The sequence below is a fragment of the Alternaria burnsii genome, assembly GCF_013036055.1.
Source record: "Alternaria burnsii strain CBS107.38 chromosome Unknown 740, whole genome shotgun sequence".
NCBI lineage: Eukaryota > Fungi > Ascomycota > Dothideomycetes > Pleosporales > Pleosporaceae > Alternaria > Alternaria burnsii.
In genome coordinates, this window is record NW_024066112.1 from 917,629 (window position 1) to 1,775,206 (window position 857,578).

At 50.4% G+C, this 857,578-nt stretch overlaps 271 protein-coding genes across 271 annotated transcripts; 140 read left to right on the forward strand and 131 right to left on the reverse strand.

The window, feature by feature from the left end:
- Positions 1-418: 418 nt before the first annotated feature.
- Positions 419-799, forward strand: GT037_005159 (uncharacterized protein; the record flags this gene model as incomplete). The annotated part of the gene is made up of 1 exon (XM_038930206.1): positions 419-799. One exon carries the CDS (start codon positions 419-421, stop codon positions 797-799), a length of 381 nt encoding a protein of 126 aa, XP_038787156.1.
- A 665-nt stretch (positions 800-1,464) lies between these two features.
- On the reverse strand, positions 1,465-3,864 carry GT037_005160 (pre-mrna-splicing factor cef1; the record flags this gene model as incomplete). The annotated part of the gene is made up of 2 exons (XM_038930207.1): positions 1,465-3,546; positions 3,601-3,864. The coding sequence occupies 2 exons, from the start codon at positions 3,862-3,864 to the stop codon at positions 1,465-1,467; spliced, it is 2,346 nt and encodes a 781-aa protein (XP_038787157.1).
- A 386-nt stretch (positions 3,865-4,250) lies between these two features.
- GT037_005161 (uncharacterized protein) lies at positions 4,251-4,601 on the forward strand (the record flags this gene model as incomplete). The annotated part of the gene is made up of 1 exon (XM_038930208.1): positions 4,251-4,601. One exon carries the CDS (start codon positions 4,251-4,253, stop codon positions 4,599-4,601), a length of 351 nt encoding a protein of 116 aa, XP_038787158.1.
- A 670-nt stretch (positions 4,602-5,271) lies between these two features.
- Positions 5,272-6,309, forward strand: GT037_005162 (uncharacterized protein; the record flags this gene model as incomplete). Its single annotated transcript, XM_038930209.1, has 1 exon — positions 5,272-6,309. One exon carries the CDS (start codon positions 5,272-5,274, stop codon positions 6,307-6,309), a length of 1,038 nt encoding a protein of 345 aa, XP_038787159.1.
- Positions 6,310-6,443: 134 nt separating this feature from the next.
- On the reverse strand, positions 6,444-7,789 carry GT037_005163 (uncharacterized protein; the record flags this gene model as incomplete). The annotated part of the gene is made up of 2 exons (XM_038930210.1): positions 6,444-7,408; positions 7,456-7,789. The coding sequence occupies 2 exons, from the start codon at positions 7,787-7,789 to the stop codon at positions 6,444-6,446; spliced, it is 1,299 nt and encodes a 432-aa protein (XP_038787160.1).
- Positions 7,790-8,320: 531 nt separating this feature from the next.
- GT037_005164 (brct domain-containing protein) lies at positions 8,321-11,015 on the forward strand (the record flags this gene model as incomplete). The annotated part of the gene is made up of 3 exons (XM_038930211.1): positions 8,321-8,419; positions 8,470-8,909; positions 8,960-11,015. The coding sequence occupies 3 exons, from the start codon at positions 8,321-8,323 to the stop codon at positions 11,013-11,015; spliced, it is 2,595 nt and encodes an 864-aa protein (XP_038787161.1).
- Positions 11,016-12,237: 1,222 nt separating this feature from the next.
- On the reverse strand, positions 12,238-12,885 carry GT037_005165 (uncharacterized protein; the record flags this gene model as incomplete). The annotated part of the gene is made up of 1 exon (XM_038930212.1): positions 12,238-12,885. The coding sequence occupies one exon, from the start codon at positions 12,883-12,885 to the stop codon at positions 12,238-12,240; it is 648 nt and encodes a 215-aa protein (XP_038787162.1).
- Positions 12,886-15,392: 2,507 nt separating this feature from the next.
- On the reverse strand, positions 15,393-17,102 carry GT037_005166 (gle1-like protein; the record flags this gene model as incomplete). Its single annotated transcript, XM_038930213.1, has 1 exon — positions 15,393-17,102. The coding sequence occupies one exon, from the start codon at positions 17,100-17,102 to the stop codon at positions 15,393-15,395; it is 1,710 nt and encodes a 569-aa protein (XP_038787163.1).
- Positions 17,103-18,740: 1,638 nt separating this feature from the next.
- On the forward strand, positions 18,741-22,993 carry GT037_005167 (uncharacterized protein; the record flags this gene model as incomplete). Its single annotated transcript, XM_038930214.1, has 4 exons — positions 18,741-18,840; positions 18,893-20,585; positions 20,638-22,902; positions 22,954-22,993. The coding sequence occupies 4 exons, from the start codon at positions 18,741-18,743 to the stop codon at positions 22,991-22,993; spliced, it is 4,098 nt and encodes a 1,365-aa protein (XP_038787164.1).
- Positions 22,994-23,663: 670 nt separating this feature from the next.
- GT037_005168 (uncharacterized protein) lies at positions 23,664-23,971 on the forward strand (the record flags this gene model as incomplete). The annotated part of the gene is made up of 2 exons (XM_038930215.1): positions 23,664-23,763; positions 23,820-23,971. 2 exons carry the CDS (start codon positions 23,664-23,666, stop codon positions 23,969-23,971), a joined length of 252 nt encoding a protein of 83 aa, XP_038787165.1.
- Positions 23,972-24,578: 607 nt separating this feature from the next.
- Positions 24,579-25,676, forward strand: GT037_005169 (uncharacterized protein; the record flags this gene model as incomplete). Its single annotated transcript, XM_038930216.1, has 3 exons — positions 24,579-24,808; positions 24,863-25,477; positions 25,529-25,676. 3 exons carry the CDS (start codon positions 24,579-24,581, stop codon positions 25,674-25,676), a joined length of 993 nt encoding a protein of 330 aa, XP_038787166.1.
- Positions 25,677-26,817: 1,141 nt separating this feature from the next.
- Positions 26,818-28,538, forward strand: GT037_005170 (mfs general substrate transporter; the record flags this gene model as incomplete). Its single annotated transcript, XM_038930217.1, has 4 exons — positions 26,818-27,249; positions 27,310-27,562; positions 27,631-28,139; positions 28,197-28,538. Coding segments are annotated over 4 exons (1,536 nt in total), but the record flags the coding sequence as incomplete, so codon positions are not given.
- A 245-nt stretch (positions 28,539-28,783) lies between these two features.
- On the reverse strand, positions 28,784-29,456 carry GT037_005171 (uncharacterized protein; the record flags this gene model as incomplete). The annotated part of the gene is made up of 3 exons (XM_038930218.1): positions 28,784-28,866; positions 28,934-29,203; positions 29,309-29,456. 3 exons carry the CDS (start codon positions 29,454-29,456, stop codon positions 28,784-28,786), a joined length of 501 nt encoding a protein of 166 aa, XP_038787168.1.
- A 564-nt stretch (positions 29,457-30,020) lies between these two features.
- Positions 30,021-31,091, reverse strand: GT037_005172 (fad nad-binding domain-containing protein; the record flags this gene model as incomplete). The annotated part of the gene is made up of 1 exon (XM_038930219.1): positions 30,021-31,091. One exon carries the CDS (start codon positions 31,089-31,091, stop codon positions 30,021-30,023), a length of 1,071 nt encoding a protein of 356 aa, XP_038787169.1.
- Positions 31,092-32,104: 1,013 nt separating this feature from the next.
- Positions 32,105-33,422, forward strand: GT037_005173 (uncharacterized protein; the record flags this gene model as incomplete). Its single annotated transcript, XM_038930220.1, has 2 exons — positions 32,105-32,543; positions 32,593-33,422. Coding segments are annotated over 2 exons (1,269 nt in total), but the record flags the coding sequence as incomplete, so codon positions are not given.
- A 255-nt stretch (positions 33,423-33,677) lies between these two features.
- GT037_005174 (uncharacterized protein) lies at positions 33,678-34,531 on the reverse strand (the record flags this gene model as incomplete). Its single annotated transcript, XM_038930221.1, has 2 exons — positions 33,678-34,114; positions 34,192-34,531. The coding sequence occupies 2 exons, from the start codon at positions 34,529-34,531 to the stop codon at positions 33,678-33,680; spliced, it is 777 nt and encodes a 258-aa protein (XP_038787171.1).
- A 725-nt stretch (positions 34,532-35,256) lies between these two features.
- GT037_005175 (uncharacterized protein) lies at positions 35,257-37,261 on the reverse strand (the record flags this gene model as incomplete). Its single annotated transcript, XM_038930222.1, has 5 exons — positions 35,257-35,918; positions 35,979-36,102; positions 36,154-36,523; positions 36,571-36,751; positions 36,805-37,261. The coding sequence occupies 5 exons, from the start codon at positions 37,259-37,261 to the stop codon at positions 35,257-35,259; spliced, it is 1,794 nt and encodes a 597-aa protein (XP_038787172.1).
- Positions 37,262-38,752: 1,491 nt separating this feature from the next.
- On the forward strand, positions 38,753-40,878 carry GT037_005176 (uncharacterized protein; the record flags this gene model as incomplete). Its single annotated transcript, XM_038930223.1, has 7 exons — positions 38,753-38,845; positions 38,899-38,988; positions 39,036-39,132; positions 39,179-39,624; positions 39,674-40,264; positions 40,317-40,548; positions 40,637-40,878. 7 exons carry the CDS (start codon positions 38,753-38,755, stop codon positions 40,876-40,878), a joined length of 1,791 nt encoding a protein of 596 aa, XP_038787173.1.
- A 1,072-nt stretch (positions 40,879-41,950) lies between these two features.
- Positions 41,951-46,989, reverse strand: GT037_005177 (uncharacterized protein; the record flags this gene model as incomplete). Its single annotated transcript, XM_038930224.1, has 6 exons — positions 41,951-42,140; positions 42,231-42,651; positions 44,105-44,482; positions 44,535-45,569; positions 46,184-46,670; positions 46,888-46,989. The coding sequence occupies 6 exons, from the start codon at positions 46,987-46,989 to the stop codon at positions 41,951-41,953; spliced, it is 2,613 nt and encodes an 870-aa protein (XP_038787174.1).
- Positions 46,990-47,358: 369 nt separating this feature from the next.
- GT037_005178 (glycoside hydrolase family 105 protein) lies at positions 47,359-48,513 on the reverse strand (the record flags this gene model as incomplete). Its single annotated transcript, XM_038930225.1, has 1 exon — positions 47,359-48,513. The coding sequence occupies one exon, from the start codon at positions 48,511-48,513 to the stop codon at positions 47,359-47,361; it is 1,155 nt and encodes a 384-aa protein (XP_038787175.1).
- Positions 48,514-49,751: 1,238 nt separating this feature from the next.
- Positions 49,752-50,729, reverse strand: GT037_005179 (cia30 family protein; the record flags this gene model as incomplete). The annotated part of the gene is made up of 5 exons (XM_038930226.1): positions 49,752-49,916; positions 49,969-50,080; positions 50,133-50,518; positions 50,573-50,633; positions 50,689-50,729. The coding sequence occupies 5 exons, from the start codon at positions 50,727-50,729 to the stop codon at positions 49,752-49,754; spliced, it is 765 nt and encodes a 254-aa protein (XP_038787176.1).
- Positions 50,730-51,794: 1,065 nt separating this feature from the next.
- On the reverse strand, positions 51,795-52,737 carry GT037_005180 (replication protein a 32 kda subunit; the record flags this gene model as incomplete). Its single annotated transcript, XM_038930227.1, has 3 exons — positions 51,795-52,400; positions 52,454-52,677; positions 52,734-52,737. 3 exons carry the CDS (start codon positions 52,735-52,737, stop codon positions 51,795-51,797), a joined length of 834 nt encoding a protein of 277 aa, XP_038787177.1.
- Positions 52,738-52,986: 249 nt separating this feature from the next.
- Positions 52,987-55,775, forward strand: GT037_005181 (atp-dependent rna helicase dbp10; the record flags this gene model as incomplete). The annotated part of the gene is made up of 3 exons (XM_038930228.1): positions 52,987-53,554; positions 53,612-54,196; positions 54,244-55,775. The coding sequence occupies 3 exons, from the start codon at positions 52,987-52,989 to the stop codon at positions 55,773-55,775; spliced, it is 2,685 nt and encodes an 894-aa protein (XP_038787178.1).
- Positions 55,776-56,199: 424 nt separating this feature from the next.
- GT037_005182 (uncharacterized protein) lies at positions 56,200-56,541 on the forward strand (the record flags this gene model as incomplete). The annotated part of the gene is made up of 2 exons (XM_038930229.1): positions 56,200-56,357; positions 56,448-56,541. Coding segments are annotated over 2 exons (252 nt in total), but the record flags the coding sequence as incomplete, so codon positions are not given.
- A 2,534-nt stretch (positions 56,542-59,075) lies between these two features.
- On the forward strand, positions 59,076-59,291 carry GT037_005183 (uncharacterized protein; the record flags this gene model as incomplete). The annotated part of the gene is made up of 2 exons (XM_038930230.1): positions 59,076-59,105; positions 59,154-59,291. The coding sequence occupies 2 exons, from the start codon at positions 59,076-59,078 to the stop codon at positions 59,289-59,291; spliced, it is 168 nt and encodes a 55-aa protein (XP_038787180.1).
- A 1,731-nt stretch (positions 59,292-61,022) lies between these two features.
- GT037_005184 (uncharacterized protein) lies at positions 61,023-63,079 on the forward strand (the record flags this gene model as incomplete). The annotated part of the gene is made up of 2 exons (XM_038930231.1): positions 61,023-61,676; positions 61,751-63,079. The coding sequence occupies 2 exons, from the start codon at positions 61,023-61,025 to the stop codon at positions 63,077-63,079; spliced, it is 1,983 nt and encodes a 660-aa protein (XP_038787181.1).
- A 1,712-nt stretch (positions 63,080-64,791) lies between these two features.
- Positions 64,792-65,492, reverse strand: GT037_005185 (uncharacterized protein; the record flags this gene model as incomplete). Its single annotated transcript, XM_038930232.1, has 2 exons — positions 64,792-65,360; positions 65,420-65,492. 2 exons carry the CDS (start codon positions 65,490-65,492, stop codon positions 64,792-64,794), a joined length of 642 nt encoding a protein of 213 aa, XP_038787182.1.
- A 193-nt stretch (positions 65,493-65,685) lies between these two features.
- On the forward strand, positions 65,686-69,227 carry GT037_005186 (dead-domain-containing protein; the record flags this gene model as incomplete). The annotated part of the gene is made up of 4 exons (XM_038930233.1): positions 65,686-65,808; positions 65,865-68,148; positions 68,782-69,141; positions 69,199-69,227. The coding sequence occupies 4 exons, from the start codon at positions 65,686-65,688 to the stop codon at positions 69,225-69,227; spliced, it is 2,796 nt and encodes a 931-aa protein (XP_038787183.1).
- A 2,706-nt stretch (positions 69,228-71,933) lies between these two features.
- GT037_005187 (homeobox domain-containing protein) lies at positions 71,934-74,278 on the reverse strand (the record flags this gene model as incomplete). The annotated part of the gene is made up of 2 exons (XM_038930234.1): positions 71,934-74,039; positions 74,111-74,278. The coding sequence occupies 2 exons, from the start codon at positions 74,276-74,278 to the stop codon at positions 71,934-71,936; spliced, it is 2,274 nt and encodes a 757-aa protein (XP_038787184.1).
- A 1,965-nt stretch (positions 74,279-76,243) lies between these two features.
- On the reverse strand, positions 76,244-77,178 carry GT037_005188 (had-like protein; the record flags this gene model as incomplete). Its single annotated transcript, XM_038930235.1, has 4 exons — positions 76,244-76,734; positions 76,784-76,893; positions 76,945-77,009; positions 77,119-77,178. The coding sequence occupies 4 exons, from the start codon at positions 77,176-77,178 to the stop codon at positions 76,244-76,246; spliced, it is 726 nt and encodes a 241-aa protein (XP_038787185.1).
- Positions 77,179-77,634: 456 nt separating this feature from the next.
- On the forward strand, positions 77,635-79,381 carry GT037_005189 (nucleolar gtp-binding protein 2; the record flags this gene model as incomplete). The annotated part of the gene is made up of 4 exons (XM_038930236.1): positions 77,635-77,647; positions 77,700-77,794; positions 77,843-78,109; positions 78,161-79,381. 4 exons carry the CDS (start codon positions 77,635-77,637, stop codon positions 79,379-79,381), a joined length of 1,596 nt encoding a protein of 531 aa, XP_038787186.1.
- Positions 79,382-79,861: 480 nt separating this feature from the next.
- On the forward strand, positions 79,862-81,775 carry GT037_005190 (delta-1-pyrroline-5-carboxylate dehydrogenase 1; the record flags this gene model as incomplete). Its single annotated transcript, XM_038930237.1, has 4 exons — positions 79,862-80,014; positions 80,072-80,179; positions 80,233-80,597; positions 80,647-81,775. 4 exons carry the CDS (start codon positions 79,862-79,864, stop codon positions 81,773-81,775), a joined length of 1,755 nt encoding a protein of 584 aa, XP_038787187.1.
- A 1,903-nt stretch (positions 81,776-83,678) lies between these two features.
- On the forward strand, positions 83,679-85,654 carry GT037_005191 (mfs general substrate transporter; the record flags this gene model as incomplete). The annotated part of the gene is made up of 2 exons (XM_038930238.1): positions 83,679-83,988; positions 84,042-85,654. The coding sequence occupies 2 exons, from the start codon at positions 83,679-83,681 to the stop codon at positions 85,652-85,654; spliced, it is 1,923 nt and encodes a 640-aa protein (XP_038787188.1).
- Positions 85,655-86,073: 419 nt separating this feature from the next.
- Positions 86,074-89,603, forward strand: GT037_005192 (glycoside hydrolase family 47 protein; the record flags this gene model as incomplete). Its single annotated transcript, XM_038930239.1, has 4 exons — positions 86,074-87,854; positions 88,488-88,829; positions 88,893-89,201; positions 89,264-89,603. 4 exons carry the CDS (start codon positions 86,074-86,076, stop codon positions 89,601-89,603), a joined length of 2,772 nt encoding a protein of 923 aa, XP_038787189.1.
- A 685-nt stretch (positions 89,604-90,288) lies between these two features.
- GT037_005193 (uncharacterized protein) lies at positions 90,289-91,614 on the reverse strand (the record flags this gene model as incomplete). Its single annotated transcript, XM_038930240.1, has 1 exon — positions 90,289-91,614. The coding sequence occupies one exon, from the start codon at positions 91,612-91,614 to the stop codon at positions 90,289-90,291; it is 1,326 nt and encodes a 441-aa protein (XP_038787190.1).
- A 1,890-nt stretch (positions 91,615-93,504) lies between these two features.
- Positions 93,505-94,369, forward strand: GT037_005194 (histone-fold-containing protein; the record flags this gene model as incomplete). The annotated part of the gene is made up of 3 exons (XM_038930241.1): positions 93,505-93,600; positions 93,660-93,826; positions 93,871-94,369. The coding sequence occupies 3 exons, from the start codon at positions 93,505-93,507 to the stop codon at positions 94,367-94,369; spliced, it is 762 nt and encodes a 253-aa protein (XP_038787191.1).
- Positions 94,370-94,723: 354 nt separating this feature from the next.
- On the reverse strand, positions 94,724-95,260 carry GT037_005195 (uncharacterized protein; the record flags this gene model as incomplete). The annotated part of the gene is made up of 2 exons (XM_038930242.1): positions 94,724-94,776; positions 94,825-95,260. 2 exons carry the CDS (start codon positions 95,258-95,260, stop codon positions 94,724-94,726), a joined length of 489 nt encoding a protein of 162 aa, XP_038787192.1.
- Positions 95,261-95,552: 292 nt separating this feature from the next.
- Positions 95,553-96,426, forward strand: GT037_005196 (uncharacterized protein; the record flags this gene model as incomplete). The annotated part of the gene is made up of 3 exons (XM_038930243.1): positions 95,553-95,612; positions 95,659-95,762; positions 95,817-96,426. The coding sequence occupies 3 exons, from the start codon at positions 95,553-95,555 to the stop codon at positions 96,424-96,426; spliced, it is 774 nt and encodes a 257-aa protein (XP_038787193.1).
- A 1,282-nt stretch (positions 96,427-97,708) lies between these two features.
- GT037_005197 (uncharacterized protein) lies at positions 97,709-99,523 on the reverse strand (the record flags this gene model as incomplete). The annotated part of the gene is made up of 1 exon (XM_038930244.1): positions 97,709-99,523. The coding sequence occupies one exon, from the start codon at positions 99,521-99,523 to the stop codon at positions 97,709-97,711; it is 1,815 nt and encodes a 604-aa protein (XP_038787194.1).
- A 4,887-nt stretch (positions 99,524-104,410) lies between these two features.
- Positions 104,411-105,643, forward strand: GT037_005198 (uncharacterized protein; the record flags this gene model as incomplete). The annotated part of the gene is made up of 1 exon (XM_038930245.1): positions 104,411-105,643. One exon carries the CDS (start codon positions 104,411-104,413, stop codon positions 105,641-105,643), a length of 1,233 nt encoding a protein of 410 aa, XP_038787195.1.
- A 1,592-nt stretch (positions 105,644-107,235) lies between these two features.
- Positions 107,236-107,412, reverse strand: GT037_005199 (uncharacterized protein; the record flags this gene model as incomplete). Its single annotated transcript, XM_038930246.1, has 1 exon — positions 107,236-107,412. One exon carries the CDS (start codon positions 107,410-107,412, stop codon positions 107,236-107,238), a length of 177 nt encoding a protein of 58 aa, XP_038787196.1.
- A 2,045-nt stretch (positions 107,413-109,457) lies between these two features.
- Positions 109,458-114,715, reverse strand: GT037_005200 (uncharacterized protein; the record flags this gene model as incomplete). Its single annotated transcript, XM_038930247.1, has 2 exons — positions 109,458-114,650; positions 114,707-114,715. 2 exons carry the CDS (start codon positions 114,713-114,715, stop codon positions 109,458-109,460), a joined length of 5,202 nt encoding a protein of 1,733 aa, XP_038787197.1.
- A 683-nt stretch (positions 114,716-115,398) lies between these two features.
- GT037_005201 (uncharacterized protein) lies at positions 115,399-116,646 on the forward strand (the record flags this gene model as incomplete). The annotated part of the gene is made up of 3 exons (XM_038930248.1): positions 115,399-115,504; positions 115,541-116,417; positions 116,469-116,646. 3 exons carry the CDS (start codon positions 115,399-115,401, stop codon positions 116,644-116,646), a joined length of 1,161 nt encoding a protein of 386 aa, XP_038787198.1.
- Positions 116,647-116,708: 62 nt separating this feature from the next.
- On the reverse strand, positions 116,709-118,378 carry GT037_005202 (uncharacterized protein; the record flags this gene model as incomplete). Its single annotated transcript, XM_038930249.1, has 4 exons — positions 116,709-117,208; positions 117,257-117,744; positions 117,801-117,885; positions 117,943-118,378. The coding sequence occupies 4 exons, from the start codon at positions 118,376-118,378 to the stop codon at positions 116,709-116,711; spliced, it is 1,509 nt and encodes a 502-aa protein (XP_038787199.1).
- Positions 118,379-119,458: 1,080 nt separating this feature from the next.
- On the reverse strand, positions 119,459-122,903 carry GT037_005203 (arm repeat-containing protein; the record flags this gene model as incomplete). The annotated part of the gene is made up of 4 exons (XM_038930250.1): positions 119,459-119,826; positions 119,990-120,111; positions 120,259-122,039; positions 122,094-122,903. 4 exons carry the CDS (start codon positions 122,901-122,903, stop codon positions 119,459-119,461), a joined length of 3,081 nt encoding a protein of 1,026 aa, XP_038787200.1.
- Positions 122,904-122,975: 72 nt separating this feature from the next.
- On the forward strand, positions 122,976-124,327 carry GT037_005204 (dna-binding protein; the record flags this gene model as incomplete). The annotated part of the gene is made up of 2 exons (XM_038930251.1): positions 122,976-123,081; positions 123,444-124,327. The coding sequence occupies 2 exons, from the start codon at positions 122,976-122,978 to the stop codon at positions 124,325-124,327; spliced, it is 990 nt and encodes a 329-aa protein (XP_038787201.1).
- A 187-nt stretch (positions 124,328-124,514) lies between these two features.
- Positions 124,515-127,420, reverse strand: GT037_005205 (uncharacterized protein; the record flags this gene model as incomplete). The annotated part of the gene is made up of 5 exons (XM_038930252.1): positions 124,515-124,998; positions 125,213-125,572; positions 125,621-126,269; positions 126,323-126,579; positions 126,822-127,420. 5 exons carry the CDS (start codon positions 127,418-127,420, stop codon positions 124,515-124,517), a joined length of 2,349 nt encoding a protein of 782 aa, XP_038787202.1.
- A 1,263-nt stretch (positions 127,421-128,683) lies between these two features.
- GT037_005206 (uncharacterized protein) lies at positions 128,684-129,945 on the forward strand (the record flags this gene model as incomplete). The annotated part of the gene is made up of 2 exons (XM_038930253.1): positions 128,684-129,178; positions 129,226-129,945. 2 exons carry the CDS (start codon positions 128,684-128,686, stop codon positions 129,943-129,945), a joined length of 1,215 nt encoding a protein of 404 aa, XP_038787203.1.
- Positions 129,946-130,663: 718 nt separating this feature from the next.
- Positions 130,664-130,906, forward strand: GT037_005207 (uncharacterized protein; the record flags this gene model as incomplete). The annotated part of the gene is made up of 1 exon (XM_038930254.1): positions 130,664-130,906. One exon carries the CDS (start codon positions 130,664-130,666, stop codon positions 130,904-130,906), a length of 243 nt encoding a protein of 80 aa, XP_038787204.1.
- Positions 130,907-132,222: 1,316 nt separating this feature from the next.
- Positions 132,223-133,960, forward strand: GT037_005208 (threonine synthase-like protein; the record flags this gene model as incomplete). The annotated part of the gene is made up of 3 exons (XM_038930255.1): positions 132,223-132,279; positions 132,331-132,921; positions 132,968-133,960. The coding sequence occupies 3 exons, from the start codon at positions 132,223-132,225 to the stop codon at positions 133,958-133,960; spliced, it is 1,641 nt and encodes a 546-aa protein (XP_038787205.1).
- Positions 133,961-134,381: 421 nt separating this feature from the next.
- On the reverse strand, positions 134,382-135,405 carry GT037_005209 (6-phosphogluconate dehydrogenase nad-binding; the record flags this gene model as incomplete). Its single annotated transcript, XM_038930256.1, has 2 exons — positions 134,382-135,128; positions 135,184-135,405. 2 exons carry the CDS (start codon positions 135,403-135,405, stop codon positions 134,382-134,384), a joined length of 969 nt encoding a protein of 322 aa, XP_038787206.1.
- Positions 135,406-136,019: 614 nt separating this feature from the next.
- GT037_005210 (leo1-like protein) lies at positions 136,020-137,455 on the reverse strand (the record flags this gene model as incomplete). The annotated part of the gene is made up of 2 exons (XM_038930257.1): positions 136,020-137,226; positions 137,274-137,455. 2 exons carry the CDS (start codon positions 137,453-137,455, stop codon positions 136,020-136,022), a joined length of 1,389 nt encoding a protein of 462 aa, XP_038787207.1.
- Positions 137,456-137,842: 387 nt separating this feature from the next.
- On the forward strand, positions 137,843-139,157 carry GT037_005211 (protein kinase activator; the record flags this gene model as incomplete). Its single annotated transcript, XM_038930258.1, has 3 exons — positions 137,843-137,865; positions 138,085-138,413; positions 138,463-139,157. 3 exons carry the CDS (start codon positions 137,843-137,845, stop codon positions 139,155-139,157), a joined length of 1,047 nt encoding a protein of 348 aa, XP_038787208.1.
- Positions 139,158-139,580: 423 nt separating this feature from the next.
- GT037_005212 (adp-ribosylation factor) lies at positions 139,581-140,444 on the reverse strand (the record flags this gene model as incomplete). The annotated part of the gene is made up of 5 exons (XM_038930259.1): positions 139,581-139,665; positions 139,760-139,815; positions 139,868-139,933; positions 139,990-140,234; positions 140,297-140,444. The coding sequence occupies 5 exons, from the start codon at positions 140,442-140,444 to the stop codon at positions 139,581-139,583; spliced, it is 600 nt and encodes a 199-aa protein (XP_038787209.1).
- Positions 140,445-141,528: 1,084 nt separating this feature from the next.
- Positions 141,529-142,122, reverse strand: GT037_005213 (uncharacterized protein; the record flags this gene model as incomplete). Its single annotated transcript, XM_038930260.1, has 3 exons — positions 141,529-141,765; positions 141,818-142,008; positions 142,062-142,122. The coding sequence occupies 3 exons, from the start codon at positions 142,120-142,122 to the stop codon at positions 141,529-141,531; spliced, it is 489 nt and encodes a 162-aa protein (XP_038787210.1).
- Positions 142,123-142,917: 795 nt separating this feature from the next.
- On the forward strand, positions 142,918-144,846 carry GT037_005214 (uncharacterized protein; the record flags this gene model as incomplete). Its single annotated transcript, XM_038930261.1, has 2 exons — positions 142,918-143,197; positions 143,264-144,846. The coding sequence occupies 2 exons, from the start codon at positions 142,918-142,920 to the stop codon at positions 144,844-144,846; spliced, it is 1,863 nt and encodes a 620-aa protein (XP_038787211.1).
- A 1,439-nt stretch (positions 144,847-146,285) lies between these two features.
- On the forward strand, positions 146,286-147,617 carry GT037_005215 (uncharacterized protein; the record flags this gene model as incomplete). The annotated part of the gene is made up of 1 exon (XM_038930262.1): positions 146,286-147,617. One exon carries the CDS (start codon positions 146,286-146,288, stop codon positions 147,615-147,617), a length of 1,332 nt encoding a protein of 443 aa, XP_038787212.1.
- A 149-nt stretch (positions 147,618-147,766) lies between these two features.
- Positions 147,767-151,754, reverse strand: GT037_005216 (uncharacterized protein; the record flags this gene model as incomplete). The annotated part of the gene is made up of 5 exons (XM_038930263.1): positions 147,767-148,467; positions 148,519-149,152; positions 149,220-149,459; positions 150,484-150,749; positions 150,800-151,754. 5 exons carry the CDS (start codon positions 151,752-151,754, stop codon positions 147,767-147,769), a joined length of 2,796 nt encoding a protein of 931 aa, XP_038787213.1.
- Positions 151,755-152,302: 548 nt separating this feature from the next.
- Positions 152,303-153,775, forward strand: GT037_005217 (homogentisate-dioxygenase; the record flags this gene model as incomplete). Its single annotated transcript, XM_038930264.1, has 2 exons — positions 152,303-152,370; positions 152,419-153,775. The coding sequence occupies 2 exons, from the start codon at positions 152,303-152,305 to the stop codon at positions 153,773-153,775; spliced, it is 1,425 nt and encodes a 474-aa protein (XP_038787214.1).
- Positions 153,776-154,268: 493 nt separating this feature from the next.
- On the forward strand, positions 154,269-155,669 carry GT037_005218 (s-adenosyl-l-homocysteine hydrolase; the record flags this gene model as incomplete). The annotated part of the gene is made up of 2 exons (XM_038930265.1): positions 154,269-154,440; positions 154,492-155,669. The coding sequence occupies 2 exons, from the start codon at positions 154,269-154,271 to the stop codon at positions 155,667-155,669; spliced, it is 1,350 nt and encodes a 449-aa protein (XP_038787215.1).
- A 1,969-nt stretch (positions 155,670-157,638) lies between these two features.
- Positions 157,639-161,977, reverse strand: GT037_005219 (p-loop containing nucleoside triphosphate hydrolase protein; the record flags this gene model as incomplete). The annotated part of the gene is made up of 6 exons (XM_038930266.1): positions 157,639-157,659; positions 157,709-157,976; positions 158,025-158,645; positions 158,697-159,295; positions 159,793-161,136; positions 161,186-161,977. The coding sequence occupies 6 exons, from the start codon at positions 161,975-161,977 to the stop codon at positions 157,639-157,641; spliced, it is 3,645 nt and encodes a 1,214-aa protein (XP_038787216.1).
- A 2,235-nt stretch (positions 161,978-164,212) lies between these two features.
- Positions 164,213-167,410, forward strand: GT037_005220 (uncharacterized protein; the record flags this gene model as incomplete). Its single annotated transcript, XM_038930267.1, has 1 exon — positions 164,213-167,410. The coding sequence occupies one exon, from the start codon at positions 164,213-164,215 to the stop codon at positions 167,408-167,410; it is 3,198 nt and encodes a 1,065-aa protein (XP_038787217.1).
- A 2,127-nt stretch (positions 167,411-169,537) lies between these two features.
- On the forward strand, positions 169,538-173,530 carry GT037_005221 (soluble quino protein glucose dehydrogenase; the record flags this gene model as incomplete). The annotated part of the gene is made up of 7 exons (XM_038930268.1): positions 169,538-169,774; positions 169,921-171,010; positions 171,878-171,948; positions 172,002-172,287; positions 172,347-172,924; positions 172,980-173,384; positions 173,438-173,530. The coding sequence occupies 7 exons, from the start codon at positions 169,538-169,540 to the stop codon at positions 173,528-173,530; spliced, it is 2,760 nt and encodes a 919-aa protein (XP_038787218.1).
- An 846-nt stretch (positions 173,531-174,376) lies between these two features.
- On the reverse strand, positions 174,377-176,137 carry GT037_005222 (uncharacterized protein; the record flags this gene model as incomplete). The annotated part of the gene is made up of 1 exon (XM_038930269.1): positions 174,377-176,137. The coding sequence occupies one exon, from the start codon at positions 176,135-176,137 to the stop codon at positions 174,377-174,379; it is 1,761 nt and encodes a 586-aa protein (XP_038787219.1).
- Positions 176,138-177,781: 1,644 nt separating this feature from the next.
- GT037_005223 (mitochondrial ribosomal protein subunit l23) lies at positions 177,782-178,495 on the reverse strand (the record flags this gene model as incomplete). Its single annotated transcript, XM_038930270.1, has 2 exons — positions 177,782-178,388; positions 178,437-178,495. 2 exons carry the CDS (start codon positions 178,493-178,495, stop codon positions 177,782-177,784), a joined length of 666 nt encoding a protein of 221 aa, XP_038787220.1.
- A 905-nt stretch (positions 178,496-179,400) lies between these two features.
- Positions 179,401-181,809, forward strand: GT037_005224 (uncharacterized protein; the record flags this gene model as incomplete). Its single annotated transcript, XM_038930271.1, has 5 exons — positions 179,401-180,061; positions 180,126-180,291; positions 180,354-180,638; positions 180,691-181,532; positions 181,616-181,809. The coding sequence occupies 5 exons, from the start codon at positions 179,401-179,403 to the stop codon at positions 181,807-181,809; spliced, it is 2,148 nt and encodes a 715-aa protein (XP_038787221.1).
- A 475-nt stretch (positions 181,810-182,284) lies between these two features.
- Positions 182,285-182,822, reverse strand: GT037_005225 (c-myc binding protein; the record flags this gene model as incomplete). Its single annotated transcript, XM_038930272.1, has 2 exons — positions 182,285-182,733; positions 182,789-182,822. The coding sequence occupies 2 exons, from the start codon at positions 182,820-182,822 to the stop codon at positions 182,285-182,287; spliced, it is 483 nt and encodes a 160-aa protein (XP_038787222.1).
- A 187-nt stretch (positions 182,823-183,009) lies between these two features.
- On the forward strand, positions 183,010-184,047 carry GT037_005226 (uncharacterized protein; the record flags this gene model as incomplete). Its single annotated transcript, XM_038930273.1, has 2 exons — positions 183,010-183,975; positions 184,027-184,047. The coding sequence occupies 2 exons, from the start codon at positions 183,010-183,012 to the stop codon at positions 184,045-184,047; spliced, it is 987 nt and encodes a 328-aa protein (XP_038787223.1).
- A 62-nt stretch (positions 184,048-184,109) lies between these two features.
- GT037_005227 (uncharacterized protein) lies at positions 184,110-185,914 on the reverse strand (the record flags this gene model as incomplete). Its single annotated transcript, XM_038930274.1, has 2 exons — positions 184,110-185,229; positions 185,286-185,914. 2 exons carry the CDS (start codon positions 185,912-185,914, stop codon positions 184,110-184,112), a joined length of 1,749 nt encoding a protein of 582 aa, XP_038787224.1.
- Positions 185,915-186,283: 369 nt separating this feature from the next.
- On the forward strand, positions 186,284-187,035 carry GT037_005228 (splicing factor 3a subunit 2; the record flags this gene model as incomplete). Its single annotated transcript, XM_038930275.1, has 2 exons — positions 186,284-186,295; positions 186,343-187,035. 2 exons carry the CDS (start codon positions 186,284-186,286, stop codon positions 187,033-187,035), a joined length of 705 nt encoding a protein of 234 aa, XP_038787225.1.
- Positions 187,036-192,083: 5,048 nt separating this feature from the next.
- GT037_005229 (rsc complex subunit rsc7) lies at positions 192,084-194,187 on the forward strand (the record flags this gene model as incomplete). Its single annotated transcript, XM_038930276.1, has 2 exons — positions 192,084-192,144; positions 192,242-194,187. 2 exons carry the CDS (start codon positions 192,084-192,086, stop codon positions 194,185-194,187), a joined length of 2,007 nt encoding a protein of 668 aa, XP_038787226.1.
- A 5,946-nt stretch (positions 194,188-200,133) lies between these two features.
- On the reverse strand, positions 200,134-201,819 carry GT037_005230 (vacuolar atp synthase subunit h; the record flags this gene model as incomplete). The annotated part of the gene is made up of 3 exons (XM_038930277.1): positions 200,134-200,767; positions 200,817-201,345; positions 201,396-201,819. The coding sequence occupies 3 exons, from the start codon at positions 201,817-201,819 to the stop codon at positions 200,134-200,136; spliced, it is 1,587 nt and encodes a 528-aa protein (XP_038787227.1).
- A 118-nt stretch (positions 201,820-201,937) lies between these two features.
- GT037_005231 (uncharacterized protein) lies at positions 201,938-204,957 on the forward strand (the record flags this gene model as incomplete). Its single annotated transcript, XM_038930278.1, has 2 exons — positions 201,938-202,139; positions 202,187-204,957. The coding sequence occupies 2 exons, from the start codon at positions 201,938-201,940 to the stop codon at positions 204,955-204,957; spliced, it is 2,973 nt and encodes a 990-aa protein (XP_038787228.1).
- A 5,608-nt stretch (positions 204,958-210,565) lies between these two features.
- GT037_005232 (uncharacterized protein) lies at positions 210,566-211,153 on the forward strand (the record flags this gene model as incomplete). The annotated part of the gene is made up of 1 exon (XM_038930279.1): positions 210,566-211,153. The coding sequence occupies one exon, from the start codon at positions 210,566-210,568 to the stop codon at positions 211,151-211,153; it is 588 nt and encodes a 195-aa protein (XP_038787229.1).
- A 1,258-nt stretch (positions 211,154-212,411) lies between these two features.
- On the forward strand, positions 212,412-212,958 carry GT037_005233 (uncharacterized protein; the record flags this gene model as incomplete). The annotated part of the gene is made up of 2 exons (XM_038930280.1): positions 212,412-212,427; positions 212,498-212,958. 2 exons carry the CDS (start codon positions 212,412-212,414, stop codon positions 212,956-212,958), a joined length of 477 nt encoding a protein of 158 aa, XP_038787230.1.
- Positions 212,959-213,617: 659 nt separating this feature from the next.
- GT037_005234 (uncharacterized protein) lies at positions 213,618-214,265 on the forward strand (the record flags this gene model as incomplete). Its single annotated transcript, XM_038930281.1, has 1 exon — positions 213,618-214,265. One exon carries the CDS (start codon positions 213,618-213,620, stop codon positions 214,263-214,265), a length of 648 nt encoding a protein of 215 aa, XP_038787231.1.
- Positions 214,266-217,468: 3,203 nt separating this feature from the next.
- GT037_005235 (sh3 domain-containing protein) lies at positions 217,469-219,269 on the forward strand (the record flags this gene model as incomplete). Its single annotated transcript, XM_038930282.1, has 4 exons — positions 217,469-217,560; positions 217,616-217,699; positions 217,764-217,926; positions 217,980-219,269. 4 exons carry the CDS (start codon positions 217,469-217,471, stop codon positions 219,267-219,269), a joined length of 1,629 nt encoding a protein of 542 aa, XP_038787232.1.
- A 1,503-nt stretch (positions 219,270-220,772) lies between these two features.
- GT037_005236 (uncharacterized protein) lies at positions 220,773-222,988 on the reverse strand (the record flags this gene model as incomplete). The annotated part of the gene is made up of 3 exons (XM_038930283.1): positions 220,773-221,006; positions 221,058-221,502; positions 221,601-222,988. 3 exons carry the CDS (start codon positions 222,986-222,988, stop codon positions 220,773-220,775), a joined length of 2,067 nt encoding a protein of 688 aa, XP_038787233.1.
- An 894-nt stretch (positions 222,989-223,882) lies between these two features.
- Positions 223,883-224,328, forward strand: GT037_005237 (uncharacterized protein; the record flags this gene model as incomplete). Its single annotated transcript, XM_038930284.1, has 2 exons — positions 223,883-224,086; positions 224,176-224,328. 2 exons carry the CDS (start codon positions 223,883-223,885, stop codon positions 224,326-224,328), a joined length of 357 nt encoding a protein of 118 aa, XP_038787234.1.
- Positions 224,329-225,382: 1,054 nt separating this feature from the next.
- GT037_005238 (pentatricopeptide repeat protein) lies at positions 225,383-229,255 on the reverse strand (the record flags this gene model as incomplete). The annotated part of the gene is made up of 1 exon (XM_038930285.1): positions 225,383-229,255. One exon carries the CDS (start codon positions 229,253-229,255, stop codon positions 225,383-225,385), a length of 3,873 nt encoding a protein of 1,290 aa, XP_038787235.1.
- A 1,211-nt stretch (positions 229,256-230,466) lies between these two features.
- GT037_005239 (phosphomevalonate kinase) lies at positions 230,467-232,294 on the forward strand (the record flags this gene model as incomplete). The annotated part of the gene is made up of 2 exons (XM_038930286.1): positions 230,467-230,744; positions 231,166-232,294. 2 exons carry the CDS (start codon positions 230,467-230,469, stop codon positions 232,292-232,294), a joined length of 1,407 nt encoding a protein of 468 aa, XP_038787236.1.
- A 591-nt stretch (positions 232,295-232,885) lies between these two features.
- Positions 232,886-233,597, reverse strand: GT037_005240 (60s ribosomal protein l35; the record flags this gene model as incomplete). The annotated part of the gene is made up of 5 exons (XM_038930287.1): positions 232,886-233,027; positions 233,080-233,232; positions 233,290-233,354; positions 233,416-233,430; positions 233,595-233,597. 5 exons carry the CDS (start codon positions 233,595-233,597, stop codon positions 232,886-232,888), a joined length of 378 nt encoding a protein of 125 aa, XP_038787237.1.
- A 250-nt stretch (positions 233,598-233,847) lies between these two features.
- Positions 233,848-234,598, forward strand: GT037_005241 (v-snare-domain-containing protein; the record flags this gene model as incomplete). Its single annotated transcript, XM_038930288.1, has 2 exons — positions 233,848-233,910; positions 233,981-234,598. The coding sequence occupies 2 exons, from the start codon at positions 233,848-233,850 to the stop codon at positions 234,596-234,598; spliced, it is 681 nt and encodes a 226-aa protein (XP_038787238.1).
- A 217-nt stretch (positions 234,599-234,815) lies between these two features.
- Positions 234,816-235,766, reverse strand: GT037_005242 (mitochondrial atpase complex subunit atp10; the record flags this gene model as incomplete). The annotated part of the gene is made up of 1 exon (XM_038930289.1): positions 234,816-235,766. One exon carries the CDS (start codon positions 235,764-235,766, stop codon positions 234,816-234,818), a length of 951 nt encoding a protein of 316 aa, XP_038787239.1.
- A 387-nt stretch (positions 235,767-236,153) lies between these two features.
- Positions 236,154-238,487, forward strand: GT037_005243 (dna polymerase; the record flags this gene model as incomplete). The annotated part of the gene is made up of 1 exon (XM_038930290.1): positions 236,154-238,487. One exon carries the CDS (start codon positions 236,154-236,156, stop codon positions 238,485-238,487), a length of 2,334 nt encoding a protein of 777 aa, XP_038787240.1.
- A 78-nt stretch (positions 238,488-238,565) lies between these two features.
- GT037_005244 (mfs general substrate transporter) lies at positions 238,566-240,698 on the reverse strand (the record flags this gene model as incomplete). Its single annotated transcript, XM_038930291.1, has 3 exons — positions 238,566-239,925; positions 239,979-240,294; positions 240,356-240,698. The coding sequence occupies 3 exons, from the start codon at positions 240,696-240,698 to the stop codon at positions 238,566-238,568; spliced, it is 2,019 nt and encodes a 672-aa protein (XP_038787241.1).
- Positions 240,699-241,935: 1,237 nt separating this feature from the next.
- GT037_005245 (ump1-domain-containing protein) lies at positions 241,936-243,948 on the forward strand (the record flags this gene model as incomplete). The annotated part of the gene is made up of 5 exons (XM_038930292.1): positions 241,936-242,121; positions 242,170-242,384; positions 242,432-243,121; positions 243,365-243,425; positions 243,484-243,948. 5 exons carry the CDS (start codon positions 241,936-241,938, stop codon positions 243,946-243,948), a joined length of 1,617 nt encoding a protein of 538 aa, XP_038787242.1.
- A 784-nt stretch (positions 243,949-244,732) lies between these two features.
- On the forward strand, positions 244,733-245,833 carry GT037_005246 (uncharacterized protein; the record flags this gene model as incomplete). The annotated part of the gene is made up of 3 exons (XM_038930293.1): positions 244,733-245,267; positions 245,444-245,527; positions 245,676-245,833. The coding sequence occupies 3 exons, from the start codon at positions 244,733-244,735 to the stop codon at positions 245,831-245,833; spliced, it is 777 nt and encodes a 258-aa protein (XP_038787243.1).
- Positions 245,834-246,491: 658 nt separating this feature from the next.
- On the forward strand, positions 246,492-250,165 carry GT037_005247 (uncharacterized protein; the record flags this gene model as incomplete). Its single annotated transcript, XM_038930294.1, has 4 exons — positions 246,492-247,765; positions 247,934-247,950; positions 248,140-248,276; positions 248,333-250,165. 4 exons carry the CDS (start codon positions 246,492-246,494, stop codon positions 250,163-250,165), a joined length of 3,261 nt encoding a protein of 1,086 aa, XP_038787244.1.
- A 473-nt stretch (positions 250,166-250,638) lies between these two features.
- GT037_005248 (long-chain fatty acid transporter-like protein) lies at positions 250,639-265,490 on the forward strand (the record flags this gene model as incomplete). Its single annotated transcript, XM_038930295.1, has 22 exons — positions 250,639-251,041; positions 251,096-251,548; positions 251,608-251,819; positions 251,866-252,727; positions 252,785-252,873; positions 253,130-253,151; positions 253,207-253,649; positions 253,700-254,625; positions 254,676-255,165; positions 256,784-257,550; positions 257,608-257,703; positions 257,756-258,048; positions 258,404-258,477; positions 258,522-258,847; positions 258,896-259,480; positions 260,047-260,803; positions 262,297-262,329; positions 262,383-262,499; positions 263,093-263,216; positions 264,235-264,528; positions 264,576-264,996; positions 265,052-265,490. 22 exons carry the CDS (start codon positions 250,639-250,641, stop codon positions 265,488-265,490), a joined length of 8,226 nt encoding a protein of 2,741 aa, XP_038787245.1.
- Positions 255,312-256,276, reverse strand: GT037_005249 (uncharacterized protein; the record flags this gene model as incomplete). The annotated part of the gene is made up of 2 exons (XM_038930296.1): positions 255,312-255,776; positions 255,830-256,276. 2 exons carry the CDS (start codon positions 256,274-256,276, stop codon positions 255,312-255,314), a joined length of 912 nt encoding a protein of 303 aa, XP_038787246.1.
- GT037_005250 (cytochrome p450) lies at positions 261,523-263,206 on the reverse strand (the record flags this gene model as incomplete). Its single annotated transcript, XM_038930297.1, has 3 exons — positions 261,523-262,206; positions 262,263-262,780; positions 262,831-263,206. 3 exons carry the CDS (start codon positions 263,204-263,206, stop codon positions 261,523-261,525), a joined length of 1,578 nt encoding a protein of 525 aa, XP_038787247.1.
- A 461-nt stretch (positions 265,491-265,951) lies between the features above and the next one.
- On the reverse strand, positions 265,952-267,013 carry GT037_005251 (uncharacterized protein; the record flags this gene model as incomplete). Its single annotated transcript, XM_038930298.1, has 1 exon — positions 265,952-267,013. One exon carries the CDS (start codon positions 267,011-267,013, stop codon positions 265,952-265,954), a length of 1,062 nt encoding a protein of 353 aa, XP_038787248.1.
- Positions 267,014-267,301: 288 nt separating this feature from the next.
- On the forward strand, positions 267,302-268,324 carry GT037_005252 (uncharacterized protein; the record flags this gene model as incomplete). Its single annotated transcript, XM_038930299.1, has 1 exon — positions 267,302-268,324. One exon carries the CDS (start codon positions 267,302-267,304, stop codon positions 268,322-268,324), a length of 1,023 nt encoding a protein of 340 aa, XP_038787249.1.
- Positions 268,325-268,521: 197 nt separating this feature from the next.
- Positions 268,522-269,478, reverse strand: GT037_005253 (pre-mrna-splicing factor syf2; the record flags this gene model as incomplete). Its single annotated transcript, XM_038930300.1, has 1 exon — positions 268,522-269,478. One exon carries the CDS (start codon positions 269,476-269,478, stop codon positions 268,522-268,524), a length of 957 nt encoding a protein of 318 aa, XP_038787250.1.
- Positions 269,479-270,112: 634 nt separating this feature from the next.
- GT037_005254 (endo-exoxylanase) lies at positions 270,113-271,586 on the forward strand (the record flags this gene model as incomplete). The annotated part of the gene is made up of 2 exons (XM_038930301.1): positions 270,113-270,933; positions 270,989-271,586. 2 exons carry the CDS (start codon positions 270,113-270,115, stop codon positions 271,584-271,586), a joined length of 1,419 nt encoding a protein of 472 aa, XP_038787251.1.
- Positions 271,587-271,704: 118 nt separating this feature from the next.
- GT037_005255 (tyrocidine synthetase 1) lies at positions 271,705-275,553 on the reverse strand (the record flags this gene model as incomplete). The annotated part of the gene is made up of 1 exon (XM_038930302.1): positions 271,705-275,553. One exon carries the CDS (start codon positions 275,551-275,553, stop codon positions 271,705-271,707), a length of 3,849 nt encoding a protein of 1,282 aa, XP_038787252.1.
- A 1,188-nt stretch (positions 275,554-276,741) lies between these two features.
- GT037_005256 (uncharacterized protein) lies at positions 276,742-279,871 on the reverse strand (the record flags this gene model as incomplete). Its single annotated transcript, XM_038930303.1, has 5 exons — positions 276,742-277,509; positions 277,565-277,786; positions 277,840-278,791; positions 278,850-279,027; positions 279,076-279,871. 5 exons carry the CDS (start codon positions 279,869-279,871, stop codon positions 276,742-276,744), a joined length of 2,916 nt encoding a protein of 971 aa, XP_038787253.1.
- Positions 279,872-280,546: 675 nt separating this feature from the next.
- Positions 280,547-281,839, reverse strand: GT037_005257 (uncharacterized protein; the record flags this gene model as incomplete). The annotated part of the gene is made up of 3 exons (XM_038930304.1): positions 280,547-281,384; positions 281,432-281,705; positions 281,755-281,839. 3 exons carry the CDS (start codon positions 281,837-281,839, stop codon positions 280,547-280,549), a joined length of 1,197 nt encoding a protein of 398 aa, XP_038787254.1.
- Positions 281,840-282,735: 896 nt separating this feature from the next.
- GT037_005258 (uncharacterized protein) lies at positions 282,736-284,026 on the reverse strand (the record flags this gene model as incomplete). Its single annotated transcript, XM_038930305.1, has 5 exons — positions 282,736-283,085; positions 283,155-283,222; positions 283,274-283,662; positions 283,710-283,814; positions 283,868-284,026. Coding segments are annotated over 5 exons (1,071 nt in total), but the record flags the coding sequence as incomplete, so codon positions are not given.
- Positions 284,027-287,995: 3,969 nt separating this feature from the next.
- On the forward strand, positions 287,996-291,808 carry GT037_005259 (calcium-independent protein kinase c; the record flags this gene model as incomplete). Its single annotated transcript, XM_038930306.1, has 7 exons — positions 287,996-288,434; positions 288,484-288,750; positions 288,798-289,775; positions 289,826-290,975; positions 291,025-291,226; positions 291,277-291,682; positions 291,747-291,808. The coding sequence occupies 7 exons, from the start codon at positions 287,996-287,998 to the stop codon at positions 291,806-291,808; spliced, it is 3,504 nt and encodes a 1,167-aa protein (XP_038787256.1).
- Positions 291,809-292,217: 409 nt separating this feature from the next.
- GT037_005260 (cell cycle control protein cwf19) lies at positions 292,218-294,365 on the reverse strand (the record flags this gene model as incomplete). Its single annotated transcript, XM_038930307.1, has 1 exon — positions 292,218-294,365. The coding sequence occupies one exon, from the start codon at positions 294,363-294,365 to the stop codon at positions 292,218-292,220; it is 2,148 nt and encodes a 715-aa protein (XP_038787257.1).
- Positions 294,366-294,640: 275 nt separating this feature from the next.
- Positions 294,641-295,963, forward strand: GT037_005261 (atpase npa3; the record flags this gene model as incomplete). The annotated part of the gene is made up of 1 exon (XM_038930308.1): positions 294,641-295,963. One exon carries the CDS (start codon positions 294,641-294,643, stop codon positions 295,961-295,963), a length of 1,323 nt encoding a protein of 440 aa, XP_038787258.1.
- A 4,121-nt stretch (positions 295,964-300,084) lies between these two features.
- Positions 300,085-301,008, reverse strand: GT037_005262 (uncharacterized protein; the record flags this gene model as incomplete). Its single annotated transcript, XM_038930309.1, has 1 exon — positions 300,085-301,008. One exon carries the CDS (start codon positions 301,006-301,008, stop codon positions 300,085-300,087), a length of 924 nt encoding a protein of 307 aa, XP_038787259.1.
- A 6,729-nt stretch (positions 301,009-307,737) lies between these two features.
- On the reverse strand, positions 307,738-310,463 carry GT037_005263 (ccaat enhancer-binding protein zeta; the record flags this gene model as incomplete). The annotated part of the gene is made up of 2 exons (XM_038930310.1): positions 307,738-310,275; positions 310,329-310,463. 2 exons carry the CDS (start codon positions 310,461-310,463, stop codon positions 307,738-307,740), a joined length of 2,673 nt encoding a protein of 890 aa, XP_038787260.1.
- A 431-nt stretch (positions 310,464-310,894) lies between these two features.
- Positions 310,895-312,124, forward strand: GT037_005264 (anthranilate phosphoribosyltransferase; the record flags this gene model as incomplete). The annotated part of the gene is made up of 1 exon (XM_038930311.1): positions 310,895-312,124. One exon carries the CDS (start codon positions 310,895-310,897, stop codon positions 312,122-312,124), a length of 1,230 nt encoding a protein of 409 aa, XP_038787261.1.
- A 287-nt stretch (positions 312,125-312,411) lies between these two features.
- On the reverse strand, positions 312,412-313,191 carry GT037_005265 (uncharacterized protein; the record flags this gene model as incomplete). Its single annotated transcript, XM_038930312.1, has 3 exons — positions 312,412-312,661; positions 312,736-312,746; positions 312,787-313,191. 3 exons carry the CDS (start codon positions 313,189-313,191, stop codon positions 312,412-312,414), a joined length of 666 nt encoding a protein of 221 aa, XP_038787262.1.
- A 1,508-nt stretch (positions 313,192-314,699) lies between these two features.
- Positions 314,700-315,080, forward strand: GT037_005266 (uncharacterized protein; the record flags this gene model as incomplete). The annotated part of the gene is made up of 1 exon (XM_038930313.1): positions 314,700-315,080. The coding sequence occupies one exon, from the start codon at positions 314,700-314,702 to the stop codon at positions 315,078-315,080; it is 381 nt and encodes a 126-aa protein (XP_038787263.1).
- Positions 315,081-315,346: 266 nt separating this feature from the next.
- On the forward strand, positions 315,347-315,960 carry GT037_005267 (uncharacterized protein; the record flags this gene model as incomplete). The annotated part of the gene is made up of 2 exons (XM_038930314.1): positions 315,347-315,400; positions 315,460-315,960. 2 exons carry the CDS (start codon positions 315,347-315,349, stop codon positions 315,958-315,960), a joined length of 555 nt encoding a protein of 184 aa, XP_038787264.1.
- A 589-nt stretch (positions 315,961-316,549) lies between these two features.
- On the forward strand, positions 316,550-317,500 carry GT037_005268 (alpha beta-hydrolase; the record flags this gene model as incomplete). Its single annotated transcript, XM_038930315.1, has 1 exon — positions 316,550-317,500. The coding sequence occupies one exon, from the start codon at positions 316,550-316,552 to the stop codon at positions 317,498-317,500; it is 951 nt and encodes a 316-aa protein (XP_038787265.1).
- A 54-nt stretch (positions 317,501-317,554) lies between these two features.
- Positions 317,555-323,153, reverse strand: GT037_005269 (amidase signature enzyme; the record flags this gene model as incomplete). The annotated part of the gene is made up of 10 exons (XM_038930316.1): positions 317,555-317,708; positions 317,757-318,518; positions 318,568-319,142; positions 319,321-319,428; positions 319,480-320,378; positions 320,426-320,661; positions 321,245-321,733; positions 321,790-322,655; positions 322,720-322,924; positions 322,975-323,153. Coding segments are annotated over 10 exons (4,473 nt in total), but the record flags the coding sequence as incomplete, so codon positions are not given.
- Positions 323,154-323,714: 561 nt separating this feature from the next.
- Positions 323,715-326,359, forward strand: GT037_005270 (fungal specific transcription factor domain-containing protein; the record flags this gene model as incomplete). Its single annotated transcript, XM_038930317.1, has 5 exons — positions 323,715-323,909; positions 323,964-324,064; positions 324,119-324,803; positions 324,851-325,174; positions 325,223-326,359. The coding sequence occupies 5 exons, from the start codon at positions 323,715-323,717 to the stop codon at positions 326,357-326,359; spliced, it is 2,442 nt and encodes an 813-aa protein (XP_038787267.1).
- A 100-nt stretch (positions 326,360-326,459) lies between these two features.
- Positions 326,460-327,503, reverse strand: GT037_005271 (carbohydrate esterase family 4 protein; the record flags this gene model as incomplete). Its single annotated transcript, XM_038930318.1, has 2 exons — positions 326,460-327,311; positions 327,366-327,503. 2 exons carry the CDS (start codon positions 327,501-327,503, stop codon positions 326,460-326,462), a joined length of 990 nt encoding a protein of 329 aa, XP_038787268.1.
- A 782-nt stretch (positions 327,504-328,285) lies between these two features.
- GT037_005272 (mfs general substrate transporter) lies at positions 328,286-330,196 on the reverse strand (the record flags this gene model as incomplete). Its single annotated transcript, XM_038930319.1, has 2 exons — positions 328,286-329,514; positions 329,566-330,196. 2 exons carry the CDS (start codon positions 330,194-330,196, stop codon positions 328,286-328,288), a joined length of 1,860 nt encoding a protein of 619 aa, XP_038787269.1.
- A 761-nt stretch (positions 330,197-330,957) lies between these two features.
- Positions 330,958-332,058, forward strand: GT037_005273 (fmn-linked oxidoreductase; the record flags this gene model as incomplete). The annotated part of the gene is made up of 2 exons (XM_038930320.1): positions 330,958-331,018; positions 331,070-332,058. The coding sequence occupies 2 exons, from the start codon at positions 330,958-330,960 to the stop codon at positions 332,056-332,058; spliced, it is 1,050 nt and encodes a 349-aa protein (XP_038787270.1).
- A 789-nt stretch (positions 332,059-332,847) lies between these two features.
- Positions 332,848-333,003, reverse strand: GT037_005274 (uncharacterized protein; the record flags this gene model as incomplete). The annotated part of the gene is made up of 1 exon (XM_038930321.1): positions 332,848-333,003. One exon carries the CDS (start codon positions 333,001-333,003, stop codon positions 332,848-332,850), a length of 156 nt encoding a protein of 51 aa, XP_038787271.1.
- Positions 333,004-333,750: 747 nt separating this feature from the next.
- Positions 333,751-338,676, forward strand: GT037_005275 (dipeptidyl-peptidase iii; the record flags this gene model as incomplete). Its single annotated transcript, XM_038930322.1, has 5 exons — positions 333,751-333,980; positions 334,037-335,044; positions 335,095-336,051; positions 337,433-338,046; positions 338,099-338,676. Coding segments are annotated over 5 exons (3,387 nt in total), but the record flags the coding sequence as incomplete, so codon positions are not given.
- Positions 338,677-338,930: 254 nt separating this feature from the next.
- On the reverse strand, positions 338,931-339,749 carry GT037_005276 (uncharacterized protein; the record flags this gene model as incomplete). The annotated part of the gene is made up of 1 exon (XM_038930323.1): positions 338,931-339,749. One exon carries the CDS (start codon positions 339,747-339,749, stop codon positions 338,931-338,933), a length of 819 nt encoding a protein of 272 aa, XP_038787273.1.
- An 877-nt stretch (positions 339,750-340,626) lies between these two features.
- Positions 340,627-345,171, forward strand: GT037_005277 (wd repeat containing protein 48; the record flags this gene model as incomplete). Its single annotated transcript, XM_038930324.1, has 4 exons — positions 340,627-341,242; positions 341,924-344,487; positions 344,542-344,850; positions 344,914-345,171. Coding segments are annotated over 4 exons (3,747 nt in total), but the record flags the coding sequence as incomplete, so codon positions are not given.
- Positions 345,172-345,457: 286 nt separating this feature from the next.
- GT037_005278 (mitochondrial carrier) lies at positions 345,458-346,506 on the reverse strand (the record flags this gene model as incomplete). Its single annotated transcript, XM_038930325.1, has 2 exons — positions 345,458-346,306; positions 346,429-346,506. 2 exons carry the CDS (start codon positions 346,504-346,506, stop codon positions 345,458-345,460), a joined length of 927 nt encoding a protein of 308 aa, XP_038787275.1.
- Positions 346,507-346,726: 220 nt separating this feature from the next.
- Positions 346,727-348,286, forward strand: GT037_005279 (wd repeat-containing protein; the record flags this gene model as incomplete). The annotated part of the gene is made up of 1 exon (XM_038930326.1): positions 346,727-348,286. The coding sequence occupies one exon, from the start codon at positions 346,727-346,729 to the stop codon at positions 348,284-348,286; it is 1,560 nt and encodes a 519-aa protein (XP_038787276.1).
- Positions 348,287-350,408: 2,122 nt separating this feature from the next.
- GT037_005280 (uncharacterized protein) lies at positions 350,409-351,167 on the forward strand (the record flags this gene model as incomplete). Its single annotated transcript, XM_038930327.1, has 5 exons — positions 350,409-350,414; positions 350,484-350,523; positions 350,578-350,655; positions 350,717-350,824; positions 350,875-351,167. The coding sequence occupies 5 exons, from the start codon at positions 350,409-350,411 to the stop codon at positions 351,165-351,167; spliced, it is 525 nt and encodes a 174-aa protein (XP_038787277.1).
- Positions 351,168-351,720: 553 nt separating this feature from the next.
- GT037_005281 (c2h2 finger domain protein) lies at positions 351,721-354,549 on the reverse strand (the record flags this gene model as incomplete). Its single annotated transcript, XM_038930328.1, has 5 exons — positions 351,721-352,508; positions 352,559-353,016; positions 353,503-353,810; positions 353,859-354,433; positions 354,483-354,549. Coding segments are annotated over 5 exons (2,196 nt in total), but the record flags the coding sequence as incomplete, so codon positions are not given.
- A 782-nt stretch (positions 354,550-355,331) lies between these two features.
- Positions 355,332-356,366, reverse strand: GT037_005282 (alkaline phytoceramidase; the record flags this gene model as incomplete). Its single annotated transcript, XM_038930329.1, has 4 exons — positions 355,332-356,062; positions 356,114-356,174; positions 356,232-356,244; positions 356,296-356,366. The coding sequence occupies 4 exons, from the start codon at positions 356,364-356,366 to the stop codon at positions 355,332-355,334; spliced, it is 876 nt and encodes a 291-aa protein (XP_038787279.1).
- Positions 356,367-359,204: 2,838 nt separating this feature from the next.
- GT037_005283 (high affinity glucose transporter) lies at positions 359,205-360,938 on the forward strand (the record flags this gene model as incomplete). Its single annotated transcript, XM_038930330.1, has 4 exons — positions 359,205-359,329; positions 359,379-359,720; positions 359,768-360,452; positions 360,504-360,938. The coding sequence occupies 4 exons, from the start codon at positions 359,205-359,207 to the stop codon at positions 360,936-360,938; spliced, it is 1,587 nt and encodes a 528-aa protein (XP_038787280.1).
- A 655-nt stretch (positions 360,939-361,593) lies between these two features.
- Positions 361,594-364,200, reverse strand: GT037_005284 (uncharacterized protein; the record flags this gene model as incomplete). The annotated part of the gene is made up of 1 exon (XM_038930331.1): positions 361,594-364,200. The coding sequence occupies one exon, from the start codon at positions 364,198-364,200 to the stop codon at positions 361,594-361,596; it is 2,607 nt and encodes an 868-aa protein (XP_038787281.1).
- A 4,122-nt stretch (positions 364,201-368,322) lies between these two features.
- Positions 368,323-371,475, forward strand: GT037_005285 (uncharacterized protein; the record flags this gene model as incomplete). Its single annotated transcript, XM_038930332.1, has 6 exons — positions 368,323-368,550; positions 368,601-368,657; positions 368,708-369,916; positions 370,674-370,703; positions 370,762-371,294; positions 371,382-371,475. 6 exons carry the CDS (start codon positions 368,323-368,325, stop codon positions 371,473-371,475), a joined length of 2,151 nt encoding a protein of 716 aa, XP_038787282.1.
- A 1,120-nt stretch (positions 371,476-372,595) lies between these two features.
- Positions 372,596-376,102, reverse strand: GT037_005286 (p-loop containing nucleoside triphosphate hydrolase protein; the record flags this gene model as incomplete). Its single annotated transcript, XM_038930333.1, has 2 exons — positions 372,596-375,240; positions 375,292-376,102. The coding sequence occupies 2 exons, from the start codon at positions 376,100-376,102 to the stop codon at positions 372,596-372,598; spliced, it is 3,456 nt and encodes a 1,151-aa protein (XP_038787283.1).
- Positions 376,103-376,366: 264 nt separating this feature from the next.
- Positions 376,367-378,770, forward strand: GT037_005287 (ribosome biogenesis protein bop1; the record flags this gene model as incomplete). Its single annotated transcript, XM_038930334.1, has 2 exons — positions 376,367-378,397; positions 378,453-378,770. The coding sequence occupies 2 exons, from the start codon at positions 376,367-376,369 to the stop codon at positions 378,768-378,770; spliced, it is 2,349 nt and encodes a 782-aa protein (XP_038787284.1).
- Positions 378,771-380,284: 1,514 nt separating this feature from the next.
- Positions 380,285-388,670, reverse strand: GT037_005288 (chromodomain helicase; the record flags this gene model as incomplete). The annotated part of the gene is made up of 9 exons (XM_038930335.1): positions 380,285-381,869; positions 381,920-382,457; positions 382,510-382,583; positions 383,780-383,842; positions 383,891-387,626; positions 387,677-388,003; positions 388,055-388,133; positions 388,182-388,208; positions 388,257-388,670. The coding sequence occupies 9 exons, from the start codon at positions 388,668-388,670 to the stop codon at positions 380,285-380,287; spliced, it is 6,843 nt and encodes a 2,280-aa protein (XP_038787285.1).
- An 853-nt stretch (positions 388,671-389,523) lies between these two features.
- On the forward strand, positions 389,524-393,825 carry GT037_005289 (translation initiation factor rli1; the record flags this gene model as incomplete). Its single annotated transcript, XM_038930336.1, has 6 exons — positions 389,524-389,543; positions 389,599-389,623; positions 389,750-390,152; positions 390,204-391,553; positions 392,595-392,953; positions 393,040-393,825. The coding sequence occupies 6 exons, from the start codon at positions 389,524-389,526 to the stop codon at positions 393,823-393,825; spliced, it is 2,943 nt and encodes a 980-aa protein (XP_038787286.1).
- Positions 393,826-394,270: 445 nt separating this feature from the next.
- On the reverse strand, positions 394,271-396,608 carry GT037_005290 (uncharacterized protein; the record flags this gene model as incomplete). Its single annotated transcript, XM_038930337.1, has 3 exons — positions 394,271-395,316; positions 395,376-396,071; positions 396,128-396,608. The coding sequence occupies 3 exons, from the start codon at positions 396,606-396,608 to the stop codon at positions 394,271-394,273; spliced, it is 2,223 nt and encodes a 740-aa protein (XP_038787287.1).
- A 634-nt stretch (positions 396,609-397,242) lies between these two features.
- GT037_005291 (uncharacterized protein) lies at positions 397,243-400,704 on the reverse strand (the record flags this gene model as incomplete). The annotated part of the gene is made up of 1 exon (XM_038930338.1): positions 397,243-400,704. One exon carries the CDS (start codon positions 400,702-400,704, stop codon positions 397,243-397,245), a length of 3,462 nt encoding a protein of 1,153 aa, XP_038787288.1.
- A 537-nt stretch (positions 400,705-401,241) lies between these two features.
- GT037_005292 (zinc finger rad18 domain-containing protein) lies at positions 401,242-404,285 on the forward strand (the record flags this gene model as incomplete). Its single annotated transcript, XM_038930339.1, has 4 exons — positions 401,242-401,460; positions 401,597-402,312; positions 402,925-403,322; positions 404,266-404,285. Coding segments are annotated over 4 exons (1,353 nt in total), but the record flags the coding sequence as incomplete, so codon positions are not given.
- Positions 404,286-405,777: 1,492 nt separating this feature from the next.
- Positions 405,778-406,731, reverse strand: GT037_005293 (uncharacterized protein; the record flags this gene model as incomplete). The annotated part of the gene is made up of 1 exon (XM_038930340.1): positions 405,778-406,731. One exon carries the CDS (start codon positions 406,729-406,731, stop codon positions 405,778-405,780), a length of 954 nt encoding a protein of 317 aa, XP_038787290.1.
- Positions 406,732-408,910: 2,179 nt separating this feature from the next.
- Positions 408,911-409,593, forward strand: GT037_005294 (uncharacterized protein; the record flags this gene model as incomplete). Its single annotated transcript, XM_038930341.1, has 2 exons — positions 408,911-409,012; positions 409,063-409,593. The coding sequence occupies 2 exons, from the start codon at positions 408,911-408,913 to the stop codon at positions 409,591-409,593; spliced, it is 633 nt and encodes a 210-aa protein (XP_038787291.1).
- A 3,798-nt stretch (positions 409,594-413,391) lies between these two features.
- GT037_005295 (uncharacterized protein) lies at positions 413,392-414,690 on the forward strand (the record flags this gene model as incomplete). The annotated part of the gene is made up of 2 exons (XM_038930342.1): positions 413,392-414,458; positions 414,513-414,690. 2 exons carry the CDS (start codon positions 413,392-413,394, stop codon positions 414,688-414,690), a joined length of 1,245 nt encoding a protein of 414 aa, XP_038787292.1.
- A 4,462-nt stretch (positions 414,691-419,152) lies between these two features.
- GT037_005296 (uncharacterized protein) lies at positions 419,153-420,469 on the forward strand (the record flags this gene model as incomplete). Its single annotated transcript, XM_038930343.1, has 2 exons — positions 419,153-420,099; positions 420,151-420,469. The coding sequence occupies 2 exons, from the start codon at positions 419,153-419,155 to the stop codon at positions 420,467-420,469; spliced, it is 1,266 nt and encodes a 421-aa protein (XP_038787293.1).
- Positions 420,470-426,086: 5,617 nt separating this feature from the next.
- Positions 426,087-426,669, reverse strand: GT037_005297 (uncharacterized protein; the record flags this gene model as incomplete). Its single annotated transcript, XM_038930344.1, has 2 exons — positions 426,087-426,094; positions 426,141-426,669. The coding sequence occupies 2 exons, from the start codon at positions 426,667-426,669 to the stop codon at positions 426,087-426,089; spliced, it is 537 nt and encodes a 178-aa protein (XP_038787294.1).
- Positions 426,670-429,165: 2,496 nt separating this feature from the next.
- On the reverse strand, positions 429,166-430,948 carry GT037_005298 (molybdenum cofactor sulfurase; the record flags this gene model as incomplete). Its single annotated transcript, XM_038930345.1, has 3 exons — positions 429,166-430,258; positions 430,314-430,764; positions 430,813-430,948. 3 exons carry the CDS (start codon positions 430,946-430,948, stop codon positions 429,166-429,168), a joined length of 1,680 nt encoding a protein of 559 aa, XP_038787295.1.
- Positions 430,949-435,117: 4,169 nt separating this feature from the next.
- GT037_005299 (uncharacterized protein) lies at positions 435,118-436,591 on the forward strand (the record flags this gene model as incomplete). Its single annotated transcript, XM_038930346.1, has 3 exons — positions 435,118-435,221; positions 435,273-436,244; positions 436,294-436,591. The coding sequence occupies 3 exons, from the start codon at positions 435,118-435,120 to the stop codon at positions 436,589-436,591; spliced, it is 1,374 nt and encodes a 457-aa protein (XP_038787296.1).
- Positions 436,592-438,678: 2,087 nt separating this feature from the next.
- On the reverse strand, positions 438,679-440,577 carry GT037_005300 (flavin-binding monooxygenase-like family protein; the record flags this gene model as incomplete). The annotated part of the gene is made up of 1 exon (XM_038930347.1): positions 438,679-440,577. One exon carries the CDS (start codon positions 440,575-440,577, stop codon positions 438,679-438,681), a length of 1,899 nt encoding a protein of 632 aa, XP_038787297.1.
- A 943-nt stretch (positions 440,578-441,520) lies between these two features.
- Positions 441,521-442,537, forward strand: GT037_005301 (prenyltransferase family; the record flags this gene model as incomplete). Its single annotated transcript, XM_038930348.1, has 1 exon — positions 441,521-442,537. One exon carries the CDS (start codon positions 441,521-441,523, stop codon positions 442,535-442,537), a length of 1,017 nt encoding a protein of 338 aa, XP_038787298.1.
- A 738-nt stretch (positions 442,538-443,275) lies between these two features.
- GT037_005302 (integral component of membrane) lies at positions 443,276-444,676 on the reverse strand (the record flags this gene model as incomplete). The annotated part of the gene is made up of 1 exon (XM_038930349.1): positions 443,276-444,676. One exon carries the CDS (start codon positions 444,674-444,676, stop codon positions 443,276-443,278), a length of 1,401 nt encoding a protein of 466 aa, XP_038787299.1.
- A 1,639-nt stretch (positions 444,677-446,315) lies between these two features.
- GT037_005303 (uncharacterized protein) lies at positions 446,316-451,079 on the reverse strand (the record flags this gene model as incomplete). The annotated part of the gene is made up of 7 exons (XM_038930350.1): positions 446,316-446,375; positions 447,423-447,587; positions 447,634-447,708; positions 449,810-450,136; positions 450,190-450,469; positions 450,530-450,849; positions 451,023-451,079. The coding sequence occupies 7 exons, from the start codon at positions 451,077-451,079 to the stop codon at positions 446,316-446,318; spliced, it is 1,284 nt and encodes a 427-aa protein (XP_038787300.1).
- Positions 451,080-451,637: 558 nt separating this feature from the next.
- On the reverse strand, positions 451,638-454,780 carry GT037_005304 (uncharacterized protein; the record flags this gene model as incomplete). The annotated part of the gene is made up of 3 exons (XM_038930351.1): positions 451,638-452,421; positions 452,472-452,962; positions 453,503-454,780. The coding sequence occupies 3 exons, from the start codon at positions 454,778-454,780 to the stop codon at positions 451,638-451,640; spliced, it is 2,553 nt and encodes an 850-aa protein (XP_038787301.1).
- Positions 454,781-456,692: 1,912 nt separating this feature from the next.
- On the reverse strand, positions 456,693-457,783 carry GT037_005305 (uncharacterized protein; the record flags this gene model as incomplete). Its single annotated transcript, XM_038930352.1, has 3 exons — positions 456,693-457,127; positions 457,185-457,523; positions 457,577-457,783. The coding sequence occupies 3 exons, from the start codon at positions 457,781-457,783 to the stop codon at positions 456,693-456,695; spliced, it is 981 nt and encodes a 326-aa protein (XP_038787302.1).
- Positions 457,784-458,639: 856 nt separating this feature from the next.
- Positions 458,640-459,963, forward strand: GT037_005306 (taurine catabolism dioxygenase; the record flags this gene model as incomplete). The annotated part of the gene is made up of 4 exons (XM_038930353.1): positions 458,640-458,907; positions 458,966-459,307; positions 459,360-459,455; positions 459,515-459,963. 4 exons carry the CDS (start codon positions 458,640-458,642, stop codon positions 459,961-459,963), a joined length of 1,155 nt encoding a protein of 384 aa, XP_038787303.1.
- Positions 459,964-460,472: 509 nt separating this feature from the next.
- On the reverse strand, positions 460,473-461,640 carry GT037_005307 (nad-binding protein; the record flags this gene model as incomplete). The annotated part of the gene is made up of 3 exons (XM_038930354.1): positions 460,473-460,783; positions 460,841-461,329; positions 461,388-461,640. 3 exons carry the CDS (start codon positions 461,638-461,640, stop codon positions 460,473-460,475), a joined length of 1,053 nt encoding a protein of 350 aa, XP_038787304.1.
- Positions 461,641-462,052: 412 nt separating this feature from the next.
- On the forward strand, positions 462,053-462,706 carry GT037_005308 (uncharacterized protein; the record flags this gene model as incomplete). Its single annotated transcript, XM_038930355.1, has 1 exon — positions 462,053-462,706. One exon carries the CDS (start codon positions 462,053-462,055, stop codon positions 462,704-462,706), a length of 654 nt encoding a protein of 217 aa, XP_038787305.1.
- Positions 462,707-462,923: 217 nt separating this feature from the next.
- GT037_005309 (uncharacterized protein) lies at positions 462,924-463,852 on the reverse strand (the record flags this gene model as incomplete). Its single annotated transcript, XM_038930356.1, has 3 exons — positions 462,924-462,942; positions 462,999-463,728; positions 463,813-463,852. The coding sequence occupies 3 exons, from the start codon at positions 463,850-463,852 to the stop codon at positions 462,924-462,926; spliced, it is 789 nt and encodes a 262-aa protein (XP_038787306.1).
- A 1,834-nt stretch (positions 463,853-465,686) lies between these two features.
- Positions 465,687-467,528, forward strand: GT037_005310 (uncharacterized protein; the record flags this gene model as incomplete). The annotated part of the gene is made up of 1 exon (XM_038930357.1): positions 465,687-467,528. The coding sequence occupies one exon, from the start codon at positions 465,687-465,689 to the stop codon at positions 467,526-467,528; it is 1,842 nt and encodes a 613-aa protein (XP_038787307.1).
- A 446-nt stretch (positions 467,529-467,974) lies between these two features.
- Positions 467,975-469,230, forward strand: GT037_005311 (eukaryotic translation initiation factor 3 subunit 3; the record flags this gene model as incomplete). The annotated part of the gene is made up of 3 exons (XM_038930358.1): positions 467,975-468,028; positions 468,141-468,613; positions 468,660-469,230. 3 exons carry the CDS (start codon positions 467,975-467,977, stop codon positions 469,228-469,230), a joined length of 1,098 nt encoding a protein of 365 aa, XP_038787308.1.
- Positions 469,231-469,684: 454 nt separating this feature from the next.
- Positions 469,685-472,251, forward strand: GT037_005312 (eukaryotic translation initiation factor 3 subunit 3; the record flags this gene model as incomplete). The annotated part of the gene is made up of 4 exons (XM_038930359.1): positions 469,685-470,307; positions 470,361-470,997; positions 471,396-471,508; positions 471,582-472,251. 4 exons carry the CDS (start codon positions 469,685-469,687, stop codon positions 472,249-472,251), a joined length of 2,043 nt encoding a protein of 680 aa, XP_038787309.1.
- Positions 472,252-472,648: 397 nt separating this feature from the next.
- Positions 472,649-473,374, reverse strand: GT037_005313 (uncharacterized protein; the record flags this gene model as incomplete). Its single annotated transcript, XM_038930360.1, has 1 exon — positions 472,649-473,374. The coding sequence occupies one exon, from the start codon at positions 473,372-473,374 to the stop codon at positions 472,649-472,651; it is 726 nt and encodes a 241-aa protein (XP_038787310.1).
- A 2,185-nt stretch (positions 473,375-475,559) lies between these two features.
- On the forward strand, positions 475,560-476,262 carry GT037_005314 (translation machinery-associated protein 20; the record flags this gene model as incomplete). The annotated part of the gene is made up of 3 exons (XM_038930361.1): positions 475,560-475,573; positions 475,624-475,764; positions 475,839-476,262. 3 exons carry the CDS (start codon positions 475,560-475,562, stop codon positions 476,260-476,262), a joined length of 579 nt encoding a protein of 192 aa, XP_038787311.1.
- Positions 476,263-476,571: 309 nt separating this feature from the next.
- Positions 476,572-479,586, reverse strand: GT037_005315 (uncharacterized protein; the record flags this gene model as incomplete). The annotated part of the gene is made up of 5 exons (XM_038930362.1): positions 476,572-476,629; positions 476,678-477,708; positions 477,759-477,827; positions 478,248-479,440; positions 479,490-479,586. The coding sequence occupies 5 exons, from the start codon at positions 479,584-479,586 to the stop codon at positions 476,572-476,574; spliced, it is 2,448 nt and encodes an 815-aa protein (XP_038787312.1).
- A 798-nt stretch (positions 479,587-480,384) lies between these two features.
- On the forward strand, positions 480,385-481,561 carry GT037_005316 (uncharacterized protein; the record flags this gene model as incomplete). The annotated part of the gene is made up of 2 exons (XM_038930363.1): positions 480,385-480,437; positions 480,487-481,561. 2 exons carry the CDS (start codon positions 480,385-480,387, stop codon positions 481,559-481,561), a joined length of 1,128 nt encoding a protein of 375 aa, XP_038787313.1.
- Positions 481,562-481,794: 233 nt separating this feature from the next.
- GT037_005317 (uncharacterized protein) lies at positions 481,795-482,396 on the reverse strand (the record flags this gene model as incomplete). Its single annotated transcript, XM_038930364.1, has 2 exons — positions 481,795-482,121; positions 482,262-482,396. Coding segments are annotated over 2 exons (462 nt in total), but the record flags the coding sequence as incomplete, so codon positions are not given.
- Positions 482,397-484,539: 2,143 nt separating this feature from the next.
- GT037_005318 (dna ligase 1) lies at positions 484,540-487,524 on the reverse strand (the record flags this gene model as incomplete). Its single annotated transcript, XM_038930365.1, has 3 exons — positions 484,540-485,301; positions 485,352-487,245; positions 487,340-487,524. The coding sequence occupies 3 exons, from the start codon at positions 487,522-487,524 to the stop codon at positions 484,540-484,542; spliced, it is 2,841 nt and encodes a 946-aa protein (XP_038787315.1).
- Positions 487,525-487,806: 282 nt separating this feature from the next.
- GT037_005319 (uncharacterized protein) lies at positions 487,807-488,450 on the forward strand (the record flags this gene model as incomplete). Its single annotated transcript, XM_038930366.1, has 2 exons — positions 487,807-487,873; positions 487,936-488,450. The coding sequence occupies 2 exons, from the start codon at positions 487,807-487,809 to the stop codon at positions 488,448-488,450; spliced, it is 582 nt and encodes a 193-aa protein (XP_038787316.1).
- A 1,120-nt stretch (positions 488,451-489,570) lies between these two features.
- On the reverse strand, positions 489,571-490,275 carry GT037_005320 (60s ribosomal protein l10a; the record flags this gene model as incomplete). Its single annotated transcript, XM_038930367.1, has 2 exons — positions 489,571-490,040; positions 490,092-490,275. The coding sequence occupies 2 exons, from the start codon at positions 490,273-490,275 to the stop codon at positions 489,571-489,573; spliced, it is 654 nt and encodes a 217-aa protein (XP_038787317.1).
- Positions 490,276-491,011: 736 nt separating this feature from the next.
- On the reverse strand, positions 491,012-496,172 carry GT037_005321 (protein kinase kin1; the record flags this gene model as incomplete). The annotated part of the gene is made up of 7 exons (XM_038930368.1): positions 491,012-491,195; positions 491,245-491,620; positions 491,673-491,828; positions 491,878-492,389; positions 492,977-494,930; positions 494,978-495,605; positions 495,711-496,172. 7 exons carry the CDS (start codon positions 496,170-496,172, stop codon positions 491,012-491,014), a joined length of 4,272 nt encoding a protein of 1,423 aa, XP_038787318.1.
- Positions 496,173-497,229: 1,057 nt separating this feature from the next.
- On the forward strand, positions 497,230-499,434 carry GT037_005322 (duf-domain-containing protein; the record flags this gene model as incomplete). The annotated part of the gene is made up of 2 exons (XM_038930369.1): positions 497,230-497,438; positions 497,493-499,434. The coding sequence occupies 2 exons, from the start codon at positions 497,230-497,232 to the stop codon at positions 499,432-499,434; spliced, it is 2,151 nt and encodes a 716-aa protein (XP_038787319.1).
- Positions 499,435-499,871: 437 nt separating this feature from the next.
- GT037_005323 (mitochondrial carrier) lies at positions 499,872-500,910 on the forward strand (the record flags this gene model as incomplete). The annotated part of the gene is made up of 2 exons (XM_038930370.1): positions 499,872-499,905; positions 499,988-500,910. The coding sequence occupies 2 exons, from the start codon at positions 499,872-499,874 to the stop codon at positions 500,908-500,910; spliced, it is 957 nt and encodes a 318-aa protein (XP_038787320.1).
- Positions 500,911-502,029: 1,119 nt separating this feature from the next.
- Positions 502,030-506,603, forward strand: GT037_005324 (uncharacterized protein; the record flags this gene model as incomplete). The annotated part of the gene is made up of 5 exons (XM_038930371.1): positions 502,030-504,048; positions 504,103-504,255; positions 504,854-505,063; positions 505,110-505,716; positions 505,765-506,603. 5 exons carry the CDS (start codon positions 502,030-502,032, stop codon positions 506,601-506,603), a joined length of 3,828 nt encoding a protein of 1,275 aa, XP_038787321.1.
- A 401-nt stretch (positions 506,604-507,004) lies between these two features.
- GT037_005325 (uncharacterized protein) lies at positions 507,005-510,929 on the reverse strand (the record flags this gene model as incomplete). Its single annotated transcript, XM_038930372.1, has 4 exons — positions 507,005-508,752; positions 508,799-508,915; positions 508,966-510,589; positions 510,645-510,929. 4 exons carry the CDS (start codon positions 510,927-510,929, stop codon positions 507,005-507,007), a joined length of 3,774 nt encoding a protein of 1,257 aa, XP_038787322.1.
- Positions 510,930-511,425: 496 nt separating this feature from the next.
- GT037_005326 (cyclin b1 interacting protein 1) lies at positions 511,426-515,949 on the forward strand (the record flags this gene model as incomplete). Its single annotated transcript, XM_038930373.1, has 10 exons — positions 511,426-511,498; positions 511,546-511,664; positions 511,718-512,841; positions 512,974-513,138; positions 513,192-513,550; positions 513,602-514,012; positions 514,701-514,848; positions 515,079-515,171; positions 515,233-515,459; positions 515,555-515,949. 10 exons carry the CDS (start codon positions 511,426-511,428, stop codon positions 515,947-515,949), a joined length of 3,114 nt encoding a protein of 1,037 aa, XP_038787323.1.
- Positions 515,950-519,204: 3,255 nt separating this feature from the next.
- Positions 519,205-520,075, forward strand: GT037_005327 (polysaccharide lyase family 3 protein; the record flags this gene model as incomplete). Its single annotated transcript, XM_038930374.1, has 3 exons — positions 519,205-519,496; positions 519,547-519,660; positions 519,711-520,075. The coding sequence occupies 3 exons, from the start codon at positions 519,205-519,207 to the stop codon at positions 520,073-520,075; spliced, it is 771 nt and encodes a 256-aa protein (XP_038787324.1).
- Positions 520,076-520,554: 479 nt separating this feature from the next.
- On the reverse strand, positions 520,555-529,914 carry GT037_005328 (uncharacterized protein; the record flags this gene model as incomplete). The annotated part of the gene is made up of 1 exon (XM_038930375.1): positions 520,555-529,914. One exon carries the CDS (start codon positions 529,912-529,914, stop codon positions 520,555-520,557), a length of 9,360 nt encoding a protein of 3,119 aa, XP_038787325.1.
- A 2,092-nt stretch (positions 529,915-532,006) lies between these two features.
- GT037_005329 (uncharacterized protein) lies at positions 532,007-532,980 on the reverse strand (the record flags this gene model as incomplete). The annotated part of the gene is made up of 3 exons (XM_038930376.1): positions 532,007-532,609; positions 532,697-532,725; positions 532,830-532,980. The coding sequence occupies 3 exons, from the start codon at positions 532,978-532,980 to the stop codon at positions 532,007-532,009; spliced, it is 783 nt and encodes a 260-aa protein (XP_038787326.1).
- Positions 532,981-536,690: 3,710 nt separating this feature from the next.
- On the forward strand, positions 536,691-538,137 carry GT037_005330 (uncharacterized protein; the record flags this gene model as incomplete). The annotated part of the gene is made up of 3 exons (XM_038930377.1): positions 536,691-536,759; positions 536,809-537,364; positions 537,413-538,137. The coding sequence occupies 3 exons, from the start codon at positions 536,691-536,693 to the stop codon at positions 538,135-538,137; spliced, it is 1,350 nt and encodes a 449-aa protein (XP_038787327.1).
- Positions 538,138-541,157: 3,020 nt separating this feature from the next.
- On the reverse strand, positions 541,158-544,765 carry GT037_005331 (uncharacterized protein; the record flags this gene model as incomplete). Its single annotated transcript, XM_038930378.1, has 7 exons — positions 541,158-541,342; positions 541,392-542,003; positions 542,586-543,052; positions 543,123-543,237; positions 543,352-544,016; positions 544,075-544,412; positions 544,619-544,765. 7 exons carry the CDS (start codon positions 544,763-544,765, stop codon positions 541,158-541,160), a joined length of 2,529 nt encoding a protein of 842 aa, XP_038787328.1.
- An 814-nt stretch (positions 544,766-545,579) lies between these two features.
- GT037_005332 (opaque-specific abc transporter cdr3) lies at positions 545,580-552,017 on the forward strand (the record flags this gene model as incomplete). The annotated part of the gene is made up of 8 exons (XM_038930379.1): positions 545,580-546,097; positions 546,147-546,414; positions 546,465-546,734; positions 546,786-548,318; positions 548,367-548,694; positions 548,750-550,244; positions 550,806-551,713; positions 551,767-552,017. The coding sequence occupies 8 exons, from the start codon at positions 545,580-545,582 to the stop codon at positions 552,015-552,017; spliced, it is 5,571 nt and encodes a 1,856-aa protein (XP_038787329.1).
- Positions 552,018-552,512: 495 nt separating this feature from the next.
- Positions 552,513-554,093, reverse strand: GT037_005333 (basic proline-rich protein; the record flags this gene model as incomplete). The annotated part of the gene is made up of 5 exons (XM_038930380.1): positions 552,513-553,148; positions 553,213-553,514; positions 553,579-553,858; positions 553,918-554,009; positions 554,063-554,093. The coding sequence occupies 5 exons, from the start codon at positions 554,091-554,093 to the stop codon at positions 552,513-552,515; spliced, it is 1,341 nt and encodes a 446-aa protein (XP_038787330.1).
- A 1,905-nt stretch (positions 554,094-555,998) lies between these two features.
- Positions 555,999-558,785, forward strand: GT037_005334 (uncharacterized protein; the record flags this gene model as incomplete). Its single annotated transcript, XM_038930381.1, has 7 exons — positions 555,999-556,202; positions 556,256-556,294; positions 556,342-556,374; positions 556,428-556,545; positions 556,589-557,410; positions 557,476-557,550; positions 557,602-558,785. The coding sequence occupies 7 exons, from the start codon at positions 555,999-556,001 to the stop codon at positions 558,783-558,785; spliced, it is 2,475 nt and encodes an 824-aa protein (XP_038787331.1).
- A 382-nt stretch (positions 558,786-559,167) lies between these two features.
- GT037_005335 (10 kda heat shock protein) lies at positions 559,168-560,081 on the reverse strand (the record flags this gene model as incomplete). The annotated part of the gene is made up of 3 exons (XM_038930382.1): positions 559,168-559,192; positions 559,267-559,550; positions 560,001-560,081. 3 exons carry the CDS (start codon positions 560,079-560,081, stop codon positions 559,168-559,170), a joined length of 390 nt encoding a protein of 129 aa, XP_038787332.1.
- A 44-nt stretch (positions 560,082-560,125) lies between these two features.
- Positions 560,126-562,167, forward strand: GT037_005336 (uncharacterized protein; the record flags this gene model as incomplete). Its single annotated transcript, XM_038930383.1, has 3 exons — positions 560,126-560,153; positions 560,200-560,379; positions 560,429-562,167. 3 exons carry the CDS (start codon positions 560,126-560,128, stop codon positions 562,165-562,167), a joined length of 1,947 nt encoding a protein of 648 aa, XP_038787333.1.
- A 2,780-nt stretch (positions 562,168-564,947) lies between these two features.
- On the forward strand, positions 564,948-566,984 carry GT037_005337 (uncharacterized protein; the record flags this gene model as incomplete). The annotated part of the gene is made up of 4 exons (XM_038930384.1): positions 564,948-565,213; positions 565,266-565,464; positions 565,514-565,715; positions 565,807-566,984. The coding sequence occupies 4 exons, from the start codon at positions 564,948-564,950 to the stop codon at positions 566,982-566,984; spliced, it is 1,845 nt and encodes a 614-aa protein (XP_038787334.1).
- A 684-nt stretch (positions 566,985-567,668) lies between these two features.
- Positions 567,669-568,765, reverse strand: GT037_005338 (aldo keto reductase; the record flags this gene model as incomplete). The annotated part of the gene is made up of 2 exons (XM_038930385.1): positions 567,669-568,518; positions 568,578-568,765. The coding sequence occupies 2 exons, from the start codon at positions 568,763-568,765 to the stop codon at positions 567,669-567,671; spliced, it is 1,038 nt and encodes a 345-aa protein (XP_038787335.1).
- A 1,007-nt stretch (positions 568,766-569,772) lies between these two features.
- GT037_005339 (uncharacterized protein) lies at positions 569,773-570,330 on the reverse strand (the record flags this gene model as incomplete). The annotated part of the gene is made up of 3 exons (XM_038930386.1): positions 569,773-569,950; positions 570,004-570,237; positions 570,290-570,330. 3 exons carry the CDS (start codon positions 570,328-570,330, stop codon positions 569,773-569,775), a joined length of 453 nt encoding a protein of 150 aa, XP_038787336.1.
- A 1,893-nt stretch (positions 570,331-572,223) lies between these two features.
- Positions 572,224-574,480, forward strand: GT037_005340 (pumilio domain containing protein; the record flags this gene model as incomplete). Its single annotated transcript, XM_038930387.1, has 3 exons — positions 572,224-572,572; positions 572,626-572,983; positions 573,034-574,480. The coding sequence occupies 3 exons, from the start codon at positions 572,224-572,226 to the stop codon at positions 574,478-574,480; spliced, it is 2,154 nt and encodes a 717-aa protein (XP_038787337.1).
- A 574-nt stretch (positions 574,481-575,054) lies between these two features.
- On the forward strand, positions 575,055-575,759 carry GT037_005341 (uncharacterized protein; the record flags this gene model as incomplete). The annotated part of the gene is made up of 1 exon (XM_038930388.1): positions 575,055-575,759. The coding sequence occupies one exon, from the start codon at positions 575,055-575,057 to the stop codon at positions 575,757-575,759; it is 705 nt and encodes a 234-aa protein (XP_038787338.1).
- A 785-nt stretch (positions 575,760-576,544) lies between these two features.
- On the forward strand, positions 576,545-578,424 carry GT037_005342 (benomyl methotrexate resistance protein; the record flags this gene model as incomplete). The annotated part of the gene is made up of 4 exons (XM_038930389.1): positions 576,545-576,898; positions 576,949-577,207; positions 577,264-577,691; positions 577,741-578,424. 4 exons carry the CDS (start codon positions 576,545-576,547, stop codon positions 578,422-578,424), a joined length of 1,725 nt encoding a protein of 574 aa, XP_038787339.1.
- An 834-nt stretch (positions 578,425-579,258) lies between these two features.
- Positions 579,259-583,422, forward strand: GT037_005343 (map kinase; the record flags this gene model as incomplete). Its single annotated transcript, XM_038930390.1, has 2 exons — positions 579,259-582,841; positions 582,890-583,422. The coding sequence occupies 2 exons, from the start codon at positions 579,259-579,261 to the stop codon at positions 583,420-583,422; spliced, it is 4,116 nt and encodes a 1,371-aa protein (XP_038787340.1).
- Positions 583,423-584,321: 899 nt separating this feature from the next.
- Positions 584,322-587,333, reverse strand: GT037_005344 (uncharacterized protein; the record flags this gene model as incomplete). Its single annotated transcript, XM_038930391.1, has 2 exons — positions 584,322-586,438; positions 586,490-587,333. The coding sequence occupies 2 exons, from the start codon at positions 587,331-587,333 to the stop codon at positions 584,322-584,324; spliced, it is 2,961 nt and encodes a 986-aa protein (XP_038787341.1).
- A 1,230-nt stretch (positions 587,334-588,563) lies between these two features.
- On the forward strand, positions 588,564-589,874 carry GT037_005345 (uncharacterized protein; the record flags this gene model as incomplete). Its single annotated transcript, XM_038930392.1, has 1 exon — positions 588,564-589,874. One exon carries the CDS (start codon positions 588,564-588,566, stop codon positions 589,872-589,874), a length of 1,311 nt encoding a protein of 436 aa, XP_038787342.1.
- A 736-nt stretch (positions 589,875-590,610) lies between these two features.
- On the forward strand, positions 590,611-591,021 carry GT037_005346 (uncharacterized protein; the record flags this gene model as incomplete). Its single annotated transcript, XM_038930393.1, has 1 exon — positions 590,611-591,021. The coding sequence occupies one exon, from the start codon at positions 590,611-590,613 to the stop codon at positions 591,019-591,021; it is 411 nt and encodes a 136-aa protein (XP_038787343.1).
- Positions 591,022-593,875: 2,854 nt separating this feature from the next.
- Positions 593,876-594,865, forward strand: GT037_005347 (glycoside hydrolase family 62 protein; the record flags this gene model as incomplete). Its single annotated transcript, XM_038930394.1, has 1 exon — positions 593,876-594,865. One exon carries the CDS (start codon positions 593,876-593,878, stop codon positions 594,863-594,865), a length of 990 nt encoding a protein of 329 aa, XP_038787344.1.
- Positions 594,866-595,036: 171 nt separating this feature from the next.
- On the reverse strand, positions 595,037-597,301 carry GT037_005348 (uncharacterized protein; the record flags this gene model as incomplete). Its single annotated transcript, XM_038930395.1, has 1 exon — positions 595,037-597,301. One exon carries the CDS (start codon positions 597,299-597,301, stop codon positions 595,037-595,039), a length of 2,265 nt encoding a protein of 754 aa, XP_038787345.1.
- Positions 597,302-597,914: 613 nt separating this feature from the next.
- Positions 597,915-599,038, forward strand: GT037_005349 (s-adenosyl-l-methionine-dependent methyltransferase; the record flags this gene model as incomplete). The annotated part of the gene is made up of 2 exons (XM_038930396.1): positions 597,915-598,096; positions 598,150-599,038. The coding sequence occupies 2 exons, from the start codon at positions 597,915-597,917 to the stop codon at positions 599,036-599,038; spliced, it is 1,071 nt and encodes a 356-aa protein (XP_038787346.1).
- Positions 599,039-599,097: 59 nt separating this feature from the next.
- On the reverse strand, positions 599,098-600,283 carry GT037_005350 (phosphoesterase-domain-containing protein; the record flags this gene model as incomplete). The annotated part of the gene is made up of 2 exons (XM_038930397.1): positions 599,098-599,663; positions 599,719-600,283. 2 exons carry the CDS (start codon positions 600,281-600,283, stop codon positions 599,098-599,100), a joined length of 1,131 nt encoding a protein of 376 aa, XP_038787347.1.
- Positions 600,284-601,009: 726 nt separating this feature from the next.
- Positions 601,010-603,079, forward strand: GT037_005351 (multicopper oxidase; the record flags this gene model as incomplete). Its single annotated transcript, XM_038930398.1, has 1 exon — positions 601,010-603,079. The coding sequence occupies one exon, from the start codon at positions 601,010-601,012 to the stop codon at positions 603,077-603,079; it is 2,070 nt and encodes a 689-aa protein (XP_038787348.1).
- Positions 603,080-603,339: 260 nt separating this feature from the next.
- Positions 603,340-604,363, reverse strand: GT037_005352 (uncharacterized protein; the record flags this gene model as incomplete). The annotated part of the gene is made up of 3 exons (XM_038930399.1): positions 603,340-603,687; positions 603,759-604,156; positions 604,252-604,363. 3 exons carry the CDS (start codon positions 604,361-604,363, stop codon positions 603,340-603,342), a joined length of 858 nt encoding a protein of 285 aa, XP_038787349.1.
- A 64-nt stretch (positions 604,364-604,427) lies between these two features.
- GT037_005353 (uncharacterized protein) lies at positions 604,428-605,270 on the forward strand (the record flags this gene model as incomplete). The annotated part of the gene is made up of 1 exon (XM_038930400.1): positions 604,428-605,270. One exon carries the CDS (start codon positions 604,428-604,430, stop codon positions 605,268-605,270), a length of 843 nt encoding a protein of 280 aa, XP_038787350.1.
- Positions 605,271-605,320: 50 nt separating this feature from the next.
- Positions 605,321-605,839, reverse strand: GT037_005354 (uncharacterized protein; the record flags this gene model as incomplete). Its single annotated transcript, XM_038930401.1, has 1 exon — positions 605,321-605,839. The coding sequence occupies one exon, from the start codon at positions 605,837-605,839 to the stop codon at positions 605,321-605,323; it is 519 nt and encodes a 172-aa protein (XP_038787351.1).
- A 331-nt stretch (positions 605,840-606,170) lies between these two features.
- GT037_005355 (uncharacterized protein) lies at positions 606,171-606,707 on the forward strand (the record flags this gene model as incomplete). Its single annotated transcript, XM_038930402.1, has 1 exon — positions 606,171-606,707. The coding sequence occupies one exon, from the start codon at positions 606,171-606,173 to the stop codon at positions 606,705-606,707; it is 537 nt and encodes a 178-aa protein (XP_038787352.1).
- A 36-nt stretch (positions 606,708-606,743) lies between these two features.
- On the reverse strand, positions 606,744-607,603 carry GT037_005356 (uncharacterized protein; the record flags this gene model as incomplete). The annotated part of the gene is made up of 3 exons (XM_038930403.1): positions 606,744-606,889; positions 606,947-607,456; positions 607,513-607,603. The coding sequence occupies 3 exons, from the start codon at positions 607,601-607,603 to the stop codon at positions 606,744-606,746; spliced, it is 747 nt and encodes a 248-aa protein (XP_038787353.1).
- Positions 607,604-608,991: 1,388 nt separating this feature from the next.
- On the forward strand, positions 608,992-612,596 carry GT037_005357 (uncharacterized protein; the record flags this gene model as incomplete). The annotated part of the gene is made up of 4 exons (XM_038930404.1): positions 608,992-610,939; positions 611,213-611,277; positions 611,648-612,400; positions 612,465-612,596. 4 exons carry the CDS (start codon positions 608,992-608,994, stop codon positions 612,594-612,596), a joined length of 2,898 nt encoding a protein of 965 aa, XP_038787354.1.
- A 1,054-nt stretch (positions 612,597-613,650) lies between these two features.
- GT037_005358 (uncharacterized protein) lies at positions 613,651-617,147 on the forward strand (the record flags this gene model as incomplete). The annotated part of the gene is made up of 5 exons (XM_038930405.1): positions 613,651-613,974; positions 614,004-615,419; positions 615,473-615,740; positions 615,788-616,275; positions 616,344-617,147. The coding sequence occupies 5 exons, from the start codon at positions 613,651-613,653 to the stop codon at positions 617,145-617,147; spliced, it is 3,300 nt and encodes a 1,099-aa protein (XP_038787355.1).
- Positions 617,148-618,457: 1,310 nt separating this feature from the next.
- Positions 618,458-620,749, forward strand: GT037_005359 (uncharacterized protein; the record flags this gene model as incomplete). Its single annotated transcript, XM_038930406.1, has 2 exons — positions 618,458-618,599; positions 618,792-620,749. 2 exons carry the CDS (start codon positions 618,458-618,460, stop codon positions 620,747-620,749), a joined length of 2,100 nt encoding a protein of 699 aa, XP_038787356.1.
- Positions 620,750-621,307: 558 nt separating this feature from the next.
- On the reverse strand, positions 621,308-621,658 carry GT037_005360 (uncharacterized protein; the record flags this gene model as incomplete). Its single annotated transcript, XM_038930407.1, has 2 exons — positions 621,308-621,445; positions 621,554-621,658. The coding sequence occupies 2 exons, from the start codon at positions 621,656-621,658 to the stop codon at positions 621,308-621,310; spliced, it is 243 nt and encodes an 80-aa protein (XP_038787357.1).
- Positions 621,659-622,349: 691 nt separating this feature from the next.
- On the reverse strand, positions 622,350-623,682 carry GT037_005361 (mitochondrial carrier; the record flags this gene model as incomplete). The annotated part of the gene is made up of 7 exons (XM_038930408.1): positions 622,350-623,001; positions 623,063-623,119; positions 623,174-623,257; positions 623,309-623,338; positions 623,394-623,404; positions 623,469-623,491; positions 623,631-623,682. The coding sequence occupies 7 exons, from the start codon at positions 623,680-623,682 to the stop codon at positions 622,350-622,352; spliced, it is 909 nt and encodes a 302-aa protein (XP_038787358.1).
- Positions 623,683-624,461: 779 nt separating this feature from the next.
- GT037_005362 (uncharacterized protein) lies at positions 624,462-629,573 on the forward strand (the record flags this gene model as incomplete). Its single annotated transcript, XM_038930409.1, has 4 exons — positions 624,462-625,931; positions 625,984-626,083; positions 626,141-626,887; positions 626,932-629,573. The coding sequence occupies 4 exons, from the start codon at positions 624,462-624,464 to the stop codon at positions 629,571-629,573; spliced, it is 4,959 nt and encodes a 1,652-aa protein (XP_038787359.1).
- A 1,058-nt stretch (positions 629,574-630,631) lies between these two features.
- On the reverse strand, positions 630,632-631,722 carry GT037_005363 (uncharacterized protein; the record flags this gene model as incomplete). The annotated part of the gene is made up of 2 exons (XM_038930410.1): positions 630,632-631,589; positions 631,619-631,722. The coding sequence occupies 2 exons, from the start codon at positions 631,720-631,722 to the stop codon at positions 630,632-630,634; spliced, it is 1,062 nt and encodes a 353-aa protein (XP_038787360.1).
- A 1,271-nt stretch (positions 631,723-632,993) lies between these two features.
- GT037_005364 (uncharacterized protein) lies at positions 632,994-635,614 on the forward strand (the record flags this gene model as incomplete). Its single annotated transcript, XM_038930411.1, has 4 exons — positions 632,994-633,679; positions 634,598-634,842; positions 634,902-635,398; positions 635,450-635,614. 4 exons carry the CDS (start codon positions 632,994-632,996, stop codon positions 635,612-635,614), a joined length of 1,593 nt encoding a protein of 530 aa, XP_038787361.1.
- Positions 635,615-670,818: 35,204 nt separating this feature from the next.
- GT037_005365 (uncharacterized protein) lies at positions 670,819-671,818 on the forward strand (the record flags this gene model as incomplete). Its single annotated transcript, XM_038930412.1, has 3 exons — positions 670,819-670,827; positions 670,887-671,189; positions 671,252-671,818. The coding sequence occupies 3 exons, from the start codon at positions 670,819-670,821 to the stop codon at positions 671,816-671,818; spliced, it is 879 nt and encodes a 292-aa protein (XP_038787362.1).
- Positions 671,819-673,074: 1,256 nt separating this feature from the next.
- GT037_005366 (glycoside hydrolase) lies at positions 673,075-674,062 on the forward strand (the record flags this gene model as incomplete). Its single annotated transcript, XM_038930413.1, has 2 exons — positions 673,075-673,810; positions 673,866-674,062. 2 exons carry the CDS (start codon positions 673,075-673,077, stop codon positions 674,060-674,062), a joined length of 933 nt encoding a protein of 310 aa, XP_038787363.1.
- A 299-nt stretch (positions 674,063-674,361) lies between these two features.
- On the reverse strand, positions 674,362-675,941 carry GT037_005367 (berberine-like protein; the record flags this gene model as incomplete). The annotated part of the gene is made up of 2 exons (XM_038930414.1): positions 674,362-675,466; positions 675,517-675,941. The coding sequence occupies 2 exons, from the start codon at positions 675,939-675,941 to the stop codon at positions 674,362-674,364; spliced, it is 1,530 nt and encodes a 509-aa protein (XP_038787364.1).
- Positions 675,942-676,844: 903 nt separating this feature from the next.
- Positions 676,845-679,143, forward strand: GT037_005368 (uncharacterized protein; the record flags this gene model as incomplete). The annotated part of the gene is made up of 5 exons (XM_038930415.1): positions 676,845-677,085; positions 677,144-678,094; positions 678,384-678,716; positions 678,776-678,957; positions 679,036-679,143. Coding segments are annotated over 5 exons (1,815 nt in total), but the record flags the coding sequence as incomplete, so codon positions are not given.
- Positions 679,144-679,499: 356 nt separating this feature from the next.
- Positions 679,500-680,205, reverse strand: GT037_005369 (uncharacterized protein; the record flags this gene model as incomplete). The annotated part of the gene is made up of 2 exons (XM_038930416.1): positions 679,500-680,072; positions 680,125-680,205. 2 exons carry the CDS (start codon positions 680,203-680,205, stop codon positions 679,500-679,502), a joined length of 654 nt encoding a protein of 217 aa, XP_038787366.1.
- Positions 680,206-682,096: 1,891 nt separating this feature from the next.
- Positions 682,097-684,109, reverse strand: GT037_005370 (uncharacterized protein; the record flags this gene model as incomplete). The annotated part of the gene is made up of 1 exon (XM_038930417.1): positions 682,097-684,109. The coding sequence occupies one exon, from the start codon at positions 684,107-684,109 to the stop codon at positions 682,097-682,099; it is 2,013 nt and encodes a 670-aa protein (XP_038787367.1).
- A 562-nt stretch (positions 684,110-684,671) lies between these two features.
- On the forward strand, positions 684,672-685,051 carry GT037_005371 (small nuclear ribonucleoprotein f; the record flags this gene model as incomplete). The annotated part of the gene is made up of 3 exons (XM_038930418.1): positions 684,672-684,677; positions 684,729-684,769; positions 684,817-685,051. 3 exons carry the CDS (start codon positions 684,672-684,674, stop codon positions 685,049-685,051), a joined length of 282 nt encoding a protein of 93 aa, XP_038787368.1.
- A 272-nt stretch (positions 685,052-685,323) lies between these two features.
- On the reverse strand, positions 685,324-688,578 carry GT037_005372 (uncharacterized protein; the record flags this gene model as incomplete). The annotated part of the gene is made up of 1 exon (XM_038930419.1): positions 685,324-688,578. The coding sequence occupies one exon, from the start codon at positions 688,576-688,578 to the stop codon at positions 685,324-685,326; it is 3,255 nt and encodes a 1,084-aa protein (XP_038787369.1).
- A 3,287-nt stretch (positions 688,579-691,865) lies between these two features.
- GT037_005373 (fad-binding domain-containing protein) lies at positions 691,866-693,356 on the forward strand (the record flags this gene model as incomplete). Its single annotated transcript, XM_038930420.1, has 1 exon — positions 691,866-693,356. One exon carries the CDS (start codon positions 691,866-691,868, stop codon positions 693,354-693,356), a length of 1,491 nt encoding a protein of 496 aa, XP_038787370.1.
- Positions 693,357-693,671: 315 nt separating this feature from the next.
- On the reverse strand, positions 693,672-694,257 carry GT037_005374 (duf-domain-containing protein; the record flags this gene model as incomplete). Its single annotated transcript, XM_038930421.1, has 3 exons — positions 693,672-693,938; positions 693,993-694,173; positions 694,220-694,257. 3 exons carry the CDS (start codon positions 694,255-694,257, stop codon positions 693,672-693,674), a joined length of 486 nt encoding a protein of 161 aa, XP_038787371.1.
- A 498-nt stretch (positions 694,258-694,755) lies between these two features.
- GT037_005375 (pyridoxamine phosphate oxidase family protein) lies at positions 694,756-697,793 on the forward strand (the record flags this gene model as incomplete). The annotated part of the gene is made up of 4 exons (XM_038930422.1): positions 694,756-695,475; positions 695,953-696,221; positions 696,271-696,321; positions 696,368-697,793. The coding sequence occupies 4 exons, from the start codon at positions 694,756-694,758 to the stop codon at positions 697,791-697,793; spliced, it is 2,466 nt and encodes an 821-aa protein (XP_038787372.1).
- A 740-nt stretch (positions 697,794-698,533) lies between these two features.
- GT037_005376 (metallo-dependent phosphatase) lies at positions 698,534-699,993 on the reverse strand (the record flags this gene model as incomplete). Its single annotated transcript, XM_038930423.1, has 4 exons — positions 698,534-698,791; positions 698,845-699,208; positions 699,258-699,750; positions 699,837-699,993. The coding sequence occupies 4 exons, from the start codon at positions 699,991-699,993 to the stop codon at positions 698,534-698,536; spliced, it is 1,272 nt and encodes a 423-aa protein (XP_038787373.1).
- A 621-nt stretch (positions 699,994-700,614) lies between these two features.
- GT037_005377 (uncharacterized protein) lies at positions 700,615-702,517 on the forward strand (the record flags this gene model as incomplete). Its single annotated transcript, XM_038930424.1, has 2 exons — positions 700,615-700,853; positions 700,903-702,517. The coding sequence occupies 2 exons, from the start codon at positions 700,615-700,617 to the stop codon at positions 702,515-702,517; spliced, it is 1,854 nt and encodes a 617-aa protein (XP_038787374.1).
- A 1,486-nt stretch (positions 702,518-704,003) lies between these two features.
- GT037_005378 (uncharacterized protein) lies at positions 704,004-709,251 on the reverse strand (the record flags this gene model as incomplete). Its single annotated transcript, XM_038930425.1, has 4 exons — positions 704,004-708,240; positions 708,299-708,610; positions 708,662-708,785; positions 708,843-709,251. 4 exons carry the CDS (start codon positions 709,249-709,251, stop codon positions 704,004-704,006), a joined length of 5,082 nt encoding a protein of 1,693 aa, XP_038787375.1.
- A 3,440-nt stretch (positions 709,252-712,691) lies between these two features.
- Positions 712,692-713,129, reverse strand: GT037_005379 (uncharacterized protein; the record flags this gene model as incomplete). Its single annotated transcript, XM_038930426.1, has 1 exon — positions 712,692-713,129. One exon carries the CDS (start codon positions 713,127-713,129, stop codon positions 712,692-712,694), a length of 438 nt encoding a protein of 145 aa, XP_038787376.1.
- A 2,070-nt stretch (positions 713,130-715,199) lies between these two features.
- Positions 715,200-715,541, reverse strand: GT037_005380 (uncharacterized protein; the record flags this gene model as incomplete). Its single annotated transcript, XM_038930427.1, has 1 exon — positions 715,200-715,541. A coding segment is annotated over one exon (342 nt), but the record flags the coding sequence as incomplete, so codon positions are not given.
- Positions 715,542-718,804: 3,263 nt separating this feature from the next.
- GT037_005381 (mt-a70-domain-containing protein) lies at positions 718,805-720,235 on the reverse strand (the record flags this gene model as incomplete). The annotated part of the gene is made up of 1 exon (XM_038930428.1): positions 718,805-720,235. One exon carries the CDS (start codon positions 720,233-720,235, stop codon positions 718,805-718,807), a length of 1,431 nt encoding a protein of 476 aa, XP_038787378.1.
- Positions 720,236-720,704: 469 nt separating this feature from the next.
- Positions 720,705-721,950, forward strand: GT037_005382 (carrier protein; the record flags this gene model as incomplete). The annotated part of the gene is made up of 2 exons (XM_038930429.1): positions 720,705-720,929; positions 720,997-721,950. 2 exons carry the CDS (start codon positions 720,705-720,707, stop codon positions 721,948-721,950), a joined length of 1,179 nt encoding a protein of 392 aa, XP_038787379.1.
- A 442-nt stretch (positions 721,951-722,392) lies between these two features.
- Positions 722,393-728,214, reverse strand: GT037_005383 (uncharacterized protein; the record flags this gene model as incomplete). The annotated part of the gene is made up of 5 exons (XM_038930430.1): positions 722,393-723,814; positions 724,821-725,990; positions 726,042-727,288; positions 727,346-727,561; positions 728,163-728,214. The coding sequence occupies 5 exons, from the start codon at positions 728,212-728,214 to the stop codon at positions 722,393-722,395; spliced, it is 4,107 nt and encodes a 1,368-aa protein (XP_038787380.1).
- Positions 728,215-728,262: 48 nt separating this feature from the next.
- Positions 728,263-729,221, forward strand: GT037_005384 (carbon-nitrogen; the record flags this gene model as incomplete). The annotated part of the gene is made up of 2 exons (XM_038930431.1): positions 728,263-728,274; positions 728,382-729,221. The coding sequence occupies 2 exons, from the start codon at positions 728,263-728,265 to the stop codon at positions 729,219-729,221; spliced, it is 852 nt and encodes a 283-aa protein (XP_038787381.1).
- A 116-nt stretch (positions 729,222-729,337) lies between these two features.
- GT037_005385 (uncharacterized protein) lies at positions 729,338-730,410 on the reverse strand (the record flags this gene model as incomplete). The annotated part of the gene is made up of 2 exons (XM_038930432.1): positions 729,338-729,915; positions 730,005-730,410. The coding sequence occupies 2 exons, from the start codon at positions 730,408-730,410 to the stop codon at positions 729,338-729,340; spliced, it is 984 nt and encodes a 327-aa protein (XP_038787382.1).
- An 818-nt stretch (positions 730,411-731,228) lies between these two features.
- Positions 731,229-731,993, reverse strand: GT037_005386 (ankyrin repeat domain containing protein; the record flags this gene model as incomplete). The annotated part of the gene is made up of 2 exons (XM_038930433.1): positions 731,229-731,887; positions 731,939-731,993. 2 exons carry the CDS (start codon positions 731,991-731,993, stop codon positions 731,229-731,231), a joined length of 714 nt encoding a protein of 237 aa, XP_038787383.1.
- A 439-nt stretch (positions 731,994-732,432) lies between these two features.
- GT037_005387 (uncharacterized protein) lies at positions 732,433-733,728 on the reverse strand (the record flags this gene model as incomplete). Its single annotated transcript, XM_038930434.1, has 1 exon — positions 732,433-733,728. One exon carries the CDS (start codon positions 733,726-733,728, stop codon positions 732,433-732,435), a length of 1,296 nt encoding a protein of 431 aa, XP_038787384.1.
- Positions 733,729-734,320: 592 nt separating this feature from the next.
- Positions 734,321-735,745, forward strand: GT037_005388 (uncharacterized protein; the record flags this gene model as incomplete). The annotated part of the gene is made up of 1 exon (XM_038930435.1): positions 734,321-735,745. One exon carries the CDS (start codon positions 734,321-734,323, stop codon positions 735,743-735,745), a length of 1,425 nt encoding a protein of 474 aa, XP_038787385.1.
- Positions 735,746-740,946: 5,201 nt separating this feature from the next.
- Positions 740,947-742,825, forward strand: GT037_005389 (uncharacterized protein; the record flags this gene model as incomplete). The annotated part of the gene is made up of 4 exons (XM_038930436.1): positions 740,947-740,997; positions 741,048-741,400; positions 741,452-742,328; positions 742,397-742,825. 4 exons carry the CDS (start codon positions 740,947-740,949, stop codon positions 742,823-742,825), a joined length of 1,710 nt encoding a protein of 569 aa, XP_038787386.1.
- Positions 742,826-743,634: 809 nt separating this feature from the next.
- Positions 743,635-744,919, reverse strand: GT037_005390 (c4-dicarboxylate transporter malic acid transport protein; the record flags this gene model as incomplete). The annotated part of the gene is made up of 2 exons (XM_038930437.1): positions 743,635-744,641; positions 744,724-744,919. 2 exons carry the CDS (start codon positions 744,917-744,919, stop codon positions 743,635-743,637), a joined length of 1,203 nt encoding a protein of 400 aa, XP_038787387.1.
- A 443-nt stretch (positions 744,920-745,362) lies between these two features.
- GT037_005391 (glycerol uptake facilitator protein) lies at positions 745,363-747,457 on the reverse strand (the record flags this gene model as incomplete). Its single annotated transcript, XM_038930438.1, has 5 exons — positions 745,363-745,900; positions 745,956-746,224; positions 746,273-746,727; positions 746,797-747,348; positions 747,397-747,457. The coding sequence occupies 5 exons, from the start codon at positions 747,455-747,457 to the stop codon at positions 745,363-745,365; spliced, it is 1,875 nt and encodes a 624-aa protein (XP_038787388.1).
- A 1,061-nt stretch (positions 747,458-748,518) lies between these two features.
- GT037_005392 (vacuolar protein sorting-associated protein 26b-a) lies at positions 748,519-749,601 on the reverse strand (the record flags this gene model as incomplete). The annotated part of the gene is made up of 3 exons (XM_038930439.1): positions 748,519-748,790; positions 748,839-749,336; positions 749,385-749,601. The coding sequence occupies 3 exons, from the start codon at positions 749,599-749,601 to the stop codon at positions 748,519-748,521; spliced, it is 987 nt and encodes a 328-aa protein (XP_038787389.1).
- A 1,171-nt stretch (positions 749,602-750,772) lies between these two features.
- Positions 750,773-751,513, forward strand: GT037_005393 (thermoresistant gluconokinase family protein; the record flags this gene model as incomplete). Its single annotated transcript, XM_038930440.1, has 2 exons — positions 750,773-751,018; positions 751,067-751,513. 2 exons carry the CDS (start codon positions 750,773-750,775, stop codon positions 751,511-751,513), a joined length of 693 nt encoding a protein of 230 aa, XP_038787390.1.
- A 506-nt stretch (positions 751,514-752,019) lies between these two features.
- On the forward strand, positions 752,020-753,090 carry GT037_005394 (uncharacterized protein; the record flags this gene model as incomplete). Its single annotated transcript, XM_038930441.1, has 1 exon — positions 752,020-753,090. The coding sequence occupies one exon, from the start codon at positions 752,020-752,022 to the stop codon at positions 753,088-753,090; it is 1,071 nt and encodes a 356-aa protein (XP_038787391.1).
- A 657-nt stretch (positions 753,091-753,747) lies between these two features.
- Positions 753,748-754,492, reverse strand: GT037_005395 (uncharacterized protein; the record flags this gene model as incomplete). The annotated part of the gene is made up of 2 exons (XM_038930442.1): positions 753,748-754,176; positions 754,250-754,492. 2 exons carry the CDS (start codon positions 754,490-754,492, stop codon positions 753,748-753,750), a joined length of 672 nt encoding a protein of 223 aa, XP_038787392.1.
- An 835-nt stretch (positions 754,493-755,327) lies between these two features.
- Positions 755,328-758,008, forward strand: GT037_005396 (uncharacterized protein; the record flags this gene model as incomplete). The annotated part of the gene is made up of 3 exons (XM_038930443.1): positions 755,328-756,868; positions 756,924-757,357; positions 757,410-758,008. 3 exons carry the CDS (start codon positions 755,328-755,330, stop codon positions 758,006-758,008), a joined length of 2,574 nt encoding a protein of 857 aa, XP_038787393.1.
- A 778-nt stretch (positions 758,009-758,786) lies between these two features.
- Positions 758,787-760,061, reverse strand: GT037_005397 (uncharacterized protein; the record flags this gene model as incomplete). The annotated part of the gene is made up of 4 exons (XM_038930444.1): positions 758,787-759,406; positions 759,456-759,617; positions 759,675-759,990; positions 760,035-760,061. 4 exons carry the CDS (start codon positions 760,059-760,061, stop codon positions 758,787-758,789), a joined length of 1,125 nt encoding a protein of 374 aa, XP_038787394.1.
- Positions 760,062-760,933: 872 nt separating this feature from the next.
- On the reverse strand, positions 760,934-762,547 carry GT037_005398 (fad binding domain containing protein; the record flags this gene model as incomplete). Its single annotated transcript, XM_038930445.1, has 3 exons — positions 760,934-761,866; positions 761,915-762,321; positions 762,373-762,547. The coding sequence occupies 3 exons, from the start codon at positions 762,545-762,547 to the stop codon at positions 760,934-760,936; spliced, it is 1,515 nt and encodes a 504-aa protein (XP_038787395.1).
- A 1,010-nt stretch (positions 762,548-763,557) lies between these two features.
- On the reverse strand, positions 763,558-764,915 carry GT037_005399 (mfs transporter-like protein; the record flags this gene model as incomplete). Its single annotated transcript, XM_038930446.1, has 2 exons — positions 763,558-764,271; positions 764,322-764,915. 2 exons carry the CDS (start codon positions 764,913-764,915, stop codon positions 763,558-763,560), a joined length of 1,308 nt encoding a protein of 435 aa, XP_038787396.1.
- A 517-nt stretch (positions 764,916-765,432) lies between these two features.
- Positions 765,433-766,146, reverse strand: GT037_005400 (uncharacterized protein; the record flags this gene model as incomplete). Its single annotated transcript, XM_038930447.1, has 1 exon — positions 765,433-766,146. The coding sequence occupies one exon, from the start codon at positions 766,144-766,146 to the stop codon at positions 765,433-765,435; it is 714 nt and encodes a 237-aa protein (XP_038787397.1).
- A 297-nt stretch (positions 766,147-766,443) lies between these two features.
- On the forward strand, positions 766,444-775,027 carry GT037_005401 (dna repair protein rhp51; the record flags this gene model as incomplete). The annotated part of the gene is made up of 10 exons (XM_038930448.1): positions 766,444-766,866; positions 766,927-767,150; positions 767,206-767,494; positions 767,977-768,056; positions 768,106-768,173; positions 768,221-768,880; positions 769,411-772,194; positions 772,243-772,543; positions 772,609-773,098; positions 773,651-775,027. Coding segments are annotated over 10 exons (6,696 nt in total), but the record flags the coding sequence as incomplete, so codon positions are not given.
- Positions 775,028-778,282: 3,255 nt separating this feature from the next.
- Positions 778,283-779,950, reverse strand: GT037_005402 (histone acetyltransferase myst2; the record flags this gene model as incomplete). The annotated part of the gene is made up of 4 exons (XM_038930449.1): positions 778,283-778,289; positions 778,367-778,638; positions 778,690-779,629; positions 779,682-779,950. 4 exons carry the CDS (start codon positions 779,948-779,950, stop codon positions 778,283-778,285), a joined length of 1,488 nt encoding a protein of 495 aa, XP_038787399.1.
- A 549-nt stretch (positions 779,951-780,499) lies between these two features.
- GT037_005403 (carbohydrate esterase family 4 protein) lies at positions 780,500-783,288 on the reverse strand (the record flags this gene model as incomplete). Its single annotated transcript, XM_038930450.1, has 2 exons — positions 780,500-782,916; positions 782,970-783,288. 2 exons carry the CDS (start codon positions 783,286-783,288, stop codon positions 780,500-780,502), a joined length of 2,736 nt encoding a protein of 911 aa, XP_038787400.1.
- Positions 783,289-784,929: 1,641 nt separating this feature from the next.
- GT037_005404 (uncharacterized protein) lies at positions 784,930-787,038 on the reverse strand (the record flags this gene model as incomplete). Its single annotated transcript, XM_038930451.1, has 1 exon — positions 784,930-787,038. The coding sequence occupies one exon, from the start codon at positions 787,036-787,038 to the stop codon at positions 784,930-784,932; it is 2,109 nt and encodes a 702-aa protein (XP_038787401.1).
- A 200-nt stretch (positions 787,039-787,238) lies between these two features.
- GT037_005405 (xap5 domain containing protein) lies at positions 787,239-788,448 on the forward strand (the record flags this gene model as incomplete). Its single annotated transcript, XM_038930452.1, has 3 exons — positions 787,239-787,453; positions 787,506-788,031; positions 788,083-788,448. 3 exons carry the CDS (start codon positions 787,239-787,241, stop codon positions 788,446-788,448), a joined length of 1,107 nt encoding a protein of 368 aa, XP_038787402.1.
- A 1,157-nt stretch (positions 788,449-789,605) lies between these two features.
- Positions 789,606-793,452, forward strand: GT037_005406 (glycerophosphodiester phosphodiesterase gde1; the record flags this gene model as incomplete). Its single annotated transcript, XM_038930453.1, has 3 exons — positions 789,606-789,741; positions 789,910-793,157; positions 793,225-793,452. The coding sequence occupies 3 exons, from the start codon at positions 789,606-789,608 to the stop codon at positions 793,450-793,452; spliced, it is 3,612 nt and encodes a 1,203-aa protein (XP_038787403.1).
- Positions 793,453-794,828: 1,376 nt separating this feature from the next.
- GT037_005407 (uncharacterized protein) lies at positions 794,829-796,030 on the reverse strand (the record flags this gene model as incomplete). Its single annotated transcript, XM_038930454.1, has 2 exons — positions 794,829-795,797; positions 795,851-796,030. 2 exons carry the CDS (start codon positions 796,028-796,030, stop codon positions 794,829-794,831), a joined length of 1,149 nt encoding a protein of 382 aa, XP_038787404.1.
- Positions 796,031-796,590: 560 nt separating this feature from the next.
- On the forward strand, positions 796,591-798,322 carry GT037_005408 (amino acid transporter; the record flags this gene model as incomplete). Its single annotated transcript, XM_038930455.1, has 4 exons — positions 796,591-796,805; positions 796,852-796,965; positions 797,027-797,107; positions 797,158-798,322. The coding sequence occupies 4 exons, from the start codon at positions 796,591-796,593 to the stop codon at positions 798,320-798,322; spliced, it is 1,575 nt and encodes a 524-aa protein (XP_038787405.1).
- A 2,826-nt stretch (positions 798,323-801,148) lies between these two features.
- On the forward strand, positions 801,149-802,303 carry GT037_005409 (concanavalin a-like lectin glucanase; the record flags this gene model as incomplete). Its single annotated transcript, XM_038930456.1, has 1 exon — positions 801,149-802,303. One exon carries the CDS (start codon positions 801,149-801,151, stop codon positions 802,301-802,303), a length of 1,155 nt encoding a protein of 384 aa, XP_038787406.1.
- A 78-nt stretch (positions 802,304-802,381) lies between these two features.
- Positions 802,382-804,291, reverse strand: GT037_005410 (uncharacterized protein; the record flags this gene model as incomplete). The annotated part of the gene is made up of 2 exons (XM_038930457.1): positions 802,382-802,593; positions 802,650-804,291. 2 exons carry the CDS (start codon positions 804,289-804,291, stop codon positions 802,382-802,384), a joined length of 1,854 nt encoding a protein of 617 aa, XP_038787407.1.
- A 499-nt stretch (positions 804,292-804,790) lies between these two features.
- Positions 804,791-807,031, reverse strand: GT037_005411 (uncharacterized protein; the record flags this gene model as incomplete). Its single annotated transcript, XM_038930458.1, has 5 exons — positions 804,791-805,397; positions 805,443-805,705; positions 805,761-806,107; positions 806,200-806,750; positions 806,802-807,031. 5 exons carry the CDS (start codon positions 807,029-807,031, stop codon positions 804,791-804,793), a joined length of 1,998 nt encoding a protein of 665 aa, XP_038787408.1.
- A 1,744-nt stretch (positions 807,032-808,775) lies between these two features.
- On the forward strand, positions 808,776-809,817 carry GT037_005412 (uncharacterized protein; the record flags this gene model as incomplete). The annotated part of the gene is made up of 2 exons (XM_038930459.1): positions 808,776-809,083; positions 809,145-809,817. Coding segments are annotated over 2 exons (981 nt in total), but the record flags the coding sequence as incomplete, so codon positions are not given.
- A 1,034-nt stretch (positions 809,818-810,851) lies between these two features.
- On the forward strand, positions 810,852-814,151 carry GT037_005413 (short chain dehydrogenase reductase; the record flags this gene model as incomplete). Its single annotated transcript, XM_038930460.1, has 2 exons — positions 810,852-812,546; positions 812,595-814,151. The coding sequence occupies 2 exons, from the start codon at positions 810,852-810,854 to the stop codon at positions 814,149-814,151; spliced, it is 3,252 nt and encodes a 1,083-aa protein (XP_038787410.1).
- Positions 814,152-814,852: 701 nt separating this feature from the next.
- Positions 814,853-817,056, reverse strand: GT037_005414 (sphingoid long chain base kinase-like protein; the record flags this gene model as incomplete). Its single annotated transcript, XM_038930461.1, has 4 exons — positions 814,853-814,908; positions 815,439-816,719; positions 816,773-816,829; positions 816,879-817,056. 4 exons carry the CDS (start codon positions 817,054-817,056, stop codon positions 814,853-814,855), a joined length of 1,572 nt encoding a protein of 523 aa, XP_038787411.1.
- Positions 817,057-817,562: 506 nt separating this feature from the next.
- Positions 817,563-820,892, reverse strand: GT037_005415 (coatomer subunit beta; the record flags this gene model as incomplete). Its single annotated transcript, XM_038930462.1, has 10 exons — positions 817,563-817,708; positions 817,758-818,038; positions 818,087-818,135; positions 818,187-818,358; positions 818,404-820,211; positions 820,261-820,301; positions 820,351-820,416; positions 820,465-820,643; positions 820,711-820,803; positions 820,860-820,892. The coding sequence occupies 10 exons, from the start codon at positions 820,890-820,892 to the stop codon at positions 817,563-817,565; spliced, it is 2,868 nt and encodes a 955-aa protein (XP_038787412.1).
- Positions 820,893-821,345: 453 nt separating this feature from the next.
- Positions 821,346-822,113, forward strand: GT037_005416 (mago nashi protein; the record flags this gene model as incomplete). The annotated part of the gene is made up of 7 exons (XM_038930463.1): positions 821,346-821,380; positions 821,433-821,470; positions 821,524-821,619; positions 821,669-821,732; positions 821,786-821,873; positions 821,921-822,046; positions 822,099-822,113. 7 exons carry the CDS (start codon positions 821,346-821,348, stop codon positions 822,111-822,113), a joined length of 462 nt encoding a protein of 153 aa, XP_038787413.1.
- A 610-nt stretch (positions 822,114-822,723) lies between these two features.
- Positions 822,724-823,854, forward strand: GT037_005417 (uncharacterized protein; the record flags this gene model as incomplete). The annotated part of the gene is made up of 4 exons (XM_038930464.1): positions 822,724-823,101; positions 823,166-823,316; positions 823,373-823,730; positions 823,788-823,854. The coding sequence occupies 4 exons, from the start codon at positions 822,724-822,726 to the stop codon at positions 823,852-823,854; spliced, it is 954 nt and encodes a 317-aa protein (XP_038787414.1).
- A 415-nt stretch (positions 823,855-824,269) lies between these two features.
- GT037_005418 (uncharacterized protein) lies at positions 824,270-825,402 on the forward strand (the record flags this gene model as incomplete). Its single annotated transcript, XM_038930465.1, has 3 exons — positions 824,270-824,415; positions 824,474-824,700; positions 824,840-825,402. The coding sequence occupies 3 exons, from the start codon at positions 824,270-824,272 to the stop codon at positions 825,400-825,402; spliced, it is 936 nt and encodes a 311-aa protein (XP_038787415.1).
- Positions 825,403-825,783: 381 nt separating this feature from the next.
- Positions 825,784-826,728, reverse strand: GT037_005419 (uncharacterized protein; the record flags this gene model as incomplete). The annotated part of the gene is made up of 3 exons (XM_038930466.1): positions 825,784-826,134; positions 826,217-826,479; positions 826,575-826,728. The coding sequence occupies 3 exons, from the start codon at positions 826,726-826,728 to the stop codon at positions 825,784-825,786; spliced, it is 768 nt and encodes a 255-aa protein (XP_038787416.1).
- Positions 826,729-827,749: 1,021 nt separating this feature from the next.
- On the reverse strand, positions 827,750-829,099 carry GT037_005420 (uncharacterized protein; the record flags this gene model as incomplete). Its single annotated transcript, XM_038930467.1, has 2 exons — positions 827,750-828,335; positions 828,387-829,099. 2 exons carry the CDS (start codon positions 829,097-829,099, stop codon positions 827,750-827,752), a joined length of 1,299 nt encoding a protein of 432 aa, XP_038787417.1.
- Positions 829,100-829,752: 653 nt separating this feature from the next.
- Positions 829,753-830,737, forward strand: GT037_005421 (uncharacterized protein; the record flags this gene model as incomplete). Its single annotated transcript, XM_038930468.1, has 3 exons — positions 829,753-829,889; positions 829,938-830,165; positions 830,221-830,737. 3 exons carry the CDS (start codon positions 829,753-829,755, stop codon positions 830,735-830,737), a joined length of 882 nt encoding a protein of 293 aa, XP_038787418.1.
- Positions 830,738-832,070: 1,333 nt separating this feature from the next.
- On the forward strand, positions 832,071-833,198 carry GT037_005422 (uncharacterized protein; the record flags this gene model as incomplete). The annotated part of the gene is made up of 1 exon (XM_038930469.1): positions 832,071-833,198. The coding sequence occupies one exon, from the start codon at positions 832,071-832,073 to the stop codon at positions 833,196-833,198; it is 1,128 nt and encodes a 375-aa protein (XP_038787419.1).
- Positions 833,199-833,351: 153 nt separating this feature from the next.
- Positions 833,352-837,082, reverse strand: GT037_005423 (uncharacterized protein; the record flags this gene model as incomplete). Its single annotated transcript, XM_038930470.1, has 4 exons — positions 833,352-833,391; positions 833,555-834,913; positions 835,441-836,742; positions 836,814-837,082. Coding segments are annotated over 4 exons (2,970 nt in total), but the record flags the coding sequence as incomplete, so codon positions are not given.
- A 1,242-nt stretch (positions 837,083-838,324) lies between these two features.
- Positions 838,325-839,090, forward strand: GT037_005424 (uncharacterized protein; the record flags this gene model as incomplete). Its single annotated transcript, XM_038930471.1, has 4 exons — positions 838,325-838,377; positions 838,490-838,524; positions 838,633-838,747; positions 838,982-839,090. 4 exons carry the CDS (start codon positions 838,325-838,327, stop codon positions 839,088-839,090), a joined length of 312 nt encoding a protein of 103 aa, XP_038787421.1.
- Positions 839,091-842,843: 3,753 nt separating this feature from the next.
- On the reverse strand, positions 842,844-844,493 carry GT037_005425 (hlh transcription factor (gamma); the record flags this gene model as incomplete). The annotated part of the gene is made up of 1 exon (XM_038930472.1): positions 842,844-844,493. One exon carries the CDS (start codon positions 844,491-844,493, stop codon positions 842,844-842,846), a length of 1,650 nt encoding a protein of 549 aa, XP_038787422.1.
- A 2,577-nt stretch (positions 844,494-847,070) lies between these two features.
- GT037_005426 (sft2-domain-containing protein) lies at positions 847,071-848,843 on the forward strand (the record flags this gene model as incomplete). Its single annotated transcript, XM_038930473.1, has 5 exons — positions 847,071-847,293; positions 847,779-847,905; positions 848,313-848,377; positions 848,439-848,524; positions 848,691-848,843. The coding sequence occupies 5 exons, from the start codon at positions 847,071-847,073 to the stop codon at positions 848,841-848,843; spliced, it is 654 nt and encodes a 217-aa protein (XP_038787423.1).
- A 2,447-nt stretch (positions 848,844-851,290) lies between these two features.
- GT037_005427 (uncharacterized protein) lies at positions 851,291-851,476 on the forward strand (the record flags this gene model as incomplete). The annotated part of the gene is made up of 1 exon (XM_038930474.1): positions 851,291-851,476. The coding sequence occupies one exon, from the start codon at positions 851,291-851,293 to the stop codon at positions 851,474-851,476; it is 186 nt and encodes a 61-aa protein (XP_038787424.1).
- A 1,107-nt stretch (positions 851,477-852,583) lies between these two features.
- Positions 852,584-854,484, forward strand: GT037_005428 (homogentisate-dioxygenase; the record flags this gene model as incomplete). Its single annotated transcript, XM_038930475.1, has 7 exons — positions 852,584-852,697; positions 852,750-852,795; positions 852,851-852,957; positions 853,008-853,052; positions 853,244-853,637; positions 853,690-854,061; positions 854,111-854,484. 7 exons carry the CDS (start codon positions 852,584-852,586, stop codon positions 854,482-854,484), a joined length of 1,452 nt encoding a protein of 483 aa, XP_038787425.1.
- Positions 854,485-855,043: 559 nt separating this feature from the next.
- Positions 855,044-857,554, forward strand: GT037_005429 (trna ligase; the record flags this gene model as incomplete). The annotated part of the gene is made up of 1 exon (XM_038930476.1): positions 855,044-857,554. One exon carries the CDS (start codon positions 855,044-855,046, stop codon positions 857,552-857,554), a length of 2,511 nt encoding a protein of 836 aa, XP_038787426.1.
- Between the last annotated feature and the right edge of the window lie 24 nt (positions 857,555-857,578).

An 857,578-nucleotide genomic window follows, 5' to 3' on the forward strand; every position in this document is an offset into this window, starting at 1 on the left:
GTTCTTTGCCCCATCTATCCATATATACCTTTGAACAGAGTTGACCTCCCTTCGACACTGCCGCAATTTACTCGAAGCTGGTCTACATCACGAGACTTTTGTTGAGCTCTCGCCTCCACGCAAGCCCGCTGCATTACACGTCATCCCCTCTAATTCGCAAGCCGACCCTCAGAGCCAACATTCGTTGACGTACCCCCAAATCCAACTACATTCCTTACATTACCCTTCCCAAGGACAGCTGGTTCTTTCTACACCAATCTGCCTTGTCGGACTCCACAAACTTCACCTACTCAACCAACGGGAAGTTACATCATATCGACTGCCGGACCAAGAAGCAAATACTACCATCACAACATCAGACTAATCACCAATCTACTTTCCATCGCTACCACTCCGAAGGACCAACCCAACAGCCAAAATGCCTTCCCCAAGCCGCACCAACCGCTTCCAATCCTTCACTCCCCTCCGAAGCACATCCGGATCCCTTCGTCGTCTTAAGACTGCCTTTAGCCCAAACCGCAACTCAATGCGCTCCGCCTCGCCATCATCTATTATTTCCTCAAGCACTACGCCTCTGACCCGCAACTCTTCGCCACACAGCCACCGCTCCTCAGGCTCATCCATCAGGCAACTGCTCGCCGTCCGTCGCAAGCCTAGCATGTACGAGTTCGAGATGGAAGAGGAGAAGCACTTGTTTGAGCAAGAACTCGATGTCCTCGAGCCACGACCTAGCATGGGCCGCGGCACAAGCGAAGTCCACGTCGTCGGCATCTTTGAGGTTCTTGACGGCAAGTGCTAGTTTGGCCCATGTCATGTTTTGCATGTGTTTATGAAAGCTTAATGGGCGCGTTAACCATTTGGATTCTTGCTCTTCAATTCGTTTAGATTGGGTCTATCACGGCAACGGGGACAGTGGCGTCAATTCTGGGTTTCTTTGAACATTTACCCGCCTTTGGGAATGTTGGATTGGTGCCTTTCTTATACCCCAATGGACTGGATTGGACTGGGGCTCTGGTTGGGTTCTTCATCATGTACCATGGAGATTATGAATATGAACAGACTTTCTACCAATGACTTATTACTCTGCTACGTGTGCGTCTTGCTTCTGTTCTTGTGATACCCATACGATATAAGGTAATGCCCTGACACTAGCCACTTCGGCCTTTGGCGTTGTCTGAAAAGCAATATGCATGGTCGATCTCGGGTCTATTTGACGTCACGCAAGAGACGGCAATCGTGAGCATGATGGACCCGTCGATAGGCGTCGCAGTTTGTACATGTCATGAGTACGGTATGTGTCGAGGTAGATCATAGTAATGACATTGGTATTTCAAAAAGCAGTCTCAAATGTACCTGCCGTGCAACTTCAAACGCCACGCCAATGCATACGGTCAGCGACCTTCCACCATTCATCCAATAATATCAAAACAAGGGCTTGAAAAAAACATATGCCCACGAAACCGCTTAATATACACCATTGACAGGCTGCTGCAAGTCATCGAGCTCTTCCTTCCTCTTCCTGTACAGCTCTTGTGCTTCCCTCTCCCTTTTGGTAACAAACTGGACTTCGTTGCGCAAGCTCTCCAATCTACGTGCAATCGCAGTTTGCTCACTGTATTGTGCCGTCCTCGCTGTGTTCAAATCATCTCTAGCTCTCTCAAGTGCTGAAAATGCGCCACTGATCTTCTCACGTAATAGGTTTGACCGTTTGACATATCCTGCGTGGTGTGTAGTCAAGCGCTTCTCGATCTTGTTCGCACGTTCTGCTGCTTCGATGATGGACTCTTGCGCATTGTCAAAAGCTTCGACAAGAAGTTGGTGCTCGTCGATTTCGTCTTCCTCGTAGCCCGCAATGCCGGGCAGAATTTTCGAACCGTGAAGCGTGGTCCACGATGTATTGAGGTCTGCGTGGAAGGCCTTCTTGTCTTTGTCGGTGGTCATCGCAAGCTCAAGAGCAAGCTCCATCTTAGCATTCCGTAAAGCATCGTCCGTCATGGATTCAACTCGTTGTGCTGTACCGGTAACCCGGCCATCTCCAAACTTCTGGACGTCGTTGGCAATGAGCTTGGCCATTTCGATCTCGATTTCGCGTTCGACGGGGTCGGAGAGGTCCAGCGCGCGCTTCATTAGCACGTCGATGTCGACTACTGATGGCCTTGGGAGGAACTTCTGCACGACTTGCGTCTGCCTGCCGAACTCTGCAGCTTCTTGGGCTTCGCGCGCCTCCCGAGCTTTTCGGTCCCGTTCAGCAGCGTCTTCTTCGCTGACTTCAACTTCCATTTGATCTGCTTGCTCTTCAGGAAGTTCAAACTCCCAGCTCTCTTCTTTTGGCTTCGGCAATGCAGCGAGTCTGCTCTTAAGATCTTGACGCTTTGCCTGCTCCCTTAGTTTGATGTCGCGAGGTGTCTGTCCAACCAGTTGCATGCCACTCTCTTCGCCATTCAGGCGTAGGGTGTCACGAGGAGTCCGCATGGGCGTCGCTCCTGGTATCTGTCGCGTAGGTGTATCTCCGACTGCGCCATTGGCTTGTCTGAATGGTGTTGCCATGGGATTTGGCGTCACAATCTGGTGTCGTGAAGCAGGTCCGGACAACGAAGCAGGCGCTTCATCGTCAACGAGATCCGGGTTATCGCCACCTAGTAGAGCGGACTGCGTTTCTGTTCGCATTCGAGCGTTTCGTACTTCATTCGCGACGTAGTCCTCCTCCTTGGGTGCCATGGGTGTACGAATGGGAGTGTTGCCAATCACATTCGAGTAGTTTCCAATCAAGCCCTGAGTCGCCATGTTATCGCTACTGCCTGCAGAGATTGCGCGTTGTCCCGTCGTTCCCATCTTGACGATATCTTCCAGCTCAGCTTCTCCGACCTGTGGAGTTGGAAGCACAAGAGCGCGGCGCTTGCTGCTCTGCTCTGCTTCCCGTATTCTCTGTGCCTGTGCGGCCTTCGCATACGACGCAGCAAGACCTCCTGACTTGTCGTCTTTCTTCTTCTTCCTGTCACCTCCCCCGTCCTCCTGTGACTCCATCTTTCTCTTGTTTGCAAGTTGTTGCTTTCGCGGATCGAAGGCCTCTCGTTGTTGTTCGTTGCGGTCAATTTCCTCGGTAGTATCGAAGAAACCAGCGGGAACTTCCTTCTCGAGCGGTACGTCGGCGTTGTAGTCGATGTGATTGCCTTTCTTCGGGGTGATCTTGATGTTGATACCAGCCGCTTTCAGTTCTCGTCGCTTCTGAAGCAGGGCAAGCCTTCTTGATTCCTCCAGTTGCCGCTCGCGAGCCTTCCGCTTGGCCTTCTTACCACTGACGTTTGCCAAACGCGCACGCGCCTCTGACAACATCTCCTTGTCTTCCTCATCGATGTCAACCGCATCGGGTCTTGCGGGACGGCTCTCGGCGTATGCGTCGACCTCTCCGGGACGAAGGCGCCGTACATCCTCTGCTGAAGGAGCGGCTGAATCTCCGCCCTCCGGGCCTGCCAGTCCAAGATCACCAGATTCCCTCGCCTCTTGTTCGTCCAACAGCTTTTGGTAGCGCTCGAGACATTGGGTGGCCTAGGTGACGTTAGATGGGTATTTCAAACAAAGGGGACAGTTGCGGCTACATACTGTTCGTCCAACAATGGGCGCAATAGTTCTCCACTGGGTAGGGAGCAGTTTTGCCATGGTCAGAAGCTTTTCATCCTCTTCTCGCGACCAGTCTGTCTTCCGGATGGCGGGGTCGATCCAGTTTGTCCAGCGAGATTTGCATTGTTTGGCGCTCTTCTTGGACAGCAGCGAGGCGCATCGCGACCACTGATTCAGCCCATACTTGCTGATGGCAGCCTTCAGCACCTCGTCCTCGACGTTGGACCAGGAAGATGTGACGACCATTGTGGATGACTTCCGGGGGTTATGGTGGGTTGGCGCGCGTGTCGTGGAGTGATGGTATCCTCAGTCGCGAAACTGAAAATGGGCTGCATGCACTAGCGCCTTGGCAACGTCAAGCACCACGCGGAATGAGCAAAGCGAAGTAAGTTTACGTGTCGACAGGACGAGAAGGAGCGTGTCCGCGAGAACTTGTACTGCCCAGGAATAGCAAGTCGTCGTGTCAGACGTTGTGCACTCATGGTCCATCTACCCAGTCACGGTCCGGGCACTCAGCTTTCACCTGAGTGAGGCGACCGCGGTCACAGTGACGTAAATTCACCGTTTCAATCTTCCTAAATTCCTGTTGCCACGATTTCACTACACACCCTCTTGACCAGATTTCTTCTATCATGTTATCTCTACGGCAAACCGCAGGGCGGCTTCCTATTCGTTTCCTCATCACGCCGCCCTCAAAAGCAACCAGTCGGCAAAGAGTGCCACCAGTTATCTACACCAGAAACTACTCGAGGGCAAAGCCCCAAACCCAAAATCCGGTCAAGGACAGTGCTCAAAAGGCCGATGCCAAGTCTACAGAAGAGATAAAGCCTAAAAAGAAAACGCAAGCTGAGCTCGACGCGGAAGTGATGGCAAAGCTGGCCGGGCACGACAGTGAGGGAGGAGAAGCCGGCATCGAATATGAAGATGGGAAGCCAGCGTCCATGAAGAGAAGCGTGAAGAACAACATGTTCAGATACATATGATTCAGTATCGTCCCGAAGTCTTAGCTGAATACGGTGCAAGCGTTCACGAGGTATATATTTTTCGTAGTGTGCCTTAGCCTCGTATAGACTAACACCCATAGACACAGCAGCCATGAAATTTGCGATGCGCATCTCAGGTCAAGAGGTTTGATGGACGTGGTTGAAACCACCATTCTGCTTGTGCAGTACATGAAGCTCAGACAGGAAACCTCATGCAAGTAGTACGACGACTGAGACCATACATGGTCCAGGCGACTATTGTATAGGCCCCTGAAGCCCTAGAACCAGCTGCAATCTGTAATTATATCTAGTGAAGCAAGTCAGTAATTAGTTCGCTTGGAAACAAATCTATAGTAGCATTGTGGCCATCCTCCGCTGACGGGAGAGGTTGCGCAACCATCGTAGTCGAGTAGCGCTGGGTCAGATTGCTGACATATGGGGCATCCTGTACGGCGAAATGCTACATAACAGCATTTGATTCTTGGTCCTTTGAACGTCATTATGCAACATGAACTGTTTGGTACCACGCGGTAGATCCAAAGTCGCCAAATCTAATATTTGCCTACGTCATGAGTTACCAACCTAACAACATCGCGACTCACGTCCAACATCAAACCCCCACAACACAACACTTGTAAGATCTTTCTGTTTCTCGTACCAGTAAACAACCATGGAGCACTATGCCCCTCACTCATCGTCGCAATTCGAAGGCTACTACTCCAAATTCGACCTCGCATCTGGCGCGCATATTGCTCTCATCATATGCTCCGTGCCTGATGCGTCCTCACGCCCGCATATGGTTTCATTTACCTACTACCCTTCCTCTGGTCACCCAATATTCCAGCGCGAACATTTTGTTGATAACATCGAGCGCGTGACAACTGATGAGAAGAGCAAAGCGTTCGAGCTCCGGGTACCAGGCATAGGATTCATGAGGACCGAGGGTGATGGACGCACAAGCTACAAGCTGGAGGGCGAGGACGGAAGTTGGAAGCTTGAAGCGCAATGTGAGGAGTATACCGCGTGGAGAGAGGACAAGAGCACGCCAGAAGGATGGATGATCAACCTCCCATTTCCGCTACATTGGCACGTACATTCTCTTTGCTCTCCGGCTACGTTCACCCTCGATATACCCGCTCTTGGCGGGGATTTCCCAACTCAAGATAGGAAAAGCCGCGCTACGATTCATCAAGAGAAGAACTGGGCCAACAGTTTTCCCGATGCACATATGTGGGTGCAAGCCTGGGACAATGATCAAAAACGCGGTATTTGTCTGGCTGGCGGAAAGATCATGTACAATACTGCGTATATGCTCGGTTATCGATCCCCATCTCTCAACCTCGATTTCGTACCACCCTTCTCGGTATCTTACCTGAACCTTTTTAGCCCCTTCATGAGCGCCACGAATGACTGGGACACACGCTCTTTCTCTATATCTGTATCGAACTACTTTCACAAACTGGAGCTCAAAGCCCATGCGCCAAAGGAGCCGGGCTGGTTCGGCCTAGCGAGCCCATTTCCAGATGGCCATCGGGCAAACTTCTGCAAGGAAAGTTTTATTGCGACGATCGAAGCGAGAATTTGGGAGAAGGAAGGGTGGTGGCCGTGGAGTGCGTGGAAGGAGGTCAGGACAGAGAAATGGGAGGGCGCGAGTCTGGAATTTGCAGGAGGATACTATCCAGAGAGGGGAGAGACCAAGCAGGACTGAAGACATAGGGGCTGAGGCAAGTACATTAGTGGCATACAGTCGGTACTTAATTATGATATCAATGTGTCTATGGTTCGAACAGAACGCCTCCAAGATTATCCTGTGACTCTATCGTATCTCCGATGGATTGGGTTTCAGAGCTTCGACTTCCTCTCCTTTGGCTTGAACAACCTATCTAACTCTTGCACAAAGCGCTCAGGCAACACTGTTCTCTCTACTCCTTGCTTTCCTTCCCATTCCTCCTCCGTTAGGCGTTCCCAATCCCAGTATCTCTTCATCTCTTGACTGACCCACTTGCTGATATGATCCGCACTCTCTTCTACTTTCTCCATGGGTATCAGATGCCCCGCACCTTTCACCATGACATTTGCTACCCGTCCTTCTGCGCGTCCGCCGCTACCATTTACACCAGAGCCGGTCAAGCGCATCTTATCCTCAATGGCTTTGTCGTCAGTCAGGAATGAAAGTTCGCCAAAGATGTAGAATACTGATGGCCGGATTGAGGGTAGTTGGTTGAAGACAATGGTGGATTCGCCTCGGTAAAACGGTGACTGAAGGCTGGCGGTGGGTGTCATGTCTGCATGCGTCCTCCTGTTAAGCTTCGGATTGGTCAATGTGAACTCTGCAGAGGAAGGCTCTTTATCCCCAGGTCTGGCAGCCAAGTTCGGTCGCAGGAATGTCATGACCTCCTGATGCTTCGTGGTGGTCAGGGTGACCTCGGGCTTCTTTGCATCAGGGAACAATTTTGTTGGTACATCTCTTAATCCATACTGCACCCATAGGTCTAACACCCGCGGGTCCCACGCCTGGTAAAACTTGCTCTTGCTGAAACTCTTGGCGGCTTCTTCTCGTGATGACCAGAGCTCACGTCGTCTTGATGATGCAGCAGCTGGCCCAACATTGCCGTTCAGTGAAACCTGGCCTTGGATGACAGGGTCGACGAGGATCAGGGTTTCGAAGAGACGGGGATGCAAGAGGGCGAGATTGGCAAGTTGGCAACCACCCATGCTATGGCCAACACCGATTATGGGGCGAGGCATTTGATCGCGGAAGAGATTCACCATGTGCAGGAGATCTCTGCTGTGGTCAAGCCAGGCCGCTATGGAATGTCAGTGTGTAACCTTGTACTTGAAAAGATGTACGTACGGTCGTTGCCTAACTTATCTTCGTTCAACACGCTGCTCCAGCCTTGATGCACAACATCGGCTATCCATATACCTCTGATACCGAAGCCATGTTGCTGGCTCTTGTTTAGGAGTTCATCCCATAGTGGTTCATAGAGTTCTTTTGGAAATCCATTTGCATGCGCTGCGATGATAGTAATGTCTCCGGGTTTGGGGTTGGTGTTGCTGAGGGGTGTGTACTGCTTGACGGCTAGATGAAGGACTTCTTCCTGCTTGGTAGCTGTGGAGCGCGGCCAGCCACGGATGTGCGATGCCTCTACTTTATGCTCCTCTATGCGAAAGTGCTTCGAAGACATGTTCTTGCCGCGCGTAGATGCAATCAGGCTAAACGTATAGGGTTGACAAGACAATGCGAGTGACGAGCACGTTTAAGTCACGGTACCTGTTGTGTGCAGAAAGTTGAGATGAGAGGATGATACGCCTAGATAGCAAGGAGATGTCTATGCTTACGGGTGTGTCGTGATCAGTAGCCGGCGTAATCTGGGGAAGACTGCCGAGGTCCACCACGGCTTCTCTTCTCCCCACAACCTCGACATACAGACAGACGACTGCGGTATGGATGCGCTCTAGATATGCTTTGTGTAGCGAGGCCAAGTTGCGCGTCTCTCATGGCACACATGGTCCATCGGAAAGAGAGTAGTCGGGCCTGAGCTGCGACGTTATGACGAAATCAGCGTCGGAGTGTTTTGGTGGGGTGTCACGTGGACTTTGACGCGTTCGTGGCTTCCAAAGTTCGCGTTGACCCATGTCGCATCGCGCCTTTGGAGATGAGTGTTGGCGGCCACCAAATCTCCACACCATACAGCACAACATCCCCGACGGCAGCCATGGAAGACACTACCATGCTAGAGGGCTCACAGGGTCTGTTCGAGGAGCTCACCTTCACCCTCATTCCCAATGGTCTCTCAGAAGAAGGAATGCGCCAGGTACGCGACGCGTTTGGGCAATGGAGAAGTGGTACTAACGAGTCAAACAGATCGAGGACGATATCAAATCTGCTCACGGAACCGTCGTACCCTTCAGCGCACCCAAAGGCCGTATAGAGAAGCTAGAGGAAATCAGCTACATTGTCTCCGAGACAGCCGACTTCCCCGACTACTACCGCGCCCTCGATCTCATGATACATGTCGTCAAGCCAACATGGATAGGCGCGTCGCTCCAATCCAACAAAGCCAAGAATCCGCGGACATACAGTCCCGATCCTGCATTCATCATGAACGACGTGGTCATATGTTGCGGGGATATACCGAGCGGAGACAAGGAAGCAATCGAGGGCGGTGTGCTGGCACTGGGTGGGCAAATCGCACCAAGTCTCTCCAAATTTGTGACACATCTCATTGCACTCGACGTGAGTGAGCCGCGATGCCAGCTCGCCATCAGTAAGCGGCTGCAGCTGTCCATTGTGCTACCACACTGGTAGGTTCGGCGTCGAGCGCCTGGTAGTTGACTCCATCTAACACTTGCAGGTTCGATGACTGCCTCAGAGTTGGCCGCCGAATATCAGAGCGACCTTACACGCTCCCCAACCCCGAGATTCTCGCCGATGCGGAACCAGGCTCGATTCCTCCAACACGAGTGAGCCAGCAGATTCGAGATGCAACCACACCAGATCCTCACCACGACCCCGTGCCACCACCTGCTCATCTAGAAGCACCCCGTGCAATCAAGGCTTTTGACGGAAAGAGTGTAAAGCTCGGCGACGATTTGAACATAAGCAGCCGACTCAAGGCTATCATCACCGGCATGATCAAGGCTGGAGGCGGCAGTGTGACCTCAAACATCGATGAAGCAGACATGTATGTTTGCAACTACCGAGAAGGCCCCGACTATATCAAGGCTTCACAAGCACAGAAAGACGTGGGCAATCTGGGCTGGTTGTATTATCTTATTACCCACGGAATCTGGACGAACCCTATGCAGCGTATGATGCATTACCCACGGCCACGACAAGGCATTCCCGGCTTCGACAACTACAAAATCAGCATATCAAGTTACACTGGTGAAGCGCGGGTGTACCTGGAGAATTTGATCAAAGCTACAGGTGCTGAGTTCACCAAGACATTCAAGCAGGACAACACACATCTTGTCGCTGCGCACAAGAACAGCGAAAAGTGCGAGGCTGCGACAGAGTGGGGCGTGAACATTGTCAATCACTTGTGGCTAGAAGAAAGCTATGCCAAATGCAGAGAGATGCCTCTAACTGAGAGTCGCTATACGTACTTCCCAGACCGGACCAACCTGGGAGAGGTCTTAGGACAGACTGAGATCGATCGCGAGGCTACCGAAAAGATCTTCTACTCAAAACAAGCAAAACCAGCAAAAGCTGTCAAGGCAGCACCACAGACCAACGCCATCCCAGCTTCGAGTGTAGCGCCAAGGGCAAGCGAACCCCCAGCACCTCGTAGCCCGCCTGTGGCTGAGAAGGCCAAGCGTGCGAAGCCAGGAAGCAATGCGCAAACGCCATTACCACCGCGACATACCGATGGAAAGGAGAACCAGACACCAGGGAGTCGAGGAGCGAAAGACCGCGCATTGTCAAAACTGCACAATGCCGCACCAGATATTGCACAGTTCGAGAAGGAAATGAAGCGCAAAGGCGGCGTCATACATGGCGGACGCAGACGCACAGAAGATCAGGTTGACGAAGGGACGAAACAATCAAAGGGCGGCCGTGATTCAGTTTCAAGCAAGCGTTCTATCGATGAAGTCGACGATGATGACGAGACCGAAGACGAAGCTACAGAGGTTCCAGCAAAGAACAAACGAGCAAAGAAGGACAAGCTTGCGCCCATCAAGTTTCGTATGCTTATATCAAAGGATGAACGATGGGCCAACAATCCTGAAAAGGAATCAAAAGACAAAGCGCGCCTTCGAGAGCTCGGCCTCTTCATCACAGATGATTTCAAAAAAGTGGATATGGTTTGCGCGCCACAGCCCGTTCGGACGAAGAAGTTCATCGCAGCACTAGCCTGCGCGCCTACCCTTGTGTCAACCACTTACCTCGACTTCGCCCTCAAGAACAACAAGCTTCCACCGGCAGAGAAACACCTCCTCCAAGCTAGAGACTTTGAAGAGGCCAACAACTTCCGACTGTCCGAAGCACTCGAGCGAGCCAAGCAGAACAAACACCGCCTACTCAAGGACTGGACCATATTCTGTACAGAGAAGGTTGGCGGTGGTTTCGAAACATACAAAGACATTGTGGAAGTCAATGGCGGCAAGTGTGTGCTATGGAAGGGTCGCCCTACTACAGTATCTGCATCCAAGCGCAAACTAAACGCCTCCGATGAAGTTAGCCAGAACCAAGTCGAAGATGAAGGAGACGTACTATATCTTATTTCCGACGCAGATAAGAAGGAGTTTACCAACTGGACCAAGTTCCGTGAATTGGCTAAGAGGGAGAACATGGTTCCCCGTATCGTCAAGACGGAGTGGCTGCTTTCTGTGGCGATGGCGCAGTATGTCCATTGGGATCCGGAGTGGGAACTGAGTGAAGAGGTTGTCAATGCTGGGAAGAAATAGTAGTTGCATATTTGGTATCTCTTACGGCTGATGACGGGTCAGAGCGACAGGCGTTCAGTTACTGAGATCGGAGTTTCACCACTGCATACAGACGTCGATTTGAGTGGTCTTGAGATAGGGAGCATTTGTCTGATAAACTTTCGAGCGAGATTGCGCATTGTTTCGCATGGCATTGTTAGCGATGGGATAAGGACGGTAGCATGTGCATTGGCTTCTGTGACCTTCAATATTACGGAGACTCCGTGTTGATTGGTTTGTTACATACACGCATCTCAGCTTTCCGGTCTTCTTCGCCACTGTAATCTAATATGTGGCTGCGCATCCTCTTCTTGCTTCATGTCATACATTCTCGTTATAGTCAACATATCCCTTGTGGTGATTCTACATGAACCGAGATTGTAGTCGTGCGTACGGCACGGTGGGGTCATGCAAGAGGTCTATGTGCCACAGTGATCCTTGGTGAACCGGGCCGCGATTCTGCGTTTAGGCTGTGGAGCGAGTGGTGGGATCTTACCTGCAAGACAGCTGCTGCCTTTACGTCATATGAAGAGAGGGTGATCGAGAGTGATTGGATTTGCGTCAGCTTGGAATGCAAATCGGAAGAAGGATGATTCATTGTAGACGCAGAAATCATTCGCTGTTTTCCACTTTCACGACCAGGGCTTTGGTGCTCCAGAACGCAACTAACGGCACCAACTTAATTTTACAACCAGTATAGGCCCATCGCGTGTGACGTCATTTAATCTCATGCGTCTCATTTGATAATTGAGACCATAAGCTTCTATTGGGGCTGGAGATCGATGCGCATCGCTAGTGCTCACTCCGAGCGAGCCGAGAAACCAACGCATTCAGCGGAAACCAGGCAGCTGGGGGAAAAGGTCTAGGAGCAGAAGCAGTGTAAGCCAGACCCATCGCACTTAGCGAATCGACTGCTGCTTAGAAGTCTTGCATAGTACGGAAGTGGACAATGGACTGGGCAAAGGGGCGGGATCTTTGAACTTGTCTAATTGAAGTATATTGGCTTTTCGCAAGAATAGAGACGAAGGCTGTTGTAAGCTCGACTGCGCGGTATGACAATTGCAGGAGCGCGAATGGGGTATATAGTGATGCTTATAAGAAGTATCACGGGATGGTGAGAAACTGAAATGCAAATAGAAAGAAGAAGAAAAAAGCGGAACCATCAGCTCGTCTGAAACCCATAGCCTGATAACTAACCATGTCTCTAATCTGACAATGTGTGAACGATCTTCGGAATTGGCGGCATCGCGATGTTTGTAGGCGTCGACTCGTAGTATCGTGCCCGTTGGCTTGCCGTGCTTGTGCTGCGTGCGCGTCCTGATGGACGTACACCCAAATCGCCCCCATCGCCACTCGATGATGTCGGACTCAGCACAGGACTCAGCATCGGGCTGAGCACCATAGTACTGAGGGTTGCATGGCTTTGTCGGCTAACAGAACTCACACCCGTACCAGAGCTCTCCGTGTTGTCACCAATCGGGTCTCTAACCTCCTCCGCTGGCGTGACTTGTAGCGGTACGAGGTTCATAGTCTCTGTGCTTGACCTCTTGTTGCGAGCTTCTGTTTCTGAGTCGACGTATAGTGTAACGCTGCTCGCTCGGACACGACTGAACATGCTTGTCTTGTCCTCGTTCGCCAAGAGCCCTGCTGTATCGGATTTGCGGTTGTCGAGCTTCTTCTTTTCGTTCCTTCGGTGGAGCCAAAAGACAAGTGATGCAAGGCAGATGGCTAGGAAGATAAGAGCGAAGACGGCGGTGAGGGCGATGTTGGCTTTCGTCCAATAACCTGAATCAGGCTTTGGATTCTGGTCTGTCTCTGCGACGAGATTGTTGTCCACCGGTATAGGAGCCATGATGATGTATATTTGTGTGGGCCAAAGGGTCTCTGATATAGATTCGGTTGGTGAGACTTCAGATTGTAGATGAAGCTTTCCAGGTACTTGTAATGCTGGTGATAGGAGGTTGAGTGGCAGTGTGACAAGGATAAGACAGTTGCTACGCCTCAGCAATGTGTTGCTCTAACGTTACAAGAGTGTTGATATGGACCTGATTAAGGAATCCCTTCTGTACTGTGAACTGATACCGGGGACCAGGCAGACATATGTCTGCGTAAAATGAAACCTACTACGCATGGACATGTTCTGAATCTGCACCCATGGCACTGGATCGGTGAGAAGGCGCCCAATATGCGGCTCGTAAGTGGAAAGAGATGCTCAGCCTCAACACGTTGTGGGGAAATAGGCCAACAATTCGGAGAGAGTCACTGCGCCCCTGTCAGCTTGGCAAAAGAAGAGACGCCTGACGAGTTGCAAGCGTAGAAAACTGTTGTCAAAGCTTGGACTACCGCGTCTAACGGAGAAGTAGGAAAGAGCTGTGTAGCACACGGTGGTGGCACATGCTCATAGAAGATGGTGCCGGGCATGCATATCGAAGCCCATTCGTTGCCATTTCAGTTGAGAAGAGTTCTCTACCGCGTGTGAGCCACATCTGGACAGTGGTGCCCTTTTCGTCACGCAGCTGAAGCTATACATTCAGCTTGTGGAACAGCAAACATTGAATGGCTGCTCTCGCGGACGGCTCCCCAACCCAACTCTCCACTGCACAGTATCAACTTGAAATCACCAGCCTAGCACGAGAAACTGTAAAGACACGGTGATGTGCCAAAGGATCGTGCTGTAGGATCAACGTTTCGGAATTTAGGCAAGCACAGCCACGTGCGCTAAAAGAAATGAGCAGCTACAGTCACGAATCGACACAAGGCTGAGCGCCTTACAATTCTCTACGTGTCTGCCTGAGCCAAGCTCAAGTAGGATTGGACGGCGACTTGGGGCAAATTGTGGGGTGAGAATAGGCGAACTGGTCATGGTAAAGGAAAGCCATGATGCGAAGTGCTAGCTTCCGCTGCAGTGTGTTGTTGGAAAGATATCGGACGGCAGGTGCTGGTTACTGGACGCCATCATAAAGTATTGCGGCGCCTCTGCGGCGACCATGCGGCGTAGTGGAGCAAGATCCTAATCTTATGCGTGTGTTGGCTGGTGAGTGAACGCTCACTACCAACCAACGAGGGTGGTGTTGAGGACGGCTGGCCACTGCTGGCCTAACAGCGGGACGATGTTGGCCCCCAACTAGCGTCTCGCTTAGATGCTACCATGGTATGTGCTATTTTGGGATCACTTCTAGATGTCACGCCTTTACGGCCAAATCTCGCCTGTTCTTCTGCACGAGACTGTTCATGAAGAGTTTGTGGAAAACTTGGATAGACCCAAGGCTGACTTCGTTGCCGCCACGCATGAGGAACACCCTGAAAGAGAATGGGACGGCATTAAGCCAACTCACGTATTCTTAATCTAACCGTCTTATCGTAAACATCGGGCAGGTCGATACTTCATGGAATCAGTACTCCAAAGGCCACTCATCACTATAGCTGTCAATTGTAGTTTACCTGTTGCGAACGGTCTCTTGTAGGATGGGTGGATTTCTGTTATCTTTTCATGTTCTCTACCTAAGTATCTATTGATCAATTTGTTCACTGGAGAGACCACAATCAAACTGCTGTACGACTTGTCCAAAGCCAACTTTCGCTTGATTGAAACTGTGGACCTTGATCCATTCAGGGCAGACACGCCGCACCTATTCACTTGAATCATTTTTGGAACAACTGCGCATGATAGGAAACTATCTTACGCACCAGCAGTTCCTTTTTCAGTCAGCCAGTGCTGCTCCATTGATCACGTAGCTTGCGACCAGGCACGCGTGACACCATCCCCTCAAGTCCGAGCTTGTTGGCATCAGTAGCCTGGTGACGAATGACTTCAGGTACTGGAATGTCGTCGTGATGGCGAATCTACTCGATAGTAGCGACCTCACTCATGGTCTTGGAAGGCACTTTGTGCTAGGTATTTGACAATGCATAGCTCCGGATTCTCGATCCTTAACTCGTGCTGCATAAGAGTTTTGACATGCTCAGCGGCGAATTCGGTTGTCTATTTGGGTTGCAGTGCTCTGAATGGATTTCCTTCCCAGAGATATCCTGGATTACTTCTCGCATGTGCTTGATAACTTTGGTGTGTCTACCTTTATACCTCGTCTCCTGCATGTTCAAACAAACCCACAGCATGTCACTCTTATGGTTCAGTGCGTAAAAGCAATAATATTCTACTATCGCAAGTGACACTATGGCCTTACGCAAGTGATCCGGGTTCATCTATCAAAGCAACACGAGAAAAGGAAACGACCATGGGTCGTACTGATGATCATAAGCGCCGTTCCATGCAAGATTGACACAAGATTTTGACAAACAAGGAAACAGATTCCCGAGGGATCCAATGCCATTCCACCTATCTTCATTCACCTTTTTTTCTTAATCCAAAGAGAAATTCTCCCTCTTCCAGGTCTCGCGGTACACGGCAATAGTACTGGCAGCGTCCTTACAGCGCTCCGGTGCACGAGCCGGAAGGTCAATGATAGCGCGACGAAGTACGCCACGCGCAGGTACGCCGTAGAACTGGAGAAACTTCTTGTGGTAGTCGCGGATCAGGCCGCTGAGAATGGCAAAGTGTCCAGGCCAAAGTTGCTCAGTGGGTGTGTTGCATATCGAGGAGATGGCGCGCCAGTATTCCGAGATGGCAATCGCAGGCGCCTTAGCGGCGAACGAGCGAAGAGACATTGAAGCAAAGCCTGCTCCGATGCCGCGCATGCGCTGTGAGTACGACTCCGGAGTTGAGTCCTCCTGCCAGCCTAGGCGCAGCCGACCTTCCTTGGTGTCCATAGTACCTCGGATGCCAAACAATGGGGGGCACGCCTTGTGAAGCTTGGCCAGTGCAATGTCAATGAGGGGAAGACCCTGCCACTGGTACTTCTGGTCACCGAACAGACTGGCTGCAATCAAGCCAATCTCTTGGATGATGCGTCCGTCAGTGTTGGCAGCCTCCTTCTCAAACTGCTTTACCAGGAACTTCTCAAAGCAGATCCAGACGTAGAGAAGGAACGCAGGGTAAGCAGCTTCGTTGTCGTTGGCTAGCTGGGGGATTTGGTGTGAAACGATGTATGGTCGGATGTCAATCATAGGGCCTGGAGTTTGTAGAGCGATGTCGAAGCATTCGGTTCGAAGGCGCTTGATGGCGGCAGCGCTATCCTTTCGCTCCACGTTGATCTGACCAAGTCGAGTACGGAGAGCGCGCCGAGCGTCGCCAACCGGGCCCTTCAAGGGCGAAGTCGGTTTCTTGTGTTCCTCCCAGAAAGCATTGCGGAAGGCCTTCATGCGCTGATGGAGTTCGAGATACTTGGCGTGGATCTGTTCGGCGTTATTGGTGGGTGCTTGTGCGTTGGTGGATGGCTTCGGTGCTGCTGCCACCTGTGTGGGTGCGAGGGCGGGTGTAGGTTGTGCAGCGGGCTGCTGCTGTTGTGTTGGTGGTGGTGCTTGCTGTTGAGCCTTCTGTGCAGCAGCCGCAGTGGCCGCAGCCTCGGCAGCCTTCCGGTCAGCGTCCTCCTTTTCTTTCTTCTGCCTCTCAGCTGCTGCTTGTTGGTCCTGCTGAGCTTTGATTCGGGCATTAGCCTCTTCAATTCTCTTCCTGTCTGCGGCCTCTTGACGGGCGGCTTCTTCCTCGCGTTGTTTGGCTTCCAAGGCCCTTCGCTGAGCCTCGGCTTGCTCGCGGGCCTTCTCCTGCTTCAAGCGCTCAATTTCCCTCTTTTGGCTTTCTTCATGGCGTAGACGTGCCTGCTCTTCTTCCAAGGCTATGCGCTCAATCTCGAGCTTCGCGCTCCTAAACACGCGCTCGTGTTCCTCGGCAGCCCAGGCAAGTTGTTGTGCATGGTGCTTGGCTCGTTCCTCGGCGGCTTTGTCGAGCTTCTCGTTAAAGTCTCGGTCTGATATGCTGAGACGGAGATTGAACTCGAGAGCTAGTTGCTTGCTCGGGCTGTCATAGGGGTCGCGGACAAGGGACTCGCGCTGAGAGCGGTGTATGCTTCTGCGGTTCGGCGATTGGCGTGACGGGGAGGCGTCGGCGAAACTGGAGCTGAAGGAAGTTGCAGTATGCATGCTCGAGGATGACGTGCCCGATCTGGCGGGCATTATGGCGCCGGGGTCGTGGTTGCGGTTGGGGAGCTTTTGTTGAAAAGGTGGTTGGTGAGAACGCGACCTTCAAAGAGATCTAGTCTAGTCGGAGACTAACGCAAGCTCCGACTCACGTGACGTCGCTCATCCCTGCAGCAGCTTTCACCGCGCTGCAGTGCTAGCGTACCTGGGGAATCGACATCTGAAGAATCGGCCGATGGTTTCTTTGTCGAGGCACGCAGCACCCATTGCACGCTGACGTAATTGCACCCGTCACTGTCACCCGCCGGCAGAGTAAGATGAGACTGGAGCTTCAAGGACGCCTGAGTCGCGTCTTGGGCAAACGCACCGTGTTGCGCCTTTCATAAAGTTCACAGGATTCGTCTGTGCCCGAGTTTGGTGGGACTGCCGCCAAGCTGCGACGGCGCTGCGTGCACACCCTGGTGCTCTGGTGCTCTTGTGCCCCCAACATGTCCGTTTCACTGACAGAATGTGACAGCTGGGGAAAGATGTGAAATTCACGTCTTGGGGTTTCAGCCATGGCATTGCGAGGGTCGAGTACATGTACTACTCGCTATCGTTCTTGTTGCTGGCTACTGCTGCATGTTGGACATGACAAGCTTCCTGGCCCAACGCGGTGGATCAATATAATCTCCAGACGCGTAGCTGCATGCCACTGTCATGAACCGAGAGCCCTTGCGCCGCGCTCCCGAGGCACTGCAGCGTGTTGTCGTGATTTAGAAACGGCCGCCGGTTAAGGGTGCGTTGAAACGTGCAGACCCAAACGTGATGCTTCACCTGGGGCCCGCTGAGACGCGCATCAGGACAGCTGCTGGCGGTACATATAGAGCGTCGTCGCCTGCAGCGCCTCAGTCCCCCACGGCCCGGCGCTTCCTTGTCTCTATCTTTAATTTGTTACTGCCATTTGCTCGGCGCGGGAAGCTACATCTGGCTTCGTGAGTGACGTACCGGTGCTTAGACCTCTCCCAGGCTCGCTCGTTTGCGGAACAACAGGCGATCGTTGCCCGAAGTGTCCATCTGGCCAAGTCCCGCCATAGCCATCACCACCTGCATTACGCTGACGGCCCTCTTGCCTGTCCTCTCTTCCTGCATCCCTCCTGCCCGCCCTCCTCGATCGCTCCCTCCTTCGAAGCACTCTCTCCGCCCGCATTTTGGTTGTACTGCCCACAACAGCCCGTTCCAGGGAAACCGCGCTCCTTGATCTGGTCTACCCTCCTTATCACTCCTCCTAGGCCAACTTGACATCTGTCTGCACACGACATCCACCCGCTTCTGACTTGCAGAGCAGCCCGACAATCTTCGTCTGGATTATCGTATAAGGGCATATCCTCTTCCTCCCCGAGCACTGCCTAATCCGCACGCTTACCCAACGTGAGTTCTTCCCCACTAGCTAGCTCTCTGGAGCATGTCGGTGCCGACCCTGCAGCTGTCCCCCGTCTTTCACTTGCTTCACTCTCACCCTCTACACCTCCTCGCTCGCTCTCCTCGCTCGCTGCAAATACTGCCTGAACTGTAGATGCTAATCCAATCGTCTAGATAACTCTACTTTTTGACCAATTCGTGTCCGACCGTCTCTTCTCCGACAGCACATACACTGCAAGCGGGCATTAAACCATCCACACTACATTATCCACTATGGATCAGCAACAAGGCCAGCAGGGCCCCATGGGCCCCGCCGGTCGTCGTCTGCACATTGCGCATCGCCGCAGTCCGTCAGAACTGACGCCGCTGATGAGTACGTGGACATGGCTCACGCTAAACGTGGGCATCTGCTAATAGCCCTATAGTGGAGCAGCTCGCCATTGCACAGCAGATCGAGGTCCTCCAGCAACAGCAGCAACAGATTGCCGCGACGCACCAGCAATATGTCAACATGGGCATGATCCAGCCGCAGCAGCAGCTCGGCAACTTCCAGATGCCAGGCCAGATGCCCAATGTCTCGCCCCAAGTCAACAACTACCAGTTCCCCCAGCAGATGCAGCCAATGCAACAACAGCAGCATCTCGCTGTCCCTATGGGCGCACCGTCCCAGCCCAACCCCGCCCACCGCCGCAACCAGTCTGCTCTCCCCCAAGTCGGTATGGGCCCGCCGCCCGCTCCTTCCTCCGGTGCCTCTGGCTTCGGTGAATTTGGTGCACAACAGGGTGGTCAGGGTAGGGAAAATGTCAACCCTCGTGGCCGAGGTGGTGGCAGCGCCGGTGGCTCCGGACACACCCGCCGTCACTCGTTGGCTCTTGCCGACGCGAAGAAAGCAGCTGAACAAGCCGAATCCAAAAGAAAGACTTCAGGCTTCCAGTTCCCCATTCCCGGCTCGACCGAGGGCAGCTCCAACCGGGACGCTAGCCCCAGTGGAAACAGCGCTTCCAATGACACCCCTTCTGCCCGTGGTGGACGAGGTGGTCACGGCCGTAGCCAGAGCATGGCTGTTGGACGTGGCGGAGGAAGTGCCGGCCGTGGTGGACCTTCCTTCTCCTTCCCCGCTACCAGCGAGAACCCCACCAACCAGAACAATGGCCAGCAGTCTGACTTCCAGCGCCGTGGCAGCCAGGGCCATGGCAGGAGCCAGTCTCGCAACTTCGAGGGCAACTGGAGACAGCCCCAGAATAACACCCAGCAACAGCCTACTCAGGACAACCAGTCCCAGAACATGGGCAACTTCAACATGAACCAGACCGCCAATGCCGCTCCTTTCCAGCCTGGTCACCGCACTCGTGGATCGGTCAACCAGTCCGTTGGCTCTCTCGGCAACTTCCAATACGGCGGCCAGCCTCAGATGCAGATCAACTCCCCTCAGGCACAGCTTCTTCTGCAGCAGCAGATGTTCGGCCAACCGCTAAACCCCATGCAGATCGCTCATTTGCAGGCACTCCAAGCTGCCCAGATGCAGGGTGGCGGTCTTGGAGGCAGCCAACATGCACCGCAAATGGGCATGCAGCAACAACAGCAACAGCAGCGCAAGACGCTATTCACTCCCTACCTCCCGCAGGCCACCTTGCCCGCTCTTCTTGGCGACGGCCAACTCGTTGCCGGAATCCTCCGCGTTAACAAGAAGAACCGCAGTGATGCTTATGTGACAACTACCGATTTGGATGCTGACATTTTCATCTGTGGTAGTAAAGACAGGAACCGAGCTCTCGAAGGAGATCTAGTCGCTGTCGAACTTCTGGATGTTGACGAAGTCTGGGGACAGAAGCGTGAAAAGGAAGAGAAGAAGAAGCGCAAGGACAATGCGGACCCTCGCGGCGGTAGTATTGCCGTGAACGATGCCACCACTCAACCTGAGACCGGCTCTGAGGGTGGCATCCGCCGACGTGGCAGTCTCCGCCAACGGCCCACACAGAAGAAGAACGATGATGTTGAAGTTGAAGGCCAAAGCTTGCTCCTAATGGAAGAGGAGGAGATCAACGATGAGCTCAAGCCTCTATACGCTGGTCACATTGTTGCTGTCATCGAACGTGTTGCTGGACAGATGTTCTCAGGGTACATAACTACATCATCATCACTTGGAGTGCTTTACTAATTGTTGCTACAGATCCCTTGGACTCCTGCGTCCTAGCAGCCAAGCCACCAAAGAAAAGCAGGAGGCTGAGCGTCAAGCTCGCGAGGGCAACTCTGGCCGCTCCCAGCCAGAGACTCAGAACAAGCCCAAGATTGTCTGGTTCAAGCCAACAGATAAGCGTGTGCCATTGATTGCCATTCCTACCGAGCAGGCTCCTCGCGACTTCGTCGAGAAGCACCAAGACTACGCCGACCGCATCTTCGTAGCATGCATCAAGCGATGGCCCATCACCTCTCTGCATCCTTTCGGTACTCTTGTCGAGCAACTTGGAGTCATGGGCGACCTTAAGGTGGAAACCGATGCACTTCTGCGCGACAACAACTTTGGTCCAGATGACTTTTCTGACGCCGTTATCAAGAACGTAGGCTTCGAGGACTGGTCTGTTGCCAACGACGGCGAAGAGGCGCTCGAGAGCCGTCGCGACTTCCGAAACGAGGAGACCTTCACCATCGACCCCAACGGCAGCAAGGAGCTTGATGATGCTATCCACTTCAAGTACCTTGACGACGGCCGTGTTGAGATCGGTATTCACGTTGCTGATGTTGCCCACTTTATCAAGGCCAACTCGCTTGTTGACCGCGAGGCCAAGAAGCGTGGAACTGCGGTCTACCTCATGAATCGCACAGTAAACATGCTTCCTCCCCGACTGTCGAACGACATTTGCTGCCTCAACCCTGGCGAGGACCGCTACACGGTTAGTGTTGTCTTCAAGGTTGATCCCAACTCTGGCAAGATCTCAGATGATGAGACCTGGGTCGGCAAGGCTGTGATCAAGAGCTCTGGAAAGCTGTCGTACGACGAGGTCGACACCGTTATCAACGGTAACGACGGTGCAGTCTCGGCAGCCCGTGCTAAGGACATCAAGATGCTGCATCACATCTCTCAGAAGTTCCGCCAGGCTCGCTTTGGCGACCGCTCTAGCGACGTAAAGGCTCTGCGTCTCATGTACCAGCTGGACGACGAGAACGTTCCTGTCGAGCAGAACATCTTCGACTCTTCCCCTGCCCACGAGTGCATTGAGGAGCTCAGTCACCTCGCCAACGCCTTTGTTGCGAAGAAGCTTGCCACTGGCCTGCCCGAGAAGGCTCTTCTGCGCCGTCAACCATCGCCTAACCCCCGCCGTTTGACTACAATCGCAGAACGCATGGGTGCCATCGGCTACGACATCAACACTGAGAGCAGTGGCACTCTGCAGAACAGCTTGTTCGAGGTTGAGGATGATGACATCCGGAAGGGTATGGAGACACTTGTCATCAAGTCAATGCCTCGTGCCAAATACTTCGTTGCTGGCAGGCTGCCTGAGGACCAATACCCTCACTACGCTCTGAACCTTCCCCTCTACACCCACTTCACCAACCCATCTCGCCGCTATGCCGACATCATCGTGCACCGCCAGCTGGAGGCTGTCCTATCCAACGGTGCCATTGAGTTCACTGAAGACATTGAGGCTCTTGCCAAGACTGCAGAGATGTGCAACACCAAGAAAGACTCTGCTCATGCTGCCCAGGAGCAGAGCGTTCATATCGAGGCTTGCCGCAAGATGGACAAGGTCAGGCAGGAGAGGGGCGGTGATCTCATCGCCGAAGGTATCGTCCTTTGCGTGTACGAGTCCGCATTCGATGTTCTTATTCCCGAGTGGGGCTTCGAGAAGCGCGTCCACTGTGATCAGCTTCCCCTCAAGAAGGCTGAGTTCGACAAGAACAAGCGTCTCCTTGAGCTATACTGGGAGAAGGGTGTTCCATCGTCCAACTACATCCCTGAAGACGAGAGGCCAAAGCATGGCTCGCTCAGGTCTGCCAATGCGGCGGCTGCAGCGCGTGATGCCGAGGCTGCTAAGCAGCGTGCGAGGGAGCAGGAAGAGGCTCAGCGCAGGCAGATTGACACTGGAGCCATGTCGACTAACGAGGAGGCTGCGTTGTTCGACGATGATGACGACGACTCCGACTCCAACGACCTTAACTCGAACATGGCCGGTGTTTCCCTCAACTCCGACCGTCCGACTCAGAGCATGCCCCCATCGCCCACCCGCCGTGATCTTGCCGGCGCTCCTCACCGAGTCAACTCGGACTCGAAGATTGCACAAAGTGCTGGTGATGCTGCGGAGACCAAGTTGACCAACAAGGAGAAGTACCTTAGCTGGTTCACCCTGCGCGAGCAGAATGGCGACTACATCCAGGATGTGCGGGAGATGACGCGTGTTCCAGTTATCCTTAAGACGGATCTGACCAAGAGCCCTCCGTAAGTTAAAGTTATTCACTGGATTCTGAAATCTACTGACCTATCTTGCAGTTGCTTGACCATCCGATCCCTCAACCCCTACGCTTTGTAAAAGAATCGACTCGCTTGGTCCGAATTGGGATCCAGCATTTCGGTAGCTTCTGTCGACTTGGTATAGAAAATTGAATGGAGGATACATACTAGGTTGTGCAGGAAGAGACGATTGGTGATCTGTGTATTGTTCATGTGCACGCGGCGAATGTATCGACAGTCGCGATATATGGTTGCAGCTCTTATACACAGTAGTTTTCCGTAGTACAGTAATGTGTTGACCCCCCACAAGAGCGCCTCATGCCAGACGAAGTCCATTATGATTGCTTTTGACACCCGTCCGCATTGACACCTACTCCGCAATTCTCGTTCAAGCCTGGGTAAGGCGGCTCGAAAGCCGCACAAGGCGACCAGATGAGCCGCGTTAGGCATCACTGACATCTTGATTACTACATCAGAAGCTCATCCATTGACGAGGATTGGCTGTTTGCGATGGAAACAAGCTCTTTGATGACCGCCTCCCGGCCCTTGTTTGCACGCATGGTCGACTGTGACAAGCTGCCGCCATACGGCATTGGGCTGATGCTGCAGGCTGGTGCAATCCGAATCTTCACCAGCGGATCTGCGACTTCCCACCCCTTGTAGGAGGCGGTCTGTGTACATGCATGTGTTTATCGTAGCGAACGGGAGCCTTGAGGCCTGAACCGTTGCCGAAATAGCAGTGGTTCTCCATGAGGCTTGGCAGCGTGAAGATGTTTTGGGTGCCTCAGCCACCTCTTAATCCATCCCTCTTAACCTCTCGACCCATCTATAGTTCTCTCGGCACAGAGCGTAAATGCTCCCACGACATTCTTATGGGAGACCTTATATCTATGACTATGCTACAGCATACTGTCTAAAACTTGGTGTTGAAACGTTTCGCAAGGTCGTCACTGCTGGAAACACACCCCACCAGCGACATGAGGGAGACGACTGCTTCAAGCCTCAAGTGGTGAGCCACTTCACTGTTCCGGACGGAAAGTCTGAATACCGCCATTAATCGCCATGCACTATCGCTGTACCCGGGTTTTCTCTAGGGCGGCTCTGCTGTCTCCGCGCACGCGTTGGCACTTGTAGGGTTTCATGACTCCCGTTTCGCGTCGCAGGGCCCCGGACCTGCTACATCACACGCCTGCACCACGAGCCCCATCGCTACATGCCGGACGCGCTCAGCGGTTGCAACACTACTAGCGAGCAGTTCCTGGACGATCAATGGGTCGATTTGCCAAGCTTTGAAGCTTGTAGGGTCACGGATCCAGTATGGAAGCCAGTGCGTCGGCGGGATCCAGTTGTCCGCCACATGCTCAACATCCGTCCTCCGAATTTTACTATGGCGTCTCAGATACCTCCTAGGAGTCGTAGCTGCTTGTATAAGGTCCATTGGCCGCCCACCTTGTTTCCATACTCGTTTTCAGTTGGATCATCGGCGAGCCTCTTCTACCTTCCTACCTAATAATCAACCACATTCCTTACGGTTTACCTTCTCAGTCCCTGGTTGGACTTTAGACAATTTTTAATAATCGAATTCAAAGCGAGTCTTTGCTGGAGGTCCTTCTTTACGAACTTGTCTACTCAAAAAACAATTCAACAAACCTAATCCACTCAACATGCCTAGCGTATCAACCATCCTCAAGGGCCTAGTTGCCCTGGCGCCTCTCGTGGCTGCCGCTCCCGCAAACTATGCCCGTCAAGAGTCGGCTTCCAAATCGAGCTCAATGGTCATGTCGTCCGCTACCCCCGCGGCGGCAGCCATCACCGAAACCGCAGGAGAGGCCGCCTCTCCTGCTGCTGCACCGGCGGCAGCAGCAACATTGAGCGATGTTGACATCCTCAACTTGTGAGTAATACCAATTCCCTCAACATAGTAATCAGGGTCTGACAATGGAAACAGCGCTTTGACTGCCGAGCATCTCGAATCGGAATATTACAAGCAGGGTTTCGCCAAGTTTTCCATGTCAGACTTCATGGCTCTCGGTCTGAGTGAAGGCCAGGTCAAGTCTTTGATGGGTGTTGGACAGACTGAGGCCACTCACGTCACTACTCTGCAGTCCGCCATCGCAGGAGCAGGTGCAAAGCCCGTCGAGCCTTGCCAATACAACTTCGACGCCGCCCTTGCCAGCGCTGACTCCATGGTCAAGACTGCCCGTGTTCTTGAGGCTGTCGGTGTCTCTGCGTACCTTGGTGCCGCTCCCCTTGTCAACTCTTCCGACATCCTCTCGGCTGCTGGTTCCATCGTTACTGTCGAGGCCCGTCACCAGGCATTCATCCGTATCGCATCTGGTGCCGAGCCAGTCCCTGCCGCTTTCGACACTGCTCTCCAGCCCCGCGCTGTCTTCACCCTGGCCGCTCAATTCATCAAGTCCTGCCCTGAAGGATCCAACCTCAACATCCAGGCCTTCCCTGCCATCGCTCTTCAGAACCCCGAGAAGGCTACCGTTGGTCAGAACCTGAAGCTTGCCGACCCCGCTCAGCCAGCTGGTGCCTCTTTCTGCGCTTTCGTCGCACCGTAAGTCACACCACATCCCCCTTATGAGGTCTACCTTCTAACATATTACAGTGGCGGCAACCAGTTTACCAAGATCACCGACGGCAACTGCATGGTTCCCCAGGGCCTCCAGGGTGAAGTCTACATGATGATCACCAAGAGCGAGTCCGTTGCCGACGCTGAGGTCCTTGCCGGTCCATCCGTTATCCAGCCCTCATAGATGCCTTCACCAGCATGACGATTTCACATTGTCTTCCATTTCAATTCTTCACCAAAGACAAGGGCTGAACGACCAGAGCGAGTGAGCAGAGCGTCACAGGAGCAAAATGCGCGACTGTAGAAAGCGAGTATGTGCATATGGACGATTTACCTTTCCCCACAGTCGTTGAAATACAAGCGTTGATCTCAAGAACGGTTTTTTTCTTTCGTGTTTCTTTTTTCCTTTCAGACGGCTTGTTGTGTAAAAGGTTGGGAGAGATACCCCAAGCATGGTACGAGCGGTACGAGCATGGAGGAGACGGGTGAGCGTGGTTCCGCGAATCAGCTCAGGTAATAATAGCAGGTATAGCATGAACATGAAAACGATTAACGATTTTCAAAGCGTTGACTAAACACTGGTTTTGTGATACAAGTGACCTGCAGCTTGCGACGTAGAGTGACTTGACTAGAGTGACTTGTGACTGTGTTGGGGGTTCCAACGAGATGGGTTTCATCTTCGCATTTTTTCGACTCTTTAGGTTTGGTGCGAGATCAGTCGGATGGTGGCGCTCCGTGTGTAAAGGGTGCCACACCATGAGTAACTTCGAACACGTATGTTGAACGCAGACTTGCGACGTAACGAAACTTGCTCAGGTCCTCCATCGCTAGCTTTTCGAGAATCACAAGTATGATATCTACAGCGTACACAGCATCTTGCTAGCGGCGGTTTACTGGCGGAAAAGCAACATTGCCGAAGATTTCCCGGTCGCTTCCTTTTGCGAACTGCAAGTTCAGGGTTGCCTTGTGCTGATTGGCTGCGTACATAATATGGAGACCCTTCGCTTCCCCGCCTTGAGCATGCTTCTTCTGGTGCTAACAGAACGTCGGTGTAGGCTAGGAAACGTCTGGATGCAGCGTTCTCGCAGTGCTCCGCTCCTTTGAGTAAACCTTGCGAGGCAATGAGCCTAAGCTCGAGCACTGGAGAATTGAAGGGACCTGTAGGGGTGGTTTTTATTGCGCATCGCGCGGCTGTTGGTTGAAGGGTTGTTGAGTGTGCAGGAGTAGAACGTCATAGCCTCTGTGTGAACGGTTCACCTTCGTATTACGCCAATCGCGTCAAAACTTTCATACTGTCCACTAGCGTTGGGCTTACTTATCATAGACCTCTCCTTCCTTCCAGCTCGATCTTCAGGCTTCCTTCGTCAACCACTCGCACCTTAAAAGCCCTAAGCAGCAACCAGGTTGTCAACCCTTCCCGCCGTTCCAAGAGCCCAACAATGGCGTTCCAAAACGGCACCTCATCGACCTGTCTAGAGCAGCCCATTGAACTCCAAGACGTCTCAAATTACATCTCTAAGCCCCAAAATGCCCAAATCGCCACTTCGAGTAACACGGGCGGCTTGCGACTTTCAGATACCAAAGGCGCCCAAGAAAGCGACCCGATAGAGAATTTACCATCCCCAACGACCCAATCAGCAGCCAAGTTGGAGCAATGGAACCATCCTCGATCGAATTTCTTCAAGACCTCGGCGGCGTTCTGGAGTTTCGTCGTTATGGGGAGTAATGATGCAGCGTATGGAGCTTTGATACCTTATGTAAGTTGGTCGAACTTTTGAGAGGAGGGCGTGGAGAGTGCATGCTGACAATGACTCAAGTTGCAAGAGTACTATAGCCTCACTTTTGTCGTCATTTCGCTAGTGTTTTTATCTCCACTTGTCGGCTACACGGCTTCCGCATTGTTGAACAACACCATTCATCTCAAATTTGGCCAGAGAGGTGTTGCGGTCATAGCACCGACGTGTCATCTAATCGCGTATGTGGTTATTGCGGTGCATCCTCCATACCCGGTGCTCGTCGTCATTTTCATGCTGGCTGGCTTTGGTAATGGTCTTGCTGATGCTGCATGGAGTGAGTATCTGTCTCATTTCCTGTTTCCACAGGTCGTAAGAGGAAAATGGCTGACTGACTTTGAATAGATGCCTGGATGGGTAACATGGCGAATCCGAACGAAGTGCTGGGTTTCCTACACGCCTTTTACGGTGTAGGTGCAGTGCTTTCTCCCTTGATAGCAACGACCATGATCACAAAAGGGAGCAGACTGCCCTGGTACACGTTCTACTATGTCATGATTGCCATGGCAGTCATCGAATTAGCGACCTCGACAGCAGCTTTCTGGCGCGAGACCGGTGACAAATTCCGTGCAGCCAACCCAAGAACCAGTGGTACGAAAGACAATCGGATGAAGGAGGCACTCCTCCGCCTCCCGCATGCACGCGTCACTTGGCTCTGTGCACTCTTCTTACTCGGATACGTGGGTATTGAAGTTGCACTTGGTGGCTGGATAGTCAAATTCATGCTCGAAGTGCGTGATGGTGAAGACTTTGCGAGTGGAATGGTAGCGACGGGATTCTGGATGGGGATCACTGTGGGAAGGGTTGTGCTGGGCTTTGTGACGCCAAGGATAGGGGAGAAGTTGGCTATTACCGTAAGTTCCTTCTTTACACCTATGTTGTTTCTTCTTCATATTAATCCAAAGCACCAGATCTACCTACCCATCACAATGGCCCTCGAACTTATCTTCTGGCTCGTCCCCCAATTCTACGTCTCGGCCGTTGCAGTAAGCTTCCAGGGGTTCTTCCTCGGTCCATTATTCCCTGCTGTCGTTGTCGCCGCTACGAAGCTTTTGCCACGCCATCTACATGTGGGTGCGATTGGTTTCGCGGCAGCTTTTGGTGGGAGTGGAGCTGCTGTCCTCCCTTTTGCGGTTGGAGCTATCGCGCAGGCGCATGGTGTACAGGTTCTGCAGCCCATTATTCTGGCGCTATTGGGCGTAATTTTGGTGTTGTGGCTCGGGTTGCCAAGGATACATAAGAAGGAGGAGTAAGATGTCGAAAGAACATCAGATTGATGTTGAAGATATTGAGCAAGAGATAGATATTGTAGACAGGAGCTAATTGTATGTATGCACGTGAATGTGTTGAATCGAGATACACATAATCTCATACTTAAGCATGTACGCCATCGCAAAGAAGTAACTTATATGCCCAAAAGCCCTGTTTCGCAGATCACATCTACTATGAACAATTATTACCATCCCCAACGTATCCATTCTCTTGCATCTGATCATGACTACCATTCCGCACTCTTCCTAGCCGTTGTCCTCTCATTTCCGCTCATCCTCTTACCGACCATCGCACCGACTTTCGTTCCATCTAATAAATTGATATCGTTAGCACATGACCTCTCAGACTCTTTTCACCATGATACACCAAGACTCACCAGCCAGACTATCCGCTCTATGCACCATCCTCTCCCATAAATCTTCTACTGCATCGATCAAGGTATCGGTTCTGCTGCTCTGCTCTACAAGTGTCCAATCACTGTCCCACAGACTTGGCCTGATGGCAAAGAGTTTCGCAATGTACAAAGAAGTTGCAGTCACTGAGGCGATGGCCGATGGATTCACCGTACTCGATCTTCTCGCAGTGAAGACGACTATGTAAGACGAGCTCTTGTCGGAATTCGTAGTGGCGATGAAAGGCGCAACTTCTGTCCATCGACGACATGTTAGCAATCTGCTCATCTGTTTCCCATTGACACCATCCTATACTCTTCATCTGATCTGAACTCCGATATATAGATGCTACCACATACCAACGATCCAGCTTTTCAATACTTCTACAAACTGCAGCTGTTCTAACTTGTCCAGTCCAGTTGCTGTTGAGCTGTTGAAAGTATGGCTGTGTTTTGTCATAATGTTGACTGTCGGTAGTGGAGCCTGTGTTTTAGGGAACAGGCGCATGGAAGGTTCCTTGATGGCATATCTCGGTTGGGTCGACGGCTTGTCACGAGCATTATCTCTGGCGGATGTAGAGGTTCTCAGATGATGAGGAGGATATGGAAGTAGTCTTGACGATCAGGCCATTGATTCGGGCTTTGAGCTCTGCGAATGGTGCGACGAACATTCTGGGGTCGGTTCCAGCGAATTGGGAGACTTTGTGTTGTTGAGGAGAGCTACAGGTGACGGTGTGAACTTTAAGAGTAGTGGCGTCGCGAACGTCGCAGATATGGTAGGCGCCGTGGATATCGAGAGTGTTCCGAGAATTATGTGCTGGCTGCAAACGCTCCTGCTACTGGCACAGCTATAAGTATGAAGCACAGCTTCCAAGTTGGTGACAGTGATATGTATCTATGATAATAGCAGTATATCGGAAGAAGATATTCTACATTCTCAAAGTAAACTACATACTGTGTGTCAGGAATCAATCGTCGTGCCCTCCTCCACAGCCTATCGTCTGCTCAAACATCATACATGTAGACATTAGAAATAGCTTCCTTGCTCCCTCAATCCATTCATTGATTCTTTTTAATATGATGCCACTTCTGCCTTATCCTTCTCTCCTTCAACCATGCCCTCCCTCTCCTCAAAGGTCTTGGAAAGACTCTTCGCCTTTTCTTGCGCAATCTGCATTCCCGCGCCTGCCGCTGCTTTGAGTCCTTCTGCCATAGCAATCGCAACCTGCTTCATCATCAACATGGTGTCGCCAGCAGCAAATACGCCCGTGACGCTTGTCTCGTTGAACATTGCGTTTGCAATCTTGATATGTCCACCCATCGCTGGTTCCACAGTGTCGACACCGAGTTGCTCGATGAGGTGTTGCGCACGATTGACTGTAGCAGGTTTGTGAACGATAAAACCAAGGGTGACTGGTTCGCCGGTCTCGAAGTGGATTGTTACGCCATCTGTGTGGCTCGGGCCGTTGTTTACCAGGCGCACGATTTTCCGCTCGTCGAGCGTTGCACCGAAGGCCTTTGCGAGTTTCATAGCCTCTTGTACTGGTTCTTCCTGCTTGGTGGGGCCGTTGCTGAATATGGTGATGGAAGTGGGTTCGAGTGGGATGGCCATTTGTACAAAGTGAGTGTACATTGGGTTGTCGAAACCTAGGATGCCGACTGCACTTCCGCGTTGCTCGTAGCCATCACAAGCTAAGCATTGGTATATATGCGCTGGCCAGTTCTCCTTATAGCCTTGGATTTCGGGGAAAACATCTCTTGAACCAGTAGCTAGGATGACCTTCTTTCCCTCATATAAGTGACCGTCGCTATCTGTGACTTCGAAGCCATCATACAAGCCCTTCTCATCAGGTACAGACACCTGTTTCTTTTTCGCATGGGTGATTGTCGCAGCTTGAAACCAAATTGTATCGTAACGAGATTCGACTTGTTCGCGAGCTATGCGACCGAACTCTCGGGGATTGAAGTGATCGCGAGACGCCACCGTATGCATGTGTGTAACACCTTCATTACGGTACTGCTGGTTGTCGAAAACAATAGCTGTACTACGTGTTCTTGCACAGGTGAGTGCGGCGTTCAGCCCCGCTGGGCCTGAGCCGATAATGAGTATGTCGAACATCTGGGGTCGAACTCTGAGCACCATCTTGTTATGTCTAACTCGTATAGCGTCTTTGATATATCTTTCGAGAAGCGGTAGGTCTTGAGCGAGATAAGGTGATCTGAGAGTTCAAGAGTGTGTGGAAATTTAGGTTCTGCTCGTCATTTGTCCAGCCGGCCTAATATAGGTCTATAAGCACCAGATCTATGCGGCGAGAAAATCCCCAAGAAAATCTCCGGTGCAAGTACGGTCTCGAATGTGTCCACCATAAGGATGCGGCCTTATTTAATGCTTCAAGTAGAACAGACCGCATCGCGCATGCTGTCCAACAGTACCTAAAGTCTCCGGTTCCGTACTGTCAGCGCAGTGTTGGAATGTCTCCGAGAAAGTGTCCACAGTCGATCTTGTATACTGGGGGAAGTCTCATCGCATCCCATACAGTATACATTAGTGCTCGGTAGAAACTACTTTGAATTCTCTGTATCCGTGGTCACTATATGTAGTCACATCAGCAGAACGGGCGACGGCACAGTCAACAACACACTTTTCGGCATGAGAGATCGACTTGTTACGAGAAAAAGCGCTGCATGATACGTTTGTACTGTGCCTATTCGAGTTTAAACGCGCTCTAAGTGATCTGAGTGTCTGGAAGCAAACGCGTCTCGTTACACCGGCACGCTTAGACGGACTCTATTGATGTTAGTCAGGCACCAGTCTTGGTATTGAGCTCCACTACTTATTCTAAACTCATAAGTAGTGAGTAATGTCCGATTGTTGACCTCGTATCAACTAGGAAACATTTTCGTATATTCGGCCCGTGTGATGCTGCTGCCTCCCTTAGCTCGATGCTTCGTAACTTATATGCTCGACCGATGCCCCTGACCTGACCATGGTCTTTCTAAACACATAGGTAATATAACTTCAAATTCGTTCCTTTTTAGGTCCAAATTATTTGCAATCCAGCCAGATCGCCGCTAGTATCGGACTTTACACCAGCGATGTAGGCAATGACCATCAACAATTATTGCGATACCGACAGTGCTGACTCTAGACCTAGGAACGAGCTACCCGTAGAGAAGATTGACTTCACAGGCGCATACACGGTAGCGCGAGCTGGGCTTCTCAAGGCGAAGCTACAGGCATTGAGTAATGTGTTGATTAGAACTCCGTTTCATCGTCACAAGCAGCTACAGTTCGATGTCATCCTCCAGGGAACATCGTCTTGCACGCATGTCCAAGGCTCGGAGGAAGTCTACTTCTGTACCAAGGGACTGAAACGACCGGACGATATTCCTGACCTTTATGTCAGGGCTTACACTGAAGTATTAGGGTCACAACACTTCACGAATATACGCCTCGTCAGATATTCGGATAGCTCTAGAAGAACCGTTACAAGATTTGGTCCAACTTTCTCGGATGTAAGGACTTTGCTAGTAGCGTTGGACGCCATTTGCGACACTTCACTTGAAGAGATTTTCTCGAGCGCAGAGCAGACACGTAGGTACCACCTTATTCAGGCTCGTGGATGAGTCTAACTATGCTAAAGTCAAACCTCTCCCGTTTCTCCGGCTTCCCTATGAGCTTCGTCTCCAAGTATACGATTGTCTCATACCGCATCTTGCCTACATCCCTATGTTCTCTCGAAAGTATACAAGAACAGATAGGTCGTTACCAGAGAATCTGGCGATAATGCGTACGAATAAACGTATACATGACGAGATCGACAAGCATTGCTTCGATCGGCACGTACTCCTACTCAAGGCCAGCAGGGTTACAGGACTAGCATCGACCCAAAATCACTTCGCATGCGATACCTCAAAAGATTACGCGGACCGATACACGAGCATCGCAAGATCGAAGATCAGACATCGAATAACCCAGCTCGAAATTCAGATTTTGCCAACTGAAGAGTCTCTTGAGGACACACTTCGCGAGTCCTGGTCAATGGCAGACAAAGTTTCCCTACGACAGATCTGCTCTGTCCTGCCGAATCTCGAGTCTATCCTCTTCTCGTATCCCAAACCGGATCCAAGAAGCATAGCTCTAATCGATGAGCTGTGGAAATCAGTCAAACCACACATGAAGGGTTCCCCGTGTAATCGCAACCGGAAGGTCACGCTTGAGTGGATTTCCAATCAGCTTTGGCTAACCGCAGGAGCGCCACCTCGCATTCTGTGGGATCTGACCTATTTTCGCGAGTCGGTGGAGAATGTGAAGAAGTTGAGGAGAGACATATTTTCCGAACGAATGATGAAAGATTTGATCAAGCAGGATGGGGGTCTTGAACAAGCACGAAGTGTAGCTTCCACAAAGGAAGACTCGCAAAGATGGACTGAGGTCAGAGCGGCGGTCCTCGAGGCCTTGAAGAGAGAATGAGACTCTCTTTTAACAGGCAAGCGATTCCGCTTAGAGAATGAAAGCTGTGTATCTAGTCCGTTAGGCTTTAACATGGCTGCCCCATATTGTCACTGTTAGCTTCCTGACTGCAAGCTCCTCTGAAACAGAAAGATTGAACGCTGAACGTACTATACAAGAAAGACGCGGACCCTTCGCATCTTGACCAATGTTCGTCTCTCACCCCCACATGCCCTCTTGTGAAATTTCGAACGCCTGAATACCCATTGCGGAATCTCACAGTCCCAGTCTATGCGTCTCTCCATATCCAAGTGACATTACGCCGTGTTCGAATGGTATCGCCTCGTCTACTGACTGCATCGGTGAACCCCATGTAACAACACCCCTCCCATCGACTGCATATGCTCCGCCAATCTGCCATCGACATGCTCCTTCTCCAACCTGTTGTCCCCAGACACCCTCATTCTTCCGGAGCATGACCTGATTGTAGCCATTCCTAGGATGCAGCACATGGCCCCAAGTAGCTATGCCTAGACCCCATAGCGCGTATAGTTCCCGGTCTTGATCCACTACTACATCTACGTTCCAGGCTCCACCGAGTTTCTTGAGCCATTCTGTGGTTGCAGCGGGTGTGCAGTGGGAAATTGCGACGAAGTGGATCGAAGTATGGCGGTTCGCGAGGGTTCGGAGCGAGAGGAAGAGCTTCTCGGAGACTTTTGCACGAATTAGATGCTTTCCGCCATTGCCGCCATTGCATCCGACTAGAACGTCTGAGGAAATGAATACTCACAAGGACACCCGCAGAACCTTAGGAACAGCAGTATAGTCGGCCGTCCGTCGGCCGTTGGGAATTGCAGCTTCGTGTGTGTTTGTGCTCGATCTCCAATGTTTGGTGGCTTGCGCACCGGGGTCTGGGGCGGTGGAGGCGTTGTCCAAGATTGTAGGGCTTTTGGTACGCCCCATTGTACGTTTGCGAAGGGGTTGGCGAAGCCTGTGTCTCCTCCATCGGCGCCGTTGGTGCTCCCCTTCTTGGTGTTCCCACTACCAAACAAGTCGTCGGTCTTTGGGAGCTTGACATTGCCTAATCCGGCTTTCCGGAGGGCTATCTTGGTCCCTAGCGAACTGAACATAATTGCTGATATTATTGTTCGGCGGCCGTAGCTCGGATGCCGATGATTGTGTAGGATTCCCAGATTGTGTAGGATCGTGGCCGTGTCGTGTGGGAATTATGCCAGATTATGCACATGTGGTACGAGCTGGAGGGACGGATTAATTAGTTCAGGAGAGAGGCATGCCAAAAGCGCCGTCGAGTGTAGAAGATGTGCGGAAAAGCTTTCGGTCGTGCCGACATAGTGCTGATCTTGTAGCCACGACGCGTTGCGGACCATGCATCTGAAACGGAGGCTGTGGCACGGACTCCTAATCTGACGTCCGGGGAGGTGGATCGAAACAGTCCGACGACTGTAGTCCAAGTCATAGTGCTACAGTTGGCAGATTGCAGCTTGCGCAACTCTGTGGCATCATGACGAGCATGATGGGTCCTGGCATCCTTTGACAAGGAACGGCCTTGATCGCGGTGTCACGTGACAATGACGCTAAGCAGTGCGGGGCTAGCGTTTGGGCAAGCGAAACCTCCATGATGGTCAACTCTCACTGTCCATTTGCGCGGCGTACCAAATGCATCGCTATCTAATTACAAGTCTAAACGAGGTATCATCATAGGCGGTAGTGACAGCAATACGCGTCGGGTATCCTATCGTACAGACGCCCCATGTCGACGCCAACGCCAATCCCATCTTGTCGAGTCTTCATTATTAACACATTGCACCAACCATTGTGCCACAAGTTCTAGCTCTTACCGCTTGTATGCAAAGATTGTCCTGCACTCAAGCAAGGTCTGGCGCTTTACGCACTCTTGCACAATCTCTTCGTCTTCCCACCACCACTTCGGTTCGTCTTGAGCGTCGTCCACAAAGCTGCCCCAGATGTCTTTCCAGAAGGCTCGGCCGATAATCATTGAAAGCTCGTCGTTTACATTGGCCGCATCGGGGTCGAGAGCACATGGTAGCGTCATGCTCTGATCGTCTTCTTGAACAAGCATCTCGAATCCGGCAGCTGTCAGCCAGCTTGGAACTAGCGAACATGGCTTCGAGCATCTGAAGTCCCGTTCCAAGTTGACAGAGAGCCTATCCTCAATCCACATCCGCATCAGCGGGCCGGTGGTCTTGCGTACTGGGGCAGCATCCATGATCCTGATCTCTAGGAAGCCACCAGGAGCGAGCAGCTTGTGACATTCGCTGAACAGTTCTGGTAGCGTGGCGGATGGGACCAGCGACGGCAGCGTCGATGCTCTTATATGCGAAAAGTAGTCTTCTGGGTAAGGCAGTGGAACGGCACCGAGCTTGCGCACCGTCAAGTACGATACATTGCCCGGCAACTGAACAGGTCGTGGGGGCTTGGTAGTAAGGAAGTGTACTGTTTGAGACGGATGCATAGCCGACAGTTGGTATACCTCAGCTGGCGTTGACCGTTAGAGCTTGCACGGCAGCGTGACACAAGGACACAACATTCACTTACACAGATTTCCATATAGTTCAAGGATTCTCCCGGTGTTACATTCGGGCTGCGGCAAGGTCTGTTCCCGACCCAAGTTCAGCATTTGGAAACCCGTCAACAGCCACAGCTGTTTTTCGAGGACCAACTGTTCAACCATTAGCAGGGCTCGGTACAAGTCTACAGGATCACTACATACCTCTTCATCAACATCTCCGCCTGCAGTCCATTGCCAGTCTTCCTTAAGTCGATCCAAGATAACCTTTGGACCGGCGCCTTCCATCCTACGGATGAAGCGTTGGAATCGACTGAGCTCTGATGTAGTACCTTGAGAGACTGTGACCTTTCTAGGAGTCAGACGCGACTGTATTTGCATCTCCGAAGGTACGCCTCTTGGAGTGAGACACTGCCATTGCGAGAGAGGCTTGCAGGAGACTTCCGAATTTGCGCCACTATTCACTTTGACCATGTGCCTCACGTCCTCGTGTGATTGCTCCTCCTGGAAGCTATCACGCAGCTCTAATGCTTCCAGTTTGACAGTCGCTTCAATCTCCATGGGCTGGGGCCATCTACGAACAGTAAGCATAGACCCAGAAGCTGTAAGAAGACTACTCACCCGCTGTCAACTCTCTTTGCTTCTGGCATTGAGATGGGTATAGCATGTTCATTTTCAGGGCTCGCTGTACTGGCACGAGTTCGGCTCGTTACAAAAGACTTAGGACTGACGCGGCTTCCTTGCGTCACATCATCGCTGCTATCGACCATAGTAGGAGTTTTCACCTCGCGCTGCCGGTCATCTGTCACATGTCATAAGCACATATTCACACCATGCTCACGTTAGACCACTTACGCGAGATACGCGACCTGGTGGAGCCCGTATTTCGAGATGACATATCACCTTCCAGCTCTGGTACTTCATGTTGACGTGGATGCATAGGATCTCCGGATGGAAGTGTTGCAGAAAGAGAACTTGTGTACGTCCAGCCAGGTTGCAGCTCGGGATCCTTGAGATTGTGCGTGCGGGTCAAGTCAACTTCAGTTGTCACAGTAATTGCCGTTCTCTGTGAGTCCGTAGTCCGTCCAGTTGATGGCCGTAGTATCTTTGGTTTCATACTCTTCGCCTTCTTCAGGCCCGAAGACCACCATAACTCACGATCGGTAGAGCCCGAGTTTGTCGAACTAATTGATGTTCGTGAAGTCGAAGTGTTGATGGAGTTTGACCTAATGGATCGCTCCTTGGTCTTTCGTTCCCTCCGCGCACCCACGGATTCCGCCTCTTTGTCCAGTGGTAAGTCGGTCGCGAACATGTTCGATTACAGTGGCGAGTCTAGCGGGGTGCAGCGGGGCCACTATAAGTCGATGATCCAAGGAGTGGGAACGAATGATCGCCTGGAGGCTATCAAACCCTCAGGACTAGTTGCACCTCTGAACGGAAAAGTAGTCAAGCACCTGGGTGGACCGTGTCGCAACTGTAAAGCGAGTTACGCAACGGTCCCTTGTTTCCGCGGCATCGAAACGCTGTCGCACCACTCGGACCGTGGCGTTATTGACCTTTTCAGACTACTATCAGGGCTTCCCTGATCCGAACACATGCACTAGCGCTAATCTGTTGTGCTTCGATGCACAGCGCAGATGCACTCAGCGCACCGTGAGCTTTCCGGTTGTCAACCATACTGCTGGAGAGAGATACCGCTACGCGTGGTGTGAGCGTGCAAAGCAACCCCATCTCAATTCGGGTCTTCCCCGAAAAAGCAAACAGTTGGGCTGTACAGCAGGTGCGACTGGCCAGCTTATCGGGCTCTCTTTTCCAGTTCTCGGTCTTTCCGCCCAAGGTTCTGCAGGAAACGCTTGTGGCTGGCTACCATTCGCAATGACGGCTGCTAAGGGAAATAACCGATATGATGCCGCCAACCTTGACTTGCATTCGCTACAAACTGCGAACCCAACTAGAATGGTGATCACAGCTGATCCATTCTGGTCGGAACTGTAGGGTCGAACGGGAACACCGGTACCATGGACAGAATAAGCAGCAAGGCCGCTGAACCGACACGGCGGCATGAGTTGTAAACCAGATGAGCATAGTTGTTGTCAATCTTGTCAGAAGGAATCCACAAGGGTGAGCAGAAGGTTCTACTAAGGCTTTTAGTCGCCCCGTCATTTTGCTGCAGATGCGGGAGGGGCACCAAAGACAACATTCCGACCAGTCATGGTTCAGTCTGATCTACATCGGATGTACCTGACTAGCGCAAGCTAGACTCGTCAGCCCCTGACTCGCTTCTGTCAAGCCACTATAGCACGAGGCTAGACCACCCACCCTCGAGTACGCTGCAAGATTCTCCGCTCCAGCTGCACGACAACGCTCCTGCCGCCATACCATTGACTTGTGCTACGCATGATGCGGCCGTCCCAAGTGGTCATGCCGTCACTCCGTCCAAAACCTTCTTAGGGCGTGCTTTTTACCCTGCTGCGCGCTATGCATAGCCTTGACTTCCCCGCCCATCCCTTTCGCTACATGCCACTCCGCCTTGCGCGTGTCTTTTGTTTAGTACAGTTCGCCCTACCCTTCATATTTCCTATAGCATTCCTGCAGGAACTTTGCTTATGGCGCCAATATAACCGATCGCATTTGCGATTGATCCATGCCATATACCTTTTCGTTCCGAATCGTTCATGTTTGCTTCTACCGGACGTGCGTGACACAAATATAGTCGACGCAGGGCTATCTGTCGCAGATCCCTCCCTCTTTATCTACCGAGCATTGAAACCTTCGACTGGTGGCCCTCTTTACGTCTACAATCATGGAGTCCATCCGTTCCTCAATCGAGTCACTCAATGTGTACATCGGCCGGTCAACCTTCGGAAGGATATTTCGTCTCGGCGGCTGTGGGCATGTATGCTTAACGAGGGTATTGGTGACATTGGATATGGCTGACTGTCTTCGCAGAAAGATGAGATCCTACATACGAAGTTCACTACCGAAGTGCGGGCAGGACTTACGTCCTTCTTCACAATGGCATACATCATAGCAGTCAATGTAAAGCTTCTAAAGCCGTGTATTGTTCGACATATTAATAGATCTAGGCCACTATTCTTGCCGACACTGGAGGCAACTGCGTATGCAATGATGCAACAGACCCTATATGTTTGACGAACACCGAGTACCTCATCTGCAAGCAGGGTAAGCACCTTCTAAATGCTCAGTAACTTATCTGACCCAAGCTCAGATTTGAACCGCAACCTCATCACCGCAACCGCGGCCGTAGCCGGCTTCAGCTCGTTTCTCTTTGGGTTCTTCACCAACATGCCCGTTTGTCTCGCACCAGGCATGGGTCTCAACGCGTACTTCGCCTACCAGATTGTCGGCTTCCATGGCACCGGCCTCATCTCCTATAATCTGGCACTCACTGCGGTTTTTGCTGAAGGCTTCATCTTCATATTCCTATCTTTAATCGGCATGCGACAGTGGCTCGTCAAGATTATACCAGTGTCGCTTAAGATTGCTGCAGCGTGTGGTATAGGACTGTTTCTCGCCGAGGTTGGACTGAGCGCCAATGCAGGTATTGGTGCAATTGCAGGCTCAAAGAGTACTCCACTTGACATAGCGGGATGTCCAGATCAGTACAAGGATGAGTTTGGCTCATGTACAAGCCACAAGATGACCTCTCCTACTGTATGTCCCATGTTACTTCCTCACAGAATGTTGCTAATACCTCTCGCAGATGTGGCTAGGTATCATGGGTGGGGGCATCCTGACAGCTTACTTGATGACATACAAGGTCAAGAGTGCCATGATCCTGGCCATCCTACTCGTGTCAATCATCTCATGGCCACGAGGTACATCAGTCACATTCTTTCCTTACAACGAGGTTGGTGACAACCGCTTCGAATTCTTCAAGAAGGTGGTCGACTTTCATCCCATCAATCGCACTTTGAACGCTCTGGACTGGGACGTCAACCGGGCACCTGGCCACTTCGCCCTCGCCCTCTTCACTTTCCTCTATGTGGACATCATCGACTGCACAGCTACACTTTATTCCATGGCACGTTTTTCCGGCGTGGTGGACGCGGAGACTGGAGATTTTCCACGATCAACGATTGCTTATTGCACGGACGCTTTTTGCATCTCCATGGGTGCACTCCTTGGTTGTTCACCTGTGACGGCTTTCATCGAGAGCGGTGCTGGGATTGCAGAAGGTGGCAAAACTGGATTAACAGCCATGACCTGTGGTGTTTGTTTTCTCATATCCATGTTCTTCGCTCCTATCTTTGCTTCGATACCGCCATGGGCTACTGGAAGCACATTGATCCTGGTAAGCCTTTCTTTATCAAATCTTCAAGACATCATCATTAACCAAAACATAGGTTGGCTGTCTCATGATGCGACAAATCTCCTCGATCAATTGGCGGTACATCGGCGATGCGATTCCAGCCTTCGTAACCGTGATGTTCATCCCCTTCGGATACAGCGCGGCCTACGGTCTCATTGCGGGCTTGATGGTCTACACTGCACTTAATGGCATGATTTACTTGACCAAGATTATCTCCGGCGGCTACATCGTTCCCGAAGACGAAGATCACCGCGAATACTGGACTAGTAAGTTTCACCACATTTCCCTGCTTCGTCGGCGCACTTTCCCACTACACACCCATCAAAGATACCAATCACTAATAAACAAATCCAGTCAAACCCGCTGGCAGACTCCCCTGGTTCATCACCGCATCCCAAAGCCTCGCAGATCGCGTGCGGGGGACTCACACGCCCAATTCCCGTGACGCGATTTCCATTCGAAGCACGGAGTCGGAGTGGAAATACCACGATCGGATTGGCTCAAATGGATCCAATCGCGAGCTTGACTCGGTCGTTATACAAGCCTTGCCCACAGATCCTCGCCGGGAGAAGGTTTTCAAGTCGCCGGGGAGATAATAGCGCCTGTGATTGGCAGGAGAGAGTTTCTGTGAATTAGAGTTTTGCGCTTATGAAATGAATCATAACGAGTCATTCGAAATTGCATGTCACCTGATTTTGCCTGCCGTTATTTTGATATCCTAACTCTTGATCTCCATAGCTACTGACAAAAATTTATCGAGCACTGTCTCCTGTCGGGTACGTTTTCCGTGTCTAAGGTGGCATCAACTTTGGCTCACAAACTTTGGGTCGGGTCAACGCTCTCGCTCAACATCGAGATTGGGACCGCGGCATTGATATCCGTTAACTAGTCCAACCTTCCTCCAACCCTCCTTCAACTTCTCTAAGGCGAGAAGAAGTAACAATGCATCACTTTTCCAAGCCACGAATATCCAGCAGTGCACTAAATAGTCTTCCGAGATCTGCTCCTCGTTTCCTTGTTTTTGCCTTCTAGCTTTGCATGCCTAAGGTGCGCCAATAGGAGTGATCTACGAACTCTATGGTTGCCGCTCAGTCTTCCGAGCCGCGTATTCGCAAGCTGCACGGCTGGGGTGCCGATCGCTACCGATCCAGAAGGGTCTTGCAGCGGCACTTAACTCATAAGAAATGGCACTACCGGTGTCTGCCATCAATCCGCAACCGACGTGCATCTTGCAATCATGTCATCATCGAATATCGACGCATCTTCTATCGATATGTAAAAAGCAACCTATAGCTAAAGACCAGTTCACCATCACGCCTGTATATCTAAGTAAAACAAATTGCTACCTCCTTTCGAGAATAGTGTATATGATACGTGCGGGGCTCGTGTTTACATTGATAACGGTCTATTCGTCCAGCTTTGGTACGGGTCTCCGGCATGTGTATCAAGCTTAACGACGAGATGAATTTCTTTTTGTAGGGCTGAGAAGGATAGCGCATGACAGCTCGGCAAGTACATAAGCCTGTTTCGTGTCAAACATCGTCGTCTTCCCAATGCGGTATGCTCCACACACACTCATCAAATCTCAAACTAACCCTAGAGAACGTGTACCCACCATCGCTTCTGCAACACCAGTTCGCCCCGCACTTTCTTTTTCCTTATCTCAATTCAACACAATGCGCCGCCGTCGACCTGCCACACTGATCCAGTCACGAAGCTTGCGTCGCTGCTAAGCAGGAATTGAATCACTTTCGCGACTTGTTCAGGGCTGGGGACGCGGCCGAGGACGGCGTTGTTGGGGGGTGTGAAGCCGTTCTCAATATCGAAGGCGTCCAGGTGTGGTGTGTCACCAAAGCTTCTAAAATAGTGTCAACGACCGGCTCTGCTCCGACAGTACAAGTGGTGGGAAGAGAACCAGTGTCTGAGATAGGCTGAAGGCATCACTTACGGTGCGATAGCATTGATCCGAATGCCAGTCTTGGACTGCTCCCTTGCAGCAGCCCTCGTAAGTCCAATGACGGCATATTTTGATGCGCAATAGATTGAGCTGCCTTCTTTGTCGACCAGTCCTGCTGTCGATGCTGCATTTACAATCGATCCACCTGGTCCGCCTTTACTTGTGGGATGCATGCTGCGAAGCTCGGCAGCCATGCACAAGAACATGCCCTTAACATTGACTGCGAAGACCTTCTTGTAGTTGTCATGGTCGTGGTCTTTTACAAGGGCCTTGTTGCCCGAGATAGCTGCAAGGTTCACTGCACCTGCGTCGTCGTCAGCCCAAGCACATATCCGGACGTTGACTTCCATAAGCAGATCCGTGCCGTGCAAGACGGTCAGGATGCTCACATACCATCGATAAACTCCAATCCCTAGTTCGAAGGGGCATGTCTTAGCCAGCTCTTTACGGCTCTCTCGTTTGTAACATCCAACATTGTGAATTCCGCATTCGGTCCGAGTTCACTCGAAAGCTGCGCCAGTTCTATTAGCTTGGTGTCCCCGAGGGAGACCTTCGCTCCGCTTGCAACCAGCAGTTTAGCTGTCGCACGTCCAACGTCTGATGTTGCTCCGGACATAACGAACAACTTCCCCTTCAGAGTCTGCGGAGGATGAGGTTTGCTGTTCGGAGACCCGGATTCCTCCTGCTTCGGTGATGGCTCAACATTAGAGGCGGAAGGGGTGTTTGGAGAAGTCGGTATCTGAGAGGGTGTTGTGCGAGATGTTGATCCTTGTGACCTTGGCGACTGCGACGTTGGTGATGGAGATCTTGACGATTCAGACGTTGATACCTGAACAGTTAGTGATTGAGCAGCTGGCGATCGAGATGTAGGTGATCGTGGTAGTTGAGCTGACGATACTTGAGACTGCCAACATGCAGGCTCTGATGCCTGAGATGTAGAAGATTGAGATGTCCGTGTTGAATATTCTGGTAACGGATATACGGATGCTGAAGACGCCAGTGATGGAGGCCTCAATGATGGAACAATCGATTCTGTGATTGTTGACACTGGAGTGTAAGGTGGTGACATGAATTCTGCATAAATTGGTAATGGAAGTGGAGTTGCTTGAGGCTGCAGTACTGTACTATATGATGGTGGAGCCGTTGATGCCCGAGATGTTGATGGTAGAACCGTTGGTGGTGTAGCCGTTGGTGGCGGAACTGGCGATGCTGGAGACGGGCGTCCCAGCTTCCAGTAACGAAACAATCTTTTGGACCAGCGACGTGGTGCCATGATGGTTTTCGCTCGTATGTGTTGATAAACGTCGGTAATACGCGACATTTTGTAATATTCTTAGCGATGGATGAGAGGTATGTTCACCGTGGTTGGCGAGTTGTTGGGTAAGAAGTTGGATGAAGAACGTAGGTACTGCGCTCCAGTTTTGTTCACAGTGAGGTGAGGTACGAGTAGGCAGGCGAAATGCTCACGTGGATGGTGCATGCTGGGTGTACCTGTACAGCATTTTATGTCTAGAAGCAATGATCACGCACGCTCTTGACTGCTACGGGCGTGATGAGCTTACAGGTGCATTGTGCTATCCTGTACAAGAAGGAAGATTGGAAGCTGTACCCTGTCACCAAGTAAGTGCAACAGTTTCGAAGCGCATGATAGCAATCTTTGTAGCCGTACGTGCGTACTGCAAGGTAAGTTGAGGAACTCAATAGCAAATCCGATTTCCTTTCAGTGAATTTGTGTTAGCATCGAATTCTTACACACTACCTAGGTACACATTGTCCTTAGACCTCGTATTTCCCCAACACATTCCTCGCCTCCGCAAATTCATTCTCAAGGATTTCTTGTCGCTCCTGCCGAACTCGAATCTCACATTCGAAGTTCTTTGGCGTCCTCACAAGACCATCCATGAATCCTGTTTCGGGGTCAACATCTACCGGCCTTCCAGGCTTCTCTTTGAATTCAAAAGCCCAAAGCAACTTCACGATAGCAATGAAGAGACTGCGCTCGGCGAGATGCATACCGGGACAGATGCGTCGTCCGGCACCGTAGGTATAGTGGTCCCGCGAGGCGATATCGGGAGACGCTGCGTAGTGAGATGCGGCGTGGATGCGAGTTGCGTATCGGTCAGGATCGAAGTCTGACATTGGGGACTCGCAAGTATTGACGTCGGCTGGAGAGTGATTCAGATCCCAGACATTTATGAGGACAGTCGTGTTCTTAGGGATGAAGTAGCCATCAATGGTGTCATCTGTTTCACTTTAGCCATTGTCGATATATATCGCGCGTGGACTGAGGTTTACCGGCGGTGCTGTGATGCGGCATGATGCTCGCTACTGGCCTCCATCGCATCACCTCCTTGATGATTTGAACGACATACGGTAGCTTCGCAACATCGCTCCACATCGGCGATCTTTTGCTTCCTACCACTTCATCAACTTGCCTATGAGCTCGTTGTTGAACACCTGGATACTTGATCATAGCTTGTACGAAAACCCGTATAGCAGATGCCGTCGTATCACTCCCAGCATCGATCAATGAGCCCGCAAGGGTGTCCAGATCTCTTCTCGTTAGATTGATACCCTTCTCTCCCTCATCCAGCAGGTAGTCATACACAGAACCTGCACGTACCCCACGCCTTCTCCTCTCCAACACTGGCTCTGCCATCTTCGTGAAGACAGCATTAACAGCCTGTCCACTCTCATCTCCTTTATTCTTCCAATTCTTCCACCGTCCCCGCCACATCCACTGGGGTACGTATACCAACCAAGGTAATAAGTCTACCGGCGGTATTGCACCAACCTCAAGCAATTCGACATACTTCTCGAACATGACTATATACTCTTGAAGTTCGTCTGCATGTCTAGTCCTTGTCCCATACACCAAACTCTTAATGATACTATTACTGAATCGCAAAGTATGCACCATAAAACCTCCTGGTTCGTGCCAGAAGTCATGTATCATCTGCCTACTTTCAGCTTCCACAATGCCAACGTACTCCTTCTCAACTTTCGCTTCGTTGAAACACTGTGCATATAACTTTCTGCAAAGCCGCCATTTATCTCCCGAGGGCATGAAGACGACCAAGGGAATATTCGCTGGATCTCTGGCAATATAGCGCTCGGCAAAGAAGAAAGGTGGTCTGCTGTTGTATGTTGCGCCGCGCTTGTCAATGAGCTCGCGGACCAGGCGGCGGTCGCTGAGCACGATGGCTGTGGTGTGAAAGAGTTTCAGGCTATAGATGCGGCCATATTGCTTTCTCCAAGCTGTGAATTGGAAGTGTGCATTCTTCGTCGGTATAGACAGCAGGTTACCAAGGAGAGGAAGGGTTCGTGGGCCTGGAAGATTTAGCATTGGATCGAGAGATGGTGTGATTTAGAGGATACCAGGTGGTAATCCTGCTTCTCGGCGACCTATCTTGAGGAGATAGTATAGGCTGACTACTACGGAGGCAACGAATAAGGCAGCTAGAGTAGCCATGATCCAAGATAGCTCTTGAGACAGATTGTTGTCAACCAATATTTCAGAATGAACGGAACTTGGATCGTGTCATATATATTCGCAGGCTTGTCTGTCAGGAAAGACAAGCAATATGTTCTGCGCGCGCTCTTTTCATATGTAAATCAGGCGGGGTAAATTGTGCTACCATTGTATCGGTAGGCAAGAAGTATGCATTAGCTGTTTCCGGATGCGGGACGTTGGTAGAATCCAATTGCAAGGCAAGGTGGTAAACCGAGATGCCGATCGGGGGAGTATTGCATAATAGCCAAGGCATGCACATGTTCATCCTGTTCGAGGTAGCCTACATTCCCTATCCAAGGCATATGCAGCGAAAAGGATCTTCAACGAAACCACAAACCGTATTGTGCAGAGTGAGTGATGGAGCGAATATGATGGAGGGACATTAAGTATAGAAAGTAAAAAAGTATCGTAGTGTTTTACAAAAGCGCACCTGCAAAAGCAGAGATGACGAACATGCCCAACATGCCCAGGCCGGCCTTGCTTACACCCATGGGTGCAGCAGCACCAGTGCTACCTGACGAGCCCGTAGCATCAGGGCCATTACCACCAGACGTCCGGCTCGCGCTTCCACTTCCACTTGGTGTGCCCGTCGCGCTTGCCGTGTTGTTTCCCGAGCAAAAGATCTGGCTGGGGTTCACACCGTTGTCCATAAAACAGGCATTGAGATCAGCAACAGTCTGGTCGTACGCGAGACAGTAATATCCGCATGAACCGTTGAACTCCTCGACCGGAGCGTCTTTGCAGCATTGCGAGAGCGTGTCGGATGTGTTGGAGGGGATGCCGGTTGTGCTGCCGACAGCGCAGAAGACATCTTGGGTAGGAAATTGTGTAAAGTCGGCCGTGGTGCACGAGGCGCCCGTTGCGCTGGGAGAGGCGGCAGATGATACAGCGGAAGACATTGTTGCGAGCTGAGGTTTCTGTATTGTGGTTAGGATTGCATTGGATGTCCTGTATTGAGAGTCTTACATTCGTGCTTGATCAAGACTTGTTTAGTAGCACAGCGACTATGTAATGTTTTCTTCTACTGCGAAGTTAGTAGTCGGAGGTTAGTTGTCTAGCACAATAGCAGGGACGACGCAACGGTCAAGAAATATCCGCAAAGGCAATGCCACGACTTAGCGCAACGTCACCGACAGTTCCAGCAAGATCCATCACGCCAGCGGGCCTGTCGCTCATGGCCCAGCTGTTGATCTGAGGCTGTGACGCTGCTCGGGGGCGTGGCTCGTAGCTCCACATGGTTGCTCAGGAGACCTGTTTCCAAGGATTATTTTTGGCAACCATGACGGACCTTTCGGCAGCTGCTCGCCGAACCACGACAATGCGGCAGGGCAAAACCTCACCATTAGAATTGGCATACGATACAACGACGATTGAGTATATGAGTAGGGGCTGTGTTGCTGCGTGACGTGGTTGATGTGCTTCGCCAAATTTCTCCATTAGTGACATGGCGCGCGCTGGCTTGATGAGGATAGCGTGGCGCGTGGTAACCGGACGGAGACACGAATGTTTACTCAACTCGGAAGTCCAAGTCAACTTCATCAAAATTTCCCACTTGGGATCTGATTCAAAGTATATACATTAAATGTCTAAAACCGCCTTCTCGGTCTACTCCAGTCCAGCCTTCTCCATTTCGGTAGCGGCGTACATGAATGCACCAGCACCCTTACCATCGTTGATCAGCGTCTCAACACCAGTGTAGTACTCGTAAGACGCATCGCCCTTCAAGCTTCCTACAGTGACCGTGCCGGTAAAGCTGAGGGTACCGTTCTTCTCGTACTGGATGAAGTCATCCAACATCAGATCCCACGCCTTGGACGCTGTTTCCTGGTACGACTTCTCCAACAAACCCAGCCTGACACCCTTCATGTATGCGTAGGTGAACATGGCTGTGGCGCTCGACTCGATGTAGTTCCCCTCCTTTCCAGCAAGCTCCGGGTCCATGAGCAGCCACCATCCGCCGCTGATATCTTGGACGTCCTTGATACCAGAGGCCAGTGTGACAAAGTAGTCAACGAGCTTGGAGTAACCAGCGTGTGTCTTGGGGAAGACTTCGAGCACCTCAACGAGCGCAACAAAGTACCATCCCAGAGCACGGTCCCACACATATGGTGAAGCACCAGTCTCAGGGTCAGCCCACACAGTCGACTTGTCTTCGCTGTAGCCATGGTACAGGAGGTTGGTTGTCGTGTTTCGGCAGTGCTCCTCGATCAGATCGAATTGCAACTCGATATCGTTCCACGCAGTCGTGTTGTCGGGCTCGAAGTATGATGTGTAGGTCGCATAGAAGGTATCGGCCATGTAAATACCATCTAGCCACATCTGGTTCGCATAGACAGGGGCCCTGTGCCAGAACCCGCCTGTGGGGGTGCGCGGCCATCGGTCCAGCTGCTCACGGAGACCCTTGGCCGCAACAACGTACTTGTCGTCTTTACGGCCCTCCGAGTTCCAGAAGTAAAGGATGTTGTTGCCAACCCGGATGTCGTCCAGTGTATAGAAGGTGGAGTTCCACCCCTTGATAGTGCCATTGGAGGAAACAACTGACGAGACGGCTTCGGAAGCGTACGCAAGCAGAGAAGAGTCGTTTTGCGTTGTGGCGGCTTTCTGGATACCTTCATGGATGACCGAGGCGACGTAGTGGTTGTCCATGTGCTGGCTCTTGGACAAAAAGGAAGAGGCCATCCATGTCGAATACGGCCTGGTGGTGTTCTTCGCCGCAAGTGCTGTGCCAGCCAAAGCCAGGGTGAGAGCCGGAAGATGCATGGTTGCGAAACGGTATTATGAGCAAGGCAGGATTATCACAAACAAGCCGAGGACCCTGGAGAGACGAATTGAAACACCAGCGAATACTCTATTTGGCGCTGTACTCCTGTCGCTCTTTATACGCAATGCGCTGCGTCCGTACTCGTCGCCCATCTTCTCCCCATGCCCGCCACTACTGCAGTTGCTGCAATCAAAATCCATGTTCATGCAGCCTCGTAGCGTCTCAGCCTCTCCACCTTGTGGTCCTGGACGGTACCTAAAGAATTTCCGCGAGCGGAGGTTTGCCCATCATCGACGAAATCGGCAAGGTCTAGCCATGGTCTGCGACTTGGCAGCGGAGAAATTGGTGATTGGAGATGTGGTGCCTGAAGCGGCGAAAATGCTCAACAGCAGCTGTAATCTGGAGGAACTGCAGGTATGAGATCAGGCTGCATCCATTGACCTAAATTATGATTTTCATACAAAGTTGCAGCGTTGTCGATGGCATTCTTGTCCATCGCGATGTGGAGACAATTGCTGCAATACATGAAGGAGCTCACCCTGAGTGCGGGTCGCCCTAGCCGAGTCAAGCATCCCAAGTCCGCGGGAGGCTTCTTGTGTCCTCTTGTCCCACTGCGCCAATGAACGTCAAGCTTCAACGTTCCCGTCGACGGCAGGACGTGTTGATTCGGGCGGTTCTTTGGTACTTGGTCGTTGTGCATGCAAAATGTGCTTACGAACGCTTACTCAAAACGATCTCACGAAACATACAGCCAAGCAATCCTCCAAGTATGTGGACTGACGAACACAGGTCCTAGCGCTGTACAAATTACCGACAAGCAAGAAGGATGCCAAACACTGTACGGGATTTTCCGACCATACGACCAGTGCAATGCATTCAGTATGTGAAGTTGATGTTGTCGGGGCGGACAAGAGTCTTGCATCACATACAGCCGCCAGGCACCGGATCCTTTCGGCTGTAGCGTTCCGCCCTCTTACAATGGCATGTACCTATTTATTGTGCACTCGTACTTGCTCTGGACTTTGGGAGTGTTGCGTAAGATAACGTGTTATACGCAGACTAGATAACAATATGCAAAGGGATGAGATCATATCCAAGACATCTCGTGGCATGATTTGGTACAAGGATGACCATCGGACAAAATATATTGCCCTTACTCGGGAATATGGTAGTTTCGTCCACCAAACCGACATCTTGCCAAGACTGTATTTCAAGCACCAAACAGCGTGTTTTCTGTCTAGAGTGTTGGGTTCTTGACGACAGACCACCATCTTCCGAACCTCATGATACCCATGTCATATCCTTTCCACCAACAATATCCCCACGAGATAGCCCATGTCGAACCCAGGATAACTGCCAGCCCAACGAGATTAGAATTCTTCCAAGACCATGGCTCTTGCTCCTGGCATAGGTGTTAGCTATCAGCTAGCACTTTAAATTTGTTAAAGTCTTACTCCCGTGCCCTTCTCGCTACCGATGATACCCTTCTCAATGTCGTCTGGTTGCGCAACCGCCTTGATCGAGTTGATGGTGAGATCGAAGTCGCCTTCTTGAGTGCCAAAGAAACTGTCCATTATTAAGTATTGCGGCTGAACAATTTTGTAATGGAGATTTTTACCTTCTCATCATGATGCTGAATCGCTTGACATTCTTCGTGTCTAATGGCTTCGCATCGTCCTTCTCTTTGCCGCGATACGTTGGCTTCATTGCATGCCACGGTACGAACAGATCGAGTTTGCTTTGCGACTCAAAGTCGTACTCGTAGCTGATGGTTGATTGTTCTCGCCCATCTGGCATGAGTGGCAGAATCTCGTCTTTGAGAGTCAGCGTGTACTTTTTGCCATCATGTTTCCCGATATCGAGATAGACGCCGTCGTATGCAGACAAGTCCCAGGTGCGGTCCTCGCCAGTAGTGCGTTGATTAGCAAAGCCGGCACCACCGAGAGCGGTGATGTCAAGATTGCCATGGAAACGTGCTGATGAGCCAGTAATGGTGAGGTACGACTTTGTTCGAGTATGTTAACAATGAGACTAGTTCGTTTCAGAAATTGAGATTACCTGAGATGCTCCTCCTCTTACACGGTCATCACTATCCGTCCAATCCGAAGCTTTCCAGCCTCTGCATGCAGATTCGTCAGCATTGAATCAGACAATGCATTGCCGATGCGTCTTACTTGTCATCGCCAAAAAGTACAAGTTTCTTTTCTCTGCTCATTTTTGTGGATGTACAATGTATGATTATTGCGTCGTGGATGATAGCTCAAACAAACCTTGGAACCTTGGAGGCGCGTCCGAATCGAGTAGTGACCTCATGATGGGGCCCGTGCGGCTGACCGTCCAAACACACTTATTCGCCTGTACGCATCCTTATACACTAACTAAAGCACAACATCATCGCGAATACTAGCAAATTGCTGCGTTCCGGAACAAAACATGGATTTTCGGCCCGCGTCGCGCATGGGCGATGCAGATGAGTCCATACTAGCCGAACCATACCGACCGTTCTACAACATCTTCGGAAGCCAACCCATCTTAGTAAAACAGTACTTCTCCCTGGTCTAGGGTTTCCCCCCCTCCGATCTGACATGTTGTGTAGAAACAATGATTATGACCGAGTGGCCTTTAGGGAGAGACCATGGTTTGGTGTACTGCTATTTGATAATGTATCGTCGGATGCAAGGGACCATGCTGCGAATGAACGAAGTAGGTCGACTCGGAACAAGCCAGTGGATCTGACGGCTAACGTCATCTACAGCATTTCTGTCCTGGCTGAAGCTTAGTGTGTATATGGCCATTGTATCTGTAGCCATCGTCCTCTCGTTCCACCTCAAATCAGAACCCACACCACTTGGTAAGTCATGGGCTAATTTGTCTGTAACTTGGTGTTGTGCTAAACTCTCGCAGAAAAGCGTTTCGCACTACCGTTGGGAATCATTTTTTGGTTGCTTTCCATGGCGTGCATGCTATCAGGATTATCGAATTATATTCATACTATCTCACGGTATAGTCAGCGGCGGGCATTGGTGCAGACGGGCTGGAAGACGCAGGTCGTTTTCACGGTGGTGTCATGTGCCATTGTTGCGACGTGCATATTGTTCCTCTCAACGAACGCGGAAAAGTGATAGCGGACAAGTAACAGGGATCTCGAACACTTCCGACGCAGTAGATGGAATATCATAATAAATCGTTACGCTCGTGCTGATGTCGCTAAACCAGCATAGTTTATTCTTGTTCTGTTTGCTCATTCCCACTCGAGGCCACGCGCCTATAGACATTTGACTTAATCTGCCTCAAGGATGGCCCATGTCTGGTCGTCAACAGTCGTGTAGATGAGACCACCTGACAACAGATCATCACCAGCCCTCGCAACCTCCGCTGTATCAATACCGAGTTTTGCGGCAATCTCATGCTGGTTCAGACCCTCGTTTGATTGCGGCGCTTCTCTCAGATACTGGAACACCTTCTTCGCTGTCTGATTGTAGCCACCGAGATCATAGCCGCCGTAGCTGCCACCCATGGCTGCTTGCTGCTGTCCACCGGCGCCGTTGGTGGCAGCTGCACCGCCCTGCGCACCGCCAGGAGGTCCGCGGGTGAAGTATAGATGTACGGCGGTCGCTTCGAGTAGGTGGTAGGAAACCTCGTTCATGTCTTGGACGGGTCGGATGACTGTCGCTCCGACAGATCTTCGGTCGTTGAAGCTCTTCAGCTTACCCCATGCTCTGCAGTAAGCACCTTCGACGAGTTTGGCTTTGGTGGGGTTGGTCTGTTCTTGGGCGTCGGAATCGACCCATTGCTTGACTTCTATACTGCCAGTGCCGTCATCGAGCCTGTATGTAGTGTTGGTGGTCTGGTTGGATATGTTGCGTATTTGGCCGACAAATGTGAGCTGGCCAAGTAGTTAGCAGAGGCAGATTGGCCACAGAGGCACGGCACACATACCTGGGTGACTACTGTGCCGTCGATCTTGAAGGCGTCATTACTGCCGGCTTCAAGTTGAGCATCCAGTATCTGCTTGATGGTGACGGGGCGCAGCGTGTCTTGGGCACGGTCTTGTCGACCGCCCGGGCTCTGTGTACTGCCGCCCTCTCCTGGTATGAAGCCGCCTCCACCAGCACCGCCGCCGGCGCCGTAGGATGTGTACGAGGTTTCGTAGCCGTTGTAGCCTGCAGCAGTCAGCGCTGGTGGGTTTATATGAGGGGCCAGAGCTGGGGATGCATACTCATCTCGTGGGCGTGGATTGGTTACGCAATGACAGAAGTTCGGTGTGGGCAAAACGCGTCGGACGCGCCTGCCTCATCGCGGGGCACGTGGAAGCTAGCAGCTAGGTGCGCCGTCTCCATCCCTGCCGCCAAGATTTCGAGAGGACCGTGCCCGAAATTTTCCAAAAGGCAGAGAGGAAGGCGCGACTTCCAGACGTCAGGCAGGTAAAGTGCATCACGTCGCCGACAAGTCCCACCACCGACTCACCCACCATGGCTCCCCGCGCGAGCTCGCCGGCGCTCTCCGAAACCGAGTTCGACATATTCGATGCCCTCGCTGGCGGCGATGATGTGCAGCAAGAGGCGGGTTTGGACGCAGATCTGGGAATAGATCTGGATGTTGGACACGGCGACGGATCCGACGACGAAGCCTTCATTGCCGCCAAACAGGCTGCTTCGAATCGCAAAGCGTCCAATGTAGGAAAGTCCGTAAAGAAGGGCGGAGGTTTCCAGGCCATGGGCCTGAATGCGGCGCTTCTCAAAGCCATTACGCAGAAGGGATTCAAGATACCAACTCCCATCCAGCGCAAGGCCGTTCCGCTCATGCTGGACGGACAAGACGTCGTGGGTATGGCTAGGACGGGTTCTGGAAAGACTGCTGCTTTCGTCATACCCATGATTCAGAAGCTCAAGGCGCATTCTGCCAAAGTAGGCGCTCGCGGAATCATCATGTCCCCCTCCCGAGAACTCGCATTACAGACGCTCAAGGTTGTCAAAGAGTTGGGACGCGGCACAGATCTAAGGACTATCCTGCTTGTTGGTGGGGACAGTCTCGAAGAACGTATGTGCAACACGGTAACATTAATTGGCAGCAACGGCAAGACTAACATGTGCACAGAATTCAGCTCTATGACCACTAACCCCGACATCATCATTGCTACTCCTGGTCGCTTCCTACATCTAAAGGTCGAGATGGGTCTCGACCTGTCCTCCGTCAAGTACATTGTATTCGACGAAGCCGACCGTCTTTTCGAAATGGGTTTCGCAGCGCAACTATCTGAAATCCTGCACGCTCTTCCGGCTTCTAGACAGACACTGCTCTTCAGTGCCACATTGCCGAAATCGCTCGTAGAGTTTGCAAGAGCTGGTCTACAAGAGCCAAAGCTTATCCGTCTCGACGCTGAGAGCAAAATTTCACCAGACCTCAAGAGTGCTTACTTCACAATCAAGTCGGGCGATCGAGACGGCGCGCTGCTGCATCTCCTCGATAACGTCATCAAGGTTCCTGTAGGCGAGACCGACGCAGCAAAGAAGGCCAAAGAAGATGCTGCAAAAGCTGCCAACAGCAAAAAGCGGAAGCGCAGCGACGGCTTCGTCAAAGATGTCCCGGTCGCTGAGTCTACCATCATCTTCGCGGCAACGAAACACAGGGTTGAGTACCTGGCCAATCTTCTTCGCGGTGCAGGATATGCCGTATCTTATGGTACGTAATCATGTGTTGTTGCATTGTGATGTCACTAACATTAAAAGTGTACGGCAACCTTGATCAAACAGCTCGCAAAGAGCAGATTCAGGACTTCCGGATGGGCCTGTCCCGTATACTAGTCGTGACCGACGTTGCTGCCCGTGGTGTGGACATGCCCCATATCAACCACGTCATCAACTACGACTTCCCTTCCCAGCCCAAGATCTTCGTACACAGAGTCGGACGAACAGCCCGAGCTGGACGGAAGGGATGGGCCTACAGTTTATGCAGACATGTCGATCTACCCTACTTGATAGACTTGCAGCTTTTCCTCGGAAAAAGACTATTGGTCGGAAGGTCGAGTGAGGAGCCGAACTACGCAGAAGACTTTGTTGTCGGAAGCCTGGCACCATGGCAGTTGGAGTCTTCCGTTGAGCTTGTGAACAAACAGCTCACCGATGATGAGGACCTAGCGCTACTCCTAAGTGTGGCCGAAAAGGGTGAGCGCCAATACCAACGGACACGCAACCAGGCAAGTGCACAAAGTGTAGCACGAGCTAAGGAGTTGGTGGCATCTCCAAACTTTGCAGAGACGCATATGCTCTTCAGCGACGATGCACACAATACTCAAAAAGCGAAAGAAGATATGCTTGCGAGAATCCAATCATTTCGACCCGCAGAGACTGTATTTGAAATCGGCAAGCGAGGTGTCCAGAGCGAGACAGCCGAGATTATGCGCAAGAGGCGTGAACAAGTTGGACGACAGAAAGCCAAGCAAGCGGCCAACAAACTGGCTACTGGAGACGATTTCGACCCACTTCAGGCACCCTCAAGGGAATCGAATAGCAATGAAGAAGGGTCAGAAGACGAAGTTGAAGTTGCTGATGGAGTATACGACTCAGACTCCGATGAACTGGAGGTGTCCGTCTCACAACCATCATCCAAGAAGTCAAAACAAGACAGCTGGAAGAATGATGACTATTTCATGTCATACCTTCCCAAGGAGAACATGGCAGAGGAAAAGGCCTACGGAGTCAGTGGAGGAGACGCTGGTAACTCGAACTTCGTTACTGCAGCAAGGGCGGCGGAGATGTCACTTGTCAACGATGAAATCCAAGGCTTCGCAGATGCCGCCAAATCCAAGATGCGTTGGGACAAAAAGTCGAAGAAATACGTGAACCGCACCAACGATGAGGATGGATCTAAGGGTGCGAAGATGATTGTTGGAGAAAGTGGGCAGAAGATCGCGGCCAGTTTCCGCAGTGGTCGCTTCGACGACTGGCGCAAGGCGAACAAGGTCAAGATGCCTCGCGTGGGCGAAATGGAAGCCCCCAACAGGTCTGCATCATCCTTCAATAACGCCCCGCGCTACAAGCACAAGGCCGAGAAGGCTCCGAAGCAGGCTGATCGGTACCGCGATGATTATCACGTCCAGAAAAAGAGGGTGGCTGAAGCGAAAGAGAAGCGCGTCGGTGCATGGAAGGATGGTGGCGCCAAGAGCGAACTTCGAGATGTGGATGCTGTTCGCAAGAACCGCAAGGTCCAGGAAAATCGCCGAGCAAAGAATGCTCGTCCGTCCAAAAAGCGCAAGTTTTGAGTTCATTGAATCAATACCCGGGCCTTATGCCCAGCAACATGAATCGATTATGAAGTTTTCTCAGGCACGTGTCAGTGAACTAAATTCCGTGTAATCCATTATTTTTCGCGGACCGAGGTGAAAACAATCCGATTTGACAGCTGTACGACGTGGCGACTAAAAGAAATCGAGTTAGACTTAGCAATTGGCCAGATCTCGATATTTGTGCGAAGAAAGGCCGTTGTGACCCGCAAGGTCAGGCCATGTTTGCTTCTCCAGAGCCCGCGTCCCCGTCGGTTCTGTGTAACGCTCGATGTTGGACGACTGTCATTGCTTTGCTGTGCCACATAGGTGCGGATTGGCGAAAGTTTATCGGGGGGCCCTGCGACATGGCAGTGGGCGAGCATCCTGCCCTCCTCGGACAGCGCGCGTATTGACTCGATAGTGGCTTTTTGTGCGCATCGTCGTGGTCGACGAGATTCAAAGGTTAACATACGAGTATCCAGTGCGACGCAGTCCCTTTTTGTATCGACTCGATCAAGGTTTATTTGCTGGCTTTATGGCTACCACCAGTTTGTTCAAATCGGGACTGACAAGCTGCAAGTCAGTCCGTAGCTAGAAACTATGCACACGCTGTCGGCTGGGATAGAGTTGCCGGCGTCTATTGACGTCGGGTAGTGTTGACACTGACAGGCGATCGCGTATAGTCCGCGTATTGGGTGAGCGCCTCGAATCTCACGCCATTGAGATTAAGGTCCGAAGCAGGGATAGGGGCCTCTTCGGGTAGACAGCCAATGCTCCTTGTAGAGGCACGTCATTGCTTGAGGAGATTTCTGTGAGCCGGGACGAGTGTTCCCCACTCATCGCAATGTAAGGGTGCACCAGCCCTGTTTAGTGCCAACGCCGCCAGACTTCAATAATCCTTCTGCACGCGCGCACCTGCGGCTTACCCGACGACTTTCCAGAAGCCGCCACAGTTGTTTTTCTGCATGGTCGCACATGAGCGCGTTTTGCCATGCGATGGTGGGATGCGTGGCGTGTTGAGGATAGCCGCTTTCTTTTTTCTGCGCCCGGAGATTCGGTCGCCGTGCTGCGTCACGCAGGGCACAGCATCAGGAACATTGTTTCACGTCAACGGCTTTTTGATACTCGAGAGGGCTCAAATCGGACGAAACCAATCTCGCTGCGAAGCTCCTTGTGGGTTTCGATGAAAATCATCCGCCTGAACCAGCCATTTGCGCACCAACGGCTGCGGCGTGGCTTCTTCGGAGAGGCGCAGTCTGGGCTGTGGGCCATGGCCATTCGGGTGGATGTATGCGTAGTCACATTCCATATATCGGTAAACGGCTCTTGGGTATTGATAGAGCACTTTACCGGACGGAAATTTCTCGCTCCGTTGCGGGCCTGATCAAACTACCTAGGTATGTCGAGGGGTGAGCGAATCCTGCAGGGCTTGCACTCGCTTGCCCTACATCACGAGACGCTGCAGGTTGCCTGGGAGGTGAGCCTGAGTCGCATTCGCGGAGTGGAGTAACAAGAGGCACACGAGAGGTATATCATTATCAGGTTTGAGTTGGACTCCGAGGAGACCTGTTGGGCACTGAGACCAGCCAGGGAGCTGCTCGGCCCGCACCCAGTCGCAAATCGACAATGGGACCAGCGACGGGCAAGTATGCAAGGACCACAGGGGAGACGGAGAGGCCAGCGAGGGTCCCTTGTAGCGACTACTTTTGGCACAACGTGTCCTGAGCACCGGTTCGTAGATCCCGCCCGCAGGCCTGTCGTGATATTCGGGTCCTGGACAAGCGGCTGACTCGGCGCTCAACAGCTCAACATTTTACGACAACAACGCGAATTGCTCGCAGCGCAGCTCCAGGAGACGTCTCCATCTGTTCGCAGATGATCTCGTCAGGGTTGGCATTAATCACGGAGCTCGACAATGACAGCTGAATCAGCGAAACGGCAGGGCCCGCCGGGAAAGGACATGAATCCCGAGACCCTGGACAGGCCGTTATGCGCATGCCGTAGCTTCGGGGAACCGTAATGAGAGATGAGAGTAATCTACAGGCGATATAAGACCTGCTGTTAACGTCGAAATATCCGCTATCTATGATTATTTTTGGACCTCAGCAATCCTCGACGAGGCTAAATGCAAGGTCTAGTCCTGGGCTTTCGCGTTGGCTTGTCGGTTGGATTTATATTTTCCGCGATTGGGGCCAATCATGACCCACTCGAAGCTGGGCGGATGCGACACTTCTTACAGTGTGGATTTTCTTTGCTTCGGCCGTAATGCTAGTCATTGTACGATCCGGATGACCTGCCCCGGCGAAGGAAGAAGAAACGCTCATGCAGGACCCAGTCTTGACTCATGCCCCCTGCGGCGTGATCTCGGTTCAGGCCGCAGAGAGCAGAGTGAACGTGTGCAGACATGGTTTACTCGCGAGCACGTTGAGCCCCTGCACATCCAAGGTGATGGGATATGTGCAAAGCCCTGTGGCTGCAGATCGTAAATATTGAAGTTATTAGACAATTACAAATTGTCATGATGGGTATTACGGTGGGCGATATTCAATGCTCTTGCAAGGATGAGTTATTCCCAGCTAGTGTAAAAGATATACACACCCACCTCTGCCGTAGACGCGGCATCGATCTTCACGGCAGTCGGCTCAGCTTACCGCTATTCCGCGTTGGGGTCAAGCATCACCGGTGAATATGGCTTTCCTCCGTGGTGCAGCATCAGAAGTTTGCCCTGCCGCAGTCGCCGTTCCACCTTCTCGATGCGAATGTACGGTTGGCTAGCCGTCATAAAGAAGTCGGGGCACTAATGTTGGTGCCGTTACTCCTACACCTGGCGGCAGCGACGTTGATGCCTCATCTTAGCAAAATCGACAACCCGTCATCATATGCTTGGCTAGCTCTGATTACATTCACACTGCAATATGTGTGGTACCGCCAACCCAGGCTTCGGCTGCACATCGTCAATGCTGCGCACACTCCAATAGCACGAGCAATATCGGCGGTCATGCCGTCGTGGCTCGGACAGTTTGCGGGCAGATCGTCGACAGCGCCAGCGCGTTCGATCGATATACCCACCGGAGTATTTTATGTGTGCTATCCCAATGCGACACGGCCGAGACCTATAATGGATGCATGATATACCTCTGGCTTGTTTTGACGTCTGCACTATGACTACGCTTTGCCCTCAGCACTGGATGCCACGTCTAAGCACACCACTTCGGGCGGCTGGAACGCTGGACCGGCCATGTTTCTGCAGGTCGAGAGGATCGACCCAAATGCACCGAGTCCGCTGTTTGACCTCTTATGCACTCATCGCTGGGCATGCAGAAGAAGGTACTAAGCGTATGCGCCACATTCTGACATCTACAAAACACACTCTAGCAGCGACTACGGGAGGAGAGGCCAGCGGATGCAACCTACCGTCGCTTGCACGTTCTGACCCAGAGCACTTTGCATCTGCCAGATTCATCACCCGCGCCATACAAGCTTACAACGCCAGCGCCAGCGATATGCCACTAGACGTAGCGTGTCGCATGACAAGCAGTACATTCCACAGATGCGTCGACTGATGATACTTTCCGCAGGGTGACGTCCTTGCAGGAGGGGAGCTGATGACGACTTGCTTTTAGGGAAAAGAGTGACTTCAAACAATGCATCGACGGGAAACTCCACATAAAGGCGTCGTCGTGTCAGCCATATCCGCAACAAAGGCGTCGATCTGCAGCATCGGATGTGTATCCAATTTTTGTTAGCAGCGATAGAGTTTGCGCCAGCTGAGTGCGTCATCAGAGCGCAGTCTGCAGTGGTGCTTTTGTCGCGACAGCAAGACCCTGAGCAAGCTTTCCCCGGCAGTCCATGCAGCGCAGCCGCTACGAGGCGAGATGTTCCGCTGCGACCGTCGGTCGGTGCGAAAAGACCTGCGAGGCGATCAATGCAGTGGTTGGTCTGAAGGGTCCGGAAGCGCGACTGACAGTGACAAGCGTCTTGATAGTGCACCAGAACCGCGGGCCTGTCAGTGGGAGCCACATTTTCGCAATGCTCACCTCATGGATGCTGGTGGCAGGATTCGCCTGGGTGAATATAACTTCCTTCCTTTACAGTTGCTAGCTGCCCATTTGGTATCCTCTCTGCGGCGCCATGGTTGCCGGATAGGGTAAGAAAAGGCAATTTCTGGGTCGCACGTAAGCGCACGCCGAGGATTAAGGGCGCCGACTTATGCTATGCTTCAATTGAAAGTTTGCCTGGGCGGCTGCAAAACAATGGTGCAATAGCGCGCAGAAGCGCGACCATATCTCGTTAGCACACCCCGGTTCGAGGACGGTGCGGAAGACAGGGGGTTGAGCGGCCTCTGACAAGGCTCCCCAACCCGCACCGCCCATGCACGCTTTCAACTGGCGGCCGTGCATGTGTGATTCCGCGGGTGCATCGACCGACTGGGAAAATCGGCCTAGCAGAAATGTCGAAGAACCATCAGCCGAACGAGGGAAGCATGTAGCTGTCCCCGAGACGCATCCTTCCCTGCTCCCGTTGCCCGGAACTCATCGTGGCCCCCTTCTCCTGGATGGCCCGCCATGCACCACTTGACAGGGATTTAGCAAAGATCTGTGAGTAGAATCTCCATAACCGATTGTGGTTATTACTGGGGAATGTCCGCCGAATGACAGACGTCTGCTCTGGTCCTTGACGAGTTGCCATCCCAAACCCTCATTGGTCCCACCGCATACAACACCACCACCTCGCCTCTTCTCTTCCTCGCCGCCCCATCGCCTGCAGCTACAATCGAGACCAGCCTGATACTCATTCGACATCTTGTCCATTCTAAAGTCGGAACCATCCAGAGGCTGAATAGCTATCGACCCCTTCCGAAGACTATCAAAAGGTATTTTCATGTCTCCCTTTTGCCTCTCACCCCGTCTTCTGCTTCAGATTCTTCATGCCTGGCACGATGCCGCCACCTTGCATTGGAACCTTTTGGGCATTTGTAATTATCGTGTTGGCCAATATCCAACCCTGAGGGAATGCCCTATGTCTGGTCATTGTCTTGATCTTCTCCTCGCTTGTGCACTAGCTTACCTTGGACGCCATGCAGGCCTCATCATACAGCCACGCCAACATCTCCGTACTGTGCCCTTTCTTGCTTCGCAGTCCGAAGGGCATCGTGCGGGGCCGCACACTTATTCGATCCTGCCATACCTCTAACCATTGTGCTCCCGCTGCTGACGCGGCGTCTGAGCGCGCGGTGGTCAAACTATGCAGAGCCTGGTATTACCTGGTCCGACCTCACTCCTCTCTACGCCATTCGGGCGGCATTCAGAACCTGAAGACGGCCTTGCCAAGTTCCGGTCAAAGTTCAGTCCTAACAGGCTTGAGCACCAGGGCTACCCGTCTCCGCCCATGTCCGAATCTCATTCCCCTTCTCGACGACCAGCACAGTCTGTTGAATCTGCACGCCTCTCTTACCCTCCGCTGGCAGGCACATCCCAAAGACAGGATAGTTTGACTCAACCGCCGATTCTACCATCAGTATACGATCCGCGGTCTACGTCGGCTGCGCATGCTCTTCCTCTGCAGCGAGCACCTTACCCTGGGGAACCCCAGCACAGGGGCCAAGGGCTTCACTACCCGCCTGGACGTCCTCTCGAGCACCAACCTTACTCCCATGCCATTCCTCACAACTACGGCTATGGCTACCAAAATCCTGGCCTGCCCCCTTACGCTGGAGTTCAACACCCAGGACCTATGGTGCAGCAAGGCGCAATGATCGCACCTCCACCGGCAAGGCCCACTAAGCCAGCGCGAAGAACTAAAGCACATGTGGCGTCGGCTTGTGTTAATTGCAAGAAGGCGCATCTCAGCTGCGACATTCAACGCCCTTGCGGTCGTTGTGTCGCTTCTGGAAAGCAGGTCAGTATCTTTACTCCGCAACAGAAGCTCAACATAGCGAATGCCTCGCAGAACAGAATTAACGCGTCTAACAGGACACCTGCAAAGACGTGCAACATAAAAAGAGAGGAAGGCCACGGTTAAGAGACGATAGGGAGTTTACTCGGCCAGAAGACGGAAGGCCACCACCTACCCAGCTTGTGGGAGCGCCACCTACCTCCGAACCTCACGCACATCAGCCGACGTACCCCTTGTCTCAGCCATATCGAACCTTCGAACCTCAACGAGTTTTGGAGAGTACTACCCATCAAAAAGAGCCTCATTCAGCTGCATCTGCACCCAGAGATACAGCCGGCGAGTACAGTGGAGTACAAGCGCCTCCCTTTGGCGCGGGACCGAACATGGCGTACCAAAAGCTTCCTGTCGTTTACCTAAATTTGGATCTGGTGATACAAAAAGCAAACCAAGCTTTTGCAGACCTTGTGTCGTTCCTCGGAGACATCAGGGGTAAACATCTTGGCGATCTTCTAGAAGCTCAGCAAAACGAAAGCATGCAGCGTCTGCGAAACGAGCTGCGCGATGAGCGTGATGAACGTGAGCCGACGTACATGGCGCCAATTACTCCGATTGGACAAGATCCTATGCGCGCCGTGATGGACACTGTCGCAGATCACGACATAGATCATTTCACCCAGGGCTATACGAACAGGTCCATGTTCCTTAGCTTCCGCCTCCCGAGTAGTGGACAGTATCAGTCTCTGCAGGTCCAGATTCGGCTTGCTAGAACGTCTCTTTACTTCGTGACTCTAGTCGTTTGCTCACCGCCGAGGCACACGGGTCCGACTCTTCTAACGCAGCAATTAGCTACTCCAACCGCAAGGCATACTCCACAGACGATGTCTGTGCCGTCAATGGCTCCCGTCACGCAGTACACGCCACATCAAGATCGACGAACATCGACGAACAGTTCTGCACCGAACTCCCCCTTTTTCAACTTCTCGTCAATCCGAACATCTCTTCCTACGTTTAGTCCTAGCTCCTACAAGAGCAGTCCATCACATGGCTACTCCCCAACTGGAGGCCCGGAATCCGGGTACTTTCCCACATATCAGGGACCTCCACAACCCACAACAAGCGCATATCCTTCGCCATACGCGCAAAATTCTCGGCCGTCAGCAGGGACGTCGGAACCTCTGCGGGAGCTCAATCGCCCTCCACGTCTCGAGGGGCTGCACCTACCGCCTATCCGAACAGGGCCGGCACCTCTGGGCTCACCACTACACGTCGAAACAGGTGCTGGTGCCTCGGAACGCGAACGTGTGCGACCACGCGACTCTCCTTCGAGTAGCGCCGAACAGCGGAGGCCTGAATCGCCTGAGACGGGTAAGCGGCGGCGTCTGAATATACATGAGGTGCTGGACTAAGGTGGTAGGAGGCAGGAAGACGAGCAGCAATGCGTTCCTGAGACGGAACTGAGGAAGATGACATGGTACGTGGGGCATAAGCGGCGGGGTTTTTGCGGAAAAGAAGGGACCATGTGTTTCCAAGAAGCGGCTATGGTATAAGGGTACCGAGGGACGGGTTCCCTTGTCTGACTGAAACTCGGCGCATTCGAGCGGGATGGCGCATGTTGCACACGGACAACGACATGGACTAGCCCTTGCTTTCATACTTATTTCGTCATCGCTCTTGGATGCATTTTCTGCGTGTCTATGGTTTGCGTTGCATTTCAGGCGTTACCACTTGTCTTTCTGTCTTTTTCCTGCAACAAGTCATAAGCTGGGAGCTTGCCCACTCAATTTTGTTGCGTATCGCATCTTGCTCTTTCTGTTGCTTCCTCTTGACGCAATTAGCATGGACACACCATCTGGCTTCGGCTTCTGTTTCAATATAGTCGCATGTCCTGGCGTCGATACCACAACACGTTGTTTGACTGTTTGGTCATCTGGAGCGTTCGTTCTTCTTATATTTCCCTAGACGTCGCTCTGGGCTATCTCCGCAATCTTCTATCTTAGCATTCGTTGTCTAAATCTTCCACGTCCTGTACCACAGGTGATCCGTGCCCTCGCGTTGGTGTTTCATCATCATCCGACGAGTCGGGTGCTGCTCGCATGACAATCCGCATTTGTAAATAACAGACATTTGTGCGCTCGATCGATGGTCAGAAGTCTGCGAGAGGATTAAATGTTCCCGTTTGTTCTTTAAAGCGAAGCAGTAAGGAGATTATTCTGAGGTTAAGAACACGTCGTGCAGGTTAAAGGCGCGGTCTTGCCTGAGGGTCCAGAGGAGGGAGATCTGCCTCCAGGTGCTGAGCAGTTCCATGAACATTGGATCAACACCACATATATACAGGAAACTGGAGTCTTGGACTGGTGGCCTTTAGGCCTGGGAAATGATCAAGGACGATGGTCACGTTCGATCTGAGCATTTCTATTCTTGGAATCACATTCAACATTCAACATATCTTTCTCTCTTTCGATAAGAGAACCACGGATACAAGTCCGGAAGTATATATAAACAGCGGTGAGCAAACGGCAGCCTGGCTGTGCTCTAAAGATAGTGTGTGTGGGGGTTGGGGAATTATTGGCTGCTAGGCCAGTGGAGGATATACCCTTTTGTCGCATTTTCGTTCAAGGCCGTCGAGAAACAACGGAAGTTGGACGTAGTATAAGACATAGTAGTTTCTGTTCCCATATAGGAATACAAATGTGAGAAAAAGAGAGACCTGTGAGTCCCTCTCTCACGAGTCTTTTGTTGTTCAGAGTACGTTTTTCAAAGTGCCATATAACATGGCGCTCTTGTCCACTATCTGTTGAGGCGTGTGTCGTGGTACAAGCCTCGAAATGTGAAACAGCTACTACGGGCTGGCGAAACTCTAATGATGTGACGAACACCGTGTTCGCGAGTTCCGCCTACCAGAGGCGACGGAACGTGACACAAGCCTGTGGTGGAAATGAGGATACTGGCGTCCGAATTGATGAAATATAGCGTGGGCACATTCAGGTTAATAATGCAAGATGCTTGTTGAATATGCAATGTTAAGAACAAATGGGTATCTTGGTTATGAAAGTACAATTGGAAGAAAATGACCTGTCTTGTCAAGGCCTGAACGCGGTCAACAGAGGACTGGAAGCGATCATCCCAAAGCCTTCATCTTCTTCTTTTTCTTCTTTGCGCCGTCAGCGGGCTCTGGCTTCTTTCCCTGCTGGTAGTCCCTCCAGCTGTTGATGCGCGTATCCCTAGTCTTCTCCCAAGCTTCCTCTTGCTCCCTCTTCCTCTTGCGCTCCTTAATCTCCTCGTCTTCCTTCCTCTGTGCACGTCCCTCTTCCCTCATAGCGGCCTTGATTTGCCTCTGCTTCCTCATCTCGTTGTCTCTGATGACCCAGATAACCTTCTGCCTCCACTCTTTCGCAAACTCGTCGCCACGTGTCTCTTCATCGTCAGCCGTGAGCTTCTTCTCTCGCATGAGCAGCATGCGCGCATCAGCAATGTTCTCGTCTAGCTCTGCGCGCAGCTTCTCGTCGAGTAAGACAGTCTGGGCTTTCTTGAGACGGTCAAAGGCATCGGGGGCGAGCTCGTTCTTGGTCTTGTCAGGATGAATAAGGAGGGACTTGGCGCGGTAGACTTTCTTGATGTCGGATTCGGGGACACCGGGCTGGAGATCGAGGACGGCGTAGGCATCGAGACTGAAAACACTACGGATGCCTGTGTTTGTTAGCATGGGATTCTACTATAGTAAAATGAATATGGTCAAGTCAACTTACGGTCAATCTCAGCGTCCTTGTCAAGCTCTTTGCCGAGGCCCGCGAGCTGAGCATCGATATCGTCGTCGGCCATGGTGAATGTATGGACGCGTTGTATTGGTTCGGGTATAGACGGGTTGGAGGTGGGTATATTGTTGTTTGAGCGTGAATCCCCGCGGCGAAGCGCACGGTCCACCAAAGCCCAAGTTCTCCACCAAAAAGTTCTCTCGCGATGCGCCAACCAGCCTCAACACCGAAGCAAGGCGAAGACGAGGTAGTGCGCTGAAATGGTTGCATCTGGATTCACCGGTCGCACGCGACCTACCAAGGTCAAGAAGAGGGAGAACCTCAAGAAGAGGACGCGCGACGATGTAGATGTCGCCAAGCTGGACCAGGCTGTCCAGGCACTGGTATGTATGCAGCGACTTACACGAGACAGGCAGCGCAGCAAAGTAACCGTATACAGGACCCCAAGCATGGCGCTTACAAAGACTTTACCGACCTCCCGCTTTCCGACCCAACCAAGCAAGGCCTCAAATCGTCGCATTTCGCCGTCATGACAGATGTCCAGGCAAAAGCCATACCGCTGGCCCTACAGGGACACGACATTCTTGGTGCCGCCAAGACTGGCAGCGGAAAGACACTCTCCTTCATCGTACCTGTGCTAGAGAATCTGTACCGACATCAGCACATTGGCCCCGACGCTGGCTTGGGCGCCTTGATCCTGTCCCCGACTCGAGAACTCGCTATCCAGATATTCGATGTCTTGCGCAAGATCGGACGACATGGACACATGTTTGCGGCAGGTCTGCTGATCGGAGGAAAGAGCTTGCAGGATGAGAGGGAGGCACTTACCAAGATGAACATTCTCGTCGCAACACCGGGCCGTATGCTACAGCACCTGTCGCAAACAGCAGCCTTCCAGGTGGACGACTTGAAGATGCTGGTGCTGGATGAGGCAGATCGCATCCTTGACATGGGCTTTCAGCGCGACGTCGACGCCATCGTTGAATATCTTCCCAAAGAAAGGCAGACGCTGCTCTTTTCGGCTACACAGTCAAAGAAAGTCTCCGACCTGGCTCGCTTGAGTCTTCAGGACCCCGAATATGTATCTGTACACGCCGAGGACAAGAGCGCGACCCCCAAGGGGCTTACGCAAAACTACATCGTTTGCCCGGTTGAGGAAAAGTTGGACACTCTATGGAGTTTCATACAGGCGAGCAAGAAGTCCAAGATTCTTTGCTTCTTTTCGTCTGCAAAGACTGTTCGATTCGTCTACGAAGCTTTCCGTCACATGCAGCCTGGTATACCACTTCTCCATATCCACGGTCGTCAAAAACAGGGAGCTCGACTTGATACAACGGCAAAGTTCTCTGCCGCGAAACATTCTTGCCTATTTGCGACAGATGTCGCAGCTCGAGGACTAGATTTCCCAGCAGTTGACTTCGTGATTCAAGTTGATTGCCCGGACGACGTCGATACCTACATCCACCGTGTCGGCCGAACAGCACGGTACAATCGCGAGGGACGCGGAGTACTGTTCTTAGCACCAAGCGAAGAGGAAGGCATGCTCAAGCGCTTGGAGGCTAAGAGAGTGCCTGTCGAGATGATCAACGTACGACAAAAGAAGCGTCAATCAATCAAGGACCAGCTACAGAACATGTGCTTCCAGGATCCAGCTCTCAAGTACCTCGGTCAGAAAGCATTCATGACGCACGTCAAATCGATATATCTCCAAAAAGACAAAGAGGTGTTCAAGCTCAAGGAGTACAATTTGGAAGCATACGCGGCTAGCTTGGGTCTACCGGGAACGCCAAAGATCAAGTTCTTGAAGGATGACAACAGCAAGCAGAGGAAACAGGCATCAAGGCAGATGATTGAAGTTTCAGACTCTTCGGACGCTGAAGAGGCTCCAAAGGCAGACAAACCTGTGCGAACCAAATACGATCGCATGTTCGAGCGAAAGAACCAAGATGTTCTGGCAGAGCATTACCAGAAGCTGGTCAGGGATGGAGACGACGAAGCCCCTGCAGATGAGTTCAGCGGTGCCGGAGCGACGAATAATGCCGCCGACGACGACTTCATGGCCGTCAAAAGACGGATTCCAGCTGATGACGATTCGGGCGATCTCGACTCTGACAAGGCTCCGAATGTCCCACCAGGCGGTCGACTTGTTCATATTGCTGGTGCTTCTCAACCAATTGTTGTCGACAGCAACCGCCGCGAAAAACTCCTGCAATCGAAGAAGAAGCTTACCAAACTTATGGACAAGGGCAAGAAGCTCGTCTACGACGACCAAGGTAACCCGCACGAGATCTACGAACTCGAAGATGAGGAGCAATGGCGCGCCAAAGGTCTACCAGAAGAGCAACGTCAAAAGTTCATTGAAGCAGCACGTGAGGTCGTTCAGACCGCCGATGTCCAGGATAAGGCGACCGCGAAGGCGAAGAGGAAGGAGCGAATGCTCAAACGCAAAGAAAGAGAGAGGGCTGAGTTGGCTGGTGAAGGTGGTGAGGATGCGGGTGTCGAGCTTCCTGATCCAGGTGAGGACCTTCTGGCCAACTTTAGGGCGGACGCAGAATACAGCGATGAAGACGAAGAAGAGCAAGAAGAGCAGCCGAAGAAACAGAAGAAGTGGTTCCAATCTGATTCCGAAGATGAAGAGAAGACCAAGAAGAGGAAGAAGGCAAAGGCGACGCACAGAGTGGAGGAGCCGGAGACGCTGGAAGATATGGAGGCGCTTGCTGCCGGTTTGTTGGGCTAATCGGTATTTTGCATCTATTTACATATAGTTATCAAACTTCCGCATAGGATTTTTCATGTTCTGAACCAAGATATCTTTCTACTTTTCCTCTAGCATCTAGCAAAATGCGATTATTATCTCCCCATATTTTACATATTTACCAGAACTGCCATCGCCTACATCAGTTGGCTCATCGTCTCGCTCTGGACAGACGATAGATTGCCGACAATCGCAGCCGATCGTTGAAGGTGGCAGGGATGGCTTACCATGCAGCTGGTATTGCCTGTATACAAAATTGTATGCAGCATCATCTAAAGCCTCGTGTTGTAACCGGGGGATGGGCTGAAGAGGCTCAACAACCATCTATTTAGCCTACCGACCCATCAATATAGATGAGAAGAGCGTTGGTGGGATTCCAGGTTGGGGAGGTGTTGATGCGAGAATGGCATGTGTTCGGGTTACGAGCTTGAAGTTAAACAAGTAGAATATATATCATAGACCTGATTCTCCAAACACTCGTCCTCCTTGTCCTTAGCAATTCTGATCAAATCGTTATAGAAACCTGTATACTCGACTTCGTCTTGTTTCCAACGAACGACTACAATGCACATCGCCATCGCCATCCTGATCGCATGGCCAGCGTTCCTTACCTCCGCCATCCCAATGGCGCCTCGAGCCGCCCTAATAGGCTCACCAAGAAATGTCTACCTCACCACTTGCACCACACGATCCGTTACCGCCGATACAACCTTATCCTCTGCTATTCTCTACAGCGGCTCCGCATCTACCAACAACCCCACAGACATCGGCACCGTATCTTCTCCGCGCGCTATCCAGTGGGCTGGTTTCACTCGGCGCGTAACCCTCGAGTCTGGTGTTTTTGAATCTAGGATTGCACAGAGTGCTGACACGCTGCCGAAGAGCGAGCTTGCAGGGTCGGCGGTCTTGACGGGAGATGGGAATCTCAAGGAGGAGTTTGCTTGTTTTAGGGATGGAACGAGTACGTTTAGAATTAGTGCTGGAGTGCTAGGAGCAGAGACGACGGTTTGCGTGGCAGATTTCTGGTGTGGGAGTATTGCGGTTTAGATGGAGGATAAATATGGCACGCATGGTGTTGGCTGAGTCTCTCAATACGTGACCAGCTTGTTGTTAGTGTAGGGTCTTTTAATTCCATAGACACTCTGTTCTGCATGTGCGAGGCGCATCATCATAGTCGCTGACTAGCGATCGTCATCAGAATACCATTATCGTCACCAATTTCACAACGTCCCAGCCGCTGGCATGCACACAAAACACATTCTTGTTATCGAATGGCACTATCTCTTATCTTTCTTGCGTAGATTTTACTTTGGAAGACGAGGCAAAAATACTGGATAAGAAACATACAACAGCGGAGATTCGCCAGTGGTCACCCACCTGATTACTAGTCCGCCGGTCGAAGGCTTAACGTGTGGAGAGCAAACGGGATCCAGTGTTTATCCTTCGCCTGTGGTCGTATGTGGAAGGAATGGCAAAAAATATTGTAATCAATGTTGGAGTTGTGATACATCCGACGTTGAGCATGTCGGAGAAAGTAAGCTATGCCAGATGAAATCTTGGGAAATTATGGAAGAAGTGAGATGAACACATAGAACACGAAAGAACTTAGTCAGAAACGTGGAAACCGTGTTGCTTCGTCCCAAAGCAAGATGTACATGATCTGTTCTCCGGATACTATACAATACGTACATAGATAGTGACATCATAGCAATATATATCTTCTAGCAAACCGTGATCAGACAAAAAAAAAAGACCCACATGAACTGGTCTGTCTAGTTGATATTCTGAAGAGCTTCGTGTTGACTCAAAGCGCCTACGGAAGCACTCGTTCTCGCTTACATTGAAAATACGTACATATATCTAATTTCCCGTACCTAGACTTGAACTGTTAGCTCCATACTAGGGTACCAAGCTGTTGAGCTTAGTCTGACGATGTCTTCGGTTGCGATTGCCTATCTCAATCTCGCCTTCTGTCACTTCCTGGGACCGAAGAGGACTACGAACCGTGGTACGAAACTGCACACTTATGCCCGATCGCGGACACGTTCCTGGCTAGAGTTTTGGGCTTGATATCCGGCTGGTCTAGTACTTTCCAAGCGAGTGAGCGATTGTGAACGTCATGACGATTGGTTTGAGTTTGCCGTTTCGCGATCCTACAAGCCACACACTGAAGATGTCGGCGGTGGAGTCAGCTACCACATGATTGTATTTGACGGGTAACGGCATCTGCACAATCCGTAAGTCTTACGATGCGGATCATCGGCATATAAAACCCAGCCAATGTTCCCAATATCGTGTCACCGGTCATATCTCCGTTATTACAACACATGAAGAAGAAGAAAAAGCGGAGAAATTGCGCCGGTGAAAACAAACATAGTCCCGAAGCCAGCTTCACACTGCATCTAACATCAGATTCCGTGCCGTCCTTGAAATGAAAAGCAAAAGGATGCGACCGGGGACATGGAAGAAGCAGTTTCGGGTACGTGGTGCTGCAGCCGACCTTATGCAGAGAGCGGGTACCTCATCCCCTCTTTTCAACTATTTTCCTTTTCTCGACGACGACGACGACGACGACTGCTTTTGCCTTCCGCGGCCGCGTTATGCAGTGCATTGAACAATTCCCCATCAATCGTCATGCAGCGATTCAACCAAGCTTTTCATTCCTGCATCTCGCCCCACCCCCTCGTACTCACTATGTGTCTTTCCCTCCATCCCCTCGGCGCGTCTTCCTGCCATGTTGATACGGCCGCACCTTCTTTTGCAATGGATAGGATCAGCCCGCTCAGATGAAGAATCGGCTATGCTTTGGTAGTTTGGTTCGTTGAGTAATTGCGCGAGCATATAAGAGATATGGCCGCATTCGGGTAGCATCTGAGGTAGGTTAGCCATCTGATCGCGCCATGCAGGGGCTCAGGAGCTGGCTGGTGCGGGCAGACGATGCAGGCCGGGAATGAAAAGAAAGTCGCAAAAGGAACTCCGAAGAGGAACGTCGACATAACGATAACGTCACAGGTCAAAGCGTGCGGCCGGTAGCGAGATGTGGTATACGCGGCTAGGGGCGTTCCCGCGGGGGTGCTAAGATCTTGCGGAGGTTTCCGATGCAGGAGGGAGTCCCATGTCCTTGGGTCGAGGTGGATTGCAGGCGTGGCTGGCTGGGCAAAGTGACTTGGACACTGGACAAATGATTGCGTGCTGTAGAAGGTGTCAGAGTACATGCAGAAAGAGTGAGTGAACTGAGGCCAAAGCATGTCGATTCCATTTGTGAAGTCTGCATAGACAGATTCTTCTAGTCTTATTGAGATGCTCCAACACCAAGTCCCTATGATTCATTATTCCATTACTCCAGCTGACTCCATTTCCAGTCAGACAAGACATACCCAAAGATACAGAGACCATATGCCCTTCCAGCAGTGACGAAGCAGAGATACAATAGGAAAACAGTTCAAGATGAGCAGTGACGTTTCGTGATATCCAGTTCTCCATAATCAAGGAAATACTGGTGCAGGACAGAAACGCTTTTAACTCCTGATGGCAACGCCTACGCCAAATTGTGATGTCCAAGAGTGTGCCGTATTAAGATTATGCCAAAGAGGCCTCCATATTGGCCCTCGTTTGAGAAATTAATGAGACAAGAGAAAAGTTTGGGCCAAATTGCCATCGTAAGACTGGCTATATAAAATCATCGACGAAAAGTCCGGGTATCAGCAAGAAGCGAAGGTCGACGTAGCAATAAATATGCTTTCAGGACTGAAGCTACTGCCCTCTGAAGTCACCAGGCCCCTGATTGGCAAAGATATAGCTCTTAGGTTGGGGTTCAGTCGTTCGCCGTAGTAGATTTCCATGTGAATCAGTGCCTTGAGGTGGAGTGTACTGGTGTACTAAAAAGTCGGGCATTGCGGAGACCTGAGGAGCGAAAGGAACGTTATGATGGATGCCACTCAATGACACGTCCTTGAATTCATCGTAGTGCATATTTCCAGCCTGCATATACTGTGAACCACTGTCATTGCCTTGAGTCTGAGCAGTGTCAGGTAGTGATGGTCGTCTGAAATGCTCAGGCTTCGGTTGCTGAATCGTAAGGTCGGTAGTCGAATGGAAAGCCGCACGCATTTGAGGTTGTTGCATATATGATGTCCGAGGGAAATGTTGCTGTGTTGCTGGCGCTGACTGAGGAGGCGTGTCGCGATACAAAGCATCGTTGACAAAGCGCGATTGAAGGTCCAAAGACGAGGATGGTGGTGAAGTGGTCTTCGCGATAACATTTCCAGCTTGGTCAGAAGACCAATTTGTGTGCATGCTCTCTGGACTATTGTGATCGGGTATCGCTGAGTGAGGCCTTATCACGGCAGCACCACCCCAGTAGTTTCCAAAATCCTGTGGTGTCAGTGGAGTTGGCGGTGCCAGACTACCGCCATGTCCGATTGTTGTAGCACTGGAAGTGGAAAATGTTCGTGCAAACTTCGGAGAAGCTGCAGCATCTGAGAAGCTTGACACCATAGGTGAGCGCTGCGCAGAACCTGGTTGTGACTTTTGAACACGACCTCCAGCGTTTGGAATCCCACTCGATCGAATCCTTCGAATAACTTTGTCACCGTTACCTCCTGGTGATGACATGGGAGCAGAGTAGGAAGCACTCCTCATTGCGCTGGAACTCAAGTTAACCGGGCGCTTCTGTCTTCTTGCTGCAATGCTTGATTGTTGATCTGGTGGCTGGAAACCATCCGGAGTGCTGTTTCGGATGTGTATCGCGTCCATGTTGTTGGCAAGGTTGCTGCTTGAGGAATTTCTCCGAGCGAATGCATCCTCGCGGAAGTGCAGTGGGATATCGAGATCAGATGGCGCCGCACTAAGCTTTCGTGCTTGTTCTGGTGTAGAGAGGATCGCATGTGCGGATGTGTTGGATTGTTGGTAGAAGTTTGACTGGGGGTACATTTGGCTGGAGCCATCCTGGGGCCAGAATGGAAGCGTCTGCTCGGAGGCTGATGCCTGAGCGAGACTGTACGGTGCGAACTGGTCCTCGGGCTCCTCGACCTGCTTGGGATGCGCCATTTGCGAAGGGTCCTCTGTCCAGCCAGTGTAAACGGAGTTCAACGAAGCGATAGAAGGAGGAGTTGGTCCATTCGGTGACTGAGTTGTGCCAGATGACTGGGTCCCATTGTAGGGCGATGCATCCGACGATATCGATCCCGTGCTTTGCTGGGCTTCCGCAGATGCCGAGTTGGTGGTGTTGGTAGCAGCAAGCGCAGAATAGTCTAGCTGGAAGTCGGCAAAGTTGTCGAATTCTGGATGTGAGGGTGCAAGATCGTTGGGCATGGGCGCTGGAACCGAGAAAGCGCTTAGCTCGCTGGAGTATGCGTTGGACAGACCGGTGGTGTCGTAGAACTCAGGCTCTTGGGTATTCAGAGACATGCCACTGTTGTGCATGTAAGCACCATTCGTTGCAGCCATGATGGAGTGCATGAGGTCGTTTGAGCGATATGATGCGGAACGGTCAGGTTCCGGAACGGAGGGAAGGCCATGCGGCATGTCAAACTGTTGCTGTTGTTGCTGCTGCTGCTGCTGCTGTTGGTGGTGGTGGTGGTGGTGGTGTTGCTGCAGTGAGAGTTGGGGCCCTAGGTCGAGGGCCGACGGTCCCTCGCCGATTTGCACGGGAAGGCTTGCAGGGCTAATATCAGCGTTCGGGTAGAAGTCCGGCTGCATGAGCATATGCGGGTGTTGCTGCTCTTGCGGGTGTGCATAATGGCTAGGCATGGCCGGGACGTGGGCATGACCGAAGGGAAGGCTCATGGTCATGTTGTACTGGTTCATTAGCTTCTTGCGGTCCTGCTTGACTTTTGCCCTGCGGTTCTGGAACCAGTTCTGTACGCGAGTTAGCGAGGCACGGCATGCGCGCTCTAGGGACGACTTGCGTTGATCTTGTCCAGTGGCACGCCGAGGCGCGTCGCAAATTCCTTCTTCACATTGGTGCTGGGCTTGTGTTGGGCCAGGAAGTGCTGTTCGAGGATGTCGTGCTGGTCCTTGGTGAGGCGGGGTTTGACATCGCTGCCGGGCTGCTTGGGCGCAGAGGGTGCTGTCGTCGAGCCCCCGCTGGAATCCATGGCGGCGCGCACAGCGACAATACACCTCGAGCGGCTTCGGACGGGCGCAAGTCAAGAGGCGACAGGTGCTGCAGTGAAGTCGTCGTCGTGGGCGCGTTCGGGTAGTGACAGGCAGTGGCAGCTATGGAAGGTAGATCTGGGGCGCTGGCGAAGGACAATAATGCGTAGAGCACGGATACACGGGATGCACCGAGACGGGTCGGGGCTGGGATATAGATGTGTGTCGAGGGAAGATGCCAGTAATGGTAGCGAGTGACGGTTACGAAGGGGAGCGGGAAACAACAGCGGTAGACTCTATATCTACAATAGAAAAACGAGGGTATTCAGCGCGACGGCGCGGTAGGAAAGGCACGAAGCGAACGACGACGGAGAAGAAGAGCAGGAGGAGCGATCAGGTTGTTGGCTGCCGCTTGGTTGGTCGGAGGTGCTAACGTGCTAAGCCACTGAACCCCCCAGCATGCATTATGCTGCTCCGGCACAAAAATAGTTTCGTGACACTGGCTGTCTCCGCTCAGCACACCTCGATCCTGGAGAACATGCACCTGGTGATTCGAGCTCTTGTTTCTTGCACCTGCTCGCCCTCGTGCACTGTGGTGGAGGGCTGCCACCCTTTCACAGACACTTCGACACGCAGCACTGGCCGGCAGCCTCAACCCCCGACGCGCTTCACGATTGCGCGCACAGGGGCACTCTGCTCCAAGGCGCCAATTGGCCCGGCCATGGAGCGAGCTGCGGCGGCGGCTGTGATCCGCCCTCGGGCGGGAGACATGTCCCACTGATTCGAAAGCGATGCATGGTGCTGCAGCTTGGGCCTTCCCCCGTTCGGAGAATATACATGAGTGCGAGAGAGCATGTCAATGCCATGCCCAAGCAGCCCTTCTCAACCACGTTGCACGTCAAAATGTCTAGTGACACATCCATGGCCGCAGCCATGGCTTCAACGTGGACTGCGGGCTCGAGCGCGCTTTTGAGCTCATGGCGTCAACACTGCGACTCGCCTTGTTGCCGACATGCCATGCCTCTCACGACTCGCCGAGTAGCTCTTTGTCAGTAACCGCTTCCGGTCCGAGTGAGTCGACCATCTGTGTGACGAGATGCCACCGGGCGCATGGCCAAGGGGCGTCTCGCGCCGCTGATCTGCTGCCTCGGATGTCGGCGCACATGTTTTGGCATCAAATGGACTGTTCCTGAGCGTACCTTGCAGCAAAGGGGCCTCAGTGCGACGTACGAAACTCAAATTGGCCCCGCCTCGTCCTACAGACTTTGTGTGTTGACTGACTTGGACAACGGACAATCCCAGCCTAGCTCCGAAGACTCAGTGCGCGCCCCAGCTGGGGGACCCGCTGGCCCAAACCAAAACATGTCGTGCTGCAAGGGCGTCCCTATCATCAGGCGATGCACCCTGCCGACTTATCAGACCTCCTCGCCAACCCGTCTGAACTTAGTCTTCTCTCCTCACTCCTACGCCAGCTGGTCGTGTCGCACCACAGCGACGGCACATCCAGCTGACGTCTTCGACTGCAGTAGTCTGGGTCGCCGTCATCTTTCTAGAAAGCTGTTCGCTGGGGGCTCAGCCTGCTCAGAATGGAGTATTTCATGCGATGCGATGCATTCCGCGACTCCCGTTCAGGGAGGATGATACGGCAAGTTGAACAAGGCTAGTACTCCAAGCGACCACACTTGCATGCTGGGGAAGGGTCGCCAGGCTGTGCATGCGTCAAGCACATTACAACCTCTGGACATTGTTGCTTCGCCGCACAATCGGTCCCCGACCTGATCTTCCGTCCAATCTACCGCTTATCGTGAGCTTCAATCGTCTGACTGCAGCTGAATTACCGATGCACGAGTACTTTGGGCTTGCAAGTAACCTGAAAGTGTCGAGTAAGCGCATCAACAACCCTGGCAAAGCACTGAGTCGTCCACACAAGAATGAGTAAGGACCTTGTCATTGTCGGCTCTTCTTGCCTAAACCAAGGCATTTTCTATCTGTATGGCTCCTTGCCCAGTCGTCTGTACCCAGGATTTCAGGGTGACACTGCGCATGTCCCTGACAATGTAATCTGCGCCCGCTTCTATCAGCTGTTCTAGTGTATGGGTTGTGTAGAGTCCCACCACTACGAACCCTGCTGCCTTGCCAGACCTAACGCCTGCGGGCGCATCTTCAAAGACAACGATGGAAGGTTCCTTTTCTTGGAGTCCCAGCTTCTTTGCGCCCATCTGATAGCACGCGGGGTCTGGCTTGCCGTTGAGTACATCTTCCGCCGTTACGAGATTCTTGGGATGCGCCAACTTCATGACATCAAGCCAGCCTTGCACAAGCGGCCGCGTGCCCGAGGTGACGATAGACCATGGAACGAGGTCTTCTTCGAGCCTGTCCAACAAGGCTCGCGAGCCGGGTATTTCAACTGCGTCTTGTCCAAACTCCTTTGGTATTAAGCCCTCGACATGGTTGACATCTTATCTGTCAGATGACTGCTTTTGTCAAAACAAAGACATAGTGCTTACACTCCATATTTGCGAGCTTCGGTTCGTAGATTTTAAGGACATCGATCGACCTTCGTCCATGCGATGTGGCGAGGATTACATTAGGATCGACGCCTATCTCTTTTCCAATCCTATGCAGATGTGTAAGCTTGTAGATGTGAAGAATATTCGACATGACTTACTTGTGCCAGTGCTTGACTATTGCATCCGTTGAGTCGATGATAGTACCACTGCCAACATCAGCTGTCTGCTAGCTAACAATGGCTTGGAGAATAAGACTTACTCCATATCAAAGAGCTGTAGGTAATCAGTTATCAGTATTAGTGGTCTACAATCCGACCAAAAGTGGTTCTTACCAGGCCATTGAATGTGACGGTTTTGGCCGGCGCCGAAAAAGAGGCCTCGGGTACAGTCATTGTGAAAATTTACAGGTATGTTCTATGAGCTAGCTGTGGACAGGATCAAGATGTTGCTGTGATATTGAAGACTTGAAGAGGGCCGATGTATATGAGATATCTGTAGTAGGGAAAGAGAATGCATTCCGGTGCTAACTGCATTAGGAAAGCTACCCGAAAGCAGCCAATCATGGTGACGACTGTTTGAACAAAGTTAGCCGCAACACTTCAGCCCATAGCTACGAGGACTAGTCTATGGATGAGGGTCCTATTCAGGAGTACCAGAGATTGATCTGCGCTTGTTTGCGTCCTGTCAGAGGATGTAAGAGTTGGGCTTGCCAGGGCCGCGGGGGTGGGGCTAAAGCTAACTAGGCGGACACGAGCGGCAGAACCTTCACGTGCCGAACTTTTTTTGGATTATCTCGAGCTTTTCTGGGAGACGAGTGCGACCAACATCTACCACGTCAACAATTCACTATGAAGGTCGGAAGTAAGGCCTTCCATGTCTCTGGACCTCAGAGTAGCACTGACACTCACTGCAGAGCCAAAATCGAAGCGCGTACCCGTGCGGCTACGGCACAAGATTGAGAAGGCGTCGGCGGCGAAGCAAAAGAAGGCGAAGAAGCTAGCGAAGAAGGTACTGCAACTGCGCGCGACCGTAGCGCTCGCATTCTGACATGTACAGGACCCAACATGGCGCTCCAAGACGAAGAAAGAGCCCGGTATTCCCAACCTGTTTCCCTACAAAGACAAGATTCTCGCAGAGGTCGAGGAGCAGCGCAGGAGAAAGGAAGAAGAGGCTGCGCGCCGTCGGCAATTAGCAAAGGAGCAAAGGCTGGGAGGCGCGACTGCCGAAGATGCAATGGACGACGACGAGGAGTTTGAGCAGTTCGACGCCGAAGGTGACGAACTTTTGGCCGAAGACAGCGAAGACGAGGATTCGATGCAAGTGGTGAGTTCACATGGTTCACAGCAGATGCGCGACTCTACTAAGAATGCGCAGGACAACAACCTGAATCCCATGGCTGCTCTGTTAGCTTCCGCCAAGGCGCGCGCCGCCGAATTTGAACAGAACGACGACGACCAAGACGCCATGGAGGACAGTGAAGATGACGAATCGGACCATGGTGATGGAGTCAAAGTCGCCAAGGATGCGTCAAGAAAACAGTTTGACAAGGTATACAAGCAGGTTGTCGACTCGGCCGACGTCGTTTTGTATGTGCTCGATGCTCGCGACCCAACTGGAACGCGATCGAAAGAGGTGGAGCAGGCAGTCATGGCAGCGGATCGTGGAAGCAAGCGCCTGATATTCATCCTCAACAAGATCGATCTTGTTCCGCCGCCCGTCCTTCGCGCATGGCTGGTGCACCTCCGCCGCTCATTCCCTACCCTTCCTCTACGTGCATCCAAACCAGCGCCAAACGCAAAGACTTTCGAGCACAAGGACCTTACGATGAAGGGCACATCTGAGACACTCTTCAAGGCCTTGAAGACATTCGCCGAGTCCCGTCAGCTGAAGCGCTCAGTCAGAGTCGGAATTATTGGATACCCTAATGTTGGCAAATCATCCGTCATCAACGCCCTGACTTCAAGACTAAGCGGAAGGTCTGCTGGCTGCCCTACTGGTGCCGAGGCTGGTGTTACCACCAGTCTGCGCGAAGTCAAGATAGACAACAAGTTGAAGCTTCTTGACTCGCCTGGTATCGTTTTCCCAAATACCGAAGGATCCAAGGAAAGCAAGGTACAGCAAAAGGCACGACTTATTCTGCTCAATGCCGTCCCTCCAAGAGAGATTGACGATCCCGTTCCTGCTGTCACTCTGTTACTCAAGAGGCTGTCGTCTTCGGAGGAACTGTTTTCGAAGTTGATGGAAGTCTACGATCTACCTCCCCTACTCGCCGTGGGTAATGACAAGACAACCGACTTTTTAGTTCAGGTAGCAAGAAAGAGAGGCCGACTGGGCAAGGGTGGTGTGCCAAACATGCACGCAGCGGCACAGACTGTCATTAATGACTGGAGAGATGGTCGTATCCAAGGATGGACAAGCCCTCCCAAACACGCACCTGCCGAGACTTCTTCCACCAAGACTGCGCCAGCTACCAAGGGTGGCCTCGTTGGTGATCAGAAGGAGATTGTTAAGGAGTGGGCTGCTGAGTTCAAGCTTGATGGTCTATGGGGTGATGAACCGAGTGATGCTGCAGCACCAGAAGCTATGGAAATGTAGGCAGCTTACTTTGACTGGTATGGCGAAATGGCGTTCATCCAAGACTATAGTGCTAGTCTACTTTACTTGCACAGAGGAAAAGCATTTGGCTAGATATCACGAGTCTATCAATGATATGTTACTTGCTCTTGAAGATGACCCTGCACCTCTGACGCTAGAATTTGTGGATTTTTCCGATGCAAGCCTTGCGATTGACTGCGTGAACCATGTGTGTACCGCTACTGACCGCGTGAAGTCTCTGCGATATCGGATCTGCATCGGACCATCCTACAAGTGAAAAGTTCTCTCCGAGCTGCAACTACCCACCGATGAGAGTGTTCGGCGATATGTTGGCTCCCATAGGTAGGTTTCGCCGCCCCACACTTTCGGCTTCCATCGGCTCACCCCAGAGCTCCACCACGTTAAGCTTCACAGCTCAAGATACATAACGACAGGTTCCTTGGGATTTCTGATCACACAAAATCAACAGTTTTATTCACAATGGGTTCTTCAAAGGGTCTACAGCCTCTACGCTCTGCTTCCAAGACTCTGAATGCTCTGCCCGCAGCCTATGCTGGCGCGCAGATTGCATCAAGACGGTATGCGGGGACGCTCGCCAACTTCAAGATTCCCACTGTCAACAACGAGCCCAACGTAAGTTGGAAGAGGAACCCTAATGTTCGGAATCAATCCGCTGACCATGCTCGATAGCAACACTACACCAAAGACTCAGTAGACCGCCAGAAGCTCCAAGATGCGGTTGCACGTATGAAGAAGCAAGGTCCAGTACAAGTACCTCTTGCTGTAGGGGGAGAATACGTAAGCTTTGCTGTGAACTTGAAAAGTCCTCACATCGTTCTGACACTTTCCAGATCAACAACTCTTCGATCCTCACTCAGAACAACCCCTCCTCACACGCCGATGTCATCGCCAAATACTCCAATGCTAGCGCAGCCGACGTAAAGAAAGCCATAGATGCAGCACTAGCTGCTAAGCCAGCATGGGAGGCACTTCCATTCGCTGAGCGTGCATCGGTGTTTCTCAAGGCAGCAGATCTGATTTCCACAAAGTACCGGTACGAAATAATGGCTGCGACTATGGTGGGACAAGGCAAGAACGCATGGCAGGCCGAGATTGACGCAGCGGCCGAGCTTTGCGACTTCTTGAGGTTCAATGTCAAGTACGCGGAAGACACATACGGACATCAGCCAACACACAACTCACCGGGAGTCTGGAAGTATGTACAACCCCTGATCGCAGCTGAAGATCAAGGCTAACTCGTGCAGCCGCGTTGAGTACCGTCCTCTCGAGGGCTTCGTCTACGCAGTATCACCTTTCAACTTTACAGCCATTGGCGGTAATCTTCCTGCAGCTCCAGCTCTGATGGGCAACGTCGTTGTCTGGAAGCCATCCCCATCCGCAATTGCGTCGAACTGGCTTCTTTACCAGATTCTTATCGAGGCCGGCCTCCCACCAAACGTGATCCAGTGGGTACCTGGTGATGCTGTGGAAGTGACCCAGGAAGTCCTGGCTCACAGGCAATTCGCGTCTTTACACTACACTGGCAGCACGGCGGTCTTCCGTCAGTTGTATGGCAAAATTGCCAACGGTGTGGCTGAGGGCAAATACCAGAGCTACCCAAGGATCGTCGGAGAAACTGGAGGAAAGAACTTCCATCTTATCCACAAGGATGCTGATATTCCCAACGCAGCTATCCAGACTGTCCGTGGTGCTTTCGAATACCAAGGCCAGAAATGCAGTGCGTGTTCGCGTCTGTACGTACCAGAGTCTGCGTGGCCAGAATTCAAGGAAATCCTTGTACGTGAGGTCGAAGCCCTGAAGATTGGCGAGCCTACGGACTTCTCAAACTTCATCGGCCCTGTCATCCACGAGGCATCTTTCAAGAAGCTCTCTGGTGTCATTGACGAAGCAAAGAACGACAGTGATCTTGAGCTCGTCGTTGGCGGCAAGTACGACAGCAGCAAGGGTTACTACATCCACCCCACCATCTACCGCACCAAGAACCCCAACCACCCTCTCCTGTCTCGCGAACTCTTCGGTCCTATTCTTGTGACCTACGTCTATGATGATGCCGCGCCCGACGCTTTCTCCAAGATCATCAAGCAGATCGACGAGACTTCCGAGTACGCGTTGACTGGTGCCGTGTTCGCAAAGGACAGGGAGACTATCAAGTACGCGTCGGACAAGCTGAGGGACACCGCTGGTAACTTCTACATCAACTGCAAGTGCACAGGTGCGGTTGTCGGACAACAGCCATTCGGTGGATCCAGGGCTAGCGGAACGAACGACAAGGCTGGCAGCGCGACTCTGTTGTCGAGATTCGTAAACATGAGGGCGGTCAAGGAAGAATTTCTGCCTACTGAGAAGGTTACGTACCCCAGCAACGAGGTGTAAGATAGACATTGGAAAGACGAGTGTGAACTAAAAGCATAGCAAGTTGAGCTAGCATTGGCGTCGGCGTTGGACGGGTACTCACGATTACGATAAAACGTAAAGATATGTATATGAAATCAAAATGACACAAGTTAGATGTCGGGAGTTATGGTACAATTCTTCACAAGTGGGTATGGCATGTGATTGAACAAAAAGTGAACTGGGAACACAAACCAGGGCGTGTTACGAATATAGGTCCATACTCACCGTCGCATAGGCATAACGAAGTTCATAAAGCCAAGACGAAATCACCCGGTCTGCTTGGATTTGTGATATGAACACTCCTGTCGCTGTCAGTTGCAAAAGGTTACTTGCAACAAGACAATTAGTTTCATCGACACAGAAAAGTAGGCATGATTCGGAGTCAGATCCATGGATGTGTTCGCACGTACGTCGTCAGCCCAAGACCTACTTCAACCCACCACGCGTCCCATCCAAACACGGTCACGTTATGTGTACCTCGGCAATAATTGAGAAAACGTTGAGAGAAGGGGCTAATCTTACGATGCGGCTCAATGCATCTTCTAGAACCAGCATGAGTCGTGACAGACCCACCGGCTTTCGGGAGCCCCGTTCGTTTCGAAGCGAAGCTTATTTTGAGCCGCAACGCACGGGGCGTACGAGTGTTTGATTGGAAATCGGGGAGATACGACCGTTGGGGTATTTGGATTGTCGGGTTGACCGTTGCTCAGGGAACTGCAGGTCTGTACAGTGGAGGTTGTGTATACGCAGCAGGCTGGATTTAGTGTTTGCGTATTCCGACAATATGTACAGCTGATGCAACACCGAATTCCGGATCGGAGTCGGTACAGTGCGCCTTGGTCCGAACCAGGGTGGAGCGGAGCGGATTCTGCTGAGGAATCAACCCGTTCCCGTGCGAAGTTGCGAGGATGAGATAAGATGAGTCTCGTATGCATACGCTCGCAATGAAGTTTCAGTCGCCTCTTGCACCTCGGCTATGATATGGAGTTAAGCAGTTATTCACCATGATTGCTCATCCTACACGGTACACCGTGGACAAGTAATCATCCTCATCTCCACACCAAGAACACGCGTAACCTCCTCTTTTAAAGAAAGTTGTGGAGTAGAGTGCCTGGATTGCATGTATGAGACCGACCCTCCGCTCAAGCAGCCTACCGTCCGCACTTTAACTGGAGGCGGCGGAACGAGCGAGAAATCTCACTTGCTAAGTATATCCCTGGAATGAATCCACAAGGTAACCTCGGCATCTCGGTCCATTTTCACTTCGAGATCGTTGCAATAACCTTGCAAAGCCCTATGACGCTCTGTCCGCGATCTGCAACATGCATGGCGGCACCTTTGCCCATCTCCGTAACCCCTGTCCAATTCGGCGCCTACTGTCCGAGGGAGTATTTCGATTGGTTCCGCGCGTTAAGCTTCTCAGACGCGTCGCTGCTTCGAGAATAGTGCGACGCTTCGGCCGAGCAAACTTAAGATTTTTGATCATGGTGTCATCGCCTCATGGGTCGCACGTTGCAAGCGGATTTGGGAGCGTTGCAAGTCGGGATTAGGGACGAATCCAGCTGGTTGGGCAGCCAGAACATTTGTCGACCGATCTGTTTTGTCCTTGTCACGCATTGCTAGTGGGTTCTCTACCGCCGCATCGCATGACTTGTGCGCCGCTCACCGTGTGCCTGGGTTGTTTATATGTGGCGTGTCCCGCTGTGATCGTCCTGCTTTCTCCTCCGAGGTCAATTGTGTCGTAACTCTTTCGTCTTTTCCCTTACTTTGGATACTCTTTAATTAACACTGGGCATCGTCCCTACTACCTTGCTCCTGATTCCTTCGACGGAAGATATCAATTATTACACAACGCCAAATCCGGTACGATAACAACACTACGATGGAAAAGGATCAGGAGGTTGCCGCAAATTCTGCGGCAAACAGCAATAGCAGCCACATGGACGTCGAGTCTGGAAGAGATGGTATCTCTCACTGGAAGATGATCACAGACCAGGGTGTCGTTACCAAGGAGATCATCAACTACGACTACGAGGGTGCGGGAACTGAGGAAGATCCATATGTGGTGGAGTGGATCGACAATGACCCCAGGAACCCAATGACCTGGCCTAAGACGAAGAAGTGGATCATGGCCATTGCTGTCGCCAACTCGGTTCTCGTCGTATCATTCTGTTCATCGGCTTTCTCTGGAGGTATGTTCTGCACAAATCAAAGTGCACATTGAATGACGTCTAACATGTTCTAGGTATCCAACAAATTATGGCTGAGTTCAGCGTCAGCCAAGAGGTTGTCACACTCGGTGTATCACTCTTCGTTCTCGGATTTGCTCTCGGACCACTTCTATGGGCTCCTTTCTCAGAATTGTATGGTCGCCAGATTGTCTTCATTGGAACGTATACCGCTTTCATGGCTTTCAACGCCGGAGCTGCTGGTGCACCCACAATCTACGGCCTGCTTATTCTCCGATTCTTCGCCGCCGCTTTCGGTTCCAGTCCTCTCACCAACGCCGGAGGTGTTATTGCCGATCTGTTCTCCGCAAACGAGCGTGGACTTGCCATGTCAATCTTCTCTGCGGCGCCATTCATGGGTCCTGTTCTTGGTCCGATCATTGGTGGATTCTTGGGTATGACTGAAGGTTGGAGATGGGTTAACGGTCTCATGGCTATCTGGGCCGGAGTGATTCTCGTAATCACCACCTGCCTCGTTCCCGAGACATACGCCCCGGTCCTGCTTAGGAAGCGTGCTGAGAAGCTCTCAAAGATTTCCGGAAAGGTTTACCGATCCCGTACTGATATCGACCAAGGCAAGGTTTCGCTCGGAGAGGCTTTCGCGACTGGTCTCAAGCGTCCCTGGATCCTGCTTTTCTGCGAGCCCATTGTGCTTTTGCTTTCGCTTTACCACGCCATCATCTATGGTATCCTTTACATGCTTTTCGGTGCTTTCCCAATCGTCTACCGTATTGGCCGTGGCTGGAACGAGGGTATTAGCGGTCTGCCTTTCGTCGCTGTCGCTATTGGAGTCTTGTCTGCTATCACATACGTCATTACTGTCGACAACAAGATGTACATGAGGAAGGTTCAAGAGTCTGGTCGTGGATTTGCTGCTCCCGAGGCACGTCTGCCCATGTGCATCATCGGTGGTATCGCACTTCCCATTGGTCTCTTCTGGTTTGCCTGGACCAACTCCCCGACTCTCCCATGGGCTGCCAGCGTCGTTGCCTCCATTCCATTCGGTTTCGGCATGGTTCTCATCTTCTTGTCCATCATGAACTATCTCATCGACTCGTACACGATCTTCGCTGCATCCGTTTTGGCTGGTAACGGTATCATTCGTTCCGTCTTCGGTGCTGCTTTCCCTCTTTTCACCTCGCAAATGTACAGCCGCCTTGGTATCCACTGGGCTTCATCCGTACCTGCTTTCCTAGCTGTCGCTTGTCTGCCGCTCCCGTTCTTGTTCTACAAGTACGGTAAGACCATCCGCGAAAAGTGCAAGTACGCCGCACAATCAGAAGCCTTCATGGAGAAGATCCGCAACCAACATGCCGCGAAGGCAGCCCGACAGGCCGCCGGTACCGAATCAGAGGATACCTCGCGCGCCGCCACTCTTACTCCTCAAGAGGAAGTCGAAGAGGAGATGCACGAGGAAGAGTCGGCGCCCAAGTTCGAGGAGATGAAGGCTGAGAAGGAGACGGATGGCGAGGGTCTCAAGAAGGTTCAGACTGGGCGCTCGACAAGAAGCCGGAGAACTGTGAGGGATCTCGACTTCAACCCAAATCCGTTTGACATCGACCGCGTCAACACAAGAGAAAGCTTCGCAGGCAGGCCAAGAGCCAACAGCCGAGCAAGTAGCAAGAAGTAAACGTCTGTTTTTGTTGTAGCATTTTTACGGTCGAAAAAGTTGTTAGATTTGACGCATGGCATCAGCATAGTATACCCCTCTCGTATTGCCAGTAGGCAACTTTAGTTCAATAATATTCATAACATGATAAGTTGCTTCTTGCTTGTGACGTACTTGAGGCTCTAGCTGCTGTTAACCGTTAGGATGCTTCTGGGTGATCTCCGTTGCATGGATCAACCTCGGCGATCGTCATAAGCCGCCGGCAACGCATACCGTATCAGAAACCCTTCCCACAGCATTGTTCTAGACACGTAACACGTTGCGCAATACTAAGTCTCATCGGTCCTTCCCCCGCGCGTCTTGTCAATCGCATCCGGCGATGGAGTGCGCCTGTATTCCTTCTTTAGCTCGTAGCTGCCGTCTATGAGCGCGCATCAGCAATGCCACGCGTGCGCACTCGACATATCGCTCTCTGCGTCTCCATTGTTTGTTGGATCTATTACTTCCTTCCCAAGGACGAAGCCTTCCCGGTCCGTCATGGCGCGCATCACGGCTCTACCGCCGCGTTGGCGCGCTACATGAACGATCCATCTCAAATCCCGCGCATCCTCGCAACACCGAGTAGCTTCGACTGGACTTCCGTGAACTTTACCTACCCGCTTCCACTGGGCCCCAAGCTTCCTTCACCTTTCACCAAACGTCCTCGTATTCAACACAACTTCACACCGGACCCGAGCAATGTACACGCCATACAGGAGGAGAGACGATTGGAGGTGAAGCGAGTGTTTGCAAAGAGCTGGGCAAGCTACAGGAGCAAGGCATGGATGAAGGATGCGCTGAAGCCGATAAGTGGACAGTATGTCGACCAGTTCTCTGGATGGGCTGCGACATTGGTAGACTCACTCGACACACTTTGGATGCTAGGGATGCGGAACGAATTCTACGAAGCTGTCGAAGCTGTTGCGACCATTGATTTCGGCATGTCTACGGCACCGACAGTCAACACCTTCGAGACGTGTATACGCTACCTGGGCGGGCTTCTTGCTGCATATGACTTGAGTGGACATGAGGTGCTGAAGGCGAAAGCGATCGAGGTGGGCGACCTGCTATATGGCGCCTTCAACACGAAGAACGGCATGCCTGTTGACTTTATCAACTTCGAAAATGCGAAGCAGGGCACTGGGTTGATCGTTGAGAATCAAGTGGTTAGCGCAAGTCCGGGTACCATCACGCTAGAGTTCAGCAGGCTGAGCCAGATCACGGGAAACGACAAGTACTATGCTGCTGTGTCGAGTCTGATGGATGTATTCGCGGAGAGTCAAACCAAGACGAAACTGCCAGGCATGTGGCCTATGATGGTGTCCATGCGCGCCAAAGACGTTGTTTCGGGTTATCAGTTCACGATAGGTGGGAATGCGGATTCCTTGTATGAGTACCTACCAAAGGCGCATGCCCTGCTTGGGTCTGCAGAGCTAAGCTCGAGCAAGTACGAGGCCATGTCACGCTCCTTCATGGATACGGCGATGAACAACTTATTCTTCGCACCTATGATACCAGGGAACGAGGACATTCTGATCTCAGGCAACGTCGATGTTCATGAGGACGGTCCCAGTCTTGACCCCGAAAGCGAGCATCTGTCATGCTTCATCGGTGGTCTTTTCGCGCTCGGTGGGCGGCTGTTCGACAACGCAGAATATCTCGAAATCGGAGCGAAGCTTGCTCGCGGGTGTGCATACGCCTACAAGTCTTTTCCCACTGGTATCATGCCAGAAAGGTATAACATGGTTCTATGCCCCGGCCCTGATCATCGTAAATCCTGCGCTTATGACGAAGAGCGCTATGCCGTAGAAGCAGCTGCACGACCGCAGTATAAGTCCCACCTTCCTAAAGGTTTTACCACCGCTAAAGACCCTCGCTATATCCTTCGTCCCGAGGCCATTGAATCTGTCTTTATACTATGGCGCATCACGGGCGATCCTGTTTGGCGCGAGACTGCATGGGAGATGTTCGAAGCTGTAGCCAACGCAACGGACACAGAGCTTGCGAATGCTGCGATCATGGACGTTTCTGTCATCGGGTCAAAGAAAGAGGACTACATGGAGAGTTTCTGGATGGCAGAGACCCTGAAGTACTTTTACCTGTGCTTCGCCGATACGGGCTTGGTTAGCTTGGATGACTTTGTGTTGAATACTGAAGCGCATCCTTTTCGGTTATCCAAGGGGTAGGCGAAATGTATATAAACTTGCATCTGGCATTGAGAGAATTTGTTGCTGTCTCGGCTCCTCGAACAGGCTCGCAGTACTTATGGTTGCGGTTGACGTGAAGAGCTTCACGTGAGATTGCCAGTGCGTGAACTATCGCAACAAGACGCGAGCGGGACGTTAGAGTAGGCGAGAAAAACAAAGACATTGTATCGCTAAACTCAAGCTGAATCCATACAACACTCATCGTGCACAACACCGCCAAATCCCACTACCCACGTTACGTCCTCAGTGTTCTCGACGCCCATAGAACACATGCCGTAACTCCGCTGCCCCACTCTTCCCATCAGCCTAAGCATGTGCAAGCATGTGGCGTCACTCGCTATGATTGGTGTTCCTGAGACCCATTGTTTCTAAACCAGGACTCTGAAGATTAGCGTGGGCTGCGCGCCCCCCTTGATCTTCCCCTTCAAACCCCAGGCACCAAGGCCTTTCTTTTCCTCTTCTTTACTACACTATCCAATCTCCGCGACTCTACGTCACAGTCATTCCTTTGCTTCTATTGGAAGTAGTTCATACACTCATTCTTTTTGCATAATTGGCTATTTGGCCTCGTCAGCTCTATCTTTGGACAGCCTTGTACCATATTGAAGCTCTCTTTCCCGCATAGATCCGTCGTTACCAACACCACCGCACATCCTCCTCGAAGCATTACACCAATCGAAGATGCGTTTCTCTATTGTTGCTGCTGCGCTTGCAGCTGCTCCTGCCGTCGTCTCGGCTGCTGAGAAGGGCAAGATGGGATTCGCCCTTGGAACGAAGATGGGAAGCGGAGCATGCAAGACCCAGCAGGATTACTCCGACGACTTCAAGATGATCAAGTCGAACTCTGGCTCAACCATTGTTCGTGGTTACGCTGCCTCGGACTGCGACATGGCTAAGAACGCCCTCCCGGCTGCCAAGTCAGCTGGCTTCAAAGTTGTTCTAGGTATCTGGTAAGCTTCATGTTCCTACCAACGACGATTCAGAGCCAAGTTTGCTGATACATGGTACCGCAGGCCCGATGTCGAGGAGTCCTTCCAGAAGGACCTCAAGGCCATTACCGACGTTGCCCAGCAATACACCGATACCATCTACGCCGTAACCGTCGGTTCTGAGACCCTCTACCGTGGAAACTTCACTGGCGAGGAGCTCGCCGGCAAGATCAAGACTGTCAAGGACAAGCTGCCCTCTGGCATCAAGGTCGGAACTGCAGACTCATGGAACAAGTTTGCCGACGGAACTGGTGATGCCATCATTGGCACTGCCGACATCATCATGGTTAACGCCTTTGCTTTCTGGCAGGGTGCCAGCCGTGAGAACGCTACGTACGTATAATCCTTCAGTCAAGCAAACCTTGGAGGATAAACATAGACTAACAATCTTGCAGTCATGTCTACCTTGACGACATGTACCAAGCCACCGCCCACATTGAGAAGGTCGCTGGAGGCCGCTCCAAGGCCCCCGAGATCTGGAACGGCGAGACCGGCTGGCCTACGGCTGTTGGCACCGACTACGACGCTGCGAAGGGTGGACTGGACAACGCTAAGCACTTCTACCAGCACGGTTTCTGCTCGCTGCTCGACTGGGGCTTCAACGGCTTCTACTTTGAGGCTTTCGACGAGCCATGGAAGCCAGCTTCCATTGGTGACAATGGAAAGGCTGCCGACGAGACTGCCTGGGGTGCTATGACTGCGGACCGCCAGAAGAAGTTCGACCTTATGTGCTAGATTTAGACCAGGCGGAGACTGATCTTGAGGCGTGAGGATGAGTTGAACATAGACGGCGGGAGACAAGTCGTTGGTATAGCTTGATCGTTGCATATAAACAAGTTTAGAGTATAGACGCATCGCTCCTACATATGGAAAGGTTACGGCCAGTTCTTTTTTTGAATAACTTGTCACTTGATCAGATGTGTCCACCACGACTCTTATTCTTCGTAAGTGATTTTCATGCCAGTTCCTAGACGGAACAAAAATAATTGTCGCTTACAGCTGAGAAGTAGAGGCGAGATCCGAGCACGGAACATATCCGCTCCTTGTCGATAACAGCGTATCGTTCCCACCCTAGAGCACTATCCTTCACCCACGCGAGCGCAAAAAGAATTTGCTCTCCGAAGAGAGCCACGGTTGATTCAGCCGAGGTTTGAACTCGGGACCTTCAGTGTTAGAAACAACTGTCGTTGTTAGACTGACGTGATAACCAACTACACCACCGAACCGTTATTGATGAAGTGATTGGGTCTAGCAAACCATATAATATGAGAAATTCTGATTCTCTGACGACATGGAATATTCGTACTATGCCCAGTCCAAAGTATGAGATATCGCGAGGTAAAGGTACCCACAAAGTAAGGTAGGTGCAAACGCGAAAGGAAAATTTTCGCCCCACCTGAACCCACATCTCGACAACGACCTACACTTCAACTCTTTCGTAAGTTGGCTGCTCAATTTCAGTCTGGGGTGTTGACGCCGCAGAACTTGGTGTTGACCCTCCAGAAAACAGGCTTGAGCTTCTTGACCCAACCGGTGACAGTGCGTATAAAGATTCGTAATCCGGAGCAAATTCTCGCGATGGCTCTCTTGGTGTGTACTGCGGAAGTGGCTCAAAGTCTTCGCCGTCTTCTAGTTGCGATGATAGCGAGCGATCGCGGGGTACGCGAGGTAGAATCTCCAGTGCCGTGTTTGAACGGATGGTGAAGTGTTGATCATTGTATTTGATACCGATGGATATACCAAGTACGTACCGTCGGGTGATCGAATATGTTTTGAAGGTCGGAACACACTCTGTGTCATCGATGAGACGAAAGTTGGACGTCAGGTTTGTCGTTTTGTTGAATGGGATCGGTCTGTTCATGCTGGTTCGCGATATGCAGGTGATGTGCTTCGATACAACGTCCTCGGGATCCATTATTGTGTGGCCGCACATCGTTGTAGAGTACGTCGAGATGGTGACCGTCAAGGAGTCGATGATGCATTCCCGTTCAGCATGATTGGCAGGATCTCGTGCGTTCAGTAGGCTGAGCGATAACGGCATGTGCTGTCCAGGAGCAACCTTCTCGGGATGAAACAATGTGGGAATGATCCGAGGTGTCGAATTCATAGAAACACCGGAGAACACTTTCTTAACCCGCGATTCTTCTTTCTCTTTGTGTGGCTTCCATGCTTGAGTATAGAGTACAGAAGATGTAGCTTTCGCTCGTTGTGGCACGTCGACTTCTGATCTTGGATGGTATCGCAGTGTATACTTGCACCTCTTGGTATCCATCGAGCCACTGATGATAAGTCTGGCTTGGACAAAATATGATATCTGGGCTGCGCCACCTGGAACACTGGTCTTGAGGTGGAATGAGGGCGGAAGTGGGTGTGGCTCTCGAAGATAGTTAGAGCCATGTGCCATCCGTTTGTAGTGTGGTTCAGTAGACTCTGGAAAGACAAACTCAAAGTCCCATGAGTACTTCCTCGGCCCAAGAGTGCGACAGGAAACTAGCTCTTTCTCGCGGTTGAACAGTCGGATCTTCTCTTCATAGTCGTGTCTTTGCGCAGGAGGATCGGTTTTGGTATTCACATGTAAAGGCCTGGATGTTTTGGTGACACAACTGCCAGCAAAGATAACTTTCAGCGACTCAATTTCTGCCTCCTCTTCTATTGCCAGGGAGATCTTTCCAGTAACCTTGTCTCCCCTTCGATATACCCTATTGCTATCGCCGTCAACAACGACCCTCAAAGCTGGCACCGTCATTTTTGGTGAGAAGAAGAGGGACGATCAGCAATGCAGGGACCTTGCAAGGCTTAAGAGCGTGTGAATGGGTAACGATGATTCGCGGAGGTTCCAGGCACGCGGTTATCGGTGCAGACCGGACTAGGAGAACGTTTGCCGGGGTAAGAGTTATGCCAAGGATGAGAGGATTTGCTGGGCATGCAACTGAGATATGGATAACGGAAGGTGAAAGGACGAATCCGCTTTAGAAGGGAGGCTGAGTGCATTTGGATATTGGGCATATATGTTGCTTACCGTTGGCTTTGCGCGCGCCTTGCCAATTCGAACGTCATCTTGCTGCCAAGGGTCTACCATGAAGCAGTTGGGATGAAGGCATGATGTCCTGTTAGTGTTGTGCTGTCAGGCCTTGTAAGGAAGGGATGTTCGTGGTAGGCGTAATCGTGCACCAAGCTACGTGTTTCATCCCTTTCCTGATCATGATCTTCCGTGAATTACCCAGTATGCGTCGCATAGTCTTTAGAGGCCCAACTGCCCAAAAGCTTTCTGTCGCCATTCTTCCGCAGAGTGCTGAACAGCGGGATGCAGCCAAGGAGACCACGACTTCTTGGCTGGTAGTCTGGATTCAGCCACACTGATACCCCAGATCCGCCCCGCTAGACTCTGTAGCAGAACCGTCGATATGGAATCAGAGGAATTTGTGTATCCACATATTCTCCGCGATGCAAGATCTGGAGTTGGAGTGATCTGTTAGCAATGCGTACTACACGAGCTATTGTGAGTCATTATCACGTCAAAAATCCAGGGCAACGAGTGAAATGGGTAGCACGCGGGGTGTCCGCTGAAGGCGTGCCACATTCAGCAACGGCGCCGGGTTGGTGCTCGCTTCGAGACTGGATACGCTCAAAAGGTCCTTGGCCCTCCACAAGCCGACGATTGGCGGACCGATTTGCCAGAGCTGCTCGGGGAGAACGAGAGTCCATGTGCCCACGTCTCGGAAAGCAGGTTTGTAGTCCGCTTCGCCTCACGGCTTCACAAAGGCGGTGATTCAAGTATGAGACAGTCAGTGTCTGGTGAATGCGAAGTAGACGAGAGGGAACCAAATGCGTTGACAGTGTCAAGTTGTTGTAGATGAAGATGCAGAGGAAGGATCGCTCCAGGTTCTAGTTCAGTGGGGTGCTTGGGCAGATTGCGCCAGGGCGGGCACGTGGCGAGATATCGATAAGGGTCGGTGCCATCCGACAGCGCCTCTTTGCACTGATGCTTGCAATGGTCTTGAGAATCACAAGATCGTGCCACAAGAACACCAGAGCTATCTTTTAAACGAGAAGTCAACTCGCATGTGAGTACCAGAGGTGGGAACACTCTGTTATAAGTCCACTGTCCTTTCGGACTTGATCCCTTAAAGGCGAACGGAAGGACAATTTCAACTGTGAGCCAGATGATATCTCTCGAAACGAACAGCCTCAGCATGCTCAGATTGTGCCTTTCTCTCTTTGCGTCTCGTAGTTGATAGCATGATGCTTAGAGAGGATATTTACACGCTTACTGTATGTTACGAGATTTGTATCTACACTTCGCGAAAGTTCATTTCCAGCAGAGGTCTAACTTGTGCCAAAGTCTGAATTTACAGATTGCACGAGACAAAACATGCTAGCACAAACAACATATTCTTCGTTATGCGCAATGTGATAATAGTTGTAATACTCGTGACGTAGGACAATCTCCGTCTTTGGGTTACCAAAATCGCGCCCAGACCTCAACGCGTGCTCACGCGTCAGGGTCCACTAAAACTATCTACGAGGCCATCACCCTTACGCCCACCACTCCCTAGTGAACCCATCCCGCAAACGCTTCTTCTACTATTCGAACAACGCTGCTTTCATACTCAAACGTCCGGAACCACACCAAACTATGCCGCCGAGGAAGAGCAACGTATCGGCGGTGTCAAACGAAGAGAGTCCCGCACCGCCTATATCAGTACCGAGAGAGGAGAGCTTGGGTGTCGAGGTTTGTCGCATTACTCGAAAGCGTACCGGTCTATAACATGGCTGACAATGCGATTGCAGGACCTGAATCTGCCAAAGTCTATAGTCCAGCGCCTGGCCAAAGGTGTCCTGCCACCGAATACTCAAATACAAAAAGATGCGCTCCTTGCTATGAGCAAGTCCGCAACTGTGTTTGTCAACTACATCACATCAGCGTACGACTCCTACAAATCTATCATATGCCAGATGTATGCGGATTGCAACAAATAGACTTTCGCTAACAATTATCCAGCGCCGCGGAAAAAGCACTCGCCAGCGGCAAGAAAACCGTCATGCCCAAAGATGTATTCGATGCAATGACAGAGCTGGAATTCGCGTCCTTTCTCCCCCGCCTCGAGGCAGAAGTCACCAAATTCACGTCGATACAAGCCGATAAGCGGAATACGTACAGGAAGAAGGTGCGCGAAGAGAAGAGAGCCACAAATGGTACCGCCGAGGTTGCTACTTCAACTCCTGCGAAGTTGGCGGAAAGTGGAGACGTGACAATGGAGGGTGCGGATGATGGTGGTGAGAGGGCGACGAAGAGGGCCAGACGGGAGAGTGGAGATGCGGGTGAGGGAGATGTCACTGAAGAGGAGGTGGACGAGACACAAGACGTGGAGGACGAGGAAGTCGAGGATGACGAAATTGAGGAGGAGGTTGTCGGAGAGGAATTGACAGAAGATCCGCTCGAGGAGAAGGAGGCCAGCAAGGACGACGACGATGACGACGACGGGAATGAGAGCGACTGAGAAGTCAGACGTGTCTCGTATGGCTCGAAAGATATCACTGCATGGGACGGCGTTCAGGATGGGCGGGGTCTGAAGCATTGGTTCAGAGCAGATCAGTCAAGAATCTGAATTGAATGTGCTGTTTCAGAAGACACTATGCTGGAGCTACCTAAGCGCATAGGTTGTCTCAATGTATGAAGTTATTGCACTCTACGTCTCTGTGAGGCTCATAGTGTCGGATTGCGTCGACGTCGCGCGCATCTTGCAACCATGATACCATATGCATTACGCAACTCCCGTCGTGGTCGTGGTCGTGGTCGTGGTCGTTTACGCGGGTGCTTCTGTGCTCCTCAAGAGCATGTTTGTATGCCACCTTCAGCGCTTCGTCTTTGGGGGTATGCTGGAATCGAGCGGATCACCGTAACGCACTTCCACTCGTTAGTATACTTGTTGGCAGCCGAATAGAAGATACTCACATCTAACCATGTTGCTCTTGTCGACAATGTTGTCCAGTGCCCTAGCCTCTTCCTCGCGCGCCCTAGTGTTCTTCCACTCAAAGCCCGGCTGGTCTTCCTGCTTGCTCCACTGGTAACCTGTCTCAGCATCCTGGTGGGTACCATTTCCACCCGTGCCGTTGCTCGTAGCTGCTTGCGTCATGCCGGTAGACAGTGGACGCTTTCCATTCGAGTTGACGCCGAGGGTCTCGCGGGTTGTAGGTTGTGAGTTTGGTGGTGAGATTTCGTTTACGCCTGCGAGATTGGGGTTGTGGGGTGTGGCTGGGTTGTTTGGGAGAGCTTCGTCAGGGAACATTTCATCGTCCGAGGCAGCATTGGTGGGGGACGATTGCATGGTCGAGTCGCCATCGCGGTCTGAGAGGGGCGTCAGGTAAGTGCGTTGTCGTTTGGAGGCCATGGCGTGTGGTTGGCGCGGGGACGTGACTTACCCGACATGTTTGCGAGCTTTACGGGGGTATTCGCGGCGTGATAGCGGCAGTAAATGCGTTTGCGACGCGGGTTGTTGCTCGCTGTAGAAGGCAACAGTGAATGACATAGGCGTGGAGCTAATCGCGGCCCGCCGCAGGGGTCAAGGTGGGACCCATCGAAATATTGGCGACATCATACCTGTGGGACACAACTCTTTCACGCGACTTGAACTGTGGAACGAAAACCCTCTTTACAATCGACCGACAAGACACTTGCCCAATATGCCGCCCAAGAACACACTCGCCGACGCCTGGGACGACGACTGGGAATCGCTCGCTGACGTACATGTGCCCCTCTCTCCTGAAAGCGATCGCTCATACCTTGTAGAAAGAAGACGAGAAGCCTGCAGAAGAGCAGCCAAAGCCCAAACTCACGAAAGCGCAGCTCAAGGCTCAGCATGCTGAACTCAACAAGCAGCTCTGGCAGGCCGCGTAAGTTGCCAACCTCTAGTCGCAGACACGACGACAACTAACTAGCTTGAACAGCGAGAACCCAGAGCCTCAATGGTACCCTGAAGTCCGCCCTGCTCCTGTAGCAGCAACTTTCAAACCAAAAGTCACGATGCTTGCGCGCAAGCCCACTCCTCAAGTCCTCTCTCGCAATATGGCTGGTATGAGCCTTGATGACGACGACAGCGAAGAAGAGCGACGTAAGAAGGCAGCAGCAGATTTCGAAGAGCGCAAAGCACGTGCGCAGAAGGAGCGGGCGGAGAAGGAGCGCAAGTACGCAGAAGCACGAGAGCGCATCTTTGGCTCACCAGCTGCTTCTGCCGCAGAGGACTCGCGCAGCAACTCTCCCAACAAGGCTACACGGGGCAAGGGACGCGGACGCGGTGCGAGGGACAGCCAACCAAGGTCGAGCAATGAGCAATCACCAGCACGAACGGCAGCTCCTGCGCGCCAGCTCTTCGACCCTACATACACTCCAAAGCCTGGCTCCGTATTTATACAGAAGAAGGAATCCGGAATCAGTCGCCCATCAACGCCAAACACACAAGAGAAGCCTGTTCGTCAACCCCAAGGACCTGCAAGGGGTGGCGGGCGCGGCTTTGCACCAAGGGGAGGCTACGGTACTCAGGCAGGTCCGTCCACATGAGCTTGCCGAGGTTCCTATCATATCGACAGACCTTCTACGCGCCAATCTCTTGGGGTGTGTATGGTATTCCAGACCTCTGCTGGGAAGCAACAGGATTACCTACGAATAAGTGACAGCGCCGCTACTACCTAGGCCCCCTCCTGAGAATCATTAACATGATCATTGAGCTGGAAGATGCTCGTGCAGAGATTAGGAGCGACTCCGAAAAAGAACAAGCAGTCAACGTAACGGCGGTATTCTGAAGCCCTCGATATCATCTATAGCATTGGATCATCATCCAGCTATATCTCACCAGAGGACTCCCTTCTTTCCACACTGTGGATATGCAGTCACATACAAGACGCTGCGCGCACATGTCTGTGATGCATACGAAAGTCGAGAGCAGGGAGATCAATGCCAATGATCTCGTGGAAGAGGAATAAGTGGCAGGTGACAATGCGGGCGCAGAGAATCAAGATATTGAACGACGCACCAAGAAGCATTGGGCTGCGGAACAGCTATGCAAGGCAACTGAGGAACGAAGTTTATGGATAAACGGCCAGTAACGACATATGTATCATCTCGTGCACATGAAAGAAGAAGTATGCAGCTCGAAACTAGACACAGTTATACGCTGTTATGAACAGAAAGCGAATTTAGGAGCCTAGTGTTAAGGGTGCCATAATTAACATGTTATCAGATCTGTACTGTTGGGTGTCTGAATCCAGGTCGCATATTTCTAGTTTTCCATGAATTCTGTCATGCTTCAATCCGTAGGGATAGTGATTGGAGTCACTCATTTTTGTGCATGTAGATCAGAAGCTAACCTGGCTAAAACAATTCAGATTACCACTAGCGGCACAAAACGCGACGTTAAGGTGTGTCAGGAGTATAGGATCAGCAAGTTGAGCCTATATAGACAACGAGCACCGATGTTTCAGCCGGGCTGGACCTGTCTACCCAGAGACTTTGTGTGGAGTCAATTCAGGTGTTTCTACCTTGAATATATATGTGTGTTTCTCTGTGAAGACTTCAAGGACATTTCATACACTAAAGAAGTACTTGCCCTCCAACGTAATCAGACATTGATGCAGCATCGAGAAACTTGGTAGCATGATTTCATCCAGTCTGCAGAATATGGTGCACATTCGGAACTTGCGCGCATTGGGGATTGTGACGAGAAGATACCATGGAAGGCTTGATGACTTCCCCTACAGAAATCGTTGCCAAAGACAGCTGTATAACGTCATTCAAGTGGAAAAGAAGTCGCTAATAGAACATGTTACAAGGACAAATGGACAATTCAAACTATAGTAAGAACTTCGACTGGCGCGTCATTGTTCTTGATATCTTCCCAAGGAAAGCCTTCGGCGACACTAACGATGCGATAATGACCGTCCACTGTCTCACGGAGGACCCATACCCCTTGCATACCTCCGAGTACGCACACCCAATCACCAGGTTGCACGTCATCCCGACTTACACCAACGATATCTTGGGATGTCATAAAGAAGTTCTTGATGTTCGAACTCCGAAGACTGTTGAGATAAGCATAGCTCGCGTCTTTTCGCCATGATTGGGGGTCCGGAATATCGTCAGGAGGAGTTACGAGACCTCCAAAGACCTGGTATGAGATGTACAGGTTGTTGAGCAGTTGTTCGTTGTCTCTGATTATGTATCCAGAAAATGACATACTAGTCGACAAGTTGCAAAGTGTTTTGTCCACTTCTTCAGAGCACCATCGGTTTTTGCGACCAAGAGCTCCTTGAATCATGTTTAAGAAAGACATAACTTCTTCCTCCTCTTGTGGATTGATGGAAGCTGACTCTGACAGATTGAGACCAAGAACGCCTTGCTGAAGCTGCAAGCCGTTCTCAATACAACTAACCCGAGCACTACGTTGAGCAGAAATTCTCAAAGCTTTGCCACCTCTTTCAATCTCACAGATCTCTGCGATATCATATTTTAATAACAAAGAATTTTCAGGAATACCACACATGGATGTCTCGGACCAATCGGGAACCCACGACGGGAGGTTTCTGTAAGTTGAAGACGGACGCAAAACATCTTCGAGCAAGTCGATCCTTTCAGCGCGTATAATAGCTTCAGTAAAGTCCGTGTATACTTCCTCAACTGACCTAGTGTAATCAACGCGAAGTCCACACTCTTCAATATCGTTGATCCGCCCAAATGCACTATAGACAAAGTCTCTTGGATCTGAAGACTCCAGCTCGCTACCAACTGCGAAGGATATGCTGGCGTCAAAATGGTTGAGAACGTCGTGGAAAGGAAGGGGTTTTGTATGCTCAAATCGATAGAAACTTAGGGGCAAACTATCGCCTCTCAATTCCATCGAACTTGCCCAATACACCTTGAGGGAATCAAATAGCTGCCTTCGATGAGTATCATGCTGACCGCAGGCGAATATAACTCGTTCGTTCAAAGCTGCTTCTTGCCCGACCCACACACGCTTGAACCATGGGCGAGCAAGAAGAGATTTGATTGATGCAAACGGTAGAGCTGCAAATAGTTCACCATGTTCGTATGACAGCCATCCACATGATGAGCAGTCTTCGTCAAATCTCTCCAACTTTTGCAGAGCTAAATCGCTGTCGTCTGCTGCAGGACCAATCCATACAAGAACCACAACGGCAGATGCAAAGATATTACCCATCCTTTGTACCTGTACGCTCTTCTCGTTCGAGTTACTCTGGTCGATACAGATAGCATCTCTCCAGAAGGTGATAGTCTTGTCCTTTTCTTGTAGATGTTCCAAAGCCACAGCAAGGTTCTCAGTAGCATGAAAGACTTTATTGCCAACTAGTATGGGACGACGAATCTGAGCATCACCCCAAGCGTATGACAAGCCAACATAAGAAGGTCCTTGCTCGTCAGCATTGGAAACAAGCTCGCAGCAAACTACTGTTTGTCCGTCGATATCGATGTTGTGCGTTCTTGGGAGTAGGTATAGATACCGGAGTTCTGTACTGGGGTCTTGGAGTGGTTGGTGCTTGAAAACTTCAAGATTTCGGATGTCAAGAAGCTTTGACTCCGTGGTATCGGTGAAACGGTCTGTCAACACTGACTTGTAAGCGTCGCTTTGGGAGCGACACGACATCGCGACTGATCACATGCCGAAAGGTGCCAGAAAGGGCAGAAGGAGAGCGAACAAGGAGTTCTAGTGCGTATTGCGCAGGTTTCTGGTAAGCTAGTAACCTGAGTTCTCAGCCTTGGAGGTATTCTGAGGTTGCCCCGCCCTCACGTGAGAGTCTTGAACGTGGCTTAATGTCAGCGGGATAGGCGCTACTTCGCATAACAACAGTGACAAAGGAGCTCTATCCAGAAGTTTTTGTTTGACTCGAAGAAATAAGAGACGGTTAATCTACTGGAATCAGAAACCACATTGCAGTTGCTGGAAATCCATGCGAAAATCCAGCATAGCACATGTACATGCTGCTTCCTAAGCTCATGGCGCTCTGAGCATACCAAAGGACTCACCCAAAGAGTAACGAAAGCCTACGGATTTACCTGATCTTATGTAGATAAGATACGAGAGAGTTGTCCTATCAAGAAAATTGCACTACTACTGCTGTATGCCGGTCATGGGAGAAGGAGAGCTGCGGAACTCCCCGAATCGCCAAAAGGTCTTCAACGAGTTACCATAAATGAGGCGTAATCAATATACACGACGCGGATCCGAAAGGCCTATTCCGAATCAGAAAGTATCACCTCGTAGTGTTACTGTCACAGACCAATGTTCAGCAGAATGCAGACGTCCCGTGGCATGAAGAGAAAATTCGATCTTCACCGACTGTGATCACCCTAGTCATACGGCAGGTAGGAAGGAAGGCTTGAGACGAAAAGTGTTTGATTGTAAAAGTGAAGCAACAAGCAAAGGGAAAGATTCTATACACCACCAATGATCGGACATGGAACCTAGACTCGCGATGCAGTACATAAGCGTATATCAATCATCTCACGCGACAGGTCTAGTCCGCCCAGAAAGGCCCGTATGTCGGCGGGTACTCAGCTTGAAGTACAATCGCATATACCAGCATCGGATAGCGCCTTTCCCCTCTTCTCCGGTACCGAGTGCTCCTCGGAACGGTCATCGGCGCAGTGAGTGCCTGTACATCGTCAGGTACCAAACACTAAAGGTAGTCTATGAATGCTTTTCGTGGCAACTCAACACCCTTCCGCGGCTCTTTTTGACGGTTCTGCATGCATGCAGCATACATAATGTCCGTGCAGATCGTCCTACCGTATGGTAGACGTGACTAAACGTTTCAATTAGCCTATCCGAAGTATCGCGATCGTCGAAAGCCTCGTCATCCGCAGTGCTCGTGGTTGAGATAGCCTGTAGGCAACAGGTACAGTAGAGCTGAAGTACTGTCCTTTTCTTCCCGTCCGGCTGCCGCAAAAGGAAGTAAGACCGTTATACGCGTCCTAGAGGTCCGCAAGACGGTGGTGGAGATCATGAGTCCCGGTGGCGCATCTGAGATTCTGCGTAGCGATTGGAGAGTTGGTAAATCGCCCTCCGCAGTCATGGCGAATTCTACAATGATTGGCGACAGTAACGCATGTGAGTGGAAACGCCGCCTCACGATACCAGCGGACGGAAGGCGGAGACGAAGGACCTTCTCACCGACGCAAAATACCGATAACTCAACACGCTGATCGGTACTCGTACTCGTTGCCTGAACGACGCACGCATTCAACGGACGATATCGGTTTGGGACTGGGAACTCGAAGAGCCTCATGCACCATCCATGCTTCAACCTTGCTGGAAAGTAAATATGGCGGTGGGCGAAAGCTATGACGCAGGACGAGATCCACCTGTCTAAACTGCTCGTCAATGCATGAAGTTGCTGGGAAAAGCCTGGCCTCCATGTGGCTCGCTAAACACACAGGCTTCTTCCCTATACCATGACTCACCGCTGGAGTGATGCTTTTTCGATGAGCGGGCGGCTGCGGAAGCGCGTGATCTATGGAAATGTAAATGTGTGTGGCGAATATTTCGACAGCATTTACAGGATGCAGTAGCTGAAGTCGTGAACTAATCGATTCGAGCTGTTTCAATGGAAGGGCCGTTGTCCGAGTGGCAAGAGTCGCTAAGTGTTTCAATTATTCGCTTCGCAACAGCTTGACTGAAGCGGTCAAATCGGAGCAGCAGTAAGGCCGGCGGTGACCTGGCCGATCGATGGCGATAAAATGTAAGACGAAGCGGATTGAGACGGTAATGTTTGCCATCGGACACGAGCCCAATCGTGAACGACTGCGGACCCTGATAGTGATCAGTGACAAGCGTATTAGGTGTTGCTTGTAATCATTCGTCCTACGTCTGTGATGTTGACTGTTGAGGCGACCTTGCGCCACAGGGGAAACCGACGTTTCGCTTATGAGATCCCTGCAACGCATATCATTTATTGCGCATGTGACTCGGACCGTCCATGCCAAGCGCGTGCACCGCCACACATGGTCGAGTCTGCGGAATACTTACAATTAGGATGTATTGAATTTGCAATACCAGAGCGAATCGTTGGGCCCGGATGAATTATTTTAGGAGGTGCGTCATGCAGCTAGACCGCTCGCATGTCGACGACAGCTGCGCAGCTTGCAGTCGTGGCAGACTAACGTGGTCGTCCGACGAATCCGCAGCGCAGCAGTCGTGAGCCTGCACTCGATAGGGCTGCGCAAACCTGTGCGATGCGTCATAGCGATTCTGGTTAGCATCCATGGGTATCGCAGTTGCCTCCATCCCGCTGCGCGTTTGTATCGTCCTAGTGTCGTCTTGAGGACAGGTGTATAGAATCATGGGCGCTTAGTGTTGCAAAGGTCCACTTGGTGAAGAAGCCTCATTCTGATATCAGTCCATGACGATAGTAGCATGCGGGCGCGGAGTAAACAGTTCTGCAGGTCATGGGGAGTCATAGCAACGCATGATGTTGGTGGGTGCGAAGGATTACGCAAGGTGAGTTGTCTGATAGCAAAGTGGGTACCTGGAATTTTGACACCCTGAGAAATCATTGTGGGAGGCTCGGTAGGAAGGCGAACCCGATGAGCCACAGCGACAAGGCCCGAAGTAGTCCAATAAGGGCCGGGCATCGGGGTCAAAATACAAATGAGAACTGTGTGCCGAGAGATTACAAGGAGCGTGTTGACGGGAGATACCAGACTGTATGCGACCAAGGCGCAGGTATTCATGCACAGCACGGATACAGGCGTTCCGCCGGAGCCAGTCAAATTCAATGTGCGAGGTACTTGCGCTGCGAACTTGCTTTATCGAGCCGTAGTAGCTGCGAGCGGGGAGATCAAACCATGTAACCGCGACAAGTTACTTTGTTGTTGATAGTTTTCATCGAATCAAAACGGCGCCGGTGCAGCGATATGCAGCCGTAAGTGGGCCTTTCATCGACAGTACCATATGCCTTGGAAGACGACTGCAGACATTCGAAGTAGCGGTAAACAACGACGCACCCCTAGGCCAGCAACCTGGATAAGCTGTGAGACATTCGAAAAATTTTCACGGGCGGGAAATTAGCTTCGTACAGTGATCAGAGGGAAGTTCGAGAAGGGATCCGAGCGATAGAGTGCGGCTCTCAGCAGACGACAGGGCCTCCCTAGCAGTGATAATCGGTCCCAAGCGACGCGGGACGACGTTGAATGGTGGACCTGCCGCTGTTTCGGATGGAAGTATTCCAGCCAAAACCAGCCGTGTGCCGCGACGATGGGCCATTGTAGCGTTTGTGCTAGGCGAAAGGTAGTTTACGAATGGGGTAGGTATGGAAATGGTCGCGAGCTCAAAGCGACGTTGAGGTCATGTTTGGCGATCAACAAAGGCTATATGTTGCCCGGTAGCTGGTCGGTCGCGGCAGGATTGGCAGCGTACGACGCCCGTGTGAGAGGGTTCTGCGCCGGTGGCAGCATGTGCTCGCAGTAGGAGGAAGCACAGGCAGAATGGGCCGTGTTATTGCATCCGCGCTGTAGCGAGCCGCGAGTCCTGCCCAACGACGGATATGGAGGATGAAAGGCTAGAGTGGAGCTTTGTTGGCTGCAAGGAGGGCCGTTTGAAGAGAGTTCAGCAGCAAACGAAACACGCTGAAAACGGTGACAGCTGAATGCAAGGCGATGCTGCACAGCATGTGGCACAGCAAATGAAGGGAGTACTCTGTCGTGGTTGCTTACGCTAGCCATGCTCGAAGGGGCATTTTGCGATGGTGTCGAGGATTACGGGCATATAGCGGGCAACCTGTGTTTCCAATATTACACACCCAAAACAGAACAAATACAAAACAGGCTGGGCGCGCAATGCCCGGCGTCAGGCACCAAGCATGGTGGGCAGAGAGTGAATGGCCTCCCCCAACGCCTCTGTTTCTGGTCGGACTCAGCGCGCGCGAGTGCTCAGAGTCAGAGGCGGCTGGACAGGCAGTAGGGTTCGGGGCTAGCTTCCCAGAATACTCGTGGGCAATATGGGCAGGAGGCACAGCATGGTCAATCTGACCCGTAGATGAGGGTATGCTAACAGCCGGGGTCCCTTGGGCAGCTTCTAGTGGGTGCATGGCGCGACAGGGGGCTGCGTTAGGGCGGATGGGCACTGTGGTCCGCGCACGGCTACAGCGACGAAAGCGGGCTCGGTCTCAAAAGCAGGCGCAGCCCGCCGTCGCTTCCTCTTTTGCGCACTCGAGCATCATCACCACACATTACCAAGCATTTTAGACGTCAACGTCTACTTCGATTAGGATTCCATACTCTGGATCCTTCTGGCACCCTCTAGTAACTACTCGACTCGAAACCCAATGTGCAGTAGACAGAGCCGGATTTCCCTTTCTCTCCCCTCCGTCGCTGCTTCCACATCCACATCCGCCCGCTCCCAACGCCTGCGAAGACCCTCGTTCGGTTTGCATATTCCAAGGTGAAGCAGGCACCGGCCTGGGCTCCTTCCCCATCGAACCGTATACGCACCCAAACAACCACCACCCACACACGCACTGCGACATCCACCAAAATGTACGCACCACAGTATCCGACTCCTCCCCCGGGCTACATGCCCTACGACCATTTCCGCACCACGCCGCCAATGTCTCCTGGTCCCGGCGCCAGCTACTACTCTCCACGACACGCGCCTCAGATGGCTACCCCACGAGCGAGCCCCAAGGTTCAGGCCCACTCTCGACGGGCTTCGCACGCCGTGCCGCCACAGTACCAGAGCTCCTACGCTCCCTCACCTCGTGGAGGGGCCATGCCTCAGTATGGCGCTGCAGACCCGCGCACATACGCGACGCCGAGAGGCACCCCTGAATATGTAAGTTATTTCGGTTACAATATTCCAACAAGTCGGCATCGCCGCGACACAGACGTCCCGCCTCTCAAGCGCAGCAATCGCGAGAGGAAGCGTCGTCCGTCGCAGTCGGCACGTCACGTCTACACCAAAGTTGTCTACGACGACCGAGGCTACGGCTACGAATGCGACTACGACATTCACGACTACCCACCACCGCCATACGAGCAGTATGCGCGCCACGACATGTACGGGAGGGATGCTGATCACTATTACTATGATCAGGTCCCTATTTATGAGCCAGAGCCTAAGCCAAGCCGTCAACGACGCGCCTCTGCAGCCTCCACACGACAGCCAGCTGCCTCACCCAAGAAGCCTGCGCCAGCAGCCAAGTCCGCCCCCAAGGCCACCGAAGAAGACGCGCGCCGCGCTGGCATCCCCGCCGGCTACTCGTACAAGAACTGGGATCCCACTGAGGAGCCCATTATGCTTTTAGGTTCCGTTTTCGATGCCAACTCCCTTGGCAAATGGATCTACGACTGGACCGTCTTCCACTATGGCCCCGCAACCCCACTCGCCGAGATGGCAGGTGAGCTATGGCTCCTGCTCATCCAACTTGCCGGCAAAGTCAAGAGGGCTGACGAGACCATGCCCAAGATCCGCAAGAAGGAGAACCACGAAATGGTCGAAGACTTCCTAGAGAGTGGCGAACGCCTGTGGGTCCGCTTCGCTAAGCTCCTCAAGGTGTGCGAAGACTACATGTGGAAGGCCGCTAAGAAGGAGAGCGGCAAAGAGAAGCCCGTTTCCATGGGCAAGAACAGCGGCAAGGAGTTTGTCGAATCCATCTTCGGTCGCGACCGAGAACTTGAGAAGACCGAGAAGCTCATGACTGGAATGCGTCTCTGGTCTATGCGCTTCGATGCCAACTGCGAGGACATCCTTCGATACCCATCTGCTTAGGATCTCCTACCTTTCACACCTAGACGCTTTGGCGCTGGCGTTCTCTGTCTCGGTATACCCATTTCCATTCCCGTCATTGCTTTGCGCATTATTTGATGTTACCGCGAGATACCCTTTCTTGCATTTCGTAATTGTTAATCCTGCTGCACTTTCTTTGCTTTGCACGTTTACAATGTACAACACTGGGTTTTCTCACGCATCGGGCGGGTCACAGGAAAAAGTCTGCTTTCTACTATGATATCCCCCTTCTTACTTGTATTGTTTTTCAGCCAACTATTGTTACTTTGCTGTTTGGAATGGTTACGCATGGTGTTCAGGTTGTCATTTTTGGGGGTACTGGGATACCACTACACTTTGTCTTCTGGGTTGGTCCACTAGATTTGGGAGGTTTCTACGGATATCTCATCAGAAAGATCGGTACCTCACGGTCAAAACTAGTTATACCCACTTACCACTCTATTGCTATCTATCAATTTATTACACATTACTCAATCATCTGCTCACTTTGCCTTGCCCCATGTGACAAAAACCTACGTGATTCACAATCCTGCTCGCCTATCAAACCCACATGCGTCGCTTTTTCTCATACACTATCAAAGTTTCCAACGGTGGCGATCTCCCAAAGCCACGGCCCCTGCATAGCAAGCCACACATGGCATCTGAGACACAACCAACCCTATCGCACCTCAGGTCAGTCTCGGACATGTGCTTTTGCGTCTCCAACCAATTTCACATGTTCGCACACCCTCTTTGACACGTTTCCAGCCCCTCTGAGCCGCTGTCGCACTGTGAGTCACAGTCCTGTACTGCATCACCACCACGTGTATTGAGCCAACCGGCGCTTGCATATCCATCTTCATGACCTCATTGGCTGTTTTGGCTTATTCTCAGCCTTACCATAGAAGAAGCGCTGTGCATAGAAGCCTGCTGCAGGTTCAGTCAAAGAGGCAAGGCATGTTTTTTGCTTCTTTGGCCCCCATGGCTGAATGTGGCGGTTGTGCAGCACGGAGCGGGAAGGATTCACATGTCCAATCGAAGACATGCATGTGAGTTCGTGCCGCCTGGGGCCTGGCCTGACCCTTGAGATTGGACGAGCGGAACGACAGCGGTTTGCTATCTTGATATCATACCCGTGCCCGGTGTAGGAATAGGACAATGCTCACACTGTGTAAAGGAACGGTTGGGTTTGGGAAGAGTGCACAAAGTGCTATTTACGACTGCGCTGTGGGTGGTAAGGCCCAGAGCTTTGGGATGGCCACTTACAGCTCGCGCACATTGCATGCGCCGATGATATTGCGGTAATTCTAAGTCCCTCAAGGCAACATGCTCGGAGGTTACGCAGCGCGATGATGAAAGGCCCCTTAATTGCGGCCACATATGCGGCTCAACGTTATCAGCCTCCCTCCCTTCCCGTTGTGCAAAATGCCACGCCACCCATCCCATCCGTTCCTTAGCGCAAAGTCCCTCAAGATTAAGAGGCGTCGCATCATCCCTGGGCACGGGAACTCCTTTGATAGGCAACCTTGTCGCATTCCCATCATCCCCGGTCTTAACACGAGTTACAATGTGCAAGGGCATCCTGACATGGGTGATTAGGCAACAGTTTGAATGAGTAGCAGAATTGGCATCATCTGCGTTTTGGGATCGACAGGCACAGGGACGTCGTCGGGATGTTCGGATGGAAGGGTAGTGTGAGCGAGTGGGTGTATGACAAAGACGGGAGGTTGGAGGAAGGTTTCACGGGGTCTGTCGGCTGGGATTAGGGCCATCGCTTCCACGACGTCTGCTAAGTTACTGCGATTTGGCTTTTTGGTTTCGGTGGGTGTCACGAGTTGAGCGAGCGGCGTTGGGTTGCATTGTGTTGATTGGTGAGGATCACATCTTACTTCTTTTGGATGTGATACTTCCACGGCTGAATGCGTGGTACTCAGATCGTTTGTGGAAATCGCTCCAGTGAACGAGGAGCATTCTCTACTCCGAAGTATCAAACGCGATCGCTCCTCAACGCCCTGGGAAAGACTTCCAGATGACCTTCTCGACCCAGCAAACATTGCTGCATCTGGGCCTTTCTCCGTCGCATCGGATCGCATTCCGACGCAACCATACGACATCATTCCGCTAAACAGGCAAGCCCATCACATCACCATGGGCGAGCACTTTGTCTGGATCCCCAATCGCATCATTGCAGCAGGGTGAATCTGGGGTGCATGTGCAATGCTCGCAGAACACCTGATGTCCAGATTCCGGCTCACTAACAAACCTACCAGCAGTTCATGCAGCAGCCTGACATATACCGCACACTATCGGCCAGCAACACTACGGTGTTTCAAAACACATGGCCGGTGCGAGCGTGCATGAACCGGTCCCCTATTCCCTTCTTCCTATCAAGCAACCGAAGCGAAGCGAGAATGTTGGCAGCCGCGGCATGACGAAAGCCAGACTAAACCCCGCCTAGACCCACTTGATCAAGTTTCTCTCCACTTGGTACATCCACTTGTACCCCACTGCCACTCCGCGTGAACCGCCTTTGCCTATGTCACTGTCTGGCAACTTCCAAGGTTTTTGACCACAAACTGGGTGGGGTTACCTCCTGGATGAAGCCGGAGTGGAATCGAGATGGCTGGTAGATGGAGATGCCGTCACAAGATCGGCATTAATCGGTCAATGCGACATTGTTCATGTTGTGCGAGCATCGAGATCTCGACTGTTAGAAGTCACCTTCATTTTCGGAAGTGGCCGATGATAGCTTGTGTAGTGTTACGTCTAAAAGCACAAGGTGAGGGGTGTGGAGGGGTAAAAAGTTTGAGGCAGAGACATGCCACGTCTATACCGCTCTCTGGCGTTCAGGCTTGTTACATTGACGAATGAGAGATCAGAACTTCTGCATCGTGGGTGTGGTCAGCTGCACTTTTCTGTTTGCGAGAGGGTGGGTTTGGGCTGCCAAAATGAAGATTAAGCGCTCTATCCTCAGCGTGATTGGGGATCTTTTGAGAAAATGCCGTAGAAATGCGCGCTGAAAGGTAAGCTCGGATAGGCGTGTGCATGTATGAGTTTTCCAGCGGCACTTGCACATTGGACAACGCAAACTGCCGTTCTACATGAATATGAGACATAGGAATGACGGGTATGATGTAACTCAACGTCGCGCAAACATCTTCTTCCAGGACTTCTGCCTTTCTCAACCTGGCATGGAACACTGCCAAATCCACCCTTACTTGCGACTGGACCAACACCAAAAACAATCTCGATCCAAGCGCAACCGCCCATCGAGCAAGGGTAACTATCTCCCTTCCGTCTTCCACGTGCCCACCCGCCAGTGTCAACTCGTCACTCTGCATAAGCGCCCGAAAAACCCATCACCCCACCACCATCTACTACTCCTCTAGCAACACTTTCTCTAGCACATCTAAACCGCAGCAAGGGTTTGTCAAAATAGCCCTTTGTACATTACAACAACCCCTCCTTTGTTTGCTCATCATCCTTATCTATGGCAAGGTAGAAGTCCTATTTCTGGGCAACGAACTGCATGCACTGCGCATGCGAACACCCTTCTAGCGCGTGTTGTTGTTCTATTTTCGATAATCGTGCACATCGTGCAGTAGCGGGGTAGGACGAGGCTGCTCCGGCTTACATGATGTGTATTGTATTGAACTAACCTAATAGAGATGCAAGGGGGATATATTGTTACACGACAGGCAGTGTGCAAGGGTATAGTCAGCAATATCTCGATGTTGGTAATGAGAGATTGAGCATCAAACAACGAATGCCTTTGAGGACTTCTAGTTGAAATTTCTCGAGTCTTTTGTATTTGATTTCACCACGCAAATGCCAATCGAGTACCTATCACAGCTACCTCATCGCCTTTGGGACAAAACAGTTTACCAGACTCTACAAGTCGTAGCAATGGCAAGGATTCCTCATTGAGCCAATGACGTGGCAACATGAAATGTTTCTTCACAATGCCCGCATTCTCCACATTGTTCATGTGCTTCGAGGCCGCCGTGCTACCTGCAGTTGCAGGCTCGTCTTTTGCATATATGGATCCGATCTTCCAGGTGCAGATCCAGAAGTCTTGGTCAAGAAAGATGAACCTGTCTTTCGCCAGCACGCCGAGCGAGACTTCGACTAGTTTTGTGACTTCTTCTGGGATAAGACGGACTGCTGTGTCTGGAAACGATGAGACTGTTGCGTCGGTACTTTTTAGACGAAGGATTGAGTCAAGTTCAGAAACTCTCAGTATGATGTGAGATTGGGGTGCTGACTTCGTTGTTCTTTCCACAACGACGTGAGATTGGTCTTGAGCTAGATATGCATTCACAGTCTGGTAGTTCAAATCTGGAGAAGCTCTGGCTGCTCTTTGGTTTCGGTCCACTGGATGGTTCGATCCTGATGGTATGCGAGCCGTTTTATCGATGCTGTTGTTTATGTCGTCGTAACGTATGGATTTCGCTGCCTCCAAGCTAGCCCATGAGAAACGACTTATGCCTCCGTAATCGAAGGCAAGCAGTGATTGCGGATCGGTCGGATCATTAATCCAATGCTGACCTGTTTCGCTGTTTCCCTGGTATTGACTGATCAATATTTTGTCCTCTAGTGACCACACCTGTACAGCGTTTTGCCTGACCAGGAGAAGAAATTTTCCATCATGGCTGAATAGCAGTTGTTGAACAGTACCCAGTTCTGACGATATGTTGAGATTGAGAATTGGCTGGACATTCCACTTCACATCGCTGCCAGTAGAAGGTGGAGAGACCTGCTTCACGCTAACGTCTCCACCCAACTCTGCAATGGCAAGACGTTTACCACTGTTGTCCCATACCAACAAGTCTATCATCATATAACGTGGAGAATTCCACATGTTGAATATCTTCATGCCTTCCGCATTGAACAGATCGACCTCTCCAACCTCATTACCGGCACAGAAGAATGTGCTGTGCGAAGCCACAGCCAGAGCTGTGATTCTGTCCTCTTCTTCAACAACTTGGATAGATTCGTTCAGAGTCGAGATGTCACTCTGTGTTTCCCATTGATCCTCGGATTGGTCCCCCGTCTCCTGCAAGTCAGCGAGTGCAGCTGGCTCCCAGGCAGTGCATACGGTATCGCGTATCTCGTAAAAGCGACGGGAGTCAGGGCTGAATGTGAGCGCTCTTGGAGGCGCATCACACCTCAATTGATATAGCATAGCAAAGTTCTGGAAGTTGAAAAGGCGAACGACCCCGCTGTTGTCGCATGTCGCGAATGACAAGCCATCAGGACTACATCGGACCAAGCTAGCAGCCGTGCGTAGTTCATCGTTTGTCTGTTCGTATGGATCCCATTTGAATACACATCCGTCGCTGTACTTCCCCAGGATACTGCCATAGCGTGCGTTCCAAGATACGGTGTCGACTCCTGGCCAAATTATCCCATTGAAGCCTCGGCCTTCCACATAGCGAGAATTTCTTCCGATCATCCGGCGTTCTTCAATGGACCAAACTGATAGTGGAAATCCACGATATGCAACAGCGATCTGCGTACCATCGGGATTGAAGACCATAGCGCAAGGTGAATTGGCGTTACCTAGACTAGCAACATCTGATTCTTGCAAGGAACTCAATAGCTGCCATTCTGGTTGTTGAGCATCCAGCGCCAGCATTTGGACGGTCTTGTTCTCGCATGCCGCCAGTATTCTGGTCCTGTCTTTGCTGAACGTGACACCTAAGACTGTGGTATCATTAGGACTATTAACTGACAAGATAAGACGGCCAGATGGAATTTCCCAGATCTTCATACGCGAGACTCCACACGAAAGGTACCTTGTCCCAGTGGAATCAAAACAGGATGCTGTGATGTACTCTCCTTGAATAAGTGAAAGCTTCTTCTCGAAGTTGACAGAACTCCAGATCAGCGTCAAGCCATGTGATTGATGGTCCGTGGCGACTGCAGCGACATGACCACGAGAGCATATCAACTTTGACAGCCGGTGTCTTCTGACCGACATATGCGCAACCGAATCATCCCATTTCTTGTTGGTGATACCGGAGACTGATATGGAGCGAAATGTCTTCTGTTTTGCGAACTGACAGTGGACCATGGAGCTCTGGGGACAAAACTCCGGGATGAAATTATGGATGGATGCGGGGTCATACAAGAGAGTAGAACCAAACTTTCCCACAACCTTCACGAAGTCTATAGCCCAAAGGCGTAAGAGATCCCTCTGGTCTTCGTCAAGAGTAATCTCGAATCTTGAAGTTCTTTTGCTGCTAATGAGCTCCGTCAAAGTGCGCGAAGCGTATACGAGGACTTTGAGTTGTCGCAAAGATGCAAGGATGCGGATCCAAGTAAGCACATGAGATCTGCGCAAGAACTGTACCAGAGTTAACAAGGCTGCGGAGCTGATACGCTTCGAAAGACCCAGATGGTAGGACCAAGATGTTGCCGCGTAGTGAACGAAGTCGCGTTTGAGCTCTGCATTAGTCTGATTGAGTTTGCTGCGGATTCCAGCGTCCATCAGACAGGCCATACATTGACGGAAAGACTCAACGTGAGTCTCATCAGCATCGATAAATAAATCCAACTCAGATGCATGCGTAAGATAGTCACGCGCAGTCTGATGTATCATGGTGACGTTCTCGCTCATGTCCACGACAACGAAGAAGCCACAAGTTGCAGCGATGGTGCTACGTAGATCGAGGATCCTGTTGAAAGAAGGCCGGAGCGCTTCTTCCAATTCCTTTAGAGTGAGAGCTCGGCGAGCAAACATCGCCCATGTCAGTATGCGCTGCGCAAGTTGCTTGTCTGTGGGACCCATGTCTTTAGCTATGTCAATAGCCATGCGATGGTACATAGCTTCCATGCCAGGAGGCATGTTTTCTAGTGCTTGTCTGATATCATCGCTAGTGTGACGTTTGAGAACCTCTTTGATGGCAAGGTGCACCCAGAGAAAATTGCCTTCTGCGCGTTCCAAGATCCTGCCCGTCACTTCTATCTTGAAATCCTCATTCCATCTCGGTGTATTCATACGGCTCTCGACGTAAGCTTGAACATCACGCTGAGATTTGGATGTTATGGGAAGAATGTCCACAGGCACTGAGTTTCCCAAGTTGTCAAACTCAGAACGAAGTTCTGGAGTGTCGCGGCTCATTACCAATAATTTTATCGGTATCGCTGATCTTTGCAAGCCTTTAAGTAGACTCAACAACAACTGGGGTAAATCGGCTTCGTCCAAACCATCTATAACCCAGTACAAAGGGTCGGCTTGCCGTAATGTTGGAAGTGCATTGGAAAATAGTCGGTTCCAGACAGTTCTAGCATCAGTCTTCTCTAAACGCAGCCCTTCTTCCGACAAGTCTCTCAATCGCCTCCGATATTGGGGTATCTCCTGAGATAGTTGGAAGGCCATAGATCGGAGGCAACCATTGACCGTTCGCTTGGCTTGCTCGCTGAATCGGAAGAAGTAATATTGACACGTATGATTCTGTGCCTGGATTTCATCGATGATAAAAGATGAGAGCACAGATTTACCACTAGCCGGAAGCGCATGCAACCATAGTATCGAGCTTTGGGTGGTATCTTCCATCCAGTTTTGGAACGTTTTCTCCTGCAGTATCCATTCACAAGTACCTGGCATCCATTGATCATGAAAGAAGCTGTAATCGTCGCTAGGTGGATCTTGAATGGAGAGGAGGGCCTCTAGGGCTTCTGAAGCGGAGGAAGAAGCGGAGGAAGACCTCCTGAAGCTGATTCCCATCGTCCGCACACGATCTACCAAAGTCTTCAGGACATCTCGCATGCTAATGTAGTTGGTGTCACGAGGACTATAGTACTTGCATACATCGTGGTGATCTGCGTTCATAGCTCTTGATATTTCTCCAGGATATCCTAGGATAGCAGACTCCTTCTCCAAGATCCTGACCTTTTTGGGGCCGACAGCAGTTTCGAGCGTCTCATAGAAAGAGACAATCTGAAGTTTCGGAGCGAACTTACGAAATTGCTCATTGATGTCCTCTAATGCCGGTGAGTTTTTCTGCAAGTCTGCGACGTACTGTTTGGGAGAGTACCTCAAAAGCGAGGCTGAGAGTATACGATTGAGTATTTCGGCCAGGTTTGAGCCGCGGTGCGGTGTAGACAAGAACATGATGGCGTTGACGGACTTGAGCATTTCGGAGTATTCGTCGTCGCTCTGGCCTAAGATGTAGGCTTTTTTGACTACAAGACCTCCCATAGAGTGAACAATGAAGATGATTGGGACATCTCCAATACCCAAATCTTCCAGGTCTCTATTCTCGTCTTTGGTGAATCTCATAGCGAACAACAGCTCTTTCGCAAAATCTGTGATGTTGAGTACTGTGCGTGACGAAGTCGACTTCCAGTCTGCGTCATATCCGAACGATAGTATCCGTGCTGAGCCAATGTCGTTTGGAAGCCAGAGATGGGGCCAAAAGTAGTTCGGGTCATGATCCTTGGACCAGGTAGAGTGACTCGACCCACCCAAGCCATGGACAAGGACAATATCTAAAGAATGACCGTGCTCGGGTTCATAGATGACGGTAAGCCCTAAGGGATTCATGCGTCTTTGTTCGGAGTTAGACCTGGTATGGGATCCATTCGATACAGCAACAAAATTTGAAGTAGTACTTTGGAAGCTACCTGAGCGATGTCCAGATCCTATTGAGCTTGGTGGAGGGCTTAGATTACTGCTGCGACGTCGTTCCGGATCAGTAGGAGTCGTTGAGATAGCCTGGTCGCTACTCTGAAGGCGCCCCCTCCCAACTAATTCCTGGGAAATACTACTACTACCATTGTGTTGAAGGCTAGTTTCTCCATGTGGGACAACATCGATCTGAACAGATGCCGGCTTCTGCGCGCCAGCGACAGTATCTAAAGGTACTATGTTTCCATTGAGCTCTAGTCCTTGGCCAGTATAAGCAGTTTCGACCTTCGGAGCATAGGGCACTGCTTGTGTCGAGCTGCTGATCTGTCCATCTTGACTGCGGCCTTTGTACTTGTTGCTGATCTTTTTCCGTAACTATAACAAAGTTAATCTGACCTTGTCGCAACACCGATGCGCCGGCGTCAACTTACTCGATCCATGACTGGATTCTAATGTCCCGCGCATCCACTCTGCGTTGTGTGATGGACGTTGGGAAGTATCCACACTCTAGGCTTCGGTGGAGAAGGCTGGATAGACTATGTGGATCGTGGTCAGAGACGGTGCGACGAACGGCTGGGGCTGTGGGTATCAAAGTCCCCACCGGAGGCGGTGCAGTTATCACGGGGCGAGTTTCAGCCGCTCGCCAGATCCAGAGAGCTATACGTGGTACTTCAGGCATCTGCGTGGGTGCTTTGCCCTCAGTAACGGGCTAGTCTGGAGCGGGAAGTATCCCACCAATTACAGCCCCTATGGCCATCCCGCGGACGTAGATAGCACAAAGTGAGGAAAAGAACAGCGTACTTGCAGTCGTTATCGCCTAATGATGCAGTGAGATTCCATGACCCCGCGCGAGTGACCAATGGTCTAGTGTTTACCACGAGGCTGAGTCGCGCCTTTATGCGGCATCTTCGGCTAAGTCGTACTCGAAACAGTGCCTCACCCTCTACAGCGAATAGAGGGCCTCTTTAGCCGCTGACCGGAAGCGCCACTCATACGGGTGTTTGCATGTAACAGGCACGTGAGTTATCGTGGGTACTTTTAGTTCACATGTTTGTATAACAAGAAGCTTTGCTCTTAGTCACATACAGAAGATCCTAAGAGCTCCACTTTACTTTTGCCCGACATGTCGAAATCAGTACACTCAATCGCAAAGAAAGAAGGCCCAAGCGCCGGTAATGAGGGTGACTTTCCTCTTGATGAGGCCGTGGTCCAAGGCAAGTCCTTACAGGGTTCATAATATGATTAGAGCTCACAGCCTTGTACAGCTCTACCAGAGGGCAGCAAAGTTCTGTCTGCGCACAGCTATGGCTCCTCTGCGTGGACTATTACAGCCCGTCTGAACGTTTTGCTTCCTAGCGGAGTTGAGAAGAAGTTCTTCCTCAAGATTGCGACCGAAGAGCCTGGTCGCGTGATGATGGAGGGAGAGTTCAATTCCATGAGCTCTCTCTACCAGACTTCGCCAGGATTTATTCCCAAGCCTCTGACTTGGGGTAAATTCAAAATGAAGGCGCCAGAGACGTACTTCTTCCTATGCGACTTCATCAACATGACCAATGACATGCCGGACCCCGTCCAGTTCTGCGCCAAGCTTGCAGAACTCCACAGTACAAGTGAATCTCCGACTGGGATGTTTGGTTTCCACATCTCTACTTGTCATGGCAGGTTCGCTCAGGAAGTTGCTTGGGACCCGAGTTGGACGAACTTCTTCACGAAGCTGCTTCGAGCTGCTCTCGTCATCGAAAAGCAAGAATGTAGTCCATGGCCGGAATTTGAGGCAGTCGCAGAGCGCACACTTAGCCATGTGATCCCAAGGCTTTTGGGCGCGCTCGAAGAAGATGGCCGTCAGATCAAACCATCGCTCATCCACGGAGACCTTTGGGAAGGTAATGTCGGGACAGATCTTTCGAATGGGAACGTCTATATTTTCGATGCTGGCGCATATTACGCTCACCATGAAATGGAGATTGGTATGTGGCGATGCGAAAGGCATAAGATCAAATCGCGAGAATACAAGCGACAGTACCTCCGGAACATGACTGTGAGTGAGCCGGCAGAGGAATTTGAAGACCGCAATCGTTTGTACTGTATCAAGATGAACATCATCCATTCGGCGCATCATCCTGGGTCTATCGTTAGAGAAACGTAAGTCGCATTTATCAAGATCGAATGGCAGATTGACTCACATGATCATAGGGCCTACAACGACATGTGCTACCTAGTCGACAAGTACGCACCATACCCGACAGGAGAAGAACCTCCGCGAAGTAAAGTGCAGGGCGAGGTACCTGCAACCATATGGCAAGGAGGAGATAGCTATGTTAGGCAGGCAGACAATTGGAACAACCCAAATACTCCCGCATTGTCGGTGTAGACCTGCGTCATATTGATAATTCCCAAATATACCATCAAGTTCAGCAAAAGTCCTCGATGTCATCACTTTGATGACTGGTTCCGACTTTTCTGTCTCCAATCTTTTCCAGCGTGTTGTAGTAGAAATGCCATAGGCACTGCTAATAAAGTAAGGCCTATCAACAATGTGAAAGTCCATCCAGTTCCTAGCTTTGAGATGATAGCATCTAAGGCTGCTAGAGCTGCGGCGGCAAGCAGGCAACGGAATAGATTGGCAGCTGCACTAGCTGTTGCGGGGCGGATCGGATTGACATCGACAAGTAAAGTGCCGCAAGCGTTGAATACCCCGGTGATCGAGGCACCGATGAAGAACTGGAGAACCAGAGGTATGGCGAAATGCGTATGCGTATCCAAAGCCCATCCGTACCCAATGGTGGTCACAGCTGCAGCACCCATGTAGAAATACGTGGCGCGCAAGCGAGCCTTCTCTATGGGAAATTCCAGGAGGTTATCACCGCATGTTCGATCGATTGAGAAATCCAAGCTTGAAGCGACTCTCCGATACTCCCAGTCCATGACATAGCCTGCGTTGTCAGCTCCCACACTATGTGTATATGACGTGTGCTACTGACCGCAAGTATAAGAAGCCAAAGCGCAACCGACTCCGAATGGAATATATATTAAGCCAGCGTATAGTTCCTCGAAGCCATAGATCGTTATGAAAAGGGTCGAAAGTGACGCTTGAACACAGCAGTAAGTCATGTAGAACAACCCGTTGATGAGCATAATCAATGCGTTCTCTTTCTGCCAAAGGGCTCTGAAACATGGTTTGAGGCTGGGCATTCTCGTCCGCTGAACATCCGTTGAGCCCTCAGAACTTGCTGTTGATGATTTGTTCAATTTGAGCTTCATGTGAGTCAAGTAAGACCTGTTAAGAAGACGTGTAGGCATAATCGACCCATTTCCGACGATCTTTCGAGCGGTCTCTGGGAGCGTAATGGCGAGTATGCAGAAGTTGATGCCGGACAATATCGCAAGCGTCCAGAAGATCCAAGGCCACCCAGCGTATTGTACGAGTATGCCTCCCAGGACAGGACCGAGACTGGGTGCTACGTTCGGGCTAAGGTGTGATATTTAGAACAGTCTCGTCATCTTTGGCACATAGTCATAGCATACCCGAGTAGGACTGCTCCGATAAACCCGCCTCGTTCAGCAGGCGTAGCAATGTCACTGACGACGGCGTAGCCGAATGAAATCGTTCCTTAATGGTGCATATATCAGCCAAAATGTTTTGGCAAAAATGTTCTCATGTACTCACCACTTGAGCCAGCACTCTGCAACATCCGCAGTACAAGCAATGCTGGATATGATCTTTGAACGGCCAAACCCACATTGGCAATGGTATATATAAGTATAGCGAATAGAAACAATGGTCGGCGACCCATGGTATCAGCCATGTCACCCAGTATTGAAGGCGCTATTCCAGATACAACCATATAGGTCGTGATTGATAGATTAGCCATGGTGAGTGTAATTCTCAGATCGTGCGCAAGATCGTACAACGCCGGATAGTAGATGAAGCTACTGAGAGGAGAAAAAAGTCCAGCGTATGCGACGAGGAAAACGACCCACCGCTTTTCGCCACGGGTGAAGATGGAGTACGGTGCTGTGTCTGGTGGCTGGTCTTGCGCTGGAGTACGAGGGACGACTGTAGCCTTTTCGCTCATAATAGGCGAATCTTGGATAGCAGACATAGCGATTGCGACGGTAGAAGTTTAAGACTGCAGTACAGTCAAAGAAAGTAGAGTGCTGTTCCTCGATTGGCCCCCGCGGATAACGATATACCGATTGGCGGCAATGCGCTGCAGCTGGCTGGTCGCCATCTTCCTGGGTATCGAGCGAGCCAACCATATGACATCCGGTACATATGCCTATATTCAGAGCGGTCCTCAAACAGGCGGACTGCTATGCGTATGCGAACCCATCGCCGTCGGGACACAATTTAGTAGTACCGGCTCACTGGGCATACTCCGCTAGACAATCAAGAATGAGCGACATAAGGCGTCTGTTAAGGCTGCCACCCAGCATTAGCTGCAGATCCGTCATACGTACCATGCGCGATCCACGACGACCGTGGCATGCCACGATGTCTAGGTATGAGTACTCTTAACTGTGCGCTCGATAGACAAACTGTCATTTCCCAGCCACCACAAAATGCCCCACTCAGCACGCGCGTTAGCGCGTATCGCCAATACCAACGCCATGAAAGGAAGAAGGCACACCTACTTACCATGAAGAATGGTGCAACTACATGGAACATGTTTGAATAGGACAACGCAAAATCACGTACTTGAGAAGTAGAGACCCAATCGCAGCATATGGCGTTTTATGGGTCATGAGCATCACAATGTTCAGATAGCGCGGCAAACATATGACATGAGCTGTTTGTACAAAGAGATAGGTTTTTATGAGTAGTAAGAAACCCTATCCTTAATCTTCTTGATACATTGACAAAGTAGGTTGCCATGCATAACATCAGGGTATGCTATACATGATGGTACATTTCATGAACGAAACAAGCCTCTTCATATGTATGTGTTCATGGTATTCGCTAAACTTAAGTGTAGCTAGTCTTTCCTAGAAGCGACTTTTCCTATCATCTATTGATTGTGATCCTTCATCCAACGTCATCTCTATTAATCCTAGTGGTGAAGCATCTCGTGCAAAGTGCAGACGGAGACAAGGAGCATCACACCTTTGAATGCCACCGCATATCCGTACAGTCTAGAGAGATTCCCAGCCTGTTGTATAGACCGCGTATACGTTAACACTTACTATGCAGCGCTATCTCTTAGCCGTTGCTGCTCTTCCTCCGTGAGCTGACCGAACTCTTCAGCAAAGCCCTGCGTGGTCGCCGCACGCTTGAAGAAGTCGACCAGGAAGCCTTGAGTCTCATCGTCGCGCTGACGACCACCGCCCGGCTCCTCAGCGGCAAACGCCATCAATTGCTCTCTGCTAAAGCCACTGCCAAGATCGACGAATGGATTCACCTCATCCTCCCAGTCGTCATCACCAGAATCTTCTTCGGCGAGCTCAGCAGCAGCTTGTGCGTCGAGGGGTGCGCCAGAGGCGGACTGAAGTTCGACGACGAGAACTTTGAGAATCTTAAGAGGGGCAGGAACTATGGTATATTTGTCAGGATCTGATTCGAGCGTCAGTTTGTGGATGGAAAAAAAGGGATTCGCATTGCTTGGTTGCAAGAATGACGCGATAGCCTACAAGCATGCTCCACAACATGACACTCATCGAGCGCAGTAATGACAATGTAAAGGTAAACAAGAAGACATATGATGGAAGAAGCTTACTGTTTTTCGCACGACTTCTGGTCATGATGCGACCGTCATTGTTTGGTATCAAGTCGCCCTGCACTTGCACCTGTGCAACACGAGGGTCCTTCAAATCATACAATTTCGACAGGGCGATAACACTAAAACACATGGTCAGCAACAATGTACGATTGATAAAAGTTAGCGGGAGAGGGGGGTTCAATTTATTCCAAACGGTCTGAAGCCTTCCGATAGGCAATCTCCGTTCGTATGTGAACTGCTCGATCTCCGGAGAGGTTCGTACGTACTTTTGTCGGATTTCATCATAGCCGGCGAAGTTGATTGAGTTCTCGAGCCACTTCGCTAGGACGACTTGGAGGCCGTTTTGACCTTCGATATCCTGGCCGGCCAGGAAGTCCACGACTTCCGAGGCGTGATTCAAGCTCAAACGCGCAAACACGAGCGTCAGACTTTGAATGAATTGAGCTTGTCCCGCTTGTGCAAGACGGACTGCGACACTTCGCAAGAGTTGCTCCAGGTAAGGACCAAGTCTTTCATGGCCAGCCTTCTCCACTACTTCGGCGGCAAGTGCACCGACCTCGCCAGCAGCGTGATCACTGCACGAAGACAACAGACGCGAAACAATAATGAGAGTGACCTCGAGGCCAGCCTTGCCAGTGTCGTCCCGCCATTCGAAGAGTTGTTGGTGGTCGTGCGAGATGATGTTCTTTACTGCAGTCGTGGCGGACTTCAGCAACTCCTCATCGGTGGAGCCCAGAAGCACTCGTGTAAGTTTTGGAATGGTCGTCGCAACGAACCCAGCAGGAAGTGGTTCTGGTCCATGCTCGGCAAGCACGGCAAGGAGATCGGCAGCAAAGTTGCACAAGGCGTTCTCCTCCGTCAAACTTCCTACGTCGAAAGCGCCCATGAGTGATGGAAGGACCCTTGCGCAAAGTTGGACGTATGCATCACCACCCATTCGCGCAATGGTCTCGGTCACCTCTTCGAATGCCTCGGTGACTAGCATGGTGAGTTGAAAGTTGTTAGCTTGATGACTGGCAACCCGGAAAAGCGTATCGAGACCGTTATCTGTAATGCATATCCGTGTATCAATGAGTATAGCATCTCGCAGTGTTTCGACTAGAGTAACCATGAGATCCTCACTGTCGCTCAGCTCTGACATGTCTTGCGCGGCAAGGTAATTACTGATAGCCATGATGATGGTGTTCTGTATTGGCTGTGTGGTCGCGTGTGGGAGCGCCTGGAGGTAGTATTGCAGAGCTCGAATACACGATACTTGGACAACGTCGGACTCGTCAGATGGAATGGCCTGCAGAGATGCCTCAAGGAATGAGGTGCCAAGCTGCTGCAGAGCATCTCCTGATGTTCTTGTCAGACTCCCGGCGACTAGGTAACCGCGTGCTCGAAGGAAAGCGTCGGGCTGCTGCATGGCATATCGAATAAAGTCGACGTAGCCGCTCGCAGTATCCGGACTGATCTGCTTCTCTACGTCTTGGAAGTCACTCAACAGCTGGTTCAGCACATAGAGCGCAGCCTCTTCAGCTTTCCAGCCCTTGGACTCGGAATATAGCGCTCTTGTGTAAGTCAATAAGCCGTTGACGGTAGGTTCTGTGAGCCATTCGCCAAGCTTGATAACGAGATCACCACAGGCCGTTCGGGGTGTGTAGTTCGCCGTCACACTCGTCTCCTCGCTCAGGAAGATGTTTACATCCACATCCCAGAGTCCCTCCTCTTCAGTGGTAATTTGCGCGTACGCCACAGCCAGCTTCATGACCTGGGTGACCCATGAATTTTCCGGCGCCTGGTTCTGGAGTTCCTGTTCGAGTTGTGCGCGAACCGGAGGTGCGCGGAGGCACGCCTGCATGAAGTCCAACTCTTCAAGGATTAGGAAGTCCAAAGTATACGGCAGACCATCGCCATCTTCTAGCCTGCTTTGACGATCTTCTTGAATGTACATGAGAGAGTATGCCGGTTCAAGCAACGAAAGCTCTTGCCAGGTGGCCTGGAATAGGACGATACTTTGTGGCGATATGATGGCAGGAAAGAGGGACCGTATGCGCATAAGTACCTGTTAATTGTTTAGTACTGCAAGGTATGCAGTGGATCATACAACATGACTGACCTTGACACACTGTAGCTTGAGAGCGATCTGTCCTTTGTAGAGTGAGGCATTCGGTGTATCCTGGTCTTCTTCTTCTTGCGACGGCGGGTCAGGGAGCCTAGTGTTCAGGACGTTGACGAAAAAGGGAATCCATTCCTTGAGTATCTCGTCGGCAAAGCTCTTGACCATGGCCTTGTGATCCTCCAGCACCAACTCTAGTATGTCGAAGCAGCCGTGGAAGACTTTGCAAGCCAAGGCCCGCATTGTCGGCTTCCTCTGGTCGTTGGTGGCCACATCGTACAGGACCTTGATCATCTGAGGCGCTACGGCAAAGAAGGTCTGTTCGTTGAACGAGTCTTCGACCAGCTCGCCGAGGACTCTGAGAGCGCCATGCAGCTGGCCTTCTGTCGCGTTCGGTATCAGTGCGAGGAGATTGTCGAGAAGATCTGGCCATTCGATGGGGTAGTCGGCGCTTGCGATCTTGCTGACGACGAGGCCTGCGGCGGCCTTGAGCTTGCGGTCAAGCTGGTCTGACGTGGCGAGAGTGAGCAGCTGTTGCCGTAATATGGCCTTGTTCTCGTCTGTGACGAGCGCCTGCCCTTTCCATTCGTCGATGCTGGAGCTCCAGCCTGCCAGCACGATGTTCTTTATGTACAGCAGGGCAGCCTGTCGGATGTTGAGAGGTACGCTCTCATGGCAGGCGATGCCAATGAGGCCCAGCGGGAGCTCCTGGTGGCCGTAGAGGGAGAGGAGCTGCTGCTCAGCGTGTTTGCGGGTGTCCTCCTGGGCGGTTTGGGTCGCTGACAGCAGCTGGACTAGTTGGTCCTCCATGTTCAACGTGGGGCCTGCGCGTATAGAGCTAGTCGGCACGTCTAGCGCTCCCCAAAACGGCTGGCGAGCAAGATGGATCGATTGTTGACGCGTTTGTTGATGGGTGTTGCTGGGCGATTGAGCACGAGGAAAAAGAACGCGCCCGGAGATGCGGGGCAACTCCGTGAATCTCTGGGTGGTGGGGTGGGTGGCTAAGCGGATGCTATAACTGAAGCAATAAGCCTACCAGGGCTGACGGATGCATGTACCGTGGGGATGTCGAGGGAAGAGGCTGTTTGGGAGCACCGGCTGAGTTGCAGCAAGGGAGGAGGTGGCCAATTACCACGATGCGCTCCGATGGGCGGTGACGACGATGCTTCTTCCCGGTCGTGGGAAGGAAACGCGACACCTGGGCGGCTCAACAATGCCAGCGGCAGTCAACACAGCATACGCACGACATCTGCCATACCCATCACCAGCCATTCATCGATACGCTAGCGGCCTTCACGCACACGCGACGAGACGCGTCTGCGTCATGATCACACCCAACTCCGAATAGAGGCGCACGGAACATGGCACCAACATACCTCCAGAACCTCTCCCACTTCACCGTCTTCCTCACAGCCTACACGCACACGCTCCTCTGCCTCCGCGAACTCTACCCACCCACCTCCTTCGCCAAAGCCCGCTTTCACAATGCCCCCGTCTACCAATCGCGCCATCCGCTCGTCTGCGAGTGGGTCACCGACGCCATAAAAGCCGTGCGCGAAGAGCTCATCAACGGCATCGTCGCCAGGATCGGCATCGTCATCTTCAGCTACCCGGATGAGGGCGAAGGGTCAGGCAGCGGCAAGATAATGGAGCGCTACATGTTCGACGTAAGCGCTTTCCCGGTCGTAGCCAAGGGAGACCGCAACATAGACATTGAGTGGGAAGATGAGGCACCGGTGCCCGAGGTCGAATACAATGATGATGGCACTATCAAGAGAAAGAAGACAAAGCCGCTCGATGTCGACATCCATGCCGACATCAGCGAACAGTACCGCGCTGCCTTGATTGCGCTGGCGGTGCGTGCTCCGCGACTCCATCCATTACCACCAAACTGCTCGTTCAACATCAGTATGGAACTCAAGGATGAGCCTGAAATCGACCCGCCCATGGGACACACAGAGACATGGGTGCCGGTCCAACCTAGTTTGCAGAAGAAGGGGAGAGGCAAAGCGAAGCAGGCCTTGTTTAGAGAGGAGCTCGACGAGGAAGCTTTTGAGCTAGGGATACTGAGAGAAAGGGAAGGAAGGGATCTGGGTGGCGCCAGTGTCATACCAATACGCAGTGTGCACGCAGGTGTCTTCAGCTTTGAGAATTGGATAGAAGAAGGCAAAGCCAAATTCGAGAGCAAAGACGAAGGTAGTTCAAAGACAAGTTTCTCTAGTATTTTCAATTAGATGAATCGATAAGTTATAAGCCTGTGGCCATCCTTGCCCTACTTGGATGTTCTAAAAGGTATCGAATGTTCCTCATTTTTTACGAATCAGCCGGTGCATATACGCATCATGCATAGCACAACTTCCGGATCCATGCTATGTAGTATCAAGAACGTTGTAAAGCGAAGGAAACGAACCGCTACCGTCCTCAAGGGGCATGCGGTCTTCTGGCCCTGAGCGCTGGCACTACCGCTGGGGCACGATCTCGGCGCCTCTCAGCCACCACATTTCGACGAGCTTCAACATACGCCTCAGCATCTCGCTGCAGCAGTCCTTCCACCTGAGCGCCATCGGCTTCAAGCCTCTGCAGTCGCCTCATGTCTCGCCGCTGTTGTCGAAACTCAAGATAATCACGGTTGGCCTCTTGAAGCCGAAGCCCGGCAGCAGCCACTCTAGCTTCCCGGTCGACCTGTGGGGCCTGGTGGTTGGCCTCTTGAGGTCGACGAAACATGTCGCGGTGATCGTGGTGATGACCAAGTTGGACTCGGTCAAGGTTGAAACGATTGACAGCTCCAACAGCAGCGGGACGATGTGCTTGTTGAGCTCGTCCATCGTCTGGTCCGATCGCATTGACGAGATTCCGGAGCGGGTTGGGTGGAAGCATATTCCAAAGGGCGTCTAACGGCCGAGGTCTAGCAATATTGGTTAGGCAAATGATACAAATGACAGCGTAGGCATGGCGCAACCATGGGGTGTTGTATAAACTGCTGATATGGCTGTTTTGGTGGAACAGCACCATAGTAACCAATATGTTGGACGGGATAGAAGGGTTGATACAAGGGGATCGGTTGGACCCGGTATCCAAAGGCGGGTACAGGAATAACTCCTGGGTGAGGGTGCACATACCGGTCTGGGGCCAAATTTACTGGTGGAGGGCGGCCAAAGGCCGGTATCGCAGGCAAGGGAGGCCCTACGGGCGCATGTCTGAGCTGCTCTCCAACCATGTGGTAAGGGAATGCTTGTGCTTCTGCCGTTGCTCGACCTTTGCGCGCATCCTCCGCTTGCTTGACACGATCTGATACCTGCACCATCAGATCCGCGTCTGAAAGGTCTGGGTTGTCAGCCCGAACTTTGGCCATGGCCTCATCAGCGGCCCTCTTAACCTCCTGTTCATGGCGGTCTTCGATATTCTCGTGTAGAGGACATTTGCCTCCCACAGCATCGCCAAAGTGGTTATAGTCGGTCACATTTTTGGAGCAAACGTAGCTGCATTGCAATTAGCTTCAGTGATGATACTTTCATGTTGGAACTCACCACTGCACGTTCCTACAGTGCGTACATGTCATCTTGTTGCAGCCAAGTTCTTTGATGAATGGATGCTTACACTTGTTGCAATGTCGTATCAGGGCTGCTGACATGGCTTCTTCGACGATGTGTCGTAGGGTTATCTGGCCGTCTTTCTTGGATTCTTCACAGCTGAGTGGGATGTGCGACTCTTTCTCACAAAGTCGGCAGCTTGTCTTGCCACACTTGAGATTTTCGCATCGAAACTCCTTGTCGACCTCGACTGGCAGGCACTCCATTCTGAAGTCGCAGAACGGGCATTCGGAGAGAAAGTCCAGACCAGCCGCTTCCAAGTCTTCTCTCTGTTGCATGTGCTCTAGTCGCTCAAAAGTCGTGTCGCTCAAGACTTGTTGCAATTGTCGCCGCGTAAATGTTCCGTTGCAATCATCGACTCCGAAACACTGGGGTCTGCAGCGAGACTGACCCATCTGCGTCTCAATCTGCTGACGAGGACAGTTTACGCAATAGAAGTGGATAATGTCTCCGTTGCAGCTAATCATGCGGTTCAGAGGAACGTCGTCAAAGCAGCATACACATTCGCCCATCTCATTGTTCATTTCCGCGTGTTTCAAGTTGGCTTCTTCAGCCAACTTAGCGTCTTTGACCTTCTGGCGTTTCGCTGTTGACCATTAATTTGGTTCATAAGATAGACTACTACGAGATGCGACTTACTCGCTTCGACTTCGCGCTTCTTTATCGCCGCGTGCAACTCCTTAGGTATCTGGCTACCTTGCTCAATCAACTGGAGTTGAACACCGCGCTTGTTACGGGGCTTGTTGATTAGCGAAAACGTCTTAGCAACGTGCGCGTAATCGCGCACTTGTTGTTCAAGAACGCCGTAGGCTTTGTAAAGAGTCTTTTCTTCCTTGAGAACTCTCGTAATATGCCGTACAGGTACAGTGAGAAACTCGTCCTTTAGCAACTCTGTTCTGCGAAAATTAATGTCAGAAGTCTGGCCGAGAGGGGTAGATAGGTACGAAGAAGGCGTGACGATGCCAGCATTGCGAGCACGGAGATCGTTCCATGGTTCGAGGCGTGGCAAAACCTCAGAATACTCCCTTCAATACGAGCAGAAAATGGCAATGTGTCTCAATCTAATACTGTATCGATTTGCGAAGCCAGCAGAATACAAACATTGCGCCACAGAATTTGTGAAGAAGTGAATACTTACGCGTCATGTTCGTAACCACCGATCTCGGGGTCACGCTCGGCTTTCTCGTAGGTGCTCAGTTCACTCTCAGCGTCATCGTCTCTCTTCCTTTTCTTGTTGTTCGCGTCATCCGACTCTTTGGGATATGGATCGCCCTCTAATAGCTCGGTCAGGAAGTGCTCGCACTGTGCTGTTGTTCGCGTGGTGTCTGTCGTTTTTTCTTGAATCAACTTGAGAACATAATCGACCGAGATGTCTGGCAACACGCTTAATACCATCTGCAAGCAGGCCGCTTCGGTGACGACTGTAGCTTCATCTCCCCATTCAGGAGCTCGCCCCTCAGGCTGTGACTCTTGTTCTTCTACCACAACAGCGTCAGATGGCGGAACATCAACGTCTGGGATTTTGGTCAAATCGATGAATTGGTGGTCGTGTTCCCGGAGTTGAGTGCGAAAATCTGCGACAGGGTCATCCATTCCAGGGTAGTCGTGAGCAAACTCCGATGCAGATCGTGCGTCGAAATCTTCCAATTCGCGTCTCGTGAAGTTTTCATCCTCCGTCTCACTATCAGAGAGCAAGTCAACCACTTCATGATCGCGACGAGTGTCAGTCGGATCCATTGGGGTTTTTCCAAAACAGCGGTTGTAAGGCTGATTGATAGTAGTCTCGCCTGTGGAAGGTTGTTATCGAAGCGATTGGGCAGTTCTTGAGGACCTTGGAAGTAGAAGACCAAATATTAAAAATTAATTGTATCTAGTCGAAATCAGGGGAAAGAGTGAGAGGGCGATGGTGACGCAAACGTGTGTAGTGTTTAGGTGATTCAGACCAGCTCAATTTACTTGAATGTAGCCTTGTCACTCACCCCACCAGTTGCCGGAGGCCTCTCACCGACTGATGGGCACTAACTGAAGGAGGACGAAGAAGAAGCAAAGCGAGATCAAGAGAAGAGCAGGCGTTTTGCACCGCAGCTTGCAGCGGCGTAAGGGTTTCAGGGCGCAGGCTGGCGAGAGATCGAAGAGCTATCGCGGAACAGCGAGCGAAACGGGCAACGGCGCCAGTAGGGTGAGAGCAGAGGCAGTAGCTATGTGCCACAACAGCGCATACCCAAGTATTGATGTACAGCCATTACAGTGCCGCCAGTATTCAGCAAAACAGAGATGACTAGTTGTTGTGAAAGGATACTACGCCGCTCTGGAGCGCGGGAGATGGGCGTCTCGCCCAGATGATCGTGCAGTGGGCTGGTCCCGCTAGCCCAACTGCCGCTAACCATTTTGTCACGAGCCTGCACGCACGTCGCACAAGGCTGAGAAGAAGCAATGTCTGTAATAGGTATCGGAGACGCTGCCAATGGGTGCGCAGCGTGTGAGTATATGACAAGCAAATTCCTGCTCCGATGCCTGGCCCGATGCAAGACACGAGCTACTCACGAATCGGACACCCGCACATGACCCGTCGTAAGCTGTGACATCGAACTCTCGCTTTGCTACGGCACACCTCGGGCCGCGAGCAACATGATGTATGCTCGGAACACCTTTGTGGAGATATGGGGTCAGCTATAAGATCACACGGAGATCAAGGCGGAATGGAGTCGTCAAAACGCGGGGCGTCCTGGACTAAACAAAGAGCTACATGTACCAACTTCCTTTTATTCCTTAGCTATCCGAATCCTAGATCCGTGCCGACGTAGCTGGACCCGCTATTCCTTCCCTTGCTGGGTTGTTACAGCCTCTTGATCTGGAAGACTGCATCTGTGCAGGACCGAATCCACGCCTGTCACGCCCTACGACAAGTATTGTCGAACAGTAGATATAAGAGCTTAGCTAGCTTCGCAAAGGGTCAAGCCAACCCATCGTACCAAACCTAGATATACATCCGCCTACAACATGGCTATCACACCTGCTCTCGAGAACCTCAACAAGGGCGACGCTCCTTCCCTAGCACTTGTCCACCCTACCGAAGCCGAAAAGCAGATACAATTCAAACTCAATGGGAGTGAATGGCGCGGTGCACTCTCCCTTCCCGCCTACCTCCGACGTGAGGCTACTCTTTCACAACAGGCTCTCACGCGCGATGGCGGCATCTCGTACTGGATCTTGGTTGACACATCTTTACCAAATAACCCTTTGGATCCAGATTCGGGCACTCGACTGCCGTTGGCGAGCTGCGAAACATACCGGAAGAAGGCACTCGTGTGGCAAAACGGAGAACTGAAGGAGGTCATATGTCACGGTATTGGGAGTGTTTTCTGTGCAACCCATCTGCGCAAGCGGGGATATGCGCAAAGAATGATGACGGAGCTTGGGAAGGCGTTGAAAACTTATCAGACAGAAGATGGACAAGAGTGTCTGTTCTCGATCCTATATTCTGATATCGGGAAGGTGGGCAACTTGGACACCCTACGACGACACACTTCTAACAAAGACAGAAATTCTACAATACCTTTGGCTGGGAGCCTTTTACTTCATCACATGTCTCCATTCCTGGGACCACTTCTCAGGACACGAGCAGCTTACCCACTGCCCGTCCTTTGTACGCAGAGGATCTGGAGGAGCTGTGCAGGATCGACATGGCCTCTGTCCGCCGGAATCTAGAGTCGCGACCGAAGGACAGCAACACTGCAGTCGCTCTGATACCCAATATCGAGACTATTCGGTGGCACCACGCGCGTGAAGAGTTTGTAGGTAACGAGCTGCATGGCAAGCAACCAGAAATTAAAGGCGCTGTTGTCGGTACGGAGAAGGGCAAACGCATTTGGTGTTACTGGACAAGAATGTGGTACAACGGAAATCCTGCTGAAGCCAAGGGCAACACGCTGCATATCTTACGCCTGGTCATTGAGGATGGCAGTTGGGAGGGTTCTTCGGGTAGTACGAATGGCACATCCGTGAACCAGGGTCACGATGCTGCTATTGCAGCACTATTAGCCATGGCGCAGCAAGAGGCACAGAAATGGAAGATGGAGCATGTAGAGATGTGGGCACCCTCACCAGCGGCGCTAGCAGCTGCGAAGACGCTGGACCCAGCTGCAGAGGTAGTTCATAGGGACACGGAGAGCATCGCGTGCTTGCAGTGGTACCCTAAACACGATGGACCAGTGGCTGACAAAATTGACTGGATCGCGAACGAGAAGTATGGCTGGTGCTGAGAAGTGCTTGGGGAGATGCGATTCCCATAGATTGATAGATTTCCATGCATTGCTGCCACTATCAACAAGCGCATGTACCAGATAAAGTTCATGTGGGTATTGAGGATGCGGAGTCCAGATGACGGATTGGGATTGCGGAGTTGTGGAGAATATTCTTCCTCGACCAACTGGCAAGCCAGAAAAGATCAATGAAAAAAGAAGGCCTGTCAGATTGCCGTCAACGTCCTGCCTTCCAGTGTGACCGAAGTCCACAGCTGGTCAGCACAAGGTCATCGCCACGATCGCCGAAGCAATCGTAAATAAGGCCTCACTCTAGGACACCGAGGCTGATAGTCATCAACCAGGATGGAGATTCTGTGGCTACTTAGAGTAACTCAGAAGAGGATGCATACTATTAGAAATGATTCTATGAAGTACTACACTGCTGTTAGTGGTGAATTCCCAATGTAGGGGGTGAGGGGTGAATTACTGGTCAACTGCCGAGTAAGAGCTCTGGAACGACGAGTTTAAGTATGCACTGGAAGTTGCGCACGGGCCAGCGCGCACCGACAAAAAAGCGCAACTTTTGCACTCGTAGACGAGAATTTGCTGCCGAAGTTCTGCCGGCCCCACTGAATCGCCGGCGTGCTGCCGACTGGCCGTGCGCAACACATGGTACGATGATGCTCACCGTTCACAGGAGCAAACTGTAGCGTGAAGGTATACACTATCACTTGTCATGGTCTTCCCAAATAGGAAACGCCGCGACTACCTCCAGGGTGCATTCTGGTTTTGTGCATCTTTCCCAAGGAACGGGCCTCTTCGAGGTTACAAGAAGTTCCGGGGTCCTTCTCTCCAAGCCATACCTGACAATCAACATCTACTCAAAAGTATACATCAAGTCAGGTCAAGCTCGTCTTTCAACGCGGAACACACTGTGTACCTCCAGGTTACATCATGGCCTACAAAAGAGGAGAAATAAGCAGCTTCGTAGGCAGCAAACACGGCACTACAGGTCGGATCTTTTCACGGTAGCCTGGTCAACGAACATCATGAACTTCGCCGACATCCATTGTATGGTCCTTGCGGTTCGTCTAGCCTTGATCAAACTCCACTTCAAGATGAACAGGACTCTTTTGCGAACCGCGCATCGAGACAGATTTTTCTTTCTGATAGCGGAGCGTTGGTAGTAGTCTCGCAGCGCTTTGCTCTTACGAGCATGATTCGTAAAATACTTGAAGTACTGCGGCCTCTGCCATGAATGCGGACATCGTGAGGTGTCAAGCTGAAGTATGCATCCAGTGCGGCACGTACTCGTGGGATATCATGGCAGTATATATCAGCTCTGATACCGAAGGAAGCACGTCTTCAAACTTTCTGGGACGCAATTTGATTGTGCAGCTTTTCTAGCGCTGCGGCGATGCGAATGATAGGTTATGGTAAGAGAGTCTTGTTGCAAGATTTTACGGTCCATTCGTATCGCTGTAGAGACCGGAGGTACTTGAGATTTCAAACCTGGTGTTTCACAACGCAGATTTATCGTGAAGTGATCTAGGCTGCATTCTGAGAAAACTTGCATATGTATGGAGAGTATGTGTATAGCAATGATGTAGTTTGATCAGTCGGTCGGTAGGCACTTCAATCTCTTCTAGTGTAGACGAATTTCCAACAAGCTGTATTGCAGGCAGATCTAGGTATGACCGGGTTCCGTCTTACTGCACGAGTTATTCATAACGAGAAAGTATATGGTCTTTTTGGGTTGTTATCGTCGAAGCATACCGTAATTCTATGCGCAGTGTCCTGGTCTACAAAAACAAGGATATGGGAAATGCTTGTCTCTACCTAAGGTGTTCGCAGCAGCTCGTGAGAAACCAGCTGATTTGTATGGGCGAGTATGCACCAATGTTGTCGTGGGTTGGTGCCGACATCGCCATTGATGCAGACACAGCGGACGGCGGGGCAGGACATGTGCGCATGGCGGGGCAGCAGGACAAACTCAGTTGCCTTGGATGAAGCATGAAGCTTTCGCTGTGCGGCTCCGTTCGTAGGCGATTGTCAGTCAAGTTACTGAGACACCAATTATCATCATGTGGCAGTCTAGTCCACGCGTGCATAAGGTCTGGAATTTGACAGGGCGAGATGTAGTCCCTTGACTCAACTGCGATCCCGGAGCTACAACAACATTTTTCCCCACGGGGACTGTTACTTTACATTGCCCTTGATAGGTACACAGCGACTGTCATCTTTTCTCGCTTTTCATTTTGTGTCGCGCTGGACTATTGATTGACTCTGCACATTATGGCCTCTCACACAGCATCGCAGCGGTACCTGAGTACCCGAGGAGGATCTTATGACGTGAGAAGGACCGGCGGGGATTGCGCTCAGTCATATGTTAACCACGCATAGTTCTCCTTCGAGGAAGTTGTCCTCAAGGGTCTCGCCTCCGACGGCGGCCTCTTCATCCCCGAGGAAATCCCCACGCTGCCCGATGACTGGGCGTCCAAGTGGAAGGACCTCTCCTTCGCAGACCTCGCTTTCGAGATCTTCTCCCTCTATATCTCCCCGTCCGAGATCCCGTCTGCAGACCTCAAGGACATCATCCACCGCAGCTACTCGACATTCCGCGCCAAGGACGTCGTGCCCACCGTCACACTCGACAAGGAGAAGAACCTGCATCTGCTCGAGCTGTTCCACGGACCTACATTCGCCTTCAAGGATGTCGCGCTGCAATTCCTGGGCAACCTCTTCGAGTACTTCCTCGTCCGCAAGAACCAGGGCAAGACCGGCCGCGACCGGGAACATCTGACCGTCATCGGCGCGACAAGTGGTGATACCGGATCCGCAGCCATCTACGGCCTGCGCGGAAAGAAGGATGTGTCTGTCTTCATCATGCACCCGCATGGCAAGGTCAGCCCGATCCAGGAAGCGCAGATGACGACCGTCATGGACGCCAACGTGCACAACCTGGCTGTAGACGGCACATTCGACGACTGCCAGGTATGCACCCTCAGCGGATCCGCAATACAGAACTAACGCGTCTTAGGACTTTGTCAAGGCCCTGTTCGCAGACCCCGAGATCAACAAGACGCACCGCCTCGCCGCCGTCAACTCAATCAACTGGGCTCGTATCCTCGCGCAGATCACCTACTTCTTCTACTCCTACTTCGACCTCATCAAGCAACCTTCCTTCCTCCCAGCGTCCGCCGTCCGCTTCGTCGTGCCCACGGGCAACTTTGGCGACATCCTTGCTGGCTTCTTCGCGAAGCGCATGGGCCTGCCAGCCGAGAAGCTCGTCATTGCTACAAACGAGAACGACATCTTGCACCGCTTCTGGGAGACCGGCAAGTACGAAAAGAAGCCTGTGCACGGAAAGAAGGCCGAGGGCGGCATTCCTGAAGATGGCGCCAAGGCACATGAGAGCGGAGTCAAAGAGACACTGAGCCCGGCTATGGACATCCTCGTCTCATCCAACTTCGAGCGGTTGCTTTGGTTCCTCTCGTACGACGTATACAGCACAAACTCCGATGCGGTATCGCAACGAAGGAGCCAAGCTGGCGACCATGTACGGAATTGGCTCAACGACTTGAAGACAAATGGTGGCTTCGCGGTCGACAAGCAGATCCTCGAAGCAGCACAGTCCGACTTCGCTTCGTATCGTGTCAGCGACGAAGAGACCATCCAAACCATCAAAGACATCTTCAACGCAGAGGCGTCAAAGAGCTATGTCCTGGACCCACACTCCGCCATCGGCATCCATGCGGCACTACGCTCGGCTCAGGTATCTAAGCCACCATCCACACACCACATTGCACTCGCAACAGCGCACCCGGCCAAGTTTGCGAACGCCGTAGAGCTTGCACTTCCAGAGCAGAAGGAGTACTTCCAAGACAAGGTACTACCAGCTGAGTTCAAGGGTCTGGAGGACTTGCCAAAGCGAGTCAGCCATGTCCAGAAGTCGGAAGGCTGGCAAGGCGTACGCAAGGTCGTCATTGCAGAAGTAGAGGCAGAACGAGAAGCTGCGGAGAGAGGTGCGTAGTTGGGGAGTTAGATCATCTGGATATAGACGAGTTTTGTTCACTCAATCTTGCATAGACTAAAAAGGATCGCCTGAATGCAAAAGAATCTCAATCATTTGTCAAAATTACTGCTTTAATCACTGTATATCACCAATGACCCGGCCCGAAATAAGCTGTCTATCTCTTTTCCACAGCTTCTCATTCTGCCTCTACTTCTGCAATGACGACCTTGCGTACGCCTTGCCAGCCTTCCGACGCTACATTGAGAAGAGCGTGGAAGCAATTTATGGTCGGGAACATCGTCGGGAAATCTGTGAAACATTGGGACTCAAGGGAATTACTTACTCTATTCTCTTCGCGTACGACTTCGCCGCCATCTGTTCCCTAAGTATTATGAGTACTATTTGCCTGCTAGGTTAATTATTACTTCATCTCCTCGCCCTACCTCTCCGTATCTCGTTCTTTAACACGGTCTGACTCAAAATCCAAGCCAGCTCTATTCCTCACAATTCCAAAAACAGCACTGCTATCACATCTTCTCCCCATCTCATCTCCATAGGCCTTCGCCTCCTCCGCTGCCCCAAGATACATTTCTCCAATACCCAACGTCATACCCGCTTGTTTCGCAAGACTAACTCCATGGCCGACATCCTTGATTCCAAGCTCCAACCCTGAAGAAGGTGCCTGGCCAGGAGCAGGTAGATAGTTCCCACTAGTCAAACGTTTCGAAACACCATGTGCGTAGGCTCCAAAGTTCTCTTCAACCAGAGACTCAAGAACAGATGCTGGCAGCCCCGTTTTCTCAGCTACTACATGCGCCTCACTGAGGAGCATCATGAGACCCGCAGTAATGAAGTTGCTTGTCGTTTTCAGCAGAAGGGCTTGGGAGGGCTCGGAACCAACTCTGATAACAGTGCGCGCGATAACATTTTCGAGAAAAGGGAGAACAAGTTCGATAGCAGAAGGAGGGCCAGCGACGGCAACCAGCAGACGGCCAGCGACGGCGAGGGGCGTGGCGCCGAAAACGGGGGTGGCGATGTAGAAGGCGCCCGCGGAGGTGAAGTTGTTGGTGATAGTTGATGTGGTGGTAGGGTGGACTGTTGTTGTGTCGACAAAAGTTTTGGAGGTTATGGAGCCGCTGCTTAGGATGGTCGCTGTGACAGATCGGAGGACTGTATCATCGCTGACCTGTCAATCATTAAAGGTGGATCTTTCATAATGATTATCGCACGGAGGTACGTACTGAGATGAATATCACATCACAGTTTTGAGCCAGGTCTGCAATTGAGGGGCATGGCGTGCCTCCGATATCTTTCAAACTATCACCTCTTGAGATTGTACGGTTCCAGTACTTCAACAACGGTAGACTGTGTTCTTTAAGGTGTTTCTGGATGTTTGTTGCCATGGCCAGGCCCATCGATCCGAGGCCTATCCATCCTAGACGGAGAGGTTCTTGAGTGGACATGTCGAATGACTATTCGAGTACCTATTCTGAGTGACTGTGGCAGAAAGTTTGTCCGGAATGCTACATGAATATGCGTGAGTTAGAGTGACTCAACACACGCATTTGGAGCATACATGTACACGAATCGAGCATGCAGCGCACTAGCATAGAAGAGGCAAGCGGATATCTGATATAAGCGGATATCCCAGGGAGTATGAGGCCTTACCAGAATCCATAACCCTGTACTTCTTTAGTATACCAGACTAGTGAATATCGCATGTGGTGGCCTATAGAAGTACAAACGGAACTGACAAGTTATATCGCACAGTATTTCGCTGGTCTTGTTCAGACATAAAACCTCAACATGAACTGACACCATGCTCCGTGTAATGTATCAATAGTATAACTAATAGGTGTAATGCATAGATGCGTCCAAACTCCTGGCTATGCTGATGACCCATATTCAAAGTATACGGATTTCCAAGGGATCCTGAAATGTACATCGCACAGACCGTGCCGTCAAGATATCTGCCATATTCCACTCCTCTAGCATTTGTTGCTAGATCCGAGCTCTCGTTTTAGCAGCTGAGAATATAGAAACGCTTTTTACGCAAACGAAATCCTCTTTGAAGAGCTTACTCATCATCATCGTCGTCGTCAACGACACGTCTCCGCTTCGTCCGGCTAACGACAACCTCATCGTCGTCGTCATCGTCTGCCGCAACACCACCCCGTGCACGCTTTGGACTCGGGGCCATGCCTTCATCTGGATCATCATCGTCACTGACAATCTCTGGTTCCTCGTCACTGTTAACGACAAAACCGTCCTCTGATTCGTAGCTGTCCTCTCTGTTCCTCCTTGGACCACCGAGATCTTCATCGTCACTCAGGTCGTACTGTAGACCGCCTCTCTTCTTGCCTTGTTTACGAGTTGCGCGGTCTTCCAGTCCATCGATATCGAGGCCTCCTCCTGCCGCACGACCGCCGCTGCGACCCATGGTACGGTTCGCGCGTTCTCTCTGACGCTCCTCATGCTTTTCGCGAGCGCGCAGCTGTCTCTGCTTCTCCTTGAATGTGGCTTCTTCACGTTGTCGACGGAGCTCGGGGTCTTCGTTTACGTCGATGAAGGATATAGCTTGGTCGGCATCGTCTCGGCCCTTTGCTGCAACCTTGGCAAGATCGTTTTGCAGTTTCTCCAGCGCAGCGTCTTTCGTGTTTGATGTAGGGACGACGTTGAGAGATGCTGTAAGCTTGTTCGTGACGCGCATGACGTTTGCTTCCTCGTACGGCGCAACAAGGTATGTGTAGCTCTCCTTCTTGGAGCTTGTCTTACCATTCTTCTCGTCTCTGACAGCCGTTGGGGTGGGGATTTTAGGGTTCACTTGTGGTGGAGCAAGGGTATTCGCGTCGATGTCGTACTGGACCGTCGGGTCGGTTGCAAGCTGGAGGGTCAGGGAACCGTCCGACCATCTAAGAATGCGAGCGTTGGACTGTAGAAGAGCGTTGTTTGAGGGTGAGCGTCGCCATCGGACTGTGGTCATGGCGGTGTCGTATGCTGAGAAGTGTTCGGACGCGGCGACCTTGGAGTGATGGTCTGTGGAGGGTGGCTGGAAGGTCTTGTGATCGAATGCCTTGTCCTCGAAGGACAGGAAGCGTGGGACTTTGAGGAGGTAGAGCTCGTTGTCTGTGGGTTCAGGAACGGGATGCCGCGCCAGGTCCGCGTCCATGTATGCGAATGTCTGCTGCTCGACCTCCTCTACGGCCTCGGGTGCCCTGACGGGATCTGTCCGTCCCTCATCGTCGCCTGAATCGAGCTCTGCATCGTCGAGTTTTCGGGGCGAGCTGGATATGTCAGTCTGGTACTGGTACTGGATTTGTTCGCGACGTACGCTGGCGCGTCTTCAGCTGCGTCGCCGTCGTCGCCGTCACCAAACAGGTCGTCTTCATCATCCTCGAGACCGTTTTCTTCGACAGTGTTCAGCGGAGTGCCCTCGTCGGCATTCTCAGCAGGCGCTGCCTGTCCATTGACGTCGTCGTCGGAGAGCGTAGGGTCGTGGCCCGCGTCGGACATGGTCGCGGTTGGTGGCTTGGATTTGCGCTTTTTGTCGGTGCCGTGTTTGGAAAAGTCGAGATGTAGCGACGCGACCGCAGTGCCCGATTTGCGAATGGAATTGACGTGATAGTTGCGGTAAAGGTTACGCGCAGCAGCTGGTAGCTCAAGTGAACAAAGTCCGATCACCACAAGATGAGAACCGCGCTATCCCAAACGGTCCTAGCCCGCCGCCCCTTCTCGATGCAGCCCTTAGGAGAGTGGGCCCAAAAAGCGTGCCCGCTCGAGACGTATCACCAACATCCTCCCCCTCAATCCTCTTGCATACCTTCATAAGCCGGCCTCTCTAGGTGCATTGGACGTATCCGCCCCGTACCCCCCGCACTAGATTGCCAGAATCCGCAAATCATGGCCTCTTTCTTCGCAAACGTGTAAGTTGCTTGGCACATGCTCCCCTTCCTCAAATGCTCGCGCTTCCCACCCCCAGTACACACCCTGAATGTTTCAGGCCATTTGCTGCATGTCGTCTCACGATTTCACTTTTTGATATGCACCTTATTTCGGCGTCACATTGCCGTCCTATCGTGTTATAACAAGCGTCGTCCGAGGCCTAAGTTGTCTTTTCCTCTTTCTAACAACTTCACCGATAGTCGCCAAGGATTGGCTGGTCGATCCAACAAGGGCCAACAGCAGCAGCAGGGCAAAGGCGGCTCTGCATCACCAACAACACCATACTCGGCATCACCAACTTCTCAACAACCTCCCGGCCAACCGCCTATGCCGCATTCTCCAGCTTTGTCGTCTGCCATGTCGTTCGAAAGCCAAGGTGCTCCGTCGGATGGGTCCGTGCCATCTGGCTCCCGCAGACCGCCTTTCTTCTTCCGCGAGGAGTACTCCAACTTGATTGTCAAGGGTAACTTTATGACTTTGGCTGCAAAGCCGAAGCTTGTCGAAGAGGGTGAATGGCTCGCACATCAGGGTATGATTTGATTTTCCCAATATCCCGATATCGCTAAGTATGTGACCAGTTGTTGAGCAGTACCGGCTACTGGAGCAGATGATTGAGATCATCAAGGTAGTAGACGACAGGACAGGCAAGCCTGTCTGCAACCCAGACACATGTCCTACAATGTCTGCCAGCGGCCATACTTACACCTGGCTGGACAACAACAAGAAGCCCATCAAGATCCCTGCAATCCAGTACATCAACCTCGTACAAAAGTGGATTGTAGGTAAGATCAACGACCCAAACATCTTCCCCACAGACACCACAGCCATTTCCATCGGAGCATCGACGTACGCTTCTGGTTCCATGACGCCCACATCAACCCCACAGCCTCTCCCACCTAGCAATTCCAATGCTCCATTGTCCCAACTCGCCGGGCGTGAGTGGCTCGGCAAGTCATCTGGTTTTCCCGAGACTTTTGAAGGCGACATCAAGAGTATCTACCGCCAGATGATGCGGTGCTATGCACACATTTACCACGGCCACTGGCTAGATCCCTTCTGGAACGTGAGCGCGTACAAGGAGCTAAACACGTGCTTCATTCACTTCATCAACGTCGGCAAGCTCTTCAACTTGATCGGCGACAAGGAAATCGAGCCCATGCAGCCGCTGGTCGACCTCTGGGCTGAGAAGGGTCTACTCCCACCAATCACGGCAGCCAAGGAGAACGTACCGCCGAAGAGCTCACATGGGCAGCAGGCTGCACCCGCGTCTTAAACATGGGCAAAGTATTCCAATTCAGTAACGAACATGGGCCCCATTTGACATGGGGTACCCATCAGCAAGCTTTCAATATTTCTCGCCTTGCATGGGTAGCGTGAGGGTCTGGATGGGGATGACTGGCGTTCTGGCATGTATTACGATTTGCGCAATGTAGTCCTACATGTGAAAGAAGCAATGAATATCTTGAAGCAAACTGCAATCACTCTACACACATGCAATCAAAGCGGTGAATAGTAAGAAGAGACTCAAATTTGATAGTACCACGTAAAGTAACCAGAGAACTGATTTCCCAACGATCCCAGAAACGAAATGGCATAGTACTTCACACAAACTCCAAATGGTGAAAAAGAGAAGAGAAACCATGTGTCTCCCCGCTCCACCATCCGATCTGACATTTGACACCGATGCAAATACATTTCAGGGTCCGTGGTTTTGTAGAGATGCGTCGTGGCTGGGCTCTGCCACAACGATGGGGCGGGCGTTCGTTATAAGAGGGTCTGTGCTAGCAGACGGTTGGCATTTTCGTGACTCGCTACATTACGGTTCGCGCCCGCCGAACTTAGTTGTGTCCGGCCTTGCGGAGGGAGTTGCTCAACCACTCGAGACCCTCGTAGAGACCGTCTCCGGAGGTAGCGCAAGTCGACTGGATGTACTGCAGGGAGTTAGTGGAGACGCTTTGGAAGTAGGAGTGACTCGAAACTCACCCAGGCACGTTGTCGGAGGCTGTGAAGACCAAGCTTGTCAGTGATCTCAGCGGCGTTCATGGCGTTCTAGTATCGCATCATCAGTCGTTTGCACATGTCTGTTCGCTGTCGTTGCAACTTACGGGCAAATCCTGCTTGTTGGCAAAGACAAGGAGGAGAGCGTCCCGCAGCTCGTCCTCGTTCAGCATGCGCTGGAGCTCCTCACGCGCCTCAACAACACGGTCGCGATCGTTGCTGTCGACGACGAAGATGATACCCTGGGTGTTCTGGAAGTAATGCCTCCACAGAGGACGGATCTTGTCCTGACCACCGACATCCCACACGGTGAACTGGATGTTCTTGTACTCGACAGTCTCGACGTTGAAACCTAGAAGTCGAAGAATCAGCGCATTGTCCCTGTTGGGTCTTGTCGTGTAGATGGCGACGTACCGATGGTAGGGATGGTGGTGACGATTTCACCGAGCTTGAGCTTGTAGAGAATCGTGGTCTTTCCGGCAGCGTCAAGACCGACCATGAGAATGCGCATCTCCTTCTTTCCCCATAGCTTGTCGAAGAGCTTCGAAAATGTGAGACCCATGATTGCGGTGGGTGTGTGTGGTAGTGTGAGGTCGAGTGGGAAGGCGGTGTATAGACTCTCGAACCTGCGACGCTACTTGTTAGAAGAGTGTTGGGGAGAGCATCGTGGCCTTATCGGCATGTATTGAGCAGCATGACGGCAGTCGCATGGCCGGCGCGGGCGTATTGAGCGCCCGTTGCGGAGACGACTCGAGGCCACCAGAGAGAGCTGGCCAGGCGCCCGCTATGGGCTGGGCAAAGCAAGTGCAGAAAAAACAATGCAGCAGCGATTGACTTACGGACAGGTTCAAGAGAGTCGGTGGTATTCGGGGATGGGGCGGGTGGATGTGATGTACTCTAAACGATGCACAGGAAGGGCTGCGTTGAAGAGATGTGGTGGAAAGCGCGGCGAAGTCTGGGCACTGTTCGTAAGCTGGCAAGTGCCACTGACACGTGACAATGGCGGCGATCGCTTATCGTCGTTTTGTTGAAGGAGTTGCGGTGAGGGACTTCTTGCTTCCTGCTGCTCCTTTACTTGGAGCGCTTCTTATGATCGCTACTAAGAACTTGACACGTTTTGGCTCTCCTGAAGGCTGAAAGTGGAACCCCAAGGCACCCATAAATGTTCGGTTGGGCGATCGGCTCAGCTGCCCCAGGATTGCGTGAGCTCTAGGACCCACAGCTATCCGCACTACTGACTGGGCGACTGCTGTATATCGACGTCCGATCAAGTCCATGTGTAGTTCGTGCTACTCTTTGGGGACTTGTCTTGATCAATGCGCCTACTACCGTGCCGTTCGCATTGCGCTTTTCGAAAAGCGCGAGGCAACAGGACGGCTCAACCCGAACCAAGTTGCATACCTCTCAGTAAGTACTAGCATCCTCCAGGTCATTGCATTCCCCTATATTAGGCTCCCGTATCTCTCAGAGGACAACACCACATCACCGAGTAGACACCATGGCTACTGTAAGGCAGACATTATTGACATTGTTGTCACCTTAGATAGTCTTCCCATGTCCTTCTTGCTCCTATCTGCGCTATGTTCTGATCATCAATCTAGTCTGATGCTTCAGTATCTCGATGCAGCCGAACATCGTTCGCCGATCTAGGCCTCTGCAGCCATGGCTCCTGCAGCCCGAATGATAGTGCGGAAGCACAGCGAGACACCTGCGATCCAAAGACTACTGCGAATGAGTGTAGGCGCTTGAGTCGAAGTCGTGATGTAGGCAACTGTGTATGCAATCCTGACAGCTAAGCACCAAGCGCCAAACTCAGCAAGATCGCTCTGGGCCAGTCCAGCCATGTTTCCTAGGACGACTGCTCCGATGAAGAGAGGGAGGTTCTGTCCTTATCAGTTCGACAGCCAAATGAGCAAGGGCTTTGCAGGTCCTCACCTCCATCCTGTTGGCATGACAGGCCTCCATACGCTCGTGCTTGGCATAGGTTACAGCTGGTAGGCGCTGCTTGAGCTGAGCTTTCAGGTCGCTAGAACGCGGATTGCGATTGTCCCAGGCGAGCAAGTTGCCCAGCATAGCAACATTGATAGCGAGGACGTGAGGCAAGAATGTGACTGGGCATGAGCGAGCTAGATTAAACGACAAATTGCGCTCGACATCTTATAGGAGAGACTGTACTTACGGATGACGTAGGCTGGAATGGCCAGGATTGAGGTGTTGTAGCTGTCGAAGTATGGAGACATTTTGCTTATGCAGGCGTCTGACAATTATCAAGGTGTCCTGGATTGGTGAAGGTGGAGAATGAAGGAAGTTTCTGTCACGACCTTGAGTGGTTTTGCTTGTCTGGTGAGGTCAAGTCTTTGAAGTAAGTGAGTGAGTGGTTAAGTGAGCAGACGAGCACGGAGGCTCATTCCTTACTAGGACACGGGCTACAGCTTGTGATGACACTGCTCCCTGGATGCGGAAGTGGCGACTCTCTGGATGGATGCACCTAAAAACGAGCTCTTATTCCTATGGGAACTTACGATGAAGATAGCCATTGCGATAAGCTTTTGTGAAGCTTTGGAAGTCTCGAGTATACAGACAAAAGAGCAAAGAAGAACCATTGAGAAAATGCGCAGATAACTAGGTAAGATTTTGAAGTGGTTGTACAAAGTTTCCATCAACAACGTCGCATACAAATGGAAGAACCGTGAGCCATATATACTGATTCTCCTTTGATGTTTGAATTCCATCTCTGCCGCTTACTGACTGTTGTGGGGGCGGGATTACTTTGCTGTGCTGTCTGCCCCACCCGTTATCATACACATCACTGCTTCTGCAACTTTTCTCTTGGACGACATATTTCTATATACAGCTCTCACTCAATCTTCAGACCCCGAAAAAGACAAGTCTGCTTCGGTTCTTATAACAAGGCCCGGACAGTACTGAACAATATCCAGCTGATCCTGATGGACATCGTGGAACCCGGGATACACAAAGCGTGCTCAGTCTGTTGGGGTGTATGTGGATTTGGATCAAGCAGAGCAAATCTTGATATGTCTAGGAGTAAGGAAGGTCTTACATCGCTTCTTCATCCGAAAGACTTGCTTGCAGCATCGGCCAAATGTCGCATGTGTAGCTACCTGATCAACCGACTCAAGCACCGCTCAAGCACGATCAGCCCAGACGCCAAGGTCGTCATCAATGTCCGGTACTTGAAGTTCAAGAACGAATTGGACACCTGGCGCTCCGTAGATCTTCTGCAGATCCGTATCAAATGCGATGGCGAGGATTTGCCATTGTTGGACACTGAGTGGTCCATTTTAGCTCATCGTGGTTCGTACTGCCCACAAACTCCTATATATAGTCTTTTGTTACAACTGACATTGCCACGATACTCAGAAGATCCTGCGGCAACAGATATCAAATGGTCTCCAGTTAATTACAACGTCGATTCGAGTGCCGAGCAAGCTAAATCATGGATCGAGCAGTGCAAGCTTCACGAACATTGTCCCGAGCTCAGGGTCCCACAGTTGCCAACAAGAGTTTTGGATATTAGTAACGAAAAAGTCCGACTGCATGTTCCTCGCAACGAGCAGCATCATTACTGCGCTCTAAGCTATAGTTGGGGTGGTCCACAACCAATACGGACGTTGACTGGGAATATAGAAAGCCACAAAGCCGGTATTCGAATCACAGACTTACCGCAGACAATTCAGGATGCCATCAGATTCTCGCGACAGCTGGGAATCAAGTACCTGTGGATCGATTCGCTGTGCATTGTACAAGATAGCGTTGAAGATAAGCATCGAGAAATTGCGAGGATGGCAAGCATCTACCAGAATGCATTTGCAACCATAGCAGCGACAAATACATCGCGATGTACTGACGGATTTCTCTCGAAAAGAGTCCGACCGGAACGTGAGATAATCGTCGAGGATCTTCCTTGGAGTTGTGATGATGGCAGCTTCGGTCAGGTATCGCTACACTGGCAATTTTGGCGTCGTGTAGATCAGGAGCCACTCAATCAGAGAGCTTGGGCTCTCCAAGAGCGTCTGCTTTCTCCACGCGTGCTGTCATTCGGGTCTTATCAGTTGGCGTGGGAGTGTCAAACTGCAAGATATACCGACGGTGGGAATCCTAGAAGTGTATACGACATGGGCATCAACAGATTAGAGTCGTACATCTTCTCTCCCTTGACAGCCTCGACGGTTAAAAAATCTCCACAAGCCATGTTCTTACACTACACATGGACAGACGCCGTTATGGATCTCAGCAGACGGAAGATCACCGAAGAAAGCGATAAGCTTCCTGCAATATCTGGCGTTGCCCAGCAAATGCATCTCATCACTGGAGACAGGTATTTAGCCGGCTTGTGGAAAGCTTCGCTCCATTTTGAGTTGATGTGGTTACAGGATGCGGCTGCTGAGGATTTTCATCATGCTAAACGACCAACAACATATCGTGCACCATCATGGTCATGGGCTTCTGTCGAGGGAGCCGTTGCCTTTTCCGGACCGTTTGAGGAAGAGGATCTAGTAGCAGAAGCCATACAATGCGAAGTACTTCCAGTGGACCCAAGCAATCTGTTTGGGGCCGTCTCTGGTGGACATTTGGTCATAAACGGACCTTTACGCTCACTAGATGAAAAATCAATACTGGAGTATTTCCACATCAACTCTACCGACGCGCGCGAGGTATCTTTAGCCAAGATCTACCTAGACGGAGATGAGATATTGCCTTCCTCAGCTAAAACTTCGATGCCTAACGACGTACCAGGCAGCGTTCAAACCGGTCAACGTATATGGTTCTTAGACATGGCTCGCAACAAACATGGGGCTCCGTTCGGCTACGTTCTTCGTCAACAAACTCAACAAAACATTCGCGTATTCCGTCGCATCGGCTGGTTTGAGAATACAACGCGAAGCATCGATAAACCATTCTGGACCCAGGATACCCCAATAGAAACAATTACCGTTATTTGAAAAATCTCAGAGAGGCTTTCTACACCACACTATGTTTTGAGATTGTAAATGTCAATTCATGCTACCTAGCACAGTGCGAAGATGCGCGCCAAATTCTACTCCATTCTTATGCCACGAGGTAGTTACGTATCAATATTTGCCAATTAAGAAGATTCTTGTCAGCCTAACAGACATATAGCCGACAGTGGACGGAATCTTGGCTCTCCAATGTCGTATTGTACTTTGGGTCGGGGATCATCGTGCTTGGATTGCGAGGAACAATGTGGTTGGGAACAGCCCACAACCGAGCTTCATTGATGACTGCATCAAGGAGTATATTCCTTCCTGAAAATTTCGATAAATGTACACATGCAGCTAGGGCGAGAGGAAACCTTTGGAAGATCAGTCCCATTTCAAATGCCTCAAGCCAAGAGATGAGGGAGCCATCACAACTCAAACACTGCAAATCAAGAAGCGTAAGACAATAACATTGGCGAATATCCTGCAGTATGGGAAAGGAAAGCAGATGACGTGGATACGAAACGAGAATTTACTAGTGATCCTAGCTAGGTAGACCCAAGGATAGTCACGTCATCGGCTTGTAGATCGACCGACCCCGAACATCACCTCAAATCTCCTCGAAAGGACGTAAAAAGGACACAGCACAAACACAACGAAGGACCTGGGGCGTGAAGAGAAGATGAGAGAATTGAAAGAAGCTAATCTTTGCATTTCGGGGTCCTCCCCGGCGACCGATACCCGCTCCGGGATCCACTTAGTATAGGCTGATGCACTTTCAGATCGATCTGGTATGGTCTAGGGTACTTTCTTTTGATAGAATGCAGTGTCTACTTTCAACAAGGACGACCGTAGCATCTTGGCAAGCCCAAACGCAGCAGGTTATGCATAGAGTGATGTCGATTTTGGAAGTGCCACCTAAGCGTCCTAGGGTCTTAGCACACGATGAGTAACACCAGTGGACTTGATTTCAACTGGGGCCTTGGAGACAAGGCTAGATTCTATGATCTGTAACAACAAAAGACATGCACCTGGGTGTTGACGTGCGTGGCGGCCGGGAACTAACGGTCTTGAGCCTCTTTTTTCCAGATACACTAGGACTTCTCTACAGCTTGGCAGAGGGTTTGCTGAAGCAAGAATAATGGAGAACTGGCCCCACGTTGTGACGCAACGTGGAGCGTGGGTTCAGTTCGTGGGTTCATCACCGAGACACATCGCCTAATGGATGACTACATTGTCGCATAGCGCGAGATATCGAGTTAAGCTTCGGTGTTACTGAAGTTACATCTTTACGATGTCTCAAAGGTGGACTAGGCTTCGAGCGTCTAGTCTTGATCTCGACTCCAACATAAAAGGAAAGAGAGGCCCAGCTTGAGGAAGAGCAAAGACAAACACTTCAACGGCAATCCATCATCTGAACATCTCATCAGTCTATCACGATCATGCCTAGCTCCTTGAATCAACCGTTCCGTACATCAGGCATCTACCGCAACCTGCCCACATTTGATGCAAGCGCGAAGGGTCTGAAGGCCGTTGTATGCGGAGCCACTGGCATCTCAGGATTCAACACTATCCGCTCCCTTCTCGATACTCCTGATCGCTGGTCTAAGATCTACGCGCTTTCCCGAAAGCCATTCTCCAAAGACCTTCTTGCATTCTTCACCGACTATCAGCGCGCCCGGATCCAGCATGTCTCTGTCGACCTCAGCTCCAAAGGCGAAGACATCGCCAAAACGTTAAAAGACGCAGGTGTCGAAGCAGACTACGTCTTCTATTATACTTACCTTCCCCCTGGAGATGGAAAAAGTGACATGGATCCCAGCTCAGCAGAAGCCTTGGTCGAAGCCAACGTCCCACTCTTCAGGAATTTCCTTGCCTCTCTACCAAAAGCTGACCTCAAACCTAAACGTATCCTCCTTCAGACGGGAGGCAAGAACTACGGCGTACACATTGGCCGTGTGCGCCAGCCACTCGTCGAATCTGATCCTCAGCCCAAGCACCTCAGCCCGAACTTCTACTACCATCAAGAAGATCTTCTGTTCAAGTACTGTGAGGAGCACCCTGAGACAGACTGGAACATCGTCATGCCGGCATGTGTCGTCGGCGCAGTACAAACCGCAGCCATGAACACTTTTCTCGCGTACGGTGTTTACGCCGCAGTCCAAGCACACAGAAAACAGCCTCTCCAATACCCTGCCGACTTTCATTGCTGGGAGTCAGAGTACACTCACTCCACTGCTCGCCTGACCGGTTACTTGAGTGAGTGGGCTGTCCTCGAGGATACAGCCAAATGCCAACGTTTCAACGCCCAAGACGGTGAGGTCTTTAACTGGGACCGTTTCTGGAACGAACTCGGGCGCTGGTTCGGCACTGATGTTGTTGGTCCAGACAGCGATGAGTCAAAGTACGAGAGCAAATATCTTGCTGGCGGTAAGGACTGCCCGTTGGGCTACGGCCCTCCACTCGAATTGAAGCTGGCGCATCCGCTATGCAGGTGGGCTGAGGAGACGGCAGTCGGAAAAGACTGGGAAGAGATGATGAAGCAGTCTGATGGGCAGCTCACAATGAATGTGCCTGAAACCGACAAACAAATGTTGGTGATGGCCGACTTCAATTTTGCTTACTTTGGCACGCTATCAGGGAACAAGGTGCGTAGATTCGGATTCAATGGCTTTGTAGATACGATGGAGAGCATCTTTGAAACATATCAGGATATGGCCAAGTTGGGCATGTTGCCGCCCATGAAAGTGGATTCATGCAAGCCCCTGATCTAAGTGCGATCAGTGCCTTCCCTGTCAAAAGCTCTCTCTCTCTCTCTCTCTCTCTCTCTCTCTCTCTCTCTCTCTCTCTCTCGGATTCGAATTCGAACAAGATTACTGTAGAAGTTTTCAGTTACACAGCAATCATTGTGTTCAAAACGCATCTACATCAATTCCTTTGTCCGCTCTTCACTCTCCTTGATCCATTGATCCAGCAGTTTCCTGTTCCTTGGCTTGAACCCGACCTTGAAATATTTCGGCTCCATTGTCAGGCTGGTGGGGATGGCATTTGCCTCCAAGCAGTCCATGACAGGCTCGTCCCGCGGGTCCACTGGGGGCGTGAATTCGAAAGCCGAGATCAGCCTTACGAACGCAGTGAAGAGTTCGCGGTTGGCGAGATGCGAACCGACGCACATACGCGAGCCAGCGCCATATCCGTAGTGTGGTGTTCCCGCGCCATCTGGAACGTCCAAATAGCGCTCCGGGTCAAACTCCTGTGGATTCTTGAAGTGTTCCGCGTCATAATCGGCGGCGTATGCGTTCATATAGAATGTTGTTCCCGCTGGTATGTTGACGCCGTTCCATTCGATATCCTTGATTGAAACTCTAGGTAAACAGATAGGAATGACGGTCCAGTATCGCAAAATTTCCTTATATAGCGCAGTGATATATGGGATCTTCTCCTCGTGGAGACAGCGTTCCCATGCGTCGTTGTTGGGGTAGACTTTCATAATCTCTTCGTATGCGCGCCGCTGGATCTTCTGACCTTTCGGGGTTGCGAGGTATGCAATGCCCATGATGAGGTTACCTGGAACGGTGTCGAGACCTGCTGATACCATGGTCAAGCAGATAGACTTGATCTCGGCTATTATGTGTTAGCATAAACAAGACCAAAAATGAGATGCTTTTGATGTACCTCTGTTCAACTTCGCTTCTGGGTCTTTCAAGATATTGCCGGTAATGCATGGCTTATCAGTCCCCTTCTCGATCTTCTCTGTCAGGGTGTTGAGTAGTCGATCCATGTACACATCTCTCCTCTTTCGGAAGCTGATCGCTTCATTGCTCTGGCTGGGGAACAGTCTCAAAAGTGGCACATAGTCTTGCCAGTTGTTGCTTGTCGACCGGAAGTTTCCGACACCACGCTCAACATCTACGATCTCTTGAAGCAGAGGTGCGTCCTTGTTTCCATCTATCCGGTATCCATAGTTCAGTGTCAGACTTGTGTTCAAAGCATATCTTTGCCAGTATGCCCGCGGATCAATATCGATTTCTCCACCCTTGCTGTCGTGTAGCAGTTCTTTGATAGAGACGGTAGACTCGAGATCTATGAGTGGCATGTAGGACTGTACGGCGGGGCGGTTCAGAGCTGTGGCAGCAGCCTTACGACGATTCTTGCATGATTCATCCCATGGCGAAGTACCAATGGTAAAGCCCTGGGAGGAAGACACGACCTTGTGGAATGTGTGAAGCATGGGTCGAGATATCATTGCGGACTGGTTTGTGATCCAGAGATGGCGGACGGAGTCGAAGGAGTTCGCAAATACGATCCTCTAGATAACTTTATTATCACTAACGATCCTTTCAGAGTGTTCTCTGTCTGCAAAGACTATGGCTTACCCTATTTCCCATCCTCACCTGGAAGACGGGGCCGTACTTCTTCGCCCATCCTTGGGCAACTTTCGCGTGGTTCGTGCCGAGTTCGTACAAGCTTCCGAAGAGAGGAAGACCAGGGACTTCTGGCAGTCCCTCGATATGGGGTGTGTCCGTTCCATATAGCAATTTATACAAGAAGAACCCCAAGACGGCAACGCCAGCGATGTAGATGGGGATAGTCATGATGTTGGAGAAGCTCAACGTCTATGACAAGACGCGAAAGAAGTAAGAGAAGAAAACCTGTAAGTCAGAAAGGATCTCAAGTCTTCGGTAACACTTATAGCAGCATGATACCTCCAGTGCCATGCGCTTTGTCTTGAGAGGAAATCCCTAGCCTGACGCGGCGTCCCATGGTCAGGCTCAGCATGATTAGCTTCCGTTTGACTGGCCATCAGCGATCCAAGCATTAGATTCAACGACGTAGCTCCGTCGCTGCGGGGCAGCCGTCTCGGATGTCATCGTGCGCAGAAGCTTGTGTGGTTTGTAGCGGAATTATGCCGCGGACGATGGTGTTGCTGTTAGCGCGACGGTGCGGAGACGGGACGCGTTATGGATAGGCTAACCCCTTCAGGACGGGATAATGGGTACAACAAACTTTCGGTGGGACGATGGAGCAGCTTTGAGCCAAGTTCAACTATCGAGGCAGCGGAGTGAGCCTCAGACTTGCGCGTTGGTATTGCAAACTTTTCCAGAGCTACTTTCCAGTCTCCGCTCCTCGGGTCCGCGGAGGCTTGTAAAGGTTGAGCATGTTAAGATTATGGCGAATACCGAGTACCTCAGATGTTAAAACAGCAAAATGCTACCAGGGGAGGCTTAAGTTCCTCCAGCGCATATGAATCATGCTGTGACGTATGCTGTGTTGTGGAGATGTGAAAGGCCTGTAGTTAGCGGAATCTTTCCTTCGCACGATACATCGAGGGATCAGCACATGCGACAATGCTAGTCCAGTTCGCAGAAAGTTCGGGAATTAAGAGGCCATAGTAGTCCAACATCGATTATGTGGAGTTGACTCAAAAAGAGCCTGGTAGTGAAGCCCTAGCATCGGACAGCGGTAGTACTGTTCTATCGCATCGATCAGCTAGAGGACTCTATATGCTGCACCTTGACGGTCAAAACTATGAATTCACATATTCCGAGGCGCTCAAGCAAAGTTTAGCTTCAAAGCAGGCTCAATGCGACCAATACACTCTCCAAAGCCAACCAAAGCCTCCTCATCCGAACCACATACACCTCGGATTGTGATCTCATCCCCGTCCTCCAAGAATGTCCTCTTTTCACCGCCTTCCAGTGCGATAGTCTCTTTACCATTGTTGCTCTGCTCCAGGAAACTTCCATACTCAGCTGGAGAATTACCACTGATGGTACCAGAGCCCAACAAGTCGCCCGGTTGGAAAGGGCATCCCGTGATCGTATGATGTGTCAACATCTGTGGGAACGACCACAACAGATTTCGTGCATTCACTTTCGATATCGTTGTTGTGTTGCCAGATGCCGCTGAAGATGATTAGCGTGTGATACTCAAGATGGTACGCATGTGAACATACTCTTGACATCAACTTCGAGGTTGATATCGTATACACTCTTTTCGCTCTTCTCCTTCAAGTAGGGTAGCACCTCCGAGTCATTGTCCAAGCCCTTTATTTTGAACTGTTCCAGTGCGTCCGCGAGTACAACCCAAGTGCTGATTGTAGTGCCGAAGTTCTTCGCATTGAAGGGCCCTAGAGGCACATATTCCCATGCTTGGATGTCTCTCGCTGACCAGTCGTTCATGAGTACGATACCGAACAAGTTCTCCTCAGCTTTCTCAATTGGTATTGGCACTCCTTGTTCATTGGAGCCACACACAAAAGCTCCCAATTCTAGCTCGATGTCTAGCTTCTTGCACGGGCTAAAAGCAGGCACCTTCTTCTCCGCAGTAGGATCGAGCAGTATCTGACCATTGGGCCGCCGAATGGGAGTTCCAGATGGAACTACTGAAGATGCTCGACCGTGGTAACCGACTGGAAGATGCTTGTAGTTCGGTTGCAGCGCATTCTGGGGACCTCTGAAGATGACGCCGCAGTTGTAAGCATGGTTCATACCAGCGAAAAAGTCGGTATAATCACCAATCTTGAATGGCAGATGTGCTTTGATTTCTTTTAGCGGTATCAGGGCTTGCTTCTGAAGTGCAACATTATTCTTCAGGACGTCCGGGTATGTCGTGTCCACAGAGAAGACACCTTGGATGTACTTCCGAACCACGGAGTGAATTGGCCGACCAAGTGCTGCAAAAGCGTTCAGGGACGATTGTGAGAAGACAGCTTGATGCGGCTGTATTGTTGAGAGCCCTAAGAAGCCATTGTTTGCGGCAAAGACTTCGAGATCCAGAGCGTGATCTCCAATGGCGACTGCGACCCGCGGTGACTTGGATGATGCTGTTGAAATGACACCAAAGGGGATGTTTGCTAGTGAGAAGTGCGATCCACGAGGTATGCTAAACCAAGATCGCAGTGAAGCCATGATGGATGTCTGCTGTAGTAGCGGCAAATGCTCAACAACTTCACATACAATAGTTTCGCCCTGACAATTGATATGATGGCCAAGGTTCACAGAGACTAAAGAATATCCCAGGATCGGGGTGTCGGCCCCATGGTCGCAATTCTCAGGGCCATGTGGTGCTTGGGATGCATTCCCGGCTTGTGACGGAAGAAGGATGCAGGCGGGCGCGGGAAGATTCCGTCACTTGCCAACATACAGGGGCTACCCGCTCTCCACTTGTGGGGTAAGCCGACACGAGCGCTCTCGATGGCGCATCTCTTCTCCGCTTTGCTCTTGCGACGCGACAAACGACGGAATGCGAAGCCGCCCATTACCGCATCTCGCGATTTCGCGCCTGCGCCATGGCCGAGCGAAAGCTCGCTACGGCTACTGCGACCCTGCATGCCCGCAGCATCCGCGAAGGATATTTACACGTCTAGCACCTCGGTGCGCGTACTGAATCGTTGTTTACTACAGTCTGCGAAGAAAGTTCCCCAAAGTTGACTGATCCTGTGTGAATAAACAGCACCATGCCGTCTACCCAGTTCGCCTTTAAGGAGAGATACCGATATCAGAATGGCTTCAACTCCTACCATGAGTATGGCTAGATGACCTTGCCCTATTAGTCTCTACTAACAATATATAGGACTGAAGCAGTAGAGGGCGCGCTGCCAATTGGCGCAAACTCTCCTCAAAAACCTCCATATGGCCTCTATGCCGAGAAGCTCTCAGGCACTGCCTTTACAGCCCCGCGTCACGAAAACCAGCAAACATGGCTTTACCGCATCCTACCCTCCTGTGGACACAGCAACTTCGAACCTCGCGAGTCGAAAACATTCAACACGAACCCCGAGAACAAACCTTGGGAGAAGATACACTACATTCCAAATCAGCTACGATGGGACCCTTTCGATCTAGATGAGACGGTAGATTGGGTGCACTCACTACATTTAGTGGCTGGTGCTGGTGACCCTACAATGAAGTCGGGTGTTGGATACTTCATCTATGCGGCAGGGAAAGACATGGAGGCCAATGAGGCCTTCTACTCGGCTGATGGCGACTTCTTGATTGTGGCCCAACATGGCGTGCTTGACATCCAAACCGAGTTGGGTCGCCTTATCGTACGTCCCAACGAGATATGCGTCATACCGCGAGGCATTCGGTACCGTGTCACGTTGCCAGAAGGTCCTGTGCGAGGCTACATCTTGGAGCTATACCAAGGCCACTTCACACTCCCTGAGCTGGGACCTATCGGCTCCAACTGCCTCGCCAACGCGCGAGACTTCCAAGCACCCATAGCCGACTTTGATGAAGACACTGAAACGGAATGGAGCATCCTCGCCAAGTTTGCCGGACATCTCTACGCCGCGAAGCAGAGACACACGCCGTTCGACGTGGTCGCATGGCATGGACTCTACTACCCTTACAAATACGATCTTGGGCGCTTCAACACCATAGGATCCATCTCGTTTGACCACCCAGACCCATCCATATTTACCGTTCTCACTGCGCCAACAGACCGGCCTGGCACAGCAGTAGCCGACTTTGTCATCTTCCCGCCACGGTGGTTGGTTGCTGAGGGCACATTCCGGCCACCATGGTACCACCGCAACACCATGTCAGAGTTCATGGGACTTATTGGTGGCCAGTACGACGCGAAGACTGGTGGAGGTTTCCAGCCCGCCGGTGCTTCTCTTCACAATGTCATGTCGGGACATGGACCTGATGCTGCGACTCATGAGAAAGCATCTAATGTCGATCTGCAACCCAACAAGGTGGGTGAGGGAAGCATGGCGTTTATGTTCGAGAGCTGTCTTATGATTGGCGTGACGGATTGGGGTCTCACAAAGTGCCAAAAGATACAAGAGGGCTACAATGCGGAAAGCTGGGAACCACTGAAGCCGCATTTTAAGAGGCCTGGTCCTAAGAAGATTGATAACGGCGTCTCACCGCTGGCGGCAGGATCCGAGGGCGATAAAGGCCAAGTGCCTCACTATACCTGAGCTGAGCTCGACAAGAGCGGAGTTTTGTACTTTTAGCGTTTGGACGTGGTTGATCAACTCGGTGATATTCGGTGCTTACGAAGGAGCTTACTGCATTTCGTATCGAGAAGGTGGCGCGTCGCAAATGCTCAACAGGGTATCGTTTCATGCCCCGCAGCGTGAGGTTTGAAGACAGGATGAACTGGACCATGTGTACGCGCATCTATGGATGTGCTATGGATGCTACCAACTAAAACCAACGTCTACTGCATGTTTTTCCCCAATCGCATCAATAGACTCATCAACGCGTCCTAGTATTGTTCTCGGGCGGTGAGTTGTCTTCGTCCAGTAAACTGCCGATGTGGAGCAAAGTCTAAGGGTCCACTAGCGTCAACAACTGCTAGAGCGCGGGGCTATCTCTCCCACTTTTCTCCCTCGAACGTTTGTTTCTTCATCCTCCTCACACTCCCTCTCCCTTCTCTATACCCCCAATACATCACAACAAACCGCCAGAATGTCTGCCCCCGCCCACAAGTTCAAGGTTGCTGACATCAGTCTTGCGGCGTTCGGTCGCCGCGAGATTGAGCTCGCCGAGAACGAGATGCCTGGTCTGATGGAGACTCGCCGCAAGTACGCTGAGGACCAGCCATTGAAGGGTGCCCGCATTGCCGGATGTCTTCACATGAGTATGCCACACCCCCGTTCCACTGCGATTGCACACCGCTAACCCGTCGCAGCCATCCAGACTGCCGTCCTCATCGAGACGCTCAAGTCGCTCGGTGCTGAGCTCACCTGGACATCCTGCAACATCTTCTCCACCCAGGACCACGCTGCCGCCGCCATTGCCGCCGCCGGTGTACCCGTCTTCGCATGGAAGGGCGAGACTGAGGAGGAATACGAGTGGTGCCTTGAGCAGCAACTCACTGCTTTCAAGGATGGCAAGAGCCTGAACTTGATCCTCGACGACGGTGGCGACCTCACTGCCCTCGTCCACAAGAAGTACCCTGAGATGCTCAAGGACTGCTACGGTGTCTCTGAGGAGACCACCACCGGTGTCCACCACCTCTACCGCATGTTGAAGGGCAAGGGTCTCCTCGTCCCCGCCATCAACGTCAACGACTCCGTCACCAAGTCCAAGTTCGACAACTTGTACGGTTGCCGTGAGTCTCTCGTCGACGGTATCAAGCGTGCCACCGACGTCATGATTGCTGGCAAGGTCGCCGTCGTCGCTGGCTTCGGTGATGTCGGTAAGGGTTGCGCCCAGGCTCTCCACAGCATGGGTGCCCGTGTCATCGTCACTGAGATTGACCCCATCAACGCCCTCCAGGCCGCCGTTTCCGGCTTCCAGGTCACCACCATGGAGAAGGCCGCTCCTCAGGGTCAGATCTTCGTCACCACCACTGGTTGCCGTGACATTCTGACTGGCGCCCACTTCGAGGTTATGCCCAACGACGCCATCGTCTGCAACATCGGTCACTTCGATATTGAAATCGACGTTGCATGGCTCAAGAAGAACGCCAAGTCCGTCACCAGCATCAAGCCCCAAGTCGACCGCTACCTGATGAACAACGGCCGCTACATCATCCTCCTCGCTGAGGGCCGTCTCGTCAACTTGGGATGCGCCACTGGCCACTCTTCCTTCGTCATGTCCTGCTCCTTCACCAACCAGGTCCTTGCCCAGATCATGCTGTACAAGGCCTCTGACGAGGAGTTCGGCAACAAGTACGTCGAGTTCGGCAAGACCGGCAAGCTCGATGTCGGCGTCTACGTTCTGCCCAAGATTCTCGACGAGCAAGTTGCTCTTCTCCACTTGGCACACGTCAACGTTGAGCTTTCCAAGCTCAGCGATGTCCAGGCCGAGTACCTTGGTCTCCCTGTTGAGGGTCCTTTCAAGAGCGACATCTACCGTTACTAGATTTCTTACTGTACAGCGTTTGGGAAGTTTCAACACGACGTTATGATACCACTTCGAAAAGTTCTTTGTCTTCAACGGCATAGCATCGAGCCCGGGGCTCGGCGGGGTTTCAAAAGGCGTTGGTTTGCACATCATCACTTGACCCTTCAACCATGGTCAATACCGAAGATGATACCCTATGTAAGAGTGCGACATGGATGAGATAGACTGCGTTTTCAAACGCAGCGCAAGAACAGTAACAGTGCACCGAATGTAACGGTGGACTGAGGAATGAACAATAACGGCGGGCCTCCATGCCCAAGTCGACAACAACTTTTCTTGACTCATGATGTCTTCTGTGATGAACGTGCAGCTACACAAACCCACTCCCCCTCCCCAGTTCCAAAGATATGCAAGAGTATCCCTCGAGCCGTTTCTGACGTATTGACGTCTGCAGTACATGTTCAACCTCAAACGTTGTTCATTATCGTCCTCCACATCCATGCTGTGTTGCACGCATACGTCAAACCCAACAGCCGATCGTACACAACGTTGCACAACGTTCCAGTGTGACCGCTAGACGCATGTTCTACCTCTGACATCGGATCGGACATTTTGCTGCATGCACGCCCCATCGACTAGGCGCTTCCCGCTCAGCGTACACACCACGCAGAATGTAGTATGCAATGCATGGGGTCAAGATGCATCGGCCCGCCATGCCTACGCGTAGCAACGTATGGTCCGCTCATACATTGATATGCCCGACACTTTTGCTGCTGTGACCTAGACTTCCGAGGACGAAGACGCCGAATTTCGATGTATCAGATTGAGAAGTAACTTTGTCTATATTGCGATGTGGAAGATGACGGTTGCTATAGTGTCTATTGGGTTATTATGCACGCAGATCCGAATACCAACTCACATCGCCATACCAGGGAGTTTTCTTCTTATTCATGATAGCGAGCTGCATCTAGAGTTTCCTTAGGTTGTTAGTAGAAGGCTCCTGTGGTCATGCTCCTGAAATCATGTAGGAAATTTTATGAACAGTTCACAGGACTTCCATCCTTATTTCAACTGACAAAACTGGTTGTAGAATTGATGATATGCAGAACCAATGAACGCGGTCATAAAGTTACGAGTGCAATGCCTAATAACCAAACGACAATGCGCTCTGTCCCTTTATCATCTCCCTTCCACAACATGTTACTTCCCCAATCCATATTGGTCTCACACTCCACAGCCACGACATGAAATTTCCATGCAGCCACCACGCTGTGCCTTTCCTTCTCCACGCGCACAGCATACAAGGTACGAGGTTACGGTACCGAATTCAGCCTCACATTTCACAATGTCTTAGCTGCCCTTCCCCTCTTCTCTTGTGGCGTCATAAGCTTTTCCATCCGCAAACTAACCCCACATCGAGAAATGCTGTGTTCCTGTTGAACAGCTGGGATCCTCAGGCTTCCTTTTTCACTACACTTTCCCTCTCCCTTACTTGTCGAACCAGGTATCTGGGACCACGACATAACTTTTGAGGCTGAGTGACACGAAAAGTTGGACTGCTGCTAATGAGTTGAGTTCTGACGAGAAATGCAGGGCATGGATGGGATCGAGAAAATGAGATCTACTGACAAGAGATATTACAATTTACTGCGGGCCTAAGTTCTCCGCTTGCTGCCACTACTACTACTGCTATACAAAGCATATGTACGTCTTTACCCGTAGATTATCTTAAAGGGAAAAACAATGTAATTCAAGAAGCCCTTATGATGCCAACGCTTGCTATGGGATGGAGAGCATCTGCCTTAGTCTCCATAGGTGATGATGAACCAAAGTAGAGAGGTATCAAGAACAATAGGAAACGATGAGCCAGCCGGTGCTTTTCATCGGCGGTAGTGATGCCGCGATTGAAACGTCAAGAGTAAACAGGGAAACGCCACCAAGGTCAAGAAAAGATACGCCACACGTAGCGGGGGCCCTGACGAAAGCCTTAGCGAAGGCCGATAACGCTCTGGAATGTTGTCAGTGGAAGTTGTGCTTGCAGATTAGAGCAACCGTACCATTTCGAGCGTCCAGACTCTCCTTATCCACACCTTGAGCTTGCCTTCGACACCTCTAACATTGTCGAGCTCAACACCTTCCCACCAGCAGCGGCGAGCGGGTTTCCTCCAGAAGAGGAGCAGCTTCTGCGCCATACCAACAGCGTTGCTATTAGCAAGATCGTTACCCTTAATGTCCGTTCTCAGGCGTGCAAGGGCGATGCTGCAAATGACGGCTTTGTTAGGCTCGCCGGCACGATGGCCCCATCGGTCGTCGTGGTTGAAGCCGCTAGATGTTGTTAGCTGCTAGTCTCTACTTTGCCCGTATCTTGCTTACCCTGCGGTCAACATCTCGATGAGGTGCTGCTCGGTCGTTCCTGGCTCTTCGCTCTTCCTGAGGCCGGAGAAGATACCGTCTTGTCTTAGCAGTGCCTCACCTGCAGCTCGCTTAACTTCAATCATCTCAGGCTGAGTTATATCGCGGTGCGGCGGGATAGCGTAGAAGTCGAGGTCCTCGCGAAGAACAATTATACCAGCGCGATCCTGTAGCATGTCCCTAGCGGAGCCATGCATGGGCTCGATAGGTACAGCTTCGGCAGCATGGTCGAGAGCAGCGGTCGGCGAAGGAGGAGACGCGGGAATGGTCTGGGCTACAGTGCGGAAGAACTCCAACATGTACTGTAAAGAGTTTGGATCATACTGTGAAGGATAGATGTTGTCAGATAAATATAATGCGGGGTTGGAAAGGTGGTACAGGATCTTAGCTGCTGGAGCCAAGGGAATGGAAGGGGAAGAAGAAGAAGAAGAAGTGGGGCTACCAACGTCGACTGGGTATACATCTCCATCGTGGTAGGAGTTCATGTGCCCATCTGGGAGCAGGCCATTGGGAAAGAGGGAGAGGAGGACGAACTCAGGGAGAGTCAGAAGCTCGTCTCGCGACAGAGTGAACCGCGTGCCCCTAAATCTCGAGTTAGCTTCCAGTACCGCGTGTGGTGAGCGGTGTCGCTACCTCAATTCCAAAGTAATGTTTTCATCTGATCCACCGAGTGTGTTGATTGGCGGTCCTGCGTTTGTTGTTTGCGACACCTGAGTAATGATGCTCGCGGGACCTCCTGCGGATGCCATTACGTATGTGAAAGACTCGAGCGGGCTTGATCCTTCGCTGTAGGGCGGCGGTGGTTCTCCGTCGTCGACGTCTTTGCTACTAGAGCCGTCTTTGGAGTCGGATGGGAGGGCGGCTTTAGTGGCAGCTACGGCGGCAGCAGACGAGGATGACTCGGTAAAGGCAGGCGCAGATGTAAATGCGGGAGGCGATTCGTCTTCTGTGGTTTCACCGAGCTTGCTGCGTTCCTCAGCGTCCTCGGACGGGAAGAAGAGGGAGGAGAAGGGAGGTGGGTAGGGTGATTCGCCGGCTGTCGTCAATGCTGCGGTGCTGCTGGCGGGCGCGGTGACGGCGTAGGGCGGACGAGAGGAGTCGCGATCGGTGGGATTCGGATGCAAATGAGTGACTACGGACAAGCCGTCTGTACTGGAGTTCTGCGTGCGCGACAAGGTGCCGGTGGTTGTGTATTGGACAAGACGGATGATGAGCTCGAAGGGGCAAGCGCGCTAGTAGCCGCTGTCAATTAAACCTGAGCGCGTGGGCACCACGAGGCAGCTACGCGCATTTAGGTGGAACAGAATTCGAGGTGAAAGGGACGCAAGTGTTTGCTTGCTGTGCTGCGTGGGAGATGTGGTGCGTGTGATGAGGTACGATGGACGCGGAGAGTGGTTATTGAGTCCAGGCGTTTGGTTTGGGTCTAGCGTGCCTTCCAACTTTCGAAGGACAGGCACAATGGAGTGAGTTGTTATCACCCGCACAGTAATGCAACACCAAGACTTGTAACTGCAATCTGGACCGAAGCATGTCTCAAAGAGGCTCAATTTTCTCGAGCATGGATAAGTGTATCATTACTGTCGCATGTGATATTTTGAACCCGTCTCTAGTGTTTCGCTACTACTCCCGCATCGTTTGCTTGCGCTGTGATGCGGCGCTTGTAATCTTTGACAGTACCGTCAAAGTGCTCAATCGTGCCGTTATCACACACCCACAAACTTGTGCATACATTCTGCAACATGGTAACGTCGTGACTGACCATCAGTACACCACCCTGGAACTTGTTCAGAGCATCCGAAAGCGCGTCCATGGCTTCAATATCCAAGTGGTTAGACGGCTCGTCAAGCACAAGAATGTGTGGGTTTTGTAACGCGAGGCACGCAAAGGCAACGCGCGATTTCTGACCTCCTGACAGTAACTCCATCTTCTGCAGACCTGTCATACCCGTAATACCAAAGGCACCGAGGTGACGGCGATACTCTTCATCTGCTCGTCCATGGTACGTCTTTGACATGAAGCCAACGGCACTGTCATTCAGATCCAGTGCGTCAACGTGATGTTGCGCGAAGAATCCTACGCGCAATCGTGGGTTTTGCGAAATGATACCAGTGGTGGGTTGAAGAGCTCCTATAAGAAGCTTCAACGCTGTTGTCTTTCCGGCACCGTTGGGTCCGACAATACCAATACGGGAGTCAAGTTGCACATCAAGGTCCACATTCTTCAGCAGAATCTTGTCAGGGCTGTATCCAAAGGTGACGCCGCTCATCTGAATGATAGGAGGCGACATCTTCTCCACTTCTGGGAACTTGAAGTGCACTGAGTATGCTGCCTCTGGGGGAGTAAGAACAGGCATCTTCTCCAGCTTTTTGATCCTAGATTGGGCCTCAGAAGACTTAGCGGCGTTGTATCGGAACTTGTCGATGAAAGCCTGCAAATGCGCACGCTCGGCCATCTGTTTTTCATACTCGCGAACCGCTGTCTTGCGACGCTCTTCCTTGGTCGCGTAGAACGAGTCAAAGTTACCACCCTTGTAGTAGTCGAGTCGTTCAGAGTGTTGATGAATGATATCGGTTGCTACTTCGTTCAGGAAGGCTCGGTCGTGGGATACGACAAGTACGGTGCTTGGGTAACCCTGAAGGTAGTTCGCTAAGAAGGTGATAGAGGGGACGTCCAACATGTTCGACGGTTCGTCGAGCAACAGCAGATCAGGTTCGCAGAAGAGCGCACGTGCAAGTGCCAGACGCATCCTCCATCCTCCAGAGAACGTCTTGGTCGCGAATTGCTGTCGCTCTTGTGAGAAACCAAGACCTGCGAGGATACTTGCTGCTCGAGACTCAGCCTTGTCCGATTCCATTTCGGCGAGCTTGGCATGTATGTCGCTCAAAGTAGTATCCAGACCCTCGCGCTGAGTGTCGAGCTTGGCGGCATCTGCAGAAGTATCTGCCATTTTAGCACGCTCTTCTTCAAGCTCAGCTAGCTCCTTGCTAATCTTTTCTTGCTCTTTAAGGAGATGCTTGCGCCAAACGTCAGCGTCCAAGACAGCTTGCAGCGCCGGAGTGTCATCACCAGTAATCTGTGTCCAAAGTCAATTTTTGCAAATAGAGATGGGGATGCTGACTAACCTCCTGTTCCACATGAAGAATCGAGATGTGAGTAGGGATAGCGACCTCACGGCGAGCAAGGGCGCGAAGCAAAGTGGATTTACCGATACCGTTTTGACCTACCAAACCGTATCTACGACCATATGCGAGCGTGAGAGAGCTGTCGGTAAGGATACGTAATCCAGGCATAGAGATATCAAAGCTGTCAATCTTGATATCCTTGCTCTTCGAGGCAGTGTCACCCAACTGCAGTGGGTTGACGGCCATGTAGAACTCTTCATAGCTCTGCGCCTCGTTGGGCTCGTTGAGAAGTCGGGAGGCTTCATACTCAACATTCTTGAACTCTTTACGGTCTTGTTTAGCACGGAGTTTACGTTCAGCTTTCTCGAGCTTCTTGCGGTCGACTCTGGATTCGACTTTACGTGTGTTGGCAGACTCGAGATCAACGGCGCCACCAGCGAGACCTAGCGTGGAGGAGATGTTCCTGGAAGAGCCCACGTGGATAGCCTGGTCAAGTTTCTTGGCTGAAGGTGCCATCTGGCGGCGCTCGCCGTCGGTGCCATTGGCGGCATTCAGGCGGGAGATGAACTTGTCAACAAGGTTTTGGATACTCGTCTCATTCTGGCTTGATAGATCTCCAGAGGCTGATAGGAGCAGGGCGCTCACGGTGGCAGCAGCTTCCTCGAGCGGTGAGGGGGCATTAGGGTCCGAGTCGGAAGTGAACTGGTTTGCGGCATGAGTAAGGTACCCCGCTGAGTACTCTGACAGGACGGGGTCAATGTTAGGGATTTGAGTTCTGATTTCAGCTTCCATGGTCGCGGGCTGGCGGTAGATCCTGGGTGGTGCGTTGTCCGACAAAGTCAACGTCTGCCGCAGTCGATGTCACGGTGGCGCTGGCCTGGTCGGCGAGCGGGCAATACTATCGTACTATCGAGACTTTTCCGGTAGTCACAGTGTAATAGCGGGGCAGTGGGCGGTCTCTGCTTATTGCGGTGCTACGGCTGTTTGTCCAAGGCAAAGAACATTTTGACGTGGGGAGCCAAATGTGGCGTGGCGGCGGTTCTGGAAGGAGCGGGCGGCGGCCAATCAGGGCATCGACGCCGACAGCCCATCAAACATGACAACCCATCTCTGCGTTTGTGGACTGGCAGAGCTGGCGGATCTGCACCACGCGTCTGGATGCGCCTTAGCAATGATGTGCTTCTGGGATTGTCCCGGTTACTCGCATCTCTGTGTGCCCGCAGGACAGCACGCATCGCACAGTCACCTTGGGCTCTGCACCGCACAGCTCGCCCAGCAAGCCGTCTGCCAGATGAGCTCCAACGTGCGGCCGCTATGCCTAGAGGGAGGGGCACAACGGCCTCGATAGTCTGCCAGAGCGTCTGGAGTCTATCCTGACCGTGATAGTCATGCTCCAGCTGCCTTGAGCCGGACACGGAGCCGCCTTGGCTACGGCACGCAACATGTGATGTGGCCATGTCGTTTGATTTGGCCTCAGAAGAATCATGTTCAGAACCACGGATGGCTACAGGCCCGTGGTGGATATATCATGCCGTGCGCGCATTTGCCGGAGATATCCCCGAGTGCAGAATTCGCTGCCTCAGTCACCGTTTCCGTCCCATCCTCAACCCATGTTCCCGCTGCTCACGACTTCTCCGCTCTGGGGCTGACGTGCTGTGCGTTTCGGCTATCCAGGACCGTGGCCATTGAGCAGCTTTCCCACAAGGGCAATTGGTGGCCGAAACAGCCGATTCAACAAATATCTATACGGCAAGGCCATGCTCGTAGGTACCAAGGTCTCTCTGCCGTTGACTGTACCGAATGCTCGTAAGGTAACATGCGATAGCTCAGTGGCTGCACAGTCTAAGGCACGCCTTCGCTACCACCGATGGACTACATAAGCCGGTTGACACTTGCGTACGCCGCGATCAGCAAACATCTCCACCGCGCTACAGGGGTCTCTCCAGGCAGTTCAGCGGCCGGCTGCCAATCACCGTGTGTTATGACGGACGCCCGGGATGCTCGCTGGTACACTATATTTGGGTAGCTCTGACGGCAGAGGGGTTCTTCCAGCCTCTCTGCGCCATGTCCCTGATTGTTGTTGATTGTTACTCGGCGCTAGAGCTTGTCCTAGGCCGACTCGCGCAACGTCGTGGTACTGGGCACCGCGCACCGCAGCGGGCCCTCACTGTCCATGGACATAGACTTCTTGCTTGGGCACGTCGCATCGCATGCAGCATTGGCTGACGAGATTGACTTTGCACGCAGCGTGGAGCTATGACGGTGCAAAGTGAGGCATGGGGTCTGTGTGCCTCCGTGTTATGTTTCGAGTCGAGCTGCCGCTATCAGCCCTCATCGGCGACATCTCGCTAATCCAAAGAGAGCTGGGTAGCCCTGTACGTAGATCCCAGAAGCAACAAGCACTGGATTCTCTTCAGTCTTCCGCTCGCTCCTGGTCGAGCTCCACCTCTCTGCTTCAGCCCGTCGCGGTGCTTGTGCCGTCCTTCCTTTACTACGCTTCGTGATGCAGTACGCCTGCCCCAGCGCCTGATTGAGCCCCTCCACTCCCACCGTCCCTACTCGTGCAGCTCGCGATCCCTGGTTCACCGGCACCCTGACATGCCATAATGCTCGACAAGTCGTCACAAGCGCCTCGACGAGTGACCTTTCCCCGGCGGCTTGGTTTCCTACGAGAATGAAAACGATTCCAACGGTAATTACCCTGCATTTTCTCTATCTCAAAGTCCGTGGATCTTCTGTACGCGCTGCAGCTGCCCTTGATTTGTTTTGATATGTCTTGATCGACACCTCTACCGCGTCTAATCCGAGAATGGCTGCACCAAGCCTGTCCTACCTCAATATACCTCTGTTATAAGAAGTCTGACTAGGCGCCATGACTGACGGACCCTTGTGATACAGCTCTGTGCCACTGCCACTGTCGTTGGTACATCCTCTGTCGGCTTGGCCTTTGGACGAGAGGCCCCCTTCGACTCGTCGCACCCCAATAAGAAAAAGGCGACACCTGCATTCGAGCCGGGTCTTAATCCAATGTCTACTACTGCCATGACCACGACTGCGCCTTCCTACAGTGCCCCCATACCCGTCGCTCCTGCCTCGCGCATGTCATTTGCGAGTCGACTCAGCCAGGAAGGCCGTTCCCAGTTGCGAATCGTGAGGAGGAAGACGAGCGACGATGCGGCGCTGCAATTGCCGAGCAGCGCAAACAACTACCCTTCGAGCGAGCAGAGTGTGTCTGACGTGGACACGACAAGATACGTGCCTACGCGACGAGCCTCGTGGATTAAGCGCCTCTCGTCTATTTCCAACTCGTCGAGCCGGGCTACGAGCCCATCTCCACTGTCACCAGCCGTCTCATGTTCCAATGGCTCAATGGCCTTCTCGCACGACGGCTCGACCGTGCCCGTAATCGACAAACGCTCTACGTCAGCAGTACCGCGCAACAAGCTGGTCAAGCGCGCCTCATCAGTGCGCGGGCCCCGTGAAGCGCCTGTCTCGGGCTCTGCGACTCTCCGACCGTCCTTCCGTCGTCCAGCCACCAGCCACCAGCGCAACGCGACACTGCAAAACTACGGCGCGCGCCTATCCATGACGGCCGAACACACTTCGACAGACGAACAACAGACCTCAGCGAGCACTGACAGTGAGGTCGAATACACACAGTTTTTCACAGCGAGGATCACCAAGGAACGGACACTGGCGAGGCGGCGAGGTTCAGTGGCATATGCAAATGGGTTCAAGAGGATATTTCCAGATGAGAAGCACAAGCCCATGCTCGTGCTCGCAAGATCGGTCGTAGCAGGCGTAGAGGATATGGACGACTCGACAAGCGACGATGCCGAAAGCGTCTTCTTCGTGAGTCGACCAGAGACGCCACTTAGCATGGCGGCCACGTTTGCTACCAAAGTAACAAACCAAACTCGCGGTCGGCCCTCCACATCACAACCCGAGAATGCCCCCAGACCCAAACGCTCCTTCTCCATCACCTCCTTCCTCTCATCTAGGAAGGAGCGAACTGTCGCAGTGCCCGGACCCAAACTTTCCCGTCGTGCAACCCAGCGGGTCAACTCAGCACCGATTCTGCCTACTATGAGCAGACGACCACACAGCACCTCGTATGGAGAAAGTCGACGAGATGTGACAGACCCAACACCAGCAAGACGCGACATCGCCACGTCCGCCGGGCCCACTGACACAGCACCTGCACGCAATGTTTCTCGGAGCAGGCCTGTCTCGTCGCCCTTGTTCCCTACCTTCCCCTCGACTGATCCCGTTGCTGGCGCGGCCTTGGCGTCAATGCCCCAGCAGCCCGATGTTTTGGCCTCAGCCGCACCGGGCGCCAATCAAGCGCCACCATCCCCTACTCTAGCGCAATCGGGAGTTCGGGCCTCGCGTCATTCCATGGCCCCCTCAGAACAGGCCTCGACATTGGTCGGCTCGTCTGATAATGAACTTCGCGCCTTAGGGTCCGGCGACGAGGACGACGCTGACGTCCAGAGCGAGACCGTCTTTGATTCGCTGCGCACGGGTGCGACCAGAGGCTCAACCGTCGGCGCGCGTGGGCCTCGCATTGAGACTATATTCGACGAGTCGCCCCCCTCCAAGGTCAAGATTACAGCCCTACGAGATCTACTGCCGCCCGGATCGTTTGGAGAACCAATGGTCAATGGTGTCACCGGCCACCAGAGCATCGCCGAGGAAGAGGAGAGCATATCGACTCCCGTGCGGACAGTGCGCCCCCAACGCTCCTTGCAGGACTCGCCCAGTGTCACTCGAACACACAGTGCGCCGCTCTTCCCCAAGGCGATACCGTCGTCTTCCCCGAGCATGCCCAAGCCGCTTTCGCTTGGCACGCTGGAATGGGACTCGCGCGCAGGAGACGACGACGACAGTAGTAGGTGGTCACTAGAAGAGGCAGATGATGAGGATCCCTGGGTTGATCATCCAACAGTCAACCACAAGGCCAACCCTGTGGCTCTTTTGCGACAGCACACGCATCTGCTCGCACCAGGCTTCACTACCAACCCAACTACGCCACAACATTCCACATCAGAGTTTGGTGACAAGGACGCACGCAGCAGCATCTTCGATTGGTCTGAACAGCAAATTGCAGACAAGAATTCAGGAGACCACACACCGCCGCGTCCCCGTACAGTGCACGGAAAGAAGGATGCAGACCGCAGAGGCAGTCGATCTGTTGGTCGGCGAGTACCTAGCGGGTTGCACGCTCGCAGCCAGAGTGTGCCCGTGGTTCCGGATCTGACTGGCAAACGTAACACAGTGGTTACAAACAAGTTTGGCACCTGGGGTGTGGGAAGCAAGGGTGTCACCGAAGACTGGAACGACGACTTTGACTTTTCCGAACTCACTGAGGAGCCCGTTGCTGAGGACGGAAGCTCTCCTGGACTGGACAGTAGCTCAGCAATGATCGTGCCGAAGAGCATACAAGAGCAACAGAACAATGTTCTTGCAAACATCAGTCTCTTGCGCGAATGGGGTCTGTTAATCGAAGAACTAAAAGAGCAAAGAGTACGCGCTGTTGCGCTTGGTATGATACAAGGCCCACCCTCCGGCATGTGGCTTGAAGTGGATGCAATGATTGAGCTCGCAGATCAGGAGGCCGATCATCAGGATGTTGCTCACGACTCACCACCATCATCGCCCGATTTTGACGAAGACGCCTTTGAAGACCCATCTGCAAGCCCTAGCCATGGAAGAGGAAGGCGCAAATCATCTTCTCCTCATGAGGATAGCACCAAGAACCCGCCCCAATCGGCGCGCCCACTGCGGAAGTCTATCCTTCCTTCGAGCAATGGAATCTTTACCCCGCAGTCTTCACCGATACCAGCTAAATCGGAGGCTGACGCCACCCCCGCTACCCAGGAGTCAAAGACCATCGTTACGAGACCCCGCAAAGACTCAGAAGCCAAAGCGCGCTCCGTTATTGAAGCGCTGCAAAAGAGGAGGAGCGCGTATGAACCGTTCCTAGACGCACCCCCCATACCTTCGACCCCTTCGAAGAAAGTCCCTTTCGATACCTCGACACTGCGACGTATCGTGCCATATGTCAGCACGTTGACGCGCAAGGTCAAAGACACAATCAGGGATGCAGAGGGCTTATACTCCAGCCCTCTTACGAGCCCCCTACACGAGGAGCCACCATTTGGCACGATCCATCAACAAGAGGCGGATCTTGCGGCTCAGATGAAGCTCATGACAGTAATGTAGATTCGCAGGATAAGACGACGCGACTTACGAGCATTTTAAAAGAAGCATACGACTCGCTTCGTGCTGGTCACACGCATCTGGGCAAAAGTTTGTGGGAAGAAACAAAAGTTTCTTCTAGATATTTCACTTTGGATCAGAGCGTTCGAGCGAGGATCAAGCCTTCGCGGCCTGATCAACTATTTCCCTGTATTAATTACGTAGCCGTCGATTATCACGTCAGGCCAAGTACTGCATTTGGAGCGACATGGCATTTGCGATTTCCTTTTGCATAAGTTGCAGCATCTTCCGGCCAGGATACACATGGAAAAGAGGAGGCATGCGACATGAAGCGCGTGTGTTTTGTCTAATGGAAGATTATGGCGCATTCAGGATTGGGTTTCCTTTGTGGAGGAGTTGAGCATATAATACTCTCCTGGCGGGATGGGCATACCGCGCAGTTCGCGAGCCGCTTTTCTACACGTTCCAGTCATGTACAAAAGCGGGTTGAGGGTTTTCTCTTTGTTTCTTTGTTCCTTTGTCTTTCTTGATCTACGATATCTTGAATCACAACGAAGGTCCTCTCAAAAATCATAGCATTGATACCTGACGGCCACAGTCACTGTCTCTTGAGAGACGAATCCACAGAATTTGGAACATATCTTACACAATGGCGCCACTGACTTGACCGTGATGTCTACAATTTTAGCTCTCGGAACCGAGACAACGGTATCATGCTTAGACTGTCTAGGCCATTGTGTAGTCCTTAACAACTACCAGTACCATACTAGGTAGCTCGTATACACCGCCTCTTGCTTTTACAAGACTGTTACGCCGGAGTTCATCCCTCTATCTAAACTGTTGGTTGAAGTTGTCTTCCTGAAACTACCATAGCTTCCGAGCCGTTGTTGCGAGGCCAACTACTGCAGGCCCATAGCCGAATCACACGCCACTAATGCATTCCCACGCATCGCCTTCTGATGAGCCAGTTATCAAGGCAACGCCGAACGAGGCGCAGTTTTACGCACTGATGATCGCCTGCGCATCTTGTTCATGCCGGACAGCCAGATCTCCGTACAGCAGCGTACCATACTCGCATTCGCTTCTGCCCGAGCGGGTCAGCGAGCAGCGAAGGCACGCGGGACGAATATTTCCTGCAGAAGATCACCGGACCATACAACGGACATAGCAGACGACTGTGAGATTTGCTCTTTCCACTTGTACCGTATTGGTAAACTGTATATATCAAGCTATACCAACATTCTTGGAACAGCACAACAAATAAAGCCCATGCCGCTTTGCAGTCATAAAGCCGAAGCTACCACTAACCGAGAGACGCCCTAATCTGCTGCACTGTCATCCACGATGCATATTCCTGTTTTCTAGACGATATAGCTTACCAGATTTTTGCTATACTGCTTGTCTCGTTCGTCTCGGAATGCTTAGCCGCCATTGTTGGTCCGACTCCCCGGCAAGCGCATACACGCATCCAAGGGTGAGAATGATATCCTCGGCCGGCTCGGTGGTATCGGTCGTACGGTAAACAGAGCTTCCATAACCCTACTCCACAATTGCATATCCACATCAAAACGGTCGCGCGACCTGCCTTGTGGAAACATACGATTGATGCACCAAGACCAAGGCCAGTATGAACTGGCGAGACTACAGTACTCGCCAATTACATCTGCATGTACTTGAGACTGCGATGGTTTGACAATGGGCAAATCGCAGAACCCCGCGCTTTCATTCATCCGAGGTCGATGACGATTACCTGTCTTGGAAGGCGTAGGCCAAGCAACACCAGGGAACGACACCAACAGAGAGGCGAATGACACCTGTACTACCTACTAGAAGAGGGTGGTGACCACATGTGCAGCGCTTTGGAGTCCTTCTCGCTATTCCTTCTCACAAGCGGTCGGATACCCTTGTTTGTGATCAAAACAACAAACTTCCTCCAATCTCCCCAACGTAAACACCGAGAAAAAGTCCTTGTTGGCTCGACTACACCCGTACCTTGCATATCGCGCCCCAACTTCCCCATTCTCGCTAAGCATCCACGCATCGGACTGATCAGCCAGAAGCGGTTTTGTTGCCCAAATCAATTCTTCATCCGAGACAGCCAACTTCTCACGTCATTCTGAGCACTTCAATATGGCGATGAAACACTTAATGGCCGTGGTGGGCCTGAGCGTATGCTCCGTTGTGCTGACGGCCAAAGCGCAATCCACCGCTGCAACAGCATGCGCAAGCCCCATTGCCCCACAGAATGGTGCTCCTTCGGTGGCGCCGGGTTTCCGTGTCGAGGTCGTGGCTAATGGGCTGAGGGACCCACGCGGCATTATTTTCGATCGGGAAGGTGGGCTGCTGGTTGTAGAACAAGAGCATGGGGTTAGTAGGCTGAGGCTGACGGGTGATGGAGCCTGCATTAGAGTTGATGGTGATGTGAAGAGTGTAGTTGAAGATGAATCTGTGAGTGTTCGCGTTGTGCGGGGCGAGACGTGATTAGAAATGGTTTTGACGACTGATTACAACAGTTGAATCATGGGATCGCATTCGCGCAGGACGGTAATACGCTCTACGCATCCTCCCACAGCAATGTCTACGCTTGGGACTACGATGCATCACAGGGTCAGACTACATCTGAATCCCGTGATGTTGTCGAGGGCATGGGAGACGATGAGGGTCATACTACACGTACCCTACTTATGTCCCAGGCCGTTCCTGACATGCTACTCATCTCCCGTGGTAGCGTAGGTAACATCGATCTCCAGACTCTGGATGTGACTACAGGAGTCTCAACCATTAAAGCCTTCAATGTGGGCAACATGACCGGCTCAGCATACGATCATGCGTCAAGCGGACTGTTGCTGGGTTGGGGTCTTAGAAACTCGGTAGGCGTAGCAGAGGAACCTGTCTCAGGTGGTATCTACTCTGTCGAGAACAGTGTCGACAACATCCCGCGAAGTGGACAAACCATCAATCAGAACAACCCAGGTGAGGAGCTTAACTTTCACGGTTACCTCAATGGAACCGGAAGTGATGTACAGGGTGGCAACTACGGCTATCCTTCATGCTTCACAGCATGGAATGTGTCCGAGATCCCAAACTTTGGCGGAATGACAGGCCAGCAGTTTGCCATTGGAGATCAGAACGCAACTGTGAACGACACATTTTGCGAGAATGATCGTATTGCTCCTAGGATCACGTTCGACGCTCACATGGCTCCCCTCGATATCAAGTTCAACCCCAATGGCACTGCCGCATGGATAACTATGCATGGTTCATGGAACCGTGAAGAGCCTATCGGCTACAAACTCAGCTTCGTCCAGTTTGACGGTAACGGCTCGCCAGTCGCACCTGCCAACAGCACCACAGCTGCCATTGATATTGTCTCCAACCCCGACCTCTCTGCTTGCCCCGGCTCTTGTTTCCGACCCGTTGGTCTTGCGTGGGATACCCAGGGTCGCTTATTCATGAGTTCTGATTCTACGGGCGAGATTTTCGTTGTTACGAGAGAGGATGGCAGTGGTGTTGCGGATGTGAACGAGGCGGCGGATGCTGGAAATGGTGCGAGCGCGAGCCCAACAGGATCTGGAAGTGCGCCTCAGCCGAGCGAGACTACTGGTACTGCGGTGAGAGGGGGCGTTGGGAGTAGAAGCTATTGGGCTGTTGGTGCAGCTGTAGTTGCCGCGCTGGTCTGAAGAAGACGATGAGGAAGAAGGGCACTACGATCATGTTTGTGTAGTCACAGTATACACAATGGAAGGCTGTAGTCGTGCGACATGCCCCTTGTACCACTCGCTATTGAATCCTGACATCAAGCAGAAATATAAATCCGGTTTTCGGACATCGTACTGACCTTCAAATTGGGTTCTGTATCGTTGGCTGTACCTTCCTAGGAAGGCATGTGGAAGACGAGCAATGGCGACCGCAACCGCTCTCAGCGTCTTCGACCTCGCATTCTCATTATGCAATCATCGGCCATGCTTCCTGTATCGGCACCGTCCTGCACCGTTCGTAGCTAACCTCAACGCAATACCTCGTTGGAATCTTACCCTCCGCGTGCAAACGCATCCTAGCCCAGCACCATCGTTTGCAATTCTTCATCACCGTCACTCTCATCACGTCGTTGGGGAAACCTCAGTTGTCCCGCCTGATCCGAACTGCCGATTATTGACGACATTCTTGGAGCTTTAAGTACGCACCTAACCCGACACGACCGCTGGATTTGGTGTGTGGTGCTGCTCAGTTGGGCATGGTAGGCAGAGTTCCACCTTCACGTCGTTTTGCGAGGGCTGTCTACGGTCAGCTGGATCCCTGACACCCTCACTTCTTATTCTACAATAGGAACGTACCTTTACTCGCGGCTAGTGCGGGTGACCTCTCCACCGTATATCGTCCTCACATACTGCCAGTCCTTCTTCTTCCACCAACACACCCCCTCTATTGCATTGGAACCTTGAATATTTCAATCTCTTGACCTCATACCAGTCATTCACATCAACATGTCTCGCCCTCTGGGCCCAACTACTGCTACGGCATTCGACTCGCTACCTATAGAAGTGTGTATCTCCGACATACATATGAATGTACAGACGCTGACAATCTGCGGTAGCTCAACAAGGCCATCGTTCATGAACTCGACAACGACAAGGATATTGCGAATTATCGCCTGATCTGCCACTCTACAAACGATGCTATCGATGCAGACAAACTTTCCTTCTGGCGCGCCAAGTATCGCGAGAAGTATGACTTCAAGGACGGTCTTAACAATCTGCAATTATGTCGCGTGTATCAGCGTCGCTCCAAGCAGCTTAGACGAGGGATCAAATACCCCTTCTTCCATGGCATTCGTCAAGGAGAGAGACAGGTCGTCAATATGCTCAAGGATATGATCAATGGTAAGTCAAACCATACCGTCAAGAACCAAACACGCATCTCGTATGCTAACACAAAGCAGAGTCATTCCAAGGAGCTACCACAGTTGACGAGCATGGCCGTCTCCGCTGCAAGAATCACGCTCACATATTGGACTTCATTCTCAGATCTCGCCTTCTTAACAACGACCGACGCGCCCCCGACACCCCACCCGGCACATTGATGCACATTGATGATGGGCTTGCCGCAGTGAAGCTTATGTGCTCTCAATTTGTCTTCAACATCGAAGGCTTGGAGCACAACATCTTTGCTTTTGAGGAGTCGCAGCACGCGGTTTACCTATCTGCATCTGCTGCTCCACTCTTCAATTACGATCACACAAAGTTGAACCTCGGTTGGATGCTACACGCCATGAGCTTCTTCCGTCATCATATGATGAACGAGAACGCCCAGACACTCTTCGACAGGATCGAAGGGCTAGACGCTACCCAGAAGCCCTCAGCATGGCGAGAACAGCTTAAGAATGGTGTTCAGCCGTTGAGTAAGTACTGGAAGGGCACATACTCATTTCTTGATAATTCTGAGGTCCAGAAGCTGCGACGACAAGGTCCAGGAAAGCAAGTGTATATCGACAAGAACGTTGACGAAGGCAAAATCCAGGTACGCTATTCTCGAAGTCTTCGGAGCCGTGCCTACATTCACTGATCACATGCAGTCTCTCGAGCTCGTTTTCGCAGAAGATAGTGTTCTGCCCGATGGTCGTCGGCTACCATGGCCCTCCGTTTTTGAAGACCGTCTCCGTTCGCTCACGAACGACACTGGCAAGCAAGGCATCACAACTCAAGGCCGGAGTCTAGCTAAGTCTACCGCATCCAGCATTCAGTTTGAGGGCAAGGGCGAGGACCTTGACGACGAATATATGGCTCTTGGATGGCTCAACAACCTGCCTCCTCAAGGCGGTATCCCTGGCTGGCAGCGCATCACCTTCATGAAGCACTTCACCCAGGACTACAACAACCTAAACGAGGACAATCTTTGGGCATATGAGGGCGTTGTTTTGCCAGGTGGCCGGATCATTCTGGGTCGATGGTGGTTTGCTTCGGAGCAGGGTCATCGTAACGTAAGTGGCCCCATGGTGGATTCCATCATCTGACGTATATTGACTATCCATAGCTAGAGTACAACGGACCTTTCATCTTGTGGGCGGTCGATGAACCCGACATGGAGGATAATGACAGTGATAACTGTGGCGACGAAGGTCTCTGAAACATATGACTGCGGCAACGAGGGGTTTTGGAGTCCCATCTCAAATCTCATGTCTGCTTTTTACATTTTTTTGATCATCTATTTTACCTTTCCTAACATACTCTGGCGTTTAAAGCATGGCGATGTACTCATGAAAACTTAGTCTATCTTGAGGCATGGACGCCTGGGGTTGCCTGTGCTTTGTTAGTTTGGCATCACATATCATATAGTCACCTCGTCATGGTATTCATAGAATTGGACACTGTGCCCATGTCTAATTCCGAAGTTTATCCCAAAAAATTTTATGCTCGATCCTATCGTCCTGCAGATCCGCAAGGTTCGGTATCATGAAAAGTGAACGACGTACCAACTACCATGGCAGTTACTCGCCATGGCTTTGAACGGGATCGACGTTGGACGCTATGCTGAAGTATATGTCTATTCAACCACAATTTTTGGCAACAGTACATCAAAGGCTTCAGAACAAGAAGATGAGAAACTTGATGTAAAAAGACCATTTTGCATTTCATATCTATCCTGAGTTCATAAGTCATGTCGTGAATCATTCATTTCCGAGCCAGAAGACCCGACGTCGCATTACCCCGATGTGCTCTTCTTTTCTCCCCCAAGACCAAGAAGATGCCATCTATCCATCCATTCGCTACCATGATCATCGTTCGTCAAAAGACCAAAGTGTGTAAAAGAATGGAGTTGCTAAAGAGAAGAACAATGACATTCGCTTCCTCCAAGCCTCGCGAAAAAAAAAAGTTATTTAACAATACTTTCTAGACAACCGCGACAGTACAATTAACCAGAAGACCGTTTCGAAAAGGTGTAAGGAAGCAGGGATGACGGTCGGGTAAGTATCTAGTACCTCGCACCCATGGGTGGCGGTGGCACAGAGCTACCGTAAGGATTCGCATCCGCGTAGGACGTAGGATAAGGCTGGTTGGCAGCTACAGGATATGCGTACGGATTAGCGGCTGCTCCATTCATATTTGCTCCCAGAGCATTTAGACGGGCTTCTTTCTCGCGTCGTTCACGCTGCTTTCTCCTCTTGCGGCGGCGCGTCTCAAGTTCCTTGACGCTGTGGCGTTGCTCGTTCATCTCTTTCCACTCGGAGTAGGCTGACTTGATACCAAGGGCAGCGATACCCACGGCAGCAGCATCTTGCAGCATGTTCTTGGACTTGCGTTTGCGCGCTTCTTCGGGTGACATTTCGCCCTCGCCGACGAGCTTGCGACGGTTCTCCGAGGCAACCATGGAAGAATAGACTCCGTGCGCCGCATGAATGGTGGCCACAGTGGCTAGACCCGCAGTAAGGAGTTCCTTACCTCGTAGCTTCTTGCGCTTCTCCTCCATGTCGGTGGACGATTCGGAATCGCTGCTAGCGTCCCATCGACCCCGATCGGCTCCTCCACCCTGTGCTGTCAAAGCACCGGCGCCTGCCCCACCGGCGGCGGCTAGTCTGCGATCTGGGTTAGTCCTGGAAGGGGCTTCGGAATACTGGTCGTCCATACCGCGGCCTCGGCTGTACGAGCGGCGGTTGCCCCTACGTGAGGGCACATAGCTGTCGGCGCTGGAAGAGCGGGATCGCTCGCGTCGGGAACGAGACTTGGATCGCACACGGTCGTATAGAGCCTTGCCTGCTGCGAGCACAGCACCAGTACCAGCTACCTTGGCGAGACCGTTGTTTCCTCCCTCGCTGGAATGGGAGCGCGAGCGGCCGCGAGAGCGCGAACGTCCGAAGATGGACCTGGACCTGGACCTGGCACGAGAGCGGGAGCGAGACCTGGAGTCGTCACGACCACGAGGAGCACGGGAGCGGGAGCGAGAGCCGTTGGCTAGACGAGAAGCGACAAGACCACCCAGAGCGGACTCGGCGACGTGTCTCTTCTCGTGCTTGCCAGGGTCTCTGTCGATGAGACCGTCGATACCAGCAGCACCGAGAGCAGCAGTTGCGACACGCTGGCCCTTGGCGCCAGTCCATGGACCAGCTTCCTTACGGCTGCGGAAGGCTTCGACAGCACCGGCGACGATGGCGGCTTTGGCGGCTTGCTCCCACTTCTCAGACTTGCGTCCTCCTCGGCTGCGGCTGCGAGAACGCGAGCTGTAGCGGCTGCTTCGGCGGTCGCGGTCGTCATAGTATCCGTATCGGTCGCTGTCATAGCCACGGTCGTCTCGACGAGGACGGGAGCGTGATCGGTCGCGGCCGCCTCCAGTGACTGCGCCGATGATGCCGCCTAGGCCTGCAGACTCGCCAAAGTCCTTGACCTTGTCGACGATGGACTTGCGGCGCTGCATGTTGGGGCGCTCAGAGTACTCGGAACGGTCATCGTAGTCGCGGTCACGTCGACGAGGGCGATCATAGTAGTCGTCGTCGTAGCCACGGTTCACTGAGCGGGTGCGACGGGGCGGCGCATACTCCTCGCGGTACTTGGTTTGCCTATACTCGGCACCGGGAGGGAAGTCGCGGGGGATTTCCTCGATGCTGTCCTCGCGCGCTGCGGGGCGGTAGACGAGATCTCGTGCCCCGCCTCCGCGACCGCCGCGCTCAATGTACGTCGTCTCGGTGACGTACTCGGGCTCCCGCGTACGGTGCCGTGGTGCGTAGCTGTACTCAGACATGGTGATGGTGCTCTATACCCGCCGTGGGCGATGTTGGCTCTCCAGGGTCCAGCAGCAGGAAGCGTCGTGTCCGGGTCCGGTGTTCTGCGCAAGGCTTGGTTAGCGGGCGCACGAAGGCGACGAGCAGGGCGGCGCCGTGGGCATACCAAATAGTCTCTTTGGTCAGATAGACTTTACTTGGCTAGTAAGCGCAAGTTTGATAGTTGGAGGGCTGGCGCAACGAAAAACAAGGTGCCTGCGAAGTAACGGGACAAGGTGGGTAGGGGAATGGGGTGTCGAGTGTCGCAAGGCACCGGCAGGCAGTGGTATTTAACAGGATGATCGACTCGGAAGGTCCAGGGCTGATGACTGTCCGTTTGGCTTGGGTCCCAAGGATCTATCTCGGTGCAGGTGGGGTGGCGTAGATGTTACCGTTTGCTTGAGGCTGGGGTGGGCGGCAGTCTTGAGAGCGCACAGCGGCAACAGCGTGCCTATGATGTCACTTGTTGGGTTGCCCACAGCCAAGGCCAAACTTTCTTCTACCAGCTGCTGCGCCCAACGAGACGACAGCCTCAAACGGGGTTTAGGTCAACTGATTTGCGCAGCTTTTCTGACCGGCTTCTCTCACCGACGGACGACTTGGGTGCTTTTCGCTGCGAACATGTTGCTCGCCATAGCCCTTCTCCGGCTGCCTCCGAATCTTGACCGGTGCCTCACTTTCGTCCATCTTACATTGCGACGACGGCTTTCTGACAGCTGTCGCATCGTCTCCCCATTCGCCTCATAGCTGCATCTCCCACTCCACATGTCTCGCTGCTTCTAAGCCATGATTCCAAGTTTCTGTCCTGCACCCTGTCCCCTCGGCAGCATTCAGGGCTTGATGACGAAGCCCGGTGCCATTGTGTGTAGGGGTGCTATGTACAGAACGCCACGTGAGTCATCAGCTATTGGCCGATACCCGTGGTAGGTACATGGAACTCCAGCGAACATGCGAGGATACACCTGCCAGTCTGTGGCCTGACACTTTGACGTTGGCCCAAACCCTGGAAGGACCGGGTAGTACCTGACAATCTTCAAAAAGATGCCCAACTACATGTTTTTCCTTCCTTGTTTGTTTGCTTCGTGTTTTATTGCCGAGTCGATGACGATATGCCTTCAAGGCGTGAACCTGTGTTTGGTCGCTAGAAATTGTGGCGCATGCCAATACGAGTGTTTTGGGCATGGTAGCTGCATTGCTTCATCTCAGCAGCTACAACAGCCTCTCTATCTTTTTGCAATTTTTAAATTATGGACCACGTACTAGACTAGTTCATACATGTTTCGGATTTTCCATGTCAAGTTGGTCACCGGATCTGAATCACCACTGTGGTCCCCTTTGATGATATCTCTGTGAACAAGGCAACCAAGACTGGACAAAGCAAAGACATGATACCATATAGCCTGGCGACATCTTCCAAGAACGAGCTGTAGGCATGAAGACACTCCCCAACTGGGTCGAACCGGAAGTTCCTTAGAGTACTTTGGGAGGAACAATTTCTGTCACAAGTAGATCCTACCTTGACTAGCCCAACAGCGATGTCATCACACGCATTGCAAAATATTGATCATTCTTGCTCCATCCCGATGCATATGGTACAAGCATATATACACAGCGCAAGATCAACCTCAAACCTTGATCGCATACCGCCTAGGCTTATCGCTTTCCACGGCCTTCCCTGTCCGTTCCTTCGCCCACAACTTTAGTCTTGACATACGCTGTAGATTTGCCTCTTCCTGCTCTCTGAGCTTTTCTGCTTCCAACTCTTCTGCTGTGAGCTCTACAGACATTGCCTTCTTCTTCTGTATCTCGGGATCCGGCCGCGAGACTTTCTTGTCGAGCAACTTCTTGACCTGCTCTCGTAGCGTCCTGGCTGCCTCTCTTGCTTCGGCCATGTCTCCAGCTCCATTCTGGCTGGCCGCCTGCTTGATCTCTTCTCTCCTCTCTCGTTGGCCCCATGGCTCTAGGTCGGGAACCTCGGGCCAGACGAATGGCTGCTCCAACTCTACCGTCATGTACTTCTTCGAGTCCTCACGAAACCAATGCCGTGGCTGTTCGCGCGTGTCGCGTACAGGCATTTGCTTTACGTACGATCTGATGTTGAAGCATTTGACGTTGTAGGCGTGGTAGAGGTAATCGCGAAGGTCGTACTTTGAGAAGTCGAGCGGGACGAGGAAGCGGGCATGATACGGAGAGAGGTTTGGTGTACGAAGGAGTGCGACTGTGAATTTGGGACTGAATTGTGTTAGTCCTGAGCGCAAACGATGTGGCGTAGTGGCCTACAGGTATATCTTCTTGCTCCCAAAGGCTATCAGTTTTTTTGTGATGGGTACGGCGTTCATGGCGATGGGTTGCGATAAAGTCCAGCAAATATGATGAGGTGCCTTCTAGGTAATCAACTGGCGCACGAGCAATGGGTACGGCGGCTTCGAGAAGTGCAATGCGCGACGATGCCGCGTGATTCGACTTCTAGTGGTAACTTTGGTGATGCTCAGAAAATGGATCGGAGGTCGCTCCACCTAACACCGAGCCCCGCCAAGCCTTTCCCCAACCTCTGTGCCTCTGTGACAATGCACAGCGACTCTTTGCCATCCTGATTTGACGTCTTGTGCCTCCTATCTACAACCTCTCATCTGCTTATCGAACCTTTATGTAAGTGATATTCACGATTTCCTCGCGTGATACTCAGCAGATCCGGTCACATGTGTGGGCAAACTAACAGCTTCGCTCGACGAATCTCAGCTGCATCGAAGGTCTGTCTGCTCAAAGTTGTGATGAACTGTCACATACTCGCACTCTGGAGTGACATGTATGAAACTGGAATATACCCGGTATTGCTGGTGGCGTTCACGTGGTCGGCGCCTTTGAGTAGGTATCTAGGTAAAGCAGACAGTTTGCTCTCGTTGAATGCCGCCTCAGGCGACAGTGTTCTCAAATAAAAGGCGCTCTCTCACACTCGAGTCAAGAGGTCACCCGAATTCTTGACACCATGGGCCTTTGTATCCCATATTTCCGTTCTCTGCACGTTGAGCCCCCACAAATCTGATTGATACCTCTTCTTTGCCCCTTGACTAACACAACAAGCTTTATGCGTTGTTGCACACAATTCCTTCATATCACTGGAATGCAACGTTTTCCTGAGCGTGCTTTTACCAATTGGCTAGACTTACGGCAGGAGTGGACGTGTCCAAGCGTCACTGCGTGTCTGCTCCTTCCAACCCGGGTTCACCTCGACCTAACCTTGCAGATGAGCACTACGGCACTGCCCAAACACTCCTCTTCCCGACGCCATTACTTTGACACTGCTTCCGATACGCCACACAACCAAGAGGCTACAACCATGAACCCAGGCGAAAGTGGCCCGGCTCCTAGGCCAAAGCCAAACAAAACCATAGTAGTGCCCCAAGAGTTCCGTCGTCCCACTCATGCCAGAGAGTGCGACAACATCGTCAACGAGGTCAAGGTCATAACTGGTTGTACAGTCATTCCGCAATGGAATGATGGGAGGATTTACCAGTTCGGCATCGTTGGAGGAGGCGTAGGACTCGAAAAGGCGGTCCGATATATCAATCAGTGGATCTCCAACGCGCACGTCAAATCGAAAGATTCCTCAGCGTGGGCGAGGATGTCGGCTTTCGATCCGAACAAGTGGTACTACGAGAAAATTGAAGAAATGGAGCGCCAACGCAAAGAGGCGTTCAGAGGAACAGCGCCCAAAGTGTCAGAAGGCGAAACACCGCTACAGCGCTTGATCATACATTGGCCAGAGGATCTGATCAATCTGAACATAACTCCTCGCGATGTCTTCGGCAACAAGTTGGAAAAGCTGGATGCTATCCGGACTGACGACGAGGTTTTCATATCGATTCTCTCTGCTCAGGGGGATATCGGGCAGATAGAGATACAAGGTACGTTTCGGATGTATAGTATTCATATAAGCCTTACGCTGACTTTTCACTCTCATCTTCGAAGCTGTAGACATAGTGAACATAGAAGCAGCCGAGGCGCATCTCAAGACAATGATTGACAAAGTCAAAGCTGAAGAGATGGGTCAACATCATACGCTCAACATGATCCTTGATGATCAAGAGGGGATGGAATTCGAGCTGAAAGAGGCTGACACTTGGTGGCCAAACTTGTGCGTAGATTGCCTGTATCGATTGTATCAGATATGTACTAACTTCGTGTACTTAACTCTAGACAAGACCGAGTCGTACCTCACCTCCTTCCCAATAACATGATGGACTCTCCTGGACGTTTTCGCGGTTCTTTCATGCACTCCAAGCAGCTCTCGAAGATCCAGCGTTCCGTTCAATTGGCTCTTGACGCCGTGCGTCACAAGAAAGGCGCTTACGATATGACCATCCGTCTAGGGTCTCTAGCACTGAACTCGAGGCATATCAGAGAGAATGAGATTGGCAAAAAGTACAGCAAGGATGTCTTCTTAAAGTCGATCAATGGATCGGTGGGCCTTGAGGTAAAGAAGTGGCAAGTCAAGGCCCTTATAAGAGTATTATGACGGTGGCTAACAGAACAGGCTTGTCGGCGATGCATTGGGCTGCCAGATACTGCAGTCTTTCTTCACGGCTGACGACTTCCTGGAACCTACAAAGTCTTCAGACTATTTCGGCTATATGCCCAAATCTCTTCAAGGAACCCGCCCTATGTACCGAGGAACATGGGTGTTCGCAGATCCCAGCATTGCTACTGCTCATCCGCCTCAGGCTACAGCTACCCGTCATCCCGGTCGACCCAATGCATCCTACGGAAAGTCTGCTGCTACCGTGAGTTTGACACCAGTACCGGCAGTACAGTCCAGCCTTATCGTAGTTCGAGTTGATTGGACGGACGACGAAGAAGGGTTGTACGAGAAGACCACTACACGATTCTACAAGACAGAACAAGGTAAACTAGGTCCAACGAAGAATATGGACATCAACCTGCTTGAGTTAGGAGAGAGCCGAGGATGGCAATTTGCCCTCGAATCATTGACCCCCGTGGCATCAAAAAGCATTTCGCCTGTGATAACTGGTTTCGCCGAGCGAGTTAAGATGAGACCCAACCATGACCATCGTTCTGGTGAAAGCTTCGCTGAGTGGGAGCAGACACCGACCGTCAAGAAGTATCTGCGCACTGGTCGTTTAGATACTATCTACTCTTTCGGCATTAAGCAAACATGCTACAAAGTTGAGGTCACCGGCATGTGGTACCCCGGACAGAAGCTACGCGTCTGGGGTCTCTCTGTTCGTCATCTAGAATGGGCAACTCATCTCGCAGAGCTCGAGCGACTGCCTATCGGTCGCGAGGCTGACTGGGGTAATACCGTCGCTGCCTTCTTACCAGACGACGGACATTCAGATTGTTCTAGTACCGCCGAGCGTAAGTACAGAATTCATTTGATTACCTTTAGGGTGACTTTTCGCGTCAGATTTCTGTTTTATAACTAACGATGTATTGATCAGGTTCTTGGATGACGGAAACGTTATCGAAGGATGAAGACTTCGGAATAAGGGACCTCAATCTGGGTTCTGGTGTCGAAGCATCACCACCACGCGACGGTATCCGCATCCTTATGGACAAGCTGCTTCAGCTCTCAGCTATCGTCAGCTCAGTCACCGAGACTTCCGCGGCGATGGTGGGAAGGAGCTCGAGCTAGGTGCCTGCAATGACGTGGGTGGTCTTTCGCGGTACGCGCTAGATTTAGGTTGGAGGTTATATTGCTGTCGCGAGTGGTTGTGTCGTGCGACTGGGGTTGACGTAGGTGTCGCGGCTCGTTTACCATATTTTGGAGCGAGAGGCGACATGGGGGGTGTCTCTATTCAAACAACAGGGAAGCGATGGATCTGCACACGGAATACGCATACAGTATGTCTGCATGTCCTCTTAATATTCAATAGCCCAGAGATATCCGAGGCGATCTGAAAGGGCGGTGGGTCTAGGAGTCAAGTCTCATGTACAACCATGTCAACAGCATGATATCTGACTTCATTCCCGGCCCTTGCTATTTCGTTCTCCACTTTCGAAGACGTGTCTGATCCTCCAGCTTTGCTCCTGCTCGTGTCAACGCAGCTTGACCAGCAACAATGGCAGTCCTTCCACAAGCTAATACTTCAATGTTCTTTTTTAATACTTCAGCTGCCTTGCTCCTCGCCCTTGCCTTCCTGTGCGTTCATGACCTTGAGTCTAATAACCTCCTCGACGACTCTAACATTCTGCGCTTTGCCCTGTACAACACCCTCCAAATCCTTCAAGCTGTCACCCAGATCCTTGACCTTGCGCTCATAGAAGTCCTTTGCACTAGCAATATCTTTCTCTACAAAGAAGCCTGTGCCTACATCTACCAGCACGTGTTCATGGTCCGTGAGTTTCCCCGGTACGTATAACGAGGATGTCAAGGGGACGAGAAGCGGTTTCGAAACGGTCGCTGGTGTGAGACCGGTTGAAATGGAGGTCAGGCAGTCGCGGAACTTGGACTGCGCGGTGCGTAGCGATTGGAACGAATTCGAGAGATGGGTGAGCTCGGCATCGAGTTGGGTTTTTAGTTCTTGGAGGCGGGGGACAGGGAGGGATGTAATCTCGACTGCGAGGTGGAATTAGCACGATGCGCGATGGATTGGCGTTTGGCTGCTATTTACTTTGGCCAGGCTGTGCGCCTTGAGCTTGTGCCATCTTAGTGACGCGTGGGCTGATGGGTGTCGAGTTTCTGGGTGTTTGTGACGATGTAAACTTTAGGATGGGAAGGTTTTGGCGGGGCGGCGAGCTGCTCGTGTGGGGTACGGTAACGTGAGAGCGTGTCAAGCTTCTGGGCAAGTCGCATCCACGTAACCTATCATACCTCACCATATTTCAGTCCTCTATGCCGAAGCCGGGCCCTCTTCTTCCTCGCCACTGGATTCGCAGGCGTGATTTACGGCCGGTACGCAATACGCGTTTTCGAGTCTTACAAAACGAACAATACTTGGACAAGAAGAAGCAGCTCAGCATAACCAATTTCAAACGCGACTATCCCGCCGTCTTCAAAAAAGCTTTCCTGGATATACCCGCAGTTGGAAAATGGTTCCAGAAACTCCGTGAGCCGCCAGAGGTGCTCGCAGGTGAACAACATCTAGAACAACACGAACAACGCAAACAGCGCAAACTTGATGCACTCCACAAAACGTTCAGATATCCTCAAGAGCTGAATACAGCATATCTCGAGCAGTATGGCAATGCAATTGTGCCGTTGGAATTAACCCGTGTTTCCACCAGCGGCAGCACTCAAAACCAAACTTTCGAGCGCTTCGAAGCACCGCTATCCCTCCTATTACAGCATATGAGTGCTGCTGAGACGCAAGACACCAATTTGTACCTTGCGCAACACTCGCTTGCCGATCTCCCAGCGCCGCTGCAAGAAGACCTCCCCACGCCTTCGCTCTTCCTATCGCACCTCAAGGCCCGTGGCGATATCTATGCGTCAAGTCTCTGGATGGGTAGACCGCCTACGCGCACGCCGCTACACCGCGACCCGAATCCAAATATCTTCGTACAACTGGCAGGAAAGAAGACGATTAGACTTATGAAGCCTGAGGTAGGCAGGGGTGTGTATGAGATTGTAAGACAGAAAGTACATGGGGCTGGTGGAGACGCGAACATGAGGGGAGAGGAGATGATGCAAGGAAGAGAACTGGAGGGCTTAGAGGATGCAGTGTGGAATGACGACCCCGAGGTAAAAATGGCTGACGCAACCGGCGTAGAAACAACTCTGAGGAGTGGAGATGCGCTCTACATTCCTCATGGATGGTGGCATGCTGTTAGGGGGATTGGAAGGGGCGCAAATGCTTCGGTAAGTGCAGTATAAGACCTTTTCTGAATGTGTCGGTTAATCGTTTTCTAGGTCAACTGGTGGTTCCGCTGAACGAAGCTTATCAAAATCGCACTCTTTGAGAATCTGATAGAGTGTTTGAGGATATTGAGCCGTCACGACTTAATTTCCACCCTCACGGTAGCCTCCGAGCCATCAACCCATGTTCCAATCGACCTCGTGCCGGGCACAATCTCCACCTCCCTCATGACACGCTCCATACCCATCTCCGCCTCGCTGTCCTCCGAGTCCCAGTCGTCATCTACAATGTCCTTCGGTGATTTCCGTACCGACATCCAATCGCCGGTCTCCCATGTCAATTTGCACGCCATGGGCTTGATCTTGAAATGTTTCCCAACAATACCAAGCACCGTGTACGCAGTACTACTCATGGGTATTTCCGTCTCGAAAGTTGTATCCGTAGCTGCCGCGAGGTAGAACTTGATGCGGAGCAACCGGGCAGCAAGCGAGTTTGGGTTCACAGAATTAGCAGAGCGCTGCACATCTGGCTCGCCATACTCTTCACACAACCATTTGTACCGCGGATGGCTTTTCAGTATCTGCTCTCGCTGGTTCTCAGGTGCAAACTGCACCTCCTTGGCGATCATGGACAGATAATACGACTCTGCATTCAGCCGCTCTTTCTCGTGGATGGGACTGTGGTTTAGCGTCTTGAGCTGTCCCAGTCGCGCTAGTGTAAGCATATACCCATCATCTGCCGTCAAGCTCCTTCCATCTGGCGCTTGCAAAGACTGATATAATGGGTTTTGCGACACACGTAGGCTTTGGAGACCAGGAAAGACGTACACCAGTTGCTCGATGAAAGCCCATGTTGAAATTTCATTGAACGAGAGATCGACTTCTCGTACCGTACTTGAGAAGATGGACATTGACGCGTCTGAGCTAGTTATCTCGGAGATTTTGTTCGATTTGAGTATTAGGCGACGCAGATTGGGCAGCGTTACCAGACATGCTAGCGATGATAGACAGGTGATGTGGTTGTCTTCAAGTGTCAGATCGGTGATAGTGGGGTTGAGGGCATGCTGAGTGAGGCCTGTATAGAGGTTGCTAGAGGCGGAAAATGTGGTGACAGCTGGGAAGAGATGGGTCAGGAGGGCGAGATCTGCCCAGGGAAGGAGATTATCTTCTAGTTTGAGGGAGGTGATGCCTTTGAAGGCCTGAAGACAGCGTTCTCGCTCTTCTCCAGATAGGGAAGTGTCGCGGAGTCGTATACCACTACGCGGTTATCAGTATATATAGGAAGGGACCGTGTGTGTGTGTGGATGACTTACTCGACCCTCAAGCTTCTCAACCCAAGTAGTTGCTCACAGATTGCAGCTATTTCTCTCCATTCTTCAAAAAGATTTCTACTCAGATCAAGCTCAATAGCCTTCGGACATGCTTCCCTCACATCATTCTTCTCTCTTCCTCTTAACCATTCATCTTGACGTGCTTCGGGTCGATACATGCATAACCCATCCAGGATGATAATCTTCAACTCCGAGAGCTGAGCCAACTGTCTCCGGATTTTGTCGAACCCAATCTCCTCAGCTGGTTTACCATTAAAGTGCACAGGTTTCAGCTGTGGAGGTTGATGATTGAAAACCACATGTACATCTGGATCTTGGAAATCCTCCGTAACTGCTTCAGACGCATATTTTGACTTTAGTGCTTGAACAAAGGTGCGTGGTGGATCTGGTTTGCGGGTGGGACGAATGAAGGATGCGGATGTTGGTGACGGGTTCAAGCATGTGAAGTATCGTGTGCCATTATGTTCGCCGGAGTGTTTTCCTCGAGTTGGTTCGTCCCATTCTACGCCAAGCCATTCGCCTTTAGTCCCTTCGACAGTGCCATAGTAGCGGATGGTACAGAGGCGGGCGTCGAAGCAGAGGCGCTTTCCTATGTAGATATCGGTTGCCATGATTGGCTAAGTCGTAGTAATTTTCCTTCTCCTTTGGCTAGTATAGCCGGTGAGCAGATTTCTTGAGTTTACTTCACCAGTATTAGTGTCAGAATCTCCCAGAAGAGCGTGGAACCGGCTTCCTAATGCGAGGGTGAGCGTTGTATGGTGAATGTGTTAAGGCAGCTGCGCACGTGATTATGGAGGTGACAGGGATTAGGTATCGTAGCACTAGCGTCGCACGCCTCCAGAAGTTCTGTCGCGCGACATCACTCCAACACGCCTACGTCTACGCGGCTCCACACTTCACCATAGCCTACGTAAAAGTCATATTCACCTCAGTCTGATCGCGAGAAAGATTGACATAGTAGATCGTACAGGTTCTCCAAGATGGATTACCAGGTACGTTTCTCGTCGCGACATTTAAGAACAGCTACTAACTTCTACAGAATCGCGCAGGCTCCAAATTCGGAGGCGGCGGCGTCGCATCACAGTCAGCAACCAATGCCGACCGACGAGAGCGTCTCCGAAAGCTCGCGCTTGAGACCATCGACCTCGACAAGGACCCGTACTTCTTCAAGAACCACGTCGGAAGCTTTGAATGTCGTCTCTGTTTGACTGTCCACCAGAACGATGGCTCATATCTCGCGCATACGCAAGGAAGGAAGCACCAGACAAATTTGGCACGTCGTGCGGCGAAAGAACAGAGAGAAGGCAAGAGGGACGACGTAGGCCAGCAAGGACTCCTAGCTGGTGTGCTGCCCAAGAAGAACATTATCAAGATTGGCCGCCCTGGTTACCGTATCACCAAAGTACGCGATCCGAACACACGCCAGAATGGGTTGCTTTTCCAGTTCCAGTTCCCGGACCTCACACCCGGCATCACACCCAAGGTCCGCGTCATGAGCGCCTACGAACAGAAGGTGGAAGAGCCGGACCCAAACTACCAGTACTTGATTGTTGCTGGAGAGCCCTATGAGACAGTCGCGGTCAAGCTACAGTCGCGCGATATCGACAGAAGGGAGGGCAAGTTCTGGTTCTGGTTCGACGAGGATGCCAAGGAATTCTGGTGTCAGATCCTCTTCAAGACTGAGCGTGACGAGCGCTTCAGCGCAGTGCCAGGTCTCGCCCCTGGGAGGTAGTGGCTTTCTTAAAGGTCGGTCGTCTTCAGTACTTTCATTGCCTCATGCAAATCAACTTCCTAGGCGTAACGGCGCATTCATTCGGGAACATCACGACTATGTTTAGGAGCTCATGTCGGTGTAGGTAGTCCCGATACAAAATATTGGATGATGCAAATCTAACTTGACCAAAAAAGCTCTTGCTACTTATAGCCCGGTCTCAAGAAAGGTTTCAGTCTTAAAAGTATTCTTTCAAAAGTTGCGCGTCCAGCTATGCAACCACATCGCGATGCGCTGGACACGAGAATTCTGTGCCAAGTTTCCGCACGGTGACTTGCTACTAGCACTCGTGACTTGCTCCAAATAAAAATCGATGTGAGTTGAACTTTCGCCGGGCTCAGGATGTACGGGGTGCGCCTGCTCAATCATCGATGCTCACATGGCAAGAGCGATCTCGCCTTGCGTCTGTGCGCCTTCCTTACTCGACGTCCGAACCGGACGTCTTCAACAGCATCTGATTCACCAGCGTTACCTCCTCACCGTCTTTCTCGCTTCTGCACTCGAACGACCACATATCTCCGTTAGTCCGCCACTACTTCAATTTCAAATTGTCTCCTCAGCTAAAACCTTGATCTGCTTGCCGTCTGCGGACAACTAACCCTTGCGGTACTCTATTACACTGCTTCAGCGACGGGTTTATCACGCAGGCCAAGAAGCATAGACTTCTAGGTTGTTGCAGTTGAATGTTGCAGTAGCGTGCAGGTGTTGGTGTTTTCGCCTCTCTTTGGTTTCATTCAATCAAGGCATGTTTCGATGGAGCATGATAGTGTTTTCGAGGAAAGCTACTGGAGAGCTCCCTTGAATGCTGCAGCTCTTTGCTTCTAGCCACGCTTGTTGAAGCCGATTATGGAAGGTCGCCAAGCAGGCATCGAAGCCTAAGGGCTTCTGCTGCCGAGGATACCGCGTCATGAACTTCTTTGGATGGCTCTAATTCAGTACAAGACCCTTTGTACAATGCATTACTGAACAATCCAAGCTGCCAGACTAGGCTAAGCTGTGTTGAGTGGACTCCATCTTCAAACGCATCGTACGAGGGTCCCCTGAACGCTGTTCGCAAGGCAGATGTAGCTGGCATCAAGGGTGTATGGCACCCAACAGCATAACAGAAATTCTAGCTAGATGGATGTGTGGAACTCTGTTCACCGCATTTCTCACTCACATTTGCCCCAGCATACCCAACACTGTGAGTGGAGACAGCAATTCCACGAGTCTCATTCTCCTCATGTATGGTCAAATGCATACGCGGGTCTTCCTTAGGTCCCACCGATTCAAATGCGGCACTGAATATCTATCTAACTTAAGGCGGTAGGCGTGCATTTAGCAAGCTCAACAGAGATCACATTCTACATCAACTCATCTTCGGGTTGTTTTCAGTATCATCTGATGCCCATGGATGGATAAATACGATAACGGCCCTGGTCTTTTCAAGCCGTCGGCGTAACTGGTAGCACCTGACCGTCTCTTCGTCGAACGAATACTGGATCTGGTCTGATGATTGGCCGCAACTGCCTCGAACGTTGATGCAGCCTCGCCACGCTTCCCCACTCTAGAGTGGACCGCCTCACCGTTCGAACGCAGTTTGCCTAGCTCAATGCTACAACATGGATGGAACTACATCGCCCGGCAGGATTGAAGATCCAGAGGGGTTGGGGTTCGTCTTTAGGGTGTGGGTAGCGTAGCTACTTGCTAGCGAATCTCGGGGGTATGCCGAAGCCACTAGCGCCTATCATCTTCCTGATTTCAAAGTCATGAAATGGCTATTTTGCAAGTCAACCGGCCATTGCTGGCGAAACCTGAGCATGAATAGTGAGCTCGCTGTGGACGATCACATATCCTATTATTGGACGTCTGATTACAGTTCTGCATGACGGATCTGTGTGTGTACGTGGTAATGCAGCAACCTTTGTTTTTACTTCGGTGTTCCAAAAGCCGATGGAGAAGAGATGTGCTTCACCGCTGAAGTTGTACAACCCGCTGCATGTGGCTTTCATACAGGAAGCCAAACAGAAGCCATGTACAGTGCTAGCCTGCGGGACATCCGTAGTTGGCTGCAAGAACAAGCACTCACCAGTGGGTGGTCCTACCCATTCCGTTTCCTCGGATTTCTGAAACGAGACCTCGACATTAAATGGCCTCGATATCATGGTACGGATACAACCGCCGTACGCCGCGATCTTCAATCTAAATTGAACGTGGGACGACTTTGGCGTCTGACGTCTCCCGACGCTGGGATCCAAGACAGTGGATACAGCTGTCATATGATCAAGCAGCTATCCTAGCCTGCCCGTAGTGCCCCGCCAAGGTATCGACTAGGTCTAATACTTGAATTCGCGTTGGAATGTTTCAACGATCCTTGTAGTTAGCGTACTGCAGATGTCATGACAGCGGTGAGCGGGTTTGTTAATATGACGGTGGACGTCAAAGGTCGGTACGATGCTAACGAGGGGTAGAGTAGGTAGAGGACTTGGAGCCGTTCTCGCGTTGACACTCACGACATATGTAGCAAGTGTCGGATCATAGAACAAGGACGACACGTCCCACTTGTGTGGTAATCCCGGTTTACGAAGGGTGCGGATACAAGCGATTACACTCTGTTCACATCACTCTATTCAAAAGACTCATCGTCCGTGTTGTCTCTTCATACCCCACTGGACAGTACCGAGTTCGGACGCAAGAAGGGCTTTAGCAAACAAAGAATGGCAAACACTTCTCAATTGGCTTAGACCCTGCAGAGAGAGGCAGATGACAAACTGGGGCCTCAGGGTCTAAGACATGAAATAATGTGGCACAGCCTCCTCAAACGCGTCAGGAAAGAGACGCGAAAGGTTGCATGCTCCAAGATGCCGAAGCGGATGCCGACATCCAGGCCTACAGATGGACACAGTCTGTGGTCCGTCCAGATAGATTACGTCTTGAACTCGCGTAGTTTCAAGAGCATGCCAACAACACGGCGCACGGACAAAGTGAGTTAGACAGCGCTTAGGATAGGAAAGACGAACGGACATGGCGTTTCGACTCCCGCTAAGGCAGTGGCGCGAGCTGCGGAAGGGATGTGAGATACGGGCAAGGTAGCATGGTGGGGATCGGTTACAGCACGGGCAGGCCAAGGGTCATTGACACTTCTGCCCTTGTTGGTTCGGCGGGGAACGGGTCGCTTGGTGGAACAGATCGCCAACTCTGCGATGAATCTGCTGTCCACACGGAACGAAGAATGAATATCGAAGCGTCCAAGCGTTGCAACTGGATGCTTGGGCCAGAAAAGAGAGTAGGAAGCGATTCCGATGCTATGGATGCGCTTGGAGCTTTCAGCTGCAGCACTGCCCATAGGCCCGCGAAGACCGACGGCGCTACGAGAGGACGAGCCTCAACTGGGCCTAGGAAATGCTAGAGGAAAACGAATTGCACAGGACAAGCAAAGGTCGGCGATCAGCGCATCATTTTTAGACGTCTTGACGGAGTAGCGGGAATACGAGCAGAGCAGGCAGCAGAAGCGCGTCCAAGATGAGGACTACTGCTTTTGACGGATGCAGCGCAATAAAGTTGGGCTTCCTTATTCGGCTGTTGCGGCAAGCATGAGCGGGCTGGGGGGAATTGGCTACGGGCGCTGAGGAGTCAGACGATACGGGTTGATTGATAGAGTGAGAAGGTCGAATGCATGACGACTGCGGCCGCCAATGCAGGCGGCAGCGTAGTCTGTCTTGGGCAGGCTGCAGGCCCACGGGTCTAAAATCAATGATTCGATAGCAGCCTGCTGACACGGTCGCCTTGTCGGGAGCTGCTCAATCAGCAGCAGGCGGACTTGTGAGTGGTGGAGACTACAGGATAGGCAGCGCGTCTGACCCAGGCCTCGCGTTCGCGCAGAAAGCATCGAGCATCAGAGAACAAGGCCCGGCGCGCTCGGGTGCTTGGCTTGGAGTGGAGACGGAATATCGACAGCAAGATCCAAGCTAGCGGTCGCTATCTCGCAGCATGATGCAAGTAATGCTGTTCGGCTCCGTGCGCTCTGCGCTCTCGAGGTAGTGAAAAGCCACCGGCTCGTGCAGGGCCGCGGGAGAGCCACTTTTTATCACACTGCAGCGCCTCTAATGCCTGAAGCTTGTCGCCATTGTCAGTGCGTGCCATTTGCTCACTAGACGAAGACTGTCGACGTCCGCCGCGCGGGCCGTCAGCTGCTGGGGTTGCAGGGCATATCAAATTGGGCTTCGCTCCCATTTCGTAATTCACCATAACCCGACTTCCCAGTTGCAGCAGCACCCAGTGGTCTTTGCTCCCGCACCACGCAGCGCCGCGCCAATCGCCCACACATACGCCCATACAGCCCGTACAGCCGCCCATACATATCTTGCACCAAGGGCTCCTGCTCCCGTCGCTGGTTAGACAGCCTGCACCGCCCAAGGTTCGTTCCCCCAACCGTTCGCTCGCTCCATCTGTCCTGCCCTGCCCTGTCTTGCCCTGCTCGGCCCTGCCTGCTGCGAGTCACCCTTACAGCGGCTGTTCGCAGTGCAGCCCTCACATGGCCTGTTTTCGCGCCGTCACCTGAAGCTCAAACCTAACCGCGTCCTAGTCCACGAGCAGTATATCGATCAGCCAGCGCCGTCAGAACATTGCGCGCAGCTCTACCAATATCTGCCCGTGCTTGTACCACCTGTTCTGGCATTTTCCGCGACGTTCAGAATCTTCCGTAGTTATTGAGCTCGTCTGCCTGAGTGGTGTCGCCATCCCCGTCCGTAGCCACCGAACGCGCCTTCCCGGCGAGTCTTGGCCCCACCCGCACCTGCCGAACTTGAACCTTGGTTCGCCGCGCCGACACATTGCCCGTCTCCCATCACTCACCAACACATGATCCCCAGCGACCGCTGCGGATTCCCGTGCGTCTAGCCCTACTGCCTGCGACGCGCCCATTGGCCACCCTTTGAGCTTCGCGACGCTCGACGGAAGCTTCCTTCGAGCTCGGTTGCTCTTGCGCCGCCTGAATGTACTCAGTGCATGTGCAACACCCTATACAAATCATGTCGAATGGTGGTTTTGCCAACGGCATCATGGATCCGCCTGGCACCATTGACCCGTCGCGTAAGTAGTCGCGTTCCCCTCGTCCGTCGCAGGCACTGGCTTGCGCGTCTGTTACATCCGACGCAGCCTCCCGCGAGCAATTGTTGACCAAAGCCAGACGTCTTCGGAGGCCCGACGCAGCCCGTCGTACAGCAACAGCAAGCATCACGAGGCAGCCTGAAGCGCAGTCGCTCGCCAGAGAGCAACTACGACATCCAGGGCGATGACACGCCCAACAACAAACGCAGTCGCGGTCGCCCTCCCAAGGCCACCAGGCCGCCCTATGCCGGATCGCCGCAACAGACCGGCATCGCGCCGCCCGTGCAAACACCGCAATCACAGACAACAGCCCTGCCTCAAGCATCGCCTCCCCAGACCTCGCCATCCGCCAAGGGAACACCCACCAAGCCCGCCGTCATCAAGGCGCTACCCACTGTGCGCGACCACACTACCGACCAGCTCAATGCCGAAGGCGACGAATACATACCGCGCGAAATTGACGAGGCTGGAGAAAGGAAGGTTACGCAACAAGGCCACCCACTTGACGGCCGCGAATACCGCTGTCGCACTTTCTTCGTCCCCAACAGAGGCGAGAAGCTCTTCATGCTCGCAACCGAATGCGCGCGTGTTCTAGGTTACCGTGACTCGTATCTACTTTTCAACAAAAACCGCTCTCTGTACAAGATCATCGCCACGCAGGCCGAGAAGGACGACCTCATCCACCAGGAGATTCTGCCATACTCGTATCGGTCCAGACAGATTGCCATTGTCACTGCCCGATCCATGTTCAGACAGTTCGGAAGCAGATTGATCGTCAACGGCCGGCGTGTGCGCGACGACTATTGGGAGAGCAAGGCACGGAAGCAGGGTTTTACCGAGGAAGACGCGGCGGGTGAGAAGAGGCCAGGTGCAGCAAAAGCAAGAGAGGCAGCCGCAGCCGAAGCGAACCACGCCAGTGCCATGGCTTTTGCCCACCCAGGAGCATACACAGGCAACAACCAAGACTACCTGGGCGCTGCGATCAACCCTCTGCAGCCATTTGGCGGTCTCAACCCCGCACCAGGAAGCATGCCCTCCACAAACGCAGACGCATACAACCAGCGCACAACGGCTGACCTGCAGCCTCGAGACTACAGTGGCGTACAACGTCCACGACATGAGATGCAGGGCGCCCCGTATCAGGACATGACAAGGCCAACTCCGTCTGGCGAAATTCTCAACGCAGCCGCCCAGACAGCCGAGGTTAACAAGCAGCTAGAGCAGCAACGCAAGCACCGCAAGGACTATCTCAACGATGTCTGGCAACGTCCCCACGAGCCGCCCGTCCAGCCGAACCGTCCAAGAACCGCCGAAGGAGAGCACGCCCCGCAGGTTACTCAAGCCGTGCAGTCTCCACGCATGCCCTCGACAGCTGTCAGCATGCCAGGAAATCAGTACGGAATGTCAGCACAGACGCCACAGAGGCCTGGACAGCCCATGGGTCCTCAAGCGTACCGCCCGCAGCCTATGCCCCAAAACAACATGGTACCTTCACCCATGGCTCAGCAACACACACCTCTCCGTGCAGACCAGATGCACCGCCGTCCACCAAGCATTGGAATGCCCCAGGGCATGAACGCCTCTAACATGGGTCCTGGAGGCATGCTTCCAGGTGTACAACAAAACCCAGGCCATGGGTACCCTCCGTCACACATGTGGCAAGGAGGACCACCACAGCCCTCCCCGCTCTCCCAACAGCACAACATGCAGCAATATGCGCAACGACCACAGCAGTCGCCACTTCCGCAACAGTCTCCTATGCATGCCTCACCACAACTCCACCATGCCCAAAGCAGTGCCTCCATGCATGGCACACCTGTGCAACAGTACCAGACTATGGGTGCTATGGGAGGCTCTATGCCTGGCGGGGATCCCGGGTATCAGGCTATGGGACAAAACCCTTACCAACCCAGCCCGAGCCCTCACCAGTTTATGCAACACCAAAGTGCTGCCAGTCAACAGCCTGGCATGCCTGGCTGGGCACCTCCACAGGCTCCACAGCAAGGAGGGTGGTCGACATACTAGGAATGGCCACAACCCTATGATGTGTTGTCAAAAGCGGCACTACCGCATCATGAGCCGAATTCATTCTTGAGTCCACGAACGAGGGTCTGATTTGGCATCACTATTGGAATTCAATTGTCCATGCTTTGATCGACACCAGGGGCTACCTGCCGCAATTCATTCTTCGTCGCACTCTGTACACTAGGCTCATCCTATCTTGCTTTTCACTCCGCTCCTCGCTCCGCCAGCAACAATGAAATCACGACATACGAGACGGTGACGAACACGCTAAGCAACAAATACGACAATACGAAAGCACGATGGACGCGGTACACAGTGCCATTCCTTTATTCCCTTACTACGAGCTCGGCTGTTATTTCCTCGTGGCGACTTTGGAACGCACGTTGACTTCGTTGATGAAACCTGGAGGTCCGTTCACCTGCTATATCTTCGCATCGCATGGATACCCCACAGTACTTTGCGGCTTGGCAGTATTTGCATGGATTTGCGGGCAAGAGTGTATGGAATATTTGAAGGAGATTCATTTCTTGCATTGCTGGGAAACGACGTTTCTGGATCAGATTGTCACATCGTCTTTTTTTCGCATTCTTTGTCAGTATTAGCAGATCCCTGTCCCAGTCGTCTTATTCGTGGTGGTTTTAGTTATAGCTTTTTGCACAAGATTCCCCCAGATTCCCCAACACCTTGTTTCGTGTTTTGGTTACTGATTTGCAGTCATTTGCATCATCGGAAGGGACGCAAGTTATGCTCCCGCAAGCTGGTGCTCTGGGATATTGGAGGAACAGGTAGAAATGCGCTACCATTACGCTTCGGGACGCATGACAGGAAGGATCTTCTTCACGTATCCTTTCATTATTAATAATATTACCCATTGCGCAAACACGGAATGAATCTATCGCACTCGGTAAAGGCTCGTGACTGTAAAACACTTGGCTATGCAGAGATGACATTGGTATCAGGCAGGGTCTGCAGCCAGCGACATGGACATGTCGAACAGCAGATGGCTTTGTGTCGGAATCTGCACCCCAGAACGTGAGAATGTGTCATGTCGCTCCATGTACCCCAATTGCTTCCTGCGCATGCATCTGATCGGCACCATCAACTGCCAGGGGTCGATTCACCACCTGCGTGAATGACGACGTGCGTCTAACCTACAGTCTAAGCATGAGGAAAGACATGGTTCATGGGTTCTGCGACACATGGTCGAACAGAGACCGGGTGCGGGAGCGGACGGCTGCACTGGACGGAGCTCAGACCACGATGCATCATCGATTCGCGCGAAAGGGACTCGATGGCTCGGTTATCTTGCGTAGCCTACCATGCTACCAAAAGTCTATAGACGCACAGTCCCATTGCCCAGACATATACGTGGTTGACGTTATTGTTGTTGCGGTTCATTCATGTCGTTTGGCTTTGACTCCGTGACGGCAATAGGCAGATTCGAGGCAGGCAGGGTTTCTTCCACCTGTCGGATCTACTCCGGCGGCTTTCAAGCTGGCTGCAGTGCAAGTGGCCTAAGGTTGCGGCTCAACGTATATCGGGTAAGATGATTATCATGCTTTCTTCTGCGCTGACAAGCCCATATCATCGGTCAGTATGCACGGTTACGTCTGCCCTCCGCGGTCGTCTCAACGGTCCAACGATCACCGCTTGTAGATGTGATTGCTTTTTCCACTGCGAATCTCACGCTGCCGCCACGTGATCGGCGCGGATTCGTTCCTTCCCGCTGCCTGCAACATTTGCTTTTGCGAAGCGGAGAGCAAAGGTTACATGGCAATGCATCTCGCTTAGAGCCTACGTTGCATACGTACGCGTGGAAAGTTTTTCGGAGTCTTGTCCTGTATGTACGTATACATTAAACGGCGTCGGAGTACGGATGCCTCTTTCGATCTATATCCACTTTTGCCATGATGAACTGGATTTCCTATGGGCACGGGATATCAGCGTGTTACCCTGGGGTCCCTCGGCGTATGTACTGTACTATGACCTGCATACGTAAATCTCAACAGATTGCCACATGGATTCTCATATGGGCGGCAATTGTTGCCGTCCATACAACGACCGCAGAACAATGGGCGTTTAGTAAGCTGGCTTACAGGACCCCCTGCAGAAACGGTAAGAAGGTTCACCGTACCTCGTAAAGCAAGACGGACCCCGCTATCTGGGTAATTTAGCCCTTTGGTCTTCTTAGCTTTGGTTATAGTTGGTCCCAAGTCTGAAGGTCTGGTATTGACGTGCAATATGTCTTGACCCTTTTCACCTATCCAGCCAATCTCTTTCGATACCATCGGAAAATGCAATTATCATCGTCGTGTCCGTTTCAAGTGGTCCATCCATACACGCTCGCTGCACACTAAACCGAGAGACGTGGGTGGCTGCCATGCGCTTTTGTTACTTTTTCACACATGGATCGCGCATCACCCGTCGCTGGCACTCCATAATAGGTCGGCATGGGTTTCTGTCATGCGAATGTTTGTTGTAGACACTGATCAAAGTGGATACCTACGATGCATGCAGGTGAATCACAGCGCCTTTACAATTGCATGCTGCTAGTCTGGTATTAGGGCCATATCCCGTGGTCTGGGATCAGTCCTCATTGCGTCGCATGGGCGGCTACTGCATTCGGACCGACACCTTTAAACTCAGGCATCCGAAAGATTGAAAAGGAATTTGAGATGACCAAGCCAACGGCATTCAACGCCGTCTCCATATAGCGGCCACGGACTCTGAATTTCTAGCTGAGTAACTAATCGCAGGGTAGATCTGCGATCCTACGATCAGTACGAACAATCGGATCCTGGATCTTAAGGATCTACTTACTTGCCTAGGTAGGTAGTTCTCACGGTGAAGTTGCGAAAATTCAGCCTACGCCACTGGAAATATGCCGGCTGACCATACGTCCAGACCATTCCCGCTGCCACTGCGATTGGACGCATGCAAATCTTATTGTTGGTTCTTTCTTCCTCTAACCTCTCTCTTGTGCGAACGCTACTGGTGGGTAGCGAAATCACCTACTTGGCCCTAAAGGGTTTGAACACCTACACCAGCATGACTAAAGCATCGCGGCAACCGAGACAACCGCCGTCAACGCCAACGTGGCTTGGATGCGTGACGATCATTGTTCTTCTTTTCGCATCGACCTGGCTCATGGAAATTTTATCCGCAATACAAACTCTTGGGCCAGTGTCGGATCTCCCTTCGGCTTCGAAGCAACTACCAAAGGCGCAAAAAGCAATCACTGTGAGAGTGGGCGACCCATCCGAAATTATTCGACGTGGTGTCACTTTTTTTGCTCGCTCGCTTGACTCGGCATCTATAGTGACTCGCTATAACCGGACTTTATCCTCCTCGGAGAGATCTGTCAGAAAAGAAATGGCATCTGCCAAGCCAATGGTTCCCAGCCCCCAGACCGAAAAGTGACAGATCAAGGCCTTGAGGCTTGCGCACCCATCTAGTACTTGACACGAGCAAGAAGCGGTGATACATAGTTTCCTACCGATTTGAAGAACCAAAGGTTGATGTGGTAAAAGCTGAAAGTAGACCCAATAGGCATCACTGCATCCCACAATACAATCCACAGACGACACGGGTGACGCTGTGACGGAAACTCGGTCGCTTCTATCGATACTACAATCTGGTACTCGGGACCTGTACCTGCATTCTACCAGATTTTGCGGTAGTTTCACATCGGTCCCGCGAACCAGAGTTGTTGGTACCAAGGATACAGCATAACCCTCAAGTGGTTCACGGAATACCCGCGACCGTGAATCAAACTCTGTACCTGCATGTGGGCGGATCACTATAGTTTCATTGAGAACTCGGAACCAGCGTCTGACGACCAAACTTCGTGGATTTCCTCTTTCTGACAATCAACGCGATACAGTATCTTTTCATAGAAGCTTTTTGAAGAGGCGGAAGACATCTCCTGGCCATACAGAGATCGAACTCGCTACCTGGAGATTATAAAAGCCACACGAAGATCATCTCAAAAGCACAAAAGGACGTTTCGGCTTCGGTCATGACCACTTCTGAGTTGACAAACCCAACCCCTATGACCAATCTTGGTAGAAAAACCAACATACTAGCATGTTTCGATTTCACAAACTTGGGGACGGTAGATTCCGCATGATCCGCAAGGGAAACATATCTCAGGCTAGGAGAATACCGAGTATGTCACGGATGAGGAGGTAAATAGCGTTTGTGCTGTGCGCATTGGCGTCTATGCACATATAAATCCGAAGACTCTAAATACGGGAAAGAAGCAAGCGTTCGATCCTCAAACTCTTTTTTTCTTGCTAATCAGTCGTTCACGCAAGATACCGTCAGAGGAGACGGGATAGCACGCTAGGATACGTGTGATGGTATCGGAAAGAAGAGGGACATGGCAGGTGCCGAGATGACTGGCTTGGAGAAGGTTCAGATGGGCTCGAGCTTGCTATTGGAGCGGGTACTGCATCCGGATCTCAAATATTCGCGAAGCTGAGATGGTGGAGTCGCGATGAGATTAGAGACGAGGGAACAGTTGACGGAACTCAGCAGGGGAGCCGAGATCGTGTGCTTTCGAAGGCTGCTGGTTTAGCCGAAACTGGATAGCGATAGCGAGCAAGACCATATGTACATTGTGATGCGGAGCATGTAATCAGTTCACGAAGATGCTCGTTCTCATTGTGCCGTACTCTAGGTCATAAACCTTATCTTCAAGAGATATAGTGTTACATCTTCAATCAATTGATGAAGGGGAATGCCATGTTTACCTTCGGGGCGCGATATTGATGGGATATAAGTAAAAAATAACACGAGGTTCTTCATGGTGAGCATGAACGTCGGACTGAGCGAGCAGAAGGCCTTGTCCGTTACATCACCAGTTTGATCGGTATCCTCAGTTCAACTGCCTAGGTAATTGGTTCTATATGAAGGATGTAAATATGAAGGCAGTGTCCCGGAGAAACGCGTGGATGGCAGTATGCAAGAATATTGATAGGAGACACCGAGTGCAAACAACTGAATTCTTCTATGGATGATAATGATTTGTACTCTCTTCCAATGACAGAAAGCTTCAATATACCATATCGATTGGACTTGCTTTTCAACCTGAGGTTTTTATAGTGGTAATATGTTTGGGCCTATACACAAGGCCATAGATATCGAAAAGTAGAAGTTTGAGGTTCCCTACACTCTCACAAGATATGTCGTTTTCTATGTCTTCTTTTGATCCGTCAACTCTTTTCACCGCATCAACCTCCTGGACAAGAGAAAGAGTTATCCCAAAGCAGTGTGTGTTTGACACCCGTTTTCGGCACATGGTCGGCTTAAATCATTCATCAACGATCTTGTTACTTCGAAACAAACGTCCTTCATACTTGGTCAAACATGTTGTTGATCCTGCCTTCCTGCACCTAATGTCACTTCACCTACACTCCGATCTCTCTGACGTAGTTGAAACCTGGTCTGGGGTGTCTGAACAGAAACGACGGCCCGCATGCTAGCAACTCGACTGATTCTGGATAGTGGGATGGAGAGTCAATAGAGTATTAGAGTGGTTCAGTTGAATGCCGCTCATTATGTCACTGGCTCATGTAGTCCACGAATTCTGTTTACTCTTGATCGTAATGTAACTCATCATACTGCATATCATTACCCAGGACATCGCCACATGAAGTTGTATGACTTACACAGGTAAGTGGCGCAATAGTCCGGGTTCCATAAACCATTGGAAATCTCAATGAATGGCATTTCGGTACACAAAAGGTTCATGCATATCATGGTCCCAGACAACCTGTATCTCAAACACGAAGAAGGGAAGAGCATGTAAACAGCTTTGAGATGATTGAGCATGTACTGTATGGGCCTGACATTCTATGAGAGGCCTTGTATAGACGAGAAAACATACAGAAAAACACTCACACGCTTGACAGTGCTCACAATCGTCCCCATAGTCAATACTAATTACCTGACTGGAAGCTCGGTCTTCGATTCGAAGCTGTACCGCAGCCACTCGCCAACTGCCCTCAAGCTCTCCCACCGTACGCTCTCATCTGCCTCCTGCATCAGCTCCATAACCCTGCCCTTCAGACCCAGCTTTTCAAGTTGTTGTCGCTTCTCTGGCACCTCCTTGACCAAGCACGCTACATCGTTGCACCCAATAGCCAGTACCTGCTTATCGTTTTCCCAGCTCTTAGATAGAATCTCCGCAAGTTTTCGGGGTAGTGCGCCCTTGTCCTCTTCTAAGATGCGACGCGCATTGTCTCGCCAGAAGGTAGGGTTGCGATGCGGTGGCGACCAACGAAGGTGACCCGACTGTAGCTCGGCAGCGTACTCATCAAAGGTAGTCTGTGTCTTGGTGTACTCGTCGAGGAGCTCGTTCAAGGCCTGTAAATCTTCGAGCGCATCTTCGTCGGTCAGATGTCGTGACTTTAGGCTTGAGAGAAGAGAGGGTAGGCGAGCAAGCACGGCTGTTGGAAGAAGAGTCTGGCGGTTGGTAGTCAAAAGGTTGAGGAGAGTGGAAAGAAGAAGACGAGTGGTCTTCTCCTTGGGCGAGACCTTAAGGAGCTGCGTGTAGAGAATGACGATGTCGTGCTCCCTGGAAGCTGTTAGTAAATGCGAAATGCCATTTAGAAGAGTAAACATACTCCTGAAGTCCTTCGCCTACGAGCTCGCCCTCAAAGCTAAGCTGCCAGATGACGAGCAAGACGTGGTACAGAAGCTGGAGACCGACACCACCAGAGATGCCACCGTCTGTTGTACGGATACTAGCACCGCCACTATACAGGGTTGAGTCTGTATCCTTGGCAGACCCAGCTGCAGCCCGCAGAATATCAAACAGAGGGCTAAGTGTCTCCTTCCTCTGCTTCCAGAATATGCGCCTTGATTTGGTGCTGCGAAGTACGGCAGAATATTCCCGTACAGCGATATCCTGCAGACCGGCGTCGGATGCCTTTGCGAGTGTCGAGAGGTAGGTGAAGAGCTGTGCTAAGGCCTCATCAAGCTGGGGTGTGTTCTTGGAAGACGTCTTGACAGCCTGCGACAGAAGGCCGGACAGAACGGAAGACGTCAGAAGCGGTACGGGGTCTTCGCTGTTAGATGAAGCCTTCAAGAGCGGTAAGAAAGGCTTGTAGGGCGCTGGGTGTTGGACGAGAGCCGATGTGAGTGCAGGTATGTCTGGAAATGTGTAAGCTTCACCTTTGATGTAGAGAGGTTCGCGTTGCTACCATCAATCATGTCTCCCAACAAGACCAGCATGTAGTGAATGATGTCTTGGCGCTTTGCAGCTGCCTCAAAGATGCTCTGCGATGCATTTCCGCCCACTAACAGCGTCACGAAGCTATCCACATCAGACTCGATGGTCTGTTTCCTCTGTTCCTTGCGCACTTTATCGATTGATTTAATCTTCTTGAGGTCTTCGTCGGTGATGGTCTTAGCTCGCACAGCTCCTTCCCATGATATGGGCCGCGCGCGGATGTTGTTCTGGATCGAGGTGAGGTATGTCGGCGGATCTAGCGAAGACATTGCGATGGCCGTGTCAGAGGGACAGGATATGAGCGATAGAGCGGCTTCGGTGCCTGGAGTCGTGGTATTGGAGCTCCGTCCAGGTGATGTTGGTCGCTGTGAGGGCCCACCTGGGAGCTCCGTCATGGTGCGGAGCTAGGTAGCGGAGCTAGGATCTTTTGATATCTTGGCATCGACCAATCTTTCCCAGACACCAACACCACGCGCCTTCGTCGCTCATCAACCAACACACCTTGCCCCAAACATGGAGTACTTCAGTCTGAAGCGGTCGACAGCTGCCGATCGTGGTGAAACCAACCTGTCCAGCAAGGTCTACGTGCGGTCTACCAAAAGTGGCAAGGTTCAGAAAATTGTCAGAGAGTTGTATCTACGACAGGACATTCCATGCTCGTCCAATCTTTGCAGAGCATGTCTAGAGATTGCGCCCACGGACTATTCCAAGAAAGGTTCCGTCGCAAAACCTCACGTGCAGAATTAGACTAACCTTTGTCAGTCGCCCCATTTGTCCTTTCAGACACACCGGCAGGATCCAAGGACTTCCCAAATGGCCAATATCTTATCCCGGACACAAATGCTTTTCTTACTGGCATGGACTTATTCGAAGTTGAGACCGCATTCCATGATGTTATTGTCCTCCAAACTGTACTAGAGGAGGTCAAGAACCGCTCACTTCCTCTATATCATCGTCTGATATCCCTGACTAAGAACGAAGGAAAGCGCTTCTACGTGTTCTTCAACGAATTCAGGCAAGAGACGTACGTGGCGCGGGAAGCTGGAGAGACCATCAATGACCGAAACGACCGGGCTGTTCGCAAAGCCGTGCAATGGTATAATGGCCATATCACACAAGCTGTTAAAGCGCGGAGCAAAACGCAGACGCGGGTACCTACGGTTGTTATGATCACCGATGACAGGGACAACTTGCGCAAAGCTATATCCGAGAAGGTTCCAGGCAAGACTTTGTCAGAGTTTGTATCTGGCTTGGAAAATTCGGACGAGCTCCTAGACATGATCAGCGCAGCGCAAGAGCAACGAGAAGTCAGGTCGAAAAAGCCAGAGATCTTCTATTCGGAACATTATACAGTTTCTAAGATGATGACTGGTGTAAAAGCTGGCACTTTACACCAGGGCATCTTCAACGTCTCACCGTATAACTACCTAGAAGGCTCAGTCCACGTACCTGCTTTCGATAAATCTCTCCTTATTCTAGGACGTGAGAACAGCAACCGCGCTGTCTCTGGCGACGTAGTAGTTGTTGAGGTACTGCCTCAGGATCAGTGGAAGGCGCCTTCAACCAAGATCATTGAAGAGGAGACAGTGAACAAGAACGATAACGCAGAGGCTGAAGAAGGCGAGAATGTCATTCCAGAACGAGAACGACGAGCGTTACAAGAGGAAGTTAAGCGTGTTCATGGACAAAGCACGGAAGGCAGGCCGCAGCCGACTGCGCGTGTAGTAGGTGTCATTAAGCGAAACTGGAGACAATACGTCGGCCACATCGATCGCGACTCTGTTCGCTCTTCTTCAAAATCGAGTCGACAGCAACAGACCGTATTCCTCGTTCCGATGGACAAGCGCATACCTAAAATTCGGATACGAACACGACAAGCTGGAGAGCTTCTTGGTCAACGTGTTCTGGCAACGATCGACTCTTGGGATAAAGATTCTCGATATCCGGTTGGCCATTTTGTACGATCGCTTGGCGAACTTGAATCTAAGGGCGCAGAGACTGAGGCTTTACTACTGGAGTGGGACGTTCAATACAAGCCTTTCCCCAAAACGGTTCTTGATTGCTTACCCGCTGAAGGCCATGATTGGAAGGTACCAGCTAGCTTGGAGGATCCGGGCTGGAAGGGGCGTAAAGATCTTCGCGACCTCTTGGTATGCTCTATCGACCCTGTTGGTTGTGTTGACATCGATGATGCTCTCCATGCTCACAAGTTACCGAACGGTAACTACCAGGTCGGTGTTCATATTGCAGACGTATCTCATTTCGTCAAACCGAACAATGCGATGGACAAGGAAGCCAGCCAACGTGGAACGACCGTTTACCTGGTTGACAAGCGCATTGACATGTTGCCTATGCTTCTTGGAACAGATCTATGTTCCCTGAAGCCATATGTCGAGCGCTACGCTTTCTCTGTAATTTGGGAGGTCACTGAGGACGCCGACATCGTTTCTTCGTATTTCACCAAGTCTGTCATTCGTTCAAGAGAAGCATTCAGCTACGAACAAGCCCAAATCCGGATAGACGATAAATCACAGCAGGATGATCTTACGAACGGTATGCGGACGCTGCTCATGCTCTCCAAGAAGCTGAAGCAAAAGCGAATGGACGCCGGAGCATTGAACCTATCTTCACCAGAAGTAAAGGTCCGAACCGAATCTGAAACTTCAGACCCAGCAGACGTCCAAACAAAGAAGCATCTTGACACCAATTCGCTCGTGGAGGAGTTTATGTTGCTCGCCAACATTAGTGTTGCCGCAAAAAACTACGAAGCCTTTCCACAAACGGCTTTGCTCCGTCGCCACGCTGCCCCTCCCAAGACGAATTTCGAAGAGCTGGATAACCAGCTCAAGGTCAAGAAGGGAATGGAGCTCAAGACTGATAGCTCGAAAGCTTTGGCTGATTCACTTGACAAGTGTGTTGATCCCAACGACCCATTCTTCAACACTCTCGTCAGGATTATGGCAACACGTTGCATGATGTCTGCTGAGTATTTCTGCGCCGGAACTCAAGCGTATCCCGAATTCAGGCATTATGGTCTTGCTAGCGAGATCTACACTCACTTCACATCCCCCATCCGTCGCTATGCTGATCTCGAAGCACATCGCCAACTTGCTGCTGCTATCGAGTACGAGCAATTGGACCCTAGCCTACAGTCAAAGGCCAAGCTGGAAGCTGTATGCAAGAACATCAACGTGCGCCATCGCAATGCACAGATGGCCGGTCGCGCTTCCATTGAGTATTACGTCGGCCAGGCGCTCAAGGGCAAGGATATCAACGAAGAAGGCTTTATTATGAAGATTTTCTCCAACGGCTTCGTTGTTTTTGTACCGAGATTTGGTATCGAGAGTCTCATTCGATTGAGGGATCTTGCTACACCAGAGCCGGAGGCTGACTTTGACGCCGAGAACTATGTGCTGAGTATCAAGGGCGATGTTAAGAGGACTATCGAACTGTTCGAGAAGGTAACCGTCAGGATCACCGACGAGCTTGAAGAAAGCACTGGAAAGAGAAAGGTACGATTGAGTCTGGTATGAGGCTTAGAGAGGCTATCCCCTGGGTTGGGTCACTAGGCGTTCAAGGCACGAAAATGGGAACAGCGGTTTCCCTTGGACCGTAGAGCTAGTTGTCTTCGGGTTCATGATCACGTCCTTTCTATTAGTATATTCACGTTTCATCACATCCAATTGTCTCTGCTGGTGGCATCTTGTCTCTTTAGGCCTAGAGATGAGATCTTCGTTTACCATCGTACATCCTGATCAAGTATTTACACACCTGCATAAGACTAATACTGACGATGGAGTAAACGACTTTCACTCCAGTATCTGAGCCCTTAGTATGGATGCCAACCCAACGTCTAGATCTTCAATTTGTTGACAAATTACGGTTTAAGGCCAGCCAATATACCCCCGCTTGGTACTCCTCTGACGCTTTCTCTCTCTCCCAACCACACTTACGGCATGGCGACAGGCGACAGCAGCTTCCCGCTTTGTATCAGCATTTAGGTTAGCACAACTGCACTCATACGTAAACAGATCCAGGCACGACTCAAGACATCTATCGATCCATGCCCATCCTATTCGTAACCTCCACCTGCCCCGTTATTGCGCAAGCGACGCGCCAACAAGCTCACTCACGACATGCCGCTTTTCGACGCTCGGTCATGCCGACAAGGTTTACGACGGCTCCTGAATGATCGCTTACCTACCTTACAATCGGGTTTTTCCAGCGTCTGATCTCGATCATCCTATTCACACGTCATTACGCTTGGAATCGTACTGATCATTTGTAGAGCTTTCGTTCCCCAGAAACAACAATGCCGATCATCTGTATAGTCGGCGTGAAAAGTTGTAAGGCATGTCTGAAGCAAGCCACAACTGGGGAGAAGGGGTAGTCATCTCCTTCCTTTACTGGGCCAAGGTGCAGACCGTGGCGCATGATTAGCCCGGTAACGGACCGAGCCCGTCCTGCATCTTAACGATCCGCAGCGGAGGATGATGGCCGAAATCGCCCTTTGAGATTCAAAGGTTCGGCAAACTTGCACTCAGAAATCTGTGCAAAAGCCGTAAACTCTACCGTCTGGCTTACAATGAGCGTCTTCAAACATGACAGAAGAAGGGATGGCGCTTAGAAACGTTCCTGTCGCTTGGGAAAGGCCGTGAGGCTGGTGGAAGTTGAAGTAGTGAGCGAGGTCGCTTATAAGGTTTGCCGTATCTGGGACGTGCGGAGACGACTCCGGGAACCGATGCTGCTAAGAGAACGTGAGGGATGGTGGTGGTCATGCACATACGAGCTTAGTTCTGCAGTGGATAGTTGACCGTCTCGAGAGCCGCGAAGACATGCATATGTAAAATGGAGTGGACACACAGCCGTGTCGCTAGGGTTGGAGTGAAACTTGGTTCTATCTCGGCGATCGAGATAAGGGGCGTTCTTGAAGTGTTTGGTACGATATCGGCCCCGATGTCGTAGTGTGTACTTTACAGGATAGCGTTCCGTCCCTTTTTCTCTGACAAATTGTCTTGATGTTCAAGTCGTATTGTGGGTGGTGATCATTGACTTTGTTCGCCATAAGATTGTGTACAAGTTGGGCGAATTAGTGACAAGATGATTGTATGTGTGAAGGCCATGGATGGAGAACTGAAAGTTTATTGGCGGCAGTAATTCCTAGGTTGGTTGAACCCCTTGGACTAACGCCACATCGTGCGACCCTTTGAAAGCGCAGGTGCGCTTGGTCGGATTACAGCAGCAAAAGCAAATGTGTTGATCATGATAACAAAGTTTTACAAAGTCCTACAGCTTGGTCGCTAGTTCTCTGGATGACCTGGTCGCCAGGCTTGGTCGCTCAGATAGCGACGCTTGTAGGCTCCAACATGCATATAGCACCTGCACTTATTGATTGCGATCTCGCTCAGATCTTGGTGTAACAAACACAAACAGCGAGGAGACCTTTCCTGCAGATCCTCAACGGTCCACTTCTCACTGAACGATGTCACATCCTTCTCGTAGCAAGCGAAGTGAGCATCAATATATCTCTGATTATCATAAGCATCATGAAGCGCTTCATATAGTAGATCCAATATACAGATACATGCACAGCCGCCCCCACGAACGTCTGCTGCACAAGCGACGTGGGAATTTTGACAGGGTCATCCAATATCTACCAGTCACACATAAACCGCATGTGCCTAGGTATGAGTCGTAGATGTCGGGTGAGAAGGTCGCAATGTGGACAGATGCATGGCCATTACCTGACCCCAAGACGCCTATCGCTCTGACAAGCATTACAGCGACTCATGTTTGATTTCGAATGTCGGCTTGCAGTGAACGGTAGCGTCAAGCCGATCGAAGGAATACCTGCGCAAGCGTCACCGTTCATGACATGCGAACGACACATGGTCAGTCCAGCTGACCATGATGCGCAAATGTAGCTTCCGACATCATCCGTTGCTAAATCCTTTATTGCCGAAACTCCGTTCCATGACTTTTGTTGCATGGGCATAGGGAATTTTTCGTCGTTAAGCACATTCGCCGTGAGATACCATGGGCAATAGTGTGTCTGTTATAGAGTGTCGGGATCAATACCCACCTGATGCCCCACGCAACCCTATATGATCATTGGAAGACAGGTATGAGACCCCGTAGCCCGCGAAGACCTTGCTGAGGCGACATGACCATTCGGATGCCACCGGTTCCGAGGCCGCTTCAAGGAGAGATTTTATTCTGATCATCTTGCTTGAGTGGAGAGGCTGTGCGGTGTGTGATGAGGCTGATGTGGTGTCGGGCGTTCTTCTCGTTCGAGAGGTTTTGCGTGCATCTTCATCTCAATGACTCGCTTCTTCCAGGTCATGACGGGTGCACTTCGGTGCCAAAATCAAGGACAGCGTAGGGAATGCGCCGTCGTTTTCATACCGTATTCAGGAGTTCACGATGGTGGTATTGAGGTTGCGGCTGAGCTTTGCTGTGGATATGCCATATCTAAACCCTCATTGGTGGCAGCATGAAATGTTAGATGCAAGCTGCGGTCTTGACACCTTCTGCTTTGGTCGCGCCAATGACAGCGAGACAGACACAAGCATTCTCTCCCCGCTGTAGATCAGGAGATATCGAAAAAGCAATACGACATCTGCGACACATCGCGCATCTTACGCAGCCATCACAAGTAGTACCAAAGATATGGTCCAATTCCTCGCACAGGCAGCCGAACAAAGTGTCCGCCGCTATGTGTGCTTCCTCTGGGCCACTACACCACCGTCGGTTCGTGGTCCTGGCGTCGCACGCTTGACTGATAGTGATAACCCACGTGCAAGTTGCGCAGTTTAGCCGGCAGAACGACAGCGCCAGGCGCTATGTTCCAGCTGCAGGTACCTACCGTCTTGCACGGCATGGCGGTAAAGCCGCGCGCTCACAAACTCGGGACCTGGGTACCCTTGGCCCAAGTGACATTGAAGAGTTCTGGACATACAACCTTGCTTGTGATCTTGCCGCAGGCTTCAACAAAGAAGGATGACCCTTGAGTTTGCTATAAAGATAGGTAGCGGGTTAAGCGACGAGATACATATGGGTTGCGGATGATGCCTCTTTGGTCGTGGCTTGTAATGAAAGTCTCATTTCGGTTGCAGGATGGGCGCGAAGATCATGATGACCACGGGTTCAGGAGCCGAGCCTTTCTTCGGCGTGGGAAGTCTTTGTAAGAAGTCTAGCACAAGAAAATTGAGACACAGTACTTGGATTCTGCAGAATTAGAAATGTGGTCCTCAGACAGGTCCCTTGACAGTACGATCCTTCTAGCTGTCGCACTTGGAATGGTTCTGCGAGCATCGGGGACGGCTACAGTGACGACTCTCAAACGCAAAATATGATTCGGAGAGTTTTCGACGTATGCCGCTAGTGGTATAGGCTTTGATCGCTCTGATGAGTCCAGATGATGCACCATCATGGCACTACCAGTCCACTACGACTAGTCACATTATAATAGCGGAGCAAACTGCAAGCCTCAGTCGACGGCTCTCATGTCATTGTAACGAATGTGCATGGGGGCGTTGAACTCGTTGTTCGACCAGATTCAACCAGATTTGATGTGTTTCAAGAAAGTCCGGTGAAGGCCCTCAAGCGCTATTGGCGGTCATCGAAATGGCCCCGCGATGAAGCATCGGAGATGATTAACAGTGAATGACCTGGCACGCTGGCGACCAAGCAACCGTTCTTGCCAAGGAACATGTCGGTGCGTTTGCGCTATAATGCCCGGTTTTGCTGCACAAAGGCCGTCGGTGCCAGGGTCGTGCGATAGTCAGGAACGCTCGGCTTCTAGCCTATAACCCAGTTGGTTGTGTCGACCAGTAGTTTTCAATATCGCGAACGCTCCAGATGTCGGCATCGAAACTTGTTTCGTGCAGGAGCGAGTCGAGGTGGTGACGAGCTACAGCTGCTATGGGCTTGGGAACGCACACCATCAGAATCTGGATGCGCTCCGTCGAGGGCTAAGATAAAGAACCTTGAAAGGAAGCTATCGCGGGACGCACCTAAAGCCCGACACGGGATTGGCCAGTGCCTGGAAGGGAGCGATGCTAATTACAGTTGGTGGGGTTTGATAGATCGACGTCGTGTCAGTGCCCCTGCTTGCTCCAAGCGAAGTTTCCGACCGACACACGCCCCTTCAGGCAAACTGAGCGTTTGCTTGTCTCACTCGTACTCCGCCCTCTAGCGATGCAAGGAGAATTTCGAAAAAGAAAAGGCTCCCTCCCGGGGTAGAGCTGAGGGGCACGCACGAACGGGTGCGCTGTTGCATTCGCTATCAAGCCCTTGGTGTCAAGTTGCTGAGGCTGAAGTGACTTCTGCCCCTGGATTCGTTGTGAGATCATGGTGTGCTGTCAAATACCAACATCGTGCTGACCTTGACGACGCCACGTTGCCCGCTTCACGGCTCTGGAATGGCATATACTGGACGGGAGTGTCAGGCCCCTGCTGCAGGCACGGTGGAATTGCCTATCCCGGTACTTGCGCCATCGCCAACGGCGGGGTGTCGTTCCAAGGTCGTCGAAATTAGCCCATCATGGATTACTCTTAGTGCACTGCTCACCGATATTTCCATGAGTCTGCCGTACTAACAAACTTCGCAACCCACCATCAGGTACGCTATTGTACCTGCATGTCGCCTCAAGCCAAGCTTGTCCGGTCTCTATAACCCGCAACACTCCTCTCACTCGGTGCGCCATCGTTGCTCTCTACCGAAGGACCGTTCTTTGTGCTGCCTCGTTTTGTGGCGCTAGGTGCATACCATCATTCCCTACTACGGTGCTGTGGAGCGAGGGTAGACACATGACCCAGGTCTCCGCTCTTTGCTTCCCGCACTACTTTATCCGCATCACCCTCCAAGGTTCATATCAGACAGGAGTGGGCTCAAGATAACTACCATCGTTTCGTCGACCGCCACCTTTCTGGAGTAGCCGCATCAACCGCAGCCACAGCCAGCATGGTTGTTATCTGATTAACGTCACTCTCTCGTATATTCCTTTTGGATCTTCCTTCCAATACACCATCAGGGTCTGCTCAAAATAGCGACAACGACGATCGCAGTAGTCTTTGAGCACTTATCACCAACACTCCCGTTCAGCATTTACACTTGACATACACACCGCCATCGCAATCATGGAGCAAGAAACAAAAGTCTGGATCATTCTCGGGGCCGTGGCAGGCACTCTCGTTCTGATGGCCGTTGCCGTTGCCGTTCTCTTCTGTTGGAAGAGATCTCAAAGAAGGATGCGAGGCTTCTCCCTGCGAGCAGTCACACCACTGGACGATGCCGAGTTTGAATCCTGGAGACGACCTAGCCAATATACCCAACGACCGGAGAAGTACGGCATCAGACCAGCTGTCTTACGGGAACATGTATCTCCCAGGGTCACTACCATGTTCGAGAAAGAGCTCAGCACATACGAGTTCCCTCCACGAACACCGTCATTAACCGACATGGCTTCACTAAAGTCACCCACCAGTTCAATACGAAAGCCAGAGCGTGCACGAAGGAAGTCTAGTGTAGCCTCTTCTATCGCAGACCGACCTCCAACGCCGTACTCACCATGTTCACCAAGCGGCGAGTTCAACCGGGGCTCCACATCTTCACATCGGTCTCAACCTTTAATACATTATCCATCCGTCGATGAAACATCTGCTTTCCGATTCAACTTCGAATCAGAGTACGGCACTCAACAGAAAGGTGATGGACGCTGGATTTGAATACCAGTGTCACTCGATATCACTCAACTCATCAAATCATATTCAACCTCCAAACACGTCCACTCGAAGTGGTCATATATACCGCCGGCAGCCTGCCTAATGCACTCAAAGTGAGTGATGCATGGCTGACATCTGTCTGTGTCACAACGCACCGCTTTCTGTTGTACACTCATCGAGACTGTTGCGGTACCAGTCAACACTTCGCTTTTACGACCTTCGCTTCGCATACATACTTTACGATTGGACATGATTCTGTCTTTTGGGTTTTGGCGTTTGGCGGCGCACTGCATATATGATACCAGACCTTTGTGTCACTACACAGGCCTTGAGCCTCTTTGTTTCTTTCTGTTGGAGGATGCAGCAAGTCGATGCCGAAGATGGCACAGGAAGGGACCTAGTAGATAGCCAAACATGTACCTGGGTATGCAGTTGTAGCACTGCGAGAGGCTAGTCCTTTCTGCCCAGAAGAAAGAATGAACACATTACCACCTGACCATTTACCAGTACTGCAGTGATGTTCCTTGATTGCGCAATCCGCCCTGCAAGGCACCACGGATCACGACATCAGTCCAAGCGGCATCTCGGCAACGACCGTTTTCCCCGACGGCACGAGTGGTGCATGGAAGACGAAAAAAAAACGTGGTCTACACCGCCAGTTCCAAGACCCCAGAATTTGCAATACTTAGATCTGAAACTCTGCTCTGCCGCGATCTCCACTCGACTCCACATAAGCTATCGAAAAGCGACGGGACGCGATTCATACACGATGGCGCTTCCCGCGCACAAGAAGTTGACCGCATCATCAGACCGGGTGTACCCCGCGACATGTCGCGCAGTGGTGGTGCAGATGGGGCTGAAATGCAAGACGCAGGGTGGTGGAGTATGATCGTCGGTGTATGTTACTTTTGCGCATCATGAGTGGATTCTGGTGGGAGGAGGTGGGTGACTAAGCTAGCGAGCCGAGCGGATGACATGCAGCCAGGATTAGGTGTGTTTGAGCTGCATGGCTTGTGTAAAAGCGTTTTAGTGGGTCAACGTGAACAGCTGTCACCGCAACCGTGTGCAAACAGGCAAAAATATTAGCCACCCGACAACAAGCCCATCGCGTGCTCGTCTTTCCCATCTACCACGCGTCGCTCCAGTCGTCCGCTACCCGCGCGCAGATCCGTCGCAAGCGCGAACTCGCCTTTTGCACCCCACAACGCGTCCATCGCGTCTGGCACACGACACCTGCACGTCCAGTCGCAAACTGCCCAGAATGGACTTTATACAAGGTAAGCCTCGACGATATCCTTGTTGTCATCTTCTCGCGTCGCATTGCACTATGCTAACATGTACTGCCAGATTACGCAGCGCTTATCCCGCGCTTCCTCCCACCCTCGTTTGCAAGCCCCCTCCTCCAACTCCTCACAACCTTCTTCGGCATCTCGCGCACCCTGACCACGCACCTCTCGCCTCTCCTCAACAAACTCATCACACAGCCCGATGTCGCCTCCATCCTCGCCCTGCTCGCCATATTCTTCATCTCCCTCAAGATCCTGGACATGATGTACCGAGCCGTCATCTTCTGGGTAAACCTGGCTTTGCGCCTGGTTTTCTGGGGCGGGATACTCGTCGTGGGCTTCTGGGTATACAACAGGGGGCCTGAGGGCTTTGTGGAAGATGTGCAAGGCTTGGTCGAGTACTGGCTGGGACAGTATGAGATGTACAGTCAAGAGGTCAAGGGATTCCAACAGCAGAAGGAGGACCAAATCAGGATGAAAGCGAGTGCGCAACAGCAGCAGAAGAGAAGGGGGTGGCGGTAAAGATGGTGTAGAATGGACTGCAGAGCATGTATCTACAAAGAGATTGGATTCGGACCTTGGTCAATATTTCGACTCCTTTTTACAATACGGTCATGGCGCCTGGGTATGTTGAAATGTATAGGACTGACTCGGGCATCTGTTGGCCTCGCACTCACCGTTGGACTGTTTGGGACAACAAGTTGTATATGTTTGAGCTTCACGAATAATGGTATCCATGATAGTATTCCTTATTTGATCCCAAGACTGTGTCATACTGCGCTACCAATGGTACTATTGAGTACTGTCATCACACTCCGCTACGCTGGTTCCTTTCCATAAAGTGTGATCAAATCATTACTCGACTTTGATGGAGATATGCACCATTCTCAACCTACGATCAAATTATGCAAGGGCACAAAGTTCGACATGATTTTTCTAGATGGCTTGTTCAAGACGGAGTGCTTGGGAGGGCATATCCTATATAGCATTGCATTGGGATTTGTCCGAGTGAGTTGAAGACACAAGGCCTTGGTGCCCAAGCCAAGCAACCAATGACGTCGCAAAGTCCCCGCAGATCTCCATCAACGCGTTCCCAACTATGAATGTTCCACACGCGCAACGCAACACAAGCCTACATTCTCGCATCCTATGCAAGTTTAACAATACCACCATATTGAAACATGGCTGCAACATCCCCCTATCCTGCCTCAACGTTCACACCAACACCCTCCTCAACAACCACCCTCACGAACCCGAGCTTTGTGTTCCCACCTCAATACTCCTTCCCACCCTTCTTCACCCTCCAGCCCGTTGCCAGCACACGCTCCTCACAACTGGCTTCCTGGTCTATCCTCATCCAGTCCTACTGCCGCCACAACCGCATATTTACCATCACCCTCATCGACGCGCTCCTAACCCCTCTCTTCACAAACGCGACCCTTCGCAGGAGCCTCTCCCTCCGCGATGCAAAAGCCATCCTCACATACATGGCCTCACCCGAAGGCGGAAATCGCGCTGAATTCATAAGTACAAGCTCGTCTAAGAAGGGGATAAAGCCGGGAGAAGAGGGTGAAGGAGGCACGGCGTGGATATATTGGCGGAGGCCTGAGGAGTGGGCTGCGGCGTTGGAGGAATGGGTGGAGAGGACGGGACAAAAGGGTACGGTGCTCACGTTGTATGAGATTGTCGAAGGGGACGCGAGCCGTAGGGAAGAGTTTTATGGAATGGATATGGACCTGTTGCAAAAGAGTTTGGGGGTTTGCGTGAAGAGGGGGAAGGCGCAGGTTTTTGGGTCTGGAGGTGAGGGAGAAGGTGTCAAATTCTTCTAGGACATGTCCTTGCGTGGCCGCTGGATTGATGAAGCGTGTCATATGTCAGAAATGAAGACGCGGCGAAGAATGAGGGGTGTGGAGATGAGGACATGGCGTTGAATGATACCCAATCTTGTTTTGGACATGGTACTATAAGGCATAGGCTAGAGCTTACACTGCAATAGACTTCAAAAACACTCTGAGATATCCGAGAAACCGGAAAATCTCGGCTACTCTACTCATCCATTCCCAATCTAGGCTTACAGTGTCCTCATACAACCACCTATGCAACATCAGCGGTTTCCGACACGCATCTTTCAAAGCAAACTTCGGCTCTCTCCCCCATTAGCGGCATCTAGCCAGACCCTCACCCACTTGGCTGTCATATCATTCTCACACTTATCCAGCTAGATTGATACATCGGGCCTAATCCTTTCTGTCTCAAAGATGCTAGATCAAGTAGAACAAACCCGAGTTATCTCATCTGAGAGGTATTCCTTTAGGCACGTCGCACAGTAGTGTTTCATTTCTGTTTTGTATACTTCCGAGGTGGTGTTGGTGGTGTTTTCAGCAGGAGCGGCGCGGACAAATTCTCCGAGAAACTGGGGTAGCTTGATAGCGGTGTAGGTAGGAAGCGTGGTTACGCGTTCCTAGCCTGCTATTGAGACCAGACTACCTCTAGTAACGACTAGTATGTTTGAGATGCTCATGTCGCATTTACAAAGAGTCGTGTGTTCTGCTGAAATGCTATCGTCTGAAAAGAGCCACAGAGTTACAGTTTCTAGGCTGAAGTATACGGCTTGAAGGTCGCAGTGATGCTCTGTGCCGTCATCGTCCTCCTGATCGAGATTGTGTACGAAGTGCTTGAGGATTTGGTGACGAGCGGAGAGGTACTCATGACTAAGAAAATGTCGTCTTTTTTGAAGAACGCAAGTTGAACGATCTCGCCCACAGTATATATGGAGTGTAAATCAGCATAGGGGTGAGACTTGTTGACGAGCGTCAGACTGCAATGTCTGAAAGCTCGGTATTGAAGGATTGTAACATGTATCCTACATCCTCCTGAATTAGTAAGCCCTTCTCCATCATGACAATCCATGCTAGGTTTCGTGTAATGGTGTGCATCCGCCCATTCCATCAGAGTCCACTCAAACTCCAGCCCATTCGAGGGATATGCATCGTGTGCGACGATTCGCGGTACTAGGACTTCAGTTTTGTCCCGAACGGATGCCTAAGTGGCGACTTCACTGGTGATCCTAACGGCTGGTGCGACCGGCAGGCTAACGCGGAAGATAACGAGGCACTCGGTGCATTCAATAGCAAAAAGTTTGCTAGAGGCGCCTTCTGCAAAGATTTCCACGATGCCAAGGTTATTTCTAGGTGACGTAGTAGCTCGCATGCTTTGGCGTATCACGATAGAAGTTCATGGCGTTTCACTCTTACAGCATGGGTAGGTCATACCCAGGTAGACGTTGATGTAGTACCTGACTACGCAGGGTTGGCGACGCGTAGGTGATCGAGTAGGACGGTTTTGTATAGACTGAGCTCCGGCAGTTGAGTTTGCCTGAATCGCATTGACCACATCCCAGCAAGGCCTGTAGTTCAAACAGGCAACGTCAGATGCCCCGAGCCTGAGAGTTCTGGATACCATGACGCCGCAGAGTATTACAAATCGCAGTTGAGAACAAGGAAACCATGTAGAATGACATGATGACGGATTGGGTGGTGATGGAGAGATGACTGAAGGCCTGGACTCTAGAAGTGTATACCCACATAGGTCTTTGAGGAATGAAATGTAATAAACAACGAAGACAGAGTCTCAGTCGAAGGCCAAGGCAGAGGAACGGATGTAGTTTGGAAATACTTACGGCCTGTTGTACGACTCCAGGAATGGCATGTTCAGAGTAAAAGTCAGCCCTCAATGTTGGTGCCGATGGAAAACCACGAGATGCAACGTGCTTCTCCACATGGTGGGCTGGGTACTAAGGATTGAACAGGATGTGGATGCAGATCGGGGCAGAGATCGTCGCAGGCTCGTTGCTCACAAACAATGGTTCAGGAAGGGGAGCGGGCCGCTAGCTAGTCTGGAGAAGGATAGGGCCGAGGGTCAACGGGCGTTGCGCAGAAGAAGTGCAGTAAACAGAAGCACGGAAGACGCTAAGGACGAGGCTGGAGGATCTGCAAGCTCCATGCGCGGTTCAAAACGCGCATAACCACGTCGCATGGACGAAGCGATGGTAGTACTGAGGTGGGACGGTCTCAGGCACAAGCTCGACGTTATGCGCTGCAACATAGCAAGGCCAGCCGAAGCGGACCGGTTGCGCGGTGAAGGCAGTGGTTGTATATTGAAACAGCGGACTAGTACATGAGGAGGGCTAGCGCATGCAGTCAGACGCTATACCGTATACGCAGTGCTGCAAGCCAGCAAAAGGCCCAGGTGGAGAGCTGCGAGCTCCCGTCGACACGTTGCACACAGTGGGTATGCAGTGGATATGCAGTGGGTCGATGATGAGGATGGTGTATAGCACGACAGTGTTAACCCTCATCACTCGACCAGCTGGAGTCGTAATCCGCAGCCAGGAACCTGAGACGAAAAGCATCGGAGAGATAATTTTAGGCCAGGTACAGACTTCGCGCTCATTTCCCGCCGGCAGGGTCGGGCCAATCAACGCCTAGGCAGAGCTGACCCTGGCGCCCAAGGAAGGAGCTAGCCGACACGGTAGCTTCGCTGTTCGTGCGTGTTGACCATCCCCCAACGCTCAAGCGCGTGCCTTCCTCTCTCCACTGTAGAGACCCATCGCAGCTTCCCTACCCAGTACGCTCTTTCTGCCGCTGCGAGCCAGGCTCTCTCCTTCCTTTCTTAGACCGGCACGCAATCGATACGGTCTCTATTTTCTAATACTCTTGCGTCGACGACAACTACATAGATATACACCGCCCGACGCCCGATCTACATGTCGCGAATGGACTTTTGAAGCTGCGCGTCTCCTACTGGCCCGTCATCATCGACAACTTTACTCCACCACGGCCACATCCTAGGACTGGAATTATCGACAAGTCATACAGCTTCTACGCGTACCAATATCATCAGCATGCGCCCGTGCCTGTGCTGCGACAATGCTCGCGCTACCACCTCCTGTTCCCAAAAGCAATCACGTTCTGGCACAAAAAGGGCTCTCGTCTTTGCAGTCGTTGCTGCTGCTGCCTCTGTACCACAAACCATGGCCCAGCAAAGTTGCGTATCGCTCCGGGGCTCGACAGCCTGTCCGGCCTTCAGTTCTGCATCTGTCGATACAAATTTGACCGGCAACTTGTACGTCCAACGTGACTGGATATATCGAGTGGTGACTAATCGTGGTCGCAAACAGTCCTTTCCTCCAATACGTGTCTGACACCCAGTCGTTCGACGAAGGTTTGGTCAACTACATTGGCACCGGATACGTGCAGCGACAGTTAGTCTAGTCCTAGTCGTGCCACACGACTGCTCAATGCCACCAGTAGACTAACACACCTCAGGTACCAAGACATATTGGGATGCTCAAGCGTCAACCTCACTAGCACCACCAATCTCTATGCTCGTTACACAAGAACAGTCCTCTGTAACCTCATCATCCAATCTTCTAGGACTGCATGCGGACTCAGCGACACGGACGCAACTCCGCTCTGCGCAGGTGCTTGCGTACGTGACTATCTCCCCGAAATTACACCGTATCGTAAGACTGACAAACGCAGGCCGATTTTGCTATCAGCGAACAAGTAATCGTATCAAGCCCGGACCTGTGCGGTACACCTGGTAACAATGCAGTTCCGGAAATTCGTTCCGACTTCGCTCGCTGCTCCAACCCTGCCAGCTCGCTCAGCAGTAACTGCATCGATGCAACCAAAAACGAGCCCGACGAATGTGGATACCAAGGAAACCTCCAGGGATTGTGCCTCTTCTGTGGCTCAAGTACCGTTAACTCCACAGATTCTTGCTGCGTCAATGCGAACGTCGAGTCGCGCTGCGTAGGCGTCGATCTGCCCACAACCGTTTCGATGCCTCCAGTATTCCCCTCGAGCACTTCATCTGGATCTCCAAGCTCCACAGCAGGCGCTGGATCTGGAGGACGCGATTCCGGTTCTGGTCTTTCTGGAGGTGCCATTGCTGGCATCGTTATAGGATCACTCATCGGCGCCGCCCTAATCATTGCAGCTATTGTCTTCTGCTGCATGCGAAGGCGGCACCAAAAGAATAGCCAGGCTGGTAGCGTCTTCAACACGCCATCCCCTTCGCGACACCAATCACCAAAGGCGGGCATTATTCCACCCATGAGCTATGGGGGCGACGGTCAAACGCCCGCTACTATCCTCCCAGGCGCCCGTGTTCAACGTATGTCGGCTTTGGAAGGATCGTCATCCTCAGGCCCCAGTGATCGAGGCGGTCGTATGACTGCATACGGTGGCTCTCAACTGGGTCCCTATGATTCACCCGAATCCATCCGTGGCCATCTTGCTGGTAACCTCCCTAAACGACAAGGTTCTTTATCGAGCCACTCCGCTCTAGGAGCAAGCTCGTCGCCACTCTCTGGATCTGACCAGACGCGTAACTTTTCGAGTCCAGATGGTGTCGCTTCTGGCCAGTCTGAGCAGTTGCAATTTTTCAAAGACTACTACTCTCAGGATGATATCCATCCGAACGATACTGTCGCCACTCTCTGGGCCTACCAACCTCGTGCCGGCGACGAGTTCGAACTCGAACGAGGAGATATGCTCAAGGTTGTCGGTATATGGGATGATGGTTGGGCGACAGGTGTAAGACTTTCCGAGACGGCAGAGCAGTGGGAGGCACGAAAGGCCGAGCAACGCGACTCGGGTGTGAGCAACGGAGGCCGAAGGTCACCCGTTGAATCTGACAACGAGATCAAGGCTTTCCCTCTGGTCTGCGTGTGCTTGCCACAGCACTGGAGGAAGACCATCGAAGGCGACAGCACAGACTCTGGCGGACATGGGAGTGGAGGTGACCGCATACCTCCAAGCCCTTAAGATGTCTTGAAGGCCTGGTCTGTTAACGCTCCCTAGTTGCTTCCTCGCCATCCCCTACCTCAGATCGCCCACCGCCTTACATACGGTACGGCAAGAGCAAGAGTTGTGTCGCATCCGCACCACCTTCTTCTTCGGTAACACGGCCACTACTCACGAGCACACCAGACGTCCACTCCCTAGGGTCTAGTACCCTCATCAGCTCCGAATCCGTCCACAAATAGTAATGTCGCCACGATGATGTTTTTTTACGCGTTGTTTGTTTTTTCGAATTTGGTTCTTGGGTCCCCCGATGATCGGTTCTCCCTACCCCTCCAGGGGTCCTCGTCCACCGAGCCCTTCGGACCATCAACACGTCACGACCTCTAGAACCCTTCTGCTATTTCACGATCTGCGCGAACCATAGACTGCCTTCGGGCCTAGTGTCTAATACGCTCCTTCACCGCCTGATTGCGCAACCTCGCGCAAAATACCCTTCGACGTCCCAGTAATCACGCCACACGCACACACCCTGGTACACACGACCCCGACATACCTCCGGCTGATTGACTTTGTCTGTTCTATACCCCGCCGCATTACCCATGCGACGCAGCCTTTTCTTTCTTGTTGACTGTTTTCGAGCGAGAGAGCGATGGAAGCGATATTGTGTATATGACCTTGCTTCCATGCTACTCGAGGAAAAGAGGTTAACGCTCTATCTTGATTACATTTCTACGATATCCCGCCTGTTGAGTAGAAGGGGGGTTTTGTTGAGTCTGATGGCGGCTTTGCTGTTTGGATGGTGAGGAGAGAGATGGAGTTGGTGGAGATGGTTGCTTGCGTTTGAATAACTAGGTACGGCAATGGAAACTACGGAACATATGACTTTAGTCCTCCAGGTAGTGAGTGCTATGTGCAGTGTTCATCATGGCAAGCATCCTTCCACAGTTCAGTTCGACCTGCCACCAGAGTACTAGAACATCAACATTCATGACTCATCGTCCTTAATGGCTCGGCTTATTCCTCAGATCTATTCATCCTGAAATACTCAAGCGCTGCCACCACCCCTTTCCCCTTCTTTTCTCAAATCCAAGATATCGGTATTCTGTCTGAATTTGTCTGCCCTGAAACACGCATCGCTGTCACTATACCAGGCATACACCTATAGCATAAATCCCCGTCATCCCGGTTCCAAACCGTTTCTTCGCTTCCAAATTTCCGAGGATGCACTAGCCCACGCCTGTTGTATAATCTCCACGTAGCTGCCAGCGGTATGGTAGTACTAATAGCGCATGCTTATGCCGCTATGTTTGAGCAGCGTTGTGGCAAACATGAAGTTGAGCAAGATGATGGTTGGCAAATAATTGTTGTATATACTGGTATCATGCTTATCCTGATGCTGTTCATGCTAGTACCCTGAAGGGAGTGTTCGTCGGCAATCCGTAAATTCGTATCCAAACATAACGTTCTCATAAACGCGTCACAAAAGAGTTGCCCGAAGGCACCACGTCTCACTTTCGGTGTCATCTACGCTCTGCCCTTCCTCCTACCGGCCTTTCCTAGGCCACCATCTTCGTTTCGCTTATGCCAGTCGTCGATCTCACGCCGTACACCTTCGCGGTAGGACTTGTACTCTTCGCTGGTTTCTACCAGGAGTTGCGGGCAGTGGCTCGAACGACGCAAGTGCCGCTTCAAGTTCTCCCAGCGGCAGTCGGGCTTGAATGTGCAGTTTGGGTGGGGACATCTGTATGGTCGTAGCGTCTGTAGGTATCGTTAGTAAAAGTAGTTCTAGTGTTGTTAACCTATGCTTACTTGGTGTGTCCTTTCATGCTTGCTCAAATTACTCGAGTCGGCGCATGTAAACTCGCAGAACCGGCATTTATGCGGCTTCTTACCCTCGTGTAGCGCACTGATGTGTGTTTGTAGTTGTGTATGTGTCGTTGTTGTGTAACCGCAACGGTCACATACATATGGCCTCTCGCCTGTGTGTGTTCTCTCGTGGTTGTCCTTCGCTTGGTTGGTGGCAAACGTCTTCTCGCATCCTTCATAGCTACAAGCATATGGGCGATAACCCGCGTGACCGAGAAGGTGGCGAGACAGCTTGGAGCGCTGCTTGAAATCTTTAGAGTGTGCTTCGCAACCTTCCCATTGACAGAAGCAGTGTGTGCAGTTGTCTACGTGTCCGGTCTTGATATGTCTGTGAAGGGCTTCGGGGGCGTCGAAGACGGCGAGGCAGAGGACACCGGGTGCATGTTGCCTGAGAAGTGTCAATTAGCTTACAGTTCTCATGCAATCGCAAAGGCTTCATAGATTGAGATGATCTTGGCAGTAAAGGGTTGCTCCAGACCGACGTACCATTTACATATACACGTTTGAGCTTCAGTTTGAGCTCTAGCAGCAGAAGCCGAGCTCGAAACTGTCAAATCCGATGTGCTTGGCCGCAAGATCTCACTCTGGACCGCCGAAGCGAGGAAGTCGAGTTTGTTTGCACCAGTGAATGAGCTTGCTGGTTGAAAAGTGTTCGAGAACGCCGAATCTGTCAGCATCCACGACTGATCGTGGAATGTCTGGTCGTTAAAATCTATCATGGGAGAGTTCAGGCTGAACGGGTTCGACGAGTGTAGAGAGTTGCGATCGGCCGAAACAGGGCTCGTTGGCAGGCTTGGATTGAAGCCAAAGTTCATAAAATTTGAAGCCAAACCGTTGCCTGATGCTATTGAAGAGTTCCAAAGCTCAAGCTGTTGTTGCGATGCAGACGGGGCATCACCACAGGCTCTTTGAGATCCATGACAACACGAGTTATCGATGTGACAGTGATCACCGGCGACGTCGAGGTAACAGTGTGGTGGGAAGATCGTTTGTCCAGGCCCCGGTGACGGCTCAGTGGTGAATGCACTTTCTAGCGAAGTGTAATTGCTGTGCGACAAAGCTGGTGTTGGAGCGCTTGACGCTATCGTGGTCAGGTCATCCGCGACGGTATTGTACCCGTGAGTTTGGGAGAAGCAAGGATATGTCTCAAACGAAGATAACCCATCATCTTGTCCATGGAAGCCTTCTTGAAAATGGCAAGGCGCAGAGTCGTAACAGTACACAGTACCGACGGACGTAGGGGCGGAATGAGCGAAGTGACACTCGTGCTGCGTGCCAGGCAGAGCGAAGGGTTGAGCGTTGCACTTCTGACAGCAGCATACCTGGTCTGGACAAGCGACCTTTGTACACTGGGGATCTATACAGTCGTCTGTACAATGCTCATCTTTCTGAGTACACCGTGGGTCGAAACAAGCGTCGTCTTCGGGGCAGTCTTCGGGGCAGCCATCGGGACAGTTGTCGTCAGGGCAAGGGGCTGGTGGACAGGATGGCTCCAGATTGCATTCCTGACAGAATTTCTCGAAGCAGTCATCTGGGAAAGAACAATCCGCATCAAGACCGGTGTGTGATTCGGTGGTGAGTTCGTGATACTCGGCCACCTTTAGGGCGGAGGCCCTCCGCTTAGTTGAGCGCACGTCGCATGTTTCTGGGCAGCGAGTGCAACACAAGCTTGGATCAACGGGTTGAGTACCATGTTCAAGCTGAGACGGGGTTGATTGGCCCCGGGTTCGTGCGGCGTCATCTTTCAGATTGTCTGCAGCACGCTTGGTCCCAGTCACTGGTGCGTCCAAAGAAAACATCGGATTTGTAGTCCAGAAGTCGTCGTCGTCTCCAAAAGCTGAATCGCGATCGCAATCTGCACAGTTATTAGCCATTTTTGCGTGCTTTGGGAGTTTCAGAGCGTGTGTTCCTGACGATATCGAAAAGTCGAGGCGGAGGCCATCACGGTTCTCAGACGTGGGAAAGCACGATGGCGTAATCAGAATGCCAGGTAATGTGCGAGGGGTGAGTGAAAAGAAAAACATACAATCAACCATGCCTTTGAGGGGTCTACCCTGACAACTCTACAACATCAACCACGAGTGAAAGGAACGAACTGGCTGCGAAGGTGAAGGTATGCGCTTGAGAAGAGTGAATGGAGCCTAACCAAATGCGTAAAAGCGTATATCCAACTCCTGCTCCCTGATTGGCCTTTCGCTCCAAGTCACGACTGTCATGTGTATCGTCCTTGTTCCGAATCCTGGCGCCCCCAGATACAGACAACGAGGCTATGAATGACTGCGAGGCCTTGTTGTTGATGTCTGGTAGTATTCCGACTTGTATCGGTGTACGTGCGGCCACTCACACACCGGCGTCGTTGTGTGCGATCGGCCAAAGAAGCCTCCACGGGATACGGAAGAACTCATTGCGCTACCACTCTAGTGTACCCACCTACGGAGTGCTTGACGTTTGTAGTCATCGTCATATGTAGCCGTCACAAACGCGACGGGATTGTAGAGAAGATATCAGAGAAGCTAAAAAGCTGCAGTGTTTGACGCACAGTTGCACCCTGCCTGAAGATGCCGTAGCCGGTATCCGAGAGACGGGTACTTGGCGCCAATCCCACGCGTCGCAATGCACCTTCCCCGCCACGAGGCTGACGTCTTGTCCGCAACCTTCCATTGCACTTTGGACCCTACCTCCGCACAGCCACAGTAGCTATCACTACAACCGTTGTCACCAAACTTCCTTCGTCCCAACTTCCTACAGCTTCAGCTCCAGAGCTACAGATGGGTAATCTCTGCGGCAAACAGTCAAAAGACAACTTCGCAGGCAATGGGCGCACACTTGAATCTGCGCCTGCGCCTGCGACCAGAGCATCTATTCCGAACAATGTTGCACCACCAAAGCCAAAGGTCGGTGGACCACCACGAACGCTAGGAGATAGCAACAGGCAAGACGATCCGAAAGCTGCGGCTGCGGCTGCTGCAGAGGTACGTATCTATAACCTCCACATCTGACGGAGCAATAGCAAAGAAAGGGCCGCGCGACTCTTGACCACAATCGCTGACATAGCTCTCAGGCCCGCGCGAACAAGGCTTCATCAGGCGACCTCCAGAAGAAGCTCGATGCACAGAAACGCCAAACGAACAACCAGACTCTGCAGCAAGCCGCCAACGAGAACCGCCTAGCACGAGAAGCTGACCAAGCGACTGAGACGAGAAACTACAACTGAGCAGTTGAATGGGGAAAGGGAGCGTATAATAGGCGAGAAGCGAGAGGAGGGTCTTTGTATATACCAGCACGCGTCACATTTTCACGATTCACGACATTGATGACCATCCATGAGGTGGTTCATCATGCATAAGCATGGCGTTGGGGAGTAAGCCTTGCTTAGACTTTATTGTTACCTAGCAGTAGTCTGCGATAATAGCATAACATGCATTTTTTTCGAGCATTCGCTCCGATCAGACACTGAATCATGTCTTTTATATCGATTCTACTTTCAACGTGCCGTGTTTGGTTGTCAGAGCTGAGAATCATTCGTGTATCCCTCTATCAAATGTTACAGAATATGCTTATGGACAGGTAATACTGCTTCCAGACAATCTCTCGTCGCATTCGAGAGGGCTTATACACGTTCACGAATTCCATAAATCACAGAGCGACCGAACAACTCTATTATTACAATTTCACTTCGCTTCATTTCTAACGCAAACGTGTGACCGTTCCGTCTGACTACTTATCTACCTAAATGATACTAAAATACCGCGCCGCCCACCAGAATCCGAGCCTTTGTCTAGAGAGGAGATGGTATAATCCAGGGTATTGTACAGCGAAACCATATTTAACGACCGCGCAGATGCAATGACCACCAGAGATAACACCATGCCATGACGAGATGCAGTACGAGAGATGATCGCCCTACATCCCAACCAACCAACTTCCAGATCAGGCAGCCCAACTAGGCCTAACCACCTGCCATTACACAGACGCCAGACCCACCCAGCCTACCAGCTTCATCGCTGATTGCGGGATATCGTTTCGTTTCGCTGGAAGAAAGGAGACCCTGGATAAAAACGCCGTCGCTGAAAAACGTGGAAGCGACTTTAGAGATAGAATATTGATGCCCAGCCACGCCACTGGAAGTATTACCCTGCAGGCGGCGCGGGGGCTGTTTTGAGAATTCTTTTTGTTCGGCCGTCGCAGTAAATCGAGTAAAAAGGTGTACGATCGAAATGCCAAAAGGCAGTAAATCTGAGAATAGAAGAGAAGCTGAGGTTGATCGCTCAAGCAGCGACCTCAGTGGCGGGTGCACGACCACCACCAACAAGCTCGAGGATCTTGCCAGCGACGGCAGCAGGGTAGCCACGAGACAGACCCTCGTTGACAACTGTCATAGCAGCTGCGCGGTCCTCGACGGCCATGTAAGCACGGGTCATGGCCTCGTAAGTGCTGGGCTCACGCCTGCTCTCGGAGACAGATTCGTAGATGGTCTTAGCCTTCTCTATATTGTGAGCAAGAGCCCATCCATGGATGAGAGAGTTGGCAATGTAAGGAGTCATCTCAACGCCACGAGCACGCATGTCGCGGAGAACATCCTCAGTATCAGCAATCTGATGGTTGGCAACCATGGCCTCGAAGAGTGCTTGGTAGAGGCAAGCCTGAGGACGAACACGGCTGTCGGCAAGGACAGTGTCGAAAAGACGACGGGCACCCTCCATGTCATGCATAACGCAACCCTTGGCATGTATCAACGAGGAATAGTGGACAGCTTCTGGGACGGCACCAGCGGCCTTGACTTGCTCAAGAACCTTCTCTGCAGCCTCCATATCGACAGGCTCAAGCGTAGCGTAGGTATCGATGAGAAGCTTGTACGTGTGGGTGGTAGGCTCGATGCGCTTAGCACGCATACGCTCGTAATAGCTGAGGACCTTGCTGCGATCACGCTTGGTCGTCAAGAAGAACTGCATCATGCTGTGGTAAGGAGCAGGACGGGGCTTGTAGTTGGGCATGCTCTCCATCTCTTCAAACAATTCCTCAGCGAACTTCTCGTCACTGACACGGCAAAGAGCGTTGACAATGGTACCGTAGGTAACAGAAGTAGGGCGGATGCCGAGGTTGCGCATCTCTGAGAAATAGAAGAGGCAGTCGTCGATGCGTCGTGCCTTTCCTAGTTTGCCAATGAGAGCATTGTACAAGAAGGAAGAAGGCTCAACACCCTCAGACTTAGCACGAAGGAAGATTTTGACTGCCTCGGTCGCCTCATCGAAAGTCTTAGTGGACTCCTTGAGCGTCGTGATGTAGAGACCAAAGGTGTTGGCAGTCGGGGCGGCACCCATCTCAAGCAGATCCTGGTGGTATCTCCATGCGAGATCACGCTGGTTGCAAGTAAGGCAAGCAGCGACCATAGCGTCCAAGATGGTAACCCAGCCGTATCGCACAATGCGGTACTGAGGCAGGAGAGGGACATCCTGTTTGGCAAGGTTTAGGATATCATGAGCCAGAGTCAGGCGGTCTTCTTTAGCAGCGGCAGTGATGAGCTTAGCATATGTGAAAAACCGAGGGTGACGGCCAGCTCGACGCATGTTCCTGAACTTCATCAAAGCCTCGTTGAGGTGAGACGATGATCGTCCATGGGTCTTCTCCAGTAGTTCAGTGATGGCAACGGAGCCCTTGTTGTCGGTGGATGCAGCGTAAGGGTCATATTGGTCCTCGAAAGTGGGAGCTGCAGGGGCAATGGGGGCTTGAACAGGATAGGCAGCGAAGGGTGCTGGGGAGTACAAGGCATCCGGAGCCGGATGCTTATATGCGTACCATCGATGCTGGAGATCGCCCCTGTCGAGCTTGGTAAGCACTTGTTCAACAAGACCAGAAGTGGTTTTGTTGACCGGCGTGCCAGTTGCAGCGATGACTTCGAGAAGATGGGCAAATCGTGCAAGGTGAGCAACATCGACTTCGGCCTCCTGGAGTAGAATTCCAGATTGAACTTGCATTAGGAGCGTGATGTCGTCGAAGTTGAGTTGAACAACGGCCTCAGGTCCCATTCCAGCAAGTAGGTGGTGAGCAACTGGGGTGACTAGGCCGCCGTTTTCAATCATCGTCCACATCAGTTCCATGCTAGCCCGCGGCGGAAGGAAGATACCACGCTTCATCATGAACTGACCCATAACCTCGATAGCCTCGTCAATGTGCTCTACGATCTCCATCTTAGCTTGTGTAGAGCCAGACTGAGAGTCCCGTATGCGAGCGAACATCTGACGACCTTGACGGAGACCACGCTCCGCATGTCCACTGCCGATCAACGCGATGCTGTGCATGGCAGTAGGCTCAATGAAGTCAGCCTTGGTAGGAGAGAGCTCGAGCATTCTCCAGAACACCTCGGCAGCTTCAATGTTTCCAGTGCGAATGTGCATTGCACCCATCGCCATGGCCGGTCTTGACAAGTCGACCTCGGCTTCAAGATCGTCGAAAGCCTGAGTAGCAATCTCGACTGAATCGCGATCAGCAGCCTTGATGCAGATAGCAGCCATAGCGATCTGGCGGGCTTGCGGGCTGAGGTGCTCGACTGCATGTACATAGGCTTGATCGAAAGAACCGTTCTTTAACCATTCAGGAAGGAAACCCTTGAGGCCAACGATGTCGCGAACAGAGGTGACATCTTCTGGAGAAGAAAGTGCACTCTCGATCTTGGACAGGAACTTCTCAGCTCCCTCAGTACGGCCACAGACGGTGTAGGCCTTCACAAGAGCTGCGTAAACGTCGTTGTCCTTCCTAGTGATTTCAATCTCACCATTGTCGTTTGAGATTGCCAGGGCCTTGTATTCGTCGTAGCACTCGACTGCACTCTTCAGATCACCAGATTTACCAAAAGCCTGGATCATTGGAACAAACATGTCGGCGGCCGGGGTTACGCTGTGAGATTCCATGTGGGAGTAGATCCGAACCATGTCCTCTACACGATCACTTTCCGCGCAAGCGGTGACGAGCAATCGGTAGGTCTTCTCAGAGAACGTTCGGTTTGCCTCTACATGGACAGCGGCATCGAACAGCTTGATAGCGACTGACAGCGACCCATCTTCGGCCAAGATAGCATAATCGGTCTCGTGAGATTGGAGCATGAAGCTGCCCTCCTCTTCCATACCACCATATCGTAGTCGCCTGTCCTCGAAGCTCTGCCTCTGAGACACAACTTCCAGAGAACGAACGGAAAGGAGTTCAATCAGAGTGGTGTAAGTAGCGGTATCAGGAACAACCCGTCGGCGCAGCATGTCAGAGTACACGTCCAAAGCCTTGGGGACCACCTGATGCTGAGCACGGGGAAGGTGGATCGCAGCGGATAGCAAAGCGTTGTATGCAGTGGCTGATGGCTTGACATCTGAGCGAAGCATAGCCTCGAAGACAGCGGGTACTTCGGCATAATTGCGGTTGACGGCCAGCTTGTGCAGTTGTACGGTGTACTCATCATGCGCTTCAATCGGGCTGGTGGCGATGGTTGATTCGGTACGGCTCAAAATCGTCGAATTCACAAGAGTGTCCGCGACGGTTACGGGAGACTCTGATCGTGACTCTTCAATCGGCGAGAGTTCTTCCTGAGTGGCCTGCACAACTTCGTTATCGGCCTTGTGTCTTGCCACCTCTTGTGCGATGGCCTCATCCACTTGTGCCAGCGCAATTCTCTCCGCCTCTTCACCACCAACAGCCTTTTTGAAATCCTCCACTTGGCTGGTACTGTAGGCGCGGTTGACACCGGCATGAACCGGAACCGGTTCTGCCACTTCTTCAATCGCAACACTGCTATCCTTGGCCTCAGCTGCGGCCTTGGAGGAGGCCGGGTCCCACTCGATGAGCTTGCGGAACTGGAACTGCGACCACTCCTTGTCCTCGGTCTTTTGCTGGTGTTTCTGCCATGCTGTGTAGTATGCGGCTAGACCCGAGTCCTGGTGGTCGTGTTGTCCGGCGGCGAGCGCCTTGAACGCGCTCGTGGTAGACGATGTTGATGTAAAGGCATGTTGATTCTTGAGTCCTTTGCGGAAGCGGTCGTGTTGGAGGGAGGCGAGGGGATTGTTCTGGCTAACACCAGCAACTACTGATTGAGCATAACCGTGAGTAAAGCCCTTGGCAAGACTCTGGCGCGCGAGATGGAAACTCTTAAACACCATTTAGGAATTTGAGGAGCCCTCCAGATGGAAAGGGTGAGACTGTTGATAGTTAGCATACGTTCTCCCAGCGTGATTTGACGATCGCGATGCTTCAGGCGACTCGGATATCGGCCCGCGACCAATTTTGATGTTAGGCAACAACTTTGTGGCTCGCGTGCACGAAACACGATGGTAGAAGCAATTGTTGATAGTCGAAGCGGAGAACACCTACTATTCTCGAGATCCCTACGCGTCGATGCAGGTTCATTTGACGATGACCGTCAAACAAACGCGCTTTACGGGTGTAAGGATTGCGTGTGGTGGGGAATTTCGAGGGTGGTTAGGAAACCTTGTGTTATTGCCCGAAGTCCAATCGGATACTTGGAAGAAGTCGCAATTGTATTACAAGGAGAAGGGGAATATGACTGAGAAAAAGCAAGGCACGCTGCGGCCTGGAGAGAGATATTGTCAGCCTCGAAGGCAAGTTGGTTAGCGGGAGTCAAAAGGAAGCTTCGAGCGCATAGTTTCGTAGTCGTCATGAATGGTAGGACCGATGCGATGGACGCTAAATTGCCGAAAAATTATCGCGCTGCGCTGAACCGCGTTTAGGCAAGCGTTCACACGCGCGCAGCCCGGACGACGTGTCCTGCCGGAGAGGAATCAAACACCCCGGGCTCGCGATCCAATGGGCGACTCTCGCTTTCTCTCGCAGCCCTGGAAACGTCGGTACCGGTACGATTCTGACACCGTGCCGTCCAGGACGCCCATCGAAGGCCGGATGAGTCAGACAGAACGACGAGAAGAACACGGCTGCACCCCGCATGGATCTGGCCTGCTGCAGGTTTTGACTAGCAGCTGATGGCTTAAATCCGCAGGTCCGGTCCCAGAGGATCAATTGGCGTGCCCGACGGAGGCGAAAGCTGCATGTGAATTGCGGCGCAGTGTATGTGCGCACGTGATTGACTTATCATCGTGATGCCCATCATAATTCTGGCTGTGGTTGGTGTCCTGGAAGAAACGGTGTATAGGTCACAGCTGCAAGAAGTTCGTGGCAGAAGCTCAGCGACCCACAGCGCCTGCAGTTCTTAGTTACGCTGCACACCCCCGCAGGACCACCATCCTCAGCTCCCTCCAACCAACATTGCGCGAATATTGCTGCCTGCTATCAAATTATCAATCCAACTAATCCAGGTCCCGCTACATCCTATCCCACCAACTGCTCCACTTCCAGCATGTCCTCATCGGACGCGCCGTTGAGCCCGAAGGCCGTTTCTTGTCCGGCAAAGGTACTAGTTGCGGGTGGCTACCTCGTACTTGACCGGGAATATACAGGCCTGGTATTCGGTTTAGACGCGAGGATTCACACCGTTGTCGAACCTATCAAAACGAGGTCCGGTGTGACGATCAATGAGATCCTTGTGACAAGTCCTCAGTTCCGTGAGGCAATCTGGGAGTATGGATACCGGTCGCAGAGTGAAGACGGAGGCATTACAATCACACAATTGAGCGTGTAAGTGCATCCCTCCCTTCACCAAACATGTTCTTCAAGTGTGCTGTCACTTTGTTTCATTGGCTCTCTTTTCTTTTCTTTTTTCTCGGCATACACTCAACATGCCTCCTTGCATCTCTACCTAATTGGGCAATGCGCTTTTCATGAGCCTGCAACCACATCCTCTGTCAACAGCTGTTGCAAAACAAGGCTACAATCATGACTATGCCTGTAATTACAAGCGCCTGTATCAATACTCGACTGAAGCTTTGGTCGTGTGCCCTTTCCCTACTTCCATCGTGCTCTGGCGTCTTCTAATTCACTCTCTCTGTTGCATCACTGTGCAAAATTGTCTACCGCTACAGTAGATACGACTCAGTCATGGTCACCGAGATAATCCTCTTCGGTCCGGTAGACAAGACACGACTAACCACCATCTTAGCGGCCATGAGCAATCTATCGCCAGATCTCGCAACCCATTCATAGAAACCGCTCTAACATATGCATTAACATATATCCACGCCCTTCTCCCAAAGACTCTCATCCAACCTTCCAGCATCCGGATTCTAGCTGATCAAGCTTATTACTCCAACCCAGGCGTCACCCGTAGCTCCAACCAAATCTCCCAGCCGCACAAAATTTCTCGTTTCCAGGACTTCAACGTGAGCCTGAAGGAGGCGCATAAGACGGGACTGGGAAGTAGCGCAGCACTGGTCACAAGTTTTACGGCAGCAGTACTAGGATTCTACCTTCCAAGAGAACTGTTCGACGTACGAACAGAAAAGGGCCAAACTATCCTCCACAATCTTGCTCAAGCCTCTCACTCACATGCTCAAGGCAAAGTCGGAAGCGGTTTTGACATCGCCTCTGCCGTCTTCGGATCATGCCTATACAAGCGTTTCTCGCCGTCCCTCCTGGGTAACCTACCTCAGCCTAGCAGTCCAGGTTTCGCAACACAGTTGCGTTCCTTAGTCGAAGGGCCGACATGGGACACTGAGATACAGAAAGCTGCTATCAAGATGCCCGAGGGTCTGCGACTGGTCATGTGCGACGTCGACTGCGGAAGTGAAACACCGGGTATGGTCAAAAAAGTCCTCGCCTGGAGATCACAGAAACCAGAAGAAGCGGAGAAGATCTGGAAAGAGCTACAAAGCGGCAATGAGGCCCTAGCTGCTGAGCTTACGCGTCTGGCGACAGAGGTAAAAGGCGACAATGCATCGAAACATGACACCCTGAGGAAGATCATCGATGGCAACCGCGCTCTGATTCGCGACATGGGCGAGAAGTCAGGGGTGCCTATTGAGCCGCCTCAGCAAACACGTCTGCTAGACTATTGCTCGAAACTCGACGGTGTTGTCGGCGGCGTCGTACCCGGCGCTGGTGGTTTCGATGCTATTGTCTTACTTGTGGAGGACAAAGAGGCCATCATCGGATCGCTCAAGACTTCTCTTGCGGAGTACAAAGACCTTGAGGCAATTGGCAGGGTCGGTGTTATAGGTGTAAGGGAAGAAATGGTGGGCGTTAAAGAGGAAGAACTGAGTCTGTACAAGGAGTGGGAGGCGGCTTCTTGAAGAGTACAAGAGTGTGGAGAGGTCTTATGTCGTATGAGAAGGTGTTGTGATTGAGATTATTGGCTGAGGAATGTGGTTGATATGTATGTCTGCCAGGCGAGCATCGTCCTCTTAGTTTAAGCGCAAAAGTTTTGTCAATAGAGGTATCGCATATATCCACTAATACGGCAAAGACTAAATGCATAGCCAGCGCGTTAGAAAAACAGTGACCTAGCGCTAGCAAAATTGGTCAATTCGTAAGGGTTACATTACCCAGGCTGCATGCTTTCAGTAGGTCATAATTCGTACTTCAGGCGCATCGGACGTTGCTCATGGAATCGTGGAAACAAGGTAGATTCCTTTCACAAATCATGAGGTATCATTCCGTGCTTGTCTGAACTTTTTATTCATAGATCTTGACATGGACGCCAACCCATTTCCGTTAAAGATCGCCCTGTCCGTCCATTCCCATCTGCTATCCCACCTTCCTGGCCCCGTTGGAGTATGGTACTAAGGGTACACTGGTGAGTCGCTAGCTGGAAAAGCCCCGGCAATGCAATGCTTCATGAGAGACAAAGGAAGAAAAGAGGAAACACCTTCACGAAAGCACGCTTATGCCTTGACGGCGTACTTTCGCTGGGGGAAGTGTGTGTTCCTCTTCTTCTGCTTCTCAGTGACGAGCGAAGCCTCGTGCTTGGTGAGTCTTCGGCGGATGGCGCGGGTCTGCTTGGGGCGGAGGTCAAGAGGAGTGTACCTAGGCAATGTTAGAAACTTGTCCTGGAGCTTCCAAGTCGGCCTAAACGCACTTCTTGCCCTTGTAGAAGAGCCTGAGCTGAGCCCTCTGGTTGGCGTTGATGACAGTAAGGACCTTGGCGATTCCCTTGCGGACGTCATGAATGCGGGTGAGCTTGGTGTTGGAGCCACCGGTGACCTTGGCGGTCCTGAGCTGGATCAACTCCCTTTACATCCGTCAGCATTCCGTCTTCCCTGCCAGTGTTCCATGTTCGGCGACATACGACTTGAGGTCGGTGAGCTGGGACGCGAGCTCATCCTTGGACTTGTTCCACAGCTGGGCGGTCTTCTGCGGTGGTTGTGAGCACGAAATCGGACGGTGGTGTTTGCGCGAGCGACGGTGTACGTACGACCTTGGGAGTAGACTGGAGGCATCAAGTCAGCACATGTTCTCTCAATCGTGAAATCTCAAATCCTGCGCAGCACCACTAGCGGAGGGTGCAACAGCCTGACCCCTCTACTGTCGGCGGTCCAGGGTCTGCGCGACGCATTTCTCGTGCTGAACAGATAATTGAGAGCATAGACATACCATTTTGACTGTGTGTTAGTAGGACCGGGTGATGTGGATGGGGTCTCGCGTGTCGTCAACGAAATACTTTTGGTGTTGTCCACAGGTCGAATTCGACTGTGGCCGCTAAACTATTTACACTATCCCCGAGATGAACTAGCGCCTTGGCCGTGCATTGCGTAGCCCGCGCCAGGGCAGGTGCGACCCTCATCATGCCAGAAGTCCAAGGTCCATTGTTGCCGCCTCTGCCTGTAAAGATACCATACTACTCGAAATGTCTTCTACTGGAGGTGGATGGGCGCAACTGCGTCAGCAAGCGCGCACTCTTGAACAACAAGTGGGTTTCATTCACGGCTGCGACGGACTTGGTCGGCTTTCGCTGCAGCCCTGCTAACAAGGCATGGTAGACAGAGACGCTGTTCCACACATACTCGCAGTTCGGTTCGACGCCAAACATCCCCGCAAAGCCCTCAGAAGAAGAGTTGCGCGTCGAGACTAGGCTACAGGAGATTCTTGAGCAAAGAGATGGACTTGTCGGCCAGCTGTCACGGCTCCTCGACTCCGAATCGGCGCACGGTTCCTCGGCTGTGAAGCAGAACAATCTTGCCAGACATCGCGAAGTACTTTCAGATCACCGTCGCGAGCTCGCGCGCTTAAAGGCCACCCTCAACGATGCCCGTAATCGAGCAAACCTCCTCTCCAACGTACGATCGGACATCGATGCATACCGGTCTGCGAACCCAGAGCAGGCGGAGGCTGACTACATGCTTGACGAGAGAAATCGCATCGACAACTCGCACAACGTGGCCGACTCGGTTCTCAGCCAGGCATACGCTGTGCAAGAGAACTTCAGCCTGCAAAGGGAAACGTTGACAAGCATCAACCGGAGAATAGTGGGCGCAGCAAGTCAAGTGCCAGGCATCAACAGTTTAATTGGAAGGATTGGCACAAAGAAGCGCAGAGACGGCATCATACTGGGTAGCTTCATCGCGTTCTGCTTCTTGATGCTGCTATGGTTCAGGTAGGCTGGGGTTGCACATCTTCATTTTGGGCGTTCAAGCGGGCTGGATATCCTCATGACTTTCATTAGCATGCTATGCGCAAGGCGTCTTGGGCCTGTATGATTACAGTTATGTTTCCAGAGATTTTGGGTATCGTAGGAATTGAAGTCTTCCGTATGCTGTACAAAATATCGTTACATGTCGTCAATGTACCTCGCGAATATAGGCGTTGCAGAAAGCACTATCGGGCTTCAGAGACCATCTTCGCAAAACCCCGGTTCATGTCCTCCATCTCTGTCCCTTCCGCGTCCCCGCTACCCGCCCATCGAATCTTGCAGTCTTGGTCTACGAGATAGACATAGCCGACTCTGCCGTTTAATAATCCGATAGTCTCCCTTATCCTCTCACTAACACCTCTCTTTACAATAAAGTACTTTCCCCAATCCTCCTTTGCTTTAGAGGCCTTCAAGCGCCACTGGAACAAAGATATGATCATTGCTTTCATGCTGTTCTCTTCGATATTGATATCCACCATCTGCGCAACGCCCGGGTTTTGTGCAAGCATATCGTGCAGCCCAGCATTCGTTTGCTTTCCTGTGAATGTGTCCACCTGGCGTACTCCCCAATCTGAACTAAACACATTCACAACACTAATCTTGCCGTTGAGCACGTCTGTAGTGTCCTTGTCCTTTCCCTCCAGTGTATCTCCGTGAAAGTTGGGAAAGTACAGCGCAGCATCTTTCTTGAAGATTCTCGGGTTTGCCATGAATGTCTTTCCTGATCTGTACTTGCGGATATTCTTAAAGTCACGGAAGTAGTTCGTGCCCCACTTCTCCACAAGGTCTTTGCGCTTCTCGAGGTTCCGTTGCGACATACTCATGCCGGAGTAATCTTTTTTGGTCTTGGGATTGCTAGTGTTTTCGCCCGGTTGCGGAGGTCTGCTGAAACCGATGGGGCGGCCGAGAGGCTTCGGGATGAATATGTCTTCATCTTTGGGGTCGGGAGCGGGTGAGCCGGGGGTGGGCTTGGGAGCTGTTTCTTGCTGGCGCAGAGTATGTATCGAGGTGAATGGTCGAGTGGATGGTTGCCTTGCAGTTGAGGATATTGCAAGTCGACCCTGACACCTTACGCAGATCGACGAGACATCAAGGAACGTGCGTCGCAATGATGTTATTATCTGTGGTTGCAGCATTTTGGATGGGGAATATCTGTGTCCCGCCAAACTCGAGAAATGACGAGAGCAAGCCTCGAGCTAGTATCAATGCGGCCAAAGTGACACGTGCTTTCGCGTCAACTGACATCCCTGTACGCGCTGCTGCCTCGGTCATATTCCACAACTCTTTCACCTGCATGTTGCCAGGTAACCGCAAGTATGACGAACGGTGCTTGCGATCGATATACAGGGTTCTATATTGGGTAAATAGGTCTTCGCAGTCGTCCCTCTTGACCACCTCGCACCCACCACGCTCAACATTGAACGACTTCAAATGGAGCCGTGCCGTTGTCACTAACGACCCAGATTGAGTCAAAATCACTGCAGTCACAAAGACTCGACCACTGAACTACAGAATCCTCTACAATGTCAGACTCCGAGCTTGCAGCCAAGGAAGCCTACTTCAAAGAACACGAACTCATGGATACGTCCAACGATGCACAAAACACCCTGGACAACGGCGCGAATAAACTCGAACAAGCACTAAGAGAATCGAGATCCACAAGACCCACATCCCTCACAAGACAAACAAGTAGCTTTCTTGGACTGACACCAAGAGAGGCGTTCGAAGCGCATACAAAGAAACTACGCGAGATAGAGCGACAGGCGGGCCATAAGCCGATGCGCTCATCTACGGCGCCCGAATCAGAACGTATCAGAGGCTCACCAGCCACGAAACCACGCGGTAGGACAACGGCAACAGCTGCTGGACCGAAAACCAAGCTAAGAAGGGTATTGTCCTTACCTGAGACAGCTGACATAGATCTTACACCTTTCTACATTCGAGTAGGTGATGTTCCCCGAGAGTGCGGGAACAAGAGGAACCCTAAACCAGCAATCAACATCCAGCTGGATCCCGAGTACAAACAATATCTCAAAGGCAAAGTCGTATATTTCTACCCACCGAACGACGATATACTCACAACTCGGAGACGTCGTATACACAAAGTGATACAACTTGGAGCTGCTTGGGTCAAAACATGGAGAGAAGACATCACACACGTCATCGTGGATGATGACCAGTACACGTACATGAGCTTGTTGAAATATTTGAACATGTCAGGACTCCCCAAGGATATTGTACTAGTCAAGTACGAACCATATGTGCCGGAGTGTATACAATTCCGAGGGCTTCAAGACCCGAGCTGGCCACGGTTTGCTCCAAAAGGCGCGCCCAATAGCAGAGGACTCAAACAGCCGACGCTGCAACCAAATGCTTCGGCCGCTTCGCAGACGCCGCTACAGGTCAAATCGTCAACACGACAGACGACTGCATGCTTGCAGAATACTGATTCACACCCAGAAAAAGAACATGTCCCTGCTACCCAGATCACTGCAGATACAGCTCCAACTGGCTCTTTGGACGAAACTGTCAGAGATAGTTTTGTCATGCTATCTTCGAGCCCCAAGAAGGCTACGCAACCAAAGGCTATCGATAAATTCGACGATGATCTTTCTCGGGCTATACTAGAAGCCAAAGCCACAGCACACTTGCCGCTAAGGGATGAGGATACAGAGTCTCCAGCAGCAAGCGGCATCGAGGATGTGGAGGACTCAGATACAGACGAAGAGCCCGTGGCAACCACTCCCAAACTACCGAATAAGTTTAATTTCATCTCGAAAGCATCAGCTCTGCGTGAAAAGAAGCCCTTCAACCAAAACGTATTCCAGTGTATGGATCCGGGTGCTCAAGGCTATACGTCCCTGAACCCCAATGCCCGAACTATTGAAATCTTGGACCAGATGTGCAAATATTACGAGCAGATACAGGACACATGGCGGCCGATACGCTACCGCAAGTGCATAACTATATTGAAGAAGCAGAATACCAAGATCACCACTGCGAAACAAGCTGCAGCACTCCCTGGTATTGGTTTGCGACTGGCCGACAAGATTGAGGAGATTGCACTCACCGATCGTCTTCGCAGACTGGAAAGTACTCGAGATGACCCTCTTGATTCAGTTCTCCGATTGTTCCTTGGTGTCTATGGCGCTGGACTTGTTCAGGCTAACAGATGGATCCAAGCGGGTTATCGTACGCTCGACGATCTTCGAATCAAAGCGAAGCTTACCGAGAGCAACAAAGTCGGCGTAGAGCATTATGATGACTTCAACTCCAGGATACCACGCGCTGAGGTGGAAGCACACGGCGCCATCCTCGTCAAAGAATTGCAGAAGATCGATAGCAAGTTCAAAGCTACCATTATGGGTAGCTATCGCCGAGGCGCAAAAGACTCGGGCGATATCGATGTGATACTCACAAAACCCGGTACTTCGCTTGCCGCCATTCGGACAACGGTGTTCGAAGTCCTAGTCCCCCGTCTCTCCAAAATTGGATTTTTGAAAGCATCCCTAGCGACTTCTCGATCCAACGACCCTACAGGGTCAAAGTGGCATGGAGCTTCTTGCCTCCCTACCTCAGAGGTCTGGCGCAGGATGGACTTTCTCCTTGTACCGGAAGAGGAAATGGGAGCTGCGCTAATATACTTCACTGGCAATGACATTTTCAATCGCAGTATCCGACTGCTTGCACGCAAGAAGAGTATGAGGTTGAATCAAAAGGGACTGTACAAGGACGTTCATCGTGGAAGAAGGGGCGAGAAGCTGAACGAGGGTATCTTGGTCGAGGCTAGGAGCGAGAAAAAGATTTTCGAGGTGCTAGGTGTACCTTGGAGGGAGCCGCATGAGCGAATCTGCTAGGACTAGTAAGAGTAGTGACTGAGAGTCGTTCAAAAAGGTCTAGTAGGAGATAAAATACAGTCTATGTCTATCAATACCTTACACCGAGCTATCGACAGCCCCATACTGTTTCTTATTTGACGCTATCATGCTTGCATCGCCCTCCTGTAAATCTCCTCTTTCTTTCGCCGCCTCATCTGAGATATTGACATCTAGATCTTGCTTCTGCTCCACAACTCTTCCAGTGCAAAGTGAGAGCATGTAAAGACCATATAATACCTTGCCCATTTCCGCTGGGCGTGCCGGCTCTCCTTCTTTGCCCTTCGTTGCCGATTTCCCGATCCACACATTGCCCAGAAAGCAGGACGCAACGATGGCTGCGGCAACAAAAGGCAACACGGAGATCAAAGACCACATCACTGCCTTGGCAGCCGCATTCTGCACTTCTATCTTGACTGCTGCAGGAAGACTGCTCAAGAGCTCGAGGCTCGGTGGACCAGTGGCAGGTAACGAGATACCGTTCCCAGGGTTGATTCTCGTCAGAAAAGTGGAAAGCTTGTTTGAAAAGACCGATCCCATCATTGCAATACCAACTGTCTCCCCCAGAGGCACCATGAAGGAAAGCAGCGATTGCATGCTGGGAATACGCGTTGACCAGATACCTGCTGCGTGAAGGGCAATGGGCATGAAGCGTAATCCTGTCCCTGCGCCTGATACAGCGAGGAACACTTTCACCAGTGTGATGTGGCGGATGGATATCGAGTAGGTGAGGAGTGCGAGACCGACCCCTTCAACAATGGAACCGATGAGCAAAGGGGAGAATGTTTGTCTTGGCCAACGGTTACATAGCAGGGCTGCAGTGTAGACACCGACACCTAGGCCAGGCGTATAGTAGAGGAGCTGTACACCAGCTTGGCTGGATGAGTACCCCTCGGCAAGCTGCCAGTAGTAGGACAGGAAGTAGAAAGCGGAGACCATGGAGATACCAGCGGAGAAGTTGACAATCATAAGCAACGTTGTGTCCTTCTTGCGGAAGAGTGTGGAGGGAATCATGGGAACTTGACGAGGAAAGAATCTTGACATGGCGCGGTCAGGGCCTAGGAAGTACTCGTAGGCGAAGAAAGCAATGCACAGGACAATGCCGACGATGAGAGCGACAATGACCGGAACCGAGCTCCATGAGTACTGTGTTCCGCCCCATTGTATGGCGAGGATCACGCAGCCTACTCCAAAGATGAACATGATTACGCCGGGCCAATCGATGATGGCGAGACCGGAGATATAGCCCAAACGGCGCGATTCGCCTGGTGCGGTTGTGGCACGTCCTTGAGCGAGCTCTTTGCGCATGACGAAGAAGATGATGACCATGGCAATCACTGCAACGCCGATAGGGAGAACGAAGATGTACCGCCAACTCGCATCTGCGAGGTAGCCACCGATGACTGGGCCGACAGCATAACTGGTTCAACATGATCAGTACAGGTTCCTCAGTCGAATGGAGTGAGAACTTACCTGCATCCCATGATCAATGATAGGACTGAGGTACTTCTCGAATTTTCCGCCAGTGTTGACCCGTCAGACACAATGATACGACTCAAACTCACGATGCCAGCAGCGCCTAAGCCTTGCAAAGCACGGCCCGCAAGCAACATGCTCCAAGACTGGGCGGTAGCACAGATCACACTCCCTATCATGATCCAAAACATCTCAAACTGAAGCGCGAAGTGGCGACCGTAGATATCAGCTAGTTGTCCTGATGCAGGAATAAATGTGGTGAATGTGAGCGTGTAAGCTGCTACAATCCAGTTGAAGCTTCCGGACAGCTGATCTAAGGACGTATGTTAGCACGTAGGTATTTGAGGCTGAGGGGACGGACTGGAACGACGTACCGAAATGAGATGATATAAGTGGAATAGCCGGAGCAACGATGGTCACGTCCATCGCAGCCAGGAAGTTGGGTAACACAAGTCCTAGCATCAACTTTAACTGCCGCGTCCTTCTTCGGCGAGCTTCTATATTTTGCTGTGCTGCTTCTTCAGGTGTAAGGAAATTGATGTGGCTTCCTGTTGAGTCTTGAGATAGTCCATGGCCATGTCTATTCGGGTAATCTTGAAGCTCTTGTTCTGAGGCAGGCTCAGGTACTAGGTGGGAGTCATCTGTAGTTGGGATGGTCTTTTTGGCTTCACGTTCCCTGAGCTTTCTCCGGACAAGTTTGAAGAGATATATCGCCATGTTTGAGAATCGGAAAAAGACAGTGGAAAGACGAGTGCAGAGAGAATGAAAGCGGGTGATTTGAGTTCCTCCATCGTTCCAGACAGTGACGCCTTATATCTTGTGCTGTATTTGCAGATGCGGACAGCTCACCCAAATAGGACGATGCACAGCCAAGGGACATCTGTGGCTATGAATCGAATTCAAGGGTGTTGAAAGCCTCGTGTAGCTAATCTAGTGGGCCTTACACGGTATCTTAGCCACGAATGCTCTGGGTGTGACCAAGCGTTGAGGGAGATTCGACTATTCCTAGTTGGGTCACCCTCGCGGACCAATCGCAGCAATTCTTGCAGATGGATTCTTATTGCCGGTCCTGGGCTGAGTCGCGATTGGTACAAGACACAGCCTCGTTGGACGCCTGTTAGGCGCACGCAGCAGGTGTCACCCGTCGCATGATGAGCTTAAGCAAATTTGACAATGGTCAAGCTTTCCCAAGCTTTCGCTAACAGCATTCCACTCCTATTCGTTTAGCTCATATCTGCTGGCACTTGGTCTTTGTGATCGTAATTGAAACTTCTCAACTTTTATCGTCCCCCCAGAGCATTGCGAGACCTCGTAGTAGAGCCATTGATCTCGTTGCGCGCTTGCCAGGTCAACCATCATGAAGACGTACCTGTGCCCGAAAACTCGAACAGTTTTCAGCTGATCATCGACTGCGAGCTCAAGAAATGCAAGATTTGAGAGTAGTCTTGATCACCAAGGCTGTCGAAGATGTTTTTTGTGACTCCGTATAAATCGACGTGCGAAGACTCCTTGCAAGTTGCCTCGGATCGGAGATGGTCGAATTAAATTATACGTATTGCGGAACCTCTTGGGAAACTACCAGGAATTGCAAGGTTTATATAGATCTTAACGGCTCTGGAAAGGAACTTAATGATGGTGGAACGGATCTGGCACACCACTGAGGGTAAGGTGCGTGACGACGATGTGTGTCCGCCTTCGAAGCGCTGTTCCAATTACTACAAGGGATCTTGAAGAAAGATAGAGCTTTCTGTGTCCCAGTAGCTACATGAAGATGATTGTAAGTTTGACGGGTTCTGAGGTTGATGGTGGCGATGCCCGGGTGGGTCTCACCCTATGATAGATGGATCTGTGGACGCTTGGCCATGCATGACGCAACATCAATCGATCTCGGGAAGGGTCACCATCTCGAGCCACACCTCCGTGCCGCCCTACACCAAGTCCAACACGTCCAAGCATGAGACCCGTTATAGCGGTTCCGGCTACTGCTGCGCTCGTATATAGAGCGTACTCGCGAAAGTCACTGACCCCAATCGGACTTCTTGCAGCGTTCGCGACAGCAGTTGTACACGCGTTACATCCGTGGAGTGTATTCTTTGCTCTTCTTGCAGTTTTCTTCTTGGCTGGCAGTACCGTAACGAAGGTATGCTCTTTCGAAGAGTCCTGCAGAAGACGTCTAACACAAGGACAGGTCAAGCATGATATCAAAGCGAAATTGACACAGTCAGCGACAGGTGCATCTGGTGGAGAAGGCACTCGCAACCATGTTCAAGTTATTGCGAACTCCGGCGTAGCCTCGGTGCTAATATTGCTGCACCTCTGGCAGCTAAGGAAAGAAGGGAGATATGGTGACCAGGGTCTATGTTGGCATAGAGGCAGCGACACGCTGGTGATAGGTATCGTAGCGTAAGCGAATGCCCTCCATGTTCCCGCATATTGCTAACATAGTCTAGTAACTACGCTGCAGTCGCCGCAGACACTTTCTCCTCTGAACTCGGTATCCTATCAAAATCGAAGCCACGTCTTATAACAGCTCCGTGGCGCATCGTCCCGCCTGGTACAAATGGAGGGGTGACAGCGACTGGACTTGGTGCTGGGCTGCTCGGAGCTTTCATACTCTCAGCCACATCTACACTCTTTGTGCCCTTCTGCAAAGACTGGAGCTTCTCGCAAAAGACTGCATATACACTTGCTTTGACAGCTGCCGGTTTTGGTGGAACACTTCTCGACTCGCTCCTCGGTGCTCTTGTCCAAGCTAGCGTCATCGACGTGCATTCAGGCAAGGTGGTAGAAGGTGAAGGAGGCAGACGAGTTCTTGTACGCAGCAGTAATCCGCTCCACCTCTCGAAAGTGGGTCAGATACAAAGCAAAGTCAGCAGTCGTTCTGAAGGCTTGAATGGCACTACGAAGACGAGCGGCGTGAACACTGCAGCGTCGGTCAAGGCATCGGGGACAATGCTGAAGGCTGGAGCGAGCGGCAATGCAGTCGTGGACCCGCAGCATGAGAGTCGGAAAATCGAGGTTGGGAGCGATCTACTAGACAATAATGCTGTCAACATCCTCATGGCGGCTATGGTCAGTGTAGGAGCTATGATGGCTGCTTGCATAATCTGGGACCTGCCCCTTGACAGCATGGTCGGAATGTAGCTACTTGAAGTTGAAAGCAATCAAAAGGGAAACATGGCCTATGCTAGATAGTTCGCTCTCATGTTTGTGATGCGATCAAGTTTGGGGATTGCCCATCTACTCGTATGCCAAGACGACGCTAGTGGGCGCGTCACTAGCAGCCTGGAGTGAGCTCCCATCCATCGATAACAACAATTCGACATCCCGCCTTCGAACGTCAACAATACTCCAGCGTATCAAGACCAATATCCGAGGTCCAGTCGCCGTATCGATCAACTCAAAACCGCTCCGCGTACTGTCAGCGCCACGTTGATCAAGATGGTAAGCTGCCAGCACCATAGCGCTCGTGTACATTGATATGTCCTAACATGCACCCCAGTCTCTCCGCTTCGTTCCTAACAAGGCGCACCCCACGCAAACCGCCCTCGAGACTTCGGCACCCTCTGCTCCGGGTGTCCACGACACGCTGCGATCTCGCCTCGCCCAGACTTCCATAGCACCTACCGCATCGTCGTCGTCGGCAGCACCCGTCGCTCTTCAGTCTGCCCACCCACTCGAGGCTCGTCTTACCCAATGGCGAGACACCCAAGACCGCCTGAAGATGGAAATGCTGAGGCGACAGTTTGGCATCGCAGAGCCAGTGCGCAGGGGTATGGAGCTCAAGATCGCTGAGGCAGGCGAGTGGAGGCCGGCAACCCTGGGCGGAAGCAGTGGCGTTCACCGGGACATTCTGCAGGGACGAGATTGTGAAATTGGCTGGGAGGATGTCTTCACAGGCAGCGAGCTACGTGAGGTGCCAGACTTCCACACGGAGATTGAGCACAAGATGAAGATGAACTGGTAGGCTCGTACTCATGTGATGCTTGAGCAGTAGCATGGAGGATATTCCACATGCACACAAGCGACAGTTCAACTCGCAGTACGGACAGCTCACGATATGGACATGGCATGGTGGTGCAGGACCGAAACATGAATGAAATAATGAAATCTCCAACCACGGAACAAGTCTGGAGTGACTTTGCAAGCTTGTCATGTGCTAAACAATACTGCCAGATATGTCGGGACGAAACCCGGGTCCACTTTGATTACTGTGCATGTGGCGTAAAGTAGATGCATGCAGACCAATTATCGCCATGGGGAGATAGCATGCAGGGGCACGCGCTTGGGTAGCGAAAAGGCTGGCGCGTTACGGGCCCAGCAGAGTTGACAGTGACAGGAGAGGCACAAGACAGGTGGACGAGGGTGCGTGGTACCGATGGATGGTTACCAGCAAATTGCAAGCGGGCAGCATCATGGCCACGCGTTGAGGCGGTGTTCTCGGCTCAGTAGTGGCTCTTGGTGGAGCCGGCGGGTCGTTCTTGCCGCATTTGCGGATTGCGGAGAAGGAGAGCAAGGCGGCGACGGCGACCTTCCAATCGCGCACGGTCGCCCGACCTTCCATCACCCACGCATCAGAAGCCCAATACATCTCAACACCAACCTATTCTTCGCTGCCGTGCCCTCTGCAACGACGACGACGCTCACCGGAAGAAATCTCCCGTCGTGCATCCGTCATCCATTCGCTTGACCCTAATCAATCGCTCGCTCCTCCTATTGCCGCATAACATCGCGAGTGAAGCCGGCCAACCATGGCGTCTACAGCGGATCAAGCCCCCACGGCACCACAGAGCACTCCACAGCAAGCGGGCGCAGGGTCGCGACCACAGAGCAGGAGCGATCAAGGTCTGTCGTCAAGCCCGGTCGAGATGAGGACTCTCCAGGCGGCGGGCGTCGTGCCAGCCTCTGCGAACACGGGCACGCAGGTTGCAGAGACACCCGTTACAGCTCCGATAGCGACTTCCACACCACCTGCAGTCGAGACCAGCGCCTCTGAGAACGCGCCTGTCGCTGCTTCTCCGTCTGCGAAACCCGCACCTCCCGCTGCGTTAAATCGCGCAGAGACCGAGGCGATTGGGCCGTCGACGGATACACCAGCGGCAAACCCAGACAACACCAACGGCCCCGTGCTCGTGATAATGCTGCTCCTCACTAGTGGTGCGAGACATCCATACAAGATCGAGGAGAAGTACCTGAAGAAGCGCAACATCAACGTTGAGAACATGGACCCCTACAACATCAGTGTATACACGCTCAAGGAGCTGATATGGCGGGACTGGCGAGAAGGTACGCATGCGCATTTCTTCCTTGCTCTGCGCCCAAGTCGGGTCATGCTTGGCTGGGCAGTGGGGTGGCTGTGTCGCCAGCTTTCTCCATCTTGATCTGCATAATGCTTCGAGCGCAATCGCAACTTGACACGCACTTCCGTACCTCCTTTGGCAAACGCTAACTACTCTCTACAGAATGGGAGACTCGACCTACGTCGCCAGTCTCGATACGACTGATCCACTTTGGTCGCATGCTCGACGACAAATCGCCACTAAAAGGTAAGAACCTCTTCTCTATCAGCTCATGTCTTGGCGTGGCTTGTCCAACCGCTCGGCACACGCTTCCTACTGGCTGGGCCAGCTACGACGCGCAGCTTGCATAGGCCGACCCTTACGGGCTCATGGTGCAGCTACTGACAACGGACAGATTGCCGGTTCCAGACAGACTCCCCTAATGTGGTGCACATGACAGTTAAGCCACAAGAGATGGTCGACGACGAAGAAAACGCTAAGACCGGAAAGACTGGGAGCCGAAGAGATACCGAAGATGAGCCTACAGCTGGCTGCCGCTGCATCATCTTATAGTTATCGTATCCGTTGAAGCCCAAACTCCGGTTACCATGTTCTCTTCGAACGACATTCAGGGTCGGCAAAAGCATATACAGCGTGTAGCGAGGGATGGTGAATCGTGTTTCTGTTTGTCGCTTTTCTTTCAGCGCACTCCGAGAGTTACTCCTGGTTATCGTAATTGGCCGTTGTAGGCGGCTTTGGGTCGCGGCGTTCTCCTGAAGCGAATTGGGTATTTTCCTCGCTCAACACTTTCTAGTCTCTGTTTCTTTGCGTGCATATGGGGGTTTGCAGTAGTTGGGTCGAATCTGGAGCAGGTTCATTTCTTTGTCCATTGTATAAGTACATACATTGTAGGGATGGTATATTGCTGGATTAGGATTATTTTGGGGATAGACCGTATTGAATCTTTCAACCTTTTAACTTGGACGTCATGAAATAAAGAGCAGACCAACGTGGAATTAATGTCGACAGGGTGTGAGGTGCATCTTCGGTAGCGGCATTGTGTATAGGTGTTTGCAGAATTGGACCCTGCCCAGGCGATGGTTCCGAGGCAATGTTCCATGGCGTCATCGTTTGAGTCTAGCACTTGAAGTACCACAAGCTCCGATGGCTCTTCGCGTCACACCACGCAACGCACTTCACAACCAGACAACCCCATTCCAGATAGCTCAACATGGTGCTCGAGGACGTCGAAAACACAGCGCCAGAAAGCTTCTCAGATAACCCATATCCCTCGTCGGACGACCCATATGCATCCGCGTCGCCGCCATCCACAGGCGCTCGCTTCGACGCGAGCACCCTACCCCAGCCATTACCCATCATAGGCACTTTCATGGGCTTCTCCGATCGCGCTGTCCGCTTCAAGACGGAGACTACCCTCAAGTTTGCCGAGCGCAAAGTTGGCCGTCAACTAAACTCGGAGGAAGCACAGGCGCTCGCATACCACATATACCAGCTCGAGCAGACAAAAAGCTATTTCGCTGCCACGGGTGCAGCTGCAGGAACATACCAATGGTACAGGACCTGGGACAAGATGAAATACCCCTTCTATCAACCCAAGGTTGAGGACATTGATCGAAATAAATTTGGTCCCATCAAGGGCAATATGGCGCAGTTCGCACGACATACATGGCGATTCTCTTTATATGTGTTGGTGGCAGGACAGATGGGCAACATCATCGGCCAACTTCTTGCTCAGCCACTTGCTGCAGTTAACACATCAAACGATCCTAAACTGGAACAATTTGGACAGGAGTTGAAGGCTTCGTCACACGCCGAAGGACAGAGGACCGCACAACAAGGACGCGAGATTCAGGACAGGCGACGAGAGTTCCAGGAGCAGGTAAGGAATCGCGCGGGAGGTGGTCCTTCGCCACAGGCTAGGTGGGGTAAGCAACCCCAAGACAACGGCGATGGAGGGGACGACATGAGCCCGACTGCTGGAAACGAAACATGGGGGACTCAATCTGCAGGAACAGACACGTGGGAGAGTTTCTCGAACCATACATCGCAATCGACTTCACAACGCCAGCAGGGTCCGCCATCTACTGAAGCTTGGAATCGCCAACCATCTTCACGACCTCAGTCTGCACAGCCATCATCACTTCCTTTCGATGACGACGCTTCTCCTACCGGCGGCCTCTTCCAGGATGAAGTCAACAATCCGCAATCGCAGCCCCAGCCGCAAGCAAGGCCTGGGGAATCAAGCTGGGACCGTCTTAGACGCGGTGGTGCGCCAGCGCCCCTTCAAAAGCCACAGCAGCAGTCACGGAGAGTGGAGCCTGAGCGCAGGGAGCAAAGAGAAGGCTCCACGCTCGGGGATTCATACACATTTGTTGAGGGTGATGATGAGAGGGCTATGGAGAGGCAGCGCGCACAGCAAGAGTTTGATGCTAGATTAGAGCGGGAGCGCCAGGGACGCGACTTCAACGACGAAAACAAGAAGTGGTAAGGGGCGGCGATTGAAAAGTAAACATTCGCGAAATGTGAATAATCAACTGCGTATCCATCTCTCAATTCGTGCGAGTCATGAGCTTCGGGCCTTAGGTCTTGTCGCTACATAGGACGTACCGTGGTTGTACACCCGTGCTACCATCGCTTGCCCATATCTTCTAGGCTCCTCAGAGAAACAGGTGAGAGCACGAATGAAGACCGAATGAGCGCAACTTCATACGAATGCTCCTTCACCAGGACTCATCTCCCTAGTTTTGCCCTCTGTAACTTCTATCTCACCTCTCTTACCCGCTTCAACCTGCACCTCAACCTCTCGAAATAGCGTCAACTGTGACCAAGGTACGGTGTTACAAAAACATTCTAACCAGCCTCTCAGTCTTACTGGTACGCGATGAATGTCAGAGACTCACTTTCGCCAATCAGGCGCGAGCCTCCTCATAAAAGACGCTTGTCGAACGAGATACTACCCACCACAGGCACCGGATCGTCGAGGCGTGTTCGCATGGTGGGTCTTTCATTTCGGAATCCCCTCTTTCCAAAAAGGCTAAAACATATACACAGCAACGTACCAGTCAAGCTCAGCAGCTATCAGACGCGGAAAAGACCGACAGAGTTTTCGCTGACGAAGCGCATGTGGAGCTTTTGAAGCCAATGCCCTATTGGCATGCAAACCAAGGCCAAAAAGGAGGCCTGTCGCAACCACAGTTACACACTAACATAGACGACCCATTCGCTTCTTTTGATAGGAAGCTGGAAACTTTGGGTAACATATCTTGTGCCGTATCTGTGAAAGACCCGCAGTTACTTCTGCCAACAGACTACTGGCCACGTTCTAGCCCCGTGAGCTTACCTGACGGAACCAGGTACTGCTACGAGTGCAACGCAACCTCCGATGAGACAGAGGAGAGGACTCAATCACAGCTTTCTTGTGACAGCTGCGGCAAAGTCTTCTTCGACAAAGAACATACCAATACAAATAGTTCGTCAAGAGTTATTCCTGGTCGGCCGACGTTCTATGGTCCGAATTCTATGGATTCTGTACACGCTTTCGAGACTGCGAACCAAGCTACGGACCCTCGAAGGATCATGGAAGAGAATGGCCCTTCATTAGTTGCAGATGGTGAAATTGGCAATGACTCTTCTGGTCGAACGCATATGAACCTCTCCCGTCCTTGCGCACAGTTATCCTCCAGCAACTACTTATACGGCGTTGCCCTCCCACAGGTATCGGACAACGGCTACGAGCCTCCTAGCTATCAGCACTACGTCAACACAGCCTCCACAGCTGGCTTTTCCTCAGCTTTTACACCCAGTCCTGAGGCTGATACTCTCACTCAAGAAACTGAGGAACACGAAGTTCATACCCCAAAGATGGTGTCTAAAGCTCCAAAACGGACGTGTAAACCTCGTACGTCTGAATGTGAAGTGTCCAAGTTCCACAGATTCATGGATCTCACCCTAGAGCTACGTCGATCCATCTACGCCTTCGCGCTTCATACGGGTCGACCCATCAAACCGCATCTGTGCGACTACCCTGCTGATGACACTATTCAGTTTCACGATGACAACCAGTTTGATCATTTTGCAACCAGCGATCTTCTCGGTATCACTCGTGTCAACAAGGAGACCCGTGCCGAGGCCCTCCCCATCTTCTACTCTGTCAACACTTTTGAGGTCGGTCCGGACACTACGACTTATTTTGACCGCCTAGTTTATTTGGGTCGCTTTGACATGATCCGCCACGTCCGGTTCAGCATCGAGATGCGCAAAGAGAGTACATCACCCGGTCTCCTTCGCCGTATGCACCAGTACATAAAGGAAGCTGACGCATTCGAGAAGGGGCTGGCTCAACCTCCCGGCCGGCGTCTTTGGTCGCTCACGCGCCACCCGCAGTATACCTATGGCGGTATCCCAGAACTCAACACATTGATCGCGCTGACAAAGCTCACTTCTCCCTTAGCTGATAAAGACCAGGGCAGGAGCAAGGAAAACACCGCATCCCGCTCCAAGCTCGTCGTCCCTATTCTCAGCGCATCCGCTATGGCTTCTTTTGACCGCCTAAAGTGGTTCCCAGCCGTCATGTACGGTCTCGGCATCCAAATCCACTACGTTGGGAATATGCCATTCTCCTCTGTTTCCGGCAGCACGGTAGATATTACCTGGCACCAGCGATTCCAGAAGAAGGACTTTGGCGACGTCCCCGAGTACGTCAATCCGGTCGATAGTACCGGCCAGACGGCGGCTTACAAGCGTGCCGTTGAGTTAGATCCGGAGTTGGAAGAGAAGTCGAGACCTAGAGGGTGGGCTTATATGCGTACCACTTGTGTTGGTGGCAACTCCGGATGGTTCGATATCATGACTGAATGTGGAGGTATTGGATATGGTCCGCGATAGCCTCTTTTGCCGAGATTTCTACACTGGGTAGGAATTTCGATAACAAATAGAATTTGGAAATGAGCGATGTGTTCAATTCGACTTGAGTCTATCGAAAAGACATATGTATGGTAAATGAGACAGACTTCTAGAAGATATCAGAAGGAGAAAAGCCACCTCAGAAAACTGCTACCCGCGTGGTCATATGCCAGGTATTGCCTATTCCGAATAAAGCTAATGTTGAACAGATTTGGTAGCTACATCAACCTAGCTAGGAAATATACCATTGAGTGAAGACTCAAAGCATTGTACGGCAGCACTAGAGATTGTATACCTATCAAAATAGAAAGTTGGTTGGGTTGAGTATGGAGAAACTAACGCGTGGGAGGCCTAGAGCACCTGCAGGCTGTGAGAAGCGGGTACACCCCACTCAGCACACCTCACTTCAACAATTCGCAACTACCGCTTACTTGATCACTACTCAGATATCTACCATGTCTCTTTGCCAAAGCTGCATATCAATTCCCTTCCGTGCTCTTCAGCGCGGTGAGTATAATCCAGGATGGAAAAAGGATTCCTGGGTCGATAAAAATGGTCAGCCATGGGGATGCGACAGCCATATTTGGACATGCAACAGACGTCAGACCACACTACCGCAGTTGAGGGAAAATGCCGTCAACTGTGTGTTATGCAGCATGCTTATTCATGGGTTGGAAAATAGGCCAACGTACAAGCGACTTTCACAAGAGATGGATCTGGAAGTTACTCCTGTGTGGCTTCTTCTACCTGGATCCGAAGGCTATTACAATCAGAAGCTCGAATTACATCTCGAGCAGCAAAATCTTCATCTAAGAAGTCCAGTAGGGGTGACTGCTGTGGAGTTTCGGAGTAGATTTGGTATGTAGCGTGAGATCTCACCTGACCTCGATATGACAAGCTTATGAAATCCAGACACCCCATCTCCGAACCTTTTTCAAAGCGTAAAACTAGAGAAGCTACTCGACCCGGTACCGTTGAAACAGCTGAATTATTGGTATCACGATTGCAATACTGGACATACAAAATGCTCTGATCTTCAGAAAGATGTAGAATTACCTACGAGGGTCCTGGACCTGTGCGCCATGCCCAGCGCAGATGTCATGATCGAGCATGTACATGAATGGGAGGATCTGTTTCTTCCGAGCGAATGTAAACTAGTTGAAACCACCACAGGACAGCTAGGAAAGTATGCCACGCTCAGCTACTGTTGGGGTAGCGGTCTGCCGTTCATGACTACCAAGGATACTTTGTCATCGAGAAAGAGTGGCATCAACTTTCGGGATCTCCCCAAAACTCTTCAGGATGCCGCCATGATAGCGCGGTATCTTGGTCTTCGGTATCTCTGGATTGACTGTCTTGCCATTGGTATGAGTTCAAGCCTCCGATCTTGATCTATAAACTGACCTTCATGTCCTTACTTATAGTACAAGATGATGCGGCAGACTGGGAGAAAGAGTCAGCTGTCATGGCTGATATCTATTCAAACTCATACATAAACATTGCCGCGTCGAATGCTTCGCACTGTGGAGCGGGTTTCCTAGGACCACGGAAGATGCCATTGACCAAACGTATCGAGATTTGCGACGACGAGGCCGATCTGGAGCTGTATCTCGTTGCTCAACAGACGCGAAACAATGTAAGACTGCGTAAAGAGCATCCATGAATAGTCTGACGCGACCTAGACAGTGAGAGATCCACTGTACCAACGAGCCTGGGTCCTACAAGAGCAACTACTGCCAAAGCGTTCTATACATTTCGGAAGCGACAACATGCTCTGGCGGTGCCCTAACGGCATTGAACATGAAGAGCAAAACAAACAATGGACACACCTGTACACTCTCAATGCCGTGGTAACCTGCATAGGTCTACCACCAGGTGTATCGTTTGGACAAGATGCCTGGTTTCAGCTGGTTCGGGACTACACCTCGAGAGGAATTACCTACTCCAAAGACAAGTTCCCAGCCATCTCAGGTGTCATGACTGTTCTACGGCGCATGACTGATGACACGAGTTACGCTGGACTCTGGAAGCGCAATTTCCTCAAGTTGCTTTTGTGGATACCCAAGCATGATATTGCACCTTTTAAGCGGCCTGAAAACTGGATAGCTCCTTCTTGGTCATTCATGTCTGGAGATGGTCCGGTAGATTACAGCCTGGGAGCTCTCAGTTCTAACATGAATGCGTCGTTACGAGAGTTTTGCGCAACTCTCGAAGAGTGCAGTGTCACACCCAAAGGCCTGAATCCTCTCGGCGAGTTGACGACTGGCTTCGCCCGAATCACTGGTGCAGTAGTGGCTCTTGCTCAGACATCACAAAATTCGGAACAGCACACCTACTTCTCGTGCAGTGTTCAAATGCGCGATCGGAAGGCGCATCCTGCGCGTGTTCTGTTCGATGTCGACACTTACGAGCGCTGCGATGTTCTGGTGATTGCGCCAGCCTTCGGAATAGCGATTATCTGCACGAATGAAGAGCGCAGCGAATACGTAAGGATCGGACTGGTAGTAATTCAAACAGTAGATCTCAATGATGCGAAGGCCGTAAGTAGAAACCTTGACTGCGATGAAACTATCAAGAATGGAAACACTGATATTCGCCCAGGATTCGAGGCACTGGTATCCGGAAACATCAGATTATCCCGAGCCACGCTCGATTGTGCTTCTCTAGACGGAGTTGTAGAAGCAGTAGTGGTTAAGCTCGGGTCTTCGTTGATCATGGCGGATATATCGGAAATAACTTCCCCGCATTTGATGTCTATTAGGTACCCTGAATCAGGACTCCACAACAATGACAACCTCGGTCTTATTGTCGAACGAATCGCGCCTTTAACCATGGGTTTCTCTAATTTTCTTCGTGTAGTAGCTCCACTGACTCCGGGAGACTGGGGTTATGTAGATGGATCAGACATCGTGTCTCTCAATTAATCGTCTGAAATAGAATATCTAGGAAGCGAAAAGCACAATGGCATGTAAGTCTTTTCCCCTGCCCTGTCGCGATGCTTTGGAAATGCTGAGACATCAAAGTACCCATAATTGCTGGAGCGGCTGGCACAGCAGCAGTCGCAGCCTACCTGAACGCAAAACACCACATTGCTCATGACCTCAGGAATGCTCGCGGTGGACTTTCACAATCACAAGATGTTGTAGATTTCATTACCGATCGCGCCATCCGAAAACGCGTTCTTACCTACCATGTCTTCGAAGACCAGGTTCGCAAACAGCCCAACCATCCCTTCCTCATCTTCGAAGGCAAGGCATGGTCGTACAAACAGTTCTTCGAGGCTTTTACAAGAGTGGGGAATTGGTTGATAGATGACCTCGGCATACAGGTAGATGAGGTGGTTGCTATGGATGGGGGGAATACCCCAGAGTATCTGATGCTTTGGTTTGCTCTGGACGCGATTGGGGCCGTTCCAAGCTTCGTCAATTGGAATTTGACTGGAACGGGGTTGGTGCATTGCGTGAAAGTGAGTTTGATGATATACTACCCATGGTATTGGGCTGATCATTGCAACAGATTTGCAATTCCAGGTTTCTCATCACAGACGCCGATGTCAAGAGCAATGTCGAACCATGCCGTGCCGACCTCGAGGAAACAGGCATAAAGATTGAATATTTCGATACATCCTTCTTTGCATCTCTATCGAACTCGACACCTATACCAGACTCACGTCGTGAACAACTTACCATGGAGTCTATTCGCTCGCTCATGTATACTTCTGGAACTACTGGATTGCCCAAGGCCGTGATTTTGAGCACTGGTCGCGAGCTCTTGACCGGTTATGGTGTCGCAAAATACTTGGGTCTCCAACCAGAAGCCAGAATGTACACATGCATGCCACTTTACCATGGCGCTGCACACGGACTCTGCGTGACACCGATCGTCCATGCTGGCAGCACAATCGTACTAGGCCGGAAATTTTCGCACAAGACCTTCTGGCCCGAAGTAGCAGCTTCAGATGCGACCATCATACAGTACGTCGGCGAGCTCTGCCGTTACTTGCTCAATGGCCCAACGAACCCATACGAGCGGAAACATAAGGTGCAAATGGCCTGGGGCAACGGTATGCGCCCAGATGTATGGGAGCCCTTCCGTGAGCGGTTCAACATACCCATCATCAACGAACTATATGCGGCTACGGATGGACTGGGGTCGACCTTCAACCGCAATGCGGGTCCTTTCACAGCTAACAGCATTGGTCTCCGAGGTCTGATCTGGAATTGGAAGTTTAGGGACCAGGAAGTGAGAGTGAAGATGGACGTTGACACCGAGGGTATTATGAGAGATGCAAGAGGCTTTGCGATTCGATGTGGAGTTAATGAACCAGGTCAGGTCTTGCATAGGCTGACACCTGAGACGGTGGCCAGTGCACCGGGTTATTACAACAACGAGGGTGCGACGCAGGGTCGGAGGATCACTGATGTGTTCGAGAAGGGTGATATGTAAGTCTCTGTTGTTAGGAGACTGATGTGCGACAGGCTAACGATAACAGGTGGTTCAAGTCTGGCGATATGATGCGACAGGATGCTGACGGCCGCGTCTTCTTCGTCGACCGCCTTGGTGATACTTTCCGTTGGAAGTCTGAGAACGTGTCCACGAACGAAGTAGCCGACATGATTGGCAAATTCCCACAGATTGCTGAAACTAACGCGTACGGCGTGCTTGTACCTGGTTATGACGGCCGCGCGGGAGCTGCTTCCATTGTCATGGCAGACGGCGTTACTGAAGCGACATTTGACTTCTCAGCATTGGCGAGGCATGCTAAAGCGGTCTTACCGAGCTATGCTGTACCACTCTTCTTAAGAGTAACACCTGCATTGGAATATACAGGTACTTTGAAGATTCAAAAGGGCAGGTTGAAGAAGGAAGGTGTAGATCCGGAAAAGATTACAGGTGAGGATAAACTGTACTGGCTTCCTCCTGGAAGTGATCGGTATCTGCCATTTGCGAAAAAGGACTGGGAAGCCATATTGGAGAAGAGGGTGCGTCTGACATAGCATGAGAACATATAAGACATCTCGGAATTCGTTCCGAGTGAAATTGCGCGGTACCAAATCTGATGTTACTTAGGTACGCAGTCATAGTATCGACGGATAGTGATGTGAGAGCAGACATGCGTGCATTCTCGTCACGTCGCCCAAGGATGACCGCCTTTCCCAAACTTCGCATCACAAAAAGCTAACTTCGTCAACCTCTTTTCCAAAATCTCTTCCTTATGCATCTCCATCTCCTCGTAGTCCCAATTCACACTCACCATGCTGCCTCGCAACCACTCTGCTCTCTCGGTAGATAGGAAAAGTGTTAAGCCTCCTGTTAGCATGGGATCGTCAAGGGCATACTCTAGATACTGCTTTGGCGGCATGTCTGTTGCAACGAGGCCGGGGAAAAGGCTAAATGTGCGAATGCCAGGCTGTTCATGATGAAGGAACTCCATGAACTTGGTTTGCGCGAGTTTACTGGGGATGTAGGAGGAGAAGTCGGGATACATGTCGCCTAACGTTCCTGTCGAGACAGAAATTACTGTGCCCTTGCCGTCCGGTGCTTGGGCAAGGAAATGGTGCACATTCAGATGTACGGCTTTGACGTTGACTTCCTAGGTAGGTGTCAGTAACCATAAAGGGGCATATGGAAAGAGAGGGATCCTACAAAATCCTGCCACCATTTTCCCGGATCACCCTTGCCGATCATAGCTTGCGTCAAGGATCCGGCGTTATTGACGAGGACATCGATTCGGCCAACTGCTTCTCCTGCTTTCTTCCACAACGTTGCAACATCTTCTTCCTTTGTGATATCGATGGGCCCGAATGAATGTACGCTTGTATCATCTTGGACTGTGGCTTCCAATGCCTCAACAACCTCTTGTAGCTTCTTTTGGTTCCTTCCGGTTATGACGATGGCCTTAGCACCGGCAGTTCTCCATGCTTCAGCAATCGCCCGACCAATGCCACCTGTGGCCCCAGTGATGAGGACTGTCTTGCCTGCAGCTGAGAGAGCAGGGTTGCTAGGATTCAGTAACGGGTTGTTTTTACGATGGACTTTGCTTGTGAGTTGGACAGGCCAAGTTATCGCATCGTAGTCTGGTTGGTCAGCCATTGTCCTGGGAACCGATAAAGGGAATATGTTCCAATTACGAATGGTTGCTTGAGGAGTATAGCATTCATTGTACAATTATTTTCGGTATCCATAATATCATCTGCCGTACCCACAATATGCGGCACGTTGCAACTACCTTCCGGAAAGGGATGCCGATGCCGATGCACGATTGCGGCGCAGACCAACTTCGCTAGTAGGGAACGCACGTCGCATATCCAGCGGATACGGGAATAGGATGCCGAACCGTGAACAGGCCTCCTATTCCCAGCACTTATGGTGGAATCGTTGGAGGTAGTCAAGAATAAGCCGCGAAGGATGAGGGAGGGGCGGCTCTGCACGGAAGGGATCGCCTCGTCCCCTTCGTCTTCCGCAGCCTCAATCTACACGGGACGATGCAACTGAGCCGCAGGATCAAACGTAGCGAAATTGTGATATGTGGGATCATAGACAGGCGCGAAGTAATGCAAGCCTTCTCTTTCTGTGATATTTTGCTAATCACTCTTCAAGCACAACCCACGATATCTTTCGGTCCTGGCCCGCCACTGGAAGACCAGTCGTCCGAGGAGCACAATGGCTTCAACAGATCCCACCCAGACTCCGATCCTTCCTCCGCCGCCCGGCCTAACGACCAACTTCGTGAACCCTCCGACGCTCATGCCGGCCGTGATTGTCGGTACCACGATTATCCATCTCTTCACTCTACCTTTTATACTGGCGCGCGCCTACGTCAATGCATACGTAATGAAAGCATGCTGCATTGAGGACTACCTCTCCTACATCTCATACGTTGGCTGTATCGCCTACACCGCAGCTATCGTGCATGCTGAAACCGTCGGTATGGCTCGACACATGTGGGATATCTCCATGGTGACCTTCACGGAGATATCCTATATCTGCAATATCGTGTTCGTTTGTTACACGGCCACGAGCGGACTCGCGAAGACTGTCGTCTTCTTGCAGCTTAAGAAAATCTTTACCACGAGGTTTCGGGGTGTCGTTTTCTGGGTGATTGTTGGCTCGTTGATTGCTAATGCGCTGTTCTATACTGCCATGTTTTTCCTGTACGTCTTTACATGCTGGCCGAGGGAGAAAATATGGAAACCAAGTATCGAAGGGAAATGTATCGATTCGAACAAACTAAACATGGCTATGGGAACTCTGAATGTTATCAGTGACGTGGAAGCATTTGTGGTACCAGTTTGGGCGATATGGAAGCTGAGTATGAAGCTGCAACGGAAGATCGCGGTCTTGGCGATTTTCGGCGTGGGTGCAATGTAGGTTTTGCAGCTGCCATTCAAACGACATGCAAAGACTTTGCTGATGTATATTAGTGCTGTCGCGATTGGTTGTGTAGGACTGTACTATCGAGTCATCCTGCTGCAGCAGTCTGACTTCTCCTGGCTACTGACCCAAGCGGGTTTGATCTGGTAAGTCGATTGTCATACTCCTTTGAAGAGACGCGGGCTTAACACAACTCAGTATGGCTGAACTTGCCATCGTCATTATCGTGGGGTGCTGTCCGTACGTTCCCCGCGTGAAGAATCACCTTCGCCCATCGTCCACACCCGAAAGTTATGAGAATAGCAAGCGGACGCCTGTGCCTTTAAAGCAACGTTCGAAGTTTTATCATCTGGAGAAGTATTTGGATACCAATGCGAGTGTGTCGAACCTCGGGTCGAGTGTCTCGGAAGAGCACCTAGAGCTACACCAATATTGCGAAACAAAGTCTAAGTACCGACCAAAGGGCTTTGGCGGCGACGATCGTGTCATTAGTAAGTTTGGCGCGTAGTGTAGAAGCAAATGATTGCTGATAGTTGGATTGTAGTGCGTACCACGCATGTTGAGCAGTCGATTTCGTAGATACGTGTGCAAGAACTGGGCAATAAGGAGCAGCTCGTCTGGTGTATACTAGTGTTAGATTCCGAACATGAATGGCCTATATAACAACTCCATCGTGTTCCCGCTATCTCCTGTGTACCAAGCTCTAGTCGTTTGTGATGGCTAGGAAGAATGACGCGTGAAGGGTCCGAGTAGATGGAATGGCACGTGCACAACGAGCCGCGCTTTAGCGTTGGCGCGCTCGCGGGTGGCGATCTCTTTAGTCAGCCAGACTGATGAGTTTCGCAGGTCCAGCCGTAGTCTTCACTTCTCAAAGACACAACCTTTTGTGCCGTTCGCTATACAGCCTCCACACGAACCCCGTAACCATATACACGACCGGAATTCATAACCGTATCCGCTTCAGTATCGAAGATCTATCAACGCTACCACAACCACAACAATGGGAAAGGCCGAAGCAGGCAGCACAAAATGGGTCGCCAACAAGATGAAGTCAAAGGGCTTGCAGCGGTTGCGCTGGTGGTGTGAGCCTTGCCAGAAGCAATGTCGCGACGCAAACGGGTTCAAATGTCACGTTCAGAGCGAGAGCCATGTCCGGAACCTCCAAATCGTTGGCGAGGACCCTAAGAAGTACATCCAGGGCTTCAGCAACGACTTCCAAAGGGACTTTGTGAATCTCTTGCGAACTGCGCACAACGAGAAATGGATTGGAGTAAACAAATTCTACAACGAGTAAGAATTCTCAGCTCATGCGACAGAACACACGCTGACTGGCTTTAGGTACATCCGAGACAAGGAACACGTCCACATGAACGCTACGAAATGGAGTTCACTGACCGAGTTTGCCAAACACCTTGGCCGGGAGGGTATCTGCCATGTCAAGGAAGACGAGAAAGACGGATTGATGATTGCTTGGAGAGATACTTCTGTTGCAGCTGTAAACAGGCGGAATGAGATTGCGGAGCAAGAGGCTGCTGAGGCTCGAAGCGGTGCTGGCGAAGACAAGATGTTGAAGAAGATGGCAAAGCGTGCACAGGAAGAAGCCGAAGCCAAGAAAGCTATCGAGGCCAAACGAGCAGCGGCTCAAGCGGCTGTTCAACAACAGGTCACCCCGCCAGCAGAAGGAGCGTCGCCGACAGAGGAGAACAAGGCCGACTCCCCACTCGACGAACAGAAGCCTGGAGATGAGAAGGAAGATGCCGAAAAACCCAAGGCGGATGCAGCGCCTGTTAAGCTAAGCTTCGGCTTGAAAGCTAAGGCTGCGCCTGCGAACAAGGCTGGACTGGGTCAAATGAAGAGCCAGAGCATATTTAAGCGGAAGAAGGACGATGCGACATCTGAGCAAAAGCCGGCGAAGAAAGTTAAGTTATGAGTGATGTTATAGCGCTGGTCTTTTTTATATGCATAGCGTGGCGTTTGGGTCATCATGTTACGGATAAGACAATGGGGCTGGGTTGCCAGATAACCCACAAACAATATATCGGCACGCAGTGTAGCCGCTTTCAGCGTGTTCTGCAGTCCCTGAAGGCTATCGCGACATTTCGTGTTCGGGTGCACGCGTCATACCATGTCTGACTTAGCGTCGTTCGGCGCGTCTACATCATCGAGACGCGTCTTCCCTACCATATATCACCACAAACGTCTCCCGCCACTTCGAAAATTTCTCGTTCTCTACTTCTTCGCCCTGCGAATTCATCGCGAGCACGTTTGAAACTCTCATCTCCTGTCGCAAGCATGTCTATTCTCACCTTGTCGTCTCTCCCGGACCCCATTCTACACCTAATATGTGTCTACCTCGCGCCTGACCGACCCACTATCAACGACGATGAACACGGCCAATGCCCGACCCTGTACCGTCCTATCATCAGCCTCTCCTTGACCGCACACTCACTCAATCGCATTTCCTCGAGATACATCGCGACCAACATCAGTCTCACAGATACATGCGCGCGCTGGGATCTGTTCCTACGCACCGTAACGACGAACCCTATCTACGCGTCGAACGTCAAATACCTAAGACTAAAAGAGAGCTCGGTCGAGGAAAAGATTGGAATGTTAAACCCAAACTCAGCTGAAGAAGAGATTGACAAATCGCCTTCGAAATACCAATATGAATACATCGCAGACATGTTAAGGGCGTTGACTAGCTTAGAGGCAATACATGTACATTACAGCATATCAGCATATGCTGCTCATGTCGTACACTGTCTTACGCACAAGCCGTTGCCGCTATGGGATACGATACGAGTGGTGCGCTTTGATAACACAAACGCCTGGGACGAGGAGTGCGTTGTGCAACTCGATCTCAAGCGCAAAGAGGAAGGAGAAGAGGAAAGCACACACCGCAAATATACTACGGGGACAGAACAACTCAACGGGAACCTAGAAGGCTTGAACATGGCCAAATTTCTCGAAATTCCGAACGTTACCGGTGTCATCGCTACAACTCGCGACTTCGAGAACGATGGCGATGACCAGGACGACGCGGATTGGGCGGACGAAGAAGAGGAGGGAACAGATGACGACAGCGATGGGTGGAGTGAACGCGACTACGAAGACGATAGCGAAGACAGTGATTGGGATTCTGAGGATGAGAGCGATTACGAAGATGACTGGGAAGCTGAGTATGGATTCATTGTACCAAAGGCTGAGCCGGTCAAAGATCTACCGGTTCCGAACACTGCGGTGGTAGCTCCTGGCAAAAGTCTTCTAGACTTTTGAGCCTGTGTGGGATATGCAGTTATTTGATTACTGGGTAGAAGGGACTAGGCATGGTTCTTCTGCTGTTTGTATCTTATATTGTATTACTTTGTTAGGTTCGTGGATTCGATCAGGTATCGAATCCAGCAACATCATCCTGAGTACAGTCTTTTAATGCTAGACATGGCTTCTCGGAGCAACCCGTTCGAACTTGGATTACCATAAACACTTTTTGAGCCAAGAAGCGATCGCCACGGGAGCTCTTATTCCCCGATAGCGGAGAGATCCGAGAGTTCCACCGCGCCTGTCATAGTGTCTATGCTATCTGGCCTGTAACTATTTCCTCCTCCCCACCCAACATATCCTCCAACATCCTTGGTAGCGTCAGCCATTCTTCCATCAAACCCGTTATCCCACGTTCGAGTGGTCTTTTCTTATGATGCACGGAATTTCCCTGCTCGATCGTTTGTCCCAGGTGTAGCAATGGTCCACAGTGCGTCTCCTGACTTTGCCCGCTCAGTGTCCACGTTTTTCCTCGATATCTGCAACTCATGGAGAAAATACAGAAAGAATACAAACAATGCGAAGTCGAACCCGACGTTCAGGGCTAAACACTTAAACAAGGCTATAGAGGCGTTCTGACAGACTGATTTCGAAAGTATGGAGTAGAGAAGACAGTCGATGTCTACTCTTCTCCCAACAAGTCTTTATCGCGCCCTGAGAAACCTGACCGTCATCGGCGGTGCTCCTGCAGTGAAGTGGTCCAGAATACCCTCCCAGTAAGCGTTTGCATCCGTTCCTTCATCCAGGACAATATCAAACTCCGCGACCACCCTTCCGATCACACTCCTCAGTTCCATCAAAGACAGCGCCTTCCCTGCACAGCTATACGAGCCAGTCGAAAACGGTATGAACGCTTGTCTATTGAGTACCAATTCAGGCTTCGTCATCCATCGCTCAGGGATGAACTGATCAGGTGCAACGAAGTTCCTTGCATCGTGAAATAGGGGAAATAGAGGTATATGCACAACCATGTTCCCTGGGATGAAGCGCCCATTCACCTCCATGCCTTGTGGGGGTGTAACGCGTTGTGAGCCGAAGAAGACTGAAGGCCACATGCGCATTGACTCCTGAATCACAGCTTCTAGCATTGGCATGGGGCGCTGGCAGTCATAATTGTCGATGTTCGCGAGAAATTCAGCGCGGACAGCGGCTATATAATGGGGATGTGTAGCGAGGTGCATGAAGAGGAAGGTCAAGGCTGAGGAAGTCGTTTCGCTGCCGGCGGAAATGATGAGACGCGATTCGCCGTAGAGGAGTTCGCGACCTTCTGGTGTTTTGGGGGTGGAGTTTATGAGGTGTGAGATTAGGTCGGGTTTGGCGTCTCGGACCTAGATGAAGCTGTCAGCATTGGTTCCTGTTGGAATCGCAAAGGGAGAGACGTCACCTGCATGCGTGCTTTCATCTGACTGACGCTCCAGTCTCGCCACTCCTTCATGGGTCCTGCGAACGAGGTAAGTACACCAATCGCGTTCATCAGCCATGGCATGTGATACATGTATCCTAGCGCCTGGACGCTATTCATGAAAGTAGCAAGAATACTGGCAGCGACATCACTTTGCTCGCCTTTGATGAAGCCCATTGGTTTGCCAAAAGCCAGTGCTGCCATGACGTCGTAGCTGTAGTATGTCGCGTACTCAAACAGTGGAATGGATCTTCCTTCCTCGCTTCTCAATCGTGCAAGCAGCTGATCTGTGAAGCTTTCGACCTGCGGCGCATAGTCCGAAAGCGATATTTTCATCGCGTTGTCCCAGACCTTGCGACGCTGGCGGTGAAATGCCTTGTCGCGATTGAGATGTAGAGACTTCTCCATGACGTCAAAGAAAGGACCCTTCGATGTACTTGATTGTGCTCCCAGAATTGGTTGAATCGCAGCTGCATCAAAAATAGTGAGCTCACGTGGCCCTGACGGTGTTAGTACTGGATCTGGAAGGAAGTACATAGGTTGGACAGACCTGTCCTAACATAGTCGCCATACCGACTCTGCAACCGCTGCAGAACCCGATGATAATGCAGGCCACTGTCATATGTCTGTTTGACAGTCCACCATCGCGATAGCTTCGCGGCCCAAGGTCCCGGATAGACGTTGAGTGGATGAAAAAAGGCACGGTACGCTCCGATGTACAGCCACAGTGGAACCCAGAAGAAACTCGTCACCAGTGTCGCGGCGACGAATCCAATGTGATAGAAGAGAACCCAGTACACGGTAATCGCTAGTCCAAGGATCTGAAGGGTCAAATGGTCGACTTCCACTCGTCGCAGGACAAATTCGTGCAGGATGACCGCCGACAATGGTGCGAACACAAAGACAGTGGTGGGAACCGATTCCATGGTTTCCTGTGTATGAAACTATGATTCCATCCGAGTGTCCTAGGACTCAGTAGTGATCAGCTGTCTAGGCAGTGGCGGCCGACAGATAGTTCTGCGCTGTTAGCCGATTTAGATGTTTTCTCCGCTCGAAACGTATCCTTGAATCAAATATGGCGGGTGCTAGTATTCTATCGTTGCAATTGCAATGGGTGGTATTTATCGGGAGTACAAAACGTGGAAGATTTGCAGGCGCGTCGTGTTTGCCCGGAAGCCGACAGTCACACGTAGAGAACTGGTGCGAGGACCCGATCGACGGACCCAGTTCATGGAGTGGGACATGCACGGTTCCCGTTTGTCCTGCAAACTGCAGATTGCCATTTCAGTTGGTACTCCGCAACAGGAATCTTGCCGCGTGCTGATTAGCATGCAGGGGTCAGCATTTTATTGCTGGGTTCCGTCACACACTATCGCACATAGCCGACTAGTGCCTCGGTACAAACTCATCTCTGGTTAGTGTTCCAACCTGTCGATATCGTGGAGTTTTCTATTAGCCCAAAGCTGTCTAGTTCTTTGAGAGAAATGTAGTGTAGCCTCAATTCTCCGAGCACCACCTTATTGGATGCGGGAGTGCCATATTGTGTAACTTCGGTACGTGAATCAGCGTTGCTGCTGCATGCGACGCTTACCCTTTCTGGGACAGGAATGTAAGAGTCCGCCAGACGAAGCGATGGCAAGGCCTCCAAGCGGTTAGAGCGGATTGAGACAACGGGTATAAGCATGGCAAAAAGGACGTAGTTCCTCTTTCTGTGGTTTTATGAGGATCTTGTCTGGCATTTAGATAGGAGAGCGCATGTCCAAGAACCTTGTCCGGCCAGAGCATGCGCCTGCGTATTACGGTTCCACTGTTGAAGGAGCAAGGTTGTACGGGAAAGATCATCTGTGTACCCTCGTGTCGAGCTAGCATGGTAACTCAAACTGCTCCGAAGATAAGTTCGCTGCGAGTCCGGGAGTAAGCACGAGGTCCTAGCGATCCCGCCCTCCTTTCAAAGTCCTGTCTCTTCCTGCAAGCCCACGGCATTCCCCATCTATGATGACTTCGAGTACGACCGAGTCGGGCGTCTTGCCTGCACCCCCTGGTGCTGAGACAGACTTCAGTGGTGACCGAACCGGTCTTCAAAGTAGGATTATTGTGGTGTATGTCGTGATGACGATACTTTCCACCATCGTGCTTGGACTACGACTGTATACTCGCATCTTCATTCGCCATATGACAGGGCTGGACGATGCGCTGGTAGTCCTCAGTTGGTGCGGCTGCATAGGATGGATGGTCGTATGTTTCCAATGTGCGTATGCCGCTAGTCACTCTGTACACGACTGACTTCAAGTATAGCTTTCCAGTATGGGTTCGGTCAACACCTCTGGAATGTGACTATGGAGCAACTGATGGGCTACACGAAGATGCTTGTCGGCATCATGGTGGTGTATGTTTGGACACCAGCTCTTGCCAAACTTTCATTGTTAGCACTCTACTACCGTCTCAATCCGGACCGGAAAGTCCAAGCATCCATCTACGCATTAGCAGTCCTAGTCACCGGATACTCATTGGCTATCACCATCGTCGCCGCCGGACCATGTAATCCGCGAACGCACACCGACCAAAAGTGTCTTACGGATCTCAACCTGTTCATGGCATGTATAAACATTATCACAGACTTCTTGATCCTCTGTCTGCCGATACCTATGTTGCGCGCGTTGCAGTTGCCCATCAAACAAAAGGTATTACTGGGTTTGGTATTCGCTCTGGGATCTGGGTAAGTATTCCCAGTTGGTGTGCCGTTTCGCGTCGCGTGCTGACAGCCTCTGCAGAGTGGTTGTCATATCCACTGTCCGCATTATATACGTCTACAGTATGATCAGTGACCCTGACTCGACTTACAACGTGGCCAAAGCGTGTATTTTCTCTACAGTCGAGCTCAACGGCGGAGTCATTTGCGCTTGTATCGCGCTCTTGAAGCCTTTCATACAGAAGTATATGCCCTGGATACTTTCCCTCTCGAGCGGAAGCGGGAGCGGAGACGGATCCAGAATTCGCAAACTGAAGATGTTTGTGAAGCGAAGCGGAGAGAAGAGCTATGAACTCCGAAGCGCAGATGCAGATGCGACCAAGCATGTCGACAACAGATTGGATCGCCGGATCGCCGTAACAAGATCATACAGTGTTTCGGGTTCGAAGACAGGTAAAAGCGATGGCGATAGCATGGAGGATCTCTTTGCGCCGACCGCGGGCTGGAATGGTGGTCGATAATCGCCTGCCATACAATCGTTCGAGGAAGGCGGTTAGAAACTATCGTGGGGACACGCAAGAAAACCGAAAGAGTATTTTGCGCGGGCTTCTCTGAAGACAGCTACTAGAGATAATGCGACATGGGCTTGGCGCAAGCCTCAGTACAGGGTCTCCCATTGAAGGACTATAACTTGTCAGAAAGGCTAGTGACCCTACTCTGGAGGCATTTAAGAATATGAGCCTTGTGTATGTATCTTTGTAAAAGGAATCAACATGTTTTCGAGAAGCCTAGTCGAGCTCTGATATAGATTTGCTTATAAGGGTACCAGACGATCGAAAACATAATGGTTAGCGGTCACGTCGTTAAGGAATTCCCAGCACTTACGCAACGAGAGTAAAGCCAGCTTCGTCAGGTCAGGCCAGGCCAGGGTATCAATTTACTGTTCGTTAACTACAAGCGCGATAGATCAGACCTTCAAACCTCAAGCGTCAACCTCTGCCCTTAGATTCTGGCGCCCACGAGCGATCGCATCGCCTAGATCCATGTTGGAAGCTTGCCCGCGCATGTTCGAGATGAAGCGACGTCCACCGTCCTTTTGTATTTTCTGTTTTTCCTCCTCCTCTCTATCCTTGATTTCCTGTTGTCGAACACGCTCGGCCCGCTGCTCCTCGAGCGATGTCGCCTCTGCTTGCATAGCGGCGAGACGATCGGCCGCGCTCTGATGGGCTTCACCGTCGTCGGGTTGTTTTCTAGGCGGCGTGCGATCCCGTCGTCGGTATGTATGGCGGTCGCGAATGTCGCCACGATCCTCTCTCCTGCGCGGTGATCGAGAACGATCTCGCCGGCTGCCGTACTTGCGGTAGGGTGATCGTGAGCGAGATCTTGAGCGTCTACGGTGGCTGTCACGATTGCGACGATCGTCGCGATCCTCCCTCCTGCGCGGCGAGCGTGATCGATGACGCCGGCTGTGTTTGTGCTCTCGCTCTCTACTCCGCTCCTTATCCCGATGTTTGTGCTTTCTTTCTCGCTCTTTCTCTTTCTCGCGCTTCTCAGCATATTTGGCCTCTTTCTGCGCGTCTTTCATAGCCTTCAATTGCATCTCCATCTTCTGCTTTTGTATCATGAGAAGCGGATCCTGCAGGACTTTCTTTTGCGTGTCGCGAGCGTTATTCGCGTTGGGATCGGCAGCGGCGGCATCGATTCCGACGGCAGCGCCTTTCTGTAGACTCTGTGTGTCGTTGTCTTTCAACAGATTGTCGATCCTGCGCTTGCCCAGTAGGTAGCCCTCGCGCTCCTCGGTAACGCCTGCATCACCACTTGGGCCCGCGTACATCCAGTCTACCCGTCGCTGCACGACTTTGCCGCCATTCTCAGCTTGCAGTCGTTGAAGCTCCTCGATTTGTGCTTCTTCTTCGCGTTCCTTGCGAAGTTTCTCGATCAATTTGCGCTCCTCGAGCGCAGACTTCTCCTCTTTCCATACCCTCTCTTGATTCTTGCGCAAGTGCGGATGCCAGGATTTCTTCAGGTTGAGGTCACCTCCCATGTTTGCGGATGGTGAATGCGATGTGGATGTGATGTGGGTGTGAGCAAGTAAAGGAAGGAAGGCTGGGCTGGATAATGCGCCACAGGCCGCCAAGGCGCTAAGCCGGGTCCCACCCAAAAGTTACTGCAACCTCCGCGACTTCTCCGCAAAAGTTTCGAGTGAACAAGTGCGCCTGCATATCGCCCAAGCATCCACATTGCGACAGACTTTGCTCTGCTGCAACAACGCTGTGCGCATTCCATACCATCCAATACGCTTCATTTGCACAGAAATTCGTACGACACAGCAATGGCGACACGCAAACGAAACGAGTACCTTGACGTCGAGGAGAGTGAGGATGAGGAGAGGGGCTACGATTCCGAAGAAGAGAGCAGAGCGCGCATGCTCCCGGCATCAAAGCGACAAAAAATAGACCACGACTCTGAGGACGAAGAACAAGACGAAGAAGTGGATGGAGAAGAGGACCAAGGTTCCGGCGAAGACGAAGACGAAGACGAAGACGACGAGGACGACAACGAGCAACACGCGGCGAAGCGTTTTCCTTCTAAGAACGCCGAACTAGCACATCTCGAGAAACTTGCTGCATCTCTTCCCTCTGAACTGAAGCTACAATCCACAAAGCTTGGAAAAGCTTTACCACCATCGTCACTCAAGAAAGACAAGTCCGGCGTGATATACCTCTCGCGCGTCCCACCCTTCATGAAACCAGCCGTAATGCGCTCGCTTTTGACACCGTATGGCGCTGTGGGCCGCATTTTCCTGACTCCAGAAACCAGTACCTCCCGTACTCAGCGCCTGCGCAACGGAGGCACGCGTCGCAAACTTTTCCTTGATGGCTGGGTAGAATTCATACACAAGCGCGATGCCAAATTCGTCGCCGAGAACTTGAATGCACAGACAATGGGGGGTAAGAAGAGGGGCAGGTGGCATGATGAAGTGTGGAATATCCGATACTTGAGTGGAGTTAAGTGGCACAATCTGGTCGAGCAGATCCAGAATGAGAACGCAGAGCGTGCGGCAAGACTCAGGTTCGAGATAGCGCAGGGCAAGAAAGAGAACAAGGCATTCTTGGAGAACGTGGAGAGAGGCAAGGTTGCCAGTGGAATTGAGGCTACAAGGCGGAAGAGAGGGGATGATGTTGACGGTAATAATGCGGCGGTGGAGGCAGCAGAAGCAGTGCAGGAAGCAGATGGGAAGCCAAAGAGGAGGAAGGGAAGGTTAGAGTTCTCGCAACACACGACTACGAGCAAGGCGATGAAAAAGCCCGAGCCAGGCCAGGATGTGAACAGGGTATTGAGTAGTATGATGTAAAGCGAGGCGCATGATATCCAAGAATATGAGTATATTTTCGACTGGAAACTATGTCTGATGTCATGCCTGGGATGAAACTTCGTACCGTAATGCAATAAGTATAACGCCAGATTCCCAATGTCTTTTCGCTTGGACAACGCCGGCCCTTTAGAGCAATATGCCAGGGTATAGTACAATAGTATCGTTTTCTCGCCTCCTTAAATCGCTGTTCCGCGCTCGAAGCTGTCCCGTATCTCGCTTGTGTATTTGTTGTAGAAGCGCGAGAGCTTGTCGTTGAATTGCTTGTTCTTCTGGTTGATGTACGTGACATCGCCGACATCCTGTTCGTCGCGTATGCCCCTTGCGGCCCTGGCCTTCAACCTTGCACGCTCGCCCTTCTCCAAGTCTTCTACTAGCCTATCGACAGCTTCTTTGGATGGTTTGTGATCGTGGCTATACGCTTCGTCGACTGGTGTGTTGATGCGCCCTTGGTTATCGACTGTGTAAATCTCGCCTGCGTCCGTCTCAACGAGTTGGAGAAGGCCGGAAGATACTTGCGATTGCAGTTTCTTTGCTTTCTCCTCTGCGTACGCTTCCATATCTACTTTGCTCATCTGACCAATCTGTCTTTTGTACACCTTATTCGCCTCGTTCCTGTAGTCTGCAAATGCGACACCATCCCTGTTCTTCGCTTTCTTCTTAAGTCTTTTGTCCCAACTTTCGCTCTCTTCAACCGTGTAGTCCCAATTCCTTTTACGCTCGAAATCAGGGTCTTCTGATTTCAAGAGTTTGTAAGAGGCTTTCTCGTTGAGTGCGCCGAGTTTGGAGATTTGCGCAAGGCGAGAGCTACGATCTTCAGCATCGCGGACCTCGCGCTCTGTCGCTTTACGGCCGTTTACTTTGGCGGCTTGGAGCGCTTTGAAGCGGGCCATTCGTGCGGCAAGGGCGGCCTTCGGGTCGGGGTTTGTCGTTGTGGCGAGGGAGTTATCTTCTGGCGCAGCGACTTCCTGGTTGGAAGTCGCATCCGGTGCAGGTGTTTCGGTCGCGCTCATGGTGGTTGAGGCTTCCGCTTCGTCGATTTTCGGTGGTGCAGACACGGTGATGATCTCGTCGTCGATCTTTGAAGGGGCTTCAGACGCATGCGCCGCTTCGTCTATTTTTATTGGGTTGGCCATGGTGAGTGATTGTTGCTATGAGGACAGTCGCTCTTCCGCGAATTGCTGGATTGACGACTGCCAAGAAACTAGCGCGACCGCCATTGATGCGACAGCCTCAACCACGAATAGAAGCCATCTACTTAACATCATCATTATCACAACATCCAAGGCATGCGAGGTTAACGAGGTAACAAACGCAATCAAATTAAAACATATGGATGGCTCGATGCATCTGTTGTCTGTCATAATCCGACCTTTACTACCATACTTTTCTATGCTCTGCTCACCCATCTGGTCTACATCGCGACCCGCATATCTTTTCCTACGTTTAGCAATACCTGAATTATAATTATATTGCTTTGTGGAGATACTCACAAGATATTCCACCACTAGCAATGACGTTTTCACTAGAATTGGTCTTAATGGCAGGGAACACTAAGTAGGTGACCACCCCACCACCAAATGTAAAGTCTGTGGGGTGAGATTTCAGTAGCTTCCCTACGACTGCTTCTTTCATATGGGTAAAGGTTAAAAAGAGAGCATGCATATAGAAAAGCTTGGCTACCATTTCTCATAACAACTAACAACATATCAAGCGCACCTGCAGACCGCAAGATGCAGTGCAAGCAAGTCAACTCATTAGACTTTCATTATGGCATTTTCCATCTACATCGTCCTTGCGCTCGCGACTTTCGCGAGTACATTTTCAACTCTTCACCCCCGCCAATCTTCAACCGTAACCGTCGACCCAGCCAAAATCTACCAGACCATAGATGGCTTCGGTATATCCGAGACCTTCCAACGCGCAAACCAAATGCATGCCCTCTCGCCCTCACTTCAGCGTTATGCCCTAGATCTGCTCTTTAACCGTACTTCAGGCGCCGGCTTTTCTATCCTTCGTAATGGTATCGGTTCATCTCCGGACTCTAGTAGCGACCACATGGTTTCCATTCAACCCAAGAACCCTGGTGGTCCAAACGCAGTGCCGAAATATGTATGGGATGGTAATGATAACAGCCAAGTTTGGGTCAGTACGGAGGCAGTCAAGACGTATGGTGTGGATACTGTGTATGCAAACGCATGGTCAGCACCAGGCTATATGAAAACGAACAACAACGATGCATATGGAGGGTCACTTTGTGGGGTATCTGCAGCTAGTTGTTCGAGTGGAGACTGGAGACAAGCGTACGCAAACTACCTGGCACAGTACATCGTTTACTATAAGGATACCGGTGTAAACATCACGCATCTGGGATTCCTGAACGAACCTGATCTTACGACAAGTTATGCCAGCATGAGAAGCAACGGACAACAGGCCGCAGACTTCATCAAAGTGCTCAGGCCGACGCTCGATAAAGCAAATCTTACGAGTGTCAAGATTACTTGCTGCGATGCTGAAGGATGGAGTAGTCAGCAGGGTATGATGGGTGCTCTGAATGGCGTGAGTAGTATGTTAGGTACGATCACTGCGCAGTAAGCCACTTCTTCTCTCTGCAGGTGTCAATTCCATGCACTAACAGCGATCCAGTTCCTACACATCTCAACCTAACAGCCCAATAAATACCCCGCACAATGTCTGGCAAACAGAGAACGCGGACCTTCAAGGCCCTTGGGCAACAGTGTTCTACAGTAACAACGGCGCAGGCGAAGGACTGAATTGGGCGAACAAAATTCATGCTGCTCTTACAACTGCCAACGCCTCAGCATACTTATACTGGATCGGCGTCCAAGGCGGAGCAACAAACAGCAAGCTCATTCGCATCTCCGATGATAAGAAGTCAGTAATACCTAGTAAGCGTCTTTGGGCATTTGCGAATTGGAGTAGGCATGTGCGACCAGGCGCGGTGAGGATAGGCGCGAGCGGCGGTCCGAGTGGAAGTCGAGTTAGCGCTTTCAGGAATGTGGACGAAAGCTTAGCGGTGCAAGTTATACAAGGAGGGACAGCAACAGGTACGGTAACAGTCAAAGTGAATGGCTTTGTCGCGTTTGCGGCCAAGGCATGGATCACAGACAATGGGCATGATTGCGACGAAATAGTGGCGACGCTGACAGCGGATGGGACTAGTGTTAGCGCGCAGGTGCCGGGAAGAAGCATGGTGACTTTCGTACTTAGCCCGTCCATGTAGATGAGATTACTTGTAACGGTATTAGAAATCTTCGTCTTGAGTAATGCCGGACAAGACACGGCTTGATCGTGGATCGTGACGATGTGTATATCTAAATTTTCTTACACACCAGTGGTATCTAGATGGGCTCGTCTCTTGGCTCGATCAGCACCTCGTTCACGGAAACATGCTCCGGCTGCTTGAGTGCATACACAATGCATTCCGCAACATTCTCTGGATCGAGAACCTTTGCTCCGCTTGGCTCTCCAAACTTCTTCAATGCCTCTTGGTCTGTGCTCATACCCAAGAGATCAGTTGCTACGTTTCCTGGCTGCACGGCAGTGACTCTCAGTCCAGTGCCAGCAGTCTCGAGCCTTAAGCTTTGTAGTGTAGCTTCGACAAAGAACTTAGATGCGGAGTAGACGCCTAGGCCAGGGAAGACCTTCCGTCCAGCATCCGAGGAGATGGCAAGGAGGTGGCCCTTTCCGCGCTTGAGCATCGAAGGCACGATGGACGAGATGACGTTGAGGAGACCTTTGCAGTTGACGTCGACGGTTTGGTTCCACTGGTCTGTGTATGTGTTGGCCATCATGGTGAAGTACATCACTCCTGAAACATTCACGAAGATATCGACAGGTCCAAGTTGGCTCTCTGCTGCAGCAACGAGGGCTTCGACCTGAGATTTGTGGGTAACATCGGTCTTCTGTGTAATGACCTTGCCTTCGCGGATGACGAGTCGCTTCTTCAGATCTTCTAGGGCGTCGATGCGACGAGCTGCAAGGGCGACATGGCAGCCCTCTCGGGCAAGAGCGGTGGCGGTGGCAGCGCCAATACCAGATGATGCACCCATGACTACGGCAACCTTACCGAAGAGAGGACCTCTTCGGGGAAGCTTAGCAGAACCTCCTGCTGCGTCCTGCTGCGTAGGAGGCTTTGGTAGCCATCCTCGTGCATACCAGTGCCGTGTGTAAGTCTCAAGAAGTACTTGGTCCACCTTCGGGCGCTCTACTGCAAGTCGTAGCGGTCTGGTCTTCGCATTATCGAGTACGACGACATCCCTGAGAAACTCGATGCTAGGCATACCGCTTCGCAGGATATCGACCGTGAAGGCACCATCACCACCCTTGGCAGAACCACGCTTGTCATCCCAAAGACTGGTCCACTTCTCAAATTCCATCGGCTGAGTTGGGTAACCTAGCGCGTTGAGATCTTGGAAGACTTTGCTGACATCGACTGGATCGGGGTCTCCAATGTGGAAAATAGTTTGATCAGTCTCGGTTTGGTTGCTGAGGTGCATTATGGCCTTGCTGACGAAGTCGACTGGGGTCATCTCCGCACGCCAGCCCTTGACATCAGGATAGTGGCCGATTCTGACTGACTCAACAATCATGGCGGTCAACAGATCCCATGCGTTAGCAGCACCTGTCTCGCTGTGGCCACTGATGGTTCCAAGACGGTGGATTTTGATGGGAAGACCTCTTCGACCAGCCTCCAGAGCAAGCTGTTCGGCCACCCACTTTGTCTGACCGTAACCATCGGCGAGTTTGGTTACTTCATCAACATCAAGCATGGCGTCTTCTGACCACCCTTCACGACCTTTGGCAGGAAGAAGCACTCCGTTAGTAGAAATATACTGCACGGTGGCACCACCTTGAGCAGCAAGACGAAGGACCTCTCTTGTACCACCAACGTTGGGTTTCTGCAATGCAGCGTAGGGATAAACCAAGTTGACAGTGGCAGCCGCATGAACTATTACATCAATACGTTCCGCCAACGTCTTGAACGTGTCGGGAGCTAGACCAAATCGCTTACGCGACAGGTTTCCTGGAAGAATCTCGACACGCTCCATGATGCTATCGCTCCACAGACCAAAGTCCAGCAGGTTCCTGCGTATCCTAGCAATACCGGCAGGTATATCGTCTTGTGAGGAATCGGCAAACCGGACCATGCATACGATCTGAGCCGACGTGCTCTCGAGTAGATCTCTGAGAAGGAAAGCACCCAAGAAGCCAGTGACACCAGTAAGTAGCACGGTCTTCGCATCTTTGAGCGCACACATCTTGGCATCTTTGGGCTGGATCTCCTTATCCAGTACAGAATCTGCACGTAAGACAGCAGGTAAATTTTCCTGTACTTCGGCGGTATGTCCATCACGAATAGCACGGACAGTGTCCAGATGGCCATTAAGTGTTGCTGGAGTAGCAAGACGTGCCACTGGTACCCTAAATCCGAATGTGTTTGATAAGCGCGCAGCCAGGTCGGCAAGTAGCAGTGAGTGACCACCTAGATCGAAGAAGTTGTATTCGGGGGTAATGGAGCTTGGGCTGATGCTCAATATAGATGCCCAGATTTCCGTAATCTGCTCGATGGAGATGGGGCTCTGCTCGAATCTTCGTGCGCTTCCAGTAGGAGATGCAGGCCTGGGAGGAGGAAGAGCTTTGAGATTGACCTTCCCAGATACGTCGCTTGTTGGAAGGCTATCCATCTCCACCCAAAGTGCGGGTATCATATAGTGGGCGAGATATGCCATCAACATACGTCTGGCAGTCGAGCTCCGGCCGGTTCGGTCGATCTCAACTTCTGGACGCTCTGTAGACGTATCCTTGTCCCTCACAATGTATGCAACCAGTTGTCTGTCAATGCCTTCCCCGAAGGGTACTACAGCGCAATGGCTGACAGCTAAGTGGTTGAGGATTGCGCTCTCGACCTTTCCAGGTACCACAGAGTATCCGCGGATTTTGATCATGGCGCCAACACGGCCAGTAATCTCGAGCAACCCATTCGATAAGAGGCGTGCTTTGTCACCAGTCCTGTACATGCGAGCACCGATCTTCGAGCTGTACTGATTCCGAATGAAAGCCTTGGCGGTAGTCTCCGGGCGATTTAGGTATCCTCGAGCAAGCAAATGCCCACCTACGCAAAGCTCTCCGTTCTCTCCTTCATCCACTTTCTGGCCACTCTCATCCACGATATAGATGTATTTCCTATCGATGAGAGGAGGTCCCACGGGACAGTAGGCGGCATCCTTGTCCAGCTTCTCAAGCATATCCTTGATATCTCCAGAAGCAATCTCGTGTGTCTCACATGCGCTGTATACATTGAGTAGGCGAGTATTGGGTAAAGCTTTGATACCACGACGTGCAAGGTCGGTGGTCACAACTTCGCCGTTTAGCCAAACAGTCTTCAGGTTCGGCAGACGCGTCTCCAGCGCTTGATGACGAGCAAGAACGGCAGAGAAAAGTGTTGGTGTGAAGAGAGTTTCGGTGATCTTCTTCGAGGCAAGCAAATCGACAAGCATGCGCGGGTCATAGCTTGCTTCGTCCGGTACAGCAACAACTGTTGCACCTCGCAGCAGCGGGCGTAGAATTTCCCACACGAAAAAGACATTGCAGGCTACTCGATCGCCTGGTTGTACGTCCGAAAGCCCGAAGCGAAGGTTATATGAGAGAACTGCTGCTCGATGTGGATTCGCGATGCCTTTCGGCTTACCGGTCGTTCCACTGGAGTATGCAACGAATGCCAAGCGGTCCAAATCGGTGTCCTCGGGCAGTGGCTTCAGCTCAGACTCATCTAGCAGGCCGTTCGTAGTTGAGCCGGTTTCATCCAGAACAACAAGCGGGGTGCTTCCCTTGATCTTGCCAACTTCGGCGCTGATAGTAACCACGACAGTCGGCTGAGCATCCTCGAGAACGTCCGCAAGGAGATCGGGAGGATAGGCCAGTTCCAGGACCAAGAATGCACCACCGGCCCGTAGTGCTGCTAGACAGGCGATTACATAGTCGGCGGATCGCGGCAACAGGACACCAACCAAGCTGTCACGGCCGACGCCATGGCCCCGCAGCCGTTCGGCGAGGGCATCGACTTTATCGTGTAGCTCTTGGTAAGTGTACGTATGATTGTCGTCTTCCAATGCAATCAGATCCGGGGTAGCATGGACCTGTTTCGTGAAAAGTGCCGAAAGGTCCTTGGTAGTGTCGATGACGGACATGGTCTGGAATTTTCCAAAGGAGGGGCAGATGGAGAATCAAAGCTTGCGAGTGACGGGTACCAAACGTCTTATTTATCAAATTGCGCTCCCCATAAGTCGAACCAACTGTTCTCGTTGAGTGATGCAAAGCGTGGGGAATTTGGCTCGTTGAGGATGAGATGGCTCGCTAATTCCTTCGTGCATCATGGCACTTTCCTTGTCTTGAGGTGGTGCCGAGAGCGCCTGCCGATAACGTCATTTGCTAGCGTCGACTAACAATTCCCCAACCCCATATTATTGCTCAGTGATGCGCATCGTTGAAGCCGTCGGAATGCTCCCGGTGGCTGGTTGGCTCTTTGTTGACAGCTTGCATGATCACCATCCAGGTTGCTGCCGATACAATGTGGCCGCCTGTCGGGTCGTCGCGCGATAGCCCCAGCCTAGAAAACTCGTAGTGCTCCACCAGTGGATAGGGAACGGTCGCGTGGCTGCTACTGACACTGCTTGGGCATTGTTGGGGACCTGGGGATACGTGAGGCGTCGTGGGCTTGCGTCGTCACGCTGGGCAAGAGTCGAGGCAGATCTCCGTACTGTGCACATCCAGCATTGCTGTGTGGTTGAGAGTTTCGTTTCGTATTCTCGTGGATACTTTAGAAGTTCCAAAGTTGTCCTATTGATTCAATGCATGTCGCAGGTGGCTCCGGCAATGGAGTGTTCGCTTAGGCAGATGCATCCAAGACAACAAGAGGTCTCTGTCGTTCAAGTAAGCATTACAATGAGTAGTCAAATACCAAATCACTATTACATCCTATGGCGATGAGATGCAATCTACTGCTAGTCGGCCTTATGACGTTGACGAAAGGCTGGCTGGATAGCCTGCGGAGGCCTCATAGAGCACGTTCGCAGGGTGCCAGGCGGGTCAAACAGCGGAAGCTTAAACCATGAATATTTCGCAAACCATATCACTTACTTGACACGTAGTGTATGGCTAGAGTAACGCTGTGCAGGTCAGAGACGATGGAGAGCCAGTGTTGAGGTCGTTCAAGAGGAATGCGGGGGAAGGCGCTAAGACGCGGTAACATAGCCAGACACAAGCCTTGCACAAGATCGACCTGACGCATCCATTGTCGACTGACTAGTGCGCCTAACGCACAAGACTACATTACAAACATACGAGAGTCATGAACAGCTCCAAGGCTCTGACTGTGCTTAACCCTGCCACTTTGTACGCCTCTGCCGAAACATAGATACCATACCAATCGGCAACAGCCCGAAGTCTACTATATTGAGACCACCGAACTTGTCAATCATCTCCGGGCCGTACATTTGTGTGATCCACTTCCAGTAGGCTTCCATCGAACTCCATTGGGCGGTGATGCCGCGCAAGGTATTTTGACCCTGGAGTTGCTGCTGAGCCTGTAGCACTGGCTCGCTTGCATTTATGGACTTTTCTTGTGGTCGCTCAAGTAACTCCTTGTAAACGTCTAACAAGCTCGCCCTACCGGTACATTCGAATCCCTCGGTATATCTGGCAAATTCCTCAAACGAAAAGAATGTGTCAGGGTCTTCGGGCTTCCAGTTCGCATCCTCGACATTGCGACGCGTGTGACGACGAACGCCCTTATCGAACGCGCGCCTAACAGTGTTATAGTCACTACGCAAGGTGTTTTCGTACTCATCCAGCAGGTCGTATGGGTTCTCCTTGACCGATTCCCGAATTTGCAATAGGCCAACGAATGGAGATTTCAGGTCCAGACCTCCAAGCTCGACGGGGAAGAAGAGAAACCCATCTGGGACGTCTTCGACAGAGAAGCGCTCTTTGATCGTTGTCTTTAGATGTTGCACAATGTTGCCATCGGGGAAAATGCTGTTTTGAATGTGGCGATGTGTGGCGAGCATCATGTCAACGTGCTCGCGTCCGAAACAATTGGCCGCCATCCCGAAGTTGGAACTGAAGAAGGTAGCTGCGTAGGAGTTCTGTTTCATCTGATCAGCTGTTCTGGCGTGGAACTGATGGACTTGGACCACTTACCCAGGTCTGTATATAGTCGATAACACTCTTCATCTTGCCTTTTAGCTGCGTGCGCAGCTCTTCCACATGCCCATCGACCATCTTTTGGTCGATCTTGAATCTTCCACTCTTTGGGTCAAGCTGCAAGAAGCCCCATCGAATGTCGCCCTTCGGCAGGCGATCGTCAGTCTCAGCATCGGAGTCGTGCGAGACGCGAACACTGCCCGTTTTCTTCTCGTCCAGCTGAAGTTACTGTTAGCTAGTTCATCGTAGTGACTTTTTGCTCAACAACTAACCTTGACTCCCGTCAAATTAACAAACTTGACAATACTTTCCCAGGCATTAGTACACGTATCATGATCCTGGTTCCAGAACCAAATGTCATCGCCGAGACGGTGTAGATCTGGCCCGCCAGTGGCTTGATTTACAGCGAAATCCAAACAGAAAAGCACGGCCTCCCCCAACGTATCACTCAGGGCATGGGAGCCTGGCATTCCTCGGCGGCGCAAGCGAGGCTCGGATGATTGATCGTCCACGAACTTCAGTGGTGCCTGCAGGTAACGCGCAAAGAACTTCTGCCATCTGTTCGATACGCCAAGGAAGTCTAGAACGGTAGAGATGGTTTGATGTGGCAACAATGGATTCCAGGAGTCGAACGTTGTATGCAGACAGTACAGTTGTCCGTGCAATCTCGTGTTCAGTACGATTTCAGTGGATACGAGGTGAAGTAGGGCTTGCTTCGCTTGCATCGGTTTCTTGGACTGACGGCAGTATTCTTGATCTCCTGTGCTATACGCATCTCTGTCGTTCTCCATTTCCTCTTCCTCTATAGCCTCGCGCTGCTCTGATTCTGAAGAAGCAGCTAGCACCCCATTGTAACCGGTAGACATTCTTGCTGTCTGCTTTGTACGACCTCTGCCTAGTTCCTGGCTCGCAATGGAGTGCGAGTGCATCCCCTGTACCGATGCCCTTTGACGCTTTTGGACAACGTAATCTCCGTACTCTGCCTCCTCTTCGCCTTCATCTGCCTCAATTTGCTGAGTTTCATAATCTAGCAATTGGTGGACAAAATATCTATTGCGATGTATGCTTTCGCGCTTCTTTTCCACGGTCGAGTGAACTCGAATGCCTTGGTCGCCCAGAAAAAATGATCGTCGCAGACGGTCGACTTTTGAAACTTCTGTGAAGTTTCTCTTCCAGGCAACATGCTTGTGCATGTCCAAGAATGCCGATTTGAAGAACACGGACCTAAAAGTTGAGCAGTTAGAGATAATATTCTTGATCATTTGAGTGGACGACGACTCACCACTTCACACCAATGTGATGGAGAAAGATGGCCTGAAGAAGGTCCGGATCGAAGTGGATGGAGAAGTCACCGTTAATCTTTCTTCTCTGCTCTAGCAGGACATATGGCCCCCAGGTCCAACGATCAAGGGTCGTCATGCGCACGTTGAGGATGTCACATAACTCCGCGAGTATCACGTCTGTGAATCGTTAGCTATGAGCACTCTAGAAATTCCATGCGTACTTACCGTTACTCAGAAAGTCTCTGAGCGCCTCTCGCTTCTCATTTGAGAGAAGATTGGAGTTCAAGAGCCCTTTTATGGTTGAGCGAAGGGTACTGTTGTTGAAGGATGTCGAGCTCTTGAAACTCAGCTCGAAGTCTTCGACCTTTTGGCGCAACTTCAGAATTGCAGCGGAGCCATCTTTACTATCTGTCTTGAATAGCCCATCAAGGTATGATCTCAGAGCTTGCTCGTCTACTTCGGCCGCGTTGAAGACGTCTTTCTCCCACTCAGCGCGGGATGCAAGCTTCTTAGCACCAGGTATTTCCTCAAAGCTCTCGCCCATCTCAATATCGCCATCTTCGCTTGCATTTCTCTCGGAAGAGAGCCATTCAGTGACGAGTTTGCCGTAGAGGTCGGCATACTGAAACTTGGTGGACTGAATCGAGAGGTATCTCAAGAGTGTTTCTTCCCAATCCGAAAGAACGTTAGATGAAATGGAAGGGTCGAACCGCGCCTGTTCGATGAAGCGATCGAGGTTCTTGAGGTCAGTCTCAAAGCGCAGGTTTCTAGATGATCCACTAATCACTGGTCCTGTACGGCCGTTCTTGGTCCTTTTTTCGGTCTGGAAACCAAGACATGCTTTTGAGCCGTCAAGGAGGAGACACAGTCGCTTTAGCGGGTCTGTTTCAGCCTTTGCAGCAGCGACGAGTGCAGCATACTCTTCTTCAAAGACAGTGCGCTGCTTCGCGAGTTCTTCTAGTTTGGTGGTTGTGATCGTCTGGAGCGTCGCGCCAAACACACTACCCGATGCAGTCGCCATGGCCAATGACACAAGCGTATACTATGGGCGATATCTCGGTGGTTTGGCTGTAGAAAGGGGTCTGAAGATACTTTTCGGTTCTGAGCACTAGGATCGGGCAAACAGCGACGGTGAACGCCAGTACTCACAGACTTGAGCGTGAGAGACCTTGGATATAAAGCCGAAGAGATCGCCAGGCTATATAGAGACGCAATTGCACTTCTGTAGGCAGCAGGCGCTTGGCAAGGCAGCCTTGGTGTGCATTTTTATCGAGCCTGTAATGCGGGGATCACCCCACACCCGAGCATGCTACATTCTGTTGGAAATCACAACTTACCAGTGATGTCACTACGCATTGAAACCCAGTGGCTGGTTTGGCAATGAAGCATTGGAGGGATACTGGACAAATCCAAACGACGTCGTGTTTAAACGATGCGTTGCCATTCGAGATCCAAAATGTAAAATCATAGATACGGTGAGCTTCGAGACCTTTGAGTATGGTACATCGAGCGCTGATGGAGCTTGTTCTGCGAGAACAGGATTTTCGTACTATGGACAGAAGTAGTTGAAGCTCGCTCAGGTGAGAAGTGACATAGGCGGCGTCCTTCGTATCGATAAGTGCACGGGCCTCCTTTCTCGACAATGACCTCTACTGTGCTGTGCCACTCGACCCCTCGTCCAACATACTCTGACTCATTAGGCTGCTGCCTTCTCATACATTGCTCTCTGGAACAGCTCATGCAGCTTCAGTATGCTCGGGCTCATCGGCGGTATGACTTGGCAGAATGCTACGCCGCAGACCCCAGCTTCGAAATCGAGATACCAGGTCATGCTCGGTACACCTCCCCAGAAGACGGTTCCAGGGCTCATACGTCCTTGCTGGCCCTGTTCAACAACCATCCCAGCGAACGACCATTGCTTCTCAATATCCGTTGGCAGACACATGCCGAGATACTGCGTATGCAGCGGTGAACACTTGAGGTAGTTGTTGAACTCTTGTTTGCACTTCTTATCGAGCTGTGGCTTGAAGAGCTCCGTCCAGGAAGCCTCACCTAATAGCTTGGGGTCGTGCCTTAGAACGGACTGGAGGAAAGCAAAGTAGGCTTCAGCGCTCGAAAAGCATCCAGCGCCCCCCAAGCAGTCGGTGGCACCGAACAGGACGTCAAAGCCATTAGTATCTGCCACCGGGCCCTCACCCTGCTCGTTTAGTGTGCTGATAGTCGCCATCCGATCCTCCATGTCGGGTCTTGCTTTTGGGTAGAAGGTAGTGTCGTGTATGCCCAGTGGCGTCCATATCTTCTCTTTCATGAAGGCGTCAAGTGTCTTCCCGGACACTTTTTCGACGAGTTTACCCGCCCAATCTGCCCCTGCGCCATATCTGAAGCTAGTGCCTGGCTCGTATAGAAGCGGCAGAGTGGACTTTTCCTCTACAGTCGGTCCAGACCAAGGGGTCTCTCCACGACTTGCACGCCACTTCATCAGATCAGGATTGAACCAGTCATACTCATGGCCATTTGTGTGACTCAGTAGCATCCTGTTTTGGTCAGATAGGCAGCAGCTAATAGACTAGTGCGAACTCACCTCAGGGTGATCGGCGTCGTATGAGGCACAGTGACCGCCTCATTTTTCTGGTCGTCGAAACCAGTCATGATGCCGTACTTTCCAATACTAGGCAGATGCTTGGCTACATCTTCATCAAGCGTGATAAGTTCTTCTTCAACGCACTTCAAGGCTGCCACGGCGGTCATGAGCTTTGTCATTGACGCGATAGCGCATATTGTATCAAGCTGGAAAGGGCGTGTCGAACCCTCTACGAGCGACTGAACACCTTTTGCACCCGAGTAGAGGATCTTGCCTGCTCAATCATCAGATATTATTCATATGAACCGCGTACGATTACACACCATCTTTGTCACCCGCGAGTAAAGCATATCCGGGAAGGATCTTGTCTTCGATAGCTTTATCGTACGCCTTTTCGAATTCTGTCATGTTGGCTATGCTTTGACTATGGGCTTGTCAACTACGAGGATGGGACGGAATCTCAAAGTCACTCTTATATCCACCATTATACTGTCGCGGATATCAGAGGCATTGTAGGGTATACTTAGATCGTGTACATGCTGACTGCATGCTGCAGTGGTCAGAATTGATACGACTCAGCCAGCCGATGAGTGCTTAGCCAATGACCAAGCGACTCTGTTCCCATTCATCTGACCATTCTACTCCATGCAACTCATGCACTTACTTCGATTCCAGGTACATGCACCGAGGCTTACACGAGACACATTGAGTCTAGATTGGGTACAGCTCCCTGACTACACTTCAGCTGGGGTAACGCATCCGACGACGTCTGCGACCTCCTGTATAATCGTGGCACGCTCTCGTACGAACAATTATCCCTTGGTTGTGCAGCTTGTGTAGCTTGTGTCAAGGTTGCCGATCCTAAGCGCCTGAGCGCACAGCGGCTGACGGGAAAAACAGTCGTAAGCTCGGGAGAAGACAAACCCGGGGCCGCTCTTCCGTAACACGCCAAGCGCGTTAGATATTCCGCGTCGTTACCCACTGCGCTTACGACTAGTTATTTCTGGTGGTCATCCGATTCCATTTTCATTTGGTCGCAGCTCCAGTAAGGGCCACTACTTTGACTGCCAGGGGCGGACAACGCGTTTGGCATTGCCGAAGTCTCGTCATTCGCGCACAATGCATGTTGTTGCACTTTTGCATGTGTTCTCATGCCACAAAGGAATGCGAATCTTATCCTAATTCTACCCATCAGAGGGATATTATTAAATATACTCATTAGCTTTGGTCATGTTTTTCTTTTCGTGGATCCCTTGCGATTGCCCTTCGGGTTCACCCAGGTGCGCTTGTTTGGAGCTACAGCCCTAGTCTTTGACAGCGCTAGATCGTTGCTCCACGCTTCTGGTAACTTGGATACCCCCTCCTTTCACAGGCAATATGTATTCTTCACTGCCAGTAGTGCCTTGTCCATGCACCATATTCACCATCTGATTATCCTCGAGCGCTACCCACTCCTCATCCCTTCCACTCAAACGGCTCTTTATAATCGGGCGTTTCGCGTAGCCTGCTGCAGGTGTATGATGAGGATTGGTGCCGCCGCTGCTTCCGAGTTTGAGTACGCGCTGGAGGAGAGGGCGAAGTGTGGCAACGCATCCTACGATCATGCCGACGCCATTCTCGGCGTAACCCCACAGGATCACCTTCGATACACCATCTGGTGGGGATGTTAGTTGTTTATCCGGTGGTTGCGGCAAGGGCGATCCGGAGAAGGGAGATCACTTACGGAGGTAATCAGTCGAGCTCGTGAGATTTACAGTATAGACCAGGCGGATGCAAGCTGAAAGACTCGCTCTGTAACGCATTAGACGGCGATCGCGTTCCCAAGACATAAGCGAGACTTACAAGGCACCGAGGCCGAGAATGACACCGACCGAAAGCTTAGCATTACGGTTCAACTGTACATTCCAAAGCAGCGGTATGGGCAGGAGCGCGCAGAACCAATCCGTCGCAATATTGACCGCAGTCGTCGCGTAGTATATATCCGCCAGTGTTTGCGCTGGGTTGCATTTCCCACCAGGGGTCGAAGTATCCCAAGCCCACGACACCGGAGTGCACTGAAAAATGATGTACAGCATCGCAATCAGGTTCATGACAATGAACATGGCCGAAACGACCCATAGGGCGTAGATGTAGGTAACTCTTCGTGATGCGATGCGGATGAGCATGAATGTGATGCTCATCTTAATTGGGATGATAGCCGCACAGTAAAAGACTTCGAAGAAGAAGAAGAACTTCATGACTTAGCAGGCAGAGATACTAGCGCTAGAGAGCAACATACCTCCATTCCTTGAACTTTCTCTTGATCACTTAGTCTGGAGTCGTGGACTCCAACTCCACTGAAAGCACCCCCTATGCATGCTATCGTCAAGCCGGTAAAGGGGACCTATATCACCATAAGCTGAGCTGTCCGGAAGGATGACCTAGAGGTTTACTTACAGTAGCAGCTGTCATGCTCCAGTCATCTAATCCCCAAGCATTGTTGTGTAGTCTCGTATAGACTCGCAACCCGAAAAGAGTGAACGCGATTACTGTCAGCGCGATGACCGAGGCAGCAAGTTCTGGAGCATTGTCGCCGTAGTAAGTCATAGTGATACCCTAACGCTGACAGCCGCGATGTGGGGGATGAAGGGATGAGATATACAAAATGATTCACGCAAGAAAGGAACGACTAGGGAGGAAGCTTGTGGAAACACATCAGGATGCAATGCAAAGACGTATGTGCTTCAGGACATTGCGATCAGTTGTGAAGCAGCCTTAACCGGAGGGAACAAGCCGAACTGGTTTCAAGAAGGGAAAGAATTGGACGCATATCAACCTGTTATCGGTGATCTCCCGGGAATCCCTAGTACCCACCCCAGACCAACGAATAATTCGACACTTGTCTTGTGCACAAGCCGCCAGAAAGACCCACGCAGGACGAATTTTCTTCGCCTTCTAGCATAGCTCCTGGGGCGGATATTAGGATCCTGCTGGAAGGAACAGCGAACCACACCCGAAGGGCGTTCCCGTCTCGAGGTTAGATAGATATGGCGCGGGTCGCCTAAAGATGACACCGGTGAAGCTGGCACGGCTGGACCAAGTCCTCGGTGCCACTGCGTGCCTGGCTTCAGAGCGGCTGTTATAGCTGGACCCTGAAGGATGAGAGGATTCGAGACAATGCTTCGCGTGCTTTGTGTCCATGGAGTGGCCCTGTTGAAATGTAGGGATATTGGCATTCTGATACAACGTGCCGTGCGGACTTCATCAAACAGTGATCCTACGATGCTTTTTATCGCAATACCAAGAGAACATTATCCGGAAAGATCGCCATTGTCTACCTTGTCGCTGCTGTATAACCGTGCCCAGCGTGCCGTGAGGCTGCTAGCCGCGACGGCTGATGAGCTCGTCGTCGGTAGGGGATACGGGTAGTGCAGGTCGCTGGTGAACCTGCGTTAGTCGAAGCTCGCCTGAGAAATGCTCCGCAAAAGGCCCGAATATCATCCCCTGTACCTTGAATTAACGACTCCAACTGCATCGCGTATACATCGGAAACGGCTCGCGAAGAGGCACGGGTGGAAGGGGCTCGTGGAGGATGACAGAAAGCATGGGGAAGGGATGCGCATAAGATGATTACTCTGAATCCCCTGAATAGCTCGGTGCACTCATTCCTAGTGGAGCGCAGAACCGGGCTTCTCAGGGCATGCCGTCTCGTGCGAGGGATGCAAGAGTGCAAGTGCCAACCAACATCATACTGGACAGCGGCACATGTAAGGTATAGTAATGCCAGTGGTGGGGGCGAAGAGTCAGCGTGCCATCACCTTACGCACCTAGGGTACCCAACAGACGCAACTTCCTATGACGTAAACATATAGCGCTACCTAAGCACAAGCTTGTTCTAGTCCTACGAAACAGCTCCCGGATAGTTCCCTTGTCTCGATCCGTCTCTACACACAATAAATCCTATCTGGGATTTGTTTACGGTTTGACAGTCTGCACATGTAGTTGTCAGAACCTTGGAAGTGTCACCGCAGCTCACAACATATACAATGGGCGCCCTTAGGGGCCTTTGGCATCTTATCTGACTATCACTCGGAAGCCAGTAAGTACTGACGATCTGTCCAACAGCAGTTTACAGTGCTTTCCATGGAGTCTGTAAGTCAATTGTGTCCCGATAGTTGGGAAGGCTACCTAAGTGGACCCATAACATCATAGTGCTTAGGTATGCTTACAGGGCCGACGGTACATATCCAAAGAATTTGTCATTCTACGTACCCACAAGTTTACCTGCTACAGTTCCATCCGCACTGTATAAGTGACGTCCGAGTTTGGCGACCGACAAATTGACAGGCTGCTTCTGTAGTACGATCTATCCCCCATGTTCGCGCTCGAGTCGACGAGAACGAACACTATTGGTACCCCTGGTCTAAGCTATGCTTCTAGATCCAGAATTGCCTTCGACTGATGAGTGTAGGACCAAAAGATCAGCATAGAATTATTCAGAGTATAGTGCTTCGACTGTCGACCATATCTGATTAGCAACGACATGCGAGATCAGTTCGGAACTAGCCTGTTGGAATTCGGTTGCCTACACCAGCTCAACTCTTCCTGGCGTGTGGCTCGATTATCCGGAGATCAACTCCCACCTTCACAGTTATAGTATAAGAACCCTTCTGAGTGCACATTGATTACTGCACCAAGTAAATCGCTCTCGACAAGCACAATGTTGCTTCTTACATGGTCTTTTTGAGCACCGATGATGGTTTTCTGCCGTTACTAAGCGAGTACAGTGGCCGATTTGCTCTTTTTTCTTTTCCTCTCCGAAGTCTAAACCCTACAGGACCCAACGATTGGGTTCGTTGCTACAGGTTATATGCATCCGAAAGCTGGACATTCCGCCTTCTTGATCAGGCAATTGGCAATTTGTCTGCTGCGTACCGTCATCCAATCGCAGATCCCTCTGCGGAATGATGTACCTCTAATATGCTCAAGGTGTGAGCCTGAAAAAGAGTACCTTCGCCGACGCTCCCGCTGGCAAAGTTTCTATGCCACGTAGCTTCTTGGACATATACACAAAGCCGCATAGACACGTCAACCTTTCGCATGTCTTCAATGGCATCAGCTCAAAGTCCGTTCCTGAGCCGCTGTAGTCCATGCGAGTATTTTTACCCCCTGCAGCAAGCCCCAAAAGAGGATACACCCGATCTCAATCCCTTTAACACCTCTAGCGTGGTGATCTTTTGAAAGGAGGAGAAGAGAGAATTTCCGAGTTTGGTGCGATGGTGCCTCACTTTGTTCATTAGCTTTCGCTGCCGCGAACCATAGGACTTGTGATACTTGGGAGATCATGGACCCCCACTATACCAGCTAGAAGACTAAGTATTCTACCATATGTAACCTCTTGGGCGATCTAGGCCGCCGTCTGGCACGCGTAATTCACACGTTCGACCCGGCCAGCCTCGACACTCTTCAACTCTTCCTCAGCACTTATTCACCAGGACACTTGACTTTCTGATCAGTTATGACAGTTTCATACGCTGAAGGGCGGTGCAAATAGCTGATGTTGCTCAGCTAAACAATAACGTGCGTCGCTGCCTTGTACCTGGCACACATGTGTACGACCTGGTGGCTCCTCTTAGCAATGTTGCTTTAGTCGATGCAGACTGTGAATTCCCACGTATTCTACGAGCGCCTAAGTGCGGGAAAAGCAGTATATCAGAGGCTAGATCCACATGTCAAGCTAGGATCGGAAGAAGCAAGAAAGGTGCGTAGTGGGCGTGAGCGAACCCATGGGGTAATGTTGGACGCGTAAGACATGGGCGATGTGTGATTGAGGTTTCAGAGGGGTGGTGCAAAGCGCGATGGAGGAAGTTCGGGGTGCAAACAGGCGTGGCACACTCAGATCAGGTTGCACATGTCAAGGCGTCGGTGCCCAATCGGGCGAGCGTCATGCGCGCCTGCCGTCAACAAAGATAAGAATTCGGAATGTGGTCGTGGAGATGCAGGAATGGGAGGGCAGGATGAGTGATTCGAGGGCAATTAAGCCTGATCCATGGAACCCTTGTGAGACGAGTGTTGTGTTCACCCCGCCATGCCACCTGCTGTTAGTCTTTTCCCCACCAACAGACGACCAACGCCCAGACAGTCGCGCCGTCATCACGTCTCTTGTCTCAGTCTCGCGCCCGACGAAGCCAAACAGCACCCACGGCTTTTGACAGACAGCGGCACTTTACCCTTTCCCGACGCCACTCGACGAAGAGGGGGAAAGTGAAGTGGGGCTCCGCTAAGCCACCCTATGCGTGAGCTAAATCGCTGCTCGCCCAACGACATCACCACAGCACGACGACGACTCCGCCATTGTCGCCTGCCCCCATCACATACGCGACCCTCCCGCCGCCGCCGACCAGGACGCGTTGGAACGGCTGTTTCTCGCGCGCGCAAGTAGCTTACGTGACGGGTGTCTACCCGAGCGCTGTCGATCCCTGGTAGCCTGCCCTCGCTGGGCACGTTTGTCACGCCGTCGCCTCTGTCGGTGAAGAAATCTCCTGACGCCCTCTTCGCCCCAATCCAGCACACACGAGCCCCAGCATGGCGAACGTCGACGAGACCGTTGCCAATGTGCAACGCAAAATAGACCGCGAGAGGGCCCTCATCAATGCCGCCAATGCCATGCGCCAGTCGACCAACAACCCGGCTGTACTTTCCCGTCTCGATGGACAGATCAAAGATGGCCGCCGGAACATCGACTACTTCGAGTCCAAGCTGCGGGACTTGGACGTGCAGAGGACGTCCACCGGCATGGAGAACATGAGTCTGCAGCCAGGTGGCCGTGGCCCCAACAACCCGCTGACGCCTCCCCCGAAAGACGGCTGGAACGGGTACATGCAGCAAGACCAGGGCGGTTATGGAGGCCCTCAAAGCCAGTATAGCCAGCTTAGTGGCGGAGAAGCTCTACAGCCTCCTCGCGCGCCATATGCTCCGCCAGCACCCGGCGCGCCCAACAAGCGGCCCAACTACAGCAAACTGGGTACATCTCTACCTCTTGCGACAATGCTATGCTTTGCTAACACGCGCAGACCTCATCAAATATGACACCCCGCATCTCGGCCCCCGCATTCAGCTTATGCTGTCCCAGCTCGAATTCAAGCTCAGTGTTGAAAAGCAGTACAAGGACGGAATCGAGAAAATGGTGCGGTTATACCAGATGGAAGGCGACCGCAAGAGCAAGCAAGATGCCGAGGCCAAGCGTATCGAGAGTAACCAGAAGATTCAGCTGTTGAAGCACTCATTGAAACGCTACGAAGATCTCCATGTCGACATTGAGGGCGATGCTGGCGGCGATGGTAAGCTCCAACTAGACTGACTGCCGATATATACTCATCCTACGCAGACGATAGCTTGAACATTCCAAGTCAAAGAAAACCTTTGAGCGGTCACCTTTCCCTACGCGTACACGCCGTCGCCGATGTTGACCACGCAGCCACTGGGCGCTTTAGTCGAGGCCCAGAAACTTTTGTCAACATCAAGGTCGAAGACGCAATCAAGGGGCGTACAAAGCCCACAAGGAACGACCGCTGGACAGACGAAGTCCACGACTTTGCCATTGACAAGGCAAACGAAATCGAGATCACTGTGTACGACAAGACTGGCGATCATCTTCTGCCCATCGGCATGCTTTGGGTCCGCATATCAGACATTGCTGAGGAAATGCGAAGGAAGAAGATTGAGACGGAGCTTGCAAACTCCGGCTGGGTCGCTGCCGACAAGATGGGAGGCGCAGCTGGCATTCAGCCCGATATGCAGTTCCAACCGCCACCAGGACAGAACTTTTCAGGCGCCGGTTCTGGCCCCGGAGGTGCCCCAGGTGTTGCGAGACCGCAGGGTGGTCCTCAGCCTCAGACTGGCCCCATTATGATTGACGATTGGTTCTCGCTGGAGCCGGTAGGTCGTATCCACCTTACCATGTCCTTTGCCAAGAACACCGGCAACAAGCAGCCTTTCGACCTTGGTCTTGGTCGTAAAGGTGCCGTTCGTCAGCGTAAAGAGGACGTCGTTGAGCAATACGGACACAAGTTCGTCCAGCAGCAGTTCTACAACGTCATGCGTTGTGCTCTTTGTGGTGAATTCCTCAAGTATGCCGCCGGTATGCAATGCTCAGACTGTAACTACACGTGTCACAAGAAGTGTTACCCCAAGGTTGTCACCAAGTGTATCACTCAGTCCAACGCCGAAACCGATCCAGACGAGGCCAAGCTCAACCACCGCATTCCTCATCGCTTCGAAAACTTTTCCAACATGGGTGCCAATTGGTGCTGTCACTGCGGTTACGTCCTTCCCCTTGGCCGGAAGCAAACCAAGAAGTGCAACGGTAAGTGATTACACTATCTCGATCTGTAAAACTCACTAATGGTCGTTCAGAATGTGGTCTCACCTGTCACGCACACTGCGTTCACTTTGTACCCGACTTCTGCGGCATGTCGATGGAGGTGGCTAATCAGATTTTGATGGAAATAAAAAAGGCGAAAAGAGGTCAATCATCGTCAGGCCCAAGTATGAGCCAACGAACTCTACGAGAGAAGCCGTCAAAACCTCTGCCACCAGCGCAACCACAATCACCCGGCCACCCTGGACAGGAGCAAGCACAGCCTGACAGGTACTCTTACGGTAAAGAGCAAATGAGTCCTCCACCAGGCCCTCCACGACAACAATCCTATCCTACATCGGCAGCGTCAATCGATGCGGCACGGGCATCTTTCTCTACGTCTGGATCTTCTGCCGCTCCCACATCGCCTACTGCAAGTTCGCGACCCTCATCAGGCCCACGCACTCAGTCTTCCGTGGCTGCGGCTGCAGCTGCCATGAACAAGACTGCAGCTCAGCCTGCCTATGGCCGTAGTAACACCGACTACCAGCCGCAGAGCGGAAGGTCATCAGGTAGCGGGTACCCAGCAGACCAGCGCATACCACAGCAACAGGCTCCTCAACCAGCTACCTACGACCCATCGGCCTACGCGAACATTCCCAACTACCCACCGAGCCATCAACAACCTGCACCAATGCCATCTTACCCGCAAAAGTCTTCGTATCCGCTACCACAACAACCGCCACAGGCACAACAGCAGCCTCCGCAGCAGAAGATGCAAGAACCTCCAGCGCCCGCGAAACAACCTCCCTCCGCTGTAATAGAGGCACCAGGAAAGAAGGTCACGCCTGCAGCCAACACACAAGGAACTGGAAAGAGGATAGGCTTGGACCATTTCAACTTCCTCGCGGTCTTGGGTAAGGGTAACTTTGGAAAAGTTATGTTGGCCGAGACAAAAAGCACCAAGCAGCTTTACGCTATCAAGGTCCTGAAGAAGGAGTTCATCATTGAGAATGACGAAGTAGAGAGCACGCGCTCAGAGAAGAGAGTCTTCTTGATTGCCAACAAGGAGAGGCATCCGTTCCTACTGAGTCTGCACGCATGTTTCCAGACTGAGACCCGTGTGTACTTTGTCATGGAGTACATCAGCGGTGGTGATTTGATGTTGCACATTCAGAGAGGCCAATTCGGCACCAAGCGCGCACAGTACGTGTACGAAACGAGAAGAGAAGAATCATTGCTAACGATGACATAGGTTCTACGCGGCTGAGGTCTGCCTCGCACTGAAGTACTTCCATGAAAACGGTGTCATCTACCGAGATCTTAAATTGGATAACATTCTGCTCACTCTAGATGGACACATCAAGATTGGTGATTACGGTTTGTGCAAGGAAGAGATGTGGTACGGATCAACCACTAGTACCTTCTGTGGTACTCCCGAATTCATGGCACCAGAGGTAGGTCACATGATCCAGTATACCAGAAAGCTGCTAACATAAGTCTGTAGATTCTTCTCGACAAGAAGTACGGCCGAGCAGTCGACTGGTGGGCTTTTGGTGTTCTCATCTACCAGATGCTTCTCCAGCAATCGCCCTTCCGTGGTGAAGACGAAGACGAAATCTACGACGCCATTCTTGCCGACGAACCACTCTACCCCATTCACATGCCGCGCGATTCAGTATCAATCCTCCAGAAATTGCTTACCCGCGAGCCTGAGATGCGTCTCGGATCTGGGCCGACTGACGCGCAAGAGATCATGTCACATGCTTTCTTCAGGAACATCAACTGGGACGACATTTACCACAAGAGAGTAGCCCCACCGTTTACGCCGCAGATCACTAGCCCGACGGATACTAGCAACTTTGATACCGAGTTTACAAGCGTCACACCTGTGCTTACACCCGTGCAGTCTGGTACGTTGACACATCCCCACCACTCATTTATGTATATATGTGCTTTTACTAATGACGTGTTTAGTGCTTTCGCAAGCCATGCAGGAAGAGTTCCGTGGCTTCTCGTACTCGGCTGATTTCGCCTAAGCTTGCCTTGCCTTGCCTTACATTTGATACCCTAGGCTTCGTTTGGGAAAATGGGTTGTTCCTTTTGCTTTTGTGTTAGCGTGCTCAACAACTGCCTTGGCGACGAATGGGCGGTGGGAAGGGGTGCACCAGTACGTATCTTTGTTAGCATCAAAAGTGCAGCGTGCTAGTGTAATAATGTCTCGAGTGAACGGTAGAAGGGTATAATCACGCATGGATATGTTGGGCTCGACAAGGACTTGTGTATTGGTGCGGTTTACTGTATGGCGGGATGTTTCGGGAGTGAACAAATGAGCGAGATGATCCGGCAAGGACAACCGATATTACAGGATAGACGAAACAAGTTCCTTCGATTTGATATTACGCTTCATCTCTGATACTCGCGCTCAGAGAAGAGGACTCGATTTGGTCACTGACCCTCAGTAAGCACCCTCGTCCAGTCAAACTTTCTCCACCCCTTTCTCCAGCTTTCCAACCTTCTATCTCCCTTGACCCATCTGCCCTGCCTCTTGACAACCTCAACATCTACATCAAGCATACCTCCCAAGACTTCTCTAGCAAACAGATCGCCCCTAGGCCAGGCCCTCTCGTCTTCAACAATGTGCCCCAGCCCACCATCAAGCTCAAACCAAACATGGAAATATGGCATCTCCTTTGCCAAACTCCGGCGGAAAGCCTGTTTACCCAGGCCATCACGACTCGCCTTTTGCGTATTGATGAGCGGTTTATGCTGTGTCCAGTCACTGGCTTGTTCAAGGATAGCTTCCTTGAAGAAAGCAGGCGCCGTATCACCTAGCTCGAAGGGAATGGGTACAGCATTCAGAGCCGCATGACCCTTTCTACCAGGAAAAGCAGCATTTTCATAAAAGACGACGTCACGACCTTGTTCGTGATACATGCGCGTTAGGCACTTCATGAAGTTGCGCAGTTCCTCCCACTCGTCGTCATCGCATTCAAGAAGGTTGGTGCGGTGTTGAATGGGGACTAGGACGGCGCCACCAGAGCTAATCTCAGGTTCCGTAGGGAGAGTCAAGAAGACGCGTGTTGCTAAGCTGACAATGGGAGCTACGGGTGGCTGCGGGGGTGATTTATCTTCATGGTGGCATAACGGACAGGAATCGAGTATCTTGTTCATCTTTGTGTAGTCTTGGATTGCAGCGTTGCGGAGATTGATTGAGGACTTTGGGGCGCGGGCAGCGAGTTTGGTAGCGTTGTCGTCAATGTAGTCGAGATCGTTGTCGAACTTTGAGTCTTTTGCTATCTTTTCAGCGAGGATAGCACCTTCGCCACCTGCTTGGTTCTTGGTGCGGCGCTCTTGCCGGACCATGTCATCGATGGACATGTCTTCGTTTTCTTTGACAAGACCGCGCTCGGTGCCGCGTTTATTAGTCAGGGCTATGACTTCTCCTTGACGGCCGCCGGCTAACATGCGATTGTCCGTGGCGTTTAGTACGACAACGTCGCGATCTTTGAAAGTTGAAGTGTTGGCCAGGGCGGCGTTGTACTCAGCTTCGAGCTGGGCTGCTTCAGGGGCTTTCTTCATCTTCGCCTTCATCATCTGAGCTTTCAGCCTGTTGAGCTCGGTCTGGCTGAGCATAACGGTATTCGTTATCGGTTGAGGATCTTGTACTAGTTCTCCTTGCGGTAGTTCTGAAGGTTCGTGCGACTCGCGAGACTGTCTGTGGATGCCTTCCTTGAGCTTCCGTTCTTGGAAGAGTTCGCCGGATGGTTTCTCTTTACCAACGTAGTCTTTACCATACATCTTTCTGCGGTCCAACTCAATCTCCTCTTCGCGCGCCTCATCAAAGTCTCGTAGATCGCCGTACTTCTCCATTGCTATTTCTTCCACGCTTTGCCCTGATTCTTCGGCGTTCCGGTAAATTCCCTTCAGCTTCGTCATACGCCATTGTGCGCCCGAGTCGCCAAATGTGTAGCTGACTTCTCTCTGCGCAGGCTCTTCAGCAACGGTTTCTTGGCCCTTGGGATCCGCCAAACCACGGTTCAGTTCTGCGTGGTGTATCTTGAGCGCGGGTTGTCCCTCGTCCGACGCCTTGACGTATGTAGCCTTCTCTTCCCTCTTGCTCGGCTGCACGTAGTCGACGTCCATAGATGACGGTGCCTTCATCCAGTCATCGCGTTGCAGATCTGCCGTCGCCGCGTCCTCGAGTTGTTGGTCTAGAAGGTCGTCGTCTGGCGGCGCATAGCTCTTTTCTTGGGGATCCTCGCCTCCGGAAGAGTCATCTTCATGGTAGTGTCGCGACTTGCGCTTTCGCGTCAATCGATCTTCCTCGTCACTTGACGCGGGCTCCTTGTGCTTCCGTCGCGACCGATCATCTTTGTCATGTCTTTCTTTCCTCTTCCGCCGTGCACGCTCTTCCGATGTCTCTCGATGGTGTCGCGATCGCTTGTGGCGGTGGTCTCGGTCGTCGTTGTCGTGATGGCGCGATGAACGATGTTTGTGGTGGTGCCTGTCGCGACTCCTGCTCCGGTCGCGCTTCTTCCTTTCGTCCTTCTTTTTGCTCTGCGCAAGTTCCTTTTCAAAGTCTTCTAGACCCATGTTTGCGACGAGTCTATGTCAATCGGTGTTGATGGGGTCAAGTCGCGTGAAGAAAGTTTGGACATGGGCTCGGAGCTAGGGCCTGACATCACCGCGGCGGATTCCCTAGCGCGTCCGCGTCCGCCCCGCCTAAGAATTTCTAGAACAACTCCAACTGTGCAATGCACCATCACCAACGTTCCTTTAGCTGACCCCGAGAACAAGATATCGCCAGTGCTCCCCCGATCCCACCCCACTCACTGTTCATATCTCCAATCACGCATACGACGCCCGCAATGTCCTCGGCAAATGCTCCAGAGGGCTCTGCGCCTGTCGCGAACCCCAATACACCCGTTTCGATAGTATGCGTGGGCATGGCTGGAAGTGGCAAGACGACCTTCATGCAACGTCTTGTCTCACATCTCTACACCCACCCCGATCCAACCCAAAGTGAACCCTCCGTTTCCAAGTCATCTCCGACACCGCCGTACATCATCAACCTCGATCCTGCCGTTCACCATGTCCCGTTCACGCCCAATATCGACATTAGAGACAGCGTCAACTACAAGGAGGTCATGAAGCAGTTCAACCTAGGACCCAACGGCGGTATCCTGACAAGCTTGAACTTGTTCAGCACAAAGATTGATCAGGTCATTGGTCTGCTGGAGAAGCGAACACAGCCGCCGCCACCAGTAGAGGAGCCAGAGCAAAGCACGGTTGAGTTCATGACGAGTGGAGGCAAGGACAAGCAAACGGCACCGGCTCAGCAACCACAAGTGAAGCATATCTTGGTGGACACGCCAGGGCAGATCGAGGTCTTCGTTTGGTCTGCAAGTGGAGAGATTCTACTCTCAAGCTTAGCCAGTACATTTCCCACCGTCATCGCATACATCATCGACACGCCGCGCACAACCAGCACAAGCACCTTCATGTCCAACATGCTTTATGCCTGCTCCATTCTCTATAAGACAAAGCTGCCTATGATCCTGGTCTTCAACAAGACCGATGCACAAGACGCCCAATTCGCCAAAGATTGGATGACTGACTTTGAGGCCTTCCAAGCCGCCCTGCGTAACGAGGAAGAGGGTGGTAGCTTTGGCGGTGAAGGCGTGGGTGGAGGAAGTGGATACATGGGTAGTTTACTCAACAGCATGTCACTGGTTCTCGAGGAATTCTACAAGCACCTCAGTGTTGTCGGTGTCAGTGCTATGACGGGAGACGGCATGGATGAATTCTTCAAAGGTGTGCAGGAGAAGAAGGAAGAGTTTGAGCGTGATTACAAACCCGAGCTTGAGCGACGTCGGGCAGAAAGGGAGCAAGAAAAGAAGGCGACACGTGAGCGTGAGTTGGACAAGATGATGAAGGACATGAAGGTTGGAGGCGCGGGCACAAAACCAAAGAGCAAGCCACGAAAAGAAGAGCCAGAGACGGTTAGCGATGCGGAAAACTCAGACGAAGCCGGCATGGTGGATGACCTAGACTACGAGGATGACATGGACTCAGACGACCCAGAGAAAGGCCTGAAGGAGCGATACAGACAGGCTGTCCAGGATCGTGGAGTCGACCAGAACGAGGATCATAGCTTCGCACGATACGTCAACATGGCAAAGTTCACATGAGAGAAGCAACCAACAATGCAAAGATACCCGACTCTAGCTATGATAAATGGTTGGGCTTTCACATTGCACGATAGGCGGCCTCGCCTCCAGATTCCTGGTTCAGCTCGGAAAGACACGCGGGCATGTTGTTGAGAGGATTACAAGCGACGTGCATTCATCGACGGGCCGCAGCGAGACGCCGTGTCAGTGTTTCGCATACCAACCAACACGACTTTTGCACAGGCATGCGCACTGATCCCTTTTAACCCACGCTTCTCGATGCTAAAATGAGTTCGACACGTGCAAACTGGCCGTTTTTGCCTCCACATCTTGCCTTCTCGCCATCATGGCTTCGTTATACCCTCATGTTTTCATGTCTGTCTTGGTTACCACAGGCGGGGATGCACTTGTTTCACCAAAAGAGACGAAATTCAGGAAGCGAATGTTCCACTACAGTGCAAGCAGGGCAGGTAGAGAAGGGCAGCGAGACGATAATCCGCGATGTAAGAGAAGGTATAATTAGTTATGTCTGTCAGTTGTCAGCGCCATGCATGCATAGTGTGTAAGACAAACCCAGAATTTATTCTATATGCCTTTCCAGCAGAACTCATGCTTGCGTGATTCCTGTGTGCTCTTCCGTTCAACTCGGTCTGGTTGATGACTTGGAAAGGTCTAGATGTAGTAGTTCGCTTCGAGATAGTGCTATACAGTATGCTGAATACCCTGTTGCTGAATTCTATTCATTCAGTAGTGTAGATCGGAAACGTACTAGATATCCAGCCATACGTTGTCCTACACCCTGTCCTTGAGTGGTAATGCTCTAGTATGTTGCGACTTATATCTCGGATCTTGCTGCGTGAACATCCATATCGCCTGAGCGCGGCATAGTCTACGTAGATCTACAGTCATGTATTAGCCATAGCGACAAGGGTCAAAGTTCCCGACCAGGTCCTAGCTTGCAGACCGAGACAATCTGTGGCTTGCAGATTGTAAGATCGATTCAGGAAATGACAGGTCCTGTCGGGTTTTATTGAGGTGGGGTACTAGGTTGTCATACTTAGTAGTGTTTACCGGAATCATCGTACGTACGGGAAAGGTCATTCGTTTCATGTTGGCAACATATTTGCATTCGTCCTCTTATATCGTATAACCATGGCCTTCGTCTCCTGTTCAAGTATCGGTTCGGTGTATACCTTATTATCCTTGACTTATCTAAGGAAAGGCTTGCCCACAACGAGATGCTTTCATGGTAGGGAGCACAAGAAACCCCAAGGGAGATACTATGCAGGGCCTGCAAAGGAAAGAGGGCATTCTCGTGTTGTGAGACTGCACAACGTGGAACAAGGCGTTTTCTGCCGCCCGCAATTTATGTACGACGTTGGCACATGGCGTTCATCTGGTGCGACCGTTGGCGAAGGCGACAGTCCAGAATCAAACAGCGTCCTCTCTGGTGGGTGTGTCAGAGAGAATTTGGGGAAGAGTGAAGAGGCGTGACGCTCCATGTAGAATAAAGGAGGAAAGGAAGAAAGGAAAAGGGATAAAAACTTTCTCCACGTCGCTGGTTGCTAGCAACTATTAAAACGAACATGTCGTTTCCCGGCTGAGCCTACCTTCATTCAACCTGCATGACCTCATCCCAACAAACACCTCCTTACCTTCCACAAGCTGTCAAATAGCGAAGGGTGAGAGCAGAAACATAGCCAGTGTCCGCCAGGCAAAAGGCAAATGTGAAGCCTGTATGCAAGCCTGCTGTACAACATGCACAACATCAGAGGACCCGAACGTATCGCTCCCCACAAACTCGCCAGGTCATGCTGTTTCACTCATCTCGGGATCTGCAGGCAGATAAACGAACGTCTCACGACATTGACAGCCATTGCATCCCGTCTCGACCTGAAGCAGGCTCAGCCCAATCCAACGCTACGTCTGCGTCCAACGTTGTGCAGGGACAAGACATGCGCTGTAGGGCTGTTTCAAGCGCGCCCTGCTGTGCAAGTACCCAGGGACAGTAAGACATGGATGACTACTATAGGGGTTTACTTAGGCGTGTTGGGTGTAGCGAGTCGGGTGGTACGACTCTACGATAATGCTGTGTCTAGCGAATGCGTGGCTCTTGTGTGACTATACGCAACCACCGCATGCATCCAGAAGTGCGAGAGGACCTTTGGAATTGCTGTCGGATGAGATCGAATGATTTGCTGACATGCATGAAGCATCGCGGCGGCTCTACCTCCGTAAGACTAGCAGCGAAAGTGAGATTAGGCAGAAAGTGACAAAAAGTGTAGAGAATATTGAACTGATGATGAAAAGCCAAACCTTGTCGTTGTGCTGTATTGCCGTAGCGTACCGCTACATTCGACAGCGCGAGAGATCACATTGTGACGAACCTTATCGTACAGTTTTAAATCGTGGAACAAGTGTCCCGTCTTGCCGCGGCAGGGCACAGACGAAGACAGCGGAAGCCTATCGTGACACCGAGTTCGGTCCCAGGTTTTTCGCTGTTGTCCAGAGATGCTCGTCGAACTCAGTAAACCCAGCCACAACGCCGATCTTCGAGTTGAAAACCCAATTTCTTTTCGTATCGTTGCAGGCTGCATGGTGTTGAGAACTACGTTCTGCTGTCGCATATGCTTACCGCAGATCCGCAAAGTTCCGTATGCACCACCAATATGCTGCGTGCGAAACATGGAACGATACAAAAAGGAAAAGCGAAGTATCATTTCTGATGCAGATATGATGTCACTGAGAGCATGTGCAAGCAAGATGGGTCTGTATATCCGCCATGCACAGATTGTGATACAGAGAGGTTGGCAAGTGAGCCGAGTTTTGATGCAGGCATGAAATCCGTGATCCGGCGTCAAGTCGGATGTGGGGTCCTCCCAAGGCGGAAGTCGCAACCCAGAGGGCCGTTTGCCAGGTTGGAGGCCTTGCGACGCAGAGAGCCGTCGACTCGAACTGGTCCCCTCAAAGCCAAGGAAATGACTCCTGGTGATGTTGGGGAATAAAGTCCCCGGAAAATGACCTGTTGTTTGGATAGAGTTTGTTTGCGACAATTCCCGAGCCAATGGCAAGTTGTGGAGGAACGTCCTTCCGATTCGGGGTATCCGGGCTGAGGGTTCTTGTGCAGATCGTTAAGGTTCGAGTCTAACCTCGAAAAAGATCTGCAGGGTCATCAGCGTTGCGAAAGCCTTTATTAGTGGGTCACTAGCGTGTAGGCAACCGATCTTTTCACAGCTGTGAAAAGGTTGAGGAGAGGCCGTTGGACGACATTAGTTGGCTAGACGCCGCGGAGCAGAAGGGTAGCGGTGGCGTGTTGATAGAAACGAGATCCCGGGATAAGCTTTGAAGGTGGTTGTTCCAGCTAGTATGGCTGGGTAAGCTGTCGTACCATGGATGAAAAGCGGGCAATAGTGCGTTTGGCACGAACTATGAGCTGACGGCGGGGTACTAAACCACAGTTCGCGACCGTTTCTTGTCGTCACGATTGCATGTGGAAAGCCACATGTCTTGTATGGCTGTGGGAGATTGTAAGAGGTTGGAGATCGGCTGCACTTTCCATGGTTCGCATATACCGTTGAGGTCACGCAGGCGCATCACGCAAATGGCAAGTTGGTCAGATGAGTTTGTAATGATTTTTTGCATTGTTTTTGTTTTGAAAGTCCGCAGACTTCCGTAGAGTGTTGCGATTAAGAAAAATCAAAGGTTGATGCACCTTGAGTAAGGGCGGGTATCCATATTGCCAATTCCGGGCTCAAATCCCTATGTTTGAATGTCATCCTCCACATGCACTGGCAAACAATGAGGTTGCTAGCGACAAAGACATGAGGATGCTAGTGACAATGACAGAAGGAAATAGGCTGTGATCAGCCCATGTACCGAAGTAAATGCAGCCGATAGTATGTACAGAGAAAAAGAAAAGAAAAGTGTGCGACGATGCGCACCACTCCCAAACGCCCAGTTCCGTTCGTAGCCATGACGGCATGCGTCTATTGTTCCGTCGGACTTTTGGACTCCATGATATCGTGGTCGTAGCCATAAGCGCCAAGCTCTAGAAATCCGGTGGCCTGATGGTATAGCAGGCCGAAGTAATGATCAAGGATTTGATCAGATGAACCATGAAAGAGAAGTATTAATGCAGTGACCTATGACTCAAACTTGCGCTTCTCACCGCTTGCAGCGATGGCGAGTGCGTCCAAGCCACCGTATTGGGTGGCGGCGGGGTTGTAGCTGTAGTTGGCGGGGTCGGGGTACCGGGAGCTGGGAGAGAAGTCGATGAAGGCATCAGTAGACTGCACGGCGGGCGCCATGGAAAATCCGGAGGGGCTGAGGGGAAGCGTCGGGTCAACCATGGAAAGCGATGACAAAGAAGGCATCGTCGACTGGAGGGGTGCCGGCTTGGGCCGCTTTGCCTGGTGTTTGGCCTTCTTGACGTCGCGGTCTCCACCCTTGGCCGCGTTGCGGCCACTCTGGTGAGTGCGGCGGTGCTGCTCCATGTTGTCCTTGCGGGTAAAGGCCTTGTTGCACTCGGGGCAAAAAGCATCCTTCTTGCCAGTGTGCTTCTTTGCGTGGCGGGCAGCATGGCCTGAGGTGGTGAAGAAGTCGTTGCACTGGAATTGCTTGGCCATGGGGCAAGGATAGCTGTTCTTCTTGGGTCGCGCGTTCAGGGCGGAGGGGTCCTGGTGTTGCTCGGAGAGCTGTTCGGGCCTGAAGTAGCCAGCCTGCGAGGGGTTGGCGTGGTAGGGAAGAGGGCCAGACTGGTGGTGCATGGGGAAGCCGAGATCCTTCTGGTGGTGGAAGAAGCCATTTTGCGAGAAGACGGGCGAGTCCATGCCCGGCTCGTAGGAAAAGTCTGGAGTAATGGGCGAGGGCGTCTGCATGTTGGAGTCTGACGAGTCGCTGCGGACGAGGCGGGGTGGTGAGGGTTGGGGGGAGGAGGAGTAACTGGAGGTCCTAGACTGGAGAGAAGGAGTGATGGAGGGAAGTCGGACAAGTTGAGGAGGCGCCGGGCCGTCGTTTAGCAATGACACTCTGCGACCTGTCGAGTTCTTGCCGGACAAGGCGTCCATTTTGAGCAAACACGTGCCAGTGGGGGAATGCGACCAAATTCGCAACAGGAGCGCAGCGCAAGCACGTGAGAGTGAAGGCCGGGTGGTTGAGGCGCTTTGTACAGGGTGATGTGAGGGTGATGTGGAAGTGTGAAGGCTTGTGACGTCGACACGACAGCGAGAGAGATTGTTTGGGTGAGGGCAGGTTGTCGTGAGTGTTTTGGGAGAGAGCTTACTGAAGCACCACACGAGATGTGCGGGACTGGGAGCAAGTTATATTGGGCAAGGCACAAGCAGGGCAGAAGCACAGGGTTCTCAGGTCCCAGGATCAGGGCACTATCAGGGACTGAGAATTGCATGCGTGGAGATGGGAAAGTGCAGTCCGCCCTAAGACGCTAGCGTGCTGTACAGTGGCAGGGGCCCCGGCGATCAGCCCTCGCGAGGCGATGCGCTACTTAGTGGAAGGAAGAGCGACCAGGAAGCGGCGTCAGCGCATGCCACGGCGGACCAAACGAGCGCGAGCGCCCCCAGTGGGTGATTTGGGTTGGGAAGAAGCTTCTGCGGTACTGAAATCGACATGGGTGCTGGGGGAGCAACGACGTGCAGCAGCAGCAAAAGAAAGTCGACGCAAGATTGGCTTGTCAAGGTTGTCAGCGTCGGCCAATGCTACCGCGGCGGACAGGTGCCGTCTGCTCAGGAGAGATCGAGATCGTGAGGGCAGTTTCAAGGAACTCTGCGACCTTCGGGCGCCAATGGCAAGAAACAGGCCCTGTGCCAGCTCACACCCGCACACTCCGTCGGCCTACTTCCGGTGCTTGTCGGCGTCAAAGAGTCAGTTGTTTTGTTTGATGTTGTTGTCGCGCAGGGCGGCATGGCAATGTAGCCCAACTCTAATCCACCCATCGAGCGATGCGATGCGATGCGCGCGCTGTCTTGTCTTGTTGCGCCAGGCCGCGCGCACGCTGCTGTGTATACAGCTGCTAGACACGTACTGACGGGCTGTCATACCGGCCTCCAACCGGCCCAGGGTCTGCGTCCCTCAGCGTCCAGCATTCAGCGTCCGCATCTGGAGGCGCACTCGGTACTCGAAAAACGACGCGCCGGCATAACGTCGCTAGGTCTGATGTAATACAAAATCAGGGTCTTCTCCGCTAGTTGATCCCTGTCAGCCGTTCAGCTTTATCCGCCTTTGCTCTAGCGCCCCACTCGACGTTGAGCAGTGATCGGGACAGCTGGTGGGGATCGGTCACAGTGCCCTCTGCGATGACGTCGGGCTGCCGCAATCACTCGTCTCCAGCCACAGCCCCTGGCGCTTTGTTTAGCGCCAAAAGACCCATAGACTCCTCTGGCCAGACTCCTGACTTGGACGCCGTCCTCGAAACGGCAGCCGCGCAGCACTGACCGAGCCCCTCCATCGAGTTTTTGCACCCCATCGACGTGATCTTCCCACCTTAGCCTGCCTCGTTTCTTTTCACTTTGCGCGGCCACCACCCATCCGGTCCTTTTCTAACAACCTGATCGCGATCACTTTCCCCCCCAAGCAGCAAAGCCCATCGTGGTTTTATGCAGGGCCCGCCCAAGTCACCCTTCGTGCCGCCGATTGACCCGGCGTCAATCTTCTCTTACAAACGCTGATGTCACTCTGCCCCATACCGCACGCCTCGCTTTCGGCACCGGTCGCCCACTACCGCACTGCCTAATTGGGAAGCTCACGATACCTACCTCCCTGCCTTGCAACTGTTTTACCAAATTTTTCAACGGCGAGATCGGCGTACAGCCACATGTGCCAGCCAGGTGGAGCAGGCTTACCTTGCTCGATACGATGCCCAATATTGTGATTGCACTCTAATCGATGCCCGTCCTTTTCTTCGCGCTCTCAGCAGTTCAGCAAGGGCGCCACGCAGCCACGTGGACCAGAGCTTCGGTGCTCCTGATCGTCCCGCCCAGCATCTGAGAGATCGAGATGAAGTGCGATCTTAACCAGTATTGACCAATGCCAGCCTCATCTTCAGCCCTTGATGCTCCTGAAATGTTCCATGGTCCAGCACACCTGGTCTATGCCACTGCTGCTTTTGCTTCGTCAATCTGGCACCTGACGCCCTTCTGCCAGTGCTCACTCAAAGTCAAATTGCTTTTCCGACTCATCGTCCCCTCGAGCAATCTTCCTCGTACACTACTGCCCAGAATGTCTCTACTGTCATTGGTCCCTTACGCCACGGCCGCTGACAGTCCCTGCAGAATGTGTTGATGGCGCTTTCACAAGCGCCAAAGCTCCAACGCCTTGCGGCTGCAGCCATCCAGAATCAATGCCTCTTGCACGTCAAATTGCCCTTGCATCCTGGTGTTTCCTTTTACTTGCAATTCAAACACAAAAACTGCGCCAACTTGCACACCGACACTAACAATTACTGCGAACGATCTCGATCCCGATGCACTATCACTGTGAACTATTGTCGCGAAAGAAGTGCAATTCCCCCTTAAATCCGCCTAATCGCCGCCTTTGAGAAAGCCGAAGTCTCTATTCTTGGCTGATACATACCCCACTCGGTATCCGTTAGCATGCCGTCTGCCATGTGTCGAATAAGAAGCGATGGACCCTTCTCCGATGCGGCGTTCTCATGGTTGACGCTAGGTCGGCTTGCACGCGCTCGACATTTCGTAACCAAGAACTCATACACGGCGCTCCATCAATACTGATTATCCTGCCTACGGCTATTCATCTCTCGCTAGCAGCAGATCGGTACGGGCGCACCTCCAGTCGCATCAATTACAATTACAGCTGCAAGATATCAGCGCGGCATACACTTCCGCCTCCCCCCTTGCAAGGCCTGCTGCCGTAATTGGGAACACCCCGGCTGCATGGATCAATGGGCACATGTTCCTACCCAGTCACGCCATGCCCAGCTTCCTTCAGCTACTGCTTTCGTCTTTGCTGTCCCTGATCTCAAGAATGGACCCTTTGAATGTTCTTCGTCCACCTCGATTCGTGCAGTCGTCGCAACACTGTGCCCGCTCCAATCACAAGGTTTATACATAACATGTACGACATGGAGATCATGAATGCCATGCTCGGCAGGACACGTCAGGCGATCTTCAAAATGAGCATACGTCACGGAAAACCGTTAAGCGACGCGGTTCGAGACCACTTGTTCCGCAGCGCCAACGTTTCCGAAGATATTCGGCCTCGTGTAAGAGCTGTGTTTTCGTAGGTAGATAGCCGAACCTAGTAAACTGTATTCGCTCATATTTCCACGTTCGAACTACGGCAGGCGCAAACTCCAAACTTTAGCTTACAGTAGCTTCCACGCCCTCTATTGATATTTGCCGTCTTGTGCTCAAAACAAAAAACCGTTGATTACAGGGTCCTCAAACACAAGACGCCGACCCCTCCAGATGCGAGGAGCTGGCTCCGTAATGAGGGTCTGCTGCTGAATACCCCGCATCGAGACTTCTCATTGGTCAGAACGCCCGGAGTCGCTGTCCGTGAGGCGTCGACCGTTGCCGAGTAGCCGTGGCACACCTGGTGACAGAGTGCGCTAGGTTGTCCCGCCTCCCCGCCTAAGCTACAACGGAGAGATCATCCACGTGGGAACTGGATATTGTACCACTTGCTTTTGTTCTCAACCCCTTCATAGCACTGAGCGATATCAGGATCGTACCCAATACTCCGGCGGTCCACCGTGTAATGATATGTACCAGGTTCTCGACTCGACTCAACTCAACCCAAGGTTCACATTTGCGTGGGGCGGCTCTCCGCAGCCGCATCTATGCTTCATGAAGATCTCCAATCCTTTCTGCGCGGGCCATGTCGCCTCTCAACAACACTGAGTTGTGGTTCTGCCAGATCAATTACGCCATCTTTGGACCCTTTTGACATTGTCATGATGCATGTCGGAAGAGGTCTTTAGCTTGTTTACATGGGGGCTGGTTGTTTAATGCCGCGCCCAGATCATTGACCAGATGCAGACCCGGGCTGCAGTATGACCTGTCCCGTTTACAGGATATACGACTTATCCTGGGGTATACCCTTTGCGTGGCTTACGTCGGCTGGAGCATCGTATCATTGTGGTTATCGAACTCTGCCAAGGCTTCGATTCACGAACAATGACAAAGCATTTCCACCGGTAGCGATCAAGGCGTCCGCTGTCAAACCACCATATGATGCGACCACGATTCGTGGAGCCGCGGACACGCAGCATCGACGTGAAACGTGCATTACTCATTCATCAATCGCTACCTGCAAACTTTTGCCCAGAGTAACTAAGGCGAATGTTGACAGTTGCTTCAGATTGCAGAGTCACACAGCTGCATCTTCGCAATCTGTGTGTGACCTCATTACACCGAGCAACATCACCGAAGAAGACCCACTCGCAGTCACGGCCATGATGACCGGCATAAGCGAGAGAATTACATCAAGTACATCGGGTATTTTCTCCGTATCGCATCACCAGTCATATCACATTGCGCCGCATCGCATTGCGCCCTGACCCAACTGACCCCTTGTTTTCTTCACCTGTAGCCATCTCGGTGTTTTGACTCGTGGTACTCCACCACCACAACATGCGATATACTAATGCGAAAGCGAAATACTTACGCGTTCGTTCGCTTAATTGCTGAACTGGGTTCTTTGTTACCCCGAGGGTCCACTTCCAACGTTTGATGTTTTATCGCTGCAACAAGAGGGCAAGTTTACATCCCATGATCTCCCACTTTTGAGCGCTTCCAGACATGCATCCTGACTCGACATCTATTTGACCGATTGCTGGCCGTTGATGTACCCGGGAACCTGTACCCGGGAACCCACATGATTTTCAACGGTTTCGTCGACTTGTCTGCCATATCTATTCTGGCAATATCTCTCCGGCTCAAGAGTGGTCACGGAGAAAGATTCCGTATCGTTGTGCATACCGCGGAGCAGGAAAACGCACTGTATTCCTCACTTCCTCATCACTCTGCCCACCACTAAGATGAAGACGGTGATTTGTTCGTGTATGCATAGCGTAATTTGTCTAACGTCTTAAAGCAGTCTGAATTGAATAGTTGTATGCGGCTATCGTTCCCGAAGGAAGTGTAAGAGTGACATATAGCGGAACATGTAAGCCTGCGTCAGCTTCTCTTAGTACTGCCTTGGGTTTCGTACACTTTTTCATCAGTATTACGAGATCACGAACTGATTCCATCAAGGGTCTGTTCGGTTATGCAATACTATACACTCTCTGTACACCAAATGTAGAACGCACGGTTGGAAGACAGGATAAGCGGATATGCATGCACCTCGTTTCGGAAGTAACCCTTCGATTTTCTGATTACTGTAAGACTACTAGACTATTCCAGGTCTCCCTTGCTACACTACCCTGGACATGGACGTGACGATGCATCACGGCTTGCACACAAGCCCTGTCTCGTTGATGTGTCCAATACGCGCTCTTGGAGTTGGCCTAACGGGTGAGCTGAACGATAGGTTTGCAGCGGGGGGAATCTGGGCCGTCTATAGGATCTTGGACCCTCTTAGCTGGGGCGCCTATAGGGTACTAGTTCTTCTCAACCAGCATCACCGTTGTAGAACTCGGATTCGAAAGCCGACGCGGCCTTTATTGGATGTTTGAAGTAAGACGAAGCCAATTGAACTTGTTGGGTGTCGGAGACGGCCGATGAAACAGTGGATATTGTTGGTTGTAATACGAGATTCTTGGGGGTCATGAGCAAGTCCCGGTTTCCTTTATCCTGTTCTCTACTTTCCCTTTCGAAGAGGAATTGACTGCACCCAGATACGGCAATGTAATGTTAGATGAATCAATGAAGGATGTTACACATCAGAGTAGGAGTCAGTACAATTACATAAAGAAGCCAGGGAAACGTGAAGATGAGGCTATAGCAATGCTCATCTATATGCCGAACCACTAAACGACATAATTCTTCCTACCGTCACGTTCCTTGCTGGATAAATATAAGCTACAGGCCAAGTTTCGTTCTCTGTTATCCGTCTCGTAATATGACAATAGTAGCAACTCCTCAATTTCTCTCTCGCTGCACGCGAATGATAGTAGAAGAATAATCAATATAGCCGGATTGTTATGAACTATTCACCACGGCCCAGATGCATTACCCCACGCATCCAATACGTAGTTACCATATCTGGTATGACTGCTGCTCTTTTCTTCTTTCGCGCTGTTGTGCGATCACTACCATTTCAACTTGATGCATATAATATAACCTGAGACGGCCTATGGACCAGATTGAGTAGATCAGTAGTGTGTTCTTGGTGATTCGAGCTGAACAGGACGCGCATCTATTCTACGAGACAGAAAGCGAACTGCAAAGAAGAGGGGCGTGACATGATGCTGTCTGGATGAAAGTACTCAAACATGGACTGGCGCTGGAGACAGACTGCAAGTTTGAGTCAAGAAAGTATACGCAGAGCAACCACCATGTCTACAAGCGATACAGTCTGAGAATTGGCTATGTCAGCAGCCATAAGGAGAATCTGCCACTTGCGGAATGTAGATCGGACAAAGGGTAGATGCGGATCAGATTTTTCAACTTCGAGCATTTGCAAAGACTTAGCAACAACAATGAATGAAACTAACCGCCTTGGTCTATCGGAATTGTCCATTACAAGGGTATGGGATATCTACAGTAAAACTCAAGCTATGGACAAGCGAATAACGCCACTGTACGAACCGTGTCAAGAATGGCATACAAGACTCACTCCTGGCACCTGGTTTTCTCTGCAACTAAAGAAGGAACCAGCTACTCGCTATCGTCATCGCCGATAAGTTTCGCGTAGTCCTCCATAGAAGCGAAAGTGGGCAGGTTCTTGAGCTTCCTCTTCTTCTTCTTGCTGCCCTCCTTGTCCTCATCGCCATCGCCATCGCCTTCTAGGTTAAGTTCGACTGGAACATCGGCATCGCTGTCCATGAATGCATCTTCATCGTCGAGGTCGAAGTTTTCAAAGTCATCGTCGTCGTCTGCCTGGTGATGGCCACCAACAGCCTCGTCCTCTTCATCGGCATCGGCATCCTCCCCATCGTCACTGCCTAGGTTGAGTTCGACACCGCCGTCCATGCCTCCAGCCTCATCGTCGCTCATCATGTCGTCCATATCGAAATCGCTGAGATCATCATCATCACCTCCGTCACCTTCAACGTCTGGACGACTCTTGACAAGCGCCTGCCAGATCTCATCCTCATCACCACTGTCCTCTTCACTGTCGTCCTTCCTGCGGTCTTTCTTCTTCGTCTTCTTGTCAGCTTGCTTGGCTTTGCCGGCCTTCTCGAAGTATGTGTGGAAGAAGACTTCATCGACACGGACATCGTCGACCTTGCGTCGCCAGAACTGCTCGGAGTTGAGTGGGTCGTGCGTGCGGTCGCCATCGCGGTCGGTGATGAGGTAAGATGCGGCCTTGGAAGTTCCAGACATAGGCTGCATGATCGAGGAGCCATGGACACCTTGAGCCTTGGTCTTTGCGTTGCGGAAAGAGAACTTATCAAGGAAGTTCATAAGAGTGTAGATGGTCGGGTCAGGCTTCTCCTTGATGGGTTCCTGATTGACAATCTTGGAGGCCAGGACGTGGACAGAGGGGTGGTAGTGTGCTTGAAGCGGTAGTAGCTCCCACAGACAAGACAGGTCAGCATGCGCATGTTCCGGGTCTCGTTTCCTGGAGTCATAGGTAGCTTGTTCAGGCTTCTCTTCTTCCTTCTTAGTCGTTGGCTCCTTGTCCTCGTCGACATCCTCGTAGTGCTCGTCGCCGCTGTCGTCAGCATGGTCTTCTGGAGTCGACAACATGGACTTGATGGTAGGGAAGGTAACTATCAGTTCGTTGACGAGGTACAAGACACCGCAGATGAAAGGTGGCTCGTGCATATGGATGATCTGCAGTAAACGCTTGACGAAAGCCTTGACACGCTTGATGCTAGTATCGGCCTTGAGCGAGCGGTACAACAAGTTCAGGAACATGATATGCTTCGAAGTTGTCATAAGTCGTGGGTCCAGTAGAGATTCGTAAAGAGTTCGATAGAAGCGATCCGCGGAGTAATGCTTCGTCGCGGAGATTTGCTGAATGAGCGTCATGGCCTGGATGCTGGTGTTGAAGTTGGAAGAATGTGTCACTTCGAAGATCATGTTCAGCTGTTCTTCGAACTTGGCGTCGTCGGTTTTGGCAAATGGGAAGGCACGGTTAACACCCGTCAAGACGGCGGATATCAGTTTCTCTCGCGACTCGTCCTCAACCTTAAAGGCCATGGTAGCCGCTTTTTCAGCCTTCTGCTTCGCCATCTTTCCAGGCTGACCGCCACCTCCTTGAACGTGTCCGTACTTGTTTATCCTCTTCTCCTCCTTCTCATGCTCTCTCTGCTTCTTCAGCAGACCGAGGAAAACGCTAAAGTATATCTCCAAAAGCTTATTGGCGACTTCAGGCTCCTTCAAGCTGAGAACAGTTTGGTTGAGAGTGATGATGGCGTAGTACTTGGCTATGCCGTTCTGATTCGGTCGGAAAATAAGGTCGGACTCGATGGAGCTAATGATGACGTTCTTCATGAGCGGGTGTGTGTTCTGGAGCTGAAGCAGCAGGTAGGATGCCCTCGATGCGACTTTCTTTTCCTTGTCTCCAAGCTTGTTGATGAGCAGTCGCAAAAGGTTTTCTTCCTGTTCCGGCTTCTCCTTCAGCAACTCCCAGACGTAGGTTACAGCACGGTTGCGCGAGTACTCGACTTCGTCATTGGACCATGTCTCGAGGATCTTCAGCAGCTCAAAGTATTGTTTCTTTAGCCAATCCTCGTATGCCCACACAATCAGATGGGTTTTCTGGAGAGCGCCTGGCAGCTTATCGCCCGCCTTCCACTGCACGTTCTTTCCTTGCAGCGCAGCGGTCAAGCCTGGCTGTCGTGCAAAAGCCTTCAACTTTCGGTCCGGAGGCAGCAGAACGCCCTGACCCAGCAGATCCTTCAGCGCAGCCAAAGCCTGCATGGCAGCATTTCTGCTCTTCTTTTGCGAAAGACCCATGAGCTGCCCAAAAGCCTTTTGCGTGTGCAGCGGCGACTCTTGAACCAACAAGGTCAGTGCAGACACCTTATCCTCCATGGTACCAGAGTCCATGACGGTGGCCATAAATTTGTGTGACGAGTCCTTGGCCAAGTGCGATGATGCATACTCCTTGGCCTCTGTGTCGAGGAGTTGGATGGCATATTCGTGGATGGCGTCGATGATGTAACGGGGCGGGATCGTGGGATTGTCGACAGTCGGAAGCTGTGGCAGTTCTATCGTATGCCATTCTGGCTGCGGCTTGAGAAGCTACTGCAGATTAGCATCGTTATGCATCAAATATTTGCCCTGATGGTGCGCACCAGCTGCGACCGCGATTTTTTGCTCTCGCCATCCTTGCGCTGGTTGGTGCCGTTCTTCGCGCTCATCCGACTCTTATCCGGAGAAGGCTTCGTAAAGCCATCTTTGGTCTCAGCATGGGTTCGCTTCTTCCCCATTTGATTTGGTTGGTGTCGCGAAAGGTGGAGCTACAAGGTCCGTCAGAGAAGAAACTCTGACCCGTCACGACCTTGGAAAGATTCCACGCCTGCCAGAGCACTGAGTCGAGATTTTGAGAGCCTTGGCATCGGCGTTTTGTGTGGCTAACGGCTTGTGGGCTAGCGTGGTGGAGCCCTCATCGTGGTGCATATTGTGACCTAGGGGCCGACTTTGAAAGCACCTCCGTGCGGCCATACTGTGACTCAACTGGTCGCTTTAGTTCAGGGTCTTCTGAAGAACGCGTCCTTTCGGTCCTAACTTCGTCATACCAAGACTACCAATTGGCATACATTGTCACTACCAACACACACACACCCCGCCAACTACCCCGCCAGCTCGCATATGCTGGAGTAGGACAAGGGCGCAAGGACCACGACTGCCAGTCTACATCATGGCTACCCAAGCTGGCGATGAGGATAAGAAAATATCCATCACACCCCTTCTCAAACGACTCTGGCATGAGTCACCCACAACCAAACCAACAGCCGACGAGATAGCAGCAGCCCTCGCCTTGATCTTCACAAACAGCCTATCCGAAGTCCAAACAGGAGCCTTGTTGACATGTCTCCATTTCACAGACCAAGACAGACAAGCTGAAGTATTAGCCAAATGCTCCAAGGCGATGCGGGATTATGCCACTGGCATTGATGTCAAAGGTCTCCAAGAACTCATCAACCAACGAGGAAGGAAAGAGGGCGGCTACCATGGAGGCTTGTGCGACATAGTTGGCACAGGAGGTGATTCCCATAACACTTTCAACATCAGTACCACATCGTCCATCCTCGCCAGCGCTCTTCTTATGATCGCAAAGCACGGAAACAAAGCATCAACATCACGTTCTGGCTCAGCAGACCTTCTGTCCTGCGCACCTCCGAAGCCACCGGTCATCACCGCCATCGCACCCAATACCATCCACGAAATTTACTCAAAGACAAACTATGCTTTCCTGTTTGCCCCTATTTTCCATCCGGGAGCTAGACACGCTGCTTCCATCCGAAGGCAACTGGGCTGGCGCACTATCTTCAACCTTCTCGGACCTTTGGCGAACCCGCTACATGATTTGATTGAAGCGCGCGTTCTAGGTGTAGCAAGGAAAGAGATTGGACCGGATTTCGCCGAGTCGCTGAAGCAGTCTGGTTGCAAGAAGGGCATGATCATCTGCGGTGACGAGGAATTAGACGAACTCTCGTGCGCTGGACCAACGCATTGCTGGCGAATAGTCGAGGATGCTTCTACAGGCGAGGCTAACATCAACTACTTCACTGTTACACCAGCGGACTTTGGGCTTCCCGAGCACCCTCTTAGTGAAGTCAGCCCTGGGCAGTCACCCGAACAGAATGCGCAAATCCTTATGAAGATTCTGATGGGCGAGGTTCCGCCAGATGATCCAATCTTGCATTTCGTTTACATTAACACTGCGGCATTGTTCGTCGTCAGTGGTATCTGTGACGCGGACACGAGCAATATGGGAGAGGGTGACGATGGAAATGTCATCAAAGAGGTTGGCCCAGGAGGTGGACGCTGGAAAGAAGGTGTCAGGAGAGCCAAATGGGCGATCTCGAGTGGAGCCGCATACAGCGAGTGGCAAAAGTTTGTCGAAGTCACAAACAGCGTTGCATAAGTTACGTCTACGAAACACTCTGATTAGACTACTCGAATCCACAGACGCTATCATGAAAGGATCCCACCGTTTGTCAAAGATGATCAACTGACGCTTCGAACTTCGAACCCACGAAAACCTGTCTCTCGTCCTATCCCTTACTCCCACACCGCTATCTTCGTATTTCAGCTATTCGTGCTTCCGTCTCCGCCCATCAGACCCAAACCCAAATTCTGCTTTTTTCTTCAGTCCATCCAGAAGCTGCTGGACTTCCAGCACGATTGCATCCCACTTTGGCTCATCTAGAATCATCTCTTGTTATTCAGAACTCTGGCAGTGGTCAACTCTTCTTCATTCCATGCAAAATGTAGCATCTGAAGCTTCTTCGCGGGCACTGCAATAGCTCTAAACGCGTCTACTAGGGCGATGGCTTCTTCGGTGGGGATCAGATATAACGACGTCGACTGTATGTGATACATCAGACGGCGCAGGTTGGCAAAGTTCACCGCGATGAACTTAAGAGACTGGCAGCCATTCTTCATCTCGCGTTCGGAGCTCCTGATAGTAATCGTTATATGTGCCAGTACAGAAGGGAGGCGATGAACGTGGTTTATGGTACGAACATGACTTACCCTGTATAACTCTAGGATGCGATTAGGTTCATCATGCATCAGAAAACTCACTTCGACTTCGTTACGTCCGAACACCAGGTCCATGAGCTCCGTTCTTATAGCTTTATTGATGCGTAGCAAGTTTCGCTCAATAAAAACGCGGCTGTTACAATCGATGATATCTCCGTTATCCAGCTCGGCAAGTATTTCCCGGAAGCCTCGGTATGAGAGCAAATTATTAATCTTCCGTCGCACCTGGAATTCTTCAAAAGGCGTGTGCACCCTCATGGGCCACTTGGCATCGGCGAAGAAGATGACGTGGGAGGTATCAGCACGGGTAGAGTCGCTGCGGCAGCCAATCCAAACATGGCCTCCAACGGGGACGTTGAGGTCTGAGTAGACTATAGGACGCAAATCGGCTGAGAGACTAGAGATAATATCAGACTGTAATTTTGGAAGTGTGCCCGTGAATGGCATCGAGTGCACTGCTGGAATTGATGTGGCCAATAACTGTTTCGGTAGCTCTGGAAGTGCGTTCATATGTAGGTCATGCGTCCCTTCGTCTTACTTGTTTGTGTCATCACTGATAGGGATGTGATTGAAATTGAGATAAAGCGCTAGTTTTGCAACAAAACATGGGTGAGAGTGTGCAAGGTGAGATCTGGAAAGCGTTGAGAAAGAAACTATGGAGAACTTGAAGGTTACCCATGGATAATGGCTTACGGCGAGTGCAGGCAAGAAAGTTACATATGGTCTATGTGCCCTCACGTTATTCGCCATGGCAGTGCTATACTTCACTGCTGATTCTCGAGATACGATTCACTGTGCCTTTCAACAGTGCGTTGTGAATCAGATAATGAGATTTGTATCCTGGCGTGTTAAGGTAGAACGGGTCCGTCGCACTCGTAGAATCTGTTGACGATGGTGCAAGACGGTATTGGCGAGGTATGTCGAATCGTCAGAGATGTTGTTGAGAGGTTCTCACGCTTAGCCGTCAGATAGATAATCTTCGCGGATTTGTCGACATTTCAGAGGAACATGTAAGCTTTCTGAAAGACATGTCACAGATTGTGGCTTAATAGGTCGAAACCATCGCTGCCTGCCCGCCTCTTGTGTCGCATTTCATCTTGGATGTTAGACGTGTGGTAAGCTAGACCCACACACAAAGCCCCTTCTAACGTGATCGCGCCGGCGCCACTGTGCCCACATATGATCAATCGCTGATCCTGCGGGGAGTTGAAAATAGGTGGTGCGCTGAGGACTGCGCCCTGTAGGGCGTTGCATCTTCACGAGAATGTTGTGAGAGTGTTGGCGGCCTGGCAAGGTTGAGAAAAGGTGTCTCGCAGTCTTGCCTGTCACTTCCTTGGCGCGCTGCATGCAGCAAGCGCACCATCTGTTGAACCTCGGAATCGCGACCCCTATGCGCATGTCAATTGAACCTGCGCCAGAAAGATCAACGTTACTCAACGGATATCCCGACATCTCGATCGCAGCATCCCGCTCGCATCACATCACCATTTCGCTTCCCACCAGACTTAGCCCAGACTGACTCCGGGCCCGTTTTCCGTTCCAGGCCCCCTGCTCAGCCCACACTTTACGAAGACGCACGGCCACCGGGATGACAGCACGACGAATCTTCTCGACACGAGGTCACGCCGACAAGACAACTAATTTTAGTAGGCTAACTTCATTGGACGCGTAATTAGTCTTGCCATCAACAACGCGAAGATTCTGCATCTGCGGCATGCTAAGCTATAGCGCGTGTCTGGGGATTAGCGTTTTGCGGCTCGGTATCGATTATGTGTCAGCATAGCCCAAGGCTGGCGCACATGTGGTTGGGAAAATGGTTGGGAAAGCAACAGGTGGGTGGTGGGTAGCCGTTTGACGTTTGACCGGTGCATGAAGTGCATGGGCGCAAAAAAAACGAGAGAAAGTGGAGGATGTGCTAGGGTAAACAGGCGATTGGATGGGGAAATGACGACAAGATGTGCACTGTTCCTATAGGAACATGGTTTGTTTGGTGGCACCATACGGGTTGCAGGATGCGAATTGGTTTCGAAACCCGGGGCAGGAAGCATGGCTGGGGAGAGGCACAGCAGGAAGCGCCTGAGGCTCACCTGGGTCGGCGCAACGACACACAAGCTTCCATCTCGACTCTTACAACGACGACAGTCATCCAGGCTACCCATGTGAAGGTCGATGATTATGGATCGCCGTCTGGACGCCTGGAAGGAGAAGTCTATTCAATAGAAAAAATCTCCGCCTCGATCACGAACACGAAACATCCTCGCCATGGAGAATGCTATTATTGGTTGTGGAGGCCGCTAGACGCTTGTCTGGAAGACAGTCCGCCTGTTCAGGGATAGTATGGGGCTCGCGTTAGGGCTGGTTGCCGGGTCAAAGTGGCGTTCCAGGGCCAGGGTTAGCTCCGATGCTTGCTCTTGGGTGCGGGTGAAATAGAGCAGAGGCAATAAAAGGAGGACGCGTCTCTCACGAAGCTTGAAGTTTGCTTCTCATCTCGCATCACTCAATCACTACTCGCATCGTCTCAATCACTACTTGACATCCTTTCCGTCAAAGACTATCGCTACAGAGTTCAATCGTTCAAAACAACCACAACACAATCGTCAACATGCGCGCCTCCATCTTTGTCTCCGCTGTTGCTTTCGCCGTTGCATCGGCCCAGGTACGTTCTCAGTCATCAATTCGCATACTATCCCGAATGGACCGCTAACATTCATCCAGGACTCATCCTCCGCTCCCTCATCCTCCATCGACCCGGCCCCCCAGACCACCTACCTCACCCAGACCAACTCTCTCGGTGTCGTAACTGGCATGCCCGCGGCTGACACTTCCATCGCTACTCAGCCTGACGCTGTCACCAGCCAGCCCGCTGCTGTCACCACTCAGCCAGTACCTGCTGACATCCCTGCCGTTGGCCCTGGTGTCCACACCCTCACTCTTGCTGGAACCGGCACTGGCTCCATGGTCAACTCCACCCGCACTGTCACCGTCAGCGCCAACAACAGCACTACCGTCGCTCTCGTTGCCTCGCCTACCAACTCTGACGCCGACGCTACTGGCTCCGGCGCATCTCGCAGCGGTGCTGATGCCACTGGCTCTGACGCCTCTGGTACTGCTACTGGCTCCGGTGCTGGTGCTGACGCTACTGGTGCTGCCGTCAACGTCAAGGCTGCCGCTGGTAGCCTCGTCGGTTTCGGTGCCTTCATGGCTGCGTTCTTGTAAACTCATTGATCGCATTGTTTGTTCATTTTAGCTTCGACGTTTTATTTTTATGAGGATAGCGGTCCTTGAGATACCTTGGGTCTTGCATTAGCATTGCGTAACAGATCTGCATTGCAATACTGCGGCGTCGGCACTGGCATGTGTCTTTGACGGGAATAATGTCTGTTAAGTTTAGTCATGGCATTGATGAAAACATCGGCCATGTTAGTAGTACCTTTTTGTACATGATGTTGGGAAAATATATCAAACATTTGGATACAAAACGATTGTTCAGTCGTTCTTGCTTGTGATGCATCTATTGGAATGGAAATCGGCATCTAACCCTTGCGATGCTCAAACATATCAGCATCGGACGGATCAACCGACCGTCGGGTATGTTCCGTTCCGATACAGTTGAGCCCTCGTGACTTGGTTCTTTGCTGTGAACGAAAGAAGCTGCCGTCAATAAGTTTCTTCGCACATCCAGAAGTATAAATGTTCCACATCAACTTTAGACATGACCGACATCCATGCCGAGGTCGGCAAACCTCACTGCTTAGCATTTGCCAAACACCCCACCAAACATTACCTTACCCAATCTGATTGAAACATGACAGCCACCACTTTCCCCAGACACATCCCTTCCATCCCCTACAGCGATCCCCCAAGTCGCCTCCAGACCCTCGACATCTGGCTTCCCCGCCCCCTCGAGGAGACGCCCAAAAATGCCAATAACACGATATGGCTAGTCTACATCCACGGCGGCGCATGGCGTGACCCTCTCATAGAATCGCAAAGCTTTGAGCCTACTATCAAACATCTTGTCGCTTCGCACTCGGCAACGCTGGACAACATCGCAGGTATCGCAAGCCTGAATTATAGACTTTCTCCTTACCCCGACCACGCGACACAGCCAAGTACACCTGGCGATCCCGGGCGATCTGCTAGACACCCGCAACATGTTCGCGACGTCGCGCACGGAATACGACATCTACAGCGCGAATACGGGATGAAGAGATGGATAGGAATAGGACATTCCTGCGGCGCTACACTGCTCTGCCAACTCATCTCTCATGTCGGTCTTACGGCTGAACTTATTCCTTGCCCGCAACCAGAAGCCTTGATTTTGATATCAGGCATCTACAACCTACCGCTACTCATTCGGAATCATCTTCCGCCTACAACTCCAGAGTACATTTCGGAAATATACAAGAACTTCATCATCGGGGCTTTTGGTGAGGATCAAGCGGAGTGGCAGGCAGTGTCACCTGTTTCGGGCAAGTATAATGCACAACAGTGGCCGGAAGGCAAGCTGTTGGTGCTATGCCATAGCTACGAAGACGAGCTGGTGGAGAGAGCCCAAAGAGATGTCATGTGTGTTGCGCTGGATAGGGAAGGGTTCAATATTGTTATGGAAGTTGGGGATGATGAAGACGAAGTCAAGGCTGAAGGAAGAAGAGTGGTCAATGTGCGGGATCTCAAGGGCGGCCATGATTGGATCTGGGAAGACGGAAAGCAAATCGCGATTCTGGCTGCTGAAGCTGTGGAGCGGTTGATTTAGAATTCGAATTGGAAGTGAAGTGTCGTTGTCTTCGCTATCATCTATACACATACGAGAAGTGGAGTTCCAAAGTGGAAGAGAGAAGACTCCGCGAATGATGCTTGTTTTTGGGTCATGCCCATATCCAATAACCGTAACCCCAATGCAATCGCTTGCTGGTTCGCTGCTAGTTATACAGCGTGGTATAATGTACAGTCGTATCCCGTTCCTGCCCCGTCATCGCTCATCCAAGGGTACTGGCTACCGCTTGTTCAACCTCTCGTCCATGACCCTGTTGATCTCGTTGTGCATCTGGTTCGATCCACTCTCAGCATCGTTCAACTTGCTCTGGAGCTCTTGGATTTGCTTGTTGTTGCCGCCCTCGACCATCTTGGACGCTTGCGCCTTTGCTTGGGAAGCATTGACGTTGCCGTATACTGCCATGGCGCTAGCGATCATGCCACTCATATCGCCAACATTGCCCGGAACAACAATGCTTGTGCCCTCCTTAGCCAGGTTGCCGAATGCATCCACGTACTTCTCAGCGACGGAAAGCGAGATGGCGTTCTGTGCTGCGCCCCCGCCTTGAGAGATGGAGCGAGCAACTGCGTCAATGCCATTGGCAGTAGCAGTAGCCTTCAACAAGATAGCCTCAGCCTCTCCGTTTGCCATGTTGATCTGCTCAGCCCTCAAGGCCTCAGAGGCCAGGATGACTGACTGTTTCTTTCCCTCGGCGATATTGATAGCAGACTGTCTCTGACCTTCTGATTCGAGGATCTCGGCTCGCTTTGAACGTTCGGCAGTTACTTGGCGGTGCATGGCTTCGACGACGGGCTCGGGTGCGTGGATGTCACGGATCTCGTATCGGAGACAAGTGACGCCCCAGTCCTGTGCTGCCTCGTTGATGGCGGCCGTGATGTTGGCGTTCAGGTTGGCGCGTTCTTTGAGGACGTGGTCGAGGGAGAGCTGACCAATCTCGGAGCGCATCGTGGTTTGCGCCAGTTGGGAGATGGCGTACTCGGCGTCTTCTACACCGTAACTGCGAGTTGTCAGACCCGCTATCGGCTCTTGTAGTGTGGTATGCTTACCTGGCCTTGTATGCGTCAAAGACCCTGGTGTAAAGCACACCATCCAGCTCCAACGTGACATTGTCCGCTGTGATGGCACTCTGGCTGGGAATCTCGATGGCATTCTCCTTCAGACTCCGGACGTAGGCGATCCTGTCAATGAAGGGTATCAGGACGGCAAGACCCGGCTCCAGTATGCGGTTGAACTTTCCCATGCGCTCTACAATCCATGCTGTTTGCTGTGGCACGAAGCGGATCACCGTGTTTGTCGGCAGACGCTTGCTTGACGAGAAATAAGAGGGGAGCCCGGACTTGGAGTTGGAGCTGGAGCTGCCGAAAGAAGCGAAGACGTTGGTCGGATCTGTGGCCGAGTGCGAGTTGAGCTGCGAGAAGCTGCGGACCGACGACGCCGTCAGAACAGTAGCAAGTGGACATTTTCTTGGCATTGCGAGCCGCCTTGAGCTTCGCAGTAGCCCGGAAGCCGTAGTGGCTGCCAGCCGTGTGCGCGGCGCCATGATTGTGAGATTGGATGCAAGCGATGATGATGATGATGATGTCGTCGGGACACGCGAAGCTCTAAGGCTGTCGGCGAATGTCTGCGGTCAACCACCGACCGCCGCATTATGTAATCTACCTCTACATTTCCTGTCCAGCTTCCTACGCAAACACACAACAGATCCATATCTAATCTGTTGATGCATATCTACAATAAACCTATACCGAACGTTTCCATCCACCCTCAGCTTCGAACATCTCACCCACCTTTTTGCTTACAGCGAGCAATCGTCTGTCATGGTAGCGAGGCGCAACGAGCGATATGCCGATTGGCATTCCATTCTCGCCCTTGAACCCTGGAACGTTTACTACTGGTGTATGCAGTGCCTTTACGCGTATTAGTCAAGTTTCATCCCGCTAGTTTACGGCATAACCTACTGTCCAGATCAAACAAAAAGCCGCACTTCCTGTCTTCTCAATCCCCAACGGCGCCTCGTCTGGCACACTCGGTGTAAGTACGGCATCGTATCTGCCAAGTATATCGTCCACGATCGGCCTTGCTGCCGCGATCTCGTCAAAGGCTTCAAGTTGCGCTTTGCGCGAAATCTTTCCGCTGTTCTCAACATGGCCTACGAGCTGTTCCGAGATCTTGTCCTTAGCGACCGTATACTCTGGAAGAAACGCAGTTCGGCCGTCAGAGTTGAGTACTGTCGCGTGCCGATTTGGCAACTCGTTCAGATACTCTGGGAACTCAATCTCCTCGACCTCAGCTCCGTGTGCACGAAGGAGCGAGACAGCTTTGTCAAGTGCGGCCGAGGTGCCAGGACCAACGTTTGGCCAGACCATCGTTTTGAGAAAGGCGAACTTCGCACCTTTCACTGTGTAATCTGTTGGAGGCGGAGCATCATCGTGAATGGCAAAGGCGTCGGCGAGGAGTTCCAGATCAGCCACGCTGCGGGCGTAGAGACCAAGTGTATCCAGAATTAGCGAGTAGATCTTTTGGCCTTCGCGGGTTATAGAGTTCCATGTGGGCTTGAGGGCGTAGATGCCGTTGTATGAGCCAGGGCGAATGGTGCTACCACCAGTCTGCGTACCTAGACCAATAGGTGCTTGAAAATCGCCTACTGCGGCTCCAGATCCGGACGAAGAGCCACCAGGAGTACGCTTCGGGTCGTGCGGATTCCGTGTTTTTGGGCCGGTGGTCGTTGCAGCAAACTCGGTCGTGGTTGTTTTGCCCAAGATGAGTGCGCCGTTCTTGCGTAGTATCGCTATGGAGCCGGCATCTACTTGTGGCGCGTCGTTGGCATATATGGGTGAGTTGAATTGTGTAGGCATATCTAGAAGATCAGTCAAGTCGGATTGAACGGAAATCCCGGTGGCTCACCCTTGGTGTAGATGACATCCTTTACGGCGATGGCAACGCCATGCAGCGGTCCCCGTTCAGCTCTTGGAATGGCGTCAAGCGCTCTCGCCTGCTTGATAACATACTCGGGGTCAAGGTACGCCCATGCTTGAACGGCCTCATCGCGCGATTCAATGCGCGCAAGAAGTGATTTTGCGTATTCTTCGACTGAAGTTTCGCCTGCTTTGATCTTCGCCGAGATCTCGCTGGCTGTGAGTCTGTAGAAATCGGAGCTCATGGTCTCGTAGAGTTCGACGATTCAACTATATCTATATAGCTGCTGCTACTATGTACGTAGGTGACAATTGAGCTTTGCTGCGGTATTATGATGAGAGGATTGAAGACGTGGTCTCTTTGAGTTGTAAAGTTGTAGTGTCATTAGACGCCGAAGGCAACGACGCGTTAAAGATGCCATCGGCTCAAGTGACCCGCATCGTAACAGGCAGCTATCACATGTCCCGTGTAGGCCCGCTGATTGCGATAGCCTAGTACTTGTCTTACAAGGGCAAGGTACTCACAGTTAGAGCCGATAACGGCATCCCACCTTTTCGGAACGTCGGTTCCGATCGGAACTTGAGTGATCAAAATGCGGAGCACGGGAAGAAGTGGCTTCTGGACTTGATAGCCGGTCAAAGAATCTTACACACGTTCTGGTATAGGCTGCAAAGAAGTAGCACGATCGCTTCAAAGAAAATACGGTTTCAAATTATCATGGTTCAGTTATGTAGATGCGTGGACACGATTTCGGCTCTATTGCACTATCTCTCGCTTCTCTGGACTTAGAAGGTAACCTTCGGTGACTTCTCGCCAATCTCAACGTCGTCTCCTCCGTCAGTCATAGGAGGTGTTGCAGCCGCATAAATCTCTCCACCATCTCTGTCTCCGTCGTAGAAGCCCTCGCGGCCCTCGTTCGCTAGCCATTCCCGTTCAAACGGCGTGCTCTCTCGTCCGACTGGGAATACTCGAGGTTTGACTAAGAGAGTAAGAACCCAGTAAATCGTCGCTGCCGTGAAGAAGGTCAACAGCCAGCCCATACGGTACATATTTTGTGCAGCTGCCGATATGATCTGCGGCTCGTACTGGCCGATGAGACCTGGAATGCCCATAGTAGTACCAAGTAGCCATGCCACCACACCGTTCCAATTTACACCGGACCAGAACCAGTAGAGGCCTGTCTTTTTACCATCGTAGCAAGATGGTACATGTATGTTTCCCTTTCGTGCGATGAAATAATCGACGATGATGACGCCGCAAAGAGGTGCCATGAAGATGTTATAGGAACCCAGGAAACTTGTTGACTGTTAGTATGATCAATGCGACCTCGGGGGACTTGACTAGGAGCTTACCTCAAGAAGGCTGAAGCATTCTTCATCAACTGCCACGGCTGCACGACTACACCGAGGATCGCGCAAAGCACCTGGCCACGACGAATGGTAAGCCATTTTGGGAAGAGACCGGTCATGTCACTTCCAAATGGAATGGAGTTCGCCCCAAAGTTCGTCGCGAAGACTCCGAGATAGAACGCCAGAGCGGCGAAGAAAATACCCGCACGCGCACCAGCGCCGAAATGGTGGTCGAGAATGGCCTCGAAGAGGTCCCAAATATTCCAGTAAGCAACGCCATATGCTGCCTGCATAGAAGTCGTAGAGGCCATGCCCAAGAAGAACACGACAATGGAGGCCACGAAGACACTGATACCCTGGGTTATACCAGCATCTCGAGGCTTTTTGCAGTATCGAGCAAGATCGGGTTGGTTGACTAACATAGGCGAGAGGGAACCGAAGATGGTATTAATGCCGGCCATGATGCTCCATCCTAGAGGCGTCACCGAGGCAGCAAGCTCGCCTTCGTTGGAAGCAAGGTCCATTGCGCCCAGTCCACCTCCATTGGCCATGCACCATCCGAACACTGCAAAAGCTGCAATTGGCATAATGAACCCTTTCACCGTGAAGATGTAGTGGATGTGCCTGGGATGGACCCACATGAACGGAAACTCCATTAGCCAAGCCATGAAAAAAGCCAAAAGTTGCTTTGAGGTGACGCTCGCAGTAGGAGAAAGAGTGTTCATAAAGTTCTCCCATGAGCTACCGAAGATGCAACGGAGCATCACCGAGAGGATGTTCCCAGCGTAGAAGGATTGAATGCCGTACCAGATGATGCACACCATGGCTCTGATGAAGACGAAGAAGTAAGAGCCGTACATTCCCATGACCTAAAGATTGGTGTACCAAGTCAGCATATGTCTCACATGCAGTTCGTACAACAGCGTTACGTACTGATCTTGCGATGACGGGAAATCCGATGTGATACTTCACGCCTGGTCGGGCCATGAGAATAACTACGACCGCAGCAAGGAAAGAGCCAATGCAGGCCGATACGAAGGATTGTTGCCATGTCAGGCCGACGGTTACGAGAGCGGAGCCAGTGTTCCAGCCAACAAGGGAGAATTGGTTGGAGAACCAGTATAACGGCAGATTAAACCTTGATCTGTCATAAGACACTTCAAAGTATTCATGATCGATGGTACTCACCAAGTCCATGTTCTCTGTTCAACTGGCGTTGGCTCAAGATCTTTGTTGGACCATCTTTCGTCGCCAATTGGGGCGTGACCGTCATTGCCTTGTGGGGCTTTGATGAAGTCGATAAATGCTTCCTTGGAACGGAAGGGTGCTGCGAACCGGTCCTTGGTCGGGAACTGGACTCTTCCCATAGTGCTGTAGTGGTCTGGTGTGATTGACTACTCGATGCTCACAGCCTTCCAAACCACCTTCATGTTGGCGGACCATGGTTTCTCATATGTCGATCGGACCCTACGCCAACTCCAGATCGTTCACGTATCACAGGCATATCGGACCTTGATTGACCAAAGGTATGGCTTCTAGGGAAGCCTCTTTCGGCGAGTTTTTAGCCGACCATGTTGCTATGCGCGCATCAGTTCTCCCCAAGCCTTACAGGAGCACCTACGACGCGATCAACAGCAGGGGTAGAGATAGGAGGACGCTGTACAACTCCGACATGTTTCTTGTTGCGGCGTAGTCCTTCTGTAATCTTTGGAGACCCCAACCCTATGGATGAATGCAGCCGAGATAAGACCACGTGATGTGTCATCTTAGCCTGTTCGGGACAATTCGCGATAAGACACACGTCGGCTCATACATCCCACTCCTTCAATGGACTATCGCACGTGGAGAAATATGGATCCAACCGGTATGGATTCGAGCCGAAAGCTGCAGGGCTGTCACTTTCTTGCCATACTCTCGACAACGAGGTCATGTTGCAGTCCTACCCAGAGAGCCCCGTAAGCCCCTCTACCAGCCAGGGGGTGATAGGTTCGGCAGCGGATCCAGTACTGGTATCGAATTCCGCTGCTCAAGCTCAACCAAACGCCACGAGTCCTCCACCTCCTGCAACTAGGAAGTCTCGCGTCGCCTTGGCTTGCAAAAGGTGCAAGCGAAGAAAGCAGCGTGTACGTCACGTCGCACATTGCCTGCTGCGAGAGCATGGGCTAAAGACGATGTAGTGTGATGGTGCACGTCCAGTCTGCAGATCGTGTCAGCGAGCTGGCGTAGCTTGTGCGTATGAGAGGACCATTCGTCCTCAGTACCCTGGCGGCAAGTCTGTGTAGGTTCATCCTGTGGTCTTCAACGTACCTGCGATCTGCTTCTGACTCCTCAGCTATATCAATGCTTTAGAAGAACGAATCGCCTTTCTTGAGGCCCGCCTCCCCGATCATGCTGAGGATCACTACGACAATGGCCCAGAAAGTCTACAGAACACGTCTTCTATGAATGTTGAAGAGCCCGCTCTGGTTCTCCAGCCTCAGCCCAGTGCATCGCGCCGCGAATCCCGAGAAGACTGTTTTTCCGAAGATCTCGAGGGTGAGGATCGGACCTCACTCGTTGACGGCGTTGCCTATCTGTCTTTGTGCGCATCTGGAACCACAGATACAACCTCAGAACCTTACTATGTCGGCTCTAGTTCCGGTGCCACCATTGCTCGCATTATCCAGTCCTCCATCTTCCGAAGTTCTGGCAAGAGAGCAGTTACTCAACCCGCGTCTCAAACATGCCAGGCTACGGGAACCTCGAGACCACCTGCCCCTCCTGAATCTACTCATTCCGAAGAGACCGGCGCCGATTTTCCGGATCGACAGCAGGCGCGTATGTTGTTTGATGTCTTCTTCGAACGCATACATACGCGCTGGCCGTTGCTAGATCGCGTGGTTTATACAAGACTTTTCGAAAAGCAATTTGTTCGAGGCGCCCTGACTATCATTGAACGCAGCATGTTTCATTTGATATATGCCATAACTGCTCGCTTCCTGTCTCTAACGCGAAAGCCTTGTGGTATAGACTCAGAGGTAAGACCTACTAGTGCAGACTATGCTATGAAACTCACAGATCGCAGCATCATCTTGTTGCAGCTACCGAGCCAATGGACTATATTTTAGACCAGCACAACCTTGCGACGGTACAATTCCTTATCTTGCTCGGAGTACATGGCCAGAGATCACCTTATGGTGCAGGCGCCTGGTCTCAGATCCGATTTGCAACATCCGTGTGTATCGAGATGGGTTTGCACAGGAAGAAGACGGTGATGGACTCCCCTGCGCACGCAAGGGATGCAGAAATTCGGCGGCGTAATTTCTGGGCGTGCTACTGCCTTGATAGGGTGACTAGTATTGTGCTTGGCAGGGCTTTTGCTATCGCTGATCGAGACATTAACGTCGAGGTAGGCTGCCAAACCAAGTTATGGTGTATTCACTGACGTGTTCAAAAGCTTCCCAGTACAAGTCCTGAGTTTTATACTTTGACACATTCAGAAGTTCCAGACTCGGATAAAGCCCAGTGGTCAAATATCGAGCCTTTCATACACATCATCAAACTCGACCAGATCCAGTCACGCATTCATAAAGCAGTATTTCGCGTTGATAGAGATGTCTTCAACGGGACACCAGAACGGCGGGCTAAACTTGACCGAAAGATGGCTGCCATTCGCAGCGATCTGGACGAATGGCTGCGAACCTATCCGCAGACACCGAAGAAGGAAAACAAGATCACCTGGATGTACGATCCGGAAAGCGCATATCTTGATGCACGAGACTTTTATGGTGTTCAGTACCACAAAGCAATGCTGTTCCTTTTCACCGTCTTTCTTCCTACACTCGACACATCAGACATGCGCTTCATCACATGTGCGCGCTCAGCGGCTTGTGTTTGTAACGCATACAAGCGATTGAGTCAGAACCGAACACTGACCTACACCATGATCTCCCTCCATTCGTGCTTCGTAGCTGGCTTGACACTGGTGTACTGCATCTGGCGGGATCGATCTCTCTTTTCCTACGATGTTCTAGAGGCAACACGGGCCTGCTCACAGATCTTGACTATCTTCGGCGAGAAATGGCCCGGTGCCGTCAAATATCGCGACATCTTCGATGCGTTATCCGGAAGCTTGTTCAAGACGATTGTCAATTCGACGCCTACTACGACGATGCACGGTAACGGTTCGAGACCGCTGCAGCTTGATGTGGATGCAGAGCCTGGTATAACGCCGCGGAGTCGACGAGAGAGTCGCGAACAAGCGTCACACCTTCCAACGTATAGCAACAAACCTACCATGTCGCACATGGTCACGGACGCTGTGAAAGAGGCTTTTATGGAGGTTGATGAAGAGGCACCTGGCGGATGGCAAGGGTGGCGTATGTTCAACGAGATGGTAAGCGATGATACGACCTCTGCAGCGAGTGCAGCGATGCGATTCGATGGTGTGAGTCAAAATCAGACTGAGGTGAGCTGGGATGCTTACGATGGTTCTGGATTTTATGGCGTGGATCCAATCCAAGACGCAGCAATGCAGATGGACAGCCGCAATATTGTGGATGGTAGTCAATGGAACTTCGGAGAGTATAGATAGGCAACTTCATGACCGTCGTCCTCATTTATACCATTCACAATGGCCTTTTACGTACCGAAGATGATCCAGGTTCAACATTCAACAATTCCTTATTGGTTATCTACGCGAGCTGGCCCTTCTTGTAAGGAAACTGTTCTCTGAAAGACTCTGCTATTTGAGTCCGAGTCGCAACCCAAACCCCTTCCTTTTCCGAGATGTACTTCACAAAGTCTTGAAGCGCCTTGAACCTTCCTGGCCTGCCAATGATGCGGCAATGTAACCCGATAGTCATCATCTTTGGCTCACCCGCTTCGCCCTCCTCATACAGCACATCGAAAGCATTCTTCAAGTGCTCGTAGAAAGCTCCCGAGCTGCGGAAGCCAGTTCCTTGGCAGTGAAATTTGAAGTCGTTACAGTCGTAGCTGTAGGGAACCATCAAACAACCTTTGGGGTTTGCGCTACCACGCTCGTGAGGCAGGTCAGTCCAGTAAGGAAGATCATCGGCGTATGTGTCGCTAGCCCATAGAAGTTCTTCGCCCATCTCCTCATATACGAGCGGAATCAGAGCTCTGCTCTGTGGTGATGGACGACCATAGTACCATCCCTTTGGTGCGTAGCCAGCAAGCTTTTTCAATGACGTGATACCATCTCTGATGTGCTGTTTCTCAGCCTCCACAGAGAGGTTGGCATGGTCTATCCAGCGGTAAGCATGAGAAGCGATATCATGGCCTTCTTCCACGCTTCGGATGACAGCCTCTGGTTGTTCTTCTACGGCTGAGCCGACAGCGTAGAGGGTAAACTTCATCTTGTAATCGTTGAACAGCTTGAAGATACGCCACCATCCACGACGGGAACCATATTCGAATTCTGATTCGCCGCTGTAGTCTCGTTCGTTTATTCTGTGTTGCGCTGGATATTCACGAAGGTTGATCTCGGAAACTCCATCGCCTTTCATCACAGAGCGTTCGCCGCCCTTTGGTATGTCAACAATATTTCTAGAGCAAAGGGTGACTAGACGGCAACTTACCTCCTCATAGTTAATGACGAAAGATACGGCAACCTTGGCATTGTTGGGCCATTTTAACCCCTGAAGTCCCTTCTCGCCGTAACCTTTGAATTCGCGTGGGAAGGCATAGTCAGGTGGTGCGGCATAAACTTCAGGCATGATGAGAGTACTTGGAGACTGGAAAGTAAGACCTGGTAATAGGGGATGTACTAGATTTGACGTAGACGATACTCAGGCTTTGCGACACAAACATATATGTACCATCAGCGGAGCATCTCGCGATAGCCTTTCCTCATCATCTACCAAGCTATCGGCCATTCTCATCCGTGACGCCTTCACGTAATCGGCGACATACCAGGCCTTGCCGTGCCTCACGATGAGATCCCAATATTGCGGCCGAATGCGACCCACCGCAGTGTTATCAGAAGAATGGAGTAGTTATCGGCTTGGAAAGAACCGCATGTGGAACATTGCCGTGAGGGGGATCGCTGAGATGAGGGGACAGGCCAATCCGACGTCGCCGATAACGACCGACTTTTGTGGGGCTGCACAGTACCTACCTATGTCGGCATACCCAGGGTAAAGCCCAGGTTGATCTGGAGACAGCTTTCTGGTACTTTGATTGTGAACAATGAGTAATGAGGTACAGCGGAGAACAATCGCGTCCATGTTCCGATGTCGCTACCCCACACGCTCTGGATGCTCCAATGCAATCGCTATCGCTTCATTTATTTGACTGTGATGAGTTATGGACGGTGCCGAACAAGGACATGATCGAGGGATTTTATGATATGCTGAGGACTTGGTGTCACGATATGCTGATAATTGGGTGTCACGGAGAACCTTTGATTGTTTGCAAAAATACTTTGATGATTCGCTGTCTCGGCCATGTATCTCATGAGTTCGTCATGTCACTATTCGACTTGAGCAGACGTTCCTTGCTACACGGCGTCTCCTATCCTCGATTTCTCATCAGACATTCTTTGCTTTGTCTCAACTTCTTCGCCGTGGATGATTTCTTGTTGAGCCTCATCCGGCGGTATTGTCGGCTGTGCTCCTTCCTCGTCCAGCTTTTTGGGTGCTTTCAGACTAGTGTTACCAACCCAGAATGTCAAAGACAAGCTTAGACCTGAGCAGACGGTGAAAAATATGAAGATGTAGTGTAGACCAAGCATATATGTGTCAAACACGTCTTGCTTTTGGTCTGGGGAAAGACCAAACTGGTCAAGGTCGTACGTTGAGGATGTCAATTGGCTCATCAGATCGTCTGACACGAAAGACCTGTTCGATAAGTCTCGACTGAGCGTATTTGAGAGGATGACACCGGAGATGACCAAGCCAAAAGCACCACCAATAGTGCGGATAAAGTTACGCAAGCCGGTCGTCACTGCGCGATCCTCTGCGCGACTATTGGCGTACATGCCCACAAGTGTCGGCTGGAGCGTTAGACCAATACCAGCACCTTCTATGATGAGGACAACGATCAACACAGCAAGACTCGTATCTCGGTCGAACAATAGTGTGAGGCCATTGCCCAGAGTCCACAAACCAAAGCCGAGCAGGATGCAGTGCATATAGCTGCCGACCCGGTTCATGTACTGGCCTGATGCGATAGACGTGAAAGAGGTCGTGATAACCACCGGCAGGATCAAGGCACCGGAAACCAGGGACGAATACCTGAGAACCGACTGGAAGTAGATTGGAAGGTAGAAGAAGTTGCCGAAGTACGCAAGACCTATGAAGAATGTCTGCAGATATAGTGCCCAACAGTGCGGTGCGCGGTACAGTCGAAGTGGCATGATTGGAAGAGCCACAAGTTTCCACTCGTAGAGCACGAACAGTACGCCTAACACTGCACCAATAACAGTGCAAGCGATGAAAAATGGAGAGGCCCATGCGTAGGTTACACCGCCCCCTGATAGTGGAATGAGCAGGAGCAGGGTGGATGCAATGTTCAGCAGCATGCCGCCGTAATCAATCTTCTTGATCTTTTCGAGATGATCGCCAGATCGATGCTTTAACGGTAGGAAGAATAGGATAACCATGGAAGTTGGCACACTCATAATAGGTATTATCCAAAATACCCACCTCCAAGTCGCCCCTTCAACGATGGCGCCTCCAAGGAAGGGACCTGCGCCGTTTCCCAAAGCGATGATTGCACCCAGCCATCCTAGATAGAAGTATTAGTATCATGTGATTATGCGTAGACTGGGTTTCTCACCCTGATATTTGCCCCGGTTTTGCAACGTTGTGATATCGCTGACGATAATCATTACAAGACTGTTAATGCCACCGCCACCGATACCCGCAATGGCACGTAGGACAAACAGCTGGACTGCTGTTCGCGCGAAACCACATCCAAGGTCTCCCAGGGCCATCAACGTAAGACTAATCAGCAATAGATTCTTGCGGCCAAAGATGTCCGATAGACGGCCATTGATCAGTTGGAACGCCGTCGATGCGATGAGAAACGATGTACCGATCCAAGATGTTGCTGTTCCGGTATTCAAATCCGCAGCGATTGCAGGTGTTGCTGTTGAAACGCTAGTTTGGTCGATAAAGGAGACGAAGAGGCAGACTGATAGAGCTGGAATGGCGATTCGGAGTTGGGTAGATGTCATGGTGTTTCTTTGGCCGCCAATGGATGCTGCATCACTATCGTCGTCATCCTCGGCTTGTTGGATGGTAGGCGAAGCGGGTGGACTGTGAAAGTTTTTCGTATGTGTTCCCAGGTCGTCTGGCTCGTCGTCTCCGGATGGCTTCTTACTAAGAGTATGATCAACGCATATGTTGTTTTCTTTGTCGAGCTGCATCGAGTCCGTCTCATTAGCGGAGGCCTGTTGGTCTCTCATCGTGGTGTTCTTCCGGGATCGCAATGAGCCTCAAAACCATAGCGAATCTTTTGACGGGTATATTAGGCACAAGATCAACGGTCCCAAACATCGTGGCTAGCGTTGAAGCTGGACGTGGAGCTTCGGGAGGCTGTCCGGGCGGGACGGGGCCTCGCAATGACGCCTACTGACACCTGCAGGATTGGTACGTATTTTCCCCTCAGAGACATCGCGAGAGTAGCCAGTTACAGCTCAGCTGTCTACGCGCGTGGCAGAAATGCTGACACGCTTCGATGGCGTAAGTGGCATTGCGGATGAAAGCAGCCGGCGGAGGCAGGGGCGCCAAGTGGGTCGTTTTAGCATAGCGACCTCTTATCGGGACTTTTTCAGCCGACGCATCTCCAACCCCTGATCCTTCGTTGATTGCAATTCCCATGGATATCGGATCAGCATGCTGAGAATGGCACTCCAAATGTCCAGCCGAATCTCGGCATCACGGGTGAGCCTGACAGACGTCGTGTGTCAGGCGGGCTATGAGCTGCTGATAACGAGTACAGCAATTCATCGTTGGGTCCTAGCTAACGTCCATAATACGTGTGATGGTCCACAGCTACACAAGTACCAAACAACAACGAAGTATTGATATAGCGAGCAAACTCGGTTTCAGCCAGAATCATCCAAGCTTGCCTATCTTTCAAACAAAATCAGTATCGCCTGCGGAGATGTCACGACTTTTTCACCCATTGACAGTCGGGGATGTTAAGCTAGACCATCGTGTCGCTATGGCACCGTTGACCCGGTATCGTATGGACGATGACTTTAAAGCGACGCCCATGAGCAAAGGTATATGTACTGCTATCGTCGCGAAGGAACGATTTTGACAGACTGTTCTAGAGTACTATGAGCAAAGAGCATGTGTACCAGGAACCCTCATTGTCAGTGAGGCAACCATCATCTCTAGGAACGCTATTGGATGTCGGAACGCCCCTGGAATATGGTCACAAGATCAGATTGATGCATGGAAAGATATCACAGCAGCAGTACACGCCAAAGGCTGTGCGATATACTGCCAACTTTGGCATCAAGGCCGTGCTGCGAAGCCCGATACGCTAGACGAGGAATGTATTAAGATGGTCTCCGCCAGTGCGGTCCCCATGAGTCCTCAAGATCGGACACCGGAAGCGATGACCGAGGAGATGATCTGGACCACGATAGCAGATTATGCCTCTGCAGCTAAGAACGCGATTGCTGCAGGATTTGATGGTGTCGAGATACACGGTGCTAACGGGTATCTACCGGATCAATTCTTACAGACGACCTGCAACCAACGAACAGATAGTTGGGGAGGCACTATTGAGCAAAGAGCGCGATTTCACCTCGAAGTAACCAAGGCAGTAATCGGGGCTGTTGGCACAGAAAGAACGGCAATGCGTCTAAGTCCTTACAGCGACTTTAATGGCATGCTAATGGACGAGCCCGAGCCGACCTTCAAGTACCTTACGGAAGAGTTAAAGAAATTAGGCTTAGCTTACCTCCACCTTATCGAAGCCCGCATTACTGGCAACGACGATTCGGAATGCGGAGGACAGAAGACTGTGCGCTGGATGGTTGAACTGTGGGATAACGCAAGTCCAGTCATGCTGGCTGGAGGCTTCCTACCCGATTCGGCGAAGCAGACCGTTGACGAAGCATACAAGGACTACGATGTCATCATTGCATTCGGAAGGTACTTCGTCGCCAACCCCGATCTTGTCTTTCGCGTCAAGGAGAGCGTACCGCTGGTCAAATATGACCGTTCAGTTTTCTATACCCCGAAAACACCAAAGGGATACATCGACTACCCACACAGTGCGCAGTATTTGAAATCCATGGCGAAGGCTTGAGATAGGTCTTTTGTGTAGTAGTCGCATTATACCAAACATGTGGTGTCTCTTCCATTCTTGCACCGCAAACGCCTTTGGCAATTCCCTCCAAGCGTAAGCTCGCGAAGAAGCTTTCCCTTTCTTACTGTAAATTGATACTAGAGAAGGTACTGCAGAAGTATAAATCAATGATGTTACTCAGTGTTGCAGATAGAGTATAGGGTATACAATAGTTCTCCTACTGTATTCCCAGATGCCACTTTGATATCAAATTCCATCTCTACCCATTCGGTGAGTCGAGGTAGTGATTGGTTCGTTGTCCCAACACTGGTAGGGCATCTTTTCCACCCCGAGACCTCCAAAAAACCGTATTCCAGACGCGGCAACCAAGGTGCTGGCTTCGATGCCGTACTCTTCGACCCTCCTAGGCTTTTCCTGTCTACGGCTCACTGGGGCCTCGAGCTCAGAATTTATAAGGAGAAGCTTCTTTCTTCCATAGAAGTTGTTTCTTCTCTTAGGACGTCTTCCAAACGTTACAGGTTAGCCTCCGCCTAGCTGAGCAGGACTGTGCAGGTATCGCGCTCACTTGTAAGTGATTCTCTTCTTCTCTAATCATCATCCCGTTCTGAAATCGCCAGGATAGATATCCTTAGATGAGTCGATAATGTCTGTGGGGTCAACCCTTGTCATAAGTCGCTCTCGGCATGCACATGTAAGTGAAGTCCTCCTTCTAACTTAGATTTACACCAAATATTAGTGCTCCAATTGGGGCTATGGAGGCTTGTTCTCGATGTGTTGAAACTGGGAATCCTACCTAGGTACCCAGACGTACCCACGGTCTCGATCATCTTCCTGTTCCTCCGCTGTGAAGCGACCAGGACACGTTGTAAAACGAACGAAAACGCTTGGATCCGAACGGCCCTTGCGAGTTTGCAGATATGTTCCATCCATTAATAATTCTTTCATTTCGGCTATTTTAGGCCATTTTATGTTAGATTCTAGTGGCGGTCAGCGTTGCTCGGCGAACTTTCCATCATTTGTTACCTACTTTTGTCATCCTCGAGTACGAATAAGATGTCAAACTTTATAGATGATGATTCGTATTGCTCTCTGATATGAAGCAACAAACGAAGGTTTTCAAGCAAGTCATACTCTTCGTCTCCGTGTTCTCGAAAATGGACCCATGTGACGTATACATGCCGAAGGGGTGTGAAATATCCTGCTTTGCGCATCGCAAGGATGCCAGGAAGTTGTTTGTCAGCTCTGGCGTCTAGCGCACGAAGCCATTCGATGTGCACGTGTTCGATTCCCTGCGGGAAGAATTGTAGAACACTTCTCTGGCTTCTATCTGGAGATGTTGAGGATAGGAAACTTGACCAGTATGTAGCCGCCTAGATACAGGAAAGATTGACGTTAGATGATGCTTGCGGAGGGCGAAACGTTAGGTTCCTCACTAAGGCTAAGCGAACAATTGTCCTGCTTGCAGGGCAGCGCGTGTAGACGACTTTGGTTACCACTGCGAAAGAAGTAAGAAACTAGAGACAGCGAGTGAGTGATTGTCCCCAAGTCAAGCTAAGGACAAGTCTAAACCCAAGACGCTTGATAGTGATTCCTGTGCGTTCCTGCAGGTACTTTGCGCGGCCAGGGCTTTTTTGCCAACCGCGTGGCACGTCGTCGGACGCGAAACTCCCGCGAGCTTATGTACGGACAGCGGCTACCCCACGCCCACGCTGCCGGGCCCGCTCCCCGCCGCTGCACCTCGAGCTCTTTAGACGGTCCTCAACTGCTACCACCACAACCACCAACATGTCGGCCAAGATAGACTCAGAGACGCTCAAGCAGTACCTGGCCGATAGCCCGCCTTCTATCGTGCCTCTGGCCATCAAGCCCCACTTCGATGCGCTGACGGATAAAGAGAAGCTCTATGCCCACCACCTCTCAGTGTAAGACATGTGCATCCATCGGCTGTCTGTGACATGGCAATTGATGCGTATCGTAGAGCCTGCTTCGCCGGAACACGCGTTGTCCTTCGCCAAGTCTCCCCCGAATCCGAGCACATCTATGACTTCATCGTCGCTCTCCATAAGCACACCAAGGGCGACTATGCTTCCCTCGCCAACGACACCGGTCTTTCACACGAAGAGATTGACGCATACCTCGATTACTCAGCGCAGTTCCTGGGCAACCTAGGCAACTTCAAGTCCTTTGGCGACTCCAAGTTCGTACCCCGCCTCGACCCCCGCCAGCTGAAGGCACTCGCGACCGCATCCAAAGACACCCTAGCCATCTACGACAAGTTCAAGGACGCCATATACACCGGCAATGATGTAGGGAAGCTGCACCTGGGCTATCCCGGTGCAGGGCACATATCCACCTACTACCCTGATAGTCCCGACATCACCAGCGAGCGCATCTCCAGCGTGAGCGATTTCCTCGAAGGAAAAGGATTGCTTCCCGAAAACACAAGGATCAGGAAGACCAAGGACGGCTACGAGGTTCTCATTGCGTCCGCTTCGGACAGCCCAGCGGCAGAGCAACGCGACTTGAAGGAAAGCGAGTGGACAATGGACGATGGAAGCAAGCTGAAGCTCGTCTTTGGCGACTACTCCAAAGAGATGGACACCATTGCATACCATATCGAGCAGGCAAAGAAATACGCAGCCAACGACCACCAAGTCAAGATGATGGAAGAGTACTCCAAGAGCTTCAGGACAGGATCACTACAGGCCTTCAAGGAGAGCCAAAAGGCCTGGGTACAGGACAAGGGTCCTCAAGTAGAATCCGACATTGGCTTCATCGAGACGTATCGCGACCCACACGGCATCCGCGGCGAGTGGGAAGGCTTCGTGGCCATGGTGAACAAGGAGCGGACGCGCGCCTTTGGCAAGTTGGTCGAGACAGCCCCACAGTACATTCCTCTACTACCGTGGGACAAGTCTTTCGAAAAGGACAAGTTCCTCAGTCCGGACTTTACGTCGCTCGAGGTGTTGACGTTTGCGGGCAGTGGGTAAGTCTTTGTAGTTTCCATCATCTCACCACTCATCTAATACCAAACAGCATACCGGCCGGGATCAACATTCCAAACTACGATGACATTCGGCAGAACTTCGGTTTCAAAAACGTATCTCTTGGCAACATTCTTTCTGCAAAGGCACCCAACGAGAGCGTTCCATTCATCAAAGAGCGTGATCTAGCAACCTACCAGAAGTACCGAGATCCTGCCTTCGAGGTCCAGGTCGGTCTCCACGAGCTGCTCGGCCACGGATGTGGTAAGCTGCTTCAGGAGACGGAGCCGGGCGTTTTCAACTTCGATAAGGAGAACCCTCCGATTTCACCCCTAAGCGGCCAGCCAATAAAATCCTGGTACAAGCCTGGCCAGACGTGGGGGTCGACATTTGGTGCTATCGCTGCTTCCTACGAGGAATGCCGCGCCGAGTGCGTCGCTATGGCGCTCTCTTGCGAATTTCCCATACTGCAACTTTTCGGCTTCGGTGACGGCAAAGCCGACATGAAAAGCGAGGCGGGAGATGTTCTGTTCACTGCATACCTCCAAATGGCTCGTGCGGGTATTGCAGCACTGGAGTTCTGGGATCCCAAGAGCAGGAAGTGGGGTCAGGCCCACATGCAGGCCCGCTTCTCTATCTTGCGCACATTCCTCAATGCTGGTGTCGAGTTCTGCCAGCTGGAATGGGAGAAGGACGATCTCTCCGACCTCACTATCCGCCTTGAGCGCGATCGCATCCTAGATCTAGGTCGCCCTGCCGTGAACGACTATCTCCAGAAGCTTCATATCTACAAGGCAACTGCAGACGTTACCGCCGCCAAGAAGATGTATGACGAAATCACCAGTGTCGAGCCCTTTTACGAAAATATGGTCAGACCAGCTGTGCTGAAGAAGAAGCAGCCGAGGAAGGTGTTTGTCCAAGCAAACACAGTCGAGAAGGACGGAAAGGTCGATCTGATTGAGTACGAAGCTACTAACAAGGGCATGATCCAGAGTTGTGTGGATAGGGAGTATGTCTGAACATGCGACTGTGGCCATGAGAACGTTCAAACAACCCCATGTTGATGCTTTGAGAAGTCGTATGCACAAAGACATGAGCAACATATAAGAGAAAAAATAACAGCTGACCGAAGAGTCTGGACTTTAAGATTCGTCTCCCGAAGATTTGGTCACCACGTGCAAGTGGATAATGAACATCCATATCCACCAGAGTATTGTCCGCATCAGTTGTGTCATGTCATTTGAGAATCGGACGAGCCGCGCGCATAAGTATTCTTCCGACGTATGACAGACGCGGAAAGCAGCTTCCGTTGTGCGAATTGCGAAATGAACGAACACGCCTTGAAGTGGTACACCTGGGGTAGTCTTGCAATGGCTGCAACGTCATCTTGTCAAAGATGATGTCGTCATAAGATGAATATAGTAGGACATATGTTTTGGCTGGAATACTGGTACCAGACACAAGAACTCCTGCTTGTTATCGGGCAAAACATTGCCGAGATTTGCTTGGGCTTGCTTGTGGTAAGTCTTAGCGCCGGCATATGGTGCGCTAATGTAGGTCGAAGTGCGGAGAGACGAAACGTGCTAGCCCGTCACATATCCGCCCTACCCGTTTCCGAAGAGAACGCCGAGGTTCACCTTATTTTCCACCGCTCAAGCGCCATCTGTATATGAAGATAAGTCAACTGACCATAACCTAGCTCAATGCTGGTCGCAAAAAGATGAGTAGCTACTGTGGGATCTAACGATTATGTGGTGTGGTCATTCGGACCGACCTGCGGATGAGAAAAAGATATTCCTTGACTACACATGCAGACAGGTACGGTCAACAACTAGGTCGCATAGTCACAAACTCCGCTCACAGAGTACCCACAAGAGATTCTAGCGACGAGGTCCGTCAGGGCTGAAGGATGAAGGCAGAAGAGGGGCAAGGAACAGGCGAGGTGTGAACATCAGAAGGATGCAAACATATCTCCGGTTCCTGAATCGATGGCAGCGAACCACCGGCGATAGTGCCTGAAGCGAACAAAACTACAAGGATCCAGATAGTTGTCAAACTACTCAGAGGCCCTGTGGCGTACGTGACTGCGCCGCTGTCATTTAGAGGGTGCGCTAGCGCCATGAGCTGGTGCTTTACAATGCCCCTATCATCACAAAGCGCTGGTCCTTCCGTCTTGCTAATGGCGGAAATACCACTAACACGCAAAAATCATTCTCCTCGACGTTGAATCTATCTCGATGCCGACATGGGTATCGGAATGCTCTTCCAGTGGGGTAGTCTCCAAGCTAGTATAGGAAATGCTTTAAAAAGAGCAGATATCTCAATGGTAATGGGCTACCCATACTACCAATCCACTCCTTTCACACAGTCAACTTTCTTCTTAGCTTCAGGCAAGCATCTTCTCATCAAAATTTCATTATGAAGTTCTCCCTTCTCGCGCTTGCAAGCGCTTACACAGCCAGCGCCGCCGTCATCGGAGAAAGGGCAGCATATGCTGTCAAGGGCACACCTGAAGGTTTCGGAAAAGGAACGACCGGAGGTGGTAGTGCAGCATGTGTCGTTCCTTCTTCAGTGTCGGAACTGAAGACGTGGCTCACCGATAGCACTGCGCGTTGTATCGTGCTCGACAAAGAGTACAACTTCAAGGGTACGGAGGGAACTACGACTGCCACTGGTTGTCGTCCTGCCTCCAACAAATGCCCTGGCAATGGAGGTCAGGATGCTATCAACTCCGCCAACTGGTGTACCAACGGAAACGCTGGAGCGGGTGCCACATCGGTTACTGTCAAGTACGACAATGCTGGTGTGACTGCTATCAACCTGGGCTCCAACAAGTCCATTATCGGTGTTGGCAACAAGGGTGTTATCCGCGGAAAGGGTCTCCGCATTGCCAACGGCGCAAAGAACATCATCATTCAGAACATCCATATCACCGAACTCAACCCTCAGTATATCTGGGGTGGTGACGCTATCACTCTGGACGGAGCTGATCTAGTCTGGGTCGGTATGTTAATTCTTCCATTCCACGCTCACTACCAAGCTGACATATACAACAGATCACGTCAAGATCTCCCTCATCGGTCGCCAAATGTTCGTTGCTGGTTACGGTAACTCCAACCGCGTGACAATCAGCAACACAGAGTTTGACGGTCAAACCTCTTGGTCTGCTTCTTGCGATGGACGTCACTACTGGGCTATCTTGCTCCTTGGTGGCGGAGACCTCATCACTATGAAGGGCAACTACATCCATCACACCTCTGGCCGCAGCCCCAAGGTCGGTGGACAAGGAAACACACTGCTCCATGCTGTCAACAACTACTTCTACAGTAACACCGGCCACGCTTTTGACATTGAGGCCGGCGGTATGGTCGTCGCTGAGGGCAACGTATTCCAGAACGTCAATACCCCCCTCTTGAACAACAACGGACAGCTCTTCTCTGCACCTTCAACCTCCGCAAACACTGTTTGCTCAAGCTCCCTCGGACACACCTGCCAGCTTAATGCCTTCGGAAGCAGCGGCAGCTTCAGTGGCAGCCAAACGGACTTCCTAGTCAACTTCAAGGGCAAGAACGTTGCCAGTGCTGCAGCGGCGAGCTCAAACGTTGCCAACACTGCTGGTGTTGGCAAGATCTAGAGCATCCCGGTGGTGCATATGCAATTGCCTGCATGACCGATGCTAGGCGCGTGGCCTCCGCAAGTTCAAGGACGTGCCACCCATCTTCTTTGTATCTACTTTGCTCCATCAAAACTTTTTTGTAAATATCTTTAGACAACATATAGTTGCAGGTTCCATCAAACTTTATTCTTACAGACTTGTCCCATAACCTTTAGTGCAAGCGAGCCAAGTTCTGACTATATTACAAGCATGGCAAGTACGCGCATTAGCACTCACATGACTTCGAATGCAAAGACTTCCCGAAAAACCTCCAGGTTAGTCTGCCCGATTGGTCCAGCAGCATAGACAGCAAAAGCGATATGCTCGAACCACCCTGCGAACTCCTCACTCTCCAAAGCCATCTTCATCTCCTTTGCAACAACTCGAGGCGGACACCTATAAGCACCGCAACCCATAGCACCCAGCACCAGCCTCGTAACCCCTTCTCCCGCAGCCATCCTCAATACCAACAGAATCTTCTCCCTCAAATTTTCCAAATCCTCCATCTTAACAAAACCCTTTCTTCCCTCCGTAACAGCGGGTAGACACGGCGCCGCAACCGTCATGACAGCCACGACATGGCGCTGATCTACAGGCAACTCGGCGAGCCCATTATCTAGCGTGTCCCTGAAGACGACCACGTCGGGGGACATGACGCCTGCAATAGACCCTTGTCCCGTATTAGGCCAGGGGTACCATTCCGGCTTCAAAGTAGCGAACAGCGTGCTAGAGTAGCACAAGGCCTCTTCTTGCGTTCGCGAAAGCGTGTAGCGCCAGCCGCCGCCTGGTTCTATGTCGGAGGCTAGGTTTAGGACGCCGATTTTTCCGCTACCGGGGAGTATTCGCGCGAGGGCGAAGGAGTCGCTGTTGTAGATTGTTGGGGGTGTTTGCAGCGCAAGGTTTGGATATTTGGGGGATGTTTTAGAAAGAGGCGGGAGTTGGGAGGGGATGAAGTAGCTGGTGAGGGAGCCGCCTGGTGTTGATGCTGCAATAGATGGGGATCGCGCGATGGTGTCTTCGCAGATTGCGTGACGAGCTCCAAAATTTGCCATTGCGGTGCGTTGGATCTATTCGTAACCCAGGCTTGTTTTATCCTTCCTGTGTTGCTGGCAATGGTTTGAGAAAGATCTGAACAGATGCGATGAAGTTTATGTGAACAAGTAGGCAGCAGCTTTGCAAATGTGGCGCAGCCACGATTTAGTCGTGTAGCGTCGTTGACGGAAGCCTCCTCCCGTCATTGTTTCAGTGTAGAACGATGGCTTGTCGACGGTACTTAGGTACAGGGATGCGAAGAAATACGCTATGCAGATATCTGTCCAGCCTGCGGCAAAGGGCCTTCAAGCTGTGGCTGCACCACCTACCAGGTATATCAAGGCGATCGCAAACCATAGCCACTGTGACTATGCTTACATGAATCGGTTGCAGATGATTACTCATTGATTTTAATTTCCTCACGAGCAATCATACTATCTATCTTATGATAAAAACACGGTATACTCGGGTATCTTTCTAAGCTTTTTTGGCATAGCTTCTTTGTTACCTGGAGCTGTGGTGTCATCTTGCCCCGCCTTAGCTTCCACCTCGACCCAGAATGCTTCGACGCCTCTTTCTCATACATTCGATACGTCGTTGCTTGAGATATCGTGTAGTGATGGCGAAAGGTATCCAACTGAGGCATTGTGTCAGCACTGCTTCCGGATCAGGAAGGTAGATATGTGTTGGGGTCACGCCCAAAGTCCAGTGCCTGCATGGTGCCGTGTTGAGCCTGCGAATCAATGGATGCCTTGTATCGTGTCAATGCTCTGAGTCATCGACTACAAGCTCCAAAATGATGGACGGTGCCACATGGTCGTTTGTCATGTTCTACGTCTGAAGTGCACTGCTCCTGAAAGCTTCTACATGACTGCCATGCCACTTCAACTTCATCCAATGACGACAGAAGACACGCTGTCCTGGACACGAGTTCGCGCACTCGCCTACTACGGTCCGACACACGATTTAGTGCACAGCGGACCTATCAGCGAAGCCTCGATACACGGTGTAGCGGATGATCGCAAACGTGAGATTGGGAAGCCAAACACATGGCACTGGAAGGTCGTAGATACAGATGTCGAGCCCAGCTCCGACGACCCATCAAATAACGGCGGGCGGACGATCGCTGTGTCAGTGTGGAGTATGCATAACATGCAACCAGGAAGGGGAGAAGAGGAGACTATGCCTGGTTTCCTGCCTCCGGAACTGCGTCTCGATGTTCTGGGGTCCTTGTTGGGTCCTCTACGGGCTGCTCAAGCTTCCATCATGGGCACATCGACGCCTTACTTTATGCTGAATCAGCTGGCGACGCATCCGGATCACCAGGGTCGTGGGGCAGCGAAGTTGATGCTAGATTGGGGGATGCGGAAGGCTGACGAAGAGGGAATGGTGACATATCTGGATTCGTCGATGACAGGAAGGCCTATATATGAGAGGAGGGGATTCGAAGTGGTGAAGGCACTTGAGTGGGATCGTGTGCCTTGGGGCGGTGAAGGAAAGGACTGGCATGGATGTATGGTTCGGGCGGCGAAGAGTGTAGAGCAGTAAGCGTGTGCTGTGGAATAACGAAGGTGATAATGCAGGGCATGCTGTACCACGTCGCTGGATAGCCGACTAGCCGCCCGAATCAGCCGTAGTCCGAATGCGAACGCCCGGCTCGTGGGCTACCAACCCCGCAACCTGCCCTGCGCCCACGTTGCCGGGAAGCCAGCTGGTAGAGGCTCTTTGTTGGTGGGCGTCAAGTTTGGCCAGCAGCTTGACGATAGCATAGATATTCAGGCCTTGGCGGCCAATGACGTATTCTCTCCTCTCGACGCGAGCGACAGGCGCGGGTGGTCTTTGGGGCGTGCGTGCACTGCTCAGCCTCGCAAGCTTCTCCGCGCCGCAATGGCCCAGTCCGTCCTGGTGCTGGTAACATGTCCGGGCGCGGGTTGGACTATGATGCACCTGGGCAGGGGACCTGAAGCCCGCCTTGCATCCTTCTACCAAGCCGCCCTTCGCCTTCCCCCATAATAACATAACGCCCGTGGACAGGTATTAGCAAGCTCTCTACCTACCCTCCCACCCTCATCGCCGTCCGCATGTCCGCGCAGGGCTAATCGAGGGGCATGGGACGCAACGCGCGGAAGCGTATCTCATACGGTAAGTGTCGGCTGCTGCTGCTGCGTGCGCCGTCGCGACTGACGCCTCCCAGTGCTGCCGCTCGCCAACTCGGCCGGAGGACACAGGCTTGGAGTCAATGGCTTGGCCGTCGACCCCCAGAATTCGATCCTGTACTCGGGCGGACGTGATGGCGTAATATGCGCATGGGACCTGCATCTCGACCTCGACAAGACCGACGACGACGACGACAGCAGCGACCCTTTTGCCGACTCCAACGTCGTCGACTCCAAGCCCCCGCCTACCCAGTTCCGCAACCAGGTGCAGGCGCACACGCACTGGATCAATGACATTGTCCTCGCCCAGAACAACGACGCCCTCGTCTCCGCCTCGTCCGACATCACCGTCAAGGTGTGGCGACCCGCTGCCACGGACAAACTCCCGCCCCAGACAATCGGCCTGCACACCGACTATGTCAAGCGCGTCGCATCGCCGGGCGGCAGCGAGAACTGGGTAGCCTCGGGCGGGCTGGACCGCAAGATCAGCCTCTGGGATCTCAATGGCGCGGGTAAGAAGCTGGAAATCGCAGTGGGCGAGGACGAGAATACCGCAAAGGGCTCAGTCTACGCCCTGGCAGCAACACCCAACCTCATCGCAAGCGGCGGTCCCGAGAGCATCGTCCGCGTATGGGACGCGCGATCGGGCAAGCGCATCACCAAGTTTGTCGGACACACCGACAACGTACGCGACATCCTTCTCGCGCACGACGGCGACACCATCCTGACTGGCTCATCCGACCAAACAGTCAAGGTCTGGTCCATGACGGCAGGTCGCTGCATGTACACACTGACCATGCACAACGACAGCGTATGGTCTCTGCATTCAGACTCACCCGAACTCGACGTCTTCTACTCCTCAGATCGCTCCGGCATAGTCGCGAAGAGCGACGTGCGCAACTGCGCCGAGATGGACGAGGGACTATCGCTAGCAGTATGCCAGGAACACGAAGGTGTGAACAAGATCGTCGCAGCTGGCCATTACATCTGGACTGCCACGTCCAGCTCGAGCATCAACCGATGGAACGACGTCGAAACCGCGGCCGAGGTTGAGCTTCCCGAGTCGCACAGATGGCAGAGAAACAGCGTGTCGACTATGCAATCGCGCATCCCCTCGCCTCCTGCTGGTAGCCCTCCAAAGAACGAAGCGGCATCCAAGATACCGCTCAAGTCTCTACTGCGCATGTCCAACACCGCACCCTTCCCGCGAGCACTCGCGACCAAAGACCCCGACGCATCCACATTAGCCAGCGCGCGCAAACCATCCGAGGTACTAGCAGCCCCAGAGCACGGTGCCGTTGGAACTGTTCGCGCTCTGCCAGACTTCACAATCGAAGGGCAGAATGGTCTCATCAAGCACCACCTCCTCAACGACCGGCGAAGAGTCCTTACACTTGATACGGCAGGTGAAGTGGTTTTGTGGGATCTACTGCAATGTGCACCCATCAAATCCTACGGCAAAAAGCACATGGAGGATGTACTACCAGAGGTTAACACCCAGGACAGCGTTGCACACTGGTGCGCCGTCGACACAAGGATAGGAACTTTGACATGCATGCTCGAGGAGAACTACTGCTTTGATGCCGAGACATACGCAGACGAGTTGGATCTAGAGGAGCAGATTGAGTTCCGAGAAGACCATCGCATAAATCTTGGCAAGTGGATCTTACGCTATCTCTTTTCCAATCTCATCGACGAGGAGATCAAGCGCGATGAGGTCTTGCGTGCAGAGTTACTCAAGCAGAAGGAGGAACAGCCGCAGCCCAATCGTCCAACTAACATCGAGCTGCCAAACATGAACATAAACGGATGGAAGGATGCAACTTCAGGGCCTACTTCGGGTTCGACTATCAAAGCTGAGAACGGATTGCGTCTGCCGCACACACCAGGTCTGGCTATCGGTCTAGCTACGCCAATGGCAGCACCAATGAGTGCGGGACGCAACTCTACCACCAACCCTCTGACTCCAACCAAAGAAGAAGGCTCGCAACTAGAAAAGACACAAACCCAGCGGAGCTCGACTCAAGAAGGTGGCGACTATTTTGGTTCCGCTTCTGCTACCAACGGTAACGGAAACGGAAAGTCCGCAGAGGCTACCAAGGAAGGCTCCACAGATTCAAAAGAAGAAACTGTACAATCACCTACCGAGGCCGACACGCCAGCGAAAAAGGGCAAAGGCATGTTTGGCAAGAAGTTCAACATGGGCTTCAGCATGAAGAAGTTCAGCACTGGCACAGCCGTCCCTGAGCCTGCCAAGCCCGCTGTTGACGAAAAGGCCGAAGACAGCGATTCGCGGTCTACCAAGACGAACGAGAAGACCATCGAAGACAACTTCTACGGAGCTCTTCAACGGATACAGCAGGGCTATGAAGAGCAACTTGCAGCCGGCGCAACAAAGTTGGATACGCAGATTGCGCCCAGTTTGCCCAACGAAACACCTGTACTAAAGCCACCTGCCATGACTACCATTTTGATCCAGGAAGATCGTCCAGACTCTGGCGGTGTGGCTGATCTCTTCGAGGGTAAAGTCGGCACCCTGGGTTCGCAGGCTGACCTCATCGAGAAAGCGGCACCAATGTGGCTGGCCGAAGTCTTGCTACGGGTGAGTTGATCATCTGCGTTAAACTCTACGAATACCATGAACTAATTACGACAGAACCAACTCCCACCCAAGGACATAGTCAAAGTATCCTTCGTCCTCGAACCCTTTGGGAACGCACTGCCGTCCATTTCTTCCGACGGGTACATTCCCTTTTCCCTCCCCTTCGAAACCGCAGCCTTGGCTAATTCGAAACTCAGCAACAACCGTCTCAACGCAAACCGCATGCTTCGTGCGCGCAAGATATTGGGCTACGTGGCTGAGCGCATTGAACCTGCGCCCACCAAGGAGGATCTGGAAAAGCAGGCCGAGACAGGTGGTGTGCTGAAGCCTGATGAGTATCTGGAGCTGTATTGTAATGGACAGGTAAGTTTTCTTGTTGAAATTCGTGTTTGATATTGGCCGATGAGCGATGCTAATCTTGGATAGTTGATTCCTCCAACGATGACGCTCGCTAGTATCCGCGCACACGTCTGGCGCGGTGGCGGCGACGTACTTCTTCTTTACAAGGCAAACGGCCGCAAAGAGATCAGGCACGCTCCTTATCCTGGTCCGCAGTCTGGTGCTCCGCCCGGTCCTATACATGGATTGAAGGTTGGCGCTGGTTTGAACTCGGGACCGGGTAGTAGTAATGCAAGTGAGGGAAAGCAGAGCAGTGAGGCGGATAGGAGTACCAAGGACGCTGCCATGTTTGGACCCTGAGTGTTGGGGCTGGGTCGAGTTGGATAGATGGAAGGAGAAAAGGCGGCTAGAATGCGGCCAAGTTGTGGACGTTGGATATCATTCTTGGTTCAGAGTCAGAGTTTTGGATAGTGTACATAGCATACCTGCTTGCCAGTAGACTCACACACGAGTCGGTGTGCTCGGCCTCATGGGCCCAAGCAAGATGGAGTAGATACCATATGCAGTCATGGACGTTCCTTTCGGTGCCAATCTCCCGGCTCATCTGAATCGTGAAGTAGATTGTACCATGTCAGTGTTCGCCTACACCACCCAAGGCATTACTCGCCCATTGGTATGAGCCAAGGAAGATGGCACCACCCAGACTGATCCAGCCAACGCGCGGGCCCAGGCCTGCAAAGAAAGCCCTTGGACCCGATTCCCTCATGATAGTTGACAGCATAGTAAGCATAGGCTGTTTCTCCCTGGCAAGCATCATTCTCGTTTTCAACACATCCAACGGCGTCGTAACGCCCGCAGCCACAGCGCCCGCCACACTACCCAACAATCCGCCTTCCCATCCACTAACCTCGGTCCTCCCCGTCCTCGCCATGCGCCACTTCTTCAACGCCTCCCAGAGCGGGAATTGGATGACCGTGAAAGGCACCTCACGGATGATCGTTATCGACCACCCGCGATACAATTCCATCCACACATGCGCCAACCCCTTGGTATGCCGCTGCCTGAGCACAAACGCGAGTGCCTCCCGTGAACTCGGATGCTGACTCGCCTGCGCCCTCTGCTTGATAACTTCTGTTGGTACACGTACAGCACACGCCGCGACCTCTCCCGCACTGGCTGCTAGCATGTGTACCAGAGCCTCTGTCCCGCCATCTCTTACGTCCTCCTTGTACGGTTTTCCCTCCGCATTGTACTTGATCGTAGCCGGTACATTTTGGGAGAATGATCGTTTTATCGTGTCGTATGTTATGAAGAAGAGGGCGGCACCGGGAGCGGAACCGACGATTGCGCTGCCTACGCCCCGGTATATGCCATTGAAGCCGCCGGCTGCAGCGAAACCGGATGCAGATTGGAGGCGGGTTTTAAGCGTGTCAAGAGGGTAGAGAGAGAGGTCTACTGTCGTGCCTGCCATGCCGCCGGCCTAGGGTGGGGTGTAAGTGGGCTGTTTTGTAAGAAATGCGAAGAGTCGCACCAAATCCGATATTCGGAGGTTGAGTGGAAAGGGATGGTAATATTCTGGCGGTGATTAGGGAAAGTGCTTACAATGAGCGACCGCAAGTATGGCGACTCAACCCATGCTTGTGGTGGTGGTGCTGACTTGGAGTCGAGCGCGTGCAGCATGGTGGGAAAGTAATTCGAGACCCATGACGACGTTCTCGAGACGATGAGTTCCAGGAACGAAGCGTCTGTGCGCAAGCTAGCTGCATCTTCTCCCCGACTGGTTGGCTCTCTTTAACACTTGGAATACTTTTCCTGACACAACTCCCGGTTTACGAAATTACAGATTTTCTTTTAGTATCCAGTGGGGGGGACTTCATAAAAGAACATGGCGCGTTGAACGATGAGCGGTTCGGCTATCAGTGTCAGATGTCTGGCTAGCACGAGGGTTTCGAAATGCAATGTGCAAGAGAAGGGTCAGAATGAGGAAGTGCATGGGAATCTAGGTCCTGCCAAATCAGATGGAGTGGAGGATGAAAGGACGAGGTCAGTGGCCAGCCATGATGGTGCACAACAACAGCCAAAGCAAGACGAACCGGAAAACGAAAGTGACGATCGCCATAGAGACAGCCGTTCTCCGAATCCTTCAGACTCATCACCAGAATCAGAATCAGAGTCCGGATGTGGTAGTGATTCTATCGTCTCAGACTCTTCGTTGGATAGCGAACGTTACATGAGCTGCATACAAGAAGCCCAGCTGTCACCAGACGGTAGCTGCGTCTTTACATCAGACTATAGCCGCCGGTTTTCTGTGTATCCTATCTCGAACAACATTCTAAGTCAGACCGTCGTCCAGAATCTCGCACCGTATGCATCTCTCCACTCCTCCGATCCTATCTGGGCTTTTGCTGTCAATCCGCTTTTCAACTTGCAAGATGTCAGCAGTACGACTGTGCTACTCAGTCGACGAGACACCTATATCAGTTTACACAACGCGTTGTGGGGTACCCCGAGAGCTACCAACAACGATGCCAGTCCCGCTACAAGTGCAGGGCCTGTGGATATATCCACCCCTCTAGCATCTTATAAACTAATCAATGGTCTTACTGAAGCCGTCATCGCACCCATCAGCCTTGTCTACTCCAACGGCGCCACCCATTTCTTTGGAGGTGCAAAAGACGAAATCGCCATATTCGACCTCCAAGAAACCGACAAACCCATCCACACGATCCGCACCATCCCCGCCAAGCGCAACAAACTCAAAGGCGGCGGCCGTGGATTCAAGGGTTGGGTCTCCGCCCTAGCTCTCTCTCCACCCTCGCACACCTCTCATGACGGCCTCTTAGCAGCAGGATCACGGACCCGCTACATCGGCATCTACGACTCTATCGGTGGCAACGAAATAACCCACTTCTCCCTCCCAGGAACAACAAACGGCATCAAGTTTCGCAACGAGAAGCTAAACCACGTCATGGGCGATGGCGTTTCGTCTCTCAAATGGAGCCCATGCGGCAAATATCTCTACGTCGCTGAGCGCAGTTCAGACGTCCTCCTCATATACGACGTCCGTAATTTCTCTCTCTCCTTGGGTTACTGCGCTGGGAGGAAGGCACTCACGAGGCAGAAACTTGGTTTCAATATCTGGAACGCTGGGGCCTCACCGTATGATATCGAGGGTCTCTCGCATGAGGTTTGGGCTGGGGGAACGGATGGCATGATCAGAGTTTGGAGGGATCCGTACATGAGAGAAGGTGCTGTGGAGGCTGATGATGTTGTTTCTGTAAATGGTAGAGGGGTCCCGGTCGTGGGATCACTCGTACATGCTTCGGGAAGTTTGGCTGTTGCTGCTTGTGGAACCATTGGAGCCGAGGAAGACATGGAGGGGAGAGGGTTCAAGAGGGGTGGTGGTTCAAGACCAAGGGTGAGGGAGTGGGGGAGTTTGGATGTCCTAGGGTTGGGCTGATATGCTCCATAGGCTGTATAGGATGCTAGAACGAGCAAGCGGCTGGTTCAAGATATCATTGAGAGTATACCAGCACAAAGGAAAATTAGAGACTTAGCGTCATTCCATCCATCCGAACATGCGAGCGTGTATCATAAATCCCCGGGTCCGTGTTGGCACCACGCTCCAAACCTCCCGACCCTCAAACGGTCTAAACATATTGAGCAGGTTGCGCACGTTCTCTCAGTACCCTCGGAGACTATGCCTACGATTCATTACTGAATCCAACACCTTTTCTACTCTTGCCTATCTAAGTAGCCCAACGTCTGGCACGGTGACAGCGCAGAAGTCAAAAGAAACAAGCGGCCTATTGAAGAGCTTGGGCACCTTCTTGCTTGTTCACATATCAAGCCACAAACCATATCTGGAATCGACAGTAAAAGCTCAAATTTCCCTTTGCGGACTGCCCATGGTGTTGTAGTTTGGTAGCGCGTGCCTTAGGCACACCGGGCGATCGGTAAGTGATCTGACCCCTCAAAAGGAGATGGCAAAACAAACCATACCCGGAGTCCATGGCTGGACGCCTGAGCTGCTATCGACACCTTGGATTTATGTTGCCTAATTGGGCAAACACTGGTTTTGTTTGATGTACTGAGCCGGTGCATAAAAATGTCAGGTGAAGCTTATGACATCTGGAACTCTCCAGACGTCCCTAGTGCGAACTTTTTATTCTCCTTACGCCATCTGGAATCGACGCGAAAACGACGATTGCCCTTTCTGGCAATTTGTTGTGAGTGAGAAGATTTGAGTATGTGAAACGCTACTGGATCTCTGCCTGGATATGAAACCGAGGTCTACAAGCGGACGGCGGTGTGTGACATGTGCGCACTACGCTCCGGTTCAGTATGTGTCGGCATGGCCCAGAAAAAGATTCACGCCCTGATCATCCTAGGCCATTGTGTTCGTAGTAAGGCCACAGTACAGCACGAATGCGTTGTCCTCAATCCAAACCTGTCCCTGCTCCCCGATCCAATAGCCCTGTATGTCAAGTCGCGTGACATGGACGACCCAAGCTTCATGACAAGACTACCGTTGCTTTTTAGGCGACGTGTCCAGTCGCCCGCGAGAATCGATGCTTTTCCTTCTTCCTTCCCTTCTCGGCGGCTATGACTACTTCGCTACCACGTTCCGTCAGCCACGTACCAGACCTCGACCCTGAGACCCGATTTTCGATTGAAGCCTCCATCCTGGTTCGTGGATCTTTTCCGATAGCGCAATCTACCGTAATCGATGCTTCCCTTGATACCCTTCCTCTTATGGTATATTTTGGCCGTTGGACGTACGGCGACCAAGCTCATTGAGTGCTAGAGGTGTAAAGGCGTCCCGGGAAACGGGTCTGACAGCCGTTGACAGTGATCGATGGTTGATAAAGTATGTTTCCTGTTTCGGACGTGTGCGCAAATCGTAAGTCATGTCATATACCTGGTTATCGTGGTATTGAGGAGTTTGTGAATCGCCCTCAGACTGAAGATTTAAGCGTATACGTCAGCAGAAGAGCATAGTAATCATTGGCGCGTGCGTGTCCTCTCAAGGCACTGTAGCTGCTCTACGACTATGTTCCGTGGGGTGCCGAAGCATGATGCGCGAGCTCGGTGCGGTGTTGTGAAAGAGTTGGAGCGCAGAGGTTGCTACGCCCTTGACGTTGTAGCTATCATAACGGCACAAGATTGGAAGAAGCTTGGATAGGTGTAGCGACGTGGTCCTCAGCCTCGCACACGCTCGTATAAGTTTCAAGCTTGCCCACGATAGGCACATATCACCAATGAAGCAATACGGATCATGACGATGAGCGAAAGCAGTAATACGCACGGCAACCAAGTAACCCCGATTACGCGCAATGTCCAAAACAAGCGAGTTGGCATGTGCCGCGGTTTCCATGTTAGCGCAAGAATGACGTAGTGGCTCGCGGATGCTTGCGCAAATCCCGCCAGGAACACGACATTGCATCACAAGGCCCACGTTTAACCCTTCCTTTCACTCTTCCCAAGAACATCATCTTCACGACTGCATCTCCCTCCAAACACTCTGTAACACTTCAAAATCGAAACCACACCTCGATTGATATCCCAACAACTCTCCCAACATGGATGTACGTATTCCAGCTCTGTTGATGAGGGATGGTGTTTGCTCAATGAAGAGAAGCTGACATGAATGCCAGGTCTACTACTTCTACTCCTATGGCACTGCCGCATGGCTGGGTAAGCTTCATGCCATCTATCAAGGATACCGTACAGCTTGCTGACAGAGTTCAGCAACCCAAGCCGCGCCTCTCATTGCGTCCCCAACAATGATAGTAGCACTATTGTCACCCGAGGTCCGCGAAGCCTCCAGTACGTACACTCTAAAAGTCGGGAACGCGAAAAAGCAGGGGATGCTAACGAACATGATTAGCTCTCGAGGTCTACTTCTCCCGCTCGTTGGGCTTTTCGCTCATCGCACTGGGCATCATGACGGTTCTGCTCACGGGCTCTGTGCCACTCTCTAGTAGACTTTCCGAGGGTATGACTTTCTTACTTTGTCTGCGAAGTCCACAACTAACATACATCCAGGAGCAACGACCAACGCCGAAGACCCCAAAGCCCCCTACGCGCTCCCCACCCTCACCATAACCGCAATGTTCCATTCAGTCCTCGCCTTCTACGGCTACGCCATGTGGACCAAGACTGGTGTCATGTCTTTCGGTCTGGGAACGCTCGGCTCAGGCTTCTTGGCTATGATTGCGCTTTGGTGCATCTTGTTCGCTAGCAGCAATGGCCGCATTAGCAGGAAGACCGGTGCTGACAAGAGGACATCTGGATTCCCGTTCAAGAACCAAGAGGCTGATAAGAGGAAGGCTAGGTAAACGCATATACTTAGCTTTTGTCGAAACATGGTCGATTGTGAAAGTTGACAAGCCATGCTTTGGGCGGAGGTAGGGGCATGGAAGGGATGTCTGCAGCGCTCAAGCAACAGTGGGCAAATGGGCATACAATGGGAGTTATGCATGGAAGCGGGTATTAATATTTGGCACAAAAAAATGGCCAGGCACGGATTGAGCCAGGCTGCACACCATGGAAGCATCAAATGAATTGGTATCTTTAATCTTGAATGTACCCAGAGACCGTGAACCGTCGATCTACCCCATAGTAATACACGAAAACTGTCAAACGAATACCAAAAGAGTGCGCCTATTTCCCCTTTCAACATTGAATCCCGTCTTCTGATTCCGCCTAGCCAGATTATCTTCCAAGCTCAAGGCTGCATTAGTCTTGGAAGGCCGCTTATGACATGTCCATATATGGTGGCTGGTAACCCCCAACAAAATGATAGCGGACGAACCCCCAGGGGAAAGCTGGATGAAATAGGTCGAAGCAGGGAGCCTGCCTGTACGCTCTGCGGCCCGATCCTTGAGCATTCTAAGCAACAGGGACTTGTGGGTGGAGCTCATCGTGGTGCCGAGGCTCCGCTGGAGGCGGCCTGGGTGGCTGAAGCTCATGCTTGATCTGTGGTCGCTGGGCCTGTACAGTCTCGTCTCGCCACCACGGTAGCTTTCCGTCCTTTGGTGCCATTGGGAGGGACTTGGCAGGAATGATGTCGTTCTCCACAGACTGCCAGCCCTCCATGTCGTCTGGCATGCCTCCGTCGACTCGTCGCCGCCGCTCGGTTGCGGCTTGTGCTTCCATGAAGTTCTCGAATAGAAGCTCCTTGGCCTGCCATTCCTCCTGACGCACCTTCTCTAGCTCCTCAGCTTCGGCGCGCAGTTGTTCGCCTTGTTGTGTCGCCCAAAGCAGTTGCCGACGTAGTAGCTGGAATAGGTCTGGGGCGGGTTTGGAGAGTTCTTGGGGCGTAAACTCGATGTCCGGCGGGAACTGCACAAGCGTGGGCGCGCTTGGGTTTGCGAGGTCTTGCAGGTAGACGACGTTGTTGTGTGCGTAGTCGGCATCTGTTGCAGGTGCGTTGGGCGGGATTGTTGCGCTGTTGGAGGGGTGGGAGTGTGAGGATGGGGAGCCGGGCGTCGAGGCCTTGTCGTGTGGCAGCTTCTTGGCCTCGTTGTTCAGTACAAGCTTGAGGCGCTGCTTGTTGTTTGTGGGGTTGGATGAGTGGTGTTTGGGAACAGGATCAGAAGGACGGAGGGCTTCGGTCTCGTGGACAGTTCGCATGTGCTTGGCCAGCGCGTCGGAGCGGGTGAAGGAGCGGTCGCATTCTAGCAAGGTTTAGTATACTGGGCGAGTCGAGACTGGGGCCGTGACGTACCGGGAAGCGTGCAGTAGAAGGGCTTCTCCCTCGTGTGAGAGCGCATGTGTGCCCTTAGCGCATAGCCACTGGCGTGTGGTATGCCTTTCCTCGTGCAGTCGCTCCACTCGCAGCTGTACTTCTTCTGCCTGGTGCCAATGTGATCGTCGTGGAGATGCTCGACCAGGTTGTCCATGTTCTGGAGATCACCCGCTGTGCAGCCGTCCCACTTGCAGACAGTGACCTGTTCCTGGCCGTAGTCGTCGTCTTGCGACATGCCCGGGTGGTGGTGTGGCGACGCGGGGACAGAGCCATCCGTGTCTTCAGACAAATCGCCCTCTTCTTCGGGCGGCATCGTGTTGATGTGAGGTGGTGAAGATGGCGCGCGAATGTTCAGACGTGGTCGCTTGCTTGGGCGCGGGTCGCGGTCAGGAGTGGCTTCGTACTGGCCGCCCTTGATGTCTTCGGGAAAATCATCGCTGCCGTACTCGGAGAGCTCTGAAGGCGAGTCCATGTTGGCGGTTTGATGTCAATGTTCCAGCTGCTCCGGGCGCGTTTGGGCGAAGTGAGCGTGACGACGGCTGGCGCGTTGGACGTCTAGCGGAGAGGTGCATTGACCAGCCGTTTAGCTTCCGTCGCATATTTTGGTCAGCTCTGCACATCTCACGTCCTTCTTCCACACTTCTTCACCATAAACATCTGCAGGTAAGTCTTTGGCTAGTTCCTTCGCCCCGTCTTCATGATGATCTATTCCAGAGTTCTGCAATTCTCAAGAGTCGCTTCACGGCTGCTCGAATGTGGATTAGCTCTACACTACAATTCTTTCTGATCTACTACTCTCATACACATTAAGCTTGTTACATTACAACTACAACGCTAACATGCTTCAGACTGGATCTGCACTTGGTTATGCCGACAGCAATGCCGACATAGACTCGGGATATCGGCCACCAGTTGGGGCAAACCTCTTCAGCATCTCGTCCAGCGCCTTCTTCTCCTCGTCGTTGAGCTGCGCCGGCTTCGTGTTCTCCTGAATCCTCTCCGACGTTGTAGCACCTGGGATTGGAATGATGATGGGCATGCCCTTGGCACCGCTCTGCGCGAGTACCCAGCCGAGGGCAATCTGAGCTGGTGTGGCTCCCTTTGCCTTGGCCATATCCTCGACAGCGTGGAGTAGCTTAATGTTCTCATCAAAGACGTCGGGCTGGAATCTAGGAAAGCGATGGAGCATGGAGTCGGGCTCGATGTCTTCATGCTTCTTGTACTTGCCAGTCTCCCATGTGTTAGCACTAAGTCTTTAGTTGGAAAAAGATGCGCTTACCAGAAATCCGCGTCCAAGAGGAGAGTACGCAATGATGGGGATACCCAGCTCTGCGCATGTCGCCGCCACGCCGTTCTCCAGGATGTCAGTGCTCCAGAGCGAGAACTCCACCTCAACCGCCGAGATGGGGTGAGCAGCATGCGCCTTGCGGATCGACTGCGGGCCAACCTCTGACAAGCTGATACCGCCGAGCTTGCCCTCTTTGACGTACTCGGCGATGTAGCCGACAGTCTCTTCGATTGGTGTCTTGGGGTCGACTCTGGCACACTCGAAAAGATCTAGGCTCTTCTTGCCATCCAGGACCTTCAAGCACTCGTCGATGCTGCGCCTGATGTTTTCGCGACTGCCATCGGGCGCCATCTCGCCCTTCTTGAGTCCACCCTTAATGGACAGGACAACCTTCTCTGCGTCACCTGGATACCTGGTGAAGTACTCGTTGAGAAGGTGTAGAGAGTTGCGCTCTGGGGAGCCGTAGAGTTCACCACCGTTCCAGTTGTTTGCGCCGAGCGAAAGTGCCGTGCGCATAGCTTCGTAGCTCTGCTCGGCTGGCGGTGGGTTCTGGCGCCATGTTAGGCCTATGATGTGTTAGAATACTGGAATCGAGGTAGGTGATGGTTTATATACCCATGAGGCCATAGCCCACTGGGCCTACAGTCTTTCCGACGAGTTCAGGCATGTTGGTGGTTGGTGCTTCTGTGAAGTTTCGTAGATAATGGTGGGGTAGATGGAGCTTCTATAAATTGATTGACGATTCTCAATTGCTCGTGTGGTTGTAGCAGTTGTTGTTTGATGTCCTTCTCGCCGTTCTTCCACGAAGCTCTTATATAGAATGGTAGTCTTCTCGGGCCCGAGATCATTTTTATGTAACTGGATGTGATGACGCTGGGTTCCACATGCATCTGCCGGGCCCAGATCTTAACTCCGCGCGACCAATCAGAAGCGGGTGTGGCGTAAGAGGATGGACTTTGCACGATAGCTCCAGCGGAATGCGCGCGCGACCATCTCCCACAATGTGTAGTTTGATAATTTGTCCGAAGTGGATTTGGTAAGCTGAAATCGTTGTTGTGTGTTGATATGGAAGCTGGCTGAGCCGTGAAGCCGACACTTATGATCAAGCTCCAGCACTTGCGGCAATAAGAAGCTTGTGTATTTGCTGAAAATCGTACAACACATCAAAACAACATCAGCAGCTCTGTGAGAGCAGTACTAATTAGTGTTATAGTCTAGTAGTATAATTCTCGCTTAGTGCAGGCGTCTTCTAAACGCCACAAAGCCTGAGCAACAGCTAAATTGTACAACATAGTACGTGCCTTTGAAGTAGATCTTGAATATTCCGGACAACCCACAGCAATAGTGAATTTATTTTAATTGTCAACCTATCTACATAACAATACTTTAATACATGTGCGATACACAAATGCCCAAGTTTTTCGTCGATCCTTCCAACTTATGAGCCCATGCTCCAACACATTCTCACATCGTCTTCTTGCTCTCTACACCCTTTCGCTCAACGCCGTCCAAGTCCCTCAGCACAGCCTTGACAGGCCAGACAAACCCTTCCTCGACCGTGTTTGTTTTACCCTCCTCAATGGTGACAAGGTACTCCACCAGTGCCATACCCACATACGCTCCAATAGCAGTCAGAATGTGCCACCACCCGTGCAACTCAAACAAGAATCCCCAAGGCAGCCCAACATAGCGCTTGAACTGCGTAACATATGCGCAAAGGTGGAAATCGATATTCCAAAGGAAGTACCCAAACAAGCCTGTTGAGATGCCAAACGTAGCCATGCTGCCCAATTTCTTCCTGCTCTCTTCGTTCTTGACTTGCTTCTTGATCAGCGCGCGCGTCTGTTTGCTAACGAGGAAAATCATGACTGCAAAGGCGATTTCGTGCATGATGATCTCGTCGGCCCAGACATGATAGACGGAGATGGGAATTAGACTGCCAAGGATGTAGAAGGTGTATTTCTGGCGCTCCGATTGCGTAGCACCGAAGCAGAGGAGTTGGTGTAGAATGGCCCCTACGGCCAGAAACATGGATAGGTCATCGCCCATTTGCGAGTGGTACTTTAGGGTTGCGTGGAACCAGGCTGATAGGACGCCCACGCCAATTAGACCCCAGTAGGGGAATGCGAGTGTGGAAACTAGTCCGCCATCAGGTTTTGGAGCGACACGGCGGAGGCCGTGGAGGCCGTAGATCACTGGAAGTGAGTGAGTTTATAGTTCTGGCTTTGATGGAGGATTGCACGGACCGTAGGTGATGTTGGTAAGGGTGTTGATGAACTCGCCGATATACGGTGTGATGATGTAGTCCTTCATTCGTTCGTCAACCCTCACTACATTCATTCAGGTTGATTGATTTTCGCATACCTCTTCACAAAAGCTATACCAGGTCAGTTATTTCAGTCAATCCAGGTACCATACCCAAACTCACTTGTGGTTCGACGTCTTGGGCTCCCAAGCTCCTACAATGTACTCATTCGGATAGTCCCATCGCAACTGCATCGTGAAGTATAACAAGTGCGGGCCACGAAGATGAGGTTCTTCTGATGCTGTGAGGTCGGTGAGGTTGTCCAGATGTTGTTTGCAATGGTTTTCTACTTGAAGCAGGACGGTTCGCGCTATGACCCCTGAAAGTGACCTCGGGATCCACTTTGCACGCTACCTGAAGACGAAAACACTATCTATAGAAACGTGCAAACCAGATAGGAGAAGACAGAGATATCTGAAGAGGTTGGTAGAAGGGTATTACAGATATGTCTTCGTCGGATCTGTATTTGTTGAGGTTCGTGGATTCCGCAAGGAGCGTTGTCGGGCACAAAATAGAAACCAAAAAAGTGAATGTGCCACACATCGATATATGTACCTGGCGGACGATTCTTAACGGCCGAGAGGTACTGGAAAACAGATAAGGAATGTTTATGTTTGTATATATGCGTGTGGTATGCCTGAGTGTTCTTCAACTGTTGTCGCATGAAGTTTCAACCAAAAAGTGAAATATTTCGTGCACGAGTCCACGCAACCAGCAAATCGCTCACAAGGGCCGGGAGACGTTGGGGAAAGTCTGAGTAAAATTCCAAACTCGACAAGACACATATGTGATGCTTGAATGTTGTTCAAGCTGTGGAGGGCCGAGTTTTGGTCAAAAAAAGACATGTAAGTAATCAAAGCATGAGCACGTATAGCCAGAAGCTTCCCAAATGAACTAGGGATGTACCTGAACGTATCCCAGGATTCTGTGATGTCTGTAGGGCCTCCTGTAGCCTCTAAAAGCGCAAAAAAGGGGTCTTACCGCGACTCGAACGCGGGGCCTCTCGCAAGCTGTTGCTCAGGCTTTGTGGCGTCCAGAAGACGCCTACCCTAAGCGAGAATCATACCACTAGACCATAAGACCGATTTGAGCTGCTCTTGAAGAGCTGCTGAAATTGTTTTGATGGAAAGAGGCTGGAAACGAAATTATATATAAGAATGCATTTTTAGAAATTTCGGCCTATTACCGAATCTCAAAAACACCTGGAGCTTGTTGGCACGATAGACATTGACAATTTCACAAAAAATTGTGGACTTCCAGCCATCGGAACGGGGAAAATACTGCCAGTGTTGGTATGGTGGCCGAACTTAGCCGCGCAGACACGGGCGGTTCAGGGGGCGGCAAACCCGGACTCGAACACCAAAACTTTACCTGAATACTGAGCGCCCTCGTCTAACGGCATCAAACCCCAGATCCTGGGAATGCCTGATCTACCACTTGTTAGTGAAAATTCTAGTGATGCCGATTGGGGAAACCTGAGATTTGTCTCAACGACAGTTCTCGATACACTCAATCTCCGCCGGACTTGTGATTCTCTCTTTTGCGCGAGCCTTCTATGAAGCCAGGTTCTATTCAAATCGTGTGAAGAAACAAAATTCATTGTCAAGTAATCTTGTGCGAGCGATGGCGCAGTCATGCGATAAACATCTCCAAGTCAAAAGTCAATGACGCAGACTATTGCACGCATCACAACTTCACACCGTTTATACGCCTTCCCAAGTATTTGCCACGCACACGAAAGCCGCATGTATCTTATACCACGGATATAGGTGTCGGGTCCAGCAATCCGGGCGGTGGATGTCACGATTAACCTCTGATCGAGTTTTAGTGGTTACAGTTGCATCGGATCATATCCAGATTTCACTATCAACGTTTTTGCATCCTGCGCAAAGCTTTTGTCGACCATATTTGTGCTGTCGACTGCTTGGGTGACTTTTCGAACTTGGCCTTGCAAGGCCAAGTCCTGCGAACATAGCTACATACTAGAACTAGGATTTATACGCGTACGCGTGTCGAGCGGCCTGATGTTACGATCATTTCGCTCCAACATTCCTACAATGCAATGGTTGGTGGTTTGATGCGCAATCAGTTAGCCCGAGCACGAGGAAAGGCAGAAAGGATCATCGATGAGCAAACCCAACGTTCCCGAGGTCCTCGTAACTCCGATCATGACAAGGTTTATTGAATCGCAGCTGCGCAAATTCCAGATTTGCCTCTGATGAACTGTCAGAATTTGGCAAGGCCTTTGTCAATTTCGCCTCCCATACATCATGTCTTTCGTCTTGAATCAACCACAACATTGTAATGCGATGTATGCGAAACTGCATGCCAATAACAACATCGCGATGGTGAGTAGAAATCGGGAGATGAGGGCGGACGTTGCCAAGCAGAGAAATGATCGCGCCCCGTTCGTTCACACCACTCTGTCGCACCCCTGCCCAATCACCCAGCAACACGCGGAAACCATATCGTATCAGGAAATATTTCCAGTTCACATGTAACATCGTCGCATTTTAGCAGCCTTGCAACGTGCCATCGGACCCCGGGAAGCTTCGTAAAAGAGCCGCCGGTTCGGCTGCGGCGCCACTGACGACATCGACACTGCACAACGCGGGTGAGGCGATCTCCACATCTCTCCGACTTTGAGCGTCCGTGTCTCCACCTCCAGTCTAACCCCAGACTCACTATTTTCCACGAATCAATCTGGGCCCGACACTGACTCGATGTCGTTTCTCTCCGATGTTCAAGACGGCTGGCTTCTCAGCGTGCGGCCGCTATACCTATAACGGTAAATCCGCATTTTAACCATTTTACCTGGCCAACGAATGTGTCAGTATGGGGAGCCTCATGCGGAGCAAGGACTTCAGTGGAGAAGGCTACTCCAAGCGAGATGATTATCACGTTGAACGAACCGGCATGTAGTGCCGACTGTTTGAAGCTTTATATTCAACCTTGCCCGCGAACGTGGGTCGACAGGTCAGTAGACTGCCATCTTTGCATCAACCCAAGGCTCTGGAGAGGTTCTAGTCAAGATGTTTGAAAAGTTCCCCAAGATCTATAATGTCTACTTTTTGGCAATTGTTGCCACGATGGGAGGTATGCTCTTCGGATTTGACATCTCATCGATGAGTGCCATCATTCCATCCGACCAGTACCTGTAAGTCATGACTGTCGAATTTGTTAGCATATCCACTCACTCTCGACAGCGACTATTTCGACAACCCATCTGGTGTTGTCCAGGGAGCCATCGGCTCGGCACTTGCTGCTGGATCGGTAGTCGGTAGTGCTATGGCTGGTCCCATCTCTGACAAGTTTGGTCGTCGCGATGCTCTTGTGTTCGCCTGTCTCTGGTGGCTTGTCGGCACCGCCATACAGGTCGCTTGCACTGGTCGCGGCATGCTCATTGCCGGTCGTGTCTTAAACGGAGTAACAGTCGGTATCACGTCATCTCAGGTGCCTGTGTACCTTGCCGAAATCTCGAAACACTCGCAGCGTGGTGCCATCATCATCATTCAACAGCTCGCTATCGAATGGGGCATTCTTATCATGTAAGTGAACTATGCACGAGGAAAGTAGCTAGGCTCATACTTTCCAGGTACTTTATCGGTTATGGCTGCACGTTTATCCCTGGCGCCACCGCTTCGTTCCGCACTGCCTGGGGAATCCAGTTCGTTCCTTGTGTCATGTTCATGATTGGCCTGCCATTCCTTCCTGAGTCTCCCCGATGGCTCGCCAAGGTCGACCGCACAGAAGAAGCGATCCGTATTCTTGCCGCCATCCAAGCCGATGGAAACATAGAAGATCCTTACGTTATCGCCGAATACGAAGAAATTGTAACCGCCCTTACTGCTGAGCGTCTAGCTCCCCAAGGATGGAGAAAGTTCGTTGTGAACGGCATGTGGAAGCGAACGCTTGCCGGTTTCTCTGTCCAAGCATGGCAACAGCTTTCGGGTGCCAATGTCATGACCTACTACGTCGTCTACATATTCGCCATGGCAGGTCTCCAAGGCAATACCAAGCTCATCTCATCTGGCGTACAGTACGCCTTGTTCATTATCTTCTCTTCGATAATGTTCTTCTTTGTCGACAAGATTGGCCGCAGAACACTTTTGGTTTGGGGTGCAATCACGATGGCCTTTTGCCATTTTGTTGTTGGTGGAGTTTTGGGAGCCCATTATACCTATGTACCCGATGGTGTCGGCGGCGACAAAAACGTCGTCATGGAGGTTACCGGATCGCCCGCGTACACTGTCATTGCGTTCTCGTACCTGTTGATCATCGTAAGCAACTTCTTTCCGTATCTTGTAGAGACCATGCTAACCCTACACCAGATCTACGCGCTTACGCTTGCGCCGATTTGCTGGGTCTACGCCGCTGAGGTGTGGTCACTAGAGACCCGCGCCTCCGGAATGGGCATAGCTGCTATCGGAAACTGGCTATTTAATTTCGCCATTGGACTCTTCATTCCGCCCGCCTTCATCAACATTAAATGGGGGCTTTTCGTAGTCTTCGGAGTACTTTGTGTTCTGGCATCCATTCAATTCTTCTTCACATACCCTGAGACTTGTGGCAAGACTCTTGAAGAGATTGAAGTCTTGTTCAGCAAAGAGGGCCCACATGCTTGGCAGACCAAGAAGGGCAGCTCCCACCTTGCTCAGGACGTCGAAAACGTTGTAGCTTCGCAAGCCAAAGGCGACGCTCTTGCCACTATTGAGAACATTGCCAAGAAGGAGAAAGACGAAACTCAGACGACGGAGGCTGTATGAGCAGTCTTTGGCGTGCATTGATTAGTGTATATATTACGAAGTAGTCTCATACTCGGCTTCTTCTCGTTGGTTCAAAACCCTTCATCAAGTGACCTGTCACATTCGTGGTTAGTGGAGTGCGGTGCTGAACGTGTAGCTAATGCGATAAGGCTACGTTCTTTTCGACAACGTGGTTGCCTAGCCTCAAACACGTAATCCCAATGCTTTGCCTTCCCATATAATGAACACTCTCTCACGCTCATCCTGAACCTCACCCCGACACCATCTATCGAAACGACTGATTATGTGTCACTTCGTTCGCGTCCACTGTGAGAACTGCCAAGTACTAATGAGACGTCACGGAAGCAACTGCAGTCACGGTCTCGCTATCTTAGGCCCTTCAGGTCTACATTTCGAGTGTGCCTCTCTAATCAACAACATCGCACCAGATATCGATATTGCAAAGAGCCTATGTCATGAGTGCAGAATGAAAGGGGTCGAAGACAAGTATGACATTTACCGCGATCTATTTTCATGGCAGCCTGGATATAGACGCCAACATTGGCAGGGTACAGATTGACCAACAGTAGACCATCGCACGGTAATCATGAACTCAATCTTCCGAACCTGCCTAGATACTCCACTGCCGCCTTCACTAAAACTTCAAATGCAACTACTAATCCCAAGCCTCATTCCAAAGTCCACTCTGTTTCAAAATGTCAACGTCATTCCCCTGAGCGAATTCCTTCGCCCAGTTCTCTCCATTCCATCTTTCCCACGCGCTTCTTCTCCTCAGCTCCCCCCACTCCGAACATTTCGGTGGATAGGACTTTCCCATCTTCCATTCACGCACCTTTTCCATGATATTATTGCGTCCGACGCTAATCCTATTTTTGAAAGACATGGGTGGCTTGACGCTCGCATTGAACAATGCTTGCTCTCGCATGCTCTGGAGTTCTTCCTTGTAAGCAGATATCTTGCCCTCGCGTACATTGAATGCTTTGGGAAGATGACAGCGTGGAATAGGTATTCGTCTCTTGACAAGGTCAATCGGATGAGTGGGTGTTGAGATTGTGGAGTCTGAACTCGAAGATGAGCCTTCATCTTCATCTGAAAGGTCGGGAAAATCTTCGCCGTATATGACCGCTTCTTGTATCTTCCCAATATCTGCGTTCCGTTTCTTATTTCTCTTCAACAGTCTAGTGACACCATCCGCCAAATGCGCGTTTTCCACCTTTGCTTGTTCAAAATTCCGTTCAAGTGCTATACGCTCTTCTTCCACGGTTGCGAGCTTCTTCTGTAGACCTTCGACTTCCCAATATGCTTCGTCATTAGTTTTCTTGTAGTAGTTCCTAATGTATCGGAGAGTCTCCTGCCTTTGCTGATCGGTACTGGTTTCGAAGGCGTGTGTGCGTTCTTCAAGTTGTGACTTCTTTTCTTCAGAGTCTTCTTTCCATCCATTCGCATCTCTCATCAACTGATCAGCTTTTGGACGCAGATCTGCAAGCTCTTCTTGTGCCTTGGTGAAATCAGACTGCAGCTTTTCGTTCTCTGGGTGAAGATGCGACAAGACCTTCTCCACCTTGGCGAGATCCTGCTCTACTTCTTTGCGCCTCTGTCGTTCTCGCTGGTAATATTCCCTGAACTCATCTCTATTTGATAGCACCTCCGGCGAGAGCAGCGGGCTCTGTAGACTAGGGCTTAGCAATTCCTCTTTCTGTACGACCATGAGTTCTTTTTGTTCAACAATCTTGGATTCTAGATCCGCTACTTGGCACTCCAGTCCTCTGCTCTTGCCTTGCCACTTTTTTAGATACTCATTGAACGTTCCAATCAATTGGGTGATTTTGATCTGCAAAGTTTCTATCTCGGAAGCTTGCGCAAGCCTCTCGCTAAGGGCGTCGGGGTGGGGGATGGGTACGTCCTCGCCATGAGATACACTTCGAGACATCAGATCTACAATCTGGCACAGCTCTTTGATAGACACTACCTGATGTTTTAGCTTCTCTTGAGTATCTCTGAGCTGATCATCAAGATTCTCACAACATGCATTTGCATCACTCCGCTCTTTCTCTTTCTTGTCGACCGTCACTCGAAGCCTCCGATTCTCCGCTTCAATCGCTTCAAGAGCCGGTAGGTTTGGCTCGCGAGCATTGCGCGCTGCGATTCGATCTTTACTCTCCCGAAGTTGTGTGACTAGCTTGTCGTTCTCTTGTTTCAACTTCTTAGTGTCGTCTTTGACGGTTTCTAAATCTGCTTGTACTGTACCACATTGTCGTATGGCCTCATCACGCTGTGTCTCCGCTTGAGTAAGTTCGTGTTGCAGCTTTTCCTGTTCTGCAAGAATCCTATCTAATGCGATGTCATTGTTGTGGGCAGTAATCGCAACGGCACCCGTCCCGTCTTCTTCTGTACTGCGTTGCGACATGCCTTCGACCTGATCTTGGAGTGTTTTAATCTGCGGTTCGAGATTTTCGACATAAACCTCTTCTAATGGCAACGCCGTGCCGTTTTTGGTAAAGGGAGAAGTTTGGTCTAGCGATACATTAAACTCAACCTCATGCTCTCCAACGTGACACTTGGGTGGCCCTTTCTTGATGAAAGCCTCTATCTCTTCAAGCTCTTCCTCTTCATGTATAAGCGAGTCTTTTTCTTTCTGTACTCCCTCTTCCTCAACTTGCGTTCGCTGCTTTGACGATGCTTCCTTCAGAGTTTCATTTTCTATCACAGGTAGGTCTTCTAGTCTTACTCCAACGTCCTCTTCTTTTTCCAATTCACCAGACACACCGGAAACAAGACTCTGACTTTTTGTTCCGCAATGTTTCTCCATCCGTGACGAAGTGCCGCTTATACGATCATGGCTCTTAGGGGAAGGAGATCCAGTAGTAGAGTGCCGGTTCAGACTCGGACGTGGGCTACCGGGTACAGAGGCAGTTTGAGACTGTATGTTAATACCTGTCCAGCCAGGCAGTTCTTTGCCCAAGGATGGCTTCTTCACAAACTGAGCAAGCTCGATCTTTTCATTCTTCTTCGCTTCTGAAGCTTTAGTAGGAGCAGCAAACGACGATACATTCAATCGCAGTGAAGACCTGGGCGTATTATGCTCCTCTCTTCGGGTATGCTCTTCGACAGCACGGCTCGATGGTGTATCACCGTTCTGTTCCTCCTCTTTCCTGTGCATCGAGTCTGCTACTTCATCAAGAGAAGATAGCGACGTAGCTTTGTTATTGCCGTCAATCTGCGAAGGGTTGTCCCGCGATTTTGGCCTTGCCTTGTCGCTCATATCTAGGGTACCCGTCAATTCGTCACCCGTACGAGACTCTTGTTTTATGATATGTTTGCAAGATTCCTATGTTTGAAGCACTGGAGTTTGGCCTTCAGCTCTAGTTTGATGGACGCATTCTATCCGTACTTTTTCCATTGTCGGACCATACATTGTCTCAAAAATTCTTCTGTGTAGCACAATGCCTCTCACCCTAGAGCAACTGCATACCATCTGATAGACATAGTGAAACATCTGGGCGATACAGCAAAGCATTGTGAAGACATAATAGCATAGTGAAGGTCGATGGAATACCATGAGCATTCCAACGAGTGACGCGGGTTCTTCTTGTTGGGATTTTTATCGTAGACTTATGCACAAATCCCAAACACCAGCCAAGAAGAGGTTTTCTAATTGGTTTTATAACAGCCCTTGATTCCCTAGCCAAGTCTCTGAACGATACACATGCCACATGACATGTCTGTTTCCGTTGCCAGAGCCACAAAATCGCGTATCAGGCATAATCCATCCTGTGTTGCATGTGCAGTCTCAGTACAGTGATAGGCACCTCAACGAAAGTACGTCCGTCAGAAGAAACATCAACTAACAAAAACCTACACTTATGCCACTCCTAGTCGAAGTCACCATTACCCACATCAGGCTGGCAGCCGTTGCGGAAGGCGCTTGCCCAGCGACTGGGGTAAGCGATGTGAGCGTAGCGTTAGTAGCATCACGTGCTAGCGCGTACCGACTCCATGGCGTGGCGTAACACAATGCTAGCTGGTTGTGGAAAGACCCATGTCGCTTTTGAGCCGCATCAATGTAACGGGAAATAAGTTGAGTTCTGATTTGAGTATTGCTAGCGCCTTACCCAAAAAAACAGAGAAGCAAGCAGGATTGACAAGAGGTAAGTGAGGGGTAGAGCGAGAGGCGTGTCCTAAGGCTGACAGTGGCGCTGGGTCTATGAAAAGCGATCATTGAGCGTAGGCCCATGCTTGGTGGATCTTGCACGTGTTGTGACATGTCTTTCTCTGTGCTTCCTTGACGCTGGTGTACCGCTCGTCACAAACCTACTTTAGCCGGGCGAGTAGCCGAGATAAGCGCTCTAGCACTAGAGGCGACAGAGCTCTCTCGTTGCTGGGTGGGATGTTGGGGTATGCCTAGATGCGAGAAACGTATGATAAGCTTTCGCTCTGGAGCTGCGTAACCATTTGTTACCCCTGTGCGGTGTCTTCTGATCGCGCTAAAATGGGTTAACTCATCGAGAGGAGTTGAGGAATGCCGCACATCGTGCGATACTTGCATGAGATCCATACCAACCATCATTGTGAACGTTGGTACCTCGCGGCATAGTTGCTCGATTCAACCGCGACCGTTGGCCTACTGCAAGAACGCATACTAGCGTACCAATCCCGCCTTCTTGTGCCGAGGGGTATATACTCAGTATGACTAGGCATATGCAGAGTGTAAGATGTCATATAGATGCAGCTTCGATGCGTGTTTTCCGGTGGCGCGGCACTTGTCATGCTGTGAGCAGAAAAGGTCCGAAGCTTGAGCATAGGATGTTTCGAGCTCGATGATGCTGGTAGTTCCGATCACACTATCGACGGCATTCCCGTGCCATAAGCTCGTTCCATGGTAGCAACGCTGGGAAAGTGGGGTAAACCGCTAGACCCTTCCTTACAGGAAATTGAGGGCTGACCTTAGTTCTTAGCCTCTGCGGAATGGGACCACATCATCTCTTCATTCGCTATTGCTGCAAGGTACCGAGTGTTTTAGAGGAATATGGTGGTTGTACAACGTATCGAGAGGCGCGGACAGGTGTGTAACCGATTTGATTTGGCTCCATGACGGGTAGAGCCAACGGAGCTTATCTTCCTAGCTCAGCAGACAGGATCATGGTGTTGGAAAATGGTGAGAATAAAATCTCAAAATTACCATAGCTGGCAGAAGTCACCGGAGATTTGGCCTGTCTGAGCAATGCGGAAGTCGGTTCAGTGGAGGCAGACATTGACAGCTACAGCGTCGATCACATGTACATGTGCTCGAAGTCTTCTCTCCAGGCCTGCGACTACGAGTAGCTCGAGTTGCCACTGCTGCACACACTATAGACACCTCCTATGTCATCTGACGTAGGCTCTTACGGTACTGTGAGAACATCGTGTTGTGTTGATAGCACGTTTGGGTTCATTTTTAGGTAGACTGGTCAGAACATGCATATTCAAACATCACAGACGCATTCAAGCCTCCTGATTCAAAGCAATGTCGCAGACAGTGGCCCCACTGATGTTTCGCGCTTGCTCAAACCAATCACTCTCGTCTTTGAGGCTCGGTCAAACCTGGTCGCCCCAGGTCGGAACTGTTTGGCTATCGTGCCGAAAAGGTGATAGTACGCATTCCAAAGGCGGGTCCCCATGTCAACACGATCGACCGGAAGCAACCGAACTTTTGCTCTATGCATGCAATATGCAGGACGTTGCCCAGGTGTCCGCGACCTGTCGCCCAAGGATACGGAGGACTAATTGACTGTGACGGACTTACCGAAAAGCTCTTCGGCACGGAATATTGGCCTTGATAGCCGAACAGACAGGATTAACGGAACCACTCTAGGCTTAAGCGGTCAACGCACCTAAGCCTCGCCGCGGAGGCGCACTGTGACCAGTATGTCGGAATTGCTGTGCTGGTTCTTTGTCTAGGAGACGTAAAACGATGATAAAGCGTTTGGGATCAAGTGTTTGAGAAATGCTTGGTTTGACGCTGCTTGAAGATCTATTGTATAGATGGATGTCGACGCGCTTTGTAAAAGTTAGATCTCGTGGTATCGTGGTCAGCCCTGCCAAGCACGAACAGCTGTCAGGGTACTGGCATGATAGGATGCAGCCGTCCGTAAAAAGCACGCAGGGCATAGCTACGTAGCGAAAGAACCCAGATTTTGGTCGGCTAACCGAGTTAAGCCTTGAGAAAAATGTGGTCATGTACCATCTATGTCATTGGTTGCCCAAGAAAGGAGACCGTCAGCCGCCGGTGATGCAATTGGTGCGAAGAATGCAGCCCATAATCCTGTCGAGCACAACTCCAAGGGTCGCTCTAGAGGCTAAAGATACCAGTGAGCGTGTGGCTTGCTATAGCGAGCGCCCACTGCATATGAGTGCTGCAAGCCATCGTAAATCCCTGTCGAGATTGGTAGACAGCTTCGTAGGGTAGGCGAAAGTTGGACAAGGGCGCCCAAGTTGAGAGTAGCTCCCGTTCATAGCAGTCGCTGTGGAGGGGCTGAGGGCCGCTTTCAACCCCACAACAGTAGGGAGATGGTATTTTCGACTTCGAAACGTGAACGGACCAGAGGGCTAAGTCTTGCGCCATCTTGTAGGTATTGAATCGCTTGCGAGGCCTGCGATCCAAAAGCAGCGCGACTTCTCAGTGTGTCAAGCGCGCCCAGGCAACACCAATCCGGTAGGCCTTTGTCCGTGTTGAGACGAACAGGTACACTATACACTATAGGTGAATAATTGACCTCGAGGTTTAGTAGTCGCTACAAATACCTTTTGAGGACTGACCCCGGACAAAGAATCCTTCTCCGTTGATTTGCCCTTCACACTTTGCTCGAGCTCTGCCTTCGCCACAAAGACACGGCCGAAACAACACAACTCAAACACTACAGCGGTGTCTGATTTGCAAATTGGCATCACGTAGTCGTCCACGTTGATTGTCTCTGCGCCAAAGCCTTGGTGCCGGTGAGAAGCGGGTAACTGCAACAGGTTCGTTCCCTGAACTCTTTGCGAACTGCTATGCATCATTGCGACGAAGCAAACCCAGCAAAGGCCAACATAGCCGGTATTGTTACTGACACATATCAGCACCATATCTGGAGAAGAGCAGACTGGTTCGGCATCGCCTCAAGAGACCGAAAGAGCCCTTTCCGGTATTCAGAAACAACGATTCTTCATCGGTCTTCAGGCTCCGAGACTTTAGGCCAACAGAAGACTCATTCCGCTCAACCCAGTTGCGCTTGGTCTTGTTCATCATCAACTTCTATCGCTTATCTGTTTTGTTGAGTTCAAAACGAGGCCAATCGGTAAGAGTGAACAGAGCTTTAGCCCGCAATCTCCACCGTCGCAGCGATTGAGTAAGGCGTTAACACCCGCTATGATGAGAGGTGACACGCTCATCCAACAGCACCCCCCTACCCCACCGAATGCCGGATCGGAATACCAGACCAGTCTGCACCAGGTTGCGCAATACAACGTAGATCGCGGCTATCCATTCGGTGAGGCAGGGTATGGTTCTCCCAGCTCGGTGGCGCACGAAGGGATCCCTTCACATGTGTCACATGCCGACAACCACTCTCGTGGGCTCGGACTAAGTATACAACATGTAAGAGTCCTTACATCCTTGCACATATAGCCATGCTGATCAAATTACAGGACGGGTATGGTCCACCGGCAGAGTACTACCATAACGGCTCGTATAACGGCATGCCTGTGAGCAAATATTGCTGGTCGTGTTTGACTTGGTTGCTAATGAATGCCAGAATGACCAAGCTCTGTTCTCGCCGCCGACGCCGAGATCATCGAACGGTGATGATTCTGGACGTAGAATGACCCGCAGCGGACGAGCCACGACGTTGTCCAGCTCCCCACGTCGGAACGAAAGCAGCCCCCGACCGAAGGCGACGTCTAGAGCTAAGAAGGCGAAGGCGCCGAAGAATGAAAAGCATAAGACGCCCAAACTGACTGCGCCACTGAGTATCCTGACAAAGGAGCTACATCATATCCCAGTCAAGAACATGGAGGAGTGGGTGAATAGGCCAGCGGACGTCAGGAGACGGGAAGTGGAGAAGAGGAACGGATACATCACTCGTCCCATGAACTCGTTCATGCTGTATCGGTCGGCGTTTGCGGAAAGGGCGAAGTCATGGTGTCTCCAGAACAACCACCAGGTCGTATCCTCAGTAGCGGGAGAGAGCTGGCCACTGGAGCCTCCGGAGATCCGTGAACTGTACAACGAATACGCAAAGATCGAGAGGATCAACCACCAGAACGCACACCCAACATACAAGTTCTCGCCCAGCAAAACAGCGGCTCCGGCGCGGAAACGAAGAAGCGAATGGTCAGACGAAGAAGAACCTAGCGATCTTGACGATGCTGAATGGGCTCCTGGTAGTGGCAGGTCTCGCTCACGACAGGCTAGGAGAGTGGACCGATCGTTCAGTTATCCATCGAGTGGTGTTGCTGCAGAGTACTTCGACCACTCGTTCGGTCCGAATGGTAATGGTATTAATCGATCCTCCTGGGAGGTAACGAACGAAGGCAGACCGATGCCGATGCCGATAAGCCACAACGAGCTCTACAACCAGTACTACCAGACTACTGCATATCCCAACATGCACATGAGTCCGAATTATGTAGACGAAATGCACATGAGGATGGTAGAAAGCCCACCATCTTCCATGCAGTTTCACTCGAACCCGTCTATGCTGGGATTGCCCGGAGGGAATACGAATGATCTTCTGCTACAGTCGGATCTCGGCACACCATTCGACGAGGGGCAGCTGGATCCAATGTTGTTGGCCTACGATGGAGGTAACCACTCGGATATTGATCCTGCAGCACTGCAGAACAACTTATACCAGAACGTCCACCCGGCAATGCAAGGAGATAGGCTTGAGCAACACAACCTCGGTGGTTTGTTGGATCTTTCACCCAACGAGTACCAATCCTGGCAGTCAGATCCAAACATGGTATCACTCGAACAAGAGTCGGAGTTCGACAAATGGATGGGCGAGCAGTGATCCATATCATATTAGCTGGTGTCTTTGGTGGTTGTGTCGCCATTGTATTTACGCGCGACGTTGTTCCGAAGCGATGACCATTCTTTTCAACATCGTAGGGCTTCTGGCGAGCTCCTGCACGGTGAGCAGCATTCAAGGCGTTGATCGAACCAAAGTTTTCGGGGCTTAGAGCATTTAGACATGGTGTTATCGCGTATGTAGACTAAGATGTATATATTAGTGTTCAATCAGCCTTCTTCAATCGTCTCGATGTAGGGACAGGACGTGACATTGCATCCCATGTAACATGAATCCATCGCGCTCCATAGTGACGACGAAGAAAACACCACTAGCGGAGGGGTCGAAGGTGCTGGCGAATGAGCTTGCGTGGGTTGCTGGTCTTGTCGAAGGGGTTGCCGGAAGAGTGAAGTTGGACTCGAGAAAGCCAAGGCCCGTCCAGCCCCACCTGTCCCCGCGTCGCGAACGCGCCTGTCTTGGTGGAAGAGAGGGTCCAAGAAATATCCACAGCAAGATATAGACGTCAACTGCCCTAGTATTGCTCAATCAAGCACCCACGAAACCACGTCCATCACGGCGCGCCATCTCGAGAACCTCACAGCTTTGCGTGTCCCACAACTTGCAGCGCCCGTTCTGTTTGCCTGAACTAGCACATTCTCCGTTACTACCAAGAAACAAGACATTCGAGGAGATTGAAAAGAAAATATAGATCATGTATGGAGAAGCGGCCAATAAATTAGTAAGATTCAATGCACCCCCCAAGTTTGCTGCTCCACGACTTGTCTAACAAAGCTTAGGTGCAAAACGCGAAGCGCACTCTTGCCCTCCCCCATCTTCCGCCCTATGCCTCAGAGCTCACGCGCTCCATAGTCCGCGAAGTGCGCGACCTTGACAAAGACGTGTCGTCGATCCTCGCTCCCTACAGCGGCTCCTTCAATCCCAGCGCATCGCCTGAAACAGCCTGCGCTCTCCTTGTAAACCACTTGTGTATGCGCCGGAACAAGCGGTGTCTACTCGCCTACCACCGTGTGCGGAGCGACAAGCTGGAGGAATACTGCTGGGAGGGTATCGATGTGCTGGAGCAACAGGGCAGCAAGGACCATAGTGGAGAAGGAGGGAGGGGAAATGGTATGGGTGCCGGAGGCGGAAAAGAAGAAAGCAGTTTGAGTCCAGAAGAGGAAGAATACGTGAGGCAGTACAGCGATCTGCTTGCTGCGTACAAGGGGCAATGGACTGATATCGATTTGACGGGGAGTCTGGAGCCGCCTCGCGATCTGTTCATCGACGTTCGTGTCCTGAAGGATGCGGGCGAGATACAGACGGAATACGGGTACGTGACGACAATCTCGGCATGCCGAAGCTTGTTCTTTATTGGGACAATATGTCCAATACCACACCTCTGCTAACTGACTATAAGGTCCATAACCCTGACCAAGAACTCGCAATTCTACGTCCGGCATGGCGATGTTGAACGCCTTATCACGCAAGGATACCTCCAACGTCTAAGCTAATCTCTCTCCAATACATGTGAGATTGACTCTCCTTGCCATGCAGCATCACGCAGCATGCCTTCTCAACCAACCAAATAACTTGGTATCTCCTCCCGCGGAGATATTGATTTGGCAAATCCTTCACACTTCCGTGACCTGGCCCCCAAAACACTTTTGTAAGATCAGCCCCGAAGCTGGGTTGCCGAGACGCATCCGAGACCAAGGGATATCCAGATCCAGATCCCAGTGGCGGCAAGGCTGTGTTTTCTGGAAGCACGCGCCGCCCACCATCACCATTGGGAGGAATACCACGCTGTCAGAAATCTTCACTGGACCTTGCCCCCCCAACAGACTCCTGTAGGCTTCTTAAAATAGGCAGAGATGACCCTAGATGCACTCTTTGCAGCAGGTCTGTTAGTCGGCCTGTAGACTGGGAGGAAGGATGCATGCAACTATGGCGCCAACACAGGCACATGTCCGACATGCATGTAAAATACCATTAATGGATCCTGGCCGGCGATACTGCCATCAGTTAGTATCTGCATCGGTACGTCATTGCATATTGGGCAATAGGTCGTAGTCATACCAAGGCATCTAGGTTAGAGAGCATGAGTCGCCGACATTCGCTTGCATGTATATTGGCACGCATGTTCTGAAAAGTTTTTTCTGTTCACTGTCTGTGGGCACACTTGTGTATGGAGATACAGAACTGATAGTGAAATCAATAATTAGATATTGACACAATATTGCGTCTCTTAAAGTCAAGACTGATCATTCTCCTAGGACATATCGCTGAACTACGTGGTTGATCCACTAACGTACAATGATGTGGTCGCAACTTCGACATCGTGGTCCTTTTGCCATGGTAGAAGCTCATCAACGAAGAAATGACCTGCGACGGGGTGTGTAAATCAGAGAAAACATTAAGCGGTGTGTCAGGCCAGCACTTACGTTTTAGTACAGCCAAGAGATATGTGGTGAAGCCGAAACTACCCTCCCAAGCGTAGTCTTATTGAAACCTTTAACTCCATCCGATGCCATTCTGATCCATCCAGTGAACCATCCCTCCCAATGCAGTGAGCTGACGCCATGGAAAAGAAAAAAAGATTGCAACAAGCGGAATTTACCTTTACCAAGTCTCTCAGACAACCGAATAACGCCCAGTCGGTCCGCGAGTCGCAGATGCGTCCTCGGCTGCAATTGTCCCCTCACGTAGAAGACGGGTAAGCTCCATCATAGCCTGTGTGACGATGTTTTCGGTATCGCCCTCAACAAGAATGTACAATTTAGGAAGATCAGTCTCACCAGGCTGCTTGCCAGCTGGGTAAAAGTTACCCTTGGTCGTGATAGAGACACCAGTTTGTTCCAGAATCTTGGCGACGTTGGTGCGGTTGGTGACGGCCCATCGAGCTTTCTGAGGGAAGTCGTTGATTTCGATAGTCGAGTGATAAAGACCAGCATCTGGGCCTTTGTTGTCGATGGGCTGACCTGCGTGTATCATACCCTTCTTGCTCAGTCTTCCGTCAACCTTGGAAGCAGCGGCCATTGCTCGCTCGCGCGCGGTCATCGGCTTGCCAGAAGCAGAAGCTTCAGGGCGTTCGGTCTTGCTAACCACAATCTTACTGTTTAGGAGCTTCATCCAGTGTGGTTGATCCTCGGCGTCAGCTGCAGCGGGGTCAGCGGCCTTGACGACACCCGGACCAGCAACTTCAGGCTTCTTAATGATCGGCGCAATCTCCTCCTCCTCGTCGCTTTCGTCAACGCCTTCGAGCTTGAGTTGACGCTTCTCGCGCTTCTTCTCAAGAGCACGTGCTGCATCAAGCTTGTCAAGACCCTTACCTCCGAAACCACCGTAGTACTTCTCGGTACCTGCCTTGGCCTTCTCATGGAACGTGTTAGCCATTTCTTGAAGCTCTGGGGGTACTTCTGTACCACTCTCCTTGAGTGCCTTGACAATGTGGAGTGCGAAGCGCTCTTGACCGGGGTTCTCGATGAGTGTGATGGCTGTGCCCTTGTTACCAGCACGACCGGTACGTCCGCAACGGTGCACGTAATCTTCCAAGTGGGTAGGTGAGTCGAAGTTCAGTACCATGGCCAGTCCAGGTACATCAAGACCACGAGCTGCTACAGATGTGGCAATAAGAATAGAAAGAACACCTTGCTTAAAGTCATTGATCGCTTCGTTACGATCGGTCTGATCTTTGGCCCCATGTATCGTGTTGACAGAGAAATACTTAGACTTGTAAAGCTTGGACAAGAGGTCTTCAGCTGTCTCTTGTCGCTCAGTGAAGATCAACACCTGGGCATTCTCATCTTCAGAGAACAGCTGACCAAGATATAGCAGCGTCTTGTGAACCTTCTTCTCATAACTATTCGGGACGACAGAGATGACCTGAGTGATCTCGGGAGCAACCTTGCTCTTGCCACCAATGGTGATCTCGGCTGGATCATGCAGTGCTTTGCGAGCCAAGGACTGCATGTTCTTCGGCATAGTTGCTGAGAAGAGGACAGTTTGACGATCAGGGCGTACATTCGCAAGAATCTTCATGACTTGAGGCTCAAAGCCCATATCGAACATACGATCAGCTTCATCAAGGACCACATATGTGATACGTCGGAAAGAAAGCACTCTGCCTTGGTTGACGTTTGTCAGATCAATCATTCTGCCTGGGGTTGCACATAAGATATGGATGCCTCCACGCTTAATCATAGCGATTTGATCGGAGATGGGTTGGCCGCCATAAGCACACTTGATCGTAACGCCCGATGCAGCGAGGAATGGTTTGAGCTCATTGACAATCTGGAGTGCCAGCTCTCGAGTTGGGGCGAGGATCAATCCAATGGGTCCATCAGTAGGTTTCAGAGGGCGTTGGTCAAGGACATGACGAATCATAGGGATACCAAAGGCGAGTGTTTTTCCAGAACCAGTCTTGGCTACTCCGATAAGATCCCTACCAGAGAGGATTGTAGGCACACCTTGAGACTGGATACCCGTGGGCCTCTCATAGCCGATCTTAGTGAATACATCCATGGTAGCTTGCAGCAGGCCCATCTGGGCCCACTTGGTGACGGGACGGGGTACATCATCCGGCTTGACCTTGATACCATCAAGTTCGTGACGCAGATCGGCAACTTCTTCAGGTGTCATCTGTGCAACTTCGGAGGGTTCAGTGTAGAAGTTTTTCCTGAATGGCTCGTACTCAACTTTATCGTGGTTGACGGTGGGCACCTCCTTCTTCTTCTTCTTTGCAGCACGAAGGGCGAGAAGGTCTTCAGCCTCGACAGAGGTCTCGACAGGCTCAAGCTCGTCAGCAAACATAGCTTGACCCGAAGGAGCCCCACGGCTTGGTTGTGGCTCAGAGAGATCGGCCATGAAGGCATCGAGAGGGTCGATTTCATCTTCTTGGGCGCCTGCATTTTCGTCAACTTCCATCTTGTCGTCGGCGGGGGCTTCGACAGCAGATGCTTCTCCCATGGTTGCGTCTTCTTGGTTCTCGTTGGCGATCTCCGCACGACGCTTCTCAAGGCGAGCCTGGAGCTCGGCGTTGTTCTCTTCGTCGTCACTGCCGATTCCACTCATCTCGGAGTCGTGGTCAGCGCCGTCAGCCTCAGGCTCGGGTTCGTCGTTGGTGGTAAACTCGGGGAGAGCCTGGAGCTTGCGCTTTTTGGTGGGGCCTTCCTCGTCGAGCAGGGCTTTTCTAGAAGTCTCCTCTTCGGTCTCAGCGGCAGTCTTAGTCTTGAGACCGAAAGCACCAATGTTACCATTAGCCTTAGCAACGGGGGGTTCTGCAAGGGTCAGCCTGTGGTTCGTAGCAAACGATCCAGAAGAAGACTTACTACTAGCGGTGACAGTCTTTCCAGCAGGCTTGGCCATATCTAGTGGGCGTGCTGCGGCGGAAGCATCCAGCCTGAAGGTCGACTTCTCGGGCTGCTTCTGTTTGAGTTTCTCAGTAGCGCTCTTCTGTAGAACAGCTTTGGTCTTAGCGGTATCAAGCTTGGCTTCAGCCACTGGGGCCGGCGGAGGTGTCGCAGCAGCCGAGGGTGTTGCAGGCGCAGTAACAGCTGGCGAAGCACCAGAGCCAGGCGTATCCGTCTTCTCCTTGCCCAGACGCTCGGCGTTGAGCTTCTTCCACTCGGCCAGCTTCGCAGCGCGGTCAGCGAGCTTGTCCTTGACCTGTGTCTCGGGATCTTTCTTCCTCTCGTCGCGCGAGGAAGGCTCCAGTCGATCGCGCCTGTCGTCGCGCCTGTCATCGCGCCTGTAGCTGTCGAATCCAGGTGCCGGTGTGACCGAGGAACGAGAACCAGGCCGGCGAGAAGTGGAGCGGCGACGCCTGTCCCTGTCCCTGTCCCTGTCGCCATCGCGATCGCGCTCGCGCCTGTAGCTGTCTCCACGGTCTACACCACGGTCGCCACGGTCTCGAGATCGGTCGCGGCGGCGAGGCGGCGGAGAGCGCGAACGTCGACGGTACGTGTCGCGGTCCCGCTCTCTCCGGTCTGGCTCCCTCCGGTCATCGCGGCGGTCCCGGCGGTCACGGTCGTCTCTAAATCGTCCCTCGCCATAGCGGTCTACACGATCTCCGCGGTCGCGGTCACGGTCTCGGCGCGGGGAATGGCGTCTACGATCGTAATCAGTGTGGCGCGTCGCCATCTTGAGTCGGTGAAGTTACTGCTGTAATCAGTTTGGATGTGGCGTCCTCAAGCAGCAGATGCGGGCGGGTGCAATTGCGTGGGGTAGCAGTGAGCTGCGGAGTTTGAAAGTTGTAACGAATAGGGTCCCCGAGCATGTTTCCTTGGCTGATGGTCACCTGGCACGTGCGACGCGCTAAAACCGAAATCTTGGACGCTAGCGATAATTTTTGGGAAGTTGCGACAGTCCGAGGTGAACGTGACAAGTGAACATCAAACACCAGATATGTCTGTCAATCCGCGCAAGAGAAAGGTAGTTACGCGCCCGGCGCCCGAGCCAAGCGAATCCGAGGACGAGCTGGGCGACGGACTGCTGGAAGGCATCTTGTCGCATTCCGAGGACGACTCGGACGACAGCCAAGATGAAGATGCCGATACCGACGCCAGCAGTGTGATTGAGGGCCTGTCCGACGAAGATGAAGAGGGCGAGGAAGACAGTGACTCGGAGCAAATTCGTGAGGAAATGCGCAATCTGAACACCTCGGATGTTCCGCTGCGCAAGAAGAATGGAGTACCGACACATGAGATGGATCTGGACGCCCATGGCAATGCAACAGGAGAACTGGACGACGATGAACATCTCAAGCCCAACTACACTGTTACAACGGATGCGCACGGCAATATTCGCTACATCTACAAGGAAATCGACCCAGTCTACGAGTCGGACGATTCGGACGCCGAAGCTACGAACACGATCGGCAACATCGACCTCAAGTACTACGATGAATACCCGCATATTGGCTACGATATCAACGGCAAGAAGATCATGCGCCCAGCAAAGGGCGAAGCACTAGACGCGCTGTTGGACAGCATCGACATACCGAAGGGTTGGACAGGCTTGACGGATCCTCAGACAGGAAAGCCGCTGAACCTGACGGACGAGGAGCTGCAGGTACTCAAGAAGCTCACAAGGAACGAGGTGGTCGAGGACGGATATGACCCATACCCAGAGATGGTTGCCTACTTCTCTGGCCACCAGGAGATTATGCCACTGAGCGCTGCACCAGAGCCTAAGCGACGATTCATTCCTTCCAAGCACGAGGCGAAGCGTGTCATGAAGCTCGTCAAGGCGATCAGAGAAGGCAGGATTCAGCCGTACAAGGCACCTGAGGAGCAGGAAGAGGAGCAGGACGTTTTCACTTTCGACGTATGGGCCGACGAGAAGCCACGACCAGACAACTCGATGCACATTCCTGCGCCTAAGCTGCCACCACCTGGCTACGAAGCGAGTTACCACCCACCGCCCGAGTATCTACCGGATAAGGCTGAGGAGCAGGCATGGCTGGAACAAGACGAGGAGGACCGAGAGAGGGACTTTCTGCCCAAGGACTACGCTGCGTTGCGCAAGGTTCCTGGTTATGAGACATTCGTCAAGGAGCGATTTGAGCGAAGCTTGGATCTCTACCTGGCTCCTCGTATTCGAAGGAATCGACTGAATATCGACCCTGAATCACTTCTCCCCAAGCTACCTAACCCGGAGGAACTGAAGCCTTTCCCAACTACCTGCGCAGCGATATTCCGTGGACAAGAAGGACGCGTCCGTTGTGTATCGATCGATCCCAACGGTATCTTTGTTGCGAGCGGAGGTGACGATGGCTATGTGAGAATCTGGGAGATTTTGACGGGTCGCCAAGTCTGGAATGCGAAGCTGTCAGATGAAGAGGCCGTGGATGCTGTACAATGGAGACCTACCAAGGACGCTGCCGTAGTCGCTGCCGCTTGCGGCGAGAATGTCTACCTCATCGTACCTTTCACTCTTCTGTCACCCGACGTAGAGCAGGCCAGTCGCGAAGTTCTCGACGTAGGTTGGGGTTACGCAACGTCGAAGCCGAAATCAAATGATGGTGAAGCACCCAAGCAAGCACCTGGCAAGTGGTCCCGTCCTGGAGCTCGCCTTGAAAACAAGGGCGTCCTGGTTCAAGTCGAAGTCCGATCAGCTGTCAAGATTATCAACTGGCATCGGAGAGGAGACTACTTCGCCACAGTATCGCCTCGGGGTCAAAGCACAGCAGTAGCCATTCACACCGTCTCAAAACATCTCACCCAACTTCCCTTCCGCCGCCTGAAGGGTATCGCTCAAACCGCACAGTTCCACCCTTCCAAGGCGATCTTCTTTGTCGCTACCCGCAACACCATCCGCAGCTACGATCTCGCCAAGCAGGAACTCGTTAAAATCTTGCAACCAGGTGCCAAGTGGATCTCCTCGATTGACGTACATCCTGGTGGTGACAACATCATTGTCGGAACATACGACAAGGTAAGTTCCGGTCACACCAAACTTTTAGTAAAGCATTCACTGACTTTCCATGCAGCGTCTCCTCTGGCACGATCTCGACCTCTCCAACAAGCCCTACAAGACTCTTCGTTTCCACAAGGAGGCTATCCGTGCAGTACGCTTCCATCAAGGTGGTCTACCTCTTTTTGCCGATACCTCCGACGATGGCACCATCCAAATTTTTCACGGAAAGGTTGTAGGCGACTTGATGGAGAACGCAACTATTGTGCCCTTGAAGGTATTGCGAGGACACAAGGTCAAGAGCAGGCTGGGTGTCATGGGCCTAGACTGGCATCCCAAGGAGCCGTGGTGTGTGTCGGCTGGTGCAGACGGAACATTGAGGTTATGGAGCTAGATGTGTAATATGCCTTTTCTACATGACTTGCATTCTGCATGGCGTTGGTGCAATTACGGAAAATGCAACAGATTCAATGCTTTTCCCCCCAATCTGTATCCTTGGACTACTTGTGATCTATGGGCAGTAACATATCATGTAATAGTGTACTGCCGACTGTGCTGGCTAGAAAAGACGAAACTTCAGCATATCGCTCATGGTGCCCAAATAACTTATCATCTTTACGGCTTTTGTAGAGATCCCTCTGATATTCAAAGATCCTGTTGTATTGTCCAAGCAGTTGCCTAGTCCAACTCATACCATCAAGCCTACAGACTGGTTGGTGGTAACAAAAGCGGCCGTTGTCATGAACGACATGCAAGCAGGCAGGCAAGAATCGAGCGCACAGTATGCATTGGACGTTTAGACGTCCAAATATCGACCGCGCAAAAGACTGTTGGACTTTTTAGCAAGGTCTGCGGCGGATTGTGGCCAGAAAAGGTATCTCTCAACAATGCGCTCACCTGGGCATTGGGTGATCATTGAGTGATCAGTTCCACACTGCGATCTACACCTTTTTAAACTTACCTAACGCGGTAACTCGGAGCCGTAACCCCCGACCTACCAATCTGCCAACGACAAACATCAAGTTCCCACGAAGCCCAGAGCGCACGAAGTTTTGACACAAGAAAAGGACTGTTCCGCTGGAGCGATGATTCTAATCAAGATTACTTGAAGATCCGGTGTTGGGAGTGACGAGATTGGACAGTAGGGGTAAGACTTCCGGTGGACAGGTGTAGGGTTGCAGCTTCTCCATACTCGGTTCCCGCAATACAACAGCATCTCAAGGGCAGAAGAGGGGTGGGATAGATTCTGTGACGCGCTGAAATTGTGCTGGCGGAGTATCCCCGGCTCTTTGATTAAAGCTCTCATATTGTGTACACCACGCCGTATTAAAGCTTGTATAACCGCTAAAGGATGGTATACAAGGTATTAGCTATCGACAATAAAGTCCTGCTTTTTAAACATTAAAAAAAGATGCGGTTTTAGGTGAGTTATCACTAAAAAGAAACATTGCCCAAAATGGCGTTGCGGCGGATCGGCAGCTTGGCGTGCAAAACTTTCGACGCAGTACTGTACCATCATCAACGGTTCCAGCGAAAACTGCCAAATGCGGTATATTCAGACTAGCAGCCAGTGCGCCACCTACCGCATATGAAGCACTTCGCTACTACGGTGCAAGGGCTGATTTTCATCGACTATGCAGAAATCAGGTTTCTGCTAGCATTGAGTAAGTTTGTACACGATCACACGAGGATAATTCTTGTTTTGGTTCTCATTCTCTCTTAATACAGGTGCAACCATATCATGATATGCTATGCACGCTAAGACTGCCAACATCCCGTCACTTGCCACTTACATATACACATCTTCCCTACAAAATCTTCAAATAATAAGGTCGGCCATCAAACGCCAGAAGGGTATCTATGAGCGTGCCTCAGCAACGCTCTCTAATGCATCCATCAAACAACCACCTACAACTCCATAATCTCCTGCGCCTCTTCCGATGCTTCTGATGATGACGATCCCGCGTTGAACAATTGCTTGATCTCTTGAGGATCCATGGTGCCTACAAATGCTCGCTTAACGAAAGTGAACCATTCCCTTGACGCCTTGTGTTTCTTATGATGCTTTCCTTTCTTCCCCTTCTTATGCTTGTGCTTCTTTCCTTTCGTCGCATTGAGCTCATCGTCTTCGTCTTCATCCGTCTCAAAATCTTCATCTCCGGCCATGTCTCCTACTTCCTCTTCTTCAACTTGAGCACTTTTCGATGCAGATGATCCAATCTTCCTGGCATACTCCACCCACCGCCTTACTGTGAGATCGGCAAACCCTCTGTCCTTTTTCGTGTCGTATTCAATCTCAAATACAAATTCGTTGGGATGTGGCTCTGGCCGAGGTTGCTTGCCCTGGTGTTTCTTGTGCTTGCCTTCGTTCCACTTCTTGTTCTCCAGCTTGCCATCCGGGCTGACTGCAAAACCAAAAATCGTACTTGCAGAATCTTCGTTTATCGAAGTCTCGGCGGGGGCAGTTTTGACAATCTCCGGCGGAGGCTCGAGAAAGTCGTTGTTGATGTGCGTGAGGTTTGCAAAATATTGAACATGTCGCGTCCATGTTAGAGTCTGCGGCGAGTATGCCGGGCCAGGCGGGGCGGATTTCGAGGGACCGTCTGGAACCTTGAATTTGTACTTTCGTTGCTTCTTCTTGTCTTTCCTGCCTTTGTGCTTCCTCTTTCGCGCAGTCTCCACGTCTCGTAAGTATTCTTCGTCGTCGTCGAAATTGGTGGCGGTGATCGGCAATTGCTCAACGGGTGTATCGATCGTTGGTGGGCTGATAGGGCTAGAGGCTACGTTGAGGTGTTCCAGGCCAGTGATATTGTATTCGATGATGCGGAGGGTGGGGAAGTAGTTCGGTACTACGCTGGGTGCGACGTGTGTTACCGCATAGCGTTCAGCGTATCTCCCACCAATCTTCTCCAGGTACTTCTTTCTCTCTTCTTTCCGATCTTTCGAGGATTTCTCAAACATGGACACGAGCCATGCCCATAGCGAATCTCCGTCCTCCCCTTCATCGACATTCTTCGAGCGCGACTTCTTGTTCGACTTCGCTGGGGGCGCAGGTAGTTGAGCCCAAGCTTCCCGTAGATTAAGTAGGTAGTCGGACGCAGATGCCACTGTTACTTCTCCGTTCTCAAGAAGATTAATGTCTTTGGCCAGCGAAGGCCTGTTTTTTATTGCTCCCATTTTTCCATTTTCTGTATCCTTTTCGATGTGTTCAAAATCCTGCAGCATGAAGTGATCGATATTCATGTGCCCATAGAGGCTTCCTACGATGACGTCCCGGAACTGTCGCCCGAAGAGTGCGTACTTTTGCCAGCATGTCTCGTCCCAACTTTCTTTGCTGTCGACTCGAGCGGGTGGTACATGGCCGATGAGTATAGCCTTCATGCCGCGATCTCGCAGGATTTGAAGCTGAATGCGCAGCCATTCCATGTGTTCGTACCCGGGTTCGTGTTTCTTTGCGCAGCCGTCAACAGCCGAATTGGAGGTGAAGAAGTATCTGCGCAAGTCAGTCTCTTTCCCAGAGTTCTGCTTTCTTTTGCCACTTACATGGTGTTCAAGCTGATAACAGCCAGCTTTCCTGGAATCACCTCGACTGAAAACCATCCTCCTTGCTGGAACTGATGCCTTTGCGCCTCAGGTATGAAGCCCCGCCATATGTCGAGATACTTGATGGTCCATCTGTTTGGGCCGGGTGTGAAAATGTTGTGTGGCATGATATCGTTGTTTCCCCAGGTCGGTACTATGGGTATCGCGAAGCTGTTGGGGCCATGGCCCTGGCCGCTCAGTCCAAAGACTTCGGCGAATTTGGAGACCATGTACTCGTTCTGCTCGATGACCTGCGTTTGCGTCCGTGGTATGTCCTCGTCATTGTCGTGTCGCGCCGAGTCGCCGGTCCATATTATGAAGTCTATGTCGTCTTTGAGGTTGTCTTCTATCCATTTGAACGTCTGGTTGACGAGCGCGAAGGGGGAGTCGCAGCCGGTAGTTTCTGCGCCGTAAAGACCAGCGGGTCCATGTCTGCGATGGCACGCTGCGTCGGATTCTGTGCTGGAATATGTCTTGTAGAATGGGTCTGGATGAAAGTCTGCATCATGACGTTAGTCGCGACTCTGCCCTGAAGATCAGATAAGACGTACCAGTAATATGGAGGAACCTGCCCGCAAGCTTTCGTCGACTATCCGCGTCTATGGATCCAGAACCCGCATTGCGGCTGTTTTCTGCAGCACCTGCCGCGTTAGGCGGGGCCGCTGTCGTGTGTGCCCAGAAGAGCAGCCCGCATAAACATACGTCCCGTACGCGCAGCATGTCTATCATGGTGAAGAGTCAAGACAAGGCATTTGCGAGCAACTCTGGGGGTGTCGTGCGACTGTATATCCAGGAATACTATGTAGAAGCGCCGCCGCCGAAGACAGGATACCCTGATGGCCCGTCGGGGAAGGAAGGCGCAACAGGGAGCCACCGCTGGAGCACGATCCTTCAGCAACCCTTGTCATTGGTGCGTCATTGCCCGCGCACTAGCACATCTCCCACACATCCCCCAGCCAGAGGCATACACATGCCCTTCCCCACAGCCACACATGTCTCGCTAGTACTACGCGTCCGTTGATCGTGTGATGTTCAAGTGCCCGACATTTGTCGCCTCGAATTTGCTCAGTGTCAGTTGCTCGATATGCCGCCGCAACCACCCCGATTATCACTCACCGCTTGGCTTCCAAGCCAGGTGTGGGCCGTCGAATACTCTAGACAACCAAGAATCCAACCCGGAGGGCGGTAGATCTTGAAGATTGGGCAGCAGATGACTCGCGTGGTCACATTTCATCCTCCACGTAAGCCAAGGCTGCAGTCGAAAATAATACCTCAACATCAGCATGCAGTAACTTCACATCACGCAGTGAGCCGAGAGGGCAATGTGTGTAGTTCATTGCATATTGCAGACCTGCAGGTGCTGAATCTACATGTTGCTAAAGATGAATTCTCTCTTTGCAGAAAGACCTTCCCCTCTTGAAATATCATGTGCACTATCCCAAGTGCTTCCGATGCTTGTTCAACAACCTGTACGCTAGTTTTTATTTGCGCCGCCCAGCGAAAATCATAAGCCCCAGGACGCGCCCTAACTAGGCAGTCCATGCAATACAGTGAGAAAGACGAAGAATCAAACAGTGCCCGTAACTAGCCATGTCTTGAGTAGTCAACCGAGCCGAACACCTACGCTATGCTGCAAATATACATGACGGTGTGTGCCGCCGTAGAAATCGAAAACGCCCGTATGCCGATGATATGAGTTATGAATGATGTATAGGCATACTATGCATCCGTACAGGAATGGATTCTCAAGCGCCGTTCTTTTGTCCGTTTGTTGGAGTCGCGCTCGCCGCTGGCTTCTCTTGGCTCAGCATCTTGTTGTACATGCCCTTGACAGCCGCGACAGTGACACCAGGCCGAGGCCAATGGTGGTTGATAGTGTAGTTCCTGTCATTAGTTAGCGTGTGTATGTAGAACATCGTTATGCATGCTTACCATAGACGATCCTCGAGCTCCACATTATCCCGAGTCTCTGCGCGGATGAAGTTGCCGATAGCGATCAACTCAATCTTAAGGACCTTGACCATGGTCTCCTTCTGTGGGTAGTTCTTTGGTGTCGCCTTTTTAAGGCGGCCCAGATTGTCGCGCACAGGTCGAAGCTTCCGCTCAAGGAAATCATCCGGCTTCTTCTCCTTGGGCTTTGGCGTCTCCACACTGCGGTCGGGTACTTGGCTCTGACTATGAGAGCGTGGACGGTCTTCAGAAAGGCGTGGTCGCTGTCTATCCACATCGCCGTTCGACTTCTTACGGTTTTCTGGCGTACCATTGCGATCAGACGTCTGCGCACGACGATCAATGCTGCCACGGTCGTTGCGATGTTCCTTGCGGTGGGCATCAGATGGTCTGTATTGGTCGCTATGCCTAGGGCGATCATCCCGGCTCCGATCGTGATGGCGACCTTCAGTCCGACTGTCAGGACGACGGATCTCGCTACCGCTATGGGCGCGATGCGTAGGACGCTCTGAATCCCGTCCTTGCACCTTGCGTGCTAGGCCAGCTGGAGCAGGACTAGCAGAGACACCCTTATCTGCCCGACGCGCGATATTCAACTGATGCTTCTTGTTGTTGCGGTGATGGTTTTCCATCAAGCGCTTGACATTGGGGTCCGACGTGCTCTTGTCTTTGAGAACAGTAAGCAAATAGTTCGCGCGACGAACCAGATGCACAGCACCAGGCGACTTGGCATTCTTCTCGTCGGCCTTGGTCCGCTCTTCCTTCTTGTCGACACGGTGCTCTTCGAGGTAGAACTTGTCCGTCAACCCAAGATCTGGATCGTCACGAATGGGGATCCACGCGCCGTAGCCGTGGCGTTGGATGCCGATACAAAGCATACCGTCCTCACGTGCACCCCAGGGACAAGAGTAGCTTGCAGGCTTGATAGCGTCCGGTACACGGAAGTTGCGCCACTCCGATGTTGCCTCAACCGCTTCCTTCAGGACGCGCATCTCGATAGGGCGCTCCAGGATGGTCTCTGCGTTGACCTTCTTGACGTTACCGAAGTCAAAAAGAACAGCTTTCTTGTCCTTCTTCGTAATCGGGCGCTTGGTCTCAGCCTCCAAGTTCTTGAGCCTAGTCTGCTCGTCCTTAACGAGCTGCGTGCTCATGGCAATGATCTCATCGAGCGTAGCTTTGACGACACCCATGTCACGACCGACAAGCCTTGCCGCGCGAAGCATCTCCTCGCCACGCTCGTCGAGCGAACCATACCGGCAATATGCGCCGATAAGGTTACGAGCCTCCTTTGTGTTAAGAGGACGCTTAGGGTCACGCTTGACGCTATCGTCTTGCTCGGATTGCTCATCATCATCGGCATCGACTTGAGAAGCCTCCAGTGCTCGCTTCTTTGCAGCTCGCTGTTCTCGTGCGCTTGCTGAGGCTGCTTTGCGCTTCCGTGGAGCATTCTCCTCAAGCAGCTTCTGAGTCTCTTCTTCATCTTTCCGCTGCTGGATGTCAGCCTTGACTGCCTCCAACTCTTCTTTTGGAATGATATCGTCCCATTCGAGATCGATCTTGACATCAGTGTACTCAAAGTTCCTGAGGAACTCTTCACCGCCATCAGATGTAAGACCAGCAGCCTGCTCGGTCTTGTGTTCTTCAGCATTCTCCAAGACTGAGTCAATGTCGAGCTCCTCTAGCTTCTTCTGATTGCCAGATTGCTCGAACATCTTCTGTCCACGGCGCTTGAGAATGTTGTTGATGTCGTCGGCGGAAGTGGGCTCCGCTGCAGCACGACTCATCTTGTCGTTGAGCTCCTTTTGCTGACGATCGGTCACACCACGCTGAATTGTGATGAACTCAAGCATGCGCTTGTTGCGAGCGCGCTCCAGAATCTCCTCTTCGATGGTATCTTTCGAGACAAGACGATAGACACTGACAGGCTTCTGTTGACCGATACGATGAGCTCGAGCCATGGCTTGCAGATCTGCCTGAGGGTTCCAGTCGGAATCGAAGATGACAACGGTATCAGCAGTCATCAAATTGATACCGAGACCACCCGCCCTAGTCGATAGCAGGAAGCAGTAGTCCTCGCTGCCGGGAGAGTTGAAGTGATCGATAGCGATCTTCCTCTCTGCCGCTGGGACTGTGCCATCTAGACGTTGGAAGGGGTAGTTGCGCAGCTTGAGGTAGTCGGTCAAGATGTCTAACATGTGCACCATCTGACTGAAAATGAGCACGCGGTGACCGTCGGCCTTGAGCTTTCCGAGGAGTCGATCCAACAGCATCATTTTACCACTGGAGGTAATGAGAGCCTTCAGGGTCTCCTCTTTTGACGCACCAGGCTTGACGAGCTTGTTTTCGGCGTTGGGGAAAAGCAGCGCATGGTTACTAGCCTTCTTGAGCTCCATGACAATGTTCAATAAAGACTGCTTGTGGCCCACACCACCCTCATTGAGAGCCTCGTAGTTGCGGGTGAGGATGTTCTTGTAGTATTCCAGCTGAATGTCAGACAGTTCAACTCGAAGAATCTTCTCAGACTTAGGAGGTAGGTCGTTCTCCACCTTCTCCTTGGTGCGGCGAATCATATAAGGCTGAATGGCTGAGCTGAGTTCGGCAAGCTTTTGACTGGCATCTTCCGAAGCAAGATCAACGTTCTCGTCAACGGAGATCTTCCCTGGCATAAGAAAGTCCATGAGGGCAGCCAGCTCACCGAGCGTATTCTGGATGGGAGTACCAGTGATGAGAAGTCGACATGGTGCCTTGAACTGTCGCAGCCTATCGTACAGCTGTGACTCGCGGTTCTTCAATCGGTGAGCCTCGTCGACGGCAAGGAACTGCCAGCTGATGCTCTGCAAGAATTGCCAGTCCGCAAGAACGTACTCGTACGTCGTCAACAGTACGTTGAACTTGATCTTCTTAGTATTGCCGTCAACCAACAGCTCTTTGTCCCGAATGATGCTGCGGGCCTCTTCTCTACCGGTGTAGATGACATAATTGACATCTGGTGTCCAGTTGTTGAAGGTGTCCGCCCAGGCAGGCATAGTCGATAGTGGCACAACGCAGATCATGGGGCCGTCCTGCCTCCTATCATGCCGCAGCCAGTTGATGAAAGACACAGTCTGCACAGTCTTTCCCAGACCCATCTCATCGGCAAGGATGACGTTTGTGCCTCGACACCAGTTGTGCGCAAGGAAGTTGACACCTTGAAGTTGGAAGGACCTGAGTTGACCATACTTGATGTAGTCAGGTTGCGTGTCCAACTTGACAAACTTCCTGCGAGTATTCGGATTCGCCTCGCGGGCGTCGGAGGAGGGTCGGTTCGACGAGCGGTCAAGAAATCGATCGATCTCGGACTGCGACAAGCGGCTGACCAGCGACGCAGGTTCCCATGTACAGAACTCGTATGTCAATCCCTTCCACTTGACAAAGTATTCGAGCTCATCCTCGCCGTCTCGTGAGTCAATGACACGCTCTACGACGTGGAAGTCGAGCTGGCTCTCGCGCTCAGCTTCGCGTGCGACCATGTGTTGCTCGTATTCTTCTGGGTCGGCATTCTTGCGGCTGTAGACATACATGTCGTTCTGAACAGGGCCCTTGTAGTAATTGTCCAATTTGCGGTAGCCCTTGTATGATGCAGCCGTCTTGTAGTCTTCCCATGTGGAGTGGTAGTGTGCCTTGTCTTGCCATTTGACCAAGTATTCGAAGTCGCGCTTGTCAAAGGAAGGATCCATTTCTGCCATCAGTTAGCACAAGACGGCATGAAAGATCGATAGCTCGCCTTACCTAATCCATCCTTTGGTCGATGGTCAAGGATCTTGTCAATGACGGGGCCAGTATCCTCTGGCGCGGTCGCCCAGTAGTTGGGTGTCATATCGTCATCATCCTCCACGAACTCGTCCTCGTCTTCCTCCTCGTTGTAGTTCGCAACCTGTGCACTGCGGCGTACAGAGAAGCGGACCTCGGCTTGAGATGGAGGCTCGCGGCCTGCAGCAACGGCTTGCTGACGTTGGCGTTGCTTCTTGGTTGGGATATTGCGACGAGCACCCACGTAACCATCCGACTCGGAGTCGGAGTTGGCTGAGCGGTAGACTGGCGTGGGTACGTTTGAGGCTAGGTAGGCGGTTAGCACGACTTCAGATGGACAGGATGGGGCAGACAAACTCTTGCGCGAGGCTGTCCTCTGTCGCTTGCGGGGCTGATCAGAGCTGTAGTCTTCATCATCTTCGTCATCACTATCCATCTAAAGAGAGTTAATAATAGCTTCCTCTGTCATCTGAGAGTCACTTACGATGCGACGACTAGGGCGAGCACGACCCTGGAGTGCGGTTAGCTCATGTGCATAGAGACTGGAGGTGCCACGTACGCTGCGACGCAGGCCATAGAGCTCCGGGTTCTGTTCTATATAGTCTTCCTTCTCGTCGCTTGCCTTGCGCTTGCGCGGTCGAGTTGACTCTTGTGATGAACTCCGGGCGCGGTCGCTCTCTTCCTGCGCAGACGGCGGTGACTCAGAGTCGTAATCGCCGTCTGGCTCGCCCTCGGCATCGACATCGTCGGACGAGTCTGAAGCAGCAGCCACTTCGTCGTCTTCGTCGTATTCCTCTCCTGGCGCGTCGACATCGGAGGCTTGGTCAACTGCGGCGGCCTCTTGTGAGTCGGACTGCTCGCTGTCGCTGTGGTGGGAAGAGCTATCGGCGGTCGCCGTATGGGCTGCGAGAGGCGACAAATGACCGTTTGTGTATGGTACCGAGGCGACATGGCCCGGTGAAGAGGGCATCATGATGGACGTGGCTGTGGTTGATGGTCAGCACGATATTTCAACCTTCTGTGGGCTCCAGCGGCGCAGAGCGGGTGCGTTGGATAGAGCAGAAGTACGCGATCCAGAATAGCCAGAAAGTGGCCAGGAACCAGGGTGAAGACTTGTGCAATGGAAGTCTGATGGAATGCGGTGCTGGTAGATGAGCGCTCGATGGAAGAAGGGCGGTGGAGTCGCGTGAGCCGGTGGGTGCGCGGACTGAGTATGCAAGGCGATAGAGAGCTTTTATATACGCTCTTTGCGCAGCGACGGATCGTGTTCTACGTGAAAGGCAAGTTGCTGGATGCGTGGGCGTGATCTGGCGATGGGATTGATGGACACGGACAAGGCCGACAGCAGGCAACTCCGGCAGGTTCGCGAGTGAAAGTTACGCGACAACAGACTCAAAAAGGGAATATACGTACAGTCCATGTCCAAGACACCCTCGAAATAGGTAGTGGGGGTTGGTGGTCTTGGGGGTGAGGTATAGGCTAGGTAGGGTCGTGATCTCTGGAGCGCGGAGGTTCCTTACAGCGTTCAGCGCTAGCCCCGATTTCAGCCTTGCCCTTTGTATACGGCGAATCAGAAGCCAGCGAGTAAGCGCACCTAAAGGCCGACAACGTCAGTGTCCACACTTCTTTCACGTTGTTTCTTTCTACTCTGTGCAGTCGTCAGGGATACCTCCTTCATTCTCCGCCTCCAGACTCCGAGCGCGCCTCTACAGCAGTGACTCTCGCCGAGTCCACGCACGCACTGCTTATCCGCCAACTTCTTCACAGTTTGCGACTCCCAGGCAATCCACACCCGCAATCGCCAGAACAACAAAGCCGCCGCCAACATGTCTGACAAGCTCACCCGGTATGTCACATGCCTTTGTACACCTTTCCCATGCCTATTTGCTAACACAGTCCAGTATTGCCATTGTCAACTCGGACAAGGTACCCCACTACCCCTCCACACACAAAAATTGATCCCCGACTAACACGAGCATCTTCGCCATGACAGTGCAAGCCCAAGGCAAGTGCATCCCCCCTTTGCGCCTTCCCTATCCTAACACGTCGCAGAAATGCCGACAAGAATGCAAAAAGTCGTGCCCAGTTGTCCGCACGGGCAAGCTGTGTATCGAAGTCGACTCGTCCTCCAAGATCGCCTTCATTTCTGAGCGCCTCTGCATTGGATGCGGTATCTGCCCAAAGAAATGCCCTTTCGACGCCATCAACATCATCAACTTGCCCACCAACCTCGAGACCCAGGTCACCCATCGATACTCGGCCAACAGCTTCAAGCTGCACAGACTGCCTATGCCCCGTCCGGGCCAGGTCCTTGGTCTGGTTGGAACAAACGGTATTGGCAAGAGCACAGCGCTGAAGATCCTCAGTGGCAAGCTTAAGCCTAATCTTGGTCGCTACGACAACCCGCCAGACTGGGAGGAGATCCTAAAGTACTTCCGTGGCTCTGAACTTCAGAGTAAGAGAAGCAAATTTTTGGTCAAAGGATTAACTCGCTAACGGCGCGCAGACTACTTCACAAAGGTTCTAGAAGACAACCTCAAGGCTGTCGTCAAGCCCCAGTATGTCGACCAACTTCCAAGGGCTATCAAGTCGACCGACCGCTCCGTGGGCAAGCTCATTGGAGCCCGCTCGCAGATGGATAACCTCGACGAGATGATTGACGAGCTGGAGCTGCGCCACATTTTCGACCGCGACATCGGACAACTGTCTGGTGGAGAGTTGCAGCGTTTCGCCATTGCCCTCGTCTGCGTCCAGCAGGCCGACGTATACATGTTCGACGAGCCGTCATCTTTCCTCGATGTCAAGCAGCGTCTCGCAGCTGCCCGCAAGATCCGCAGTCTGCTCCGCCCCGACGACTACGTCATCGTCGTCGAGCACGATCTGTCCGTGTTGGATTATCTCTCCGACTTCATTTGTGTTCTTTACGGAAAGCCTGCTGTCTACGGTGTTGTCACACTGCCTGCATCTGTCCGTGAAGGTATCAACATCTTCCTGGATGGCAACATCCCTACCGAGAACTTGCGTTTCCGTGAGGAATCGCTGCAGTTCCGTATCGCGGAAGCCGGCGACGAATACATGGTGGACCACAACCGTGGCTACAGCTATCCCAGCATGAAGAAGACCCTCGGAAGCTTTGAACTCAACATCGAAAGCGGTTCCTTTACTGACTCCGAGATCATTGTCATGATGGGTGAGAACGGTACCGGAAAGACCACTTTCTGTAAGATGCTCGCTGGTGCTCTTCAACCTGACGGCGATATCAAGGTTCCCAAGATGAGCATAAGCATGAAGCCCCAAACCATCACTCCCAAGTTCCAGGGTACCGTTCGCCAACTCTTCTTCAAGAAGATCAAGGCCGCTTTCCTGAGCCCTCAGTTCCAGACTGATGTCTACAAGCCGCTCAAGATGGACGACTTCATCGACCAGGAAGTGCAGAACCTCTCTGGCGGTGAATTGCAGCGTGTCGCCATCGTCTTGGCCCTCGGTATCCCAGCTGATATCTACCTTATCGACGAACCCAGTGCCTACCTTGACTCCGAGCAACGTATTGTCGCGTCACGTGTCATCAAGCGCTTCATCATGCACGCCAAGAAGACTGCCTTCGTCGTCGAGCACGATTTCATCATGGCCACCTACCTCGCTGATCGTGTCATTGTCTTTGACGGTCAGCCTGCTGTCAAGGCTCGCGCTAACAAGCCTGAGTCTCTTCTCACTGGTTGCAATACCTTCTTGAAGAATCTGGACGTCACCTTCCGCCGTGACCCCAACTCTTTCCGTCCCCGTATCAACAAGGACAAGTCTCAGCTCGACCAAGAGCAGAAGTTGAGCGGAAACTACTTCTTCCTTGAGGATGATAGTTGAAAAGGTTCTTGAGAAATGGAACACGCCTCCCTCCCAGCGACGCCCGCGAGGGCACGTCAAGACCGGGATGACTAAAAAGGGCAATAAAAAGCGTGGTTTGAGAGGACGCGCTGTGAGCCTGCTAGATGATGAGGAAGGTGCGGACGAGGAACTTCAGGAAGATGGCTGTCTTCTCATCGGCGGTCGACCTCCTGCGCTGGTCATTTCGAATAGCGTGTAAGGTCGACAAGGAAACGCGCTATATCAGCCAGCCCGGGTCAAGTTAGGTGGCCGCCGAATATTTGGAGGATGCTGCAACACATGCGTTGACGATGACGAATCGCGAGACGTTTTAAACCAAAAAAACCATCTACTTATTAATTTCTTGGATGTAGCAGAGAGCAAGTAATGACAGTGCAAATAATGTTCTCAGCAAAAACTATTCGTCAGCTGTCCTTGATACCACCACGTGATGCCCAGCAATCCGCACAAACTCTTCTTTAGTCAATTTTGGCATCTAAGGTAGGTATCAATAATTTGCATATATCCATTTGCGAGTTTCATTTTGGAAAGGCTAGCTTAGATAAAGCAGTCCATATGCCGGCGGATAAATCATGTCAAGAACGCCCTATCGTGTCCCAAACGGCCCAACATGTTCCGAACGCCTTACGAAGTTGACGCTAGCACATTGGAATATCAGGCACAACGAACCCGGTGATATTCACAAAATTCACAGAACAGCACTGAACAATAGGTAACTCCAATCAATCACGCCTTACGCCATCGCTACTGCTTCACATGCTGATCCAATGGAAACTACGCCTCCACGACTAACCGCTAACCGCGAATCGGATATGGAATTCCATGCCACCGACCAAGACTTTGATGAGATGCGTGAAACAGAACCAGAATTCTCGCTACCTCCCGTTGACGGTGGAAAGGCTGCGTGGCTTTTTCTGTTCTCAGCCTTTATTCTAGAAATCCTTGTGTGGGGTGAATTCTCCGTTTTCATCTACACCTAATCAAACCAACACTGACCTCAACTGACGCTTCATAGGCTTCCCTTTCGCTTTCGGTATATTTCAAGAATACTACACCTCGAACCCACCATTCGCCGGCTCCCGGAATATACCAATCATTGGGACTTGCGCAATGGGCCTGATGTACCTTACGTCGCCACTCATCTTCAGTTTCTTCGCGTGGTATCCTAATCTTCGACGTCGATGCATAACCATCGGACTGATCATCATGTGTCTTTCCCTAGGACTTAGCTCGCTGAGCCAGACTGTTCCGCAACTGATCGCTAGCCAGGGAGTTTTCTATGCAATTGGAGGTGCACTGTGCTATAGTCCAGTGGTTGCGTTTATGGATGAATGGTTCGTGAAAAGGAAGGGCTTGGCTTTCGGAATCATGTGGGTATGTCTACACTCAGACTTCTATCGCATCCCATCTTTTCACAGGTAAACATGCTTGCAGCTCTTTGCCGGCTGACTCCGCGACAGGCTGGTACTGGTATCGGTGGCATCATAATCCCACTACTATTGCAATATCTCCTCGGTAGATACGGCTTCCGCACTACCCTTCGTGTTTGGGCAGCCGTCCTTTTCGCAGCCACTATCCCCTTGACTCTATATCTTAGGCCGCGCCTTCCCGTCTCGCCAGCCACCAACCACCGAAAGTTTAGCATGACGTTCCTCCGAAACAAATCATTCCTCCTTTTCCAACTCGGCAACGTTCTTGAGGGCCTTGGCTACTTTATCCCGTCTATCTACCTCCCCACCTACGCTAGAACCCTCGGCGCATCGAGCGCTGTGGCTGCCCTGACCCTTATCATGATTAATGTGACCGCTGTCTTTGGTTGCATAGTTATGGGTGGAATCGTGGACCACTGGCATATCACGACATGCATTTTCTTGTCAACTATTGGATCCACACTCTCTGTTTTCCTTCTTTGGGGATTTTCTACCAATCTGCATCTTCTCTTCGTCTTTTGTGCTGCATATGGGCTTTTTGCAGGGAGCTATTCGACAACGTATCCTGGCGTCATGAAAGCGATGAGAGACAAAGAGCAGGGTACCGACTCAATGATGGTATTCGCGGTACTAGAAGCCGGTAGAGGTGTTGGAAATGTTGCTTGTGGGCCAATGAGTGAGGCGTTGATTCGAATGGGGGAGGTTGGAGGCAGGGGGCTGTATGCTAGTGAGTATGGGCCACTTGTGATACTTACTGGTATCAGCGCCGCATTGGGGGGCGTAAGCTGCTTTGGTAGGGCTACAGGGTGGTTTTAAGCTCCGATATGCAATGGTATTGCGCATGCTAACAATCGTGCTGATGCATATAATCCGAAGCAGTCATATACGTCTCAGGATGTACGTCCAGAGTAGCAAAATGATCAGTCAATAGACTATTTACAGTTGTTTCGTAAGGATATAACCAAAATGGGTGTGCATGAGGTTAGTAGAAAAATGGTGTATGACATAGGACAGCATCTTGCCCGCATACCAGTAGGCTTTAATATTCTCCGCTCGAACATCGGCGACGTCATTCTATCCTTCGGTGCAAGCGGTGTTCAATCCCAACAGAACCCAAAGTTTTCCAGTCTTCCTAGTCTTCGAACTTTGTGGCAATGTTGATCCATCATCGCCATGTTCATTTGCTCGCTCGTCGTCGTCGCGATCGTAATGAGGGTCTCAATCGCTCTGAAGGTTTGTCTGGAACCCATGTTTGCTGCCGTCAACATGGAATCCCTACTTGTCTCTTAAACGGCTCTAGCCACTCAACAAAATCTGCAGGCGTTTGATTCCATGCATCCCCTCCATTGTAGAGTAGCCACCTAGCCTGATGCTGTATTTCTGCATCCGAAGGTATATGGGAGTTTGGGTTCTCCGTGCACATGGTAGCTGCCACCCAGCGTTTCAAATTTGCCACAAATCCACGATAAAAGTTCGCATCCTCTATATGGTAATTGGCCAGGCCCTGCAATTCGGATGCTTCAGTCAAGGGTGCTGGTACGGCAGGCATATGATCTGCTTGGATTAGATCTACTGCAGATGGGTCGGCCTCATACTCTGTCGACAAGAACGCTAGAGGCGATGGTGAAGAGGGCGATAACCATGGAAAACTCTCGCTCGAACCCGATCCTAGGCTCAACCCAGACACCAAATGGTTTGTTACGTCCTTTGCAGATATGCCATTCCGCTCCTTAAATTTGGAAAGCCAATCTGGGTTGGAGCGCACAAGTGTGATGATCCAACTTGTGAAGCTCCCAGATGAAGTGAGTGAGTCTTCCTCCTTGCGCCGGATGATTTCACAAGCCTCGTTTTGGATGTGCACATCGTGTACGTGAACATCTATTAGTCTCTCGAATTCGACGAATATCCGGAGTTGCGACTCGAATTGGCATTTTTCGAATAGATAATGCTGGCCATGAATCTTTAAAAAGGAGATTTCACCATCATTCGATAACTCCATCGACCCAGATCTTGCTTCTCTGATCAGGTCTTCTGACGACATGATCAAATCGCGAAGCCAAGAGTCTCCTTTTGTTAATGCCGAAGTCGACATTTCCTCTTCACCCTTGTGTTCGCATGCGATGATGATCCGGCATGCTTCCAGTTGCATTGCCTTATGTGTCGGCAACATGCCTGTTCTGGTATAGCAGTCATGCGTAAAGATTTCCATCTCGGATTTAATAAGCTCATATGCGTCGATAGGTAAGCCGTGTAAGGCATTGCTGGCCTTGATTGGAAATGGTAATTGACGCTCGAGATGAATGAAATCTAACATGGCACAATCAGTTCTCATGAACGTTAACAAGACCGGGGGGCGCAGAACTCACAAGGCGGCAGAGAGTTCTCAACCCATTTCAGAACCTCATCATCAAATCCCCATTCGCCTTGCCATTCTGCCATCGTAGAGCCGGACTTGAAATGCTCAGCCAGATGGTCGATTCGCTCTCCCCAGGAAGTCATCCATGCATTGCAAAATCCACATCGTGATCGAACATCAAGCTTGCATATCTTCCAGTGTTTCATAGACCAATCTTCGTATTTAGCCCCATGAACGAGTTTTAAGTGTTGTGTAAGGTGGTCCTTGCGGAGAAACGTTCGTTCCTTCAAGTCACGTTCGCTACACGACAAAGGATTGTGCGATTGTATGTGCGCATCGTCGGGCGACATGTGCCCACAGAATGTACAGAATAGACCTGTAACGCCAGGTTTCGTCGCAAGTGAGGAATCTGATCCACAAACCCATTGCTCGAGAGCTAGGTGCAGCGACTTCTCATGACGCTGCCAGTCATGCTTTGTCTTGAACGTGTCGGTGCAAAACGTGCATTGATATGGTAACTCCACAGCTTGGAAAGAGCTGACTTCTGCCCTTGGACGGCGGCGTTTTCGTCTTGAGATGCGCGTACTTCTATGAGAGGATTGGGATCCCGAATCCGACGTTCCGGCACTGCTCGCAGAGGACATATAGTAGGGAGATGACCAGACATTATTTTCGTTGGGGCCAGGGCTTTGGAAACCGTAATGGGCTAGAGAAAGATGTCAGTAATAACCAGAAAACTGTATAGTACCGTAGTAAACATACATGCAGAAGTTCCTGATCCTGACGCTATCGCTTGCGCGATACATCTCATGGTCGCACCCTCTTCTTCTGGCGGGGAATCGACCCACCGTTGCAGCGGGTCCTTGAACTTTGTTCTTTCTCTTAATGCTGGAGTCCCGGGTCGGGGAAGGATGTCGATAGGATCCGTTCGCGAACCTCGTACTTGTGGAGAAGCCGGTCTCACGTATCGCATACGGCCCCTCCGTCTGCTATTCGCGAACCAGTTGGAAATTTGCTTCCGATTCAAACCAGTCTGGCTTTGCAAGAAATTGATGTCATCATCGTTTGGGTATGGGTCCTGCTTATGGTGCACAAGCCAATTGTTCAGAATGCGAAGTACATTTCTAGAGAAACGAGCACCAAGCTTAGGCGCAACGGTTGGCATAGATGTGCCCGTCTGAGATTGTAAGGTGTCTGTCCACTCATCTCCAAAGACAAGAGAACCATTGCGATCCGGGGTCATTGGGCCTTCGTCCGTAGATCTTGTTGGTCGGCCAGACGAGACCCTGTCGAACTCAGAATGAGAAGGCGAATATGCAAGGAAAGGAAGAATTGTCGAGTCGTAGAATCATTGAAGGCCTGAGCGTATCTCAGGATTGTCTGTAGTTTCATCCAAAGCATGGAGCAGAAGTGACCAGCGAAGGAGGATCGTAGGAGTCAAGACTACGGATAGCCGCTAACTCGAAAACAGAATAGTGCATGTCATATACGCCTTTCGACCTTTCCGCAATAATCTAAATCTCATTCACTAATTTGATGGAGAAGAACAAGTAAGGCCACCGGACGTTCAGGACATTGAGGCATTGAGCTAGAAGGCTTCGACATCACGTATGCGCAAAATAATGATAAAAAAGTATGTTCTAGTATTCATCTTCGTATGTATGGCTCATCTCACGCACGATAAACCCGCCAGTTCTAATAAGGAAAAGACGCGCTAAAAGAGAAGCAGAGAGGAAGAAGGGAATATCCGTGTCCAGAATATCCAATTTCAGCAGTTCAGCAGCGGGGGTATAATGATGGTGCCCAGTAAACGCCGGCGACAATGCAATGTATACAACAAAAGAAAAAGTGTAATGTACTGTGAAGACTCAACTGTTTTAGCCGCGCCACATGAACTCCTCGTCCATAGGCATCGGCGTCCGGTTTGTCAATTCCAGACTTTGGTTCATGAGCTCTGCGTCCTCTTCCTCTTCAGATCGTCGACTCGCGTTGCTAAGCGGCGTGGCCATAGGGCTTGTTCGCATCGACAGTTCGGCATCAAGACTAGCCGAGAGAGACTTTGTGTCTTCTTCTGGTTGCGTAGGTAGCGGTGCGCAGTCGGTGGAAGCCTTGCTAGCCCTCTTTTTCGCGCGCTCTTGCCTCGCCTCTTCTCTTTGTCGCATGAGTTCTTGTTCATGAGCAACAGCTTTCGCACGGCGTTCCTCGACGTCTTTGCGCTTGATGACTTTTCCGAGAGCGTCTGATGCTTGAATCAAGCCATCGATACTGATGGCGTGGTTAGTCATCTGATGGTTGATGTAGTGGTATACGCCGGCTGGAGTATCACATTGGAGGAGGGCTTTTTCGTTTAGTTTGAGGAGTGCGAGCGCAATTTGGAAGAGAAAGGTCGATCCGTCGTGCATGCAGAGGACGACGTCCCAGACGCGGAAAAGTGCTTCGGCGGAGAGACAGTCCGTGAAAACGGACAAAAACCATTGGAAGGTCAGGGCCTCGAGCTCGATCTCTAGTTCGTCGAGATGGGCTGATAGCCTAGGCAAAATCTCACTGACGTAGGAGCGAAGGACGGATTGATCGGCACGGGAGGTGAGAAGGTGCTGGTCATAGTAATGTTGAGGTAAAATCTCTTCGATCATCGCAGTGAGAACCCAGAACGCATCTTCCGGGGTGGGCATGATTAGCAACAGGCATGCAGTGATCAGATTCATGCCCTGACAGTAGCCAACCTCTGGATTGCGGCGGGAGTAAGCGAGGAGTACTTCCTGGAGCTTTTGTACACCAGGACCGGTGCGGAAGAAGATGTTATCGGTAAGGGTGCGGGTGATGTCCATCTGAATCTGCGTTGCAATGGTAGGATCATCCTCGCCATTGTTCACCAGGTCTTCATAGTAGCCTGGCATACGCAAATGCAGCGCACCGCTTCCCTCGGCCCAAATCGCGGCTCTCATATTGACGGGTATGCCACCCAGAACAAGGCGACGGAATTCCAACCACTTGGCACGCCCGATCTTGCCTTTGTTACCCAAGCCTGCGATGCCTACCAACTCACCATCGGCAAGAAATTGTTCAGGCATTGCATTAGCTTTGCCATTCTCGCCGATACTGGCAACGTCGCCTTCGCGCTTGTTTTGCGCACGTACTTTTCGCAAGAAGTCATTCCACTTGACAGTCCTTTCTCTTTGAAGATTGTCGTGTAGCTCACTCATCTGCTCCAGTAGGGACTGGACGGGGTCAAGCTGCGGCGGATATTGGCTGATGGGTGTAGACGGGCCTGGCGAGGTACTTGTGACTGAAAGCTCTGCATTACCTGAGACGATGCGTGAAGGTGATGGCTCTGGGTTGACGCTTGTTGTCGGTACGGATCCTCGCTTCATTAACGTGATTTGGTTCTGGCCAATCTTGAAAGAGGTCTCGCCTTCAGCAGACTCTACTGTGGTGATAGCAGCTGCAGCTGGAGTATGTGACAGTAGCTCAGTTGGATGCGTGGCCAGCTTCAGGTAGTCGGCCCAGGTCTTGCTAGCTGGCTGACTCGGTTGGTTGTCGGAGTCGGAGCTGGATGGGCGTACGGTGCCATCGTTCTGGTCTACAGGAGCGGAACTTGCATGTTCTGGATCTTCATCCAGAGCAAGATGATTGAGTGCAGTCCTGCCGTCGCCAAGTGATTCGACATTGCTACTGCGCTTCTGCCTGATGAGCTCGGCTGCTGCCTCACTCTGCCTCTTCTTGCGACGCTGGTCATAGATGAAGCCGAATCTATCAGTCAAATACTCGCTGCTGCCGATAAATCTGTTGTGCTGCTGTACTAGAGTCGGCGGGCGCGAGTCCTCTGGTAAAATTCGGTCCATTTCCACAGGCCCTAGATTGCTCATTCCGCGGGTGGGCTGAGTCGGACCGAGGCCGTTGGATACATTCTTGGGCTGCTCTGTCGTGGTGCTTTTGATAGTTCCATTGGGGCCCAAGGCACGGCCTCGCCTTTGTGTGCTTGCCAGCGAAGACTTTGCCGACTGCGCAGTCTTGGTCGAGTCCATAGAAGGCGCGCGGCCAACAGCATCCGAAGCAGTGGACTTGCGGCCTCGCACAGTGTTGGCCTTGTTAGCATTTGCAGAGTTGTTGCCTGCGACCATCTTCAACGCCCAACTTGCTAATGACGTCGACGATGATCTACGCGCCGATGCGTCTGTAGCATGGTCCTGGCTGTTGAGTCGGCGCAAGGCGGGCACAGCACCAGTGGGAGGCACGAAGAGATCGCTGGCGAGGGCTTTTCGTGGTGGCTTCGCTCCGCTAGATGCGCGTGACCGTGTATGTCCCATACTCTCGGCCTCTCTGTCCACGTTGCTCGCCACAGAGGGAGCGCGACTGCTCTTTCTGCTGGTGCCGGTCCAAATGAAATTCTTCCAGTTCTGTTTGCTTGGCGTTTCCGACACGACTGAGTTGATGGACATGACTTCTGCTTGTGGCGCTGAATTGCCCGTGTCCATGCCCAGAGCATCGGGATGCTCAGCTAGTTCGTCTTCCATGGCTCTGGCTAGTCTGTCCTCCATGGGGTCGTCTGGGTGCAGTCCGGTTGCTGCGCTATCGCCCCTCGTCCGCGTTTTGGTGAGGCCATTGCCTTGGTCCTTGCCCTTGTCCAGCTCGCGCAGTCGAGTCTCAATGTCCATGTTGGAGACCTCGCACTCCTGCAGCATCTTCCTCAACATGCGCTCCCGCTCCTCGGCTCTTCGTCGCAGGGCGGTGATTTGCGCATCGCGTTGGGCCAGGTCCCCGGCGAGTTGCTTGACCAGGGCCACTGCGCCCGTCTGTCGCAGCGCATCCTGTATGCTCTCGTCGCTGGCGAAGTGTAGGTTTCCAGGGACCTTGGCCGACTCGGTGGGTGTGTCGTCGAAGAGGGCGGAGCGGTCGTTGGTGGCGGACGAGGCTGCGACCAGACTGCCTACTATCTGCTGTGTCGACTTGGTGACCTTCCTGACAGTAGACACGGGCGTAGTGCTCTTGCTCAGGTCTGGCGGAGGGACCGCCTTGACCGTGTCGGGCGACGCAACCGTCCTGCTCTCTGCCGTCTTGACGCTTTCTTCAGGCTGTGGTGTCGAGCGAAACCAGCCATTTACGCGCGCCTGTGCCGGCGACGTCTCGGGGCTAGGCGACAGCGAGGGGAACGAGGTGAGGCTCTTGGTGTCGACTTCGGGCGAGGGCGCCCGGCTGCGACTCCGGCTGAGAGACGTGTTGGAAGTGCGCTTCGAGGGGCGCATGCGCTGTATGCTGCGGTTTCGTGGGTTGGATATGGTGGAGCTCTGCGAAGCCGTCCGTACTAGATCAACAGCGCGCGGGGGGTCCATTGCCGCCATGTTTGTAGAGTCTGACTACAAGCACGCCCATTCGTCTAGTCGGCGGCGAGACTGTGTCGGAGCGGATATGGTGCCGGGACGAGCGGTCGTCGAAATGTGCGTGTGTATACGTTGTGCGTGTATACGTTGTGCGTAGTGGACGTCTGTTCTCGCGTGCATGGGTTCGTATGCAAGTGGAGGCGCTGCGTCATATGGCGAGGCGATCCCTTGTAGTAGTACTCGTCGCCCCACGCTTCTTTGTATGTGTGAGCAGCTGCAAAAAGACTTTGGAAAATGCCACGTCCTCAGGGGCAGACAAAGCACACGGCGGATATTGCAAGTTATGAAGACGCAAGGGGCACCGGCACAGACAAGCACGACTCTTGGGTGTGGGTGGTGTCAAGCAATCAATCATTCCCGAGCCGCTAGGTCGGGTTTGTGCTTGTGCATTGCAGCCCTACAGCCACACTTTCACCCGAAACACGTTCCCTGGCGATCTCCCTTTTATGCCCAAGACCCTGGCCTGCTAAACACGCCGAGCTATGTTTCGCATCTGCCATGCCCGTCACCGACGAGGACGCTGCATTGGCGGCCGTTGCTACCCTGCACTCCTTGTCCCCTGAGCAGACTGAGGCCCTGGACGGCATCAACGCCATTCTGCACAACGGCGAGCCCTTTGTCGACGTCCATGAGCTGTTTGCCCTGTATAATCTTGTCTACTTCCGACAGCTACTCCTCCCACGTGTTCAAGTCATCTGGTCGCCGCGCTTGACTCTGGTAGGTTTTCTTTGCGCTTCACAATTGCTTTCTGCTACCGTCTCATCCACGACTTCTGAAGCCGGCCTCGTGTCCGGACCGTTGCCCCACACGCTTCTAGACTGCCGTGTCAGACAGCGGCTAACAATAGACACAGTGCGCTGGCATCTGTGAGTTATCCAAGGACCCCAAGACCGGAAAGTTCACGCGCATCCGTCTGAAGCTGTCGACGCCTCTGCTGCAGTACCGTCCACGCTCCGACACCATCAACACCCTGCTCCACGAGTCGATTCACGCCTACTTCTTCATCACCACCTCGTGGAGACACTCGCGCGGAGATGATGGAACCGGGCACGGCCTTGGCTTCCAGCTACTCGCCGACGCCGTAAACAACCACGGCAACTACAAAGTCACCATATACCACACCTTTCACGACGAAGTCGACAGCTACCGAACACACGTCTGGCAGTGCGACGGGCCTTGCAAGAACCAGCCCCCATACTTTGGCCTGGTCAAGCGAAGCATGAACCGAGCTCCTGGCAAGGGTGACACGTGGTACTCGAGACATCAGGCCGAGTGTGGGGGGACATTCCAGAAGGTGCAAGAGCCAGCGCCGACCAAAAAGCAATTGGAGGCCATGAGCACCAAAGAGCGCGCGGGACGACAGAAAAATAAGCTGGATAACTGGATCAAAAAAGACGTCAAAGCCGAGGGTAAAACCCCTGCTATGCCCATTGTCATTGGAGCAGAGAATGAGGCTTCAACATCTTTTCAAGCTGGCCAGAAACGGCCGCTAGCGGGCGAGGACCATGAGCCTGTCGTCCAGAAGAAGTTGCTTGTCGACTGTCCGATCTGTAGTATCAGATTAGCCGAGTCCGATATCAACGAACATCTGGACATAGAACACCTTTGATCTTACAAATAACATTTGCGAAGGCGAGTGTGCTACGTCATTGCGCATTAGAACTATGCCACGTCTCGGATCCGTGTTACCTCTCATCTGTTGGAGAGGAAGCCATCTCGTGCATCCAATGATTTCTTCCACACCACTAGCGCGATGCCGAAATCATCAGTACCTTCATGGAACTCAGTCCATCGTTCATACACCTCAACACCAACCACGTCCAACTGTTATTATCCACAACTCGTTAATGACCGTATTCCACATTTTGTCTAGGCGCAAGTAACCATAATCGTCTCCATCAATTTCACAGCACATCTTGGAGCTCACGCACCCAGTCAACTTTGTCTTCCGCCAGGTTAACATCTGTTCATCATGGCATCAGGCGCTCCATCGTGTTCGCTTCTACGTCTTCCAATAGAACTGCGCTACGAGATCTACGATTATCTAGGTCGCCGGGACTTTAAAAGTTATCCACTCTGCACGACGGCAGTCGCGTTTATTGATCGAACCGGCCCGCCAACTGCGCTACTTGTTACTTGTCGCTATCTCTGCGACGAGATTCGCGCCTACTTCCTCCCAAGGGTCACACTGGGATTCGTCCAACAGCAAAAGTCAACTCTCCAGAGTATTGATCCAATCTCGCTCAGCGTCATCAAGAGAGCAAAAAAGGTTCATGTAAGGATGAGCTGGTGGGAAATACCAAGAACTGCCAGAGATTTCCGACACTGGCCGTACCGAGTGAATGGGTGGCTTGCGGACCTGGTCAAAATGTTGCTGGAAAAGGCCAAGAGCTTAGAAGTCATCACAATGTCTTTCGATGAACCTACCTGGGGCACTGAGTGGGAGCAGAAAGAGAAGACACTGGCTCCACTAAAGGACATTGCCGGCCGGGTAAAGTTTCGATTAGGCGAAGTGGAAGCTGGCGAGGAGCTCACGGATGAGGAAGAGGCGGAAGAAGCCAAGTTGAAGGGACCGCACAGTACGTACACCAAGACGGTCGGAAAGGAAGCTGAGTTGAGGAGACGGCTAGGTGCATACCTAGAAGAACTCAACGCGGTTGCGTTGCCGGTTGTCAGCTCTCGAGGTGGAGCGTGGCTTTCGTGATGGTTTGAGTGGGAGTCGCACTACTAGATCCGATATCGTCCAGTAGCATAGAGCTCTACTAGCCATGATATCCAGAACTTCCGTTCTGCTTCGCTTTATCACATACCCTGCATCGCATGATTCGTTCCCTTAATTCCTTCATCTTGTCGCCTGTATCTAATCTGTCTACCGATTCCATCGGCACTGTCGCTGTCACTGTCACTTCCGCCTCCTATACACTCGTTCTCTTAGTCCACATTCTTCGCTTTGTTCATAGCAGTTAAGAGTCTATTGACATACCGGCGTCCAGTCTCAGCTCGCTCTCTATCGGTCTTGCACGCCTAGGATGTCATCAACAACATCTAGCACTTTCGCAGTCACCACGCGCTCTCACCTCCCCCTATGCACCTTCATCACTGCTCTACTGGAACCTTCTTGCAGTCAGTCCGACATCGCAGGCTAACTAGGTAGCTCATCATCATAATTCGCGCGCTTGGCCCGTGCCTCAAGTTGATATCGCGCTCCAAAAGCTGCCTTCACCTGCGACCGCGCTTACACCGCCCACTAAATCGCCTGTCTGGAACCTTCTCCAGGCAGCGAACTACCCACAGACCACGCCGCTTGATTAATTCTCCGCACTCGCTAAGCGACTGCCGGCGATCTGCCGGCCCCCCTCCTGTCTATATAAACCCCCCTCCCCCACCTCTCTCACTCTTTCTCTCCACTCGCTCCATGAAATCGACTCTCTCTGGCAAGTCCACTTTCAGCATCATGGCCTCGTGCTTCAAGTATGCCATCTCTTCCTCCATTTCCACCTCTGTTTTTGCTAACACTTCCAGACCTTGGCCAGGATCTCATGATGTATGACATCATTCGTCGCCAACAAACATGATGATTATCAGCATCACTTCCACTCTCACTCGACTGTCGACAGTCTCGATGACTTCAACACCCCTCCACCCTCTCGCCTCGCCTTGATCAACATCAACATCGCCGCCTCACACATGCCTCATACATATCCGCCTCGGTTCAACATACATACCTCACTTCGATTCGACCTTCAGCTATCCTGACACACATGTCAACTTCGGTCTACCAAACTACCACATCGAACACACACGGTCTCGTCGACATGCACCACACCGACGGCAACCCGGCATAGGCACCAACCTCTCTGGCACCGGCTCCGCTTCGACTGTCGACAGTCTCACGCAACTCCCGATACCGATACACTGCGCATGGAAAGTCAAGTTGTGGCACAGGGATGTAGGACAGTCTGCATGGTTGGCCCTCGAGTTGGTTGCGGTTTGGATCAGAAAAATAAAGTGGTGTTGAGTCGGTATCATTGGAGGTCAACATTCACACATTGGATGTTTCAACCATTTCGACATGCATCGAGCAACAAGGTTGGAGGACAGACGGTCAATGGCGCTTCGGCGCTAAACTGGGCCTCTTGTTGTCTTCTCTGAGGGTGTTGCGGCCCCTGGGATGGTTGAACGTCTTGGTGTGGTGTTGGCTGAAAATGATACTGCTTTGCTCACTAGTTGGATGAATTATGGTTGACTTTGGTGGTATCTGGAGGCCTTGGTGGTTGGATGGTGCAAGGTTTTCAGCCTGAAGGTTTTCCAAGCTTGGTCACAACAAGTGTCTCTCAAGGAAAGGTTAGAAGGGCGGCTGGCAATTGGATCCTCAACTTAATCAAACCAACTTTGTCACTAACATCTTGTTCATGTTTCTGCTTGCGATGATCTTTGGTGATTGCTTTCTCCGTGATGCTTCTAACCTCTTTATGAATGATGAGTACGAAATGTCTCTAAGTCATTTTCGCTTGCTGTATATTGCAAGCAGATGCTCAGAAGTCTTAAGAAACCAACATTGCTTTGTTGTTTCCTACACAATATCAAAGGGGTGCATCGCTTAGCTGCACGGCCTCTATCAATGTCGCCTAAGAGTCGCTGTAAGCAAAGTCGTATCCGTAAGCCGTTTGCTGTTGTAAGAGAGTGGGATCAAGAGTGTAGGATCAAGTATGCTGTTCTGCTAAGCGAGAGTCACGATTAATTCCATGAGGTATTATTATACTATATGTATTTCGGAAATATCTAGGTTATTCAGTCAATGTAGTCTCAAAGGCCGGTACAGTTTCGTACAATAACGCCATCATGTGATACGCCAAATAGATGAACGCCAACATATAGTCGGAACTTTCAGGAACACGCCTCCAAAGACACCCCAGGAAGGAATTTATGCATCTGGGCATCGTCTACTACTGCATTCCTTTTGCACTGCTCTTTGGTGTGCGCCCAAAGCCACAGCGACGCACTATTCTCCGCCACAGCCTCCCCAGAACCGTCTTAATCAATCGCAATCGCACTCTCCCTAGAATCACCTCCCTTGTTCTTCCATCCTATCCCCACCCTCCCCCTCCTCCTCTTCACACCACCCATAAAATTCTCATGCTCTTCCATACCCAACGCCAACCACTCCTTCTTCAGCCCCTTCTCAGCATACGCCCTCCTACTCTCCGCACTCCTCATACTATACGGCCCTTTAGCCTTCTTCTTTCCCTCTCCTTCTCCAGTATCCTCTTCGCAAGAGTCCTCGTCTTCCATGTCCGGCGCTTGCCACCACCCACGCCCTTCAAAGTACTCAATGTTTAGGTGCTTGATTATGCGCTCGTGGGCCGAGGGGCGCGGGCGCAAATATGACTCGTCAGTGGCTTTGGAGCCGAGGAGCGTGTGGATGTAGGTCTTGCGGGCTTGGACGTGCGGGGTGGAGAGCATGGTTGCAGTGCCGCCCATGCAGTGGTAGAGACCAGTTGGTAGAGGTGGAAGGGTAGGATGAAGTGGGGAGGGCGTGAAGAGGTCGAGTTTCGAGAGGTGGGTTTCTTGGATTGCTTGAGTCATTGTCTGTGAGGATGTATTGTTAGCATTGTCGTCTACTGGACAGGTTGAAGAGGGGAATTGGAAATGTACCATCTTTGGAAACTCGGCTTTGTCGCATTTGAAACAGCATACGAGTGTCTTGTAAAGACAGGCTTTCCTTTTACTGGGTTTCTTGCAGAAGTAACATATTTCGGCTAGCCATTTGCGGCGGCATGTGAAGACTCTTGCATTGCGCGGTGGTACAATGTCGGCATGGCGTTTGAGGAGGTTGCGCGCGTATTCTTCGACCACGGCATTGAGTTGTTTGTTGGTAGCGGCGAGTGCATTGAGTGGGTAAGACGTGAGGTTGAGGTTACAGATGGGCTCGGTGTACGAGAGAATGTTGAAGAGAACCTCTGGTGGGAGGGTATCGAGCCGGTTCATGCTGTGGGGTAAGACAGTAGCGCGACGACGATTAGAGTCGCGATGAGATCAGCCCTGGGTTCGCGCGGCTTTAAGCGGAGATAAAGCTAGTCACCCTTTCACGCGAGCGACAGGCGACTTGACGCGTCCCACCCCTCTCACCTCGTCTATGGATACCAAAAAGCTCAGTGTCGGGAGGCTATCAGCTCAATATGCCTTTGTGACTCTCTGCGCCTTCATGGAGACCCGTTGCGCCCACGTGCCAAGTGATCATCTGGGTATACAAACGCGCTGAGTATCGTCGAGCGCGACCCTTTTACAAGCAATTCGGCCTCTCGGGATACCTCTTACCTGATCTTTAATGAGCAGTAGTCGTCTACGTTTTGCAAGGACATGAGCATAGGCCTCAACTGGCGGTGTACAGACGAAGCTGGCAGTGAACGCCTTGGGCGAACCATACTGCCCGTCCTGTCATTCTCATGCTTGCGTTGAGTTGCTTGGAACGTGTTTCTTACAATGTTTATGCTAATAGATGCTAGTCATCGGACATACCAGCTCGTAACAACGAGCAGTTCTCGACATCTATACGTTTCCTCATTCCCGAACGGTCCGGACCAATCTTTGCCGAGATGACTACAAAAAGAGGATCAGAGGTTTAGACCCGCACGCACATGGGCTCAAATATAATAGGGAATGCTTGCGAAACTAGCTGGACATCACAAAGGCCGGGGACGTCTCCCATGTGCTTATAGCAGGTCATGTCTTACAGTAAGACAACTTTGACTGGATCCTGGCTGTAAAATGGATGGTTTTCCGAAATACAAGCTTCAGAAGTCCTTCTGGACCTGCCGAGAGCATGAGAGCTTTCTGTGCGACTCAGAAAGGCAACAGGTACACAGGCCATATGCTGGCAAAGCGGGCATTCGACTGGTAAGTGTACAAAGGAATATGCCTCCTGCCTACTACACCAAATGACTTCCGCGACTCCAGGCATAAAGGTTATAAACGTAGCCGATGTGGCTCATGAATCAGGGATTATGGGAGGGCTGGGCCGGGCCTGTCTGGCGAAGGATGACGGCAGCTGGCTCCGAAGATGTTGGAGTGGCCTTAAGGCATCATCCCACGCGAAAGTTTATTTTGAACACGCGCTGCATCAGCCAGGCAATAGGAGGCATGCCACTTTTCGCCACAGTCGTTCGCGACTGGTAAGGTTGCACTGCCATGCCGAACAGCCATTGGCTTGCACTGTCTCCAGCCTCTGTTTCATGAGGCACAAATGAGACCCGTCGGTGATTGGGTCTGCCTTGCCAGGTTAACGGCTGCTTAGTTCTTGACCTTGTGGGTTGTTAGGCTGATCAGCTAGCGTACCCGGTATGCCGGTAGTCGGTAGTCTGAGCCTGCCGGCCCGCTCTTTCGACATCATGCACAACATGCTCTGACGTCCTCAAAGCTTTGCGAACAATGTGGGCAACTTTGGCCTTCATTCACGCGCGATATATTTCGCAACAGCGCCCTAGCTCTCTCAACTAGTAAGCACGTTTGTCTAGCTTCTGAGACCACTTATGTCCTGCTATCTTCTTGCTGGAGCAGCCATGTACGGACAGGACTGGCCCGGTCCGAGTGACTAACCCCGGCATCTATCCTTACTGGTGTACTACGAAAAGGGCCGATGCCCTTTCTGGGGAACGAAGTATCCACTTTAGTCTCCTGCGGGACGAGTGCCGTTGGTCAGCGAGTAAGTCGTTCGACTAAACAAACTCTGGAGAAAATCAAACTAGGAATGCGCATCACATGCCTCCGCTAGAGGTGTGTAGAACGCCCGAGGGCCAGGGGCACAGACACCTTACAGCCTGAGGTGGCAACGGTGTTCTCGAGGAATACAGTGAAGGACCTCTTCTGTACTATTAAGGGGGAATCATCGCCTCCGCCCGTTTGAAAACAAGTGACCCTCTGCTCCCCTTTCAGCTGACTACCAGACTCATCGTCCTAGGTCATCATCTTGTCTAGTCTTTGGTTGATTCCGCTGCTGTTCAGGTGACTGTACGAACATTAATCGGCTTATTGTTCGCCTTGCTCTTTTCGAGATCCTTTCGCTGCTTCTGGTAACCTAGGCCGCGTCCTTACCTCTGGAGCCCGTTCTCAGACATATTTCGCTACACATAACGTCCTTACATATCCCGTCAGTCCACTGCACAATACGATGAGCCGCACTCAGCGCCACTCTGGCGGCAGTGCAGGCGGATCGCGCCGTAATGGCGGCGCTGAAGGCTGTGAGAGCTATCGTGGAGACTCACACGGAAACGTAAGAAAGGGCGGTCACACATACTGAGGCTCACCACTGACAACGGGCAGCATACCACATCTACCTCGACTTCAAGAAACCATGCCTACGACCCGAGCAGAGACTCAATATATACCCAAGCGCCGCGCCCATCTAGGTCCGATCACGCCCACCTTACCCAAGTGACCAACAACTCAGCTTTGAACACACCACCTCCCCCGGCACATCCTCAGAACCTACCGTATCGCCCCTACAATGCACAACACCAGTTTTTGACCAACCACTCGTCATCTCACCTTCGGATCTCGCCTTACGACCCCTATGGTAGGGATTTCAACGCATCGCAAGCTTTCCAAACCACATCCCTGGCTGGCGTTTTTGCACAGCCGGATAGGCAGCCATATTATCCTGCAACCGGCGGCTCCCGTCAGGATCAAGCTGCGGACCGATACGCCGACCCGTATAACACTGTTGGTCATATTAGACGTGACGGAGCGGTTTACGACCAAGAGGAGGAGTATGAGGAGTACAGACCATATGGTTCGAACGTTCATCAACACGGACAACGAGGATACTACGGAAGTAATGACACATCTCGCTAAGTAACGACATGACGGTATGATCTGGAATGAGGTGAGAACGGCTTTCTTTATATTTACATATTCTGGTTCTTTGGGGCGTCTATGGGTGGGCTGCAGTTCTGGCCCCAGGCTTGCATCCTTCGGCAGTGATTTTCGAGTTCGCATCGGCCTATCGACCTAGCGCTTACGATGTCATTTCTGACACATCGGAAGACGTTGAAGTGTTCTAGCTTCAGCCTTGCTTGCTTGGTGCGCTTTCCCCCTCCACCGGATGCGTTCTTCTTCTTTCGGATCTTGCCTTTTTTCCCATATCGACTGACTGGTACAGTCATTGTTTCTCTTATACATCATACACAAATCTTTGTAGCGCATTAGCCAGTGGGTAGTTTGGCGTCCAATCTACATCCTTTGTCCAAATGCAACTCGATCGACCCTCATGACCTGTTCTGAACGTTGGAGACCTGTTGGAATTCTTCCATTCCCACCGGCTTCCCGAATTCAGATCCGACGCGGTTGAGCCGCATGATGCTGACATATCCGCCCGTCGGCGCAAATGACACATACACCTTTCACCGGAGCTTCACCGGAATCGCTATCATCCACAAGGCAACAACTCTATCGCTCACCGGACATTGATAAGGTAGCCGCCGCCGAAGACTCTGTCACCGGAGAGGCATGCGTTGGCCATGGTGAAACATGTTACTCCATTAGGTGTGGTAGCGTTAACCAAGAGATGAGGACCGCCATGAAATAAAGCTCTGTCAACCAGTCAATCACAGAAGGACTCGCACGCTTCTGCAACAAGTATTGAGTCCTTCTTGGAGGCGTCGATAGGACTCATATGCAGAACAGGAGGACCTGCCACGATCGACTCGCGTTTGCCGTGATGATATGTCGTCTAGACAAGAGTATGTAGATCCACTGATATGCTTCGTCCTGCATTGCGGCTATCATGCTGCAAGGCAAGGTTTATTCTGCCTTGTCCAGTCGGCCCAGCAGGTACATGCTTTCGCGTTCAGTCTGCATTGTTTTCACCGATCAGAGCCCATGAGCCGATCTTCGCTTCACGTGTAACTTCAGCGCTCTACTGGAGGGTATCGATACAAAGATCAGTCCAAAAAGTGGGCACGGCTATACACCCAGCAAATTGTTGGTGCGACCTGAGGCTCCTGGATAAATGATCTTGGCACGGTGGACCTGAGTACGCGCGGCGGAGGCGGATCTCATGGGGCGCTTAGTGTCAGCCGGCACTAATAACATGCAATGCAACTTTCCTGCCATTAGCACCTGCTGCAAGAGCGCAAGTGGAGCTCGTGGAAGGCATAATGGATGCTACGACGCAACTCATGTCGAGAAGAAGCAACTCGCCAGAACAGGAACCATGTAGCGAGTCATGGTTCCTGCAGCGGCTTTGGGTCGAAAGCAGGGTCGCGCCTGTCACATCTCCCGTGGTAGGCCGTTCCAGTAGCCTGGTCGGAAGGGCTGTCAAACTGGCCAGACTTAATGTTGTGCTCGAGGTCTGATCAGCACATGGATTGCCCCCAACGTCTTTGTATGCTTTATTCGACTTTGTTCATAGCATTCGATGCGTTGCTTCCGATGATTAACAATTTCGGCTGGTTCGAGATAAGATGACGATCAATGACGTGCTCTACGAGGTGATCTGTGCACGGACTACGCTAACATAAAGCGGGGAAGTACCTAGCAGTTCCCGAGACCCAGTGCGACGTCGCCTCAACTAAAGATAAACCTCCAAAGATTTCTAGAGAATGTGACCGTCCAAATTTGGCATTATTTGCGAGACCTGCTTCACTTTTGCTTGGAGGACTGTCTGCCTTACGGAAGGCTTGACACTAAGGGTATACGTAGTTGGGCGGCAATTCTGCATGCCTTGAGGCCGCCTACAGCATCGTGACATACCATTTTCTGAATGGCGTTAGGAGTTGAGTATAATCTGACCTCGAGGTCCTGCAAAAGGATCGGCGGCTTCGCAGCTGTTTGAAGGAATGCTCGCGCCGTTTGGAGGGAAACTCGTGCCGTGTACCGCCCCCTATACTGATTCGAGAATAGCCACTGCCGGTCTCTTATCGTGACTGTTGTTGCTTGATGTTGGAGGCGGTTTATCGTTCCAAGACAGACCGAGGTTTCATGACGCGCCGCTAAGACGAGTTGCACCTGTCCCCGCAGATATGGTATGCGATATGGACGGACATCCAATCGCTGACCGTTTATTCTCTTGATGCGAATCACTTGTGCGGCTCCAGATACCCAGTCGTTGATCTATGTGGTTTGTTGAGGCGACAGGCTCTCGTCGAGGGCATCGAGATCCAAGTCACTTCACCGGTCTTTATTGACAGCGCCCACTTTGTGGCTCAGCCTCCCCTCAAGGCTGATCCCCAAGGCAGATTTGAGGAATCTCTGCCTATACCTTTCTCTATTGACAGCATTGTTTTTAGCCCCATATTTGCGGCTGTGCTGTTGGAAGAGTGTGATCTGGAAAGCGAAGCGTCGGCGTGTTGATATATCTGAAGCTATGCCTCTTGCTTTCATGGAAGAAGCTCGCGCTTTCGACGGTTCGTTAACCCCCTTATTGTTTGCGTGAGCAGAGCCGCATCTTCGCCAGATTGCTTTTGACGACCGGTCAACCCCACGTTCGCCACGGAGCAGGGCCCTTGACAAAGTTTGTTCCTCCTGGACTCTCGAAATCACTCACTAACAATGTTTTCTCGAGTAGCAAAACCCTTCTCCAATATGCGAGCCCTATCACCGCCACCGCCGGTATCAGGAATAGCCCCGCTTCACTTCTGGGACGTTAGTATCGTCCACGATGCCGATGTCTCGATCTGGAACACGGTGTGGGCATGACCCATGTCGACTCGAAGGGCGAACCCTCTCCCCATATTAGCAAGATCGCTCCGATGTCATGCTTGGCATCGCCTTCTTTGCTGTCTGATTCATCCATGTCGACGTGCCCAATGACCCATCACCAATTCGAAAGCCCGAGACACAGAACGCCCCAGGCAACAAGAATAGATGGACGACCCAGCTGAATGTACTACCTTGGCTACAACAGCTTTCGGGATGGGGCGCGTCCCGAGCCTAGCGACCACTCGTCAACCCTATACGCTCACCATATACGTTGCAATCCAGGGCTGCTTAGTGCGATGCAGAGTCCTCGTCGGACTATCGCTTCCCTTTGGTTCGTTGCGGTCGAGACTGCTGTCGGTAACATGGTGTGTCGGGCGTCAGAGTAGTCCTTCTGCTGGCTTGGTGCCCTCTTTGCAGCAGCTATCCGTCACGCCACCGGTTAACAACGCGTGTCCCTATCGCCAGTCAGTACAGTCCTCAAGGAACTTACATATCCACCGCTAGCCATGACGTCTGTCTGTCCGACCGAGCTTTGGGGTTGATAAGGTCCTCCGGCATTGCGAAGGCTCATTGCCACATAATTCGAAGCCATCCCCATGTTCTGAAGATGCTCATCCATTTCGAGACGAAGCGTCGCTGGAGTATCACGTAAGTGAGTCCGAAATCCTCGCACAGCCTTCTTGCAGCGAGAACGCGTCGTATTGATTTGTTTGTAGCATTTCCACAACTCGGCACAAACTTGTTCAGGCTACAACGGAGCCAGGTGCACGTTCATGCACCTGCCGAAGGTCAACAGTCGCAAGCCAGGTTGATAGCAAAAAAGATTCATCAGTCTCGCGATATCCAAAGGATCCTACCGGAGACGATTCGCCTACCGGAGATTGCGTCCCCATCTTTAGGTGTCGAAACTTCTTCCGCAAAGTCCGTCAACTTTCAGTACGGATTCATCGGATGTATCCTCATCGATACGCAGAAATCACCCCTGAAGAACCTCCACCACCTTACGAGCATCAGCAAATGCAGGAACTTCCTGCCTTGTCAATCCACGAACTTCCAGATCAACGCATCCTCGCACCAGAGCTTGAGGGACAGCACGGGTTTGCTGAGCTAGAAAGTCCCATGGATCAGCCCAACGATGAGTCGCTCCATGCCGGACTAAGTCGAAGGTCGTACTCATGTTCGAGCGAATCGAATGAGCACGTTGCAGCCGTAAATCGTATGGCTTTTCGCCGAACGCCATCCTTCGAGGCACCAAGGCTACTCTGGAGTCTGAGTACCCAGCAAGACCTCGGTGCAGCGCCCAGTATGACCAGCGGCGAACAATCACATAAGTCGTCGCCCATATCACCTCTCACACCCGAAGTCAGTAGCGACTACTCTAACCAGCTTCACCCCAACACCGATCTCGCGCCTGATGATATATCACCGCTAGAAAGTATCTCGCCCTTCAAAAACTCTTGGGTAATGACAGATTTCGTCGACATGGAATGCGATTACGCCTTGCGTGCCACTCGCCCAAAGTCGTTAGCAGCGAGCTCTATGGAGTCGGTTCAAGAAAATGTACAACTCTCTCAAGTGCGACGTCTCGATATCCGACCTGATGATTATGCCGCCTTCGCAGTGCCATTACCGTCCGCAAACCAAGGATCATACATCCCCCGCGACCACCCAGCTTTCGCAGGGGGCGATTCTTTGCCAGAGTCTTATGCGCAGTACCATGGCACCACAAACATCCGCTTGGGTATTTATGAGTACGGCAATCCCCTTGGATGGCAGTATCGTGGAATGTGCGGACAAGATGCGACTGAAGATGGAGATGCTGAATACACGGACTCATCCGCAAATATGCCAGGATCATCGCAATACACCCCACACTTCGCTGAGTGTCAGCCATCACCGGGCAGATACATTGAACTCTACGACCACCAAGCTCCTGAAGTTGACATGGGATTGAGAGCCGATGAGACTGATTATCCGCCAGAACATTGTGGGCAATGTGACAAGATGTTTAGTGGCAGGTACGCTTTATTTCCCCATATCTCACTCGTACATGGGTATTGACTTGACTACAGGTACCGCAAAGGTAATTTGCGAAGGCATGTCATCGCCTTCCATAGTTCCTTGGCAGTCGTCGTGGGTACAGCGTGCCGTATCTGTAAGAAGGCGTACAAACGCGCGGATGCCACCCGTAAGCACGAGTGGAAGAAACATCGTATCCCAGACGCAAAGCCTAAGAAGCGAACAAAGTAGTCACGCCAGCCGCGACACTATGATCGACTGCGACGATGAATGCGTCGTAGTGCAGATCGGAGGCTGGGATTCCTCCCACCCTGGTGGTGCAGATAGCTGCTTGCGGCATCTTCTTTTTCCTTTCCTTCGGGGGCACTGTTTGTCGTTTTAATGCGCTGGGGCGCTATTAATGTCTTTTGGCGCGTAAGCGCATCTTTCGAGTCCATAGATGGAAATATAATGTGACATCAATGATAAAGATGCGTCCGATGGTTGTACCAGTGAATATGACATCACAGTCTGCCACGCCGATGAGTAGTTTGGTAAGCTTCCCGTATGCTGTATTCCGTACTCTGGGCAAGCATAATTCAGCCGACTCTGACAGTGACTCATCGTCATGCGGCTCTGCGTATTGACCAGTGCCAGTTAGGCAGTTACAGCAGACGGCACCATAATGGCTCGATTCATCGTCCTATTCGCCAGATGGCATCTCGGTGTGGCTGCTTGCGTTGCTCCACTCGCAACAGAGTAAGCAAACGCCCTGACAAGGTTAAACCCATGCGCCCACGTGGCCAACACTGTTAGCCCTCGCCCTTTAAGTCCAGTAAAAACCGCTGATCCTTTCTACGATGACTTCATACAATAAAGTTGGCACAGTAGATGCGGCTCTGTTGCGTCCAGCAAGGGCTTGAGAGGTCGTACATGGTCAAGCATACACTTGCTGCTGATCGGCGGATTGACAGGTGACCGACTGTGGTCGTATTCGACACTGTTCAAAGCTTTTTACATGCTCTCAGCTTAGACAGCCCAGCATCTAGCCCACAAGAGTTCTAGCTGCATGGAATTAGTGGTCGATTCAAGCTTTGAGCTGTGGCTTCCGTAAAATGCCCGTAGACGAGTTCTAGACCTAACCTTCCAGACACATCTATTTCCGGTGCTTTTAGAGATAGGGCTCTTCGTGAACAAGAATACCAAAAATATCACTTAGCATCGCGCTGATGTTGCCAACGCATCCACCACTTGCAGATTGACAGCGATCATGATGGGTATATGCGGCGAGTGAAGCTCACACCGCCGGATGAAAGATGCCGGGAGACCGGTTCTGCGGACACATGCGATATGTGTTGGTTCGTCAGAACAATGAGTCGGTAATGACATGGGTGATAGTCATTGAGGCTACTGTTGCCGGTCAAAGGAGGCTTATGAAGAACACATTTCTAGCGCTCTGCAGCTGAGTGTAGGGTCGGTACAGCAGCATGCTGCTGCGGCAGGGCTTTTGGTACGGCGGAATCTAACAACGGGTTGACGAGTGGTCTTTGACGGAAGTGACGGAGGCGCCTTCCTAATCCGTAGCACGAGAAGCCTCGCGTCAGCCTTTGCGCCCGGCGATATAGTCTTAGTCTAGGGCCCGGGGATGTGCCAAGCCCTCCAAGACCGCGGTCGTGCCCGGAACTGAGGGAGTCACGAAAGAGTAATGCTGATAGAGACTTTTTGCAGTGTTCGAAACCTCTCCGTACATGACCAGGGTGATCCCCAATCTGTCACGCGCATAGGTGGCCGATCTGAACCAAATGTAGAAGGTATGTTTCCCATGGCATAGCGGCCGATTCCATCAATGACAGAATGCGCAATCTGTACAGCATGTTGGCCAACCATATGGCCAACTACATGGCTATTGCATTCAGATCCGGAACCAGCGGTCGAAACGGGCTGTCCATGGGTCGATCTAGCAACGTGCCTACCGAGTTTCCATGGTACAGGGTCTGAAGAGGGGGGCTCTGCTTTCCATGCTGCAGCTGAATCAAGACTGACATTATGCCAAAGAAAAGGGCCCAGCTTGATGATACCCTTTCGAGTTGCGATTGTGGGTCGTGCAGCCCAAAAAAGCCGCCTTTTGTCCTGTTGTCAGAGATGTCGTGGCGTAAGTGCTAAGTCTTCGTGTTTCCTCCGACCACAACTTACAGATTAGCTGGTTCGCAACGTGGCGTAGAGAAACGGACACTACACGAATCTGTTTCCAGTCCATGCGACGCCGTTGCATCCGGGCCGGTCCTGCATGATGGGGAGAAAACGGCATGCTGAGCTACCGAGGCGCGTGACGTGTTGGGAAAACACAGAAAAGGCGAGCCGGCTTGACTACCGGCTTCTGCGATTTGATCTGTGGGCTCGCCTCTGGAAGAGCCTCAACTGTGGCAGACACGATCGGCGATCATTCCCGACCCTGTCATTCCAACCAAGTGTAGTACGGTTGACTGCGTGATTGCGTGTGCAGAAGGGGGAGGATTCATGTGGGGCCAAGTGATTTGGCTGCGTTTAGATCGGCATGCTAACGCTAAGTTCGCAGTAGCAGCGACCGGCTGCCTCGAAGGATGATCCTCCCTTCAGGTGACCCCCGAAAAGATCTAACAATCGACATTGTTGCGCATGGTGAGGTACGCGCACACTTGATTGCTTTGGCGGGACTGGGAGGTGGCATCCAATGAGCCCCCATGTTACAGGGTAAACACGAGCTAGGGTGACCATTGTGTCTGAGCTTTTCTCCTACTGCAACTTCAGAGTGTGGCTTGATGCAATCCCTAGAGCTTGCGGGCCGTTCATGGATTGCGCGCGCGAAAGTTTGCCGTGAATGTAACAAAAAATAATTCACGCCAGGAAAACCCACATCATGTGCAGTGTTTTGACGGCTCAGAGATCTAGTTCACGCCCGTGGGATGAATCATCAAGTGTGACTTCGCATGTGGTGGCTTGTCCGCAGACCATCAGCTCCACCTAGATTTAGTAGAGGCAGCGGAGCCCCCCAGCCCAGATGCGAGATGCTTTGGTCAAGATGAATTTCGACGTAGGAAGGGGATCTCCCTAGGATCGCTGTGAGACGTAGGTGCCGAACACAGCTGTCCGCATATACTTTCACATCCCGTAGTAAGATCAAGAGATCAAAATGACACTACATCCGGTAGATGTTGTTGTCGGTATGCGCGCTCAATGTACCCCGCCTACGCCGGCGTGTAGCTGTATGCAAAGTAGTTGCATACAGCCACCGCATGCATACTTGCGCATCTGCAACCAATTCGTTGCAGCAAGTGACAGATAACGCTCAGGAAGCGACTTCCGTTAAAGAGGCGCTGAGGGCCCAGGCGTCGTGGTACTGATTCTTGGGGACTCCTCTGCTAGTCTTCGGACTGATTTCCTCATGTGCCTCTACGCGTTTCGATCGCCCTGTCATCGCCGCATGCACTGTATTTTGCTGTAATAGTCGTACCCTGTGCATAACATCATTGCAGGCGCCCTCGTGTAGTCTCCGAGCCGGGTCAACGCCATCGTCACAAAAATCTCCGAACCACAGCTACTCAACATGGTCTGCCGATACGCAGCTGGTGCGCTTCCTAGGATGGCTTGGGCGTCCACAATGATGGTCCCAGGGATATGGAAACGCTAGTATACCTAGGCAATGCGGTATGTCGCGTTTTAGTGAGATGGTGAAAAGCAGGCAGCAGGCGACAATCAACGTGGCATACGCCATCAAGACCAGACCGTGTGTCAAGCTCCGGGATACCACCTTGATTAGCCAAGCCTCTCTTGTCACTTTCGACACGGTAACGACAGGTCCCTCCTTTGCTGTGCTCGTGGTTGGCGTTGCGCTGATTCGTAGTCCCCTTAGCTTCCGACAGTCCTCCTTCCAAGCCCACCCCAGTCCTTGTTGGACACAGCACCGGAAGCATATACCTCGACCGCCACCTCCACTCCTTCGTCTTCCGCCTCGTCCCCCTCAACCGCGAAGCTCCGTCGCTGCCTCTGCAAGCCGAACCTCACCTCACAACACACATCTTTATAGACTTTCATACCGAGGTCTCAGCCTGCTACAATCGTGACCTTCCGCAGCAGCACAGCAACGGTCTTTTGTCCTTGGTGGTCCGGCCTGCTTTAAGTCGTTCTTACTTGTCATGAGAATTTCGAAGACGACGTCTTGTCGAAATCGCCTTGCCATCCAAGTACGGGCGATCCCCTCTGGACAGAGGTTCGCGCATCGAGTATTTGTACCCGTCACGTCTTAGTCATCGATCTGCCTCAGTCTCCCGCACCAAGACTACCCACGACATAATACAACACGCCGTTGAACCATCGAGAAAATTCCAATCCGCCTCTTAGCATTCGTCTTTGGCTCTTGACTCGGAGCTCCATCGCCGCCTAGTCCAGTTCACGCTGTGGCCTCTTCTGGACGTCTCCGTGTAGCCCTCTGTCGCCAGGCACTGTCACCAACACATCCCTACCCGGGCTCGCATCAACCTCAGCATCGCCTAGCTCTTATTTCGATAACTCCAGCCACCGCCGCGCATTTTTTTCACGTCTCCAGTCTTCGTATACCTTCCACACCGCCGTCGAACGCCAACTGCTTATTGCCATCTCGCCTCTTTCACTTCACTTGAGAGGTATGGCAGACCACAACCGTCGGACGAAAAGGTACAAAAGAGATCCGGGATACGCAATGCCGCCTATTTTCGATGGAGTTGGAGCAGAGTATGGCGCCTATCAATCCCGACCACCTCAGCAGTCTCGACACGATCCGCTGAGGAGCTCAGGGGTATGTAACCACTCCCAGCCGCGGAGCGAAACAGTCGCTACTCCCTTTGGACGATATAGCCATGGAACAGAGAGTTTCCAAAGCGATTCTGACTTTCGCGAGAGAACTATTCGACCTTCATGGCATCATAATGGCTACGCACCTTCCGCGCAACAATACCTGTACAACCTGGCATCGCCAAATGTTGAGTCGCAGAACATGGCGTTTACTGCCGAAGGTGTAGTCGATCCCCAGGTCTATGGCAGGTTCCGGCCGCGCCCTCATCCCCCTCTCCTCCACCAGCAGTCTACTGGTTCCAGCTTCACTGGCTCAGAAAATGGCTCAAATATGTACTTGCACCCAGGGCCTGGTGCGGTAGATCAATACACGAATGTAGAGACTTCCGAAGATCTACTCAACCTGTCTCCTCTGCTAGAACCCAGTTCCTACGATCTTGATGATACTGGAATGCTAGATCTTGACTCCATCAAGCAGATGGACAATGGCCAAAGCCATGCTGCCCCCTGGTCTTTGTTCAAGCGGAGCGAGACACCAGGAATGCCTCAACACGACGGTGTCCATTGGACAGATCACAATGGAGCTCCAGACAGTTCGGCCTCTGGATATGATCTGGCTAGCACCAATTCCAGTTATGTCATGGTTCCTAGACCCGCAACGTCATTTCTGCAATCTGGTATCCACAGCAATGGCATGTATGACAGCATAGCGACTGTCCATCCTGTACATGGTGCTCCACCTGACCCCCACCTTTACGGCCAAACAAACACCACCCCTGGCGTTTCCATCCAGCCAGCCACACCACCAATAGGTCCGTCGCATATAGGGCCATACTTTGACTGCACGGAGATCCAGTAGGTAATAACATGCTCTTTGGCGCCACCTATCGCTGACAAACTGGAAAGGGAGGAATCGTATACGCCATCTTGCACAACAGATGCCTCTTCAGCTACAACAGCACTTGAGCTCCAATGCAATGCTGCGGGCTGCACCGCGGTCTTCCGGGGTCTCTACGCGAAAGGCAACTTAGCTCGACACAAGAGACACAACCACAACGGGCCGAGGGTGTACATTTGCGAAGACGAGGGTTGTGACCGAGTGTTCAGGAGACAAGATGCCCGACTTAAACACTATCGGAAATATCATCCAGATCTTGCAAGCCCGTATGTCGCCCGAACCGATCGAGATCTCGCTTTGAGTAATATTGGCGCACAGCTGGATTGAAGATCGGCGGCTGGCATCGGCGGCAGCCTCCTCAGGAGCAGCGGCACCAAGACTATCTCTTTCTTGCTCATTTGCGTTCCAGGAACACCCCGGCCTACTAAGGAGTTTCTACCGAACGCTACGTGGCCCTACGCAACTCTCCTCTGTCGTCAGCATTCGCATCCCGGTGGTGCTTAGTACCGTTCATTAGTGCTCTTTCTTATGTTGCCGTATAACAATGACGCATGTCGCGAGCCGAACACCACTCCTGCTTGCGCTGTGCATGAACGCTCCTTATTTATGTTCTCATTTGTGTTCCTTATCTTTTGGCGTTTGGATACGTTTGCGAAGAATGGTCTTGGTGCTGTTGTATGTCTTGACGAAGTGTGGTTGAGGAGATGTCGTGCTGGATGGCGGATGAAGTGGTACCTCACGGAGGAGGCCCACAACACATCTTCGTCTAGGCAGTAGTTGCCTTGTCGCAGCCGTGCATAAGAACAACAAAGAAGCCGGCGGTGAATGTGATCCTTCCGAAAGGACGACGATGTCAATGGAGGACCGTCGAAGAGCTGGGCTGGTAGTTGAGCGCGTCGGTACTGGACTGCGGTGACTAGGGAAGCAGGTGGGGCAAGGCCGGGCACTGCCAACCCGAACTACACACGTTTCATGGTTAACACCTAGGCAGGCATGTGTCTGGCCTAGCCCTCAGGATGCGATGAGCTCCATGTCGATGACTCACTGTGCTGGACGATAAAACTAGGCTTCCTCTATACGCAAGAGCAGCCTGGGGTTTGCGCAAAACATGAAGGCTTCGGCCCGACGCCTTAAGTTGACACAGGGCACAACAGGGTTCAACGGAGAGTTGCGAACGAGCTGGTGCGCTCCGTGCGGCAGGGCGTACCGACGGCTACGGACATGTCGCTTGTACCTCTATATCTCAACCTCTAGCGAATATGAGGCAGAAGCGTCGATCCTTGTAAAGTGAGGCGAAAGCGAAGGTACGTGAAAGGCGTCTGATTTCCAGCTAGCGAAATTCGACTGACGGAACATCGCTTGTGCTAGTAGGTCTGCACAAGTTTCGGGTATAGACGCAGTCGCATGTAGTCCTCTCAAGCAGAACGCGTGCGGCGGGGGCCCATGCTACCTATATATCAGGCGGGACGGGAACCTGCCCATCAGAGCTCGCTGCCTGCATCGGTCTAGGTTGTTACGTGGTCGATCTGGCCCAGTTCCGCCTGCCATATATGGGACGCCCGAATGCTGCCTAATATTACTCGCCACGCTTCTCTAACATATTGAGTTCTCTCATCCCGTCTCCTGCGCTGATGGTATCCAATAAAGCTTCGGTATGCGTCTTGGTTGCTTTCACTGGCTGTCTTTGAGTCAAAGCTCTTGGATTCTCCGCTCAGGTAGCCAGTGTTAAATCGAAGGATGGTCACAAGCGTCGCCATGTCCAGGTTATACGCAGTAGGAGTAACTGGTCGGCGTTGGGACAGATACAATCGGCTCGACGGCCTTGGTAGTGCTGGATTGGACTGGACTGAGCTTGGCTCTTGGGTTAATGGAAAAGATTACGTACCAATCATGGCTTGGATAGACGAGATCGAACGGTGTCAACCTTTACAGCTGAAGCCCCTTTTGCCTGAGCACAGCTTTCGTGTTCCGTTGCCAGCTGACACATCGGGTGCTGATGACTGTAAACGCATAGTCATATTCCTAAATGGGGATACCCTCATTGCTCGAAAAGAACAGACTCGCTTTGTCCGATATGAAGGAAAGATATCCCAATGAAGAAAGCTTTTTGACGTGTTTTGTGGCGACTTGTTCTAAAGATGGCAACGCCACCCTGCTCAAGTGGCGCAGCATTGCTGCATCTTGAGATCATCAGTCCTAATGTATATCCGGGCGTGCCGAGAGCTTTAACGCTACAGAATCCAAGAAAGTAATAAAATCATGAGTTGTTATGTTAGGATTTCAATGCCCAAAGTTTTTGTTCTGTGATTGTGGGTGAGGCTAACACTAGTACCAGCGATGGCTGAATCGCGCATATGCGTCTCCGAAGCCCTATCGCTCTAATCCTTGTAACTACCTAGGTACATAGCGATCACTTCATTGGGCTCCCACTTCTCGCACGTAAAGTTCGTATGAGAAAGCGATTCGTCGAAAATCGATGAAATTCGGTAGATGCATGACACGCCCAATCAGATCGTGGACCTAGCTGCCTCATCATTCTCATTCTGCCGCACACTCTCAAGGTGTTGTCATTCAAGCAGCACTTCATGTCCAGCTCAAATCGGTGACTTGATGCCCAACGCATAGCTTTTTCATCTTCAAACGCAGTTCCCGATCTATGGTCACGAAGCCAGTCATTCAGGCATTCCATCGCTCGATGGTGTAACAGCTGGCATTCTTGGGCGGTGCTGCATGATAACTGCGTCGAGCCCGAGTAAGAAGCAAAGAGCCATGTGACTGACTTAGCTGTCCTGCACACCGTTTTCGTAACTACCTATCCTCTCACACCTCACACCGTCAGGATAAAGTGCTATCAAAGATGATTTGTCGAAAGTACGGTGTCACAGACATACCACACGAACACGGCGGCCCTAATAACGCCCTATTTTACTGTTCAGCGACGCTGTACTACTCCAACACCCGAACTCTGACGTTGCATCGAAGCTTGAGATCAAAATTTATCTACAACGATTGGACTTGTGCTGCAGACAACTGACCTTGCGAACCCAGTAATCCTCGCAAACCCAGTTCTCAACTAGTGTACGTCTGAACCATTTTCATGCTTCAACTAGGTGCTGTACACCACCGAACTAGCGCAACGGTACTGCGCTGTCCATGGAAAACCGACAGCTCGGATATCCGTTATCTGATGACGTTTGTGGGGTGCGAGGATGTTAGACGACCTGTCGACGTGTCGTCGGGTGTTGCATGTGATCCCACGATACGTCTTAACGACATTTTGAGGCATTTGTTGGAGTGTGCATTATGAAGCGATGCTCACTGAGTAGGCAAGGCAACAGCAAGGTGCCCTCATGAGTCTTTTGGTTGAAGCTACGGCTAAGCACCTTTTGGAAACCATGCGTCATGGCTGCAAGTCATCCCGAATCATACCATTGGTACAGCGCGTCTGACAATTCGTAATGTTCCTGCATAGCTAACCTGGTTTGCTGTATGAAACCCAGGAGGAGTCATGCTGTAGCTGGGACGCAGCATTTCATAACTAGTATGCTTGAAGTGGGTAAGCGTATACTGACCTGCAAGACGTGGCACTCAGTCTTGCCCGAGCTTTATCACGAGATGGTTTCCGTCTCCGCCCATGAATCTTGCCCCGATCTTTAAATGCGAAACGGGATGTTTTTGTGTCTTTTGTTTCTTGTTGTTCAGGGTCTCGAAATGTCGGACCCGGTCTGTGGCCACTTGTCAGATTCCCTTGGCAAGTGGGAGGCGAGAGAAAACGAAGCTGAGGCTGTGCTCATCGAAAATCCGCCACAAAAGGTGAATATGAATCGGAAATGTGTCGAGAAGCCAGCGGAGCGTCCGTTCCTGCATAGTCTGTGCCTGCAGTCATATGGGTATCAGGTCGATGTGGTAGTTGTTGGGCGCTGACGGTGTTCAACGTGCGCATGTGCGCCCACCCACGAGCGTGTCTCAGCCAGATGACGCAGAACGGAGGTTTCATAGTAAACATTGCAGGTGCATATGCTTTGCTATCAATTGCTTACAAAAGGGTATGGCGATGTGACACATCGCAGACAGCTTGAGATGATGCCCAGGTGCCATCAACTAACCTGGAACGAATAGCGATGCCAATGAACGCTCGTACAGTAAGTAAAGCTTATACGCATTACTCTCAGCTGGCATTGCCACCTGCATTGATGACGTTGCAGATACCAGTATTGCATTCCACCTTCCTAGCATAGTCGAGATGCAGATGAGATGCCATCTGGAGAATCATACTCACTCTCCAATGAGCTCTAAGCTATACTCGAGCTGTACAGAGTACCTGGGCAAGTGAGCATGGAGTTGATGGAATTGAGTAGGGAGCGCAGACTCGGGGTGAAAGGGGTTGGTGATTACTCCTTCGGGTAAGAAGCTTTCTATAGACGGTCGTGCACACCCCATGTCTTTTCTCACACGATCACGCCTGTTCTGCTTCCTTGCCTACTACCACACACGACATACATGTGAGAAGGCCTAATATTGGTCATATCAGGAGACCTTCCACCTTTCATACCACGCCGATCCGCAAAACCCGGTCGCATTGCGCAAGGTGTTCTGGAAGACGCCCTAATGTCCGAGCAGTGGCGTTATTCCGATCGTGAAGCAAGCGATTGCGCCTAGGCGGATCGTCTCTGTAACGCGTCATTCCAGCTTGGTGCCGGAATGAGGCAAAAGGCCGTGGCGCGCGGGTGACAAACTGTAGTCCTGCTAAGGCTCTCCTTCGATGAGTCGATGAGGGGCGTCAAGGCCCTGGAAACGTTGGCGACCCTCTAGAATCGGGCAGCCTACGGCAACAGCGAGCTGATGCCCCAGCCTTCCAAGGCCTTGATCTTAACCGTTCTTCACCAACGCTTTTACACCTAGCACACCTAGCTACAGTGCCGCCATGTTAAGGTTCTCTGCGAATTCGACTCGTTGCCAATAGTTTTCATATTCTCTTACGACTCCCTCGACATCATTCCGTCTTCAACTCCGCCTTAATGTCTCAACCCATTACGCCAAGCTCTTAAAGGGTTTCGATGTATCAGCAGCACAATCGGACGGACAGCATGAGGTTCTTCCCAAGCAGCATAAGCTTACATACGCAAGAGCAGCGACCAAATTTGGGATATGTCCAGTGTGTCGTTACGATGAAGAGATGCAAACGAGAGGAAGAGAAGATGTCAATCAGGATCATCTAGGAAAGGAACTTTGGATGTATCGCCGACCCTGGAAACATCTCTATGACAACGGCCGATCAGAAGTCATCCTAACTGTTCACGGCTCCTCGATTACAGCAAAGGCATCGGTGTACTTGTCGCCACATAATCACGTAGACGGATACTTCTTACGCGACAGCGCTGGACTGGGAGCGAGATGATGGTGGTGCTTGCGATAATGCTTCACACGTGCGTCTTGACGCTTGTAGCTTTTTGCACACCCAGGCTCTTCACAATCGTACTTCCTCGGACCCTCGCTTTGCTGACTGCCGTGCTTCAGTCGTTTGTGACGGCCGAGGTTCCCCCTTGCATAAGTTCCTCGGAAATTGGCATTGCAACCGAATTCAAGGCAAAAGAGATGTTCTTCCTCTTGTGTCGAAGGCACGCGACTCATATGTGTGGGCGATAGGGACGCAGGCTTACGGATGACAATGTCATGCTGGAATCGTCGTACGTCTGTTGCACTTTATTTTGTTTAGCAGTCACTTGTTACTTGCGGTGAGCATTTACGTACTGAAAAGGGTTGTCGTGATATGGTCTATGGGAAATCTCTGCAGCCATCGCTACACCACCGCTAGTTCCCCTAGACGCCCGCCTTGGTACGGACTTGGCCGAGCCCCCTAGTCGGTATTGAGTGTGGGGTGGCTGACCATAGCTCGTTGTACAAGCATGTAGCATCGACTGACCCTCCATCCCTTCCTGGGACGCTAATGGACTCCACGTTCCGCCGAGGAATCCGGTCCCCATCCATAGCCTTTCACCATCATACCATGTTGCTATTTGGTTGTCGTGAAGGGCTGGACCGATTTCCTCAGGCTGAGTGCATGGTAGTTGGTCAGGGTTCTCAGTATGATGCCACTCTGGATTGTTCGACCTGGAATTCGTGGCGCCGGACGGCCATCCTCTGACCATGCCTTGACCATCGACATCACGATGATCTTCGTGGTACGGTATGGCAAACATTGCCTCTGGGTCTCGGGAGCTTTCGATAACTCGTGCAGATCCTGATGCTGGATGTTCATGATCGTAGCCAAACGTTGCGTGGTATCTGATGGGTAGCCTTCCCAGAACACCGAGCGCATTCGTGTTCGGAGCATAATGGCGGCACATACGAACGTTGTCCGTCCACTCTCGACCATCCGGTGCATCTTCATATGTCATTGTGCGTTTCTTGGTGTGTTGTGTCTTCTTGGTGGACGTCCTGGGTCGAGAAGACGGAGGGCGAGTGTTATGCGACACAAACACTTCAAGATTCGGAGGCATGCTAGCGAAGACTGTGCCCAGAGGCATATTCTGCCTAGCTTCGTGCGCGAGGTGTGCGTGTGTAAGGCTGGCGCTTCTAATGAAAGGTCAGTAGTTTATAACACTGTACAGGCGGCGTGTAATGAACGACGACTGGAAGGTGCTGCAAATGCGTACGTTGGCTAGCGGTCTCCTATAGCATTAAGATCTAGCAGATTCAGCGATGAGGAATGCCTCTGATGCAACAGCAGAACCTGGCGATACTTGTTTTGCTACTCCTTCTACGTCGATACCTGGAACTAGGAATACCGTTGGTTGCCTCACTTACCCTGGCTATGACACCAGCTAGTGTTAAGTTGGGCAGTGCTGACAGGCATGGAACATAAAGTCTACGAGACGAACAAGGAGCGCGTCAATAGTCCGGACGATACCTGAAGATGACGACTGCAAGACGAGTGACGTTACTCGAACGAATGAAGAGGATAAGGCGGCCCTGTAGAGCGACTTGGAGAGAGGCTTGGATCTAATCGCCTCGTTCTTGCTCTTACTGGCGGCAAGTCGTCGCTCACTGTGCCGAGGTGCCCTCAAGACGAGCCTGGTGTCGAGCTACTACTATTGCATGTCAGCAAGAAGGCGGTCACTTTCAACCCTTTCAACAAAGATTAGCAGCAGGCAAACTCATGTATAGACGGTGCCCCATGGCGAGAATGTTCGCATTGTGCCTCAGCGACAGCGCCTACGCCCTAGGCTATCTTCAGCCCCGCGTTGTGATGATCTGCAGCGAGCTGGTATGGCTGGACGAAACGTGTATCGCCCTGTTACGAGGAGTCCTGCTACTTCAGTTGCAAGGCAGACAAGCAACACAGCTTTCAAGGACCTCGAGGGTGAAGAAATCCTGGTATGAAGCAGTCGATGACAGACTTGCACCTTTGAGAGACAAGCGGCAGCCGAGGGGAAAGATCTTGCGGCGCTGAACATTACGAGTAATCATGAAGGAATGATCCAGGGATAAACAAGACCAGATCAAAATCGAGACATTACGCAGAAGACTGGCTACGCTTATAGCGCGTAGAAGATGCATTCGGCCGTCGTCGTGGCTGCATCACTATTAGCGCCTCCATTCTTCAACAGCTGCATGCAGATGCAGAACAGCAGATTACGACCCTTCTGGCCACCATAGATACATCCGAGAGCAAGGCTCCCTACTTTGAACTGGCCGATGCAACGTGATAAGACGGTAGAAGAAGCGCCTCCTTTGTCCATCTGCCACTGATGAAAAGTAGCCTGACTTTCAAAGTCACACCTATGCTCCTCACACGTTCTCAGGCCTGCAACCATGGCGGCGTCCACAGCCAATTTGGGACAAGCTGATTTCGGGGATTCTCAGGTTTTTGATCGAAGCATATTTGGAGGCCTGGTCTTTCCAAATTGTGAACCGCATGAGTACACCGGCAAGTCTCAGATGTGAAGCAGCCACCTAACTGAACACGAAAAATGGAGCGCGCATGACACTACCATCTCTCTACGGATCTACACCGCTGCAGTTCCTACAGTCCCTTGAAGGGGTGGAAGTTATGTACCTCGCAAGTGATAAGCCAGTCGTCTCTCAGCTACAGAGCCGCCACCGTCTTGATTACATGCTAGCGCAAAGCCAACAGTTTGCAGATCAGCAGCAGGGAGATCGATAGAGCCATTACGAACCCTTCCTTCAACTGAAGTGCGGGGTTTCCGGCTCCAATCATTGATTGCAGCATCGGCTATAGTGATTTCCGTTGTCTTGGAACTTGCGCGCATGCTGGACAATCTGCGTAAAGTCACACAGCTGACTTTCGTGAACAACATACAACCGCATGTACGATCTAGGGGGTCTATCCTCCGCTGCAAACCAATCATGGTAGCAGTAAGCAATGCGCTCAGTGCGCACTTCCTAGGCGCTCTCTTTGCCCGTATTACTACAACTTTTGCATTGCTCGTTGGAATCATACTTCAAAAGGGCATGATCCTGATTTCCAAGCTTCTTCAGTCTCAACAAAACGGTAAAATGGACTGGTTCCAAGCACGAGAAGCCAAGCTACTCGTGTTCAGCGATGTGGCGTTGACGCCAACAGAGTTCGGTGGGCTGTCACACAACATGGCTTTTCCATATGCACTCCTCCAGGATCGCCACCCCTCTCAGACTGCACAAAGTGTCTGCTTGGGACCTGCCCATGACGCTATCATACCTTTACCAACTCCATATTGCATGAGCACATGTCCAGACAGTCTCGTCGGATGGTGATCTTGCGCTAGGCCCTTCAAAGACTAGCGAGATCGACTCAGTGTGGGGGCCGGGAAGGCGACGGGCGTCGCGAGATCGACTCTATTGCATCACGACCGTCAGGATGGTTTGCGCGAACCGCTGTTTGGACATCGCTAAAGACATGCACAACTACCAGAAGAGAACAATGGGTGGAGTTTGTTGTCCAACAATTGAGCTCGGATGCGTGGACGCGAAAACACCGAATCGCGAAAATCACGCCTGGCAAACTACGGACGACTCCCAGCCTACCTACCCGTGTGGATCAAAGCGGAGAACCAACTTCTTCTCCTTCCCAACCATAGAAATAGCCTTCTAAGGTTTTTTGGCGCGTTGTCGTGTTCCTCGCGTCCTGATGCCATCGGTTCTATCCGGATGCCCTTTGCCTCCGAAACGGCAGAGGGAGACCTAGACTCTAGGATCCCTTCATCCTTCTTGTCATATATCTTCACAGTCGCTTGAACATGGCCCTTTTGCTCCATGAGGTCTCGCGATAGGCATGCCACGAGCGCGTCAACATCCTCCAAGGTATTGACAGCTCCAATGGTTACCCTGACTATTCCAACAGGTATTCCGTCCAGCATATCAGCCTCCGTATTGCACCGCAAGCCCGCATTGAATGCTTCGTGCAACCACTCGTCGCTCATGCCCAGAGCGCATGCAATACCTCCGGGGTTACACACATTGCCCGTACGAACATGGATCCCACTCGCTCTTAGCGACGCGCCCACGTGCCATGGGCCAACGTATGTTCCGTTGCTTGTGCGTACATTGAAGGCTATCGTTGGTCCTTGCGTTTGCGAGTGGTCATAGCTAGAGTCTTTTGACTGGTACATACGGCATACTGCCGCGCCATTGTCATGAACCATGCTCGCTAAGCGCTTGTGTAGGATTTTGGCAAGCCAACTGGCATGTTTCGAGACCTCCCCGAGCCCACCAAATAGACGGCGGTGAGTTGTTATGGCACACTTCAAAGCAAGTATATTCCGAAACGCGATTGTTCCGTCCTCTAACCGTGCATGTAGGCTCGATTCCTTGCGAACAACCCACGACTCTTTGATGCATGTTGTCATTTCCGTTGTACCACCACCGAAATATTTCCGCTTATCGAACACATGGCCGGCTGCTCTCCGAAGGATCAAGGCACCAAGATCTGGAAACCCAAAGATCTTGTAGAAGGAGAGTGTGATAAAGTCAGGGGCAAAGAGGTGGTTGCTCAGGTCGATTGGGGCCGTGGATACCAAAGCGGCTACATCGAGGAGGGAGTAAGAGTTTGGATGGTGTGATGAGAACCGGAGCTTGGTAATCCACTCCAGCGGAAGTCGCTCACCATTCATGTTCCTATCGCGGGGCAAATGTCAGTGTGGACCCTCATAGCATGCGCCAGGCTACTTACGACTGCGCCGGATACGCAAACAACACCGGCCTTCTCGACAAGGGCTCTGCGTTGAAGATACGGTTCCCACCGGCAAGCCAATCTTCTGTCTCTTCATTCGATGCGAGGCAATGGCTACGATGAGCGAGTTCGCGAACACCAACAAGGCTCGTGTGGCTATTGCGATGGTAATAGTAATCGAACCCCTCGTCTTGGCCTGAGAAGCCTTCAGTTACCAATTTGATTGCGCCAGTCGCGTTGGCGGTAAAGACAACATCGAAGTACGCTGGATTGGCATTGAACATCTTCAAAACCGCAAGCCGCGTTTGCTCTACCATTATGGCAGTCACACTTGGATTGGAAGAATCGGAGTGTGGATTGGCAAGAAGAGTAAGCTGCATCTCATTGCAGAAGGATTCGAGTAGTGACTTTGGTGCAAGGGTCGTGCCGCCATGGTCGAGGTAGGTCAGGCCTATCAACGGTCAGCAACATGTGAAGGGGACATTACAAGTCAGCATACCTTTGAGCATCGGATATTCCAACTTCCGCATACGACTGATCCGTTCGTTGTAGGCTAATCGTTCATGATCGTCGTGCCTGTATTTGCCATCACTGGCTTCCATAGGCCGTCGACGAAGGTGCTGGAAGCAAACCATCTTCCGATGGGACTTGACTTTGGATCGAGTGTTGGAACGAGTTGTATGGCCGACAATCCCAAGGAAGCAAAGCGGTGTGCTGTATGCTGTCTCAGTACGGGGTAAGCATGAACTATGAATCACACCACTGTTCCCACTGGAGACCGCAAAGACGACCGCATTTGCTTTGCCTGGTCACATCCTATCCTGGCCCCCGTCCCCCCATCGCTATCCTTGCCGATTATGGGAAGTCACAGTAACCTGCCAAAGTGCGGCACGCCTCTTTCGGGCGTAACCTTGATTAAGATCAGTGGTCTCAAGTCTCGACGCTGATCCACTGTACAATGACGAGCTTTCATGTTGGCTGTCACATACGACTCCGAGCACTATGTCCAATACGGAATAAACACTCAATGTAGTCTATACAGGTGGCTTCAAATGGCAGGAACCTGCATTCCAAGATACTATCATCAACAAATATGTTCCCTAATGGCGACTATCTGGCCCCGAGAGATTAAGATTATTGGAACTAGATGAGGCTGAGCAAACCAAAACTACATAAATATCTGAAGATGAACCTATCACTGCATAGGTGTCGTGATCGATCTCGTCTCTAAGCTTACTGCCCAGCGGGCAACGGGCGTAGAGTAGAGGGTGGTCAGCGTCGGGTAATCCTTTGCCACGCGATGCTCAATTCCAAGTGTACTTAGACAGGAAAAGTACAATGTCCATGATAGAAGAGGCCTTGAGCAATAGACTCGGCATTGTACACGTTCGGTCATAGAAGCGCCTTTCAACATCGCCTCAACGCTATCTACGACTTGTAATAGGTGTGCCTCAGTCCGCGGAGGACTAGCAACCTTCTCGCAATAGGATTCGATAACTTGGTTTGCATCTTCTGATTGCGGCACATGCGATTCCGTCTTTACCTCGGAAAGACCTCCGTCAGTAGAGTGTTGGGCTCTTTGGTGCACACACGGTTCTACCTTTCCAACCGTGCTCTGCCCCAACTACGGCAATGACAAGGCTCACAGATGGGGCGGGCCGTAGGTCCAATGATCCTGCAACTTTTGTAGGATCTTTGCGACTGTGTAAGGCTGCTCCTCGTAGAAGTACTACTGACAATTTGGTGATGCTTTACATGTCAATCTTTGTTGATACTTTTTGCAATCATTCTGGTTGTTAGTCGAAATTTCCGTCTCAACTATTGTGCTATTCTTCACTGTGACCGGCAGTGGAAGACTTCAACCTGATCTTGGATTTGCATTGGTACCCAAGCAGTCTACATGTACAGAACGGCATGTTGTGCACACCACCACAACATAATTGCGAGCGCACCCTCATTTACTGTTTGAATCACACCTTGCGAAAGTTCTGACGTTGGTAGTGGTTCCGGATCGTAAGCAAGCTATCAAATCCTAGAAGCAGAGTTCCGCAAGCCTGGTCATGTTCACGCAGTCCCACATCCATTACTCAGTCCCAAGAGCTATGCCGGCGCATCGGATCCGCACGCGACGGGAGTGTCAATGTCTAACGCGGTCCGTGTCAATGTCGCAATGACTTCCCACTGTGTTGGGGGTGTTCCGCCCCGGTGGTTCCCGCCCCAACGCTATCTAGGTACGCCTGATGCTACTGCCGGCACTTTGAGCCCTGAGCGTTTTGCAAGCGTTGTATTAGTCTTCACTATTACACATGACGCTCTGAATTTGGCATCGCAACTCGGACAACATACTACCGTTTACTTATCGGTCCCACCTATCAAGATGCGATGGTGTGGTGCCAGATAGGCTTGCATAAGTGGCTGGAGCTACACCTCATCTAGCCAGTCACCCGCTGCTCTCTAGACCTAGGTAAATTTGGAGGGAGTCTTGGCTCCTATCGAACCACCATCATTCTCCAGTTCCCTCCCTAAAATGCGGCACAGTCGTCGAGCACGCTCCAAATACGGCCCGGGCCTCGATTGATTGCTGGATGAATTGATTGATGTTCGCTGCAGATACTCCAAAAGGGCTAGACACGTCAACCAATGTGTCAGAACGGGTGTTCCCACATTGATCGACCAGCTTTGATCGCTCGTTCGTCCACACGATCTCAGCCGGCGGATGTATTGGAGCGCTTAGGCTCTGCAAGCCATCATTTTACAAACGTCTTGATAGCGGCAGCAATGTTAGTCGAGAGCCAATACGAGGTCGATTAGTAGAGAATGCGGCCCCAGCCCCGTGACGCAAGGACAGATGACTTCCCATCGGTGGGTTCTCTCGGTGTAAGGGCTCCGGAAATGGTAGGATATGCAAAGTGGCTTGAAATGCCCACATATTGTTCGGATGTGAGTACTTGACAGGTATAAAGGGCGCTTAAATAAACATGGCGCTGTCCTGGGCGCAGGAATTTATGCACAGCTGCGTTAGTATGCACCCACAACGTAGTGGTGGCACAGTTCACCGAGCCTGAACATTGATCTGGTCAGAAAGCTATCACGCAGAACGACCAGTCCTCGATGCAAGCCGAGGAGCGATATGTTGCTGTTCAGTTCTTTTGACGCACGAACAATGAAAGCTTTCGAAGCGGCGATTGGTTGACTACGGTTGTCGCTGGACTGCTATCGTAAATCTCCAAAGATTGCCGCTGCAGGCGGATCCATCCCTCCACTTCAGGTGGCTGATTCAATGTGCCGCAGGAGAACGGGTCCTGGCACACCGAGGGACAATCGGTAAAGGCGTCAAAAGGAGCCCCTTCGGGTTGGGGGCGAGCTTTCAGTCAGCGGTTGATAAAGGCTGTCCATCTCTTCTGTAGCTTAGAGCTTGATGCCGCTTTTCAACTTCTTCCACAGCCTTACTAAATGCCAAACAACTGCTGCGCACCGGATCGTTTGGCATGCCCCTCCTATGTTGCTGTGAAATCAGCCTGCGCTTTCGTTCTAGAGAGAACCCACCCTTCGCCATGGCAAGTCAGCCAAATGTATTCACAGAGCAAAGTGCATAGGTAGCGTCGTGCTACCTACGACTCATATCGTCATACCCAATCTGCCCTTCAGTCTGCCCTACTATGCGCCGCGACGAAGAATCATCCGCTACCACAGCATCACTCCAATGATGACACAAGGGCCCGTACGGATCCACTATGGCTCGTACACTGTGGCTCAGCGACCAGGAGCCGCTCCGAACACAACTCGCGGAATGGCCAAACTCGACAGGACAAGGTCACTAGGCTATACCATCTTGTTATTACTGCTGCATCACTGAAAGTGCTATTGGTCATCAAGACAATTTGAACCTTCCTGTCATCCTATAGCGGGATTCGCAACCAGCCCAAGCTAGACGCTATTGAAGCCTACCAATCGTTGGTTGGTGGCAGCGGGGCTTCGAGTAGAGCCAACCATCGCTGTCCCTTCACCGCTTCCTGCACGAGCACCGTATCCTCGCCGACGATACACAATTCGACTATTTACAATGGATTGAGCGAAGAGGCATCAGGAGATGGTGTTGGCATAAAGTCTTTGGCCTCAACAGCCAGAAAGGAGAGCCTCTCCATCATCGCAACGACTCCGTCCAATAGTGGTAATGAACGGCAGCGATGCCGTCACCAATGTAACGCGAACAAGAGGCTATCCAAAAGTGTTTCAAACAAGGTATCCGAAGGACCTCTGTGTTCGTGCTTCGCGCCGACACGCCTGTGAGTTCCTCAGCGAACACCCACCATCGCGTGTCCATACAGATGTGTACCTGCCTTATACATCACCATCAATATTGCATCTCGGCGCAAAGCACGTCCTCTCTAGCATTGCAGAGTTTTGCGTCTGATCTTAAACTCATCGTCTTACAACGGTAACTGAAAGTCTCTTTGGAGGACCTGTTGCCAGCGAGGCGCAGACAGCGATGTTCCGGGATCCGGGCACTAGCGCCATCTGTATAACCACTTCAAAGCTCCCGTAATGACCAGCTCCTGGTAGCTTCCATTACCCAGTAAGCCATACTCTTTCAGCCATCATAGGTCATCTTTTTCTTCATCATTCTGGCGTCTGTACACACTGCGAAGGGTACCTTCTAGTGTTGTCGGCTGCCAGAGTTCAGTACACCGCCAACAACTTCCTTCTCTTGCAGGCACGCATCAGCACAACAGAACTGGGGCCAGTTGAATTTTAGAAGGAGAAAAGAGTTACTGGTGTCAAAGAATCTCAACCGGCGCCCACTATGAGCAACTTGTACCCCTGGGGAAGCGGAGAATACCCGTCGAACGTTTCGTCGGACGAGAACGCTGGTGATCATGACAACATCCACGAACTGCGTCAGAATGGGTATGTGAATCCTGGGCACATCATGCGTGACAGTGCTGACGTCGATGGCAGGGCCTATCAAGCAAACCCCTCAGTGTCGGAAGTGGACCAGCGCAATGGCCAAGAATACCTAGAGAATCAAACTCATCAACACTCAGACCCTGTAGTGGATCGGGAACACCAACAGACGGATCGATACGATCATGCACCGCATTCTCCGTCGAATTATAGTCCACAACTCGGGTCCAGCTTAAGCAACACTGCCGTTTTTGACAACCCACTCCAACAGGGAGCCCAATGCGTCAACCACGGTACACATTGCCACTGCCATGGGCAGTGGTCTTGTCCAGACAACCTTCCCGAGGTCATTCCTACCTTTGCTAGCGACTCTGGCGATGTCGCGTTCGGCCACCCATGGAGCTATAGCGAACAGCGTCATGATGGCGTACGACCATTCATGCCGAGCCCAAATCTCGATGGATATTACACACAGCAGTCTCATCAGCATGATAGCCTGGGGGACAACCTAGATGCCGATTGGGTTGGGGATTTTGGTCTAGACACCGATCTGAATCTAGATAACGTTCATGGCATGGACTTTGATGCTCATTCCATGCCCGGAGGACAGGTTGAATACAAAGAAGACGGTCCGTGGTCCCCGGAAAAGCAGCTCAGTGACCAGTTCGGACTCACAGCCGCGCAATTGAGCCTACCGAAGGACATGGTTGGAGCATCTGAGACGAGCCATGCCAGCCAAAACAGTGACTGTATCTCAAACTCGGCTTCTTCAAATACAGGCTCGACCGGTGGTGCTGAGGACTTTACCTGGGGAGGGGCTAGTGTAGCGACTCTGCGCCCTGATTGTAACCAACCTGGCAGTTTGTTAGATCGTGCAAGCTTCGCGTCCAACCTGCTCGACAATAATCGCCAAGGGCAAAGGCATGGCTCTTTCATGCAGCCTACGAACTCAGCATTCGGACAACAGGGCGTTCTGATGCAACCACTTCCAGATCGAACCGCGGTGCAAGAAGGTTCTCGTAAGACGTAAGTCTTGTGCGCTTCTACCTCCATTGGCAGACGCTAACCAAAGTAGCTCATACCACTTCAACAGCCATCTTCATGTTCCCGTAGCTGAGTCGCATAGCTCCAGACCGTCTTCCCCCGCGGCCTCCACAACATCGGATGTGCTTGGCTGTCCTGACTGCCCTGCAAAGTTTTCAGGCATCTACCGTCAAGGCAATTACGGGCGACACAAGAGACAGAAACATCGTGGCCCACCAGTCCTGTTTAGTTGCGCGAATAGCGGCTGCGACAAGACTTTCCAGAGGGCCGATGCTAGGGTCAAGCACTACCGACGCCACCACCCAGAACTCCTCCAGGGTTGCCACTGATTCGAAGATGTCTGACCAAGGGAGGTGAGGCTGATCCTAATCCTATCCGGAACTTGCATGGATATAGCTGCCGATGACGATGCTTCAGCAGCTGGATCAACACCACATTGAGACGCCTTTGCACCATGGTCTTCTGCCCATGACGCGCATTGGTCGTGCCCGCGCGCAGTCTTCCTTTCGTCCTTTTTTTTTGCCTTGCACATTACAGCATGCTCTTGTTCTCCTTCCCATTCTCATTCTCATAATGCACTTCGGCGCATATACCCCATTGTTAGGTGTCTGAGGTTTTGAAAGGCAGCCCAAGCCATACAGCCTTTCGCGAACCGCATCTCCAAAAAAATCTTTCTTTGTACATTCGATTCTTCTTCCCGTATCATTTGTGTCAGCCTAGATTTCTGGGTTTCGTCTTGGCTGAGGACTTGTCTAGGTGTAGCATGCCTGCATACTGCTACGACAATTCCATGATGTATGTAACGTTTTGGGATGATGGTTTTGGTCCAGGTTTGGTGATAGTTTCGGTTTCCTATGGGGCGTTATGGGATACGTTATCATCAGCTCGAGATGCTACAAACGGATAGAGATCAAGACGGTGGATGTAGGATAGAAGGGCGAGCATCGGCAGACCAAGATTGTCGTCGGTTGAATCGTTTCAAGAATCGATAGGTTTCCCGAAGAGGCATAATGAACACGCTGGTTTGTAACGATTTCGTACTCGAGATGTTTGGCAATGATGGCGGTGAAGGTACGAGGTTCGAAGAAGGAGAGGTGGAGTCTGAGCCCGAGCATCAGTCCTGCTGAAGGTCCGCTGCTAAGGAGCTCCGGCACGGTCCCAGCACACTAGTTCTTCGCTAGTAGTATTGGATGTCCCGGACGATCGACGCCTCCAGACGTCTACTAGATCGTGAGCATCGTTAGCGGCTCGTCGCCTCGATCCAACATTGCTTCTTTCCACATGGCTTTGCTACTCTTCTTCGAGCAATACTGACAGCCCCTAGCGTGCTCACCTGAATATCCGCCCCAGGTAGCAACTAGCAAACAATATAGGTGCGGCATCTGCAAGGAGAGGATAACATTGTCATTAGTTACGATGATAGACTTGTTGTTGTGCAAGCCGAGTTTATGCGTCGTGTCTCATGATGTGGAGGGTGTGAAACTTGGAGGAAATTGAAGTCTTTCCGATCTCTGGCACCCGTGACCACTGTCTTGGCAAGCCCTCCCCAACGGTGAGGTCTGATACAACGTCCTCCAGCACGCGCACCCAATAATCCAATGTTGTGGAAGGGGTATCATCGTTCAGATCCCGGGCACGAGAACGTGTGGGTTACCCGGTATCTCAGCTGTCCAATAGCCTGTCTCAATATTCTCTCAACAGAGAAGTAGCGGGTCCGAACATTCTGTACACCGCCGCACAGTTGCGTCGACTCATCATTTTCACATATCTGTTGGCTAGTAGTGGACATGATTGGCACGCGATGGAAGCCACAGTAGGCACCTTCTGTGCTGATGGTGTGTAAGAACTGACCGTTCGTAGCAAGTCATCTCTATAGGCAAAGCCCAGATCTTTCCGCCTAGAAAGCCATCATGTCAGGATGAAGGATTAACCGATCACTCCGTAGAAGCCGTCGCCCCTATGCACTCCAGGCGACATTGAAAACTATCTTGTGATGATTCTACGCCAGGTTTGCCATACTCATCAGAATAAGTAGCCATTCGGATATGGGGGGATGCTCGTAACAATTGCATTGTTTCTGTGGGTGCCTCACCGATATGTCGGATTCGAATGGAATTGAAGGCTAGTGGCAAGACCTGCATGCTCGCATGATAGCCACAAAGCGACGCGTCGCAGCTGCTAACTTTTCAAAATCTACATCCGCGCCACAACGAAACGCGTTTTGACTCTAACCAAAGACAGTAAGCGTGCCTAGATCGCTCAGCCTTGTCGGCCCTCCCGTGAGCCTTCGCGCGATTCTACAACACGACTATTCAAGCTACGCCGTTCTAAGCATTGCGTACTGCTGAATTATGAAGTTGATTCCCTCGACTCATATAGCACAATTGCTATGTACGCTACCATAATACCATGACTTTCACGACACCTCGAAGCCCTCAATATCGCCCTTCGCATCGTATTCGCGGACTATGCGCTCGTACATAGCGATACCACCTCCGTGCAGTACCCTTCGCATGGCCTGCCTCCGCTTCTCAGGATCGCCTCCAGCAAGGCGCAACGTAGCGCCCTCATGATTAAAGTAGCCCGGCGTGCACGCTATCACGACAGAGTACCACAGGGACCACTTCTCGATCTCGTCCACCCACGCATCCTCAGCCTGTTTGGTCGGTTCGATGACAAGCTTTGTAGGGTCCGGAGCCCGGCGAGCGGCCTCCTTCAATACATTGGCGAGATGGGTGGACTCGATGTCGTAGACGGCAGTGAGATTTGGCGAGCCAGCTCCATTGCCGAGACCAGGATAAAGTAGGTTGGGGAAGCCATTTGTGGCGATGCCATGCATCGTACCAAAATCGGCAGAGCCATACTTGTCCTTGAGACGGCGGCCATTGCGGCCAATAACGGGTATGCCAAAGAGCTCTGCAGGTGCTGCGTCTGCACCCGTTGCTAGCAGGAAACCCGTGGCGAGAATCAGCACATCCAGCTCGTACTCGACTCCGTTGGCGACGAGACCCCGCGGCGTGCACCGCTCCACACCCTTGCCATCCGTGTCCACGAGTGTAACATTCTCCTGGTTGAAGGCGGTCAGATATCCGTCTTGGAACGTGGGCCGTTTGCACCACATCGGATACCATGGCTGTAGCTTCTCTGCCGCGACTGGGTCCTTCACTACAGTGTTCCGCACGTGTGCTCGCGCTTGCTCTGCTAGTGGCACATCCATCTCATACAGCGCACGAGCGTGTTCTGCTACGTTGTCGGGCGTGACAAGTTTCGGGCCTCCAATGAAGCCCGCAAAACCGCGCGCCATTTGTGTCCAGCCGTCGCCGACGAGGTCCGGATGATCCACCGAATGCTTCTGACCGTCGAAAAAAGTGTCAAAGTTAAGTCGGCGAGCGCGTTGCCAGCCGGGCCCCGTCGCCACGTCGCGTGTCCATGTGCTATCGTCCGTGGCCTGCTGGCGGCGCGGCACACAGTACGAAGGCGTGCGCTGGAAGGCATATGTATGACCAGCCCAGCGTGCTACCTGTGGTATTACCTGCACCGCTGTTGCGCCTGTACCGATGACGCCGACGCGCTTGCCCTTCAGTTTTGAGAGAGTAACATCTGTTGGCGAGCCACCAGTGCAGTCAAAGTCCCAGCGTGCTGTGTGGAAAACCGGAATGTTGGCGCGAAGTTCGTCGAAGCCCTCGAGCTTGGGCATTCTTGGCTCTGTGAAGATGGTGCTAGCTGGAATTAAGAACTGTGTTAAGATGGTCATTTCCTCGCCGTTGCTGTGCTCTTTGCGCATGCGGACTACCCATCGTCTTTGCTCCTCGTCCCATGTCGCACTGAGCATCCGTGTCGAGAATTGTCCGCGCAGACCATAGTGCGACGCCACGCGGTCGCAGTGTTCACGAATCTCGTTGCCTGATGCGTACTTCTGTTTGGGCACATAGCCAGTTTCCTCGAGAAAAGGCATGTAAATGTAGCTCTCCACATCACATTGCAGGCCAGGGTAGCGGTTCCAGTACCATGTTCCACCAAAACCGCCCGCCACGTCCACTAGGTATATGCCTTTCGCTGAGAAGCCTGCTTCTACTAGTCGTCCTCCTGCCAGTAGCCCTGCATGACCTGCGCCGATGATGAGAAACTGGATGTTGTCGCCGTCCTTGAGTGGGCCGTCTTCCCGGTGCGCATATTGTAACCATGGGTCATCGGCGAGCGGCTTATCATCTTTGCTGGGAAGACGTGTGTACTGCTGAAATCCGTCGGGTCGCAGTCGCTTGTCGCGCTCCTGCGCGTATCGGGCTTGTAGTTCGGCGGCGTTGAGCGTTGCCATTTGTGCTTCCTGTCTGTTCTACTGCAGAGGGAAACTATGAGTAACGAGTCCGTAATTCTGAATGATTGGCTTTACACCAGAGTACACAATTTTATGTCAATCGACAATCCCAGCCTTTTATCGCGCCGCTGCTTCCCATCTTAATGCCCTGCTCCAACCTACTCCTTTTCATCTGCCGTGTCTGTTTCTCCCTCATCCGAGCCGGCTTGCCCGGCAACGTAGCGAGGGTAATCTTGCCATGGTGTCGCGTTCTTGTGGTGTCGGATCCCGACTTTAACCAAAATGGTCCGATCTCGTGTGGGGGCGCGAGTGAACATCAACGGTGGATTTTGGCGCTATAGTCTGCCTAGGAACGACTCCCTCCCCGCCTCATTCAAGAAGCTTGTAATCGCGATTAGGTCATCAGATCTATAGACGACCCTAAGCCAACATACGAACCTGCAGCTTTGCGGCCCCACGACCTATCAAACAGGCTCATCGTTGGCCGCAGGAGGATGATCAGCCTCACGCCCCTGACAGGAGGACATTCTCACAAGAAATTGCTTCCATCAAGTCTTCATAGGTAAGGCTCTAGACATGAGCTCTGACGATGGATTGGAAACTAAAAGCTACATTTCAGTCAGCGGGAATCCGGCAAGAGAACAGTAGATTCTGTAGCAGAGATGCAACGTACCTATGTCTCTTCTCAACATTGTACAACAAATGCACCGATTAACCCCAAACTCCCCGATAAGCCCCTTGCATGCCTAGTACGTGACGTGTTGACGCACCAATAACTTAGCGGTGAATTCTAACCCAAGAGCCTAAAAGCCTACAAATCCCATACAGCTTAAGAAGTGCTTAGCAGTCAAAGGGTAGAGAGATCCAGAGGAAACTCGTTTCGAGTCTTGTCTGCTCCTGAACTACATTGAACTCCACGCATCGTAGTTGAGCTACACACGACATGTCGACCCTACGCACTATCGTGGAGACGGCGCCTGCCAAACTCTCGTCAATCTCGTCAAGGCCTAAAGATGCGGCACCAAAAGCTTCCTGGGGACCTTACCTGGAGCTCACACGCTTCAGCAAGCCCGCCGGACTTTTGGGCGTCTACTTCCCCTACTTCATTGGCTTCCTCTACTCAGTCAACTTGACCAACCCGAAAGCCCTCTCTCCAGCCGACTGGACCAGGCTGAGCGCTGTCTTCCTGCTCGACGGCCTCATCTTACGCAGCTTCGGCTGCGCGTGGAACGACACTGTCGACCAAGACCTCGATCGACAAGTCGAGCGCTGCAAGAAGCGGCCGCTCGCCCGCGGTGCCCTATCGACACCGGACGCCCTCTTCACGACTCTCGTCCTCGCCATCTCGCGCCACGTCCTGTTTTACGCTACACTGCCAGCCCGAGCTGGTCAGCAGGCACTCCTCACAACTATCCTTGCCCTCTTCTATCCCTTCATGAAGCGCTTCGGCAACTTCCCACAGCTCTGCCTGGGTGCGGGCGTGGGCTGGGCGGTCTTCTTGGTTGACGCTGCCGTCGTTGACGGACCTTACCCAGCTGCGCCGGTTCCCATGCTCGATATCGAGGATCGCAGCAAAGCTATGATGGCTATGTGGGCCTGTCAAACTCTCTTTAACATCACTTATGATACGGTTTACGCCTTCCAAGACATCAGAGATGACCTCAACGCCGGTGTGGGCTCGTTGGCTATTGCCGTGCGTCGCTACCCTAAGGTGTTTCTGCTATCGATCGCAAGCGCCATGGCCGGCTTCTTGTGGGCCACCGTGTCGTGGGGTGGTCTCACGCGCGGCCCGTTCCAGGTTGGTGCCAGTGTATCTTCTTTTGCCGCATTATTCATGTTGGCCCGGCTCGACGTGTGGGATCCAAAAGCGTGTAGGAACTTCTTCGTGTACAGTCAGTGGTGGGTCAGTGGGGTATTGGTGACTGGTTTGGTGGGTGAGCTGCTGATGGCAAAGATGTAAATTTGAGAGTCGCCAACGTGAAAGACTCTTGGTCGAACCGTTAAGAAGACTCATCCTGTGACAGGACATGGCACTGTAAGGATGCAAAGATGACGAGCCATTTGCGGCTTTATCAGCTCCTATACATGGATACGAGAATAGCCTTCTAGATAAGGGTATCTCGAGAATAACGAACTTATGACAGAATATGGGGTAGTCAAGGTGATCGATAGCTTCTGTTTAACATAGAACAATACAAATTGATTCAGACCATTGAAAGTCTAGGCACCTCTGGTTTCCATGGAAAGCGGATGACTAGTAATCTGAGTCGCGCATCAAGCAGTATGGATAGACAAGCAGAGGTGTCTGAGTATGCAATCCCAAATGTAAATACCTAGGTACCCCTCTGATTGCTCACGGTGAGCACCGAAAGTAGGAAATTGAAACTCGAGGAGATTGTTACAGGTTATCGGAGAAGACGCGTTCTACACAGTATGTCAAGTGAATACTGTGACTGTTGTCTACGTGAAGCCGTTTTAGGACTACAGCCTGCCGTCGTCCCGTTAGTGTTGTTATCCGAGCGTTGTGTGTTGCCTGATTGTTTCTGATGACCGACGTCGTGATGTAGTGCATTATTTGTTTGACAAGAATACACATCGTATTAAAGTACTTCACAAAGCTGTCACCACGAGCAAATTGAATTGAAGTAGGAAATATAGCCCAGTTCGAGAGGAAGCTATTTGAGTATATATACAATATCTATGCAGAGCGGCAAGTGAACGGCTTATGCGCGGTCCCAGTTGTGGTAAGTTTGATTATGTCCGCAATCGTTGCGTAGGATCCGGCGCCCAGCGTTGTGATCCCAATGATGAACGCCAACAAGCAGGCCGCGCTCATCAACAGATTTTCTCTCGCAAAGGGGCTGCCCTTGCGCAGGAGACGGTACCACATCACTGCGGGAATCCAGAATGAGAAGCCGGAGACAAACAGCGCAGAGGCGAGGGATAGCAGGTCAGAAAATATAGGAATAGCTTCGGCAATAACCCACGCAATGATGGTGAAAATGGCGACCAGTACAATCCAGGAAGCCCAACCGGCGACTGTGTTGATATACTTCAACACCGAGTTCTTGAACATACGGCCGTGGATATAGCGCAGGGCGACGGTAGTGTTGATGCTACCGGAAATGAAGATGACAGGAAGCGCAATGCCAAATGCGATTTTCGAGACGAGCGTACCAGCAGAGAGGAGTGCTGGGGAATCGACATCTTTGCCAATGAAAGCGTAGCACAACGCTCCGGTAAGCGTGTAGATGCAGATTTGAATGACGCCAGATGCCCAAATAGATTTCATATATTCTTGTGGCGTATGCATTTCGTCCATGAAGCTGAATTGTCCGATGGCAAAGCTGAAAGCGAAGATGATGTTGGAGACAGCGACGAAGGCTTCAGAAAAAGTCAAGTCTTCTTTGGGCCAGGCAGACCAGTCAACAGCAGACATGCCGCCAGCCTTGTCACCAGCTTGGACACCGGTTGCGATGATGGTGATGCCGATTGCGATTAGGATGGAGGCAAAATCGATGTATCCAAGGATGGCGACTTCGGAGAAGGAGGGCGGAATGGCGAGAATGAGCAAGATGATGGCGGAAACAGCAGAGAACACGATGGAACAGACATGGCCACCGTTAATGTTGATGAGCGCAATACTGCCGGTCAACGCGTGCGAACCAACAACCATGACGAGCTCGAGCACCAGCGCAGCACCGAAGAGTTCGTAGCCGAAACGGCCGAGCAGAAGGCGGCCTGCATCGGCGTAGGACGCGACCTCTGGGAACTTCAGCTTCACCTGGCCAACAATGTAGCTGGTAAAGATGGCAACGCAGCCAAGTCCGACAGTGAGCAGAACGCCTGGAAACATGCCGAGAGTTGCGTAGGCCTGGGGCAAAGAAAGCGCGCCAAGGGCGATGGCCTCAACGATGGTGACAACTGCGAGGCGCTTCCATCCCAGACGATGGAAGTGAGCATCTCCGTCTTTGGCGATTTGTTTGGCACGTTGCGAGTCCCAGACCTCGCCCTCGCCGAATAGTTGGTTGTCGGCTAGATTAGAATCGTCATCGTTCTTGTCGTTCTTGCGTCGTGTCGACGAGATGTGGTCGGACATGTCGAGCTTGAAAGGAGAGAAGGTGACAGATGATGGCAATGAGGTATCAAAGAGATGTTCAGCTCAGATTTCAAGTAGCATAAGTGATGAAATGAATAAGAGCAGACCAGGAAACTGAATAAGACACCAGTCCTTCTCCACATAGTGCAAGATGCCCCATGGTACATATATGAAGGCAGATTCCCCGCAAGCTCGCCAAAAGTAATGGAATTGACACAACTAACAGGATATCGTTATCTCGACACGTGGAGACCCAGCGCACAGGTCGGCATCGCCTTCCAGCGGTGCAGAGTCTGAGCGCGCCGCTTGCTGCTCACGATGTTCTGAAGGTGTAACGTGAAGTATTCGGGAAGCATTCGGGAAGCATTCGGCCTGACTAGGCGTGCAGATCCTTGCCGAGCATCGCGTTGGTCTTTCCTGAAAGCGACAGCTAGGCGAGATGCTTTAGCTAATACAAGGATAGCCGGCCGTTCAACGGCTGCACTATTGCATTGCTGAAAATTCTTGATGCACTACGTCGGTCCAAAGTGGATTCTATGTGTCGCCAAATTCTTCATACAGTGCTAAGCTTTACTGTTTGCAATACAGACATAGGGGTCTTTGGCCGCAGCGTTGCATTGCGCACATGCGCGTCACAGTTCTTAACCGGGATACGAACGTGCAATGTTGCGGTTATTCGAGGCCTATATTCGTTGGGGCAGGCGAGCTGGAAGATGAGGTCAAAATGACATTTGGTTTCCGTTCACGAGTTCCACCATTATAAGTCTTTCTGGCATATTCTCGGACCTACGAATCCTCCTCTGAGAGCGGCCATAGCGATCCGATCAGCATCTATTTTCCCTCTTGCGCGCTGCCGTCTACGATACCATGCAAAGCTCTTTCGAGCGTGATCTATTCCAGGGCCACAGTATATGTTGGCGCATGAAGAATAGCGCGAGGAGGAGGCTTGGTCTCTCAAAACGCCAATGTTGATAGTACCGAACGGTCGTGTCCGTCGTTGTCGCCCAAGTAGGTAATTCAGCCCTGGAACCCATCGCTTCCGCTCGATTTTAACCTGCCTTCTCTTCTTACAAGTCTCATCGCACTGCTCTCGCGAGAAGAACTCTCTGTTCCTTCATTACCCTTCTCTTGCCATGTCTCCATCTGCCCGCGTTGCCTCTTAAAACAGCTCCCATGCCTACAACCTTCCTGCAGTAATGCCAACAAAAAAGATCTCACTTAACACCTCTTCAAACTCGCACTCAGCCCCCGTCGAGATTCAGTACCCTTGATACTCGAACTCGTCGCGTGATTAACCTACACTCGTGAGAACATGAAAGGAGTACTGCAACTCGACCTGACTACTCCGCTGTTCCACCTGATGTGCTACCCAACGTTGCCGCCTGGTACGCTGCTGCTCGAACTCTATTCACTCCACTCTCGTCATCTTTGCCAAATGTTCCGCTTCCTATCTGCCCATGCCTGCCTGTCTGCCGTCCTGCGACAGGCCCGGCACTTTGGGAATCGCTGCTGGGCTATGTACATATCATGTCTGGATAGCCGGGAAGAAGATCTGACATCACGATCATCCGACATTGCGACGAACTGCTGCAAGATCGCAATGTGTCTGTGATGAGCGACGATTATATAACAGTGCCCTCTATCGCGAGTCACCGTTGCAGTAATGCAAATCCAAGATCGTGCCGTAGGCGAGCGTACGCTAATGGATGAGTTGTAGGTTAATTTTAGTCTCGCTGTACTATGTGATACATTATGTGTTTCATAATGAGCGTTCTTCAGTAAATCCTAGACATAATATCTACTTGATAATCGTAAGTAGATGTACTTGTACGAGAAAGCTACTTGCTTATTCACAAGATATTTTCTGAGACATTTCTCTGCTTCGATTAAGGCGAGCTCATACCGCATACCTGAGGTACAATCTTCCATGGCGGCGTCTTGCTTCATAATCGTCCCAAGCCTAAGGAACATCTACTACGTCATTTCTGATATCAACAACACTGGCGAGTACTGTCAGTTGTTACGGCGGTATTCATTGCAGATGCCTGGAGAGTAATCGCGGCCAGGCCCGAGACAGGAAGTCTTTGCCTCATTGAACGTCTATGCGATTTACTTAGCACACACACCTCATCTACGGCATAACACATTTACTGTGGGGTGGTACATTTCGGGGAATAATCTAGGATGAGCTCCTTTCTTACCGTGATCAGGACTGCCAGAGTACGGATCGTTGTGCGCTGTCGCTTGGTCTCAGTGCAGCTTATTGTACCCGCTGTGCTGAGCAATGAAAAGTGCCTTGCGCTCCCACCAATCGCCTTGGGTTTTGCCAAAGACGACTATGGCACGCTTCTAGTCGTGTCGGTGGTTGTAGTCGGTGGGATAATACAGACTGTAGACGATGCGCCAGGTTGTGTCGCCTGGACAATAGACGCCGTCGACGTGCACAGGGAACGGAGCGCTTCTCATCAGAGGGCCGCTGTAGAGTTTACCGCCGTTGGGATTGCGACGTTTACTTCCTGTCATTGCCGATTGGACTCCTCGTCATGGAGAGAATTGGATCGCTGCGACACCTACCAACAGCGACGCCATCTGAAGCATCTGCCGAGACGCCTGGGGCTGGGCCGTCTCCATGCGCATCAGCGGCACTCTCGGGGTAGCAGGGCCTTTCGAAATCGTTGAGTCGGGCGTGGTTTCATTGAGGCATCGCTGCAAGTGCAGGTCCCCAACCCTTGTCTCCCATGTTGACAAAATCAGGGCCGCAGATGGCAATTCCGCTGACACCGCTCGGGCGACCACCGCAGCCAGCTTGCCTCTTTTCAAGACCCAGTTGTGCAGTCAAGTTGCTGATGTCACTCTGATCGATGTAGTTGATATCAAATCGAGGTTTGGATTTGCTACCTTCAATCACATTCTGGATCCGTCAGTGGCAGCCAAAAGTGCTTGGTTGAGAAGCTCACCAAAGGAATAGCGCTGACAGTGCTCACAAAGACGGCAACGGCTGCCGCGTATTTGGCAGTTAAAGCCATTGTGTGCTGATATAGTTTTAGGATGCTGAGTGAAGAAAATGATGATGACGTCTAACCAGGTGAATCAAGGCGGTCTCTATATCGTACTCCAGAAATCGGTTTGGGCGACAATTACTATGTACTGCTTCACATACCACATGCTCAAACATGTTCTGCAGGGGCCTCTCCATTCTGCATATCTATGAATAGTAGATTTTCAAGTCCCATAAACTAGGCAATTACTTCTCCATGCTGTAACTACCAGCCTTGTCGACTTGTGTGCCACGCAGTATCTTCATCGTGATCATCGGTGATTAAAAATTCTGCCAGTGCCCGATCAGGAAGTCTCCACGAATTCCACACTGACCAGGCCTCCATCATGACCCTAAAAGCGTAACAAACATAAAGCCTCGAATTAGATCTGCGTACCCAAGTCTGACATGCCAAGGAGCTGACCCAACTACCTATGTAGGGGTGGAGCCAAGGTCCCCTACTCAGGGTCGTAACACATGGGCCGCAGCGGGACGCCTTGAAAGGAGGCTTGGGTGAGATACCAGCTGTTTTCAATGCCAAGCAGTCAGTTGGCCGATCAATCGAGATCGGGTTGATAGTTAGCGACTCTAGATTGGCATAATCCGGCCACAGTTTGGTGGGGGACGATGTTTGGAAAAGACTAATTGGGAGACAGAAGTGATGGCCTTGCTGCCTGACGTCGGCCACTAGTATCCCAAAGGCTTGTACGGGGGTGACTGTCAAAAGTTCTTGCTGACGGGGGTCTATTGATACCACCGAAGATACGGCTGAAGCTATGTAGATCTGTCACGCCGCCCCTCCTTGTAGTCATTGCCGCCATCAAGGTTAGTAATTTCTTCAATTTGAAATGGGATTCGCTCTATCCAAGCGTGAATTTGGTGTTGAGGTAGCTCATCCCAACACTGTTGTCATACTGTTGTCGCCTCTGCTCAGCTTTTTAGTGCGCCTTTACATGTTTTTCCTCTTTTAAGCCATGGTCAAGCTGCCTTGATAGCGTTAAGATCTGGTGAGTTGCCTAGTCATGAGAGCTGCTCCACCACCTCTTTTTGATATACAAATCGCTGAGCCTGATGGGCATGCGAAGGAACCTCATCTTCTTGAACAGATATACGTGGCCTCTATTCTTGGCACTCATTTGCAAAGGGGATCAGCTTAGGGATACGAACTTAGTTCTAATATCGTCACCAATCAACGTCACCATGACTGCTTGCACGAGCTAGCTTACCCGTCTCTTTTACTCATATCCATTGTAGAGATCTACCAGGCTTGTTTCGTAACCCTAGTCTCTTCATACCTATTGTAAACTCTTACTCCTCTCTCTTAAGTGGCTCTGAAGCCTTGTTCAACTCTTCAATCTGAAGAGCTGCCTTTCTCTTCTCTTGCGCAGTCCCAAGCCTCCAGACGTGGCAGGAGTTATGGTTAGGTCAACAAGGCATCCTACGTTGAGACTGATGCAGCTGATAGTGCCCACTTCATTCTGCTTGAGTGGGTAGAATATTTGGTGGACCAGAACCTTTTTCTCTGTCCCTTTTTGTAGTAACAACGCTGAAAACCCCGTGAAAAGGTAGGCCTAGATATCCTAGCTCTTCTCAAAGGCTAAACCTACGTCTACAATGCTTAATAGAGGCCCGCTAATTGTAAACTTGGAAGGCCTATTCTTAGCGATAAGTCAGAGGAGCCCTTTGCCTTAATTGTTAGATTGTTACCTGGCTATCGGTATTCAACGATGACGCAACCCTGGTTAGCGCCTTGGCATCCGGATGTCCCGCGATCGTTGCCCTTGTCCAACGCGACTCGCGACGAACAACGCGCCTCTACCCGCAACCGACAATATATTTCGCCATGCCCCCAGTCGGGCCGCACAGATGCGTAAACCAGCCCACATAGTGAGCCTCGATTAGATCGCCGGCATAAACGAGACAACGGACGGAGCGATAATCCCGCGACCAGAGCGATCTCACGGAAGGAGGCGGAAAGGAGATCTACAATGCTATGAAGAGGGGGTCGTACCGAAGAGCATCAGAATCATGTCTTATTGTGTGCACATGCATAACAATGTGTTGAATTATGATATCCAAGCTTGTGGAATTGGCACTGGCCCAGCAGGTGGCTTGCCACCAGGCAACCAACCCTGATGCTCCGTCCTGACATCCCAACTGGCTGGGTAATCAATCTTGGTGTGGAAGAGGCCGTAGTCCTGGAAGAGGAGGATATCATGTTCTTCCTCGGGACCCAACCAGATGTGCTCGGGCTTAATCATCCTTCCTTGGATGTTATCCAACAACTTCCTGACCTCACCCAAGTTATCGATGACCTTGGGTGTGTCATTCGGGCCGTTACGGATGAACAGCCTACGGGCAAGGTTATGCTGTACCTGGAACGGCTTCTTATCGGTGACGGGGTTGACCCAGACCAGCGGAAGCTACGGTTGCGTTAGTACCAGACTGATTGCGTATGTTCCCAGGTTGACCATACCTTTTTCTGCCAATCTTTGCTTCCTTCCTCATGCGCCTCTACCTCTTCGTCCGGCAGTTCCCTGCCCTTGTTTGCGACGCCTAGGCCATTTGGAGCACCACGGCAGCCCTTGATCTTTTCATAAGGCCAATACATGTACTCAACCCAGCTGTGGTCCACCGTCTTCTTCTCGTCATCGCTCAGCATATCATACAATTGCTCGACATCTACAAACGCTGTTCGTCCTGGCTTGACTTCCATGCTCTGACCAGAGCTGTCAGCCCACTCCACTGTCTGCGTGCTCTAGTCTTCTGTTGGGAACTTGATGGGCCGGAGCATAGTGAAGGTTGGGGGATCATACTTCCAGTAGGTGCCGTCCACATGCCACCAATGGAAGCGAGTCTTCCCGGCTTCGCAGTCTGCATCCGCGAGCGGCTTCTGGTAATACTGGTTGAAGTTGGCATCGCCCATGTCAAGGCCAGGCTTACCGTATTTTGAGTCGTCTTGAGGGTCTTTGCCGATGAACACGAAAGCACCCGCTTCCGGAACTTCGACATAGTTGATGGCTGCTACTATGCCATCTTTAGGGTAAGACGCCCTGGCGAACGTGGAGTTATCTATTTTCTTGGAGTCTGGATCAAGCTTTTGCAGCAACTCCCTGCCACGCTTCGGTTCCAGGTCCTTTTAACCTTGGATGATAAGAAGCTTGTGCTCTCAGGTCGCTTTCTACAACAGCGCTACCGTTTCGTCTGTAAACCGGTTTAAATCGAGGCCAGTGACGACAGCTCCGAGCTAAGTGCAATGTTGTAAGCGAAGAACAGCAAGGACGGATCCAATCTCTGGTCAAGATGTACCTTGCATGTCTTCCCTGAAGGATGAGCCAGAGGCTGGATCTTGAAGTCGCTTGCCATGGTATTGAGGATGAAGAATCACTTTGTATTGATGATTCCTATCTTCGCGCGTACAACATATCTGTGATGATGTTACACCGAAACGGGAAACTGGGTCGCGTAACTGCTTACGTACAAGTCTGGCTTCGCTGGTTAAACTTTGTTCCTGTGTTGGTTGTTATCGCGGACCAATTTGGCAAGTCGGGTGATAACAAAATCCACCGAGCCGCCTTGTCCAGCATAAACCTTGGAACAACATGTCTACGTTCGCTCAGACGTCTTAGAATGGAATTGGCATTGTTCAACGTCGAGCAAAATCACAAGGGAATCCGCCGATGGTGCCAATCGGTAGTTAGGATACGAGAAATTTCGAGAGCGGCAGTTGTGTTTTTGGACTGAAGCTCCACATGTGAAACCGATTAGGCCAATCAATGAAAGGAAGCTTTGGCCAAGAAACACCAGAATTTCAGCAAGAGACACTCGTGACAGTCAACAAATTTACAAGTTAAGAGCTCTAGAAGAGCAATATGTCACACGCTGCTCCTGTACGCCGAAAACAAAAAGCGAAAACGAACACACTTATAACCTCTCGTGAACCGTTGCTCGAGCACCAACTACCTGGATGCCATCTCCATGCATGCTGTACGGCACAAACGTTTTCCGTTCCAGCCCAACCTTCTCGAGAATACGATCCCACTCCGCTAGTGACCTCTCTCGCGCCCCATAGTTTGCCATCATCAGTAGATCAAACGAGGCTCCGTACCAGTGTGTGCTCTCGTCCCCAAGGGTGAGCTCGTCAAGCAGGATGACCGAGTCAGGAGCCAGTGCATCCTTCAGTTGGGACAGGATGTTAAGACAGACTTGATCGGGCCAGTCGTGCAAGATGTTGCGCAGGTAGTAAACACACGCCCCCTTGACTGGTTGCACCTTATTAAAGTCATGATAAATGACCTCCAAGCCCTCGATACCTTTGGCAGAGTCAATAGCAGCCGCGTGTGTATCCTGTAGCACAACACGTCCTTGCACCCAGGGAAATCTCCTGATAACCTCTCTAGACTGGTGCCCGTAGCCACCACCGACGTCCACGAAAAGCTTTCGGTGCTCAACAACCGCGCTCGAGGCATGCACGTACTTCTCGAGTGGGAACACATCAAGCCAGCTCTTTTGCCCGACCCGTTGGAAGGACATGTACTCGTTGAATGCCTGTTGGTGCCGTGGTCGCTGCGACAACCATTCGAAAAAGTGTAGATCGGTGTTTTTACTTAAGTTGAACGGAAGGTTCTTATTGTCTTGCGGTTGCTTGTAGGAATTGTCGGCTAGCCACTTTGGTATCGCGTTGTAAAGTGCAATATTCCTCTCTGTTCTGCAAAGCAAGTCAGCTATAATTGTCAAGACCAAACACGGGGTACTCACACATGAAATATGACGGACTCTAGCCCTGACATGGATAGATACCGCGTAATATTCGTCGCACGGTACGTCTCGATGCCGACCTGCTCCACCATCCATTGCGTCGCCGCCCACCGCAACACTCGCACTAGCAGTGCTTTTTCCGCACCCAACTCCGCAACCATCTCACCCACACTCATCACTGCACCTTCCCGCTTCGTGAGTAGCCTCCACAGCCCAAGATCAATACCAACTTGCACCATGCTGGGCGGTAATGCACAAAAGATCAATCGCTGCATGGTGTCCCACGGCTGCTCGAGCTTGAGAGAGGCCATTCTGGCAGCCTCCAAGAATCGGAGCCGCTTGTCCTCGTCGTCGCGGAGGGGAGCGGGGATATTACCAGAGGCAAGAGATTCGAGAGCTTCAAGGATAGTATCGGCTGCGACACCATCCCCAGAGTCTGTATTCAAGGATTCAGAAAAGAATGGTATGGCAGACATGGTATTGGTTTCTTGCTAATAGATGTATATTAAGGTCGCTGGATGGATAGATGCAACAAGTTGCGACAGAGGGATCAACTTATACAAGAGAGCGCGGCAGCAAGGTTTCAGATCGACGTTACCCGTGTTGCGATCGGTACATTGTATGTTATCGAGAGCTGCTTGCATGATCGGTGGCCGAGATTGTGGTTCCGGAAGATCATGTGGAGTTTAGCGATGGTCGCGAGCATGAGGAGTGGAAACCACCGTGCGATCATGTCGTTGATTGACTCGAGTAGTATTCCCCGAGATAGAAAACAAGCCGAACTATCGCTAAAATCTGTAGACCCCTATACCTCCACTCTGGACCCTTTCTTGCTACATCTTCAACCTAACAGTCTCCGCCCTTTCCGCCACCTTCTTCGTGAACTCCCCCACAACATCTGCACATAGTGCTAGCAGTGGCTTCTTCACTGCTCCGTCTCCACCGATTGATAGCCCTGATAGTAAGGCATCCCGTAGCCGCTCTAGCACCCGTTGTGCCTCCAGTACCCGCTTCACTAGTAGTACACGCACTACAGCCCGCCTGTCGGCACCCTGGATCGGCAGTGATCCACAACGCAGCGGTTCGCACTCCTCGTCTACCACAGATGATGGCAGCATGAGATCGTTGCCATTACCGTCACTTATGCTAGATAAAGACGATGGCGATGAAGATCCCCGATTATCATGATTTGGGTTAGGTGTCATTGTGGGTGTCCAGAGGGAGTTACCGCCCAGTTTGAGCGACACAAGCGCCCGATCAATGGCTTCGCAGATGAGGAGCGCAGTTGAAGGGCGTGTAGAGCACTCGTTGGCGCAGGTGATCGTAGTACAACAGCATGTAATGAGGGTTCTGGATGTTGACAGAGCCGTTGACGTGAAGGTGAGGGGTGATGAGGAGGGTCCGTGAGAAGGCGTAGATAGATAATCAAGAAGGTTGGAGACGCAGTTGCATGATTTCGTCGAGGGAGTGGTTTGGTCGAAAGACTGTGGACACTGTGGCTGTACTTGCTGTTGTGAATGAATCGCATAGCTACCATTTTCGACGTCGCTGCTGCTCGTGGTCGGCATCGGTAAGTCGTTCTGATGCTGATCCAGATGGCGAGGTTGGTGACCGTCCGGGGTAAGTAAACCAAAGTACGGCAGCCCTTCGTCGAAGAGCATGGGAGTAGAGAGGGATTGGTGTTGTTCCTGATCGTGTTGCTGCTCCCATGGTGGTCCGCTGAAGCCTATATTGAGAAGCTCTGGAGCGATGTGGAACTCGGGAGACATGGCGTAATAGCAATTGGTAGTTTGTTTCGGTGTACCGCATTGTGAACCCGTGAAGTCCGGAATACCTTGCATGAAGTCGCCGTCTGACCGTGGATACGAGGAGAAGTCCATATCGTCGGGGCTGGGGAGTGGCATAGTCTGCGCTATGCTAGGGATAGTGGATGTATTGGAGCTGGAGCTGGAGCTGGAGCAGTCTTCGGAGGCGGATAGCATGCTAGGTGGACCAAAGGGCGACGTCTGACCTACGGCCGGGATGGTGATGCCGTGTTCCGTCATGGGTGTCAAATACCCTTTCAAGCTCGCAGATGCACTGCTCTCAATGCTAGATGTGCTCTTGCTATTGTTGCGAGTGCGTGGTCGTCCAGCACGTCGTGCTGGGCTGTAGACACACTCTATGCCCTTCTTTGCACATCTGCGACATTTTGGCCGTTCCTGGTCGCATCGGATCTTGGAGTGTTGGCAGCTGTCACATGCGAGGCGGTACTTTGTGGGTTTTGGCATTGGGACGTTGCCCTTTGCACTTGAATCTTTTTCTTGCATTTTTAATTTGACGTTGATATATTGATTGACAGCTAGTAGGTAATGGCGATATCGCAGTACATGTACTCACCATCGTCTCAGGCCAAACTGTCGTGTGTGGAGACGCTAAAACCTGACAATATGGAGGGACTTCGGAATGGTTTCTAGCTGATAGCAAGCGCTGATAATACTAATCTCGCTATGCAGCCACGTGTTAGCTATTCGATCTCGAACTACCTAGGTACGGCGGTGGTGGGAGGCAAGAGTTTCGCATGTGGCGCTGGGATCTCGCGATCTGGAGACACTTCGGAAGGAACCGACGCGTTACTACGTTCCAAGGTTACATACTGAGGCGTAATCGTCCTAGCTAGGATTAGGTGCTATAGTCCCTTGCTAGTGGCCCACTTACAATAGTTTCCCTTGATACCATGGCAGGTGAAACATGGTCTTGCTAGCCGCCTCCGTACCAAACCTTTGTCTTTTACCACAGCATTGGAAATGCACAACATTCAATATGTCATCAACTTTGCACTAACGCACGGCTCGGAACGATGCACGTCTTACACCGTACCTATGTGTTGGAAACGGTCGCTCGGCCCAATCACGGGATGTACCGATCGGGTAGCACGCACTCGACTAGGGTACAGACTTTCCACATCCCACACCTTCCAAGGTGGATTGCCAAGGTCTGCGGGGTCCAGGTTGAAGCAGGGCTCGGGCTCGTATTGCGACGATCCTATTGCAAACCTGGAGTTAGACTTTGGTTGGGCTGGTTATTGGACCCCATTGGCTCGGTGACGGCTTCAAAAGCCGACAGCAAAGAACGTCTTCATATATACACGTTTTCTTGGTGTTCTTTCACATCTTGAGGTGGAGAGGTACGGACCGTACGGTACCGGAGACGAGCAGTCTTGGCATGCAGTCGGAAACCTTTGCTTCAACTTGCCGAGACAAAGTCATGACCGAAGTCAGAAACGTCGGCAACAGAATGGACGATAGGCAGTTTACTATGTTGTACAATAGACAAAAAGAACGGTATGTTCGGGGGTTAGCACGTCTGTTCGCTCAACAAGCAGAGACAGCGGTGAATGGAGCAGGGTTTACTGTTCGAACTATAGCATACGTATCACGTCAGACAAAGACATCAGCTAGTCGTTTTTGCGATATTCCTTTCTCACGAGTATCCTTCCGTATGGGTGTGATTTCGACTGCAGATGTTGCAAGTGGCTCGTCGGTTCTGCAGTATCGCTTTACCTGGACGAAATGGATGGCCACCAGGGTATCAGCTTATGTTACTTACTAGATCCGTGCGCTATCTCTACGCGCTGATGCTATTCTGGCAGGTTTGCGTGGAAACTGGCGATCCGAGGGGATATCTTCAAAAGGGCCTTGTTCGGTTGCACCCACAAGTCCTTGAGATAAGATATATACAAGCCTTCGGGCCGAAGTAACAAGAGGGCCCATTAGCTAACACGATCGGAACCCGTCGTATCCCGCAAGCTCCTTGGAACACATTGTTAGTAGAGAGCCTTATTCTCCCACCTCAAACGCTAGGTAGGTATCGCTTGATAAATCTGTTGAACCAATTAAATAGATGGACAGTTTCGCGTGGAGACTAGCGGACGAAAGGATATGTCCAAAAGGGCCTTCTTCGGTTGCAACCACCTACGCACAGATTCATCGTCAAACGGTCCAGATTGCACCATCACGAGTGCTCGATTCGAGGTTTTCCAAACCTTTGACTCCCCCACGTCATATGTAAGTCATGTTTTAGTATGGTGTAGAAAAGATTGGTGAAATTACGACTCAACGTGCATAAAAGCATGAGCAGCAACGAACGGTCGAACGCTGCTTCGAATGGTGTCATTTACAATTCAGCTAGACTCATTATGGCATAGCTAATTCTTTCTTTGTTATTCTACTAATGTGGCAGTCAACCCAAGAATTGTTTTACCGCCTCAAGACTTTGTTTGAAGTTGGACACCTCATGCATGGAGATGCCTAGCTCCTCCTTTGTGACGAAAAGACCTTGTTCTTTGACGTGGCCAAACCAGTCCGTCACTGCCTCGCCAAACAACACTCCAGTGACAGCCTCTTCTCCTGCTAGGCCAAACAGTTGGCCGATTACCTCTGGCTTCACTTCGACATATACACCTTTCTTGCCTGAGACAACTTCCCACTGTTTCAACGCCTCTCCTAGAGTGATCACCTCAGTGCACACCCCGGCGTATTTCCCATGCGTTAACTTAGGGTTAGCAAGAATCTGGCGCGCCCAAATACCAGGGTCCTTGGCCATATCGCCGGCCATGGGATAAACGGTCGCCGGATCCGACGGAACCATCCAAACATATGTCCCTGGCGCAGTGGCCTAATCGCAGATTGATCAGTCTTGTGATTGGAAGACATTGCGAAAGCATTCACTTACTACTGGTTGTGGCTTCAACATGCCAAAGAAGGCAAAATTGGATGGATAGAAACCGAACATGAGAAAGGTCGTCTTAGCAGCCAAGTCTGGCATGTTTTTCCGGATATGATCGTCGACCTTCGCCTTGTAGTCAAAATGAGGAACGGGGTATTTGCCTTTAGTGATTACATCTGCAGCAGGAAGTGTGCTCCAGATGTAATGCTCCAGCGTTGGCACTTCAGCCGCCAGCTTCGCAAGCATGATACCCTGGCGCTCTTCAACTTCACCAGCTCCTATCTGGCCGGCGCCTTTGAAGAAAGCTTCCCACCATTGAGTTACCGCAAAGATGGCTTGAGCACCCTGTTCATGTCAGATACCCATCAATCACAGGGCGCAAGCAGTAAGTGACTTACGGCAAATGCCTTCCTGACGGACTCCTCGTCTTCGTAGCTGGCTTGGACTACTTCCATACCCTCTGCAGCAAGCTTTTGCGCCTTTTCTCCATTGGGATTCCTGGTCACAGCGCGGACATGCCAGTCTCCTGTCTTAAGCAATCCGCGGGCGATAGAGCCGCCCTGGTTGCCAGTCGCACCAGTAACGACGACAAGTTTCTTAGCCATATGTGGAAAGTGAACGCTATCTCCGAATTTACGATAAGAGAGGGAGGCAGATATCAGAAGGCTCGATTGTAGAATGAGGTATGCACGTCCTAAAATGGCAGCATGAGATTGAGCGGAAAGTGTTCGACTATGAACAGGAAAGATAACTCTTGAATACGCGGAAATGACCGGACGCACGCGAAACAATCGTTGTATACTAACCTATTTTCGGTGTCTGAGAGTTCGGCTGAAGCAGTGCGGTATCATTGTTCACTGGTTAGACTTAGCAACTGAACTTTCGGGGAGTAAACGAAGCATTGGCATCGTGTATCAACACCACTCTCAGAACTGAGTATCCGGCAGTTCAATCTTCGGTAGTATAGTCGTAAATGTCCCGCAGAGTACCTGGGTAGCTCGGCCCGATGTTCCACAAATGCCCCGAGTCAACATATGTGACCCACCATTATGGGTCTTCGTGCATTAGCTACGAGGGTCGGTTGTTCTAACCGGTAGCTAGGTAAACCGCGTACCTTGAAGAAACTTGCTGTATTCATGTGATTGCGAGAGTATCGTAGACCTTAGCGGATAAGTATAGGATATGCTTTATCCGGGAACAACACTGAAGATACAAGCATGTTTGTGCAGCCATGTAGGGCATTACGTTTGAGATCGCTCTTGACAGCTCGTACCACCGTGAACATATGCACCGGACAGTACGTTGGTGAGATCAAAATGCGCCGACTTTTCGGTTTCCCGGTAACGGATGGGTTTTCTCGAAACCTATTATTACAGTAGACGAGATCGCTTCCAAATAGTGAAGAAGCATTTACATCTTGCTGCCCTTTGCTCCTATAGATTAGTTTTCTTATCAACCATAATGTCGAGAACTGCCAACGCCTTAGTATACCGCGCTGCGCCAGCACTGCGCTCTGCGGTACTGCAATCAGCTCGCTCACCATGCCTTCGCAGAGGATTTGCCCAAGAAACGAGCTTCCCAAAGCCACTGAAGCTGAAGGGTGTTCTCAAGCCTCTGAAGCAATTCATGGTGACGCCTACTGTGGGCACTGAGTTCCCAGAGGCCAACCTAGTTGAGATGCTCAACGCGCCTAACTCGGATGAGCTACTAAGAGACCTCGCCATTACAAGTAAGTATGCAACAGACATCCTTGAGAAAGACGGAACTGACGGTTGTCTCTTCTCCAGTCTCCCGACGCGGAGTTGTGTTCTTCCGAGGCCAGAATAACATGACCAACGATCTCCAAAAGACACTGATCCAACGTATGGGCGAGCTCGTGGGAAAGCCGAAGGAATCTACTCTACACATCCACCCCGTACTCAACCCCCAGAGAGCATTGGGTGGCGATGACCTCCACATCAGCACCATCAACTCCAAGCAGAGGATAATGGCCCAGGGCAAGTCTGTACCTCGTGATCTGGGAAATGCAAGACAGGCACTTGAATCGTGGCACAGCGACATCCAGTCTGAACAAGTGCCATCCGATTACACCTGCTTACGGCTCGTGGAGCTGCCCTCTGTTGGAGGAGGTATGTCCATCTCAAGACATGTCTGCATACACCATACTAATCCGCTTCTCAGACACATTGTGGGCATCTGGATACGAGGTCTATGATCGCATCAGCGAGCCAATGCGAAAGCTTCTGGAAGGAAAAACTGCGAACTACACCGCACCATGTAAGTCAGATAGAGCAAAAGTCATCGAACCCCTTACCCACTGACACGTCTCCCCGCAGTCTTTGAGAAGATCATCAAGATGAAGAACCTTCAAGTATACACCGACGCCCGTGGTCACCCCGAGAACGTTGGCAACCCTCTAAAGGCAGTACACCCAGTCGTCCGCACGAACCCCGTGACCGGATGGAAGAGCGTCTTCGCCATCGGCGCATACCCAGGTTCTATCAATGGCCTGACTCCTCCAGAGAGCGAGATGATCCTGAACTGGCTGATGGACATGGTACTCCGCAACCACGATCTACAATGTCGCTTCAGGTGGCAAGGTCCAAATGACATGGCCATCTGGGACAACCGCAGTATGGTGCACAATGCTACCATGGACTACGATGAGTTTGGTGATCGATTCGGATACCGCGTATGCGGCATTGGAGAGAAGCCTTACTTCGATCCAAATAGCAAGTCGATGCGCGAAGGCTTGGCGGAAGAGGCCAAGGAGGAGTCTTCGTAAACGAAGTAAAAGCTGTGAGGTTTCATTGTCTTATCGAGCGATCCGAGCTCTCTTTTTCTCTTGAAGCATAGTTCCTTGTAGTTGTCAAAATATGGTACATGGCTGTTGTCATGGGGATGCTCCAATTTTTGTGCTGGGGGTTCGGAAAAGTTGCCAGTTAGTGAGACGTGTGTGAAGCAATTCGCATGTTGGTGTCCAATGAAGTGTACCTGCTGACTTGGTGAAAATCTTGCCCCTAGCGTGTCCAGTCTTCTTTGGACAAATCGGTTAAAATGTCGATAGTCGCGCGTCGTCGTTGGTGTATCTGGGAGACTTGCCTGTGATCGGAAGAGGTCCTGGTGATGAGGCTTCCTAGGCGGCACGCTAACTTCAGCGCTAGGGCCGCCCCGGATAGGACCGACATGCGGATACGAGCTCAATGTCAAGCTTCGATCTGCTCGAACCAAGCCGACATCGCTGGCGAAGCGACCTTCAAACGCAGTACGAATGCTTATTCGGATCTATTGAAGCTACGAAGATGTGTTTATACGAGATTGAATGCTGCTAACAATGGTTTCCTCCAACCCCGCAAACCCTGGCTGGCCCATGTCCTTCAGCAGCGCTTCCGCCTTCCCTCGGGGTCCAATTTCGGCCAGCGGAAAATCTAAGCCCGCGAGTTTCTCTTGGTTTTTATGACCCGGGACAGCCTTTGCGAAGATGTCAAAGAACTCGTTGATGGAGTATGGGGCGGCAAAGGCGAAAATGCGTTCATCGGTGGTAGTTGGGTGGATCAAGCCGGCTACATGAAGCCGTGCGACGTCCTGCACGTGAACATAGTAGACTGCTCGAGTATTAGCCGTCGGTTGAGTTGCACAAACAAAAAGCGAAGATCACGTACAGCGCTGGACGTGTTTGATAGAGTCGACATCGCCGTCCAAAATCTGGAGCGGGATCCTCGCGGTAGACGGGTAGCCCTGGTGAGTAACGCTCAATGGGCTTCCGTAGATAGTGCAAGGTAGCACCGCGTTGACAGAGAAGTGTGGCTTGTTGTTCTTCACCCACTCCCAGAAGGCCTGTTCTGCCGCTACCTTTGAGGCAAAATAGCCGATCATGAACTTATGCATTGGCGGAAGAGTGTCGGGGATATTCTTAGACAAGGCCAGTGTTTGCTCATCATACTCATCCGCAGACACTGTATCGGTTCCGCGATATGCTTGCAGCGAGCGAACCGCAGCCGAAGACGACGTCAGAACGAATCGCTTCACACTGGGCTCCTTCACCGCGGCCTGCAGACAACTCAATGTTCCGGCCACAGTGGTTCGAATCAACTCTTCTGGTGTGACGTGCATATCCCGCACTGAGGCAACGTGCGCGATACCGGAAACACCTAGACGTTGGAACATCATCAGTGTTCGAGCATTACGACATTGAGGCGGGGAACACACCTGAGACCGCGTCATCAAATGCGCCAGGCTCTCTCATGTCCTTGATAGTGATGAGGTTGAACTTGTCCTTGCCGTACTTTTGCGAGAAAAGATCTGCGAGCCATTGGTGCTTAACCGGGTCTCGGACTGTGCCTCGCACTTTGTAGCCTTGTTGAAGAAGTTGGTCTGCGACGTGAGCACCGACAAAGCCGTTGGATCCCGTAACGAGGATGGTGGAGCCTGGGGTGATAGCGGGACTATCAAAAACTGCCATTATGGAATAAGGTATCGCGCGATTCTGTTGTACACTCACTAGGTCTTTAACAAACACTAAGGAGTGTTATAGAGATATAGATAGTTGTTTCATCCCGAATTACTTCTCTTACGAGGACACCATTTTGTAAACGATGACATAGTTAGACAGCTGCGGCCCTTGGTAGTCTTCGGGGGATTAATCATGTCGTGCATTCGAATGAAACCATTCCTGATTCAGATGTCGGATGATATTACACAGCTGACATGATGGTTGCATTTGTCCATTACTAGTTTAGCAGGCCCCCCCTCGGGAACCTAACTTGAAAACACACCGAGTTCACTAGTTCCTGGCACTTGCACGGCCCCTGACTCGACTCATGATATTAGGTAAGGTGTGGCCATCTCCGCGACAGTGGAGGATACGAGCAAAGATGCATCGCGCTGACTGTGGTTGTGCCTTTCTGGCGCTACGAACGCTTGTGCGCGTCGAAGAAGTTACTACATCATCGCAGGTGCCGCTCGAAACCGCAATCCAAGTCACATCTTCAGTGGAACAGCCCTGCCTCACCGTATTGAGCTGCGAACGGTGCCGCCAGCAACGACTCCCTCTTACCGCTGTCACGATTCTATGCGCCCATCTGGTTGACTGGCTGTGCCGGTTATGGAACCTAAAGGACGAGGACCCTGCCGACACCTCCACAGATGCCAGCAACGCCAACACGACTCCAACTACAACCAGCACCAGCGAAAGTCGACATGCAACTCTGCCCTGGAAGTTCTCTCTTGGAAACTATGATCTCGCGGAAGACGAAGCCGATGCGCTCAGCAACGAATTAATGACATTGCGGCTCACTGGTTTCTCCGCTGTGTTGGGCTCTCTTGAGGCCGCCCTCGTCACATCTGGACCAACCCCCTGTGTTCCTTCTTCGCCCGGGGGCAACAATGACACGGCCAACGACATATCGGCATTTGCGCCAGCTTGTCTCGAACTTGTCCGAGCGAATCTCCGGCTAGTGCGCGCATGCATTCGCCGCCTCAAGGCGCGCTCGCTACTGAATAGCGATGGGACCAGTGCTTCGTTTTAGCAACAGCTCTGGACATATACCAGACTTGGAGTCTTCAATGATATCTTTAGTGGTGGTATAGGTTATCTTATATTCGAGCGCGCCATGGGGCGTTAAAGGGCTCGCATTCTACACATTTTGCGCCGGAAACTAGTCCTGAGACCAAACTTGAAGGTACGTTTGCATCATATTTCCACTGTTTCATCGGATTCGTCGGAGTACTACAGCATCATTGCTCTCATTGAGCCAGGTAGCCCCTGTTCCTAATTAGTATTCCATGCTCTTGTTTATGTCAAGATTGGAAACGACATACCCATCCAGTACCAGTGACTGACCAAACATGTAGCTGCTCATGGGCCCAGCTAGAAACGCCACTGCATCAGCGACTTCCTCTGGCTGTCCCAGGCGGCCTGCAGGCACACGCTCGCGTACAAGGTTACCGATGAAAGCCTTGATCTGTTCCGAAGAGTCGATGGTAGGAGACGCAATATATCCAGGGCAGAGCGCGTTGATGCGAATCTGTTGTGGCGCATACAGCACACCCTCAGAACGTGTCAACCCAAGTATAGCATGGCGACCCGCTACATAAGCACCAGCAGCGATTCCAGGCGGTGAGGCAGCGAAGGCATATACCGAGCAGACGTGTACGATGCTTCCACGGCCATACCGCCCATCGCGAGGCTCCTGCCGTAGCATCTGTCGTAGCTCGGCCCGATGCCACAACCACAAGAGTGTTACGTGGTCTTTGAGATGGGCTTCGAATGCGGCGGGCGCTGTGTCCGGACTGCCGCCCATCGGCCCACCGAAGCCGGCATTGTTGATGGCGAAATCGATACGCCCGAAGCGCGATGCAGCTTGCTGAACAGCAGCCTCAATGGCCTCTTCGGTACTGCATTCGGTAGACACGCCCAAAACGTCTGTTACTTTATACTGCGATGCTAGCTTCTGGATGGTTCCTTGCAAACCGGCTTCGTTGGTGTCGACGAGCGCGAATTGGCGAACACCGTGCTGAGCCAGTGAGTATGCAGCGCTCTGGCCGAAGCCTACCACACCGAGTCAGTCTTTTTCTTTAGCTGCAAACTATATTGCTAAAGATTGTAATACATAGAATGTCGAGCTTGACCTACCAGATCCCGCTTCTGTGATGAGAGCTGTTCCCGAAAGCATTTTCGATATGATACTCTTCGTAACCGCATCCTCATCCCGTGGATCTCGATGTTGTTTTATCGTGATCATGCATCGTCGTCGGGGCTTTCTGACTCGGTGGATTCAGAAATACACCGATTGAGTTAGTCGGTTTCGCCCCAAGATCCAAACACTAGCGCGGAGCCGGGTGAAGAGGTGTGATCTCGGGAGGTGGAGGAAAACACCCCGCATAAACTGCGGCACGATATGCTGTCAGCTTAAAGCGCCCGATGTCAAGCCGCCATTGTTCTGTTGAACCTGAAAGCGACCGATGTGTAATGTTCTTGCTTACGACACTCTGTTCGCATGTTCGATTGGATGGACTAGTACGTTGCTTACCTCCCCAAGAATTGTGCTGACACGAGAGTCTCGGTCCCTAAGCTCCATGTCACATCCCTCACTCAAAGCGACACTTCTCCATGAGATCAACCATCTCGCAAAATATGTTGCATGTTGCGGCATGCATCGAGATCGATATGATAAAACCAAATTAGTCTTAACATAGACTTAACCGTCCAGATTCCGAGTTCAAGCTGTAGAGTCTTCGATGACATACTCTTACAAGTGCTAGCCAGCTCAGTAGTACCCGTGTGTAGCTCGAACCGTCGGATAAGAGGAGAGATATGCCCGATTCTCACAGCGCATCCTATGCATACAAAGCTTACAAGAATCAATATTGTTCAGGCCATGCAACTGCAAGTTCCGCCATCGGTACGGTCAAATTCGAAGAGTTACCCCCACAATATCGTATAATGGTATGTTTGACAAATTCTTCGTTGATACATCGCTGTTGACTCCCAGTACGGCGTGTATTTGCCTTCATCTCGAAAAACTGTTGAACTTCGTCCTCACTCTGTATGAAGAAGCAACAGTAGAGGAATTAAGTGAGATCAGTTCACTCCAGGATTCTACGCGGTGGTTGTCAGCGTGATGACCCTTAAGGTCCCTACAAATTCATGAGTGCAAGCATCTGATTAGGAGCAGATGTCTTTGGCGTAGAGGAATTTCCTGTAGCCGGTTCCGTGGATGCGATCCTTGGTACCGCACGTTGGCGAAACCTTGGGATATCGTTTCATGTTCGGTTACTGGACGAAGGAACGCGGGTCACTCGCGTAGATACGGAGAGGCCTGAGTGATAGCAGTAATTACGATGGCTACCATATTTCGCCCATATCGAATCAAAATCATCGGAAAGGTGATGGCGCTTTCACGGTTGGAAGTTGATGAGATGCACAAGTGTCGTCCATAGGCGTTAAGTGGATCAACCGGTGACGAAAAGCTAGCGCTGTTATTTCTTGGCACACTAGCGCTAAACAGCTCACACCGTCCTCTTGCTGATTCACGATCTCAACGCTACCTTCGTCCCTCATTTTCATCATCTTAGCTCTGTATTTTGGATAGACACCTTCCCATCGCTTAGCGGGTGTTGACCGCTTCGTCGACTTAGTAAGACATACCCCACTCTAGACTCCCTTCTATAGCAAGCGATACATCATTCCTACGCTGCATAGCCAGAATAGGTGAGATGGCAGGTGTTGGACACTTTGCCTCTTCCCTGCGACACGTTCAGGCTCGAAGTGCGCATTATACCTGTTCGCGGCACGTACGAAGAAACATTGTTTCTCGGCTGATGCAGCCACACAACGCCCTATCACAAACCACCAAGGCAGCCTCATGAGTAGATCATCTGCGACTAATTGTTGCCTACTCCTGAAGCTGTCGCCTACTGTCTGCAGCTCGTTCGAGCGTGAGATTGGATCGATTTTCCAACCAACTTTCCCGACGCAACCCTTCCAGGTTACTGACGCCAATCAGAATGGACCCCTTTAGATACCGTAAGGCGTATGAAGCAATGGTACATACAACACAACTCATCGAAGAACGTTTGAACCAGGATGTTCAGCTCAGCGAAGAAGGCACGGTCCAAGACAATGCACCACAGGTTGCTTTCCAGGAACAAGACCCGGACAGTATGGATTGGACACCTACAGAATCGAATACTCCGCCTCCAGAATGTGGACCACCGCCAGCTTTATCTAAGAAAATGCGCCACCTTCTACCTGGTGGTGGCAATGGCGATCTCCGGGCTGAAGATCGCGGCGATAATGCAGTACTTCTACACAAGCTCAAGGAGGGAAAGATAATGGATGAATGTATCGACAAGCTGGTTCACGATCTACCGGACGTGCTGAACTATCAGAAGTCACTCTCATTCACTCCTTCTACAATCGAAGTGCCAAAAGACTTTGGATTGCAGCTCAGTATCTCGATAAACCATCACCTCGCTCAGATAGAGGACCGTAAAGCACTGGAAAAGTACCGCAGGCTACTTGGCCATCGTAAGGATGCGAAGAAGAAAAAAAAAACTGTTAGACTTGGTTTTGACCCTGTAGACTTGATCAAGAAGCAGGCTGTAGCCTTTGGAAAGGACGCTCCCACACCCGTTTGCACACTGGACAACGACATACATCCTATCTTTCGCCCAGAGAACTGGCATGGGTGCCCAGATGGGATCTATGAGGTGTTGAAACCGGCTTTGCAACTAGCCACTCTCATGTTGACATCTCGAGCGACTGCTCATTTTTGGCACACGTTGGTGTTTGGCAAAAGGGAGCATTGTGAGAAGACTTCTGCAGCGTACGGCCAACCGTGTTTTCGTATCAAAGAGGACGTAGCGTGGTCTGAAGAACATCATGTGACCTTCAAGAGTTTCCTGGATAATCAGATCGACACGGTTCATTTCTATTTCCACCATGATCCTTTACCACCAGAGACCGCATACGCCTCAATGGGCCTCGTCAAGGACTACAAGGAAGGCTTGATGCGAAAAATCAATCACAAATGCCACACAAGTCGTATTTGTCTTCATTCAGACTTCTATACTACCGCAAAGAAGCTCAGCCTACTGCGATATCGGGAGCCAGCGATGGTGCTGCGATATAACATGTTTCTCGCTACATGTTTGGCGCACGAGGTTGCACACTTCTGTGAAGTATCTGGGCCGCACCACGATCATCCGCTTCTCTCCGAGCCCGAGGTCTTCTTTGGCGACAACATGTGGACAGAAAGTGGAATCGCTTTCGAACTCAAGATCTTCGGTGGGCGCATACATCCTCTGTCTAGCCGGATTGATTGCAAATTCGGGTTGGCTTGTCTCGATTATCCGCTCAAAGAGCTTTATGATAAGGACGACAACGTTCTATATGCACTGCCGATGGATTACATCCTTAAGCTTCAGCAAAAGGAAACGTGGGAACAAGACTTTAGCGAGGCTGGCCCGGAGGTTTTCTTCGTTCCACGCACTGGTGGCCGCTCAATCGAGATCAATGGTACTAACCTTATGATCTGGGAAGATGAGAACGATGCCGATATCTCCGATCATATCGACAACGAGGAAACGGAATGGATGCGCATGGACGATGGATCGATTACGAAGAACCCAAAAGCAAACAATCGCAAACCACAGCGACAACCCGTGGTGCCACGATGGAACCCATATAACAACCAAAAGAGGAAGCATAATGTCGAAACGGGAGCTCCGTGTGTTTCGAAAGAAGTAGTGGAAATCAAGGATGAAGGGGAGAAGGAAGAACAGAGATTACAGCCTCCTGAAGATGGGGAAGTAGGCAAGAGTGCTTCTGATCAAGATATGGTATGATTGAACACGGCATTTATAACGGAGGAAAAGAGGAGGAATTATTGCGTTCACATTTAATATCAGCTTTTGGATACCACTGCATTTGCGTAGGGCGTTGTTTCTTTGTACTACATTATCATCAGCATGGCAGTTGTTAGTATGGCTCGTTCGTATCTTGGTAGATGCTAAAAGCTTACCTTCCTACCGCTTGCCTTGTCTATAATCTTTGTATAATCCAGTCTTTCGTGCAGTCATCACAGAATCTGTGAGTGTGCGAGCTGTTGAGCTGTCTTCAGTTGAGGCTAATCCAGGCTAGTCGAGTTAGGCTAGCGCGGTGAATGGTGTCCTAAGCGAGGTGAATCTTGGCAGAGTCACTGGAGCCCGAATTCTGCTTCCTAACAACGACGCACGCCTATCGTTTCCTACCCTCGCCGAACGTTCACCCCAACCCTTTCGACGACTTCACGATGGCGGACACACAGAAAGATGCGCTGTTCAAGAAGGTGCAGATCGACGCCCTGGTACGTAGGAAATGTGCAAAGCCAGTACCCCACTGTGCGCCCCGCCATTGTGCTAGAAAGACATCTCCATAGAGGCGTGTTGTAACTACGGGAGACTGACTATGGTCCTCAGGTTGCGATCAAGATCGCTACCGCCAGCGGTAAATCCTTCCCCTCGCTCGCGACCGGCAGCATAGTCGGCATGGAGAAGGACGGCGTACTGGAAATCACAAACTCTTTCCCCTTCCCCGAAGTAAACGCCGCCGCGCAGGCCGACGGACAGAACGACACGGTTGCGAACCTCGCTGCTGGTGCCCCCCGCGCCAAGCAGAACATCGCATACGGCAACGAGATGATCAAGTTCCTCCGAGAGGTCAACGTGGACGCGAACAACGTGGGCTGGTACACAAGCACAAGCATGGGCAACTTCGTCAACCTCAACACGATCGAGAACCAGTTCTACTACCAGAGCCAGCCGAACGAGAGGACCGTCGCTTTGGTTTACGATGTGAGCAGGAGTTCACAGGGCACCCTCAACCTGCGCGCATACAGGCTCTCGCCTTCGTTCGTGACGGCATACAAGGAGGGCAAATTCACGACCGAGAGGTGTGTGCAAACGATTGTGTGATATGGGCGAAACTGACAATCCTAGCCTCCAGAAGAGTGGTCTCCGATACCACGACATCCTGGTCGAGCTTCCAGTGACCATCCGCAACTCCCATCTCCTCACCTCGCTCCTACACCAGCTGCCTTCGGATGCGCCCAAGGAGGAGCTCAAGTTCCCACCCAACCTAGCCGCTCTGCAGCAAGACCCAAACACGCCTCAGCCTCCTCTCTTCCCCAACTTCGACTCACTCGATCTCTCCATCGACCCCTTCCTCGAGAAGACGTGCGACTTGCTCCTCGAAAGCATCGAGAACCACCACACCGAGATCAACAACTACCAATACTACCAGCGATCGCTCGCGCGTGAGCAGGCTAAGATCACTGCATGGCAGCAGAAGCGCAAGGCCGAGAACGCGGCGCGCACCGCCTCAAAGCAGCCCCTACTTCCCGAGGACGAATGGCAAAGGCTGTTCAAGCTGCCCCAGGAGCCCAGCCGACTGGAGACGCTCCTCAACTCGAGACAGGTGGAGCAATACTCGAGGCAGGTGGATGGATTCACGGCAGGCGTCACCTCCAAGATGTTTGCTGTCAAGAGCAATCTTCTTCCTGGGGAGTAGAGTGTGGTAGATACGGTTGTGTTTCATGATTATGCTTCTCTTCGTCACGGCATGGGCATGGCGTTGCGGTTTAGCGGTCTCTTTGACGGGACTGGATTTGATCTTTAGATGGAAGGACCACGATGATTATGTGAAGGGGCATTTGTAGCGTTTGCCCATGTGATCCGATGCCAAAAGTTGGAAGTGCTGCAAAAGCGGTGAAGTTCAAGGCTGCTCCGCTGGGCGGCTGAATGCTGTTCTAAGCGTGGGAGGCTATCGCCACATAGAGTCGAAACAGACAATGAAGTAATCAACACCCTTTCGCAACAACCATGGCAGTACTCTGACTGCAAAGTGTGTGTCTACAACCGTCCTACTCGTCAACTCTGAGTGCTCGGATATCGGATCGTCGGTGGATCTGCTTCTCTCACGAAAACGGCTTGGGGCTAAAGCAGCGTCCAACACCGGCGCCATCATGCAACAGGCCTCCTCGCCTGTCCTCCAGCAGCTCCGGTCACTGCACCCTGGTGCCCTTCAGACGCTCCACCAGTCGCCAGACGGAACGCTATACCCCCACAACCAGGTCCTACCGGAGCTTCAAAACCTCCACACGAGCGATGTATACCAACACCAATATGCCCTGAGCGGGCCACAACACCCACCACCACCCTCACATGCCCACGCGCTGCCAGTGCATTTCGAGCAACATGCGCTTCCGCCTTCAGGTCCGTACCCGCCTTTTCAGCCGGCGGGCTATCAACACGGCGCGAGTCCACGATTCATGAACGCGCCCCCTCCCCCACTCCAAGACCACGCGCAACAGTATCACGCGTCTCCTCCTCAGACGGTACAACGCCCGATTCAACAGCTTCCCCTGCCACCGCCTGCACCGCCCATACTCTCGGCACCGCAACCGCTGCCACGACATGTAGAGCAGGCGCCGTTGCCGCACAAGCAAGAGAGTCAGGACGAGGACACTCCATTGTCCAATCATGGCCAATTTCAAGGCCTGAAGCTCATCCCCAACCCGCCAGACTTGGAGCAATGGAGGGAGAGATTGTTTCACGTGGATGACATGATTACTCTGACTGAGGAGCAGTATGATCTCTCTCTCTCTGGCACTTGGCGCCACGTACTGACCTTGACCATAGATTTCAAACTTACTTCCCGCATATCGACAACGTCTACTCGCATCGCTCGACCCAGCGCCACAAACGGAAGCGCTTCGTATCACACTACTGGGACTGTCGGCTCAAGGGCCGGCCACCAGGAACCAAAAAGTCCACAGATCCAGATAAGAAAAAGAGGAAGAGAATTGCGAGAGAGCGGGATCTATGCGATGTCAAGATCAAGATCACCGAGTTCTTCGATCGACGCGAGTATGAGGAACAGCTTGGCCGGCGCCCGCCAGGCACGGAAAACGATCCGCCTAGCCCGATAGCATCCAACATGCCCATCAACCCAGGTCTGAATGGAAGCCAGAATCAGAACCCGCAGTTCTTCGGACAGCCACCGTTGCTACCACAGCAGCCAGCTGGAACCTGGGATGTACCTCCAAACATGGCTTCTCAGTCAGGAATGAACATGCAGGAATACCCAATATCATCTGGCTCTTCGTCCAAGAAGTTCTATACATTCCAGCGAGTCAATGGAAATGGCGGGAATGGCAAAGGCGACGGCGTTGCTGGGCCACATAAACATACACTCGAAGAGAGTGATCGCGTAAAGAAGAACAGCGTCATCAGATGGCAGGCAAAGATCGACAAAGATGACAGGAGGAAAATGCAGGTAAGCCTTCTTGATCTCGTTCGATCTCAGACTCCACACTCCTTTGTATCGACTCATCTGGCCATGATCATATGCAATGGCGATCCACTCTGCCCGCAGATCAAGTGCATACGTCATTTTGATGCATGCTAAGAACACGGACAACCCCCATCACTTACTTTGCGCTGTTGTTTATGACACTGCCCGCTCTATACCCTCATTTCTAGATTTTCACACTGTTCATGAATTCTGTTTCCAAATTTCTTCGCAAATTACCTCGTCGTTTACCCTCTCGCTGCACACACCCTCCCATTGTCTTAAGCACTACATCCTGTTCAAGCATTACTTCGTTCCAATTACAATCATCGTTGCGAATCATTAGTGTTCCTGCTCGATACAAAATGACCGACACCAACCAGGGCGGAGATTCTTCCAAGAAGACGTACCACAAGAAAGCCACTGGAAATGCTTTGACAACAGTCAAGAACCATTCGAAAGAGGACGATCTTAAGCTGTACGGTAGCGCGTTCTGGTAAGTAAAGTTCTCAAGATGCGCACCCACCAACGCGCTTCGGCTTCACGTTCACATTTCTAACATCAATCAGCCCCTTCGTGCAGCGCGTATGGATATCCCTAGAGCACAAGCAAATACCCTACCAATACATCGAAGTGGATCCCTACAAGAAGCCCCAAAGCCTTCTCGACGTCAACCCACGCGGTCTGGTACCCGCTATCCGACACGGCCCAACATGGTCAACCCACGAGTCAACCGTCATCATGGAATACCTTGAAGACCTTCAAACCGGATCCCACCTCCTGCCCCCAGATGCACAAACGCGCGCTACCTCGCGCCTCTGGTCTGACCACGTCAACCGCAATATCATCCCATGGTTCTACAAGCTCCTCCAATCCCAAGACTCCAACGACCAAGTTTCCCACGCAAAGGAACTGCGCGATCAGATTGGCAAGCTAGTCGATGCCGCAGATCCCGACGGCCCTTTCTTCCTTGGTCCCCAGATCTCTTTCGTAGATGTACAGATCGCGCCGTGGGTGCTACGGTTGCGTAGGGTGTTGGGACCGTATAGGGGCTGGCCCGAGGCTGAAGAGGGAAGCAGGTGGAAGCGATGGATCGATGCGATTGAGGCGGATAGGAGTGTCAAGATGACTACTAGTACTGATGAGCTTTATTTGGATAGCTATGAACGGTATGCGGAGAATAGGCCGGGGACTAGTCAGCTTGCAGACGCTGTTAACAGTGGGAGGGGTCTGCCTTGAGCGCGGATGGGTCAATATCAATACTATAGCATCAGTGAGACAATTTTTTTCATGTTATCAGGTATGATGTGGTAGATGATGTGATTTGAGATCGGTGGACTGGGTGGACTTTTCGGAATAACGTTTAGTTACCAATACATACTGATCGTGATTGTCTGGTTGCAATAATTCGAAATCTATTTGATTGAGTAAAAGAGAGACTGGTTGGATCAAGCAAAACCTAAAACATATAATGAAGCATTGTTTTGTGATTATTAGTGCAAATGAGTATCTTGTACACTGACGAATTACAAGTCTTGTATAGCATGATAGCCAGGGCTAAGGAATATTTACGCGGGATTGAAGGCTATGTAAGATGGCATTGGGTAGTCGAAAGCAGGAAGAGACTACCTAGATGTCAAACAACGGTAAGGATAGTATCCCCGAAGCGCTTCAGTGCTTTCTCTGCATCCTTCTTACATAGTTCCATTACTCCCATCCCAACTCTCACGAACATGAGCTTATGCTCTAATGCCTGTGCTGGTTCTCGATGAACCTCTTCAAGTGCCTCAAATGGCTTAAGTAGCAAACCTTGAAGCTCTAGTCTACCGTTTGCAGATCGGTAGTTCCGCCATGGGTACGCTGTACGAATGACCAAGAAGAAAAGAGGTATGTTGGAGCCGTCCTCTAGAAGTGAAGATGAAAGGTTGACAGTGTCATCGAGCAGACAAGAACAGATATCCTCTTCAGTCCACTGATCTTCCCGGTCCCAGCCAGGACCACAACTGATGTGAAGACTTTCAGTGGTAGGCAATGTAGGGAAGGCTTGTCCAAATATGCAGTGTGGCATATCTTTCCTTTCCTTATATTTCGTCCACATGCCATCAAGTGAAAGTAATGGTGCTCGCAGGGTAATGTGGCCCCCAAATACCATGCCTCTAGGATCGTCTGTACTGGGGTAGACGCGAACGTTCAACACCCTAGCTACTTCCTCTATATCGCATAGAGCCTGTGGTTTTGCTGCGGGATCATGCACCATGCCTTCAATAGATGCCCAAGACCAAGACGGTGGGTTTGATTCAGAGCCTTCAGGCGATTCTGAACGGCTCCCGTGTTCGGTCCACCAAAGTAGGCATATTGGCATGTGAGATTCCCAAAGCCCCGCTAGATAGTTATCTCGGGTTCTCTCGAAGAATCGCGTCAAGCTGGAAAGTGCGGGTAGTCGGTCCCTGCAAAAGCTGATCTGACGCCGTGTATAGTGCTCAACAACGCTACCCCAGATAGCATTTGGAGTACGATGACTGGCACCGATAATTGGTGGTAGCTTGAATCGAGGAAGCCAGCGAGTCGTACATTCGCACATGGTCGCTTCACGGCAAACGAAGACAATCTCATCTTTCGTAAAATGAACAACCCGCCTAGAGAGGAGTTCTTCCTGGAAACACCATGCACGCTTTCGCAATGTCAGCTCCGTCTCTTCTGGGAAAGGAACCGAGTCTCGTTCTCGCATCTCATGGCGCTTTATATTGCGAAAACAGAGAGAATAGGCTTTGCTATTGTGTTCTAGGTTGATTCTTGAGAGCTTGTGACGATTCAAAAGGCCCTCCTGACCATTTTCTGCGGCAGATGCCGCAATTGTAAGGTATGCATTATAAAATATGTCCGCCATCTGAGCAGACTGTTGAGCCCAGTCGGCTACGGAGTCCTGTACAATACCTTAAAGGCAGGGACAATCAGCATTGGTAAAGATGTAGTCTGAGGCTGCTCCAACTCACACAACGAGTCAATCCATATATAATAGACGCCAAGCTTTCGTGTCAACATAATGGCTTCTTGGAATGTCTTAGGCAGATCCGTCCACTCAATACCGTCTTTTGTATATTCAAGTAGCGTGATCGTTGTAGTCTTAATCATTGGAGTAGAGCCCCAACAGTAAGTTAGGGCTACATATTGGATAGTCTGCCCATTCGGTACTGCGGTCCTATGTGGTGAATGGTACGGTCTTGTTTGGAGCACTGTTTTCTGGTTGCCAATGTATAACAAACGCTTAGGAACGAACGTCGCCGTATTTGGGCTTAGCGAGTTGAAGTACAGTTCGTGAGTTGCACATGATTTGTGCTCGAGATTACAGCTATAGAGGACGCTTGTGATAAACCGCGCACAGTAGTTGATCTTTGGGTTGTCACCAAGTGACTCAGAAAAGGCCAGGAATGGCCATGGGCTTTCATGTCCTGTATTGCATTAACTCAATAATCATACTACTGGTTCTTTTGGTGGTAGACAAGTTCCTACCAGATGTAAGATAGAAGTGTGTGTAAGTGTAAGCTAATTCATCGTCAACAATGTTCGAATAGTGCCAGTGCAGCAAGCAAGCTGGGACATACGTAGATTCCGCCCTGTTCCAACTTGGGGTATACTCAGTCTTGGAGCATTTTCTAACACCGCCCTTCTCTGTGGTGTAATATGTACTCTCCAGCCTTCTCGAACACCGTCCTCGTCTATAGCACTGGCGGCCGTCTTAATAACTTTTCGAAGCAGGTCGCACAGCTCGCATCCCTTTTCTGCAGATTTTATCAGGGATGTCCAGTACATCTCCATGTATTCTGGATTTGACAACCGCAGCCTTTCGCAAAACCCACACTCTACACCATTCGTTCCATGATCCAGCTCTTCTGTCGATGACTTAGTTAGATGTGGTGAAGCTGGACGTGGTGAAGCTGGACGTTCGGAGTGAGGGACACTCGACATTCTGCTACTTTTCAGACTATTGACTGACACTTGGAGAGATGCTTTGCAAAAGTTGAGACAGGATTGAACGTATAGTACCCAAGAAAGACTATGACGATCTGAGCGCGCAATCAAGAGACAAGGAGAGCTGACATTGCGAAGGCAGGTTAAGTCACAGTCTGATGACGTCAGGCCCGGTAGTGGCTAGCAGACTCCAGAGCTCTGTGTCCGTTAGCCGTAGGATGTCAGCGAGCCCGGCGCAAATGCGTACGCCATTTCTTGCTTCCTGAAACAGTACACTATGGATAGCTCATTAGAAGACCTGGACGATAGGTTGGAAAGGAAGGGGCTAGTTCTTCACAGTGCCAGCGAAGCCTTTGAATTGCTAGCGGTAATTTAGCACAACGAGGATATAGTTTCCACGTTTGGCAACAGCTTGGATGAGATGAGTGAGTGAAACACTGAAGGAAAGCGCACGCGATCCCTGCCAGGACAGCCCGCTAGCGCGTCTTGCGAGGGGCAATCGCGGGGCACCATCGACATAGTAGCAGTCTCAACACCAAACACGCTCTATACACTCAACCGTCCACACATCCACCACAATGTTCAAGAAAGAGTGGGTCTCTTACGCGTCGTGTTATACAGATGTAGCTGACAAGAAGACAGCATAACCTCGGGCGCAAAGTCCAAGGTGAAATCCAGCGCCCAGCGCGCCATCCGCTCAAAAGTCCTCGAGGAATACCCAAGGTTAGAACCATATATCGAAGACATACTGCCGAAGAAGGAGCAATTGGACCTGGTCAAGCTGTAAGTCGCCAATCGAACCTGCAGCCAAGGTGCACGAAGTTCACGAAGCCAAGTACTAACACTTATATTCACAGACCTGACCGCGTATCGCTCTACACCCTCAACTCCACTCCCCTCTTCTTCCAACACATGGACGACGCGCTCCTACCCCACCTCACACTCGTACACAAATACCCCTTCGCCTTCAACCGCCTACGTATAGACCGCGGCGCAATCCGCTTCGTGCTCTCTGGCGCTACACTCATGGCCCCTGGTCTCACATCACCGGGCGGGCGCCTACCAGGTCCCGAGCTAAGCGACGAGGACAAGGAAAAGTACGGCGCCGAAGACCTTAAGGAGGGCCAGGTTGTGGTTATCGAGGCCGAGGGCAAGGAGACGGCGTGTATGGTCGGTGTGCTGAAGATGAGTACGGACGAGATGAAGAAGGTCAAGAAGGGGCAGGCGTGTGAGGCGGGTCATTATCTGGGAGATGGGCTTTGGGGTTTGAAGCTGGATTGATCGGGTGAACAAGTAGGGCTTTTGAAGTCACGAGTTTGAAACCAGGTGTGGAGAGCCAAAGTTGCGGATGGCGGTAGAGTCATACGAGTGAATGGGTGATTAGGATGAAAAGGCTCTGGTCCGGAAGTCACTCAGGCTCTGATGGCAGATATGCCACGACGTGCATGATAGTCATTGGTTCCAAGACGGGATCTTCATGAACACGAAATGGCTTTGTACATGGTATCATAATTTTAATCGTGAAGACTGCTTTTTGACGGACCGTCACTTACGCTAGCGATCTAGTCGTTACAGTCGATTCGTATCATCTTATTGACCAGCTCCACGGCCAGCTCCAGCGCCTCCGCCTCCCATGAAGTTACGGGCCCTGTGTTTCGTTAGCGACTTGAGGTTTTTACATGGCTTTTTCACTTACATTTCGGCCAGGTTGGGGTCGTTCATGAGATCCTGCATGTTGGGCATACCGCCACCGCCGCCTCCTCCGCCTCGACCTCCTCCACCGAACTGTTGAGCCATCTCCGCTATCCTGGGGTTGTTCATAAGGTTGCTCATCATATCTGGGTTGCTCATGAGGTTCTGTGCCATTTGCCTCATCATGGGATTCTGCATCAGACCAGCGAGATCAGGCATTCCTCCGCCACCACCGCCGCCGCCTCCACCGAGCATGCCAGCGAGTGCTGAGAGATCAGGCATTCCACCACCCATACCGCCAGGGGCGCCTCGAGAAGCTTCAGGCGCGCCGACATCTCCGCCCTCCTCTTCGACCTTCTTCTTGGCTGTCTCGTAGCCCTTGCGCATGACTTCTGAGCCGCCACCCTCTGCGTCCATGCCAGACTTGTATGCCTCCATGGCGCCCTTTGCATCGCCAAGAACGTATTTTGCAAGACCTAGACGCGACCATGCCTTGGAGTAGTTGGGATCAGCAGCAACTGCCATCTCAGCATCCTCCTTTGCTAGCTCGTGCTTGCCCTGACCCGAGTATGCGGCGGCGCGGTTCGATAGGTAGATGGGGTTGAGCGGAACGACCTCGAGGGCAGCAGTGTAGTGCTTGACGGCAGCATCGTAGTCCTTCTTCTTCATCGCCTCGTTGCCCAGACCTTTGAGTCTCTCTGCTTCATCCTTATTGGGCCCACCTGGTCCTGAACCGGCGGCAGGTGTCTGCGGCGTTGCTGGTCGGGCCTCTTTGGCCGACGATGCTCCCTCGGTTGTGGCAGTCGTCTTTCCCTTGAGCTTCTCATAGACGTTGTAGATTGCGAGCAAGTTCTGGTCGCCAATGGCGTCCTTCTTTGCGGCCTCGTCGGCGGGATCTACCTTGAAGGCTTCGGCAATGCAGTTGGCGGCGACTTCGAGCTGCTCAGCGTCGTCGGGTGCTACTGACCCGTCGATCTGCGACGTCTGGAGGAAGTCAAGGATCGCGAGCGCGAGGCGCTTCTTCGATTGGAAAGCCTATGGTTGTGTGAGCGACTGTTTACTTAGACAAGTGTGGGGCAACTTACCATGACGGCGTGATGTGGATTGTCGGACGGTGTCGCAGGCTCGTTGTGAGGCGTACTGTAGTGAGTTTCCTGGTAATAAGCTTATGAACAGGTGTTCTGGTAGCTATGGGATTATGGTTGGTTGCGAGTTCTGAGATGCATGCAGCGATACTCGAAGCTTCCAAGGTTCCTTCGGGCAATTGGCGGGGCAGTCAGCCGCCGGATCAGTGCCAAGCTGCTACCACCAACTTTTGGTATGCACTGTTGCAACCCGCTCAAGCAAGGAAGAAAGATTGCATGTTGATATCTGACTTGTTGACATCTTATACAAGCTGCCGAATGTTGTCATGTACACGTCTACTCTTACACCCCACTACTATATAACACATGCTAGAAGGTGAGATGGGTATCTACAGGTCTTTAATCGTCGCTCAATCCTTCCCAAGCACCCTTGGGCTTCTCCTTCGGCCACAGCGAGCTGAACCATGATCCTTCCGATGGGAGAGACACGCTATTTGCGCGCGCTTCAACCTCTGCATCTAGTGCAAACTTTCGCATGCGCTCAGCAATTCTCGGGTCCAGCACCATTTCGTCTAGCCATACCCTCTCCTTGGTCTCACCTTCTTCACGCTTTCGTGCAGTCTTGGACCAATCTGGCTCTTCATGAGACAGTAATCGTTGTTGCTCCCATTGTGCGTTACTGTGTCCATCTTCCTCGTTTGTGACAGGTGCTTCGCCTGCAGTCTCAAATGGTCGGTATGCACCAAGGACAGCAGCGGCAGTTTCCCTGCCAATAACATCCGCCGCTTGTCGCCTGTTCAAGAAACGGTACATACGGATGGGAAAGTTGAAGAATCCAAGGAGGTGGGGGAGAGGTACTACGGCGGCGGGGCCGAGTGCTTGTGGGCAGTTTTGGGAGAGCACGGCGTTTTGGTATTCGGCTGTTGAGATGTATGGTGGCGGTTGCTTCTTCTTCTTGGGTTTCGTCTCCTCCTCTTTAGGCTTCTCAGCATCTTCTGGTTTGGGAGCCTCAGTAGCGGTGGGTGACGCATCATCGGCCGTAGCAGATGTGGTGTCGTCAGTCGACGTTTCGGTGGACACAGGTGTGGGTTCGACCGCAGCGACCGGTACCTCGACAGACGATTCTGCTGATGGTGGAGCATCTAGAGGTCCTAGCCAACCCTCATGCAGTCCTCGAACATATTCTTTCCATGTGTGTCTTCCAATAACGATGTCTCCTCCCGGTCCATTCCACCCATTGACGCCTGCTCGTTGTCTTAAGCCTTCCAACTCCTCCTCGAGTCCTGGTTCTAGCGGCTCAGCGGTCGCCTCGCCCCTCTTCTTTCTCAGCTTCCGTATTCGCTCTGCTAACCCAGCTCTTACATCTCCTTCCCTTCGGCCCTCTACCGCGTCCCAGTCCAGCGCCGCTGCAACGAGAATGGGCTTGACGTATTCATGGAAGTGATCGCGTGCGGGTACTATTCCATCTGCTGGTGGTGCAGACAGGAATATCGTGAGTTTCCGAGGTAACTGGTGTACGTCCAACGGCTCGTGTGCAATGTGCTCGACAACTGTTGCCCATTTTTGTTGTATGCGCTTTTTCTGGCGACGGTCGTACATGACTGCCGCAGTCCATGATCCGGTAATCGAGAGAAATATCATCCAATTGCGCGAGGGGAGCCTCAAGCGGAGGTTTGGCAGGCCTGCATTTGTTAGTCGGTGTACTCCGCACGAGATACAAGAAACGCGCACCCATCATCCTCCAGACGGGATTCGGAGGCTTCTCAGGTTTCTTGGGTCCGGCAGAAGCCTCGCCGGTAGGCGGTGCTTTTGCATCCGGTTCGGCCATGTTGTTGTTGGCTGCGATGGTGGTAGCAATGTTGGTCGCGCGCCCAAAAATTTCCTGACGCCTGTCGGCGAGCGCGGGATTGAGTCGGAGCAGGCTAGCCACCAGTCCCAACGACTTGACTTAGCGAGCCGCCTTCCCCACCATAGCCCCTCACCCCTCCCTGCAATTCTTCAGGTTTGGGTTGGAAGATTCCAATGCGTGGAACACAGGACGCGCTAATGGATACTTATCAATAACTACCACGTATATTTTGTAAAGATTTTTGAATTTCTTCATCAAAGCGAATCACTTCGGGTAAGCTCAATTCACTCACACCCTCGTTACACACCAGCTAACAGCCCTATCGTGGTATGGTCTAGTGGTATGACGTCGCGTTGTGGCTGGCGGACACCTAGTGTCCCGATCCAGATCCGCGCCAGCCTGGGTTCGAGTACGTTTGATCCCTCACAAATGGTGGTCCTGAGACATCTCTAACATGTCTACAGTTCCCAGTACCGCCAAATTTGCGACACATCTTTTTTTGCTCTAGTATTTGGCTTAAGTCTTCCCACAATTACTGGGAACATTGTTTTTGCTCCCCTTCACTAGTCAGCTTAGAACCTGGGGTGCTTCAAGCGCATTGTTCTCACCGCATCTACTGCCTGTCTTGCATGCGTGTGCCTCTGTATAGTGAGTCACCTCGCGTGGCAGACAAAACCTCGCTTCCCGACGACCGCCCTTCTCTCGTCACCACCTACACAGCTCTATTGTCAACTTTATGAAAACTGTAATCTATCATACCTTCCAAAGCTCCCAAACATGCTTCAGCAATTCAAGCAAGAGCAGATACATACCAAAAATGATCTCCGGCGGTAAGCATCTCAACAATGTGTATTCTTCCCAAACTCATCACAAGTATAGAAACATTCTCTACCGTGAGTCACATCTTGCGAGTATCAAATCAGGTGGGGACAACTTGCTTGCCGCGATTCATAGCTACGCACACGATGCAAACATGGAGATTGTCACACGAGTTTTACAATTACCCCAGGAACTACGTGACGCCATATACATGCATCTATGGGAACTCAACGACAAGCACGATCCGAGCCGCAGTCTGCTCTACTGGTGGGACTCCTTCGACGAGCCTTGGTTCTCCAGAGACGATGATCCTAACAAATCACGATGGCTAAAGACACCGTTGATGACACTCCGACCCCCGCACTTCATCGACAAATGCTTTGTAGGACCTGTCTTCGCTAAAGAGGCCCTCAAACAACTTAAAGATTCCGTGGGTAAAGATCTCCGGTCAATCGGGGACAGGAACCCTGTCGCCGAATGCGGATTACTCGACGCATCCATGGAGGACTTTGTAGAGAAGGACGTTTTTGGAGTTGGGATAACAGTGGAAGAGTTGGTACGCAACTTGGACTTGCGGGTAAACTTCCAGTGCGATGCATTGACCGACGACGAATTTGCCGAGATCCAGAAGAGCAAGGCACATGATCGAGGACCACTTAGGACGGGTGCAACGACATACACACGGGACGACTATCTCCAAGACCTCGGTGACGGCGTCGCGGCTCTGCTAAGCATTTCACACACCGAACGTGTTATCACTCACAACGAGCATGGTCGACACCTGAATACTAGAGCCAGAATCATCACCTTGGCAATCAGGCAAGAAGACGACTTCATATGGAGGGATCATTCGGCCATATTGAAACTTGTTGCCCGAGCTTATCACGGCCTAAGGGCAAAGGGCTTCGCAGTCAAGATACAGTACTACAGTGAAGAGCTTGAATTGAAAGTGTTGTTTGAAGATGACGTCTGGGAGTGGACAAGCGATGACTGGGACAGGAATTTGATTGAGAAGAACACGTTTGGGATAGGTAGCGGCACCTCACCCCAAAGATACGTAGAAGCATACGTTTGGACACAACTTCAGGAACATTTGTTCCAACGCCTAGATAACGACTGCCTCATCGGGAGTTGAAGATCTGTACAGGAGTAATTCAAGTACGTGTAAGAACGTCTAAAGGGCCGCCTTGGACAATTTGAAAGTGATACATCGGGTCCAAGCATAAGATAATCTTGAGGAGAAAATGTTTGTGCAGGTCCTAAATATGGCAGCTCTCTCTGATTGAACGATGGATCAGCCGGGTGTGGACTCTGCGATTTTGGATCTGGCGCACGCCAGGTGGTGTTGAATCCGCATCCTCAGCTACTCTGTATGGGCAGCAAATATGAATCTTTTCTCTGCTCTTGACTATCGCCTGACTTGTCGACACTACCACTGCGACCACCACCACTGCTACCAATGCCACCATCGGCCTCGGTGCTCGCACTGTCCCTACTACTTTCCGTCGTTGAAGCAAACTGTACAAGCATGTTACCATGCCTAACAGTATCGACAATCTCTTTTGGATCCATACCAGCTCTGATTCTTGCTAAAAGTTCTTCCGCCTCCTCTTCCGGCAGATCTCTGAGCAATCCGAACAGTACTTCCAGATACCTATGTCTCCGTTTGGTCTGCGTGTTCTCCGTTTCCGCGTACTGGCAGGGGCTGTCACGGGCCACGCATTCACTGCAGCTGGGTCGTTCGCCGTTGCACTAGATGTTTTGGAACGATCAGAAGGGTTACTTTTGCCGATGCTTAAAAACCAAAGTCTTTTACATGTACTAGGTCATGGTACCTTGCTTTTACGAACTCTGCACGCTGCACAAGCTAGAGGCACGCGAGCTCGCTTCGATTGTGTGGGTGGAGCCTCGTTCCTCGGTGAAGCTGCGGGGAGAAGAGGGCGGAGAGGGCGTGTCGTAGCACTGTCACTTGGACTAGCTTGATTCAACTGTTGCTGTTACATTCCGCACGAAACAGTACTTGGGCTAAGTTCGCTTGTTCTTTTGAAGGGGACTCGGAAGCAGACTACCATTCCCAGACGCTTTGGTTTAAATAGAGGCTTGAAACGAATCTCTACGCGGCCATGGATAAAACGGAGGGTGGCATGCAAACTTGGCAAGAGGGTTGAGCAACCAAGAAAGAAAGAGTCCGGAAGAGCGAGAAGTGCATAGAACTGCAGGCAACCACAAAATGAGAAACAAGAAAGAAGCTGCACTCATCTCCAAGATTACCCAAATTCCCGCCTTCTAGATCAGACGTGTCCCTCGTTTCGAGTTTCCTAATTTCGCAGTGAGTTGTGATTCTCATGAATATGTAAAAGCTCGCTGCTTACGGAACCTTCTCCAGGACCAATCGCGTTACTTGTAGCATGGTATTGCCACAGGGTCTGGACCCTGCATATGTATGACTGCCGATGAACTAAGCCCTAAAGGTACTATGGGGTTTTTGTACTCGGATGCCATTGTTTGCGACCGAGGCTATTTGTCTCGGTTTGCCATGTAAAAATGCGGTCCAAGCAAAACGCAGCCGACCATTATCTCCGACGCTACCGTACCCGCTTTTACTTGTGACTGGTGTGTCACAACGGGTTCTTGCAGTGCTAAGTGTTGGGAGTCTTGTGTATCGCCGATTGCACGTAGTGCCTGCGACTTGTGGTACTGTAGAGGGTGTCGGCGCGGGGGCTGACTGGTAAGCGCCGATTATACGTTCTGGCTGCGGCATCCCACTGCCTAGTCGGCATGATACCCAGTAAATCGTACTGTTTCCTCAGCGATGATGGTCTAGCCCTCTCTTAGCCTCTCTACGAATCCTATCAGAGAACACCTGGATTAGTATAGACTTCATTGATCTGCGGGATTCAAGGCAACGTCCCGCGAAAAGAGTACGTGATGGCTGTGTAAGCAGTGACACGAGAAACGACAACAACGTGTGCACAACAGATGAATAAAATTTCATTTCAACGAGGAAAAGCGAGACATCAGGAACACAAGCCAATATTACCAACATAATAATTTCTTCATGCACGAAGGACACCCCTTTCAACATCATCTACGTACATACCTGCCTGCAAGAGATTCCCGCTCCGAACCAATATTACCCTAGAACCCGGGCCGTCGCAAACAGGGACTTCAATTGCGTCAAAGTAAACAGCAGTACCATCCTAACTGTATCTCCTCACGGCTCTAAGCTCCGCGGAGCAGCCCAGGTGTCGATCTTCGCCAAGAGACTTATACAAGACGGAGATTGCAGATACCACTACGCGGGCTGTCACGACTGTGTTGGTACAGTGCGCGGCGCCAATCAAAAGCGGGGGTTGCTTCGGGACGAGTCCCTATTCGAGTGCGGGAGCTTGTGCCGCTCATCCTCGCAGACCCTGGTGGAGTTTTGCTTATAGTTGTGGGAACTGTGGCGTGTGTATGGATAGACAGTGGAGCTGCCACTGGTATTTTTCAGCCCGGATGATATCCGAAGATGGCGACGCCGTGATTCGCAATGGAATTCGTTGTGCAGCTGTTGTGGTTGTGGTGGTCTAGAGTGTCGTTCTAGCCTTGGGGTCTCTTGGAAGGCCTCAGTGCGAGCGGACGAGTCAGTACCAAACACAAATCATCTCGATTCGTCCGTACACGCAATTTCTGTTGCGCTTTCGATTCTATGGCATCATAGCATGATAAGATTCGTGTCGCAATGGATACCTGCAAAGAAGCTTGTCTTCCAGAAGTTGTATCAGATACCTTAGACAGAGATATAGATCATCCTATATCTTATTAGCCTATTCAGAAACATGCACAGCGAGTGCCTTTGGACGTACGTCTAACAGTGCACAAGCCTTTCGATCCTCTGGCGGCGTTACTTCTATATGCTACTGCCCGCGCTCCTGCACACTGCCTAATTTTCAGTTGCTACATAGCCATCACACATTCTCCTCCAAGAGCAAAAGCACAATTCAGTAGAGGATGGAAGTAAACGATCTGGAAACTCGGGCATTATTATACTAAAATGATTTCGTCGCGAGATATGACATGGCCTCGTGCAATGTTATCCGTCGTCGCGCTTGACCTGAATCGTCGACTACCTTAATACTCAAAATCGTCATCAGCACTTGGCCCCTTGTTCTTACTGACACTCTCCTGTCTTTGATACATCTCAGCAATCATGCGACTAGAGCTGGCCTGGTCTGGCTTCTTGTCATCTCTCTCCTTGATGAACCTGGGGAACCTCAAACTGACACCCTTGCCACCACCAGAGACCTCATCCGCAGCAGCTCTGTACCGCGGTGACAAGGTCAGATCGGCCGTCTTTACTTCCCAGACATAGCGCGGCTCGAACCAAACGTCGGGCTGATCTTTGTTGCCGGTGGAGTGTGTGTAGAAGGGTTTGGGGCGGTCGATAACGATTTCGGATAATGTCTTGTGCAAGGTCTCGAGAATGGCCTCCGAGAAGCCGGTACCAATGTTACATACTGTCTCATACTTCTCGGTCGAGGGGTTGTAGCAGGCGAGAAGGAAGGCGCCATACCAACTTGTACGCTTGCCCTTGCCATAGTACGCTCCTAGGACGACGAGATCCAGAGAGTCGCCGACACCAGCAAGATAGTCTTTCTTGACCTTAAGCCAATTCTGTGAGCGCTTGGATGGCTCATAGAAGGACTCTGGTCCGTCTAACATCTTTACCATGAGTCCTTCGCAGCCTTCCTTTACAGAGTCTTCAAGGAGGGTTTGTATCTCTTCCAACTCGTTGGTGTTACCATACTTGGCGAACGCAAATTCTCCTTCGACAGGTACAAACGCTTCATTGAGATGTTCACGACGCTCACGGAAAGACTTGGTCACAAGGGCCTATGAATGTTAGCACTGACACGATAATGAAAGAAACCAGACCAACTTACCTCGCCGTTCAGGTAGAGGATATCGAAAGCGAAGACGCAGACTTTTACCTTGACGTCTTCGACCTTGACATCTTTCCTCTTTCGCGTCATGAGTTGCTGGAACGGCAACACTTTCTTTTCCACCATATCCCAAGCCACCGTCTCGCAATCAAGAACGAAGCTCTTTGTACCTTCTTTGACCCAAGTCGGTAGTTTGGCGAGAATGTCAGGGTACTTCTTCGATAGATCCTCAGAATTCCGAGAGAAGATGTTCGACACGCCTCGGTCACTTTTGCCAGCGCTTGGAGCTGTGGTTGCCAACTCCATCTTTTCATCGTTTTGCTTTGCGTCATGCGCAACAAAATGTATCTGCGCCCGCTCACCATCGTACTTGTATTCGCAGGTGAAGTCTTTACCTTCGAAGCGATCAAGCACTTCTGTAATTGACTTTGTCGGTTTTGCCAACATAGGCTTAAGTGGTACACCAGGCTGTAGGCGGCAGTTCTCTCGCAGGTTCATGATACCATGTTCGAGCATTGCGGGGATAATGACTTCGTAACTGGGAAGCTCACTATAGACTGTTTTCAGCATGGCCTCAGCCTTTGCCAAGTCTGCTGTTGATGGCGTCTTGCCCTCCTGGGACATGTCATGGAATATCATAGCTTGCGCAACAGCGACTACGACAGTCTTCTCAGCAAGACCTAATCGAAGTTTTCCTTCTAGTGTTCGGACGATGAACTTGGCTTCGCTAGGCCCACCCTTGTCCTTCTCGATATCGATATGCTTTCCAGCGTTGTGCGCATCGGCTGCTGACAGGAGCTTCTTGATGCCGTCGACCTTGCGCCCTTGAGCTCCCTGTCCCTCAACAGTAGCAATACCCATTAGTCCCTTGCGTACGCCTTCTATGGTTAAAGACTTGGGCTTGAACATGGTGGGTTGTTTCGAGCGACTCTTCGCCGCAACGAGCCCTAGATCACCGATCTCGTTCTGGTCACTCTTGATCTGTTGCAAGTTTCGTCCGGTACTCTCAGAAATAGCCTTCATGATAAGAGACTCGCCGATACCTAGCTCGATGCCTGCGTAGTCGGCTGCGAGTTTGTTGACCATTAGCATAACAGTCGGTAGCATATCAGATGGAGTTAATCGTAGCACTTGACGGAGGAAAAGTGAGCAGTGGGCGAGAATCTCGAGACGTTTTGTCGTCATCTCGATTTTCGAAAACGTTGTGCAGAGTGCGGCGTATGGCACTGGCTCACCGGGTTTCCAGTCAGGATATGGGTCTTTGGTGTTTGACGAAAGAGTAGTCTGGACCTTCTTCCTCGCCTTGGTCTTGACCTCTTCTGGTTCCTCCTCTGAGCTCACCATCTCATCTTCCTCTTCCTTGTTTGAAACAGCATCATCCTCCACAGGCACAGGTGACGATTCGGCCCCCTTCTTGCTCTTTGCAACCTTGGTTGGCGCTGAGACTTCCTCATCGTCATTTTCTGGTGTCGCAGCTTTCGGTTCAGCAGCCCTTTTCTTCGACTTTTCTGGTGCTTTGCCAGCCTTTGGCTTCGCAGGAGCTTCCTTTGGGCTGTTCTTTCCTTCGGTGGTTTTCCGTCGTTGACGTTTCGTCGGAGGCTCTTCTTCGGACTCTTCCTCTTCTTCCTCTTTGATCTGCCTCTTCTTTCCCGTGTCAGATGCTGCACTGTCGACTTCCATCACATCGTCGTCCACCTCTAGCTCTTTCTTAATCGGTGCCCTGACTTCTGCATCCGAATCGACGTCGTCATTCTGACCCTCTTTCACTTCCTCTGGCGACGAAGGAGGCTCCTCTTTGGTCTCTACTTCGTTCTTTACAGGCTTCGGTCTTGTGGAAAAGGACAGTTTCGATTGCTGCTTTGTTGCGTCGCCGTTGGGTTTTCCGAAGAACTTTCTGTAGACACACCGTCAGTATCGCAGTATAACTCAATGGATACAGTCTGATGTTGCCGCCGCACCCTAAAGTAGTTTGGGAAGACTTGACATACCCGAGAGTAGCCTGCTTGGGAGCCATGGCTACGAAAGTGTGGACGTTGTGTGCGCCACTAGGCTGTTGAAGGTAATTGCAGCGCAGGAAGATGGATGAAGATTGCAACGGTTGAATTGAAGGCAGTAGAGTCAATTTGTAACGCGGTGTGAAAGAGCAACAGGCAGCATTGAAGCGGAAGGGCATGCTCTGAGGATGGATTGAGACGGTGGTCTAGGCGGCAGGCGCGTCGCGCCTGCCTGCCGAAACGCGAAAGTTGAACGGACCCCCGGCCCCTGCTGACATCATTAAGCCGACATGGATTAGGCGGCATGTTGAGCATCATCACTTTTGACACATACAGTCTCACAACCCTACAAATCATCTTGTCTACTACTATCGATTGTCTTCAAGCTGGCGACCTACTTCTGGAAACGCTTGGAGCCGTCTACTTCCACCACCCCCTCCCAGCCGCCATCGCCGCTCAAGATGTCGAAACCCTCTGCGCAACCTCGCCTCACGCCACAATTCTGCTTCAACCAAACCGCACTGCGAGGTCAGCACCCCAACTGATTTGCTAGCCAGCTCACTAACTAATACCCAAGTCGGCTGAGACAGACTTTCTTCGTATATCACGCGGCGCGATCGATGATTCCATCACACAGAACCTTAATGCTCTTCTTACACCAGCGCAACGAGGCTTCGATCCGACATCCACAAGTATACGACAGCTGCCGTCGCTCGGCCACGGTCGGTCGTTAGAACCAGAACAATGCGAAGGTTTCAAAGAGAAAGTGCTGTTCCCAAGCTGGGCAGTACGATCGGATGTACTAGACTATTGCGCGGGCGTTGCGACATCACCGGATCCCGACAACCCGGATAGTGTATTGCGGCAGATTGAGGACTCCAAGGCACGAGAACGGACTGTGGATGAGCGATTAGATCCATACTCGGGACGTTATTTCCCACAGGAAACAAGAACAGAGAGTCTAGCCATGCTCATGCGCAATGAGCGGGCGGTTGAGAAGATCATACGGATGAGGACGTGGAGCATGCTGGGCGAACGGTGCAGTATGACCAACGAGACAGCCGAGGTGGCGTTCGACAAGTGGAGGGAGATGCAACGACGATGAAGTGTTCTAAGTCGCTAGCCTCTGTATATATTCGACGTATAGACAGCATTGTAGTATGTCATACAATCTCCTCTCTTTGCATATGTCAAAGTATGTAGCGATGGCGCATGCGTGTACGATGAATTACGCTCCCAGGTTTCTGAGGGCGTCAAGACTGCAACTTGAACAACATGGTCGCATACAACAGGAAGCGCTCAGTCAAGACCGACGTATTCCCACGACTAGCACAGCAGCTTTGTATATCGGCGACGGGCGATCACAGGGTTCGCATTGTAGAGTGCTGCCCCACAAGAACTCCAAAGAGTCTCTGCGCAAGACGTCCGAACAGCGCCTCGACGACAACGAAGAACAGTGCAGCACGCGAGCATTCAGACGGCTGTCAACGCGTCTCACTCAGAACACAATGTATCTCAACATAAAGGAATGTCCCACACCACCCCACAACTCCAATCCATCTTTTCACGGATAATTGCAATTGGTAGGAAAGGCAGGCGGTATCGATCTACGGGGCCGGGAACGGAGAACTATCCACAGAAGAAAGAGGGATAACTCTCAGCAAGCCGCTTTCGCGGAGCCACGATTTTTAGGTATGTAGATTACCAACTGATGATGGAGAAAGGGAAGGAGGGACGGAGAGCTGCGTGGTTTTGTGCGCGACGCCAAGCCGCTAGGAGGCCGTTAGTCAGCGGTGCGCACAGAGCTGGAAGAGTCTGCGGTGGGCTGGGAAAAAGTTCGGTAGTGGGGCAGCGTGCGGAAGAGAGGTTGGGAGCATCGTATTATGGCCGTGCAAGACAGAGAATTCAATGGACAGCCGGACGTTACCCTTCATCTGGATAGCATGGGCTCAAGACGAGGGTCCAGTTCCGGTGCACGGGTCATGTTCAATATGAAGGTAGAGGCTCAAAGACATGATTCGGGTTCACACGACAACATACACAGTCAAGCATGCACAGACGAATGCAAAAGTATAGATAGTCAACGGGTTCATGCATGCATTCAAGCTAGCTAGACCCATCGGGTGGTATTCATTCCATCGAAATTCCGTAAGATCGTAATCCGTAGCGAGTCGTCTTTCGACAGCCAGCTACGACATAATCCAGCAGAAGTAACGACCGACCCTCTAGTAGAGGCGCTTGGGGGGGCTCATGGTGGCCTTGATGGTCAAGGAGCCCACGTTCTGCCATCCCTTCTTAAGAAGAGAGACGAGGTAGTTGATGGCCAACATGATGTTACCGATCAACTCGTCCTCAGTCATGCCAACGTTGCCAATAGCGACACCCATGCAGAGAACCTTCTTCAATTGGAACTTGATGGTGGACTTGACTTCGTTCATCTTGTTGGCGAGGTCCTCAGCGTGGGAGACGGGAGTGGGGAACTTTCCAGCCTTGGAGAGACCGGGTCCGAGGAGACGGGGAATCTGCTTGATGAGGGCGTCGGAGGCGATGAAGGCATCGTACTTCTTGGCGAGCTTCTTGATGAGCTTCTTGTTCTTGTTGAGCTTCTTCAAGTCGTCGGTGCTCATGGCGTCGACGCCATGGTGCTTGGCACGGTCAATGTCGTGCTGGTCACCAAGAACGCAAAGGCTCATGCCTGGTATCTGTTAGCCTGCGCCCTTGTACTGGCATGCTGGTATCGACTTACGAGGACGGGGAAGGGTGGGGAGCTTGATGGTTCCAGAGAAACGCTTGTCACGCTGGGGGTCGTAGTTCTTGAGACCGATCTGGAGCTCGACGGTCTCGAGGAAGTTCCTCTTCTTGGTCTCGTTGGAGTACTCAAGGAGCTGTTGAACGTTCGTGCGAACGCCGGCGACAGAGATTTTCGACATGTTGGCTGATGTGTCTCCCAGAGGATATCGTTTCCTTTGGTGGCTCTGTACGGTGGTGGTTGAAGAAAAGAAGTGGGTGGCGGCGGATTTGGTGCATTGTGGACGCGAGGCCGCTAGCGAAGGTTGCGCTAAGCCGTTTTGGCACGGGTGTGACTGTTACGCAGAACGCCGATTGAGGGCAAAGGGCTGAGCATTCGGCAACTTGGACAAGGCCCCGATATTCACGTACGCTGCAGACCTGCAGATACGCTTGCTTGCTTGCTAATATCGTCATACGTGCCCCCCATATCACTACTACGGGAATACGTCTTTATAAAAGCACGCTTGCATTGCCCATCTGCATGAAGAAGATGATATATATAATACAGTACACTTGCTTTTCCTCCTAGGATCCGTGCATTGATGAGTGCACTACGCCATGCAATGCCCGAGAACTCCTCGCCATGACCATGAGTGTTAGAAGAAAGTAACAAGGCAAGTGAAGGAAGTAGCACCTGCAAGATACAGTGTTGCTACGGGTATCCCATGTGAGAAACCCTAACGCCATAACCGCACCATTTTCGTAAGCCAAATCCGATCGAACTGAGGGGTATGTCGTCTACGCGTGCTGCCGCGCCAAATGAAGCAAAGCCGAAGCCAGAAATACACAGAAGGCGAAGAGGGGGTATTCAAGAACGCTGAAGTGACCCGGCCAGATTGTCGATGTTGAGTGTAAGAAGCCGCGCAGCCAGTCCTTTTAATGCATAAGCTGCTGGTTGTTCGCGGCATCGACGACGTTGTCGGAGAGGTTGATCAGGAGTTGGGCAAGACAGCGCTTCGTGGCCGCATCATCTCGTAGAACTGAGGAGAAGGTGGCGTCGCGGAGAGGCTCTGGAAGGCACTGACGCAGCGCTTCACGAGCACGGGCGTTGTCGCTCAAGCTGTTGAAGTTAATCACATGTACAAAAGGCAGAGATAGGAGAAACTCACCGGAGAAAGCAGCGCACAACGTGCTTGAGCAGACGGACGGTTTGCTGCTCCACAAGCTGGTTGACCATGTTGCTGAGTACGGTGCCTACAGCATAGAAGCGCTCGTAAGTCTGACATATGTAAGCAAGACCAATGTCATCTAGCAAGATCTTCTGGACAATAAATATGGCCACTGTCTTGCTGAGCTCTGAGCCGGTCTCCATGATACGCAGACAAAGCGGGATGATCTCCGTTGTCAGGAGGAAGTTGATGACTTCGGAAGAGTCGTTCTTGACAAGAGCACCGATGACACCCAGGGAGGTAAGACGGAGGTATTCGAAGGGTCGCGACTTGGACGTTGTGTTGAGGAATGGGTAGAGGAAGAGCGGAATGTGTGCTATGGGTACATTAGTCGCGTCGCCTCAGTGCACAGTTGGTGTCTGACCTACCGCTCAAGAACAAGCCACGGGTTTCGGTATGAGAAGCGACACATTGAAGAAGCGCAAGAGCGTTACAAACACGGTTTGAAGCAGCGGCGGTCAATTGCGAAGGGTTGAGCAGCGGGTAGACAGAGATGATCTCTTGGAGGAGGGAGGCCATGACACCTAAGGTCGTTAGTATCCAGTCGCATGCTCGATCATACAATTCTCGTACCAAAAGAGTGCCAGAGAATCAGAGCAAGCTCCGGAACCTGTTCTCGCTTCTTACTCAATTCCAAGAGAGCTGCTTCACGCGTGGTAGGCTTCATAAGCTGAGCTATCCACTCCAAAACGCGCCTGTTCTCCTCCGTCATTCCAATATCGGATGCCTGAACGTCGTTGGCGGGCCCGCGGGGAACGGCGTTATTGCCGGGGATAGCGCTGCCATTATTGGCGGCGAGTTGTTGGTGATACTGTCGTTGGGCAGCCGCCTGGACAGCCTGGGCCTGTTGTTGGGCGTGCAACTGTGCGGCTTGCGCTTGATGTTGTCCGTGCTGGCCTACATGATGCTGGGGCTGCTGGTGATGGGCTTGGGTTTGGGCGGGCCAGTCGCCGTACTGCTGCTGCTGCTGCTGCTGATGCGCGAGGAAATGTTGCATTGGCCGCGAGTACCGACAGGTTCGTATTGATTGTGGGTGGGGGTAAGGTGGGAAAGTCTGCGCGACTATATATGGGGAGCGGCGATTGCTTGGAGCGGGCACGTGGATTCAGGGTCAGACAGTGGACAATCAGGCGTGGTGAGTTCGTTTTGGCGGCACTCGAGAGATGAGGTCGCGAAACACCCCACTGGATCCAACGCCTTGGCGGCGCACGCGGGAGCTCGAGCTTTCGACCGAGATCGACGCCGCCTCCGCATCAGGTGAACCTTAGGCAGCCGCCTGTACAGTGAGAGAGCCGTACAAGAGCAGCCTCACCATACTGAAGTTGGAAGGCAACCGCGATATGTTTCCAGAGGCACATGATGCACATCAAGGGTCCAAAAAGGGCACAACTCCGCGAGTGAAGTCAGAAACTAATCAAGATGTATAGTTTGACATCTAAGACCTTCCGTCTCGTCTGCTACCAACCACCCGAACTACTACAGAAGGATGACAAAGGAGATTCGTGGGCGTTCTTACCCGTAAACTGTGCTTCAGCCATACTTCCACACCAACGAAGAATTACAATTCACATAACAAAGCTCGTAGAAGTGAACATGTCCCACTGATGCCAAAAATGATCAAACGCTCCCAAACACCCACTTCAACCTAGACTATCAAAGCCTCAGCTCTGACAGGATAGTCTGAGCCATATTCTTGTACTGCCATGTACCTCCATCCACTTTCTTAAATTGGATGCCATGCAGCGTTAACAGCGGAACCTTGACGATCAAGATCTCGAACACAAGACTCATGCTTGAGCCCATGTCACTCTGCACATGTGTCGACGTTTCGCCCGCAGGCACTGCGCGTCGCGGTCGTCGTTCATCCCGTTCTTCGCTGCCATCAGACTCGTCGGTATTCGTATAGCTCTGATCCGCAGGTGATGGTCGTGATCGCGATTTCGGCGTCTGCGGCGCTCGATTTTGCTCCCGGAACTCGTCACGGTCTCTATCGCCGCCGCCCATGAATCCCCCGAAGCTGATCTTCCTCTTATGGGCCCCGCTCGGTGGGGAAGCTGGCGAATCCATGGGCTTGTTCATATCAATACTGGGTGCATGTCGGCATCTAAAACCCCCTTTGACTTCACTCCACTCGACCCCAAGTTGATCAAGCACCCTAATCAGATCATCCTGGATGACAGGCAGTGGCTTGGTGCTTGTCGTAGAGACGCTGAAAAGACCTTTAAGAAACACAGGCTTAACAGCGTCTGGACTTCGACTAGCTTCTGCCTGTGCTTCTGCCAGCTCTGCATCTGTCTCTTCGGGTACGTTTGCTTCCTTCGCTTGTTCTCGCTTTGCCCTTCGTGCTTGGATACTTTCTCGTCGCGCATGGCCTAGCGACTTCGCCCGCGACGCCTGCATAGGTCGCGGGCTCGATGTAAGGTCATCAGAAGCAGCATCGTTGATCGGACGAACCTTGTGCGCACTCAGCTCGGATCTATCTGACCCACTTGTGGGAGGAGGGTTTCCAGGGTCTTCCGAAGATCGTCCACGGCGACTGAGTCGCCTCCGGAGATCAGCCGAGTTGACGCTTGTTGAGCGGCCAAGTGCTTTCAGCTTCCGAGCGGCACTGTTGCCGCTTCCAGGAGGGGAGAGTAGTTCAGGTTGGTTATTTGCACTGTTTGTGCTCTCTGGAAGATGCGGTACAGAGCCTTCGTCACGGCCACGCGCCCTTCGAATGCTGAAGCTTTTTCTTGGTACGGAAGCTGGCGCCGGGGCAGGCTCGGCGGGACTGGAAATTGCAACGGCTGGAGTGGGTGGAGGCATAGGCTCAGCGGTCCGGTCTTTGTCATGACTTCGGTACTTTCTGGTACTGAAGCGGCGTAACAAACCAACAGCGGCACCCTCCTTCTTTGGCTGTTCAGCCTGAACGTGAGGCGGCAGCACTGGGGGTGGATTGTTGAGATCCACTCTTTTCAGGCCCTCGGTAAGGTCATCTTCTCCATGTGTCCTAGCTCTCGGTCGCGACCTTCCGCCTGTAGGCTTTTCGCCTGCCATCTCGTAGGCAGCTGAGTTGGTATACGCTGCCGGTGGGGGTGGAAGATCTGGCATCTTCAGTGGCTTCTCGTCTGGCTCCTGAGGCATGGCGGCAGGACCTGGGTTTGCTTCTTGTCGTTCACGGTCTCTCTTTTCCTTGACGAGGAAGTAGACCGAAAGGAGAGGACTGTATGCGTTCACTGGGTCCATTCCCCGTTGGATATCTTCAGACGATGAAGCTGTCAACTGCTCCCGACTTCCAATGGAAGTGCGTCTCTTGTAGAAGTCGAACATGCCCCTCTTCTTCTCTGCTTCTGGTGTTTGAGCAGTCGCCCTGCGAGCGGCTGTTCGAACCGCACGTTGATAATCCTCCGACTGGATGACATTGGTCAATTGTGTGGTAATATACTCAGTGGTGCCAAAATCGAAACCTTGCATCTTCTCGATGACCTCGCTGTCCAAGGGTAGTTGCACGGGTTCTCTGTGAGGCAGGTAGTTTTCAGGAGGACTGTTGAATCCCTTGGTGAGCCAGGGATGGCTCATAATTTCCGAGAGAGTCAATCGCTGAGTCGGGTCGGTCTGGAGCATTCTGTGAATCAGATTGCGGCATTCTGGATACGGTCAGCTTGAGAGGAGATATTGTCTTTGGACAACATACCTGCAGATAGCCATGGAGGATAGTCAACATGGCCCTTCTTGATCTTGGCGTGAAGCTGCGGCATGCTCTGGTCATCGAACGGCACCTTTCCGCAGACGAGGACGTACAATACAATGCCGAAACTCCAGACATCAACCTCGGGGCCAGTATACTGTTTAGCCTGGAGCAGTTCTGGGGCTGCAAAGTACAGACTTCCACAGAACGTCTTTAGCTGATTTCTTGGTGAGAACAAGTTACTCAACCCGAAATCAATAATCTTGATATCACCCATCTTACTGATAAGGATGTTCTCGATCTTAAGATCTCGATGCACAATGCTGTTCCTGTGGCAGTAGTCGAGGGCACTGGCGATCTGTCGAGCGAATTTGCGCGCCTGCTTTTCCTTCAAGCGGCCGTGAGAGATGATGTAATCGAGCATCTGCCCGCCGTTGACGAACTCGAACATCATGTACCAGTGGAAGTTTGTGCGCACCACATCCTTCATGCCGCATATGTAGGGGTGGTTCAGCAGACTGACAATGGCGGCCTCCCTGGCTGTGCGGACTTCTTTGGAGTGGTCGGCTCGTTCACGGTCGGCAGCGCTCTGGTGCTGGTCTTGGGACTGTCGGGGTACGATCTTGACGGCGGCCTACGGGTTGTTAGCACAGAGCCTTGGCTGTCATTGTGTTGCAGTATGCGCGATTAAGCGCATGCCCCTCCATGTGCCAACACGGTGACGACCAGAGATACACACCTGCTCCCCAGTCTCGGCGTTCTTCGCCAGCTTGACCTTGCCCATGCTGCCAGCGCCAATTGTCTTTCCCAGCGCCCATGTTCCTGTGCTGGGCGCGGTGATGGTGGTCCTGCGCTTGTTTACGGCCTGAGGCTGGCCCGGCCTGGCTTCGGCAGCTACGCCGTTGATGGGCATTGCGGAAGTTGTCGACGCGTCAGACGCATACCGCGAGTGGCTTCGTCTGCTGGATTCGGTGCGGGCTGGGTCTTCGCTGCGACGTGAAGGCTGCTCCTGGGCGACGTTGCTCTGCTCGTAGTCTCTCCGGGCGACGTTGGGGAGGCCGCTCTGCTGCTGATGGCGGCTGGGCGCGTGTCCAGTGGGCCGGCTCTGGGTGCTCTGGGAGCGTTGGGGTCTGTCTACGGATCTGCGCGAAGAGGAGGAAGTGCGCACGACTGCGGGCGACGATGGGGCGGCGGCCGACATGGCGAATGCTCTCTACCACGATACGCGCAACGCAGGGAGCAGATGCAGGCCTCGATTAGCACAGACGCACAGGGCGTGGAGCGAGCGCAGAAGCGACCACCGGCAAGGCTATCGTGACAATGTGAAGAGATTACTTTGTCGCTCCTCGGTGGGTAATGCGGCGTAAGTGTACAAGAGGTTAGGGGCCGGTGGACGGTTGTGGTCGCGAAACTTGGCACAGGCGGCGGCGTGTTGGGTGTGCGTCTGTCTGGACGTATGCAGGTCCCAGGGCAGCCAGCACCGGGTTACAGCAGATGAGCAGATGCAGGATCCAAGTCGAGGACAGCATGTATTACGGCCAACGCGAGCTTGTATGTTGTTTTGTTCATGTCTATTTCCGGTTCGAGGCCAAACGCGATAGCTCCCTCCTTCCACGCCTAGCTCGTCTACCAATGCCGCGCCAGGTTGGGCCGATACGGTGGGGTAGGTACAGCTTCGGGGCCATGCATTCACCCTGGCTTTCACCCCATCTACATGCCTATACCCTTCGTCTTCGAGACAAGGACAGCATCGCCTCCTGACGCCTTCGTCTCCAGAACATTGTGTTGCTGGCGCCATATCAGGGTCCCTGGCCTTAGCCGCGATACCAGCCATGCTTTTATGCTCATTAGGCCGCTCGACCCAGGCGCGGCACGACATCATCGGGCCCACTCTAGCTCACTAACTCCTTAGTTCAACGGCAGTCAAGTCGACAAGAGCTGAGCAATGTGCGGTGAAAGCCGTCTATTGCAGGCTCCGAGTCTGGTAGAGCTGTGCACTGCCTGCTTCGGGGCGCATGCAATTCATAGCTCTTACATACCTCGTGGCTGCATTTAGTTGGATAGACTAACCTAGCCAATGAGACGGCGGCTGATTAGTCACCTACCCGCCCGCCTGCTCGTGATCGCGCGCTCCAACTTCCCTTCGCTTGACTATAGGGCAAACCAAGTCCATCAGATGCAATAGTCAATTTTTGTATAGAAGAAACTGACTCGCCACCAATTACCACGAGTTACGCGACCCTGTTTCTGCCGTTACAATGGCATACAAGCGGCCGCGCGCGCCTTCTCCAACCAACGCCCAAAAGCGTTCTCGCGGCGGAAAAACAGCCTACATATCCCTTGGCACCGAGCTCCCTGATGAAGACGGAGATGACGGGGCTTTCGTCCCTGTGTGGAAGCAGACCGTAACAGACGAGAAGGGTAGAAGGAGGCTTCACGGCGCATTCACTGGAGGTTTCAGTGCAGGGTAAGTTTCCGAGCCACACCTTCCACGAGCGTAAGACTTCTTGACTATGCTAAGATACTTTAATACAGTTGGATCTAAAGAAGGATGGACTCCGAAAACGTTCGTTTCCTCGCGCGCAAACCGCAATAAGGACCAGCCTAGTGGTCAAACCCAGCGAGCCGAAGACTTCATGGACGAGGAAGATCTGGCGGCAGCAGCAGAGTCACGGCAGCTAGAGACTGCGCAAAACTTTGCTGGTATAGGCGAAGCTGGACGCGCGAACGACGATGGACTTTTCGGCCTCTTCGTAACTCAGGAAGAGACAATGGGAGTGAAGCTCGCGCAGAAGATGGGTTGGCGACGAGACCAGGGCATTGGTCGCAAAGTGTGCCGAAATGCCAACCTTGAAGATGGTGTATCCGGTTCCAAGGACGAGTCCGCTCATATGTTTGCACCCCAAGATGCTCGGATCATGAACTTGCCACGAGAAGAGGTCCGTCGCAAAGGCTTGGGATACACATCAGAAGCCCGCTTGGGCGTTGTAGAGGAAAACGCTGGGGACCAGTCATCCAAGTTCGACCTGCACTATCTCGAAGGTCCGAAGAAGGCATCAACCGTAAAGAAGCCTGGGCCGAAGAAATCTTCTTTTGGGGTTGGTGTGCTCAACGACACTGGTTCTGACGAAGAAGATCCTTACGAACTGGGCCCAAAAATTACGTTCAATAAGACCATAGGCAAAGAGAAGAAAGTGAAGAAGCCTAGCAAGTTCGCCAAAGCAGGAGCGGGAGAAAAGGTTGTCTTTGTTCCGAAGAAGAGTTCGTCGAAGGCTTTGGTCTCGCTAAGCAGGCCGTCTATAGATGGAAGATCTCCATTACCTGGTTTCATGTTCGCGACTGGTCTCACAGACACTACAAGCAAGCCTAAATATCCTCCGCCGAAGATACCACCCGGCTGGAAATCTTCCAAAAGCGCCACTCCAACTTCGGAATCGAAGGAGTATCAATCCGTAGCCGACGCGGCGAAAGCATCAACACTGGATGCAAAGGGTCGCTCAGCACTCTTGGGCGAGAAGGCTTTGCCCGGAAAATCCATTTTCGACTTCATACCCAAAGAAGCTCGAGACCGTCTGGCTGCAGTATCCGGTAGGGCTGATCTACCCCAGGGCTTGGGAGAGGCTGCTCCTGAAGGGCATTTACCTGCGAACAAAGCCCAAGCAAAGGATCTGTGGGGCTTTGTGCCTAAACTCGAGAAGAGCGTGGCAGCTGCAGCGCTGGCCAAGGGGGCGACTGGCTGGATGCCATACGAGGAGGATAAGGCGAAGCGCGCACGCTACGTTAGCTTTTTAGAGTTGAAAGCAGGACTGAAAGAAGATTTGCCAGATCGAAACGATGGCGTATCAACCACAGATTGGGTCAAGGAGCTGCAGGAGTTTGCACATGCTGCAGAGGTGTTCAAGCCTACGACTGGCATCATGGCGTCCCGGTTCACATCTTCCTCGTCATCTACCCTGAATGGGAGTGGTGATGGAGCAGCGACTGACAACCTTCTACGACAACCAGCCGCAAAGCCAGAGGATCCTGCAGAGCAGGCTGCAAAGCTAGGCATGTACGGTCCGATGACTCGAAGCAGCTTTCCCTTTTATCCGTCACGACTCTTGTGCAAGCGCTTCAACGTCAAGCCTCCGCCAGATATGCCACCAGAGTTTGATGCTGGTGAGAACCACTTCAAATCCCAGACGGAGGAAGCCGTGTCTAAGTCAGCCATGGAGAAATTGCAGCACGAGTTCTTGACTAATGGTCCTGCTCTCCAGCGACCTGCCTGGATGGGGCAAACGCCTGAAGCCTCTACTCCTGCTGCTGCTGCTGCTGCTGCTGCTGCTGCTGCTGCTGCTACAGCTACTCAAGAGGGCAAACATGCAGTTGTGGACGTGGAGAAAAACGATGCTCTATCCATCGAACGTGCCTCCGAAGATGTCTTCAAAGCCATCTTCGGAGACGATGATGACGAGGAGGACTAAGCCTAGAGGATATACCATACTTAAAACTATTGTACTCATGTATTATTCACACTACTACTGTTTTACTCTTACTGAAAGATTACTGACAAGACATACATGCTGACCAGTCTTTGCCAATTAAAAGTAAAAAGTCGTAGCTATACAGCCGACGACAAAGTGACCATTTTCATAGTCTTCAAGTTGATGTTGAACGTGGCGGCTTTGATAGGCGCGGACGCCAGACCCAGGCGAAGAGATGGTGCCTCGGCGTACCGACACGCCGGTGCTCGGAACATGTATTCAAAACGTCATGCACTTTTTCGCGACACGAGTTTGGCTGACCCGATACTACCCCATCTTATACTGATATCCACGGCCATTTCCCAGGGCTATTACGATGATGCGTAGTGCAGCTTTGACACTCTTCATATAGCAATTGAACATTTGAAGGCGCGGCAATGTCAGATGGCGGAAAGCGCTCGTCGTCTTACTGTAAGTGCAGAAGAGGCATTGAGCGTAATTGCTATTGCATTCCAGGGACCGGTGGGATCATAGTTGTTAATAAGCAATACAGTCCACTTCTTCGCTGGATTAAACTCAGGTGTTCTATCTGCAGTCCTTCTCCAACCCGCCGACCTCCTCAAGACCCGCGTCCAACAATCGCGCTCGAGCACACTTTATGGAACCATCCAGTCGATAGCCAGCGGACCGAACCCGATACGTCAACTCTGGAGGGGTACACTACCGAGCACTCTACGCACGGGGTTCGGATCTGCCATATACTTTTCGAGTCTCAATGCATTGCGACACAGGGCGAGTCTGGTCGCAGCGGGGAGCGGCGAGGCGGCAGCGAAGGGAGCGGAGCACTCAAGCTCTCTACCAAAACTGAGTAATACCGCAAACCTGGCAACTGGTGCCTTCGCGCGGACATGGGCAGGCTTCATCATGATGCCGATTACCGTTTTGAAAGTGCGGTACGAGAGTAATCTGTACTCGTACAATTCGCTCTTTACAGCATCAAGAGACATCTTCCGAACGGAGGGACTCAAGGGCTTCTTTGCTGGTTTCGGCGCAACAGCCGTCCGCGATGCACCATACGCGGGGCTTTACGTTCTATTCTACGAGCAGTCGAAGAGGAAGCTTTCAAGTCTTGCAACCAAGATTGAGGAAACTTCCGGCACATCCACCAAGCTTTCTTCCAGTACATCCGCAGGCATCAATTTTGTTTCTGGTGTTGCAGCGGCAGGGCTGGGAACGACCGTCACGAATCCCTTCGATGCCATCAAGACGCGGATACAGCTAATGCCTGACCGCTACGTGAATATGGTACAAGCAAGCAAGAAGATGCTTGCAGAGGAGGGTCTACGGAGCTTGTTCGACGGGCTTGGTATCAGGATTGCGAGGAAGGGAATGAGCAGTGCGCTTGCCTGGACTGTGTACGAAGAACTGATTCGACGAGCGGAGAGCTTGAAAGAAGTCGTCGAGGAAAAAATATGATCATGAAGCATACGATATTTGCATAGCTGGCGTTGGCCGGTGCTGAAAGTTGGCTAGATACCTCTCCGCTCACATTGAGTTGTTCAAACGAGATGACGATCTGCTGTCAATGTCTTCTGCGGAATGCCTATTTGGTCCAGATTCGCAAGGTCCGCACCATCTGCAACAAACCATATGTTAGGCCGCCTAGACCGCCGATAATGAGTGGTAAGTTGTGGCTGAACTTGGACTATGTCTATGCGGGACGATCTTGGGGGCAGCTCTAACCGAAATTGCCCATCCCGGACACATGAAGGCTTACTCCGACCGATGGAAGTGGTCACAACACCTCGGTGGGTCGCACGCGAGCGTCACTGTTTCATGAGGCGCTTCTCGTGCAAACATGTGTCTTGGAGCGTACAAAGAGGGAATATGCAGGTAGCGAAAACGTACGAAGCGATGACATCCAACGGTTTTGGCAGATAACAGCACTGTAAGGCCGACCAATTTCACCGAGCTGTCACGGTGTTGCGACCCCCGCGGCTAAGAGAGGAAAGAGGTCTTAAGCGCCTTGGTTAGTATACCAGTTTTCGACGTGCCCCACCAAACCATCACCATCTCGCGCCGCTAAAGACTGAAGGATGCAGAACAAAATGGTCGCAAACATCGCACACGACAGCATTACAATGTCGCAGAGCGGAGCGTAGGTGTGTGGATGGCAGTCTGGACTGACGCCCGCAGATAGACATGCACCACAGGCTGATGTGTGTTCAGCAGACCCGCGCATGAGAAACCCCGGCCTCAGCCCTGGCGGCAGCTGCCTGATGACTAGCTGCATCGCGAGCATTTCAGCCCCCAAATGCACCATGAGGGCGGGTTCCTTCAAATTCCACTGCAGCCGCACTTTCGTGCTGACAATTTCTTGCGTTCTTACGTTATCTACTGTTTGATACCGTGTCACATCTGCTTCTGTGCCGCCCCTCGGTGTCTGTTCATCACCCCGCCCTGCGCCGTTCACGCCGCAGCTGAGACCACGCACAAAGAACTTGAATTGATTGCTCTGTCCTGTGATCTCTTTATCACTGAACGGTATACATACTTTGTTTGAATCTCCTCGAAGTCCCAACTCATACGCCCACCATGCCGCTAGCAAAGGAGTGGGACAGTTACGAAGAGGACGAGTGGTATTCCAAAACTACGAAGGACCATCTGAACATCCGTCATGTTCATCCTCCAGCATCCAAAACCCCGCCCCGGAGGACTCAGGATGATGCGCTTTATCGTCCCGACTATGCTCGCCACACAACCGAGTACCTGGCCCCAGAAGTGCACTACACGACCGGTCTCCATAGGACCCGCTCACAAGGTCACGCGCCCGCCCCCAATGTGACAATCTACAACACCAGTCACTTGGACAACGATAGCCGACCAGTTTTGCGCTCTGAGCAGAAGGGCCCAGAGGTCAGTCGCGGTCGACGCGAACAGAAGATGCCTGGTGCATTTGAGGATTTGGAGGATGAGATTGCTGGACTGAGGGCAGATCTAAAGAAGGAACACCGTTCGCGCTCTAGGCACGAGTACCATGAACGCCAGCGCTCTCCAGAGCCCAACTATGCGGACCAGATCAAGTTGACACTCGCTGAGCAACGTCTCAAAGATCTCGAAGATAAGCTTGAGAGAGAGCGGCAGGAGCGATACCATCATCACTCTCCGGACCGTAGCTACGAGGACAAGATGAAACTGGCGCTCGTGCAACAGCGACTACGAGACTCTGAAAAAGAACTCGAAAGGGAAAGACGTCATCACTCGCCAGATCACGGCTACGAAGACAAGGTGAACTTGGCACTGTCGCAACAGCGACTCCGAGAAGCTGAAGAGAAGCTCGAAAGGGAACGACGAGAGGAGGAAATGGATAGACGGGCGGAACTGGTGAGACGCAGGGTGGAGCTTGACTTCATCCAGGATAGAAGAGAGCGCGAGGCAGAAGAGGATAGAATCAAGAGGGCAGAGGAGAGTATGCGTCGCGACTGGGAGTTGCAGCGAACGAAGGAAGAACGAGATCGCGAACGACGCGAGGTCGAAGAAGAGAAGAAGCGTGCTTCTATCATCGCCGAAAACAGGGCAAAGATGTCTAGGGAGCAAAGAGAGGCCGAAGAACAACGCGACAGGCTTCTGGCTAAACTAGAAAGGGAGCAGAGAGATCAGGAGGACGAACGCAAGCGGATTCTTGCTGAAAGCAAGATGAAGCAAGCCAAGGAGCAACAGCGGGCCGAAGAGGAACGTGAGAAGCTTCTAGCCAAGATAGAGAGGGAGCAGAGGGAGCAGGATGATGAACGCAAACGAATACTTGCCGAGGCCAAGTTAAAGCAAGCGAGGGAGCAACGAGAGGCCGAGGAGCAACGTGAGAAGATCCTGTCTGAAATGGACAAGAAGAAAAAGCGAGAGCAAGAAGAACGCCAGCGCATCATTGACGAGAACACTGCCAAACTTGAGAAGGAAGCGCGTGAGCGTGAGCTCAAGGAGAAGGCCATGGAACAAGAGCGCAAGCGCATCATCGCCGAGAACGAAGCCAAGGTAGCTAAGCAGGCCCAAGAGGCAAAGGAAGCTCAAGAGCGTGCTGTCCAAGAGTATCAGCGAAAGAAGGCGAAGGAAGAGGCCGAAGCTCAAGCAGAGCATGATCGTATCATCTTCGAGTACGAGCGTAAGAAGGTCTTGGATGCCGAGAAGGAAAAGAGGGCACGAGACGAACTCATGATGAAGATCAGACTCGAAGAAGAAGCAAAGAAGCAGAAGGACAAAGAGGAGTACGACGCCTTTGTGCGAAAGCAAAAAGCACAGGAAGAAGAGGACAAGAGGAAGAAAGAGGAACAAGAGAAGGAGCTCGAAGAGACGATGCGCAAGAGGCTCTCTCAGTTTGGCTTCCAAGACAACCAAATCCAGGCGCTTGTCCACCCTGAGAGGGAAAGACACCTACAAGCAGGCATGATGCCCAACCATCCCATGCATCAAATTGCACCTCCGCCTCCCCCACCTCCACAGCACCACCATCACCATCAGATTGCCATTGCACCTCCACCACCGACATACGCCAAGATCCACAGGAGTCATCTCGATGTTGAGACGCTGCACTACTACGACATCCCATATGAATACGATGTGGTAAGTCCTGACCAACTGACATGATGCGAAATCGAGTGCTGACAATTGCGGTAGAACCCAGAGTACATCATCGTCCTCCGGGAGATGTCCCAACGCGAGACTGACATTCTCTTCGAGCACACTCGTCGTCTCCGCACCGGCCATGGTAGCAAGCTGTTCATAGAATCAGAGGGTCGTGATAGCAGGGGCAAGAAGGAATACGCTTTTGTGAGGAAGAAGTCTCGGTCTCGCTCCAGGAGTGTTGTTGGTGCCTCGTCGTCAACTAGGACGAACGTCAGCTTGGGGGAGATGTTCTTCAGGTAGGATGAGATTGGGAAGGGCTGTGCAAGGACGAATTTCGCTGGTCAGTGAGTGTTTGTGTGGTGTTGGATTTTACGATTGCTCTTTTCTAAGATATACCAATCTTCCCTCTTGTCTTGGATACATTTACATAGGTACTTCAGCTCAGTCTCTTACTCTTATTTGGATAGGCGTTTGACTTTTTTTTTTCGGAAACGCGACCACGACATATGCAATACGTTCCATCTCGGTTCTCTGCAGCAATGTATGCCGTCTTGTGCGTGTTTGTGCGTTTCAACGGCTTCGAGCTCTTCACCGGTCTTGTGCTACCTCATCACAGCTGTCCACTGACGGAAGAGAGCGTGTTAGATTTTCACACTATTCCGGTCCAAAGGGTGACAAGAGAATGGCGGAGCACGTGCTTGTTCGTCATGGCTGTCGCTGGCATCTGACGCGTGGGGCGACGTTCGGTCCGTATTAGTGAGTGAGCCTCGGCTTCTGATCATGGTCGGGACATGACGAGCAGTCGCCGCAGCTCACCTCCCCGACAATCTTGCTCACACTTCCTTTGGAGCATGCGTTGATACCCCTCGTGCTTTTGTTCTTGTTTGATTCAACATGGCCGACGCGCTTTGCGGGCCTTCCAACGCCCTTCAGAACTTCCAGAAACATACTACCGTCGATCGGACACTGCAACAGGATCGCCTGGTCGGCAGACATTCACCAGCCCAGGTATGTAATCAAACCCGCGGCTTGCACTTGCACAATCTAAACGACAGCAGGGCTTCAGATCATCACCGGGATCAAATGCAGGCGCACTAGACTCCGAGTTTGATGCATTCCAAGCCGGTCGACCAGTGCCGGCGCACGACTTCCAACACTTCGATCCGCGATTCGCACCTCAGTTTGCGCAACCTCCACAGGCACCCGACTGGGCTGCTGACTTCCAGCGCTTGAACGTCAGCAGCCCACCTCCACAGACGTTCCAGCAGCAGCGACCGCAACCAGCGAACGCGGCATCAGCATGGCATCAGGACTTCTTGAGGCAGCAGGCCCCGATCGCGCAGGCGCCTGCCTTGCAGCAGAACACATATGGCGGCATGTCGGGATATAACATGGGTGGATTCGGTGGACAGACATACATGCAGACACCGAATTTCCAGAACGCCCAGGTATCCGAGGTTGCACAAGGAAAGCAGCGCGCCCAAGGTGACGTCCCCGCCTTCGACGAGGCGGCCTTTGAACGAGCGTTTGCGCAGGCGCAACAAGACATGATGGAGGTCGCAGAAGCAGAGCAAGTACACACACAGCCAGCGCAAGAGGCGCTGGACCTAGACCGGCCGGGTGAGATGGATCCTCTTCTTCAACGGATACGAGAAACGCGGCCAGGTGTGTAGTGTCCGTCAAACATGCTACGAGTGCTGACTGTGTCTCTAGCTGTCTACTCTGCCATCCAGGTCTGGAGCGAAACTGGTCTCGGACGAACCGACGAAGCGGTAACATACCTCCAAAACATGGAGAACATGGAACGGACCGGTACTTTGGTGCAAGATGCAAACGAGGGGAGATGGATCGTCGACTCTCTGCAAAGAATTGTAAATCGCGACGCCCCTCAGCAAGTCAAGACCCGAGCCGAGAAGCTCATCACGGCAATCAACCAACGCCTTATGTCACAGTACCCACTGGGCTCACGGGTGCTGATGAGCGAAGAGCAGATATGGCAGGACCTGGAAGCAGCAGGCTACATGAGGACACCAGAGCCGATAATGCAACGGATGGAGCAAAGACCTGAGGAAGAGCAGAAGCAAGAACAGCCCCCAAAGAACGACGATGACGAGATGGCGGCAACAGCAGGTCGACTGCTAGAGCGCGTTGCAGACAACACAAGCGACAAGTTTCAAAACTCCCAGTTCCTTGGGCTCATGCGTCGTCTACGAGACCGTGAAGTAAGAGTGCAAGAAGACAAGATTGTCGAAGTCGATGGAGCCAAACAGCAGACTGGAAACACCACGTCCACACCACAGGCCAACATCCACCAACAACCACCGTCACAACTCCAACAACAACCTCCATCCACAACGCAAATCCCCCCAATCGACCCCACAATCCTGTCTCACGCGGCCACCGACTTCGAACAACCAATCTATTCGGGCGATGAACCACCACAGTATGCCCACACTCCTCCCCTAGCACCTATCAGTGAGGAGCCCCTAATAACTGATGAGATTTCAGAACAATATAGATACTACAACGTTGATGCCGCATACCACCGCTGAGGGGGAGACTACACTGCGGATACCACGTCACGAGCAGGATGAAGATCTATATCGGAATGAAATCCCGGGGAGGGACCCCGTGACGCAGGTTAGGGGCTCTGGATAGGCTACTTCATGAAGAAGTGATGGGCACGGCAGAGTACGAAGATCTGTGCGACTCCATCTAGAGCACTTGGGCGTTTGAGGATGGTTTTTTAAGCCTCATGGTTGGACTGGATCATTGAGTCAAATCATGGTGTCAGAAGATTTGCACCCTGATGCAGTGCACAGAGGGAGCCTGTTCATTGTGAGTTTGACTGGCATTGCCTGCGTATAGAAGAAAGCATGATTTCTGCACCTCCAAGCTACTCTCACTTTACTCGTCCACATGTCCTGTTCTTCTCACAAGTGCCTTGTTCTACTCACTCCACCCTTCCTTCCTCTTCTCCCTTCCATCCATCCTCAGGCACCCAAATCCCCACTCCCTTCTTATCTAACCTCATCCCTTCCGTTCCCTGCACCTTCAACGTCTTGTTAAAGTAACGGTCCGTGACCTTTAGGTTTGGGGTAATCCAATCGCCCTCCACATTCGACAGTAAATTGTATCGCACAGTTTGTCGACTCATAGGCAACAGATGCAAAGTCCGTAGTTTAGGTCCGCTAAAGCCAAAGTCCTCGCTAGCTTCCATGGCGAGTTCAAAGGTGAGGAAGTGCATAGTCGGATTCTCGAGCACATAGTCGAGGTGGATGAGGGAGGGGATCGTGGGTGAGAGGTGGGAAGAAGCGAGGACACGGGGTTCAGAAGATGGGATTTGGATGCGTGGAATAGGCAACGAGGACGTGACTGGGGAGGCAAGCGGATCGGAAGTGCGTTTCCATGTGATGTTGAGAGTGGTGTCAAGAGCGGTCGAACGACGTTCCTCTAGATTGTTTTTCCGGATATCCAGGCTGAAGCCCCATTCGCTGAGGACCTGGGATTCCATGGCTGTTTCTTCGATATTGAATTCCTTTGTCACGTCGCAGGTTGCGCCGCCGTGGATGCTGTGTACTTCGACCGCTAGGTCGCTGACAACAAGCTGTTCGTCCGCAAAGGACGCGACTTTCGCTCGTAGACCCCATTTCTGTGCTATACCAAATGCATCAGGCGACTCAGGGTTGACGTTGCTTTCTGCTTCTTGTAGCTCGAAATAGCTAGGCCATGGATCGGGGTGTACACGTGCGTTTAGATCATAACTTGCTTCGAAGGGAGCGTTGAATACGAGATCTGCGACCATGATCTTGGAGATGGGTATATCGCGGTCGCTGAGGACATGATATAGCACTTTGACTTCCAAAGCATAGTCTGCTGGATCCGCAGGTGCAGTGAAGCGAATCCTCTCCGTTGTTCTTGCTCCTTGGGCTAGTTTTCCCACTACATGCCCTGGAAGATCCACATCCGTAGACCCGTCGAGCGCAGGCGGAACTTCCTTCATTGGTGACTCTGCTGGACGCTCGAGCCATGTATAACTCAAAGTATCTTTGGACCGTCCCAGCAGTCGCACCTCGAGAACAGCCTCAGTGTCTTCCTCTTCTTGGTTCAGAATCTCTATTGCCAACGTTACTGACTCATCTGTGTAGTACTGATTGCGAACGTCCGGCAGATTGATCTCCATCTTGGGCGGTTTGGGTAGTATGTGAACAGACATGCCAGATCCATGTTTCAGCGATCTTGACTTGATCTTGGCATCTGACTTGATCCACCACATGGGACGAGTTGGAACTTCCGGGTCCGTATCTGAACATGCAAGTTCAAACTTTTCTGTGGTTACACCGAAGACGCATGCCGCAATATCGACATCTCCCGACTCACGGAGGACAAGTGGGAAGCTGTACACATTTGTCTGCCCAGGGTGGAGAGTCAGGTCAGCTGTTCCAGCCCAACGTGGTTTTCCAGTAGCGGAATGGGTTTCCTCTAACGTGCAAGAGTACATTGTTGAGACACTCCCGGAAGAATTTCCATCGGCATCATGAGTCAGCCGGACCTCAGCCAAGCCCCCGTTGAACTGGTATTGTATGAACGACAAGGTGACTGGAGCAGAACCTGGTCGAGCATTCGAGGTAATTGCGAGCTGTGAGCGTAGTGGTTCGCCCACATTACCCTCCGCTTCGGCAAAAGCAAAGCTTGTTGACACTGCCATATCAGTGTTGCGTCATTTTGACAAGAGTTCCGTACTTACAGGGAGATATGTGGTCTTTAGCATTCAGACTCACGCTCACCTTGTCAGCTGCTGCGTCTGAGAATACGTCCAGACATGTCATCAAATCGTATTTGTATTTTGTCTTGCCAGGAATTGCTGGTTGATGTTAGTCAGTGATGTTGTACAGAGAGCAAGAGAATACCAACTTTGACTGTAAAGTTCCCATTCCGTTGCAACATATGTTTCTCGGTCTTGTGTTCGCAGCGCGCATTCATGTAAGGCCCATATTACTTCTGAGGCTAGGCTCCACCAACCTTCTTTTCGCCAAGCCATCGTCTCCCAGAGTGGTCGTAGTACTCTCAAGGCATCGTCAAATTTCCTTACGTGTAGCAGTGTCCGAGCCACCTCAAGTTGCATCTGGTCTACTTTCCGATGCTGTCCCCGAGCCTTGAACTCGGCGATCGCGTCGTTTAGCTTGGCTGAGATGTCTTTCCAATGCTCAAATCCATTACCAATACCTGGAACCGGGTACTCTTCATGCGGATGCGGTACGAGATAGTGATCGTATATCTGGTTCCGAGCGGAAACTTTAGCAGCAGGCGACATTCCCGGCGGCGTTCGGTCCTCTTCTGGCATCTCCCTGGCAAGAATGTAACGCTTCTTTGCATGATCACTAGCAATCTTATGCCAATATCCAGCATGATGTAGCAATTCCCATGGCGGCAGTCTTTCTCCCACTGGAAACTGTTTCTCGGGCTGAGAGTACAACGCACCCGGGAAGTCTATCAAGGGATCTGGATCTGACGAAGGGTCCCTTATCTTGAAGATCGGCAACTCTGTTCGCCTAACAATCTCAGCCATGGCTTGGGCCCATGTAGACTCCCAAGCTTGCCAACCGTAATTATTACTACCCTTGCCCCGGCGATCGAGCACGTCTTGTAGTCTGTATTTATATCTCAACCATGACTGGACAGCGGAGGTAGGAAAATTGTTCCACAGCTGGCACCGAATGTGTCGCAGTGCGATGACATCTGCTAACAAGCGGATCTCATCCCATCGTGGAGACCAACTCGCCGTGGTTTCAAATAAGCCTTCGGCACCGAACAAGGCTTCCAAAGCAGTACCGTAGTGCCGCTGTGCAGCGTCCATCTCCTGTCGGAATTCGGCCAGTATACCCAGCTTGAAGTCATAACGAACACCCCACCCGGGATACGACAGCGTTTGTGATGTTCCGCGTGTAGGTGGAGCTGTTGGTGGAGGGATGGTGCCTCGTCCCTTCTTCCTTCGCGCATGCTTGGTAAGGTCTCGGTAATATTCGACGCATACGGGTTGCAGTATGGCCAGAATGGATGTAACGAAGGCTTGGAGTTCGACGCGCGATGTTCTTGGAGGCAAGAAGAAGAGTGAGTTTTTTGGATCCAGGCCAGTAGCCCGCCGTATCACCGCCAATCGATCCTCGATATCTGGCGCCTCGATGATGGTCTTATCACTCAGTAACACGACAACGTATCTTGTGCGATAGTCCGACTTTTGTATCTGACCCTTGATCTTGTTGATGTCCGTTTTCAGCTGATTATCGTGCAGGCTGTTTGTAATGGGATCAGTCGTGAAGTTGAAGAAGGAGATGAATACGGAGGGTACGTAGTGCTGGTGCTTTGCGACCCAGGCAGGAGCGATAACACCGTCGGGGAAGGAGGGAGATGCTGGGGAGAGGGGTGATATGGGCGAATGCAGGACCCACGATGTCGCGGCTGCGATTGTGGGACTGCCTGGAGGAGTTGTTTCGGAGTTTGAGGGCGCATCTGCCTTTTTCGGTGGCAGTTGGAAGTTCTAGCAAACATCAGCCCATGGCTCCTTCCCGTGGCATGTTCGCAGGCGCCTGTACCCTTCCTACACTCCTTATTCTGAAGCCATGTGTGATGCCTCGACGGCTGAAGTCGCGCGCATTCCAGGGCGCGCCGGTGCCGTCGGCGCTCAAGAACTCTTGGAGTAGCTCATTTGCGCGGTCGCCATCTACAGGCGGGATATCTGAGCTGATGCTTGTGACAGCTCGACCAGGAAGCACATGTTGGACCGATGGAGGGGGGTCGACTTCTTTGCTAGTCGCTAGGCCCGAGAGGACAATAAAGGGTAGGTTATGGACTACAAAGTCGGATGGGTATGCGTCCATATCTCTACGCGCGCGCAAGTTATCGCTCCATGGGGACAGTGGCAGCTACAGTGGGGGAGGGCGGCGGAGGTGGTGCGGAATGGGATTTGCTCGTCGCACGCAAGACAGCAAAGCCAGGTGCAAGATTTGGCACAAGTCGTCTCGAATTCGCCAAAGTAGACGTGTTTGTGGGATGTGAAGACACTGTCAAGATTGCTGGCGGGTCTATGTCATGGGCCATCGACACATGCCTAGGTGTGCTAATCGCGGGAGGGATGACGCTAGCCTGAACCCTGTCATGGATGTTCTCTCCGCCGAACGATTCCTCCACACAGGCACGAGCTCTCCAACACTTCACATCCATACTCTAGCAGTCCGGCCTTGTCTTCACGCGTCTTCCTACCCCGAAAATACCCCCAGCCGCGCGACACGCTGTTGTACTAGCTGGACGCGCATATATCCACACTTGGTCTCTCCACCCACTTTCCGCTCGCGCTGGCCAGACGCCGTCGACGCCATGGCGGGCCAACAGCAGCAGATACTGGATACCATCTTCAGCATGAAGAGGAAGATGCTGAAAAAAGACGATTGTAGGGCTGCATGTCCCTCCACACAGTGCTCAGCTAACACGGCGCAGCTGACACAGAAGATTCCGAGACGCCATTCAGTAGCAACAAGCAGGATTTGAGGCGCAAAGTCCATTATGCGCGCGCTAGCGACCCAGACTTCCTATCTGACCCGCGACCCTACAAGAAGGTGCGTTTCGAGCTATGCTACGTGGGCGCCCATCGTAGACTGACGCCTCCTAGCGCATTGAGCATGCCGGCTACCACAGGTCTATCTTGCAGCGCAACCCTCCGCGATACGATCCGGACGGCGATATTGTCGAAGTCGACGACGAATACGAGGACGAGGAAGACGTGGAGCCTGTCGAAGAGAATCCATACGGTAACATACAGCTCGAGAGTCTTCTTGCGCCGCTCACCTCTGCCGCCGACCTACCCAACCATCCTGCCCTGAGCGTGGCATACTCCTCTCGACATCTCACCGACCTTGCGAACGAAGCCGGCGCTCTATCGCGAAAAGAGCACGTCACCAACGCGCAGGCAAAGACTTTGTTTGTAAAGCTTCAAGGCGACTCCACATTTGCGCCAGATGCTCTATCGGCTATGGGCAGAGCGCCCTTCCAAGAGTCGTGGATCGATGGCGCAAACGGACACGCGGAAGAAGAAGAAGAGCAGCAGCAGCAAACTCATGATGCTGAAATGCAGGATACCTCGGAAAGTCCCCATGACGTAGACATGGAGGATGCAGGTCAGCCAAATGGCACTAGCCGAGAGACCGAGACCAACGGTGAGAAGGTCAATGGCGCACATCCTGTAACAAACGGAACGCACATTGGGGACGCAGAGCAAGCGCAAGAGAACGGAGAAGGAATACCCGACGATGCGTCTGATACCGCGTCGCAACAGACGGCGCATCGGATGACGACTCGAAGACGAGCTCAGGCGGCAGCCTCCACCCCTTCCCCACCTCATTCCCCCTTGAGCGGTGTTGGCGCGATACATCCTCACTTTATACACCCCTCAGACTCGCTGCCGGATCGCGACTTTGGTCTCCCACCCAGCGAGGCCGAGGAAACGCGCATGCTTCTCATGGCTTATGTACAAAAGCAGGAGGAGGTGGCGCGTATAACCTCAGATCTGTATCAAGGTCTATTGCAAGCCGACCGCATGCGGCAAGATGTTTATAAATGGTCCAAAGCAGAAGCACATGTAGGAGAAATGAGCGACGGCGAGGATTGGTATGACAATGAGGAGTGGGGTCTCGAGCAAGATCTCGCCAAGGGCCGGGACGAAGAAGAAGACGATACAGCTGTGGCTGGCAAGAAGAGTACAAGACAACGGCGGAAGCCTGACAAGGATGACCGGTAGTCCCCATTGCGGGAGCAAAGGTGGCCCATCGTCACACTTTTTGCTTATTTGTTGCACGCACAGCGAGATACCACATTTCTAGGATATGGAATGGACAAACTTCATACTGGGTCGGGTTGCTCTTGCCTCAGTGAGCCGTCCACGTGTTACCGCGTCAACATCGTGCTTTCTCCACCGTCCAAACTCGAAGCTTCCCACACCTCACACCGTCAGTTCGCCATGGAGTTCGTTCTCCGGTGCAACGACCTGAAGTGTCGAAAGCGGTTGCACGAGCGTGCCGTAGTCACCACTTGCAGGTTTGTCCACCTCACCTGCTTCTAGCCCTTCGGCCGCTGACGACTGCAAACAGTCATGTCTTCTGCAGCGATTGCGCGGATACCACTGGGCTGTCGAGGTCTACGAATGCGCATCGAACCTGTCCAGCATGTAACGCATCGCTGCACAACCCTGACGACGTAGTCGTTACAGGCCTCAGCCCATCGGAAGACTACAAGACATCAGTACTCAGTGGCCTGAGTCCGACGATCATCATGGAATGTGCGAGCCGCGCTTTGGCTTTCCATAGCTATCAGACATCGCAAGAAATCATATATCAAGAGCATCTCGCGAAGGGCTTGACTGACAAGTACGATACGCTCAGCCAACAGATGGATCAGCTCATCCATGATGCAAATGCGCAGATCAAAGCATTACAGGACAAGATGCAGGGTACATCACGCCCTCACCCTATCTACACACCTTGTACTTACAGTTGTGCAGCTATGCAAGCCGAACAAGAGGCTCTCGAAACCAAGAACTTTGAACTTGCGAAAGCTTATAAAGAAAAGACCATAGCGCATCAACGAGTCCAGAATCACTACCAAGCACTGAAAGGGCAGGTCAACTTGACCCACGTAGCCCGGGCCGCTGGTGACGAAGCCGCGCATACGCTCCAAAATGCTCGAGGAGATCGTTTCATTGACCGTCTTCCCGGCACACGGACGGGAACGGCCAAATACGGTCAGATGAACATGTCCCACCAAGCTGGCGGCGGCGGCGGAATGCACAACAGAGATTTCAGCAGGAGTTCTGAGAACAGTGGACGGTTTCAGCAGAGCGGTATCCACATCGGGCCCCCATTCAACCCATCATTGCAAAGACGGGTTCTAGGTGGCAGGAACAATATTGGTCGTGAGTTGACCCCCCTCGAGTTGCATCGAAAGACCCCAGGGGTATGGCTACCTTGAGAGCACCACACGCTAACGAAATGAAGATTCTGCTCCAGTTGGGACGCCTTCACAAGCCCACAGAAGTCAGCTTCCGGTCCTTGGTGGTTCACGTCAGCCCCCATATTTGAGCCAAGATATCGATTCCTCATACCACAACTCACCTGTCCCCAAACAGCCTGTTGCCAGTGGTCTTGGTCCGCGAGGCTTGGGCAACTTTTCGCTTGGAGCAACGTCATCAAGGAGGGCTGGCGGTGCTAACAACACTGGGCCACTGGGACGCTAAGCTTGAGAACACTTACTCGTGAACGCCACAAACGAGGGTTAATAACCGACTATGACCGAGAAGTAGTTGGCCACCGCGTGTGCCAATGGAGAAAAAGGTCCAATCCTATATTCATCTACTATGGTATCGCTATAAAACATGATAATATCGCTCATGGAAGGATGTGTTTGTTTATCTCCTATATTGTGCTTTTTGAGCCAAACCGTTTCTTCGACACTTTCATCAAACGTAATTTGATAAAGACCCCAGACACATGGACATGGTATAAGCGATGACCCGTTGGTCACTTCTTCTCCACTATTAATGCAGAGCGTCACTCAGATTTACGAATTCCTTCACTTGGCATGACATTCTCAGATATGTCTAGTGACACTCCAGGACGTCGGCGAGGCAGAGTCAGGCGTACCACGTTTCTCCACGTCTCCAGGCCTCCAGTCTCGTATTGTGCAACTGAACGTTCTCCACGACGCGGAGATATCCGTCTTAGGCGTTCAACCTTCACCCTCAGCAACTAGGTAGAGCATTAGAGGACACAGCCGTAAGGCTGACTGCTTCGGCGCCGAAAGCAAGGTCTTCTAGTGTTTGCGTAGCTTTTCTTGCAAAACAAAGCGTTGATCACGGACTTCGGCATACAGTGTACCCACAACCTACACGCAGGACTGATGTAAATGGAATCAAGTGCATCCTTCGGATCCTGGATGAAAGAGCCGTTGGTCTTGGTATGCTTGTGCTAACGTCATTATAGAATCACTGATAGCAATCGTGGAGCAATTGATCGATCGCGACGAGCTTTGACAGGGGGAGTGGATGAGGCTAGAGAGAGGGAACAAACATATAAGTAAGTCACGGTAATCCGAAAGATATAGGAACATCCGCATCAGCGACAGACTCCCACTCAGACTTGTCACTCTCAGTATTGAACGCACTATCGGAATATTTGCTCTTTGTCCAGCTCCTGCTACTCCTAAAATGAGGACTTCACAGCTCACGGTACTTCCCATCTTGGGTCTTTTGCCTGCATCTACCTTCGCAGACTTTGTCATTGGAAAATACTCTGGTCAACAGCTTGGTGGTACTTTTCAGACACCAGGACAGCTAGGAGTGACAGGGACGTGGATTAGTACAAGTAAGTCTGATCGCTATCACCGGCCCAACACATAACGACACGGACGCCCATCTTACCACTTAGAGCCATCGTCACTAACCGCCTCTTTTCCACAGATATCCCCGGCCAAGATTCCGGCTTCACAACCTCCGACTTCTGCGACGCAGGCACTTCGGCGGACGCCAGCGTCGACGAATGGAAGGACTGGACCAACAATGACTTCTGCGACCTAGAAGTGCCAGGGTGCCCCTCCACTATGCGCATCGTCAAGTCCGCGGGTTCGTTTTCTGGGGACTGCGGTGCCGAGGTGAATAACGCGGACTATACAGGCGACTATGGTGTCCTAATCGATACGGTTACGAGCCCCAATGCGGCGATTGGAAACTGTTACTACGCGGGCGGGGATCTGTATGAGAATTGCGCTAGTACAGGAAGTGTTTACTACAACGCGCTTGTCGTTTGTCTTACGGGGGTTTGTGGAGGGGTGTTGGAGAGTGAATTCAACCCTTAAGTTCAACTGGGGTTAGAATGATTGCCCAAGTCCATCTCAAAGTGGCTGCAATCAAATCTCCAATATAAAAGCGCGGGCAAAGAAAGACAGATGGAGATTTGAGGGTTTATGAGTGGGGGCGAGAATCAAAGACGAGAGCGGCGGCTTGGTACATGGTAGCCGAGATGTAGCACCACAAACCCTTAAAAATGTTTGCCATTATAATCAGGAATCCATCAGGATAGATTTCTTGGATTGCCCAAGTGAACTGGCGGCATCGGCTAGCAAAAAACGCTCCGATCTGTGAAGATTTCAATACAGCGATGAGCCTCTCTCCACACATTTCTGATGTGTCTATCTAGATATGACCTAGCCGTATCATCGCCAGCATCTAATTCATCTCATCGTATGAGCTTATCCGATATGTGTTCAACGATGTAGATTGTATTTCACTCGTGCTTGGCCAAATAGTGAGTCAACGATGATATGTAAGCCGCTGCCACCGTAGGTAGACATACGCCATCTGACCGTATTATCTCGTGAAGGGTATTTCTGACTGCGCGAATCGCAATGTGTGCATGGTTAGACTCAATCGGGTTAATAATTGTACGTTGAAATCGTTTCATTGCCTTACCTGGGTCTTGGTTCAGTCAAAACCTTCCTTCTCCAGCGTAGCCAGGAGGCTCTTATAGTACTTCGAGTTAGTTCGCACAAAGCTCATGACGCATCGGGTTATGTTATTCTGAAGTATCTCGGATCTACGTGGACATCGACTGCAGTCCTCCACTACGGATAACCCACCGAAAATCTACAGAGTATCGCGGCAGCCGCGCATTTGACCTCTAATAAACCTATGAAGATCTTTACAGGTTTTATTCTGCATGGCCGAGCACAAGTCTGCCGAGCAGGTGTATTGGGGGAGAAGACGAAGTTTAGTAACTGGTTGACAACGATATGTCTGTTCGTTTGCTCGACTTCGCAGACATGGCCTTGTGTAGCGACAGTGTGTCAGCTTCAACGGGGGTAGTTCAGCTAAAGTGTTGAGTATAGTCGAGCGAGTGTGAGTGACACACCTGCCGGAACGATAACTTTGCGAAGTTTTCCTCAAATTCCAGGGGATATAGCCACCAGATCGCGCGAGTTGCATGACCGCAGCCGAAATAGTATGGCAATCGTTTCTGTGTGAAAAACAGTCGTCGATACCGTTCAATCTGCTGAATTCCGCAGCATGCGACCAACCTTGGAAGTCTCAGGTATTGCGCCGTGCCAATCGACTTCGGCGCTTCATCTCGGTAAGTAGTACGACAATGACATCATCAGGTGCTCTAGAGTCCTTGAAGTATCCACCAGAAGGCGCCAAACTTCGATTTCTTTTTTCTATGCACTGCCAATGGTCGTAGACAGACGTGCGTAATCATGGAGAGATGTCAACGGCTTCTGCAACGGTCAGAATAAAGCCACGATTAGACTCTATTAAAGCGGGGCGCACGCCACCTACGCCTCCACAGCCACGGCCCGAGCCACGTTTTTGCTGCCACAGATCCTCTCACGTACCACTATGTGATCTCATCCAGTAACTTGTGGCTTGCCCATCGTGTAGTACATCGTCAATGCTCGACGGAGGATTAATCACGTCCGATGATTAGACAGTCGCATGAATTTGTTCTATGGAAATGGCGTTCTCGAGAAGGCAGAGCGCGCAAACATTCTTCGTGCCGGTGATGGCGGTGTCAGGAAGGCCACCGATAGCATATCGTGTTTGAGAGGCGGCATGTCGGGGCTGGTCCGTTTCACCACTGGGAAAAAGTCTTGCCCGCTCAGCGTCGCGCCCAAGATTTCGCCTCAACAATGTCAAAGGATTGATTCATGCATGCCCTCTCATTTCGGTGTGCTGTTTGCCTCCTGACGTTGTTGCGCCGGGCGGGTCGTGTCTCTCAGGCTATCGACGTTCGCTGTACAGTCCATAGCCTGTTCGAGAACAGAAGAGATACGCGTCCTCATCTCTAGAGTCGTTGTCGACGGGGTGGTGTGGACCCTTCGAGTCAGTGGGTTGCACTACAGCCTTGTTGTCAAAGTCGCATACACAAGCTTTCCCGCCCCTTGGTTTGCACGCCAAGCAATCGGCTTACGACACACCCGCATCCTTCTCTCCACTATCCTCCTGGCCGGTGCCTCAGCTGCGCTACTAAATCTTCGCTTTACCTGATTGAAACTACGCCCGGGCCTATGTGTGGAGCGAAATCGCGTTTTGACGGCAGGAACAACGCCCAAAAGCGCGCGCATTGTTAGGCGGCTCGATGTCACCGACTGCCTCACACTCATGCATACTCATAGAACTAATACACTAAAGAGGTGACGACGTTGATCGCAACCAGAAGCGCTCTTGCTCCTTGTACTCGAGTAGTGACACTGAATCGTTGTTTCCACCACTCAAACACCATGCTGTCGCGCCAGGATACGTCTGGAGTGGAGAAAAAACAAGTCTGCCAGTCGTGCTATCTTGTGCTCCAATTACTAATCTCAGTGTACGTTAGAGACATGGCGTCTGGTAAAAGTCACTGCTATATTCTTTGGTAGTGTGAAGAAGCTCTACCGACTTGACAGATGTAACCGCAACCTTCTTAGATGTCAAAAAATGTTAAACACTTTGACATGCTATAGAACACGATTAGCGTACACAACTCTCAATGCTAGGCGCACTCACACTTCTGAACTGACTTCGCGATTGGAGGAAATTCAAGTCCACTCTTTGAAACGCTTCTTTCTTGGCACAATAAGGCGAAACAGGCACAAACCGCGAGGATCACGATAGGCGAAGCCTAGGACTACCCCAGTGTGTCGTGTTTCGAACAAATGAGCATAATCGCCAAGACCAAGACCAAGAAATGTCCGACGGCATGGGGATCGACCCTCGTCTTTCCCATCTTGGTGGCAAACCATAGTTTCATGCATCCGCGAGGCTGGATGGGACCATGTGGGTTCACTCTATTTGCGATCTCGCCAGACTTGCATGGTGCATGTTTCCGTGGTTCACCCGTTGGCAGGCATCCAGAAGACGTCGGGTATGGGGGTCTGCGTATTGTATAAGAGGGAGTGGAAGACGCACCCAGAAGACAGCACTCAACATCGAGCCAACAGTTCTTCACAGTCCTTCATCTTTCCAATCTTTTCACAATCTTTTGCTTGAAGCATCACATTCGCTAGTCGAACCTAACGTCACTCTCTTCATTCAACAACTATCCAGCTTTTTCAGCCCCAAATATTCCAACCATCAACATGAAGGCCTCCGTCGCTGCTTCCATCATCGCTTTCGCCGTTGCCGTCTCGGCCGGCCCAGCCAAGTCCGCTCCCATGAACTTCTTCAGCATGTCCAAGCGTGCTAGCCTTCCCATCCCAGCCTCTAAGGGTACTGAGACTCTTAAGGAGGCCCAGGAGATCACTGGTGTCTTCGACGGTGGCCTCAAGACCTACGGTCGTGGCGTCTCCTGCACTGGTCAGGCTGAGGGTGGCGACTCCGATGCCGTCTTCATCCTTAAGGATGGTGCTACACTCAAGAACGCCATCATTGGTATGTCAATCGGTCGCTGAACATACAATCCATCCACTAACATCCCTCAGGCGAGGACCAGATCGAGGGAGTTCACTGCGAGGGCAGCTGCACCATTGAGAACGTCTGGTGGGTTGCTGTCTGCGAGGATGCTCTTTCCCTCAAGAAGGACGGTGACGCAACTGGTGAGAACTACTCAAACACATCTTCTCTGAGCCGTGCTGACATCCTTTAGTCACTGGTGGTGGTGCTACCGGAGCTGAAGACAAGGTCATCCAGCACAACGGCGCTGGTACCGTCACTATTGATGGCTTCACCGTCGACGACTTCGGCAAGCTGTACAGGTCTTGCGGTAACTGCAAGCAGTCCGCTGAGCGCCATGTCATCATGAAGAATGTCAAGGCGTCCAACGGCAAGCTCCTTGCTGGCATCAACCCCAACTTTGGTGATTCTGCCACCATCGACGACAGCAACTGCGCCAGCTCCGTCAAGACCATCTGCGAGGAGTTCAAGGGTGTTGCCTCTGGCAGCGAGCCCGAATCCGTCTCCACCGGTCCCTCCGACGCTTGCATTTACAAGGAACCCCTCGCCTCTTGCTAAGCGGCTTCACCAATAACACAGATATACTCGGAGGTCGAATTGGTGGATGTTGAGGCTGTCACTGGATAGCAGTGATGTGGTGCATTTGTAGCGCTGGTAGCATAGCCTGGTGCATTCACTTCTTTCTTGTACATACTCAAAAATCGAGAACATTTGTCTCTGCATACTCTGGTTGGTTTATTGTGCTGGGGATTGTTGTGTAAAAAGATGGCAGAGTCCACGCATTGACAAAGCGGGATCACTGATGACGCGGTACAAAACCATCTATACATGTCTGCAACGATGAGTCTAGGTTGTCGTTCACCCTGAAGGAACTCACGATACCGTACGATTACGGACTACCAAGATTCAACTCAACAAATACCTCTATCTAGAGTAAAAGATACACCCATCAAGATGGATCACTTTGTAGGCGTTTCACGCGGCACATACATCATTCTAGAGAATAACCCTCAAGTAGGATTGCCAAATGGTCCAACTTATTCCTCCTGCTCACCAAAATCACTCTCCTCTAGTCTGACCCCGCTCAAGACCTTGCCCATGTGTGTCTTCTCCACACCCTCTCCCTCACGGCGAATCTTCATGAGTAGAGCTCGTAAGAAGGGTACAGGAGACTGTTTCAGTCCCCAGATACCAGCTGGCGGGTCGATGAAGCCATCAGCATAGACTTGTTGGCCATCTTCTGCCCTTCCTTTCAGTAGACCAAGATGATCGCATAGCTCTTGATACTCAACGATGGAGCGAAGATAGAGACTGCCAGCGAAAAGATTCAGCTGTGTCGTCAAGCTGCGCGAGACTGAGCCAGGTGAGAATGTACGGCCAACGTTATAAAGCATGAGTTGGTCGATCGACGGGTAGCTAGCGTTGGAGCGCGGCGCAAAGATGTGGAGCGTAGTCTTCTCCGACTTGGAGATTAGGGGCAACAAGTGGTTGGCTTCATAGGGGCTGATGATCATCGCGTACTTGATGGCTCCCGTACTACCAGAATCGGGCACAGTCAGAACAAATTGTACTGGTCGCTGGTAGGAATCGGATATGAAGGACGCTGGAGTCGACCCAGGAGGTATCTGAACAGTGTGCATGAAGTCTGCCGTAACCAGCAACTCGGTCGGGAAACTGCTCAAGTCGATGAGCTTACCCGCGCTTGTTGTATCAAGCTTTCGGAAGGCCGGTCCCCACGCTTTCGAACCAATGGCGACTTCTCCAGTGTTGACAAGGTGCTTGAGGTCTGCATGAACAGTATGGACATACGCTTTCAAGCGTGGAGGGCGCTCAACTTGACGTTGCTCTTCAATTTCCGGAGCAAGCTCACGCTCCTGTTCCTCACTCAGTGCAGCCGAAGAAAAACCCATGGCCTCAAAATCGCGGCAACGCGATACGATGTCGACGATATTCTTGTTAGACATGTCCCAGTTGCTAAGGTGTGCGGAACCTTCGTCGTGCGTGCGTGGCTTGTAGCGGGTCTCTAGACTGGCAGCTTCATCTTCGAGGAAGGCTTCCGCTTGATCTTTGGTCGTGCTAGCGCCACTCAGTAACAAATGCTTGTGACTCTCGAAACGGTTGCCTTGAACGGCCCAGAGCGGTAGACTCTTCTTCAGATCAGACCAGGTCTCGCCGATCGCCCATGCCAATACGTCTTGAACCTCAATCGGAGTACCGGTTGGCTTGTCAGTCCGTTCGTATATCTTTGTCCGGATTTCCTCGGGAATAATGAAACAGACCGATTGGCCATTTCCCAGCTTTCTTAGGCGCATTGCAGCTTGAGTGAGGCGATCTTTGGTCAGTTGGCTGCCCAACGTGAGCGCGGCTCGGTAGTGTCGTGGCAATCCGGCTATGTCCGTTCCCCTTGTATGACTCTCGTCCAAGTAGACAACACAGGAATCCAGCATTTTTGCATATGGAGAAGTTTGGAAAGATTCAATCTTGCCGGTGCGGTCGAGTACCGACAGCTCCTCGTCCTCGAAGTACAACACAGCCTCGATGTCGTTGCGGCGCAGCTTCAGCCATGTCTCCGCTACTTGCCGATTATTCTGTTCCAGAATCGAGGCTCCGCAATCCAATATGACCTTGATGTCCAGATCCAACTGCTCAATGAAAGTAATGAGATGCTCTCCATCACTACCAGCAATGCGCACAGGTAAATTGGCCACGGAGGTCTCGTCCATCAACAGATACGATAAGACTTGAGCGTTCGTGTGGTGCTGGCTAGGCAGATCCAGGTGTTGAATTCCGAGTGGGAGTAGGTGTAGAGTGTCATTGGTACCGGAGAAGCCAGTGCTGGGGCATGGTTTCGAGATTGCTAGATCCCAGCCGCTTGCGCTGAGCTTGGAAGGGAATTGCTTGAGTTCTTTCGGAAATACTAGATACGAAAGGTAGTAGTCGATAGCCTTCTTCGAATATCGTAAGCTTGGGAATACTTCCGTAATGCATTGGTGTCGGTCGCGTATACTGAGTCCGGAGAGCTGCCTGAAAGGTTTTGGGAGGTCTGAAGAGGCGGTACTGACAAATTCGTCGTAGTGTATGACCGCTTGATCAGATTTGAGTACATGTATGAGAGTATCGAAGAGAGCATCATCGCTCAAGCCAGTATAATAGAACGCGAGAAGGGTCAGGATAATGACGACATCCGGATGAGAGAACTCGCTTCTAGGTGAAGGAGCATCCTTGCTGCGGTATGGAACAGCAAGGCGAGTGCTCGGGATGCGGCAATTGTCCAAACCAAAGTTCACGCGATAGCGCTTCTGACTGTAGATGAAGCGGAGTACCCCGCCGGCGAACAGACCACGTAGGAGAAGGAGTGCTGGTTTGGTCGTCTCGGTCCAGAATTTGCTTTGTTCCACTGCCTCAACCTCGTGTGCTTCCAGTTCCAGCACTGTGATGTAGCGCAATAGTGCTGCTTGCATAGCGGGAGATTGAGAGCGAGAAGGACTTCCTATGCCTGAGTCGACCACTCGAGACGCAAGCAGATGCAGGATTTGATCAGCAGCGTCGGATCGTAGGAACCTGACCCTTGGATACCGCCCATCTCCTTCTCCTTGTATGTCCACAGTTTCAGGAAGGCCCGTCTTCACCTGTTTGGCCACAGTCGGAACCAGCGCTAGAAGATTTTGAATGATCAACCATCGCTCAGGAGCGAGCTCTATCGACTGTTGGGAGCCCATTGTGTAGATGAGCTCGAATTTGACGGAGAAGTTCTCGTCACTCTCATCGATACAATCACAGGACACATCGTCAAACCATTTCTGAGTTGCTAGCAGTGACTGAGCGGTTTCCGACTGGTTTATGAGGACACATTCGACTGCCATCAATTTGAAAGATAAGATGTGCTCTGGTTGAATCAACAATACACCGCGCTCGCGGATGCACTCTTCGTAGATCTCGCGGATAGTGTGAGCATCCTGGACACTTAGCCGGAGGTTGCGTGAGAAGGGCATCTGGTAGATCTTTCGATTTAATAGACCCCCAAGCTTTGCGATGAGCATTTGTAGCATCTGGTTACTCTGAGGTTTGGCGACGACTACCCGGACAAGCTTCTTCTTGTCACCAAGGAAAGCACTGAGGATAGGCAAGATGGTTGTAGATTTACCCCCACCCATTAGCAACTGGAGGACGATGTTCTGCCCATCCTTAGGTGATCGCATCTGACTGGCAATATACTCTTGCTCTTTCCGGACGAGTATGCCACTCTCAGCCTCGATGAGAAGGGTCTCCGGATATTGATGTACATCCCAGTTCAAATGCCCCTCATGGCGAAGTTCCTCAATCAGATCAATCGGCTTGCCAGATAAGCGGAATAGCCTCTGAGCTCGTTGCAAGCTGGTAACGGCGAGTGCATACTGAATGACGGTCTCTTTCCACGACGTTGACAGCGTGTCGAATCGGTCCCTGTGTAACTGACTGAGCCAGAATTTTGCGCAGATACGTGGTGAAGACTGCATCTGATGAGCGACTTCCTTGTTGAAAAGGCCGTTCAAAGCGGAACTGAAAGTTTCGAGGTGGTCCTGGCAGCTGCGCAGATACTTTTGCAGCAACGATTGAGCATCGGGAAGCAACTCATCGTGCGTGTTGTTACTGCTAACGTGCTTGTCAAGGGCACCACAACTTGATCGTAGACTGTCGACGTAGTCTCTCTCGCATTTCGACTTGGCTAGTAGCATATTCTTGCGGCAAAGTTCCTCAAGCCGCTCCTTCGACTGTGAGTGCTTTTCAGGTTTCTGTTTCGTCTGGATAGTTACTTTGGGTTCGCGAGGAGGTATCAGTAATGTGGACCCAGATAACGGAGGCGGAGTCATAGCGAATACATCCAGCACACCAAAATGACGACTGGTGTCCTTGAGATGTTCCTTCTCTGATGGCAAGGTGAGAATATAGCGTGCCGCCGGCACACATGCTACTGTCTGTCGTGCCATAACCGCTGATAACTGGTCGAGGTACTGCATGAACAGAAGGTTGTTGAACCAATGATCAAACTGATTCCGAACAGTCGTCATTGCAGATGAAACGTTGAGGTAGACGGCATACTTAGCCGCGGATGGCACGTTGGGAGTCTGCCTTGGCCACTGACCCTTCAGGTTCTCGACGAATTCTTCAATCGCCTTTGTTTTGTTCTTCTGAAATTCGGCGTTCATCCTTTTGTGATGATCGCGTTCAGTCTCTGATTCCCGCTTTGGTAGACTCGCCTCATCAGAGTCTGTGAAGTCCTTAGTGTTGTTCGACACCGTGATCCAAGTCGCGTTCTTGTTGAAGTCGTGTCCCTGGTTTAGGTCGTAGTTCAGTGCAGCAGGTGGTTGTACCGCCGAGAGCTCAGGTAATCTATAAGCTGCAGCCAGAGCCTGTATCGTGTCCATATCCGATGTTTCAGCATAAGCCATCGTACAGAGCCATGTTATTATGTCGTAACGATTGCTGCCAGTAGCTGTGCTGGCCAAACCTCGCTGTAAGGTACACCAATACTCTTTGATATGCTCTGATGCGGCCCCCAGCCACTTTGAATCGTATCGGAGGTTTCCAGGGTCGAAAGAGCTATCCACCCCGGAGACAGTAGCATTGGCAAAATGCTTTCGGAGAAGTCCGCCTTTGAGGTCTCGAATAGAACTGTGAAGAGAGAATCGATTCTGTAAAATCATCTTGGCGGCTACATGGGCCCGATTGACTCTATTGGAAGTTCCTTGGTTGTCGCGCGCGTTGTAGGGTGAGTCGTATGAAGAGGTGAATTGCTCGGCGCCGAAACTGGCAACCTGATATGTGGCAGTTCGAATCGAAGATCGCTTATCCAACCAGGTATCTGAAGAAGCCATTAATTTCTGCTGAGCCTGGCTGATCTCCTTGAAGATCTCGGACTTTTCAGGGTGGAATAACCGCATTTTAGCAGCATGATGCAGTAGGCTTGATACGAGGGTCCGCAAAGAGGCATGTTGAGACAGTGACGGCAGGTTCGTGTTCCACTTGATACTCTGCATTACCTTTAAATTCTGGGGATAGTACGATCTCGCAGCCGAAAGATCTGCAAGACGCTCCAGGAGAACTACGTCTTCTGGTGTAAGAAGGTCGAACGATCTCACTGCTGCTGACTTGAGGATAGATATCGCAGACTCTGTACCCGTACATCCAGTGAGAGTATCGGGTAGGCAGTGAGAAGTCAGCGCGTGTAGATAGCAAAGAATGAGGCGACTGCGGAGACTTCCGTCACCTGTTATCTGGCCAAGAATCTCGTCGATGTTGTAAGCACGAATTCGAGTTGCGGAATCTGCTGAGACGCTGACTTCAGGATGATACATGGAAGTCCTTGTGAACTCGAACGATCCTTCCGGAATGAGAATCATTCGCCGACCATCCACTGACCTTAGAATCAGCTTACTCCGCATGCCCACAAGGGCACCTATTGTTTGACTTGAATCAATGAACATGTCGCGGAACTGGCGAGAGCGTATACAATCATCGGTTTCGTGGAACTCAAAGGAGATCTGAAGCCGAACGAGCTCGATCTGGATATAGGATTGCGGTCCGTTTTCCAAATCAATGATGCTTGTATGAATGTGCAGCGGGTTCTCGAGTGGTGCTAAAGTACTGGATACGATACGAGCCGTAGGGCTACGAACATTGATCATCATCTTCTCCTTGTTGACTAAACGCCATAATTTTCCACGTCGTACAAGACGCCATCGTGATGCGTCGTCTTCGGTTGACCATGGAGAATGCAAAGGTCGAAAGATGACTTCTTCAGCTTGTGAATCATACCAATGTACGGCATCTGTCACTAAAGACTGAGGTAGTAGTTCCTGGAAAAGGCGTGATGGAACCATCTCAAGCCTCAGTCTATCTCCGATGGCAGATAGAAGCATATCGTCACGGTTCATACCAAAATTCAGCTTGTATCCGTGATAGGGAGTCTTGGCAGAGAATTTGAATCCGATCTCGTTCGTTGGTACCACTTCTAAGGCTGACTTGCGAAACAGTGGTGCATACATCTTGTGACGCATATACTCAGCAGGAAGACGGGCGAGTGGAAGACCCTTGACAAGCAGCTCTCCAGTAAGCATATTAAAATGTACCGGCAAGGACCCAGAAGTTGTAAGCATCCAGTGTTGTTGGTTGCTTCTATTGAGCGGAGTCCAGGAATTACTGGGAGTCGATTCGAAAGCGGCCCAGTTGACTTTGATGGCATCAGAAAGACCGCTGTCGTTCGCGAGAATGCATTCTCTTAGGGTTGGAAGGATGCGGAGCATTAATGATTTCCATGACTGCAGTTTGATGCTGAAGAGTTCTGGAAAGTCTGATTGCATGGACTCACAGTGCTCCTGTACTACTATTGATGATTGGACCAATATCGAGACTGCCGAGTCTTGCTGGAGAATAGCTTGGAAGTCAGTTTCCTCTACGTCGTAGGTCGAGGTGCACAACAACGCCACTTCTGTAGCGCGACTATAAAGCTCTGTACGCTGACCGTCATCCGTTGAGGCAGCGACTCGCTGCTTTAGCCGTCGTAGCCATCTCAAACAGACGTTTCGCAAACTCTTCAGGTAGTTGAAAGCGCGAGAACGAACGTCTGAGGATGATGTCAGGCTCAATACTCGTCGGGCAAGTAGAGAAAATGTTGCGGCAGCCCGCCACGACTCCCAATTCTCTCGGATACGATCCAGGTTGGTCTCAAGCTGCTCAAGCATAGCATGGCCAAAGGACGATTCCCCAAGGATAGAGTGACTGGAACGTTTGATACTTTGGTTTGACGGGCCAGTCTGCTGTATAGTCTGGAGAACGATGCATTGTGTCTCGACTTTCGTCCAGTCAACCGAAGGAATTGCGAGCTGAGCAAGGATGTTTGAATAGATGATGTTGTGCCCAAGAGGTAGCGCACCCAGGGCCTTGTATTCGTCGATCGAGAAATGAGTGGGGCAGTCGAACAAGCTGGCGATAACTTCATTGGCCGGCAGACCATCGAGCGAAGAAGGGGGTCGATACATGAATCGTTCAAGAGCCTGAGATCGCTTCGGCATCGGGTATTTACATTCCTTCGGGACTTTCAGAGTGCAACCTGGTATGCTTGTGTTGAAGGTACGGGTCGAAGTGTCGTAGTAGGCGTATCTCAATGCGTTTTGCAAGCACACGTCGTCGTCAGTCAAGTGGGGAATAGCTTTCTTGTGCTTCCTGTGGGTGACGGTGTGGCTCTTGATCTCCGAAAGCGGAACGATTCGTCGCTTAGAATACCCAGCAGATAGCAGATGGGACAAACCGTGGTGGTTGTCGAGCGTGTATGATTTTGATGCCCTCGATTCGTCCGCGTCTTTGTATCCGAGAACCGTAGTGATGAAGAACGCTGAGGCATCGCGCCAGTTGCTGTAGGGATCCGGCACCACTAACTCAAACACTGTAGCTTTTGCTTCATGTATACGGGGTGAGACCGGCCATTCGAAGATTCCAATGGTAAGTCCATCTGCGTGGCTTTTTGCTGCACATCTGCCGCAGCTCCATGAGTGTACTTCATGTGTGTAGCCAAACCTCCTGTTGTAGACCTCCGTTCGGTATTCACATTGAAGGCTGTTGTAGCGGTCCATGTACTGTTGATACTCACGTTTGAGCCTCGCGAGCTCCTCACACTTCTCCTGACGCTTGGCGGCCGCGTCGGCTTCGATTTTAGACAAGATCGCCTGGAGGTAGTCTTGTTGATCAAAGTACCTCACAGCGAACGACGACGAGTGTCCAAAATCTCGATAGACAGAGGGCCTCTTCAAAGCTTTGGCACGCCGCGACTTTACGTAGCACTCTGCGACGTTCAGACGGTTCAAATGGGTTTTGAGAGGTAGCGTGAGGCACTGAAACTCCTTCAGATCAACCTCAGGATCGTACGCTAACAACAGAGGATAGATCGTGCAGGCAATGTTATCGCATGCGATCCAAAGCTCAGTAAGTGTCAGATTCATGATGGACACACCGATAGGCGCTCCAGAGTAGGCCTCGCTAGCGATCCTATAGTATTCGGTCATGATTGTACGCAGTCTTCCACAAGCATCTTCATCGTGAAGATGAGACCTGGTCCAATCGGTAAGATGGTACTCAACCCACGTCTCGACAGCAGTCAAGCGAAAGTATTTGTCTTCGTTTGAATAGGCGGATTTGACGTTATCCGGTAGCTGAGTGGCTTCGTACGACGGATACTTTGAGGTAGGCGTGAACGTAGATAGTGAGACTTCTCGCTGCCGGGCTTTGATGTTTGACAAGAAGACGTCCAAGCCTGACAGTTCTATGTCAACATCGGCTTTAGGCTTGAGCTTGGCGATAGCGCTGAAGTTTATGTTGCCTTGAGGGTTGCCGATCAGAGCCTTCCAGTTCTCTTCGATAAGTGTGTGGGCGCTGTTCATCCTGTCCTGGATGTGCTGCATCCAGCCTGGCTGCAGGTAGTCTGTCTGCTTGAGAAGCTCGAACTTGCGCAATCGCCGCGTCAACTTGGCTAGGACGAGCTGAATAGTCTCACTGCCCATGGCCTTCACGTTTTGCTTAGCCAGATCGAGTAATCGTGCTAGCATGAAAATCATGAAGGCTTTATAGAGGCCATCCACATGGAGGGCGTCAGGCGCCGAGCGAGCGAAGAGAAGCTGGAGCGATACGCGTAGCAGGAGCCACAATGGAGATCGTCGCCATGGTGATAGGCAGTTGCTCCAGAGAACCTCCTCGCGGGTATGCTTTGTGATGCGCTGTACGTCCATCGACTCGCCGAGAGCAGTGACGATATTCATGAGGAAGTCTGTAACCATACCTGGATGAGTTGTGTCGCGCTCTTCGCTCATCGTCTTGTTGTTCTTTCTAATCTGAGGTTGAAAACCTGGAGCCGTCTGAGTCGTCATCGTAGCTAAAGTCCTGGAGATCGATTCGACAAGATCAGGGTTGATGTTTGCAGTCGGTATCTTTGAAGCGTAGCCTGGAAACTCTCGCACAAGTCGCCCTCGAGACATGGCTGCCGCATTCGTTGGCGATAGCTCAAAGAACTCAAAGTCCAAGCTGTTCGAAGAATGGCTGACCAGAATTCCAGCATTCTGTTCTTTGATCTCGAGCGGTACGGCACCAGTAGTACCGTTTGTGACCTTGGTGAGAACTTCTCGTAACTGGACTTCGCTGTTATTGCCGTGATGGTCGCGACAGGTTCGCAGGTTCTTCACTGTTGCGATGGCAGCTGCGATGGATCCGACGTGTTCGTCTTTGACGTGGTCCCTCAGAGATTCGAGTGCCTGAATGACATTCTCGAGTAGGACCACTTCGTGCTCGGTGTTACGATCGTCTTGCTGCGGTAGCTTCGGTGGAAGTACCACATGATGAATGGCGTAGGCTGTTGCCATCGCCGATATCATGGTGTAGAGGTCCTTCTTGAGCAAGTTCTGTGGTAGAACGGTTAGCGTACACGGTCTTACTGTATACAAACCAAGACTATGGCACATTTAATGCTCATCGTACTTGTGCGAAGGATATATCGGAAGATGAAAATTACGTACTGTACGATACCAGCTATTCTGAGCCTATATCGAGGTTGCCAATGATTATCAAGGTAGTCGTCTTGATAGCAAAGATAGTGGAGTAACGAGCGCAACCAACGTGATGCGCAAAAGGTGTGTTGCCAAGGCGAGTACAAGGAGAGAAAAAGATCAAAGCCAGCGGATGAAAACTCTGCAGGCAACAAGACTATGCGTATGTGAAAGGGTAGAAATCTTAATTTTGCTCGTCGGGGTCAAATAAGAAAGGCAAGCAGACTTGTTCACCTTCACCTTCACATGGAGCACTATGCGGCGATTGTCCACCGCCTCATCACCTCGCCGCAACACCGTGGCTCACAGGCTGCAACTCAACAAGGCTGAGCATGCTACTATGCCCAAGCCACATATGAATGTGTGCTCAAATTCATGCGTTCCAAGACTCCACGTCGTTCCGGTAGCTTCATGTCGAACCGATTGGCAGTGTGGCGCGCGCGTAGCACAAGGCTGGGGTGTGCCAGGCAACAACTTCATTTGAATTCAGCTCGAGACCTGGTTTCCTGCAAGCCTCCATCATTCCTTATCTGCGGCACAGTCGATCATCCTCCTCTTGTGGGTAAACAATACTTGAGAGACATGCGTTTGCAAGGCTGCGACTCTACGAATTTCGAAGCCGCCCGGGGCGCTCGAGGCAAGGCAGTCACCATCTACACGGTACAACATATCGTATGATCTTGGTAATGAGCCGTAGCTCAACACCGCAAAGATGGAAGCTTGATGGGAAGAGCGAACTGGTGCTGTGAAGTCGGAAGTACCCTTAGGCGGAAGGGCGTCATCGGTTCTGCGCTAACCGTTTCTGTCAGATTTCCCATAACCGCTAGCTGTGTATCTCCCATCTTTCTAGGTGATATTCGCGCTCAAATTCTCATTCAGAAACATACCTTTCGCAATAAGTGTTAAGCTAATCATTGCAAATGTTGTCTCATCACAATCCTAGTCGTGTCGAGTTAGGGAGTAATTGTGTATGCAGGTGGTCCTGTCTAAGCGAAGTGCATTCGTCCTTCTTTTCAACAAAACCCGTAAGGAAATAGCTAAACCCTAAGCCAGCCTCTGAACATGGTCGCAACACCTTTCTTCTAGCCTCGTCTTTATAGGATGTCAAGTTACGAAGGAACTCTTTTTCTTCTCCAATCTCTGCCCCACTAAATCGTACCTCAAAGGAATACCAATTCCCTATCTTTGCCTTGATCGAACAGTAAAACTGTATGTCGTTAGGGAGGGCTATTGTAGGAAAGAGAACTTGGTGGAAACGAGCTCCTTCGCGGCCGCGAATGCGTGTGGCACATTTGTTCTCCAGCCGTCTGATCCAAACCATTGTATCACATGACTTGCAGGAACCCCTCCCTAAACACTACCGCCATGCCCCCCAACAACGCAGCAAGATTCAACAGAAATCAAATCTCGATCCCGATTCAATGACTTTCGCACTCGCGAGACCCAACAAACAAACACTCAGCATCCAAGCCGTTCGCGCACATGCCAAGGTACGAGTCAAAAGCGGACGGCTAGATGACATCATCGGAACGACCGAACCGCGGATGTCCGGGAGTTCCGGTGCCGGCCAGCCAGCTCAACGCGTGGCCCAGTGATCTAGCAGGGAATAATCATCGGTGATAATACGATGTTTGAAGATACGAGTTGGAAGGGAGTATGATGATTAGGATTCGTGATTATGATGAGTATTGCGTTAGGATCTACAGAACGCGTGGTACGACGGATTCATCAAATCTCGTTTTCTTCGTGACACCGAACATCCCAATCTCCATGCGATCTTACATGCGGTTATGCAGTACAGAAAAGACACCAAGTCCTAAACGCCCCTATGCCCGGTGCGGTATCCAACGTTGTTCCGGAGCTGAAGCAATGGCTCTTCGGTGCTGGATCCCCACAATTCATTAATTGTCCTTTACATGTATCACCGCGCCTCTACGGGCGCCTCCGTTGACGGCTTTGGCATAGGCTTCAGCTCTGAGCCTGCCCCGCTCTCAGCCCTCTTCCGGCCTGTCAAAGAGAAGTGATGGCTCGAGCCAGGTCGCTCTTCAGTCTTCTCATTCGCATGGTTGTTGTCGCCGAAGCGCGAGAAGATGCTGCGCTTCTTCGGCTGGGGCTTCGGCTCGTCGTTTAGGCCCACGTCCTCAAAGCCCTCCTCAGGCACTTGCTCGTGGCTTTCGCTATGGCGGGGTTGTTGCATTGACGAGCGGGGTGTGGCGCGCGAACGGCGGACATCGAGAGAGCGTCTAGTGTCAACGGAGCGGCGCGCATCGAGCGACTGACGAGGGTAGGTTTCGTGGACATTGTCTTGGATTGGGGAGCGCGCAGAGATATCCTGTGTCTCGTGAGCGGGGTCTTGTTTGCCACTGATCGCAACACGTACAAATGACCTCCTGTACGAGTCGAAGCTCTCACGCGAAATGCTGAACGGCTCGTTTTCGCTGAGCAGACTTCGGTGATTTGAGGAAGCGGTGGAGACGTTGGACTTGGAGTGCCAGAAGGTAGGCTTCTCGTGCTGTGGGGATGGCTGTCGCAACGTCAATCCAGGTCTCACAGTGTGCCATTTGCGCGTGTCGCTCTATATACACCGTCACACTGGCTTGACATTTCTTACCGGTAGGTAGACGCCGCTATCGTTTATTTCTATCACATTGTAAGCGCCCATCCATCCGATGCGCTGATGCAGCCCCGGGAGCATGTTTAGACAGGAACATGCTTGTGCTCAGGCGCATTTTGGGAAATCTCACCACTCAATTTGTATTCTACAGGGTCCTTGACCTGCAGGGGCGTTGCGCCCGAGACAGCTGTGCTCTTGAAACCGTTCTCCGGCGCGCTCCGCTGGGCCTCATCGGCGGCCTCAGGCACACCCGCGCGGCGAAAGGGATTGCGAATAGGCATGGTGATAGGGCACTAAGAGTCAAACAAGGCGGTACGAGAACAGAGTGGAGTGTTTCAGTAGGCTGGTGTAAGATGGACGCAGTGAGCAAAGAGGAACTGCTGGATCGGGTCTAACAATCATGACTTCCTCGACCAACCAATCGGGCAGTAACCAAAGAACTAGCCGGTGCCCACGTTGCCCGATCAATCTTCTCGTGCGAGAGCAGGGCAGAACGAAAGACGTCATGTCGCAGACGTATCCAGGCTTGATTGACTGTTCTAAACAGGACTGATTCTTCCTTGCGGCATGTCGAACGCTGAGCGGGTGCTGGGGCGCAGATCAAACAGGCCCAGAAGAAGGCCTTTCGGTGAACCCTGCATATGCCTCCAGGAACCAAATCCCTATGTAAGCGGAGCTTCAGCTCACCACCGTCGCGCCTCAAAACAGCTTGTTTGTACCTCACACAACTCGACCTGTATTATCGCGACTAGAAAACTCTTGATCGGCTGGGCTTTCTTTGTCTGCGCTGGCTGCGCGCTCGCGCTATGATACCTCGTATTAGCCTGAGATGCGATGTCGGTAATGATCTCGGGAAGCAATCTGAATCGTGTTACTACTGTACGGGAAGGATTGCGCCTCATATTCGAAACATTCAAGGATGCCTGGGGGTTCCCTTCGCAAAATCAGCACTGCGACGAAACATGAGCTGCGGTAAAGACGTTTCTCTGCCTCAGTAGTGATGCCCCCACAATCTGGAGATCGCACAGGCCGAGACTGGTAGAGATGCAGCAACTCCACTTCTGTCAAACGAGCCCCTCCTTTGCCCGATTAGTGACAAGGGTACCTCTGTGCGGAATGTGAGGCTGTGTCCAGGTACGCGTGGTTGGCAACGGTCGAGCTTCCCGACCGAAGTTACATGAGATATTTTGAGTATAGACACCGCAGGCGATCCATGTGATGCGCGCGGTAGTCATGAAGCCTCGAGACGGACCTACCACGGTGAGTAGGGCCTGATTTGCGTTCAATCTCCCTGGTAACACACTGTGTCTTTTGTGATGCCGTTTGCCTACTACAGTTCTACTAGTAGCTGCATGGAAAGAAGAAAATCAGCTTACATGAACCACTCTTTGGGTGCAGTAGTCTGCAACGCGGGGTCGAAAGACAAATCTAATGGTAGTCGGGCCAACTGACTGGCCTCCAGCGAGGTGTAAGAATTGTAGTCTGCGTGTCGCAATTTCTCACGCCTTTTGTTCAACAGAATCGCACTAGACGTGGACAAGCAATGACAGCTGCAAGATGGTCAGTGACCCAGAAGACTGAATTGTCTACATGCCCGAGATAGGGCTGTCTCTACGAGGCTGGACTGCTGCAAAGCTTCCACGCATGCAGCTGTGAGTGTCCCCGCACATGATGCATGAAGAGGTGCAGAGGTGCATGCAGCCGTGAATGTCAAACGCCAATCGATTGGCAGTCCCCGCTGCGAACTAATCGTAGCCCGAAACTCATTCACTTGTGCTGGTCTGGTGAGGAGCATCCCAATCTTATACGATGATGCGCGTTTAATCTGCCCGAAAACTGGAAAGCGCCGACGCATAATTCGAAGTTTTCCGATCATGCCATGGCATGGGTACGAGAAGATGTGCGGATACGAGCACTAGGACGAGTCAATAATTTCTGCTTACCTTGCAGGACTAACTCGCCTTGTCCATCCTTGGCCGAGGCTGGAGCCCGAGACCGAATCAACATCATCATCTCGTCACGTCCTAGGAGCGATTCGGTTATCCAGGTAAAGGCGAAGTGGCTTCCGAAGTTACTCCAAACGGATCGCGATGCTGCTGTGGCTGGTGGGGTCTGGAAGCCCGCCTATGGTCGCAGCAACTGGTTCAAAATTAAGCCGGCCTCAACTGAGATGGTCTAATTGTTTACACATTTACCATGGCAAGAGCTTTAGTTGGGTAATTGGTATGCATTGTATGGTGCTTTTTCGGCTCTGGTATGAGAAAAGAACATCTGGTATGATTAATGATGGTACGGGTAAGGGTGCATGTTAGTGCGCGCTCGGAAGTGGTAGGAGATTCCACCCACGTGCAGACAATCGATAGCCCGGCTAGGCTGGACTCGGGGGATGCACTACCGACGCGGTGGCGAGGTACGAGATGTTCCAAATCGGTAGGCGGAAGAGAAGGCCTTGAGGCGAGAAGCGGTGTGTGCTGGGAGTAGCCGTTACACAGATGCGGTGCGCTGTGGCATCAATATCGCTCACCCCATGTGGTGCACTCCGCTCAAGGGCAGAAGCAAGGACAGGCCCCCGCTCCCATCGAATCTTGGAAGGCCTGTGCCTGGGCATTCCATCATGGTGGAGCAACGTGCAAAACCCATCGCTGTGGTGGAGCCCTTGCGGAAAATGAACCTTGAAGAGTGGCATGTGGCACCAAATGGCGTAGGGCCTTAGGTAAGAAAGACGAAACAGCGCCTCAACGAACTACAGACGGCACGTCAACGCCATGAGCCTGTCCCGAAATTGGACGCCTATTCACAATCTGTGGAGAAGAAGCGCTTTCAAGAAGGGCGCTATTGAGCGGTGCTGGCCTTTGTGGCGGCCTCGTGTCTCGAAACCGGAACACAGCAGAGCCTGAGTCTTACGCTTTCGCGTGCTATATCAAGTTGAAGACGCAATAATCAACGTGAGAAGAATCACGACGTGATCTGATAACTCGAAACACAACAATGTCGGAAGAGGTTCCCTTCGGGGCGATTCGTCACTGGCGCCATCCACTCAGAGGAGGCCATGGCCTGCCCCTGCCGAGAGGTGAGAAAAGCCACGTCCCCGCCCGGGGGGCCGTCTTCCTTGTTAGCCTACCAGCATGGCTCGAACCAGCGGCTGTAGAAAGCGACTGCAACATGCTCAATACCCGTCATCGCCAGGACAGCGGCGCCTGAGACGGCGTCGACAAGTCACACTGCAGACCCCGACGGCCCCAAACATATGCGGCGTCGAGCCTCCCGACAAGCTCGCGTTGATTATTGGGCTCTGCCGCAGGTGCTCGTATAGCTTGCCGATCCAACGCTCCAAACACTCGCGCATCGTCGCTTGCTATTTTGAGTATGCACCTGCCGTCCGCCTCTAGCCACCCATGACGCCCGCGCATGGGTGGCTCCTGGTCAACGCTTCCCAGCAAGCCGCCCAGTGGCATGGATGCCTTGCGTGGTCTGTTCTTGGGAGCACCAACTTTTCCCTCCTCATCGCACCCTAGGCCCGTTGTTTTCGTGGGTCCGTGACGGCGATCGACCGACGACCCAAGCCGCTGCATGCCATAATATAACTCGTCTCCCCATGCCGTCTTTGCGCTCGCTGTGCCCTACTCCCAGACAAGCAAGCCACACTGGACCGCCTGTGACTGACTCTTCACCACCTTGCGTGTATGACCAAACGTCTGCTTCACTAGTGACACCCGTCCCTATCGACGTTCCACACTCGCTTCAAAACCCCCGCCATTTCACGCCTGAGACCTCTGTCCGACCCTTTCGCTCGCTCACCTCTCCGTCTTTGTCACGGCACCTGTACCCTATCGATACCAATCTAATCAGGAACACCCCCCATTCGCCGTTTCCTTGTCCCATCTGCACCTTCCTCCTTGACCGGCTACCTGACGTCTTTCTCTCCCAGCCAGGCGTCGCCCCGCCTGTTATTCTTACCTGGATCTAAACCTCGTCTCACTCCATCGCAAACATGGGCTTCGGATCATCCGACGGCAATGAGTTCTTCCAGAGCTGGGCCTTGTGGCAGAAGATGACTTTCGTAAGAAGTCCCACTGGCTGCTGACAACGTCCCTGCTAACGCTGCCCAGGTACTGGCTTGCGCAATTGTCCTCACAATCTTTCTTGGCCTGCTCAAGCTATGGTATGACAAGAACAAGGTCCGCAAGTACAGCAAGGTCGAGAAGGGCAAACGCGCGGCGACTCCCGAGATGCTCGAGGCGCAGCCAGTAACCCATGTCCAAGAAGAGACCAAGGACGAGATTCCCTTTGGTATTCGCGCCATTCAGAGCGGTATCGAGGTTGACGGTGTCTGGATCTCTCGCACCAACACTCCTGTTGGCAGTAGCCGTGCTTCCATCATGAGCGAAAAGCTGCCCCGTAGCTTCAACAACTCCCAGCTCGAGTTGCCCCAGCCAGTCGCCCAGGGTTCCAGCCGCAACAGCTCTCGTGCCCCCAGCTCCTTCGACCGCGCCGTTTCCGCTGAGCCTCTCCCAAGCCATGACTCCCGCGCCTCCTCCCCTGGCCGTGGACACAACCACGAAGGTCCCCGCTGCAGCAATTGCAACCACCACGTCTCCCGGAACACTGCTACCCTCAACGCCTTGGAATCTCCCGCTTCTACTCGCAACTCTGCTGCTCCTTCTCGTAAGTGTAGACTTGCGCACTTCATAGAGACATACTAACATCTCACAGCTCCCCTCAACGCCAAACACGGCCAGTCTTCAAGCTCCTCAAGCAATCGCACCAGCGATGAGTCCGACTACATGCAAATGGGTCAAGATGTCCGCGCATACGAGACTGCATACTTCAGGCCCAACCAACCTATTGACCCTAAGACCGACCTCGAACTCCTCCGCAGCCACCGTCTTTCTCATGTCGCTGAAACTGGACAGCTCACTCCCAGAGTGCGCAAGCCAGGTAATAGCGGAGAGTGGGCCAGCGTGGCAGACAACCAAGTTTCTTCGGTCAACGGTGTTAACTATTTCATGCCCCAGAAGTCACCCTCTCCTCCGCTAGCCACTGTTGCCGACCAGTACGAAGATGTCGCTCTATCAGCCTCTGCAGGTCCCAGTCACGACGGCAGCGCAGCGAACCAGGCTAGGCAGGCAGTTCCTTTGACCGAGTCTTACGCACCTGGCGCGCCATACTACCCCGACACCTACGAGCCTCGTGGCCCTCAACACCAGTACAGCTACGATCAAGTGCCGTACGAGGTGAACACGGAGCAGAACCAGGATCGCGATGATCATGTCTTACGCAGTGTCAACTCTGGCTTCCAAGTCCTAAAGCCAGGCACCTTCCAGCCGCCCACACCCGAGGAGATTGACCTTGCTGAGCGGAGAACTTCCAAGAAGCTCCAGAAGAAGAGGAGAACATCCGGTGACTCGCGCAAGTCAGCCTTCACCGAACAGGTCTAATTCTTCATCGCGATAACTTCACCACGGCATTTATCCTTGTCGCCTTTTCCTCGCGTCCACGCCGTCACCTGTTCTCCCATCACAACCACGTGCTGGCACCAACAACTGCATTGAAAGTTTTACAGCGTTTAATTTTGTATCATCTGGCAATCTTTGGGGCTTCTTTTGGGCAGCATGACACTGGGCACTTTGCATGTATGTTTTGGAGCATGGACAGACCCACGTACTGTTGTTTTTTCATAATTACTCTCTCCGCCGCAACAGGTTGCTTGGCACCAGGAATGCGAGCGGCATTGTAGTAAATCATCATAATCGGGCGTTATAGACAGAAAAATGGGCACACCTAACGATCACCACGTAGCATGAGTACCGGGGATTACTGGCTCATTGCATAGCATATAGTACAATCATGAACTTTTATCCGCATCGCATTCCCTGTCTGTTCACTTTCGTGCCGCTTCTTGTTCACAGTTCCGGTCTAACCATTGACAATAGCTTTGTGCAATGAGCTTGACTTGGTACTCGCTCCAATCTACCCATTACAGTCTACGGCTATAGTACTTTCCGTCAAACCTCATGACAACGAGAAGCGGGACAAAGGATTAGAGTTCTTACCCCCTGGACGCCCACAGGTCGTGGCTTTAATCTGACGAACACGAAAGCCAAGCCGTAGTTGCCGTCCGTCAGCAAATTGCCACCAACTGCAGTGCTGACACTGTAAAAGACAGCCACGCCCAACGTCACAACTCTTTGATTGGACAGATGCCCGGCATATGCAAGAGTAGGTTGGAGAAACAGAAAAACCAAGTGTTTCTTCCATGTACTATGCAGTAAGGCTGTCTTGCGCTAAGCTACCTAGGTTAATATACAGTAGTACACATACGCCACGGGACAGGCGGGTTGTGCAGCCGGCGGAAGCTTAGAAGGGTTCGGGTTAGGTAAGTATTCAGCCTTGAATGTCGACATTGCCAACTATTGCATAGTAGCTTTGACCGCTAGAGGTGAACACATGTTTGCTTTTCGTGCGCTCAGCTAGGGACAGAAACAGGAGGGTTTGAAGACAGGAGATCATACATCATATCCAATCACACCATGACCGATTTAGGGGTGGTGAGCTGGAATGTATGACATGTTTTAAGAGCCGGTCCAGTTAAGAAAGGACTACGCTCCACGCACCCGCTCGCCCACTCGTTCTCAAGACAAGCTCAACTGCAATAGGGAAATGGGATGGAAGAAAACCCGGTTCCTGGACCGGCAAACTCGGCTTATAGTTACTGGTTCAACTACCGTGCCGTACTAGCCAGCTGCCGCTACCGAGCCGTGTCCCTGTTCCCTTGATGCCTTTCTCTTCTTCTTTTCTTCGCATTAGGCGTGCTGCGTGCATTATTTTTCCTGTGGCTTGTTGAGGCTTGGTGTACATATTGCTTATGTGCCTCCAAGCGCACATTCATTGGTCAAGGCCATACGTTTGGCGAGTGCTTTTAGTCCCGCAGGCTTTGATGAGAGAAATTGAGGGTTGAGTTGCGCAATTTGACACGATATGAGTTAGAAAGCATAGACTGTAGAAGAGGCTGCGGAAGACAAAGTCAAGTGATGTTGAGCTGGCGTATAACGTAGGCAATTCTGTTAAGAGCTAGAACAACTGGGGTCATGCTCGTCGATTGTAGGCAAACAGCCTGGTGCTTGCATAGCAAAATCACGTCTTACATGCTTGTCGACGGGCGAAGACTGGGGTGTTCATTGCCAAGACCTCGGCTTCCTTTGACCAAGATCGTCACTTTCCGCCTTCTCACATTCCAGAACGTCTTTTCCATCTTTTTCGCTCACAGGCAGCTGCACTCGTTCACCGGTCACGTCACGCCTTGCATACATGTCTCCATAGCTCAACTACTCGCCGCGCGCTACCATAATTCCAATGCCGAATATAGATTATCGAGCCGTGTGGCTTGCATAAATGGCCGCGGGTGGCTTTTTGATGTTGTTCGCAATCGATAGGTGCGTGTAGCGAGAGGCGGGGTCGAGCGGCTGTCTACCCGATAACCTGATTTGCAAGATGAGGGTCTTGAGAAGCCTCACCGTCATTCACGACAACGGTGTTGGCTTGTCTTGGCTTATTGATTCGCTGCACATTGCTTATGACGACGGGTGGAGATAGAGGTTAGTTTGACTTCAAGGCCCAAGAGAGAGGCGGAGGCTTGGTGATGTGCTGGCCTTTAGGCGAGATGTCCAGGGAAGGAGACCATGGGTACTGGTCCTCACAGGTGCAAAGGACCTCGATCTGTAACCCATCACTGGAGTACGAAATCGGCATCTGATGCATTGGTGCAGGATCTATGTACTCCAATCAACGTGACATCTCGACAGATGATCCTAGGTTGTAATCAGTACGGCTTACCATACACCGGGTCTTTGTTCCTTGATCTGCCCAGCTATACGTCCGGCGTCTACATTGCCTTGTTTGAGACCTGTCGATCAAGCATTGCAGATCTATAGACTGCCTTCTAGACGCGATCGTCCTTCGCTCATACCGAGTACGACACTTTTGAGTCTGGCGGGCGAAAGCGGGTCCGTCAGCCTTGCAGGCACACGCATATTGAGTAAGAGTGAGATTTCCCACGAATCTTGTGAGACGGCTCCGGTATGCAACATGAATAGACAGAACACTGCATTCAGTGGTGGCAAATATCAAGGCAAGCTTGAGAGCTGACCCAGTGGAGAGGTGGGGAAAATTGAAGGACGACAGGCTGAGATGCACAGCCACTTGAGGCTTGCATGACTGACGGTGTGGACGGTCCACTCCGATTCTAGAGCGTTTATTGGCCACTTATTGGATGTCGAATGTAGTGTAGAGATTGAAGAAAAGGCAACCATGAAGGGCCGTCACTTGCAAGATTTGGTGGAGAGCATGCATGAGAGAACATTCACACAGGTCAACGCCACACTGCATCCCATTTGCATGCATGCCAATTTCAACGATGTGCTTCAATATGAAGCGTTTGTGGATCTGATCAATGCAGCGACTACTTCGCAGCAGCAGGACTGTATGGCCATCCCTCAAGCCCAACCGTCATCATCGAACTCCCCTTGATTTCGTCCTGGCGCGCTTCCAACTCCTCCACATCCCAGTTCGCCCAAACCATCTTACCGCTCAGGAACTTGGTCTTTGGCTGCGATAGCCAAACAAGAAAATTCGCGCTTAGGTCGACTGTGCGACAAATCAGTACATTTCTTTACTAGTTCTTGTTACCACTCACCAGAGTCCATAGGTAGCTGTGATGGATCCGCGCCAGAGCCTCGGAAGATACCTGTATCCACCATTCCAGGATGTACTGCGCATGCGAAGAGGTCTGGGTTTTCAGCGGCAAGAAACTCGACGATCTTTGTCTGCGCGGTCTTTGATACGAGGTAACCTGATAATCCGGGTGTGTATGCTGGCGGCAGAGCAGCTGCGCCAGCAGCGAGTGTATATAAAGCAGCACCAGGCTTTGCACTTGGAACGAAAGCTTGTGAAGCGATGACGATGGACTTGACGTTCGTCTCATAGTCCGCCCACCAATCTTGCAGAGAAGCCTCGACGATCTTGGAAGGTGAGGAAATGTGTGCTGCGGCAAGAACGAGGACATCCCAGGCGCCGACCTGTTTAGCGATGTCATGCATCGCAGTCTCATCAGTCGCTGAGACAGGGTAGACTGCACATTCTGATTTACTCTCTGCGAGTAGCTTTTTGGTCCCTTCGAGGGTCGATTCGGTGCGTCCAATTAGGATCAGGCGTGCTGCGTCTGCTTTCGCAAAAGCTAGAGCTGTGGCACGACCTATGCCGCTACCGGCTCCCGTGATGATTACCGTCTTCCCTGCTTGACTGAGGCCTGCATTCGATGGGTTGATAGCATCATAAGATTCGTTATGCCAGGTGGCCGTTGGTGATGGAAATGGGGGTTGCATGACCGCAGAGTATAGAGTGATCAAGATAGAATCAGGAAGGACACCAATTCAGGGAAGCCCATAGCACTATAAGTGAGTAAGTGGTCCAGGGCGAGATGTGGCATGATGTCTGAACGTTGCTGGAATTCAGTATGTATCTCCACATCCGTTCGTACGTGCTGACCGGCAAAAGTACCGGATGTGATAACGCATTGAGAAGACAGAGTGGGTAATAAGCGCTAGTACCGAACAGCCAAAGCGCTGACCTTGGTAGGCCTGATCTTGAGTAGTTCACACTTCGCCCACTCTTGCCTTTGTATATGCTATTTGTACAGTTGGATATCGAAACAATAATCTCACAAGGTTGCGGGTAGCTTTTATCCACCTCTCAGAGTCATGATAGTATCCCACCGCTCGTTCACTCTCTACGTTCTCATTGAACCTCTGCCATGCTCATGTATTTGGTGCTTGGTAGGCAAAATCTGGTGGATGAGTATCTGGAATCTGGTTCATTCCGATATCCGCACCACCACCGAGATCCCACCAGTCGGTTTGCCAGTTCCGCGCAACGAAATCGTTTTCTATCGCCCTAAAGAATCCCAGAGATTGGAAGTCGCCATCCATATTTGGAGTGTAGTCGGGCATCGATGAGAAGTTTGACATATCAATGTCTGGAAGTTCGCTAGCCATCAGGTTCTGGATTGTATCGAAATTGGTCGGAGGCAGGTCCGTTTCTTGCGCAACATGCTCTCTAGTCTCGATCAACATCGATTCTTTTCGCCTCTCTTCTTGTAGAGATCGTGAAACGCGGTTCAGAGCGTTGATCGTCCTTTCGAATGGGACCAAATCTCGACGTTGTGTACCGCTTTGAGCCATAGCAGCTCCGATGTTCTCAAGGATTTGTATATCACTTTCGCAATCCTCAGGTTTGCTGCAAGCTAGTATGTGCTCGTATAGGGTAAATACGACACAGAAAGGATACAATGTTATGAAACTGACTCCAGATTAGTGGCTGCACTGAGGAAATACACGGAACGGATAGGGCATTAACGAGTGAAGCTTACTGATCTGTTATGCTCGTGAACTTCATGTTCAGATTGGGCGTGTTGTAGAAGTCAAGGATGGTATTTAGGACACGGCGAGCGGCTCGGAGGGCGATGTCCTTCGACCCAGGTCTTGCTTGATGATGGCGTACCAATCTTTGCAACCCGATTATCGTCGCGTAAATGTTCACAACGCAAGGTTAGCTAATGGTTGCCCCTCCTTCACGTTCAATATACTGGGTCCACTTACTAATGTGATCTGCGACAAGACAGCGAACGTCGTCTGAAGTACCCGCCGCGTTCATCATATCATGTAATTTCCACTCGTCCATAAGTGCCTCCATCTGCAAGCAAGTTTCGTCGATTTTCTGAGAGACTGTTTCATCTTGATTCGGTGTTTGGTGACTATCGACGTAGCTGATCATTTCTACTGTCAGGAGTGTGTACCTTATCCATACGGCGCTCATTGTGACGTTCAGAGCTGAGGGGTGCATGTTGTCGGAACGAAAGAGTAGTGGTGGTCGAACCTTGTTTGGTACGTACTGCAAGACTGTCGGCTTATCATAGAACAGACGGAAGAAGGTGTCAATAGACAGGATGTACCAGTATGTGTAGCGGTCGGTATCTTTCCTGCTTTCTTCTTCGAAGGATTTTGCCGGTATGACATCCAGCTGATCTATCCCGTTTGATTTGATATGCTGGCAGGACTTGCAGTGAAACTTCCATGCTAACTGGTAGTCATGGCAGGTCATCGCTGTCCATGCCGAAAGGGCTGCGGTATGAATGTCCATGCTTGTGTCATTCGGAGATTCGAGCCATGCAGGCACGCTCTCTAATATCTTCATATATGCCTTCTTGATCCGGTCTCCTCCCGGGGCCTCCGTCAACTGTAATCCATAAAACATGGCGTTGTAACTTGACGTTGATATCAGTCAGATTCGACTGCCATATAGCTTGAGCAGGAGCTACTCACTACAGCACACGCATACTAGGATCCACATTGACGAAAGGAGAGTCAATTATCTCGGGTAACGCGCGAAGTAAGCCGATATCCAAAATTGAGTCCATGAATAGGTCCGGTACAAGCATTGAGGACATGACGGTGACAAATCCGTCGATACATGATCGTGCCTCTGTTGTGGAGATTTTGAAGTCTACACTCAATGCCCCAGTGCGCACCCTTAATTTTCCGAGGTCTTCGATGGCCTCGTTAAGCGCCGACATTGCATTATCGATATTTGACGTTGGTGTCGCGACTGGAGTAGCCTTATCTTGGAAGCTGCGTCGAGTATCAGTCGCAAGCCGGTAGATCTACAAAGGTTAGCTGTTATGATCCGACAGGATTTTGAACGGCGCTCGTATCCTCTGAGCAGTATCCTTGAATGCTTTTTGGCACACTTTTGCATATGGATGCAGATCATAGATGAATGAGCAAGCAGCAAACATTCTATGGTACATTCAACTCGCTCAAGGCCTAACTCAGCGAACACGAACTCCTTCGGTATCGGTTTCATTACCCATGAATCCTGACCATCAGCCACGGTCAGCGAGGCCTCTGGAGACGGCACGGGTGTGCTCTTTCTTATCGATTCGCGTCTCGGTGCCAAATCTGATACAGATGATGAACGATCATCGGCAGTATCACTGATTTGCTTCTCGAGCATCTCTAGTCGCTGGCTTAGATGCTGCACGACAGCTTTTTGTTGCGCGTGGCGCGGCCTTTGTCGTCGTTCTACATACTGACATTCTTCTTTGGCAGCGATGCATTGGTGGCAAACTGGCTCCGCTTTGTCGCATTTGATCTTTTTACGCTTGCACCGAAGACACTTCAAGGGACATTTAGCAATCTCCGCTCTCCGATCAGTGCAGGCGATGGGTACCTACGGCAAGCTTCATCGTCATTTTATGGCTGCAGCGACTTCTTAGACGCACCTCCGGGTTCCGGAAGGGTGTTCGCACGCGAAAGCGGTCTGGTCGACTAGCGAATCACCAAATGTTCTTCAAAATTGCGTATCGAGAGGAAGACGTAGATGAGGAAAGAGCAAGGAGCCCGCGGACATTCGGGAAAGCGCGGTGTCCGGTTAATTACGTACTGCCGAGAATCACGAACACCACCCATAGCACTCGGACCAGGATCGCCAAGTTTGCCGACTGACCTGTGTTGGACATAGTTGCGAAGATATGACCGTTCAGCATCGTGATTCATTCAATAAAAGGAATGTCGACGGACAGTACTTCAGAGCTGTTTCGATATCGCTATCTGATATCTTCCCTTGCCTATACAGGGCCAGCACTGTTCGATCCGCACAAGAACTCTCTACTGTAAGTGCATTCATTCATACATTCATGCGATAGACTCACGAACCCCGACTGATAGTGCTACTAGTGCTATCCTTGACCAATAGCATTTCTAGTGATATATCCACATCCTGGTCACGGTTTCGTCAAAGTTCCTTGAACGCGCATCTCTATTTGAGCATGTTAGCTGGACTAGGCTTCACTGAGACACAAGTGGTCAAAGAAGAAGCCCACGTTGACCGCTTGAAGTTGGAATCAGACGCTAGCTCCAACTCTACAGGACCTGACGACAAGACCGAAGCCCAACAAGAAGCGCAGCGTGAAAGAGATGTTCATGAGCTTGTGCGCAAATTTACAACACATTCAGAACAGCAAAATGTTGGCTCACCCTTTGCCGACGATGTGCACCACCGACTTGACCCCAAGAGCGACCAATTTCGTGCCAAAGATTGGGCTCGATCATTTTACGACTTGCGTTACAGTAGTGAAGAAACGATTCCCCGTGTTGCCGGCGTCGCGTTCAGAGGCTTGAATGTTTGGGGCAAAGGCTCACCAACAGACTTCCAGTCGACTGTGGGGAATACCATCCTCAAATTGCCTGCTTTATTTGGAAGAGGAACACAAAAGATCGAGATATTACGGGATTTGGATGGACTGCTCCTTCCGGGAGAGCAATTATGTGTCCTTGGACCCCCTGGGTATGTTCAAATATTTTCGAACACTGCTATATGATCTAACACTCAGTAGATCGGGATGTTCAACACTGTTGAAGACTATCGCCGGCGAGACCCATGGTTTCCAAGTCAGCCCCGACTCGTATTTAAACTACCAAGGTGTGCCAGCAAAAGATATGAACTCCGTGTTCCGTGGAGAAGCAATTTACACCGCAGAGGTTGATGCGCACTTTCCTCAATTGAGTGTGGGTGACACGCTGTACTTCGCTGCTCTAGCTCGAGCACCCCGTACCATACCCGGTGGTATCAGTCGCCAGCGCTACGCTGAACATCTACGAGATGTGGGTATACCTACTCGAGCCCATATGGACTGATCACTGACCTCTAGTAGGTCGTCATGGCCATGTACGGTATCTCGCACACGTTAAACACACGCGTTGGCAACGATTATGTCCGTGGAGTCTCCGGAGGTGAGCGCAAGCGGGTAACGATTGCTGAGGCCTCTCTCAGCTTTGCACCTCTCCAACTGTGGGACAACTCGACTCGTGGTTTAGACTCAGCCAACGCGGTGGAGTTCTGTAAGACGCTGAGGACTCAGTGTGACGTCTTTGGTGCAGCTTGTGTAATCGCCATCTATCAAGCTCCACAAGCCGCATACGAGGTTAGTTTCCAGTAAGATGCGACCAGAGAATGGTTTGGCTAACTCCTTCAGGTTTTCGACAAAGTCACTGTACTGTACGAAGGCCGTCAGATCTACTTCGGACCGTCGAACGAGGCGCGCGCATATTTTGAACGTCTTGGCTTCGAATGCCCTGCCTCCCAGACTACGCCCGATTTCCTCACCTCAATGACATCCGCATCTGAGCGCCGCATCCGGAAGGGCTTCGAGAACACCACGCCCCGTACCTCTGACGACTTCGCTCGATGCTGGAAGGAGAGTCCCGAACGTCAACGGTTATTGAAAGAGATAGAAGAATACAACAACACCTATCCTCTCAAGGGTGAGCAGCACGAACGCTTTGCGCTTTCTAGGACAATGGAGAAGTCCAAGAAGCAACGACAGAAGTCGCCATATACTCTTTCATATTGGAGGCAGATCCGTCTCTGCATGTGGAGAGATGTGCAGAGACTCAAAAACGACCCGAGCGTTCTTCTGACTATGCTCATCGTCAATTTCTTCGAGGCACTCATCATATCGAGTATCTTTTACAACCTACCTCAGTCGACCGCATCCTTCTTCAAGCGTGGCGGAGTTTTGTTCATGGTCGTGCTGCTTAATGCTTTCGGATCTATGTTGGAGATTATGAATCTCTACGCAAAGCGTACTATCATTGAGAAACACAATCGCTATGCCCTGTATCATCCCTCGGCGGAAGCATTGTCGTCGATGATCGTGGACCTGCCGTACAAGATCACTAATAGTCTTTTGGTCAACACGACATTGTACTTCATGTCCAATTTACGTCGAGAGCCCGGTCCGTACTTTTACTTCCTGCTCGTTGGGTTTACCACAGGTCTCTCCATGAGCATGTTCTTCCGGCTGTTCGCTTCGATGACGAAAACCCTCGCCCAAGCGCTCGCTCCTAGCTCTCTCATCCTGATCATGCTTGTACTATACACCGGGTTTGCTATCCCGGTCCAGTATATGCAAGGATGGGCGGGCTGGTTCCGATGGATCAATCCAGTTGCGTACGGCTTCGAAAATGTCATGGTCAACGAGTTCCACAATCGAACATTTGCTTGTTCGTCCTTCGTACCCTCTGGACCATCGTATGAGAACGTTGCGCCTGAACAGCGAGCATGTGCTGTGCAAGGCTCCCAACCAGGTCTAGACTACGTCAGTGGTACTGCATACATCGAGACTGCCTTCAAGTATAACTACAGTGAACGGTGGTCCAACTATGGTATCATCATAGCCATTACAGTCATTCTCTTCCTTGCTCACTTAGTCATGAGCGAGTTGGTTGCTTCCGAGCGCTCTAAGGGCGAAGTGCTTGTGTTCCGACGTTCCAAGATGCAGAAGACGGCGAAGAAGAACGGTGCTGACGAGGAAGCCGGTGGAGCAACTGCCCACGAGGGTGAGAAGATCAGCCGTAACACAGAACTGGAACCCGCAATGCAAAAGCAGGTGTCTATCTTTCACTGGGAGAAGGTTACATATGAAGTCCAGATCAAGGGGGAAATCCGTACTATCCTGGATGGTGTAGACGGATACATCAGGCCGGGCACCCTGACAGCTCTCATGGTATGGTAACCGGACTGCTTCTTTGTACTCGAGCTAACAGTCCTGCAGGGTGTGTCAGGTGCAGGTAAGACTACACTCCTCGATGTTCTCGCGAGTCGAACGACCATGGGCGTCATTGGTGGTAACATGCTTGTGGACGGCCGTCAGAGAGACGAGTCTTTCCAACGACAGACCGGCTACTGCATGCAACAAGACATACATCTGGATACATCCACTGTACGAGAGGCTCTGGAGTTCTCTGCATTGCTCAGACAGCCACCGGAGTATGGACGCGAGGAGCGACTCGCATATGTTGATCATGTCATTCGTCTTTTGGATATGGAAGAGTATGCGGATGCTGTCGTTGGTATTCCCGGATCTGGACTCAATGTTGAGCGTAATTATCCCCATGCTTCCGGCCATGACCCACGAGCTTCACTAACTTGATTCAGAACGTAAGCGCCTCACCATTGGCGTCGAGCTCGCCGCTCGTCCCAAGTTGCTACTCTTCCTCGACGAACCCACTTCTGGTCTCGATAGTCAGACTTCATGGTCCATCTGTGATTTGATGGAGAAGCTGACCCGAGACGGCCAGGCGATCCTCTGTACGGTTCATCAACCTTCATCCCTTCTCTTTCAGCGCTTCGACCGACTCCTTCTACTCGCCAAAGGTGGAAGGACTGTTTACTTTGGTGAGATTGGTCGCGACTCCGAGACCCTCCTCGATTACTTCACTCGCAACGGAGCGCCAGCATGCCCTGCCGGTACCAACCCTGCCGAGTATATGCTTGCAGCAATCGGTGCCGCACCCGGTGCGCGAACCGAGATTGATTGGCCTGCTGTCTGGAAGTCCAGCAAGGAGTACGCGAATGTTCAAACTGAACTAGCTATTCTTAGGGAACTTGCCAACCGGCCCTCTGCCGTCATGGACTCAGCCGACGCCAGTCACCAGGCCTTCGCAGCCTCTTTCAAGGACCAATTACGCGCTGTAGCCATGCGGTGCGCACAACAATACTGGAGGACGCCGTCATACATCTACGCAAAGGCTATCTTGACTATCGGTTGTTCTATCCTGATCGGATTCTCGTTCTTTGACAGCGACAACACCATGCAGGGCCTGCAGAACCAGATGTTTGGCGTCTTCATCTTCTTATTCGTGGTTATCCAACTCATCTACCAGATCATGCCGATGTGGATTTCGCAACGGACTCTGTACGAAGCGCGGGAGCGACAGTCGAAGACCTATGCTTGGCAAGCATTCGTCCTCTCCAACATTTTCATCGAGTTGGCTTGGAACGCTTTCATGGCTGTCTTTTGCTTCCTCGTGTGGTACTATCCTGCAGGCTTGTACCGCAACGCAGAAGCTACGGATGCAGTTCACATTCGTGGTTTCCACGCTCTTCTCATTGTCGTGGCCGTCTTCGTCTTCGCAAGCACCCTCGCACATCTGCTCATTGCCGGATCGCCTAACGAGGAGATTGCCGGTGCTATTGCCACTTTGATAACCATCATGCTATACGCCTTCTGTGGTATTCTCGCTGGACCCAACGATTTGCCTGGTTTCTGGATCTTCATGTATCGCGTCAATCCCTTTACCTACCTGGTGTCGAGCTTCATGTCGACCACGCTAGGTCAAGCGCCCGCTTATTGCGCCGACTCTGAGTTCCAAACTTTCTTTCCACCACAGGGTCAAACTTGCGGCGAATACATGTCCGAGTATATTGACATGGCTGGTGGCTATCTTCGAGACGCACAGGCGACCGGACAATGCGGGTTTTGCCAGATGGACTCCACGGACCAGTTTCTTACGCGTATTCACGCGGATTGGGACACGCGCTGGAGAGATTTTGGTCTACTATGGGTATACATCGCGTTCAACATGGCGGCGGCGATCTTCCTGTATTGGCTCTGTCGCGTTCCGAGGACGAAGAAGGGGAAGAAGAGCTCGTAAGCGGCAGACGCGCTCTGTCGTAGGGACGCGTCGACGAGTCGTGACGCGTTGATGTTGCGATCATTGCATTTAAGGTCTTCTAGGGGTTTGGCGTGCAGTCATTGATCCCTTCTTTCTCTGCGATCCCCTTCCGGAGAAGGTAATTTCGTTACTTAATAGCGCGCCCGGCATGGTCGGGACCACGGTTCCGTGATGTCACAAGCAACCACCTATTTCCGCTGACATCACGAAAGCCGTGGTCTCTTTGTTTTCACCCTTAGACCGAATAGTTTGATTTAGAATAATACATAGAGGTTTCATTTCATGATGTTGGCTTCGATAAGCTTAGTTGTCGTTACGCTGCACGCGAATCTGGGGTAACCGCATCCTTCACGCCTGCCGCGCGCCATGTCAACCAATGGAAGGAGCAGCTCGGGACAACAACACCAACGTCAAGAACGAGATGGCGTCATACCGAAACGTGAGCCAGGATGGTCAATTGCGATCAAAAACTTCAGCCCACAATGGTATTTCTATCGTAGCAAGGAAAACCATGGCCGCCACTAATCATGAAGCAGGTTCACGGTATCCATGGACACGGGCGTCCTGTCAATAATAATGAATCTTCTTCCCTGGCAATTCCACGGCCTAGGCATCCTCGCAACGATCATGTTCGTCTTCAATCTCGTCTTGTTCACGGTCTCTACCCTCATCTCGCTGCTACGCCTCGCGAAATTCCCACGCCACGTCAAAACGCAGACACTCTCCCGCGAAGAAGAGCTCTCGTACCTTGGCGCACCAGCCATTGCGTACTTGACACTGGTAGCGCAGGTAACACTCACATGTTCCACGGCTTGGGGGTATAGCTGGACCGTCTTTGCCTACGTGTTGTGGTGGATTGGTCTTGTGTGGACAGTGTCACTGTGTGGTTTCCAAGTCATTGTGCTTGCGAAGCGGAATATCACTGTTGATCGTCAGCTCAGTCCTACGATTCTGCTTCCGCTCATCTCTGTCATGACGCTTGGTACGACGGGCGGTTTGATTGCGAATTACTCGGTTGGACTGAGTGCTAGCATGGCAGTTCCTGTCATCGTCACGGGATACATGTGCATTGGCTACGCCTTCTTCCTTGCGCTCCTCTACTATGCGTTCATTGCGCATAAACTCATCGCTGTGGGTCTGCCTCCACCGATGAAGATTCCCAGTCTTGTCATCACAGTGGGACCTGTTGGTCAATTCGCCACGGCAATCCAGACGTTGAGTTCGGCTGCGAGTACGAGAGGGATGTTTGGAAGTTACAACCAAGGGACATGGTTGCAATCCAGTGCAGCGAGCAGTGTGAGTGCAGCAGCGATATTAATCGCGTTGTTAGCACTGGGCTTCGGGTTCATGTGGATTACCATGTCATGGTATATCGTGGTTGAGGCTCTTGTCAAGAGGCAGCTGCCATTCAGCTTAGCGTGGTGGAGCCTTATCTTCCCAATGGGTGAGTCCTTCTCTCGACACTAATAGTACACTGAACTGACCAAGACATCTTAGGTGTTTATACCACCGGCCTCCTTAACCTTTCAATCTCCCTCAATTCGACCGCTTTCCGTGGCTTCACTACCGCCCTCCTCATATTCATGTTCATAATCTATTTTGTGAACTGGGGTGGCACTTTGTACCGAATCTATACCAAGCAGGCGTTAGGGGTGCCTCAGCAACGAGAGGAAGAGGATGAACAAGCAAAAGAGAAGAAAGAAACAATGGATCGATATGTCGTGAGGAATGGAGGGAACACAGTGTAGCTGAGAGCGGGCCAGAATCATGTTAACAATTTAATCTTAATACTTTTCACATATGCTAAGCACTAAAAACTGCCACATGATAATTAATGAATGTGGCCATGGAGTACTGCAGAGCAAACATTGGAAGAATGATAACGCTTGTAGTTCATACAGACAAGGTTTGACCGTTCGAACAGTATATTGTTCAGACCGCAGAAATGCGTAGCTACTATGACACTCACTCCAGCAACTCAACAGATTGTACCCTCATAGTAAATTGTTGATTTGTCCAACGCACTCATGTACTTGCTATCGCATGCGAAATACCCTCAAGGTGTTTCTTTGCGAGTTACACATACACTTTGATTTCAGCGATCCTCCCTAAACATCTACAACATACCATAAAGGCACCAAACCCCATTAACGCCAAGGCTAAACTTCAATATCTATTCCTAAACCGCTCTGGCCAGCAGCAATGCAACAAATCGCCCAGAAGAACCTTTTTACGAAATTCGCTCATTCGAACGCGCTCAAATCCAATGGCACACTGCTGCCTCGTCCAGCGCGGTATCTTTTTTGTCCGCCAGTGAATTCTCTCGGTCGTGGAAACTGTGATTCGTCTTGGAATCTCCACCTCAAATCGTGAATTGGCCTGACCCTACCCTTCTCCCTTCCACCTCCTCCGGAATGAGAGCTCGTTGGACTCTTTATGCTTGATCCGCCGTTTGTCAAGGTGTACGAGCTCGGATCCATCATCGATCGCAGGGGTGTTTGAGACGCAGGTCGGCTGATTGGGGCACTGGGTGGGGGAGAAGGCGCGGGTGCACTGGGTGGCGCTGCTTGAGGTGGAGGAGGCGGTGGCGCAGCAGGCGATGTGCGACTGTAAGCATTGCGCGCGGCGGTTTCAGCCAGAGAGGGCGTGTGTCCGTTCGATGGAGGCGGTGGTGGTGGCGGGGCGGGCGGGGCGGATGGCGCGCGACTATCGTATTTGTACGGGTCGTATTCGTCGTCATCGTCATGTGCGCTCGCTGGGGGAGGCACGGACGGCGGAGGAGGAGGAGGGGGGGTTGATCTCGAAGGCGGTAATGGCGGTGGTGGAGGAACAGCAGTTGGTCTAGGGGATGTAGAAGTCGGTGGCAATGGTGGTGGTGCCTATAAGCCGGTACACGAAGTCAGCATGTGTTTCATGCGCAGTTTGTACATGACCATTTCTTACCGGAGGAAGCGAAGGGGGAGCCGGAGATGCTCGAGCGGCAAGATTGGACGGTTTGCGAGATGAGGGAGGGGGGATGGGTGGTTTTTTCCCTAGAGGTAACGGAGGTTTGGGCTTGCCGCTTATACTTGAGGCTACCGAGTTGGGTCTTGAGTCTTGGCCCCGAAGAGCGTTGAGTTGCGGTCTGGTGTTCATAGCTGGTGGTGCGGGAGGTAATGATGAAGGTGGTTTGGGTGCTCCTGAGCCTCTATTCGACTCAGGATCTGAAGCATAGGACGGAGCTTCTGCGCCGGTCTTGACACCGCCTGAAAGATGCGAATACAAAGTCAGCGCATGTCTCACATGTAGTTGGTAAATGGGAGTTGTTACCTGACTTTCTTAGCTTCGGCATTCCTCCTGCGAACAGTCCTCCCAGCTGCGGGGGCGCAGCAGGCGCATCTCCAGTATCACTATTGCTTCTTGCTCGGTTCCCTGGCGCCGCAAGACCTGGGACTGCCGGTGCCTTGCCCATTGTCGGAATTGCAGGTGCGCCCATGGCGACTGGAGCGGGCCCGTCACTCACTTTGCCAACGATAGGCGCGGATCGATCGTTGACCACTGTGACTTTCTTCAATCGTGCGCCCTTTGCAATGTCGCCGAGGAGTGCGCCCTGTGATATGTTAGTCATGACTGCGCGCCGTGCCAATCTCTCGCGAGGATGCGACATACTCGTCCTGCACCTGAAGCAGGTACTTTGGCCCCAGGTGCCTTGCCAGGCGGCGGCGGCATACCTCTACCAGCTCCCCTTCCCATACCCGGGGCTAAATACACAAAGTCAATACGTGTCTTAGCAGTTCCAACAGGGACAACTTACGTGGAGGCGGCGGAGGCGGTGGTGGGGGCATTTTGATTGTTTATCTCGCGCGTCGATGGTAGGTTTTCAAGCTTTGCTAGTGACGTGTTGGAAGACTATATGCAGCTTTGCTGCCTGGTCGTGTGCGTGGGCATACAAAGGGTGGAGTGGAGTGTCCAAGTAAGATGATCGATCCTCTTGGGCGTCGTCACTGCTTGGCACTCAATCCTCGCCGTTCCGCCTTACGTCAGCAACAGCTACGCGTGTCGATACTTCCTTCTCGCCGCTTCCATTACTTCCATATCATCTTTGCTTCCGAAGTGCAACCTCAGCGATTATTTGCTATCTCCGGCTAATTGCGATACCTTGGAGTTTGTAAGGTCTGGCCATTCCTACTATTCAAAATCTAAAGGTTTAAGATTTCCTACTCTCTCTCTCTCTCTCTCTCTCTCTCTTTTTACGTATCCTCTCTTGCCTAGGCCTTTTCAAGATCTTACCTTTCCAATCTTATTTCCGTAGTTCACTTCTTGACTACTGTACTCCTTGCACTACTTAATCTCTCTAACGCTGTCCGCTTCATGGTGCCTATTCAATTCTGCACCCTCACACCTGCTATTCCATTGTTAGCCCCACGATGTGCACTCGCTATAATCCCAGAAACATTTCCGCATTATTTTGGCACCATTTTCGCCTTATTTGCTCTCATATGAGCACATGTGTGGAGTTGTCGAAACAGGGGTTCTATAATGCTAGCGCGATTGATGCCTAAGCTTGCAGACCCTGTTTGGGCAGTGATAGTACAATAGTGACCGTAATTGGGCAGATGTCATACGTTCTCTCCTAGATCATCGCAGTCGCACTGGGATAGCCTGTCAGTTGTCGGCTTGAAACGCGCTCAAGATTGCGTTGACAGCGTTGATTCGGATTGCGAGGCACGTGCAAAGGAGGGTAAGACCATTCTAGGGAATTGGTAAATGCTCTCTCTCATCGCTGAGAATATACCATTTTTTGCTGCCCATGCGCTTTAGCGAAATCGCATGCAGTAAATCTTCATCCTCAGCCCTTTCTGCTCTGTACCACGACCAACACCTTAACCCCCGAGTTCGTGATCAGTTCGGCCATTTGCTCACTATTGCAAACTGACTGCAGGAAAGATTGCACCCTTTCCCTTCCTTTACTCCTCGCAGAGTAGATGAGGTTTCCTCTTCGATACCTGTCAGCTCCTAGCGGAGACGTCAGCTCACCCCCGTTGCCATAGCTCTTAACTGAGTTGAGTGACAAACCCGCTGCCCTTCCTCCTCAGAAAGATCTATCCCTGGCGAGTCTTCAAAGTTGCTTAGTCGTGGCTACTATAGTTGGGTCTCTTCATCTAAATTCTTTTGTCTTCATCGCAGTTGCCTAACCAAAATGATCTTATAAAGAGAAATGGATCTTCGCCGCTCTGGGATCCAATATTGTCGGGCGATTGGGCCTTTGTGCAACCTTCAGGCATACGCAGTAAGACGCCCTTGTTTACAGCGCTGCTCCGTCATCTATCGGTTGACAGTAGCTGTGACAAGCTCTTGATAGCACGTAAGCGAATGACCTGACGCCCTATACAGAGAGAAGAATAGAGAGGAGCCAAGCCGGTAAGCTTTCTCGCGGTCCACAATGGCATGGAGTAACAAAACTTAGAAAAATCACGACTTCACAGACTTCCAAGTTATCTATTCATGGACGTAACATTCCGGTAACTCTGTTGTGGTAAGCTGAAAAGAAGAGCTTGCGTCATTGCGCCAGCCCCTCCAAATCATCACACACGAAGTGGGGCAGGTGTGGCTGCGTCATTTTGCACAGCCGCTTATCCGTAATCGCAGACAGCTGACTGAACAGCAGGGAAATAGTCACTCGCAGGCTCTTACTGCGCTTCTCTACGATACCATCTTACTCCTAGTTCCACTCTTGTAATATCGCAACCATGGGAATTTCTTCACAACACGTCCTGCTCATCGCTATTGCGATCCTCGTGCTACTACCCGCCGGCGCTGATGCCTTCGGCGCGGGCAACATCGCGAGTATCTCGAAGATTGAAGGCAAAAACTGGCGACATGGCGACATTGAAGACATGCTCGCGACGGTCGCGTGTTTGAAAGGACACAAGTGGAAGAGCAACATGATCAAGGTATATCCAAATGGCAATGTTACAATGATTACCACGACTGACCTTCTGTGTAGCGTGTGTACTTTGGCAACTGGCTACGCGATTACTCACAGGTGATTCCAACAGACTGCGCGACGCAAGACTGCGCTGACTGATTCAGGCTGTTGATGTGGGCACGTTGGCCAAAGTTCAAGTACGTGTTACGGCAGGATTTTTTCAATCGGTCAACAAGCTTACGATTAGTAGGGCGAAACCATTCGCGTCCTAGTCTGGGTCTTGTCTTTCATGTCTTTTGGCTATGCAACTGGAGAATTCGAGGTTACAGCCGAGAGACTAGGTGTTTATAGGCCCGAGGAGCATATCGGTAAGCGAACTTGAACCTCTTCACTTGCTCGTACTAATGGTAGTTCAGACAATCCTGTGGGTAACCTCAGTTTGCACATACGTGTGTGTTTTGATACTAACATTCTCAAAGAAAGACTATGCCGATAATGAAGACGCAAGAAAATACGACCCTCGTCTTCGAGGACCAGTATCAGAAGCTGAGCTCGCGGTGGATCCAAACACCGGTATGAAAAACTACATTGCCAATGAACATGGCAACTGGGCTACATCAAGCGGATATGTGAAATACTCATTTGCGCGCGCCATCCACTTCGGCCGCCTTTATACCCACGGATCATCAGGTCAACGCGGACGAGACGAGGATCTATCGGAAGCGCTTCGCTGTCTGGGTCAAGGACTGCACTGCCTCGAAGATTTTGGAGCGCATACTAACTATACCGAACTTGTGCTACGCGAGCTTGGTTATCACAACGTTTTCCCTCATGTGGGCGTACAAGCTGGCATTAACCTCCACGGAAAGCACACATATCCGCTCGTAACTGGCACATTTGGAGGTGTTGATTTCTTCCATTCCGTGCTTGGAGAAGCCAATGACCACATAACTCAGACTGAGATTGATGAAGTCAACACTGCTCTCGTAGATGCGGTGTCTGGTGGACCTGGTGGACAGAGAAGCGGACCCGGAGGCCAGTCGAATGCTTGTGGGGGGTTGATCGACGTTCTTAGCAAAGTGCCTGGTACTGGGGATCTCATCAGACAAGCACAGGATCTGCAGGCCTCTTCAGACGCACAGGCTGCAGAAAACGCACGCGGAGGTTACGGCGACTACAGCTCTTCCAGAGCTGGACCTAACACCTTCGATGCACCACCTGGATCCATGGGCGGTAAGAACTGTTCCTGCACGAACTGCATATCAGACATGAACTAACTTGGTATGCGCACATTTTAGGACCCCCAGGACCGGATATCCCAGGCACGAACACGGATCCAGCCACCATTATCCCTAAGATTTATCCTATCCTGGGTAAGAAAACTTTGAAACGTAAACTCAGAGACGCGAGCTAACCCGTCAAAGTATTCCGCGACAACGTTGTCCGCAGCATCTCAGCCATCATCTCCAAGATCCCTGGATTAGAGAAACTGATCGAGACCATCACCGAGCGCGTCACTCTATTCGTGCTCTCTCTGCTGGCACCTTTCATTCTACCAATCATCAAGACAGCGTCATCACAGCTGAAGAGCGGTTCCTCTGCTGTCATCGACTCAGCAGCCAAACATCAGTTTGAGGTCTGGAACGACCCCTCGTCTACCAACCCAACCCACAGCATGTTATCCAAAGATCACTTCTCGAACGTCTTGAACCCGCCAGCCGGTCAAGTCGCTGTAGCGATCTTGCAGTACGTCGCACCTCGCGTGATCTACGCTTGGGACCACCCAGATGTTCCTGTCGACGAAGTTCTGAACGACTGCATGCGCGTTTTCCACCACCCAGCACTTCGAGACCCGCACTGCGAAGTACACAACGAAATGTTTAAGGTCGTTGAGAAATGGGCCCGCAACTACCACGGCAAAGATTTAAATCAGGTTCTGTCTTCGGAATCCGTCAAGGCCGGGCACAATCACAGTGGCGGGAACGATCACTCCACAGGCCATAGCCATGGGGCGGTGAATATGTCGAGCTTTGGAGGTCACAGCCATGGCAGTGGAGGCACCCACGGCGGTGGCTATCCTGGCCAACAACAGTCCAGCGGATCTAATGACCTTCTTGGTTCCTTGACCAGCAAACTTCCTGGTCCCCTTGGTGGTATGCTCGGCAGCCTTGGCGGCAGCTCTGGAAAAACTCGCGACATGGACGATAACTTCTCTGCTTCCTCTTCATCAGCACCAGCACCATACCAGCCGTCACCGTCGCCGCAACCTAACCAGTGGGCTGGTTTCCAACCCTACCAGTCATCGTACTCGGGTGAAGCTTACCAACCGCCCGCCGAGTACAGCAACGCGGTACCTTCTGGCGGATACGGATGGGGTCAGGGTCAGTACTCGGGAGGCCAAGGTGTGGAGCCTAGCTATACTGTTCCGACAAATTACCAGCAGGGGTACGAAAATTATAACACTGGGCCAGGAGGCTTTGCTCAACCACCAGCTCAACAGCCACCTCCGGGATCTTATGGAGCATACGGACAGGGCGGTGCATACGACCAGGGTCCGTCAGAGGGCAGTGCAAGGCAGTGGGGCAGCGGCGGGAACTCAGGATGGTAGTCGCCAGTGCAGATATTCGAGTGTCGACTAGGGCCAGTGTGCTTAAAGTCCTCGGGGGTTCCATAGATTCATGAAGAATGCAAACACGACCTTTCGGTCTTGTCATTACGGCAAAGGTAATAGAGTAGAGATTCTTGTTTCAATGTTTCTTCCCCACATTCCTTCAGCAACCTCATATCTTTGAATTTCGACGTCTTGTAAATACATGCATCGAAGAGTCGCTTTCCAAAACAGATTTCCCCAAGCCAGATGATATGCCAAATGAACGCCGGCCGTTATGCTAGCGTTTCGCGTTTCGTGAATCTTTGGATGGTATTGATACAAGATAAAGGATGCAGTCGTTCCGTCACTTTTATTTGGCAGATTATGACTGTAACCCAATTTACTCGTTGATCTTAGCCAGGAGCCTAGACATCAAACGTTAGTCGCTATCCTACAACATGCAGTCGCATCCGCATCCGCATATATGGTGTAAACGTACTCGTGGTCCCGGAAAAGGCTCAACTCCTCTTCGCCGACCTTGATGGGGCTTCCGCCGAATTGCGGGATCAAGACCTTGTCGCCAGGTTGTACGCTGGGAGTGACGCGCTTTCCATCTTTGTCAAGCATGCCAGGGCCGACGGCGAGGACCTTGGCCTCGTTGAGCTCCTTGACGGCAGTCTCGGGGAGGAAGATGCCGGTTGCGGTCTTGGCTTCGGGCTTGATGCGCTGGACGAGGATGCGGTCGAGGAGAGGCGCGATGCTGCGGATGGACTTGATTGCGGACTATGAGGAAGATTGGTCAGCTTGGAGTTGCGCGTGCATGTGCATGTGCAAAGCGTGTGGTGGGGTGAAAGTGGTCGTCGTGCTCGGTGCTCGTATAGTCTGCATGAGAGACACATTGGAACACGGTTAGTACATACCATCTTGACGGATTACAGTAACCGTATATCACGAAGAAGCGAGGGAGACTAGAGTTGCGCTGGCTTGTAGAGTAGAAAGATGTCGATGAGAGATCAACACGAAGATGAAGATGTTGTGCTTTGCCCTTCCAGAAAATTCCATGTCCGTGCACTTACCTCGGAACAAGCTGCGGAATGCTTCGCATCTCGCGCATTACCAGAACCAGTAACTTTTTGCTTCGGCCCTCACACTCTTTTCATCGCCAGTGCATCGGCCTTGAGTGCTTCATATGTGGAGAAGCAATGCCCTCAGATGCGGGCATTGTTACCATACTGCGAGACGGAGCCATGTAGCTAGGATATTCCGACGAACAAATTCAACAAGAAGCTTGCCAATTGGCAACGATGAGTTCATGCTGGCTATGCGAGACGGTGTCTTGAAGGAGGAACAGAGCCATCATGCAGCCACAAAGCATCGTTCAGGCAAGTGCTACCTACGTCTCCTGCAAGCATAGTTGACTAACGGAACGCAGGTGGAATAGGTATTGCCATTAGTGGGGGTGTCGACTCAATGGCACTTGCCGCGCTGTATACACAGTCCCGAAGAAAGAACTCTGAGCTACCCAGTGCTCATGGATTCATCGTGGATCACCGAGTGAGACCCGAGAGCACTGAGGAAGCCGAATGGGTTGCATCGCAGTTGCGCTTGAAATGTGAGATACAGCACATGATCTTTGCCATGTAAACACTAATGCTGTCTAGTTGACATGGACTCCACCATTCTTCCCCTCACATGGCCCGACGGCTTCAACCTCAAGGACGTGAGGCGATTCGAAACCGAAGCGCGTACACTTCGCTACCAAGCACTAGGCCGAGCATGTAGAGACATGAAGATCGCACGTCTCATGGTGGCGCATCATGCAGACGACCAAGCGGAGACGGTCATGATGAGGCTGGCGAATAACAGACTGCGGTCGGGGCTCCAAGCAATGCAGCATGAAGAGTGGATACCAGAGTGCGAGGGCATGTATGGTGTGTACCACAGTGGTGAATATCAGAAGCCAAATCGCAACCTAGACATACCGTTCCCTGTTGAGCGTGGAGGCATACATATTTTCCGGCCACTGTTGACGTTTGAGAAGACAAGACTTATCGCAACGTGTGAAGAGATGGGTGTGGCTTGGGCAGAGGACAAAACAAACCAGATAAGAACGCTTACATCCCGCAACGCTATACGGCATATTTACAAGAACTACAAACTCCCAGGGGCTCTGAGCGTCAAGTCGCTGGTTGATGTTTCGCAACATATGCAAGAGCGCATTAAGCGACATAAAGCCCTCGCCAACCAACTCTTCGACAATTGCTTGATAAAGCTCGACATACAGACAGGCTGCCTTGTGGTCCGATTCCCTCCTTTTTCCGACCTACTGCCCCAGCAAGGCTATACCGAAGCCGACAAGATCGATAAGACCTACGCGAAGGACACAGCATATTGCCTGCTAGAACGTGTGGCAGAATTGGTCACGCCCAGCTCCAAGACGCCTCTAGGGCCGCTCGCTGCAACCGTTCATCGCATCTATCCCGAACTTGAGGACTTGGAGGAAGATGAGCAGATTGGACACTGGAATGGGGTGCGAAAGAAGAACTACTGCGTCTACAATCTGTGGTGGCGTTTTTGGGACCAAACTTCGCCATTTGACAAGCATGAGCACCAAGAAGCAGGCATCGATTCGTCTTTACCTCATCCACGAGAATGGCTGCTCACGCGACAACCCCTCGATGCACACGAGATAACAGATACTAAGAATCAGATCGTCTATCCCCCGCGGACGCCGCCGAGAGACAGAGAATACAGACTAGTCGATGGCCGTTACTGGATCCAACTGAATAACCGTCTTATGTACGACACACTGATCATGCGCATCTTCTCGAAAGACGACATGCACCACTTACCAACTGCTCAGCAAAACAAAACTCTGATGCTGGAGCCTGACGAAATTCGTCCCTACCGCTACATCATGGCCGCCTTCGATCTACTGAAACCAGCCGACCTACGTTTTACCCTGCCTGCCGTTTTCCGAAAAGACGTCCGAACAGGTAAGGAAACTCTAGTAGGGTTTCCAACGCTCGACGTGAGCCTCAACTGCATGGGAGCACCAGACTTCTGCTCGTGGAGCGTGCGCTACAAAAAGATCAACTTTGGGTCACGATCGGCGGCTGATATCATTGTTCCGGGTAGCACCAGAAAGGACATCGTTGCTCACGAGATGAGGGGGAGGGTGGTTCTTGAAGGTGTGGAAAAGGCACGGGAGGCAAAGGGACGGAGGCAAAAGAGGAAGCAGTACCATGAGAAAGTCCACAGCGACACCCACAAAAGACACAAGCGCATGGTACGTTTTGACGGAAGAGACAGCAGGAGAAGAGAGTGGAAAGCAGCTGCCGATGATGTGCAGAGAAGTATGCAAGCAGAAACAGATTCACTAAGCTTTCCAAAGGAGTAAAGTAAAAGGTAGGATATGTACCACAATGTAGCAATTGATACCCTATGCATTTGGATATGGTGTATCTTGGCTAGACTTTCCAAGTGCGGTGAGGTGAAAGAATTGTCCCGCAAGGCTAAAGCGATGACGTCGTGGGGATAGACACGTAAAGTGCATCCAGCCAAATGGGGAAGGCAGATATCGTGGGTGCCGTCTCCACCAACGCGCATCGCGCTCCTTCCCCGCCCTGCAGCGGCAGTCGAGCGCCATTGCTCTGAGCTTATGAGCTTATTTTGACTGCTATTACTTTGCAGACCGCCTGCAGTAATGGTATTGGCTTTGTCATTGATTTTACACGGTGCATGGTTGGCTTATCTCGACTGGTAGGCATGTTGCATCGATCGTGCAGACAGAAGACGGCCCCATGTTTCCTTGACTCAATAACGAAGTGCACCCCAGCAGGGCGGGGAAGATTACCAGACTAGGGCAATGGAGTCGTGTTGATGTAGTGCTGCAGATACTTACACAGTACCTGACACGTGGTGCGAAATGTGGAAGAAAACCACAACCTCAACAAGTGTTGTATGGCTTGCTCGTAGTAAAAGTAGTCCTATACGCTATTGACGTTGACTCGTGCGGTGGATCCCGGCCGGGAGTCTTCGAGTAGCCACAAGCTCCGCGCTCCAGAGAGAAGCGAGAGTAGTCAGGGACAGAGATCCACATTATTTTCGATCCTCAAAACCCTTTGCCATGTCTCGATTGATTGTTCAGATGGGCTATCCACGTGTCAAAGCCATAGAGATGGTGGCTTGTAAGATATTGATTAATGTGTGGAGTCTGCTCGTGGCAAACTTCTTAATGGCATTTAGCGTTTCAAAGTCATGAAACAGAGCGCGACATGACTTGGTGCACAAGGTCGCTCGCGCCAGGCACAACGCCGCACGGAAGTGGTCAGCCTCTTGTCGCCAAATTTGCGCCCGGGTATCTGTGGCGGTGAGTGAGACGCGGATTGGATACGGTCATAATTATTGCCAGGGAGATCGTCTGCGGAGTTTTATCGAGTGCTCTGTGCGTACCGTGGTGTTGGGCAACAACCGCTGATGACAGGATGCAGATCGCAGTGGAATTTCTTTTGCGCGTCTCAGGTTTGACAGCTGTCGACATGTGTGGAGAGTTGCTGTTTAGTTGCAAGATGGGCGACTGTCTTGATACGAGAGATATGTAACAGGCGGCTTTTGGGTGTGGGAGGCTAGTCTATGGTGCTGCCCGTAGTTGATGCCCCTTTCACGTGAGTGGGAATATTGAGCCGGCATAGCCCTAGCACACTGGCCAGGTGTTTTCGGCTGATCTGAGATGAAAGGCGACAATTCTGAAGAGTCAGTCCAACTTTAGCAATTTTCACTTCACCCGCTGTTGTGGAAAGCGGTGTCTGCAATCTCGATAACGACGATCAATGCTGTGATAATTTGTGCAAAGTGGTAGAGGGTACCTAGGTACTGTCTTGACGCCATCGAAATGCCAGCCTCGTGAATATTTCGAATCAGAGAAAAGCAAGTTAAGCGTGCGTGAACGCCAGGAAGACCAAGGATGGCGGCACGTAGTCTCTTCGGCTGCATTCGCCAGTGTGAAGGTTAGCAATTTGGGCGCCAGGGTCTTGACGCCTTTTTGTAAACGGGGATCACGCTTGGAGGGTGGTGGCGTGGCGCGATTCGTTACGTGCAGGCCGCTAGAAGTGTCTAGCCTTGGATGCTCAGACGTGCTTGGCGTGGCGCCAAAGGTCGAGTTGTGCAGAGTTCGCGATGGCGCGACCAAAGACGGCTGTGGTGTAGCACAGAGTTGGAGGAGTGGTGACAAAGGTGTTCACAGCAGCCGTTGAGCCGCCCTTTTTATTTTGTGTCGAGTGAGGCTCGAGAAAGGCTCGGGTGATGATGTGCATGTTGTGGATTGGCTGCAGAATAGGGATGCCGATCACGGTTATACTCATCATGGCAGATGGTGCCAAAGCTGGATGTACAGTGTAGTGATGCTGACGGTTGATGGATGACAAAGGCCTGGCTGGAGACTCGATGCCCTAACAGATAGCTACATGTTTACCACGACGGCGCCGGTTAATCCTGTCCCGTCGCCGCCTAACCGTGTCTCGTGAGCGATCAAAGATAGCAGAGTCTCCTGCTCTTTCCTAGGGTTGGCGATCTCTTGAGCAAGTGGTGAAGAGGGGCAGACAGATCATGCGACCACGTTCCAAGGGTCTGTTGACCACGAGCTTATCAGACGCGTGGGCGCCAACCATAACAATCCGCCATGTGCCGATGAGCGACACAATCCAGCTTCTGCTCACCGTGGCCTTGTTACTGAACGACGGGTTGATGCTGGATGCACAGTCGCTGTTTCAGAGCTGCTCAGTGCATAACGTTGGTGAATGGTGCTATTCGGGCGGGCTAGGTGCAGGCGGGTCCGTCTAAGTGGACGTGCAGCCGCGAAAGCCAATTTCGTTGCTAGCATCCCTGCCTGGCGAACCCCTACCTAGCAACAGCCCTCACCTTAAAGTTCTCCCATTCCTTGATCGTCTGAGATTTTCTATCCTTCTTTCCTCCTCACCGCCCTTCACATCCTTAACAAGGTCGTGCCTGCTTGTCTGCCGCTGCACTTTGCGAGCGTAGAACTTTCCCTTTCCGTACATCTTGTAATACCCCAAACATTGAGCTTGCCTCGACAACACTCCTCTTTTCGAACCCACTTACCTCCCCCCCCACACACACACACAAACACTTCCGCTCCCAAAACAAACAGCAATACACAACATGTCTGCCCCCGTCGACGCCCCTAAGCCGGTCGAGGTCCCCGAGGTTGGCACTGCTGGCACCGTTGAGCCTGCGCCAGCACCAGTTGTCGCTACCGAGCCTGTTGTCGCAGCGCCAGTAGCAGAGGAGGCGCCAAAGACGGAGGAGGTGCCCAAGACCGAGGGCGAGGCCACTGCCGCAGCGCCAGTTGAGGAGGCCAAGGAGGAGAAGGTGGTTGAGCCCATCTACAGCGGTGCGCTTGGCTACAAGGCGCCCGGCCTGAAGAAGTGAGTCTTGGAGCATGTCACCGCCGACGATGGTTTATTGACAAACCCGCAGCGCTTTCCGCTTCGCCAAGAAGTACTTCTGGTTCGGCGAGGAGCCAGTTGCCGCTGACAACCTGAGGGAGTACCTCCGTGGCGAGAAGCCCGAGGTTGCCCACCCCGTTGCCGCGTGGTCCAGCCAGACCGGAAAGGGTCTTCTTTTCTTCGTCAAGCACGCTGACCAGAAGGAGCACCCCGCCGGTGTTCTCAACTTGGTACGACACAACCTCTGCCAGACAGGAAGCCACAACTAACATGCATCAGGCCTATGCCACTGATCTCGCCAAGGACGGCGCTGTCGCTTTTGCCTTCAAGATCTCTGGCCACAAGCACACCTTCGAGGCCACCACCGCTGCCGAGCGCGATGGATGGTTCGTCGCCGTTGAGAAGGCCATCACCGAGGCCAAGGCCTCCAAGGACACGATCGAGTCGAGCGAGGGCTACAAGGAGAACAAGGAGAAGATTGGTAAGTTTACACTTTGTCCAGGTCGCGTCGCGTCGAGATGGCACTAGTGGACGATCTGGCCGTGTTGCTGCAGTAGGCTAACATGCCGCAGGCAAGCCCACCGCGCTAGCGGGAGCTACATCCTCCGCCCCCAAGAAGAGCATGGACGCTACCCCCAAGCTCGCCGAGGGTGAGACCGCCGCCGCTGGTGAGCCCGTCGCTGCTCGTGCTGGATCTTCCTCCAGCTCCTCTTCCGACGAGGAGAAGCGCAAGAAGGCTGCTAAGAGCAAGTCTCGCTCTGTCTCCCGTGGCAAGCGCGCCAGCCTCTTCGGCGGCCTGCTCGGAAAGAAGGACAAGGAGCCCAAGGAGGAGACCGACGCCGTCAAGACCGAGCCTGAGGTCAAGACTGAGGAGCCTGCCGCTGTTCCTGCCGTCGTTCCCCACCTTGACGAGATTCCTGCCACTACTCCCGTCAACGCCAACGATGTTACTCACCCCGCTGAGACCACAACCGAGCCCACTGCTGCCGTTGTCGCTGCCCCTACTGAGGAGGCTGTCAAGGTCGACGAGGCCGCTGCTCCCGTAACCCAGGAGAAGCCCAAGCCCCAGAAGCGCGGCTCCATCTTCGGATCTTTCGTCGAGAAGCTCAAGTCTCCTACCACCGAGAAGAAGGAGCATGAGGCTGGTCTCGCCGCCACTCCCGTCAAGGAGAACGAGACCATTCCTGAGGCCTCCAAGCCTCTCGAGGAGGCCCAGGTCGCCGCACCCGTCGTTCCTGAGACCACCACCACTGCCACTGAGCCAGTGACCAAGCCTGAGGAGGTCAAGGCTGTCTCCACTCCTTCCAAGGAGAAGGACCACTTCAAGTTCGGAAAGTTCTTTGGCTCCAAGGACCGTGCCAAGTCGCCAGCTCCCGAGCCCAAGGTCGACGCTGCTGCTCCTCAGATTGCGGACACCACCGCTGAGCCCGTTCAGGCTGTCGAGCCTGTTCCTGTCGCTGAGACCAAGGTCGAGGCTACCCCAGAGACTGAGGCTCCAAAGCAAGACAAGCGCAAGTCGTTCTTCGGCAACCTCGGACGCTCCCTGTCCAAGGCCACCGGTAACAAGGCGCCCAAGGACAAGAAGGAGGCTGCCAGCCCCGCTCCCGTCACCGAGGAGGAGACTGCTCCTGTCGTTGAGGAGAAGAAGGAGGAGGAGACCGCTGCCCCGGTCGTAGCTGATGTTCCCGCTGAGGCCAGCGTGGCCGACGCTTCGAAAAGCGCCAACCCGACTGTCGCTACAACTGCGTAAGGTGTGGTGGGAAGATGTCAGCCTTTGCAACGACAGCCACGACGGAATGACGGAAAAGCAAAGACAACGTAAATCCCTTCTTTGACCGCCCGGCCAACTCTGATACCCCCAAAAATCTGCTTTGGATCTCATACATGGATTCAGGCGTGTTCATTTGGATCAAGTTTCTTCACATATCCCCTCTCATTCGATTTCTCCTTGCATCTGGACCAACTCTTTGTCACTCTCTTTTGTGGATGGATCGCGATGGTTTAGACTGATACCACTTTAGCTGTTTCTCTCGTTTTGATACCACTGGCGGATCTCGGACGCACCTTGTTTTATCGCGCAATACCCCGGATACCCTCTGCGTACCGCCTTGTTAGAAGGAGTACACAAGCGGCCACTAGGGCACACATCGACGTAATAATCTCTAATAAACTGTCGTTGCTCTTAACCTGATTGTACATGTGCAGTGTGATGTCCTAAGATCTATGTGTCTACACTGTGCTGTGTGAATAAGCCTTGTTCAGAATGTGGGCTTATGTCCGTCTCGCGTATGAATAGAATGCGCTTTCTGAGAACAACCATAGTGGCAATTGTGTTCACAACTTAGCCAAATAAAGAAGCGGTGGTTGACTGCTTATTGCACGCGTGGATATCGATTCCAGTGATGACATGTTCTACATGGTACACCATATTATCTTATTTCTTCTTGCCATCCAGATCCGAGTAGAAATTCCAACTAAAGTTAGCACTCGGATCATTGAACCTCAACTTTTTGTCAATCTTGGCAATCTTCTCAACATCCTCATTGGGCAATTCAAAATCACCCTCCAAATTTGCCTTGATCCTCGACTCCGTCTTACTCTTTGGAATAACAGAGTGGCCCATGGCAATACCCCAAGCCAGCGCAACCTGCGCGCCTGTCTTACCATGCTTCTTTCCTATCTCAACGAGCACCGGGTCGTCCATGAGTTTGTTCATATTCTTCCCGGAGTCGTAGATTTCATTCTGGTTTCCAAAAGGTGAATACTGTGTTACATGGATGCCTTGCTGCTTGTGGTAGTCGGAGAAGGCGTTTTGCTGGAGGTAGGGATGACATTCTATCTGATGGACAGCAGGAACGACGCTAGTTTCCTTGATCAGCCGCTCGAGTTCACTTTTGCTGAAGTTGGAAACGCCGATAGCGCGGGCTTTCCCACTCTTGAAGCATTTCTCCATGGCTTTGTATGTGTCGACGTAGTCGCTGTCGCCGGGCTTGGTCTTGCCGTTGGCGTCTTTCGGGAACATCTCTGAACTGCGAGCGAAGGGAGAGGGCCAATGCATGAGGTAGAGATCGAGGTAGTCGGTTCCCAGGTCTTTGAGCGAAGCGTCGAGAGCAGCTTCTACGTCATCGGGGTGGTGCGAGTTGTTCCATAGCTTAGTCGTGATGAATAGCTCGGAACGAGGGATGCCAGACTTTTTAATGGCGGCGGCTACTGCCGGTTCGGTGCCATAAATGCGTGCTGTATCAATGTGGCGGTAGCCGGACTTGAGGGCTATGGTGACGGCTCTGATGCACGTGTTAGTGAACGTCACGGACGGCTTCCTGTCGACGGCAGGGAAGCTTACGGCTCCTGAGCCTCCTTGTCCTGCCATGTTCCAAATCCAACAGCTGGGATCTTTGCGCCCGTGTTGAGCGTAAAGGTTGTGCCATTGTGTGCCATTCTGACTTGTTGTGGGTGAAGTTGTCGCGTTATTTGCGATAGTCTGTTTGTGGATGTTGTGCGTAAGGAACGCGAAGCAGATGATGCAAGCATGTTGACGCTACTCGTATTGTTTAAACATACAATGCTGTTCTCTTACTGGGTTTTTATGGTACTCATATTAAGAGGAATTCGTCGTCATGACGGCCTATGTTACCTCGGGGAAAATGCCGATGATGTCACAGGGTTCACGGCACCCATCACGGTATCGGTAGATGATGTAGTGACTTTTGAGCTAGATGAGACGGCATCGAACATTTGATACGTTTGTTACATGTGTGTGCACCGAGTAAAGAAAAAAAAGGGATAAGTCTTCTGCTACTGAGCAGACGGCAGGGTAGTTACTGCACGGTGCGTTTACAATGGCAAAAAAAAAAAACCTGGAGTATCTGACTGCAGCCAGACGAATGCTGATGAGAGTGGGACTCGAACCCACGCCACTTTCGTGACCAGGAATATATGTTAAGGTAACCTTAACCTGGCGCCATAACCAACTCGGCCATCTCACCTAGGTGATTTTTGATGGTAGATCGGCTGTAACATCTATATATATACTGTTGAACAGATCAATAGGCCATGATCAAAAGTGCGGGGCAGTCAGGTTGTTGCATCGAACATCAGTTCACTATCTCCGGCCTGTGCTTAAACCCGGATCAGCAACACCATCACGTCCATTCAACAGAGTGCTGATTGAGCCAATCTAATGGAATGGACTGATCCTACTCTGAGCTATTCGTGCGCAACCTGTTCGTCGTGGGATGGTCCAACTTCTAAAAATCGCATGGTGCATGAACTACAAATGCTCTCCTTTCGTCGCTCGCCGATTGACCTCATGAGAGAATGCTTTGATAACAGTCATTAGTATCTCGCACATAATTGATGCTGGAAAGAATATTCTAAGCTTGCTATGGAGATTCATCCACAATGTTTTAGGCGGTAATGACAGCGCGCATCGCTATGGAGACATACTACGGGCCTACTCAGGTAGCCTACTGTACACAATATTGACGGTACATCCACCGCTAGATATCCACTAGTAGACATCACGACGCTCCTCTCGTCTATGAAGAGTCATCGTCGTCGTCACCAGGAGTAGGAGTGGGGCGTGGAGGGAGCGATAGGCCAACGCTGCGGGAGGGCCTAGTGGGAGGAGATGGCACAGGAACGGCCGAGCGAGAAGGACGAGGAGACGGAGTTGGGCGGACTGAGATTACGAAAGAGCGGGTTGCTGTTGGGCGACTGATACCGGTATTAGTACAACCAATTCCATAACGAACCGTCAAAATACTTACGGCGTGCGCGAGAAGCTGGGAACCGGGCCACGGCTGACTGAGGGACGAGGAGGAAATCCTCCGGTAGGGCGAGGTGGTGCGGCAGGTCCGGTTGGAAAAGGAGGAAGGGCTGTAGGAAGACTGAAGCTTGGGAGAGGGCCGCGCGAGAAGCTTGGTACCGGCTGGCGGGAGAAGCTGGGGAATGAAGGGACTTCTGGCTCGTCGTTATCGTCCTGAGGAGCGGCCGATACAAGGCTACGGATCGGTCAATCACGATCTTGAATAACAATGAAGCGCTGAGTTGTACCTAGTCATTCCCATCACATAAAGAACAGTCGAAAACCTCATGATGCCGTTTCTTTTCCAAAATTGATAGGTGTCTGAAACGTAGACTGAAACTGACGCTGAGCACAAGGTGCAAACACTGCTGGCTTTATACGTATTCGAATCTCCCATGTGTGATATGAAATCTTTTGTAAACAGGGTGTTACAACGACTCCCGGTTAAATCGCAGCTGCCAGCAATAGTATTGCTCGGCGTAAATACGATATCGCGAACGCTCAACACTCTTGCGAATTCCAAGCACGCATGTCGTCAACTAGCCCGAAAACCTATGCAGACCCAGTGAGAGAGTCAGTATGCCATCCGTTACTCCTGGCTCTAGCGAAGGTCGATATGAGGCCAATCTCCACAAAGGTCTAAAATACACCACAGGGTACGCTGATATCAGTAGGAAAACCCGGTTTGCTGTAATGGACCTGCGGCCAGACTCCTCTTCCAGGATCTGAATAGCCAGAAACCTGATGATCTCCCGAGAAAGTGGGTGTGTCACAAAGTCTGGACCAATTCTCTCGAAGATCACACACCTCAAATCTTAATACATTAGTCGTATACTCTTTACCATGTAGACCCTGGGATAGGTGCCTGGCCGTGAAGATTGGCTGTGCGCCATGATACTTTCCAGAAGATCTCACTCGGCCATGCGGATCTTCGAAGCTGAATCGAGTGTCTCTAGATTCCTTGGGAGAGGCCTGGTTGATCGTTCATCCTTATAGCGATCGAAGATTCGACCCGTGGTGCTGCGTCCTTATCTATTATACTGAGCAGGGCTCTCGCATGAAGTGGGATACTTTGAGCTCAGGCAATGCTTGATACAGTTCTGACCGAACAACTCGCATTGCGCACATGATGAATGCCAAGAGAACCATAGAATCCGCTTTCGACCCTACCGGTGTCAAATTTCTGCCTTATGCGATGCATGTATGCCCGGAGATGTAGACTTAAGCGTTTGTCAAGCAATTAGCCGAAGCCTGGTACGCATCAAGAAAGCGCCATCATAGGATGATTGAAGAATGGCCATGCGGGAAACTGCGGAGAATCCTGTGTCGGGCGCAAGGACGTTGCAATCAATATGTAACAAGACGTACTCCATGAAGCAAGGATGCAAGTTTTTGACAGCACCGGTCATGCTGTAGAACGACCGAACAGATCACAGATAAACTGTTTTCCAATCACATCAACATCGCGGTAATTCCTGCAAAGTGACTTGAACAAAGATGAGCCAATTTCAGTGGCCCAACCGGGTTCCTGGGTAAAGAGACGCGTATGCTGTAATTTGACGGATGAATGCCGTGCGCACAGGAACAATAAGCATATTCGGGCTGCGAGCAAGCGTGCCAGAGCGTGTTGTCTGGCGCAATAGGTAACCAGGCAAGAATGTGCCAAGCAGCTGATGAGCATGCAATAACAGAATGTGTGGAAACGGCAAGCCCATCGTGCAACGCGTAGTTGTTCTCGTCATAGGTCGTAACCAGCGTGTGAGGTAAGCGAAGAAGTGCGTTTCGGTTGAACTGTACACGTATCAAGCCCTCATGGAAGGTATACAATGTCACTGTTTGGAAAGATCTTTCAAGGTAGAACGCCATGCGTGGACCTCGGGGTGTAGTGAACTCGATATCTGCTTTCTTCATCAGTGCCCCAATCAGTTCTGAAATTGCGAGTCTGGTTGGGAGCATAAACTCGTTGACTGTGTCGATAGGAGCAGAAATCTAGGAAATGTGCAGTGCAGCAGGTTGCGAGCGGATATGAGATGGAAAGAGGCGGCGCGCATGTGGGACATGGTTCGAGCTAGTCTTGATCGGGCTAAGTGAGAAGCAGAACCCTGGTCAGAAAAAGTTCAGGAAGTCGCGAGCTTTTGCGATCCCGAGCTTGAGGATTGCGACACAACAACCACAATTTATAATGGCCGGAATCAAACGCAAATCCGCGGGCGCAGGCGCGCCTGAAGTCAAAGATAAGAGCAAAAAGGTCAAGGTCGACAAGCCCACCACGAAGCGCGAGGCGAAGCACGACGTCAAGCCGGTCAAGAAGGCAAAGAAGGCCAAGGAGGAGAGCTCTGACATCGAGGAGTCCGATACCAGCGAGCAGGACAATGGATTCTACGGCTTTTCCGCGGCTGATGGTGCCGATGTCGACATGAGCGACGCCGAAAGCAGCGAGGAATCAGCAAAGCCCAACGGCAAGGCGCAGAAGGAACCATCGAAGAAGCCCACAAGCGATGCGGCAGAGTCCAAGTTGGCGGGTCTCAACTGTAAATTACAGCAGTGTATCTATTCTATGGTTTCTTGCTAACTATCCTCCCAGCTACCAACTCGCGAGAAGCGCATGCGAAACAGAAGGCTCTCGCCAGAGAACGAAAAGCCGCGAAGCCGAACGCCGACATCATCGAGCGATCCAAGAAGCTTTGGGAGAAATTGAGGCTGAAGTCGCACGTTGACAAGGAGGAGAGGAAAGGGCTCGTCAAGGAGCTGTTCGAAATCATTACCGGCAGGGTCAAGGATTTCGTCTTCAAGCATGACTCAGTCCGTGTCATCCAGACGGCGATCAAGTACTCAACAATGGAGCAGAGACGCATGATTGCCAGGGAGTTGAAGGGAGAGTTCAAGGTCTTGGCCGAGGGCAAGTACTCCAAGTTCTTGATTGCCAAGCTGGTAGAGAAGGGGTAAGCACAACCATCCTAGACGACTGTGTCGCGCATCTAACCGACTTTAGTGACCCCGAAATCCGCGACCTGGTAATCACCGAGTTCTACAGCCACGTCAAGCGCATGATCAACCACCCCGAAGCCGCATGGATAGTAGATGACATTTACCGAGCTGTAGCCACACCAGAACAGAAGAACCGTCTTCTCCGGGAATGGTATGGGCCTGAGTTTTCAATCAAGGGTCTGTCTCCCGAGGGTACGGACAGCGCAGAGCTATCGGCCATTCTCAAAGATTCCCCAGACAAGAGGAAGCCCATCATGGGCTACCTGGAGAACCAGATCAACTCCCTCATCCAGAAGAAGCTTACCGGCTTCACCATGCTGCACGACGCTATGTTGCAGTACTTCCTAGTCTGCGAGCCTGGCACTGAGCAAGCGAGTGACTTTCTAGAACATCTCAAGCCGGACCCAACAACCAAGGAGGGTGAAGAGGCCGATAACGTGGATCTCTTGAAGAACCTTGCTTTCACAAAATCAGGATCGCGGCTGATGTCACTTTGCTTTGCATATGGAACTGCCAAGGACCGCAAGCTCTTCTTGCGACCGTACAAAGACACAGTCGAGACAATGGCCTTTGACCAACACGCTCATCACGTTCTGCTTGCTGCCATGGCAGTCACTGACGATACCAAGCTTTCGGCCAAATCCATCTTCAGTGAGCTTCTACCAAGCAACGACGCTCTTCCCGAAAAGGTGTTGAATCTCGTCAATGATGCTCGTGCACGCACAGTCTTATTATATCCATTCGTTGGGGATGCGAAATGGCTATTAGACGACAATACACGTGAGCGACTGAATGAGTTGTACGCCATCCGCCAGACTACATCGAAGAAGGACCCCAACATCCGTCTACAAGAGATTGCAAAGAACATCGAACCGCAGCTACTGACCGCAGTCACTGCTCGCGCTGCAGACTTTGCCTCATTCACATTCGGCTTGCAATTTATGGGTGAGGTCCTCGTTGGAGCTCCAGAGGTGGAGCCAGCAAAGCGCAAAGAGGCATTGGCAGAGGTTGCCCGCCTCTCCCAATCGATATTGGACTCTGCTCTTCCTGCCTCCGCTGGCGACAACAAGGCTACCAGCCATGGAAAGAACATGTTGAAGATGCTGGTGCAAGGTGGCAAATTCGATCCTGTCACCAAGAAGGTCATTCCTGTAGAACCTGCACTTGATTTCGCAGACTTGCTCTGGCATCAGATCAAGACCAACATTGTGGACTGGGCGACTGGCCAGGGATCTTTTGTGGTGGTTGCCTTGACAGAAGCCGAAGGCTTTGGAAAGAAGGACGAGGTACTAAAGGCGCTGAAGAAGGAGAAGAAGGCACTCGAGGCGGCTGTCAATCCTCCTGGTGCACAAAATGGGGAATCAAAGGGGAAGAAGCAGAAGAAGGGTGATAAATCGGACAGCGCTCCTAGAGGAAACGCGGGCGCAAAGATCTTGCTTGAAAAGTTGTAGAGTAGCGTACTTACTATCTGAACATGTATGATGATACCCATTCAACGCTTCCTTTGTGCATCCTTTGTTGCAGACGTGCCATGTACCCATTGAAAACGCCGGTTTTCCCTGCCTTGCAAAATCTAGGAAGAGAAGGTTGAGGCATATACTACGCTAGGCCGCATGCTTCACTCTCGTCAAGAGATATTACGAGAAATGAGGAGCAGAAGCTATCATGAAGAAATACATTACAGTGGGTTGTCCTCGCTGATGGATGCCTGCTGGTAGGTCACGGGGTGGAGGCGGTAAGGCCATGTGTAGAGCCAAGTATCCCACCAACCAAGTAGGCAGGTAAGCACCCACGCGAACATGCACCTTTCGCTCTTACCACAAATGTCAACTACCTTACTCGATGCATTCGCTCACCACGTATAATTGTCTTGGTCACTCATTAGCTGCTTCTATAAATAGTATCCAACAGTTGTGGGTGTGTACTTCCCAACGGTGCACAAGAACAAAAATTGTGCATCCAAATTACACATATAACTCACGGCATTTACGACGCGCATCTTATCTCAATCGCACACACAACACAATGTCACGAGAAGTTGTCACTGACGAGGCGTCACTTCCGTCCGTCTTCCAGGCCCAATGGCGATCCAGTCCAGATCCGACGGCACTTCCCTTCCCGCGCGACAACCCGCCTTTCCCACTCACAGCTATTGATTGGCATCAACTGTCCCTGAGAGATGCAGACTTCACACCGCATTCGTGGTCAGATCTACACCATCTTATATCCACAAACCAACTTGAAGAGCTGAAACGCTGGCCCAGCTCATTGAAAGCCTATCTTGCTTGGACGGCGCATGTCAAGGAAAAATATGGCAGTGTTATGACATATCTTCTTGATCAGCGACTGTTATGGGAACCAATCGAAGATGAAACAGGAGCGTTGCGATTTGACGTACGCAACACTACACCTTTTGCGGATTCTGATGACTACAAGATCCTGAGGAACGACTGGACTTATTCGTTTGAGCCCGGTATTCGTCACATTGTGGTTTGGCTGAAGCAGCGACTGCCGGTGGATGCCGCTGGCGCATTGAGTGATGTGGGCAGGGATATGGTCAAGGACTTTGTGAAGAGGGAGTTTAGGGAAAAAGCGGAAGAGCAGGAAGAGGGGAGCAAGGTCATCTGGTTCAAGAACACGACAAACTTGCAAAGTGTGAGGAGCCTAGAGCATGTGCATGTGCTGGTGCGTGACGTAGAGGAAGAGGTCTTGAGCCAGTGGGCAGTCTAGGAGGCCTGATGGATGTCACGGTCTGGTCACGATGGAGGATATCTGCTATCGTGTCTGGGTACATGGGTCTTGAGTATGCAGTGATGGTGATGATTGACCATGGTAAGGATATGTTTGGAGTTTTGGATATTGTCATCGCAGCCCTATGCAAATACACATGCTAGAAGGATTGCCTGCTCGCGAGTACGCTAGTCATGGATCTATGAAGTTGCAGCGCACATGAGTCACTTGCTAGCCACTTCCATCGACTTTGTTGATTGACGTCATCACGTCGAAACTGTGAGCCCAGAACATTACAAACAACCTTAAAGATTAGAATACCAAAATTCTTCAGGCCTCCATTCGCCCATCGCCAGCGCATCCGACTTCTCTAGATACACCGTCGAAGTCGTTCCGCGAGCCTCCGGACGAGTTAGGTAAAACGCCTGATCTCTGCACGGCTGGCGCCGATCATCACAACCGATGAAGATCTAGCATCGTCATTGACTTGTCGATAGCCTCGTCTGAAAACCCCATCAGCGCAAACATTGTGTCAAGCTAAGCTTTTCGAGCCGCAGTTTTCTTGGCGTTGCTACTACAAGGGGCATTTTCGGCATCCGTGTGCACCATTTGCGGCGCCAGGGACGGATAAGCTTCGTTAGGCTTTTGTGTGAGCACTGATGTCGACGATGATGTCAGATATGTGTATCGAACTTAAGCATTCGATGCCAGGGCTTGGTGGAGGCTGTTGTATCACTTGTGACTCTAAGCTTTTCGACATCTACACCTTTCCGTGAGTGAGGATCATGCTGGATCTCATTCGCGACTCGGCCTTTGGCCACATCGTTCGACTTGTGACGCGGAACAAGTACCTTCAATATCCTGAAGAGCAGGACCCCGAGATCTGGAAGAAATATGTCAGTCACGAGAAATCTGGATACGCCGCATACCATGGATCTACACAACCGCCTGAGAACGCGGACGAGATTGATGAACTAACCCAGGCACATGGAGTCAGAAGCCGCGATGATAGACACGACTCTGAGACATCGTCACGCACAATTGGAAATGGTGTCAATGAAGCCAGTGGTGTGAGATTGGATCCTGAAAAGGGTAAGGACCTCCACGTTGTCGATTGGTATGGACCAGACGACCCACAGGTATGTTCGCCGCAGCTCGGGATGCTCGATCATTGCTCACAAGTTATTAGAACCCGCGAAACTGGTCGCGTGCAAAGCGGTACTTTGTTACCTTTGAAATTTGCTTTCTTACTTTCTCCGTATACATCGGCTCAGCAATTTACACACCCGGTCTCATGGACGTAATGGCAGACTTCGGCGTCGCTCAAGTTCCCGCAACATTGGGATTGACGCTATATGTTGCTGGATACGGTCTTGGGCCTCTGCTCTGGTCGCCTATGAGCGAGATTCCTCAGATTGGTCGTCTTTGGGTGTATATCATCACACTTTGTAAGTTCGCCGTCACTTTGCATGACAAAGAGATATGCTGACATAGCGGCCACTAGTAATTTTCGTCCTTCTTCAGCTGCCGACTGTCTTTTCGATCAACTTTGGCATGCTTCTTGCCTTCCGGTTCTTGACTGGGTTCTTCGGTTCGCCAGCGCTCGCCACAGGTGGTGCTTCCATTGCCGACATGTATCGACCGAAGAAACAAGTATACGGCTTGGCTGTGTGGGGAATTGGAGCTGTTTGCGGACCAGTACTCGGTCCCCTTGTTGGCGGCTTCGCTGTTATGGCCAAGGGCTGGACATGGACTATCTGGGAGCTCATGTGGCTATCTGGCTTCTGCTGGGTATTCCTGTTTTTCTTCTTCCCTGAGACGAGTGCACCAAACATCCTGCACCGTAGGACACGAAGGTTAAAGAAGTTGACTGGTGACGACCGTCTTACCTGTGAGGCGGACATCATGTCCCAGGAGATGTCAGCGAAGGACGTACGTATTGAGATCACCCCACTGCGGTGCACTGCTAACATTGTCGTAGATTGTCAACATGAGTCTTCTCAAGCCCTTCACCCTCATGTTCACGGAACCCATCGTGTTTCTACTGAACCTTTACATTGCGCTCATCTACGGACTCCTTTACATCTGGTTCGAGTCATTCCCCTTGGTCTTTGAGGGACTGTACGGCTTCAACCTTGGCCTTGAAGGTGTGGCATTCCTCGGTATCCTCGTCGGCACCTTCATTGCGGTCATCGTACTCTTTGCGTGGAACTACTATTACCTGGAGAAGCAGTTTGATGAGAACGGCAACATTGAGCCAGAGAAGCGCCTTATTCCTGCCATGGTGGGCTGCTTCGCCGTACCCATCTGTCTCTTTTGGTTCGGATGGACGTCTAGGTCAGATGTGCACTGGATTGTGCCCATCATTGGATCGGGCTTCTTCGGTGTCGCAGCCTTTACGCTGTTCCAAGCAGTTTTACCCTACCTATCGGATGCGTACCCAGACTCAGTCGCTAGTGTACTGGCGGGCAACGACTTGATGAGGTCTGCATTCGGTGCCGGTTTCCCACTGTTCGCCAGTGCCATGTTCAAGAACTTGGGCATCAACTGGGCGAGTAGTACGTTGGCGTTCCTGGGTATCGCTTTTATCCCGATCCCATTTGCGCTTTACAAGTGGGGCAAGCAGATCAGACACAAGAGCAAGTTGGCGAGGAAGGATATATAAGGGGGTGGTGTATGCGATACGAGTGTGTATGTAATGCAAGGTCCTATAGGACGGTAATGTTTATTTGTTCAAAGAAGCATTGTGTTCCCCAGATGTGCTTGAAACATGGTCGACGTCATCACCGTCGGCGGCGCAAGTCACTTTTTCCGCGACTCATGCCGCATGGGTGGGCCGGCGAGAGGGTGTGTTCCTTCGGCATAAGCAAAGACGCAATGCTTTGGCGAGCAGAGGTTATTGAAACGGCAGACGTTGTTATGACTTCAGAATGGGAGTGATGTGGGTTGCCGAGCGTCCAACGGCCATGTACAGAGTGGCCTACCTGGGTAGTGTGTCGGAGGTTCCGAGGCCTAGACACATTCGAGACAGACTCTAGACAAATGGGCAATCTGACTTCGCGACGGCGATGACGCTGAATAGGAGGTGTAAAAGTGGCTGGACCCTGATATCCAAGAAAAATGATGTCGGGACGGTGCTGCTTTGGGATTCGCAGGGTGGCAGCACCTGGGGAGTCCTGGGGGCCATGGCAAAGCAGCGTGGTTAGGCCCAAGGCGGCTAGCGTAGCGTAGCGTGCCGTGGTGGCAACCTCATGAACGACAGGCTGCCGCTTGTTGTTGGCGTGAGCAAAGGCATAGAGTAATACAGTAGGGCGTGGAAGGCAGCGGAAGGCGCAAAAAGACTAGTGGCAGGATGAATGGGTTGGATAAGCGCGAGTGAATGGGCTGGATAAAGGTCGTCTGTGCTGCACCGCCACAGCAGCCCGCAAACAGGTTCCAGCGCTGATCCCTTCCACGGAGGGAAAAGAAGCCGGCCGTCGTCGATTAACGTTATACCATCATGGGCAGCCAGGCTCGAGTGCGCTTCCAAGCTCACGACAACCCACTGCTACCAGACGCCATGGCCGACGGGACGAAGCCAGTAGTAGTCAATGCCCCCGGGGCAGCACAGCGCCCCGGTCTCGAGAGCTCGGGAAGCGGCTCATCAGGCGACTCGGATCTGAACGATGCCCACCTTGGCTCCGGTGGCATCGAAGAATACTCATTTTCCGCCGGCGAGCAGCAGCAGCACGACCAAATCGCTCCTCTGCGCGAGCCCCAGTACTCGTGGAACAGCAACGCCTCGTCATCGCGCGCCCGCGGTCCCGCCATCATGACGGACCTGCCGCCTGCCACGCAGACGCAATCCAACGGCTCCAGCAGCGGGCCCAGCTCCAGCACCAGAGGACCACGCCCGTCGGCCGTCCGCACCCCGAGCAACGCATATGCGCCTGCCCGCCGCCCCCAGCAGTTCTCGCTCAACTCCAACACGGCGCACCGGCAGCGCAACAACTCGGCCACGCGCTCGCGCCGCAACCCCAACGCCGAGTACCGCGCGCAGGAAAAGGCCTACGTGCAGCGCATCCGCCAGGAGGACCAGCAGGACGACTTCTTCGACCCGGCCCTGCGCACCCCGAGCCTTGGCTACAGCACCGACTCGGAGACGGACGACGAATCCCCCTCGACGGCCGACTATGTCGACAACGACCCCTACGACCAGGAGACGCTGCTCTACTATGGCAACGACGACATGCAGCCCTCGATCGAGGAGCTCAAGATCCCCGCCAACCGCGAGCGCCTCGAGTGGCACTCGATGCTGGCCAGCGTGCTGACGGGCGACGTGGTCAAGCAGGAGAAGAAGCGCCTGATTGGCAGCACCGAGCAGCAGGGCGACAGCACCATGAAGGCCGAGATCTGGATGGGCATCCGCGCCAAGGTCTGCGGCCGCTCGCTGCAGGCACAGCGCCGCATCGTCGACGACACGCGCGGCAAGATCAGGGCCATGCTCGAGAGCATCATTTCCTTCGAGGTCGGCGGCGAGGCCGAGGCCGGCCAGACGGCAGCCCAGCAGGTCGAGGACATTGTCAAGAAGATCGAAAAGGTCGAGAGCGTCTACCCCACCCGCCAGGCCCTCGAGGCCGCCTACCCACGCGCTGCCTCGCAGCCCTACAAGGACGCCTGCGACGCCGTCATCGCCTGGCACAACACCATCGCCCTCATCAACACGGAGATGTCCATCCTCAAGAAGTGGGTCGGCAACGAGGAGCTCGACTTCACCAAACCCCGCCCGCGCTCGTCCCAGGACCACCATCTGACCGATGACTCTTCGTTTATTGACCGGATACTCAAGGAGGATGGTCTCAAGTCCCTGCAGGGCGACACCAATCTGCTGGCCCCCCTCGAGAAGGTCATCCAGAAGGCCAAGGCTACACTGATCGCCAATGCCGAAGGTTTCGCAGAGAGACATCTCCCCCCTTACATCGAGGAGCTGCTTACCCTCATCAACTTCCCCTCCCGCCTCCTCCAGGAGATCATCCGCGTCCGCCTCTCATACGCCAAGAAGATCAAGGATCCATCACAACAGGGCGTCATGATGGCTGAACAGATGATTGCGCAGTTCCAGATTCTGCTTGCCATGGCTGGTCAGGTCAAGGAGAGCTACATGATCATCTCCCGACCGGAGCCTGGCTGGGACCTGCCACCGTGCATCGAGGAGAACTTTGACCTGGTCGTCCTGGACGCTCTCAAGTTCTACTTCAAGATGCTGAACTGGAAGTTGGCAGCCAACAAGAACACCTTCAAGGAAGCCGAAATCTTGGAACAGGAATGGGACTTTTGCAACAAGCTCGGTCGACAGCTCCAAGGTGGTGACGTCGAGACCGCAGAGCAGTTCAGTGTTCTTACGTCCAAGTCGCTCACTCGTCTCAGCGCCCATTTCGAGCGAGAACTGCAACGTCGGCCAGACGAGCTTACAGGCTCCGAGATGGAGAAGCGATACAAGCAGATTCTGGACTCTGTCCGTGTTCGACAGCGTAAGCTGTTCCGTTTCTCCAGGATTCTCACACAGCGCTTCGAGAACTGCACCGAGTTCAACATCAACAACATCGACCTGGATGAAGAGCAATTGCAAGAGCTGTACGAATCCCTGGTTGCTACTGGCCACTTCCTCGTCGAGACTACTGGCGGAAACAACACTGGCATCTACATTGTTGCATCACCGACTGCATTGGACCGACCAAATGACATTCAGTCACTCCTCACAACCTGCTATCACGCCGAAGAAGCTCCGGAAGACCCCTCCAACCCGTATGTTCTGATCATCCGACCAGAGCAGCCCCTGTACTGGCCTGGCAAGAAGATGTCAGCAAACATCATTGAGCCTCATCTCGACCTCAAGCCCGGGCGATTACGGCTCGTCGCGGATGGCTCGCAGCAACGCCTAGCAAATGCAAATATGTCGTTCCTGTCATCAATAGGATTCGAATTGACCACTCTGATCGATCAGCGCGCCAACCTGCCTCGTGTCAATGCGGAATTGCAGAAGATCAAGAAGACAGCATACAAGCTATCCAATACCATCATGGACAGCGTTGAGATTGTCCGCAGGCAGACTGTTGGTCTTGACTGCCAGGATCTTATCCAGACTTGTTTCGCTTTCGCAACCGAATTCGGTCAACGTTCCGTTCTTTACATGGACTACAACCGAAGGGCCATGAACAACATCAAGCTAACTAGATTGGCACTTGATTGGGTCAGTTTCATCTGCGATGACTGCATTGCCTCGGATCGCAAGACATTTCGATGGGCTGTCGTCGCTTTGGAGTTTGCCATGATGATGACTCGCGGCCAAAACATACTTTCCATCAGTGATGAAGAGTATTCGCAACTACGACTCAAGGTTGCTGGCTGCATGTCCGTCCTCATCTCTCATTTCGACATCATGGGCGCGAGATCCACTATCGCAGCTCAAGCTGAGCGACAGCGTCTGAACGCTATTGCCGGCAAGAGCTTGCTCGACCCTAAGAATGCAAAGGACGATGACGAGTCCATTGAGATGACGCAACAGCAGTGGATGCAAAGCCTTGAAGAGATTGATTCCTTCCGCAAAGACAAGGAGGCCGAACGTCAAGCCCTTGGTAGGGTGCTGGAAGACTCTAACGAAGCTGATCGAGCTTTGACCTACCTGTCTTCCTCTGCGACGAACGTCACACTTCGATGGCAACAAGGCCAGTTCGTTGGTGGCGGTACATTCGGATCCGTTTATGCGGCCATGAACCTCGACTCTAATCACCTCATGGCTGTCAAGGAAATCCGTCTACAAGATCCACAGCTTATTCCCACCATCGTTGCACAGATCAGAGATGAGATGGGCGTACTACAAGTGCTCGACCACCCGAACATCGTGTCCTACTATGGTATCGAACCACATCGAGACAAGGTGTACATCTTCATGGAATACTGCTCTGGCGGTTCGCTTGCTGGACTTCTTGAACATGGAAGAATCGAAGATGAGACTGTCATTATGGTTTACGCGCTCCAAATGTTGGAGGGTCTTGCCTACCTACACGACGCTGGTGTCGTGCACCGCGACATCAAACCTGAGAGTGAGTCTATCGAGGCATGCTATTGTTGAGTTTTACTAACGCGGATAGACATCCTGCTCGATCACAACGGAGTTATCAAGTTCGTCGACTTCGGCGCTGCTAAACTTATTGCTCGCCAAGGTCGGACTCTCGCCGCGGAACACAACGCCACACGCCAGGGCCGTCAAGGCTCCATGACCGGAACACCAATGTACATGTCACCCGAAGTCATTCGAGGTGGAAGCACAGGGCGTCACGGCGCTGTCGACATATGGTCGCTCGGCTGCGTAATCCTCGAGATGGCTACTGGTCGCCGCCCTTGGGCTTCCATGGATAATGAGTGGGCCATCATGTACCACATTGCCCAGGGTGACCCACCACAACTGCCGTCCAAGGAGCAACTCAGTGACACTGGTATCGACTTCCTCAAGAAGTGTTTCGATCGCGACCCGAACAAGCGAGCGAGCGCTGTCGAGCTGCTTCAACATGAATGGATCATGACGCTCCGTGCCCAGCTCAGCCTGGAGCCAGCAACGCCAAGTGATAGCAACTCGAGCAGCGGAACACCACAGAGTAGTAGGCAAAACTCCAACTACAACTAATTCCTGACGCCTCCATCATCAAGCTGTGTCCAAAATATTGACACGGTTGGCTGATGGTGTATAGTGGCTCGTCGGCTTTCCATACATAGAGCTAGTCTCGATTCCACTATCAGTGGTGCGCCTCATTTAAGCACCTCTTCCACAAACTCTGATGTCAGTCCTTTTACTCTAGCACCGGGCTGCTCGACTACGGGAGCTACACCTTTCCGACAATTCAACTTCTCTGAGCCTTAGAGATGATCCGCCTTTCTTCCATCTCATATCATGGCCTATACTACAAGCTCTTAACGACCCAAAGACTGTACTGTTTTTCCTTCCTCCGTTCCACTTCCCGCCAGCGTCTCTTGGGAAGTTTGAATGGGACGTTGACATAGGGTATCTATCTCACCTTTTTCTTTCCTTTTGTCGGGCAGGGAGTTCTCTCTCGTATAGCCACTGTCGGTCGGTTGGGCATTCTGCTTTGGGTGTTTCTGCATTAGCGAGGGCGTTTGTCCATATTGGCTTCTTCATTGGTTTGATTATCGTCTTTGTAACCTATGCTTGCTTTGAGTGGCTTTAGCAAGCAACAGCACTTTTCCTTTAACCTAGTTGTCTAATCGTCGATACGATGAGGGCGATGGGGTAGATACCAAGCAACGATTGCCCTGCGAGGCTTATACACCCTTTGAATCTGTGTGCACATGTTTATGCGTTGAAAAATTGACGAGTCTCAGAGACTGGTGGTGAAGTGGTTCCAGTAGGTATAGATACATTAACATGACTCTGCAAGGAACACATGTGCTAATGTCAAGGTCAATCACTTTCAAACTGTACTTGCGAGTTTCTATATCGCATGAATTCATAAAACAGACGCTTGAAGGTTGCTCTAATACCAAACTACAACTGACACATATTCTCCGTCACTCAAATTCAGCCTTCATCTCGGCTTCCCTCGTCTTCTCCCTTTGTGCATCGTCCCACACATGATCAATTTCTGCATTCACCCAATCGTCCCACGTACCGAACTTGTCCAATCGTTCCTTCACACTTAGACCATCATCTCGTGTCCTAGTTTCCATATCAGCCCCCGCTTGTCTCAGCACCGCAAAAGTCTTAACCCAGCACCCCGATACAGCGTAATGCAATGGCGTCCACCCGTCTTCATCACCGTGGCTGATATCCGCACCATGAGTGATGAGCGCTTGTGCAATTTCAGGATTTGAACACAGACATAGTGGCGTTCGTCCTTTCTTATCTTCGTAGTGTGGTGATACACCCCTGGATAAGAGGAGTTTTGCTGCAGAGAAATTATGAAACTCGGCTGCGAGATGAAGTGGTGTACGGCCATTGGCATCGCGGACTGTGATATCGGTATATATATAGTTGAGCAGATCGAGAGCTGGGTGGCCGTATCTGGCGTCCATAGGCGACATGTGCAGAGGTCGTTTGAGCGCGATGTGTAGAGCACTGTCGCCTGTTATGGGGTTGACAATGTTAACATCCAGGCCAGGTCGATGTGAAAAAGGGGAGAGCAAGAGGGATACACTGGTGGGAGAAGGTGCCATGCAAGCGAGTGCAAGAGGTGTGTAACCTTTGTTGTCTTGTCTGTCGATGCCACCCATGGAGCGGTGTGGTAAAATCTTCTCGAGCACACGCAGCATACTCTTGCCTGCTGCGTAATGTAGCGCACATCTTCCATTGTCGTGCGTAATAGATGATGGGTACGCTCCTCGTTCGAGCAGATACAATGCTGCATCTTCATGGCCCGCCGATATCGCGACGATGAAAGGCGTATAACCGGCGGGATCGCAGCAGTTGATGTCCATCAGTGGTTCTTCATCATCAACATTCAGACCAAGGAGGAACTCGATCACTTCAATTTTCCCATGAGCTGCGGCGATTTGCAGAGCTCCATAGCCGCGGTTGTTCGTGTCCGATACATCTGCACAGCGCGTAGCCAAGAAGTTGACCAGCTCGACATTACTCTTGCATGCAATAAGAAAAGGTGTATGGCCATCGTTGTCCTTCGCGTTAATATCGGCCCCTACTCGTCGAAGTTGATCTATCAAGCCCTTCTGCTTGTAATAGACAGCAACGTGCATTAGGGTAGACCCATCCTCGGATCGATCTTCGTTTACGTTCGTGAAATCAAGCATTTGGCGGGCCATGTCTGCGGCCTCTAGGACGATTTCGTTGTCGCAACTGTCGAACTTGCGTACTACACGGGCGAAAGCGCTGGACTGAGCATTCTGTCCGTCCATTACTGTGCACCGACCACTCGCCAGTAGCATCTTCACGACAGACGTGCATTTCTTCTGACCATATTCCCAACCAATTATTGCTTGATGCAGTGGCGTAAGTTCGCAGCCTGTGGCATCTTTCGAGAGCTTAGCTGGATCGGCGCCTGCTTCGAGGAGTGTTTCAATGAGTTTCAAGTTGTGCTTGGATATTGCGATAGTGAGTGGCGTGTATCCAGCGGAGAAGACCATACTTGGATCCGCTCCTAATCTGAGTAGCTGTGCAGTGATTTCAGTATCCTCGTAAGCAAGTGCAGCGCGTAGCATATTGATCATAGCCTGTGATCTGACGAGCTTGCCACCTTGATCCAAGACCCATGGAATCCAGCCTTGCCACTCGGATCCGGTAAACCTGGAGTCAACATACCGATACATGATAGAGACGGTATTCATCAGTGATCTAACCGTTGTCTCGGATTGTGCAGTTGCTACCTGGAGTGCGACACTATCCTTTGGGTATCCGGGTCCGCCAACAGCTTCTAAGAGGACATTGGCAGTGGTCAGGTGGCCTTTCTCCATAGCGAGTTCGAGGATAGTGTCGCCATCGCTGGTTAAGACATTAGGATCTGCTCCGTGTGACAGCAGGGCCTGTAGTACTTCGGCATGACCCTCATTTGCCGCGAAAACCGCCGGAGTCCAGTCTTGCGGCGAAATACTCCGTGTGTCGATGTTTGCGCCCTTCTTGATCAGTAGTTCTACAATTGATAGGTGACCTGACATGCTGGCGACGGATAGACAGGCTGCTGGAGTCAGTTTCTGTGCATTATTTCTTGTCGAGTATTATGACTTACTCAACCCGTCTTCACTACGATCATCGACTCTGGATCCCTGGCTCAGCAAATAATCAACGACTTCAAACTGCCCTTGACTCGCTGCCCACATTAAAGCAGAACCACCGTTCGCATATCTTTCATGCAGCCCTGCTCCCTTTGCAAGCAGCAGCTTGACGACTTCGAGATGTCCTCTCTCTGCTGCAAGGATGAGAGGCGTCTTCCCGCTCGAGCAGGGTCTGCTGATGTCGACGCCTTTACTGATTAAAAAATCAGCCGCGTGTTTCATTCCTTTCCCAGCAGCCCAATGTAAAGCATTTATATCGTCATTACCGGTCGCATGAGTCGGTCCAGAATTAGCTTCCAGGTCAGCGCCATAATCTAAGAGAAGTTGGATGATCTGAGGTGCGTGTTCTTTCTGCTTGACCGCATGGAATATCAGAGGTAAACCGATGATTTGAAAGTTCGCATCGGCGCCCCTTTCTAGCAAAAGTGCTATGTTGTCGATGTGACGCTTTCGGATCGAGTCAGCGAGTGCCCGTTCTTTCTCATATGCGATGAGATCGACGTTCACACTATCATCTAATTCCCCTTTCACGCTACCGAGGTCTCTGGGCTTCCTCGCATGATGGGAATTACCATAGTTCAATCGCAGATCTCGATCTTCCCTTGCCAACTTCATCCCTTCTTCTTGCCTTATTCCTTCTACGACCGTTGAAACCAGAGTCGGGATTTCGTGTGACGATTCGGGTATGAAGTCATCAAGGTCGCTGCCCACAGTGAGGCCGTCATCGTCAGAGTAGTCGTCGTCCGCCGGAAACACGCTTGCAGCTTGGCGTGAATCCGGTGTAGTCTTCGCGCTCATGTCAGGGGGATAGCGAGTGTATGCTGGGGCATTAACGTTGTGCGACAAGAGAAATGCAGTGTTTCAGAGGGATCGTCAAAGCCCTCTTGTCCACTGTGGTTCAAAATGCGAAAGGCTCACGCTGCGAGTATGTGCTGGCAAGCACCATGTCTATGCTGGCTAAATCAGCTGCTAGGCAGCACTGCTGTCGGCAGGCTGCAGTCAAAGGCACGACCATCATCAGATTGGTCGAGCGTTTTCGCAGGTGTAAGCTCAGTCTGCTGCAATTGGCGGGGCAGTGTGGCGCATACATTCGCGTCATGCAGCGAGGTCTCAGGTCGGTCGATTCGTGGATGTTAAACCACAAACCAAACCTATAGCACCCAATGAGGGTAGTGGACACTGACCTTTCGGTGAATGGCATGAGAAGACATGATAGTAGAGAGAGAAAACAGATTCGGGCCACAAGGACCAACAAAAACCGTGCAAGGGCGTTAGGAAGACCGTACTGCCACAAGGACAAGTAAGAGCTGCCTAGGCCGTTGTAAGAGAAGATGGTTTGAAAGCTCAGGTTGTATTGTAGTGTGGGACGTGCGCGCGTCGCGTCACAGCTCCAAGCGGAAAGAGCAAACGCAAGGAAGGAGCCGTTCTCACAAACCATCAGCGAGGGGTTGACGTCAATACTCCCAAAAGGCCAGAATGATGCTACCTGTTTCAGAGACAACTCTGACATGAGAAATCTGTTGTGGGCGAGTAATCAATTAGCGGAACGATGAGCGTGTTCGTATACACCTAGAAGTACGCCACTACATTGGGCGCATGTAATCTTTGGCTAGTCGACAGGCATCACTTCACCACCTGCGATCTGCAAGTCATCTCTATATGTACACGTAGCAGAGTAGACTCTACCGAAGCTCCCTTGGACGATGTAGCGCGGGGCAGCGCAGGCTGTCGAGAATAACAATCAGTGTTCGTGGTAGTGGATATGGGGAGACACAAGACGCTCTATAGCGTCTTTCGTATACGCTAGAAGAAGGTCCAGGGGAATTGGCGGTATCCTCATGTTCCACGAAGACATCTGGCAAGATACATAGTGCAGGTTGTTTTCCTCCGTCCCATCTTTAGTCGGTGGAGAAATTATGCCGAGCCGCACTAAACCCGTTCCACACTTGTCGACTGCTGCACGAGAGGCATCATCGAACATTGAATCGCGACATCGGCTGCCAAACCACAGCCAACTCAACAAGCGCAATGAAGCCCGGCAGCATGCCAGCGCGCGCTCAGTCGCGGTCGGTTTGCCAACTGTGCAACTATATACTACAACAGCCTGGAAGTCGCCGGACTTTCCTCTCCACATCATTCCGAGCGCCTTCGATACGACGACAAACCGCGTCAACCCCGAATGCATATCGCAATCCGTCTGCAGTCCGTCCACGAAACATCACCACGACAAGCCGGAAGGCAGCAGTGGTCGACACTAGCGACGATGGCGGGCGACAATATTCGGAGAGAATAGTGTCGTTGAAGAGCAAACTCGCTCAAGTAGAGGCTCGGATACAAGAGATATACAATTCATCCAAAGTCGAGCAGGAGGCGGTCATAATGGAAGCATTTGAGGGATTGAACTACGTTGCACAAGAAGCAATAGCGATACGTTTAAGACAGCCTCCAGCGACGCAGGCGCATATAAGGCAAAGTAGCGCTGGGGCCATACTCTCTGGACTGGGTGCTGAGGAGGAGGCAAAGACGGAAGTGAAAAAAAGTTCAAAGCTTCTTGGACTGGATGCGCTACCCTCGCCATCGTATCTCTCGAAGCTCGCGGAGAGCCTTCTCAAACACGAGAAGGTCTTCCTATCACCAAACATCCTCGCGATATACATCCACATACAGCGGCTCCTTGCCCGACCCAAGTCCATTCCAGAAGCGCTCTACCTCTACGCGAACAAACCAGTCCCCGTCGAAGGTTCTTCGCCTCCCAAGTTCTCACGACCCTCTCCCAAGTCAGCAAAGCAGGCCATTCCAGCCGATCTCGCCGACGCAGCGCTCACCGCAGCAATCGACGCGAAAGATCTTTCTTTAGCCCTAGATGTTGTTGACCACAGCTATCGTGCTCCTGCGTGGCGGCGGCACCGCATAGTCACAAAGCTGGGGCTGCCCGGTATCTTGACGGCTATCACCCCACTTGCTCTTTACATGATCGCCCAGGAACTATCCGTATACAGCGGCTTTATCGACCCTTGGACTTTCAAGCTGTACGCGTTCATGGGCATGAGCACGTATGTTATGTGCACGGGAACGCTCGGATTCGTGGCCCTGACGACATACAACGATCACCACGACCGAGTTGTCTGGCGACCTGGTGTTCCACTGCTTGATCGATATCTGAGAGAGGATGAGCGAGCGGCCTTGGACCGCATAGCTTGTGCGTGGGGTTTCAAGGAAGTGTGGAGGCGAGGTGATGAAGAGGGCGAGGACTGGGAGGGTTTGAGACAGTGGATCTTGCTCCGGGGTATGGTTCTTGACAAGCCAGACCTAATGCCTGGTATGAACCCTGGAAGATAGTTTAGCAGTAGTAGCAGTAGCATGAAAGCACTGGACACTCAGACAAATTATATGTTGAGCATTCTCTACCATGCAGACAAGCCGCTCATAGACTCCGCATCATATGTCATATCATACCAAAAAAGAGCAAATGGATAGGAGATATCGCAAAACCAAGAGGCCCTGTATAGTTCCGCATACATGACACGGGTAGCCGAGGACGGCAAAAAGGTTGTCATAGGTTCTGCTATGTGTGAACTCAAGTTGTCCACACTGGCAAAAAAGTTGGTTCGTGCGACACCTGTGTGATTCGAACACACGCTCCCGAAGGAACTGGCTAACTTTCCGGTGAAGGACTAGCAGGCCAGCGCGTTAACCACTCCGCCAAAGTGCCAGAGGTTGCTGCTTTAACTAACTTTCGGATTGTAATAATATATAGTTTAGGAAATTTCGAAACGTAGACAAATGGCAGCGACGAAGACGGGACTCTTTGACTCGCCGTACGGCATCGTGTCAGTGGAAGCATTCTAGGCACCAGCCTGTCGTTATATGCGTGACGATGGCGGGGTAAGCTGTCAAGCTACCCCACCAACCTCAAGCTCTCCAACGCGTCTTGCTTACTGATTTCCGCCACAACTCCACCCAACACTGAGCCTTGCGTACTCTCAACTTCACGACTCAATGCGCATCTCTGGCTCGATTGCCGAACACAAAGGTATCCTCACTCGACGCGACACACGTAGAACACGGTCCAAGCATGTCCGCCGACGCCGCTCCGATCACCTTCACGCGCTTCTCCAAGGCGCTTGAAGACCTCTCCGTCGAATCGCTCTACGCCAAATACTCCGAGCTTACCAACCAACTCAACCATCTTGAGTCCAGCAACAAGCAGCTCGAGGAGTTTGCGCGGGAAAATGATGACCGCGACTGCTACGAGGCACTTCTGGAGAACAAGCAGGTTATAAAGAGGTTCGAGGAGAGGAGGGAGGCAATCAAGAACGAGGTCAAGGACGTGAGGGGTCTACCGTGGAGACCGAGGGAAGAGGAGAAGGTTGATGGTGCTGCGGTGAACGGCCATGCGACTACGGCGACAAATGGTACGGCAGCGGGAGAGCAAAGGAATGGTGATACTTCGGCGCCAGAGGCAGACGACGGTGTGTATCTTTGATAAGGTCAGGATTTCAATACGATTTACAAGATGCGGCATGGCTACCGGAGAGTGTCAAGGTGATGCACAAGCAAGTGCTTCGGTAGCCGCCGAAATCTCGATGGGGCATAAATCAAATGATCAACAAAAGTACGTATTTCCATGCTTACCTGTTTTTCCTCACTCACAAATCTGTAGTATAAACACGATCAACTTCAACGATTTCGGGATTGTGTGGAAGCATAGCGCTTGATTGGCACTTCGATTAAGATATAGCTCCACATGGACGACGTCTATTGCAGTGCAGTGTCCCCCAAAGCACCTGCGGATCGAAAACACCAGGCTTTGAGGTACGTAGAGATTTCAAAGCGTCCTAGAGAAGCTTCGAGTGCTGGACATGTGCATTCTGTCGTTTTCAGCGGAGATGCATAGTTTAGGCCATAATGGTACATTTCGAGTGTTTCGTTCTAAAGACATGGTAGAGTTACTATAGGCAAGAGAAGCTGGCGAAGAGAGAGGGGTGTCATATGGCTAAATTGATTATCTTGTGATGCCTGCAATACAGTCATCCGTTATACATGCGTAGGATGCTACAGTCATGTCGATCAAGGTTTGTGATCTATATCATTCATCCAAGAATTTAGCAGAGCCACAACTCGCAGCGTAAGAGTGCGATATCAAGATGAGTTATACTACTAATTGTGTGAAAGAATATGTAGTACCAAATGGGCAGTGGCTGAGTAAGCCCTCGGCTCGACCACAACACAACGTCACTACCCTCAACGCAAGTGCTTTTCACCTGAACCACAATATTCTTATTTAGCGGTGTAGCAACACTTGAACCTCGAGGCTTGTACCCTACGATCAGAATAGTGGAGGTTTTGGTCATTGACAGCTCAGCCCAGCCTTACAGCAGCCAGATCTCCCTCAGACATTGGTCTTGTGGACCAACATGCTGGCGCTTTTGAACATTATCTGACACGCCACTCTCTCTGAACCCTGCATGTAGGATTCATCGCTGACCTCGAGAAACTCAATAGCCGGCGCTTGCACAAGTTGATTGTTAGAAGAAGTTGTACGGCGCACGAGAAAGCTTAAACGGCTGTAACACTCGTCTCTGCCTGAACAGAGGCCAGATTAAATGGACAACACATACACCGCAAACAACGTTTTTTACTACCCCATGGGGCTCGTATGTGCCTGATCCGTGCCACTATCCGTCTTGGGAACGTTTTCGGCAGTCTTGGGAGATGTTTAGTGTCTTGGGCGCCTAGTATGCTATCGAGCTTTACGAGGCTTGGTATGGGGTACAGTGGGTTCGGAAGGAATCCTGGCTCATATGATCGACTCAGTTCCTTTTTCGTACAAGCGAGCGCTACCTGTTCATGTGGAGATATCTTCACATGTAAGCAATCCCTCTAAACCATCGGAAGGCTTACTCTGCGTGCCTGTACTGCGTTGGAGATTCAATCTGTCCAATCTATACCAGATTCGATTCCTCACTTGGGTATTGCGCCACGCTTGCAGCCTTCACTACTAGACCATTTAGAGTAGGTCACCTGGAGCAGCTGGTCAACTTTGGCTGCTCGGCATCAGTCTTAGTTGACTTGGCTGAGAACAGTGCTCGGTGGCGCCCCTACCGCCACTCTTCATATCAACGGGTAGAGAATTTCCACGAGTCGACTGAGAAACCGACCCTACCGCCTTGTCTCCATACGAATCTTGGATGAATTGCGGTAGGAATTTGTGGTAGGTCTACTCGGCGACCATGTCCTGTCCATCTAGAACATACAGTCGGACATTGGGCTTCATGGTCTATGCGCGATCAAGACCAACTGCTTCCGATCGCTCACTGACTCGAAGGCGGTGCAGAACCGGTTGATGTCTTCCGCTGTGCGACGCAGACAAGAAACGAAACAGAGATCCACTACCGTTGACGTAGTAGCAATCTCGCAACGATGAGTATCAATGCGCCGCAGCATAAGCAATGCCAACTTCAACCTCGCTAAGATCCCGTCTGGCTACCCGCGATCGTTCCAAACACTGGCATTCCCACCGCTAACACATTTGCGCCACTGTCGCTCCTGTTGACCCTGCTTCTAGAATCCGGCCACCGGGTGTTTCAAAGCGTTTTGACATACGAACATGGCGGGCACTAAACCTTAAAGGGCCGAAATGGTGGGTTCTGGTAAACACCCGGTGGGAGTTTCTGTATCACAAAGCTCACTACCACTCGCATTTCAGGGAATACCGCCGAGATTTTGTTTCCAGCAATCAACGCGTCAGTCCACCCTGCCGTCACAACGAGTTGTTGAAACAAAAAGTCTACCAGATGCAATCGCTCTGCCTACAGCAAAGGATGAATTGACGTTGAAATAAAGCTACCAAGCCTCAGCGATCAAACCATTAGTTGCCGCAGAAGCCTGCATAGAATTTAAGCATATACTCCACCACGACTTGGCGCGTCTTCCCCAACCGGGCTTCATGTGCGGCAAAGTAACCCTTTGCCGGGCACTCCCCGCATTACGGAGAATTGCTGTCCGTGCAGGTACGCAAAATCCCTTGAAACATCATGTCATTAATATACCCACAACAACGGAACAATATACCAGGCCCCAAACGGCCGCATGGCATGGACGATCAATTTCCAGTGCTAGGATGAGCTATGGTACCGAGGCCAATGTGAACGGTCGAGACAATGAGGTGGTTTATGGAGTGGAGACGGTGTGACAGTGCCTTGCAAGTATGGTTGGTAGTTCTGATGCTAGTATGAACATATAAGTATCCTGTCGATATCCCTCTTTAAGGCCTCACTCCACACAGCCAAGCTTCTCTTCCAAACAACACAAGCTTCCTATCCCTCACATCAGCAACCATGCGTTTCACTCCTACCGACCTCAGCCTTCCCGCTGCTGCGATCGCCTTCTTGGCATCGACTGCTTCAGCCCAGACTTGCCAGCTTCCCACCAGCTACAAGTGGACTTCTTCCAACGCGCTTGCTCAGCCCAAGGCAGGATGGGCTAACCTCAAGGACTTCACCACCCAGATGGTTAACGGCAAGCACCTCGTCTACGCCACCAACCACGACACTGGCAGCAACTACGGCTCCATGAACTTCGGTCTCGTCTCCAACTTCAACGAGTTGGCATCTGCTCCCCAGAACGCCATGAGCCAGGGTCTCGTCGCCCCTACCCTCTTCTTCTTCAAGCCCAAGAACACCTGGGTTATCGCCTACCAGTGGGGAGCCACCGCTTTCTCCTACAAGACTTCTTCCGATCCTACCAACGCCAACGGTTGGAGCGCGGCTAAGCCACTCTTCTCCGGCAAGATCACTGGCTCAAGCACTGGCCCAATTGACCAGACCGTTATCGGTGACGACAAGAACATGTACCTGTTCTTCGCGGGTGACAACGGCAAGATCTATCGTGCCAGCATGCCCATTGGCAACTTCCCAGGCGACTTCGGCACCGCCTCCACCGTCGTCATGAGCGACAGCACCAACAACCTCTTCGAGGCTGTCCAGGTCTACACCGTCAAGGGAGGAACCACCGCCAAGTACCTCATGATCGTTGAGGCTGTTGGTTCTCAGGGACGTTACTTCCGCTCTTTCACTGCCTCCAGCCTCGGCGGCAGCTGGACCCCCAACGCTGCTACCGAGAGCAACCCCTTCGCCGGCAAGGCCAACAGCGGTGCTACCTGGACCAACGACATCTCTCACGGTGACTTGGTCAAGGTTACCAACGACCAGACCATGACTGTCGACCCTTGCAACCTGCAGTTGTTGTACCAGGGCCGCAACCCCAACTCTGGTGGTGACTACGACCGTCTCCCCTACAGGCCCGGTCTCCTCACCCTCAAGAAGTAGATTGGGACTGCTTGACTTGCTAAAAGTCTTTCGTTGTACATACATTTGAGCTGGACGATGTATATAGATGGCCAGTTTGATTTCTCTTCTTTTCCTTTGACCCAGAGGGTCTCTTTTAGCAACAAATGGATTTACAGGGCATCTTTAGATCCCTATTTCTATCTATGATTGCTACTTCGTGAAACATGCTTGAATCGCTCTTCTCGCTATGCAAAGTCCCGTGCAGAACTCCTGCTTACGTTTCTGGTCCTGAAATATCTCTTCTTTGCAGATATCCAAGCCTGTTCTCTCCCTGATGACGATTTCCTGCATCACGCACCGACTCTCCTCACACAATAACGCCATGTCTCCCTGACCTCTGGCAATTGCTTCATGCACCTCCATGAATGCCCAAGTCATACCCACGAGTAGATCCTGATGGGTCAGCCATCGCATACCCATCCAAATCATCCACTGCGAGAACGAAACTGATTCATCATTACCCATAGCGACTGCTTCCTCCAAGCTCGAGGGTATCCTTATGCTTGCGCTATGGCACATTTCCAGGCCAACCTCAACCAGGCCAATAGCTTGACCGTCGTCAGTACGGTGAACTTCGTCCATGCCGGCTACACCGGAGCCTTCAGCACTGAATCCAGTCTGAGCGCGAAGTACGCGTACGATGGCAGAGCCGAATTCGTCGGCAGCTCGGATAGGTACGGCAGGGAGCGTTTCGAGTAGAGTAGGTGATGTGAACCACAAAGGGAGGAAATTGGAGATGTTGAGCCTACTGAGATCAAGAGTTGGTGCATCATCGATGTTCAGATCGTTGGCGTTGGTGTTCTTGAAAGGAGTGTCCGGCTCAGGCGTCGCAAGGACTGGGTAGTCGACAAGGATGTCCAGATGCCGTGTCATCAGTTCCACTAGAGGACTAAAAGACCGTCCTGTGAACTCAAAATATGCGTTTGGATCTGACTCTGGGCTCTGAATAGGCAGGCCAAGTTCGTCTATCCACGCTTTTACGATTTCCACCTCCTTCTCGGTGAAACTTCCAAACATCTTGCCTTCCCAGGACAACTCTGTCACTAATCTACTCTTTCCACTGCTACCCTTGATTACCCAAGGTCTACAATTGCCAAGGTCCTGTAGGAACTCTCCTTGCCACTGTGCATCTTTGAAAGCATTCGGCTCTAACCAATCCACTAAAGAACGGCGACCAATTTTCAGGCGACTGTTGCAATGGATCTTGTGGGCGACAAAGCTTTTTGCAGCAAAGATGTCGATTAGCGCCGCCTCAGTATTGCTACGAGGAAAAGGCTCTTCAGCATGGGCTTTCAGTGATGGACTTTCTGGGGTAGTGGGCAAGCCCTCAGCGAGGATGTAGCCAGCCTGCACGCGTCTCCACGCGACATGCGCGGCTTCCTCTCCTTCCTTCTCAGCTATCATCTCAATGTAGTTAGTAACTGCAGCCATTGCCATAGCAGCATGACCAGAATCGGCATTGTCGATAGATATGTGGAGTTCGAAATAGTACGGATTTAGCCGAAGTTCACGAAGCTCCTTGACGGTCTTCAACAGGTGGAGTGGCAGGCTCTCATAAGCCATGTTGAAGCCCAAAAGCTCGGGAAGAAAATCGTGAGAGAACAGGGAGATGGTAAGTTGCGCCATGGCAGCTTTCCAGCATCGCGTTTCTGTTAATCCATGGCGAGGATTGATAAAGTCCTCCGAGTCAGCAGCAGGAAGACCAGCGTCGATGTCGTTCATCAATTGTCGATATACATGTACATGGTTCTTTGCAAGGTCGCCGTCGCCAAGCTCTTCGGACATGACCTGCCATGCGTTCTTGGTAATCTGACGGTACTGGAATGGTGTGGTGATTTTGTTGATGTGTCCGAGCCACGCACCATCAACGTATTTGACTGGCGCTGCTTGCTTGAGCCACCACTTTGCCTCATCTTTGTCGGCAAACATCTCTCGGGATCCACCAGCTCTTCGACGCGAAAGATACTCCTCCCACCGGTTGGTGACGTCAACATCTTTGGCTTTGAGAAATTCATCTAATGATTCACGTGAGAATCTCTTAACGGACAGAATGCCATCTCCGGGTTCCTTGACTGCATCCGTGATTGTTGAAGAGAGTAGACTGAGAAGGAGCTTGTTGCACTCTGGCAAAATCTCAGGGTGATTCTCAAGATGATGTAGTTTGTAGTAGATGTGCTTATATCTCTCTAGCTCTTCATTGCTCAGCCGAGATGTTTCGAGAACATGGTCCTTTTCCAAGTTCGCATCTTGCGGCGGTGGTTTGACATCATTGGTAGTGGATATCGTTGGACTGCCTGGAGTTTCGAGATCTTTCCTTCTTGACCGGCCTTTGGCGAGACGATTTCGAACTTCGTTATACGCGACAAGTGCAAGGAATGCGATTAGTATCGCTGTGGTTGTTTGTAGAATGAACATGCTGAGAGGAATCGCAGTGTTCGTTTCGCGCACACCGAACTACGTTCCGTCGTTCAGCCATTGGGGAGCGCAGCTGTTTTGACTATTGTTAGCGCAGTTGTGGCAAATGAGCCACACCCATGTGAGTGCAGGCAGTGAATCATGCTGACGATGAATACGTACATGGTCAGTATCTGGAATGTCCATGTCATCGCCCTGAAGGCGATCCATGACGAGATCTGAGACTAAACCGCTTGCAGCTAGGCCAAGCGTACCCCACAGTTCGCAGGATCCGTACAAGTGGGACCTAACGCCTTCGCGACATCATTTTGTTGGTTGCAACGCAAGCGGCGCAGCACACTATAGGCAAAAAGGACGGCTCTTTGCATTGACCGGTATTGCACATCTGGCCAGCTTCTAATTGTGGACACCAAGGCTCGAGCACGACATACGCGGTGCCTCTAACCGACCTGTCATTACTAACAACAACGTCACATTGACCCCTACGTTTGTTCCGCGGCTCAAGCAACTCTTGGTATCATGTGCCTTGACAGCTGCATCTGCTGGCTGTGTCTCAGAAAGCGTTGCGCAATGAAGTCACCCGCGGAGCTAGACTTGCACCACTTCTTTAACCATGACTGAAATCACGACTGCCTACCAGGCTCTCACTAAGCACCTGGCCAAGGAGAAGTATGTCTTTGTATGTCCTTCTCCAGAGACACAGGCCAGAGTGGTAAATAAGAGACGTTCCAATGTTTCGACAGAAGATGCCCAGAACGCGTATGATTTCTTTGGATGGAATCTACCGTGTACCAGGTACGATATGCATGTTGTCTTTCTTTCACCTTGCCATGCTAACAACCTGACAGAGAAGCTCTACGATCAATAATACCTGACGATGTATTCGAAAATCTCCACAAAGCCTCCATAATCACTCAAAGTAATGATGGGGGCTACCGCTCCACTATCCGCGTATCCAACTTCTACCTTCCCAACCTCCCGAATTACGAAATTGGTGCCGCATCACCCTATTACATCCACTCGTCCTTCCCTGCATCTTCAGATTCTGTCTTCTTCGGACCTGACACATACCTCTTCGTTTCATTCCTGCAAAATATAACACGACATCTTTCACAAGCACCTAGTAGCATTATAGATGTCTGCTGCGGGTCGGGCGCAGGGGCGATACATATGGCAAGGACATATCCTCAGGCAAAGACATTAGGACTGGACCTGAATCCACGTGCGCTGAGCCTGGGCGATGTCAACGCACAGCTGGCTGGTGTGAAGGTTGGCTTTTCCGAGTCAAACCTCTATGCAACCGTACCTGAGGAAATGAAGCACTACGGCGTCGATCTCATCGTGAGTAATCCGCCCTACATCGCATCCAGCACCGATGGTAAGGACCTACCCATATACGCCGATGGTGGTGTTGGATTTGGCCTGGATATATCCTTGCGTATCGTGGAGGAAGGGGTGAAAATCCTTTCCTCGACTGGTGTCATTGTGGTATATACGGGCGTCGCCATGCCCATGGCCGACCCTGGCCGCGATGCTTTCTTAGAGAAGCTCCAACAAGTAGAAGGTGTGGAGCTTGCTGAGTACACAATCCTGCATCCAGACATGTGGCCAGAAGAGATTGGAAAGGGTGCTTACGCGGATGTGTGCAGGATACAAGTCGTTGGAGCTGTGTTGCGTCGGAATGCTCAGAGTATGGATGAGGTAAAATTAGAGACGCGCAGACGATGGGCAGTATAATATTGATTACAAGATTGAAGGGAACATTTACAGTCCCATGGCCAATGCTTGTCAAATTCTTACTTAAATTCGGCCTCTGGATGCATGCCATCTGGAATCTCTAACGCAGTTGTATACGCAGATTGTCCGACCTGCTTCCCCCACGTACCTGCAATAGCTGGCAATACACTCCTTCCCGCAAATACCGCATTGGTGTTCGGTACAGGCCAAGGAACCGACGTATTCTTGTTGCTCAACTTTCCAGCGTAGGACGCATTGAAGTACATATTGTTGAAGGGAACCTTCCCAGACCATGCTCGCACAGTATCGCCAGTCTTTGCAGCTACGAATTTGAACACGTTAGCACCTACGTCCCAACGGCCTAGTGTGTGTAAGCCCCAGTTCGCTTGTACAGTAGAGATCTCGCTGTAATGGTTGTAATAGGCATTATCCGTGGTACCGACCAGATTAGCAGGAACGGCATCTCCGAGAAGGATGCTTACGACGCGGTTCTGTTTGCCGTAGGTGTGGTTCTCGTCGAAAGTTACCATGACAAGTGTGTTGTTCATGAAGTTCTTGTTGGTGAGGAGGGGTTCGAGGAATTTACGCGTCCAAGTTCCTGCTACAGTCACGGTAGTGTCGTGTCCTGTACACCGTGAGTATGTTTCTGATTAAATATACCGTACTCTGAGGATACTCACCATCACTTGTCATGTTAGGTGTAATGAACATCCACTGCGGCAATTGATCCTTATCCATGTCTTGCTTGAACATGGTCAAAGGCTTCGTCTTGGCCAATCTGTCCGTCTTCTGCGCTACCGAATCGTACAGCACAGCTGGGTTATGCTTGCGGACGTACATGTTGGCTCCAGTTTTAGGGTTCGTGTAGGATTTTCCTTGGAAGCCAACCGACGGCATGTCTTCTTGGTATTCGCCCCAGCTAACACCTTTGTCTTCGAGGAGGTCTACCAATGTGGATACGTTGGAGGGAATCGCAACCATGTCGTCGTGGTTGATGCCATAGTAGTCACCCGATATTGATGCGGCGTAGTTGGGCATAGAAGGGTGGGTTACAGCAAAGTAGTTCGTAAGGCTGATGCCTTTCTTTGCGAGCCATGCTAGGTTCGGATCCCCAGCTGCGAGGTCGTAGTCGGTATTTTCAAGCCATATTATGGCAATGCGGTCGAAGGCTTTGCCTTTGACTATAGCATGTACTGGGCTGAGGTTCGCTAGCAAGGCTAGTGATAAAACAAAGGGAGTAATCATGATGGTTTAACCACGCTGACAATCCAGTTAGTGCTAGTGACGATGCAGTTTTTCGATGCCTTCTTACCAAAAAACGTCACAGCAACGACAAAGAGACACCCAAATGAAATGACAGCAGGCAGACACGCATGCCATCTGCCACTGGGCTTTTCATCCCATCTGTCAGGGTCATGGGATGCCGCTTTTGCTAATATCTAAAGGGTCTGGACACCTCGCGAAAACTAACTGCAGCAAAGCTGCCACATTCCCACCAATTGCGGTATGTGTATCGCACATGTGCACACTATCGGGACAGGTACTTCGCACATCGATGCACTGAATGCGGGAGGTTAAGCTTTTCGGGAAGGTGGACAAGCTTTGGATGGGTTCACGAGATCAACGTGCGAAGTTGATTGGACACACACCCTGGGCAAGGTCGAACTCGGCAAATCTGCGTTGATTGATGGCACGACCCACGGACGCAGGACATGACCACGCTGCAGATAAAGCGGCGTAGCAGGATGATCTCCTGCACTCGTGCAGCGGCTGTTCTGATGGTGGCGATGGCATTCACAGGCTCCCTGGATGAGATGACAGGTAGTGACGGTTGCCACCAACTTACAGGGTCGATCAGGGATTTGAGGGGAGTGACATCAAACATCGAAGAGATTACAGCTACACGAACACTGTGTAACGCTCTTGTGAGACTGGCCGGGAATTGATGAAGGACTGTGGAAGCTAGCCGCGATGGGCCGAGACCAAAGCTTTGGCATGAGAGACATGTCTAATTCGAACGCACGTGAGCCCGAGGAGCAAGTTGGCTTGCTACATGCATCTACCGACGACGATAGCGAACACACAGAAGATGATCGGGGAGCGCGCTGGACCGATAAGCACGAAACCGCACAGCACCACAAACCTCGGCGGCCATGGATCAGAGTCACCACCGTTGTTTTTCTCCTCGTTTCCACAATTATCGTCTTGGTGCACCGAGGACTAACCGGCAGCGAGCACACTGCTTCGCCATCCACTACCTCTAGTCTTGCAAGACTTCGACCGCAAGAAGACTACATACTCTCTTCAGCATGGGATTTTAACGCTCTACCTACGACCCGGGAGTATACTTGGGAAGTAACCGACCACATTCTCAATCCTGACGGAGTGTATCGCCCTATGATACTCATCAATGGCACCTTTCCTGGGCCTCTGATCGAGTGCAACGAAGGCGATGAGCTCGTTGTTCATGTCCGCAACCGAGCCACCAATGCCACATCTATCCACTGGCACGGTCTCTACCAGAACGGCACAAACTGGATGGATGGAACAGTGGGAGTCACGCAGTGTCCGATTGCCCCAGGCCATTCGTTCACATACCGGTTCAATGTAACAGGGCAAACGGGAACGTACTGGTACCACTCGCACGTTAGCATGCAAGCGTCAGATGGACTCGTGGGACCGCTCATCATACACGCCCGGGACGGAGAAGAGAAGATGGAATTGCAAAAGGCACCGTATGAACAGGACCGTGTAATTCTACTGTCGGACTTCTACTACGATCTGTCCTCCGACCTACTCATGCAGTACCTCTCCCCCGGCAGTGAGAACGATGAGCCTGTTCCCCAATCTGCCCTGATCAACGGACGAAACGTGCGAGACTGCGCCGATTTACCGAGTCGAAACTGTTCATCGTCTGGCAATAGCAATGCTTTGTTTAGCTTGTCGCGCACGAGCAATACACGACTTCGCATTATCAACGTTGGGGCTTTTGCAGAGTTTGCCTTGCAAATTGACGAACATGAGTTCCAGGTCACAGAAGTAGATGGCACGGATGTGTACCCTCAATCAGTTCATCGGCTGAACATCAACCCTGCGCAGCGGTACAGTATAATCCTCACTCCACCCAGTGAGGACGAGAACAAAGAGGCGTATTGGATGCGTGCAAGGATGGTGACGCACTGTTTTGCGTATGAAGAGCCGGAATTGCAAGAAGAAGTTAGGGCTATACTATACTATCCTACAACAGATAGTGAGACGAAGGATATTGTACCAAAGAGCAAGGATTGGCCTGAGATCATCGATGTCGAATGTCGGGACCTGAACACTTCGACTCTGGAGCCTGTCATCACAATAGCACCACCAGAGATCGATACTCAATACGCCCTCTACCTCCGCTCCTCGTTCCAGATTGGGGATTGGAGACTCTCGCGAGGCTATTTGAACGATAGTTCTTTTCGCACAAATGCTACCTCGCCGATCCTAAACACCATACTTTCGACACGGACCGTTGAGTCGAGTGTTCACGAAAGAATTCTAGACACGGACACGTTTGACCCTCTGCACCAACCCATTTATCAGACGCAATCGACGCGGACCATAACGATCCTCATACAGAATCTAGACGACGGAAACCATCCCTTCCATCTCCATGGCTACAAGTTCTTCGTCCTCGCTCAGGGACACGGGTATCCACCTTCTTCCCTTCTCGAACCCGACCATGTTGGAAGTCATCTCAATCTGACGAATCCGCTGCGGAGGGATACAGCAAGTGTAGAAGCATACGGGTGGCTGCTGATATCATTTGTGGCCGATAATCCAGGCCTGTGGGCGTTTCATTGCCATATAGGCTGGCATACTGAGGCTGGCTTGATGATGGTGTTTGCCACTAGGACGCGAGAGATGAGGGGCTGGAAGGTACCTGAGGAAGTTGATGGGTTGTGTGGGCTGGAAGGAGTAGAGAGGGGTATGGCGCCAGATGATGATGTCTGGGTTGGCAGGAGGGAAGAAGAAAGGAGAGGTGGGATTGATAGATTATCGTAGCAGTCTAGGCATCTCTTTGGAATGCGCAGCATTATTGTTGCTGAACTGCTAGGAGATGTGCCTGATTTCTCATTCCTGTTGATAGATGAGATCAAACTCTCTAATATACATACTTCGATGTTCACGTCTCGTTGCAACGATAGCCCAAAGTTCAAAAACGAAGTTGGGGTTTCGAACATTGGGCTGTTGACCTCTCCTGTCATCAAGGTCCTACGACTTGTTGTCGCTCATGACTCATATCCTACACTGTCCTCGAAACCTCACTCCCAAATGCCAAACCACTTCTTCACCCTCCTCCTCCTGATACCATCCTCACCAACGTAATACCTCGGGTCCTCGATATATTCCTCGCCCCTCTCCTCAGCCTCCCTCTTTCTCTCCAATCGGAACTGCTTCCTCTTCTCAACCTCTTCGGCCTTCTTCAGCCTCTGCTGCTGGTACTGCTGCGACGTCTGCTCCATGTGCATCTTGTAGACTTCAATGAAGCGCGAGGTGGATTCGAAGGGGTGGCGGACAAAGTCTTTGCGTGTAGGAAGCAAGTGGCCGAAGACGGTCTTGGAGATGAAGTCCATGTACCATGCGGCTACGGCGAGGGAGACGAGTATGCCCTGTTGAACAAAGTGGGGTTAGCCTGGGGGAACGTTTGGACAATCAGGCGGGGTGTTGTCGGGAGCGCTACCATTGTGATCCACAGATGGATTGCCCGATTGTGGAGGAACCAATGCGAGAAGGTGCCCTCTGGACTCATCATATTGGGGTATTTCTTGGACGCCATGCGCTTCTTGTCTTCTTCCGATACGGGCGCGCCATAGATCCTGTTCTCCAGATTCCGGTTTGGGGCTCGCTTGCTGTGTGACGGCGGCCGGTACTTGTCGGGCTGCGGTATTACGGGCGCTCCCCTCTGCTGCTGTGCTTCTCGCCGTCTCCGAAACTCTTCTGACAGGCCCTTGGGGGTGATGGAGGCATGGCGGACACTGGTGGGTGAGGGCAGTGGGAGGAAGGCGCGAGCTTGAGGTCGCAGGAGCAGCGGGCCCCGGGGAAGGAGAAAGCGCGGTATCGATTGGAGGGTGGCCATGGCTGTGGGTGGTGATGCTCGTCGTCTCGGGAGTCCGCAGAACCATGGGATGAAGATCTTCAGTTGCCGGAGAAAGCTCGGGCCGGCGCATACCTACAATTAATCGTTTGGGCATCATCGCCTCTCCTCACTTCTCTCCTCATGGCAACAAGCCCCTTTTCACTCATATCGCGCGTGTACACGCGCTTCGGCTGCAACTCACCTTCCATCTGTTAGTGGAGAGACGACGACTAATCGCAGAGTGGTATTGACGCCAGTGTGTCCCAGGTCGCAATGCCTTCTAAGCAACCGCCCTCGTTCGGATCGCAAGCCTACTGGAATCATCGCTTCGCTTCCAACACGGATCCTTTTGAATGGCTCGAGGCTCCCAATGTCCTGGATCCCTATATTGTCGATTCTTTAGACGCTACGCCCACGCCCAAGCCCCAACTTGTCCACATAGGTTGCGGCACCTCGCTACTATCCTACCATTTGCGGGCTCATGTAGACAGCCCGCAACAGATACACAACTTGGACTACTCGGAAGTTGCCATTGAGGTTGGCAAGATCCGCGAACAGGAGATATACCAGGATCCGAGGGCCAACGTCGCGTGCATGCGCTGGGACGCTGTAGATCTGCTCGACTACAAGTCTGTGATGCGCGTATGCAAGCGCGCTACCTATTCGGCTATAGTTGACAAGTCAACATCCGACTCCATTGCCTGTGCAGACGACGTCCTTGTTCCTTCACCGTACCCGCTAGCGGTTCGATCCTATGAACCCCTCAATTTGGATACCCCCAAATCTCCAGAACTCATTCATCCTTTAGTTGTCCTGGCTGTGAATTTAGCGCTCGTGACGAAACCCGGAGCGCGCTGGATCGCTCTGTCTTACTCAAGCGATCGTTTCTATTTCCTGGATGCATCTGCAAAGGACGTAATACCTCAAGGTGTAGCTTTCCCACATCCAGCTGATCTGTGGCATCTAGTGGAGAAGCGCGAGATTGAGGACAATGACTGGCAAGTGCGGGACGAGAAGAGAGATGATGCGGTAACACACAGACCAAAGGTGGGCAATTTTGTATATATTCTGGAGAGGACCCATTTGCCATTGTCTATTCGCGGAGAACACATTTAAGCAAGAAGCAATTTTCTTCTCTCCAAATTAGCATCTCCGCCAGGCCAGAATCACGACACAGAACCACCAAGCCACTTTTCATAGCAAACACTCGCTTCAGCCAACGAATATTTCCCAAACATCCCCCGCTGAGCGAATCCGCATCTCTCATAAAAACGCCTCGCCGTTGTCATATCGACGCCTGTCTCCAGTAACAACCACGGCAATCCTCTTTTACGTGATTCACCTTCCAGCTGCTCAAGTATCAGCTGCGCAACCGAAGTGCGTGCCCCGTCATGCCCGCCCAATCGGCCCCGGTATGCTGGGGCAACAAACATCCGTTTTATCTCAGCGGAATTCTTGCGTGCATTTTCCGAAGCTGAAGAAAGAGGACGTAGGCCACCGCATCCTACTGGTTTGCCGTCGTGATATGCAATAAGAAAGACTGCAACGTCAGCAGCTGATGGTGGATCACAGTAATCTGGACCCCATTGAGCAGTTATCTCGGCTTGTTGGGTGGTACGGAGTTGAACGCTATCTGGGTGGTCGAAGGGAACTGGACGTATGACGATATCTTGGGTAGATGGCATGTTGAAAGTGGTACAAAGAAGCGATGTCGAGCCAAGTCTAGAGATATTTCCATGTTCTAGAGCACCACGCCCTACTCACGACAGGTAGGTTACTCAAGGCTAGGAGTCATAGGCTAGCGTTATCGGACCTTCTGTTTGCGGCAAGTTGCTAGTAGAATATGTACTAGAGTATTGGAGTCACCGAATACGAGGTTCTTTGCATCCTTACGCTGGCCATGATCTCATTGGTCCAACGCGACTACCAACAAGCTACAGTTTAGGCGTCGATCATGCACCTCCACGATTCACTTTCTCACCATCCATACCGAGCGTATCTTCAAATACACACAGTATGGCGCAATCGCCCTGTCCGACACGCCAATATGCCTCGGAAAACTTCATTGAAAGCTGCGGCGCCATTGCCCACGACCCCACTCGCCAGAAGATTTGTCTAATCCACCTCGCTCAATCAAATATGTGGGTACTACCGAAAGGACGGCGAAACGTCGGAGAAGCGCATCGAGAGGCCGCACTGCGCGAGGTGTACGAGGAGACTGGGTATAGATGTCATATCCTGCCTGTGGACATGGTTGCTAGAACGCCTGTTGTAGGTGATGCAGCGGATGCTCCTGATGTGCCGCACACGTTACACAACTCAGTGGAGCCTTTCATGGTCACTGTCAGAACTGTGAGAGAGGGTCAGGGTGTCAAGATTATTTGGTGGTATATTGCGATAATGTATGAAAGTGCTGGTGAAACAAAGGGGCCTGGTGAAGAGGGGGTTGAGACAGGCTTGTTCTCGTATCCTGATGCTGAAGAGTTGCTATTCTATGAGACAGATCGAGAAGTGTTGCGCAAGGCCAAGGTACTTGTTGGGAATCTAGACTGAGTCGACTAGTCCTCCAAGCCACGTGCAAAGGACGAACTAATCTTCTCTCTCCAGCCACTGCTTGCTCGCCTCGAAGAGCGTTGGGAAGGCATCATCAAGAGACATAAGCTTCTTGAAATAATCCTCGCTCACGCGCTTGATGAAATGCATCATTGACACAAGAATGAAGTCTGCATAGGAGACTGCTTTCTGATTAGCATGCATTACTCAGATCTTCCACTGAAGTCGTCTTCACTTACCAGTCTGACCAAGGAAATACGGGCCACCGTTTTTCCTCAACAGATCGCCCATCTCCTTCGCTGGCGCTTTGGCCTTCTCCCAGCACTCCTCAGCATTAGCATCCTTTTCTACTTGTTCCAGTGGCTTTCCGAACAACTCCTGCCTCGTCTCGTAGAAGTAATCAGCACTTGGCTTGTTCAAGAATGCTTCTGGCACCCGAGGGATAATTAGGGATCTGAGCGGACCCATTAAATTGGGTTGGAGGTCCCTGATCCTCACAACAATCGGATCGTCGAAGTGTAAAGAAGGACTCGGGTACTGCTTCTCGAGCTCAAGAGCAATGGGCCATGAGTCCATTTGGTAGGTTCCGTCTGTATGCTTGATAGCAGGACTGGTATAGTCGGTGAAATAGCCAGGTGCGTCCTTGGGGTTCGGGGGAATGCCGAGGGATTTGAACTTGGGTACGAGATCAGGATATTCCACCCATTCGGTCGTGTAGTCAATCTTCTTGTAGTTCAAGACCATGCGAGCTGCAAGCTTATTAGTGTTTTCGACATATTATAGTTAACGTGAAAATAAAACGTACTCTTCCATGGGTTCAACGACCACGCGGCGCCGTCTCTGCTAGGGAGATCAAACAGGATTACCTTTGACGACGACGACGACGACGACGACATTGTTGCTTAACCGTGATGATCGATAGCTGCAGGCAAGGCCAGGATATATACGACAAAAAGTAGACGTTTGAGATCAATTGACATTGCGCCCTTCGAGCTATCTTCTCCACAGTCATTTGTCATCGACCGGTAGTTCGGTGTGGGGAATACCTGAAGCTAGTCGGCTTGAAGCTCTCGCGCGCGGATCATCGCTAATCCAACCTCGCTGTAGCCTCGTGATGACGGAGTCATTGTACAAAGCAGTACAGAACGATTGTAATGTCTGTGAGCAGTTCGGAGATTGGTGAGTACTCGCATGGGTGCAAGCTGACAGAGACGTCAAGCGAGCGAGCCGCGGCCGAAGCTCAGGTACTCCTTCCCACCCGGGCAGTCGCGTCGAATACAACAACATTCACAACAATACTGATGCAAGCTTCATACACCCTCGCGTAATTCCCATAAGTGCATACCCGGGTTCAGGCGTATTCTGCGACATACTAAAAGCTCTCCGCCTTGCGCTTTCCGCGCTACTCAAGTACCTTCCCGCTGTTGCATCCTAGGCGAATGGGGAGTTCGGCCCCCCTCGTGGCTTCAGGCCACCTGCACACTCAGAAGGCTAGATACGCCTCGATAAAACGATGTGCACTCGACGGGCAGTCAGAGCTAACAATAGTACTACTGATCCCTACAATCATTGGCTCTAGTGTAAGGCTTAGCCTCTTGCTCGGCAGAATGCAAGACGAAGAGGTCATGAGCTGGATCACGCTTCTGTATCGAGGGCTGCTTCACGATAGGCGCATGGTAAGTAGCAGAACGACTGTTCCAACTTCTATTATTATATTCTGATACCTCTTTTCTTCTTTTCTTCTGCCTCTCCGCGGGACTTTCCAGTTGCTTCGCCTGTCTTGTGCCGCTCAAGAGGCCTGCAGCTGCGCTTGTTGTGGCCCCCAAACTTTCAGCCCCCAGAGCCACCAATGCTTCCTGGATCGCCGTGCGGGAACTTGTCGGCAGGAAGCGATAAGAACGCCATGTGCGCTCCATGGGAATTCTTCATCTTCTCTGCCTTCGATCATACCTCCTGCACCTTCCCTAGGCAAAGCCTTGCAAATCTACCCCGCGACAGCTCTCGTTTGTCCTCAGATATCCAGGTACCACGACTCCTACCAGTATATCAGGAACTCCGATTTTGCTGCCGAATACGCAAACAACCCTACTCGCTACTTGGTTAGGCTAGATCCACCCAAAACGCTTGTACTGTCCCATCGGACTGGGTACGAGATCTGGAGCTGCGCAAACCCACTTTCACAGGTGTGGGGTAAAGCTCTGATACATCGTCTTCCCAAACGAGGCAAGAAGCAATGGACCGCAATCGCACAGTTAGTGGTGGGCATTCTGACAATGCACCATTAATGAGCTCAGCCGAACCGCCAGGTTACGACAGTGGAGATATAGCGATGCGACACGATACATCATACGCACCCGACGATACGTCCTACTCACCACCAATGGTCTTGTCGCCCGAAATCATGGAGTCCAAGGGTGGTGCCTACACCACCCTGAATACCCCACGTACCCCCAGCTCGACGTTCGACGTAGAAGACGGGACTTATCACCATCACAAACATCACAATCGAGTCAAGCGTTTTGATCACCGTGAAGCTCGGAAAACACTTTTGAAGACTGGAGCAATGAAGCTTCTTGTAACACTGTTCTTCAGTGCAGCGATGTGTGTCACACTCAAATCGTGGGAAGGATGGCGCGGACCCATCGTCCTTTCTAATCTCGAAGTCCGAATCTTCAACTCGCTCACGATTGGGCTTTCGCTGTGTCTGGGTTTGAACATCTTGGCCTCGTTGAAGCACTACGCATCCGTGTTTCGATGGTCCTTCCTCACTAGACGATACGTCAGTTTGGAAGTATTCGATCTCATACTACACCTAGGCTCGCTTGCCAAAGTCACAAAGTTGATGATCCTCAGCTCACCTGGATTTCGTGGCAAGACCTGGCTACGGAAGTTTGGCTGGTTCAAGGACGTCAGAGACGACGGGACCAAGTGGATGTGGCTTGCGTGCCTAGCTTGGCTGTCTCTCAACATTGGCTCCCAGATCTTGGTTGCATTACTGAGTTTGTTCTGGCCAATGGAGAACTCGCTTCTCCCACTTTTTTCCTATGGAACTGTGATGGTTGCCAACTTGGATAACTGGTCTAATGACGCCACCTCACCCGTTATCGTCGAGGACAAACCCCGATTCACTGAAAGCTCTCTCGAAGCGGCTTGGATGTTCGGCACGGAGGCTACGGCTTACCCTGAAAGCAATTTCACAACCTTTGAAAATATGACAACCGACCTCTCCGGTTTGCAAGGTGCACCCATCTATAGGGACGATGCTGCTTGGCACTATCGCTTCTTCAACCGCGAGCCAAAGCATCCTTGGGTCAACTATGCAGCCAGTTCGCGCATTATAAGTGTCCAAGCAACGTGCGACAAACTTGAGATACAAAACACCAGTCTGCAAATTACTGAAGATGGAGAGGATTGGTATCTCATGGGAAGAAAGCCGGGTACTGAAGAATATAGCCCCCACATTGTCACTGAGACAGCTTATGGATCTGTCACCTGGATGGCATCTGTGGATGAGAACTGTGGCCCGAGGTGTACAAATTTCACCGTCGTCCGACTGCCCGACGAAAAGTATGTAAACGATACGTCCCTATTCACTTGCGAAAACACTCTCGGAAACGTAACATCCAGCCGGAACGCAAAAAATGATATCACACTGCGAAATCCTGCCGATGTTGACGCAGTGTTTGGTAGCGACGACTTTGCTCGTATAGCCGCTGGGGCAATAGCCTGGACTGGCATTGCCTGGGTTAATTCAGACTACCGACAAACGCGATCCTACAGTCAGGGCTCCAAATGGTCTCCGGCGAAAGAGCTCAAGGAAGAACAGCTGGAAGACTTGCTAATGCGCTTCACGATCGGTGCTGTAGCCGCGTTCGACGACCACGGCATCCGCTACAACGTCCCCGAACAAACTGTTGTTCCCTCACAGGGTCAACAACTCAATGTAGACTGGTCCTATATCTTCAGTATTTTGGGCGGAATATGCTTTATCCAATTCTTGGCACTCTGTCTAATGGGCATCTTTGCTAACCGTACGATTGTGCGGGATGAAAGTTACTTCAGTATGGCTATGCTGTTGAACCCTGTTGTAAGCCGCATCAAGAGCGAGGCAGCTATGGTAATGAGCGGGAGTGAGATCAAAGATAGCAAGGCGCTCAGGTTCAAGAAGATCAAGTACGACTATCATGAGGGAGGAAAAGGGGAGCCGAATCGCGTCGCTATCTTCTTTGAGGGTGAGGATCGTCGAGAGAGTAGGAAGAGTTGGGCGGCAGGGAGCTATGCTTGATTTCGTCGTACTTGGTACGACTCCTCGATTTTACGAATACATTCAGATTATTGTCATTGTTGCACTTGACTCAAAAAAAAACATGGTGATGCTTGGCAAAGGGGCACGCAGTAGGCGGCGCAGCACGGAAGGTTGGTTTGTGCGGATCGGCATGCCGCGTGGATCGACGTGGTTGTATGACGCTCACTTCACAACGACTGTGTGCTGGCCAAGCGACTAGACACAACTCCCAAATGGACCGGTCCAGCCTTCCTTGTGCACATGGAGATGCGCGGCAAGGCATTCGTAATAGTCTGATACTCTGGTCACGGGAGGAGCGGAAGGCGTACCGCGGGAACCATGCAACCATCCAGAGGTTGTAGACTGCGCCTTCCTGCTATCGATTGATACTTGCCTGAATCCTACAGCCTCGCCTCAACTCGCCTCCTACACTCGTACCCAGGAAACACTATGCTCATGCAATCATCATCCACTTACATTCATCCCCCTCTAGTATTGTTGTTGTAGCCCCACGCTCGCTCTGCGCATTATTAGCTCACACATGGTCGGCTCAGCCCACGGTTGAGGGGTAGGATTCCACAATGGTAGGTTGGATGCAGATCGCATGCCTCAGCGCATATTCCTTTGTTTCGCACGCTCTAACACACGTCATTAGGGTTGTTGCGCCTCACGCACGAGCGACGGCAGTCCGCCTGCTGTCCACGCGCATTCGTCGTCGCGCAACATTACGGCGCCTTCGACGCGACCAAGCTCAGTCCCTTCTCCACGCGCCTCTCATGCCTCGCAGGGAAATGTCCACCCACCGCGAGCCGACAATCGCCCAAACACCCCGCTGAAGCCCATCCCCTCTGCTCAGCGCTCGCGCCTGCCGAATACGCTCGCTTCCATCACCACCAAGACCAGCAGCCGCGTCAAGCCTCTGACCGACTCCACGAACCTGACATGGACGCGATCGCGATTGGACAAGGAGCGCGGGGACTGGTGGGATACACAAGTCACAGGTTCGGAGCAGATATGGCGCGCTGTACGCCTCGTGGCGCACTATCTACAGGCTGGGGAGCTGCAAGAGGCTCAGACGATGCTGGATGCCAATGATTGCACGTGTCCAACGGGACTACTTTGGCGAGGCGTATACGATCCGACTGGCGTCCAATACAAAGTTCCCGAATGGGTGATTATTGAGCCAGAGGGACTGGCAGAAGAAGAAGATATAGACGACAAGGACGTGGCTGGAGATGCCGGCTCCAGTGCTATCCAGGAGACGTTGGACGACCCGGTCGACGACGATTCTAACGGCCTCATACGTGTGCGAATAAGGACGAGCCATGACCAGAAGGATGTTCCGGTCGTGATTCGGATGCGAGACACTGTCGCAGTCGTCATTGAGAAGCTGAAGCAGCAAGCAAAGGTACGCCTTCTCTCTCCCCGCTACACAGCCTGCGCAAAGCAAGCCCATTGCTAACAATACACAGCTCGATTCCACCGTCAAAGTCCGCCTCGCCTATGGTGGGCGCCTCTACCAAGACACCGAGACGTTGGAATCTCATTCTTACTGGGACTTTGCTAACAACTTCATCATCACCGGGCTTGTGTTTATCGTTTGATACCCTTCCTTTTCGTTCCACTTCTATCAATAACAAGGTATAGTTTAAAGTCTACATTGTCTTCTAATAAGAAGGCTTATAAAGATTAATAGTCTTGTAGCTTTCTAGGGTTTCTATTCGTATCTATATAAATCTAATACGCTTTATTGTAGTAGGAAAAAGTACCCTACCCGAAAGAGGAGGTTGGTTTCTCTCTTTGATGTAGTGATTGCGAGCTTGTAATTGTAGTCGCCAGGCCAGGTCTGGAGTGGTGCCTATCCCACTCAAATAAAACACAATCTTACCCATTGATCGTCTGGGTTCCACCTTTCATCTGTAAAGAATATTGAGATGAGAATGATGGAGAATATACTGCATATAGCTGGGCCATCGCTCATGTGGTACCGCGTACCATTGGTTCCTTTCCTTGCGGCACAACAGACGCTCACGCCGTCTATAAAGGGCTCGTTTTACCAGTGAGTGACAACCATGCATACGTTAGACGAGGTTGAGTTCGTTCGCACTCGAACATTAGGTCAGTATCTCTGGCCTGTGCTTAAACCCGGGGTAGCATGGATGAAGTTTTTCAGTGCGCTCATACAGTACGGCACGCAGCGATCCTGATTGGTTCAGTTGTAATGTCGACAAGACGGGGCGTTGTGCTGCCTTTGGCTTATGCATGTGCTCAAATGCGCATCTGCGTGCAGTGACCGACGGTGATTTTTCTTACTCGAATCGGTAACTCGACCACCACTTGGCTCAAGTCTAATGCATACACCTCATACGAGGGGAAACGTCAACATTGGTAGGTATGACAAGTACTTTGTTGCGAGAACAAGTCCTTTGTAAGCGACATATTAGGATACTCTAGTACCGTCGCGGAAGCTAGACCTTGCTAGAGGCGTTGTATTGTCAAGCACGGGCCTAGCGCCACACTGCTGCGCCTCGCGTTGACCGCCATACTCCGCAGCCAGCCTCCCCTGCATCCCCCCAGCTAGCATGAGCTTCGTGAAGCATACATCCCCGCATTGAGATGGGCGCGCGCAAATGCAGCCTTCGCTTGCGGTAGACCGCCATGACGTATTGGCCTATCTCGTCGCCCTCCGTCTTCGCGGCCACTAAACGTACGGATCTCGGGCGCGCACACACCTCACACGATGGCGCCGAACACCAGCAACCAGGCGAACAAGATGCCGACAAACCATCACAGACGCGTCCTGGAGATGGGGTGTCTGCGCAAAGTAAGAGTGAGGTAGAAGACAAGAATGGCGCGTCGGTAGAAGACGACATACATGGCACCATCATTGCCATCAGAGCGACCAGGAGTGGGCACATGTTTGCGACCCTCACCAGAACAACGCTCACGGTCTGGCAGACAAAGGCACGTCCCATTGCCAGCGTGACGCCTGAGGTGCTAACTCTTCGTAGCCTACGATTGTTCTGGCTTCAGTACTGCGCTCAGAGCAATCCGTCCGAACATACGGCCCCAACACCGACGTCCTACTGCGCCCTGACTCTCAGATCTTCGTCGTGCAGACCACGCTCGGCTTCCTCATCACGTACTCGCTCGCGACAGACCACTCGTCCCGCATCTACCAGGCTCAATTCACTAACACGCACGGGGGCCACACCAGGAGAAGCAGTGCAATCACTGGCTTCAAGATTCAGCGTCAGCATGATGTCAATGCGGGGCCAGGAGAAGGCAGCGGCTTGAAAGAGCTCAGCCTACGCTTTCGGATGGTCATACGGGTCGATGCTGGTATCATCAGGGCTCTGGCTCTGGACGACGAATTGATTGTCGCAACTGGGAAGCCCGCTGCTGTACAATGTATTCGTTGGGCGCCAGACAGCACTGGTAGTCAAACGAGCACTGAACTATTGGCAAAGATGTCATGGTTGGGAAACAATGCATCGCTGCGTGAAATGGTCCATGATCGGCCTATGAACCTGTCGTGTTGGATCACAGGCGACGGACAAGCCTTTGCAGTCCAAAAAGCGGCTCGAAAAGACGCCGTTGCTCCCAGTCTCTTCCGTGGCTATGGTTTCCATACACCCGAAACAGCCGCAGATCACGGCGTGAAAGCTGCAATCAATGCAAGGTTTTCATTACTTGCTGTTGGCTGCGCCAGTGGTGAAATCTATGTTTACACCGCACGCGACTACACTGGCAACATTCCCCTCTCTCACAAGCTACGACCGAACGTTACATCTCCCGGAAAGATGACCGTCTTGACTTACTCGCCAGATGGATACTGTCTTTTTGCTGGCTACGAACGTGGCTGGGCAATGTGGAGTGTATACGGAAAGCCTGGGGCAACGAGCTTCACAGCAGAAAGAACACTTTCCAAGACAAACAACGAAGAGTGGCTTCTGAGCATCAAAGAAGCATTCTGGATCGGGGGTGGTGCAGAACTGTTAATGTTGAGCAACGATGACAATCGTCTCTTTGTATTAGAGATGGCTCGAAGTGCAGTAACCGGCTGCTTCTCTTCGGCTAACGTATCACGGTCTTTGATGCAGACAAGCACCGGCTTCATGATCTACCGTGGTTACGACTTGCCAGACTTGACGACGATTTCTGCCGATGTCTCCCTGTGGCATCATGTTCAGATTCCTTCGGCCTACCTTGTCGACCAATGGCCAATTAGAAGTGCGGTCATCTCAAACGATGGTCGGTATGTGGCAATAGCGGGCAAGAGAGGGCTTGCCCATTACAGTGTAAACAGCGGGCGTTGGAAGATGTTTGACGACCCTTTCATAGAGAACGAGTTCACAGTTCGAGGGGGTATGTGCTGGTTTCAGCATGTTCTGATTGCAGCGATCGAATGTCGCGATTCCCATGAGGTATGTGTGTCCTCTATTCACCTTTTCGTCGAAACTGACAATGTGTTTTCAAGGTTCGCGTATACTCACGCGAGGCAGCGCTCGATAATAACCACATCATGCATACACAGAAGCTACCTGCGCCCATTGTCCTCATTGCACCTTCTGGCGAAGATTCACTTCTCGTCTACACCTACGAGAACATATTATATCACTACGTTATTAGTGTTTCAGATGCAAGCGTAAAGTTGGTACAAGTTGGTCAAATCGCGCTGCACGGTATCATTCGTGCACCTACTCGAGTGCGAGCACTTAGCTGGATATTACCAGAGGACCAGATCCGTAAGTGCTCAACATCTGTCACTACAAGATTTGCTAACGACTTACAGACAACGGCGATCCATCACAAGATGTCGCAGTCGCAACTATCCTGTTCCTAGTGGATGGCAAACTCGTGCTTCTCCAACCGACGACAACCGAAAGTGGCGACCTCAAGTATGAAATGCGCATCATCGCGCAGAATGTAGAGACGTATGCTCTCATGCGCGACCACCCTGCTTTCGCATTGGATCGGCATGCCGATTCGTTACCGGCGAGTCCGTCCATGGAACTGACGATGGAAGGGGTACACGGCCACGATCTCCGTGACTCACTCTGGTTTTTTGATGGTCATGACATGCGAGTTTGGATAGATATGCAGGATGTTCTTGCTTCCGCTTCACCAGAAATTGGTCGAGAACTCCCAACACCTGTTCAGATTCCTGTCGATTTTTATCCTCTCTCGGCATTGATCAACAAAGCGATCATATTCGGTGTGGAATCGGAGTTGATCCAACGTAGGGATACAAACTTCGCCTTCCTGCGTTTCGGCACTAGAGTAAGCTGTCGCGCCCTGCTCCGCGCCTAATAGCTGGCTCGTCAATCATATGCTGACACACATGCTAGACACACCTCTTTCTTCCCGCACTGCTACGGTCCCACTTGGCGCAGTTCAATCACCCCGCAGCCTTACATCTTAGCCACCATTATCAGCACTTGCTTTACTTCCCCCACGCTCTAGAAATCTTGCTGCATGAAGTCCTGGACGAAGAGGTAGATACCCAGCCACCACCCGAGCAAGCGCTATTGCCAAGTGTGCTGTCGTTCCTGAGCTCTTTTCCTCGATATCTCGACATCGTTGTGCAATGTACCCGCAAAACAGAAGTGCGTTCGTGGCGGACGTTGTTTTCAAACTTGCCTCCACCGGAAGAACTATTTGAAGAATCACTGCAGAAAGGGAATTTGAAGACCGCTGGTGGTTATCTGCTGGTCCTCCATACATTTGAAGAACTGCGGCCAACAGGCGATCAAGTTGTCCGCCTACTCCAACGTGCCAAAGACGAACAAGATTGGGAGCTATGCAAGGAACTTGCGCGTTTTCTCATGGCTCTTGATGAGTCTGGTGCAACATTGCGAAGTACCTTGGAGCTTGTGGAGCTGAAGACTCCGTCAGCAGAGCCAGGCTTTGGCCAGTCACACTTTACGTTCGACACTGCCCGACTAAATGTACCCATGCGCAGTCGCAATAACGGGATTAGGTCGTTGGGCGGACCAGGCGTCGATTTTGGGTCCGACGGCGCTGGCAGGACCTCACGGGAGAATGGCGACACTAGTCCTGGTGTGAGTGACGTGAGTGCTAGTAGTGATGCAAGCCCTTCAAAAGTACCGGGGGACTACTTTGGCCTTGGCATGAACAGTTTGCGCCAGTAGTAGTCGTAGTAGTAGCTGGGACATTGGGAAAGTTCCATTGAATGTAGTTGTATAATTTTTCACAAGAGTTCCCTATACTCAATGTTGCCATACTCACAACAGCAACATTAAGCGACCAAGGTACTCGGGGTGCGGTAGACCATCCGACGGTCCCAAGTTCTCGGTCTGGTCCTGCTCCTCCAGACCCCAAGCCATGCAGGGAGGTCGTATTGGCCCCACAGGGCTGCTTACAGGACCTCACGACGGGCTAGAGAAGCATGGCGATTGGTGATGGAGATTGGCCTACCTCCGTCTACCGTATCTTTCACAGGATTCCGAAGTATGGCGTGCCCATGTAGCTGGTACACTTGTAAGCGAAACGCTTAAATTGTGGTAGCATTTGTGGCCTCCGTATCTCCGTCCAACGTAGTATCGCTTGATTTCTTGTGTCTTGTAGTTCAAAGGTACGTAGCTGAGCTAAGCCGTTTCAATAGACCAAGATGCCATGGCACATGGTTTGATGTCTGCTACTGGACCAAAGTTTGGCCAGGTATGCGACAGCAAGGTTGGCGGTCGCTTGTAAGATGTGGTGTAATCGCTCGGGCGGTGAGATGCGCGTGGTCTTCCCTCTGTTTCCACGGCTTGGTGATCAGCTACAGCACGTGTGAAGCAGTATCCAATGGACTGTGGTCTTGCCACAAGGCAAATGCTGCAGATAGGGTCCCTCTCATCGTTGAAAAACGGATAGGGCGCAAATACACCAATGTGCCCTCCCATGGGTAATGCGCACATGGTGACAAACATCTGCGTCCGACGTGACGTATCCATCAAGACATTGATGAAGCCTCGAAAGATCCATGTCTCCATGATATTTCGTCTCCATCGCGTCCCGCGCTGAAGGGAGTGCCAGTGCAATGGGCCGGCTTTCAGGCAACCAGCAATCCCTCCATCCCCGGCGCGCTGGCCTCCTGTTTGCTCGTCAATGTAAAGACGGCAAAACACAGCCACGGCTGCCTCACCGTATTCTCACGTTGCTGCGCATGCTCAACACACGCTTTATGACGCACAATTGCTTGCTCTCCGCTTCATACTGTAACACAGGGCTTTTGAAAGGCCGGCATTGCGCCTGTTTTGAATTGACTCCCCGGCGGCAAGGCACACTGTCGCCAACCGTGTATATAATCGTCTGGCCCCATTACTCTCAGCCCTATCCGAACCGATCGATCACCTCTCCTCTGCACTAGGAATGACCAAGACACTTGGTTCATCGTATCGAACATCATCGCGCTTGCCAATCTATCTTGAGTATCGAGCTAGCTAAGACGACAACAATGACTGCCCCTCCAGCCGCACGACCGCTGTTCTCCGCCGCCCACTCCATGCCATTCGCCTATCCTTCACCAGCATCCACTATTGCATCAGACACGAGCTACTTGCATTGTAACGTAATGTCACCTCGGCAGGAATTCAATGGTAAGCGTACCTTTTTCGTGTTGTCGAAGATACCGGTTGCGCGTACCACATGCAGAGGCGGTCTTGCTGCCGAGGTCCATCGCGTGCCTGCTGCACCTACACAGATGGTGTAACGCGATCACCAATGTCAACGACCGTCTCGACTGCCGTGACTAGCTCACTCTAGCGATACATCATGCTAAGATGAGGCAGATATCACATACTCGCGGAAGTCAGTGAGCTCTTCGCCGACAGCGCAGTCAGCCGGCAGTGGAGGTTTCCAATGGATTACCGGCAACAAGCCGGACGACTTCAAAACCAAGCATGTTATGCAAAAAGTGCGCCAAACTGCCATGGGCAGTTATCTGCAAGGCGCAAGGAGCCAGGCAAGCAACAAGTCCAGATCTAACAGTGAAGCCTCGGATAAGTCTCAATCGAGTGTCGGTGATCAAGGCGCAACGAAAACCCGGCCTATGAAGACACCAAAAGGCAAAGGAAAGATTGATAGCGAGAAGAAGGTTTTGGTACCTAACAAGCAACTCCAGCCCAACAGCAACGTCCAGGGCACCTCGGATCCTGCTTCACAAGTTGCACGCCAATCCACCCTTCCTAGGAGATCCATCGTTGTCCCGATCATGGACGATATGAGAGGATATTATCCATTCGATCTATATCCGGTACCGGAGCTATACTCCTTAGGAAAAGGTATAGACCCTTTCGGCACCATGTTCCAGTCAAGAGACGCGCGCGTCAATGTCGAGGGCTTGAAGTTCCAATGCGCCAGCTTCTTCGGTACTGAGGGTCTGGGAAGATACTGGATTCCCCTATGCCTAAGCTACCCGCATGCCTTCCTGAGTACCCTTTACATGGCTTCTGCGTTCAAAGACGTCATTGAGAACAGCAGAGTAGAGAGTTTGGAGACGGCCGCACTACGCCAAGATGTTATACACTTTGTGAGCGAACATCTTACTAATAGGGAGCAATGTGTGGCGGACCACAACATTGTAGCAGTCAGCCAGCTGATACTGGGAAACGTCATTACCCGGATGGATGCAGGTTTGACCTTCCACCAGAATGGAATCGAGACTATGATCAGACAGCGCGGTGGGCTCAGCAAGCTGGGTGTACATGGACAATTGGCATCCGCAGTCTCTTGGGCCAACCTTGCGATTGCCGTTTTGCGGGAAAAGGAACCTACTCAGATGTATGTCGAGTACTGTGCTAGCCACTCGGCAAAGAAATACGCTCTGGATATTGCGATACCGGAGTCACCACTATATCGGCCTCATGGCAGATACGTAACGCTCAAGAATTCGACCAAATGTACATCGAGAGCACAAAAGCTCTTAGCGATGATAGAGCTATTTCTTGAAAGCCAGCGCTCGAGTCGCCAGAGTAACGCTTCCAAGCTGAGAAATTTCTACAACTCCATCAATCAGTACCCACCTGGTTCAAAGGGGGATGGTTGGAGATACGAAGCGATACGCCTCACCGCTCGCGTCCAAGCTCAAGCTATCATTGACCAAGTCCCGTTGTCAGAGGCACTCAAAAGGGTGCAATCGTCTGAGATGCGGTCGGCCATGTACAGCTCCTCGATAGCCTCACGTTCCAATGATTCCATCTCTTCAACACTTGAATTTCAACAAGTGACTCCGGTTACTGAAAATTCCGAGAGTCCTACCTTTGCCCCGTACAATGGAATACACCTTCATCAACAAGTCGGCTTTCCTTTCAACCACCGGGATTCAACCTCCTCGACACATTCGCAACGTCCTTCGCCTTTGTCGATGCAATCGAGTTCATCAGCGATATCTCCTCAATTATGGATCTCCGCATCCAGATCCGGTAGACCTACCATACTCCAACAGCTTCGAGACGCCCTCGAAAAATCCGATCTTTCAGAGTGCTGGTCCGACATGGCTGGTGTGCTGCTATGGATTGGACTAGTCGTGGGAGCAGCAAGTAACGAAAACGAGGACAAGGTCTTAGCAAGATACTTTTCTGCGACAACCATGAGAGCATGTATCATGCTTTGCTTCGAGCATCCGGAAGCAGTACATTCTACCATGCTGAAAATGACCGACATCGTTGGAGCGTTGGACAAGAAGCCTGTTGATGCACAACTGGCTAGGAAAGACAGCGCTATTTCAAGAAAGCGAGCGAAGGCATGAAGAGCTGTGAAAAGAACAGTTCAGAAAAAGTCGACGTTGCGATAAGCTTTCTCCACAGTGGCGATGTCTTTCGGCGAAGCCGATTGATCCACTTGGATACGATATCCGTGCACATATAGGGCTGCAAGGCTTAGACTGCAAGGCTTAGGCTGTAGGCTGACATGAAGCTGCCCATGACTTTCTCATCTCAAAATCTTCAGCGACTGCTAGGGCGTCAGGTTCTCTGTTTGATCATATGTACATACTTCTGCCTTCACTATACCATAGCATTCCAGGTTCGAGCACCGGCGTTGGGGTGTTAGGCGTTCGTCATCTTCGCAAAGGCGAATCTTCGGAGCTCTATGCCAAATGAAGACATTGTCATCGATTACCACACATCACTGTGATTATCCAGCATTGTACGAGAGTCTTTTGTAGTTCCATGACTTGAACGCGTCCTATTATGGCTTCGTAAGAGCCCGAACCCTGATCTATGTGTGTTCATGCCTTCATTCCTCGTTTCTGCATTCAGACTGGTATACACATCCTGTCTTCGTAGCTATGCCAGACAGGGGGACCCTAACCCTTAGTAACCTTCTTGACGGTGCCATCTTCATCAACATGGACATTCAACCTCTCGGGCTGGAAGTCCATGGTTTGCATCGAGTCGGGCTTGAGAACGCGGTGTTGTTGGGGAAGATCGGTCTTCGCGAAGGTCTGATTGTAATAAGTCAGCGCTGACATTTAGACTGAGTAGGACGTAGTGCAATCTTGGACTACGTAATGTGGGAGAGGAAGAGCAGAGGAGGGAAGAGGCGGACGTACCATCTCATCATGCTGGTCACCAAGCTTCTTGCCCATGAGCTTGCTCATCCAGTCATCACCAGAGTTTCCGTCCTTTGACTGCAGACCGGGGACTACGAGAGGCATGTTGTGTAATGTTGTTGAGATGGTGTAGTGTTTGTGTATGTTTTTGACCGCGCGTAGTTTCAAAAGGCGTGTTATCGTGAAGGTCAGTCGTGTCTAGATGGTTTAGTTACTCGAGAAGATAGCGGGGTAAGGGGGGACGCGGTACTTATACAAGTAGACCCTGGCTGACACTTGTGTGAACTAACTTGTTTGTTTGAGCTTTGCGTGTCACCAGGCTGCAAGATGGGTTATGGTGGTGCTTGGATAGGAAGGCTGACGTCATCCGTGTCTAGCCGCGTAAGTGGGGTTGTGTAATGTTTCTAGAGCGCGGGATTGGCATGTGTCGGCCTGCTATGGCTTCGGTGTCTTATCTTCCACTAATTGGAGGTTGTGTAAGCGTGCGAAAGTAGAGATCATGGAGAAGTATCATCGATGTTTACGTGTCTCATCACTGATGCAAGGCGATATGCAAAGTCTGACATAAGGGATGATGCGAGATTGACAGAGCCTCAGCAGAACTTCCCTAAGAGGTGAAGGAAGATACGCATATTCCCAAGACTGTAGGGCAATGGAGGATGCGATTTGACCCTGCCTTGCTGATGTAGCAGAAGCGGATATAGGATACGTGGTCTATTTCTCAGTTTCCTGTTCCGCTCTAGCGTGCTCGAAGTGATTCAAAGACTACGCTGACTGACCACAAACCAGTTCTAGTTTATTTGCCGTCGCGCATGTTGCGGAAGAAATCCATGACACCGGTGAAGACAACCAAGAGGATACCACCTCCGGGACCCAGTCTCAGCACCTTGGGCAAGAAACCCTTGTAAAGCGCACCAAAACCTTCCTCCTTCATGACCGTACCAAGAGCCGGCCATGCCCAGTTGTATTTGGGTACAGATCCCGCGACCTTGGGCGAGTTCTGGATGCGCGACTTGACAACGTCCATAGGGGTGTTGAGAATGGTACCGACAGTGCCACCGATAGCACCAGACATGAGGTCGTTGGTGATCTGGCCCTTCTTGGTAGTTGCTGCGGGCAAGAGCGCGCGGACCTGGAAGATGCAGCCAAAGTAGCCAGCGTTCCACAGAATGTGCCTCCACATGGTCGACTCAAGACCTTGGTAGAGGGTGAGAGGACCTTCCTGCTTGACAATCTTTGTGACACAGTCCACCATGCCGTTGTACTTGTGGGCTTGCGCCTTGTCTTGTAACCGGATCTTGACGAGCTCGAAGGGGACGACGACAAAGGCTTCGGTGGCACCTGCGGTTGCGCCAGTGAGGATAGAGAGGGACTGGTTCATCTTGGACTGGCCGAACAGGTTGCGGTAGAAGGAGCCCCATGAGTCATTGGCTGCGAACTTGGTGGCCCTGTGTCGCGTGAGACGAGTCCTTTTACACACTGGACAGGCAAGTAGGGGAGTATGCGTACCTCTTGGGGGCTTCCATAAGGATAGGCGCGGTGATACCGCGGTACAATCTCGAAGCACTGCCAGACGTCAGCCCCTCTTGCTCATGATCGCAAGAGTGTCATAGCGCGTACCCCTCATTCTTGATGATCTTCCTGAAGCAGTCTACCATGCCATTGTAGCTATCTTCTCCTACAGACTTGCTGGTCTGAAGCTGTCTGCGAATATTTAGACGCGATTTAGGATTGGTCCTGTGTGTGGTTGCTTACACTCGGGTCTTGACGACGTCCAGCGGGTACCTTGAGATGATGTTAGCGTCTCGAGCTTGATGTCTGCATGTTGGAAGATGCCTACATGAGCAGAATCTACACACATGACTGCATCAGCACTGGCAGTCTCACGCGAGCATCTTCACGAATGCGCACTCACTTCTGACACACCAGCCACGGCACCTGTACATGGTTAGCGCCAATTCGGAATCCTGAAGCTCAGTCCGGTCGCAGAGCTGCTCTGCTGTAAATTTGAGCGACGGAAATCCCTCGGATAGCCGTCGCATCGGAGCTGGGCGGTTTTAAGACAATTGGAACCTACCGGCCGCGAACTGGTAGACGAAAGGCAATGGCTTCGCATCGGCAGCAGACATGTTGGCGGTAGTGCTGTTAGGGAGGGGAGGGACTGAGGGGGAGTGAAAAGACAAGAAGGCTGCCGTTGAGTGAGCGTTTCCCGGTCGGCGCACACAATCTGGGGAAAGAGCCCAAGAGCGTGGGATGAATGTCCAAACTCCGCTTAGGCTTGGCCCTAGCTTCCCGTCTTCGGTTGACGCATTTTCGATTGGCGCAAAAGCACCCTGACGTGATCATAGTTTGATACGCGGAGCCGCCTTTGATGTGCCAAGTAATGTCAATTCAGTGACTGTACTGATTAGGCGAGCAGTTGTTACATGCAGATTTTCTATTGTTCAAGATAGCGTCTAGTCTGTTTGTGATGATGCAGCAAAAGCCCATCGTATTGCATTTGCTAAAGCCGATGCAAAATTGGGTTCAAAGTAGACGCAGGTCCCATCCGTGCTCGGAGCTATGTCGCGCGTCGCGGCGAGATGGCCGGTCTATCGCCACGTGATGACGAGCCCTCGCCTCGCTCATGGTGATTGGCCACTCACGACGCGTCTTCGCGTTCAACCCATTCCAGACGCTTACGCTACCTACCATCTCCATGTCCACGCGACAGAAGTCCTTCTTTGATCAGAACCAGAAGCCAAAGGTACTTGAACAACTGACTGTATGCACTGTCGCCACGTCACATACTCATCTCTCGTCTTCGTAGCACTATAAGGGCCAATGGAACCGCTCGCGCAACTTCCCCCACCAGAACAGTAATCAGGCAGCGCCGCAGGCTCGGCAAGTAGTAACGGGGCCTCCAATTATGCCTTCGACCCAGACTCGCACCAAGCTCAAAGCCTTCGCCTTCGCCGAGGGCACGCCTACTGCGGATTCTCTGCTCAAACGACGCGACGCTGAGAAGGAGAACCGACCCGCCCCGCTAGCAAAGACGCCGAAGCCTATGGGTACACCAAAGGCGAACAGAGTTGTGAAAGATGTAGCTGCCCCGAACAAAACTCCCAAACTCCCCACCGTCTCAGATTGTCCGCCACCGTCAACACCTGCCACAATGAGGCTGCCGCTTGCCGACTTGGTAGGGAATGTCGACGATTCCTCGAGACACGTGCCCCAACCTGTTGCCTCACCCGAAGAGCAATTGATATGGAGAGGATCACAAGCAATAAATACACCGTTCCCCCGCAAGAACAAGAAGCGCGCCAGGAGTTCGTCACCCGTTGCACCATCGCAAGAGGAATACAGGCTGGACGCGACCAGACAGGACATCACAACCCCTCAGGCTGACCCTGCTATGGAGCTATGGTCGCGATACACCAACAATAAAGGAACTCCAAGCGCCAACAAGAGTGTGGCATTCGCGCACCTTATCAACGAGTCATCCCCAAGATCGCAAGCTGCTGCTGGAAGCATCAGTGGACTGCGGAGGTGGGCAAGCTGTGGCGTCGAGTTCCCAGCGTCGCATCGGAAAAGAAGAAGAACGCACGGCGTGTTTCAACCGGATAAAGAGAGTACAGAAGACGTCTTCGCCGGTGCTTCCAGTTCAGACGGCATGATGCTCGCGCAACCAACGAAACCAAATCTTGCGAGTATGGTGCAGCGCATGCGAGAGTGCGTCTCCAAATCACAAACGCGCGTCTCGTCGTCAATGCCAGCAAGTTCTTCACCATTGCTTGGGGCTGGGGATCGTCAAGACCCGTCGTCGGGCTCCCCTCTCCAGCGGCGCGCACGAGAACGGCATGCGGATAGTTCTGAGACACTACAACACGATGCAGCACTTCTACGCGACACACTGGATATCGATGATGACCCCGTACAAGCAAAGGAACAAGTCGATGTGGTACAGAAGCCACAGGCATCCCAAGAATCATCCGACGATTTTGGAGACGACTTCGATGCGGACATGGTAGATTCCCTGAACATAACGCCTCAACCTACACCTGCCAATCCGCTTCCACAGAAACACCCTGCGCCTACTCCAACTTTACAACAAGGCAGTGATGATGACGAGTTCGGAATGGACGATGAGGACGAATTCGCGGCCGATCTAGAACAGGTAGCATCGCTGTACGACACAAGGTCTGTGGAAACTCAAAGGGGAGATCAGGCACCCACAGGACAATCGAGACAACCTCGAGCTACTGCAAGTGAGACGCCAGCACCTATCATCAGCCTCTTGGATGACGATGACGATGATGAGGATGAATTTGGGGAAGACATAGACGCCGACGAGTTCGCTGCCGCTGAGGTTGCAGCCACACAAGTACCTGCCAATACTGTAAGTAGAATGCAAGTCCACCTGTACTCATCAGCCGTGCTAACTCTCGAAGAGTCAACAGGACAATAGAGCCATCCAACGCTATCTCATCAAACGAGTGGATGAAAACTCGTATACCACTGACCGTGGCTATTCGATGCCTGAAAAGGCAAGTGGGTGTTGCTAAAGTCGCTGTGACACTACAGCTAACATGACGTAGGTTTTGCTAGTCGAAGAAGAGAAGACGAAACTGTTCAAAGCGATCACTCTACGACAGGCTTGGTTCGACACTCCCTGTACGACAGGCTCGTTTGTGCATGTCATTGGTGATTTTACCAGTACCGGACAATGCATCATCGACGATCACCATAATATGCTCATACTGCACCCGGATCATCTCATCTCGTCTACTGTTGTCGCAGACTCTTTTGGTTGTTTAAGGCGAGCGGTGCTTCAGGATCGTGTCAAAGCCACCAGCAGGGCCAACGCTCCCATGCTTCACGGGACATTACTGCACGAACTATTCCAGGAGGCCATGAAAGTGAACCAATGGGACTCCGTGTTTCTATTCGAGACTATCGAAAAGCTCATGCCGAGCCACCTGGAAACCATACTAGAGATCAACTCGACCTGCGAAGCTGTCAAAGAACATCTTAGTAGCAAGCTGCCCGAGTTACAGGCTTGGGCCAAAATCTTCGTTCGCGCGGACCCTCAAGCGGATGCTATCGTTCGAGAACGAAATGGACGACAGTCGACCATGAGCATTAACAAGCTACTTGACGTGGAAGAGCACGTCTGGTCTCCAATGTATGGTCTGAAAGGCAATATCGATGCCACTGTACAAGTGACAATGCGAGATGACCAAGGCGAACGGACATTGACGGTGCCATTCGAGGTCAAAACTGGCAAGAACTCCTCAAATGCTGCACACATCGCACAGATTGCCTTGTATAACTTGTTGTTGTCTGATCGATATGGTATGTCCCTCACAACCACATGCATTCCTAGCTGACGTTTATAGATGTTGATATTGCTTACGGTATCCTCTATTATCTGGAGACTTCGGAGATTAGTCGGATTCCTGCTATCCGCAATGACATCATCCATATGATCATTAAGCGCAACGAGCTGGCCTGTTTCGTCCGAGACCGCATCGAGCTGCCTCCAATCTTGAAAGAGGACTTCAAGTGTCAGAAGTGCTACGCGCAAGAGCCTTGCTTCTTATATCATAATCTTGTCGAAGATGGGAAGGGCGAGATGTTGAACAAGAAGGCGAAAGAGAAATATGACGACCTCGTCAAGCCGCTTCAGCCTTCCCATCAGGAGTTTATGAAAAGGTGGGACACTCTGTTAACGAAAGAGGAGACGGATATGATGAAGTTCAGACGAGAGTTGTGGACCATGTTGAGTACAGAACGTGAAAAGCTGGGTCGCTGCTTCTCAAACGTCATTCTGGAACCGGGGTCCGGACATGAGGACAAGACTGGCCAAAAGATTAACCGCTACAACTACACGTTCATAAAAAAACAGCCAACTCCTGGCTTCTCCTTCACTGAATCTCAGCTCACCATCGGAGAGCCTGTTGTAGTGTCGGATGAGCAAGGTCATTTCGCGTTGGCCAATGGCTATGTAACGAACGTTAAAAAACGTCGCATCACAGTGGCTGTTGATAGACGCCTGCACAATTCCCGAACCAAGTTGCCGGGATTCCATTCACAAAACAATCAAACATTTGCCGGTATCATGGAAGTGGCCAAGGTGGGCGAGACAATCTCTGAATACGAAGCTGATGAGGAGCCGGTATTGTACCGCCTAGACAAAGATGAGTTCAGCAACGGCATGGCTGCAGCTCGCAACAATTTGATCCAGATCATGGACAACAGCGTCTACAAGGCTCATGACCTCCGTGCGCTGATCGTGGATGGGCGGGCTCCTGCATTCAGGCCTATGACCGATGCGATCTCACTGCCCCAATCGTCACAGATGTCTATGAACTCTGATCAGCGTGCTGCAGTCGCAAAAGTCATGTCCGCAAAAGATTACGCTCTTGTGTTGGGTATGCCAGGGACTGGCAAAACCACTACCATCGCGCACATCATTCGTACATTGGTTGCGAAGGGCAAGAGCGTTCTGCTTACTTCGTATACCCACACTGCCGTCGACAATATCCTCCTCAAGATTCGGGATGACCGCATTGGCATATTGCGCCTCGGCGCTGCCAAAAAGATTCATCCTGAGGTCAGAGAATTTGCTACTCTTGCTGCTGAATCAAAAGACAGTCTCGAAGAGCTCGAACGATCGTGGATGCAGCCGCCTGTCGTGGCTACAACGTGTCTCACCATCAATCACCCCCTGTTCAGCCGCCGCGTCTTCGACTACTGTATTGTCGATGAAGCATCTCAAATTACCCTCCCTGTTTGTTTGGGACCTATCCGCATGGCTCAGAAGTTCATCTTAGTAGGCGACCACTACCAGCTGCCTCCGCTGGTGCAGAACAAAGAAGCCATGGATGGCGGACTGGATGTTTCATTGTTCAAGCTCCTTTGTGAGGCTCATCCACAGGCCGTCGTCAGTTTGGAGCATCAATACCGGATGTGTGCCGACGTTATGTTGTTGTCAAACATGTTCATCTACTCAGGACGGCTTAAATGTGGCACGACCACTGTCGCTTCACGCAAGCTGACACTTCCCAAACCCGAAGGTCTCAATGCCTACCACCACAAGCCATATCAATCGCGATACAATGCGGCACAGGCATGCCCTGGTCCTGATGCTGCAGACTGTTGGCTTTCTCGTTCGTTGTCACCAAATCGCCCAGTCATCTTTATCAACACTGATCTCATTTCTTCGACTCTCGAAACGCAATCTGGATCACGCATCACTAATACTCTTGAAGCGCGGTTAGTCACGCAGCTTACAGTGTCTCTTCTCAGCCTTGGTGTCCCTGCTGGGGAGATTGGCATAATTGCTTTCTATCGTTCACAGCTCGCCTTGCTTCGACAAAGCCTGTCATCCGCATACACCCAAACGCAGTCGTCCGAACTTGCTGCTCCCGCCATAAACGGACAAGGGTGCTCAGGAGTCGAGCTACATACTGCAGACAAGTTTCAGGGCCGCGATAAGGAAGTCGTCGTCGTATCTAGCGTACGAAGCAACGAGAATGGCACAGTTGGTGATCTCTTGAAGGACCGCAGACGTGTCAACGTCGCTTTGACCCGCGCGAGATCGAAACTTATCATTCTCGGTAGCGAAAAAACGTTATCGAGCAATGAACTGTTGCGCGATATGGTTGCCCTCTGCCGAGAGAAAGACTGGGTAGTCGATCTCCAGCCCAGCATGGTGGAGTCGCATGCCTTTGAAGAAAGTGTTACACAAACGGGCAAAACACCAGTGAAGCAGCCATGCTCTTCTTCGCTTTCTAACGACGTCACGAAGAGTCCTAGTCTAACACCTAGTCCGTCCAAGAAACGCAAGGTACTGGGCGATCTTACAGCAAAACCGGAAAAGGTCAACGCCAGAAGTCCTAAGAGAAGCAACGATAACAAGAGTCCAAGTGGTAGTCCCGAGGTAAAGAGAGTGCCAGGGAAGGTTTTCACAGCAGGCAAACGGGGCATATTGGATCGCAGACCAATTCTGAGGGACATTTACAATGGTGCTATTTGAGAGCTAGGCATATATGGTCTCTTGCAAGGAGTTTTACCAGAGAGTACTCCGACCCTATTGATTCACGAAGGGTTGGGATGACCGGGGTTTTATTTAGGATACCAGTGCTATTGGATATCGATGTAGTATGACAGTAACTGCAACAGCGGAAGGGTACCCTATCAATGAGCAATAATTTCACGCAGCTTGATGCCTCACCCACTGCTCCACAGCAGAAGCGTGACCAACGAGCATGTGATCTGTTCGTAACCATGTTCTGCTCGGTGCAATTACGCGATGCTCAGGGCCTTAATGTGCCGTCACAGCTGCTGCACCACACGACTGCGCCTTCCCGCCACCACAGACCATAGCTTCTCTAAGATCAGAATCAAGCTTTTGCTCTAATGTCCATCAATCGGATGTTTTGCATTAGCGTTACTCGACCAAGTCACAAATTATCGCTACGCATTGAAAGATTATGGATATTACGAGGACAAGCAGTCTCCTATCGCAAATTCTCCTCCGCATTCCATGGCGTGACCTTTGCTTGCGCGGCGCAGATATCGTTTTAAGTGATGCATAAATCTCCATTCTTCTATCATACTTCGTCAAGACCTTCAGGACCACAGGTCGGATCACGAGTCTGCTATGCGTCTCAACCTGTATTCCCATCAGTGATTACTGCTTTTGTTTCCTCATCATCAGACACTTCTTCAAGGGCTTGGGTGACGAGCAATCCGCTGAGCCGTGTCTGCAACAGATGACCTTAACAAGGCAGCTCGAGGATGGGGAGATTTCGTTCGATCTACGTCAGGTTTATCTCATGAAGCTATGCTAACATCCCCAGCTAGTCGCTCTTCGTTCACCTTGTCATTATTGTTGCACGTCAGCGCAGAGTATATGAGGAGAATCCTACTGCGACAGATCTGAGCGCCTTCCCTCCAATTTGGGCCTTTCTTATGTCGAAGTCAAAGTGGAAATGACTAGTATAGTTCTTTACATGGTGAGAGAAAGTAAACCGCATGGCTGTGGATCGTAGAGGCTACAGTGGCATCGCAACTGTGCTACATAGATCCCTCCTATGACAGACTTACAGCAGCATGATGTGCTGGCCATTCAATCAACTTACGAGACGCTGATCCCAACGCTACCGCGACAGCCCTTACAAAGTTTGTACCCAAGCCCTCAAGCCACCATACCGAGTTTGTCCTGATAAGCAATACGGCAAAATGCGCTAGAATGACCAGCGCATCGCGGTCTTGGGCTTCGACGAGCTGAATGTATTCACGAGGAACACGCGTGACCCACGAGAACAGCGCACCGCGATCGAGTAGAACTTCGGTTCCATGACAAGCTTTGGAAGCTCCTAGCTGAAGGAGTTGTGAGTTGAGAGCGTATGTTTCGCGAAGTTGATCCAAGGCTTGGCTAAGGTACTGCGAATGGGGACCATACTGCCGGTCTGTTTGAAGCCACAAATCCTTGATACGTTGTAACCTTTTATCTTCATCGCGGGCAAGAGGTGATGCTGGCTTGCGCACCTTTGGCCATCCTTTCCTTGATGCCACGGGTTGTATACTGCTGTCAGCTATCCAGGTCCAACCTTTCATAAGAACCTCTAGTGGTCCCCTAAGTCCCCACATTGTTCTGACGATACAAGATATCATTTTGCCAGCCATCTCAGATGTATGAGCAGCACTCAGAGGGAAGGCGGCTTCTAAGTCTTCAAAATCTAGGACCGAGGTTCGGACAAAGTAAACGGCAGTCAACGCTGAGCTTGCAAACACAGCAGCGACATTCTTTCGAGTGACTTTCTCAATCGCGTGACGATAGCCCGCAAGCGCTTGGTTCATTTGAGAAGCGGCTATAGCGTTCCAGTGATTGAACTGCTTGGGCTGTTCTTCAGGTCCGGAAAGATATGCAATGTGTAGCGACGTGACTGAGAGGACGCAATGCGTGAGGAAGTTATAGCCCGCAGCAATTTGAGGGATGCCAAGCTGCCAGACAGCTGTCTCTCGGCCACCGTTTTCGATTGTAAGACTAGTGGTGCGTGTGTAATGGGAAAGTACGTTTTGTAGTGAGAAAGGGGATGCTCCTTGGCTGAATTTCCGTGGGTCTTGAAGTTGGGCGTGTAGTGGGAGGGAATCTCGCTCATCTGGAGAGCTGGTGTCATGTCGTAGAGGTACTGTAACGGTGCAATGCTCACTATCTGCCGAACAACGATCCTCAATTGATGATGCAGATGGCGTGTCTGGTGAGCTGGAACATGGACCTGCGAATGTAATTTTCAAATGTTTGGGAGGCGCAGTCTGGAGGAAACTACACGTCTCCCCTTTCTTCACACATGTTCCGCAAGAAGGATGCTTGAAGTCGCACTGTGTTCTGTGTCAGTAACAATCGTATATGTAAAGTGCAGGTGCCCATTTCAACAGGCGACATCAGAAAATGCCGAAGGTGCGACTTGGTACGCATGTCGCGTCCAGAATCAGGTATAGGCTCTGAGATATCGCACAAGACCCGAGGTATGTCTTGAAGGGATGGCTACCTTTATTCGCCTCTTCTTACATTGCTGACATCCGAATCTGGACTTTGTATGCGCTCGTCGTATGCGGTTTGGCATCAGGCCCTCAAGACACACTGCTGGCGCAAGATCGAGCGGGTGAGATGATCGGATGCATCCAGCAACGACCGGATAAGACGCGAGATAAGATCGACGGCGGCACTACGGTGTCGATGGGCTAGGAATAAAGTATGAAGGGTTCACGCAAGCAGATGATGGAGGTGTCTGTTCATGAGGCTTGTGTGGTAGTGGGTTCGTATGTACATCGAGCACATCCGCGTCGCCATGAGGAAGCTAACATTAAACGTCACGTCTCAAGATGTTTCCAGCATCATCGCAGCGGGTCGCCTCGTAAAGTCGTGTCAGCAGAGGCTGAGCCCGCGAGATCGGACGAAATCGTGCTGCTCATCGCAGAGTCAGGGGGTAGTCTGTGCGCGACTGGGATGGGCAGTAATTATCAACCAATGAGCAGATTGTAAATACGCAACATTGACCTATGCCGGATCTTCCGGCGGCGTATATAGTGATGTTATTCCCGTATTTCACAAACTGCAAATGGTTCTTTTCGCTTCTCAGTCTGCGTTCAATGCGGGATCAAGATGTCTCAAAGTATCAAGGACCCCGATGCGGTATATTCTTACCTCTTGGTACGAGCGCAAGGTTGCTGTCCAATACGGCAACACAGTAAACGAGAGCAATCCTTATATATGATGAGCACTCGCACAGGACTGTCAATCTCGATGTCTCGCATTCCAAGAATCTGTCTCTGCTGCAATACTCTCTAATTCCAACAATCGTCTGCCGAAACATTCTATCTCGTTACAGTACAGCTCCAGGGGCGTTCACTGCACCGTCTATTCGGACTCGCTTCAAACCCTTCAAGTATGAGCGAAGGAAAAGGGTACGAGGAATACGTCTTTTATCGTTACACGCCAACACTCGCGGGTGTAGTGATCTTCGTACTCCTATTTGAGTGCACGACTATCTATCATGCGTGGCAAACCTGTCGCAAGCGATCGTGGTTCATGGTCCCAATCATCATCGGCGGAATCTTTGAAACCATTGGGTATATCGGGCGCGCGCTGTCGCATAACGATCGAGAAGCTCTTGGTCCCTACGTCATACAAACTCTACTTCTCCTTCTCGGACCCGCCCTTTTCGCCGCAAGCATCTACATGATCTTAGGTCGCATTATCCTGCTAACGGATGGAGAACGATACTCGCTAATACGACGTACATGGCTTACGAAGATCTTCGTCGGTGGCGATGTCCTCTCATTCCTCACCCAATCTGGGGGCGGCGGTATCATGAGTGGTGCAGACGAGGACAACCCTGACAATATGAAGATTGGGGAGAAGGTGATCATCGTGGGTCTCTGTATCCAGGTCATCTTCTTCGGTTTCTTTGTCCTCACGGCTTTTGTGTTCCAAAAGCGCGGACGCGAACACCTCCTGGCATTGGAGGGCTGGGTGCTATGGAGGAAGCACTTATACGTGCTTTACGGCACATCGGTCTTAATCTTAGTCAGATCTGTCTTCCGAGTGGCTGAATATGCACAGGGTAACGACGGGTACCTACTACGACATGAGGCGTTTCTCTACGTATTCGATGCAGTGCTGATGTTTATTGTCATGGTGTGGCTAAACTTTATTCACCCCGGAGAAATCGCCGAGGTCTTGGAGGAAAAGAAGAAGGCTGAGAGTATAGAGAGGCAGCACGATATGGATCTTCTTGGTCACAATGACTGTCCAAACGTCTAGAATTGGGGGGACCCAGCTGGTTTCATATCCCCAGGATAGCTGACTTTGGTAATGGAAAGCGAAGACTGTAATTTGTAGTCGCTAGTTGAGGGAGGACATTGCTATAGCGGCAACAGTCGGCGCTACTATAGAGCGCCTCGAACATGCCGAGATCTGATATCTCGCCCATGAATTTGGCGTGGCTAAATTGAGAACAACATGATACAGTGTCCTATATAATTTTACAGTTTTTACACCAAAGCTGAATATCGATGTATGAATTGTTTACTCAATTGTAGAAGTGTTGTGGTGACTAGCGAGTATCTAGTGCTAAGAAATATTTCTTGAGGGTCTTCGAGCAGTATGTCCTATTTCCAGGACTGGAAGATGGACTGCGCTGAAGGGGCATAAACCGCTGCGGATTCACTCCTACGCCATGCTTGTGCGACGAAAATTGTAAGACGGACCGAACGCTCGGAGCACAATGCCATATGGATGGCAAACTGGCTACTGACCAATGGGACCATCCCGTAAACGGGTCATCCGTGTGCAGATAACCGTACCATGGTCAACACATTACAAGCAAGGCGTACATCGTATACACCGTACTCAAAGCACTCCGGCTCGAGCCGTGAAACGCAACGTCTTGAAGAAGACCGCTGTGACATACCCAATGAGAAAGTCTATATAAGTACGCAGGTAGTCTTTGCTTTTACAGTATGTTCACTGTACCACTTCATCATCAACAGGTTCGGTACATTCATATCATCTTCCTTCTTATTAACTACCACGTCACTACGCCGACTGAGAATTTCATCAGGCGAGATGGCACTTCAAGGACAATTCTTCTTCTCATACAAACCCTCAGTTGCAGCAGTCGTGATAGCAGCCCTCGTCTTCAGTGCGATAACAGCAATACACGTATATCGATTCGTGAAAAATCATAAGACAAAGCGCATCAGGCTACTACTTGTGCTCTCCATGGCGTCATTCAGTAAGCATTGAGGATGCTCACGTCATACTTAGACTCAGACTGATCAAATCACTCATCAGATGAAGTGTTGGGCTACGCGCTACGCATCCCAGGAAGCAGGAGTAGTCGTACCGGTGCTATTCATGCATTGAGTCCACTTCTCTTAATCTTTACACCCCTGATGGTGACCTCAGTCATATACTACATTTTCTCCAAGATCTCCACAGCTGTCGCACCACATTGTGTTCCGCTTAAGTCTTCTTTGATGCTCAAGATCTTGAGCGGAGTAGATCTCGTATGCCAGCTTGCAATTTCAGCAGGTGTTATGGTAGCGGCTCGAGCGAACTCCAGCGCTGGTAAAGGAGTCTTGTTGGCTGCAATTGCTATACACGTCAGCAATGCTATGGGCTTTGTGGTTGCTGTTGTTATCTGGCAGCGCCGAGTGGGTGGGAAATGGATCGGAGGTCTAGATCACCTGTCCATCTCCACGCAACGAGATGTGCTGGCAATTTACATTGCAACGGGTCTCATTATGCTACGCAGCTTATTACGCTTCATCGAGTTCGCATGCGGTCCTGTAAGCTCTAATTTCGTGAGATATTACTGGTCTGTAAGCTGACGCTGATAGAATGGACCATTTCAGGACCACGAGGCTCCATTCTATATCTACGACTTTCTTCCTATGGCGGTCGTATTGATTACATGCATCCAATGGTATGACAGTGACAACATTCCAGCTTCGTATCGCTCAAGGAATTGGGAATTAGAAGAAGTAGGTGTGCAAGATGCGTGACTTTCGTTGTTAGAAAAGAGATGGCAAGAGACTGTCAAAGGGTGCTAGCTTAGGCGTCCGGACTATGAGTGACTAGTCCTGATATTGGTTTTCTGCGCAGTCCCTGCCCTTGTGGTTTTGTCTCTCATGAAAAACGAGTGCTTTTGTCAGTCTTCGTAGCAGCGAATGAGTTCTCCACTTGCGCGAAGCTTACGCGAGATGTTCGAAAGCGATACTATGTTCCACCACGCTACGATAACCCACGAAAGCAGTACATACGACTCTATATCTAGTTCTTGCGAAAGCTGACGCTCAGTTATATGAGAAGTATCAGAATGTTCAAGAATCCGTTTTTTGGCCATGTGGAGGAGAGTATACCGTCAGCGGCCACACTGTTGTTCCGGTCTAAGCCGTTCATGAGGTCGAGCTTACCGCCCTGCTGGATACTCAGGAGGCAAATGATGTGGAAAGTACTAGCAGGCAATGCGAGGGCGTCTATTGATGAGGTCTCATGTCTGCGCGTGCATGGCAGTTGGTGTCGAAAGTCTTTTCACACATGTACTGACGTGCAGGGATAGCAAAACATGACGCAAAGCATCGAGAATCAGCTGAGTTCAAGGCGCCTAGTCTGAGCTATAGCAACGCATCTTTGCGGTAGCGGGCAGCTGTATGCAAACTGGGCTCCAGCAGGGTGAGGAGGGACAGGCGTTCTGGCGGATGTGCCGTGCGTTTGCGCTGCCGCACCCACCGTTCCGTCGGCGCATCGAAGCGCTGCAGATATGAGACATGATCCTCTTGAGATTCAGCCTTGTAGTAAGATTTAAATGGGGATGATCGTTCTCCGATGCCTGCAGTCATTCTGGGACTATACACAACAGTCCAGGAGGGATATTATTAGAATACAACACGATTGAAAACATTGCTAGCATTCTACAGGCCCAAAGGGTATTATTCTACAGTGACCATGCGCTAGACAAACACAGTCGCTAGTTCAATACCCTACTAAAATTAACACTCTAACTCTAACGCGTTATAACTTAATTAATATAGATCTAATTTAGAAATTAATTATAAAAATTAAATTATATAATTTAAAAAGCTAATAAGTTACTAAAAGATATAGTGTTAACTATATTACGCTAATAAGATAGCATAAATATAAAACTAAGAAGTATAGTATATATAATTAACTCTTCTACTTAAAACTTATAGTAAAGCTTATATAGTATATTAATATACTTACTAAATAATATTTACTATCTTTAAAAAATAATATAGTAGTTTACTATTTACTTAGCTTATAAACTAGTCTCTAAAAGCCTAGTTATAATTTAGAGGTAAAGTATAGCTTCTATTTTAAGCTTTTAAATAAAAAGATAAAAGAGTATTATATATAACTTATTTATATTTTTAATATAAATATAAAAGAGTTATAATTTAGCTAACTTAGTATTATAAGTTATATATTTAGTAAAAGACTATATAAATAAAAAGAAGTAAAGTAAATATTTAAAAATAGCTTAACTAAGTAAATTATAGTTATAGCTTATATTTATATAAATAGGAGTACTTTAAGTCTAATACTTATTTTTTAATAAGCTAATAAAGCTATTTAATTAAGCTTAGTTAAAGCTATATAAGTAAAAAACTACTTAATCTTTATAACTTTCTTTCTCTTTAGCTAAAGTAATAATACTATTAAGTTAGCTTAGCTTAAGACTTTATTTTAATTATAAACTAAATAATATACTTTAACTAAGTATTAATTTCTATATAATAGGCAGGTGCCTAGAGATAAAAAGCTTTAGCTAAGTAGCTTTAGAACTAGCGCAGCTATCTAAATATATCTAGAATTTTAATAGAACTTAGCTAAAGTTATAGAGTACTAAGATAAACCTTTAAACTCTATCTAGGAAGGTATTAGAGTTTAATTAGAGCTTAGCTAAAGTACTAGTTACTATCTAGAACTCGCCTAGAATTTAAATCTACTATATATATATATCTATCTTATCTTAAGATAGCTTTAATAGTAGATTTATTTTAACTTAAAGATAAGTAGTAGGTATTACTTAATTAGCCTATTATATACTACTACTAAGAACTTATAAGTTTTATATAACTCTATTTATTTAGTACTATAATAATAATAATAATAATAATAATAATAATAATATTTTTTTTATATTACTTTTTTACTTAATTTATATACTTAAATTTTCTAAAATTTATATATTTTAACCTCTAATAATAGCTTACTTAACTTACTTAATAAAATACTTCTAAAATAACTATAAGTTAGTTAATCTAACTAAAGAAGACTTTTTTTTTTAATTTTCTTTTTAGAAGTTTCTAGAGCTTTATAATTGAAGTTTTATATTTTAAAAAGTCTTTTAAAGCTACTAAGATATAGCTAGATAATTTAAAAGCTATACTTAAAAAGTTTTTTAAAATAACTTTAAATTCTAATAGTAGCTAGTATAGTCTTTTTACAGAGAATTAGCTTAAACTTAAATTAATTATCTTCTATAAAATAAAGATATAAAGTAGAGCTAAAGTAAAAAGCTTAAATAAAGCTTATACTATATTTTAGCTTAGAATAGTATACTTAATAAAGAGATTAGAGGTTTTAAGTAACTATTAGCTATTAAATAAAAGTATAAAAAGTAGAACTATACTCTCTAGCTTAATAATAGTAAAGTTTACTATAGAAAAGCTAAATTATAGTTACTTAAAGGTATATAATATACCTATAATAATAAAGTATTATAATACTAATAACCTAAGCTTAGAAGTTTTTAAAAGCTAATTAAACTAAGATTAAAGAAATAGCTTATAAGTATAATTAAAACTTAAGGCTATAGAGCGTAAAAAAGAAAATAAAAAAAGAAAATAAAAAAAGAAGATAAAAAAGCTAAGAAGATAGCTAAGAAATATTACTAATAGCTTAAAAAATATATAAGAAAGCTTATTAAACATTCTTAAAAATATAATTAGAAGGCTTTTATACTCTATATACTAGCTATAAAGTACTAAAAGTATAGTAGTATTACTATAGTTATAGTAGAAGCTACATAAGTTATATAGGCTACTCTACTATATAGTTAATAAAACTAGATTATAATACTTTTTAAGAAAATATCTATATAAGCTAAAAGTATTATAAGCTTATATATAGTATAAATTAATATATATATATAATTTTTTATTCTTAATAGAAGCTATATAGCTTATTATCATTAATAATATTAAGTTATTAGGGTATTTAACTAGTAACTATATTTATCTAGTATATATCTACAAAAGCGTAGTTAAGGATATAGCGTTAAGATATACTATAAAATAATATAATATTATAATTATCTATAGATAAAAAAGTAACTAATATTATTACTTATATATGTTAAAATAAATTTACTCTTAGACTATAGAGTATTATAGCTTAAAAAACTACTATAGAAGAAGAGCTAAGTAGTAAACTATTACTTAGTAATAGGCGTTTAGTTTGTTCCTCTAAGCGCTTTTCTATTTTTTAAGTAAGTACTAACCTAAAATATAGTAAGTTAACTAAACGTAACTAGTAAAGTAAACTTAAGAGGAATTAATCTCTATATATTACTTCTTTATATTTTTATTTAGTAGAGTAGATTTTATTAAATAGGCTATATATTGTACTGCTTTAGTTTATACTAAAGAAAAGTATTTAATATAAATATCCTACTCTAATAGCTTATATATTATTTTTAGTATAGTAAGTAATATTTAAAATAAATAAAAGCTATATATTCTAAAGTCTATAAAAACTTCTAGTCTTACTTTTATAATAGAAAGAGACTAATCTAAATAAATATTATATAGACAACGCTATATAATAGCACTAGAGTAAAGTGTATCTCTCTATACTATAGCTTTAGTAGCTAAAGTGTATCTAGTATATAGCTACCTAAGTATTATCTACAGCCTATTTACTTTTATTATATACTATGTATATAACTTTATAACACTAGTATAGGCTAGTAGTTATCTTAAAGATAGTAGTTACTATATAATTATAAAAACTAAAGTACTTTTTATAGTAAAAATATTATCGTAATAGCTTATACTAATAAAATATTAAATCTATAATCTATAGGTTAGTAGTAGTAGAATAGTATACGTTAGTAATATATATTATATTAGTATATAAAAAGATAGTACATTATATAAAGACTAATATCTAACTTAATATATTAGAATCTTCGAAAAACGTAGCTAGAAAAGCTACTAGCCTATATAGTATAATAGCTAAAGCTAAGGTAGCTTATAAAGTACTTTACAAACCTAGTAACTTGATATAAACTATTACTATTAATATATAGCTACTATAGCGTAGTTTAAATAATATATCTACTAGTATAAGTATACTCTATATTTATTAATAATAATAACTTTATAAAAAGTGTTATTTAAGTAACTTTATTAAGTAACTTTATAAACATTCTTACTATAAGTCTTTCTAAAATTAAAGACATTAAAGTCTAAGCTAATAATATTAATTTATTAAAGAAAAGAGATTTAAATACTATTATAGAAGGTAAAAAACAAATCTTATAGCTATAACTAAGTAATAAATAAGTAAATTGTTTCTAAAAGTACTATACTTCTTATAAAATTACTACAAAGATAGTTATTTAATAGCTAGCCTATATATTATTTAGGTCTATCTCTTTTATAGTTGTTATAATAAAGTTATAAGTAATAATAGTATATAATACGTATATAGTTACGCAACTACTATAAGAAGCTATAGTAACTACTCTAATATAGTAAGAATAAGAAAGTAGTATAGCTACTACCTACTTAATAATATTAGGACATTAATTACTTTGTTAGAAGTGTTAATAAGACTTATACTTTAGGTTACTATCTTAATAGTATAGCGTTAGTACTATCTAAGGCTACTATAGAATACTTACTTAGTATATAAGTTAGTTTATAAATTAAGTCTTAAAGCTTTAGTAAATTATAATTTTAAATTATAGCACTAGTAGCTATTAGTTAAGTAGATATAGTAAGATATAGTTAAATTATTGTTACTAGTCTTCTCTAAAGAAGGACTTAAATCTTATAAGTTATATTACTATAGACTATTGTATCTATTAGAGAATAGATTAGATAGAAACTTAGTTTTTACAAAGCTACCTTCTATAGTAATATATTAAAGTTCTCTGCGCTAAGCCGCTAATTTACTAGAATACTATATAGCTAGTAATACCTACTTAGGCAATAACTTAGTTAAGAAGATTTTCTAATTTAATATTTTAAAGTAGGATTTTATTATTAATAGCTAGTACTTTATATACTAGTCTTTGTATTGTCTATAAGGTTTTAGCTAGTATAGTATAGGTAAAATAAAGCGCTTAGTTAAGGTACTTAAGCTACTTTACTAGTATAATCTTAGTATATTCTTAAATCTATTTTTTTTTCTTTTATCTCTTAGAAAGTTAATTTATTATAAGTATTAAATATAAAGAAGCCTATAAGGATAGTACTAAGAATGTTTAAATAAGTTAAAATCTAGTAAGAATTTTAGCTATTTAAAAATTTATATAATAGGTTTTAATAAAGTTTCTAACTACTTTTACTATAAATATATTTATAATATTATACTAAAATAGCTATATAGCCTTCTAGTAAAGTAGAAGATATTCTTATAGTACTTAGATATAAGACTAAGTAGAGTACCTATAGTAAAGAGTATAGAAATCTTACTATATTATTATAAGACTATACGACTATAAGTAATTATATTTGTTAGGCTATATTAAATTCTATACTTTCTATATAGTTCTAATAGTAGTTATAGCTTTTATAATTATTTTTAGCTTTTAATTCTTATTATTATAGCTAGAACTCTTCTAAATAAAGTACTTATTTAAAAATCTATTTATACGCTAGTGCTATAAAAAATAATATTACTCTTTATAGAAGTAAAGATAATATAAATATACTTAGGAGTTAGCTTAAAACGCTTTTTATAGTATATATATAATAAATTAGTCTTATAAAGAACTCTATATAGTATAATATAGCCTAATAATATAGATAGAGTGCTATTAAGCAAGTATACTTAGACTACTTTAGTAAGTACTATATAAGTAATCCTAGAACTTTTTTATATAGCTGAATATACTAGTATATATATATAACTTTATAGTATTTAGAGATATCTACTAAAAAGTTTATTTTCTATTATACTTATTATTGTAGCCTTATTATTAAAGCGCTCTATAGTAGATAAAGAGCGCCTATATATATCTAGTACCTTAACCACTATATTGCTAATTTACTATATCTTAATAGTAAGATTTTACTTAGTAAAACTTGTATTTAGCTTATAGTAATAAACTTGTAATAGCTTAGATTTAAAAATACGTAGTATTAATATAGTTATTATAGGTTAGTATTATAGTAATAGTAATAGTAAAAGAGTAATTTAGCGCTAGTAGTGTAAAACCTCTAGAGCGTAACTATAATTTACCTACTCAAGTTATATTTTTTATATAGTGAATACTATACTAAAAGGCTATAATATACTAAGTAATAAAATACTTACTTTTAACTCATTCTAAACAGGAATAACGCTATAAAATATCTTGTATTTATTAACATATATTATAATTAGTTTAGAGTAAAGCGCTTTTTTTAAATAATTGTCTAGAAGCTTCTACCTTTATAAGTATACTACTATTCTATTGTAATCTTATAATATACTAGTTATATTAAGCATTTTACTCTATACTTATAATTTATAAAACATTAATACTATAGAATAGAGGTCTTATCTCTTAAGTAAAATATAGTTATAGAAATTTAAACTTAAACTCTAAATTACATCTTTTAATCTAATACTACTATATAGTATTAAAAGCTACTAGTATGTTATAACTGTAGTTACTCTAGTATAAAGTAAGAAATACTTGTAAAAATAACTAGCCTACTCTAGTTAGCTATATTATATATAGTATATCTACTTATTATACTTAAAGTAATACTATAAGATTATACAAACTTTACTTTTAAAGAAAGAAAATTTATATTACATTTATATTTATAAGTAAAGTATTATAGTCTCTAATAAATAGTTTATTAGAATTATAGCTATTTAAAAAGAGAAACAAAAGATCTTTAAGTAAATTTAAGTAAGTCTAATAAGCTTTTTGTTAAAAAGAGCTTTTTAGATTATAGTATTAAAATACTATTATTACTACCTCTCTAGGCCTTAGGGACAGAGCCTATAGTCTTTCTATATTACGTACTATAGCGTTATTACGTTGTTGTATAATATTATATTATGTTATTAAAGGGATTCTAAGTAGCTAAGCCTAATCCTAGCGTATTTAAACGTCTTTTTCTATTAATACTAAAGTATAAACCTTTTACTCCTGCCTAGCAAGCTACTTTATACAACAACAGAGTTTACTTAGTGATATAGCTATTACTAATACTACTTAGATATTAAGTATTATTACGTATATTATATTAATTACTTAATAATAACTATAACTAGCTCTAGTACTATTATAATTATACTTTTAATAATTATTACTAGTAAGTAGCTATAAGTACTTATTACTTAATACTTCTATTATCTAAGCCTTTAAGGTAAATATAATGGTTCTATACTTATAAAAGGTTTTTTATTATCTTTTAAGCTAGTTAAGTCCTTAATAAATTATTTACTACTTTATTAGTAAATATAACTACTTAAGATTATACTTACTTTAAATTATAAATAACAGTATAAATAAAGTCTAGCTAGCTATTATATAGACTATTAAGGACAGTCTAGAGATTTTTCCTTTACTTTTTAGTCTTTATACTATAAGCTATTACTATATTATATAACTATTTAACTTTTATATTCTAGATTGTAGTAAAGCTTATATTTTCTTTATGTATATCCTTCTTAGCGAGTATATAGATAGTATTAAGAAGGTAAATTCTAAGAATAATAAGTTTTTTATTTAACCTAATTTAAGCTCTTCTAACCTTATTTTAGATAAGCTAACTTAGAATTTAAGAGCTTATATATAGTAATTTAAATTACCTTTTAGGTAGTCTATACTAAAAACTACTTAGTCTTTATAATATTAATAGGTAGCTATAAGTATAGTATCTATACTTGTTATTTTCTTCTAACTTAGAGTCTAAAAGCTAATACTCTTAGAAGTATACTAATATTCTGTTATTATCTTATAATATATTAGCTGTTTTTAAAACTTTACTTAATATATATACTCTATAATAAATTAATACTATAAACTAGATTTTCTCTCTTTTTTGTTAGTAGAAAGTAGTTATAGTAATTAAATCTTAAGCTAGATATTATATTCTCTAAATCTTATAGTACTATATTAGATTATAAGCTACTAGCGCGTGCTAACTATATATAAACTAGTATTTATAATATTATAAGTAGTATTATGTAAACGTTAACCTCTTAAAAAAATAGTAACTTAGTCTAGTACTACTATTTTATATATACTTAGTTACCTATTTTATTTATATTAATACTATAGAGCTAGAGTAACCTAAGATAACGTATATATAACTTTAAACTTTAAGAGTAGAAAGCTTTAATATTTCTTACTATATTATTAGAATAATTTATAGCTATCTAGAATAGAACTATAAGTAATTTCTAAACAACCTTTAGTAAGTCTTTTTAATATAAGAGCTAAGTAGACTATATTATTATAGTGTTATTATTACTAAAGTATATAAGAGAGATATACTATAGTACCTATATTAAGCCTATAAAACCTTATACTATAGAACTTAATAAGTAGACACTTAAGAATATATAATACACTAATACTTCTAAGAGTATTAAAGCTAGTTATTACTATAATATTTAAATATATTTTTCAAGGTCTTTGCTATTATATCTTTAGTTATTTATTATTATACTTAAGTTAACCTTTTTAAAACAGCTATAATTTATAGTAGCTTCTATAATAATACTATCTACTACTTAGTACTCTAGCTTTACTTATGTTTTGTTTACTTAGAGGTATAGAGATAGTATTAAGTTAAAATTATCTATATACAAAACCTAGAACAGAGCCTAAGATAAATGATTATTTTTAGTATTATAGTCTATGAGGTTTATAAGCTATTACTATAGATAATAGCTTTACGTTATAATTTATTACTTTATTAGACGCTAGAACTTATTTCTCTCTAATAGAAAATATATTATTTCTATATTATTAAGTTAAAAGCTAGAGTTAGTAAGCTATACTAGTAGAAGATAGAGTATTTAATTAATCCTTAGATATATAATAGTATATAGTTTCTTTCTTTCTTAACTTTTTAAAATTAGATTAAATATTACTCTTAGTATTTATATATAGAGCTACTTAACTAGTTTAAGCTTTTCTTATTATTATTATTATTCTTACTTTAATTTTTACTGTAACCCTCTTCTTTAATAGATTTATTAAATTAGCTAAGCTATTATACGCGTGTATATATAAAAAAGCTATTAGAGATAATATATACACGTAGGTAAGTTAGATATAACTAAGTAGATAGTAGAAGAATAGACATAGTAGTAGTTATTAGTATTATTAAGTTATTAGGTAGGGTGTATTAGGCTTATATAAAGAACAGCTAGTACTTATAATATTAATATAGATATAGCTATAGCTATAGTAGTAATAAAGTAATATAGTATTATACTTAATTCTAATAGTATAATATAAGAGGCCTAAGCTCTAGACGCTATACTTAGTATTATTATTATCCTCCTGCCTATAAAAACATTAGTAGTAATAAAGCGTAATTAGCTAGTACAACTATTTATATAATAATTAATTATTAGAGCTATTTTATAATATTAAGGTTATTATTTAACTACATTATACTACTATTACTATTATAGTTATTCTACCTATATAGCTACTTAAGATCTTTTATTTAGTTATAGCTAGTTTTTTAACAGTATACTATTAGGCGCTTTTCTAAATATAGTTCTATATAGTTCTTAATAGTTTTTTCTATATATATTTAACTTTTTACTTAGTATATCTACTACTTTCTTAAGTATTCTACTTTAAAAAGCTATCTTAAAGTTAGATAAAGTAAATTTTAGCTTAGCAAAATTACTATATACTAAGTTTTTTTACTATTATAATACTTATTAAGTTCTAGTAATTAGTATAAACCTTAGCTTAATGTAGTAGTTTTAATAAGTACATTTCTAATTATCTAGAAATATTACCTACTTTTAGTAGTTCTTTATTATAAATTAAAAAATTACGTTCTAATTCTAGAAGCTTCTTTAGATAGTATAATACGAGTCTCTATCTCTAATTTAAGTACTAGTATAGTAATACAGCTCTTAGTATATAGTTTAGTATATAGTTTAACTTTTATCTCTTATTCTAAGATATAAGTCTCTAGTATAAGTACTCTTAGGAATATTTACCTGATAATTAAACAGAGTTAGGCTATACTTCTCTAAGCTTAGTTTGTACTAAGGTAAAGTAGACTATAGTAGTAGTAGTTAATAAAGTATTATATAGAAATAATCAAATAAAGAAAGGTTATTAAGCTTAAGTAGTAATTTATTAATACTAGTTCGATTAATTATAAAATTAATTGTTAATAATTTATATAGGAGATAAGTTGTCTAAGTTAAGTATAATAAGTATAATAATAAAACCTATCTATTCTTTATACTTACTATAATCTCTTTCTATTCTCTAGCTAAGCTTATAGCTTTCTAAATACTTTAACCTCTCTAGATATTTAATATCTAGTAAGAATATAATATCTTAAAGTATTTATCCTTAGTAAAATACTATTCTAAGTATATAATATAAGTCTTACCTTAAATTCAAAGTTTTTTATTATAGTTTTCTAATAGTCTTTCTTTATATAATCTTTAGAAAAAAGTTATTTTTAATTACCTTATAATATGTTTTCTATTAAAAGCTTCTTTATATTTTCTAATCTATTTTAAGCTTATTCTCTTTTTTAAAATCTTAATAAGAAGTACTATAATTATTAAGTAATCTCTAATAGACTTCTAGTAATAGTTAGTAGGTTCTAATAAGGATAATATAATTATTAACATGCTAAAGAGTAGCTATTTATATCTAGCTATTATTATCTCTTAGTTTATATTAACTTTATAAATATATCTTATAAAAGTTAAGAATTCTATTACTTAAATTTAAAATCTTTAATTATCTAGCTTTAAGTATAAGTTATATTTTTTTAGCTTTTAGTACTTTCTTAATATATATAGTACTTAAGTTAAGAATTATACTAAAGTATATTAATATATTATCTAGGTACCTACTAACAAACATTCTAAGGTATATTTAAAGCAGATTAATTATAAAGACTACAGTATTTAATAAGTACTTACTAACTTAATAAGTATTATTATCTACTAAACTAGTTTATACCTTATCTTAAATACTATTTTTTACTTATTAACTTCTTTACCTTAAATTTAAAACATATTCTTTAATATTAGAGTTTAGAAACTTGTTAGCTTTCTAAATCTTATATATAAAGTCTATAATATAATAAAAGTTATCTTTAGATAACCTAGAGTTAGTTCTTAGAGATAGAGTAGGCTGCGATAGACAGAGTTAGTATAATAGCACAATTTATAGATTAATATAATATTATAAGACTTATATTAGAATAAAGTATAATCTTTAGATTAAATACTAGAGTTTTAAATAAAATTAAGTTAGATATACTAAGCTATAAGAGTTTAGTATCTAAGCTATATACTAATAAGTATTATACTTAGTACTAAGCGTATAAGTACTTATTACTAAGTAATATAGTGTTAGTTTAGTTATTAGCTAACTAGTCTTGCTTACTACTAAGCATTTGTTTCTAGACTAGCGCGTAATGCTTAACACTAAGTAATTACGTAATTACAGCGTAGTTGCTATACTGTAATTCTTTAACTATGCCGCTTAATCCTCTAAAGTAATTACGCTTACTCCTGTTTCTTTCTAGGTGTAGATTGTAAAAAATAAGTAGTAAGAGCTTAATCTTTATTAAAATATTACTTAATATAGTAAAGTTACTATATACTTACTACTCTTTATTACCTTTTTTTATATATAGAATTAGTAAAGCTATTAACCTTAATCTTATCTAGACAAATCTTTCTTAAAGTTCTTCTAGATAAAGTTTTATAGCTTAATATTATACTTAAGTACTATAGTTCTAAGCTTAGCTTTACTCTTATACTAAAGATAATTTTCTTATTTAATTTAAATTCTATACTAAATCTATAGCTTAATTCTTTCAAAGAGTCCCTTAAATTTATTAGAGAAATATCTTTCTATTATTTCTAATAGTAAGAGTTTCTTTCTCATAGCTATAACTTATCTTATTTAAATAACTTTTATATTTTAGATATTTTTTTTTACTTCTTCCTAATCTTAGAAAAATAAAGTTTTATTAAACTTTTTATAATAAGCTAAGCTTTTATCTATTAGGTTTATCTAATCTACTCTAGTAATACTATATTAGTTCTTTCCTAAGTATAATATATATTTTCTAGTTAATAGTAGGCTTATTATATATAACTAGCTAATTATAACTAACTAATATATCTAGATTTTATATTGCAATAGATTTAATATCTATTTAGTACTTTATACCTACTAGTTTTAGCTGTATTAATCTAGTCTTAGGCTTTATTATATTTGTCTAATATCTTTTAAGCTTTTTATTAGCTACGACTACTTATACTAGGTAATCTTTAATTTTATAGAGTGTCTTATACTTAGTACTTAACGTAATACTATAATATATAGCTCTACTATTAATAAGCGTTATAATCCCTCTATTTTATATAGATATAGTTATAAGTAACTATTTTACTTAAGATTAGTATATTACACTCTTATAAAAGCTATACTAAGTAGTATTATACTAGTAACACTTTGTCTTTATTAGCTATTTAGTTCCTACTCTACATATTTTGTCTATACTTTAAGAAGTAAGTTCTATTATTCTAAATATATAGTATATTAAGTATTTAATAATATAATAGAGGATTTAATAGATGTTAATATAAAGTATCTTTTTTATAAAGTTTTTTTTTAAATTTAGAACTATCTAGCTTATATATAAACTTATTACTAATGTTATTAAAAATTTACAAAAAATATAAAATAGTAATATCTATCTATCTAATATACTTAATAAAGCTACTTATAAAAGAAGTTATATTTAGTTCTTAATTCTCTTTATAAGAGTTTATTATAGATATTACTTTTATGTAGGTTATAAATATACTAGTTATCTACTTAATATTTATTTTCCTCTAGACTAAGATAAGGATACTAGTTTTAGTCTATAGAATATGTCTTTTTATCTCTATTATAAATAATATTATTTCGTTTCTAGTTATACTAATATAGTTATTTATATTAACTAGTATCTTTTTCTTCTCTATTAATCTCTTAAGCTTTACTTTTAACCTCTTTATTTCTTAAGTAGAGTTATTAGATTACTCCCTTATATTTTAAATTCATAGCGTTTTTTACTAGTAAGTATAATTAAACATTATATCTTATACTTCTAAGTAAAGTATATAGCGTCTCTATATACCTAATATCACTAGTTTACTAAACGTTATAATATATATTTACATTTAAATTCCTAGCTTATAGTGCCTAGCTTATTTATAGCTATAATTTTAATATCGTTTATAATATATAAGAACAATATTAATACTTACTTATCTACGAAGTAAAGCTTCTTATATAGATCTATTTTACTTAGGTTATTATTTAGCTCTATATAAGGTAGGTAAAGTATACTTTACTAGAAGTACCTCCTTTTAAATAGCTACTTACTACACCTTTCTAAGAATTTTATCTTTATTATACTTATAGGTAGAACACAATTATACTTTTTTTGTAATATTAAGGTTATAGAAACTACCTAGAGCTAAACGCTCTATAGTAACTCTCTAAAATTATATAAGATTTATACCTCTAGTTATTATAATCAAAATCTCTAAATAAGGATTTAAATAGCTATATATAGAAAAGCTAAGTAAGTATATAGAAATATACTTCAACTATAATATAAAATAGTATAACTTAATAGCGTTATATCTGCGTCTTATAACTATTACGTGTATTATTATAATTAGTTATAAAGAAACTAATATTTACTCTACTTTTAATAAAGAGCGCGCTTTATAAGTAAGTTTACTATTTATTTTCTATATTATTAAAAGATATATTCTCTTAGTTCTGTTATTGCTTAATTACTACTAATTGCTGTATAAGTAGGAGTATAATAATAATACGAAGTATAGCGATTAGAGCTTAGGTCTCTTATATTATACTATTAGAATTAAGTATAATACTATATTACTTTATAACTACTATAGTTATAGCTATATCTATATTAATATCATAAGTTCTAGCTGCGCTTCCTATAGGGCTAATACGCCCTGCCTAATAACTTAATAATAGTAGTAATAACTACTGTATCTATTTTTTTTACTATCTACATAGTTATTAGTATTAACTTATATTTCTAAAGCTTTTTTAATCTATATATTTACGCTTAATTAGTAAATTTAAGTAGTTTATTAAAAAAAAAATTAAGTTTAAAATAAAAAGAAGCTATAATCGTAGTTATAGATGTTTGAATTTATTTTCTAAGAGAAAATAGAGGAAAAGCCTATATATACTTAGCTATATATAAGTTGTAAAAATCTATTATAAGCTACTAGAATAGATTAATAGCTTATACTCTTAACTTTATTATATATAAAAATAAGATTATTAATCTAAGAATAAAGGTTTTTATACTTACTTTATTAATAAGTTATAGTACTAAATAGTAACTTATAGTAAAACCTAGTAGCTCTTATAAACTATATTACTTAGCTTAGTTACTAGCATTAAGTCTATATCTATACTTATAATATAGTTAACGTAAACTTAGAGTTTATTTAACTCTTTTTTTACTCTAGAGTCTAGAAGCTAATATACTTATAAGTATTTTACTATACTATTCTAATTCTATTTATTAAGTAATAGTAAATGCTCTACTATATACTCTAAATTTAATGATAAGTAACAATATAGAGTAGTTTTCTTTTTCTCTTTTTTACAAAGTTACTATAAGAGTTTAAACTTAGGGCCTTTAATATTAAAGGTTTAAAAGTAATATTATATATAATTTTAATATTATAATATTAGAAACCTAAGCTCTAAACGCTATACTTAGTATTCTTATAATACTCTTATAAAAGAATAAGTCTTAATAAAGCTATAATAGGAAGCTAATTCTCTACTTTTAAGTAAGTAGATAATTACTAAAGCTTTAGTATAAGCTACTATAAAATTTAATCTTTAATATTATTAAAAGTACTAAAGATAAGTTATAAAATAAGTTATATAGATATTACCTTAAAGAACTTATAATTATTATAGATATTAGTAAAGATATAATAGTAATATCTAGCACTAAATTTTAGTAGAATAAGAATATTATATACTTTAAAGAGTGTACTTATAAAGTCTATTTTCAAAGCTATCTTTTTATATAATATAGTTTATATATCTAATATAATCTTGTAAGAATAATATTATAATACTATAGTTTAATAAGCTCTCTTATATATACTTTAATAGACTTACTTAGATTACTTTATAGTCTTTTATAGTTCTTTTCTAGATAACTATAATTATAACTAATAATAGATTATAAACTCTAACTTTATACTAGCTTATCTAAAGACTATATAAATACTATTATTATATTTAAGTTAAGGCTACTTAGTTCTATAAAACTAGTTTAAGTATAGTAAGTAACTATACTTTATATAATATAGCTTGTTAGAGTAAGTTAATTATCCTTCTAAGTATTTCCTACTTTATACTATAGTGCTTATAATTATACCTACTAATAACTTATAATATAATATAGTACTATAAGGTTTAAAAGATATAATATAGAGCTTTAATCTTAACTATTATAGAATTCTTTTACTAAAAAAGAAAATAAAAATACTTTAAAGTTTTAATCTAATATATATTAGGTATCTAGAGTAGAGTTCTTAATATAACTAATATATTATAAAATTATAATAGAATTGCACTTAAGTTATAGAAGTAGAAGCCTCTAGATACTTAATAAAAATAGATACTATACTTATTAGATAATAACTATCTAAGTTCTATTTATAAACCTTTACTTTACTAGTTATTATTTTATAAGTAGTATACTTAGTAAAAGTAATAATATTCTTAATTCTTATACTAATAAAATTAGTTAGAGTAATTATAGTAATAATAAACTACACGCTAAGAATAATATAGTAACTAATATAACAGATAATAGTTTTAAAAGTAATAATTGTAGTAAGAATAATAGTAATTATAGTAATAATAGTACTAGAAACTATAAGAGTAGTAAAAATTAAAGTGAATATAGTAATAAGAATAATAAAAAAGTAGCTATTCTTATAAATTTTTATTATTTATATTTCTTATTAATATATAAATAACTTTATCTCTTATATTAAAATTAAGCTGTTTATACACTATAATTAAACCTATCTTAATTATATTTTTTTTATTATATACTTTAGTTAAACTTATAAATAATGCTTTTAATCTTTATAAGATTTAAACTAAAAGTCTAAATAGTTTTTTATTAACATTAACTTATCTAGTATAGCTACTACAATAGTTAGCTTTTTTCTTATTTAAAATTCTTTTAACTCCTTATACTTCTTACTTTCTATACTAGTACTAAGTAGTTAAGTATTAATTTCCTACTTACTTTTATTTACTATAATTTTAAGAGTAATATAACAGATATATTATAAAATCTTAGTCTAGTAGTAACTTTAAGTAGTATACTATAAAAGTTATCTATAAATAACGCAGAGCTAGTCTTAAGAAAATAAGTAAGTATATTAATTAAAGCTAGTATAATAGTACGATTAGTAAATAGATATAATATAGTAAGTAGTTCTAGAAAAATAAAGTATATTTTTAGAATTAAGAACTATCCTTATAGAATATTAAGTTAACGATACTAAGCTACAAGGGTTAAGTATCTACACGATATACTTATAAGTATTACGCTTAGTATTACGCGTATTAGTACTTATTAGCAAATAATATAGTAATAAGCTTAGTAATTTTCTAACTAGGTTTACTTACTATTAAGTACCTACCTTAAGAGTAGTATATACTACCTATAACTAAGTACTTATTTCTAAACTAGTAATTTACCTACTACTAAGTAATTATATAACTAAAATATATCTACTACGCTATATTCTATTAACTATACTACTAAATCTCTTAAAGTTATTCTATTTACTACTATCTTCTCTTAGGTGTAGATCTTTATATATACCCCTATTATAAATATAGTCTATACTTAATAGAATCTTATAGATTCTAATAAACTTACTTAGTACCTTCTTATTTATTTAGTAGGAGTTATAAATCTCTATTAAATATAGTAATAGTAGGTTTTTTATTTAAAACCTAAAGTTTATATTTTAAGTTATAGTAGCTCTAGTATTTATATACCTAGTATAGCTATTCTTCTACTAATATCTTTAATATAGATATATATTATACTGTATTAACAGCGTCTAGTACTTCTTTCTCTTACTAGCTATGTTTTAATAGTAGAAAGAATAAAAATGTTATAAGTAATAGAAAGAACTTAACATTTTATAAGTAAGTTAAGATAGAAACCTAACTAAATAACTATATTACCTCTATAGTTGTAGTCGTCGCTAAGCTCTATAAGACTAAGTGTATAATTTTTCTACTAATATTAGATACAATAAATTACTTTAATTATAGCTTTGTTACTCCAGATTCCTTAAATAAAGTGTAATAATAATATTAAGTATAGCGTTTACAGCTTAAGCCTCTTATCTAATACTATTTAAGCTATATATAATACTGTATTACTCTATTATAAACACTTTTTTTTTTTTAAATTATTTTTAAATTAAAAATATAGGGCATAGTAATTAGAATAGCTAAGATATTATAGAATTTTAATAGAATAGCAGTATACTTATAAGAGTTTTAGCATTTAGACCTTATATAAAAAGAAATATAAATAATATTACTATACTATAAGTATAGCTATAGATATATCGATATTAGTATTATAATTACTAGCTGTTCTTTTGACCTACTAGGCCTAGACAGAATAGTAGCATAGCTATACTAGTTATAGATACTACGTCTATCTTTTTTTCTCTATTCTTTTACTAAGTATTAATCTATTATATATAACTTATCTATATATATATATATATATATATACACTAACTTAAAATCCTCTTTAACTTCTATATATACGCGTAACTAGTTATCTAAAATACTTAATTTATTTAAAAAGAATATAAAAAGTATAAAAATAAGAATAAGCTATAATAGTAATCTTAAAGTTTCTTAATTTAATTTTTAAAGGCTAAGAGTAGTATAAATATATATATATTTAGCTAAATATCTATTATATAGTTATCTATTACTCTCTACTAGTATAGGTTACTAGCTTTATTTATTAACTTTGTTACATAAAAATACAATATATGTTTAATAAGAAAAACAAGACTAAAAGCTTTCTCTATTAATAAAGTAAAGTATTAAGTACTAGTTTATAGTAGAACCTAATGAGTCTTATAGAATATATTTCTATACTTAATTCTAAGTATAAAGTCTATCTTTAAGTCTAGTATATAGATAATATAAACTTTAGACTTATTTTAAATTTCTAGGTTTCTAAAAGACAACTAAACCTTGAATACTAGCTAGTAAATAGCTTATTTTTAAGTTACTTAAAGTAATAAAGATAGGTTACGTAGATAGTTACGTAAATAGTAGCTTAGATAAGTCTTAGTAGTAAGGTATAATAGTAGATATAGTAATAGATATAAAATTCAATAAGCTAGGTAATATAATAGTATTATCTAGTACTTAAACTCTTATAAGTAAAAGTAAATTATTTATCTTTAATTACCTAGTTAGTAATTTCTATATTATAAAATTTTAAAGCTTTCTTAAAATATACTATAGCTTATTAATTAAATATACCCTAGTTAAAAAAATATTATAGTACTATAGTCTAATAAGATCTCTCTTTTTAAATGTAATAAACTTACTAGAATCTACTTAGAGTTCTATATAGTGCTCTTCTAGATAGATTTAATTATTTATAATAATAAGCTAATAACTATAAAGAATCTCAAACTAAGTCATTGAATTATATAGATATTATTTAAAATTCTCTCAGTTATTTAGAAACTATGTACTTCTATAGTATTAGCCTAAGTAGAATAAGTAACTATATTGTAGAAAATATACCTAATTAGAGTAATAGATAGTTTTTCTAGCTATTTCTTACTTAATACTAGAATAAGAATTTATAATTATAAGGCTAAAGTAACTCCTAATATAATATAGCACTCTAAGATTTAAAAAATATAATATAAAGCTTAAGTTTTAATATTAATAACTAAGTTCTACTAAAAAAAAAAACTATGTAATAGTAGAAATCTATTATATACTATAGGTATAGAGAGAGCACTTAATATAGCAAATACATTCTAAAATTCTAATAGAATACTAGTATACTTATAGAAGTAGAAGAGTCTAGAAGCTTCTTAAAAAAAATTATAATATACTCTACATTTAGAATAAGTCTAAGTATAATAGTAAGGGTTAAGATACTAGAGTATAGAAGTTTAGGAAATTAGAGTTAAGTTCTTTCTAAAATGCTTTCTAAGACTTAATTCTAGAGTCTATTACTAAAGTTACATATATTAGGTATAGTTCTTATTATTACTTTGTAGTATAATAGATATTAATTAATCTATTTAATAATGTTATAACGCTAAGAAACACTATTATTTTCTAATATTAAGCTATTTAATAGTTCTTTAGAACTATAGTATTATAAAGGTTATCTTTAGATTACTTAAGAGTTAGTTCTTAGAGATAAGCAGGTGTAATTAATATAGTTAGTATAATAGTTTAATTAATAGATTAATGTAATATAATAATTAATAATATAAAAATAAAGTATAATTCTTAGATTAAATACTAGAGTGTTATATAAAGTTAAATATACTAACTAAGCTATAAGAGTTTAGTGTCTATACTATATACTAATAAGTATTACGCTTAGTACTAAGCGTGTAAGTACTTATTAGTAAGTAATATACTACAAGTCTTTAGTTATTAGCAAACTAGTCTAACTTAGTAATAAGTACTTCTTGTTAGACTAGCGTATAATACTTATTACTAAGTAGTTATATAACTATAGCGTAGTTACTATACTATAATTCTTTAACTATACTACTTGATTCTCTAAAGTAATTACGCTTACCTCTATCTCCTGTTATGTATAGATTATAATAAATTTATAGCTTTAGTTAAAGTTATAAACTTCTTAATATATATAATTACAAGTATTCCTAATTAACTTTAATAAGTACGTAGAAAACTACTTCTACTATAGAATAATTTAGTAAAACTTAATAGTATTATATCTACATTACTTAACTAGTATGTCTATTATATTAGTAACTACGTTAGAAGAAAATAAATAACGTATATTAAAGACTACGTAATCAATGTGCTATAAAGGATTACTATTAGCTACTAGAATATAATAGTACTTTTGATATTATAGAGGGCTTTTAAAGCTATTAAGCTAAGACTAGAGATAGTAGAAATTATAGTAATCAGAAGTTTAAATTTTAGTAGGAATTAATAACTAGATTTTAGTATAATACTTATTATAGTTAGCTTAAATACTCAATCTCTAGTATAAACTATAAAGTAGTTACTCTATTAGATATAAAATTAGTATAATACACTAAATAGTTTATTATAATAATTATTTTCTATTTAATTATCTCTTTATACTACTTTATAAACTACTCTCTTAGTTTATTTTACCTAAGTATAAGCTAAGCTTAAAGAAGTATAGCTAAACATTAAAGATAAATATCTATTAAGTATATATAGTATAAAAATTATTAGTTCTATAGCTGAATGAATTAAGTTACTGTTACAGTTTTATTTATACTAATCTCTTTTCTTAGAAGTAATAATTATAATAAAACTAAACTTAGCGCTTAGAGCTTAGAGCTTAGGGTTTTTACATAATACTACTATTATTACATAAGATATTATATTGCGTATTTACTAATATATCTATATTAATATTAAAAGTACTAGCTATCTTTTCTGCTAGATAATTTAATTATCCTAATTTATTACTAATTCTATTCTTTAATCTCTATTCTTCTACTACTAAGTTGTCTATAATATCTAGATTACTAATAGATATATATATATTATATTTAAAGTCTTTCTAATATATATAAATATATATATACACCTAGTTAGCTAACTTAATAAACTTAGTTAATAGTAGAATAGTAATAGTAAAGATTTAAAGAAGCTAAAATTACTTAGTAAGTTTATTATAAATAATAATAAAGGTACTTAATTTTTTCTATAGGTTAATAGAATTCTAATATTATAACTTATTAATTTTAGCTATATTAGTGTTCTTAAGGAATTACCTCTTTAAAACCTTTTAGCTATTAGCTCTTAACTTTATTAAGTAAAAGTATTAGAACTTCTATTATAGACTACTCTCTTTTTGTTACTAATATTATAATAAAGTATATTTTTACTTAGTAGTTTTATCTATTATTAGTATATAAAACAGCTTATAAGCTAAGAATCTTAAGAAACTTATTAGCTTTTACTTTCTTTATTAAACTTTAGAATTAGGTAGATCTATATTAGAAGTATCTATTTTTTTTCTACTAAAAAAAATATCAAAAACTATTTTCTAGTAGAAATTTACTATAGACTATAAGTATAAAGTAAAGTGCTTAATATAGCTAATATATTTTAGGGCTATAAGTAAAAAGTAATATATTTATTAGTGTACTAGCTTTAAGAGTCTTCTAATAGATATATAGATTTTAAGTATATTTCTAGTATCCTCTGTATTTAAGTATATAAAGTACTAGTAAAAGACTATTGTATAGTATAAGAGTAAAGGTTACTATAAATTATAGCTATTATAATAAAGCAGACTTATATATATCATTTAATAAATACAGATATACTTAGGAAAGGGTTCTAGATTATATATAGATATAATCGTAGTATTTAGTACTAATAATTATTAAGGTATAAGTATATTATATACCTTTAAGTATATACTTACAATATCTAGTATCTTATAAGCTTTTTTAATCTCTGTCTAAGTACTATAGTTTATCTCTATAATATAACTTAGTAATAATAATATTTTAACGCTATATTCTAATATACTTTAAAACTTAAGAACTTATTAGAACTTACTTAAAGGTCTATTGTAGTCTTTTTTTAAGTAGCTATAATTATAACTAATAATATACCAAGAAATACAAAGCTCTTTACTACTTAAATATAATATTTAATAATTATTCTTCTTAGTTCCCTTAGTACTATAGTATAAGTTTAAATAAATTAAGTAGTAGAATGTTAAATACTATTACTATTAATAGTAATGTAATAGTTCTCTTAGATACTAATACTCTATACTAAGAAAGAATTATCTTATTAAAATAGTTACGCTATTAATAGATTTAGGTTATATAATATATAGCTTAGGTCTAAATAATTATATATGTATATTCTACTAAATAGAAAAAAAACTACTTTATAGTGTTAGTTAATTATATATTATTAATATAGAGCAGAGTGCTTATACTAGCTAGTATGATAGAGGATTTAAATAGAACTATCTTCTACTTATTAGGGTATAGGCTTATAGGGTCTTAATAAAGAAAAAAGAATAAATTAAATTATAAGATACATTCTTAGATACTAAGTGATAATATAGCCTAGGTATATTATATATTATAGTAGATCTTTAGATATACTTTTTTATAGTTTAGCTCTAATATTTAGTTTACCTATCTACCTTAGAAGAAAGGGCTATATTAAGTATATACCTTACTTCTAGCTAGTAGCAAGATTCTATATAGAAAGTAAATATAAAAATAAATTCTTAAATTTATATAATACCTTTTAATACCCTATACTATAAAGTTAATCTAATAGTTATACTAGTAATAAAATATAGATATAACGCTATCAATTTATACTATATAATATTATAGTAGAAGGATGTTCTTAACTCTTTACTTAGCTTTCTTAAATATAGCTATATAAATATTTATCTACAAGTTTTATAAGCTTTATAGTGCTAGCTATATATTAATTTAATTTAAATTAATTTTTTTATAAACTACTTACCTTAATTAGAGTTTTAAAAACTTAGTAATATCTTATACATAGTAAATTAGCTTAGTTAAGCTAGGTTTAGTAAAAACCGTTATAAACTTAAACTTTCTCTTTTAAGTATTTTTTTTATTTAAACTAGAATAGATACAAGCTAAAAAAAAGGGGCTTTAACTTATATCTAGATTATAAGAGTATAGAAGTTATACTCTATAGTTATAGCTTATAAAGTAATAACTAATAAGTAAAATAAACTTTTTAAGAATATTCTTATTAACAATCTACTTAATAGGTAGCGAAACTATATCTACATCAAGATCTAAGATCTAGAATTAGTATAATAAAATAGAGTTATAGATATTGATAATATAGTAGATAATAAATTTAATAACTTAAATAGCTTAGGAAAAAATATAAAAGAGCGTATATACGCGACCTATATAGTAACTCTAGATAATTAGACTACTATACTATGCCTATTTATAGCTACTTAATTGTAATAGTAATTATAATAGTAATTAGAATCTTTATAGTACTAGTGTATACCTACTTAATAAAGTAATAGCTATAGTCTATATAATACTACGACCTTAAGTAGTGTTAGTAATAAATAAAATTATAGGTATATTCTATTAAAGTATAACTATAGTAGCTTACTAACTAGAAGTAGAAAGTTAGTACTTTAGCATTTAGTAAAAAAGACGTCTAAGTACACTTAGTCTATATAGTAACTAGTATTAGGATCTACATTTAACCTAAATATATATAAGTAGTACTTACTTAAGCTTTATTACTTAAAAACTCTAAAATAATACTATAAAACTATATTATAAGGCGATAACGTAATTATATCTAATAAAGAAATACTATAGACTTTGCTTTTAAGGCTTAGAATGCCTAAGATAATTATATTATATCTTAACTAATATAGTTTTATTCTTATTTTAACCTTCTTTAAATAAGAGTAATAAGAGTAATATATATTATATTTAGTAGTTTACACTTAGCGCTTAAACTATTATCTTTCTATATTATATCTTAGGAATAAAAGATAATATAATATTACTTCTTCTTCTAATATTAAGCTCTTAAGTAGCTCTTAAGAAATACGTAATATCTATAACTTTAGTAATAATTATTAAAATTTCTAGAGAATTATATAAATACCTATATATAGTAAAGCTAAGTAAGTATTTAGAACTACACTTATATAACAATATAGTATAGTGTACTCTAATAACGTTATGTCTGTATATTATCACTAGCACGTCTATTATATTAATAACAATACTATATTATAATCTAAGTAATATTTTAATACTAATATTATTAAAATCTCTAACTTCTCTCTTAACCTTATACACCTTACTAAATAACTTAGCTATAATAATTTATTTTATATTATATTCTTTTACTCTTTTCTTTTTAAAGTTACTAATCTATACTTATTTAAAGCTATTTATCTCTTTATTGTACTATTAAGAGTCTAAAAGCTAAAAGATATCTAAGTATACTACTGTTCTCCTAGTTTTCTATAATATATTAGCTAGATTAAGTACCTACTCTCTTTTACTTTACTTTACTTACGCTTTAGCTCTAAGATCTTCTAAGCTAACTATCTTACTATATTACTCTATAGCTATTATCCTTTAAAACGCAAGATCTATTATATTATACTTAACTCTAATTTAGGTATACTAAGTGTACTTAATTATAGTATACCTATAGTAATATATTATAAGAGTTTTTAGATAAAATACAAAATAAATATTAAAAAAGAATATTTATAAAAGATTACTAGTAATAGTAATTTTAAATAGATAATAAAAGAGAATATTTTAAAATAAGCAAAAAGAAAAGCGTAAAAGAAGGCGCTATATTTCGTTTTAGATATAGAGGCAGCTAGTAGAATAAAGATAGCGTAAGAAATAAATTATTTAGTATTTTTATTAGTATAGAGTTTTCGCTAACTATATAAGCTATAATTTAGTACAGCTTTATTACTACTAATTTCCCTATAGGAGGATTACAATAATACTAAGTTTAGTATCTAGAGCTTAAGCCTCTTATATTATACTATTACAATTACGTATTATAGTATACTATATAATTTCTAATATAGCTATAGCTATATTAGTATTTTAAGTACTAGCTATCCTTTCTCTTTAACACGCTCTACCTAATAACTCTACTATACTAATAACTATTACTATATATATTTTTCTACTATCTATTTAGTTATATCTAACTTACTTATATTACTTAAGCTTTCTGGATCTATATATACGCGCGTAATGAGTTTATTATAAGAGTTTATTTAATAACAGAAAAAGAAGGTTTTAAGTAAGTAAAAGCTATAATAGTAATTATAGAGTTTCTTAATTTGATAAAAAATAGTTATTAGAAATATAAATTATGTATATTAAGCTATATATATATATTAAAGATACATCCTCGTCTACTAGTATAAGTTATTAGTTTAGCTATAAAGATTTATAATATAAAAATATTATAACTTTTATTTAGGTAAAATAAGTTCTTATACTTCTTTTAAAAATCTATAGTTATATTACGTAGTAACTTAGAGTAAAAACTAATAAGTTTTTTGAAGTATAATACTATATTTAACTACTAGTATTAGTTCTGTACCTAGATCTAGTATATAGTCAAATATTAACTTAAGGCCTATGTTGTATCTCTAAGTAAATAAAAGATAGTTAAAGCTCTAGTCTTAGCTAGTATATAGCTTTCTTTTTAAAGTTACCAAAAGTAATAAATATAGATTATATAGGTAGTTATGCTAATTGTAGCTAAACTAGATTATAATCGTTTGATATTATTACTAATGTAATTATAGATATACTAGTAATATCTAGCGCTAATGTATTTTGTAAATTTAGTAAATTATATACTTTTAAGAGTCTACCTACTATATCTATTTTATAGAATATTCCTATAATTTAATAGGCTTACGTATACTTACTTAAATTCCTTTTTTAGATCGCAATAGTTATACTTAATAATATAGTAAGAACTTTAAATTTACTTTCTAACTTAAAAGTTAAATTAATATATTTTCTTCTTTTGAAATTCTAGTATACTAAGTTTTATAGTACTTATTTAGGTATATCAAGTAACTATATTTTACGTAATATAGCTAAGCAAAGTAGGGTACTAGTTTTTATAGGTATATCTTACTTAATACTAAAATAACATCTATATATATCAAGCTATTTTAAATAAAAGATCTATTAATAGTTATTATAACTTAATTCCAACGCGCTAGTAGACTATTATATAATATAGTACTATAAGATTAAGAGACTATAATATAGAGCTTAGATTATAACTATAATAACTACGTTCTTCTAAAAACGAAGTTAAATTCTTTGTTATAATAATCTGTTTTAGATTATTAGTATAGAGTAAAGGTCTTAATATAGCTAATAGATTATAAGATTATAATAAATTAGTAGTATACTTATAAAAGTAGAGGCCTTTAGACGCTTAATTTAGAAAAAACTTTAAACTTCTCTTTATCTACTATAATAGTTATTAGATATTTAGACTAGCTTAGAAGTACGTGTAGTCTATAGTACTTAAATAAGAACTCTTTAAACGTCTAGTTAATCTATAGCTTATAGTTCTATAAATATAATAGTTTTAATATAATATTATAAGTAGCTAATATAAAGATATCTTAGTTTATCTTTCTTAAGTATTCTAAGATACTAAGGAATACTTTAGTAACTTTATATATAATCTAGTTTCTATCTAGTATTAGCTAAGTATTAGTAATATATAGTAAGTATATCCTTTTTGTAGGAGCTGTAGTTTAGCTAAGAAATCTACTAGAGTAGGAAAGTAATCTACTTTAAATTCTTAATATATTAATACTTATACTTATCTATTACTAAGCTTTACTAGAAGCGTAAAGTATATTTAGAAGTTTATACTTTTAATATCTTTTTTAGTATTAAGTATACTAATCCTCTATTTAGAAAACACTATATACTATCTCTTAAGATTTCTTTTAAAACTATATATAGCTTATACTCTATATTAAGGTATTTAAACTATAAAAGCTAGCTATACTCTTATATACTAGTTTTATTTTTTAAAGTCTTCTACTTTATAATATATATTTATAGAGTTTCTTATAGGTCTTTATAACTATTAAAGTATAAGTAATACTTATTATTTCTATAAACATATAGTATATTACTCTTTAGAGTAGTTAAGTTATAATTAAAAATATACTAAAATCTCTATATACTTTTATAGAAATTGTTTAGAACTATTTTTATTAAAGAAATAAATAGTATAATACTTACAAGTATCTATTATCTAATTTATTTCTTTACATAGTAAATTCTTAGAATAAAGCTAGTAATTTATTTTTAGATTTACGTTTTTATTATTTATTATTATTTTACTACTTTTCTCTTAATCTCTACCTAAAAGCTTAATTAGTAGTAAAGTTATTATTTCTTTACTAGTAGTAAGATTATATTTCTTATCTCTTATTTTAGTTCTATAAATGTTAGTTTACTTTTAAATATCTATATAGATTTCTTTTTTCTTACTATTTAATTAATAGTATTTAGGTTATTTCTATATAGCCTTAGCTTTATATATTTACTTATATTACTTTTAAAGATTATATACTTTTTATATCTAACCTTTTATAGAACGCTTTTAGTGCTATTTAAATACTTTAAGTCTAATATAAAATTAGCCTTTAGTATTAGAGTATATTTACTCTAGTCTATTAAGTTCTTAATATAAAATATTTATCTTAAAGTCTAAGTCCTCTAGATACTTAATAACTTCTAGATAGTTACTAGTAGCAGGCTTATTTTATACTTTAATAGCATAAATAACTTAGTTAAGCTTATTAGGTATAAGTAAAAACTCTAATATATTTACTAAGAGGTTTTTTGTATTATACTTTACTTAGTAAAATAAACTATAGAAGTCTTAGTATATTACTACTACTATTTCTAGTATTTTATAAGTATACTTAATAATTAGCTTATTCTATATATATATAGGTAGCTATTTAATATATAATAGCAGTATCTTTATTTATTTTTTAAAGTATATAGTATAAAAAGGTATTTTCCTTTTTAAATATAGTTATTATACTAAACTTTATTTATTTAATCTTTCTACTTCTAGGTTATTAAAGCACTCTAAGTTATAGGTATTCTTATTAGAACTAGTTATTTTACTCTAGTAATAGTAAAGTTTTTAAGAGTATTTATTATTTTCTTATATAATATATTTAACTTAATAAATAGTATAGTAATAGTATTTAATTTCTAAGTATTAGTAAGTACTACTTAGTAAATAGTAATTACCTATTAAGTTACTTTACTCTATTCTAGCTTTGTTACTACTAGATTCTTTTTAAGTAAGAACATAATAATAAAACTAAGTATAGAGCTTAAAGCTTAGGCCTTTTATATTATATATAAGAAGAATTATATTCTGTATTATATTACTTTATAACTAAAATATCTATATTAATATTATAAGTACTACCTATCTTTTTTGTATATAGTATATATAAAAGACGAAGTATATTACTACTGTAGTTAACTTAACTATCCTAATCTTTTACTACTTCTATTATTTAATCTCTATCTTTTTACTTACTATTTATTTATTATAGTTTAGTTACTTATATTCTTAGAGCTCTTATAATTTATATATATATATATATAACTAGTTATCTTATATTTTTATTTTATTTAGAAGAAAAATAGTTAAAGTAAAAATAAAAAGAAGTTATAATAATAGAGTAGCTTTTTCTATTAACTATTAAAGACGTACTTTAATTACCTCTAGAGAGTTATAACAACCTAAAAGTATAAGCGATTCTTATAAGTATTATATACTTTTTATAAGTATGTTTTCTTTTAATTAGTAAAGCAGTTTAGATAGACTTTATAGTATAAAGATAATAATTTTAGTTAAAAGTAAGCTATTTAAATAGTCTCTTACTTTATAAAAAAGGACTAGTCTAGTAGTAGTAAGTTTTAGCTAAGCTTAATATACTAAATAGTAATAAGAATATAGCTTTAAGTTAGAAGCTTACTAAAAAAGTTTAAAGAGAGTTAATTAGTAAACTACTAGTAAATTCTTCTAAAACTCTCTTTTAATTTAGTATAGTAGTAATATACTACCTAGTAGTAAATAGGTCTAAAGGTTATCTATAGTATATTTAGTACTACGCCTATAAATAAGTTTATTATAGCTATTATTATAAAAAAAGAGGCTTTTATTCTAGAAGAACAGAATATTAATTTAGAAAAAGATTAATATTAAAGTAGTTAACAATCTATAACTAAAACATAGACATCTAAAGGTTTTAAATAATAACTATATAATTATAGTAAGTTTAAAGATCAATTATTAGCTCTTATTATAGTAACTATATACTTAGCTGTAAAGCTTTATATAACTAAAAAAATAAATAATATAATAACCCTAAGACTTTATAAGAAAGGTTTTCTATTAAGCTACTAAGCTATTTTCTTATAGTTTATTTAAAGTATTTCTAAGCTATAACTTTAGTAGTCTTATATAGTATTTTGTATTTTTCTAAAATATTTAAGGTTTTATAAAGTCTAATTACTATAAAGGTAGCTATATTATAGTATACCCCCCTAGGCCTTAGGGACGGGGCCTATAGTGTTTCTATATTACGTGTTATCGCGTTATCGCGTTATCGTATAATATTATAGTAGTATTAAGAAGATTTTAAGCAGCTAAGCCTAAAGCTAGCGTTAAAATACTAACTTTTTACTTATATATAATAAGGTGCTATATAGTTATACTATAACAAGATATACTTATTATTATAGCTATTACTAACACTACTTAGAGACTAAGTAGTAGTATTACTAAGCGTATTATAGTAACTACTTTATTATAAGAGTAAGCACTAGTGCTATTATAATTATAATTACTACTAAGCAGCTATAGATACTTATAGCTTAGTAGTAGTTCTATTATCTAAAGTAACTATATTAGTTACGTACTTACTAGATTTCTTTATTATTATCTCCTAAGCTATCTAAGTTACTAAATTAACTATCTACTACGTTATACTTATTCTAGCTTATAGATAATAATATAGATAAAGTTTAGCTAGCCTTTAAATTAACTCTTATAAATATTCTAAAAGTATTTATTTTACTTATTAGTCTTCGCGCTCTTAGCTATAACTATATTATATAACTACTATAATCTTATATTTTAGGTATAAGTAAAGGCTTTATCTTCTAAACTTATATCTTTTATAGCTAGTATAAAAATAGTACTAATAAAAAAGAGTTTAATTCTAAATAGTTTTTTATTAAACTTACTCTTAAGCTCTTCTGCGCTTAAGTTAAATAGGCTAACTAGCTATATATAAGCTTTTATCTAGTAATTAAAGTTACTCTTAAGGTAGTCTACGTTAAGAATAACTTAATTTTTACTATATTAATAGGCAGCTATTAGCGTAGTATCTATAGTTATTATTATTATTATTAAGAAGACTATAAAATCCTCTATAACTAGGCGCTTTATACCTATAATATAGTTACATATAATAATTTATAGTAATATATTAAAAATAATATTAGAATATAGAAGTTAGAAGAAGAATATTTAAGTCTATATTTAAATATTTTTTAAGATTTCAATTCTATAGTTTAAAAATCTAGTTACTTACTATTAACTATAGTTTTCTCTAATAAAACTATACTCTTTATCTAACGTTAAGCTTTATAATAACTACCTAGAGCTAAGAGCTCTATAATAGCTTTTTAAAACTATATAAAATTTATAGTATTAGTAGTAATTAATAAAAGTTCTAAATAAGAATATATATAGCTATATATAGTAAAGCTAAGTAAGTATTTAAGAACACACTTCTACTATAATATAATATAGTATAACTTAACAGCGTTGTACCTGCGTCTTATTACTAGCATATTAATTAAATTAATATTATAGTATAAATAAATTATAATTATCTATACTTAACCTTCTATTACCTCCTAATAATATAGTCTTTTACTTTAACTTAAGTAGTCTAAGATAAAGTAAAGCTAAAAAGTAGAGTAAGATTATAGTAGTTATAACTTTTTATAAACCTTTTAAGTTCCTAGGCTTATACTATTATAAGGCTTAAGTTTAAGCTATAACAGTAATTCTTATTATAAAAGTATACTTTCTACTATTACTTATTTATAATTTTAGAGTATATAGTAGAGTATTTATTATTACTAAATATATAAAACTAGTAAAGAAAAGTAATATACTTATTAGAGTTTTAGTTTTTAGACCTTTAATAAAAAAAATATTATCTTACTTTAGCTTTAGTTCTCTTTTTTTATATAGCTTCTTTTACTTTAAGTATAGGAAGATAATCTTTTTACTTTTTTTATTATACTAAAACTCTACCTTTCTAAGTCGCTTCTTATTATTACTTAAGTATATTTATTTAAGTTTATAGGTACTATATTATCTTTAAATCTAAAGCGTATAGCTTTACTAATATCTTTAGTTAGAGTATAAGTATTAAAAGTTTAAGCAAAGTTAGTTCTTTATATTTTAAAGTACGTAACTCTTAATATATAAGTATTATTTTTATAATAGTAATTAGATAACTTTAGTAAAAAAGTATAGTAAGCTATTAAACTTAAAGTAATTACATAACTTAAAGTCTTTATACTTTTTTTTAGTTAGTATCTTATAATATAGGTATATATTATATAATTACTACTATACTTAATAATTTTATTAAATAGTAAAAAACTTATCTACTATACCTCTATATCTACTACCTATTTTAAGAAGAGTACTAAAGAAAAAATTAGTAGTTTTAAAACTTCTAATTAAACTCTTTATTAGTAAACTTATATAGAAAACTAAAAGAGAATATATAATTTTAGAACTATTACTTTTAGTTACTCTTAAAGCTGTCTTTATTAGTAATAGCTAAGTAATTACTATATTAATTTTAAGTTTTCTTTATTGTTATAGTTATAGTTATTACTAAGTCTCCTAAGACTAAGCGCTTAATAGTAATAGTTTTATTTTATATTATAATTAAGTCTATATTAGAAACAAAATATTTAAGTATAGAGGTTAAGACAAAAAGATTTAAGTTTCTATTTGTATATATTTTAAGATTTAAATTTTATATCTTAGAGCTTAGGTTACTTATTATTAACTATAGTTATTAGTAGCTCTTTAAAAAAAAATAACTAAGTTATAGTTAATTTTTTTATTTATCTTATAAAGCTCTAAAAAACGCTCTTTATTTAAAGTTAAGCCTTTTAGTAGCTTTTTAATACTATATAAGATTTATAGTCTTAGTTATAATTAGTAAAATTTCTAAATAAGTATAATAATAGCTATATATAGTAAATTAAATAAGTATTTAGGAATCTACTTCTTCTATAATATAATATAGTATAACTTAATATTATTATATTTATATTTTATTACTAGTACGTCTATAATATTAATATAGGTTTTCTTCTAACTTAAGCTTATAGAGTTTATCATTTTCTTAATTTACTTTACTTATATATTTATTAAGCAATTAAAAGCTAAGTCTACTTGTTATTAGTTTAATATTTATGACTAGTTTAGGACTTTACTAGTATATCTATCTTATATTATTATTATTTAGATTAAATATTATTTAGTACTACTTAACTTTAGTTATATATATAGTAGGAGATTTAAATTATTATAGATCTTAGATTTCTTACTTAGTAGGTATAAATTCTTAAAAAAGGAAATATTATCTTTTTATCTAAGTTTGAATATATTCTAAACTCTAATAAAGTCTTTATTATATCTATTTATAATATTATACTCTATATGTTTTTAGATAGATATATTAGCTTATTTTATATTTCTTTAGAAGAAGGTCTAGGCCTAAATAATATAATTATTATTTTTTTCTATTTAATTTTATTTAATGTAAAAGTATTAGTTTACTTAAAGTAACTATACTTTAAGCTTCTAGCTTTTACTAATAAGAATACTAAGCTTATTAGTATAAACTCTAGTTTCTCTAGAGGTATAGAAATTAGTAAGAGTATTTATTATAATAATACTTATCTTATAAGTATTTAATATCTAAAGATTACTCTTAAATAACTTTAAATTTATATTTTAAAAAAAGTAAATATTATAAATAAATTGCGTATAATAGTATAATTAGTAGATAAATATAATATTATTTAAAGCTATATAAAAAAAACAGTATAACTTTTAGATTAGAAACTAAACTTAAAGATATTATAAAATATACTAAGCTATAAAGGTTTAGTATCTATACTATATACTAATAAGGATTAGCCTTAGTACTAAGCGTATAAGTAGTTATTAATAAGTAATATAGTATTATTTCTAGTTATAAGCTTACTAGTCTTACTTACTACTAAGTACTTAGTCTTAGTCTAGCTTGTAATGCTTACTACTAAGTAGTTACGTAATTATGGCTTAGTTACTATACTATAACTTTTTATTTATAATACCTAATCTCTATATTAATTATATATACTTTTATTTATTCTTTATTATAGATTTTAATATTACTATACTTCTCTATACTAAATTTAAAAGCTAATAGCCTATAGTTTTTAGAAAATATCTATAATACTTATAAAGTTAGTAAAAATAGCTTATAGTTTTAGTTCTGTATAAACTCTAAGAAGTAATTTAAGTACCTTTCTTATATATTATAAATAGAACTACTCTACTATTATAGCTTACTTTTATTTTTACTTTTACTATCTTTTTTATAAATAGATTAAATAAATTAGATAACTAAGTATATATATATATAAAATTTAAAAAAGCATTAGAGATTATTAATTAGTATAGCAAAGTTATTTAGTAGAAAAGATAAATAGTATCTATAATATTTATATATATATACTAGTAATAAAGTAATATAATATTTTATAAAGTACTAATAGTATAATAAAAAGCTTAAGTATTAAGCGCTAAGCGCTACGTTTAGTGTTATAAATATTATTTCTAAGTAGAAAGATTAGTAATAGTAAACCTATAATAGATAAAGTAGCTATTAGCTATTAAAGGTATTTTTTTTTCTTTATTAAGTGTCTAGAAGCTTCTACTATTCTAAGTATACTACTATTCTATTACAATACTATACTATATTAGCTATATTAAGTACTTTACTCTTTACTTATAATTTACTATAAATTAATACTATAGAATAGAGTTTTTTTCTCTTTAGTATAACGTAGTTATAGTAATATAAATTTAAACTCTATATTATATCCTTTAAATCTTATAGTACTATACTACGTTAAAAGTTACTAGCGCGTTATAATTATAGTTATTTTAGTATAAAGTAAGAAACACTTAAAAACTTATTACCTTACTCTAATTAGCTATATTATATATAGTATAGTTACTTATTATACCTAAACTAGTACTTTAGAGCTAAGTAGACTTAACTCTTTAAAAAAGATAATATTTATATAATCTCTAGGTCTACTTATAGAAAGTTAATATATTAAAAATATAATATTATTATTATAGCTATTATAAAAGATATATTAATTATATAAAGTACTCTACTATATAGTTAATAAAAATAAACTATAAGATATTTTTTATAAAATATCTAAATAAGCTAAAAGGCTTTTAAGTCTATATATAGTATAAGTCTACTTTAATATAATTTTATTATAATCTATAGAAGCTATATAGCTTATTATTATTAACTATATTAGGTTGTTAGAGTAGTTTAACTAGCGACGTAGTTTGTCTAGTGCACAGCTATTGTAACGTTAAGCTTTATCAGCTTAGTGTATGCAATAAACAATGTACGCAGTTAGGGCGCTAACAAACTATTTGTCCTTCTTCTAAAAACCTACTAACCGGCAGATAAGTACTGTACCTCTAAGTACCCGCTTCCTGACTCTACTCGGACAGTCACTGCGGCCGCCATTCCAATAATAACAACAGACGTCGTCTTCACCACCACTACCGTCGTAGTCACAACGACTGTGGTCGCCCAGGTTATCAAGCGAGCAAAAACCACACCGGCTATCAATCCACCCCAGCATCCGCAACATCTTGGAAGAAGTCTCGAAGAGCGAAATTTGGTTGCGCAATGGTCGAGCTTTCTCAAGGAAGCTAAGCAGGCCGTGCAGACGCTCTGCTCATGCATCGAGACACCTCAGACCAGCACCGTAAGTCTATCTATTCGAAGATTTTACCCTCCACCTGTTCGGTTCCTAACATGTCTAACCAGGTCACCACAACACCAACAACCCTCGTCACAGTGACAGCGACCCAGGTCGTGATCGCCACCACCGTCGCCACCGTCGTTGTTCGCGCCTGCTCGACCTCCACCAGCTCCTTTGCCCTCTTCGCTTCAGCCTCGAACAGTTTCGCAAAAATGGACTCGGCAATCCAGAATCTTTTCTCCATCAAGTTCAGGTCCACTACCGCTGCTGGCGCTGCACAGTCCTTCTTCACAGACTCTTACCGTCTCAACGTCGCGGGCTCGTCCTCAGAGCTCAGCGTCGTGGTTGATGTTCTTGGGCAGTTTGTCGATTTCCACTACGTATGGCTGACGGATCCTACGACGGTTCAAACACATGATGAGGCTCCAGTCGCTTGCGTCGTTGATGCGGATCTGGCGTTGACGTGTAGTGTGAGAGACCAAGATGTGTTGCAGCTCTTTGGAGATCAGTTGAGTATCGGCGCTTCCGTGGAATATACAACGTCGTCTTTTACGTTGGTGCCGGTAAAGTATAGTGTCTTTTTGCGTCTACGAGTTCCTACGATCGCGTTCAACAAAGATCATTGTTGTTAACGTGTTAACGAATATCCTATATAATTTTTAGCTGATTAAGGAGTAGTATACGATACTGAGTGAAATCTTTCTTTTCTATCCGCTTGCGTTACCTTTCTGTCTTATGTACACGTACTTAACAGCTACACTAGACATGCATAATACTCTTGCTGTATTATATACTGTAGGACGTTTACTCTCGGATGTTCGAACTTGCGAATCGATAACATCGAAGTATTCTACCAACCTCATGGTCGAAGACTATTGCAGAACCGTTGTGTTCAGACTGGCATCAACGTGACGCACCGGTACCACCACCGTTGGTCGACGATGAAAGAAGTTTGGGCCGGCCATCGTGTTTCCGTCGGTCGAAAAGCAAAAAGAAGCTCCAGACAAGCAACCTGATGTGCGTCGCACCGTGCGGGATGGCTGGAAAAGCTCGTGCCGCGCTAGGCTACCGGTGAGTCTCGCCTGGGCGGTCTACATTCAGAGCAGCATACTCCGACTCTTACGAACTAGAATGTTCGTTTGAAGAAGCCCCAAGTCAGCTTACTTATATCACATGTTTTCGAAAGTCTTCGACTCTAGCAAAGCTCGATCCACGCTACGATTTGTACAGACCCCATGATTGGTGAGAGCCCTGGGGCTGTTAGGGGCGGCGGGAAATTGTCCGCCACGTAAACGTGGTCTGTGGTTCTCGCACTGCTAAGAACCCTACCCCACATCTTCCGTCTGGGCAGCTGCAGCTTGACCGTATTCTCACCACACCGCGCGTTCGAGACCAACGCACAGCTGAAAGAACCGGCTGCCGAGTAGTCGTTCCCATTTGTGCCGGCGTGCATGGCACCCAGTGACAGCTGTTTCCGAGCCCGCCCAGCGAATGACCTGGACTAACAATGGCTTCGACCACCTTATCGACTTTGTGACTTTTCTCAGATGAAGGCGCACGGCAACATACCTTGTACATCGTCAACGTATAGCTGATGAAGCTTAACGATGTTGCGATTCTTCGTTGCAGAGACGCACGTTGAATTGCTTTTCGCCCAGCATCGCACTCGGAAGATCGACATTCAACAGCCCTTGGCAACGAAAAGTACGAGCCTCATCCACGTCATTTGGGTTGGCATGCAGCCAGCGATGATGCGCAGGGGCAAACATTCTATTTTAAACCCCGGCTCGATGTAGGCATAAAGTGTCGATTCTTTCCCATTTCTTTGTACTCACGCCGAATCGGTATCCTACAAACCCATCTAATATCTACTTTCTAATCTATCAAAATGTGGGCAAAAGCTGCGTCTATCGTCGCCTTGGCGACCACCGCCGTTGCGCAAACCAAGGGCTTCAACTATGGGGCCACAAATGCAGATGGCTCATGCCGTGGATACAACGACTTTGTGCGCTTCTTCAATGAGGCGAAGAGTCTACCTGGGGCTTCAGGATTCAACACAGCACGCCTGTATACCTCAGTCCAATGCGGTACCGCAGCCGACCCCATCTCTGCCTTCCAAGCAGCCATCGATACCGACACACAGATTCTCGTTGGTCTTTGGGCTAGTGCCGGACGTGCTGCCTATGAGAATGAACTCAACGCCTTGATTCGAGGCGCCAGGGACCTCGGCAGCTCTTTCACCGACAAGGTTATCGGTATCAGCGTGGGATCTGAAGACTTGTACCGCAGCAGCCCGCAGGGTGTACAAAACAACGCCGGTGTTGGTGCAACTGGTACTGAGATCGAGGGTTACATTGGCTGGATGCGCGATTGGCTCCGTGGCACTGCGCTCGAAGGCAAGCCTATCGGCCATGTAGACACATGGACTGCTTGGGTTCTTCCTGAGAACCGCGGTGTTGCGAACACTGTCGACTGGCTTGGCCACAACTCTTTCCCGTACTTCGAGACCACCAAGCCGAACTCTATCGACCAGGCTCGCGAGAACTTCTTCGCCGCTGTAGGACAGACTGAGGGTGTGTCTGGTGGGAAGCCCGTGTGGGTCACCGAGACTGGATGGCCACGAAGTAAGTTATACTACGAAACCTTTGTTCGAACGCCATGATGCTGACTGATGTGTAGTTGGTCCCAACTCTGGCGCTGCTGTTGCGTCTCTTGAGAACTCCAAGCGTTACTGGGACGAGGTTGGCTGCTCCCTCTTCGGCACCCGCAACACTTTCTGGTACACTCTGAAGGATGCAAACGCTGCCCAAACCGACCTGTCATTTGCTATTACCCCGAAGGAGAACAACACGCCGTTCTTCGACCTGACTTGCTAGACTGTCAGCGCCAATGGACGTTGCTTACCATATATGATGCATGACAAAAGTACCGAAGCTTCTTGTATATAACTTATAATCAAACAAAATGCCAACCAGGTGTGGCGGCACCTTTCACTCACATCCCAAACCAGCATTCAACTGTTCACAAATTGTGAGTGGACATTCTCAATTTCGACACAAATACATATTTACAACTACGTCTTCGAAACATGTACACACCTTCCCACTGCCATTCAGTCCTTCACCTCTCCTTGACTTTCATCCATGAGCACCTGCGTAAGCTGATCGGGGACTGCTCACGATGAAGGGATGCTCTGCGCATGGGTGGTAAACACTCCCTGGGGGTCCAACTGCGCCTTGATTCTCTTCATCTTCTCAAAGTTGTCACCGTAGAGTCTGACGCTCCACTCGTCTAGAGAAAGCTCAGTGTCTCGGTAGTTGACGAAACCCCTAAGCGGTACACCCTCTTTCTTCAGCTGCTCCTTGAACGGTCTGAATCCAGCTTGCATGTACTGGGTACCGTCAGCAGGCCACTGAGTCAGGCCGTTAGCGAGGCGTCCCTCCCAGCGGATGAGCCACTGGTTGTTGGAGTATGCCATGGCTTGCTTGGAGTCATCGACATCGCGGGAGACACCGCCCCAGAGGTCCAGGAAGCCGAACTCGGTCAGGTCAGTGCGGTTGAACGCGAGGGTGGTGTACTGGTACAAAGCCTTAGCGGACTCAAATGTGAAAGGTTGGTCCTTGCGAAGGACAAGGGCTTGCAGGTACATGCTACGCGGAGGGAAGGTGTCGGCGGTTCCGTTGAGCAGGGGAGCGGCGAAGTTTTCCATGGCCCAGAAGTCCGCAGTTGTTTTGGTGGTAGTCGTGGTGTTGGGGAGGCGTTCGACAAGGCTTGCGAAGAGGGCATCGAACTCATCTGGGTTACCGTAGAAGTAACCGCTGCCATTCCACTCGCCAGCAAGCTGCCATCGAAGAGCGAAGGTATCGGGAGCTTCGGTCATGGCCCACTCTTGGATATCCATCAAGGCTTGGACACCGGTATCGATGTCTACAGCACCGAGCGAGATTGTGAAATTGGTGGCAACCTCAAACTCGGGCTTCCAGGTGCGTGTAGTCAGAGAGAGAATGATACCATAGGATGAGCCAGCACCTTGTATGACAAAGAACAGGTCGGGATTCTCCGTGCGTGAGGCAGTCACGATGGTGCCATTATAGAGCATCACATCAACACTATCGAGGTTGTCCATGGGGGTGCCGAGGAAACGACTGGTGGTACCAAAGCCACCCCCAATGGACGAACCGGAAAGACCGACCCAGTTGGCTCGGACGTGAGGGAAGTGACGCCCATGGTTTTCCCAGAGCCATGTTGCGGCAGGTCCGACTCGGCTTCCCCCGCCGTAACTGCGATTGTTAGCATAGTGGATCTCGTTCTTGGCATTGATAGGACATACGTGAACAGGTTCTTTGCCGAGTCAAATGTGGTTTCGGTGAAGCGCTCCATGTTGATCACAAGTGCGCCGTCAACCCCTCCAAGGCCGTAGGCACCGTAGGAATGTCCTCCGTTCAATGGCGAAACCTTTACACCTGCTTCGACGGCACAAGCTAGAGCGGCAGCTACTTCATCCCTATTACGAGGTACAACAACAGCGGCTGGTTCAGGATTGAATCGTAGGGCCCATGGGGAGGTGACGGTCTCCCAGTTTGTGGCATCAGAAAAGGTGGCTAGGGAGGGCAGGATGCTAGTGTTGCTCAAGCAGTCTCGGAGCCTAGTAGAATCATCCTGAGCTACTGCGCCAGAGAGAAGAGAACCAGCAAGGACAATGTTGGAAAAAAAGCGAAGTGCACCTTGGGGCTTGAAAGAGTGGCGAAGACCCATGGCGAATCGAGGTGAGAACGAACGTGGTATGAATTTGGTGTAAGAACTATTGTTCTACAGTCTGCAAGTGCGCGCGCATCGCCATTCTTATATCTGATGAATACATTACCTTCCTATACACTTCCGGAGTGTGCCGTTTGGTGGGAAAGTTGTTTGCATGAGTACACTTCGGCGCCGAAGCAGCCGTCCTACCAAGCGCCCGAAATGAAGCCATCGCTACTTTTCCATTGAAGTTCAGAGCGGAAACAATCTAACGGCATCGCTTGGAAGACTATACACAACAGCCAAGAGATGTTGTACGCGTCGCGCTTCCATATAGAAACTACCAACAAGGTAAACCCGTGGGTTGTGAACGCCCACCAGTCTTGGGCATGACCTGTGTTCGGCCCTGCGCAAGAGTTGTAGCATATGGTTTGTGTAGAAAAGATGATTGGAGCTGCAGATGTAAGGTTCTGCGCTTGATAAATGTGGGCGCGCAGCGAGTGCGGGACTGTTTATGAGGACCGGATTTAGGCGAGAAGGATCGCATCGCATTGACCCGAACTCCTTCACGCGCGCTTGCATTGCAATCTTATTCGCGCGCAAAGAGTCAGAGACTACAGCAGCGTATGGAGGATTACTGATACGGGCGATTTCCGGAAGCTTGGTTTGTTTCATGAAAGATGCTCAGAGGTGAGATGCCAATCTCGCATTAGTCATGCCGATCTTTGCAGCATTGCCTTGGCATGGGAAGTCTCCAGACGCTACCAGACAGCTCCAGACCCCAGACACCAACTTCTCCACACCATGACATCACACATCATCATCTCTGAGGCAGTGGCCTGAGGTTAGTCTTCCGAGACGTCGATTTTCCAGGGTTACAAATTGGGGCAGGAAACATGGCGGTGACAAGAGGCATGAGGTTCTTCCCTTGCCCAACCAAATTGCAGTTCCTTCACACATCAACGTACCCAATACATGTCTGCGCCTAGCGACTACAAGCTCTCCTCTCAGGATTCTTTGCCGCAGCTCGACTACATCGAGGGCAGTTCCAATCAAGTCTTAAGCTTTCAAAATGCCAATTCGCGGCGGTTTACCGTCAATGATGAGCAAGGGCACGCGAGCGGAACCGAATGGGAATGGTGGAGTCGTGAGAATCGAAAAGGTGCGTGGCTAGATGCCTGCTGATCTAGGCATCGAATGCTAACAAATTCTGTTCCTAGGTCGACATATCCTCCTTCTTACCCACGCTCAAGCGCCCTCGCGTACCGCCCACACAACACGCCTCCTTCGAGCGTTTGCCCGAATGCTTACAGTCGTAGCCTGGTGGGATGTGTCATGGTGGATTGGCATCGTCTTCTCTATTGGCTCCATGTGCTCCATAACGGCCGGTCTTCTCCAATGGCTCCCGATCGCATACCCAGACGCGTCATTTGGTGCCGACCCCTCCATCATCAGCGGCGTAGTATCCTTCATCCGTGGCATGCTGTTTCTGCTGGGTGGCATGCTCCTCGTCGTCGAAGCCGTAAACGCAAACCAAAGCGACTGTTTTGGTTGGGCACTAAAGGGAGCCCTGAATTCTGATGGCGAGAATGTCGACCGCGCTTCTGCCGACGAAGAGAAGGGCACAAATAGCTCTGACTTCCAACCTGACCTTCGAAACTGCACACATATTCACAATCCTGACCGCATGAAGCACCGGATAATGCACACAAAGACATTTAGAGTCGAAGCTCGTCCCAAGTCGGGACCCGAGCAGACCTGGAAATGGTGGCCTACGTGGCAGGATATTCGCATTCACTACCGTCGGGAGATTGGTTTCAACGCCAATTTCATCCTCTTTGTTGGGACAGCCATTTACTGGGTTACAAATCTGCTCGCCCTACCGGGTATTTATGACACCCTCCCACAAGGCGCACTGTACGGGCTCTACTATCCCTCCTTCCTCCTGGGCGCCATTTGCTTCTTCATCGCATCGATGCTATACATATTCGAAGTCCAAAGACAGTGGTGGAAGCCCACTCCTAGGATGATAGGGTGGTGGGTGGGAATGACAAACCTGGTTGGCAGTGTAGGATGGGTATGGAGTGCTTGTCTGGGATACTGTAGTTCAACATGGTGCGAGTACCAGAGCGCACTTGCTCTGGTCTGGGCGCCGACAGTCTATCTTATGGGTAGTTTAATGCTAGTCTATGAGGCTGTGGAGAAATGGCCGATTCATATCGATGGATAGCACACCGTTTATTGCTCTCTTGGCTTGTCTGAACTATTGATCTCGTTGTTTTACAAATGCGACGCTTGCTGTGAACAAAGCATGGCCACTATTGGACGGTTCAAGGTACAAGTTATGTGGTCCGTGGAGCGTTCGTAAACACAGTCAGCCATGACGTCAAGATATTGCGTCCATCAAAAGCAGCATTTTCATAGATCAGCGACTACATAAGTACAATTACCTTCTTCCAGGAAACAAGATGACGCTCCCAGTGGCAGGAAAGTCCGGAAAGGACACACTCGCATCACGCCTCGAGGACGAGTTCGAGAAACGACCGGACCCAGTGGCTCTAACGCACAACGCTAATGAGTCGCAAAACAGCTCTTCAGGCGTCGACTATGAGCCTCACCCAGAGAACTCGATCAAATTAGATCCCGAGCGCGAAAAGATTGTACAATCGATATGCAACCTCTACTCCGGGAGCGCAAGCGAAGACGACATGATGGTGTACGGCAAAGAAGCGGTATACGATGATCCCTGGAGCTACTGCGACACAAGATACAAGATCGCGGGCCAGTGGTATGGTCAGTAGCTGACAAGAGACAGCCTAGCGCGAAAAGGTCACTCTACTGACAGGTGATAGGCATTCCCAAACTGATGAAGAATAGCCGGACAATCAAGACGGAAGTGCTTTCGTCGAAGCCTGATGAGATTATTTTCAAGCTACAGCAAGAGTATACACCCAAGCCTATGCCTATCTCGAAGAAGGTCAACAGCCTGATCACTTTGACGCTGGATCAGGACGGTAAAGTGCGGTATCATAAGGTACGTTGATAGTCATGGGTAGCGCATCGTGTGCACCTTCTTGAGTGGCGACAGAAGGCAACTACTGATCTTGGACAGGATATGTGGAATGAGAAGGACTATAGTCATGAAGGTCTAGGAAAGGTCATGAAGGAGCTTAATGGGGATCATTTGACAAAGATTACGAAACCTCCAGCAGAACTATGAGAAGCGATAGGAGATATACCCATACTACTAGCACGCATGCACTTTCATGTGTACCGGATTTTCGATCCGGATAGTTCCAGCAGATTCCACATAATGCAATGCGTCACCAAGTCTTTTACACAAACAAAGCTATTGAACAAATATATATTGGAACAACTAAACAGCCAAGAGGCCATACATGTTGCGGAATTTTGTACCCCAGCTACAGAATTCATCGAAGTAGCGACAGTGTGATCTGCCTCCAAACTCTACAAACTTAATCAGAAGCTTACATTGTCTAGCTGCTGTAATACCATAAGCATTTATTCACAATCAGGGCAACGATGGCAGACTCACCACAAAACCGGATGACACACTCAAGACCACGTTACAACCGTAGTAGCCTTACCCAATTTGAAGACGTCCTTTGGCTTCTCAGCATCACGCTTACTCCACGTTGTCTCTGAATCTGGCTGACCCAACACGGGAGGATCATCGCGCTTCTCCTTGCCCCAGGTGATGACCGTGCTGGGCTTTCCAAGTTCAATGCTATCCGCGGGATCAGCAGCAGCGGTCATATCCCTTTTTCCCCACGTAACCTCAGTAGTAGGTTCTCCCAAGTCGATAGTATCAGGTTGCATAACTTCGGCGCGCTTCTCCTTTCCCCACGTCACAACAGTCGTCGGTGCACCGTTTTCGATAGTATCTGGTTCGTCTCTCTTCTCCCACGTTACCTCCGTCGTGGGCTTGCCTATGGTGAAAGTGTCCTTTGGTGTTCCGAAAGAGACACTGCGTTTCTTGTCTTTGCTCCAGATGATCTCTGATGTTGGTGGACCGAGCTGCACGTCGTCTGGGTTGGTGTGCGAGTCGTCGCGCTTGCCCCAAGTTATGATAGTCGAAGGCTTGCCTAATTCGATTGTGTTTGCTGGATCGTTACCGAACGTTTGCGTCTAGGGTACGTTAGTGGGCGCAAGGCGTGTTGACGAGATGGTGATGACGAACCTCAGCTGAAGGCATAGGTGCGGCGCTAGTAACACCAACCAGCATACCGGCAGCAAGAACTGATACTAAACGGTACTGCATCTTAACTTCTGTGTTTTCTCTTATTCAGTGAAGTGCTATTGTTGGAAAAGGACAAGAAATGGGTGGGGTTCGCTTGCAAGGCGAAATCTCAGGGTCTGCGCGGCCGATATATAGCAAGGACGAGGCACAAGAATGGAGACACCCGGCATACTTCATTTATGCGCATCATTTGAACCGAACTTCAGACAGCCCATTCGTGATGTTGCCACTCCCTAGCTGCCCAAGATGGTGGGCGAATAGTCAGTGTTCGAGGCTGTTGGATACGGAAGCGGCACTCTGGGTAAAGTACTTGCGTTACCTATTTTGGCTAGGGAATGCTCAGTCCAGCCAGCGTCAAGCGAGTATGCAGATTGGATGGTATATTTGACTGGGATTCTAAATGTGGGGTGATTGGGAGATTGAGATATACGATGTTCTGGAGTACTACACTGGTCGATGCTACTAGTATTCGCTCTGAACATCGTGCCTGCAGCCATCGAATACGACAAATATAGAGAAGACACATCGTCAACTTTACATTACAGGACTATGAAGGACTCTCGTATCCTTCACACTTCGTCTCTCCTATTTGTTACATGGATTCTCTTGTCTTGAAATATGCACAGGCAACAGGAACGATCATCCAGTATTCTCTGGTGCAGCTACGAAGTCGGTCCATCGAGACTATCACCATGAATCAAGTACATTGAGGACACTATCTTGCGCCACAACAGCCGTCATCCCCAGAATGACTCGGGAGCACCACGGGCACAGATGCGCAGGCTCCCAACTTCCAAAGGACGTTCTAGCCCAACCCACACCTTAATATGTGTATGCAGGATGGAACGGCTTCTATGTAGCAAGACCCTGCACATGATTCTCCAAAGCAAGCAAGGAATCGATCGTGCAGGCTTGTACTATTCTGATCAGCGTTGTTGTTACATCGCACAAGCTTTCGGCAAAGGTACCATCTGCCTTGAATGCGACGTTAGCGTGGCTAACCAATGATTGTTTAGATCAGGCAAGATCTGGAGACAGTAGGATAGGTGAATGCCTAGCCACTCGAGCGACTGTGAGATAGAGTTGGCCATGACCAAAGTCTAGACCATACATACGCAAGTACTCCTAACCCATAACCATCAACATGCATAGTCTGGGGAAGATGCTTGTAGCCGTACAGCCGATTGGGAAATGAGAGGCAGTAGACGACTCCTTTGCGCATCCCTGCTGTAAGATCGCCGTTGACAGGATCTCCATAGTGCATCTATCTATTTTCAGATATGCAAACAACGTTATCGGAGAACAGCTGCCACTTTCGGCTAGAATGAAGCTGCATACATAAATTCTCTTTTCACGTAGATGAAATTTCCATCTGCAGACATTGATCATAAACTTCTAGATGGAAGAAACACGATGTTCCTCTAGTATGCCAGCAAAGCGGAGTGAAGGTTGCACTTACGCACGCATCCCCGTCGAAAATGTCCAAGACCGCAACAGAAGTTGGCAGCAAATACCTGCCGTGCCAACATATCTCTTGCCAAAGAGTCACGTTGGTGTTGGTGATGGAGCTGCAGAAGCGAGAAGATAAATGAAGCTGCCCATGCGTTTAATTTAAATAGACAACCGGCAAAGCAACGGTCGAGTGACATTGTGAATTTCGAACACGATAATGTTTTTATGGAAGAGGCCCGTCATTGTGCCAACGTACGGATGTAACGGCAACAGCGGGCGAACGCGCAGAGTGAAATGGGTGAGCGCTGTTTCCAGCATCCGTGAGCTCTTTTGTGGTTGACTGCGCCAAAGAACTGTCAATGAACTTTATGATGTACATTTGATAAAGAAGCCGTTCTAGGGCTATAATATATACACTGGTATACACACACGATGTCGCATCGTACAGGTCGGTTTTGGCTCATGGCTCAGGTTCCTTTGGTCTCTCCCCGAATTCACGTTCCAGCCATTGTGCCCACAGTTCCTTAGGATCAGGCTCAGCGATACTATGCTCGATGTCCCCCATCGCATCAGGTTCGTGTTGAGAGAACATGGTGTTATCATCATCCATCATCTCGGGTGCAAGCGGTCCCTCCGCCCCTGACGATCGCGCGTCCTTCACGTAGGCGGACGCAGCAATCATGACATTGTCCGCGACCCAAGCAGGAGCGAGGTATTCCTTCTTCTTTCGCGCTACACCCGTTGCCTTGGCAGCAGCAGCCAGGATTTCCCCGCGATCGAAACCTTGTTTGGACAGCTCATTCAGAATCTGGTTGAAAGCAACAGTGTTGCCGGTGATGGAACATAAGCTGAGCATGTTGGAGTATGCTTTGGCCATGTCATGGGGTTTGATTCTGGTTTTGTTGATGCTGTTCATCTCGCCCCACACGTACAAGCCGCCTTCCCAATCAGCACGGCGGATACAATCGTTTAAAAGTCTTGTTAGCCCCGTCACGTCGAGACCCCAGCCGTCCGTCTTCATCTCGTAGTAGATATCAAGGGCTCGGTCGAATCCAGCAAATCTCATGACGCCAGTGATCAAGGAGCTGAATACCATGGGCGTGGGGTAGACCTTCTGGTAGATCTTCCCTTCGTTTACCCTTACGAGTCGGCCTTGGCTGGCCTCATTAATGGAGATGTTGGGGTTTGCGAGCATTAGTGCATCGTCCAACCCTCTCATCCTCGTTATGAAACGCGAGAAGTCGTCAGCGTACCCATGTCTTGCAGAAGCATAATGGTTGAGTAGTTCCCGACAAGTGATCTCGTTCGGGCGGATCTTGCTGACCAGCAGGGAAGCTGCAACACGATCCACTAGCTTTGGGCGACGCCATCGGCGGAAGCCAATGAGTAAGGTGTTGAATGTTTGTAAATCAGGGGAAGCGGAGGATACAAGGAGGTTGTGGCAAATCTTCGCAACGGCCAGAGCTTCTTTTTTATCACTACCATGGGGAATTTCCTTGAGTAAGCCTTGGATGCCTTGGTTCATCTGGTCTGTGATGGCATAAAAGTCCCCGTCAGGGTCTTGATAATATCTTGGAATTGCTGGGTGGTCCGCCTGAATTCGGGCGTTGACATAATCATTCACTTCGCTGTCGACCGGGGTCTTCTCGAGGTTTTCAAGGGCCTCTAATATGTTCAGACGTGCTTCCGTGCGTTGGTCCTGGGTCATGGATATGGCGTCCCGGATCTGATGTGATAACTTGGCGAACTCATCACTTAGAGTTCCAGAGAAGCGGGCTGCGTTGGTGTGATACAACAGATCGTGTATGAGCAGCCCAACAGACAGCTCTTGCATGGCCAGCTTTTTCCAGGTATGTCTCCTTCGTAGCGCTATGATACGCATTCGATCTGGCGCCCATAATGACTGTGGTGGCAAGTTGTTGCGTACAAGATCAGCGCCGGTGTTTGCTGGCCATTCTAACTGCTGAACGCCTGGAAACCTAGAATCGAATTGCAGATCTTCCCAAGCCAAGTTGGCGTAATCTCGAATTTGCGACTGGATTTCTTGAGTTTCCAACACCTGGTCTTCTTCCAATTCCATGCCTACGACGCGCTGCAGGGCATTCCAGTCCAGGTCCCTGGGTAGATCATCGAAGGTCAAGCCGTGATCACCATGGGGTAGGGAAACAGCATCCGTCGCGGCTTCTGCGTCTTTGAAATCTTCTACTGAAGACGGATGATGGGCACTTCCGGCCAGCTGCGAGAATGCCTTGTCCCATTGTTTGTTCCTAGCAGCTTTTGCTTTCGCATCGATAGCCAGACCCGCTGCAAATATGGTCGTATATACGAAGGTCGACGTGGGTGTGCCTACTGCCCATGAGCCGCGAAGAGCCGTCCTTCGGCCACATGTAGCGAGAGCGGTGGTATTGGAGACACACGATATGCATCTGCAGGTACCCGGGTTCGAAGTTGCCCGGGACCAGATGGCTCGCATTGCTACCGTGGCATGCTGCGCGAGGAACGGAGGGGCGACGGAGAAGCGAGTCGCGGGCGGCAGGGCGAGACAGCGCACCGTGGTGGGCGCGATGGTGTAGTTGATGGTGGGCGGCTTTAGCGTCGTGCCGAAGAGCTGGTAGGTAGAAATGTCGTCTTAAGAGGGTGCAATGCTGGCCGGTCGCAGGTGGTGCAGATGGTTGGATGATACAAAGATGGAATAAATCCTTAGCGCGCCCACTAGTCGCGTTGCTCTACACCTTGAGCCATGTACTGCCATGGCTGTGGAAGGCGAGAAGAACTGGATACGCCATGCGTCCCTTGTTCGGCAATGATGTGAAACACACGTGAGAGGACTGGACTCAGCTACACCATCAATCCACCCAAGCTTGATCTTGTGTCGCGCGGCTTCCCCGCGGTGAAGCACTCGGCCAATCGGCGATACCTTTTGCCGATGACTTTCCAAAGCTGCAGGCACGGCCGCCATGGTACCGCGACTATCACCGTTGTAACCACCAAACTCACCTCCAACCACCAGCGAGCCCATTACTGGAGTCGCAAACATGGCTGTAAGCTCTCTTCTCCATCCGATAGTCATGCGTGAAGCTAACACCAATCAGGCAGTGGCACCCTTTAACCCGCGTCCTTTGCTCCAAAGCTTGTACGTCGCATACCCTCCTCACAGAGCACGCGCTAACACATGCGCAGAGTCGACAAAGACATTGTCGTCAGGTTGAAGTGGGGTGAGACCGAGTACAAGGGCAGACTCGTCTCTGTCGACCTCTACATGAACATCCAGCTCTCCAACACGGAAGAATTCGTAGGCGGCGTCAGCTCAGGCACCCTCGGCCAGGTCCTCATAAGGTGCAACAACGTTCTCTGGATCGGAAAGGCTGAAGAGGTGGAACCCAAGGCGACCAAGGACACGGCCATGAGTGGTTGATGCACCCCTACGAGGGCAGACAAGACGATGCGCGACACAAACTGACGTCGATCGCCATGACGAGCGCCCATTGGGGGCACGCAGACACTGCATGTAGCGCAAACCTTCCAGATGCGCTTGTAGCACCAAGGCAGCAGGTGCGCTCCACGTAGTATGCGCACTAGAGATACCACCAAGCAGATAGGCGCACAATTGGAATGGGTAAAAAGTCAGGATACCAAGCTTGGGATGTGAGGCGCTACAATATTATCAACTATTCAAGCCGCATCCGACTACTCTATCTCTTCTATAATCGTCTTCTTCTTGCCTTGTTCATTGTCAGCTCGAGGCTGCACATTGAGTCCGCGAAGGTTTCCCTCTAGCCCAAGGTCAGGTCCTAGCCTAACACCTTCGTCTCTGATCTTGTACAGCTGCTTGAGCCTCATCGTTTCCAAACCCTCTACGACACCTGCTGCATGGTCTCTTACGAGCTCGTCTGTATCCTCATCCCGTACCCATTCCACTACTCGCTCCACCTCTTCTTGCTGCTTCAGATTCAGACCGACCGTGCCTTCCCGCCCGCTCTCCATCTCCGCGTCAACGCCACGTAGCAAACCCAGGATGACAAGCACGGCCGAGCGCCGCAACAGAGCTTTAGCTTCTTCTTTCTCCATGGCAAGAATCAATAGCACCATCTGCAAAGTCGCATCGATCATAGACTGTCGCAAAACATCCATTCGATGCTCCAGGACAGCAGACAGCACACTAAGACCAGAAGCACGAACGCGAACATCCTCCTCAATCCCCGTGTCTTCCCATCCACTCACAATCTTCTGCAGCGCCTCATACTCTGCTTGTTCCTGCGGGTTCGCGCCCTCAGGCTCAAGGATGTTGGGTACCGGTCCACCCCAAGCAGCCTCGCCTTCCTCTCTGAGCCTCCTCTCATCTTCCGCAACTTCGGTTCGTGCCGAGAGTGTTTGGTTGCGTTGGCCCCGCCGACTCGCCAGCGAAAGGCAGGCTTCGGCGACTTGCTTCGCGCATCGAAACCGCAGTCCACTATCTTCGCGTGCGTTCCAGAAGTCGTCGCCGCCGCCGCCGACAACTGTGCTGAGAACTTCTCCGACACGCAGTCTGAAATCCAAGGCGTTCCTGAGCTCTCGTTCCTTTTCGTCTGTCTGCTTACCTCGCGCTAGCTTTAGCGATCGCTCGTCAATGTCGATAAATGCATCGACTAGTATGCCGACTACAGGTTTGGGAGCGCGTATCGCCAAGGTAACGAGAACGGGTATTGCGGCCAAGTGGACGTAGGACTCTGGATCTGCTAGTGAAGCCGAAAGGAGCGTATGTGTAAGAGACGGTATGTCGAGGGCGGGAAACGCAGCCGGGTTCTTGAGAAGCTTGTGCACCGTGTTCAAAGCCCAAGTGCGATTTGGAGGGTCGGGTGATTGTAGCTCGGTAAGGCATGTTTTCAACGTATCGCGGTGCCCGGCTAGTGGATCAGTCGTTGGTTTTGCTGCTGGAGTTGGGCCGGTAGGAGTGGGAGCGATGAGATGGAGAGTCGTGGCGGCGGAGTTGCTTATCGTAGACGATATGGGCGGCTGGGCCTGCGATTGTGGCTGCGAAAGATAGGCTAGCGAAGGGAGAAGTGCGTGTACGGTTTCCATCACTGCGGGCGTCCTCTTTAGTTCTGACGATGCCAGTAGCGTGTTCAGGATGCTTAATGCAAAAGTCGCCAAGTCGTCATCCATAGCCTCACCTTCTTCCTGATCTTTCATCGTACCACGTTCCGATACAATATTGTTCAGCATCGCTCTCTTGGATGCACGCAGCTTGACTGACTTCTCCTTTCGTGCTTTGTGCCCGCTCACATGACTTGATACCAGTTGTGCCATAAGGTCGATGACATGCTGTGGACTTCTGGCAAACTTCCCCTGGAAACGATGCGCCAGAGCTTCCGATAGCTTTGCGTCAATAAGTGCCGATAACGGATCGGTGTCAGAGTCGTCGTCTGTGAGCGATTTCGTTATGGGCTTCTCTGGTACCAGCCACCGCTTGGTAGCGTTCACGAAGATGGAGCCAGCTGCGTCATCGGAGACATTAGCTTCGGTAAGGAGCGTGACGAGAACAGTGACTCTATTATCTAGGTCACTTATCCGTCCAAAGATGCTGCCCATAGCATCTATCCCTCTAGTCTTGTCTTTCGAACGAGTGCGAATCTCGACGCCGCCTTGAGACCCGGGCCCGAGTGTCCAAGCATTGTCGCCATCCCAAAAAAGGTTGGTTGCGATATTGTCAATTTGTTTTGTATCGCAGGCGATCTCCATGTACCGCGACAATATGAGGCTAGGAAGCATACTCCATTCCTTGTCTAGCGAGGGGCGGTCTTTGGCATAGTTGAGCAAGGCCCAAAGTGGGAGAATAATAGGGTGGATGAGACGTCTGATCAACCCGCCATGAGAGTATGATGACAAGATCGTCTTGACTCGTCTCAATGCTATCTTGAGTTTGCTCTCCTGTATTATCGTATGGCCAGTGTCATGTTGCAAAATTCCTGATGCGTTGACATTTTTGGGGTAGATTGCTTGGAACAAAGGCTTTGCGAACGTGTCCCATCCCACAGTTCCCGGAGCACCAGTTGTCTTCTTACTTAGGATTCCACCAGCGATAATCTGCCCAGCTGCTCGACTAAGTTCCTTACCCTCGTTACCATCTAGAAGATGTAGCAGTTGAGGTGAAAGCTTTGTTAGCCATTGATCCTGGCTGATTCCAGACGGTGGCAAGACGAGGAGTTTTGAAGCTTGCGAAACAGCTTCTAGGGGAATGGGTATCTGTGATTGCGGCCCAGATGCGCCCTGAGGTACGTGTGAATTCTTCGACAAGTAGGAGAGCGAGAGAAACTCGATGGTGTGGCGAACGCCTTGTGTTCGCAGAGGAATAGAAGACAGTTCCGAGGTGATGGCAGGTTTCAGCCAATCAGGAAGAGGCTGCTGGAGAAACGTAGTCAAGATTGGGAGCAGTCGAGAAGTCGGAGTATCCTTCATGATCTTTTCGTATACTACTGAATACTTGGACTTTACTTCCTCGGACGAAGCAGGAGAGTAAGACAGCTCGACGAGTGCAGAGATGATGTCCGGAAGGATCCTCTGGGACACTAGCGGTTGCACACCAGAGCCTTTCTGCTCCAGCATAGGCAACAGAATCTCGATGACAGTTGCCAACGCATCCAAATCGTGATTTGGTGGTGTGAAGATTACAGCGGTCAGAACTGATCTTGGTCGTTGGCTGAATGCAACACCAGCAGACAAACGTGGAATGACAGCGAGGATTGTAATGAGGTCTACGAGACCATAGACAACACCAGCGAGTGATGCATCGTAGGGGGCATTGGGATCTGCGGCTAAGTCTGCAGTATTGATGGCCTGGACATGAACAAGCGCTTGTTCGACAAGAGTGTCAGTAGGAACGTCGGCACTATACTTGCGGTTTTTGTCGACGAAAGGGCCAATAAAGTTAGCTGCCGCATCAACTGCATCTTCAACCGCTCCCATCGTGCTCAGTCGTTTCGCGATACCTTCTTGTATGTGCTGGCGCGGCTGTGAGTACGAATGCGACCGGTCCGCCCGAGCTTCAGGACCACCTGTGATGAATATGGTTGACTCCACTCGAGAAGCTTACAAGACATCGACTTATCTTCCAAGATCTTGATGCTCCTCTCCGTCGATTAGGCGAAAAGATGCGATGGCTATGGACAGATGGACATGGATGTTGCTGATTAGTAAGGGTAGGGTGGGCCGCACGTGCTAACGTCAATCTGACGCGTGAACGACGCGAATCTCTTGGCGTGAGGCAACGCGCCATCTCGCCAGCTCTGACGGACAAGAATCCAACAACCACCCCAGCACACCCAGCACTACACGACGTTGATCTCTGTCCAAACTCTACTACTTCTCATCGCATCTCGATTGGATCCGTGTCCATACATACGTCTTCAACATCTTCTGACAATGTCATTTGCGGTGGGACAGTCGCGTAACGCTCTCCTTAGACACAACTTCTTCTCTCGCTTGCTTGCAAGCATGGCGCATGTCAATTCCCCCACAGTTACCGATGTCTGTCTTCCATCTGGAATGCGGTTCGTCCGCGCCTCACGCACTTGTACGGTTGGCACACACCCGAGCCTCTTGGTATGGACTCGATGGGTCGTTTGTATGCCGGCTTGTGCGCCTAAGTGGCAACACGAGGGTTGTGTGTGAGGAGGGCAGGCTCGGATCTTAACCCTAATCATCTTTTGGTGTCCGATGTGCTTTTAGCACAATGGATAGCATCGCGGTCATGTCGCCGACCTCCCGATTAGCCTCTGCATATAGGTCTGCTCACGTGGACCGTCTTGCTCGTGTGCAAAAGGGAGGCTCGAGGTACGGGAGCGGGAGCTCAAATTGAGATGACATGTGCCTGTCGGGGTATTAAAGTCCTCCTACGAGGACCACGTCGGCATCTCATCTGTACAACAGACTCTGGTCACGAAAGATAGCTTCACAACAAATGCGATAACGCGAAGAGGAGGGCTCGGAAGTAAGATGCCGGTCGCCTCTCGTGGGGATCGACTTTGTGTTCAGTCATCGCGCCGAAACATTATCTCTCGTTTCCGAGGGTCGTACGGGAGCTGCAATGCTTGATGCCAACGATCACATGTACTCAACAGACACCGTACGCACAGCAACCAGACAGAAGAAGAGCGCGGTCTCGGCATTGGTCGAGCCTAACACACAGACGTACCAACCTGTTCGGTCTCGGCTGGCGTGAGATCCACTCGTCGGAAAGGCAGTCTCGTGAAATACAAGACAGAAAGCCCAGCGAGGTCTCGATACGCCGCAGGTTGGTATTGTCCAATTTGGCGGACCGTCACGCTCCGGATCTGATGTCTTGTAGTTTCGCGCACGAACATTCTGTTGGGTCTACATGCGCTGGATCAAGTACGTAGCGTTCGCACTGTGCGACAATCGTTTCGAGCTCGACTAGTACACGGCGACGGATTACCCGTGCATCTTACCCACAAGGACGAAAGCCCTGATCAGATCCCCAACCTCTGCCGTTTTCTGCTGCGTTCCGAAGCCGGTGCATGTTTTACTTATTCGGCACTCGTCACTCCAGAGTGATATCTGACCAGTCGCGTTAATTGTCAACACGTATGTTCAGCCTACGTGTGAGTTGACGAGCGTCTACCCATCCGACCGAACAGTTCTCTCGCTGTTGCGATCGACCATGCGGCTTTTGAGGATGTCCTTTGTCCGTATCATCATGCCATTCGTTCCTGATGGAAGCGAAGAGGAAACAAAGACTAGTCTCAGGAATTCATGCTACCACAATCAGAGAGAAGCATCTTGGCTTGACACCCAACGATGAATGCGTCCAATCGTCAGTGTTGCGTGGCTGCTGTGCGAAACTGACTAGGACGTTGTTGCTGAAGCAGCTTGGAACACGGAAAAGAAGATCTTGTGACGATGAGAGGAACTGTTATCGTTGGAGATGCGACGGCGCCTTCTGTGGAAACTCAATGGCATTCACAAGGCCCACAAACTCGGCTACATCGATCTGCTTTCTCAGGCTTGACCATACGAAAAGAGAGCTTCGCAGGAAAGATAGGAGGACTGATGACAGTACGCTGGCGGACACTGAATGCCACAATGCAATGTTTCTCGAACAAGTAGATGGAGACAGGACCTCTCTAGAGTGAGGCTCAAGGTCTAGACCTGTCTGTCGTCATCCTCTGCGACAAGTTTCTGCAGGTATTTCGTTCCTCCATCCAGCTAGGCTTCGCGGTCATATCTCCACCCTTCTTCGCAATGCTCTCTTGGCCATAGTCTTGGATGCATCGTCGCCTGTTTACCGGTGTGGGCTTTTGTGGTGTCATTGGTGCGAAAACGGGAGGGCGTAGTATGGAGTTGCTGTGGGTGGTTTCCTGACCGTCCTTCGGGATGGTCAAACTCTTTTTTCATAAGTGCTCCGCTTTTGGACAGTCTATTCTACGCTAATGAAAGCAGGTCCTGGAATTGATTTCGTGTTACTCTTAATCTCGTATCGAGCGCTACAGCTGCAGCGGGTATGCCTTCTGGGTGTGACAGCCTGCAGCGAAGCGAGCTTGCACGTATTCAGCCTATACAACGACATTACGAGAACGAGGACCAAGACAACAACTATTGACACGCGACCCTCCATACTCCTCGTTCGGTTCGACGATTCTTGGGGTCTTCCAGATCCCGTTGCAAATCCTCGATCAAGGCTACCGACTGCAGCCGGCATTGGCGATTCAATTTTCCTGTGTAAGCGGAGTTGCAGATGCTCTTGCTTGACTCGAGAGGTCCATCAGGGGGCAAAGAAGATGCGCCAATCATGGGTAACAGTCGTTTTGAACACACACGAATCAGACACGAGAGGGAAGAGGTCATGCATAGAAGGACGGTATTCCAGCTCGACATGTCCGTTGCGATACCCCGCCTTGGTTGTAGTACAATACAAGCATTTGGTCCCAATTTCATTGCCCCTTTGAGCAAGCGATGTTGCTGACTATCTCGAACGATTCTTGGTATGACAGTCATGGCTATGATCGTCGTTCGTACAGCTTGACATATCCCACCGGACTTTTCTTGGACGTGGAGCTTACCTGGCCGTGGTTTCACGCACAGGCATGACTTTAAGCACATCAGATTCTCCATCTCCAAGGTATTCCGCACGACGTCATCAATAGCTGTATTACCTTGGTGACGGGTATAAATGGAACGGCAAATCACGATGATGCTAACGGTATCACGATCAAGCCATTCGTCTTCGGTCCATCATGTTGCGATTAATTGTTCGTCTCATCGCTACATTGCTATTTTCATCTTTGGCATATGGCGATACTTGTTCATCCGTTGCTTCTCTAGGCTACATCAACGTCACCTACGCTCTGAACTTGGCCTATATCGAAGAGCAAACTCAGTACTGGTCAACTTCATGCTCTGCCCTTCTCCCATCATGCATCATCTTCCCAAAAACAGTAGAAGAAGTTTCAACGGTGGTACGGATCCTCGCCAACACCACCGAACCTTTTGCCGTCAAATCTGGAGGCCACAATCCCAACAATGGATGGAGCAGTGTTGCCGGAGGCCCACTCATTGCTATGGAGCACTTCGATCAGGCCGAGCTCGATCGCAGCACGGGTATCGTCGACGTAGGCCCTGGTAATCGGCTCGACGGCATCGCTTCCAAACTGCAAGGCACAGGCTGGACCTTTGTCGGTGGTCGCATTGGAAACACTGGAGTTGGTGGGCTAGTGCTCGGCGGAGGACTGAGCTACATGTCGACGCAGTATGGATGGGCTGCTTCAAGCGTGCTCGAGTACGAGATGATCTTCGCCAATGGCACAATCGGTCACATCAGGAACGACAACCACCCCGACCTTTTCGTCGCTTTGAAGGGAGGCGGTAACAATTATGGTGTAGTAACAAATTACAAATTGCAAGCTCATCGACAGGGCGACATCTGGGGTGGCAACCTGGTGTACCTGCGCACGCCAAAGAAGGACAAGCAGCTCCTCCAGGCCGTTCGCGATTGGACAGGGTACAACGAGGACGAAAAGGCTGCTGTGATAGTAACAGCAGAGCGAGCCAATATCAACATAGTCGACTCGTGGATCATCTTTCTCTTCTACGATGGTCCGACGCCTCCAGCTGGGTTGTTCAAGAACTTTACCGATGTCAATCCTCTTCTCGATACCACACGAACACGCACCTACGCCGATCTCATGGCACTGAGTAACTGGGTCGTGATCAAAGGCAATGTTGTAGACATCGCCACAGAGACAATCCCCTTGCCGTCTAGTGCGAACGCCGTCCAGGTCATGGAGGGTCTGCATGATCACTGGAGAAACGTCTCCGGCACCACACTTCTCGTACCTGGTATTGTGGCGTCCATCGCATGGCAGCCTTTTCCCAAGAAGATTGCGCAAAAGGCAAGAGAACTCAGCCCCGACCTGATCGATGCCGATGCAGATGTAGACCGCATCATCATCGAGATGAACTACGCGTTCACACCGCAGTCACTATATGAGCAGATGGCCGATACAATGGAAGCTACCTATTCGGGTGTGAGAGACAGAGTTTTGGCGTGGCAAGCAGAGGACAAGTTGCCGCAAGCATATCTGCCGATCTTTATGAACTATGGATTCTTTCGGCAGGACTACTTTGGGAGACTGAGGCCTGAGAGTCGCGCGTTGGCGAAGAGGGTCGCGGATGAGGTTGATCCGAGGGGTTTGTTCAGGTCGAGAACGGGAGGCTGGAAGCCCTGAACTTGGGTACTCGTATAGATACGGAGGTTTCGCTGGAGGCATCAGAGCATGAATTGAGCTGCGGATCATGTTGGATTAGTGGTACTGGTAGAAGTCTGTCTTGACGAATGTGTCCATTTATATATGTGATCAGCACTCGCATCCTCTTCACCTCACATGTGCACATGCACACTTTGACAACGTCTCGTCATGGTGACTTCCCATGTCCTCTCTCCTTCTTATGTGCTTCATGCATGAGCTCACTCAGGTAACACATACTGTGCCCTTCTCGAAGCCTCGTGGCACATTCCTTCATCTAACACCACTGGGCACATGCTATGCGCGACGTATCTCCCACTCGACATTTGTGATGCTGACTTCCTCGCCAGCCTTCTCGTCGTAGTCGTACCATTCGCCATCGGGCAGCTCGATGCCCGAGAACTTGGTGCCAGATTCTATGCCCGTCGCAAGGAATTCTCCCTCAGCCTTGAATTCTACAAATTCCAGGCCTCTGCAGTCAAACTCGAGGATGTTGATCTTCTTGGGCGGGTCGCTTTGTGGGTAGGATGCGGGCGCGGCCTTGATGTTCGCTGAGTGTTCTCTCTACAGGCCATGTCAGCGGTTGGACGTGGAGAAGAGGGTGTAGGGCAGAAAGACCTTACAGTTCTTACACCTCCAGACAAAGTTGGCTTCACCCTTGCTGCCGCTTTGCTCGTTCATCTCGAAGCGGTTTACCGAGACGGGGTTGGGGTGTACTTCGCGACATGACGTGCATTGGACTTTGAAAGTGTAGAAAAAGGGCGCGTCTTCCGTGTCGTTTGGGCGGAGGTCGGTGACTCTAATCACTATTAACCAAGTCCTGAAAAGGGGTACAAGATACTCACCCGTTCAATTCGGCCTTCAATGCTAGTGCGAGCACCATGTTGAGAATTGCTATAGGCGTTACAAAGCTTGTGTCGCAACTCGCTGCGTCTCTGGATGATGCGCCCCGCCCCCACTAGCCTTCCAGCTGCCTTTAAGCTAATACTGATGGGGCAAGGCGGCGTTACCGTGCATTGCAGCTTTCTTGCAGTCCAAATCTTAATACCGCATTTGCTTATCTGCAAACATACACAACTTGTATATTACCGGATTCGCATATTTCTCATCTTACTGAGGTTTTGTTTGTAACTATTGTCATCATACTCGTTCATCGATTCATTATCGGAATCCGGCCCTAAACCTTCAGTCTCCTTGTCCCCAACGAGAGGACTATCCGACGCAGATTCCAAACAAATTCTTTTACTTGCGTCGATCTTTCCTGCACATATCGGTTGATCCAAAGCAAGACTTTCGCCGGCTTCTTCCTTTTATATCGCATTCCAAAGACGAAGAGTTTCAATCTTGACCGCTACTTGCTTTCATACCCAGTTCTTTCAACATGGTCAAATTCTACCCTTCTCTCACCGAGGACCACATCGATTTCATCTCCCGCCAATCTCTATTCTTCGTCGCCAGTGCTCCTTGGGCTGGAGACCACATCAACATCTCACCCAAAGGCCACCCATCAAGAACCTTTTCTGTCCTCGGCCCGAAGACCGTCGCATACCTAGACGCAACCGGCAGCGGCTGTGAAACCATCTCCCACGTCTACGAAAATGGCCGTGTCACCGTAATGTTCTCCTCCTTTGGACCCTCTCCCCAGATTATGCGTCTGTTCTGCAAAGGACGTGTAGTCGAAAAATGGGATCCGTACTATGGCCAATTGCGCGCAAAGATGGCAGCAGAGAATGGCGAATCGGTTGACATCACCGGTGCGCGTGCCATTATTGTGTTGAAGATTCAAAAAGTCCAGACCAGCTGTGGATTCGGCGTGCCTCAGCTCGCAGGCGGCAAGGCCGCAGACACGGAAGAAGAAGCAGCAGCAAGTGACGCTATCACCTATGTGGACCACGACCATAACAAGGAAGAAGAGAACGGTTTCAAGCAACGTGACACCATGGATAATTGGGCGCGTAAGACGCTGGAGAAGCAAGAGCTCGCCGATTACCAGAAACAGTACAATCATCGGTCGCTTGATGGGCTGCCGGGTATGATGAGTGCGCGTAGATCCCACGATGAGAATATCGCGTTGGAGGATACCAAGGCGTGGTGGAGGAAAGTGAGCAGGCAGCAGGATGCTGTTGCCCTGGGTGTGGTCTTGGGTGTTGTATTGATGTTGATGTTGAGTCTTGTTGGTGTGCTGAGCATTAAACCAGTGTTCTTGCAGCACATTTTGAATGCGCAGCGGAGACAATTGGGTTTACCGGAGGATCACTCATGGAAGAGCGAGCTTTGAGGAGCAATGTGCTTTGTAGCGCGCCGCGGGTGCCGGAGATTATATGCCGTGGTGCTGAGATACTTTTTTCTACGCTTGCACAACTTCCAGCTTCCACATTTCAGTCTTGTCAATCTCCATACCTTTTGGGAATATCGCTATAAGTAAGCTTACATTGCCACGTGGTGGCGAGTTCAGCCTTGTGCGTTCCTGCCCCGCCATTCTTCTCTCAGCCTGCTTCCACTCAGCTTGCTTCGTCGTGTTGCGTGAAATCATCGCCGCTTCGCCAGAGAATTTCGATTTATGCTCATCTCGCCCTAGCGCTCATACGTCATTGTCGGACTGGCAATGCGCCTTGTGCACGCTGGAGACGACGGCCGCAGCCTTAGCCTCCAGGAATTCTTCGATGACAAGATTCCGGATTATGCTATCCTCTCACATACCTGGGGCCTCGACAGCGAAGAAGTCAACTATCAAGACTTTATGAACGACACTGGAAAGCATAAGCGAGGTTATAGCAAGATCCAATTCTGCGCCAAGCAGGTTTTAAGCGAGGGTCTGGAGTACTTCTGGGTTGACACATGCTGCAGGTTGGTCATCGGCACGAAAACATCAAGGACGCAGCTGATACGAACACAGTAAGCTAGATCCCCCGGAGAACATCCACATGTCTTCTGTCAGTATTTTGATGTTCGCTAACGGATGGGTGATTGGTTGTAGTCGACAAGTCTAGTAGCGCTGAGTTGACGGAATCCATCAACTCCATGTTCGAATGGTACAAACAAGCACTGGTCTGCTATGTCTGGCTCGACGACCTTGCTTCCGATATTAAACCCGAGATAGGATTTCCAAGTTGCCGCTGGTTTAGCAGAGGCTGGACATTACAAGAACTGCTTGCTCCGAATCAAGTGGAGTTCTACAACCATGCCTGGGATTGTGTAGGTACCAAGCAGCGTCACGCCGATATCATCTCTAAGATTACTCGTATACCTCGAGGCGTGTTATTCAGGCCCCAACAAATCTTTGACGAAACCATTGCCACGAGAATGTCGTGGGCATCTAAACGTAAGACGAAAAGAAGAGAAGACATTGCATACAGTCTCCTCGGTATATTCGATGTCTACATGCCATTGATATATGGAGAGGGTGTAAGAGCCTTTCGACGACTACAAGAAGAGATCATCAAACGACACAACGACCTCAGCATCTTCGCGTGGATAGGCACGCCAGGTCAAATTCCCAATGACCTAGTGGGAATTTTTGCCAGCTCGCCGACCGGGTTTGCAGATTGTCCGGACCTCGAACCTCACAAATCCTTGACAGCCGAATTTGCACTCACAAATAGAGGCCTGTTACTCACTGGTCACTTTGAACTATACGGCTATCATCCTGTAGTTGGAGAACTACAAGGCCCTCATACTGGAATTGGAGAAATGGATATTGTTCCACATTATGTCCTCATTGTTGGAAAAACGACCGACTCTAGGGAGCAAGGAATCTATCTTCGAAAGCTGGGACCCGGCTCATTTTGTCGTATCGAGAGTCAGACACTAGTATATAATGAAGGCAGGCTTGAGGACTCTCCTGGGTGGATGCTTGAAAAAGACGACAAGATTTACATCTTAGCCGATATCCCCAGATATGGATATGGGTACGATATGTTCGAACTTATGTCCCCACATCGTCACAGCGCGATTAAGTTTCCTCGCGGGCAAAGGGATTTCAAGGTTTACTCCACTGCTCCATTGGCACTTTGGGATCAGGTCGATGCCTTGTTCTTACGATCGAAGCCCCATGGTACAAGCACCTATACAACAGTACTAGCTGCTGAAGTCTGCGTCTCTGTACATGGGCACGAGGTTATGATGGTTGTTGTCCATGACGGCGGATCTGCAATGCATCGTATCTTGACGTTTAAATCGGAGCCATATGCCGCAGAAAGAGACTTGTTGTTCCAAGGCAGAGTCCGCAATGAGGGCATATCGTGGAAGGATTTGATGAACCAAGCACCCCGACTATCAACTCTCAAGAGCTCGATCAACTTAAAACTGGAGCAACGTACTTACAAAGTAGGGTTTTCTCTGAGGTCAGCCATACTCCACATGCACTACTCCAAAGATGTTCCGGTGGATATCCTCGTCTCATCAATTGAACCTGTGTAGACTACGACGTGCTACAACTACACTCATATCGCACTGGTTCATCAGGATCCAGTCTTGCAGCAGTTTGAGTGGGCCTCACTTCATCACTAGTCCCCTCATAGCATACAGGCTAGCGTAGATCTTGCAATCCGGGCAATCGTGTCAGACTACTTGTGCCTGTCACTATAGTCAGGAGCTGATGGCTAGCTTTGGTTTTTCACATCTGGACAAAGGGACACTGGAGTGGATTCCTAAATTTCCCCGTGTCTATTCAAACTTTTTGAAACATAGCAAGGCCACTTACCGATGTTCATGAGCTTATCCAACATCACAACCACTCGTTTGCAGAACGCCAACGTAGCGATGAAGATCGACCAATGTATCTTCACTATCAATGCATGACACGACATGGCGCTACGGTAGGGTGCTTTGGAACTGTTTAATAGCCAGATCATGGGTCTTTTCTCTGTTGCATGTAAATAGATATCCAGACTAAAGGCGAATGGATATGCGAAACGTATTCATACCGTTTATAATACTACTACCAACAAGACTCCGTCAACGCGCATATCGTACAAGCCATGTTCAAAATCCGTATACATTCCATTCCGGTCGTTCATCTTCCCAGGGGTATTCATTCAAGTCTCCACTTCTCCATCATATCGTAAGAATGCATATACACACACATCCGCCCGTCTCGTCGTGCAACCAGCGACCTTTTTCCATTTCCCTATCCACAAGCAAACACCACCACACGCTGTTTACAAGAAGTACTCTCCGCGACCTCCCCTCCCAGCTGGGACAGCACGCTTATGATCGGGAACAGCACTGAAGATTTGGAATTCTGGCTTGAGGTCCTCGCCCAGGTTCATGATGGAAGCGACGTTTCCGCAGCGGTAGCAGTAGTTGGGTGCTGACCAGACAGTCACAACGTCCTTGTCTTTGAAGTGATATTTGTAGCCTTCGTTGACTAATTGATGGGCTCGGGCGATAAGCTGGAGACCGTTGACGTGGTTGAACTGTAACAATATGTTAGCTGGAGGATGAAGGGAGAAACGTGGTGGATGCATACTTCTGAAGACACCTTGTCTCCGAACAACCAACCTGCACCTCTAGGCGAGACTGCCCAAGTGTCTACCTCTTCAGGATCACTCCACACAAGGTCGCAAAAGGCTCCCTCGTGGGGGATCTCCTGGGCGCGGGCTACGACGCGGATTTGATCTAATGTCCGAATTTCGGGACTGAGACCGCCGTGTACGCAAAGTACCTTTCCGTCGACGATGGCGGCCAAAGCGAGGAAGTCGAAGACTTGACAGCAGGCCTTCCATACTGAAGCGTTGCCGTACTTGGTTTGGCACTCCTCGTAGAAACCGTAGACTTGGGTGATTTGTCGCGATTCGTGGTTTCCACGGACAAGTGTGACGCGGTCTGGGAATCTATCGCTGTCAGTATCTATAATGTGCTTTTCCGATTTCGTATGCATACTTTGCCTTCAAGCACATGAGAAGAGTGAAAGTCTCCAGACTGAAATATCCTCGGTCGACAAAGTCGCCCAAGAAGATGAAATTCTGCTGGCCATTTCCGCCAACTGTGTTTTTGGCCGAGTCTGCGTCGGATGCAGATCCAATACTCCGCCTGTCGTGGACGCTCCTGCTTCGACCTCGTTCCTCCTCCTCATCGTCATCGCCTTCTTCATCGCCATCACCGCCAGGAGGACTCGCAGGCCCTGTGTAATTGGGGTCGCGCTGGAAGCGCCTCTTCATCTTGCGCTTTACTTTGGGATCTGTTATGCTTGTGGGAGGCTCGAGATCGGCGGGGTTAATTGTGCTTGGTAATGTGACTGGCGGCGCGAGGGGTGCGGCAGGGGAGTCGTTGGGCATGCCACCAGCGACGCGGAAGAGCTCGAGAAGGTCATAGAATTGGCCGTGGATGTCTCCGCATACCGTGACGGGTGTTCTTACGGGTTGGATGTTGGATTCTGATGGATGGCGTTAGTCTCTGTTCACCGTCTAACCTCGTCTTCTTCCTTCGGACATGGCAGTCTTGAGATTCCAAATCACATACCTTCCATGAGACATTCTTTGACAATCTCACATAGTCGCTTCATGTCTGCCTCGGGCAAGTACTTGCATTGCTTGGCTTGCTCCAGCCATTCATCGGGTCCTGCGCCCTTTGCGAGGCGCGCAGGCCCTGGCTGTGGAACATCGCTGTCTTTCCCCATGTTTCAGTCGTCGTCCAGGTCAGAGTCAACAAGAATGGCTCGATGCGGTGCGTTTAGATGCAGGAGGGCGACAATGGCGGCGGGAAGGAGCTTGGTCGTGTGACGATGGCGGTGCTGAGGCGTCGGCTGTAGGGTATCATGGGTCAAGATGACTGGCAGTAAAAGCAAAGGCAGTGGGCGAGAGGAGGCTATGTCGTCTGCAGCTAGAGAGGGCGGGGATTGGGCATGTGCCGTCGTGGTTGAGGTGCAGTCGAGGTGCGGGTTTCGGTGGGGCAGCTGCCGCCCCTCGGCGCTTGCCGTTCGCGCCTGCCCTTGCCCACTGCCTCGTCAAGGCGCGCCCATTGTCGCTGCGTCATTGCCAAAGTCGCCGTGTCTCTCAGAGTATCCAAAACAGTCGCCGCGCTTGGTACTACCTTCCTGCCCGATATCTCTCATGTTCACCCAAAGCAGCTGTCGCTCTCTCCTCCACCTCGCCCCAACTCAACGACAAGTGAGATAAATCACCCGGCCGAGGGCTACATTGCAATTACCTACGGTATACAGCTACTCACTCATACGCCAGGGCTGCAACCCTTCTAGCTGTATACAAACTCAACCCGCACAAGAACAATCGCGTCCTCCATGGCCCCTCCTCAGACCAATGCCAACGGCGTCCTACCCGTCACACTCCTCCAGAAGAACCCCCAAGTCCAGACGTCCCGCGGCCCAAAGGCTGCTCAGCCCCGCCTGAAGCTCATATGTCGGCGACTGCCCCCGGGCCTCACCAAGGCCGAGTTTGTGGAGGCCCTGGGCGACGAATGGAAACTGGGTGCTGGCAAGATTGATTGGATCAACTACAGGAAAGGCAAGATATCGACCGAGTATGTCCCTCTTGACCTGTTTGCTTGGGCAGTATGTTGACCACCTCAGTGCCGCCAAACCGTCCAAGCCAGCGCGTGTATACATTCACGTTACGAGACAGGACCATGTCAAGGCACTCGGCGACCACGTGCGCACAGTCACTTTCCACGATGCGACCAAATCATGGCAGGACCCCGCCCTCGTCGGACCCCCCACGCTCGAGTACGCTCCCTACCCGAAGATGCCTGGGGGTCGCCGAAGGAACGACAACCGCCAGGGCACCATTGACCAGGACCAAGATTTCAAGGATTTCCTCGAGAGCCTCACGAACCCCATCACTAAGCCTCCTGCTGCCGAAAATGAAGGCCAGAAGGAAAAGGTCAAGACTACGCCTCTGATCGAAGCGCTCCGGGAGAAGAAGGCCAACCGGGACAAACCGAGCGCAAAGGGCAACAGAGGGCGTGGAGAGGCCAAGGACGATAGTGGTGAGAAGAAGATCCTCGCCAAGCCAGGCAAGGAGAACGCCCTCAACTCGAATGACAAGAATCGTCGGATGAGCAAGGCTGACAAGGCTCAAGCAACTAAAGACGCCGTCAAGATCCTTAACAAGGAAGCATCGTCCTCCAAGGCAACTGCTGGGACGGCAGACAAGTCTTCTGCCAGTCCGGCACCAGAGCGCAAGCGCGGCAACGTCGCACTCGCAAAGTCCATGTTACAGCGTGACCTTGGTGTAGGGCCTGCTCCCAACCGTCGACGCGGAACGAAGCGCGAGGTTGGTGCAGCTGCGCCCGATGCGAACGCTCAAGCAAAGGAGACCAAAGCAGTGGATGAAAAGGCCAAGGAAGCGCCTGTTGCGTCACCAGCTGCATCAACTCCAGACAAGACTTCACAAACAAGCAGAAAAGAACGCCCAACCCGAGCGGAACGGCGCGCATTCAAGGCCAATCAGGGCGACAAATCCAGTGACAAGGCCACTGCCAGCGATGTGAAGCCACAGACACCACTCAAGACCCCTGCGCCTCAAATTCTCAAGAAGCCTCAAACACCGAACCCTCCTAAAGGTCCAGCTGCCTCGCGGGTACCACCAACCGAGCCTGCTGCTGCCCGAAACAGTTCCGCTCCAACACAATCGCACGCTGCTCCTGCCAAGACCGAGACTGCACCTGCGCAGGCACATAACAATGCCTCAAAAGCAGCGCCAGCCAATCCCGTACCTGCACCTACAAGCAAGCAAGCCTTCCTCAAGCACGCCAACCCCAGCCAAGGCATTACCGAACCCCTCATCGAAGAAGTCATGAAGACATTCGGCGGCATCGATAAAGTGGAGATCGACAAGCGCAAGGGCTTTGCCTACGTCGACTTTGCTGAGCCAGAGGGTTTACGCAAAGCTATGGCTGCCAGTCCTATCAAGATTGCTCAAGGCGCTGTGCAGGTTCTTGAGCGTAAAGAAAAAGTTGCTAGGGGCCCAAACCCAAGGTTTAACGGACCCCCGACTGGACCTGCTCGTGGCGGTGCAAGGGGAGGCTTTGGACCGAGGGGCGGACGCGGCGGCAGAGGTGGTGCTAGAGGAGGGCATGCTGGCCCTGTGAATGCTGGAGGTGCTGGCGAAGCTGCTTCTAATGCATCTGCTGCTGCGTCGGCTTCAGCTCCGGCACCTGTTGCCAGTGCTAACGCTGCTACGTGAACGGAATGATGGTCATGTGTACCAGACATGAAACATTAGCACTTTGACGACAGAGCCATCGGATACGATCGCCGCCTGTATTGCGGTACCAACAACATTGAATACGCCACAATATGTCTATGCTCACTCTTCGTCTTACATGGCCTTCCTACTATCGATAACAGAGACTGTGGCATACGAGACATGTATATGGCGTCACAGATGGATCAATCACGAGGCATTGTGATATAACTTAGAGTATGTGATACCGCGCGTCTACTGCATGGACATGAGTATGAGGCAATGGCACGTAGTAAGAGGTTAGCATGATAGAAGCTTAGCGAGGTAGCAGAAGATATGAAGATGAGACGTGCATATCTACTTCTCTCTATTGACTTTTTTATCAACAAAACGTGCTCGTTTGTGTCTTTCCGGCCGTAAGGCAACTCGTGTTTTCGGTCATATCTCCCCTTCTTGTCGAGTATTGTTGGAATCACCCTTGCAGGCAAGTTTTCTTTGTATTTTCCGCTCCACGCTCGTTGTGCTACGGGTACACTAAGCCTGTGCACTTAGTCTATGGCAAGGTCACACGTTTTGCGCAAAGCAGGGTAGAGAGTGGATTCGGTTCAAATTTGACTATACTAAACGTGTCCTCATTACACCAGCCCTCTTACCGTTAACATGAAGGAGTGTTGTAAGAAAAACAGACAATCAGGGTAGCCTAATGGCTCCCATGGGAAATCGAGCTTTTGGTGCCGTGAGGCGATTGTCTTTGGTATATGGTAAGGAAATGGACACGACGTTTCAGAGTGGAGTAGGCAATTTCAGGGGAACAGTGATATGGGCGCTTTGGGTCCGCAGGGGGAGGGGGATGTAGCAAGAGATGGAAAGAACACAAAAGACACAAGATAGCAGCAGCAGCAGCAGCAATGTAGCAGACATCAAGAAAGAGAAGAAGTGCAATCATGAAGCATGTACATTAACGTTTGAAGATGAAAGATTTCCAGCTCTTTTACCCCATCTAACCAACCGCTTCCTGCTCCATCGTCGTCGTCAGATACATTTACCCCGGTTTACCCTCCCCTTTCAAACCACCTGATGCGAATACCCCTACCCTGCGGATGCAAAAAATCAGATGCCTCAATCAACTACCCACAAGAAAGATAAGCTATATAACCGAGTTCCCTCAGCGAACAAGAACAAAAAAAGGGTATCGACAATGTCCGCCGCGAAGCGTATGGAGAACAGGTGGAGATAGTTTTCCCAGATCCAAGTCTTTGGTTTCAAGATACAATGACCCGCTAAATGGTACTCTGAAACAAGAAACAAATAAAGCAATGCAATAAAAAAAGACGCTCGGTAAAGAAGATGCTAAATGAAATGGTGATGAAGTATAACAACGGATATGTTGCCAAGGATGGTGGAGAAGGATGCGAAGATGTCGTAATGTATAGGCCGTCTCAGTTGTACATGGTGTGTGCAGCATTGGCTACTCGAAATCGAGAGCTTAGATCATGGGTGTGTGCTCGCCGCTCTGGTATACGCCAGCTTGTAACGTATTGGGTGGCATGTTGGCCCTCAGCTCCTTGGGATGCCTATAAAATGGCTGACCATTCTCAGTGGGAGGGATGACCTGCTCCATAGGCTGCGGTGGAGGTGGAGGCGGAGGGGGGATCTGGTTGAAGTACGACTCATGGTGGTTACCCATGTTGTTATCACCGGGAGGAGATCTCGTGTTTGGTCCACGTGGGAAAGAGAATTCAGGAACACTCTCGTAAGGAGACCGCTCAGCGCGGTTGACCGGTGGAGATTTGGCGCGCTGGGGCCCACGGCTGGTGCTACGCATGCGTTCAGTTACGCGCTTGAATGTCATACCGAGGTTTTCGCTCACGCTGCCGCGACCCCGTCGGTGAGCGTGTGGAGATCCAGTAGCAGAAGCTTGAGTGGGCGAGACTTCCAAGGGCTTCTCGCCTGGGCTGTTGCCCTCAATGGCAATGTTGATCATGCCAATGCCGTTGCCACCTCCGAGGTTGAGCGGTGGTGGAGGTGGCGGCGGTGGGGTTGCTAGGTGCTGGAGCTGAGATAGTAGAGGCGGTGCACGACCATGGTCTTCTGCGTCGATAACTATAACTTGGTTGTCCTGATTCTGGCTTTCGTGGATCGTCTCAGCAATGCTAGCTGTGATCGGAGGCGGGCTGTGACGCTTGTAGTTGGTCTGAGGAAGGACATCGGGCATCGTGTTCTGTCGAGCATGACCACGAGATCCACCTAGAGAGGGACGTCTGCCTATGGAAGGGTAGGTAGGCGAGTTGTATGAACTGGATGGGAGTATGTCTTGCGGAGGTGCTGACACAGATCGTGAGGGGGGCGCGATTGGCTGACCAAAAGTGGTTGCAGGAAGGAGAGGCCCAATGTCGTCAGTCTCGCCGGACTGAGATTGTTGGTGTTGCATATTGTCAGGGATGGTAGGCACCGCAGGGATATCATCCTCTTCGTTCGGGTCGGCGGTCATGTATCGGGGATGACGCATGGCGCGGGGGTTCGCTGGAAGGCCAATGGGTACAGATGTTGTCGATGTTGGTCCTGCACCACCCATCCTGTTGGTAGGTGAATATCTCTTAGTCATCTCCGGGTCCGCCGTTTGGCTTCTCTGAATGGGATCACGATACATCGACATTGAGTTCAGCATGTCATCAGTATTAGACCGCTCGTGAGAGATTGGTCGGAATGCGAGATCTCCAGGATGAGGGATGAGTGGAGCGGATGGACGCCGAGCCAACGACAGCCTGCGTTCTTCTAGCTCACGAGCAGCTAAAGCCTTTCTTGAAGCTGTGGTAGGACGCATGCGCGATACACCAGAACGTCCTGAAGTCAACGACTCAGGAGAAGCATCCCGTCCGTGACCCCTTGTTCGGCTGGATTCCCTTAGAGCCGGCGTAGGTCTACGACTCATTGATCGGTCCCGTGGCACACGGCGCTCTGGGGAGGCTTCTCGGCGACTGTCTGCACCGCTTCCTGAAGGTCTGCGGCTGCCGCTGCGATGCCGTGGGCGAACAGGTTCATAGTCGACAAATCCCTCATTGTCGTCGCGTTGCATGGGTTGAGGAGATACAGGAGAGTTTTCGCCCCGAACAGCGCTTCGTCCGCGGCCTTCAGCTGGGCGACGACTTGATGCGCGGCTGGTGCCTTTGCTTCGAGCACGCGTGGTTCCTTCCGGAGACTCATTACGGCGTGTAGCCGTCTTGGAGGATGACCTAGTCTTGCTTACTCCTTGTCTTGCTCGGCTGCGAGTGGTGCGGGTGCTGGCGACAGACTCTGTAACAACTGGAGAAGCAACGCTCATCTTATAAAACCTCTCATCATCGAAATCTTCCGTGCTAGTCCCTGCTTCTTTCTTGTTCACAGAATAGATCCCCGCATCCTCTGGAGACATTGGGACAGGCGAGGAAGGAGAACGCTTTGCAGGGCGGATGTAGCGGATACCTGACCGCCCACGGTTCTGCGATTCTTCGCGGTTGCGACTGCGAGTGCGCGCTGTGCGTGAAGCAGGCCTTTCCTCATTGCGCGAGTTAGAGCGGTTCTGCGCATAGTGATTAGCTTCGTCTAGGCTGCTGATGTATTGGTCGATGCTGCGCGCCTTAGCACTCTTAATGCTTGTTCCGGTCAGAGGTGGGCTAAGTCTGTTGGTATATCCTGTTTCCGGGCCGACTTCGACTACATTGTCTGTCATGTCCAGATGGAGCTCTTGAATGTTCCGACTTCGAGAGCTACCACGAGACTCGCTATGTTTCTCCTTGAGTGCATCGAACACCCCTACTGCTGGTGAAGGTAGATGGTCACTGGATTGCCCGGGGTTGAACGTTGTTGCAGAGAGAACAAAATCTTTGGAGCCACTTGTTGCTCGACGCGTTGAGAATGGCAACGTCTCAGCTTCACGGCCGATGTTGTCAACAGCGGTTCTCGGATGCGACTCACCACGGTGGCCTCGGTCCGGAATGGCCAATGATGCGAGGACTTCGTTGTTCGTAGCTTTGCGGCCAGTATCAGATCGCGAAGGGAAACGTTTTCTACCGTATGAACCTGGTGTCGCAGTTCGTGCGGAAGAAGGCTCTCGGGAGGGATCGCGGGCAGCACGGCCAAGCCAGCCGTGATGGCCTACAGCAGGACTGATAGCTGACTCAGCGATAGGCGTGACACCCGCGTTCATGGGTGTCTTCTCGTCCTCTTCTCGGACAATTTGTTTAGGCTGGGGACCGCGAGTGAAGTCAGTGACGAGCTTGAGCGAGGCCATCCTAGCCGCTACTCGGCTACTGCCAACACTGCCACTAGGGGGCGACAATGGCGGACTCATCTGGGAGCCAAGGAGCGCCTGCTTCTGCGCAGAGAAAACTGCATCTTGCGCACGTGGCGAGAACCAAGGCTCAGTAGTTTCGAGACCCATACACGAGAAACATCGCACTGCTAATTCTGCCTTGCCGTGTGATACTGCATGCTCTCCCCATTTCCTGACCAGGAAGGATTGTCTTTGCCAGTCAGTTGGGAATGTCAAGCAGGTCAGTAGAATGGCCTCCATGTAATATTTGCGAGACACGTAGACCTCGATAGCGTCATTGTGTTCACCAAGTCCGAGGAAGATTGCGACGGCAGGGTGGATGTCGCCCTTCTCCAGAAGACGCTGCACGAAGGCCTCACCGACCTTCTTTTGTGAACCATGTCCCATGTTGCTCAAAGCCAGCAACATCCAGTCAGAGGAAGTCATTGACTCAGATCCAACCATAGAAGCCATGAGGTCAGCACCAAGATCGCCGAGCCACTTTGACAAAAGTACAGCAGCGGCCGACCCAGGAGGATGACGTGCCAGTTCGTCCTGAACCAAATCCTCAATGTCTTGTTCCCACCCGAACACAACCTTGAGCATGTTCAGTCGAAGATCGTCCGGGGTACGTTCTGGTCCAAGATCTGTAGGGCGAAAGGGTACGTCACTAAGCCTGGTTTTAGTGAAAGGAAAGAGATCCATGTGCTGATTCTTCTTGGATTCGTCGGGACTTCTAAGGACTTCCTTCCGCAGAGCTGAAGAACCGTACCGAGACGAGGATGCAGCTGATGAGATTGATCGGATGGAAACGCTCTCCCGCGTTGAAGTGCCGGCCATAGAAGATGTTCCGGACGAGAAGATGGTACCAGAGCCACCTGAGCTTTCTGATCTCTTCGATTTAGTTGACCGCTGTGACGCCGAACCGTGCGACGGCCTGTCATATCGGTAGCGTGGAGCACGACCACTGCCAGATGATCGGGAGCTTTGAGAGCCTCGACTTGATACGGGACTGAGGGGCCCAACGCGATCGCGGCGTTCCTCTTCGAGCTGGTCCATTTCCATAGCGATCTTCTGGAGCGGCGACATGGCAACACCTTCATCGGCACTGCTTTCTGATTCGGCAAGCATCAACGGGATTGTCTTGGACTTTGATGGGAGAGCAGTTAGCGGTGTCTCCATTTGCTGCTTCTGTTCGTCGAGAGAGCTGGGTGGTGATGGGGGTGTGTTGGCGGGTGCATGCTGAACGTTAGCTACCATTGTGGCGGGACCGTTGCTGGGGTTAATGTCGTATTGTTGGATACTGGAATTACGTCCAATGGTGAAGAGGGTGGCAGTAGGGCCGTAATTGCAGATGGCAGCGATGCCATCAGTTGTTGGCACGGTTTCATAGGACACTCTCTTGGTGCGGACATCCCATGCGCAGGTTTGACTGTGATGTCACGTGTCAGTACGAAGGACCTATCGGGAATACAAAGCAAGCGACGTACCCTTCGGTGTACTGTACGATTCTACCATTCTTAGACCATGCAAACCAACAGGGGCCGGGTTCTCTCTGTTCCTTTTGGTTAAGAACACGAATCACGCAAGGGGCATCGCTGCCATGCTGGGCCTTTGGCACGCTCCATACCCGGAGGTCGCCGTCAGATGTTTGGGCGGCCAACATCTCCGACTTTTGCTTGGATGAAGAGCCATGCCAGGCTAGACCTGCGATAGGCGATGGGTTACGCGGGGTGGTGAGGGTGTGCAGGATGGTGAAGGATGGCTGCAGGGTGGCGATTAGAATGGAGCCATTGAGGTATCTAGAGTTGTCAGTGGTGATGCCGATGCGTTGTCATTTCTTCTGCACGTACCCAATGGCAAATGTTCTGCAGTCTGAAGCTGGTGCTAATGCTGTGATGGGGTCGAAGATGGTTCTCGCGGACAGGTGTTCAGAGGTGGAAGGCTCGAACAGGATGATGTTGCCCTGCGCATTTCCTATGCATATGTTAGCACCGAAACAGGCAATGGCGACTGCCCGACCCTGACACTCACCAAAAGCAACATTGCCGTTCCTCATCCACGTCGCAACTCTAATTTGCTCGTACGACGCAAACCTCGCCACCTCGTCGCCGGTGAACAGATCCCAAACAATTGCAGTCGAGCCGGCGTCGTAGGAGACGACCAACCGACCTGCTCCTCGTTCGCTTGTTGTGTCGACTGATATCCACGACACATCTTCCCGGTGCCTGTCAAAGCGTCTCTCTACTGCCAAAGTGTCGTGATGGAGGCATAAGATCACGTTCCGTTGCGCATAGAGCAGGAAGGAGCCGGTGGCCGCACAGGGCTCGAATGCGAATTCATCTTGGCCCGGCGTTGGGGGTTTAAGTTTGACGTCTGTAGTTCGAACCGAATTGCTTTTGATCGAGTTCGAATTCGCGCGCTGTCTTAGTCCAGTCGACATGATGAGGGCTGGATCTGGGTTGGTCGTCAGTCGGGTCAAATCCGCAAGGGCCCGCGAAGCGCATAACGATGAAGACAATGGCGATTTGGGAGCACAGGAGTGCAATCAGGAGCTTCCATAAAGGCGAGTATGAAACTGCAAGACGTCAGGGGAATCCAACTCACTGCAGAGAGCAAGAGCGCGCTAAACAACAATGCGCTGACAGCTCCACGGCGTCTGGAGGAGGGTACCCTTTGGCCCCGCCCCGGTCTCTACAGGGATCAAAGTTGAGGCGGTTAAACAGAACTTGGGTACCGCTTTTCGTCTTATGCGGCGGTACAACAACTTGCAGCTGAAGAGACAGACGAACAAGCAAGACAGTGAGAAGGTAGAGAAAAAGCGACAACTGCGCAGGCGATGTGTGAGTTGAAGCGCGTGGACGCCCGCCTATCACTAACGGCGCTTAGAGCTCCAAAGCCCGACTGATACTCGCTCGAAATAGTACGAATAGCATCGGTTGGTGCCGTCCAGCCAACGAGCAGCATACCCGGCAGGAAAAGGCGTCAACGGGCTGGGGTTGAGCAGCCTCATTCGCTCGCCAACTGTGAAAGGTCGACATTGGACCTTCGGGGACTCGACGAACGAAGCAGACGCATCCTGCAATCCTGGAAGCCAAGTTGGTGACACCGCACATTAATGGTTAGGTTCGCGCCGGCGTGCCTGCGTGGGTTTGGAAAGTAGCCTCTCAGAGGGCTGAACGGCACAGGGACGAAGATGCGGAAGACTGGGGTCCTAGGGGCACACGAGTTGGCTAATCTCATTGGCTAGCTCATGTGCCTACCGCACAATCATCACACTTTCGCGCTCGAAACCAGCGTATCAGCAAGCGGTACGGCCGCCTTGGACCGGCCCGTAAAGGATGATCCCTACGTGCTCAAATATGCGACATGCCTCGTCGACTCGATGCATATAACGACTCTCTGTTCTCGACGCTGCCATGACTCTTCTCAAAAGTACGGTGACGGTAGCGCCATCACGACATGTTCACAATTTTCCACCTGCCGCTTGGTCAACCGTTCGCATACTGAAGCGTCCGTCGTCGCCGCAGCTAGCGCATCGTGCCCAAGCTTCTGCGCAACGGACTCAACCCGCAGCGTTCGGGAGCGGATATGTAAGTTGGTGGCACAAAGGTCACGGTCCGTGAACGACTATCCTGCACAAGCCATGGCCCGTCCCGGAAGAAACATCAAAACCTCGTGCACGACGTGGGAAACCCCACGAGATGGTAGTTCCGACTTCATATTCGAACCCAGCCGCTTGTATCGCGGAGCCATTGTAACGTCTTGCAACCCATGCTCGACTAATGTGTTGATATCTACATGAGGCCTACATACGACCTACATACGGCCCAGGAATGATTCTGTTGTTGAACCAAGCACAGAGCATAACGTGCCGCTGCAGACGCAGGAAACATAGAGGCACACGTCGCTAACCAAGCACAATCGATCTACTCCCGCCCCGTCAGGTTCAAGCAAAGTCAAAGCTCCGCCGATCTGGCATGCGAGCTTCATTCCCCGGTCGTGATATATGCATGCCAGTCCATAGTGGCTACAAAAACCTCGTGTTTCTTCAAGAACCCCGGCTCGGCATGAAGAAACAATCTAGCAAAACTGCTTCAGGCCGTGTCATTAGCTCTCAGCAGCGTCTTACACCGTTCGAGCTATACCCAACGGTATCGCAGGAACGGGGGTGGGTGTCATGAAGTTGGGCACGCATTGCTAGTTCCGTGATGGATTGTTCGCACTTCTTCATCGATGCAAGCGAAGCGCCCGACTAAGGAGCTGTATCCCAGTTACTTCTACACCGTCTACCAGCCACGCGCATTTGCCCCTCTTCTCAGTACAGTGCTGTATACTTCCCCCACCGCATTGGCAGGAAAACAGCGGGGGATGCAAAAATTGCAAAGCAGTCTCGCACAAATCGCGTGTCGTTCCTGGACAGAAGCGTGCGTACCACTCTATGTGAGTCAAAACATGCATCGCTGTCAACGCTGCGGGTCCACCCAAACCGTACCGTGTTACAGCGTGGCCAATATACGGACCCGCACAATGTACAAGAGCTTCGAGTACCAGAAAACAACTCTAGCAAGATTTGAGAAGATGAAAAAGCTTGTCTTGGGCATATCCGGCGATGTACAGGGGACGGGAAGAAAAGGATCCTTCACCATGATTGAAGGTTGCGCAGAGTGAGGGATTGCCGAATTGAGAAAATGTAGGTCTGTTCGGCGACGAACACTATCAAATATCTAACCGAAGGCACGGTGACGTCGCTTCAACAACGCCCAACTGGTCGTTCAGCAAATTGCTTTTTCGTTCGCGACTCCAAGCATGTAGAATGCGATTCCCATCACGAATGCGGGTGGATGCAGATGCGCTGCATGCAAAAGAAACATGGGAGCAACTACCGAAGCTCGCTCTTGGAGCGCCACATATCTCAACAATCACACCTCAAAATTCGACTAAGACGCCCGTCACATCCTCATCACACACCTATACTAATCTAGAATGATCATCACGAAAAGCGCTATCATGTGTGGAAATGGTAAGGAAGTGTTGTTGAGGTAGGATATGATGCTGTAGATTCTGCAAATGGGGTATCTATCTAAACGATGGCTATGCTATGCTAAGGCTGGTAGGTGGGGGTATCAAGTAAAGGGAAAACAGGCGAGCGAGGGAGCTTATCAGCCACAAATAAGCCTCTCGCTCCTTTTGCGCACACAAGCGGCGCATACAAAATTGGCATTCCGATTTGCGGAAGCGGGGGTATCGAGAGAAAGAGAACGCCACGAAACCTGCAAAAGCGAGGATTTCGTCACAAATGCTATCCTCCAATCCGTTTCTTCATCCAGCTCCAAGCCAGTCTGGAGTTCCTCCTCTTTCTAAATGATCGCCAGGATCTGCGCAAGAACGCGGTCTGGATGCGGGTGCGCAAGCACGACATAACGAACGACACAAGGGAGCGTTGCGCCTTGAAGGCTGTCTGTCGTGTGGTGGACGTTGAGACGAAGGCGTCTACGTTCACACCGTTGACAAGAATGACAGTGTGACTGAGGCTGACATGCGGGGGAGGTTGCATCCACCCGTTCCAGTTGCATCTCGTGGTGCTTGAAGTGAGATGCAACGGGACTTGACAGCCAGGTCGGCTGAGGCGCGAGCCGCGGTACACTCAGGTCCCGGTGAGGGACATGATGAGTGAGGCTGACTGTGGCAAGTGACTGACTGACAGCTCATGTGACTCAGCCATGCCAACGTGATGCTGACGGATGCCAACGCGCGCGCCTAATAATGGTGACGTTGATGTTGTCAAGATAAGTTACTGGTACGGCTGTTAGTATCGCGTCGCGATTTGTTGTCGGGTCGGTAGACTTACAATAACACGAATGCTATCGCTTGATTGCGCGCTCATTCAACCTGCTCTGGTGACTCGGAGATAGGAGTCATAGGCTTGGAAGTGCGACGCTGCTTGCCACTGCTGCGGCGGCGCTCGCTCTTTGGCTTTTTGGGCGCGTACAGTGGTGGCAAGACGGGCATTGCCTGTGCCATGGGGTAGACGCGTGGTGGAGCAGGAGCCTTGTCGAGGAATGGGCAAGCGAAGTCGTCGTCAAAGTCCTCACCAAAGAGGTCGGCATCGCTAATGTAAGAGGATGGTGCACTGCGGTGGTCCAGCGATGGACCGGTAGGCCATGATGGGTAAGCACATGTTGAGCCACGAGATGATGAAGCCTCGGTAGAGTAGTTGCTGTACAACGAGGAAGTTGGTGAAGACATGTTGTTTCTAGGCGAGATGCTGATGGGCAGCGACTTTGATGGAGATGAGCCTGGTGATGATTCGAAGTGCATAGTTGTGAAGGTGAATATGGTGAACTGGATATAGCGTACGGGGTGGGTCGCTATTGTATATACACACTTGCGGGCACTTTCGGCGCTACAGGATTGCTGTGTGTTTTCGTGATTTTTTCGTCAGTTTTAGTGTCGCGGCAACTAGACCGAGGTGCAGGGGCGGGTTGATGATGTATGACGCCGATGTGGGTTCTGGCTGGAAAAACAGGGTTGCGGGTGCTACTCCGATAGCGTCGGGCAGCGTCTCGAAAAGCGATACGGGAGATTTGCGATCGTTGGATCTGGTCGTCTGGTCGGGGGCGTCTGTTAAATAACAGCCACGGGGTCACTCTTGCGGTGCTAGAGCAAGGGTCAGGAGTTCGAGTCAGTCAGAAGCAATGGCTGTGTGTCTGCGTGTGTCTCGAATGAAGATCAGATGAAGGCCTGGCCGTGGGGAGGGTTCCATATATCTTCCGCCGTAAACAATACACTCTCCACGCCTCGCTCCGGTCCGCATGAAACGCTTTTATTTGGCGCTCTATGATTTGCCTTTTGTTATGAGTCGGTGAGCGACCGCTCTTTGGAAGGGGTGCACTGTGGTTGGCGGAGCTTCCACGCAGCTCAGACCGCCCCTTCACAAAGGCTGCCATTTCTGGCTACCCTAGCCGTCAGCCCCGTCTGCTCCGCTGCGCCTGCGAGCTCATCCCGGCTGTCGGGGCACCTCGACCGTGACATGGCAGCCCATCCTTTGCCCTATCGCTGGCCCGGTCGCTTGCCCTATCGACGTGCGCACATGCGAAATGCAACGATGACTCGTCCACAAGGCCATCAATCACTGTCGGCTGCCAGCGAGCACGCTTCGCTGCCTTCTCTAAGCCTGCCTCGTCACTGTCAGGCGTCCTCACTGTAGCCACACGTTGCTTTGCAATCCTGAAGACTTGAAAAGCATCTGGACAAGGGATGTGACAGTGACAGCGGTTACACACCCCACGACTCATTCACGCCACGCCCGTCTCCGCGAGTATCGATGCGGATAAGATTTCGTTGCATAGCTGAATGCAGTAAGCTTAGTGTCAGAAGATCATCTCGGGGATGAATAGGGAGACCCTTGGTGGCATCCCCACGCTTTCATCCGGCGGCATCTGACATCCGCAAAAGGAAATGCAAACGCATGCCCCGGGATGCTGTCCGCCTCTCCGTGCGCCATGTGCAATAATGAAATGAATGGCGATTGTTTTTACGGATGCTGCCCAAACCGTCCATCTGGCTGTTTGACGACGTGATTTGAGTGTCGCAGGTTGGCCACCCTTCGCCTAGCCGACCACAGAAGCCGACACACAGCCCGACCACAGGCAGATCCTCGCCGTTTCGAAACGGAACCGCTCCACAAAGCTTCCTCAAGTCTGAAGAAAGCCTCGGATCATGAACTTCCTATTTCGCATCGAGGTTTAACCGGTCAAGCACATGGGGTGCATTAGTCGCCATCACATGCATTCGGCGAAGATGATCTCAGGGTCCAGTGGATGACATTCCCCACTCGTCGCCTCCGAGACAATTTCTAGCCTGCGGGTCCTCTTCACAACTCTCATCCACCAGTAGTCTTCCATAGCCGGCAGGTACTTTACAGCCCGTGGAGCGAGGTAGCATTGCCACCAATAGTTGTAGCGAGGTACATCTCGGCCCGGCATGGATTGTATACTCTTCCAACCGCCATTATCGCTCGCTGCGACGGTTTACAGGAGTCATACTTGCAGCCGCTGCGGATCCGTGCTGCCCCCGAACAAAGTCCAGCTACCTTTCCTTTCGTTATCAAATTCCGAATTCGTTGCGTTCGCGTTGTACGGAACCCCAAATGCTCACGGCTGACCTGCGGTGCGCGGGAGGCTGAGTAGAGATCTGTAATGTCCGCGTCGCATGCAGTGAGCACACCCTCCCGTGCGCATCCATTACTGCAACGGTTTCCGCAAATACAACGCTTTGTGCCTATAAATTCGCAAGTACCACAAAGGAAACGGAGCACAAAGATCAGCCCTGTCGCTTGCATTGTGTGCAGCCGCGTGCGGGTGAATGCTGGAATAAAGCACCCTGCTTTCATCTCCACGTTTTCGCGACCCGTTTTTTGCCTGTACACTCTGCCGGTAATCTGGGGTCGGAGGCAAGAAATTGTCTGTGCTTGCTCTGGAAACTGGGGATCGTGAGTCCGTCCGCCCTAGCATGGAAGGTTCTTCCATCCTTCCATGCGGAACTACCGTTCCAGAGTGCTCGTGCGCAACTCCTCGCGTCGAGGAACGAACCATCCATATTGCCTTTGCCGAGGTTCTGTTTTACACTCAAACCAGTACCATAGTAAAGTTCTGGTTCAGTTGCCGACTCGGTCAGAAGGTCGGTCGGGCATCCAGGCCACGTTGCCGCTACTCCTAGCCCCTTCGCTATTGCTGCACAGAATGCGGGTGGGCGACCGAGCTTGGAAGGTTCCAAATCGCGTGTGAACAAACTTTACTTAGCTGACACAAAGGGTTCCCTTGTTTGCAAGTTCGCATGCAAGGAACCACATGCCTGTTTTGCGCAAACCTCAAGATGCAGGGTCTGCCGACCCATGAAACAGCACCTGTTCATGACGACGTTTGTCCCACAAACGACATCAGCCAACACCCCGACGCAGCAGGTATGCCGCCGTCTCCATCACGACCCCATCTGACCCCATGTCAACACCCGTATCACTTGCCTCGATGCTATCACCAAACTTCATTTATGACGTCGTCCTGCGGCAGAGCCGCACTAAACCGGCGGCACGGCGTTATTCCTTCATGCACCTTTTGCAGAATTGACGCCCTCGCCAAAAAGTCTCTGCTATGATATCCACATGCCAGTACGAAGTAAACGAAGTTCATCTCGGTGAAAATGCACGTGAGTGGATCGGTAGCATCATCGTGCTTATGGTGCGGCTACAGCCTTCAACTAGAAGCCCGTCACCCTTTCACATGGAATGTCCGATGTGGACCCAAACGATAAAGATGCTTGAAAGGGTAAAAATTTCAGCGCTCCGATGTGGAGTCCCAGGAGAGATACATCCGATGTGTTTTCGTCGTCCTGCGAACCCACGATTCATGGGTGCTGGCGAAAACCGGCCGGGTGCTGTGGCTGTGGAGCAGGTGTTGGAGCCTCAGTTTCATGCAACTTCTCAACACACACCGTGCAGTGGCGGTGAGTGGATACAGATTCAAAATTCCATTCACGGCCGCGGTCTGAGCGGTTCGAACGCCTCAGATAATTTCAAAATTTGATTTCTTCACAAGTTAAATTCCTCAAGCTCTCGAACGCCCGCGCCAGAAATCCAGAGCCAGATCCTACACACTACCAGACTTGTTGTACTTTCCTCATTTGGAGATACAACCGCCGGTGTGGTTGTTTGAGAGCGTGCAGATGTACCATGGAATTATCGGCCTAGACCGCCGTTGAGATCAGCAATCGCCCTGCGTCTGGCTGCATGTCACTAGGTACTCGACAGGCAGGTGCATGGTAAATGGCATCTAAAAGGAATAATCCGTTGTTGTGTACACAGTATACAACATTTGATTCTTCTCGGTTGGAATTTTTCCGCTTACAGTTGAGGGGAGGAGAAATTCCGGTGGCTGATCAAAACCGGAGAATTAATGGATCGTGAGGAGCAGACGCGGGGATGCACGCTGGGCACACAAGATCTAGTGCGAGATGGTATTTACCGAACTGTCATCTGTGACAGTCGAAATAGGCGATGTGTTTCACTGATAAACGATTTGCAGCGTGCATTTGGCAGCTTGCTTCCGGGCATTCGCGTTGAACGCAGCTACGAGGCTCTGAGAGCTGCCACTTGATACGACTACATCGTCGCATCCCTACTGTAACAGGATAATACCACCAGATAGTGTGTCACACCATATTTGACCTTGTTTGCGATATCTTATCAGAGGTTGCTGCACAAATGCAAGTCTTGTGATGGAGGGGTAGATTCAACGGAGCCTCTTGGTACGCATTAACGAAGTCTACTCCAACAGATGCACACTCACCAGGCACTGGTCACAAGTCAAGGGGAAAGGTCTCGCCGCCTTGTGGCCCTTTCCTCCTTGCAGTCCCCTACATGTTGATCCTCGGACAGACTATACAGCGTCTCAACATCGCAACAGACAAAGAAACCGCTGCGAGCGGTGACTCACCGCTTGACCACTGTGCTCCCAACACCGCTCGCCTCCATATCGTACTTCATGCAGTGCGACACCTAAAATGCAGGAATGCCGATCCTTTGAATTCCGCTGTCGGAGTCGAGCTTGAAGGCTGTCAGATGGACAATAACTGCGAGCAAGCAGGGCTATGCCCAGTTGTTACCCCGAGGAGTCATAAGAAGGGCTACTGCCTTCCACTCCTCCACTTTCTTCTCTTGTTAGCGCCTACACGGTAAATCAAGTTTATTACATGTCTATTTGACCACGCATACGATTCGCTAGTAGCTTGATCGGTCATTGTCTGCCTCGTTCAACTTCTTTCGCCGCGACAGTGGCGCTTCGTGGTAATTCTCCTGTTGTTCCTACCACCCCGAGTGCCCTCGCGTGGCAGTATCTCGTTGCTCATTCGCCTACGCGATAAGGCGAAGACTAGCCGCCTGGATGTATGTCGTGCATATGTCACTGTTTTAGGTGCTCCAATAAGCCTTACCCCACGCGGGGCAGACAGTGTTCATCACGAGGGCGCTTGGCTATCCCCACGCCACACCACGACTTGACATGTGAATTTGCCTCATGGCTAGAAGCTTGCAGCGGCTATCACGATCCATCCTGATGAACTCGGCATTTGTTATCCTGCTCATGTTACCATGGATCAAAGACGAGAATGCTCCGCTTCCCGAGGATATAGCGGTCATTGTCTTAGACGGGACGTGGGGTACCGAGTTAGGAAAGCCGGGGTGGGGAAGACTTGTGGATTCTGCCCTCCACAGTCCACACACTTTTTTGCCTCTTGCTCCATTCATTCTCCATATCGTGCTGTGGAGATACTGTGGGTTTTCTCGAGACCCTGATGTACCTTTCACCGGTTTTCAGTGTTTGGAATGGCATCTTCCGTAACAAGAAGCTGGCGGAGAGGTTGCGTCATTGTGGAGACCAAATGGGTCTTCGTGGTTACAAGTCGAAGTAGAGCTGGTGATCAGTGGGTATTTAGGCATGATGGTGTTCGGCATGTGAAGTTGAACGGAAGTGATAGAGATGTAGTGACTGTGATGTGAACGTGTTGCTTACGTGGCAGTAATTGCAGAAGTAAGGAAACTCGGATATTATTTTGACTTGGATTCGCATGAATGGAGGGTGAGTTTAGCACATGACTCGATATCGCGGTGCGATGTGCGTCGTTTTCTGCTTGTGAATGGAGTAAAATTGCGAAAATACGTGTACATTCATAGAAAACCATGCTGAAGGTTGTGTGCCTTGATTGTGTGATTACATTGCAGAGTACTACAAACTATGTTTGGGTCTTGGGTAAACGAACAGACGACATGGACTCCACCCGAGAAAGAACTGAATGATGGTCGCCGGGTAGTAAGTCACCCATTCCAAGGACCATCACTCCCCGGGACCAGTGCGTTCTTCTGGGTCACCGCGTACAATATATGACCACGGTATGCCATGTGCCAGAGAGGTCAAAACTCTCGTCACAGAGGCCACGGCACTTCAAGCCGGAGTCCAGTAGCCATCCCAGTTGTATTTCAGTACCTCGTTACCCCAAGACATCCATTTACTGACTAGGTACCGAGAAAAGACCTCAAGCGCACTGTAATCATTCGAATCCACCAGATAGGGTTCGAGTAGCGTCTTCAGACACGGTTTCCGCGAGTGGATATCTGGTACAGCAGCAATGACTCTCCTTTTGACCGTTGGCGCGTGTGCCATCGTCGTCCACGAGTTGGGGGCCGCACGACCCAGCAGCAGAATTTCATAGGGCTTGCGCATGGTGCTATCAATGTCGAACATGGGCTCGCCTTTGGTCGTCGTCTTGATCCATATCCATTCCTCGATCAAGCCCACGTTCCACGTTTCAAAGAGTCCGCCGGGCCCGAGCACATGTTGTCTCAGTGACTGCTTGTTCGTGATCCAGACGCCCACAAGGGCATTGTGCTCGAGATAACTGTCGATATCCATGTTCAGTAGCATTTTCTTGAGGTACGGCATGCCGCCAACCTGCTCATATGCGCCCTTCCGCTTGGCTGAGCGATTGGGCCATGGCGGATCCAGCAGCACTAGATCAAAGTGTCGTGGAAGGGTGTATTCGTTGGTGAGCTCACGAAACGAGGTACGGAAAGCGTCCGATGCAGTGGAATCGCTAAGGAAGAATGTGGAGCGAGGTGGTATTGTGAAACGATACTCTGGACCCGGCTGAGCAGATTGCGACGTATTTGTGGCGATCGCAAGTGCTACGGAGTGGTGGTTGGGGTTGTGAAAGGTACCCGTCCATGGTTCAGTTTGTGCGTCCGAAGAGACCGTTTCAGCGGCCTGCGTTGTGCTACTTGTAGTCTCACGTGCAGCACGGTACGACATTGTCCACTGTGGTGCCGTAGAGGCCGGTTCCGCAACCTCGGAAGTTGCGCCGAGCGAAGCCATCATCTGTTGCAGGTTGAATGCGGTATCATCTTCTTTCGTCTCGCCAGACGCTGCCCACTCCCTCATCCGGGCCTCGAGCTCTTTCTCAGAGATTTCGTCTACATTCGTGACCTGTTGTTCCCCACGGACTGGCTCTTGGGTCATTAGCTTGCGCTGTGTGCACCACGGCCCTGAGACCTGTGCACGTATTTGGCGGAGTGCATGTTCAGCAAGGACTTTGTAACGTTGGTCATCAAGATGCAACGACAGGAAGTCATGGTTCGAGGCTTCTGCCACTGTCGCATGCGACGTGGTCGTCGTGTCTTGTGCCTGAGTCTTGTTCGTTCTAGACTTTTGTGTCTTGGGCCGATAGTCCTCTTTCGGTTCGATGGGAGTATCCAAGGGTGGAGTAGAGAGCAGCACTCCCGAGCGGTCGCCTTGTGCTGCTGCGATAGATGTTGGTATATCGATCAACGTGATGTCCCCCTCCACGTTCTGGTAGATGATGGGGCTTGGAGAAGTCATGACGGGAAGTAATCGAAAGGAAAGGACAATGATGGAAGATTTCCTACCAATTCTAGTCTTACGTCACAGCTACTTCCTGCTCGCGATTTCCAAGACCACACTCACGCATTCACCACATATTCTCATACATGCACGTGACCAACGATAACGAGGTCCTGATCGCAGACTTCACGATGCGCTTGTGGTGTTGAGGGAGCCATGGGAAACATTTCCGATGGGTAGCGTCGGATGAAATGATCTGGGCCAAGTGCCGGCCGAAAGCAGCAGATCAGCCTCGGTAAACGTCATCGCCGTGGCTGCATGTCAAACACCAAACCACACAACGGCGTTGCTTTCTAATCCCCATACACGCGACCCCTTCCACGTTCTCAACCACGTTCCTCGTCGTAGCCACGCGAATCGACAACGCCAAGGATATCGCATCTCACTGAATTCATGTCGCGGTAACCCCACGCAACTCAGTTCTGGAATGTCCACGGATCTCCTCCGCTATGACGGAAACAAATCGAATATCATGACGACGACTGCGGCGCCAACAAATCGCGCAAGCAACATAATACCAGACCATGACACGGCCATGTCAGCGAAGAAGGAAGGCGGCGCAGCCGTAGCCTCTGGGAAGAGGAGGATGGATAAGAACAGCATGGAATATCTGATCAAGAGCGGAGTGGCAGGAGGGTTCGCCGGATGTGCTGTATGTCAAGACACATTTCATCGCATGAAGCGAACCGCTAGACGTACAAGTACTAACAGCCCAACAGGCAAAGACGGTAGTAGGCCCCCTCGACCGCGTAAAAATCCTCTTCCAAACCCGCAACCCCCAGTTCGCGAAATATGCCGGCTCTTGGAGTGGTTTCCCCACGGCAATCCGCGACATCTACGTTAGCACAGGAGTACGTGGTCTCTTCAAGGGCCATTCGGCAACACTCCTCCGCATTTTCCCCTACGCCGGCATTAAATTCCTCGCCTACGAGCAAATACGCGGTCGCATAATAAAGAACAAAGCGCAAGAAACCCCGGGCCGACGGTTCATCTCGGGCAGTTTAGCAGGCATGATGAGCGTCTTCCTGACATACCCCCTCGAGGTAATTCGCGTGCGCCTCGCCTTTGAGACAAAGGAAGAAGCCCGCAGTAGTCTCGTGACTATAGTACGAAAAATATACAGCGAACAAGCACCACGGATATCGCAACCAAAGAACCCCATCACAGCGACCGCAACCCAAGTCGTCGAAACCGTTACCCCGCGCTCCGGCCTCTCGAACTTCTTCCGCGGCTTCACACCCACGCTCCTCGGCATGATACCCTATGCGGGCGCCTCGTTTCTCGCCCACGACTCCATGTCCGATCTCATGCGTATCCCCATCCTCGCTCCTTACACAACATTACCCAATACCTCTCGCGAAGAATCCAGCACCTCGAGCCACAAACCTGCGCAACTGCGCTACTGGGCTGAGCTGACTAGCGGCGGTATCGCTGGCTTCTTCTCACAAACAGTGTCTTACCCACTGGAAGTTATACGACGAAGAATGCAGGTTGGTGGTGTCGTTGGTGATGGCCATCGGCTTAGTATACCGGAGGTTACGAGGAGAATCTACATGGAGAGAGGATACAAGGGCTTTTTTGTGGGGCTGACGATTGGCTATGTCAAGGTTGTTCCGATGGCTGCGGTGAGCTTTTATGCGTATGAGAGGGGAAAGTACTACCTGGGCATATAAGGTCGGGGTGGATCGGATGAACAGGATACAAGATGACGATTTTGCATGAGGGGAGAAGAACCGAATTAGAGTTGAATGGCTTGGGCGTTCTGGAGCTGAATTATGCGAAGAAATAGCTGTTTTTTTCCGGAAAGGTGTTGTCAAGGTTGATAGCGTTGACCACGTACATAAACATCGCGAGTACAGCATGTAGATAGAAGATACCAAATATGCCACTACTTGTCCTCAGACCATAGCTAGTGTATGTGGACATGATACAATGCTTTGGTACTATCTATTGAGCCTGTATCGCTCGTTGAAGAATAAAACTTATGGTGACTATCGGCTCGAGATTGGAGGCGTGTTGCCAGAAAGGTATCTGCTAGTTGAGTACTAACTTCAACGTCGCTAAGTCTGACGTTAGTCTTTGACATAAGCGTCCGAGCGGTAAACTGCAGTCCACTCACTTTTGTATTGTATCAATCCCAGATTGACTGTGAGTAACAGATGGCTTGAGGCTTATGACTGGAATATTGTAAGGGTAGAGCATGTCAGACTCCAAAAAGAACCGTATGGTGCACCTGCCTTGAGAGCCAGACATAACGACCGAGTCACCCTTCTTCAAGATCCACGGTGCTTCTTTTCTTATATCCTCCCACGATATGTCCTTCTCGGGGATTGGGTCGTGGTAGTCACTCCCGCGCAGGCGACGGCTGCGTTCTTCACTCCAAGCTGGAAACAGCCTCCCAATATCTTGAAGATGTTCCTCGGCAGAGGACTCGCTGAAAACATGTAAAACTGGGTGTACGACACCGCTTTCGTAGACCAAAAATATATGGTCTTTGTATCCTCCAACCCCAGATTTAAATAGAACAGCTACTACGGAGGAGTAATATGGATAAGGAGTGCCTTGTCTCGTCTGTAGGAACACGGCGTCCGAGTGATCCCACAACAACCGTGGAGTTACTTGAAGGATTTCGAGATCTTCTTGCTTGGGAATATGCAGTGCATTATTCCGGGAAGCAGCAAGGTGAGTAAAGTCATCGGTATGGCGGAAGTCAGTTCTTATGTAGATCGTATCTTCATCTGTTGGTGTCTCGGTTATGTTGTCACTTTTGGTTATGTAGTCACTGTCGTCAAAGCCAGAGGACGCATTGTAGTACCCCGATGGAGGGAGCCTTCGCAAACGACCATACAGATGTGGTGCCAGCTTTCGAAGGCCAATCTCACGAGTCGCAGAGTCGCCCGTAGTCGCAATCTGAAGGACGTAAGTGGACTTTTCCGGCTTCTGGCGCGATGATCGATAGGATAATTTGAAGTCCCCAGTGAGAAGAAGACCTCGATTTGTGATGGAGAACTCGGGCCCTAATCCTATGGAGATGTTTTGGAGCTTAGCACTGCCTGCAAAGGCAGCCGGAGAACCGGCAAGGACTTCAACAAGACCATCCCACCTTTTGTAGTATGACACACTGTCCCATCCTAGTATAGTGAGATCATTGTTGCGCTTGATAATCTCTTCTTGAAGACGTAGGAATGCTCTTTTGCCCTCTCCATATATCAATGGCATATTGATCTCGAATATACCAAGAAGACAGTACGCTATATCTTCGGTACGTTTGGTAACTCTACTGGAAGCCCAAGACATCCGTGCACCGACAGACTCCATGTATATTGTTCTTGGCTTGAGTAAGACCTCAGTAGGAATCGAAGTGAACTCGGATATAGTGTCGGTGTGGTCCTTTCTACTCCCCCTGAACGTCCAGTCTTGATCGTAGAATTCTACGTTTGATGGAGCAAGTAGTTCCTGTAGTGTCCAGCCTAACATATAGATATACAAGGTCAGCATATGTCTCATATCCAATTCGTAAAGGGACATTTCTAACCTCTAGTGAACCAGCGGCACTTAGCAATTTGATCCTCTAGTCCGAGATGGGCAGGAAGATCTTCTAAGAGAACATAGCAGACCTTTGCTTTCTTGTACCAATTGTACATGGAGTTAATTGACTCTGTCAACTCAGCACTGCTAGACTTATCTACTATCACGAGCCGAAGACACGTTAGCGAACATGTGAAGAATAATCTCGCCGCAAACTAACTGCAACATGTATCCACCCAGAAGTACTGGAGGTTGTCTCTTTTGGCTTGTTTCGCGCATGCATGGATCTTATTCCATCCCAGTTTATGGAGATTCGCCATATTTACAACGTCGAGATAAGTGACCTCATCGCTATCCGCGCCCCACGTATGTGAGAGAATAGCGTACGGTGGTATTCTTTCCTCGTAACGCTCGACGAGGCTGAGTTCATCGTCATGGTCGAGGCGTAGAAGACGCATCGAACGAGATTGTACGGAATTACGAATAGCAAGCAATGCTATTGAAGAAGGGGTATGCAGAGAGGTTGCGATAGTTTCCTATTGACGGAGAAGGTGAGAAGAGAGAGGGGAAGCGCTGCAAAAGGTAGTGGGGCAGGAACGCTCAAGGCTGCAGTAATCATCACGTGGCTTGGTGAGTTGGGCGGGTAATGAAACTTCCAGATGGTATTCCAAGGTAGATGAATGGAACGCAAATTTCTGTATACAGCTGCATATAGTGAAGCCGGGTATTTGGTAACACACTTCTACTGCTATACAAACAGTGTAACTCGACAGCGTTGTGCTTGCGTCTTATCGTCAGCACGTCCATCAAATCAACTGAAATGCGAATCTCTTAAAACCTTGATAAAAATTACTCAAGAGTATATCATAATATGACCGTTGGAAATTTCCAAAGCACCCCACGGTAGCGCCACGCCACGCCATGCCATGCCAATGCTGTTACCACCCACACATACACCTCAACATTACTTGAGCGTATCAACCAACTCCCTATAAATCTTCTTCAAATCCCTCACATCGCCCTCGAGCTCTTCGACCCTCTCCGTCTTCTCGCCCAACATATCCAATGCCGCCTCCTCTCTAACCTGCATCTCATCCATGCGCTTCTCGAGATCAGCGACCCTATCACCGTTTTTGCGCGCCTCGTCGACTTCGCGCATGAGTGCTACGACTTCCTCCCTCGCCTCGTCGCGCTGCGCGGTGAGGCGCGCAAGCTCCTCTTTGTGTGTTGCTTTTTCTGATTCCAGACGGCGGACTGCGGCGGACATGCGCTCCACAAGTTGGACCGAGGGGCCGGCGCCGGCGGTGGAAACAGATATCATGTCGTTGATGGTGCGGTGCGGGGAGGATGTGTTTTCAAAGGGGTCATTGTCGTGGTCGACTGTGTGGATCGAGGGTGTGTCTGGGACGCCTCCGGCGAGGTTCGACATGCTGGACGGAATCGAGTCTTGTCGTTGAGGGGTCCCGATTTCCGGGGTGCGGACTTTGTTGGACTTGTTGTGGCGGGAGCTCGAGGGGCGGCGCGAGGCTTCGTCAAACATGCGGTCCATGGGGGACATCATGGGTAGGTCCATGCCGCTGGTGATGGAACGTGGGTTTGGGCGGCGGTTGTAGATACCAAGTGGATCGGGCGAATGCCTTCGTTGGGCTATAGAGGGTGAGTCTGTCCGCAAGTATTGAGATTCGCCCATTAGAGATGGTGTCTGTATTTCCACCTTCCACTTGTTCTTCTCGTCTTCTATTCGTTGTTGGAGCTCGGCCTCCCAGACCTTTTTCTCTCGCTCGAGTTCTGCCTGTGCATCTTGTGCGGCAGACTCTGCTTGCGTGAGCCTAGCTTGCAGCTTTTGGGCTGCAGCACGCTGCTCGGTCAGGTCGTGCTCGAATGCTCGGGCTCGCTCGTTGATGTTCTCGAGCTCGTCTTCCAGTCGACGTGCTTTTGAGTTGACGTCTCTTGCTTTCCGCCTGACGTCAGATTCGCGCTTCGCCGTTTCGTCTCGGTCCTTCTCAAGAGCCGCGACGCGAGATGTCAAAGTGGTCTCAATACCTTGCCAGTTCTCGGAAGCTAATGAGTACTGAGTCTGCAACGTCTCGATCTGTCGCAGAAGCTTAGCCTGTGAATCGCCAGCCGCTGATGAAGATGCCTCTTCTGTGCGGCTGCGGAGCAATTCTAGCTTAGATTCTAGATTCTGAATCCCATGTCAGTGTACATGTGTTTGCAAAGGTTCGTCATCACTCACAGCGATCTCGCCACGCAGCTCCAGCTCGGCGACCTTTGCTTTCTCCTGTTGGCTCTTTGCTTCATCTCTGGCCACTTGAAGTTCTCTCTTCGCACGGTCTTCGGCAAGCTTCTTCTCTATCCGCACGTTCTCAATGTCCTCCTTCAGCGACGCAGTGGCCCTCTTCTCTGCTTCCAGTGCGCCAGACTGAACCCTCTTTTCGGCATCTTCTGCCCGTGAGAGCGCATCGTTGAGTTGTTTCCGCAACTCGGATATTGTAAGTCCAGCTTCCTCGCGCTCTGCTCTAATAGTCTCGATGTCTTTTTCAATCTTGCCTACAATTTTCAATTTCTCCTGCGCCGACTTTTCCGCCGCCTCTGCGCGCCGTGCCCTTTCCGACTGATCAGTGATGCTTTTCTCCGCCTTGGTCAATCGCTGCTTGAGAGTTGCAATTTCCTTGTCCTGTTCCAAAGCCTTGGCGCGCATCTTCTTGATAGTGGTGAGATGCTTCATCTCCGTCTTTGAGAGCTTCTGGCCCTCTTCCATGAGTGCAGCGATCTGAGCATCCTTGTCTGCCAGCTTCTTGTCTGCCGGTGTTGCTCCAGAATCAGACTTGGCAGCCTTGGCAGATGCAGCGAGTTGCTCAGACATGTATGTCAACTTGGACTGTAGAGCATCAATTCGCTCTAGATGTGCGTTGAGCTCCTCGCGGTTGTCCTTTAACGTCTCTTGGTATGTGTTCTGGAGTAGAGATAGCTCGACTTGTATTTCCTCGGGGTCTCTAGCCTCGGGAGGCGGTGTCGGGGTAATGGCGTCGACAGAGGGCCGCGACGGGTCGCTGTCGAAAGATTGGCGTGGGGAAGATGTCTGTGGGGTGACAATTGAGGGTATCGAGGGCATGGACATGGTGGGAACAGGCGTCGATTTTGGTTGCTCGGCTACCAGAGGTGTAGGTGGTGGTGAAGTCGCTGGGGGAGAGACTATGGGCGCAGATGCTTCGACAGCGGGTTGTGGTGTCTGTAAAGGCTCCCCGGCCTTACTGCTATCTGACTTGGTCGCCTCATCTTCTTTCACTGTTGTAGCTTCTTCTGGCGCCTTTGAATCTATGCTTGCCCTCGGCGATGCGGTGACGGCATTTACGGCAGGACTTGCTGGCCTTGACCCCAGATCCGACGAGGTTCTTGCTTCGGATCCCTTGTTCACGGCCTTGGCTAGACGGTCCTGGAGGCGGGAGTTGGGTCGGCTTCGTGACGAGTTGCGCGAGGCTTCTATGCTGTTAGCCTTGCGAAGGGCTATGGTACCATGTCTCTGACAAGGCTACCCACCTGGCTCAACTGCGAGCTTCTTGTCCGTCGCCGCCTTGTCTGTGCCTTCTGTTTTGGCAGCTGCATCCGGGCCCGCGCCTGCTGACTTTGGGGTGCCATCCTCGGCCAGTATCGTGTCGAGTCGCGACTCCAAGCCCGAGATGGCGCTGTTCCACCAGTTCTTCCCACTCATCGTGCCTTTACAGCCTTGTTGCGTGTGGCGACTCTGTTCCTCGTCTGTGGAGCTTTGCTACCTTTCACCGTGCACTCGTTCTCCGCCTGTATTTGTTCATAGCTCAATTGCGCATAAGGCCAGGTTGGTTTGTTGGACGTGGTACGCGGTCAGCTAAGGTTTCGCGGGGAGTTGCAGGCTAAGACTTTGGCAACAACAACAACAACAACAATAACCACCACCATGCGTGGAATGCAGTCGATGTCCGAGACTCGAAATTGCTTGTCGCAGCTAGACGATGCCCGTGTAAGCGAAATAGCCCCCGTCGTATTCGTGTCCTCACGATTCCTGCCGCGCAAGCCCTCAGCATGACGGATGCCGTAGCACGTAGCCAGACAAACGCCGATTGGCCAGCCTTCCGCTCTGCCGCAACTCCGCCCTGACGCAATTCCCACCACCACAACTTATGCAGGGGACTTGGGTCCCGGCCATCGCTTCCGCATGTGAATCGAGGTATGCCATATCTTCACTTTGGCATGGCGGGTACATGCGTTATGCTTTTTTAGACATGCAAATTCAGATGCACTTGCATCTTACGATGGCTACTCGATTTGAACTAGTCTCCCTAGTGGCATCGGTTCTGCCGTCTCTGACGACGACAATAACATTTCTTTAGTTCTGCCTGGTAGTCGTCGTATAAGTACACAGATAGCTTCATTTCATTCATCTTTTCCACCACATACAATCATCCACCATTACCTTCAAGATGCCTCTCGCCGTAAGTCATTCTCCAGTCTAGTATCATCCTCTCATCCTTCACATGTACCGTTTCTCGAATCGTGGTTTCAAGATGATTTACAAATTACCAACTCTAACCATTACCAGGCCGTCGGACAGATGCGTTCAATGGCCTCCATGGCCGAGAACCTCAAGCAAGCCCAAGAACTCTGCCAAAAAGCCCACAAGGCAGGCGCAGCCGCCCTCTTCCTCCCCGAAGCAGCAGACTACCTAACCACATCTGGCGGACTCAAGCTCTGCAAATCCGTTCAAGATTCCGAATTCGTACTCGGGCTCCAAGAATCCGCAAAACAATACTCCCTACCCATATCCGTCGGCATCCACGAGCCCACAGACGATGGAAAGAAAGTCAAAAACACCCTAATATGGATCACTTCTGATGGCGAGATCAAATACCGCTACCAAAAACTCCACCTCTTCGACATGGACGTCAAAGACGGCCCTCAAATGCAAGAGTCTGCAGGAGTAGAACGCGGCGTACATTTAGGCGATCCATTCGACAGTCCCGTAGGCAAACTCGGCATGCAAATCTGCTTCGACCTGCGATTCCCAGAACCTGGTCTCGCTTTGCGCTCGCGGGGCGCACAAGTCCTTTTGTACCCCGCCGCTTTTACCACTCCTACGGGCAAAGCAGGACATTGGGAGATTCTCATCAGAGCCCGTGCAATTGAGACGCAGAGCTACATCATTGCAGCTGCGCAGGTGGGTGTGCATGATGAAGAGGGCAAGAGGCGCAGTTGGGGACACAGTATGATTGTGGATCCGTGGGGAAAGATTGTTGCAGAGCTAGGGGGCGATGAGGGCGAGGGAGGCAGTTGGAAGGATGAGGGTGAGATTGCGACGGCCGAGATTGATCTTGATTTTGTGAACCAATTACGCAAGGACTCGCCTTTGAACAGGAGAACGGATGTCTATGCAGCGCTTTGAAATGGTGGAAATTACATGGTATAGCGTCACAAGTGCTCTATGATGGGCCAATTGAGTATACAAGTCCGCTAAGAATGACCGTTTCGTATGCAACACGGACAATGCAAGATTCAAACTCAACTCTGACGCCCTACCTTCCCATCTCCATCCTCAACATTCCTTCCCTCCAGCAACCTTGCCTTGCCTGCCAAACTCAGATACGCGAGCGAGTGGTCCCGAATTTCCAATTCCCGTTCCACCTTCGTCCTCACATCTCCCAACCCACACCCCATGCACTCGGCCAACCTCTCCAACAGCGTCGTAAAAAGGCTTCTCCCCTTGCCCGGCTCCCGCTGAGGTCCATGCGCTCTCGGCGGTTCAAATTCGCCCTTGCCATCCCCCCAACAAGGCCACGCCCAGTCATGCGTCCCATGGTCGACATAAAAGTTGAGCAGCACAGTCTCCGCATCACTCGTATCGTGGTGCAGCAGGCTGTCTGAGATGAATTCGGGACCGAGAACTAAGGCGGCTTCGGCAAAACAGAATTCCAACTCGCAGCGCAGCGAGACTTGGTTGGCGTCCATGAAGCGGCCGTATGTGCGTTGGTTTATCCAGCCGGAGCCGTGGTAGCGGGCGGAAAGGGTGGCGTGGTGGAGGATGAGGTAGATTGCTGTGAGTGGGTCCTGGGGTAGACTCTTGATATATGTGAGTCGATCTGTGTGGGATGCTAAAGAGATGACCGCGTGTTAGTTGAGAGTTGGTCACAAAGGACAAGGTTTGTCGAGTGGAACATGTGTGACTGACCAATCGATACGAGCTTGTATAATAGCAGTAACCCTGCGTTCGCAAGGCTTATGTTATGTCGGAGAACGGCATTGAAGTTGTGTTCGGAGCAGAGGGCGTCCATGACATCGTCTACAATGTCGTACTTGCTCACACAGTCCGCTAGCCAGTCAACATTTAATCTCCCATCTTGGCGACTGAAGTCGGTTTCCGCGTGCCGTAGCTCCTTGCGCATAAAGCTGCCTGTAATGGACTTTTCGTAGTTTTTGAAGATGGCGCGGAGACGGGGATGAGCAGAACGTATTGCAGTTATGAGCGTGCCGTCGTTGAAAGGGAGGTGTTGGATCGTCTTTAAGACGAGTTCAGGAGGAATTCGTGGCGAAATTAAGAAGTTTAGATAGGGAAATGGATCGGGGAGAGTTGCCATGCTGTGCTATAGTATAAAGTGTGTGAAGTGCAAGATAAAAGAGTGGTTGTATGCTTGTGTGGAGTATGGTGCTGAAGAGAGGTAAGGAGGAAGACCAGCAGCTGTATCGTTATGGTCGCGACTTGTGGCTCTTCTGAGGTAGGAGCACTTCAAGTCGTACTTGCTGTATAGGTCCTTGGGGATGTAAACCGCACGTTTCTAGGCCTCGGCATAGGTAAATGGTCCCACGCATACTATATAGTCAATCAGTGAAGACCATGATGGGTGACGACGGGCACCATGATGGCGAATTATCCTCATGATTAGCATCGCATCAGGTACCAAAGTAACGACATCCGTTTACCATTGCGATTGCAGAATCTGTACATGTTTGTCGCGTGCTTCACAGAGGTGTATACATGTTACAGTTTTCAGTTCGCATCCGTGCGTGTCCGGGTGCGCAGACTCGAAGCATTGAATGTAGACTGATCGCTGCGGGTAGACGCTAGACCCCGCTGCTGATAACATGCCGGCAGAATGGGGGCTAATGCAGGTGATGAGTGCGATTGCGCAATAGGTCCGAAGTGCAGAACACGCGGGGTGTGAGGGGCTGTAAGAGGAGAGAATGTCGAGGCCGGGAGGGCTGATCATGAGCTAGTGCCATCCCACCCAACCAACCAGGCAGCTCTACGCATAACGGAAGTAACCAGTACCACTTGTAGACAGAAACTCCGTTCCGAACATTTTCATAATTCATATAGTAGATGAATGCGCCATGACCCTGGGTATCGTATAGACTCCGTAAATGCAACATTACACATCATGAGTATATCGTCTCCCTACAGCAGATCTATACCCTCCCTCTCCGCAGCCTGCAAGATGAAGCTCCTGGTCTTCGCATCTGGCGCGAGATCCAGCGGCAGATTGCCATCATTGTCCTTCTTATCGTGCTCTGCACCCATGGTCAACAGTAGCAGCGCCGCGTCTCCGTGCCCCTCGCTCATCGCATGGTGCAGCGCTGTCATGCCGTCCATATCGGTAGCATTCAACGGACTCTTTGCTTCTAACAGCGCCTTCATCATCGGTACGCTGCCCACTGCCGCTGCTCGGTGTAGTGGAAGTTGGCCCCTCTTGTCCTTTGTCCGCGCACTCGCCGGTGGCTTCTGTGCCAGCAATGTCCGCGCAATATCGAGGTTGACTTTCGATGCGCAAAAGTGCAAGGCAGTTTGGCCGTTATTGTTCTTCGCGTTTACTTCGGCATCTTTGGAGAGCAGTAGGTCGACTATGGCCTCTGCGTCTTTCCGGGAACACGCCATCATGAGAGGCGTCCAGCCGGAACCATCTGTCACGTCGGGGTCGAAGGACTTGGCCTGCACGAGAGTTTGAACGATAGGGAGGTGGTTGTAGGATACTGCCCAGTGAATGGGGAGACGATCGTCTGGGTCGCGGAGGCTTGCGAGTTTGGGGTTTGCGGCGAGCAGGGAGTCGACGCGGGATGCTGGGGTTGTTAGAGTTGGTGGACTGGGGGAAACTTGTAGATTATAGATACCTTGGCCCTCTCGGCAGGCTTCGTGTATGGCATATTTTGCTTTGTATTCTTCCATGGCGTTGGAGGTGATGCTACAATGTACTACACTGGTGACGTTGACGCGTATGTTAGCCACTGCGCAGCTCAGCCCAAGAAAGTTAACCCCGCTATGACCGAGGCACGGAGATCGCCGCCCCGTGAGATCTTAGTGTCAATGACGTAGTTACCAAAAGTATGTCTTTCATGATCACCTTGCACTGGAGAGAAAGTCGCAGTTAAAGATTGCAGATTGTAATTCTTTCTTATCCACGATCTAACAAGGGATTGAGATGATTCATTGAACATTACACCTTCGCTGTTTACATACTGCTCTCTTCCTTTTACGAGCCTCACCATCTCCATTCTCTTGGTGACATGCAGTCCTCGACAGTAACAGTAGCAGTATTGAGCATAGGCGCGACAAACTGCCCAGACAACTCAAGCTAGAGTGCTGACCAGCTCCTGGAGTCAAAGCTCTAGTCCCAGTCTTGTTCCGCTACCGCAAAACCGGGCTCGTACCATAAGGTCTGTCCCGATACGCCCTGATGCCAAACGCGCATCGTAGTTCCACAGCGATTCAAAGCATCAATCATAACAGGAACGACTCTATGAATCGACTCATCTCGCTCCCTCATGTAATCGGCCCAAAGCACATGCCACGACGCCTTGGTGTGTAACTCGAACCTCTCTAGGCGTAAAGCTGTCACTGCGTTGACGATGCACTTTATAGCCACATCTTGCTCTTCACCTGTTGTGTGCTTTTGGCATAGTTGTGCGAGTCGCGCATAGCAGATGCTGGTAATGCTCAATGACTGCAATCTGGTTGGCAGCACTTGTGAAGTGAGTATGTCGACGAGTAGACTTGGATATTTTAAGTCGATAAGCTCATCGTCTATAGTGAGGGTGGTTAAGCTGCAAAGTGACTCGAAGCTTTGAAAAAGCCGTCTAGGGTACCCGGACCGGAAAACACTTTTGTAGCTGGCGAGACGTTTTGGGTCATGAATACTTAACCTCTTCAACTTGTGGAACGGATAAAGAGCATCGCGGTCGTCCATTTGCTTCATGCGGTATGTGTCGCGCGTCCGAATAGCCTGTTCACCCTCTTTCTTTCCGTTGTCGGTAGCGTCTGTTAAAGGGGGAGAAGGATGCCGAGGAAAAGGATCATCGAGTTGAGTGTGGTAGGTACTCGAATTATATATTTCCAAGGTTAGTGAGGTCAAATGATCCTCCTCTGCAATAGCGTCCACTTCGATCCATGGCCAACCGATGACGATACGCATTATTGGCATCTGTAGCAGACTGGTGCTGAGGGTAATATCATTTATTTCTTTCGCAAGACAAATGATCATCGCGACTTTACCGTCGATGACCGGCGCATAAGCCAACAATTGTTGGAGCCATCGCTTTGCTAGAAGCCTCGACGACGACGAAGATGACGACGACAACGGAACGAACTCTTCAAGTAGAAGTTTGACCTCAGCCAGCCTCGGCCAGAGTGACGTAGGGCTGTGAGTGCTCGAAAAAGTGTTTGTGTGCTCCTTGTCGGTCAAAGTGAACGAACGGATACGCCCCGCCAGCTCTCGACGATCGAGTATGGTGTTGAGAAGTAGGCTTATGCTAGCATGCTGTTGGTCCGAGAAGGTGAGTTCGCCGTATAGGTATGGTTCTGCTATCGTGCGATGATATCTCGAAGTCTTCAGGAGAGCCGAGAGATCTTTCTTGTCCAAACGCTGTGTGATGTTCTCGTCTATCTCAGTTGAGAGACGGTTCATGGCGGGCGGTTGAGATCGCACGATCGGGTATGGGCAACGTTAGAAATCTGGAAAGAGCAGAGAACAGAGAGAAGAAGGCGCGTCTGCAGTGTTGTGGGCACGGACCTCGCGACACGTGTTTTTGCTCTCACCTCACTACGGCAACCTCGAAAGTGGGGCAAGTACATTAGGCAAACACGTTCAGTTTCTTTCATCATGTGGTGCTGATGTAAAGTTGTGATTCGCTTGCATGGCTTCCATGGTACTGCCATGACCCATAGACAACGAGCCACTCACACTACCGTACTATCAAAGTCGTATGGTTGGAGAAACCATTTCACTCGCTCGTTTCCAGGGCTGGATACCGTCAAACTTGGCTCTTGCCTGAACTTGAACAATATCTCAACCATGGTTTATTTCAGTCATGTGCTGCGGCTGGAACCTAGCCGTGTAAAAGAGGCATATATATTAGGAGGTTAACCCATCTGCTCTCTTCTCTCAATATATACCCTAAAAATATCTGCGGTTTCTGACGTTGATGATATTGCAAGCTACAAGACGACACATCCTCTACACTCGATAACAGACAAGCACCTCTGAATCTAGCACCATCATGTCGCTCTCAGAGCTTTCGACCGAACTCGACGGGCTCATCATACAGCAGCTACCTCAATGCGCACTTCACGCCCTGACGCTCACTAATAAGTACTACCGCGGGTTGGCAGAGCCATATCTATACACGAATATCAAGGTACGCGATACGAGCATATATTCTATGGCGCGACTTGCTTTGAACCTAGTCGTCCGTAAGGAGCTTGCTCGGCACATACAAAGCTTTGAGTTGGTTTATACCCGTGAGAATAGGGTAAGAGCACGCGCTTCTGATATTCTGAGATTGGTGAAAGCAAATCATCTGGAGCCTGAATTGTTTAATGATCGCGTCGAGAATGTCCGCGAAGAACTCCTCACAAAGTCACCAGAGGTAAAGAAAATCATACAAGATCTCGCGGGCCCCTTGTGCGGCCGTCAATTTACGCTGAAAAGGTTCACCAATGCTCTTGGTACTGGCCAATCACTAGATATTTTACTTACGATCATACTTCTTCTCGCAACCAACCTCGAACATCTCCGGCTGGAGAATATTGGAAATAGAATCCCTCATGAGGCCTGTTGGGAACGATGGAAAGGATCCAATCAAAGATCATCTGGAAAATCCTACCCATTGCACAACTTGAAGAGTATGGAGTTGTCAATCGGAACAAAAGCAATTATCCCGATAATAACACCTACAGAGAGCTTGAAGATTCGTGGTCAGGGCTACAGCCGTCTCTGCTGGTTACCACACAATGGTCCTCGTGCCATAGGAGATATGTGCAGTCTTGAACTTCAAGACCTCCAGATAAGTCAGGATGATCTCGAGACGATGATATCACTGCCTCAAATGCGCAGTATGAAACACCTCAAGGTGACTAGAATTGGCCGCACTACTCTCGGAACTTACGACTATAGACGTTTGAGCCAACTCTTGTCGACGTCCCTCCCAACACTGAAGACACTCGAGTGGATAGGCGAGAATGGAGTTTACCTTGGAACGAGAAGTCCATTTGGCAGCTTCCGGGGATCGATGCAACTGGAAGAACTTACGCTGGACTACCGATACCTTAAACCATCGACAGACGCTATTGCTTTACATATTATACTCCCTGAACATATCATCTTCCCAGAACTTTTCTTCCCAGCGAGTTTGAAGGTCCTCAGGATTACGAACGTCCCCTCACATGTCCTCATGAGCCTGCAGCGGGAAAGTGCCAACTATATGCTTGGAACTGCTAAGTATCTTGGCCTTTCCAAATTCGACTTGTATACCGACTTGCCGTTGTCGTCGTCGATTGGCATACATTGGATGGAAGCCATTAGGAAGTTTCTGGTGGAGCTGGTGTCTAGCTTGGACGATATTGGTACGTCGATGCGGATCTACAATCACAAATATCAAGACAATTTGGAGTTACTCTGCGAGAAGGGCTATGTGCTTACATGATCACGGCAGATATGTATGTAGCGCTTGAAGCTTCCTGTAGCTAGACTTTCTTAGCGATGAAGTGCAAGCACCTTTAGTCCACATTGCTGCCTACTAGAGTTTTTCCATTAATGATCGAGAGCATTCTCTAGTGTGCAGTATGGTCGCGGTCAAATTTGGCCGTCTCGTGGTGCCGTAATCGTGGGTGGTGGCTGAGGCTAGGTGCTCTCCGTACCAAGTTCTCGGATCATACGATTTCGCTACACAACGACAGTCTAAGATTGTTCGATTGAGTTTCTCTAGTATTTCACGCTACTGTCGCTAAGGGGCTGGCGGCGGAGGTATCGTGACGGCATCGAGCGGGGCGATGCCGCTGTGATTGGGCCGCTAAACGTGGCTACCTGAGCGGGGTGTTGAGATGTCAAACGATGCTAGCAGCTTAGCTTTCAGCCACCGATTAACACGATATACGCTCAACTAATTGTCGGATTAGAAGGTGGGAGGAAACTCGAATCGAGTCGGTGAAGCTGCGTTTGATGGAGGACTGCTTCTCTGTCTGCCTCCAGAACAAGTGCAGACTTTGATCATGTAAATCGCGACGATGGTATGAACACTTCCAGGCACACCAGGACGCTTCTCTATCCAAGCAAGAACTCTGAAGAGAAGAAAATGAGTACGTCGTGTCTGATATACACATTAGATATGCGACGGTCGCATTTCCAAGGGTCATCTTGTTGTCTCTTCTCGATTTCCTCTGGCAACGTCTGGACCCAGAGAAGCTCCCAAGGTCGTAGGTTCGTTTTCGAAGGTCATGTTCTGAATCTTCATTGCACCTTGCCCTTCCCAATGGGCATTGCCCGCCCATTGGAGATATCGTGGACTGTTGCTGGAGGTACCCTCCAGCAACTCGTTGTTCAAAACCTTTCGTGGCTCGCTTCGGCTACCAGCCAGTCATTGTTTCAAGCCATTCGAAGCTGCAGGGTAGCGAGGCCCCGCTTTTTTTATCGTTTCCTATTCGTGTACGGCAGCTACGCTGCCTCGTCGTGTTCTCTCTTCATAAATTGCACCTTGCCAACAAGGATCTATTGTTCCCCAATCAAACCGGGGTCGTCAACAGATGTATCCACCCTCATTCCTGTTCCTTGTTCCTGAATCGATGTTCTATCAGATTGTAATCAAGATTTTCGTTCTGGTCCATTGATATCTCGTGATTTCTATACTGAATAGAACCATAGAGCACGAAAGGACCCTGGTGCCACATTTCAGGTGCATGGGGACGATGAGGTTGGAGAATCTACGGCGGACTTGAGATGGGGCGCGTTAGATGGATTGGGGATTGACTGCAGTCTAGATGCGGGAATATGAGCGACGCTATCGGCGAGCTGCGGATCTGTTCTACGCTTGAATGGGGTGTTATGACGTATGGTTGAGCAGAGTTCACGAAATGGCCTGACTTAGTGATGATTACAGTGGAAAAAGACTGGCTGTGGTTAGGAGGAGGGATTTCTACGTCGTTCTACACAAAGATTCGAGATTGGCAGTAGGCTTGAAGTGGGTATGTTCATCGAATAGTTCCTTGAGGGGAAGAAAACGACACGTTTTCAGTTGAACAGCAAATGATGTGGCATAAGGAGCCCCTAGAATTCGTGTTCTCGATAGCGAGATATCGATGGCGCATCTCAAATCAACCGAAACATCGACCGACGTCGGGGCGGAATTTCCAAGTCATACTTCATATGGGCGAGGAACCGTCGTCCAAATCAAGATAAATCAAAAGATACATCGTTTTGATGTCTCCGTTGACGTGCCGATGTCAGCTGATTCTTAGGCGCACTCCCCGCGTGTCATTGCTCCGCTCAGCGATATGTGCCAATGAGCGCTGACCCTGACATCAAATAATTCTACGCCAAATGGCTACCTGAGCATCACGCTTGAACTAGGTCCGATTGATACTAGTCAATTGATGGAAAGTTGAACAAATTTGAAGACACGCTCATTGATAACTATCCGTTGATCAGAGTCGCGAAAGTTGGGGCCGGGTCTCTCTCAACGGACTGTGAACTCGACGATATTTCGTGCTAGGGAGAAAATTGGATTTCAATAGTTTGTCGTTTTGTGGCACCTACTCGCTGCCTACAGAAGATGTTGGTAGTGGCTCGGAGATGGGTGCTAAATTCATGCTCTACGGAGATTGAGCTTTTGTAAAGGCTTGAAAAATGGGATAAAAGCTGCTTGTAAAGCGTTATCACACAGTCTATAAGATCCGATATAGACACCAACTGTTTCAGTGCCGACTTGTAGAGTATTAAGGGGAAGAAGTTGGTGTTGTGGTTTGGTATCTGCTATAGTCTCAAGGAAGACTTAGAGGCAGATGCTACAGGTATGGCCTAGTAGACCAACTTCTCGGACTGTGAGAAAGCGAAAATCCGATGAACGGCGCGTTGATACATATGACAATGAGTGTGACATGCTTTAGGGCCTTGGGAGTCCGTCATGGCCTTGGCATGGGGTTCGTATAGCGAGTGGATACTGGTGGAGCGGCGTTTTGTTCCGCGAGGAGATATATCTTCCGATGCTTGTACCCTGGTTCTCGATCTCATCTGCTAGACTGCATTCTTCGCTTCGAGAAATGTTGGTACTTTCCACACGATACGAGGAGTGAAGACCCAATGATCGTTGCCATACTATATCAGACCTCCAGCAGAGCCTAAAGCCACCTTCCTTGTCCTCATGAGAAATTGGTATATTCCAAACTTGGCCGACTCTTGCCTATGCGAAGACTGCGGCGACGAATGACTTGATCAACGCATTGGCTAGACACAATCTCTCGCCTCCCTAAGCAAAGCTAGCATGTTCTTGACTTGACCATGTCATTGAAGTACCACGACGAGCTCTAGGCCAAGGTAGACTCGGAAGGCGATATAATGCTACAATGTAGCAGTAGAGTTCCAGCTTCGGTGATGCGCTACCGGAGAGCTGGTAAACATGGAGTGCTTCCCAATGGAATGGATCTCCCCAGCCCTCGCTTTTCCGAGCAGCGTTAGCATCTCCGCTTCGTTATGATACTAACGGATCTCGAGGTGTGCGACAAAGTGCCAAGCTAGGAGAAACCGAAGTAACACCGCGTGATGTGATCTTTTCGCGTTTGCGATGTTCGCGTAGAGAGTATTCTTTCGGTAGACTGTCAATTGGGCTTTCCCTGGATACCCGCTGATCTGCTGATCCACTTATTAACGCCAATGGTTCCTCGCCTCCCCCAACATCACCGAGATTCCCCACCCCATATTCGATCACGATACCGACGTAACACGAGGGGGATCCCACGCCATCTTTTAGAGAACACAACAAGGTAACCCATGTCCAGCTTGCCGTCTTACCATAGTAATCGTAAACGGCCCACCTCCCGCGGCAGCGCTCCGAACGGGACGTAGTGCGCCGGAAATACAGCTATTGCGAAGTACCTATGGTCGGAAGAGTGCCACTAATCTCGAGAGCCTCTGCAGCTCTTATGCCAGGTGCTGGTCTCTAGCCAACGAGGACGAGACCTCGGGTCCGACTTCGAAGCCGATGAGATACGCGGCATTCGAGCTTGGGTCTGTCTGGGACCTATCCGGTGTTGAGCGAGCTCTTCTCTGTTTCCTGTCCCGTTCGATATAGTGCCGCTGCGCTTCGAACGCTTCGTTTGCTAGCCCCACAGTAGGCGCTTGATGACGATGCTTGTCGTATCGTCCACGACACCAGACAGCGTACGACTATCATTGTAAGATACTAAATCTCACATATTCTCGTGTACTTGCGGTCTTGAACGGATCAGCCGATCGGGGAGGCCAGAACAGATGAGCTGGCATGGCAGACACGCGTCGCTCTTGCCTCCCTGCCTTAGCACAAACTTTCCCTCCCCTGCAATAACCTATCATGAAAAGTGTCCCAGGGAGGCTGAGATGCGGATCAGGGTACCAGGCACTCTTGGCCGGGACATAGTCAATTTCAGAGCGTCGAAAGCTACACGACCGTGCAGATCATAATCAGGTTGGGTGTCGTCGCCGAAGGAAGAGCTCGTGCGAAGCCCATAAAGCAGGTCAAATACCGCTGTCAGATAACTTCCCGTGATGATTTCCATGATGCCGGGTCTCCGAACATTGCGATAGGTTCGGGGCAAGTCACCGAATGTGATTCCCATGGAGGACCCATGTAGTTGGAAGATGGGTCGCTACAATGCGGCTCGTTGCCATATTGCGGTCCATCGTATGCAAGTGTTTCTTCTTCATCGGGCCGTCATGAAATAGACAGATGCAACACCATCCAATTCGAGCTTAGCGGCAACCGCCGCTACGCGACGCTCAGCAGTCGCAATCTTGTTGGGGGTGTGCACTACAATGATGCTGTCAAGTTAACCCCTGCTACCTCCTAGGCAAAGCTGAGTTTCTCCGCTCGATCGTGTCACCTGCAGCACCCAGATGCGCGGAGTGAGATGCGGGGTGTAGATTCCGAGTACTAGAACAATTCTTGTGTGATATCGTTTGGCGATGATCCTCTCAGGCATTAGATGCATTCTGTTTCATGGTCCGTGACGTTAAGTGCTTACTTGATGGGGTAGGGTGGGGAATGGGGCGGATAAGGAACGCGGTTTCCCCGCCTCACGTCCCCGACCACAGATGTTCATGCGCAACCTTGTAGGGCTGCATTCACTGCAACTTTCCGGTCAATATCCACATTCCACGGCATAATGGCATAGCTCCAGAGAGTGAATTGCAGGATGTTGGCTTCATTTCTTCGTGCCATAGTATATCAGGTCTATCTGAATCGCAAGCGTAGGATAAGTTCTCAGTATGTAGGTAATCAAGCGCCACGTTTTAGTGCACTGCGCTTTCAACTTAGCTCACTCATCCCGTTAACGGGCTTCTTGGCTCGCCTCACCCTCAACTGGTCCCCAGCTTTTCTATGCTAGATCCGAAGCGACTGCGCGTATCGACCGAAGTCAGACCTAAGACTTCTCTAGGATGAACCCTCCTATGGTCCAGGAAGTGGGCCATTCCCGATGGCTCGATCGGAACCTGATCATGCAGAGAAACATACCTCATCGTTGCCGCATTGCTCTTGCGGCATCGAGTTTGTCGGCATCGATTGAATATATAACCATCATTAAAATCTGATCAAAGCAAGCACATCTTTCCAGTCGTCAGAGTCTTGTGTAACTTGAAAACCTCACAATACTCCACACAATGTTTATCCTAGACCTCCCGGGGGAGCTTCAGCAGAGAGTGGTCGAACATGTACGTCCGTGGCGGGTAATCTTTCCGGTCGCTCATACTGACCGCGACAGGTCACAACACAGACAGATCTCAAATCGCTGTGTATGACTTGTTCAGCTCTTCGTGTCCTCGCCAATCCGATACTGTATAGACGCATCGACTTGCGTTTATGGAGTCAACGAGCGGTTGAGTGTCTGCAGCGTTGCAATTTGGCAGGCGCGGGTCTGAACCTTCAGTACACGAAGGAGCTCATCGTAGAAGATGAGCCCGTTGGCGAAGAACTCAGATCGATCCATACCGGCCGTATCCGCCTACCCGCTCCAGATCGTGGACCTCGGAACCGCTATCTCACCGAGTCTCAACAAGACGATAGTGCCTATTCCTTCTTGCAGACCATGCATCATAACAAACTGGAGCGCTTGTGGTAAGCTACGCCGAGTATGAGCTGATGTCTTGGAAAAGCTTATGAGATCAGTTACCATTCACGGCGCTCTCTGTCACCGATTGTGAAAGCGCATCTTAATGGATACCAGCACAGATTGAAAGACCTGCAAGTAAGCTTTTATACTGATCCTAAAACGCCTGAGCAACTCCCACGAATATTCTGCGGTCTGCAGCGTCTCGACCTATATCTGACAGAGTCAACCAATATCGCCCTTCTATTCGATAACATGGAAGTCGTAGGCGCCAACTTGAAGCGTTTATCCTTGACGGCAGCAGATCCCCAGACAACCGAGAATCAGCTGTATGCCTGGGCGATGGGCGAACAGAACGACCTTACCCGCTATACACCTCGACTCAAAGAGCTCAGATTATCTAAGATGGACTTCTCAGATACATTCGAGCAGCTATCTCGGATCATCGATTTCCATCGATTGATTCGCCTCGAACTCCTGGTAGAGAGCTGCGGCCTTCACCTTTTCATAAAGGACCTGGCCAACAGCATATATACTGGCAGTGGAGAGATGAACAGGCTCCACCTGAAGCATATTGCCATCGAGTTTGTGCCCGATCTTGATGAGCGCCAGGCAATCGACCTCAGAGATGCTATCGAACTCATCATCACCGCTTGCGGCCCAATCGAGAGCTTTCATGTGCGTTACCCGGAAACCAACCCTCTCAAGATCACCCTACTGGATTTCTTGCAGGCGCTCAGTCTCTCCAATCACAACTTACAGAGTCTGAGCATCTATTGCGATGAGTTCGAGACGCTCCAATGGGATGGAGTAGCCTCGGATCTATTACAGTGGGTTTCTGTAAGCTCCTTGAGTAAAGTGAAACAGCTCGCAGTGTACTTTGGCGAGTCAGCGATGCTTGGTGGAGACACGACAAACAATTACGCTACACTGTTGGTGAGTGCACACGATTTCGCATGTTTATACAAACTGAATTATGAAAATGATATCTGACGTCGGAATAGCAATCTTTGAGAAGGTTTCCACAGCTACGCCTGCTACACCTCCACGTACCGGACTGCGATCGCCTGGGAAGAAGCGAACACAATTCCAACGCTGAGTGGGATTCCTCGATATTGTCTATGCAGCTGCAAACTTTCGCCAACCAGCTCTTCGGGGATTTGAATGGAGCAGGCGCGAAGCTAGATGCTTTGGTCATTGGACATTTGGCGACGGTCGAGGCGATCATTACCGATGCGGACTTTGTGATTCCGCTTCCACAGCAGTGTTTCGTCAAGGGCGAGCAAAGAGACATCCTCGGCCGTACTGTCGCTGTCGGCGTACCTGTTACGAGGATGATGTTGCGAGCAACTCAGCCGTATACGGACATTTTGGATATCGATCATCCTAGAACACATGATGCGTATGATGCGTGGGCAGGTAAGGCAATGTGAGGGTTTGGCCTTTACGACAACGCCTGTACACCCTCGTAGCGTGGCGATGTAGCGTTGTCGATCACCTTTGCGCTATCGCATAGGCAATTGCGTCAGTTAGTACCGAATAAAGTATCTCTCTCACACTCAACCTGCGACGGACTGATAGCATGCATCCAACTTCGTATAGAACTTCCAGGTTATGACTGACGTCGTGAGTGCCATGAGACGCGACATATGCTAATGGTACTATACTGTAGGATATGTCCACTGCAACTTTAGGCGACGTAGCCGACGACGGCGACATGTCGTTGATATAGACTCCTTCTAGAAGATCTAAGGTTGTGGAGCCGCGGGTCGTGTGTCGCACTTCGTGTTGGCGAGAGTGGGGCGTGCTTGTATCCGGGTACAGCACCCGCTCAACCAGGCTTCCGGTACCAAGGCCTTGCCACGATGGACATATCATTAACCGAGTATATCGGACATGGATGCTTGTATGGAGAAGTGCGAGAATCAGGTCGGCCAATCTACCGATTGTTCGAGGAGACCAAGCCTGCAGAACGAACTAAGTGACCGTAAGGATTGTAGAGCCATGTTTGATCAGATGACAACCAATAACGTAACCGAGGTTCTCAGGAACTAAGGGTTCGAGCAAAGCTTTTCGAAAAATCGTCATTCATCTTGTTGCACGACGTTTCGTAAGTTATTCCGTGGCGCTGATAATATCCATACCACGTGGTAGAGTAGCTGAATGCTTCGTCTCTTGGACGGATCAGATCAATCATCGTTAATTTGATTATCATCTTCGGTACTGGCCATGATTCCCGTAGTCAACGATTCTTATCCTCGTCCCTCCCTGGCCAGACAATCTCTCTCTTCCAAACAGCCTTGACACATCCCACGACCGTCACCAACCAGATCACTACCAGTAGAGCGGTCATCACACTCGCTACCCACAGTATGCCATCACTCTCCAGCTCTCTACCCAACACACTTGTACTAAGCGTGAACCCCACATTCGGGAATATGAAAGCCCACCACGTCAGACTAAATGGCATCTTACCCACAACACCGACATTCCCCAAAAGCGCAATGGCAAAAAGCCAGAAAGCAAACACATACAGGAAGATACCTGTAAATAACGCTAGGACGCGTAGTATCTCCGGCGCAGCAGGATGTCTCACAAAGTAACTTGCATCCTCAGAAACCGCATTTGCGAGACCAATCAACGCAACAATCGTATACGCACAACTCCCCACGGGAATAAACAAACCCGGACGCAATTGTGCAGAAGGAAACCCATGATCCAACATATTCCTCACATACGACACAACAGCAATGAAGCTGATACACCATCCAAACCCCTGATACGCAATCCCACTCACCAGGACCCCCATGACGCGATGGGCCGGCTGCGTGCCCGCAACCATACTTGCCACCGTGCCCGTCAACATGGCTGAATACCCCGCTAGGAAGATACTAGGCAAGTACGGCACCGGCCTTAGCTTACTATACGCAATAAGGATCCAGTACTGGAATATGCTATTCGCCAGAGACAAAGCAGCGTATATCCAATACAAGACGTGCACAGCGTCGACAAGCCAAGGGTAGGGTGAAGAAGAAGAAGGACCGTGCGTGATACCATAGGTTTGGATGCCAGCCAGGATCACACTCAGAGAGAGCCAGAAGGAGCCTAGGAAGAGGGATTCTTGTGGGTGCAAGAACGAGGATGCAAAGTGTGTGGGATGGTGGATGAGCCGCAGGACTGTGCAGGTGCAGAGCACTAGGAAGAGTAGTATGTTGGCGAAGAACATGGTTAGACCGATGTGGTAGAGGCCTGCGAGGTGGGGGCATGTCAGTTGGCTTCGTTCTCACGGGGGAGAACGGCGGAGAATAGGGATGGGGGGGGGAGGGGTTACCAGGGAATTGATGCGGTGTATCGGCGAGGGCTAGAGCCAGACCCCCCGTACTCATTGTGGAGAGGAACCAGGCGAACGTAAAGTGCTTCAGGCGTTCTCGTATGCCGATCTTGCCATCTGGTTGTTTCTGCTCTTGCTGTAGGGCTTCTGGTTTCGACGACATTGCTGTGTCGTTTTCCGATGGTGGCGTGCCCATCTAGAACTATTTTGCCAGTTGTTGTGATGACTGCGGAAACGGTACGATATTTGCTTGGTGTTATAATATTATGGAGACTGTGATGACGCCGAACGACGTGCGACGGGATGTGGTTGCTTAGGTACAGTGGAATGGCATCCCAGATCACTGCCAGAAAGCTTGTACGCAGGACAGAGTCGTCGTTGGGTGCAGCTTCCGATGGCGTATCACATTATGATGACTTCCTTGTCAAACCTAGTATCGTGAGATGCCCAATGATGGAGTCGCGGAGTTGCGCTTGGGATATGACGCGCCACGGTTTTGTTTCCGGCCGCTTTATTCCCGGAGCCACAACAAACCCTCTATATTAGCTAACCGAGATACTTCCACATGAAAACCTGTGCGATAGTGTATTTACCAGCGTATTCTCTTCTAAAATTACTACAAAGTTACTCTCGGGCTACTCATGCCACCTTCTGGATTTGATCCTTCGCCTGCTCCTTTGCATGATTCTTCTTCTCGATAGCCTTCCACTTGATATCCCCCGGCTGCGGCCACCGATAATTAACCGGACTCTCACCACCCACAAAGATGCAAATGTCATACATCAAACCACCACACAGCGCGCCTGCAATGCTTGCGCCCCAGCTTCCATATGCCCAATACCCATTCTCAAACGCTGAATCATATCCAACCCACAGTCCGATGAGTCTTGGACCAAGATCACGGGCAGGCGAGATACCCAACCCTGTGTTGTAACCCAACCCAACCATGGTGACGAAGCCGGTGAGTCCAACGACAAAGGCTGTCATTCCTTGGCCCGGAGGACTGTTCTGGTCGTCTCCCAACGCAAAGATGACACAGACGAAAATGGCCATGTAGACGAAGTCGTTGAAGAAACCGGTGGCGGTGGAATACAGAGGACCTTGGGGGAAGAGCGCTTTGCCTGTCATTTCGAGGGTCAGGCCAGGATCGACTTGGTGAATGGCGTCTGCGTAGAGTCTGTCATGTTGTCAGCAAACCCAGGTAATTTGGAGGTAGTTGTGGGACTGCTTACGCGTATGCTACGGCGCCGGCAGCGAGTCCGGCGAGGAGTTGCATGCATATGTAGACGATGGCCATTCTCCAGGGGAAACCACGGTAGACAGATAAAGAAATGGAGATTGTGGGACTGAGATGCGAACCGCTGACGCCACCGCCGAGGTAGATGCCAATCATGACTGCGAAGCCCCATCCCCAAGCTTGGGTTTCAAAACTACCGGTGCCTTGTTGGGACGTGGCGACAGAAAGGTTGACGCACAGTCCAATGAGGAGGTAAACGAATGTCTATCTAGAATTAGCGAGATCAATGTCATGATAGATGGCTGAACTCACTGCAAGGAACTCGGCGGGCGCCTGGGGATACTTGGCTCGAAGCCTAGCGATAGGGTTTCGGTACTGATTGTAGAACTCGCGTTCTGCTGCTTCTTCTCGTTCTTGGATTTCCTTCTCTTCCTGCTTGGTTTGAGAGGTAGCATTCGTATCATGCTCCTGCAGTGGTGGCAGTCCGTCTTGCAAACCGAAGTGCTGACGGTCGCCACGTCCATTAGCGTAATCCAAACCGTGTTCGTTAATAGGCGCACGGTCTTGACCATCATGATGCTCATGGCTGCCGGGGTCTTGACCGCGATTGCGGCCAAGGAACTGGTCAGCTTCACTTGTTGGCACGCGTCTCATGTTGACTTTGCGTCCGTCAACAGTGGTCTGGAACTGAGAGGGATCTCGTCCCGGCTGCGGGCGTTGTCCACCGCCGAGCGTGACTTCAGAGTCTTCTGAATCTTCCTCCAAAACTGTCCATGGTCTGATTAGAATCATTACTCTCACTGGGGATCAACCTAACATGGTCCGTGAAGACTCACCTTTTCCATCTGCATAGTCTTGCTGAGCGACGCCTTCTGCATCCTGGTCGTCGACCTTGTACAAAGACTTGCGCAGGTCACCCCTTCCCCACCACATACCCTTGCGAACAGTGCGTGGTAGAGGCGCACCCAAACCAAAGACTGGTTTTGACTTTTGCTCATTGTACCACGGGTTCAACGAAAAGTAGTCATTGTCAACGTCCACGACCTGCTGTTGCTTCTTCTCAGGTCGCCGAGGAGGTTCTTGCCTGACATTTTCACGAGTTGCCCGGCTCTTTCGAGCGGTCGGCGTATTCCGAATAGAGCCCATGTGTGTCATGCCTGTGTTAGCAGTATTGCTGCGCGCATTGTCGGGTCGTGTGTCTAGACGAGTTGTATTGCTCCGCACATTTTCAGGTCTTGACTCCAAGTGGGCAGTTTCACGTCTCGCTATGCTTCCCACACTGGAGTGGTTTTGTTGCAGACCCGGTGGCTGGTATGATGCCGTAGTTTGCTGTCTCCGCTCAGACATGTCTCCTGGTCTTTGAGGCGCAGCATCGCTCTGTTGTTGCGCTGCGTAATGTTAGGACATACAGATCTGGAGAGTATTGAATGACTTACTGTCTTCGGCTTGGTTCTTTTGTTGTTGTGCCATTTTGTTGTTGTATTCTTTCTCCTCCATGTCTCGGGATGAGAACTACCCAATAAGCTTATATCCGATGTGTAGGGAACTTGGAAGTAAACCAGGGGCATGGGAGGTGCTAAATGGAAAAGATGGGAAAAAAGTGCGTCCGCGATTAAGCCATGGGAAAGTGAAGAATTCGATGCGTAACGTCACTTGCAAGGAAGCTTTTGCCTAGTTCGCCCACGCCCCCAGTATTCCGGAAGGACTCTCGCTGACGCGGTGCTGTTCCTGCCAATAGTTCGAGTTGATTCTCACATTGAGTGGATATGTACCGTTTGCGGTACCCAGGTTTTAGTGGACACGTCCTGATAAGAAGGGTTTCATCACGATCTTCAGGGTTGCGGTAAGGTGTGGCGTCGTGTGAATCGTGAGATTGCTGGACATCGGCATCTTTATAGTGGGTCGCGCGGACGTTCCGCGGACCTGCAACCTTTGCTGTTAACACAGGTATGGCGATGGAATGACATTGAAGCACCCGGTGAGCGAAAGAGTCATCAAAAGTCGCCAAAAAAGTGTAGTAGGGACGGGATGCAGGAACTGCGAAGGGAATGTTAGATGCAGATCACCCGAGAGCCACCAGGGCCAATGAGCTTTTTTTGAGGCTCAAAGAGCCGCACCGACCCGTGCGAAGTAGCGGCGACACTGACTCTAACGGGTTGTTCTCAAAACATCACACCAGCCACACTTGATGAATAGAGCGTTTGGGTGCACACGGATGGAGAGGTCGCCTTGTCACCACGATCATGCAGGCGCACGCGCTATTTCTTCGTTATGTGGAGACTCGGCCAACATTACTAAGTTTACCCGATGATTGTCCTGAGACGTTACCATCCTTGGGCTGCTACATTGCTGTACTTACACATGCAACATCCATGCGCTGCAAGAGCTCCAGTGGCTGCGTAAGCTCCCGCCGCCGCCGCCGCGGTGTGGTAGTACATATCGGGCTCAAATTAGAGGTCCGAGCTTTCTCATAGTCATTGGACAGGAAGCCTTTAGCCAAGCCCCGTCCAACGACACCAACTCGCAAGTGTTCCTGCCGGTCACGTTGATCCGGATGCTCATGATACTGCCATCAGCTTGTTCTGCTCCTGGGCCAACGTCAGGCCTTCGGGTGCCTGTCGGAACAAGACGATTTCGGACTGCTTGAAGTATCGGCGGGCATCTAAGAAGAGTCGGTCAGTCACAGTTGTGCATGTAAATGGGTGCGCCATGCCTTCGTCGATGAGTACCAGACTCAAGTAGTAGCGAGTGGAATACTTCTTGTTGACTTCGCGGAAGGTGGGTGTCAGGTCGAAGCCACCAAGGAACAACCTGATGGGTATGGTTTCACCTAGAGTCTTGTCAGTCATGCTCACTGCAGATGCGCAGCTGTGCGTACCTCGCGAGGGCGAGCCGTCCATGATCTCAAAGCGCACTAGCGTCTCGCTCTCATTGTATTGATTGGGGGCAGCTCCCGTTGTCTCTCTCCGTATGATGGACAGCTCCATATGCTTGATCTTCAGCCGGACAAGCAAGAAGTATATCCTGCCAACAATTACATCCTTCAAGTGGTACTTTGACTTGCTGTATTCGAATTCGATGTGTAGACAGTCCTCGATGCCGACGTCCATCTTGATGGAGCTGTTGGTCTCGGGCGGGATGCGGTACGAGTAGACCCAGAGGTCCTTCTCCCTAACCACGTCGGCCATCCTCCGCGATACCGTGACGCGCACAAAGTAGCGCAGCTTGACGTTGATGCCATTGTATGATTCGTACTGCTTCTCCACGTTCTTGAAGTTGAAGTCGAACGTCTGCGGGTGCTGGAGCTCGCCGGGGGCTGCTAGTTCCTGGCCGAGGGAGAGGAACTCGTAGTGGTTTCCGCGATCGAAGAACATCTCTGGCGCATGTTAGCACCTCATTGGGTACAAGGGAGGTTGGCGCCTACCAATGGTACCGATGAATTGCACCTTGATGCCCGTGTGTTCCAGCCGCTTGCCATCCTTGGGTCTTACCGTGACCTGGCCCTTGACAGATTCGCCATCCAGATACAGCGGCACCTTTTCCTTGCGGTTCTTGTCCAGCTTCACATCCACGGCGGAGCGGTCGTCGAGGTCCTCGAGCACAATGTCGATGTCGACGGGAGTGGAGAAGAAGTACGACATTGGCGAATTGTCCCGATGCGCGAGATGTCCCAGTGTGTTGGCGCGTCTTCGGATGGTCGTGGAGAGCTGCGCCCCAGATGCCGTCGCAGGAGCTGATGACGCGCTTGTCCCCGTTGAGCCCGTCACGTGAACGCCAGCCTGCCCCGCCTCCCCCGATCCCTCCTCATCATCAGCGCCCTCGTCATATCGACACCCATCCTTGTTTCCTCTTGACTGGATCCACGTCACGTCTCACTACATGTTTGTCGTCACATGGTCCTCACATGGTCCTCACATGGTCCTCACATGGTCCTCCACATTGCCGTTCCGAAGTGGGCGGACATGACCACCTGCACAAGGCGAATGCGTTGTGACTGATGTATACCCAGCACCCACTCCGTGCGTCTGCCGGATCCCGCCCCAAACATTGTTCGCAGCCTCGATCCTCACCGGCCCGAAGTCCTTTCAGATTCCTCGCCTAACCCCCACGCGCCATTATCAAACAGCTTCGTACCGCGAGTCAAAGCGGTGAGCTGAAGATTTATTTTTTGCTGCCAGACACCTGGCCGAAGCGCAGCCTGCTCACCACAGCGCCATGCAGTTGCCTGGCGCCTCGAGCTCAATCCTGCTGTGGCACGTCGTGACCATTGGCGCGTGGGATGCATAAGTACCTGAGAAAGGACTGGGGTCGGCATGCGGGGAGGCAGATGCGCTACTCGTCATCCCACACGCGACAGGTCCACTTTCAAACGCCGAAGTTCATCCTCTCCAGGCCCGGCTTCGCGGCTGTTACAGCCGGCTGGGCCTGTTACTGAGGCTAGCTGCACGCCTTTGCTTGCCATTCGCTGTTTCTCTTTTGGAGCGTGCCATCGTGCCTTGGCTCCCAGAACATCGACAAGTTCCATCGCATCCCACCCTTGCCCTTGCCGTCATGGCTTGCGGGAGAAATTTCCAGACGTGTTCCCCAGGTGCGATGCCTTAAATGCACCAGGCCCCAGCAAACATCGGAGTTGCTTACCGCCTGCATACATACATTTCGTTTCACCCGTATCGCAATATCGTATATTAACCCAGCCGAGCACCCACCCCAACGTCCTTGTGAGCCCAACTCAGTCACTAGCGTCATACAAAACCCCCCAGGTTTTACAAACACTACTCTCCGCAAACCGGTTGACTCAATCACTCTACAACCATGATGCAAACCGTGGATCCATCGCAGCCAAAGCCCATACAATATGTATCACCGCCTTCTCCGCCTGCTTCCAATACAGGCTCACCAAAGTCAATGTCTGTCCTGAACACTACCGAGACGGACAAAATGACAATCTCAACCCACCACCACATCCTCATAGTCACTGGTCCAGCAGGATGCGGCAAGAGCACTGTTGCGAAGCACCTTTCAGATCGTTATGGATTTGACTACATCGAGGGCGACGAGGTTAGTTGGAACCCATCGCGTATTCACCATGTACTGACGTCTTCGTAGTTCCACCCAAAAGCAAATATTGACAAGATGGCCGCCGGTATTCCTCTAAACGACGAAGACCGCTGGGACTGGCTCATTCTTCTACGAGACCAAGCTATTATGAAACTAAAGGACGGAGCCAAGGGTGTCGTCGTCACTTGCAGTGCGCTCAAGAAGAAGTACCGCGACGTCATCCGCACAGCCAGACTCTACGACGAAGACCCAAATGCCAATGTACACTTTGTCTATCTCCGCTCCGACCTGGAGACCCTCATCGCCCGCGTCCGCGCCAGGAAAGGCCACTACATGAAGGACTCCATGGTCGAGAGCCAGTTCGCTTCGCTTGAGGAACCTGACGAGACCGAGTGCAAGCAGCTGAAGGATGTCGAGATCATCGACGTCAAGGGAAGCATACAAGACGTTCAGATCCTGGCTGGTGCTGCTGTCGACAAGATCCTGGCGCAATAGCGTTCCGCCCGCAGGATCAGCCGGCTCTGATTTCTCATCGCGAACTATCCTCTTCCTTAGCTTAGATGTTCGGACGCAATGTTTGGCGAGTTGTGCCGATGTGCTAAGCGTGTGTTGCATCTATGTCTTTCTTTCCTATGGCGTTCGTTATATCACTATACCCTCGCGAGACGAGCAAGCATACATTGGTTAGCGAAGATGAAATATTTTGATTCATCATGGGAAATTCAAGTTCTTCACTGTACTTTGATCGTTTCGTTGCTTAGAAATCATGCCAGGTATCGTGTGTTGTTTAGCTCGAGCACGTAATCAAGCGTGCTTAGCAATCTAACCCCCCTTCACGCCGGGCGTCTTTCTAAACATCAGCTGTATCGAGTATAAAAAAGCGACCCCGCTTGTTCTCTAAACAGATCACGATGCGACAGGCGGGATTCACAAGAAACCATACTCTCCTCTTCATCTTATCCTTCATTGCGGTTTCCTACCTTTTCGCAAGACGTCCAACCATGTCTTCGTCTTCCACTACCCAAACAGCGCTCATCGTTTCCAGCATTGGCGGCCGCATAACCTCGACACCATCCTGGCCCATCCCGCGCCCAGGACCCAAACAAGTCCAAATCCGCGTCACAGTAGCCGGCCTCAACCCTCACGACCAGAAGTCGCGGGACGCAGGGCTGCTCATAAAAGACTCGCTACCCGCCATCATCGGCAACGACATCACGGGAGTCGTGACGGCGATTGGAGAGCAAGTCACCAGGTTCAGCGTGGGCGACAGAGTAGTGAGCCAGAGTCAATTGGCCTACGAGCAAAAAGCACTGCAGCAATTTGCTGTCCTTGAGGAAGATTTTGCGGCAAGAATACCGCACCCGTTTTCTGATCATGATGCTGCTACACTTCCTACAAACGCTCTGGCTGCACTTATAAGCCTGTTTGACCCTACTAGTGGTCTGGATATTCCGGCCCCTTGGAGCAGCAGCAGCAGCAGATCGTCGTTTGATTATGCAGCCACTACACTTCTTATCATGGGCGGTGGAAGTAACTGTGGTAGGTTCGGCGTGCAATTTGCAAAGATGGCGGGTATAGGACGGATAGTCGTTGTTGGGGGAGAAGAAGAGGAGCTAAAGAAGTGGGGTGCGACAGTCGTTTTGGACCGACACGGTGGCGATGCCGCGGTCCTCCATCGCATCAGACAAGTCGTCGGCGACGACCTGGTCTATGTTTTTGACGCCATCAATCCTCCCGAAGGACAACATGTCGGTATTAGTGCTTTGTCTTCTTCCCAGAGGGGCAAGCTCGCGCGCTTGCGTTCTTCGGTGGGAACGGTCGACGAGACCAAGATTGTTGGGGAAAAGAAGGCTGGATATGAGTTGAAGAATGTGCTGGGCATCTCGCAGTTGAAACCAGATATCGTAGGCCCCTTTTGGGAGAGGCTGGAAGGGTACCTGCTGGATGGAAGTGTGGTGCCACTCAAGTACCAAGTCATTGACGGACTGGATGCGGAAAAGGTCAATGAGCTGTTGGACAGATACCGTGACGGTAAAAAGGTTGTTCAGACACATTTCAGAGTGTCGGAGTAGAAGTTGCCATTGATTAGTATTGTGGAAATATCATGAGGAAAGCATAATTCGTGAGCTAAGATATGAATTCGTAGAGAGAAATAGCCCAATCCAAAGACTTTGGAACGTTAGTCGAGCTTGCAGCTAACGATCGTCACCCTCACCAGATTTATTTGTTGTAGCTTGTCGGAAAGATCTTCCCTGTTCAAACTCCTTCGGTCGCCTAGCGGGCGTTGGGCAAGTGTGTGATTACTGATACCGGTGCCATGGGACCTTAGGACTCTCGCCCCACTTGGGGTTCCAGAAAAGGACGTATAACCGGTCCGCGAAATATGCGGGTGATGCACCAAACGCCGATTTTCTGTGGAACGGTCGCACGTCGAGCTATTTGCCGAATTTCTTAATCAAGTTATTAATCGTCATTGTAGCGCACTGCTTAGCGTGGCGCAAGCAATAGTTAGAGACTGTAATAATAGCGCGAAGTACGAGCAAGAGCAATAGAACTACTAGAGTAGTATAAAGCTAGCATAGAAGCCCGATAGATTTACTGTTACCTACGGTCAACTCACTAGGGTAGTACGAATCATACGACGTCAACAAGTCTATTACCGATCCGTACAGCATCGTTGGTGCCGATCGAACTTGCCCTACTACGGCACAAAGCTCACATCACCCCACCTATTTCAAAAACAACAAGCAGCCCTGAATAAAGGCAAAAACAGCGATAGCAGTCGCCCCGGCCGCAATTCCCAATTCAGCATTCCCAACCATGTACCCAACGACAGACCCAATCACCGCCGCAACGACGATGGTACCGGCCACTCCTGCCGCGATGAGCCAGCGACTGGCTTTGGTCTTAATCAGAATGGCATGATAGTGGCCGTCGATGGGGCTCTTGCCGTTTGCGGGGTTGAATTGCGAGTTCTCGCGGATGAGAGTGGCGTCGGTGCCGTTCAGAAGAGAGGGATTATGGAAGGCTTCGGTGAGCTCAAGGAGTGGGGTGCTGGATTTGAGGATGACGGTGCGAGGGTAGTCTTGAGCTTCTGGATCAGGGTTGACAGTGAACTGGAATAGAAGGTCAGGGCTCCGTGGGCAGGCTTCGGAAGACTAGTTGTATGTCAAAAAGGATGGTTGCAGGTTGTTGGAGTATCGGCGAAGTGTGGAAGGGGAGCAGACTTACGGACGACAAAACAGCATCTTCGAGCTCAGCGCGAGAGTGGTACCACGAGTTGCTTGGTTTAGTGTCTTTGTAGGCCTTTCCAATGGCGTGCACAGCGGTGGTACCGGTCATGTGACTGTGCATCTCGACGCTGTTCATGACATGACCGCGCTTCTTTCCGGTGACGATGAGCCACTCAAAGTGCTCGGACTGGGGCTGATTCAATCCCTGGCCCACAGGCGAGGATGAAGAAGACGATGCCATGAGGGGCTTGGAAGAAATCACGGGGAGATGAGATCACGAAGGCGATGTATTTGTTTGAAAGTCGATGATAGACAGGAGGAGAGAATTGGTCTGACAGGGCGCAGAACCATGGTTCTGGCACTGTGTTTTTATGGATACCTACATGACTTGCGACGTTTCGTGGTGTTGGGATGGAGCCCTCGCGAGAGGAGATATAGAAGAACGAACGCGAGCGAAACGAGGCGCGAAGAAGGGGGAACCGATTTACATTTGGACGACGTGCGAGACCTGTGATGGATCAAAGAGGCGAGATGAATGAGCACCGAGAGCTCGAACAGCGCAAACGCAGGCGCGAAGTGTCGCGGAAGTGTGTGTGTAAGCGGGGATCGTGTGGCTGATCCCTGAAACGTGATGCGGGGTCTGGGGGTACAGCTGAGCCATGTGTGGCGCTCGAGTACGATTGTAACGTACACTCATTGGGTGCACCCGTCTCGACCAATGCCCGCCCACCGCGAAACTTCGCGCCTGTTGTCTGTCGCGCCTGCTGAGTGTCGCATCCTCTTCTCCCCTCTTAGTTTGCCTCGCCCGCCCTCACCATGCCATATCCTCTATTCCTACCTGGCCCAGGTCTGAGTGTGAACCGCCGCCTGTCGACTGACGCCCGGCTGTTCGACCTTTCTTGCCTGCCTACTGATATCGCCGACGCGCCAGTCTCACGAATCCGAATTGCACTTCTCCACCGTTCCGAATCGCGCAACTGATGAGCCTGGAGTATTCATTGCACTCATTTGGCCATAATCGCTTCCTACGTACCCCACGTCGCCTTCGCGGGCATTCTTAGCCGAAATACCAGGAGATGGCACCGCCATCCGCTTCCGTGTCAGAGTACCCAGATCGACTAGAATTGCTATTACCGCCGCTGCCCCATAAAGTGCCTGGTCTTGATAGCTGGAGCGATAGTCTTACAACACAAGATTCAGACAGTTCTTGTAATCCAACACCACAAGATCCAGATATTTCTTCTAGTCTAGCAGCACAAGGTTCAAGGCTTTCCACTGGTCCACACCGTATCCTTTATCTACCTGAGGACAATTTCTTTACCGCGCGTACACCTCAGGATTTCGACGAGATAGGCTTGTCATATTATGGACTTGTTACCAATATCAAATACGACTGGCCGAACAAGGAAGAGTCCTTCTATGGGGGATACGTGGGATACGTGGACAGGCGTCTCCATGGCTCATCCTCGGAAAGGGATAAATGGGGGCAGTTTCCGCATATGTCTGCCTATGAGGGCTTTTCGGGTATACGTGGTATTTCGGACTCCAGCGATATGGCCACTCCGGAACTGTCATCATGCAGCACTATATCTCCAGCGAGCAGCACTAAGACTCCAGCGAGTAGCACCATGACTACAGCGAGCAGCGCCATGAACATCGGCTATGGAGGAGGTGAAGAAACGAGAAGCGAACCCTCGAAACGACGCGATAGGCATCGCTGGCCTTGCGAATTGTGCGACAGATCATACATTCGTCAAGGCGATTTACGCCGTCACAAACGCAAGCAACACTATATCGGTAGCCAGACAACGAAACATGTTCAGCAGGAACCTGAAGCCCGAGATAATAGAATGGCAAAGTCACTGCAGAGCACTCTCGGCAAGGCCCCTTTACGCGAGACCTCGCCTTTGCCACATAGCAAAGACAAGGCCCATCCCAGCAGCAAATACGAGGCCAAGCTGACGGACTATCAAGGACATGGTAACTCCGATGAAGCGGATAAGGCAAGGGTCAAGCCAGAGTTACATCGTCAGGGGAGCCGGATGAGCAACCAGTGTGTTGGCAGCGATATCTACTCGCGTGCCATGAGCTCTGACAACTATAGCGCATTTCCAGGAAACCCGGACATGAGCAGTAAGAAGAGGCACAATCCTGACGACGATACATCCCAGTGCTCTGGGGATTTCTCAAGTGAGGAAGGAGATGACAGTGACGGTGAGTGTGACAACGTCACGACGTGGAACTGCTCTCAACCTGATGCACTGCCCTCCTTCCTCCCATATATCCGCGGTCATGAAGGAGATACTTCTTCTCCGTGCAGCGACTCTCCGGACAGTGGAAGCACTACCAGTGGTACGACGAGCGATACCCCTACGTCGTCTACATCTGGCTGTACTGGGGGAAATGGCCTTCAAGGAAACGGATATACTTCACCAAGTTCTGGAATAGGGGCATCAAATAACAGTAATCATCCAATTCTGGGGATTAAGGATGGAATGGGCCCAAATTTCGCCTCCGATCCACAACCCCTTCCCCTCATCTGCTGGTATTCAGCCGCCGGTATAGCCTGTACTTCGAAGCATGTCAAGATGTCAATTGAAGTACGGCACTTGTGGAAGTAAGTGACTACAAACCCTCTGCTATCCATAGATAGACACTGATTGATTCAATAGTGATCATGCTTGGGGCAAAAATCGAAAACTTCCAAACCACCGACTATCTGATGCTTGTCAACGGTGTAAACGTTTATTTATTACCCAACAACTTCTGGATGAACACGTCGCACCGCAAGGACCTTGTCGAGCATTGAGCTCTGTAGAGCTAGAGGAATTGAACAAGGAACCCAATAGACTCGGGATATCCCTTGAATGTAAGGAAGCCGTCGACGATCTCAGGAAAAGCATTGATAAGGTGACAAAGGGGGATCATATGCCAGCCTTTCACGATAGCGAAACTATGGCGCTGTTGAAGCAACGAGTGGACAGCAATGTGCTGCTTTACATAAACGGGTCTAACACGAGCGAGAAGACCGCCAGGTCTCAACTTTGGAAGTGGTATTTGATCTTCAAAAGGTTGCGGCCGGACGATGAGGTTCCGAGAAATCCATGTAGGTTCTGATATTTATTCTTGAGACGCTCCAAATCTTATATTTACTCTAGTCATTTCGGCACAACGTCTAGCAGGTTCTGAGGAGAGACCTAGAGCTGATGCCCACCGCATATTCATGCAGCTTCTCGATCAGAAAAGAATAGAAGGGTGCCTTCCTCAATTCGACGATGACCAGCGTAACGCCATAGGTCGCGTGTTTCTCGATACTTTAGAAATGCTAGGTGCCAACCAAGCTAACGAAAGACACCGGTCTGTTCAAACAAGGAGAAATTCACGAAAAAGGCAAAGACTTTCCCCGCCGGAGGATCATGGACCTGCACCAGGTTCAACTGATATCACTCTGGCACCTACGACTCCAGCACCGGCACCAGCTCCAACACCAGTGGAGTTTCCTCCATCTGTTCGAGATACAGTAAACCTCCAGCACCCCACATTCACACTACCCGAAGTGCAAAACCAACTGTTGCCGCAAACACCGTCATCTGCCCTCCAGTCATTCATGCCTAGCGCTGACAGTCTTTGGCTACTACAGCAGCAGCAGCAGCAAGAAGCAGACGCTCATTCGATGTTCTCGACGGGCGACTTCGGGTATATTGATTTGTCGACAGACTATGGAGGGCTCTCAGGATTTGGAACTCAAGATCGTTAGAGCCTAGTGAAATAGGGCTCAGCACTTATCCCACTATAATAAATCATGTTAAGTGCTGTGTACATAAAAATAGAGAGCCTAGAAGACTACAATGTTTTCAACCTTCCCCAGTATTCTCGTTATAAGCTAATGAAGACTTTAGGGTAGGGTTTGTTATTTTTTCGTCTATCTACCTTTTGTTTTGTTTTGGGTAAGGGGCACTGTAACCTACCTGGATACGTTTAACCGGCTTCTCGCCCTAGTCTCAAGGCCTCAACGTCGCAACGACGGAACAGTGCGCTGCATATAGAGATGAAGCATGCTCCAGGCATCGGGTCAAAGTTGCGTCCTGAGAGGCTCTTGATTGAACAAATCAAGGTTTTCGCGCCTGCTGTTGAGATGACTCAATGGGCGGGAAAGGCCAGGGGGAATGAGAACAGAGTGAGTATCAATTACAATGGGCGAAGCAGAGAAATGAGTGCCACTTCATTCCTTGTAGGGGTACTTCCGCATGGCGTTTGCACCAAACTCCAATTTTGAGTGGATCAGTGACATGCCAATCGCCAAATTTCTTGATGATACTACTCAACTTTCTTAAAACGCTGTTATCCCTTGATTGGAATTGAACGCAGTGGTCTCTCAGTCTTCAATAAGTTCTCAAAAGCTGTTGCGTGTCTGGAGATACCGGAAAGCATGTCATAACGTAAATTATGTTATGAATGAAGCATCTGACACCACATCTCGATCTTCAGGTCCACCAAGTTTGACCCCGTAGTCCTTGGAGAGTTGGTTGTCAAGTCTAATGATGCTGTGGTATCGCCAACTCTCTTTCAACAGTGAAGTCTACCTGTTTCTCAATTCCAGCCATAGGTCTCAACTCGGTCTCACTGCCCCAATCGTTACTTTCTTTTCTACCCTGTTCACTACTCGGCAATCTTAGGCCTGTGTTATGACTCCACCTATGTCCACTGAATACACGGCGGGCCTTGCTTTGCGGTCCTGACGCACTTGGCTCCGCAGAGCCATATACTGGTGGTGCAGATGGACTTGGTCGAGTGCGCCCCATTGTTCCATTCAATAGGTATCTGAACGCTGGCAGTGTAGCGACTATGACAGATACGGATGACTCGATGTGGCTCCACATACTCAGTAGCACAGGTCCATCAGCAAGTGCGGCTGGGTCGGGATTCGAAGTAGCCTTTGTGACTTGCGCAAGCCGTGCGAACGCGAAGGCGATGATGATGGTACCGAGTGAGAAGATAATAGCAAGTCCAAACTTCTGCTGGGCTGAAACTTGGAGTTTGCGCAACAGGTTAAGAGGGAGAAGCATTATGAGAGCGTCAGCAACGACGTCTGCGCTTGTTGCGAATTTGATGGAGGCATCGGCTCGGATGAGATCCTCTGGATCGCTACACCCAGCTATATAAGTTAGAAAGTCATATAGAACCCGTTGGAATGAGATACTGACTCGCGCTCCAGTATCTGGATAATGGACGGCAGGTCAAGAAGTTTGAGGCGATTGATGCGAGGTAGAGAAGTAGCACCAATATAAAACATAACCACCAAGCGCGCATGTATATGGGTAGTCCAATGACCAAACGCCTAAAGAAGAACAGGATAGAGAATTTGGCTAGATATGTATATCAGCACAAGATTCTCCGGCAGCGTCCTAGCAATCTCAACCTACCAGCCCATAGGGTTGTCCAAAACAAAAGCATCTGGCTGAACATGAGTTTGAGTGCAGTGCGTGTCCTTTCGACGAACTCGTCCGGTGGTAGTGGCATTGGGGTATTTGGATCTGCTATAGCTGCTTTTGAGTATTCCTGAGCGAGGAAAAACTGCGGTAGCAATCGTGTGATAACCACAGAGAGAGCCGTCAAAGATAGCAAGCCAAAGAAGACGAAGTGATCGTCGGCGAACAGCCGGTGTTGGGACTTCCATCGTAGAAAACCTCTCAGAGCAGTGAAGACGAATGACCCACCCCACAGACACCATATCAACGTCTGTGTTATGTTAAAATTGCAGCATGTATTGATGTTTGACTTACCATAAGTTCGGTGTAGTTCAACGTCATTTTGGCTGTTACTCGTTATTGACAGAGTGGAATGAATGACACTGTGACTGGCACGATCAATTCTTAAGAGACATTTGTCTACGGGAGGGACATGCGAACTAGATCCTATGGAACGGTAAGTACCGTGGCCGCGACCCAGGATACATGTCAGCCCTTCAAGTCTCAAGTCCACATGCGTTTGGCAGCCACTATAAATTCCCCCACAGAAGGCCTCGATACCCTCCAGACATGGAAGTACAACGGTTCAAACAGGAGACGGTAAAATTACGGCGCAATCCTTCCAACATGCATACACACAACAAGATGACCTAGAAATCAGAAGTTGGATCGACAGGTTCAAGGGGCTGTCGACAAATCAACGGAACCGAGAATGAGACATCATCTTATCGCTGCCGGGGTTTGCTCATTGAAGTCATAGCTCCGTTACAACAACTGATTTCCATTTTCGCGGGAAGCAAATCAAGGTTCCCGGGAGGCTGGGCCAATCCTTTGGACACGGCTCGGTTACGCTGCCCCTTCCTTCGCGTTCCTTCGCGCTCAAGCTTTTCATCCACCCGGCAAAGGTGAGGCACAGTTAATTCGTACCCGCTACCGGTACGCCGAATTTCCGGACGAATACATGTCTGCGAATGACGCACAAACTCGCCCGATCGAGGGGAACATGTTCAGGTTGGTAATGAGGCGCGATACAAGCAGATAAACGACGATATGAACCTCAAAGGGCATATGATCTTGATCTGTGACCACGGTCACAAGGAGAATCACAAAGAAGACGTATCTTCTTGCGCTGGTAGGGGCCAAACGATGTTTATTGGTCAATGTGCGTAGCGAAAGGATCTAAACACTGTAAATAGCGCACCCGAATTGATCAATCATGCATCGGCGACTTTCCAGCCACCAGGCATCAGGTTGGTATATACCCGAAGAGGATCGTACTTTGTACGAATAGTCTTTAGCCTTCTCAAGTTGGCAGCCGGATAGCTTTGGAAAATGGGCTGCCCTTTTCCAGCATCATTCATGTACAGGTAATCAGCGCTCCATGATTTTGCCTTGAGCAAGCCGTTGATGCTTGCTGTGATCTCATCAGCAGCAGCGCGTACCTTGACATCATCGCTTGCTGACGTCCAAGTGAAGTTCTCCACCATCCAGAAGAAAGGTGCCTTGGAGACATCCACGCCCTGAGGGTTACCACCAGTCTTAGCACTGTGCGACAGAAATGCCTTGGTAACAGGCTGGAAGGTTATTGAAGCCTGGAGGTTGCCAACACTGGGCAGCTTGGCATTGACGCCCGAGATGAAGGTGTCGTGAATGAGCTGGACAGCGTCTCGATCGACGACAGACGAAAGAGTGCGGAACTCCTGGCGTAGCCCTAATGGTTGAAGAGCGTCTGTAGCTGAGATGTAGTCCGAAAGTGGTTGCAGTGCGTACGAATCGGCGACAGGGGTGAGCTTTGGCGCAGTGAAGTTCTCAAACACTTCTGGGTTGTCAGTAGTGGAGTGGTAAAACTTAGCAGCCGCATAAACCGTCATGTTCGCCGCAGGGAAGGTAAGGATCGTAGGAATAATGGCAGCCTTGGGATCGATGCCGCCGTATTTCCCGAAGTTATAAACACCATCCAGGTAGCCTTTCGATTGCGACTGGTCAAATTGTCCGATGCCAACGTGAACATCGCTACCCTCTACTGGTCGTAGGTCGAATCGTGTAACGATGCAGAAGGAGTTTCCGCCACCCCTCAAGGCCCAGAAAAGATCAGAGTACTTGTTCGTCGCTGTTGCTTCAACGATAAGTCCGCTGGACAACACGCACTATCGCTGTCAGATCAGAGCTAAACTTAAGAGATGATGCCAACTTACTTGGTATTTCTGAACGTTGTCCGAAGCAAATCCATACTCCGAAGAATAAAACGAAATTCCCCCGCCAAGTAGCAGACCAGGAACACCCACGTGGCCCACACGACCTCCAACAGCCGCGAGTCCGGACGGTTTGAGATAAGCGTAGACGTCCCTCCACCTATTCCCGGGACCAACGGAGACGATAGACTTGTCTGTCGAAAGAGATAAGGTCGTCAAGTTGGACGAAGACAGCAACACACCGGAGCTGTCGATTCCGTTGTAGCCAGGTATTGGCATATGTCCTCCTCCTCGCATAGCGAATTTTGAGAGAGTGAGTGTCATCGTAGTGACCGCGTACGAAACTTGTTGGGCATTTTGAGGAACGAAGACGCACGCAGGACTGCTGTAGACTGTGGCTGACCAATAGGCTGTGGATTCTTAGCAAATATCGCGCTTGCGTCTTGATTGTAAACACATACGCTCTTGCGTCTCATAGGAGTAGCCCGAGGTTCCAGGTAGAAAGGTGCTTTCAGGGTATTTGGCCTTCAACTTTGAGCAGGCCACTTTCTCACCACCAAAGAGGCTCTTGGCTGCTCCCGTTGCAATTGACGGTGCAGCAAAGAGAAGAGCCGCAACACCTGCTAAAAGTACCATGCTGGGTCTAAGGAAATGATGCCAATAGCTAAGTACGAACGAGATAGACAGGCGGATGCTGATGTTTATGAAGAATATCGGACGGACATAAAGTATTGCCTCCGCGGCTCGACTCCGTTTGGAAGCATGTTGGTCTAGCGCACTTGGGTTTCCCAGGCACCGGAGCTGTTACCAATTCAGGACGCAGGAAGGATCGTCTGCATGTTCGACTTGTGAACTATGCGATGGATCGCAAGCGAAGAAGTCGTACCGCTTGTACATACAACGTAGGTGTGATTTTTGTGTCTGCGATACACCCATCAAGGTACACGAGTGATGGCTCCCATGAGGTTGTCACAGCGCAGCGACGAGGACAGACTTGAGTTATCAAACCTTGGGATGCAAGGATGAAGGGACGGTCTGCCGTATAAAGTACGCGTGGTGCGGCGCGGGTTAGCTGGGCTACTAGCGCCAAAACGCCCCTCGTCCTTCGGGCGAGGCCCCCACCGCTTCATCTCGCGGCCGCCCCATCGGTTGAGACCCTGGGTTCGATTGACCACGACTCGGGATTGTAGTGAGGTTATGATTCTCTAGTTGTCACTTCATTGTCGGGTTATGTGAGTTCGCCGACCCTCTTTGTAATCTTTACAAAATACCTACATAGCGTTTCTCAAGCACTGCGAAGCACATTCTTTCTGCTTAGAGGAAGCAGACTTACATTATCTTAAGATAGGCTTGGGAGTTGGTAAGATCAATACAACTCGAAGACTTGTTTGCATGCCTAGGTAATTCATCTGGGAAGCAAATATGACGGATGACGTTATTTCTAAGTCGCTCGTAACAAAAGAATCACTCTAAAAACATACCAATGATCATACTAAGGATGTATTAATATGACCATGTCAGATCCCTGTGTAGAATATAGCGAGAGATCAAAGCTGAAGTTAGTCTGGCTGTCGCTTTTACATCTGAACAGCACTATGTTGACACGGTGATCAATAGCTTCATAGCGCTGCAGTGGTCCCATAATCTCAGTCCTCATGGCGCGCAGTAGATACAACTTGCAAAGCGGGACGCAGCCTTGCAAAAGCAACCCATACCAGCAACGCCAACACAGTCTCGATAACTATCGCGAACCGGAAGACACCAATACCCATGCCGTCGATAACAGCACCGATAGCAAACGGTGAAAGCGCTGCTCCAACCTGACCTAGAGAAGCCACAAAGGAAACAGCGGCAACATGCAACTCTGCCGGCAACAATCGTGTAAGCACAACAACTCCTGACGGAAACATCGGACCCATGATAAACCCTAGCATTGTCATCAGCGCCACAGAAGCAGCTGCAGATGACAAAGCAGCGAAGAGAATATCTACCCCAATAGCGAGAACAAAGTACAAACCAGTCGCGCGCCGCACCCCCATTCTATCTGTTGCAAAACCTAACGTGAGTCGTCCAACAGCCATGCCAATCCAGTACCCCGTAGAAGACAGACCAGCGACGTAAGCGGTTGAGTGGCGGCTGCGCAGCATGAATGAGACGATCCACCCCGAGATCGCTGTCTCGATACCAACGTAAGTGAGAAAGTACGCTGCGCAGAACCAAGTAGCTCGGTATCTGAACACGGCCTTGACGTCGATCTTGGAATCGTTGATTTTCGACTGCTTGCTTTCACGGTAGACGGATGCGGTTTCGTTACGGAATGCCATGACTAAAACCAAGAAAGAGAGCGCGCATGCTCCAGCCTACAACAATTAGTCAAGGAAGTGAAAGACCTTGGATTCAGGGAACTCACCAAGATAGAATACCAGGTCCACCACGGAAAGTGCCTGGTGATCAAAATAGTAACGATAAATGGACCCATCGCCCCACCAACACTATAACTCCCATGCAACAGCCCGCTCACAGTATTCGCCTTCTCCATACTCCCCGCCCACGCACACCAACTCCCATCCAGCAGCCCCGTTCCCAGCCCCTGGAACATAAAGGCAACTAGCACCCACCCAAACCCCGGATGCGTTGCTACTATCGTCGTAGCCAGGATTTGTAACAAAGGCGCTGCAACTGCGATTCCTCGTTGACCAAAGCGGTGATGCACGGTATCGCTACACTGTGCTGCTACAACATAGCCGATGGGCGGGACGAGAAAGATGCAAGATACTTGGAGGTCGGTGAGATGGTAATAGGAGGAGAGGAGAGGGAGGACGGTGCCGATTGAGGAGTTGAAGAGGCCGAGTGTGGTGAAAGAGTACATTGCTGCCGCAATCTTCAACATCAGGCGCGTATCCATCTTTTCATCGACATTACGGGTAGTTTCGTCGTCTCCTGGAGAGCTGCTGTTGTCATGGAGAAGCGGAGAACCTTCGTGGTTGGTGGGTTGGTGTGCCATGTTGTTGCGACGTTGCACATTCAGATCGCGATGCCAGATTGTTAGTTGCGTTGTTTTATGTCAAGTAAAATCACGAATGCATTTTTGACGAGTTGCAAGCAGTTCGAGAATGAACGTTGATTGATGATATGGATAGTTGATCGTCAGTTCCGGCGGAAACTGCTTTCGCAGAATGTCGCTAGGAACAGGTAAGCATCACCCAGGCGGCTGGCCAATGACATCATCACGTCGCGTATTGTGAAGTGATGCCCAACGCCCAGGATGTCGTCCTGATAAACATATAGTTGCAAACCGCAAGGGTGCCAAGCGCCGACACAAACGCTTTACAAGTAATTTTTCATGTTTCAACATGTTGGGCTCGGCCAAAATGAAGCTTCTCAATTCTTGTGCGCCAGTACCTGCGTAATCGCAACTGTTTTCGTGTCGCGCAGGAATTGCAAGATTCTTTCCAGAAAAATCCTTTTGTTGAAGTGGGCTACGCTCGTTTCAAGAATGACATCTAGCCTTCGATAGAGGCTCAATCTTCATCATCCGAAGATGCATAGCCTAACCCAAGCGAAAGTGTGTTTACGAGCTTGGAGGAAGGTGGCCCTGCTGGTGGCTTTGTCGCGTTCACGGATGATGTCGCGGGACTCTTTACGCCTTTACCGCCGCCCGTAGTAGAAGGTGTGTTCGTTTTGACATCCGGCGCAGACTGCTTCGTAGCCTTTACTTCTTTGGTGCTGTTCTTCTCTTCAGGCACGGTGCTCGATTTCCTAAGCTTTACGCCCTTTAGCAGACCGGCTTCAGTACCCTTCTTCCTCTTTCGTCCAACTGCCGCCCATTGGCCGGCATCCTCCTCTTGAGGTGTTTCTGTGCTCTCTTCTTCGAGACCCCGAGCCTTCCTCTCGGCTTCTTCGCGCTGTCTGCGGAACAAATCTAATTGTTCAAATGTTTCTTTCTTTATATTGGCTTCTTCCTGGCGCTTCTTTTCCAAGACCGAATCTAGGTAGTCGGCTTCTTCGTCGTCCAGAGCAACATGCAGCTTATACCGCGCTTTTTCTTCAAACTCAGCTTGCTTCTTGTCTTTGTTGGCTTGCAAGACCTCGTAAAGACTTTTCCCGTCTTGCTGCTTCGCTAGATCGGCTTTGGCGCGTCTCGCATCCTCAATCTCTTGCTGGGCCTTTTTCCACTCATCATCGCGTTCGACTTCCTCACCAGCCTTGCCGCCACTGACGAATCCTGAAGACATTGCGGTCCACACTTATACGGCTAGCGCAGGTTGCTGATGGCGGTGCAGTGGAAGCGGGAATGTTCAACGGCAGAACGCCAAAAAATGGTACTGTTCCGACTTCCTTTTGGGTTCTAGCGCCAGGTGGGTAGCGCTCCACCCCCCACCCGTTTAACCTCACCCGCGGGCAAATCGCGTCCTGATACGTGGAGGTTTTATGCCGGTGCTTAAAGTTGCTCGGTACAGATACCAACGTGTTGGATGAAAGATGGCCCTGACGTAGGAGGGGTACACAACGCGTCGGCACTGCCCCTCCAGATCACCCTTCAAAAGTTTGCCATTCCTGCCTTCTTTCAAATTTCCTACATCTCAAACTTTACCTTACAATTTATGATTCGTACCCTAGCAAGAATGGCACCCAAAAACTGGACCAAGGAGCACTTCACGCTCAACACTGGCGCAAAGATTCCCGCTGTCGGTCTCGGCACATGGCAGTCAAAGCCTGGTGAGGTTCGCGAGGCCGTCAAGGCTGCTCTCCAGGGAGGATACCGCCACATTGACACCGCGCTTGCCTACGGCAACGAGAAGGAGGTCGGCGAGGGTATCAAGGACTCTGGCGTACCCCGTGAGGAGATCTGGGTTACCACCAAGCTTGACAACCCATGGCACAAGCGCGTTGAAGAGGGCATTACCAGCTCTCTGAACAGTCTTGGTCTCGACTACGTTGACCTTTACCTCATGGTAAGTTGCTCAACATCAAGGTATACTCTCCGATTGGACTAAACACTGACGCGGTGACAGCACTGGCCTTCTTCCACCGACCCCGATGATCTTAAGAAGCACTACCCCGACTGGGACTTCAAGGACACCTGGGCGGAGATGCAGAAGCTCCCCGAGTCTGGCCGCGTAAAGAACATTGGTGTTTCCAACTTCGCCATCAAGAACCTCGAGAAGCTGTTTGCCGATTCTCGCTTCAAGACCACACCTGCCGTCAACCAGATCGAGCTCCACCCCAACAACCCCTCGTAAGTCATGTGTTGGCAGCTCACTCATGTATGTGTAAACTGACAATGCGACCAGCCCCAAGCTCCTCGATTACTGCAAGGAGAAGGGCATCCACGCCACCGCCTACTCTTGCCTCGGATCAACCGACTCACCTCTTTACAAGAACGAGAAGCTCAAGAAGCTCGCCGACAACAAAGGCAAGTCTGTCCAGCAAGTCTTGCTCATGTGGGGTCTGCAGCGTGGCTCCAGCGTCATCCCCAAGTCTGTCACAGCATCTCGCATCCAGGGCAATTTCCAGCTTGACGGCTGGGAGCTGACTGACGAGGAGATGAAGGAGATTAGCTCGCTGCCTGAGCGCTTCAAGGTTTGTGGTGACGCCTGGCTACCAGTCAAGGTCTTTTTTGGCGATGACGAGTAGGTCTTTACGTACAATGATACCATGAAATAGAAAGGAATGAACATGTGACTACACATACACCCGAAGTGTCGGTGCGTGAAGCGTCTTTGGTGTTGCGGAGTAACGTCGGACATGACCGTGGGAGCCTGCGCGCCTGCCTTGTGGCGATTTATCAGCGTCATGTGAGGACGCGTTTGGCGCTAGCCAGACGCGCCTGATCTAGATGCCCGGTCGCCACTCATCCCTCTTTCTTGAACACTTCACACTCGACTCCAGTACAACGACTAATTCACACTTTTTTACCGTCCCATATCCGCCAAAATGAGTGCCGAAGAAGAGCAGTTCGATGATAGCAGCATGGGTGGCCCTGGTGCCCCCACTCCGGTGTCTGCGCTTGAAGTATGCTTTACTTGACTTGGTACGCGCAGCGGACGTTGACGAGATCTCAGGGAGTCAATGGATTGACTGCACGCGACATCAAATTGATTGTTGAGGGTGGCTTCAACACCGTAGAATCAATTGCCTATACGTATGTCAGCCACTGTGTGTAGATTAGCCCCGCCACTAACAACAGATAGGCCACGGCGAGCGCTCGAGCAAATAAAGGGCATCTCAGAACAAAAGGCCTCAAAACTACTTGCAGAAGGTAAGCACCAATGACGCCGCTATACTGCCTGTTGCTTACTTGAACAGCCTCCAAACTTGTACCTATGGGCTTCACCACGGCCACCGAGATGCACTCACGCCGCAGCGAACTCATTTCAATCACGACCGGCTCAAAACAACTGGACACTCTTCTGGCAGGTGGAATTGAGACTGGCTCGATCACAGAGATCTTTGGCGAGTTTCGAACGGGAAAGAGTCAGATTTGTCATACACTCGCCGTTACCTGCCAGCTGCCGTTCGACATGGGCGGTGGTGAGGGCAAGTGCCTATACATCGACACCGAGGGCACCTTCCGACCAGTACGATGTTTGGCTGTGGCAAATCGATTCGGACTTTCCGGGGAAGAAGTTCTAGACAACGTTGCTTACGCGCGCGCATACAACTCTGATCACCAGCTGGAGCTTCTCAACCAGGCCGCCCAGATGATGACGGAGACACGATTCTCATTGCTCGTCGTCGACTCCGCCACCGCACTATATCGAACGGATTTTGCGGGGCGTGGAGAGCTTTCGGCTAGGCAAACACATTTGGCCAAGTTCATGCGCACGCTACAACGGCTTGCGGATGAGTTTGGTATTGCCGTCGTAATCACCAACCAAGTCGTTGCACAAGTGGATGGTGGGCCAAGTGCCATGTTCAACCCAGATCCGAAGAAACCTATCGGAGGAAACATCATTGCGCACGCAAGTACGACGCGCCTCAGCTTGAGGAAGGGCAGAGGAGAAACGCGTGTTTGCAAGATCTACGACAGTCCATGTCTGCCAGAGAGCGATTGCCTGTTCGCCATCAACGAAGACGGCATCGGCGATCCTAAGGAGAAGGACCTCGAGGAGAGGGCTAATAGATGATGAGGCTGATGGAGGGGATTCGGCCACGATTCGCATTGCTGGTGCAAGGCGTAATGGGGCGGCGACGATCTAGATGTGTTTGATCGTGGACGATTTATGTTTATGCAATGCGTATGATATCCTAATACAAAACGTGAAGCGAAGCGCATCATGGTTGTCCACTTCTCTCGCGTGCTACGTGATGCGAGCCCCCCTGCAAGAAACGTCAAGGTGATCTGCGGTGAAGGACAAAGCCGCGTCCGTGCACGCGTGCGCCAGACAGCTTCGTGCATGCACCGCGGCGACTGTTTTTGTGAGCTTTACCTTCGCGCCGACAGCTGCAACTCCAACCCAACGCGCGCCACCGTTCCTCGACTCCTGCGACGACAGTCGGGTCCCTTTCGCATGCGATCGCCATGGTTCAAAACGGAGGCACATGTCTCTACAAAGAGGCGCGATTGAACATTGAACCCGCCTATCCTGGCTCGACAATTGTATTTTCGATACCAACACACGCTCCTTTCGGGGTCCGAGGCACGGTGAAGCGCAGTCTCATTACAGAGCACTATGCAGACAAAGACGAGGAGGCCTTCACGAGGCGTCATCTAGCCACAGATGGATCCATGTACTTTCGGCAACACCATGCATACCCGCGAAGCTTCCTCTGGCGGGTGCTGGACAACAGAAAGATGCTGGAGATACAGTCCACCGACTTGGACCACGACTTTTCCGACAAGTTCGAGGCCAACCTCACGCTCCTCTTCCAGTTCCCCGCCGAGATTCGACCCTTTTGCGTCGCCTTCGCTGAGCCCGCTGATCGAGACGCATTGAGCGTCTTCGTAATCACGACGAACAACGAGCTCTATACCATGGCTCTCCACCGCGACTTCTTCTCCACTCCCGCAGCCTCGGAGCAGGAACCCGAGACGTGGTGTAAGAGGTTCGAGCCGGCCCTCTTCAGCGGGCGCATACCCTACAGATTGGTCGCCGAAAGCGCAGAGGAGCTACTTGTAACGCTTGACGATGGGGCCATCTGCCGTCTGATTTGGGACAAGGCCAACAACACGTGGGACGGGGCCCGGTACCAGCAGAGTAACTGGTCGGTACGCGGTCTTCTGTCATGGAAAGCGCAGCCCACAGTCCGGTTTGAAAACGCAGACTTTGCTGTATCAGCTGCCGCTGCGGTCGCGATATCACCGAACAAGCAACATATCCTCTCAGTATGTTTGGATCACTCGATAAGGGCGTGGAACATTGAGTCGGGCAAGCCAGGTGCTCACATTGACCTCTTGGGCGCCGACGACTTCGCACTGGAAAAGTCACAAGCTTCATACTCGATTGGGCCTTCGCAGTCGATGCTCATGACTGTTGTGGACGGTCTTGGGGGGCCGGGAGGCGCAGAGTATCACATCGTCACCTACTCCCCGAAGCAGCATCAATTCAAGTTCTGGGGCGTGCGGGACGCGGACGACCAGGACCATGGATTCTACGATGCTGCGCAGGACTCGGAGCTCATTCCGCCGATTGACGAACTCATGAACACGACTGTATGGACACTAGAGGAATTCCACGTAATCCCAGGACCTGGGTGGAGGGGCTCGGAGATCTGGATACGCGCTAGGTCAGGACCGAGCAGTAAAGTCTACTCATTGAAATTCGACCTCACTGATTTTGCCGACCAACGAACACAAACTTGGAAGAACGATTGGGTGTCTGTTGATTCAGGCCCATTGACCGTCGAGGCACTAAAGATCAATCCTGCGAATCCTAGCGAGCGAGAGTCGGAGCCTGACGAGGAGGTCTCTGATCAATGGATTGACTTCCTGTTCTATCCCGGACGGTTCACGATTGCGACGTTGGAGACGGCGCTGCTCATCTGCAAAAGAGGTTCAGAGCGGGTGCGGTCAAGTCGATCGTCGAATCGGGGCAGCTTGAAAGAGCGTCTAAGCGCCACTATTGTCACCCTCGCAGTCGAGCACAGTCCGCAAACAGAAGATCTCAGCAAAGCCATAATAGCAGAGTGGCAGGCTTACTGGAGTCTGGTAAAGGATCTACATAAGCGAAGGGGAGAATCGCTATCACTCGTTTACGACCGAGCTACCGACCGGCCGTGGCTAGTGTTGAGCGACCATCTCTCTGCGATTAGGAATTGCAGCGAGTCAGAAGTCACTACACTCAACGCAGCTGCCATCTCAAGCCAGCGCGTGCTGAGCAAACCCCTACGGCAAACCCTGGATACTTCGGAGTCTCGCGATGTGGCACGTTTATTGAACGCCGCAGCTTCCTTCCGTCAACGACTGCCATCTTTTGTCCAGCAACAAGTACAACGCCACATGGAGATGGACCTACTACAGAGTCGGAACATCACAATCTTGGATCGCATGGAATGGATCGAGGTTAACAGCGAACTCTCCCAGCATGTGACTGACGAGGATGTCACCGTCCTTGTCGAAGAGCTTGGTATGGAAGTGAAGGACTTGGGCACTGAGACATTTCTCCGAGCTATCAAGAAACTGGACTATGAACATGATGGCCGACCTCAGTCGAGAAAGCAAATCGCAAGATATGGGCTGAGTGCGCTATCTTCAGTCTCCAAGGAAACGCTTGAGAACGACCATAATGCCCTATTGGACTTGCTTGTGCTGCTGTTGTTCATGTTCATCGAGCTGGAGGGAGAAACACATGACGAGTGGGATGCATCTGAAGTCTTTGCAGAGCTTTTGCTTCGGTACAAGGATTGTATGGTGGTGTCCTGGTTAGCTCGCACAGTGTGGGCTCACCAGTCTATGACGGGTCAAGCGTCAGAGCAACTGTATCGCATGTTAGGCGAGACGTACAAGACCCAGAAGCTACCTATTACCCAGACAGTCCTCGAGGGCATTTACGGACTGCGCGCCTTTGAGGTCTTGCTACCAAAGGATACGAAGGCGGGTCTACTCACCCACTGGAGCCGGGGCTGGTTGTCTTTCATCTTCAGGGAACACGACTTTGAGAATGTCGTGGAGGACATTATGGGGTTCCTTCTAGCACAGCAAGAGTACGACCTCGCTATGGACTTTTCCAAGTTCCTTCCAGAAGGTCATTGGGCCTCTTATCTCAAGGGGCGCATGCACCTTGCACTCGGTGAGAGTGCGCTCGCGTCTTTATGCTTCCAAAAGCCTGCATATACTATGGGTAAGTCTACTAGATGCATGTTTGCCAACAGACCACTAATCTGCACAGCCCTCGGTCCAATGTTCGATGTCGCGGAAGAAGACACAGCAGGCCTGGTATCAGAAGTCGAACGAAACTCGTTTTCCGAAGGCCTAGCACGCTACTACAGTCACGTCATCGGCCTGTTCGAGAAGGCCAAGGCATATTCCCACGTTGCGGATTTTGCCAAACTCGGTCTGCGATGTTTGATGGGCCAGGAAGATGAGGAGCTCAAGACGGATCTGCTCCAACGGCTTTTCACCGCTTCAATACAGACAGCTAGGTTCCATGATGCGTACTCTGCGTTGATCAGGCATAGCGACACAGCCTTGTACGTCAAATTACCCGTCTTGCCACTGTCCGACTTGTTATACTGACTATTGCCATTCCCCACAGGAAAACGTCTGATCTTCAAACTCTCATCACAACCATGGTCACGGCCTCGCAAACTCGCACCCTCCTCACGTTCCCCTTTGTCGGCCTCTCCGACGCCGTCGACACCATCCTCACCTCTCTCTGCCATAAGACACTCAACCTTGCTTCCGGACCGCCGTACCATCAAATCCTCTACTCGTTCCGCATCAGCCGAAACAACTTCCGCGGCGCAGCGTCTATCCTACACGAGCGGCTGCAACGTCTCAAAACGACAAGTAGCAAGATCCATGACCCGGCTGATGAAAGCCTGGCGCAGATTTACCTCATGATTATCAATACCTTGTCGGCGGTCAGCAAGGAGGATGCGTATATATTGGCTGAGCAGAGGTTGGAGAGTAGTGGTGCAGGAGGGGGGTTGAATTGGGGGATTGGACAGGGCAAGAAGTTGCTCAAGAGGCAGATTGTCACGCTAGATACGCTGAGAAAGGAGTATCAGGAGGAGTTGGATCGGGTGGCGGCGATTGAGAGTGGGCAGTTTCCTTTTGTGGAGACGGAGGATGGGATGGACATCTTGTAGGGGTGTTTATAGCATGGCGTTTGTTAGGGAGTATTAGAGGGAATGATGGATGTAAGACTATACGTGACCTGCATGTGGAAGGGTCGTTTCTTTTCTTCTTTCTGAATGGATGGCTGTAGCTAGCAAATACGATGGATATCAAGACGTCTTTACGCAGAGTAGCTGTTTGGAGTGTTGATCATGCATGGCTTGAGGTTGATGGGTGAGGAGGCCGGAGGTGGAAATGACGCGCTAAGGCGCGCTCAGATGGGCGAATTGCGGGGCGTCGCGACCGACGTGTGGGTGCATGGCAACCGCTGGAAGAAAGCAGGCCTGACTCGTCACTGCTCACCACTCCAAAGACGGCAGATGGTCTATACAACAGCGCAATGAACGCCTTGTTCTCTCTCCCACCTACACAGACGTGCTCCTACTACAGCATATAGCCATGGTGATGCTCGCATGTCCCGTCGCGTACCCACGCACTCCACTAACACAAACACTCAGAACTCAAAGTCACTGCGCCGCCTCGCCGCCGACCACGGCTCCCTGCACACCGCCGGCCTTCCTCCCAACTACCTGTTCCCTCCAGGCGCGGATGACTCGGCAGATCTCACCTCTCTAGACGTCCTTCTCGCAGGCCCTGTCGGAACACCTTATTCGGGCGGTGTATGGCGCCTGCACCTCGACATCCCACCTACCTACCCCGCCGCCCCGCCCACGGCCCAGTTCCGAACCAGACTATGGCATCCGAACATTGACGAGGCCACGGGCGCCGTGTGTGTGGAGACGCTGAAGCGGGACTGGAGTAGTAGTTTGAAGCTGAGAGACGTGCTCGTTACGATATCCTGTCTACTCATCCAACCGAATCCCGCGAGTGCGCTCAACGAAGCAGCGGGCAAACTGGCCGTCGAGGACTGGGAGGGTTACTGTAGGCGGGCAAAGCTCATGACGGATATCCATGCTGCTGTGCCGCGGGACATGGCCGATGAGGTCAGGCAAGCGCAAATGAGGGGCGAAGACAAGGAGACGTCGCCCGAGGAACGTGGCGCGAAACCAGTGTCCAAGGGCAAGGAGAAGGAGCGCGTCAAGATGACGCCTGCGGGACCAAAGTTGCAACGCCCAGCGAGTGAAGACGAAGAGAACAGGCGACGGAGAGGCGGTGCCGGCATGCCGGGAGAGCAAAATAGTGATGCAGAGGAAGACTGGATACCTGGGCCGCCCGGGGGCGACCAGACAGCAGCAAGAGGAGGTGGCAGTCATCATCATGCAAGGACGAGGAGTAAAGGGAACAACGCCTTTGGCATCAAAGGGCTTACTAGGCTTGATACGGCTCCAAAACGCGTCTTTGGTGGTACGCATACCCCAACGCCGACGTCGCCTGGTATACCGAACCCCTTTCCCGACAAGGAAGAGGAGAAGCACACTACTATTGTTGATGACGCTGATGGTCCTCCGTTTGTTACCGTCACGTCGAAACGTGACGCACATGGTCTAAAGCTCAGCTCGACAACGACGACCACAACAACAACAGCAGTGGTAGTAACAGAGCAAACAGAAACCCCCGACCTGCTCAAATTCTCCCACAAGAACCCTTTTTCGGCTATCCAACTCAACAACCAAACTCATCCTTTGATCAAGGAATTCTCGTATAGTTGGGAAGACGCGGCTGTGTTGCACGATGCTACTGTTGCTGCTGCTGCTGGTGGTGGCGGTGATCATAGTAATACAGTGGAAAAGTCACTCGTGAGGAAGAGACTGGCGGGCGAAGAGTTTGAGAAGAAGAAGAAATGGGAGATGAAGAGGTTTAGGAGGGCTGGGGGGGATTTGAAGAGGTTTAATCGTGGGGATTGGGGAGCGAGGGTGGGGGTGGGGAGGTTGTGATATTTGCATTTTGCTGGTGATGGGTGAGAGAGAGAGAGGGTGTGTGTAGGAGAGGAGCCTGTGAGGACGGGTTGGGTTCATGGAGTTGGTGGTGGTGACTGGCATAGCAAAATGGCGTTTTTTGGTGTTTTTTGTGTGTGTGTGAGCGCATCATGGATGGAGTTTTTGGCAGAATTGTTGTTATGTGAGTGCGGAGGTGTTGGCTGGTGTGAGATGGGATGATCCTTATGTGTTACACTCTCCTATGAATCACACAAAAGTCTAATGGTACAATGTCGCGACGTTTTCGTCATCTCAGGTCATAGGTGAAGGTGATAGACGGTTTTGGTTGTGTACAGTGAGGAATTTGTAAACGTAGGCAGGTGTCAGATACTGACGTCCGTCGGACCATGATATCGAGTAGTTGCGTTTTTGGTGCTCGGCGCGCATAACCATCTTGTGGTACAAGTTTTTTTTGTGAGATAACACCTATCTTCCTATAGTGAAGAAGGGAAGAAGAAAGTTTATTCGATGAATGCGGTTTTAAATCCCATCGCCACTTTTGCTCATGCTTTTGTTCCCGCTCTCCATCCTATCGATAGTGCAGTTGCAGGACAGCGAAGACGAACATTTTGTTGAACGCGGCCGTTTCCCAACTCATGGACTCAGGTAGATATGTTTTGAAGTTGGTTCCCGCCATGTCAAACTCGGCGCGAAGCTTCTAGTCATTTCATCGTGGACTTGAACATTGAGTATTGAGCAAAGAAGAAGAGGCCAGAGCAGGCGCATCGATTGTCTTAACAAGGTTTTGGAAGGCGGCACCGTCTCCATAGTAGGTAATGGTTGTCTTTCTTAGGAAAAGAGAGGCGGAAACTTGATGTTGAAGGAAGAAGGTCCGCCAGTTGAGGATCTTATAGGAGTTGCGAGACGACGGCGCTCACCCATAGAAGCGAATGTTGAAGCTTTTGAGTAGAGTGCGTAATGTTTTGAAAGATCGTTGGCCTGGTCGGGAGACGGGAAAAAGGTCCGGAACATATTACGGTTGAATCGCGCTTTTGGAGAAAGAGAGAGAAGCGGTCTCATGTCGGTGACTGCTTAACGTTTGTGAAGAAAAGAAGAAATTCGATGATGTAGGAAGAGTGGTCGACCAGTCGGAGATTTTTTATATGCTGCAATCGTGGCGGTGGCGCTCTCATGAGAGGGGATGTGGGAAATTCCTAGAACATCCAAAGTTCGATATGGTGCTTCGAGAGAGACACATAGGAGGGTCCGGTGGTTACTTTTGGAGCAACAGGCGCAATCTCCATTTCACTCTCCATCCTATTTTGGGAAAATGAAGAAGAAGATGGGTGTAGAAGAAGGAGTACTGCAGCCGCAGACAGGTTTTATAGTAGAGCCAGGGGAAGATCACACGTAGGAGCTTCGTGGTTGGCCGTCGATAATCTGTGCTCATAGATCTCGTGAGCGAGCAACGACGGCTATTCTCCTAACGTGCCCAAGCTTGACAGTGCAGAAAGACACACATGTCAATATTGTAGTCGTGATTTCGAAGGAAAGGCGCAGTCCCCATAGTGCTAGTGCTTGGTGATTTTGGAAGAAGAGGCGAAGTCCCCATAAAGGTTGTATGGCGTCGTTTTGGAAGAAGAGATGGATTTCGATTTTAGAAAAGAAGAAGAAAAGAGGTGCCGCCACAGGAGGTTTGATAGTAGATTGATGCGACAGCCGCACCCGAACATGTATGTGTGCCTCTGTCCTTTTGAATGAACAAATAGTTGCAACGTTGTCTTGAAAAGAAGGCACCGTCATCCAGACCATGGTCGCGATTTTGAAGAAAAGGTGGTATGCAGATACATAGAGTGTATGTGTCCACTTTTAGGAGCAGGCAGAGCAATCTCCATAAGACGGACCGTATTGCTTTTTGGTGAAAGAAGAGAAAGAGTTTAGATGTAGAAAGAAGGGATACAGCTGCCGAAGAGATCATTTTATAGAAGGGCCAAGAAGACAGCTGCACATGTGATCGATCATCGCCATCTCCATCTCAGCCATTGCAGTGCTCCACCAAGAGCGACAGCGCCGTCATACCCATGACCTTTCCAGTTCTCGATACACGCAGAAGCTCAGGCTAGGTTGCAGCTGTGTGTACCTCGCCGCAAGCGCCACACATCAAACGTGACTCATGTTTTTGTTAGATAAGTGGTGTAAACTCTGAACAGAGATTTCCCGTCATGAAGCACACTGATGCGTCTTTTGGAAATTGCGGCACGACGAGGAAACATGTATATGTTTGGTGTGTGTTGGAAGACCGAACGCCTTCTCCATGTGTAGTCTGGTTTTTGAATTTTGTTAAGAAGAGAATGAAATGATATTATTGATGGAGAGGAGGTGGGGCGCAGCGCAGACGCTTTTACGTATTGAACAATCCAAAAGTGTAGAGCTGGGGAAGAAGAATAAGTGCCGCACATGTGGCTCTCTTGTGATGACTTTCGTACTAGGGTGGCACTCGAAGAACGCTTCTCATAACAAACTCCAGCCGTGGATTTTAAGGCGCGAAGAGAGGTGCCGGACATAACTTGCAGGTAGCGACGTTTGGTAGAAGAGCCAGTCTCCTCCCTGCAACGACTTTGTTTTTTTTTCCGGTAAAATGGAGTGTGCTTTGGGATGTGAGAAAGACGGAGAGGTCATCATACTGAGACAATTTCATATGATCAGCCAAGAAGTGCAAGGCCAAAATACAAAGCTGGGAGTCAATGCGCATTTGAATACCACCCAAAGAGATGAGAAGAGCAGAGAGGCACTCCCCCCCCTCATAGGTTTGAGTTCTGGACCTATGGAGAGTAGGGGGAAAATTGAGGCCCACGCCCGAAGCATACCCCTAAAGACACAAGCCATACACGATATTGTCCTCGAACGTTTCCGGCGTCTCTCCTATGTAATGTGCGAAAGTTCGATGAAGAGTGGAGGCGCAGCTAGTGAAGAGCTTCATAGCATATCCAATGTGCCGCGGGCAACAAAATGTACATAAAGCGCCAATGTTTGAAACGTATGATAAGGCCTTGGGTTTTCTGGTGCGAGAAGCAGAAGCCGAGATTATACAGCGAACTATAACACTTTGTCTTCGTCGTGTGTATGTCAATGGAACGTGAAGAACATCAAAACTCATCAGGGAGTTGCAGCTCATTGAGGAAAGAGGAGAATGTTTTGAGAACGATGAAGAATGGCCAGGCTCATCCAGTGGAAATGCTAGCCATCATGCTTTTTCCTTTCCGCATCTCTGAATCAGACCCTACTTTGATTGACTATTGCTCTGCAGTTGTTCTACCCAAAACATGCAGTCGGCAACCATTGGTGCCTCTTTTGCACCTTTTCTTTTGCCTCGTCTTGTTTTGGTCCGAGTCTTCCGAGTCACACGAGTAATAACTCGGGTCCGCTCCTGGTGGAAGATCCCCTATGTACATGGGCGTATCCAGGTATTCTTGATAACCCCACCGCTGCCTGAACTGTGGGAGATTCTTGAGAAACACTTCCTCGCACAACTTTCCGGGCCCAATAATCATGCTTCGCTCGATATAGTTCCTGTGGGGTTGGTATTTTTTGGATCGTCGTCCCCATTGGTGTATGTGCTCTTCCTTCTCCTTTCCATGATTATCAGCATGTGTTCGTCCCAAAGTCAAGGATATACGCACCTTGTTCCACTCTTCTTTGGTCTGAATTAATACGTCGAATAATGGAAATTCATCCATTTCAGAAAAGTTTCCACGATCGTCCCGAAGCCATCCATGATTGTCCAAAAATCGGTGGTACCGACGGATAGCGACATGAGCTCCGGCGTATTTGAGATCATACATGGGCTTCCTGATGGCTTCTAGTACATTGAGAAGTTCACGCTCAACGTTCAAGAAGAATGGCATATCAAAACTTTTCTCCTCGATGACACTGACTAGCTTCTTCCTTTCTTTTGGATAACCTTGCGGCTCACTGGGCTCGATATAAACGCGAATATCCAGCTTGCCCTTGTCGGGCAGGAGCGAGAACGCAGACTCAAGATCCTCGTATAATTTGTCGAGTTGCTGCCGTTCTCTGTCAGTAGATTCTTTAATTATCCTGAGATAACCATCATATGGTGCGCGAACGTTGTTAACGTCGTGATAAATGCCTCGACTCAAATCTTGGCCTTGGATCTGGATGCACAGACGCCGAATGGACTTGTATGGTAGGATACCCAGCCCAAAGTAATCTTTCTGGAGCAATCCCGACAAGGATGGCAAGCCTAACCAGGTTTCCATATCGTAATTGCGGGGGTTATGACCATGGGTTTCGTGGAAGAAGGCGTCCTCGGTTTTGACTTTAAAACAGTTGGTGGCATAGTAGGATTCTGCTGCTTCGCGTGCAACTTGAATGCCTACGTAAGACGGGCAAAAGATCTTGTACTCTGCGTTGACGAACTGCTTGTCTGATACTTCACTAATACCCTTGAACTGACGCCTTTTCGTCCTCATTTCGGGGTCGCTAACAAGATGTCTATAGATCTTATCTCGCAATTCTCGAGGGAGCCTATCGGGTAAAGCTTTAGCAATGCGACGGATTCTCTCTCGGTCGAGTCGGGCGGTTTCGATCTGTTGTTTCCTGTGACGATGTCAAAACTCAGAAGACGCGATCTGCATGCGGGTGATAGTACGCAGACGGCTTGCGAAGGACGTCCTCTTCACCATCTTCGCTCGCCTGCCATTGGTTCTCCTCTTCAGAATCAGCGTTGCTTAACTCGTCGCTGTTGCTGGACTTGGCGTCGGATGAATCTCTCGCGTCATCGTCGCCCTCATAATCCTCCTCCTCGTCGGATGATTGGGGACACCGTTGGGCGATCTTGACAGCGCGAACTGGCTCGGCTTCATCCTCGAATGGTGGGGAGAACTCCCAGGCATTCGCAAACCGATACGACGGCGCCATGGTTACTCTCAAGATGAATATCCACTGGCGAAGCTGATGCAATGCGTTATCGACTCGTGATCTAATCTGACAAAGTTTGATTGTTCAAACTTGTTGGGTGCTACGATACTTATGCCGGTGATGAGGGTGTGGGGTCGCCGATCACACGGGCCGATTGTGCTCAACCTTGTAAGGGATGAAAAGCAATGTCTTTTCTCCGAAGTGAGGATTGACAATAAGACTCTGTGATCGCAAACACATGTCAGCGGGACGATCGGGTCACCCGGCCTTCTAGACGATGGTCATGTGATGACGTAACATCGGAATAGTAGCGCGTATAGTAATGGTGGGCGTCTTTATGGGTGTTGTAATGAGCTTGAGTTTCTCACTATGTCACTTTCACCGGACACGATACCATGATCAAAAGAATTTCCAGCACAACACCCACTAGATCTTCATCATCATGTATTGCTATTCTACATGTTGCATAAGCAAACCACAACAAACCACCTCCCAAAGGATATAACCAGAACATGAAGAAAGTCCAGAAACAAATACCTCACTCATCATCTAGAACCAGCACTTTCCGTATCCCTTGTCACATCCAAGACCACACGCCCAGGGGTCAATGGAGCAACGTCCACTCTGCTTGCAGCAGCATCCCATCTCAACACCGAAGAGCGTCTTGTAGCCAGCGCATGTCTGGCCACCGTTGGCCTCACCGCACTTTCCGTTTGAAGAAACGGGGAGCTTGGTAGGTGTGGGAGTGGCGGTTGTGGAGCAGGAAGTAGAGCTAGGGCGGACAATGGCGGTTGAGAAGGAAGATGAGGGGTGGACGGGGGTGGGTGTCATGGTGGAGACGGGGTAGGCAGAGGAAGCGGAGCTTGAGACAGGGTACTCGGAAGAGGCCGAGACGGCCACTGAGCTGCTTGATGAGACGGTCTCGGAGCTTCCAGGAGTGGAGGCTGGGTACTCGGAGGCTGGGACGACAGAGCTGGTAGGGTAGCTGTCCTTGGAAGCAGAGTCCGTGGCAGAAGCAGAGACAGAGACGGAGGTGGACTCGTGCTCCTCCGGCTTCTCAGATGCGGGAGTGGAAGCCGATGCGGAGACGTGCTCGGAAACGGAGACGGACACCGAGGCGTAGTCGGAGACTGAAGCGGAAGCAGAAGCAGAAGCAGAGATGTGCTCAGAGACAGAGGCAGAGGCAGAGGCGGATACGTGCTCAGAGACTGATGCAGAAACGTACTCTGAAGCCGAAGCGGAGGCGGAAGCAGAAACAGATGAAGAAATGACCTCAGACGTGGGCGTAGCAACGGTAGAAGATGTGGACTCGGACTTCTCGCTAGCGCTGGAAACAGCGATGGAAGAGGAGACAGACGAAGAAGAGACCGAAGGACAGTTGCCGTAGATTGGGTTGCAACCAGCACCACAGTGGTCCTCGGAGGAACCGCAGTATCCCCAAGCGGAGCAGCACTCTGACTTTACGCCCTCGAGAGTGCTAAATCCAACACATGTGTATCCCTTGACACCGCCGCATGAGCCGTCGCGAGACCTCTCACCAGAAGTGGTAGGAGTAGCGGAGGGTGCGGATGAGACTTGGCTGGCGCTGGAGCTAGCATCGATAGTGGTGCTAGCATCGGACGAAGCAGTAGCGGAAGAGCTCAAGACAGTGGAAGAAGAGACAGTGTCCTTGCTGACATCAGCCGAGGAAGACGGAGCTGGGGTAGAGCTAGCGGCTACAGAAGAAGATGCGCTGCTAACATCCTGAGCACCGCACTTTCCGAAGCCAGCCTGGCAACCTGTTCCGCAGTAGATGTCAGTGTTACCGCAGTATCCGTACTGAGAGCAGCACTCGCTAAGACCAGCGGGGCCGTTGAAGCCAATGCAGGTCATGCCGCCGTTTGCAGCACCGCAAGATCCATCGGTGGTAGAAGGGCCGGTAGGGGTAGGCACGGGACCAGTGACGCTGGCAGAAACGGAGGCAGAAGCGGACGGAGAGGCACTGGGCTGGGCACCACACTTTCCGAAACCGGCTTGGCAGCCAGTTTGGCAGTGGTCGGCGGTGTTTCCGCAGTATCCGTATTGAGAGCAGCACTCGCCGAGGAGACCGTCGATACCGACCCAGCCGACGCAGGACTGGTCACCGCCAGTTGAGCCGCACATGCCGTCCTTGGAGGTAGGGCCGGTGGGAGTAGGGACGGCAGAAGAGGTGCGAGTAGAGGAAGTGCTGGGGGGAGCGGGGGTAGAGTCGCGGTACCAGTTTTCCTTGGGGTCTTGGAGGCACTCGCCCATGGTAACAGCCGTGAGGCCTTGGGCGTAGAGGTAGTCAAGCATGTATGCAGTGAGGTTCTCGGCGGTCAGTTGGTGGATGTCGTGGCCGATGACGAGTCTGTCACCGTCGTATGGGTCTCCGCTGTTGCGGGTGTCAATACCGTTCTTGAAGTTGTCCTTGGCGACCTGGATCTTCTCCGGAGTCAGTTGGTTGTAGTCGTCGGTGTCGAGATCGAAGTAGGAAACGACGTAGCCAAGATCAGACATGACTTCCTGGCACTCAGCATCGCAGGAAGAGTAAGGTGGGCGCATGTAGGTAGGGTATTTGCCGATGATGTTACGGATGGCCATTTCGTTCTTGACCATCTGGTCGTAAACCTCCTCCTTGGTGATAAGGCTGAGGTCCTGGTGGGACCAAGTGTGAGAAGCGACCTGATGGCCGTTGTCGTACATCTTCTTGATGACGCCAGCCCAGTTCTCATCAATAGCACCTTTTCCGATGTTGTTACCGGTGATGAAGAACGTGGCATGGGCACCACGTGCTTCAAATTGAGCCATAACGTTTTCGGTGTAGATGTATGGACCATCGTCGTAGGTGATAGCGACGGTTCCAGGGTTGTTGCAGACGTAGATGCCACCGCCGCCGTAAGGAATAGATCCCAGTTGGGGACGGGCGTCATTGCGGGTGCTTGCTCCAGCGGGGGTCTTGTTGGCATCTGCAGTGACATGAGTAAGCTGATCACAGTAGATGGAAAAGAACGTTTCATACCGCATGCAGGTCCAAAGTTGAACAAGCAGTCAGGCGCTTGGCAGTGTTCCTGGGTAGTACCACAGTATCCGGCGCTTGAGCAGCACTCGTTGTCCGCACACTTTTGGTTGCCGCCGTCGGGACCACAGCGTCCGTCAGTGGACTGGCGGGGGCGGATGATGGGATCTGGGTGAGCAATATGATGGTCCTTGAAACCAGCGAAAGGGTTGCTGGCCCTCAACTGCCTAGGCATACCAACGATCCTTGGCATACCCTCCATGCCATGAGCGGCAACGAGCGGTGCTACCAAAGAGGCAGCAGCGACTTGAGTGAAACGCATCTTAGCGAATTAGGTTTTACAGTCCTAGTATGGTTGTAGTATTCGGTTTAGGTTGCAAGAGTGTAAAGCGAGTGTGGTTGACAATAATAAGTCAATTAGAATTAGTTAGGAGTAAACGAGTGACAGTCGCTATGCGTGCAAAGACGAGTAAGACGAGTAAAGAACGCAAAGAGAAGAAATCCGATATACTTATAACAGAGAATCCTGTAGACGCACCTCCAAGGGCGACGACTCGTGGCGTAGCTGCGAGGAGTGGAGCCCCACTAACTGAAAGAAGTCAGCACACTATTATCAGCAGCCAAGAGTGCGGCCCTGGGAAACTTTCGTGGGATACGAAGGGACAGTGGAGACGGCATGGTACCGAGAAGATTCGTAAGGCGCCTAGTGTAAGCCACTGTAAGGTGATACGGCAAACTCTCACATCCCCATCGTGATTGCACGTCTTGGTAGCCCTACAGCCTTGGGAAGCTTGTGAGGCGCCAAACTCCATAATCATGTCGATCTCGAAGAGGCATGATAGAGCCTGAAGCCGACCTGTTCTTGTCGTGACCGAGCTAATAAGGCACCGGGGTCTAAATATATGAGACGCGATGCTGGTTCTGACCAGCTCCCGTCGCGGATACACTGAAGTGGGATGATCGCCGGCGGGGCCTATCTCGATAACAGGCTAGCGGGGATACTTGGCGTCACAAAAACATCGTGGTTTTCACGTTGATGGCTTGATGTGGCGTTCGATGGCGTCTCGCGTAGGAATCAGAGGCCGTTTCGCTTTCGGCTTTGTCGGCAATCATCCAAGAATGTGGTTGAATGGCTCTGCAGAAGGACAATCACCTGTATCGGTAAAGTTGGTGGATGTCGCATGTTAGTCGCGATTCGAGTCCCACATTGTTGTTACCGTTTTCTGGTACTGAAACCATTGTTCGCAATGTCTATTCTGTCAGCCGTTGTTGCGACACCCGTGGTATGGGGACTACCGGTATGCGACAGCGCGCCAGCAACGGTCACATCGTCATGCGCGCCGCTCGCAGCACGATACTCCGAGTCACATTTTCCCAGCTCTAAGGACGAACGCCTGACGCCAAGCTCAGGGGTGCAGGATTGGTAACGCCCCGGCTGTCGTCCGCTGGTTGCGATTCGGTGTTGTAAGGCCCCTGAGAGCTTTCATTTCCACCGCCAAGTCCAAGCTAGCGCTGGCTTCCGCTCTCGATAATCGATAATGCCGCCGGCGGCAATGAACCTCCGGCAAGCAAATAGCATATGAAATGCGATGTTCAGTGGTTTAAAACCTCGTCAAGGTAAGGATACCAGTAGATAGAGCGAAAAGCAGTGTGTTGTCTTGCATTGATCAAGCGCCACGAAGATGCAACAAAGCGGATAGCCGATACGCTTTGGCCCCAGAACGTCGAGACCAAATAGCTGCGTCCTCTGGTTTGCTCAGACGTTGAGTTGTGGTTCAGCTAAGGTAGGCGAGCCACTAGAAAAACTTCAGCTGGTCCTTGTATACGACGTTCACGAAGAGGTGGAAATTGAAGGTAAGGCCAAGTAAAAGTGGGTATCATCAAGTTCAGGTACATAGCTAGGTGATAGGTGCAACGTCATGATCACTATGTCTTCGCGGCAGGAGAAGTAAGCACTGCCCTATCATTTCTTCACAATGCGCAACAAAGGAGCAATTCTCGCGCGTTTGCTCAGTCCTACGCGGTATGGCACCTTGCCTGTAGTGGCTGGCGATGCTGTTGTAGGTTTTGTTTTGAGTTCTGGGGTTGCTGATGCTGCAGCCGGGGAGGATTCCGATGGTAGGAAGGGATCATTGGCAGTCATTGTATCTGGGGTATCTGCCGAATTTGACTGCTTCCTCTCCTTCGATGCAGCTCCTGAGCTTTGCCGTGCTATTTCCGGAAGTGCCTCAGGCTCGGTGGTTTGCACAGCTTCTTCATGTCGTTCCATCTCCGTAGTCTGCTCCATTGGTTCTAAATTGGGCTCCTGGGGCACAACAGTAGGTGCAGTTTTCTTGGGTCGACCACGCGTCTTCTTCGCGGGTATGGCTTCAGGCACAGTATCATTTGCTGCGGTCTGCTCGCCCTCGGGCTGATCCGACATGGTTTTCCTACGCTTCGCCTTCTTCTTCGATGTTGTGGCTGAACTTGCGGTTTGCTTGGACGTGGCAACTGGAGACTTCTTAGGTATCACCACTTGTACTTTTGTCGGGGAACGCAGTTCGGTCACCGTGGGTCTTGCGATGTCATCCGCGATTTCCGTATGCATAGTAGTACCGTTCGCCACCGCAACGTGGACCGTGTCTTGCATGGCATCCTGGGTGTCATCTCTGCGATACTCGTTCAGATCGCGCATTATGTCTTGAATAGCCTCGGAGTCCATCGCCGGTTCCTCCTCACTCTTGTTCGTGACCGGCTTGTGTTTAGGTGGACTTGGTGGTGCAAGCTCATCATGACCAACATTGTTAGTGACTAGCCAATCTATGGTCTGTATGACGTCACCGTTATTTCGCTTCAAAGCCCCAGAGGTCGTCGTAGGTGTGAAGCCCATGTCGCAAATCTGTCGTACCTTTTCAGGTGTTTTGATATTACTGGCATCGACAGCAGCTGTTGTCTGCCGCCGTCTACTAACCTTCTTGACTTTCTCGGGTCGGACAGAGTAGTCAATAGGTTCCTCCTCTTCGACCTTGAGTGATCTTGAGCGACTGGGGCGTGGTTTGTAATGCTCCTTGGGGAACCCGATAGCGGAAAGGTCGTCATCAAGTTGATCTTTAGGAACTAGTTGTGACTTTGAACGGCAAGGCGTCTCCTTTGCTTCTCCAGAACTGCTCTTCTGGGTCCTTGGTGATGCGGCAGAGGGTAAATCAAGAGCCGAAGTTACGTTGAAGTCGGTATGCAGAACTTCGTTCTTCAAAGGACTGTTTTTCAGACGGACGGAAGACCCACGCCTGCTACGTTGGGATGCAGAGTATTCATAGCCTCCCTGCGTCGTTCGAATCGGGGTTGCTAATGAAAGATCGAGCGGAGGTAGGTCACAATTCGATAACTCAGTCTGATCAGCAGCCTCTGCAGGTGTGAACTTCATGAGGTCTGACCAAGGTATCGATGGTTCAGGCGGAGGGACCCAATGACGACCTTCAGTATCGATCTCTTGGCCCATCATCATCGGAGCATTCAGGACTTCCAAAACATGTTGCTGGGTCATCGTAGCGTTGGGAACAGTGCTCGAAGGCTCACTAAACATGGCTGGTTCGTGGTTCATCCAGTATTCGCGCATAGTGGCGTCCGGCATCCAATTAGCAAGGCTCGTGCCTTCCTTGTCGTCCAGTGGAGCGATGATTGCTGGAGAGCTACCAAAGATAGATTTAGGTGCCTTGCCATAGGTGATTGGTCCTCTCATTTTGAACGATGCATCAATCGACGGCTTGAGCGGGTTAGGATCAGCTTCTGTCTTTCTCTTCTTAGTTGGATGCTCAGGCAAGGATACTGAGGACTGAGGCTCATCCTGGCTGGGCTGCGATTGAAGATGCTCGCGATGCGCCTTTTCAATAGCCCTCTTCAGCGGTTCTGGGTTACACATCAGCGTTTTCAACTCGGAATACGGGTTCATGGTGTCGGCCCTACCAGTGGATCCTGTGCCGTGGGTCTCATTACTGGGGAGCTGCGTGGACGCGTCTGGTTGTTTGGCTAGCACAAGGTCGCCTTCGAGGTCGTCATCCAGCTCTTCATCTGAGTCCTGTACAATGCGCGGCATCGCTGTGCATGTCGTGTGTAGTCCGGTAAAGGCTTAGAGCGCTGGGGCGAGATTGTTATCGGAGTGGGGGCGAGTGTTCTTTCCGGTTGATCGCGTCGCGTTCACGCAATCACGGGACGAGCCACGGCCGGGGCTTGGCGCGAATTGATCGTCGACGTTCTGGCAACCGCATATCCTCCAACCCACATCATTCTGCAATCATGGACAGATTTGCTTCGAGTTCCGGCGATCGCCCAGATACATCTGGCAACGCGCGCTTCACATCCCAGGCTGCGACAGCCGAGGATTTGCTTAAGGCGCAAACTGTCGGACTCGTCAACCTGAATGATTACCGCAAGCGACGCGCTGAGGCGCTCGATAGGAGAGAGCGAGGTGACGCTGCAATCAACTCAGGCGAAAACACCCCCGCCGAAGGGTACGAATTTGCGAACACGCTCATTGGTTGTTCGCTAATTTGCAAAGTATAGGGCATCGACGCCAAAGCCCGTTTTCAAGAAGAAGCGCAAAGTAGCCGGTAAAGGCAAGCTCTCATTCGGCATAGACGAGGACGAAGACACCGAATCCAACACTTCGAAGACCTCTACCCCTCGCGAAAGCACCCCCGCCGAAACATCTGTCCCAGAAGCTGAAGTGAAGGTGTTTAAGAAGAAGCTCGGCGCAAACTCGAGCATCGGTCTCAAGCCCCGTGTCATGACCAAGACAGCTCTCCAACGCGAAGCCCAGCAAGCAGAACAGGCACGGCAAGACTTTATACTCATGCGCGACTCTGTAAAGGCGACCGAAGTAGTGATACCTTTTGTCTTCTATGATGGGACCAATATTCCAGGCGGAAGATGCAGGATAAAGAAGGGCGAGCAGATATGGTTGTTTCTAGACAAAGCCCGAAAGGTGGGTGCAGAGCTAGGCGTGGGAGGAGACAAGAGTCGAAGAGATTGGGCTAGGGTCAGCGTAGATGACTTGATGCTTGTCAGAGGTGAAGTCATATTACCGCATGTAAGCATCATATTGAGAAGTGCCTCTTTATATATGCTAACATGAAGCCAGCACTACGAAATCTACCACTTCTTGTTTAACAGGGTCACTGGGTTCGATGGCCCGATCTTCGACTACTCAGCACAACCCACCAAAGCCACTCCCAGCACGTCCGATGCCGACGCCGAAGTAGATCCTGCTACATACGACCCACTTGCTCAGCTCTCTAAGAAGAAGAGCAAAGAGTCTAGTATACCAGATGAGGAACTCGAGGGCTTCGGTGAAGACCCAGCAATAACCAAAGTCGTTGATAGGCGTTGGTACGAGCGCAACAAGCATATCTTCCCCGCAAGCACGTGGACAGAGTATGCACCAGACAAGGACCTGTCAAAGGTGCAGCGAAAGGACAACGAAGGCAATGCCTTCTTTTTCTCGTAAAAGTACCTGATACTTCGGAGTCTGCCTCCGATCAGGCTGAAGCCTACTGCTTCGGTCCTTATCTTGCACGTTCCAGCGCCCACGGACTTGATGGCTGGACTAGCGGGAAGGGTCCAATCGCCCAGGCGGGATATGGAGAAGCCAGGTTCCCCAGAGCGGAGAGAGCTGCAGCAGGACGCATGAACGGTGCCGTGTAGGTCCCATGAGTATTAATCGCGCGGGAAACACATAGCCAGTATCAATGCAACCCCACCATCCACGTTAATCAGTCTTTGATGCGGTGTGACCGGCTAAGCTACCGTGCCCCCGTAGGCACCACAAATGACATGCATCCCGCTTTGGAAGGCAGTCGCGTGCCTTGTTGCCCGTATCGGTGTGCCCAAGCTCAAATCTCACGATGGTCACCAGCGCAGTGTCGAGTTGTGTTGCGCCTGGGGCTCGCACAAGTTGCTTTATGACACCGAATTGCAGCGCCAAGAACAGGCTTTTCTGAACGCATGTCCTTCGCGAGTCAAGCTGACAAACATACACCGCCGTGATCCGCCGACGCAGGAGGCGCTCAAGCGGGCTGCAGTCGAATGCGATAATTGGGGCAAGGATCCACCATTGTACCGAAGCATCACAAGTTTTGCAGCAGCTTGCGGTATAAAGCAGACGAGCCTCTGCTTACGTTTGCCGGAGTGATAGTACAAAGCGCGCTCTGCCGCCATACGTCATTTCGCCAACACCAACCACGTCTCTTTCATCTCAACGTCTCTCCCTCACGCCTCCAGCACCACGCGATAACACTGATCAGCGATCCGCCGCTCCAGTGTACTTCCCCCAGCCTTCAGCTGCGGCTTTCCCTACTTTTGACAGTCCATTTAACCATGTTGCAGGCGCGGTTTTGTCGAGCTCTGTCTCATCCAATGAGAATGGACGCCTCGAGCACACCCTAAAGATTCAACATTAACGCGTTGATTGCGCAGGTCGCATGGAATTCACGCTCTGGCTCTTGCCCTGCCGATCATTCAATACCTACCGCTACATATCCTTGCTTTTTTTCCGCCCCCGCCTGCGCAAAGCTAGTCCTCCGTACGCTTTAGAGCTACGCCCCAAGCTCAATATTGAGCTCGATCCGGCTATAGATTACCACTTACTATCATTCTGCCTCCAAGATGAAGTTTGGACATAATCTACCCCGTAACCAGGTCCCGGAATGGGCAGCGAACTACATCAACTATAAGGGCCTCAAGAAGCTTATCAAGAATGCCGCTGAAGCTTCCAAGGATGGCTCCGCTCCGGATCTTGCTGGTATGTTTACTACATCTCCTACCAGAGTCCGTATCGAATGTTGTGCCCTCATGGCGTCGCCGCGTCCACGAAGCTCTGTGGTATGCTAGCACAGTCATGAACGAGGGCATGCCAATAATGTCCATGATATCCAACTTCGACGAACACGTGGCTGACATACAAATCCAGAGTTCTTCTTCTCGCTCGATCGTAACCTCGAAGATGTAGATAACTTCTACAACCGCAAATATGCCGAGAATGCGCGACGGTTACGACTTCTGCATGGCCGCTATGGACGAGTCGCACAATTACCCGAGGGTATCGATAAGGACGAAGCGCAAGATCTTATGGGCGCGCTGCTTGAATTGCGTGGATCAATGCGGAAGCTTCAATGGTATGGAGAAGTGAATCGCCGGGGGTTCATCAAAATCACAAAGAAGCTTGACAAGAAAATCGAGACCGTCTGTCTCCAGGAACGCTACCTAGCGTCAAAAGTCAATCCAAAGCCCTTCGCGCACAACTTGCCTTTGAATCAGGATATGAAGGCGGTCAATGAGTGGTTATCGGGACTGGGCGACATCAAGACATTCGATGATACAGGCTCTACACACTCTGCTGCTTCCCTGGGCAGAGTTCCAGGCCGCTCGCTACACCTTCCTTCAGGCCTGCTGGACGCTGTGGACACGGCTATCCGCGCTGACAAGGTCAACGATCTCAATGAGCAACTGACCGAAGTCGCCAAAAGCAACGGCGTATCTAGTTCCTCGGTTCAGCAAGTGCTCTTGAACTTCTTGCAGCGCGCTATCTCGTGTCGGGCAAAGTCCTGTATTGAGAGGCTGCTGCAAGACATCATCTCACTAGAGGAAGAAGACGATATCAACAAGCGCAACTGTATTCATCGACTTGTCATCAATATCGGTCGTTCCAAGACTGGCGATACTTTTGGAGCTGACGGAGCTCTTCTCCAGAGTTCGAGTGAAACACGAAACTTCATAGTGCCTGCCACAGATCCCAATCGCCAGCCTCGTCCCTGTACTACCACCGAAGAAGAGTCAGCGCAGCTACTCAGCGAGAATGACGAATCGGTGCAACTACTCATCTATCTGCTCGACCAACTTCGTGCTGAGCAGCGCATCGCGCTTCAGTCTCGTGACTCGTACGGCAGGTTCCCGCTCCATTATGCTGCGCAATATGGATTCGTAGTCATTTGCCAGGTCGTCATGAAGCACATGCAAGACTGGGGCCAGTTCGATGTCGCTCAAGGTATCGACTCCGACTACTGGCAGGATGCAGAGGGCAACGCTCCTCTACATCTTAGCGTCATGGGCGGGCATCCCCTTACCACCAAAGCTCTACTTGAAGCAGAAAACTGGCGTGGTGCCACAGAAGAGCGACTAGCATCTCGGAAAGCCATTGCGCGATCAGGTGCAGCTTTGACTTTAGCAACTCGGTCGAATTTCGTAGACATCGTCAAGCTCTTAGTCGAAGCTGGTGTGGACGTCAACTATCAGGATGAAGGTGGCGAGACCGCGTTACACATGGCAGCGCGCTATGGGTATGACAAGTGCGCCCAAGTCCTACTGAAAGGATCCAGCATGAACAAGGCGGAAGTAGACGTGGCCGAGAAGACGTTTGCTTGGACACCATTATTCATCGCTTGCGTTGACGACCATCTTTCCATGGTCGAGATTTTGGTCGCTGCCGGAGCTGACCTGCAAAAGTGTGACAACTCTGGTTGGACAGCAAAGGAGCATGCCGCGCTCCGTGGCCACATGGAGATAGCAGCAAGGCTAGCAGAACTTACGCCCACCACAGAATCGCATCTCGTTGCACCTACAGATACACGTATCGCCCGAGCTGGGTCGCCTACTCAATCTTCACTCGATGAGCGGAGATCCAAAAACATGAACCGAGACAACAACACCGCTATGCAAAAAGCCCCCGAACCTGTCAAGACTTTTGGCCATCGTTATTTGACTAAAGAGACGATGATTCTCGTCAGCCTCGGGTCTATGGACATTAGGAAGGACACGCCTGCGGTAAAGTTGGATGATATTCCTCTTGCTGATGCGCATGCGACGCAACTTGACACAGCTTTGTCAGTGGTTGTGAATGCATCTGGTGCTACTGGAGAACCTACGGTGATCGACTTGCCCATCCAGGAGAATATCGCGACTGAGCCTATAACTTTTATGACTAGCGATGTTACCAAAGTCAAGCTGTTGTTCGACATCATCCCGACATACGCCGGCAATCAAGAGCGTGTTGTGGGACGGGCAGTGGCATTGCTATCGACTATCAAGACCAGTATTGGATCCAAGCGTATATCACTCCAGGGGGACATGAAGGTACCGATTGTGGCGGCCTCCACGTTGGACGTGATCGGCACGGTTAATTTCAACTTCTTGATCATTACGCCCTTCCACCACCCAGCTATGTCGGTCACAGAGCAGCACACCTACTGGAAGAAGATGGCAGCTACAACCATGGTCATTGGTCACCGCGGTCTGGGAAAGAACACAGCCTCACGTACATCACTGCAGCTCGGAGAGAACACAATACAGTCGTTCATCTCTGCTGCAAATTTGGGTGCGGAATACGTAGAGTTTGACGTTCAGTTGACAAAGGACCACGTGCCGGTCATCTACCACGATTTCCTCGTCAGCGAGACTGGTATTGACGCACCTGTACACACACTCACACTGGATCAATTCCTTCACATCGGCGAGGGTCAAAAGCCACGATCTTCTCGCGCAGGCTCACCAGAAACGGTCCCAGTTCCCAACGGTACGAATGGCACGGATGACCGCCCTAACACACGGAGACTTCGATCGTACTCGGTCGACAACTCGAAGCAGCGCAACATTCATACAGATCGCCAAAACGAGCTTACTGAGCGTATGAAGTATACCCGCGATTTCAAGAAGAAGGGCTTCAAGGGCAACAGTCGTGGCAATTCTATCCAGTCTTCCTTTACGACTCTAGAGCGCATGTTCGATGAGCTACCTGAATCGGTTGGTTTTAACGTCGAGATGAAGTATCCCATGCTTCACGAGTCTGAAGAAGAGGAGATGGATCAGTATGCTGTCGAGCTCAATTCCTTTGTCGACACCGTGTTGGAGAAAGTGTACGACAAAATGGGCAAGCGAAACATCATCTTCTCGTCTTTCAATCCGGACATCTGCCTGATGCTTTCGTTCAAGCAACCTTCAATTCCAGTGCTTTTCCTCACCGATGCTGGTACCTCGCCCGTCGGAGACGTGCGAGCAGCCAGTTTGCAAGAAGCCATTCGATTCGCTAGTCGATGGAACCTGCTTGGCGTAGTCAGCGCCGCGACGCCTCTGGTCATGTGTCCAAGACTGGTCAAGGTGGTAAAGGAAAGCGGTTTAGTATGTGTCTCATATGGCATGCTAAACAACGATCCAAAGAATGTTCTGGTAAGTCATGACCTCCACACGACGCTAATGTAAACCTCTTTGCAACAATGACTGACGGCGCAAATAGCTCCAACGAAACGAAGGCATCGACGCTGTCATTGTGGACAGCGTTCTGAAAGTCCGTCAAGGACTCCAGGCTCCGAATCAGGATTCTACCACTAGTGGCACTGTCAATGGCGCATCGGTTGTCGTTCCGTCTGAATCCGTGCCGACAATTAAGGAGGCGAGTGAAGCGTTGCAGAATGGGCATGACAGCAAGGAAGTGCCAGCAGCAGCAGCGCAAGGAGTAGTTTGAGCGACTTGGGGGTGGCATGTGTTGTCTTCAACAATGGGTGGCTAGCGTTGATTGTTCTTTTTTTCTTAGACGAAGAGCTTTGTGTTGATCCGTGGGTAGTCCCTCAACGGGCTTGGATTTGCGTTCGATCTATCTATTGGGGTTGGAAGTTCGATCTGTGCTGTGTGCTGGTGTTGATATGATGTGATCTGTAGCTAGCTCCACGCCGATGTGAGTGTAAAGACGTTTCCTTTTATGTGAGTTGAAGTTGAAGAATTTCTACACCAAAGACGATGGCAAGGAACCTGTGCCCGTCTTACTGTGACTGGACACTGCGCACCATGGACGACCTTCCGCTGTACCCATGGACCAATACTCACCTTCTCGGCTTCCCAAATCTCAATACAATGGCGGGTACGACCGTGCGTGTGCTGAAAATAAAGACCGCTGAACTCGATACATCCGTTCTTGAGGGTCTTCTCTCTTACCTCTGGATTCTGTAGCATCAGAAAGCTCAGAATAACCGGGATGCACCCCTGCGTCGAGAACAGACATCTAATCAGGATATATTCTACAAGCCGGCATAACTGATTACATACGACCATAGGACATTGAAAATTAGTTCACCCTCGCGATCCGTCAAAACTCGCGGTGCCGTGTTGAGGTCGATTAACTGAGTTTCGTCCTCGGTTACCCGTTTCAGGAATCGCGTACCCTAACACCGCCACACCAAAATAACACTCGCGTCCGCAATTTCCTTCGGCCAAGAAAGTTTTCGTGAAAAAGCTTAACACATAGGCCTATAGAGTAATCTAGTAAGTTTCCTTGTAATAAGTGCTTGTGTGTGGCTCTACAGCCTCAATCTTGTGTAGCCTGTTTTGGTGATGCGCGTGCCTTGACTGACGGCGTGCATGGTGTGCACGTATACGGTAACCGTACGACAGCTTACGCTGTCTACACTAAAGGTAATTTAGGTAATTACACTATAAAACAGGAAGGACGGATAGGAGCTCTTCCGTGCCATTCTGATTATAGTTAAGACTTCCGGTTACTGAAGTGGAGTACGCACTACAGATAGGCGCATGAATCCCGACGGAGGCGGGATGTGCTGGTTTGATGAACGCGAAATTTGCATCATAGGTGCAAACCGTAAGTTTTGTCATGGACACAAGAAATTTGGGGAGAAGGAAGACAGCGTTGCATGGTACGAGCCGTAGCATCAGCGACGGCTCGCTATTGCCGGCGTGGACAACCCGAGAATGCTGCTGATGAGCGACGCTCAGGAAGCCATGGGACCATGGAACGGCTCGAAAGTTACATGAATGTTTGCTAGTCCAAGTCAGAAATGCTTCCAAGACTAGATAAAACCAGATTGTTTGGGTCTTTTCCCATCAGTATCAGTACTTGCTCCTGCGCTCCAGCTCCCCGATCCCATCATCTGTGCCAAAACTGCGTTCCGCGATGGATGACTTCCTATTGACCCTGACTGCGCCTTCGCTGGCGCCTCCTCGCAGTCGTGATGCCCTGTTTTGACCACGATCAAGCCGGGACATCGGGTAGCTTTCGCCGTGATCGAACTGCGCAGTACTGTGGTGCACACTCGACATGTGCCCATAAGCGCCAGGATCGGAAGAGTATCCAAAGCCTGCTTTCTGACCGCTGCCTGTATCAAAGCTCTGGATAAATGACTTCAGACATGGTGTCGTCGCGGCTATCAGCGAGAAGCAGAGCTGCGATTGCTGATAAATCAACGCTGTTGTGCGCTCGACACCGGAGTTTTCGACATGTATCGAGCTTTTCCAAGACTTGTAGAATAGCGCAGCAAGCATAACAAGGGGCAGCCGTAGCGCAAAAACCCCCAGTATCTGCAGCTTGAACACAATGTTCATTTGAAGACGGCGACACAGGTATGTGGGTATGAAGGCCAGCATTAAGTCAGTTATTCCGTCAGTGATTACGACGACCAAATAGCGAGTTTCGATGCCATGGCAGATATCAGAGGGTTTCCTTGGCGATAAGCTCTCACTTGCGCAGCTAGCTGAGACTAGCACTGCAGATACAAGTGTCCACGTTACGATGACCACGGTGGCCGCATTACACACTGCCCAAGCGTGCTTCATGTCACGTATGAAGAGGCGTCTTACCAGCAATATCAAGGCAGTCTTTGAGAAGCCGAGAGATATGTGAATAAAGACTTGACCGCGGGAATAGGTCTGTCCATGTGTTAGAGAAGTTTGCTGCGCTGATTGGGGTTGTATTATAGAGACCATCCATGAGTATCGCTCGTCGGTAAGGGACTCAAACGATCGTGCCAGCCCGGCTGACAGAGAAGCAAGAAGTAGCGAGAACTGGATAACGTTGGTGATCTGTTGTGGTCAACACATCGATACGAGCAGTTTCATGCTGGTGGCAACCATACCTGCGCAATCAGCATCGCTGCGTCGTCCAGTCCCAGCATGCGCCATCTGATGAATATCCGCGTGAAAAATGTAAGGCTGGTATAAGTGAAGGCGAGGAATGTGACAATATATAGGATCCCACTGTGGTCATCAGGCGTAATACGCGCCCAGCGATAGCCATCTTGCACTGCTGCGGACATGCTGAAGTTGTTGGCAGATCTGTGGGACGGTAGGCTTTGATTGATAGACCATAGCTTCGACCTTGGAGTTGAGAGCGTTTGCTACAAACCTTGGGCTGTTATCTCGCTGGAATCGCGTCCGTGCTCCCTTGTGCAGAAAGTTGCCTGTCTCTCATCTGGCGAGCTGCATGGGCCAGTGTTGGACAATGTGATGCAGCCGAAGCGCATCGCACAGGATGTGAAGGATCCAACTTGCATCGGCTCGAATGCCGCTTACCCTGCCGGGTGGCGTGCTAGCCTCCCCGAGGGCGTTGGCCGGCCCGTCCCCTGCACCACGAACCTGTATCCACCCATCACGTCCTCTGAGTGGTTTCGTCTTGCAGCTGGCTTCTCAAATCTTTCCCATGCTATTAAGCCAGGTGCATTTGCGCCATTTTCCCATCCTTCTTAGTGTCATGGAAGCGATTTCCGGACTTCTCGGTCGTCGTGTCGCTTGGTCGAAGCTCAACATTCGCAATCATTCCTTTCAACTCGCACACTCATTCCTGTCAACTTACACTCTTCATATTCATTTTCCTATTATGTCAGACCTAAAGGATGAAGCTGCTGCCGTAGCCCAGCCTCTTGACAGTGAGTTACAACAAGATGGCATAGTTTCAGAAAAGAAAGGGACCGCTGGCGACCAAAAGGACATGTATCGTATGGGAAAGCAGCAGGAGCTGCGACGAAACTTTCGTTTTGTGTCGATCTTTGGATACAGCATGGTTTTGATGGCGACGTGGGAAACCATACTGACGTGAGTACGTATGAGCATTTGATCTGCGCTGTCTGACATCCAGCAGAACTCTGATCATCCCATTAACGAATGGTGGCACCGGTGGCGCTATCGTCATGTTCCTCGTCACAGCGGTGGGCATGGGCTTTGTCATCGTCTCGATGGCTGAGATGGCTTCAATGTGCGTGGCAGCCCGTTGCTGGGGTTCCTTCGAGACGAGACAATTGCTAACTAGAACGAAGGGCTCCTACTTCCGGAGGACAGTATCATTGGGTGTCTGAGTTTGCGCCGAAGAAACACCAGAAGTTCTTAAGTTATCTTGTGTTGGTTGCCCTGAGCACATCCACGAGCCTTATTGCTGATCACATAGTAGCGGCTGGTTGTGCGTGCTAGGTTGGCAGACCGGAATTGCATCTATCGCCTTCCTTGCTGGCGGTCAGGTCCAAGGACTTGTCATCCTTAACAACCCAAACTACGTCCCCGAACGATGGCACGGTACCCTCCTGGTTATTGCCGTAGCAACGTTCTCGATCCTGTTCAACACGCTATTAGCTCGTAAGCTACCACTAGTCGAAGGCATTGTCCTGGTCCTGCACATCTTTGGATTTTTTGCCATCTTCATTACAATGTGGGTTCTGGGGCCGCGTAGTCCATCCAAACAGGTTTTCGGTGGATTTCAAGATAACGCGGGATGGGGCAGCATAGGCCTGTCTGTGCTGGTGGGACAGCTCTCGCCTATCTTCTCTCTCTTAGGTGCGGATGCTGCGACCCATATGTCTGAAGAACTAAAGGACGCCTCACACACACTTCCCCGCGCCATGATCTGGACAGCGGTAGTTAACAGCAGCTTGGGTTTCCTCATGCTGGTAACCTTCTGTTTCTGCCTCGGCGACGTAGAAAGCGCCATCCTATCGCCGACAGGGCAACCCCACATTCAGATCATGTACAACGCTACGCAGTCCATCCCAGGGGCTACAGCTCTAGCATCAATTACAACTATCATGGCAGTGTTTGGATGTGTCAACAATGTGGCAACATGCTCGCGCCAGCTCTTTGCCTTTGCTCGCGACCACGGCGTCCCTTTCAGTGCCTTTCTGTCCCAAGTTCGACCAGGCTGGGACATTCCTCTCAACAGCGTTCTTGTGTCTTTTAGTATTGCCGTTGGGCTCTCCCTCATCAACATCGGCAGCACTGTAGCGTTCAACTCCGTTGCGTCGCTAGGCACATGTGCTCTCCTCTCGTCCTACATTGTCAGCATTTCATGCATGTTTATCAAGAGGTGGAACAAAGAACCTCTCCTTCCCTGCAAGTTCTCGCTCGGTCGCGCTGGTATCTGGGTCAATGGTGTGTCCGTCATCTACTTATGTGTAGCGTTGGTATTCGCCTTCTTCCCTACATTTCCGCACCCAACACCTGACCTAATGAACTGGAATATTCTGATATACGGCGTTGTTGTGGTTTTTTCGCTGGTCTACTTCTTTCTCAAGGGGCGCAAGGTGTATGTTGGGCCTGTAGAGTATCTTAACAAAGATCTTTGAGCGGGAGTTGAGATTACAGGACTAAAGGGCAACAACAGAGCTTAACAGAAATGTAGTAGTATTGTTTCAGGTAACATTTCTTCCATGTGTGGCGTATCTGTGAAGTCGCGAATGATGTCTCAATACTCTCTAGTTGACTGACCAAAACTGTGGTAGTCAAAAACCAGGCAACAGATATTCCGCTCTTGCACAATAACATCACCTCAGTGACGATACAAGGGGTCTGCATGATCATGATTTGCCTAATCCCTCCCAGAAATTCAACAATCCTTCGCGCGTATCACGTTGCTTCTTTGTGATCATCAACGTCCCCTGCCCGTAAGCGAGAAATGGCCCTCAGCGAGATGAATCGTCCGAAGATGATCTAGGGTTGGTTCTTGGGGAATGAGTGGGCGACGATGGACGAGAGGGTTGTACTAGCACGATTGGTAGATCAATGTAATAACACGAGGGTTTGAGAATCAAGTAGTAATCCTTAGATTGACGTAAGATCGAAGTTGAACACAGCGAACTGTAAGATCTCACTGCCTAATCCTATATATTGAGGGTGATAGTTGCGAAAGTCGCGCGCAGAACTATCGCAAATTCTTGGCGTGATTACCAGTCACGTGACCTATCCTTCCCTCGAGCGCCTTGACGCCTAGCGGCACAGTTCCTGTTCCGCGGTACCCAATGATGAGGCTCGTGGCTGTCGTTCGTAACAACCCTGTGCACTGACACGCTACATACATGTGTATAATGAGAGAGTTGAGATAATACTAATAATATTAGCATATGGATGGCGGCGAATCTGCGCAAGAAGGTGAAACTAGCACGATGTAGTAGCCTGCTATCTATAGCTTTGCTTTTACATGCATTTGTCACCTTTCTTTAGCCTTGTAACAGTGCCCTGAGATTCACATGCCGCGTGCTGTAAACCATGCATAGCGTCCTCTCTTCTGTGATTGTCAACCACCAACGACCCATACTGTAGCTTCTGCTTTGCAATGTACTTATCGAAGGGATCGGATCCTGGGCAATGTCCTCAGGCCCAGTCATCGAGATCTTTGTTGCGTATTGTTCGAATGAGGCCAGAGGCTTCACACTTGTTGCGAGATGAAAACCGGTTTCTACGATCCCTCAGGCCTGAAGAACGCTCATTTTATCGAGAGGCAGAGAGATTTTTTTGAGTACAGCGACTAGGAGGACGGTAGCAGGTTGGCAATGACAGTCGGGATTTTATTAGTATACGCGAGGTTGAGCGTGCTGGACGGTACCTAGTCATGCGTCGTCCAGATCCTTCGTACCCAAGAATTGTCATCGCGGAACACGCTCAGCGAAAGTTGACCATGTCGGTCAATACGTTCTGTCAGAACATCAATTACACATCTAGACTTGGCTTTGCACCCTTGCTATGTCAGAGAGCCAGAAGATGAGTCTAGATACGCTGCAGGCTGTGGATATGAGCCAACAGTCATCTTGTGGGCAGTTTGATGACTCGGAAGGGGTCCTTCAGCTGCCAATTTGTGGCGCACCACTTCGCATGCCGAAGCAATGCTTGTCTATACAAGCCGGGGAGATGCTCAGGGGGCTGACCGGTAAATATATCGTCAATACTACAACCCCTTTAGCGACACCAGAACCTCACGTCAAAAGCGTCATACACACCTCAATCAAACCTACCCCTCATCATCTCTTTTGCCAAGGTGACCAACATGCCCAAGACCTCCAGACCCCGCGCCAGTATGAAGGATACGAGAGCATGACAAACTCCACGTCTGCTAGACGGGTGCAAACGTGCTCGTATGGTCGTCTCATACGGACGAATCTGGCGTTGGCGCGGCATTTGAGGGTATTGAATCAGGGCTATTTTGGGACTTAGTTGCATTGGTTGGCGCCGGCCCATGTGGGCGGATGTGGCTGGTGACCCGAAGATGCCTGTCATTTCCTGATGACCCGTCTGCGCCGCTTTACAACCTTACAACAACAACAACATCGCCATCATCATCACTGTTATCTCTCTATATACCGAATAACAGCTGGCAATGCTCATCTAGTCTCACGGGGCAAGAAGGACTTTGTTTTGTCGACAGATATTACAGCACTTTCCTAGACAGAGAGGAAACATCGAACCACTCGGAGAGTCAAGCCACCTTGGCGCCTACGCCGAAACTCCCGGTGGCACATCGACGCTACCGAAACCCCCCCCCCAAAGCAGCCTAAACCAGGGGTGGATCGCAAGCTTACACTTGCGCAGACCCTATGAAAACCTTACAACCCCTGTCATGAGATCCAAAAGTCCAGATGTAGTGTGGCTGAGTGCAGAAACAAAGTGCGCCGCTGGTGTGATGTGATGTGTCTGCGTTTCGTATCCGCCATCTTTTCCTGTGGCTACTCCAGCTTACCTGCCTTAGTGCCCTGCCTTACTCCAGTTCCAGCGCGCGCGCGTTTCTGGCTTAGACACACCTTAGCGAATGTAGCTAGGACAAGCTCCGCAAACAAAAAGCACGAGTTGCGGGCGGCGTTCGAGACTGGACTGGTGTTGGTGCCGTGCAAGCGGAGTAGCGGGCGGGCGTCACTGCACGTTTTAGTATATGAGTCTACTGACCCGCGTTTGCGCTGAACTTTTGGTATCACCACTTTACATCATCGAGCTTGTTGCAGCATCATTGAGCGCAGTTTTCTTTCCTTGTCTCTTGTAATTGTTGATGGCTAGGTGACATTCGTTCGCTCTTCTATCTACCTTTTACTAGCTGTCGATCACCCGTCTTCATTCTACGCATCCTTGTTACCTAATTATTCGGATACTGTCACTACGGATACGACTTCCAAAGCAGATCGATTACCATGTCTCGCCTTCCACCTCTAGGAGCCTTGCTCCTGCCTCTCATGGCACTACTCGCCCAATCTGCACTCGCTGCCAATCCGTACACTAGCTCTATGAGCGAAACACCGAAAGACAACAACGCAGACTGTGATTGCTATGTCGTGCAATCCGGCAAAGACTCAAATACACCAGAGTACTTCCAGTATTACCGATTCTACGACTTCCGAAACCTCCCGGGCGCTATGAGCGAATCGCCGCCGCTGCTCAACGATACAGACAACGTGGGTTTGGCATCGACATGGCAGCCGGATCTCTTCGACAGCGATGCGTGGAATTACGATTGGGGAATCCAGAACTGGAGCAAACCGGCAACCGAAGACTTCCCCACACCAATGAACAACTCCTTTGCAAACATCTTCCTAGGCCAAGAGGATTCGACGTCCTACCTTGCCCTCCGTACATCGCGCATGGACGACTACCAGACATCCGGCGAGATCGAGAACCAACAGAAAAACCTTATGCACGTCTCCATGCGCATGTACGGCCGTGTTCAAGGAGCCAAGGGAGCCGTAGCAGGATTCTTCACCTTCTACGACGACGACAACGAATCCGATATCGAGATCCTGACCGACGACCCCAAAGACCAGATCCGCTACACAAACCAGCCCTCAGTAGGCAAGGACGGCAATGAAGTGGCTGCCGCGTCTGTAGGCCCCACCGATCTTCCACGTTGGGACGACTGGCAAACACATCGTATTGACTGGCTGCCCAAGAACAGCTACTGGTACCTCAACCAGAAGCAAGTCGCCGCCAATACATACTCTGTACCCCGCGAGCAGAGTTTCATGGTCCTGAACATGTGGAGCGATGGTGGAGAGTGGAGTGGCGATATGGAAGTGGGCGATAATGCCGAGTTCCATATTCAGTGGATCGAAATGACATTCAATACCAGTGGACCGTACACTGGTAAGCCTCAGCCTCAGGAGGACAAGAGAGATACGACAAGTTTGTTTGGAAGGAAGAGGTCGGAGAAGAAATGCAAAACTGTCTGCAAAATCGATGACGTGAAAGAAGTCGGTACACCGGAGGTTGTTGAAAGCGGTGCCATGGGCATGAGCGTTTCTTGGGGTCTGTTGGCTTTCGTAGGTCTTGTGTCTGTCGTAGTCGGGTTCTAGAGACTGGGCTCGCATGGTAATGATTACATTAATTTTCAAGTCACATCCTACGTTTGATTTCATCTGACGCTACCTCTATTAACTACAGTACCAACTTCCCCAGTAACCGTGATCTAAGTCGTCTTGCATCTCTTGTGGTGTCCTAGGAAATATCTTGCATGTAGAACCTTCAACATAATGTCGCCGGCCATCTTTATGATCCACGTCATATCTGCGACAGTTGTCCAGTGGGGGCGTGTACCGGAATTTCGTGACATCAGTTAATTCTTCTAGGCCACCGTCCGCGAGTCCTGAATCTGATTAGCAACTGATCTTCCTTGTCAAAGCTTGTTCGGTCACAGCTTACCCGCAGTGTGACAATCCGCTCGCAGAGAGATATCGAAGCTGATAGCGGGTGCATGCAACGACACCTCTTGACGGATGTACAACAGGTGGTTGAGGTAGCTAGTTATACGATCAAAAGCACCAAACAACTTCTTGTACCAGTACACATGGATACTTTTCAAATGAAGAAACCGACCATTTCGACGAGCTTCTAACAGACCTCTGATATATGGGTCGAAAGGTTTACCGAATGGACTGCAGGCTAGGTCAAGCCACAAATGTTCAATCGTGTCTGGAAGAGCGTCTGATAATACAAGGGACGTATCGGTTGTATACCAACGTACAGAGTCGTAGCCGAGAATGGTGTAGGGATTGATTCGTAAGGACTTGAGCGAAGTCAACAAGGAGCCGATGCGGAATTCGCCTGGACTGCAACGATGATGACGCTTGATGATTGCCAGTTGATCCCCAAGTGACAATTTCACAAGAGTATCGCTATGTCCAAGAAGGGCTGTACCAACGTCCTCGTAGAACGTAATGTCAAAAGGTGCATGCTTGTAGGGCATTACCACTTCGAACTCAGTGATGGCTTTGCATGCAAGTAGCATGTTTGCTATTATCGATCCACTGACACGCGGAGATAGTAGCGATAGCCTAGTGATGGAAGACGTGCGAAGAGGCCATACCCAGGGCTCTCCTATGAACGCCGTGTCGTTCTTATCTGGCATCATATTCCTATGGACGCCATATTCATGATACACCGCCTCGAACTGATATTGATAGTCATCGATATCCATGTTTCTGTTATTGTAGTCGATGTTAAAGCTCACGCTACCGCAATTTCCAAGCGTGAGATCGACCAGATTGGGAAGACGGAAGAAAGGCAGCACATGGCTGACTGACCATTCGAGGCCACTTTGGTACACGTCAAGATGAAGGACTTTGAGCTTTTCAAATCCACCCGTGTGAGCACTATAGGAGAGGCTGTTCAGCAAGAAGCTTGTGTAATTCCCGTCCAACTGTAATTTGGGTAAGCGAATCCAGAGGCGCTCCAGATTAGGTGCAGAGAGGACACATGGTGTAAGTAGTACATCTTCACCGAGGATAGCTCGCTGAAGAAGATCTTGATCGTCAGCATGTTTTGGATCATTGTCCATGACTGAGATGAGCTTGGCAAGCCATTTGTAGTGCCCTGGGATATCAGTTGGCAGTTCTTCCACTTGTTCATCACCTCTCTTTTCATCGCTCTCTTGTGCGTCACGCGGACGTCGCTTTTGATAGCGACAGTGTCTTTCATTGTAATCCACTCGCTCCTCGTCCCCGCTCTCGTTTCCCGAAAGCATGACGTGGCCCGCCCAAAAGTCGCCGGCTTCAAAGCCGTCCTCCGTTTTCAGTCTTATACTCTTAATGTACCGGCACAGCTCCATATTGTTGAGCAAGGTTTGTGGTAGCTGACGATAGGCCAAACTGTCCACATCACCTACTCTCTCTATGAATTCGTAGACGAGCGGCGCGGCAACATCTCTTAGTCTTCGAGAGACGCGACTCAAGACATGGAGATCTGGCGAGCGATCGGCTACGGGTGGTGAACTGAAGTCTGTGACTGGCGGGGTGTGCAGGTAGCCGAAGATTTGGAGGAGCAGTTCATTTGGTAGTCCCTCCATAGCTTCAGAGTCCGAGCAACACAGACGTTGAGTGTAGAAGGCAAAATGAAGATGGCCGAGGTGAGGGGTTCGCGTTCATAATAAACGCGTCTGCGCTGGTGCCTGGCGTTAGCGTCAGGCTTCCCACGCTAGACCTTTCCTGGTCAAACGCTGCGGATGTCCTGCCGCCCCCGAGCCTCATGCTTACTCTTCTCGCTCACGCTCTCCAGCGCTATCTGCCCATGTTGTCGTCGCAAGACCTCTCAGCTAGCCTGTGTTAGCTGCCAGGTATTAGATGAGTCTCCGCGCCTCCACAAAGTGTTTGCTGCCAGTCGTTCATGATACTATGCATTCATAGGGAAGACCCTTTTTCCGATTCGCTGTCACTATATCAGGAACCTGCATCGGCGCAGCGAGATTCAGTTATTCCTGATTTCCATGTCGTTATGTACCTTGTCTAATCCGTAAACAAAAATTATTTTTGAGCTCGTCCAGCATCCGCTACTGGGGCAGCGCTTGATTAACTGTCCGAAGATGCTGCGCTCATTGCCTGCGTACGTGGCTTAGCCAGGTTGTCTGGCCCGATCGTTACGTTCTTATATACCTCAACAACCGGTTTAGAAGAAGCGAGTGGGAACGCGCGCACTTGTCTGGCCCGATCGTTACGCCGTTCACGCATACGCTCCTTGTCAAACTCTCGTGATAGCTGTTCAAAATGTTGTGCAAGCTCCGATATTCTGCTCGGCCCGTTGTGGGGCATCGAACGAGGCATTAGGGACGGGGCTTTGGATTGTTTTGGCGTGGTCGTCAATCCCAGCCTAAGCCGCTCAGTCAAACGCTCAAAAGCTCTCTCAGAATCGTTTGCGTAAAGAGTGTGCCTTTCAGGGGCCTGTTGTTTAACCTGTTCTGGGGTCCATTCCGGATGCTGTACCATATTGGATCCGCCAAAGGCTTGACTCTGCTTAAGGTAGAGTGTGACCCGATGGAAGCAAAGCTTGAGCTCATGTTCCGTAATGTCTTCCACTCTCGGCCCGCTTGTATCGTGTTCGGATACCGCTTTACCTTCTTCCACATCTTCTTCTGAACTGAGCTCAACAATTCGTTGATACGTCAGTTGGCAAGTTCGACTAGTTCTCTTCAGCAGTCGTCCTAACCCTATACAAAGAACTCACCAGATTGTATTTTGTCCCTCGAAAAGCTCGTTGTCAGTCCCACAATGCGGACATGCTGTCGTTGCGATTTCACGAAACTTGATACTCAGGTATCTGCGCTGTCCAGGCTTCATGATGCTTTTCCAAGGCGACCGTAGGTTGAGCATGTGCTCGTTCTCATCTTGGAGTAAGAACTCCCCTTCGATGAACTTCGCTGAGCCCTTAGCTTTAAATCTTTCTTCAAGCATGTCTCTCGCGGCGTTCGCCATAAACTGCTGGAATTCCTGGGCAATGTCAGCCGTTTGCAGGAGACTGTTGGAGTTTACAGCTGTGTCGTACAAGCAATGAGCTAACTCTGTCGAGACTAAGGCCAATGACCTCATACCCGGTGATTCCTGTGAAGATGGTCACAGGGTTACTGAAGAAGATGGGCTGTGGGATATTCTGCTGTGAGAGTATCTGCTGGTACATCTGTGGGGAGATGTTATGCTGCACCATGTGGTCAACAAGCGCACTCCGTGGAGCTTCTCGCTTAATAAGTGCGATAAAGTCTAGTATCGCCGATAATGAGGGAAATGTCTGGACGACAGCTGGATCATTTCGCACATCGCGGTGTTCTCGTCTATCGTGACTTTGATGGTCGAAAGTTTGTTGTGTATTTTCATGGGGTGAGGTAGAGACTGTGTCTAGTCATCTGTCAGCTATAGGACATGCCGAAACCGAAGTGTATCGTTGCATGGATTCACTCAGGTTCGACTATGAAGATTTCATTCCTAACCTTGGATCAGGATCCTCGCACAGCGTTTGATCTGCCTCTCAACTTCTACCTCTGCGAGATAATTCCTAGTGTGTGCCGAGATAGTACTCGACTCTTTCCAGTCGGACAACGTTATGTCATCCAGGCCTCTCGTCACATCAAAACGGAAGTAGGCGGCTTCCGACAACCTATGCGAAAGGCGGCGATGCACAGATTGGGAGTGGCTTGCCATACTCTTGAGTGCTCTGATGATTGACCGCCGGGTATCTTTGATTGTTATCACGTCTCCTAGACCAGTTCCAATGCTCGCAATGCAGTCGTATGTGCCACCTGGGAACATATCTTCCGCTTCGCTTAACAACACCTCGCTGGGATTGTTGTGTCCAAAGCCTGCATCAATAAACTCGATATCTTGATGACCTATGGAAATCGATTCAAAGAACGTAGTTGCTGCAGAGGTTGCGCGCGCGACCTCCCATATCTTGCAGTGCTTGAAGTCATCGCCAATGCTATATGTCTTGAACTTCGTAGGCAGTGCACCGACGTCTGCCTTGGTGACGGCGAGGACGACACTATTGGCTGTTCAGCTGGCGAGTGTTTGGATATGGGAGAGTGAGACTTACGTCTTCACGCAAGTCCTGTCAGCAAAGACGGCTTCTTCATCACCCGTGCGTTCTTTCACAATCTTCTTGACAGCGTCTGCAAGGGCTTTCCCCGCAAACTCACCATGAGGTGATGCTGGGAGGCTGAAAGTCCGAGAGAGCTTGTTTCCTTTCGGCGTAAAGGCTTGCTCTGCCATCCGCTTGTATGCTTCGAGACACTGCTTGACGGTCATGCCCAGACGTCCAAGCATGATCGCAATGATTCTGTGAGATTAAGCTTCGACCCATTTTGGCTCATAGAGTTGGACCCACCCTCCTGTACTCGTGCCTCCGATCAAGTTAAAATACTTGCACGGTGGGGGAGTCTTCTCCAGTCCGCAATCATCTCTGATTTGCTCCATGATTCGTTGCAATATCAGCAGAGTGGAGATGCCACGAATCCCGCCTCCGTCTTTCGAGCTTTAGTCACTCAGTATCGTTGTCGATCTCATTTCTTACTCACCCAGACATAATACTCGTTTTGGCTGCGAAGTCGACCATGTCACAGGCTGATCGTTCCCTGCACCTTCATGCTGGTTCGATGCATCGTTTGAGCCATTCGAAGGATTTCTTGGCATTTTGTTCCAGGGTTGAGTAAGCCCACGGCTACAGGAGATGAGCTCGTGTCTCTCGAATGCCGATGGACAAACCTATGTATATATACTTGCTTGCCTCAAGCCTGCAAGACCGTAAGTGCGCTCGTCCTCGACAGATATGTAATCTCCGGTTTCTAGAGGTGGGGGATGTTTCGAGCCTGCAGCCTTATCGAATGACGCTTCGGAAACCGTCTTCAAGCAGTGCTAGTCATGTCGTGGTATGCCTTGGTAGATAGGATGTCGCATGCATTCGTGTGCGGAAAAACGATGTAGTAAGGTCGTGCCGCAGCGATGGAATCGTGATAGCAAAGGATTGGAGATTGTCAAGTGGGTAGGAAAGGCTGCTGACAGCTGTTCAAGGACAGACAACACGTGATGCTGCATGGCAGGCTGAGCCCGAAGCAGCGCCACCTACGACATCTAGCATTGAAACAACCCTGGTTACCAATAGTAAGCGCAGTCACTGTTCGCACAGGTCTGCCACAAGCCAGTCTAGTTGGACTCAAATACTACTCAAGTACCACGTATTACATGGCATTCGTGTTAGAGACGAAGCACACTCCACCGAAACAAAACCAAAGCCGCTCAACCTTACCTAGATATTGGTGGCTCAGTGCCGTTTCTCAGCTCAACACCCTACCAATCCAATATCTCCCAACCATCCTTGTATCCTTGGAGTAGCAACGTGTATCGCTTGATATGGATCAAATTACAGGCGCGGCATACCACACGCTAGAACAGTCATCGAGCGACGAGAGTCGAGAGCTACTCCGAAGCGACGATGACCAAAAAAAAGTGATCAATGGATTCCATCTTCCATGTCGATAGATGTGCAAAGGCGAAGTTGTATTCCCCTAGCAGGCTCATCTAGAAAACAGACACGTCCAGTCCATCATGCCGATAGTTCCAGTGAGTCATGTGCTCTGACAGCCAACCCTTATCTGATGTTTGCCGTCCACTTGATCACATTCAACCTTCACCTGCATCCTATACTACCAACTGATGGGTTTGGAGCACGAGGTGTCGCAAGTCGTCGCTGTATGCCTTAGGCAACCTACGCTAAACTCCTCCCGTTCAAAGGATCATGAAGGCCTTGACGAGTTCATTTCCCAGACAAATGAATAGGCAGAAAAAACGGTAGACTAATCCACAAGTGACTCTGCATGGTCAGTCTTAGCCGTAGTTCATGGGCCTTATCCATGGGGTTGACGAGAATACAAGAGGGTTGGGCGGGAGCGCTCTCGAACTGTCTTCTTTTTCTCCTTTTTTGGTTATTCAACTTTTCGCATCTCCAGTCCTTCTTTCTATCTTCTTTTTTAGCGATTTTCCCAGTTCTATTGATCAACTAACACCTTCAGCTGGAAGAATCTCCGACACACAGTCCCTACTATCCCTTACCTCACTCTCGCTCCTCGTCTTGCCAACAGTCGCGATGACCGGCATGGTCGGAACGTGCTACTTCGCCAACGGAACAGCGCTCCCCATAGATCCCATCTACAACCAATACCAACCGTGCCAGTCCGGCGGCCCTTCCACGATATGCTGTGGCATCTTTCGTGACAACGTCGCCGGAGGCAACGTTACGGCTGGCGACACAGTGGACGAATGTCTGCCCAACGGCCTGTGCCAGAACCGAGCAACAACGACAGATGGGGTGGAAGAAACAAAGTAAGCAGAGTCGATGATATAAGTGCTACAGAATGACGATTAACACTAATGCCTTGTCCAGATTCTTCGTTGATTTTTGCGCCGACGACAACATAGACAGTCCCAGCTGTCTCAACGTCTGCGACCAAGTGCGAGATTCCTTCGGCATTGCACAATTAACGCCCTGCGACAACGGACGAGCCGATAGCGATCGATGGTGTTGTGGCGATAGCACGGCTTGCTGTACGAGTAACGTTGGAGTAGTGAAGTTGCCACAAATAATGGGAGCTGCAGTGTCGTCAAGTCGAGCAGGTTTGCCAACTACAACACCGGTTTCCAAGGTATCGTCAGCATCGACAGCCTCAACTCCTACGGCGGGGACGGAAGCACCAAACAATTCACAACCTGCTGCGGTGGGGAATGCTGGAGAAGATGCTCGTGTCACTGGAGGCGTGATTGCAGGCATCGTCGTCGGTGGTGTCATAGGGCTGGCTCTGCTGGCAGCCGCCGTCTTCTTCGCAAGGAGGGCGTCCAAGTATAAGAGAGAGGCAGCGGTATCGAAATACGCTCAAGACATAGCTGGATGCTTGCCCCAAAATCCGGATCAGGGACAAATGTCAGATTATCAAAAGTACATGCACGACAGCCAGCACACCTATAGTTCCGCTCAGCCGTCTGAACTACCACCAGCACCACCAAGCGAGCTTCCGTCATTCGAGCCGCGTCCTCCAGGAACTACACTGCCGCAACGATGAGGGGAGATGCACAATCCGTGGGGGTAGTGGAGTTGCTTGTGGGTCGATCTGGGCGTGGAAGAGGAGACATGTCGTCGAGGCGCGTGAGGCATTAACGCAGGTGTTCGTTTTCCGCGGATTTCTGGGCCTGCGCGCGAAGCCTACGCAAGACGACCGTCCTGTCGGAACTGTACATGCACTTGACTAACATTGATGCGGGGCTGTTGAGAGAGGTTGAATGTAGCCAGAAGCACACGGGACGGCCTTTCTTTTATCGGCCACGGGCATACACAAGTGCTGGCTTACCTTGGTTACTTACACAGTACATGGGACCGCGGCCCCGCTTCATCGAGTGTAACCCCAAGGTCGATTCTCTTGTGTGTAGAATGTGAGGAAGTTTAGAACAGATAGCATTCTGACTCGTATAAACGGATTTTGACAATTCGCATGACGAAAGTGGATCCACCTAGACGTCTGCGCGGTGCGCTCCGCGATGCATGAACGTGTGGGATTCGTCGCGGCATTGGTTGAGGTGCATAAGCGAGTGGCAGCGAAAACGGTGATGTTCACATGTCAGAGCATTTTGACGCCATGTTGCGTTATGCGCGCAGGCGAAGACGAAATGCATTATCGATGAGGGCAGGCGGCAGGATGCGGGGATGGAGGGCAGTCCTAGAGGGAAACCTAATTGAGACATGGGAAGCACGGAAGAGGAAAGGATGAATCTTGTTGCGACGGGTTTAGCGGCCGGTGACGTACCGAGCTGGGTCTCGATTCACGGTTCTCAGCAGAAAATTTCCCAATTGCAGCGCCCCATGCTTTCCGACAAGCCGCGCAATCCTTGCAACTGACGGCCTTTCACTATCATGTCTGGTGTCCGAGGAAGCTTCTTTGATTGTCACCTCCGTCGCGTCGAGGCACTGTTATATCCGCCTCCAGCTGTGTCTAGCGGCCGGTAGTCCCTTACTGCCCACCTCTCCACTTATCTCTGCTTGGGCCTGGAGATGCTTCGCTGAGTTTTGATTGTTTCCTAGAATTATTCTTAATCAGGCGCCATGCCGTCACGTCTGTTCTCTCGCGACTCGCCCGCCGCAGAACAACAGCTTCCCTTCACCAGCGACAGCGTCAACGAAGCCGACTTCGCCCAGGATTCGTCGCAAGCTGAGCATGGCGGACACTCGCTCCCGCGCCGGATAAGAGGGGGTTCAATCGCCTCTGGGCCCCTCTCTGGATCGTATACGCGCAATCCCATCCGCTCCTTTGCGCACCAGACGTCGCATGGCTTCGCCGCCGATACCCCACAATACTCGTCACAAGGCGTGCGCGAGAGAAGCTCCCAGTTGGCCTCGTATGCCCTCGAAGCCGAAGACTACCAAGACAGACCGCCCTTGTCTGACAACGATGAGGGGCGCGGATCGATAGACACGGGTCGTTGGACCGATACCATCGACGAGGATAGCGAGGCAGAAACGCCCGATACCGTCATCGGGCCCCAGCAGGACAAGAGCTTCTTCAGCCCCAGGCCGGCAAACCCACACGTGCCTGGCGTCGTTGTCGAGGATACTGAGCGGACCCCTCTGCTCCCCCAAACTAGGCTGTCGCGCGGGGGCCCGCAACAAAAGCAGAAGGCACAAGAGAGCCACTCATGGACACCACAGTCAAAGTTGCGCTTGCCTCAACGCGTCAAGCACACATTTGCTGTTGGGCGCGAACACATTCTGGGCGTGGGCCAGTCGCTCACAAATCCGAAGAACTACACCACGGATGCCCTCATTTCCAGCGCTCTCGGCACCGTCCAAATCACATCGGCCGTCTTCCTCGGACTGCTCCTGAACCTCTTGGACGCCTTGTCTTATGGTTATATTCTGTTTCCTCTGGGCGCGCCCATCTTCAGCAACACCGGCCCGGATGGCATCTCCATCTTCTTCGTCAGCTGCATCGTATCGCAGCTCTGCTACTCTCTGGGACTCTCCGTCTTCAAGGGCGGTGTTGGCTCCGAGATGATCGAGGTGGTGCCCTTCTTTCACAAGATGGCATACTCCATCATGGAGCAGATGGAAGGCAAGCCACCAGAGGCCATCATAGCCACCACCATTGTGTCCTACTGCTTGAGCTCCATTCTAACCGGTCTCATCTTCCTTGCCCTCGGCGCGTTCAAGCTAGGCAATCTCGTCAGCTTCTTTCCAAGGCACATTCTGATCGGCTGCATCGGAGGTGTTGGCTTCTTCCTCGTCGTTACTGGCATCGAGGTTTCCGCGCGTCTCGAGGGTAACCTCAACTACGATCTCCCTACCCTGCAGAAGCTGTTCTCTGGAGACACCTGGTATCTGTGGACACTGCCTCTTGCTCTTGCCATCACCATCATGGTCCTACGGCGCCTGTCCAAGAGCCCATTCGTTCTCCCCGCATTCTTCATCACTGTATTTGCTGTCTTTTACCTCATCGTCAAGGGCATCCTACACAAGGATCTCGAGCCTGTACGCAACGCAGGTTGGATCTTTGAGACACCTGAAGCTGGCGTCAAGTTTTACAGATTTTATTCTTATTTCAAGTTCGGCAGCATAGATGGAGCGGCACTTGCTAGCACTATCCCGACCATGTTCGCCCTCTCCTTCTTCGGTATCATCCATGTTCCTATCAACGTCCCCGCTCTAGGTGCTGCGGTGCGAGAGGACAACCTTGATGTCAACCGGGAACTGATCGCCCACGGCATCTCAAACACCCTCTCCGGTTGCCTCGGTAGTATTCAGGTAGGGATGTCTTGAAATGCTATACGACGATTGCTAACATGTTGTTAGAACTACCTGGTCTACGCCAACAGCGTCATGTTTGTTGACAACGGAGGTAACAGCCGACTCGCAGGTATCTTGCTTGCCTGTGCGACAACTGCAGTCTGGGTTGCGGGGCCAGCCATGGTCGGCTACATCCCCATCTGTCTGGTCGGCGCGCTAATCTTCCTCCTCGGTATCGATCTTATGAAAGAAGCTCTTTGGGATACTTTCGGAAAGTGTCACAAACTCGAGTACTTGACCATCGTGGCCATTGTACTCATCATGGGCGTGCACGATTTTGTTGTTGGCATCTTTGTGGGTATCGTCCTTGCATGCGTCAGCTATGTGGTGCAGAGCTCGCGCCACTCAGCTATTCGAGGAACATACAGCGGCATGATTGCAGAATCCACTGTTCGCCGCCCGCGCTCAGATTCTCGCTACCTCAACAAGGTGCGAGGCCAAATCCGCGCCATCAAGCTAGGCGGTTTCCTTTTCTTCGGAACCATTGTCTCTGTTGAAGAGTACATGCGCTCGTTGATTGACGACGACAACTTTGAGAAGAACCCCATCAGCTTCATCATTGTCGACTTTACAAACGTCATGGACGTCGACTTCTCCAGTTCAGAGGGATTCCAGCGAATCAACCGTATCTTAAACACCAAGAACGTCAAAATGATCATCTCCGGCGTCTCCTTTGCTGATCCCGTCGGTCGTGCCCTCCAAAACGTTGGTCTGCTCGACGAAGACGGCGATGAAGAGTGCCCTCCGCCACAAGTCTTCGAGGACCTAAATACAGCGCTTGAGTCTTGTGAGAACGAGCTACTAGAAGTCTTCCACAAGCACTGGAACCGCCACTCGTCGAAATCTCAAACCACACCGCCGATGAGTATATCCGGTAATGGCAAATCAAGCAACGAACCCATCGCGACAGGCGGCTCCCCCACATCCTTTGGCGCCAGCTCCTTAAACCCCGTCTTCTCCTCCCCACGCCGTGGCGCCCGCCTAATCGCCGCCCGCTCCACTATGCGCGAGTCCGGCGAGGACACCCTCTCCATAGCAGACAACTCGTCGCTCAACATCAATAGCAACAACCAACCCAGCCAAGCAGTAGCAGCCCCCTCGCGCTGGCGCAACTTTGCCCAGCCCCTCAAAATCATCCTCCAAACTTTCGAAGACGTGTCCACCAAGAACGAAGACTTTTGGCACACGTTAGCCCCGTACTTTGAGCGCAAAGAATACCCCGCGGGCACCGTCTTGTACTCGCGCGGCGACGACCCAGACGGCTTCTACGTCCTCGAGCAAGGTCGTCTGCGCACAGAGTACGAGCTCGATCAGGGTAGCTTCTTTGAAGTCATCTTGCCGGGGACAACGTGTGGCGAATTGCCTTTCTTCAGCGAAACCGATCGCACGGGGACGGTGGCGGCGGAGAATGATAGTGTGGCGTGGCTCTTGACGAGGGATAGGTATAATGAGTTGGAGAGGAGGGAGAAGGAGGTTGCGACTGAGTTGTTGAAGGTGGGGCTCAAGTTGACTAAGGAGAGGATGGATGCTATTACTAGTTATGTGCTTGTTACTGCGTCTTGAGATGGGGAATGGAGGGTGCCGGTGGTGTGGGACGATGATGATGAGATGAGGGAGGGAATGTCTAGAGAGAGAAAGAGAGAGAGAGAGAGAGAGACAGAGAGAGAGAGTACGTGTGGTAGATGTATTGGAGGGATTCTGTCTTGTTGCATAGCGTGTGGTTGTCTGTTTTGTCGTTTGATATATACCACGGTGACGATTCGCTTTTTTATTTTCGTCCCTTTTTCCATCATTTCTCGCTTTCGGTATTGAACAATATGCAGCCCGTTTCCATTCTTGAGCGCTAGGATTGTTGGTCGTCTTGAACTCAAGAGTAGTACAATCTTGATGTGTAACCTGGACAAGCCCTTGTTGCCGTCAACGGAAGAGAATGGGAAGAAAACACATGGAACAAAATATGAGGTTGGTGCCCTACTAGCGTCATCAACAATCTGGTTAGACTTTCCTTCCCGCCGCGCCCAAAAAAAAAAAGTCACCTAACCTAAATGTGCCCACTCACTCATGGAAGGGGAGAAAAAATTACAAAAAGAATAAACACAATGTTCTAGCTGCTGCTCGTTTCGATCGAGCGTCCTCCGGGTTATGAGCCCGGCGCGCTTCCGCTGCGCCAAGCAGCTTTGATGAACAGTTGTTATTGGTGTTCGATGAAGTTTTTGAAAATAACATGTATTCCATAGACAGAATGTTGATGCTCCAATGGGCGATCATTTCACTTGCGGATCTTGCTGATCGATAGTCTCATTAACGAGCGGTGTGAAAACTATGGCAAGTGGGTTAGCAAGAGGTGGGGCATGGGCGAGAGTAAAATTTGATAGTAGACGTGAGTTATGTTCCAAAACAACCAGCTTTCCTAACCCACGACAAGACGTGGTTAAGCTCGTGTAATGGAAAGCTGGGGTACGAATTCAAGGTTAGACATTATCACACAAAAACAAAAACAACAACGTTTGTTGTCTCATGTAGTTATGATGATGTTGGTAATGGAAGAATAACAGACTTGACTACTACTACTCTCAGCATCTGCTAAATGGAGAAAACACATTGGTCTTATTACGAGAAATCTAGAATTGCCAATCTGACCACAAAGGAAAATGGTATCCCTAAGCTGAAAAAAAAAAGATTGAAACGCACTCTGCAAGTTCAACATGAGCAAAGACGAGAAGTAGTAGAAGAAGAGGAAGAGACACCTCAATAGCCTTCTTCTTTTTCTTCATCTTCTTCTCCAACACCATCTTCCCCAACACAACCAACATCACACCCCCCTCGCCTCACACAAATGCCCACTCTTACTCAACACCGTCCCCAACCCCCTATGCACCTCGACCTGAAACCCTTCAAACGGCACCCTCTCCCCATCAATACTAATATACCCATCCTTCTGATCCCTGGGAATAATCCTATACGCGCTAACCTTTTGGTAATCCACATGTTCCAGATCAAAAAACGTGTGATTTTCAATCGCAAGCAGCGTCTTGATAGCGGTATGGCGCGCAATATCGCCACGGATACGAATCAGATCCAGACAGCCGTCTGACGGCAAGCTAGCCGGAAAAAAGTTCGCGTCGGCAGACATGTATGCAATGTTGCCTGCGTAAAAGTTTCCGAGCGTGTTGTGGGGGATGAGTTGCCAACCAGCGGGCAAAGGGTCACTCGCAGTCCCATATCTCAGGGCTGGCAGACCGGCGTCAGGCGTGGGCACAATGCGCTCATCATCGGAACTAGGCGGTGCTTTACTCGCCTCATTCTGGTACGCTTCCCGCACGGCAGTCTTGTTGTCGTATTCGACTTTGACCGCGATATCAGCCGGATAACACGTCTTGCTCACAAGGCGGACCAAGAACCCCCAGGTAAACCTCGCCGCACCCATCCACCTCAGATGCTCCGTCGCCAGATCCGTCTCGGCCACGATCCCCACCGCCTGCGAGAGAAACGAGAGCGTGCGGCGGTCTCCCTGCGTCACGCTCGACAGATCGAGCGGCGTGCGGATCCCCTTTACGACGGCTAGCGCAGCCAGACTGGGGTCATCGGTGCCGTTGAAATTGAGACTCATGGCGTTGCCAGATCCGCAGGGGAGCTGCGCGACGGCCATCTTGTGCAGCGCGCGTGCAGCGTCTGCGCGCTTGCCCAGCCCGTTCCACACTTCGTGCGGGATGCCGTCGCCCGAGCAGCACGCGACGACATCGTACGCTTCAATGTCGAGGCTCTGTGCAATCTCTACGCCGTGACCGTTGTGTGTCGTCTTCTCGACGTCGAGGTCACACCGTGCGGCGGCGAAGATGGGCGCAATCTGCTTGTGGTAGGTTTTGACGGCGCCGCCTTGTCCGCCAAAAGGGTTGACAAGTACTTTGATTCGTTTACGTCGCTGCGAGGGGCCGTAGGCGCGCGAGAGTAGCTTCTCTATCCAAGCTTCCGTCAAGCGACTGTCGGGTTTGTCCAGGGCGTAACTAACGATTGCGGGACGCACGGCTTTCTTGGACAGGGTCTGCGCATATTGTATCGTGACCTGGCCGTCCTCGGAGTGCTCGGCCCAGAGGATGTTGTAAAAGGGTATGGAACGAGTGGATTTGTTCTCTGCGTTTGCGTAAGCGGGGACTAGGCCGTCTGCATCTTGTCCACATGCTTACTGCCAGCAAGAGACAGGCCGCAGCAGCCGGCGCTTTTACTCTCTAGAAGCGCTTCATCTGTACCGCGTGAGTCGCGTATTCGCAGGCCGTGGTTGGCGCTGCGTACCTAGGACAATGAGGGAATCGGTTCCAAGAGTCAGGGAAGCATTTCTGCCAACAGCGAGTGTGTCAGGGACGTTGAGTGGTTGTGATTGCGACGGATTCGCATTCATGGGCGGCTGCGAAGGAGTGGAATCGAGCAGAGGGTCTCGAAAGGGATCGTCGGTGCCAGCCATCGAGGCCATGATTATTGTAGGGTGTCAAGAGAGACGACGCACAGCATGCTGTGCAAGGCAAAGAGGACCAGGAAGCAAACGCCGAGATTAGTAGACACGAGGTAAGCTGACCACCGTCACGCTCATGCGTACGTGCCCTGCGCTGCAAGGGCGGATCCTTGCGGATCACTCGTGCTAAACAAAATGGAAACAGACCCGCTGGAACCTGCGCGCGGGACGCGAGCCGAGGCATCTCCAGCTCCACCACCCATGTATGCAGCCTAGACAATAAGGCAATAAACCTCGTTCACATGACAATCAGAATTGATCTTGAATTCTTGTGTCTTTAATACATACAGCAATGCTGAACAAGCATTTACCCTATCCATCGCGTCTTTGCTCCAACGCGCCCAAATGCAACACTTCAGGACTAAAAGCCAAGCGAGAAGCCTTTCTTTTTGTTACCGTTTCTTTAGGAGCAAAACGCCCATCTCCCGTTACCCCAGACGAGGAGCAAGTGCTTTTTAGCCGGGAACTCATGCCACGCCAACCTTATTCAGACCCTTCAACGATCCCAAGCTCAATGCCAAGCCTTGGGAGCGACTTCTTATGCGGACGAACCCGGTGATAGGACCACTGTCACCCTCCTTCTCAATGCTCAAGTTGGCCAGAGCATCCTCACCTGATTTCTGTTAGCAGTGCAAGTCTAGGGTCGGGCCGTGCAGACTTACCGAAAACACTCCTGGCATACAAGTTGGCTGACAAGAACTGGCAGTCGCCCTTCATCGATGCTTCTGGAGTCAAGCAGCTCATATTGGTACATGCCATGAGTTGCTTCAAGAAATCACGTAGCGTCTTGGCCTTGGAGTTGATGTTGACCTTGTTCTCCCACTCAAACTCGGTCCACATGGTCCGGAATTGCGTTTCTGTGCATTGCGCGGGCTTGATGTAGTCCATAATGTCGACGTGGACGTCATTGAGAATGACGACGTTGGAGTCGACACCCTTCTCACTGTGACATGTTAGCAATTATTGTCGACTGTCGAGGTGAATGACTGACCCTTCGTAGATGATGTTTCCAAAGATGACACCAGTGTCGGTAGATGAGACTGCAAAAGTAAGCATATGAGTCGACACGCAACTCATGGAGAAAGACTTACCCTTAATCGTCGCTTGGATGTTGATGAAGTCGTGGGGCCCAACATTCTGCGTTGAAGGGCGCTCGACTACCTTGAGGTCTCCGAGTGTTGCGAATTCGATAGTGAGGTTTTGTAATGTCTCAGTCGTCTGATTCACGAGAAGAACATCGAGAACGATATCGAATTGGTGAACCTGGTAAAGTCAGCTAACAGTCTCGGTAAGTATAGATTGACGTACCTTGACATAGGCTTCTGCGTAGACTGAGTCTGAGAAACCTGTAAGCTGTACGACGCGACTGAGTTTGGATGTGAGATCCTCAGTCGCAGTGTCGCCTCCAGTAGCTAGTTCTAGATCTTGCTCGACACCGTCACTGCCATCCGCGTCCTTCTTCTTTAATTGGCGGATGTTGAAAGAGTCATCGACGTTGACAGCCGACTTTGCACGCTCAGAAGCCTCCTTAGCTGCTCGCTTCTTCTCTTCCGTCTGAACCATTGTTCGGAATGATCTCCGGGTGTCCTCCAAGAAGACAGTCTCAAGCTCCTTTCTTTGCGAGAACTCAGAGAGCGAACGAACACAGGACATGATACGGTCGATGGAGTCTTCGTCAATAAACGTCTTGACGAAATGCGACTGGCCAACACGGATGATTGAGATCATTATGAGCATGGCCTCGGCGCGGAGAGCGTTGGTACGAGCGTCGTCCTTTGAGATTTCCTTGTGGCGCATAACGAGCTTGGTGAGAGTGCTGGACAAGACTGTGGCAAGATAGTAGTCGCCGTCGAGGAGAAGTTGTCGTAGTGGAGGCTTCTGTGAGTTCTTGACCGCCTCGAGCTTTGCCTTGGCAGCGGCGGAGGAAGTCAGAGCACTTTCAGTTGCATAGGTGCCATCAGCGAGCACTTTCCTTGATCCGGTTGGAGCTGCCTTTGCGTGTCCGTTGACTTGTTCACTGCTCTCTTTGCCCTCTGATGCATCATCCAACAGTCGTTGCTCAGAAGCAAGAATGGGAATCTCGCCAAGTGATGAACGGATACCCTTCCATGCATCACGGATATCCTTGGCCTCGAGGGAGAACTCTCCGATGATCCAGAGTACACCACGGTAAACCTTGCCGGCGCGTACTTCGCCAAGAGTCGAGACCAGTCGTTCGATGATGGAAGCTCTCAAATCTGGGAAGCGCTCAACAACCTCCTTGACAAACGAAATGACGTCGACTGCAGAAGCATTGCTGCTGACATCGGAGATGAAGTCCATGAGTGATCCGACGACGCTTGCTGCGACTTCGGGGAACTTGATGGCGGCGGAGTGTATCGACGAGATGAGGAGTGATCTGTATTCGGGGTTCTTCTCGTATTGTTCGTCCACCGTCTTCATTAGCTCCTTCTTCAGTAGCAGGACAACTTCCTCGACATTCCTGCTTGAGATCATCTCCATCGCGATGTTGAGCGATTTCTTCCGGACGTCCAGGTCGGTGCTGGACAGTACACGGAGGACCTCCATTGTCAGATCATCAAGGACTCCTTCATTCTTGTGTCGTAGTTGATCGACCCTCTCCAGGACAATCAGCTTGACATTGTTGTCGGGCTCCTTGATGGCCAGCTCGACAAACTTTGCAGCAGCGGCCTTTACGGCGACGGGGTTGCTTGTGAGGGTTGTAAGGGCGTGCGCGGCCTCGTAGATGACAGTCGAGACTTGAGATTCGAGGAGGTCGAAGATCAAGCGGAGGTAGCGGGCCTTGTTGGATGGGTTCACAATGGCATCTTTGCGGATGAAGTCTAGTTCAGCGAGAAGAAGAAGTTCTTCGTGGTTGGGTATGGCGTCAAAGACGGTGCTGAGGTATTCGAGAGCCTTTTCATGGCTGACGGAGACGAGGGCGGCGAAGGCGTTGCGCTTGCAAGTTGGGTCGTTCTCGTCGTCTAGGAATGTTACCAGAAGATCGGGCGCATCTGGCATGAGTTCGGGGAGATGTGTGAAGATGGACGCGATAGCGAAGGTTGCGTTCTTTCGCACGTATGCGTGTCGGTGTGCTAGGCACTGGCGCACCGGTTCTACAGCTGTCAGCACGACGCTTGGGAGAATGAAGGATATCGCTCTTACGTAGTAAGGGCTCGACAAGTTCAGCATCTCGTAGCTTGGTTCTGTTGCATGCATCAGCAATGTCCGGGGTGATGGCTTGGTGTATCCTACACGAAGCGCAATGTGTTTCCTCGTACGTATTCGTTGGGCGCCTGCAGGTCGAATCGAATCGCATTACTAGCACAGTCAGCAGCCGTTGCACTCAGCGTTGGCATCATGTCCTACCAGACGAGAATCCATTCCTGCCGTAGCTTGCCCTGAGCGTCGTGCTTGGGGCATACCTCGAAGAAGAAGTACATGAGCTTCTTGAGCGGCTTCGACTTGCTGGGCATGACGAATCGGATAATGTGCATGAGTAAACCGGCCTGGGGGTCGCCATTGAGCATAATCGAGAGGATCTTCTTCTGCAAAGCTGTCAGACAGTCGCATTCACTACCACCATCGCGGGGCACTGCAATTGCAAGAGCGCACCATAGTCTCGATCTTCTGCTCATCGCTGCCTTTTTCCAGAGCGTTCTTCAGCTCATTCTGTGATGGCACGTCGGCAGCATTGTCCTGGTGCACCTGTTGTTCTCCGTCAGCCTCCCCATGTCCCCAGACCCACTGCCAGGTGTTCCTACCAGACTGTACGAGTTCTCGAGGAAGGCCGCCATGATGCCCGTCTGGCTCTGGTATATGCGATGGTCCCGAGGTATACAGTATCCAGCTGCGATAACGTGACTCTCAAAGGCCTTCAGCCCTCAGTGTCCCTTGGTGTCCAGGATAAGTGGGATGCTACGTGTATCGATCGACTTGGGCGGTGGAGAGGATCGTGAGCTTTGGCGCAGCTGCAGGCAGGTGGCGGGGGTGAAGAGACGGAATTGCCCTGGCGCGAAGAGGTTGCTTCTTGGGTATCGGGGTGCAATGCTGGACTTGGCTGTTTACCTCCAGGTGTCTGCTCGAGAAATGGTCGCTCCAAGGCCGCCCTCGCTAGGCTTGCAGGGGTCCGGCCGCCAAGATCTCCAACTCACCTTGCTGCCGTCCAACATCAACACCACGACGCGCAGCTGAACACGGCGCATTTCTATACGCGCAATTTTACACATCAGCCATATTCATCCGCGAACATGACCACCAACGAGCCATTCTATCTTCGATACTAGTATGCAGCCCATCGGCCTCGAGAGCACGTGCAGTTGTTAACATTTTCGCAGCTCTGGCCACCAGGGCCGATTTGGACACGAGTTCCTGGGTGCGTACTGTCTGCAAGAGGGTTGCGGATGAGAAAAGTTGATTGTTGATCAGAGTTCGACTTTCGGGTGCTTGGAGATGGCCGCAGCGCATCTGCCCGTTATGCAAACAACTCCAACTACCGCAACGATAGCCTCATCCGGAAAGAGAGTATGAAATGCCCTGCGTTCGACGTAGCCAGTTTCTAACGCATCGTCAGTGTGTGTCAGCGATGCGTTGGTAGCCGAGATCAAGCGCATAGTCAAGGACAGTGAAATTCTCAAGTACGTCTCGAGCTATGGAAGCGCACACAACCATTTGCTAATCAGTCCTCCAGAGAAGATGACACAAAGTGGCCTCAAAAGAACAAAGATGGTCGTCAAGAGCTGGAAATTCGGTTAGGCAGCGAACACATTTCCTTCGAGGTAGGCTTGACCATGCCCATGACCTGTATTGATATTGACGATTGCAGACTGCAAAGATCGGTTCCCTCCAGGACGTGCAGGACTCGTCGGATCCAGAAGGCCTTCGTGTTTTCTACTACTTGGTACAGGACCTCAAGGCTCTGGTCTTCTCCTTGATATCTCTTCACTTCAAGGTACGCATAGCGCGCATTCGCATGTCGAGCATGCAAACTCACAACTCTACAGATCAAGCCAATCTAAGTCTTTCGCTGCCACATGTGAGCCACAGCAACGCTGCTTTTGCCGATAGCGCGCAGCCACTGCAGTGTGGCACAACCGCAGCTTGACGTCGAATGACGCAAGGACGGCGTATGGAGTCAACTAGAAGAACCACATCGTTTGTGGCTAGTGTCACCTGGTATCCGTGAACCTGTCGGGGATGATGATGTAGGAAAGAGAGGCGCCGCAAGGTCATCTGACCACGACTCGCTAGGTCTGACGGGGCGGCTCGGAAAGTCGCCATAGCACACTTGGCAAGGAACAATAATATGCTTTACAAATGTTCACAACAAGATCAGATAAAGGCTTCCTATGCTACCCACCTGGCCGTAGGCGTTCAGGGTTTTGGCCCCATGTCATCCCACGTGAGACTAGCGCCTTTTCCCCGCGTAAGTGCAGCGCTCAGCGACCCACTAACCGCCTAGACACGTCCGCCGAGTCCAAGTCATCCATCCAACATGCATGCTTGCCCATTGCCACTACTTCTGGCCCTGCACCTCTGTACTGTGTAATCGCAATCTCATCTTCCCTTCGTCTCATGTGTAATCGATCCATTCCTTGCTTGTAATCTCCTCGCACCTGCTATCGGACGATGCCGACGCCCGACGATGAAGCCATGGTCTCGCCGACGGAGCACGAGAGCATCGCTGGCCGCGCGACCTGTCCGCCAGAAGATGCGCGCATTATCCCTACCCACGAATTGACTGATACACCAAGTCCAAGTGTGCCCATGCAGCAGCCGACTCCCTCGCCGCAAAGCTCGCGCGAGCCTACCCAGGCGCCCGACGATATCCACAGCAAGATATCAAGCACCAACATAGAAGCACCAAGCAGAGATATACCCACCCCCATGACCGCGACCGACGATGGCACCGAGGAGCAACGCACGTCTCAGGCTTCGCCGCTTTCCACGGCGGCGCCAGTTTCGCTGCTCGCCAATCACCTGTCGTCGCCGTTTCCTGCGCATAGGGTGCGTTGTCTTCAGCATGCAGACCGAGCATTGCGCAACGTGAACATTGCTGATGGCGATACAGTTCATACCAAATACATCGTCCTCCCTCCTTCGGCCCGGTAGTCGCTTCGTGGGCACTCAAACCTCTGACCGTCAGAAGTATGAAGTCGAAGTCGAGATAAAACACGTCGACATGCGCGAGTCCTTCATGTGTGGCTACTTGCGCATCAAAGGTACGCACACGTCTTGCAGTACAATGTACAGAGCTGGCAGGCTGACTAGCTCATAGGTTTGACCGAAGACCATCCTAGCTTGACGACATACTTCGAGGGCGAGATCATCGGAAGCAAATACACATTCATTACCCAGCACCCGGAATGGGGTTCCAACGAAAAGGTTGACCGACAACATTGGGCGCGGTTCCCTGCATACAAGCCGCTGTCAAAGTACTCCTCTCGCCAAGAACTGGTGACCAAGGACTGGATGCAGAAGGAGCACTTGTTCATGCGATGGAAGGAATACTTCCTCGTGCCAGATCACCGCGTCAGGACAATAAGCGGAGCGAGCTTTGAGGGCTTCTACTACATCTGCTTCAACCAGGTCTCGGGTGGCATCGAGGGCATCTACTTCCACGCTAAGAGCGAGAAGTAAGTCCCATCCCCCATCTCTCCCTCAATATAGAAACGCGCTGACCCCATCGCTAGGTTCCAGAAGCTCCAGCTGGAACACGTCCAAGATTATGGATGCCAGGGCGCAATTGAATTCCGATAATGTTGATGATTGAAACGAGAATTTGGGCATTTGGGTGTTAGGATTAGCATTTGGGCGCACACACCGGGCTTGATCACACTTCTTGTATCGTATTTTCTTTCCCACGGACCATGTGCAGCGTGTGATAAGGTCGTAGGGCTTTTCTATAGTAACGTCCCTGGAACACCCAGGTCATGAAGTATTACGTCACTTGGCGACTTGCAAGAAAAGCAGCGCATTGTTGCGCGAACGGCTGTTGTGTTCACCCAATCTGCACTGGTGGACCAGAGACCCTGGCGCTAGCAAAAAACTCGCTTCGTGATACGCAACTACCGTAATCGACTATTACCTCAGCACCTGTGCATCTACCCTTCGACACCAACAAAGTTACTTGCCCATCCAGCAATTTGCCGCTATATTCGAACATCACGCAAACATGCCAGGCGAACCAGCAAAGCGCACAAGGCGCGAGGAATACAGGAAATCCCTCCAAACAGATGAGCAACAAGGCGCACTACCCAAGAAGAAGTTTTATAGACAACGCGCCCATGCAAATCCCTTCTCAGATCACTCTCTCACGTAGTAAGATTAATTTTGATGTTTTTGTTTCTACTGAGAAAAGTCAATAACATGGACGTAGCCCTACGAGCCCTGCAGACATGGACTGGGCCAGTCTGTACCCCAAGTACGCCAAACATGCAAAGAAAGAGATGGGAGAGGCGCAGAATGAGTCACATGATGTTAGCATTGAAGAGCAGCAGAAGCTTAATGCAATTACGCAAAATGTCGAAATCGCAGACATTGGATGTGGATTTGGTGGTCTACTCTTCGCCCTTGCACCGAAATTCCCGGATACATTGATACTAGGTAAGGATAACAACTTCACATGCCCGCACAGCTCCCATAGTCATAAAAAAAAGAACCCGGTGGCAAAACAAGGAACAACCAGCAAAACACTCTACACATATATGAATGATTATGGGAAACATTAACAAATTTTGCACAGGCATGGAGATTCGCACCTCGGTAACAGAATACGTGCAAGAAAAAGTCCGCGCCCTCCGCGTCCAAAACGCTTCAACGAATGCCTACCAAAACGCATCCTGCATTCGCGCCAACACGATGAAATTCCTACCCAACTTTTTTCAAAAACATCAACTCGGTAAAATCTTCCTCTGCTTTCCCGACCCGCATTTCAAGCAGCGCAAACACAAAGCGCGCATCGTATCGTGGACGCTCAACGCAGAATACGCCTATGTGCTGCGTCCGGGGGGTATCGTGTACACGATTACGGATGTCGAGGATCTGCATGTGTGGATGAGGGACCATTTTGAAAAGCATCCAAGTTTTGAACGCGTGGAGAGGGTGTTTGAGGAGGGGGAGACGGTGGATGGGGTCGAGGGCGTGGGTATGGATGAGTGTGTGAAAGCGATGAGGGTGGAGACTGAGGAGGGGAAGAAGGTGGAGAGGAATAAGGGGTTGAAGTTTGTGGCGTGCTTTAGGAGGGTGGAGGATCCGGCTTGGCCGGAGAGTGGTGGGCCTTGGGGTGGGTTGGGGGTTTGGGGATAAAGCGCTCTTTGGTAGTCAGGATTTTATGTGATAAGCTGTGAGGGTCGTGCAGGGAGTGAGTGAGAAAATATTCGTTATATGCCAAGTTCCTTTGCACAGATGATGTGCTCTAAACCATGAGGAATGGAAGCTCGCTGACACGACTGAAACCTTGATGTACACCAGAAGAGCTGGACACAATATAGTAGACTTAGCTACAAGGTGGTTTTATACACACTAAAGTTCTTTCTGCAGATCGCATTCGTCACATTCCACCGTATGGTCATCTACCGCATCTCTCGCTGCAGCGCCTAGCTACAACTGGACTAGCTACGAGACCACCAATTCGCACCCTTGGTAGAGGTGGATGGACACATACCCACGATCAGTAGAGACCCCAGGTTAAGATCTTCTTAACTTTTCTTTGGGTGCCTCACCCTTCACACCCGCCCCATTTAAACCCATACCAAACATAGGAGCACCTTTCTCCAGCTCTGGGTCTTTGGGCGACTCCTTATTTGCAATGTCTTTGATCGTGTCGATTGTCTTTTGGTCTAGCTCGAGCTCCTTCTTCGCAGGTTTGCCGAATTGGTGCAATTTATGACCGAAGAGTCTGACACCCCAGGATTGTACATTCTTAGCGGTAGTCTCATCAAAGTTGATGGTTAGTCCACCCGTGGGCGTTTGCACCGAGGGAATGACCGAGATGAGGTTTGCAACAATCAGCTGAGGCGTAGCCTCGATAAAGCGACCCTGCGTACACGTTGTTAGTGATGAACGGAATAGGAAGCGATTTGGAAAGAAAAGGGTAAGAGAACATAAGGACTTCACGTACCTGAGCCGGCTCTCTCTCCTTGGGGTGGTACACCAGCCATCTGTACTTTGGATTCTCAATGTTATCTTGCCCGTAGAAGAACTTTTCGTCAATTTCACACTGAATCCAATGTTCTCGTGCAGCCTTCTCTTCCTTGGTTTCGTTTTCGTCGGCTTGAATCTCGATTTTCTTCACGTGGTCGGTTTGGAGCGAGGACAAGGCTTCAGGAACGAGATGATATACATCGTCGAAGCGTTCGCGGGCGATGAACAGGACAGTCTCATCTTTAAAGCATCAATTAGGAATGTCTTCAGCCTCTTGTATGAGGGTTAAAAGATGAAAAGCTCTAGGTTGAAAAAGGTCTTCGCCAGCTACTCACATGGAGATTGTTTCTTGAGCGACTTCAAGACGTATGCAGGGGTGCGGTAGTATTCTGCCTGGCAACACTGGTTTTTCTGGTACCAAGCTATCTTGACAAGCTCTCCCTGTTGGCGAGGGAAGAAGATTTTATCGCCTATGTCGGGAAGCATCATGTTTGGTGGTTTCGAGTGGGAGAAAAGAACTGGAAGGTATGATGAAGTTTTGAATGTACAAGTGTAGGGAGGAGCCTCAATGCAATGTAAGATGCGAATAGAGAAGCTGGATGTGAATAGATGCACGTCTTTATACTCGTTTGGGGATATGAGAAGATCTAGTCTCTTGATCGAGACTTCCAGAGCTTCGTTGTGTTCTCCATGTTTGCGACGACCCTCGCATTTCTCAGGTAGCCACTGGAAGCTTCGCGCCCGCTGACAGCCTCCATTCCTTTCTTTGTCACTGATGCTAATCAGCCACGGAACCGTGTGACCAAAGTGCATGGTGTCAATGGTCAGTCTCGCTACAATGAGGTCGCTTGCGCAAGCCCATGGTTGTGCAGTCGCAACATTGGGCATAGGAGAGTGTGCTCCTGCACCGGATTGACCGAATCACAACGCCTCGTCATTGGTGTGGGATCTTGGAGAAGCTGAAGTAGCACGTGCTGAGACATGGCTTCCTTGGACAACTCTGAACGGGAGATCTAGACCGTATATCGCTCATGCAGTGTGCGTTCGGTGGTTCCCATCAGAAATACAACCGCACCAGAGGCTTTAGCTACTTTAGTTAAAGTGGTGTGAACGGAATCGAAAACACCCACTCAAGACCACTCATTAGTGTTTACACGCCTCACAGCGGGTGGAGGTTCTAGCGCGTACTTCAGGTGGTGTTACCGGCAATTGCGTAGCGGGCCGAAGTCAACCACCAACTCCACAATCGCTTGTTTTCGACGCATCAAGCAGGTCAGAGTGAGATTTGGGCCGCGTTTCATTAGCGTTATTCTTAAATTGGTTACAGCACAATTAAAAGGAGAGCACTACCCCGCGCCTGAGGCAAAAGCTAGCATACACATTTCTAGACACGGTTAGCTCTAGCGACGTTTGCCACGCGACACTCTCTCTTTAGGACGTTCACGCAAGCCACAACATACGGTTCTGGAAAAAACAAGGCTTGTTTTTGCGCGCTCGAGCTCATCTAGATCTACTTCCTCACATCCTTCCAGACCCCGTCATCACCCCTGACTCTAAGCTGTTGTGACTGACTCTTGTCATAAGTGGTCACATTCGCGGAAGACTGGTAGCTTTCCAGCTGATTGCGCCGCATGTATGGCGCGATTTCATCGTAAATTGCCTTCTTTGTCGCCGGGTCCATCTGCAATGGGCGAGGTCGCCTGGGCTGGACCGTAGGAGACAGTATGTTCGTTGCATCCGGCGGCCCGATAGCACTGATCATAGCCAAAATGCCGAGGAAGCCAGAGGAAACTTTGCGAAACTCCTCGGTCTTCCACCGAAAGTACAGTACGCTAATCTGAACGCGCTGCCGTCCGCCCAGCGCATCAGTGAATGGCTCGTCCCAGGTCAACTGAGCAACATTGCCCGCTTTGGGCTTTGTGTTCGCGAGAAGCGATGTCATTCGCGCTCCATGCGCGCTCCACGCTGGGATGCTGTCTCCCCTGTTCAGGAACTCAAGAGCGACTGTCTTCCAAGCATCTTCATTTGGGGGTAGCAGCTCCAGGTAGGTACGCTTCTTGATCAGCGCGCTGACCGGTTCCGTTGGATGTTTGTAACTAAGACATCCGGCATTAGCTACTATCCGAGATATCGGTGGAGATGCTCACAGCAATTGATTTTCGGTTCGTTTTATTCTCTCTTCGAACCACTCTGCCACCATTTGGCAATGTTCTGGCTCGGTTCCAAACAGCAACTTCCAGAGCGCTTTGACGAACTTCCAGATTGGTCCGAGTACTTCTCCTACTCTCTTGACGAATACTTGTATGGCTGATTTGATCTTCTCTAGGATAATCGATATCCCTTCTTTGAGCTTGTCAGCAAATGACTGCAGACCCCGAAGAGCCCACTGGACAGCTTGTTTGACTTTGTCTAGAACCCATTGTAGCCAGTCCGGCAGTACTCCCTTCAGAAATCCAAACAATGTCTCTTGCGCTTGCCATAAAAACCTATTGACAGCATCGATCACAGCTTTCAACGCCTCTTCTACTTTCTTCAGGGCAATTTCCACGGCTGAGTTGATCGCTTCGGTGATATCCACTCCATCTTCTGCTGCAGCTGCAGCAACCTCTGTTACTTCGTCCATAATCTGTTTTAGCTTTTCGTCGAAATTCGGTGTCAACTTTTCGAGGTCGTGCTGGACACCTTTCGCAGTGTCTGCGACCTTGTCTGCTAAACTTGTGGCTACTCGCTCCGCGTCCTCAATCGCTTCGCGAAGTTTTCTCTGTGCTTCTTCTGCGATATGTCGAGCGTACTGTAACGCGGCTTCTGCTTTGCGGCTGACTTCCTCATACATATCGACGAATACATCGAAGAATCCCATGCTGTTCGTAATTCGTGAAGGTCTTGTGGAAGAATGGCGCTAGCCAAAGTGATAATATGGCGAGTTGTAAGTTTCCGTATAGTGTTTGGGAGATGTTCTGATTCACGAACAATACTTGCAAGTACCTACGGATTCTGTGTCGCTACCGTGTGGGCCCACCCATGGTTTCGTAAACTCGGCTTCAGATCTTCATAGTCTCGTGCCTAGCGTATATTGAAAAAGTTGTGGCTTGAGCTGAGTACGCTGGGCTTCGGGACCAGGGGGTACCCGATATGTCCCCACCATAATGAATGCCCTTACTTTTCTCGCTTGACTAGATCGGCAGTACAGATCCTGGGGAAACGTCCCACACATTCAACTGAGCCTTGCCTACGGTCTTGCCGATACACTAGTTTGGTGTCGTTAAGCTTGGCCTTAGCGGTCTGGATCATTGTGACGAACAACGCGTCACGCCTCCCGCGGCAGATTTGATGGAGAGAGTGAACAGGAACGCTCGAAGTGGAAGAACAGCACTGGCTCTAGTGGACCATAAATAACCCTTCGTCCACAAGCTGTATTGTATCATTCTCATCTGAACTCACGACTTCACTACTACACTCAACGCAACAGAGACCTTTCTAAACCTTCTTTACTCTCCGCAGGTATCCTCCAAAATGGCCGCAGTTGCTACAGCCGCGCGTAACATGGCCGAGAGTGCCGACCGTGATGCCCTTCAACAACAGGAAGAGGCTGTCGAAGTCGCATCTCAATGGGCACAAGAGAAGCTTGAGAACTTCCTGGCTTCTGTGGAGTAAGCGATGTCATAGATTGACGAGAACTGGAACTGACCCATCTTCAGGAACAGCGGAAATGACCACAAGCTTCTGAAGATCAGCTATATCATCAGTCGTCGTACTTCCATCGACGTCTTCTCGGCCAAGAGTAGTGACCTTGGCGAGTTTGTCAAGCAGATCATTGGAAAGCTTGCCGATGGCAAGGTCATGGAAGGCATCGCCGGAATGGCTGGCACGGTCATCAACAAGCTGTTTGGTTCCGCTTCTGGGTCTGCGCAGACGGAGCGATTCTAGTAAGTGACCGTTCAGCATGGACTGTAGAGGAATACCTCACTAACGATTACGTAGTGAGGTCACATTCGACGAGCTTGGAGGTCTCAACCGTGTTGATGCCTTCTTCTTCTGCTACCGCTTTGCCTCTAGTGGGCTGACCAACTTCAGCAAAGCCGTCATCGGCACTTGCATCGTCCGCTCCGCTGCCTCTATGGTCGACGACAATGCTTACCGCGTGGTTCTTACCAGTTCCGCGACCCTCTCCGATGATAGCCGCAAAAGGATTGCGGAGAGCATGGTTGGGGCGGCCAAATACCAGAGTGTCTCCCTTGACGAGTCAGGTAACCCAGTAGCGACAAACGCCAATCAAATGGAAGCGCGTGCAATTCTGGCGGGTGTCATCGGTGAGGGAGTGGCTACTTCGGATCAGTATGTGGCTCGTAGAAACGGGAGGATAACGACGTCACCCTTCAAGATTGCCGATACGAATGGTGGTGCGGAGTCTCAGGCGGACAAGCTCGCTGCAAGGACTAGCACTTTGGCAATGGATGACAAGCCAGCGGCCAAGCAGATCGATGGTGCGGGAGCTTAAACCTTGGGTGTTGAGCAGTGGTGTTGACATGGGAGTAGCTCGAGTAGTTTCTGACAATGTCGTAGCCAGGTTAATTCTAGTTTGATCTTTACTACATTTATCTTTTCAGGTTGCGATGTCACTGCGTCTGCAAGATAATTGAGCCGCATACACCGTTCGTTAGTATAAATGCAGCGTGAAAAACACAGTTTTGACGCGCATAGGTTTGGTGAAGCGATCTGGTGACATAAAACCGGCCTCGTGAGCGTACAACCGACTGTCAAGATGTGCTCACGTCCAGATGAAGGAGTGATGAAGTGAGACTGAATGTGCAGTTTACGCGGCGCCAGCTGAACGCTCTAATGTTCGGCTTCTCCCTCATTGGTTGAATTCTTGGTGTCGGTTCGGGCCGGCGACCTCGATGACTAACAGGTGCACTCAGTGGAACCCAGACTCGATCTTCTTCGCATCACTCCCCTTTCGCTCACGCCCCTACATATCTCACTAGCCCCTGGATTGCGAGGCTGTCGGCGCTGCGCTGCCCAGCATGTTCCAGGCACCCCGCCTTCTCGACCATCAAATGGACCCTGAAAGTTCACTGAACACGAGCTGAAGACGCCACACTTTGGAATAGCGCAAAGAATCCACACACTACCTGGTTCTCGTCTCATGTTCACTGCGCAAACTGATGTGAACACATCACGGAATGGGCAGAGCTATCCCTAAGCGGGTTGCATCCCGCCTCGGTCGGTTTATGATGGAAATGCGTCGTTGGGGAGGAGGCCGGAAGACTCATGGGGGGTCTCGTTTCCGAATGAGTTCGGCGAGGGTGTACAACTTCACCTTCATAGACCCGCTGAGACAGAAGATGGCATAACTCCCTGAATGCGGTAAGATCTGCAACGCGGCCCGGCTGTACTTTCCATGGTACTCGAAGAAGAAGCTGTATTCTAAGGCTGTCTCGGTTCCTGACCATGGTCTGCTCAGATAACATGTTGTCTGTAGACGTTATTGTGTGCAAATGGAAGGTAGTGAACTGACGTACCGGTTTATTCACGCATGGGTCAAGTATTCTTCTCTTTCGATCTCCGACGACCGACTGTGTTCTCCGGCTTGTCCGCGTAAGAACCGAGCAGCATGGCACTCTGGAGTCACCTCGCTCTTGACATCATCCATAACTCCGTCTATCTCCGTCACAGTTCGTCTTGCAATGCACGCGGCTGACTCTATATCCGTCAAGTCGTCGACTCAATCTTCTGTGATCATTGTTCGCAGCAGTATAAGAAGGCGTCGATTCAAAGACCATATTGCTACCTCCAAGCCTGCACAACCAGCCCGAATCACTTCTCCAAATATGGAAAATCACTTACCTGCCACCTACCACGCACTGCAGGTCGACAGTGTCGACACGGGCCTCCAGATCGTTGAGAAACCAATGCCCAAGGCCGACACAGGAAGCGCCATCGTCCGCATCGAAGCCGCCAAGATCCTCTCCTACCACCGCGAAGTCTACAACGGCGAACGCCACTACTCTTTCCCAACACCTATAGTCGGTGGGGGCAGTGCGATCGGACGGATCGCAGCCGTTGGACCCGACGCCACGACTTTGACCGAGGGTCAACTTGTCTATGTTGACTGCGTAGTTCATGCGCGAGATGATCCAGATACGCTCTTCCTATCTGCAATTCACGACAGCGGTGCAGAAGGCAGTAAGAAGCTGATGCGAGATGTCTGGCGCGATGGGGTATTCGCTGAGTACGCAAAGTTTCCGCTTGAAAACTGCATTATTCTAAACGAAACAATCTTATGCCAGAACCTGGGCTACTCAATCGAAGATCTCATGTACATCGGGTATCTTATGGTCCCTTTTGGCGGACTACGAGACATCACACTCGAACCTGGAGAGACCATCGTCGTGTGTCCTGCAACTGGCGGATACGGTGGCGCGGGCGTGCAGGTAGCGATCGCCATGGGCGCAAAAGTCATCGCCCTGGGCCGCAACGAAGAAGAGCTTGCGAGATTGAAAGAGCATGTGCTCAAGGGTACCCCAGGTGCCTCGATCGAGACTGTGAAGATCACCGGAGACGAGGCCACGGAAATAAAGACGCTTCAGAACTTCGGTGTCATCGATGCCGTGCAGGATTTCACACCGCTGCAAGCTTCCAAGTCGACGCATCTTAGGGCTGCAACGAGTGCGCTTCGTCGAAACGGGAGGGCCAGTTTAATGGGCTTTGTTGATCAACCAGTCGCTCCGTGGCATTGCGTTGGGCGTAACATTACGCTAAAGGGTAAGCTAATGTACGAACGAAGCGATATTGTGCAAATGGTCAAAATGCTGGAGCGAGGGTTGTTCCCCAGGACTGAAACATTTGTTGAAACCGAAATCTTTGGACTGGATGACTGGGAGACGGCTTTTGATCGGGCGAGCAAGCACACAGGGATTGGGAGGCAGGTCATTCTGAGGCCTAGTATCATGTCTTGATATCGCATGACTACCCTAGTTGGATCCATGTACGTTTCCAATCAAGCTGTGCAGAAATTTCTTGTTCCACCTTATTCATGTTCGTTGGGGTAGAGGAAGACGCAGGCAAAGGCTAACCCACTGATATTGTTCTCTATCAAGGGCTACTTACCAGTACACAATTTTTTCAGCGTTTTTCTTCTTGACTATAGGGCTGCACATGTAATAGTACTCGCCTATATCTGGTGATTGGGTGCGCCGCGCTTGCATCCTTTACAGCAACAACGACATGTAGAACCGGACATTTCTGCTTCTCTCCCCACTGGCCAAATTCAGTCACATCCTCGTCAGCTACACATGACTTGTACATCCCGTACGGCACTGTGAAATGCACGACGCTCGCATCCGGCCCTGAGACATCTGTCAAGTTGACCGTGGGGACATCGCTCGGCGAGGATTGGTATGAAGACGGACCCGAGTATTGGAACCAGGTGAAATTAAGACGAGCGCCCATGTCCGGCGAGTACGAATCCGAAGCATCTAGCGTCATGTTTTCCCCACCACTGACGTTGAGATGCAACGCATCCGGGCCAGACGTTCCATTCAGCAACACCACGGGTGGATGCGTGGTGTTAGAACCAGGACTCCAAGGGCTGAGCGTCCACTGCATTCTAGCAGCAAACTCGTGCTGGAACGCACCGCGCCACCTCCACACTGACGCGTGGTTCGTAAGGAACATCTCGCCGTTCACACCTTGTGCCATATCCACAGCATCGCCGTACTGCTGCGCAGCTGCATCGCCATCGAGTGGGTTACTCGTGTACCTCCCGCCCCAGCTGCCCCACTCCGGGTACTCGGGGTTTCCCAGGCCGTTGGGAATATGGTAAAGCAGACTGGGCGAGTCACCTTCCATCACATACGCGATGTCGGGATATTTTTTGCCTAGCTCGCCAATCTGGATGTTCTCTGTGAGCCACGCCTGCGACACGATGTCGTTGTTTGGACCCCCTGGATCTACGGATGTGGAACTTATACCGACCCACGCTGCGACTGGGTATTGGTTGAATCCATGGCGCGAGGCAATGTACCGCATACTAGGGAAGTTACGGCGAATCCAAGGGCCTGTGTCGTCTTGGTCTGAGATGGCGTAGGCACGGAGCTTGGAGGTAAACGTCTCTAGTTCTGAGGCTGAGCGAGTGCGGTTTACGGTCCAGAGCGCGGAGGCGAGGGTGTTGGCTCCGCCCCAGAGCTGTACGTATAGTGGTGAGGGGGAAGCGTCGACGGCGTTAATCAACATTTGGGTGCCGGTTGTGATATTCGCTCCTTTTTCCAGTTGATGTAAGGCTTGCATGCCGTAGACGGAGGGTCCGGTGCCAATCTTGCTTTTCAAGTCGTCGACTGTTGGGAAGGAGGTGTTGCTGTGCGATTGCAGGTTTGACTGAACGGCTCCGTATGCGTCTACGATGTCGTGGATCATATTGGGAAGCGTAGCATTGGGAAGCCAGAATGAAGTTATTGCTACTAAGCCTTCGATCTGGTAGAGGTTGGAATGCACGAGTAGCCGGACCAGAGACATTGAGTCGTCGGGTTCGTTACCAATGTCTGTTAGAACGAATATGCGATTCTTGACTTCCGGGACATGTTGAGTAGAGCGAGCAGAGCGCGGTGCTGATGAGGCGTATGGAAAATTCGATATGGCGCAGAGGCCTCCAAGCAGGAGTGTGTCAAACCTCATACTGGCAAGATAATTGTGATCCAAAGAGACGAAATAGAAATTTGTTTATTGCGGAAGTGATATTTTATGTTCGGCACTGGTGCGGCCCGACTTTACTTGCCATGGTCGCCGTATTGAGTCTGGTATAGATCTACAACCTCCAACGTCACTTCTCCATCGGATATCGGTTATCTTTCCTATGTTGAGCGCTGGTATCGATCGTCGGAATGTGGGGTAAAATCTGGGGTTTGCCAAGACGGAGAAAACCCATTCCTGTGCGACCCTCCAATCACTTCTTCCTGAGCTCTTGAGTCTCCGCGCTTTTCTCCAACCTTCATCTGAAGGAGATTATGGTTTAAACATCTTCAAGACGATATCAAGGCTTATCAAACGATTTCTGTAATCATCGTAAGACTGAGCTTGTAGTAAAAGCACTTCATAGAATCTCTTACTCAGGGTTGTAGCTATGTAACAGACTTCCTAGAACAACTCCAACAGTGTACTCAGAGCTTAAGAGAGCCTAATCTCCCTAGATATCTACATAAAGACTAAACAAGCAAGATGTTTTGAACGCGAGCTTGGTCGTACGCTGCCAGCACTGACTCCGCAGCTCCATTCAACACTTCGAAAAACCCAGCCCTTTCAAAAGCACCCGCATGGTTCTCGGACTCCACTACAAGAATTCCTTTCAGTTCAAACGGTCCCTGAGGTTCCATCGAATACATGGAGCTGAGTTCCCCTCTCAAGAGCACAAGCAGTTGAGCGTCGATCACTTGATCAGCGTTGTAACAAGGCGCATCTAGAACATCAAGCAGAACTTGCACCGACCCATACTCTCGAGGAATACTAGATTCTGCTGAATGAGAACTTGAGATACTTCTGTCGAAGGTGAACCCGGTATAATAGTATTCTGTTCCGCCATGGTGAATAGTGCCTGGAACAGGTCTGCATTTCACAAGCACTGAACCTTGCTCGACTTCTCCGGAAGGCTTTGTCAAAACAGAGAGTTCGATAACTGCTGCCATATCGCATACATTGGTGGAATATTCGAATGGAGGACTTGAGATCCTACCTGACACGCTCGCCCAACTCCAAGTTGGCGCGCGCCATACGCTAGGCCTCGAGTTGTGGTTGCTGCGTGATCTCCAACACAGCTCTTTGATGAAATTTGCTTTCCAGAGCCCAGCAACCAGTTTGTCACTCACAGCATGTCCAACCTCGTTTGCTACGCCAACTAGTGCAACTAGAACATCTGACTCTTTGGTGATCTTGCATGAAGTGTAGAGGGTCAAAAATCCATCCCACATTCTGTAGACTTCTCTTATCATTTCCATATTGGTATCATTGATAGTGTTGTGAAGGGCGATGTCTTGTATGGGCTCAACGCCAGGTTCTTGCCATCGATTGTCGTTGAGCGACACTCTAAGTGCATTCAACCTGCTGCGTTGCTTACTTTCTGGCGTTATGTCGTTTTCACTTTTGAGAGATGTGTGACATTCCCAGAAAAGCAAAGATCGCGTAAAATGCAAAGTTCGTGGGGAGAGAAAACGTTCTTGAGCAACCCATGCCCTTTGATTCAAAGGCGCAGAATCAATTGCTGTATCTGCTGAACGTTGATGAATGCCGAACAGGTATGAAACTGGCGTTGGCAAGTCGGATGAGTCGTCTTTGCTTGACCACGTAGCCTCGACTATGACCGGTGTGAGTAGCTCGAAATCACGATCAAAAAAAAGACCAACATCTCCAGATTCAGCACCGGTAGCTGCAATACAGAAGTCAGCCTTGCTATAGATATCGCGCATGCGAGAAGCTTCTGCAGCCCAGTCGTCTAAATCATCCTGGAAGATGCACCTTCGTGTGGTTAGTGACTACGAGACAATAGATGGATGCAGTGACATTACAAGGAATCAATCCATATATACCGGATTTGGAACATTCGTGTGATTGCAATGGCTTCCTGAAAGGTTTTCGGCAGAGAAGACAAGGCGATTCCTTGCTTGAGTGTCTCCTCCGTTTGCTTTGTCAGCTTGATCTGCTGCGGATTCTTTCCCCAGCAGTGTGAGAGTACAGTGTAGGCGGCTCCAGCAATCGTCTCGACGTCATCACAAAGACACACTTTCTCTCCTGCAGATCCAACATGTATAGCTCTTGTTGGCGCAAAATTGTTGTGGGGTGCGAGACGTTGACACATCAAATGCTGCTGTCGGCATTGATGGTATTGGTCTTTGAAGAATGATAGAGCCTTGGCATCCCCCGTACTTTGGGTCAGGGGCCAATAATGTATGTCAGGTATTGCTTTGCACGAAGGTCAGTCTTGTATAGATAGGCAACACCCAGAATATCGTTGTTCTTACACTCGTATGGTTCGAAAAGGGGATAAACAGTCTCGATGTGATCTGTGAAGAATGGAGTCCTACAATCTGTCATATAGCGCGTTGGTCTCGGAACATAAGCGGCTCGGTCGTGTTGTTCTAACAGCGAGTCAGCCGTTGCAACTCGCTTTGACGAAGCTGAGTATACCATATTTGCTTTGAAAAGCTTTGTGGAGCCGGATGCAGATGACACAAGGAAGCTCAAGAGCTCTTTGGAAAGACTTTGCGTCAAGATGATGAATGTACTCATGTTTCCACGAATTATCCCAATTGTGCAAGCATTCTGCTCTCTCTCCTCGAAGGAAAGCTTTGCAAGGCTCGCAAAACTTATTTTGGGATGGTGTAGGCAGCCTCGTGGTCGTAACTTCTCGTGGAGATCGATCGCTACCCCATGGAACGAAAGGTAGGGACGGCGTCTTTTGGGCGTCGCTCATACTAGCGACCGTACCTACCAGTGTAGGCAAGGCCCTCTAGATGGTACTGCAGTTCTGCTACGATAGCGATAGACTAGGAGTAAGACGCAACCCCTCGCGCAGTATCTGTACGACCCCACCACGTGCCGGCGCCTACATGAAGGACCAGACCAATCATGAGTATGTACTGTTGATCAAAAAAGGCCCAATCAACATTGCCATACAAGCCAGGTTCCAGCCGACCCAAAGGCACATTCTCCGTCTTCATGGAATATGCATTGTTGTATAAGATGACAAGGCGTGAGCATTGTCAGCAGAGGTTGCCACACGGCTTCTCGCGACAGTCATTCCTAGAAGCCTAGTGCTACGTGATCCTAACAAAGAGTCAGCTGCGCATAATCTGCTTGAACACGAAGCGCGTCTTTAGCGGGCCATATCGTGCCTGAGGTTCGATGGTGGTTGCGTCATTCCGAGGCTGCAAGGATGGAAGTGAAGCACTGGCCAGCGAACGAGTCCGATGGCGCTAAGTTTGTCTGATGCTCACTCCACCGCACTCACCACTCTTCACTACGGCCATTGCACTTAACAACCGCATCGCGGACTCCCGAAAACAGTTCAAATACGATAAAAAGCCACTTTCATATCGAAATGAGTAACTTTGGAGGTGCTGGACTCGGTCAAAAGGTCATTAGGCCAAATCCGTGAGTTCTTCCCTCAATGCGCCGGTCGCATTATGCCACCACGGACACCCAGAGGACATACCCGCTTCTTTCTCTTTGTCCGTAACTTTCGCTAACTGTTTGTCCGTTCTAGGCCAGAGCGAGGCTCGTTTCCTCTCGACCACGACGGTACGCGAACCTAGCCTCGACTTTCCCATTCTACCTACCATCCCGCCTACCTTGGCCCTGATCCGTCGTCGCAATAAGTGCACACAACATACTGACATTTCCTCTCAGGAGAATGCAAGGAAATCATGCTATCGTACCTCCGATGCATCAAATCCCACCGCGGGACTAACGACCCCGAATGTCGCAACCTCTCCAAATCATACCTATCATGCCGTATGGACCGGTACGTACATCAAGCCTCCCTTCTATCAGGCTGTGCTCTACGCCTTCCTAATACATATATTGCGACACGTTTCCTCCTGTTCTTCGTTTTAGAGCAAGCGAGGGAGAGACAACGGTCTTCTCATACCACCAGATTGTCCCGACAGACTTCAGAAAGAGTTGCATACACTCACTCTTATCCCGCACGTCCTTATGAATCTGATGAGCGCATTACTGACCACTTTTGTGCCTATAGAAATCTCATGGCTCCTGATTCATTCAGAAACCTAGGCTTCGGTGACGACAGTGATGGCCCCGGCTCGAAAACTCCCACGACCACCTTGTCCCAAACGTCGCAAAAGTAGACTTTGGGGTACAAGATGCCGTATATTGTTGGAGTGAAGAGGGTGGTAGCCTCATGGCCATCGCTTCGGTAGCATCCGAAGAACCAAGTTCATGCTACCATTGCGAATACAGTCTCCACTCTTCCTGTTGCGCACCCTCAACGTCTAAGCCGATGCACCCGAGCCCCGCGAATGGCTACCATGCGCGTCCTGCAGCGAGTCCGCCTGATAGGTTACATTAATGGGATGCCCTGCATCTTGCCTGGTGATGCGCATTATGAGACATGGGGATGATCGAGGTACTGGGCGCGGCGGGGCTGGTATCGATGTTCGCGAAGAAGTTTGGTGAACACAAAAGAGCAGAGCAGACCAAGACATGCAGATGACGGCTGTCAATGACAGATGTTGTAGACACGGGGAGCGACGGCGCGACGTACAGGCATCACAACAGATCATACGAAAGACAAAGCGTTGCAGATAGCACAGCATTATCTGAGCCACATCGTTCTCTGTGGGACCTGACAGAATGGCGGTACGAATACACTTCTTTTACCGTTACCATACTCTTGCGATACCCCTCTCCACCGATCGCCATCTCCTGTTCTCCTGCGGTGGCGACTATCTCTTCCTCAACGATCTGCAACCGAGACCTGCAAGTCATCCCCCACAGCCTAGATTCACTGCAGATCGGTAGGTGTAACCGTTGTACAGCCGGTTAGCTAACACCGCCGATGACTTGACCCAATCCAACGAGGATCAACTCGTACCAAACATTGCTCTCCTGTCCCCTGTCGATGCCCGGCTATCGGATCGCGCACTGAGACATGTTGCGCAATGTTCACTTAACACACGACCGAGTTCCCTTAAAACGGTGTGGTCGCGCCGTGACGTCGTCGGCACATTAGCGTTTTCATTTTGCTGAGCGCGCGGGAGACGGGATGACGTTTGGACGTTTAGACATTGTACAATGTGACATATGGCTTGCTATGCGCGCACTCCAGTTTCTAGACAAAAGTGCGTTGACGTTCCCGATGCGGAAGTTGAGTAAAAGTGCTTTCACATGTCAAAACCCTCATCCTGAGTACCAGCAGCCGGGGTCGCGAATATTACCGGCATAATAGCATATACTATCATATCGCTTTTCCCATTATCAACGCCAACTATCGACTATCGACTAACAGAATCCCAGCCCATTACCGCTGCATGCGTAGGCACGTTGCACAACAGATGTCAGTACCGATTCTAACCACCCAGTCACAATCCCCGTCCTTGATCAACCGAGAAAAACCCTGGTCACCGATCGTACTACCAACCCCCCTCCTCTCGCTTCCGTCCCCCCTCTACTCCGCCCCGTTGAATGCTGTTACACAACTTAGGCACACCATAATGGCCGTAGTTGGCCGTGTAGCGATATTCGGCAAAGGCGGTGGATTATGCTGTTGTTGCATCTCTCTGTGCTGCATACAGGCCAACAACTATCATGACACCCCACCTTTCCATTGTACCAAGAGGAAAAGAAGGAACAAGGAACAAGGGAAGAAACTCTCCTCACGTACTGCAAAGAGTCTCTCTCTATCTTCCGGCAAAAGTTCCCACCAATCGAAACCATGGTAATTCGATAATGGTCGACAAACGAATGAACAAGCCCATGCGTATGCAAGTGATGAATGTTCATATCACATATATCCACCCCTCTCTCTCATATACCCTGTTCCCTCCCCCGCTTCCTGCCGGCAGATCACCCAGTTTACCATTATTTTTTATTCCCGCCCAACAACACTACGATCGGTCTGTGTGCCAAAGACCTAGGACAGACAAGGGGGGGGGGGAGAGAGAAATCACAAAAGGAAAACGGCCTCCAGGCCCGCAACCAATCAAAAGAAAAGCAACACTCGACGCCCCCTCTCCTTGAGCAATCTGACTTACTACCCAATCAATCAATCAATCAATCAATCAATCAGTCGGCAGACTGTGGAGTGGGAAAATATGCAGGTAACCGTATCACCGCTGCAAAAAAAAGATGGTTATTGAGAAAATCGTTGTAGTCCACACTAGGGGTTTTTTGTTTTCTTTTCTTTTTTTTGCGGCTATTTCAAAGAAGGGGGTTGGCGGGAACTCTACGACACACTTGCTCAATTTACCAGTTACCCGCGGTAAGCAAGCAAGAAAGCGATATACCAACAAACAAAACTCTAAATTCACTTCCAACTCATCCCGACACAAACTACATGTGCCATCTCCATCTCTTCTTTCCCCCTTGTTCTTTCTTCCTAGTCGAATCCAAAGTTCGCACATAACCCAACCATTCCAACTTGTCCCATGTCACCATGTCACCATTTCCCCATTACCATCCTAGCCATCCATCCATCCATTCACAATCTACACCTTTCTTTCTTTCTTCCTTTCCTCCTCCTCCTTCCCCCACCACCCGAGATAACCGAGACCACTCCAGTCCAGTCTCACAAACAGGGCGTAATCCTTCGTTCGGAAAGCCATCTCCTCGCTCGGATATGTATAGATCCCACCACTCCGAAAAGTTGCTTTTGTCCCTTGTGCCCCTCCGCCCCGTTCCGCGGCAAGCCAACCAAGCCGCCGTTGAAAAAGATGGCGCAATATACGGGTGTGACTTACTTTTGTTTTGTTTTGCTTATCTCTGAACTAATAGCGGGCGTCGTCGTTGTACAAGATCTAGCGCTAATTTTCATGCTGGATGTGGCGTTGACGCCCACCGCGGCTTGCGAAGACAAGGACTAGTCTCGACGAGCACGGTTTGTGTTCTTGTATGAGTGGGCGGGCCAACGTTGATGGCATTTTGCTTATGCCGTTGCAGATCATGGGTGCTGTAAAGCTCTAGCCTGGCAGAAAAAAGGCTTGGCTTCAGTGTGCTGGACAGGGCAAACTGCGGTGCGGCTCGACCAATTTCACTTCATTTGAACAAGTCAAAAAAAAAGCCATAGTTAAACATGTGAGATAAAATTGAAGTTGGAACCAACCAACCTATAACGCGCCCATAAGCTAGGTAACAGAACGACAAGTAACAAGGAATTTCCACAGGCCCCATCATATCCATAGCCAGCATTGTCCGAACGTCTTCTGCATGTCTATCATTCTCTTTCCCTCCTCCAGCAACACGATTCCCCACACCAAAGAACGCCAACAATCCGAAACACGCCGACCATGCTAACGAGGTACCTTCCTTTAACCAGAAAAAATTGTGATTAAAAAAGCGCAAGGGTGATGAGGTGCGAAAGCTACAGATAAAACAACGCCACTTGCATGCGAAATGAGACAAGATTAAATGAGAAAAGTAAGCGAGTCGTCAGAGCTGCCAGAAAGGTGTAGCCATAGCTATTGTGACAGGTGAGACCGCTGTGTACGGAGTGCGTGTCGAATACCGGAGCGACCAAGGCCTTTGTGCTCCGGTTGGATAGGCTAGGCTCGGGTTATGATGAGCGAAAGCCAAGGTGATGATGTGCCACGGAGGGGTAGAACATATTATGCAACGAGATGGGAAGTGCTTGATGCAAGCGAAAGCTTCATCCGTCCTTGGCCAGCAGAGACGGTATGCGAAGAGCAGGCTCAAGGGCGATGATCGATGACATGCCGAGGAATGGTCCACCGGTCTGAGGCGCCTTTAGCCTCATTGATGTAGCTCTAGCGTATGCATCAAGCAAGATGCAGGAACGGGTGCGGGGTATCGCGGGGTATCATAGTGAAGGAATCGACAAAGAGATATGGAGACCGGAAGAATTGGGTTACCTGACATGCTTCAGATCAGCCCATGTCCATGCCATACTCATCCTCTTCTTTTAGGCTGGTCCAGTACTGTGGCTGGTTCGATCCAGAACCGCTACCGGTGCTCTGCATACCGGGACTAAGGCTTTGTGGAGATACGCCACTAAGGGGCTCACCGGCCAAGTTGGTGTGCTTGGGCACTCGGAGTCCGGAACCTGGTCCTCGCGAGTATCGGAAGGTACCAGAGCCATTCTTCTCAAGAGCCTCGAGGATTTCAGTCTTCATGCGCTTCTCGTCTTCCGTCTGCTCAGTGACCCATTCTTCGCCAGTGGCTTGTTGGAGTCGTGCAGCTAGCTCGTCACACTCCTGTATCTTCTTGGACAACATCCACATGAGATCGCGAGTCCAGCTGACAGCGCCGTTGAGAATGTCTCCTTTGTTTGGTCCCTTGTCCTTCTCCTCGATTGGCAGTCCTTGTGTGATGTTGCCAGCAGCCCGCCTTCCTTGGCCACCAGCAAGAAGTGACGTTGCTTGTGGAGGCGACATACCGCTGGCTCCCATAGTAGGTGACAGGGGTCCATTGTTGTTGATGTGCTTGCGGATCTTCTCGTCCTCGAGACGGTGCTGGGGTACGAGCCTGGACAAGTCGTGAATACGCTCATTGATATTGTCGCGTCGTCGGCGCTCGACCAAGTTGTGAGACTCCCGACGTCGGCGCTTCTTTGCGTCCGCATTCTGGCCAATGTCGACCTTGGCGGGGAGTGAGTTGTGCTTGCCCGAATGCAAAACATCGGTGATCTGTTGGTGGTGCAGACCACCAGTGTGGGGCGACGCAGTTGGTGAGTCGATCCATGAATGCGCGCTTCCAGGAGTGCCATCCCACTGGCCGGAGACGCTCTTCTGGTGGCGATGCATGTTGGTCATGATTGGCTGAGTGAAGTTACCAGAGTCTGGAGTGCCGAGGTGGAGACCGGCCATGGCAGGGGTCTTGGGTGACATGGGAGTGCGGCTGTCACTACCAGTCCGGCTCATGGTGATTCGCTGACGCATGGATCCACTCGGCATGCTGCCAGGGAAATTCATCCTCTGAGGTACTGATTGGTACTGGTTGAAGTCAAAGTTGCCAGGATGATTGAAGGGGCTGTGGATGGGTAGGTCGTCCGGTGTGTTGGAATAGATCTGGTTCATGCTTGTGTTGTTGGTGTGGTTGTGATAGTAGTCTTGCTGGCCAACCTGCTCCTGTGCAAAGTTGTTGAAGCCTGGTTGCTGGTCGAAGGTGCCCAGAGATTCAGCAAGCTCGTCGTCGGCAATACCAGCTCCGCCTTGCGTGTAGCTGTTGGTACCAAAGTGGTTACCCATCATGCTTCCGCTCATGTTGAGCTCGGAGGGGTTGATGCCGTTGGCGTTTTCGTGCCCAGAGAACTGAGCGTTAGCGTATTGGTGGTTCATGTCGAGGCCATTGTGCCCCAAAAAGCGGTTGTTGAACGACATTTCGTCGACCTCTTCTTTAATGTATGGTTGAGGTGATCCTGTGCCAGTCATGTTGAAGATATCAGCGTCTAGCACGTCGTCAGAGGGAGAGTCGAAGCCAAGGTCCAGCCTTGCAATCGGCTTCTGAGGAGAGTAGGAAGAGGGAGGAGTGAAGAGAGCGTCCGCTTGAGGGACAGTCAGTATTGTCTCGTAGTACATGATAGAAATTGACGCTTGAAATGACGAAAGAGGAAGTGTGGGAGGAGAAGTTGATATAGGAGATGTGGGTGTACTCGGCAGACGTTCTCATGACAAGTGCAGAGCGGGGAATGTCACAAAAGCATACTTACTAGGCTTTGGCATTACTGTGGGTTGCAGTATTCCAGAAGTGTGGGTATGTGAGGCCGAGGGCCGATGCTGGTGCCGAGTGTGGGATCTGAAACGATCTGACGTCGGCCCAAGCAAGTGATTAAGGAACGTACTCGCAAGCTTGCAGGATGATTGCAGCACGAGGCGTTCTGTGTCCCTTTAAAGATCCTGGCAGATGCTTGCTATTTGATGAGCACAAGGACAGTGCGAGCAAGCCTCTAATCTGGGTCAGAGAGCTATTGTTTGTCTGTTCAGAAGATGTTAGCGCTATGGCTCTCATGCAACAGTCGTCGTTGCGGGGATATGGCGGGAATTATCGCTCACCGGTCTGGAACCTGCTACGGCTATGAGCGGCAGTGTTTGTGGCTGCGGTTCTGTAGTCGAACTGAAAAGATATGTCAGCACACAGTCCGGCAGTCTGAAGTGTTGGGCGGTTGAAGGGGTGGGTGCATCAGAGTAGCGCACAGGTAGATAACCCGCAAAGGCGCGCGACGGCGGACGACAGCCGTGCTGCAGCCCGGCGCTGTGGGGATGGTGGTACAGAGGACAAAAGCAGCGAAACAGTCGCACACGGTCGCAGTATGGCTAGACCTGGTGTTGAGGATGCAGGCTAAAGCGAGAAGTGGTGGTGGCAGTGGTGGTGAGAGAGTAACAGCAAAAGAAAGAGCAACCGGACGCTGACTCACCTCACAATTGAGAGGAAGGCGCAATGGCAATGGCACCGGCACCTGCAACACTCGGTCTCTCGGTTCTGGAGAAACGGAGTGAGGTTGCTCGAACGGCTAGCTGCTCCGGTGAGGGGACAGCAAACTTGGTGGTCGAGGGAAGTCGTAGTGTTGGTGTATCAGTGTGGGGCAAGCAAGGGGTTGGTCTTGTTTGTCGAGGTGAGGGGCGAAGGGTCGTCTTCGTCCAGAGAGTCGAGAAGTGGATAGATGGGAGGCGACTCGTTTGTGCGACTGGCGTGGGTGGTGGTGGGTAAAATACCGGAGGTGGGATATGGAGATGGATGTCGGGGTATATGGCGGGGAGGGATCAAGGGTGGGACGTGGGCTGGGAGCCGTGGACCAGGAAGCGTGGTAGGCGGGCTGCGGTGCTTGTAGTCTGCGCGCCTGTATGCAGCACAGGCTGAAGATATTCCGCTGGCTGCAGCGGCTCTCTCTTGAGAGCGAGGACGGGGCAGCTGAAGCGAGTTGGTCGGTGTGGGAGGGCCCTAAGCCGGAAGGCGGTCAGAGAGGATGGTGTTGCTAGCGCTTGCGCCAAGCAGCTATTGGCAATGGCGAATCAGCCTGTTATCCGCGGATCGCAGGCCAGCGAGGGGGCGTGTGTACGGCAAAGCAAGTGTTCGGAGAGACAGCAAGGGATGACGTGCGGCGGCGTACAGAGGCAGCGATGGCGGCTGTGGAGGAAGCTCGGCCCGCAGTGGTCCGCAGATATATTGTATGGAGAAGTCGGACACGTCTGGAGAAGATGCTGACGGACATGCAGTGGGTGGGACTACTAGGCAGGAGAGGAATTATTGGACGCGGCACGGCAGCATAATATACACTCGAGTCGACCTGGCGGCTCTTTTGCCATGCTCACCCGCCTTACGCTGAGTGTGGCTCTGCCTGTTGCCCACCCCGGTCCTGCGCCCACCATGCGAGCAAGGTGTGGCCTCTTTTGGTCACGACGAAGTAATCATGTCTCAGCTACCCGGTTTTGGAGCGAAGCTGGGTGAGGGCGCGCAATGTGACTCACTAAAGGACAGTCGGGCTCAGTATCAAGCGTCATTCATTCTCGAGGTCCAGGGAGACATGCTAGACTGGCTTGGCCGAAGTGTCCGAGAGAGAGTGTGTGTGCGTCTACCTGAAAGCGTCGACTAGCCATGTCGCAGCGGGAGACGATCCCGCGCTAGTCGCTAGAGGACCGAGAGGACGCTAACCGACTGCCTTCACCCTCCATCACCGATGTGAACTGAGTCTATACTACCGACCAGCCCAACCCTCTCTACCCAGCAGCCGGAGAGTTCCTTGCTGCTCTGTACCCCGCGCCAGCCAATCGGCGCCGCCACAGTGCTGCCCCCAGCCCATCGCACTTTCCGCTACACCTTTCGCGTCGCCATCGCACCCACCGCACCCTTTGCGGCCTCGTCACAAGCCTCGCCCATCCGTCGTCGTATCTGAGACGCCTGTCCGCTACCCGCCATTGGCCGTCTGCCTCCTACACCGCAGGCAGATCATCTGCACGAAATCCTCCGGTCCGTTGTCGCAGTAGTTGCAGTTGCACCGAATCGAACAAACCGCTGCTGTGGACAGCCACATCCTGTATCGACACTAGGCAGCTGTATCCACTGCTAGACAAGGGTCAACGGCAGCTACCTGGGCCCGCATATCTTTGTGTCGCCTGCTGCGGCTTACAAGGCTCGACAAGCTTCCACTTGACCTCACCATGGCCTCCGCTTCGTTTCGCGACTCGATGAACTCTCTCGGCTGGAGCAGGAGAGAGGAACCCGCGCCCGTCAACACCGCGCCGCCCTCATTCCTGGGCCGCATACAGAACCTGAACCCCTTCGGCGAGGGTGGCTATGTCAGACTCCCCATAACAGAGACCAACCCAGGCGCCCCTCTCCCAGCGCCCTCTCGGCGAGAGGAGGAAGAGGGGTGGTTTGCGTGTAAGTCTACGTCTTCCATTACATGCCCTGGAAAAACACTTTCACCTTGCACGTCCACCTTCCTTACGCGTCTCGTTCGCTCCTCGCGTCTCCACTTTGCTTTGCCGTATACCCTACTGCCCCCCCATACACTATATGCCTGCGCACTACAAGACTCCAGCTGTGGCGCGTGATGTCATCAGACGACGACGTTCTGAGACTAGTCTCACCGCACAGCCATGGTTCTTTGTCTTCCGTCCATGGAAATCATATGGCATTCTTGAAATGAGCATCTGTCCAGTTGTGGAGAATATCCATAATTTCTCTCATGAACGTGTCATCTGCCCTTACATCTGCCTTTGCACCAACCCGGCCGCGCAACGACCGGCAATGTGACAGCAAGGGAGTTCCTGCGTTACCACCCTCGGATGCAGGACCATCGCATTTCACACTGCCCTCTCACACTGTTTTTGACTCATGTTCATTGCGCTAACTACTACCTGCAGTGAGTCGGTGGGACCGGCTGCTCGTATTTGGCGGCCTGCTGCTCGCTGCCTTGGCAATGTTTGCTACTTGCATTGGCCTGATGTTCACGCCTGTCTTCCTGCTCAGGCCACGCAAGTTTGCCATTTTGTAAGTTCTCAGCTCGTCTTGTCTCTGTTGCCTCTCGTATCCAGTCAAAAGGACGCCCTGCATGCAGCCTGCTCGCCAGTGGTGAGATCATACAAGGCGGATAGGCAGTGGCACATACCGTATGCGTCCTTCGGCACGGTTATGCGAACTCATGCAATCTGCAATGTCTCCAAGGATCGCATGTTTCCGCTCACCGAGTGCGGACGCTGGCCTTGACGAATTGCGTCGCTTGACTCTCTAGCCACCGTAAGATCGGCACTGGACCCTCTGTAGCGATCATGCGGGTCCAAGGTTCGGCGCGCTGCAGGGTGCAGACAGCCTTCATGTCTAGTCCAGACTCTACCTTGCCAAGTCGTATGCACATCACCTGAAGGACGTTAGCGCTAACAACCATGGCCTGATTGCAGATGGTCCATGGGAAGCGTTCTCTTTTTGGCAGCTTGGGGTGTCCTGATGGGCCCTATTCAATACCGTAAGCAAGCCTCATTCCTAAGCCAACTACTATCATCACCGTTGCTGACAATCCCACCAAGTCCAGCACCTCACCTCTGGTCCGAGGCTTCCGTTCACAGCTGCTTATTTTGGGAGCATCGCTCTCACACTGTTCTTTTCCCTAGGTGTAGGTTCAATTTCTTACCCCAGTACATATGATCCCTGCGCACATGTCAACCCTTGTACATGTCATGGCTGCCCGAAAATGAACATCCACCTGCCCCCCACACCATCCCTTATCGATTATCGTCCCCATACTAGCTCGTGTTCACTGACGTTGTCCGCGTGATTAGCTCCACAGTACCATCCTCACCTTTGTTGCGGCTATTGCCCAACTAGTATGTCTATTATGGTACATCGTCTCGTATTTCCCGATGGGCTCGACTGGTCTACGGTTCGCTGCACGTTTTGGTGGCAACCGTGTGGCTGCTTGGATGAACGACTGAGTTTCTTCTTCTTCTTCTTCTTCTCCTCCTTCTCTCACGCATTCCGAATGCTACGTTGGGTATTGTGGCTATGCAACGCTGTACATACAAATAGTGTCGACGCAACGCAACGCGCGTCGGAAATGTTATCGACTATCAGACATGTCTGCCAGAGCAGTAGATTGTCTCTTGACGCGAAAACAATCGTCTACTAGGATGCCTCCGATACACTTGTTCCGAGCCCATCACGTTGCGTAGTCACGCACACGGCGTTCTCCACGACGCTCCTTCCCGCCCTGTGATTGATCGGTTGGCCACAGAAGATGTGCCACACCAAACGTCGCGAGCTTCAGAGTGGGCTCGAAACGGGCGTAGACTGATGATCTAGCGCGTTGTTTGAAGGAGCGTTTCATCGTTTCATACACTAACCTATGGCCACATTTGCATTACCAAGCCCGACACTCCGACTGCATGCTTGACTGGACTCCACCAAACCTGTTCATTCTCATGTCCAATATACCTGTTACATACATGCCGGTTGCTAGTTGGTGACTGACTTGATTCGGCCTCTCGCGAGATTATTCTTGTCTCACACGCGACGCGGCGTAGCCTATCCAATCCCATCAAATAAGCCTCTCGGACGTTTGCGTTGATCATGCTTACCTTGTGGCGAGTTCACTACAAAGCAGCTAGCCTTACCTCACCAAGAAACCGTATTGTTAATCCGACCGGCTCTTGTTTTTACTATGAACTTCTCGTACGAAGTAGTGCAATGTGAGCAATTTGTCCGACCGATCAGCGCAGGGTCGCGATCAGCAAACCATAAAACCATACAACCTTCCTCTACTGCATACGTCAAAAAAAAAGGCGCAGACCAGTAGACAGTGCCGATCACAGAACGTCCATCGCGAAAGGCAGGGTCCCGCAACTCCCGAGAATGCACCGCCTCGGTCTTGGTAGACCTGTCGCAAGCAGCAAACCGCAAACGCTGCGAACGGCTCTGACACCACCTTGCGCGTTGTAACGAGCTACGAGTATGCTTGCTGTTGCATCGCGCAATACCTCCTATGATAAGGGTATAGTGTGAGTGGCGGGGCTAGGGTTTAGGGTTTGGGCTGGTTGCGTATTTGACATGGTGCTTGGAACATGACTCTGGGTGTTCTGTCGGGTGATTGCAGAGTGCATGATTTGCATGCGAACATGATCGCATATCGCGCGAACGATAATAAAGATTTTAAAATGGAGGTGTAAGGATATAGCTTCTTCTCATTCCAAGGTTCATCACTCTCTCTCTCTCTCTCTGTCGAGGAACTAGACAAGAGGCAAGTTTAACGAACAAGGCCATGAAGCGGTCTAGGTTTATCCATGGGATGTGATGAAGCCTCGTGATCTACAGATACCTGCCTACCAAACAAACCAAAATACACCCGAGTCTTGGGCTGGGAAAGAAGTGGGCGTGGGCGTTGTTATCGCGATGGACGTCGTAGTGGTGTAGTGACGAGACAGGGATAGGCATACCCCGCATCGAACATGATTGCGCATGGCATAGGCGCTTACGCACAGCGCGGCGCATTTTACATGTAAGCCACAATAACGTGCGACAGGGTCGAAAGCAGGCTGCAGGGTGGCCCGCTGGGCGCGTTTCCATACACTGCTCTTCTTCCGCATACAGTAGTTAAAACAGTTTGGTCCGATCTCAAAGGCTAGTACTTAGCACTTGCACGCTTGATTGCGCGAGGCGTTCTACCTGCTTGCTGAAGCGAGAACGAGGCGGTCAAGGAATGACAGGGAACTGCTCAGTAACATGGGTTCGCGTCTTTTTATTGGGCGGGAAACGCGGTTTCCGTTTCTAACATCTGTCTCGCACGATCGCACTAGTTTGGTCTCGGAGCGTTTGGAATTAGAACATAGGAGAAGAAGCAAAAAAGTTTGGTTCACCATGAATGAGCGGTCAGTCAAGTACTATAGTAATGACGACATGATGTCATTCCGAGACGACGACGGGCATGAGGCTTGGAACTAGCGGCATGGGTACACTCGGAAAACAGAAGAGCAAAAGGAATGACAGGATTCTCGGTATTCGATGCCGATGGAGGTGTACGGTTTCGCGTACTTGGTATTGGATCATATGTAAGGACAGTGCGGAGATCGAGGGGAGTTCTGTCAGTGGATGGTCATTTGGGCTTTTTTTGTGGCGAAAAGTGGTTGATATTCGTAAGGCAAACCAAGAGTAGGTGTAGTGTGTGGCTTTGACTAGAGACGGAGAAGAGGAGTTCCATGGACGCGTAAAGGACGTGGTTATTGGGTCATTAGACGCGTCGTCTGACTACTGTAAGCCTCGCTCGCCTCACGACGGCAAGGCCACAGATTACTGGACCGGAGCGATGTTGCGGAAGATTCATCAAGTATTCCATCTACTCTACATGATTCTAGACCGAGCAACTGCTAAAAGTCGTGTATACCACGCAATGTTGACGCTGTCAATATCCGGATTGAATGTAGTGTACTTCTGGATCTGGACTACTGCGAGCTCAGCTGCTCTATACCACGCGGTCCAACTTCAACCACAACCCGATTCTAGAATTCGCAAACGAAGAAATAGTTCGACTGGCGATATCATACAAGATCAGGAGAGTACCACAGCGGATATGTAAGTTGGGTCTCCTCAGCTCTTGGGGGTCATATTCGCGTCGAGGATAGGCGAAGTCCGGTTGCAGGACCGATAAGCCCTCGCAAGCGTAGGGCTGAACAAGATTCATTGTGGCGCAAACGTTTCTGGACTGGTATTGTGATGATGGATGGAACGGGAAGGACGAATATGTTGATGGTGTGTTGAATAATCTTCTTTGGGGTGGTCAGACGGGGAAGATGCGGAAAGGAATGCGATGGGAGATTGTGACTGCGAGGAAGCACGTTGTTCCCGAGCCGTGTTCTGTACCAAATCGTCCTTTCAAACTTTCGCTGTGTTGTTGTCGACTTGATGAAATATTAACATGATCTCGTTTTGGCGATAGTCCTGACTCAGGTACCTAGGTACTTCGTAGATTGAGTCGCATCGTGGGGCTAAGCGAAATCCTCATGAGCCAGGAATCTGGGGAGGATTGTCTACCTAGCCACTGTGCATACGGCGTAGCATGTCTAGTATCGCGAACTTGTTCATGTATCTCAAAAGTCGCTGTTGTGCAACAACTCAACTTGTAACATCAGTAAACCATCACCAAGCCCGAGACAGCCGCCTTGCCGCTGCTGACTATGTACTTACAAACTTCTTTACAAGCAAAACCATTGCTCCACTGCAGGGTAAAATCAGCGAATCGGGGCCGCATGAAGTCCGCTCTTTCCCGGCGTCGCAGGACCGTGGAGCTACCCCTCTTCGACCCTCATCGGCAGTTGCGCATCTCACTCCCAAATCAACCTCATCGCAGCGCACAGCCCGGCATGACGACGAGAACTCGTTTCGGAATCATCAATGATTGGACAATGTGCCGATAGGATTCGTAGGGAGGGGAACTCGGTGACCGGGCATTCCATCATGCACGATGCGGCTTCCTGCGACGTTGTGGGGTCAGCAAGTGTGGGGTCATTGTGAAGACGATGCACTTCTTTTGACGCCAGACTTTGTGGTCTACCAACATCTTTCTCGAAGATAATTTGCACTCTCGCAGAGAACACACCTGAGCCTAGTCATCTGGTCTAATATCTTAGTCTCACACCGATCTTGTGCAACACTTGGACTGAACGGTCACGAATACAGTGTCATCATGCCTGAACCACTGAAAGACCCAAAGGAGTACCAGAATATCTTCCACTGGGCAGAGACGCAGAAAGATGGAGCTATACCTTCATTTGGTACCAGGAAGAATGACCCATATGAGGTGAGCTGACATTTTGCCATGTCCAAGTTCGCTGCTGACATTTCTTCTGTAGTATCAATCTGGGTTCGGAAATAGCTTTGAATCAGAAGCAGTACCAGGTGAGGACCGCGTACATCCGACTCTCGCGACGAGGGATTGACCGATATCCCCTAGGAACTATCCCAAAGGGTCAGAACAACCCCAGGAGTGTCAGATTTGGACTATATGCGGAGCAGATGACTGGTTCTTCTTTCGTCGCTCCAAGGCATCTAAACAAAAAGGTTGGCTATCTGCGCAGAAGAATGGATATCGTTGCTGACGCCTTGATTAGGCGTATCTATATAGGGCGCGTCCGGCCGTTGCGCATCAAGGATTTGTAAGAAACCCTTCTTGGACATCGGCTATGCCCCTCTACCGATGTCGTTACCCTGCGAAATTCACCTCACGTCACCGATGCTTAACTCCGGCCATGTCATGCAAGGGCCAAACTGGGATCGCATGGTCAGATGGATAGCGCGGCCAAACAACGAGGTGGTCACTTGTTCCATTTGCTGACAAAAGCTCTAGACGGATCTCCCCGACAACGAAGACACCGAGTCAAACTTCCTCCCTGTGAACAAGCGTGTTCATGTCTCTCCTACACAACTTGCGTGGCTTCCGTTCGATACTCCCACCGATGGCGACGTTGATTTTGCCTCGGGTCTCAAGAGCATTGCTGGTTCTGGCGATCCTACGCTTCGCGAGGGTTTAGCTGTTCATACTTATCTTTGCAATGCAAGCATGAACAGGAGGGCAATGGTAAACTCCGATGGCGACTTCTTGATCGTACCTCAACAAGGAGCGCTGGATATTCTGACTGAGTTTGGACCAATGTACGTGCAGCCAGGCGAGATTTGTGTCATCCAGAGAGGACAGCGATTCAGAGTCAAGGTCGAGGGACCAACACGCGGCTACATTCTGGGTGGGTTGTTTAGCCAATTTGACACGAGCAGACGAGAAGCTAATTGAAGCAGAGATCTGGGGCTCACAGTTCCAGCTTCCTGAGCTCGGTCCCCTCGGCGCAAACGGACTTGCCAACGCTCGAGACTTTTTGCACCCGATTGCAAAGTATGAGATCGAACAAGAATCTTGGGAGATTGTGTACAAGCTAGCCGGCAAGTTCTTCGTCAGCAAGCAAGAACATTCGCCGTTCGACGTCGTTGCGTGGCATGGAAACTATGTACCGTACAAGTACGATCTGACCAAGTTTGTCAACGTGGGCTCGATCTCTGTTGATCATATTGATCCTTCAATCTTCTGCGTTATTACCGCACCTTCGCGCGATCCGGCGGCACCGCTTGCGGATTTCCTCATCTTCAGTCCGCGCTGGGATGTGGCGTCACATAGTAAGTCATCAAGGTTCTGGGTGTGCTCAAGATGCTGACTGGATTGTAGCCTACCGACCGCCATACTACCACCGTAATGGAGCGTCTGAGCTCATGGGTCTGATCTACGGCGAATATGCAGGCCGCTCCGATGAGTTTCAACCTGGAGGCATCAGCTTTGAATGCGGTTTCGTACCCCATGGCGTTGCCTATGAAGAGTTCAAGGCAGCTAGCGCAGCACCGCCTCCCGAGATGCAGATCTCTAAGGGTGCTATTGCGTTCATGATGGAGAGCTCCAGAATGTTCACTATTACCGACTGGGCTTGGAACAGCAAGAAGAAGCACGAGCATGACCCAAAGATGTGGGATAATCTGGTAGACAACTTCTCGAAGCACAAAGATGAGGTTGAGAAGATTTTGGCGCAGGGCGTGAAGAAGCTGTGATGAGGTTGTGTAAGGTCAAGAATGCTGCGCAGTAACTTTGTCAGAATCTCGGAACTATCTTCGCAATGTACAATGAATGCCAGATATAATGCATATCCTGCTGATGCAGATTTCAAGATGGCGATGCGATGGGAAGGGATACCTCTCAAACGGGCTTAGTTTCGACCCCGCGCCGCGGAAGTAAGCCCCTGCCACAGCCACAAGTGATCTCATCGCGAACGGGCCAAACATTTCTAGAAATGACTCCCAATTGACATCAACGCGACTGCGCCTTTGCCTGCGCCCTTTCCATGTATGTTCTTGCAATTCGAGCCTGGTAAGAAACGCCCTTGTGCTCATCCAATGTTGACTCACCGCTACTGCGCACTTTGTCTTGCCTTTCTGTTTGCTGCCTGACCGAATGATCGCTCTTAAAACATTGTCCCCGCTTGCACACATTTGCATTCCACCACGCACCACTTTTCGCTTACCCGTAGCCGTCCTTCAGATATTCAGTCCACTGCGAAACCTTGCTTGCGCCTCACCTACTTCACGACGCACCTTTCGAACGACCGCGATCATGGCGCACCGCGATCAAGCACCGTATGCGCCCCAGGATCCCAAAGAGATTACAAACCTGGTTCATGCTCTCGAAGCGCACCAGGGTAAGAAGGGCAATGGCGGCTTCTCGGTCAAGAAACACACGTTCTCGCTACCCAATGGCCGGACCGTCGACTCATGGAAGATGAACGATTGGGACTATAAGAAAGCGAACCTTCCGACATACGCCCGAGGACTGTTTACATACAAGAACCGGGAAGGCAACTTTGAGATTGTCACAAGAGGGTACGACAAGTTCTTCAACCACGGTGAGATTAGGAAGACTGAGTGGAGGAACGTGGAGCAACATACTCAGGGTCCATACGAGCTGAGTGTCAAGGAGAATGGCTGCATCATCTTCGTGTCTGGTCTAGATGATGACACGCTACTGGTGTGCAGCAAACACTCGACTGGTCCACGAGGCGACGAGCTCAGCCATGCCCAGGCAGGTGAGCAGTGGGTGGAGCGCCATGTCACGAGTGTTGGCAGGAAGAAGGAGGATCTTGCTCGGACGCTTCGATCCATGAACGCGACACTCGTGGCTGAGCTATGCGACGACGACTTCGAGGAGCACGTCCTAGCATACACCAAAGACCAGGCTGGTCTATACATCCACGGTATCAACCTAAACCTGCCCGAGTTCGCAACGTATCCAGGCCATCTCGTCGACAAGTTCGCGGACGAGTGGGGTATGAAGAAGGTCACATACGTAACGGAGAACGACATCAAAGAGGTCAAGAAGTTCTTGGAGAAGGTCGCAGAAACGGGCAACTACGAAGGCCGCGACACAGAGGGTTTCGTCATCCGCTGCCAGGCACGCGAGTCTGAGGGTGCGCCATATGTAGATTGGTTCTTCAAGTACAAGTTCGAAGAGCCGTACCTCATGTACCGCCAGTGGCGTGAGTGCACCAGGGCTCTGATCGCTGGCAAGCCACCACGCTACAAGAAGCACGAGGCCATCACCAAGGAGTATCTGGACTTTGCCCGACGGCAGTTTGCCCAGAACAAGGACCTGGCAAAGCAGTACAACGCGAATCATGGCATCATTAAGATGCGCGACGACTTCCTCAAATTCCGCGGGACGACTGGTGCAGACATTATCAGGCAGGAAATGCAGAACGGGCCCGTCGAGAGCAAGAAAGCGGACCGAAATATTGTGCTCGTTCCTATTGCAACGATTGGATGCGGAAAGACGACTCTAGCTCTCGCTCTGGTGAAATTGTTTGGTTGGGGTCATTTCCAGAACGACAACGTCAAGGCTAAGAAGGGACGTGGTCAAATCTTCGCAGACACCATCTCTTCTTTGCTGGTCACAAATCCTGTCGTCATTGCCGATCGCAACAACCATCAGAAACGCGAGCGTGACCAGATCTTCAATGATATCTCGAAAAACGTGCCTGACGTCCGGTTCGTCGCACTGCACTATGTTCACGATCGATCCAACTACGACCGCATTCGACAGGCAACACAGACGCGTGTGCTCGATCGTGGAGACAATCACCAGACTATTCAAGCAGGCTCGAAAGGCAGGGATGAAATTGTCCAGATCATGGAGGGCTTCATGTATCGCTTCCAGCCAGTCGACCCTTCAGGCAAGCCGGACGATCTGTTCGATCTCGTCATCGACCTGGACCCGACCGTCGACTCGCGCGAGAACCTAGAGACAATCATCAGCAAGATGTTCGAGACGTATCCTGCTCTGTTCGCCGGTAAAGACATGCCAACTGACCCCGATATGGACGCTGCCATCCAATGGGCCATGAACGACTACACACCCGATTTCAAGATGGACCTCTCAAACAACAAGAACGACAAGAGAGGTAACAACCAAAACCAACAAAATAGCCAACAACGCGGAGCCAATAACCAGCAAGCTCAACCTGCAAAGCCAAAGAAAGCACCACGCATGGAATACTTCTCCGTCCGCCTCGACACTGCTCGCATAAACTCCATCCTCGATTCCCTGTTCAACGACAAAGACGCAAACACCGCACGCATGTACAAGCAACTCAAGCAAACCCGGCGTGTGCAGAACGAATTCCACGTCACACTCATCCACCGCGCATCTGCACCCCAAAACCAAGAGTACTGGGATAAACTCGGCAAACTGCACGACGCCTGCCAGAAGACAAGCTCGAGCGGCGCCTGGGAGCCGGAGCTAGGTACATGTGACGTCTTGCTTGAGCGAGTGGTGTGGGACGATCGCATCATGTGTTTTGTTGTCAGGTTGAACGGATCTAGTACGCTACAGGTAGATGATGGTGCCGCGGGTACTACAACGACGGAGGAGTTGTTGTTTGAGACGGTGAACCCCATGGCGCATGTCACGGTTGGGACGGCGGATCAAGGTATCAAGCCCATGGAGAGTAATGCGTTACTCCAGCGCTGGTTGAACGGAGGGTCTGGAGGCGATACGGGCATTGGCGAGGTTAGTGTTAGGGGGAGCCAGGTGATTAAGGGGAGCGTGAGGGGTGTGCTGGGTCGGTCGTAGGTTTTCGGTTTTTCGATGGGGGGG